Source organism: Schistocerca gregaria, chromosome 8 (genome assembly GCF_023897955.1).
Source record: "Schistocerca gregaria isolate iqSchGreg1 chromosome 8, iqSchGreg1.2, whole genome shotgun sequence".
Classification (NCBI taxonomy): Eukaryota; Metazoa; Arthropoda; class Insecta; order Orthoptera; family Acrididae; genus Schistocerca; species Schistocerca gregaria.
In genome coordinates, this window is record NC_064927.1 from 199,102,979 (window position 1) to 200,136,178 (window position 1,033,200).

Sequence of the window (1,033,200 nt, forward strand, 5' to 3'; positions counted from 1 at the left end):
ATGATCATGAAACGAGTCAATACATGAAATTATAACACAATAGTAGAAACAGATAAAATGAAATATAAGAAACATATTCAGGCGACAATTCGTAAGTTTAAATAAAGAAAATCAACAATTTGACACTGGAATTTGGTTAATTTTTCAGCTCTTCCAGGAGCTGCTCGACAGAACAGAAGGAGTGAGCCAGAGGAAACTCTTCAGTTTAGACTTAAAAGTGTTACTGCTACTGCTAAGATTTTTGAGTTCTTGTGGTAGCTTATTTAAAATGGATGCAGCAGAATAGTGCACTCCTTTCTGCACAAGAGTCAAGGAAGTGCATTCCACATGCAGATTTGATTTCTGCCTAGTATTAACTGAGTGAAAGCTGCTAACTCTTGGGAATTAGCTAATATTGCTAACAACAAACGACATTAAAGAAAATATATACTGTGAAGGCAATGCCAGAATTCCCAGATATAGGTCGACAAGAGGTTCTCGAACTTACACCACATATAGCTTGAACAGTCCGTTTTTGAGCCAAAAATACCCTTTTTGAATCAGAAGAATTACCCCCAAAAAATAATACCATACGACATAAGCATATGAAAATATGCAAAGTAGACTACTTTTAGTGTTGAACTGTCACTTATTTCAGTTACTGTTCTAATGGTAAATAAAGCAACATTTAGTTTCTGAACAAGATCCTGAACATGGGCTTTCTACAACAGCTTACTATCTATCCGAACGCCTAGGAACTTGAACTGTTCCGTCTCGCTTATAATATGCCCATTCTGTCTGATCAAAATATCGGCTCTTGTTGAAATATGAGTCAGAAACTGTAAAAACTGAGTATTACTGTGATTTGGCATCAAATTCTTTTCCACAAGCCACGAACTTATTTTATGAATCACATTATTTGATACTGTTTCAATATTACACACAAGATCCTTCACTACCAAGCTGGTGTCATCAGCAAACAGAAATATTTTTGTATCACCTGTAATAGTAGAAGGCATATCATTTATATAAATAAGAAACAGCAGTGGCCCCAGCACCGACCCTTGGGGAACGCCCCACTTAACAGTGCCCCATTGGGACTGAACTTCACTGCCACTCTCAATATTGCGGAGAATTACCTTGTGCTTTCTGTTCTTAAAGTAAGAGGCGAACCAATTGAAAGCGTGTGTGATGTCCTTAGGTTAGTTAGGTTTAATTACTTCTAAGTTCTAGGCGACTGATGACCTCAGAAGTTAAGTCGCATAGTGCTCAGAGCCATTTGAACCAATATTTTGTGGTCAACACAGTCAAAAGCCTTCGTTAAATCAAAGAAAACACCTAGCTTTCGCAACCTTTTATTTAATCCTTCCAAAACCTCACAGAGAAAAGAGAATATAGCACTTTCAGTTGTTAAACCATTTCTAAAACTAAACTTTACATTTGACAGCAAATTATGTGAATTTAAATGCTCCAGTAACCTTGTATATACAACCCTTTCGATAACTTTAGCAAACACCTATGGCATAGAAATAGGTCTATGATTGTCAACATTATACCTGTCTCCCTTTTTATAAAGTGGCTTCAATACCGAGTACTTTAATCGGTCAGGAAAACGGACAACTCCTAAAGGAAAAGTTACAGATATGGCTAAGTACTGGGCTAACATACATACAATTCTATTTAATATAGTTTATTTAGATTCTTAGGGGTTTGAATATACAGTTGCTCGAAGTGACACGGATACTACTTCTCACGGCTAGCATAGCGACAGGTGCGAATGACTCATTGCTAAGACACAACTGGCTGTCTCCTTCACAGCCAACGTCTCCAAAGCTACGGGCTGTTCTGCAAAGTAGCTTACTGCAATAAAGTTATCTCGTATTGACTCGCGACATCACACGCTTAGTGAGAATGTGGACAAAAGTGCTTGTTGAGTCATCGTGACAGGATCTTTGAAGATTGTGACGAAAAATAACTGAAGAAGACAATGCAGAAATGAATGTCGCACTTATGAGTCCTGTCGGCACCAAAAGAACACGAAAAGAGCTCAGTGAGCATAGAATTTCAGTGCGAGCTGGGATTCCGAAGCTCTCCATCAATAACGAAAATACCCGTAACTGGAGAACGTGGTGCCGAAGTCGTAAAACCTGGACTGTGGAGCAATGGAGGAAAGTGATTTGCTTGTGTGAGTCTTGTTTCACGCTGTTCCAACTTCTTGCCAAGTTTACGTCACAAGAGTGAAACACGGCAGGGATTCAGTGATGTTCGGGCAGCAATATCGTGGTATTCCATATGCCCCATGGCGTCCGCCCCGATAGCTGAGTGGTCAGCGTGACGGATTGCCTTCCTACGGGCCAGGGTTCAATTCCCGGCTGGGTCGGGGATTTTCTCCGCTCAGGGACTGGGTTTCGTGCTGTCTTCATCAGCATTTCATCCCCATTCGACGCACAGGTCGCCCAGTGTGGCGTCGAATGTAGTAAGACCTGCACCAAGGCGGCCGGATCTGCCCCGCAAGGGGTCTCCCGGCCAATGACGCCGAGCTCTCATTTCCATTTCCATAGGCCCCATGGTTACTGTGCGTGGTTGTATTACTGCCAAGGACTGTGTGACTATTTTGGCTGATAAGGGCCACTCCTGGTACATTGTTTGTTCCTCAGTGGTGATACTGTGTTCCAAGAAATAGAGCCCCCGTTCGTACAGCTTGCATCGTCCAGGATCGGTTTCTTGACCACGAGAGTGAACTGTCGTATCTCCCGTGAACACTACAGTCACCATCAGATCTCACTGTTATTGAACCTTTGGCGTCTACCTCGGGGAGAAGGGTGAGTGGTCAATATGCGCCTCCACCATCGTTACCTGAACTCGTCACTATTTTGCAGGAGGAATAGTATGAGCTTACTCTGAAAACCATGAAGTACCTGTCTTTGCCCATTCCGAAACGACTGGAAGTTGTTTTGAATGCCAGTGGGTTCTCTACACTGCATTACGTGTAGTAATGTGTCGTGTTTTTGGTGTTTCTATATCTACGGCCAACCACTGTTTCAGCGTACTGTCATTCTTCCTGTATGGAGGACGACAAAATATCAGTTTTCTTTTTTTAATTCTTCCTTTCTTATTGTATTAATACAATTTTTTGTCATCATCATCGTCCTCATTCCATGTACTAGGCAGCACAGCCTGTTCTGGAAATCCTGTGCTCGGACGTCCGACACTTACGTGTTAGCTGTCCAGAGGGTTTGTAGTTCATGGCGACTCTAGACCGATGATCTTGTTGCAATCTTTCTAAATGTTTGCACATGATGACTTCTTTTAAAAATTTTGGTTTCCAAATCGAAAATCTGAAGCTCTTGTCTTATTTGTGCGTTTCGTATTTTGTCCATTAGTATGCAGCCTTTCTCTGCCTTGAGAATTATCATCTCAGTTGTAATTTTCCTGCATGCCTTTCTTCGAGAGTCCGTACGTATCACTTCCCTATAATACTACCGGAACCGTCATTATTTTACAAAGGCTCAGTTTAGTTTCATTTTAGATTGTGTATTTGAGACTTCTACGAATTGTTCAATTAGTATGTCTGAATTTGGAAACTTGAGTTTGTATGTTGTGAACTATTTTTGGGAATATTTCGCATCCAACATAATTAAGGGTGGATACCTGCTCCAATATTTTGTTATTTATCTCAGTATTGGACCTTACCGTGTTTTTGTGCTAAAACACCACTATTTGTGATTCATGTTGAGACATCACATCATACCGTCCTGCTATATTTTTTAAGAGCTATAGTCCACTTGTATGGAAGTGAAACATGGACGATAAATGGTTTAGACAAAAAGAGAATTGAAGCTTTCGAAATGTGGTGCTACAGAAGAATGCTGAAGATTGGATGGGTAGATCACATAACTAATGAGGAGATATTGAATAGAATTGGGGAGAAGAGGAGTTTGTGGCACGACTAGAAGAAGGGATCGGTTGGTAGGACATGTTCTGAGGCATCAGGGTATCACCAATTTAGTACTGGAGGGCAGCGTGGAGGGTAAAAATCGTAGAAGAAGACCAAGAGATGAATACACTAAGCAGATTCAGAAGGATGTAGGCTGCAGCAGGTACTGGGAGATGAAGAAGCTTGCACAGGATAGAGTAGCATCGAGAGCTGCATTAAACCAGTCTCAGGACTGAAGACCACAACAACAACAACAGTCCACTTTCCAAATTACCTTGTCTGTTGGACAATAACATAATCTGCGTATAAAATAGTACTTAATGTATACTGCGGTGAGAAAAATTGTTCTCATCTTACTATGACCTCGTCCACATAAAAATAAAAAATAAAAATTTCTTCTTCTTCTCTTTATGTCTTAGGCAAATTACCTGTTACGGTTCTCCATATCTTGTATGGTGTTTCTACATTTCTTCTTCCAGTCCTTTTGTAATTGAGAACCTTTACTACGAGTCTTACTCCACTCTTACAGTCTACTTGTTTCTTCCATTTTCTCCTACTTTCCTTTATTTTTTTCATTTAGGTTATGTATTCCTTAATCTTTCCTTGTATCGTTATTTCTTTTACAATCTTTCCTTGTACATCCATCCACTATTATTAAAAATGCTGCTTAACGTATATTGCAGTGAGAAAATTATAGACTCGAGAAAAATTATTCTCATCCACATAAATATCAAAAAGTTTTTCTTCTTCTTCTCTTCATGTCTTAGACGAATTACCTGTTACGGTTCTCCGTCTCTTGTATGATGTTGGTAGATTTCTTCTTCCATTGTCTTTGTAATTGAGTGCCTTTACCAGCAGTCTTATGTCATTCATACGGTCTATTTATTTCTTCCACTTTGTCCAATTTTCCTCTATTTTTTCATCTAGGTTATACATTCCTAAATCTTTTCTTGTATCCTCATTTCTTTTACAATCTTTCCTTGTAAATCCTTCTTCACTTATTAGAAACCTCGTTTCCTGAGTTTATATTCTCTCTTCTTGATATCTTTTTTGTTGCCCATGTTTCGTTTTCTTTATGGACGAAGTTCGGTTGCGGTCTGATGCTATCTACTGCATGTTATGGACCCTCCTCTGAATGGCCGAGAGGTTCTAGGCGCTTCAGTTGGGAACCGCGCGACCGCTACGGTTGCAGGTTCGATTCCTGCCTCGGGCATGGATGTGTGTGATATTCTTAGGTTACTTAGGTTTAATTAGTTCTAAGTTCAAGGGGACTGATGACCTCAGATGTTGAGTCCCATAGTGCTCAGAGCCATTTTTGAACCTCCTCTGAATGTCATCTTCATTCTCTGCAATTACACTACTAGACATTAAAATTGCTACACCACGAAGATAACGTGCTACAGACACGAAATTTAACCGAGAGGAAAAAGATGCTGTGATGTGCAAATGATTAGCTTTTCAGAGTATTCACACAAGGTTGGCGTCGGTGGCGACACCTACAACGTGCTGACATGAGGAAAGTTTCCAACCGATTTCCCATATACAAACAGCAGTTGACCGGCGTTGCCTGGTGAAACGTTGTTGTGATGCCTTGTGTAAGGAGGAGAAATGCGTACCATCAAGTTTCCGGCTTCGGTCGAGATCCAATGCCTGTTAGCAGAATATGGAATCGGTGGGTTCAGGAGGGTAATACGGAACGCCGTGCTGGATCCCAAAGGCCTCGTATCACCAGCAGTCGAGATGACAGGCATCTTATCCGCATGGCTGTAACGGATCGTGCAGCCACGTCTCGATCCCTGAGTCAACAGATGGGGAGCACGAACAGTTAGACGACGTTTCAGCAGCATGGACTATCAGCTCGGAGACCGTGGCTGCGGTTACCCTTGACGCTGCATCACAGACAGGAGCGCCTGTGATGGTTCACTCAACGACGAACCTGGGTGCACGAATGGCAGAACGTCATTTTTTTCAGATGAGTCCAGGTTCTGTTTACTGCACATGATGGTCGAATCCGTGTTTGACGACATCGCTGTGAACGCACATTGGAAGCGTGTATTCGTCATCGCCATACTGGCGTATCACCCGGCGTGATGGTGTGGGGTGCCATTGGTTACACGCCTCGGTCACCTCTTGTTCGCATTGACGGCACTTTGAACAGCGGACGTTACATTTCAGATGTGTTACGACCTGTGGCTCTAGCCTTCATTCGATCCCACGAAACCATATATTTCAGCAGTATAATGCACGACCGCATGTTGCAGGTCTGTAGGGGCCTTTCTGGGTACAGAAAATATTCGACTGGTGCCCTGGCCAGCACATTCTCACCAATTGGCCGAGCAACTGGCTCGTCTCAATACGCCAGTCAATACTCTTGATGAACTGTGGTATCGTGTCGTAGCTACATGGGCAGCTGTACCTCTACACGCCAAGCAAGCTCTGTTTGACTGAATGTCCAGGCGTATCAAGGCCGTTGTTACGGCTAGATGCGGTTGTTCTGGATATTGATTTCTCAGGATCTATGCACCCAAATTGCGTGTAAATGTAATCTCATGTCAGTTCCAGTATAATATATTTGTCCAATGAATATCCGTTTATCATCTGCATTTCTTCTTGGTGTAGCAATTTTAATGGCCAGTAGTGTACTTAAGCTTTTATGGTGTTTAGACGTCTTTATAGAGCAAAATTATTTAATACATCTTCTTCCAGAACTTATCAATCAATACTCGTAATCTGGAGGAAGAGTATGGGATAGCACGAGCAGAACAACTGAAGCTGTATCGAGCCCATACACGACCCATGCGGGACGTGTGAGTAGTTACAGCGTAGCGTCGCAGTTATACTGGGTTGGTCCCACGGCGGGCCGCTCAGCTTCGGCATTGTGCTGGCAGGCCGTATTTTACGGAGACGGCAGACGGCGGCCTCTCGCGGCCGTAACGAGGTGGCCGGCGCTTGTGACGCAGATATCAGCGCCGCGGCGCACAAATCACACGGGGGCACCAGCGCGACCGCCTTGCGATTTACGGCGAGGCGGTGGCTGGGCTCGTGACGGATCGCTTTTAATAAGCGCCTCTTCTCCACTCGGCGCTTCTCCTCTCTCCTGTACCCCCGTGGGGCGCGGTGCAGCCGTCTGGGCTAGGGAGCCGCGACGGGGCAAACGGCGTGACCCACATAGCAGCTGCCGGCCGGCGTGTCACGCCGGAGCACTTCGCACCCGTCCACGCCAGTAGCCCACTGGACACTACCGCTTGCGTGTGGCACGAAAAATCAGGCCGTCGCTAGGGTGTCATTATAAAACGAGTTACTCGACCTATTAACCCTTTCGTTGCTACAGACGATAACTTTGCATTCCGTGCTGAGTCTGCTTTTGTTATGTTTGTCAAATGCTGCTGGCCGTGTTGTGAGATGGCATTCCGTCCCATAAGAAATACACTGAAGCACGAGTTTCCTGTATGGCTACCAGGTCAATGTCGTTATCGTGTAAAATTCTCTGCAAGACTTGAAATTTTGGTCTGCTTATGCCCTCAATGTTGAAATGGCAGATTCGGATGCATGGTCCGAGATCCTTTGTCAGTCGGACCCTAAAATGACCATTGTATGTATCTTGTATAGCGCTGTGTCTGTCGTTGTGTTTCACTGTGATGTGGGGCAGGAATTCTTCGTTCGGTCTGCCGCCAGTTCTGTTAGTTCATTTAGCGCTACCCAGGGTGCACCACGTGGAGGCGAACTAACTTTACACCCCTGGACGTTTGCTTGTGAATGCTTTTCTGCCATTGTAAATTTACAATGGTGGTGTCCTCATATACAAACTTTTATTTATTGTTCTGATTATACATATGTGATTTTTTTTTTAAATCGTGTCGTTTCTATAATTTTTACTGTGATGTAATCAGCCATACGCTAAATAAATAAAATAAATACACTGAAGCGCCAAAGAAACTGGTATAGGTACGCGCATTCAAATAGAGATATGTCGCATTCAAATAGAGATATGTAAACAGGTAGAATACCACGCTGCGGTCGCCAAAGCCTGTATAAGACAAAAAGTGTCTGGCGCTGTTGTTAGATCGGTTATTGCTGTTACAATAGCACGTTACCAAGGTTTAAGTGAATTTGAACGTGGTGTTATAGTCGGTGCACGAGGGATGGTACACAGCATCTCCGAGATAGCGATAAAGTGAGGATTTTCCCGTACGGCCATTTCACGAGTGTGCCGTGAATATTAGGAATCCGGTAAAACTCAAATCTCCGACGTCGCTGCGGCCGGAAGAAGATTCTGTAAGAACACCGGCATCTATGTGATTACTCTACTATTACTATTACTATTACTCTACTATTCACAATAAAGTGCCTGGCAGAGGGTTCAATGAACCACCTTCAAGCAGTCTCTCTACCGTTCCACTCTCAACGCCGCGCGGGAAAACGAGCCCTTAATTTTTTCTCTGCGATCCCTGATTTCTCTGCTCGTGATGATCATTTCTCCCTATGTAGGTCGGTTCCAACAGAATGTTTTCGCAATTGGAGGAGAAAACTGGTGATTGAAATTTCATGACAAGATCTCGTCGCACCGAAAAACGCCTTTGTTTTAATGACTGCCACTCCAGTTCAGGTATCATGTCTGTGACACTATCTCCCCTATTTCGCGATAATACAAAACGAGGTGCCCTTCTTTGTACTTTTTCGATGTCATCCGTAGTCACACCTGATGCGGATCCCACACAGCACAGCTGTATTTCAGAATAGGGCGGACACGCGTGGTATAAGCAGGCTCTTTAGCAGACTTGTTGCATCTTCTAAGTGTTCTGCCAATGAAGTCTTTCGTTTGCTCTACCCACAAGAACATCCATGTGATCGTTCCAATTTAGGTTATTTGTAATTGTAATCCCTAAGTATTTAGCTGTATTTACACCCTTAAGATTTGTATTGACTTATCGCGTAATCGAAATTTAGCTGATTTCTTTTAGTATTCATGGGAATAACTTCACAGTTTTCGTTACTCAGGATCAATTGCCAACTTTTGGCACCATACACATATCTTACCTGAATCATTTTGCAAGTCGGTTTGATCATCTGATGACTTTACAAGACGGTAATTGACATCATCATCTGCAAACAATCTAAGACGGCTACTCAGATTGTCTCCTATATCGTTAATATGGATCAGGAACAATAGAGGGCCTATAACACTCCCTTGGGGAACGCCGGATATTACTTCTGACCAACGACAACTGAAGAGAATCGTTCAGCGTGACAGAAGTACAGCCCTTCTGCAGATTGCTGCAGATTTCAATGCTGAGCCATCAAGTGTCAGCATGCGAACCATTCAACGAAACATCATCGACATGGGCTTTCGGAGCCGAAGGCCCACTCGAGTACCCTTGATGACTGCACGAGACAAAGCTTTACGGCTCACCTGGCCCGTCAACACCGACATGGGACTGTTGATGACTGGAAACGTGTTGTCTGGTCGGACGAGCCTCGTTTCAAACTGTATCGAGCAGATGGACGTGCGCTGGTATGGAGACAACCACACGAATCCATGGACTGTTCAGATTGGTGGAGGCTCTGTAATGGTGTGGGGCGCGTGCAGTTGGAGTGATATGTGACCCCTGATACGTGTAGTTATGACTCTAACAGCTGATACGTACGTAAGTATCCTGTCTGATTAGCTGCATCCATTCATGTTCATTGTGCATTCCGACGGACTTGGGCAATTCCAGCAGGACAGTTCGACAGCACAGACGTGCTGAAACACTACACAGTGGCTACAAGAAAACTCTTCTGAGTTTAAACACTAACGCTGGCCGCCATACTCCCCAGACATGAACATTATTGAGCTCTACCATCTGGTGAGCAAGATGTATGAGACAGGCGAAATACCCTCAGACTTCAAGAAGAATATAATAATTCCAATCCCAAAGAAAGCAGGTGTTGACAGATGTGAAAATTACCGAACTATCACTTTAATAAGTCACAGCTGCAAAATACTAACGCGAATTCTTTACAGACAAATGGAAAAACTAGTAGAATCCGACCTCGCGGAAGATCAGTTTGGATTCCGTAGAAATGTTGGAACACGTGAGGCAATACTGATCCTACGACTTATCTTAGAAGCTAGATTAAGGAAGGGCAAACCTACGTTTCTGGCATTTGTAGACTAAGAGAAAGCTTTTGACAATGTTGACTGGGATACTCTCTTTCAAATTCTGAAGGTGGCAGGAGTAAAATACAGGGAGCGAAAGGCTATTTATAATTTGTACAGAAAGCAGATGGCACTTATAAGAGTCGAGGGAAATGAAACGGAAGCAGTGGTTGGGAAGGGAGTGAGACAGGGTTGTAGCCTCTCCCCGATGTTGTTCAATCTGTATATTGAGCAAGCAGTGAAGGAAAAAAAGAAAAATTCGGAGTAGGTATTAAAATCCATGGAGAAGAAATAAAAACGTTGAGGTTCGCCGATGACATTGTAATTCTGTCAGAGACAGCAAAGGACTTGGAAGAGCAGTTGAATGGAATGGATAGTGTCTTGAAAGGAGAATATAAGATGAACATCAACAAAAGCAAAACGAGAATAATGGAATGTAGTCGAATTAAGTCGGGTGATGTTGAGGGTATTAGATTAGGAAATGAGACACTTAAAGTAGTAAAGGAGTTTTGCTATTTGGGGAGCAAAATGACTGATTCTGGTCGAAGTAGAGAGGATATAAAATGTAGACTGGTAATGGCAAGGAAAGCGTTTCTGAAGAAGAGAAATTTGTTAACATCGAGTATAGATTTAAGTGTGAAGAAGACATTTCTGAAAGTATTTGTATGGAGTGTAGCCATGTATGGAAGTGAAACATGGACGATAAATAGTTTGCACAAGAAGAGAATAGAAGCTTTCGAAATGTGGTGCTACAGAAGAATGCTGAAGATTAGATGGGTAGATCACATAAGTAGTGAGGAAGTACTGAATAGGATTGGGGAGAAGAGAAGTTTGTGGCACAACTTGACCAGAAGAAGGGATCGGTTGGTAGGACATGTTCTGAGGCATCAACGGATCACCAATTTAGTATTGGAGGGCAGCGTGGAGGATAAAAATCGTAGAAGGAGACCAAGAGACGACTACACTACGCAGATTCAGAACGATGTAGGTTGCAGTGGGTACTGGGAGATGAAGAGGCTTGCACAGGATAGAGTAGCATGGAGAGCTGCATCAAACCAGTTTCAGGACTGAAGACCACAACAACAAAATCTGGGATGCCTTGCAACGTTCTGTTCACAAGAGATCTCCATCACCTGGTGCTCTACGGATTTATGGACAGCCCTGCAGGATTCGTGGTGCCACTTCTCACCAGTACTACTTCAGATATTTGTCGAGTCCATACCAAGTCGTGTTGCGGCACTTCTGCATGCTTGCATGGACCCTATGCGATATGAGGCACGTGTATCAGTTTCTTTGGCTCTTCAGTGTACTTATCATCCGAATTCTCGAAACTATTACAGTCTAATATGTTCACTCGATAAATAACTGAATTTCCATTCGTTATCCGCATTACGTACTGCCCTCCATCAAACTAAGTAAAATATTTCACCAAATTTTAATGAGTTCGGAAAGGTAAAAACGTATTGCGTAAACTTTGCGTGTCGTTGATTTTTGCTCATACATTGCAGGGAATGAAACGTAGATAAGATATCGAAATGTTATTTAAAGTTGAGAGCAGAGTGATATGTCATTTCGTTGTCGAGCTGTTGGGTTTTATATCCGAAGGATGCGCCTATTCATGTCTTTTCGCATTGTGAGTTGTGTCGTCCTAACAATCGTTACAGTTCATGAACGGTTCAAGGTATCGAAATGAGGTTTGCTGCAAATGATAGCGCGTAATGAGGCACATATTTTGTATGATAAATACTCCAAACTTCTTTATTTACGAAGATTTCGAAGTAAGTCGTCCGTAGCAGTGAGAGGACGTCGGCTCAGGACGCATTCAGACGTCCCTAGCAGTGTAGGAGAATCCAGGCGGTGCGAGTATACACGTCCAGAACACCTGGAGAACAGAGTAGCAGGACCTGTATACAAGCCCACAGCAGCGAAAGGGTTAACGTAAAAACGTATACTTGCTTGTCGGTCTAATTTTCTTCTGTGACAAAATACCGCCCGATTTGGATCGCTCTAATAACAACGAAACTAATCATGCGTAAATAATGGTTGAGCCCGGAATGGATACATCGTAATTCCTGTACGTGTTCTTCCTGTAAACTCAACATACTAGTATAAGCGCAAGCACACGAGTGTTGCGAATTAGCGTTCTATCCATACATATTACAACACTGTATGTTTGTATGTTCTACATCTCCTCCGGAACCACTGGACCGATCTCAACCAAACTTCATACACGTATCACTTATTGTTCAGAGAGAAACGCTTTGGGAGTAAGAACATCCTGCATATCAAACGGGCAGGGGTGAAAAAGGAATGTTATTTATTTATTTACACGTCAAGTGCCGTAGGACCAAATCGAGGAGCGAATCTCCACGGTTATGGAACGTGTCAGTATATGAAATTACAACATGAAAGTAATAACAGGCAATAAATGTTCATGAATCTGAAAAAAAGTCAGTCCATAAGTTTAAGTAAACGCTACCAGCAATGCAATAAGAATCAGCGTAATTTTTCAAGGAATTCGTTGACAGAATAGGAGGGGTGACCCATGAGGAAACTCTTCAGTTTCGATTTGAAAGCGCGTGGATTACTGCTAAGATTTTTGAATTCGAGTGGCGGCTTATTGAAAATGGATGCAGCAGTGTACTGCACACGGTTTTGCACAAGAGTTAAGGAAGTCCGATCCAAATGCGGGTTTGATTTCTGTAAAGTATTAATCGAGTGAAAGCAGCTTATTCTTGGAAATAATCTAATATTGTTAACAAGAAACAACAATAATGAATATACATATTGAGAGGCCATTATCAAAATACCCAGACTCGTGATCAGATGTCGACAAGAGGTTCGTGAACTCACACCACTTACTGCCCGAACCGCCCTTTTCTGAGCCAAAAATATCGTTGTAGAATGGGAAGAATTACCCCAAACTATAATACCATACGACATAAGCGAATGAAAATAAGCAAAGTAGACTAATTTTCATGTCGAACGATTACTCACTTCTGATACCGTTCGAATAGTAAAAATGGCAGTATTAAGTCTTTGATTAAGATCCTGAACGTGGGCTTTCCACGACAGCTTACTATCTATCTGAACACCTAGAAATTTGAACTGTTCAGTTTCATTAATCATATGCCCGTTCTGTGAAATTAAAACGTCAGGTTTTGTTGAATTGTGTGTTAGAAACTGTAAAAACTGAGTCTAACTGTGATTTAACGTTAGTTTATTTTCTACAAGCCATGAACTGAGGTCACGTATTGCCCTATTTGATACAGAGCCAATGCTGCACACAGCATCCTTTACTACCAAACTAGTGTCATCAGCAAACAGAAATAATCCATTACACGCGAATAAACAGATGTTATTCAACCAGTATTTTAGAATGAGAGCATTTAGTGACTTGCGAAAAATTTAGACATAATTTCAAACCATTACGAAACTTTTTCTCCACCACAAAATGATGGCAGGAAAAAAGTGTATCGCTAGCTACACATTCGCTGTTCATACAGTAAAACTGCCGCATCGGACGTGACGTTTTACTTTATTACTTCTTTACTACTCACTGCGTTCGTGACACGTTTTGCAGACAATATTCGCACATATCGCTGAATGTACCTACTAAGTTATACCACTGTGCGACAGGTAGTTCAGGACATATGACGTCATAAACACTGAGATTCGAGAAAAACTGCCGCATCATGCATGTAGTTTTAATTTATTACTTCTTACTGCTAACTATATTCGCAGCACACTTTGCAAACAGTATTTAGATATACCACTGAATGTAGCTATAAAATTATGTCATTGTACGACACATGGTTCAGAGATATGGCGCCATAAACATTCAGATTTGAAAGCGAAACTGCAGGGCGAAATTCTCAAGACATACAGGTGAAATATGTGTACGCATATATGTGAAATACGTTAAATATCGTGACATGGGCGTATGTAGGCAAAGCCACCGGTAAAAAGCTCCTCCTAAACGCCTGGATCGATTTCAACCAAACTTGGTGCACATACTGCAGGACCATCTGGAAAGAAGTAGTAAGATGGTAAGAATCAGTAGTCTCATTCTAGGGTAGCGGTGATAACGTGATCAGGAGGGCGACAGGAGGAGACGGAAAGACAGAGAGGGCAAAGGGGGTGACGGAAAGAAAGAGAGGGCAAAGGGGGAGATTGACACTGATAGGAGGGTAGATGATCTGAGATGGAGGAAGGAGGAATTGGACCGAAAAAGGAATGAGGTGGAGGGGGCTGGGAGGGGGACGGGAGGGGAGAGAGAGATGGACAGAGAGAGGGAGGAGTTGAACTTGGAGAGAGTGCAAAAGAGGGTGAGAAAGAGTTGGACGGAGAGAATAGGAACAGACACACAGATATGGGAGGAGCACATGGGCACAGAGAGGAAAGAGGAGGGGATGGATAGAGAGAGTGGGCAAAGGGGGAGATTGACACTGATAGGAGGGTAGATGCACTGAGATGGAGGAGAGGAGGAGGTGGACCGAAAAAGGAATGAGGTGGAGGGGGCTGGGAGGGGGAGGGGAGGGGAGAGAGATGGGCAGAGAGAGGGAGGAGTTGAACTTGGAGAGAGTGCGAAAGAGGGTGAGAAAGAGTTGGACGGAGAGCAAAGGAACAGTCACACAGATATGGGAGGAGCACATGGGCAGAGAGAGGGAAGAGGAGGGGATGGACAGAGAGTGTGGGCAGGGGGCGATTGATTGATATAAGATTGGAATACATGCATACCATAGCAACGACAGGTTCTCAGCTCGTAAAGTTACAAAGGGTGTCTCAAAACGTACGCCGCATTTGAAGCTGCAATAAATCGAATTTATTTATTTGAAAGAAGCAATCTAAGGACACATTTCATTTCTGGAGACTGTTTAAATGTGAAAAACAAAATCGGGCGTATATCCCCCCGTACTAGCCCTACACGCGATCGCTCTGTTGGAATGAACCATGACTCGCTCAACACATTTTCCCATCAACAAACTTCTTGTTCAAGTTCCAGCAGATGATGAGGTTTGTTCTGGTAAACTAATACCAAACCCCCATAGGAAAAAGTCACAAGGTGTCAGGTCACAAGAACGAGGTGGGTTGGTATGGTCTTCTCGTAACGAGATTACTCTGTCCGGGAATTTTTCACTCAACAGAGCGATTATATCCCTTGAAATGTGGCGAGTCTTGCTAGAAGCATAAATTCTCGATTTTCACTTGATCCAACCGAGGCTATAGGAAAGCGGTGAACATTACAGGAAACGAACTCCGTTCACCGTGAGAGCCCTTCCCTATTCATCTTAATGCAAATCCACAGCAAACCGTAACTCGCTGAGGATGCATATCTTTTTCGTGAATTACTCTTGGGTTCTCTTATCCCCATTTTGGGAAATAATGCGCGTTCACAAAGCCAGAGAATCATGTGCTTTGTGAAACCATGCCTCTCTCGTTTCTTTTCCGTGATCCACGCACAAATTGCCATCGTTTTCCATGATCCACTGGTTTCAATTCCTATGTTAAATGATCTCTGTACGGGTATAAGCGCAAATCTTTTATAAATATCCTGTGTGTTGTTATTGGACACATGCGCATTTCTTTATCACGACGGCGAAATGATGTTCCCGGATCCACAGTAACAGAATCACGCACAGCAACATCATTTGCCTCACTCCGGCCAGGGCTTTGCATGGTTACTATTGAACTAGCTTTTTTTTTTCCTTTCAAATTCCTTGATCGACCTACGAACGATGGATTTATTTGGTGCAATGTTGTGTCCAAGTATAATACCGCGTTCCCGGACAGTTTCCGCGGATGTTTCACTACTCTTGTGTCCGTCCCGATAGCCGATGGATAGCCTGCACGGTAGCTCAGCGTGTTCGGTCAGAGAGTTAGCAACCCTCTGCAATAAAAAAACTGAGTTAATCCATCAACAACGAACTTAAAACGGATGTCTTACGACGTCCGCCCCGAGCAGATACAACAAACGAAAGCGAACAAAATGAGATTTAAAAAAAATAAAATAAAAAAATGGTCAGCGACACGGACTGCCGTCCTAATGGGCCCGGGTTCGATTCCTGGCTGGGTCGTGGATTTTCTCCGCTGAGGGATTGGGTATTGTGTTGTCGTCATCATCATTTCATTCCCATCCGGCGTGCAGGTCGCCCAATGTGGCGTCGAATGTAATAAGACCTGCACCAAGGCGGCCGGACCTGCCCCGTAAAGGACCTCCCGGTCAATGACGCCGAACACTCATCTTCATTTTACCATTCTTGTAGCGAATTTTCGCAATTAACACTCTCTGTTCCATACTCTATCTTTCCATGTCGGTACTCCTCAAACACCGACCTGGAAGTCAAAAGCACAGTTTCAAAACGTAGACTCAAAGATAACTAATAACTAAACATGCAAAAACAACGTTGCCGCCAATAATAAATAAAAATAACTGATTTTTCAGATCTGGTGTTCATTTTGAGACACTTTTAAACCGGTGTAGCGTGGAAACGTGTTTAGCAACGACAGAGATGCGCAGACCGCAGCCGACGGGGAGCATGCTATCCGCCATCGATCTGACGGTCCGCCCCTCACCGTTACGCTCTTGTAATTTTTTTATGTTATTTTCTTACTCTTCTTTCATTCCCTCCCGAAAACGAGAGGGTGGACTTTGTAGAACTTAGTTCTTTTGAGCCATCCAGTCTAGCTGGCATTGAGGCCAAGCCATAACTTGTCTCACGGGATGTGTTTTTGAAGTTGTGCACTTGCGCAACAAAGTATTCGCGGCACAAGAGCTGCACGTGGGTCTGCAGGGAACGACACTGCTTAGTCATAGTGGTTCGGGTAATCCACAGTACCTATGGACCTTGCGTCAGTGAGTTTCATCAGCCTACTCATTAATGCGTTGAACATTTTTCAATGAAGGTAAGTAACAATTTTATGTATATCTGTGAACCTGTCAGGGATGGCCCTGAGAAGTGCCTTTTATTTTAATTTTGTGGTGGAAGGTTTGTTGGATGCTCTTATGGACATCGTTTCCAGGAAGCGCCAGCATTTTCTAGTCACGCGGTGGCTTCTAGTGAAAATGCACATTGGGAGGTTTCTTTTGTGCTCCCTTTTGCGCCTTCCACAGAAAGCTGCACATTAACTGGAATGAATCAACCTCAGCACGTAGACCAGCTGACATACCTCACAGTGATACTTGACTGGTCCCTTAGATAGAAACGGCGCTACGAAACGCCCCAAAATAAGGCAGCTGAAAGGAAAAATATCGTTAGAAAGCTAACTGCCAGTAAGTGGGCGTCAAACCTATTTTGCTTAAAACCAGCGCTTTAGCACTTTGCTTTTCCTCATCTGAGTACACGTATCCTAACTGGTGTAGATTGGCGCATGCAAAAAAGATTGATGAAAGCCTTAAAGAAACTTGTAGGCTAGTCACAGAATGTGTGAAGCCCACTCCACTGGAAAAGCTCTCCCAAGCCCCCCCCCCCCCCAAAAAAAAACCGGCTCTGAGCACTATGGGACTTAACATCTATGGTCAGCAGTCTCCTTGAACTTAGAACTACTTAAACCTAACTAACCTAAGGACATCACACAACACCCAGTCATCACAAGGCAGAGAAAATCCCTGACGCCGCAGGGAATCGAACCCGGGCGCGGGAAGCGAGAACGCTACCGCTTTTTTTTTTTAATCTCATTATCTCATTTTGTTCGTTTTCGTTCGTTGTATCTGCTCTAGGCGGACGTCGAAAGAAAGCCGTTTCAGTTCGTTGTTGATCCATTAACTCAGTTTTTTTTTTTTTTTTTTTTTTTTTTTTTTTTTTATTACAGAGGGCAGCTGGCTCTCTGACCGAACACGCTGAGCTACAGTGCCGGCAGCTTGACCATCCAAGCCTCATGTTTCAACACTTCCATGTTCTAATGAACATAAACAGCAGTTTAAAAAGACATTTGACGAGCACCATCCACTGTGTGGTAGCATTTAGGAATTAAAAAGACTTAAATCAACGTATCAGTACCTCAATTATACTGTGGATGAACCCTGTGTCGGCTACCCTATTTTAGAACATCCATCAAGTGGTGTTGAATTAAACTACAAGTGATGGAAAACGATAAACTGTATTGGAATTGATGTAACCACTGTCAAAACGAGTCTGATAAAATGGAGCCTATTAGAACCTGATGCCAATATGTGTGACTGTGACTGTGGAGGAATACGAAACATGGACAATCTAACATGCCGAAATTGTCCTCTACGTTGCTCCCTAGACGATCTCTGGATAAGAAAGCACGAAGCTTTTGACTTAGTCCAGTATTGGCCAAAAAAAATGACATCTCCGGACACGAAAAACTGGAGTAAAGAAAGTCCTTTCATTTATGATTATTTAAGTTACAGAGACAAACCACAGGCAGATTGACTGTGTGGTGTTCAGAGAAATGTCTTAACTCCTACATGACCTTTCTCGGTTTTCGAGTTTTTGCAGTAGGCGGAATTCCCTCGGAGACACATTGTGAACATGATAATGCCGCGCGATCTGTCCCCGGACTGAGTTAAAAACTTCGCCTCGCGGGCCGACTTTATCGTAACCTCATTACACCTGCCGCCGGAGTTACCGAAAGTTGACGAGCGTCTGACGCGCCGAGTTTCCAGTGTAAATATTTACGCTCTCTTCTCCGCGGAGGTGAATAAAAAAAAGTCGGAAACAAAAGCTCGCCTCGCGCTAACTTTGGCCGGGCCTTCGCCGCCGGTTGATAATCGCTAGCGCTGCACAATGGGTAGCGGCGGCGGTCGCTCGCACTTCATGGGCCGGGCGGTCGCTGATAACACGGCCCTAGCTCGCCATTCAGACGCCTCCTCCTCCTGCGTGCACAAACAACTGCACGCAGGCACGGTGAGCGCATCGCCGACACTCTTTTTTTATCACGTGGCCAGTAGAGCAGCCTCGTGGTGGCACTTTGGCTTCCGGTAGCTGAGGAGCACAAGCAACTTAACATCTGCTGACAAGAATAATACTTTCTTTGTTAGAAAAGTTCGAGGAGAGGTTGTTTTTTTTAAATTACCAAGTAATGATCCCAGCTCCTATCGGAATAGTCTCCTTGGCTAATACACAGCTGCCAATGTTTCTCGGAGTCTTGGAAGCAAGTAGGGAAATTTTCCACTGCGATGCTTGTAAGCCCATTCGTCACAACCAGATGGAGTTTGCGATATTTTGACGAAGCTTTCCATAGCTAGGCGAGAGGTCCGGCGAATATGGCGGATGTCGGGTGGCAATAACAATGCCTAGCCAGATGCTCGGTAACAGATAAAACAGTATGGGGTTTTGCACTGTCATACAGTAGGACCCAGTCGTGACAATGGCAGAAATCAGGGCGGCGACGTTGTTTGCCTATCGCAAACGTTTGAAGCCTTGTACAGAATTTTGTTCACTGCTTGACATGGAGCAGCATATTCATCATGAACTAATCCTCTGCTAAAAAAGAATGCGACCAACATTGTCTTTGTTATTGAAGATTGTTGTTTGCCTCTTTTCGAGTCGGGTGATCCAGGACACCTTCAGTCCCGGATAAAAACACAACGCTTGGAAGCCTGCCGCGACTTGTTCTAAATGCAAAACATGGACAATTCTTTTTTTGGAAACATATCATCAAGGGTGATGAAACTCGGTGTCATCGACGCAAATATACCATAAAACGACAAGGTGCAGATATTTGTATGAAGGGTCAACACTTTGACGAAGTAATCGACATTCAAGCCATTGTAACAGGCGAGTTGAACAACGACCCAGAGAAGGAATTTTCGGATAGTTTCACGTGGTTGTATGATAAACGTTTTGTGCGTTGTAGTCAAGCGTCTGACGGGGTTGGCGGGAAGGAAAATTGTACAATGTGTCCCAGGAGGAGTGGTCAATATTCGTGGCAGGAACGATCATTCGAAGCAAAAAAAGTCTAGTAAACATGTGCTCTAAAATCCATACTTTAATAACTATGAGCGCTTCTTCATCTTCTGTACTGCGAAAGGAATCTCTTCTACTGCAAGCTCTTTGCTTTCCGTATTTTGAGAGGTGATAGTATAGACCACTTAGGACGTGATTCTACAGAAGAATGTTAAAAATTTGGTGGATTGATAACGTAAGGAATGAGGAGGTTCTCGGCAAGGAATGGGATATATGGGAAACACTGACAAGAAGAAGGTACAGGATGAGAAGACATGTTACCATAATTTTCATGGTGCAGGTGTAGAGGGTAAAAATTTTATAGAATGGCACAGATTGAAATACACCCAACAAGTAACTTGTGACGTAGGTTGCAAGTGCTGCTCTGAGATAAAAAGAGCAATGGAGGAGAGAAGTTCGTGGCGTTCCGCATCTAACGAGTCAGAAGAATGAAAAACTCTTCTACTGAAGGCTTGTGTGTAATGCACACTAACGAAGAGAAGGCAGAAATCTTTTAGTGAATGGTACACTGTGATAGGTTTCGGAACAGGTATTGAGGAAAGGAAATGGTGAGAATATTCTGGTGACATATGGCGGTGAGCGGTGTGAAATGAAAAATTAATCAAGACCCTAAGCTGTGGACAGGCGTTGATATACACCAACGGCGACAGTTGCAAATGTGTGCCCCGACCGGGACTCGAACTCAGGATCTTTTGCGTACATGGCAGATGCTCTAACCATGTTTCTTTCTTTTTTTCAGTCTTTTGGAGAAAAAAAAAATCCTCAAAGCCAAAATCAAATTTCTTTTTTCTTTAAGAACAAATTATGAGGAATAAATAAGGAAAAGTTTTTTTTTATTATTTATTTAAAGTCGTCGTGCGACTGCTAGTTAAAGACCAGTCCTTACAGGAGCTCCTGGAGTGTCTCCGCCTACAGCGTGCCAGATCGTCCAAACGTGTCTTCTCATGGCGTAGGCGTGGGTTCTGGGTAGCAGATCTATGCAGTTCGGTTCGGTTTATACAGTTTTCAGCTTCTCAGGGCTTGGACGTTCCAGCTACTAGGTGGGTCATCGAAAGTGCTCCGTAAGAAATTGGAAAAATATTGTTTATAGCGTGGGTTGCGTATCAGGACGAAGTGTAGTTCGTTGAGATAAGTCCAATATCCTAGCGTAGACTTGTCGTCAGAAGTAAAAAGGTAGCGGATCGTGTGGCCACAGATCCAATTCGCAGAGTGAGTTTTGGCGGAGGTGTAGAAAGTCTTATCGGGGTACAAAAGCATGTGGACGTCGATCTGAGTCGGTGTCTGGCGAGTAAGAAACGCCAAAATTCGCCGCGCAAGTGTCCAGACGTCGAACGCTGTGCCACAGTGGAACCGGTGGACATCCGTGTCATCCACTCCACAGTGGGTGCAGAGGGATGAATCGGCGAGATGGCTGCGGTGCAGACGATCTCGGTTAACTTGTTTGCCATTCACAGTGATGTACCACGCTGATTGAACGTCTAATTCCAGAAAACGCACATGAATGGCCTTCCATATGTGTCGCCACACGTACTGTGGACACTTACGTTCGATGTGGTTGCACGGGCGGCACTGTTGTAACAATTCTGAGACTGTTTTCGTGAGGTACAAACGTTGAAGTGGTAAGGACCGGTAGATATAACTGAACTCCAGGAAAAATCTTTGGATGTAATAAAAGGGGGGTTGGAATGGTCGATACCAGTACTGGGGCGAACAAGGAGGCCGGTGCAAAGTTGTGAAGCAGGAGGCTAGTGAGGCTCTGCGGGCAACGGTGCCAAAGTTTTAGTTGGGAGCTGACGTATAGTGCCCTGACACGAGTCGGCACGTGGATGAGTCCCACCCCGCCACGACCTCGTGGCAGTCCAAGAGATTCATACTGCACCTTGAATAACATCCCCGAGCTGGCGAAGGAGCCGAAAGCCATCACCAGTCGTCGCGCCAGGAGATTTGGCACTGGTAGTACTTGAGCCACGTGTGGTATACGGGAAGCATGATACATGTTCACGTACTGCGCGCGTTGGATAACGTCGAGAGCTCGTAGCCGGTATCTGCGAGGTTTGCTCTGATTGTCTGTAGCAAGCGTCTACCATTGATAGTCGCTGAGCGGCGCAGGTCTGCTGTGAAATCAAGTCCAAGACACCGTATGGTGGCGACGACACTTAAGGGGGGCAGCGCATCTCTCCGGCAAGCCCTCACCAATGAGCAGGACCTTGGATTTTGACACGTTGAGGCAGCTCCCCGACACTTCGCCGTAAGTCGCCACCCATGTCAGTGTTGCTCGTACTTCATCTTCACTGCGCAGATATAGTACTATGTCGTCTGCGTAGGCTGTACAACAAAAACGGTGGCCGTGCACAGCCATACCTTCCAAACGTTGGCGCATACCCTGGAGCAGGGGTTCCAAGGCGAAAGCATACAAAATCGTGGAAAGAGGGCAGCCTTGCCGCACAGATCGTGCGATGACCAGGGGCGGTGTTAGGCGACCATTGTACATGATTTTAGAGGTTGCACTACTCAACAGGCGCATAACCACTGTGACAATACCGCCAGGAAAACACATATGCTGAAGAACTGTCCGTAAATAAAAGTGGTCAGCACGGTCGAAAGCCTGGCTAAGGCCCAGTGATGCCAAGGCGCCAGGGAGACGCTGATAATGCGCTAATGCTATCATGTCTCTGTAATGGCAAAGGGCCGTACGGATGTTGTTGTCGCCTCCTAGGGAAGTCTGGTCGCAGGATGTGACGTAACGTGCGACCTTCTTGAGTCGCGATGCGAGTAGCCGTGTGAATATTTTCATGTCGCTGGTGAGCAAAGTAATTGGTCGATAGTCCTGGACCCTCGATAACCCGCGTGGTTTATGTACGGGGATAATAATGCCTTCTAGAAAGGCGCTCGGGACCACTGTCATCGGTGACGTCAGCTCTTGTGCGATTGCCGTCCACGTGGAAGCCAACAAATAGTGAAAACTTTTATAAAATTCTATGGGTATACCGTCAGGTCCAGGAGATCTGTTATCGGAACCCGCCTTGATAGCATCTACCACTTCATCTGTGGTTACGTCGTCTTGGAGGTCATGCACAGCATCCTCTGGAAGAATGTTCGTAGTAAGCTGAGCGACTTCTGTGATCAGTGCTGCAGAATGCGGTACGGCTGCGTATTGCCCGGCAAAGTGAGCATGGAGAGTACGAGCGATGCTTTGTTGGGTGTCGTGCCGGCGCCCTTCCACATCAGTGAGGACGGATCAGAGCTCGTCGTCGTCGTTGTCTTTCCTGAAGGAGGTGGTACATCGACGGACGTTCTTGAGGGATTCGATTAGAAGCTCGAGAACGGACTACTGTGCCTTCCAAGTGGCGCAGCATGATCAAGGAGATCTGCGCCTTCGTGCGATGGACCATCGACTGGCGAGAAAGGCATCGTCGTACAGCCACGTAGTATGGCGTAGTAGAAGTGCATGGTATTAGTTTGCCACGCCTTTAATTCGTTCCCATAACTCATCAGAGTCTTCCTGAGGGTCGGCTTTGCACAGGAGAGCCACCATGATAAGGTGGAGTCATAGGCTTCTCGACGATGGTGGCAGCGTGCCCACGCTTCTTCGACCATACGGCGACAGTCTGAGGAGGTCAGGTGAGCGACATTGAGTTTCCACAGACCACGACTATGCCACACTTGCTGTTCGGGCGAGAGTGACGTCACAGAGGTACGCATCGTGGTCTGAAAAGGCCAAGGGCCAGACTTCCGCATGACGTGTGCCATCAGCAAGGGAGCGGGTAGCGTAGATGCGATCTATGCGGCTTGACGAGTGAGAGGTGTAGAATGTATAGCCCGGTTGAATTCCGTGCAGCTTCTTCCATGTGTCAACAAGTCGTAGACGGTCGATGACCACTGAGAGGGATGCACAAGAGGAATGTCGCGGGAGTTGGTCCGCGGGCTCTTGTGTCGAGTTAAAATCCCCACCGAGTACCAAATCGTCCTGCGGACCGGTGAAGAGGGGTGTGCCGCTTTCGGCAAAAAAAGTTTGTCGGTCATGACGGCGGCCAGTGCCGGACGGAGCGTAGATATTAATAATACGCACGCCGAACAGTGTGAGGGCCATACCTCGCGCAGTGGGAAGGTAGATGACGTCCTCTGCAGGGAGTCCGTCGCGTAGCAGGATGGCGACGCCGCTGCCGGTGTCGGATGCGGGGGAAATATGGGCGTTGTATCCGGTGGAAATAGGAAGTCAGCCACAAACACCTCTTGTAAGAGTCCTATATCCACATCCGCAGAGTAAATAGTGTCTCTGAACATGGCCAGTTTATGGGGGGGCACGAATGGTGGCAAGATTCATCGTGGCGATACGATATTGCTGTGTACGGCCATCCTCAGTATTTGCAGAACGTGCGGTAGAAGTAGCCGGCAGGTGGAGACCCACCGGTGGTCCCGCAGTGGTGATACTTACTGGCGGGGCGCCAGCCCCAGTGTTGCCGGGGTGGATTCCTGTGCAGACACGCTGGCAGTCTGTTCCACTTCTCCTTCGACGTCATCGGCCCAGGAAGCTGACGACGTGGACATGTGACGGTCACGTACTTCCGGAACGGTTGTTATGCATTCCGAAACATGAGTGGCAGGGGGACCGTTGACAACGGCGAGGACACGTCATGGCTGGGAGAGGAGGCGTCACAGGAGGGGAGCCTGTTGCTGTTGCATCGCGTGACTGGACGCAATGTGAGAGATCACCGCCTGACAACAGGTCGACATCTCGCGGGGCCGTCTGAGAAAGGGCGTCATCGGAAGGCGTTCGTCGTCGTTTCCTGTGTTTGCGAGGCGACCGCTGTTTTCTGACGTGGCCTTCTGAATCAGAATGTGGTCGCCCGTCGTCTGACGCCAAACCCGTCTGGACAAAGGCAGACGTCGGCACGACACCGAGGTCGACGTCCACGGTTCCAACAGGAACATCGGTTTCGGTCTGCAACCGGGGCGGTCCTGAAGCGAGCACTGTAGGCGACGCCGTGCTTGTGTCGTCGGCTCGCTGTGCTGCGGCGGGTGGCGTTGGCGATGCTGCTGGCGCAATCGAGATTGGTACGACGGGGTCCTGTACAACCTCGGCGTAGGTGATGGGTAAGGACGCGACCGTCGAAGCCTGGGCCTCTTCACGTAACGGCGTCTGTATTAAACGGCGCTGTAAGCATTCGGGACGTACATGTCCCTCCTGGCCACATCCTGCGCACGTTCGTGGCTGTCCATCGTACACGACGATGACCCTCACACCACCAGTCAGCAGGTACGATGGGACATGTTTCGTCAGCTCAGTTTTTATTTGCCGGACGCCATTTAATACGGGGTAGGTGGTAAATGTTTGCCACTTCTCCGCGACGTGACCCAAGACGGTGCCACATGGTTGGAAAGCCGCAATGACCACATCCTGAGGCACCTCGAACGGGAGCTCAATCACCTGCAATGTCCGGAGATCTAATCCAGCACGGGCGACTGTCACAGCACCAATATGTCCATCAGAGTGTTTAAATTTCAGTCCGGTGGCATGACGGTGAATTACGTCATTGCAAATTTCTTCCGTCGTCATCTTGATGGAGACAACACTTCCAATGATGAAGAAATGAATGCCGATTACGTCCTTGGGGCTCAAACGTAGATTCTCACGTATGAACTGTTCGACTTCGAAAGCTCTGGGTCGTGGATGTTCGGCCCCAAACGTTACTTTGATCGTTGCACGGCGGTACGAGTGCGCCATGGTATACGTTAGTACTGGACTCGATTGACACAAACACCGCGTCGCGGAAGTAAACACCGCCGAGAGCGGAGCGTCGGACGGCGCGCGGAGCAGCTCCGCACGCTAGCACGTCTGCGAGCCCTTCCATCTGAGCGACCGAGGGCACAGAGGATAATGCGACTGCAGGGATTTATCCCCTGCAAGCTCCCTGTGAGACCCACATGTCCACACACTACATCCGTAGTGCCCCTGCCCATTACACTCATTACTCGTGGCAGACAATCTTACCGAGTTCTGTAAGAGTCGGGGCAATGCGTGTGCATCCAGCACAGAAGAAGGAGGTCAGTGGCCGGTTAGCCTTAACTGCACTACTAGTCATTAAAATTACTACCGAGAAGAAATGCAAACGATGAACGGGCATTCATTGGACAAATATATTATACTAGAACTGACGTGATTACATTTACACACAATTTGGGTGCATAGATCCTTAGAAATCAGTACCCAGAACAACTACCTCTGGCCGTAATAAAAGCCTTGATACGCCTGGGCATTGAGTCAAACAAAGCTTGGATGGAGTGTACAGGTACAGCTGCCCATGCAGCTTCAGCACGATACCAGAGTTCATCAAGAGTAGTGACAGGCGTATTGTGACGAGCAAGTGGCTCCGCCACCATTGACCAGTCAAACAGAGCTTGGATGGAGTGTACAGGTACAGCTGCCCATGCAGCTTCAGCACGATACCAGAGTTCATCAAGAGTAGTGACAGGCGTATTGTGACGAGCAAGTTGATCCGCCACCATTGACCAGACGTTTTCAGTTGGTGAGAGATCTGGAGAATTTGCTGGCCAGGGCACCAGTCGAATATTTTCTGTATCCAGAGAGGCACGTTCAGGACCTGCGTATGCGGTCGTGCATTATCCTGCTGAAATATATGGTTTCGCAGGGATCGAATGAAGGGTAGAGCCACGGGCTGCAACACATCTGAAATGTAACGTCCACTGTTCAGAGTACCGTCAATGCGAACAAGATACGTGTAACCAGTGGCACGCCATACCATCACGCCGGATGATACGCCAGTATGGCCATGACGAATACACGCTTCCAATGTGCGTGCACCGCGACGTCGCCAACCACGGATGCGACCATCATGATGCTGTAAACAGAACCTGGATTCATCCGACAAAATGATGTCTTGTTATTTGTGCACCCAGGTTCATCGTCGAGTACACCATCGCAGACTCTCCTGTCTGTGACGCAGCGTCAAGCATAACCGCAGCCATGGTCTCCGAACTGATAGTCCATGCTGCTGCAAACGTTGTCCTACTGTTCGTGCAGATGATTGTTGTCTTGCAAACGTCCCCATCTGTTGACTCAGGGATCGAGACGTGGCTGCACGATCCGTTACGGACATGCGGATAAGACGCCTGTCATCTCGACTGCTAGTGATACGAGGCCGTTGGGATCCAGCACGGCGTTCCGTATTACCCTCCTAAACTCACCAATTCCATATTGTGCTAACAGTCATTGATTGGCTCTCGACCAACGCGATCAGTAATGTCGCGATACGATAAACCACAATCGCGATAGGCTACAGTCCGACGTTTATCAAAGTCGGAAACGTGATGGTATGCATTTCTCCTCCTTACACGAGGCATCACAACAACGTTTCACCAGACAACGCCGGTCAACTGCTGTTTGTATATGAGAAATCGGTTGGAAACTTTTCTCATGTCAGCACGTTGTAGGTGTCGCCACCGGCGCCAACCTTGTGTGAATGCTCTGAAAAGCTAATCATTTGCATAGCACAGCATCTTCTTCCTGTCTTTCAAATTTCGCGTCTGTAGCACGTCGTGGTGTAGCAATTTCAATGGCCAGTACTGTATGTGAAGATGGTATCTGCTCTTGCGGACATCTCCGAAAGAAGAGACACCATCTTCATAATGAGTGGTGTGGGTTCAGGGTCGTCCGCCGGTGTGGCGCCGACGACGTTCTGCGCTAGAGTTGCAGGCCATAAGCAAGCGGCCAGCGACAAAATGTCTCGCAGTTGACAAGGGACGACAGCGGAGGTATCCGGGCAGTGGGGCTATGACGACACAACAGGCGGCAGCGGCTGCGGCGTGTCGGAGTCTGCCAACCGCGAGGAATGAGGTGGCGGCTGCCAGCTTAGCACTAGGGCAAGGCTGGTCTCGTGACAGGTTGCGGGTGTGTGGGATTCCAGTCCACTGGTGTGCCTGTAATGCAGAGACTTTTCAGAGGCCTACAGTGCACCTGGCGAAGCCATGACTGCTGCCATGTCCATTTCCGGTCACGCTGATTGCTGAATTTCGAGTTAATTGATAATAATCGTGGAACTGACTGCTAGTTGATTAAAAAGTCGGCAGGTAAGAACTTAAATATTTTCAAAATTTCGCGGCCCTGTCAACAACTGTATGAATATTAATTTCAATTTTACAAACGACAGTCTCAGTTGCAGTACAGCACTCGTGGCTACCGAATCGCGGTCGCGAAGTGGGGACGAGGCAGTTTCATATACGTTTTTACATTCTGACGATAATTGATGGATTTGTAGTTTTAGCTTGGCGTTGTCCACTATGGACAAACGGTAGCTATTTTTATTCTGAAGAAGGTTGGGTTATCCCGACTGAAACCTAGTTAAATCTAATCTGTGCAACTGAGGCTGTTGATTTTAAAATTAAAATTGATTAAAAAGTCAGTCACAGTGGTGGCACGTGGAGTATTTTACCATATCCTGCAATGTGGTGGCCTATTGGCTTTTGCCTTTGAAAGGTACTAATAGTAACTGAATTGAATATGTTAATTTTACATACACAAACTGAACTCTTTAAATATATTTATACTTTATAAATAATTATTCAAAATTGTGAGGAATGAAATAAAACGGAAAAAATATTGGTAACAGAGAGAATCGAACTGGTGTCGACAAACTGCTGGTCAGTGTTCTGAGCCACGGTGGCGTTACAACAACGGCTCCTCAAAAATCCCCCGTACTCTACGTTTACACGGTATGCTCCACGTAATTTCAAAGAAAAATACTGAGTTGGTGCTGTGAGCAACATAGCACCCACAGTGCTGGAAAAGATGACATCACATCATAACATCCACAGACGACAACAGACCGCTGCATCCCTTCTCTGAGTTGATCAGAGTGCGGTTGACCATCACCCAGCATTCGACACTGGTTTCTAGTTGCTGCGAAGAGAGCGCTTCACAAGTTTTCCTCCATTTTATTTGCATACTAGCATACATTTGAAGAGAAATGGTTTAATTTTAGTGCAGTTTCCAGGTCATATTTCAAAAGAAATGGTGTAATTTTAGTGCAATTTCTGACTTGTATTCGGAGAGAAATTTTATAGTTTCAGTGTGGTATTTACAGTGTTGTGTAGCACATCAGCACACGATAACCAGCTGCCGCTGGTTATTAAACTAAATCAGTCATTTTACGTAAGAAGATTAATTTTCTCTGGCCAATGGACATTACCAAATGGGAAGGCTGTTGACTGACGGTGGCGCAGTAGTATTCACGTCCACTATTTAATTAATTTAGAAAGTACACAAGATGGCGAAAATCCATAATGCTTGTGGCCGATACTTTTGAATTTTATGTTGGAGCCATAGCGAAATGGAGGGACACTAATTCCTCTCTTGTTCGGAGATTTGGCACCAAGAAAGGTCTCCCAACTTCTGCACCAAGAGGCTGTGCTGCGCCAACAGTGAGGCAGCACCACCAGTGACGTAGCGAACATATCGCTGGCCGGGGTACGACACTTCGGTGCCCTCCCCACCAATGGCGTCCACGGTACGACACTACACTTTATTGGCGTCCCCTCCCCCACCAGGAACACATACAGTAATGTAATATATAAAATTTACTGTAATAATGAGAATATATTTTCCGGAAAATCTTGTGTGTCTTGCACGCCATTTTGCGTCCCTCTGCAAGTGGCATCCCGAGGTTGACAGACACTTTTGTGCCCCCCACCGCCCCCATCCCCTCGCTACGCCGCCACTGATCTCCATCCCGTATCATGTTGCTGTCCATGCATCAGCACGGCTTTAGAAAGCATCGCTCCTGCGAAACGCAACTCGCCCTTTTTTCACATAATATCTTACGAACCATGGATGAAGGGTATCAGATGGATACCATATTCCTTGCCTTCCGGAAAGCGTTTGACTCGGTTCCCGACTGCAGACTCCTTACTAAGGTAAGAGCATATGGGATTGGTTCCCAAATATGTGAGTGGCTCGAAGACTTCTTAAGTAATACAACCCAGTACGTTGTCCTCGCTGGTGAGTGTTCATCGGAGGTGAGCGTATGATCTGGAGTGCCCCAGGGAAGTGTGGTAGGTCCGCTGTTGTTTTCTATCTACATAAATGATCTTTTGGATAGGGTGCGTAGCAATGTGCGGCTGTTTTCTGATGATACTGTGGTGCACGGGAACGTGTCGTCGTTGATTGACTGTAGGAGGATACAAGATGACTTGGATAGGATTTTGGTTGGTGTAAAGAATGGCAGCTGACTCTAAATATAGATAAATGTAAATTAATGCAGATGAATAGGAAAAAGAAACCCTTAATGCTTGAATACTCCATTAGTAGTGTAGCGCTTGAGACAGTCACGTCATTAAATATTTGGGCGTAACATTGCAGAGCGATATGAAGTGGGACAAGCATGTAATGGCAGTTGTGGGGAAGGCGGATAGTCGTCTTCGGTTCATTTTGGGAAGATGTGGTTCATCTGTAAAGGAGACCGCTTATAAAACACTAATACGACCTATTCTTGAGTACTGTTCGAGCATTTGGGATCCTTATCAGGTCGGATTGAGGGAGGACATAGAAGCACTTCAGAGGCGGGCTGCTAGATATGTTACTGGTAGATTTGATCATCACGCGAGTGTTACGGAAATCCTTCAGGAACTCGGGTGGGAGACTGGAGGAAAGGAGGCGTTCTTTTCGTGAATCGCTACTGAGGAAATTTAGAGAACCAGCATTTGAGGCTGACTGCAGTACAATTTTACTGCCGCCAACTTACATTTCGCGGAAAGACCACAAAGATAAGAGAGATTAGGGCTCGTACAGAGGCAGATAGGCAGTCATTTTCCCCTCGTTCTGTTTGGCAGTGGAACAAGGAGAGAAGACGCTAGTTGTGGTACGAGGTATCCTCTGCCACTCACCGTATGGTGGATTGCAGAGTACGTATGTAGATGTAGATGTAGACCTTTTTATATCGGTGTACGCACACGGTGGCGTGGTGTCCAAGTTCACAAAAGTATGACAGCGTGGAGACATTGCTCACTGGGCCCATTTGGTTGCAGATCCTGAACATCTTTACGGTAACCCTACAATTAAATTTTCGTGACTACCGCTGCTAGCAGGGTGTTCACGATGGTCTGCACACCCCTGCAGCACACAGAGGCTCGCCACTGTAGTGGGAGAGAGGGAGGCAGGTGTTTGGCGCGACTGTACCTCGGCGTACACGGGCCGCTGTCCGTCGCAGCTGACAGCCGCTTTGTCGCAGCCGCCGCAGGCCGGAATATAAACACGCGAGAGCCCGCAGCCCGCACCACACGCCGGGCGACAGCTGCGGCCTGTTGTGTGTCCAGCTCGTTACCACAGCTGGCTCTTAATCTCCGAGCCAGTACCGAAGAAAACTACCTGCGATAGACGTTACGTTTCGTACTTCACAGAGATCGCGACATTGTGGCGTTGCTGGCCACACCGGACATTTGTTTGTGTTACTACTGCTGGCCTTTAAAACAACACCAGTAAAGATAGAAAATAACGGAATTTTAGTTTCTGCAGTCAGAGCGTATACAGCGTAGTCGGAAGAATACCTGATTGAATTTGTGGGTTCTTCATTTCATTTAGCGGATAGCAATCCAAACTGAGGTGCATAAATAGGACCTGTGAGCTGTATACATAAAGCCGGCCGGTGTGACAGAGCGGTTCTAGGCGCTACAGTCTGGAACCGCGCGCCCGCTACGGTCGCAGGTTCGAATCCTGCTTCGAGCACGGATGTGTGTGATGTCCTTACGTAAGTTAGGTTTAAGTAGTTCTAAGTTCTAGGTGACTGATGACCTCAGAAGTTAAGCCCCATAGTGCTCAGAAACATTTGAACCATTTTTTTGTATGTATAGGACTAAAATAATAAATCTACAGCCGACACCTGTGGCCGAGCGGTTTTAGGCGCTTCAGTGCGGAACCGCGCTGCTGCTACGGTCGCGGGTTCGAATCCTGCCTCGGGCATGGATGTGTGAGATGTCCTTAGGTAAGTTAGATTTAAGTAGTTCTAAGTCTAGGGGACTGATGACCTCAGATGTTTAGTCCCATAGTGCTCAGAGCCATTTGAACCATCTAAATTTTCAGTCCTCTAAATGGCTGTCCCTTTCAATTCAAAGAAATCATCTAGATTTCTAGGCTAATCACGGCTGCTTGAAACATCCTTAGACATTCCTCCTACGAATCTGTACATGCACTCACATTTCACTTGAGATAAGGTCTGGAACATCAGAAATTCTTGATCAGAGGATTCAAAATAAATCTTCACATATTTCGCGTCTTGTTGATCTTTTGCAAAGTGAAATTGTGCTGTGAGTTTTCCTAGGGTCATCTGTTTTGCTGTGTAGAAAATTTTTAATATTCTCTGCCGATTTTTATATTAAAAATTTACCGTAAATATTGTTGCGAATATTCATTTATTCACTGGTAAGTTAACTTCTACACAGTGAGATGATACACTGCGCATTCTGTTAAGAGTACTTCGATATACAGAGCACGCCTGTTCATTAACTCATCCTGACAGTAAGTGACTGTGTCAAAGCGTTGGAGTCGTAGCAGTATTGTTAGTGTCAACTTATCTATTACAATACGACCTTCTTACGCAGGTGATTAACAGAAAACAGCATTCGTTAAAAATGATTCAGATCTTACCGATTTTCTCGAAGGAACTACAATTGTTGTAATCACGATTACGTGTTGTTGTTGTTGTTGTTGTTGTTGTTGTGGTCTTCAGTCCTGAGACTGGTTTGATGCAGTTCTCCATGCTACTCTATCCTGTGCAAGCTTCTTCATCTCCCAGTACCTACTGCAGCGTACATCCTTCTGAATCTGCTTAGTGCATTCATCTCTTGCTCTCCCTCTACGATTTTTACCCTCCACTCTGCCCTCCAGTACCAAATTGGTGATCCCTCGATGCCTCAGAACATGTCCTACCAACCGATCCCTTCTTCTAGTCAAGTTGTGCCACAAGCTCCTCTTCTCCCAATTCTATACAATACCTTCTCATTAGTTATGTGATCTACCCATCTAATCTTCAGCATTCTTCTGTAGCACCACATTTCGAAAGCTTCTATTCTCTTCTTGTCTAAACTATTTATCGTCCACGTTTCACTTCCATACATGACTACATTCCATTCAAATACTTTCAGAAACGACTTCCTGACACTTAAATCTATACTCGATGTTAACAAATTTTTCTTCTTAAGAAACACTTTTCTTGGCACTGCCAGTCTACATTTTATATCCTCTCTACTTCGACCATCATCAATTATTTTGCTCCCCAAATAGCAAAACTCCTTTACTATTTTAAGTGTCTCATTTCCTAATCTAATTCCCTCAGCATCACCAGACTTAATTTGACTACATTCCATTATCCTCGTTTTGCTTTTGTTGATGTTCATCTTATACCCTCCTTTCAAGTTACTGTCCATTCCGTTCAACTGCTCTTTCAAGTCCTTTGCTGTCTCTGACAGAATTACAATGTCATCGGCGAACCTCAAAGTTTTTATTTCTTTTCAAGGGATTTTAATACATGAATATGTAATTTCTCAATTCTTGTTGTCAATAGTACAAGTTTGATCAAAAAGTTGTTTTGAAAACATGTTCGACAGATACATCCGTCCGATTTAAAGTCAGTTTCTTCAGAGTGTTAGTTCATTATCACATTATCGTTGCTGTTCATTAATTTAACGGTGTAAAAATCTAAAAGGAGTTTTGCTGTTAACAAGACTACAAATCAGTTGAGTTTTGAATTACGACGCGATCTGAGTGTTATATATCACAACAAAACCTCAGTCCGTCTAGTTTCAGAAAATATGACATGCATCGCGGATTCTGGGTCACCTAGGCTTACCGATGAAATATGAATTCTTAAAAAGATAATTACTTTTGTAACAAGTGTCTTCGCAAATTATGTAACGTCAGTTTCAGTTCTGCTTCTATTATATTGTAACTGAGTTGGTCATTTACAAGTTGGGGTCAATATCACACTAGGTTGAATCAGTTTTAGATTATTGCATACTTTCGGACATGGCAGTAAATATGGCCCGCCATGTTTCATTGTTAATTGGGATTAATACAAGTTATCTACTATGACATTAAGTAAATATAATTATAAATGGTTCAAATGGCTCTGAGCACTATGGGACTCAACTGCTGTGGTCATCAGTCCCCTAGAACTTAGAACTACTTAAACCGAACTAACCTAAGGACATCACACACATCCATGCCCGAGGCAGGATTCGAACCTGCGACCGTAGCAGTCGCACGGTTCCGGACTGCGCGCCTAGAACCGCGAGACCACCGCGGCCGGCAATATAATTATAGCAGATAGCATATAGCATATAGAAGGTTGTCATTTCAGTTTTAAGTATTATTCGCCAATCTAGAGTGTAAAAGGTCTACTGAATAGGTCGGTATCACACAACTTGTTACTCGGTGCTCGACAACAACGCGGCTACTTAGTTTACTGACAGATGACCGGCTTAAAGTGTTAGATGCTCAATGTTTACGAAATCAAATCACCTGAAGTATGTGTCGTACAATGATGTAATTTTGCAGATTCATCCACTGGTGCATGTGGATACTGTCTGCAAAATATGTTGCCAGTACAGTCAGTAGTAAGTTAAAACGTCATACCTGATGTGCCAGTTTTATTGCATGAACAACGAAAATGTATTAAGCGATAAACTTTTTTCCTTTCACCGTTTTGTGTGGGTTGTCAGCGATAAAAGTTTCATAAAGGTTTGAAATTATGTGTAAAGTTTGTTGCAAGTTACTAAGTGCTGTCATTCTCAGATATTGGATGCGTTTGCTACACTTCTTTTTCAGCCTGCCCTTTTGATAAGAAGGTGGTTCTTACCCCGCAATGATTCTTTCCAGGCAGTACGTGATATGTGTGCCAGGTTTGGTCGAAATCGGTCGAGTGGTTTAGCATGAGATGTGGAACATACATACATAATTTTTATGTGTGTGCATATGCTGTTGCGCTGACGCCCTATGATCTTCATATGGAACCACGTAGCGCGGTTTGTGACGGTCTGGCGTCTTTTGCATGCCTTCTTCACGACGTTGTAACTGTAATTGCCAGTATAGGTAGTAGCTTAATTGTGCAAGCTGAAAGAGTAAGTGAGGTTGTGGCATCATGACTTTCAAAAAAGGATTTTATGTGTCATTACTCACGCATTATTACGGCTACATTTTCAGGATGGTTCGCTTCTTGTGACATGACTTGCCGATAGGAGACGGTACTGGTACGGCGACATGTAGTTGAAACACAAGTTGCATACAGTCAACATGGGTCTAGATAAGAAATGGCTCTAAGCACTATGGAACTTAACATCTGAGGTCATCAGTCCCCTAGACTTAGAACTGCTTAAACCTAACTAACCTAAGGGCATCACACATATCCATGCCCCAGGCAGGATTCGAACCTGCGACCGTAGCAGCAGCGCCGTTCCAGACTGAAGCGCCTAGAACCGCTCGGGCAGAATGGCCGGCGTCTAGATAAGACGAGCACGGTTTTACTCGTAAAACTGTTTTATGAAAACGACAGTTACAGAGCTGGTGGTTGCTGTTCCCGAGTGTCGACGCATTAAAGGGATGCGGAGAGGTCGAAGAACATGAATGGGGGGTTCGAATTAACTGGCGATTTAGGAATTGCTTCTGGGAGTGGCTGACGTGCAAATTGCGCCACAAATTGTTGAAGTTTCTGTTGCCGTGGCTGAGAATGCTGGAATGCAGTGTGGGGCCTTCAAGAAGTGAACGAGCTGTGTCACGACAACTGAACGTTCTATAGTTCACTGTTGTCTCTACAACAGTAGAGTAATCTCTTGTGCGGTTCCAGGCCGTCGTGGATGCAGATTTTCGTCTCACTGAGGAACGTTTTTTACATATAACCGAAACATGGCACAAAGTTAACAAATGTTACCCTCTCACGCGGAAATTAAAATGTGTTTCTGTCAGTGGTTTATTCTATATTTCGCTTCTGCGCGTCCTTACAAATGTTTCCAGAAAGTTGCTTTGTCCTACGATCACACGTTATTCGTGGGGGCTTCTCAAATAGCGATAGTTTAATTATAACCACCCCATGCACCACAAAACCCCGCCCGTCAGAGGAAATATGTAATAGAGGGACTGTTAAGCCAGTAAAGTGATGAATGCCAGGAATTTATACGGCAAGTGCACTTCCGCAGCGCGGATTGCCTTCTAAAGATGGGTAATAACAAATTACCGAGGTATCTAGTAATCAGTTGCTGAATGCGTGCAGCAACCCTGGTTTATTACCAGCCAGTTGTCAGATGCGACAGCCAAGGAGATCGGCATGATTCATGTGGTATCAGTGTGTGCTGTGCCCTACACGCAGCGACATAGCTATGAAGTGGCGTGGTCATGATTGTGTCATCGCGCGGAACACTGTCTGGGAGTAAGAGATAGTGTGTTGCACTGGCTGAAGGCTACTATCTCGCCGAAGCGTTTTCCTCCCAGTCACTATGTGTGAAACGAATTGCTCTCAGTTATTCCCCGAGATTCGGCGCTCCCCTCTGACGGACATTCACTGAGGTGACAAAAGTCATGGAACAGCAATATGCACATAGAGTGATGTGGTAATATCCCGTACACTAGGTATAAAAGGGCAGTGCATTGGCGGAGCTCTCATTTGCACTTAGGTGATTCATATGAAAAGGTTTCTGACGTGATTACGGCCGCACAACGGAAATTAACAGACTTCAAGTGCAGAATGTTGGTTGGAGCTAGGCGCATGGGACATTCCATTTCGGAAATCGTTAGCAAATTCAATATTCCTAGGTCCACTATGTCAAGAGTGTGCCGAGCTTACCAAATTTCAGGCATTACCTCCCACCACGGACAACGCAGTGAACGACCGCCTTCACTTAACGACCGAGAGCAGCGTCGTTTGCGTAGAGTCTGGTGCCAGACATCAACATTGCGTTAAATAACCGCAGAAATCAATGTGGCGCGTTCGGTGAACGTATCCGTTAAGCGAAAGAAGTGAAATTTGTCGTTATGGGCTATGGCAGCTGACAATTGACACCAGTGCGTTTGCTAATTGCACCACATCGCCTGCAACGCCTATGCTGGGCACATAACCACACAAGGTGTCCCTAGACCATTGAAAAACCGTATCCTGGTAAGATGAGTCCCAGTTTCAGTTGGTAAGAGCTGGTAGTAGGGTTCGGGTGAGGCGCAGACCCCACGAAGCCATGGATCCAAGTTGTCAACAATGCACTGTGCAAGCTGATGCTGGCTCCATAATGGTGTGGGCTGTGTTTACATGTAATGGACTGTGTCCTCTGGTCCAGCTGAACCTATCGTTGATTGGGAATGGTTGTGTTTGCTTACTTGGAGACCATTTGCAGCCATTGGTGGACTTCATGTTCCCAAATAATGATGCGCCATGTCATGGATCATACTTGAAATTTCTCGCTGAGATACGTGACGAAACAGTTTCAGAATTATACTTCATTTTATTAGTTCATTGAGTCCCGACAATATGAAAAAATATTGTAATTTTAATTTTTTTACAAAATTAACACTTATTAGCATTGTAAACAACGAATACAAGAAGTAACTGGCAAATTGTAGACAATAAATTGTTTTAAGGGAGTGGTTTCAGTTTGGAATCACCGAGGCATAAGTTTTCGACCATCTATCATTTCACGTTTGCCGGCCGCTGTGGCCGAGCGGTTCTAGGCCCTTCATGCCAGAACCACGCTGCTGCTACAGTCGGAGGTTCGAATCCTGAATTGGGAATGGGTGTGTGTGATGTCCTTAGGTTAGTTACGTTTAAGTAATTCTAGGTCTAGGGGACTGATGACCTCACATGTTAAGTCCCATAGTGCTTAGAGCCATTTGAATCATTTCATGTGCGATTAATTCGAAAGAAAATTCGCATTTTTGCTAGACAAAATTATTCCTAGACAAAATCCCACATCTCGAAACTTCTGTGAATTAATAATGCCTAAAACAGATTATATTTTATGAAAATTATTATGTTTAAAAACTAAATACAACTCAGATGTGTCATTTCGAAATCACTCCGAAAAATAGTAGTAGAAAGTCAAAAACTCTTGTTAAGAACCCAGACATAGTGTCCATATATAAGAACTGGCTGAATGAGTCTTTTCTGTGACACTTATTTTGGGGATGAGGTGTTTTTCCAATTAATGTCAACCTGGCATCTACTTTTCCTACCTTTTCTATATGGTCATTCCATCTTAGATCCCTCCAATTAGATACTTCCACATACTTAATTTTTATCTGTTTCCAGCTATACATCTGTTGTAACCATAAAGTGGAGTGTATGTGAGTATATGAATATGGCTGGATCGATTTCAACCAAATAGTTTTTCCATCCCCTGGCATGCAGACTGTACTGCACAATACGCATGTTTTTAGGTAACAGTCTAGACCTGCCAAAGCAACTTTGCAGGGCAGCCTACATGTCAGATGCAAGAAACAGTTTCCCAGGCTCCGACATGCAGACTGTTCTGCATGACAGGCAAGTTCCGTTGGTGTATTGTTAGCAAACTTCTCATGGCAGCCTTTATGTCAGGAGAAGATAAATTATTTTAAAGCCCGTGCATGAATCACATGTTGCGGGAGTAGCATCAGTATGTTCTATTGAACTTTATTGTAGGGCCTACATGTGCCGATGAGCATGGTGGTGATGGGTTGAGATAGATTGAGGAGGGGATGGACAGAGTGACAAGGTGGAGGAAATAGACAGAGGTAAGAGAGGAGGGGGAGATGCAAGTAGCAGGTGGAAGATGTAGAGGAGTAGTTGACAGGCTGAAAAGGAAGATGGGGAGATGGACATGGAGATGGGCAGAGTGAGTGAGAAGGAGAAACAGAGAGATAAAGTTGGATGGCTAAATAGTTCAAATGGCTCTGAGCACTATGGGGCTTAACATCTATGGTCATCAGTCCCCTAGAACTTAGAACTACTTAAACCTAACTAACCTAAGGACATCACACAACACCCAGCCATCATGAGGCAGAGAAAATCCCTGACCCCGCCGGGAATCAAACCCGGGCGTGGGAAGCGAGAACGCTACCGCACGACCACGAGATGCGGGCAAAAGTTGGAAGGGTGAGATGGACAGACATATGGAGGAAGATCTGGATGCGAAGATGGGAAGGGGGACGTGCATTACAGATGTGTGTTGAATGCATACTCGGGCTAAATTGCAGGGAAAAGGCTAGTAGTCAACAAAAGTAATTGATTTTTCCTTCTCCATCTTCTCCTCCTCCTCTTCCTCCCTCCTTCTACTTCTTCTTCTTCTACTTCTTTAACTTGATGCTAATACTGTTTAGTAAGGGGTCCACTGTGCTCAAGATCCGGCAAATTTATTTGATTTGACTTTGCCCTTCCCGTCGTCACAGTCGTCAGTTACCTAAGGGAGAATAGTAGGGAAGTACTGTGTGCAATCTGTCTCTGAACTATGTAACCATTATTCTGATCATGATCATACTTTAAGTGTTCGTGTATCTTACTTTCTGAGATGGATACTGGGGACCAGTGCAGCATTTGCTTAAAATAGCGTGTTAAATCGCCTAAAAGCCACACTCAGATTGGCCAGTGCACCGGCCATGGTCATTAACGCCGGTCTGGTTCATACTGCGGTGCGCGCTACGCTACACGGGCGGCTGTTAAGTGTTGCAGAATGATAATTGGCATTTCCAACCATTAATTCACAATACACTGAATCTGTTTATGTCGCTCGCCCACCAGTCTTGGCACGAAGCGTCGACATTCTACAGACATTCCAGACATTCGCTACAGTTATTGGTGTTGTATGTTTCCTATTGATATAGAGGGTTCCTCATTTATTTTACCACACCCATTAACTATTTGGACAGAAGCAAACTAAAAAAATGTACCAAAGAAATGTTGTTTAGTTACAAGGGGGACATTACCCAGTATGACGGCCTTTCTTCCAACTTTGTTGCGAAGACACGGTCAGCGTCTTTTTTATACAGCATAGTATATTTCTTATTCGGTAATACAATTCTCCTTCAAGATTTGATCATAAACGTTATCACCGTATACCATAGATAAGATGTTATTAAAACCTTAACAGAAAACTGACTGTAACTCTCCTGTAACAGCACTTAATCTGGGGTAAGTTAACTCGTCCACTAGCTGGAGTTGACACTAAACAAATGTAAACGTAAGGAAAATGCATACCGGTCACTGACCTTGAGATTCGATGACACTGACTGCAGAAATGTGTCGCTTATGAGGAGCTTCCCAACAATTGTACTCCACTCCTTCTAAGTCCCAATGCACAGTCAGTGCGTTAGTTGAACTACTGGTAGTAATTTGGAATTCACAAGTGATTGCTTCTGCTGATTTCATGCGTATTTTTGCAAATACCCTCCGTAATGCTCGACGGTCCAAGCCCGTCAGTACGTGAGGTCTGCCTGGTCTTGTTTCAGCTGTGGTTGTTCCTTCGCGTTCCCACTTCCCGGTCACACCACCAGCTGTTGACTCGGCGGCTTTAGAAATATTGAAACGCCTCTGATGGATTTCTTATGCACGTGACATCCAGTGACTAGTCCACATTTGAGGCCACTCAGCTCACTTGACCGGCACATTCTGCTGTTACTGATTCTTTACAGTCATCGCAATACTCACCGCCTCCTTTTATACAGGAGGGTCCGCGTCTCCTGACATTTTCTGGCCAGTTTCGGGTTACGTAGGGGTATCCGGGTACTTGTGATCACACAGTGAATTTATTATTTATCTTTGTTCAAAAATGCTCAAATGTGTGAATTCCTAAGGGACAAAACTGCTGAAGTCATTGGTATGTAGACTTATACACTACTTAAACTACCTCAAACTGAGTTACACTAAGAACAACAGACACACCCATGCCCTGCGTGAAGGAGCCGCGCAATGCATGGCATGGCGCCTCAAACCGCGAGGACACTCCTCGCGTCTATGTATCTTTGTTTTCCGAAATATTCTACATACTGTAGATGTATGGAACGAAAAGTTTATCTACACTACCGGCCTTTAAAATTGCTACACCACGAAGATGACGTGCTACAGACGCGAAATTTAACCGACAGGAAGAAGATGCTGTAATATGAAAATGATTAAGTTTTCAGTTCATTCACACGAGGTTGGCACCGGTGGAGACATCTACAACGTGCTGACATGACGGAAGTTTCCAACCGGTTTCTCACACACAAACAGCAGTTGACCGGCGTTGCCTGGTGAAACGTTGTTGTGATGCCTCGTGTAAGGAGGACAGATGCACACCATCACGTTTCCGACTTTGATAAAGGTCGGATTGTAGCATATCGCGAATGCGGTTTATCGTATCCCGACATTGCTGCTCGCGTTGGTCGAGATCCAATGACTGTTAGCAGAATATGGAATCGGTGGGTTCAGGAGGGTAATATGGAACGCCGTGCTGGATCCCAACGGCCTCGTATCACCAGCAGTCGAGATGACAGGCATCTTATCCGCATGGCTGTAACGGATCGTGCAGCCACGTCTCGATCACTGAGTCAACAGATGGGGACGTTTGCAAGACAACAACCATCTGCACGAACAGCTCGACGACGTTTGCAGCAGCATGGGCTATCAGCTCGGAGACCGTGGCTGCGGTCACCCTTGACGCTGCATCACAGACAGGAACGCCTGCGATGGTGTACTCAACGACGAACCTGGGTGCACGAATGGCAAAACGTCATTTTTTCGGATGAATCCATGTTCTGTTTACTGCACATGATGGTCGTATCCGTGTTTGGCGACATCCCGGTGAAAGCACATTCGAAGCGTGTATTTATCATCGCCATACTGGCGTATCACCCGACGTGATGGTATGGGGTGCCATTGGTTACACGTCTCGGTCACCTGTTGTTCGTATTGACGGCACTTTGAACAGTGGACGTTACATTTCAGATGTGTTACGACCTGTGGCTCTACCCTTCATTCGATCCCTGCGAAACCCTACATTTCAGCAGGATAATGCACGACCGCATGTTGCAGGTCCTGCACGGGCCTTTCTGGATAGAGAATAATGTTCGTCTGCTGCCCTGGCCAGCACATTCTCCAGATCTCTCACCAATTGAAAACGTCTGGTCAATGGTGGTCGAGCGACTGGCTCGTCACAATACCCCAGTCACTACTGTGGTATCGTGTTGAAGCTGCATGGGCACCTGTACCTGTACTCGCCATCCAAGCTCTCTTTGACTCGATGCCCAGGCGTATCATGGCCGTTATTACGGCCACAGGTGGTTGTTCTGAGTAATGATTTCTCAGGGTCTATCCACCCAAATTGCGTGAAAATGTAATAATATCTAAGTTCTAGTATAATATGTTTGTCCAATGAATACCCACTTATCCCCAGCATTTCTTCATGGTTTAGCAATTTTCATGGCCAGTAGTGTAATATAATAATATAATGATAGTTCGGCTAGAGTCAAATAAATGGTTCAAATGGCTCTGAGCACTATGGGACTTAACATTGGAGGTCATGAGTCCCGTACAACTTAGAACTACTTAAACCTAACTAAGCTTAGGACATCACACACATCCATGCCCGAGGCAGTATTCGAACCTGCGACCGTAGCGGTCGCGCGGTTCCAGACTGAAGCGCTCGGCTATAGCGCCGGCGGGCTAGAATCGGGACAGTGTTGCTACTGCTGGGGAGCTTGGTCACCTGGGACGGATCCGGTAGCTCATTTGGGCTGATGCGGTGTGCGACAGCGGAGGCCTCGAAGCGTGCAAGCAGCGCCGATCGTTAGCTGACCAGAGAAGAGCAGCGCGGGGACTCGGGGGACGGCGTCCGTTTCCACAAAGCCCGCAATTACGGCCGGCCGCAACGACCAATCAGGGAGCCGGCCGGCGGACTGCCGTCGCCTCGTCGCCATTCATCACTCACCTGCAGCCGACCAGCTGCCGGCGCGCGCGGCCTGTCGCTGCGAACCCCGCCTGCCCTCGCCACCTGTTCATAATTTTAATCTGTTTATTTTTTCGCTCTGCCAAATGTACTGTCACAACAAACGAGGGGGGAAGAGGGGAAGAGACGATAAATCAGTTCGTATTGATTAGCAGATAGAAAAGTAGACGCCCACTGCAGTTTGCATTATCACGTACAGCAAAGTGGACGCTTGGAATGTAAATTCGCATGAAGGATCGAGTTTCGCACGATAGACTTTGCAAAATCGTCAGGTCGAATAGCAACTTCATGAATACCGTCAAACAAGTCGAAAATGGCGGATTTGGATATCAAACTCAAAAATTTTTTTAACCAACAAAAATTAATGTATTGATTTTTCTTTCAGAGCTAGGACCGCAGTAATAAAATATATATTCTGTGTAAGCTGACCTATGGGTGAAATGGTCCTATTATCTTTTATGTGCTAATTGTAGTTGGAAATTAGGAGACGTGGTACTGGCGGAAGTAAAGCTGTGAGGACGGGGCGTGACTCGTGCTTGGGTATCTAGATGGTAGAGGACTTGCCCGCGAAAGGCAAAGGTCCCGAGTTCGAGTCTCGGTCCCGCACACAGTTTTAATCTGCCAGGAAGTTTCAATTGTGGACTATTTATCACTCCAGGGAGAGTTTATTCTGAAATTTTACCAATAATTGGTAAATAAATTGACAAAAATAATTACATTTTTAATACGAATTTCATAGTAACGTACAAAGATAGTCTAAATCCAAAAAAAGTGTGATCACAGGTTTTATTTCCGAAAAAACGCAGTCTCATCTTCTTTGGCACTAAAAGCTGGCGGACCATCTTGTGTTTTACCATGACGGCGATGAATTCTGTATATCAGGGTTGCTTTGGGAATTTTATACCCCCGGATAGTCTTGTTAATGCTAATTTTTCTATTTAAAATTTCTAATGTTCCAAAACCATCGATTCTGTATCTCTTCAATTCACATGGATTACACTTGCTCACACGCAGCATTTTCACTCTAACAACTCTTACCCTCTTAACTATATGCTGCAACAAATTGAACTGTGACGTACATGACAAATTCGTAAGTTAAAATGCAGACACTTGCAACAGTGTCTTCCTCACTCCACCACTAGACTGTTATAGACTTCTGTCGCTGCCTTCGCTGTGTCACATTGTTGCTGCGTTCATTAGCTCACTTTCTTTCCGCGTTCAAGACTGTTTATTCATACAAGAACCCCTCGAGCAAAGACGGCCCCGATTTCACCAAGGGTTATTTATGTGTATATAACCAGGAAAGTATAATACTAGAGGCGTTCAAGAAGAAACCAGCTGGAGACATAATTACAGAAACCAGTATGTTAGAAGTATTGACCCTGGCTGTTGTTTATGGAGACAAAGACGCCGTTATCAACACCTCACTGAGTTTGAACGAGGTCGAGTAATACGGCTACGAGACATTGAATGTTTCTTCTGCGATGCTGTTGAAAGACCTGGCAGAAATGTCTCCACTGTATATGATTGCTGGCAGCGGTAGTCAAGGGACTGTACGATCGCAAGAATACCGGGCAGCAGATAGCCACGTGACACTTTTGAGAGGGAAGACCATCGTGTCTGGCGTATGGTTCTGGCTTATCACACTGCATCTGCAGCAGCAATTTAAGCACCACAACAAACTTTTTTCTACGTCTACATCTACATTTATACTCCGCAAGCCACCCAACAGTGTGTGGCGGAGGGCACTTTACGTGCCTCTGTCACTACCTCCCTTTCCTGTTCCACTCGCGTGTGGTTCCAGGGAAGAACGACCGCCGGAAAGCCTCCGTGCGCGCTCAAATTCGTGATCTCCTCGGGAGGTATAAGTAGGGGGAAGCAATATATTCGATACCTCATCCAGAAACGCACCCTCTCGAAACCTGGACAGCAAGCTACACCGCGATGCAGAGCGCCTCTCTTGCAGAGTCTGCCACTTGAGTTTGCTAAACATCTCCGTCACGCTATCACGCTTACCAAATAACCCTGTGACGAAACGCGCCTCTCTTCTTTGGATCTTCTCTATCTCCTCTGTCAACCCGACCTGGTACGGATCGCACAATGATGAGCAATACTCAAGTACAGGCCGATCGAGTGTTTCTAGTTACTTCAAGGACAGCTTCGAGTCAGAAGTCCTGTAGCATGCATTCCATTAACTCCAAACCACCGCCGTTTGTGACTTTAGTGATGTTAAGCGAGAGCCCATTGGAGGGCAATATGGAGGTCTGTTGTGTTTTCTGAAGAAAGCTGGTTTTTCCTTGGTGCCAGTAATGGCGATGTGTTGGTTAGAAGGAGACCAGTTGAGATCCTGCAATCAACCTGTCTACGTGCTGCACACACTGGACCTATACATGAGCCGCGTGGAGTAGCCGTGCAGTCTGGGGCGTCTTGTCACGGTTCGCGTGGCTCCCCCAGTCGGAGGTTCGAGTCTTCCCTCGGGCATGAGTGTGTGTGTGTTGTCCTTTGCCTATGTCAACTAGGGTGAGATTAAGTAGTGTGTACGCTGAGGGACGGATGGCCTCAGCAGTTTGGTCCCACAAGACTTTACCACAAATGTCCAAATGTTCTCCTACACTTGAAGTTCTATCCTGAGTGTGATTTCGCAAGACAGCGGAGTACTCTCGTGGTTATCCCACGCACCCTGTTTGCAATTTGTATGCCAGTGTGGTGATCCGAGCTGTTCTGCTGCCATTCGTGAAGAGCACTCCAGGGTTTGTTTTGCAACAGGATAACGCTCGCCCGCGTACCGCTGTTGTGGCTCAGCATGTTCTGTAGTCCAGCATCCGCTTTGGCCTGCTAGATCACCAGATCGGGAACATATGGTACATCTTCGGACGACAACTACAGCGTCATCCATAAACAGTATTAACCATGTCTGTTATAGACCGACCAAGTGCAACAGGTATCTCGCTTCCCACGCCCGGGTTCCCGGGTCCGATTCCTGGCGGGGTCAGGGATTTTCTCTGCCTCGTGATGACTGGGTGTTGTGTGATGTCCTTAGGTTAGTTAGGTTTGAGTAGTTCTAAGTTCTAGGGGACTGATGACCATAGATGTTAAGTCCCATGGTGCTCAGAGCCCTTTGAACCATTTGCAACAGGCATGGAACTCCATCCCAAAAATAGACATCCGGCACATGTACAACACAATGCATGCACGTGTGCACGGTTGTATTGAACATTCTGGCGGATACACCGGTTATTAATGTACCAGCATTTCACATTTGCAATGGCTTATCTCGAGTCTGCATTAACAAGTGATCTTTCAATTTTAATCAGTTAGATATGTTGCCCAGACTCATGTAGTCGCCGAAATTTCATTACTGTACATCAATTTTTTTTGGTGTCGCGGTTTTTTTCTCAGTCTACTCCACCGATAGCTACGCCTTATGCTCACGTAGAGGCAATAAGTGAACGTCTGAGCACGTGACTCAATCGTTGCGCCAAGTAGGCGTGCGCCCTTGGGAGAATATTTTTTGTTAGGTGAGCTTACTTCTACTACTAATGCTACTAGTGCTGCTGCTTTTCCAGGAGCCTGGTCGTGTCTAGACTAGAGCTGTTTATAAAATATCTGTATTTGTTCCAGTAAACATCAGTTGAACTGGACGACATTTAATCCACGATATATCGACACTGAAACGATAATAATGAACTTCACATTTTTATTTTATATTATTTTCACGGTTTTCGGTGAATATTTGAAACTGTTCTTTTGAAACTGCAGTTCAGTATAATTTTACTTTCACTGTGTGAAGGGGTCTAACTAGGGGTCTAAAATATCGATATTTCTTCCAGTAAACATCAGGTTAAATGGACGACATTTTGTCCACGATATATCGACACTGAAACCGTAATATCTAACGCTCACATTTTAATTTTATATTATTTTCGCGGTTTTCGGTAAATATTTGAAACTGTTCTTTTGAAACTGTAGTTGAATATAATTTTACTTGCATTGTGTGAAGGAGTCTAACTAGTTTTCAAGTTTGGGTCCTCTGATGATTAGATTAGATTAGATTAATACTTGTTCCATAGATCATGAATACGACACTTCGTAATGATGTGGAACGTGTCAGGTTAATAAAAGATGTCTGTACAAGAAATTACATTACACAAAATATTGCATGACACTAATGATTAAGGTTTTTTTTTTTTTTTACTTACTTTATATCTAAAAATTCAGCCAATGAGTAGAAGGAGTTGTCATCTAGAAATTCTTTTAATTTATTTTTAAATGTTAGTTGGCTATCTGTCAGGCTTTTGATGCTGTTTGGTAGGTGCCCAAAGACTTTTGTGGCAGCATAATTTACCCCTTTCTGTGCCAAAGTCAGATTTAACCCTGTTCCTTACTCTTGTGAATGACCTCTCACTTAATGTTCAGCAAGCAGAACTAATACTTTTTGCAGATGACACCAGTGTTATAATCAATCCTATTCGAGAAAAATCAGCTGAAGATATTGATAAGGATGTCTTTCAAAGAATTATTAAGTGGTTCTCATAAAATGTACTCTCCCTTAATTTTGAAAAAAACACACTATACCCAGTTCTGTACACCGAATAGAGTCAAAACGACAATTAATGTAGCATATGAACAGGGCTCAATTAACAGGGTAGATTTCTCCAAATTTTTGGGTGTCCATATTGATGACAACTGGAAGAAGCATATTACCTAGCTTCTCAAATAATTAAGTTCAGCTTCTTTCGCTCTTCGTATAATCGCTAATCTTGGTGATAAACAGATCAGCCCCCTAACGTACTCTGCATATTTCGACTCAATAATGTCTTATGGAATAGTTTTCTGAGGTAACTCACCACTTAGAATAAAGTATTGAGTGTACAAAAGAGAGTAGTTAGAATAATTAGTGGTGTTCACCCAAGAACGTCATGTAGGCACCTATTCAAGGAGTTAGGTATTTTAACTGCATTCGCTAATGAAATTCGTTATAAATAACCCATCTCAATTCGCGAAGAACAGTGATGTTCATACGTACAACACTAGAGGGAAAAATGACATTTCCTATCCGTTTTGAAGCTGTCAGTTGCTTAAAAGGGATTACATTATTCAGCAACAAAAATCTTTGATCATTTGCCCAACAACATAAAGTGCCTGGCAGGTAATAGATCAAGTTTAAAATCTAGCTTAAAATCATTTCTTTTGTACACCTCCTTCTGTTCCATAGACGATTTTCTGTTTCAGAGCTAGTAAAAAAAATAATATAAAAAACCCAAACATAATTTGTACCTCTAAATGTAGTTGCATGTGTAGAACTAAAAGTTCTGTAATATTAATATTAGCACTATATATTGTACTCTTACTTGTTCCACATCATATCGATAAAATAATCGTAAAAATGATCTACGGGACATGACATAACTAAACTAACTAAACTTTCATCACGTCCAATCTTTGCCTTTGACTGTGTGAAGCAAGTACGGTGGCACAAAGACCTCCGACTGCACTGGGAGAATGGGAGTATGGAATTTAAAATAATTTTTAACGCAAGTAGTGTGCTATTTCTTCTCATCGGACTCTTCAAAAACAGTTGCTAAAAATGATGAACGAAAATCCAAATGACAAGACTGGTCGTTGCGGTGGGTGGAGACGTCTGGGGGGAAATGCTGACGTAAGTGGCGCTCGGCGGTACCAACAGAAACTGCAATGTTTTACTTCAAGACGCAGCTTTGACACTACAACTGCTAGGTCGCTGGCGTTAACAGAAATGACCAACAGGGAAATCGACTTGAAGTGTTCCGGACAAATCCGATATGTGACGAACCGGACCGATGGAGCCATCAGACACCTTTTATTGTGCCTCTTGCGAGAAGTTACCATTGTTAGCAAAGTGGTTATTGCCAAGTGTGAATGTGTATCGTTTTCGTTCCAATTGTTACTTTAAGGGGGATAAACAGTCTGCTAGCTTGTTGATGTAAGGAATGTCTAATAATATATCAATAGTTAAATATACAGGTCTAAAACCGGCAGTATATTTACAATGTTCAGACGATATTTTTATACAGGGTGGTCCACTGATCGTGACCGGGCCAAATACCTCAAGAAATAAGCGTCAAACGGAAACACTACAAAGAACGAATCTTCTCCAGCATGAAGGGGGAAACCAGATGGATCTATGGTTGGCCCGCTAGTGGGCGCTGCAATAGGTCAAACTAATAACAACAGCGTTTTTTTTTTAAATAGGAACCCCCATTTTTTATTACATATTCATGTAGTACGTAAAGAAATATGAATGTTATAGTTGGACCACTTTTTTCTCTTTGTGATAGATGGCGCTGTAAGAGTCACAAACAAATGGCTCACAATTTTAGACGAACAGTTGGTAACAGGTACGTTTTTTAAAAATTAAAAAACACAACGTAGGTATGTCTCCACATTTTATTTCGGTTGTTGCAACGTGATAAATGTACCATTGTGAACTTATCATTTCTGAGAATGCATTCTATTACAGCATTAATGCAATAAATGCTCAAAGTGATGTCCGTCAACCTCAATGCATTTGGCAATATTTGTAACGACATTCCTCTCAACAGCGAGTTCAAAATGGTTCAGATGGCTCTGAGCACTATGGGACTTAACATCTGTGGTCATCAGTCCCCTAGAACTTAGAACTACTTAAACCTAACTAACCTAAGGACATCACACACATCCATGCCCGAGGCAGGATTCGAACCTGCGACCGTAGCAGTCGCGCGGTTCCGGACTGAGCGCCTGAACCGCCAGACCACCGCGGCCGGCTCAACAGGGAGTAGTTTGCCTTCTGTAATGTTCGCACATGCATTGACAATGCGCTGGCGCATGCTGTCAGACGTTGTCGATGGATCGTGATAGCGAAAATCCTTCAACTTTCCCCACAGAAAGAAATCCGGGGACGTCAGATCCGGTGAACGTGCGGGCCACGGTACGGTGGATCGACGACCAATCCACCTGTCATGAAATACGCTATTCAATACCGCTTCAACCGCACGCGAGCTATGTGTCGGACATCCATCATGTTGGAAGTACATCGCTTTCTGTCATGCAATGAAACATCTTGTAGTAACATCGGTAGAACATTACGTAGGAAATCACCATACATTGCACCATTTAGATTGCCATCGGTATAATGGTGGCCAATTATCCTTCCTCCCATAATGCCGCACCATACATTAACCCGACAAGGTCGCTGATGGTGCACTTGTCTCAGCCATCGTGGATTTTTCGTTGCCCAGTAGTGCATATTATGCCAGTTTAAGTTACCGCTGTTGGTGAATGATGCTTTGTCGCTAAATAGAACGCGTGCAAAAAATCTGTCATCGTCCCGTAATTTCTCTTGTGCCCAGTGACAGAACTGTTCACGACGTCTAAAGTCGTCGCCATGCAAATCTGGTGCATAGAAACATGGTACAGGTGCAATCGATGTTGATGTAGCATTCTCAACACCGGCGTTTTTGAGATTCCCGATTCTCGTGCAATTTGTCTGCTACTGATATGCGGATTAGCCGCGACAGCAGCTAAAACATCTACTAGGGTATCATCATTTTTTGCAGGTCGTGGTTGACGTTTCACATATGGCTGAACGCTTCCTGTTTCCTTAAATAACGTAACTATTCAGCGAACGGCCCGGACACTTGGATGATGTCGTCCAGGATACCGAGCAGCATACATAGCACGCGCCCGTTGGGCATTTTGATCACAATAACCATACATCAACACGATATCGACCTCTTCCGCAATTGGTAAACCATCCATTTTAACACGGGTAATGTATCACGAAGCAAATACCGTTCGCAATGGAACATGATACCACGTACTTATACGTTTGTGACTATTACAGCACCATCTATCACAAAGCGAAAATGTGGTCCAACTAAAACATTCATATTTATTTACGTACTACTCGAATATGTAATTAAAAATGGGGGTTTCTATTTAAAAAAAAAACGTTGTTGATATCCGTTTGACCTATGGCAGCGCTATCTAGCGGCCAACCATAGCGCCATCTGGTTTCCCCCTTCAAGCTAGACGAGTTTCGTTCTTTGTAGTTTTTTCATTTGATGCATATTTCGTGAAATATTTGGCCCGCTCACTATCTATGGACCACCCCGTATACTGATGCGTCGAAAGTTCTTCCTTCGATATATCAATATTGTTTCGATGTGTTGGTCTCCAATAACGATATTTTTAAATATCGGTATATAGGGTTGCTGATATTTTCAACAGTCGTAGTCAGAGTCACGCACTCCAGGGCGCGCAGCATTCAACTGTTGCCCTCGAGCAGACTGGCAGTGGCTGCAGCACCTCCAGAGCCGCGGACTTGCCGGCTCGCCGTGCCGTACATCATCGGCGGCGCGTGACGCTCTGGAGACGAGTCGCCCGGTGTTTTTGGCCCCTCCCATAAATCTCTGCACTCACGTCCACGGCGTCGGCCGCGCAGAGGAGCGGCCGTCATAAGCTCCCCTCGTCTTTTCTTTTCTCTTCTTCGCTTCGGCCGCGGCAGTCACACACGCGCCGCAGTCAGGATTTACGATGTTCCATTTTACGCGCTGCTCGTCACCCGAGCACGTGACGGCGTGCGAGGCACAGTTTTGCGACTCTTACTGCTGCGTGACCAAGAGGTCGGGGAGGTGGAGGGGGGGGGGGGACTGTTACGATGAGTTGCACTGTTTTCAAAGGCCTCGAGGGTGTAATTCGTTGCATAAACGAGCTAGTATATGCACAACATAGGATATACAATCAGTAAGAACTCAGCGGTCATTTTCAGCACTTTTAACACACGAAGTTTTGTTTTCATGACACTTATTTATTTTGCAGTCTCCTTTTGAGGTGTTTCGCTGTCATCGGCCAGCAGCCACGAAAATCCTACGTTTCCTGATTGAAACAGAATTTTATAACTAACTTAAGTGTTCTGGGTGGTTTTAATTAAAGTGTCTCTACTTACGGAGACCCAGTGCTGGCTTGAATTATCGCATGGCAGCGAAACTGGGTACATATACAAATGCGTTAATGCAGAAACGATTTACGCTGGAAAAAATTAGTTCAAATTATGGTCACCAGGTGCAAATCAGGCGCTGTATGCTGCTTGTACATTACTGGCCATTAGAATTGCTACACCAAGAAGAAATGCAGATGATAAACGGGTATTCATTGGACAAATATATAATACTAGAACTGACATGTGATTACATTTTCACGCAATTTGGGTGCATAGATCCTCAGAAATCAGTACCTAGAGCGACCGCCTCTGGCCCTAATAACGGCCTGTATACGCCTGGGCATTGAGTCAAACAGAGCTTGGATGGCGTGTACACGTACAGCTGCCTATGCAGCTTCAACACCATACCACAGTTCATCAAGAGGAGTGACTGGTGTATTGAGACGAGTCAGTTGCTCGGCCACCATTGAGCAGACGTTTTCAGTTGGTGAGAGATATGGAGAATATGCTGGCCAGGGCAGCAGTCGAACATTTTCTATATCCAGGAAGGCCAGTACAAGACCTGCAACATGCGGTCGTCCATTATGCTGCTGAAATGTTTCGCAGACATCGAGTGAAGGGTAGAGCTACGGGTCGTAACACATCTGAAATGGAACGTCCACTGTTCAAAGTACCGTGAATGCGAACAATAGGTGACCGAGACTTGTAACCAATGGCACCCCATACCAATGACGCCCGATGATACGCCAGTATGGCGATGACGAATACACGCTTCCAATGTGCGCTCACCGCGATGCCGGCAAACACGGATGCTACCATCATGATGCTGTAAACAGAACCTGGATTCATCTGAACAAATGACATTTTGCCATTCGTGCACCCAGGTTCGTCGTTGAGTACACCATCGCAGGCGCTCCTGTCTGTGATGCAACGTCAAGGGTAACCGCAGCCATGGTCTCCGAGTTGATAATCCATGCTGCTGCAAACGTCGTTGAACTGTTCGTGCAGATGGTTGTTGTCTTGCAAACGTCCCCATCTGTTGACTCAGGGATCGAGACGTGGCTGCACGATCCGTTACAGGTATTCGGATAAGGTGCCTGTCATATCGACCGCTAGTGATACGAGGCCGTTGGGATCCAGCACGGCGTTTCGTATTACCTCCCTGAACCAACCGATTCCATATTCTGCTAACAGTCATTGGAACTCGACCAAAGCGAGTAGCAATGTCGCGATACGATAAACCGCATTCGCGATAGGCTACAATCCGACCTTTATCAAAGTCGGAAACGTGATGGTACGCATTTGTCCTCCTTACGCGAGGCATCCCAACAACGTTTCACCACGCCGGTCAACTCCTGTTTGTGTATGAGAAATCGTTTGGAAACTTTCCTCATGTCAGCACGTTGTAGGTGTCGCCACCGGCGCCAACCTTGTGTGAATGCTCTGAAAAGCTAATCATTTGCATATCACAGCATCCTGTTCCTGTCGGTTAAATTTCGCGTCTGTAGCAATTTTAATGGCCAGTAATGTATTTCGTTACGGTATCCATGCTGTCATTTGACAAGACATAACGTAAGTGAGTAGCACGTCTTTCGAAAGAGTTAGCGAAACTGTTTTATGTGAATAGCAGCAATTACAGTGCTGCACTGAGAGAGTTGCGCCGCCTGAAAGATCTGAGGGGAGGCCTGGTGTCATTAAATAGTTTAAGGAGGTTGATAATGAAATTCGATAAGACGGGTGGGCTTGGTGAGGCACGTGGAAGAGGAAGGCGACCTACCACCGGAAGAAGTTAAATGGTTCAAATGGCTCTGAGCACTATGCGACTTAACTTCTGAGGTCATCAGTCGCCTAGAACTTGGAACTAATTAAAGCTAACTAACCGAAGGACATCACACACATCCATGCCCGAAGCAGGATTCGAACGTGCGACCGTAGCGGTCGCCCGTTTCCAAACTGTAGCGCCTAGAACTGCACGGCCACTCCGGCCGGCTGCAGGCGATTTCATGCTTTTAACAAAGGCATTGCGTTGGTCGTCTAACGCCAGATCTCTCCGCAGTGTCCTAATGGATACATCCGTCATACGTCCCACGTTGATTTTTGACGTTATGTCACGCAGTGTTGCTTCTCTGTTGGCGCTGAAAACTCAACGCAAACGCCGGTGCTCTCGGTCGGTAAGTGAAGGCTGTCGTCCACTGCGTTGTCCCGTGTGAGAATGTCTGAAATTTGGTATTCTCGGAACAGAATTGACACTGTGGATCTCGGAATACTCAGTTCCCTGACAATTTCCGAAATTGAGTGTCCGATGCATCTAGCTCCAACTATCATTCCGCATGAAAAGTCTGTTAATTCCCGTCGTGTGGCCGCAATCACGTGGGAAACCTTTTCACATGAACTACCGGAGTACAAATGACAGCTCCACCAATGCACTCCGCTTTTTACCTTGTGTACGCGACATGACCGGCGTCTGTGTACGTGCATATCACTACATCACTTTATCTCTATATTAGTTCAAAAATGGTTCAAATGGCTCTGAGCACTATGGGACTTAACTTCTGAGGTCATCAGTCGCCTAGAACTTAGAACTACTTAAACCTAACTAACCTAAGGACATCACACACATCCATGCCCGAGGCAGGATTCGAACCTGCGACCGTTGCGGTCGCTCGTTTCCAGACTGTAGCGCCTAGAACCGCACGGCCACTCCGGTCGGCTGGAAGAAGCTATTGACGACGTGGCTGTTGCTTTAACCGACCATGCAACACGTGGCCCGGGTAATGCTAGTGCCCGTGCAGTGACACGAGAACACTCAATCCCATGGTCAAAGGTGCGGACAGGTTAGCAGTCTCTTTTACACTGGTACTCGTAGAAGAACCAGATGGTGCGGTAACTGAAACTGCATGATCCGCAGCAAATTTCAGAATATGCTCTTTGCTTTCTGGCACGAATCGAAGTTGGTGACATGTGGCCGGGCAATATTCTATGAAGTGAAGAGGCGTATTTTACTTTACAGGTTGCAGTGAATACAGAGAATTCCCGAATTTGGGGTACTGCTAAACGGCGTGTTGTCTACGAAGAGCCATTGGACCCGCCATATGTGTAACTGCGTGGTGCGGTACAGAAGCACATTTATTTCTGGTCCGTTCTTATTTGTCAAGAATACACCCAGAGGGCGTGTCAGGTGTACCGTAACATCTCCACGTTATCGAGACCTCTGTGTACAGGATATGATTCCTACTTTGGGAGAGCGCACTTCGTGAAAACCACTGTTTTCAGCCGGCCGAAGTGGCCGTGCGGTTCTAGGCGCTACAGTCTGGAGTCGAGCGACCGCTACGGTCGCAGGTTCGAATCCTGTCTCGGGCATGGATGTGTGTGATGTCCTTCAGTTAGTTAGGTTTAATTAGTTCTAAGTTCTAGGCGACTGATGACCTCAGAAGGTAAGTCGCATAGTGCTCAGAGCCATTTGCACCACTGTTTTCATGCTAGATAGAGCTACATCTCAGGTCGCTCGTCCAGTGAAAGATCTGCTTAATGCAACCTTCCACGAACGTGTTATCTACAGAGATTTTCCAGATGCATGGCCTGCAAGATAACCTGATCTGAATCCATGTGACTTTTAGCTCTGGTGGTATCTAAAACAACGTATTTACCAGGGACACATTCTGTCTCTATCTCATCTGAAGGCCATATAGAAGAATAAGTTGTTGAGATTGCAATGGAACTGGTGCGAGCAGCTGTTGATCACGTCGTTTAACGTATGCAGCATCTTGTCGAAGTCTCGGGTGCTCATACTGAACAAATTGTGCAAGCGGCAGTTAATAAAAAAAATCAATATCTTTCCTTTTTCATTTGTTTGATCCTTTCTGCCTACGTCCCGTTACTAATTCATTACATTAACTAATGAGGAGGTATTGAATAGAATTGGGGAGGAGTTTGTGGAACAACTTGACCAGAAGAAGATATCGGTTGGTAGGACATGTTCTGAGGCATCAAGGGATCACCAATTTAGTACTGGAGGCCAGCGTGCGGGGTAGAAATCGTAGAGGGAGACCAAGAGATGAGGACACTAAGCAGATTCAGAAGGATGTAGGCTGCTGTAGGTACTGGGAGGTGAACAAGCTTGCACAGGATAGAGTAGCATGGAGAGCTGAATCAAACCAGTCTCAGGACTGAAGACCACAACAACAACGACATGGAACAGTTCTATACGTCTTGCATCTACAGCACCAAATTTGGATCTGGCGGCCAAAATTGGAACTAATTTTGTTTCCAGCGTAAATTGATTCCGCGTTAACGCATTATAATATGTACCTAGATCCGCTGCCATATGACAGTTTCACCCATACTGGACCTCTGTGAATAGCTGCACTTTAATTATAACCACCCGGTACCTCCACGTTCGGTGTCAGGAGTTGTGGTAGGCGGGGAGGAGGGGATTGGGAGTAACTCTCGCTGCGATGTGTATACGGAGTGGCCTCAACCAATTTTCCCCCTCCGTACTGTCGTGAATTTTGAAATTTTTGTGTATGTCTTTTATATTTATCTTACGATTTACTTAACAGCTCTCTAGTGGTCCCCATTTTAGTATTTCGACCCACTTTAGTTGTACGGACTGTGATCACTCTTCCTGGTGTATCCTTGAGTGACCAGGTTCAGTTTTAGAATCCTGGGTTTGATCTCAATTTTGACTATCTGGCTAAAGTTACTGTCGCGTACATTTTCAACCACGATGACATGGCCCCAGACCCTGGAGGCAACAATTCTCCTTTTCTCGTTCCATGGCTTTTTACTTTATTTTCCTGGGAGTCGAGGAGCTGGTAATTAATTAGCTCCTTTAAACCAATAAGCATCACCATCATCAGTAACAAGTGATCGATAAAGTTGAGACATAAAAATCTGGACACAGTGTGTCTTGTCAAAGTGCGCCACGTAGTACAGACGAATGATTTGCAAAATGATTTAGACAAGATATCTGCATCGTGGGAAAGGTGGAAATTGACCGAAAACAATTAAACGGAGAGGTTCTCCGTATTGATACTAGAAAATTTTCGTTAAAATTCTGTTACACGATAACTGCAGAAGAGAGATCTTCTTACGGAATTTCAATCACCGAATTCCTCCCCCGAATCAAAAAATAGACTCAAAGAGAAGAAAAAAGCGACACTCCACGAAGGAGTTACGTAAATTTTTCACAATTTGATATACATGCAGGTATCAACAGAAAATGCAAAATTGTAAACTTTGGTGGCCGATGGATGAATGTGTGACGCTGTAGCCCAATTTCAACGCGCAGCTGACAAGTATGTTAAACACAGGATACATTGTGTGATTAAAAGTATCCGGACACCTGGCTGAAAATGACTTATAATTTCGTGGCGCCTTCCATCTGTAATGCTGGAATTGAGTATGGTGTTGGCCCACGCTTAGCTTCGATGACAGCTTCCACTCTCGCAGTCATACGTTCAGTCAGGTGCTGGAAGGTTCCTTGTGGAATGGCAATCCATTCTTCACAGAGTGCTGCCCTGAAGAGAGGTATCGATGTCGATCGGTGAGGCCTGGTACGAAGGCGCCGATTCCAAAACATCCCAAAGGTGTTATGCAGGATTCAGGTCAGAACTCTCTGCAGGCCAGTCCATTACAGGGATGATTGTCCTGTAACCACTCCGCCATAGGCCGTACATTATGAATAGGTACTCGATCGCGTGAAAGATGCAATCGCCAGCCCCGAATTGCTCTTCAATAGTGTGAAGCAAGAAGGCGCTTAAAACACCAATGTAGGCCTGTGCTGTGATAGTGCCACGCAAAATAACAAGTGGTGCAAGCCCCCTCCATGAAAAACACGACCACACCGTGACACCACCGCCTCCGAATTTTACTGTTGGGACTGCACACGCTGGGAGATGACGTTCAGCGGGCATTCGCCATCGGATCGCCGCATTGTGTAGCGTGATTCGTCACTGCACACAACGTTTTTCCACTGTTCAATCGTCCGAGGTTTACGCTCCTTACACCAAGCTAGGCATCGTTTGGCACTTACCGGCGTGATGTGTGGCTCACGAGCAGCCGCTCGCCCTTGAAATCCAAGTTTTCTCACCTGCTGCCTAACTGTAATAGTATTTGTAGTGGATCATGATGCAGTTTGGAATTCCTGTGTGATGGTCTGGATAGATGTCTGCCTATTACACATTACGACCCTCTTCAACTGTGGCGGTCTTTGTCTGTCAACGGACGAGGTCGGCCTGTACGCTTTTGTGCTGTACGTGTCCCAACACGTTTCCGCTCCACTATCACATCGTAAACTATGGACCTATGGATGTTTAGGAGTGTGGAAGTCTTGCTAAAGACGTATGACACATGTGGCACTCAATCACCTGACCACGTTCGAAGTCCGTGAGTTCCACGGAGCGCCCCATTCTGCTCTTCACGATGTCTAATGACTACTGAAGTCGCTAATACGGAGTACCTGACAGTAGGTGGCAGCACAATACACCTAATATGAAAAACGTATGTATTTGGGGGTGTACGGATACTTTTGATCACACAGTGTATGTCGATACCATGGCGTAAAGTCTTTTCGAAATTCATTCCGTGTACTCAGTTGGACTTGGCAGACAGACTCATGTGCAATATACGAAGATGTCAGCATTTCAGATAGGACATTTAGTTTGGTTCAAACAATCCAGTTGGTATAATCGGCGAATCACACGATACTTGAATAGTAGCGATGCCATTATTCGTAGGAATAGATGAACTCTGGCCGAACACAGCGTCAGGAAGGAAGCGGTCGATCTACAGAGGCGACAGAGTAAGACAAAGGATTGGTCAGAGGCCATCAGAGCGCCGGAGTAGTCATCAGTAAGTGCAACTGATGCTTCAGTGACCACAAGGACCATTAATGGACGGCTCACAAAAGGGGCCGAGCTCACGGCGCCCCTTGTGCCGACTAAGGTTGACGTCTATACATAAATAAGCCCGACTGGGGGAGCCGCGAGACACGAGGCAAGGTGGCCTGAACCGCTCGGCTACGCCGCGCGGTTATTGCAGATTAGTCGTGTAGATGTAGGAGTAGATACAGGCGATATCTGTGCGTATACTGCCAAGGATTTCCTTATAAATACAACATGCAGTCATTCGAAACATAAAGGCGTTGTAACACGTGTTCTTTCAGCCGTTGAAAAAAATTCCAAGTACAGTGGATCTTGCAACAGACGCGTCAGGCACTAAAAAAATAGAGAGAGTTTACAAAGGTTAATAACAATACATTTCTAAGCAAGTTACCAGCTCAAGAAATTTAAACTAAGAAACTGAAAAACACACATTTATATAAATAGTATATTTACTCCTTTACCCTAACTCTGTTTTTTTCTGTTGTTCCAGGTGGGGTCGCGCGCCAGTAGCATGAAAAGTAAGTAAAATTTTATGTACGGTGTAGGTAAATTAATTGCAGAGTGAAACTTTATCTTAAAAATACAGAAATTCGATATAGTTAACAATTTAATCAGAATATGAGGACTGTAAGTATATTGTTTCAGTTAAAGGGTTATTCTGTTTAATTCTGCCACGGACTGAGCTGCCATCATCATTTGCCGTTACACAGTATTCGTGAACTAAAGCTTAGCCAACAGGGATGTCTTGTATAGCATTGTATTGATTCCGAAAGGTGTGATATAGGAATTTGACTTTTTGTCATGTTAGTATGAGTTCTTCTGTACGCTGATATTCGTGTCAACACGAGTGGTTTTTAATCTGCAGTTTGGACTGTTTTAAAACTACACTGTCGGATAAAAATGCAGAACCTTTCATAATTGTGCTCTGTGGCGCCAGGGTGGACAGGGTGGTCCATTGATCGTGACCGGGCCAAATAGCTCACAAAATAAGCGTCGAACGAAAAAACTGCAAAGAACGAAACTTGTCTATCATGAAGGGGGAAACCCAATGGCGCAATGGTTGGCCCGCTAGTTGGCGCTGTCATAGGTCAAACGGATATCAACTATATTTTTTAAGCATGAACCCTCATATTTCATTACATATTCATGTAGTATGTAAATAAATATGAATGTTTTAGTTGGACCACTTTTTTCGCTTCGTGATAGATGGCTCTGTAAAAGTCACAAACATATGGCTCACAATTTTAGACGAACAGATGGTAACTGGTAGGTTTTTTAAATTAAAATTCAGAACGTAGGTACGTTTGAACATTTTATTTCGGTTGTTCCAATGTGATAGATCTACATTCGTGAACTTATCATTTCTGAGAACGCATGCTGTTACAGCGTGATTACCTGTAAATACCACATTAATGCAATAAATGTTCAAAATGATGTCCATCAACCTCAATGCTTTTGGCAATACGTGTAACGACATTCCTCTCAACAGCGAGTAGTTCGCCTTCCGTAATGTTCGCAAATGCATTGACAATGCGCTGACGCATGTTGTCAGGCGTTGTCGGTGGACCATGATAGCAAATATCCCACAGAAGGAAATCCGGGGACATCAGATCCGGTGAACGTGCGGTCCATGGTATGGTGCTTCTTCGACCAATCCACCTTTCATGAAATATGCTATTCAATGCCGCTTCAACCACACGCAAGTTATGTGCTGGACATCCATCACGTTGGAAGTACATCACCATTCTGTCATGCAGTGAAACATCTTCTAGTAACGTCGGTAGAACATTACGTAGGAAATAAGCATAAATTGCATAATTTAGACTGCCATCGAAAAAATGGGGGCCAGTTATCCTTCCTCCCATAATGCCGCACCATACATTAACTCGCCAAGGTGGCTGATGTTCCACTTGTCGCAGCCATCGTGGATTTTCCGTTGTCCAATAGTGCATATTATGCCGGTTTACGTTACCACTGTTGGTGAATGACGCTTAGTCGCTAAATAGAATGCGTGCACAAAATTTGTCATCGACACATAATGTCTCTTGTGCCCAGTGGTAGAACTGTACACGACGTCCAAATTCGTCGCCATGAAATTCCTGGTGCATAGAAATATGGCACGGGTGCAATCGATGTTGATGTAGCTTTCTGAACACCGACGTTTTTGAGATTCCCGATTCTCGCACAGTTTGTCTGCTACTGATGTGCGGATTAGCCGCGACAGCAGCTAAAACATCTACTAGGGCATCATCATTTGTTGCAGGTCGTTGTTGACGTTTCACATCTGGCTGAACACTTCCGGTTTCCTTAAATAAGGTAGCTAGCCGACGAACGGTCCGGACACTTGGATGATGTTATCCAGGATACCGAGCAGCAACGTAGCACGCGCCCGTGAAGCATTTTGATCACAATAGCCATACATCAACATATCGACCTTTTCCGCAACTGGTATACGGTCCATTTTAACACGGGTAATGTATCACGAAGCAAATACCGTCCGCACTGGTGGAATGTTACGTGATACCAGGTACTTATACGTTTGTGACTATTACAGCGCCATCTATCACAAAGCGAAAAAAAGTAGTCCAACTAAAACATTCATATTTCTTTACGTACTACACGAATATTTAATAAAAAATGGAGGTTCCTATTTTAAAAATCGCAGTTAATATCCGTTTGACCTATGGCAGCGCTATCTAGAGAGCCAACCATAGCGCCATCTGGTTTCCCCCTTCAAGCTAGACGAGTCACGGTCAGTGGACCACCCTGTATACACTAACTAATGATCCCTCGCAGTTGGCTAAGGTGCGAGGCGACGACTAGCACTGTGGAGAGCACAGTGCGACGTACTGAGGTGCAGTGTGAACTGAGTCCCGATGCGACGTACTGACGTACTGATTGGGCTAGCTCGGTCGACGGCGGCGGCCTATATGCACGCTGCCACTTAAGCGTTATCGGCGCGTAGCCTGGGGGCGTGTCTTGGTTTTCTCTAGTGATAGGCGCACTTAGTTCAACGCCTGCTATACAGTGTTTCCTAGTGCCGGGCGGTGTGCTGGCGAAGGCATACGCCAGCACAACTACTGTTATGAATGCGAAAGTAACTTTGTCTGTTAGGTTTTCGCGACTAACCTTCCGAAACAATTTCGTTGAAAATTGCCAACGATATGGGTTGAACCTTCAGGAAAAACACAGGCTGCTTTTGGAAGTGTTAGTACAAGATACTTACTGATATGAATAATATTCCGCGAAGCAGGGAAAAAATTTACTCTCTGAAGAAGCTTTTTAATCTTTGCCTTTTGATCTTTATCACATTTGTGAAAATGCTTTTATTGGTTGACATGTGCCATATGATATACCTCAAAGAACTGAATAGAATGCTTATACAGTCTTCAGTGTGTTTAATCCATACTTCCATTCCATTAGTTATATAATGTACACATTGAATAAGGCGTAGCTACTTCAATAGCACAATGCATAGATGCACACTCCAGTACATTCCCCTCTGTACGCACTGTTCAGCAGCAACACTGCGCATGCTGACGTATCGTGGGTTGGGATAGCTCGGGGGAAAACTCTACTTACCCGAACAAGCAGACATGCGAAGACAGCTGACGTTATTAGGAGTAGTAGCTGACTTACCCACCTCTGCTCATCATAACAAAACTACTGGGTTAAAAGGTAGCCAGGAATAAACCACACGCTTCCTCTTATTTACGTGGGCACACGGTGTAGCTAGTTCTGTCAGGGATTGGAACACTTGCGTGCAGACGCGGATCTTCGAAGCCAACGAACGTGAAAGCAAGAAACCTGTTAGTGGTGACAGACTGATCTGTAGCTTAAACCGAGTTCTAGGCTTGGTTAGAAGTAGACAGTTTGGTTGTGAGTTGCTGAAGCCAAAGAATATGAAAGCCGAAAACCACCTGAATATCAATACACTCCACCTGTGCATAGGCGCCATTCTTTGAACTGTGTTAAACTACTTGCAAGTTGTACTGAGTGGGCATAAGGACCTGGCAGCCACATACAATTCCAGTCCACAAATTGTTCCTAAAGAATAGTTGTATGGGATGAATAGCAGGGAGATGTTGAAGGGCAGGTTCAGACTCCTAATTGGAAAGGATTTCCCTACCATTTGCGCCTGCACCTTAGTTTGCAAACAACGAGGCGTGTTTTTTTTTTAAGTAAGTACCGTTTTGAAATTTAAAAAAGACGTCCTAAGATATTTCAATAATTTTATGTTTACATGAAAGCCTGTACCTTAATCTACTTTTGACATAATTTCCGTCAATATTGAGGCACTTGTCATAACGTTGTACCGGTTCTTGAATGCCCTCCTCATAGAAGTCTGCTTCCTGACTTTTCAACCACTGCATTACCACTGTTTTCACTTCGTCGTCGTCTTGGAGACACTGACCGCCCAGGCGTTTCTTCAAGTGCAGGAACAGAAGGCAGTCACTGGGCGCAAGATCGGGGCTGTACAGAGGATGATCTAGAGTTTCCCATCGAAAAGATGTGATGAGATCTTTGATCTGATTTGCCACATACGGACGGGCATTGTCTTGCAGCAAAACGATGCTCCTGCTCGACTTCCATGGACTGTTCCTTTGATTCTGGTGTGACGTAGGCCACCCATGTTTCATCGCCCGTAGCGAATTGGCTTAAAATATCATCACTGTCATTGTGGTACCGCTCAAGGAAAGTCAATGCGCTGTCTAAGCGTTTGGTTTTGTGCACATCCGTCAACATTCTCTGTACCCAACGTGCGCGCAATTTTCGGCAATTCAAGTGCTCGGTCACAATCCTATACAAAACACTACGAGAAACATTAGGAACGTCATCCCGCAAGGAGGAAATCGTGAAGCGTCTGTTGTCCCCCACCTTATTGTGCACTTCCTGCACCAAACTTTCATTAACGACCGAAGGACGACCACTCCGTTGTTCATCATGCACAGTTGTGCGGCCATCTTTAAATGCTCCCACCCACTTTCTTACCATCCCATCACCCGTAATGTCTTCTCCGTAAACTGCACAGGTCTCACGATGAATATCGATCGCTTTTAGGCCTTTGGCACTAAAAAAATCTTATAACATCTTGTACTTCACAGTCGGCGGGGCTCACGATTAACGGAGGCCTCTTAAACACTCAGTAGACAACGTAAACGAGGAAGAATCAGACTTTAATGGCGTCAATGCGTAGATTAAGGTACACGCTTGCATGTAAAAATAAAATTATTGAGATATCTTAGCACGTCTTTTTTTAATTTCAAAACGGCACTTACTTAAAAAACACGCCTCGTATGAGAGGTGTGTGCTGAAGTGTCACTGTTAAGTGCAGGTCACCGTAGTGGGTGATTCTGTAGTGCAGTGTCGTTTTCCTCGCTGGGGACGATGAGAGAAGGGAGAGAATGAAATCTGGCGCTGGCATGTAGCCTACTCCTGTTGAAGAGCACGAAGAGGACTGCCAAGCTTAATGTCCCCATCCGACAGACAGATCAATAACAGTGTCCCATGCCGTCCGCAGAAGTTTGTAATGTAATGCAGGACATTGGTTCACAGACTGGTGATCAGGAACTTCATGCAAACTTACTGCGTCTTGTCGAGGTACTCCAATAGCCAGCAAGATACCGGGGTATGTCCCTGATAGAACATGTGTGGGACATACAAAATTCTTGAAAAAGTGATGTATTGTATAGTAGCTTCACACCTTTGTAAAAATAAAGTTTTAACAAAATGTCAGTCTGGTTTCCAGAAAGGTTTTTCAACAGAAAATGCGGTATATACTTTCAATGCTGAAATAATAAATGCTCTGAGTAACCGGAAGTCACCCGTTGGGATTTTTTGTGATCTCTCAAAGGCTTTTGATTGTGTAAATCGTGGAGTTCTTCTAGATAAACTTAAGTACTGTGCTATGAATGGGACAGCGCTCAAATGGTTTAAATCATACCGAACTGGAAGAGTGCAGAAAGATGAAATAAGCAGTTCGTATAATATGAAAAAAAACTGGTGATTTCTTACACTGGGGAATATCCAGAATGGGGTGCCACAAGGTTCGGTCTTGAGTCCTCTACTGTTCTTAATACACTCCTGGAAATTGAAATACGAACACCGTGAATTCATTGTCCCAGGAAGGGGAAACTTTATTGACACATTCCTGGGGTCAGATACATCACATGATCACACTGACAGAACCACAGGCACATAGCCACAGGCAACAGAGCATGCACAATGTCGGCACTAGTACAGTGTATATCCACCTTTCGCAGCAATGCAGGCTGCTATTCTCCCATGGAGACGATCGTAGAGATTCTGGATGTAGTCCTGTGGAACGGCTTGCCATGCCATTCCCACGTGCCGCCTCAGTTGGACCAGCGTTCGTGCTGGACGTGCAGACCGCGTGAGACGACGCTTCATCCAGTCCCAAACATGCTCAATGGGGGACAGATCCGGAGATCTTGCAGGCCAGGGTAGTTGACTCACACCTTGGGGTGGCACGGGATACATGCGGACGTGCATTGTCCTGTTGGAACAGCAAGTTCCCTTGCCGGTCTAGGAATGGTAGAACGATGGGTTCGATGACGGTTTGGATGTACCGTGCACTATTCAGTGTCCCCTCGACGATCACCAGAGGTGTACGGCCAGTGTAGGAGATCGCTCCCCACACCGTGATGCCGGGTGTTGGCCCTGTGTGCCTCGGTCGTATGCAGTCCTGATTGTGGCGCTCACCTGCACGGCGCCAAACACGCATACTACCATCATTGGCACCAAGGCAGAAGCGACTCTCATCGCTGAAGACGACACGTCTCCATTCGTCCCTCCATTCACGCCTGTCGCGACACCACTGGAGGCGGGCTGCACGATGTTGGGGCGTGAGCGGAAGACGGCCTAACGGTGTGCGGGACCGTAGCCCAGCTTCATGGAGACGGTTGCGAATGGTCCTCGCCGATACCCCAGGAGCAACAGTGTCCCTAATTTGCTGGGAAGTGGCGGTGCGGTCCCCTACGGCACTGCGTAGGATCCTACGGTCTTGGCGTGCATCCGTGTGTCGCTGCGGTCCGGTCCCAGGTCGACGGGCACGTGCACCTTCCGCCGACCACTGGCGACAACATCGATGTACTGTGGAGACCTCACGCCCCACGTGTTGAGCAATTCGGCGGTACGTCCACCCGGCCTCCCGCATGCCCACTATACGCCCTCGCTCAAAGTCCGTCAACTGCACATACGGTTCACGTACACGCTGTCGCGGCATGCTACCAGTGTTAAAGACTGCGATGGAGCTCCGTATGCCACGGCAAACTGTCTGACACTGAAGGCGGCGGTGCACAAATGGTGCGCAGCTAGCGCCATTCGACGGCCAACACCGCGGTTCCTGGTGTGTCCGCTGTGCCGTGCGTGTGATCATTTCTTGTACAGCCCTCTCGCAGTGTCCGGAGCAAGTATGGTGGGTCTGACACACCGGTGTCAATGTGTTCTTTTTTCCATTTCCAGGAGTGTATATATTAATGACTTGCCATTCTATATTCACGAAGATGCAAAGCTGGTACCTTTTGCCGATGAAGCAAGTATAGCTATCACACCCAACAGACGAGAACTAACTTATGAAATTGTAAACTTTTTTTTCAGAAAATCATTAAGTGGTTCTCTGAAAATGGGCTCTCATTAAACGTTCACAAAACACAGTATATACAGTTCCACACAGTAAATGGAATGACACCATTAATAAATATAGACTTCGATCAGAAATCGGTAGCTAAGGTACAATATTCAAAATTTCTAGGTGTCTTCATTGATGAGTGGTTGAACTGGAAAAAACACACTGAAGATCTGCTGAAACGTTTGAGTTCAGCTACTTATAGTATTAGGGTCATTACTAATTTTGCGATTTGCATCTGAGTAAATTAGCTTACCACGCCTATTTTCATTATCTGCTTTCGTATGGCATCATATTCTGGGGTAACTAATCATTGAGTAAAAGAGTGTTCATTGCACAAAAGCGTGTAATTAGAATAATTGCTGGAGCTCATCCAAGATCATCCTTATTTAAACAGCTAGGGATCTTCACTGTAGCCTTATGAAAATTATTATACACAGTCTGAACGAATTCAAAAGTAATAGCAGTGCACATGGCTACAACACTAGGCGAAAGGATGATTTCACTAGTTGTTGATGTTGTGGTCTTCAGTCCTGAGACTGGTTTAATGCAGCTCTCCATGCTACTCTATCCTGTGCAAGCTTCTTCATCTCCCACTACCTACTGCGCCCTACATCCTTCTGAATCTTTTTAGTGTATTCATCTCTTGATCTCCTTCTACGATTTTTACCCTCCACGCTGCCCTCCAGTACTAAATTGGTGATCCCTTGAAGCCTCAGAACATGTCCTACCAACCGATCCCTTCTTCTAGTCAAGCTGTGCAACAAACTCCTCTTCTCCCCAATTCTATTCAATACCTCCTCATTAGTTATGTGATCTACTCTAACAAGCTTCTCTTCTTAAGAAACGCTTTTCTTGGCACTGCCACTCTACATTTTATATCCTCTCTACTTCGACCATCATCAGTTATTTTGCTCCCCAGATAACAAAAATCCTTCACTACTTTAAGTGTTTCATTTCCTAATCTAAATCCCTCAGCATCACCCGACTAAATTCGACTACGTTCCATTATCCTCGTTTTGCTTTTGTTGGTGTTCATCTTATACCCTCCTTTCAAGACACTGTCCATTCCGTTCAACTGCTCTTCCAAGTCCTTTGCTGTCTCTGACAGAATGACAATGTCATCGGCGTACCTCAAAGTTTTTATTCCTTCTCCATGGATTTTAATATCTACTCCGAACTTTTATTTTGTTTCCTTTAATGCTTGCTCAATATACAGATTGAAGAGCATCTGGGACAGGCTACAACCCTCTCTCACTCCCTTCGCAACCACTGCTTCCCTTTCATGTCCCTCGACTCTTATAACTGCCATCTGCTTTCTGTACAAATTGTACATAGCCTTTCGGTCCCTGTATTTTACCCCTGCCACCTTCAGAATTTCAAAGTGAATATTCCAGCCAACATTGTCAAAAGCTTTCTCTAAGTCTACAAACGTTATGATGGTAAATGGGTTTATAATGCCAAATTCTTTTTAATTTATTCTGTACTCAGTGAAATAACATCAGATACTCTCTCAACATGTAAAGTTTCATTCGTTTCCTTCCCCATTTCTGGGTTCCTCAGTTTCTTGGTCAGGTAGTACAAGTTGAGGACAAGGTGGGTAAGTGATTGTTCAACTGTTTTATGTGTTTGACGGTGGTACACGGTTGTCGCCTCTTGAGGTTAAGTTCTGCCCGTCCCCTCTGTCTGCTTACAATTTTACAATTGTGAATAAAACGTGACAGCTCATTCTGTTGGAACAGAAAGGCGTAAGTACTGTAAAATCGACTGTCGCGACGCGCCAGAGAACTCGTTTTTTGGAAGGCTGGCCGCTGGAGAGCCCTCGCAGCTCCTCGACGCACTGTTTCCTTCGGCGCGTCTTCATCATTCAGCGCCCTCTTGCGGGGAGGGGGGTCTGCACACTCCATCATCCACAAAAGGTGGGGAGCGACGTTCCTTTTTCGCCCCCTCGCTTTATTCAAGCCCAGAAGTGAATTATCGCCGTAGGCCCCGCCCTCGGAATTTATGTTTCCCTGCACAGCCTGAGCGCACTCTGTTCGTCGATTGCGGTCTCGTTATATGCGAAGTATTTACTGGACAGAGGGGCGGGCACAAATCGTTCGCGAGTGGTTCCCTGGCGTTCCATCAGTTTTACGACACGAGGCGGTGCTGGAGTGCGCCGTCACTGAGTGTGGTTAAGGCTCTCTGCGTTCAGACGGTTAGTGTAAGTTTTTTTATTAGAATCAGAGTAGCGTCAACCTGCACTAGCAAACAAATATTAGAGTAGTGCAGAGCCATATCACATCTGGACAGTACCGAAACTCACCTTTGAAATTGAAATAAATTTGTGGTAAATTCAGTCAGTTCCAAAAGAAAGCGTACGCCGTCATCTGTATGAAATGAAAGATACTATTATAAATACACTACTGGCCATTAAAATTGCTACACCACGAAGATGATTTGCTACAGACACGAAATTTAACCGACAGGAAGAAGATGCTGTGATAAGCAAATGATTAGCTGTGATTCTTGAGTTTCTCCCGGCGTATTTGATAATCAAAATATCCACGGGTGTACTGCCGGTCTATAGTGTCCAACGGGCACAATATTTCGGCGATCAAACATGTCGCCATCATCAGGTGAACTGACGGACTGAGCTCCTGTGAACGTGCCGCTACGACTGAACCCCGTTCCCCCTGAGCAGCCATAGCGTACGGATCTCCGTGCCGGCACGTTCACAGGAGCTCAGTCCGTCAGTTCACCTGATGATGGCGACATGTTTGATCGCCGAAATATTGTGCCCGTTGGACACTATAGACCGGCAGTACACCCGTGGATATTTTGATTAAATGATTAGCTTCTCAGAGCATTCACACAAGGTTGGCGCCGGTGGCGACACCTACAACGTGCTGACACGAGGAAAGTTTCCAACCGATTTCTCTTGCGGTTTATCGTATCGCGACATTGCTGCTCGCGTTGGTCGAGATCCAACGACTGTTAGCAAAATATGGAATCGGTGGGTTCAGGAGTGTAATACGGAACGCTGTGTTGGATCCCAACGGCCTCGTATCACTAGCAGTCGAGATGCTGTACTCAACGACGAACCTGGGTGCACGAATGGCAAAATGTCATTGTTTCCGGATGAATCCAGGTCCTGTTTACAGCATCATGATGGTCTCATCCGCGCTTGGCGACTTCACGGTGAACGCACATTGGAAGCGTGTATTCGTCATCGCCATACTGGCGTATCACCCGGCGTGATGGTATGGGGTGCCATTGGTTACACGTCTCGGTCACCTCTTGTTCGCATTGACGGCACTTTGAACAGTGGACTTTACATTTCAGATGTGTTTCGACCCTTGGCACTGCCCTTCATTCGATCCCAGCGAAACCCTACATTTCAGCAGCATAACGCACGACCGCATGTTGCAGGTCCCTTACGGGCCAATCTGGTTATAGAAAATGTTCGACTGCTTCCCTTGCCAGCAAATTCTCCAGATCTCTGAACAATAGAAAAAGTCTGGTCAATGGTGGCCGAGCAACTAGTTCGTCACAATACCTGTCACTACTCTTGATGAACTGTGGTATCGTGTTAAAGCTGCATGGGCAGCTGTACCTGTATCCGCCATCCCAGCTCTGTTTGACTCAATGTCCAGGCGTTATCAAGGCCGTTGTTACAGCCAGAGGTGTTTGTTCTGGGTACTGATTTCTCAGGATCTATGCCTCCAAATTGCGTGACAATGTCATCACATGTCAGTTCTAGTATAATATATTTGTCCAATGAATGCCCGTTTATCATCAGCATTTCTTCTTTGTTTAGCAATTTTAATGGCCAGTAGTGTATATGTTTACATGAAAATACATGTTATTTGTAATTGCACATTTACCTAATAGTTAATCCAATTATCGGTTATAGACTGGTACCTTAGCTGTCTCTCCGGTAAAGCATCCACGTTTCCAACCTCTCTATATCGTTTGACCCGCTTCGCAACTGCCCGCATCTCGTGGTCGTGTGGTAGCGTTCTCCCTTCCCACGCCCGGGTTCCCGGGTATGATTCCCGGCGGGGTCAGGGATTTTCTCTGTCTCGTGATGGCTTGGTGTTGGGTGATGTCCTTAGGTTAGTTAGGTTTAAGTAGTTCTAAGTGCTAGGGGACTGATGACCATAGATGTTATGTCCCATAGTGCTCAGAGCCATTTGAGCTTCGCAACTAATGTCTTTGACTTCCTTAGAATTTTAGCAGCTGGTCCATATGAAAGCTTTGGTCCCTTTGGTTGATTTACAAGGAACACTGTCTCGTGACGCTTCCGGATATTTTGCACTCATTTTAAACTGCAACCGACAAAACAAAACATTCAACTCCCACACTGTTTACCTATACACTGTGCAAAATCGCACTGTTTACAGGTTCGAGACCACTACCAGAGATGTCGTTGCGGATGTTACATTTAAAACTATGGCGTGTGGAACTGAATGTACATTCTGTTTAGTTTCCTTTATTTACGTTTTTATAGGTTTCTACAAATTTTGTCTTATTAGATTTTATTTTACTTTATTTCATTTTATCTTAATTATTACCTTGAATCAAACTTTTTCTGGCGAAGTTGGATTAGAGTTTGAAAACAATATCATTTTTACGTTTCCGAAGAGAGCAAAAAGTATAGGAGTGAACATTACCACACTATCAGTTGTAACCTCCCAACAAAATACTATTCCGTAACCTTGCAATAATAACGTGACTAACCTCGCAATAAAAAAAATGTAACTCGTATATAACCTTTCAATAATTGACTGACTGTGAGTCTAACCTGGTAAATTTGGACGTCAGCGGTGCTGCGTCATGGCCTTGAAAGATCATTCTGAATAAATTGAAAATTCTTACCTCAATGAAGTAGCCGGATAACGCGTATATATCTGCTCCTATAAGAATTTTTTCTGGCGCAGCCCAGTGAAGTGCTGGCCGCTAGATTTCTTATGTATAAAGAGAAACAACTGATTTGTCCTTACCATAATCGAGATGACCATGGATTGCAGAAATTAGTAAATTCTTTAAATTCAGATGAATGATTGTCAGAAGTTAATTTTATAAGAAATATTATTATTAAAAGTTTTTTAAAAACATTTACATGGGACTTGATATAACAATAGTACAAATTTAGTTGTAACAAGTTAGATATGCGCGCGGTTGTTTTACCTTATACTCCTACTGCTGCCACCACTGTTCTCTGGTCTGCGATTCTATTGTAGCTTACATATCGCAGGCAGCGAGTGAGCAATCCATCGAAATTACATCTGCTCGAGTGCGCTACCAATAAATTCCTTAGTCCGGACTTCTTACACAGTAGTCTGCCACCTGCCCCGAAAATAGTGACGAGAGTACGTTATCGAAGGATGGGAGGGAAACCTCAAGTACAAGAGGAACAGCAGAGAAACAGTTTCACTCGTATCATTGCGGCTTATAATAGAGAGCAGATGTGGGGAAAAAAAGAAAATATTCATAGCAGTTGTAGATATTGAGAACGCTTTTGCTAATTACAGTGTTAGGGCAGTCGCAAATAGCATGTACTTCACGTCCTGCAATCATATAGTCGACATTTAGCTGTAAGTGGTTTTGAATGATTTTAATGATCATTTACAAATACGACTTATGTTAATTTAAAAGGTATTTTTAAACCAGTTATCAGTTTTAGAAATTTGTTTATGCCCGTAAAAACGGCGACTCTTTATCATCTTATTGCAATATCTTGTCCACTCGTCTAATATAGTGTGCCTAAGGAGCTGTATCTCGGATCGCTAGACAAAAATTCAAGCAGTTTATTACAGTAAGTTATGTTGAGAATACTTAACTTTTCGCATTCACAAAGATGTGTCGCAAGCAAATGGCGACATGCAAATAATCAGTGTCCTCGGTACATACAATTTCAATGCAAGCAAAACAATTCAGTTCATAAGTCACGGCTAGTCTTCTAATCCGGACGCTTATATTCTCTTCGTGTAGATATCGCTCCTCTCTTGGTGTCGCCCTTGTAGCCTACTATTGGCTGACGTCGTCTTACAGCCTTCTCTGGTCTTCCGTTCTTCATCGTCGTGTCGCCGCTTCTCGTTACGCCGGGACACTTATGACGTCAGCAGAGCCAACATGGTCGGTCGCTCTAATTGCGGTGGTCTCGCGGTTCTAGGCGCGCAGTCCGGAACGGTGTGACTGCTACGGTCGCAGGTTCGAATCCTGCCTCGGGCATGGATGTGTGTGATGTCCTTAGGTTAGTTAGGTTTAAGTAGTTCTAAGTTCTAGGGGACTAATGACCACAGCATTTGAGTACCATAGTGCTCAGAGCCATTTGAACTATTTTTCTAATTGCAATCTGGCTGAAATACCATAGTTCCATACAGTTTGAAAATTGTTACAGTTTTTAGTATACAGAAATACCTATGCGTACCAGATCTGTATAGCCGGCCGGTGTGGCCGTGCGGTTCTAGGCGCTTCAGTCTGGAACCGCGTGACCGCTACGGTCGCAGGTTCGAATCCTGCCTCGGGCATGGATATGTGTGATGTCCTTAGGTTAGTTAGGTTTAAGTAGTTCTAAGTTCTAAGGGACTGATGTTAAGTCCCATAGTGCTCAGAGCCATTTGAACCAGATCTGTATATTGGAAACAAATATGTATATTGCAAATACCTTCCTCTCCATACGTCGCACTCTTAATAGTTGCAGACGTAAGAGGAAACATCCCACCCTGTCTGAATGGAATGCTTAATCTACGTTAATATAGGTCAGTCTTAATGGCATTAATAACCTGTTACGTAGATGACACGCGTGTGTTAATACCTGTAAAATAAGCAGTTATAATTTTAGTCTGTAATTTTACTAAGTCTTACTAAAATTTACGAGTGTTGGAACTTAAATAGTGGCAACTATTTATTCACAACCGATACAAGAGATTTGCAAGTTTGTGTCTGTTACTGTCCTACAGAGTAGTCACCAGCGTTGTGTAGAACCCGTCGCCAGTGATGTGGAAGGCGTAGTACACCGTTAGTGGAGCCTGTTCTATTGATGGTGCGTATGGAGCGGTCTCAAGCTACAGTGATTCTCGTGTATGACTGTGATGGTGTTATCCTAATGCATTACGTTCCTCCACGGCAGACAGAAAGTGTTACTGTTCGTTTTTTGGAGCATCATCTGCGACCAGCTTTGCGAAAGAAGCGGCGACACTTTCTGCGCAACCCGTCCATCATTTTGCATGACAATGCGCGGACGCATGCAGCGCAAGCTATGGCTGCTCTGTTCGGTCGATGGGACTGGGAAGTTCTGTGCCATCCACCATACTCCCCGGACTGAACTCCTTGTAACTTTGATTTGATTCCGAAGATGAAGGAACCACTTTGTGGCATTCGCTTCAGAACTGTTCCAGAGATTCGACAGGCAGTAGACAGCTCCATTCGCACCATCAAGAGAACAGGCTCTGCTAACGGTATACTACGCCTTTCACATCGCAGGCAACGGGTTCTACACAACGCTGGTGACTACTTTGAAGGATAGTAACAGGTGCAAACATGTAACTCTTTTGTATCGGTTGCGAATAAATAGTTGCCACTATTTAAGTTCCAACCCTCATATTTAATAACCAGGTATTTTTTTAGACCTGTATGTGTGAACGCCCGATAAAGCGGCGGACATTTGCGGTAGTCTACTGTTGTTTGTGCATTCTTTTAAATTGGCCTTCGTGATATAGTTTCAAATGGTTCAGATGGCTCTGAGCATTATGGAACTTAACAAATGAGGACATCAGTCCCCTAGAACTTAGAACTAATTAAACCTAACTAACCTAAGGACATCACACACATCCATGCCCGAGACAGGATTCGAACCTGCGACCGTATCAGTCGCTCGGTTCCGGACTGAAGCTCCTAGAACCGCTCGGCCACCGCGGCCGGCTGACACAGTTTCAACCAAAGCGCTTATCGATAGGGCTTTGACTTGCTCAACAAGAAATGATACACCATATTGTTTAATCTTACAATATGTATGGCCAGAGAGATTACATTAAATCTACACAACCATACATTTTATGTATGACGGCGGCACTATACATAGCCCGTTTACCGAGCGAGGTGGCGCAGTGGTTAGCACACTGGACTCGCATTCGGGAGGACGACGGTTCAATCCCGTCTCCGGCCATCCTGATTTAGGTTTTCCGTGATTTCCCTAAATCGTTTCAGGCAAATGCCGGGTTGGTTCCCTTGAAAGGGCACGGCCGATTTCCTTCCCAATCCTTCCCTACCCCGAGCTTGCGCTCCGTCTCTAATGACCTCGTTGTCGACGGGACGTTAAACACTAAACACCACCACCACCATAGCCCGTTATTTGTAGCGTGGGCTACGTAATGTAAGTTATCTCGTTGTAAGAATTTATTTCACTGCATGATGGTGTAACACATTGTACTTCCACAATTCCGAAGATGCTGGCTTTGGTTGAGTGAAACGTGTAAAAATAAAGAAAAGGTTACATGCGACTTGCGGATACCCGACAGTTTTAATTTCTAATTGCCGCTGGTCCGTTACAGGCAAATTCCTGCGCTGGGTTTTGCTAAATTCGAATGGAATAAAATGTTTGTATTCATAGGTAGTGTGGTATAAATCGCAGGACAAAAAGAGAATCCTCACTCTCTGTGTGTTAGTGTGGAAAAATCTGCTCTGATGTAATGGTACAAGGGGCAAGAATCAGTACAGCTATGAGGCCGGGTTGTTCATTGTCACCACTGCTGTTTATTTTATACATAGTAGAGGCAATGAAGAAGTGAAAACCTGTCATGATTTGGGACGTTTTTGTCACGGAAAGAACGTCATGTACGATGAAATGACCGTGTTGCATTATTTGCCAGGAGACCCCTTCAGGGGTAGTTCGACAGTCTACACGGCCCAGTCACGTTAATCTGACCGGTTGTCAAAAGCCGGAATAACCACTTTTTACAGTGGAACGTGCAAGAAGAGAGTCAATGAGGTTCTCGAATATACCGACGGGACGTGGAGCCAAACCGACTGCAGTGCCGCTGCAGTCTGTTCCAGTTTTCTCGGCTGAGGATCCATGGTGCGAACAGCACGATCGAGGGGGTCCTACAGTTTCTCGATGATGTTGAAATGCGAAGAATCTGGTGGGTAGAGGAGTACTGTAAACTCATCCTGGTGCTGTTCGAACCATTCACATAAACTGCGAACTGTGTAACACATTGCAATGTCCTACCGGTGGACGCCATCGTGTCGAGAAAAAACCGACTGCATGGAAGGATGGACATGGTCCCCAATGATAGACAGATACTTGTCTTGGTCCATTGTGCCTTCCACAATGAAAGATCGCCCAGGGAATGCCACGAACGAATTCCCCTGATCATAACGCCCCCTCCATTGTTACAGGATGCTAGAGCTTCCAGATCTTACTCATCGTAAGCGCCAACGGCCATCTATCCGATGGAGCTGAAACGGGATTCTTCGGAAAACGCCATGTGTCACCAGTGGAAGTCCAGTTGCGCCGTTGACGTGCGATTTCCAGCTTTCGTCGATGACGAAGAGCTGCCAGCGTAACCGCATAAACCAGACCAGACGCCTGTTAGGCCCATACGCAGCAACGTTCACTGAACGCTCGTTGAGCAGACGTTTCTGGTAGCCCCTTGTTTCAGCTGGGTAGTCAGCTGCTCGACAGTGGCACGTTAATTCACTCGTACAAATCTCTGCAGCCGTCGTTCACCCCCGTCATCTACGGCCGTGGTGCTCCACGGTTGTCTCGGCTCCATTTTGTCATGCATCGTGTGCTTTAACCACGGCGACACTCGAACAGCTTACAACTTAGCCGTAATTTTTCCTCTCTTGTCCCGAAAGCCAGTGATCATGCCCTTTCGCACGTCAGATAAATCGCTCCGTTTCCGTCTTACAACGACTGCATTGTATTCCGCTTGCCCCTGATACGCATTATATAACCTGCGCTGCTGATACTGTCACCTGCAGTCTGTGAGTGGTTATTACACGTTGATGTCGAACGTAGGCAGTGGTGACATAGATGTGAGTGGAACGTGCATGTTACGCCGCCATGGTGACCTGCGCGTTGGTGATGATGATATGAAATATGAGGACTACACCAACACCCAGTCACCGAACAGAGAAAATTCGACCCGGCCAGGAATCGAACTTGTCACCTAGACAAGGGTCTAGGGGCTGCAGCGCCCGCCACTATACCACGAGGTGAATACCGGTTAGCCTCAAATTAACAAGGTATGTAGTCAGTTGTTTAACGGAATGGAATGTGTGCTAGCTGGTCGCTATAATGTGCACAAAAACGAAAAAACACAGGCAATGGTGTGCGCAACAGGTGGATACCCTGGATGGTTAAATTTTAGATTTGGACAAAAGGGTCTTGAAGAACTGTTTGCTGTTTCGCAGCTGAAGGATGAACAAAATGCAACTGACCCAGGAATTATTTCATGCAGCTTAAACTATCAAACCTAATATACTTAATTCGTTCCCAGACCATATGAAATAAGTTAGATTGCCTGCGTGAGATATTTTCTGGACCAATTTTATTTCCTCCACACTGTAGAATAAATAATGAAGGAAGATGCGAGATAGACCTAGTAGTGACTATCGCATAATGCTAAAGATCTGTCTGTGTAAAGAAACAGTTGCTAGTGCATTTGTATCACAGTCAATGATTTCTTTGCTCACTACACGGTTGGAATACGGCAAGTGGTCGCTGATGTTGGTAAGAGGTACCCTCTGCCGTGAAGCGCAAATTGAGCTGACTCTGCAACACAAGGCAGTTGAAGAGATGGGAAAAGAGAATGTATTTCAGTCAGCGAGAGTTAAGATGTAGTGTGTAGGTGTTTTTGATTACAAAATGGCCCTGACACAACAGCTGGAAACACGAAGAAGAACGAAGTGCGACGAGTAATGCAATGATCTCCTTGATGGTCGACCGTGGTCATCCACAGCAGCAGATGACTGCTAAACTGTGCAACGTTAAGAAGCGATCCAGCTCAAACAGCGGAGGCATGCAATCTCTCTCTTCATAGAGGGATGGCGATTGCATGGGGTTGGTTTATTTGCCCGACGACCAGTTCGTTGTGTCCCGTTGATATCCACACAAAGCCGACACCATTTGCGATGGGACCAAGAGCGTAGGGACTGGACCAACGAGGAGTGTGGTCGTGTGCTCTTCTCGGATGAGCGTTGATTCGGTCTGAGTGACGATCCTCGGGTGGGAACACTAAATGCACAGAGGCGCATTGTCGAACGTGATCGTTCTGATGGATACGCGTGTTGTGGCATGGGCAGGCATAATGTTGCCTGAGTGTACCGACATCAAAATCTTAGTGCACTCACGGTCAACGTTATTGTATCTCTGTATGTACCCCTTCTCCATGTGCGACTTTTCAGTGATACATTAGGACCTGACTTCATTTTTATGGATGACTGCGCGACCGCATCGAACAGTACAGGCAGAGGAGCTCTTGGTACGAGAGGATATTGGACGAATGGACTGGCCTGCCGTCCCCCCGACTTAAACCCCATTGAGCTGTGTCGAATACTTTGAGACATGCTCCAGCACTAACGACCAGGCCGCGGTTGTTAACCGTGATGGTGGAGGAATGGAGCGCCCTACCACAAGAAGACCTTACCAGTCTTGCGACCAGTAGGGAGCACGTTGCGGAATATGCGTTTCCGTCCGTGCTAATCACACATCACATTAAGAACCTAAAAACCACTTCCAGCATTTTATATTTCATACACTGAAGAGCCAATGAAATTGGTACACCTGACTAATATCGTGTAGCGGTTCGCCTGATTAACTTGGTGGTAACGTGCTCTCCTCCTATGCAAGCGGGCCCGTGTTCGATTCCCGGCCGGGTTGGAGATTTCCTCCGCTCGGGGACTCGGTGTTGTGTACTCCCCATTATCATTTCATTGTCATCGCCGACGCACAAGTCGCCCAGTGTGGCGTCGACTGAAACAAGACTTGCATTTGGCGGCCGAACCTCCCGGATGCGGCCTCCGGGCCAACAGTGCCATACGCCCATTTCATTTTGTGTCGTGTAGGGCCACCGCGAGCACGCAGAAGTGCCACAACACGACGTGGCTTGGACTCGACTAAGGTCTGAAGTAGTGCTGGAGAGAACCTGTCCATGAATCCGTAAGACTACAAGGGGATGGAGATCTCTTCCTGAACGGCACGTTGCAAGGCATCCCAGATACGCTCAATAATGTTTACGTCTGGGGCGTTTGGTGGCCAGAGGAAGTGTTTAAACTTAGAAGTATGTTCCTGGAGCTACTCTGTAGCAATCCTGGACGTGTGGGGTGTCGCATTGTCCTGCTGGAATTGCCTAAGTGCGTCGGAAAGCATATTGGGCATGAATGGATGCAGGTCATCAAAAAGGATGCTTACGTACGTTTCACCTGTAGGAGTCGTATCTAGACGTATCAGGGGTCCCATATCACTCCAACTGCACGCGCCACACAGCATTACAGAGCCCCCACCAGTTAGAATAGTCCCCTGCTGACATACATAGTCCGTGGATTCATGAGGTTCTCTCCACACCCCACGACAGCTACGGTCCTGCCTCGGGCCTGGATGTGTGTGATGTCCTTAGTTAGGTTTAAGTAGTTCTAGGGGACTGATGACCTCGGAAGTTAAGACCCATAGTACTCAGAGCCATTTGAACCACTTTTTTCTCCATACCCGTGCATGTCCATCTGCTCGATACTGTTTGAAATGAGACTCGTCCCACTAGACAGCATGCTTCCAGTCATCAACAGTCCAATGTCGGTGTTGTCGAGGTGAGGCTAAAGCTTTGTGTCGTGCAGTCATCAAGGATACACGAGTGGGCCTTCGGCTCCGAAAGCCCATATCGATGATGTTTCGTTGAATGGTTCGCACACTCACAGTTGTTCATGGCCCAGAATTGAAATCTGCAGCAATTTGCCAAAGGGGTTCACTTTTGTCACGTTGAACGATTCTCTTCAGTCGTCGTTGGTCCCGTTCTTACAGAATTTTTTACCGCCCGCTGCGATGTCGGAAATTTGATGTTTTACCGGATTCGTGATATACCCGGTACTCTTATGGAATGGCCGTACGGGTAAATCCCCACTTCATCTCTACCTCGGAGAGACTGTGTCCCATCGCTCGTGCTCCGACTAAGACATCACGTTCAAACTCACTTAAATCTTGATAACCTGGCATTGTAGCAGCAGTAACCCATCTAACAACTGTGCCAGATGCTTGTTGTGTTGTATAGGCGTTGCCGACAGCATCGCCGTATTCTGCCCTTTTACATATGTGTGTATTTGAATACGCATGTCTATACCAGTTTCTTTGGCGCTTGAGTGTAAATCATTATAATTATTGTCTTCGAACAAAAGTGTCATTTCTGTTGCTCTAATAGCGTATTTATTTGAGTTTTCTGAACTGGAGATAGCAGTTCGACCTACGTATGCTTCACGTTTCATCGAGCTATGTTACTTGGTAATACACTCCTGGAAATTGAAATAAGAACACTGTGAATTCATTGTCCCAGTAAGGGGAAACTTTATTGACACATTCCTGGGGTCAGATACATCACATGATCACACTAACAGAACCACAGGCACATAGACACAGGCAACAGAGAATGCACAATGTCGGCACTAGTACAGTACCTTTCGCAGCAATGCAGGCTGCTATTCTCCCATGGAGACGATCGTAGAGATGCTGGATGTAGTCCTGTGGGACGGCTTGCCATGCCATTTCCACCTGGCGCCTCAGTTGGACCAGCGTTCGTGCTGGACGTGCAGACCGCGTGAGACGACGCTTCATCCAGTCCCAAACATGCTCAAATGGGGGACAGATCCGGAGATCTTGCTGGCCAGGGTAGTTGACTTACACCTTCTAGAGCACGTTGGGTGGCACGGGATACATGCGGACGTGCATTGTCCTGTTGGAACAGCAAGTTCCCTTGCCGGTCTAGGAATGGTAGGACGATGGGTTCGATGACGGTTTGGATGTACCGTGCACTATTCAGTGTCCCCTCGAGGATCACCAGAGGTGTACGGCCAGTGTAGGAGATCGCTCCCCACACCATGATGCCGGGTGTTGGCCCTGTGTGCCTCGGTCGTATGCAGTCCTGATTGTGGCGCTCACCTGCACGGCGCCAAACACGCATACGACCATCATTGGCACCAAGGCAGAAGCGACTCTCATCGCTGAAGACGACACGTTTCCATTAGTCCCTCCATTCACGCCTGTCGCGACACCACTGGAGGCGGGCTGCACGATGTTGGGGCGTGAGCGGAAGACGGCCTAACGGTGTGCGGGACCGTAGCCCAGCTTCATGGAGACGGTTGCGAATGGTCCTCGCCGATACCCCAGGAGCAACAGTGTCCCTAATTTACTGGGAAGTGGTGGTGCGGTCCCCTACGGCACTGCGTAGGATCCTACGGTCTTGGCGTGCATCCGTGCGTCGCTGCGGTCCGGTCCCAGGTCGACCGGCACGTGCACCTTCCGCCGACCACTGACGACAACATCGATGTACTGTGGAGACCTCACGCCCCACGTGTTGAGCAATTCGGCAGTACGTCCACCCGGCCTCCCGCATGCTCACTATACGCCCTCGCTCAAGTCCGTCAACTACACATACGGTTCACGTCCACGCTGTCGCGGCATGCTACCAGGGTTAAAGACTGCCATGGAGCTCCGTATGCCACGGCAAACTGGCTGACACTGACGGCGGCGGTGCACAAATGCTGCGCAGCTAGCGCCATTCGACGGCCAACACCGCGGTTCCTGGTGTGTCCGCTGTGCCGTCCGTGTGATCATTGCTTGTACAACCCTCTCGCAGTGTCCGGAGCAAGTATGGTGGGTCTGACACACCGGTGTCAATGTGTTCTTTTTTCTATTTCCAGGAGTGTAGCTCATCATGTGGAAGTTAATTTTGTCCTTAAGTTTTACACACCAGTGTACATCCTCTACACACTGGTTGCTAAACAACGCATTGGGCTACCGGTCGTCTTGACACTTTGAATCATTTGAAAAAGAGACAACCCTGGGATTTATTGGACCACACTACACATCTCCTGTCACCTGTTGTCTAGCTTCTGGGCTACTGATGAGGCGTAGTTTAGTGTGCAGCTCTGAGCAATGTCCTGTTGAGAAGTGCTCGACTCCAAACTTCCATTGCATGCTGTTGCCTTCGGCAACTTTTGCTGGGAAACTGAGTGAAGTGGATATGCTTTCACTGGCGGCAGTAGTTACTGTCGGGTTCGAAAAGTATTGAAATTGATAAGTTGACGATCTTACCTGCAGCACCTGTCGGTTAAGATCTTTTCCCGACCTTTTTTTCTCACGCTGTTTCGCGCTTCAGCGGTGGTACACCATTCCTTGTGGACACACTGGAGAGTCCTCGTTCATACAGCAACATATCTGGTAGCTTCAGTCACGGAGTGATCACGGTCGAGTCCAAATACAGTAGCATCTTTCCGCTATTCTGTTCGTCCTCACATCTTACTGCGCTGATTTTACACGGTTGTCAGGAACAGTGTGAAAAGCTTCAAAGGGTGTTGCACTTCAGGCTGCTCTGACAAATAACTGTTTGGAAAAAAAATCGATACTTGCGCCGTTCTCGACTTAATTAGCATTGAAGTTAGCCAAACAGATCGTTACGTGCATAAATCCAAGCTGCCTGCCAGAGGCGGTGTTGCCAAAAGTGTTTTTCGTTTGATTAGCTCTCCAAGGAGCCAGGCATTTTAACTGCGCTGTCACAATACATATACTTGCTAATGAATTTCGTCATAATAATGCATCACAATTGGAGAAGAACAGTGATGTCCATACTTACAGCATTATCCACGGCTGAAGCTTCTAGTGGCTCAGAAAGGAGTTCAGTGTGCGGGAACAAAAGAATTTGATCTTTTGCTCAAGAACATAAAATGTCTGATAGGCAGCGAATCAAGTTTTAAACCTACTTTACAACATTTCTCGCGAACAAGGCTTTCTATTTCATTGAGGAATTTTTGCTTAAAAGCTGATACCCAATAAAAAAATTAGTAATAAGCGTAATTGCAATAGTTGGACTAAAAATAATAATGCGTTCATTAATGTTAACACTAATCATGTGTACGTATCTTGTTAACTGACTCGTTTCACACCATTTCCACAATGTATCGTTTAAATGATCTATGGAACATGAAACTAACGAGTAACTAACTAACTAACTAACTACGAAAAAAATATGAGAAACGGGTGGACGGTAGCGAATTCGATGTTTGCTACCGTCGAATGTCCAAATTCTGTATCGCTCACTTGTCCTGTTTGAGGAAACGCTGTCTCTGGCAGGTTGCTTGAATTTGCACTCGCGCGACATGATTGGCTAAAGTCCATGCAAATTTAATGGGAAACGCCTCAACGTATCAAATTTTTTTCTATACAATTGTATGTCAGCATAATCTACCCTGCAACACCCTTACAAGCTTTTCAGACTGTTAGTGACCATCTTGCTATTCTCCCGGTTGGCACATACAAACATGTTCACTGCCACGACTTACTTGAGCGGTGGAGCGACTCATGACCGGCTGGTATCAATCTGCCCTTTTGCACCATCTAAAGCACTTGACAGCAACATGTGTTTTCTTTTAGGCAGGTGACTAACTTTTGTTTGGTGAGTTTATTTTGTGGAACGTGCACAGTGGGTCACATCCCTGTGATTTATTGTGTGTGGTTTTCCTGAAAATATTGGACGCGCCCGTACCTACATACAGTACTGGTGGTGACAGCTAGATTTTCAAGAAGTTCAGCAACGGAATTGTCAAGATTTTCTCATGCATTAACCATCGTTCTTTTGATTGATATTCCTCCGGGCATCTCTATTTCCAGGCGACAGCCTTCGACTGGACAATGAGACAAACTGCATCACACTGTAACGTTATACCGCGAACGGCTGGCGTCCTATGCTTCTCGCGTATCGGTTGTGACGTAGGCCAGAGCGTGCCGCGCTTGCGTAAACAGCACTCATTGTTATTTCCGGTGTTGCGCGTTTGCTGAACGCTGCATCGCGGGGGAGGAAATGCTTTACAGCTCATATGTTTGACATTCCTTCTGCTGGCGTGAATAAGTCGCCATAGTTCGTGTGAAAGTTACACGCTGAGCTGGCTGACACGAATTCGTGGAAAGCCTCCAGTGTTTGAGGGGCAACCGTCTATTTTTGACCTGTAACGCCGAGTGCATACACTTTTTATTGTTCCGTCGACTGCATTGCTGAATCGAAATCGATAAGCTTCGCGCTTTCCGCTAGACCGAACTGATTAGTTGGAAAGGTGTGCACACAAATAAATGGTTCAAATGACTCTGAGCCCTACGGGACTTAACATGTGAGGTCATCAATCCCCTAGAACTTAGAACTACTTAAACCTAACTAACCTAAGGACATGACACACATCCATGCCCGAGGCAGGATTCTTACATGCGACCGTAGCGTTCGCGCGCTTCCAGACTGAAGCGCCTAGAACCACTCGGCCACATCGGCCGGCTGGTGTGCATACAATACGAGAGGTCCTGTCATCTTGTAAAAATAAACTACGCTGTTATTTTTCTGCCGACGGCCTTGCCGCAGTGATAACACGAGTTACCGAAGTCGGGCTCGGCTAGCACCTGAAAGGCGATCATCAGGGTCTGCTGACCGCTTTTGGCAAACGGGGTGCATTCAGCTCTTGTGAAGCGAACTGAGGAGCGACTTAATTCAGAAATGTCGGCTCTGGTCCCGAAAGCGGACAACGGTCAGGAGAACTGTGTGCTGACCGTATGCCCCTCCATATCCGCATCCAGTGAGGATTGAGACGCCCTGCTAAACTCACAGGACAGGACTGGTAGTTTAAAATGTGGAAAGGAGCCAGAATAAGCGGCTGTCAGTTACACTCGAACATACAACTTTGTTTGACCAAACATTACAAGAGCCAAGAAAATTAAAAAGAAAACAAACACAGCATTAATTTTCGGAACTTCATAACCGGCTGAATACGCCATACAGTCTCATGCCTTAAGGGTAAGACCACTTTAATTTAAAATCGGCTGAAAGCCAGTAACTTTAAACTCAAACCAAAATCAGAAATTTAAAAGGCAGAAGGCCTTATCTTAAATCAGTTTTTTAACTTAGCCTGAAGGCCCAAACGATATCACACCTCAGGAGCAAAACAACTTTTTTTTTTTAATCGGCTTAAGACTCAAACCCAAATTAAATTTTTAAAAGGCAAAAGCCCTTATCTTAAAACAGTTCTTTAATTACGCTGAAGGCCCAAACAATCTGATACCTTAAGAGCAAAACAATTTTAATCAAAATTGGCTGAAGGTCCATCACTTAAGACTCAACAATATTAAACTTTTATGAAGGCAAAAGACCTTACTTAAAAAAAGTTGTTTAAACTAGTCTGAAGGCCCAAGCAATCTTACCCCTTAAGGACAAAACAACCTTAATTTAAAAATCGGCTAGAAGCCATGCAAATATAAACAAAAAGAACAAATAAGAAAGGCAGTTCACCCAACGGCGCTCAGAAGTTTCCGAGCGTCGGCCTGGAATTCAAACACTACCGCTCGCTTAGATGAGACAGGCAGTCGGCCCATCCATTCTTGATCCGAAGAGAACGCAACCGACAGACAATCAACGGACCCGCCAACAAGATAACTTCCGCTCCACCCGACCAGCACACAACAGGGACTTCAATGGAACATCGTAGAAGGTATTGGCGCCCACAACCAATGATACATTGAGCTGTTAAACTGGACACCGTGCTCGACAGCGACAACACGATGAGGAAAATACACTGCCTGAATTTACGTCAACGGCCAGGGCATGTAACCGGAACGTTAACGGCCACAAGGCAAAAGATTCCCCTGGTGCACTTCAGTTCAAAATAGCCAAGTACAGTTAAACTCCACCAGAGGATGGCTAAAATTTGCCAACTTGAAAACACACGTTGTTGCTCGCAGGAATGTCCCAACAGCCAACAACGAAATCCAAACGACACAATGTGAACAGTCGTGAATTGGTGGTAGATTAAGTCAAAAATCAACTTTCGTGTCCAGGATCGGTGAGCCACGGACCTTGTAGCAATGGGAACAGCTCCACACACTCCGACCGCGCCTAGACGCCGCCACCGGCCCCGGCCAAACTATGCGCCGCAGAGATTTCCTCGCTGCTCCACGCCAACCGACCAACAGCCCAGGCCAGGAAACGGTGAAAGGACCAACTATACGTCGGCCGATGAGACGACCAACCGAACAACCAACCAACGGTCGTCCCGCTCCAGTCTCACCTCCGTCGGACAGTTCTTGTGTGTCGCCAGCGGTCGGCGAGCACTGGCTGTCGGCGCCTCACCGGCGCTCCATCCTCCGACTTCACTGCTGCTGCGTCCCGACTGCACTGCTGGTCCGTCCCGAACTGACCAGACACACGACGACCAGGAAATACTATCGGCCGCTCCAGAGATGGTACGACAGTACACTTATCGATACGCCCTGCTGCTGCCGCTCACGGGCAAGTAAGGCAGGAAGTTAGTGACGCCAGTAAATGGAATAAGAAAACGAGGCGGCAGTACCGTAATAGAAGATGACAAATAATAAATGGGATAAACGCGAGCCGTAAACGGCTCAAGGATGACACGCCGGTCGATCAGTACTGTTGGGACTTCTGAGGCCTGTTTGAACGGCGTTTGGTTTAATCAATTATCTGTTTGTTTGAAGGTACCTGTCTTCAGCCTAGGAAAGTATCCGTGCGCTGAAGAGGTGAGACGATTTAACTCAGTGCCTGACGGGAAAAGTTAAGCACCCAGAAGGAGAGGGGACAACGCAAATTAACTTCGTGGATTGACAGGATGTATCATGCTGTTTCAATGATAACGAAATCGAGCCAGATTTACGAAGAACCTGGCAGCTGGAAAACAATTATCACCGTGACATTACACATTCACTGATTCGGTCGCGATGTATGCACTGATTCGGTTCGCAAGGGTGTCATAATGCCGCTGTATCCTGTCCTGAGGCAAGATGGCTCACAGTTGTTATACCCGAGACTTGATACCCTGCTTACTGATACTACAATGAAGCTGACGCCTTAGCTGATACCACGTATGTTCTGTGGGGGACAGAACTGGTGTTTGTGGACAGTAGCATTCCTGAAATGGGCTGGCCTGGCCAGAAATCCGACCTAATGGGACATCTTCAAGATCTTGCTATAGACCGCTGTTTCGGTTCTTGAGGAAGAATGGGGTGTCATTCCTCCATAGACGTTCAGACACCTCATGGAATGCGTTCCCAGCACAAATCAAGTCTGCATAGACGTGAAACGTGGACACACTCCATGTTAATGTGTAGGTACCGTCGGCAACTGGTATCTCTAATTTTACATCCTTGGTCTCTGCGCATCATACACGACAGTGGCCGTAGATTTATTGTGTTGTCTAACTCGAGTACTTCTTTAAACAACGCATTTTTCTAATAACCTTGCAACTAACTTTTCGGAAGATATCTACTACACTGAAGCGACAAAGAAACTGGTAAAGACTTGCGTATGCAAATACATAGATGCGCAAACAGGCAGAAGACGGCGCTGCGGTCGGCAACGCATATATAAGACAACAAGTGGTTGGGGCAGTTGATAGGTTGGTTACTGCTTACTGCCGCTACAATGACACATTATCAAGATTTAAGTGAGTTTGAACGTGGTGTTACAGACGGCGCACGAGCGATGGGACACAGCATCTCCGAGGTAACGAAGAAGTTAGCGAGTGTACCGTGAATATCAGGAATCCGATACTACAAATATCAAATCTCCGACATGGCTCCGGCCAGCAAAATATCCGACTGTAAAAACGGGACCAACGACGACTAAAGAGAATCGTTCAACATGAAAGAAGTGCAAGCCTTCCCCAAATGGCTGCAGTTTCAATGCTGGGCCACCAACAAGTGTGAGGGTGCGAATCATTCAACTAAACATCATAGATAAGGGCTTTCTGAGCCGAATACCCACTATTGTACCCTAGATGACTGTACTACACAAAGCTTTACGCCTCTACTGTTGCCTGTTCGGACGAGTCTCATTTCGAATTGTATCGAGCGGGTGGACGTGTACGGTATCGAGTCAACCTCATGAATCCATGGACCCTGCATGTCTGCAAGGGACTATTAAAGCTGGTGGAGGCTCTGTAATGGTGCGGGGCGGTGCAGTTGTAGTGATAAGGGACCCCTGATACGTCTAATTGCGACTCTGACAGGTGACACGTACTTAAGCATCCTCTCGGATTACCTTTATCCACTCATGTCCACTGTGCATTTCGACGGACTTGGACAGTTCCAGCAGGACAATGCGACACCCCACACGCCCAGAATTCCTACAGAGTGGCTCCAGCAACATTCTTCTGAGTTTAACACTTCCGTTGGCCACCAAACTCCCTAGACATGAACATTACTGAGCATATCTGGGATGCCTTGCAACGTGCTATTAAGAAGAGATCTCCACCCCCTTGTACTGTTACGGATTTATGGACAGCCGTGCAGGATTCGTGGTGTCAGTTCTCTCTAGCAGACATAATCGAGTCCACACCACATCGTGTTGCGGCACTTCTGCGTGGTCGCTGGGGCCTCCACGATATGAGACAGGTGTACCAGTTTCTTCGGCTCTTCACTATATAATCATTAGGCATTTTCTCCGTGTTCACATGTTTGCGAAAGGAACGATTAATTAGTGTTTGACACAGAATATCGAATTGTTATGTTGTTGACAGAGGATTTTTGAATTCTTTGGAAGCTACAGCAAACGCTTAAAAGGAAGGTTCTTAGGTGTCTATGATATAAAATGGTAAAGATGTTTTACGTTCACAAATTTTTTACTTCGGGGACGAACCCTCGTTGTAAGCGTTTGATGTAACGCATCTTCCACAGTCTTTCTTATACCGAGAACTTATAGTGGTTGGCGATAATTAAGCGCAACTACTCACGGATGTCTAGTGTGGGCTGTAATTATCGTACGGCAGTGAAACCTGGTAAATGCGCTAAAGCGGGGCCGATTTAGGCCTACGCTCGAAAAAAATTAGTTCTAAATTTGGCCGCCATGTGCAAAATGACGCAGTAGAGCATCTGGTCGACGTCTCCGGTGCTCATGTTGAACAAACTGTGCAATCAGCGGTTAGTAATAAAATCAACGCTGCACCTTTCTCGCTTGTTTGTTCTTTTCTGCCCACATCCCGTTTCTAATCCATTACGTATGAAAATATTTATATACATCTTTCTTGCATTAACATTTCCATATCTGTACCTGGTGGAAAAAAATAGGAACTAACTTTTTCCAGTGTATCCGGTTCCGCATTAAGACATTAGCATATTTACCAAGTTTCGCTGCCATATGGTAATTACAGCCCACACTGGACCTCTGTGAGTGCTGAACTTTAGTTATAATCACTCCCACAGATGTGTTAACTTAGAGTAAGATTTTATTTAGTTGTCATCTGACGTTTTGTCTCCAAACTTGTGACGTGTTCGCGATCAGTAGTGTCTACAGGCAGCTATCCGAGCGCACTGCTCTCTGTGACCATGGAAGATCACTTTGAAGTCTCTATCTGGTTCGGAAAACGGCATTTCTTGTCAATGTGATACGAAAAAGTATGGAGTTTGATGACCCTTCATTCGTACAAAACACAGGCAAAATTTCTGAAAGTCACATGCACTGCTTGACAATAAAAGTGAAGCATCCAGAAGACATGCTCGAATGTAAGAGTTAACTTCGCACAGTAGCATTGTTCGTGATTAGTGCTGTAGGGTACATAAGGGCATGAAAAGCGTCAGTGGTCGAATGGTGTGCCGCGTATTGGTGTGAGACAGCATTATCAGCACCTGGTAGAATTTGAAACGTGCCTCACTTCGATCTACTTTCGGCCGTCTGGTCGAATAGTGCAGTATCTAGATTTACGGAGCAGTCGGATGTGGCAGTTGCCCGATGTTGCAGTGCATCGGAAAGCGAGGAAAGCCATACTCGTCGTGAATGTTCGGGTCGACCACGTTTGGCCACCACAAGGGAGGTTCACTGTATTGAATACTCAACACACACTAACTCCTTCATACATGCATAAGCCATCTGTGCATAAATAATGGACTCCCTGAAACATTCTGTGCGTCCTCGCACCATTGGGCGGTTATTAGCAGCAGCCGGACTAGAGAATTACCGTCCCATGCGTAGACTGTCGTGGACACCACAGTGTAAAGAGTGGCGCTTGGACATACGGTGAGCGGAAAGCGTGGGCTGCAGGTGAATGGCTTCTATTCTTTTTCAGCGATGAATCGCGGTTCTGCACTACTGCGGATGAGCATCGTCAGCAAGCATGGCAGCGACCTGTGCAGAGGAATCATTCTTCCAAAGTTTTGATGAGGCACAGCCATCTTACACCTGACCTCATGGTGTGGCGATCCATTGTGTATGACGTCATGTTACAGCTGGTAATGATCTAGGGAACTCTAACGGCACAACATGCATACATCCAGCGTCCTCATGTGTTTTCTCTCATGAGACAGTACTGGAGTACCACTTTTCAACAGGACAATGCTCGTCCACATATGGTACGTGTCTTTATTCACCGTCTATGTGATGTTGAGGTATTCGTACAACATGTGCGGGGCCAGCTCTGGTGTCAAGTCTGTACCATCGACAGTATTCAGACTATCAAGGACCAGTTACAAAGTTTATGGGCCAAAGTGCTTCAGGAAAGGGTGAAACGGCTTGATTACATCCATCCGAATCAGAGCATGCGTACAGGGCGGAGGGGGTGCAACGAATTACTGATAAGCCGGCTCAAACTGCCCAGTTCTTTGTAAATTTGACTCGATTTTGTAATCACTACAATAACTTCACACACCCTCTCATCCCGTGAAGTTTTATTCTGTTTGCAGTGGTGTCGGGCACATTCGGCCTGGAATCTCATTGACTGGAGTAGAACTGTTTTATGTGATAAGTCCCGCTTCGAATCGCCGGCCGAAGTGGCCGAGCGGTTCTAGGCGCTACAGTCTAGAGCCGCGAGACCGCTACGGTCCCAGGTTCGAATCCTGCCTCGGGCATGGATGTGTGTGATGTCCTTAGGTTAGTTAGGTTCAAGTAGATCTAAGTTCTAGGGGACTGATGACCTCAGCAGTTAAGCCCAAAATTGTACTCAGAGCCATTTGAACCATTTGATTCGCTTCGAATCGAGGCCCGGATGATCCGCGAAGGCGTGTCTGTAGATGCCCTGGGCAGCAGTGGGCCATCAACCAGACTGTCGACCGCCATATGACTTGATAACCAGGACGGATGGTCTGGGATGTCACTTGTGTCCATTGCCCTTTGATTCTCATCCTCGGCGACGATATTAAACGCCCCGATTTGTTGCCCTTCGTAGCAAGCTATCCTAGGGTCACATTTCAGCAAGATAATGCCCGCCCCCACACAGCGAGAGATTCTACTGCTTGCCTTCGTGCTTGCGGAACTCTGCCTTGGCCAGCAAGGTCTCCGGATCTCTCTCCAGTTGAGAACAATTGGAATATTATGGGCAGGGCCCTGCAACCAGCTCGAGATTTTGACGATCTAATGCGCCAATTGGACAGAATTCCACACGACGTTCCTCAGGAGTACAACTAACAACTCTATCAATCAGTGCCAAGTCGAACAACTGCTTGCATAAGGACCACAGACGGCCAACGAATTATTGACTTGCTCAATTTGTGAAGCGCTTTCTCTTCGATAAATGATCAGTTTTTCTGAAATTGTAATAATCTCTTTATATATACAAGTACGTCACATCTACCGATTTCCGTCCCATTTGAATAATTCCTTCATGGTGCATCTTTTTTGTCTTAGAGCGTGAACTCGTATTATATATATTAAAAATATAAATCTTATTTCAAAATGTTTGTTGGTATATCGTGAAAAATGTGAAGTAAATTGATGAAGAACTTTTCGGAGTTTTGCTAACAGTTCTGCGTATTGAAATCCGAACGTTTGTTGCAGTATACTGTAGAAAAATTAAATAAATCGATCAAGCATTTCTCGAGCTTTTGACCTTGAATGTAAACAAATGTAACGTATTGCATGCCTGGAAGCGAAATTATCAACTACTGTGCGATTAGACACTTGACTGGCATCAGTAACTACAGAAAGAGGGCTAGGAGTCGATTACAAAATACTTGCTACACAGCTCGTGTTTTTTTTATCTGTCTGAGACACTTACAAGTAGGATTAATAGAAGAAATAAGGAAGATCGCACGAAGAGTCACGCGTTTTGTCACGGGGTGGTTTAGTCGGTGCGAGAATTTTAAAATGGCTCAAATGGCTCTAAGCACTATGGGACTTAACATCTGAGGTCATCAGTCCCCTAGACTTAGAATTACTTAAACCTAACTAACCTAAGGACATCACACACATCCATGCCCGAGGCAGGATTCGAATCTGCGACCGTAGCAACAGCGCGGTTCAAGACTTAGCGCCTAGAACCGCTCGGCCACAGCAGCCGGCGAGAATTTTACGGAAACTCCAACGGCAGCTGCTACAACAAAGGCGTTGTCCATCACTCGCTGAGTGAGAAGAAAGCTATTTCGGCGAACGCACCTGATGACGCGTTGACAAACCCGCCGCAGTAAGCGCTTCTGCCGAAGCTGCTTTGCAATCATGCGTAATTCATGAGCGTGGGTAGCTGTATTTCGCCAGCGTTTGTTCCAAGAAGAGTCGGACAACAATTTATATGGTTCAAATGGCTCTAAGCACTATGGGAATTAACATCTGAGGTCATCAGTCCGCTAGACTTAGAATTACTTAAACCTAACTAACCTAAGGACATCACACACACCCATGACCGAGGCAAATTATGACGGCGACTAAATCAACGAAATTACCGCCCATACGGAGGATTATTGGCGATAATTTCTTCCTAAAGTAACACACACCGTAAGGTACTCGGCTGCGCTTAGATGTTGGTACAGTTTCCGGGAATGTGCGCTGTACTCGACGGAATGTTATATAGCGATTAACGTGTCACCAAACGAGAAACGGCTGCTGCTGTTCGTATGTTCAGAAGCTACGTAACACGAGTAAAAATGGAACCTTTATCATGCAGTTCCACCCACACTTGACGCGTCGACGTGACTCGCTGAGTGAGAAGAAAGCTATTTCGGCGAACGCACCTGATGACGAGTTGACAAACCCGCCTCAGTAAGCGCTTCTGCCGAAGCTGCTTTGCAATCTCGCGTAATTCATGAGCGTGGGTAGCTGCTCCACATTTCCCTTCTCTCTGGCTGTTCTTCGCTCTGATTTGGAGTGTATCATTTGTTCCATGCTGGTCTGTGGTCCTTTGTCACACGGAAGAAATCTTTCAAGTATATAGTCGGTAAGTGTTGCAGAAGAGTTGAAGAAGGGCGATTTCAAAGAATATCAGTGACGAGGAAAACAAGGCACAATTTTAGAATGAGGAATTTATTTGTCGGGAATTAGTTTTAGGTCCGGGCCCACCATCAGATGGCAATAGGATTTCTCGTGCAAATTTATGTAATTTTGTCCTATAATATAAAAAGTGCAATAGAGTTCGTCGGTTACAAAAGCTTTTATACTATATGCAAATTCTGTACATTTTATTTATGCGATGTATTTGTTTTTTGTGTGCCGTATGTATGCTAGTTTCATCCATGTTTTGCAACTATGAATGTGACTCTATCCAGTACACAAGAAGTATAACAATAACGCCCTCGGTCACAATTTTTTTCTTGTTTCATCGAATCAAACTATGAGGGTACAGAAATTTCGGAGTTTTAATTTAGGAAGATTCTCATGAATGTCTTGTACTCTCGACATTAAACATGAATGAGTTCTCTTTTGTAACTTTGGAGTAATACGAATAACCATTAAATAAGATATTTTGATAACCAGTCATGTGTTTATGTAATATGAACTAGATTACGTTTCTGCTTGTGTTTCGTTATTTCTCCTTGAGGTATTCGTTTTGTTCCGTGCGGAGTAGTGCACGCAGCGACAGATGCTCTGACGTCCGCAGATGTGTAGCAGAGAGACCCCAGTGCCTTGCGTCGTTCCACTGAATATTTAATGCACAGGTCTGATGGAAATATTTTAGATCTTGTTGTTACAGACAGGCCATACTTAATTGACATTGTCTGTAAAGATAGGGAATTAGCGATCACGATGACATGATTACTACACTTAATAAATCCATCAACAAAGCTAGGAGAGTTTATTCGCCGGAAAGCGCAGAAAAGCGGTTGTTAACACCCTATTTAGACAACAAACGGGCGTTATTTAGTTCCAATACGATGGACATAAAGAAATTATGGGAGAAGTTTAGTAAATCGCGCTCTGGAGAAGTATGTGCCGAGTGAGGGGATGAAGGACAGAAAATATCCACCACGGTGTGATAAGACAGCTCAGAGAATGCTGAAAAAGATAGTTTATTTTTATTTCAAAAAAGAACGCCAAAATGTCGACGAGTGAAAGTTAGTAGAAATTTATACATTTATAAAAATATCGATTCGCAAAGCATACTACTTTCACACTGATACGTTAGCGAAAGGACTTGCCGAGAATACTAGAACATTCTCATCCTATGTAGAATTACTACGCGAATGAATAGCTTCTGTCCAATAACTCGTCGACCAGTCTAGTGTGACATCGTTTGACCGTCACACAAACGCCTGTGTGGAGAACATAGAAATAGTCACCCCTCTCGTTGAAAAGCAGCTGAAAGAATTGAAAAAAGAAATAATAATAAGTCCCCAGAACCAGATGGGATCCGAATTCGGTGTAACGGAGTGTTCTTCTCAGCACTGAACCCACACTTAGCTGACGTTTCTCGTACATCTCTCGCCCAACAGAAAAGTCTAAAACAAACGGAAAAAAGTGCAGGTGACTCCCGTACATTGGAAGGATAGAAAACGAGCCCGCAAAATTGCAGACCAATACCTTTAACGTTGGCTTGATGCATAATTCTTGAGGACATACTAAGCTCGAAGAAAATAAATTTTCTTGGGGCAGAAAAGCTTTAGTCTACAAATCAGCACGGATTTAGAAAGCATCCATCATGCGAAACTCAGCGTGGCCTTTTCTAGCATGGTATCGTGCGAACTATGAGTAAATGGCAACAGGCAGATTAATTATTCTTACATTTCTGGAAAATGTTTCTCACAATGCCACACTGCAGACTGTTAGCGAAGGTCCTTGCACACGAAATAGCTTCTCATATGCAAGAGTATCCCGAGAACTTCTTAAATAATATTATATAACCCATAATGTGGACGGCGAGTGTTCGTCGGAGACAATGGTACTGTCAGGAGTGCCTTAGTGAAGTGTAATGAGGTTGCTCTTGTTCTCTATAAACTCAAATGATCTGATGGGTAGGGGGTAGCAGCAGTCAGTGTCAAATGCCGATTTTCCAAATTTTCTCAGTAGTGTTCTTCGAAAAGAGTATCACCTTCCTTCCACGGGTTCCCGTTTGAATTTCCGAAGCATTTCCGTAACACTCACATATGATTCGTACCTACCAGTGACAAATCTACCAGCCCTCCTCTGAGCTGCTTCGGTGTGTCCCTGTTACCGATCCCAAACACTCGAGCAGTACACAAGAATAGGTCACACTAGCGTTCTATAGGCAGTCTCCTTTACAGATGGACCACATTTCCCTATAATTCTCCCAATAAACAGAAGTCGACCATTCACCATTTCTACCACACTCCTCACGTGCCCGTTCCATTTTATATCGCTTTTCAACATTACGTGCAGATCTTTAAATGACCTGACTGTGTCAAGCAGAATACTAATGATGCTGTGTCTAAACATTATTTTTTTTCCTACTCATCAACGTTAACTTAGGTTTTTCTACATTTAGTGGTAGCTACCATTCGTCACTCCTGTGGTATCGATAGCTACGATGCCACGGCGTAGGTGCAAGTTCGTAGGTTGGCACTACGACACCGACACCGACGACAGCGCCCTCTAGCAGGCGCTGTTCAGGTCTACGAGCTCCACTCCAGATTCAGTCAATTTTCATCAAGAGCAGACGGCCTGGATTCATCGCTTCAAGCTCACAGTCATAATCAGTAGGTAGCTGTCATCCACTGCAGTATTAGCCCTTGGGTGGCCTGAGCGAAGCATGTCATCGACAGTTGCTGTCTCTCGTTAATCTCCTCCATGTCCGAACAACATCGCTTTGGTTCACTCAGAGACGCCTGGATGCTTCCCTTGTTGAGAGCACCTCCTGGCACAAAGTACCAGTGCGCACTCGATCGATCCGCAGTATTGACCGTCTAGGCATGATTGAACTACAGATAACACTAGCCGTGTACCTCCTTCCTGGCGGAACGAATGGAACTGTTCGGCTGTCGGACGCTCTCCGTCTTATAGGCGCTCCTCGTGCGTGGTTGTTTGCATCATTGGACGGGTTTAGTGACATCTCTGAACAGTCGAAGGGACTGTGTCTGTGATACAATATCCACAGTTAACGTCTATCTTCAGTAATTCTGGGAACCGGGGTGATGCAAAACTCCTTTTGATGTGTGTATTCATGGCGCTTGCAACAGATTGCAGAACGAACCTACTGCCACCAGTCTACAAGGTAAGAGAAATCAGGACTATTATAGAAGTATAAAGATAGTCGTTTTTCCCTTCCTCAATTTGCGAATGTAACAGTGGTACACGATACTCTCCGCCATGCTCTGGATGAGGCTTGCGGAATATGTCTGTAGACGAAGATTTATCGTACTGTATTCGTTTTTCGCTCGCTCCATTTGTGAATGGAACAGTGGTACAAGATACTCTCCGCCATGCTCCGGATGGGGCTTGCGGAATATGTCTGTAGATGAAGATTTATAGTACTGTGTCTTGTTTAACGAAGTTTTCGGTATCGAAACTAAAAGTGCAATGTAAATTCTGAACATCTACGTTAGACATGTCTCCGACGAGTTTTGTGTTGCACATATAGTGTGTTAGGGGTTTTAGTAAAGATATCTTGACAACTGGTATGTCAATATGTAACCACTTCAGTGTGTAAGTTGTTTTTTCGCTGCATCTAACATAATTTACTACACGACCTTTTCTGCGTGGTTACAACTGCTCCACGAATTGGACTACGCTTGTCGCTATAGACTATTTTGCGCCCACACACATTTCAACAGCTGACTTGATGCCCAGGGAAAATAATCATTAATGGATTGCTTGTGCCGCTCATAGTTGGTCAGTAATAAACAGCCTGCAAACAACTACTCGTAATAGCTATAATTATTACAGTGCAAAGAAGTAAATACTGATGTAACGTTTTTCAGTATGCTTCTTCAGTCATCCACAGAAATATCTTGACTTACATTCCTAACGCCCTGTGTAATACACTAGCAAACCTAACAATGCTTCGAAACTGCTATGTCTGTATAGGAACTGAATATCTGATTTGAACTCCTGTTCACCCTTTGCCTGTTCACCTCCTCCTCCCCTTTGTCTGTTCGTTAGTTTATTAGAGTAACGTGTAAAAATTTGAAGTTAATCGGTCAAGAACTTTCCGAGATGTTTGATGGAAACGTTTCCACTGTATATATTACATATATATTTGTGTATCACATATCCATCTGAATGATCATTACAATAACATGTAAAACTTGAAGTAAATCGGTCAGGAAGTTTTCGAACTTTTGGTAACGTCCGTCCGAATGTTGAATACAGTATCGCGCAAAAAATTGAAGTAAATTGGTCTCATTTCACGAACTCTGGTAAGACTTTAAACAACGACTTGTCTTTACACTCTCATTAGTAATATAGGTAAACTTCCCAACAAGCAGTTTATCGTGGTTATTGGATATAAGATCCGCCTGTTACGCAAAAGACTGTTTTTCCATATAGATCCAAACTCATTTCAGTACCTTTGTCAATGGGTTTTCCTTACTGAAGTATGTGATATTATAAAATATTTTAAGTGATAACCGTTCTACGAAAATTATGCCTAAAATAGTTTTTGTTAGGTGCTGTCATTACCTTAATTTTATATTATAGGGCTATGCAGGTTTCTTTGTACTTTAACACGTTCTGGTAACTTGTCATCTGCAATTAAATGAAACTAACGTGAATTTCGTTGATAAGTTAACTCACTCTTTATATCGAAACGTAATTTAATTTTGTTGTGTGAATATATTTCGCCCCTGTATTTGCGATTACTTACTTAGAACTTTGGCCAAAACTTTTTCGTACCTGTTCACTTGACTTGCTGAGATCCATACTCGGACGAAAAAGGTTTTTGCTAAATATCAATGTGAGTAATCGAAAATATAGCCGCGAAATAACTTCACAAAACAAAATTATGTTTAGTTGCAAACGGCAAGATACCAGTTAATGATGGTGTGCAGGAGGTTCTATAAATGGTTCAAATGGCTCTGAGCACTATGGGACTTAACATCTTAGGTCATCAGTTCCCTAGAACTTAAAACTACTTAAACCTAACTAACCTAAGGACATCACAAACATCCATGCCCGAGGCAGGATTCGAACCTGGGACCGTAGCAGTCCCGCGGTTCCAGACTGCAGCGCCTCGAACCGCACGGCCACCACGGCCGGCTTGCAGGAGGTTCTGCATAAGACTATAATGTAAAATTAAGATAATGACAGCAACAAACAAAAACGGTTTTTAGGCCTAATTTTCGTAAATTAGTTATTCTTAAAACATTTTCACGCTTCACGGATTTGAATAAAGAAAACCCACTGACGATTGCATAAAAGTGTAGAAGCATGTCTGGATCTACTTGAAGAAACAGTGTTATGCGTAATAGGCGAAACTTTTATCCAGTAATTTTGTCTGGAACCACGGCCAATGTAAGAGCAGCAGATTCAAGTGATAAATACGAGGTTATTAAAATATGACTGAAGTAGTAGTATTACTCGTATTTGACACTTTGTCACAAGGCTTTGCACAGAGACAGGAAAAGTCAAAAAGTTTTTTGACGTATTACAATTGCCCCATATGTGTCCCGTACTGATTCTGCAGATATCAAGTAGATAAACAAGTTCTTTCCACATTCGATGCAGCATATGCCTACCTGTCGATGCTCGCACTTCTGGCACGTTTGTTGATAGAGGAAGTGTAAACAATTAAATCTTTCACATAACCACCCACAAAAAAATCGCATGGGTATTGGTCAGGAGAACGTGGTGGCCGTGACATGAATTGCTGATCATCAACCTCACAATGACCGATCCACCGGTTTCTCCATTTCCTGTATGAAAAGTCACGATCATCATGTTGGAAGTGTAGCACCATCTCATTGGTGGATGCAGTCCACACTATCGGTCTCCAATTATGGAATGTTCCAATTTTCCAGCACGTCCAAACACGTATTCTGCAGTGGTCTTTTGTCAGAATAAAAAGGGACTTTAAACTGTGAGAGAGCATAGAACACATTAACTTTTGGCGAATTGCAAATGGGCTGCACGGTATTATGGGGATTCTCTGTCCCCCAGAGTCGCCACATTGGGCCTGTATTTTATGCCATTCGCAAAAAAAAAATGGTTCATTGAGTTTGACGAGCTATTGCAAGTGTGCCGAGAATTCAAAGCGTCTGACGTCGTCGCAGAGTCAGGGCTTGTAGGAATTGCTAGGGTAAGTCTTCAGCTTCAGTTGTCTCCTTACGATTTTCCAAACGGTTGTTTGTGGTGTGTTCAGCTTTCTGCTTGCTCTGTATGTAGACTTTCGGGCTACGTACGAAACTAGCAAGCAGTGAACCGTTTCCTCACTCACTGCAGGCCGACCCATTGATTTCCTCTTGCATAGGCATCCTGAAGCTCCATAACGTCACCGAATGGAGTTGTCAGTTACTGGATCTTCGTTGAACTTTTTTCTGAAGTTTCGTTGCACTGTAACGAGGAACTAATGTGAATGCAGTTCAAGCTCAACGTACACTTCCTCGGTGCCTGTCGCCATCTTGCCTTAACAGCTCACTGCTGCGCTCTGGCGGCACAAATCTGAAGTGCGGCTGCAACAATAAAAAAAACTTTTTGAGTTGTGTATAAGTGTTCAACTGTGTGAGAATGTATCAGTTAACGTAGCTACAGGCAATTTACGAAATCTCTACAGTTATATGTAATACGAGTAATTTCTGAGGGTTTTTGTTCTTTCATTGCAACTACGTGAAAATACGTTTTATTCTCAGTAGACGCGTTTCGCTTTATTGAAGCAAAGCATCATCTTTGATTTGTAATTAAAGGTATTTACAATTCATTTGTTTTCTAGATCGAAAAACAGTTCGTTAGCAAATTGTTAGTTTTTACTCACGGTAATATCTGCTTGGTTTTTCGCTTTCATCAGGAAATGACGTCTGCTAGCACGGTTTTGGTTCTTTTCTCCGTTAGGCAATGATAATTATGGTTTAATTTAACGCTGCTTTGCAAAACTATGCTTTCTTGACATTTAATACAGGGCAATTTCGTTGTTCACTGTTTATTTACATACTTTTATGTGTATATCCTGTTTTGTAGTCTTGTCCACATTGCCACTAGTTTACCTTGATCAATATATGTTCTCGCTCTATAATTAGTTATATGTATGTTACTCCAGTTAATTATGTTACTGTTTATTCATATACTGTGTGAGAGAAATGGAGGATTAATGATGAAGTTTAAAATTGGTGTGATGGTGAGGTTGGGTGGGGGTGGTTGGGGGAGGGGCGGGGCGAGCTAAAGAAGGGGAAGAGAATCAAAGATGAGTGGATAGTAAGTGTGATGGAGAGTGAGTTGGAGGAAAAAAGTGAGGGACAACAAGTGAAATGAAATGGGGTTGAGAGACAGACGGTGAAGGATGGAAAAAGGCCCTTCTTTTTATGCGTTTTCTTCAATTACGTTATATAGTGTTTGCATTTCACTCTTCCGCAGGAGCTATTGAAATCAATTATTATTGACTTCTCCGTGTATAGTTCTCTTAGAAACGGAGGAGACGCCAGGTTTTGCAGATTATCATTTTCATATCTTTGTCTGTGGGATTCCTACTTAAGATGTCCTCCAAGTGTTTAACCTTGTATAATCTTGATTATTAGTATGATGCACGTGTGTGACGAGCATTATTACGAATAAAAATTTTCGCAGTCGGTAGGACTCGAACCTACGCTCCCAGAGGGAATCTGATTTCTAGTCAGACGCCTTAACCACTCGGCCACGACTGCTTGATGAAACGTGTGTGCTGAAACCAGTTATCAGCTGTCTACACAATGTATGCTCTCACTACAGGGAAGGAACGAGGAGGCCCTGTACAACGAGAAGGCTTTGGCGTTTTGTCTGCGTTGGTGGGGTGGTGTCTGGTGGGGGGAATGTCGGAGGGGGGAGGGAGAGAAGTGAGCGGCTCAGCTGAGTGGGGACCGTTGTGTGCTGTGGAGGGGAGCGAGGCCGCCGCGTTGCCTGCCGCTGGCTAGTGCCTGCGTGCAGTTGGCAAGCGTGCGCCCCACGCCGGTGTTAAATATTTTGACCGCTGCGGTGTCTGCGGCGGCGGCTGCACGCCGGCAGTCCGCCTTTGACGCTGAGCAGGCGAGGAGCCCGAGGCAACGTCACGTGGCGCGCACGTGCCTGCCGTCGCTCGCTTCCACTGCAGCCACCCGCGCCGGCCGCCAAGAAAAAAGCTAGTGGAGGAAGTACTCACTTCCGGCGGGGCCGGGAGCATCGCCGCTCTGCCTGCCTTCCCGACTCGCTCGCTTTCGCCAGTGCACTGTGAGCCTCCTGCTGTGCGCCAGGGGCGCCAACTCTGCCGCGACAGCGCTCGCTGTTCTCGCAAACCGTCGAAGCCGACGCTGTGGGAGGTGGAACATTCAAGTGTTCCAGGTACCTGTTGTGCGTCCTTCGTGCTTTCCGTTAAGGCTGTGTTCTCTGTGCTAGTGCTCCGCCGACAAAGACAAGTGCCCCGCGTCTTGGGTGCCGTCATCGTGTTACGCACGTGTGTGTGTCGCAGAATTTTGTGTCGTTCCACAATTTGGAGGCCATTAATATCATTAGTGCGGGAGACGACAAAGATTTTCAGCGTTGAACTACAGCGGATAGTTTTGTGCATCACTTCAGCATCATCATCAGTACGCAGTTAAAACAGTGAGTAAAGCATCGTTTTATTTTCTGTTAGTGAGTAAAGCAATTAATACTCGAAGTACAACTTGTCTCGTGATTTTCGAATTGTTTTAAGCAAGCACAGAGACTCTGAAGTGTTACAGTCAACATTAGTGTTTTAGCAGTTCTGCAGTTTCATCTTCAGGGTCAGTTGCTCGTTGTATTGAAACTACGACCACACGCATTACTGAATTAAACGTTTTCGGTGCACTTGTCGCATTAAAGTTCCATACATTGTTTTATGTAGAATTGTCACAGCAAGGACATCGGGAACACTTTACAGTGCAGCAACATCTTCGTTGTTCTACAGTACCGTTATGATTTTTTAGACTATTTTTCCACTAGCCAACTTTCGAGACACTGCAGGCTAACATCACATAAGTGCTATTTAAATGCACTTAATGTATTGTAACAAGTGCAGCTAGAGCAGTGCAGTGAAAATAATGAGATTTATATTGATCCTGGCGAGTTACGCATATAATTAGGAGACGGGGAACATATTTCGTTACTTACACCTCATGGAATCCGGAAGTCTTCAGTAGCCTATGGTATTTAAAGAGGATCCATTGTATATGAATGTGGAATATAGTTCTCTATCTTCCATGCTGGTATGTTCTCAAAACACACACACACACACAAGTAAAGATAAAAAATATTCAATTCACGCGCTACGTTAGGAGATGACAGTTCACCGCATCACGATCTTTGACACGTTCGCTTCAACTGTGAAAAAAATACACCAGTATGTGGCCTCTTTGTTTGCAGTTTGAATACGAGCCATTCACCATGTAAACCATACAGTCGGAATATGTAAGGAGTAACGATTCAGATGCACAAACAGAATGTTTGTCGGCAATGTATACTCCCATCAAAGTCACGTGACTTATTTGCCCCTTTCTCTCTCTCTCTCTCTCTCTCTCTCTCTCTTTTTTTTAAAGCTTTTCCTTTTTTGACGAACATAGATCTGATTTCGTAATACTAGCAGTTATTCACCATTCCTCCACTAACAAATGAATGTGTTAAAACTGAAACAATACTTTTGCTATAAAAGTTCCGACCTTAGCACAAAATGTGAGGAAAAGCGTTATACGTTAAGTCTAATGACATGCGCAGTATTCAATCCTGCTCTTAAAATTTAACCACAGTCGCAGGCTCAACGTTGACAGTGGATAAAATAAAAATCTGTCGTTCTCTGCTTCGTACGTGTGCAGCGCGATAGGCTTAAATGTTGTTAGATTGCTGCATCTGTCTGGAGAAACGTAATAATTTTGAATGTTCCTGTTAACATCTTCAGGCTCACATTTCTACCATATACTCAAGTGATCCTCGTGGATTCAGTGCTGTGAATTCCCCACAGTATATGCTTACAGAAATTTTAGTGTGCTCCAGGAATGCCGTATTTCAATGGTAACGTGCGATGTATACAGTGTGAACACAGGTGGCGCATGCGGCTTGGATAGTGACGTCACCGGTCATAACCGTAAATGTGCCAAGTATCACTCGCTTCCTTGATTTGGTGATGCTAACGGTAGACGTAATCGTTATCTATGTGATGCGAATATCCATTATACCTGTAGCTGCTAAGTACGAGGATCCAGGTATCTTTTTCTTAAATTGCGCGTGCAGCTGCTTGTAATGAAGTTGTGTTACATTATGACGCTGAAAGGTTACCATATCTTACATTTATTTTTCGTTACTTTTGCCACGATCAATTCTCAGTTTTATTGACTTTTATTTTAAGAAGTCTTCGAGCCCCCATGCGACCTGACCGCTACTGAATCTCGAGCCTCATAACACTGATGAGCCAAAACATTATAATCATCTGCTTAATAGCTTGTTTGTCCGTCTTTGGAACTAAATACATCACTGATTCAGCATATCAGTGATCCGACAGTTTGTTGGTAGGTTTGTAGAGGAATGTAGCGCTTGAAGTCCAAGTACAGATCATGTAATTCGCGCAAATAACAGGCCGCTGATTTGCGTACGTGGTGATGGCACCCGATAGCGACCCAGATGGGTTCCGTAGGATTTAGGTAAAACGAATTTAGTCGCCGTGACATCAACGTTAGTTCATTATAATTCTCTTCAGACCACTGTAGCACGGTTCTGACTCAGAGACACAGACGATGACAATGCCGAAAGATGACATCGCCGTCGGGCAAGACGTCAAGCATGAAGGGATACAGGTGGTTCGCAGCTGTCAGTGTGTCTTCGGTTATTACCGCAGGTCCGATGCAAGCACAGGAGGATGTATCCCATAGCACAATACAGCTCCTACTGGCCAACTCCCGTGGCACGTTGCACGTTTCGAGTCGCTGTTCGCTCCCATGACGGCGTTCGTGGAGACGACCATTCACCTACTGTAGCAAAAAATGTGAGCCGACGCGTATGCATTGATCGACTGTCGAATCCCGATGATCCTGCGCCCACTGCAATCGTAATTGACGATGTCATTGGGTAAACATGTGAACACGTGGGGGTGGTAGATTGCGGAGCTCCTTGTTCAACAATGTACGATGAACGGTGTGCTCGTAAACACTTGTGCGTGCACCAACATTGTGCTCTTTCGGCAGAAATGCCACAGATAATCATCTAGCCTACTTCACAGTGCAGACAAGCCTCCGAACCCTACGTTCTGTGTAGTGGACGTTCACCATTTAGCGCAGAAGGCTGCCCAAATCATAACCGAAATTACTGCTTATTCTTACCTGCTGCTCTGCTCTCAGATCTCGCCAATAATACTGAAATCCAGCCGGCTCATCTGAACTAAATTTCTTCTCATCACTGAAGATCACTTTATACTATTCTAAAGTCCATGACATATGTTCTTCAGCGAACTCCTAATCAGCTTTTTTAAGTTTCGGTGTTAGAACAGATTTCTGCAGTCGTTTCTCGAAAGCAAAATTTTTGTCAGTTGCTGGCAATTGTAAACGAGCAAGAAGCTGAGAATAATTACGGTTTGTAGTTCTTGATTTGCGGAAAAGAACCTCTTTGACGCCTCAGATAATTTTATACTTTGCCCATCTTTTCCGTTCTGTCCATTTCATACCCCCAATCTAACGAAATTATCAATCACTGGTACATGAAAGATTCAACTTCTTGGCGATTTGCCGATTAGTATCATATTTCCTTGTACGGACTGATTTTTGCTTTTTCATCATACGATAGCTGTTCTCCCTGTGGCATCGTCACAGTCGTGGTTAATCTACACTACGTAGACTGTCACTAATGGTGTCTGTTTCCTATTTGCCGTAAAGGCACATACGCAGACACTAACATCGCCCAGAGCCGACTGTCTTTATGCCAAAGACTGCGTTTTAATATGAAATAGGAAACGTGTTACCCTTCTTTGAACAGCCCGCATCTCGTGGTCGTGCGGTAGCGTTCTCGCTTCCCACGCCCGGGTTCGATTCCCGGCGGGGTCAGGGATTTTCTCTGCCTCGTGATGGCTGGGTGTTGTGTGATGTCCTTAGGTTCGTTAGGTTTAAGTAGTTCTAAGTACTAGGGGACTGATGACCATAGATGTTAAGTCCCATAGTGCTCAGAGCCATTTGAACCTTCTTTGAACTTCGTCGGTACTCTCCGTTAATCCTATCTGGTAAGCACCCTACAACATGGAGCAGTACTCCAAAATAGGATGGACAAGTGTTGTATAGGCGGTCTTTTTAGTAGATCTGTTGAATCTTCAAAGTGCTCTGCGAATAAAGCTGCCTCAGGTTCATTCTCACCACAATATTTTGTGGGTTTTTCCAGTTTGTTGTTCGTAATTGCGTTTCTTAGGCACTTCCTTGCTTTTACTTTTGCTTGATTTATCGTGTAACCAATGTTTAACTGATTCCTTTTGACACTCATGGAGATAACCTCACACTTTCGTTATTTAGGGTCAATTGCCAGTTTTTGTACCCTGTAGATATCTTATCTAAATCATTTTGCGATTCATTTTGATCTTCCTTAGACTTTACTAGTCATCTGCAAACAACATAAGACGGTTGCTCAGATTGTCTCCTAAATAGTTGATATAGATAACATGAACCATGAACCATGGACCTTGCTGTTGGTGGGGAGACTTGTGTGCCTCAGCGATACAGATGGCCGTACCGTAGGTGCAACCACAACGGAGGGGTATCTGTTGAGAGGCCAGACAAACGTGTGGTTCCTGAAGAAGGGCAGCAGCCTTTTCAGTAGTTACAGGGGGCAACAGTCTGGATGATTGACTGATCTGGCCTTGTAACACTAACCAAAACGGCCTTGCTGTGCTGGTACTGCGAACGGCTGAAAGCAAGGGGAAACTACGGCCATAATCTTTCCCGAGGGCATGCAGCTTTACTGTATGATTAAATGATGATGGCGTCCTCTTGGGTAAAATATTCCGGAGGTAAAATAGTCCCCCATTCGGATTTCCGTGCGGGGACTACTCAAGAGGACGTCGTTATCAGGAGAAAGAAAACTGGCGTTCTACGGATCGGAGCGTGGAATGTCAGATCCCTTAATCGGCCAGGTAGGTTAGAAAATTTAAAAAGGGAAATGGATAGGTTAAAGTTAGATATAATGGGAATTAGTGAAGTTCGGTGGCAGGAGGAACAAGACTCAAATAGGGTAATGCAGGAGTAGGTTTAATAATGAATAAAAAAATAGGAGTGCGCGTAAGCTACTACCAACAGCATAGTGCTGGTACTGCGAACGGCTGAAAGCAAGGGGAAACTACGGCCATAATCTTTCCCGAGGGCATGCAGCTTTACTGTATGATTAAATGATGATGGCGTCCTCTTGGGTAAAATATTCCGGAGGTAAAATAGTCCCCCATTCGGATTTCCGTGCGGGGACTACTCAAGAGGACGTCGTTATCAGGAGAAAGAAAACTGGCGTTCTACGGATCGGAGCGTGGAATGTCAGATCCCTTAATCGGCCAGGTAGGTTAGAAAATTTAAAAAGGGAAATGGATAGGTTAAAGTTAGATATAATGGGAATTAGTGAAGTTCGGTGGCAGGAGGAACAAGACTCAAATAGGGTAATGCAGGAGTAGGTTTAATAATGAATAAAAAAATAGGAGTGCGCGTAAGCTACTACCAACAGCATAGTGAACGCATTATTGTGGCCAAGATAGACACAAAGCCCACGCCTACTGCAGTAGTACAAGTTTATATGCCAACTAGCTGTGCAGATGATGAAGAAATTGAGGAAATGTAGGGTGAGATAAAAGAAATTATTCAGGTAGTGAAGGGAGACGAAAATTTAATAGTCATGGGTGACTGGAATTCGTCAGCAGGAAAAGGGAGAGAAGGAAACATAGGTGAATATGGATTGGGGGGAAGAAATGAAAGAGGAAGCCGTCTGGTAGAATTTTGCACAGAGCATAACTTAATCATAGCTAATACTTGGCTCAAGAATCATAAAAGAAGGTTGTATACATGGAAGAATCCCGGAGATACTAAAACGTATCAGATAGATTATATAATGGTAAGACAGAGATGTATTAATCAGGTTTTAAATTTAAGACATTTCCAGGGGCAAATGTGGACTCTGACCACAATCTATTGGTTATGAACTATAGATTAAAACTGAAGAAACTACAAAAAGGTGCTAATTTAAGAAGATGGGACCTGGATAAACTGAAAGAACCAAAGGTTGTAGAGAGTTTCAGGGAGAGCATAAGGGAACAATTGACAGGAATGGAGGAAAGAAATACAGTAGACGAAGAATGGGTAGCTCTGAGGGATGAAGTATTGAAGCAGCAGAAGATCAAGTAGGTAAAAAGACGAGGGCTAATAGAAATCCTTGGGTAACAGAAGAGATATTGAATTTAATTGATGAAAGGAGAAAATATAAAAATGCAGTAAATGAAGCAGGCAAAAAGGAATACGAACTTCTCAAAAATGAGATCGACAGGAAGTGCAAAATGGCTAAGCAGGGATAAGTAGAGGACAAATGTAAGGATGTAGAGGCTTATCTCACTAGGGGTAAGATAGATACTGCCTACAGGAAAATTAAAGAGACCTTTGGAGAGAAGAGAACCACGTGTATGAATATCAAGAGCTCAGATGGCAACCCAGTTCTAAGCAAAGAAGGGAAGGCAGAAAGGTGGAAGGAGTATATAGAATGTTTATACAAGGGCGATGTACTTGAGGACAATATTATGGAAATAGAAGAGGATGTAGATGAAGACGAAATGGGAGATACGATACTGCGTGAAGAGTTTGACAGAGCACTGAAAGACCTGAGTCGAAACAAGGCCCCAGGAGTGGACAACATTCCTTTAGAACTACTGACGGCATTGGGACAACCAGTCCTGACAAACTCTACCACCTGGTGAGCAAGATGTATGAGACAGGCGAAATACCCTCAGACTTCAGGAAGAACATAATAATTCCAGTCCCAAAGAAAACAGGTGTTGACAGCTGTGAAAATGGCCGAACTATCAGTTCAATAAGTCACAGCTGCAAAATACTAAGGCGAATTATTTACAGACGAATGGAAAAACTGGTAGAAGCGGACCTTGGGGAAGATCGGTTTGGATTCCGCAGAAATTTTGGAACACGTGAGGCAATACTAACTTTACGACTTATCTTACAAGAGAGATTAAGAAAAGGCAAACCTACGTTTCTAGCATTTGTAGACTTAGAGAAAGCTTTTGACAATGTTAATTGGAATACTCTTTTTCAAATTCTGAAGGTGGCAGAAGTGAAATACAGGGAGCGAAAGGCTATTTACAATTTGTACAGAAACCAGATGGCAGTCATAAGAGTCGAGGGGCATGAAAGGGAAGCAGTGGTTGGGAAGGGAGTGAGACAGGGTTGTAGCCTCTCCCCGATGTTATTCAATCTGTATATTGAGCAAACAGTAAAGGAAACAAAAGAAAAATTCGGGGTAGGTATTAAAATCCATGGAGAAGAAATAAAAACTTTGAGGTTCGCCGATGACATTGTAATTTTGTCAGAGACAGCAAAGGACTTGGAAGAGCAGTTGAACGGAATTGACAGTGTATTGAAAGGAGGATATAAGATGAACATCGACAAAAGCAAAACGAGGATAATGGAATGTAGTCGAATTAATTCGCGTCATGCTGAGGGAATTAAATTAGGAACTGTGACACTTAAAGTAGTAAAGGAGTTTTGCTATTTGGTTGGGGAGCAAAATAACTGATGATGGTCAAAGTAGAGAGGATATAAAATGTAGACTGGCAATGGCAAGGAAAGCGTTTCTGAAGAAGAGAAATTTGTTAACATCGAGTATAGATTTAAGTGTCAGGAAGTCGTTTCTGAAAGTATTTGTATGGAGTGTAGCGATGTATGGAAGTGAAACATGGATGATAAATAGTTTGACAAGAAGAGAATAAAAGCTTTCGAAATGTGGTGCTACAGAAGGATGCTGAAGATTATATGGGTAGATCACATAAATAATGAGGAGGTATTGAATAGAATTGGGGAGAAGAGGAGTTTGTGGCACAACTTGACAAAAAGAAGGGACCGGTTGGTAGGACATGTTTTGAGGGATCAAGGGATCACAAATGTAGCATTGGAGGGCAGCGTGGAGGGTAAAAATTGTAGAGGGAGACCAAGAGATGAATACACTAAGCAGAAGGATGTAGGTTGCAGTGTTGGGAGATGAAGAAGCTTGCACAGGATAGATTAGCATGAAGAGCTGCATCAAACCATTCTCAGGACTGAAGACCACAACAACAACAACAACAACAGATAAGGGACAGCAGAGGGCCTATAACACCACCTTGGGGAAAACCGAAAATCACTTCTGCGTTAATCGAAAACTTCCCTTCAGTTACTACGAACTGTAACCCCTCTAACAGGAAATCATGAATCCAGTCGCACAACTGAGATGATATTGCATAACCATGCAATTTGATTAGTAGTTGCTTGTGAGGTACGGTGTCAAAGGCCTTCTGTAAGTCCAGAAATAGGGAATCAGTTTGAAATCATTTGTCGATAGCACTCGACACTTGGTGTTAGTAATGAGCTATTTGTGTTTCACAAGAACGATGTTTTCTATATTCGTGTTGATTATTTGTCAGTAGACTGTTCAAACACAATATATGCTCGAAAATATCGACGATAATGATGTGGGCCTATAATTTTAGTTGATTACTCCTATTGCATTTCTTGAATATCGGTGTAACTTGTGCAACTTTCCAGTCGTTGGGTACGGATCTATCTCAAGCGAGCGGTTGTATATGATTAAGTACGGAGCTATTGCATCAGCATTCTCAGAATGGAATGTATTTGGTATACAACCTGGACCTGAAGACTGGCTTTTATTACATGATTCAAGCTACTTCACTACTGCGAGGACATTTACTTCTAAGTTACTATTGTTGGCAGCTGTTCTTGTCTCGAATTCTGGAATGTTTGATTAATCTTCTTTGGTGAAGGATTATCGGAAGGCTGGGTTTAGTAACTGTGCTTCAGCAGCACTGTTATCTATAGTATTTGCATTGGTATTACGCAGAGAAGGCATTTATTGTCTTGCCGCTAGCGTACTTTACATACGACCATAGTCTCTTTGGATTTTTTGCCTAAATCACTTACGGCGAATGCCAGTGCATGGTTATTTGGCAAGGGAATTGCCGAATCCAGTTCCATTTTTATTTGCGTCTCTGTGTCGCCTGTAATTGTGTCTCTAGAGAGAGGGCGTGAAACAATTTTTCCTCCATTCCTTACAAAAAATTCTTGGTTCTACACAACTAAATAGTAAAATAAAATGTTATGTGATAATGTATGCTTCAAGGATTCCAGATACGTTTCGAGCAACGTTGGGCTCTAAGTGAAAGCAAGGCCAGCGTTTTCTCACAAGCAGCTATTTGACAAGCACGTTTTATAAAGGAGTGATCACTCGCTGTTGATAGGAAGTGTTTTATTTTCTTGTACATATGTGTCTGTTCCCAGCAAACCACTGTGAAATACATTGTAGAGGGTGCTAAACACTGTATTTGTTATTAGGGCTCCTTCCTGTTCGATTCGCGTTATGAATTGCGATGAGAATGTGTGCTTAAAGACTCCTGTTTGCGTTGTAAATAGCCGTTCCGAATTGTAGGGAAGCGATGCTTTAAGTGACTGAAGTGTAGTGTGCGATCAAAAAGTTTCCATCTGAGAGCGTTGCTGCAGCGTATATGCAACGTAGCGCGACTACGGTACGGGTATATATACTGAAGAGCCAAAGAAACTGGTACACCTGCCTCATATCGCAGAGGCCCTCCGCGAGCTTGCAGAAGGATCGCAACACGACGTGGCATGCACTCCACTAGTGTCTGAAGTAGTGCTGGAGGGAATTTACACCATTAATCTTGCAGGGCTGTCCATAAATCCGTAAGAGAACGAGGGTGTGGAGATCTCTCTTGAACAGCATGTTGCAAGGCATCCTAGATATGCTCAATAATGTTCATGTCTGGGGAGGTTGGTGCCCAACGGAAGTGTTTCAACTCAGAAGAGTGTTCCTGGAGCCACTCTGTAGTAATTCTGTACGCTTGGGGCGTCGCATTGTCCTGCTGGAATTGCCCAAGTCCGTCCGAATGCATAGTGAACATGAGTGTATGCAGGTGATCAGACAGGATGCTTACGTACCTGTCACCTATCAGAGTCGCATCTAGACGTATCAGGGGTCTCATACCACTCCAACTGCACATGCCCCACACCGTTACACAGCCTCCACTAGCTTGAACAGTCCCCTGTAGAAATGCGGGGTCCGTACAAGTCCATTAGTTCTATACAGTTTAAAACGACGCTGGTCCGACCAGGCAGCATGTTTCCAGTCACCAACAGCCCAATGTCGCCGTTGGGCCCAAGCGAGACATAAAGCTGTGTGTCATGCAGTCATCAAGGGTACACGAGTGAGCCTTATGCTGCGAAAGCACATGTCGAAGATGTTTCGTTGAATCATTTGAACGCTGACACCTTTTGATGGCCCAGCATTGAAATCAGCAGCAAAATTGCGGAATGGTTGCACTTCTGTCACGTTGAAAGATTCTCTTCAGTCATCGTCGGTCCCGTTCTTGCATGATGTTTTTCCAGCCTCAGTGATGTCGGAGATTTGTCATTTTATCGGATTTCTGATATTAACGGTACACTCGTGAAATGGTCGTACCGGAAAATTCTCACTTCATCACGACCTGGGAAAATCTGTGTCCCATCGCTCGTGCGCCGACTATAACATCACGTTCAAGCCGCGTATAGTGGCCGAGCGGTTTGAGGCGCCCTGAACGGATTGCGCAGCCCCTCCCGCCGGAGGTTCGAGTCCTCCCTCAGGCATGGGTATGTGTGTTGTTCGTAGCTAAGTTAAATTAAAAAGTATTGTAAGTCTAGGGATCGATGACCTCAGCAGTTTGGTCCATTAGGAAATCGCGAGCGCGCGTGCGCGCGAGCACACACACACACACACACACACACACACACACACACACACACACACATTCAAACTCAATTAAACCTGCCATTGTAATAGGGGTAACCGATCTAACAACTGCGCCAGTCACTAGTTGAGTTACATAGGCATTGCCGACCACAGCACCGTATTCTACTTGTTTACATATCTCAGCATTTGAATGTGCATACCTACACCAGTTGCTTTGGCGCTTCGGTGTGTAAGCACTGACAGGTAGGCAAGTGATTAGTGCCTGCCTGTGCCAGCGGTAAATGCAGAAACATGAACTATAGCGACGTTATTGCCAAATGCATCCAAACAGGACCATCGTGCTGTTACGCATTTATTAATTGGAGACATAAAGTCTGTAAATGAGTCCGCAATGACTTTTGGCAGTTTATTTTCACAAGTCCATCTTGATCACACATATTTCTTACACTTTATTACCGGTTTCGGCATACTGCCATCCTCAGAACGGTTACAAAGATAAGTACTGTGTAAGCGAGAGGTTCAATAAGTTAACGCTAAATCTAACAAGTCTTGGTGATAAATGAAATATAAAATCATAAAATGTTTATAATCACGTACAGCAGCCCTACAGAAGATTCAAATATTCTGTAGCAAATCACTGTCAAGTTAAACATGTAAGTACGTGGTACGTGCTGGTAATACTCAGACTGCGTCAGGTATTTATACAAGAGAGTAATGCCAACAGGGGGCACTTTAGCTAGAGCGCATATTAAACCAGTGTCGCCAGTGTGATGATTAAATTGCAGCATGCACAGTCATTAGTTAAAAATATCTTAAAATTACTTACCATAGCACATCTTGGTTATCGAAGGACAACACCGGTAGACACTGTGGTTTATACCCCGTAAAAAGGTCGGAATAAAAATGGAATGCCAGATCTAAAAAACTGGCTCTGAGCACTATCGGACTTAACATCTATGGTCATCAGTCCCCTAGAACTTAGAACTACTTAAACCTAACTAACCTAAGGACATCACACAACACCCAGCCATCACGAGGCAGAGAAAATCCCTGACCCCGCCGGGAATCGAACCCGGGAACCCGGGCGTGGGAAGCGAGAACGCTACCGCACGACCAGGAGATGCGGGCGGAATGCCAGATCTCATTTTATTTCAGTGTGCTATTTGTTCGGTGGTGGGATAGATCGCAAAGGGTACAGAGAGAGTAAAAATGATATTTAATTTGCTGTTGAGACAGGATTCAAGCAAAACTCCACAATGAACCTGAATCTGCGCTTTGTTACCTGTTAATGTTCCTGTTATGATGAAACCACTCGCAGGGATCGCTGTGAGAGAGCGATAAGTTGGGCGATCGAGAACCGTGTTAAAATGCAGCGTACAAGAACAATAATCGGACTTCGTATATAAAATAACGTAGACTGCTGGTTCTGATAGAAAGGATGCAAATATGCGTGTTATAGCACCTGATGACGCATAATTGACGCGTCACAAAACTTTCGTTTCCGTGTGGAATTAAACTGCTGAGGCATAAAATAAATCTGTAGAGATAATTAGTGATGGTTAAGACACAATTCACAATTACCTTACTGGTATAAAAAACGGCGAACTTACGTTTAGAGAGACAGAACAAGTAGTGAGTAGCAAGAAGCACTCCAAGACAGCCTCCTTTGTTTTATACAACAGAACAACGTAGTCATTCCATCTATCCTTGCGCACTGAGTCCAACGATACACATATTTCTCAGCAAGCTACTTAATTCCACGACAAAATTTGTTATAACGTCCATCGGAGAATGAAGAATGTGTATGGCGCAGTACGTGTGTCGCAAACCACCGTTGTTGATCTACGGGGGATGCTGCTGCTGCATGATAACGCACGTCCCAATATCGCAAATATCATAAGGCAGAAGTTATGCCAACTCAAGTGGGCGACATTCTAAGACCTGCCATATAGTTCTGACTCTCCCCATGCAATTATCACGCCTTCGTACCCTTAAAAAAAAAAAGACATTGAAGGATCGACGTTTCTAGTCGGACGAGAATGAGCAGCAGGCAGTTACAGGCTTATGCAGCTGGACACGGTGTCATACTATGCAGGTATCTCCTTCTTGGTACGTAGGTGGGATGACTGCCTCGGTGCTTACGGTGCTTTTTCCTGGCTGGCCCATTATATATAAACAGACCCCTCGCTGCTTTTTGGAACTTTCTAAGTACGCTTAGCGTAGAATTGTTTGGCGTTCATCTCCAGGCATCGGCAAGTTCAGTTTCTTCAGCGTCTCCATGACGCTCTCGCACAGGTAAAACAAACCTGTGACCATTTGTGCAGCTCTTCTTTGTATACCTTCAATATCAAGCATGCATTTTTGCACAAAGTACTTGATCATGCACAGTTGTCTAGCATTTAGTTACGTATGTGACCATCTTTAGTCTTCACTGTGTTCGAAGTATCTTCAATATTGTGGACTGCCTTAGAGTTTAAATGTCGCTCTCCACCTCGCCACAATTCAGTTACGTAATGTTCTGAGAGACGTGACCTGAAAGTCAAATAGACCGTGGTTTGCTGCGTATTCAGCCGAAATAATTACACTTCTAGCTGCCGCAGTTCATAAAAACGACGGCGTAAATTTAACGCCCGTTTGGTCCGAGGAGAGCAAGGCACATTCGAGCTATTGATTTTTGCCCCTCCTACTTAGCTTTCTGTGACTCCGGGCTGAATATATATATATATATATATATATATATATATATATATATATATATATATATATATATATATATGATGAGGCCAATTTCTGTTGCCTATAGCATAGTGGCTGTATTTAGACCGCGACTGTTCGTTGAAATTTCTATATCTTTAATTCTAAAGACATCGTATGGCGGAGGGACTTGAGGTAGCAGAATCTCACTCCCCCCCTTCCCCATTTTTCTATTCTGTTCGCGGTTGGTGCACGCAGGGAAGACTGTCAGAACATTGCTATATACCCCCGATTTACTTCTGATTTTAATTATGTTGCTCTTGCATCTTCAGCCATTGCGAATTCTCTACGTAACATAGCAGCTCCACAACTGACTCAAACTTCAACCTTTATTTCTGTTGCCACTGTACCATACACTAATGTGACAAAAGTCACGTGACAGCGATATGCACATATGCAAATGCCGAACGTGGAATGATGCTTGGAGCTAGACACACTGGTCAGTCCATTTCCGAAATTGTTTGGGAATTCGATATCCCGAGATTCACAATGTCAAGAATCTGCCGAGAATACAAAATTTCAAGCAGTATGTCTCACCACATACAACGCAATGGCCGACAGCCTTCGCGTAACGCCTAAGAGCAGCGGCGTTGTCAGTGCTAACAGACAAGCAACAGTGTGTGAAATTTCCGCAGAAGTGAGACGTACGACGAACGTATCCGTTAGGACAGTGCGATGAAATATGGCGTTAATGAGCTGTGGCAGCAGACGACCGACCCGAGGGCCTTTGCTAACGACATCGCCTGCAGCACCTCTCCTAGGCTCGTGACCATGCAGTTTGGTTCCTAGACGACTGAAAACCCGTGACGTGTTCAGATGAGTCCCGATTTCAGTTGCTAAGAGCTGATGCTAGAGTTAGAGTGTGGCACAGACACCACGAAGCCATAGACTCAAGTTGTCAACAAGGCGCTCCGCCATTTGGTGGTGGCTCCATAATGGTGTGGGCTGTGTTTACGTGGGTGGTGGCTCCATAATGGTGTGGGCTGTGTTTACGTGGACTGGTCTGGGTGCAGTGGTCCATCTGAACCGATAATGGACTGGACATGTTTCTGTGTAGCTAATCCGAGACCATTTGTAGCCAGTCGTGGATTTCATGTTCCCAAACATGTCTCCGGGCCACAGTTCTTCGTGATTGGTTTGAAGAATGTTGTCGATATTTCGAACGAATAATTCGGTCACCCAGATCGCTCGACATGAACCCCATCGAACATTTATGGGCCATAATCGAGAGGGCAGCTTATGTAAAAAAAATCTTGGACCGGCAACAATTTCGCATTTATGGACGGCTATAAAGGCAGTATGGTTCAGTGTTCCTGCAGGGGACTTCCAACGACTTGTTCAGTCTATGCCACGTCCAGTTAAAAAAGGAGGTCCGACACATTAGTACGAGGTATCTCATGACTTTCTTCATCTCAGTGTATAGCGCATACATAAGAAAAGAAATCCACTACTGCACATCTACACTGTTGATGGTAAATGTTGGAAACAGTGTCTACCGTAAAATATGTAGGGGTAACTATCCAGAACGACCCTAAATGGAATGACTACATAAAGCAGATAGTAAGAAAAGGTTATACCAGACTCAGATTCATAGGAAAAATCTTAAGGAAATACGACTCATCCACTAAGGCAATGGCTTACAAGGCACTTGTTCGCCTGTATTGTTCATCAATGTGGGATCCATGTCACGTAAGACGGATAGGAGAGATACAGAAGAACCAACGAAAACCGGCGCGTTTCGTCATTGGATCGTTTAACTCGGCACGAGAGCGTTACGAAGATGCTCAGCAAACTCTATTGACAGACGTTTCAAGAGTGGCGTTGCGCATGACGGAGAGATTTGCTATTGAAATTTTTATTGAGAACTTTCCGGAGAGAGCCGGACAGTGTAGTACTTTCTCCCACATACATATTTCGAAATGATAACGACAAGAATATTAGAGAAGTTAGAGGTAATGCAAAGACTCACCGACAGTCATTCTTCCCACGTGTCAGTTAGCGTACCAGAAGTACCCTCCGTACATATCGTTAAGCGGCTTCGGAGAAATATTTGGATATAGAGAACTCGACTAAAAAAAGGTATCGGCTCATAGGACAGATCTTGAGCCATCAGTGGATCGTCAATTTGGTAATGGAATGTGGGGGTTAAAATTGTGGAGAGAGGCGAAGATTCGAATACAGTAAATCGGTAGAAATGTGTGTAGGTTGGAGCGGTTATGCGGAGAAGAAAAAGCCTTCGCAAGATAAAAGGCGTGTGAGAACAGTAACGAGACAGACAACACTGCGACTGATCTCGCAATGCTGTGTTGTTCTGCTTGTGTGGTCCGGTGTGTTCATCCCTTCCAGATGATCAGAGTTTCAAGTCCGTACAGCCATCACGTGATTTTTGACAGCACTATCAGTGAAGTTTTGTTTTTGTTGTGTGTTACGAAAATGGAGGAGCGAAATTTAGAGCAATGTTATATCATCAAGTTTTGTGTTAAATTTGGGGAATCCGCGAATATGACCCTTGAAAAGTTGAAACAGGACTATGGGGGACAATCCTTACGAAGAGAACAAGTTTTCCTCCGGCACAAGTCAATTCTGGAAGGCTAAGAACACGATGGAGATGAACCTCTCTCAGGGAGACCAACTTCAAACACCGACGAGAGCGTCAAACGTGTGCGTGCTCTTTTGAGATTGTTCCTGCAGGATAAACTGTCAACCAAGTGTTTCACAAATATGGCCTTGAAAGGAACCGAGTGAGATGGGACATTCCAGGCAAATGGATGCTGCCTCATGACAACGCTTCATATCACAGGGGCACTCCATTACGGAATGTGTGACCTAAAAAGGCATTACTGTTTTTCCTGTCTCCCTGTTTACCTGAGCTGAGTCCTTTTGACTTTTTTCTTTTCCCAAAATTGAAAAATGTCTTAAAAGGACGTCATTTTGGGACTCTGGAGAACATTCAAAAGAATGTGACCGACATGTTTAAGGCCCACCAATTGAAGCCTTTCAGCGCTGCTACCAAGACTGGCAACAACGGCTCCGTCGATGTATAGCTGCCGAAGGGAACAATACTATTGTTAGAAAAAAAAAATCTTTGGTAGATGAAAAGTCATTCTCATTGCGTTCCTCACACATCTCATACACAACTTTCGACAGCTGCATCAAACCAATCTTCGAATTGAAGACCACAACAGCAATAACAACAACAACAAAATCAAGATCATCTGTTCTCCTTCCCCTCACATTAATCCATCTTGATAACCGACCTATACCGACGATTGTCGCTCCAGAAGTGGCAGAGCGAGTGTTTCCTGAGCGCCCCCTTTGTGGGCGAACCACATTTCTTTAGCAATCCTGCGATAAATCTCAGCACAGCTTCACCCACCCCCACGTCTAGATTTATCTGGCCGTTCCACCCTAAATCGCTCCAGACAGATATTGCGAGCTCTTTGATGAGTGTGTCTCATTATATTACATTTATTTATGTGGAAGATCAGCTGGCAATCATGCGAGTAGCCATAGACAGTTAGAAACGTTAGTTAGTTTATTAGTTAATTTCATGTTCCATTGTTCACATGCACGGTAAACGTTATGACGTGGGACGTGTGAAACGAAACGTTGTGTAGTCAGTTGTTCACAGCTTAACTGATCGTGACCGGTAATGCTTCTATCGCGCGTTCTTAAGTCACAATGAACATTGCTTTCACTTCTAACGATTTCTGTCCGAAGTGTGAACAATCAATTTAGGCAAATCTGGACAGTAGAGTTGATCTATCGATGCCTTCTTCTGACCTGTGATCTGATTTGCACTAACATTTTAATTTGGATTCCTAATCGCTGTGCATATTCGTACCTTTCACTTGTCAGATCATTACCAGAAGCGAAAGACATTGAAAGTGATAAAAAAAAAAATCCTCCTCCCGACTGAGGATTCAACCCGGAATCTTTTGGTTTCTACGACAAAGGGTCAGGAAAATAGTTCATTAGAAGATCGAACGTTTTCGTTTTATTCGTCTAGTAAAAGGTAGAACAGGAAAATAGTTCATTAGAAGATCGAACGTCTTCGTTTTATTCGTCTAGTAAAAGGTAGAACAAAAGAAAATGTGATTAAAACTCTTCATTAGTATAGTAAATTGTTATTGTTGCGAACGCTGGGCTTCCGTCGATTCTATTTTGTTGCACGGATGGCGTGAAAAGTACGCATGGCAGTCATCGACAGTTACTTTCAGACCATTTGGCCACCAGAAAGTTCAGTGTTAGTGCGTCAGTGACGGAAACATCTGCTGTAAGTTTCTACTGCTATTGATCCACTACCCCGGAGTTCTTTCCTGTCTGTGATGACGTGGCCTCCTCATTCCTATCAACTGCGTCCTACCTGAACTACAGGTACGTGTAGTTGGTACTTTCGGTAGAACGCGGAACTTTGTGGAGCTCGTGTCTTCGACAAGTGAACCAAGGAAAGAAGAGTATCGCAGACAGATGTATTCAAATGTTCAGTCGGAATGGTATTACGTGTATTTATTCATTACACATGGTGTCTCAAAAGGTGCGCTACAGCTTCACTGTCACATGACTCGTCTGTGAAGTTTGACAGATGCACGAACTCATATTTTAATACTGGGTCTTTCATCAAGTTCTACATGCGCTCGCCTTGTGGCATGTACGGTATGTAGTCGACAAAGACGCTTTCCCAGTACTCAGTGAACTGTCGTACGAGCAGTTCTTTTGATGCCTTCCGGACAGACTTCGGAGGTGAACTATGGAAAAACTTGTCGAATTCTCTACCTGTCTTCGTCGCCTCTCCTTGCCCTGCTTTCATCATGTTTCAAATCCACACTCCCTGTTTCCGTGAAAGTACCGTTCAATTTTCTTGTGCATGGCCGAGATGGTGGTTATTTCCCATATCGCATTCTGAAATTTATCTGAACTCTCCCTCTGACTTAGTTTCAATATACAAAGCAACACACTATTCTTAAACTCATCTATGGTGCTCCTAGTCCCCTGCAACAACAAAGAAAGACTTTTTCAGCCGTGTCGCTCTTCTCAGTTGGAGAGCCAAAACATTTATTCATTGCCTTCCATAAAATAACATTTTGAAGTGGTGCATCAAACGTCACGTTTTTTTTCTGCAAGTTAATTAAAAGTCGAGTTGCGTGGCCCTGAAGTGGTAGTGAACATTTTGAGACACCCTGCTTATTCCGTTGCATTTCTAAAGTAAGTTCTTTAGGGCACAGTGGTAATAGGCTCGTTTCTTAGAGCTGAAAGAAAAAGATACATTTGCTTCATTAAACTATAGTATGCGGAAGAACTTGTCCCTCTTCTGACAGCGATGTATCGAAGGCCACTGAAGGAGCGAAGTGTTCGTAATGATTGGTAAAAATCTCAGGTCACTTAAGTTTTCAAGAACGATCGTTGAACCACGCGCATAGAGCAATAGGTCCATCTCCCTGGCGGCTGTCAGTCGTAGATATTGGAACGTGTTTAATGCTCGCGTATTACATTTCTAGAGCCAGAAAATCTTCTCTATAGGAACCAACATGGGTTCCAAAAACAACGACTCAGTGAAACCCATATCGCTCTGTTGTAGTGGCGGCTGCTGCAAAATTTTACTAGAATCCTACAATGCAATGGCCTATAGCTTTTGGACTTAAAAGGTAGTAATCTTAACTAAGTTGTATTAATTTTACATATATAAATTGAACTGTTTAAATATATTTAAATTTCATAATTAATTGTTTAATATTGCAAAGAATGAAATAAACTGTAAAAATGAAATTATGTCAGCATTGGGAGTCGAACCCGCGTCGGCAGATGCCAGTCCATGTGCTTAACTAGTAGACTACAAAGCTGATATGTGAACTACTGCTCGAAAACCCCTCTACGCTTAGACAACTTATGCACTATAAGCTTCTTTAGACGTCCTGTTCTGCCAACGCTCTCACTTCTGCGGACGAGAACTTCCACATCTTGGTGAATAAAAAATGTTGAGTATTTATCATAAATATACGTGCCTCATTGCCTGTTATCATTTGCAAAAATCTCGTTTCGATATCTTGAACAGTTCAAAAAATATGGCTATTGATATGACGATATGATTCCCGATGCGCAGGGACAGAAATGGGCGCATTGCGTGCGATCGTCCGACAGATAGAAAAACCAATATCTCAAGAACAAAATGTGATATCGTTCTACTCTAAGCTTAAAATTAATTTCGATATCTTTTCTACATTCCATACCAGGAATGTATAGACTATAACTAACCATCCGCAAAATTCATGCAATGCATTTTTTGCATCTGTAAATTCTTTAAATTTTCGTGCTATGGTTTACTTGATGCTGTACAGTAACTACACTGAAGAGCCAAAGAAACTAGTACATCTGCCTAATATCGTGTAGAGACCCGCAAGCGCGCAGAAGTGCCGCAACACGATGCGGCATGGACTCGACTAATGTCTGAGGTAGTGCTGGCGGGACTTGACACCATGAATCCTGCAGGGCTGTCCATAAATCCATAAGAGTACGAGGTGGTGGATATCTCTTCTGAACAGCGCGCTGCAAGGCACTCCAGATATCATGTCTGAGGAGTTTGGTGGACAGCGGAAGTGTTTAAACTCAGAAGAGTGTTACTGGAGCCAATCTGTAGCAATTCTGGACGTGTGAGATGTTGCACTGAGCTGCTGGAATTTTCCAAGTGCAGTGGACATGAATGGCTGCAGGTGATCAGACAGAATGCTTACGTTCATGTCACCTGTCAGTCGTATCTAGACGTATCAGGGATCCGACATCACTCCAACTGCACACGCCCCACACCATTACAGAGCCTCCACCAGCTTGAACAGTCCCCTGCTGACATGCAGGGTCCATGGATTCATGAGATTCTCTCCATAACCGTACACGTCCATCCGCCCGATACAATTTGAAAGAAGGCTCGTCTGACCAGGCAACATGTTTCCAGTCGTCAACAGTTCAATGTCGGTGTTGACGGGCCCAGGCGAGGCGTAAACCTTTGTCATGCAATCATCAAGGTTACGCGAGTGGGTCTTCGGCTCTGAAAGTTCATATCGATGGTGGTTGGTTGAATGGTTCGCACACTGGTATTTGTTGACGGCTCAGCATTGAAATCCACATCAATTTGCGAAGCGGTGCATTTCTGTCACGTTGAACGATTCTATTTCGTTGTCGTTGGTCTTTTTCCGACCGCAGCGATGTCGGAGATTTGGTTTCACCGGTTTCCTGGTTTTCACGGAACACTCGTGGAATGGTCGTACGGGAAAATCCCCACTTCATCACTACCTGGGAGGTGCTGTGTCCTCTCTCATGCGCCAACTATAACACCCCGTTCAAACTCACTTAAATCTTGATAACCTGCCGTTGTAGTAGCTTTAACAGATCTAACAGCTGCGCTAGACATTTGTTGTCTGAAGTAGGCGTTACCGACCGCAGCGCTGTATTCTGCCTGTTTACATATCGCTGTATTTGAATACGCATGCCTATACCAGTTTGGCGCTTCAGTGTATATAGCTTCACATTGCGGCCTATTAAAAAAAAAAAAAAAAAAAAAAAAAAAAAAAAAAAAAAAAAAAAAACACGAGTTAATTGAATATCAGAAAACTGTGATTGGATTGCAGAATTTCTAACAAACCGAAGCCATGTTTTCGCTGCATGACTGACATACTGACATTCTCGTCACCTTCAAAGTGTGCCCTCCATACAGAATCTTTAAGTAGCTCAAAGAGATGGAAGTCCGAAGATGCAGGGTCTGGACTATAAGGTGGATGAGGCAGTGATGTGCAACCCAATTTGGCGATGTTTTCCCAAGTGCTCAGACTTGTGTGTGGGCGTACATTGTCGTGCTGGAGCAAGATTTATGCTGTATTCTTGTCCGATAGAACACGGAGTCTTCACGTGTGCCGCTGTATTGATGGCTGACCCTCTTGGCATCACACCTACGAGAATGACACCATCACAATCCCAGGAGACTGTCACCACGACTTTTCCGGCAGAGGGGTTGCCTTGAATGTCTTCTTTTGTGGTGAAGGAGGATGATGCCACTCCGTTGATTGCCTTTGTTTCCGGCGCAAAGTGGTGCACCTAGCTTTCCTTCTCCGTAACGATCCGTCGGTCTGAAAACGCTCGAACAATTCAGATGAAATTGCCTTTCTTTGAATCTTGTGGTCCGCTGTGAGGATTTGTGGAACCGATCGTGACACCTCTTTGAATACCCGAGAGTCTGGATCATTGCAGACGCACTGCCAATGCTGACCGACAACTGTAGAGCTAATTGTCTAGTTGTGATGCGCCGGTCGGCACCAATAATGGCATTCGCACGATGCAGCATGTCTGGAGCAGTGGCTGTGACAGGACGTCCTGAGCATGGTGCTCTTTTTTTGCATTTCCTGAGGCTGTAACTTTCTTTACCCATCGCCCAACTGTACTATCAACTGCTGCGTCGCCACACACTGCACACAAATGTTTATGGACGTTCACCACGGTTCCTTTTTGTGCACACAGGAGTTCAATAAGAGCACGCTGCTTGTAACGTGAGTCGTATTCAGACGCCATTTGACGCTATACTACGGCTGTGCCATCTGCCAGAACGGTTCGAAACTTGACCGGCTCACGGAACAAACATCAGATGTGAAATACCAACAAGGACGTTTGTCAATGTATATTAATGGCTTTTTAAAAAATGTGGGGCATTACTTATTGGACGACCCTCGTAGTTACGTGCTAATCCTGATGATAGATGAGGGTTACTAGCTAATATCTGATTGCACTCGGGGTAATACCGATGATGGTGGCGTGAGGGAGGTGGGGTGGGTGGAGAGAGGGGGTACTAGTTAATATCTGATTGCACTCAGGGTTAATGATCTTAGGAATGTTGGCTACCATTGGTATATAGGGAGCCTACAAACACAAACAGGTGTTTAGACGCCACTTTACACCACCACCCAGTCGAGAATCAAGCAGTGCCCAACACTGTTTTCTCACGTGCCTTCCGTGTCCGTGACAATAACGGTTTGGCATCGGTGCTGAATGTCTTAAAGGAGACACTGAAGGCCAGTTTGCTCATGGATGGAGCCTTCAAAAGAAGTAGAATTAATTATGGGAATATGGAGGACTAGGAACCGCCCACTCACTCCGTACGTCTACCTTGCATTTCTAAAGCTACTGATCGTGCAAGAAAAATTTTTCGGAGAGTTAGCATAAAGACCACATTTTTCAGTCAAAACACAATAAAGCTTGTTACGATGCAAAGCGGGCGCACCTAGTTAATTCTACACTGCGAGAGCGTATGAAGTGACTCTTGGCTGTGGCAAAGAGAACATAGGCGAAACTGGAAGGGCAGTGAAAGAAAGAGCAGGAACGCCAAACGAGCTTAAAACAATGTGTATAACTTGCACCAACAGAACACCAGGAGAACTGTGACAAGGATATGGATTTCTACAACTGACGGGTACTAGCCAAAGCATGTAACCTCTTCAAAAGGAAAGTCGGACAAGCGATTGAGATTTCTGAGGACGAAAGCAGTTTCAGTATTTTCTGCAACTGAATTACCCAGATATTATCCATAACCCGCTCTTCCAACTCCAGTCTTGCGAGAAGCTCTTCCCCTAGCTCCCAATCTTCGCAGAGCTCTCCTGCACACATTACAGGACTAGCACTCGCCGAAGAAAGGCGAGATTTCTTGTTACAATCCTGGTCAGGTTCACAATTTGTCTGTCAGAAAGTTCCAGAACAGCGTGCCAGAAAGAAGATAATCTTATCGCAGTTGATGCTCCTATTCAAACCACTGATATAATCGAAGTACCCTCCGACATGTTGTGGGACAGCGATACGCGCATATACAGATGGTGGTAGTATCGCATATACAAGGTATAAAAGGACAGTGCATTGGCGGAGCTGTCATTTATACTCAGGCGACTCGTGTAATAAGGTCTTCGACGTGACCATACGCTCACGACGAGAATTAACAGACTTTGAACGAGGAATTGTGGTTGGAGCTAGATGCATCAGACATTAAATTTCGGAAATCATTAGGGGACTCATCTTTCGAAATTCGAGAATACCAAATGGCAGGTATTACCTCTCACTACGGACGATGCACTGGCCGACGGCCTTCACTTAACGACAGAGAGCAGCGGCGTTCGCGTATAGTTCTCAATGCTAATACACGAGCGACGCTGCGTAAAGTAACTGCAAACATCAATGTGGGACGTACGATGAATGTATCCGTTAGGAAAGTGCGGTGAACTTGGGCGTTAATGAGCACCGACGCGAGTGCCTTTGCTAACAGTACGACATCGACTGCAAACTCTCCTTGGCTCGTGACCATATCGGTTGTACCCTAGACGACTGGAAAATCGTGGGTGGTGAGATGAATCCCGATGTCAGTCGGTAAGAGCTGATGGTAGGGTTCGAGTGGGTATCAGACCTCCGAAGTCATGGACCCAAGTTGTCAATAAGGCACTGTGCAACGTGGTGGTGAGTCCATAATGGTGTGGACTATGTTTACTTGGAATGGACTGGGTCCTCTGGTCCAGCTGAACCTGTCATTGACTGGAAATGGTTATCTTCGGGTTCTTGGAGCCAATTTGTTCCCAAACAACGATGGAATTTTGATACACTACTGGCCATTAAAATTACTACACCACGAAGACGACGTGCTACAGACGCGAAATTTAAGACTGGAAGAAGATGCTGTGATATGCAAATGATTAGCTTTTCAGAGCATTCACATAAGATTGGCGATGGAGGCGACATCTACAACGTGATGACATGAGGAAAGTTTCCAACCGATTTCTCATTCACAAACAGCAGTTGACCGGCGTTACCTGGTGAAACATTGTTGTGATGCCTCGAGTAAGGAGGAGAAATGCGTACCATCACGTTTCCGACTTTGATAAAGGACGGATTGTAGCCTATCGCGGTTGCGGTTTGCCGTATCGCGACATTGCTGCTCGTGTTGGTAGAGATCCAATGACTGTTACAGAATATGGAATCGATCGGTTCAGGAGGGTAATACAGAACGCCGTGCTGGATCCCAACGGCCTCGTATCACTAGCAGTCGAGATGACAGGCATCTTATGCGCATGGCTGTAACGGATCGTGCAGGCACGTCTCGATCCCTGAGTTAACAGATGGGGACGTTTGCAAGACAACAACCATCTTCACCAACAGTTTGACGACGTTTGCAGCAGCATGTACTATCAGCTCGGAGACCATGTCTGCGGTTACCCTTAACGCTGCATCACAGACAGGAGCGCCTGCGACGGTGTACTCAACGACGAACCTGGGGGCACTAACTGCAAAACGTTGTTTTTTCGGATGAATCCAGGTTCTGTTTGCCTGCCGGAGTGGCCGTGCGGTTCTAGGCGCTACAGTCTGGAGCCGGGCGACCGCTACGGTCGCAGTTTCGAATCCTGCTTCGGGCATGGATGTGTGTGATATCCTTATTTTAGTTGAGTTTAATTAGTTCTAAGTTCTAGGCGACTGATGATCTCAGAAGTGAAGGCGCGTAGTGCTCAGAGCCATTTGAACCAGGTTCTGTTTACAACATCATGATGGTCGCATCCGTGTTTGGCGACATCGCGGTGAACGGACATTGGAAGCGCGTATTCGTCATCGCCATACTGGCGTATCACCCGGCGTGATGGTATGGGTTGCCATTGGATACACGTCACGGTCTCCTCTTGTTCGCATTGATGGCAATTTGAACAGTGGACGTTACATTTCAGATGTGTTACGACCCGTGGCTCTACCCTTCATTCTATCCCTGCGAAAGCCTGCATTTGAGCAGGATAATGCACGACCGCATGTTGCAGGTCCTGTACGGGCCTTTCTGGATACAGAAATTGTTCTACTGTTGCCAGGCCAGCACATTCTCCAGATGTCTTAGCAATTGAAAATGTCTGGTCAACGGTGGCCGAGCATCTGGCTCGTCACAATACGCCAGTCACTACTGGTTATCAAATGTGGTATCGTGTTGAAGCTGCATGGGCAGGTGTACCTGTACATACCATTCAAGCTCTGCTTGACTCAATGCCCAGGCGTATCAAGGCCGTTATTACGGCCAGAGGTAGTTGTTCTGGGTACTAATTTCTCAGGAGCTATGCACCCAAATCGCGTGAAAATGTAACCACATGTCAGTTCTAGTATAATATATTTGCCCAATGAATACCCGTTTATCATCTGCATTTCCTCTTGGTGTAGCAACATAATGGCCAGTAGTGTAGATGACGATGGCACCTGGCCACAATTGCTAGCGATTGGTTTGAAGAACGTTGTGAACAATTCGAGCGAACGAGATGGCCACACAGATCGCCTGACATAAATCCCATCGAACATTTATGGGACGTAATCGAGAGGTCAGTTCGTGCACAAAATCCTGCACTGGCAACCGTTCCGCAATTAGGACGACTGTAGGGGCAGCATGGCACAGTATTTGTGGAAGGGACTTCCAGCGATTTGCTGAGTCCATGCCACGTTGAATTGCTGCACTACGCCGAACAGGAAGACGTCCAGCACGATGTTAGGAGGTATCCCATGACTTTTGTTCTTGGTACTCATCTCTCGACATTTCCCGCGACGAAGTGCTGTAAGAAACGTAGGATGAAGAAACGAGAGATAGATGAGCAGGAGGATGCGTCGGGGAGGCAGGAAACGAATTTGCAACTCTCGCGATTTCCACAGGGCGGCGGACAATGGGTGTGGAAAGCTGTGTACCTGTTTCCGCTGTCATAACCCGGCCCGCAGTGCAGCACGAGCAGTCGGCCGCTATCTCGCACGTATCTGTGTCGCCGCCGTAACGAGGAGAGCAGAACAAAAAGTTTGCGGGCTCCCGAAGCAGCCGGCGGATCCTCATTCGCACGTGCTCCGGGAAGCAGAACAGAAATTGGGGGTAATGACCTCGCCACTGCGCTGGCTCGGCGCATCACTGCCCCTTTCTTCCACCGCCGCCTGCAGTTGCGCCGCTGTATAGGCGCCGGCACGGCTGCCGCCCCAACTTTCTCCCCCGTTCCCAGCTACGCGCGGGAAATTCACGCCACTGCTGCGCTGCGCAACTGAGAGGACTTGCGTTTCTCTGACTCGAGACTGCACTCTCGCAACTGTGATGCAGTACGGAACTGGATTACACCACGTCGCGAGATACGATAGACAAGGTGCTCTGACTGACGATAATTTCAGCAGGCTATACATAAGCTCTTTCTTCTGTGGGTCTACAGTTCAGTGTGAACCCTGCTTTCAACAGTTCTCCGCCATTTATAACGATCCAACTCTCGCGCTTTCTGTTCCCCACGGTTTCCTTTCTGCAGGTCCTCCACGACTCCATACAGCTAGCTATTTTGGTTCTCGTTCGAGCCCGTCCTCTTAGATCTGATATACTTTTAACTACTTGTATATCACCTATCCGTGCTACGTGCCCCACCCATTTCAGTCTGCCTGAGTTCCATATTCTAACATCTCTAAGTAGGGTGTTTCCGTAAGAGAGTGCAAAAATTTGACATAGAGGATGGTCCACTGAACAATTTGAGGTAGAGAACCTGCGGTCGGAGAAGCCAACTTAAGGAACAAAATCACATTACTGAGTACTCTTTTTATTTACATTAGTTTATTGCAAATATCATCATCGATACGAGGGTCACTCCAAAAGAAATGCGCACTATTTTTGTAAAAATACAGTTTTCATTCTTCGTGTGTGAAAGTTTTACTGTGTGTAGATACATCCTTCCCGCTTGTTTTCAAACTTAGTTCAACCTGTTCCCGTGAGTGGCGCCGTCACAGCATGTCTTCAAGATTGCTGCTAACTTCACGTTCGTCAGAAGCAACGTGCTGTCATAGAATTCATGTGCTGTAAAAACGAGACAGTGGGAAACATGCTGCTGTCGATCGCAGTACAGTTAGTCGTTGGGCAATCAGGTTACGTGATGAAAGCGGGCACGGCAATATTGAGGATTGTCCTCGCAGCGGCAGGCCTCGTACTGCATACACTCCAGACAATGTGCAGAGAGATAACGAATTGCTGACTGCTGACAGATGCATTACAGTGAACGAATTGTCACGCTACGTTGGGATAGGGGAAGGAAGTGTTTGCAGAATACTGAAAGCGTTGGCGTTAAAAAAGGTTTGTGCCAGGTGGGTTCCCAGGATGTTGATAGCGGCTCACAAACGAAAAAAAAAACGGTATGCAGCGAACTTTTGGAACAGTACGAGACTGGTGGAGATGAATTTGTTGGAAGAATTGTGCCAGGTGATGAAACATGGCTCCATCGTTTTTCGCCAGAGACGAAGAGGCAATTAATGGAGTGGTATCATGCAAATTCACTCCAAGGAAAAAAAAATCAAAACCACACCTTCTGCTGGAAAAGTTATGGCTACGATGCTTTCGATTCCGAAGGACTCTTCCTTGTGGACATCGTGCCAAGTGGAACCACCATAAATTCTGATGCATACGTGACGACACAGAAGAAACTTCAAGCTCTACTGAGTCTTGTTCGACTACATCGGCAAAAGCAGAGTGTTTTGCTGCTGCACGTCAATGCACGGCAACATGTCAGTCAAAAAACCATGGAAACGATCACATAACTCGGATGGACAACACTGAAACACCCACCTTACAGTCCTGACCTGGCTCCATGTGACTATCATCTCTCTGGGAAACTGAAAGACTCTCTTCGTGGAACAAGGTTTGAAAATGATGACTCCCTTGTGCACCCTGTCAAACAGTGGCTCCAACAGGTTAGTCAAGAATTTTACCGTGCGGGTATACAGGCTGTGGTTCCAAGATGGCGTTAGGCAGTTGAGAGGGATGGAAATTATGTGGATAAATGAAAATATTGTTCCTAAAGGATGTACCTATACACTGTAAAACTTTCAAACATGTAGAATAAAAGATTGATTTTTAAAAATAGTGTGCATTTCTTTTGGAGTGACCCTCGTACAATAAACGTACTGTATCTTAGAAAATGTGCTGGAACCGATGCCCATCTACCTCAATGCAAGCATGACATCGGTGAACAAGCTTCTGACGCACCCTGACAAATACCCCTGGTGTGTTTCGAATCACGTCACAGGTAGCTACAATTCTTGTAACTAATTTCGTCTCCATATCCATTGGTGTCTCACAATCAAGGCACTTTAGATATCCCCATAGGAAATAATCAAGGGGATTCAGGTCAGGTGACCTCGCAGGTCATGGAATAGGACCTCCCCTTCCAATCCAGCGACCCGGAAGTACTGCAACGGTACTGTTCCATCGTATTGTACTGTACGTCTCTGAATAGCACTGAGTAGTGACCGGGTCCGTCTTTGATCCATAGCACGTCCTTTCATGCGACGATGTAAATATGACACAACAGAGCCACATTATGAACAAGTAAACAAAACCTGTATCACGACTTCATGATAAGCAGGCTTGTCCTCCATGTCTCCTTGCAGGAAATAATGAATGTACGTGTAAATAAACAGCACAGTACGTGTAAGCTTGTACGCATGTTGTAAATTTGTTGTAAAACAGTAATGCTAGACAAAGTGGTAGACAAGTTTACTTCCATATCTCCTTAAGCTGGCTTATTCGATCCCAGGCTATCTCAAATTGTTCAGTGGAACATTCTCCATGTCCTGTTACATTTTTGCACGCTCTTACGGAAACACACTGTATACAGTGTCTGCTCTTGTAAGGGTTGTATAAATTATGTATACATGCACACTGAAGCGACTAATGAAAATTTGTACCAATTCTAAATACCAAATAGGCTGCGGCGTGGGTGGGTATTTGGATTGAAGAAGGCAGCGTGCTAGAATAGTCCGTGCAGCTGTGCAAAAGATACTGTGCCAGGGTTGCTTAGTGGTTAGAGCATATGGCTAGTGAGCAGGAGACATAGGTTCGAATCCCGGCCTTAGTACAAATTTTCAATCAGAGCTGCAGTCTGCATATGTACATCATGTATGTATGCGACATGTTAAAGTCTCTACCGAGCGAGGTGGCGCAGTGGTTAGCACACTGGACTCGCATTCGGGAGGACGACGGTTCAATCCCCTCTCCAGCCATCCTGATTTAGGTTTTCCGTGATTTCCCTAAATCGTTTCAGGCAAATGCCGGGATGGTTCCTTTGAAAGAGCACGGCCGATTTCCTTCCCCATCCTTCCCTAAACAGAGCTTGTGCTCCGTCTCTAATGACCTCGTTGTCGACGGGACGTTAAACAACACTAACCTAACCTGTTAAAGTCTCTAGAATCAAATAGTTTAATTTTTGCTATAAACGTTTAATATGGTGATACGAATTAATAGTGTTGAAGAGAATAGTTGTCTGAAGGCAAAATCGACCCTTTTCAGTGCTATTAAAGTCCGTTTACTTCTTAAAAACATGTGTCATTTGAGTAGGTGGCTGTCGATATCAAATATTTAAACTGCACAGATCTCTCAAAATAGGCACATCAAAAAAAGTTTTGCATTAGCCCCGTTCCCAGGACTCCTGCAGACAGACGTTGACTGTGGATACTGTATCACAGACACAGTCCCTTTGACTGTTCAGAGATGTCACTAAAACCGCGCAAAGATCTAAACTACCATGAATGAGCAACGCATAAATAGACGGCGGGGGTCTGACAGCTGATCAGTTCCAGTCATTCCACCAGGAAGGAGGTACACGGGTCGTCTTACCTGTAGTTCAACCATGCCTAGACGGCCAATACCGCGGTTCCATCGCATCCGCATAGTTACTTTGTGCCAGGAAGGGCTCTCAACAAGCCTCGAAGTGAACCAAAGCGATGTTGTTCGGACATGGAGGAGATACAGAGAGACAGGAACTGTCGATGACATGCCTTACTCAGGCCGCCCAAGGGCTACTACTGCAGTGGATGACCGCTACCAACGGATTGTGACTCGGTGCAACCCTGACATCAAAGCCACCATGTTGAATAATGCTTTTCGTGCAGCCACAGGACGTCGTGTTACGACTCAAACTGTGCGCAATAGGCTGCAAGATGCGCAACTTCACTGCCGACGTCCATGGCGAGGTCCATCTTCGCAACCACGACACTGTTCAGCGTCGTTCAGATGGGTCCAGAAACATGCGGAATGGACCGTTAAGGATTAACATCACGTTCTCTTCACCGATGCGTGTCGCATATGCCTTCAACCAGACAGTCGTTGGCGACGTGTTTGGAGGCAACCCGGTCAGGCTGAACGCCTGTCCAGGGGTGCAGCAAAGTGTAGTTTCCCTGATGTTTTGGGGTGGCATAATGTGGGGCCGACGTACGCCGCTGGTGGTTATGGAAGGCGCCGTAGCCGCTGTACGATACATGAATGCCATCCTCCGACCAATAGTGCAATTATATCGGTAGCATATTGGCGTGGCATTCGTCTTCATGGACTAAAATTCGCGCCCCCATCGTGCACATCGTGTGAATGATTTCCTTCACGATAACGACATCGCTCGACTAGAGTGGCGAGCATGTTCTCCAGTTATGAACCCTATGGAACATGCCTGAGATAATTGAAAAGGGCTGTTTATAGACGACCTGACCCACCAACCACTCTGAGGGATCTACGCCGAATTGTCGTTAAGGTGTGGCACAATCTGGACCAACAGTACCGTTATGAACTTGTGGATAGTATGCCACGATGAATACAGGCATGCATTAAAGCAAGAAGACGTGCTACAGGGTATTAAAGGTACCTGTGTGTACAGCAATCTGGACCACTACCTCTGAAGGTCTCGCTGTATGGTGGTACAACATGCAATGTGTGGTTTTCATGAGCAATAAAAAGGGCGGAAATGATGTTTATGTTGATCTCTGTTCCAATTTTCTGTACAGGTTCCGGAGCTCTCGGAACCGAGGCGATGCAAATCTTTTTTGATGTGTGTATGAACTGCCCAAAGTTATTGGGAGTGACTTCCCCGGCAGCCATATACAGGGTGTCCTAGGGGGGATGGTCAGTTGCGAATGGTTTCCGAAATAGAAGACACCTAATCCACATTGTACTCTCTTTTCTGTATCAATCAATACACAGTCATTTTTACACATTTATATACGTACAACAGTAAACAGTCAAACATGTTTTTTACAAAGTAGCAACTGAAAAATAGGTCTTTTTAACACATTCGCTCGCATGTGTTACACTAAACGTCTCATTATTGTTAGTGTACAGTTTACAATGAATGTTGGAATATCCCACCGCCAACTTCATTGCATTTGGGCACTCTTGGGCAACATATCTGTTGCTTGTCTGAGTGCCTCTGTATATTGCCTCATGAGGACGGCGTCGTCCATGATGCGACCGAGCAGTTCATCATGTGCATTCAGTTTTCGTACACCTCAGGCTTCATTCAGCCCCACAAACAGAAATCTAATGGCATAATGTCTGGTGGCCAGTTAATTACACTACCACGGCCAAACCAGCGATTAGGATAAGCGCGGTTGGAAATGTTCCCTCACACGTCAGGTAAATGTGGAGGGGCTCCGGCTTTCTGGAAGTCATTGCAGTCCTCAAGGCCAAAAGAGTGAATCTTCTCCAAATTGCAAGTAATTCTTTCTCGTCAATCGCTGTTCTAAAATGCCTGGACCTAATAACAACTTATTACCGATTGTGCCGCACCAGACACTGATCGAAAAACGAACTTGTAAATTTGTTTCCAGCGTTGGGTGTGGATTTTTTTGTGACCGTCGATAATCATTACATGTGCTGTTGATTCCATTCCGTATAACATGGCTTCATCATTGAATATTATTAATGAGAGCAAATGGCGATTGTCATTTATCCAGTGACGAAATTCTAGTCGTGTGGCATTGCCGCCAATGTGAAGATAGCGAGTATGCTGTATGTGAAGTGCGTACAAGTTTTCCAACTGTAATGTTCACCACACATGTGTTCGTCAGATATAGATACATGCAGAATGTCGCCCTGTGTTGATTGTAGGACTACGGTGTACCGTTTCAACAGTACGTTGCTGTTCCTGAACAAGTGGTATAACTACATGTTCAGAAGGAAAAGAGGAACTTGGAAGAATGCCTCTTTGCGCAGTGTGATGAAAAGGCTGGTAAACACTCTACGGTCAGGAATCCACCGTGTCGTAAGTCACCCACGGTATTCTTAGACGGTACCAGGGGCACTACTGCCGCGGAAGTCGTAAACATGCATTATATCTGCATATTCTTCACTAGAGGAAATGTGTGGCGTTTTTGCCATCACAGGTACAAACACATTTAACCGATGCTTCTCTTTGATACACTTTGATCTCTTGCACTACTTCACTAGCAACACACCGGGGGCTAGTTTAATGGCAGAAAGACGGTACGATGAATAAAGCTTCTTTCACGTTGTGGTGATGGGTAACACGTCCAAACAACATAGCTTCTTTTTTATATTCTGTCACGTCCCCAAATCGACCAGTCCTACTGTGGTAATGTCATACAACGGACTGGAATGTAACACACTGTTTCACTGCTGTGGGCCATGTCAGCGGAAAGAGGTCACGTTACCACCTGTTTCTGCATCATCTGCAGGACTCCGAAATGACAAATGTGCTCTAAACGAAGTAACGAACATTTCGCCCGGTGAGCTTTGTCTTGCGGCAAACCTCTACGTGCGATCCTTTCGTACAAACTACTCTTGCTAAAATATGCACATTCTCTCTCTCTCTCTCTCTCTCTCTCTCTCTCTCTCTCTCTCTCTCTCTTTCCTCCTCCCTCCTCCTCCGTTGTATTGTTGTTGAGAGAGATCACTAGATCGCGTGTTTATTGCGTTACATGTATTTTTAGATACTAATATTTTCACAAAACATGGCTAGATGCCACCTCTCTACGTGCCTCACAGCTCTCCCTTAACCCCCCCGCCCCCCCCTTCCTGCGAACTTTCATCTTGATCCACTACCTGTTAGGCACCTGAAACACACTATTAATCCTCTCTAAAGCTTTATCCCTTTCGTTGGTGTCGCAGCGACTGTACACAAACGAAAGGGATAATGCTTTAGAGAGGATTAATAGTGTGTTTCACAGGTGCCTAACAGGTAGTGGATAAAGATGAAAGTTGCAGGGGGGGGGGGGGGGGGGGGTTAAGGAGAGTGTGTGGCACGTAGAGAGGTGGCATCTAGCATGTTTTGTGAAAATATTAGTATTAAAATACATGTAACGCAATACTCCCTTAACTTACATACAGTGATTACCTGCTTTTCGTCAGCAGTCCTTTGCACATCGTAACATCCAGGCGCCCGGTAGGTTGACTTGAACGTCGGTGCTTTACTGGGAGTAGCCCTGTTTGAGATGGAATGAATCACTCAACAGTTATAGAGAATTTATAATTTAAAATGTTTTATCTGTACAAAGTATTAGGAAACATAAGTTAGGTCACGTTACGTTGGAGAAAAAAATAAATAAAAAACGTGATAGGGGCAGGCAAAATGTCGACATTCTTCACAATTATCATATGTGTCACAAGGAACAGAAAACTGACTCTTGTTGCATGATATCAGACTGGCCGTCTGTATTTCATCTGAACGAGCTTAGGCAAGTTGCGATGTATCTGGGTATGTGATCGCGCCTGCCTTCTGAGTAATGCGCACTGGATTTGCATTCCGGAGAAAGTGTCCAAATGCCTATTTCACCAGTCAGGTTTAGGTTCTCTCTGTTTGCTATATGTGGATTCAGGCAAAAACCGCGATTGCTCCGTTGAAAGAAATACGTCTGATTTCATTCCGTATGCTTATCCTGTTCATGTTTGTAGTCATCATCATCATCATCATTTAAGACTGATTATGCCTTTCAGCGTTCAGTCTGGAGCATAGCCCCCTTATAAAATTCCTCCACGATCCCCTATTCAGTGCTAACATTGGTGCCTCTTCTGATGTTAAACCTATTACTTCAAAATCATTCTTAACCGAATCCAGGTACCTTCTCCTTGGTCTGCCCCGACTCCTCATACCTTCTACTGCTGAACCCATGAGTCTCTTGGGTAACCTTGCTTCTCCCATGCGTGTAACATGACCCCACCATATAAGCCTGTTTATCCTGACTGCTACATCTATAGAGTTCATTCCCAGTTTTTCTTTGATTTCCTCATTGTGGACACCCTCCTGCCATTGTTCCCATCTACTAGTACCTGCAAGCATCCTAGCTACTTTCATATCCGTAACCTCAACCTTATTGGTAAGGTAACCTGAATCCACCCAGCTTTCGCTCCCATACAACAAAGTTGGTCGAAAGATTGAACGGTGCACAGATAACAGTCTTGGTACTGATTCCTTCTTGCAGAAGCTAGTAGATCGTAGCTGAGCGCTCATTGCATTAGCTTTGCTACACCTCGCTTCCAGTTCTTTCACTTTTGTAGTGTTTATATAATATCTTCGTCGTTGCCGAGACGTTAAACTGAAATCGTGCGAGGTCGAGGAAGCATTGGGTATATCAAGTGCTACTTGTCAAAGATATCGTGAGCTTTCCATTTCATGGAAGACTGCTGCCATACGTGTTAACTACACTGTGCAAAATCCAATTGAAAGGTTGAAGACACCAACTGGTGAGCAGCCATATCTTTCACGGCGACCTGCTCGTTATGTAGTACACAAGTCACATCCCCCTCATGTCTACGTCCGATCATCATTAGTGCAGCAGCTGCGCTGCTGAATGCCCGGAGTACGGGAAACCTCGCCTGAACTGATGGGTCACGATGCACGATGCTGCACGCCGATGGAGGTTATGGTTATGTCGATAGCCACGTGGGGCGATACATCCCGACACCCTCTAAGACACCATTTAGGCAGGCGATGTAGCTGTTCTCGTATGGGTGACGTTCACATTGAATGAAATGGGATCCCTTGTACAATCATCCTTCACGGGCGATCTATACAGAAACCTACTGCTCTATCTGTTGAATCTAGTTCAGTAGAAAGAGTTTAGGTAATCATAGGTAAGCTATTTTTTGAACGGGTTTCTTAGAGGCTGTGGCGCAAGATTTGGATCGAAGTTGTGCATGCGTGAACTTACAATGAATCTGTAATTTATTATTTAATAAATTACAACAGTAGAGCATATGCGAATACCGAAGTCTTTGCCCTCAACAACTACGAATAAACAATCCAGTAATCTGATGAAACAAGAACTGAAAACAATATTTCGCCTCATCAGTATCTCAAAAATTGTCAACTAGAGTACACTTTAATAGCAAAAAACGACACATCCCGAAGGAAATGTCCGAGTGAGACGGAAATCGACAATACATGTACAGACAAGCAAATGATTACCAATTTGACAGATAATTGAACGATTTACTAAACAGAAGAAGCTTCACAAGTTGAGCAAGTCAATAACGTGTTGATCCACCTATGGCGCTTATGCAAGCACCTGCTCGGCTTGCCATTGGTTGATGGAATTGTTGGATGTCCTCCTAAGGAATGTCGTGCCAAATTATGTCCGACTGGCGCATTAGATCGTGCAGATCCCGAGTTGGTTGGAGGGTCCTGCCAATAATGCTCCAAACGGTCTCAACTGGGGGAGAGCCGGGAACCCTACTGACCAAGGCTGAATTTAGCCAGCGCAAAGACAAGAATAGAAACTCTCGCCATGTGCGGGCGGGCACTATCTTGCTCAAATGTAAGCCCAGAATAGCTTTCCATGAAGGGCTACAAAACTGAGGGTAGAATATCGTCGACGACAAACCAAAAGGGTCCTGTATGAAAAGAAATGGCATCCGAGGCCATCACTCATGATAGGCTGTATGTCAGGGGAAAGTCAGGCTGGTATGCGGCCTGTGGCTTCTCCAGACACGTCTTCGCTTGTCGTTGGGGCTCACTTCGAAATGGCGCTCAATCACGGAAGAAAGTTCTACTCTGTTCAATCAGATTACAGGCCGTATGGCCAAACATCACTGCGATTTGGTGTACAGAGGTCAAAGACAGTTTGCACAACGGGCGCCGCAACCACACCCTCTTTCTGCGAGCCGCTATTAATGGTTCCTCTGGTCACTGACGCACCAGTTGCACGTAGGATCGATGATAATGCTGAATCCGGACTGTGACTGCCTCTCTGATGATTACTCGGCCCTTCCCTCTAGGTCGACCGCTTCCTTCTTGGTGCTGTGTTCGGCCATTGTTTACCCATTCCTGCCAGTATCGTCGAATAATGGCATCGCTCGTATTCAAATATCGAGTGACTCGCCGATTACTCCAACCGAATTATCTGAGACCAACTCCACATCCTCTCTCAAATTCTGACATCTACGTATATCGTTCACGCCCCTGTCTATGAGGCGTAGTTGTTGTCCAACTGAGCACTGGCATGATATTCGCAAAGATTTTGTCCCGTTATCGGCATGTCCCCTGCGTACTATACTTGCCAGCTGCGCTGTGAAATGACGCTGTAGCATGATACAGTCATCTATCGGCCGTCAAATTTTACAGTTTAGTCTTTCCTGTCAATAACTGTAGGAATACCTATTTGTTACCACTTTACATATCCGGAATGGATAAATACACGTCCTGTATGCTTTTCAAGAGAATTCTGTACCATTATTCATGCAAAATAATTGCAGGTTTAGGTAACGAAGCGAAGTGGGTAGCAATCACGTACTCTTCTCTCCAAAGTAGACCATAAAATCTCAATACTGTTTATATCTGGTGACTGTGGTGGTCGAGGTAGATTCGACAGTTCATCCTTGTGCTCAAAAAACCCGTCCTGGACGATGTGGCTTTGTGGACAGGGACGCTGTCGTGTTGGGACACAGCGCCGCCATTGGGAAACAATCATTGTACAATGGTTGGACCTGATCGGGCAAAATAGTCACATAATCCTTGGTTGTAATGCGACGTTGAAGAGTAGTCATTGGGCCCATGGAATATCACAATACGGCTGCCCAAATCATCGCCGAAGCCCCGCCATGTTTCACTCTTGGCACCACCAAGTCTCCATCGTAGGTTTTGAGACGGAATTCGCGAGACATAATCTCGGCCAGTAGTTGGAAACAGTGTGAAATAAGACTCATCCGACCAAATGACTTCTTCCACTGCTCCAATATCCAGGCTGTACGCACTGGACACCACGCTTTCGTGGTGGTTTTGTAATACCAGCTTGCCCTGCTATCCTGCTTATGGTTCTCTCTTCGGGTTGTTTTGCTGCTGACAGCGTTCGCTAGTGCGACATTCGTTCATCCACTGACTCTCGCAGCCGTCGTCCTCTTATTCGTCGCCACAATCCTCTTCAGTGACCGTCCGTCAATGTCACTCAGCACTCAGTTTCGTCTGCTTTGTGGCCTAGCGGATCATAATCATGCGCTTCTGCTGTATGCAGTGCAAATTTTCGGCACGGTACCTCTTGAAAGATCAACCAGTTCGGCTGCTTTGATCACCGAACCACCCTCCCTAAAAGCGCCAAGAATTTTCCCACTTTCGAATTCACTTAGTTCCCACATAAAGCACTAACAATTACACAGAACGCTGTTCTGACCACAATTGACGTTTGCAGCGTATAGAAGACATTCCAAACGTTTCGTTCGTGGTCAAATACAGCATCGCAACCTGCAAGATTGGTTAGCATCTGTTCAATCATGCGGTTTTTTTTTTCCTCTCCAGCGCGACGAGGATTTTGTGTCAAAATCGGAGAGAAATTACGCAAGGAAGTATGTGAGTCCATTTCAGTGGGTTGAAAAGAATGTGGAGTGGCCAAATATCTTTTGTTGCAGGTAAAGATGTTGCTGTTGTAGTGGTCTTCAGTCCTGAGACTGGTTTGATGCAGCTCTCCATGCCACTCTATCCTGTGTAAGCTTCTTCATCTCCCAGTACCTACTGCAACCTACATCCTTCTGAATCTGCATAGTGTATTCATCTCTTGGTCTCCCTCTACGACTTTTATCCTCCACGCTGCCCTTCAATACTAAATTGGTGATCCATTGATGCCTCAGAACATCTCCTACCAACCGATCCCTTCTTCTAGTCAAGTTGTTCCACAAACTCCTCGTCTCCCCAATTCTGTTCAATACTTCCTCATCAGTTACGTGATCCATCCACCTTATCTTCAGCATTCTTCTGTAGCACTACATTTCGAAAGCTTATATTCTCTTCTTGTCTGAACTATTTATGGTTCATGTTTCACTGCCATACATGGCTACACTCCATGCAAATACTTTCAGAAACGACTTCCTGACACTTAAATTTATATTCGATGTTAACAAATTTGTCTTCTTGAGAAACGCTTTCCTTGACATTGTTAGTCTACATTTTATATTCTCTCTACGTCGACAATCATCAGTTATTTTGCTCCCCAAATAGCAAAACTCATTTACTACTTTAAGTGTCTCATTTCCTAATCTAATTCCCTCAGCATCACCCGACTTAATTCGACTACATTCCATTATCCTCGTTTTGCTTTTGTTGATGTTCATCTTATATCCTCCTTTCAAGACACTATCCATTCCGTTGAACTCCTCTTCCAGGTCCTTTGCTGTCTCTGACAGAATTACAATGTCATCGGCGAACTTCAAAGTTTTAATTTCTTCTCCATGGATTTTCATTCCTACTCCGACTTTTTCTTTTGTTCCCTTCACTGCTTTCTCAATATACAGATTGAATAACATCGGGGAGAGGCTACAACCCTGTCTCACTCCCTTCACAGACACTGCTTCCGTTTCATGTCCCTCGACTCTTATAACTGCCAGCTGCTTTCTGTACAAATTGTAAATAGCCTTTCGCTCCCTGTATTTTACCCCTGCCACCTTCAGAATTTGAAAGAGAGTATTCTAGTCAACATTGTCAAAAGCTTCTTAGACCGGACAAAGATCCTTCACTTTCATCCTAAGCTGATGTCACAAATTTTTGACTAATAAAAAGCACACTAGCCTCACATTGGCTGTTTCCAGACTCGTAGTTTGCTATGCGCAAGGAAAAAAAAAAACGCTCAAGAACTGACGCACAACACACCACAAAAAGATACTTGCTAATAACACACTTTAACGCGCAGACGGCGTCTCCGAGCGTGGAAATTCGTAGCAACTAATGTTAATAGGACAAGTCTCGTGCGTTTATTTCCTCACATCGTTCGTGAAAGGATCCGTATGTAATGGCACTTGGGTTCCGTACTTTTGTGCATCACCCGATTTAATTCGACTAAATTCCATTATCCTCGTTTTGCTTTTTTATGTTCATCTTAATTGATGAAAGGAGAAAATATAAAAATGCAGTAAATGATGCAGGCAAAAAGGAATACAGACGTCTCAAAAATGAGATCGATAGGAAGTACAAAATGGCTAAGCAGGGATGGCTAGAGGACAAATGTAAGGATGTAGAGGCTTATAGGGGTAAGATAGATACTGCCTACAGGAAAATTAAAGAGACCTTTGGAGAAAAGAGAATTACTTGTATGAATATCAAGAGCTCAGATGGAAACCAGGTAAAGATAAGTTATTTAAAGAAAGCTAAGCCGTTAAATTGTTGTGTTTCGATGGGCTGAAGAGGTTTTGGAGCGGGGCAATATTTTGGACATGTGTAACAGGTTTCAAAGGATTGTTTAAAGATATGTAACCTCTTATGCAGACGTTTCTTTGATCTGAAGAGGATGTGGAACGTAGAAAGTGTGCATCGGTGGTGGTGGTGGCAGGGAGGGAAACGGGCCGTGATATAAGGAGACAAGGAGAGATACCTACAGAAATCCTATTAATGTTTTTACACTCGTGTTTCTCCAGTGTATATCGCACGATGTACACCACGAATGAGATACTGTAAACGTAGTGTCTAGAAGTTCGCCCTGCTAAACTGACTGCGGCAGTGCAGTTTCTTTATAAGGCCATGTAATTTGAAGAAATTTATTTCGTGTCCGTTTAGATAACACACATTCTCAAGCTCATAAGCCTCGCAGCGGACTTTTAGGTGAGATCTGAGCCGAATAACGGCCCGGGAAGTTGAGGAGTCGGCGCACGTAGGCGCGGACTCTGAGAGAGGCGGTGTGGTTGGTCTGTGTGGCGCCCTCGTGCCGGCCGAGAAGTTAGAGTTGCATGCGGCCAACCGCGCCGCGGAGAATTCAGCAGTAGCAGATAGCGCCGGCGATAAGTCGCTCCACTGATTTACGGGGCTGTAAAAATCGCCCCGGCTAAATATGATAATTTGGCCTGTGAATGTGTAGCGCCGGCATGAATATTTCATAAGTGAATATTGGAAAAAATATTTTGTCGGACTTTTTTCTCCTGAGCTATCCTTTTTTTTTTTGAAAAAAGAAAAAAAAATCAGCGCGTTCGAATATACCCGTCCCTTTCCCGCTTATGTCAGTAGAATCTAAACACTTGCAGTTGTTCTTTTCAATATTTTGTTATCCTTACATGCCCAGCGAAAAGCTTCTCACGCCTTCATTACAAACAGTTTCTCGCATGTGAATGCTACAAGAAATTTTCGGTGTCACACATACACTGAAGCTCCAAAGAAACTGGTTTATGCATGTGTGTTTAAATATAGAGATGAGTATACAGGCAGAATACGGCGCAGCGGTCGGCTACACCTACATAAGACAACAAGTGTGTGGCGCAGTTGTTAGATCGGTTAGTGCTGCTACAATGGCAGGGTTATCAAGCTGTAAGTTAATTTGAGTGTGGTGTTATAGTCAATTCACGTTCGATGGGACACAGTATCTCCGAGGTAGCGATGAAGTGGGGATTTTCCGCTGCGACCATTTCACGAGTGTACCGCGAATATCGGGAATACGGTAAAACGTCGAATTTCCGACATCGCTGCGGCTGGAAAAAGATCGTGAAACAACAGGACCGACGACGAGTAAAGAGAATCTTTCAGGGTGACAGAAGTGCAACCCTTTCGTAAATTACTGCAGATTTCAGTTCTGGGCCATCAAAAAGTATTCAATGAAACATCATCGATATAACCTTTCGGGGCCGAAGGCCCACACGTGTGCCCTTGACGACTGCCTGGGCCCGCCAACACTGACATTGGACTGTCCATGACTGGAAACATGTTGCCTGGTCGGACGAGTACCTTTCCAAATTGTATCAAGCGGAGCGACGTTTACGGGTATGGAGACAACCTCATGAATGCATGGACCCTGCATGTCAACAGGGGACTGTTCAAGCTCGTGGAGGCTTACTAATGATGTGTGCCGTGTGCATTTGGAGTGATATGGGCCCCTGATACGACTCTTGACAGGTGACACGTACGTAAGCATCGTGTCTGATCACCTTCGTCCATTAATGTCTATTGTGCATTCCGACGCACCTGGGGAATTCCAGCAGGACAATGCGACGTCCAACATGTCGAGAATTTCAACAGAGTGACTCCAGTAACACTCTTTTGAGTTTAAACACTTCCACTGGCTACTAAACTCCCCAGGCATGGACATTAGTGAGCATATCTGCGATGCCTTGCAACGTGCTGTTCAGAAGAGATCTCCACCGCTTTGTACTCTTAGTGATTTGTGGACAGCCCCGTAGGAATCATGATGTCAGTTCCTTCCAGCGCTACTTCAGACATTAGTCGAGTCCCTGCCACGTCGTGTTGCGGCACTTCTGCGTGCGCCCGGGGACCTCTTATATTGCTGGCAGATGATTCTGTCATTTGGTTCAAATGGTTCAGATGGCTCTGAGCACTATGGGACTTAACATCTTAGGTCATCAGTCCCCTAGAACTTAGAACTACTTATACCTAACTAACCTAAGGACATCACACACATCCATGCCCGAAGCAGGATTCGAACCTGCGACCGTAGCGTCCCGCGGTTCCGGACTGCAGCGCCTAGAACCGCACGGCCACCGCTGCCGGCTGATTCTGTCATATACCGTATTGTAAAGTCATCAGATGAACAAAACTAATTGCAAAGTGGTTTATAGAAGATACCTGTACGAAGAGAAACGTGGCAGTTGACTGTAAATAATGAAAAGTGTGAAGTCGTCCACATGACTACTAAAAGAAATCTACTAAATTTCGGTTATACGATAAAGCACACAAATCTAAAGGCTGTAAATTCAAGGAAATGTTTTGGGATTACAATTAAGAATAACTTAAAATGGAAAAATCACATACATAATGTTGAGTGGAAAGCAAACCCAAACTGCCATTTATTTGCAGAACACTTACAAAGTGCAACTTGTCTACTAAAGATTGTTTACACCACCGTTGTCCACCCTCATACGGTATATTGCTGTACGCTGTGGGATGCACATCACATAGAGCTGACAGAAGACACGGAAGAAGTTTAGAAGAGCAGCTAGTACAGATTATCGCGAAATAAGGGAGGCAGAAGCCACGGACATGATACGTGAATTCGGGTGGCAGTTATTAAAGCAAGTCCTTTTTCGTTGCGGCATGATCTTCTCGTGAAATTTCAGTCACCAAATTTGTCCTCAGATTGCGAAAAAATGTAAGGAGAAATAATCATCATAATAAAGTAAGATAAGTCAGCACAGAATGTTCGTTTTTCCAGCACCCCAATGGAGAGTAGGGCGACAGAGCAATAGCTTGAAGGTGGCTCGATGAACCCTCTGCGAGGCACTTAACTTCCAGTTGCAGAGTAATCATGTAGATGAAGGTACGTGTACGGGCTGGTTTGCCAACGGGCTTGCCGCAGTGGTAACACCGGTTCCCGTCATATCACCGAAGTTAAGCGCTGTCGGACTGGGCTAGCTCTTGGATGGGTGACCATCCGGTCTGCCGACCGCTGTTGGCAAGCGAGATGCAGCCAGCCTTTGTGTGGAGGAGCTACTTGATTGAGACGTAGCGGCTCCGGTCTCAGAAACTTACAATACTGGACATTAAAATTGATACAAGAAGAAATGCAGATGATAAACGGGTATTCATTGGACAAATATATTATAATAGAACTGACATGTGATCGCATTTTCACGCAATTTGGGTGCATATATCCTGACAAATCAGTTCCCAGAACAACCACCTCTGGCCGTAATAACGGCCTTGAAACGCCTGGGCATTGAGTCAAACAGAGCTTAGATGGTACACCTGCCAATGCAGCTTCAACACGATACCACAGTTCATCACGAGTAGTGACTGGCGTATTGTGAGGAGCCAGTTGCTCGGCCACCATTGACCAGACGTTTTAAATTGGTGAGAGATCTGGAGACTGTGCTGGCCAGGGCAGCATTTTCTGTATCCAGAAAGGCCCGTACAGGACATGCAACATGCAGTCGTGCATTATCCTGCTGAAATATAGTGTTTCGCAGGGATCCAATGAAAGGTAGAGCCACGGGTCGTAAGACATCTGAAAAGTAACGTCCACTGTTCACAGTGCCGTCAATGCGAACAAGAGGTGACTGAGAAGTGTAACCAGTGGCACCCCATACCATCACGCCGGGTGATACGCCAATATGGCGAGGACGAATACACGCTCCAATGTGCGTTCACCGTGATGTCGCCAAACACGGATGCGACCATTATGATGCTGTAAACAGAACCTGGAGTCATCCGAAAAAATGACGTTTTGCCATTTGTGCACCCAGGTTCGTCGTTGAGTACACCATCGCAGGCGCTCCTGTCTGTGATGCAGCGTGGTCTCAGAGCTGATAGTCCATGCTGCTGAAACGTCGTCGAACTGTTCGTGCAGATGGTTGTTGTCATGCAAACATCCCAATCTTTTGACTCAGGGATCGAGACGTGCTGCGTTACAGCCATGCGGATAAGTTGCCTGTCATCTCGACTGTTAGTGATACGAGGGCGTTTGGATGCAGCACGGCGTTCCGTATTACCCTCCTGAACCCACCGATTCCATATTCTGCTAACAGTCATTGGATCTCGACCAACGCGAGCAGCAATGTCGCGATACGATAAACCGCAATCGCGATAGGCTACAATCCGGCCTTTATCAAAGTCGCAAACGTGATGGTATGCATTTCTCCTGCTTACACGAGACATCATAACAACGTTTCACCAGGCAACGCTGGTCAACTCCTGTTTGTGTATGAGACATCGTTTGGAAACTTTCCTCATATCAGCACGTTGTAGGTCTCGGCACCGGCGCCAACCTTGTGTGAATGCTCTGAAAAGCTAATCATTTGCGTATCACAACATCTTCTTCCTGTCGGTTAAATTTCGCGTCTACCACATTCGTCGTGTAGCAATTTTAATGGCCAGTGGTGTAGGTATGGCCGGGAGAGCGGTGTGCTGACCACATGCCCCTCCATATCCGCATCCGGTGACGCCTCTTGCTGAGGATGACACGGCGGCCGGTCGGTACCTCTGGGTCCTCCTGGGCCTGTGGACGGAGTTTACGTTTTACGGGTTTGTTTGACAAAACCGTGGCTAGCTAAGACCGTATTTGACAAACAAGTTTGATTATTTACTAGGGCCTTAAAGGTTACTCTATTTTCCTCCGCCACCTGCATGACAGCACATCTTGGCTGCACTAGACTTTCACTTGCCTGCTCGCAGATGCCTCCTGACATTCGTTGTCTCTGCTCGGTGCCATCTCCGGCGGTCGTGGTGGTGCGGGGCAGGCTGCGCTGGTCGTGTCGATACTAACGACCAGACGAGGCCGTGAACCACCGGAAAGCAGGCCACGGAAAGCCCCGGGGCGCTGCTTTCCTACAACCGCTGAGCTGCAGTGTGCCGCGCAGCCAGCCAGCCAGCCAGCCAGCCAGCCAGCCAGTCAGGGTCACGCCTAATTGCCCGGCCCGAGCTGTTCCCCTCAATCTCCTGCCGCACACCACAGACTTCCGAGCTGCCAATGGTCTCGCAGGGAACGCTCTTCCTCCAGTCGCCCTCCTTTCTTTGCTACGCTCTTGTTGTTTCGCCCGTCAACCTTGAAGTCCGTTTCACATGGAGCAGACTCTGTATGCGTTTACTAGCAGGCTTGCGCGACGTTTCCCGAATGTCATCAGCGCTGACCAGTCGGGAGCCCTGTTTGTCATATGACGTCATGGCCTTACAGACCGTGGCCTACGATTAATACAGGCTTGAGCGCACGGCTGTGTGACGTCAACAGTGTAGTGTTTGTCGCCAACGATATATACTTTCCGAAACCCACAGACATTTTTATGTCTGTGTCAAAGCCCTTTCATCATATCATATCATTGACAGTGTGGTGGGGAAGCTTCGAGCAACGATCTTTGACAAAATTTAGAGTGAGGCCATCGTTTACACGTCACTTAGCTTTTCTTTAGTGCATTTAAGCTATAAAATGACGATGAATTTTTGTCGCGTGGCTATCACCACAGTGGTGGTTGTAAAGTATGAGAATTGCTAGATTTTTCATACTACAAAGCACGCTGAGTACAAAAACCTAAACAAGCGGTTGCAGTGTTACAAAGAAATAGTTGCAGCAATCAGCTGCATTCGCAGTTGCTCCATTGTAAATGATGTTAAGCTTACATGTAAGAAGAAAGGATGCAGAAGGAGACGGAGGTGTGAAAAGTCTAGTGTGTTCAAAGTGTACATAAGTGAAATATGTTTCTTTGTACTCCAAATAACCTAACCTAACACAACCTTCATAGATGCCTCGTTGCGTGATTTACATATTTGTTACCATATTTCTGGAATAAGAGTCGAGTAATATATTGAAAGCTGGAATAGCTTTCGCCTGTAGCTAAAAATCTTAAATTAGTCATGAGGCTATCATTAACAGAGACAGCATTCATGATTTAAATAATGAAACACTACACTGTTAACGTATTTTTTGACGACGTGCACAATGTTTAATGAGAATTTATTCTCAGGATCAAGTAGAAATACTTACATAGGTATTTTATGTAACGTTTGGTAAAATCACCCAAAAGAAATGTGTCCGACTGCAGTTAACCATAATAACATAACTGCAAGGCAAGATAGGCAGAACAACACACTTGCAGCCGCGTTTTCTAGGGCGCCTTGCCACGGTTCGCGCTGCTCCCCCCGTCGGAGGTTCGAGTCCTCCCTCGGACAATTGTGGTATTATTCTTACCTTAAGTTTTTCTTGATGTAATAATTTACCAACAGCCGTATGTATTGTTGAAATTTATTTTATAAACTTCTTATGTGCTACCAGTTTCGGCATTGCATTGATGTCATCTTCAGGTCCCACACTTCATAGTCGTCAAATTGCTATACACGGAAGGAGCCATATAACTGGATCCGTGAATCAAATTGTTATGCAACAGCTCTTGGTGGCCAGGCCACACAGATTGAGGCTGTTTGCAAACTGGTAGCACGTAAGAAGTTTGTAAAATAAATTTCTACAATACATACTGCTGTTGGTAAATTATTGCATCAAGAAATGCATGCCAGCCGTTGTCCCACAGTCCATAATGGACCAACGAAGATTAGCGTAAGTTAAATTGTGTGTAAGTCCAGGGACCGACGACATCAGCAGTTTGGTCACATACGATCTTAACACAAATTTCCAATTTTACACACACACACACACACACACACACACACACACACAAACGTTATAAAATAGCTATGTGAATATTTCTTTCTGTAATGAGGATAAATTCTCGAAAAACGTCACATTAAGCATGAAATAATATGTAACAAGTGCAGTGTTTCATTATTTAAATTGTGAATAAAATGGTTACATCTTTTCAAAAACATCGATTATAATGAATGAAATCAAGAAATAGCATTTCTTAAATGAGTATCTTGTATGCAAGTATGACGGACCAGTTTCACGACTGCAGAATGAAGTGTTTGTTTGCCTATTCTCAAATAACTTTCGTTATCCTTTATGTCCTCACATTGTAGCTCACGCAGCTAATTCTGGTGAACACTTCAAGCTACTCCTCTCCGCTTTTGTTCCCATTTCTCTTTCTTTTCAAGCAGTGCACTTGCCACCAACAGAAACAGAACTGTTCGGCACCCATTCCCAAACAACTACGACGATAAATTTTACGGCAGTGTAATAGATTCCGTGAAGTAGCTTGGTCAGAAAGTTTGACGAAATCTTTGACAAAGCAAGAGTTTCTGTCGGCCAAGAAGGTTAAAAGAAGGGCAGCTAGCGTTACCTATGTTGAGTACAAGGGAGATTCTAATTTCCTTGGTGTCATCCTCCGCCTGTGGCGTCACTGGATGCTGTATGGGCATTCGTGGCGTCAGTACACTGCCTTCCCGGCCGTTGTCAGTTTTCGCAACGTGGAACAGCTGCTAGTCGGTCACGTAGCTCAGCTGGCGCCACGGGGCTGAGTGCACCTCGCTCCAGTCGTCTCACTCAGGGAAAGTCCCCGGCACTAGCGGGTAACGAACCCGGATCCCTCACATGGCAGTCAGCTGCGCTGGTCACTTAGTTACTGTGAAAGGCGGCCTTACAATGATACAGTACGTTGTTACGGTGTCAGTTACTGTTACGCAGAAAAAGTCTTCTACATTGAAGTGCATACTTGTACATGACCGAGCGAGGTGGCGCAGTGGTTAGCACACTGGACTCGCATTCGGGAGGACGACGGTTCAAACCTGATCAGGCTTTCCGTGATGTCCCTAAATAGCTTCAGGCAAATGCCGGGATGGTTCCTTTGAAAGGGCACGGCCGACTTCTTTCCCTATCCTTCCCTATTCCGATGGAACGGATGACCTACCTGTTTGGTCCCTTCCCCCAAATCAACCAACCAGCCAACCAGTACATAGTATTATATATAGCATAGCATGACTGTACGACGAGATGATGAAAGTCATGCGATAGCGATATGCAGATGGCCGTAGTATCGCGTACACTAAGTACGGCAATGTATTGGCAGAGCTGTGATTTGTACTCAGGCGATTCATGTGAAAAGGTTTCCCAAGTGGTTGTTGGGGTACTACGGGAATTAACGAACCTTGAACGCGGAGTGGTGGTTGCAGCTAGACACGTGGTACATTCCATTTCGGAAATCGTTAGCGTGTGCCGAAAATACCAAATTTCAGGCTTTACCTCTCACCATGGACAACGCAGTGCCCGATGACCTTTACTTAACAACCGATAGCAGCAGCGTTTGTGTAGAAAGGCCAGTGCTAAGCGACCAGAAACGGTGCGCAAAATAACCGCAGAAATCAGTGTGGGACGTACGAGGAATGTACGTGTTATGACAGTGCGGCGACATTTATCGTTAATAAGCTATGGCAGCAGACGACTGATGCGAGAGACTTTGCTAACGGTACGACATTGCCTGCAGCACCACCCTTGGGCTCCTAATCATACTGGTTGACCTTACACTTGAAAACCATGGCCTTATGATATGAAACTCCGATATCAGATGGTAAGAACTGATGGTAGAGTTCGAGTGTGACGCAACCCCACGAAGCCATGGACCCAAGTTGTCAACAAGGCACTGTGCAAGCTGGTGCTGGCTCCATGATGGTACGTAGAATGGACTGGGTCCTCTGACCAAACTGAACGATTACTTATAACATTTTGCAACCATTTATGAAATTCACGTTCGCAAACACTTCATCAAACACAGTTGTTCGCGATTGGTTTGAAAAACATTCTGGACATTTCGAGCGAATAATTTGGTCACGGAGATCGTCCGACATAAATCTCATCGAACAATTCTAGGACAATCGAGAGGTCAGTTCATGCAAAAAATCCTGCACCGGTAACACTTTCGTAATTATGGACGACTATAGAGGCAACATGGATCAGTATGTGTGCAGGGAACTTATCAAAGACTTGATGAGTTCATGCCACGCAGAGTTGCTGCACTGTGACGGGCATAGAAGGTCCGACACAAATTTAGGGGGTGTTCCATGACATTTACCATGTCATCGTAGTTCCACTGTTCTACTGCATTTTTAGGATTTTCAAGGATGAGTGCTCTGGTCATTTTGACTACAAAGCAAACTCATTCCCAAGAAGCAACACCATTCAAACCAGAATTACATACCGTGCTCAGTCCGTGACAAGTTGTAATAAAGTTGAATTCTAATTCTTTTAAACGCTGCTAACATGGAGCTCTCCAATAAATACGAGAAAGTACAGATGCGAAGAAAACTGAAGTAGAATACCATCAAAATAATTACAAAGAACTTAAGTCGAGCACTTAATGAGAAAATGAGAAATGTGTGTGAAATCTTATGGGACTTAACTGCTAAGGTCATCAATCCCTAAGCTTACACACTACTTAACCCAAATTATCCTAAGGACACACACACACACACACACACACACACACACACACACACACACACACACACGCCCATGTCCGAGGGAGGACTCGAACCTCCGCCGGGACCAGCCGCACAGTCTATGTATGACTGCAGCGCCTAAGACCGCTCGCCAGAGCACTTAATTCGCTGATAAATATAACAGGAACAATTGTTTACACTACGCATCGTTACGGATGCGAGCAAAAATCAAACGAATACTAAGAACATACATATTTGCAGTGCAATTTAAACAGTGCAGTACACATAAGTACTCGGGAATACAATGCAATGAACCAGTCTACTGTGCACTACGGAACGAAACCAAATGTGGAAGATATGATGCACTGATAAACTTGCAGCGCTCCAAGTGATCTGGCAGCGAACCAAGGTCGTGCTACCGGAATATGAGTTTCACCTCCCTGGTATGTGAGCTAACAGTCCTGCATCCCTCCTAGTCTACTGTTAACGTCTCAAGCGCATGAAGTAGCAAACTTCTACCAGTCTCACTCGCAAGATGACCACGTCACCGATTTCATCCAAACTCACGGGATATGAAGGAAGCTGGAGTGAAAGCTACAGATGGCCAATCCATCAGAAAAAAAATTTGCAGTTTTGGCGCTGGTCGGATAAGGCATGTGCAGTTTGTGATAGTGTTATTGTTATTTATAAGCAGCGGTTGGGACAGCGAAAAGAGGTCAGAACTGTAATCAGAGAATCGTGAGTTCAAGTCCTTCCGCTGAAACTTTTCTTACTTATTTTCCGTTTTTACATTACTTAATGTGCAAATAAACTGAAATAATGCTAACTACATTGCATTTATTAATACTTTCATAAAAGGGATGAAAAGGAAAGGCAAAGGAAAATTCAGTATTGGAAATAAATTTCCAGGAAGTGATTGCGAGAACATCGCATCTAAAATTAAATACATTTATTATTTTACAGTTGATGATTTCCCCGTTCTGGAGTGATATTCACCATAGAAACTGAGGAAGTTGTAATTTTCTCGGCGTCTTGCACACGCTATAAACGTCGCATTTTTACAATTAACTTCTGTGGGAAACGGACTTTGGGTACATTCATAAAAGGTTTTCCGTCATCGCACAGTTTGACAACAAAGCACGAAAAAAGCATGATTTCGCCAAATATTGGCGAAGGCAGCTGGTGATGTACAGCGGAATGTCTTTTCATGTAGTCTTTGGGATGTGTTATCAATTTTATTTCCAATGAAATCAAAGCAGTTTTGAAGTTTCATCAAATTCTTTACCTGACGATAAAAATAGACGCCACATGGTTGTACAGCAGAGTACATTTGGGAGAGGTTGGGGGGGGGGGGGGGGGGGAGAAATAACTTTAATGCTGCACGATGGCAGTGCTTCTTGACCTTGAAAAATCTCGTCGTGTAATTGTGGATTTGTTTGCTATCCCCTTTTGTGAAAATATTGTTGTTTTTGTCCTGAGACTGGTTTGATGCAGCTCTCCATGCTACTCTATCCTGTGCAAGCTTCTTCATCTCCCAGTACCTACTGCAACCTACATCCTTCTGAATCTGCTTACTGTATTCATCTCTTGGTCTCTCTCTACGATTTTTACCCTCCACTCTGTCCTCGAATACTAAATTGGTGATCATTTGATGCCCCAGAACATGTCCTACCAACCGATCCCTTCTTCTAGCCAGGTTGTGCCACAAACTTCTCCTCAATCCTATTCAATACCTCCTCATTAGTTATATGATCTATCCATCTAATCTTGAGCATTCTTCTGTAGCACCACATTAATAAGTACGATATACTGAACATAATTTTGCTTTATTTGCCGTATAAGTAACGTAGAAATTGGAAAGGAAAAGAAAACTCGCATAGGACATGACCCCAGGACCCTCGGATTACCGTTCTGTGCTTCTTCCTTTGCTCCAACTGCTATCTCGCATGTATCCTAACATAAATGGCTCAAGCCTCACCCCACCCGCGCGAAAAATGAAACTTCATTCCAAATACTTGGCAATTGGAGCTCCCTCTTCTATCACTTTCGGTGGGCAAGCCGCGCCATATAGCGCAAAGTCGGATGAAATCGTTGATGACAAATAGGTGCAGCCCCTTGTCCGTGGGAAACTTATCGTTAGTTTGATGCGGATCTCCCTTTCCTGCCGTATGCTTAATTGTTGTTCTTCATTTTTGCATAACTGTTGCTTCCCGCATTATGTACGATCGCTTTAAGCCCGGCTCATTCGGAGTGATGATTCGGCAGTTTACTGTTAAAATAGTGACATCCGAAGTATCTCTATTTTGTACGCCATCTGATGTCGCCCTCCGCGCATCGACTGATGCCACAGTCGGTTCCCCAGTTAGCGTATCTGGTGATCGCACATCCGCCGGAAATCCGCGCATTGTTCGCTTATTTTGCCCTGGCGCCCTACCTGTTATTGCCCTGAGAGCATTTGCACCTTGGTCTCCACCGCGGCGCCTTACCGGACATCAAGCGGGATGGGCAATGGATTAACATTCGGGAGGATCGGCGTGGTAGTTTTCCGTGGTTATCCTAAATAAACTGAGCCGACTACCACCATGGGTACAGACAGAGTCATGCGAAATACTGTTGAACATGTCTTCTGAAACTGTCTTGAGCAGCTAGTTCGTCAGCTCATAAGCAATGGAAATATCTTAGACCTTGTAGCTACAAATAGGCCCGATCTTACCGACATTGTCAGTATAGAAACGGGGCTTAACGATCATGATGTCATTATAGCAACTACGATTACAAAAGTTAATAAATCAGTCAAGAAGGGTAGGAGAGTGTTTCTGCTGGATCGACTAGACATGCAGTTATTAACATCTTACTTAAATCGTGAATTGGCATCTCTTATCACGAGTAAGATGGATGTAGAGGAATTATGGGCAAAGTTGAAGCAGATTGTAGACCGTGGTCTGAAGAGTTAGGTGCCTAGATAGAGGATGGAACAGCCCCACCACAGTTTAATAACGAAATTCGTAAGATGCTGAGAAAGCAGAGGCTGTTGCACTCTAGGTACAAAAGGGGACGCGCAAACGACGAAAAGCGAGGGTTAGTAGAGATTCGTGCGTCTGTGAAAATATCTGTGCACGAAGCATACAATTACCACCGTTACGCCTTAGAAAAAGATCTGGCAGAAAACCGGAGGAAATTCTGGTCGTATGTAACATCGGCAAGCGCTTCTAAGGCTTCCATTCAGTCCTTTGTTGACCAGTTGGTATGGCAGTTGAAACTAGCGAAACTAAAGCCGAAGTATTAAATGTCACGTTCAGCAAATCGTTCACACAGGAGAACCGTGCAAACATATCGTCATTTGGCTATCGGACAAAGTCTCATATGGACGACATAGAAATAAGCATACCTGGCGTAGAGAAGCAACTTAAAGATTTGAAAACAAATAGATCACCAGGTACGGATGTAATCCCAGTTCGGTTTCACAGAGAGTAAACCGCGGCATTGGCCTCTTACCTAGCTGGCATTTATCGTGAATCTCTCACCCAGCACAAAGTCCCCAGCGACTGGGAAAAAGCGCAGGTGACTCCAATATATACGAAAGGTAAAAGAACGGACCAGCAAAATTACAACCAATATCCCTAACTTATGTTCGCTGCAGAATCCTTGAAAACATTCTCAGTTCGAATATAATAAACTTTCTTGAAACTAAGCAGCTTGTCCGCGAATCAGCATGGTTTTTAGAAAGCTTGCCCTTTTCTCGCATGATATACTGAGAACCATGGATGAAGTGCAACAGGCAGATTCCATATTTCTACACTCCTGGAAATGGAAAAAAGAACACATTGACACCGGTGTGTCAGACCCACCATACTTGCTCCGGACACTGCGAGAGGGCTGTACAAGCAATGATCACACGCACGGCACAGCGGACACACCAGGAACCGCGGTGTTGACCGTCGAATGGCGCTAGCTGCGCAGCATTTGTGCACCGCCGCCCTCAGTGTCAGCCAGTTTGCCGTGGCATACGGAGCTCCATCGCAGTCTTTAACACTGGTAGCATGCCGCGACAGCGTGGATGTGAACCGTATGTGCAGTTGACGGACTTTGAGCGAGGGCGTATAGTGGGCATGCGGGAGGCCGGGTGGACGTACCGCCGAATTGCTCAACACGTGGGGCGTGAGGTCTCCACAGTACATCGATGTTGTCGCCAGTGGTCGGCGGAAGGTGCACGTGCCCGTCGACCTGGGACCGGACCGCAGCGACGAACGGATGCATGCCAAGACGGTAGGATCCTACGCAGTGCCGTAGGGGACCGCACCGCCACTTCCCAGCAAATTAGGGACACTGTTGCTCCTGGGGTATCGGCGAGGACCATTCGAAACCGTCTCCACGAAGCTGGGCTACGGTCCCGCACACCGTTAGGCCGTCTTCCGCTCACGCCCCAACATCGTGCAGCCCGCCTCCAGTGGTGTCGCACAGGCGTGAATGGAGGGACGATTGGAGACGTGTCGTCTTCAGCGATGAGAGTCGCTTCTGCCTTGGTGCCAATGATGGTCGTATGCGTGTTTGGCGCCGTGCAGGTGAGCGCCACAATCAGGACTGCATACGACCGAGGCACACAGGGCCAACACCCGGCATCATGGTGTGGGGAGCGATCTCCTACACTGGCCGTACACCTGTGGTGATCGTCGAGGGGACACTGAATAGTGCACGGTACATCCAAACCGTCATCGAACCCATCGTTCTACCATTCCTAGACCGGCAAGGGAACTTGCTGTTCCAACAGGACAATGCACGTCCGCCTGTATCCCGTGCCATCCAACGTGCTCTAGAAGGTGTAAGTCAACTACCGTGGCCAGCAAGATCTCCGGATCTGTCCCCCATTGAGCATGTTTGGGACTGGATGAAGCGTCGTCTCACGCGGTCTGCACGTCCAGCACGAACGCTGGTCCAACTGAGGCGCCAGGTGGAAATGGCATGGCAAGCCGTTCCACAGGACTACATCCAGAATCTCTACGATCGTCTCCATGGGAGAATAGCAGCCTGCATTGCTGCGAAATGTACTGTACTAGTGCCGACATTGTGCATGCTCTGTTGCCTGTGTCTATGTGCCTGTGGTTCTGTCAGTGTGATCATGTGACGTATCTGACCCCAGGAATGTGTCAATAAAGTTTCCCCTTCCTGGGACAATGAATTCACGGTGTTCTTATTTAAATTTCCAGGAGTGTAGATTTGCGGAAAGCATTTGACACTGTGCGCCATTGCAGGCTGTTAACGAAGGTACGAGCATATGGAAGTAGTTCACAGATATTGAAGTGGCTCGAAGATTTCCTACATAATAGAACCCAGCATGGTGTCCTCGATGGCGAGTGTTCTTAAGAGACAAGGGTATCGTCAGGAGTGCCACAGGGAAGTGTGATAGGATCACTGTTGTGCTCCATGTACATAAATGATTTGACGGACAGGTTGTTAGCTTAAGGTTGTTCTTAATCTTCACTTCAGTTGTGTGAACCAGTTCATCAGTAACCAAAGACGGGCATCCACTTTCTTCATTGTGCACTTGATCACGTCCTTCATTGAACAGTATGACCGATCTTCTAACCATTGAATCAACCATAGCATTTTGTCCGTTCTTTGCATTTAGAAAACGAATCACAGATCTGAATTCACACTCGGCGGCATTTTCAATTACGTCCGACATTATAAAGAAGCACTACAAAAACACACGTCGGCAGTAGCGATCTGAAAATGGCGTACATCTCTTCTCCTTCAGAGTAACTGCCGCGCATACTCGGAACTACGATCGTAGCGCTGCCGCGGATAGAAATAGAAACGGAATTTACTTTATGGACAACCCTCGTATTAATGGCCAAAACGTTCCCATATTTTGAGTTTTATGACTCGAGTGAAGACCATAAAAAGTCGAAAAGTCTGAGTAACAGTACACGTATCGAGAATGCACGTGTGTTAGTTGTCACGAGAATGAATATCGTTGTAATGCGTTGGATGCTACAGTTAGTATACACGAAAGGGACACGAAGAGAAAGTGACATTCAAGAACATTCTGCCATCGCTAATTTGAGGACAATTAATGTGAATTCCTTGATATTTATTACATGCGAGTAATAACGAAGCAGTAGTCGCAGTTGTAATGTTTACCGCGCACGGACAATCAGGTCACTGTGTTACGTGAGACGGCCCAGCCACAATTGCGCGTGTTCACTTAGAACAATTAGCGACATTCTTCCACGGTCAATTATGAAGCGAGTGGTAAAACGGAAGCCCTTCGCGTCGGCGCTGTCTTATCATACGTTGCCGTCAAGAAAGCTGCTAATCGATATGTTGTCACCAAGTGTCGGCATCCTGCTGATATGCTACTGTCTTATGCTGTGGAAATTAAATATTTATTCGTAGTAGAGGCACACTCAGTATGTCTGATGTGCATAGTGAGCATGCACATCAGGTTGAAAAGTAAATAAATATAAATGAACGGCCTGGTGTAATAAAGGTACATAATAGCCACAGAATTATATGCTTGTGACAATCCGAAGTATTTACTACAGGTTGCCTGCGACGAATTATTCAGTAGATAAAGACTTTTATTTCTCGTGTAGCCGTTGTTGAGACACTTTCGTCCCGACACTGATGCGAATCGTTATCTGAACAGGAAGTAGACGAATCCGCATCAGTCTTCATCCAATTAAAATCTTCTTCTATTAAATAATATTCTTCAACAGCAGATTCTTTTCGCTGATCAGAAGGAGACCCAGGGATAGTTTTGGACGTACAATGTTTAATTCCTTTCTTGGGAAAAAGTTTGCAACTTTTGTGCAGCAATCGACGTTCACAAACTTCGTTAATCTTTGATGGTATTGTCTTCTTTCATTTACATTTAGAATGAAAGTTTCTTCCGATAAGCCCTTTCAGCACCCATAAGCTAGACTAAATAACTGCCTACAATTTCATATTACCATACGAACTCGTTAATATGAGTTAAATATCTATCTTCACTTCAGATATGAATCTAGGTCAGAGATAATATTCTAATTAAAAGTAGGAATATGCGTGCTAAACTATCACCTCGGCATTTGTTACAGTAGGCTTGAAAGTTACAGTAGGCCTCAACAGTTCCTCAAACTTCTTTTAAAGTTCAGTATGTGGCTGCATACTCTTGTGCTAAATAATTAATAGTTTTTTGACTAATAACCGTCAGAGATATTATTTTCACTACACAAAATGCGATAACATTTATTGTCATAAAACTTCCATTTAGCTTCATTCAGACTTCATACAACCTATGAGAATTTCCATAAAAAGTTACTTAGCTAATTTTCATGGAATTTTAAAGCCTCAACATTAAATATTCTCGTGTTTTGTTTCTCTCCTGCTGAGGAATTCTTACGTGTTCCAGTGCTGTTGTGACGAGAGAGACTTAATTGCATTATTAAAATGCCTCGCTAAAAAAATCACCAACAGATGCTTATCTGGCAGAACATAACATTTTAATTTTGCACCATTAGACTTAATTGTCATACACAACGCTGCAGTTTATCATACTTATCAGTGTTTATGATGCCATATGTCCTGAATCATGTGTCATACAATGATATACCTTTCAGATGCATTCCGTAGTATACGTGAATACTATGTACGAAATGCGTTGCTAGTTAAATTAGTAGTAAAGAAGTAATAAATTAAAACGTCACTCCTGACGCGGCAGTTCTCCTGCCTGAATTGCGGAAACGTAGTAAACTGTTTTCCTTCCATCATTTTGTGAGTGCTGTAAGCGAGAAACAGTTTCGTAAGGGTTTGAAATTATATATTGAGTGTGAAGTTTGTTGCAAATCATAAAGTGCCCTCGCTCCCAAAATCTGTGTGTTCGCGCGTCGTGGCGTACACGTCCTTCAACCACACCTCTTTGACAGGTAGATAGTTCTTGCCCCCACAGCGTTGGGGGCAAGTAGAAAGTAAGTGACGTGTGTAGTAAATTTGCTTGAAATCGGCCCAGTCGTTTCGGAGGAAATGTGGATGTACATACATTTTTACACACTCAAGTGAAGAAACTCATGGGATAGCTATAAGCGCCGGTCGCTGTGGCCGAGCGGTTCTAGGCGCTTCAGTTCGGAACCGCGCTGCTGCTACGCTCGCAGGTTCGAATCCTGCCTCGGGCATGGATGTGTGTGATGTCCTTAGGTTAGTTAGGTTTAAGTAGTTCTAAGTGCTAGGGGACTGGTGACCTCAGATGTTAAGTCCCATAGTGCTTAGAGCCATTTGAACCATAGCTGTATGTACGTATATAGATGGCTGTAGTATCGCCTACACAATGTACAAAAAGGCAGTTAATTGGCGGAACTGTAATTTGAACGTACGTAGTTTACGTGAAAAGGTTTCTAAATTGATTATGACAGAACGACGGGAATTAACAGACTTTGAACAGGGAGTGGAAGATGGAGCGAGACACATGGGACATCCCATTTTGGAAATTGGTAGGGAATTCAACATCCCGAGATCCACAGTGTTGTTCAGTGATTAACTCTCACCAAGGACAATGCAATGGCCGCCGGCTTTCACTTAACAGCGAGAGCAACAGTGTTTGCGCAGAGTTGTCACTGCTAGGAAACTAGCAGCACTCCTTGAAATAGCCGCAGACATTAACGTAGGAGGTACGACGATTGTGTCCGTTAGGGCAGTGTGGCGAAATTTTGTGTTAATAGGTTATGGCAGCGGTCGAGCGACGCGAATGCCACAGCACGACATCGTCCACGGTACCTCTCCTGGGCTCGAGACCATATCGGTTGGACTCCAGACGGCTGGAGAACTGTGGACTGGAGAGACGAGTCCTGATGTCATTTGGTAAGCGCTGACGGTAGGGGTCGAGTGTGGCGCAGACGTTTCAAAGCCATGGACCCTAGTTGTGAACAAGGGACTGTGCAAACTGTTGTGGGCTTTGTTTATAAAAGTCCGCAACTCGTGGTCGTGCGGTAGCGTTCTCGCTTCCCGCGCCAGGGTTCCCGGGTTCGATTCCCGGCGGGGTCAGGTATTTTCTCTGCCTCGTAATGACTGGGTGTTGTGTGAGGTCCTTAGGTTAGTTAGGTTTAAGTAGTTCAAAGTTCTAGGGGACTGATGGCCATAGATGTTAAGTCCCATAGCGCTCAGAGCCTTTTTTTTATTTTTTATAAGGAATGGACTTGGTCCTCTCGTCCAACTGAACCGATCATTGACTGTAAGTGGTTATGTTCCGAGTACTTCGAGAACATTTTCAGTCCTTCTAGGACTTCTTGAGCACGAACAACCATGGATTTTTTTGTGGACGACACTGCGTCATGTCAGCGGGCAACAACGGTTCGCGTTTGGTTTGAAGAAGATTCTGGACAATTCGAGCGAATGATTTGGCCACCCGTCGAACAGTTATTGGACAGAACCCTTCACCGACAACACTTTTGAAATTCTGGAAGGCTATAGACGCATAATGGCTCAATAATTCTGCAGGGGGCTTCGAACACTTGTTGAGTCCAACCACGTCGAATTCCTACACTACGCCGAGCAAAAGAAAGTCCGTAAGGATATTAGGACGTAGCTCATGATTTTGTCACCTCTCCGTAATATGTATGGATACCTGTTTGTCCCGTGATCTGCTTTTGGTGAAATGAAGAATATTCGGTGTCCCAAATAATGCTCAAGTTATCTGTGAAAACCCCATGAAACTTCATCTAGTAGTGTTGGAGAAGTGCGTTTAGACACACGAGAGTTATACAGATTTGTTATTAGTGTAGGTGACATTGTTTTAAATATTGCTGGTTTACCTGTTTTACCCTGTGGCACCATGTTATGTACGAAGTCTGGTGCCGGGCCGGGCACAGCAGTATAGTGCCGTTCATTGCCGGAGACTCGCAACGGCTAATCGAAGGCGAGTGTGAGCAGGCGACGCGATGACACACGCTGCTGGCGTAAGCGACGCGGAGAAAGATGACGGGGCGGCCGAGAAATGAAGCGCTGGCTGCATAGCGCGCATTCCGCGGGCGGCGACGTGCGCGCGTCGCAAGTGCCTGACGAGCCGAGGCGGCCGTTCTTGGGTGGGCTGCCTGCTGCTGCTGCTGCTGCTAGCTGGTCCAGCTTCGGCTTGCGCTGGGAAAGCGACTGAATGAGTGGCGCTGTCTCTGGAACGTGTCGTTCAGAATGCAGTCTGGCCGGTGGCGTGCCAGTAGCGTTCTTATGCGGCTCTGCAGCGCCAGAGGGAGACACTGGATACTGCTCCTCTCACTGCTGTCAACAGCACTCCCACGCCAGGCGGCTAACATGAAGCCCCATTTTACAAACGTGGTAAAGATGTACAGGTCGTCGGGATTCATATGATTCCCTCTGCAGTGTCCGACCGTTTAAGGTGTCGGAACGTTACTACTTGCAGTGCGTCGTTGAGGCATTGAGAACTATAAAGGCTCAAAGCACAGACACAAAGTTCTGATAAAAATAAACCATCGTGAAAATAAAATTTATAGACAAACCACCAGTCTCATTGCTCTGAATTGCTCTTAACAAAGGCCAAACACGGCGCTTGAGCGATGGGACACAGCATCTGCGAGGTAGAGATGAAATGGGGATTTTCCGCTGCGACCATTTCACGAATGTACCGTGAATACCAGGAATCCGGTAAAACATCAAATCTTCGACATCTCTGCGGCCGCGACAAAGATCCTGCAAGAACGGAACCAACAGCGACTGAAGAAAATTGTTCAACGTGACAGAAGTGCAACCCTGCAGATTTCAGTGCTGGGCCATCAACAAGTGTCAGCGTGCGAACTATGCAATGGAACATCATCGAGGTGGGCTTTCGGACCCGAAGGCCCAACTGTGTACCCTTAACGGACTGCTCCACACAAACCCTTACGCCTCTATTCTTCCTGTCAACACCGGCATTGGGCTGTTGATGACTGGAAACATGTTGCCTGGTTGGACGAGTCTCATTTCCAATTGCATTGAGATCATGGACGTGTACGGACATGGAGACAACCTCATGAATCCATGCACCGTGCATCTCGGCACGGGACTGTTCAAAAATGGTTCAAATGGCTCTGAGCACTATGGGCCTTAACTGCTGTGGTCATCAGTCCCCTAGAACTTAGAACTACGTAAACCTAACTAACCTAAGGACATCACACACATCCATGCCCGAGGCAGGATTCGAACCTACGACCGTAGCGGTCGCGCGGTTCCTGACTGTAGCGCCTAGAACCGCTCGGCCACTCAGGCCGGCCAGGGGACTGTTGAAACTGGTGGATGCTCTGTAATGGTGTGGGGCGTGTGCAGTTGGAGTAATATGGGACCACCCTCCGACATGTGACACCTACTAAGAATTCATAACCTGCATCCATTCATGTCCACTGTGCATTCCGACGGACTTGGGCAGAACAGTGCGACTCCCCACATGCGCAGAATTGCTACAGAGTGTCTCCGGGAACACTCTTCTGATCTTATACACTTCCTTTGGGCACCAAACAGACATTAACATTACTGAGTTCTCGGGGATGACTTGCAGTGTGAATAGATCTCCACGCTCTTGTACTCATAATGATTTATGGATAGCAGTGCAAGTGTCATGGTGTCGGATCCCTCCAAAACTACTTCAGACATGAGTTGAGTCCGTGCCACGTCGTGCTGCGTCACCTCTGCGTGCTCACGGGAGCTCTACACGATATTAGGCAGTACCATAATACCTTCATCATCGTCTTCACGTATCGAGCGCTCATACTTATTATGAACGCTAGGTAGAGAATCTGTCACCCGTAACTTTCGAAATATAAACTTACCACCACATTTGCCACAAATAAACACCATATCGGCTTATTGATCTGTCGTAAATTTGAACGACATCCCAACGATATCGGCTTATTCCTCGGTCGTAAATTTGAACGACATCGCTATTTCATAAATAATCTACGAACTACAACAGGTACTATACAGTTTCTCTTAATTACCCTGTTCTTATTATGGTATTTCACTGAGCTGTAAAGAAAACTTACTCGTTTCAAGGTCAGGAAACGAACGAAACACCTCACTAACGGTTGCCAACAATGACGTACACGTTTCTACACTGTTAATGGAAAGTAAACAAATTTACTTGTATAATCTTTGCTTCTCCGGATGTTCTGGAAAACAACTGGAGATACACGTCTGGGACATGGAAACCGTGCTTTAGTTTAACCACGTACAGCTTTGCGATGGCTTCATATTAGCGAAGTTGCTAAATTTCAGGCAAAATCTTTTATTAGCCGTAGCTCTGTAACTAAACATTTGCAGACCTATGTTTATATGAACTTTTTTCTTTACTTTTACTTTTAGAATAACGTATTTAGATATTTGCATATCTTCTTGAATCACCCCGTATAGGCGAGAGACAGTAGCGCCTTACAACTGTTGTAAGGTTTGTAATTAATGTGAAAGTGGAATCAGAGCATAAAGAACAAATACGAAATGCACCATACATATAATTATGACCTATTCCAACACTTCATGGTCCTGGTTATCATCATTCCTATAAAGCACATACTGTTTCTTGAGTTTCAGATAAAACTGTAGATACACATCCGATTATGAAGTATTACCACTACGTAGACGATGTAGACAGTAAATTATGTTGCCTACCCTAGATAACAAATCAGCAGCGCAGAGTAACAAGATTGTGCGTTGTGTTTTAGGCCCATATGGAAGTGAATACTCGAGAGAACGGCAAGGCATCTATTCCTGAAAGTTCACACAGGGTGTTTCAAAAATGACCGGTATACTTGAAACGGCAATAAAAACTAAACGAGCAGCGATAGAAATACACCGTTTGTTGCAATATGCTTGGGACAACAGTACATTTTCAGGCGGACAAACTTTAGAAATTACAGTAGTTACAATTTTCAACAAAAGATGGCGCTGCAAGTGATGTGAAAGATATAGAAGACAACGCAGTCTGTGGGTGCGCCATTCTGTACGTCGTCTTTCTGCTGTAAGCGTGTGCTGTTCACAACGTGCAAGTGTGCTGTGGACAACATGGTTTATTCCTTAGAACAGAGGATTTTTCTGGTGTTGGAATTCCACCGCCTAGAACACAGTGTTGTTGCAACAAGACGAAGTTTTCAACGGAGGTTTAATGTAACCAAAGGACCGAAAAGCGATACAATAAAGGATCTGTTTGAAAAATTTCAACGGACTGGGAACGTGACGGATGAACGTGCTGGAAAGGTAGGGCGACCGTGTACGGCAACAATAGAGGGCAACGCGCAGCTAGTGCAGCAGGTGATCCAACAGCGGCCTCGGGTTTCCGTTCGCCGTGTTGCAGCTGCGGTCCAAATGACGCCAACGTCCACGTATCGTCTCATGCGCCAGAATTTACATCTCTATCCATACAAAATTGAAACGCGGCAACCCCTCAGCGCCGCTACCATTGCTGCGCGAGAGACATTCGCTAACGATATAGTGCACAGGATTGATGACGGCGATATGCATGTGGGCAGCATTTGGTTTACTGACGAAGCTTATTTTTTCCCGGGCGGCTTCGTCAATAAACAGAACTGGCGCATATGGGGAACCGAAAAGCCCCATGTTGCAGTCCCATCGTCCCTGCATCCTCAAAAAGTACTGGTCTGGCCGCCATTTCTTCCAAAGGAATCATTGGCCCATTTTTCAGATCCGAAACGATTACTGTATCACGCTATCTGGACATTCTTCGTGAATTTGTGGCGGTACAAACTGCCTTAGACGACACTGCGAACACCTCGTGGTTTATGCAAGATGGTGCCCGGCCACATCGCACGGCCGACGTCTTTAATTTCCTGAATGAATATTTCGATGATCGTGTGATTGCTTTGGGCTATCCGAAACATACAGGAGGCGGCGTGGATTGGCCTCCCTATTCGCCAGACATGAACCCCTGTGACTTCTTTCTGTGGGGACACTTGAAAGACCAGGTGTACCGCCAGAATCCAGAAACAATTGAACAGCTGAAGCAGTACATCTCATCTGCATGTGAAGCCATTCCGCCAGACACGTTGTCAAAGGTTTCGGGTAATTTCATTCAGAGACTACGCCATATTATTGCTACGCATGGTGGATATGTGGAAAATATCGTACTATAGAGTTTCCCAGACCGCAGCGCCATCTGTTGTTGACAATTGTAACTACTGTAATTTCGAAAGTTTGTCTGCCTGAAAATGTACTGTTGTCCCAAGCATATTGCAACAAACGGTGTATTTCTATCGCTGCTCGTTTAGTTTGTATTGCCGTTTCAAGTATACCGGTCATTTTTGAAACACCCTGTATATACAGTGAGGGCCTACAGATAAAGATAAATCTGGGTCAGAAAAAGATCAACAGATTTCAGGAGCATGCATACTTGCTACAGTCTCAAAGTCGATGATGGTATAGTTCAGGCCATAGTGGTTCTCAGAGCCTCAGTTAGTAATAGGGGTGAGGGGGTGAAGAGATCAGAACTGAAAAAGTCCAATAGTTCGTTTATAAGAAAAAAAAATTGTGTGCTCTGAGATTGTAGGGTCACAGTATTCAGCCAGCTGAGGGCACCATTCAGTAACATTAAGCAGTGCTAAACAAGAGTACATCTACAGCTACATGGCTGCTCTGTGGTTCACATTTAACTGCTTGGCCGAGGGCCATCGGACCACTTTCAGACTGTTTCTCGGAAAGCACGTGTGAAAAATAAACATCTAACTCTTTGCTTTCTACCTCTCATTTCTCTTATTTTCTTACGATGGTAACTTCTCCCTATGCAGGTGGAAGTTGATAAAATATTTTTGCATGCGGACTAGAAAATTGGTTATTGAATTTTCGGGCTTGGTCTCGCCTTAACGAGAAACACTTTTGTATTAACGATTGTCATCCCAACTTCCGTATCACCCCCCTGACATTCTCTATCCTATTCCGCGGTATAACACGAAACGAAGTGTCCTCCTTTGAACTTTTTTGATGCTTTCCATCAATCCTATCTGGTAAGGATATCATACCGCGCAGAATTACCCCAGAAGAGAACTGTCAAGCGAGATATGGGCAGAGACCTTAGCAGATCTGTTGCATCCTCTTAAGTGTTTTGCCAATAAAACGCAGTCTTAGGCTCGCCTTCTACACAATATTTTGTATGTGATGGATCCAGTTTAAGTTCTTCCTAGTTGTTTTTCCTATGTATTTAGTTGAACTGACAGCCGTAAAATTTATCTGATTTATCGTTTAGCCGAAATTTAACGTATTCCTTTAAGTACTCGCGTGGATGACCTCACACTTTTTATCCTTTAGAGTTATTGCCACTTTTTGCTCCACACAAACATCCTGTCGAAATCATTTTGCAGTCGGATTTGATCTTCTGACAACTGTAAGAGAGGTGTTTGAAAAGTCCGTGGGAAAATAAAAACTACTTACATGTTTGGGGGAAACTTTTTTTATTTTTCAACGTAATCTCCTTCTCTTCCCCCCATGAACCATGGACCTTGCCGTTGGTGGGGAGGCTTGCGTGCCTCAGCGATACAGATGGCCGTACCGTAGGTGCAACCACAACGGAGGGGTATCTGTTGAGAGGCCAGACAAACGTGTGGTTCCTGAAGAGGGGCAGCAGCCTTTTCAGTAGTTGCAGGGGCAACAGTCTGGATGATTGACTGAGCTGGCCTTGCAACGTTAACCAAAACGGCCTTGCTGTGCTGGTACTGCGAACGGCTGAAAGCAAGGGGAAACTACAGCCGTAATGTTTCCCGAGGACATGCAGCTTTACTGTATGATTAAATGATGATGGCATCCTCTTGGGTAAAATATTCCGGAGGTAAAATAGTCCCCCATTCGGATCTCCGGGCGGGGACTACTCAGGAGGATGTCGTTATCAGGAGAAAGAAAACTGGCGTTCTACGGATCGGAGCGTGGAATGTCAGATCCCTTAATCGGGCAGGTAGGTTAGAAAATTTAAAAAGGGAAATGGATAGGTTAAAGTTAGATATAGTGGGAATTAGTGAAGTTCGGTGGCAGGAGGAACAAGACTTCTGGTCAGGTGACTACAGGGTTATAAACACAAAATCAAATAGGGGTAATGCAGGAGTAGGTTTAATAATGAATAGGAAAATAGGAATGCGGGTAAGCTACTACAAACAGCATAGTGAACGCATTATTGTGGCCAAGATAGATACGAAGCCCACACCTACTACAGTAGTACAAGTTTATATGCCAACTAGCTCTGCAGATGATGAAGAAATTGAAGAAATGTACGATGAAATAAAAGAAATTATTCAGATAGTGAAGGGAGACGAAAATTTAATAGTAATGGGTGACTGGAATTCGAGTGTAGGAAAAGGGAGAGAAGGAAACATAGTAGGTGAATATGGATTGGGGCTAAGAAATGAAAGAGGAAGCCGCCTAGTAGAATTTTGCACAGAGCACAACTTAATCATAGCTAACACTTGGTTTAAGAATCATGAAAGAAGGTTGTATACGTGGAAGAACCCTGGAGATACTAAAAGGTATCAGATAGATTATATAATGGTAAGACAGAGATTTAGGAACCAGGTTTTAAGTTGTAAGACATTTCCAGGGGCAGATGTGGACTCTGACCACAATCTATTGGTTACGACCTGTAGATTAAAACTGAAGAAACTGCAAAAATGTGGTAAATTAAGGAGATGGGACCTGGATAAACTGAAAGAACCAGAGGCTGTACAGAGTTTCAGAGAGAGCATAAGGGAACAATTGACAGGAATAGGGGAAAGAAATACAGTAGAAGAAGAATGGGTAGCTCTGAGGGATGTAGTAGTGAAGGCAGCAGAGGATAAAGTAGGTACAAAGACGAGGGCTGCTAGAAATCCTTGGGTAACAGAAGAAATATTGAAATTAATTGATGAAAGGAGAAAATATAAAAATGCAGTAAATGAAGCAGGCAAAAAGGAATACAAACGTCTCAAAAATGAGATCGACAGGAAGTGCAAAATGGCTAAACAGGGATGGCTAGAGGACAAATGTAAGGATGTAGAAGCTTATCTCACTAGGGGTAAGATAGATAAAGCCTACAGGAAAATTAAAGAGACCTTTGGAGAGAAGAGAACCACGTGTATGAATATCAAGAGCTCAGATGGCAGCCCAGTTCTAAGCAAAGAAGGGAAGGCAGAAAGGTGGAAGGAGTATATAGAAGGTTTATACAAGGGCGATGTACTTGAGGACAATATTATGGAAATAGAAGAGGATGTAGATGAAGACGAAATGGGAGATACGATACTGCGTGAAGAGTTTGACAGAGCACTGAAAGACCTGAGTCGAAACAAGGCCCCCGGAGTAGACAACATTCCATTAGAACTACTGACGGCCTTGGGAGAGCCAGTCATGACAAAACTCTACCAGCTGGTGAGCAAGATGTATGAGACAGGCAAAATACCCTCAGACTTCAAGAAGAATATAATAATTCCAATCCCAAAGAAAGCAGGTGCTGACAGATGTGAAAATTACCGAACTATCAGTTTAATAAGCCACGGCTGCAAAATACTAACGCGAATTCTTTACAGACGAATGGAAAAACTGGTAGATGCTGACCTCGGGGAGGATCAGTTTGGATTCCGTCGAAATGTTGGAACACGTGAGGCAATACTGACCTTACGACTTATCTTAGAAGAAAGATTAAGAAAAGGCAAACCTACGTTTCTAGCATTTGTAGACTTAGAGAAAGCTTTTGACAATGTTGACTGGAATAGTCTTTTTCAAATTCTAAAGGTGGCAGGGGTAAAATACAGGGAGCGAAAGACTATTTATAATTTGTACAGAAACCAGATGGCAGTAATAAGAGTCGAGGGGCATGAAAGGGAAGCAGTGGTTGGGAAAGGAGTGAGACAGGGTTGTAGCCTCTCCCCGATGTTATTCAATCTGTATATTGAGCAAGCAGTAAAGGAAACAAAAGAAAAATTTGGAGTAGGTATTAAAATTCATGGAGACGAAGTAAAAACTTTGAGGTTCGCCGATGACATTGTAATTCTGTCAGAGACGGCAAAGGACTTGGAAGAGCAGTTGAACGGAATGGACTGTGTCTTGAAAGGAGGATATAAGATGAACATTAACAAAAGCAAAACGAGGATAATGGAATGTAGTCAAATTAAATCGGGTGATGCTGAGGGAATTAGATTAGGAAATCAGACACTTAAAGTAGTAAAGGAGTTTTGCTATTTAGGAAGTAAAATAACTGATGATGGTCGAAGTAGAGAGGATATAAAATGTAGACTGGCAATGGCAAGGAAAGCGTTTCTGAAGAAGAGAAATTTGTTAACATCGAATATAGATTTATGTATTAGGAAGTCGTTTCTGAAAGTATTTGTTTGGAGTGTAGCCATGTATGGAAGTGAAACATGGACGATAACTAGTCTGGACAAGAAGAGAATAGAAGCTTTCGAAATGTGGTGCTACAGAAGAATACTGAAGATAAGGTGGATAGATCACGTAACTAATGAGGAGGTATTGAATAGGATTGGGGAGAAGAGAAGTTTGTGGCACAACTTGACAAGAAGAAGGGATCGGTTGGTAGGACATGTTTTGAGGCATCAAGGGATCACAAATTTAGCATTGGAGGGCAGCGTGGAGGGTAAAAATCGTAGAGGGAGACCGAGAGATGAGTACACTAAACAGATTCAGAAGGATGTAGGTTGCAGTAGGTACTGGGAGATGAAGCAGCTTGCACAGGATAGAGTAGCATGGAGAGCTGCATCAAACCAGTCTCAGGACTGAAGACAACAACAACAACAATCTCCTTCTAGACTTATGCACTTCGTTTAATGCTGTTCTAATTTTTGAACCCTTCCGAATAATAGGAATTGTCTGCAATCACCACCTCGTTTGAATAAAATCCTTGTCCCGCCAGCTATTTCTTCAAGTTGAGGAACAAATAGTAGTCCAAGAGAGCCAAGTCTGGAGAATAGGAGGGATGTGAAACGAGTTAGAATCTTACTTCCAATAATTTTGCGACCACAACTGCTGAGGTGTGTGCTGGTGCACTGTCTTGTTGGAAAAGGACTTTTTTGCGGTCCAATCGCCGGCGTTTTTCTTGCAGCTCGGTTTTGAAACGGTCCAATAACGATGAATAATATGCACCTGTAATAGTTTTACCCTTTTCCAGATAGTCGATGAGAGTTATCCCTTGCGAATCCCAAAAGACAGAGGTTGTACCCATTCCGGCCGAAGGAATGGTCTTCGCCTTTTTTGGTGCAGATTCTTCCTTGGTAACACATTGTTTAGATTGTCGTTTGGTCTCAGGAGTATAGTAATGTATCCATGTTTCATCCACAGCGACGAAACGACGCTTAAAGTCCTGCAAACCATCCTTGCAACATTTCACACGGTTCCTTTTTTGGTCAAGCGTGAACAATCGCGGAACTCATCTTGAGGATAGCTTTCTCATATCCAAATGTTTATGCAAAATATTATGTATCCGTTCATTCAAGATGCCCACAGCACTAGCAATCTCACGCACCTTAACTCTTCTGTTGTCCATCACCATATCATGGATTTTATCAATGATTTCTGGAGTCGTAACCTCCACAGGGCCACTCCGAAAATTTTGAAACCATTTATAAACTGTTCTAATCGAAGGTGCAGAGTCACCGTAATGTTTATCAAGCTTCTCTTTAGTCTCCTGAGGCGTTTTGCCTTTCATAAAGTAATGTTTAATCACCACATGAAATTCTTTTTTGTCCATTTTTTGACGGTCACTCGACTTCCTTGTTTCACACGAATGCCAAACACCAAGAAATAGACGAATATGGCTGAAACTTGGTGTGCGTTCTTTCCAAAGATGCTACTAACTAAACATTACCTCGATACGGGCCGGCGATGCCATCTCTCGGACTTTGCTCGGACTTTTCAAACGCTCCTCGTAGTAGACAGAAAATGACAGCACCATCTGCAAACAATCTATGAGGGCTGTGAGATTGTTCATATCGATTAACATACATTGGGAACATTAGGGGGCCTTTAACGCTTCTTTGGTGAACTCCAGATATCGTTTCTGTTTTAGTGCATCACTTTGATTCACTACGACCTTACTGACAGGGAACCACGAATCCAGTCGCACAGCTGAGACGGTACTCCGTGCACTCGCAGTCTGATTAAAAGCCGCTTGTGAGAAACGGAAATCCAGGAGTATGCAAGAAGTTTCAGGTGCCCTATGGTTAGCACTCATTACTTTTTGTCTCACAAGAACGATATTTTCAGAACACGTGCTACGTGGCAATAGATCGTTTCCTTCGGCGTGATTATATTATATTATATTTGAACACAGTATACGTCCCGAAATCCTACTACAAATAGACGTCAGTGAAGCGCATCTGTAATTCTGCGGATTACTTCTATTTCCTTTCTTCTGAACACGAATAGGAAACGCAGCTGAAGTACATAGGAACTACAGGACTCGATGCAGATTTACAGGGTGTTTCAAAAATGACCGGTATATTTGAAACGGCAATACAAACTAAATGAGCAGCGATAGAAATACACCGTTTGTTGCAATATGCTTGGGACAACAGTACATTTTCAGGCAGACAAACTTTCGAAATTACAGTAGTTACAATTGTCAACAACAGATGGCGCTGCGGTCTGGGAAACTCTATAGTACGATATTTTCCACATATCCACCATGCGTAGCAATAATATGGCGTAGTCTTTGAATGAAATTACCCGAAACCTTTGACAACGTGTCTGGCGGAATGACTTCACATGCAGATGACATGTACTGCTTCAGCTGTTCAATTGTTTCTGGATTCTGGCGGTACACCTGGTCTTTCAAGTGTCCCCACAGAAAGAAGTCACAGGGGTTCATGTCTGGCGAATAGGGAGGCCAATCCACGCCGCCTCCTGTATGTTTTGGATAGCCCAAAGCATTCACACGATCATCGAAAAATTCATTCAGGAAATTAAAGACGTCGGCCGTGCGATGTGGCCGGGCACCATCTTGCATAAACCACGAGGTGTTCGCAGTGTCGTCTAAGGCAGTTTGTACCGCCACAAATTCACGAAGAATGTCCAGGTAGCGTGATACAGTAATCGTTTCGGATCTGAAAAATGGGCCAATGATTCCTTTGGAAGAAATGGCGGCCAGACCAGTACTTTTTGAGGATGCAGGGACGATGGGACTGCAACATGGGGCTTTTCGGTTCCCCATATGCGCCAGTTCTGTTTATTGACGAAGCCGTCCAGGTAAAAATAAGCTTCGTCAGTAAACCAAATGCTGCCCACATGCATATCGCCGACATCAATCCTGTGCACTATATCGTTAGCGAATGTCTCTCGCGCAGCAATGGTAGCGGCGCTGAGGGGTTGCCGCGTTTCAATTTTATATGGATAGAGGTGTAAACTCAGGCGCATGAGACGATACGTGGACGTTGGCGTCATTTGGACCGCGGCTGCAACACGGCGAACGGAAACCCGAGGCCGCTGTCGGATCACCTGCTGCACTAGCTGCGCGTTGCCCACTGTGGTTGCCATACGCGGTCGCCCTACCTTTCCAGCATGTTCATCCGTCACGTTCCCAGTCCGTTGAAATTTTTCAAACAGATCCTTTATTGTATCGCTTTTCGGTCCTTTGGTTACATTAAACCTCCGTTGAAAACTTCGTCTTGTTGCAACAACACTGTGTTCTAGGCGGTGGAATTCCAACACCAGAAAAATCCTCTGTTCTAAGGAATATACCATGTTGTCCACAGCACACTTGCACGTTGTGAACAGCACACGCTTACAGCAGAAAGACGACGTACAGAATGGCGCACCCACAGACTGCGTTGTCTTCTATATCTTTCACATCACTTACAGCGCCATCTGTTGTTGAAAATTGTAACTACTGTAATTTCGAAAGTTTGTCCGCCTGAAAATGTACTGTTGTCCCAAGCATATTGCAACAAACGGTGTATTTCTATCGCTGCTCGTTTAGTTTTTATTGCCGTTTCAAATATACCGGTCATTTTTGAAACACCCTGTACTTTAACTGTTTAAAAGGCGGTGCTGTGCTAGATGATGAATGTTAGGGGCAATTCGTTTACACCAGAGTGAGTGTGTGCTGAAGTATAAGACAGGACGACAAAAGGGGGACGTCGTGGTGGAATCTCACCGCGTGCCACGAGATGATCGTGCTCGACGCGCGAGGTACGTTCGTAATATGCAGCAATGTAGAAAGCAGAAAAATACGAAGGAGCAACAGCAGTGGCGCCGGGACCGATGGTCTAGCACTTTCGTATTAATAGTGTGTTTTATATTATATTTCTGCCATAAGTGATTTTTTTTATACATTGTCTTTGTCAGCTGCATCGTATGTTGTATTCCTCTGCGAGTAATTCGTTGGGCAGGCCATCGACGAGTCCGCAATCTTCTTCGCAATCTTCTCCACTCTCCTCCGACGATCGCTAACAGAGTTAACACAGGTGTTTTATGAACGTCCAGTTTCGTTAACAAACTTTGTGATTTGAATCCAGCTGCGGCTGACAGTTACTGCTTTGGGAGCGGAGCGGTTGCAAATCACGAAGAGGAACACGTTCTGTGAGATGTTGCAGATAGTTCAGCGCGTACTTCCCGATGAGAAACACACTCCGTGTGAGGACGGCTGATGGGCTTGCTACCAACATCCAGATAATTTTCTCGTTCCGCTGCTTGCAACGAGGAGGTGATAGAGTGGCTGAACCTTCACCACAGAATCCCTCTCTCTGTATATTTCTGTTACGCGTTGATGCGTCATTAATCGACGGAAATATTGTTTTGATAATGTTGAAGATGGAATTGGCAATATAAAAAAATAAAAATAAATAAAAACCGTCTGCTGTAGTAGAAGTATGCTAAGTTTGTATGTTCTGCGAGAGTGCACAAAAGTACGGAACCCAAGTGCCATTAGTTACCGATCCTTTCACGAACGATGTGAGGAAATAAACGCGCGAGACTTGTCCTGTTAACATTAGTTGCTACGAATTTCCATGCTCGGAGACGGCGTCTGCGCGTTAAAGTGTGTTATTAGCAAGTTTCTTTTTGTGGTGTGTTGTGCGTCAGTTCTTGAGCGTTTTATTTTCTTGCACAAAGCACACTACGAGTCTGGAAACAGCCAATGTGAGGCTAGTGTGCTGTTTATTAGTCAAAAATTTGTAACATCAGGTTAGGATGCAAGTGAAGGAATTTTGTGCGCCCATATCCGATCTAAGAAGCTTTTGACAATGTTGACTGGAATACTCTCTTTCAATTTCTGAAGGTTGTAGCGGTAAAATACAGGGAGCAAAAGGCTATTTACAATTTGTACAGAAACCAGATGGCAGTTATAGGAGTCGAAGGGCATGAAAGGGAAGCAGTGGTTGGGAAGGGAGTGAGACAGGGTTGTAGCCTATCCCCGATTTTATTCAATCTCTATATTGAGCAAGCAGTGAAAGAAACAAAAGAAAAATTCGAAGTAGGAATGAAAATCCATGGAGAAGAAATTAAAACTTTGAGGTTCGCCGATGACATTGTAATTCTGTCAGAGACAGCAAAGGACCTGGAAGAGCAGTTGAACGGAATGGACAGTGTCTTGAAAGGAGGATATAAGATGAATATCAATAAAAGCAAAACGAGTTTAATGTAATGTAGTCGAATTAAGTTGTGTGATGCTGAGGGAATTAGATTAGGAAATGATACACTCAAAATGCACTTAAAATAGTAAAGATGTTTTGCTATTTGGGGAGCAAAGTAACTGATGATGGTCGAAGTAGAGAGGATATAAAATGTAGGATGGCAATGGCAGGGAAAGCGTTTCTGAAGAAGAGAACTTTAACATCGAGCATAGATTTAAGTGTCGGGAAGCCGTTTCTGAAACTATTTGTATGGATTATAGCCATGTATGGAAATGAAACGTGGACGATAAATAGTTTAGACAAAAAGAGAATAGAAGCTTTCGAACTGTGGTGCTACAGAAAAATGCTGAAGATTAGATGGGTAGATCACATAACTAATGAGGAGGTATTGAATAGGATTGGGGAGAAAAGAAATTTGTGGCATAACTTGACTAGAAGAAGTGATCGGTTGGTAGGACATATTCTGAGGCATCAAGGGATCACCAATTTAGCATTGGAGGGCAGCGCGGAGGGTAAAAATCGTAGAGGCAGACCAAGAGATGAATACACTAAGCAGATTTAGAAGGATGTTGGTTGCAGTAGGTACTGGGAGATGAAGCAGCTTGCACAGGATAGAGTAGCATGGAGAGCCGCATCAAACCAGTCTCTAGACTGAAGACAACAACAACAACAACAACATCCGATCTAAGAACCAATCATGAAGAAAAACACCGCAAATCTAGGTAAAGATATTCACATAAGCGGAGAAATGTGCGCCAACATGTTTAGCCGTCAATGTGACATTTCCTGGAACTTTATCAGAATAAATTGTGTTAAAAAATCACGAGTTTTGGAGAGATATTCAATGTTGTGTATCACTTAAACTACGTATTTTCGTAATACTCAAGAATTTGTAAGAAAGCCAACAAATACGGCAGGTTAATTTCGCAAATACTTAAATCAGTATGGAGTCTGCTCGATTTGCCGCTGTCTGGCTATCACAGCACAAGACGAGGCCCACGAGAAAGGCAAGCAGTGCCGCGTAAGTCACAGCACGTGACATTGCAGATCTTAAGAGTGCCAGCAACAATCACCATCGAGGAGCGATTAACTGTTTCAGAAGAGTTTCGTAATTCTTAACAGCGCTTTTACATGCATTCAAATTCTCGATAGCACAGGACAAAATTAAGATCTTCACTTGGTACCTTTTCAATGAAATATTAATTTCCTGTGGGGCCTGAACGGAGTCCAGCGTTCCCTCAGTGCGGCGGACAAGCCTACTAGTGTGACGTCACAAGTTCGTTACAGGACTCTTATACCTCGTTGGCCCCGGCACAGGACTCGTGACATCACGCAAACTCGTAACCGTCGCGGACTGAACACACACGAAAAACATTAACCGCGTCAAGCTCTGAAGTGAAAACACTAAAAACATTAAGCATGCAGCGCATTAAAGATCTATCCAAAACCTGTCATTCTTAATATGATTTATTGTGATAAAGTGTCTGGAAATGTGACGTCGACAGCTGAATACGCTACCTATAGATCTTATCTTGGAGTTGGCTTTTGGTAGTACTTAGTAGCTGATTGTCAAAAGGAGATGAGATACGGTCTTGTGAAACTTGAATTTATCCATGTTGTATGGAATGTTCTGCGGGCTGCGACTGTATTGTAAATTTAAGAAATAATTTCTACTTTTTCAGTCCTTTTTTACAAATATTTAATTAGCACGAGACGTTTCGGCAGCATGCTACATCAACAGATGCATTCCAGTTACATGTACATTAATTTAGTCTGAAGTGTAATTAGGTTCCTTTACTCCGTGTGCCAGTGAGGTTATATTCAGATACAATCACGATAGCAAGTTACACATGTCCTCTCGTGTATGCGTTAAGCGATATGCGTTTTGGGATCATTTCATTAGCGCATTTCCTTCCATCTGTTTAAGAGATTTAGTTGACTGGAGCACACACACCACACTGACAAGCACATAACAGTTTAACATTGCTACATACAGTTGTTTGCATTATTCCAGACAGTCTTAACTGCAAAGATAAATTAATTTAAATTGCTAAGATAATAACGGTTCGTCTTTCTGTGTATTACTATCTTAGCAGTTACACTAGTTTAGCTTTGTAGTTAAGATACTCTGGAATGATGTAAACAGCTGTATATGAAAGTGCTGAACTGTGATGTGTTTGTCACTATGCTCTTCCAGAAAACTAAATGTCCAACAAAAATGTAAGTAAACGCGCCGACTAAATGATGTAATCATACAAATATCGTGCGTGTGTCTTTCTATACATGATTGTATTTCGATACATAACCTCACTGACAAACATAGCAAATGAAACTATTCATGCTTCAGATTAGTGTGATGTACATGTAACTGGATTGTATCTGACAATGGCAGCCTGACGCCAAAACGCGTCATGGAAGTTAAATATTAGTGAAAAGTTAATGAAACAATAGAAAAATGTCAGATAGTGGGTCCTGGCGCCGGTAACGCACGTTACACGAGATCTGAACAGAGAAGGAAATACGAAAAATCTTTCAGAGTAAATTATATTCAAATTTGTACTGATTCATTAGAGAACCGTGGTTTCACATAACATGAAGCGTACGTCACATCGGTGAGAGAGAAAACTATATCAAATTTTTTCATAACAAATGTTTTACGGTAAAATGTCTTTCTCTCTCGCTGTAACCAAAGTAGTGATATTTGTATATTTTTGTTAATAACTATGTTAAAATTCTGTGACAGCGAAATTTCGTATTACAAGTTCGCCAATTTCGGTTCGCCCTGGCATATCGGGACTTCGTCAAGGTAAAAGAAGCAGCTTCTATGTACTAAATATAAATAGTAATTATCTTAATGAGATGGCCACAATGGCGGCTGACTTGATGGGGACCAAGCCGGCTAATTCTGATCACGAAAACGCACCTCTCGATTCAAGAGGTTAGCTCTTAGACGTAATGTTGACATTAAAACCAAATCAATGTCGTGTGGCATCACTGCCTGGTGTAAGTCTTTCAGTTGAGCGCCACCCAGGCGACTTAAGAGTCGTTGAAGACAAACGGCACCCGGTTTTCCCGGATGGTCACCGATCGAAGTAATAGCCAGGCGCAAGGTTGCTTAACTTCTGTGACCGGGCGGGAACCGTTGTTACTAACGTGGCGAGACCGTTGGCGACGTTAAAATGAAGCAACACAGTACAATGAATTTAATTTATCGCTACTTCTTATCTAAGAAGACTTATATGGACAATATGTCCGTACACAGCTCGTGGTCTCGCGGTAGCGTTCTCGCTTCCCGAGCACGGGGTCCCGGGTTCGATTCCCGGCGGGGTCAGGGATTTTTCACCTGCCTCGTGATGACTGGGTGTTTGTGTCGTCTTCATCATCATCATCAATCATCCCCATTACGGTCGGAGGAAGGCAATGGCAAACCACCCCCACTAGGACCTTGCCTAGTATGGCGGCGCGGGTCTCCCGCTTCGCTCCCCTACGCTCGGTAAACGGAGTATGGGACTCATCATCATCATCATGTCCGTACAGATGCAAGCAAGAAGTGGATCATAAGAACAGCTGAGAAGAGAAAACTGGAAGGAGTGAAAAAAAGAGTTTCTCCTTTTTATTCAGAGAGATAATAATTAAATCAGTGTTATTACAATTAAAGTCGAGACACTTCGCGAGTTCTTTTCTCGTCATAGAAGTATTGTTTTCTGTTGAATAAAACATCTCTCAATACAGGCGAAGAAGGAAAAAAAATTGTGACGTTTCGCACCGTTGTTCCGATCGTTAAATATCACAGCCTGAACGGTATGAAAGACTGCAATTATTTTCTACACGCGTGAAGATGCTTACTTGGGATGGATTTTAACTTAGGTGTCGGTACTGAAAGTTTATTACAAGACGTTTGCTTTCACGTCCAGTGTGAGGACTGGAAAGTAGTACAGGTCACATCAGTATTCAAGAAGGGAAATATGAGTAACCCATTGAATTACAGACTCCTATCACCGACCGCAATTTGCAGCAGGATTTTGGAGCATATACTGTACTCGAACATCATGAATCACCTTGAAGAAAATGACTTGTTGATACATAACCAACGCGGATGCAGAAAATATCGTTCTTGTGCAACACGTCTTTATGAAGTAATGAGTGCTGTCCACAAGGGATCTCAGATCGATTCCATATTCCTAGATTTCCAGAAGTCTTTTGATACCGTTCCTCACAAGCGACTATTAATCAAATTAAGTGCATATGGAGTATCGTCTCAGTTGTGTGACTGGATTCGTGATTTCCTCTGAAAGGTCACATTTCGTAACGATAGACGGTAAATCAACGAGCAGAACAGATGTGATATCTGGCGTTCCGCAAGGTAGTGTCGTAGGCCCTCTGCTGTTCCTGATTTACATAAATGATCTAGGTGATAATCTGAGCAGCCCCCTTAGATTGTTTGCAGATGAAGCTGTAATTTACCGTCTAGTAAAATCATCAGACGATCACTGATGTAGAGAGAATTTCTGTATGGTGCGAAAAGTGGCAATTGGCACTAAACAAAGAAAAGTGCAAGGCCATCCACATGGTTACTAAAAGAAATCCGTTAAATTTTGGGTGTACGATATCTCGGACAAATCTAAGGGCTGCCAGTTCGACTAAATACCTAGGAATTACAGTTACGAGCAACTTAAATTGGAAAGGCCCCATAGATAATATTGTGGGGAAGGCGAAACAAAGACTGCGCTTTGTTGGCAGAACACTTAGAAGATGCGACAAACCCACTAAAATGACGGCCTACAGTACACTTGTCCGTCCTCTGCTGGAATACTGCTGCTAGGTGTGGGATCCTTACCAGGTAGGATTGACGGAGGACATCGAAAAAGAGCAAAGAAGCGCAGCTCGTTTCGTGTTATCGCGCAGTAGGGGTGGGAGTGTCACTGATGGAGGATGCTAAGTTCACCGGACTTGGATACGATGTGACGTCATTACGACGTGTACACGCTACATCGAAAACGATAGAAACCGTATATTGAGTATTCGACTTTTGTGAACTTTTGAGAGGTTGACAGGGTAGCGCTGTGCTCTGCGCCATTCGTTTAAATGTGTTTTGCGTTCCTTGCGTTTAAATCGTGCATTGTACTGTGTTTGTGTCCTGTGTGTTGTTTTTCGTTTGCTCGTCTCTAATTATTGTGGCTATCCGCTCATGTTGTGATGCAATTCGTATTTTGCATAACCTTATCTTAGCAAATTATACTGCTGACATAAACCACATTGACATGGCCAGGTACATGCTAAAACTATTGTGGTTGTATACATGACATAATATACAGTATGTCTGGTTTATCATACCATCATGGAATGCTTTGACACTGCATTCAATCATTTCATACGTCAATCAGTACTAGAGACAAACCCCGGTTAAGATTAATTTGAGAAATCCACTTCCCCTCGTATTTCATCTCCGGTCGACGATTTTTCTTCAACAATGCCTCATATTTTTCTTTTTAAGTTCGAAATTCAATCATTCTACACACCAGTTATTACCGACACTAAGGTACCTGTCTCTGCGGTCCGAGTGTAAAATTACTTTGAATTATGTTTGATAAAATACTATCTTGGGATGGACATGTAAATTACTTAGCTAACCAACTTCCACGAGTTCTCTTTCAGCTATATAAATTAAGAAACAAAAGTCAGCAAGAGTATGCTGCTACAATCTAGTATGTACTGACAAGACCAATTGTATGAAACCATACTAAAATGTTGATAATAAATAAATATTATTTTCGGCGTAAGCATTCAATACAACAATCACACAATCTAATCTGGTCGTGGCATAAGAAGACTCCACTTTTTTACGAAACGTGTTGTCCGTGGTGTTTTCAAGGCCACGGTGAGGAATATTTCTATTGATATCCAGCTCTTTTACTTTTATTTTGGCGAAATACATACACGCTGCCACACTGAGCTGTTTTCAGAATCTCATGTGTCAAAACAAACCACTGGCTGGCGACAGTTTAGAATCTCGAACGTTCGTAAAAGTCGATACGTGTGTTAATCGACTAAAGCGTATATACGTCATAATGACGTCACATCATATCCAGGTTGGGTGAACTTAGCATCCTCCGTCACTGATACGATTCGCGAGTTGGGATGGCAGTCACTGAAACAAAGGCGGCGGTCTTTGCGATGAGATCTATTTACGAAATTTCAATGACCAACTTTCTCTTCCGAATGCGAGAATATTTTGTAGGCACTCACCTTCGTAGAGAGAAATGATGATAATAATAAAATGAGAGAAATCAGAGGTCGAACGTAGAGATTTAGGTGTTCCTTTTTCCCCACGCGCCGTTGGAGAGTGGAATGGTAGAGAAGTAGTTTGAAAACGGTTCGATGAACGCTCTGTCAGGCACTTAAGTGTGAATTGCAGAGTAACCATGTAGATGTGGATGTAGAGGGCGCCTGTCAGTAATTTTGAACACACTACGGGACGGGCGAGCTGCGTGCGCACTGCAGAGCCCCACACCCCCTGGTTCACGGACTGGGGATCAGGAGGTGACAGCAGAAAGCAAGCCAGGAGCCGGTCAGGTCGTCCCTTGGCTTGCCCTTCTGCCCGGTGGGAGCTTTGCTGGCTGCCCTGTTCGGCTCTGAGCTGCGCTTCTCCCCAGAGAGCCGCCTCTGCCAGAACACCAACTCTGCCGGCAGGCCTGCTGACGTCGCTAGGGGGCGGAACGAGGGGAGGGGGGCGGGGGAGGGTTGGAAACAGGGGTTGTGATGGGAGGGGGGGTCTGCCACAGCAGTGTACACAGAGTCACACTCCAACACATACTGCAGCCACTAGCCAGACTTCTGCTGCGCCCTGTCTACTGGCGCCAAGCGCACAGTCTGCTGTTCTGTAGAATAAGGTACTCGACGGATGCGGATAACATTGTTTGTATTGATAAATAACATGGTTTGCACAAAATGGACAACAGTAACAAAGAGAATACATCAAATTTGTAATTCCTTAGGTTTCCCAGCCCGCATCTCGTGGTCGTGCGGTAGCGTTCTCGCTTCCCACGCCCGGGTTCGATTCCCGGCGGGGTCAGGGATTTTCTCTGCCTCGTGATGGCCGGGTGTTGTGTGATGCCCTTAGGTTAATTAGGTTTAAGTAGTTCTAAGTACTAGGGGACTGATGACCATAGATGTTAAGTTCCATAGTGCTCAGAGCCATTTGAACCTTTAGGTTTCCCAAGGCCAAAAGAGGTATATAACAGTACTTACGAGGGTTGGAACTTTAATAGTGGTAACTATTTATTTACAGCTCGTACAAAATAGATACATGTTTCAAAGTTTTACTGACCTACATAGTAGCCTCCAGCATTGTGTATAACCCGTTTCCAGCGTTGTGGAAGTCGTAGGATACTCTTAGCAGTGCCAGTTGTGTTGACAGTTCCAGTGGTGCCGTCTATTGCGCGACGAATTTGTAGCAATTCTTAAGCGAATGCCGTGAAGTGTTTCCTTCAGTTTAGAAACAGAGTTGAACTCACTGCCAGGGGAGTGCAGTAGGTGGTATAGCACTTAGCAGCCCCGTCAGTCAAACAAATCAGTAACAACTTGCACTGTACGTGCTTGAGCATTGTCCTACAAAATGATGGTCAAGTCCTGCAGAAAGTGTCATCACTTCTGTTTCTATGCTGTTCAGTTTTGAAACACAACCTACGACCAGCTTAGAGAGTGAAGCTATGACACCTTCTGCAGGACCTGACCATCATTATGCAGAACAATGCTCAAGCTTGTACAGTGCAAGCTGTTACTGATTTGTTTGACTGATGGGGCTGCTAAGTGCCTTACCACCTACTGCACTCCCCTGACTTAATTCGTCGTGAATTCGACTTTATTTCTAAACTGAAGGGAATAGTCCACGGCATTCGCTTCAGAACTGATAGAAATTGGCCGGGCAATAGACTGCGTCGCTCGAACTGTCAACACAACTGGCACTGCTAAGAGTATCCTACGACTTTCGCATCGCTGGGAACGGGTTATACACAATGTTGGTGACTACTCTGAAGGTCAGTAAAACTTGGAAACACTGATCTATTTTGTACAAGCTGTAAATAAATAGTTGCTACTATTAAAGTTCCAACCCTCGTATAAGAGTGTTTGGTTACGATTTCCTCGTAACCTACAGGCATTTATTGAGGAATAATGATTATTTTCAGGAACATGAAATATTAGGTCTAGTCGCTTCATTTTGACCACCGCCTATGTTGGGCGTCAATGTGCAAAAACCAATCACAGACAGCAGGTGACACCACTAGCAGTGGAGCGTATATAAAGAGTGTCGCGGGATGCAGAAAATTGTGCAGTAGTTGTCGTAGTGTGGAAACGGGGTAATTTATCGGTCGTCTAAAGGGCATCATCATTGGCTTTCGGGCCAAGGGTTGAAGCGCTTCCGAAACGGCTAAGTTTGTACACTGTTCGCGTACCCCCCCCCCCCCCCCCCCCTCGAAAAAAAAAGAAATTCAAATGGCTCTGAACACTGTAGGACTTAACATCAGAGGCCATCAGTCCGCTAGAGCTTAGAACTACTTAAACCTAACTAACCCAATGACATCACACACATACATGCCCGAGGCACGATTCGTACCTGCGACCACAGCGGTCGCGCGTTTCCAGAGTGAAGCGCCTAGAACCGCTCGGCCACACTGGCCGGCCAGTAATTATATTCAACAAATACTCGTGAATTGGAAAGTCGGGCGAATTGCAATAATGACGAAATAGTTGGACTTGATTTGGTGCAAGATTGTTATGTGCCAAACAAAGTGTCAGTGATAAGAAGCATTATCAATAATATATGCACGTAGTGTGGATGAAATAATGTGTTTGTACCTTCATGCTGACAATGGAATAAATTTCAGTTTATACAGTTTGATGAGTATCTCGTTGTAATGGTGTTATAGCCTTTGTAGTTCTATTCATCAGTTTTGGCTCTATTTACATTTATTTTACCATACTTCAGGTCTCTTCATATTTGCTGACGCGTGGAAAATAAAGGTATAGAACTGTTTCGTAAATTACATAGAAAAAGAAAAACGAACATTTAACTCCTGGCGTATATAAGGCTTTCTTGCCGCTAAGAACGCTATTGTGTCTTCAGCTATCAGACACTAACAACTTTCGCGGTAGTGTGTGTCGACTATGCGAGTTGGGCAACAGAGAACAGATCATCTCGGCAATGCGAAAAGTATGTCTGTCACGGTCCGGGACCCCGAGGCGACAGACTCTCTGAAAAATGTGGCCACACGGCCAGTATGTACCGCCTGAAGTACTGAACCGGTTACGTTCTCACATGTGTACCACATTACGCGTTTACATGAGTTACATGTACTGTATTTTTGAGTGCCATGGGAGCTTGCTGCATCATTGACTCTCTCTCTCTCTCTCTCTCTCTCTCTCTCTCTCTCTCTCTCTCTCTCTCTCTCTCTCTCTCTCTCTCGTTTGTGTGTGTGTGTGTGTGTGTGTGTGTGTGTGTGTGTGTGTGTGTGTGTGTGTGTGTCTTCCACTACTATTTCGGTTTTCAGTGTGAAAGACAATATCTGGTTTAATTTTACTTAATGCCGTAGCCAGAAGTAACAATACGAAAAAAATATAGTATCTCCGCATTTCGGAAGATAACTGTGCAAGTACTGGAAACAACCGAGACATGCAGAAGGAGAGTCATTGAGCTTCTGGAAGGTACCAAGAAGGACGTGGAACCATGATAGGTCAACTGTGCTAGGTTTCTCGGTTGGCGCGGATACACTGATAGAGTGGTACCACAAATTCTCGACTGGGTTTAAATCCTGGGAGTGTGGTGGGCAGGGTAGGACGGCAAACTCAGCCTGGTTCTCTTCGAACCACGCACTGAACCCTGGGAGCTGTGTGACGCGTTGCATTATCCTGCTGGTAGGTGCCATCGTGCCGAGGAAAAACAAACTGCGTGTAGTGGTGGACATGGCCCTCAAGAATAGGTGCAGTCCTGTTTTGATCAATTGTGCCTACCAGAATGAGTAGACCACTCAGGGAATGCCGGTGAGAACATTCCTCAAACCATAACGCTCACTCCTGATTGCAGGATGTTTGCCTTCAGACGTTTCACTTCATATGCGCCAACGGCCATGTGCCATCTGAGGTCACCTGTCAGCACTCATCGGACGTCCAGTTGCGGAACTGCCCTGCAAATTCTACCCTTCGTCGCCGAAAAAGAGCACTCAGCGAGGGTGAAAAACGAGGCGCCCGCTGAGCGGTCGTTGAGGAAACGCCTTGGTTCATTTGGGCGGTCAGTGCTCAACAGCTTCAAGTCTATTCACCCGTAAGCTTCTCCGCAACCGTCACTGGACTCTGTATCTATGGCCCGCTGTCCACACCCGTTGCCTCAGAGCCGGTTTTGGATAGCACCGGTTTGGTAACCACGGCGGCACGCGAACAGTTTAAAGACTTAACCGTCTTGGAAATGCTTCAATTCTTGACCCGGAAACAAATGATCATGCCCGTATGGATGTCAGATAAATCGCTCCGTTTCCGCATTATGACAACGACTGCCTGTTTCCCGTACTCGGTTTATACACCGTCCACTGCTAGTTGTGCCACCTGGCGTCTCAAAAATGGTTCAAATGGCTCTGAGCACTATGGGACTTAACAACTGAGGTCATCAGTCCCTGAGAACTTAGAACTACTTAAACCTAACTAACCTAAGGACATCACACACATCCATGGTCGAGGTAGGATTCGAACCTGCGACCGTAGCAGCAACGCGGTTCCGGACTGAACTGTATGAAAACCGCTCGGCCACAGCGGTCGGCCCACCTACCGTCAATGAGTGGTTATAGCACACTGGCGTCGAACATACCCGGTGGTCACCATGTAATTGAATGATCATCGTGAATTTTCATTTATGATTTATATTTTCATACTTGAATCGTATTTATTACAAATATTTTTGATTTCCAGAATGATATTTACCCTGCAACGGAGTGTGCGCTGATATGAAACTACCTGGCAGATTAAAGCTGTGTGCCGGACCGAGATTCGAACTCGAGACCTTTGCCTTTCGCGGGCAAGTGCTCTGCCATCTGAGCTACCCAAGCACGACTCACGCCCCGTCCTCACAGCTTTAGTTCTGCCAGTACCTCGTCTCCTACCTTCCAAACTTTACAGAAGCTCTCCTGCGGACCTTGCAGAATTAGCACCAGCACTTGCCCTCGAAGGGCAAAGGTCCCGAGTTAGAGTCTCGGTCCGGCACACAGTTTTAATCTGCCAGGTTGTTTCATTTTTCATTTCGTTTGACTAATCCAAATGACAAGCTCTTAATTATTACGTGTACATTAATGTGTCTCGTGTGACAGTCACATGAACCCTTCTCTTTGGGATACAGTGTGAAACAGTTTTTGGATAAAGCAATTTGACAGTTGGTTCATAACATGTTTTTTCTAGTTTCCTTCTTCCTCATAGCACGTTCTGCTTTGGACACATACGTTCCAGTGGTAGAGAAAGGGTTAAAGTTGCCATGTAGTGTTAATAATGGCGTAGATCAAGCCAATAATGGACACCAGTCTACCAGTCTACCGTAACATCAAAAAGAACGAAACACTTAGGTCCATTCATACAGGTATTGCAACTTGCAATACCTGTCCACACATAGAGAGATATATACATAGAGAGATAGAGAGATACTTAGAGAGAAGGATAAATAGAGAGAAGGATAAATAGAGAGAAGGATAAATAGAGAGAAGGATAAATAGAGAGAAGGATAAATAGAGAGAAGGATAAATAGAGAGAAGGATAAATAGAGAGAAGGATAAATAGAGAGAAGGATAAATAGAGAGAAGGATACAGGGATACGTGAGAGAAAGATACAGAGATACGAAGAGAGATACATAGAAAGATACATAAAGAGATAGATAGAGAGATAGATAGATATATAGATAGATATATAGATAGATATATAGATAGAGAGAACACCGCAGCACTGGAACTGTAATGTCCGAGAAGAAAGGTGTCTGATTTTATGTAGTGAGCAAGCGGAAAACGAAGCAAGAATATAACTTAACAGAGCGAGGACGAATGGAAACAGGTGGGGAACCTAGTACAAAGGACTCTTTAAGTAATAACAAAACTTGAAAGATGGCCTCCCGCAACGTGAGATATCTGCGAGGCAATGGCTGCCGACGTTTCCAGGAGGGAGACTGGTTTAACTGCAGGCGGAGGACATGAAACGAGTAGTTGGCAACAACTGTAATCAACAGCCACGGTACGGTTACAGCTGTTGGCTTGCCACCTTGTTCAGAGAGGTATAGTTCCGCAAATAACAAAACGAACAGTGAATTGCTGACGCTATGATGTGAAGTACAAAGGAATTAAACACACAACACTCACCACATCAGCTGTAGCAAAACCATGAATAACCATCAGTATTAGTGGAGCACAAAACGTTGAATGAAGAATTTTAATTTAAGAGTCCCGTTAAAAAACGCTCTGTTCTCACCTTTAAAGATTTAATTTGTCCATGGAGGTAAGTTCAGTCTGCCTCTGGATGGCAGTTTGTTTTTGCCGTATGCGTTTCGCTTCTTTTACAATGAATCTTCTTCAGTGGCTTGTAATACATGTTTCTTTCTATACGTATAGTAAATGTACTATATAGTACTTACGATAATTTAACAACACGAAATTTGTTCTACAAAAGTTGTTTCTAATCTAAAATTCAAAAGAAAAACAAGACACTTAGCAGCTCAGATCCTGGTTTGTGGGTGTCGTTATTTAACCATTCGTGGATGGTTTTGCACTGACCTATTGACGAACAGAAATTTGTACTCTACACGAAAATACACACTGCGGTGACAAAAGTCAAGCGATAGCGATAAGCACATTTACAGGTGGGGGCAGTACTACGTACGACAAGTTAAAAAAGAACAGTTAATTGGTGGAAGTGTCATTTGTACTCAGGTAATTCATGTGAGAAGATTTCTGTCGTGATAGTAGCCACGCGATGGGAATAAACACACTTCGAACGTGGAATTGTAGCTAGAGCTAGATGCATGGGTCATTCTATTACGAAAGTTGTTAGGAAGCGTAATATTCCGAGATACTCATTATCAAGAGTTTGCAGAGAACAACAAATTTCGGCATAACATCTCACCACGGACACCGCTGTGGCCGACGGCCTTCACCAAGCGACCGAGAGAGGAGGCGTTTGCTTGTAGTTGTCAGTGCTAACAGACAAGCATCACTGCGTGAAGTAACCACAGAAATCTATGGGGAACGTACGACGAACCTATCCGTTAGGGCAGTGCGGCAAAATGTGGCATTACATCTACATCTATACTCTGCAAACCACTGTTAGGTGCATAGCAGAGGGTACATCCCATTGTACTAGTTATTAGGATTTCTTCCTGTTCCATTCACATATGGAGCACATGAAGAATGATTGATTGAATGCATCTGTGTGTGCAGTACTTATTCAAATCTTATCTTCACGATTCCTATGTGAGCAATATGTAGGGAGTTGAAGTATATCCGAAGAGCAATAATTTAAAGCCAGTTCTTGAAACTTTGTTAATAGACTTTTTTGGGACAGTTCACGTCCTTATTATCTCCGTAACACTCCTCCAGATTAAACAAACCTGTGATCATTTGTGCTGTCACGCGCTGTGTATGTTCAGTAACCCCTGTTAGCCCTTTCTGGTATAGATACCTCACACCTGAGCAATATTCTAGAACCAGTCGCACGAGTGTTGCAAACAATCTCTTCTGCAGTCTCATTTGTACACCGACTGCACTTCCCAGTATTCTATCAATATCGTAATTACTGGGCTATGATAACAGACGAACGACTCGAGTGCCTTTGCTAACAGAATGACATCGCCTGCAGCGCCTCTGACCATGACCGTTGGACCCTACACGAATGGAAAACAGTAGCGTGGTCAGACGAGTCCCCGTTACAATTGGTAGGAGCTGATGGTAGGGTTCGAGCGTGGGGCCAAGTTGTCAACAAGGCTCTGTGCAAGCTGATGGTGGCTCCGTTATGGTGTGGACTGCGGTGACATGGAATGGACTGGGTCCTCTGCTCCAATTTAACCAACCAATGACTGAAAATGATTGTGTCTGACTACTTGGAGACCATTTTTAGCCGTTCGTGGACGTCATGTTCCCATAGAATGATGGAATTTTACGGATGACACTGCGCCATGTCGCCGAGTCACAATTGTTCGCGGCTGGTTTGAAGAACATTCTGGACAGTTTGACCGAATGATGCGACCACCCATCGAACACTTACGGGACTTAATCGAGATGTCAGTTCGTCCACAAAATCCTGCATTGGTAACGCTTTCGCAGTTACGAACGACTTGTTGACTCCATGCCACGTCGAATTGCTGTTGTACGCCTGGCAGGAGGTGATCTGACATATAACACCTATGTACGTACGATGTGATAAGTATGACGTTAACGTACAATAAGTGTTGCCCTCTGGGAGGAATTTTGAAGTTTGACCGTGAGTTAACCTAATGGATGGAGGGTATCGAACATGAATTCCGCTACTATTTCTACAATTAGTAGAAGACTGTATAAGACTTTAATTTTGTAAGTAATGAAAGTAGTAAAATTCACGTAAATCGGTCGCCAGCCTGATTAGGTGTCATAATTTGAAACATTAAGCTCAAACAATTTAAATACAATTTAGCAAAAGGGGGTTTCATTCTTTCTCTCTTGGTAAAGTGCAATGAACACACACAAATACCAGACGAACTGACTCGTGATAAACAGTAGTTATTTCCATAAATTGGCAATCACAGAAAAATAATTAGCACTTTACTGCTATTGATAATAACACCACCTCAACCATTAACCAACTCAGCACCGAAAGGTTATCAAAGACCTCACGAGACTAAATGAAGTATGACAAGAGCCCTAGTTAACATACACACCACAAATGCAGATAAATAACACTGTACAAACACTTTTTCACCCTCTCTCATTTATGGAAATACTTCAGATTTCTTTACCAAAACAATCTTTAGTTTTACTTTCTCATAATAGAAAAGAATATAGTGGGGACCCATAAACAGTCATTCCTTTATAAGCAAACTATGCACACATTTCATAAACAATATACACCACACTAATACTGATTTCCAACCCCACTTGAAATTATTGAAATTATTTATGTTTCAATGCTTTATAGCAATTTACACTAACATTATTATTAATTAACTTCAGAAATAAGTTCAAGGTAAAGTTAAGTTTCAAGTAGATTCAAAATTGTGTGTCTCTTTCTTGTGAAACAAGTGATTTTAACGAACAACATTTATGCCCTTTAGCAATAAAACTTTGGCACATTCAAAATAGAAACAATTCGAAGCCAAATAATGTTTTTTATAATTTCCAAATTCTGTGCCTCTCTCTTTATATGTGAAAGAAGTAATTTAACTAGCAGCATTTATACGCTTTGACATTGAAACTTAGGCACATTCAAATAGAAACAAATTAGTGGTTCTTCATAACCAGAATACTCGGTCTTTAGCACGTTTAAGATAGGACCCTGCTTGGTTTCATGAACAGGACAGTTTCCAAGTTCAAACACGAATTTTTTTAATCATTGAAATTATTATTGAAAAAACATCAATTTACTGGCACATACTGTGATACATATCTGAACTCCTGCAGTTCAGCACCAAACATCATACATATCTGTCACCAAAGTTTTCAACCACTAGCTAATAAGCTAGTACACACACACACACACACACACACACAAATACACTCATGAACTGACACTCTCTCTCTCTCTCTCTCTCTCTCGCTCTCTCTCTCTCTCTCTCTCTCTCTCTCTCTCTCTCTCTCTCTCTCTCTCTCTCTCTCTCTCTTACACACACGAACACGGTATAAACAGCACAAATAGAAGGTAGTTTCAAACACATACTTTGATAGGTTGGCAACAAATACGTGAACATGCCAAAGAGGGGGAAACGCGAAATGGAGTCGCAATATTTACGTTTGTGAAAGGCAGTGTCACACGAAATAGTTGTGTCGAGTGTCAAAACCACAAGATTTCACCACGAAAAGTGTGAGAAACATGGGAAACAGTGTAAGGAAGGCCAGAACTCGAAGTTATGAGTATGTGGCAGTGAAAAAAGTGGTAGTGCGACCTCTACACCAGATGTGAGAAAACGCAGATCAGCAAATTGTAAGTAACTACTTTTTACAAAAATCGCGACGTGAACTGTTTAATAATCTAAAACTAAACAAAAATGTATCTTTGTAGATCCCACTGATGATGCCTTAAAACAAGAAAAGGCGAAACGCGTATGAGAGAAATAAACTAAATAGCAGCAGCAAAAGGCAGTTTAATTTACAAAACAAGTATTTATATGCTTGCTGCGGAAGATGGCCACGCAAACAAACTTGATAGAATTACACAGTATAAACTACTTACAGTCGATAATGGTGTCACAGTACCCATGACTTCTGTCACCCCTTTTACTTTCGTAAATCGACGTACTGTGCAAATAGTCTACACTTGTTTTGTTTTTAAAATTGTGTGTGTGTGTGTGTGTGTGTGTGTGTGTGTGGAACAGTATAACGCCTTGCTCTTGGGTGGGTGACTTTACAGCGAAATGACGGATGAGGATGTATTGGCACGGCAGGCGGTGCGGCGTGTTCGTCAGCAGAGAGCCCGTAGCCTACAGATTCGTGCTCCTCACTCAGACTTCGCGCCGCTATACCTGTGCACCGCTGCCAGATCTCCAAGCGCTCGCAGCCCGCAGGCGTGTGCACTTGTTAAATGGCGGTTTTAATTACCTCCCACTGTACAGCCGCGCCTCTACATCGATCGCGGTGCTCGCATTTATTATCGCTTTGTCCCTCACTGCGTGCCGAGCGCCCTATACGGTCGTCACAACTGACAAGGAAACTGGTGAACTCTACACCGCACCCAGTGAAGTTTTAGCCCACGAAAGGTCGAGGAGAGGCCCACACTAATCCCCCGGTCCGAACTCCGGCCGGAAATTAGAAGAGTTGAGGGCTCCTACGTGGAGTCCCGAGGATTTGGGCTGGAGAACTGTAATGAGAAAATTTTTACGATCACAAGTTACCGTAATTTATTTCCTTTCGAACGCAAATACACAACTTTGTTATAACTGGATCTTTGGAAATTACAAGGAACAACATAAAAACGAAATTACCCACACGGAATTTGACAATCGTGTCTCATGTACAAGACAGAGCATACTTTAAAAATAAACATAAAAGAAAACATGGTCCGTATCCCGGGATGAGCAATTGTTTTATTATTTTTTTAAATTATGTTTTATGAGTCATCTATCTTGTGACTGGTTTTATTGGGCCCGCTACAAATTCCTCTCCTCTGCCAACATCTTCATGTCAAAGCAGCACTTAAATCCTACGTGCATTCGGGAGGACGACGGTTCAATCCCGCGTCAGGCCATCCTGATTTAAGTTTTCCGTGATTTCCCTAAATCACTTCAGGCAAATGCGGGGATGGTTCCTTTGAAAGGGCAAGGCCGACTTCCTTCCCCGTCCTTTGCTAATCCGATGAGACCGATGACCTCGCTGTCTGATCTCCTTCCCCAAAACAATCCAATACCATCCAAATCCTAAGACCCCACTTATTTTTTTGGATGTACTCCAATCTCTGGCTTTCTCAACAGTTTGTACCCTCTACAGCTTCCTCTAGTAGTATGCAATTTATTCCCTGAAGTCTTATCACATCTCCTATCGTCCTATCCCTTCTTTTCGTCAGTGTTTTCGATACATTCCTTTCTTCGCTGATTCCTAATCATTGCACCTCATTTTCAACATTTTTTTGCAAACATGCATCGAAAATGCTTCGATTCTCTTCTTTTACGTTTTCCCGCAGTCCATGATACCTTACCAAACAATTCTGCTGTCCAAATAACTATTCGCAAAAACGTCTTCCTCAAGTTAAAGCCTGTCTTAGGTACTAATAGACTTCCTTCTGACAGCAATGCCCTCTTCTTCGCCTTTGCTAGTTCGCTTTGTATGTCCTTTCGTTCGTTCAATGCTTATTTTGCTGCCTGCGTAGCAGAATTAGTGAACTTAGTCCGTTCCGTGATCATCAGTTTTCATGGTAAGCTTCTCACTATTCTCATTTCTGCTACTTCTCATTACTTTGGTCTTTCTTCTGTTTACTCTAAATCCATATTCTGTACTCACTAGTCTGTTCTTTCCATTCAAGATATCCTGTAATCCTTTAGTACCACTGAGCGTAGCAATGTCACCAGCGAATCATATCATTAGTACCCTTCCACTCTGAATTTTTATCTCACTTTTGAACCTTTCTTATATTTACGCCAATGGTCTTTCGGCGTACAGATTGAACAGTTGAGGCGAAAGCCTACTTCCCTCTCGTACACCCTTTTTAATCAGTGTGCTTCGTTCTCGGTCTTCCATTCTTACTATCATCACTTGTTTCTTGTACATGATATTACCCGTCTTTCCCCTGTAGCTTACTCCTATTTTTCTGAGAATTTGGAATATCTTGCATTATTTTACGTTGTCGAACTATTTTTTTTCGAGGTTTGTAAATCCTGTGTCTTGATTTTTAAGTGTTGCTTCCTCTATCGTGAGCGACATCAGGACTTCCTCTCTGGTGTCTTTACCTTTCATATATCCAAACCGATCGCCATCGAACAGATCCTCACTTTTCTTTTCCATTCTTATCTGTATCCCACAAAACCAACAATTTGTATGCATCAGCTGTTAAGCTGATTGTGCGATAGTTCTCGCACTTATCTGCCCGTGACTTACTGAGCAGGTACTTTCCAGAAATACTGCATACAAATTTCATATATTCTTGTAAGGACGCAAATTTCACGGGGAACAGCTTTCTATATTCACACTGGTTGTTACTTTCGCTTCCAATTAGAAAAAAAATACTTGGTACTGTTTGCTACCGATCGAGGTGGCGCAGTGGTCAGCACACTGGACTCGTATTCGGGAGGACGATGGTTCAATCCCGCGTCCAGTCATCCTGACTTAGGTTTTCCGTGATTTTCCTAGAATCGCTCCAGGCAAATGCCACGATGATTCCTTTCTAAGGGTACGGCCGACTTTCTTTCCCGTCCTTCCCTACTCCGATGACCTCGCTGTTTGGTCTCTTCCTCCAAAACAAGCCAACCCAACTGTTTGCTAGATAGTCTACAATGCAATCACTTACTTACACGAAAATTGACAATTGACAATTGACCTTAAATAATGAATAGTGTGATGTCATCCACATAAGTGGTAAAAGGAATCCGTTAAACTTCGGTTACATGATATAAATCAGTCTAGTCTAAAGGCCGTAAACTCCACTAAAAGCCGGCCGATGTGGCCTAGCGGTTCTAAGTGCTTCAGTCTGGAACTGCGCGACTGCTACGGTCGCAGGTTCGAATCCTGCCTCGGGCATGGATTGGTGTGATGTCCTTAGGTTAGTTAGGTTTAAGCAGTTCTAAGTTCTAGGGGGACTGATGACCTCAGATGTTAAGTCCCATAGTGATCAGAGCCATTTGAACCTCCACTAAATATCTAGGAGTTACAATTACAAGCAATTTAAATTGGAAAGAACACACAGAAAATGTTGTGGGGAAGACAAACCAAACACTGCGTTTTATAGGCAGAAACACTTGGAAAATGTAACATTTACTGCTTACAGTACGCTTGTCCGTCTTCTCTTGGAGTACTACTGCGCGGTCTGGTATCCTTGCCAGATAGGATTAACGGAGTACATCGGGAAAGTTCAAAGAAGGAAAGCACGTTTTGTGTTACCGCGAAGTAGGGAACGGTGTGTCACAGACATGATACAGGCTTTCGGATGGATACCAATGAAACAAAGGTGCTTTTCGTTGCGGAAATCTTCTCATGAAATTTCAATCGCCAACTTTCTCCTCCGAATGCGAAAATATTTGGTTGACGCCGACCCACATAGGGAGAAAGTATCATCATAATAAAATAAGTATGATTTGCAGAGTATCCATGTAGATGTACTGTATTGTATGGAACTGGGGACCTAGAAACGACGGAGAGGCTTCGTTCCCGCCGTAGCCCACAGTCAGTGGTTCACAACCCCATAACAGGCTACAGCAGTCCATCACACCACCGCTGCCCCACACAGAATCCAGGGTTACTGTGCGGTTCGGCCCCCAGTGGCACCACCCCCCCCCCCCCCCCCGACGCCCCCCGAAATATCTCACATCAGACGATTGTAACTCCAACGTCCGCGTGGTAGAGTAATTATGGTGTACGCGCACGCGGAGAAAGTGTTTGCACAGAAATCGCCGACATTGTGAAACAGGCGGAATAAGGGGAACCAGCCCGCATTCGCCGATGGAAAATCGCCTTAAAAACCATCCACAGACTTGCCGGCACACCGGACCTCGACACTAATCAACACCGACTCAGAGGAAGGCCTCGACGCTTGTTAGTGAGGTCACATCAGCTAGACACGGCGAACGCCAAGTCTGTTGCAGGCATACTCATAGTGGTGGTGTCTCCCTCTCTGACATAGGAAAATGTGAAACTATTAGCGGTAGTTGACCGACACACATTGTTCTGAGAGATTTCTGCAACCAATTAATTGTGCAACTCATTACACTGCTTAACAAATAGTGTACTCCTGAACTTAAATTTCCACCTGTTTTAAGGATTGACATATAAAAACAACTTCATGGTCCAGCAGCAACAGAATGCGTGCTTCTTTACCTTATTTGTAAATCTGAGGAAGTTACGTTTGTACTGGGTTGCTTTTACAAGAAACTGTGAACATATTGGTGCTCTTCTTTAGGTATCTTGGTTGGCTGTGGGGTGAGGAGCACTGATTGTTAATGATTGCGATTGTACAGGTTGGAGGAGGGGGTGGGGGACAGAAGAAGAGGCAAAAGAGAGACACTTGTTTTATCAATTAATTTTTTTTGTCTTATAAAGTTTCTCCTTTCAGTTGCAAGAGGGGAATATGTATCTTTTCTAATACGCATGTTTAAAAAAGTTTAAGCTCAGCAGTATTTTCGATGTATGAAGCTATTTTGTTTCCTGTTTCGAATTCCTTTCGTTGAAAACGACTGTAATCTAATGACTGGAAACAGTTGGACATTTACACCTGTAAATTAGTTCACATTTCTAGTGACGATGTCAAACGAAAATAAATAAATAAAAGAAACGAGTGCATTGTAAGGGGGTTAGGGTAAGTTTCGATAACAAAATGGATCAAGTAAATATAGACACTTGAATGTAAAATTTCCGAAGCTTGCAATGGGGCAAAGCATCTTCTCATATTGATCTACGCTTGTTTCCACAGTATTCAGTAATACCGACCTTTGATCTTCATTTTCAGCTTCACAATAGTAAGAAAATCTTTCATCTAAATAAAACTGCAGAATCCAAAACAATACCAAACATTTTGTCCAAAAATAAGAGGTTAATAATGATAGAAACGCGCAGGGGTTTCTGCCTGCGACAGACCTGGACGTTCGCCGTGCCTAGCTGACGTGACGTCACCAACAAGCGCCCAGGCCTTCCTTTGAGTCGGTGTTGCACTAACCCGCCGGGCTGATTCGTGCCGGGGACCGGCACGCCTTCCCGCAGTGCGTTAGACCGCACGGCTAACCGAGCGGGCAGATGTACACGTAGAGCTGTCGCATTAAGAGCTGCCACGTATTTTGTTTACTGAGCTAACTGTGGAAGTGTAATGATGCCGAACGCATTGCGGACATTAAATAAAATTAATTTAATGTGTGAATATAGACTTTCCCAGTGTATACTACTGATGAAAACCTATCGGGTTTCTAGCCATAAGGCAATGTTAAGATACTGCTACTTTATGAAGACTGGCGTACTCTTCATCTTCTTCGCCAAAAAAATGGTTGAACAGAAATTTTTCGGAACCTGCTAAAGCAATACGAGGCAGTAGTTGACAATTTTCGCATCAGCATCACCATCATCCACGGACATGAGACATGGTGTCACCACTACAAGTCGGAATCCAGAAGACAGTCCATTCACTGACAACTTGCGAGTTATCCAACAAATGAGAAGATCAACACATGGCCAACTGCAAAGTGATCGCACAATCTTATCGTGTAGCAGGGCTTGATTTTTGTGAACATCTTGAGCCCAAGGCACTACAAGACGAAACTGACGGGGACGAGATCCCGAATTTAAAGTCAGGTCACAAAATAAGACAAGTTTCTGTTTGCAGCGCAATAACACTAGGCCCAGCAACAGTTTTACGACGATGGAACTCATTTCCAAATTTGGCTTAACTGTCCTGCCGCTCCAGCCGGAAACTCCTCATGTTGTACCGCTTTGATCTCAAGAAATATGGACTACGTGCTCAACATTTTTAGACTAAGATGTTATCGCCAAAGCTGTGAAGCCGTCCTCTCATGGGACGTAAAAAGGCAGGTGGACGAGGACTTGGTGACGTCACAGCGTGGAATTCCACCCACCACTACACTCTGGAGCGTGAAACAAAGAATATGGCATGTTAGATTTTTGCCCCTTGGGGATGAACGCGGCCAATGAGGTGCGACAGTGTTTTACGTTACCGGCAGAACATAACAGCTGCCATATTGTATGGTATTAAATGTCATATTTAGTGATATGAATATAATCTGTTTCAGAGCATCAGCAAATTGAGGATCTCTCAAAAACGCGTCGTTTTACGTGCGATTTGTTAAAATAAAATGACAGTAAACTGCATGTCGGCAGGTAAACGCATCCTGTCGTTGATGTTTTTAGTATTATAACTTGTTTGTTTACAGCTTCAGTGCTACTACACAATGACGATCTATCAAAATCAAGTCTCTTTTGTACAGTCTGCATATTGAATACCAAATAATGACATTGTAGATATAGTCTTTAAACATAATATGGCGAATATGGAGAACCGGTTTCAATTTTGAAGTTTAGCGCATGAAACTTTCTCGTATTTATATCTTGCCGGTAAAAATCTTTTTTTAATAATATTAAGCAGCTTCGAAAAAACTCCCCTTCCATTCGAATGAAATTACGAATCAAACCTTGATCTTGAAATCTTTGTGTTGGAGTATGTTATTTCAGAGTGTTCAGTCAATTGCAACATCGACAACATGGACATTTTGCTCGCGCAAACTGTCAGTAGACACTATATTTTAATTATATTCAGATTAATTTGGATTGCGTAGAAATGTTGGAACATGTGAGGCAATACTGACCCTACGACTCATCTTAGAAGATAGATTAAGGAAGGGCAAACCTACGTTTCTAGCATTTGTAGACTTAGAGAAAGCTTTTGACAATGTTGACCAGAATACTCTGTTTCAAATTCTGAAGGTGGCAGGGGTAAAATACAGGGAGCGAAAGGCTATTTACAATTTGTACAGAAACCAGATGGCAGTTATAAGAGTCCAGGGGCATGAAAAAAACAGTGATTGGGAAGGGAGTGAGACAGGGTTGTAGCCTATCCCTGATGTTATTCAATCCGTATATTGAGCAAGCAGCAAAGGAAAAAAAGAAAAATTTGCGGTAGATATTAAAATCCACGAAGAAGAAATAAAAACTTTGAGGTTTGCCGATGACATCGTAATTCTGTCAGAGACAGCAAAGGACTTCGAAGAGCAGTTGAACGGAATGGATAGTGTCTTGAAAGGAGGATATAAGATGAAAATCAACAAAAGCAAAACGAGGATAATGGAATGTAGTCGAATTAAACCGGGTGATGCTGAGGGAATTAGATTAGGAAATGAGACACTTAAAGCAGTAAATGAGTTTTGCTGTTTGGGGAGCAAAATAACTGATGATGGTCGGAGGATATAAAATGTAGACTAGCAATGGCAAGGAAAGCGTTTCTGAAGAAGAGAAATTTGTTAACATCTAGTATAGATTTAAGTGTCAGGAAGTCATTTCTGAAAGTATTTGTATGGAGTGTAGCCATGTATGGAAGTGAATCATGGACGGTAAATAGTTTAGAGAAGAAGAGAATAGAAGCTTTCGAAATGTGGTGCTACAGAAGAATGCTGAATATTAGATGGGTAGATCACATAACTAATGAGAAGGTATTGAATAGAATTGGGGAGAAGAGGAGTTTGTGGCACAATTTGACCAGAAGAAGGGATCGGTTGGTAGGACATGTTCTGAGGCATCAAGGGATCACCAATTTAGTATTGGAGCGTAGCATGGAGGGTAAAAATCGTAGAGGGAGACCAAGAGATGAATACACTAAGCAGATTCAGAAGGATGTAGGTTGCGGTAGGTACTGGGTGATGAAGAAGCTTGCACAGGATAGAGTGGCATGAAGAGCTGCATCAAACCAGTCTCAGGACTGAAGACGACAACAACAACAACAACAACAACAACAACAACAATATTCAGATTAAAACCGGAAATTCAGTTGAGTTTACCGATAATGCCGACTAGTGCGCATCTAAGATTTTTGTACAGCATTCTGTGCCAACAATTCGCTGTTTAAGTCATTAACGAATCCAGAATCTTCTTAGCGATTTTATCCGCTCTTTTTCGGCAATCGCTAACAGAGCTCAACGCGGCTACTTTACGCACCTGCATTTTCGTAAATAAACCGTGTGGTTCGAGAGTCAAAAAAGTCGTTAACGGCCGCTAGAGAGTGCAAGTCATGTTACCCCGCTCTTCCCTGTTGCCAACGGCTGTCTTTAGGTCGAATGTTCAAAATGGTTCAAATGGCTCTGAGCACTATGCGACTTAACTTCTCAGGTCATCAGTCGCCTAGAACTTAGAACTAATTAAACGTAACTAACCTAAGGACATCACACACATCCATGCCCGTGGCAGGATTCGAACCTGCGACCGTAGCAGTCACGCGGTTCCGGAATGCGCGCCTAGAACCGCTAGACCACCGCGGCCGGCAGGTCGAATGTTCCATCCGCGCCCACGTCAACTGACGGTCCCATGTGAGGACGGTTTTAGAGGGTGGCTAGCCTCAGCTGCTTCAGTTTTTAAGTGCTCTCTGCGTGGGTCAGGAGAAGGTGATGTGACAGATGGAAGAGTCTTAGTATTTCAACAGTGCCACCGAATTGGAAACCTAAGAGCTTTTCATCAAACTAAAGTTAGTTACAATACTGAGACATTTCTCGCCAGAATGCCCAGATGGGGATGTTTTAAACACGCAAATGATCATGACCGGGTGATTACAAGGTAGAGTGTATTGGCCAATCGGAAGAGGAAATGCAAATAGATGTTTTCAGCACTCAGTACTTCTCGCGTCCGTCGGCCGTCGTAATTTAATATATTACTATTATTTTGATTTCGCCGAATTACGTGATGGGCCTTAATCAAAATATTTCATTCAGTCTTTATTTACAATTAAATGCTTTCGTGAAGTTCTCCTTCTTAACAATATTAATCTTAAATTATTTGTTACGTTAATGAATGTTAGACTCGCTGAATCTTAAAAGATGATCATATAAGTTGAACAGTGGAATAAACTTTTCATATTAATTTCCTCGGTTAGTCAGTTCACTTTAAAGCAAAAATTCTTTAGTTATTAATTACAATTACGACCCACACACACGCGAGAGTATCTCTTCTTACCTCCGTTAACCATTGCTTTGTAGTCGGAGTCCTAGCTCTGGCTCTCGGCTGTGGTACTGAAAACAAGAACCTTAAAGCTGCGTATTTTCTGCAGCGTCGGGCGGCTGTGGAGAAAAATGTATATTATGTTAATAGCGGGCAAGTTTTTCGCTTCCGCTAATTTTTTATAAGTTAATGTCGCCACGTAATGGCGTCGTTGGCTGCATCGGCCGCTGCGATTGTTGCACTGTAAATGACTCGAATGCAGGTTAATTCAACGAAGGCGGACATGAAATCGGGATCACCTCTTACAAATTAAAAGTGCACAATAATATTAAATCAATATATTATCTGCTTAATTAGTACAAATATGCTTACATTTGCAGTCTACACGCAACCAATACAAGAGAAGAAGTGAAGACGACTAAAATATTAACAAAAGAGCGTATCTTGTCTCTTTAGATCATTTTGTTATATTTCTTTGCACTCGAAACTTACACAGGGAAATTATTATTTTACGGGTACATGATAAAAATATATAACATCCAATTTTTAAATGTTTCTTCTTTATGAATACTGTTTTTTAAGTCTTTTCGTATTACTTCACTGGGGACGCTGTATACTCCAGCTGCATCCGCTCCCGAGCAAAGAAAGATGTTCAGAGCTAGAGAGGCGTAGTGGGAGGATTCTCTCGAGCCCGTTCACAACTAGGCTGCTGCCGCGGACCAGACGTGTCTGCGCTGATCTGGACGTGAGGAACAGCGGCTCGGTTGTTTTGGCCGCTGGCGCCGCAGTGAGCCCGGCTTCTCTCTGTGCTATTCTGAGCCGCATTAAGTACGTGCTAACGGCCCACCTCCGCTGTTGACTGTGGGGCCAGACCGTGATCTGCTCTGCTACACACACAAATCGTGCCCTGCTGCCACTGAACTTGAACTTTATTTATAGATCTTGGAAAGACAGCTCGCGAGTCTCCGAATAGGAATAAATAAATCAGTAAATAAATAAAATTATACAAGAGGCTGTCCGCAAGTGCACGAGAGTATCGCAGTATCTGTCTTGGTTGAAAAAATTAAAATCATTTTACAATAAATTGTTTATGTTTGTTGCTAGCTGATTATTTCCCATTCTTAGGGCAGTTAGGAAATGAGTGAGCTCTATCCACAATGTAAAGATATACGCAATTGACTTGCGTATTTTAAAAGTATAAGGCCGTTCATCTCTACATACCATGCAAAAGCGTAGAGCCAAAGAAATTAGTACACCTGCCTAATAGCCGGTCGGGGTGGCCGAGCGGTTTTAGGCGCTACACTCTGGAACCGCGCGACCGCTACAGTCGCAGGCTCGAATCCTGCCTCGGGCATGGATGTGTCTGATGCCCTTAGGTTAGTTTGGCTTGAGTAGTTCTAAGTGCTAGGGGACTGATGACCTCAGAAGTTAAGTCCCATAGTGCTCAGAGCCATTTTTGAACTTACCTAATATTGTGTAGGGCCCCCGCGAGCACTCAGAAGTGCCGCAAAACGACGTGGCATGGACTCGACTAATGTCTGAAGTAGTGCTGGAGTGAACTGACATCATGAATCCTGTAGTGCTGTCCATAAACCCGTAAGAGCACAAGTGGGTGAAGGTATCTTCTGAACAGCACGTTGCAGGGCATCCCGGGTATCCTCAATAACGTTCATGTCTGTGGAGTTTTGTGGCGAGCGGAAATGTTGTTGCTGGAGCTTCTGTGTACCAATTCTGGACGTGTGGGGTATCGAATTGTGCTGCTGGAATTGCTCAAGCCCGCCGGACTGCACAATGAACATCAGGGGGGAAGGTTATCGGACAGGATGCTTACGTACGTTTCACCTGTCACAGTCATATCTCGACGTATCAGAGGCCCCATATCACTCCAACTGAGCACGCCCCACACCATTACAGAGCCTGCACCAGCCTGAACAGTCCCCTGCTGACATGCAGGGTCAGTGGATTCATGCGGTTGTCTCCATATTTCCATCCGCTCGGTACAATTTGAACGGAGACTCGTCCGACCAGGCGACATGCTTCCAATTATCAACAGTCGAATGTCGGTATTGACGTGCACAGTCGAGGCCTAAGACTTTGTGTCGTGCATTTATCAAGGGTACCTGAGTGGGCTTTCGGCTCCAATGCTCATATCGTTGAATATGTTTCGTTGAATGGTTCGCACGCTGGCACTTGTTGGTGGCCCAGCATTGAAATCTGCAGCAGTTTACGGAAGGGTTGCACTTCTGTCACATTGAACGATTTTCTTCTGTCGTCGTTGGTCGCGTTCTTGCAGGATCTTTTCCCGGCCGCAGCGATGTCGGAGATTTCATGTTTTACTGGATTCCGGATATTGACAGTAGAATCGTAAAATGGTCGTGCGGGAAAATCCCCTTCTACGTCGCTACATCGGAGATGCTGTGTCCCATCGCACTTGCACCGACTATAGCAGCACGTTGAAACTCATCTAAATCTTGATAACCTGCTTTTGTAGCAGCAGTAACCGATATAACAACGTCCGCGGGGTCTAGGGCGCCTTGTCACGGTTCGCGCGGCTTCCCCCGTTCGAGGTTCGAGTCCTACCTCGGTTATGGCCGTGTGTGTTGTCCATAGTGTAAGTTAAAGTTAGATTAAGTAGTGTTTAAGCCTAGGGACCGATTACCTCAGCAGTCTGGTCTCATAGGAACCTGCCACTAAAATTTAACAACTGCGCTAGACACTTGTCACCGACCGCAGCGCCCTATTCTACCTGTCTACATATATTTGTATTTAAATACACATGTCTATACGAGTTTCTTTGGCGCTTCAATGTGTGTGTGTGTGTGTGTGTGTGTGTGTGTGTGTGTGTGTGTGTGTTTTTTTTTTTTTTTTTTTTTTTTTTGTTTCAAATCTCCTAAACCGTTTGATTGACTGCAACCAAACTTGGTACACATATCAGTGTTGGGAAAGAACCGCTTTGGGGATAAAGACTATCTACTTCTCATAGAGGTGGGGTTGGAAGAGAAAGCATAGCCCACGACGTGTAAATAGTGTGTCTGAGAATAGGAGCTCTTGGTGACTTACAACAAACTTTACATAGAATTTCAGACCCTTACGAGGCTCACTCTCGCTAACTTCCCCCACAAAAAGATGAAAGAAAAAATTTTATCGCTTACTACGTTCTTGCTGTTCATCCAGTAAAACTGCGGCAGTCAGCCATGACTTTTCAATTTATTACTTTAGCACTAACGCTACTCGCAAAACTTACCCCAGACGGCACCCCCTTAGACCAGTTTGTGTATTTGCAAAATTACATATATCATTGTACGACACACAGTTCAGGATGTATGCTGTCATAAACATTGAGCTGCGTGAAAATGAAAGTGGAGGGTGAAACTTGATTGAGATACAGGTGAAATATGTGACCAGATGTGTGTGGAATGTGCAATTATTTGTGAAGCATTTGTGATTTGTGCGTACAAGGGCAAAGCCACGGGTAAAAAGCTCCTCGTAAAACCCTGATTCGATTTCAAGCGAGCTTGGTATGTATATTAATTACTATCTGCTAAGAAATACTACGGGGGTAAGAAGCAGCAACCTCCTGTTGGGGCGGGAGTGATAAGGTGGAGGGAGATGGGGGAAGGAGGAAATGAACGGAGGTTGAAGGACTTTGTCAGAGGGAAGGGGACAGAAGAGGCGGACAAAGAAAGGGGAGAGGAGGGGATGGGCAGAGATGGGGAAGGACAAACAGAAAAACTTAACGTTGCTTGGAAACTACGAGGAAGTGTAGTAAGATCAGTGCATAAAGAAAAAAGATAAAAGTTGTTCCTGGTTAGTCACTTTCAACTCCTAGTGTTTCAGCAGCAGTTGAGGATGCAGTAGAACAAAAGACACGTTAATGTTCTGCTATGTCAACTGCATATTTTATAGACACAATCTTCCGATCGTTTCAGTTAACGACCTGGAAGAAAAGGAAAACTGCAGTGTGTAAAGCTGTTGAAGATACACTCGATAATACTCTGCAGTTGCCCACGAGTATTATTATGCTGTCTGAAAATTTTAAAACTTAGAACCTGGGCAACAGAGGTAGTTCCGGAGACAACCTCAGCAACTAACGATCAGAATTATCTTGTGAATGAAAATGTTTCCAATCTGTTTTATTGTGCAGGCTTCCGTAAGTTGTCCCGGAAACATCGTCAATATGGTCCGAGCAAATAACCCACTTCCGGATTTCCTCAGTTTTAAAAAATTCCGCGATTTATTGCTGTGTAACAATTCTTCCGTCTCAGTCGCCTTGCAAAGCAGTTTGCACGTTACATATTTCCGGAACGTAAAAATTAGGGTTGTTTTTGGAAAACGAAGAGACCATTAACGCGTGGACTTGCGGAAGGTTTCCACTGTCAGCCTTCACAAAATTCCTTAAAAGCTTGTCGCGTCGCTGTGGGAAAGGCTAGATAGGACTAAATGACTTACCTCTGTTATTCTGCGAGTGGCTTCAGAATTTTCTTGGCAGAGATAGGCTCGTCCGGCTGTCAGCTAAAGAAGCTATAATGTTTTGAGCTGAACTGGAACTCGGTCGGGATACGAGAAGATTGGAAGGGTAGAACCTAGGTCATAAATCGAGTTTTATGTTATAGTTCAATACAACATCTGAGAAAAGGTTTCACTGAAGTCCGTACTGTCCTTAAGTTAACCAAGAGTAGAAGTTCTACCTGATACCGTGAATTAGGACAGAAATCTGTCAGTCGTTCTAGGACCATAAACCAGTTCAGAACTAAAATCTAACTTCTCAGTGTTAACAAAGAGATCACAAAGTCTCAGCACATAATTGTTTTACCAAATCTAACAAAGACCACCAAATCTCCATGTATAACTGTGTTACGAACTCTTTTTAGAGACCAACAAGCTCCGTACACAAATATGTTACTAGTGTCACTATATACAAAATGCTACAAGTCTTACATATTAGGCTTTAATAAGAGAGGTGCATCATCTTACCAGAGGCTGCAGGCGACGACTCCGCTGTACGACGAAGTGAATTCGGATGCTGGACGTCAACTGCTCTGGGTGCTACTTGGGATCCCTTTTATACCGGGTTACCGGGAAGAGAGTTTTAGGGTACTTTTCCACACATCACTAAACGTCCGATAGCAACCGTGTGTTCTGTATCGGCATGGAATTGTTACTCCACCTCTTGAAAGACTTCTTGTGGGAATTAAGATATTTACCTGCTGACGCTTGGCCATGTGATATGTGCGACGAACTGGCGTCTCATGTCCGTCTGCCGAGTGTGTAAACCTAGCTTTCTGCTGTTGCCTCAACAAAAGTCGTGGGATAGCGATATTCACATACAGAGATGGCGGTAGTATCGCGTACACAAGCTATAAAAGGGCAGTGCATTGGCGGAGTTATGATTTGTACCCAGGTGATTCATGTGAGAAGGTACCCGACGGGAATTAACAGACTTTGCACACGGGATGGTAGCTGGAGCTCGGCGTATGGGACATTCCATACCGGAAATCGTTAGGAATTCAATATTCCTAGATCCACAGTGTCAAGAGTGTGCCAACAGCACCAAATTTCAGGCATTGCCTCTCACCACGGACAACACAGTGACCGATGCCTTTACTTAACGACCGAGAGCAGTGGCGTTTGCATAGAATTGTCAGTGCTAACAGACAAGCAACACTGCTTGATCTTCGCTGTTTCTTCTATCAATACTACTTGGTAAAGATCGTATAGCGATAAGCAATATTCGATAATTGCCAGCTGCGACATAGTCACGAATATGAACAGTGACCCCAATACTGTCAAATGTTTATTATTCCAGTCTTTGATCACAGTATCAATTCCTTTGACGTTGACCGGTCCTTAGGACATGGTGTAGAACAGATCTGAAGATGGTCAGTATTGACTGAAACCGGTCATCGTCAAAGGAACTGATATTGTGTTCAAAGACTGGAATAAAAAACATTGAATAATCGGTCGAAGAAGCGTCTTACAAGCCATTTCTTTCGTGGATGAGTTACATTTCCTTGAGATTCTTCATATGAATCTGTCTGGCATCTGCTTTCTATACTATGTTTTTATTTATCATTCCACGTAAGGTTGCTCTGAATAGTTATTTCTAGTAGCAGTTCAGTAATGGATTACCTTTCCTCTGCATGCTAAATATGTTACATTTATTTACTTTCAGGGTCGAATGCCAGAGCCTGCATCATTCATTAATCGTATATAGGTCATGCTGCAAATGGTTAATGTCTTATAGTGTCCCCACTTTCCTACAGACAACCGCATCATCTGCGAACAGTCTTAAAATCATCCGTTGCTTTCTACTAGATCGGTTATATTCATTGTAAACAGTAACGGTCCTCTCACACTTACTTGTGGTACTCTGGAAATTACCTTTATATCTGTAGATTTTGCTCAGTGCACAGGGGATGTGTTTAGTTATATCTGCAAGAAAGTCTTGAATCCTCTCGCAAATCTGGTCCGATACAAGGAAAGCAAACAACAGTCTGGGACCTTGTCAGATGCCTTTCGGAAGTGAAGGTACACGACATCAATCAGACCGCCATTTTTACAGCGCTATGGTTCTCGTTGAGGGACCTGACTTCCGCAACGTCTTTGTTTGCGAAAGAGGAGATTTTCGTTCTCCAAAAATGGCATAGTTCTTAAAAATATAATACAATCCATAAATCTATAACTGATTGACGTTAACGATATGCGTCTGTCGGCCGTTGTGGCCGAGCGATTCTAGGCGCTTCAGTCTGGCACCGCGCGACCGCTACGGTCGCAGGTTCGAATCCTGCCTCGGGCATGGATGTGTGTGATGTCCTTAGGTTAGTTAGGTTTAAGTAGATCTAAGTTCTAGGGGACTGATGATCTCAGAAGTTAAGTCCCATAGTGCTCAGAGCCATTTGAACCATTTGATAGGTCTACAATTAATACCGGTCGCGTGGTTCCTGACTGAAGCGGCTAGAACCGCTCGGCCACTGAAGCTGATGGTCTACAATTATGTGAAGCTGTCCTACGACCCGTCTTGAAAACAGGAATGATCTGCGCTTTTTTCTGTTCGCTATATGTCCTTCATTGCTCCATTGACCTTCTATGTTTTACCTTGATGTTGTTGGTTACTACAGTCTTCGACATTAAAGACGGAAAGTAAATCAAAGTACCACAAATAAGGTTTGTAAGTTTCAGCTTAAAAAAATTCATGAGGCCCGTGTCGTAAGTCTGCCATTTTATTTCATCACTGCATGCACTAAAACTGCAGTCGGAACCTCTAGCGACACCTACAGTAGATTAGCAGCGAAGCTGAGTTTGAGCGGTTAAGACTGGCGTTTATCTACATGTACATACTTGTCGGCAGTGGTGTGTGTACACAAAGCTCCAGTCCATCAGTTTTATTCGACTTTGTCCAACGTGAATCAGTTCATGCAAGATTGTCAAACTCCTGTCCACACATAACGTTTTATTTGACAAATGTGTCACGATCATGCAAGAGTGAAGGCAAAACATTGCGCGCAGATCAGGCTTAAGGCTGTCGGCCCGTTTCGACTCGTGCGATGTGAGATGACAGCCGAGATACCTGCCGTGGCGCGGCGCCGCAAAGTGCGTCTTGCGAGTGTGGGGAAAGGCCAGGTGGAGGCGGAACAGGCTCTTACTTTGCGGGGGCGGCAGACGCAGCGGCGGCGTAGCTTGTTAAGGCCGGTCACGCGCGCGAGCGCCGCGTGTATTTTGTGTAGTGGCACTCCTGCGCGCCGCGCCGGTAATTACTGCTGCGGGCGGCGGGCGGCTGCCCCCCCCCCCCCCTCCCCTACCCTCAAGTCTTCCCCTCTGCCTCACTCCCCCCTCCCCCGCCCCACTCTCCTACCTTCCCGCCGCCGCCTTTCTTTTTCGCTGTGCCAACGCACGCCGCGTGTGTGTGCGCCTGGGCCAGCACGGGGTCTCGACACGCCTGCGTTTTAATTCTCGCGTCAGCGCCTCCCGCCAGCAGATCTGATTCGCGCCGCCGTTACGTCAGCGAGGCGTCGCGTCACCGCCACAACCAGAAGCGGGCCACTCCACCGAGCCCCACTCTCAATATGCCAACTTTTCCCCCTAGTTGTGCCTTTGCTTTTATTCTGCGGCGTTGGCGCTGTACCTGGTACGCGGAGAGTTTTCTTAAGCCGTCGGCACAGGGACCGTGCTGTCGAACGTTAACGTTCAACGTGCTGCTTAACGCTCAGGAACGATGGACTTGTGCATACGGTACGTAGGCCCCCAACATGGTATACGCGATCGCAACGCACTCGAGAGGCAGTTGAGGGAAGTTTCTAGTTCGTAAATCACACTGTTTATTCAACGGGGCGCGCACATTTCCTCCGTCGTCCACGAAAAGGAAAATACCATGTCCAATCAATAAGGACAAAGCTTTAATAAACTTCCGTTAAAAACATTGCGGTACAAATTTGGAATACTTCTCCGCATAAGATAAACATTATTTCACCATTCCCACATTTTAGTAAAACCCCAAGGTCAATCTTACTTGATCACTGTTCCTACCCAGTAGCAGAATCTTTGCAACATGTGAGTCACGAAGCGTAAAAGAAAAAGGAGTAAAATAATTTTATACAAGTAGCTGTCCTGTAGATGAAGCCAATCGAACAAAGTCACCCCTCAAAAAAGAGTGAACTTATTTTTACATAACATCAAATATGATAGTACATACATATATTAAACTAATAATAAAGGACCAGAACCTAATAAAAACGCTAATGTTAGGGGAAAAAAATTGGAAGTGGCAATCCGCGAACCAGTACCCGGACAAACAACTAACTTTTTCTTTTTATATATATCTCATTTTGTTCTATATTTTTCGTTGAATTTGTTCGTGGCGGACGTACGATGACACTCGTTCAGGTTGTTCGTTGATCCGTTCACTCAGTTTTTTATTAGAGGGTTGCTAAACGTTAACTAGTGGACAGTGATACTAGTCACTACGCTACACCGACAACCTTAATCGTAGATACGCTACTAATTGAAATTTAATTATAACAAATTGAACCAAGAACAACGCGTTTTTGGGTGGATCTTCAGTATGTCGCTGCCTTCAAATAGGCTACCCTCAAAATAAACAAGTTAAAATAAACTGTTTTGTCAGGAATATGATGTTTCTCATTATACAGGGTGATTCAAAAAGAATACCATAACTTTAAAATGTGTATTTAATGAAAGAAACATAATATAACCTTCTGTTATACATCATTACAAAGAGTATTTAAAAAGGTATTTTTTTCACTCAAAAACAAGTTCAGAGATGTTCAATATGGCCCCCTCCAGACACTCCAGCAAATCAACCCGGTACTCCAACTCGTTCCACACTCTCTGTAGCATATCAGGCGTAACAGTTTGGATAGCTGCTGTTATTTCTCGTTTCAAATCATCAATGGTGGCTGGGAGAGGTGGCCGAAACACCATATTCTTAACATACCCCCATAAGAAAAAATCGCAGGGGGTAAGATCAGGGTTTCTTGGAGGCCAGTGATGAAGTGCTCTGTCACGGGCTGCCTGGCGACCGATCCATCGCGTCGGGTAGTTGACGTTCAGGTAGTTACGGACAGATAAGTGCCAACCACCTATAAGGAGGTTTAACACCATACTTCGTTCGAAATGCACGCTGAACAACTGTCGTCGATTCACTTCTGCCGTACTCAATAACACAAAAAGCTTTGTTGAGCGGTCGCCATCTTAGTATCAGCTGACGCTGACGCCTAGTCAACAGCGCCTCAAGCGAACAAATGTACAACTAAATGAAACTTTATAGCTCCCTTAATTCGCCGACAGATAGTGCTTAGCTCTGCCTTTTAAATTCCTAAAGTTGTGGTATTATTTTTGAATCACCCTGTATTATTGGAACGTATCACACAGTTAACTACGGGTTTTCCAGTGATTCTCAATTTGCTGGTGCTCAGAAACGGCATATAGGCTTGAAATGAATGCCAATATGGCGCCTCACAACTCTGTACTGAAGGGAGAGGGCGTCCGTGTGACGTAGGTGGCGTTGTGCCATCTCATTGGTCAACGTTCAGATGCACGCTCACAATATCTGACATGCCAGATATTGCTCTACACGTTCGGAGAGACTCCCGAACGTGCTATTCTACGCTATGACGACAGAAACTCGCCACGCTCAACGCTCAGATGCACGGTCTGTGTGCGGACGTCTTTACGCGCCGTTCGTCCGGAGTGTTCGACAGGAAACCGAGACGAAAAATAATCCACAAGCGATAAAGAGGGTTAACATTAACAGTAAAGTAACAGTTAATACTGCCTCTCTCTCTCTCTCTCTCTCTCTCTCTCTCTCTCTCTCTCTCTCCAGGTTGGAATCCGTAACTTTTGTGATGCCATTGTTCATCTATCTCATTCTTTGCCGCCCTCTTCTCCTTCGATGTTCCACAGCATCAGGGTAGGGATGGGAAAAACGGACACTGAGATAGAAGCTTTAAACAACCGATATTTCACGATCTGTGTATGATCTCGGTTATAACACTTATTTTCTATTTTTTACTAATAACCTGGTAAAAAGCCGTTTCGTCAGCTTACCGCAGCAATGGTGTTAACATTTTTGGACTGTAAATAAAAATTGTTTCAAAAACGAGTTATGTTTATTTGTAAAATTTCCATTGCTTTGAAATATTGTGTAATTATAGGCAATGGAAAACCTATAAGTGGAGTTTTAGCAACAAACCTGACAGAAATGGTTGAGAGAGACACACGAGAATCGATACAGTATTGTTGAGACAACAATGTCCCTGGCCTATTAGACGATGTTCGTAACCCTTCACATGAAAAACAGAGATCTCTAATCCCAGTTTTCAACCTTTAGCACTGGTGGCTACTCGCAATGATTAAGTAGTGGTGCGATCATCGAATACAACGTGAATTTTGAACAGAGGTTCAAAAAATGGGATAGTGACGACTTTTTTGTAGTATTCAATCCCTCATTGCTTTTCGAGAAATGCAGCTAACGGTGGGCGGAATAAATTTTCTTTCATTTACCTTTTTTATTTTATATGTAGTTTGATTCTACGTATCTTGAAATGTATAATGTAAAAGTGTGAGGGAAAGTCAATTTTTTTATCTTTATTTGGTATCTACGTTTATTTCCTAAACTAATAGCAATTAAAAACCGAAAGTAGATTATTTCAGAAACCGGTTTTTGTTCGTTTTTAACAGTCGGTTAAACAGGAGATGTATGAAACAGGAATAACCGAAAACCGTTTGTTTCAGTAATAACCGCTATCTGTACATCAGGGGACTTTTAAGTGCATTATGTGCTCGTGTATCAGGGATGGAAAAAACTAGCCCATTAAAACCGATACCGGTATTTTAGTTATGAACAACCAGTACTGTTCGGTATTTTTTGGTCTCGGGTATAACAGGTATTTTTTACTGATAACCGAGTATAAAACTGATACATCAATTTAGCGTAACAGTCGTCAGAAATTTTTGGTTTTTAAGTAAAATATTTTTAAAAACGAGTTTAGTAATAAGTTCTGTGGCTTCTGAAAGATTGGCATCGTCTTGCAATAATGTTGTTTCTGATGGAAGGAATCAACTTACAGTATTTGTGAACAGATGGGACAGTGAACATTGAACAATGGATAAATTAATTCATTACTGAAATTTCAACTATTGTCATGTAACTGCTTTTGGTAAATATTATATTTTGTATGCTATCTAACAAGTTCCTTTGAATTTTTTGGAAGAGCGCTTTCGGTTTCGTCAGTAAAAAAATCAAATTCTTATTAAAAATAAAGATGTATGTTTCGCTAAAAGGCGATTTTTCGTTTGAAATAGTTAAAGGAAAAGAGCGGCGCAAATTTTATACAAAAGTTTAGTATTTGTTTGTCATTTCTATGAAATTACAAAGGAGAAAGAAGGAAATGGCGTCAGCAAAAAATTATATAGTTTGACATAAAAATAAACAGCAGCCGATCTGCTGTCTGCGTCTACATAATATGGTTCTGTCTGCTTCTATCCCATGGAAATGGGCAACTTAATACGAAAAAAAGTGTTTTCCAACCTAAGTTTTCACTTTCTACCACTGTCTATTAGGAATGCCCAAATAGTGATATGATCCTCAATTGCAACGACATTTTTGAGCAGAGATTTAGAAAAGTAGATCGGTAGCAGAATACTGGCGAGTTTTTTGTAGTATTCAGCCTTTCATTCCCTTCCGAAAAAAGTGGCGAACATGTCATTTGATATTTCGATTCTGTTTACCTTAAAACATGTAATGCAAAAGGCTGAAGCCGTCTTAGAATTCTTCTATATTAGTCCGATGTCTACGTTTATTGTTAGAAATAACAGCAATAAAAAAAAACGAGAATTGATTATCTCACAATTCAGTTACTATGTGCGGTTTAAGACTCAGGTTAAACTGGAGATGGAAAACCCTTTATAACCGAACACCGGTTGTCTCTGCGATAACCGCCATATCTATCTCACGGTGTTCCCAAAGTACGCCAGTTTTTGTTTCTGTATCAGACGTTCCAAGGAGTAATTTATTTGCCCTAATTCTGACCCATTCGTTCTCTTTGCAGTCGATGGATCTCGTAAAAGGTTTCCTCCAACACCCCGATCAAAAGAATCTATTCCACGGCGTTCAGCCTTCCTTATGATCCAGGCCTCACATACGTACATCACAATTGGGAAAAGCACACCTCTTATTGTACGAATCATTGTCATTAAAGTTATGTCTCGACTTCTTAAAACATTGTCAAGGTTGGACATTGCTTTTCTCTTAGATTTCCTAGCTGCAGTCACCACTCCCGTAGTTCATTGTGGTCGATAGAGTCAAAGGCACTTGCTGATCAATGAAGTAGAGATGCAGATCATCGTGGAACTATCTTGCCTTCTGCATAATCCATCGTATGTTGGGAATCTGACTTTTGGTCCCTCTTCCTTTACGAAATCCAGCTTGTTGTTCATGTCGCTATCGGACTATGGGGTTCGGTTGTTTTGGGAAGAGACCAAACTGCGAGGTCATCGGTCTCATCGGACTAGGGAAGGACGTCGGCCGTGCACTTCATAGGAACGGCCCGGCATTTGCCTTGAGCGATTTAAGGTAATCACAGGAAACCTAAATCAGAATGGCCGGACACGGGATTGGACCGTCGTCCTCCCGAATGCGAGTCCAGTGTGCTGACCACTGCGATACCCCACTCGGTATCGGTCTATACATTGGCAAAGTGTAGTTTGCAAGATTTGAAGCATGAGCATGCTCTCATGTGACTACTGCGTAATAGGTTAAAACAAATTGTAGGGCTACGGGTAGAGAGATGCCGAATGAAACGCGTTTGGCTGTCAAGAGGGCAATATGTGAAACCTTCAGTGAGTACCGTAGCAGAGACCTACAGAAAGATCTGTCACGAAACCCAAAGAAATTCTGGCCGTTTGACAAGGTTTCAGTGGCACCAAAGGCAATCACCAGATTGATAAGGGAACCGACACTGGCTGCAGTAAAGCAAAAGTAGTAGTACTGAATTTCGTTTTCAAACGTACCTTCACCAAGGGAGATACAGAAATACTGCTCCATTTACTTCTAGCTGGACTGCAAAGGTAAGCTACGTACTCACGTTCAGAAAAAAAAAAAAACCAGAACACCTCGAACGACTAGAGACAGGGCGTTTATATTCAAATGGCTCTGAGCACTACGGGACTTAACTGCTGAGGTCATCAGTCCCCTAGAACTTGGAACTACTTAAACCTAACTAACCTAAGGACATCACACACATCCATGCCCGAGGCAGGATTCGAACCTGCGACCGTAGCGGTCGCGCGGTTCCAGACTGTAGCGCCTAGAACCGCTCGGCCACCCCGGCCATACTCACAGGATACATACATTAGTATGTTCTGCAAAAATGATTAACATTCCAGTCACCTCGGTTCAGCATGTGACCTGTTACCTAGCAGGTACAGGATCCGCCATGGGCCCCTATACGAGGATAATCCTAAAAATAAGGTCTCCTTTTTTTAAAAAAGTACATAGATCTGTTTATGTCTCTAATGGTATACATCAGATTACAGCTTGAAGATTTAGCTATTTTTCGACATAATCACCATTTCTGTCGATACATTTTTGTAGACGCTGTGGCAGTTTTCGTATGCCCATGTCATACCAGCTCGCCGCCATGCTGTTCAGAAACTCATGAACCTGTCCTAGAAGGAAATACAAAGTTAGTGGCTTCTGGTGTTGGTCATCAATTCCTCTTCGTTGAGGCACGCTGGAAAGGGCGCGGTGATGGACCTGTGTGGTCGCAGAGCTATCAATATTGGAAGGCTCTGTTCTCCCTCTGGCTGGGTTGTGGCCACAGGCTGATCGGTTTTCGAAGTCCGCTTCTGTCTTGCAATAGCATCGACGTTTCATGCAAGAAGCACAGGCACTTTATATAAATAAACTAGCCATGCCCGGCGAACTTCGTTCTGCCTCTGGTTATCTTTATATGTTATAACTGGCTCAGCAAACGTTGTTTTGCCATATAAATTATCTCTAGACTATAAGAATAATGTATACGTGTAACACAACAGCCGTTGTTGGCGGGAGCTCGTGACACAAACAATAATAATGGCCGAAAACTGTGTAGGGAGTGAGGAAAGGCTTAGGGGGAAGTCCGGCAGCATTAGTTCTAGCGTTTCTACGGTAGATCATGCAGATTTAACAATTGCAGCCGATACACGGCTCGTCCATGAGCATACAAACATAGCGGCAATTTCGTGTCGAAACGTGTTCGCCAAGCGCACACGCATAGGTTTATATCGTACGTAAAAATATTGTACGATTAAATTCTTTTAGAAGAACAAAGGAGAGCATAGTAACTTCTTTGTTCCACTAAAAAAATTTGATCTTAAGATACATTTCCGTACGACAAAAATCGATGCGTGTGCGCTAGGCCTAAATTACGGTTTGGCGAATGACGCGTGCTACCTAGTTAAACTTCTCGGTCTAGTTACGTCGATTCAAAGAGAAATATTGGAGCCGTTGCTTTTGGTACGTTTTCTTCAATTACCTATCTATCGTATAGTGAAAGACTATCACCAGTAGACACCTGGTGGGGATAACTGATCAAGTAATAATTGATCAGTTATCGACTGGGGTTGAAAATTATTAAATTACTAAAATCGCTATTAAAAATGGGGGCTGGTGGTAGAAGGGTGAAAATTTAGAGTTGTGTGTATTTTTTAATGACTCAGCATAAAAAAATAAAAATAAAAACAAAAAGGTCTGTTCACAAATAAGAAATAATTTTTGGTTTGGGCCACCCTTATCACTTAGGGGTATGAAAAATAGATTACGACCGATTGTCAGACCTACCGAATATACAGGGTGTTACAAAAAGGTACGGCCAAACTTTCAGGAAACATTCCTCACACACAAATAAAGAAAAGATGTTATGTGTACATGTGTCCGGAAACACTTAATTTCCATGTTACAGCTCATTTTAATTTCGTCAGTATGTACTGTACTTCCTCGATTCAACGCCAGTTGGACCAATTGAAGGAAGGTAATATTGACTTCGGTGCTTCTGTTGACTATCAGCAGCTGATTGGCCTCCACGGGTACACTTCTGCGAATGGTTCATCCAACAATGTGTCAATCCTCATTTCAGTGTAAATGTTCTCTTTACGGATGAGGCTTCATTCCAACGTGATCAAATTGTAAATTTTCACAATCGACATGTGTGGGCTGACGAGAATCCGCACGCAATTGTGCAATCACGTCATCAACACAGATTTTCTGTGAACGTTTGGGCAGGCATTGTTGGTGATGTCTTGATTGGGCTCCATGTTCTTCCACCTCCGCTCAATGGAGCACGTTATCATGATTTCATACGGTATACTCCACCTGTGCTGCTAGAACATGTGCCTTTACAATTACGACACAACATGTGGTTCATGCACGATGGAGCTCCTGCACATTTCAGTCGAAGTGTTCGTATGCTTCTCAACAACAGATTCGGTGACCGATGGATTGTTAGAGGCGGACCAATTCCATGGCCTCCACGCTCTCCTGACCTCGGCCCTCTTGACTTTCATTTATGCGGGCATTTGAAAGCTCTTGTCTACGCAACCCCGGTACCAAATGTAGAGACTCTTCGTGCTCGTATTGTGGACGGCTGTGATACAATACGCCATTCTCCAGGGCTGCATCAGGGATTACATGCGACGGAGGTTGGATGCATGTATCCTCGCTAACGGAGGACATTTTGAACATTTCCTGTAACAAAGTGTTTGAAGTCACGCTGGCACGTTCTGTTGCTGTGTGTTTCCATTCCACGATTAATGTGATTTTAAGAGAAGTATTGGAATGAGCTCTAACATAGAAAGTAAGCGTTTCCAGACACATGTCCACAAAACATATTTTCTTTATTTGTGTGTGAGGAATGTTTCCTGAAAGTTTGGCCGTACCTTTTTGTAACACCCTGTACATGTAAAATTTCATCAGAATCGGTCGAGCCGTTTCGGAGGAGTATGGCAACTAAAACTGTGACACGAGAATTTTATATATAAGGGTAAGTAAAAATAAGTAAGTAATGGTTTCAGACAGCCACCACTGGTACTCAAAGGTTTAAATACTTTTACGTTCAGGTCATGACGTACAGCAAGTTGTCTTAACAAATACTTAGAAGCTGTGTAGCAACAAGTATACAAGACATTCGTTGTTTATTATATTAAAAGATCTTGTTATTATCATGGTAGGCACTTGCATTCCATAAAAAAAATTGCGGGATGGGGGAGGGTTGCGGGATGGGGGAGGGAGCGATAGGGAGAGGGAGAGGGAGGGAGAGAGAGAGAGAGAGAGAGAGAGAGAGAGAGAGAGAGAGGGACTGACTGTAACGAACTAAAACACCTCGGAAAATCGAATTCTGGATCCACCACTGTCCGCCAAGGTATAAGCGAATTATTTTCATATACACCCCAAATTTAATATCATTTTACATCTCGCATCACTCAAGGGGTTATTACCCCCAGATTGGAAACCACCGAGTTACTTCATAACTAAAAATAAAGAAAAGGCTTTTCCATGTGTTGTAGAAGTGTGCAGAAGGTGCAGAGACAAGGAGAAGGCGTTTCACACAGCGTGTCCTTGAACCTGCCGTTGGCTACGAGGTGATCGCGGCGTTCCAGGTGACTGCGGCGGGTGGAGCTGGAAGGCTGGCACGAGGATAACAAGGGTGCCGAATTAGCAGCGGCTAATCGCTCCTCCGGATAGCCCGCTGGCTGCTGTCCGGCCGATAATTTGGTGATAGCGACCGAGGGGGGGGGGGGGGGGGGGGGGAGGGGGGAGGAAGAACCCAGGGGAGCCGGTAATTGCTTTGCTCACCAGCCGTCTAGAAGGGTGTGGGAAGCAGAGGGGTGGTGGGGGAGAGAGACCACGTTAACGGATCGCGTTGGCTTCGGCGAGACCACTTTCTTCCTGCGGCTTGGGAAGGAAGTTTTGTCATAGTACGCGCCGTCGCAAAAGACATTCACAATTGTGTTACTGAAATGTAATATTGCCATTTGTTTAAAATTAGAGAGAGCAGTAATAATAAAAATAATAATAATAATAGAGACAAGAATTCAGTGTCACAATAGTTATAAATCCCGGAAGGTTTACCAGAAGAAAATAGTTATAAAGCCAAAATGCAATCTTGAAAAATTCAAAAAAGAAGAGAGAAAGATCATTAGAAAAATTGTTGCAACAAGATGTACTCTTGACAGTTATAGGCTGCAATCAATCAAAACAACAGAGAAGTTTCCGGCCACAGTGGCCGAGCGGTTCTAGGCGCTTCAGTCTGGAACCGCGCTGTTGCTATGGTCGCAGGTTCGAACCCTACCTCGGGCATGGATGTGTATGCTGTTCTTACGTTAGTTAGGTTTAAGTAGTTCTAAGTCTAGGGGACTGATGACCTCAGACGTTACGTCCCACAGTGCTTAGAGCCATTTGAACCATTTTGAACAGAGAAGTTATCGAACATCGAAACTGACATTAAGATAAGCCAAATATAATTCTTTGGTCATCTCAACAGAGAACCAGGAAAACGACAGACAAAAGAATAACACACAGTGTAACATCACTTAAAAATTGAACACCTTGGCTGAACGAAATTCGAAATAATCTCAAAAACGCAAACACAAGAGCAGCCGACATTTTTGGAAGAGATACTTTCAGAACAAAGTAGACAAATCGGAAGTTACACCTGAGCAGCCAAAACAAAAACAGTACAGACCTTAGGGATCAAAAGAACTTCCTCGGAAAGAATGAAAGCCTACTGGAATAACAAGCGGAACCTAAAGAAAAGTTATTTGCGTAACGTTTTCCATTTATTGGAAGAATTCGCCAATAATAATAATGATGATGATAAAAACAATAATCCAGATTAGCAAATTTCCAAATATAATTCGTGAAACACCTCTTAACGCAGTATCTAAAGTGAAACTTAGGGGAGAAAGATCTCAGCACTTCCAAATAAACACAGGAGTGTAGCAAGGAGGCCTATCACCAGTTCGTTTTAACTGCGTTCTAAGACAAAACCGCGAGAATCTGGAATGAAAAACTGAAGATTTCACCAATAAGACCGAGAAGAGGAACCAAAGTAGTGGAATAAACTGACTAGCATTTGCAGATGACTATTTCTGATGTTCGACCTTTTATGGTCTCTATTGATTGTGCTATTACGCCACCGGCATATTCAGTTGTCTCGTTAACGTTATTAATTTAAACGTGCCCCTGAGGGTAACTGAAGAAAAACGGCTTTCGTAAACGTTACGCCAAAACTAGTTACGTCCACAGTTCGATCCAAACTTATCCCATACAAGCACACTATTTCGTAGTCAGAAGGCCTGACGAATATAACGATGTCGTTGTTCCCTTTATACTGTTAAAATTCATACAATTATTAAGTAAAATATACACACAAATCTATATTTTACAATTTGCAAGTGCTCGAAGAAGTCGTGGCTTAATAAGGCCAGTCACTGATGACCAACAGTTCGTGCAGCCACAGATTTTTGTACAGTGGTAGGAAAGAGTGCCACGAACAACGTACTAGAAATTCTGACCAGAAGGTGCTTAGCCTGGGAATGGGGGTGTGTTTGAATGTCACTTTCGTTTTTCTTTAGTAACTCTGAAACTAAGACCTCTAGCGAAAACGTATCCCAGTACAAAATGTAGCTAGATTAAATTTCAAACAAAGTGGTCCTTTTCATGTTTTCTGTGGGACTGATAGTTGGCGTATAGGGAGCGAGAGAATAAAAAAATCTCGTGCGTTGTTGTTGAAAGCCAGATATAGCTCTGGGGGTTGCATAAAATAATATTTTGAAGAATCAGCGTCACTTGCGCAAATTTTCTGGTCTTTACCAGGTTTCGGCTAAATTAATCTAGCCTTCTTCAGAAGCATAAAATTACTATAAAATGCCAGAGTAAGGCACAGTCAACATTAAAACATGTACTGTGGTAGCATGTCGAATTAAAACTACTTAGCTCCGGCATCTCTTCACCACGCGGTCGGTTGGCAGCGACAACTACCTTAGCACTGACCGTTGCACGCGGAATTGCACTGAGCACATACGGAGATTCAAGGATGTATATCATTGGCTGTCTGTATATCACGTGTTGGGAGCTGATAACCGTAATTTTAAGCAAACTAAGCATTATGTAGGTGAAGTCCCTATGTGTATTAACTGTACGAAAATTGTACTAAATGTCAGGAAATTTACTTGGTTGGGTATATAAAGTTTAAGGATAACCTTTACGACTTTAAGCACATACGGTCATCGTGTACAGTATCTCCACCGAACATGCCTAATAGCGAGCACCTTACTTGTGTCACTTATCTAAAACCTTAATCATTATCTGTAATTTAATTAGGATCTAACTTTCATCACACTGAACTAGTTTTGACCGACATAGGTCAAGCTTATTAATTGAAGTGTGCCGGAGACTACAACGTCTCAGTCATCACGCTTACGTGCTATTGACCGACATATGACAAGTATACTGTTGTTGTGGCCTTCAGTCCTGAGACTGGTTTAATGCAGCTCTCGATGCTACTCTATCCTGTGGAGGCTTCTTCATCTCCCAGTACCTACCGCAACCTACATCCTTCTGAATCTGCTTAGTGTATTCATCTCTTGGTCTCCCTCTACGATTTTTACCCTCCACGCCGCCCTCCAATGCTAAATTTGTGATCCCCTGATGCCTCAGAACATGTCCTACCAACCGATCCCTTCCTCTAGTCAAGTTGTGCCACAAACTTCTCTTCTCCCCAATCCTATTCAATACTTCTTCATTGGTTATGTGATCTACCCATCCAATCTTCAGCGTTCTTCTGTAGCACCACATTTCGAAAGCTTCTATTCTCTTCTTGTCCAAACTATTTATCGTCCATGATTCACTTCCATGCATGGCTACACTCCATATAAATACTTTCAGAAACGACTTCCTGACACTTAAATCTATACTCGATGTTAACAAATTTCTCTTCTTCAGAAACGCTTTCCATGATCCTCGTTTTGCTTTTGTTAATGTTCATCTTATATCCTCCTTTCAACACACTGTCCATTCCGTTCAACTGCTCTTCCAAGTCCTTTGCTGTCTCTGACAGAATTACAATGTCATCGGCGAACCTCAAAGTTTTTATTTCTTCTCCATGGATTTTATACCTACTCCGAATTTTTCTTTTGTTTCCTTTACTGCTTACTCAATATACAGATTGAATAACATCGGGGAGAGGCTACAACCATGTCTCACTCCCTTCCCAACCACTGCTTCCCTTTCATGCAACTCGACTCTTATAACTGCCACCTGGTTTCTTTACAAATTGTAAATAGCCTTTCGCTCCCTGTATTTTACCCCTGCCACCTTTAGAATTTGAAAGAGAGTATTCCAGTCAACATTGTCAAAAGCTTTCTGTAAGACTACATATGCTAGAAACGTAGGTTTGCCTTTCCTTAATCTTTCTTCTAAGGTAAGTCTTAAGGTCAGTATTGCCTCATGTGTTCCAATATTTCTACGGATTCCAAATATAGTTTAAGATGTACGTGAGACGGGAAATATTTTCTATAGATAACATTGTGAGTAACTCGATACATGTGTAACGTTATTTTATCATTGCAAGGGCAATCATTTAGAGCAGCTAAGTTCTGCTTTACTTTGCTGTATAATTGTTAAATTCATATATGCTAATGACCGCCATATGTCACGCGTATTAGAGTATGGCGGAGGGTACAACATCTCCGTCATCACCCTTATGTGCTATTGACCGACAGAGGTCAAGTGTATTAACCTACAATCTACAATGCTAAGTTCACCTATGATGTTGACCGACATAGGTCACGCATATTAATAAAAGTAAGGGGAAGTATTTAAAACAGTTGAAAGGGAAGCAGTGGTTGGGAAGGGATTAAGACAGGGTTGTAGCCTCTCCCCGATGTTATTCAATCTGTATGTTGAGCAAGCAGTAAAGAAAACAAAAGAAAAATTCGGAGTAGGAATTAAAATCCATGGAGAAGAAATAAAAACTTTGAGGTTCGCCGATGACATTGTAATTCTGTCAGAGACAGCAAAGGACTTGGAAGAGCAGCTGAACGAAATGAAATAGAAGCTTTTGAAATGAGGTGCTACAGAAGAATGCTAAAGATTAGATGGGTAGATCACATAAGTAATGGGGAGGTATTGAATAGAAATGGATAGGAGAGAAATTTGTGGCACAACGTGACTAGAAGAAGGGATCGGTTGGTAGGGCATATTCTGAGGCATCAAGGGATCACTAATTTAGTATTGGGGGGCAGCGTGGAGGGTAAAAATCGTAGAGGGATACCAAGAGATGAATACACTAAACAGATTCAGAAGGATGTAGGTTCCATTAGGTACTGGGAGATGAAGAAATTTGCACAGGATAGAGTAGCATGGAGACCTGCATCAAACCAGTCTCTGGACTGAAGACAACAACAACAAGTTTTACTTACTGTTCTGCATAATTGTTAAATTCAACTATAATGGCGTCCAAACTCTCGTGAAAGAGTAGTGGGCCAAACTTAAATTTCAAGGGATATTAGTCGCAGTTGCTGACGGGGGTGCAATATGCTAAAAATTCTTATGTTACATAAAACACCATCGGTAGGGGCAGCTGAATCGCACTGTATGAGCATTCCTGGCCTGTCGACATCGTATTGAAGTTTGCACAGCAACTGAAAAAATACAACACCAAAATGGACTTTGGCACAGTCAGAATGCTAAAGAAAAAGACAATAAACGGATTTTGTTGATAAGTTTTCGATCAGTTCGGATCGTATTAATGTTATATGGAATACTGACAAGATGAAAGGACTATAATGAAGAGTGACTTGTATAGTAGCTGAAAAAACTAGTGTTTTACATTCGCTTACGATATGAAAAGGTCACTCAGCAAATAGTCGCCGATTCACATCGCAGGTGTATCTATAAAGCGTGACCCACGCCTCTCGGGGCATCACAGTTTCTCAGAGTGTGAAGCCCAGCACGTAGCCTCTTACGGAGCACTCCGCCACCCGCACTAGCCTCACCTCCATAAATTCCTTTATTGAGCGCCCGGCTTCCACCTGCGAGAGCTTTCTCCCGCAAGGTCTTGTGGAGAGAGGACCTTCGGGCAAACAGCGGGGCCTCTGCTTCCCTTATCACCTCGCCGCACACACGTCGCGATGTTAGTAGCCACCACACACACACACACACACACACACACACACACACACACCGGAAGCGCATTGGAAGCCAAGAAAAATCAACTTGTCTCTTCTCAGGCGACTCGGCCCTCGTGGCTGTAATACACAGACTGTTTGCGGTTCCTGATAGTCGTTCATTTTTTTCGCTACAGTCGTGTACACTATCTTATGCCCGCCGGGTTAGCCGTGCGGTCTAATGCACCGGAAGGCTTGCCGGTCCCCGGCGCGAATCCGCCCGTCGAATTAGTGGCGAGGTGCGGTGTGCCGACCAGTCTGTGAATGGTTTTGAAGGCGGATTTCCATCTGCCTCGGCAAATATGGGCTGGTTCCCCTTATTCCGCCTCAGTTACACTATAACGGTAATTACTGCGCGAACCCTTTCTGCACGTACGTGTACACCATAATTACTCTACCAAGCAGTCATTGGGGTTACACCCGTCTGGTGTGAGACGTTCCCGCGGGTCCACTGGGTGCCGAACCGCACCGTAACCGTGGGTTCGGCATGGGCCGGCGGTCGAGTTAGTGGACTGATGTAGCCTGTTGTGGGGTTCTGAACCACTGAGAGCTACGGCGGGGACGAAGCCTCTCCGTCGTTTCCAGGTCCCCAGTTCCATACAGTACAGTACAATACAATACAATACACTATAATATCTTATGGTAAGTATCGGGAGACCGGTTTGGAATGGGAAATCGACCAATGCATGTCATGAGTCTGACCCGTCAGTATAAAAGGAGGCTGGCCGTATTGTGGTCTCTGTAGAGACCGAATAACAACAGAATGGGTCGATCTGGGGAGCTGATTGACTTGGACCGTGAACTGGCCGCTGCATGTCACCTGAGTAACAAATCAATCAGGGAAATTTCAGTCCTTCTAAAGCGTCCCAAGTCGTGGTGTGATTGTGAACTGGGAACACGAAGGAACAACCACGACGAAGACCAGGTACACCTCATTTACTGATGCACAGAGGCGGTCGAGCATTGCCTGGAGTATATGTGAAGATCGAAGTTGAAACGTCCCCTTAGAAAAATTATACAAGACTGTGCTTAAACGGACACACAATATCTTTAGCGCAACGCAATCTGACTTCCAAAAATCCCTACGAAAGAATGGCCTTGACTAGCATTAACCTATACGTTTCACAAATCACTTACCTCACAAAAATCTTCGTTACTCAAGCTACTGCAATACAGCGAGCGCCACTACTGCCAGCTAAATAAAAGATTCAAACTACTGAAGGCACTAACTACTGATAGGCATAGTTAGCAAATGAAAGATTTTAATAGAGAACAAACAATGTATTTACCTCACTAGTCATAATATATATAGCAGTTCATGACACCAATTCTTACAAATTTCAAAACTCCGCCATCTCTCTCCCCACGTCCACCACTGCTGGCGGCTCACCTCCAACTGCGCAACGCTACGCGCTGTTAGCATCCAGCTGCCGCTGCCCAACACTACAATGGCGAGTACTACAACAATGCCAACCAGCCACAGACTGCACACGGCACAGCCAGTGATTTTCATACAGAGCGCTACGTGGCGGCTGAGGCGTTACCAATTTAAAAAAACCTAAACATCCTACTTACAAAGTGACAAATGAAAGTTTGTACAAAGGTTCGAACCCATGCCTCCTGCTTACTACCCCACCCTGTCACGGTGGCTTTGCACAATTGCACGGACTACCCTAGCACGCCCCCCTCCTCAATCCAAATTCCCATTTACGCCCCAGCCCACTTGATGTAATCCCCAAAACTCAAACATCATTACAGAGGCTGTCCAAATGTATTGGAACATCACCTCAACATCGAATGAAATGGGGGATCCTGCCTGGAACGCAGGCATAGGTGCTTTAATCAAACGAAACTGTATGGTCCCAGAGACCTGATCGAGTCTCAGACATCTATGATGTACGTGTGCTAACTGACGCGGCGAATCAAAACGAGGGTTGCGCTCTCGCGCAGGTTTGCGGAGCCACTAGGCCGAGGTAGCACAGTGATTAACGTATCTACTTAACGAGCAGGTCCTGATGCATGACTTGCCTCCTTAGTGCCTAGCCTGCCGCAACCGAAGTTCAGATACAAAGCAGCGACTGGTTTTATAACAGTACATTGTTTATCACAGTTATTTTCATAGAACAGCTAAGTGTGGAAGTTGCCTGAACGTATCCGTAGTTCGGTCTTCGTTATTTCTCACTCCGCATCAATTTCCTGCTACTCAGTCGCCCAGTACGCAATATTGAATGTCGGCTCAGATGTTCTGTACCAGTCAGTAATACGAAACATATTGTTTGATTACATTAATAAAAGGAATTCCTCCACTTTTTCTCCTTTTTCTGTATAGTATGAAACAGCACTGAGGATAGCTGGCCGCGGTGGCCGAGCGGTTCTAGGCACTTCAGTCCGGAACCGCGGGACCGCTACGGTCGCATGTTCGAATGCTGCCTCGGGCATGGATGTGTGTGATGTCCTCAGGTTGGTTAGGTTTAAGTAGTTCTAAGTTCTAGGGGACCGGTGACCACAGATGTTGAGTCCCATAGTGCTCAAAGCCACTTGAGCACTGAGGATATAATTGAACTCTTTATTCAAAATCACCGGAGGCCTGACCACAAATATCCCACTGTTTCACGAGCCGAAGGATTCCCTGTTCCCAGAAGGCATGTGGCTGTGACAGGAACCAGTCTCCCTAATGTGTCCTTCAGATCGTCGTTCGAGTTGAAGCGCTTCCCGTTGAGTTGTGTTTTTTCTAGCTGACCAAACACGTCAAAGCCGCAGGCCAGCCTGTAGGGCGGGTGCTCAAGCTGCTGCCACTTGAACTTTGGCTTGCCACTGTGTGTGACCTTGGAGACGTGTGGAGGAGGAGAATTACTCTGCCCGTGAGCAGCCTAGGCTGTTTGCTCTTCATAGACATGAGCAGGCTACGGAGTGTCTCACAGATCACGTCAGGGTTAATCGTTTATCCGTGGTCGAGGAATTCCGTGAGTATCAGACCCCAGACACTGAAAAAGACTGTGAGCATCACCTTGCCTGATGAGCGCACTGCTTTGAGTGTTTCAGGGGGAGGTGGCGGCGCATGCTGCCATTGCATGCGTGTCTCACTATATCAAGGCGGCATATTCAGATTTCAACCGGTTTTGTCGTTACGACGCTTCGTACCGTTTCATTTGAACACCCCTTGTACCACCAACAATAAATACTTGATGTAACCTTTTTTTATTTGCCTCATAATGTCATAGATTTCCCACACCACAACCCATGTACACAGGATAAACTGAAATGAGATAGTTGCTGTTGAGCATTGATGCTCACTAGTTGTCGGTGGATAAAAAAAAATTGTAGTAATGAGTTTGGCTATGGATCTAGAGGACTCTGGTTTGATCCTCAGTCAGCCCTAGGACTTTTATCTCTCACATTGAACTTGTATTACATCTTGGTAACGTTTGTTAACGTGAAAAATGCTGCGCTATACCATTGTTCAAAATCGATATTAAATTGCAGGTCCTGTCTATAACTGCGTGGTTAATTCAGTTCAGAGGCCGGTAGAGGGCAACGCCATACCATTTCCAACATGACAGAGCCTATTAAGGCATAATTGAAATCAAACTTCGGCTTGGTGACAGCTTTGCAGCTTTTGCCTTAAGTTTTCATTTTCTGTTTCTGTTTCTTTAATGTCATTTACATGTTTACTCACTGTGCGGCTGGTCCCGTCGGAGGTTCGAGTCCTCCCTCGGGCATGGGTGTGTGTGTGTGTGTGTGTGTGTGTGTGTGTGTGTGTGTGTGTGTGTGTGTGTGTGTTTGTCCTTAGGATAATTTAGGATAAGTAGTGTGTAAGCTTAGGGACTGATGACCTTAGCAGTTACGTCCCATAAGATTTCACACACACACATGTTTACTCACCATATTTTATAAGCGTTGAATAATAAGACAGTGGCGTTTGCTATTTTGTGCTACCTATGTAAGGCATTTCATTGTGTGAATTACAGTATTCTTTTATATAAAATGATGTAGGCAACCAATGCATAATGCCTTATCTAACTAAAATAATGCAGTAAGTTGTGCTTAATTATTTAACCAAAGCAGACTGGAGACTTTATTGTGACTTAGGACATATCACGTTTCGGGTCTTATTCCACTATTGTTCCTCATAGGACACACACCAAAAAAGTTTTGCATCTCCTTGGTTCCCAGAACTCCTGAAAATTGACTTGCACTTTGGATATTGTATCGGAAACACAGTCCCTTTGACTGTTCACAGGTGTCACTAAATCCACCCAAAGATGTAAACAACCATGCATGAGCAGCGCCTATTAGACGGAGGGGGTCCGACAGCCGATCAGTCCCAGTCATTCCACCAGGAAGGAGGTACACGGCTAGTATTGTCTGTAGTTCAGCCATGCCTAAACGGTCAATACCACGGTCCGATAGCGTCCGAATTGTTGCTTTGTGCCAGGAAGAGCTCTCAACAAGGGAAGTGTCCAGGCGTCTCGGAGTGAAAGCGATGTTGTTCGGACATGGCGGAGATACAGAGAGACAGGAACTGTCGATGACATGCCTCGTTCAGGCCGCCCAAGGGCTACTACTACAATGGATGACTGCTACCTACGGAGGTTCGGAGGAACCTTGACTGCGACGCCACTATGTTGAATAATGTTTTTCGTGCAGCCACAGGACTCCGTGTTACGACTCAAACTGCGCACAGTAGGCTGCATGATGCGCAACTTCACTCCCGACGTCCATGGCATGGCGAGGTCCATCTTTGGAACCACGATAGCATGCAGCGCGGTACAGACGAGCCCAACAACATGCCGAATGGACCGCTCAGGATTGGCATCACGTTCTCTTCACCGACGAGTGTCGCATATGCCTTCAACCATGCAATCGTCGGACACGTGTTTGGAGGCAGGTTGTCAGGCTGAACGCCTTAGACACTGTCCAGGAAGTGCAGCAAGGTGGAGGTTCCCTGCCCTGCTGCTTTGGGTTGGCATTATGTGGGGTCGACGTACGCCGTTGGTGGTCATAGAAGGCGAAGTAACGGCTGTACGATACATGAATGCCATCCTCCACCAATAGTGCAATCATATCGGCAGCATATTGGCGAGGCATTCGTCTTCATGGACTAAAATTCGCGCCCCCATCGTGCACACCGTGTGAATGATTTCCTTCTGGATAACGACATCGCTCGAGTAGAGTGGCCAGCATGTTATCCAGATCTGAGCCCTATCGAACATGCTTGGGATGGATTGAAAATGGCTGTTTATGGACGAAGTGACCCACCAACCACTCTGAGGGGTCTACGCCGATTCACCGTTGAGGAGTGGGACAATTTGGACCAACAGTGCGTTGATTAACTTGTGTGCAGTATGCCACGAAGAATCAGGCATGCATCAATGCAAGAGGACATGCTACTGGGTATTAGAGGTACCGGTGTGTACAGTAATGTGGACCACCACCTCTGAAGGTCTCGATGTATGGTGGTACAACATTCAATGCGTGGTGTTCATGAACAATGAAAAGGGCGGAAGCGATGTTTATGTTTATTTATTTCTATTCTAATTTTCTGTACAGGTTCCGGAATACTAGGATCGAGATGATGTAAAAGTTCTTTTGATGTTTGTATATGTAAACGATCTTTCTTGTAATATAGGATAAATTGATATATTTTGCATATTTTCGTTTAATAATGTCCTATCGAATAACGTTGTGGGGTAACTCAGCTTTAAGAAAGAAACTCTTCATTGCTCAAAAATGTGCTGTAAGAATAATATGTGGTGCTAACCCAAGTTCATCTTCTTGATATCGATTTAAGGACTTGGCCATTCTGAGTACTGCTTTACGGTATATTTGTTCCTTCATGAAATTTGTTTTACATAATCCAATGCAGTTCAAAGGGAATAATGATGTACATACGGATAATACGAGATGGAGAAAAAGACATCTGTGGCTTCCATATTAAGGATGCCTTTAGCACAAAAAGGGGGTGCACATTGTTGCAAGAAAAATTTTTGATAGCTGACCCAGTGATACAAAATGTCTGACAGAAAGCAAAAAAAAAAAAAAAAATTGAAAACCGATTGAAAAAGTTTCGCCTGGGCAACTCATTCTGTTGCACAGAAGAATTTCTATTATTGATGTGTGTAGAAACTTAAATGCCGAACATATAACCAAAATTACAAATTAATTTTCGATGAGAGTGTATAATGACCCGTTCCACATTATTGCGATTTGACGTGAAAATGATTCGTAGAACATGAAACAAACTGACTGTTTTACTTACTAACTATTATACCGTAGTTGCTAACTGCCGTCCTTTCAGTGAATATCATTTATGTTTCTAGAATGAGATTTTCATCTGCGGCGGAGTGTGCGCTGATATGAAACTTCCTGGCAGATTAAAACTGTGTGCCGGACCGACACTCGAACTCGGGACCTTTGCCTTTCGCGGGCAAGTACTCTACCAATTTAGCTACACAAGCACGACTCACGCCCCGTCCTCGCAGCCTTACTTCTGCCAGTACCTCGTGTCCTACCTTCCAAAGCCCTCCTGCTAACCTTGTAGAACTAGCACTCCAAAAAGAAAGGATATAGCGGAGACATGTCTTAGCCACATCCTGGGGGATGTTTCCAGAATGAGATTTTCACTCTGCAGCGGAGTGTGCGCTGATATAAAACTTCCTGGCAGGTTAAAACTGTGTGCCTGACCGACACTCGAAATAGGGAACTTCGCCTTTCGCGGGCAAGTGCTCTACCAGCTTTCTACCGAAAGCTTAAATTAAGGAAGAGACCATTTGCAGAAAACCAATTAATAATCCTTTTGAACACGTTCTTCACAATTTTTCTTCGTTACTGCGTCTATAGAATGTGATTAAATACGCGTTTCATTTTCTTATTGTTCGTTACACTGAAAGTAATTACGCATATACCTAACAAAAAGAGAACTGTTTACTAAACAGTATTGGACCCAAAATTGACCCTTGTGGAACTCCATTAATTTCTTCGCATTGAGAACTACAGTCAAATTAACACAGAGACGATGAGTCACCGGTTGGTGGTATTTGAATTCTATAACGAAATATGAATTTCCAGCACCCACACGCTGTGAAAGCCGATTAAGCTGAACGAAGCTACTCACGTCAGCCCGGGCCGGCTGCGGCGGCAGCGGCTAGCGTGGCGTAGCGGTTCTCTCGTGTCATTACGCGGGCCAGGTGACATCATTGCTGAGTCAGCCGCCGTGGATTTCTCCAGCACCTGCATGCAGCGCGCGCCGCCCCCGCTCAAACTGCATGCAGCCGCAGCCGTAGGTGCTGCGTGGCGTGTCAGAACACAGTGTCCAAGTTACACGTTGCGTTTGTTGTACACGTGTGAAGCCGTAGGTGCCGCGTGGCGTGTCAGAACACAGTGTCCAAGTTACACGTTGCGTTTGTTGTACACGTGTGAAGCCAGTGGCGAGAAGCAGCTACACGCCGTCTCGACGAAACGAGCCGTGGTGTGACAAGGTCTGAATTGTTTCTTCTGTAACAGTTTTGAATATTCTATCACAGTACCGGTGATTGCAAAGGAATAAAAGAAATTTAAAAAAAAGACCACATGTGAGTAGTAGTCGCCCATTAAGGATTCCGTACAAACTCAATTATGTATGCAGACAGTTGATCCATTCTGAGATTCGAGAATCTCGACAATTTTTGCCTGTTATCGACTTTGAAAGTGGTAACATATCGGTCTCAGGGATTCCAAGATTTACGAAAATGTTTTAATTTCAAAGTTCGACGTGTGATAGCAAATGCCAATACATATTTTTCTCAGCGAGATATAAAAGCGTCCGCAGCTCGTGGTCGTGCCGTAGCGTTCTCACTTCCCGCGCCCGGGTTCCCGGGTTCGATACCAAGCGGGGTCAGGGATTTTCTTTGCCTCGTGATTACTGGGTGTTGTGTGATGTTCTTAGGTTAGTTAGGTTTAAGTAGTTCTAAGTTCTAGGGGACTGATTACCATAGATGTTAAGTCCCATAGTGCTCAGAGCCATTTGAACCTTTTTGATATAACGGCCAATTAACAATTTTATGATTCTTTCCTTTACTTGTAGTGTGAAACCATGTTTCTTGCCAAATTTTACGATTATATGTCAACGGAAAGTACCCTATAGCCTTTGATGTTTCAGTTTGCGAGTATCGAAATGTGCGACATGAATGACCATATCTTTTGACTGCATTAACTTAGAAGCTTCAATTTTTACACCGCCAAGGGACTATAGGTATTATCATGTGACATAAAATTCAGCGTGATACTACTCCTTTCTGAAGAAAAGTGTTGTTAACAGTCTTACAGAGAGATAGACGGTCAACAAAGTTATCTTATAAGGGTTCCGTTTTTACCGATTGAGGTGTTGATGGGTTATCATGCTAAAAGGGCTAAGAAATAAAATGTGCCGACCGGTGTGGCCGTGCGGTTGTAGGCGCTTCAGTCGGGAACGGCGTGACCGCTACGGTCGCAGGTTCGAATCCTGCCTCGGGCATGGATGTGTGTGATGTCCTTAAGTTAGTTAGGTTTAAGTAGTTCTAAGTTCTAGGGGACTGCCGACATGAGATGTTAAGTCCCATAGTGCTGAGAGCCATTTTTGAGCAATTGAGACGGACCACGTAAAATTATCCAATCACCTCAGAAATGTATTTCTACCTCTAGTGAACATTTTAGCGTACAGTCTTGGCACAGTTAAGTTTAAAACTGTTTTTGCACGTCAGTTAGGTATTCAATCATACTTTTACTGTCTCATTTTTTCTCAGAAGACAATATTTTTGCTCCAGCGACCTCACTGAATGTGATCGTTTTGAAATCTTCACTTTGCCACCCTTTTTTCAACACTTATCATTTACCGTTCCTCTGTTTCACCAGATGCCAAACCTGAATTACCCCAGGTGTAGTGATTTTAATCCAGGTGGCAAAACTTTTAATAATCTTCAACCGCTGCTTAAAGTCCACAAAATAAATGCCTTTCGTCTGAACAACATCAAACGGTTGCTTATTGCGAGCTCTAACTATGGTGCTCATAGCTAAATCAAAAGAAAATGCTTCTTCGCTTTTTCAGAACTGACCTCTTTTAGAGATACCATTGTTTTCTGTTTTTTCGCTTTCATGAATTATTCATATTGGTTTCACTATCCATTCTGCTGCCAGTGAAGACACAAAAGAGACAGACTACAAAACGACCAGCGCAGGCAGATGTTCATAAACTCTATGTCTAGTATAGCTAACTCGTGTAACACATTCTTCACGTACACAATTAGTATAAACATGTCGTACGAGTTACCCCCATGCCATGTATTGGCCGTCGTAGTAAATGCGTCATTCACAACTGGAAATAGCTCTTTTAGTATGTAAATGTCCTGTGCACATACCACCTTACCAAGTTTTTTTTCTATTTGTCTTTCGGGACGTGACCATACAGCCATTTCAATAGTGGAATGTCAGTTGCGAACATACAAACGTACGGACAACACGACACCCCGTCCACGAGCGGAGGAAAATCTCCTATCCGAGCTGGTCTCGAACCCCGGTCCCTTAGGTTAGCAGTCCCCCGCGCTGACCACGCAACTACCGAGGCGGAAACCTGCGGAAGTCGAAAACGCAGTGTGCAAAACTGGCGCTTAACTCCCTTAGCATCATAACCCCGCAATTGTGGTTTACCTGCTGGATTCTTGCTCCGTGTATAGAGCAAACGTTGGAAGTGCGTGATCGTGTCAAGGTGGAATCAACTAATGGAAAGACGGTACGTCGCAGTAAATAGTACGCTCTTGACCAGTTGATGGGTCTACCGAGAAATGCGAACTTCTCGCGCTGCGCGGACGGCCATACTTTGACTTATATTGACGTTTTTGTTATTGCCACATTTACATCTACACACATACTCCACAAGCCACTGAATAGGGTTTGTCGGAGGATACCCTATACCATAACTAGTCATTTGCCTTCCTGTTTCACTTGCAAACAGAGCGAGGAAAAAAACTACTGTCTATAAGCCTCCGTATGAGGGCTAACTTCTCTAACCTCATTTTCATGGTCCTTACGCGAAATGTACGTTGGCTGCGGTAGAATCGTTCTGCAGTCACCCTCAAATGCCAGTTTTCTTAATTTTCTCAATAGCGTTCATCAAAAAGAATGTAGACTTCCCTCTAGTGATTACCATGTGAGTTGCCGAAGGATCTCTGTAATATTTGCCTGTTGATCAAACCCACCCGTAACAAATCCAGCAGCACGCCTCTGAAGTGCTTCGATATTTTCGTTTAATCCGATCTGGTGCGGATCCCAAACAGCCGAACAGTCTCAAGAATAGATCGCTCTAGCGTCCTTTATGCGGTCTCCTTTACAGATGAAGCATACCTTACCAAAATAAACTGCAGTTGACCATTCTCCTTTCCTACCACAGTTCTCACAAGCTCGTTCCACTTCATATAGCCTTGCAACGTTACGCCCAGATATGTAAATGACTTGACTGTGTCAAGCAGGACATTACTAGTGCTGGTCTCGAACATTATGGATTTGTTTTTCCTACTCATCTGCAGTAACTTACACTTTTCTACATTAAGAACTAGGTGCCAGTGATCACAACTACTACAAATTTTGTCTGTCATCTTGTAACCTCTGACAGTCGCTCAAGACAACAGCTTCCCATACACCACAGCACTATCAGCACACAGTCGCGGACTTCTGCTTATCCTATTGGCCAGATTCTACCACACTTCGCTGGGGCACTCCTGACGATATTTTTGCCCGTGATGAATACTCGCTGTCGAGGACAACGTGCTGGGTGTTTTTACTTAAGAAGTCTTCAAGCGACACACGAACCTGGAAAGCTATTACGTATGCTTGTAGCTTCGTTAACGGTCGCCAGTGTGGCACCGTGTCAAATGCTTCACGGCAATCTAGAAATATAGAATTCACATGTTGCTTTTCATCCATGGTTCGCATGAGTGATGCTGTCTAAAACCGTGCTGATTTCTCAACAGAAGCTTCCCCCCGCCCCTGAACGAAATGTATTATATTTGAACTGAGATATTTTGAATAATTGCACTGCAAACCGATCTTAATGATACTGGTCTGTAATTTTGCGGGTCCGTTCTTTTACTTTTCGTTGGCCGAGAGATTCGCTACAAATGCAAGCTACAAGCTAAGTAAGGAGCCAGTGTCGTAGAGACCTCTTTGTAAAACCGAACTGGGATTCCTTCAGGACCTGGCGATACGTCTACGTCTTCGCACACAGACGGCAAACCTCCATCAGCTGCGGGGGTAGAGTTTCTTAACACGGTAGCACACGTTAGGGCTGCTTCTCGTTCCAGTCGCGTATGGAACGCGGGAAGGATAACTGCTCAACTGTCTCTCTGCATGCTGAAATTATTCTAATCTTGGGTTCAAGGTCCCTACGGGAAATTGCGGAGGCTAAAAAATATCTCTAGATTCTTCACTTAATACCGGTACCCGAAGCTTTGTGAGTTCGTTTTGCGTGATAATTAGCGTCGATCTTCAGACGTCTACTACTTCAGGGCTTTCAGTTTACCTCCGACATTTCCGTGACGCACTTCGATGGGTGAAATACAGCTTTCACCACATTTTTCATACTCTTTGAGTACATTCAGTATCCCCTGTTCGTCTTCTGACGCACGCTTGAGCAGTGTTGTTAGATGGGACGCAGAAGTGATTAGTAAGCAGCCTCTTTGTGGCCTGGCCGCATTTCCCCACCATCCAGCCAATGAAACGAAACCTGTCAGCTTCCTCAGCTACGGTTGGGGCTGTTTGGGGAAGGCAGACAGCGAGGTCATCGGTCTCATCGGATTAGGGAAGGAAAGGGAAGGAGGTCGGCCGTGCCCTTTCAAAGGAACCATGCCGGCATTTGCCTGGAGCGATTTTGGGAAATCACGGAAAACCTAAATCAGGACGTCCGGACGCGCGATTGAACCGTCGTCGCCCCCCCCCCCCACCCCCCACCCCTCCGAATGCGACTCCAGTGTCTAACCACTGCGCCACCTCGTTCGGTCCTCAGCTACGAGTGAGCCTCTATGGTCGTTCCATTTCACGTCCACACTGATTGATACCTACAATTTTTTTATAGGAGTTGACTGATTATAACTGTTTTGAAAATGATACCGCCTCAGCTGTATAATCACGGGCGGTTTCGCAACATTTTAGCTGTATCATCAGGTGCAATAAAATCAAGTCATGTTCTGATCAGAAAAGAGGCTGCAATTTTTCCCTAAACAGCGAACGTCAGATATAAAATAGCATAAAACAACGTAGAACGCGAACGTGGTATGCTCTCTTGAGACGAGGAGTGCCATTATTTGGCGAGCTAACGTGTCACCATACACTGGAAAAGTGGTCAAAAATTGGCTGTGTATGATCATCTGTGGGATATGTAAAATGAACAGATTCTAATCCAGTTCTGGTGCCTGATTCAGTGGATTGCTGAGAATCGCGTCCGTGCCGTCCTAGCGGGGCGGGTAGTGGTATGTTTGCGAGAAATGTTTGGCCCCTAGAGCACTGAAAAGGGAAGATGAAACCCAGTGCGGTGTACGTACGATAGGCCACAGTCCAGAAACAAAGGAGTACGCGCTACGGCGTGGGAATGGCGCCTGGCGGACCTCGGCTGCAGCCGAGCAACGGCCGTGGAGCAGTGGTGGTGGGTGGGTAGATGAGCAGGGGGGACGGGGGAGGCACAGAGAGAGAGAGAGAGAGAGAGAGAGAGAGAGAGAGAGAGAGAGAGAGAGACTGCAGCGGAGCAGATAAGCCGGCCGGAGGCTGCGGCGGACGTTATCTGGACGTGCAACCCGCTCCAGACTGCCCGAGCGCGCTGGCCGCCTCCTGAGGGGGGAGGGGGGGGGGGGGTGGGGGCACGTGACGTGCCGTGCCGGCAACCACTTGGTTTCCACAGCAACCGGAGTCACACTGGACGAGTGTGTCTGCCGTATTCGTAGATGTAGGAAAGGATTACACATTGCAGCTTGGACTACACTGTAGAAGTTTTCCTCTGGTGGAAGACTTTGAGAATCCTGGTTCTTTGATAGAAAACTTTGTTTTTTTGAAGCTCCATAAATGTTTTTTTAAAAAATGATAAGAATTTGTTGTATTCGGTGATTACTTCAATTTTAAATCGTAACTAGTAATAAAATTTAAAAAATAATTAGTATTGTCAAAATGTAGAGAAAAAACAGCATGTTATTTTTCGCGGATCACTTATTTACTACCGGCCGTTGTGGCCGAGCGGTTCTAGGCGGATCAGTCCGGAACCGCGCATCTGCTATGGTCGCGGGTTCGAATCCTGCCCCGGGCATGGATTTGTGTGATGTCAAATGGTTCAAATGGCTCCGAGCACTATGGGACTTAACTTCTTAGGTCATCAGTCCCCTAGAACTTAGAACTGCATAAATCTAACTAACCTAAGGACATCACACACATCCACGCCCGAGGCAGGATTCGAACCTGCGACCGTAGCGGTCTCGCGGTTCCAGACTGCAGCGCCTAGAACCGCTCGACCACTCCGGCCAGCTGTGTGATGTCCTTAGGTATGGCAATAAACAAACTACATTCAATCAGCTGCATAGACGGAATATACCTCCACGAATTTTGAAGCGACTAAGGAACGACAGAAAACAGAAAAACAGACCAATCAAGAATGTTTGAAACCACCTCGATCGGGCTGTTAGCGCCATGGATCCTCAACCGAGGAACGTAGCGCAGCTGTTCACAATGGAGACGGCACGGCTCCACATTTCTGCGGATGCCTCCTAGAACTTTATAGACTCTCTTCTTGCACGTCTCGCTGCGGTCCGCGTTGCAAAACACGGTTATTTCGGCTTTTGACAGGTGGTCACATTGACGTGACTGGCCCGCAAGCACAGCGAGTGTCAGCTGGACCTGACTCTCGAACATGTAGAGGCGCGCCTGTGCTGTTGTAACTGTGCGTCTGTAAAGGCCGCGGTTGTGGGACCTTCCCAGCAGCGGCCGTCGGGCTGTGGGCGAAATTCATGAGGCACGCGTCGCGGGAGGCGGCTTACATTCAGCCTGTCGGTGTAGCCGGCCATCTTCGTCTGCGGATCGGGCTGTCGCTCCTTGGCAACGTCTCGGATTACATTAGGAGGCGCGGCTCACTAGGAGAGGAGGGTATTCGCATGCTAATACCGACGCACGTCAGGCCAACTCCATAGGTGGTCCGAGTTAAAATCTCGTCCCATCCGTCAGCTCTGCCTTTCCTTGTTCGGAAGAGGATGCCCTGTACTTGTTCTCGATCTCACAATCTGTCACGCGCCATTCATTTAGCGCGTGGGAGCAGATGTTCCTAACGCCAGTAATCAAATGCGAGGTTGGTTGAAGATTTGTATCAAAACATTCAGGTGTGCGCCGGAGGACGACGAGAAATAGCGCATCTTCTCGTATTTCGCTGTAAGACTAAGACGCCATCATTAGGATCACTTTCTTGATTTGATCCAAAAATACACTGATCAGAAAAAAAACGTTATGACCATTTACATCTGCACGACCATTCTACAATTCACTCCCCGTCAGAGTGTTCATCGAATCAACTTCCGGCTTATTCTCTACCGTTCCACTCACCAACAGCACACGGTCGAAACGAACACAGATCTCTCCGCCTGAACCCTAATTTCGCTAATTACCAAGTTAATTTCCTCCTTTGCAAGTGGACGTCGTTAAAACTTTTCGCGTTCGGAGGAGATATTTGGTGATTCAAATTTCTTGAAATTATCGCGTCGCAACAAACAACTTCTTTGTTTTAATCATTCAAATGGTTCAAATGGCTCTGAGCACTATGGGACTTAACATCTGAGGCCATCAGTTCCCTAGAACCTAGGACTACTTAAACATAGCTAACCTAAGGACATCACACACATCCATGCCCGAGGCAGGATTCGAACCTGCGACCGTAGCAGTCGCGCGGTTCCGGACTGAAGCGCCTAGAACCTCTCGGGCACCGCGGCCGGCTTTCAATGATTACCATTCCAAACTGGGTATCACATGTCACTCTCTCTCTCTCTTATTTCGCGATTATACCAAACTAGCTGTCCTTTTTTTGAATTTTTTCGATGACCTCTGTTAATCTTATCTGTTACGCCTCCCATACCCCACAGCAATATTCCAGAAGTGGGCGGACAAGCGTTATGTAGGCACTCCTCTGTTTAGTAGGCCTGTGCCATCAACTGAGTGTTCTGCCAATAAAACGCAGTATTTCGTTCGCCTTCCCATACAGCATTGTCAACGTGATTGTTCCAGTTTAACTCATTATGGTAATCCCTAGGTACGAAGTTGAATTGACAGCCTTTAAACGTGAAAAACTAGTTTTTTTCTTAAAACGGAGGAGATTTAAGCATGGGAATTTGTTTCTTAGAGAATCGGGAGTAGGAACGATTACCTATAATAATTAAATCCTCGACTATATCTCTAACGTCTCGAGAGCTTTGTGCGAAATGTATTTTATGAAACACTTATACACATTCCATCGAGTTGAAATCTGAGCCCACAAATCTCAGCGATATTCTGTTCATTGACGGTGCCACATGTATATGCAAACGTTATTATTTCACTATTATCTAAAAATATTGTGACTTGTACAGTGAATAATCTTTATGTACGAGGTGCGATCAAAAAGTAAAGGGCAATTTTTTAATTTTTCGAACTTCATACATCCGATTAAAAAAAAATCTTGTTGGTACAGGTCTTCCTGATGTATATTTGCATTTTCAGCAGTTTTGAATGTTTAGTGCATTGTTGACAGTGATTTCGAGTGCTCGGGGCCTCTTGCTTTCTAAAAAACGAAGCAAAGAATTTGCATTGTTTTCCTTTATAAAAATACAGCAGAGCACGTCCCAGTGGAAACTGCATGAAGAGCCAATAATGTAAAGAATTCGACAAGATCGATGACGTGTGAGTTATTCTCACTGCTTTCTTCGATTATAATGCACCCTGAGTTCCTGCCTTATGGTCGTACGGTCAGTAATGAATACTTCCCGTAACCTATGCTCGCTGTACATGGATCCCGAGGCTGGCGATAACGATGAAAGGACGTCGTGACGCCACTATTGATGACATAAAAACATAATCGCTGAAGGAGCTGCACATCAAAATGAAAAGTGAGTTCTAGAAGTGCTTCCAAGATTGGAAAAAAGCGGTAACACAAGTGTGTTACATCTTATGAGGATTACTTTGAAAGAGACAAAGTTGATGTTGATGAATAAATAAAAATTCTTTAAGAAAACAAAAATTCCTGTTACTTTTCTGGTAACACCACGTATGTTCGGCAAAGATCGTACGGTAGTTTACTCGTAATACTATAAAGCTAGTCACTAAGTCGCCATAGAAGCAGCGTCAACAAATTCAAATTGACATGTCAAATGATTAGCATTTCAGCACGACCACAACAAACGGTAGGAGTAACACCATCTTCACAATATGTATTTCTCATTCAGAAATTGCATTCCAGTATTAGCTGCTTGAGTTAATCGTCTACCAACACATATTCGGACACTTCGTAACTTATCGAGACTGGTTTACCGTTATACGGTATTGTTGGTCGGGATGCCACGACTGTCAGGAAAGTATGGAATCAATTGGTTTGTTATTAAGTTAGTAACGTGTTCCACATATCATCTGAACAATTCTTTTATCGAAATGCTGTTGAACTAGTCATTTTAGAGGGTATATGGACGTGATTTGCGTTAACATTCCTGATCACGTTATTGTTTTTAGTCCTACTGAACTTAATTTTTTTTATTAGCTACCAGTTTTTAAGTCGACATTCGTCAGTGGCATGTAGGAGTTCCCAGAAGAAATAATTTTAAATTAGATTTAAAACTTACTTGCTACCTATCAGACATTATGTGTCGTTGGGAAAATGATCAAAAATTTTTGTTTCTGCATATTGAGCTCCTTTGTGAGCTACTGCCAGCTTAACCACAAGTAATAAAGATCATTTTCCCGCTATTGTTATTGCTATGTACTTCACTGTTGGATTCATTGTGATGGGTTATTTATGACGTCTTTCATTAGCGACTTCATGTTCTGTGACAGCGCAGTTAAAATTCGTAGCTTTTTGAAGAGGTACGCACATGCCGTCCTGGGGTGAATCTTCATATTATTCTTACTGCCCGGTTTTGTGCAGTCGTTACTTTCTTGGTGACGAGTTAACCCAGAAAATGATTACGTACGGCTTTACTGAGTGGTAATATGTAAAATATGCCAGTTATTGTACATAAGTGATTGCAGTGTGTTTTTTTTTCGTAATTTTGGAACAGTTAGTTTTCAGAAAACCACTTAATAATTCTTTGGAAAATATCATGTATCAACTCCTCTGTTCTTTTCTCCATAATGGAATTTATTATAACTTTAGTATCGTCTGTAGAATATATCAGTTTTGCTCGTTGCATGTTATGTGGAAGGTCATTCACGTATAAAAGTGGACCCAATGGGACTCCATATGTGGTTTCTACCTAGTCACTAAAATTGTCTACTCTTCCCACACTGCTTGAGTTGTTCAACACAAATATTGCGGAATAGGAACGACTCCACGCGAATCGCACCCGAGAAGACAGAAGTACTGCTCGCTCGGCCGTCATGCATCTTGAGGCGGAAAGTAGGCTCGATTGCAGCAAAACAGGTGCCCACGCGGAAAGCACCACGGCGTCTGAAGCATCGCGGACTGTCAACACAATGACCATTGTTGCGACTTCGTTTGTCGGGGCGTATCTCAAACACTGGACAAATAAGTGGCAGGTGGGCGTCTCTGGATACAGCATTACGGTAAACGCACTCCTGTGTGGAGGTTTCGAGGAGACAGAACGTAAGCGGATTGCGCACCTACTCGTCATACGGGAGCAGCCTTCTGGGTAATCATGAGGAAAACAACTATATCACTTCTGGTTTGCATAGCCGCTAATTTCCGCAACAGGCATTACATTTCTAACGTGTTCAGGCCGGTGGTTGTACCCTGTCTTCGAGATCCTCGTGACCTTGTCTTTTACCAAGATATCGCCGGTGCTGTGATGACCTACCTCAGTATAGAGGGTGTTTGTTTGTTGCGTTGGCCAACACGCTCGTCAGCTGTCTCAACAAGTGAAAACATCTGGTCATCGGGTTGCTGAGGGATTGGCAAGCTGACAGTCATCTGCTCCTGCGATTTACATAGAGTTGAAGCAGTATGAAATGATCTTCAAACAAAACAGAAAAAAACCGGCAGCAATGATTGAACAAGTTTATTTATCAAAAATTAATAACACCCACCCATACTCTGATGTGGATTGAAACGAAACATAAAATGAGTCACGTCTTGAAAGAGAAAAATAATACTTCTGGCAATATAGGACGGTTAATTGTCACAGAGTCTTAAGTTCATTAAACAAACATTCTACAGAAGTCAAAACTCCATAGGACGCTTAGTGTTAAAGTACAAACTGAGTGAACGGAGCTGAAGTCCCGTAGGAAGCAAAACTCTGTAAGTCCGGCTTGTAGCCGTTTGAAAGTTAAGCCGGTGCAAATATACAAGGCACGTGTCTGCCACGTCGACAAAGTCCCCGTCTTCTTTGGCGGGTAGGTCAAGACACTCATAAGTCCACTGCTGTGTCCTCCCAGATTCGCGAAGTCAGACGTGAACGGCAGCGACGTTGCGGAGACTGGTCCCGAGTGAGAATCCTGATTGATGGAATCCTTGCAGAATCGGCGATTGGCTCTGGAAACTCACTCGGGATGAACTCGCCTGGCCTGGCCCAAGCGCTGCCCTAATATTCCACTCGGCGCTGGGATGAAGCGTGTCTTGCGGAAGAGAATAGGTCTATGCGGCTTTGGCCTCCAGCGGTCTATGCGTCAGGCGATTCGAGCACGGCCGTCTGCCTTCCGGAAAATAGTCCCCTGTGTATTAGGCATCTTCAAAGCACTAATGTGATGTTAGTTGCGCAGACTACAGGTGTTTAGCGTTGCTACAGCAGAACTATCCGTATGTGTCACCGAAACACAGTTTGACTCGATGCCCAGCTAGAGTCTGTCATTTCCGCTGCCAGACGTGCAAGTCCATGTACTAAATTTCCCATCCTGAACCACCAAACAACCAACGAATTTAATAATTCATTGCGATAGGGTCTGCAGCTGTGTTGAATTTTTTGAATGATTTCATGATGCTTCAGCTGTCATTCTCTTTATTTCATGTGTGATTGTACCGAGTGATCAAAAAGTCAGTATAAATTTTAAAACTTAATAAACCACGGAGTAATGTAGACAGAGAGGTAAAAATTGAAACACATGCTTGGAATGACATGGGGTTTTATTAGAACCAAAAAAGAAAACAAAGTTCACAAAATGTCCGACAGATCTCCTGCGCGCGTCGTTTGGTGACGATCGTGTGTTCAGCCGCCACTTTAGTCATGCTTGGCCTCCCATGTCCCCAGACCTCAGTCGTGCGATTATTGGTTACCTGAAGTCACCATAACTCCGGACATGCTTTACAGTGCTGTTCACAACATTATTCCTCGACTACAGCTGTTGTTGAGCAATGTTGGTGGACATATTGAGCATTTCCTGTAAAGAACATCATCTTCGCTTTGTCTTACTTTGTTATGCTAATTATTGCTACTCTGATCAGATGAAGCGCCATCTGTCAGACATTTTTTGAACTTTTGTATTTTTTTGGTTCTAATAAAGCCCCATGTGTGCCAATTTGTACCTCTCTATCTACATTATTCCGTGATTTATTCAGTTTTCAAATTTATACTGACTTTTTGATCACCCAGTACAATTTCAGCCTTAGGACATTTTCAAGTATGTTGTGGACGACTATTTAGAGGTATATTAGGGTCTGGTGTGCGTACTGTAAGACCTTCGGTACACACACCATCAGATTATTCGACTTGTCGCTCTAACGAAGTAGGAGAGTGTCAGCAATATGTCTCGTGGTCTTAATCGTGGCGTGTTTATCTTCTGCCGTTAGCTCAGACGGTAGAAATGCCACTTGCGCGCTTAGAGTAGCAGATTGGCGGTGACCAACTTTAAACAGAACTTGATTAATTTTCATACACATTTATTTAAAATAATAACAAGCATAAAATAACTTGGTTCTGGATGCTATTTACAATTGACAATCTGGAGTTCCTTTGGTCTTGGTACGTTAATCTTATTCTCACATATCTCTGATACTTGGCGAAGTGTCTATACATTTCTCTTCATGGCTATGTACAGGAATATGATGATCTTATTGGGCGCAGACTGAAACTTGACTGCAGACTGACTAATCGGAGGTCTGTACACTCGTTATAATACCTCGCGCGTTCAGGTATCACTGCGCGAGTGTGATGCGCGAGGGTAAAAGGTTCTACGTTAGCAGCAATCTCATTGGCTGCGCTACATATTAATACGCGGATCGGCGGAAGCAGAATTTGGTCCGTCTGTAAGTCAGCGCCATCTCGCAGTGCGGAGACGGACGAGCGCCGCGCCTGCGCTGTTGTGCTTAGCGGGGCGCGCTCTAGTGGGAAAGTTGTGTACGCACTGACTACGCAGAACTATGTACACAACATAGGGCATGTACATAATTGCTCCTAGGGCTGCATGTAATAGTCATAAAATAAATGAGAAAAGGTTTATGTACAAGAGCTTTGCAGCAGTTGCTCGGAAGTGATGTACTCCTAAAATTGGGAAAAATCTTTTCTAATTTATTTTATGACCATCACATTTAGTAATGGGAGCAAAGACATACATGGGAAAGTACCACTAGAGAACCGTCCACAAAGTACTTGAAAATGGCCTATGGCCGAAACTGTAGAATTGTATATGAAGTAAGGAGAATGGCAGCTGAAGACCTCACAAAAACATTTAAAAAATTTAATGGTGTATTATTCCTGCTACGCGGTACATGCGCTCAAAAAGTAAAGTTTCGTTATTTGCCATCTATCCCGATGGTGTAGTTTTAAATCATGAGGTAGTAAAAGTCACCGATTTTTTTTTAAGTGCGCAATATCAGGATTTGGAAAAAAAAAAGTAGCGGACGCCGACCAGTAAGTGACTATCAATCATTCTAAGCGGCATGTCCCCCCTGTGCCTTCAGTCGACTCAAGCTGGTTGTTAAGACATGTTTAATTTATAAGAGCGGTGCACATGGCAATCTCGGCTGCTTTGTGGCAACCGTTTTCTCGAACCGCATTTTACGGTAACGGCAGACTACTCGGGGTGGTGCAGACGTGACGTGACGTGCCGTGCGGCCGTGCCGTGGAGCCAGCCGGCGCTGCTCCAGGATCTGGGGGCGGAGAGAGCCGTCAGCGCGTGGCCTGACAGACGCTGCCAATAACCGTCGGCGGCCTGCCAATACTACACGCGGCCGCTGCGCAAAAAATACGCACGCCAAGGCTGGCGACGCGGGCAGCCTCTTCCCTGCTCCTTCTCACAGGGCACGCACTGCCTCGCTGATACTTATCGTGAACCTTAAATCAGAGTCGGATTCTGATGAGGAAATACGCACACGGTACTGCACCACAATGTTATACAGAACTGACCACTAGATGTCACGAGAGACCGACCTGTTGAGTATAAACGAACACGAGGAGTATCGTGTTCTCACTAGAGGTTCAGCAACTGCAGAATGGGTCGGTCAGGAGAGTTTCGTGACTTCGAAATTGAACTAGCTACCGAATGCCGCCAGAGTAATAAATCCGTCAGGGACATTTCGCGCCTTGTAAGCTACCCAAATTGACTGTTAGTGATGTGATCGTGAAGTGGAAACGCGGAGGAATAACCACAGTGAAATGCCTGGGCTAACAGGACAGAGCGGATTAGGTTGTGGAAAGGAGCCAAAATGAGTTCCTGTCAGTCGCACTCAACATAAAACTTTATTTATCAACACACAATATTACAACAAGGATGCAAAACACTCAGAAATGTAATCGACCTCCTCTGATTAGATCGCCTGAAGGTCACATTCAAAATCCAAGACACCAGGCTTGAACAAAATTGAAATATAAGGTTTTTCTGGAGGTTTCACCCAAGAATATTTTAGAAATCTTCAATCTAATCGGCTGAAGGCCTTAGCAGTTTAGCCCGCATCTCGTGGTCGTGCAGTAGCGTTCCCGCTTCCCGCGCCCGGGTTCCCGGGTTCGATTCCTGGCAGGGTCAGGGATTTTCTCTGCCTCGTGATGGCTGGGTGTTGTGTGTTGTCCTTAGGTTAGTTAGGTTTAAGTAGTTCTAAGTTCTAGGGGACTGATGACCATAGATGTTAAGTCCCATAGTGCTGAGAGCCATTTGAACCATTTTTGAACCTTAGCAATTTAATATTATTCGAACTAGGCTGGAGTCGCATATTAAGCAATAAGAGGAGTTTCAATCAGAAGACAGACGGCCTTATCTTAAAACATTTCATGCAAATTGGGCTGAAGGCCCCATTCAAAAGCATAACAATCTTATGCCTTAAGCGCAAGAGAAGAAGATTGATTTAAGAGATGTAAAAACTCGGCTGAAGGCCGCTCACCAACAAATAATTTAACGGCTTAAACCGTAGAAGAAGAGTTTCAAACTTAAAGGGCAGAAGGCTTATCTTAAAATATTTCGTGTAAGATAAAGAACAACAATCTCATACCCTAAGAGCAAGACACGGACATTAATTTAAGAGATATTAATACTCGACTGGAGGCCACATATCAACAAAACGTGTTTAACGGCTGAAGGCCTAGAAAGAGTCTCAATCTTAAAGGCAGAAGGCCTTATCTTCTCTCCAGTAAAATTCGGCTGAAGGCCCCATGTGAAAATATAACAATCTTGTGCCTTAAGGGCAAGAGAAGAACATTAATTTATTAGATATTGATACTCGGCTTAAAGCCACACATCAACGAAATAACAAAAATCTTAACAGGGAACTTACTACATAACACAAAAGGAATGGCGTTCAAAAATTTCCAAGGGTTGGCCTAGGATTGTAACACTAATGCCCGTTTAGGTGAGACAGGCCGCCTGCCCAACAACTTCTCAATCTGGAGGCAACCAAACCGACAGACAGCCGACCGATCAATCAACCAAATCAGTTCCGCTCCACGCAACCAGCAAAATGACCACAGTACACGACACACAGAATATTGGCGCCCACAACGACCAACAACACCACCTCAGCTGTCGAACTACACGCTGCACTGGACAGTATTAACGCGACGAGGAAAATACACTGCCTAAAATTTCATCAACAACCAGGGCAGGTTACTTCCATAACAGGGAATAAATTAAGTTAAATTTCACAGGAAGACGGCTGTAATCTTGGCCGACTTAAATACACACACGTTGTTGCTTGCGGGAATGTCCCAAAAGCGACAACCAGGATCAAACGAAGAAACGTAAACAGTTGGGGCTCATAAGTAGTTAAGTGAGGAGTCAACTTTCATGTTCAAGATAGGTGGGAGTCGAACTTCGTAGCACTCGCAAGCAGTACCTCACACTCCAACCGCGCCTGCACGCCGCCAGCGGTTCCAGCCCGACTCCGCGAGACGGGGCTTGCTTGGTGCTCCACGTCAACCGACCAACTGGACTGCTAGTCTGTCCGCGACTGCACTGTTGGTGCGTCTCCCACTCACTGACTGCCCGGCACACGACGACCCGGAAATACTATCGGTCGCTCCAGAGATGGTACGAGAATGTACTTATCGATACGCGCTGCTGCTGCTACTCACGGGCAAGTAAGGCAGGAAGTTAGTGACGCCAGTAAATGGAATAAGAAAACGAGGCAGCACTACCGTAATAGATGACAAACAATTAATGGGATGAACACGAGCCGTGCACGACTCACACAGCTAAACAAAGACCATGCATACCTCATGAGCTCACAGACAGGGACCGTCGAACACTGTGGAGGGTGGTTATAAAAAAATGCAGGAAAAAAGTGTAAGGAATTCTCGTGAGTGCAAAAGCGCTAGCTGTAGTCCAGCTTTCACAGTGGAAGTATGTAAGGAGATAAAAAGAATGGGGTACAGTGGTAGAGCAACTTCTCATATTCCACACTTTACTGTAGTCATGAAGTACAAAGAGACATCACTGTACAGTGGCTGATTTGGAGTGATGAATCACACTACACACTGCGGCAGTCCGATGGATAGGTTTGGGTTTGGTGAATGCCTGGAGAACGTTACCTGCCATCCTGTGCAGTGCCAACAGGAAACTATGGGGGTGGTGGTGTTAGGTATGAGGGTCTTTTTCTTGGTCACAGTATAGTCCCCACATTGCACTTAAGAAAACGCTAAATGCCAAAGGACATAGGCATATTTTACAGCACTATGCAACACGTACAGTAGAGGAACAGTTTGGAGATATTCAAGTATTTGAGAGGAATAATCATTCGAAACAAAAAAGTCAAGGAAACATGGGGTCTAAAACGCATACCTTAAGAGCTATGAATAATTCTTGATCTTCTATACTGTGAAACAGATCTCTTCCACTGCAAGCTCTTTGCTTTCCATATTTTGGGAAGTGGTAGTATGGACTAAAACAAGGGAAAATTGCCCAGTAAACATATGTCCGAAAGCGCATAACTTAAGAGCTATGAGCACTTGTTCATCTTCGCTATTTTGAAATACAACTCTTCTAATGAACAAGTGCTCATAACTTGATCCAATTTTTGTATTATATACATAATAGACAAAAATGTTACACACCGTTATTGTTTATATATACCAGTAGGTATGCCATGTTCCTTCGGACATACCGTGTATCGTTATCGTATTATTTCTTTGTTTTAAGGACCTTACCGTGGATTTATACATATTTAAAATAAATCCCACTCCGCTAAATTGATATACTGTCCACGATAATGATAAACGGTATGTCCGAAGGAACATGGCATCGTCTTCTTAACAACACCCGGCACTACAATATCTAATTTATCTTCGATATCAGGCAGTGACATTTCAGTCAAAATGTCTTCCTCCGTACGGGATTTACATAATATGCGTAAGAGTACAGGTTGTGAAAGAGAAGCGACAACATATGGAAGTCTGGGGTAGGTCGTGGACAGTGCATGGATAGCCAATTCTAAGGAGACCGCTAGCGTAAAGCGGAAAACCCCGGGTTCGAGGCCCCGTCCGCCAAAAATGTTCATTGCCTTCATTCTAGTACACACATCATGGTTGTCTGTATTCGCAACTGCGAATAAATACCATTTGTTTTTATATACTCACTGGTGAAAATTTTTATTTATCATGTATGTAGTACAAAGATTTATATGCCTTATGGCGCTCCAGTTGTTATATAAAATCACGCGCGCATCCGAATGCAATGTTCTGTCAAATTATAACGGAATCGCGCGGATAACATACGGAGATTTCAGATTTTGAACATTTACATTTTTATTTAAGCAGAAGCCTTGTCTGCTTCTTCCATTTGTTGTAAAAGTGACGCCCAAGTATTTAAATGTACAGGCGTTTCTGAGTTTGCATACATCCAAGTCTTCTCGTTTATCTTCACCCACTACTGGGTCTTTTTTGTTTTGTTTATTGTCAAACGCCATTTTGAGCATTCTTTGTGGCTTTTCCTCTTCCAGTTTTTCAGAATTTCATCTAATTACATTTTCAGTAAAGTCGCTGCTATTGAGTACCCTTGTGTTCGGCCCTTATTTACACAGAATTATTGGCTCCGTACGCATATTGATTAGGACTGAGAAGTACTTTCCTCCATGCACTGTGCAGTGGCTTGCGCGGTTTCTCTGTAGATGTACATTGATGTCTCCTCCTCCTCTAAACATTTCCACCGGTAAAATAGATGGCAGATTTTGTTTTTAGAGTTTTCACTACGTAAATTTATTCTACGCGCCACTCCTTTAAATTTCATTTCAGTGGTGGGATTAACGTACTATAGCTGTAAAGGCAACGGCTACAAAAAGGGAGAAACAAGACGGTGAACGGAATTTCCTGGTACGGAGCAAGTTAATCCGCCGCAAGAGCACTTCGCAGGCAGACCCAAGTTCTGGCGGCCCTTTAAACATGACGGTTATTGGCAGCAGCCGACATTCTGACAGCCATCGCGTGAAAGTGAAACTTGGCAGCGGGTTAATTCTCGGCAGCGAAATGGCGCGATGTAGGGCGTCGTAAAAATGCTCGAAAGGTACAGCGGGCTGCAGAACTTATTCGCAAAGTTCTCGTGCTTGCTGGAGGACACCATCAAGAGACAATGGCGAGGCCAAATTATAAGTCCTACTTCCAGGAAGCTGAAATAACTGAAGAAACAGATCAGTGCAGAAATCATCTATCGAATGCTATAGCTTTTGTATAATGCTGAGTTTCTGTTTAACATATCAGTAGAAGTTCTTTGTGGCCACATTTTATTCAGTGACGACGTCATAAATAACTGTAAGCAGTAAATATACTAGCAACCCCAAATGTTATGACCACTGCGTGAGATTCAGTGGCACCTGGTGGCACTGTGGGAAAATGTCGCAGTGAGGAAAGTATGTAAGCGGAGCACGACGAATCCGGAGTCATTCTAACGACAGCACGGGCCCCAAAAGGAGAAACCCACTCGCCTAAAAGGGTTGCGCAAAAATATGGAAATACCACAAACACAACGTATTACTCCGCCCAATAAGGTGTAGCAAACCCGTTTACATTAGAGCTCGGAATGGATAAATACAGAACCTGTATCGTTATCGAGGGAATAAAATACAATTGTTCCTGCAAAATAGTTGCAAGACCAGTAACCAAACCATGATGAAGGTGAACAGCGATCATGCAGCCTTCTCCCCAAAGCAGACCACAAAGGCTGAATAGTATTGGAATCTGGTGGCCGTGGTGGCCATAGACCTGACAGTTCATCCTCGTCCTCACAAAACCAGTCCTGTGTGAACAGAGGTTTTGTCGTCTTGGGACATCACGACTGTGAAACGAACATTGTACTATGGGATAGGCCGGATCAAGCCAGAATGGTCACATAATCCAAGGCAGCTATGCGATGCCCCAGAGAAACCATTGTGCCCTCGGAATCCATCATTTGGCCGTCCAAATCATCGCCGAACTCCCGCCATGTTTCACTCTGGGGATGTGAATTCAACCAGAAGATGGAAGCGGTTTCAAACGAGGCTCTCCAGGCAAAGAGACTTCCTTCCATTGGTCCGTAGTCCAGGTTTTGTAGCTGCAGGACCAGGTTTCCTGTTACGAATGTTTGCAAAACATATATGTAGTTTTGGAATTCGTGCTCGCCCTGACAGAGTTCGCCGTAAGCACTCATTTACGAGCACCAGCAGTTTGCCCACTTTAGAGTTCGCTTAGGTCCTCCCTAAAGCACTCCAAACTACACAGAGCACTGTTTTGTCCAGGACGGATACTTTTAGTATATTGAGGGCATTGCAGCAGTGCCGTCCATGGTCAAATACAGCAGTGCAACGTGCGGCCTTGGCTAGCATCTGTAGTTACGTTGAAGCGTTTACTTCTTGTGGCGTTTGCATATTTTTGTCCAACCCTTGTAAGCTGCTTCGACAAAGCCGCGGTTGTTGCGGCCCGACAAAGCGGAAATTGTTGCGGCTCGCTGCCTTCGACCAAGCATTGCGGAAACGACGAAGCTGTTGGTCGTTCGCGGGATATCGTAGTGAGCCGCTATGGGAAGCTGTTAAAGACGATTAAACCGCGAGTACGCGACGAGATTATGGACGACCACGCCTCGTCCCAGAAAGTGGAGATCGGAGGTTTTCTCTCTCAGAAAATCAGGATAGGCGGCGATCTGTGTCGTAAAGCTGGTACAGGCAGAAGTGTTTCGAAGCCCAGAGGTCATCTTGGTGCCCTGCTGCAGACGATCCCTACGTGTTCCCCGTTGACCCAACGTCAGTCGTCAGTTACGATGGCAGTGCGCACGTAGTCATCGAGACTGAGCCGCCGCTCAATGGAAACGTGCCGGCCGATCGAATTAGTCACTTTTCGTGTTACGCCAGATCGACGGCCGTGTCCAGATATGCTATCATCCAGGCTGACAGGGTCGGAAACATGTGCCACGCCACGAAGGGGTCAGTACTGTGCCGTGGCTGTCATTAACCTGTGCTTCCTTGGGGCCTGGGGCTATGGACTACCACAACATTGTTGCAGGCACCTGCATCACCTCATGCTAGATGCAGTCCCCATTAGCTGTGGCGAAAATATTTTGTTGAGCCCAACCTACATAGGTAGGAATGATCATCAAAATAAAATAAGAGAAATCAGAGCTCGAACAGAAAGGTTTAGGTGTTCGTTTTTCCCGCTCGCTGTTCGGGAGTGGAATAGTAGAGAGATAGTATGATTGTGGTTCGATGAACCCTATGCCAAGCACTTAAATGTGAATTGCAGAGTAGTCATGTAGATGTAGATGCATGTAGATGCATCTTCCAGGTGGATGACTGTCCTCGTCTCACAAAGCTAGAATATTGCTATATGATAGCGAATTTCTTTACCCCAAAATTTGCCTCATCTGAACCCGATGGACCACATTTTGGACGCTATTGAGCGCCAGCTCCGAGTCCACAAACTAGCGCCCCCTAATTTACCAGACTAGCCTGACATGTGCGTTGACATCTGGTGGCGGCTATCTCTGGAAACCTAGCAGTGACATGTGGAGCGTATGTCACGCAAATGAAATGAAATGATCGTACGCCATTTATTGGCCGGGATATCCCCTTCGGGGACGCCACTTCGGCGACTTGCGTGTCTATGATGGACACACAACACACAGTCATCTGCCGGGAATCGAACCAGGGGCCCCCTTGCGTGGTAGGTGGTAACGCTAACGGTGCGCTACAGAAAAAAAAAATCACTGCAATGTTGCATTCCAAATGTTTTACCCAGGAAGGTATGGAATGCAGGAAGTCATGCAGAGGATCGACACTATATGTAGTGCACTCTCAATGTTACTAGATGTAAAATAATGCACATAAATATGCAGAAAGACCCATTTTTGTAGTGCTGCAGTCACATCCATAAAACATCTGTGAGAATATGGATGATGATGATGATGATGTCGATGATGTCTCATACTCCTTGACAAAGTGTAGGGGACGATGCGGGAGACTCGCACCGCCGGACCGATTTAAAATGGGGCGGCCATATAAAACTAATCGCGAGAAAGGCAGATACGATACTGACACTCAGTGGAAAATAAGTGGGCAGTTTTGTCCGCCCACTAGGGAGCTGACTTAGAAGAACAACAGGAAGTTTCGTCACATGTTCGTCTAGTAAGCGGGGAAGAGTCAGAGAGGTACTCATCCAGCTTGTTTGAAGTTGACCAATTATTTCCTCCTACGTATATCTCACGAAAAAAACATGACCGTAAAATTAGAGCCAGCTGTTCTTCCCGCTCGCCATACCTGACTGGGATAGGAAAGAGGGGAAGCAACAGTAGTGTCGAAGGGGCCCTGGGCCGTACACCATAAGGTGGCTTGCGGTTTGTAGACTTAGATGAAGAGAGAAGTGTGCGGCTGACAGAGCGGCCCACTGCGTCCAGTTGTACAACCTCCCGTGTGAAAGGGGCCGTAGTTGAAGCCATCGCCGTGCAGAGTGTTTCGAAAAAGATGCCGTCTGTGTCCGTACGAAACACAGCACACCTTGCGAACGGTCGTAATTTTAAATGCTATAGACTGTCTAATCATAAAAATCTAGACAGCTGCTATCGGACGTTAACATGGGGCGTGTCAATTGTTCACCGGAATTCTGCTGGGAACGCTTTCAGTGAGGTGTCAGAATGCTTGAGGACGAATTGTAGCCCATTCTCCCTTCAAGAGCCGAAACCTGAGAAGGTAATGATGTTGGACGCCGGTATCTCCATGACAGCAGGCATAATCACGCTGATACAACCAGTCATCTCCGACCCGTTCGTTCACTGTACGCAGTACACAATGCTGAAAATGTGTTCATATCCTCCTACATTTGGCCCTGTGTTAACCTCAATAAGAGGACCACACTCTAATCGCTAAAAACACCCCCATATCGCAGCAGCACCACCTCCGTTCTTCACCGATGGCACAGCATGTGATGACAGGTAACGTTCTCCAGAGTTCTGCCAAACTCAAACGCTTCTACCTGATTGCTACAGACTATAATTGATTCATCACTCCAAACCACTTGTTTCCAGTCGCCCAATGTCAGGTGGTGTCGCTCTTTACAGCAACCCAAGTATCGCATAGCATTCACTTCAGAAATGTGTGGATGATAAGGAGCTGCTCGAGCATTACACCCCCTTTGTTTTAGCTCCCTATGAACATTCATTGTGCTAGCTGGAGGACTGGTATCACTTCGGAACTTACGTGTGATTCCTTCCCGTCTCTGTTCATCCACAAGTACGTGATATCTGCTTAGTCTTGGTTTAGCTATGGTTGTTCCTTCGCTTTTTCACTTCACAATCACATCATCAACAAACAGTCGGCTTGGGCAACTTCATAAGGGTTGAAATGTCTTTATGGATTTGTAAATCAGGTGATATCCAATGGCTACTCACCGTTCGAAGTCACTGAGCCGTCTTGAGAGACCCACTCTGCTATTACTGCACTGTTACTGGCAACACAATACCCCGCGCCTCATGCTGTCGAGATCGCCTCTTGTGACCTTACTGGCCCAATTCTGCACTCCATCGGGATGTGCGTGTAGTTTTGACAAGGTAATGTATCATATGTGGCGGAAATAATAAACCGTCCTGTCGCAGGATCATCCGCAACTGAGCATTATACGAGGGTCACTACAAAAGAAATGCACACTATTTTTGTAAAATTACAGTTTTCATTCTGCGTGTGTGAAAGTTTTACAGTGTGTAGATACATCCTTCCCGATTGTTTTCAAACTTAGTTCAACCTGTTCCCTCTAGTGGCGCCGTCACAGCATGTCTTCGAGATGGCTGCTACACTTGACGATCGTCAGAAGCAACGTGCTGTCATAGAATTCCTGTGCTGTGAAAACGAGACAGTGGGAAACATCCATAAGAGGTTGAAAAAGGTATATGGAGAAGCTGCTGTCGATCGCAGTACAGTTAGTCGGTGGGCAAGCAGGTTCTGTGATGAAAGAGGGCACGGCAATATTGAGGATTGTCCTCGCAGCGACAGAGCTCGTAATGCACACACTCCAGACTGTGCAGAGAGTTAACGAATTGACTGCTGACAGACGCATCACAGTGAACGAATTGTCACGCAACGTTTGGATAGGGGAAGAAAGTGTTCGAAGAATACTGAAAGTGTTGGTGTTAAAAAAGGTTTGTGCCAGGTGGGTTCCAGGGATGTTGACAGTGGCTCACAAAGAAACAAGAAAAACGGTATGCAGCGAACTTTTGGAACAGTAACAGAATATATAATAATGTCGTGTGACGAGGGCCTCCCGTCGGCTAGACTGCTCGCCTGGTGTAAGTCTTTCGATTTGACGCCATTTCGGCGACTTGTGCGTCGATGAGGATGAAATAATGATGATTAGGACAACACAACACCCAGTCCCTGAGCGAAGAAAATCTCCGACCCAACTGGGAATCGAACCCAGGCCCTTAGGATTGATAGTCTGTCCCGTTGACCACTCAGCTACCGGAGGCTGACAGTAAGGGATGGTGGACATGAATTTCTTGGAAGAATTGTGAGAGCTGATGAAACATGGCTCCATCATTTTTCACCAGAGACGAAGAGGCAATCAATGGAGTGGCATCATGCAAATTCACAAAAAAAAAAAAAATTCGAAACCACACCTTCTGCTGGAAAAGTTATGGCTACGGTGTTTTTCGATTCCGAAGGACTCTTGCTTGTGGACATCAAGCCAAGTCAAACGACCATAAATTATGATGCATATATGACGACACTGAAGTAACTTCAAGCTCAACTGAGTCGTGTTCGACCACATCGGCAAAAGCAGGATGTTTTGCACGGCCACATGTCAGCAAAATACCATGGAAGCGATCACAAAACTCTGATGGACAACACTGAAATACCCACTTTACAGTCCTGACCCGGCTCCATGTGACTATCCTCTCTTTTGGAAACTGAAAGAGTCTCTTCGTGGAACAAGGTTTGAAGAGGATGACTCCCTTGTGCACGCTGCCAAACAGTGGCTCCAACAGGTTGGTCCAGAATTTTTCCGTGCGGGTATACAGGCGCTGGTTCCAAGATAGCGTAAGGCAGTTGAGAGGGATGGAAATTATGTGGAGAAATGAAAATATTGTTCCTAAAGGATGTATCTACACACTGTAAAACTTTCAAACGTGTAGAATAAAAGATGGATTAAAAAAATAGTGTGCACTTCTCTTGGGGTGACCCTCGTACCAGAGGTTGAAAATACCGCTGCAGTTCTGAGGTTCTTTTATTTAGGGCAAGACCGGTTTCGGACTCTTATACGCCTATCTTCAGGTGTCGTAACTTGGCGCTGTGACTGCGAGCGTCGCCGTGGACGAGTACAAGACACGATGTGCTACCGGCGAGCGCAGAGCATGGAGTCCACCGCATCTTGTACTCGTCCACGTCGGCGCCCGGAATCACCGCACAAAGTTACGACATCTGAAGATAGGCGTATAAGAACCCAAAACTGGTCGTGTCCTAAATAAAAGAACTTTAGAACTGCAGGGGGAAAATACAGGGTGCAAAAGGCTATTTACAATTTGTACAGAAACCAGACGGCAGTCATAAGAGTCGAGGGACACGAAAGGGAAGCAGTGGTTGGGAAGGGAGGAGACAGGGTTGTAGCCTCTCCCCGATGTTATTCAATCTGTATATTGAGCAAGCAGTAAAGGAAACAAAAGAAAAATTCGGAGTAGGTATTAAAATCCATGGAGAAGAAATAAAAACTTTGAGGTTCGCCGATGACATTGTAATTCTGTCAGAGACAGTTAAGGGCCTGAAGAGCAGTTGAACGGAATGGAGAGTGTCTTGAAAGAAGGGTATAAAATGAAAATCAACAAAAGCAAAATTAGGATAATGGAAGGTAGTCGAGTTAACTCGGGTGATGCTCGGGGAGTTATATCCGGAAATGAGACACTTAAAGTAATATAGTTTTGCTATTTGGGAAGCAAAATAACTGATGATGGCCGAAGTAGAGAGGAATGGCAATGGCAAGGAATGCGTTTCTGAAGAAGAGAAATTTGTTAACATCAAGTATAGATTAAAGTGTCAGATAGTCGTTTCTGAAAGTATTTGTATGGAGTGTAGCTATGTATGGAAGTGAAACATGGACGATAAATAGTTTGGACAAGAAGAGAATAGAAGCTTTTGAAATTTGGTGCTACAGGAGAATGTTGAAGATTAGATGGGTAGCTCACATAACTAATGAGGAGGTATTGAATAGAACTGGGGAGAAGAGGAGTTTGTGGCACAACTTGGCTAGAAGAAGGGACCGGTTGGTAGGACATGTTCTGAGGCATCAGGGTATCACAAATTTAGCATTGGAGGGCGGCGGGGAGGGTAAATATCGTAGAGGGAGACCAATAGATGAGTACACCAAGCAGATTCAAAAGGATGTAGGTTGCAGTAGGTACTGGGAGATGAGGCAGCTTGCACAGGATAGAGTAGCAGGGAGAGCTGCATCAAACCAGTCTCTGGACTGAAGACCACAACAACAACAACATACAACTGCAGCGTTGTTTTCTACCTCTGACATATACAGTAATTGGAGGCTCGACCTGGAACAGCGTATTTGCTTCCTTTTACCGAAACCCGATAACATTGCAGTGGCAATAGAGAAATCTGCCGGAGCTGCTATTGCCCATGCGGATCTCGGAGTGCGGTGCGAGTGCGAGACGTGGCGCCGCATTAATGGCTGGGCCGCCTTGCGGGGCAGCGTCCGGACGCCAGATGGGACCGCGGGCGCCGTAATTGGCGGAGCGGCGGGCACCGGAAGGCGCGCCGGAAGTCGCCGTTGCCGGCGGCGGCGTCTCCAGGGGCTCTGCTGGCCGATCGATGGCGTTCATTATGAGCGGCGAGCGCCCGACAAGTGCGGTGCGGGATCGGTCGCGGGGAACCAATTACAGGCTCCGATGAGTTAACTCGGCCAGGCGGCGAGTCGGGCTGCGCCACGCCGCCGCTGCACGCGTCGACCTACTCCCCTTGATGAGGGGATCGAAACGTTCGCGGTTCGTTATTATGCGACCTCGCGCACTGCCTCGCGTCAGCCTCGAAATCCTTGCCATAGAAAAAAATTTACGGAGCATGGAAATTGGCGGGATGGAGGGGCAAGTATGGAATGCAACATATCCACTTTTCTTGAACGCTATTGCCACTCGTGCTCTCGCCATAGATCTCAGTCGTCAGTGGGATTAGCCGAGCGGTCTAAGGCGCTGTAGTCTTGTACTGTCCCGGCGGAGGTTCGAGTCCTCCCTCGGGCGTGGGTGTGTGGGTTTGTCCGTAGGATAATTTAGGTTAAGTAGTGTGTACGCTTAGGGACTGATGACCTTAGCAGTTAAGTCCCATGAGATTTCACACACATGTGAACATTTTTTTCAGTCGTCAGTAATCAGGAGCCTTAGGGCGTAAAGCTCTGTGCAGGAAAAGTATGGCCGTCCTTTTTTCCTTCGCTTGTCGGCGTCTGCAGTTCGTGATTGGCTGAAATGATCACGTGAGACTTCCGGTCGCATTGGACCCTCCTGTTACGTAGCATAGACCCATAGGCGTCCGCAGAGGTGTGGGGGTTGGGGATGTCGGAGGGGCAGATGGAAATTGTTCCTCCTGGAATCTCTGGTAGGTTACTTCCTCGCATATTAATGGCTCTGAGCACTATGGGACTTAACGTCTAAGGTCATCAGTCCCCCAGAACTTAGAACTACTTAAACCTAACTACCCTAAGGACAGCCGGCCGCGGTGGTCTCGCGGTTAATGCGCTCAGTCCGGAACCGCGCGACTGCTACGGTCGCAGGTTCGAATCCTGCCTCGGGCATGGATGTGTGTGATGTCATTAGGTTAGTTAGGTTTAAGTAGTTCTAAGTTCTAGGGGACTGATGACCACAGATGTTAAGTCCCATAGTGCTCAGAGCCATTTGAACCAACCCTAAGGACATCACACACATCCTTGCCCGAGGCAGGATTCGAACCTGCGACCTTAGCGGTTGCGTGGTTCCGGACTGAAGCGCCTAGAACCGCTCGGCCCTCGAGTATTAAAACTGGGTGTCAGACCGGATCTCGAACTTCTGACGTCGGTGGCATATGTTACGTCATATACAAAAGAAATTACATATATATTTTATATATTTTTATTTTTAATTTATCAGCATGCTTCTTACTCTCAGGGATATTGTCTTTTCTTATCACTTTTACTTACGTGCGTAAGTAAATATGAAACGGGTTCTTGAAGGGCCTCAGTTATTCATGTATCAACTTTAGATTTTGAACGTGATGACTAAAGTATAGTTGCCGTTAACTGAATTGAATGTAATTTTGTTAATTTCTATTTATTGATTGCAAAGCAAGGCTCGAGAGCATTTCGATTTTTGCCGTGGAGCGGCCAAGATAAAACTTAATGAACTCATGGAATCTGAATAGTTTAAAAACATGAACTTTAACGGAAATTAATTATCTGTTGCAGTTTAAAAAGGTTCTTATAACGAAATCTCTCGCATTTACAGTTACTGTTAACACTCCGAAAAATAAATTAATACTTCAGCTCGTAATGGCCGACTACAGGCTGCATCGGAAGATGAGCTTCTCGCGGCGCAAATTACTGAAAAAATGCTTATTAAAAATAGTTAGCCACTGCGAGCATTTGAGGTGACAACTATTACAAATAAATTCATTTTGTCATAATAATAACAATTTGATTTTAGCAATAAATACGAATAACTTACATAAAATATATGTAGCCGCTCAATCGTTGCCTTCCGTGCGACGAAACAAAACAGTGTAGGTACCATAAAATACGTCCTTCCTCCTCGGCCGTACAATCGCGTCTCATTCAGTCCTTTTTTATTTTCATAGACATTAAATAAAACAACCGATAAAAATGTTAATATTTATGTGACGTACCGTCACAAACTCCAGAGCTTTGCATTTCGCGGAGAAATCCTTAACGACTTAGCATAACTCACGGCCCGTCCTCGTGAAGGTTCACTTCCGGTAATATCTCACCTCGTACCTTGCAAATTTCGCAGTTCTCCAGTATAACTGAGGGACTACACAGTCGAGTCACACGTGACGCGCTCCAGTCTGGAACCGTGCGACCGCTACGGTCGCAGGTTCAAATCCTGCCTCGGGCATGGGTATGTGTGATGTTCTTAGGTTGGTTAGGTTTAAATAGTTCTAAGTTCTAGAGGACTGATGTCCTCAGGTGTTAAGTCCCATAGTACTCAGAGCCATTTGAACCAGTTTTGAACAAAATGATGCTATCCAACACCGGTCCCGAGGCAACTGTGGTGCACCGTGGTTAATAGTAACAGTGGTGAACGGCTATTTCGGAGATGTGTACGGGCGAATAGAACTACTGAACAATTAACTTTGCCATATAAGCGAAGGGGCTACCAACAATATGTAGATAGTGAGCCCAAATTCAGAAGGAACACAAATTTCCGCCTTGAAAGAGAGGAAAAAATAGTGAAGTATCAATGTTTAAAATATGTTTCGACCTTTTTAAACTACCTATATATTTCTTACACTACATGGGTGTGGCATCTGGCAGTAGGGATATCAGTTGTCTATCCCAGTTGTCATGGCAACACCATAACATGCCAAACCAGGGAGTCGAGGACCATTTTGGTTCGGTTCTAGGCTGTTCAGAGTTGGTTCTACCAATCAGTTTGGTGGTTATTTTGAAGGTTTCCTACTTCCATGTTCTAATTAATTATATAAAAGATGTAGTTCGAACGTATTAATGAAATATATTTAAGGCATAACAGTTATCTGCGTTAAAAAATAATGACTGTGTAACTATCAAAAGCTTGTGTACTTCCTGTACAGTTTATTACTTCTGACACAAGTAATAACTCAACTAGTCGGTTAGGCCAAAACGGCACTTTTCGAGTCATGATCCTCTCTTTGATAAATTTCTGTCGACATCCATACGTAGGACATGTTCTGTTTCCATTCGAATAATACCACAGTGCTGTGCTTCCGGCAGAACTTTTACAAGCCGCAAGAGATGGAATGCTTTCTGTTGTAGGGAGAAATGGAACAAGAACAATTTGTGGATCATTGTAAACCATCTTAAGAGTTCAGATTCACCAATGAATATATCATGTAGCGAAGAGCTATATGTTTTAGTTTCAAAGCCGGCCGCTGTGACCGAACGGTTCTACGCGCTTCAGTCCGGAACGGCGCGACTGCTACGGTCGCAGGTTCGAATCCTGCCTCGGACATTGATGTGGGTGATGTCCTCAGCTTAGTTAGGTTTAAGTAGTTCTAAGTCTAGGGGACTGATGACCTCGGAAGTTAAGTCCCATAGTGCTCAGAGGCATTTGAACCTTTTTTTTTTAAAACCGTACATGACTTCCGTACCAGTTACATTGGGTACAGAGCTTTCCTTAGGATGGCGCTCGCGTATGACGAGCAACAACCGGCATCCAACAGTATCGTTAACAAGTTGTGTGACGTATGTATGAGACGGCCGTGCACAGCGCTTTGCAAGGAGCTCGCTTGGAAACAGTATGTTTACCGGAACTGACAAATAGCACATTGAATTAAAGATTTTAAAGCCAGAAGCGGTTAGTGACAATTTTTAGACAACTATATGAGAAGAAAATGTTTGAAAATGCTGTGGAGAAATAGCAGCCATAGCTCTCATCCTGAACTCCTACATTTTTATTTATATTGGTGTGGTTCTTATTCTTTGAGTGTCCACACGTATGCTGCACATTGTACGGAGTGAAACATAACACGCCTTTGCTATTTTACTCTCTTCTAAAATTGTCTTCAAAGCGAAGTGAATTCGTAAGCCTTGTATATGACTCCCGTATCTTGATGCTGCGTGTCTTTTAACCGAATCATTTTAACTCGCAACCAGGAGCTGCAATAGTATGCGATGAAAATCAGAGCTCTGCCGGCAGCCGAACACTTCCAAACCGTGAACACCAAGTTTCCTCTGTTGTCGCCTTGTTTAACATTGCAGCGGATTGCAGGGACCTCGTGGTATCGCGGTGAAATAAAATAAAAACATTAGTATGAAAGTGTAATTGTTACAGAAGCGCTAGTGCATAAAAAAGTTCTTTAACACATCTAGCACAATAACAAATAAGACGACGGAACCAGAAACTATGACAAACTCTGTTAAGTACGCTTCATGTGACACCTCATGTACAAAATAACTACTAGCTGTTTCTGAGGCAGAATGATGGCAGTGTAAAAATACTGACGTTAAGACATAAAATTCTGCAGCGTTTATGGGTATAGAAAAAATAAATAATTGATGCCCAAAATTTCTTCAGCTCTTGCTGCAGCTACAATTTTTTTAATTTACTCTATATGACTAGACAAGCTGCCAGAACTGTTACACCCTACCCGTAAAGAAGCATAATGTCACTTTGGATAGTAAAATTGTTCTAGATAACTTTATAGTACGTTGTTACTGATATATTTTCCTCTTCTGTTCCAGATTGTGTGCGTGGGTGATAGGCTGCGATGAAAGCTGATTTAGTTGGTGAGTCTCGACGTCCATACTTAAGTAGAGTGAAATATGGTGTATTGTATTGTATTGTATTATAGTGTATTGTATTGTAGCCAGAGCTAGTCGGAGTTTGTGCTGGCAGCTACGGGCGTACGTTGCTCTCAGAACAAATGGCTCTGAGCACTATAGGACTTAACATCTGTGGTCATCAGTCCCCTAGAACTTAGAACTACTTCAACCTAACTAACCTACGGACATCACACACATCCATGCCCGAGGCAGGATTCGAACCTGCGACCGTAGCAGTCCCGGACTGAGCGCCTGAACCGCTAGACCACCGCGGCCGGCGCCATTTGAACTGACTGGGATGTTGAGCTATATGGATTTGTAATACTGCAGCCACCAACACTTTCCTTAAATGACCGGCTGATTTATTCGTAACAAATCGTGGCTCGGTACATTTAATCATTAATAAGTTTGTTCAAGTGGACAACGCATTACTGAAGAAGCTTGATTCCATATTCAACGATAGCTGGTGACTAGTTTGTTGGTCACCTTTCTTTTACTCCAGATAACGATGCACTTAAAATGAAGTCCGTCATCTTACTGTTATTATCCTTGAGCTGTAACTACATTGACGGAAACACCAAGGAGCTGAGCGACATAAACGAAAGTTGGTAGGCGTGTCTTAACACCTGAAAGCTGGTGTCTCTTCAAATTTTGCACCAGTCGCCTAAGAGTGGTGCTGGTAGTGCCAGTATGAGAATGCAAATCAGGTTTGCTTTAACTACACGCTGTAACGATCACGAGTGTTAGTTCCTTCCGGACTGGACGTGGTGAGTTGATCGTATTCAGGACTGCCTTTAAGGCGACAAAGACGCCATTATCACCACCTCACTGAGTTTGAATGGGGTCGTGTAATCGGGTTACGAGGAACTGGATGTTCTTTCTGCCATATTGCGTAAACACTCGGCAGAAATGTAGCCACTGCACATGATCATTAGCAGCGGTGGTGACGAGAATGTACGATCGCAAGAAGACGGAGCTCCGAACTGGCACGTGGCACTACCGAGAGGGAAGACCATCCTGTTCGACGTGTGGGTCTGGCGCATAGTAGTGGAATCTGCAGCAGCACTTTGACCATCAGTTGGCACTACAGTGACACAACTAACTATTACAAATGGGTTACTTCAAGGACAGCTCCAACCCAGACCCCCTTCAGCGCGCGTTAGAGTGAGCGCAAGGAACCGCCGTTTGCGGCTTCAGTGGTGCCAAGCGGGAGCCCCGGAGCTCATTGGAGGGTGCAGTGGAGATCTGTTGCTTTTTCTGATGAAAGCTGGTTCTGCCTCGGTGTCAATGATGGCCGTCTGTTGGTTATAAGCGCCTGCAACCAAACCAGATTTCCGTACTGGGCACACTGGCTCTACATCTGGAGCTATGGTCTGGGATGTGATTTCATATGACGGCAGGAGCACTCTCGTGGTTATCCCACACATCCTGACCGTATGTTTGTACTTCCACGTGGTGGTACGACCTGTTGTGCTCCCCTTCTTCATGAACAGCATTCCAGGGGGTGTTTTCCAACAGGATAACGCTCGTCCACACCCAATATTCTCTGCGAAGTGTCGACATGTTCCCTTGCCCTGATCATGCATGATCTGCCTCCACTAGAGCACGAACGGGTCTATCATCGGACGACAATTCCAGCGTCAACCACAACTACACTACTGGCCATTAAAACTGCTACACTAAGAAGAAATGAAGATGATAAACGGGTATTCATTGGACAAATATATTATACTAGAACTGACATGTGCTTACATTTTCTCGTAGTTTGGGTGCACAGATCCTGAGAAATCAGTACCCAGAACAAACACCTCTGGCCATAATGACGGCCTTGATACGCCTGGGCATTGAGTCAAACAGAGCTTGGATGGCGTCCGATGCAGCTTCAACACGATTGCACAGATCATAAAGAGTAGTATTGTGACGAGCCAGTTGCTCGGCCACGATTGACCAGACGTTTTCAATTGGTGAGATATCTGGAGAATGTGCTGGCCAAGGCAGCAGTAGAACATTTCCTGTATCCAGAAAGGCCCGTACAGGAGGTGCAACATGCGTCGTGCATTATCCTGCTGAAATGTAGGATTTCACAGTGATCGAATGAAGGGTAGAGCCATGGGTCGTAACACATTTGAAATGTAACGTCCACTGTTCAAAGTGCCGTCAATGCGAGCAAGAGGTGACCGAGACCCCATACCATCACGCCGGGTGATACGCCAGTATGGCGATGACGAATACACGCTTCCAATGTGCGTTCACCGCGATGTCGCCAAACACGGACGCGACCATCATGATGCTGTAAACAGAACCTGGATTCATCCGAAAAAATGTCGTTTTGCCATTCGTGCACCCAGGTTCGTCGTTGAGTACACCATCGCAGGCGCTCCTATCTGTGATGCAGCGTCAAGGATAACCGCAGCCATGGTCTCCGAGCTGATAGTCCATGCTGCTGCAAACGTCGTCGAACTGTCCGTGCAGATGGTTGTTGTCTTGCAAACGTCCCCATCTGTTGACTCAGGGATCGAGACGTGGCTGCACGATCCGTTACAGCCATGCGAATAAGAAGCCTGTCATCTCGACTGCTAGTGATACGAGGCCGTTGGGATCCAGCACGGCGTTCCGTATTACCCTCCTGATCCCACCGATTCCATATTCTGCTAACAGTCATTGGATCTCGACCAACGCGACCAGCAATGTCGCGATACGATAAACCGCAATCGCCATAGGCTACAATCCAACCTTTGTCAAAGTCGGAAACGTGATGGTACGTATTTCTCCTACTTACATGAGGCATCACAAGGACGTTTCACCAGGCATCGCCGGTCAACTACTGTTTGTGTATGAGAAATCGGTTGGAAGCTTTCCTCATGTCAGCACGTTGTAGTTGCCGCCACTGGCGCCAACCTTGTGTGAATGCTCTGAAAAGCTAATCATTTGCATATCACAGCATCTTCTTCCTGTCGGTTAAATTTCGCGTCTGTAGCACGTTATCTTCGTGGTGTAGTAATTTTAATGGTCAGTAGTGTAGCATTAACCATCCCTATAATGCATGACCAAGTGGGAAAGGCACGAAACTCCACCTCTACAAACTGACATCCGGCACCTATAAAACATTATGCTTGCATTCAACATTCTGGCGGTTGCACCGGTTATTAATGTACAAGCAAGCAACATTATCAGTGGCTTATCTCCTGCTTACGTGTACCTCTGATCTTGGAATGTTAACCACATAAATATGTCACGTTGTAAAATTTCTTCCGGTAATTTTATTACACTACATTTATAATTTTTGATTCTGAGATTTTTTCCTTCAGTGTAGTTATGCTTCTGTCGTGAGTTGCTAAGGAGAAGACGCGCCCCTGGAATCGAGGACCGGGTTGCGCCTTACCTCCCGTTTCCGGACGCGAATTAACCGTGAATTTTTATCCGCGGCTCCGCCCGCTTATTCCTCGTCCCCGTCTCCCCGCCCCCTTCCGCCAGCGCAGTTGCCATCTGCGGAAGAATGCCGCCGGAAATGAGGTATTTCTGCGCGGCTGCTCCGCCAGATATCCAATTCTCCACCCCTCCGGCCGCGACCGATATCTGCCGCCAGCCCCGCTCCTTAATTATGGCACCGGCTCTGCTTGCCGTCTTCCTCCAGCTCCCCTCTCCCCGCGGTCCGGTAATTGGTCTCAATCGGCTGGAAAAACAGTCGCCGCGCGGAACCGTCTGTCCGTCCTTTCGTGCCTGTCTGTCTCTCCGTGGCCGAGAGGGAAGCGACGGCCGCATTTTCCCAGCGGGCGTCTCCTCCACTCTCTCCAAGACGCGCCGTCACCCTTGTTACGCTCGTTTCGTACTGTTTGACGGCTCACTATTATCATCATCCATTAGCAAATTGTTGTGCCTACACAAATCAGTCTATCGACACTACCAGAGACAAAGGGTATCGTCAGAAGTGCCGCAGAGAATTGTGGTAGTACCACTCTTGTTCTCTACACGATCTAACGGATAAGATGAGCAACATTTTGCGGCTGTTTGCTGATGACGCTGTAATTAACGAGAAACTGTCCATGATGAGTGACTATAGGAATACAGAAGATGACTTTGATGGAATATCCAGTTGGTATGATGAGTGACAGCTTGCTCTGAGTGTGGGAAAATACAGGGTGGTCTATTGATCGTCACCGGTTCAAATATCTCACGAAATAAGCATCAAACGAAAAAAACTAGAAAGAACGAAACTTTTCTAGCTTGAAGGGGGAAACCAGATGGCGCTGTGGTTGGCCCGCTAGATGGTGCTGCCATATGTCAAACGGATATCAACTGCGTTTTTTTAAAAATAGGAACCCCCACTTTTTATTACATATTCGTGTAGTACGTAAAGAAATATGAATGTTATAGATGGACCACTTTTTTCGCTTTGTGATAGATGGCGCTGTAATAGTCACAAACATATGGCTCACAATTTTAGACGAACAGTTGGTAAGAGGTAGGCTTTTTAAATTAAAATACAGAACGCAGGTACGTTTCAACATTTTATTTCAGTTGTTCCAATGTGATAATGTACCTTTGTGAACTTACTATTTCTGAGAACGCATGCTGTTACAGCGTGATTACCTGTAAATACCACGTTAATGCAATAAATGCTCAAAATGATGCCCGTCAATCTCATTACATTTGGTAATACGTGTAACGACATTTCTCTCAACAGCGAGTGGTTCGTCTTCCGTAATGTTCGCACATGCATTGACAATGCGCTGACGCATGTTGTCAGGCATTGTCGGTGGATCACGATAGCAAATATCCTTCAACTTTCCCCACAGAAAGAAATCCGGGGACGTCAGATCCGGTGAACGTGTGGGCCGTGGTATGGTGCTTCGACGACCAATCCACCTGTCATGAAATACGCTATTCAATACCGCTTCAACTGCACGCGAGCTATGTGCCGGACATCCGTCATGTTGGAAGTATATCACCATTCTGTCCTGCAGTGAAACATCTTGTACTAACATCGGTAGAACGTTACGTAGGAAATTAGCATACATTGCACCATTTAGACTGCCATCGATAAAATGGGGGTCTATTATCCTTCCTGCCATAATGCCGCACCATACATTAACCCACCAAGGCCGCTGATGTTCCACTTGTCGCAGCCATCGCGGATTTTCCGTTGCCGAATAGTGCATATTATGCCTGTTACCGCTGTTGGTGAATGGCGCTTCGTCGCTAAATAGAACGCGTGCAAAAAATCTGTCATCGTTCCGTAGTTTCTCTTGTGCCCAGTGGCAGAACTGTACACGACGTTCAAAGCTGTCGCCGGTAATTTCCGGTGCATAGAAATATGGTATGGGTGCAATCGATGTTGATGTAGCATTCTCAAAACTGACGTTTTTGAGATTCCCGATTCTGCTACTGATGTGTGGATCAGCTGCGACAGCAGCTAAAACATCTACTTGGGCATGATTTTTTGTTGCAGGTCGTGGTTGACGTTTCACATGTGGCTGAACAATTTCTGTTTTCTCAAAATAACGTAACTATCCGGCGAACGGTCCGGACACTTGGTTGATGTCGTCCAGGATACCGAGCAGCATACATAGCACACGCTCGTTGGGCATTTTGATCGCAATAGCCATACATTAACACGATATCGACCTTTTCCGCAATTGGTAAACGGTCCAATTTAACACGGGTAATGTATCACGAAGCAAATACCGTCCGCACTGGTGGAATGTTACGTGATACCACGTACTTATACGTTTGTGACTATTACAGCGCCATCTGTCACAAAGCGAAAAAAGTGGTCCAACTAAAACATTCATATTTCTTTACGTACTACACGAATATGTAATAAAAAGTTGGGGTTCCTATTAAAAAAAACGCAGTTGATATCCGTTTGACCTATGGCAGCGCCATCTAGCGGGCCAACCATAGAGCGGCATCTGGTTTCCCCCTTGAAACTAGAGAAGTTTCGTTCTTCGTAGTTTTTTCGTTTGATGCTTATTTCGTGAGATATTCGGCCCGGTCACGATCAGTGGACCACCCTGTATAAGCTAACACTGATGAGTAGGAAAAACAATGTTGTAGTGTTGGAATATAGCATTAGTAGTGTGCTGCTTAAGGCAGTCACGTCTTTTAAATTCGTTTCAAAGCGATATGAAATAGAACGAGTTCGTATGGACAGTAGTAGGGATGGCGAATGGTCGACCAGAGAGAGAATAGGAACCCGTGTTCGGAAACGTCATCGAACTACGCTGCAGAGCCTCGAAGTTACAGGTGCTAGCGCCTGCCACTACGCCAACACTTCGGCAGCAAACATGTCTGTGTAGCTGACGAACTGTAGAGGCCAAACGTCTAGCAATGTTGTTTGTAATTCAGTGATCGCAATTGATTGCCACGATCGCCAGTGGAGAAGATGGAGTCATTTGTTGCGTAGACAGGCCTTGTCTCCTATGAGTGTGATGCTCTGTTGCCTTGTTCGATGGCGCTTTCTGACATGGGTTACCATAGCTGTATTCCATATATCTCCTACATACCCAGAAACATTGGAGATTTTAGATGGTCTGGACACAGGTTCCTGTCGTGGATTTATTCCTCAAGATACCCTCTATAACCCCCTTGAAGTCTGTTGCAACATCGGACATCCTACGTAAAGGAGACTACATATAGATCATTAGTGCGACTCATCTTAAGTACTGGCCGAGTGCTTGGGATCCCCACCAGGTCGCATTCAAGTAAACAATCGAAACAATTTAGAGGCGTGCTGCTGTAGGTTTGATCATCACATGACTCCCTGTATTACGGCAACGCTCTGTGAACTCCTAATGGAAATCCCTGGAGGTAAGACGACAGTCTTTTCGCGGAACACCGTTAAAAATTTAGAGGACCAATATTTTCCGCTGACTGCAGGATAATTCTATTGCTGTCAGCGAAAATTTCGCGTAAGGAATATGAAGACAAGATAAAAGAAATTAGGGCTTGTACGGAGGCGTATACATAGTCGTTCTCCCCTCACTCTATTTACGAGAAGAAAAGCGAACGATTAATGTACCCTACAAATGGTTCAAATGGCTCTGAGCACTATGGAACTTAACTTCTGAGGTCATCAGTCCCCTAGAACTTAGAACTACTTAAACCTCACTAACCTAAGGACATCACACAAGTCCATGCCCGAGGCAGGATTCGAACCTGCGATATGCGATAGAGCGGTCGCGCGGTTCCAGACTGCAGCGCCTAGAACCGCTCGGCCACCCCCGCCGGCCCGCGGTGGTTAACAACCCCACGACGACTACCGCAGTCCACTTCAACCCTCCGCTGCTCCCCCCCCCCCCCCCCCCCCCCCCTCCCGGTAACGTCTCACACCAGACGAGTGTAGCCCCTTTGTTTGCGTGCTAGAGTAATGGTGGTGTGTGCTTACGTGCAGAACTTGTTTGCGCAGCAATCGGCGACATAGTGTACTGAGGCGGAATAAGGGGAACCAGCCCGCATTCGCCGAGACAGATTGAAAACCGCCTAAAAATCATCCACCGACTGGGCGACTCACCGGACCTCGGCACGAGTCCGCCGGGCGGATTCGTGTCGGCGACCAGGCGCTCCTTCCCAATCCGGAAAGCCGTGCATTAGACCGCACGGCCAACCGGGCGGGCCCATACATGTATTAGTTAATGAAAACCTAGAATAATTCTAACATCTCCCATTGAGTGCGTTTGTAAAAAAGCTCGTTGTGAATGAGTGTACTTTTATCAAAGAAGAAGTTGCACTAAAGCACTGTAATAAGGACAGTTTACTTCATGACTTGTAATTTGTCTGCGGTTGGAATACTTATCTTTTAAAGCTTATGTCGATAATTGATTTGACACTCAAATTTTTTCATAAAACCATAGCGTAATTTTCATAATTCGCGTTGCATTCTAAAGAAGGCCTTTTATAGCCAAGAAATTCTGTAAAACGCGTAATAAATCGATATTTTGAGGTGCTTCTGTTTCGATGTTGTACAACATATAGTTTAATGTACCAAATATCGTATCCAATGTGGTACGGGAACCGACCTAGAATTGAACTGGACATCTTTGGAATTTTAGTGTGGCATCTATGCACAGAGATACAGAACAACTTGATGAGAGTGGCCTTTTGATCTGCTGTAACCGGGCAGGGGTACGCGAATGGCCGGAACATCTTGAATGTTTCCTCCGCTCTTGGATTGCCAAGGAAGACAGCGCGTTCTGAAAGTTGGCAATTTTCCGCGCATCCCATGAGCCCTCGTCGGGCGTCTGGCGCTTCCCGTCTTCCTGTCCTCATTAATTCTTTAATTCTCTCGGGTCTGCTGGGAGCGCCGAGAAAAGAGCGTTAAAATAATTTACTGTCCCGCTACATTCGCCAGCTCTGTTTCAATGTGCCGCTTATTTTCAAAGGCGTGTTTATAGCCTGAAATGAAGGCAGTTGTTGACGGAGAGATCCAGCGCCGGCGAATGCTTCTGACGTCCCTCCGGGGAGAAGTTCATGCCTTATTTATTTGGACCCTGTAAGAAAATTCTCATTTCTTTGCTCTATCTTCTAGAAGCCTTGCTGGTTCCTTCTTCCAATGTGGAACTAGAAAACTGCTACAGTTTTTGTATTCATTTCGGTAACGTGAAGTAAGAGGACAAACGATATGGTTGCATTATCTACAAACACTATTATTATTATTGTTACTATTATTATGATGTTTGTTTCTCACATCTGAGTTTACATTGTTGAATACGGTCAAGTTGGAACATTCGCTAATCTCTCTCATGTTTGGAGTTAACTAGATATTAGCATTTTTGGTGGTAATGGAAACAAAATACGTTTATGTCAAAACAAAATAACTGGCCAAATCGTAATCAGCATTGCACTATGAAACAAACTGTCTGTAGCAGTAAGTAGAAATAAATATACTCGGAATAGTGAAGCAATTTAAATCAATTAATAAAAGCATGTCTTCTGTTCCAGACTGTATACCAATTAGGTTCCTTTCAGAGTATGCTGATGCAATAGCTCCATACTTAAAATCATATACAACCGCTCGCTCTGCGAAAGTTGCGTACCCAAAGACTGGAAAGTTGCACAGGTCACACCAATATTCAAGAAAGGTAGTAGGTGTTAATCCACTAAATTACAAGCCCATATCATTAACGTCGATATGCTGCAGGATTTAGAACATCTATTGTGTTCGAACATTGTGAATTACCTGTAAGAAAACTGTCTATTGACACATGGTCAACATGGATTTGGAAAACATCGTTCTTGTATAACACATCTAGCTCTTTACTCGCATGAACTGTTGAGTGCTGGTGACAAGGGATTTCAGATTGATTCCGAATTACTGAATACTCGTAAGGCTTTTGACACTGCACCACACAAGCGACTTGTAGTGAAATTGCGTGCTCATGGAATATCGTCTCAGTTATATGACTGGATTCGTGATTTCCTGTCAGGGAGGTCACAGTTCGTAGCAACTGACGGACAGTCATCGAGTAAAACAGAAGTGATTTCTGGCGTTCCCCAAGGTAGTGTTACACGCTCTTTGCTGTTCCTTATCTATATAAACGATTTGGAAGACAATCAGAGCAGCCGTCTTAGGTTGTTTGCAGATGACACTGTCTTTTATCGACTAATAAAGTCATCAGAACATGAAAAGAAATTACAGAGTGATTTAGAAAAGATTTCTGTATGGTGCGAAAATTGGCAGTCACCCTAAATAACGAAAAGTGTGAGGTCATTCACATGATTGCTAAAAGGAATCCGTTAAACTTCGGTTACACGATAAATGTCAAATCTGAAGGCCGTAAATTCAACTAAATATCTAGTAATTGCAATTACGAACAACTTAAATTGGAAGGAACATATAGAAAATGTTGTGGGGAAGGCTAACGAAAGACTGAGTTTAACTGGCAGGACATTTAGAAAATATAACAGATCTACTAAGGAGGCTGCCTACACTACGCTTGTCCGTCCTCTTTTAGAATACTGCTGCGCGGTGTGGGATCCTTACCAGATAGGACTGACGGAGTACACCGAGAAAGTTCAAAGAAGGGCAGCACGTTTTGTATTATCGCGAAATATGGGAGAGAGTGTCACTGTCGTGATACAGAATTTGGGCTGTAAATCATTAAAATAAAGTCATTTTTCGTTGCGACGGAATCTTCTCACGAAGTTCCAGTCACAAACTTTCTCCTCCGAAGGCGAAAATATTTAGTTGACACCGACCTACCTAGCAAGAAACGATCACCGTGATAAAATAAGGGAAATCACAGCTCGAATGGAAAGATACAGGCGTTCGTTCTTTCCGCGCGCTATTCGGGATTGGAATAATAGAGAACTGCGAAGGTGGTTCGATGAACCCTCTGCCAAGCACTTAAATGTGGTTTGCAGAGTTTCCATGTACATGTAGAAGAGGTAGCCTAACAGGAGTGCGTGAGTCAGTTGGCACTGCGCTTTCAAAGTCCATCCGCCCATCCTTATTCTGTTCGGCTTACCTGCCTCACCTGTAGTGTTGCTAGTGCGTTGTGCTCCAACATATGGGCTCTGACGATAAAGGCGATAAAGGCGATAACACTCTCGGAGACGTTTGTATACCCATAAATGAAAAGAAGAAGAATTTGGTAAATGTTAGTGTACTGTTAACGCTCAGTATTCTGCAGTTTGGTAATTGTACATTCATTACACAGATTCCGCGAAATTCAAAGTACTTTTACGAGATTTCATGATCCTCACGCGACCTTATTTATTGTACTTCCGATCAACACGGGACTACTGCCACGAACGAAACAGTTATCCGCATACGAATTACAATTATAAGCTACCACACCATAGCTACACTGTGCAGCCTCCAACAGAGGCTAGGTGGAACAGCTTGTTTTAAATGGCTACGGTCTGTAGTTAGACAGTACGATATAATCATGAAATGCTTGCGTAGAAACTGTCTCTGAAAAATGTATTAGTAATGATAAGAACACTCTAAAAGAACTTGTGAAGTATTCAGACACATTCAAAGATGCAACGGAAGTGCCTGACAGCTAGAAAAATCCTGAAGTGCAGTTTATTTTGTTAAAAGTCATACCAACGCAGTGACTTAAGGTACAGAGGCACGTACAAATTACTGTTGACCCAGTTCCTTGTCTAATATACTCTGCGTGTCCAGCAAATGAAAACTGTAGTTAATTCCTAAACGCCAGCTTCAGTGTCATGGATATTTTGAGAGTACAGTGAAACTGTCGTATTATCGTCTATTAACTGCGCCAGTTACGAGCGCCGAAAGTGTGCTCTGTCCTTTGGCTTCCGCGAACATAAACACTGTCGCTACAGCTGTTCTGAGACGTCTTAGTTTTGCATGTCTTGCCGTTGTTATACCACGGAACTCTGGTGGGGTTTCAGTTTAAAATGTTGAAGAAGCATTTCGTCTGTTCGGAACCAGTCATTCTTCTTAACCGAAATCTGCGTTTGTGATTGTGTCCGTAATTTTTATATATTTCAGAAACCTTCCTTGTTCAGATTTTCCTTTCTAGAAACAGCTGGAGTGCGAAGTGGCAAGTTCAATTTTTAGTAAGGCTTATTTGAAAGTGTTAGCAGTTGCGACAGGAAAAATATTAGCTGCTAACCACTCGCCATGTACTTCAGGAGGGCGACAGAAAATAGTGTCCGGGAGGTGCAGAGATCACCCTTCTATGGAAGTATGTATTTCACTGCACAAAATGCTCATCGTCGACATTCAAGATATGTTCAAAAACAAACCATTAAGTTGCACCATGAACACCGAATTAAAAATGGCGCGCCACAGTTGTTACAAAGGTTGTCACCAAGATCGAAGGCGAACTCCTTTGGAGTTACAAACCGTGCAGGAAATGGAAAGTCGTGGAGTTTACTGTGAAATTACCAGTCCTCTGAGGCGTACCTGTAGATAGTACGATAATATACTTTAGATTCACGGAAAAAACAAGCATCCAGGCGCTGAATTCGTCCAGTTGGTAATAGCTGCAATGTCACGCACAGTTTCCAGGAGGGATAGTTTTCTCCAAAGGAATACGACTTTTATACGCCGACCAGGAATCAAGGAAAACAAAATTATATTGAGCGGCTATTGGCCAAAAGCAGTGCTAAAGCCGTAGTTGCGGTTCTCTTTGAACCCATTTTCCCACTCTTGCTTGCTGTGATGTAAATATCCCCTGTTGCCCTTAGACAATCACGCCCACTAGGAAAGAGCTGCAGGGGTCAGAGCACTTCCAACTTCTCGCACCACAATACATAACTTTTTTCCAGCCAGTGTACCTCCCAGATTCACAGTCGGAATAATTGTGCGAATGCATTGAGCCATTGACGTTAGTTGATCTTGACCCGACTCTCTTTGTACCTCTAATTCCCAGTGTTCCCTTCATATGGGTATCCCCCTCAAATCCCAACTGATTGGAGTTGAAAGCAAGTTCCTGACTGAACGATGGGAGAATTTTGTTTATCCCATCTATAAATTTTCTGGTCGATTCCCCAGTTCAGTGTGCTTCGTCAAGACAATGCTTTGTTTGAAATTTCGTTATTCACGCCTACCAATTCTGTAGCACGTTTTGGAACTATCTAGCCATCCACTGGTTCCCTTGAAGTCATTGTAATCTATGTTGCGTGCAGTTTGATGTATACAACGTAGTAGGTCACTAACATCCAAATCCTGTTACCGGCCGTTGTGGCCGAGCGGTTCTAGGCGCTTCAGTTCGGTACCGCGCTGCTGCTACGGTCGCGGGTTCGAATCGTGCCTCGGGCATGGATGTGTGTGATGTCCTTAGGTTAGTTAGGTTTAAGTGTTTCTAAGCCTAAGGGACTGATGACATCAGATGTTAAGTCCCATAGTGCTTAGAGCCATTAAAAACATCCTGTTAATTGCATCGAGCACCCTCGAAAGGCGCAAAAACGCTCCTTGTCCTCCCTTGAATATACATAGTCTTCCTTATGCACTACACGGTCATTTTGCTGCACCCTTCTTCGAAATCTTCTTGCATATTTTAATAATCGTTTCAGCTGAATTTTGGTCCTTTATTACTGTACCACTACCAGTTTCCTGGCGTTAAAGCCGCATCTTCAGGTGTCGTATGATTAAATCATTAGAGCGGAAAAGCTCGGAATTTTTTTTCCCAACATTCATTGTCTGTCATATACAAAACACCGCTAAAAGACGATATGCCACGGATTAAAAACTGCCTAATTCCAATATAGTGGGTGGGCGAAAAAAAAATAACGTCTGCGGACGTGTCTCCTGAACGTGGCTCCATATAGATTGGAGAAGCGATCACTTTGATACGATTTGTTTTGGACCCATCCACTGTATTGGAATTTGGCAGTTTTTAATCTATGACATACCGTCTTTTAGCGGTGTGATAGACAATGAATGTCGGGGAAAGAAGATTCCGAACTTTCCCGCTCTAATGTTTTAATCATTGCCGGCCGGAGTGGGCGTGCGGTTCTAGGCGCTACAGTCTGGAGACGAGCGCCCTCTACGGTCGCAGGTTCGAAAACTGCCTCGGGCAAGGATGTGTGTGATGTCCTTAGGTTAGTTAGGTTTAATTAGTTCTAAGTTCTAGGCGACTGATGACCTCAGAAGTTAAGTCGCATAGTGCTCAGAGCCATTTTTTGTTTTAATCATGTCACCTGAAGATGCGGCTTTAACGCCACGAAAGTGGTAGTGGTTCAGTGGTAAAGGACCAAAATACAGCTGAAGCTATTATTAATACCCAAGAAGAATACTCGCGGCTGTGGTGCACCATCCACAACGTTGTCTTCGAAATCTGTTCGTAAATACTTTCCGCAGGTGATCTTCCATGTACGTAATTGTGTTTAATACCCGCTCCTTGGACAACAATTGTCTCTTACTACATTTCACTGGAGACGGAAGTCGTGGCTCCCTGTCCGGCAAGGATGATGAACTGCGTGGCTCGACACCTGTTTCAGTATCACTTTCACTTGTTAAGCACGTATCGTTGTCACTGAACTCCTCATCTACAGTGTCCTCACAGTCGAGCGTTTACGACACCACACATTCCACAGACTCATCATGCAGAAACGCTAATACAGGGTGTTACAAAAAGGTACGGCCAAACTTTCAGGAAACATTCCTCACACACAAAGAAAGAAAACATGTGATGTGGACATGTGTCGGGAAACGCTTACTTTCCATGTTAGAGCTCATTTTATGACTTCTCTTCAAATCACATTAATCGTGGAATGGAAACACACAGCAACAGAACGTACCAGCGTGACTTCAAACACTTTGTTACAGGAAATGTTCAAAATGTCCTCCGTTAGCGAGGATACATGCATCCGCCCTTCGTCGCATGGAATCCCTGATGCGCTGATGCAGCCCTGGAGAATGACATATTGTATCACATCCGTCCACAATTCGAGCACGAAGAGTCTCTACGTTTGGTACCGGGTTGCGTAGACAAGAGCTTTCAAATGCCCTCATAAATGAAGAGTCAAGAGGGTAGAGGTCAGGAGAGCGTGGAGGCTATGGAATTGGTCCGCCTCTACCAATCCATCGGTCACCGAATCTGTTGTTGAGAAGCGTACGAACACTTCGACTGATATGTGCAGGAGCTCCATCGCGCATGAACCACATGTTGTGTCGTACTTGTAAATGCACGTGTTATAGCAGCACAGGTAGAGTATCCCGTATGCAATCATGATAACGCGCTCCATTGAGCGTAGGTGGAAGAACATGGGGCCCAATCAAGACATCACCAACAATGCCTGCCCAAACGTTCAAAGAAAATCTGTGTTGATGATGTGATTGCACAATTGCGTGCGAATTCTCGTCAGCCCACACATGTTGATTGTGAAAATTTACAATTTCATCACATTGAAATGAAGCCTCATCCGTAAAGAGAACATTTGCACTGAAATGAGGATTGACACATTGTTGGATGAACCATTCGCAGAAGTGTACCCGTGGAGGCCAATCAGTTGCTGATAGTGCCTGCACGCGCTGTACATGGTACGGAAACAACTAGTTCTCCCGTAGCACTCTCCATACAGTGACGTGGTCAACGTTACCTTGTACAGCAGCAACTTCTCTGACGCTGACATTAGGGTTATCGTCAACTGCACAAAGAATTGCGTCGTCCATTGCAGGTGCCCTCGTCGTTCTAGGTCTTCCTCAGTCGCAAGTCATAGGCTGGAATGTTCCGTGCTCCCTAAGACACCGATCAATTGCTTCGAACGTCTTCCTGTGGGGACACCTTCGTTCTGGAAATCTCGATACAAACGTACTACGCCACGGCTATTGCCCCGTGGTAATCCATACATCAAATGGGCATCTGCCAACTCCGCATTTGTAAACATTGCACTGACTGCAAAACCACGTTCGTGATGAACACTAACCTGTTGATGCTACGTACTGATGTGCTTGATGCTAGTACTGTAGAGCAATGAGTCGTATGTCAACACAAGCACCGAAGTCAAAATTACATTCCTGCAATTGGGCCAACTGGCGGTGAATCGAGGAAGTACAGCACATACTGACGAAACTAAAATGAGCTCTAACATGGAAATTAAGCGTTTCCAGACACATGACCACATAACATCTTTTCTTTATTTGTGTGTGAGGAATGTTTCCTGAAAATTTGGCCGTACCTTTTTGTAACACCCTGTATATCATGTGCCACTTCTTTCTTACTCTGCGAAACTCCTTGGGTTTCTTTCTGGCAAAATGTCAGCTTCGGCATCTGTTCTTGTAGATGCAATGCAATGTTTTCTTTGTTTACTGTTGCCACTGCTCTGCTTTGTATTACAACCACTAGCGCTGTTGCATTGTTGTGAGCTACTCGTGGACCAAGCAGTTGAACTACGCTCCGTAGCCCCGTGCTGTGCCCACCATTCGATACCTCCAGTACCACCCGCTGTCGCCGTCAGCAGTCAATATCGTGACTGCACGGTGGACAACACGTGGAGTGTCGAATGCCATAAACATCATTAGCCTTTTGCAACCTCGCACTAGAGGGGTCCCTTGTTAGAACCAGTCTTCATAATTTGTGTCCAGTGTACTGCGTAAGATTTTTCGCTCTCTTCTTCTTTTTCTTCTTCCTTAATTCTTCTTCTGTATATCACCACTCTTTCGACGAATTTGATTGCTGTTCTCGATCGTTATTTCTAAGTTTTTTTTATTTATTTTTATTAATGCATGCCTACTAGAAAATCAATTTAGGTTTCTGAGAAAAGTAGGAACACGCGAGGTAGTACCGACACTACTGCTATCTTAGAAGATATAGGTTTAAGAAAGGGAAACCTACATTTATAGTATTTCTATATTTAGAGGTAACATTTCGGAGTATTGACTGGAATACACTCTGAAATTCCGAAGGCAGCAGGGATAAAATACAGGGAGCTAACGTTGACATTCAGTGTGTACAGTGAGCAAGAAACAAAGAAAATGAAGAACAAGTCGGAAATGGAAGTTAAAGTTCAGGGAACATAAGTCAGAACTTTAACGTTTACTAATTACATTGTTACTGTTTCAGAGACACCAACGAAGTTGACAGATCAGTTGATTGGTATGTAGAGTGTTGAAAAGAGGTTACAAGATGAACATCAACAATAGAGGACTGAAATGTAGAATAAAATCTGGCGATGCTGAGAGGATTAGATTAATAAATGAGACACAAAAAGTAGTAGAGTAGATTTTCTGTTTGGGAAGGAAAGTAACAAACGACGGGCGAAGTAAAGAGGATACAAAATGCAGACTGGCAGTATCATGGAAAGTGTTCCTGTGAATGAAGAATATGCCAGGGGACTTCAAAACATAAGTTATACAGTATTAATGCATACCTACTGAAAGATCAGTTTGGGTTTCGAAGAAATGTAGGAACACGCTAGTGCTATCTTAGAAGACAGGTTAAAAAAAGGCAAACCAACGTTTATAATATATCTAGATTTCGAAATAACGTTTCGCACCAACCAAGTAATACCTTTTATTGAATGCTGCACTAGACTTAAAAGTCCCACAGATACACTATCTTACAACATAGCCACGAAGTATTCGTAAACAACTGCCTGGACTTTCAACCAGTCTGTCAATTCTTCGACGAAAGAAATCCAGTCCTTGATCTCGGAGCTATTTGAGAACTTCTGTGTGGACGTCTTCATTTTCAGAGAATCTGTGACTGCTGTGAATCAGTTCCTCGTTGCCTGGGCACTTATCATCTATGTTCGATGTCATTGGCCGTCGTTCCCGATCAGCAACAGCCACATCTGTGTGGCCATAGCCAAATTGTTGGCACCATATCTCTATTGCCAGACACGATGAAACAATTGGTCCATATACCGTCAGAATTGCAGGGTTAATTTATGTGCAATTTAGATGTTTTGCCCAAAAGAATTGTATTGTCCAGTTTACTTCAACTACGAAGTACGTTCTATTTGCTGTGTCATTTTCCTCGCAAGTTGTGATGTAGCTGTTACCTGTACATCAGCGAAACTGTGTCCTCAGGAGACCTGAAACTTTCATCTGACAGTGCGCTGCCTTTATTGAGCAGTGGTGTCGGTCTAGGACAACATGTCTAAATTACTTTCTGAAGTACCTATGTGCTAACATTTAATGCTAGCCTTTCCCCTGCAGCCTTTGCCCACATATGCTTTTGACACATGTATTGAATACACCTTCCTTCTCATCCCCGTCTCTGTGTCCACCTCTTCCTCTCTCTCTCTGCGCACCTCATCCTCCCTCCTCTATCTTTCTACATCATACTCCCCATTCTCTGTGTGTCTTCAACTCCTCCATCCCTATCTCTTTGTTTGTTTCCTCAATCCCTCTCTCTGAACATACCCCCCTTCCCCTCTCTCTTTCTAATTCCACCTCTCCCTTTTCCTTTTCCACCTGCCCACTACTCGTCTACACTGTCCACTTACCTCATGCATCTCGCCCCCCCCCCCCTCCCCCAACCTCTCTCTCTGTCCATTCCTCCTCGCCATCATTCTCTCCATTCTCTCTTCTATTCAACTCAACCTATCCCCAGCCATGCTCATCGGCATGTGTAGCCCCACAACATGCCTGTTATGCAGGGCATATTACACATCTGGGGCTTTATCCCTGATGTACAGGCCATCTTTTAAAGCAGTTCGATACTACTCCAACACAACATACCTCATATGCAAGACAGCCTACATGTCAGGGCCTGGAAAACTCTTTCCCTTCACATCAGGCTGCCCTGCAAATTAAGTTCATGTGACTGATACTGTTCCCACACAACATTCATGTCACACATGGCAGCCTATACACCATGGGATGAGAAAGACACATTTTTGCCGATATCTCCACTCCTGTTGAAGTTAAGAGGCTATAAAACCTACAGTATTAGTACTCATGAGATGTGCTGTTTTTGTGCTAAATTTGGTAGAAATCGATCCAGTGGTTTGGGAAGACATCACAGGCATACTCACATACAAACATGCTGCTTTTATGTATGTCAAACCCAGCAGGGCCCAAGTATTCATTCTGCGAATTTCATATTAGAAATGAAAACAAAATATGAACTGTGTTCATAGTGTAATATCGGAAAACTTCATTTCCATCTATTTGTGAAAACACCTTAGAAATTATGAATTAATTGCACAAAGAAATATGCATAATGTACACATGTAGTATGTACAGTATCTTGAACAGTTTCTGCGTGTTGGGGACAGCTGCTTCATGTGTGTACAATGCAGTTTTGTGAATGTCTCTACGACAATGCCTTTTCATAGTTGTACAGACAGCTTTCGCTTTCACATGTAGCTGTTTGTGCTTTGCAGCTGAAAGCTGTCAAAAGCCCTGCGATACGTGAGGGATTCGTTAAGTTAACTCGACGCAGGAATGCTTTAGTAGTAAAGAATAAATGTATTAAAACTTCACGTGTGGTATAGCATTTATTGACGCATCTCAGTGTTTATGACGTCATCTTATCCCAGCAGCGATTGTTACCTGATAGTAAGAGATATATGTACCAAGTATGGTTGAAATCGGTCAAGTGGTTTAAAAAGAGATGTGGAACATATGAGTTGCGACAATAAAGTAATGAGACTGATGTGAAAAAGAAAATAAAAATGTTGCTTACCGTTTTAGTCAAGTTTAATGTTGTCCCCTTCAAAGCAGTTCCCTTCTGATTGCGCATACTTTTTCCAGCGCTTCTGCCATTGATGGTAACATTTCTGGCACTCATCTTCTGTAACATCCTCCAAGACCCTCATCACAGCTTTTTGGACATCTTGTGTTGTTTGAAAACGGTGTCCCTTGACCGCCGTTTTGACTCTTCGATATAGAAAGAAGTCGCACGGAGCGATATCTAGTGAAAAGGTGGCTGTGGTAGTACTGAAATTTGTTTTTAGGTTACAAATTGCTGCACTGACAGAGCAGTATGGGATGGCGCATTAGCGTGATGCAGAATCCAATTATCAGCAATGTTGGCACAGACAGAGAGAACTCTTTTACGAAGCAAAATTTCTTTGTAGTAATATTGGTTAACTGTTTGTCCAGGAGCATTCACTGTTTGTGAACAATTCCCTTGGAATCAAAGAAGCGCACAAGCATAAATTTCACTTTTGACTTTGACATGCGAGCTTTTTTTGGTCTGGATGATCGCTTTGAGCACCATTGCGTACTTTGGCGTTTCGTCTCTGGATCATAGTGGAAAATAAACAACTTTCATCACCAGTGATAACACGACTCAAGAATTCTGGATTAATTTCCGTTTTCCCTAACAGATCGGCTGTCACGTTTTTCCGTGTTTCTCGCTGTTGTGGTGTGATATTTTTGGGGACCATTTTTGCACAAATTCTTCAGTTATTATTAGACGAACCGTTTCTCGACAGATGTTTAGTTCTTCTGCAATCATTTTCATGGATAATCTTCGGTCAGATCGTAAGTGTTCACGAACCCTGGCCAAGTTGACACCCGTCCGTTGGTTTGATGGTCGTCCACTGAATTTTTCATCTTCAACATTCGTTGTGCCTTCACTAAACATTTTATGGCATCGAAAACTTGATCTCTTGACATAATCTCCTCTCCAAAACCCTTCTGAAGCTTACCGTAAGTTTTCGTCGCCTTTTCACCCAGTTTAACGCGAAAATAAATGGAATATCGTTGCGCAATATTATGCTGTTCCATTTCCGTGACCAGAGACACAAACACGTAGCACAACTCACGGCTGAGCAGTTGCATCGATGTGCCGCTTGGACTAGACGCAGCTTATAGACCAAGGTCAAAGATATTGTGCCTACGCAAGCCTGCAGGGTTGCCACATCTTGCAGTGAAAAGTCTCATTACTTTGTCGCACCTCGTACATACATGTATGCATCCATTTTTATAATATGCTTAGATAACAGATAAGTATGCGAAGACAAGGCCATCGAATAACTGTTGTGGAAATCCTGAATGGAATTGGGGTAACAAGGAATTTATGTCTTTGTCTGACTAAAAGAAGGAATCGATTGATAAGGTACATCCCGAGATATCAGGGAGTCGTTTTGGTAATGCAGCCAAGTGGGAAGGGGTGGTGGCGGGGGAAATGGTAAAACTTGTTGAAGGAGACCAAAGCATAACTACGGTTCCATTGCTTGTAGGCTGCAGGAGTTATGCAGAAAAGAAGTTTGCACACAGTAGACTAGCAAGGAGAGGTTCGTCTTCGGACTAAAGATAACAACAACAATAACAAGAACAACAGTACTGCTAGAAGTGTTATTTCTTTTACGTCGCGATAGTGCTACAATGAAGTAAGGTAAACGTGGTGAATCTCAGCAGGGCGTGTTGTAGTTTGGGAGGCCAGACGGAGGGGGCGAGGCAGTCTTCTCCAAACAAGCGGCACGTGCTGCGGTCGGTAATGGACGTGAGCGAGCTACCGGAATAGACTCGTCCCACGGCACAGCACAGGCGAGGCCTCATCACGCTACCTCCTGTAAACAGCGCGCTGTTAGCGAGGCTGCTCGTCCTCCAGAGTCAGCCGAAATCTCTACTCTGTCTGGTGCACGTTGCAATAGCGCGACTCGTTTGTCCACACTTCACCACGGGCCCAGTAAGGGCGGGCGCCTGAGCTGCTGTTCAGCAGAAGCTGGCGCGAGACCAGCAGTCAGTTGACAGGACACGAGCACTCGTCATGCAGAAATCGCTAAGCTTGGTGACTGTGTGCGGGAAGCAGGAAGCACCCTGCGACTCCGAAGGCCGAGGCAGATTCTGTGGCGGTTCCCAAAGTCTGCCTCAGTGGTATAGGTATAGTCTTTTCCCTGGTGTATTCACCAAATACACTTGATGTTAGACATACAGATGATGATGATGATGCTGACGATGATGATGATGCTGACGATGATGATTGGATTGATAACCACCCTCAACTGCGCGGTTATCAGCGCCCGTACAAATTCCAACCTTAGCTCAACCCAATCTCGCCATGAATGATGAGGACAACATACACACACCCAGTCATCTCGAGGCAGGAGAAAATCCCTGACTCCGCCGGGAATCGAACCCGGGACCCCGTACTCGGGAAGCGAGAACGCGACCGCAAGATCACGAGCTGCGGACCAGACCTACAGAGTGTCCCAGGAAAAATTGTCAATTAATTTTAGCCATGCTGGGAACTGTGACGGTATTAAATAATTGTTTGTTTCCATTTTCTGGTACCAGTCACTCTTATTTGTTTTGTGTTTAAGATACTGCAACGCATTTCGAGCACTTGCTCCCCATCTTCAGGCATTGATGTATATAGTGGTTGGCCTCATATTGATGCCCAGTGATTTCTTCCGCTAGTGTGGAGCTGATCTCGTTGTTTGTTATGACTGACTTCAGAGCCTGTGTGAGATGCAGGCAGTTTTGCATCAGTTATTATATTGCGAAAATAGTGTGATACACATTCATATATGACTGCTTTTCGCGTACGATTTTGACGTCCCAAAGCTTCGCTATTTATCGTCGGAACACAGGAAGAGCTGTATTAAAAATGGTTCAAATGGCTCTGAGCACTATGGGCTTAACATCTGAAGTCATCAGTCCCCTAAAACTTAGAATTGCTTAAACCTAACTAACCTAAGGACATCATACACATCCATGCCCTAGACAGGATTCGAACCTGCGACCTTATCGGTCGCGCGGCTCCAGACTGAAGCGCCTAGAACCTCTCGGCACTGCAGCCGGCGGCTGTATTAAGTATGCGGTGTTTACATGTATGTAGGAAGATCGGTACAGTGAGTTACGTTCAAGAAACAGAGACAAAATAAATAGTACAATAATATAATGTTTTACAACAGCTCTACCTATGTACCAAGGATAAAAAAACGAATGTTTGAGACGCCACAATCGTGAGTGAGCAACTTTCATATAAAAGAGTTAATTACATGATTTTCGCACCATAATTACTAATGCACAACAGTGTGGTGTCAATCATAACAACCTATGAGACACAGCTGCACACCAGCTGAAGACGTCACTGGATATAGACTGCTGGCCAACTATTAACCCCCTCCCTCCAAATACCCCAACAGCCACACCAGCAGCGAACAGTACTACAAAAGTTCTGTCAGTTTAGTTCAAAATAATTTCATTTTAAGTAACAATTTTCTGGATGCATAAACCCCTGAAGATCGGCAGAACATGCACGAAACACGTTGCAATATGTTAAATCAAACTTAAAAAGCAAGTGCCTGTTAGCAGAGAATACAGATAAATAAAGGAATGGTCAGTATCAGCAAATGACAGGAACGATCATTTAAAGCCAAAAACTTCATATGCACATATGCTCTATTGTAAACAGTTTCCGCGAGAGAACACATGTAATTTAGGTTGTTATTTGTTTTCTGTATTATTCAATACATTGCCAGATTTACACATGAACAACCGTCAGCATAATCGCACACATCACGCCGTGTGCTGATGGTAGGACTACGCTGCCCCATTTCAACAATGCTTTGCTGTTCCTGCACAGGTTGTTGAACTACTTCTTCTGAGGAAAAATTGGAACTTGGAGAATATTAGTTTCACGCATTTTACTGAAAACTCCGGTAAAGGCTCTACGGTCACGAATTCGAGGTGTCGAAAAGCGCGGATGGTATTCTTAGACAGCGGCATGAGGACTAACATCGCAGAAGCTGTAAATGTTTAGTCAGTGGTTAAAAGCAGCTAGATTGGTTTGGCTAGAAGAGGTTGGGTGGGTAAAACACATACGTGCGTGCCACTAGCCCAAAAACAAATGGACGTTGAAAGTATTCTATCCCAGGAACCCTTCGGAATAGTGCATATGTACATACGAAGATTTTTTTGCTTCGAATGAGCGTTCCTGCCCCATCTCTGAAAGCGGACCATTCCTCCTGAAAAAGCCTGTATAAGTATGATAGGAAGAGAACCCACTGTCACTGAAAGTTAAGAAGTGACTTGCTTGCATGCGACAAATCGGCATGGGAAACGAAAGTGATAAGATCGGTTTAATTAGCGCAAGAGTAGTTGCACGGTGTAGTGGATTAGCTTCCTGCGCTCAAAATTATAACAACTTCCCTCTGACCGATCGCAGAGAACTTTTTTTATCCGAAGTAACTTGAGCTTACTGGTTCTTTATAATTAATAATCCGACAGAATGTCTGCACAAATGGACCTATGGGAACGTGGTGTAAAGTAATACCTCCGAAGTGCTCTACCAACTGAGCTACCCAAGCACGACTCACGCTCCGCCCTCACAGCTTTAATTCCGCCAGTACATCATCTCCTACCTTCCAAACTTTACAGAAGCCCTCCTGCTAACCCTGCAGAACTAGCACTCCTGAAAGAAAGGATATTGCGGAGACAAATGTGGTTTTGGTGGGTATAATGATTTGTAGAATGCGAAATAAAATGGCCAGACCCAGGATTCGGGACCCAACACATCAAGAAAGGAAGCAAGACAGGAAACTGGAAATGAAGTGACCATTTGTTGTTGCAGTTTGGCAACGATGAACTGTTCGGACGTGACGTTGAGTCGTCTGATTGGAGCAAGACACTAATTTAAATCAGACTGCAGTTTCTCCCACGTCCCACTAGTGACTTCCACAGCTCCCGCAAGGCGTTTCTCAAGTTTAAAGATTTTAAAAATCTATTTGGTTGTGCGACTGAATGGTGTGGAACACTTCGGACGATTCCTCTATGCGACAACAGCACCGCACGACGACGGCAGCAGCACACACAGGCGGGTGGGGCAGTTTGGTGCACAAATGACACGAGCCGCCTCCAGGGTCCTCTCGCCATCCATTTCATTAGCAGCGCCAGCGCCATCGCCGTCGCCGCGGCGGCTAACGCAATTACGCGCTGCGGGGAACCCCGTTAGCGGCCATCAGCCAGGACCGTAGCGGACCACTCCCTGTAGCGGCACCCCGCCGGTTGCCGTCTACCACTTTCTGCCCGGAATTCACTTTGCTGCCACGTGGCGCCCAGGGTAGCCTCGAATCAAAAGCACTCGTGTCTTGTAATGCCACACTGGCCGTTTGGGGGCAGTACTTCATGATTCCTTGAGATAGGTAGCCGTTGTGCGGACTCCAGTTAGAGCCAGCACACTGTTACGTTCAACGTAAGTATGTAATACACCGACACTTGTACAATACCTGTGGTAGCACAATCTAAAGAACAACACGTGTATGTCGATTCTGACAAGTAACGAGACCACTGGCCATCACAGGTTGTGTTCTAAATGACCACTGGCAGCAGCAGTACATGTTTCTCGTCTGGTATGCAACGACTGCTGCACACGTGTTAGCGTTTCAGTTCAAATGACTCTGAGCACTATGAGACTTAACATCTGACGTCATCAGTCCCCTAGAACTTAGAACTACTTAAACCTAACTAACCTAAGGACATCACACACATCCACACTGAAGCGCCTAGAACCGCTCCGCCACAGCTGCCGGCTAGCGTTTCAGTGGAGATGTCCGAGCAGGCTACAGTAATAAATCGTTGCATGTCATCGGATGTAGCTGGTATGTTCTTGTGGACAGCGTCTTTCCGCTTTCCCCACGGGAAAAAAATCTACAGGCCTGAAATCCGTGGAACAGGCCAGCTGAGGCAGAGGTCCTCTGCGTCCACTCCAAAGATTTGGAAGCAATTGGCGAAGACATGCTGTACTACTTGGTTCACTATTGGCTGGACAGCTATCAGGTTACACCATAGGTTCCTCTTAGTGTGCAAAGGAACGTCGTCTAGTATGTGTGGAAGATGGTCTGTTAGGAGGTTGCGATGCTCATGTGCGTTGAGCGTTGCGTCTATGAAAAACGGTCCTATGAGATAATGGTTCACTATCCCATACCATACGTTTATACTCCATGAACGTTGATGTTCCATCTGACGAAGCCAGTGAGGATCCCAGTAATGTATGCTCCGGCGGGCCATGATTGGTAAATGCGGCTTTATCACTAAACACGATTCATGGAAAATGGAAATGAGCGTGTGGCGTCATTGGCCGGGAGGCCCCTGACGAGGCAGGTCCGGACCCGTTGGTTCAGGTCTTATTACATTCAACATCCTGCGCGCCGGATGGGGATGAAATGATGATGAAGACAACACACAGTCCCAGCTACCGTGACGGCTACCTTATCAAATGCAAATGAGCGTATGGCATCGTTGGCCGGGAGGCCCCATCTGGGGGAGCTCGGATGCCAAAATGCAAGTCTTATTTCTTTCGGTGCCACGTTGGGCGACTTGCGCGCCGATGATGAGGATGAAATGATGAGGACAACACAACACCCAGTCCACGAGCGGGGAAAATATCCAACCCGGGCGGGAATCGAACCCGGTCCCGCTGACATGGGAGGCAAGAACTGTGCAATTCAGCTAAACAGGCGGACGACCATTCAGCTAGCGGGGCGGACAACACGGTACATGATATATCTGGACTGTCCTGTCTTAATGCCCATGTACAGAAGATAATACGATTCTCATAACAGTTTCCATGCAGATCTTGACGGAGAGGGATGTGATAGAGATGGAGCCGATGTCGATGGAGAAAGCGTAGGTCACTTGCCTCACTCATGACGCTTCCCCACGGGAGCTAACGTGCCGATCGACTGCAACAGCAGCAAGAACACTAATCCCCCCCCCCCCTCTTCTGTTATACTATCACCTTGACGTAAATGGTTGAAAAGGATGACAAATAATATCCGAGGTGGTTGACGTGTATTGGGATATCTTGCCGCATACACCTAACAAGAACGAACTGCTTACTTCCTGCACACTCCATACACGATGAGCCTGTTGGCTTTTACTGCATTGATAAAAACTGCTCACGACCTACTGCGTGGACTGACATACACTGATTACCAAGTCGGAATTCACTCAAGGAACACACATGCACACTGTAAGCAAACATAACAATATCGTACCTAGCAACTACGTGGGCTGAATGGCACAAACAAGCGTCATTGTGGAAACTTTTCAAAATACGATACGGTTCGTACTAGGATCCTGCAACAGACACCACTGACATTCTAATTTACCCTGCTTTTAGTGTGTTAATGTCAATAGGCTATTTTGTACAAAAGATACATTTTCTCTGTATTATCACAATATGTTTACTGGCTAACAAAAAATTGCTCTAAGCACTATGGGACTTGACATCTCAGGTCATCAGTCCCCTAACTAACCTAAGGACATCACACACTTCAATGCCCGAGGCAGGATTCGAACCTGCGACCGTAGCAGCACCGCGGTTCCGGACTGAAGCGCCTAAAACTGCTCGCCCACAGCGGCCGGCTCCTGGCTAGCAATACGAGCCCCTGACTACCAGTCCATCCTGTGAAAACTGCGCACCAATATCACTTTCCATTCCCGCAACACTTGCGGTGCAAGTTTCATTTGATTCACCCTTCATATGCGTGGTTTCTATTCTGTCGGAAATATTCGACAGGACAGACACCCCTACGTGAAACAGCGGCTGTTACTTATATGAGATCAGTCACATTCGGGCTTTGAACTACATCCAAAGATGACAGGTGAAAATTTGTATCGGGACTCAAACCTGGATTTAACGCGAGCGGTCGCCTTGAACGCCGCGGCAATCCTGCACGCTTCCCATCTGACCCAAATTCAATTAAAGAGCACGACGGCTCTTAATTTCAATGCGAATGTGTCTGTCCATCTCCTCCTCCTCGTCGCTTTGTCCATCTCTCCCTTCACATCCTTTTGCCCCCCCCCCCTCCCTACCCCTTTTTCTGTCCATCTCATCTCCCCCCCCTCCCCTTTTCTGACCTTGAGCCTTATTTATTATTATTGCCAATGAAACCTTGATTGGGAACTGAAGTCGCTGAAAGTAAAAGCGTAAACCGATTGGGATCATAGGTATGCAGGGTATGAGGACCTCTCTGCTGCTGGACCTGCAAGGATAGAGCTTCAGTGACAGTATTTCGCTTAATCTGCAAACGGGTAAGATTACAAAGTTTCGTACGATTCAGATTCCGCAGTAGTTTTCTAATCATAAATCAAATGAGCTGCAAATACAAGTTTTCTGTTTTCTGTTAACTCACTGCGAGGAAGAAAACAAAAGCCGGCCAGAGTGGCCGAGCGGTTGTAAGCGCTATAGTCTGGAACCACGCGACCGCTACGGTCGCACGTTCGAATCCTGCCTCGGGCTTGGATGTATGTGGTGTCCTTAGCTTAGTTAGGTTTAAGTAGTTCTAAGTTGTAGGGGACTGATGGCCACAGCAGTTGTCCCATAGTGCTCAGAGCCATTTGAACCATTTGAAACCAAAACAGTACGCAGTTGTGTATACAATTTCCGTTTAAAATTATATGTAAGGAGAAAGAGTATATATGAGAGAGAAAATCTGTCAATTGTTATAATTTCCCTGACATCGTATAAGAGGGCGATAAAAAGTTTCCGTTTAAGGGCGTTGCTGCAGCATATATGCAACCTAGCGCGACTTCGATGCACGACACGTAGGCAAAGGATTAGTGTTTAGTTCGAACGCTAACTTTCTGATCGCTCCTTATAGTTAAAACTAACTGTGAGAAAGAAAACTAAACCGCACATTTTCACAACACAGCCCTTTCTTTCTCGCTATAGGTTTTAACAGAAAACCTGTACACTAATGTTTCAAAAAATTTATAGCTGAAGTCAGTCTGAATATTTATTAGAGTATCATGCAAAAATTTGAAGTAAACCGGTCAAGAACTTTTCGAGATATTTGGTAACAACCTTATAGCAACGAATAACGTGTTGCAGCCGGGATTCACAGTCATAAAGGTGTTTTTTAAAGGACATCAATCTTCACGCCAGTGACAATTATAAGTTTTTATCACACTATTGCAATTTCGGCCTTAGGCCATTATCAAGTGCTGCTGAAAAATACAGAATTGTTTAAAAAAATATTTTACAGATTCATTATGTATCTCAACGTTGTGCCGATTATACAAGACATTTTCACTATGTAGCCATGTTACTTCCATATTATGGCTTTAAGCCATGTCAACGTAATGTAAGCTGACACATTTGTATGTCGTTGTCAATACTGTTAAACACATTCGTGACGTTGTTACACAGTGGGTGGACATGACATCTCAATGTATCTGTCAATTTGATTACATAATCTTAATACAATAAACCTACGACGTAATAATATACATCTTGTACTAATTTAACAGTAAGAGTGGGCAAGAAAGAATACCTACAGTTATGTATAACGATGTTTAACCCTTATGTGTGTAATTCGACTATAATCCTCTCGTTTATTCATGATTTTTTGAAAATAAGTCACGTAAGATTTTATGTAAAACCATGTATAACCCGTGGCTATTTAATTCGATGTGTAATCCTCACGTTTATCTATGATGGTTGAAGAATAAGTCACGTAAGATTTTATAGCAGACTTCATAACTGTGAAACGAGGGCATACTCTTTGCTTCCTAGTACAGTCGTTGGACTGCAGGGGCGCTCCACACATGACTAAACAATATCTATGATCCGTTTACGCGCCAAAACGGTTATTAGTAGCCTGCAAACAGCAGTCTGCAGCTGTGGTCTAATGCATTTGTGACTAGTGATGGGTTAACTAAGATGTGCATATTATGTTTTGCGATGTTTGAAAACGTGTGATCGTAGTGTGTAACAACGTCACGAATGTATTTTAATAGTACTGACAAGGACATACATATGTGCCAGGTTACATTACGTTGACAAGGCTTAAAGCCACAATATGAAAGTAACATGGCTACATAGTGAAAATGTCTTGTATAATCGGCACAACGTCGAGATACACAATGAAGCTGTAAAATAATTTTTTAAACATTCTGTATTTTCCAGGAGCACTTGATAATGGCCGGAGGTCGAAATTGCAATAATGTCATAAAAACTTATAACAGTCACTGGCGTGAAGATGATGCCCTTGAAGGAAAAAAAAACGTCTTTATGCAGTGACATGGAGTATGCAATTCCTTGTGACTTAGTGTGCAGAGATAGAACAAATACTCGGTTCTGAGATTATTTTTCAATATTTTTCTTGGAATGTAGGTTTGTTAGTGGACTGACGCGTAGCGTAACAGGATGTTAGGTTAGGATGGGACGTGTGAGTTTGGTTGTGCGTTTGCACAGCCATATGGGTCGAAGCTATCTGCTGGTATCTGCGAATTCCGTATTTTCGATTGTTGATGTTTTGTCTATCTTTTATTGCTAGTACTGTCTTGAAACTCGATTGCATTTCCCATTTCCCCATCAGAAACTGTAATTACATCCACGGCGTGACTGCCGGTAGTTCTCCAGACCGCTTCGTTATTCTGTGATATCTCGCGTTCGCCGCGGTTTTTTTGCTACAAATAATGCTGGGAATGAAAGTGGGAGAAGCAGTTGGCGGTATTTCGAGGGTTACAAATGCGATCAGGCGCGCACAAGGCGGGCAGATATGCGGGCTGCCGGGAGGGGGCGAAAACGAAGTTGGTCGCCATGGCAACGCAAGCGCTCCGCCCGGGAAGTAGAGGAAGCGCTGCCTTGCTGTGTATTGCCAATCCCGCGCCTTCCACCATCTTAGCTCCGCTCGCACAATTTCCCTCGAGTGCGCACCTTATGGATCGCATCTTTACCTTTAGCGAGATTTTGCCGTACGGATGGTGCAACAGTAAAAGTCTAAAAAACATGCTCTTCTGAATACGACGGTTAGTCATAAAGTTGTAACTACCACACAGGCAAAGTAAAGTTACGTAATTACACTACTGGCCATTAAAATTGCTACACCAAGAAGAAATGCAGATGATGACCTGGTATTCATTGGACAAATATACTAGAACTGGCAAGTGATAACATTTTCACGCAATTCGGGTGCATAGATCCTGAGAAAACAGTACCTAGAACAACCACCTTGATACGCCTGGGCATTGAGTCAAACAGAGCTTGGATGGCGTGTACAGGTATAGCTGCCCATGCAGTTTCAACACGATACCACAGTTCATCAAGAGTAGTGACGGACGTATTGTGACGAGCCAGTTCCTCAACCACCATCGACCAAACGTTTTCAATCGGTGAGAGATCTGGAGAATGTGCTGACCAGGGCAGCAGTCGAACATTTTGTCAATCCAGAAAGGTCCGTACAGGACCTGCAACAGGCTGTCGTGCATTATCCTCCTGAAATGTAGGGTTTCGAAGGGATCGAATGAAGGGTAGAGCCACGGGTCGTAACACATCTGAAATGTTATGTCCACTGTTCAAAGTGCCGTCAATGCGAACAAGAGGTGACAGAGACGTGTAACCAGTGGCACCCCATACCATCACGCCGGGTGATACGCCGGTATGGCGATGACGAATACACGCTTCCAATGTGCGTTCACCGCGATGTCTCCAAACATTGATCCGACCATCATAATGCTGTACATAGAACCTGGATTCATCCGAAAAAATGGCGTTTTGCCATTTGTGCACCCAGGTTCGTCGTTGAGTACACCATCGCAGGCGCTCCTGTCTGCGATGCAGCGTCAAGGGTAACCGCAGCCATGGTCTCCGAGCTGATAGTCCATGCAAACGTTGTCGAACTATTCGTGCAGATGGTTGTTGTCTTGCAAACGTCCCATCTGTTGACTCGGGGATCGAGACGTGGCTGCACGATCCTTACATTTCAGCGGGTAAGATGCCTATCATCTCGACTGCTAGTGTACGAGGCCGTCGGGATCCAGCACGGCATTCCGTATTACCCTCCTGAACCCACCGATTCCATATTCTGCTAACAGTCATTGGATCTCGACCAATGCGAGCAGCTATGTCGCGATACGATAAACCGCAATCGCGATAGGCTACAATCCGACCTTTATCAAAGTCGGAAACGTGATGGTACGCATTTCTCCTCCTTACACGAGGCATCACAACAACGTTTCACCAGGCAACGCCGGTCAACTGCTGTTTGTGTATGAGAAATCGGTTGGAAACTTTCCTCATGTCAGCACTTATAGGTGTCACCACCGGCGCCAACCTTGTGTGAATGCTCTGAAAAGCTAATCATTTGAATATCACAGCATCTTCTTCCTGTCGGTTAAATTTCGCGCCTGTAGCACGTCATCTTCGTTGTGTAGCAATTTTAATGGCCAGTACTGTATTATACCAGAGGTTGAAAATACCGCTGCAATTGTAAGGTTGTTTTATTTAGGGCACAACCAGTTTTCGGGCTCTTATATCTACAGATGTAGTTAACTTGGTGGTGTGACTCCGAGCGCCGCCGTGGACGAGTACAAGAAGCGGTGTGCTACCAGCGGGACAGTGGCGGGGGTAAATGTTCACGACGATCCGTAATGTGGTCCGGGGAATGGAAATGTAGCTTACCACCAGGCGCCACTTTGAGACCGAACAATAGTTTGAAATGGGAAAACCCCTCCAACCATTTACCATCCGGCCTGGGTGCGCCCGGATCGCGTGCCCTGCAGTACGGGGGGACGTGGGTGCGTGCCTGTCTACGCGTGTCGACGTGTGTGTCCCGGTTATCGGCGGGGGCGGACGCGCTTTGGACGGCCGCGGTCCCCGCTGCCGAGCTGAGCCGATAGCGCGAGATTGATGAGTCCGGGCTGTGTCTGCCCTGTCAGTCACGCCGGGCTGCCGCCCCCGTCTTATCAAAGCCCGCCGCCGCCGCCGCCGCCGCCGCCGCCGCCGCCGGAATTACTTTTTATGGCGGACCACCGGCCGTCGCCTGTCGCTCTCCTCGATACGGTCGCCTGAGACACACACACGCGGCTCTCGCTGATAGCCCGATACCCGCCTCACGGAAGCACTGCTGTGGGACCGTGAACAAAGCGTTCTTCTCCCGCTACTGTCCCATGCTGAAGGCTTCCTCTCGCTTGCGACGCTATGCATTGGTTTTCTACTGAGTACATGCACTCTAAACGGCACTCCACATGAGCAGACGAGCCGCGACATTAGATGATGTTACTTGTACCTTAGGTAATTGCGCTGCGCACGGCACTGTTTTAAAAAGAATTGCTCAAAGTAATCATACAATGATGCGCCAAAAACATTGGTATAGGAATGCGTGTTCAAATAGAGATATTTAAGAAGACAGAATACGGCGCTGCGGTCGGCCAGGTCTGTATAATTGTAAAATGTAAACTTTCACGGCCGGAACTGTCATGATTAATAAAATTCTTTTCCGGGCTATTATGCCGTGGTCTGATGGATTTCGCATTGTAATCCGACGTTTCGTCCCCATCTGCGGAGGACATCTTCAAGGGGGTTCGTGGCTTCCGTTAACTTCCGAAACACACACTGTCTCACTACTGACTGCAGCAAATTTTTGTTTTCGCGTGCTCCCGCGCATAGGTGTGACGTCACATGTTTTCGTGCCTTTTATTAAGGACGTCACTGACCGCATAGGGGAAATATTGAAAAAACGGAATATCGCGGTGATTTACAAACCTACCCGGAAGATACAAGAACACCTGAGATTGGCTAAGGATGCTCGTAAACCGCTGGAAAAAAAGCAGGAATGTACAGGATCCCGTGTAGTTGTGGGGAGGTATATGTGGGTACCACAAAAAGAACGGTCAAAAAACGACTAGAAGAGCACAAGGGCAATTGCAGAAGGGGAGAGATTGATAGATCAGCTGTTGCGGAACACGCTTTGCAGTCAGGAGACCACCACATTTATTTTGATAGAACTCAAGTACTGGCAGCCACAAGCGGATATCATGAAAGGATTTACAGAGAGGCTATAGAGATTATGAAACACCCCAGGAATTTTAATAGGAAGGAGGAGGGCGTGAAATTGAATGACATCTGGATGCCGGTGCTGAAGAAGATGTGTACCAGTCTTCCGCCATGGGATGATAGCAACGGCGGACGGCGGCAACCGACAACGGCCAATTGCGCTCGCGTATTCAAAACATGTGACGTCACGCCTATGCGCGGGAGCACGCGAAAACAAAAATTTGCTGCAGTCAGTAGTGAGACAGTGTGTGCTTCGGAAGTTAACAGAAGCCACGAACCCCCTTGAAGATATCCTCCGCATATGGGGACGAAACGTCGGATTACAATGCGAAATCCATCAGACCACGGCATAATAGCCCGGAAAAGAATTTTATTAATCAAGGTCTGTATAAGCCAATAAGTGTGTGGCGCAGTTGTTATATCGGTTACTGCTGCTATAATGGCACGTTATCAAGATTTAAGGCAGTTTGGAGTTACAATCGGTGCACGAACGACCGCAGACAGCATCTATGAGATGAAGTGGGGATTTTCCCGTGCGACCATTTCACGAGTGTACTGTGAATATCAGGAATCCGATAAAACGTCAAATCTCCAACATGGCTGCGGCTGGAAAAAGATCTTGCAAGAGCGGGACCAACGACGACTTAAGAGAATCGTTCAGCGTGACAGAAGTGCAACCTTTCCACGAACTGCTGTAGATTTCAATGCTGGACCATCAAATGTCAGCTTGCGAACCATTCAACGAAACATCATCGACTTGGGCTTTCGGAGCTGAAGGCCCACTCGTGTACCTTTGATGACTGCACGACACAAAGCTTTACGCCTTGCCTGGCCTCCTCAACACCAACATTGGACTGTTGATGAGTAGAAACATATTCCCTAGTCGGACGAGTCTCGTTTCAAATTGTATCGAGCGGATGGACGTGTACGGCTATGAAGACAACTACATGAATCCATGGACCGTGCATGTCAGCAGGGGACTGTTCAAGCTTGTGAAGGCTCTGTAATAGAGTGGGGCGTGTGCAGTTGGAGTGATATGCGACTCCTGAAACGTCTAGATACGACTCTGACAGGTGACACGTACGTAAGCATCCTGTCTGATCGCCTGCATTCGTTCATGTCCATTGTGCATTCCGACGAACTTGAGCAACTCCAGCAAGACAATGCGACGCCCCACACGTCTAGAATTGCTGCAGAGTGGCCCCGGGAAGACGCTTCTGAGTTTCAACATTTCCGCTGGCAACCAAACTCCCCAGACATGAACATTATTGTGAGCGTATCTGGGATGCCATGCAACGTGCTGTTCAGTGGAACTCTCCAGCCCCTCTTACTCTTACTGGCTTATGGAAAGCACTGCAGGATTCATGGTGTCAGTTCCCTCCATCACTACTCCAGACATTAGTTGAGTCCATGCCACGTCGTATTACGGCACTTGTGCGTGCTCGTGGGGACTCATATTAGGCAGGTGTACCAGGTTCCTTGGCTCTTCAGTGAATGATCGAGCCACACACGTCTGCTTTCACGCCAAGCAGCTAACTCGCTGCAAATAAGTCTGTATGTGTAAGCCTGCAGTCAATCTGATAGTCTACGCGTTGGCTAGAATTGCAAATATCTATGTATGAAAGGCAATGTCCTGACTGATTGACTTCAGTCATCGCCCAGCGCTAACCGCTAGGGATTTGAAATTTGGAAAAGGCGTAGATCTTACACTGTAGTCGTCGATTAAGAAGGTAGTTTTCGAAATTCTAACGCTAAGGTTGTGGAATAAGGGATGAAGTGTTTTTTTTCTTTTTAATGTCGCTATTAACGCAATTTTGAACGTAGACCTAAGAAAATTGGTATGTGGTTTCTCGGTCAGAATGAAGAAATACGTGTTTCAGCATTTTTGGAAACTTTACCCTATAGGCGTGAAATAATAGGTGAAAGCTTAGGAAAAGAATGTATCATTATTAAGGGACTACTAAAGTATTTTTAAAGCTACATTTATGAAAATTGGTATTTAACTACTCGGTTAGAAATAAAAAAAAGATGTGTTTCTGTGTTTCCGGAAATTCAGTCGCTAATGGAGTGCAGTATGGTATGAAAATTGTTAAGAAAGTATTAAGTTACGCAAAATTTATGAAAATTGGTATTTTGATTCTCGATTAGACATGAAGAAATATTTGTTGGGGGATGAAAGAGGCTCTGGAAATATCGCCACAAGAACGCAAAAGGTATGGTTAGCAAAACTTTGGACTCCCGCGACCAGAATCGCTTGTTGGTCAGATGTACATTCCGAAAAAACCATGGGTATATAGGATTAAGTAGCGTGAAAAACATAGAATTTGTTGCAATTTGTGAACGATATAAAAATGCGATTAAATGAAAACAAAAATATCTCTGCAGGTATATTCTACGCGAGCGAAGCAGCGGATGCTAAGCCAGCTAAGAAATAAATAGACATATAAAGTAAAATAAAATATAAATGGATAATTAAGTAAAACAGCTCTATTCTAACGTCTGTAATTGATGTAGCCGACAGAGAATTATGTTGAATGATGTTTATTCGTGACAGTATTTCTCAACCAAACGGAAGGTGATGTTACGATACCCAGTTAAAATGCAAACCGAAAATAACCTTACCACATGCAGAAAAGTTGCGCGAATGGTAGCAGAATCCCCAAGCTAGATACTAATCATAGACACGCGGTAGCTAAGTCCCTTTTGTGATCACAATTTATGCAATATTTAGCCGGCCGAAGTGGCCGTGCGGTTCTAGGCGCTACAGTCTGGAGCAGAGCGACCGCTACGGTCGCAGGTTCGAATCCTGCGTCGGGCATGGATGTGTGTGATGCCCTTAGGTTAATTAGGTTTAATTAGTTCTAAGTTCTAGGCGACTGATGATCTCAGAAGTTAAGTCGCATAGTGCTCAGAGCCATTTAAACCATTTTTATGCAATATTTACCAGCTCAAAATAGTTCAGGGTTCAACATGATGGTTTACAAATTAACACACGTAAGATAAAGAAACTCATACTCTATTCTCAATTCTGTAATTTAATCGGAAAAAGTTCAGAGTTCACTGCCCAGAATCAATCTCCAACCCCACCGAATAACTAACGTCACCACAGGCAGGTCTGCTTTATTCTAGAACTCGACATAAAGTGTCTTCAGGATCTAAACGAAAAGTGCCCCTCTCCACTTCACTCCGTCAGCAGTTCGTGGTCTCGCGGTCGCGTTCTCACTTCCCAGCAGGGGGTCCCGGGTTCGATTCTCGGCGGGATTAGGGATTTTCCCCTGCCTCGAGATGACTGGGTGTTTGTGTTGTCCTGATCATTTCATCATCATTCATGAATGTGGCGAGTTTGGACTGAGCAAACGTTGGGAATTTGTACGGGCGCTGATAACCGCGCAGTTGAACGCCCCAAAACCCAAACATCATCAACATCGTCATCCACTTCACTTCAGTGGTGTCCGGCCACTGTCTACCTCTCATTGACTGAGGGCTATACCCACTAAAGACACAACGCTCTTACGTTCTTCATACGTTATTGGACTCAACGTGACCACTTCCTTCACTAAACCAACATATTACAGCAATAATTAGACAGATAAATGTTATTAACGTTCGGTCACATTCAGACCATGCAGCACCCACACCGCTGTGAGGCGGCTCTACTTACCAGTATTTTTTGAAGCAGTCGCTTTGTCAGAAAACCTGAAAATTGGAATTAAAAATATATAGCCTTAGTCAGGATGAATTTCTATTGGGGCATGACGTAAAAATCTGAATTAAATCTGTAAATAATTTTCGAGACTTTTGGTAACAATGTTACACAACGTCTTATCTTTATATAGCAGCACAGCTTATCCGTATTTATAATTTATATATATTTAAAAATATATAATCTATGCCTTCCCAAGTGTTCCTTGGCGGGTAAAAGTTTGAAGTAAATTGATCACGAACTTTTCGAGATTTTTTTGTAACAATGTTAAACGAAGACTTGTCTTTACCATAGTAGTATGAAGTATAGATAACATCGAGTATTGCAGATCATATTTCTTTTAAATTAATGAGAAAATCCCAGAGTCTTCTAGGAAACAAACTGAAAAAATAAATTTGGTGATAGCCATACACGGATCTGCCACCTTTCCGTTCACAGTTTACGATGCTAACGATTACGCTACCATATGTTTTTACAAACGTCTAAAGACTGTAACCAAAGATGTCACTATCAGAGATTTAGCGATGACAAATTACACCAAAATGACACACTCTTAATATAAAGTTATTGTGCTGTACCATTGAAATGGTAAACTTTCAGAGAATAGACCACAAGTTAAAACATGGATAGCTTCAAATACGAGAAGCCCTTCACTGCAGCTGAGCAGTTTTCTTTCGTACCAAAACAACGCGTTCCCCAGAGATTCTCAATGTGTTGGTGCTTCGAAACAGCTTAAATTCGTATCACATACGCTGTGACATAAAAATCGCAAAATATGAAGTTCCACTTTATCTGGCTTGTTACAATATGGCGTCTCCTAAGTTCTGCTGGTGACGTAAAACCTATGCTGCATCTCATTGGTCACGTCCCACTTCACTTCACGAGGTAGAAACCTGACACGGCAGATCCTCCCTTTCACTTTCGCAATGTAGTGAAACATTGAATTCCACGCTCTGACCTCACCGGTGCCTCGTTTTCTTACGCGACTTATTCGGCTGCCTTACGGATCCAATGCCCACCAAGTATTTTCAACACTACAGAAGTTAATATTTAACACAGATTAAACGTTTTCACAATGAATCTATGAATTAGCAAGTTTTAAACGCTTCATGCGATTTCAACAAGTAAACAAGTCATATCTCAGATGATAGCACTGCACTATAGCTACCATCATTGACAGCTACATATCTGTATCCATTTTATTTCCTGATTTCATATGTTTTTACATCTTGCCATTATGGAAATATTTGTAAGAACATCGTATTGTCCACAATAACACAGCAAATAAATGCTGCATGGATACCTCATATGCTGTTATACTCGTGTAGTCAATGTTACTATCTTTGCCGTGTAACTATATAACTACCGATTGTAGCTGCTAATGCAAAAGTACGGTAATTTGAGATGTGGTTAACCGCCGATGCCACTATTATAATAAAGTATCAAAAGACGCTTATGTCTAGTGGGCATACATAATTGCTTAAACAATATTTAAAGATAATTTGTCAGCACATTTGCGCAACAATACTGGCTCATTTATTTGTGAACAAACCTTCGTTTATATTTATTCTGCATGGTCTGATGGCTTAAGGTGAGGGGCTCTCAACATCATGGTTATCAGGCCCTGACGAAAAATCACCATGCCAATATCATGGGCGGGGACGAAGGCATGTGAAGCAATTTCTCCCTTCCCTATCAAGTTCGGCGGCGTGACAGTTCACAAAATTTCACCACTCTTGTAACACTGGAATCAGTATCGGGGAGGATGGTGGACAGATCTCCACCGAGACTGAGGGCTGCCCTAAGAACACATATTTTCGAAGTATGCTGAAATGAAAGTGTCACATCACAAACCCCACAGAATGGTGGATCCTCCCGCTGGAGGAAGAACCCATGTCTTAAAGGGATAGCACAGGAAAGGAATCGTGGCGGGCCGCATCAAACCAGTCAGTAGACTGATGACTAAAAAAAAAATGATACCGACAATTTTCCCAGTCATTTTAAGGGACTTCAACTCCCAATCAAGGTTTTGTTTGAAGTAACAATAAACAAGGCCCAAATTCAGAGAGAGGGTGGAAGAGGACGTGGACAGAGGGTGGGGGGGGGGGGGCGGGGGGGGGGGGGGAGAGGGGGGGGGGAGAGGAAATGGATAGAAAAAGGGCACAGCAGGAGATTAGAATATATACTCAACTGACACACACATTTAGCAACTGCGAAGCATTGCCGGGTTCAAAGTGGCTCTGAACACTATGGGGCTTAACTTCTGAGGTTATCAGTCCCCTAGAACTTAGAATTACTTAAATCAACTAACCTAAGGACATAACACGCATCCATGCCCGAGGCAGGATTCGAACCTGCGACCGTAGCGGCCGCGCAGTTCCAGACTGTAGCACCTAGAACCGCTCGGCCACTCCAGCCGGAATTGCCGGGTTCGCTAGTTTATCATAAATAATGTATCTGCTGCAGTTCTTATTGCATAAATCAACGACTGGAAAGTTTCCTTAGTGGCCAGATATCTTAATGCGACTGCCGGTATATATTAGAAAGTAAATATAAGTTACACACTGCAAATTTTAGCTATTATGAATCTTCCGGTAATATATATAAGTGTGTGTGTCTTCGTTTAACGGACTGCCTCATCTTTTTGTCATGTTGGTAAACATCTTTTCGGATTATGGTGAGACTCTTCGAAAAATTCCACTCTTAAATGAAACAGTGAAACGGATCTCCACGTTGAAACCTATGTGGAAATACATTCCTTCAGAGTAATTGTAGACAGTTTACTGTGCATCCACGAACCCAGATCAAGCATTGCACTTTAATTGTACTCAATTTAAAAAGAAAATGTGATGCAGATTCACCTTAGTATCTAATATGTATCTCAGATCGTTGTGCAGCATATGCAGTGTTACTCTACCAGATATCACTGTTCAACCCATCGATGGGACCAAAATATTCTTCGCCATTTTCTCCGCTTTTCTTCGACAATCGCTAACAGAGCCGACGCAGCTATTTTACGCAAGTCCAATTTTGTAAAAAAAAAAAAAAAAAAAAAAAAAAAAAAAAAAAAAAAAAAAAAAAACCGGTGTGGTTTGCAAGCTAAATGAAGCCGACAAAGGCCACTGGAGAGCGCTGCGATCGCAAATAACGCTGAGAAGCACGTTCCGTGAGATGTAGCAGGTCGTTTTAGAGCCAGCAGCAACTGCGAAGGATACTGTCTGGCGCGCTACTCGATGAGAAACGCTTTTCGTGGGAGGTATAAATAGATGATGATGATGATGATGATAATCAGGTATTTCCTCTCATTTTTGCGAGTCGATAGCTAATTGCTTAGTGACATTATTCTTCCAAAAAGACCATTATAGTAGTTGCCGTCAGAATAGGTATCTGAAGGTCGTTTTCAGGCGCGAAGGGCTGTGATTTTTCCGCTTCACAGCTTTTTTGCCACACACACACACACACACACACACACACACACACACACACACACACACACACACATTCTGTAGCAGTGTAGCTTTTCGGTGTGTGTCGTGTGTTCACATGTGGTCTCAATCTTTTGTCGAAAGATGCACTGACTTTTTTTCTGCAGTGAGCAAAATGCAGGAGCCTGGTCCTGTGTGTAGCGCACTCCGGTCGGTGTGCGTAACGGACGACAAGACATTCGAAAACAAACTAAAGTTGTCATGTTGAATGTACTGGAGTTTTTGTTTTTACTTATTTGGCCAATGGTGAAGAAGTCAGGAATAATATACGAGGGTAATCCCGAAAGTAAGGTCTCCTATTTTTTTATAGGTACAGAACTCTGTTTGTGTGGCAGTTGGTCGCACTGTTATGAAGAGTGCTCCAAGCGCTATGTGTAAACATGCGCACGCCGCGCTGAGGCGCTCAGTCTTGGCTTGGCAGCCGTTGAGAATGGATGTCCCACTGGATGTTACCGCCAAGTGCGATTGCTCGCAGTTATTCCGTTTTTTAATGCAATGGGTACTGCGCCAATTGAAATCCATCGCCAATTGACGGAAGTGTACGGCGAGTCGTGCATGGATGTCAAAAGCGTTCGTAAGTGGTGTAGAGAGTCTGCAGCTGGTTGGATCGAAATTCACGACGAGCAAAGGAACAGGAGACCGTCAATTTCTGAGGAGACAGTGTTGGAAGTTCAGCAAAGCATGCGTGAAGATCGGTGCATCACCCTGGATGATCTCTGCACGTTAGTCCCTGACGGACAATTCAGAACCGGAGAAGAGGAATGTTGAGCAAGGGCGTACGCATTCTCCATGACAACGCTCGCCCACACATCACTCGCCAAACCGTTGCTCTCCTGCAACAGTTTCAGTGGAATACAATCACCCACCCATCTTATAGTCGTGACTTGGCGTCCAGTACTATGACCTGTCCCCTAGGATAAAAGAACATTTGGTCGAAAAGCGATTCAGCTCTGACGACGAGGTGAAAGAAGAGGTTCATAACTTTCTGAATAGTATGGCGCCGAGCTGGCATGACATGGAGATACAAAAACTGCCATAGCGTCTACAAAAATGCATAGACAGAAAGGATAATTATGTCGAAAAATAGCTAAATGTTCAAGCTGTAAACTGATGTAAACCATTGTAGAAATAAACAGATGTATTTATAAAAAAATAGGAGACCTTACTTTTGGGATTATCCTTGTAAATTTTTCGCAAATTCATAAACTGACAGCAAAAGCATGTGGATTTCCGAATCATCTGTTTCCCGTATTAACAGTGCACAGAAACATCGACATAATCTCCATGAGGTGTGTTTGACATTGTACCCAATGGTAAGGAGTGATGGGATACAGAGTGGTATGGCAACTGTCGTCGTAGGAAAGCTGGAAAGGAGCAGAAACGATAAGTGAACAGATTAATATGAGAAACAGAAGATTTACTTAACTTGTGTTTCTCCAAGCATTCGAAGACTCATTATAAATAATGCAGCAAGAAACAGAGTCCAGCTATCACTGTGTCACCAAGGATGAGTCTCGCTGAACAAAACTCAAACGACGGTGTCATAGAGAAGAGGCTTACATTGCACATGGGTTCAGCGGCTGGTGCCGGCCGTCCTACACCGCGACGGCAGAGAGCGCTCGTGGTATGGAGCTGATGGAAGAGTGGCTCAGCGGGTGGGCTCCATTGGTTTCTCCAGTTCCTGCACGGCCACGTTGGACGGAAACTTGCCATTCCGTTACCAACTTCGCGACGTGATACCACACCAAGAAAGGGATATAAATGGGAACGGAAATCTACGGAATTTGAAAATGTGTGTGAAATCTCAGTCCTTAAGCTTACACACTACTTAACCTAAATTATCCTAAGGACAAACACACGCGCACCCATGCACGAGGGAGGACTCGAACCTCCGCCGGGACCAGCCACACAGTCCATGACTGCAGCGCCCTAGACCGCTCGGCTAATCCCGCGCGGCTCTACGGAATTTGACGATTATTATATATGCGTAGAACTTTATTTGGTTACTGCGACAGAGGACCGTATCCCATGGCTAGAAAAACAGACACCGATCTCCGAGAAAAAATTAAGTACTGTAGATCAGAGACCTCCGTTCTTCGGCTTCTCTGCTCATTTGGTTTCCGATTCAGAAGGTGTGATGACTGAAGCAAGTTTTTTATAGCAGCAGGGCGAAATTTTTGTGCACAATACACTTACTGCGCGCTGAGGACAATGGCCTTTTAGTATAATTCCATAAGAATTGACTTTCATAAAATGGTGTGTGTGGGTTAGGGGTGCTCAACAACGAAGTTATCAGCGCTTCACAAAACCATATGAACAAATATTTTGCTCGTCGTGAACGGAAATAGCCTGAAAGTACGAGGGGCGTTTGAAAAGTCCGTACAAAGTCCGAGAGACGGGACCACCGGCGCGTGTCGTGGTAATGTTTAGTTAGTAGCATCTTTGGAAAGGACGCACACCAAGTTTCAGCCATATTGGTCTATTCCTTTGTGTTTGGCATTCATGTGAATCAAGGAAGTCGAGTGATTGTCAAAAAATGGATGAAAAAGAATTTAGTGTGGTGATTAAAAATTGCTTTATGAAACACAAAACGCCTCAGGAAACTAATGAGGAGCTTGATAAACATTACGGTGACTCTGCATCTTCGATTAGAACAGTTTATAAATGGTTTCAAAATTTTCGGAGTAGCCGTAAGGGGACAAGTGATGCTGAAGATTCTGGACGCCCTGTGGAGATTACGACTCCAGAAATCATTGATAAAATCCATAATGTGGTGATGGATGCATACGAGTTAAGGTGCGTGAGATTTCTAGTGCTGTGGGTATCTCGAATGAATGGGTACATAATATATCGCATAAACATTTGGACATGAGAAAGCTATCTGCAAGATGGGTTCCACGATTGCTCACGCTTGACCGAAACGGAATCGTGTGAAGTTTTGCAGGGATGGTTTGCAGCTGTTCAGGAAGAATCGGCAGGATTTTAAGTGTCGTTTCGTCACTGTGGATGAAACATGGATACATTACTATACTCCTGAGACCAAAGAACAATCTAAACAGTGGGTTACCAAGGGAGAATCTGCACCAAAAAAGGCGAAGACCATTCCTCCGGCCGGAAAGGTTATGGCGACTGTCTTTTGGGATCCGCAAGGGATAATCCTCATCGACTATCTGGAAAATGGTAAAACTATTACAGGTGCATATTGTTCATCGTTATTGGACCGTTTGAAAACCGAGCTGCAAGAAAAGCGCCGGCGATTGGACCACACACCTCAGCAGATATAGTTCAGCAGCAGACACCTCAGCAGTTGTGGTTGCAAAATTAATGGAAATAGGATTCCAACTCGTTTCACATACCTCCCTATTCTCCAGACTTGGCTCCCTCGAACTACTATTTGTTCCACAGTTTGAAGAAAAGGCTCGCGGACCAAAAATTTGATTCAAACGAGGAGGTGATTGCAGCTATTTTGCAGACTTGGACAATTCTTGTTATTCGGAAGCGATCAACAAACTAGGACAGCGTTGGACTAAGTGTATAGGTCTAAAAGGAGACTATGTCGAAAAATAAAGGAAGTTTACCCCAAACACAGAAGTAGTTTTTTATTTTTGGACGGACTTTTCAAACGCCCCTCGTACCTACAGCTACTTTTGTATTGTGTATATCAGCGTTTTGGCTGATGAATACAGTGGTGAATGGTCTGTAATAACAGAAAATAGAAAGAAATCTGGAGGTAGGAAATATTCTGGGCCCTAATGAGGCAACTCGTCAAAACAAAAATCCATGCGGCTTCCTACAAGTACTCGCGTGCTGCCACACACGGTGTGCCTCGTAAATAAATTGCGTTCATAGGTGACACGGTACAATAATAGTGTCTCAGATGATACCAAAATTAATTTTGTGTTTTCTGTTTGCCTCTCCATAATCTATTTTCTAAGATAAGTCGCAGGGTCATTATTGCCTCACGTGTGCCAACATTTCTACGGAATCCAAACTGATCTTTCCCGAGCTCGGCTTCTACCAGTTTTTCCATTTGTCTGTAAAGAATTCGCGTTAGTATTTTGCAGCCGTGACTTATTAAACTGACAGTTCGGTAATTTTCACATCTGTCAACACCTGCTTCCTTTGGGATTGGTGGTATTATATTCTTCTTGAAGTCTGAGGGTATTTCGCTTGTCTCATACGTCTTGCTCACCAGACGGTAGAGTTTTGTCAGGACTGGCTCTCCCAAGGCCGTCAGTAGTTCTAATGGAATGTTGTCGACTCCCGGAGCCTTGTTTCGACTTAGATCTTTCAGTGCTCTGTCAAACTCTTCACGCAGTATCATATCTCCCATTTCATCTTCGTCTACATTCTCTTCCATTTCTATAATATTGTCCTCAAAAACATCGCCCTTGTATAGACCCTCTATATACTCCTTCAGCCTTTCTGCTTTTCCTTCTTTGCTTAGAAATGGGTTTCCATCTGAGCTCTTGATATTCATGCAAGTGGTTCTCTTTTCTCCAAAGGTCTCTTTAATTTTCCTGTAGGCAGTATCTATCTCACCCCTAGTAATATACGCCTCTACATCCTTACATTTGTTCTCTAGCCATCCCTGTTTAGCCATTTTGCACTTCCTATCAAACTCATTTTTGAGACGTTTGTATTCCTTCTTGCCCCCTTAATTTAGTGCATTTTTATATTTCCTTCTTTCATCAATTAAATTCAACATTTCTTCTGTTACCCAAGGGTTTCTACTAGCTCTCGTCTTTTTACCTACATGAGCATTTGCTGCCTTTACAACTTCATTTTTCAAAGCTACCCATTCTTCTTCTACTGTATTGTTCCCTAACACACTCTCTCAAACTCTCTACAACCTCTGGTTCTGTCAATTTATCCAGGTACCATCTCCTTAAATTCGCAACTTTTTGCAGTTTTTTCAGTTTTAATAGACAGTTCATAACTAACAGGTTTACATAGGTAAAAAAAATATTTTTCTAGAAACGTTAGCTTTTTTTATTTTTTCTGACCGGTAAGAATTTTCTTTTGGGAAGTCCCGCAGGTATTCCAGACTACAAAAACAGATGTCTAATATTTTTTCGGAATTTTACTAACATTTGAAATTATCACTAACTGGCAATGCTTTAAGAAGGTTAGGTGGCTCTGACCACAGTTTCGTGACGGCAACTGTAGTAACCTCCGTTGTTTTCAAACCAAACTTTGGATTGAGGTTTGTTGTTGCTACTCTATCCTGTGCAAGCCTCTTCATCTCCCAGTACCTACTGCAGCCTACATCCTTCTGAATCTGCTTAGTGTAATCATCGCTTGGTCTCCCTCTACGTTTTTTTACCCTCCACCCTGCCCTCCAATACTAAATTGGTGATCCCTTGATGCCTGAAAACATGTCCTACCAACCGATCCCTTCTTCTAGTCAAGTTGTTCCACAAACTCCTCTTCTCCCCAATTCTGTTCGATACCTCCTCATTAGTTATGTGATCTACCTATCTAATATTCAGCATTCTTCTGCAGCACCACATTCCGAAAGCTTCTATTCTCTTCTTGTCCAAACTATTTATTGTCCATGTTTCACTTCCATACATGGCTACACTCCATACAAATACTTTCAGAAACGACTTGCTGACACTTAAATCTAAACTCGATGTTAACAAATTTCTCTTCTTCAGAAACGCTTTCCTTGCCATTGCCAGTCTACGTTTTATATCCTCTCTACTTCGACAATCATCAGTTATTTTGCTCTGCAAATAGGAAAACTCATTTATTACTTTAAGCCTCTCATTTCCTAATCTAATACCCGCAACACCACCCGATTTAAGTCGACTACATTCCATTATCCTTTTTTTGCTTTTGTTGATGTTCATCTTATATCCCCCTTTCAAGACACTGTCCATTCCGTTCAACTGCTCATCCATGTCCCTTGCTGTCTCTGTCAGAATTACAATGTCATCGGTGAATCTCAATGTTTTTATTTCTTCTCCATAGATTTAAATTCCAGCTCCAAATTTTTGTTTTATTTCCTCTACTGCTTGCTGAATATACAGATTGAATAACATCGGGGACAGGCTACAACCCTGTCTCACTCCTTTCCCAACCACTGCTTCCCTTTCATGCCCCTCGACTCTTATAACTGCCATCTGGTTTCTGTACAAATTGTAAATAGCCTTTCGCTCCCTGTATTTTACCCCTGCTACCTTCAGAATTTGAAAGAGAGTATTCCAGTCAACATTGTCAAAAGCTTTCTCTAAGTCTACAATTGCTAGAAACGTAGGTTTGCCCTTCCTTAATCTAGCTTCTAAGATAAGTCGTAGGGTCAGTATTGCCTCACGTGTTCCAACATTTCTGCGGAATCCAAACTGATCTTCGCCGAGGTCGGCTTCTACCCGTTTTTCCATTCGCCTGTAAAGAATTCGCGTTAGTATTTTGCAGCTGTGACTTATTAAACTGATAGTCTGGTAATTTTCACATCTGTCAACACCTGCTTTCTTTGGGATTGGAATTATTATATGCTTCTAGAAGTCCGAGGGTAGTTTTTTCAAAAAGACTTTGGCAAAATGTACTGAACTAATTGTCACCTGCTTATTGAAAAATAAGAAGAGAAACGAGACATGAAGGAAACAGGATGAGAGAGGTGTGCCTGGAGATAAACTTGTTTGCTGTGACCTTCCTCCCTTCTCGGTGCTCTTTCTGAACCCAATCAACTTCTTTCCTGAAGAACGTAAACAGGAGGTGTAAACAAGGGGACACGGCGCAGTAGCGAAGAGAGCAGAGGGCCCACTGCGCGTGGTGGCTGGAGGTTAGTGGGACGTGACGCGGGCGGCACGAGGAGAGCGCGGGCGGCGTTTGTGTGGCAGTAAAGCGCGCCACGCCGACGGAACAGACCGGCGGGGCACGGAACACAGGGCTCGTCAAAGCGCCGCCGATACGGGCCGCTAGCGTTTGAAGCGAGAGCAAATCTTGTTACCAGCGTAGCGCTCGCCAGGCCTCGACTGGTCGAAGGGCTGAAAGTGGCGTGGGATGGTGTGAGGCGGCGGGAGCTGGTTGGTAGATACCAGGCCGAGCCGCATTTTGGGCGCCGTCGGCTTCATTGTCTCGTCCAGTCGACTTCGTAATTCCTTTCTGCTGTGCAATTTTGTCTTAGTTTAAAACCGAAGAAACTGCAAAAAACGGTAGGAATTTAAGGAGATGGGCCCTGGATAAACTGAAAGAACCAGAAGTTGTAGAGTTTGAGAGAGAGCATTAGGGAACGATTGACAAGAAAAGGAAAAAGAAATACAGTAGAAGAAGAATGGGTAGCTTTGAGCGATGAAATAGTGAAGGCAGCAGAGGAACAAGATCTGCAACTTTTCTTCGTAACCAAGGACTTGACGAAAATTTCTTCACTCAAGTAATGTAGCTGATTTTACAGTATCACCCCGGTCTTCAGGTACAAAAGCTTTAGAAAGCCTCTTCCTTTCCCGGCCTGAGTGGTCGAGCGCTTCTAGGCGCTTCAGTCTGGAAGCGCGCGACCGCTACGGTATGCCTCTGGCATGGATGTGTGTGTCGTCCTTAGGTTAGTTAGGTTTAAGTAGTTCTAAGTTATAGGGGACTGATGACCTCAGATGTTAACTCCCATAGTACTCAGGGCCATTTGCACCATTTTTGCCTCTTCCTTTTCTCAAAGTCCCTATCGCCTGGCAAGTAGCTATGACGTAATACTAAGAACTTTAGTTCACTGAAGTCAGAGACTCCAAGTATCACAAGATAAACGAAGAGAAGGATCATGGTGTTGTCTTATTCAAATCAGCTTTTGGTACTTACGAGATTTCTGGGTAAACAGGTCAGCAAGGTAACAGAGCTTCCGTCTTGTGATGAATGTATAAACTAAACTAATCGTTGTGGCAGATAGTTACCCGTGGGGTGCATTGGCAATGTTGCATAGATGAGTTGATATGCAAAAACGAATTCATTTAAAAAATGTCATTTAGCATTTTTCTGAATTACATTCTCCAGTAGACTTCGGAGGAGTAAAGATAGTCTTTGGTTAACAGAAGAGATACTGAATTTATTTTGTGAAAGGAGGAAACATAAAAATGCAGTAAATGAAACAGGCGAAAGAAGTAGAAACGTCTCAAAAATGAAATCGACAGGAAGTGCAAAATGGCTAAGTAGGAACGACTAGAGGACAGATTTAAGGATGTAGAGGCATATATTACTAGGGGTGAGATAGATGCTGCCTACAGGAAAATTTTAGACACTTTTGCAGAAAAGAGAATCATCAATTTGAATATCAAGAGCTCAGATGGAAAACCAGTCCTGAGAAAGGAAGGGAAGGCAGAAAGGTGGAAGGAGTATACAAAGGGCTTATGCAAGGGCGATGTACTTGAGGACAATATTATGGAAATGGAAGAGAACGTAGATGAAGATGGAAATTGGAGATATGATACAACGTGAAGAATTTGACCGAGCACTGAAAGACCCAATTCGAAACAAGGCCCCGGGAGTAGACAACATTCCATTAGAACTACTGATAGCCTTGGGAGAGCCAGCCGTGACAGAACTCTACCATCTAGAGAGCAAGTTGTATGATGCAGGCGAAATACCCTCAGACTTGAAGAAGAATATAATAATTCCAATCCCAAAGAACGCAGGTGTTGACGTGTGCGAAAATTACGAGCTATTAGTTTAATAAATAACGGCTGCAAAATACTAACACGAACTCTTTACAGATGAATGGACAAACTGGTAGAAGCCGACCTCGGGGAAGATCAGCTTGGATTTGTTACTTAGAGACTTGTAGACTTGATATGCCTAGGAGCTGCATCCTCCAGGTCTCACAGGCATGATCCACGACCGACCGTACCCTCATCTGGTAGATGTAGATATAACAATTTACGAACAATGAGGACTTTGCATTCAGAATATGGTAGAGCGCGCCAAGCCTCTGGGTCGTTTGTTTGTGCAGGTAAAGGATATGCTCCTTCCATGTAAACTTCTAGTCCAAGTGGACACTCAGATATTTCGACGTTCCGGTCCATTTCATTGGATCTCTGAAGAGTTCCAGGTTGCCCGCCTTGTCAGAATCACGGCGTAGATGTGGGCTGCTTAAAAGAGACCCCCTTCTATTTGCAGACCATTTTTCAAGTAGTTGACAAGTTTCTTGGATCGACTGCCACATACACACCACTTCTCGGTCGTGGCTTACGTCATCGATGTATGATCACCTACCCATTCGCTACCAGTTGACGACAAGCTTGAGCGCTCCAGAGCGGACAGTGCGCTCTTTTAAGGTGAGTGACTCACGTTCCTTTCGCCGACCTTCTGATGTGTAGCGTGCAGTCCCGGCCACAGGGCACCTTTCGGCGTACGCTACCTGTGCTCCCCGTGGCGAGGCGCCAGAAATACGCCGAGCGCCTCGCGCTTCCGGTGTTTGTTTACAGACCGAGCGGCGGCGTCTGAATTATTGTGGAACCTGGAGGCGGGCGGGTCGCTCCTGCTCGCTCCCGGTTGGGGAGTAATTCTGGCGCGCCGCGTTTACAAATAATCGCAGCGCCCCCTCGTCGCTCCACCGTGCCCTCGCCCCTCACGCAGGTGCGGACGCTATGCGCCGTGGCGTACATCGTTTGATAGTGGCAGATATGGCAGTATTACACTGAAGCGCCAGTGAAACAGTTACGGGAATGCGTATTCAAATACAGAGATATGTAAACAGGCAGAATACGACGCCGCGGTCGGCAACGCCTATACAGGGTGTTACAAAAAGGTACGGCCAAACTTTCAGGAAACCTTCCTCACACACAAATAAAAAAAGATGTTTTGTGGACATGTGTCCGGAAACGCTTAATTTCCATGTTAGAGCTCATTTTAGTTTCGTCAGTATGTTCTTCCATCTACGCTCAATGGAGCACGTTATCATGACTTCATTCGGAATGCTCTACCTGTGCTGCTAGAACATGTGCCTGTACAAGTACGACACAACATGTGGTTCATGCACGATGGAGCTTCTGCACATTTCAGTCGAAGTTTTCATATGCTTCTCAACAACAGATTCGGTGACCGATGGATTGGTAGAGGCGGACCAATTCAATGGCCTCCACGCTTTCCTGACCTCAACCCTCTTGACTTTCATTTATGGGGGCATTTGAAAGCTCTAATCTGCTCAACCTCGGTACCAAATGTAGAGACTCTTCGTGCTCGTATTGTGATACAATACGCCATTTTCCAGGGCTGCATCAGCGCATCAGGGATTCCATGCGACGGAGGGTGGATGCATGTATCCCCCCGACATTCCCGTAACAAAATGTTTGAAGTCACGCTGGTTACGTTCTGTTGCTGTGTGTTTCCATTCCATGATTAATGTGCTTTGAAGAGAAGTAATAAAATGAGGTCTAACGTGGAAAGTAAGCGTTTCCGGACGCATGTCCACATAACATATTTTCTTTCTTTGTGTGTGAGGAATGTTTCCTGAAAGTTTGGCCGTACCTTTCTGTAACACCCTGTATAAGACAACTAGTATCTGGCGCAGTTGTTAGATCGGTTACTGCTGCTACAATGACAGATTATCAAGATTTAAGTGACTTTGAACATGGTGTTATAGCCGGCGCACGACCATTTCACAACTGTACCGTCAATATCAGGAACCAGGCAAAACATCAGATCTCCTACATCCCTGCCACCAGAAAAAGATGCTGCAAGAACGGGATCAACGACAACTGAAGAGAACGTTCAACGTGATAGAAGTACAACCCTTCTGCAAATTACAGCAGATTTGAGTGCTGGGCCATCAACTAGTGTCAACGTGCGAACTACTCAACGAAATATCGTCGATATGGGCTTTCGCAGCCGAAGGCCCACTCGTGTACCCTTGATGACTGCAGCCGGCCGGAGTGGCCGGGCAGGTTCTAGACGCTTCAGTCTGGAACCGACTGACCGCTACGGTCGCAGGTTCGGATCCTGCCTCGGGCACGCATGTGTGTGATGTCCTTAGGTTAGTTAGGTTTAATTAGTTCTAGGCGACTGATGACCTCAGAAGTTAAGTCGCATAGTGCTCAGAGCCATTTGATGACTGCACGACACAAAGCTTTACGCCTCACCTGGGCCCGTCAACACCGACATTGGACTGTTGACGACTGGAACCATGTTGTCTAGTCGGACGAGACTTGTTTCAAATTGTCTCTGGTGGATGGACAGAAACGGGTATGGAGACAACCTCATGAAACCATGGACCCTGCATGTTAGCAGGGGCTGATCAAGCTGGTGGAGACACAGCTGGACACAGTGGCAGCCTAAATTATATACAAATAAGAACGTAAATATATAAACATTTTTTAGAAAATAGTTTCAACGGAGAAATAGAACTATTTAACGAAAGAAATGATTTTCGGTGAAATTTGGCATTTACAGGAGTACAAAAAGTGTGACAGGCTAAAATAAAAAACCGTTGTAAATATTGTTTGACATGATTATAAATATAAAGGGAGTAATGAATATAAGTGGAGACATTTTTACATGTGGTGTCTTAATTAGTACACGTATCAGTGTGTTGGCTGTTTCCTCTCTGCACCGAACAGTATTCCCACAAACACATTACAACGTTAATGACCTGACGTTTTCTGCACGATCGTAACAGCATCACTAAGTGGACTACGCCTGGCGGTACCATCTTAACAGTTTTGCCTCCACGCACCCGCACTTCAGTATATGACCTGCTGCTCACCAGAAATGAGCATTAATGGAGTCCTCTTGCCTCTTTGCTCTTCGAGTCACTAATCAACCTAAAAATGTTCTACTTGTAATAGCTATAATTATTAGTCTACAGATAATGTAAATACTGACATAATGTTCTTTAGTACACAGTCCTCAGTCACCGACAGAAGTATGTGCAGTTACACTCGTTGCAACCTGAATATATTCTTAAGCAGATAAATGTAGTATATTAAAAAAACTAGAAACCCGCCTCGATTGCGAAAAAAGCACCTAGTTTTAACGTAGGTTTCGGCATAGATAACTACACCTTCTTCAGAACAATAAAACCCACAAGTGCCTAAGAAGACCTTTGTCAATGATTAAAAGATCATCATATCTATACATTTATTAACGAAGAAAAGGAAAACACAAACAGTACATCTGTACAAAAGTCTAAACCGTTACTTAACTTAATGGTGTAACCTCCACCTCACACCGGCCTATGTTCGATGGGCCATGACCCGCCATATGGGGTAGCCATTCATATCCACATTGTCACTATTCCGATGCCAAATTCCAAGGAAAACACCTCACACAAGATACACAGTTTCGGCGCCGACGTCTAAACAAATACGTTCACTCGTGAGGGATATTATTTAGTACGGGGAAAATCGCCAGGGGCACTTTAGCACACTCACGTATCTCGAGTTAGTCGGTTGACTGTAATTTCTGTTAGCACTGAAGGTGTGTGATCATGCAAGGAACAGCTTTTGCACGAATTTTCTTGCAAGAAGCAGTGTGATGTTTTGTGTATCCAACTTACGTCACAGTCAGTCATCGGCTTCTTTTAACAGAGGTTTATAAGATCACCAAAGACTTCATCCTCGTGTGCAATATCACAAAACCTCATCCAAAACCCGAGATCTCCTATGGAAATTCAAGAAGTGTGCTCGCACTATCGTTCCTCAACATGTACACTAACGATCAGCTATAACACTAAGGAATCCGTAGTTTTGTTTATGCTGCTTACTGTGCAATAACTGGTGAAACTGACTGTTTTGAAAAGGTGTAACAGACCTTGTCTAAAGCCCTGCAAGAATTTACCATCACCTGAAGCTGAATCCTGATCTGCGGGGTCCACCTCAGGAACAAACAAGCAGCTAAAACCCTTCACATCATCTGGGAAGGACTCAGAAATATCTGGTAGCCACAGTCGACTGTACACTTACGTAAAGAAAGGAAACACTGCCAAAACATGAAGCAGAAAGCTCATCCGTGCATCATGAGAACTGGCTGCGCTAGCGCTGTGTTACTCCAGTGTTTAATATGCATGTTCGGCGTGGTTCTGTGCAGTATCATGAATGGCCGTACCGCAGCGCACAGCTTTTCGCGGCCAGGTGTCAGATGACGTTCAGCTCACGGCCGATAGGAGGCAGCACCACCGCCACTAAACTGCTCAAGTCCTATCAGACCTAAGCCGCTGGCGCTGTAACCCCACCGGCGTACATACGGTAAACAGCAACCTACCGACTACGGGCCAATCACGGCATGCACGCCATCGCAGGTTCACCGCCGGTCTGTTTACTCCTGCACGCCCGGAGTAGTTACCGCACACCCCGCCACGACTGTCAGTGCGAAGTTAGGCAGCAGTCTCGCGAAGTGTTTGTATTCACCGTTTTTTTTTCCACTCTCGCCTCCAGTATTTGTTGTTCCGCGCTGTCCGGATATAACAACACGTGCAGCAATACCAGAAAAAATAGATGTAGCGCTTAATGAGATCTGTCGCATTATCACGGGTTGTTAAAAACCTACATGTGCAGGTAAACTCCACTGTCTCGCTGGGCTAGCCTCTCCTGAATTGACGCGAGATAGCTGTTAGATGCGAGAAAAGCAAGACTATGTCCACGGCGCCCTCCCTTTACATGGCAGTCAGCCAACAAATCCTCGGCTGAAATCAGGAAAGAAATTCCTGGTAACCAGTGAAGCTCTTACAGGAGCACCGCAGCGAGGAGGGCAAAACTGTCAACATTTTGGGAAAAAAATGGTTCAAATGGCTCTGATCATTATGGGACTTAATAGCTGTGGTCATCAGTCCCCTAGAACTTAGAACTACTTAAACCTAACTACCCCAAGGACATCACACACATCCTTGCCCGAGGCAGGATTCGAACCTGTGACCGTAGCCGTCGCGCGGTACCGGACTGGAACGCCTGCAACCGCTTGGCCACAACGGCCGACCCAGCAGTTTGAGAAATGGATGGTTCCGAAATAAGAGTTCCTTCTGGTGATTCAGAGAAGAGGACAACACGGTTCTCCAAAGGCTATGCTCCAATATCACGAGATGCAAGACAGCGTAATTATAATAATGATGCTACATCTTTATGTACGTACAGAAATATTTTCGGCAAATGCTGCCTTGCCACCTACAATTGTTCCATTTTTTTTCTATTTATACAGTGATCTCCAGCAATACAAACATGTACATGAATGTATAAACACCTGAGGATGTGCACAAGCCCGAAACCGGTCGTGTGACGAATAAATAATCTATTATTGTGACTGGTAGCGGAAATTTTTCTACACTCTTTAAAGGAACAGTCACGGAGTTCAGCAGCATCCACTATTGATAAAATTCACTTAACCTGAAGAAGTTGCACCTTGCTGTAGAGTCATTTTTCTGCAAGACTGGTACCGTACAGACCAACAACCATCTATTACAGTGATCTATATTTACGCCCGCATGCGCCATGAGAGATCCGACGAGGACGTCGCTGAATGCATTTGACGTGGCAAATTTCTGCTCAGCCAATGTATAAACTGATTTCAGCGATCGATTTCTTTTTGTTGATTATATACTTTGTATTTCTGACACGATAATAAATTGAGACAAGAAAACTGCATGTACTTTTAATTCGAAAACTGGTCTAAAATGGCAGCATCGCGACTAAGTTAATAGAAAATTTCCAGTGGTTCGATACTCACCACAGGTTGAGCCTAGAGGTGTACAGTTTTCAAATTCGTACAGCCCCGATTGGCAGGCATAGTGTGGCTGGAGTCTGTGGTGTTAGCAGAGTTGATTGGTCCACTGGTGGTGCAGCTGACCACTTGTGGGAGGCGGCTGGCATTTCCGCTACGTGGAGATTGTGGGTTTGCGGTTAGGGCCAGAGCTGCTCGTAGGCCAGCGCCTACAGCCTGTGAGTCTTTCATTGTCCTCGCAACCAAAGTACCGAGTGACCTAACTGTAGCTGAATGCTTGCATTGACGTCCCTTAGTAAAGTACTCTCTACCAGGGGATATCTGTGCCCTAACCCGGGATTACCCTCTCAAAGAAAGAAATTTGATAAAGTATTCATCGTATTTCTTTGACAGAGCACTTCGACGTGGCGCTAAAAGGGGCATACACGGTCATCAAATATTTCGTCATAGCACCTTCGGAATGGCTGGCACGTAGGGTTGGCTGTCATTACTGAAACAACCGTTTTTCGGTTATATCGTGATTCTTTTTTACGCCACTTTGACCTGTTGTTTAAAATGCCTCAAAGTAACCTGTTTTTGATATAGCCGTTTTTTGAGCTTTTATTCCTCCGTTTCAAGATATATAGATTCAAAATATTACATAAGCAAATAAAAGAAAACTCCGTCCGTCGCTCGCTACTTTTCTCGAAAAGTGATACATGGTTGAATGGTTAAAAAAAAAAATAATAATAATAAAATTAATCCGCCAGTGTGTTCGTACTGATTCAAATTTCTGAAACTCATCTCAAAAAATTATGTTCCAATCGCGGGTCATTCCATTATTTGGGTATTACGAATAGTCAGTGCTAAAGGGTGAAAACTGAGATTGAAGAACTCTCTTTTTTTCTTGTTAATTTGTCCGTTTTCAAGGATTGCAAGCAAATAAACAGGTATTAAGTAGACAAAAGCAATAGATCAGCTAGTTTCTATTTTTATCGTAAACTGTTAAGTTCTCATAAGATGTCCCAAGTTTTTTGTGGCTCCCGCCCCCCCCTTAAAATTTTTTAAAGCAAATGAAGCATTCATCGATACAGCTCTTCGTAAAATATTTCCAGATTGCTCTGAGAGATTAAATAAATAATTTTGAAATAAGAATTTAATACATTCTTCATGACTGAAAGAACAGAAAACGAGATAACGGAATGGAAGAACCATATTGAAAGCATGGTGACAGGAAGAATAGTGTGTGGACCTGTAAGGAAGAGAGATATAGAGAGACCAAGGAAAAGGTGGCTTTGTGAAGACGAAATAGGGTGTAAGCATGCTCCTTGAAGTGAAGAAGAAGAAGAAGAAGAAATCTATTAGCCCAGGCCCCTTGGGAGGGTTATGACGTTTATCCGTTCCCTGCAGATTTCACACCTCCAGATATACTAGCCTATTGCAGCCATTATTCATTTTTGTAGCTATATTTTCTACCACAGGGGTTAGACGTCCAACGTACCACATTTTGATGGTATTTGGGATTTACGCAGAATGTGCTCAGTATTAACCTCTCTACTCGGTCTTTGTTGTATTGTTCACGGATTGAAACTCAACGAGAAAGAACTGCAATATGAAGATTCGCTGATGACATTGCTATCGTTAATGAACGTGAAGAAGAATTACAGGCTCTGTTGAAGGGGGAGTAGAGAGTATGGACTGGGAGTAAATTGAAGAAAGTTGAAAGTAATGAGAGCAACAAGAAACTTAACATAGAATTGGTTATCACGAAGTAGATGAAATGAAGGAAATTTGCTACCTAGGCAGCAAGATAACCTATGAAAGATAGAGCAAGGATGACTTAAAAAGCAGACTAGCATTGGTAAAAAGGGCATTCCTGGCCAACAGAAGTCTACTGACATCAAACGTAGGTCTTAATGTGAGGAAGAAATTTCTGAAAATGTACGTTCGAAGTACAGAATTGTAGGGCGGTGAGACATGGAACAGAATCGCAGGAGTGAGATGTGGTGATACAGAAAAATGTTGAAAATTAAGTGGACTGACAAAGTAAGGAATGGGGAGTCTCTCGGCAGAATAGGCGAGGGGAGGAATATATGGGAAACACTGACAAGAAGAAGGGACAGGATGGTAGGAAATGTGTTAAAACATCAAGGAATAACGTCCATGGTACTAGAGGGAGGTGCAGAGTATAAGAACCGTAGAGGAAGGTAGGCAGTGGAATACATCCAGCAGATAATTGACGACGTAGCCTTCAAGTGCTCTTGTAAGATGAAAGGACTGGCACAGGAGAGGAGTTCGTGGTGGGTCGCATCAAACCAGTCACAGGACTGACTACAAAAAGAAAACAAAAAAAGAGACAGCTTCTCGTCGCGACCAAACGTTATTCCTAGCACTCTGATGGAATTGAATATGCTGTTCATCGTGCCACCGCCATCTTCCGCAGCGCTTACAATCAACCCACGACACAGTGAACCCACGAAGTAAACTCTGCGACAGCCGGAAGAAGGAACTAGTCCACTGGCAGTTGGTAACCCTGTCACGCAGTCACCCTGCGGTGTCCTCTGCTGGTTGCTGCGGCAGAGGCGCCGCGCCCTAATTGCGGTAGCTGGATGGGGTCGCAGGGCGTGGTTACGACCAGTCCGTCTGCGTGACAGGTTGCAACTATGTGCAGCGCCGAGGGCAACCTAAGCCCGGCCTCACACCCGTGCTCTACGTAGGGCTGGGCGAGGTCTTCTCGTCCACATCTACACTACTGGCCATTAAAACTGCTACACCAAGAAGAAATGCAGATGACAAACGGGTATTCATTAGACGAATATGTTATACTAGAACTGACATGTGATTAAATTTTCATTCGATTTGGGTGCATAGATCTTGAGAAATCTGTACCCAGAACAACCACCTCTGGCCGTAGTAACGGCCTTGATACGCTTGGGCATTGAGTCAAACAGAGCTTGGATGGCGTGTACAGATACAGCTGGCCATGCAGCTTCAACACGATACCACAGTTCATCGAGAGTAGTGACTGGCGTATTGTGACGAGCCAGTCGCTCGACCACCATTGACCAGAGGTTTTCAATTGATTAGAGATCTGGAGAATGTGCTGGCCAGGGCAGCAGTCGAATATTTTCTGTATCCAGAAAGGCCCGTAGAGGACCTGCAACATGCGGCCGTGCATTATCTTGCTGAAATGTAGGGTTTCGCAGGGATCGAATGAAGGGTAGAGGTGCGGGTCGTAACACATCTGAAATGGAACGTCCACTGTTCAAAGTGCCGTCAGTGTGAACAAGAGGTGACCGAGACGTGTAACCAATGGCACCCCATACCATCACGCCGGGTGATACGCCAGTATGGCGATGACGAATACGCGCTTCCAATGTGCGTTCACCGCGGTGTCTCCTAACACGGATGCGACAATCAGGATGCTGTAAACAGAACCTGGATTCATCCGAAAAAATATTTTGCCATTCGTACACCCAGGTTCGTCGTTGAGTAGACCATCCCAGGCGCTCCTGTCTGTGGTGCAGCGTCAAGGATAACCGCAGCTATGGTCTCCGTGCTGATAGTCCATGCTACTGCAAACGTCGTCGAACTGTTCTTGCAGATGGTTGTTGTCTTGCAAACGTCCCCACCTGTTGACTGAGGGATCGAGAAGTGGCTGCACGATCCCTTACAGCCATGCAGATAATATGCCTGTCATCTCGACTGCTGGTAATACGAGGCCATTGGGAGTTCCGTATTACCCTCCTGCACCAACCGATTCCATATTCTGCTAACAGTCATTGAATCTCTACCAACACGAGCAGCAATGTCGCGATACCATAAACCGTAATCGCGATAGGCTACAATCCCACCTTTATCAAAGTCGGAGAAGTGATGGTACGCATTTCTCCTCCTTACACGAGGCATCACAACAACGTTTCACCAGGCAGCGCCGGTCAACTGCTGTTTGTGTATGAGAAATCGATTGAAAACGTTCCTCATGTGAGTACGTTGTAGGTGTTGCCACCGGCGCCAGCCTTGTGTGAATGCTCTGAAAAGCTAATCATTTGCATACACAGCATCTTCTTCCTGTCGGTTAAATTTCCCGTCTGTAGCACGTCGTCTTCGTGGTGTAGCAATTTTAATGGCAATTAGTGTAGATCCACGTCTATACTCCGCAAGCCTCGTCACAGCGTGTAGCAGGCAGACGGCGTGCTGTCACTCATACAAGGGCAGGCGCAGATGCAGGGTTCGGATCTTGTGGAAGGCGGGTGAGGAAATCATAGTTGTTACCGTGTCTCCCGCTCTCTCCCCCCAGTAATCTTTAACGGCCGATATGCCTAATATTTTAATGATAATAACAATAAAATATCTATAATGTTTCAATGATAATAGTAACAGATCTGAAAACATTTGCAATGATAAAACAGACACTGACAGACACCAAGATTAAATTTACCATGGAAATCTCGGCTCATTTCGAAATCAAAGCGGGAGCAAGACAGGGAAACAGGCTGTTTCCATTGCTTTTCAACTCTGTCCTTGACCAAGTGACACAAGAATGACACAAACGGATATGAATCCTCAAAATTTACCAACCAATGACTTGAGGCAGAAGTTGGTTATCTATAGATTGTCTAGAATTTGCAGGTGATTAGGAAATCTTAACTAGCTTCGTTTCATCAGCCCACAATTAGATTGGACTCGGGAACTGCAGAAAAAGTCGATTTCCAGACAGCTTCTGAAAGGACGGGACACGAAATTAAGCGCTAAAATATGTACTACAAGAAATCTCTCTCCAAGGATACAATACTAAGAGAGAAGGCCTCAGACAAGGCCAACCGATTCTGCTCATGGTTGGAAGGTCGCTTGTGCACAATCAAAAGAAGAAAAACTCTAAGATACACTCCTGGAAATGGAAAAAAGAACACATTGACACCGGTGTGTCAGACCCACCATACTTGCTCCGGACACTGCGAGAGGGCTGTACAAGCAATGATCACACGCACGGAACAACGGACACACCAGGAACTGCGGTGTTGGCCGTCGAATGGCGCTAGCTGCGCAGCATTTGTGCACCGCCGCCGTCAGTGTCAGCCAGTTTGCCGTGGCATACGGAGCTCCATCGCAGTCTTTAACACTGGTAGCATGCCGCGACAGCGTGGACGTGAACCGTATGTGCAGTTGACGGACTTTGAGCGAGGGCGTATAGTGGGCATGCGGGAGGCCGGGTGGACGTACCGCCGAATTGCTTAACACGTTGGGCGTGAGGTCTCCACAGTACATCGATGTTGTCGCCAGTGGTCGGCGGAAGGTGCACGTGCCCGTCGACCTGAGACCGGACCGCAGCGACGCACGGATGCACGCCAAGACCGTAGGATCCTACGCAGTGCCGTATGGAACCGCACCGCCACTTCCCAGCTAATTAGGGACACTGTTGCTCCTGGGGTATCGGCGAGGACCATTCGCAACCGTCTCCATGAAGCTGGGCTACGGTCCCGCACACCGTTAGGCCGTCTTCCGCTCACGCCCCAACATCGTGCAGTCCGCCTCCAGTGGTGTCGCGACAGGCGTGAATGGAGGGACGAATGGAGACGTGTCGTCTTCAGTGATGAGAGTCGCTTCTGTCTTGGTGACAATGATGGTCGTATGCGTGTTTGGCGCCGTGCAGGTGAGCGCCACAATGAGGACTGCATACGACCGAGGTACACAGGGCCAACACCCGGCATCATGGTGTGGGGAGCGATCTCCTACACTGGCCGTACACCTCTGGTGATCGTCGAGGGGACACTGACTAGTGCACGGTACAACCAAACCGTCGTCGAACCCATCGTTCTACCATTCCTAGACCGGCAAGGAACTTGCTGTTCCAACAGGACAATGCACGTCCGCAATCATCCCGTGCCACCCAACGTGCTCTAGAAGGTGTAAGTCAACTACCCTGGCCAGCAAGATCTCCGGATCTGTCCCCCATTGAGCATGTTTGGGACTGGATGAAGCGTTGTCTCACGCGGTCTGCACGTCCAGCACGAACGCTGGTCCAACTGAGGCGCCAGGTGGAAATGGCATGGCAAGCCGTTCCACAGGACGACATCCAGCGTCTCTACGATCGTCTCCATGGGAGAATAGCAGCCTGCATTGCTGCGAAAGGTGGATATACACTGTACTAGTGCCGACATTGAGCATGCTCTGTTGCCTGTGTCTATGTGGCTGTGGTTCTGTCAGTGTGATCATGTGATGTATCTGACCCCAGGAATGTGTCAATAAAGTTTCCCCTTCCTGGGACAATGAATTCACGGTGTTCTTATTTCAATTTCCAGGAGTGTATTTTGGCTCAACAGGGCATTCCTGCTGTAGTTGACCGTGGTGGACCACTTCCTCTCGTTCGAGCAATAGTCTCTATGGTTCGGATCGCTCCGCATGTGCATCAAAGGATGCTGTGAGCGATACCAAACTCCTGGACTACACTCATCACACTTTGTACCTCTTCCTGTTTCCCGGCGAGTCTTCCCCTTGTGAAGCCATCCAGATGTTTTGTCCCGACAATGTTCTAATGCACCATATCTGCTGACTGATTGATACACACTGTCTTTTTCAGTTCCTCTATCTGTTCTGTGTTGTAGGGCCACCCTATATGGCCGTATAGTCTCGTTGACCTCACTCCGCGTGACGTTCACCTTTCTGCGCTCAGCTGAGAGACCTCTGGCAACATTCTCCCACATTTTCATTCATTTCCACAGAATTGCTAATGTGTTTCGTTACTTTATCTGCAGAGCAGTGTAACCAACTCTCGCAGTTTCAATGTGTTGTAATTTACAGAATATAAAATCGAAACGTGCAATTATCCTTGACAGCATTTCACTTAACACTACGGCTGTGAAAACAGGTCTGAAGACTATGGCTGTATGAACGTATAAATGAAGGGAATGCTGTTTGTCTCCATTAATTTTTTCTCTTAGATAGGGATCTTTCCCTTTCTCTCTCTCCCCAGTTTGGTGTGGTTTGTTGATTAGCCCTCTGGCCTAAAGAACTGCGTCTGATGTCCCGCTTGTAACGTGTATTGTTAGCGTGGGAATGTGCGGTTTTGCGTGGCTGGAATCTTGGCGGTCTTATCGGCAGGCAGCCTGTTTTAAATATAGCTTGCAGTTTTTTGAAAACTTCACATTACTTTACTTCACGTGTGGCCTTACCGACAGTACACTTTCTCTGTCAGCCCCTTCCATTTCTTCCTGTCGAGTGCACTGTTCGTCCATTTGTAGTACAAGTAGTTGCTGTTGTTCATTCATGCTGTGTCATCTCTGCACCTAATTCTCGGTGTTCCTCTTTCTATCATTCCATGTATTGTCCCGCAGAATGCTATTCTATGTAATCTATTTTCTGTCGTACTTGCTATGCTACCATCCTAGCTCAGCGCTCTAACACATCGAGGATGTAACAGTGCTCGTACGGCTCCCGTAGTTCTTTATTTTTCTTATCCTACATTCCGGACTATTTTCATCGATTACAGGTCCTAAAATCCTTTCTTTCTAAATTCTAATGTTTCACGTCCGTGTAATGTTACCGTTGCCGGTACTAATTGATTAATACAAGCGAGTTTTGAAATCATTGCTAAGGGATCTTTTCCTTAAGATACTGATACACCTAAGAAGTGTTTTGCTAGCTGCTACTAAACGGGCGTCTATTTCTAGGTCCGTTCTGTCGTTTTCACTAAGTGCTTGAAGCTGTCAACAGTCTTGAGAGTCATAGGTGCATCACTTCGGATTTTATTGCTTATGACGAAATACTCTGTCTTCTCTTCGTTCACCTGTAATGCTGTTGCATGTCACATACTAAGGTTTGTGGCAGCTTCGCAGCATATAACACTTAAGCTTCTAACTCAATGCAATCAAAAGACACAGCCATTTGTGACACATATTTTGGAATTCGCAAACCCACTCATTTAAACCTATAGGGTACTGTACTTCCCATTGACCTGGAATCATGAAATTTGGAAGAAGCGGGGTTCCACACTATAACGAAAGGAGAAAAACCGAAAATCTTTAATTTATAACTATATCACACATAAAAATTGTTTTACCATTTGTTATCAGAATTCAGACTTAAAATAAAACCCTTCTCGAAAGTCTTGGAATTTGCAGGAATGGTGTCTTTCTAGTATCAAAGTCGATAACAGGCGATGGATGAAGTGTGTGTATACTCATTACGTTTGTACGGAACACGCAAAGCGCGAGAGCTACTCGCACCTGGTCATTTTTTTAAATACCCCCCCCCCCCTTTCCCCCCACCCCAAATGTCAGGCAGCACATAAATTGATACGCCCACATATTCCTGAGAAAAAGTGGTGTTGAGGGACGGACAAACAGATGGACGGAAAACGAAGTGTTCTTCTAAGCGTTCCCTCTTTACCGACTGACGCGCAGAATCCTAATGAAGACATACGTAAGAGTATGAATCTGGTTGCCACTGTAATGGTTATAATCGAAGTAAAACGATTGAGATGGTACGGCATGTATGCCGTATGACACAACAAAATGATTGAAAGGATTCCAAGTAACAGAAGAAGGAGGGCACACTTGAAAGCAGCGTGGGAAAGGGCAGTGGGAAGAGCTATGTCAGGGGGGAATTTGCGGGAATGAAAAGACAGACTTTGCAAACTAGAATGTGAGAAACGTCTCTCCTGTCGTACTCCATTTTCTTTTCGAGACTCTTGACTGTTCTTCCCCCGCCCCCCGTAAGGTAGGAGATATTTTACTGCAAGCGTTGATAATACGTTTTCCTTAATTCCATCTCCATACGTTGCTATACTCATTACATTTGCTTCATTATTCATTTCGGAACATAAGCGAAAAGATTGACAGAATAACCCAACTGTAACACTGTTGTGTGTTACATACTGTATTATTATTATTATTATTATTATTATTGTTCTTAGTGGCAGTAGTCAGACAAAGTTTTGGTAGTCTGAAGCCCTCAAATTTCTTCCAGTTCAGAAGGACTCCAGCAGTCAAGACATTTACAAACAGTAGGCCTAAGCATAGTGCACATGCCGGCCGCTGTGGCCGAGCGGTTCTGGGCGCTGCAGTCTGGAACCGCTCGACCGCTACGGTCGCAGGTTCGAATCCTGCCTCGGGCATGGATGTATATGATGTCCTTAGGTTAGTTAGGTTTAAGTAGTTCTAAGTCGAGGGGACTGATGACATCAGATGGTAAGTCCCATAGTGCTCAGAGGCATGTATAGTGCACATATTTTAAATTAGCTGGTTAATTTTAAATTGGGCACTATGTGTGAAAGAAGAAAATTGGCACTAGGGTCAAGAGTGGCGCAGAAAAACCTTTTTCTTCCTAAGAAACGTCTACTCTGTGTTGTTTGTTAGCATTCTTTTCAGGGGAGGAGTTGCAGGAAGCATTTGTGATGCCCTGACAATTGCTTCATCATTCTGTAAAAACAGGTTGTTAGAAATACGCAGTACCGGTTCTCTCACTGATTGCTCAGTTCGATGTTTAACAAGACGCCGACAGAAACTAAGTTCATTTATCTTTCGTCATTCTAAACTTTAACTAGCCACTAATACTCATGACGGCGGGGGAGGAGGAGGCTGTGTGTGGTACTGTCTAATATCTTGTTGCTCTCGGAAGTAATTGTCTCAAAAAGGTTTCGAATCATTGGCCTAAAAGAATTATCTGTTTCCTGCTGATGGTGTCTAAATTTCTCGTCATACTCATTCTTGGCATAAACTCTAACACTTTTTGAAACAGTGCAAACGATGGCTGCCCCTCTGTTAGTCTGTGGAGTGTAGCGTGCATGTGTGTGTCTGACGGGGATAAACTGCCGACGAGTTCAGTGTCGGCGCCGCCGGACAGAGCGTTTGGTTTCCGGTGCCGCCAGCGACGCCACGGTCCCCGATGCGTGGGTGTCTCGCAGGACACAACCCACTCACCACCCCTCCTCCCCCCCTCACACACACACACACACACACACACACACACACACACACACACACACACACCACGCGCTTACGCCGACGTCACTTCCTGGCGTTCTGCATCTGCCTGCTCTGGGATTAATCCCTCCCTCCCCCTACCACTCCACACTTCACTAGCCAACTAATCCACGCTTCCTATGGAGGCGTTCCTCTGTCTAGAGGCGCAGCTGTGTAACGATGGTGGAGCTCTGTCCACAGAGAACGTTCCGTCTGACCTTGCTCATGGAACTTTCCTACGAGGTCTTTCTGACGTCGCACTGGACGCAGACAGTAATTACTGACATCGATCGTAACGGATTTTTTTTAAAGATATACGTGAAGCCTACTCCTTCCCTTCACTCGCGTAGGACGTTGCGGTTTGACTTTATACACGACCGTGTTATTTGTTTCGTCGTTTCATCTTCTTTACCTCATTGCTTTTACTTCTTCACCCCATTGCATTTGCTTCTCATATTTCTTGCATCTCTTCGTACGTCTTCCGAGGTTTCTCTTCCAACGTGGTTTAACAAACTGAATCTAATTTTGGAATTGTTTTACTGTCCTTCCTTCGTATGTGTTCATGCCAGTTGTTGTGGAACTTCTCTGTTTCCTCCTGGACTGCTTCCACCTCAAGATCTTGCCACATCGTTTAGTTCTTTATATGATTTATACTATCGTGACCACATGCTGCTCATAAAAATATCACTCAGGTGCTCTTTTCTGTACTTTTTCCTTTCTTTTCTTTGGCATCCAGCTTTCGCTGGCGTATAAGAAACGAAGTGGCGCAGTGATCAATACACTGGAGGGGTATTCTGGAGGACGATGGTTCAAATCCTCGTCCGGCCATGCAGATTTAGGTTTTCCGTAATTTCCCTAAATCCCTTCAGGTAAATGCAGGGATTGTTCCTCTGAAAAGGGCACGGCCGATTTCTTTCCCCATCCTTCACTGATCTATGCTTGTACACTGTCTCTAATGACCTACCTGTCTACTGAACGTTAAACCCTAATGTTCCTGTCGTCCTTTTCAATGGGCCATAGTTTCACAGAACTTTACTGTCGTATCTTGCCGGGCTTTGTTCCTGGACGTGTTATGTCTATACGTTCCGAACTGGTCATCTTTCTTTCAAGATCTTTATTTGTATTAAATTACAATGAAATGAACACCCTTAGCTGCTTACAGGCGTTGACATACGTCAACGGGTGAAAATGTGTGCCCCGACCGGGACTCGAACCCGGGATCTCCTGCTTACATGGCAGACGCTCTACCCATCTGAGCCACCGAGGACACAGAGGATAGCGCGACTGCAGGGATTTATCTCTGTCACGCCTCCCGCGAAACCCACATTCTCAACGTATTGTCCCGCACTACATTCGTAGTGCCCCCGCCCATTATACTCATTACTCACGGCTTTACTGCCGATTCTCGTAAGCGTTCGGGCACTGTTTGTGCATTCGCACAGAAGAAGAAGATGGTCAAGTGGCCGGTAAGCCTTAACTATATATATTTACTAAGGCGGTATCTGTTCTTTCGGACATGTCCGAAAGAACAGGTACCATCTTAGTAAATATACTTTATTTGTATCTCATCCAATTTGACACTTTTAATTGCTGAAGAATGATGCTTTCTCTAATCGTCACGTGGTACAACTTTACTTTGGACTCTACGTTTGTCGCAGAACGGCATTGCCCTTCATTTTGCTTTAGAAAATTCTATATGCACATTGTATACAGGGTTATTACAAATGATTGAAGCGATTTCACAGCTCTACAATAACTTTATTATTTGAGATATTTTCACAATGCTTTGCACACACATACAAAAACTCAAAAAGTTTCTTTAGGCATTCACAAATGTTCGATATGTGCCCCTTTAGTGATTCGGCAGACATCAAGCCGATAATCAAGTTCCTCCCACACTCGGCGCAGCATGTCCCCATCAATGAGTTCGAAAGAATAGTTGATAAGAGCTCACAGTTCTGGCACGTTTCTTGGTAGATGAGGTTTAAACACTGAATCTTTCACATAACCCCACAGAAGGAAATTGCATGGGGTTAAGTCGGGAGAGCGTGGAGGCCATGACATGAATTGCTGAGCATGATCTCCACCACGACCTATCCATCGGTTTTCCAGTCTCCTGTTTAAGAAATGCCGAACATCATGATGGAAGTGCGGTGGAGCACCATCCTGTTGAAAGATGAAGTCGGCGCTGTCGGTCTCCAGTTGTGGCCTGAGCCAATTTTCCAGCATGTCCAGACACACGTGAAAAAGGGGCCGTAAACTTTAAACCGCCGAGATTCGCACATTGTGTCTGTTCACTTCACCATTAAGAAAAAAAAAGTTGCTTCATCACTGAAAACAAGTTTCGCACTGAACGCATCCTCTTCTATGAGCTGTGCAACCGCGCCGAAGATTCAAAGCGTTTGACTTTGTCATCGGGTGTCAGGGCTTGTAGCAATTGTAAACGGTAAGGCTTCTGCTTTAGCCTTTTCCGTAAGATTTTCCAAACCGTCGGCTGTGGTACGTTTAGCTCCCTGCTTGCGTTATTCGTCGACTTCCGCGGGCTACGCGTGACACTTGCCTGCACGCGTTCAACCGTTTCTTCGCTCACTGCAGGCCGACCCGTTGATTTCCCCTTACAGAGGCATCCAGAAGCTTTAAACTGCGCATAACATCGCCGAATGGAGTTAGCAGTTGGTGGATCTTTGTTGAACTTCGTCCTGAAGTGTCGTTGCACTGTTATGACTAACTGATGTGAGTGCATTTCAAGCACGACATACGCTTTCTCGGCTCCTGTCGCCATTTTGTCTCACTGCTCTCTCGAGCGCTCCTGGCGGCAGAAACCTGAAGTGCGGCTTCAGCCGAACAAAACTTTATGGGTTTTTCTACGTATCTGTAGTGTGTCGTGACCATATGTCAATGAATGGAGCTGCAGTGAATTTATGAAATCGCTTCAATCATTTGTAATAGCCCTGTAACTTATTGGATTGATAAGACTGCTCGCCGTAAACCTTCTTAGGGTTTTTAATGTGTTAATGCTTCGTCTATACATAGTGAAATACTTAAAACACTCTTTTGTGATATTTCAATAACTGCATGACGACAATGCATCCAGATATGGATGATGTCATTTATATAAATGTTAAAAAGTTTACGTGGTACGCGGCCTCCTTATTCTTCCATGTTTCTAACCATCTTTGAGTCTCCGGACTATCTATTCATGGCTCTTACTAATTTGTCAATCTATCATTTCCACTAACGATTGTATGTGTCTCCTGTTAAGAATTTAGAATAAATGACGAAGTCGCTAAATGCCCTGTGTATTCCTAAGTAAATCCACTTATTTCTGTAATATCTGCTGTAAAATAAATATATTGTCTGAAGCTCTCCTTCCTTTTCTCAACCCATGTTCTTTTCAATAAGATGTTTCAAAATCAGTTTAAACCTCGTTTATTAAGAGCTGTTCTGATTAAAATAATGGATTTTCCGGTATCTCGCCGTACGAGGTCTGATAGAAAAAAATCATTACTCTGCTATTCAAGGTTAAGTGTTTGGTAGAGGGTGTATAGAACCGCTTTCAAACTATTTCTCTTGCGGTCCACTCTCGAATAGCACCTGGGGAAAATGAATCCCTAAATCTTTCCATGCGAGCTATGATTTTCTTACTGTATTCTTATGGTCATTTCTACATTTGTAGATAGGCGTCAACAAAATATTTGGACAGTTGGAGAAAATTGGTGATTGTAGTTCCGCGGGAACATCTCTTCACAAATAAAAACGCCTTTGATTTAATGATTGCCATCCCAGTTCGCTTATGCTACCCGTGACACTCTTCCCCATATATCGCGATAATACAGAAGGAGCTGCCTTGCTTCGGACTTTTTCGATGCGCTGCGGTCTGCTAGAAAATGTGCTTTGTTACATTCTCTGTAATTTAATCGTATATTGCCATACATTACATACTTCCAAAGATTTGTAGTCTCTATATTCGTTTTTAATTGCCCATTGCTTTGCAAATGGCTGTATCGTTGTGAAGTCAGTAGACTTCAAAAAATTAAATTATTGTTGTTTCATCAAGCACTCGACTTTAAGCGTGCTCGATTGCCGTAATAACTCACGGTAGCGCTGTATATGCAGAAGGCTGGGATCCAGATTCTCCGCCCGCATCTCGTGGTCGTGCGGTAGCGTTCTCGCTTCCCGCGCCCGGGTTCCCGGTTTCGATTCCCGCCGGGGTCAGGGATTTTCTCTGACTCGTGATGGCTGGGTGTTGTGTGATATCCTTAGGTTATTTAGGTTTAAGTAGTTCTAAGTTCTAGGGGACTGATGGCCATAGATGTTAAGTCCCGTAGTGCTCGGAGCCATTTTTTTTAACCAGATTCTCCTATCTCGGAAGCGGCTATGCGTATTGAGGGGAATGAGAGTCGGCAGGGGAGCGTGCGGAGGTAGTCCACGCATTTGCTAAAAACCCTGTGTGCGGGTGGCGTAGTGTTTAACGCAACTGTCTAGAAAGCACGAGATACCGCGTTCGAGTACCGGTACGGCACACATTTAAAAAAAAATGGTTCAAATGGCTCTAAGCACTATGGGACTTAACATCTATGGTCATCAGTCCCCTAGAACTTAAAACTACTTAAACCTAACTAACCTAAGGACAACACACAACACCCAGCCATCACGAGGCAGAGAAAATCCCTGACCCCGCCGGGAACCGAACCCGGGCACGGGAAGCGAGAACGCTACCGCACGACCACGAGATGCGGGCACATCTGAGGTCATGAGGTCATCAGTCCCCTAGACTTAGGACTACTTAAACCTAACTAACAGCACATATATCCATTCCCGAGGCAGGATTCCAACCTGAGACCATAGCAACAGCGCGGTTTCGGACTGAAGCGTCTAGAACCGCTCGGCCACAGCGGCCGGCACACATTTCGACTCGTCGCCGCTGATTCCGCATTAGCTCTCGATGTAGCTGATATCGTTAGCTCCTTTCTTCCCTTCCCATTCTCCCCTCTCCACTTTCAGTTTACATAATAATGCCCAGTTCGCCAAACAGACGTGAACGATCGCGTCGACTTAACACCACGCGTAGCAGTGATGCCTCGCCTTCAGCGATAACCCTATTTATAAAATTCGTCAGTCTGTATGACTGGACAGGGGCAGTAAACGACGTCTGAAATCCAGGGCCAGGGAAGAAATTAATGCTTCCGATGATTTCGCAGTAACGGGTGCGCTCGGGGAATTTCGGAATAGCGCAAGTATGAAAGGAGGCGGGGAGTATTATGTTGCCAGAAAAGAATCAGTAACAGCAGGATGGGTCGCGTTCAGAAGAGGTCAGTGTCTTCCAACGTGAACTACACACCGGATGCCACTTGAGTAACAAATACATCAGGAACACTTCAACCATTTTAAAGCTGCCCAAGTCGACTGTTGCTAATGTGATTGCGAAGTGGAAACGCTAAGGTATAATCACATCCAAACCAAGATCAGACATGTACTAATTGACATGACCATTCATCTTTGCGGAGGGTGGCTGGAAGAAAAGTCGCGTGAAATGTTCCGAAGGCGTTATTCTTGAGTTCTAGAGTATAGTATCCTGCCTTCTCGTCTTGTAGAACTCGTTTCTAGGAATCTGTTTTTTCGGATCGCTAAACAACAGTTCAAACACATCATGTTAACGGAGTTTATTACAACAAGTTAAATTGACAATACTTAACTCTGCGTATTGTGAAAGGTGTGTCGCAAGCAAATGGCGACATGCAAATAATCAACGTCCTTTGGTATACACAATTTCAATACAAGCAAAACAATTTAGCGTGTAGAAAAATTTCCGTTACCAGTCACAATAAAAGGTTATTTATTTGCCACACGACTGGTTTCGGGCTTGCGCCCATCCTCACGTGTTTATACATTCATGTACATGTTTATATTGCTGGAGATCACTGTATAAATACAAACAAATTATTTGCTGGTGACTAAGTAGATACAAGTGGGACAATTGTAAGTGGCGAGGCAGCATTTGTCGGAAATGTATCTGTAGTTAATAAAGACGAGAAATCATTATTATAGTTACGCTGTGGTGACAGTTGTTCCAGTTATCTACACACTTATCATTTTCACGTCCATGTTTCAGTTTTATAGAGTTTAGCTGCATATTTAACTATTACGATGTACGCTCGTGAAATACAGTGTGTTTACATACAAACATGTAGGTTATGGTCAAAGAACTTATCCACAGAAAGTGCAAGGGTGTTGCACATATAGAAACTTTAAAAGCTATTATAGACTGCGTACACATTATGAAATGTTTTGATAAAATAGGTGACAAATGGAGATTTGGGCCGCTCCTGAATGCGTGCTCGGCTAGCGGAAGTGGTTAAGACGAACGCTCGCGACAAGCGGGAAATCCAGGTTGGGGACCCGGTTCGGCACAAGTTATATTTGTTCTGAAATATTTTACAGCTGATGCGGAGCCGTAATCGCAGTTTGCGACTCAGTGTCCTTCCTCTTTTGTCTTCTTTTACGGTGTGGGCTATCGTCTCTGCCAGAATCACTGGCCAGCTGCTTTCCGCGCCTTTCCCCTCCAGACATTCGCCCTCGCCGGCAAGGCGGCCCGTTGACAAGTCGTACGGGCGGCGCGCCTGTCACCATTTAGAGAGCACTTCTCCGCGCGGCAATCGAAGCGTCTGCAGCCGGTCGTCGTGTTCTGCGTGGGAGCGAGGTCGAACGTGCCCCATCAGCCAGCGCGTGCGGCCGTCACTGGAAGCCGTAATGGCCGCTAGGGAGGAGGCGCGGCCCCGTAACAGGCCAGGCAAAGGCACAAAGGCAGCCGGAGGCTTGTTAGCGAAAGTAGCGCCTTGTTACCGGCTGGCGGGCAGGCGCCGCGGCCCACAAAGGCACCGTCTGGCCATCATTGTTCCGCGCGGGCTCGCGACGATGAAAGCGGCGTCGCGATGTTTCGGCGATCGCGTTATGCCGACTGCGCAAACTCCGTCCTGTTCTGCCATTTCTCACACTAGAGGCGTCTTCAGGTACGTACCTCTGGCGCTGCGTAATTTAACTCCGTACCAGAGACGGATCTTGGTGGCGGCGTTGTATGACGTCTATTAAGAGGTAAAATCTATTTCGATGATGAGCGTCTAACTAAATCCAAGTACGGTTCGACCGACACCAATACATTCACTGCGCAATGTCACAGCCTGTCGGTATTTTAAAGATCCTGTTGGAGGCTCGTTTAATGTACAACCTTTGTAGGCTACTAACGGTCAGTACCTAACCTTAAACATTACATTAATTTGCAGAACATGGACGATGGGTCCAATATCTTTAGTCTGTTGACTCTCAGAAGAGCCTTTTTCGATGATAGCATTCTTATTTTATTTTGTCGCTGTGTGTGGCCGTGAGATCGATGATCTAGTTCGGCCGCCATTTGTGTGGACTTTCTGCCGTCCTGCATCGCAGTCCGTTGCCTGGGGTGCACCATCTTGGAGGTTGTCTACACGTCGCACCCCAGTTGAACGAGTGTACGAGGATAATAACGGGTACTATTAAACCCACCCCAGCCCCTTGGCTGGATACTGTAAGCAATATCCCACCTCCACAATTGAGAAGGCAAGAAGCAGGAGCAAGAGAGTGGTCAAAAATTCATGACTCAGATTACCCACAGAATCTACCAATCCATGACGTTTTGAACGAAATACCATCGACCCGCTTGAAGTCACGGAAGCCTATACGGGTTAAAACACAAAAACATCAACCTGACATCAAGGAGCAAGGGCGGCACTTTGGGAATGATTCTGGAATTAATAAACAAGGTAGCCAAGATCATACTCTGGAATTACCGGACTTTGACCTGAAGAGATGTACCTGGACTAAATTAAACCGTATCAGAATGGGCGATGCAAGATGTAGTGCATACAAGTACAAGTGGGGCCTATGCGACTCACCAGCCTGTGACTGTGGAGGACCAGAACAGAACGTCCGCCATATTATTGAGGAATGCCCCTTAAGAAGATATGCCGGACCAGTCTCTGAGGTTATACATGTCAAACCCTCTGCTTTGGATTGGCTGTGCAATCTAGACATTGAGCTTTAAATATATGAATGAGTTTCTAGTCAGGCTTGCCGAGCTTTTAACGTGTCCTTATTTTGTATTGAGTGTTTGTACCTTATCCTTTTGTGCTATTGCTTTTTTTTTTTACACATGTACTATTTACACTTTGTTGTGTTTTCTACATTTCGTTTACATATTGTTGTACTTATATAAAATATTGTCGCTAACGCCACTCAACACGAAAAGAACAAGATGAGGACTTGACAGAGCAGCTTCGTCGTTGGACAGCGTGACTACTAGAAAAATGAACCAAATATACAAACAACTACGACTCCTTGCTGAACAAGGAGCTTAGCTTAGTCGTCAATCTACTATGTGCTTCGTCAGAAAATCTCATTAGTCACGCTGCCGCCAGATACTCGCCAAGCCGTAAGAAAAAGGAAAGCAGCAACACTTTACCTCTGATCGCTGAGCAGAATGAATAGAGGAGAGCAATACGTGCTTTCCAAAATCGGTTCAAAAAACATAGCGTGCTCTCTGAAAACCAATGCTGCAGCCAGTCTCAATACCAACACTAACATCATGCACGCATTATTTTCGACTGAGTGGCAACAGGATTCTCAGACCCCCAACTCGTCTGGTACAAACAATTTCCAACCGGCCTCTTCTGGCTTAACACAGGCTGCTCGCGCAAAGTCAAAATAACACGCAGATCACGCGCAAAACTTCTCAGCATCGGCTAACGCAACAACATGCTCTGCACTAAGTGGCACATCTGAGTGCAACAGGCTGACTGCCTCGGTACAGCCGCTTCCACGCAACTGAACCTTTACAACTGCTAAAATACAACTTCGTCGCTTCCCTCTACAAATGTTACGCGCTACCTTGGCACCACCACGCCCTAGGCATTCATTGGCTGAGATATTCACTCCAAGGATCGACCAGCTAGCGGTCAGAAAATATTAGAAAGAGCTCTCGGGAAATCTATATGCAAAAATACATAATCGGAATGGATGGTTCTCAATCAACAGACACCTTTCAACACGTCTGTCAAACATGAAAACTCGAAAATTATCTGGGAAATTATATTTACTGGAAAAGTCAGGGAAATCTCGAGCATAACTAAAAAATGTAAATGTCATGTGACTAGGTCCTCCCGACGGGTAGACCGTTCGCCGGGTGCACGTCCTTCGATTTGACGCCACTTCGGGGACCTGTGCGTCGATGGGGATGAAACAATGATGATTAGGACAACACAACACCCAGCCCCTGTGCGGAGAAAATCTCCTACCCAGCCGGGAATCGAACCCGGACCCACAGGACTGACATTGTCGCGCTGACCACTCAGCTGCCGGGGGAGGACTCAAGCATAACTGAAAGACTGCAGAATTCTTAGAGGCACTACAGTAATGGTTCCCAGCATGAAAACAATTACCCTCAGTAGGGTAACGTGTAATTAAAAAAATGGTTATAATGGCTCTGAGCACTATGGGACTTAACATCTGAGGCCATCACTCCCCTAGAACCTAGAACAACTTAAACCTAACTAACCTAAGGACATCACACACATCCATGCCCGAGGCATGATTCGAACCTGCGACCGTAGCGATCGCGCGGTTCCAGACTGAAGCGTCTAGCACCGCTCTAACGTGAAATTATCTGAAGGATAAAATTAAGAGTTCAATTGTGTTTCGGTCATAAAACTAAATTATTTTAAAAGACCATTACTATTATCATTAATTCGTAAGGCTGTAATACAGATTACATAAAAAGCCAATTATCACATTTTTTGGAATACTAGTGTTAAACGAGTGACACAATGTGATTGTGACACAATGTGGTGGATATTACAGCTTGTAAAACGAACGTGTGAACATCATCGTCTTCACATAGTCCACCCACTACATACATAATTTTCTTATACAAGGGCATGCTGAAAAGTAGTACCACCGAATTTTTTATTTGAAAACTCAAAAAAACTTTTCAAATAAAACATACGTTACTGACATTTTGCATCTGCATTCTCGATGTATACACATTTATTTCTCAACATAGTCACCCTGGCATCGCACACGTTTCTTGTAACCACAGACCGGTTAGCGGGCCGGAGTAGCCGAGCGGTTCTAGGCGCTTCATCTGGAACCGCGCGACCGCTACGGTCGCAGGTTCGAATCCTGCCTCGGGCATGGATGTGTGTGATGTCCTTAGGTTAGTTAGGTTTCAGTAGTCCTAAGTTCTAGGGGACTGATGACCTCAGATGTTAAGTCCCATAGTGATCAGAGCCATTTGAACTTTTATTTTTTCTCTTACACTTACTCTCCTGGAAGATTTGGTGTATTTCCTTGGATAATGCCTATCGTAGAACCATTCGGAACATAGAAATTCCGAACACCATGAGCGTCGCGCGAAGCCCTATTTCCTATAGTGACATTTCTTCGTATGAACCTCATTTGGGAAAGCAACATCGTTAACGATGCTGTAAATTTCACACGTTGGCCATAATTTCGCTGCAAACCACTTATATCGGATTATTTTTCCGAAAACTAGCACTTTCAGGTGATTATGAATCAAGATATACTACAGTAATTCCACCGAAAAAATATAAAATAATTTTTCCACTCATTTATTGTTTATTTATTTATTCATTTATTTTAAATTCCTTCACCACACCTACAGTTAGTAGACGAATAAGTACAATGTTATTTCAGAATACATTAGAAAAAATTCATGTATTTATCTCCTAAGGGCATGGATGGATAAACGCAAAAAAAAAAAAAGTTTTCGAACAGGAGGTGCAAACGTTTGAACCCGCGACGCCAACCACTTTTGAGGACTTTTACGCGGTAAAAGGCACAAAAAATACATCGAAAAGTTTGATCGTCGTTTTCTTGGAAACTATCGATAAGGCGAGACACGTTTTCGTTTATTTTGACGCCTCTTTCTTTGAGCGAAGTTACTTTAAATTGGGTTCTGACGCTCGCTTCGTTTTCTTTGTCTGACGCGCCGCTTCTACATATGTCTTTTTAGATGGCGCTAACGTGGCATACACACGTCCCAGTGGTAATGAAAACGTTACAAAAGCTGGATGTGTGCTCTACGCGAAGGTTGCCTTCCACACAACGGTTCTTTACTAGGCATGAACCTACTTGGTGTGGTATGTCGTTGCCTTCCTACAACCTTTGAACTGGCTTGCCAAACAGTTATGAGGGCGTACCATTTAACGCGGACCCAGAACCACAATGCTACTCGGAATTTTTTATATGTTTGTGTGATCGGTAGATATGAAAGAAGCCATCAGTGACAGGAAGAGTCCCACACTTTCTGAATTTGTAGCCAGGCACTTAGCATCACAATAACCAAGCAACAAACACAGCTATCACGTGTAACGTTACTTTTTTTTTGGTCATCAGTCTACTGACTGGTTTGGTGCGGCCCGCCATGAATTCCTTTCCTGTGCCAACCTCTTCATCTCAGAGTAGCACTTGCAACCTACGTCCTCAATTATTTGCGTAACGTATTCCAATCTCTGTCTTCCTCTGCAGCTTTTGCCCTCTACAGCTCCCTCTAGTACCATGGAAGTCATTCCCTCATGTCTTAGCAGATGTCCTATCATCCTGTCCCTTCTCCTTATCAGTGTTTTCCACATATTCCTTTCCTCTCCGATTCTGCGAAGAACCTCCTCATTCCTTACCTTATCAGTCCACCTAATTTTCAACATTCGTCTATAGCACCACATCTCAAATGCTTCGATTCTCTTCTGTTCCGGTTTTCCCACAGTCCATGTTTCACTGCCATACTATGCTGTACTCCAGACGTACATCCTCAGAAATTTCTTCCTCAAATTAAGGCCGGCATTTGATATTAGTAGACTTCTCTTGGCCAGAAATGCCTTTTTTGCCATGGCGAGTCTGCTTTTGATGTCTTCCTTGCTCCGTCCGTCATTGGTTATTTTACTGCCTAGGTAGCAGAATTCCTTAACTTCATTGACTTCGTGACCATCAATGCTGAAGCTGTTCTCATTTCTTCTACTTCTCATTACCTTCGTCTTTCTCCGATTTACTCTCAAACCATACTGTGCACTCATTAGACAGTTCATTCCGTTCAGCAGATCATTTAATACTTCTTCACTTTCACTCAGGATAGCAATGTCACCAGCGAATCGTATCATTGATATCCTTTCACCTTGTATTTTAATTCCACTCCTGAACCTTTCTTTTATTTCCATCATTGCTTCCTCAATGTACAGATTGAAGAGTAGGGGCGAAAGGCTACAGCCTTGTCTTACACACTTCTTAATACGAGCACTTCGTTCTTGATCGTCCACTCTTATTATTCCCTCTTGGTTGTTGTACATATTGTATATGATCCGTCTCTCCCTATAGCTTACCCCTACTTTTTTCAGTATCTCAAACAGCTTGCACCATTTTATATTGTTGAACGCTTTTTCCAGATCGACAAATCCTATGAACGTGTCTTGATTTTTCTTTAGCCTTGCTTCCATTATTAGCCGTAACGTCAGAATTGCCTCTTTCGTGCCTTTACTTTTCCTAAAGCCAAACTGATCGTCACCTAGCGCATTCTCAATTTTCTTTTACATTCTTCTGTATATTATTCTTGTAAGCAGCTTCGATGCATGAGATGTTAAGCTGATTGTGCGATAATTCTTGCACTTGTCAGCTCTTGCCGTCTTCGGAATTGTGTGGATGATGCTTTTCCGAAAGTCAGATGGTATGTTGCCAGACTCATATATTCTACACACCAACGTGAATAGTCGTTTTGTTGCCAGCCACTTCCTCTAATGATTTTAGAAATTCTGATGGAATGTTATCTATCCCTTCTGCCTTATTTGACCGTAAGTCCTCCAAAGCTCTTTTAAATTCCGATTCTAATGCTGGATCCCCTATCTCTTCTAAATCGACTCCTGTTTCTTCTTCTATCACATCAGAGAAATCTTCACCCTCATAGAGGCTTTCAATGTACTCTTTCCACCTATCTGCTCTCTCCTCTGCATTTAACAGTGGAATTCCCGTTGCACTCTTAATGTTACCACCGTTGCTTTTAATGTCACCAAAGGTTGTTTTGACTTTCCTGTATGCTGAGTCTGTCCTTCCGACAATCATATCTTTTTCGATATCGTCACATTTTTGCTGCAGCCATTTCGTCTTAGCTTCCCTGCGCTTCCTATTTATTCCATTCCTCAGCGACTTGTATTTCTGTATTCCTGATTTTCCCGGAATATGTTTGTACTTCCTCCTTTCATCAATCAACTGAAGTATTTCTTGTGTTACCCATGGTTTCTTCGCAGCTACCTTCTTTGTACCTATGTTTCCCTACTTCAAACGTATCTCGTCATTCCTTAGAACTTCCGTATCCCACTTCTTTGCGTATTGATTCTTCCTGACTAATGTCTTGAACTTCAGCCTACTCTTCATCACTACTATATTATGATCTGAGTCTATATCTGCTCCTGGGTACGCCTTACAATCCAGTATCTAATTTCGGAATCTCTGTCTGACCATGATGTAATCTAATTGAAATCTTCCCGTATCTCCCGGCCTTTTCCAAGTACACCTCCTCCTCTTGTGTTCTTGAACAGAGTATTCGCTATTACTAGTTGAAACTTGTTACAGAAATCAATTAGTCTTTCTCCTCTTTCATCCCTTGTCCCAAGCCCATATTCTCCTGTAACCTTTTCTTCTACTCCTTCCCCTACAACTGCATTCCAGTCGCCCATGACTATTAGATTTTCGTCCCCCTTTACATACTGCATTACCCTTTCAATATCCTCATACACTTTCTCTGTCTGTTCATCTTCAGCTTGCGACGTCTGCATGTATACCTGAACCATCGTTGTCGGTGTTGGTCTGCTGTCGATTCTGATTAGAACAACCCGGTCACTGAACTGTTCACAGTAACACACCCTCTGCCCTACCTTCCTATTCATAACGAATCCTACACCTGTTATACCATTTTCTGCTGCTGTTGATATTACCCGATACTCATCTGACCAGAAATCCTTATCTTCCTTCCACTTCACTTCACTAACCCCTATCATATCTAGATTGAGCCTTTGCATTTCCCTTTTCAGATTTTCTAGTTTCCCTACCACGTTCAAGCTTCTGACATACCGCGCCCCGACTCGTAGAACGTTATCCTTTCGTTGATTATTCAGTCTTTTTCTCATGGTTACCTCCCCCTTGGCAGCCCCCTCCCGGAGATCCGAATGGGGGACTATTCCGGAATCTTTTGCCAATGGAGAGATCATCATGACACTTCTTCAATTACAGGCCACATGTCCTGTGGATACACGTTACGTGTCTTTAATGCAGTGGTTTCCATTGCCTTCTGCATCCTCATGTCGTTGATCATTGCAGATTCTTCCGCCTTTAGAGGCAATTTCCCACCCCTAGGACAAGAGAGTGCCCTGAACTTCTATCCGCTCCTCCGCCCTCTTTGACAAGGCCGTTGGCAGAATGCGGCTAACTTCTTATGCCGGAAGTCTTCGGCCGCCAATGCTGATTATTTATCAAAATTTAGGCAGTGGCGGGGATCGAACCCGGGACCGAAGACGTTTTTGATTCAAAGACGCTACCCCTAGACCAGGCTTACGCAGCCCAAATCATTATAATTCTTTCATTTTTAGACAAAGCATAACTCGTACGTGATAATGCACATAGGGTTCTGCATAACAATATAATGTAAAATGAAGTTAATGATAACAAACAGAAACTGTTCAACAATGGTTCAAATGGCTCTGAGCACTATGGGACTTAACATCTGAGGTCATCAGTCCCTTAGAACTTAGAAACTACTTAAACCTAACTAACCTAAGGACATCACACACATCCATGCCCGAGGCAGGTTTCTAACCTGCGACCGTAGCGGTCTCGCGGTTCGGGACTGAAGCGCCTAGAACCGCTCGGCCACAGCGGCCGGCAACAGACACTGTCTGTAGGCCTAATTTTTGTAGATTAGTTATCACTTGAAGTGCGTTCACATTTTTGTAAACTAAAGAAAATCACCTAACGATGGCACACAGGTGCTGAAACTTGTTTGGATCATATGAAAAAACGGTGTTCTGGATAACAGGCGAACCTTACATCCAGTAACTTTCGTCTGCAAACACGGTGAAGGCAAGAGCAGCAAATCCAAGTGACTAAGTGTACCTCGTTTTGAAATGTGCGCTGTGCAGGCTCTAATTGGCATCGCAGAACCGAATCGAATTTCAGTGGCTGCTTCAAGCTAGCCATAAGAGAATGTAATGCTTCATAAATACCAGAGTAGAGCAAAGAGTTTTCGTGACTGTGTGCGTAACTGCAACATTGTGGTGCGGAGAAGGACTTGCTTTGCTGTTACCGTCAGATCTATCCCATGTTTTGTGCGACAGGCGTGGTTGGTGTAAAGTGCTCCTAATCTTGAGTTGTTAAGCCATCCAGCCAGTGGACGTTCAAAGCGGAGGAAAGGATATGAGCGCACGCAGTTGGCAGCTATGACCTGTGATGCTGTTGTGTGTGCTGTGGGCCGGTGGCGGGAGTGGGGGGGGGGGGGGGGGGGGGGGTAGCGACCTCGCAGGACCGGCGGGAGGTCGCAGCTAGCTGCTAATAGAAACAGACGCCTCGCGCTGAGCTCCAAGGCGCAAGGTTGCGAGACAACCGGTCTGTAGTGTGTAGTAATCCTGCGAAACGAATTTGCGTCGAAGGCTTCAGAATGAGAGCGGCTAACGAGCGGAGAAATATGCCATCGATGGGATGCGTACTTACGACGTCTAACGCAAACCCCGCCCTCCATTCACTGAGGCTTAAGGCCGTGTTTCACAATACTTACCATTCTATTTTCTTCTCCGTCGCCTCAGCCGAAGTTGTGCGTAGGCTCGATAATCCGGTTGTGTTAGTCCAAAGTAGCCGTTGGGACCTTCGCTATGGAAGCAAGTTAGATCAGCAGATGTGGTATGGTAGGAGATGTTGAGGAGCGGTGAGATGCCGGGCTAACATTAATTCAGACATGCTTTAAAACAACAAACAATTCTTACTCAACAATTATTAAAAATTCAGAAGGGTCCAAAAAATGTATCCACTGTTTAAAAGTCCATAACTTGCAAACTAATTGACGGGGTTGTCTCATTTTTGTGAAATTGTAGCTTAAAGTCTAACTTAAAGATATCACTGTAGGTGTTCAAAATGGCCACCATTAACATCCACACACAAACGATGCCGCCGAACTGCAGCACGAACTACTGACTGCAACGTGTTCAGTTGGATATTTGCACACGAATGTACAATGGAGTCTCGAAGTTCATCCAATGTGCGTGGCTTTTTTCGATAAACGACCTTTAGTGTTCCCCACATGTAAAAGTCCAGAGGGGTTAGGTCTGGGGAACGTGGTGGATACTCCACACCACCTCTACGGCCTATCCATCTTCCTGGTGGATTTTCGTCGAGATACGCTCTAACACGATTATGGTAGTGGGCTGGGGCACCATCTTGTTGAAAGTAAACTCTTCCGTTTTCATACATGTCTCGGATGGCAGGTAAAATGGATGTCTGAAGCTTCTGAAGGTACACCTCACCGGTAAATGTGCCGGGCCAAAGAAGAATGGTGTGGGTTGCCTTACCGGGGCTTGATTGGGCCACATATTTACTCCTGGCAAATTCAAGGCTTTGTCTACATGGACGTTCGGATTTTCGGCGTCCTGGTAGATGCAACTGTGGCGATGTAGTGCACCATTGAGGTTGAACTGAGCCTCAGCAGACCACGCAATCATTTCTGCAAACTCTTCGTCGTTGCGCGCCATGGTAGTAAAGCACACGAAGTACTCCATTCTACGATATGGGTCGTCCTCGTTCATTGCGTGTAGCAATCGTGGGATGTTGCACTTCCACTTTGCTGTCTTCAAAACACTAAAGGACGTCGTTTATCGACAAAAGCCACGCACGTTGGATGAACTTAGAGAATCCATTGTACATTCATGTGCAAATATCCAACTGAACACGTTACAGTCAGTAGATCGTGCTACAGTTCGGCGGCATCGTTCGTGTGTGGATGTCAATGGTGACCATTTCGAACGCCTACAGTGATATCTTTAAGCTGGACTTTAAGCTACACTTTCACCAAAAATGAGACAATTCCGTCAATTAGTTTACCATTTATGAACTATTAGACAGTGAAAACATTTTTTGGATACCTCTGTATATTGTCCTATCCCCTTTTATTGTTTTCTTCTTTTAAAGGGTAGCCATCTCAAGGCTTACTCTTAACTGATATTATATACACTGGTCCTGTATCAAGGGTAAAATATCGGTAATACAGTAGTGTCAAATTTGAGCCCAAATCAATTATAACATCAATTGAAAAATTTAGCTCTGCCTCGATAACTACTTGTGATAAAAAATTAAATTCTGCAATACTAGCTTCACAATGCATGTAGTAACCCTTAAACAAAATTTATAACAACAAACTGAGAGCAATTTAAACCTAAAAACAGTGTTCAGATAAATGCAATTTAGCAAAAGTGCTCTGAATCCACAACAGCAAATTACAGTGTATCACAAGGGTTTTGTACACACCAGTTTGTCTCTTGCCACAGTTTACGATTTGTTCATCTACTGTAGAGGAGTACCGAACAATCTCAAAACAAGTCTAGGTGCAAACCACCTCCAGATGATCACCAAATTCACAGGTGTGAACTGTACAGTTACAGAAGTTAATTACTTAACTCAAGAACACATCTGAAGCATTAGCATTCATCCGCTGCTACCTCAGTGAGTTTACAGAGCCGTAATCTTGCAATCTTATTTTATTTCACACGCCAGCCTTGCGCACACTTTCTGGCAATATATTACATACATAATTAATATGGCATGATAAGACTTGAAACATAAATCAGTTACCACTGGTCCCACACATGTATACAAATATTAGCCCTCAACAGGGAAAACTCAGTGACAACCTTGTAACATAAACAGTTAAAAGAAACAAATCACCAGTCACCAAACGGTGGAACTAATGACACCCCACAAGGGCAGACTCAATTAGAACTTTTCAAGACGAATAATAAAACACACAGATGGGAAAGTACTCGGTAATCAAGTTACTCAGCGTCACATGGAGTTATGCAGTGCTCGTGAGTAAATGCAACCAGGACACGGCGACAATACAGTGACGGCTGTACAGACCTCCAACCATTGGTTTAACCGTCGATCTCCTTCGCGCAACATCAAAATCGTTCAAATGGCTCTGAGCACTATGGATCTCAACGTCTGAGGTCATCAGTCCCCTAGAACTTATAGCTACTTAAACCTAACTAACCTAAGGACATCACACAGATCCATGCCAGAGGCAGGATACGAACCTGCGACCGTTGCGGTCGCGCGGTTCCACAATGAAGCGCCTAGAACCGCTCGGGCACACCGGCCGGCTCGCACAACATCAGTATTAGGCAACCGAAGCGCTCTTGCATGCAAAAGATGCTCTCCTTTCGGAATTACAACTTCTCAAACAATGGCTCTCAACTGCATGGATTGCTCCCAGCACAGGGACCGGCTCACCGCTGCTAACGCAAGACTCCCGTCGATGACTGTCACACGCCATCTCGCGGACTACAATCTTCTCTGGCAAAGAGATTCTACACAACCAGAAATTCCACCAGAGATGCACAAAGCTGAAAGAAACCAAAAGCTTGTGGAAGGTTTCGAGCGCACGGCACAAGATGTTTGGCCAGCAAGGGGCAGATACGCGGTGGCGAACAGTTCACGGTCTCGAGCTGTCGCACTCAGCTGGAGACTGTCCAGCGTATATCTGAACCCTACACTCAAATGGCAGCTGTACCGTGTGGCTGGAACCTCTGCACCGACGAGTCGACGGGAGGCAGCAGCTCACAAACGAAGTATGAAGCCCTCCACCTCCGAACAATGTCCACTACACGGCGTTCTCCCCTCTACCCAAAAGCTGAAACCAAGAAAGATCGTCCTCCAATTAACCGAGGGCTACGACCACCAAAGTCGACATTCAGTCGAGATAAGGTGAACTGCAAAAGACCACCAGTGGACGGAGGCATCAGAAGCCCTTGTCGTCATGTAATCTGGGAAGTAAAGAAAAGATTTACGTCCATAGGCCGAATGTACCTGTTTTATTTACTATCTATTATTATTTATTTGCTACCATTTACAAATGACCTGGCACCTTGTTACTAAGACAGGTTTTACTTTCACAATACGAAATTGTACGTGTTCAGAATGTGAAACTTATTTGTTGTTTCTTATTTTTAGTAATTATTAATAATATTGCAACTTTAAATAATTATAGGCTTAAAAATAATTTAGAAACGAAAAACTCAACTCCTACTGAGGGTTTCTGGTGGCGGTGTATCTGAAATGTTTTTCTCGGCTGCGCAAAAAAAGTACGTGATATAAATGCTTGGCGTCGCAGTTCGCACTTCCACGGCAGAGGCGTCGAAACAAGGGATTAAATGTTTAATTGCTTCATAATATTTCGACGAGACAGCTGCTCGTCATCTTCAGGTGCTTACTGACGTGTTGCTGTTTTTTTTTTTTCTCTTGATTGAATTTCGATATCCCCCCCCCCCCCCCCACACACACACACTCTCAGAAGGGGGCGAGCTGGCAGCAGCGTAATATGCCGCTCTGCAGCCTACAGAAAAGTTACGAACATAATGAGTAGATAACAACAATAAAAACAGGCGATAAAACAATGATTGTTTAAAACTGTGAAATGGCGAAAAGTTGCGGAAGAAAGAGAGAGAGAAAAAAACAGTGTCGGTGATGCTGATTAAAACATATAGTAATTAGACAGGCAGAATTTAAGAAAACATGGCGCCAGTATGGTTTCTGTTCGCAACACTTAAAAAAGGGGGACGCACAACCCTTAAACACTCACTGAAACACTGCACTAAAGAGTATACACAATAAGGCATTGGGGGGGGGGGGGGAGGGAGGGGCGAAGACCCGACAGATGAGGGGGGGGGGGAGGGAAGAGAGGAAAAGTGAAAGGGGGGGGGGGGGGTCCACGTGTAGCTGCAATGGCTCGCCAATATATATGTTGACTCGACAGAAAAGCGCAGGCGCCCAGGGTTGAGGCTATAACGTCATCGTAGACGAATCGCATGCACGGCGTGCCCAATTCTTGGTGTTTGCGCTTTTCCTCCGAGTCAGCGTGCATATATTTGCGAGCCATTGCAGCCCCACGTCAGTAAGCATCTGAAGACAACGAGCAGCTGTCTCGTCTAAAAATTGCGCAGCTTCCACAACATGATCCGGCGCAGCGCCCGTAAACCGATGAAGCAGTTACTACGGCGGGAAAGTCTTAAACAGCACAAGGGGTGAAATGTTGGTAAGAGTGGCTGTGACGACCTTCCCATCGTGTAACACGCTCAAGGTGGCTTTGGCATACGTGTGATGAACTGTGGTGCGGATGTGACATCATTAACCCACCTTACAGCTTACATGAACTTCTGAGCTGTGGCTTTGTTTCTAAATGTTTCGATAGCTTGTTGTTTGAAGCGTCGCAGAGTCCGAGGGTGACGACGCAGGGCGTAAGGTTTTTGCACCAATATACATGAAGGTTGTAGGCATCTTTGAGACAAATTTCAAAATTACGCGTCGAAATGGGAGACACTTAGCTGGTATCGAGGAAATGCCTCTTCAGTTGTGTTGCGCAATATATATATATACGATGGATGTCAATTAAGTAAGTTTCTCTCTCGCTTAGGCTCAGTCTACATATAGTAGGGGTCAGTGAAGTGAAGTGGAAGGAAGACAAGGATTTCTGGTCAGATGAGTATCAGGTAATATCAACAGCAGCAGAAAATGGTATAACAGGTGTAGGATTCGTTATGAATAGGAAAGTAGGGCAGAGGGTGTGTTACTGTGAACAGTTCAGTGACCGGGTTGTTCTAATGACAATCGACAGCAGACCAACACCGACAACGATGGTTCAGGTATACATGCCGACGTCGCAAGCTGAACATGAACAGATAGAGAAAGTGTAAGACGATATTGAAAGGGTAATGCAGTATGTAAAGGTGGATGAAAATCTAATAGTCATGGGCGACTGGAATGCAGTTGTAGGGGAAGGAGTAGAAGAAAAGGTTACAGGAGAATATGGGCTTGGGACAAGGAATGAAAGAGGAGAAAGACTAATTGAGTTCTGTAACAAGTTTCAGCTAGTAATAGCGAATTCCCTGTTCAAGAATCACAAGAGGAGGAGGAATACTTGGAAAAGGCCGGGAGATACGGTAAGATTTCAGTTAGATTACATGATAATCAGACAGAGATTCCGAAATCAGATTGGATTGTAAGGCGTACCCAGGAGCAGATATAGACTCTGATCACAATCTGGTAGTGATGAAGAGTAGGCTGAAGTTCAAGACATTAGTCAGGAAGAATCAATACGCAAAGAAGTGGGATACGGAAGTTCTAAGGAATGACGAGATACGTTTGAAGTTCTCTAACCCTATAGATACAGCAATAAGGAATAGCGCAGTAGGAAACACAGATGAAGAGGAATGGACGTCTCTAAAAAGGGCCATAACAGATGTTGGGAAGGAAAACATAGGTACAAAGAAGGTAGCTGCGAAGAAACCATGGGTAACAGAAGAAATGCTTCAGTTGATTGATGAAAGGAGGAAGTACAAACATGTTCCGGGAAAATCAGGAATACAGAAATACAAGTCGCTGAGGAATGGAATAAATAGGAAGTGCAGGGAAGCCAAGACGAAATGGCTGCAGCAAAAATGTGAAGACATCGAAAAAGATATGGATGTCGGAAGGACAGACTCAGCATACAGGAAAGTCAAAACAACCTTTGGTGACATTAAAAGCAACGGTGGTAACATTAAGAGTGCAACGGGAATTCCACTGTTAAATGCAGAGGAGAGAGCAGATAAGGTGGAAAGAATACATTGAAAGCCTCTATGAGGGTGAAGATTTGTCTGATGTGATAGAAGAAGAAACAGGAGTCGATTTAGAAGAGATAGGGGATCCAGCATTAGAATCGGAATTTAAAAGAGCTTTGGAGGACTTACGGTCAAATAAGGCAGAAGGGAGAGATAACATTCCATCAGAATTCCTAAAATCATTAGGGGGAGTGGCAACAAAACGGCTATTCACGTTGGTGTGTAGAATATATGAGTCTGGCGACATACCATCTTACTTTCGGAAAAGCATCATCCACCTGCAAGATGACCTTTGAGTTGCGAACATATAAAAATCACTTGGAGGCAAGATCCGGTGAATATGGAGGGTGTGGGAACACTTTCCAGTTGAAACTTCTGAGACAATAACGAAATATTTGAATGATCATTTAACCTTCCCCATGGACAAACTCTCGATGGATATCGATGGTGGATGTTTTGCTGCGAAGAAACGAATGGCCGGGTGCAGCTTTCGAGAGGCTACAGTTTGTAGTGGTTACTTCAGGGTAACTGGCATTGTACGGGGAATATGTTGCAGTATGCACCGTAAGCCGATGTGAGCGTTGTCTACACAGCCCAGTTGAACTCACCAACCCTTACTAGTCACGGGCGTAGTTAAGTTTGCAGAGAAATAAAATAGGGAAACTTACTTATTGGATAATCTCATATATATTCCATCCCACATCGCTTCAGATATTCAAGATGTTTATGATTCACTGTCTGCAGCCTATTTTCTCTAAATATACAAAATAGCAGAATTGCACCGGTCGATCAGAGCAGTTTTAGCCATATAACAGCTTTCTCCTTGAACATCGAATCACTACTGCGCTGCTGCTGCTGCGTTTCGCCGTATCTCAGGTCGTTCTGCCGCCTTGTTTTATGTCACTGCCGTAAAGAGACGCCAAACGGCGCTCTATTAACCACGCGACGCCGGCTCGTCATCGTTTATTTTCCGAGTCTTCCCGGAACTACAATTTTCCATTACTGACTAGGTATGACGCAGCAGCACACGCGCTGAAAAAAAAAACCCTCATCGCCATTATTGTTACTGTCTAAAGTCCACAGAATGGCGTTTTTTTCATGGAACTACAGGTGCAAAGTAGGTATTTGCATAACTAACGTGATATTACAGTATGTAGAACTGAGTTTATCCTGCTTTCGGAAAATACTTTTTTAAAATTTCATTGCTTAAATATTTTCTATCATTGTTGGGTTCCTACTGTTAGTATTCTTATTTGCTACTTAGTTTGGTTTTCAGACCACTCATCTGTTTGTTTGAGCAGTCTGTTTATTATTTCTATGCTGCAATTCTCATGCACATTATCTTCATTTGCCGGCCGGGGTGGCCGAGCGGTTCTAGGCGCTTCATTCTGGAACCGCGCGACCGCTACGGTCGCAGGTTCGAATCCTGCCTCGGGCATGGATGTGTGTGATGTCTTTACGTTAGTTAGGTTTACGAAGTTCTGAGTCTAGGGGACTGATGTTAAGTCCCATAGTGGTTAGAGCCATATGAATTTGAAAGCTGAAGCAGATATTTTAGAAAGTGCGTTAAAGCGCTCCGTCTTCAGGTCACGAGTGGCCTACCGGGACCATACGACCGCCGTGTCATCCGCAGTGGAGGATGCGGATAGGATGGGCGTGGGGTCAGCACACCGCTCTCCTGGTCGGTATAATGGTATTCTTGACCGAAGCCGCTCCTCAATTGGCATCACGAGGCTGAGTGCACCCAGAAAAATAGCAACAGCGCATGGCGGCCTGGATGGTCACCCATTCAAGTGCCGACCACGCCCGACAGCGCTTAACTTCGGTGATCTCACGGGAACCGGCGTGTCCACTGCGGCAAGGCCGTTGCCAAAACAGATACCATCGGTGACCATGCAGCTCGTTGGAAAGAAATCACAATGAAATGAATACCGTTAGCTGCATACGAGAGTTGATATAAGTCAGCGGGGACAGTTGAAAATGAGAGTTCCGGCCGGGGCTCGAAGCCGGGCTCTCCGGCTTACATGGCAGACGCTGTATCCATCTGAGCCATCGAGGACACACGTTAAAGAGTACTTCTTAAATAATAAATACTGTCATGCCAAAAATTATTTACAGAACACCGAGTAGGGTTTGGTAGAAATTTAGATAAGTGTATAACGAACACCTCTGTTATTCTAATGCACACAATCAAAAGATAACGCACCTTACTGTACATCTTATACTCAAATTCTGTGATGTTCAGTGTACGATTGTGTTTGCCAGAGCTCAGCGTAGAGCAAAACTGACCCCGGGTTTCAGACGTGTGGGTGGGAAATCACGAATATAATGCAGACAGAGGTTTTTAGATTGTTCGTTAATTTATTTACGTACACGTACATTTAAAAAATTCGTTGAACACAACATACAACTCTTTTGTCAGCTAAACCGATCTGTTATAATACGGCTGTATGTATGATTTAGTTACTTTCTAACTAATTATATTTTTGTATTAAAATAAAATGTCAAGTAATGTATAAACTACTTACTGACGAAAAAACTAATATGAAACCCGGCGACTCGTTTATTAGTGTCGCTCAATTATGGTGGGCTGTAGCGCAATTATTTATTGAAGAAACGGACGGGGACCGCTTCTATACGTCGGCACACTCGAACAAAGTACATGACCATCCCTCGATACCAAAAAACGAGCAATGAAGATGTGCAATATTATTGAATACCTACTGACGATGCCACAGATGTGCTTTAGCCACGAAATTAAGAAAATATTCTTTGTTTTAGAAGGCAATTCTAATCTCAGTCATTCCGAAAGTACTTCTGTCTAAGAGCATTACAAACCAACGAATGATTGTGATCTATCCGTGTAACCCAATACGAGAGTGCTGAAAAAGTTCAGAGAAGGGCAGCTCATTTTGTAGTATTGCAAAATAGAAGCGTCACTCGAGTTGACGTGGCAGTGATTAGGACAAGGGCGGTTTTCGTTGAAAGTGAGATATTTTCGCGACGTCCTCTTCACAATCCAAACATATTTTGTTGACTCTGACCTACTTAGGGAGAAATGACCATCGTAGTAAAATAAACCGGAGTTCGCGCGAAAAAATAAGTGTTCTTTTCCTCGCGCGCTCTTTGACAGTGGAATGATCGAAAAACATTCTGAAAGTCTCGGCCAAACTCATAAGAGTGAATTGCAGAGTAGTCATGTGTTTGTAGATACCAGAGGTAGTAGCCACGTTTCTTGGTTCAAATGGCTCTGAGCACCATGGGACTTAACATCTGTGGTCATCAGTCCCCTAGAACTTAGAACTACTTAAACCTAACTAACCTAAGGACATGACACACAACCATGCCAGAGGCTGGATTCGAACCTGCGACCGTAGCGGTCACGCAGTTCCAGACTGAGGCGCCTAGACCCGCACGGCCACTCCGGCCGGCTGCCACGTTTCTCTACCGCCGCCCAACCACTCTTTTCACTAACGACTGAGTAGGCACAGGAGCCCTCAACCCAGTCCGCGGTCATCGACTAAGACGACAGCGTTGCCTCCAGCTGTGTGATGCATATATTAATCACAACGCTACGTGAAACTTACTGTTAACTGTACTGTGTATGAGATACTTCTATTTTGACTGTATCAAGTGTTACGTTTATGTTCTAAGGCAGTTGTTAACACTCGCGGCGTAGTTGTGGAAATGGATTGCACGAAATTAAGTAATTGTTCTTATCTGTGATGTAATATAATGCACTAATACACTGAACTGGTATAGGCATGCGTATTCAAATACAGAGATATGTCAGAATAACGCGCTGCGGTCGGCAACGCCTATACAAGACAAGTGGCTGGCGCAGTTGTTAGGTCGGTTAGTGCTGCTACAATGGCAGGTTATTAAGATTTAAGTGAGTTTCAACGTGGTGTTATAGTGGCACACGAGCGATGGGACACAGCATCTCCGAGGTAACTATAAAGTAGAGATTTCCCTATAGGACCATTTCACGAGTGTACCGTGAATATTTGGAATAGGGTAAAACATCAGATATCCGACGTCGTTGCGGCCTCAAGAAGATCCTACAAGAACGGGACGAGCGACGACTGAAGAGAATCATTCAGCGTGACAGAAGCGCAGCCCTCCCGCAAACTGCTGCGGATTTCAATGCTGGCCAACCAACAAGTGTCAGCGTGAGAACCATTCAACGAAACGTCATGCACACTTGATGGCTGCACGACACAAAGCTTCACACCTCGCCTGGGCCCGTCACCGCCGACACTGGACTGTTGACGACTGGAAATATGTTGCCTGGTCGGGCGAGTCTCGTTTCAAATGGTATCGAACGCATGGACATGTAGTGGTATGGAGTCAAAGTCACGAATCCGTGGACGCTGAATGTCAGCAGGAAACTGTTCAAGTTGGTTGAGTTCTGTAATGGTGTGGAGCTTGTGCTGTTGCAGTGATATGGGACCCCTGATACGTCTAGATACGACTGTGACAGCGACACGTACGTAAAAATCCTGTGTGATTACCTGCATCCATTCATGTCGATTGTGCATTCCGACAGACTTGGACAATTCCACTAGGACAACGCGGCACCTCCCACGTCCAGAATTGCTACCGAGTGGCTCAAGGGGCTCTCTTCTGAGTTTAAACACTTCCGCTGGCCACCAAACCTCCCAGAAATGAACATTATAGAGCATATCTGGGATGTCTTGCAACGTGCTGTTCAGAAGAGATCTCCACCTCATCGTACTCTACGGATTTATGGACAGCCCTACAGGATTTACGGTGCAGTTCGCTCTAGCACTACTTCAGACATTATTCGAGTCCACGCCACGTCTTGTTACGGCACTTTTACGTGCTCGCGGGATCCATACATATATTAGGCAGTTTTGCCCGTTTATTTGGCCCTTCAATGTATTTTGTGTGTTGTATCCAATCGTTCTCCTCCCGGAGCATCGTAAAGAAGCCACCTTTGTACAGACGAGTGTATTTTCGTCCGGTACAACAGTGAGTGACATGGAGCTGCGAGGGCGAACGAGAAGAACGCTCGCAAGCTTGATCGGAGTGGATTTTTTATGATTATTTGCTTTATACACGACTGGCCATTAAAATTGCTACAACACGAAGACGTCGTTCTACAGACGCGAAATTTAACCGACAGGAAGAAGAGTCTGTGATATGCAAATGATTAGCTTTTCAGAGCATTCACACAAGGTTGGCGCCGGTGCCGAGACCTACAACGTGCTCACATGAGGAAAGTTTCCAACCGATTTCTCATACAGAAACAGCAGTTGACCGGCGTTGCCTGGTGAAACGTTGTTTGGATGCCTCGTGTAAGGAGGAGAAATGCATACCATCACGTTTCCGACTTTGATAAAGATCGGATTGTAGCCTATCGCGATTGCGGTTTATCGTATTGCGACATTGCTGCTCGCGTTGGTCGAGATCCAATGACTGTTAGCAGAATATGGAATCGGTGGGTTCAGGAGGGTAATACGGAACGCTGTACTGGATTCCAAAGGCCTCTATCACTAGCAATCGAGATGACAGGCATCTTATCCTCATGGCTGTAACGGATCTCGCGGTTCTAGGCGCGCAGTCCGGAACCGTGCGACTGCTACGGTCGCAGGTTCGAATCCTGCCTTGGTCATGGATGTGTGTGATGTCCTTAGGTTAGTTAGGTTTAAGTAGTTCTAAGTTCTAGGGGACTGATGACCACAGCAGTTGAGTCCCATAGTGCTCAGAGCCATTTGACCTTTTTTTTTTTTTTTTTTTTTTTTTAACGGATCGTGTAGCCACGTCTCGATCCCTGAGTCAACAGATCGGGACGTTTGCAAGACAACAACCATCTTCACCAACAGTTCGACGACGTTTGCAGCAGCATGGACTATCAGCTCGGAGACCATGGCTGCGGTTACCCTTGACGCTGCACCACAGACAGGAGCGCCTGCGATGGTGTACTCAAAGACGAACATGGGTGCACGAATGGCAAAACGTCATTTTTTCGGATCAATCCAGGTTCTGTTTACAGCATCATGATGGTCGCATCCGTGTTTGGCGACATCGTGATGAACGCACACTGGAAGCGTGTATTCGTTATCGCCATACTGGCGTATCACCCGGCGTGATGGTAGGAGGTGCCATTTGTTAAACGTCTCGGTCACCTCTTGTTCACATTGACGGCACTTCGAACAGTGGACGTTACATTTCACGTGTGTTACGACTCGTGGCTCTTCCCTTCATTCAATCCCTGCGAAACCCTACTTTTCAGCAACATAATGCACGACCGCATGTTGCAGGTCCTGTACGGCCTTTCTGCATACAGAAAGTGTTCGACTGCTGCCCTGGCCACCAATTGAAAACGTGTGGTCAATGGTGGCCGAGCAACTGGCTCGACGCAATACGCGTCACTACTCTTGATGAACTGTGGTATGGTGTTGAAGCTGCATGGGCAGCTAGCTGTACCTGTACACGCCATCCACGCTCTGTTTGACTCAATGCCCAGGCGTATCAAGGCCGTTATTACGGCCAGAGGTGGTTGTTCTGGGTACTGATTTCTCAGGATCTATGCTCCTAAATTTTGTGAAAATGTAATGACATGTCAGTTCTAGTATAATATATTTGTCCAATGAATATCCGTTTATCATCTGCATTTATTCTTGATGTAACAATTGTAATGGCCAGTAGCGTACAATTGGCCGTACTCCCGAGTGTAAAACATGCTGGCAGTAGATATCCACTCAACTAAACCGAACTGAGATGGCCATTGCTGCAGCGTCAGATAAGGCTCCAGAAGGAGGAAGCGGCGTCGCCAGAGGAAGCAGAGAGAGTCTGGCGTCTGGCATGGAGGACGGCCGGCGCCGGAGGGACGCGACGCGCCCATAAAGTGGCGTCCGCCGCCTCACCCCCAACCACGCCCCCTCTACCCCCTCAGCCCACACTCACACACGAAGAGAGAGAGAGAGAGAGAGAGAGAGAGGAGAGAGAGAGAGAGAGAGAGAGAGAGCACGATCCGCACGCTAGCTGGCCGCCTCTCCCCCTTATCTGCATCACACTGCCGTTCTCCGGTCGCTATCCCCCACACAACGCGGACGTAATTTAAGGAGCCGAAATACGCCGGCGGCGACTGCGTAAGCACAAGTTTTAAATGGCATCCCCCCGAGTTGTTTTCCATTTTGCTCATGCCAGCTCCCTACTCTCCGTGATCCCACACACATATAAAGCGCAACATGCACATTCACTGCCAGCTTCTTTTTGTCATTTCCAGCGCCGACGAGCGAATAGACTCATATCTTCCTCCTCCAGGCGTGGCGGTCTCGTATGATGCTCTGCTTGGAAACACGCCAAATTTATCACGCGCAAATTGCTCGCAAAACAAATTCCGTGAGTACATCTCAAATTCATTTCGCGTATAAAGTGCACTGCACCCAAGTCGTCGCCGTCCCCCCCCCCCCCCCCTTCTCCCCCACCCCCACATCTGTGCACTGAGCGATTCACTTTTGTCTCCCTGAAGCAAGTTCACAGTAGAAGTAAATACCCAGGCTTCCCCGACCTATGTCACTCATTACAATTCCTGTGTTTGTAATGCCGTGGAATTTTATAAAATACAAGGTTCATTTCAAAATTTCTGCACACTGTAAGACAGAATTGAAGAAAATAATTTATTTTACAAAGAACTTTTGCAGACTTTCAATATAAGACAGCTTCCCAACGTTTTCGCAACTTCTGTATTCCAGACAGCTCACTTGCATTGCTGATCTGTCTGACTAGTCGGGACACTTCGGTGGAAGTTTTGTATATTGTATCAAAACTTTTCCTCAGAGTTATTGACTTCCATTTGCGTAACAAATCAAAGTCTGGCGGCCTCAATCAGAATTGTGTGATGGGGGAGGAAGTATTTCCCATCCATATTTGTCGAGAGATTGTGTTACTGGTAGGGCAGTATGCGGTCTTGCATTACAATGCAAAATGAGGACACCAGTTGCAAGTATGCCAGGGTCTTCTTTGGCGAATTTCCGGGCACAAAACATTTTACAGAAGCAGCTAGTTACAGAGACACTATATTTGTAGCTCTGATTCGATTCATGTCATACGCAAAGATCATCATAAGTTTCATCTTTGACTGTCGGTGACGGAATTTTGTCGGGAATGGAGAGTCTAAACTTTCTCTATGTGACGCCTAAGACTCCCGTTCTGTCTCAAAATCTCGTATCCAGTACTTATCAAGTGAAGCAGTTTATTGCAGAAACTCTTCTACTTCTGTTCTGTAACGTTGAACCAATTATTCTGCGATTCTTTTGCTTTCTCCTCTTCATTCAGATCATGCTGAACCCATTTGGCTGCATTTGCAAAGTACATTCAGAACGATCTTAATGAAAGCCTACTAGCAAACCTTTATGTGTTGCCGCAAACTATACTGACAAGCTGGGACGGTATGTTCGGCCAAATATAATACACGGTGTTTCAAAATTAATGTACGGAATATATTACATTCACCTTACACTTATAAATGATACACCAAATGAAAGAGAAACACAAACAGTTTTTCTTACAATTATTCAGTGTGAACACTGATCACACATCGAGTGGATAGGCGAGTTACTCCGAAACCTTGATCAATGTGTCAGGAGTAACTGTTGCAGTAACACTATTTCTAAAGTAGGATAGATCAGCTGGTATCGGAGGCACATGCACATGATTGCGTCAGATCGTGTGTGAACGTGGAGATCATGCAAAAAATGCCGTGTCAACCGGCCCCTTGCGCCCAAGCACCGGTCGGATACAACGCCGTTTAACCAGTCGCGTACTGATTTATGCTAGTGAGGCGTCGCACCGTCTTGCTCCCAAATAAGGATGTGTTGTTCAGCTTCTTCCCATTGAGGCATGGGCCATAGTTGTAACACATCAAGATAAGAAACACGAGTTACAATTGATTCACTGAAAAAGAATGGCCCATAAACTTTCCGTGGGGATATTTCTTGGGGCGAAGCGTGAAAGTCTCGCACACGTTCAACACGTTTTTCAGTTACTCTTTGTCATTCCACATTCTTCCCATTGCGCACAGGTATAGAAGCAGAACAGATTGAGTTGCTCTTTCATGTGGTGTATTATTTACAATTGTATGTTGAATGTAATAAATATTACAACGCCTTAAAACCGGTATGTTCATTTTGAAACACCCTCTATTCTGAACAGTCGTTGTTCTTTATGACCTAGTTATTATTTAATGCGACACCTAAATTGTGACCTATGACGGTTATGTGTAAGTTGAAATGCCCCATATTGGGCTTGGTATGGAAGATTTTACTCGCTGGAAGATCAACAATATATTAATACATATTATAAAAATGTACCATGTATGTATGCATGCGTGTATCTTCCTCATCTCCCCATAAACCATTGGACCGATTTCAACTAAACTTGGTACACTGATCACCTACTGTCTGGAAAGAATAGCTGTGGGGCTACGAACCACCTACCTATCAACGGGAAGGAGCTGGGGCTGAAAAACAAGCGTAGCTCAAGAAGTCCAAATACCCAGACGTTACTCATCCAGTTTTCGAGGATGAGAGCACTTAGTGACTTCCAACAAACTTTGCACGTAACTTCAAACCTTTGCGACGCTACTTGTCGCTGACAACCCCCACAAAATGATGAAATGAAAAATGTTCACCACTTTCTACATTTCTGCTGTAAATGTAATAATCTGCAGCATCAGATATGACCTTAAGTTTAACACTTCTTTACTACCAACATAATTTACGACAGATTTCGCAGATAGTATCCATATATGCTGCTGGATATTCCTACAAAATTGTCAGTGGACGACACACAATTCAGGAGATAAGAGGTCGTTAATATTGAGCTGCGTGGCAACGAAACTGCGATACGAAATTCGCTAGAAATTCAGGTGAACTAAGTGAATGAATATGAGTGAAATACACCGCTGGAAAGAAATTCGTCGCTTGCAAAGATGACGTCGATTTTGATCTGATAACGGCGTATGCCACCTGGGGTAGTAGGTGTACTGGTAATGGAGGAGGAGAAGGGCAGACACATAGAAGATAGGAATAAATACATACCCGCGCAATGTTGGGTACTCGGCTAGTTTTTGAAACACAATTATCACTTAGGAAACACTTGAATCAGCTACCAGAGTGCCAACCGTGTGTACCCTTTAAAAGGGAATGCTCACAGCCAGAAGGCTCCGAGTGGTGCAAAAGTGTGAAGCAAGCAGGCAACCATGCTACAGACACACACTCGTGCTTCCTACAGTCAAATGAGCGAGTTTGAAAGGGGTCAAATTGTGGCCTCCCTAGTGGCGGAATGGTACTTTTGTGTATTGGTACACAAGCTGGATGTGATGCGTCGGCTGTGCAACGATCAGTGGTCACGTGAACATTCCTACACCCGTAGACGGTTCTGGACGTCGACACAGCACAGACACTCGCCAGGATCGTAATACTGCAAGAGCTGCAGTGGCAGATCGTACAGCTACCACAGCGCACATAAGAGGGCTTGTGAGCCCAGACTTATCAACACTAACAGTTGCGAACCGGCTATTAGCTGTGGAGCTATGGGTATGCACGTCTCTGGCCGCCTTCCACTCACGCCATGGCAACGACCTGCACGGCTAGACTGATGCCATCAGAGGATCACTTGGAACAGAGAATGGCGCACCGTGGTCTTCAGCAATGAAAGCACATTATGCGTGCACGAAAGTGATGGTCGTTTGCACATACGACGTAGACCTGGTTAGGGCTTTCTCATAGTGCATTCGTGCAACCTTCACTGGCCCCACACTAGGCCTTGTGGTTTGGGGTGCGACAAGCTACAACTATCGTTCACTTTTGGTGTTTGTGGAGAGGACGCTGACCAGCGCTCGACACGTGTTGCATGTTAGATCGTTCTTTTGCCGTTCTTGCAACAGAAAGGTGATGTGTTGTTCCAACAGCACAATGATCGCCCACACCATGCCCATGAAACTCAACGTGCTCTGCGAGACGTGCAGCAGCTCCGTGGCCAGCACGATCTCTGGACTTATCTCCACTCCAGAATGTGGGAGATGTGCGGGACGAGACTCATCAACCAACGACTCTTACGGAACTACATGAACGTGTTGAGCAGACGTGGCATTTCGTATCCCAGGAAAATATTCGCCATCTATACCTTAGACTGGATGCCACAGTGAAAACCTGCATTGCCGCCTGTGGAGGTACACCACGTAATAATATGGGTGTGACAGCATGGGTCGATGGCTGGTACCTCAGAAGAGCTTGTGCTATTGATCTGTAAATGTAATAATTTCATGTTCTCCGTATGCACTGTTGCAACCATAAATATTGAGTGAATTGGAAGCGCTAAAGGGATGAACTAATCTTTTTTCGCAAGTGTATCTTATATATGTTCGAAGTCACGGGCAAAAACGACGTCCTAAACCCCTGTATTGGATTCAGCCAAACTGGGTACACATAATGCTTAACGTCTGGAGAGATATTCTGTGGGGGTAAGAACCAGCAGCCTACTACTGGGGTAGGTATGATAGTGTGGAGGGAGGAGGGTCTAGGTGGAGACAGAGAGAGAGAGAGAGAGAGAGAGAGATAGGGGGAGGGGGAATCGAGAGAAAGGTAAGAGGAGAGGGAGAGGGAGTCAGAAGATAGGAATAAATACATACCCGCACAATGCCGGGTACTCAGCTAGTTTATTAATAAACACACTTATCAGTTCGGAAGCACTTGAATTATGTGCAAGAAAAACAGTCACCCTCAGTTCGACTATTTCAAATATTGGTCTCAGTCCAATCAGTTTTAAGTAGTGCAATGCACACTGCAAAGACACACATCATGGCATAGCGATAAGCACATATCCAGATGGCGGTAGTGTCGTGTACACAAGGTATAAAACGGTAGTCCATTGGTGAAGCTGTCTTTTGTACTCAGGTGTTTCACGTGAAAGGGTTTCCGAAGTGATCATGGCCATACGATGGGAATTACAATGTTAGTTGGAATCAGACGCACAGGACATTCCATTTCGAAAATCGTTAGGGAATTCAATATTCGGAGATCCACAGCGTCAGGTGTGTGCCGAAAATACCAAATGTCAGACATTACTTCTCACCACGGACAACGCAGTGGCCGACGTCCTTCATTTGAAGTCCAACAGCAGCGCCGTTTGCTTAGAGTTGTTAGTGCTACCATTGCTAACACACGACATCGTCTGTAGTGCCTCTCTCGGGCTCGGGACAATATAGATTGGACATTAGACGACTGGAAAACCGTGTCCTGGACGGATGTGTCCCGATTTCAGTTGATAAGAGCTGATGATGGTAGGTTCGAGTGTGGGGCAGACTCTACGAAGATGTGGACCCGGGTTGTGAACATGGTACTGTGAGAAGTTGTTGGTGGATCCGTAATGGTATTGGCTGTGTTTACATGGAGTGGATTGGGTCCTTCGGTCCAATGAACCGATAAATGACTGGACTTCAAGCCATTCATGGACTTCAAGCCATTCATGGACTTCAAGCCATGCATGGACTTCAAGCCATGCATGGACTTCAAGCCATGCATGGACTTCAAGCCATGCATGGACTTCAAGCCATGCATGGACTTCAAGCCATGCATGGACTTCAAGCCATGCATGGACTTCAAGCCATGCATGGACTTCAAGCCATGCATGGACTTCAAGCCATGCATGGACTTCAAGCCATGCATGGACTTCAAGCCATGCATGGACTTCAAGCCATGCATGGACTTCAAGCCATGCATGGACTTCAAGCCATGCATGGACTTCAAGCCATGCATGGACTTCAAGCCATGCATGGACTTCAAGCCATGCATGGACTTCAAGCCATGCATGGACTTCAAGCCATGCATGGACTTCAAGCCATTCATGTTATCAAACAACGATGGAATATTTGTGGATGACAGTGCGCCATGGCATCTGGCCGCAATTGTAAGCGACTGATTTGAAGAACATTCTGCACAATTCGAGTGAATCATTTGGCCACCCAAATCATCCGACATGAATCCCATCGAGCATTTATGAGACATAATCGAGATATCAGCTCATACACAAATCCGGAATTGGCAACATTTTCGCAATTATGGATGGCTATGTGGCAGTATTACTCAAAGTTTCTGTGGAGGAGCTCCAGCGACTTGTTAAGTCCCTGCCACATCGAGTTACTGCACTATACTGGGCAAAATGAAGCCAGACACGGTATTAGCAGATATTCCATGATTTGTCACCACTATGTAGTTTAATACTGTTTGTCGAGACAGGCAGGCTTGCTGATTTTAAGTGCCAAAGTTCTATGTCTGGAAGCACGACAGTTTATAGCGGTTGTTCGAGCACACAACACAGTAGTAAGCCGTGATATACCACAGCGGGGGGCGGGGGGGGGGGGGGATGATGGATGTGGATGGATGGTTGGTTGGTTGGATGATTGATTGATTGATTGATTTTTGGAGGGGACCAAACAGCGATGTCATCGGTCCCATCGGTTTAGGGAAGAATGGGGCAGGAAGACGGCCATCCCCTTTCAAAGTAACCATTCCGGATTTACCGGAATCGGTTCAGGGGAATCACGGAAAAACTAAATCAGGATTGGCGGACGCAGATTTGAACCATATTGTGGGGGGGGGGGGGGGTAGGTGGTGGTGGTGGTGGGAGGGGGGGGGGGCAGAACCTTGTGAGATAAGTCTCAATGTGTCGGAGGCGTTGACGGCTAGCAGTTCGTGGTTTACTCCGCTGGCGGCGTTACCAGGCTAGCGGTAGGCTTCGAACTGTCGGACATTGGTCGTGCAACGCTTCAAGTACTGTACTGAAGAAAGGATTTGGCGTGGGCTGTTTGCGATCACGCGACAGTGCGGAGAAATTAGGCCGGCGTTTGCTGCGCGTTCTATGGGCGTTGCGGCAGTCACCTGCGTCGGCGAGGCGAATGCTCGTGGTAGCAGCATAATGCCGCGAAAAGTCAAGCTCTGCTACTGACTAAGAGGCGTCCGCCAAACATCCCTCACATTATGGTCTTCGACTTGCCAGTTCATGGACACCAGTTGTGAAGTACTTCAGTGTGGCTTTGGACCACCAGCCCCCACTGGAAGCACCACGCCGATGAAGTCCAGAGGAAGACGACCAACACCCTGGACGTTCTTCACCAAGTGATCAATGGGCGTTCAGCTCTGTGCACTACATGTGGCCTTCAGATTTATAGGTTTTACATCCGGCTACTAATGGACTACGGCTGCACCGTCTTGGCAGCAACTGCGAAGACTCATCCCATCTCACCCCAACGCCTCCATAGCGAACCTGTACTTGACACATTTAAAGAGCAAGCGACGAAGTCTTGTGACAAGACGAGACCTTTTCAAAACCTTTTGATCCGTCGCCTCGGATGCCACAACGCCTTTTCCGACGGCCACAAGCGGCCCTTGGCCCTGTTTCGCAGCAGGATCGACCTAACTTACCTTGACAACAAGCTGTGGTTGTTATTGTGATGGCGAAATCGTGTTGTTTTTGCTGTCTTTGCCTTGGCCCCTACGAGTTACTGCTTCAGCTACCCACGCCACTATTCTGCTATGCTGGTGGGCTACATGCTCAAACACGTTTCTTTAACATCCAATGAAAGTAACTGACTAACTCGGCATTTCCCGGGTATTAATTTTTACACTTCTCTGTTAGCAACGAAAAGTAAACGAACTGTATTTTTAGTGAATATCCAAAAATTTTATTTTCATGTGTCTATGAAAACACCCTTAAAATTATGAAACAGTCGTACAAAGAAAAGTGCGCAATGTCCAAATGTGTAAGTAGAATATCCTCACTAAGGGACATAATCCTGGGCAATTTCCATAGGCTGGGCGCAGCTTCTGCGCGTGTGTACAACACGATTTTGTAAACTCTATATGGCGACGCCTCTTCATAGCTCAATAAACGGCTACGGTTTTCGCCTATAGCCGTTTGCGCTTCCCAGTTGAAAGCTGTCAAAAGCGTTGCCAGGTATCAAGGATTTGACTTGCCTGTACGAGTGTCTTAGTAGTAAAGAATACATGTATTAAAACTTCATGCACGTTGCGGCAATTTTTCTTGGATCTCAGTGTTTATGACGTATTATCTCCTGATCTATGTGTCATACAGTGATATAATTTTGTTGGTACATCCGGCGGCGTATGTGGATACTGTCTGGAAAACATGTTGCAAATAGAGTTACTAACAAAGAACTAATAAAGTTAAACGTCTTGCACAATGTCAGAGTTTTCCACGCATCTCAGTGTTTATGACTTCATATCTCCTTAAGTATATGTGGTACCACGGTATACTTTTGTAAGTGTACTTAGCGGCATAGATGGGCACACACTGCGAAATTTATTGCGAATCCAGTTAGTTGCACAGACTAAAACATTTAAAAGCTATGCACAGTGCGGCAGTTTCTCACGTATCTCATTGTTTATGATGTCATATTTCCTGAAATATGTTAGGTAGGTGGTTCTTATCCCCACACAGATTGTTGCCTGGCAGTAACGGATATTTGTACCAAGTTTGGTTGTAATAGCTTGCCGCGCGGGATTAACCAAGCGGTGTAAGGCGCTGCAGTCATGGACTGTGTGGCTGGTCCCGGCGGAGGTTCGAGTCCTCCCTCAGGCATGGGTGTGTGTGTTTGTCCTTAGGATAATTTAGGTTAAGTAGTGTGTAAGCTTAGGGACTAATGACCTTAGCATTAATTGCTAAGGTCCCATAAGATTTCACACATATCTGAACATTTTTTTTTAATCGCTTGTGTGGTTTAGGAAAACATACGCCCCCCCCCCCCCCCACACACACACAAATGTAATTTTATAACATGTTTGGATTAGTTGGTGCTTCACCTTATCTTTAAATGTCACTGAAATGATAAATGATTCAAGGACTGATTTTGATAATGGATACATTTCATAGCTATAAACGCGTCTGTGCTGTGTGTAGCTTACTTTGCAATGGTCTTCACCACTGTTTATACTGCTTGACGTCTATGGCGTTTTACAATAAATCAATGCATGCAATAATTATTTTATGTAGAAAAGAAATCTAAAGGAAACTGAAATATATATTCAACTCTCTAATCAGAAGCGTAGTGGGAATCACCATATATTGTGAGATAAAGTACCCTGCCGAATTTTTCTGTCCATGTATGGAGGCTAATCTCAGAAACAGCTATAGGGATTTTGACTCACTTTCGCTAATACAAATAGTGGTTCACGAGGTAGGTTTCTGAATGTTGTTTATAAATATTTCTTGCAAATTGGCTGAACTATGATGGCGTTTGTTGACGAAATCGTGCCCTCTGATAGCTTTCCTGACGCGCCCTGCTGAAAATGACTGGAATTTGAAGTTAATATTCAGTTAGATAACACTGTTCTCTTAATTTTCATGACAACTCTACGCCAGCCGTGGCTAACCAGTTCTCCGTGAGCGCGAATACTACTGCTAGCGCTCCTAGCTGAGGTGAGGTGTGATGCTGAGGTGTGAGGAGGGAAAGGAACAGGAAGGCTACAGCCGGATCCTGTTAGAGCTAGACAGTCGTCTTGTAACACACCATGCAATTTGCTAGCAATACTCTTTGTTTCACTATAGATTTAAGGTCCCCATCGTGTAATTCATAACAATGTGACTGTTAAATTTACCTGTGCAATGACGATGTCATGTTTCTGTTTCAGGTAAGTTCGCAGAGCCCTCTTCCGTTACGATGCGGTCAGTAAGTACTCCAAATATTTTTATTTGCAGTTTCGCTGGAAGTGTGGGTACCATTTTGTTACTCATTCAGTGCCATTCTTTTTACCATTTTACTCCATTTCGTACTACTCTGTGTATGTTGTAACTGAAGTTGAAAAGATTAAGTTTTTATTTGTTGAAATGTGGAAATGCGAGGAAAAGTAATAACTTGCGTGGCTGTTCTATGAACGTAATGGTCTCGGAGTTTTAAATGTTAGCAACCTGGAGTGAAGATTGGTATGTAATATCCCGTCGACGATGAGGTCATTACAGACGCTGCACAACCTCAGATTGAGGAAGGATAAATCGCCAGTAACCTTCACATAGGAATCATCCTGGTATTTATATGTATGATGATGGTATCTGTTCTTTCGGACATGTCCGAAAGAACAGATACCATCTTCATATATATAGTTAAGGTTCGCCGGCCATTTGACCATCTTCTATGCGGAGGCACAGACAGTGTCCGAACTCTTATGGGAATCAGCGAGTAATGAGTATAATGGGCAGTGGAACGTGGGTCTCACGGGAGGCGTGCCAGAGATAAGTTCCTGCAGTCGCATTGTCCTCTGTGTCCTTGGTGGCTCAGATGGATAGAGCGTCTGCCATGTAAGTAGGAGATCCCAGGTTCGAATCCCGGTCGTAGCACACATTTTCAGCTGTCCCCGTTGCCTTATATCAACGCCTGTATGGAGCTAGGAGTATTCATTTCATTTTAATTTCATCCTGGTATTTGCCCATATCGCCTTAGGGAATGCACAGAAAATTATTATTATTATTATTATATTTTTTTTTTTTTTTTTTTTTTTTTTTTGATTTGAGGTCCGCCAGTTATGCAAAACACCGTTTTTCTTTAACACCCAAACATGTTTCGGCACCACTGTGCCATCATCAGTGGGTTTCCTTTTTATTTTGCACTGTAATATGAACATTTATGTTAGAAGTTTGTAAGGTTATGTTAATATTTAGTAGAAACAATCGATCGCTTTTTTGTATATACCTTTACATTTGATGAATGACGATCGATTGTTTCTACTAAATATTAACATAACCTTACAAACTTCTAACATAAATGTTCATATTACAGTGCAAAATAAAAAGGAAACCCACTGATGATGGCACAGTGGTGCCGAAACATGTTTGGGTGTTAAAGAAAAACGGTGTTTTGCGTAACTGGCGGACCTCAAATCCAAAATATTTTTAACTGCAAACACGGCCAATACAAGGAGCTGCACATCAAAATGATGAAAATTAAAATCAGTATGGCCTTAGGCGGATTTGAACTCCGCTCCTTCCGTTTGTGAATCTAATGCCTTGAGCTGCCCTCACACGGGGACGTGAAAGCGAACGTGGTCTAGTTTTTTGAGGTCACAACGTGGAATTTCAAGTTGCTGCGCATGTCCAAGCATGAACGACTGAATCTGGCGCGTCAGAATTTGCTTCGAGGAGAGAGACGTTGCCAGTGAGATTAATGTGCTCACCGCCTATGTTGGACGTCAAAAAATGGTTCAAGTGGCCGTGAGCACTAAGGGACTTAATATCTGAGGTCATCAGTCCCCTAGACTTAGAACTACTTAAACCTAACCAACCTAAGGACATCACACACATCCATGCTCGAGGCAGGATTCTGAACTGCGACCGTAGCAGCAGCGGGGTACCGCGCTGAAGCACCTATAACCGTTCGGCCACGTTCGACGCCAATACGCAGTAACCACCCACAGGCGGTAGATGGCAGCACTAGCACTAGAGGAGATACAAAGCGTGTCGGAGGGTGGGTGGGGGGACAGTGCATTTTCTGTCGTAATTTGGGAACGAAGCAAGTGCAAAAGGACATAATGGTTGGCTTTCTGCCAAAGCTGAAAGTCTTCCTGAAACGGCAAAGTTTCTAAACTGTTCGCATGCCGCCGTGGTTAAAATACACAGTGTGTGGTAAAATGGCGCTATCCAAAATCGGTCCGAGGCAACTGTGGTGCACTACAGACCACAGGGCTGAACAACGGCTGCGAAGATGTGTGGAACTGTTGAACAATGGACCGCCCAGATGAACCAGGGGGCTGCCAACAGTGTCTTCTCAACAACCGTTCAGTGACCATTGTTGCGTATGGGGCTCCGCAGCAGGCGCCCGGCTTACGCCTAAGTTTGGTTTGTATGCTGTGCAAAATTCATCGAAGAATCTGTCTTACTTATGAAGAAAAGTGTACCTACATCAACAAACGCAGCGAATAGTAAGTGAAAAAATGATGAAATTTCACACGTAAAAAAATTATTTTGTTATGAACTTCCACTTCTATGAGTGTGAATCCTGAATCCTTCCTGGTCATGCTGACAAAGTTTTATGAATTTATTTCTAAAAGTATACACAGTGGAAATTAAAATGTCCTATGGTGACCTCCTCCTCCAAGTCGGCGCGTTTGACGTTCTACCGCCCTTATTAGACACGCTGAAAGATGAACAGTTAAAAGTGACAATTACCACAATAAACGTTGCCGAGCTGAGGCGCTCTCCCGCGTATTTTGAAAAGTAAAATACCTAAGGTTGGAGTTAATGACTCCAAAGGCATGTCAAGCAAAATGTTAAATATGAGTGACAATTCGTTGTTCAGTCCATCGGCTGCTTCGCAATATCCTCCGCAGATATTCGCCGACCGCAAACACAGCTAACGTACCTACTTTACGCGCGTGCTCTTCCGTAAACAAATAGTGTGGCTTGCCCTCAGATGTAACTACAACTGCCGCTGGATAGCGCCGCAGATCACGTTGAGATGCGCGCTCTGTATGACGTTACCAGCTCCGTTTCTGAGCGTACACCAGTCACGCTGGAAATCATGTTTGGCGTGCTTCACGTTAAAAGTATCCGTGTGAGGAAGACACTAGCGTGGACAAGCTAACACCACCAACCATTACCACCGGACTCCCAGAATGAACTATGGTACGAGTGCAGTGGATGCGCCAGTGGTAAGTTCTAGGGCAGGCGATTGAGTAGACGGTAGGCAGTAGGGCCGCCTGTGTCGGCTCGGAGCTCCTCCTCCCCCCCCCCCCTTTCCGCCCTTTAAGGGTGGAGTTACGGCCGCCAGGCACGCACCAGGCACCAGCCAGACGGCCCATCGGCCAAATTGCTCCATCACGCGCCGCTGTTTAGGTAGCTTTTGTCCTTAAATTAGCTGGCAACTCTTCCCGCAATTTGATGGCCGTTCTACGCGCCGCTACTGTCTCGCCTTTCGCGCCCTGTTAGTCAATCACGCGGCGGCATTATTTCCAACAAGGAGAAAAAAACTGCTACACGCATCTAGCTAGGGTTCTTAATTGGGCAACGAAGAAGAACGGGAGAAAAAAAAAACTCACGCTGACAAAGTAATCACAGAATTATAGGAAGAAATAAAGAAATATGACGTTGTGTGTTCTGGAACAGATGTCCTAACTTTTGTCGAAGATGGAGTAAGGCATCGGTCGTCTTCTACGCGTTGGAAACTGGGTTGCTCAATATTTTAATTTTTTATTTCATGAAATATAAAGTTCATGTGAGTAATTTATACAGGGTGAACCTGAAAATCATCGGTAAAATTTCAGAAATAGCGACGTTATCATACCCTATTGTTCAATAGCTGACCTGGGCATACATACTCTTCAAATGTTTCTAAAGTTTGAGACTTACGTATATCATGCAATTGATTGAAGAAGTACTGGGTGATCAAAAAGTCAGCATAAATTTGAAAACTCTATAAACCACTGAATAATGTAGATAGAGAGGTAAAAATTGATACGCATGCTTGGAACGACATGCGGTTTTATTAGAACCGAAAAATAAAAATAAAGTTCACAAAATGTCCGACAGATGGCAACTGGACAGCAAAACGTCAGTGATTGCGCATGACAATCGCGTATAAAAGGAGCTGTAATGAGAGAGAGAATCAGATACCAGTATCAGGCGCTGTTGGAAGAGTGTCTCCGTGACACACCTAACGCAGACGATGTTGGGGTTGATGGCTGTGCCCGATTCCTCCACGACGGTACTCTACAAGCGGTACTCTGAGCCACGCCGCGGCCGCGATCTGGCCCACCTGACCGATCCCGGCAACTACCACCGCATCTCATGGATGTGATAACTGCCAAAAACCGCCTCTTTCGTGAATGGCAGCTGACGCGCAACGCAGCGACGAAGAGGGCTCTCAACAGGATGAGGAGGGACATAAAAGTTGCCGTTGCGAACCACCGCCATCAGGAATGGTCCAACCGCCTGACCACTCTTCGGGTTGACGATGGTACCGCCTGGAAAGCCACACAGCTCTACCTCCGCCGGTCAGCAAATTCCGCCGTTAAAGTTGGTCGACACATCGTCAGCAGCCCCGTGGACAAAGCCAACGCCATTGCTGACGTTTTCGAACAAAATTTCCAGCCCGTCATGGACCCCATGGATCCGGATCACGTCCGCCTGGTTGCTCAACGTCTCCCGGTGTTCCTCGCTGCCACTACGGGTGACGAACGTATCGACGAGGTGGATACTGATGAAGTCTCAACTTCGGCGGCTCAGCAAACTCAAGGCAGGAGGCCCTGACCAGCTTACGGATGAAATGCTGCGACGAATGCCACCGACAGCCGCGGAACACCAGGCTCGCCTTTTCAATAGCATCCTCCGCACTGGCTGCTATCCTCAGGAGTGGAAACACGCTGAGGTCGTCCCCATCCGAAAGCCTGGGAAGAACCCTCGTCTCCCGAGCAGCTACAGGCGCATCAGTTTGCTGCCAGCTGTCAGCAAAGTCTTTGAAAGGCTGTATCTCTGCCGCCTCCTGCATCACATCAGGGAAGAACGTCTCCTACCGGACGAACAATGTGGTTTTCGCCCTGGACACGCAACGACGCACCAACTGCTTCGCCTCGTTGAAGAGGCCCTTGATGCCATCGAACGGCGGGAATATTTCGGAGCCATCTTCCTGGATGTTTCACGGGCGTTCGATTCTGTATGGCATGAGGGGCTTCTCTTCAAGCTCCTGTACCTCGGTGTGCCCCTGCCGCATGTCCGTTTCTTAAAATCTTACCTCGCAGACAGAAGCTTTCATGTACGCACAGAGGGTCAGGGCTGGAGTTCCCCAAGGCTCCGTCCTCGGCCCCATACTGTACATCCTGTATACCGCAGACATGCCGCGAATGGACAGGGTCCACCTCGCCCTCTACGCGGATGATACGGCGATGTACGCGCGCAGCAGCATGAATGCAGCTCTGCTCCAACGACGCATGCAGGCAGCGGCTGACACACTTAGTCAGTGGGCCAGGAGGTGGCGCCTCAGCTTCAATGGGGCTAAGACGCAAGCCCTCCTCATCACCAAGAAGCATATCCCAGCCGACCTACCGCAGATCAGCGTCAGGGGAGCCGCCGTACCTTGGGGCACTACCGCTAAGTACCTGGGTGTGACGCTGGATAGAGGCCTCACATGGAGACACCATATCGACGACATCGTCAAAAAGGTCAGGGGTAGACTGACTTAACTCTACCCCTTTCTCTATACAACACCTGCGCTCCCGCCAGAACTGGGTGTTGCGCTCTATCTTACGCTTATACGCCCGCTTATCGACTACGCCGCTGTGGTTTGGGGCATTGCTTCAGCGACCTACGTCGACCGCCTGCAACGCCTTCAGAACCGGATTCTGTGTCTGGCATTGCACCTCCCTCGGGACTTCCCGTCGGACGACCTCAACCGTATCTCCAACATAGCTACTGTTCGAGACAGGTTTCGACAGACTGCACTGTCCTTTTACGAGAAGACCGCGCAGTCTGAAAATCGCTCCTTCGAGCCCTGGGCCACCGGGTACAGCATCTTAACGCAACCAGATGGCCCCACCTGCTTCTCGACCACTGAGTTGCCAGCACGTCCAGAACACCGTCCCAGCAGACTGACACGGCATCAAACATGAAGTCAGGCCACATTGCACGCTCCGTCAGTTTGGAGGAATGGCCTTCCGGCTTAGACTCGACCGACCCACAGGGACTCATCTGTCCCTGTCAGCCAGCAGCAGCAGAGAATCAGATGCGCCAGCAGTCGCAGCATGTTGACGTTACCTAAAAAAGGCGCTTTTAGTGAAGCTGTATTATGAGAATGGGTAATGTGCTAGTTCAGCGTTACGATCCTATCGCCATAGGAAGGGGATTCGAACGGGTAAAGGTCCGTTGACAAATGCCTCTGTGGCGAGAATGATTTCGAAGCCACGGGTTGTTTAGACGATAGACCCCGTAGTGGCCGACCGATCACAAGGCGCGATGCTGCTGAGACAGTTCAGGAAGAAATGGAGACTGAATGCACGGGGAAGTCAGCGCTCGTGCAGTCGCACGTCGCACCGGCATTCCATACACTACTGTTTGGTTGACACTTAGGCGTACCCTCCGATGCTATCCGTACAAAATCCATCGGCATCATGAACTGTTACCTGGCGATTTAGTGAAGCGGAGGACATTTGCGGTGTGGGCTTTTCAAAAGATGGCGGAAGATGACGTTTGGTTGAGTAACGTGTTGTGGACCGACGAAGCCCATATCACGCTCCGAGGGTCTGTCAACGCCCGCAACTGAGGAATTTAGGCTACCGAAAATCCTAGAACTGTCGTGGAAACTCCATTGCACGACGAGAAAGTCACGGTATGGTTTGGATTTACTATATCTACCGTTATCGGGCCTTTTTTCTTCGAGGAAATCCGTGATTCTGGTTTTTTAATTACTACAGTGACGGGTGAGAGGTACGCCGATATGTTACAGAATCGCCAGCCGTTGTGGCCGTGCGGTTCTAGGCGCTTGAGTCTGGAACCGCGTGACCGCTACGGTCGAAGGTTCGAATCCTGCCTCGGGCATGGATGTGTGTGATGTCATTAGGTTAGTTAGGTTTAAGTAGTTCTTAGTCCTAGGGGACTGATGACCACAGATATTAAGTCCCATAGTGGTCAGAGCCATTTGTACAATTTTTTTCATCGCCAGCCTGGCTGATAAACAGCTGCTGGAACGAACGATGTTTATGCAGCATGCCGCTCCACCTCATATTGCTAGATGCGTGAAAGATCTCTTGCGCGCGTCGTTTGGTGATGATCGTGTGCTCAGCCGCCACTTTCGTCATGCTCATTCGTCATGCTCATTCCATGCAATTATTGGTTTTGGGGGTTACCTGAAGTCGCAAGTGTATCGTGATCGACCGAAATGTCTAGGGATGCTGAGAGACAACATCCGTCGCCAATGCCTCACCCTAACTCCCGACATGCTTTACAGTGCTGTTCACAACATTATTCCTCGACTACAGCTATTGTTGAGGACTGATGGTGGACATATTGAGCATTTCCTGCAAAGGTCATCATCTTTGCTTTATCTTACTCTGCTATGCTAATTATTGCTATTCTGATCAGATGAAGCGCCATCTGTCGCACATTTTTTGAACTTTTGTATTTTTTGTTCTAATGAAACCCCATGTCATTTCAAGCATGTATGTCAATTTGTACCTCTCTATCTACATTCTTCCGTGATTTATTCAGTTTTCAAATTTATACTGACTTTTGATCACCCGGTATAATAGCGCCGTTGCTGCACTCGTTTCTTTTTTTTTCTGGTGGTCGGGTAAGCTACTGACATGTATCCTGTGGTAAACGTAACTCCCAATTTCCTAGAATTTGCTGCCATGTACGAGAAACTCCGTTTTCACGCTGTTTTATCATTCGGAACTTAGCTGAGTGATGTCGAATCTGATACATGAAAAAAGACTTAGAACTTGTAGTAAAATGTTCTTTCATATATCCCATAGCCCCTCCCCTTCGAATTCGTTCCTGACGCCCATCAGTTGAGGTCTCCAGAATGAGGTACTGGCGGAAGACAATCTGTGAGGGCGAGTCCGTCCTCCTTGGATACCTCAGTCAGTGGAGTACGTGCCCGCGGAAGGCAAAGCTCCCAGATTCGAGTAGTGGCCCACACACAGTTTTAAATGCTAGGATGTTTCAGTTTAGATCTCGTCTGTAGCACTAGCCACCTACTAGCACAGATAATCAGAGAGACTGTATCTGCGAGAGGCGTGTTATAAGTAAAGTAATAATTTCTGTTGAGAAAATGCGGAAATTTTGTGGGCCATCGTGAAATATTCACGCTTCAGCCCCATTAGCTTTTTTTATGAAGTTCCTGAAGGTGGCGGAGCTCCATTTGGCCTTTAAACTGGAGAAAAACAGAGCATCGCAGATATTCATAAGTGCTTGCATAGCCTTCGGAGACCTGGCAGTGAACAAAAGCACGATGAGTCGTTGGCCGAGGCGTCTGTCATCATAGCAACTGCGTCGATCAGACGTGTCCGATATCCCGTGAGCTGACCGCCCGCATAGTGCTGTGACTCTTGCAATTTTGGAACGTGCGGACACAATCATTCGAGGTGACTGACAGATCACAAACTAATAAAGGACAATCGGAAACCGGAAATAAAACAACAATCGGAAGCCGGAAATAAAACTGCAATCCATGTAATGGTGCCACACCATCTCTCCTCCGAAGAAAAAGTGCAAAACCGTACCGTCAGCCTGTGAAGTCATGCCGATGGCGTTCTGGGACTCTGAAGCGGTTTTTCTGTTTGATCGCTTCCCTCATGGTGCAACGGTAAACTCTGAAGTTTATTGTGCGCCACTCAGGAAACTGAAGAACAGACTTGACCCACATAAATGCAAACGAACTTCTCCATGACAAAGCATGGCCCAACATAAGATTTTGCACCCGATAAAACTTAAGAAAACTGCAATGGATTGTTCTTGCTCATCTCTTCTGCAGCGTGTATCTTGCACTTTCAGACTTCCATCTGTTTGCCCAATGAAGGATGCTTTCCGCAGAAAGCAGTACTTGGACGATTTGGAGGTTATGTGAATACAGTAAGAAGTTGGTTCCGACGTCGACCAGTGGAGTGGTAGCATGCGAGATGGTGTAATGCCTTCGCATTGAAAGGAGTTTATGTTGAAAAACACGGTTTTGTAGAAAAAAGTGGGTAACAATACCGTGTACTGGACTCCCGAATAAAAAACCTACTTTCAGAAAAAATGTTGCATTATTTGTTGAATGCTCCACTTAATAACTTTCTGAGTCCACGACATACGCTAGCGTTAAAACGGCGTGCCCCCGGGTAACATTCTTTCCGCGAGTACGTGTTTGGTACGTTGGCCAGCGCCCAAGAGGAGAGAATACGAACAGGAGCGCGTGTGAAACGCAAGTCCCCCTTATGACTCTAAACGATTTGTTAGCATTTTGCGGTCGGGCTGCTTTATGCCCACTTGGCAGCCATCCAAGGCTGTAAACAAGCTGCATTGTGCGTCACGCGACAACGTGCCTGCCTTCGTTTCCGTTCCACTTTGAGCCATCAGCTAAACAGATATGCGTACTTGAGGCTGGTGGCCGTCTGGCTGAACAAGTGTTTGCTGTTCTGCTGAACAGTTCAAGGTCAGGTTCGCGAAAGGGGCGAGTGATTCTTCTTTCATGGCAGAGAAGTGTCACAAGACGGGAGAAGACAGTACAGGGTGCCCCAAAAGTAACATCTTTGCATGAAAGTAATGTTTAACAGTAAAGCTATATTTCTATATTAAACACCCGCCAGGGTAGCTGAGAGCGCTAATGCGCTGCTTCCTGGACTCGGGTAAACTTGTGATTTCTTGAAATGATAGCAAGCCTTTATAAGGTCTCCTTGCTTCAACTGCTAGGATAACACACACACTAAGAATACAGTCATGTACGAGCATGCTTACATCATGGCTGATGTTACACGGTGTGATTATTCAGTATTCTATTGCTTATTCAGTGTTGTTCAGTTTTTGTTGTTGTTGGAAAACCAGTACTTAATTACGTTTAGTGTTATTGGATAAATATTCCCGAAGGCTCTTCGCTATAATTGGAATAAACCTTGAGCACTGGAAATTTTTTTTAAAATAAATTTGCATTGTAACATTGTAATCTGTTATTGAGCGACATTGTTCCAATGTATTGTGGCTTCGATGAAGAGCTCAAGTTCTTCGTGTAAGTCCATTTGGAATCATTTGTCCATCTTACGTAGTATATAACGGAGGTTTTTTCAAAAAAACACGGAATGGGTGCCCAGTATTCTTAACATAGATGGCTATTGCTAACTGAGAAGACCTTGAAGGTAACATTAAGCTGAGTTCAGGCGTTCTTGCATACCACTCGCGGTTGGAACAGGAAAGGAAGGAAGATTGGGTTTAACTTCCCGTCGACATCGAGGTCATTAGAGACGGAGCACAAGCTCGGATTGTGTCAAAGATGGGGAAGAAAATCGGTCGTGTTCTTTCAAAGCAACCATCGCGGCATTTACCTGGAGTGATTTAGGGAAATCACGGAAAACCTAAACCCGGACGGGTGGACGCGGGTTTGAACCGCCGTCCTCCCGACTGCGCATCCAATGTGCTAACCACTGCGCCACCCCACTCGAAGAACAGGACAGTGGTACACACAGTGTCCTCAGCCACACGCTGTGGCGGCTACCTTTCATAAAATGAGGTTTGAATTTCATTAAATGTCATTCACTCTCGAGCGCAAAGTTTAGTAGTAATTTAGTCCTTACAGCTTGCCTCGAGTGAACCATCATAATAAGCGGTCTTGCAGAATCAGAATAAGTCCCCTGGAAAATTTCAGTTACCAGCATAAATAACGTTATTGAGTCCCTAAATTTAGCGTCTGAGTTCATTTAAGTAATGTCCCGCTGCTACGGGCGCCCCTAACGAAACGGCTGAATACAAAATGTACAGGGCGTCCATTATTGAACTACACGAAGAAAAAACGTAAATTAGTTACAAAGTACGGCTTGCACACACATTATTAAACATGTAAACGTCACTACAGGTACCCTGATTTGGGTTATGACATGTTCGCTATGCCTCTCATCATTGGCGATGATATGGCGCAGATGAATAGCGAAATTCTGCTTGAGCCACCGAAGTATCGGAACATCGAACCTGTCAATACCTCCTGAAAGGCTGTTTTTAGCAAGGGTTTTGGGGTTATCGCTGTACACCTTGTCTTTAATATAGCCTCAAGAAAAGGAGCCACATCCTTCCTGTCATGCTGAAATAATAGAAAAGATACAGTCAAAAGAAACACTTCGGTACGTTCAGCAATTGTGGTGGTATGTGCACATACCGAAAGTAAAGGTATATGCTCCTTCACGTAAAACATGTAAGCTCAGAATTGTACACGTAGTTATTATAGTACAGCGTATCTAGAGGATCATATATGTACCTTTCCTTCCTATAAGCCTCAATAAGGACGCTTATAAGTTTTTTGCTCCATTTCATTTATAGGATAAGAAAATACCATTAGGTATAGAGCTCTTTTCAATGGTTATATAAAAAACAGAATTCACTTTTGTTTAATTTATGCATTTCTAAAAAAAAATAACTGAAAAATGTGGAAATATCTCGCGCAATAGCCAACAAGAGTTCTCAAGAGGTCACGTGTATTTCGTCTGCTGATTGCAGGTCAAAAACATTAAAATGCAGAACGCCTACTCGAAATGCTGCGTTCTGAGCATTCGTGTATACATCGGCTCTGTTGTGCATACGCGAATCAACTGCAGAGCAGAACAACTCCTATTACTTGCCGACGGATAAACCGTCTGCCAAAATCGTAGCTTCATCCGTTCTGCCGCTAGTTTGCAGGCCGTCAGCACCTGACTTGCACGCGTTATGTATGACTTAAGTGTACGGGACCCTTACCAAATGGGGCTAACGGCGAAGTTGAACCTATACAAAGAACGTCATCGCCGTGGTCACAGTCTTGTTTGATTCATCGGAGAAGATCGCGGAAATGAGAAACTTGAACTGGCTGACTCTTCAAGACAGACGCAGAGCCCAATTACAGAGTCTCAAAAACCAGTATTATGTGACAAATACAGAGTTATAATACAGGCCATACGCGTCGCTTCCTTAGAGATGCAGACATGATTTAGACTAATTACGGCGCGCACAGAGGCATTTAAGAATTCTTCCCCTCCCTCCGTACGCAATTTGAACTGGAAGAAATCCTGATTGCAGGGTGAAAAGTACTTAAACCAAGAAGCTCTGGGAGGTTGTAGGGGACATCAAAACTAATATTTTTCCCTAATGTCATGAGGAGTATTTAAACCGATGGAGCAAGATTTCTCTGGCGGCACCCGGGTTCGATTCCCGGCGGGGTCAGGGATTTTCTCTACCTCGTGATGGCTGGGTGTTGTGTGATGTCCTTAGGGTAGTTAGGTTTAAGTAGTTCTAAGTTCTAGGGGACTGCTGACCATATATGTTAAGTCCCATAGTGCTCAGAGCCACTCTGGCGGCAAAGTAAAAAACCAACAAACACTTTTCCATTTGTTTTATGACCAAGAGACACCACACTAACACAACCCCGTTTTAATTACAGTAGATTTAAAAAAATGCCTCCATTGACTTATAAACAAAGGTTACACCTTCGGATCATGTTCTGTCTGACACGGGCAAAAACCTCAGGAGTATTCTGAATTGTTCCTGCTGCTGCTACTATCCGTGCAACCAGATCGTCTTCTGGTGTAACAGGAGTTGCGTAAACAAGGTTGCGTATCTAACCACAGACAAAAAAGTCCAGGAGGACGTATCTGGGGATCGAGCAAGCCACGGTACAGGACCACCTCTGCCAATCCACGTTTCTGGGAACCGTCGGTCCAGGAATGACTGAAATGTACTGGCGCCCCGTCATGTTGGAATCACATGTGTCTTCCAGCACTTCTGGCAATGCTCTGGCGAGAATTTTTGTAATAGTGCCTGCCATTTAATGGCCTAGGTAGCAGACACGGCCCAATTAAACAGTCCCCAACAACATCGACCCACACATTAACGAAGAACCGCACTTGATGAGCGCTAGTACCTGTGGCATGTGGTTTATCCTCACTCCAAACATGTGAATTGTGCATGTTGAAGACTGCATCACACCCGAAAGTTGCTTCATCGGAAAACAACACAGAGGATGGAAATGTAGCATGCATTTCACACTGTTCCAGGTACCACTGCGAAAATTGTGCTCTGGGTGGATGATCAACTAATTCCAGGTTGTGGGCATGCTGTAAGTGAAGTGGACGTAACAATTGCTCTCGAAGGACTATTCTTACATTCGTCTGATTCATCCCAATGTTATGTGCAATTACACGAGTGCTGACTGAAGAATCCCGCCCCACATGCTGCAAGACCGCTTCCTCCAATTGCAACGTTCTTACCGTGCGACGGCGTGCCTGCCCAGGTAATCTGCTAAATGACCTGCTCTCACGCAGACATTGGTACACAGCAGCAAATGTCGTATGATGCGGGGTACGGAGATTAGGATAGTGTTGTTGATAAACTCGCTGTGCAGCTCGTCCGTTGTGGTGCGCTACGTAGTACACACCAAGCATATCGGTGTACTCTCTCCATGTGTATCGCTCCATTAGTAAAAAGAGACAAAGCACTACTACACTGGTGGACAGCAGTTGCCTACAACTGAAGAGCGTAATACGCCCTCTAACAACTGAAGAGCGTAATACGGTCTCCACCGGTTTAAATAATCGTCCTAGGATAAAATGACACTGGGGAAAAATATTTGTTTTGATGTCCCCTACAACCTCCCAGAGTTTGTCGGTTTAAATACTTTTCACCCATGCTAAGTACCCTCTGTCATGCACTTCAGTGTTTTCCGGAGAATGTATGGAGACGGTGATGTAGGCGGACGCGAGGAAGCGGCCACAGCACGGAGGCCACAAGGAGCGCCTGAGGTCGGAGAGGCAGCACTTGTCGGTGACGTCACTGGAAGCGGGTCTAGTTAATGCGTCGCAACAGCAGGAAGCGACCGCATACTTAGCTTTTTGTTCCCGCCGTGCACGCGAGCCTGCGTGGGAACGCTGGTCATACCCGCACATCCACACAGGCCTTAACGGAACATTGTTCTTATGGATCCTTGGTAATCTGTACCACCTCGGCCGTGTGAATTACCAAAGATCCAGAAGAATAATGTTGCATTAAGACCTACATCTACACCCACATCCGTACTCCGCAAGCCACCTGGCGGTGTGTGGCGCAGGGTACCCTGAGTACCTCTATCGGTTCTCCCTTCTGTTGCAGTCTCGTATTGTTCGTGGAAAGAAGGATTGTCGGTATGTCTCTGTGTGGGCTCTAATCTCTCTGATTTTATCTTCATGGTCTCTCTCCGAGATATACGTAGGAGGGAGCAATATACTGCTTGACTCTTCGGTGAAGGTATGTTCTCGAAACTTTAACAAAAGCCCGTACCGAGCTACTGAGCTTCTCTCCTGCAGAGTCTTCCACTGGAGTTTATCTATCATCTCTGTAACGCTTTCGCGATTACTAAATGATCCTGTAACGAAGCGCGCTGCTCTCCGTTGGATCTTCTCTATCTCTTCTATCAACCCTATCTGGTACGGATCCCACACTAGTGAGCAGTATTCAAGTAGTGGGCGATCAAGCGTACTGTAACCTACTTCCTTTGTTTTCGGATTGCATTTCCTTAGGATTCTTCCAGTGAATCGCAGTCTGGCATCTACTTTACCGGCGATCAACTTTATATGATCATTCCATTTTAAATCTCTCCTAATGTGTACTCCCAGATAATTTATGGAATTAACTGCTTCCAGTTGCTGACCTGCTACATTGTAGCTAAATGATAAGGGATCTTTCTTTCTAGGTATTCGCAGCACATTACACTTGTCTACATTCAGATTCAATTGCCATTCCCTGCACCATGCGACAATTCGCTGCAGATCCTCCTACATTTCAGTACAATTTTCCATTGTTACAACCTCTCGATACACCACAGCATCATCCGCAAAAAGCCTGAGTGAACTTCTGATGTCATTCACAAGGTCATTTATGTATATTGTGAATAGCAACGGTCCTACGACACTCCCCTGCGGCACACCTGAAATCACTCCTACTTCGGAAGACTTCTCTCCATTGAGAATGACATGCTGCGCTTTGATATCTAGGAACTCTTCAATCCAATCACACAATTGGTATGATAGTCCATATGCTCTTACTTTGTCCATTAAACGACTGTGGGGAACTATCGAACGCCTTGCATAAGTCAAGAAACACGGCATCTACCTGGGAACTCTATGGCTCTCTGAGTCTCGTGGACGAATAGCGCGAGCTGGGTTTCACACGATCGTCTTTTTCGAAACCCATGCTGATTCCTACAGAGTCTCCAGAAAAGTCATTATACCCGAACATAATACGTGTTCCAAAATTCTACAACCGAGCGACGTGTGTTTTTGCTTTTAGGAAGCTTTAATTGTCGAGTGCTAGTAATAGTGTTCCATAGATTTCGTGTCTGTTTTGAATACAGTCAGAGAGAGTCTCTTTAGTCAGCCATAGTGCCAGTGGTGCTAGTGTTTGTTTTGAATACAGTCCAGAGACAGGTAGTGCTATTTTCATTGTTTTCTACAAGAAGTGTCTAGTAACCACAGACCGATTTTAACACTCCTAGCTGACTGAATTATAAACTGGTGGAACACCTGGTTTCTCTGCTCCAGCCGCACGTGGTGAAGACTGACACACTCGTAAAGGACTCACGACATTTCATTGAGAAGCTGAAGAAACTAAAACTTGTATCAAACGGCATCCTGGTAAGCGTTGATGTTCTTTCTTTGTTTACTAAAGTGTCACTCAGTGACTCTCTGGAGCGCATCGGCTCTATTTTCCCTCAAAACATCAACAAGCTCTTTCATCCATGTCTCAGCGCGAACTATTTTACGCGGGTCCGCCCCCGTAAGCTGAGTGGTCAGCCCGACAGTATGTCAATCCTAAGGGCCCGGGTTCGATTCCCGGTCGGAGATCTCCCCTCAGGGACTGGGTGTTGTGTTGTCCTAATCATCATAATTTCATCTCCATCGACGCACAAGTCGCCGAAGTGGCGTTAAATCGAAAGAGTTGCACCCGGCGAACGGTCTACCCGACGGAGACCCTAGTCACACGACATTCATTCATTTCACGCGGAATGGCAACTTCTACGAATAGCTGGAAGGCGTCACCATGGGTAGTCCTCTTAGTCCATTGTTGGCCAGCTTCTTCATGGAACACTTCGAAGCACAGTCACTGCACTTGGCTACTTGTAAACCTAAGCTGTTGTACAGATACACTGATGATACATTCGCTATGTGGAGCCATGGCGAGAAGCAATTCGGTTACTCCCTAAGACTCTTGAGCGGCCTACATTCCGACATAAATTTACCATAGAGTTAGAAAAGTAGAAGCAGCTACCATTTCTAGATGCTCTGATTACAAGGGATGGTGAATACATGGGACACCGTGTGTCGAAAACCGACACATACGGATCAATACTTACACAAACTGTCAAATCGCCACCCGAGCTAGAAAAGGCATGATTAATACACTATTAACCCAAGCAAGACGGATATGTGAGCCGCAGCACCCCAATCACGAGATGCAACACATGGAAAGCGTTCTGGGGAGCAATAGGTACTCCACCAGTTACATAAGAGGTGTCAAAGAGTCAAACACTCGGCAAAGTGACACATTGGAAAAAGAAATTGCGGGTGCGGCCTTTCAGCCATGCATTCCCAGAATAACGGTCATAACCCGCCGTATAGTTCTCAAGCATTGCGTAAGACTATTTATAAACTGACAAATAAGATCAAAGAGAGTCCGTGATCGGCAAAGGAAAAAAGAGGCCAACCTGCAATTTCGGGAATATACTGCACACCATGTACATGCGGAAAAATTTATGTTGGAATGACTGGACGATCAATCAGCACCAGGATAACTGAACATAAGCGGCATTGCAGGTTGAGGCCGGTGGAGAAATCGGTCTTGGCGGAACAAGCGCTGTGTGATACCGACCAGTTAGTAAAATTAGCCGACACGGAAGTTGTGGCTCTAAAGAAGAGCTATCTAACCCGCCTGCTCAGCTTCAATAAGAAAGAAGAAAGTTTCAAGGTGAAGGGATCCTGGATTCCCGGTGCTGCAGCGAATGACGGTTGCAGGTAGCAAGGGGAAAACCAACCGGAAATGACCACGTAAAAGCCCTTGGACATTGGCGTACCAGGCACACTTGACAAAAAAAAGGGGGGGGGAGCTGAATGCAGCCAACATGACATAGCTGTGTCGCAGGTCCTCTAAACGCTGAAAAAGTGTGGTACAGTCGTTTGACTATGCACAACGGTTACCACGAGAGAACACTGCTCATTATGGCAGTCAGTCCAGATGTGAATTAATATCGCAATACAACAAATATTAGAAAACACGTTATAAGAGATGAGACAGTCCCTAACGCTTGTAAATTAAACTTCATTATAATAAGTACACTTCAGAAATCCTTTCATACCCATTAAATGACATGACTAGTTTTTGTTCGTGATCTGAATTTGAAACTAGCATGTTGATAGAGACGCGACTAGGCATAAAGAGACGTAAAATATCAAAGTTTTCACCAGTATCAGTTTACAAGGCCGAATGTCCGAACCTGTAAATAAATGACGATACATTTACCACTGTGACGGGAGTCCCTGAAACTTTCATTGCTCCTGAGAAACAACCACGAAAGGTATTTAATAAAGTGCAGTACACAAGTGTGAAACACCATGAAGTAAAGCTGTGGTGATAGACGGGGAGTAGAACCCAGTACCTATATGAATTGTTAGCTAAACACAATCAGATGTCAGATATTAAATTAGTTCATCAATGGCGTCATATTGGAATCAGAAACGACGATACCAATGAGTTTTGCCTGGCAGGGATTCGAACCCGGCACCTTTCGCTATTGTCTTATAGCTACCAATAGACATAAATTATTCATTGTTTCTTCAGCAATAGCGAGATGAGCTCATATTCGGCTAGAAGCAACGCAACGAATAGTTCTGTGCTGCCTGGGACTGCAACCCCGCGCATATAATCATTGTTCACCCCACATGTAGAGTTATCAGCTATCGAATTCCCTGTCACTAGTAGTTAGGATCGTGCTCTTCGTAGAGACCTGGAGGAGTTTGGCGTCGTGGGGAAACAACGGAATGATGGGATAGTATCTCGAAGGGTACCAAATCCAAAGAAATATTGGAATCGGAACTCGAGTTCCAGTCCAGTGCCAGTATTTTCAAACTCTCAAGGTCACTTAAACTGAGAAATTAAGGTCCTACGACCTTCAATGAGGATTGGTTCATGAACTAAAATAACATCACTACTGTAAGAAAGCTTACCAGAGACAGCATGCAGCGACTTCTGCTTCTGTCAGCGAAAACTAATCCAACTCTGTTTCAGTCAGTTGAGAATTGACATGTTTAATGTTGAGTTTGAACCACGGCACAGTCCCGCGTTTTTTATTTGGCGTTATTGGATATAGAGTGTGTATTTTTGTGGCTGTTAAAAACTGATACCCCTCCAGCGAGAATCAAACCTACACCTTAGCCATTTCAAGCTAACCTCAGTTTTTTATGTTTGAGCAACAGTTATACTATAACTTGTAAATGAACAAACCGCAATTTGACCTTGTTATTTTTATTTAATTACGGGCTAAGTTTCAGCTTAATGCAGTATATGTTAATGACAAACATCACTTGCAAATGGCATAAAAGGCCGAAACCTATGTCGCATTTAAATAAACAACAGTCGAGTCAAATTGCTGATACAATGAAGATTCAGATTGTGATTTCGATTGAAATATTTCATTTGATGCAATTCGTGTGATATACATAAATAGAACTAATATACCAAGGTGTGTTCATTTAAAAAGCTAGCCTCAGTCCAACCAACCACGGAATTTCACATGTGTTACCATCACGTTCTTGTCATAATGGGGTACGCAGCACACGGCACGTGAGTTATTGACTTCCACTTGAGCTGCTGTTGTGAAATGTTGCTTATGATATAATACCATGTTTCAGCATACTCCGAAAGATTTTGTGTGGCCTGTTGCTGTAAGCGTATTTATCTATGGTCTTATTTTGTTCAAGTTTGTTCTATAGCTCGTGCTATGACAACTTTAATATCTCTAATTTTAGACATAAGGAACGTCGTTTATGCATTACACAACAGTCTAAAACACAGTAAATTCTAACATTTGTGACATTTTGTTCTGTTTTTAGTAAAAGGGTGAAAGCAGTTGAACCATTTCGATACACCTGTGCCCTGTATGGAGTGAACGCTATGGAAAAAATCAAGTTGTATCGTTTCAAGTACGACAGTTTTGAGATAAATTAATTGTCACATCCAAAAAGACAAACAGGCGTTGATGAAAGACGTTTCTGCAGTTTACTACAATGGCCAGTGACAGTGTATCCGATAATTGTGCAAGTGTGACGAGCAATTAACTTTCGTGCGACAATTGCCTTCAGTAGTTATATTAAGGTTAAAAGAAAGGGTGGAGAATTAAAATGAGATTAGACGCGAAGCAGAATCTCGAAATGGGAAGGATGGGGAAGGAAGTAGTCTGTGCGCTTTCAAACGGACTGATCCAGGCATTTGCAGTTATAGATTTAAGGAGGTCACGATAACCCTACGTCAGTGCGGACTGATGACGATTTGAATTATCAGATGGTAACGTCATAAGGCAGAAATAGTGGGTAAGCCATAACAAAAATGGTTCAAATGGCTCTAAGCACTATGGCACTTAAAATCTTAGGTCATCAGGCCTCTAGACTTAGTACTACATAAACCTAGTTAACCTAAGGAGAGCACACACATCCATGCCCGAGTCAGGATTAGAAACTGCGACCATAGCAGCAGCGCCGTTCCGGACTGAAGCGTCTAGAACCTCTCTGCCACAACGGCCGGCTAAACCACAACAAACATTATCTCAAATTTGTTTTACTTTCTCGAAAGCTTGACGAAACCTTCTTAGTAATCATGTGGAGAACATCACACATTTTCTTGTTTAGGATCTATTGCTACGTTTTTCACCGTGAAAATATATTTTCAACATCATTTTGCAATTATCTTTGCTCTTCTGAGGAGTTCATTACACGGCAGCATTACCTGCCACAAACCTAAGAGAAATGTTCTTAGTCTGCTAAATAGTTAGAAATAGCAGAAGGTGTACATAAATTTAATTGCGGGATAAAACTTATCACTTCTATTTCACTAGGTGACGTCCCGTCGGTTACTGCGAACTGTGTCCTTTCAGGCAGTCAATCACGAATCACGTGCGCAACTGAGAAGATATGGAAAGCAGTGTCGTTGGAAGCCGCTTATGACGGATGATATCAAAAGCCTTTTCAGAACTCTATAAATACGGAATAGATATTAGATCCCTCTATACGCAGTACAGGTGGTCTTGCGGTAGCGTTCTCGCTTCCCGCACACGGGGTCCCGGGTTCGATTCCAGCCAGGGTCAGGGATTTTTCCTGCCTCGAGATGACTGGGTGTTGTTGTGTTGTTTTCATCATCATCATTCATCGCCATTACGGTGGGAGGAAGGCAATGGCAAACTACCTCCACTAGGACCTTGTCTAGTACAGCGGTGCGGGTCTCCCGCATCGTCCACTACGCTTCTTGCAGTATGGGACATCATCATCATACGCAGTACGTCGTGCAAATAAAGTGCCAGCCGTGTCTCACAAGATTGATACTTTCCAAATCCGTACTGGTTTCATGTCAATATGTAATATCGTTCGGGGTATTTCATGACGTTGGAATGAAGTATTTTTTCATCCGTCGTGCTACATGTCGATGTCAATGAAATGGATCTCTAACTCAGCGGATTACGTTTATTTTCTTTGGTATGTAGTGCAGTAGTCTGTGCAACTTTCAATTCATATCATAAATACTAGAACACGACGTCATCGGAAAAGTAATTAAGCTGCTGCATTGTTTATGCGCAAGGTGCAGTCCTAAATTGTTAGCCCACTCAACAAAGACATTACCTGTAGAAACATAAGCTTCCTGCCACGACTATGAAAGTAGAATATGTCTGCAGACGCTGTTCAAAAATGGTTCAAATGGCTTTGAGCACTATGGGACTTAATTTCTGAGGTCATCGGTCCCCTAAAACTTCGAACTACTTAAACCTAACTAACCTAAGGACATCACATACATCCATGCCCGAGGCAGGATTCGAACCTGCGACCGTAGCGGTCGCGCGGTTCCAGACTGTAGCGCTTAGAACCGCTCGGCCACTCTGGCCGGCCTTGGGTGACTTGCTCCATGAAAATATCGACGCACTGTAAAGAGTAAGGGGATGTCCCATCCTATTGAAACACATTTCGGGACGATTTTCCACTGCAGGACGTAAAAAATTATCAATAATGTCCCGATATCTCTCATTAATAATTGTCAATTTGTCACCGTTATCAGCTTCAAAGAAGTAAGGCACGATAACTTCCTGCGAGGTCACCCCACACCAAACCGTATGCTTGATAAGGTGCAGTTGGCGCTGATGGATTATCCTCTAATTTGCCGTACACCAGAACCAACAGTCCTGTTTATTGACGAAGCCGTTCAGATGGAAATGAGCTTCCTCTGACATGATAAGTTTGATCAAAAATTCATTGTTTTCTTTGGCTAATTCTTGGATGCCAATCGCAATATTTCGGCGAAGTTCGTGGTCCACGGGTATCAGTTGCTGCACTAACTTTATTTTGTATACAGTCCTCGGTTAATCGTGTTTTAAAGACCACCTTAAGGATGTTCAGGACCTCTCAAATTCCCTCGAACGTCTTCTCTTTGGTGTTTCTTGTTCTTGTTCGACACTGGACCTAACTCGTTCAACGTTCTCTTCGTTGCGAGCCGAACGTGGTCTGCCAGTAGGCGGAAAGTTCATCACAGAACCCTTTTCCTCTGAGCGTGCCATTAGTTGATGAATCATCGTCGCTGACGGTCCGTGTCTGACTTGGAAATGGTTGCGATAAGCTCTTTGAGTCAGAAATAGAGCTGCTCTTTTTTTAATTAAAATTGTGCTATATTTAGTCGTTCTTTCTTGGCGTAATCTCCAAAGCACCATTCATAATACGCACTTGTAACGACAGAAACAGTGCCGTCAACAAACAAGATATATACAAGTTAAATCATACGCTGCCTTGTGGCTGAAACCGATCGACAGTCGCACGTCGTGGGACAACCCTGGCAATCTCGGCGGGCTGCAAAGGAAAGAAGGGAATTACGCCGGAGTGGTGGTCTTCTACGCGAGCACCTGCAGTGGCGCCGGAGGACGAGTCGTGGGCGCGGCTAATTACGCCGCCTCCGAAGTAATGAAGCGGCCAGCCCGGGGGCAGGCGGTCACAGCGCGTCTGCCGCCATTACTCAAGCCAGGTGCCGCCCTCGCCCCGCTCACCGCCCACGCTCTGCCGTAATTAAGTCTCCGCTAATCAGCGCCATCCGGCATCTCCCCGGATCTCGGCGAAACAGCCCCCAGAAGAACACGGCACCTGCTGCAGCGCTCGGCGGCTAAGGAGGAGTGGTGGTCCCTCCAAAAAGGCCCCAAGCCCTCGTCTGAGGTGGCGCGCCACTTTTCTACGCTACTGGGTATTAAACGTGCAGCAGCATGAAGGTGGCGTCACACTGCCTTGAAGTGTACTATATGCTCGGACAAGCATATTACACAGACGGAAAAAATAGTGACACAAATCATAATTAATGCAGAGTAATGAAATTTCGGAAATATACCCACATCAAATAAAGTTTTGCGTCACCCCAGTTCACAGAACTTCTGAAGATAGACGTTGACTGTGGATTGTGTATCACAGACACAGTCCCTTTGACTGTTCAGAGATGTCACTAAATCCGCCCAAAGATGTAAACAACCACGCATGAGCAGCGCCTATTAGACGAAGGGGTACCGACAGCCGATCAGTTCCAGTCATTCCACCAGGAAGGTGTTGTCTGTAGTGAACCATGTCTGGACGGGCAATACCGCTGTTCGATCGCGTCCGCATTGTTACTTTGTGCCAGGAACGGCTCTCAACAAGGGAAGTGTCCAGGCGTCCCGGAGTGAACCAAAGGGATGTTGTTCTCACATGGAGGAGATACAGAGAGACAGGCACTGTCGATGACATGCCTCGCTCAGGCCGCCCAACTGCTGCAGTGGTTGACCGCTACCTACGGATTATAAATCGGAGGAGCCCTGCCAGCAACGTCACCATGTTGAATAATGGTTTTCGTGCAGCCACAGTACGTCGTGTTAAGACTCAAACTGTGCGCAATACGGTGCATGATGAACAACGAATCGTCCGCTGTGGCCGAGCGGCTCTAGGCGGTACAGTCCGCAATCATGCTGCTGCTACGGTCGCAAGTTCGAATCCTGCCTCGAGCATGGATGTGTGTGATGTCCTTAGGTTACTTAGGTTTAAGTAGTTCTAAATCTACGAGTGTGATGACCTCAGATGTTAAGTCCCATAGTGCTCAGAGCCATTTGAACCATTCTTAGCTCTCGGTAGTGCCACGTCCGGAGCTCGATCTTCTTACGACCGTACTTTTTCGTGACTCCTGCTGCCAGGTATGATATACAGAGGTTACATTCCTGTGAAGTCTTTCTGCAATATCGCAGAAGGAACATCCAGCTGTTCGTAGCCCTATTACACGACCTCTTTCAAATTCGGCGAGGTCCTAATGATGGCGTATTTGTCGCTTTAAAGGCATTCTAGATTAACTTCAAGTCACCATTCCGAGCTCAGAGGCAACTAACTTTCACGACCGTTAGAGCGTGTTTTTAAAGCAAACCTGATGGGCATCCTCATAGCGGTGCTACCAGCGCCAATCTTATGCAGGTGTCGGTTTGAGTATACATCATCTTTCCAACGTAGAAACGCGTGAACCAACTTTCGTTTATGTCGCACAACTCCTTCGTGGTGTTGCGATTTTTTTTCGCCAGTGTATTAGCATTTCAGTCCAACTGCTGGACTACGTAGGAGTAACGCCATTTGCATTCCGTATACAGGGTGAGTCACCTAACGTTACCGCTGGATATATTTCGTAAACCACATCAAATACTGACGAACCTTTTCCACAGACCGAACGTGAAGAGAGGGGCTAGTGTAATTGTTTAATACAAACCATACAAAAATGCACGGAAGTATGTTTTTTAACACAAACCTACGTTTTTTAAAATGGAGCCATGTTAGTTTTGTTAGCACATCTGACCATATAAACAAATACGTAATCAGTGCCGTTTGTTGCATTGTAAAATGTTAATTACATCCGGAGATATTGTAACCTAAAGTTGACGCTTGAAACCTCCGACGTTCAGTTGCGTGTTGTAACAAACACGGGCCACGGTCGGCGAGCAGCATCTGCAGGGACATGTTTACGATGACGACCGTGTTTACGAGTGTGGCTGTAGTGCACTGTTGTGGTCTAGCTGTCGCAGTGTCCGCATGTAGCGCTTGCTGCTATTATTCTGCATTCGTCTCCGCACGCAGACCAACTGTAGAACACCGTGTTACCAGACGTCTGTGATAGTGTGGTGTTGTAGGAACTGTGACCATGATGTATTGGAACTCTGAAAAGGCGGAGATGATACTCATCTATGGCGAGTGTCGACGAAATGCAGCTGAAGCCTGCAGGGTGTATGCAGAACGGTACCCAGACAGAGAGCATCCAACGTGCCGCACATTGCAAAACATCTACCGCCAACTGTATGCAACAGGTATGGTCGTAGCACGCAAATGGGTCCGTAACAGCCCCGTCACAGGAGAAGCGGGTGCAGTTGGTGTGTTAGCTGCTGTTGCCATGAACCCACACATGACTACAAGGGACATTGCGAGAGCCGGTGGACTGAGTCAAAGTAGTGTCATGCTCATATTGCATCGTCACAGCTTTCAATCGTTTCATGTGTCACTACATTAGCAACTAGATGGTGATGACTTTAATCATCGAGTGCAATTCTGTCAATGGGCATTAACAGAGAATGCGTTGCAGTTCTACCTGTTTACCGATGAAGTGGGTTTCACAAACCACGGGGCAGTGAGTCTACGGAACATGCATTACTAGTCCGTGGACAATCCTCGCTGGCTCAGACAGGCAGAGCGACAGCGACCGTGGACTGTAAATGTATGGTGCGGGATTATTGGCGACCACCTCATTGGTCCTCACTTCATTGCAGGAGCCCAAACAGCTGCAACATAATTCGCGTTGCTACAGAATGATCCGACAACGTTGCTCGAAAATGTCCCACTGGAAACGCGTCGACGTATGTGGTATCAGCATGATGGAGCACCGGCACATTCCGCAATTAACACTAGGCTGACCCTTGACAGGATGTTCGACGGGCGTTTCATAGGACGTGGAGGACGCATAAATTGGGCAGCCCGTTCTCCAGCTCTTACACCTCTGGACTTTTTTCTGTGGGATACGTTAAAGGAGAATGTGTACCGTGATGTGCCTACAATCCCAGAGGATATGAAACAACGTATTGTGGCAGCCTGCGACGACATTACACCATATGTACTGCTGCGTGTACGACATTCATTACGCCAGGGATTGCAATTGTGTGCAGCAAATGATAGCCACAACATTGAACATCTATTGGCCTGACACTCTATTCCACTCTGTAATTGAAAGCGGAAACCACGTGTGTACGTGTACCTCACCCTTCATGGTAATGTACATGTGCGTCAGTGAAAAAAACCAATAAAAAGGTGTTAGCATGTGGACGTAATGTGCTGTTCCAGTCTCTTCTGTACTTAAGGTCCATCACCGTTCCCTTTGGATCCCTACGTAATTCGGTGCTCTCCGATACACACGATCGAACAGCGGAGCAGTGGTACTCAAGCGTCAACTTTAGGTTACAATATCTCCGGATGTAATCAACATTTTACAATGCAACAAACGGCACTGATTACGTATTTGTTTATACGTTCAGATGTGATAACAAAACAAACGGGGTTCCATTTTAAAAAAACGTAGGTTTGTGTTAAAAAAGATGCTTCCGTGCATTTTTTTAATGGTTTGTTTTAACCAATTACACTAGCCCCTCTCCTCACATTCGGTCTGTGGAATCGATTCGTCAATGTTTGATGTGGTTTACGAAATATATGCAGCGGTAATGTTAAGTGACTCACCCTGTATAAAGACAGATTGCACAGTGTGTTTCTGATTCTGATACCGAATTTTAATGTTGTTTGTTTGCGGGAATATCGTGTTATGACCAGCAGCGGCCGGCTATCATGTGCTAATGTGCTATAGCACAATGTAGATATTGTACTAAAACTACGCTGTTTCCCTTCGAATACGTGCCGGAAATGGCACTGAAATTACACCATTACTCTTCAAATGCGTGCTGGTATGCAAATAAAGCGGACGAAAAGCTATTTTTGTCTGTGCGATAACTAGAAACCAGTGTTGAGTGCTGATATCGTGGACAGCCGCCCAATGATCAACTCGGTGAAGGGACGCAGCTGTTTGTTTTTCACTGCGCAAGTTCGGACGTGACATCATCGCTTGTGCCATTATGAGTAGTATGTTGTTCACAGCACTAGAGCATTGTTTTTCTTTGAAAGTGCGTGTAACCTACTGTGGAAGCATAGAGTGTGAAAGGTTCTTGAAGTAGAGTTTATGTGATGGCACTGTGGGGGAGTGATTATGCGCACTTACTGGCAATTCATTAGCTCGGGTTCGATTCCCACTACTATCATAATCTCTTGTTTCATTTTACTTTATTCTTCGAATTGTTATACTATCAGTTATAAAATTTAAATATATTTGAACGGTTCAATTATATACATAAAATTAATACATTCAGTTTATTTTCAATTACCACCGTTTCAAGTCAGAAGATTATTGATGGTAAACAAAGCACTTACCTGGTTCAAATGGCTCTGAGCACTGTGGGACTTAACATCAGTCCGCTAGAACTTAGAACTACTTAAAGCTACCTAACCTAAGGACATCATACACATCCATGCCCGAGGCAGGATTCGAACCTGCGACAGTAGCGGTCGCGCGGTTCCAGACTGTAGTGCCTAGAACAGCTCGGGCACAGCGGCCGGCACGCACTTACATGAGGAAATATATTGTGAAAGTATTTTGTGCAAATGATCTATGAAAAGGCTGTTTTACAGTACTTCTCTGAAGGGGAAAGTGCAGTTTTGAGTTAAGAAGATTTAGTCAAAGTGAAAATTCAATAACACAAGGGTGTGAACTATGTGAATAGAAGCGGGTACACGCCCTTTTTAAGTTTCCAGTATATTTCTCCTGAGTGGGATGTAGGAAAAGGTAAACCGCTCTTTTAAGATTTACGGGCAGAGTACAAGAGGTATTTGAGCAGCAGTTTATGCATTGGCTCTGTAACACAGTGGTCAAGCACACTGACTGGCAATTCGTCAGCTTGGTTTCGATTCAGTTTCTATTATTCCTTGCAATGTTAAACGATTATTTATAAAATTTAAATACTTTTACACAGATCGTTTAGTTACGATTACTAGCCTTATAAGTCAAAAGGCCACCATACTGTAGCACACTGGTGAAATTTTGCACAAGTGGTCACGACTTGTGACTCATGAAACAAGGAGAAGCATCTGGCAATAACTAACAGAATTCTACAGAGGCAGCATCATGACCTATCGAGACTGCAATTCATTATTCTGCAATACTGCGTCTCGCACCAGTCGGAATCCCACGACTGTCTTTTGTGAATGGTGCAGTACTGGGGCGGATGGAGGGCGGATTCGGAAAGGCGAGGCTCAACGCCATGCAGGATCTCAATAGCCGCACGCGACTAGCGCCCGAGAAGAGTGACGTATTGTTCGCCTGAGCGTGCAAGGATCGTACAGCTATAACACATACAATGACGCACGAGGTTGGCTTATATTCAGCAAGTCCTGTATGTACACTGACAGTGCAAAAACGCTTTTTGAGACACTTCTGTTTCTACTATCGCCGTTGGACGCAACACAGTCGTGGAATATAAAAAGTTCGCCGTTATGTAGCTATGCGACAGCAAAGTTAACATAATACATGGTGAAACGACGACCTTTTTATGTTTTACGTCTAACTCTAATTTTATTACCCATGGTGCAGAATCAAAAAATGGTTCAAATGGCTCTGAGCACTATGAGACTTAACTGCTGTGGTCATCAGTCCCCTAGAACTTAGAACTACTTAAACCTAACTAACCTAAGGACATCACACACATCCATGCCCGAAGCAGGACTCGAACCAGCGACCGTACCGGTCGCGCGGGTCCAGACTGTAGCGCCTACAACCGCTCGGCCACTCTGGCCGGCGCGTAGAATCAGTCCTATTTTTGTTGTGCTGTCACAACCAAAAAACTGTTCATTGAACTTGCCTCTTACCCAAGTGCAAGGTACTGTATGGTACATCCAGTGTTTGTTCAGATTACGTTTCGTACAAGCATGATCGGAGAATGGTTGCATTCACAGTTGAAACAAGTCTACTCATCGCATTATCTATGAACGCTGTCGAGGCAGTTCAAAGATTTTTGAAAAAAAGGTTTTCGAGAAAAAGATTTTTGAAAGAAAAAGATTTTCGAAAAAAGATTTTCGAAAAAAGATTTTTGACAAAAAGATTTTTGACAAAAAGATTTTCGAAAAAAGATTTTCGACAAAAAGATTTTTTAATTTTTAAGCTTTTTTGAATATATCATAAATGGAGCCCGTCCGATAATTCACGAGACTAATATCAACTATGTACCGATTTTCAACCGGATTTGTGATCACACTTCCGTTTTTGCCTGCGGTTAGTTCACGCAGAAATCTGATGTGCATCTTCAAAGTGCGACGATATTCCTCTTGGAACGAGACGTTTGCAACGGTTTGCTGAAAGGATTCTAGAAAATCATCAAGTTTGAATTATGTTCAATAATTAATTGTGCAGCTCAATGGGAGAAATATGAACATAACTAAGATACATCTACTAACAGAACGGAGCACCCATGATCAGTACTTTGCGTCTTGCAAATAAATGTATACAAAGACAGTAATTAAAAAAAAAAATTGACAAGTTTCTGCCCTTGAAAATGGAAACACAGGTGCTGAAGCTTGAGAAAGGTTTAGAGTTCATAACCTACGCTGATCAACCAGGACATTATGACCACCGACCTACTGACGATATAAAACCGTCCAGGCGATAGCAGCGTCACCTGGCGGTGCAAGGTGCGTGTAGCATCAGTGAGCCTGCTGTCCGTATGTAGAATGGGAAAGGCGCGCTATCTATCTGAGTTAGACCGAGGGCAAATTGTGATGACCTGGAGGCTCGGCACGGAAACTGCACGACTTGTCGTGTGTTCGAGGAGTGCGTGGTGAGTGTCTTCAACATGTGGTGTAACCACGTCCAGACATCGTGGGATTTGGCGGTCTCGTAGCTGGGCAGACAGGTAAAAGAGAACAGGCGGGGAACTGTGACTGAACTAACATCTGACTTTAATAATGGCAGAGTACAAGTGTGTCTGATCACACAGTATACCGGACATTCCAGCCGGTGGGTCTGTCCAGCCAACGACAAATGCATGTACCAATGTTGACATCATGACACTGGCAACTACGGCGGAAATGGATACATGGCCATCGGCACTGGATGCTGGTGCAGTGGCAGAGCTTTGTATGGTCTTATAACTCTTGATAGCTTCATCATGCCGATGGGAAGGCGCAGATCCATCGTCTTCCAGAGGAACAGCTCCTTGACATCTGTACTGAAGGATGGATTAAAGTTGACGGTGGCTGCATTTGCTCTGAGGAACGTCTAAGTAGGCATCTGTGGGTCCAGCGCTGCTTCTGAAAGACACCACGACGGCCAAGGTGTATCGTGCACTGGTTACATACTACGTACACCTCTTCATAAAGACCATGTTTCCCCGATGGTAGTGGCATTTTTCAGCATGATAATTCGCCACGTCACAAGGCCAGGAGAGTGATGGAGTGGTTAGAGGAACACACTGGCGAGTTCCAATTGATGTGCTGGCCCCTTAACTCACCCAATCGGCCGGCCGGAGTGGCCGAGAGGTTCTAGGAGCTACAGTCCGGAACCGCGCGACCGATACGGTCGCAGGTTCGAATCCTGCCTCGGGTATGGATGTGATGTCCTTAGGTTAGTTAGGTTCAAACAGTTCTAAGTTCTAGGGGACTGATGACCACAGCAGTTAAGTCCCATAGTGCTCAGAGCCATTTGAACCATTTTTTTCACCCAATCGAACAAATCTGGGATGTGACGGAATGTAGCGTTAGAGCTCATCTCCCCTTCCCCTCTCTCTCTCTCTCTCTCTCTCTCTCTCTCTCTCTCTCTCCCTCCCCCTCTCCCCCTCTCCCCCTCTCCCCCTCTCCCCCTCTCCCCCTCTCCCCCTCTCTCCCTCTCCCCCTCTCTCCCTCTCTCCCTCTCTCCCTCTCTCCCTCTCTCCCTCTCTCCCTCTCTCCCTCTCTCCCTCTCTCCCTCTCTCCCTCTCTCCCTCTCTCCCTCTCTCCCTCTCTCCCTCTCTCCCTCTCTCCCTCTCTCCCTCTCTCCCTCTCTCCCTCTCTCCCTCTCTCCCTCTCTCCCTCTCTCCCTCTACCTCTACCTCCTCCCTCTACCTCTCCCTCCTCCCTCTCTCTGGAATTTACAAGAATTTGTTGCCTTTTGTGTACATATGTGCTACCAACTCCCTACAGCGACCTACCAAAGCTTCGTTGTTTCCATACCACGACGTGTGCCGCTGTTATCTGTGCTAAAGTTTGAATACCGGATGTTAGGTAGGTTGTCATAATGTTCTTGCTGATCAGTGTATGTAGAATACGTACGTCTTGTACCACAACGATGGCAGTGAGAACGTCAATTTTCAGTGTGTATATTAATTTGGATGTTCATACCTGTGGCCGTAGATGCACGTATCACATCTATGAAACACATGGTTCTCTCGTTTGCCCACGTCTACATTCTCGAAGACAGCAACCAAATCGGATGCCTCTATGTTTGTGCCAACTTTCTAATATTCTTTCACCGCTCACGTTACACGACTTGGCACTGCATTGCTGTTGGTGTGAAAAAGAGGAAACAAACTTATAGCGAGATGGAAGCATTTTCCAGATAAGGACAGATTAGAGATCTCCACCCCAAGTGGACAACGTCGACCACATTTTGGCCATACCTCAACTGCTACCTGCAATAGCCTGCTCTGTCAGAAATATCACCGGGTTATACTAAAGTATTGGTGTGTACTGCATTCACATTGCAGAAATGTTAAAGTTCTCTCTCTCTCTCTCTCTCTCTCTCTCTCTCTCTCTCACACACACACACACACACACACACACACACACACTTACTTTCACTTTTTCTCGAGATTTGGGGGAGGGAGAGTTCCCTTCTGAATCCGTCCTTGGCGCTGTGTAAATACGGTACTTATGCAGATGCAGGCCAAAATGAGAGATTAGGCACGACTCTCTGTCGATCACATTTAGCCCCCTGAAAAGAGGCAACTATCGATACTGAGGCGAGCAGTGAACCCACAGCACGCTTACTTCTGGCATTCAGATAGATAGCGAAACGTTATCTTTCCATCGAGTCTGGACGCACACACACACAGGATATAATTTGGGGTAAACGGTCTTTATGATAGAGCGATAGCCGAAGACAGTACATTAAACTCTCACTTTTGAGCTGATTTTTATTTATTATTATTATTATCAGCGTCATTGTCATGGTTCAAATGGTTCAAATGGCTCTGAGCACTATGCGACTTAACATCTGTGGTCATCAGTCCCCTAGAACTTAGAACTAATTAAACCTAATCAACCGAAGGACATCACACACGTCCATGCCCGAGGCAGGATTCGAACCTGCGACCGTAGCAGTCGCGCGGTTCTGGACTTGAGCGCCTAGAACCGCGAGACCACCGCGGCCGGCCATTGTCATGGTAATTTGAATCGAAACCAGCTGAGTGTGTGCGTATTTATCACGGCATAGATTTACTGGAGATAACATTGTGGACGGAAGATCGGTATGTAATGATTGGGAAGTTGCAAGAGTCACACCAACACACAAGAAAGGAAACAAGAGCAATCTGCTCAGTTTAGATCCATATGACTGATAAGTGTTTGTTGTAGGATTTTATAACTTATACTGTCTTCCAAAATTATGAAATACTACGAAGAAAACGGATTCAAACAATATCCTTTTAGTAACACACAGCTGGCCCTCTTATTCACTCGAAGTATTGTGTGCTATCAACATGCGGTCTCAAAAAGATTTCATATTCCTGTATCTGCGGATGGCTTTTTACACCGTTCCTCACAAGTGGCTTATATGGAGTATCGTCTCAGCTGTGCGACTGCATTCGTGATTTCTTGTGAGAAAGGTTTGTAGTAGTACATTCCTGGAAACTGAAATAAGAACACCGTGAATTCATTGTCCCAGGAAGGGGAAACTTTATTGACACATTCCTGGGGTCAGATACATCACATGATCACACTGACAGAACCACAGGCACATAGACACAGGCAACAGAGCAGGCACAATGTCGGCACTAGTACAGTGTATATCCACCTTTCGCAGCAATGCAGGCTGCTATTCTCCCATGGAGACGATCGTAGAGATGCTGAATGTAGTCCTGTGGAACGGCTTGCCATGCCATTTCCACCTGGCGCCTCAGTTGGACCAGCGTTCGTGCTGGACGTGCAGACCGCGTGAGACGACGCTTCATCCAGTCCCAAACATGCTCAATGGGGGACAGATCCGGAGATCTTGCTGGCCAGGGTAGTTGACTTACACCTTCTAGAGCACGTTGGGTGGCACGGGATACATCACGGACGTGCATTGTCCTGTTGGAACAGCAAGTTCCCTTGCCGGTCTAGGAATGGTAGAACGATGGGTTCGATGCCGGTTTGGATGTACCGTGCACTATTCAGTGTCCCCTCGACGATCACCAGAGGTGTACGGCCAGTGTAGGAGATCGCTCCCCACACCATGATGCCGGGTGTTGGCCCTGTGTGCCTCGGTCGTATGCAGTCCTGATTGTGGCGCTCACCTGCACGGCGCCAAACACGCATACGACCATCGTTGGCACCAAGGCAGAAGCGACTCTCATCGCTGAAGACGACACATCTCCATTCGTCCCTCCATTCACGCCTGTCGCGACACCACTGGAGGCGGGCTGCACGATGTTGGGGCGTGAGCGGAAGACGGCCTAACGGTGTGCGGGACCGTAGCCCAGCTTCATGGAGACGGTTGCGAATGGTCCTCGCCGATACCCCAGGAGTAACAGTGTCCCTAATTTGCTGGGAAGTGGCGGTGCGGTCCCCTACGGCACTGCGGTGGATCCTACGGTCTTGGCGTGCATCCGTGCGTCGCTGCGGTCCGGTCCCAGGTCGACGGGCACGTGCACCTTCCGCCGACCACTGGCGACAACATCGATGTACTGTGGAGACCTCACGCCCCACGTGTTGAGCAATTCGGCGGTACGTCCACCCGGCCTCCCGCATGCCCACTATACGCCCTCGCTCAAAGTCCGTCAACTGCACATACGGTTCACATCCACGCTGTCGCGGCATGCTACCAGTGTTAAAGACTGCGATGGAGCTCCGTATACCACGGCAAACTGGCTGACACTGACGGCGGCGGTGCACAAATGCTGCGCAGCTAGCGCCATTCGACGGCCAACACCGCGGTTCCTGGTGTGTCCGCTGTGCCGTGCGTGTGATCATTGCTTGTACAGCCCTCTCGCAGTGTCCGGAGCAAGTATGGTGGGTCTGACACACCGGTGTCAATGTGTTCTTTTTTCCATTTCCAGGAGTGTAGATGGAAGCCATTTAGAGAAGGGGTTCCACAGTTTAGTTGTTACAGGCCCCTCTGATGTTCATAATATATATACGCGATTTATAGTAGTCTGAGGACCCATCTTAGATTGTTCGCAAATGACACTGGCGGCTACCAAGCCAGTCATGTGAGCACAATATCAAAACAATTTACATGATCATTTAGACAAGATGTATGCATTGTATAAAAATGGCATTTGACTCTGAACAATGTAAAGCGTGAGGTCTTCCAAATGAGAAGAATCTTCCACTGTAGTTCGGTTACACGATAAATTACACAAATCTAAAGATTGTTAATCCAAATAAATACTTAAGCACAACAATTACGAATAACGTAAGTTGCAGTGATCACACAGAAAAGGTTGGGTGGGGGGGGGGGGGGGGTTGGGAGGCGAATCAAAGCCTGCGTTTTTCTGATAGAACACGTAGAACATGCAACAAGTCTACTAGATACTGCACACACCATCCTTCTCTGTCATCTTCTGGAGTACTGCTGCGCTGTACGGGGTCTTTAGAAGATAGTATTGATGGAGGGCATCGAGAACGTTAAAAAAAGAGGGGGGGGGGGCAGCTCGTTGAATAAAAATGTTCAAATGTGTGTGAAATCTTATGGGACTTAACTGCTAAGGTCATCAGTCCCTAAGCTTACAAACTTCTTAACCTAAATGATCCTAAGGACAAACACGCACACCCATGCCCGAGGGAGGACTCGAACCTCCGCCGGGACCAGCCGCACAGTCCATGACTGCAGCGCCATAGACCGCTCGGCTAATCTCGCGCGGCAGCTCGTTGTATACTATTGCGAAAGAGGGGAGAGAGTGTCACGATATGATAAGGGAGTTGAGGTGCCGATCATTAAAACAGTAATTTTTCGTTGTGGAAACATCTTTTCACGGAACTTCAATCACCACCAACTGTACCCTAATGCCTAAACATTTTGTTTACTCCTACCGAGAAATTACCACCGCGCTAAAAGACAAGTCAGAGGTCGCATGGAAAGATTTAAATGTTAATTAATCGAATCCATTCGAGAGTCAGACGGCAGAGAAATAATCTTAAAGTGGTTCAGGCACTTAAGTGTGACACTGTTTTGCAATCTGTGTCTTATGGTGTACTATGAAATTGTTGTTGATAATTCTTCCGGGTTATATGGCCATGATCCATGAAATTCTTCTATTCCTAACGTTTCTTCCAATACTATGTTGGACATCCTCAGAGGTATGGCTGGTCCTGCTGAGTCCTGTCGACTTCATTGTACTATGAAATTCCCTTCAGACTTGCAAGCATTGTATATCATAAAACACAGGCTCTGCAAAATGGTATTACATGCTTAGACAGTCCGTACAATGATAATAAAGTATTCCGTGTGCGGGAACGCCTACAAACAGCAGGACGTGGACGCAGTGGCATATGTGGGCCTGATCGGTCCGAGAGGCGTGTCAGATACTCGAAGAGTTTTAGACGACTACTCGAGTAAAGCGGGAAGGAAATCCGGCTTCGAGCCCAGATACGGCACAAATTTTCATGTAACTAATAAATTGTGCAGCTGAAGTCTAATTGTATTCGCAACTGCGATTATGTTTCTTGTACTGCTGATGTATGAATTACAAAGTAATCATATACTTGTGGGGGTAAGTACTATGTAACATTAATGTATGAACTATGTAACATTAATTCAGAATGGTTGTAGCTGTTAGAAAAACGTTATCTGTAAGCTGGAGGACATAGCAAAAATACTACAGGCTGCTTTGAAGAAAGGCTGAGGCGTTTTACAGTGACCGCTGTTGGCTGCGAAATTGCAGTGTGTCGCACATTCACAGAGCCGCGATGTGCGTGGATATTGCGCACAACACAAACTGCCCTTCGTAATTGCGTACGCCGTTTTCATGGAAACGGGTGTTGCTGCGCGGAAACTGCTTTAAATTTTTCCCTGATGGGTCAGAAAAAAAGAAAATGTTGCCAACTGCGTAACATGGTCCCAACTGCTGTTCCGCTAATAGTATATCCCGCTGTTTGTGTGTCGTTGGCGTTACTTCGGTAGTGTGAGTGAAACTGGCGTTGGTATTAGGGCTCGGTTTTTCACGTCCCAACACGACGCTCACAGTCCGCGTTAAGAGCAGGTGACCTTTAAAAGAAAAACTTCTCTCACGATATGTAGATATCCACAGTATTTTCTAGAACGATGAAAATTTCACTAGACGGGAGCTTTGATGTTATGGTGTGTGTTTAATGCTGTTTATATGTGCGAAATACTGTGCAGTATAGCCTAACCGAGATAATTTTAGTCCCATATTTACATCCACGTGCTTCGATGGGTCAAAAAATTATGAACACTATCCACAGTGCTACGAATGCCGCATTGTGGTGTTGCCGGAATGTTACACGATAGGGAAAGTATATCATTATCTGAGCGGAGACGATTGGGGAATTATTCCACCGGCGATACGGACCGAAAACGAGGAAATCCACATGATGATGATGATGATGATGATGATGATGATGATTGGTTTGTGGGGTGTTCAACTGCGTGGTTACCAGTGCCCGTACAAGTCCCAAACTTTTCTCAGTCCAATCTCGCTGTACGTACTGGGAATGGACAAAAGCATGGAAACAACAAAAACACAACACAACACACTGCCGAGCCTAATACGGTGTAGGAAACTCGTTGACGATCAAAACAGCTCTCGGTCGTCTCGGATTAGATAACTGAAGGTCCTGTATAGTTTTTAAGAGAATATTATACTACTCTACCTGAAAAATCGAGGCGAGTTCAGGTAACGACGATGGAAGTGGGTAGCGATCAAATACGAGGTGCGACAATAAATTTGCTGATGTGAAAAAATGTTGCTTACCGTTTTAGTCAAGTTTAGTGTTGTCTACTTCAAAGTAGTTCCCTTCTGATTGCACACACTTTTTCCAGCGCTTCTGCCATTGATGGTTACATTTATAGAACTCATGTTCTGTAATATCCTCCAAGACCCTCGTCACAGCTTTTTGGACATCTTGTGGTGTTTGAAAATGGTGTCCCTTGACTGCCGTTTTGACTCTTCGAAATAGAAAAAAGTGACACGGGGTGATATCTGGTGAATAAGGTGGCTGTGGTAGTACTGAAATTTGTTTTGCGGTTAAAAATCGCTATACTGACAGAGCGGTATGGGATGGCGCATTATCATAATGCAAAATCCAATTATCAGCAATGTAGGCACGGATACGAAGAATTCTGTTACGAAGTCCTAAAATTTCTTTGTAGTAATATTGGTTAACTGTTTGTCCAGGAAGCACCCACTCTTTATGAACAATTCCCTAGGAATCAAAGAAGCACACAAGTAAGCATTTCACTTTGACATGCGAGTTTTTTTTAGTCTGGGTGATCCCTTTGAGCGCCATTGCTAACATTGTCCCTGGATCGTACTGAAAAAACCAACTTTCATCACCAGTTTTAACACGACTGAACAATTCTGGATTGATTTCAGTTTGCTGTAACAGAACGGCTGCCACATTTTTTCGTGTTTCTCGCTGTTGTGGTGTGAGATTTTTGGGGACCATTTTTACACAAATCGTTCTCATACTTAGACCTTCAGTTTTTGTTAGACTAACCGTTTCTCGATTGATGTTCAGTGTTCTGCAATCATTTTCACGGATAATCTTCGATCAGATCGTACGAGTTGACGCACCCTGGCCAAGTTGACACCCGTCCGTGAGGTTGATGGTCGTCCACGGCGGTCTTCATCTTCAACATTCGTTTTGACTTCACTAAACATTTTATGCCAACGAAAAACTTGAGCTCTTGACATAAACTACACCCCAAAAGCCTTCTGAATCTGACCGTAAGTTGTGGTCGCGTTTTCACCCAATGTAACGCAAAAAGAAATGGCATACCGTTCCGCAATATTATGCAGTTCCATTTTAGTGACGAGAGACACAAACACGGAGACACTTGCAATGATTGAACAAGTTCAAATGTTCAAATGTGTGTGAAATCTTATGGGACAACTGTTAAGGTCATCAGTCCCTAAGCTTACACACTACTTAACCTAAATTATCCTAGGGACAAATGGTTCAAATGGCTCTCAGCACTATGGGACTTAACTTCTAAGGTCATCAGTCCCCTAGAACTTAGAACTAATTAAACCTAACTAACCCCATGACATCACACACATCCATGCCCGAGGCAGGATTCGAACCTACGACCGTAGCGGTCGCGCGGTTCCAAACTGTAGCGCCTAGAACCGCTCGGCCACCCCGGCCGGCCTCCTAAGGACAAACACACACACCCGTGCCCGAGGGAGGACTCGAACCTCCGCCGGGACCAGCCGCACTGTCCATGACTGCAGCGCCCGAGACTGGTCGGCTAATCCCGCGCGGCGATTGAACAAGTGTTTGGGGCACAGAGCATGAGCCGTACGCGTGTGTTTGAATGGAAGAGCCCGGGCTCTCCAAGACCCAAAAAAAGCGAGACAAGTGAAGAGCATTATCACCGTTTACTTTGATACCAAGGGAATTGTGCACAAAGAAATCGTCCCACCCAACGAAACAGTGAATTCCGCGTACTGCTGTGACGTTTCGCGACGGCTCCGTGAAAACGTGCGATGACGACGGCCCGAACTTTGACGTCAAGGGAACTGGATGCTGCATTACGACAATGCACCCTGTCACATGTCCTTGCTCACCAGGACCTTTCTCGCAAAAAACAACATGCCGATTGCACCCCACCCATCGTACTCGCCAGATTTGGGACCTTGCGACTTCGCGCTATTATCAAAACTCCAACTCAGGTTTAAAGGCCATCGGTTCGACATTCTAGAGGGGATTCAAGAAGCATCATTGGCGGTGATAAACACTCTCAAAGAACAGGGCTTCCAAAAACATTTGACCAGTTTGATAATTTTTTAAATTTATTTTTTGTGGGATCTGAATTTTAAAAACATCTCTCACACCGGCCTGATTTAGCTTCACTGATGGTAAAAAACATGAGTATATTAAGGGAATTTTCATTCTTAAAGCAGGCTTATCACATTCACACAGTTCAATACTGTTCTATCCTGATTAAATTGAGCTTAACTTAAATTCCATAAGGCAGTGAAGCAATTTCGAAGTCTCGGTGCGACGAAAATTGTCAGTCGATCTTCTGAAAACATTTGTGATAATTATTAACTTTCGGTGATAACATGGAGAAGACCGGAGATCTGCTGGTAAGACCGTGTTAGCCTATTTATTGGAAGTAATAAACTGGATATCTTGAGCATACAAAACGGCAGGTTCGTCCAGTGTAAATCAGACGTTCCTCACTGACCCCGTGCAACACAGAGTAGTAAGCAGACACTGTCAATAATAATCAGTTAAATAATACGCGAACACACTTAATTTAGTTTAGTTCATGTATTAAATTCCTTCTCATACAGAATCTATTGACACGTAATCAGCATGGCTTCAGAAAACATCGCTCTTGTGCAACGCAGTTAGCTCTTTATTCGCACGAAGTAATGGCCGCTATCGACAGGGGATCTCAAGTTGATTCCGTATTTCTAGATTTCCGGAAAGCTTTTGACACCGTTCCTCACAAGCGACTTCTAATCAAGCTGCGGAGCTATGGGGTATCGTCTCAGTTGTGCGACTGGATTCGTGATTTCCTGTCAGGAAGGTCGCAGTTCGTAGTAATAGACGGCAAATCATCGAGTAAAACTGAAGTGACATCAGGTGTTCCCCAGGGAAGCGTCCTGGGACCTCCACTGTTCCTGATCTATATAAATGACCTGGGTGACAATCTGAGCAGTTCTCTTAGACTGTTCGCAGATGATGCTGTAATTTACCGTCTAGTAAGGTCATCCGAAGACCAGTATCAGCTGCAAAGCGATTTAGAAAAGATTGCTGTATGGTGTGTCAGGTGGCAGTTGACGCTAAATAACGAAAAGTGTGAGATGATCCACATGAGTTCCAAAAGAAATCCGTTGGAATTCGATTACTCGATAAATAGTACAATTCTCAAGGCTGTCAATTCAACTAAGTACCTGGGTGTTAAAATTACGAACAACTTCAGTTGGAAGGACCACATAGATAATATTGTCGGGAAGGCGAGCCAAAGGTTGCGTTTCATTGGCAGGACACTTAGAAGATGCAACAAGTCCACTAAAGAGACAGCTTACACTACACTCGTTCGTCCTCTGTTAGAATATTGCTGCGCGGTGTGGGATCCTTACCAGGTGGGATTGACGGAGGACATCGAAAGGGTGCAAAAAAGGGCAGCTCGTTGTGTATTATCGCGTTATAGGGGAGAGAGTGTGGCAGATATGATACACGAGTTGGGATGGAAGTCATTACAGCATAGACGTTTTTCGTCGCGGCGAGACCTTTTTACGAAATTTCAGTCACCAACTTTCTCTTCCGAATGCGAAAATATTTTGTTGAGCCCAACCTACATAGGTAGGAATGATCATCAAAATAAAATAAGAGAAACCAGAGCTCGAACAGAAAGGTTTAGGTGTTCGTTTTTCCCGCTCGCTGTTCGGGAGTGGAATAGTAGAGAGATAGTATGATTGTGGTTCGATGAACCCTCTGCCAAGCACTTAAATGTGAATTGCAGAGTAGTCATGTAGATGTAGATGAAGATGGCGACTAGCTCAACAATACATACATGTACATCCTCGTTCTTTCATAAGAGAAAACATAGATAGCAGAGAAGCTATTCCATGGAGTAAATGGACGCTCCAAGGAATAATAGGGCTTGAAACTACTTTGCATTGATAGTCATCGTATGTTAAAGTTTAGGAATCGGTAAGATAAGAAAAGATATTTCGAGATATGTACTGAGTTATATAATTTATAAAATTTCTGAAAATCTCGCGGAGAGACCGCTGGAACAGACATTACACAGTGACAGAGCCGCTGGGACCGGTGTGTATGCGCGGATGGGAACTGCTTCGAGGGTGATGGTGACCATTAGCCCAAACGTAAGGTTGTCAACAGATGGCAGCACCAGTCCCGAAAAGTTTGGATAGCATCTCGTGCAATCATGTCCAGCCATAATCCTCTCTCGCGGGCCACTGGTATTCGCTCCACCCTGTATATTGGCAGCTGATTGCCGATTGGTTGGCAGCGCAGTTCTGCACACGGCGAAAACTCTGAGGTGAGCAACTGCATCGCCGCGTGCGGGCGAGGAAGAGGGCGAGTATTCTTCTTAGCATCGACATCTTCTGGTTATACTCGGCATGTCGAACACAGAGGAAGATGTATTTCTCTGTTGTTGCTACATACGAGTGAGAAACCGAAGAAAATAAAGGATTCATCCGTGGAAGAAACGTAAACTGAAGACTATATGTAGCGTCCAAGGTGCTGTAACGGATAGAGTCGAAAGTCATAGATTTTCATAGAACGTCTGAACAGTGCTACAATGATTTGCTCCGTTGATCTCTTCCGCCTTAACACATCGTTATTTTTATTTTAAAAAATCTTGAGATTTATAAATATGGTACATCTACATTTATACTCCACAAACCACCCAACGGCGTGTGGCGGAGGGCACTTTACGTGCCACTGTCATTACCTCCCTTTTCTGTTCCACTCGCGTATGATTGGCGGGAAGAACGACTGTCTGAAAGCCTCCGTGCGCGCTCGAATCTCTCTAATTTTACATTCGTGATCTCCTCGGGAGGTATAAGTGGGGGGAAGCAATATATTCGATACCTCATCCAGAAACGCACCTTCTAGAAACCTGGACAGCAAACTACACCGCGATGCAGAGCGCCTCTCTTGCAGAGTCTGCCACTTGAGTTTGCTAAACATCTCCGTAACGCTATCACGCTTACCAAATAACCCTGTGACGAAACGCGCCTATCTTCTTTGGATCTTCTCTATCTCCTCCGTCAACCCGACCTGGTACGGAACCCACACTGATGAGAAATACTCAAGTATAGGTCGAACAAGTGTTTTGTAAGCCACCTCATTTGTTGATGGACTACATTTTTTAAGGACTCTCGCAAAGAATCTCAGCCTGGCACTCGCCTTACCAACAATTAAATTATGATGATTCCACTTCAGATCCTTCCGTACATATACTTCAGATATTTTACAGAACTAACTGCTACCATTGTTTGTTCCGCTATCATATAATCATACAATTAAAGATCCTTCTTTCCATGTATTCGCAATACATTACATTTGTCTGTGTTAAGAGTCAGTTGCCACTCCCTGCACCAAGTGCCTATCCGCTGCAGATCTTTCTGCATTTCCCTGCAATTTTCTAATGCATATCGCATTAAGTATGCAAAACAAAACAATATGAGTCGATATTGCGCATTGTTGATTTTAAATAAGATTTGAAAGGACGTAAAACGGACAACTTGGTTTATTAGAAAGGATAATATATGAATTGTAATAAGTAAGCGAGCAAAGCCCACAAGCTGAAGTATTTGTCCTCTTGACCATTCATATGTTTTTAAGAACTCCACAACTTTCCTCAAGTTCTTTTCCTGCTCGTTTTGTCTCTTCACGAGACGCAAAAACATGTCTTTATAACTTATCAGTCTCTCCGTGTCTAAATCATTTTTGTAAAACTTTAGAATTTTATCATTGCCTGTAAGATGTGCGAGAATAAATTTTTCACACGATTTAAAATATGTTACAGAGTCGTTGTCGAATCTATTCTGAGTGACTAACTGAAAGGTTCAAAAAATGATTTTATGAAAAAATTCTTCTAGTGTTTTGAATGTGATGTATTATTTATTTCCTTGGTCGAGACGTTTTGGAGTTTTGAGCTAACGCAGAAATTTAGGTTAGTCAAGATCAAGATCAGCAACAGCTTGGTCATTTTTATGCAAAATTTCCGAAAATTTAAAATCACGTGAAGTGCTTAAAAATCAGTAACTGATTTTGTTTGTTTCTTAGATTCGATGGCACATGTATTAGACTCCAGTAATTCCGCGTGATCCGATGAAAAGCTTAAGTAGGCATTGTTAAATTAAAATATCACTCAAACCTTTGAAGTAATGACAGAAGCTTGATGTTATGGCCGATGCCATTCTATCAGCTCACTTTAAAACCCCGCTCACAATTCAATAAAAATTTTAAGTGTAATATACACCTTGCCGGAAAGCAGGTAAATGTTTTCAATTTCTTTCTCAATTTCAATTTGATGTTTTTTGGATTGAGCACAGTACTTCAATGTGTTCCATACAAAGTTTATTAAATTTTTCATTATTTCAATAAATTTCCTTTCTGGTAAAAGGTTTTCAAACCTATCCTGCACGATCAGATTAAGATTGCGAATATTGCAGTGCATGAACTGTGCTCGATAACCGTCTCTGTGTATTCGTGGCTGCACACCTGAGATTTTGCCAGAAACATTTGCGCCCCATCGTATCATTGGCTTCTGAGATTCGAGATTGGTAACTTGTATAGGGTTAAAACGTCTTTAACGAGATCAAACTACATTCCTGCCGAAGTATTATCCATAGAACAAAATCTAGTAACGCATTTATTCGCTGTCAGATCCTCAGAAACGACGTCGCTTTGAAACAGATATCAAGTTTTATCCTATAAAATAGAAAAATATTCTGCAGTTTTTATATCGTCCATAATTGCAGACAAGGTTGTAATGGCCATCAGCTCGCAAACTTCATTTTGATTATAGTTGGGAAGTCATTTCTAACTATCTCCTTGTAAGCAACACTTTAATTCTCCCACATCTGCTCGAGTCTTTAAGAACGTGATTGTGGTTTGTGCACATTGTCATTTATATGTGGACACCATTGCTTTTACGCGTATCGGAGATTTGTAGTCGTTTCCCGCTGTTTCCACTGTTCGTTTGCACTTTACAATGTGATTTTATACGACACAGACTGCTAGTGACAGAAAAGACTACTCCGGGCATGATTTCCAATATTTGTACATGTATTCCCGTTGACGGACCAGGAACTTTATTGTGAACAATAAACATGCAGTACACGACATACAGTCCACATGAAATTCTTTCCATGCTTCAGATCGCGCTTTCTCTGGCAAATCCTTCCTGGGAGCTTGTAGTTGTATAAAATGGGATGTCTTTCCGCTTCCCGTTGAAAGCCAGTCGTCACAGTTTTCTTATTTTTCTTTGAATTAAACACACACAGAGCTTTGTTCGAGGTGACGATCCAACTCACTTCGCTTGCCAACGGGGGCGCCGAGTAGCTGGCAACTCACAGCAAGCGATTTACTGGAGAACCACTTTTGCAGTCACGCAGTGTCGGACCCCTGTTTATCGGCACGGGAAGAGGTACGCATTCGACGGATTACCAACTCGAGCCGGCAACGGGCTTCATTTATGCCGCTTCGTGTGCTGGTTGTCTAACAGCGCAACACACTGCCTTGTGATCCTGCTGCAGTAACTTTTACACCTTACCATTTCAAATGTTCAAATATGTGTGTAATCTTATGGGACTTAACTGCTAAGGTCATCAGTCCCTAAGCATCCACACCACTTAACCTAAATTATCCTAAGGATAAAAACACACACCCATGCCCGAGGGAGGACTCGAACCTCCGCCAGGACCAGCCGCACAGTCCATGACTGCAACGCCTTAGACCGCTCGGCTAATCCCGCTCGGCTAATCCCGCTCGGCTCTTACCATTTCGTCCAGTTACGAGCGTAATCATAAGCTTTTAATCATTACCTGCAAAAAATGTAAAGTAATTAATTTTTATTGGTTCTAGGTACATGTTTGCGGTCCCGATAAGCAAAGAAGTCCCAGCAGGAGAGTACCGTAGCACGCCGTTACAGGACCCTAAATAAGATGGCGCAGCTCGACTCCGTTTTATTAGTGGGCAGCGCCATTTCTTTGGTTCCTCTAGCGTCGTGCTGCTGTGCTGTGGCGTTGGGATTTCTTTGTGTAACTGCACTGCACTGCCTTCAACAGGAATGTTGCTATACCTAGTCACTTGCGCAAGTCAGTTCCCACAACAGCTATATCTACAGATTGCTTTGCCGAGCAATAGAGTTACGTTACCGTATGTGCGTAAAAATCCTGTGTGGGCCGAAGCAAGGAAATGAGAGGAGAGAAAAAGAAAGAAAGAAAAAAAAAGTCGTGTGCACGGTCTGCCGCTCGCAGGTGTTAAACCACATTTCGTAACCAATGTTACATAAAATGCATGAAGTACTGGTTGTGTCATAAGCAGATGGCTGTGTATATGCTTCACTGTGCATTACGTAAGAGACAGTTGAGCTCAGGTGCAGTTGATGTGAGACTTCTAAAAGACCGCTCGACTGCTGCAACAGTATACTGTTCGCTACGCAAATGAAAAATAAAATGTCTAAAGATAAATTTAGATATTCGTCTTCATTCTCACATCAAGGGACTGAAATATCAGCATTTTCCTATAGATTGGCCTCAAGGTTGCGTGCAGTATTAGACAGTTGGAAACGAATTACAAAATACTGTGTATGTATGTTCATCTTGGGTTAGAAATTTTCTTCTGTCGTTATCTAGGCAATTATTGCTTACTTGTAAATATTGTCAGGGTTCTTCAGTGTATAACATTTGTTCATCTATAAATACAACTTACTGTTGCACATAATTTATTTTTCGTTATGTATGTAGAATATGACGACATTGGCAAGATCACAGTCAACTACAGTACACTTGTAATCTACAAATCCTAGTGGCCCTGTTTCCAAAAACACCAACTCATTCCAAAGAATTACACATGGCGCGAGCTTTCTAGACAGCACTCGCTAATAATTTGATGCTGTAAATATTGTTACGATTTCATGCCAAGCCTGCGTGCCTGGAACCGGTCTTGGTCGGACTACGCGAACTGAAAACAGGAGAAGTTGCAAACTTCGGTTGGCCCCGTCGGTTGCTGTATATCTTAGTTTGTTACACAAGGAAGCACTATGCTACACGCAGTTGACACGCGTTGGTGCGGGTATCCACTGAACTTCTCAACCTCAATACGTGTCAGGAATGAATATCTTCCACCTTTCAGCGGAATTTTCCGTGTTTTCAGATTTCTTGGCTACTTGAACCGTGTACCCTATCGAGACTGTAACCTAAATACCACCTTTTCGCGGACGGTGCTGTTGTAAAACAAATTGGGATCTTTTTTTGTCGCGTTTGATTGATAGGGTGCTTTCGTGTGTTCAGCCTAGTTATAGATTCCATTTCCTTTACGATATTTCGAAGACTGGCCCCAGGCATCTACTCAGGTGCTTTGAGCTGTAGATGGTACTCGCGGCCTAGATATCCGAAAACCTAATGGACAGTAGCGGAGTTTTCAATTTAAACAATACTTGGGGACCAGCACTCAATTTATTAAGATATCGCAGGCCATTTCATTTACTAGAACCGGGAAACGGTAAGAGCGTGGGTGCGTCACGAAATAACAGTGCAAGTTGTGAAAAACAAATAAGAATCAAAGAGCGTAGCTGGCACTGGGAGTCGAACTCGCCTATAAACAGCGGCTCACCAGCCACAAGACTTCGCCGTCTGGTTGGAGTACACATAACACAGACCGCACGACCTGAAGAATGCGGCGATGTCGGCATTCGAAACTTTGGTCATAAAAATGGATTCAGCAACTCAGTTGAACACGATTCATCAACCTAGCTATCCGGGCACAATTAATGATGTAGCTTCACAGCTTCAATGCCTACTTTCTGAACTTCACAGAATTTCAGCAGAATTTGAGGGAGGGCTTTAGTACAAATTTTTGACAGCCTATATGATGCTTGCACGTGGTTCTCTAACAAACCATGTAAGAGGTGTTAACAAGATGATTTCTGTAAGGTCGAATAACAAATATGCTGAATCACAGATGAAAGGAACAGGACAAGGGGAATGGAAATTATACTACAATACAAGTGATGAAAAATTGGCTGTAGCAGCGATTTACTATGGCATGAAATGTAACTAATTTATGAAATACAATAAAGAATCACTTCAAAAAGGCTTCAAAATGGAAATTCTAGAAGTATATCTAGAAGGAAATTAATAATGAATCAAATGGCGAAAGATCATTCAGGCAAGTCTGTGGAGGGATCGGTGACAAGTCAATGGAATTGGTCATAATCCAGAAATGCCTAGGAGTATCTGTCAGGTGAAACAGCCACGTTAATCTAGCCATGAGGAGGACATGTGGCAAACTGACTTTTAGGAAATATTTTATCTTTACTTTGTAATTTTATTTCACCAAACATTGTTTTATGACTGACTGTCTGTTTTAGAATGTTTACTTCTATGCTTGTAGACTGCATATTGCTAATTCACATCCTTCTATTTTTGACACTACGACTCATAGTATTATAATTTTAAATTCCTTCCATTTTCATTATTTTTATTTATTTATAAGACTGGCATGCAACTTAACTAATAGCAATGCCTTTTTAAAAATCGTCACATGTAATTTTAAAAAATTGCAATCTACGTACGAACTTCAAAGACAATATTTCATACATATGTACAAGTACTTCGTATCGTATCTGTGCAGCATGTAATACCCATGTCAGCTAAAGATTATTCTACTCATTGAAAATCGTTTCAATAAAGACATGTTTCTGCCCAATAGTCTTTGCCATTCCACTTTCACAACAACTTCGTTAGAAAGAATCCTGCTGCCACATCTTTGCGCTAGCTTTTATCCTCACCATGGCAACCACTAGTTTGCCTATCGACTTCACAGCAACTTCAGTGGAAAGAAGCCTGCTTCCTCATCTTTGGAACGGCGTCCAACTTCATCACGACATCCAGTGGTACCAAATGGTTCAATAACAGGCCTTGAGAGGCCAACCCATGTACTGTCAAAACGAAGTTCATTTATTCTACATGTTTAAATATTTTTAACGCTTCTTAGTTGACAATAGCTTCTAAATAAGCTAAGTTTAGCGTGTGTTTATTTTTATTTCTTGACAATGTTCTTTTAACTAAGAAATTTTACACTGTTATTCGACTTCTAACTCATTGGTTATTACTGACTTCATACCGTCAGAAGTGGGCGGAGCCTCCATTATATATAGTAAGAAGTGCACTGGTTTCTCCAGTAGCGATTCTCCAGCAGAAGGAGGTTCTTACTCATTGGTAATTCGTCGTTTTATAGCTTTATAACTTTATATGTTTTCTTTAATTTATGTATCCCTCTAATTAAAGCTTTGTATAAGACTTGTATGTTTGAAGATGGCCACAATAGTATTCGAAACCGATCACCGTAATAAATAAATTGTGATCAAGACTGCTTTTAATAGCAAAAAAAAAAAAAGTTGTAATGATCTTTTGCTCACTTCGCTCCACAAATTGCAAACGAAATCGTGGATGACGTGTGGTGACGGAATGGTACCTCCTGGTCTGTTTATTAGGGCGTTATGACAGAGTGTCGGGTAAGTCCTTTAGTAATGTATTCCGTCCCGACCGGTGGCTGCTGCGCAGACACACACGTGTGCGGTCTGTGATGCGAGACGCTACCGTGTACGGGGCAGCTGTATCGAGCCAGACAATGTCGCGTGGGGTTGACGCCTGGCGCTGCATCGAGCGGCAACCCGCACAGCGGCAGTGTCACGCGGCGTATATAACCAGCCAGGCGCGCAGCTGTCCGTAACAATACTACTCTTTCATCACCCGTCCAACAATGTTTCATCGCGTTCTGTTGTTTAAGCCTGATGTCATTTCATTCATTTGCTAGCTACATGTGTTGTTGTTGTTGTCTTCAGTCCTGAGACTGGTTTGATGCAGCTCTCCATGCTACTCTATCCTGTGCAAGCTGCTTCATCTCCCAGTACCTACTGCAACCTACATCCTTCTGAATCTGCTTAGTGTACTCATCTCTCGGTCTCCCTCTACGATTTTTACCCTCCACGCTGCCCTCCAATGCTAAATTTGTGATCCCTTGATGCCTCAAAACATGTCCTACCAACCGATCCCTTCTTCTAGTCAAGTTGTGCCACAAACTTCTCTTCTCCCCAATCCTATTCAATACCTCCTCATTAGTTACGTGATCTATCCACCTTATCTTCCGTATTCTTCTGTAGCACCACATTTCGAAAGCTTCTATTCTCTTCCTGTCCAAACTAGTTATCGTCCATGTTTCACTTCCATACATGGCTACACTCCAAACAAATACTTTCAGAAACGACTTCCTGATACATAAATCTATATTCGATGTTAACAAATTTCTCTTCTTCAGAAACGCTTTCCTTGCCATTGCCAGTCTACATTTTATATCCTCTCTACTTCGACCATCATCAGTTATTTTACTTCCTAAATAGCAAAACTCCTTTACTACTTTAAGTGTCTCATTTCCTAATCTAATTCCCTCAGCATCACCCGATTTAATTTGACTACATTCCATTATCCTCGTTTTGCTTTTGTTAATGTTCATCTTATATCCTCCTTCCAAGACACTGTCCATTCCGTTCAACTGCTCTTCCAAGTCCTTTGCCGTCTCTGACAGAATTACAATGTCATCGGCGAACCTCAAAGTTTTTACTTCGTCTCCATGAATTTTAATACCTACTCCAAATTTTTCTTTTGTTTCCTTTACTGCTTGCTCAATATACAGATTGAATAACATCGGGGAGAGGCTACAACCCTGTCTCACTCCTTTCCCAACCACTGCTTCCCTTTCATGCCCCTCGACTCTTATTACTGCCATCTGGTTTCTGTACAAATTATAAATAGCCTTTCGCTCCCTGTATTTTACCCCTGCCACCTTTAGAATTTGAAAAAGAGTATTCCAGTCAACATTGTCAAAAGCTTTCTCTAAGTCTACAAATGCTAGAAACGTAGGTTTGCCTTTTCTTAATCTTTCTTCTAAGATAAGTCGTAAGGTCAGTATTGCCTCACGTGTTCCAACATTTCGACGGAATCCAAACTGATCCTCCCCGAGGTCTGCATCTACCAGTTTTTCCATTCGTCTGTAAAGAATTCGCGTTAGTATTTTGCAGCCGTGGCTTATTAAACTGATAGTTCGGTAATTTTCACATCTGTCAGCACCTGCTTTCTTTGGGATTGGAATTATTATATTCTTCTTGAAGTCTGAAGGTATTTCGCCTGTCTCATACATCTTGCTCACCAGGTGGTAGAGTTTTGTCATGACTGGCTCTCCCAAGGCCGTCAGTAGTTCTAATGGAATGTTGTCTACTCCGGGGGCCTTGTTTCGACTCAGGTCTTTCAGTGCTCTGTCAGACTCTTCACGCAGTATCGTATCTCCCATTTCGTCTTCATCTACATCCTCTTCTATTTCCATAATATTGTCCTCAAGTACATCGCCCTTGTATAAGCCTTCTATATACTCCTTCCACCTTTCTGCCTTCCCTTCTTTGCTTAGAACTGGGCTGCCATCTGAGCTCTTGATATTCATACACGTGGCTCTCTTACCTCCAAAGGTCTCTTTAATTTTCCTGTAGGCAGTATCTATCTTACCCCTAGTGAGATAAGCCTGTACATCCTTACATTTGTCCTCTAGCCATCCCTGCTTAGCCATTTTGCACTTCCTGTCGATCTCATTTTTGAGACGTTTGTATTCCTTTTTGCCTGCTTCATTTACTGCATTTTTATATTTTCTCCTTTCATCAATTAAATTCAATATTTCTTCTGTTACCCAAGGATTTCTAGCAGCCCTCGTCTTTGTACCTACTTTATCCTCTGCTGCCTTCACTACTACATCCCTCAGAGCTACCCATTATTCTTCTACTGTATTTCTTTCCCCTATTCCTGTCAATTGTTCCCTTATGCTCTCTCTGAAACTCTGTACAACCTCTGGTTCTTTCAGTTTCTCCAGGTCCCATCTCCTTAATTTCTCACATTTTTGCAGTTTCTTCAGTTTTAATCTACCGGTCATAACCAATAGATTGTGGTCAGAGTCCACATCTGCCCCTGGAAATGTCTTACAACTTAAAACCTGGTTCCTTAATCTCTGTCTTACCATTATATAATCTATCTGATACCTTTTAGTATCTCCAGGGTTCTTCCACGTATACAACCTTCTTTCATGATTCTTAAACCAAGTGTTAGCTATGATTAAGTTGTGCTCTGTGCAAAATTCTAATAGGCGGCTTCGTCTTTCATTTCTTAGCCCCAATCCATATTCACCTACTATGTTTCCTTCTCTCCCTTTTCCTACACTCGAATTCCAGTCACCCATTACTATTAAATTTTCGTCTCCCTTCACTATCTGAATAATTTCTTTTATTTCATCGTACATAGCTACATAGCAGCAGCAATTATCACATCACCTGTACAAGAAAGGAAAAAAAATTTGAAGTCGCATATTCTGGCGATGGCAGATACGTTGGTGTGTTGCGCTTTTTGGAGCAGTTTAGTTCCACCGAGTACTATTTTGTATAAATTAAGATTTACATAAATGAGTAAAGAGCGTCAGTGAAATGGGAAGTTAATGTGTAATCAGCAATTTCTTCTGGATTTGACAAAAATAGTGAACACCCATATTACCCACTCCCTATCTCTCTCCCTTTCCTGACAAACCACTTATTCCAAAACACTCAGCTTTCTCTCACGCCTTCTCCTCGTCAGCTTCCATTGTCGTATCTCTCTATCTCTTACTTATTTCCGTTACTCACATCCTTCCACCTATTACTAGCCCTCATGTGTCCATTATCCCCATCTTTCGCTTGCTCCCTGTCTCTTTTTATCCAGTACTCGCCTCCCACCACCTACGGAGCGGAGACGTTTCCATTAATCCATCGTCCAATTTGGGCGATCACGTTCCCAGTGCAATCGTAAATGACTACGTCGTTGGCTCAACATAGGTCACCTGTTACAGAGTCCCATATTCGACTGTGGTGTTCTGAACCCCGAGCTCCAACATAGTTGTTTCTGCACCAGCAATGTAGCCTCTTATCAGATCTCCCACAGAACGCCTCCTGTCCTCGTTTTCAGAGCGAGAATCCCTCCTATCACCGTGTTTGTTGATTCGTGGATGTCCAACACCTTATCTCTCGTTTGTGGTTTCACCATTCTCCAACCACCTTCCTCAGACACTCGCGAAAAGTAGAACAGCCGACCAGCTCCGCCGTTTATGAGATTCTCGTACCAGGAACAATCTGATCTTTGTCAGAGTCGCTAATATCAGCCGATTTCCCCGTTTTGTGTAACTTATCATTGCTGGAATGGTTCCCTATACGTCTGTACTCCGTTTATACACTTTCCTTACTGCGTCACGTCCACGCTACTCCACCAGGCGGCATTAGTCTGGCGGTGGGCAATCGTCATGACGTTGGGGTCGGGTTTATTAGGGGGGAGGTGACCAAACTGCGAGGTCATCGGTCTCATCGGATAGGGAAGGATGGGGAAGGAAGTCGGCCGTGCCCTTTCAAAGGAACCATCCCGGCCTTTGCCTGAGGCGATTTAGGGAAAACCAAATCAGGATGGGCGGACGCGAGATTGAACCGTCGTCCTCCCGAATGCGAGTCCAGTGTGCTAACCACTGCGCCACCTCGCTTGGTCATCATGATGTCTTTACTCACGTGTGTACATGTCAGTTGGAATGTTGTGCCTGTAGAACAACCTGTCAAGAAAGAAATTTCCGATTTTTGCTGCATTGAAAATTTGTACCGGACTGCGACTGGAATCAAGATTTCCTGCTTCACGCGATCGGTCGTCTGCCACCCGACACAAATCTCCATATGCCGCACTCTTACAGAGCAGTGCCCCGTATTCATTATTCCTCTTCGCTCGCAGCACTACTGTATTCCCGCGAGACGTGGGACATTATTTTGCATTTTGCACCGAAAGATCGGTATGCCGTCAGACTTACGTATTACATACCATGACTGGAAGAGCAGATACCATACATATCTAATGTAGAGGAAAGGATATCTTACGGTGATGTTGTGCCTCTTCAGTGCTGTATACTCAGTCACTTGTCTTCAAAGCAAGAAAGAAAGACACCATAGCTATACAACGTAAAGGAGAGTGTATCTACTGGTTGCAATATCCTTCTTCAACGTTGTATATTCAATTACTTACATTCAAACCACGCGTTAAACATTATTTTTGAAAGAACTGCATCGAAGGACAGATCCACAAATGAAAAGATGAAATTGTACTTAGCTGATTATATTGAAGATGGCTTCGTTGTCTTCCGTAGAGGCAGAATACCGTCCGAAGGCCCTCTTCAGAAACGGAAAGAAGTTGTCACTATACTGAATGTAGAGTGTTTGAACTTTTAAGCTTCTGTATTCTGCAACATTTCACATATTATGACGGCACAATATGAACGAACGCAGCGTGCATTACATTTGCTTTATGTAGCATCAGAAACTACTCGACTTCCATTTACAACCACTTTCCAAGAAGTCCATACACAACGAAGAACAGAGATACTGTAAAAAGCAGAGAGTTAAGGGGGGTAGGACGCCAAACGGTCCGTCGTGGAGCAGGAGAGACACATTTTAATTCCCACTGTCTATACTTTTACGAATAAATTCATAAAACTTTGTCAGCATAACCAGGAAGGATTCAGAAATCACACTCATAGCAGTGGAAGTTCAAAAACATTACAAAATAATTACTTTTTGCCCGTGAACTTACATAATTTATTTCACTTACTATTGGCTGCGTTTGTTGCTACAGGTACACGTTTCTTCACGACTAAGAGAGATTCTTCGATGAATTTTGCACAGCATACAAACCATACTTACAGCTGTATGAAACTCTAGAAATTATTTAATTTATGAAAAAATGAGTGTGCTGTCATATTTTAAACTTCGTGTTTAGAAAAAACTCAAATTTTATAGTTAATTATCTCCATTATTGCCACTGTTTTCAATAGATTTGGAAAATTCTAGAGTTTCATACACCTGTAAGCATGGTTTGTATGCAGTGTAAAATTCATCGAAGAATCTCCCTTACGTATGAAGAAAAGTGTACCTATAGCAACAAATGCAGCCAATGGTAAGTGAAAAAATGTCAACTTTTAAATGTAAAAAAATTATTTTCTTATATTTTTGAACTTCCACTATTATGAGTGTAAATCCTGAATCCTTTCTGGCCATTTTGACAAAGTTTTATGAAGTTATTCGTAAAAGTATAGACAGTGGAAATTAAAATGTCCTCTCGTACCTCTCCTGCTCCAAGTCGCCAATTCGTCCCGTTTGACGTCCTACCCCCCCTTAATATGTTCGACGGAGAGAATCACTGCTACACGTTTAGCAAAATTAATAGAAATGAAAGATTATGTAAAAGAATTCAACATTGTTTTAAATACGTGCAATATGGATTTATTTATTGTAAATGAAGATACCGATCTCCCCTGGTGTCGCAGAATTTCTAAGGTAGCATTTGCTTGAGTACATTACAGGTTACAGCTCAGAGTTTATTTTTATTGTGAAAGGAAATGTTGGAGTAGAGAACCTTGATGTCAGTGCGTGTTTTTAGTGGAATCTTCCTTCTTTCCAGACTGGGCGTGATGACGTCGGGCCACTGAAGACGACTGCGCCGAAGATGCAGGCCGACCTGATGCGTGCCGCGACCCGCCACGCCTGTGCCCTGACAACACGTCGCTGCAGCGGCGGCAGTTCGCCCGCCGCCCGATGCTGCCGCGTCCCCAGATAGGGGCATGCCGTCTCCCCTGCCGTGTCTCTGCTCCACGGACCCGGCGCTGGGTCCAGCCGGGCTCTTCTGCGGGACGTAGCCTCAGAGGCGGCCAACTGGTCGACACCTGTCCGGAACCTCACCGAGCGGCGAGGTGTCTGGCCGAGCCTAGTGAGCGTGCACTCTCGCGTCTTTCGTCACAACACGATTCTAGGCGCAGTGCTTCGCGAGTTACCCACAATACCAAAGCGTTTACCTATTTAGGGAAGTGTCAAGGCTGATCGAGAGAGAGAGAAACACTTGTTTTGACGCTCCCGGAGTTACCTGTTTATAGCCAAAGCAGTAGTCGAGATAAGTTCCCAAGTGTCAGGCAGTATTACCGAATGGCCTACCATTCACTTCAGGTGCTGTGAGTCTTAGAGTAATTAGTGGCCTTAGTGTGGACAGGATCCTCAAGTAACTGGACGTGAGAGGAGCGTTTCCTCAGTTCTCAGTCACGGTTATTTGCAGACTGTCGTGATCAGTGGGAAAGACACAGCAAGAAAAGTTCCTCGTTTGTATCTAAGTGATAGTAATTAGTGTCGTGAAGACTACCATAGGGAATATACCTGTTCACCGCAAATTGTCGTCCTCAGTATATTTATACTTCGATCCGTCTCAAGAGCTGTGTAGAGTAACTCAAGCGCCAGTTAATAACACACCACTTTTTTTTGCTACCGAGAGAGGCGTGTTTTTGTGTTATTCTTTTAAGGTGTTTACGAAGAGGGGGAGAATCTAGAAACCTTCCAGTTGAGGATCAGTGTTGACACGAGAGGTTTGCCATGGCGCCAGCTACCGACCAGTGAGATGTCGTCGCCCGAGGGCAACACGGCTGCTGCGGTGGCGGCTGCGGCTGCAGGGACGGCGCCTGGGGGCGGCGTGGGCGACGCGCCGCCCGCCGGCGGCAGCAAGCGCTTCTTCTGCAGGGAGTGGGCGTTCGCCAAGCTGGCGCACTCGCTGGAGCAGCACCAGAGGGCCTCCGCAGGCGGCAAGGGCGCGGGCTCTGGAGGCACCGTCATCGTGGGTGGTGAGTACGGCCAGCCGTCTTTCTCTCTCTCTCTCCACCTCAAACACTGCCTGATCTGAAGTATCCGGACACCCCTTTGTGTTAAGGAAGGAGTCGAGGACTGTCGGGTTGTCAACAGAGATGGAGCAACAACAGAATGGATTAGTTAACAAAGCTCAGAGACTTCGAACGTGGACTGTTGAACAATTCATCAGGGACATTTCAATCCTCCTAAAGGTGATAATTAATTGAAACCCTCACCTGCCGGCAGGTGTTGTTGACATCCCTCGAGTGGGACAGCTGAAAATGCGTGCCCCGACCGGGACTTGAACCTGGGATCTCCTGCTTACATGGCAGACGCGCTATCCAACTGAGCCACCGAGGACGTAGATGAGTAGCGTATTGCAGGAATTTAACCCTTGCACGCTTCCCGTGAGACCCACATTCCCAACTGTCCACAATCTACATACGTAATGTTCCTAATAAGTATTTGCCCATCCACTCATTAATCGCGCACACTGAGGTGACTATTCCCGAAAGAGTTCGGGCAACTTGTGCGCATTCGCACAGACGAATGTCAATGGCTGGGTAGCCTTTAACAATATATGTGAAGATAGTAACTCTTTTCGAAAGAACAGACACCATTGATGACCGTGTAGCTTCTCTAGAATAAATGATAATTAATTGAAACACTCGGATGCCGATAGGTGTTGTTGATATACCTCGGTGGGGACAGCGGAAAATGTGTGCTGCGATCGGGACTCGAACCCGGGACCTCCTGCTTACATGGTAGACACTCTATCCATCTGAGCCACCAAGGACATACATGAATAGCGCGACTGCAGGGAGTTATCCCTTACACGCTTTCTAAATGTGTCCAGGTCGACTGTTGGTGATGAGATTGTGAAGCAGAAACGCGAAGGAACAACCACAGCTAAACCAAGCCAGGCAGACCTCACTTACGGTATGTGTGTGTGTGTGTGGGGAGGGGGGGGGGGGGGTTCGATGAGTAACGCAAAACTTTTTTCAGAAAGCTGGTTGGTTTTATTCAGGATTCCAATGGTTCATATTATGATCCAATCTTTAGACTAGGAAACCTTATTTTTGAACGTAATTTGCGTTGAACGTCATCGCCTTATACCACCTGACTGGATGGCCTGCATGCCAGCATTGTCCGATACACAAACCAGGGAAAGATGCTCTATTCCCGCAGCTCTATAGGCCGATTAGCCTCTTGTCAGCTCTCAGCAAGATCTATGAGCGCCTCCTGTTAATACCCATACAGGAACATATTACCAGAGAGCAGCTTCTGCCGTATTTCCGACTCCGGAAGAACTACTCTGCCCCACAACAGATCAAGAGAGTGGTTGAAGCAGCCACAGAGGGCTTCAACCACAGAGGCTACTGCGCTCTAGTGCTACTAGACGTAGCGAAAGCCTTTGACTCAGTATGGCATAGAGGGATACTCTACTAGTTATACACACAAGGGTTCCCCGGGAGCATAGTTAACCAGATCAATAGCTATCTTACGGACAGAACGTTCTCTGGCAAAGCAGAAACTGCCACCTCCACCAAAAAGACTTAGTCATGCTGGGGTACGACAGGGATCGGTCCTGGGGCCCGTTTTGTATAGTCCATACACTGCGGACACACCAGCGGCCCCCCTGGCGCACACCGCACAGTACGCAGACGACACAGCCTTCTACATACGAAATGTGGCCCGGACCTGGTCATCCGTAAGCGACATAGGGTTTTAGATGACACAGAAACTTGGCCCCGTCGCTGGCGCATCACCATCAAGACGCAGGCTATGCTGATTACCCGGAGGCTCGGAAGGCGCGAACCTCCTCAACGCAACCTCCCCCCGCCCCCCAAATCCCCCCACCTTCACCTAAACGGAACCCAACTCCCCTGGCGCAGAACCGCCAAGTACCTTGGCGTAACCTTGAACTCTCGTCTTACCTGGAAACCCCACAGGAAAGTCTGCACCAGAATGTCCATCCTGTACCCAATCCTCAACCAGCACCGTACCCCACTCTGTAGGAGTGAATGTATGTCTGGCCCTGATCTGGCCAGTAATGGAATATGCATGCCCTTTCTGGGGATTCGCGGCAAAGAACCACCTCGACAAATACCAGAGGCTGCAGAACCGCGCCCTCAGGAGAGCACTGCATCTACTCCCCGGATTCCCTACCGATGGTCTTCACGCCGCAGCTGAAATCCCACTGTTGAGAGAGCGTTTCCAAGATCTGGCAAGGGCCTTCTATGAGGGCTCTTCCAGATCAGGAAACTCCCTCATCCACTCCCTAGGACGGTATGACCTGTCCCGTGATAAGCACAAACGCCAAGTGACGATCTTCGAAGACTAAGTCGAAGAGAACATCCCAATATCCAGTCCCTAATCCTGCTCCCTCCCACATACTACCAAACACCACGCCAACCTCAGGCAAGTACCAGATATACAGAACATTTATCACATTTCACCGACACCAAAAATTCACAGATAAAATCACACACACAAGTACACAGAGGAGTAAAAGCCGAAAGGCTACGAACTCCCCCACACACTTCCCCAAAGAGGGGAAAGTATAAGATGTGAGTGAGTGAGTCCGCATTGTACCACTCAACTGGTCGACGTCGGAGCCTACATCGTCCTGCAACAATAAAATAAAGTCCCCATCATCTACAGTTTACCGCGGAGTGCATGTCTCTTTGGGCCAAACAGACGAAATACGGATCGCGCGAGACCCCGACTGTAGGGTGGATGAGGAAGAACAGTCCAGTTAAGTTTTGTGAGCTCCTCTCGGATGCGCAGACTTGAATGACGGCTTGCTTTGTAACGGAGAAGGAGAAGTTCGTTTGCATTTTCGCGATGAACACGCTGAAGTCGCTTCCTCAGGATAGCACTCCAAGAGTCACAGCTGTCTACTACCAGCCAGTACGCGAGAGATTGTACAGTTTTGCGTGAACTTTTTTGATGATGATAGCCGCCTCGCCAAGCGACTCACCGTGCTTTTGTTCACTGCCAGGTCTTCATCGACATTCCGCAAGCAACTATGAACATCTTTCGGTCCTCAGGCTTTCCTCCAAAAGAAACTGAGTGACAGCTCTCTCAGTTACAGACGTACAGCGCTGAGACCTGTCGGAACTTCATGAAAGTGAAAGTGTAGGGGCTGAAGTGGGAATATTCCATCATGTGCCATAACAAATTCCGCACTCTGTCAACCGAAACTGGCCGAGAAAAAATGAGTTGCGTTACTTTTTGAACGCCCTTCGGTACTGACAGACAGGGGACCGTCGAGTGTTGCGGAGAGTGGCTGAAAAAAATGCATGAAATCAGCGTAAGGAATCACAGATGAGTTAAAAAGTGACATCGACAGTCCAGCTGCAATGATTATACGTATTAAGTTAAAAAGAATGGGGTACGATGGTCGAGTATCTCCCAGTAAGCCACAAATTTCTGTAGTGATTGATAAACTACGCTTAAGTCCGACGCCAATAAACTGAGGATGACTGGAAACGAGGGATTTTTATTGATGAATCACACTGTACCCTATGCAGATCCGCTGGTAGGGTTTGGATTCGGTTAATGGCTGCAAGCCGTTATTTGGCGTCATTTGAAGTATGGGGGCGATGGTTTTGTGGTGTGGGGTGTTTCTCGTGGCTACGGCGTAGTTCTCTTTTTGCGATCAAGAAATTGTTAAATGCCGAAGGATATGAACACGTTTAAGAGCACTGTGTTCTGCGTACAATCGAGTAACAAAATTACAGTTAAATCAATACAATTGAATGAATACCCTTAGCTGCATACAGGCGTTGATATACGTCAATGGGAACAGTTCAAAATGTGTGCCCCGACCGGGACTCGAACCCAGGATCTCCTTCTTACATTCCACAAAAACAATACAAAAATGGCTAGCTTACAATGAAATGACATAAATAAGGTGACAGATAATTGCAGTCATAAATTACAGCGTTGAGAGAATGAGGAATCATATTCAGTCTTTAGCAGTAGCACACATTTAGCACCTTCACTGTCATCTTCATCTGGTGGCAGTCCAGCAGCACATTTTCTTCTGCAGCCTGAGGTTCCTCATCATCATTTCCCAGACCCAAATTAATCATCCAGTAAGTGCTTGATGTGTGTTCCTTCCAGGGTAAGTTACGTGGACAGAAGAGCAGTCCCGAACAGCGACATCGCAAAATCCTTCACTGTCTTGTTATTTTTGTTAGTTTCAGCCCCCTAAACGCATCCATAGGAAGCTCAAGATCTTCCTTTATAACAGACACCAGATGTTTGCCGTCATATTCTTGTATCTCCATCTGAGCCACCAAGGTCACAGGGGATAGTGCGACTGCAGGGACTTCTCTGGCACGCCTTCCGTGTTATCCACATTCCCAACTTACTGTCCCACACTATATTCGTAGTGTCCCTGCCCGTTACACTGCCGAGCGGTTCTAGGAGCTATAGTCTGGAACCGCGCGACCGCTGCGGTCGCAGGTTCGAATCCTGTCTCGGGCATGGATGTGTTGATGTCCTTAGGTTAGTTAGGTTTTAGTAGTTCTAAGTTCTAGGGGACTGATGACCTCAGAAGTTAAGTCACATGTGCTCAGAGCCATTTTTGAACCCATTACACTCATTACTCGCGGCTTTGCCGATTTCGGTAAGAGTTCGGGCAGTGTTTGTGCACCGGCACAAAGATGGTCAGATGGCCAGTGAACCTTAATTATATATATATTATGAAGATGGTATCTGTATATCGACGCCTATATGCAGCTAAGGGTGTTCATTTCATTGTATTGGTATAATTGTAATTTCATTCTAACGAGCTGCACGGTCACCGATGGTATCTGTTCTTTTTAAATCTTCGAAAGAACAGATGCTATCTTCATATAAATAGAGGAACAGTTCGGAGACGGTGACTAATTGCATCAGGATGACAATGCACCCTGTCATAAAGCAGCATCCGTGAGGCAATGGTTTGTAGACAACCACATTCTTGAAATGGACTCTTCTGTCCCGAGTCCCGATATGAGCCCAATGGAACACTTTTCACTTGAGTTAGAACATCGACTTCGCTCGAGACCACAGCGTCCCAAGTCACCATTTTTTTCTAGTTTCTACTCCTGAGGAAGAATGGGCTGCCATCCCTCCACAGACATTGAGACACCGCACTAAAAGTGTCCCCAGCAGAGCTGAAGCTATTATGTAGGCGAAGGGTGCACACACCGCATGTTAATGTCCACTAAAAGTTGTCCGCATACTTTTGATCTGATGTTGTATACAGGAACTGTCCTTGATTGGCGACTCCATAGAGTGCTGTATGCACAACGACAATATGATAAGCAAAATGAGAGGGGAAGGTCAGCGTTGGCTGTAATTTTGATGATTTATTAACAGTAAAATCGATCTACGATCAATAATGATCATCTTCAGTACTTTAGCGTACAAATTAAAGTTCGTAAGTACTGGTGTCTAGTTATTAGCAGTAACAGAAGCTATGAGACGATCACAATAAATCGATTTTGCTGTTAATATTGCATCAAAATTACGGCCAACGCTGACCTTCGTTCTAATTTTAGTAACTGTCCTGTTAGAATTACATGGGATCCCTGAAATTACCTTTCCTGCTGAATCGCCCCGTAGTCCATTTCGCAATACGCAAACTGAGACGCGCATAGCGTGTGAGCCGCGGCACAGAGCAGCGCGCATTTTTGTTACTTAACTGTTTCACGTGGGACCGCTCAGATTGGTGACGCGACTCTCGCGCGTGCCAGATCGCGTGGCGTTGTGGTTGTGGCACAGTTTGTAGCGCCGCGCGACGCCGTGGGAGAGGTGAGGCAGGGAGCTGCAAAGCTGTACCGCCGCCCACCTCCCCCCTCCCCCCATCACTCCGTTCAGCACAGCGCATATGAGCAACGGCAGTATTGGCCGCCCGAAAAATGCTGCACTATTTCTGATTTTCATTCTCACTGAGTAGCGTATCGTTTTCGCCATTGTAGCTGTCGGTCTTTTTTCATTAGTACATTATACTTTTCAGTATTATATATATATATATAGTTAGTGAGACCTGGTACCGAGGAAGGCAGGATTGGGTTGCGATTGTGCACGGGGCCGTAATCAATTACTGTTCGTTAGTTTATTTTACAATCACAATCACATACACTTTATTTGGAAACAACAACAAATAAAAGGTAACAATAAAATAATGTGTTCCACGGCTGAAGGCCTTAATGGCAACAAATTCAACTATTTCTCGGCTGAAGGCCCCAATAGTAATAATTTAAAACTGTTTCACAGCTGAAGGCCTGACTAGCAATCCTCTTAAGAACCAGTTAAACATCTTCAAACTTCAAATTACAGTCTTTAATCTATATATATATATATATATATATATATATATATATATATATATATATATATATTAAACAATCATCAAATCTAACCAAGCCAAGGTGGAAAGTGGGAGGGGGAGGAGGGTCCGCAGACGTTGCACCAAGGATCGACCTGGGAAAGTCCCTCAAAACTTCACAAGCGATGAGACAGGCAGCCAAGAGCTGCATTCACTTCACGAGATGGTAACTAAGACTAGTGGCAGTTTAAATGCATGACCAATAATGAAAACTGTGTGCCGCGCCGAGACTCAAACTCAGGACCTTTTGCCTTTCACGGGCAAGTGCTCTACCATCTTCACAGAAGCTCTTCTCTTCGCAGAAGAGCTTCTGTAAAGTCTGGAAGGTAGGAGACGAGGTACTGGCAGAATTGAAGCTGTGAGGACGGGTCGTCAGTCGTGCTTGGGTTGCTCAGATTGTAGCGCACTTGCCCATGAAAGGCGAAGGTCCCGAGTTTGAGTCTCGGTCCGGCACACAGTTTTTATCTGGCAAGAAGTTTCATATCAGCGCACACTCCGCTGCAGAGCGAAACTCTCATTCTGGATGACCAATAATCGTTTGCCGAACATACCTAACGTGCGATGAAATAACACACCCAAGCCGGAACCGGCGGTCAGCACTACGTCTTAAGACTCCAGTGTTTACAGCATCCAGAAGCAGAAAGGAACCACTACTACCAGAGTAGGGGAAAAAAAGCACCTCCCCCCTCCCGGCCCGCAAATCAAGGAAGCTGCCGAACTACAGAATGCAACAATTCATATTAATAAGTGGAGGAAGGCTAATTAGGTCCGCCTTCCCCAAACGCTCCACTCGCTGTTCTTCGCCTCGGCGATATTGCGAGCAGCAACACGAAAGAAAATGACAAGATCTCAAAATGGTGGGGGATTGACTACTTGAGTTAAGGCCCACTCATCTTAAACTTCCTGGGTCCGGGTGACGACGAGGTTGTACCCCTCGCGACTACAGCCCTTCCATCCGGCAGTGCATGCATGCCGCGAGTGGCCCCGGCATGTTCGCGCGCTGCGCGGACCTGGCTGCTCGTCCGTCATCAACGGAACTGCCGACTCCCACGACACGGAAACACCACAGCGTCGCCCCCAAGATAGTACCACCGTTACTAGATATCGATAACCGCCGCTGCTGCCACTAGAGGACAGACAACGCTTGCAAACGGAGTGACGCCAATGAACACAAGAAGAAGACGACAACCGTAACTATACCAACTAAACAGTGCCAACCAACGCGATCCGCAGTACGGTTCATATAGTTTTGAGTTTTGTTTTTCTTTTGTCAAGAACAGTACACAGTCCAATTACTAGTGAGCCATTATCCACTGGAATTGTATCTGCTGCCTTACAATGTCTTCAGATCCCAAGAAAAGAATAAATGACAGTGTCCATCACCTGTCTCAAAAATACCTCAGTTTTTGTTCAGTAGCAATCGGTTCCTGTGCGCTTCATTCATTTGAGGCAATGGCGTGCTGTGTGATGCCACGTAATTTGGAGAAGTGCTTTCTAGTCATTTTGAAGTAATTTCTAAAGTCTGCATTGCTCATTTTCGACGTAGTTTGAAATCGCCCACGCCTTTTCCTTTCAAACAAAATACAGGGTGTTTCAAATGCAGTGCGTATTTCGAACGCATATAGTTATTAAACTATAAGACGTACAACAATGAAACTTGGGACACGTATTTATGAATCTCTCAAGTTTAGATTACAGATCTCCAAAATGTCCTCCACCGGCGACACGAACAATATCGCTTCGATACTCGAATTCCTCCTATACTCGGGTAAGCGTGTCCATAATCACTAACATTACGGTAGTACGGACCCGGTTCTTGAACTGCTGTAGATTCTGTGGTAGTTTTGGTGCGTAAACTTTGTCCTTAATGGAACCCGCAGGAAGAAGCTACAGATTCTCAAATCAGATGACCATGGAGGCCAAATGTAGCGTGCTAAGTCGCCGACGTTTTGACGACCAACCGAAGGGCTCGGTAGGGCTTCATTCAGATATTCAAGGACTTGAGGACTCTAGTCAGGGGTACCTGTCTTGTTGAAAAATGTTGTCCTCGGTCAGCCTCGGAAGCAACCAGTTTTGTAACATATCAACAGAGATCTGATCGTTAACGGTATTCCCGTCAAGAGAGAATGGGCCGTAAACAGATCAGTGAGATATCGCATAAAACGCATTGGCTTTGGATGAATCTCATTCATGTTCATTGTGTGCATGTGGGTACTGTACACGCCAAATTCGAACGTTGTGTTTACTTTCCCTCTAAGATGGAAGGTCGCATGAAATGAAATGTTGTGTGGCTAGGTCCTCCCTTGGGTAGACCAGTAACCTGGTGCAAGTCTTTTCAGGTGACCCCACTTCGGCGACTTGCGTGTCAATGGGAATGAGATGATGATGAAGGCAACACAGCACCCAGTCCCTGAGCGGAGAAAATCTCCGACCCAGCCGGGAATCGAGCCCGGGCCCCCTTTGCATGGCATTCCGTCACACTGACCACTTAGCTATCGAGTTGGACAGAAAGGCGCATCATCTGTGAGCGCTATGAATTGCACAAAAGTGTTGCCATTGTCAGTAGCATGAAGCTTGTCAGAAAATGCCATACGTTTGCATTTGTCGTCATGGCGGAAAGCCTGCGGCATCTGTAACTTGTACAGCTTCAAAACCTACCGACTTCTCAGAACATGCCAAATTGTTGTTGCTGACGGTTGTAACTCCCGACTGGCACGAAGAGTAGGTTTTATAGGAATACGTTGGAAAGCGGTCTGCAATAGTGCCCCATTTCAGTCAGAAACAAAAGGGCGTCGAGAACTCTTTCCTTTACATACAGATCCTGTCTACAAACTGTCGATAACATCTGCGAATGTTCCATCCATTTGAAGGATCAGTTTGCTACTTGAACTCGAAACGTGTTTGCTCTGTAATCACGCAATTACACTACGCAAACTCGAGAATACAACATGATTACCTGCTATGGAGTAGTCATTTTGCCACATGTAACGGTAATCAAGCAAACAGAAGACAACTGACATCTAGCGAGAATGAATATAAACTTGAGAATGTATTTGTTGCTCCAATAACCAAGTTGAGGCGCAGCTATCCATAGTTTTGATCACATACTACTTTGTAACGCGTATATTCTTTTTGAAACGATCTGTATATTTACAATGAAGCGCCAAAGAAACTGGTAGAGGCTTGCGTATTCAAATACAGAGAATATGAGCAGCCAGAATACGGCGCTACGGTCGGCCTATATAAGACAAAGTGTCTGGCGCTGTTGTAAGATCGGTTACTGCTGTTACAATGGCATGTTATCAAGATTTAAGTGAGTTTGAACTTCTTGTTACAGTCGGAACACGAGCGATAGGACATAGCATTTCCGAGGTAGCGATGAAGTGGGGATTTTTTTCGTACGGCCATTTCGCAAGTGTACCGTGAATATCAGGAATCCGGTAAAACATCAAATCTCCGAAAAAGATCCTGCAAGAACGGGACCAACGACGACTGAACAGAGTCGTTCACCGGAACAGAAGTACAACCCTTCCGCAATTGAGTGCTAGGCCATCAACTAGTGTCAACGTGCGAACCACTCAACGAAACATCGTCGCTATGGGTTTTTGAAGCGAAGGCCCAATCGTGTAGCCTTGATGACTGCACAACGCAAAGCTTTACATCTCGCCTCGGCCCGTCAACACCGACATTGGACTGTTGATGATTGGAAGCATGTTGGCTGGTCGGACGAGTCTCGTTTCAAATTCTATCGAGGGGATGGACGTGTATGTCTATGGAGACAACCTCGTGAATCAATGGACGCTGCATGTGAGCACGCAACTGTCCAAGTTGGTGGAGGATGTGTAAATGTGCGGAGCGTGTGGAGTTGGAGTGATAGGGGACCCTAATATGTCTAGATACGACTCTGACAGGTAAATGGAAATGAGCGTTTGGCGTCATTGGCCGGGGGGCCCCTTACGGGGCAGGTCTGGCCGCCTTGGTGCAGGTCTTATTACATTCGACGCCACATTGGGCGGCCTGCGCGCCGGATGGGGATGAAATGATGATGAAGACAACACTCAGTCCCTGAGCGGAGAAAATCCCCGACCCAGTCGGGAATTGAATCCGGACCCCTGAGGACGGCAGTCCGTCACACTGAACATTAAGCTATTGGGGCGGACGCTCAGACAGGTGACACGTATGTAAGCATTCTCTGCATCCATTCATGTCCATTGTGCATTCCGATGGGAAATTCCAGCAGGAAAAATGCGATACCCGACACATCCAGATTTGCTGCAGGAATACTATTCTTAGTTTAAACACTTCACCTGGCCAGACAACTCCCCAGAGATGGACATTATTGAGCATATCTGGAATGTCTTGGAGCGGGCTATTCAGAATAGATCTCCACCTACTCGTACTCTTACGGACCTACGAATAGCCGTGCAGGATTCGTGGTGTCCATTCCCTGCAGCACTACTTCAGACATTAGCCGGGTCCATGCCAAATCGTGTTACGGCACGTCTGTGTGCTCGCGGGGTCCTACACGATATTAGGCAGGTGTACCAGTTTCTTTGGCGCTTCAGTGTATTAAGTGATACTAATTCACTACTGGACGCTGTAGTGTGATAAATGTGTAATGTACTGAATCGACTGTGAGAAAGCTAAGTGGCAAAGACGTTATCTTAGAGACTCTATGATAATTATATCGTTGACTCGGAATATTACTCTCTCTGTGGTTTACTCGTAACTAAGGGTAACTAGAGCTTTCTGTTCGCTTCTTTTGATGTTGTGTAGCGAATTGTACAAGAGACACAATAAACTGTTATTATTTCATGAGAACAAAGGTGAGCGTCACGACCTTTATTAGTATTTTTGGATGTATTGAAATAGCAGAATTGTCTCAGATTGAATACGACGTGTACTGGAAGAGACGTGCACAACAGCACTCGATCCTGCAATCTCATTATGAATAGTTACTAAAAATATCCAGCCATCTCTCCCAAGACTAATCATACGCGCAACAAACAGTAATTCTTTTAACAGCACTATCAGAGACAATTTTATCACGTTGTTACGACCTTTTACTGCGAACATAATACATCGACACTTTTTTTTCGCTAGCTGCTTATTTTTTATGACCCACCGTCTAATTTCTTATGGTGGGTCGTATGTTGCCACTTAGTCACTGTGACTGGGTCCGGGGTCCGGTGTGACTGAAAGTAACACCACACCGGCTCCCGTTGCCACTCACGCCGTTGCCCGTGTCCCGGCACGTGGAGGCGGCCTCTATTTGTTTACATCCATTTGATATCTTTTTTGTGCAGCATTAGAAAAACTTATAACTAATACAAAATCAAGTGAGGTGTAAACAAAACGAAATTAAATATTTTGAATTTCGACAACAGACAAACAAAAAATAGACAAACACTTAAAAGAATCTACCACAACTTCCATTCGGGAGGGCGACGGTTCAATCCCGTCTCCTGCCACCCTGATTAAGGTTCTCCGTGACTTGCCTAAATCTTTCGCCATCCTTCCCTCGCCCAAGCTTGTTCTCCGTCTCTAATAACCTCGTTGTCGACGGGACGTTAAACACTAATCTCCTCCTCCTAGGAACCCAACTGTAACGAGCGCAATTTATTCGGGTACCACACGTTGTTGGTTTGGCAAGCCGTAAGCGAGCAACGAGCTTCCGGCATATGCCCGGGTCTCCACCTGAAGGGCACACTCGTCGGACGTGTCTCAATATGTGCAGGAGCGCACGGCACGTGTTGAACGCGCGCGTCAATATCGCGTCACTTCACACGTGCTATGCGCGTCTCAATTTGCGTTTAGCCTTAGTGCAGCGGGCCTCGCGCCTTGAAGCGGCAGCGTTCGTGCGCGGTGAAGCAGCGGCGTGTGTGCTGGGTGCGCAGGTCCGGGCACGGGCAAGACGGCGCTGTGCCGGGAGCTGGTGTGGCCGCGCGCGGGCCCCTCGGGCCGGCAGCAGCGCGCGCTGCGGCGCCGGCTGCTGGCCTTCCACTTCTGCCAGGCGGCCGACGAGGCGACGCTGGCGCCCGCCAACTTCGTGCGCGCGCTCGTCGCGCAGCTGCTGGCGCGCTCGCAGCCGCCGCCGCCCGCGCCCGCCGACGCCGCCACCTCGCCCTCGTCGCCGCACCTGCCCAAGGCGTTCGGCGCCACCGCCGACGGCTACGCAGAGAAGGTGAGTCCGGCGCCGACGGCTGCCGTCTGTCTGTCTGTCTCTCTCGTTGCTCACTGTTGTGGTCGTCAGTCCGAAGACTGGTTTCGTGCACCTCCGCACGCAACTCTATCCCTATCTTCATCTCCGAACTAAGGAAAGAGAAAAGTAGTTTGATTTTATGGCCATAATCTGCGTTATTTTCTGCCAAATAAGTGTTATCTTTTACCAAAATTGATTTTGTTGTTGTTGAAGAATTCGATGTCATTTTTGGCACTTTCAGTTATCCTTTTTGCAATATTCATTGATGATTTTTTGGACAAACTCATTGTTACCTTTTAGCCACTTCCTTAGATTTCTTGACTGTTTCTGTGATATATTTTTGCATTATTCCGTAATTTTTTTGCCAATGAAAGTAATTTTTTCCGAATTTGGTGCTTTTTCCAAATTCATTGTTATTGTTTTTTCCAAATTCAGTGATTTTTTGTCATATTCGGGGCTATTTTGTGCCAAATTCAGTGCTACTTTTTGCAAAACTGATTCCTATTTTTTCAAAAGTTATTTCTTCCAAATTGGCGGTAACTTTTCGCCAAATTCATTGTTTTTCCAAATTCGATATTTTTGACATATTCGTTCTTGTTTTTTTCTTGCAATATTCGGTGTTTTTACCATATTTTGTTAGTTTACTATGTGCTGCTATCTTTGCCAAATTCTGCATCATTTTTGCCGAATTCCGGGTTGTTTTTCCTGAATTCGGTGCAGTTTTTGCCAAATTCAGTGTTTTTCCCAGTCTAGTGTTATTTTTGGCCAAATTATATATTTTTTTCTAAATTTAATGCTTTTTCCAAATTCGATATTATTTTTGGTCAAATTCGCTGTTATTTTTGCAAAATTTTGTGTCTTTCCAGATTTCATATAGAGGATGTTTAAAAGTCTTTGCATCACATTTACGGGTGATAGTTAACATCATGAGGTACGATTTTTGCTAGCAAAAAAAACTTTAGTGACTCTCCGCGGCGATGCCAGTCGTCATTTCGTATTGGATATGCCCCTGAGAGATGGCAGTGTGTGCATATGTATGCAGTATGTGTTTACTACTAGCTAGTCCTCTGCTCCGTGTGAAAGGGGCTGGGCTGATCAAAATTAGCTTCTAAAATATCTTTCTCCGCTTGCAGACACTCATCATTATGGTTTCTTTACATAATATTCTATCAGCTTAACTGAGTTGGAATCCACTGGGTGGCTGTGTCCACGGAGAATGTTGAGTATTAAAGTGAAAAAATGAACAACAGTCAGTCGCAAAATATTGCAGATCTAGATTTTCCCTCTAACGTGGTCACCATCGGTGCTAAAATACAAAAACACGTAGAAGCATAACATATACCAAAATGTACACTCCTGGAAATTGAAATAAGAACACCGTGAATTCATTGTCCCAGGAAGGGAAAACTTTATTGACACATTCTTGGGGTCAGATAAATCACATGATCACACTGACAGAACCACAGGCACATAGACACAGGCAACAGAGCATGCACAATGTCGGCACTAGTACAGTGTATATCCACCTTTCGCAGCAATGCAGGCTGCTATTCTCCCATGGAGACGATCGTAGAGATGCTGGATGTAGTCCTGTGGAACGGCTTGCCATGCCATTTCCACCTGGCGCCTCAGTTGGACCAGCGTTCGTGCTGGACGTCCAGACCGCGTGAGACGACGCTTCATCCAGTCCCAAACATGCTCAATGGGGGACAGATCCGGAGATCTTGCTGGCCAGGGTAGTTGACTTACACCTTCTAGAGCACGTTGGGTGGCACGGGATACATGCGGACGTGCATTGTCCTGTTGGAACAGCAAGTTCCCTTGCCGGTCTAGGAATGGTAGAACGATGGGTTCGATGACGGTTTGGATGTACCGTGCACTATTCAGTGTCCCCTCGACGATCACCAGAGGTGTACGGCCAGTGTAGTAGATCGCTCCCCACACCATGGTGCCGGGTGTTGGCCCTGTGTGCCTCGGTCGTATGCAGTCCTGATTGTGGCGCTCACCTGCACGGCGCCAAACACGCATACGACCATCATTGGCACCAAGGCAGAAGCGACTCTCATCGCTGAAGACGACACGTCTCCATTCGTCCCTCCATTCACGCCTGTCGCGACACCACTGGAGGCGGGCTGCACGATGTTGGGGCGTGAGCGGAAGACGGCCTAACGGTGTGCGGGACCATAGCCCAGCTTCCTGGAGACGGTTGCGAATGGTCCTCGCAGGAGCAACAGTGTCCCTAATTTGCTGGGAAGTGGCGGTGCGGTCCCCTACGGCACCGCGTAGGATCCTACGGTCTTTGCGTGCATCCGTGCGTCGCTGCGGTCCGGTCCCAGGTCGACGGGCACGTGCACCTTCCGCCGACCACTGGCGACAACATCGATGTACTGTGGAGACCTCACGCCCCACGTGTTGAGCAATTCGGCGGTACGTCCACCCGGCCTCCCGCATGCCCACTATACGCCCTCGCTCAAAGTCCGTCCACTGCACATACGGTTCACGTCCACGCTGTCGCGGCATGCTACCAGTGTTAAAGACTGCGATGGAGCTCCGTATGCCACGGCAAACTGGCTGACACTGACAGCGGCGGTGCACAAATGCTGCGCAGCTAGCGCCAATCGACGGCCAACACCGCAGTTCCTGGTGTGTCCGCTGTGCCGTGCGTGTGATCATTGCTTGTACAGCCCTCTCGCAGTGTCCGGAGCAAGTATGGTGGGTCTGACACACCGGTGTCAATGTGTTCTTTTTTCCATTTCCAGGAGTGTATATCACGAAGTCATGGGATAGCGATATGCACATATACAGATAGGTGCAGTATCGCGTACAGAAGATATAAAAGCGCAGCGCATTAGCGGAGCTGTCATTTGTACTCAGTCCATTAATGTGAAAATGTTTCTGGCGTGATTATGACCGCACGACAGGAATTAACTGCGTTATGGTACTGGGAACTAGACGCATGGTCTATTCCATTTCGGAAATCGTTAGGGAGTTACATATTCGGAGATCCACAATGTCAGGAGTGTGCCGGTAATACTAAATTTCAGGGATTACCTGTCGCCACGGAGAACGCAGAGACCGACAGCCTTCACTTAACGACCGAGAACAGTGGCGTTTGCGTGGAGTTGTCAGTACTAATAGACAAGCAACACTGCGTGAAACGACAGCAAAAATCAATGTGGGACGTATGACGAATGTTTCCGTTAGGATAGTGCGGCGGAATTTGGCATTAATGGGCCATGGCACCAGACGACCCACGGGAGTGGCTTTGCTAATAGCACGACAGCGCCTCTTCTGGGCTCGTGACCATATCGGTTGGGCATCAGACGAATGGTAAATCATGAGCTGGTAAGAGCTGATGGAAGGGTTAAAGTGTGGCGCAAACCCCACGAAGCCATGGACCAAAGTTGTCCACAAGTCACTGTGCGAGCTGTTGGTGCCTCCATAACGCTGTGGGTTATGTTTACAAGGAATGGCCTGGCGCTTCAATCCAGAACCACGCGGCTGCTGCGGTCGCAGGTTCGAATCCTGCCTCGGGCACGGATGTGTGTGATGTCCTTAGTTAAGTAGTTCTAAGTCTAGGGGAATGACGACCTCAGATGTTAAGTCCCACAGTGCTTAGAACCATTTGAACCATTTTTGAATGGCCTGGCTCCTTTGGTCCAATTGAGCCCTAATACTGACTGGAGTTGCGGTCGACTGCTTGGAGACCATTTGCAGGCCACTTATGGACTACATGTTTCTGCGCGATGATGCGCCATGTCACCAGAATAAAATAGTTTGAAGACTATTTTGAACAATTCGAACGAATGATTTGGCTACCCACATAGCTTTCAAAAACTCGTTTACGATAGAGGGCTGCAGCACCATTCCCCCTTTCAATTATCGAACAAACGAAAGGATGGCTAACATTGTGTTTAGTGTATCTGGGGTCGTAAGACAGTTAAGATCCGTAGACGCCAGAAAGGCATCTGGCCCAGACGGTATCCCCGTAAGATTTTATGTTGACTATGCTACAAATATAGCGCCATTCTTATCCGTGATCTATCAAATATCATTGGAAAGGCGGAAAAATTCCACGGGACTGGAAGAAGGCCCAGGTCACAGCAATCCATAAAAAGGGTAGTAAATCGGATGCACATAATTACCGGCCAATTTCACTGACATCGATTTGTTGCAGAATCATGGAACATATTTTGTGTGCAGACATAATGACCTTTCTAGACTCAGAGAATTTCATCTGCAGAAGCCAGCACGGTTTTAGGGAACAGCGGTCATGCGAGTCACATCTGGCCCTCTTTGTGCGTGATATACAACAGCCTCTAGATACCAGCTCCCAGGTTGTCATATTTCTCGACTTTCGAAAGGCGTTCGACTCAGTTCCGCACTATCGCTTGCTATAAAAAGCGCGCGCTTACGGTCTATCCAATGACATATGCGATTGGAAAAAAAGTTTTCTAACAGACAGGGAGCAGTATGTCGTCCTGAACGGGGTAACTTCAACAGAAACAAGAGTAACTTCAGGTGTGCCCCAGGGCAGCGTAATAGGTCCTCTTCTTTTTACGATTTACATAAACGATCTGGTTGATGGTATTGACAGCGGCCTTAGACTGTTTGCTGATGATGCTGTAGTCTACAGGAAAGTAGTATCACACGAAAGTTGTGAACAAATCAATGAGGATTTGCAGAAAATAAATGCGTGGTGTAATGACTGGCAGTTATCTCCCAATATTAGTAAGTGTAACCTACTGCGTATAACAAGGCGAAAATCCCCACTAATGTATGAGTACAAAATAAATGATCAATCTTTGGAAGCGGTAACATCCGTCAAGTTTCTGGCTGTGACTATTGGAAATTATCTCAAATGGAATGGTTAGATTACACAAGTAACGAGTAAGGTGAACTCCAGAATGCTGTTTATTGGTAGAATCCTGAAGCGATGCAGTCCTACAACAAACGAAACAGGTTACAATACGTTAGTTCGTCTGTATGGCACCCTTACCAGTTGGGGCTGATTCGGGGCATTGAGAGGGTCCAAAGAAGAGCGGCAAGATTCGTGACTGGTACATTTAGCCATCGCGAGAGCGTTACAAATCTCATAGAAAATTTGAAGTGGGACACACTTGCAGATGGACGACGCGCTAAACAGAAGGGGCTGCTCACTAAATTCCGAAACCCAATCTTCACCGAGGATGTAGAGCATATTTTATTACCATCAACTTTCAAATCGCCTAGTGTCCACGATTCAAAGATAAGGGAAATAAGAGCTCGGACTGAAGCGTTCAGACAATCGTTTTTCCCTCACGCGATCCGCGAGTGGAACAGAGGGGTACGGGGTGGAGAAGGGGGGGGGGGGGGATGTGACTTTGGCGTGAATTGTGACCTCCGCCACACACCCCTTGGTGGCTAGCGGAGTATATATGAGGTGTATAAAAGAACAGTGAATTGGCGGAGCTTTCGTCTGTACTCACGTCATTCGTGTGAAAAGCTGCCCGACGAGATCATGGCCAGTTGACGGGAACTGACAATCAACGCTGAATGGTAGTTGTAGCTAGAGGCATGGGACTTTCTCTTTAGGAAATCATCAGGAAATTCAATATTTTGACATCTACAGTGCCAGGATTGTGCCGAGAATGCCAAATTTGAGGCATTACCTCCCACAATGGACAACGCAGAGGCCGGCGACCTTCACTTAAAGATCGAGAGCTTGCCACGGGCAACACAGCACAATTTGGGCAGAGTTGTCAGTGCTAACAGACAGGCAACACTGCGAGAAATAACCACAGAAATTATCGTGGGACGTACGACGAACACATGCGTTAGGATGGCGAAATTTGGCGTTGATGGTGTTTGGCAGCAGACGGCCTTTTCTAATAACACAATATCACCTGCAGCGCCTCTCCTAGACACGTGGCCATATCGGTTGAACCCTAGGCGATTGGAAAACCGTGACATGAGTCTCGATTTCGGTTGGTAAGAGCTGATGGTAGAGTTAGTCTGGAGCAGGCTTTACACAGCCATGGACCCAAGATGTCAACAAAGCACTGTTCAAGCTGCTGGCGACTCAGTATGATGTGCTCTGTGTTTACATGGAATGTACCCGGTCCTATTGCTCCATCTGCAGCCACTCATGGACAGCATGTTCCCACACAACGATGGAACGTCTATGGATGACAATGCGCCATGTCGCCGGGCCACAATTGTTCGCGACTGGTTGAAGAACGTTCTGGACGGTTCGGGCGAATGATTCGGTCACCCAGATCATCTCACATGGATCCCACTGAACATTTATGGGACATAATCGAGAGCTCTGTTCATGCACAAAATCCTGCACCGGCATGACTTTCGCAATTATGGGCACCTGTAGAGGCAACGTGGTTCAAGGTTTCTGCATGTCGAGTTGCTACAATACGTCCGACGATAGCGTGTCGTCACATTAGGAGGTGTCCCACGACTTGCGTCACCTCAGTGTGTACAGTTTTTCGACATAGCTTGTTCCCTTCTCGAGCTTCTTCAGACTGCTGCTTCCTTAGAAAGGTGTTGTGATGGACGGATGTGCGCGGCGTGCCCGCAGGTGCGCACGGATCCCGAGATCGTGGCGGCGCTGCGGCCGGAGAGCGTGGAGCGCGACCCGGACGAGGCGCTGAAGCGCGCCGTGCTGTTCCCGCTGCTGGAGCTGGAGCCGCCGCGGCACGCGCTCTTCCTGCTCGTCGACTCCATCGACGAGGCGCAGACCTCCTCCGCCGGCGGCTCCTCGCTGGCCTCCGGCGGCGGGGGCGGCAGCAACAGCAGCAGCGCGCGCCGCGGAAGCGCGGGTGGGGGGCCGTCCCGCACCGTGGCAGAACTGCTCGCCGCCACGCACCACCTCTTCCCGCACTGGCTCGCCCTCGTCTGCACCGCTCGCAGGTCAGTCCGACGCTGCTTTCATATTAAGGCTGCAAGCTGTAGGCCCGCCCGGTTGGCCGCGCGGTCCAACGCACGGCTTTCTGGGCGGGAAGGAGCGCTTAGTCCCCCGGCACGAATCCGCCCGCCGGATTTGAGTCGAGGTCCGGTGAACCGGCCAGTCTGTGGATGGTTTTTAGGCGGTTTTCCATCTGCCTCGGCGAATGCGGACTGGTTCCCCTTATTCCGCCTCAGTTACACTATGTCGGCAATTGCTGCGCAATCTAGTTCTCCAGTACGCGTACACCACCATTACTCTACCATGCGAACATAGGGGTTACACTCGTCTGGTGTGAAACGTTCCCTGGGGCGTCCACTGTGGGCCGAACCGCACAATAACCCTGGGTTCGGTGTGGGGCGGCGGATGGGTGAAGTGGACTGTGGTAGTCGTCTTGGGGTTGTGGACCACTGCGGCTGCGGCGGGGACGGAGCCTCTCCGTCGTTCGTTTCTAGGTGCCCGGTTCACATACAATACAATACAATACAAGGCTGCAAGCTTTCTGTTGAGTTTTGAGAAACATATCTCTCTTCTTCTCTATGTACATAAATCCAAATCACATTTCACGTACATCTGTACCGACCGCGCACTTTTACTTGACCTAAGATGGGTGAAAGTCGGCTGACTTCGTGCCGCTCCAGAATGTTTACGCTGCCGACATTAGGTACGTAACAGCATTCTGCACCGTGACTATAAGTAACCATTGTGGATATAGTGTTGATCCGTGTGCGGCGTTGTGCGTAGTGACTCGTACAGTAGAGTCTCGATTATCCGACCTAAACCGGCCGCGGCAACTTCGGATTAGCGGGAAGGACGGATAACATGGAAAATAATACAAAAAATACTAAAATTAAACTAAAGTAGGCCAAATGAGTTAAACATTTAATACAATACAAATCATATTAGACTAAATAGATATTTACTGTGTGAAGAAGTTAGTAATTGTCTTTTGTATGCCTGCTGTTTGCCGTTTTTCTGCCGCTAAATAACGTAGTCTCTTGTCCGCGACTCGTGGTCTCGCGGCAGCGTTCTCGCTTCCCGCGCACGGGGTCCCGGGTTCGATTCCCGGCGGGGTCAGGGATTACCTCTGCCTCGAGTTGACTGGGTGTTGTGTGTCTTTCATCATCATCCACTCACAAGTCGCCGTAGTGGCGTTAAAGAACTTGTGGAGCTGCGGCCGAACGGCCCCACGATGTTTCTCCCGGCCACCAATGCCATACGCTCATTATTATTATCACGTAGTCTCTTAAGAAGTAAAACCTCGGTAGACGATGTTTCCTCCAGTTGCTCTACATATTTTAAAGCAGTTTCTAAGGCCTTGTGTCATTCGTTGTGAGAAATCTTGGCCGCACTTTCCTCCACTACATCCGCTTCTTCGTCGTTTCGTTTCGTTTACCATGTTGATTATTTTTTCATCTGTCACTTCAAATTCTTCATCTTGGACAATCCTTTCATTTGTCATCTTCTGTGGCGTCAGGACATCCCGGAACTTTTCGTAACAATGAAAGCAGGGTAGTATTTTCTGGTTCGGTCTGCTGCCGTAGATTTTCATCATCTGGAGAATTTTCTTGATTTTCCTGTAGGAAAATTTTCCAGGATTTTGCAACTGTATTTGCTGCAACACTCTCCCAAAATTGGGTCACGTCATAAGCTACGTCATTCAAATTAATACGGCGCAATTGGTCTAGCATGTCTTCTTCCTTGTCCATAGCATTAATTAAAGAGGAAAACAGGTTTCTGCGGTAGTTTCTCTTCAGTTTCTCTGTCCCCTTGGTCCATAGTCTGACATAAGGATGCGACATTTGGAGGCAAAAACATGGCCTTTATATCTTGATCTTGAAGTTCATCTTCATTAGGATGACAAGTGGCATTGTCTAGAAGCAACAGTGCTTTGCGGGGCAAGTTGTTGGCTTCCAAAAACTTTTCAGTTTGTGGCACGAACTCATTACAAAACCATTCTTTAAAAATGTCTGAGCTCATCCAAGCATTTTTTTTTGGTTGTAATATTTCACTGGTAAAGCATTTTTAGATATATTTTTAAATGCTCTTTTTTTTGGCTTACCCATCATAGACAGTTTCATTTTCAAATTTGCTGTGGCGTTACTGCATGCAAGAATTGTTACTCTTTCTTTGCTACGTTTGCAGCCTTTTCGGCCTTTCACGCTAATGTTTTTTTCCGGTAACATTTTGTAATTAAGGCCAGTCTCGTCGCAGTTAAAAATTTGATCACCTGTTAAGTTTTCCTTGTCCAGTACCTTGTGAAGTTTATTCCTAAACAATTGAACAGCTTCAAAATTTTCTGAAAGCTTTTCACCATAGACATTAAGTTGCCGAATTCCGTATCTTTTCTTCCACCTATCGAGCCAGCCTACACTAGCTGTGAAATCAGGTTCACCTTCGTTTAGTTCGTTACGAAACTTTAATGCTTTTTCCTGCAAAATAGGTTCCGACATGGGTACACCTTTATCTCTATGTTGAGTAAACCATAGGAACAAACACTGGACTCGTATTCGAGAGGACGACGGTTCAATCCTGCGTCCGGCCATCCTGATTTAGGTTTCCCGTGATTTCCCTAAATCGCTCCAGGCAAATGCCGGGATGGTTCCTTTGAAAGGGCACGGCCGACTTCCTTCCCCATCCTTCCCTAATCCGATGAGACCGATGACCTCGCTGTCTGGTCTCCTTCCCCAAACAACCCAGCCCCATAGGAACAAAGCTCCACTTACATTTCCATAATCAAATTTTTCATGGCTTTCCGATCTTTCAAAACAGCCGAGGTTGCTCGCTGAGAACACCACTTCTCGTTCCTTTCCCAAGTTCCGACTGCTGTTTTCCCGACGTTATAATCTTGCGCCACTTTTAATAAAGTTTCACCATTGTTTATTCTTTTTAAAGCTTTAAGTTTTTCTTCCATTGAAACTACCACCTTTTTCCATTTTGAAGCCATCACCACAAATTTCTACAATAAACAAAGTGCAACCCGTCCACTCCACTCCACTACAGATCTAAGCTAGCACTGTGGAGTGAGGAGTGGCAGAAAGGGACAATGAACTGAGTATCAACAAACAACACGTTAGTCACTGACCTGTCGTCGGCTGGGGCACGGCCGGCGCGGTGAAAGGGTCGGATAACACAGAAGCTGGGATAACCGAAGATCGGATAATCGAGACTCTACTGTAATGGTTTTTACAAAAGTGAACTGAGAGGCTGTAGCTGGTCCAGGTAGTGACTCGCCATCAACTTTCGTGACACTTCTGCCACACATTGACGTATTACACTTAATTCCTTTTGTATGCTGTAACCTGACCGTTCTGAAAGAGGCGGGGCTTGTCTCAGCAGCCAATGTGCTACGAGCCAATCGCAAGCTTGCAAGCCCAGCGTAAAAGTGTGCTGTCAATATGTGCGAGTTAATCTCAAAAACTGCTGTAGGGATTTTGATCCGGTTTTCACTAATCCGTACATTGATTCACAAGGAAGGTTACTTCGTGCAGATTTTCTGAATTACGATCAATTAAATTTGTGTCAGCGATACGACTGCCACTTAGGGACCAGCCGGCGTACCCGAGGCAGCAGCAGTACGTTGCGACAGCACAAAGCGTGACCAAATTCTCATCTAGTGCAACAATGTTCGGCTAGAAACTGAACGTTTTTAGGACCGAATCCCAGCTGCGTCAGTTTTCACTATGTTTTTAATCTAGCATGCCCTCTCTCAATAACGTGGAGATTCGCCGTTAAGAAAACGTGGCTCATTACGATGTTACACTGTAGCGCCACTTTGCGTGACGGGATAACTGGTTAGGGACATGCAGGTCGCTTAGGTGACATCCAGTTGATTGCATCGTTTCAGAACAACTGCATAACGAAAAAAGCATAAGAGTTCAGAACCTGCTGTTTGCAGTTTTTTATGCATAGAGTAAAACGCAGCGTAGGTTGTTTGTGTAAAGTAAGTTTTACAGCACCGCAGCAGATGACTAAACTAAAGATTAAAAAAAAAAAGAACAAAAAAACAAAAAAAAAACACTGACGAGATCTTCTTGAATGGGATTCACAAAAAATTTTGCGAATGAATACACAAGATTTCGAAGTACTTCTACATATGAAATATGAAACTTCGTGGCGGATTAAAACTGTGTGCCGGACCGACACTCGAACTCGGGACCTTTGCCTTTCGCGGGCAAGTACTCTACCACTTGCCCGCGAAAAGCAAAGGTCCCGAGTTCAAGTGTCGGTCGGGCACACAGTTTTAATCTATCAGGAAGTTTCATATCAGCGCACACTCCGCTGCAGAGTGAAAATCTCATTTTGGATACTTCTACATATGCTTCATGAATTTCGAAATATGGAGACAATTTCAGACGGTGAATTTCTACTTCCCTCAGATTACCATTCGCAGTTCGCACCCGTAATTCAGTCTAAATTCTTCGTACAAAGGGCAGTTTGATACGAAACTTCGAAGTACAGTAATAAATGTGACCAGTAACGAAAGGTAACCAGCTCATCATCGGGCTGTGATGTGAGACTTTGAAATAATCAAATATTTTTAACCAGTAGTTTCCCTGCAATTGTTTGAAAACAACTGCGTAGTAAAAAAAAATGCGGATCCGAAATACGTGATGTTTTTTATTTTCAAGTAAAACGTTTTCCGAAAAACTTCAGCAACTTTATTTCGTTAAATTCAGTATGTTTTTTCAGACAACTCAACTCTCAATTTTCAGCTTTCTGCAAATCAAACCTAGATGTGGATACGATTCTTTGCGTGTCACTGCGAATAAGTCTGCCATAAAGAGCCCACGCCAAATAATGCTGCGACAATGAGTCTTAGCAATGCATGTAACAGCGGACTAACCCTCATAAGAGGTGTGTTGTAACGCGAACTAAACATGTAGATCATGAGTGTTTTTTCTTTTATTTTTGTGCCACTGCAGACAGCCTCCGATGCATACTGAATCAATAACACGTACACTCATGCTTCGCATACAGTATTTACATCGGTTGTAGACATAGTCTACTGTTGGCATCATTGCCATGCGGTGTCACTCCAAACGCCAATTCAACACGAAATATACAACAGTCATGCCTTCCAACAACTTTTCTGGCGTGTGCTTCTGACATCTCGTTAGTTAGATGAAAGTGACGACATTCACCTAATTCACTTTATTCTTTGAATTTTATTCACTAGCACCAAAAAAAATACGCTACGTCAGTCAAGGCATTTGGCCATACATATTTAATGCTACCCGTGCGAAGCTGGGCCAGTCGCTAATTACATATACACTACTGGCCATTAAAGTTGCTACACCAAGAAGAAATACAGATGATAAACGGGTATTCATTGGACAAATATACTACAACTGACATGTGATTACATTTTCACGCATTTTGGGTGCATAGATCCTGAGAAATCAGTACCCAGAACAACCACCTCTGGCCGTAATAACGGCCTTGATACGCCTGGGCATTGAGTCAGACAGAGCTTGGACGGCGTGTACAGGTACAGCTGCCCATGCAGATACAACACGATACCACAGTTCTTCAAGAGTAGTGACTGGCGTTTTGTGACGAGCCAGTCGCTCGGCCACCATTGACCAGACGTTTTCAATTGGTGAGATATCTGGAGAATGTGCTGACCAGAGCAGCAGTCTAACATTTTCTGTATCCAGAAAGGCCCGTACAGGACCTGCAACATGCGGTCGTGCATTATGCTGCTGAAATGTAGGGTTTCGCAGGGATCGAATGAAGGGTACAGCCACGGGTCGTAACACATCTGAAATGTAACGTCCACTGTTCAAAGTGCCGTCAATGTGAACAAGAGGTGACCGAGACGTGTAACCAATGGCACCCCAAACCATAATGCCGGGTGATACGCCAGTATGGCGATTACGAATACACGCTTACAATGTGCGTTCACCGCGATGTCGCCAAACACGGACGCGACTATCACGAAGCTGTAAACAGAACATGGATTCATCCGAAAAAATGACGTTTTGCCATTCATGCACCCAGGTTCGTCGTTGAGTACACCATAGCGGGCGCTCCTGTCTGTGGTAACCGCAGCCATGGTCTCCGAGCTGATAGTCCATGCTGCTGCAAACGTCGTCGAACTTTTCATGCAGATAGTTGTTGTCTTGCAAGAGTCCCCATCTGTTGACTCAGGAATCGAGACGTGGCTGCACGATCCGTTACAGCCATGCGGATAAGATGCCTGTCATATCGACTACTAGTGATACGAGGCCGTTGGGATCCAGAACGGTGTTCAGTATTACCCTCCTGAGCCCATCGATTCCATATTCTGCTAACAGTCATTGGATCTCGACCAACGCGAGCAGCAATGTCGCGATACGATAAACCGCAATCGCGATAGGCCACAATCCGACCTTTATCAAAGTCGGAAATGTTATGGTACGCATTCCTCCTCCTTACACGATGCATCACAACAACGTTTCACCAGGCAACGCCGGTCAACTGCTGTTTGCGTATGAGAAATCGGTTGAAAACGTTCCTCATGACAGCACGTTGTAGGTGTCGGCACCGGCGCCAACCTTGTGTGAATGCTCTCAGAAGCTAATCATTTGCATACACAGCATCTTCTTCTTGTCGGTTAAATTTCGCGTCTGTAGCACGTCACCTTCGTGGTGTAGCAATTTTAATGCCCAATAGTGTATATAGTAAACAGCATTTTCCGATAAAAACTTGTATTTTTGGACTATCCATGTTCTTTGGTTATTCACGAAGTCTCAGTTACACATTAACCTTATTATCTAGATATAACAGCACAACATACACAACCCTTATCTGTACAGAAAATAAAACTGAACGTACAGAAACAAAGAAATGACCGATTCCGAGTGCGACAGAAAATGAAGAGACTGATACCCAGCGAAACTGTAACATGTATCCTTAAAAACAGTTTAGACTCATCTCGCTTGAGGAATGCGAGGCTGTCGGGAGAGTGGCAGATTAAAGGAGGGCTTGTGGTGGCGCAGGCACAGCCGCGCGGTGGCGCGCCTGTTCGCGGGCTTCCGGCGCATCGCGCTGGACGACCTGCGCAAGTCGCAGGTGGTGCGCGACGTCCAGCAGTACATCCTGGCGCGGCTCGACCAGGAGGACGCGCTGCGGCAGCACATCAGCCGCGACACCGCCGAGATGCTCAACCAGCTGCACATCAAGAGCAACGGCTGCTTCCTCTACCTCGAGAAGGTGCTCGACGGCGTCGCCGAGAACTTCATCGTGCTCAGGGAGGTGAGTCTCTGGCTGCGCTGCTCTACGCTACTCCACTCTGCTCTGGCCTACTTGTCTTGGCCTCCTGCCGCCGCTGTCAAGATGTCTCGGCACGAGGCTAGCTCATAGCAAGGACGGCTCATAGTACAAAGCTCGAAGGCGGAGCCGCCCTAAAAGATACAGGGTGTCCCAAAAGCAGAGAATTTGTTTCGTTACGGCTGAAATGTTCATAGCTGTTTACACCCTATAGTCTGGAATTCATTTGACCCGCCAGGGTAGCCGAGAGCACTAACGCACTGCTTCCTGGACTCGGGTAGGCGCCCGGCGGATTACCGACGATGTGGATGTGGTTTTTAGGCGGTTTTCCACATCCTACTAGGTGAATACCGGGCTGATCCCCACGTCCCTCCTCAGTTACACGACTCGCAGACATCCCGGGGGGGGGGGGGGGATGGGGTGGCGGCAGGAAGGGCATCCGGCCACCCCTTACAATTAACCATGCCAATTCCGTACTTAACCCAGCCGACCCTGCGCACAATGCGGGATACAGGCGGTAGCAAACGAAAGTCTGGTATTTATTTGTGAATGACCAGGGTCAGATATGTCCACTTTTCACGTTTTGCCAGAAAGGTATCTGTAGCACAGCGGGTCGCAAGTGGTGGCCACGACCCAGATCCTGCCAGCCATTGGTTTCAAACCGGCCCGCAGAGGAAACTGGTGAAAGAGAGAGTAAAGTTATGTAGCACTTCGCCTGACATACATTTTCGGAAATTTCCGCCAACATCGGCTCACTACATGAGTAATTCTTTCTTATTGGCCGTACAGCCTGTAAATGTTTCAATGAGTTCTGCTGTAATTGGTTTGGGCAATTCCGACCATTACGTATGGTGCTAACAACATATAATTCGTGCCTGTCGCCTGTAATGGAACAGTTAGGGATGGAACTTGTAATGATGACTAACGATATTCGCTAGAATCGGATATCGCAGTCCAAAAAACCGACAACAGTGATTAATCGAGCAATAAAAATCGATATTTCGATGCATGTGTATTACAATTAAGATTGTAACTTAATAATGTCACGTGTTATTTAAAAGTGTGAGGAGTCGGTTTTCTGGATTGATAAAAAAATTAAGGAAGACCATAATTTAATAATACATTATTTTACATATAATCAAGAAAGTCTTAGGAAAAAAAAGTTATACTACAGCATATGAAATAATAGACACAAAAAGACTCAAAATATGGATAATATTAATATGAATGAAATTTACTGTCTAAGAAATTTAAAAAAGTAATTTGTTGCCTTGTTCTGCTTTTTATCTACTTCTCTGACCAGAAATTTCTTCACCAGCCATTCAAAACAGTCTTCCTGCTGGAACTGAAGTTCCCTCGACTGATTATTTCGTAGCTATCAGATGCAGACTGGAACTCGGCTGAAATATTTCCCTCCAGATTGTGAAAGGATTATTGATTCTATAAATATACTATTAATCCTGGAGAAATGTCTTCAATGCCTACAGTTACTCTCTTTTTACCTTCCACGATTCGAAAATTACATTTCAAACTTTTCTACCACAATCACTCTCAAATGAGAGAAGGTTACCAAACTACACAATTGACAAGTCAAAATTTTTCTAAGACCTTTAAAGCAAACACTACAGGCACCGTTCATGTGTTGTAATTATTGCAGTATTAAAAAGGAAGTAAAAGTTAAATTTTCTCTGTTACGAGTTAGATGACCGAAGTATTAATTTCCTAATTTTATCGCCACAAAATATTAATGTTAACGATATAATGACGGGATTAATATCGATTAAAAATATCGCGTAACTGATTCAGATATATTGATGTATTGTTGCCAGTTATCCCAAGCATACAACACATGTCACAGGGAAGGAAAGACCGAGCGAGATGGAGCGATGGTTAGCACACTGAACTCGCATTCTTGTGCACGACGGTTCAAACTCGCATTCGGACATTCTGATTTAGGTTTTCCGTGATTTTTCTTAATCGTTTCAGGTAAATGACAGGATGGTTCCTTTAAAAGGGCATGGCCAGCTTCGTTCCCCATCCTTCCCTAATTCGATGTGACCGTGACCTCGTTGTTTGGTCCACAACCAACCAACGGAAAGAAGGGAGGCCGCACACGTTGAATGTTATTATCAGTACGTCAATATAATAACATTCTGACGGCCAGTTTCGTCGTACTCTCAGTACGAGAAATATTGATGGTCAAGGGCCAGCTGCAGTGATAACATCGGTTCCTGTCAGATCACTGAAATTAAAGTCAGTATACTTAACTGTTAGGATAGTTAGTGGGTCATTTGGAAGTCCTTGAAGAGACTACGGACCGAGATAGCAAGATCGAGGGGCAATCTCCTTAAATGGAACTTCAAACAGCCAACACAACCCTGTGCGAATGCGGTGAATTACAGATAACCCGGCACCTCTTCAAATGTAACTCATGCCCTACCGGCTGTAGCATGAAGGACTTAACGTCTGCAGCACCCAATGCTATCAAAGTTGCCCAATTCTGGGTGAATACTGTATAGTTTTCTTTGTATGTATTGTATAAGTGTTCATTTTAGTGTAGCTCTGACACGAATAAAGAAAGACTGAAATTAAGCACTGTTGGGCTTGGCTAGCACTTGGATGGGTGAGCGTCCAACTCTGCCGAACGCTGTTTGCAGTACGGCTGCAGTCAGTCCTCGTCAGCCCAATTGATTGAGAAGCAGCGGCTCTGGTCACGAAAACTGACAACGGCCGAAAAAGTGGAATGCTGACGACATGCCCCTCCATATCTGCTCCCCGTGACGCCTATCGGCTGAGGATGACACGGCGGTCCGTCGGTCGGTGCCGTTGGACCATTCAAGGCCTGTTCAGACGAAGTTTAGCTAGAAATATTGATGAACAGTATTGATTCCGACGAAAATATTCTCCAGGAAACATTTCTCGAGGAAGTACTGTGGTCTGTCATGCCATATGGCAGGTTGCACGGTCTTTCTGAAAACACAATTAATATTTTTTTCACAGCCATTAATGCCGTTGGAAAAGTGTTTAACGTGTCAAGGTAATGTCCAACATTCACATTAATAATAATTTTTTCTTCATTTTCGAAAAAGAAGAATGCACGGAACGTAAAATGAAACACGGTCTCTCACAACAACGTAACACGTTAGTTGTGGAGAGATCTTTTGCGCATAAGTTAGGGTTGTTCTGTGCCCCAAATGCGACACAGTTCTATTGACAAGACTGCTGAAGTGGCAATGAGCTTAATCACTTATAATAATGTTTCAAGTGTTCTTCTGCCAGTAAGAGAAATTCTTTTGCAAATTTCAGTCTTCTTGCAGGCAATATCCTTTTGGAAATTGAAATTTTGTAGGGAAATGTGTATCAGTAAGCTGTTAAAATTCTGCATAATGAGGATTTTGGCATTCCAATTTCTACGGTGAACTGACTTTTGGAGACTGCGGGCGTTCTCAATATTTCCTTGCATTACGCGAGGATTTTGGACGGCCACCACTGACTCAGTCTGCAACGTTGCCAGTTTCACTAGACTGACAGACACCTCTTCTTGATGGCATGTTTTATGCTCCAGTACGGAGTTTTCTGTTGTATGTCCGCAGGACTCGTTCGTTGTCTATGCGTGAAGTACAGTTCAATGATAGAAAAATGTTCTTTATTACTCCACTTATTCCTGATTAATCTCCAAAGTCACAGCAACAATCTGCAACGAACAAACGAAAAGTTTATAGTTAATATATGAAATGTTTTATTTTCATTTCAAATAGATGCACTACTTTTACGCGGCATCCTGTATATTGCGAAGGACTTTCCATGTTGAATTATTTACACGTGCAAACACAGTTGACACTCGGCGCGGTGGCTGATGAGAGCAACGGCACATGGGAAATGCCTTTACGGTCGCTCCCATCAGCCACGGTGCGAAGTGTCAAGTTTGTTTGCGCGTGTACATTTTCCCGTCATTCATGCGGTTGACTGCTCATTACAGTTGCAAGTGTGTAGTACTTTTGTCTAAATGCAGGTGGCAGCACAATCGTGAAACTGTTATCCATCCACAGTATACCCCGATTTCCCAACTCCTGTCATTACATCATAGGACGACATGAAGTGTGATAATCAAGGACAACGCTGGACGACGTGTTTTCTGTGGAAGGAACGCATAAGCACTGTGTGTGTACACAGACCAGTGGTTAGGGTGTGTGGAGAGAATGCAGCGCCACGAAATATGCTCTTGCAACACAACGCCCATCCCCATATGAGTCGAGAAAACACAACAACCATCGCACAAAAGGGGTTCCAAATGTTGCCACACCCACTGTGTCGTCCTGACTTGCCCCCTTATGATTACCACCCACTTGGGGCTATAAAGAAACCTCTGAGCAGACGTCTTTTGGCAGAATTCGGGATCTGCGAGCAGCTGTCCTGCAATGGGTGCGAAATTCACATACTGCTACCAATCGCCGTTAAACATCCGCAGTGTTTACATCTGCTCCCACAGAAAACAAGTTGCCCAGTGCTGTGCTTGATGATCACACTTTGTTGTCTGCTCTTGTGATGACTGCAGTTACAAAATTGAGCTGTACTATGCAGGCATTACACTTCTTGAGATTGTGCTGCCATCTACAGGTAGAATTTAGTACATTACTTGCAACTCCAGTGATAAACCGAACGGCGCGACTTGAAGTATGGAATGCCGGTAGTAAAACATATTTTTAAGTGACATATTACAGCATTTGAATTATCAGAAAGCAATTGTGCGTTTTCTAAGTGGTTTTAACCAACTATAGTCAACTTTTTGAAACTGTTGATGCTGATTGTTGTCTTTCAAACGACTAATAGCTAGCTGAAATGCCGGTTAGCTCCATGTGGTAGAGGTTGGGCCGTGGCTGTAGCAGAACGATCAACGAGTTGTTTTCTACACGATTTACAGGTTCCGTTGCTTACAGGTAATCAACAGTGGCTAAACCTTCACTATCGAATCCTTCACTGTGTGTGTGTGTGTGTGTGTGTGTGTGTGTGTTAACACGCCATTAATCGACGTTTAATATGAATTTTGTGATACGGTTCAAGGTGCCCGTTTTTTTAAACCATCGAAAATTTTATCCACTGTCCCAAAGGCACGCTACTTGCACTACAGAACAGCAATGTAAATTTCACCACCTAGCGCGAGTTTCACGAACGATTAGATGAAATGAAGATGCAAAATGTATTATTACTTTAAGTTGCTATCAAGTCCGTTGCTTTTTAATGGCGGTTGCTTTTTCACTTTTGTTATTTGAAAGTTTCTTTTTGTTTCTTAAGGTGCGTTTTTACGGTTTTCGTAGTGTATTCCTTTAATGTATGTGTCTTAAGAACATATTTCTAGAAATTTATTGAAGGAAATAGAGAAAAATCTGTAGGCCTCACTTACGCTCAAGAATTTGACCACACTGATACCACATTCGTAGCCTTCCCCAGTACGACGAAACCACAAGCTGCGACTGCCTCATAGCCGTCGTGTTGCATCGAATTTTGGAAAGTTTCATTACGTTCTTTCATGAAATCCTTGGTGACTACAAGATATTTGCAAACTGTTGACTACTTTGGCTTATTATTTCACTGTCTATAGAGGTGACATTGGTTTCACTGTATTAGAACCCCATCCTCCACCCATATGCCATCTGTTGTACTTCAGATTTACTTCCAATGGCTCAATTAAGTTTTCACTAACACAACCCCTCCTAGAAAGGAGTTACTTGAGAAGCACCTTAAGGCAGCATTTAGGACCACTAGCCTTTCTCACATATATGTGAGTGATTTCAATATGATACTGCCAAAATTGTATTATATGCAGATGACACAAGTCTAATAGCGAGCAACTTTAAAAACTCTTGACATTCCATCACTGATAACATGCTAATAAGTATGGAGAGTTGGTTCTGTGCAAATAAGCTTAGACCTACACTGCATGCAAAGAAAACAAATTATATACAGTTTGGTAAAATGAGTCACGACGAAGATGTTAACCTAGAACTGGATTACACACTAAGTTTCCTTACACACAGACTTAAATCAGCTTGCTTTGCACTGAGAGTTACTGAAAATGTTTGCACTTTAAAAGGCATAGGTATTTTCATTCTGTTGCCTCACGTGGAACAGCATTCTGGATCAGTTCAAAATCTAATTTCAAATAAATTTTTATTTTGCAAAAGTGGACTGTTCAATTAATTACCCACAGTCGCACAGGAGCTCACTGCAGACCTCCTTTCAGGAAACTGGGAATACTTACCCTGCCATCACTTTATACTAGGTGTATCAAAAAGAATCACCCAATTTAGCACGTCTGTATTTCTGAAACTAATAAACATATAAAATGATTTTTTATACATTTTCATAGGTGTTCAATGTGCCTTGAGATGCATGGCATACGTCAATGTGGTATCCAAATTGTTCCCACACTGCAGCAAACATGTCTTTAGTTATAGCTTTCATAGCTGTTGTTATGCGATGTCTCAGTTCATTCATTGTTGTTGGTAGTGGTGACATATAAACAGAGTCTTTTATAAACCCCCACAAGAAAAAAATCACATACAGCAAGGTCTGGTGACCTTGGAGGCCAGTAACGTAAGGCTGAATCATTTGATACAGTGTGACCGATCCATCATTTAGTAATCCTTTGATTTAAAAATTCCCTAAATTCCAGATGCCAGTGTGGCTACCTGGTGGGAACCATGTAGAGCTCAAGAGTTTGCTCGCTCCAACAGCACTTTGTTCATGCGCGTATCTCACATAACAAAATTGTTACGTTTTTTTAAATTGGGTGATTAATTTTAATATCCCCTGTATATTTAAATGTGAACTCTTAAGCAAAGCAAAGAAAATCTAAGCAGTCTCCACACAAATGCTGACTGTCAAGGGGAATCGTATCCACATAGAAGAAATCAAAAGATTGCGAACTCAGAAACATTTAAGATATATGGATATTAAACTCTATAATGCATTGGCGCAGTTCATTAAAGACTTAGAGGATAAGATAAATTTTAAATTAATACTTAGAAAATTTTTAATTAATAAATGTTGCTCTTTAGTAAATCAACATTTTTAAGGGCAAGAAGCTTATTTTAATAGTTTATCTCACAATAAAAAAACACACAAACACACACACAAAATTTCGAGCTTTCGCAACCGGCGGTTGCTTCGTCAGGAAAGAGGGAAGGAGAAGGAAAGATGAAAGGATGTGGGTTTTAAGGGAGAGGGTAAGGAGTCATTCCAATCCCGGGAGCGGAAAGACTTCCCTTAGGGGGAAAAAAGGACAGGTGTACGCTCGCGCGCGCGCACACACGCACACACACACGCACACACACACACACACACACACACACACACACACACACACACACACACACACACACACACACATCCATCCGCACATGCACAGACACAAGCAGACATATTTAAAGGCCTCACAATGAACAAAACACACACACACACACACACACACACACACACACACACACACACACACACACACACACAGAATTACTAGCTTTCGCAACCGATGGTTGCTTCTTCAGGAAAGAGGGAAGAAGCAACCATCGGTTGCGAAAGCTAGTAATTCTGTGTGTGTGTTTTGTTCATTGTGCCTGTCTGCCGGCGCTTTCCCGCTTGGTAAGTCTTGGAATCATTGTTTTTAATATATTTTTCCCATGTGGAAGTTTCTTTCTATTTTATATATATATATATATATATACAGGCACAAGCATTATTAGTGGTTGCATGTTGGTTTGACATGGTGCTAAAAAAGCTGAACTGATTACAAGTTAATAGAGACACCAGCAGTGTTATGAAAGCCTGCTTCTATACGTTCATGAATCACTAGTAAGTTAGCAATCTAGGAATGTACTAAAATCGCGATTGCTATTGCTCCCATAGGCAAGGTTTTATTTTGGCTGAAACAAGTCAGTACCAGAGATTTAAAATAGCACGTGTGTTAATTTGCAATGTAACTGTAATCTTCCACTGCGCTTGCACCAGTGAACAATCAGCACACAAATGGCACACTGAAGTAATGTTTGTGAAGACATATTATAGCGATGTTCATATTCAGTTGTATTACTTATGGTAGTGTGGTGTCAGTATCATCATCATCTTGAAACAAAGTGTTGACATGTTTCGTATTTTTAATCTTCTTGTGAACTTTACTAGAAGATGATGATGATGAGTAGGAAACTTTTTGAGATACTATAACTCAACTGATAATTCAGGATTCCATCAGTGGAATTAACTGAGAAAGTGTGTTGTTTAAAATAGGTCCTCAGTCATATAGCACATGTATATCTGACTTCTTTCCACAATTTGGATACCCCTCTAAATAGTCATACAGAATATGTAATGTAATTTTAGATAAATGTGAGTTAAAAGTCAGTGCCTTTTTGAAATGTGTTTGTTTATGACGTCCTCAGGTTCGTGAAATACCGGGAACTCTGAATGGCCTGTACCTGTGGCTGTGCCAGCGGCTGTTCAGCAGGAAACAGTTTGCCAAGGTGCAGCCACTGCTCAACGCAATGCTAGCTGCAAGGCGGCCTCTGTCCCACGACGCGCTCTTCCGGTGTGTGAGGGTGCACAACTGCCAGATCACAAGGGAAGACTTTGCCAGAAGACTGCACCTCTTGAGGAGAGTACTCGCACAGGTATATTTTAATGTGTATAGAGCTTCAGATACTATAAGAGTGTGTAATTCTTGCCTTATATGTGCCAGACAACCTGCAGTTGTAGCTTACTATACATTCTTTTTTTTCTCTCTCGTTTAATGGAGGGTTCTGAGCTGTTATTGCCTTCTGGAAGAGACAGCTTTCCACTTGAAATTTGTGTTACTGAACATTTTAGAAGGTAAAACAACAATTAACCACAATTTGAAGGTAAATACACTCCTGGAAAAGGAAAAAAGAACACATTGATACCGGTGTGTCAGACCCACCATACTTGCTCCGGACACTGCGAGAGGGCTGTAAAAGCAATGATCACACGCACGGCACAGCGAACACACCAGGAGCCGCGGTGTTGGCCGTCGAATGGCGCTAGCTGCGCAGCATTTGTGCACCGCCGCCGTCAGTGTCAGCTAGTTTGCCGTGGCATACAGAGCTCCATCGCAGTCTTTAACACTGGTAGCATGCTGCGACAACGTGGACGTGAACCGTATGTGCAGTTGATGGACTTTGAGCGAGGGCGTATAGTGGGCATGCGGGAGGCCGGTTGGACGTACCGCCAAATTGCTCAACACGTGGGGCGTGAGGTCTCCACAGTACATCGATGTTGTCGCCAGTGGTCGGCGGAAGGTGCACGTGCCCGTCGACCAGGGACCGGACCGCAGCGACGCACGGATGCACGCCAAGACCGTAGGATCCTACGCAGTGCCGTAGGGGACCGCACCGCCACTTCCCAGCAAATTAGGGACTCTCCATGAAGCTGGGCTACGGTCCCGCACACCGTTAGGCTGTCTTCCGCTCACACCCCAACATCGTGCAGCCCGCCACCAGTGGTGTCGCGACAGGCGTGAATGGAGGGACGAATGGAGACGTGTCGTCTTCAGCGATGAGAGTCGCTTCTGCCTTGGTGCCAATGATGGTCGTATGCATGTTTGGCGCCGTGCAAGTGAGTGCCACAATCAGGACTGCATACGACCGAGGCACACAGGGCCAACACCCGGCATCATGGTGTGGGGAGCGATCTCCTACACTGGCCGTACACCTCTGGTGATCGTTGAGGGGACACTGAATAGTGCACGGTACATTCAAACCGTCATCAAACCCATCGTTCTACCATTCCTAGACCGACAAGGGAACTTGCTGTTCCAACAGGACAATGCACGTCCGCATGTATCCCGTGCCACCCAATGTGCTCTAGAAGGTGTAAGTCAACTACCCTGGCCAGCAAGATCTCCGGATCTGTCCCCTATTGAGCATGTTTTGGACTGGATGAAGCGTCGTCTCACGCGGTGTACACGTCCAGCACGAACGCTGGTCCAACTGAGGCGCCAGGTGGAAATGGCATGGCAAGCCGTTCCACAGGACTACATCCAGCATCTCTATGATCGTCTCCATGGGAGAATAGCAGCCTGCATTGCTGCGAAAGGTGGATATACACTGTACTAGTGCCGACATTGTGCATGCTCTGTTGCCTGTGTCTATGTGCCTGTGGTTCTGTCAGTGTGATCATGTGATGTATCTGACCCCAGGAATGTGTCAATAAAGTTTCCCCTTCCTGGGACAATGAATTCACGGTGTTCTTATTTCAATTTCCAGGAGTGTATTTTTATTTAGAAGCCACTATTACTGTTCCCGCATTTTATCAAAATTAAATCTTTGTAGTCCGACTTAGCACACCTTAAATAAAGAAGCTTGGTAGATGTCTGATAGAAAGTTGTTGAGGTGTGCCTGGATAACAGAGGCTTTCAATTGCAATTACTTAAAACTAAATCTGTGATGGGCTGAGATTAAGGGTATTTAATTTCAGTGAATAATAATTTGATGAATTAGTCACAGGTGTGAAATGCAAATAATGGGAGCAACCACTATTTGGTTAAGTGAGCGGCATAGTTCTAAACAAAACTAGTAATGTTTTCAAGGTTATGGGCAAAAGAGGTAACTAAAACTCTCTCTCTCTCTCTCTCTCTCTCTCTCTCTCTCTCTCTCTCTCTCTCTTTCTCTCTCTGCTGGGTGCTGATGAGTCCTCTCCATTTGGCTTAGTCCTCCCACCACTTTTATTCATCCAGTTGTTGCCAGGTCACACGTCTCCTTTCGACAGATATTCTCACTCCCATTTTTCACCGTGTTCTTGGGCACCCTCTAGGTCTTTTTCCATCCATCTTTAGTTCTTCCATAATTTTGGCGAGTCTCTGCCCACACATCCAGGCTTAATCTCTTTTTTTTTTTTCAAGTACTTCTCTCATACTTTCTCGTTTAAGGCCCTTTCTAATATCTACATTCCTTACTATGTCCATTTTTGTTTTTCCCTTAACTGCTCAGAGAACTTTCATTTCCCCTGCTTGTAGTCCCTTTTTGCCATTGTCCATGTTTCTCCTCCACAGGTGACAATAGGGAAGTAATAACTCTTATATATAGGGAGTTTTGCTTTTTCTGAAACTTCCTTATTTCAAATCAGGTGTTTTATTGTTTGGTAGAAGTTGCCTCCATTCTGTAACCTTCTATTAATTTTGTTGGTTATTCTCCCATCACTAGATACTTCACCCCCTAAATAAGTGAAACTGTGTACCACTTTTAGGGGTTCTCCATTCAAAGTAATATTTCTGTTGATCCCTTTGTCTCTTTCAAATACCATTACTTCACTCTTATCTTTATTTATTTTTAATCCATTCCTTTTCATTATTTCCTTCCACGCATCAAGTTGTAACTGTACATCTACCTCTTTATCACCCCATATTACCATATCATCTGCAAAAATCATCTTTTTGTCCTTTTCTTTTACTATATCTTTAACTGTCCTATTCATTCCCTCCAGCACAACATTGACAAGTGCAGGGGATAGAATACTTCCTTGTTTAAGTTCTTGTCTTATTTTGAAGTATTCAGAGTTCCCCAATGGTGTTCTAATTCTGCAATTATGTCCTATGAACATTAATGTATCCATCTTATATATCTGTCTTCTCCATTTCTTCCCTGAGTCTTTCCCTGTTAACTGAGTCATATGCCTTTTCTAGTCTATAAAAACCCTTTTGTTATGCTCCCAACTTTTTTCCATCAGTTGACAGATAGAAAATATCAGGCCAATCATGCTTCTTCCTCTCCTAAACCCATGCTGTTCTTCACTCGGCTCTTTCTCTATTTTTACACTTATTCGATTTAGTAAATTAAAAAAAAAATCTTGGCTGTATGACTCAAGTAGTTTTTACAAAGTCTTTTATTGCCTTTTTTGAAGAAGGGAACAATGTCTCCTCTTCTCCAATCATCAGGTATTGTACTGGAATGAAATTTTCACTCTACAGCAAAGTGTGGGCTGATATGAAACTTCCTAGCAGATTAAAACTGTGTGCCGGATGGAGACTTGAACTCGGGACCTTTGCCTTTCGCGGGCAAGTGCTCTACCGACTGAGCTACCCAAGCACGACTCATGCCCCGTCCTCACAGCTTTAATTCCGCCAGTACCTCGTCTCCTACCTTCCAAACTTTACAGAAGCTCTTCTGCGAACCTTGCAGAACTAGCACTCCTGAAAGAAAGGATATTGCGGAGACAGGGCTTAGCCACAGCCTGGGGGATGTTTCTAGAATGAAAGGTTCGCAGAAGAGCTTTGTAAAGTTTGGAAGGTAGGAGACGAGGTATCGGCAGAATTAAAGCTGTGATGACGGGGCAGGAGTCGTGGTTGGGTAGCTCAGTCGGTAGAGCACTTGCCCGCGAAAGGCAAAGGTCCCGAGTTTGAGTCTCCGTCCGGCACACAGTTTTAATCTGCCAGAAAGTTTCAGGTATTGTACTATTTTTGCACACGCTTGATAGTACTCTATACAGCCACTGCATTCCGACTGGACCTGTTGCTCTTTCATGTCCACTGATACTTCATCAGGTCCTGCCCCCCCCCCCCCCCCAATTCATCTTCTTCACACCTATTTTCATCTCTTCCTGTGTAATTTGTCCCAATTCTGCCTCCCATCTTCTCTCAATTTCTGCATTATTTGTTTTTTTCCTTGTGTACATGCTCCTCACCATTTAACAGTTTCTTAAAATGTTCTTTCCAAAGATGTTTTATATTCCCTGGATCTTCAATCACAGTACCAACCTCTTTTTCCATCTTCAGTAGCCTTCCTTTTATTTTTCATCATTTTATAGAACATTTTCTTATTGCTCTGCATATCTTCTTCAAGTTTTTTTTGTAAACTCTTCCCATGCTCTTTTCTTTGCTGTTTCCACTATTTCTTTGCATGTCTTCTTTTCCTCTATATATATTTTATGGTCCTCATCATTTTTAGTTTTCCACCACTTTCTCCATGCTCCATTTTTTCTTCTAACTACTTGGATTGTGGTATCATCCCCCCAACGTGTCTGTCTTACTTCCCTTTCCAGATGTTCTAACACATACTTTTTGTGCTGCTTTGACTAAAGTGTCAGTGAATAAACTCCATTCTTTTTCTACTTCGCAGAAAACTTCATTTGGAAATTTTTGTGTGATTAATTCTCTATACTTCTCAGCACTTTCACTCTCCTTCAGTTCCCAATCCTGTATCCTCATCACTTCCTTGTGTTTTCTATTTGTCACACACTGATACATTTTTCATTGTCCCAACAGTAGTATATGACCTCCATCTGCACTCATACTTGGAATTACCTCCACGTTTGTTACTTTCTCTCCCCTTTCCCTATCTACTAGAATATAATAAATTACACTCTTTATTCTTCCATCCCAGCTGTATCCGGGAATAACATGGCTTTCTCTCTTCATAAACCAGCAGTTTGCTATTTTCATTCCATTCCTATGGCACAAAGCCAGGAGTCCTTCCCTTTCTTCATTTCTGCCTTCATATCCAAAATATCCCAATACATGCTCAAATCTCTTTCTGTCTTTGTCTACCATCACTATATTAGCACTCTCTATATGGTTGTCTAACTCATTTTCAAAGTCCATCTTCTCTTCTTCGCTACATCCTGCATGAGGTGCATAAACTGGATAACTTTTAGTTTTTTTTTTTTTTTTTTTTTAAATCTCAGGTTTAAGATTATGATCCTGTCTGATATACATCTCACACTTTCAATACAGCTTTGTACATTCTTATTCACCATCACTGCCGCACCATTTCTTCCAAACCTGTTATTCCCACTCCAGTACAGTTTTCCTCCTCCTCTCAAATTCTTCTCAGCTTTTCCCTTCCACTTCGTTTCACTTAGTTCCAAAATATCTAACTTTCTTTCTGTTAGTACATCTGTCATTTCTTCCATTTTTCCATTAAAGCACTCTGTCTTCAGGCTGCAAGCGGCCCATTGGGACCATCCAACTGCAGTATCATCCTCAGGTGAGGATGCGGATAGGAGGGGCGTGTGGTCAGCACACCGCACTCCTGGTCGTTATGACATTTTTCCATTGAGGGTTAATATATTAAGGGTGCCAATATGTAGGTTATTTTTTAGTCCATTTGGTTTCCTTTTCTTGTACTGATGAATATCTTCAGGTCTCCCATCATTCACACCAGTACTTAAAAGAAGAAACAGTGGGGTCAAATCCTGAGTGGTTCAAATTTGAGGATTGTCTGTGTTTTGAAAGCAATATATGAAGACTTTCCTATAGGCTTCCTAGGCCTAACGCAAGAAAGAATTTTCTGTTGGAGTTGTCTCCCTTAGCCTGTGTAGTTTCTCCTCCACCAGCCTACTGAGGTGTAGGATGTCCACCCCTTCAATCTGTGGATGCACCATACAGGAATTTCCCCAGTAGAGGAATAAGGAAAGGGACCCTACCTCCCTGGAGCTGGTTTAATGATTGGGTATGGAGCCACAATCAAAGGCTCAAAAAGAATACCACAACTTTGAAAATCAAGAACTCTGCAAAGAAGGGGAAAAAGCTACACTTTTTCTGTTGCTGATTGAAGGGATCTCTGAAGTTTCATTTGGTCACTAGGAGTGCTGTTGAACATGTAACCTTCATTTCCATTTTCAGTACAATGATGGGGATGACTCATCAAAAAGCTTTTTGTGCTATTGAGTACAGCAGAAGTGTATCAGTGACAGTTATTCAGCATGGATTTTGAACCAATTGTAGTGTTCAACATCATGGTAGGTAGTGTATCGTACTTTGATATAAACAATTCACAAAGAAAGGGTGAATGAGTGAGGTGGTGCAGTGGTTAGCACAATCTGATGGAACCAATGACCTCACTGTTTGGTTCCTCCTCCAAATCAACTAACCAATCAACCAAAGAAAGTTATGAACGGCCATGCATGAGTGAAGTAAATGTTGGCTGCATTCAAGAGGCATTGGCTTGCAGTCCAAGAATATCTACCGACCAAGCTATCATAGAGCTGCAAATTCCGCATCTGTCCATTTGCCGAGTTCTATGGAAAAGGTTAGTAATGAAACCTTATCTTCTGCAATTGGTTCAAGTACTTTACAAAAGTGACAAGATGAAAAGAATAGAGTTCTGCAAGTCTGTCTTTGAGTAATGGGAACAGATGACTGGTTTATTTGAAAGCTAGTTTTAGTGCTGAAGCGACATTTCACATAACATGGAAAGTGAATCTGCACAGTGTCCATATATAGGGCACTGAGAATCTTTTGGAAAAATTCAACATGTATGTGATTCGCCTCAAGTGAATGTTTTCTGTGCCATTTCAGCCAGTAAAAGCTTTTGTTCCTTTTTCTTCAAAGGTGCCACAGTAATCGAGCAAACCTATCTGGTTATGTTGCAGTATTGGCTGTCCCCTCAACTTGAAGAAGTGGTATGTCAATTCATATTCCAGCAGGATGGAGTACCACTCCATTGGCACTTATCTGACTGTGCCTGTTTGAATGAAAGATATACACAGCAATGGATTGGCCGTCAGGCAGCTCATGACAGAGCCCTTCGTCACTGGCCTCCAACAAGACATGACCTCAACCTCTGTAATTTTTTCTATGAGGGTATGTTAAAGATATGGTGTTTTGACTACATCTACCAGCTAACACTGAGAAACTAAAAGAAGGAATAACTGCAGCTATCCAAATTGGTATGCCGGAGATTCTACAGAGTGTGGAATGAGTTCGAGAATCAGGGGGATGTCACTCGAGTGGCTGAAGGCAGTCATATTGAACATTTATGAACTTGTTTTTTACAGAAACAAAAATTAAAATACTTTTCACATTGATAAATTACCCAAGGTCTCATTATGTTCATGTGATTAAATACATATTTTCAAAGTTTCGGTATTCTTCTTGAATTACCCTGTAGAATGCGGAGAAGTTTTGAGCAAAAGGGCAATTTGCTCATTATAAAAAGGACTAATAATTTCTGTAGCTGCTGTGAAAAATAGAAAGTTCAACAAACCAGGTCCTGTTCCTAAAGTGCACTATGAGTCACATTAATTATGCCATGGGAGAGAGTCTGTGTCCATAAATATATGAGGTGTGTTCAAAAGGTAAAAGTCATTCTATCATAATAAAAATAAAAAAAATACAAGGTGAACATTAATAAAACCGACAAACTGCAGGAACAGATTTATAACTGAAAATGGAGGAAAAACATATGCCATTGTTAGCACGGTAGGTGGTGCTGACAAATGAAAGGGACTCTCACCATGTGCTGTGTGCTCCTTGTGTGTTGCAGGTTTTATGATTGACACGGCATACTCTAAGCAGCAGGATGGTCTGGTACTCATGTTGGGAACAAGTTGATATGCTGTTTGTGTACCACCAAGCTGGTGGAGAGACAGCATGGCTATAACAAAACAAATACTCCCACAGACACCAAACACATCAAAAAAGATTTGAAATATTGTGTGAACATCTGTGTGATCAGGGGTCCTTTCAGACAGATGAATGTGGAGGGAGGTGGCAGACTGTGCATACGTCAGATTGAAAGACCATGTTGTACGGGATATTGAGGAGAGCGCTAGTACAAGCTGGCCTGCCAGCATGGTGTAAGCCAAAGTATGATTGTGTATCGTGCATGACAACTGAAAGCATTGCATCTGATTGAGGCCACTTTGAACATCTGTTGTGACATGAATGCAGTGCAGTTTTGTTATGTCTTCCAGAACAATTTGTTGTTGTTCCACACACACCATCTGTTTCCAGAAACATTTTCATAGGACCTTTTTCCTTCATTTCCAGTTGGAAACCTATCCTTGCAGGTTATCAGTTTTATTGATGTTCACCCTGTATTCATCAGAAAAGGTTTTATTGGCAGTTTTCTCCCTACAAATGTAATCCCCTTTTCCACGTAGTTGCCATCCACTTCCAAGCACTTTTTATGTCACACTAACATCTTCAGATCATCTGCTTGGAAGAACTTCGTGCTCGCATTAAACCAACTATGAGTCTTGTGTTCTTTGAACAACCTGTTGTTACAAATGCAAAATGACATAGTAGTGAAGCTTCCTGCCAGATCAAAACTGTGTACCAGACAGGGACTAAAGTCTTGAACCTTCGTCTTTTGTGGACGAAAATGCTCAGCTGATGGATATATCCAGACGTTGTTCTGGGTTCAAGTTCTGGGTAGGCTCACAGTTTTCCCCTGCCAGGAAGTTTCAGGTCAGTGCACACTAGTCCATAGAGTGAAAATTCATTTGAGAGGCATGAGGCACTTGGTGTGTGGTTGGAACTGTAGAGTGAATGATTGAAAAGCTCTCAGCAGAAATACTGAATGTTTCTGTTTTGAATGGTACATCTTAGTTTGGTGAGTGTTTCACAGTACACATCAGTTGTAATAGTTGACCCAAATTTTTATCCTAGGAAATGGTAGCAAACATTTTACAACTCAATAATGAGATTGCCTGAATTCTTCAAGTGATGTTCAGGCATCTGATCAAAGTATAAACAGGTATTTAGTCTGGTCAACATATGAGTAAACTGGACCATCAGTTAGTGTGTTCTATGGGTTTATCTACAATGATGTCTTAGAAAAGATGAGGAAGTGGATGAGGTGCTCATTTGATGAAAGATTGTGGATATAAATTGACACAGTGTATTCAAATATGATTTGTGTCATACAGAGAAGCAGATCTGTTGTAGTTTATGTAGATTCAAAGGTTCTTCTTGCAAATGTGCTTGTGTGGACAGTCCAGTGCCACAGTTGGAGCAGCATCTAATCTCCATATTAACTTAAAATTGTGCCACAAGTGACACTTGCATATAGCTTTCGGTTACAGCCTTTGTCAGTAAACACACACACACACACACACACACACACACACACACACACACACACACACACACACACACACACACACACACACACACACAAGTATACCTCATGCACAAATGACCGTCAACTCTAGTATCTGATAGAGAATGCAATGTCATGCGGGATGCAAGAAGCAATCTGGAGGAGGTGGGGAAGGGATGAAGTATACGAATGGGGAGAGAGATGAACGCTGTCTGGTGGTGTGTGTAGAGAATAGACCGTCGACATGCACAGTGGTAGGAGTTTGTGGGGCTGGGGAACAAAAGAGGAGAGGAGTGGGAAAAGATGGGCTGATGCATTGGCAGAGGGCTGCAAATAAACAGGGTGGAAGATGAAAACAGGGAGGAGATGAGAGGGCAGGAGGGGGGGGGGGGGGGCAACAACTGTTGGGTGAAGGCTGTGGGGACAGGGGGACAGTATGTTATGTAGGTTAAGGCTGGGATAATTACAGGAGTGGAGAATGTGTTGTAGGTAAAACTCCCATCGGCACAGTTTATAAAAGCTGGTGGTGGGGGGAAGGATCCAGATGGCTTGGTTAGTGAAGCAGCCATTGAAATCAAGCTTGTTGTGTTCCGCTGCATGCTGTGTGACATGGGGTGTACTTTGCTCTTGGCCACAGATTGGCGGTGGCCGTTTATCTTGGTGGACAGCTGGTTGGTAGTTACACCAATATAAAAAGCTGTGCAATGATTGCAGCAGAGTTGGTAAATGACATGGCAGCTTTCACAGGTGGCCCAGCACTTGATGGCGTTGGATAAATCTTTGATGGGCTGGAATAGGAAGTGCTGGGTGAGTGGGTTGGGCAGGTTTTGCATCTGGATTTTCCACGTGTATGAGATCCTTGTGGCAGGGGGTTGGGATTGGGAGTGGCATGTGGATGGACTAGGATGTTGTGGAGGTTGGTTGGTGTGGGAAGCATCTTGTGTAGGATGCCCTCATTTCAGGGCACAATGATAGGTAATCAAAGGCCAGGCAAAGGATGTGGCTCTGTTGTTCTAGTCTGGGGCGATACTGGATGATGAAGGGGAGACCCATTTGTGGCTTGTTTTTGGCCAGGTAGCCAGCTTATATGGGAGGGATTTTTGGAGTGAGAGGGATGAAAGCTATGAAAATACAGGTGCTGCTGGTGGTTGGTATGTTTAATGTGGACAGGTGCGGATGGAGCCATCAGAGAGGAGGAAGTAAACATCTAGGAAGGTGACACACTGGGATGAGGAGGACTGCATGAAGCAGGTGAGAGAGAAGGTATTGAGGTTGTGAAGGAATGAAGATCGGGTGTCCCCTTCCCCACCCCTTCCAGATCGCTGCTTGAGCTTGCACTTGCGCTCGTGTGTGTGTGTGTGTGTGTGTGTGTGTGTGTGTGTGTGTGTGTGTGTGTGTCTAGTGACGAAGGCTGTGGGCGAAAACTATATGTGAGTATCTTTTAATTATGCCTGTCTGCAACTTGACATGTCTTTTTTAGAGTAAGCAGCAATCTATCTTTTCCTACATTGTTGGCTGCCAAGCATTGTTGGCTGTCAAGAGAGTAATGTGTGATGCCTTCAATGACTGCCATAGCAAAATATTGACAAGTGACCTTTTACAGAACCCAGAGAAATTCTGGTCATACGTAAAGGTTGTTATTGGCACCAAAGTTTATGTTCAGTCCATAGCGAATGACATAGGAACTGAAACTGAGAGTAGGAAAGCAAAAGCTGAAAGGCTTAACTCCATTTTCAAAAGCTCCTTTACAAAGGAAAACCCAGGAGAATTGCCCCAATTTAATCCCCATACCTCTGAAAAGATGAATGAAATAAGTATTAGTGTTAGTAGTGTTGAGAAACAGCTGAAATCATTAAAACTGAACAAAGCTACAGGCACCAATGGAACCCCTGTCAGATTCTATAAGGAATTTTTGGCTGAGTAAGCCCCTCTTTAACTATAATCCCTTGAGCAAGAAACTGTGCCCTAGTCTTGGAAAAAGACACTGCTCACATCTCTCTACGAGAAGGGAAGTAGAAGTTAGCCACAAAACTACTGTTCAATATTCTCGACATTGATTTGCTGTAGGCTCTTGGAACATATTCTGACTGCAAACACAAAGAGGTCTCTTGAACAGAGTGGCCTCCTCAATACCAACCAGCATGGATTTCGTAAACATCGATCACATGAAACCTAACTTTCAGTTTCCTCATACAACGTACTGAAAACTTTCGATCACGGCAACCAGGTAGTTGCAGTATTTCTCGATTTCTGGAAAGCAATTTGACTCCGTGTTACACCTGCATTTATTGTCAAAAGTACAATATATGGGGATATCAAGTGAAATTTGTGACTGGGTTGAGGACTTTTTGTTAGGGAGGACACATCATGTTACCTTGGATGGAGAGTCATCATCAGATGTAGAAGTAACTTGGGGTGTGTCCCAGGGAAGTCTGTTGGAATCCTTGCTGTTATGTTGTGTATTAATGGTTTTGCAGACAGTATTAACAGTAAAACCAGTTTATTTTTTGCAGATGATGCAGTTATCTATAATGAATTCTATCTGAAACAAACAGCATAAGTATTCAGTCAGATTTTAATAAGATTTCAGTCTGGTGCAGAGATTGGCAACTTGCTCTAAATGTTCAGAAATGTAAAATCGTGCACTTCACACAACAACACCAAAAAAAAGTACTACCCTATAACTATAATATGAGTGAGTCACTCTAGAACTCATACAAAATATCTGTGTATAAAAATTCGTAGGGATATGGAATGGAATAGTCAGCCAAGTTTCAGTCATGGGTACAGCACGCGGTAGACTTCAGTTTATTGATAGAATACTGGGTAAGTGTAATCAGCCTACAAAGGAGAATGCTTACAGATTGCCTGGTTCTAGAATATTTCTCAAGTGTGTGGGATCTGGACCCGATAGGACTAACAGGGAATACTGAACATAAGCAGAAAAGGTCAGCATGAATGGCCACAGGGTTGTTTTATCTGTGTGAAAGTGTCACAGAGATACTGAAGGTACTGAACTGGAAGACTCTTGGCAATAGATGTAAACTATCCTGAGAAAATATATTAGCAAATTTTCAAGAACCAGCCTTAAATTATTACTGTAGGAATGTACTACAATCCCTTATGTATTACTCATATAAGGATCAAGAGGATAAGATTAGAATAATTACTGAATGGACAGAGGCATTCAAACAATCATTCTTCCAGCACTTCTTACATGAATGGAACAGGGAGAAACCCTGGTACAATGGGATGTACTCTCCGCCATGCACATCACAGTGGTTTGCAGAGTGTAGATGTAGATGTAGATAAATATGATGAAGGGTCAAAAAAATGATGTCTTGAAGTACATACTAGATTTATCTGATATTTGTTTTACTGAATATAATCAGAATTTTGTGCTTCTCTTAATAATAAAATACCTCAACAGGCTAGGAGATAGTTGATTAATTGTGAATGATGTACAGTGGAATTGAAAGTGTGCATAGATCAGGTGTAGTGGAAAAAATGCTGAAGCTCATTTAATTTGTGCCTCTCATAAAATATTTAGCAGTGTAGATTTATTAATTTGTATATGTGTTTTAGATCGGCACTGATTTTCCATAATGAAGAATTAGCTGAGGGTATATGTACTTAAGGAGAATAGATAACAAGCAGCAGAACTCAACTGTAATTACTGTTATGGTATCATAAAGCCGCATAATTTCATCTGGAAAAAAAAAAAAAAAAGAATTTGATGCCTACATGTTGGTGGTTAATCAGATTACAGTAACATCCTGTTGCCTATGTTATGCTGCTGTAGTGACTATTCGTCAAACTGAGAATAGATTAAGAACATATTTAGTGTGTTAAAAAATTTCGGAACTGAAGTGGGTTACTCATCTTGCATGTGGGATTTGAGGAAGTGGCACTACCCCGAGTCCATAGAGGTCATCTGTTGGAAATTTACTTGGACCCTATTGAGTCACAGCATCTAGGAAGCTTAGACTGTAATGGCACAAATGATTTACTTCCAGGAGAACTGTTCCTTGACAAACTTAGTACCAACAATTAAATATGAGCAAATGACCTGTATTTTTTGAATACGAGAAATGCAGTGATTTATTATAACACATGTTGATTAATTGTGTTGTTCAGTATGAGTGAGTCCATGCTGTCATTAACAGTACACTTCTCTTTGACCACAGGGTGGCAGCAGTGGGAACCCGCCGCAGCTCTTCCACCACAGTTTCGCCGAGTGGCTGCTCGACGTGAAGCACTGCACACAGAAGTACCTGTGCTCTGCTGCGGCGGGTCACGGCATGCTGGCTGTGTCGCTCTCCCAGTTCGGTCGGCAGCTCCCCGTGGAGGAAGTCCCGTCATTGGCCATGCACATGGTCCGGTCGCAGTGGCCTCCACCGCAGCCACAGCCGGCACAGGGGCAGGCCCTGCCTGCTGGCCTTGACCCGCACACTGTGCTCGTGCTGTGGCTCATCGACAGTGGAGCACCTGTTGAAGACTGTTTGTTAGAGGTATGTCATTTTTGGCACACTCAAAAAGTATGGTTGCAGGATTTGTATTTGTTATTTAGAATTAGTTGCAAACAAGCAACACGCCAATTAGTTATTTGTCACATGTTGTCTAAGCTTTTACAATTTCCAAGCTGTCAATTTAATAAGTCATGGTTGCAGCATATAAACACAAGTTATCTACAGGAACATGAAAAAACTGGTAGAAGCTGATCTCGTGTAGAGTTCAGGAGAAAAATAGAAACTTATGACTCAGTACTGATGTTTAATTTGGAATATAAGTTTAAGAAAGGCAAATGACTATTTATGTCTTTATAGATTTAGAGAAAACTTTTGACATTGCTGACTGGAATACATTCTTTGACATTCTGAAGACAGAAGTGTTAAAATACAACGAGCAAAAGATTATCTACAACTTGCAGAGAGAGCCCAAACTACAGCCATAAGACTTGAAGAATGTGAAAGGGAGCAGTAGTTGAGGAGGAGTGAGACAAGGATGTAGCTTATTACCATTATTATTCAGTGTGTACATTGAACAAGCTGTAAAGGAAATGGAGAGATTAGGAAAGGAAATTAAATTTCAGGGAGACAAAATGAAATCTTGGTGATTTGCCGGGTAAACTGTAATTCTGTCAGAACTTGGAAGATCAGTTCAGGGGAATGGATAATGTCTAGAAAGAGGTTGTAAGATGAACATCGAACAAAAGAGAAACAAAGAAATGAAGAGTAGCCATGAATTAAATCAAGTGTTGCTGTGAGAGTTAGATTAGGAAATGATAGGCTAAAAGTAATAGATGAACTTTGCTGTTTGCACAGAAAAACAACTGATGGTTGCCAAAGTAGAGGGGATGTAAAATATAGAATGACAATATCAAGAAAACTTTTCTGAAAAAGAGAAAGTTGCTATCATCAAATTTCTGTGTTAGGAAGTATTTCCAAAAAAATTTTATCTACATTGTAGCCATACATGGAAGTGAAACATGGATAAGGCACAAGGAGAATAGATGCTTTCAAAAAGTGGCACATAATAAAGGGACACTAAGGCTTGCAGTTGTAAACACACTCAAGTGGAGGTAGAGTGCAGCAGTTATGAAGAGACGTGTGCAGTTAGACTAGCATGGTGAGCTTCATCAACCCAGTCCTCAAACTGAAAACCACAATGATACTCCACTATTGAAATAAGTGGGAAACACACAGCATAGGTATGTATACACAACATGGTATATGGGCCAGAAAGAACATTAAGATTGAAAGACCAGGAGAGAGGTGCTTGAATTAAAAAGGGCATAATGTAGGATTGGCAGACTTTCTCCTTTGCTGTACAATCTGTGTGTCAAAGCAGTGAAGGAAATAAAATAATGGTTTAGAAGTGGGATTAAAATTCAGGGTGAAAGGATATCGATGTTGAAATTCACTGGTGAAATTACTTCCCACAGTGAAAGGGGGGAAGAATTACATGACCTGTTCAAAGGAATAAAAAGTGTATTGAATTCAAAATATGCATTGAGGATAAAACAAAGATGAAAATGAAGAGCAGTAGTAATGAAATAAGTGTCAAAATTGGCATCCAAATTGGTGACCAATTAATAGAATAATTGAAAGGAAAATAGTCCCTGACACACAGTGCAAGGAAGACATAAGAAGCAGAATATCAGAGACAGAGAGTGATTTCTTTACCAAAAGAAGTAAACTAGTATCAAACAAGTCTTAATTTGGGAACAAAGTCTGCGAGGATGTAACTTAGGAACTCAATATAGTATGGAAATGAATCAACGATTGTGGGAGTACAGGAAAGAACAGAGTTGGTGTTGCAGAAGAATGTTGAAAATTAAGTGGCTTGATATGATAAGAAATCGGCAGGATCTCCACTGAATTGCAAGGGAAGGAATATGTGAATAATACAGGCTAGAAGAAGGGACAGCCTGACAGGAGATGTATTAAGATGTCAGAGAACGATTTCCATGGTTCCAGAGTGAAGCTTTAGAGGGAAAGCAAGACAGGGGAGTAAATCTTACAAACAATGGAGAATGTTGCGTGTGAATGGTACTTTGAGATGAAGAAATTGATGCAGGACAGGAAATTGTGGTGAGCTGCATCCAACCAGTCGAAAGATGTACTATTGCTGACAAGGTAACTGAGATTGAGCACAAGCATGAGGGAGAAAATTGGCGTGTTTTTATCTTGGGAAAGTCTCATAGGAAAACCCCAGTCATCGTGGAGCAAAGAAATGCAAGGGGAAGTGACATTTTGGCATGAAGGAAGGAGAGGGGATTCAGCATAATGCAATGGGAACATAAGTTATAGTCAGGTAGAGGGTGGGGGACTGGTGAAGATCAAAACCATTGGGTTTTTGAGAATGAGGGATACATTATGTGCAGAAGGAGTTCATATCTGTACAGTTAAGAAAAACTAATTATTGTTTTCTCTTTTTCTTCAGAGGAGAAAGAGAGGGGAAAGGGCAAGCTGCAGAGTGCAGATTGTGTAGGATGTGAGGAAGCCACGAAAGTCAACCACTTCATGCTGAACATCATGACCAACTCGGTGGTGCTGTTGGTCCTAGTAGCATGGAAGGTAGTGGGCAGAACAGAACATTTGCTACACTGGTTAGTGTGCTTAGATCAGCAAAAATGCCAAATGGAGGTCCATCCATTTTCAGTGGCAAAAATTCAGAATTGTTGACGTACATTGTGAAATTTGTACTGTATACAAACTAGAATTTGTACTGTATACAGCCCAAAAGTGGTGGATGAAATGTTGAGCGGCAGTGATGATGTTTGTTTGAGAGTGAAATAACAAAAGTTCATAATGATGATTACCCACCTTCTGCCTAATAAACACAATAATTGTTCTAACACTTCAGATGGGGGGAGAAGGGGTGGGGCAGTGGAACATGCACCCTGATTTCCTTTACATTCCTCATAGCCATTCAATCATCTCGTAGACCGCTGTAAATAAAAAGATACTGATCTATTGATTTCAGTTTATCTCGAAGCGCCAATGATTCAGTGAAGGCCCAAGTTATACTCTGAAAATATTTAAATAAATTATTGCCAGTTATTGTTTTTAGTTTATTACTGTCAGCATATTTTATGTCCCATTCCTCTCATAACCAAATTCTCTGCATATCTTAAAGAGTATTTTCATCATTTTCTAATCTTTTTAGTCTTGGTTAATAGCAAAACGAAATGAGTAGGGGGAGCTTTGTGTAGGCTGTTTGACAGTTGTGTTACTTACCTTTTTATTGTGTGATTGCTGTGTGATTACCAGTTTCAGTAAGCAGTTACCATAAGCAGGCAACTGTTAATGTATGGTAAGAGAAAAGTGAGTGCCAATAGATTTGTCGTATTGCTTCTGAATTAAATAGTCATAATGTTCTTTTACTTAGTCCTTTTATGAGATGTGTTGTTACTTTGGTCTTCATTGTAAATATTCATTTGATATAGCTCTTGACACTAATCTATCCTGTACAGGCATCTTATCACTGCGTAGCTATTGTAACCTATGTTTATTTAAACTTCTTTGTTGTATTCAAGCCTTGGTCTCCCTCTAAAATATTTACCACTTCATACACACACACACACACACACACACACACACACACACACACACACACACACACACACACACACACACACACCTCCACTACTGTCCACTACCAGATTGGCAATTCCTATCACCTGATCCCTTCTTTTAGTCAACTTGTACCATAAATTTAATTTTCCCCACTACAGTTAGTACTGCCTCATTCATTTAATCTACCAAGCTGTTTCTTTTTGTCTGAACTACTTATTGTCCATGTTTCACATCTATACACTGTTACTCACCATGCTTCAGAAAAGACTTCCTAACACTTAAATTTATATTTTGTGTCAAAAAAATTCTATGTTTCAGAAACACTTTTCTGCTGCAACCAGCCTGTATTTTACGTTCCGTCTACTGTGACCATGATTAGTTATTTCACTGTCGATTTAGCGAAACTCATAGACTAAAACACACACCAGTAAAAATCTGATGCAGAGATCTCACTTTTGATTCCTGGTGACCACTTCCCTCTTTCCTGTTGTGTGTAAGGGGTTCTACTCCAGGGATACCAAGAAGTTGCCTGATTAATAAATACTGAGTCACAAATCACCAAGTTGCATCAAATCAAATGGAATGTTCTTGGTTGAGAATACCACAAAGTATTTATTTACTATTAAAAATCATTTCTGCAGCTTCTTGCATTGGATGAGTCACTTATTGTCTACTCCTTGCACATTCAGGTTGACGATGGAGACTACACAACAGCAAATGCATGGAGGACGCTGCCACTGCCGAAGGACAACAGGGTGCTGAGGCTTCTGGCAGATGCAGGGGCCAGGGTGCCCACAGAGGAGCAAGTCCATAGCGATGCGGCCTTATCAACAGCCTTAGACATTAGTACCTTAGCTATCATAGATAGCACAGAAGACGTAGCACTTTCTAGTCAGGTCAGCAACAGTGGAGATATCAGTTGCATACATCCAGTAGTCTACATTTTATAGCTCAAAATTTTTTTCATTTATCTTAAAATAAAAATTGTTGTACACAAGGTAGGAGTGAATATTTTTCTAGTTTGTACATGACATCCTTGAAGAATGATTGTGGAAACTCTACCAGGTAGTCATCTGCTGCTGCAACAGTGTGTTCTTTGGACTCAAAACCTTTTTTCAGCCACAATTCTCTTCAGATATAGGACAAGTGGAAGTTGGAGCATACCAGAGGTATTGTGATAATGGAGAATATTTCAGAAATTTGTAGTTGCTAAACTTTCTGATATCTCATTTCCAACACATTATTATGGATATGTATACATCTATGTCTGCATCTACATGACTACTCTGCAGTTCACACTCAAGTTCCTGGCAGACACTTCATTGAACCATTTTCACATGCTTTCTGTACTATTCCCCTTTCAAAAAGTGTGCTGGAAAAACACGCACTTATATATCTCTGTGCAAGCTCTGATTTCTCTTATTTTGACAATAATTTCTCCTTGTGGCTACTCCTTCCCTCACCTCCGCCTGTAGCAGCAGACAGTGGGTTGTGCAGACTGAAAACCAGCAGTCATCCCATCATGCTCGCCGGTCACTTCTGCTGGAGGTGGAGCTTAGATGGCCATGCTTTCAAGATGCAACGGCCATCTAACCATCACTTAGGCAATCTCTTTTTCCCCTTAAATGAGAATCGTCTCCCGGGAGTCCTCTCAGAAGCTCGCTCATGCAAAGCAACATGGCTCGCGTCATCGTGTTCCATTCTTTGCCATGGTACACACAAACAGCAGAAGTCTTACTCCGCGTCCAGTGCCTGTGTTCACTTAACAATAGGAATGTTACCACATTTTCTGCACCACCTCCCTGAACTGTTTTCCCCTGAGGTGCTTCCTTTGATTGCGGATGTACAAAGCCTGATGCTGGATGCCTGATTTGTCCCCCTGGATCAACACCTTTAATACTGCGTGCAGTGAAATAGTGAACTGAAGTGCAGTGTGCACCAAGAGGATTAGGTGGGTTTAATTACTATTCCGTTCATCACCATTTTGGCACCCCTTTGCTGCCAAGCCCGCCACTGAAGTGGATTTTCCCATGCTGCCAGATGATACTGAACAAAGGCTGTAAACCGTTAATGGTCCTCCCTATCCAAAGACTCCACTACAAACAAGTGCCCTCCTAGATTAAGAGGCAGTAACTCATTAAATTCTGCTGTAGTTGTTAGCTTTTAGGAATATCATCTTTGAATCGGTTCGTGCACTTCTTCCAGCATGCCCAATTATTTATTGTTACCTTCCTTAGTGGTGCCCTTTAGGAACATAGAAAGGAACCTAAATCGTTCCTTCACTGATGGACCCCTCTGAACCAATGTGCAGAGTCTCATTACCTAAACATGCTGGTTTTTCTTTTTTATTATTGTTCCAATTAACACACTCCGCATGCTCACAAAATCTGTCCACTTTGGGTCAGCCGAACGCATCCTGCTCGCCCCTCCAGCCATGCCTTGCACATATGACCGTGAGCTGCTAATAGTTCACGAAGCCATCTGCTATTTCTGATCATCAGTTAAGATAAGCATCTTTATAATTTTCACACACTACTGCACCCTCTCCCCTTGTTTTTGCAAAAAATACATAGACCAGATCTCACAGTGACAGCTTATGCTACAGTAGTAGATGGCACAAGTCACTACTGATGTCCGGCATGTTGCTGGCCTTAACAACCTTATGGCAGGTTGCCTTAGCTGTTCATGTGCCATCACGCAAGCCGTAGATGACAGTGTCCTAGCCGCTGCTCAAGAGGGGGATGTGGATCTAGCCCATGCCCCTCAGAATGCTAACTCTGGCCTCAACTTCCAGCTAAGATCCACAGCTGACTCTGATCATAAGATCTGATGTGATGTCCTTGTGGACCCTTCATAACCTGATGGTCCCAACGATCGCCCCTGCCATTACTACTCTCCCCCCCCCCCCCCCCTCCCACACACACACCTGAAAACTCATACTTCTGCCATCCTCGTGAAACAGTACTTCATCTGGCTGGGCATTCAGTGTGACTGCAGCAACTGGGCCCCATCCTGTGTTCCATGCCAACATACCAAGGTCGGGTAGCATGTTCACTCCCCTGTGGCCACCTTCCCCCACACAACACTGGTTCACACACATTTACCTCAACATTGTTGGCCCACTACTAGATAACTAGATACCAGGAACAGGCTCCCAATAAGACTATACCAGCTGTACATGAATGTTTATTAGTGATAAACTATCATAGGAAAACAAAAAGGCATAGTAATCAGGTTTGTCCATGTCAGTGAATTGTGCAACATGGCTGCTCTAAAAATATATAATACACTTGTTTACGGTCACAGGTTCGAATCCTGCCTCAGGCATGGATGTGTGTGATGTCCTTAGGTTAGTTAGGTTTAAGTAGTTCTAATTTCTAGGGGACTGATGACCTCAGATGTTAAGTCCCATAGTGCTTAGAGCCATTTGAACCAATTCACTTGTTCTGTAGGTCAGCTTGATATTTGAATGTATTATGACAAACATTTTAACTAAAACAGAATTTACTTGATATCAATATCACTCCTGCATTAAGTTGAGAAATTTTCACCTTGTTCTAATATGCAGACTTGATTTCATGCTTTTTGTTAGTTGTAAATTGAGAAAACAAAATTTATGACTATAAGGCTGTAACACAGATAAGTATTAATTGGTGTCTTCATGTGCTTGTGTGAAGAGCACGAGAACCTGGCTATGGATGTCTCGGGTTCAATCCCGAGTTGGGAAAGGGAGGGGAGATTTTCCTTGTTCCTATCCTTCCAGGGTGGCACCAGCTCCATTAAGCCTGCTGTCAGATGAATGCCACGGATCATTCCCAAGGGTAAAAGGGAACTGGGGTGATGTGCTTGCTGCTCTACACCTCCTAGTGCTTAAGTGAAGGAGGCCTGTACTCCTTCTGCGGCCAGTGCAATAGCCCAGTCACGGGCGTATGCCACAGAATTTACCTTTGCCCTTGCCTTTACCTTTAGCTGGTATCTTCATGGTTTTGTTGTGTACATTTTGTGTATTTCCTTGGTTTACTGTCAATCCTTGCTCTGTGTTCAGTAGACTTGATTCACTGCAACAGGTATTGTATTCTTCTATAATTCACTGAGGAGAGGAATGTTATCAGTAAATCATTGACAGGCCTTTCACCCTGAACTTTAATCCCAGTTTGGAACCTTTCTTTTAATTCCACCATTGCTTCTTCAATGTACAGTTCGAACAGTAAATGAGAAAGACTGTATCCCCCTCTTACACTCTTTCTTTTAATCTGAGCAATTTTTCATTGTTCTTCCATTCTTATTGCTCCTCCTTGATTCTTGTACATATTTTGTGTGTCCAGTTCATAGATCCTATGCATTAACCTAAATAATAATTTCGTTGGCAGTTGACTCAACAAATGTAGGAATTCCAAAGGAGAGTCCTCTCTCTGTTCTGCATTGTGTGATTGCAAGCCTTCCAAAGTTCTGTCAGGGCTGCGACTTTAGTACTGGGTACTCTGTCTCACTGTCATCCTGATTTATTTCAACAGACATTTCCTCTTCTTCGTACAGTCCACAGTGTACTCTATCCACCTATTTCCTCTCTCCTCTATGTTTAACATTGGAATTCCTTATGCACTCTTAATGTCGATAACTTTGATTTTAATTTCACCAGAAGTTATTTTGACTTTTCTGCATACTGAATCTGTTCTACCAACAACAGTTTCCATTTTGCTTACTTTCTATATCTACAATAACCATTTTATTTGAGATACCATGCATTTACTGTGACTTTAATTCCTAAGTGACTGGCACTGCTGTATACCTTCCTTTTCTTGACATTTTTGTATCTCTTCCTTTCATGGACCAGTTGAATTATTTCTTCTCTTACTCGAGGTTTCTTTGCAGTTAGTTTCCTTGTGCCCATATTCATCTGCCCACCTCCTGTGACTGACCTTTTTAGGAAGACAGTTTCCCTTCAACTGAACTGCCAATAAGGATTCATAAGTATTCATTATTGTAATATTTACAGCCTCAGAGAATTTGAAACACACCTCACCTTCCTCAGTACTTCATTATCCCACCTCCTGGCACAGTTATTCTTCCTGACGACATTCTTAAATTTTAGCCATCTCCCCACAATTTTTAACTTGTGAGCAGAGATTATATCTGTTTACAGATATACTGTACAATCGAACATCTGATTTTGGATTTTGTGTCTCACTGTGATATAATACATCTGGTATCTTTCTGTGTGTATAGGACTTTTCCAAGTACACCTCCTCCTCTTGTGATTGTTGAATAATGTGTTTATCATTAATAGTTAAACTTAATTGCAGAACTTAGAGAGTTCCTTCTCTGTCATTCTTAACACTGAGCCCATATTTTTCTATAACTCTCTTTGCTATTCCTTCTCTTACCGCAACATTCCAGGCCACTATGATTATTATATTTTTGGTCTTCCATTACATACTTACTTACACACCCAGTCCACACATATACCCCCTTTATCTTCTTCTTGTGGTGTCGGTGTGTGTACCTGAACTACTGTTATTAATTTTGGTATGCTGTCAGTCCTGATGATTTGTCCCTGGAGTCATTCATGGTTTCATATCTGAATAAAACTTCCCAGTCTTCAAGCCATGTAATTTTGAATAAAGTACTTCAGTTTCCAACAGCTCTCTCTGCCATCGTCAGCACAAGTAAAAAGCTGATGATTTTCACAGGTAGGAGCCGGATTCCATCATCCTGACGACAACATATTTCGGCGGACCATCTGGCTGCCATCTCCAGGTGAGGTTGAGTGCACAATCACGCCGGAACTGAAGAGACCTCAGATTCGGCGGCTCCTTTATACTGCGGGTACTGGCCGTTGCGTGTGCACGAGCAACGGAAGAGCTGCCCTCTGTGAGGCAAACTGTCGAAAGCAAGGAATCGCAAAATTAAAATGCAGCCGGTCAGAAACCAGACCGTTGTTGTTCTACCTGTGATAAAATAGGATTCCATGTCTCACTTAAAGGAAAACCTTTATCTCTATTAATAATATCATCAGACAGACGCATTTCAATTGATTCTTTCAATATGCAATCCCAGTAACGGGAAGCTGAGGCAATAATTTGCATCTCATTATAAGACATATTGTGCCCTTCATTAAGACAGTGTTCAGCAACGGCTGATTTCTCTGGCTGGAGCAGACGTGTATGCCGTTGATGTTCCACACATCGATCTTGAACTGTACGAACAGTCTTTCCAATGTAGACCTCTCCGCAGTGACAGGGAATCTTGTATGCTCCAGGCTTCCTTAGTCCGAAATCATCTTTAACCGATCCAAGAAGGTCTCTTCAGTTCCGGCATGATTGTGCCCTCAACCTCACCTGAAGATGATTGCCAGATGGTCCACCAAAATATCGTGTTGTCGTCAGGACGATGGAACCCGGCTGCAAACCCGTGAAAATGATCAGTATTTGATACGCCGGGAAAATCTACGTTATCACAAGTAAAAAGCTACTGACTGCCAAGGCTGTTATACCTATACAAGAATAGGTAGCGATATTTTTCACATAGGAGAATTTGATAGGTCAGCTGAAGTGATTCTTTTGTTTCACAATGCAGATATCCGTAGATGGCAATGCCAGCCCTCTACGCCCTATCTCCCCCGTAGATCCATTGCTGGAACTACTAGGGGCAGACGGAGATGTGAACCGAGCGGACTCTGGTGGAAGGACGCTGCTGCACGCCCTTGCTGCCGAGGGAGATGCAGCTCTACTGGCGCTGGCAGCCGCCAGGCCTGGTGCCTGTCTGGAGGCGACTGACAGGTACTGTCTGTGATGGATTCAACAGTCCACAAATATTTATTGAAGCCACTGTGTTGCCACTGAGGAAAATTGCTTTGTTTTCAATGAGTACTTTTGATTTTTGTAACATCTAATAAATTAATGCTGAAAATCCTTCACTAATTTCATCTCTATGTTTGTGTTATCAATGACCTGCTCCTATAGCATAATAAGCAGAATGCTAGCTTGTGAGGCAGGAAGGTATGCGAGGCCCAGATTGTAGCCATTTGGTGGATTAATGCCTGTGGGCTGTTACACAAGTCAGGCTTTGTGTGGTTTTACACATTATCCTACACTCATTTAGGCTATGCAAATTCTGACTTGGAGAATATTATATACAAACAGCTGAAATATGATAACTTACAGAACAAAGTTTACGCAGTAAACACACAGATGCCACCCACAACCTCCCTGAAGGGCATGTGGCAACAGAACTAAATAACAAAATAAAATTTGCCATATTCTGAAGGAGGGGGTCCCATACTAAATGACTTAAATTGCTAGTGAAAAGAAGAAGATCAGCCTTGGAACGTCAGAGTTAAAATTTAACTGGATAGGTCAGAAAATTGAGTCATTGCAAGCTTAAACAGAAAGGAAACTGGAGGACAGTCCAATCTTTCACAGTAATTAGACTAAGTCCATACTCACAAAGGGTTGCTTTATCCGCACAGCAAGGAAGTTCAATAGAATGCTGCAATGCAATGTGGGTAGTATATGTGATAGATATTATTATATGGGAATGTCTGTGGCAGTGGGCAGAAAATGGAGATCTGCCTCGCATAATCAATATTGTTGAGCTTTCAATTGAGGAATTCTTACATTTGTTGTCAACTAATTTTGTAATCATATCAATAGATTCCTTTTATTAAAGGTCTTAATTCATTGTTTTTTGTAACTGAATGTCATGATATATCGTGTCACTTGGTATGCCTCAACATTTTATGACAAAATTGTATGGTTTCCTTTGAATGTTTGCTCTCTGTTTTGCAAGTATCTGTTTCATCTGTTTGTACTGCAATCTCCTTTGTGTTCAGGAAACCACTGTTGTAGATGTTCATCTCGTGGAATGAAAACCACTTACAGCTGTGTGTAAGGTCCTTTATTTGTAAACACAATTGGTTTCATAGCTTAGAACCACATCTTCAGGCGGGTGTATAAATTACATCACATGAGACCCAAAAGTGGGGTTGTATAGAAGGCCCAACATCTGCTTCCCCAATAATAGTAATCAGTCAAGTGAGCGTACATAGTGTACTTGCCATTTGCTCCTCCAGGCTCAGGGCTAACGTGTTGTCGCTTGGAGCTCATATAGTGCAAGGAGATCTTGCTATTGAATTTTGTCTAGTTATTATGTGACAATATGTTCACATGGCAGATTACTATTATTTGGACAGTGAATGTTGAGTGTTATATACATCCCTACTTTTGGATGTCTTATGAAATTTCTCACACCTGAAGATGAGGCTTTAAGCTATGAATCCAGTTGTGGTTTCAAGTAAAGGATCTTAATCTGCAGCTGTTTTTGGTTTCCATTTCACATGAATTTGTTTATACGTTTTCCCAAATAGCATCGTGAAATGTACTCTTAATTATATTTTCTTGTTTTAATGTCTAGTTTTAAAATTTTTAGGACTTCCTCAGAGTCTTAGCAGTTGTTTACATTCCAGCATGCCATCCCTACAAAATTTATGAAGAAAGTGTGCATCACACAATCATTACATGAAATGAAATGGCAGATGCTGGTGTGAAAACATGGATTGTAATGTTAGCAGATTCTATGACATAAAACTAGTGTGTTGTACTGCATATTATATGCACTGTAGATTTCTCTGCCATGTTAAGCTTTTATTACATGATAGCGATTTGAAAAAGAAAATTATATGTTTAGTGCCATCTGCTAACCTTTACATTTGAAAATGTATTTTCTGCAGTGTGAAATTAGCAGACTAAGTTTGCCTTTAAACAACAGTGTTAATGAAGAGTAAGAAATCTGAAAATTAATGTAAAATGTTTCTTCTCCCCTTCCTTTCTCATGCTCATCTTATACAAGAAAACAATGAGAATCATGACTCATCAGCGGAAAAATTACCGTATTTATTTTTAGTGGAGACCATAATTCTGAAATCAGTATCATCCATTCATTGGGTTGATTGCCTTTGAATTGTCCCAGAAATTCTCTATATGTGTGCCAGTAAGGTCAGTGATTGTATAGTCTCTTCTGAAGGGCTTAAGTAAAAAATCCCCAATAACAGTGTTCTAAAATTATTAATATGTGTATGTGGCAAGCAGTCGTAGAAAAGAAAAATTCTATCCAGGCTCTAATGGACAAACTTGATGCTCATACTTGAAAAACATGAAAAGTTTTGATGACTTCTTCTTTAAAAGTGAGCAAAATAATGCTTAGCTTTTTGACATACAGGACTTACGTTTAGGAGATATAATTTTCAATCCTCTATCTGCTGACACAGATTTAGGTTTGCCCCATTTTCTTTTTGCATCTACGTGGATGCTCTGCATATCATATTTAAGCACCTGATAGAGGGTTCATCGAACCACCTTCATAATAATTCTCTGCTATTCCAATCTCAAACAGCGCACAGAAAAAACCAACACCTATATCTTTCTGTGTGAGTTCCAATTTCCCTTATTTTATTATGAGGATCAATTTCATTTGCTTGGCATCAACAAAATATTTTCGCATTCAGAGGAGAAAGTTGGTGATTAAAATTTCATAAGAGTCTGCCACAATGGAAAACATCTTTGTTTTTTCTTTAAACTTTCTCAGTGCGCTCTGTTATTACTATCTGGTAAGAATCCCAGACCTCACGGCAGTACTCCAAGAGAGGACGATAAATGGCAGCATCATCTATGAACAACCTAAGGTAGCTGTTCAGATTGTCTCCTAAATTGTTTGCATGAATAAGGAACAGCAGAGAGTCTATAACATTATCTTGGGGAATGCTAGAAATCGCTTAAGTGATGCCAAGCCAACATTGGGATGATTGCTTCAAGAAAACCATTGCAGTTTCCTCTCATATCCAATTAACTGATGTAGTTCTAATGTGTAATTACCTGCACAGCAGTGAGACATTGAACTCTACCTTTCTCCCTTCTACTCCTGTCACACATAAAGAGGACAGTAGATATACCACTTTATATATAGCCACAAGATTCTGTGTTTTTGGTATCTCACCTCAGCTGTATAGATTCTGTTTACTTTCTGTTTCTTCTATTCCACAGGCATGGGCAGACACCTCTGAATCTGGCTGCGAGGCATGGGCACGCTGCAGTTGTGGCAGCCCTGTTGGCGGCAGGGGCACGCGCAGACCATGCGGACTGCGATGGCTGGACTGCGCTCAGGGCTGCAGCCTGGGGTGGTCACACTCAGGTAATTACTGACTTGTCAGATTCTCAGTGGTTAGTTTTTATTCTTATTATTGCATGTTATCCTGATGATTGCATGTTGAAGGGAAGTATGAATTATTTGTTGTACTTTACTGTGGCAGAGATGAATTATCTCATAAACAGATGTTGACGTGAATCAAAATAAGATTTTGAACTGCTGATATTTGCAGTAAAGAAATATTTAAGGTAATCTTGTTGCTTCCATAACACTTGATAATGGGGACTTCAGCTATAAATTATTTTGTTTTCAAGTGCACATGTTATATGCTGTGGTAATTTCCCACACAGCTTTGCTTGTTGCTTGTTTTATTTGCAATTGATTTCAAATTATTCTATTACTTCATCTTCAGGTGCTTAGGCACAACTGAAATACACCCACAGGTAAACCTTGTTAAACAGCTGTGCCTGAAGTTGAAGCCATAAAGGCTTTGAAATCAATAGCAAATAAAGAAAACAACAAACACAACTGAATGGAAATTAGTATGAAAATGGTGTATATGCTCCAAAACAATATATTTGAGACATATATGCATCCTTAATGACGTAGTATTATAAAACAATGGAAGCTCCAGGTTGGAATATCAAAAATGCAAGGAAAAGATAGATTGCTACCTACCACAAAGATGATGTGTTAAGTTGCAGACAGGTACAGTTTACAAACACTTCACGCTAGCTTTCAGCCACAGCCTTCACCAGAAAAAGAAAAAGAAACAGAAACATACACACATCCATTCACACAAGCAACCACACCTCATGCAGACATGGTCACCGTCTCTGGCAGCTCTGACCAGAATGCCTTGCCTGAGGTATCGGTCATGTGCGCATGAGGTGCACTTGTGTGAATGAATGTGTGTGTGTGTTTTCTGATGAAGGCTGTGGCTGAAAGTTAGTTTGTAAGTGTCTTTTAATTGTGTAGGAAAGATAGACTGCTACTTACCATAAATAAGTCATGTTAAGTTGCAGACAGGCACAGTTAAAAGGCACTTACATAAAGATTTTGGCCACAGCCTTTGTCAGCAAGGGAGAAACACACACCATTCTTACACACAAGCAAGCATACCTCAGGCACACGTGACCACTAACTCCAGTATCTTGGGCTGGAATGCAGCTATCATATGGATACAAGCAGAAGTTTGTAGGGATCCCCCTCCAGGTTCCTGTGTGCATCCCACATGACAGTTGTATTCTGACGTGAGATGTTGAGGTTGGCAGTCATGTGTGCATGAGGTGTGCTTGCTTGTGTGTAGGAATGGTGTGTGTTTTTCTTTTGCTGATGAAAGCTGTTGCCAAAAGTGTTGTAAATCTCTTAATGCTGCCTGTCTGCAGCCTTACATGTCATCTCTACAGTAAGTAGCAATCTGCCTTTTCCTTGCATTGTTGACATAGTGTTATAGTTTATTTGGAAATGTTCACCTATTGCTTTGGCATGAGGAACACACACTCCACAGTTCATTGTTATTGAGCAATTTGGGACTGACATAAGAGATTGATAATCATCTAGGATCATGTTCAGTTTTTGAAATAGTAAATCTACATCTATATCTGCATGGATACTCTGCAAACCACATTTAAGTGCGTGGCAGAGGGTGCATCGAACCACCTTAACAATTCTCTATTATTCCAATCTCATATAGCGAACAGAAAGAACGAACACCTATATCTTTCCATACGAGCTCTGATTTCTCTTATTTCATTGTGGTTATCATTTCTCCCTATGGAGGTGAGTGTCAACAAAATATTTTCACATTTGGAGGAGAAAGTTGGTGATTGCAATTTCATGAGAAGATTCTGTTACAACAAAAAAATGCCCCCCCCCCCCCTTTTCTTAAATGAAGTCCAGCCTGAATCCTGTGTCATTTTTGTGACACTCTCTCCCATATTTCACGATAATACAAAATGTGCTGCACTTCTTTGAACTTTTTCAATGTACAACCGTCAGTCCTATCTGTAAGGATCGCACACTGTGCAGCAGTATTCTAAAAGACCACAGACAAGCATAGTGTAGGCAATCTCCTTAGTGTCCTGCCAATAAAACACAGTCTTTGGTTAGCCTTACCCACATCATTTTCTGCATGTTCCTTCCAATTTGAGCTGTTCGTGATTGTAATACCTAAGTATTTAGTATACTGAGTATACTGATTTATCTTGTAACCGAAGTTTAACAGATTCCTTTTAGCGCTCATGTGAATGACCTCACACTTTCCGTTATTTAGGGTCAACTGCCAATTTTTGCAGTATTATTTACTCACATTGCCAATTCAAACACTTTAATATTCCAGAATGAAATTTTCACTCTGCAGTGGAGTGTGCGCTGGTATGAAACTTCATGGCAGATTAAAACTGTATGTTAGACCAAAACTCCAACTCGGGACCGTTGCCTTTTGCGGGCAAGTGCTCGGCCTTTCACACAGTTTTAATCTGCCAGGCAGTTTCATATCAATGCCTACTCTGCTGCAGAGTGAAAATTTCATTATGGAAAAATCCCTAAGGCTGTGGCTAAGCTATTCTCCACAATATCTTTTCTCCCAGGGGTGATAGTTTTGAAAGTTCTGCAAGGTATGCAGGAGAGCTTCTGTGAAGTTTGGAAGGTAGGAGATGAGGCACTAGTGGAATTAAATCTGTGAGAATGGTTCATGAGTCATGCTTGGGTTGCTCAGATAGTAGAGCACTTGCCTGCGAAAGGCAACAGTTCAGATTTTGAGTCTTGGTTATGCACACAGTTTTGATTTGCCAGGAAATTTCATTTTAATGTTACTTGTCATATTAAAACTGTTATTTCTTAGGTACTTATGATGTAAAAAATGTGTGTGTATATCCTGGCCTGCTGTAAGAAATGGTCTTGATGGTCCTAATAAGATTGGATTGAATAAATAAATTTCACTGTCTCTTTGCTGTAAAATGCACGCAGGAACAAATAACCAAAATTATATGAGTAAGCCTACAGTCTTTAAGTAAAACATGTACACTAATTACAGTGCTCTTTACTACATGTCCTTTTACAGTACATAACATTTTCATTAACTACTTAAAATGTTGACTGCTATTAGTGCAACACAGTTTACATGCTCTAGTATCCCAGGAAATTGGTACAAAACATCAGTGGCTACTACAAACCTCACAGTCATACCACAAACTATATGGTTCACAAGACTGTGTGACCAATAAATCATTATCCAAACTAGACAATAAGTTGGCCACGAATGTTGCGCACAAGATGTGTTGTTTTACTGTCATGTTGAAACTGGCTGTTAATTACTATGGGATGTTTTGCAAGAGATGCTTGGTGTTTCAGATTTTTCTATACAGCCAATCAATAGTTCTTTTACAATATCAGCCCAAAAATTCAAAGCAAATGCCCGCTGATTAGCTTAATTCTGGATGTTGAAGCAGATGATGTCATCTTTTGTAAACATTGCACATCTTAGTGCAGTACGAAAAACAGAATGTTTCTGTAAGAGTTAATTTGCAAAAAATATATGTAAAAGTTCTACTGACAGCAGTGTCTGAACCTGCTGTGAATTGTTAGAATAGTGTTGCTGTTCATGTTAAATGTTCGTGGCAAATCCATCCTTTGTATTCTGAGTTTTGCATTGTGTTGACTGCTGTAACTAAGATGGTTGTTGAAGGCAGCTACGTCCCCAAATGTAACCCACTGATTCTTTGAGATTTAACCAAAATGACAAAAGAGTTCCAGTATTCAATTTATCCATTGTGGGTGAAAATGATGTCACATTTGTTAGTGTGTGCTGTTGCTGTGTAGTATGTTGTGAAGACGAAGAACTGTTTCCCAGGTTGTGGAAGCACTTCTGGCGCACGGTGCAGCTGTTGACTGTGCAGACTCAGACCAGAGGACAGCACTGCGAGCTGCCGCATGGGGAGGACACGAGGACATTGTCCTGGCCCTGCTTCGACACGGTGCTGACGTAAATCGAACAGATGATGAGGGGCGAACGGCGTTGATTGCTGCAGCGTATATGGGTCATTCTGAGATAGTTGAGCATTTGCTCGACTTTGGAGCAGAGATCAACCACGAAGATGCTGATGGTCGAACAGCACTGTCTGTAGCAGCTCTCTGTGTGCCTGCAAATGAAGGATATGTGAAGGTAACTAAACATAAGCATAACCTTTATTCATGCAACTTTTCTGCATAGTACTTGAAAGGAGCATAAAAGTAGTTACATATTTGTATACATCTACATGACCAACATGCAGTTCACTCTTAAGTGTTTGACACTGTGATTGATAGAACCACTATCAGACTATTACTCAACTGTTTCTCTCTCAGATAGTCACATACTGAGCACTTAAATCTTTCCATGTGTGCATTGATTTCTTTTACTTTATCATCATGGTCTTTCTTCCAAACAAAATATTTTCACATTTGGAGGAGAAAGTTGGTTATTAAAATTTCATGAAAAGATCTGACCACAATGAAGAAAAGCCTTTGTTTTAAGTTTTGCCTCTCTAACTTGCAAATCATTTTCTAAGCACTCTTCCCCCATATTTTGCAGTAGTACAAAACAACATGTCCTTTGAACTTTTTTGGTGTCCTATGTCTACCTGTTTGATAAAGATTCCATAATGCACAACAGTATTCCAGAAGATTATAGACCATTGTATTGTAGGCAATCTCTTTAATAGATATGTTGTGTCTTCTAAGTATACTGGCAATAAAATGTAGTATTCAGTAGTTGGTTGGTTGTTGGTGTTTTGGAGAGGGACCAAACAGAGGAGTCATCGATCCTATCAGATTAGGGAAGGAGGTCAGCCAAGCCCTTTCAAAGCAACATCCTGCCATTTGCTTGAAGCAATTTAGGGAAATCACGAGAAACTCAAATCAGGATGGCCGGGCACGGGTTGAACTGTTGTCCTCCCAAATGCGAGTCTAGTGTACTAACCACTGCACCACCTTGCTCAGTATAGTCTTCAGTATGTCTTTCCCACAACATTTTCTGTCTGATGGTTTACATTTAAGTTGTTTGTAATCATAATCCCCAGGTACTTGTCTAAACTGACAACTTTAAATTTGTATGATTTATTGTTTAACCAAAGTTTAATGAAATTTTTTTAATATTCATGTGGAGGGCCTACCACTTTTTATCATTCAGGGTCAGTTGCCAGTTTTCACACCATGCAGTGGAGAATTGTACCACAAATAGATTTGTTCCATTGGCAGGATGTATTTTTATATTTTTCTTAGTAAAACCTGTTTCCATCCAAAAAATAAATGTGTTACTATACACTGATGATTGTTGAGAAATGAAAAGCTAATTTTTTTGTTGTTGCTTATTTTAGGACAACTTAATGAAGAAATATTGAAATACTATCAGTCAAATATTTTACAATAACTAGAGTACAGGCTATTGATGATCTTTAATTGTTGTAGTTGTGGTCTTCAGTCCTGAGACTGGTTTGATGCAGCTCTCCATGCTACTCTATCTTGTGCAAGCCTCTTCATCTCCCAGTACCTACTGCAACCTACATACTTTTGAATCTGCTTAGTGTATTCATCTCATGGTCTCCCTCTGTGATGTTTACCCTCCATGCTGTGCCCCAGTACTAAATTGGCGATCCCTTGATGCCTCAGAACATGTCCTACCAACCGATCCCTTCTTCATGATCTTTAGTATAAATTATAAAGTGGCTGGTACTTACACAAATAGTTGAGATTTCTTAAGCACACAAGTTTGAAATGTAAGACACTTTTTCAGTCAGAATAACACTTCATACCTGATACACAAATATCTTTGATACATGGTAATATTCCATTGTTTGTGCAGCTATGGAATAAAAATTGGAACTTTTCAAACTACTGATTTGAAAAGAAAACATGATGGTTTTGTACCCTACGTTGGAACTCATTGGTGTTATTGTTTGGACAGAAAATAATTACTTACCAAAATTGTGTAACTTCTTAAGATAAAAGTCCCTAGTTATGGTCCTCTCCAAGGTAGTGACTCAGTCACAACCATGTCTGCATCTACATCTACACTGTACAAACGACCGTGAAGTGCGTGACATAGAGGATGTCCCATTGTACCAGCTATTAGGGTTTCTTCCCATGCCATTCATGTATGGAGTGTGGAAAAATGATTTTTAATGCCTCTGTGCATGCCTTAATTAATCCAATCTTATTCTCAGGATCCCTATGTGAGCGGCACATAGAGGGTTGTAGTATATTCATTTAAAGCTGGTTCTTGAAACTTTAGTAATAGACTTTCTCAGGATAGCTTATGCCTATCTTCAAGAGTCTGCCAGTTCAGTTCATTCAGTATCTCTCTGACACTCTTCCAAGGCTCAAACAAACCTGTGTCTATTCGTGGTGCCCTTCTCTGTGTATGTTCAATATTCCCTGTTAGTCCTGTTTGGTATGGGTCCCACACAACTAGGCACTATAACACCAAATGTTCTCCATTTCAGAGTATCTTTCACTAAGAAATGAAATCAAGTCATTGCCCTGTGTGTTGTAGTTTGTAGTTATGCAAATATTTATTGTTAAGTGAATATTTGTTTACATTTTAAAATACTTCAAAAATATGCTATGTATTTTTTTCAAAATTGCTGTTGCAATGAAATCAAGTCATTGCACTGTGTGTTGTAGTTTGTAGTTATGCAAATATTTATTGTTAAGTGAATATTTGTTTACATTTTAAAATACTTCAAAAATATGCTATGTATTTTTTTTCAAAATTGCTGTTGCAATGCTCTGAATGGAAGAGGAGTGCAATTCTGGCTGGGGTAATGTTTATAACTGTGTAAAGATGTTTTTGCGAGGAGCTAAACAGTGACAAGGTTATTGTTAAAATTTAAAAGATGTGTCAGAAGAAATTTAATTTGAAAACTTAACGGAGTGTGTGGAAAGTGCTGAGATGCTGATACTTATGTTAGAGTGATGTATATTATTTTTGATGTGGTTTCTGTAGTTCAGTGTTCTACTGATTAGATGGAGCTTGATTTATATTTTTAATCTTCTTATTGTTATTGGGTAACCAGTGCCTCATGAATAGTTGCACAGCAATTGTCACACCACAATTAAGTTTCAGTGCTTGTGGTCAAACTACAAAAATTGAATTGCATCACTTTGGTAATGATGTATTCACAGCACTCATCCATTCTCAGTGTTATAATATTATCAACTGTTGCTCCACCACAGGCTTTGTAATTTCTTTGTAACCACAATATGTCACATAGTGGCTTTAAAAAAAATGACGACGTTGAATAAGCTTGAATGTTGTGACACTGACATAAGCAGAGTATTGTAATACAGCGTTTATAATCATCACCTTCTTCTTCTTCTTCTTCTTTTCTGCAAAGTTTACCTGTCTGGAGTGGGGTCCATTTCGTAAGGATTTGACAAATTTAATTTCATTAAATTTTGTGGCCAGATGCTTTTCCTGAAATCACAGTCGTCATGGTAATCTGAGGGAAGAAATTCATGTGCAGCATGTGCCTGCGAATGATGTAAACATTGTTCTGTGTGTTATCATGTTTTAACTGGTTGTGTATCATATTCTCTGAGGCAGAATTTGGAGAGCAGCTCAGCATTTGCCTAAACATGGATGGGAAACCATCTAGAAACCACACTCAGACTGAGTGGAGTACCAGCCCACAGTTATTGATCCACCGTGTGAATTTAATCATGGTTTGGATGACCACCGTGACTTGCATGCTAGGACACTGTGTGTTTGCTGTACAAGCAGGTGCAGCACAGTGTTTATTATGACACCACAAAACTGAAAATTTAATTAATGTGGAACTTTTTCTGTACCAATTCAGATTATTCGTGACATACAAGGGTTGTTCTGAAAGTAATGCCTCCTATTTTGATTAATGGAAACTACAGGAGATACATAAATCACAACAGCACAGCTAAATAGAGCAATATTTCAGCTACAGATTTGTCATCTTTCCACATAGTCACCACCATTCATTATCCACTTTTGCCATTGATGAACCAGAGCTTGCATGCCATGCTTGTAAAAATCAGAACCAGCTGAGGCTAACCACTTCCTTACAGCTTTGACAACAGCATCTGAGTCTTTAAAATGTTTGCCATGTAGTCCATCTTTCAGAGACCCAAAGAGATAGAAGACTGAAAATCATGACTGCATGGCAGATGTGGTGAAACAGCCCAGCTGAATTTTGCAATGAGTTTTGTGGTCACAGAACTGGTGTAGGGCCTGGCATTATCATGTTGCAGGTGAAAGATGGCCTCCTCCTCTGGCCTTACCCTGGAAATTCAAGCTTTCAGCTTAGTCAGTGTTATCTCATAGCTTGCGGAATTGACAGTTTCTCCAGGCTCCAGGACATCCAAAAGAACCATACCCTGGCTATCCCAGAAGACTGAACACACCACTTGACTCTTGAATTTCTTCTTTGATGGAGAATTCACACTCTGTTATTCCATGGACTGTCTTTTGGATTCCGGCTCATAGTGGTGACACCATGTCTCATCTCTGGTGACGGTGCTATCCAGAAAATTGTCACCTTCAGCTTCATTTTGGTCCAGCAGATCTCAACAAATTCCATTTGATGAGAAACTTTAAATCAATAAGTGGAATCCATATCAGCGTCATTCATGCACCTGTAGAATTCTCATGTCTCAAGTTTTGATGCTGAAGCTGAGAGCTTCTGTTCTTTCTTTAGTGCTGCTTCATCTTTTTTGTTGGTAAACTGATTTCCATGAAACCTCTATTTCCTAAACATAGTTTTTCTACCACCCATTATGCATAAATCTTGACTTCCATGTAAAGGTTTCTGAATCCAACCTTCCACCTACTAATATGTGTTACTATTGTCAAAATGTAAATAAACCACATGCAAGAAAGTTTACAGGCAAAGCTATAGAAGTCAGCCAGAGATATAGATGTCAGCCAAAGATATTGAAAAAAATAGCTTTCACACTAACAAAAATTCTGAGGAAGCAAGCAGTTTCCCAAATGTCGGAAAAGGTGGGAGTGGCTGCCAGTGCAGAGTTCATCAGTTTAACAATTTAAAGGCATGTCTAAAGCTGCTGTTATGACAAAATGCACACACAACATGGATTAAACTGTGTAGATCAAGAAAATAATATTTTTGAAAACTCGATTTTTTGGACAAAAATCTGTTACCATTGCAATACCAGTTTTTATGGAGCAGGGGGTGTACTTTGTGCTCACCTTTTGAAAATACTGTAATCTAGTCAGGTGCTGTATATTAAAATTTGAAAAAAAAAAAAAAAAAAATTCTTCCTTTTAATGAAATCTTATACCAGAATCCCTAAATGTTTTAAATTTTTTATTTAAACTTAACCCATAATTTCACGTTGAATGTCATATTCAAAATTTTCATGTTCAGGATGCTCATTGACATGCATATGTCTTAAAAAAGTATGTTCTGAGTAAAAGTCAACAATACTTAACAAAATTAATATTTAAAGAAATTTTTTTCTGGTGGTCATGAAGTACTGCCACCCCCTCCCCCTCCAATGCCCCAACACCACATGCTCTTGGTAGTACACATTACTGAAAATGCACTGGTATTACTAAGTGTGTGCTAAAGATGTTATCAAGTTCTGGACACTACTGTCATTGATACCTCTTTAAAAAAGTATATTGTTAATATAAGTCAACTACAATTAACAAATTGTGCTTTCTTAATTATTTTTTTTAGAGTGGGAGTGAAGTACTCTCACCCCCATCCAATAATACATATTATTAAAAATATGTTATAACAGTTGGATTATAATTGTAATATTCTTCATTTGTATCCACCTATCTGCCTCCCAAATGGTGTGGCTTCTCAAATTATTAACAGTCACATAAACTGCAGCAGTTTAACTATATCCAGATATTTACAGAATTTCTGAGCTGTGTTCATATTATCCTGATATTCGTTGTTATTATACTTGCCAGTTTATGATTACACAATATGGTGAATCTCCAATGATTGTATTTGCACTCCAGGTAGTAAATATCCTCCTTGAACGTGGAGCTGCTGTGGACCACCAGGACAAAGATGGAATGACCCCACTGCTGGTTGCTGCCTTTGAAGGTCACAGGTATGTAATGCATTATTTGTCATAGAATTCGTTTGCTTTGTATACACAAAATAATAAAAACTTAAGGAACAGTACTAATTACTCATATAATAAAATCAGTTGAATCAGCTTTCTTTTTATTTGGCATAACTTTTGGTCAAATGTTTCAGCAGAGTGAAAACAAAGACTCCCTGTAAACTGTACAATGGATTTTTATCCAGATTTTCATAGCCAGATAAATAGTTGGAAGCAGACATATGTGGTATCAAAAGGACCAGTGTGAGGTCTAGCAATGGTTCTTTGTTTATGATTTTAAATATTTAAATAATACGTGCATCCATTTGCACTTGATTATTGTATTGAAGCTTTGTTTGCCCTGTCAGTTCTTACCCTCCACACTTCTGTCCATTACCAAACTGATGATTATTGATGTATTTTGGATATATCCTATGAACAGACCTTCTTTTAATTGTTTAATTGTGCTATAAATTTCTTTTCCCTCTGGTTCAATTCAGCATCCCATAATTAGCCATTCAATGCACCGATCAACCGTGTGTTACTCTCTTCTCCACTAATCTTCACATTCATGTGCTTAAGAGTCTTATAATTGCAGGCTGGTTTCTGTAAAAGTTGTAGATACTCTTTTGCTTAATTTACAATTGTTATATTTTTGTGCTCGATTGAAAATTTGTATTAATGACTCAAATATTGTGCTTCTCAAGGAACAGTATTTCTTTTGATGCTCCAGTTGCAGTGGATGTCAGTGTTGTAATTGTGTAATGCATCTCTGAATAACTGAGACAACTGAACCATTCTAAAAATGTCTTCATGTTGCCAGGGATGTTTGTGAATTACTTCTGGAGTACGAGGCTGATGTTGACCATGCAGATCGAGCAGGTCGCACTCCACTGTGGGCTGCGTCATCGATGGGGCATTCATCGGTAGTGGAGCTGCTTCTGTTCTGGGGCTGTTATGTTGATAGCATTGACCCTGAAGGGCGTACTGTGCTGAGTGTTGCTGCTGCACAAGGTGGCACCGATGTTGTCCGGCAGCTGCTCGACAGGGGTTTGTAATCCAAGTTTCAGTTGTAGTTTATTATTTATTTAACCTGGCAAGACTAGGTCTACCTCCTCATGCATTTAACCAGGTGTTCTATATAAATATTACATTACAAGTGTGTTATGAGTTACATTTACTATGACATAGAGGGGTGTGTGTGTGTGTGTGTGTGTGTGTGTGTGTGTGAGAGAGAGAGAGAGAGAGAGAGAGAGAGAGAGAGAGAGAGAGAATGAAGTGGTATTACTGAAGACTGGGAGAAGATGGAAGCATTTGCTTTACTGTGAGGCAGGCCATTTACATTGATTTTTGGAGAAACATTACAAGATTGGCAGAAGCAAGTGCTTCGGCTTCTTAAAAGCCAAATGGCATTGAATTGTGCACATTGTGCAGGCTTGCTTGTTCTGGAGGCTGACAACAGCAACAGAGAAGCTGTTTGTAAATGTTTTTGTTTTATAGATGGGCACATGTAGGATACTAGGTAAGGGAGACCTGGTATTTCATGTATTATGGAGAGGACAAGTATGTGATCTCTGATGTGAGGTGCTAGAATGCATGTGTACTGAAGAGCTGATGGAGTAGACATAGTGTATAGTGGTCATATAATTTGTCTGGTCGCAAATATTGTAGCTGAGCATATGAAGCAAAGAGATGGCTGCTGCAGATGTAACATACACAACAATTCACATTTAGTCCTAGAGTTTTCACTAATCATATGATGTGTTGAATTACATCACAATAGTGGTTGTTTCATAGTGTGTGTCATAAAACAAGTTTATGTTTGAAATCCAGTGGAAATATGTTCTGAATCTTCTGGAGGGCATAGAGGATAGCAGAAGTCTTCTAGCATGTGACATCAGTATTTTAGTTTTTGTATATCTATCTGTATTTGGCAACTGGAAAGATGTGAGCATTGATGATACCACCTTCAGCTGGTGCTTTAAAATTTCTTCATTCAGTGTGACTCGTTTTGGCACTACACTGGACCATCGTCACGACCTCAGTTGGCGATGATTGGATTAAAACCAACTATCCATCCTACCATTACGAGGGATAAAATTAAATCAGTGTCTGCAGTTCAGTTCATGTTTGAAGGGCTCACTACACATGTCAAATAAATAATCTAACTTTTTTATGTGCATAGAAAGCCCTTTATATGTGTAGATGCAGAGGCAATTATTGCCATCTGAAGGGCCTGATGATAGTCAGTGTAGCACCAAAGCCTCATACAGTGAATAAAGGAATTTTGAAAACATGACTGAATTTGGCACCATCAATTCTCACACAGTATTTTATGTCCATTTGAGGGCAAGTACTGCATTATTTTTTGAAACAGTATTGGGAAACTGTTGAGAAGAATAAGAGGCAATTGTTCACAGACTTCATGAATTAATTAATTTCTGAGCGGATACTGAAACTACTTGGGAAATTTTTACACATACTTTAAGTCCTAGGTGTTGTGCACATCTGAACACTGAAGAATATCATCATTCATCTGGATGATGGCAGTACTGATATTGTCAGTTGCAGATTTCAAACCAATGTTAGGATTGAGAACAGCTTTATGTTGCAAATTTCTTCTTTTAAAAGTAAAATCTCAATTTGTAGTGCTTGATGAATTATTTCCAGATTTTTCTGTAGCAAATTGAATTTTTCAACATTACAGGGTTAGATGAACAGCATCGAGATAATTCTGGATGGACTCCATTGCATTATGCAGCATTTGAAGGTCATAAGGATGTGTGTGAAGCTCTCCTGGAGGCAGGAGCGAGGGTGGATGAAGCGGACAATGATGGGAAAGGCCCGCTGCTGCTGGCCGCCCAGGAAGGGCACTCGCTGCTAGTGGAGATGCTGCTCTCAGAGCATGCTGCCCCTCCTGACCAGCGTGCACACGATGGGAAAACTGCCCTCAGGTACTGCTCATGTACACTTTGAACTAACGGTCATACTGTGTTGCAGAGTCTCCTTGTCCTAGTTCAACATACAACTAAAAAAAGAGGCACAAATCGGTAAAGCACCTGTTTTGCATGATACTGAAATAAATTGAATTCTTACATGAGAGCTTTCTTCCTTTATCTCTCTCTGCAGTTGAAGTAGCCTCTCATGGTGAAATGTTGATATTCATCTTCCTTTTTGGTGTGAATCATACAGTAGCTGGCAAGTGAAACTTTTGTATAGATTTAATGAGTTTGTAGTCCCCTGACTACTCTTCCTTGAATCAATAAATAAAGAATTATTAATGCAGAACAACAAATCCCTCACAGAAGACTTTGTGTTTATAATAAACAAAACAGATATTGTAAGAGTAATTTAAAACACCATGTGTCTAAAACTAATCATTCAGCATAGCTTTCAGCATTTTGTGCTTTCATCTTCACCAAGAAAAGAAAGTAGAACATTGTTTCATGTGAGAGATACGTCACACTTAAAAGTAAGAATTCTTTATTTCCCAACTATTTGTAATATGAAGAGGATAGAACACTACTCACCACATAGAAGTGGTGCTGAGTTGCTGACAAGCACATTGAAAAAGAATACAAGATATATTCAGCTTTTGGACTAAGTCTCTCATTGGACATGGAAAACTCACGCTTATTCACACAAGCACAACTTGCATACACATGGCCACTGTTGTCTACGGGTGCTAAGACCCGATCACAGTACAGTTTACTTACTTTCAGTATTTTCTTTTGTTGGACTTGTTTCTATATACAGAATAGCCATGATTTCTCTACTGTCTAGTTTACATGATCCTTTTTCCACACTTTCCTCCCCATAATGTTTTCATGTAATTTACAAATTTCTCATGAACTGATCTTATTGTAGTGCATTTTAGTGACACCTCTATTGCCTTAACTCATGGTATATGAACATCTAAAATGGGTATGATGACATACAATTTACTATTCAAAGAATTAGAGCAGACAGATGTTCATTTGACAGACGAAACTATTGTGTGGTTAGTGAACAAGATACTGAAGAATGCTCATGAGGACAAATAGTTTCAATGTATCATTCATCTGTGTACTACTGTCATGCTGCTTATGTTCTGTTTCAGAAAGAGAGAGTGAATAGTTGGGTTGAACTGATTTTACACATAAATGTCCCTTTTGTATGTGCTTTGCCATGGGTATTCCTTGATTTCCAACAAGCATTTGACTTAGTACCACCTCAGCCTTTATAATCAAAAGTATGACCATATGGTATATCAAGCAAAATTTTTAACTGCACCCAGGATTTTTGGTAGAGAGGGCACTGTAAACTATCTTGGATAGAGAGTCATTGACAGATGTAGAAGTAACTTTGGGTATACCCCAAGGAAGAATGTCAGGATCCTTGCTCTTCATGTTGTGTATTAATGATCTTGTAGACAACATTAATAGTAATCTCAGACTTTTCGCACACCATGCAGTCCTCTAATGAAGTAATGTCTGAAAGAAGCTGTGCAAACATACAGTGAGATCTTGATAATATTGAAAAATAGTGCAAAGATTGGCAGCTTGCTGTAAATGTTCATGAATGTGTAACTGTGCAACTATCCTATGACTATAATAAAACCATTGAGTTACTGTAGGAATCGGTCAATTCATACAAATGCATTGATGTAACAAGTTGTAGGAATATGAAGTGGAATGATTGCATAGTCTTAACCATAGCTGTGATTCATAGGTGGAATACTAGAGAAATGCTATCAGTCTACAACGGAGACTTCAAATAAGACTCGTGTAGCCCATCCTAGATTATTGTTAAAGTGTGTGGGACCCATACGAAGTAGGACTAGTAAGGATTTTCAATGGACACAGCACAAGTAGTCACATGTTTGTTTGATCCATGGTAGAGTGTCACAGAGATGCTGAAAAAACTGAGCTGACAGACAATTGAAGATAAACACAGGCTATGTAATGAGAACCTGCTTAGAAAGTTTCTAGAACTGACTTTAAATGATTGATCTACACATTACTTCAATAGGGATCACAAAGTCAAGATTAGACTAATTGCAGGATGGAGAGAGGGGATGTCAACCTCGTCCCGTCTGTCCCCAGATCGGTCTGCCGCTGTGGTTGCCCCAGTTGCTGCCCGCAGTGGGGCTGAGCCCTCGCCTGTGGTTGATTGGGAGGTCGTTCCAAGGCGTGGCAGGCAGCGAAAGGCGTCCCCGGAGGCTGATCAGAAAGCCTCCCCGGCGCATCTGACAAACAGGTTTCAGGCACTGTCTCTGGCTGAGCCAGATGCAGCTGCCTGCCCTGTTTCAGAGGATCATTCTCAGCCTTCAAGGTCCAGGCAATCGCAGAGGGTGGGATTACTGGTAGTTGGGAGCTCCAATGTTAGGCGCGTAATGGGGCCCCTTAGGGATACGGCGGCTAAGGAGGGGAAGAAATCCAGTGTGCACTCCGTGTGCATTCCGGGAGGAGTCATTCCTGATGTGGAAAGGGTCCTTCCGGATGCCATGAAGAGCACAGGGTGCAGCCAGCTGCAGGTGGTGGCACATGTCGGCACTAATGACGTGTGTCGCTTTGGATCTGAGGAAATTCTCTCTGGATTCCAGCGGCTATCTGATTTGGTGAAGGCTGCCGGTCTTGCTTACGAGATGAAGACAGAGCTCACCATCTGCAGCATCGTTGACAGAACCGACTGCGGACCTTTGGTGCAGAGCCGGGTGGAGGGTCTGAATCAGAGGCTCAGACGGTTTTGCGACCGTATTGGCTGCAGATTCCTTGACTTGCGCCATAGGGTGGTGGGGTTTCGGGTTCCGCTGAATAGGTCAGGAGTTCATTACACTCAGCTGGCGGCTACACGGGTAGCGGAGGCTGTGTGGCGTGGACTGGGCGGTTTTTGTAGGTTAGAAGGCCTCGGGAAAGTGCGGGATGGGCTGCAATGTCAAAGGGTGCTTGGCAATTACAGGACGTGCTTGGATCAAGGAACAGTCGGAATTATAGTTGTAAATTGTTGTAGTTGCGCTGGAAAAGTCCCTGAGCTTCAAGCGCTAATAGAAAGCATAGAAGCTGATATCGTTATAGGTACAGAAAGCTGGCTAAAGCCTGAAATAAGTTCTGCAGAAATTTTTACGAACTCTCAGACGGTGTTCAGGAAAGATAGATTAGACAGAATTGGTGGTGGAGTGTTTGTGTCTGTCAGTAGTGGTTTATCTTGTAGTGAAGTCGAAGTAGATACTCCGTGCGAATTGGTGTGGGTGGAGGTTATACTTAACAGCCGAATTAAGTTAATAATTGGCTCCTTCTACCGACCCCCAGACTCCGATGATACAGTTGCGGAACAGTTCAGAGAAAGTTTGAGTCTCGTAACAAATAAATACCCCACTCATACGGTTATAGTTGGTGGGGACTTCAACCTACCCTCGGTATGTTGGCAAAAATACTTGTTCAAAACCGGTGGTAGGCAGAAAACGTCGTCCGAGATTGTCCTAAATGCATTCTCCAAAAATTATTTCGAGCAGTTAGTCCACGAACCCACGCGAATTGTAAATGGTTGCGAAAACACACTTGACCTCTTGGCCACAAACAATCCAGAGCTGATAGAGAGCATCATGACTGATACAGGGATTAGTGATCACAAGGTCATTGTAGCTAGGCTCAATACCATTTCTTCCAAACCCATCAGAAACAAACGCAAAATAATTTTATTTAAAAAAGCGGATAAAGTGCCACTAGAAGCCTTCCTAAAAGACAATTTCCATTCCTTCCGAACTGACTATGCGAATGTAGACGAGATGTGGCTCAAATTCAAAGATATAGTAGCAGCAGCAATTGAGAGATTCATACCTCATAAATTGGTAAGAGATGGAACGGATCCCCCGTGGTACACAAAAAAGGTCCGAACGCTGTTGCAGAAGCAACGGAAAAAGCATGTGAAGTTCAGAAGAACGCGACATCCCGAAGATGGGCTAAAATTTACAGACGCGCGAAATTTGGCACGTACTTCGATGCGAGATGCCTTTAATAGGTTCCACAACGAAACATTGTCTCGAAATTTGGTAGAAAATCCGAAGAAATTCTGGTCGTATGTAAAATACACAAGCGGCAAGACGCAGTCAATACCTTCGCTGCGCAGTGCCGATGGTACTGTTATCGACGACTGTGCCGCTAAAGCGGAGTTATTGAACGCAGTTTTCCGAAATTCCTTCACCAAGGAAGACGAATGGAATATTCCAGAATTTGAAACACGAACATCTGCTAGCATGAGTTTCTTAGAAGTAGATACCTTAGGGGTTGCGAAGCAACTCAAATCGCTTAATACGGGCAAGTCTTCAGGTCCAGATTGTATACCGATTAGGTTCCTTTCAGATTACGCTGATACTATAGCTCCCTACTTAGCACTCATATACAACCGCTCGCTCACCGATAGATCTGTACCTACAGATTGGAAAATTGCGCAGGTCGCACCAGTGTTCAAGAAGGGTAGTAGGAGTAATCCATTTAACTACAGACCTATATCATTGACGTTGGTTTGCAGTAGGGTCTTGGAGCATATACTGTATTCAAACATTATGAACCACCTCGAAGGGAACGATCTATTGACACGTAATCAGCATGGCTTCAGAAAACATCGCTCTTGTGCAACGCAGCTAGCTCTTTATTCGCACGAAGTAATGGCCGCTATAGACAGGGGATCTCAAGTTGATTCCGTATTTCTAGATTTCCGGAAAGCTTTTGACACCGTTCCTCACAAGCGACTTCTAATCAAGCTGCGGAGCTATGGGGTATCGCCTCAGTTGTGCGACTGGATTCGTGATTTCCTGTCAGGAAGGTCGCAGTTCGTAGTAATAGACGGCAAATCATCGAGTAAAACTGAAGTGACATCAGGTGTTCCCCAGGGAAGCGTCCTGGGACCTCTACTGTTCCTGATCTATATAAATGACCTGGGTGACAATCTGAGCAGTTCTCTTAGACTGTTCGCAGATGATGCTGTAATTTACCGTCTAGTAAGGTCATCCGAAGACCAGTATCAGCTGCAAAGCGATTTAGAAAAGATTGCTGTATGGTGTGTCAGGTGGCAGTTGACGCTAAATAACGAAAAGTGTGAGATGATCCACATGAGTTCCAAAAGAAATCCGTTGGAATTCGATTACTCGATAAATAGTACAATTCTCAAGGCTGTCAATTCAACTAAGTACCTGGGTGTTAAAATTACGAACAACTTCAGTTGGAAGGACCACATAGATAATATTGTCGGGAAGGCGAGCCAAAGGTTGCGTTTCATTGGCAGGACACTTAGCAGATGCAACAAGTCCACTAAAGAGACAGCTTACACTACACTCGTTCGTCCTCTGTTAGAATATTGCTGCGCGGTGTGGGATCCTTACCAGGTGGGATTGACGGAGGACATCGAAAGGGTGCAAAAAGGGCAGCTCGTTTTGTATTATCGCGTTATAGGGGAGAGAGTGTGGCAGATATGGTAAGCGAGTTGGGATGGAAGTCATTACAGCATAGACGTTTTTCGTCGCGGCGAGACCTTTTTACGAAATTTCAGTCACCAACTTTCTCTTCCGAATGCGAAAATATTTTGTTGAGCCCAACCTACATAGGTAGGAATGATCATCAAAATAAAATAAGAGAAATCAGAGCTCGAACAGAAAGGTTTAGGTGTTCGTTTTTCCCGCTCGCTGTTCGGGAGTGGAATAGTAGAGAGATGGTATGATTGTGGTTCGATGAACCCTCTGCCAAGCACTTAAATGTGAATTGCAGAGTAGTCGTGTAGATGTAGATGTAAGCAATCATTCCTTGTGCGATCCGTATATGAAGGGAATGGGAGAAAACCCTAATAATTGGCAGAGTGGGACATGTCCTGTGCCATGCTCTGTGCAGTGTTTTGCAGAGAGTAGGTATAGTTGTAGAGTCTATAACAAGGTTTAAATTGACCTGCGTATTCAACGGAAGCTGTATGTGATAGGTCCTATTGAACAGAAAATGTGATGATACAAAATATTTTTCATCATTTGTTTTAACACAAAAAATTCTTGAAATGCAGTGTGATGACTGACACACTTCATTAAACACTGGCATTGTGGATGATGCTGTGCTATCCTGTTGTCCGAGCACAAAGACTGTCAGATAAACTATTTCTTTTATGACTTATTATTCGTGCCAGAGACAAATAAAATGCCTGCAGATAGTATAGTTACACCATATACACTGTAACATTACAATTTTCTCCTAGGTTAGCAGCAGTGGAAGGTCACAGTGATGTTGTGATCAGCCTTCTAGCCCACGGTGCTGATGTTAACGTATTAGATGCAGATGGGCGAAGTACTCTCTATGTTCTTGCTCTTGAGAACAGATTGGCCATGGCAAGGCTGTTATTAGAGGAGGGGAATGCAGATGTTGAAACAAGAGATTCTGAGGTAAATGCATATTTTAAACGAACATTATTTCATGAGTTTTTGTAAGTAAACAATTATTGATGGTTGGCTTTCCATTTCAAACAGGGTCGTACTCCGTTGCACGTAAGTGCATGGCAGGGACATGCAGAAATGGTGGCACTCCTGCTGACTGTTGGAGGTGCTGACGTTGATGCCACAGACAATGAGAACCGTACAGCACTGCACTCGGCTTCATGGCAGGGACATGCGGCCATTGTGCAGCTGCTTCTGGAACATGGGGCAAGACCTGACCACACGTGTAATCAAGGGGCCACTGCACTAGGTAAGCTGATGTAATTATGATTAAGCACTCTTCTGTAAGCAATGGAATAAACTAGTCATATTTATAAACTTTGGTGTTAAACATTTCCCACTCCATGGGAAGTATACTTCCCAATGGCATAATGATTTTTCTGTGTTCTTGGTAAACATTACCATTTCTGATCTCATCTGATATCCAGCATAAGGTTTCAGAACTTGCAGAAAATGTATTCATTGATACTAAATATGCAATATATCTTTAAAAGAAAAAAAAACTGTCTTCACTCTTATCCAAAGGGTTATCAGTTTCAGTACAGAGATGGGATTGTTGTCATGTAGTGAAAGGATGAAAAACCTGTGGCCATAGTCACAACATAGGACAGTCCCAAAGACACTTCAACAGTATTTAGGAAAATGAACACAAACTAAAAGGATACTTAGCTTTCCACCTATTGTCACATACAGTGAGATCATGATAGCTGCTGATAACTTTGATCACCTATGAGAATGCTGTGTGCAGTCAGCCAGCATACTCCCATATGCTGGGATTATTTCCTAATTGACATGACAATTACTGATGCCTCAGTGTTTTAATAAGAGAACATTAAGGCAACCATCGACTGAGCTTTCTGCTGGGACTTGGGGGGCAGTTGATTAGTGGCTTCTTATCTCGGAAATGGAATGGGAGACCACCAGGCTTTCTTAATAAAAAGAAATCACTACCAGAGGATGTATGACTTGTCAAAGTATGGGCTCAGATGCCTATTTTGGGACAGCTGTGCAGGCTCATAGGTGATGTCATTTTTCAGTGAAAGTTAGAAAAATGAAGAACAAGAAATATTGGGATTTTCATTGAACAATATTTCTGTAAATTTCAGGGAATACAATTTTTTATCTTAAATTTGATTTGCAAAAAAAGTGGAAACAAACATTCCTAAAATCAGTGAATTTCATATGTATGAAGATACCAATCCTTAGTGTGATTAGAAAAAATTTACCCTGAAACAAATTAAATTATTTGTAAACAGATCACTTTAATTTTCTGTGCAATTATATTTTCTGTATTATCAAAGGTGTTTTATCTGTTTATCAACTAATTTCATTGCCTTCCTATATTTTTAAACTAAACCTGTATCATACCTATCCACAAAATTCCAGGTATAGCTGCTCAGGAGGGACATGAAGGATGTGTCCGTGCACTCCTAGAGCATGGTGCAGATCCTAATCACTCTGATCGCTGTGGCCGCAACGCTCTACGCGTCGCTGCCAAGAGCGGTCATGAGGGTGTCGTGAGACTCCTTGAGGAGTTTTCTCTTTCGCACAGGACATCACAAGCCAGAAGTACTAGTGGAGGTAAAAGGCCTTTTTGGAAAAAAATGTGTGATCTCCCCAGTGCCTCTACTCCTCTTCCTCCTTTCTGTCTATTCACTCCTGTGTTCATCTCCCTTACTCTCTGTTTGTAGTTCCACAATCTCATAACATTATCAGAAAAAGCATCAAGGTTAACTATGTGCAAAAAATGTGTGTATTCAACAATAATATTTAGTTTTGCTAGTGAATATAACTGCGTAACATTTGATGCTAGCTTGCTAGTCTTAGGACACTGATCTGAAGTGCCTATCCAGAAATTACCATTTTATGCACTTTAAGAAGGCCGTGATAAAATGCATAAACACCACATACAGTATCCCATTTGTATTCCAGCCATGAAATGAATAGATACCTTACTGTAATTTCGTATTATTATTCTTGTATCTTCTTCATACATTGTCATATTGAATCTCACATCTCTCTGCTTACTCAATATTTGATTTCATTTACTGTTGTTATCACATTCTGGAATATTTAAACAGTAAAAAATTGAATGAAAAATTAAATAATTACTCTGTGATTGATTGCACTTCTTTTCCAAATTTGTATACAAATAGATTACATAGTTTTCCTCAGTCAAGTAAGAGTTATTTTGTTCATTATTTTAATCTTTTGTCTCTCATGGACAGTTTCCTTACATGCCAAAGAATTATGAGAAATTTTATTATTATGTTGGTCTAGAATAATCATCTTTTAACAGTAGCTAAGTGAAATGGAAAAATAATCATATTAGCTGAGGAGAGTAAGCATTGAGAACATAATATTCTGATTCAAATTATTTGTTATTAGACCCTTCACTCATTGTAACTGTTTTCCTCTCATTAGAACTCACAGGTTCACATGCCAATAAATGTTCGTTTACTTGTACAGGCAGGTAATGTGGTGTACAAAATACACACGTTCTACACCAGTGTTGTACCCTGAGGTGACAGAAGTCATGGGATAGCAATATGCACATATACAGATGGCAGTAGTATCACATACACACGGTTTAAGAGGGCAGTGCATTGGCAGAACTGTCATTTGTACTCAGGTGATTCATGTGAAAAGGTTTTGGATATGATTATGGCTGCACAATGGAAATTAACAAACTTTGAATGTGGAATGTTAGTTGGAGCTAGATGCATAGGATATTCCAGTTTGGATATTGGTAGGGAATTAAATATTCTGAGATCCAGTGTCAAGAATGTGTTGGGAATACCACATTTCGTGCATTACCTCTAATCATGGACAATGCAGTGGCTGCCAACCTGCACTTAATGACCGAGAGCTGTGACATTTGTGTGGAGTTATTGATGCTAACAGACAAGCAACACTGTGTGATGTAATAGCAAAAATCAATGTGGGATGTAAGACGAATGTGTCTGTTAAGCTAGTGCAGCAAAATTTGGTGTTAACAGGTTATGGCAGCAGACAACCAATGCGAGTGCCTTTGCTAGCAACACATCATCATCTGCAGCACCTCTCCTATGTTCATGACTACATCAGTTGGACCTGAGAGGGCTGTAAAACCATGATCTGGTCACACAAGTCACAATTTCAGATGGTAAGAGCTGATGACAGGGTTATAGTGTGGCGTAGACCTCACGAAGCCATCGACCCAAGTTGTCAGGAAGGCACAGTGCAAACTGGTGGTGGCTCCATAATGGTGTGCTGTGTTTACGTGAATTGGACTAGGTCATCTGGTCCAACTTAACAGATCATTATATTAGCAAACTGGTTATATTCAGCTACTTGGAGACAATTTGCAGCCGTTTAATGATGGACTTTTTATGGCCACAAGTCTTCGCAGTTGGTTTGGATAACATCTACATCTACATGACTACTCTGCAATTCACATTTAAGTGCTTGGCAGAGGGTTCATCGAACCACAATCATACTATCTACTATTCCACTCCCGAACAGCGAGCGGGAAAAACGAACACCTAAACCTTTCTGTTCGAGCTCTGATTTCTCTTATTTTATTTTGATGATCATTCCTACCTATGTAGGTTGGGCTCAACAAAATATTTTCGCATTCGAAAGAGAAAGTTGGTGACTGAAATTTCGTAAAAAGGTCTCGCCGCGACGAAAAACGTCTATGCTGTAATGACTTCCATCCCAACTCGTGTATCATATCTGCCACACTCTCTCCCCTATAACGCGATAATACAAAACGAGCTGCCCTTCTTTGCACCCTCTCGATGTCCTCCGTCAATCCCACCTGGTAAGGATCCCACACCGCGCAGCAATATTCTAACAGAGGACAAACGAGTGTAGTGTAAGCTGTCTCTTTAGTGGACTTGTTGCATCTTCTAAGTGTCCTGCCAATGAAACGCAACCTTTGGCTCGCCTTCCCGACAGTATTATCTATGTGGTCCTTCCAACTGAAGTTGTTCGTAATTTTAACACCCAGGTACTTAGTTGAATTGACAGCCTTGAGAATTGTACTATTTATCGAGTAATCGAATTCCAACGGATTTCTTTTGGAACTCATGTGGATCATCTCACACTTTTCGTTATTTAGCGTCAACTGCCACCTGACACACCATACAGCAATCTCTTTTAAATCGCTTTGCAGCTGATACTGGTCTTCGGATGACCTTACTAGACGGTAAATTACAGCATCATCTGCGAACAGTCTAAGAGAACTGCTCAGATTGTCACCCAGGTCATGTATACAGATCAGGAACAGTAGAGGTCCCAGGATGCTTCCCTGGGGAACACCTGATATCACTTCAGTTTTACTCTATGATTTGCCGTCTATTACTACGAACTGCGACCTTCCTGACAGGAAATCACGAATCCAGTCGCACAACTGAGACGATACCCCATAGCTCCGCAGCTTGATTAGAAGTCGCTTGTGAGGAACGGTGTCAAAAGCTTTCCGGAAATCTAGAAATACGGAATCAACTTGAGATCCCCTGTCGATAGCGGCCATTACTTCGTGCGAATAAAGAGCTATCTGCGTTGCACAAGAGCGATGTTTTCTGAAGCCATGCTGATTACGTGTCAATAGATCGTTCCCTTCGAGGTGATTCATAATGTTTGAATACAGTATATGCTCCAAAACCCTACTGCAAACCGACGTCAATGATATAGGTCTGTAGTTAAATGGATTACTCCTACTACCCTTCTTGAACACTGGTGCGACCTGTGCAATTTTCCAGTCTGTAGGTACAGATCTATCGGTGAGCGAGCGGTTGTATATGAGTGCTAAGTAGGGAGCTATAGTATCAGCGTAATCTGAAAGGAACCTAATCGGTATACAATCTGGACCTGAAGACTTGCCCGTATCAAGCGATTTGAGTTGCTTCGCAACCCCTAAGGTATCTACTTCTAAGAAACTCATGCTAGCAGATGTTCGTGTTTCAAATTTTGGAATATTCCATTCGTCTTCCCATTGTGGGCAATTTGTGCAAGTGACTTGGCCAACCAGATTGCCCAACATGAATCCAAACAAACATTTATGGGACATAATCAAGAGGTCAGTTCTTGAACAAAGTCCTGCACCAACACTACTTTCACAATCATGGGCAGCTGTGGAGGCAGCATTGCTTGATATTTCCGCAGGAGATTTCCAGTTGAGTCCATGCCACGTCGAGCTGCTGCAGTATGCTGTGCAGGTGGTGGTTTGACATGACGTCAGGAGTTATCCCATGACTTTTGTTATCTTTAGTGGAGTAAATACGAAATAAAAGGCATAGTCCCTGGGTTCAGGAATGAAACACAACAGCAAAGGAGGCTGAACAAGGAATTTCACTTAAACGAAGATTGTGTCAATTTGTATTCAATGTGTGATAATAGTTTGAGAGGTAAATGGAAAATGGAAGACCTCTCATATCAGTTTGCAAAGTGTTTGTACAAATGGTCACCTTGACATGTGAAAGTAGAATAGTTGTGTCATTACTATCAAGGAAAAATAAGAGAAAAATGTCTATGAAACAGGCCTTTCATATCTTGATACATGAGATAAGAGGAAGAATGTTCAGAAATACATAACAAATGTCATTCCACATCATTAAAACAATTATTATCATAATTGTAGAAAACATCCATTTTATGTAAGTTTTTACCATATTGCATGAGTCTTAATCATTTGGAAATGGTGAACTGTCATTAGGTCTTGATTTTACACACAAAATGAATTCAGACCACAAAATGTTTATGGAACAAGTAAACACAGCTGCATGGTGATACATATTTTTATGAGAAATAAAATATACTAATTTTGAGTATATGATTTGGATTTTATGTAATACACAACACATTGTGAGACTGTTGTCAAGATGGGGAAGAAAGGGGATGACTTAAGTTTGTGACTCAGATAGTGACCATGATGAACAGTTTAGCAGTCACTGCCACTGACCTTCATTTTCTTAAATAATTGCACATTCCAAAGTTATGGGTGGGTTGGTACATGAGATTCATCAGTCTCCTGTTGTCATGTTGACCCTTACGAACAGTGTCAACAACGGAAGTATGTTCCTCTCACACCTTACCTCTGGTGATGCCAACATAGATCCGGGAGACACACAGCTTTACATAACAGCACGCATATCACCCACAGCCATGCAGCACAGTAGTGGCATGTGGCAAATGTGAATTAACAAGTAGTTTCTATCAGAGTATGATGATTTTTCAGTGTAGGTTCCATCTTCAAGAAACTACTTAAGTAGACAATGAGGTTACTATTTTTGTTAATGTGGCAGGTGGCAGCAGCAGTGCAACCTCGCTGACTTCAGGTTCAACAGCAGAGACGAAACCTTCCTCCGCGGTGCTGTGCCCTCCAGGGCCAGGGCCTTGCCGAAGTTGCTCACCTGTCGAGTCTCCAGACTCTGGAAAGCGGCGCTCCTTTGTGTCACTTGGTAACAACTCCAGCAACAGCAAGTCCAGCAGCAACTTCACTGGCTCCACAAAGAGCTCGCAGAGATCCCAGGAGCCCGGCACTGCTGGTGGTACGAGCACTGCTAGTACAGCTCTAGGAGCCCCGTCTACACCAATGCAGCATCCTCAACATCAGGTAATTGTATAGCCACTAGTACAGTGAACTAGTTTCCTGGATAATAAGCCATTACAATTTAAATTATATTATTGTGCCAGCAATATGTGCAGGATAGTTCTAATCTCAGTACAGATCAAAAGCTTGTATTTCCCTTCTGCACCCTTTAGATTATAGCACTGTCTTTGAATACATTTTGTTTTGGATGGCGGATTACAACCACGAACTGTGATGAACCACTGTACCTCCAGTTGATTTTAATGCAGTGTGGGGAAGTACTGGGTAGAATACAAATAGTGTAAGGGTAAATATAACCCTCATGTAGATGAAGTGTTAAACACTCAACAGGCACAAGTATGAAAAAAAAAGTGTGGCTCCAATACCCAAGCTAACAACATTATTTGGGTACTGCAGCCTAACTTGTGTGAATGGTTCTAAGGTGGAGTGGGACCTTAGGGTTAAGGACATGGGGAGGAGGTGGAAGGGGTGGCGAGAAGAGTGGCTAATGGCTGGGAGCGAGAGGCAGCAAGGGAATGTTTTAGGAATGTGGCAGTGGTGAGCTGAGTCTGGTGCACGCACAAGGAGTTGTGTGTGGCACACAGTGATATGTAGGATTGGAGTGGAAGAGTTGTGGGGATGGTGATGCCTAGAGCACAGGAAAAGAGAGAGAGGGGTAAGTATAAGTGTAGATTAATGATGTGATGTGACAGGAATAGAAATGGAAGTGGGACAAGCATTAGCAGAATTCACACGAGGAGGATTGAGTAACCAAAAGATATATCGTAAAGAAAATGCCCTTTTACACACATGGAATGGAGAAAAATATTGAAGCACCAAAGATGCACAAAACATGACCATGCTTAATAGAATGTAGGGAATGTTTTGGCATTTAATACGGTGTTCAGTCATCTCAAAATGGATAAATTCATGTGCTGTATGGTTTTTAAAGGAATCTTATACCCTTCTTCCTGCAAGACAGTGGCTGGTTCACTTAAGGACGATGGAGGTGGATGGCAGTCGTGCACCTTTCTCTCCGAAGTATAAACCACAAAGGCTGAATAACATTGAGATCTGGTGAGTCTGGTTGCCAGGGGAGGTGCAACAATTCCTCCTCATTCACACAAGAAAACAATGTGAGCTGTCTGAAATGGGGCCCTACTGTCTTGGAATACAGCATCAGTGTTTCAGAATGAACATTGTACCATAGGATGGACTTGATCAACCAAAATGGTTGCATAATCCAGTAATGTATTTTGCATAGTATCAATGGGATCATAGAATACTATGATACTGCTACCCATATCTTCACCAAGCCCCTTCCATGTTTCGCTCTTGGGATGCAAACTCAGTCAGAAGCTGGAAACAGTGTGAAACAAGAATAGTCCGACCAAATGACATTCTTCCATTGCTCTATACCCCAGTTTTTATGGCTTTGGTTGCACATTTTCCTTTTACAGGCATTTGTGTCTCACATGAGTTATTTTGGAGTTTCAGCTCATCCTGCAGTTCCCTGTTTATGAAACTTCCTCCATGTTGTTTTAGTGCTGACAGGCTTCATGAATGTGACATTTAATTATGCAATGCCTTTTCAAGCTCTTGTTCTCTTATTTTTTGTCACAATCCTCTCCAGTGACTATCTGTAACGATCACCCAATGCACACTTTTGTCCACGTTGTGACTTCCCAGATGATGTTTTTCTGCTTTTCCTCTATGTAGTACAGCTAACACCCTTGCTACAGTGGTAACATCAGTCCATGCCAGATCACCAAAGTTAAGTGCTGTTGGGCTTGGCTAGCACTTGAATGGGTGACAGTCTGGTCTGCCGAGCACTGTTGGCAAGCGGAGTGCACTCAGCCCTTGTGAGACAAATTGAGGAGCTGCTTGATTGAGAAGTAGTGACTCTGCTCATGAAAACTGACAACGGCTGGGAGAGCGGTGTGATAACCACATGCCCCTCCTCATCCGCATCCAGTGGTCAATAGGCTGAGGATAACATGTCAGTTGGTCAGTACCACAGAGCTGTCCATGGCTTCTTTGGACAGAGTTTAGTTTTAGTTCGGTATGTGGTATAAATTTTCAATGTGATGCCTGTTGAAACACCAAACACTTCAACTACCATTGTTATAGAAGCAGCCACTGTACAAGCACCAACAACTTGCTCACATTTGAAATCACTTAACTCCAGCATAATGCACTAACAACTACACATAACATTCTTCTGACCATAACTGACAGTTGTAACATATTGAGGACACTGAACAGGTGCCGTTTGTGGTCAAATACAACTGCACAACCAGCAGGCTTGGTTAGCATCTGCATTCATGTTGAAACATGCATTTTCCACTGTGTTTACACATTTTTGTCCAACAACCATATTTCAGAGATACTGGTATTGGATATGGAGGATCCAGATGGTCTAGTTGGTGGTGTAACCAATGAATTCATTCTTGTTGTGCTTGTCTGTGTTTTATCCCACAGTTTGGTATTGGACATTCATTTGAGGGACAGCTGGTTGGTGGTCATGCCTGTGTAAAAAGCTGTGTAAAAGTTTCAGCACAATTGGTGTATAACATGCTTTCACAGACAGTCATTCCTCTGATAGTTTAGGTCGTGCCTGAGTTGCGACTGGAAGAGGATTTCCTGGTGGGCAGGGGGAAGGGTTGAACAAGACAGGTGTAAAAACTAGGTCTTCCACAGGAAAAGGGTTTTGGATGGCTCCACAGGCATTAAGGATGGACCAGGCTATTCCATAGCTTTGGTGGACAGCAGAATACAACTTTGGGAGAGATGTGAAGTGTTATGGGAAGGACGTTCCTCATTTCTAGTAAAGTCCTTGTGAAGGATGTGGTTAAGTTGCTCCAGTCGAGGGAAGTGTTGGGTAATGATGTGTACTTCTTTGCAACTGATTCATTAGGGCAGATGGTGGATTGGGCCAAAGTGTGGACATGGCATGGAAGGTCTGCTTGCATACTAGTTTGGAGGGCTGATTTTCTTAGAAAGAGAAAATGAAAAAGATATAATAGTTACAAGCAAATGAGGCATGCTTTCCTAATATGTGTACATATTTTTTACAGTACATAATACTTCAGTGCTAGGTCAATAGTCACAGATCATTGTTGCCATTGTGATTCAGTTTAGTGTATGATTATGTCATCAAGTCTACTTCTGTGGCAGTTGTGAGAGCAGGGTGGCCAACTGCCACATGAGAGGCACAGGTTCAGTTCTTGGTAAGGTGCAGAAATTTACCTTGGTGAGAATGATTGAGGAAATATACTTTGGATTGTCTACATCAGCAATCATGAGAGTAGTCTTGTGAACACCTGTCTTCCCAGTATTGCTGTTCATAGACACACTAGGCAGAATGTGACTTGGTTTTGGGTGGTTGACAGCCTATTATATTCCGAGATATTAGGACATGAAATTTTAATTTTTATCTGTGGGGCTTTGACAACTATTCTGATACACCTTCTCCCGTTGTTATATTTGGGGCCTTCTTTGTTCAATGGTTATTTAATTCTTTTGTTGGCATTCCACCTACAAGAAATGGAAGAGCTAGTGACTTGTGCCAGCAAAGTAAGACTAGCAATTACACAAGTCAGCCAAAGATCCTGAGACAAGTGCAGGGAGGCAGCACACAGATTCAATTTAAATTTTAGATACTTCTCACATCATTGCACCACCAAAAGTTTGGCATGAGTCTTATAGCTGTGAAGAGTGTGTACGTAGGTGAATTTGGAGATGCTCTCATGATTGTTGCTTGCCCCCCTTTGTGTCCTGTGTGTTATCTTGCAAACAGTGGGATAGGTACCTATAGCTCTGGTATGAAAACAAAGCGAGAGAAGCAAATTGATAGTCTAATGTAAAGTACTGGAACTTAGAAATATGAAGAAAAAATTTCAAAATTTATAAGAGTATAGAGAGGATATCAAGGAGCAGTCTCTTATGCATCCAATTAGCAATGATTTCATCATTCATTGGCTTAGCCACTGTATAACAACTGTCACCTCTACAAAGTACTGCAAACTTTTTTTCTTAAGATTGGTTCACTGCTGTTCTCCACACTAATCTATCCTGTGCAACTACTGTAGATAGTTACTGCAGCCTCTATCCATATGAACCTACTTACTTTATTCAAGCCTAGGTTTCCCTCTGTGATTTCCACCCTCTCATTTCTCTCCATTACCACATGAACTATTCCTTGATGCTCTATCATGTGTCCTTTCAGCACTACCCTTCTTCTGAATCAATTTGCAATATAGTACTTATAAAAAACAATCCAGTGTTCTGACCTTACCTTGTTCCTCATACACACCATATGTTGTTAACATTAATAGAATTCTGTGCTGGTGTATAACAGAACGTGAAAATAGTTACAGGGAAGCACACAAAGAAATAAAAATTCCACAAATAAAGTCATTTGTGTAACATTAATAACAACATGAATGGCAACAATGTAGATAAAATATTAGTTATCCGTTAATCTAGCCATTCATGGGAGTCTAAAATCAGCTGTCAGCTCTGTGTAAAATTATATGTATGAGAGCTGATCAACAAAGACTGAGACTGATTTTTTTCAAAGATGTTTATTACTCCTATACAAAGTTTACATGATATTTTTCAAAGTACTCACCTCCTACTTGAATGCACTTTTTGTAGCAGCTCTGCCAGTCCTCAGACACATTGTGCAGCCCATTTTTTGTCTGGTACGTGAAAATCTTCTCACTTTTCTTGATCATGTCAGGAATTCTCAAATCAAATGGCCTGAAGCTTTGTCTTTAGCAATGAGAATAAAAAGAAATCACAGGCTGCAAGATCAGGGCCATGAGGTGTATGCAGACTCACTTAATGTTGAATTGAGCCAGAAACTGCATGATTTGATTTGTGGTGTGAGACTATGCATTGCTGTGATGAGTCACCACCCCATCTGAGAAAGATCTGATAATTTCCTTGGAATGTGCTTACATAATTATGAGAGTACTGATCAACAACTTCTATTTTAGCTACTATATTTGTTTGTGTGCTGCATAATTTATACATGGTGTTTTTTTTCATTGTGTACAAACTCTAGGGACTGATAGATGAAAGGATATGGAATAAAAAAGGTTCAATGATCTTATGTTCGGAAGTGCATGGTTTCCATGCTAGAGACCATTTATTCAATAATACAGTATTTCAGAGACTGCAGTCTAATACGCAATACAGTATTTCAGAGACTGCAGTCTAATACGCACTGTACCATGCAGCTGCAGCCACAGTTACAGTAGGAGCTGCCAATGGTTTCCATGTGCCTCAGTGCATCTGTAGTAACACGGTTCACATTTTATGTCACACTTCAGAGTAGACCGGGAACTGTCTCATAGGCATGCCGTATGTGAACTGACTGGGCACGGCCCGTGCTGCCTGAGTTTTTGTTGTTGTTGTTATTCCGCTGGCAGAGGTCGCGGCCAAATTTTCGCGTGCCCTCTGGTGGACGGGACTCTATTTGCGGCAACTTCCGTCCGTGATGCGCCGTGCCGATGTGTGCCTCCCGCGATCTTTCTGGTGGCTACTGCACTCCTGCTCCTTCGGGGGGTGAAGCCACTGTGATCCGCTGCATCGGAAGGTGGAGCGTCTTGCAGGAGTGATGACCTCCACGTCCATCGGAAGGCTGGAGTCGAGGGGATCTGCCAACCCTCGAGCCGGAACCTTCGAATACAGCTGGAAGTGACTCACACGTCGACGCCCCCGTCGTCCCACTACCGGAACTCGGGACAGAATGGGAGACAGGCCGTCGAACTCTGGATCCTGGTCCACCCCGGGAGGGGCAAGACCCAGAGGCGGGGACGATAGGGAAGGGACAACCACAGGTGAACCAGCCTGCTGAGAAACTGGGCCTGCAAGGGGGGCCGGATCTCGCTGGGGCATCGCTAACAATGGCGATGCCAGTGTTGGAGCTACTGGAGGCTGCCAAGGCTGAGAGCCATCGCAGTGCGGCCGAATCACAGGGGGGAGGGGTGGTAGCATCCCCTGAGAAACCACCACTGGTGTCGGCAATGGGGAAGCCAGTGCTCGAGGGGTCGGAGGGTGGGCGCCCAAACGTGGACGTAGCTGATTTTGGTGACGACGTACCTTCGGTCCCCCATCTGCAAGGTATAGAGCCGGCGGCCATGTTGGCGCAGGACCACCGCCGGTATTCAACGTGGATTGCAACCAAACCCACGTGCCCAGACCGACATAACTGGTGGAAAGCCGGGTACTCTGTTTTGCGAAGACTGACGAGGACCGGGCCGAAAGAGGTGCAGCAGAGTCCGAGGTTGGCGCCCGTGAAGGAGCTCTGCGGGGCTGCGTTCTCCCATTGGTGTGGTCCGGTATGCCATCAGGAAAAATCTCAACGCCTCCTCCACACATACTGCTCCTTCATGCACATACTTTTTCATCTGTGTCTTAAATGTGCGCACCATGCGCTCAGCTTCCCCATTCGATTGTGGATGAAAGGGGGGAGAGAGCAAGCGTGCTGAATACCGAAGCGCCCACAAAAATCCTGGAAGGTCTGTGACCCAAACTGAGGTCTATTGTCCGAGACCAGGGTGACTGGCAGACCTTCCACAGAAAAGATTTTTGCTAGTGCCTGGATTACAACCTCTGAAGTGGTTGAGCAGAAGCGAACCACATATGGAAATCGGGAATAAGCATCCATGACAATGGGCCAAAAGCCATTGAGAAATGGGCCCGCAAAATTTATGTGAACATGTTCCCATGCCTGGGTTGCAGGCGGCCATGAAGAGAACGCTGACCTTGGAGATGCCTGTTGGCTCGCACACTGGGAACAGGCGGCCACCAAGTGCTCAATTCCTCTGTCAATACCGAGCCAGTACACATGTCTGCGAGCGAAGGTTTTAGTACGGGAAACACCCCAGTGCCCCTCATGTAATAACGTGAGGACTTCCCTTCACAAACTTGCAGGAACAACCACACGAGGAATTGTATCATCAGTAGCCAGAAGGAGAACTCCTTCCAAGATGGAGAGGCAGTCTCGTAGAACAAAATAATTACGAAGAGGGTCCGAGGCCCGGCCTGGAGGTCACGATGACCACCCCTGCTGAATGAGGTGAGCTACTTGCCGGAGAACGGGGTCAGCTGCCGTTTCCCTGGCGACTCTAGAACTAGTGATCGGGAAGCCATCAACTGCTTGGCAGGACGCCACATCCAAATGAAAACACATAATCTCCGCTCGATCGAACTTAGGATCCGGGCCCACCGGAAGACGGGAAAGAGCGTCGGCGTTGGCATGCTGTCCGGTAGGGCAAAAATGAATGTCATGATGGTACTTAGAGAGGAACCAGGCCCAGCGCTGTAGTCCGTGGGCTGCCCTATTCGGAATCTGAGAGGCGGGGCCAAATAACGATATTAACGGCTTATGGTCAGTGATTAACTGAAACTTTGTGCCATACAAAAAAGGGTGAAACCTGGTAACAGCGTAAACAATGGCCAAAGCCTCTTTTTCCACCTGGAAGCAATGAGCCTGTGCAGGACTAAGAGATTTAGACGCAAACGCCAGTGGCTGCTCGGAATCATCTGCATTGCGATGGGCCAGAAGTGCCCCCAACACATACTGCGAAGCATCTGTGGCCAGGACCAATGGCTTATGGGGGTCAAAAGTAGCCAAACACAGCGCTGACCTGAGGAGGCCTTTCAAAAGGAACACCCTTGATCAGAAGGCAGTACAGGGGGCGGGCAATGGTGGAAGCCCTGGGAATGAACCAGTGGTAATAGGCAATCTTGCCTAAAAAAGCTTGTAACTCCTTCAGAGAAGCGGGCCGCAGAAGGTCGACGATACCTTGGACCAAACTTCCTAGGGGCTGGACACCGTGCCGAGAGATTGTGTAGCCCACATACTCAATGGACGGTTGGAAGAAGTTTGACTTACGCAGGTTGCAACGCAAGCCCACGGACCTGAATTTGAGAAAGAGGGTGCGAAGGTTGTGCAAGTGTTCCTTCGTGCTGCGGCCCATGAAAATTATGTTGTCCAGGTAATTCATACAATGACGGATTGTTGATGTGACATGCTCAAGATAACGCTGGAATATCGCCGGGGCACTGGATATTCCGAAGGCTAACCGCTGGTATTGGTAAAGGCCAAATGGGGTGTTGACAACCGCCAGCCGTTTGGAGTCCTCAAGAGGCATCTGATGATAAGCCTCCGAAAGATCAATTTTCGAAAAATATTGGCCTCCCGCTACGGCGGAGAACAATTCATCAGCCCGAGGCTGGTGGATAGGTGTCCACCACCAATTGGGAATTAATGGTGGCCTTGAAATCACCACAAAGACGTAATTTTCCCGAGGGTTTCCTGACAATAACGAGGGGTGAAGCCCACTCACTAGAAGAAATGGAAAGAACAGCCCCTAGGGCTGTCAGCCGGTCTAGCTCTTCTTTTACCTGAGGGCGGAGAGCCAAGGGGATATGCCTCGCGCGTAGAAAACGCGGGCGAGCCGACACCTTCAACGTTAAGTGATCTTCAAAGTCTGAAACATGCCCCAGGCCCTCCTCAAAGATATCCGAAAAGTCAGAGATCAAAGATTCTAATGATTGATAGGGAACGTCTTCGGAGACCAACTGTATGGTGTCAGTGATAGAAAACCCGAAAGCTTGAAAGGCATCCAAGCCAAAAAGGTTAGCAGAGCTCGCATCACTGACAACAATAGAAGTAATAGGCCGAGTGACTGATTTGTAAGTCACGTCGGTAGTGAATTGACCCAGTAGGGGAAGAACTGTTTACCATAACCGTGGAGACGCCGGTAAACTGACGCCAACGGGGGCGACCCAAGGTTGGAATAAGTTTGTGTATTCAACAAAGAAACTGCCGTGCCCGTATCGACTTGCAGTTGTAATCAGCGCAATCGAACCGATACCCCAATAAAGAGTTTGTGGGCCGATGCGTCGAGAGCCTGGCGTGATGAAACTTCCTGAATGTCAACGTTCGTGTCCTCTGTAACTGATTCTTTCAAGGCTGAGTGGCAAACTTTAGCAATGTGTCCTTTTTTATTACATTTGCGACAAATGGCCCAACGCTGGGGGCACTCCGACCGATCGTGATGTTACATAATGTTATTCGCTGATCCTCACAGACAGTCACAGCAACTGTGTTGATAAGGACTTCAGTCAAAGCAAAAGCCAAAGCACCAGGCCCACATTAATTAACACAGACAACTCAGCCTTCTTTGAAGTCCTTGAACCACTTGAACAATGTTGCACAACATAGTGCATCTCCACAGATGCTTGCTGCAGCTTTCTGTAAGTATCAGTGGCTGCAAAGTTTAAATGAACACACAATTTCACTGCACCATACTGTTCATCTTGTGTCACCTCCATTGTTTGGTATGTGAAGTGCAAAATGTGTCTACAAATTAGCACTTTACTACCAATGTACTGATAAGAGTGCTGCAGCACCTATGGACATTTATGCATAAAAATCATCTCTTTTGAAATGTTCACAGTACTGACAGGAAACTATCATGGAGGCAACAGGAAAATATTAGTCTCAGTCTTTGTTGATTGGCGCCCATAGGTTGTCAACTAGCGGCAGCTGGCTTTCCTAAATGAGTGAGAACCTATAGTTTACAAAAAACTAATTTAACATTTATTGATGATGATCTTATGGAAAGCCACACTAATGATAAAAAATTAGATGTTCTAGGATCTTAACTTAATTGTTGGAAAAGGCAGATTGCTACTGAACCAAATTACAGACAGGCACTATTAAGGCACTTGACGCATCTTCTTTGCAGGAAGTAGCAATCTGTCATTTCCTACATGTTGATATTTCTACACGGAGTCTCCATTGTTTAATATACGCATGCATTTATGTAAATTACATAATTATGACAGTGCTGACCAACAACTTCTATTTTATCTACTATGCTTCTTTGTGTGTTGCATAATTTATATACAATTATTTTAGTTTCCACCCAAGGATTGCCTCAAAAACTTTAAAGCCCATCTCAAAATAAATATTGTTACCATATGTGACAGAAAGATTTAGCCTTCATATTAAATGCTGTTGTTATTATCAACTGTCTTAATATATTTTAAAGAGCAACATAGTGCGAACATGAATGTAATCACTTACAATGGTGCATGGTCATCCTTGCAGGCTGTACTGTCATTCACGCAACAACTACAACAGTGTTCGAGGGGTACGAGAACCCGCCCACTGAGCCGGCTGCTGTCACCACTGCAGTCGGAGCCCCAGAGCCCAATCTATGCTTCACCGCCCCATTCGCCTCTGAGTGACGTGGCAGTGCCTAGCTCTCCCCTTGCCCTGAACCCTGCAGCTCTCGCGCCACAGCACCAGCAGTTGCCGCTTCAGCAGCAGCAGACAGGGCTGCACAAGGGAGGCCTGCTCACGACGTAAGTACTGTGCATTTTTAAATATATACTGTTATGTTGTCTTTGCTGATTCTCAAACTTCAATTTAATTTGTAGGATATGTATCTGCAATAATAGAAGCACAAGAGCAGGCAAATAGCTCACTCTTTCAGCTTCAATGTAACATTTTTTGTAAGCACAGCATGTCTGGGAGTGAAATGATAAACAAAAGAGACATGGTTTTCTGAATTCATTCTCTGTGTTGCATTGTGAAGTATCTGTATGATTGAGTTGTGAAAGTGCACACAGATATAATGGCAGCCCAGTAGATTGGAAATAACAACTCATTCGTTCTTGATGCAATTACAAGAAGAAATAATACTACAGGTAATGGTACAGCTCTGATGTGATTTACAGGATGAGCTAATCCTATCAAGTCACTGTGTGGAAGGTGCAAGGTAAAACTGTAGTACATTGAGACATAGAATGAAGCTTAGGTCTGCGAGTCAGGATCCATCGAGAGATGACTTCTCAGGTTGGTGGAGGTGTACCCTGATCAGGAGCGTCCACTGACTGAGGGTCCATGGAGCAGTCAGCGTAATGATGAGTGGCATATCAGAGGCTGTGCACTGGCCAAAGTACTGCCATGGCAGAGGTGTACAGTGTGATGAGGGATAGTCCCACACTGGCTGGGAATGTTGACAGATAGTGAGAGCAGTGGCTGCACTGTTGGCGTCCCAAGTTCCTGTTGATGTATTGTATTCGTTGTTGCTTCCTTGCTGCTCTGGACTGTTGAGGTTATAGCTTACCTGTTGAGGTTGTAGATTGCCTGTAGATGCCTGAGCAGAAAGTGGACAATGTCTGACGCTAGACCACCCACCGTTCATGGGTGGGTTGCAGTAAGTCTTATTGGAGTAGAGATGCAGACACCACATCCTTTCTTCCCTGTGGAGAAGATAGTGAAGCCATCTAGCTTGTAGCCAAAAATCCTGCACATTGGTGTTTACCTCCATCTACATCAATATTCTGCAAGCCACCGAATGGTGTGTGACAGGGTATTTCTGGTACCACTAACTGATCTCTCCCCCCCCCCCCCCCCTTTCCCTGTTCCATTTGTTAACATTGCATGGGAAGAATGATGATTGGTAGGCCTCTGCAGTAGTTCTATTTCTTGAATTTTTTTATTGTCATCATCTTACGAGATGTATGTGGGAGGAAGTAATAGGTTGTCCAAATCTTCTCAGAAAGTATTCTCTTAAAATTTCAATAGCAAACCTCTCCATGGAGCCCAGCGCCTCTCTTGGTAGTGTCACAACTGGAGTTTGTTGAGTATCTCCATAGTTCTCTCTCATGGACTACACCAGAGGCATTCAACTCATGACCTGTGGGCAATATGCAGCCCAGAGCAAGTTTCAGTGTGCCCCAAGAAGTGAGCATTCACACGAATGGTAAAAAAAAATCCATAAAATTCTATTTATATAAAGTTACAACAGATTGAATATTTTCAATTTGAAACTCTCACCACATGATTCTCTCTCTCTCTCTCTCTCTCTCTCTCTCTCTCTCTCTCTCTCTCTCTCTCTCTCTCTCTCAGCAGTGGTTATCATTAGTGTTAAGTTCACTATGTGCAGCCCAAAAATACTAGTCTTCTTGCAGTGTGCCCCAGGTAAGATAAAAGGTTCGACACCCCAGGACTAAACAATCCACTGGTGAAACTTTTGTCTCTTTCTTGGATATTATCTCTCTCTCTTCCTACAGTTCTACCTAGTAAGGATCTCAGACTGATGAACAGTACTCAAGAAGTGGATGAACAAGCACCTCGTAAGCCACTTCTTTAGGTGTTGCATTGAATTCCCTTAAGATTCTTCCTATGAATCTTTCTGGGACCTGCTTTTCTTGCTATTAGTTTTGTAGGGTCTTTGCAGTTTTAAGTCACTTTGGATAAATACTCCTAAATATTTTGTGACTGTTCCTGTTTCCAGCACGTTGTCATCAATAAAGTAGTTATATAGTAGTGTATTTCTTTTCCTGTGAATGCACAACATTTTATATTTATTTAGCATCAACTGTCAGTCCATGGACTGTTCATCAATCCTGTGTAGGTCCTTCTGCAAATCATTACTGCCTTCTGGCATTGGTACCTTCTTATAAACAACAGTATCATCTGCAAACAGTCTAAAAGAGCTTATGACCCATTCTACTAGATCATTTACATATGTTGTAAACAGTAATGATCCCATCACACATCCTTGGGGAATTCCGGTAATTGCTTTTAGATCTGTCGATTTTTTCCGTTAAGAGTGACATGTTAAATTCTCTCTAAAAGGAAGTCTGGAAGCCAGTCACAAATATAGTGCTGCAGCAGAGTGTGCGTTGATAAGAACCTTCCTGGCAGAGTAAAACTGTGTGCCGGACCAAGACTCGAACTCCGGACATTTGCCTTTTGCGGGCAAGTGCTCTACCATCTGAGCTACCCAAGCAGGACTCATGCCCCGTCATCACAGCTTTACTTCCGCCAGTACCATGTCTCCTACTTTCCAAATTTCACAGAAGCTCTCCTGCGAACCTTGCAGGAGTGCTAGTTCTGCAAGGTTAGCAGGAGAGCTTCTGTGAAGTTTGGAAAGTAGGAGACAAGGTACTGGCAGAAGTAAAGATGTGATGACGGGGCATGAATCGTGCTTGGGTAGCTCAGATGGTAGAGCACTTGCCCGCAAAAGGCAAATGTCCCGAGTTCGAGTCTTGGTCCGGCAGAAAGTTTTAATTTTCCAGGTAGTTTCACAAATTTGGTGCAATATTCGGTAAGCTTTTATTTTTTCACTTAAATGCCAGTGCAAGACAGTGCCCAGTACATTCCTGAAGTCCAGGAAAATGACATGAACTTGGTTTACCCTTTTATAAGGTGTATTAAATGATACTTTTGAATTTTTTGTATTTGTGCTGCACTTCCTTATCCTCAGCACTGAATATTTGACACTGTGTACTCAGACACCCTGCAGTTTGTATCCTGTCACTCTTGTTAAAGAAAATTATTGTTCTCAATCGAAAATCCAGGAAGGAATGTAACAATAATGGTTAAAATCATTGTTCTATCTTTCTTAACATTGCTTGTAACAGCTGTAGTCATAGATGATATCAGAGCCTTATGGACACTGACACTCTCCTATGCATTAACTGATTTGAGGACATTCAGACCTGCTTGTTGCTAGGGGACGTAAGGCATTACCTTCAAAAATTGATTCTCTAACTACCTGCTTGAAGTAATTTTTGGACAAGGCATTAAGAATCATGCATGTCTCTGGCACCAGCTTTGATAGCATGACTGTCCCAATCTATACCTAACAGGTTGACGTTACCTCTATATCAATAGCACAATCAGGAAACTTATCTTCAAAAATCTGCAAGTTCTCTCTGAAGCACTCTGCCACTACAGTGCCAGACACAGGAGGTCTGGAAAAGCATCTGAGTATCAATTTTAACCCGCCTTTGATGCTTAACTTCACCCAGATTAAATGATAGGTGGGATCCGTGATCACATCAATAAAAATTGTAAAATTCTTTACAGCAATAAGTATGCCACACTCACTGGTGACTAACCTATTCTTATGACAAATATTCCAATCTGAATTTATCTAGATAGAATTTTAGTAGATCTCTACGTAGGCACCATATGTTAGAGGGACTATGTCTTAATTCTTCAACAAAGAGTCATAGAGAAAAATGTATAATTGTGGTCAAGACTCAATAAAATGATTTCTGTAAGTATTATGGCTATCAGGAAATGTCTCCTCAATAAATGGACTTGTATTGATAGAATGGGAATGTACACAGTTATGCTAATAATTTGTTCTTGTTTATAGCTGTGAAATGGCTTAATTCCCTAAGGTTCTAGGCATCTGATGTGATGTGGATCAATTTCCTATGAAATAATAGGCCATTGATACTATAAAACTATTTTTTTTCCTTTTCAGTCATCTTGCATAGATTCTGATTGTATGCTCTTCTAAACTGGAATTTGCACATCACTAAATTTAATACATATGAAATGGTAATATTGTAAGCTGTAGTGAGCTCCGATCCCTCCACAAGTTAAAACATTTCCCTTCTGCTTTGTGAAAAATAAGATAGTAAAGATTCTCCTTCCTATGTGAGAAATGATGCATACAATATCCATCCAGTAAAGTTAGGACATGCCTGTCATGCATGACAACAACTTCAACATTATCATTGAAAATTTGGTATGGTGTATTAAGAAATAAGTAAGATCTTGTGGCTAGTAGCTTCTTTAAAAATTGGTGTGCATCCATATGAATTGGCCACTGTTTATTCTATGGCTGTTGATTGGCCATACAGAGACTAACGTGTACCTGTCATTTTATAACTAAGGAATTCTGCCCAACCATCCAGGTTTAGGTTTTCCCACATTATTTGTAGGCAGATGTCAGGATTCTCCTTTCAAAAGTCTGGTAGAAATTCCTTCCCCATCCTTATGCAATCCTAAGTTGGATTTCGTTTCTAATGCGTGAATCACTGACTGCCATTAAAATTTGATATAAGTAATTTCTTTTCCTTCCAATATTGCTGAGATGCTGAGTCTCAGAGAGGCACAATAAAACGACTGTCACAGTTAAAGCTTTCGGCCATTGGCCTTCGTCAACAATAGACACACAAACATGCGTGTGCACCCCTCCCACCTCCCAACACACACACACACACACACACACACACACACACAAAAGAAATTCTCACACACGACTGCAGTCTCTGGCAACTGAAACCACACTGCCATTCTTACATTCCATCCGGGATTTTCCACTGTTTGATCTTTTCCTATATATGTATTTTCCTATATACAGGGTGAAGTGAAATTCACGCACTCGGGCTTCACAGCACAACAACTCACTTGCCAGTGATAATCAAAGGTCTCTAACAAAATTTCTGCTAGCGAATACCTCCAGCAGAAAAAGGACATTAAAGAGTGGCAATCTGGCAACACTGTAATTACTTACATGGTAACTACCTTTGTCAGCACATATTCATTGTACTGTACAGTTGGTGCAATGGATAGAGTTTTGGTTTAGCATGCAGCAGTTTGATGGTTCGATTCTGGGTTGAGGCCTATGTTTTTTATTTGGTAAATGTAGTGTAGGTGGTTCGGTATCTGGCATCTTAATCGTCAACAGCGATTGCAGCAGGTGCTCTAGAAAACACTTCCACTTACATACTACAATTGTAGAAATGTAAGATTGGTCAGCTTTGAAAGAAGCGCTTTTCATGTCATGGATTTTCACAATTACCTCATCCACTAGATGTGAAACCTGTTTTCTTTGTATCCTCCTCCAATGGTCCCAGAGATTAGTAGCAACTAATATTCCATACATTTGGTTAGGGCCTTAATGTTACCAATAGGACTACCAATGTGCTTTGTGAATAATGTCCAAACTTGGTTACTATTTGTATGTGATACCACCATGGTCCCATGCCTTTAAACATGAGCCTGGTAACTGCATGCTGTTTAGTACATATTTCAATGCATTGTTGTTATTATTATTATATCGATGGGATTGTGGAAACATCATGTCTATTACCATTAGGGGGACAGTGTAATTCAAAACAGAACATTTCACAATTAGCGATGTCCGTATGAATCATGCAGAACAATGTCTGTGAGAGAGGTAGTGGAACAGGTGCATCTTTAGCATCTCGAAATTGATATTGGTTTTGTAGTTATTCTGTTCTAAGACAGGTCATTTGCTTCAGCTGTATTTCTTATTTGTCTAACCACATACTTTTTATGTTCAGAGTTACAAAATGTTGTAAATTTAGGATACATGTGACATAAGAAATGGTGTATATTACAGTATGAAATGTCAGAATGAAATTAGAAAATAAAAAAATTGTGCCCTAATCCAGGATCAAACCTTCGACCTCTTGCATGCTGAGCCAAAACTCTATCCTCTGCACCAACTGTGCAGCACAACTATGATGTGCTGACAAAGCTAGTTACCATACATGTGATTACAGTGTTGCCAGATTGCCACTCTGTAACGCCTTTTTTCTGCCAGATGCACTCGCTTGCTGAAATTTTGTGAGAGACTTTTTTTATCACTGGCATGTGAGGAGACACACTGCGAAGCCCGAATGCATGAATTTCGCTTCACCCTGTATATACTCTTTTTGTTTACATTATAAAAAAATCTTTTCTTTTGTACCTTTATGATATCAACCTCCCCCAACATCACCATACATTTATGATTCAGCTATTACATTCATTGTGAATAATGATGTAGCCCCATCTTGGAACTGTGTATATTCACTTCACCACAACCATGATGCGTAGGCTCCTGTAAGTAGGTAAATCAGTCTCAGATCCATGCAGTGCAAGCATAGGAACCTGTAGTCAGTGTTGGTGATTTGTGGAATATTGTGTTGACTTTGAAGTTTGTCTTCCCTAAGCAGGACTTGTTTTTTCAAATTTCTTACAAAACAAGCCTAATTTCATAGGAACTTCAGTTATTATGCTGGTATTTCGACAGATACATCTGTCATTTTCAGATTGAGCTGACTGACTTCACTGCGTGCACGTGCGCGCTCGCATGTGTGTGTGTGTGTGTGTGTGTGTGTGTGTGTGTGTGTGTGTGTGTGTGTGTGTGTGTAAAATCAACCTGAAGACTATATTTGATAAAACATCAGACATATGTTTAAAAATATGTTTTTAGTTATTTTCAGCTACATCGCCCTCCTTACAGCACAACAGTTTCACAGATAACACTGTGTGTTATGATGACAGATACTTAGCAGTGTAGTTTGATCAGCATTGGTTTCATATGTACTCTTGATTGTATCTAGAATTCAGTGTGTGCTGTACGCTCATATCCTACACAGCAACACAACTTTGCTTTACAGGACTGCATCCCTAATGGCAGATTCGCACTTTGCACGTGACACGCACATGAGGATAATTCTTGGTAACAGCTCAAGCACTGAGGGACGAGGACCTCCAGGTCTTCTGTCACCTCAGGTTGCATCTGAATGCACAAATTCCAAGTTTGGTGGTGGGTAAGTTGCATGTAATGATGGAGCTACTACTCAGGACTGTTGTGGTCGTAGCTGGCCTGTAGATGCCTGAGTAGGAAGTGTACAATGCTTGAGCCTGGGCCACCTACACCACGTGGGTGTGCTGCAGTTGCTGTCATATTGGAGTGGAGGTTTGGACACTGCATCTCTTCTTCCTTGTGGAGAAGATGGCACAGCCATGTTGCTAGTAGCCATAAATTCTGCACATTTGTGTTTATCTACATCTCCACTCTGCACGCCACCTGACAGTATTTGACAGAGGATACTTCTGGAATCACTGACAGACTGACTAATTTCCACCCCCTCCCCTCCCCTCCCCTCCCCTCCCCTCCCCTCCCCTCCCTTCCAAACCCATTTTATTTTCCACTAGTGAATGGCTTGTGGTAAAAATGACTGTTGGGAAGCCTCGAAATGGCAGATACTGAGATAGCAGATCATGGAATGAATAAACAACTACAGCTGCTTTGCAGTGGAAAGGTGTCAGGACCAGACAACATACCTGTAAGATTTTATAGAGATCATGAGAAAGAACATGCTCCTCTTCTAGCAGCAATTTATCATTGGCCACTGGAGCAACAAAGGGTACATAGTGACAGGGAGGAGGAGGAAAAAAAAAAAAAAAAAAAAAAAAGAGAGAGAGAGAATTCATTCCCTTTTTTGTCTAAGGGTCGTAGGAGATGCATATAATTGTACGCCACTATCATTGATTTCAATCTGTTATAGAAATACGGAACTCATTCCAAGCTCATGTATTATGACGATCTTTAAGAACAACAATTCTCTTTATAAGATTCAACATGGATTCACTCTGTTCTTCCATCAGATCCCCAGCACAGAAGCTGTATGTGGGAGTAAGTAATGTGTTCAAAGCTTTCTGAAGAGTATTCTGTCGAAATTTAAGTAGTAAACCTCTCCACAATGAACAGTTGCTCTCTTTTAGCATCTACCCTTGGAGTTCTTTGAGCATCTCAGTAATGCTCTTGTGCTGGTTAAATGACTATGATGAAACTCTCCTCTCTTTCTTGGATTTATCTCTCTCTTCAGGCAGTGTTACTCGGTAAGTGTCGCTGACGGTCTAACAGTACTCAAGAAGTGGTCGAACAAGCACCTTGTAAGACACTCTTTAGTGGTGGAATTAAATTCCCTTAAGATTCTTCCTGTGAATCTGTCTGGGACATGCTTTTCTTACAATTAGATTTATGTAGCCATTGCACTTAAAGTCGCTCTTAATAAATGCTCCTTGATTTTTGTGATGGTTACTATTTTCAGCAATTTGTCATCAATAGAGTAGTTATACATTAGTGGACTTATTTTCTTATGAATGCACAATGTGTTACATTTATTTACATTCAGGGTCAACTGCCAGTCGATTGACTGTTCATCAATCCTCTGTAGCTCCTTCTGCAAGTCATTACTGTCTTCTGGCATTGGTAACTTTCTATAGATAACTGTGTCATCTGCGAACAGTCCAAAAGAGCTTCTAATGCCCTCTATTAGATCATTTGTATACAATGTAAACAGTAATGGTACTGTCACATATCCTTCAGGATTCTAGAAATTGTCTTTACATCTGTTGATTTTTTTCCATTAAGACATGTTGAGTTCTATCTGCAAGGAAGTGTTGCAGCGAATTACTAATCTGGTCTGATATTCAGTCAGATTTAATTTTTTCAATAAATGACGGTGCTGGACCCTGTCAGCTGTCTGCTTGAAGTTGAGGATATGTCATCAACTTGACGGCCGGCATCTGCTGTGTTGTGGATCTTGTGGAGGAACAGCATGAGCTGATGTCTGTCAGCAGAATATGTGTTGAATTTTATAGAGGAAATTGTTGTTCTTAAGGATCATCATAAGACATGTGCATGTGTGCACGAAACAAGTTCCATAATTATAAAACAGATTTTTTTTTCAGTCACTAAGTACCCTTTGTTGCTCAAGTGACCCGTGGTAAACTGCTGCTAGAACAGGTCCAGTCCTGATGTCTTTGATGTATTTCCACTCGCCAGCAACTGCAGATGTTTTTTCTATTCCAGGATCTGCTATCTCAATATCTGCCATTTTGAAGTTCGTATGATAGTTGAAAGGTGGGTCTGTATCACGATCTCCTCCAGTGAAATAATTTTGGAAAACCAAATTCAGTAGTTCAGCCTTATGGCTGTCATTTTCTCTTTCAGTTCTATTATGTTCACTGAGTGGCTGGTCAGATGATTTCAAATTGCTTACTTATTTTACATACGACAAATATTTCTCAAGGTTTTGGGACTGATCGGTTGTCAATATTTTGCTCTCAAAGTTGTTAAATGCATCTTTCATTGCTCTCCTTATGATTATTTTCGCTTTACTGTGCTTTTGTTTGGCAGCTAAGTTTTGATTTCTCTTGAATCTGTGATGAATCTCTCTTTTGTTTACAAAGCTGTTTCGTAACATGGCTCATGAACCATGGTGGGTCTTCCCATCCCTTAACACATTGCTTGCAACACATTTGTCTAAGGTGTTTTGAATGAAGCTTTTGTATTTTTTCCATTTGTCCTCCACAGTTTCATCCCTGGTACTGAAGTATTTGATTTTGCCAACTCAGATACCCTGCAATTTGTATCCTGTCATTGTTGCTAAGCAAAAAATTTCCCTTCCTTTGTTAACATTCCTTGTAACACCGGTAGTCATAGATACTGTATGAACACTAATACCCTACTCAACATTAACTGATTTGAGAATTTTCCACATCTGTTTGTTACTATGGGATTACTATGGACCAATTGGTTCTCTAACTACCTCCTTGTAGTAATTTTCAGACAAGACATTAGAATCATGTTACATGAATCCCTGTCTCTGGCACCAGCTTTGATAGCTTGACTCTCCAAACCAATACCTGGCAGGTAGAAGTCACCCCTATGATCAGGAAACTTATTGATTAAATTCTGCAAGTTCGCTCTGAAGTACTCTATCACTACAGAGCCAGACACAGGCGGTCTGTAAAAGCATGTGATTACCATCTTGACTCACATTTTATGTTTAATTTCAACAAGATTAAATGACATTCGAGATCCATGATAACTTCACTACATATTAGTGAATTCCTTAAATCAGTAAATATGCTTGGTGATTGGTAACTAACCTATTCTTATGATAAATATTCCAATCTGAATGTATCTAGATGAGGAAAGATTAGTTTTAGTACATCTCTACATGAACATCACATGTAGTAGGGACTATGTTTTCATTCTTTAACAAACAATCAAAGGGAAAAATATATAATTGTTGTCAAGCCTCAACAAAATGACTCCTCTAAATATTACAGCAATCAGAAAATGTCTCCTCAATAAGGGAACTTGTGTTGATATAATGAGATGGGAGACAGTTACATTAATAGTTGGTTCCTGATGATAACTGTAAAATGGCTTAATTCCTTGCGATTCTAGGCATCGGATGTGATGTCAGTCAATTCTCTGTGAAATAATAGGCCATTGATACTCTGAACCCCATTTTTTCCTTTTTCAGTCATCCTATACAGGGTGGTCCATTGATCGTGACTGGGCAAAATATCTCACGTAATGTCAAACGAAAAAACTTAAAAGAACGAAACTTTTTTTAGATAGGAACCCCCATTTTTGTTACATATTCGTGTAGTAGATAAATAAAGATTAATGTTTTAGTTGGACCACTTTTTTCTCTTTGTGGTGGATGGTGCTGTAATAGTCAGAAAAATATGGCTCACAAGTTTAGACGAACAATTGGTAACAGGTAGGTTTTTTAAATTAAAATACAGAACGTAGGTATGTTTGAACATTTTAATTCGGTTGTTCCAGTGTGATACGTGTACCTTTGTTAACTTATTATTTCTGAGAACACATGCTGTTACAGCATGACTACCTGTAAATACCACATTAATGCAATAAATGCTCAAAATGATGTCCCTTAACCTCAATGCATTTGGCAATATGTGTAACGACATTCCTTTAAACAGCAAGTAGTTCACCTCCCATAATATTCGCACATGCATTGACAGTGCGCTGACACATGTTGTCAGGCATTGCTGTTGAATCACGATAGAAAATATCCTTCAATTTTCCCCACAGAAAAAAATCCGTGGACGTCAGATCCAGTGAATGTGCAGGCCAGGTATGGTGCTTTGACGACCAATCCACCTGTCATGAAATATGCTATTCAATATCACTTCAACCACATGCGAGCTATGTGCCGGACACCCATCATGTTGGAAGTACATCACCATTCTGTCATGCAGTGAACATCTTGTAATAACATCGGTAGAACATTATGTAGGAAATGAGCATAAATTGCACCATTTAGATTGCTATTCACAAAATGGGGGCCAATTATCCTCCCTCCCATAATGTCGCACCATACATTAATCCGCCAAGGTCGCTGATGTTCCACGTGTCGCAGCCATCGTGGATTTTCCGTTGCCCAATAGTGCATATTATGCCGTTTTACATTACCACTGTTGGTGAATGATGCTTCGTTGCTAAATAGAACACGTACAAAAAATCTGTCATTGTCCCATAATTTCTCTTGTTCCCAGTGGTAGAACTGTACACGATGTTCAAAGTCGTCGTCATGCAATTCCTGGTGCATTGAAATATGGTACGAGTGCAGTCGATGTTGATGTAGCATTCTTAACACCAATGTTTTTCAGATTCGCGATTCTCGCGCTATTTTGTTTGCTACTGATGGGCAGATACCTACTTAGGCATCATCATTTGTTGCAGGCCGTGGTTGATGTTTCACATGAGGCTGAACACTTCCTGTTTCCTTAAATAACATAACTATCCAGTGAACGGTCCAGACACTTGGATGATGTCATCCAGAATACCAAGCAGCATACATAATATTCTTGAACGGAGTTGTTGTGTATGATAGGCAAGTCCTAACTTTACACCCATTGGGCGTTTTGATCACAAAAGCCATACATCAACGAGATATCGACCTTTTCCGTAATTGGTAAACGGTCCATTTTAACACGGGTAATGTATCACGAAGCAAATATCGTCTGCACTGGCAGAATGTTACGTGATACCACGTTTGTGACTATTACAGTGCCATCTATCACAAAGCAAAAAAAGTGGTCCAACTAAAACATTCATATTTCTTTACGTACTACACGAATATGTAATAAAAGATGGGGGTTCCTATTTTAAAAAACACAGTTGATATCCGTTTGACCTATGGCAGCACCATCTAGCGGGCCAACCATACCGCCATCTGGTTTCCCCCTTCAAGCTAGACGGGTTTCGTTCTTTGTAGTTTTTTCATTTGATGCTTATTTCGTGAGGTGGACCACCCTGTAATGTATTTGATTGTGGGATCATGCGGAATTGTAGTTTACACATCACTAAATTTAATGCATATGAAATGGTGATATTGTAAGCTGCAGTGAGCTCCGATCCCTCTATAAGTTAAATAATTTCTTTACTGCTTTGTTAAAATTCAGATAATAAAGATTCTCCTTTCCACATGAGAAATGATGTGTACGATGTACATCCAGTAAAGTTAGGACTTGCCTATCATACACGACAACTACTCCGTTCAAGAATATTATCATTGAAAATTTGGCACAATGTACTAAAAAATAAGTTAGGTCTTGTGGCTAGCTGTAGCTTCTTTGGTATATGATTGTTGTGGTTCCATGTGAAGTGGTTACTGTTCATTGTATGGCTGTTGATTTCCTATACCAAATCTAACATGTATCTCCCATTTTATAACTAAGGACCTCTGCGCAAACATCCAGATTTAGTTTTGCGTGCATTATTGGTAGGCAGATGTCAGGATTTTCCTTTCAAAAGTCTAGTTGTAATTTGTGCCCCATCCTTATTCAGTCCTAACTTGGATCTCATTTTTGACGAGTGAGCCACTGAAACAACATCAGAATTGGATCTGTAGACATTTACTTTCCATCCAATAATTTCTGTGCACTCTTTTTCTTCACACTATCTCAAAAATATGCCCTTTTGTACCTTTACAGTATTAGCCTTCCCCAACATCACCTCACATTCATGTTTCGGCCATTGCATTTGTAGTGAATAATGATGCAGCATCGATCTTGAAGCTGTTTATATTCACTTTACCATAACCATGTAGTGTAGCCTTCTCTAAGGAAGTTAGTCAGTATCAGAACCATGCAGTATAGCTGTGACATGTGGTGAATAATGTGTCATGGTTGAAGTTTAACAATAGAAATGCAAGTTCTTGTGTTCATAATAATGAATTGGGGATTTTGTTGTATTAATCTGTCTTCCCACTGCATGACTTAATTTTTTTGGATTTCTTAAAAAAGGCTAATGATCATAAGTAAGCTGATATTTCAGCAGATATCTCTGTCATTTTCACACATCTGTGTGTGTGTGTGTGTGTGTGTGTGTGTGTGTGTGTGTGTATGTGTTTTTGATAAAGCATACAGACATATGTTTAAAAATATGTTATATGTTGTAGATTTTCAGCTATGTAAACCTCCTTACTGCACAATGGTTTCAAAGATTACACTGCATCTTACAATGACAGATACTACTAGTTAACAAATTTAAACTTTTTTTTCTGCATCTGGTTTGCAAATGGGTGGATTTACGTAATTTTGGGGTGCTGAATACAGTGGTAAAATCAGGTTTTCTATATGATGTCACATTTCATAGATACACAGCAGAATAAAAAATGGTAATAGTGAAAATTGACACAATTAAGACAAACAAAAATACACTTTCAGAACTTTTGAAATCAATACTATTTTGTTTGTATATATTGGCATGATGCCAATAAAAGGTCCAAATTAGTTCAGAAGATATTTGCACCTTTAATCGACGACTGAGCTCTTCTTTTGTTTGCCGTTTCATTGCTCTCCCAAACAAATTTTCTGGGAAGGAATCAAGGTGAGGATGTAAGAAGTGAATTTTAAGCGACATTCTACACCCCATGTTCTTATAGTTGTCCAACAGATCATAATGATAACATAGTTTTTGTCTTTTCTGTTACCCAAAAAGCCCTTCACAATTGCTTTAAAAGAAGACCATGCAGCTAATTGGATATCTGTGAGTTTGGTATCAAAGGTTGGATCTTTCAGCAATTTTCTTATTTGTGGTCCAACAAATACATCCTCTTTCAGCTTTGCCTCACTGAATTTGGGAAACTTTTCCTTTAAGTGAATGAAAGCCTCACCTTCTTTATCCAGAGCTTTTACGAAGTCTTTGATAAGGCCCAATTTGGTATGAAGGGGAGGAAAAATTATTTTATCGGGCTCAGCAAATGGGGCATTGTTCACATTTACATTTCCAGGATTAGGTGACTTCCTTATTGGCCATTCCTTGACTGTATAGTGGTTCTTGGTGCCACAGCTGCCCCAAAGGCATAAAAAGCAGCAGTATTTTGTGTATCCAGCCTGTAAACCTGTAAGGAGCGCAACTTTTAAATCACAGCAAAGCTGCCATTCATGATCCTTATATTTGATTGCCTCTAGCAGCAAAGCCATGGTTTCATAAGTTTCTTCCATGTCTACTGTGTAAGCCGAAGGTACCGATGGAAATGCATTGTCATTATGCAGTAGTACTGTTTTCAAGTTGGTTTTACTGAAGTCAGTAAATAGTCACCACTCCTGTGGATTATGTTGTACACCTAGCTGCATCATCAGACCATTGACATCTCTACGTACACACATCGAATTTTGCATATAAAAATACTGAGCATAGGAAGCACCCCTTGAGGAAATTTTTGTCCCTGGAGCTAGAAGGTTCTGTTGTTGCAGTCTCAACACCAAGAGTTCAGCTTGCTGTTTCGAAAGTTTTAGATCATGAACGAAATTGTTCAATTCCTCTTGATTAAAGAGCTGAGGTGAAGTGTCATGATATTGAAGGCAGTACTCTTCTGTATGTTCAATACTTTCTGATTCACTTGACATGGTGCCTGGTTCGGCGGCTTTCAAGTTACAGACAGGAACAGGCAACCCTTCATCATGGGGCACAGACAAATGCACTGAAGATACATTTGGATACTTCATTTTTAGTTTTGCGTGAATGTCCCAAAATATTTGTAAGACAGAAGTAACAGTCTGAATAATGGTCTATAGGCTCACACTACACGATCAGAACAGTGAATGGCATGGCTCGGAGTTTTCCTTTCAACCACTTGGTTAAGGTTGTAGTACAATTTATGCAGGCAGTATGAGGTGCAAAATTTTTATCTTGATCAACAGCACAATCAAAATGCAATTTATATGCCTTCTTACCCAAATCAGTGAATGGTTTTCTTTGGGCTTTTGGAGTGAATTTCTCACATACATACAAAAGTTGTCGGGGTGGTTTAGGCAGCAATGAGACTTACTAGTTGCCATTTTTCTTAGTGTAAGTTTTAAACACAAAAAGTTTACTCTATCTTTCTCAGGAAATGCTCACTGAGGATCTCTTTCACACCACGAGATTACCGCTCCAACCATTTACTGACGATTTGTAGATCTCCTAGCTCCCCTCTGCAAATCAAAAACAAACAATTAAACATCAAAACAGATGAACAGCAAAAAGCGAAATACTGAATACAAAAACTAAAAAACCTTTAAAAACTCAAAAATGGTATGTTCTAGAACATTTTGAAAGGTATATTCGGATTCTACACACCAAAATACATATTAAAAAATATATCATATCCCAGATGCAAAATGGCTGTTGACTAGTGTACTTAGCAGTGTAATGTTTGATCAGCACTGGTTTCGCATGTACTCTTGATTCTATCTGCAGTTAACTGTGTGCTGTACACTCATATCCTATACAGCAGCACAACTTTGCGTTGCAGGACTGCATCCCCAATGGCAGACTCACAAAGTGACACGCATATGAGGATAATTCTTGGTAAAAGCTCAAGCACTGAGGGACGAGGACCTCCAGGTCTTCTGTCACCTCAGGTTGCATCTGAATGCACAAATTCCAAGTTTGGTGGCGGGTAAGTTGCATGTAATGATGAAGATACAACTCAGGACTGTTGTGGTCGTAGCTGGCCTGTAGATGCCTGAGTAGGAAGTATACAATGCTTGAGGCCAGGCCACCCACCCCACATGGGTGTGCTGCAGTTGCAGTCATATTGGAGTGGAGATGTGGACACTGCATCTCTTCTTCCTTGTGGAGAAGATGGCACAGCCATGTTGCTAGTAGCCATAAATTCTGCACATTTGTGTTTATCTACATCTCCACTCTGCTTGCCACCTGACAGTATGTGACAGAGGGTACTTTTGGTATCACTGACCGATCCCCTTCTTTCCTTTTTCACTTGCGAATGGCTCGTGGGAAGAATGATTGTTGGTAAGCCTCTGCACCGGTTCCATTTTTTGAATTTTCTTATTATGGTCATCTCATGAAATATATGTAGGAGAAAGTAATTTGTTGTCCGAAGCTTCTCGGAGAGTACTCACTCCATCACCCGACCCCCCTTGCTCCCCTCCCCACCCCATATAATCTGCCTCTTCCATCAGTTTTACCTAGTAAGGGTCTCAGACCGATGAACACAACTCAAAAAGCAGTCAAACAAGCACCTTGTAAGCCACTTCTTTAGTGGTTGAATTAAATTTCCTTAAGAATCTGTCTGGTACGTGATTTTCCTACTGTTAGTTTTATGCAGCCATTGCACTTAAGGTCGCTCTATACAAATGCTCATAGATATTTTGTGATGGTTATTATTTCCAGCAATTTGTCATCAATAGAGTAGTTATATATTAGTGGACTTATTTTCCTGGGGACCGATGTCAATGGCAGTCTGGTCCCTTTGACCCCCAAAAACCAACCAACCTTATTTTCCTGTGAATGTACAATGTGTTATATTTCTTTAAATGCAGTGTCAACTGTTAGTCTGTGGACTGTTCATCAAACCTCTGTAGGTCCTTATGCAAATCATTGCTGTCTTCTGCCATTGGTACCTTCTTATAGACAACTGTATCATCTGCAAACAGTTCAAAAGAGCTTCTAATGCGTTCTATTAGATCAGTTTCAGCTCTCTGAGACTGCAGATGTGTGTGTAAGTTGCGCTTGTGTGTGTGTGTGTGTGTGTGTGTGTGTGTGTGTGTGTGTGTGTGTGTGTCTACTGCTGACAAACGCCTTAATGGCCGAAAGCTATGATTGTGTGAATCTTTTTATTGTGCCTATCGTGGCTTAGCATTCCTGCTATATGGTGAGTAGCAACTTTCCTTCTCTCATGTTGTTACATTTCATCCTGGATTTTCCATTGTTTGATTCTACTAGATCATTTAAATACATTGTAAACAGTAATGGTCCACATTATTTGCAAGGAAGTATAGAATCCAATTACAAATCTGGTCCGATACTCAGTAAGCTTTTATTTTTTCATTAACTGGCAGGCAGGACGCTGTCATATGTTTTATTGAAGTTGAAGAACATGGCATTAACTTGAGTGCTGATGTCTGCTGTGTTGTGATCTCGTGGACGACCAGCATGAGCTGAGTTTTGCATGATGTCTTTCTGTGTAATCCGTGTTGAATTTTTCAGAGAAATTGTTGTTCTTAAAGTTTGTCATAACACATTTGCATGGAACAAGTTCTATTATTCTATAACAGATTGACATCAATGATAGAAGCCTACAATTACATGCATCTCCTACAACTCTTTTTGAAAACAGAACTGAGGTGCTTTCTTCTTTTCCTGTCACTATGTACCCCTTGTTGCTCCAGTGACCAATGATAAACTGCAGATAGAAGGGGGAGCATTTTCTTTCTCTTGATCTCTGTAGAATCTTACAGGTATGTTATCTGGTCCTGACACCATTCCACTGCAAAGCAACTGTAGAAGGGTGTAAAAAAAATCCCTTCACCATGGGCGGAACTTGTGTAGTATGCATTTCTGCCGCTAGATGTGTATAGTGCAACTCATTGCCAATTGTGGTTGTTTTTGCAAGCACTGTTTTGTTCTTGTTTTGTTTTTTATGATGGTGAGTTTAAGTTTTAATGTTGTAAACAGCTTTCCATGATAACACTATGGGAAAAACTTGAGTGTAAGAGAGTGATTTGCTCAATTTAAAAATGGTGACATGTTGATCGATGACAAACTTGTTCTAGACTTCCATAAACTGCCTGAATTGATGGAAATATTGAAAAAAATCCAGGGCCTGTGTTCACAGACCGTCGACTGACAACTGATCAACTGTCAGAGATTGCACGACAGTGCTCATTTAAGAAGGCCCAATTTGTGGCACTCGGGAGACTGGTTCTTCCACCATGACTACACATGTACACAGACAGCCATATCTGTTATCCAGTTTTTGGCTAAATATGACATGGTTTTTGTTGCCCCATGCACCTTATTTGCTTGACCTGGCTCTGTGTGGATTTTTCTATTTGAATGCATGAAAGTGGGCATGAAAGGACACCAATTTGACAACATTTAAGAAGTCAAGAAAAAAACAATGGAGGAGCTGTCACCCATTTCTAAAGATGACTACCAAAATGTTTGAAGCAGTGGAAGCACCGGTGGGGCAAATGTATTAGTTGTAATGGAGAGTATTTTGTATGGGATAAGATTGTTACCATCTAATAGTTGTTTTTTGTTTTGTTTTGATGTCCAATTTCAAAATCGCCATATCAAAATTTGTATGATAGATGGATGGTGGGTCCGTATAACAATCTACTCCAGTGAAATAATTTTGGAAGATCAAATTCAGTATTTCATCCTTGTAGCTGTCATTTTCTCTTTCAACAATATTTTACTCTCTAAGTCATTAAATGCTTCTTTCATTGCTTTCATTAGGATCATTTTTGCTTTGTTGGGCTTTTGTTTGGCAGCTAGGATTTGATTTCTCTTGAATATGTGACAAATCTCTCTCTGTTTACATATCAGTTTTGTAACATGGCTCATAAACCATGGTGGATCTTTCCCATCCCTTAACATACTGCTCGCAACACATTTGTCTAAGGTGTATTGAATGATGCTTTTGTATTTTTTCTATTTGTGCTCCACACTGTCATCCTTGGTACTGAAATGTTTGATTTTGCCTATTCAGAAACCTTGCAATTTGTATCCTGTCACTCGTGCTAAGCAAAAATATTTTCTTATCTTTGTTAACATTCCTTGCAGCACCAGTAGTCATAGATACCTCCTCTACGTTAACTGATTCAAGAATTTTCCAGATCTGTTTGTTACTGTGGGATCTAAGATGTTATTTTCACCAGTTGGTTCTCTAACTACCTGCTTGTGTCAACTTTCAGACAAGACATTAAAAAATCATGTTGCGTGAATCCCTGCCTCTGGCTCTGGTACCAGCTTTGACTCTCCCAGTCAATACCTGGTAGGTTGAAGTCACCCCTATTACAAAAGCATGATCAGGAAACTTATTTACCAAATTCTGCAAGTACTCTATGAAGCACTCTACCACTACAGAGCCAGACACATGTGATTACCATTCTGACCCACCTTTGATGCTTAACTTCACCCAGATTAAATGACATTCAGGATCCGTAATAACCTCACTAGATATTACTGAATACTTCAGAGCAGTAAATACGCTGCTGCCAGAGCAGTAAATATGCTGCCGGCATTGGTAACTAACCTATTCTATGATAAATATTCGAATCTGAATGTATTTAGATGAGAAAAGATTAGTTTTAGTTCATCTCTACATGACCACCACATGTAGTAGGGACTATGTCTTCATTCTTTAACAGACAGTCTCAGGAGAAAATATATAATTGTGGTCAAGCCTCAACAAAATGACTCCTGTAAGTATTACAGCTATCAGAAAATGTCTCCTGAATAGAAGGACTTGTGTTGATATAATGGGAAGGGAGACAGTTACGTTAATAGTTGGTTCCTGGTGATAACTGTAAAATGGCTTAATTCCTTGCATATCTAGGCGTGTGATGTGATGTCAACCAATTCTCTATAAAAAAAGTAGTTGGCAATTGATACTCCGAAACCCGTTTTTTCCTTTTCAGTCATCTTATATAGATATGTGATTGTGTGATCTTTCAGAATTGTCATTTACACATCACTAAATTTAATGAATATGAAATGGTGGTATTGTAAGCTGTAGTGAGCTCTGACCCCTCCATAAGTTAAAAAGTTTCTTTGCTGCTTTGTGAGAACTCTGATAATAAAGATTCTCCTTTCTGCAAGGGAAATGATGTGTAGAATATCCATCCAGTAAAGTTAGGATATATCGGTCATACATGTCAACAACTCCATTCAAGAACATATCACTGAAACTTCAGCACAGTGTGTTACAAAATAAGTAAGATCTTGTTACTAGCTGTAGCTTCTTTGGTACGTAATTGTTGTGCTTCCATGAGAGTTGGCTACTGTTGATGGGCTGTAGCAGGACTAACATCTGCCTCTTGTTTTCTAACTAAGGATAGCTGTCCACCATTCAGATTTAGGTTTTCCTGCATTATTTGTAGGCAAATGTCAGGATTTTTCTTCCTAAAGCCTAGTTGATACTTTACAGTATCAACCTACCATAATGTCAACGTCCATCTGTTTTTCAGCTACTGAGTTCATAGTGAATAATGATGCAGCCTCAATTTTGGATCCATGTGTGTTCACTTTATCAAAACATGATATTTAGCCCTGTCTAAGTAGGTAAGTCAATCTGACAACCTGCAGCATAAGCATAGGAACAAGTTGTCATTGGTTGTGATTTGTGGAATAATGTGAAGTCATTGAAGTTTAACATTAGAAATGCAGCTTTTTGGGTACATCATAATGAATTGTGGCATTTGTTGTATTTGGCCGTCTTAGCTCTACGTGATGGATTTCTCAGATTTCTTGCAAAACATGTCTGGCGATAATGGGATCTTCAGTTATTATGTGATATTTTGGCAGAGACACTGTCAGATTCAGATTGAGCTCACTGATTCGGTGTGTGTGTGTGTGTGTGTGTGTGTGTGTGTGTGTGTGTGTGTGTGTGTGTGTGTGTGTGTGTGTGTGCGCGCGCAGAGAGACACAGACAAACAGACAGACAGAGAGAGAGAGAGAGAGAGAGAGAGAGAGAGAGAGAGAGAGAGAGAAATCAACCTGAAGAAGTTATTTGATAACACACACATAGACATGCATTTAAAAACTTTTTTTAAATTGTATTCAGCTATGTAAACATCATTACAGCACAGTTGTTTCAAAGATAATGCTGTGTTTTGTAATTACAGATACTTATCAGTGTAGTGTTTTATCAGCATTGCAGAAAATTTTGTACTGTGGGTGTCCACCTCTGTAGAATTGAACCATGATGAGTAAGACTGCTTCAGCTTTATGAAACTAGTTGTAACAGAAATAAAGATTTATCATATATCTGAAGTGGCCTTATTCATCACGATCATTGGTTTCACATGTATTCTTGATTGTATATACAGTTCAGACTCTGCCGCACACTACACACTGACACCACTTTCTTTTATAGGAATGCATCCCTAATGGCAGACCCGCACTTTGCACGTGACACACACATGAGGATAATTCTCGGTAATAGTGCGAGTGCTGTGGGTCGAGGGCCTCCAGGTCTTCTGTCATCTCAGGGTGCATCTGAATACACAAATGCCAACTCTGGTGGCGGGTAAGTTGCATGTAATGGTGGAGCAAGTAGTCATATTTGCTTTGGTTGTCAAATTTTCAGTTTGTAAAGTCAAATAGTGAGCAAAATTTGAGGACTTAAGGACGATTCATTTTACAGTACAAATCTGTATAGCTAGTTTTTTGAATGTAATTAGTTCTGTAGTGTATATGGCTAAAGGACTTTCTTCCTTGCAGCTATTTGACTTTATCAAGGTACTTAGAGTTTGTGAATGTCATTATTATTAAAGAGTGTTTAATTCAATGTTTTAAAAGATTTTTGGTCATGTCTAACTATGGGTTACTGATTCCACATATGCTGATTTTTATTAACTTAATTATAGTAACTGAATCGTGCCCAGACTGTAGTACTAAAATATATTTTTTAATGACATGTTAGAGTTCAAATCATTTGTACTCTACTCAGAACCTTGATTTAGAAAAACAACTGAATGTCAGTCATCAAGCCTCATCTAAAAATGTTAATTTCAGTTAAGGAGTTATATGTAGTAAATGATTATACTTAGTATTTTTATATCATGAAGATCAGAGGACACACTGTGTGTGATTTGTCTTAATCTTTAGTACACAAAGGATTTACACTCAGATACGTTGGAAAGTAAGAGTTTAATTATTGTGATGTGAATAGATGAATTTACTGACACTAACTAAAAGAGAATGAAATACTTGTAATTTACAGTTGTTTGAGGGTCATGGTGTGTGGAAATGTCAGATAACCACATTTGAATTTTTTTCTTTCTTTCCGTGTAGTCAGAAACAATCTGAAAAGATTGTTTGGGTGTTCCAGGATAGGTTGTGGTGAGAAATAATTTTTAAGAAAAAGATTTGAGAACCGTTATTGAGTTAATTGCCAGGCCACTTGAATTTTCACACACAACAGCCTTAATAGTGGTGCTAATTAACTCGGAAGTGACAGAACGTATTGAATTTTTTTTCTTAAAAATTATTTCTCGGCACAGCCTGCCGTCCAATATTCTTACAGGCTTTTCAGACTTTCTGACAGCCCTATATAATATTTTTTGTAAAGAAGCCTACACAAAACTTTTCCATGCATTAGAATCTTCAGCTACGTGCAACTGTGCATGTTTTTTTAATGTCATCTATCCATCTTTAATCTGGGCACCTCTCTTGCTTTATTTAGCATCCGTTCATCTGGTTACATGTTTCATCCATCTCCATTATAATCATAATTGTCTTCCACTCCAGCCTATTTCCTGATCAGAGTGATTGTTTTACTGTCTTTCTTCATTCCATTGCTCTTTGAGCAATGCTTTTTTAAAATATCTTTTGCTTTGAAAGTCTGTTCCACTATCATAAGCCAAAACTGGGTAATTGATTTTTATTATAAACTCTCCAGTTCAGACACTACTTAATTCAAAAACCCTGCTCATTTTTCCAAATTCTTTCCATGCATTGTTCACTCTTTTATTTATCTGCCAGTTTTTGTCTTTGACTTCTGATATGCTAGTTTCAAAACTTAATATTCATATTATTTTCCTTTTCATTAAGTTCATTCTACTTTAAGTGTCATTATAATTCATGTTCAGTCAGACTTTCCAATACGCTCTATGAAGTTGTTGGAAGAATAAAGAGAATCACCTGCCATAAAGTTGATGCTTAAAGCAGTAACCAGGCACATAATGTAGATTAAGCTAAGAGCTAAGCTTTTGGGCAGTGCCCTTTTTCAGAGCTAATAAACAAACAGTGGCATTTTTCCAGTGGTGCATGTTCTGTTTGCTTGTTAGGTCTTCGTCTACATCTACGTCTGCACCTGTACCATTTACATCTGCACCTGTACCATCTACATCTGCACCTGTACTCTGAACCATTGTGTAGTGCATGGCAGAGTGTACACCATTGTACTTCATAGCAAGGTTTCTTCTAGTTGCATTTGTGTATGGAGTGTGGGAAAAACGATTGCTGAAGTGCCTCTATGTATGATTCCTAAGGGACTGATATTCCTCAGAAAGCTTGGCCACAAGCTCAACCATGTCTGTGTGCATCTACTACTCAGCATCTTAACTATTTGTTGATTGATCATATTTATTCTTTCTATTCCATCCAGAACTTTCCAGTATCATGTTAAGGCTGCAGCTTTATTTTTCTCGCTGTAGTATTGGGGAATAGTAATTACTTTATTTCGTAGCTATTAAACTCAAGACAAATATTCAACTGAATATTTGATATTCAGTACATTAACTGAAATACATGTGTAGTATGAAGATAATTTTAATACACAGCTACTCTCTGTGGAAGTCCTCTTGGACTTTGCTGATAAATAAGCAGTGAAGGTAAATGTGTTAAGAATTGCAGATGTAGTTTTTGAGAGGTTTCAGTTTCAGGAGTCTAGATATTTGAGGAAAACAATTTTAAGTATAAATTTGCTTGTATTTTGTTTATAAATACTTTGAGTCATTTTACATCCTTGAAGAGTCCCCTTCCTAATGGGTTGTATGGAGCATGATGAATAAATGAAAAATATTGTTAGGTAATAACTGGCTACTGACAGTGCAACTTACACAATCTGTTGTAGATCTGAAATCAAGAGGAATATTCGTCATTAATAATACTCCAGTTAGGTAGGCATTTCTGTTAAGAAAAATGTTCTGCTCCACACTATAGTCACCCTAAATAAGAAACATGATGATGCTATCACTCTGGATGAAAAGTGTCAAAATTTAACCATTGCTCAGGGAGTGAAGCAGAGAAAGATACATTGGCCTTCACATCATGCATGCGCTTTTATTTCATTAATAATAACTTAAATTTCTTTTACTGGATTGTCTTCACAAGGAGTTTACAACATGTAGATTATGCATTTTGGCGAAAAGGCTACAATCTGGCTCGGTCGTCTGATTAGGAGGAGAGGATGACAGAATGAAATATGAAGTCTCAAGATCTGGTGTTATCAAACAGCTGTTTGGATGAGATTTGTCATTTTTTAAGGTAGAGGATTTTTTTAATGAACGGAAAGAAATAAAACATAAAAAGGAAATATTCTGTATAAAAATTCAAAATGTTCCAGTCATACATATGTCTCAAAGGCAGTAAAATGCTGTCTGTTGGTTCCATTCTTGCACCAGTCTAAAAGTCATTTCTACTAATTGTAAATATAAATAATCCATCATTAAAACTTACAAATATATTCAGCCAATGAGTATTTAGGTAAAGAGAAGATTGTTCCCTCTTATTTCTGTGCTACTTTTCCTAGGTTTTATTTTATTAATTTTTTTTTTGTACTAGTTCTGAGTAGAAAAGTTACATAACTAAGGAAATGTTATGATCGTACTTATATTGGGAACAATTTTACTTTTACCTATACAAAGTGCTGAAGCACTAATTCAGTTTTCATACATGAATTTACCACACTAATGCTTTTATAAGCAGTCAAAATTCCTATACAATATCGGTTGGTGGAAGTTTAATTTGAGGTACATTTTCAATATTGCCAGGTACAAAATATGGAATGCTGGGATGCTTCAAAAACATGTCAAGATAGGCACAAGATCATCACTTATGAAGGCAACAGCAAAAGTCTGGCTGAAACACAGAAAAAGGTAAAATACCTATCGAAACACATTTTCGTCTCCCCCATTTGATACAGATAGTTCCTACCAATTCAGTCCTGAGGTTTGTCATTTTCAAATGGAAGTGTTTGTTTTATAACAAAAGGTGGAAATCTGTTAATGAAAAATTTAATCTCCCAGATATATAAAAAATATATTAAATGTGTCATCACAGTAAATAGCTTTTACTGTTTCAATAAGAGTTATGTCTTGAGCAATGATGTGGGTATGATAACCACAACCAATAAATTTGTGAGATATACAGTGATTGCAGCATAATATGAGTATCAGAATATCAAATGCATATTACTCCTTTAAACATGAAACAACAAACATTGAAAGGAAACACTAGTTTTTATTATGTGCTTAGTTACTGATTCGCAATTTCTGCTGAAAATGAGATGAAATAAAAAAATAAATATTTATCAGGACGTGTTCATCAGTGGAGATGGTGTTATACTGCACAGTGTTACATAGTGGTCATAAGTGATTTGGCAAGCATGGGATGTAATGACAGGATAAACGAGTGATGGGTAAGAAAAATAAGAATTTACATGATGCAAATAAAGGTACGGAATGCCGATATCTACATTTATCAAGAAATTAATAAAAAAAATTATTAACATAAATGTGCCAATTGCAGTAAGGTCCAGAAATGTATGAGGATGTTGAGGACCAAGTGGACTTTGTTACAGATTTGGTTGAGGTATAAGCGTTTTAGGATGAAAAAAATATGTGACAACTAAATTAACAAAGAAAGAGCAAAATGAATGAAGATAGTATTCATAAATTGAAGTTTCCCGTTCACTTCTGTTTGTGTGTATGGGCTAATCTCAGGAATTACTGTACTGATTTTGACTAATATATTGTTTGATTGGTGAGGAAGGTTAATGTATATAATTTATAAACGTTTCATGGAAATTGGCTGAACTGTAATTAAATAAAATCCACTGTCGCTGCAAAAAATGGATGTATTACCATCTAGTGGTACAGCCAGTGGTACAGACACCAGGAAAATTTGAGTCAGGCCTGGTGGTCTAGAGTCTGTCTGAAAACTCAGTCTTTGAACATAGCATTCACCTGTCAATGATGTAGACATTGCCAGATGTGAAATGTGGTTTGGCCTCCATGTTAAACTGTAGGTCACCTTTCCCAGTTAAATAATTGACTAGGGAGACAAAAATCAGCGAAGTGATGTCCAGTTAGAAAGATTTGCGTCGGGACATTGAGGGAAATGAAATTATTATTATTGTTATTATTATTATTCTTACACCTCTGTGAAGCTGCTGTAGGGGTTTGATACTTGTGGCAGACAGGTATGATTATCTCACCAACATACGAGTGACCACAGAGACACAGTTTACACAGTTAGTGGGTTGCAGTCCATTAAAGCCTTTATGTGCTGCAGTATGCCACCAAGTAGTGTGTGCTGCATTAATTTTTAAATTTATATGAAAGTGATGATTTTCAGTACCTAACATTATTACCCAATACCTCTATGCAGTGCCCCATAAACGAAATTACTGCTACATCAGTCAGATTATCTTGCCTTAGATATTTAGTACCACCTGTGTGAAGCCAGACTGGGTTGCTAGTAATCTGTAATAAATATTATTCACACACAAAACTGAAATTAATAGCTGAGATACTTTCCATCACTCTTTTCCATATGAGAACATTGATTCTTTCTTTTGCAGAGCTAGCAAATGTGAAATAAAGCATGTGGATATTGATTAGCGGACTTATCTGTGGGTACCCCATGAAGAAAATTTAATAAAACATACATGAAATGGTGAAAAATTGAAATCATACAAAAAGATCAAAACTGTAGATTTATTCATCTGCAGCAAATTAAGTCGCTTGATGAAGATTCAGTTGAAGATTGCATAAGTTTAGTTCATCCAAGTGAATTGCTTACAAAATTTCTTATCTGACTAATCTTAGGATTTCTTCACCAGTCTGGGAATCCTACAGAGTTGGATTAAAGGAAACACTAGAAAAGATTTAAATAAGAGCTTTGCGATTTGCCACAAGCTTGTCAGGTCAACATTAGTCACGGAAACTCTCACAAACTCCAGTTAAATGTTGTGCAAGACAGGTAAGGTAAAAATCTTGTTATTTCTTCATATGTGAACCTTTCATTGTGACCATTGGTTAAATCACCTACAGTTGTTTTTCCCACACACTACGTGTTTTTGAAACTGGAATGGTGATGCAATTAATGTCTTCTGGCATTTGCCATATTATGCTTTATAGTATGCAAATGTAAATGTAGATGTGGTGTGCACAAGAACACTGTATCCACAACTTAACAATAGATGGTATATACTTGTTCCGGTGCAGAATTTCTTTCCATGAAATATTGTGTTGAAAACAGGTGGTCATAAGAGAACGAGAGGGTGGTATGTGCACTTTCATTCTCCTACTCAACAGTTTTTATTTGTCAGTGACATGCTTTAAGTAAGTAATGTTAGGGCTTATGAAGGAGTTATAATTTATATCTGACTGTTAGCAAGAACAAAAACTGGAGGGGGGAGGCAGGGGGAGGTAAGAATTATCCCAGAGGAATGTGGGATTTGATGTTGAAATACTGTACATCCAAATAAGAGTGTTGTCATTAAAAAAATTTTTTTAGTCGTGGCACTAATCAAGAACAATGTAATGTGATGCAGAGTGTGCTTCAATGTTTGTTCACTTCCTCCTCACATGTGTTATTCCATTGTATGACATTACAGAGAATATATTTCTATAAATTCATTCTTATGTTTTAGCATTTACAGTGTACAAAGGTTTTAGTGGAGTATAGGATGGCAGATATTGAGTTTTACTGTTAGTGCTGTGCCTACTGAGTCCAAAAATGAGGAAGAACAAATTCACAGTTTGATGACTTTATGGCTGTAAGACATGAGTTTTTGCTGACATTCTGATTTACGGTGTCATAAGAAAGAAGATACAAAGTTAACTCTTGCAAGACAAACAAAAATGATGAAATTTTTTTCTAAAATGTAAGTAATTTTATAGTGTTGTTGGTCCAGTCTCTAAATTGCTAAAAGAATGATAAAGATTTTCCACTTCAGGATCTGATCCTCCAAACCTGGAAGTGGTAATTGATGAAGAAATAATAGTTAGTAAAACTGTTGAGGGAGAAGAGGTTATAAGCGAAGATTCTGAAAGCTTACAATGAGAAATGGGTGATGTAAGTTATTTATCTAGGAAATGGAGATTTAAAATTGCTATCAGGGAATATGAAAAGGAAAAGCAGAATGGGCGCCCTTGTCCGGGAGGTATGAAATCATACGTTACAGGACAGTTTACTAATGATTATAATCTACAGATGTCTACTGAAGAATGTCATTTTCTTTTAAGAAAAAAAATGGATGGTAAACTGCAGAAGACCTGAACTTTTGCAGAAAGATGTATATCTGCTCAACAACGTGAAATGTTGTTCACTTGGTTTCCAGTCAAATCAGTGAATGTGGAATGTAGGAATCTTGACTGGAATCCAATATCTATATTATTGAACATACCAAATAAGTCAACATGACTGTAACTCAAGAGAAAACTCCACAGATGTGGTAATAGAATGTCAAAAGCAATAAAACTGTGTCGAACTACTGAAGAAACCAGTTCCACATTGTTGCTACAACAGAGCCACAAATGGCAAGAATCTTACACACATGCACATTTGAAGCAAAAGTAACAAAATTTACAGACATATTAAGATGTTAGAAAGTCAGGTGAAGTGTATGTCTGTATGAATTATTAGACTACATTCAAAATTGTTACATATCATGGAAAATACCTATTGTAATAACAGACAAAAACAGAAATATATGCTTCTCATGCCTGAAATGTGTGTTTGCATCCTCTTGCTTTCAGTGTAGCAAGCTGCAGTTATACACGTATTCGAGAGTATTTCTTCATCAGTAACTTCTAGCTTACGTAACTGAATCAATGAGAGTTGCTTTTACAATTATTTCATTATTTTTCATGTCTCTTGAAAATTTGCTAATGCATGGAATGAAAAAATACAACCATTTTGTTGATTTGGTAGAAATATAATTAAAAGGGATTAATCTTATGGCTAGCTTACTTGCTGCTAGGGTAGCTAGTTTTGCTGCAGCTGTCAAATGATAACAACTTCCACAGCAGTGTCTTTACTACATATGTTAGACTGGTTTTAGAAGCTGGACACTTAATGATGATTTGGTGGTACTTGTCAGTAACGATCAAGAATCTTTTAGCGACTATTCACTAATGATAGTGTGTGCAAAGTGTAAGAGATTTAGGCAGTGCTGGTTTAGAAGTGAAATATAGTCCTCGTATCAAAACAAATCTGATGGTAAACAACCTCTATATTATGATTTATAGGAAAAATAGGGTTGGGAGGGGGGAGGCTAGATAATTGGTAGAACTGTTCTACCAGGCTTTATTTCTTAGTTCATAATCTCGTAATTTATAACCTCTGGAACAGGTCAGTGCTTAGAATAACTATGCTTTTAGTTCATATCCATACCCCCACATACGCTTCCATATGCGAATGATAGTGAACACACTCTTTGTTAAAGTGATCAGTTGGAGTAGTGTACAAGAACAAATATCTGCTTAACAGGTTTGAGTTAGATAATCTAAGATTTCATTACATTTTGCAGTGTACCTACAATTAATATATGTTGGTCTTTTTTTTTTTTTAGCTTTCATCACTCTCTTTATTTCTATTATTTTGATGTCTTCTGGATCTTGTCCTTTACATATTGGTCATCATACTTCATGTATCATGAATTTTTAACTTCTCACTTACTAATTTCCATATTGTCTACTTCATTACTTTCACAATTATGCTGTTTTCTCTGTGTATCTACATTATTTTACTTTCCTCCATTGTCTCTCACCTCTTATCATTTTTATATCTACATACCACATTGTCTGTTTTTAGATTTTGCTGGTTCGTTCCACAATACCTGTTACAGGGCTTCAAGAGGATCCACCCCTGGTCATCATATTATTTTTGCTTTACTCTTGCATCCATATTCTTCTCTCAATTTCACCAATCCACATACAGTCACACATATTCAGACACTCTTTGGGGTTCTGTACCTATTTCTGTTAAATCTAAACCGTTATATGATTGCTTTGTTGTCTGTCAGTCTGTCCGTCCATCCAACTGTTAAACTTTTATCTCAGGAATGGATAGAGGTATCAAGCTGAAATTTATGCCACATGCTAAGGTTTTTTCAGGGGCACAATAAATGTAAGCTTCTAAGCCAATGCAATCAAAAGATATGGCCATTTATATTATAAATAATTAAATTTGCACAGAACCCTCAGTATGTGAGTCTTGCTCACAACTGGCTACTTGTCTCTCTCTCTCTCTCTCTCTCTCTCTCTCTCTCTCTCTCTCTCTCTCTCTCTCTCTCTTAAAAATTGAGAAAATGTAATTGGCCAAGTCCAGTGCTGAAGAATCTAATTATCATATAGTGTTTATTGTCCATTGCTCACTATTTCATCCTTCAGTTGATAGTATTCACTCAAATTCTGCATCCACAATATCGGTTGCATATACAGTAATACGTCTGATATCACAGAGTAAAAAGTAAACATGATGGTAGATATATCAGATTATTATTTATGATACTTAAAAGACCACTGCCGTGAAAGTATCTGCTGGGCTTAATACACACTTACAGAGCTCAAGAGTTAACAAGAGTCTTTCAACAGGAATGATAAACTAAACATTTGAGGTGTGGCTGCTATTGGCAGACACCTTGCAAACACATTACACAGACTGCCTTCAACTGTGATAGAAGTGGAGTTTTTATGAAGATTTTGACAACCAAATAATGCTTGTCTGTATGTTGTAAGGTTTAAAAAAACCATTGTATATGATCATGTGCAATGATCCAAGCCCTGTTTCTAGCATGGAATGCCTATTCTTAGACGATAAAGTTGCCAGTGGTATAACTTCAAATTCACTAAGTACATTCGACAAATACGAGAATTGAATAAAACATCTCCTTTGCTGTCCACAATCTGTTTATCATTAAGCCATTGTTGTTGCATTTATAAAGGCACTGTTGCCATCTAATGAGACCTCTCATTGAACTGGGACAGCTTTTTTGGTTATAAAATTCCATTGAGCACCATTCAGGATTTAAATATGCTTCAGAGATTGTTTTGGATGCTTCAGTAGGCATTCATATAATTTTGTCTAACCTCTGTGTTCATGAATATAAATTATTTACTGCCATTTGCATTAAAGTATGTGTTGTAAAACTAAATTTTATTCTTGTTATTGCATAAGAAAACAAAGCAACTCCATTTTATTAGCAGTCGAAGTTACACTACTGTATTTTTTGGTTATGATAGATGGGGTTAAAATCTTGATCAGATCATAGTGATTTTGGTTTATTTAAGCTGCGTAATGGTTCCTTGTACAAGCCATTGGCACTTCATTCATTCATTCATTCATTCATTCATTCATTCTTGTTTCCTTAAATTCCCTCATTGCATGTTTTACTTAAATAATAAAAACATGTACAGGCAACAAAATAAGAGAAAAACAATAAAGAAAGGCAGTTGTAAGTGAGATAAGTTTCTTTCTTTTCTTTGAAGTTGGTTTTTTTCTGTAGTGATGTAAGTGCCTTCAGCTACTTTCCTTTCAGGAAGGAAGGAGAAAATCCAGGTAGGTAAACATTTTCTTGTATTGAGCAAAAAAGAAGAGTCACTCATGAGAACTTAAGAAAACAGGGAAGAATGGAAAGAAATGACTACAATGAAGTTAAACCACAGACAAACAAAACTTTGAACAGTATTTATCTACTTCGAAGAATAGTTTTGTAGCAGTAGAATGTACCATTTTTATTTACGTATAGATAAAACAAAGTGAAGGTCACTTTTCTCCACATCATACGTTCTTTTTTTTCCCATAGGAATCATCTTGTTCAAAATCAGATTATACAGCAAAGTTCCTTTGCACTTAAAGTTAGACTGACAACTTTATGACATTATGATAGTGAAATTGATAGTATTAAATAATGTTATCACTTGGAATAAATTTTGATATTTGATATGCTCCACCTTGTATGTCTGCGACACATGAGGTGTGTTTAATAGGCATTGCACTCCATTCGTGATTGTCCAGTATTGTATTGTTGTTTTATTATGCAGTTTTCAAATGTAAAATTTTAAAAGGTGGTGGTATACATTTGTTGCAGAGGGCTACTGAAGCCACGGCGAAATGGCATTGTGACAAATCCTGCCCTACGAATTGTGGCAGGTGTGAAGAACGGACTGGATGCTGCAGCAGGGCGGAAACATACCACAGCAGCAAGCCGTTTGCAACAACCGAAGAACAATGGCTTTCAGTGGCGTAAGGAAACTCCCCTCTGAGGTGCGATACAGTAGAAATTTCATACATTTTTCAGTCTGCATCAAACAAGATATGAATTTACTTGAAACAGTACATGACATTACAGTGACATACGTTAAAGCATCCTATTACTGAGCAACTATCCCAGAATGCAATACCAGTTACAGGTTGCTGATCTAATGGTTTCCAAGGGCAACAGAAACTGATTTTCGATATTTAGCATTTTTGTTGACCTAATTTAAAAATTTAAAATGGCCTCATAATCTACTCATTAAGAGTTATCATCTTATCTTAATAGTTTAACACAATAAGACAAGTGTTACAGTTAGAAATTGCTTGTTTGTATCGAGGCACCATAACTGATAGCGCACAAATACCCAGACTTTATTTATCCAGTATTTGAGAATGGGAGTATTTAGCAACTTCCAGTAAACTCTACATGTAATTTCAAATCTTTTGTAACTTTTTCTCATTTACATGCTTTATGTCAAATATTTAACATGTTAACTCATTTGCAAAATGATCACATGTTTCAATCTGTTTTATATGCTCGAGTTTGATTCTTTAAGTATATGGTTTACTGGTAATTAGTCTAGCTGATCATTAGGGTTCAGATTAATATGTAACTACATATTTTCATTTTAATGCAAATGTTTGGATAAAAAAATTACTCACCAAGCAGTGGCAGTAGAAAACACACACATTTTTTTTTTACAAGCTTTTGGAGCCAGTGGCTCCTTCTTCTCACAGAAGAGTTAAAGTGGAAGGAAGAGGGGTGAAAGAAAAGGAATGCAGAGGTTTAGGGAAAGGGGTACAGTGAACCATGGGTCAGACGAGACTTGCTGGTTGGGATGAGGAGGAGTCTTTCCTTCTCATCCCAGACCCAGGGTTCTGATTGACTTCTCTGCACTGTAGCTAAACCTTTCCATCCTTTTCCGTTCATCTCTCCTCTGTCCCCTTGAACTCTTCTACCAGAAGGCGGAGACATTTGCTTCAAAAGCTTGTGAAAGATAAACCTTTTGTGTGTGTGTTCTCCTGCCACCGCTTGATGAGTAGAATTTGTATCTATCGGTTTAAATTATTGTGCAAATAACTAATTTTTTTTGTTTTGATAATTTTCACTCTCTTAGTAGTTTTCTACATAAATCATGACATTTGAAGTCTGAAAATGTAACTTTCATTTTCCATATTTCAAAGTTTAGTCCATATTTTTGTATCAGAATTGCATAAGTCCATATTTTCAACACAACATTATATTAAACTGATCTTTTTTTTAAAAAAAGTGTAATAGCATTAAAAAATACATTAAATGACACTTCAAAGTGAGATTCTTGGTCTTGGAATGGACGAGCCGAAAGCACAAATTGCACCATCTGAAGCAGCCTAGTCTTTCAGATAGCCTGCAACCCTTGTTAATGTTGTGGGAAGAGGGAAATAAGCAAAATCTCTTCAGGGTAGCAAAGCACTGAAATCATGTTTTTGGCTCTTTTTGACATGGTTTTCCACTGCTGTGAGCATACCCTTCCCTACCAGTCCTCTCCTTTAGTGAAACTGTCTCGCCATAGTTATAAGATTTCATGAAAGCATATTTATAAACACACTGTTATAAAATGTGACACTTGTTTGTAGTAATGAACGTGATATTAAATTAAGGCAGCTAAAAAGCAATTTCTTTCGCCGACTAAGGTTGTCGGTACACTTGACATCTGTGAAACCTGTCACTAGAAACTAGAGTACAAGGGCTTACTAAGAAGTTTAGAGACAGTGCCTCATATGCTGTTTTCATTATAGATATGTTACATCATTTCTGTTTCTCCATATTTTCTGTTTTGTCATTCAATTATCTTTCATGTGGAACTCAAAACAGTTAGACCTTAGAATCAGATTGGATAGTTCATGCCACCAATGTGCATAATAAGGCTTCAGCATTAAATGTTTCCTCACTGTCATACTCGAGTGTTTCAGTCAATGCGCAACATCTGATGCACATCTCCACAACTATTTTGCTAGACTTAAGTATAACTTGACATCCATGTCATTTGCTGTTGATAACTATGATTTTTGCTGCTGTGAATCATTGTGTTTTTTACACATCTGTGTTCTTTCAAGTACAAGCAACTGTTGTGTTTGAAATTGCAAAAATAGATTGAAGATTTCCAAAGCAGTGTTTGAGTACAGTCAGCAAAGTACTGTTTTGTAATACCTGTGAAAAGCTGTGTCAACTGAGCAACTGTTTTAATATCACAGCGCCTATCTACCTTAAAACACAGGTAGAAATTAAAAAGAGAATCAATTCAAAGAACAGTTTTTTGATGATGCAACAGCCAGTGGGTCCCAGAGTTCTACCTTCTCGAAAGATATGTGTTAAGCCATTATATGTGCAGATATACCTGTATGGAAATTGAACAACCCATTTTTCTATAAAGCTTCCTAGAGAGATATCCAGGCAAACATATTCCTGATGAATCTGCATTAAAAAAAACTATGTTGGCAGCATTGTATGGTGTCGATTCGAGATGTAATTCAGGATGGTCCTGTATGGGTCACAATCGATGAGACTATGGCCACCCAAGGCACTGCATTGGCATTGTAGTAATTGGATTACTATCTGGAGATAAATTGAGCAAATCCTTTCTGTTGGCATTTGAAGAATTTCCTAAATGTAACCAACAAACATTGGCAAAGCTCTTTAATGATGCTATGGATGTTTTATGGCTTAATGACATACACCACGAATAAGTTTCCTTGTTAGTTACCAATGCTGCTCCTTATATGGTTAAAGCTGCAGCATTCCTGAATGTTTTATACATTAAAATGCTCTATGTAGTGTGTTTGGCATACAGAAGAAATAGATTAGCTGAAAGCATACGGATAAATTGCCAAAAAAACGTTGATAGTTTAATATCAGATATGAAGAAAATATTTTTGAAAGCTATCAGTAGGCTCTTGATACTTAAAGAGGTGTATCTCAATATTATTTTGCCACCAGAACCAATACTGACAAGTTGAACACTATGTTGAGGATTTCTGTGACGTTAAAACAATTATTTTTCAGTTTGAGGATGAGTCTGCTTGTATTTTGAATACAAAAGAACTTTCTGAAAATGATACTCTACAGAGTGATTAATGCACATCAAAAACAATTATTGTTTTTTGTTGCATCGGATTAAGAGACTGGAAAACCCTTGAACATAATGGAAAGACAATGTAAAGACTATCAAAGGCATAAGAATGAAAATTAGCAAAGCAGAAGGATCCATTGCTGAGTTGGTAAAGGAAAAATTGAACTAGGCACTTGAGAAAAATAAAGGACTTAATCTGCTGACAAAATTAACAGTATGCTGTATGGAAGAATAGATGATAAAGTTTATGTCCCATACTCAGTTCCAGAATTGTCCAAATTTAAGTTTGCTCCAGTCACATCCTGCAGTTTCAAAGATCTTTTTCAATACAATTCTTCTGTTCAAACAGAAATAGTTTTAATTTTGAAATTAAAAAAATGCATGAAACTGGAGAAGCATAAAATTGTTTGTTTTTGGTGTGATAAAGTGTGGTTTATTTGAAAATTGTAGTTTTTTGTCTCCATATTTTTTCCATATTTTATATTTTTAAGCCCATATTATAAGTACATATTTTGTCATTTTTACTACATGTTTAGCTGAACCCTACTGATGATATAACTAAGCAAAGGAAAATCTGGGATGGAGTAATGACAGTATTACGAAAAGGATAGACTGATACTCGCCACATAGTAAAGATGCCGAGTCGCAGACAGGCACAACACACAGACTGCTAAACTAGTAAGGTTTTGGCCAAAAGACCTTCTTCTGAATTAGGCTACACACACACACACACACACACACACACACACACACACACACACACACACACACGTGTGTGACCAGTGCCTGTGGCTGCTGAGGCCAGACTACGAGCAACAACGCATGATGGGAGTAAGCAAGAGGCTAGGGTTTGTGGTGGGGGAGGGGGGAGGATAGCAGGGTAGGGATGGGGGAGGGTGTAATGCTGCTTGTGGGAGTGGCCAGTGACGTGATTGGGTTGCTAGGTGCAGTCGGGAGGTTAGACAGGGGCAGGAGCAGAAAAGGAGAGACGTAAAAAGACTGTGGGTGTGTTGGTGGAATAGAAGGCTGTGCAGTGCTGGAGTGGGAACAAGGAAGGGGATAGCTGGGTGAAGTACAGTGACTGACAAAGATTGAGGCAAGGAGGGTTACAGGAATGTAGCCTATATTGCAGGGATAGTTCCCACCTGGGCAGTTTGGTGGTGAGAAGACTCCAGATGGTACAGGTTGTGAAGCAGTCTTTGAAATGAAGAACATTGTGCCGGGCAGTGTGCTCAACAACTGGATGGTCCAGCTGTTTCTTGGCCACAGTTTGTCAGTGTCCATTCATGCAGACAGGCAGCTTGTTTGATGTAATGCCCATTTAGAATGCAGAATAATAGTTGTAGCATAGCTTGTAGATTGCAGGACTGGTTTCGCAGGTAGACTTGCCGTTGATGTGATAGGTGATAGTTGTGACTGGACTGGATGGTGTTGGGGAGGGTGTATGGAAGAGGTCTTACATCGAGGTCTATTACAGGGATCTGAGCTATGAGGCAAGGGGTTGGGAGCAGTGGTTGAAGAGGGATGGACAAGGATATTGTCTAGGTCTCGTGGGTGCTGGAATATCACTGTGAGAGGTGTGGGAAGGATAAGGTGGCTTGTTGCTTGTTGGGTTGAGGAGGACCAGGTTAAGCAAGTGGGGGAGAAGGTGTTGAGGTTCTGGAGGAAAGTGGATAAGCTGTCCGTCCTCACCCTCACCCTTGCCCCAGACCACAAAGATGTCGTCAGTGAATCTGAACCAGGTGAGGAGTTTGGAATTCTGAGTGAATGGGAAGGATTCCTCTAGATGACCTGCAGAGAGACTGGCATAGGACGGTGCCATGCGGGCGACCGATGCCACACTACAGATTTATGTGTAGGTGATACCTTCATTTGTCGTTGAGGATATACACTCCTGGAAATTGAAATAAGAACACTGTAAATTCATTGTCCCAGGAAGGGGAAACTTTATTGACACATTCCTGGGGTCAGATACATCACATGATCACACTGACAGAACCACAGGCACATAGACACAGGCAACAGAGAATGCACAATGTCGGCACTAGTACAGTGTATATCCACCTTTCGTAGCAATGCAGGCTGCTATTCTCCCATGGAGACGATAGTAGAGATGCTGGATGTAGTCCTGTGGAACGGCTTGCCATGCCATTTCCACCTGGCGCCTCAGTTGGACCAGTGTTCGTGCTGGACGTGCAGACCGCGTGAGACGACGCTTCATCCAGTCCCAAACATGCTCAATGGGGGACAGATCCGGAGATCTTGCTGGGGGTAGTTGACTTACACCTTCTAGAGCACGTTGGGTGGCACGCAATACATGCGGACGTGCATTGTCCTGTTGGAACAGCAAGTTCCCTTGCCGGTCTAGGAATGGTAGAACGGTGGGTTCGATGACGGTTTGGATGTACCGTGCACTATTCAGTGTCCCCTCGACGATCACCAGAGGTGTACGGCCAGTGTGGCAGATCGCTCCCCACTCCATGATGCCGGATGTTGGCCCTGTGTGCCTCGGTCGTATGCAGTCCTGATTGTGGCGCTCACCTGCACGGTGCCAAACACGTATACGACCATCATTGGCACCAAGGTAGAAGCGACTCTCATCGCTGAAGACGACACGTTTCCATTCGTCCCTCCATTCACGCCTGTCGCGACACCACTGGAGGTGGGCTGCACCATGTTGGGGCGTGAGCGGAAGTCGGCCTAACGGTGTGGGGGACCGTAGCCCAGCTTCATGGAGACAGTTGCGAATGGTCCTCGCCGATACCCCAGGAGCAACAGTGTCCCTAATTTGCTGGGAAGTGGCGGTGCGGTCCCCTACGGCACTGCGTAGGATCCTACGGTGTTGGCGTGAATCCGTGTGTCGCTGCGGTCCGGTCCCAGGTCGACGGGCACGTGCACCTTCCACCGACCACTGGCGACAACATAGATGTACTGTGGAGACCTCACACCCCACGTGTTGAGCAACTCGGCGGTACGTCCACCCGGCCTCCCCCATGCCCACTATACGCCCTCGCTCAAAGTCCGTCAAGTGCACATACGGTTCACGTCCACGCTGTCGCGGCATGCTACCATTGTTAAAGAGTGCGATGGAGCTCCGTATGCCACGGCAAACTGGCTGACACTGACGGCGGCGGTGCACAAATGCTGCGCAGCTAGCGCCATTCGACGGCCAACACCGCGGTTCCTGGTGCGTCCGCTGTGCCGTGCGTGTGATCATTGCTTGTACAGCCCTCTCGCTGTGTCCGGAGCAAGTATGGTGGGTCTGACACACCGGTGTCAATGTGTTCTTTTTTCCATTTCCAGGAGTGTAGTTGGCCATGGTGACCAGGAAGCAGGTTGCGCATTGGTTGTCCACACAGAGTGTAATTTTCCTGTTTTTGTTGAACAGTTGTTCCATGAAACACTTCAGAACTTTCATCTCTTGACATTTGTGCTGCAGATACATATTCTGCTTCAGTAGTAGATAGTGCAACAACACACTGTTTCTTGGAGCACGAAGTGATTGGAACATTATTGTTCAGAAATGTGTAACTTGTAGTGTCTTTTCTATCTTCCCTGTCAGCTGAGAAATGTGCACCACAGTAAGGCAATATTTCTTGTACTTGTTTTTCTGACAAGTTGAATATTTCAACCCCTGTCGCTGAATGTAGGTACCTTGAAGTTCTCATCTGATTTTGGATATCTGAATGATTTGGATTACTCATTGATCTGCTTTCATAGTTCATTAAAAACAAAGATTCCAAGACTTACCAAGCGGGAAAGCGCCGGCAGACAGGCACATGAACAAAACACACAAACACACACACAGAATTACGAGCTTTTGCAACTGGCAGTTGCTTCGTCAGGAAAGAGGGAAGGAGAGGGAAAAATGAAAGGATGTGGGTTTTAAGGGAGAGGGTAAGGAGTCATTTCAATCCCGGGAGCGGAAAGACTTCCCTTAGGGGAAAAAAGGACAGGTGTACACTCGCGCGCGCACACACACACACACACACACACACACACACACACACACACACACACATATCCAGGCCTTTAAATATGTCTGCTTGTGTCTGTGTATGTGCGGATGGATATGTATGTGTGTGTGTGTGTGTGTGTGTGTGTGTGTGTGTGTGTGTGTGTGTGTGTGCGCGAGTGTACACCTGTCCTTTTTTTCCCCTAAGGGAAGTCTTTCCGCTCCCGGGATTGGAATGACTCCTTACCCTCTCCCTTAAAACCCACATCCTTTCATTTTTCCCTCTCCTTCCCTCTTTCCTGATGAAGCAACTGCCAGTTGTGAAAGCTCGTAATTCTGTGTGTGTGTTTGTGTGTTTTGTTCATGTGCCTGTCTGCCTGCGCTTTCCCGCTTGGTAAGTCTTGGAATCTTTGTTTTTAATATATTTTTCCCATGTGGAAGTTTCTTTCTATTTTATTTGCTTTCATAGTTTGCTATATATGCCAAGTCTAATCTGGTTTTACATGCTAAATACAAAAAACTGCTTATCACTTCACAATATGGAACATTTGACTTTGCTGCTCTGATTTCTTCAGTTTCTCCTTGCCACGAAATCGGAGTTGTCATAGTTTTTGAATTTTTATTATATACATTTTCATCACTTCTTCAGCATATTTTTCTTGGTGAATATAAGTACTTTCTTTCGTTCTTTTTATCTCAAGTCCAAGATAAATTTTCGGTTCTTCATCTGCTCTAATGTCAAAAATTTTCTCCACTTATTGCAAGACTTTTGCATTTGACAGATGTCTTCTCCATATAGAATCCCATTGTCAATGTGTAATTTCTTCTTAGTATCTGATTTGTAAGCACATTAGTTGGATTTCAGTTGGATGAGTTTTTCGTTCTTAAGAAACTAATTCAGTTTCGTATTCAGAGAAACTTAATTCAAACCATAAAGTGCCTTCTTGAGCAGGCTAATTTTCTCAGGTGACATCAGGAGCAGCCAGGATTTCAGCTCATGGGCAGTACCTGATAAAGGTGCCATAGTACTCAGCTTTAGTCCACATCCATCCCATCGACATGACACAGTGTCTGATCTTGAGGAGGGGGAAGATGAGGAAACTGTGAATGTGATGCTTTTAAATGGCAGGGGAATCACACTGCATACCACTTGGTTTTATATTCCACATTTCTCAACAACATAGATCACATACAAAATAAATTTTCAGTATTGTTTAATTATTTTTGGTGGATTGAAGACATGATTTTTATATGGTACAAACTGTTGACATGTGAACAGTTTCACAGGTTTTCACACTCAAGTTGCCATGTAATCACGACTCACTTATGAGGGCAAATCAGAAAGTCTTTGCCCCTATTCTTTATTTTTTTATGAGCCAAAGTAAGGCACATGCAGGTAATGGCAAATACACATCCTATTCCATGTACGTTTCATTATTTTTTCATGTAGTCCGCGCATTAGTTTACATATTTGTTCCATCATAGCACTAAATTTGAGGTGCCCCTGTGGTAGAATTCATCCAGTTGACTATGAAACCACTGTTGGACTTATGTCTTGGGTTCATCACTACTTGTGGATCACTGTCCAGCCAGGAACTTCTCAAAAGTATGATAATCACTAGTGGTGAGGTCTGGGCTGTGTGGTGGGTGGTCCAGAATCTCCCAGTGAAATGCTCAGAGATTTTCAGCATTTCTGATTGCCACATGTTGTCTCGCATTCTCATGGAGCAGAATCACATTGTCCACATCGAGAATCCATCAGTGCCTTCGTCCGATTGCAGCTCTCAGACATGACAGTGCGGAACGATAACTGTCAACATTGATTGTTGGATTTTGTGGCATGAAATCCAGCTGGAGTGGCCCACAATTACCCCAGGAGGCTATTAACATCACTTTCCCAAAAGATGGCACTGTATAGAAATTTTTTTTGTCACAGATGAATCCAGATGTTTACACACTGTGCTCTGCTACTTGGATTCTGGTATGTAGTGCAGTATCCATGTTTCATCACCAGTAACAGTGCAGTCCAGGAAATCTTCACCTTCCTTGGAATACCGTTCCAGATGATTTAGTAAAGACATTATTCACTTGCCTTTCATCATGTCATCCAACTGCTGAGGCACCCACCAAGATGAAACTTTCTGCTACCCTAAGGGCCACGAACGATGTAGTAAGCACTCCCATATTATATGCTGAACTCCCAGGAAATGTCCGTGATGTGCACATGCTGATCTTCTGTCACCATTGCATTTACAAGGGAAGTGTTGTCATCAGTCAGCGACAAACACGAGCTCGTGGACCACTCATTGTCATTGAAGACTTTATGGACTGTGTCGAACTTACAACACCATGATCTCACAGTTCTCAAAGTGAGACAGTTTTCCCCGCATGTGGGCAGAATTTCCCTTAGATCTTGAAGTGAGATCATCCCTTGCTTCATAGAAAATGAATCAAACTTCGTTGCTCTAATGCTGTGGATACGTGAAGCACAACCATCATCTTTAACAACTGACAGCAGTTCCATGCAGTGGAGTTATCAGCTGATAAGGCTTGCACAAACCAATAAGGATCCAAAACTGGGAATGAATATGTTGACTTTACATATACAGCCATAATTTGGCTAAAAAGGAGGGGCAAAGATTTTCTGATTTGCCCTCGTAGTTTCATAATTGAAATAAAGTCTTTCGCAGAAATTTGTTGATCAAAATATTGTAGCACGTTTGCAACCTCATTAAGGAGACTTTGGAAAAACTACCTGAGAAAAGCAGTGGAGATGTCATGAACACTTTTTACGTAAAAGAACTTGCCATTAAAATGGGAATTCCCTTGCAGGTCAGTCAGTTACATCTGCATATGCTCAGAGGCACTTTCAACTGGATGTTTTTTTTAAACGCAGCATGAGCTTGTGAAACTGAACTGTGCTTGTCAAAATATCTGAGGTCTGTAATCCATTCTGGATATTCTGATTTTCATTCCTGCTCTTCTTTTTCCATCATAAACTCAACAGTAGTGAGTTCAAATATCAAAACACTGTCCATGGTTGCAGTTTGACTTACCAGCAATATTATGAAAAAGAAGGGGCAGAAAGGATAGCTGATACTCACCTTATAGTGGAGATGCTGAGTCACCGATAGGTACAACAAAAAGACTGTCAGAAAATGAGTTTTTGGATCTAGAACATGCACACACATTCATGCAAACACAACTCAGACTCACATGCCCGCAGTCTTTGGCTGCTGAGGCCACATGGCCTCTTCTTTCTCCTGGTTTTTCTCTTTGTTCTTCTGGTTCTTTTCTTCTTTCATATGGTTCTTCAAAAATTTGGATTTCTACAGCTACATTTGTTCCTTCTTATTTTGTTTCCTCATTTTTGTCTTTATATTGGTGAATAAACTCAGCATTCCTTACTTCAGAAAATTTTCCAATCTTAGGATGCCATATGATGTACCCATCCTACAAGAACACCTCATTCACCCCCTACACTCAGTTCTTTTAAATACCCAAGTTATGTTGTGAACACCACAGATCGAAAAATATCCAGTCTTTACAAATTTGATCTTCTATTCTACCACATGTGAGCTGGAGTCACATCAACAGCTGTAGTAGGACTTCTGTTCCTGAGATGAGCTGCAATCAAAACAGCAAAACCCCACATTTTGTTTCCGATTTTTGAATCAAACAATATGGTCCGTACTTTATTCATGATATTAAGGTTTATTCTTTCTTCCTTACCATACGGTTGAGGAAATTATTTAATAATGTAGTCAATCATTATACCTTTCTTTTTACACCTTTCTTTGAAGTCAGTACTTCTGCACTCTCCTCCTCAGTCGTTTATTTTTTATGTCTTCAGATTTAAATGAGCTTAACTCTCATTTACACCTTTCCTGATGTGGTCTCCCATTTCATCTTTTGTGTGCAGAAGATAAACTTTTTAGAAATGTGTATAATTAGCAAGACACGTTAAAAAATATCCTTCATTGAGATATGCTGTTGGGTTTACCTTATGATATACATAAGTGTGAATAATCTCTAGAGATCTTACTCGTTTCTCTGCAATGCACAGTGTTGAATTATTTTCTTACTTGCTTTGCCATTACACACATTTACAAGGCATGTCCTCTTCCCACACAATTTTGTCTACACCTTTTACACAGTTCTGATATTTTCTTCTCTTGTATCATTGGTGGTTATTTTTATGGTCACTTCTTATGTCAGTATGTGCAGTCCATTTTATGATTTGTTGCCCTCCAGAATAGCCTCTCCATCTTTCGCGATCTTCATCTTTTTCTTGTCAAATATTGCCACTCCCCCTTTTTCAGAAATGGCATTTACTGGCAGTAAAATTTTTGATAATTCAGGGAGATGGGACACATTTTGCAACAACAGCTGTCGTGATGCAAACTCACCAGCAAGATTAAAACACATAAACTTTCTGTTTGTAATCTTAATTTTAGTATCTGTGCAGCTCTTGATATTTGATATAATTTTCCTTTTCTGTGATGTGCTCATAACTTCCACTGTCAACAACAAACTTTGTATCTATTTTATGAGCCTAACTCTCGCCTTTTACTGTCACAAATACTTCTAAAAGAAAAAAATATCTTAGATGATTTCTTCATCTTCTCATATTCCCCTTTTAGCAACATTTTTCAGTTGAATGATTTCTTCTTCTTCTTCTTCTTCTTCTTCTTCTTTTTTTGCGTAGAGGTAGTTTGTTGCCCAACACTCTCCCAGATGATAGTTTCCACATGTAGAACTCTGTATTTTGTTCATGTCACCACAATGCTTGTTTTTACAGTTGCTTACATGGTGACCTGAACTTCCACATCCAAAGCACTTCACTGATTTATCATTTTTCTTATTTTGATCTTTCTTCTTGTAATCTGTGGCTTTGAATGGAAGACATATTTCTTCTTTATTTTTATTCATTTTATCTTTTTCTTCTTGAAGTTTTTATTTCAGGTTTCCCAATGCTTACTCCTCCTTACTAATGAGTCCCAAGTACTTCCAAAAGTTTTTATTTGTCAGGCAGTTTTGAGATCAGTGCTATTTCGTCAATATTCTGTGCCAGGCAGTACGACATGACTGCTATGGTTTGCACTTTATCAATGTTGGACATTGTATCAAGAGTTCTGTTGTATTCAGAGTTGTAGAACTCTCCATGTACAGTATTGAGTCTTCTGTTGGTCTGTAGTCCTCTGATATATTTGTAACATTTCCTTAGACATTTCACAGATTAGAACATGGGATTTAACATTGATATGTATGGTTCTCAAAATGTAATAATTTGCAAGTGTGCCTTTTTTTTTTTTTTTTTTTTCGTGTTTCTTTATATTATTTGTAACATATCCACCAAGGCCTTTTGCCATGAACATAACAATTATTTCCAGGTCCCATAATGGAAAACTTGCAGCGTCTTGTAATTTTCATATATAAGACCTTTGTACCAACTATTCAAAAATGAAAATTACATGCTACCACAAATAAAAATATTTACAAATTATTTTAAAGGAATTGCTTACAGACATATTTACACCAATGATGAACGATAGTTAACTATATTTGACAACAAAAGCATATGCAGGTTAATTAACAAATTTCCATAAAATAATTATAATCTTCCTTATATTTAAGACCTTTGAAACAACTGCTCGAAAGTAACGTGCTTCTAAAATAGCATAAAACAGCTCGGGTTTATTTTATGAGCATAACATGGAATCATAGGAGCAACGACATGATGACATAATTTACTACTAAAAACTCATCCATAAAGTAAATTATAATGTGCCTAGTATATCTACAGATATGACTTGTTCCTACATCAAAATCACAAGTGTAACTAATGTCTCTGATGTATAAAGCTTTGGTTTTAGATACTTGGAAATGGCCTAAGGCCAAAATTGTACAATCATACATGAAATAAAGAGAATGGCAGCTGAAGGCATCATGAAATCTTTCAAAAAATTATCATTTAATGTTGCTGAAAATGCATTCTCCTTCATAATTGACCTGTAAAGTGTTCTGTAATGTCCTATCCTTTTCACAATGATTTAGCTGATATAAAAGAGCCTTTTTGTATGGCACAGCTGTGTTATTATCTCTGCACTGAGTAATATTACTTTAATTTTCCTGAATTTCATCAGTTGCTTGTTTCTTTGATTTAAGGATAGTATTCCCCACAGATGTCCATAGAGTATCAGGCAGTGAAGAATTCAATGTTTGCATTTTTGAGATAGATTCTATGATGGATTTCATAGCAAATCAACTTGGCTTTTCCATGGATTGGGAGAATATTATATATTGATACTCAGGTGTAAAATAATATTTCAAGATACAAAATTAATTAAACATTGGTATACACTGAGAACTCTGAACAAGTGTTAGTAGTTTCCTATCTACTTAAATTTTACTTTAATAATGATGCAGTGATGTCTTATGTAGTATGCAATTACTAATGACTTTTTCAATCTTTTGCAGATGATTGGTGATCCCAGCTTTCTGTGAAAGAAGAGGATGTATAAGATACATAATATGTGACCTCTTGTCAATACAACTGCCATATTCTTTGTAGACAGGGAAGTGTTTATCTAGAGTGTGGATGTAAATAACAGCAAACCTTTGTTTTGTATTTTTATCAAGAGTAATTTAAACTGGTCTATGTTTAAGTAAAATCAAATCTCTTGTGAGCTCTCTTGAAGAGTATTTCTTATTTGTACAGCACAATAGTCATTATTTTGTAGATGTTGTTTTGCAAGTGTAGTTTTTAATCTGTGTTTAGAAGACTTAAAACTGGGTTTAGTGTGAAATAAGCTTTGCCACATGAACTTCAGTATGTAAGGGGTAATCTGAGAGTAAGAAACTTGCAGATCTTGGTGTTGACTGGGCATTTTTTTTTAGAAGTAAATGGGTATGAATACTCATTGGTCTAATATATAACACAGTCTAATAGGTTCCTAAGTGTCTGAGCTGATGGTCAGTTAATATTTACCCCACTCTTCATTTTTCATCGGACCACTGACATCAGTTGAATATGTATATAATCTCAGTGATCCAAGTGCAGTTTCATAATTGAAATCAGGAGAATGATTTCCTAAATTAGCTTGTAGTTTGCCACTGTAAATAGACATCTAATAGTGACAGTAATTTTGTGTTTCATGTTATTTATTGTACAAATAATGTTTTAAATGCCTTTTATGTCTGTGTATTTGATGTCGGTCCTTCTTTGCTAATTTTCATTTTCCTGGAATTGTGATAAATGTTTTCAGCTCTTATTTGGTGTTAGTAGATGTTACACCTAATCCAGATACCATGTGATAAAGTTTAGTATACATGTATAGAATTTAAAAGACAAATATCTGTTAAGAATTAGAACTGTTATTTACTTTAAATTTTCAGAGACGATTAAAGGAGTTGTGTAAAAAAACTATATATAGAATATTGTTAGCACAGTGTATAATTGATAGTGTTGCATATATTTGAGAAAGCCAAATGTAATTGAAAAACATAAATGTTAAGCACATCTTATTTATTTGTGGTTGAATATACAATTGATCTCATTCTTTTATAGAAATACATGTTCTTTATATCAAGGAACACTGCTGACATTGTGATTAAAAAGTGCTGAAGTGCCATTTAAGAAGCTATAAAATACATGTATTCTTCTCAAGCATTACTAGAATCTGAGGAACCGTCTAAAGCTCCAGTAATTAATGTCAAATGAAAGTCAGTAAAAGACATTTTGTATAAAGAGATGACTCACTGTGGAGAAAACATTCAGAAAAATTGGTAGCTTCTTGCACAATTTTCGCAGCTTGAGATGCTGTTGGAAGCTAGAGCCCAACTAAGCTTTGTAAGTATAAAGTTATATTTCACTGAATTATATGTAGGCTTAAAGGAACATCTACTTTTGGGCAGACTGTTATTTTTTTTTCCATTTCCTGTTTAATACATTAGAAATTTATCTTTCATTGATATCAGTGTTGATTACAGTTCATGGTAATAATACTAGAACACACATGTGCACAGTGGTCAGTTAGTAAGCAAAGTTCCACATTGTTAGTCATATCTAGAAAGGGATATCTAAATATTAGGTTCTTTGCAGTTTTGTGAAATCATTTCATGTGAGTGCCAGTGTGATGCTTTCAAGACCATTGGGAATTCATTGTCTTGTCATTGCTTAGTTAAGTTACCAGTGACACATGCGCAGTACCCTCATTATTTTGGTAAACTCAAATTTATGTGATATACCGTTGTTTATACTTTAGGAGAGGAGGAGAATACTCACTGAAAAGCAAAAGCATTGAGTCGTGGACAGGCTCACACAATAAAGAAAGGAAACTTGTTAGCTTTGGGAATAATCCTTTCTTGAGCTAGAGTACAAACACACACAGAAAACACATGTGAATGTACCCTCATCCACACATGTCTGTGCATCTACATGGCACCATGCTGGACAAACAATGTCAGCATTCATTATATTTTTTTCATAGCTAGTAGATGCATTCTCAGTGCTGTAGCAGTTAAAGAGTATGCATCTGTTAATCTGTGACAGCCATGTGAAAGTGTTTTGGAGTGCTATCTAGATGCCTTTTTGCAGTGTGTCTCATTCACATACTCTGTTAAGTAATGAGTCCTTATTGGACTGATAAAATAAATGGTGGGCTTAATATACAAGATCAGTAATCATCAAGTGAGAGTTCTGCATCACTCTTATAATGACAATCTTTAACATTTTTATGTCAATTAAAAAGTCATGAAATTGGTAAAAAAGCTTCCTCCTCTTCTTCATCCACACACTCTAGGCAGCTGGTCAAAACACTTGGGGAACTGTTTATCAAAAATGTCTTCAGTTTCTTCATTCACGGTGTATATGCCCCAGGACATCAGGGAAAAATGCAGGAACTTTTTCATCCAGGAGAAAACCTGGATTATTATTATTATTATTATTATTATTATTATTATTATTATTAGGATTCCAGAAATTTTGCATTGTTTATTTTCTGTTAAATTTTTGTAATTTTGACTGGTAAGAACTGATACTCTAATAAAGAATTTTACTGTATCTCACTAGTACATAATAATACTGCAGCAATATAACATAAACAAGAGGAAAAACCAAAATAAAACTTAAGTTGCAAAAGGAAATGTGCCATTTACAACAACAAAACACAGTGAACACACAAGTGTCTACTAACAGCAAACTATGTCAAAGGCTTCAGGATGAAGACTACGTAACATAACAGCAAACAGCTTTCTGTGAGTGTGAAGTCACAACTGTTTACAGTAGATTCATTTGAGCAGTTTCCAGGGCTCATATGTGTATTCAGTTGAGTTGCATATGAGCAGTAGCTTTTTCTGCTTCTGGTTACTTCAAAAAATTTTGTGGCGCACCAAAGCTGCCAGATTCACACATGTGCAGAGCAGTGTGAGTTGGAGTAGGGATGGGGTGTAGTTTCCTTGTTACCTGTGTCTGTGTAGTGATTTTGTTGTTTCTTCTTCATTTAAAGCTCTCACATCAAATGAAAAGAAAATGAACTGTGGCCAGGAGCTATGAAGTGAATCAAAATACATTCACATAATTACGGAAAGCTAAAATGTGTATTGGTTTTGGTTTTTCGATTTTATTTTACTTCCACATTTTCAGCAATCAAACGTTAATCGCCCTGCAGAACATTGAAGTTATTTTTGTCAGTTTGATAAAGAAATTTGGCTTTCATTAATCTTTTCACTGAGGCAGTCAATTTATTTGAAACAAAGCCACACTATTGGCTACTTTCAGCTGTTCACGTAATTTCAAGTGCACATTTTAATCTTCTGCTCATATGGCAGTATGCCATAATAAAGAACCTAATATGAGATAATATAGTATTGGTGCACCAAGAAAATTTGCATGCCGAAAAGCTTAATATCAGGTTGGGGCCTACTCCAGCTTGAATTTGAACATACAAATGTGCACTTTAATCTGAATTATGCATTTTATTGTGATTTATGAAATTCTAATGCTCTTGCAGTGTCCTCTGATGTTGTTAAGTGTTTCTCTGTGGCGTAATGAGAGACCTCTTAATGCTATATATGTATAACATATGAGCTTCCTGCCTCATCGTAAATGCGCATGTGTGATAACACCTGTTTTCTGGTGCTCTCTGGCAACTGCTGAATGAACTTATTTCTAACAGGTCATGAGAAAATATTGTGAAGGGTGGTTTGGAAAGCCTTACTTTCAAAGTAAATTTTCTTTTATGCAAGATGAATTATGTTACATGTGAGATAGGCAATTAATTTCTTAAATCACAGAGCATTTGACTCTCATTTAAAACTTGACACTTTGAGGACCAACCACTTAGAAGAATTTGTGCCCAGAAGACTGGACATTTATGACATTATTTATAATTTTTCTGGAACATTGGTGTGATGTATCTTAACGTGTAACACATGCAAAGAAATACCAATAGTATATGTGAATGCTTGTCTCTTCTTATAGCTACTCTGTGTATATTAATTTAAACCTTAATGTTTCCTATTTGTGTGCTTGTGCTACTTAACGGTTGACTACATCACATCCTATGCTCTGAATATCTGCTGTCATCTGGTGGTGAGATCACGTGACATGAACTATGATTGGCTCACAAAAGCATATCACAATATCGATTTCAATGCTTCAGAAACTAACGTGCTGTGTTTGGTGGAATTCAAATTTATACTTTCATAATACGAAAATATGCAGTGTACATGTTGCTGCACATCAAAGATCCTTCCAAAAATGTGTTGTTCTTTTTTCTCTCTTAAGTTTCCTTTTCTAAAGTGTCAGGAAGAAGTTATACACCAATGAACTAAACCTTAACCATTCAAAGGATTTGTATGCCTCACAGTTCTGAGGGAAAGCATCCTCTCACTCAACACAGAAAAAGTGCATTTTTAACTGGGAATCCAAGAAAAATCCAAGCATTTTTTTCCTTGTCAGTGTATACACATTGTTCAATGTGTTTACTTTCTCTTCCTCAGAGTTCATGAAGCAGTCTTTCTTCAGTGTAGAACAATAATGGAAATTCCAGAGTGTAACAATACATAAAATAAGGGTAAGGCAACCACTCACCTATAATGGACTGATAATTGGAGCCTAGAAACATGTAACAGAAAATTCATACCAGGTTTTAAGCTCTTACTCCATTTTCTAGCAAAAGTACACACATTGACATGCACAACCACCCAGACACACACTCCCACAGCCGTGATGAGAAGTGTACTTCCCAGCCATGTGAACAAGTAGAATTCAGAAGTGGAAGTCTACTTGGAGAGGATATTTCCAGTAATTTAACAAAAAGAGTGAAAATAGGATTGGGGTTTAATGTTGTGTCAATGGGTAGACATTAAAGATACAGCACAAGCAGGGGATGGACAAGGCATAGGGAGAAAAATTGATCATGGCCTTTACAGAGGGATCAGTGCAGTATTCTGCTTAGGGGAACCTAAATCTCATTAACTGGACAGGAATTCTGATTCCCATTCTCTCAAATGTGAATTCAAAGCATTGACCATTGTGTCAATGTCCACTGGAGACACCTTGTACAATCTTATGGACATTCACATGTGTTGAGATGCAATGTCTGTCATTTGTCATCTGCTATGCTCCAATGATTTGTGAAAAACACATACTGTTCTTGTAGCCAGGCAGCCAAAGTGCAGGGTTAACTTAAATGAGACACATACTCTTGTAATTTCTTTTTCCATATCCTCTTTTATGTAAGTTTCTGTCAACAACAACATACATTATTAAATGTTTCCATGTTGTTTAGTATGTGACTTTTTAAAATCCAAAACACATGTGTTACCTCAGCTGCATGCAAAATGTAAATAAAATAATCTACTCTTGAAGTGGCAGCAGGAAAACGCACATATAAAGCTATTGAAATCTGCTAGCCTTCAGAGCCAGTGGCTCCTCCTTGTGGCAGAAGTGTTGAAGTGGAAGGAAGAATGATGAAGGGGAAGGGTTGGTTAGGTGTAGGAAATAGGGAGCATTCAGAAAAGTCACCCTGAACCTCGGGTCAGAGGAGACTTACTAGATGGGATGAGAAGGAAAGCTGTATACACTACTCTCCACCATCTGAATACCTTCTCTGTTTTGGGTGACAAATAGAGAACCTTAGAATTTTCATCAAATTTTGTGTTGAACTGACTAAATCTAATATAGAGACCTTGGATATCATCTACGAGATGTGCTATAATTCAGATGATTTGAGGGCAGTTTAAGCAGTCCAAGTAACTCCAGAATGCAGCCTGAAGTTCCTTGTGGCTGCCCACTTCCAGAGGACGTACAAAAGATGGAAAACATGCTTGCATGATATACTGCTGCAGGAAGCTTTGTATTGTGAAGAATATTAATTCACAATACTTGCACTACAATAAAATGACTTCAGTCTTAAGACTTTTTGGAAAAGACCTTTGCTCGGGTGTGTGAACTAATTTCATGTTCGGAGGGGTAGAAAGCCCTAGTAACTAATATTGTTCAGTTGTTTCAATTGTATGTAGAACTGTGTAATGAAGTGGGCACAATTTTCTGGCTTCTCATTGGGTATGTGAGCCATTTGATGATGAGGCAGAGGATATTTGCTTCTGGAGGATGTAGTGTTCATCTGTGAATGGGACTACAGATGAGGCTTCAGGGGATGGTCATCTTTCATCTGATTTTAGCGTCCTTACTGATGTCACGTTGTAATTTTTTATTCATTTTTATTTATTTGTTTTTTTGTATACTTTGCTTCCCTCCGTATTGCAGCTATAATTTTGGTTACTATTATCTTTCTGTATGATTGCATAATACTATATTTTGTGTGTCCTTTCCTAATTCTCACCAATATGTCTCTCTTCACATTCTCAACTTTTGAAAAATATGTGAAACTCGGAAAACTTAAACAGTTATCTACTTTCACCAGAGCACTCATTTCATTGTTTGGAGGATTGTGATATGAAGACCAATTCTTTCTCATGATTTTAATTTGCTGATTAAAACTGGCAATCACAATATTTTTACTTTTACTGTCACTGGTGGCCAAATTTATTAACTCAAAACAACTTTGTTTGTTTTAGAACCTGTGGATCTAAATTGCTTGGGCTGCGAAAATGGTGATAGAAACCTTACTTTGCTGGAAGAATGCATGGACTATTAGATCCATTGATTTATTGATGGAAGTACGCTCTTGTACTGTTGGAGACTGATGTATTTTGACACTGAAATTGTCCAGTATCATTGAATTTTCATTTGCCAAATACTTTCACTATGAAGAGATGTAAATAGCCATAATATAAAGTATATTCCACATCGGTGATTTTTTTATAAGAATTAAACCTTATACCTGATTACATTATGTTACACCTACAGTTGAATGTGTATGAAATAATTGTACATTATTTATTGTAATTTTCTCTTGCCAAAATTTGATATTCCTTAAGCCCTTTTCCATAAGGCATTAAAAGAAAGGAGCTTCAAACCGATGTAAAACTAACCTGGTTATTTCAGAAAAAAAACATTTGTATTTTCATGCATAAAATAACAACATAAATACAAGACTATCAAAATAGAAGGCAATAATAATTTTTTGTAATGTTTTGAAGTTTAACATTGGTATGACAGTAAATAATGAAGATTAACAAAAATTACATTCCTGGAACATCGGTCTAAGAATGTATCAAGAATTGACTATTACATGTAGAAAAGAAAATTACTTTTAAAATATGAATGTATTTTCAATGAAGGTTGAATGTTTTGAGAGATGCTTAGGGGCCTACATACATAATTACTGTATTCTTGTCATTAATATGAGCTGCCAAGCAAATGTATTACTACTACTATTATTATTACTGATATTAGTTGGAAATTTTTTTTCCTGAAGTTGTTTATTTTTGTTACTGAATTTTGATCTGTTTCTTTTGAATTTCTGCTAATTTAAGTCATGAGGAAATATAACAATTTTGTAATTTATGTACTTTATGTACTTTGTGGAACAATGCTTTGAGAAGATAAGAAAGAAACTACCTTGTGTTGTAAAAGTCATGGCTGAAACATAAAAACTTCATACAGAGATTGGTATTTATTACTTTCTTTACTATTATCAAAATTGTGACTTTTCCTGCTTTCCCGACAGTCCTGTTGCAAGTATGCTTCTCAGGTTTGTGTTACTCGAACAATATTTCATCGATGCAACTGCTCGACATCATCAGGTGGTGGTAGCTGCTGCTGTCACTGCTTCAGGGCATGACTGATGATAATCGTGTGGTGGCATCAGAATGTATCATACTGGGAGCAGGCAATAGGCATGTGTGGGAATACCCTTGTAGTCGGAGGAAAGCGGCGCTCTTGGTGCCCCCCTGCTCGGAGCTGCAGAAAGGCAGTCTGCGCGTGTGCTATGGGCAATGACTGTGCTGGCAGACGCTCATGCGGTAAAAGTCTGAACTGAATCTCAATTGCGCATTGCATCACTTGATGAATTGGAAGTTCTTGTTTTCCCTGTTGTATTTAATGGCAGCCAGTACTGGATTCCAGGTGTGCACTCTGCATCCCTGTAGATAAGATTGGCCGCTTTACGGATATGTATGGCCTCCATAACAACACAGTCCTGGAAAGATGACACTAGGATTAAAATTTCCATCTGTTCGTAAAGTATGCGATGTCCCATGTCCAGGCAATGCTCCGCTACTGCTGATTTATCAGGTTGCGCCGGGCACGTATGATGATGATGATGATGATGATGATGATGATGATAATGATGTTTGACACTATGTTCTTACACGGTTCAGCATGTTTGTCCAATATAAGATTTTCCACATTGGCATGGGATTGTATACACGCCACATTTCCTAAGGCCAAGGTCATCTTTGACTGACCACAAGAAATTCCTCAGATTTGCTGTTGGCTGAAAAACACACTTGATAACGTGCTTTTTGAGGATTCTTTCTATTTTTGAAGAAATTCCACCAAAATAGGGCAAGAGCGCAGTTGCAGTGGGTGCCCCTGCATCTTCATTTACATCCCTGCTTCAAGTCTGCTCAGAACAGAATGCATGGTGTATCTGTCTATCGGAATAACCATTCTGTTGGAATACCATTCTCAGGTGTTGTAGCTCACCAGGTAGACTGTCGGCATCTGAGACTATATGTGCTCTATGCACCAAACAGTGTAGAACACTACCACATTGCACAGGATGATGGCAACTCGTGGCCTGCAAATGTAGCTCCGTATGAGTTGATTTATTGTAGACGCTGTGTCCCAGTGTACCTTCAGCTTTTCTTCTGACTAAGACATTCAGGAATGGTAAGATGCCATCCTTCTCCACTAAGATTTTGAACTGTGTATTGGGATGGACTGAGTTCAGATGCTGGAGAAAAACAGGTAATGTCTCTATTCCGTGGAGCCACACCACAAATGTATCGTTTACATATCGCCAGAAACAAGAAGGTTTGAGACTTGCCGACTACAGCTTTTTTTCCTCAAAGTCTTCCATAAAATAGTTGACCACCATGAAAGGCAGAGAACTTCCCATGGTGACACTGTCCACTTTTTCAAAATAGTGGTCACTGAATAAGAAATATGTCGAGGTAAGCACATGTTTAAATAATGCCACAATGTCTCTCTGAAACTTGCTGCTGATAAGCAGAGGACTCATAGAACATCTGAAGACATTTAAGCAAACAAGTGTTGGATATTTTGGTTAGCTTTGACGTTACATCTTCGTTTACAAAAGTACCTCTGTAGGAATCATTAGAGCTTATCAAGAGACAGTTTGAGAGAGACATTGTGGCATTATTTGAACATGTGCTTACCTCAATTTATTTCGTATTAAATGACCAGTATTTTGACAAGTAGACGGTATCGCCATGGGAAGTCCTCTGTCTCTCATGGTGGCCAACTGTTTTATGGAAGATTTTGAGGTCGGCAAGTCTCAAACCTTATTGTGTCAGGCAGTGTGTAGACGATACATTTGTGGTTTGGCCCCACAGAATAGAGGCATTATCTGTGTTTCTCCGGCATCAGAACTCACTCCATCCCAATATACAGTTCAAAATCTTAGTGGAAAAGGATGGCATCTTACCATTCCTTGACATCTTAGAAGAAAAACTGATGGTATACTAGGACAAAGGGTCCATCGCAAATCAACTCATACAGAGCTATATTTGCAAGCCACAAATTGTCATCATCCTGTGCAATGTGGTAGTGTCCTACGCTGTTTGGTGCATAGAGCACATATAGTGTCAGATGCCGACAGTCTACCTGGTGAGCTACAACACCTGAGAATGGTTTTACAACAGAATGGCTATTCCCATAGGCAGTTACATCATGCATTCTGTTCTAAGCAACCTCGAAGCAAGGATGTAAATGAAGATGCGGAGGCACTTGCTGCAACTGCATTCTTGCCCCATTTTGATGGCATGTCTTCGAGAATAGATAGAATCCTCAAAAAGCACATCATCAACTGTGTTTTTCAGCCACCAGCAGAACTGAGGAATTTCTTCTGCTCAGTCAAAGACAACCTTGGCCTCAGAAAATGTGGCAAGTAAAACATTCCATGCCAATGCAGAAAATCTTATATTGGACAGACATGCCAAACTGTGCAAGAATGTTGCGTCGAACATGATCATCATACACACCTGGGGCAACCTGATAAATCAGCGGTAGTGGAGTATTGCCTGGACACGGGGCATTGCATGCTTTATGAACAGAAAAAAATTTTATCCCCAGTGTCATCTATCTGGGACTGTGTTGTTAAGGAGGCCATACATATTCGTTTGGCGGACAATCATATAAACAGGGATGCAGGTTTTCAACTAAGCACTGCCTGTAGTCTGGTACTGGCTGCCATTAAATCACAACAGGGAAAACAAAAACTTCCAATTCATCAAGTGACGCAATGCACAACTGAGATTTAGTTCAGACTTTAAGCACAGGAGCGTCCAGCAGCACAGTCATTGCCCATAGTGCACGCATGGATGGCCTTTCTCTGGTTCCGAGCAGGGAGCACCAGGAGCGACGCTTTCCTCCAACTAAGAGTGTCTTCCTGTACCCATGTATTGCCTGCTCCCAGCATGATAAATTCTGAGGCCGCTGTATGATTATCGTCAGTCATACCCTGCAGCAGCCGCTACCACCACCTGATGGTGTCGAGCAGTTACATTGATGAAATACTGTGTGAGTTACACAATACAATCCAGTGGCAAACCCAAGAAGTGTATTTGTATTATCAAAATTGTAATAATAATTATTAGTGTTACTATAAAAACATCCAATGGTGAATGCTATACATAAAGTAGGCATATTCAGGATTTTGTCATGGAACATTTGGTTTTAAATTGGTAATTTCGTCAGCACTAACACGAAGTTACATTCTACAGTACAGTCTCTGGTATTATGCTACTCATTGACAGTCAGATGAGGCACAGAAGAACATCAGTTTACCAACAGTTGTAACCAGAACAGATGTGGAGCCAGATCAGATGACACAGCGTTTTGTTTAAAGCAGTGACCATGCTTTTTGCAGGAATAACCATTTCTGGGTTCTGGAAACATATTTTAAAGTGACTGCTAAGTTGACTGCTTTAAAAACATCAATGTTGATTTCCTTCCACATACTTCTTCAGGGCATTATTACATCCTGTCTGTAATGGTCACATCATAAATGGTGTGTTAAAGTCTTAATCTTTTGATCTGTTCTTTGTTGGAAGAAAAAAATGTACAGATGTACGAAAAAATGAAATGTTGTTCTGAACTCTGATACACAAGCAAGTGTGTGTGTGTGTGTGTGTGTGTGTGTGTGTGTGTGTGTGTGTGAGGGGGGGGAGGTAGTTGGATGGAACAGTGGGTTGTTGGAAACAGAATAATAAGTAGAAGATGAAGACCATAATGTTGAAGAAATTATAGGAAAAATTAGCTGTAACACATTACTAATCTTCCTAATTCATTTGACAGCCTGGAAATACTGAGATCATTTTGTGTGGAAACAAATGTTTCAGAATGCATTAGCTTTTCAGAAGTTAACAGGAACCTGCATAAAACATTACAGGTGCATGCTTTCTGTCATACGACGACTATTACTTCCTATGGCGTATAGTTATTAGGTTTCTCGAGTGGCATAAACATAGATCCTTACTCCATGCGAAGAGCTCGTACCTGTATGAGCTAACATTTCCCTATTCCCATTTGTGTCGCAGTATCTGTAAATTTGTGTTTAGTTGCTGTCTTGTTGTTTTGAAAATTTCAGTCACGGAGACTAAACTTATTTCTTTCTTATTTTATCAATAACAGCTCAGTTTGAATCAGGATAGAGTTGGGATTTAGACCTGAACTTTTCATGTGAAAAACCAGTAGAAACTAAGGAAGTGCAGCTGATCCTCAGTTATAATTAAAAATGATGTTTTACTGCAGCACTTGACATTTACTACATACGAGGCCTGTTTTTTTTTTCTTTTTTTTTTTCAACCTCCGATTGGCTGCAAATAAAAGAAAAATGTACAGAAAATAATAATTTTATTACCAAAAGTACAGTAAAATCTTAACTTATTTTTCTACATAATCGCCAAAACGATTGAGACACTTGTCATGCTGTGACACAAGCTTTTCAATGCCTTCCTTAAAGGATATTGCCGCCAGTGAGGACAGGTAAGTCTTGATGGCGTCCTGAAGTTCTTCGTTAGTAGCGAAGTGCTGCCCACCTAACCATGACGTCAGTTCTCGGAACAGGTGATAATCACTTGGTGCTAGGTCCGGGCTGTACGGTGGAGGTTCAAAAACTTCCCATTTCAACTTTTTGAGGAGGTCTTTTGTCATGTTGGCACTGTGTGGTTGGGTGTTGTCACAGATCAAAACAATGCCAGATGAAAGCATTCCTCTGCGTTTGTTTTGAGTGGCTCTGCAGAGACGACACAAAGTTTCACAATAAACTTCCTTGGTTATCATCGTAGCTTGCTCCATAAAGTCCACCAGCAGCACTCCTTTATGGTCCCAAAACACAGTGGCCATTGTTTTTCTTTTCGTCAGTGAATGTTTAAACTTTTTTGGCTTGCTTGGGGAAGCTGTGTGCATCCACTGCATTGATTGTTCTTTTGTTTCAGGATTTTCATTGAGGACCCACTACTCATCGCCAGTAACAATCGACTTAAAAAAAAACATTTCCCTCATTGGCATAAAATGTGAGAAACGATAATGCTGATGCCATCCTTTGTGTTTTGTGGTCGCTACTCAGCATTTTTGGGATCCAACATGCACACAATTTTTGATAGCCTAGGTCTTCAGCCACAATTGTGTACAAAGCAGACCTTGAAATGTCTGGAAATTAATCTGACAGTTCATTCATTGTAAACCTTCGTTTGCATCTCACCGCCTGATCAACACGCTCTTTGAAGCCTACAGTGGCAACAGACTTGCGACCTTATCCACCTTCATCATGGACATCTGTTCATTCTTCTTTAAATTTTCGACACCATTCCCGAACACTACCATCACTCATAACGTTGTTACCATACATGTTGCTCATTCTGCGATGGATTTCCGCAGCACTACGTACTTCTGCTTGCAGAAAACGGATTACACTTCGTAACTCACATTTGGTGGAAGCATCGTGCTTAGTGGCCTTGTTTACACGAACGTAGCTCGGCTACGACTGACACACGGCAGCTGAAAAAGGTAGAGGTTGTGATGGGGGAGCTGTGCAATTGCATGACATGCAGGTCCGGCTCCTCCTTACCTCTTACTTGCTTAGATGGACGATCTGAGGTTGGCTCTTTTGGCTTTTTTTTTTTTTTTTTTTTTTTTTTTTTTTTTTTTTTTTTTTTTTTTTCCCAACCTCCGATTGGCTGTAGCAAAGAAATATAAAGGCACCAAACTTGCAGCTTGGGTTACACAGGACCTGAAATTGAGGGTAGCAAAGTAGAAACAGAAATGCTAAAATGTACATAAGATATTACTTTCCAAAGAATCCAGGAGTACTGCCCCAGTTTAATTCTCATATCACTGTAAAGATGAATGCTATAGATATTAGCATCAGTAGTGTTCAGAAGCAGCTAAAATCAGTAAACTTGAACAAGCCCTGCGGACATGATGTAACCAGCCGGCAGTGAATGGTCCAAGTGTAAGAAGTGCAGTATCAAACAAAGATTGTCGTGGTTAAGTGATCATGGTATTGGATTGTGAAGCAGACAAGCTGTGTTCAAAACTCCCTCCTGCCATTTGTTTGTTTCACAACATTATGAACTGTCCATCCTCTCATTGAAATGTTTGCTCTCTTTCTGTTGTCTTGGCAGCTATCATACTATGGATTTGCCATAGAATTATGAGTCATGTGGTAAGAATATGTTACTGTCGCAAGTAAACATCATGAATAATGAGAGCAGGCACTATACCACACAGACATCTCACAGAAATGAAACCAACAAATAAATGGGTATGAACTACGTTACAACAAAAGAATTCAAGAGTCAAAACTTCCAAAATGGAACGCAACTTAAGCAACATTAAAAATTTATGTTTTGACAGGGCACGGAGAAACTGTGTGATTGCAGAACAGTTGCATTCATTTGTTGCAGCTTTTGTGATAAAACTATTGTGTTGTCATTGTTTTCTTGGGAGTGATCACATTCTCATTCATAGGAAAATCCTAAATCAGGCAAGGAGGCACTTCTGACTCACTTACCATGCGTACAAATTAGGCGTGTCGGTAAGATATTCCTATCATATGACAAACATACTGTCACTAATGCCATGTATGACACATCAGACATGGTTTTTGATGGAGGATTCAGTTGTTTGTTATTAAACACTTGTGGTTCCCATTCGAAAGCCACTTCCGTTTGGCTGCTAACAGACTAGTTGTGCAGAATCAACTGTCATAATAGGTCCCTATATTACACCTTGCTGTTGCAAACAGACATTACACCATGATTCAGACACAAATTAGAGATTAGCAGACAGCGAAATAATAATAATAATAATAATAATAATAATAATAATAATACACACAAGCAATTAATTCTACTCACAATTGGAAAGCCCCTGGAAAAGATAAAATAGCAAATTTCTGGCTAAAGAAGTTCACCTCAACACATTCACATCTAACTAAATTATTTAACAATGATGTAAATAAAATAGAAAGAAACTTCCACATGGGAAAAATATATTAAAAACAAAGATTCCAAGACTTACCAAGCGGGAAAGCGCCGGCAGACAGGCACATGAACAAAACACACACACAGAATTACGAGCTTTCGCAACTGGCAGTTGCTTCGTCAGGAAAGAGGGAAGGAGAGGGAAAAATGAAAGGATGTGGGTTTTAAGGGAGAGGGTAAGGAGTCATTCCAATCCCGGGAGCGGAAAGACTTCCCTTAGGGGAAAAAAAGGACAGGTGTACACTCGCACACATACACACACACATATCCATCCGCACATACACAGACACAAGCAGACGTCGATGTCTGCTTGTGTCTGTGTATGTGCGGATGGATATGTGTGTGTGTGTGCGAGTGTACACCTGTCCTTTTTTTCCTCTAAGGGAAGTCTTTCCGCTCCCGGGATTGGAATGACTCCTTACCCTCTCCCTTAAAACCCACATCCTTTCATTTTTCCCTCTCCTTCCCTCTTTCCTGACGAAGCAACTGCCAGTTGCGAAAGCTCGTAATTCTGTGTGTGTGTTTGTGTGTTTTGTTCATGTGCCTGTCTGCCGGCGCTTTCCCGCTTGGTAAGTCTTGGAATCTTTGTTTTTAATATAAATTATTTAACAGTTACATTGCAGACCCATACACATTTCCTCATACACTTACACATGGAATAACTTACCTGATACCTAAAGATCAAGCAGACACAGCAAACTCAGCTAAATATCGCCCCATAACATGCCTACCAACAATATACAAAATATTAACTCCAGAAATATTAACTCCAGTCATGACACAGAAATTAATGACACATACAACACAGAACAAAATTATAAATGAAGAACAGAAAGGCTGTTGCAAAGGAGCACGAGGATGTAAAGAGCAACTGATAATAGATGCAGAGGTGACATATCAAGCTAAAACTAAACAAAGATTGCTACGCTATGCATACATTGATTACCAAAAAGCGTTTGATAGTGTATCCCACTCGTGGTTAATACAAATATTGGAAATATACAAAGTAGGTCCTAAATTGATACAGTTCCTAAACATAGTAATGAAAAATTGGAAAACCACACTTAATATCCAAACAAATTCAAATAATATCACATCACAGCCAATACAGATTAAGCGTGGAATATACCAAGGAGACTCATTAAGTCCTTTCTGGTTCTGCCGTGCTCTGAACCCACTATCCAACATGCTATATAATACAAATTATGAATACAATATTTCTGGAACATACCAACACAAAATCACACATTTGCTATACATGGATGATCTAAAACTACTGGCAGCAGCAAATCAACAACTCAACCAATTACTAAAGATGAAAGAAGTATTCAGAAAAGATATAAATATGGCTTTTGGAACAGACAAATGTAAGAAAAATAGCATTTGGTAGCTACCAAAGCACCGAAGCTCAGAAGGTAGAGCACTTGCCCGCGAAAGGCAAAGGTCCCGAGTTCGGGTCTCGGTCGGGCACACAGTTTTAATCCGCCAAGAAGTTTCTTATCAGCACACACTCCACTGCAGAGTGAATATCTCATTCTGGAAACATCCCCCAGGCTGGGGCTAAGCCATATATCCGCAATATCCTTTCTTTCAGGAGTGCTAGTTCTGCAAGGTTTGCAGGAGAGCTTCTGTAAAGTTTGGAAGGTAGGAGACGAGATGCTGGCAGAAGTGAAGCTGTGAGGACCGGGCGTGAGTCATGCTTCGGTAGCTCAGATGGTAGAGCACATGCCCGCGAAAGGCAAAGGTCCCGAGTTCAAGTCTTGGAGGGGCACACAGTTTTAATCAGCCAGGGAGTTTCATATCAGTGCACACTCTGCTGCAGAGTGAATATCTCATTCTGCACTATATTTTACTTCTTGTCCTTGGACCATTCACAGTTTCTATTTTGCTTTTTTTTTTTTTTCATAGTTCAGTAAAACTTCTTCCCGTCTCCATGCTTGATTTGTATTCAGTTGTTGACAGGCTGTTCACTTGGCCCTCTTACCACTAAATCCGAGGGGGGAGCAATGGAGAGTTTCCCTTGTTATAATATATTCTGAGCTCAAACATAGTAAAACAGAATGATGTCCTTCGTGCCAACCAGCTTTATCCAAAAATATCAGTAATGCAAAACACAACTATAGCTTTTCTCACAAGGTATCCTGAAAGCTACGAATCAAGGCAATCTGGTGCATAGAGTATTTTTTGTTTCGAAAAGCATTTGGCACAATAGTATTCAAACTCTTATTAATGAAAGGTCTATTATATGAGATATCCAATGACATTTGTGATGTGTGTTATGTTGGATGCTGAGTGATTGACTGGTGTAGAAATAACTTCAGTCATGCCTCAGGGAAGCATAGCAGGTCCTCTGTTGTTAATTTGTGTTTTAATGACCATACAGCCTCTTTTAAGATGGTGCAGTTATCTAGAATGATGATATACCTGAAAAAAGCTGCTCACTTATTTAGTCAGTACCCAACAAGATTTCTAAATGGTGTAAGGATTGACAACCACTGTGGCTTTAATTCTTCATTAATATAAAAAGTGTGCATTTCACAAAATGCAAAAGTGAAGTGTCCTGTGGTTACAGTATCATGAGCTACAAATAAGATCAATCAGATGTACAAATACCTGGTTGTCACAATTTATAGGGATATGAATTAGAATAATCACATCAGTAAAAAAGGTGGCAGACTTCAGTTCATTGGTAGGGTACTCCAGAAAATGCAGTCTGTCTACAAAGAAGATTGCTTCCAAAACTCTCATTTTGTCCTTCCTAGAATATTGCTAAAGTATGTAGGACCCACACTAAATAGGAATAATTGGTGATAGTGTATGTATGCAATGAATGGCAGTACAGATGACGACATGTTTGCTTGACTTACAGGAGTGTGCGACTGAAATGGTAATAAACTTGAACTGACAGAAACCTAAATACAGACTATCCCAGGAAAGCAAACATGGACATTTCCAAGAACAACAGTTAAGCGACATATCAAAGCATACACTACACCTCTCTACATACCATTCCCTATGGGACCATGAGGACAAGATTATACTAATTACAGCACACACAAGCATTTAAGGAGTCATTCTTGCTACCATCCACATGAAAATGGAATGGAAAGAAACATTACATGTCCTACAGTAAGAAGTATATGTTGCAGTGCACTTCACAGTGGTTTGCAGATTATAGATTATGGATGCAGATTGAGATTTAGATGTGAAAACAGAAATATAAAACAAAAATGGCATATTTTATGTTTTTCATTTTTGACCATTTTTAGGTGTATTTTTCTGAGATAATATACAAACAGTGATATAGTATTTGTTCAAAAAAAATTCTGAGATAATATACAAACAGTGATATAGTATTTGTTCAAAAAAAAAAAAAAAAAAAAAAAAAAGGGAGAGAGAGAGAGAGAGAGAGAGAACATAGTAATTGTGCAAAAGACTTTTTAAAAAATCATTATCTTCATATCTCACACCACTGTATTTTTATGGCATTTGCTATTAATTAGGCTAGTTACCAGTCAGTGTCCTTCACAGGTTTTTGTAATATGGTAACATATTCTTTTACAGATGTATGTGTATGCTAACTAACACACTTCATCAACGTAGTACATCAGGTGTGTACATACATGTATGATTCTGTGACTAGAGCTGTTGCAGTGTAGTATTATGTATTGTGAATGTTCATGTTCTTATGGAGGCTGTGGAAATGAATAGAAGTGAAAGGGGTAATCCCAGTGACTAAAACACAGTTGCATTGGTAAAGACTGGGAATGTTGGGTAATTACATCTACAGTATTCTTTGTACCATGTAAGGTAGCTAGGAGACTGTACTTGGATTTAGGAGGAACAGATTTGAAATCCCTATCCAGAATGTCATATTTAGATTTTCTAGGTTTAACTTAAATTACATCTCATGAATGCCAGAATTGTTCTTTCAAAAAGTCAATTATCAGAAACCTACCCAATCTTTGTTCAATATGAACCTATTGTTCATCTATTTTGAGCTTGTTGTTAAAGTGGCATTAAGCCCAAACATTTTATTTTTTGTTAATTGTCATTCTACCCAACATGTTGTCACTAATGAAAATTTGTACCAGACTGCTTTTAACAAGCAGAACTGAATTAAAATCAATGAAATGAAAGCATTGATGGAAGAAGAAATAAGTGAATATGCAATGACATGAAATTATATTAACAAAAATCATGAAGAAATGGCCGAACTTCCTGCAGTGTACCGAATTTATTGTAACTGATGAAGATACAGAAATTAATGTAACCCAGTGAGTGCGACAAGCAGAAAATCTGGGTTTGAATCACAGTGTGGTACAAATTTTCAATTGTCATGGCATTCACAGAAAGCTCCTTGTCACTTCCAATGTCAGACATCCTTCATCTGATCTAACACTACTAAGAATATCCTTGTCTGAGTAAAATAATGTAAGGTGACAATAATTATTCCTGTGATAAGTGATGGTGGTGGTGGTTAGTGTTTAACGTCCCGTCGACAACGATGTCATTAGAGACGGAGCAGAAGCTCGGGTTAGGGAAGGAAATCAGCCGTGCCCTTTCAAAGGAACCATCCCGGCATTTGCCTGAAACGATTTAGGGAAATCACGGAAAACCTAAATCAGGATGGCCGGAGACGGGATTGAACCGTCGTCCTCCCGAATGCGAGTCCAGTGTGCTAACCACTGCGCCACCTCGCTCGGTGTGATAAGTGACATGTTAACTGAACAGTATTTTACTTTGATGGCCAAACTTCTAGTGAAATCAGAATTATGGCCATCTGAATGAGAATAGGTCCCTCCTTAGACTAACTGAATTGATGTGTTCATTATTAAGCAAGGTGATAATTAGTGGAAGGGGCAGAAATAATAATGTGGAGAGGAGACAGTGAGTGTAGATTGGATGAAGTGCGGGACATAGAGCTGGGGATGGAGGTGGGGATGGGACATGGGACAGCACAGATTGAAGCCAGAAGCATTGTGGGATTGAAGGATGTGTTTAATAACAATTTCCAATTCACATTTATATGATTGAGAGAAGGCATGGGTGAGGGAAAACAGCCACTGAAATCAAGCATGTTGTGTTCAACAATGTGTGTGGCCACTAAGTGGTCAACTCTGCCTTGAATAGAGTTTGATGGCAAGCGTTCATTCAGGTGGACTGTTAGTTAGTGGTAATTTAATAACAGTCCAGCTAGCTTCCACTACTAAGCATCTTCACCTCTGTGTGTTGGACGTTGTCCACCATTGTCTTTGGTCATTTACACATTCACATTCTGTGCATTATGAAGGTCTCCTTGTATATCACAAAATGCAACCATGATTTCATCAAAACACTTTCTTTGTCTCCTAAAGTGATGCTTGGGCAATTAGTTTGTCTTTGGCTATACTGTATGTTCTACATCTCATATTTTGTAGGATTACAATTAGATTTTGGTGTTATTTAGTAATTTATTATGGAAAAACATTTACTAAACGTGTTAGAGAGCCTTGTCACCATATTTCTGATTGGTATATGTCACAGCATTCCATGAAATTAGGTTTTTGTGCATAGGCATAAAATCAATGATTAGCTATCTACTTAGCATGATATTTTAGCAGAGTTCATGTTTTTGTAGTGATTTAGACATGAAAATAGCATGGGGGCATTTTCATTTGTGACTCCACAGTCATATTTTAGGCATCAGTTTTGATAGGTGTGTGTGTGTGTGTGTGTGTGTGTGTGTGTGTGTGTGTGTGTGTGTGTGCGTGTGTGTGTGTAATTTTTGTCTTGCTGATGTATTTTTGCAGACATTTTAGGCAATCAATTAACACTGCAATAGTTGCCAAGCATAATTTGCTTTGTAGAACAACATAGATGAAATATTCGAGTGCCCATTGTGGCTTCCACCAAGCACAGGGTTAAAGGTGGAATGGTGGAATGTCAACTTAGTTGCAACAACTTAGCCATGGAAATAACAAACAGAGTTAATTTGAGAATACACAGTCATGTTTTCGGCGTACATTTTGACAGACATTTTTGTGTGTGTTTGAGAGAGAGAGAGAGAGAGAGAGAGAGAGAGAGAGAGATTCATTTCGACACTGTGACAGTTGACATAAACATTGCATTTTTGCATTTCTTACATATTTTTGTAAACATAGATGTTGAATTAACATTGAGACACTTGCCTAGCACAATTATGTGTTTTGTAGAACAGTTTGGATGTGAGAATATTTAATTTGAGGATCCGTTGTACCTTACACCAACAATGGTTCAGAGATCATACTACAGACATTCACAATGGCTACCATGTGTTGACGATAATAAGGAACACGCACATGAAGCATCAGTTGATTTATTGCACATTTTGAAATCTTGTGATGTATGTATTTTTAATTCGTTGATTAAATTGCAAAAGTGAATTTTGTCTTATGCCTGTTTATGTTTTCTACTTGTTCCCATATTCCATAATGAATGCTACATAGTTTCCAGTAAAATTTGAAGATCATAGAGGGAATTTACTGATGAGATAAGACACCATTTGAAATAAACATTTTTAGTGAAATTTGTGTGTGTGTTTGCTCATTTTTGTCATGAAAATACTGTAAATTAAACAAGTTTTGTCAATATCTTTGCATTTTTGAATATGATGCAAAAAATTCTTATTATTTTGGATGTTTTTAACATGACCCCAATTTACGCAACTTAGCTAAAACTTACCGATTTTCATAAGTAATGCAAGTGGTTTGAACACTTTTGAATATGGCTGAGATAGCGATAGTGGAGCTATTCTGTGTGTGACTGAAGAAATTTTTGAGAATATGAATTTTTTTGCAGAATCATGTACTGGAGAAACTGGAAGAGAAGAGAATTGAATCATTTTAGGTGTGGTGCTACAGAAGGATGTTGAAGGTTAGATTTACTAATGAAATAGGAATGTTCCCTGCACAATTGGCAAAGAAATTAACATGTGGGAACACTGACGATAAGAAACACCAGAATGATAGGACATTCATCAAGACATCAGGGAATAGCTTCCATTGTAGTAAAGAGAGCTGCAGAGGGAATGGATATAGGAGAAGAAAGGGCACTGGAATACATCCAGAAAACAACTAAAAACACAGAGCGAAAGTCCTACCGTAAATGGGATAAAGTGGATCACCTGGGGTAAAGTGGATCAAAGACACATTACTGTTCTAAATCACTGGCATCTAGGTGACAGGAGAGAGCAACACTAACTCTGAGACATACATAGAAGGCTGTGCCTGTATGTTTGCTACCTGTGTCATAAGCAAGGTGAGAAACGAAGACTGTGACAACCATCAGCAATTATTATCTTAGTGTACGAAAACAAACTGTTGCAGTGCGCACAGGTTAGTAGCTATGTCTGTTTTTCATCTGAATTCTATCAGAGTAATATTACATCTACAATGTACGTCAAACTCACTTTCTTAGCATAGGTTATCTTTTAGTTATTGGGCCAAACATTACTTTCTTGTAATTCCAAGGGTAAAGTGGATCATGCCCTGAAAATACATAAAGCAGCTTGGTGCAAAAGGAAAAAGGAATTATAATGAAGCTTATTTGTGTGAAGCAGTAAAAAAGGAAAGAACAATGAAATGACTTCGCAAAATGCTTCTGAAATGTATGCTGTGTCTTACTCTACACTTCAAAGATGGATGAAAGAAGGTGATAAATTAATGAAATATGAAAGGCCGACTGTGTTAAGTGAGAACAAGGAGAAATGTCTTGTGGAATGTCTTCTATGGGTACTTTGGGGGTTTCCAGATGGAAGTACAGACATGAGAATTGTAGTACAGTGGTATCTAAACTGGAAGGGAGTAACAGAGTCACGATTTACAGACAATATGCCAGGTGTGGACTGGGTTCAGTCATTTATGTCATGGATCTGTGAACTGACTGTGAAATGTTCAAAGAATATAAAGAGAGCAAGATCTGGGATATCGTAGGAAGTTATTGTATCTTATTTTAGAAACCTAGAGAACTCTTTGCGGGAATCTCATGTCTCACATTATAAATTATGATGAGACAAATTTTACAGATGACCCAGGAGCAGTCAAAGTAGTTGTGAAGAAGGGTGTAAAACATCCTGAGAGAATTGTAGACTGGAGCAAAAGTAACCCCAGCGGCGTGGTTGCTGCAGCAGCAGATGGACATGTTCTTCCCCCTTATGTGGTATATAAGGCAAAATACATTTACTCTGGATGAAATGAAGGTGGAATTAGTGGTGCTGCATACAACCGAAACTCCAGTGGACCGTTTGATGCAGACATTTTCTGTGAGTCGTTCTCCACAATAATTCTACCATATTGCAAGAGGCTTGGTGGTCCAAAAGTGCTTATTGGTGACAATCTCTCAAGTCATTTAACATTACAAGTTATCCAAGATTGTGAAGCAAACAACATTCGTTTTGTCTTACTTCCACCTAACTCAACTCACATATGCCACCTTCTGGGTGTGGAATATTTTTGTTCTTTGAAGAGAGAATGGTGAAAAGTCCTTGGTATGTGGAAGATGAAAAACAGAGGACCACTTCCTAAAACAGAATTTCCTAGCGTGCTGAAACCCTCATTTGAAGCCATAAATTCTACTTCAGCAGAGAACGTGAAATTGGGTTTTAAAGCTTGTGGCATAGACCCTCTAGATCCACAAAAAGTTCTGAGCAAACTGCCTCAAACATGTAGAACATCCATTGCAGATGTGGAAAAGTCTTGGACAGACTCACTTATTCAGCACTTGAAGAAAACTTGTGAAAGTCAAATAGCAGCAAGCTCCTATAAAGTTGGGAAACGACTCAACATTATGCCAGGAAAAAGTGTCCAATGCAAAGATTTGATTGTTACAGATGAGGCAGAGAGAGCAGTTAATGATGCTGATATGGCGGATGTCATGGAAGCCAAAGGGAGCGGATTTTCTGAAATTCATTATGACACAGGTGATTATGTCCTTGTTCTCTTCAATACTGAAAAAAAGAGATAGACATTATGTAGAAAAATATGGAAGCAGATAAATACACTGCTATGGTCAGTTTTTTTAAGGAACAAAGGTGGCAAGAAAGAGACACATTTTGTGTATCCTTATGTTGCTGACATTCAAACAGTTTCCTTATCAAACATTATTTGTAAGAGGTGAGAGATCTAAAGAGGGCTTGGTATGCAATCTCAGACATTAGTGTGAACAGTGTGGAGTAGATAGAACTGCCATATGTAACATGATGTAACATGATGATGGTTTTGTGTTCTTAAAAGCAGTACTCATTTAACTGTATTTTCAACCATAATTATGACATTAAATGACTTTTTTTAAAAACAAATACCACCACACACCATTATTTCATCTAAAAAGACATACAGTGGTCCACTTTCCACCTTGAATAGGGAAAAGTGGTTTAACTATGAAAATATATAGGCGATTCACTTTACTCCAAGTAGCGGGGTAAAGCAGATCAGATTTTCATAATTTTTCTCTTGGTAACCATGTTCTGTAAAAATATGTTAGTGGAATTTGAAAGATGATAAATGTAAAATACCTGCCAATTTTTATCAGATTCTCATTAACCCTTTAAGTCCTCTTTTCTTAAAAAAAAAAGATAAATTTTTGATCCGCTTTACCCCATTTTACAGTACTCTAAGTTGAAGAGAATGCTACAAGAGAGGAATTCTTTGTGGGCCACATTGAACCTTTCAGAAGGCTGATAAGCTGGAAAAAAATGTACTCCTATTAAGTCCCCATAGTATTTTTGCATTATGTTATCATATAAGATGCATGCAAACAGTCCAGTGCCCATCACAATTAAAATTTGTAGCCCAGTGTGTAAATACAACATGCTTCTTTGGACAGGAGAACAACAACATTCACAAGCTTAATTACCATCGGCCTACTCATGTCTGTCTTAGTAAGTTCACTTTGGTGTCAAACAAAACATCAGTCTCATCTGTACCGTGGTAAGAAAGTAAGGATGAGATGTAATGCCAGTATCAAGGTTATTAGAGATGGAGAGCAGCCTCTGTGCGTAGAGCCAATGCATAGCGAGGCTAGTACACTGATATTAAGAAGACGCTAGTGGCGGGAGACGTAGTTTTATACTAGTAGCTATTTAGAAAGGTAAAAAAACGTTACACACTGAATGAAATGGAAAGTATTATACTATGAATCCTATATCCAATATTTCCATCCCTGTGAAATATGTTTAGCAAAATTTCATTCTTATGAGTGCTTAATTTTAGTACAGAAAAAAGGCATTCGTACAGATGAAGAGTGGTGTGACTATTTAGTGGTATCTGCGTCGAACATCACTACAACTTTTCAAGGGGAGATTGCTACGCAGAAAGCCTGGATATGATGCACATTCAATTTGTCACACCATTGTTGTGTCAGACATGTGAGCACCATACCGTCAGATTGCACAGATAATTGGCCGTAGCGCAGTGACTGCAGACCAAGATATAATGAGATGGACTCACGACAACACCGTGACATGAAGAGTGGACTTGGGTCTTTCTGGAAGGATTTCATCACGAGAAGATCATAGGATTGTTTGGCTCTGGTGAATACTCGGTGTCCCAGTTCCGTTAGGAATGTGGCTATGAAAAATAAAAGTCATGGATTATGTTCACAAAATCTGCATCTACATACATACTCCGCAAGCCACCTGATGGTGTGTGGTGGAGGGTACTCTGAGTACCTCTATCGGTTCAATGTACTTATTCAAAATAGTCTTCCCCTAAACCGACACACAGCTGAAATCGTTTTAATAGGGTTTATAAACAGTCACTGTAGTCCTTTTTTGGAATTGCATTTGGTACTGCAGCATAGTTTTGTTGGATGTCCGTAACTGCGTCGTAATTGTGTACTTTCAGTGGTGTCACCGCCAGACACCACACTTGCTAGGTGCTAGCCTTTAAATCGGCCGCGGTCCGGTAGTATACGTCGGACCCGCGTGTCGCCACTATCAGTGATTGCAGACAGAGCGCCGCCACACGGCAGGTTTAGAGAGACTTCCTAGCACTCGCCCCAGTTGTACAATCGACTTTGCTAGCGATGGTTCACTGACAAAATACGCTCTCATTTGCCGAGATGATAGTTTAGCATAGCCTTCAGCCATGTCATTTGCTAAGACCTAGCAAGGTGCCATCATCAGTTACTATTGATATTGTGAATCATGTACCGTCAAGACCGACGTCCATCATTAATGGATTTAAGTCAAGTATTCCACCAGCTAAGTCCGTTTTTCTAAATTCTAATTTCCTTGGTTTGTTCCAGACCTCACGCCAGCCTGCGTGAGCTAAAACGCGTGCATTTCGGCCTCCTCTAGTAACACGGTGTTGGCTCTCCTGCCAACCAAAACATTGGCAATGAGGCAAAACCGCGCGTTCTTCTCTAAACTGCCCCTGAATTACTTGTGTAATGGCTTCGCCACAATCTCCAGATGTACTGTCCAAATTTTATCACTTACAGAATCAGCAGACGCAGGCATTACTGGATGCCCTTGGACAGCTCGTCCAGGTTCAACGTGCAATGCAAAACGATGCGGCAGCCGCCGCTCCACCACTAACGCAGCCACAACACGCTGTTGCACCAACTTTTCGACCTTTTGATGCTGCACTGGAAAGCTGGACGGAGTGGTCACGCCAATTTGGATTCCATCTCGCCGCCTACAGAATTCAAGGTAACGAGCGGCAGCCTTTTTTGTTGTCCTCAGTAGGGGTGAACACATACCGTGTGATAGTCAAATTATTTCCCCGACGTGACGTAGCAACTCTGTCCTACGAAGAAATTTTGTCTGCATTAGATGCATATTTCAAAGAATCAGTTAATGTAGTTGCGAAACAATATACCTTCTTTCGTACAAAACGTATGGCAGGTCAGACTAATCGGGAGTGGGTTGCAATCTTGCAAGGCCTTACTAGGGATTGTGCTTTTGAGTGTCAATGTGGACTCCCTTATTCATATACTATGATACGTGATGCAATTGCACAGAATGTTTCTGATGTTCGTATAAGGGAACAGATTTTGAAACTAGTCAATCCCTCCCTTCAACAAGTGATGGACGTATTGGATGGCAGGACACTGCTCAGGAATCATTTGAAACTTCGCCAGCAGTGTGTCAGGTTAACCGGCCCGCCGGGCGAGCTGCATGGAACAGTAAACAGCCCTCGCGCCCGGCCGCGCCGCTGCCGCCAGGCTCTCAGCCACGTGTGCCGCGCCGGCAGGCAAATGCAGTGCTAAAATCATGCCCGCGGTGCGCTACTAGACCCATGGAAATTCATGTAGTTTATTCCACTCCGCTCTGTGTCACTCTCTCTAACAATGATTGTGTTCATCCCACAAATAGTGTGTCGACATCGCCTGAACTCCCGTCAAGTCGCAAGTGATTTTGTACCAGAGTCAGTTCACGTTGCACGAGACAGTCGCTCTTGTCGTCAGCAGGACAATAAACTTTTTGTAGACTTGGACATTAACGGCAAAGTGATACCATTCCAGCTCGATACCGGAGCTGCAGTTTCACTGATCAATCAGGACACGTACAAACAGCTGGACACACCTCCGTTGCGTGCCGCAAATGTTAACTAGTTATTCAGGTCAAGATATCCCTGTGTTAGGACAGTGCAGCCTCATTGCAACATACAAAGGACAAACAAAACTTGTCATTTTACTTCCTTCGTTCTTCTTCTGCAGTGAACTTGTTTGGTTTCGATTTATTTCAGTTGTTTAACTTGTCTATAGTAAATCAGGTCCTATCGGTGAACCAAACTGTGCCTTCCGACAGTGTTTCTCGTCTATGTGAAGAATTTGCAGATCTTTTTGCACCGGGCCTTGGTTGCGCTAAGAACTATAAAGCACATTTGGAACTGAAAGTAAAAGCGCAACCGAAATTTTTCAGAGCGCGCAATGTTCGCGACGCATTGCGTGATGAGGTCGCAAAAACATTACACGATTTGGAACCACAAGGTGTAATTGAACGTGTGCAGGCTTCTCTCTGGGCATCAGCCTTAGTAATTTTGCCCAAACCTTTGGGAAAATTGAGACTTTGTGTGGACTTCAAGGCAACAGTGAATCCACAACTAGTGATTGCAACTTTTCTTTTACCCCGCCCGGAAGATCTTTTTGACAAACTGTGCCCGGGTAAATATTTTTCCAAGTTGGACCTCGCAGATGCGTACTTGCAAATACTGGTGGACGAAGAATCCCAGCGCGTTTTGGTGGTTAACACGTATCTTTGGTTGTATCAATTCAAACGACTGCCATTCGGGTGTGCATCCGCCCCTGCATTGTTTCAGGAATATCTACAAACTGTTTGTGCGTCAGTCCCTACTGCAGCAAATTATCTGGACGATATTGTGATCTCCGGAAAGATGGAAGAACAACATTTGGCCAATCTCAGAACATTATTTCAGGTCTTGCGACAAAATAGTCTTCGCTTGTGGAAGGACAAATGTGTGTTTTTTGCTCGTGATTTGCCATACCTGGGACATGTACTCAATGCCCAAGGCATACACCCCAGTCCCACGCACCTTCGTGCCATACAAGACTTGCCTTCGCCGCAGAATATGAAGCAGCTACAGAGTGTGCTGGAAAAATCTAATATTATCACCGATATGTTCCACACGCCTATTCAGTTTCAGCTCCGCTTCATCGCTTACGCCGTAAAGGTGTTCCGTTCGTCTGGACGACGGAATGCGAACGCGCCTTTCGCCAGTTGAAATCGGTGTTGCTTTCCAATACTTGCCTTACGCCATTCGATCCCCAGAAGCCCCTTTTGTTGATGGTGGATGCATCGGATTTCGGGATCGGTGCTCTGCTTGCGCACAAAGATGGATCACACGATCGCCCTATTGCCTTTGCGTCCAAATTGCTCCCGTCTGCGCAAAGAAATTATTCACAGATCGAGAAAGAAGCATTGGCTCTCGTATTTGGTGTTACAAAGTTTCATGGTTTCTTGTATGGTCATCACTTTACCATCATCACAGACCACAAACCTTTGACATCGCTTTTTCATCCGAACATGACATCGCTTTTTCATCCGAACATGCCTGTACCTCCAAGTACAGCGCAGAAGTTCATTCGCTGGTCTATTTTCCTCTCGCACTACCGCTACGATATCTTGTATCGGTCCACTGCTAAGCACAGAAACGCCGATGCGTTGTCCCGTTTGCCTGTTGCTGAGGATAGAGCATTCGATTCCTCCGAACTTGCTTGCATGTTCATTGATTCGGAAACCGATGACATGGTCGAATCGTTTCAGATTGATTTTCGTCGTGTAGCTACATCCACAGCTGCCGACTCTGTCCTTGTTACCGTTCTCCGTTTTGTTGCTACGCAGTGGCCCTTGTCAAAGTCACGGATCGGGGACCCGTTGGTTCGCCAATTTTTTGCTCACCAGGAGAGACTTTTTGTACGACGTGGTGTTTTGCTGTTGCGTTCTGATAATGACCAGTCCAGGGTCGTGGGACCACGTTCGTTACAGTCCTCTGTCTTACAGCTTCTCCACCAAGGACATTGGGGTATAGTGAGAACGATACAACTTGCTCTTCAGCACTGTACTCGGTTCGGAATCGATGCCACGATTACGAATATGTGTTCCTCTTGCATGGTGTGTGCCGAACAACAATCAGCGCCACCGCGACTTCCACGGCGTCATCTGCCACCATCCAAGCGTTATCTGCTATCTTTTGCATTGAAGGTCTTCCACAGGCAAGTTTCCGAAAATGGCCCACAATTCATGTCCGCAGAATTTCAGTCATTCTGCAAGGCCAATGGTATTCAACATCTGACGTCCGCGCCGTTTTCGCCACAGTCAAACGGTGCCGCTGAACAGGGAGCGAAAGGCTATTTACAATTTGTACAGAAACCAGATGGCAGTTATAAGAATCGTGTGACATGAAAGGGAAGCAGTGGTTGGGAAGGGAGTGAGTCAGGGTTGTAGCCTCTCCCCGATGTTATTCAATCCGTATATTGAGCAAGCAGTAAAGGAAACAAAAGAAAAATTCGGAGTAGGTATTAAAATGCATGGAGAAGAAATAAAAACTTTGAGGTTCGCCGATGACATTGTAATTCTGTCAGAGACAGCAGACGACTTGGAAGACCAGTTGAACGGAATGGATAGTGTCTTGAAAGGAGGATATAAGATGAACATCAACAAAAGCAAAACGAGGATAATGGAATGTAGTCAAATTAAGTCGGGTGATGCTGAGGGGATTAGATTAGGAAATGAGACACTTAAACTAGTAAAGGAGTTTTGCTATTTGGGGAGTAAAATAACTGATGATGGTCGATGTAGAGAGGATATAAAATATAGACTGGCAATGGCAAGGAAAGCGTTTCTAAAGAAGAGAAATTTGTTAACATCGAGTTTAGATTTAAGTGTCAGGAAGTCATTTCAGAAAGTATTTGTTTGGAGTGTAGCCATGTATGGAAGTGAAACATGGACAATAAACAGTTTGGACAAGAAGAGAATAGAAGCTTTCGAAATGTGCTGCCATAAAAGAATGTTGAAGATTAGGTGGGTAGACCACGTAACTAATGAGGTATTGAATAGGATTGGGGGGAAGAGAAGTTTGTGGCATAACTTGACTAGAAGAAGGGATCGGCTGGTAGGACATGTCCTGAAGCATTAAGGGATCAAAAATTTAGCATTGGAGGGCAGAGTGGAGGGTAAAAATCGTAGAGGGAGACCAAGATATGAATACACTAAACAGATTCAGAGGGATGTAGGTTGCAGTAGGTATTGGGAGATGGAGCTTGCACAGGATAGATTAGCATGGAGAGCTGCATCAAACCAGTCTCAGGACTGAAGACAACAACAACAACACTAGAGGGCATATTATTTCAATAAATAAGGAACGGGAGTGGCCCCAACACTGATCCCTGGTGCAGACTCCCCCCCCCCCCCCCTGTGCCCCACTTAACTGTAACCCACTCAGACCCCACATCCCAGCCATTCTCAACACTGAATAATGACCTTTTGATATCTGAAGAGGTGAACTAATTGTGAGCTACTCTCCATATTCCATAATGGTCCAACTTCAACTTTTGGAGCAATATTTGTGAGCAACACAATCAAATTCCTCAGTTAAGGAAAAAATATGCCTACCGTTCGAAACCTAGTGTTTAATCCATCCAGTACCTCACAGAGAAAAGAGAAAATAAAATTTTAAGTTGTTAAATCACTTCTAAAAACGAACTGTAATTTTGATACCATAATATGTGAAATTAAATGATCAATTATCCTTTCATATACAGCCTTTTCAATAACTTTAGCAAACCCTGAAGGCACAGAAATAGGTTTAAAATTGTCTGCATTAGCCCTTTCTCGCTCTTGTTACTAAGTGGCATTACTACTGAGTAATCGGTTAGGAAACTGGCCATTCTTAAAGGAAAAATTACGAATGTGGCAAAGTACAGAACTAATGTGTGCAGCACAGTAATTTAATATTCTACTAGACATTCCATGAAATTCATAGAGCCCTTAGTCTTCAGTGGTTTGATTATTGACTCAATCTCCACCTTATCAGTATCACACAGGAGTATTTCAGACATAAATCTCGGAAAGGCATTTTACGAGAGTGTTATATGAGACCCTGTAGAAACTAAGTTTTTATTTAATTCGCCAGCAATGCTCAGAAAATGATTTAGCTGACTTATCAGCAACAGAAACATTTTTACTACGATCTAGTTTTACAAGGTCGAACTGCTGACCACACTTCCTTCGCAACTTACCATATGGTTTTAATTTTCACCTGTGAATTGTTGTTGTTGTTGCGGTCTCTCCATGCTACTCTATCCTGTGCAAACTTCATCTCCCAGTATCTACTGCAACCTACATCCTTCTGAAAATGCTGGGTGTATTCATCTCTTGGTCTCCCTCTACGATTTTTACCCTCCACGCTGCCCTCCAATGCTAAATTGGTGATCCCTCGATGCCTCAGAACATGTCCTACCAACCGATCCCTTCTTCTAGTCAAGTTGTGCCACAAACGTCTCTTCTCCCCAATCCTATTCAATACCTCCTCATTAGTTATGTGATCTACCCATCTAATCTTAAGCATTCTTCTATAGCACCACAATTCGAAAGCTTCTATTCTCTTCTTGTCCAAACTATTTATCGTCCATGTTTCACTCCCATACATGGCTACACTCCATACAAATACTTTCAGAAATGACTTCCTGACACAAATCTATACTCGATGTACCTGCGAATGAGCTATTCTATTTGCAAACCACATACTCTTTGCCTTCCTAATAACATTTTTAAGGATCTTACAAAACTGTTTGTAATGGGCTACTGTAACTTGATTGGAACTGCTTCTAACATTTTTATATAAGTCCCACTTTTTTCTACATGAAATCCTTATCCCTCTAGTCAGCCACCCAGGCTGCCTTTTAATCCTAGTATCCTGTTTAGAACGTTCTGATGGGAAGCAATTTTTAAAGAACATGAGAAATCTGTTAAGGAAAGCATTATACTCATCATCCTGCCACTCATGTTTCTTAACGAGGTTTAAAAAATACTCTATTGCCGTTGGATCACTTACTGTTATTAGTGGAGGAGACTTTCAGCTACACCTGCATGGATACCATCTGTGCAGTTCACACTAAACTGAAGAGGCTCATAGAGCTACCTTGAACCCATTTCTCTAATGTTCCATTCTCTAAAGCGTGTGGGAAAAGTGAAAAGTTAAGTAATTCGTACGAGCACTGATTTTTCTTACTATATTACAATGTTCATTTCTCCCTGCATAGGTCTGCGACAGTAAAACATTGTTGCACTCGGAGGACAAAATTGCTGATTGAAATTTCGTGAAAAGATCTCGCCGTAACAGCACAGGAACACTCTTAGCAGAGAGTGGTGAGGTGTGCCGTCTCGACAGATAAAGTTCTGCAATGGATAATTCCCCAGCTAAACGACATTAAGAAATGGGCATTGTTACCCACCACTATTAAATCTCCTCCTTTGACGCCGCTACTGACATCTACAAGCCAGTTCTCATCGTTTTACGTTCCAGTCCATAGGAATCTCAGATATTTTGGAAACAGTGCAGTTATCTATAACAAATACCCGCAAAGAAGGTATACCACTCGCAGACGTAAGAATAGTAGTGGTAAAAGAATTTTCAAACTGACATGGACTGGAGACGAGTGTCATATCTCGTCTGTCACAATTTCCTTGAAATCCAACAGCAGCTGCTGCTGTCAGCGAAAGCAGGCCCATCTCAACCAGTTTCCAGGACAACATTGCGAAATGAACCGCAAGCAATGGGTATTTGGAGTCAAGTAGTTCGCAAGACCTTCGTTCACAATGGCGCATAAATCTGCATGTCTTCAATGGGCCAAACAACACGGAAATTAGACAGTAATTGAATAGGGACATGTAATGTTACCCTGTGAGTCGGAATTTCACGTCTTATCAGATGACGCTAAAAGTAGAGTGCACTGACAGTACCAAAGAGGTGTTTAAGCCCGTGCTGCATGGGAAGAACCTTTTTGGGTCAAAATGTAATTCTACAATGTTTTAGGGGTCTTTTCGTACTACAACTCAGTCCCCCTGATGTTACCATGAACATTAACCATTATGTTTATTTCAGTATTCTAGGTGATCAAGAGCTGCATTTTCTTCTCATGAATATGTTGTGGGTACTTGCACCTTCCTAGATAGAAACAGTTTTTACATGGCTGCATGCATTCATTCCATGCTTTGACACTGAGGCATCCTATCGCACCTCTGCTGGCCATTTAAATCACTCGATCTTAATCCCGCTGAAAACTCTGGGACATTCTGGAACAGCACATGAAACATAGCAATTAACGTCATCTCAGTTTGGTAGCTGTGTATGATCTAATAATCAATGAGTGTTTATAGTGTGCCAACACATATCTGAAGAGACTTGTGGACTCTTTTTCCTCACCAAACTAAGCCCATTACAAAGACTAGAGATGATGTGACAGATAATATGGCCACCAGAGTGGATTAGTGTTTCTCATGTTTAGTCTGATAGCGTATATAAGAGGAGTGAACAGCGTCAGGTGTCGAGTGATCACTGTGAAAGACACGGAGATGCCACATACCTGTGTGAGTCAGCATTATCAGAAACAGACGAAGTTTGAGGGAGCTCACGGTGGATCTCCATTTGGCTTGCTGGGTCGAATCGTGCAACACCCAGAATTGTATGGTTTTCGGATGTGACAGTGCCCTGATGTTGGACTGCGTGGGAGCAAAAGGGCAGGCATGCCCGTCGTCAAGTTTCCGGTCAAACACACCACTAGAAGCAAGGATCCGCGTATTGTATACCAAGCACATCACATCAGATCTGTGCTCTCATACGAGTCCCACACCACTGACCACAAACTAATAACATCTGGATTAGGAAATTACCGTTCAATGCCTAGGATGCTGTTAACAACACAAGCGGCTGCGTTTTCAGTGGTGGCATGACCGGGAAGCATGGCTCGCTGATGAGTGTGCAGCTGTGAATGGCAGTTCTGCGCTGATACAGATGACCACTGCCGGCGAGTAACGCGTCGACCTGGGGAAAGGTCCCATTCTTTCAATGTGATGGAGTGGCACAGCGGTGTTACTTATGATGTCTTGTGTGGAGTCCTTAGGTCACGGCTGGTAGTGACTGAGGGAACTCGACGGAACATCAAGGGCATGCTGCCTCCTCATGCGTCACGTCCGCATGACAGTATCGTGGTGCCATTTTACAGCAGGACAGTCCGCATCCAGACACGGTACATACCTATCAACTGCTTGCATGGTGCTGAGATAATCCTGTGGCCAGATCCCCTGAACTGTCCCAGCTACAAAAATGGTTCAGATGGTTCTGAGCACTATGGAACTTAACTTCTGTGGTCATCAGTCCCCTAGAACTTAGAACTACTTAAACCTAATTAACGGACATCACACACATCCATGCCCGAGGCAGGATTGGAACTTGCGACCGTAGCGGTCGCGCGGTTCCAGACTGTAGCGCCTAGAACCGCTCAGCCACTCCGGCCGGCTGTCCCAGCTACTATATGTAAGGGACCTGTAACTCCCTCTCGCGTGAAAGGTAAATTGTTATAAGTTGACTGAGATGTAATGGTTCATGAGAGGAGTCATTGTTTCACCATGAAGCCAGTTTTTGTATGGAGACCTGTGTTGAAAATTTTCTTTCAGGGACACAAAGTAACTTCGAAGAACTGCTTTTGTTATTATTATTATTATTAATCATTTAATTACTGCTGATTTTATTATTATTGCTGATTCAAGGAATTAATTCTCTAGTATTCACTCTAAGAAAACGGTTTAGATCTTTGGAATAAATAAATAACCAAAATGATCTCACTACACGACGTTTATGTTGAGTGCATTGTGCATGACACACTAGAGATCTGCTGCTGCACGCTGACTGTAAGCCGTACCCGATGTCTCTGCCCATAGTCGAGCTGCGTGCTGAATCTGTAGGAATCTTACATTAACTACGGTGCAATTCTCCTTTCTATGGAAGTCTGTCCGTCGAAGTGGATTTGTTTAAAAGTCTTTAAATTAATGAACGTATGAGTTTGCAGGTTCCAGCTTCCACAGTGTAAAGAAATGTCTCGTAGTCTTAGGCATGTACTAATATTTGAAAACGTGAAACCATAAGATGGAGAATAATTTACGCAATGCGCAACTTGTTTGTGCTGCCAAGAAATTAGTGTATTGGTTGTCTATTCTCGCACAAAATCAGAAATGATTTTTAACTAAAGATGGTGGTTTCGCAACAATGCCTTCTCTCTTCAGCCGTAATACACGCATCATACTCATTAAGATCAGAAGCTAGACTATATCTTTTCACAGCAGTTAACATCGAACCAAAGCTCTCTTAGTTCAACGACTAGAGAGAGCGTCAGCCATACTGTTGCTTTCTAGCAGCCAATTGCGCGCGAGTTCGCTCCAAATAGGCGCGCGAGTTCGCTCCAAATAGGCGCGCGAGTTCGCTCCAAATAGGCGCGCGAGTTCGCTCCAAATAGGCGCGCGAGTTCGCTCCAAATAGGCGCGCGAGTTCGCTCCAAATAGGCGCGCGAGTTCGCTCCAAATAGGCGCGCGAGTTCGCTCCAAATAAGATTTTGTACTACCACGTATGTTATTATCGCATAACACAAACTGCTTCTGATCAGTTTGGAAGTCAATCAAGGATCATTACGACAGTTGTGGACGAGCTTGTCTTAGGATAAGTTACAACGTCCTCAAGACATGTTTATCAACTGAAACAGTGCATGTATCCCAGGCGGAGGGGGTGCCACGTCATACTGACAATTAGCTCATACTGCGAAGTTCTTTCTAAGTTGACATAACCTGTCAACTCGTCAAGTTTCATTTCATCTCCTCCTCTGTGTCCTTCGCAGTTTTTGTCAAGCAAGGTACATGTCATGAAAGTACAATGACGGGAAAGAAGAGAGAGAAGGTTCCACACAGGCCCTGACTGTCGATTTTGCCAAACACCATTCGTGCAGGCCGGCCTGGGTGGCCGAGCGGTTCTAGGAGCTACAGTCTGGAACCGCGTGACTGCTATGGTCGCAGGTTCGAATCCTGCCTCGGGCATGAATGTGTGCGATGTCCTTAGGTTAGCTATGTTTAAGTAGTTGTAAGTTCTAGGGGACTGATAACCTGAGATGTTAAGTCCCATAGTGCTCAGTCATTTGGATCATTTTTTGAACTGCTTACACTACGTTTGTCTTTCTTCTTCAGGAGTATTACTGTGTGGCGTGGGATCTGTATCAGACAGGGTTGACGGAGGACGTCGAAAAATTTCAAAGAAGGGCATCTCGTTTTGTGTTATCGCGAAATGAGGGAGAGGGTGTCACTTATACGCTATTTGGTGCGGCAATCGTTAAAACAAACACGTTTTTCGTTGTGGCGGTATCTTCTCATGAAATTTCAATTACCGACTTTCGTTGGCGGCCAATATATAGGGACAAATGCTCATCAAAATATAATAACACAAATCACAGCTCGCACGGGAAGATGTGAGAGTTCGCTTTTCCCGTGCGTCGTTCGAGATTGGTACAGTTGAGGAATAGCATGAAGGTCGGTCGATGAACTGTGAACGGCAGAGTAATCATGTAGATGTAGCTATGCATGACAGTTTGCGAGGGAAATTGCGCCACAACTGAAAACGTGCTTCAATCGAACATTGATTCAACGTGAAATTCTGGTGGCATACGGACAAAATGCAGTGTCGCGTTCAGCCTCGGTGAAATGGTGCCGGCAGTTTGGCAAAGGTCGCACTAACGTGGGTGCATGCTGATGGGGGAGGAAGGCCATCAACATTGACCTCGGACGTCAATGTCTTGGCAGTCTTTTCGGCAAGCTGAAGGAACACCTGAGGGGGGGGGGGGGGGTTGCAAAGAAATTTCTCAACGATGACTTTTACACTGCGATTCTTGACAGGCTTCCTAAGCAAGAAACGGATTTCTATCGTCGAAGGAGAATTGAACATTTGGTAGAACGTAACGGCCGGTTCTCTCTCGCTCTCTCTCGCTCTCTCTCGCTCTCTCTCGCTCTTTTGTTTCAGTGATTTGGTGATGCTTGTGTCTAAAATAGTGTCTTGTATCTGTCACTCCTTGAAGTGCATTGCAGCGTTAAATGAAAGTTACTTGGTTTGACATGGTAATGTGTAACTTACTTTTTAAATTCTCTCGTCGCCGTATCCGTGTATTATGGATGACAGTGATGAGTACCTGTGTATTGTTATACTGTGTTTTTATTTACACTCTGCTCAGTCGTATTAATGTGGACACCTGTCAAAAGGCTGAATATGATCCCCCAGGGTAGATCATACGTGTGTTCACCCATTGTGCCTTCCAGAATGACGAGATCACACACGGAATGCCACGCAAACATTCCATAGACCATAACGCACGCTGCACCAGACTGGTCCCTTCCGACTGTTGTTACAGGGTGTTTGCTTTCAGACGTTTCACGCCGACAATCATCTGTCCGATAAAATATGAAACGTTTATTCATTGAAAAGGCCACCTTCATCCCCGACAAGCTTTATATGCCCTCCACTGCTAATGTTGATGCCTGCCGTCTGGTTATTGCACGTAGGTGGTGGTCACATTAACGTGACTAGATCGAGTGTGTTACGATTAATATCAACAGACCGGTACACAGAGCGTAGTTTAAACTGTGAGTAAGGTTGTTAAAACAAAGTCTGATCATGACGAAATTTACCACATCATCTCAGTTCCCAGCCAAATACCAGATCCTGTTGCGGATCTAGTTTTTGTTTATCGCCGGCCGCTGTGGCCGAGCGGTTCTAGGTGCTTCAGTCCAGAACCGCGTTGCTGCTACAGTCGCAGGTTCGAATCCTGCCTAGGGCATGGATGTGTGTGATGTCCTTAGGTTAGTTAGGTTTAAATAGTTCCAAGTTCTAGGGAACTGATGACCTCAGATGTTGAATCCCATAGTTCTTAGAGCCATTTGTACCATTTTTTTTATTTATCTTAAAACTTGCTAAGAGAGACAGCTGGAATGAAAATTGCGGAAAATATACAATATTTGAAAATACCACTTTAATGTCGTTTGTTTTCGCTACCTTAAATGTAGACCGCAGCTACACCCGAGTGCATAAGCGACCTCGGTTACGGACGTATGTTGTTATAACTGAAGTATAAAGTAAATAACATTTTCGATACCTTGACCCTCAACTGGAGAATAGTGAGGTACGTTCAAGATCAAGTGAGCCGTGGCACAGGTACTATCGATTACTGTTTCTGTGGAGTTATGGTCTTTAACAAGCTATATCGGTTGTTTGTCGCGTCGGCGTCTCGCCGGAGGGCCGCGACATTCGAGTCGGTCGTGTGACGGCGTGAGCATGCGTTCTCTAGAACGCACTCGCGTACCACCAACCCCAACGACCTTGCACTATGTAGATTGGAACAGGAATTGATTTGGAAGTCTGGGGTCCCATAGAACCGACCAATATTTCGCACTCCAGTCGCTAACTCCTGTATGATATTCTCATCACCTACAGGCGTGGGGTTCGAGACGGTCAGCGAATTATCATCGGATTATAGCCCTGTCCTGGCAATGCTATCACGAAAGAGATGTCAGATGTCAGTCTCGCTAAGCCTACCTGGAAACTAACAGGACCCAATTCCAGCATTAGTTGAACCGCAATGTTGTTCCTGCTTCGGAGGGGAAGACACCGCCCCAAATAGATTACGCTGGGGATTACCCCACACGCAAAATTCGGAAACGCTACCTACTTTGTTTGAAGAACTTGGTCATGCACACTGTGGCAATGGACGAGAAACTCGGCTTACCTCTGACTGTGGAAAGGCAGGCGTATGGTTCTGGAACAGAGTATGGAGTCGTGGGAGGGCATGATGTCTTCCTTCTACAGACGAGGGAAGAAGAATGGAAGTTGGTCAAAGGGGGGGGGGGGGGGGTAAGAACTAGCTACCTCCCAATTCTTGTACAGAATCATCACGGTGGACGACCATCTGCAAGCACGTTTAACGACGCCCAACGAAGTAATGGCCGTCACGAGAAAACGGGAATAAGGTGCCTGATGTGAACAAGATTGCCAAACTACATCTGAAGCATTGCCTTTTAACTCTTTGTTGTGGTTGGCAGGAGAGCCAACCAGTGTTAGTAAAGGAGGCCGTTATGCACGCGTTTTAGCCCAAGCAGGCTGGCGTGAGGTCTGGAACATGACAAGGGCATTAGAAGTGAGAAAAACGGACGTAGCTGATGGAATACTTAACTTAAATCCATTAATGATGAACGTCGGTCTTGACGGTAAATGATTCACAATATCAATAGTAACTGATAATGGCGCCTTGCTAGGTCGTAGCAAATGCCGTAGCTGAAGGCTAAACTATCGTCTCGGCAAATAAGAGCGTATTTTTTCAGTGAACCATCGCTAGCAGAGTCGGTTGTACAACTGGGGCGAGTGCTAGGAAGTCTCTCTAAACCTGCCGTGTGGCGGCGCTCGGTCTGCAATCACTGATAGTGGCGACACGCGGGTCCGACGTATACGAACGGACCGCGGCCGATTTAAAGGCTACCACCTAGCAAATGTGGTGTCTGGCGGTGACACCACACTCTTGGTGCTATTCATGAGGATTTATAATGGCTGTCTTCTCACAGTGTTTTCTGTCCCCTTGGAAGATTGCTAAAGGTGGCCGCCATCCCCATGCCGTGGAAGTATTGACGCTTGCTACCAACTATCGACCTGTCATTTCTCTTAGCAGATTGGGCAGAGCGTTTGAGAAGGTCGTATTTACCCGCCATTTCAAGCCCCTTATCGCAGAAGCAAGGTTCGAGTGGAGCAGTATGGTTTCTGTGCTTGGGGGGAAACTGAAACACGGAACTTGAATGTGACCAAAGCAGTCTTTTTTAGATATCGCTCGAGCCGTGTTGACTCGTTCTGTGTTTTTACATCTTAACCTAACTGGCGCTCAGTCTCTGTCTAGTCACCGGGTAGCGCTCCGGTCGCCTGTTAGTTGAGTCTTTGGTTGTAGGTGCTTGGCTGACATCGGAGTCAATGGATCGCAGTCAGGGCGCCGTACGGCGGACTGTTGACGGAGCTTACGAGTGCACGATTGTCTGAGGTCGGTTGTCGCTAGAGTTGTGTTGGTCGGCAATACTTGGGCCTAATGTCGACTCAGTCGGTTTACCCGACATTAAGGAGGCATAGTTGCTGTTGCGGGTGTTGGAGGGCTGTGCGTTTGCTGATGCTGTCTGTTCTGCCCTTGTGGGACGCTACGTCTGATAGTGACCACGGAGATCGAAATTGAGTCTGATTGCGTTGGAAGTTGTTGCTTCTCTGACTGGTGTAGCGACTATAAAATTTCCTAAGGCTGTAGCCTTAGGAGCTGTTCGTAGCGTTTGGAGGCGCTGGTCCGGGGTATTTTTTGTTATCCGCCGGTTCACCGGGCGCAACCTGTCCGCGTCGCTTCCCGTTTCACCGTAGCCTCTGAGACGTTACGGCCTCCCAGTTCAGTACGGCATTCCTCATGTTTTCTATCTTGTAGCAATCGTGCGTAATTTACCCAGTACTGCCCATTATTGTAAACCATGATATTCATACCTGGCCTCCCCTACCTGCCGCTGCCATGGTTTCCCTGTATGAAGTTTGGTTCTTAACGTAATAGTTTTAATACTGATGCAATGCTCAGTTGTTAAAAGGTCTTTTATTATTTTTCCACGTCCGTATCTTTAATACGCCCAAGAGCCTTCCCTGACTGAGCTAATATGTTTTCGGAATTGTGGTTCACTTGAGCCAGTGTTACATTTTTTCTATTTATATATATTGAACCTATCTGTGTCTTGTTTACCTGTAAATCTGAATTGAGGACTTTCCAATTTAATGCATGTTCAAAAAATGCTCTATATTTATGGTGGTAAGATAGAATAGGGGAATTCAGAAGAAATGTGTTGTTGGCAGGCAGCTGAATTATGAGTTATCTGTGCATTAAAGTACTGTTGAATTCTTGTGATTTTTTTTCTCTGAGAGGTCACAGTTCGTAGTGATAGATGGTAAATCATCGAGTAGAACAGAAGTGATATCTGGCGTTCCGCAAAGTAGTGTCATAGGTCCTCTGCTGTTCCTGATTTACATAAATGACCTAAGTAATAATCTGAGCAGCCCCCTTAGATTGTTTGCAGATGGCGCTGTAATTTACAGTCTAGTAAAATCATCAGACGATCAATTCCAATTACAGAATGATCTAGAGAGAATTTCTGTATCGTGCGAAAAGTGGCAATTGGCACTAAACTAAGAAAAGTGCGAAGTCATCTACATTGGTAATAAAAGAAATCCGATAATTTTTGGCTATACGATAAATCGCACAAATCTAAGGGCTGTCAATTCGACTAAATACCCAGGAATTACAATTACGAGCAACTTAATTTGGAAAGACCACATAGATAGTACTGTGGGGATGGCGAAACAAAGACTGCGCTTCGTTGGCAGAACACTTAGAAGATGCGACAAACTCACTAAAAAGCCTACATTGCACTTGTCCATCTTCTGCTGGAATATTGCTGAGCGGTGTGGGATCATTACCAGGTAGGATTGACGGAGGACATCGAAAAAGTGCAAAGAAGGGCGGCTCGTTTCGTGTTATCACGCAGTAGGGGTGAGAGTGTCACTGATATGATACGCGAGTTGGGATGGCAGTCACTGAAACAAAGGCGGTTATCTTTGCGGCGAAATCTATTTACGAAATTTCAATCACCAACTTTCTCTTCCGAATACGTATTTTGTTGACAACCACCTACGTAGGGAGAAATGATGATCATAATAAAACAAGAGAAATCAGAGCTCGAACGGAAAGGTTTTGGTGTTCCTTTTTCCCACGCGCCATTCGAGAATAGTGGAGAAGTAGTATGAAAATGGTTCGATGAACCTTCTGCCAGGCACTTAAGTGTAACAAGAGAAAACAAACTCATTTTAAAAGCAATTATATAGCCTACATTGAAGAGCCAAAGCTGCCACAACACGACGTGGCATGGACTCACGTAGTGTCTGAAGGAGGGAACTGACACCATGAATCCTGCATAAATCTGTAAGAGTACGGGGGGATGGAGATCTCTTAACAGCAAGGTGCAAGGCGTCCCAGATATGCTCGATAATGTTTGTGTCTGGGGAGTTTGGTTGCCGGCGGAAGTGTCCAAACTCAGAAGCGTGTTCCAGGAGCCACTCTATAGCAATTCTGGACGTGTGGGGCGTAGAATTGTCCTGCTGGAATTGTCCAAGATCGTTGGAATGCACACTGGACATCAATGGATGCAGATGATCAGACAAAATCCTTACTTACGGGTCACATGTTAGTCGTACCTAGACGTATCAGTGGTCCCATATCACACCAACTGCACGCGTCCCACACCATCACAGAGGCTCCACCATCTTAAACAGTGCCCTGCTGACAATTGTATCCTCTCGATACAATTTGAAACGAGACTTATCCAGCCAGGCAACATGTTTGCAGTCATCAACGGTCCAATACCGGTGTTGACGGGCCCAGGCCAAGTGTAAAGCTTTGTGTAGTGCAGTCATCAAGGGAACACGAGTGGGCCTTCGGCTCCGAAAGCCCATATCGGTGATGTATCGTTGAATGGTTCGCACGCTGACATTTGTTGATTTCCAGAATTGAAATCTGCAGCAATTTGCGGAAGTGTTGCACTTCTGTCACGTTGAACGATTCTCTTCAATCGTCGATATCCCTGATCTTGCAGGAATTTCTTCCGGCCTCAACGATGTCGGAGATTTTTTGTTTTACCGGATTCCTCCTATTGACGGTACACTCGTGGAATGGTGGTACTGGAAAATCCCCACTTCATCGCTACCTCGGAGATGCTGTGTTCCATCACTCGTGCGCCGACTATAATACCACGTTTAAACTCAATTAAATCTTGAGAACCTTTCATTGTAGCAGTAGTAACCGATCTAACAACTGCTCCATGCGCTAGTTGTCTTATATAGGTGTTGCCGATCGCAGCGCAGTGTTCTGTCTGCTCTTACATCTCTGTATTTGAATACTGATGCCTTCACCAGTTTCTTTGGCGCTTCAGTGTGCATTATAACACATTCACATTTGTCTGTTGCACGGAAATCTTCAAGAAATTGTCCATTGAGTTATTTTTTAGATGACACGTTTGTAGAATTCACATCATTTTTTTTGTGTGTGTGTGTGTGTGTGTGTGTGTGTGTGTGAGATTGCATCTCAAAACATTATGGTAAGCTTTATACACTGGAATCTTGAGAAAATTCGCGTACGTAAGTCTGTATTTAGGATGATCAGTTACTTTCTCGTATTCATTCCCGAAGTATGCCAGGTACTGTAAGTTGTCCGTTAATTTAAATCTAAGAATGAGATGAATTGTATGTACTATGATCTATGGCTCTGATTTTGGAAATGATTTCCATTTGGGTATCATGGCATGAAAAAGCAATATATTGCGTATGTCCATTCTAATAATCAGTCGAATCATGCCCCTTGCTGTGTGCAATATCGCGACAAATTTCTGACACTCAGAACGGTGTTGGATCGTGTCCTCCGGATTGCAATTTCCACGTGCGGATAACGGTTTTAAATGAATGGAGTAAAGCTTGCAGTTGGTCGCTAATGTCCGGTTTATCATTTTGTATCAAGTCGATCTGCCGCATTTGGTATTATTTTCATAAATTTTCCCCACACGATTTGCCAGTTGTGCTGTGGTAGTCGCAGCTCCCATTTATTAGGAATTGGTATTCCTTTGACAGCAATGGCCATGTAACGAACTTTCTCTTGTTTTAAGAGATCTGTTGGTCGTAGGTTTCATTGAGTTAATAATTTCGGTCAAAGTTCAATGAGTGTGGGATTCTGACAATATTAACTGGCGCTAGCTCTGATGTCGGGCGATATTTGTGAAACATTACAACAGTTGTCGAGTGTGGTCACTTTTCTCTTAAACACTTAGTTCTGTTGACGAATACTGCCGTTTACTCCCAGTTCATCCTTATTTAAGCTGAGGGTGGAGGTGTGAAGAGGAACCTAAATGATTTCATCCCTCCATATGAACCGGTATATCGCTTGTTCTATAGACTACTTTTTTTCTTTCTTTCCGACTGGATGATATGAGCACAGTATCACACTTTTGTGAGTATTCGTGTGTTGCACAGCTTGACTTCTTTTTGTCATAGCATAGCTTAAGACGTTGAGACCGCTAGGTAATTATCTTGGCAGCCATCATTTTGCGGCTACATCCAATATTGGCCGAATCAAATGCAGTTTTCGAAGCTTTTAATGAGAAAATTAGATCTCGTAGTGGTGTCAGGTTTAGTTCTATTTAAAGATTTTGATGCGTCTTTAAAGATTTTGATGTGTTTCTAAGGGATCCGTGAACCCACGAATATAGATATCAGTATCCGACACCCAGGTCAATAGCAGACAGGAGTCGATTGCCGAGCGCTGCAGGAGGCAGTGACAAGAGTGTTGAGTGAGAAGTGGAGCTGGAGAGACGGGCAAGAATGGTGGTAGAGTGAGTAGTAAACGGTAAATTCACCGGAGTATGACAAATGAGCGCGTCTCCCTGATCGTTGTGGGGTGGACCCTCATCGATACCGATTCGAGTCATATGAAACCAAAAGTGACAAGTGCCGAATTACGTGTTTCGCGTCAACCGCGTCGGCCAGCAAAAACCATGGATTGCAGTGAGGATTGTTGTGGATGTTGACCATCATCATTGAGTGTGACGAAGTACTTAAAATAAGCAACCAATAAAAAGATATAACCATAATTAAACGTGTAAGGCAAAGGTAGCAACTGCCTCAGAATTTGTGTGTTATTATAGAAAATACATATCAGTTTGTACATCGCAATCTTTGTAGTCTTTAATAAGAGACAAACTTTCAGTCATTAACAATTCCGTCTCAGAACAGCCGCACTCGATTGAAATACCCCCGAAACCACAGCAGGAAAACCGGTAGCCATTTATCCATTAAGCACACGGTCATATAATCATAATAATTAACTGTTTGGCGGCTTCGGTAAATCAGGCGCAAAATCTAATACAGGAATTTAAATGGGGGTGTTTGATGTTGCGGACAGGTTTTCTGTATTGAGCATTAGAATAGTTGAAACTGTAGTGGGTTATGAGAAGGGCGTTGCTTTTCAGTTGCTGCCTGTAACTGTTGTAATTTATTTTGCCGTTTAAGGAGGTTATTATTCTATATGTTCTGCTAAATCAATTATATTCATTTTATATGTTTTAAAAGTTGGGTAATTCTGAACTTGAACTTTAAGGCAATTTTAACAGATTTTGTTTTTAAATTGAACATTCAAATTTTATTCCTCTGTAACTAAAACTTTAGGCGTTCTTAATTGCTCTTTGTGGAGGTTCTGTCAAAAGGTAATAGTTATTATTTATTTATGGTATATAAATTGAGCCGGCCAGTCTGGCGGAGCGGTTCTAGGCGCTTCAGTCTGAAACCGCGCGGCCGCTACGGTCGCAGGTTCGAATCCTACCTCGGGCATGGATGTGTGTGATGTCCTTAGGTTAGTTAGTTTTAAATGGTTCTAAGTTCTAGGGGACTGATGGCCTCAGATATTAAGTCCCATTAGTGCTCATAGGCATTTTCTAAATAAATTGACGTTGACAATATATTCGTGTTTAAATTGTGTTAAGAACCTTGCCACTCCTCATCTAACTTCTCACCACCATCATCAAAGCTCTGTTTATAAACTAGTTGATAAGCTGACGTTAAAGAGGAGAATTTGCGGGGAGTGGAAGATGAGTTTAAAGTCTTCATTAAGTTCAACAATGGCTCTGAGCATTATGGGACTTAACATCCGAGGTCATCAGTACCCTAAGAACTACTTAAACCTGATTAACCTAAGGACATCACACACATCCATGCCCGAGGCAGGATTCGAACCTGCGACCGTAGCAGCAGCACGGTTCCGGACTGAAGCGCCTAGAACCGCTCGGCCACAGCGGCCGTCCTTCATTGATTTATTTACTAAATAAATGAAGTCCTTAATACCTCGACATTAAAGAGGAGAGTTGCAGTACATAAAATATCAGCTACCTTCATGACATTTTGATTTATCTTATCGTAGTGTTACGTACATCTTGATATTAGAAGGTTCAGTGACTAGTAGATAAGAGTGAACACTTCATTGTGTTTTCAACCACCTACTTTAAGGTTTGGTCGGTTTTTTGGAGATACGATCTTGTGATCTGTGCGTATGAGTGCAGTCGTTATCACCTCTGATAACTCCTCGCGGCCATTGTTCGATCTCGATTGACAGATTCCTGCGCAGAAAACAAGGTTGAAGGCAAGGCTCCATTTTGTGCATTTCGGCTCTATAAGAGTTCGCGCCGACAGGAGCGTGCTGGATTCACCGGTCGTCGCCATGCTGCGCGGTGTGGTTGCCTTCCTCTGCCTGCAGGCGTGCGCGCTCGCGGCGCCCACAGGCGCGGCGCCGTGGTCCGCCAGCGGCGGCGGGCGCATCATCAACGGCAGCGACGCCAGCATCGCCGACTTCCCGTGGATGGTGTCGCTCCAGCTGGCGGGCAACCACTGGTGCGGCGCCTCCGTCATCGGCGACAGCTGGGCGCTCACGGCCGCGCACTGCGTCTTCCGCTACGAGGTGGCCGACATGAGCGTGAGGGCGGGCACGTCGACTCGGGGCATCGGCGGGGTCGTCCTCGACGTCTCGCAGGCCATCATCCACGACGAGTTCAGCATCATTTCTGCCGAGTACGACATCGCTGTTGTACAGGTGGGCCGCTACACCTGCTGCTTCACAATACACTACTGGCCATTAAAATTGCTACACCAAGAAGAAATGCAAATGATAAACGGGTATTCATGGGACAAATATATTATACTAGAACTGACATGTGATTACATTTTCATGCAGTTTCGGTGCATAGATCCTGAGAAATCAGTACCCAGAACATTCACCTCTGGCCGTAATAACGGCCTTAATAACGCCTGGGCATTGAGTCAAACAGAGCTTAGATGGCGTGTACAGGTACAGCTCCCCATGCAGCTTTAACACGATACCACAGTTCACGAGTAATAACTGGCGTATTGTGACGAGCCAGTTGCTAGGCCACCATTGACCAGACGTTTTCAGTTGGTGAGAGATCTGGAGAATGTGCTAGCCAGGGCAGCAGTCGAACATTTTCTGTATCCAGGACTTCCAACACGCGGTCGTGCACTATGCTGCTGAAGTTTGGGATTACTCAGGGATCGAATGAAGGGTAGAGCCACGGGTCGTAACACATCTGAAATGTAACGTCCACTGTTCAAAGTGGCGTCAATGCGAACAAGACGTGACCGAGACACTAACATATGGCACCCAATACCATGACGCCGGGTGATACGCCAGTATGGCGATGACGAATACACGCTTCCAATGTGCGTTTACCGCGAGGTCACCAAACACGGATGCGATCATGATGATGCTGTAAACAGAACCTGGATTCATCCAAAAAAATGAAGTTTTGCCATTCGTGCACCGAGGTTCGTCGTTGAGTACACCATCGCAGGCGCTCCTGTCTGTGATGCAGCGTCAAGGGTAACCGCAGCCGTGGTCTCCGAGCTGACACTCCATGCTGCTGCAAGCGTCGTCGAGCTGTTCTTGCAGATGGTTGTTGTCTTGCAAAAGTCCCCATCTGCTGACTCAGGGATCGAGACGTGGCTGCACGATCCGTTACAGCCACGCGGATAAGATGCCTGTCATCTCGACTTCTAGTGATACGAGGCCGTTGAGATCCAGCGCGGCGTTCCGTTTTACCCTGTTCCATATTCTGCTAACAGTCATTGGATCTCGACCAACGCGAGCAGCAGTCTCGCGATACGATAAACCGCAATCGCGATGGTCTACCATCCGACCTTTATCAAAGTCGGAAACGTCATGGTATGCATGTCTCCTCCTTACACGAGGCATCACAACAACGTTTCACCAGGCAACGCCGGTCAACTGCTGTTTGTGTATGAGAAATCGGTTGGAAACTTTCCTCATGTCAGCACGTTGTAGGTGTTGCCACCGGCGCCAACGTTGTGTGAATGTTCTGAAAAGCTAATCATTTGCATATCACAGCATCCCCTTCGTTTCTGTTAAATTTCGCGTCTGTAGCACGTCATCTTCGTGGTGTAGCAATATTAATGGCCGGTAGTGTACACTCTTTAAATAACGCTGTTCGTTACGCTGATGTCCGCAGCTCTTCGTTTAGGGGCTAGCATTGATGCCTCAGGATCACGGGCTCCTAGGTTCGATTCCCGGCTGGGTTGGGGATTTTCTCTGCCCGGGCACTGTGTGTTTGTGTTGTCCTCATCATTTCATGAACATCATCATTTGTGAGAGTAACTAGATTGGAATGTGAAAAGAAAATGGACTGTGTAAAAATTGGGACTGTGTACGCGCGCTGATGACCGCGCAGTTGAGCGCAAGATAAACCAAACGTCATCATATCATCATCATCATCAAGCTGAGGTGACAAGTCATGGGATAGCAATATACACATATGCAAATGGCTGTAGCATCGCATATATACCGAGCGAGGTGCCGCTGTGGTTAGCACACTGGACTCGTATTCGGGAGGACGACGGTTCAATTCTACGTCCGGCCATCCTGATTAAGGTTTTCTGTGATTTCCCTAAATCGCTCAAGGCAAATGCCAGGATGGTTCCTTTGAAAGGGCACGGCCGAATTCCTTCTCTAATCTTCTCTAATACGACGAGACCGATAACCTCGCTGTTTGGTCTCCCTCCCCCCCTCAAACAACCCAACCCCATCGCATATACACTGTATAAAAGGACAGTGCAGTCTATATCTACATCTACATTTATACTCCGCAAGCCACCCAACGGTGTGTGGTGGATGGCACTTTACGTGCTACTGCTATTACCTCCGTTTTCTGTTCCAGTCGCGTACCGTTCGCGGGAAGAACGACTGCCGGAAAGCCTCCGCGCGCGCTCGCATCTCTCTAATTTTACATTCGTGATCTCCTAGGGAGTTATAAGTAGGGGAAGCAATATATTCGATACCTCATCCAGAAACGCACCCTCTCGAAACCTGGACAGCAAGCTACACCGCGATGCACAGCGCCTCTCTTGCAGAGTCTGCCACTTGAGGTTGCTAAACATCTCCGTAACGCTATCACGGTTACCAAATAATCCTGTGACGAAACGCGCCGCTCTTCTCTGGATCTTCTCTATCTCCTCCGTCAACCCGATCTGGCACGGATCCCACACTGGTGAGCAATACTCAAGTATAGGTCGAACGAGCGTTTTGTAAGCCACCTCCTTTGTTGATGGACTACATTTTCTAAGGACTCTCCCAATGAATCCCAACCTGGTACCCGCCTTACCAACAATTAATTTTATATGATCATTCCACTTCAAATCGTTCCGCACGCATACTCCCAGATATTTTACAGAAGTAACTGCATTGGCGAAGCTGTCGTTTGTACTCAGATGATTCGTGCGAGAAGGTTCCCGACGGGATTATGACCGTACAACGGGTACTAACAGACTTTGAAAGCACAATGGTAGTTGAAGCTAGACTGCATGGTATATTCCACTTTTAAAATCGCCAAGGTATCCAATATTCCGAGATCCACAGTGGCAAGAGTGTGACGAGAATACAATATTTCACGCATTGCCTTCCACGGCGAACAACTAAATGGCCGTTAGCCTTCATTTAAGGACCGAGAGCAGCGGCGTTTGCGTCTAGTTGTCAGTCCTACCTGACAAGCAACGCCGCGTCGAGTAACCGCAGAAATCAATTGGGACATGCGACGAACGTATCCGTTAGGGCGGTATGCTGGAATCTGGTGTTAATGGCTGCAGCAGCAGACCACTGATGCTAGTGCCTTTGCTTGCAACGCCTCTTCTGGGCTCGTGACCGTATTGGTTGGACTCTAGACGACGGGAAAATTGTGGCCTGGAGATAGGAGTCCCGATTTCAATTGATGGTAGGCTCTCTTATCTTTGTGGTCTTTCCGCGAAATGTAACTTGGCGGCAGTAAAATTGTACTGCAGTCAGCCTCATATGCTGGTTCTCTAAATTTCCTCAGTAGTGATTCACGAAAAGAACGCCTCATTTCCTCTAGATACTCCCACCCGAATTCCTGAAGCATTTCCGTAACACTCGCGTGATGATCGAACCTACCATAACAAATCTAGCAGCCCACCTCTGAATTACTTATGTCCTCCCTCAATCCGACATGATAGGGATCCCAAACGCTTGAGCAGTACTCAAGAATAGGTCGTATTAGTGTTTTATAAGCGGTCTCCTTTACAGATGAACTACATCTTCCCAAAATTCTACCAATGAACCGAAGACGACTATCCGCTTTCCCCACAACCGCCATTACATGATTGTCCCTCTTCATATCGCTCTGCAATGTTACGCCCAAATATTTACTCGACTTGACTGTGTCAAGTGCTACACTACTAATGGAGTATTCAAACATTACGGGATTCTTTTTCCTATTCATCTGCATTAATTTACATTTATCTATATTTACAGTTAGCTGCCATTCTTTCCTTTTGCATGATAACGTAAGGTCTTACACAAGTGTGCGCACCGGAGATGAACTTACAAAACTTCATTGGACTGTTCTTCCTGATCAGTACTACAGCCCGCATCTCGCACCTTTCGACTTCCATCTGTTTGGCCCAATGAAGGATGCACTTTGCGGCGAACAGTATGTAGGTGAAGGGGAGGTTATTGATGCAGCAAGACGTTGCTTACACGTCGATCAGTGGAATGGCGTACCACGTGCGCCTACAGGTCCTCCCAGTAATGTGACCTAAGACCGTCGCATAGAACGGAGATTATGCCACCCCTTTGTAGCCAAAAGAGCGAGAAATAATATGGAGTATTCGAATACTGAATAGAACTAACCAGTTCTCATAAAAAAAGTGTGGTATTGTTTATTGAAAGCCCCTTGTAAATATCTCACTCATTCACGCAATGATGACTGGTTTTAAGGCTGCTGTGCAAGTTTCAGAATTCACTGGACTCCTGGATGTTAAACAGGGAAAATAATTCTCCGTGAAACGTGTAGATAACACGAGTTTCTGCTCTTTTCCATGACAACTCTTTCGCTCTTTTTCTTTGCTCTTTAGCCTAACCTCGAAAATCAACTAATAACGTTAATATCTTCTGAAAGTCGACTCGTGAAACACAGTTTTGCCACCAAACAACTTGCAGCAGTCCTTACACTGTCGGGCAGGTGAGGCTTCCAGCCCCGGTGGCTGTTAACAAGAAAACTTTGGCGAAACTTGATACATATGATACGGACTTCAGGTGAAGCCTCCCCCCCCCCCCCCCCGAAAACTGAGTTAAACGTCCGCAACCGCACTATCGACACATAATTCCCCCTATGAGTCACACCAACTACCGATGACATAACCATCATTATACTAAACATCCACCTCCTTCTGCATCCCCATGTGCTTCAAAAAACTACACTAGCTGCCCCTAAATGCTACCTCTACATATTCCCAATACCACTTCCACTGCCCCTTCTACCATAAAAACAACGATCTTTTATCTTACTATCAACTTGTCTTGAACGGCATCTCGAACCCGTACATCAAGTACATATTTTGTGTAGCCCAATCGCCGAGCGAAGTCGCTACACCGTGGGGGATTAGCCGAGCGGTCTATAGCGCTGCACTCATGGACTGTGCGGCTGGTCCCGGCGGAGGTTTGAGTCCTCCCTCAGGCATGGATGTGTGTGTTTGTTCTTGGGATAATTTAGGTTAAGTAGTGTGTAAGCTTAGGGACTGATGACCTTAGCAGTTAAGTTCCATAAGATTTGACACACATTTGAACATTTTTGAAGTCGCTAGGCGAGACCAAGAGATGAATACACTAAGCAGATTCAGAAGGATGTAGGCTGCAGTCGGTACTGGGATATGAAGAAGCTTGCTCAGGATAGAGTAGCATGGAGAGCTGCATGAAACCAGTCTCAGGACTGAAGACCACAACATCAACAGGCGATAATACACTGAACTAGTATTTGGAAGGATGGCATTTCAAATCTTCATATCCGGCCATCCAAATATAGATTTCTTGTGGTTCCCTGAACTATTTTAGGCGAATGCTGTGATCTTTCCTTTGAAAAATATACGGACGATTTCTTGCTGTATAGTTCCTCTATCCGAAGTTTGTGTTCCATCTCCAATGAACTCATTGCCGACGGGGCATTAAATCACATTCTCTCTTCCTCTCTTCCACCTCAACCTTCGTAATGACACATGACAAATTCTGTCTCCAACCCACAAGCCGCCACCAACTCTCTACCTACATCCCATCTTGACTTTCGTTCTCACAATCACATTCCATTTCCACATTTTTTCAAGAGCTGACCATCTCAAGCTTGTTGAATACCACCAGTATAATCAAAGTGCAACATTAATGGCTAATTGACCCTTGCAGAAGTTTTACATCTATACTTTGGGGACCATGTGAAGTGCATGGCAGAGGGTACGTTCCACTATGCCAGTTATTAGGCATTCACATTATGAGAGTGTGTGGTTTTTATTCTGTCAAGTTGCACAATGGATTGATCCAACAAGTACCCTTTGGATCCTGCAAGAAACAATTTCCACCTCACACTACTACAGAAGTCAGACAGACGCTCCTAATGCACCAACAAGAACTGCTTGAAAAACATTCAGCAACAAATATCTTCTGGAGTCGTCCACTGTAAGGAAAAAAGACACCAAAATATTCTATATTCTTACATAACTAGAGGGATACTTGGGTACAGGAGTATTGGTAGTTAGTAAAAGAAAAACATTAAACGAACTAAAAATATTATTTATTGGAAAAAGTTTTGAGAAATCAAATGAAACTTTTTCTTATATAAAAAAATAAAATTTCCGGGCTGTTTTCGGAACAGTAGATTGACTCTTATGGATAGGAATGCTATTATTTTACAAAGTATGCAAAGGTTCTTTTCTCCCTTTTCTTTAAGAATGTTATTTACTCAGCAGAATGGCTGAGAGCCCCTCCTACACAACTTGAATAACTTTTCTAGGTACGGTCAAGGCTGTTGTGTGAGAAATGTAATGGAGTGTACTATTATAGACAGATGGGGCTCGCATACGCTGTAGCGCAAAATACTGTGAGCTGCAACGACTGCCGCACAATAAGTGTGGTGGCCAGCACAGTGAACAACGCTTAATCGAGAGCGACTCAATATAGAGTGTCACTCCGATTCGCTAACGACAGAGGTGCTCTGCCAGTGAAGTACTGAGGAGAGACTTTGTTCCTCGCTCTTTGCGTACATGTACGAGCGCACTCGCTCTCGTTACGTGTTCCCATTCCAAGAGCGACAACGGAACGGCCCCTTTTTGTGGAAAAGATGCAAGGGTACATCATTCGCTTCCTTCCCTCACTCATCTGACTCTTTGCGTCAGAAATATTCCGCCAATCAGCGTTGCTCTTTCAAACATGAGAATGATGTTTCATTTAAGTCGTCCAGTGCGGAAATCTGTAGCATCTCCGTTAGGTGTATACTGTCCTCCTGTGAGAACTCCATTACTATGCAGTCGGGTCCACGAAAGAATGCCTCTTCTGGGCACTCCCACATAATGTATCGGAATTCGCTTTTAAGTCGAACAAGGGGGTCGTTATCCCTTCGCTCCAGCAAAAGCAGTCTTGTCTTTGGGTGGTCGCTTCGGCCGAAGTAGGTATGTTGTTGACCGAGCCATCTGGAGGGATGGTCATCCCAGTGGGCTGGATTCCTCTTTAGAACGAAAATTCCTGTGGCTGTCATGTTGTGTACGCCAGCCTCGAGTTTCTCAACCTCGGTGTGCACTTGCGATTTACTTATTAGATTTGCATATTGCTTACATGAATTCATACAGAATTGACCCTACCTTATCGAGTTTGGGTTCAAATGAAGCGTCTTGATGTGCATAATATGATTGTGAGGATGGAATATGTAAGAAATGAAGGTCAGGAGACCACGCCACATTACAACATGATGTCCTCCTTGCTCTGTCTGGCGACAGCGACTCAGTCAGTCATTTAATCCGTGTTGTGGTGAGCTCGAATGTGGCTTGCAAAACCGAGCTTTGCTTTGAAGATCCGGTCGCACGAAGTGCAATACAGTTGCCCAGTTGAGTTATACGTATAGATGTAATTAGGCTTGGGCTTAGATATGCGGAGCTTTCGTTTATCGTCCAGGTTCTTTAGGCAGATACGCTCGAATTGTTCCACACTCTTGTGTATAGTTGACCGCCACTCTGATCGGTGGAATGCAAGCTCTTCCCAACGTTTGCTCGGAATGCCAAAGGCTGTGAGGTGGCGTTAGATGGTGTCTTTATATCGCAGGTGTTGGCCACCTTGCCGCCGCTTTCCACAAGAGTGCTGAGAGTATAACACCGTTTTGGGAAGTCTACTGTCGTCCATGCGTATGATATGGCCGCTGTATCTCAATTGCGGTTTCTTTAACAGAGCTTCAAAGCCAGGCAGTTTCACACGGCACAAAATCTTCGTGTTTGGAACGCGGTCTTCTCATTTCATGCGGAGAATTAATCTCAGACAGAGAAGATGAAAGGTGTCTAGCCTACTAATGTCAGCTTTATAACAGCACCAGGTTTCAGAGGCGTAGAGTAAAGTTGGTAATATATTGCTTTGTAGACCGCAGTTTTAGTTTGTAGTCTGAGATCATGTGGTTTCCATGCTCGGTCATTCAGTTCGCCGAAAGCTGAGGCTGCATTGGCAATACGATCTGCAGTTTCTGTTTTTAGACTGTTGTCGGTTCTAATTTGGCTACCTAGATATTTAAAGTGTGATACGTTTTCCAAATGTTTGTTGTCCATCTTAATACTGCAATCGTCTGTATTCGAACCCTTAAGTAAGTTCTTGAAGGACTTGCGTCTTGGTAATGCTTATGAATAAAAAAAATCTTCAGCAGGAGTCATTTAGCGGGTTCATGTATGTTTGGAGAGATTCAGGGCATTAGCCATCATACATACGTCATCTGCGTAAAGAATTTATAAGATAGATATTTTATTTACGCGTCTTTTTGTTCTGAGGCGAGGGATGTTGAAGACACTTTTGTCTGTTCTCGAGTCAAGACCCATTTGACCACTGCAGGCTTTGGTCGCATCTCTCATACCAGCTGTGAAATAAAGTGAGAAGAGTGTGGGAGCCAGTACACAGCCTTGCCTTACACCGTATGTCACGGTGTTGTATATTCCTAAAATGCACGGGGTTGTATATTCCTAAAATCATCATTGAAAATCGGTTCTTGAAATTTTGTTAGTATTGTTTGTCGGGTTAGTTTCCTTCTATCTATATCGGTTAAACGCGACTGAACAACGCATATTGCCTTGTGATACGGCGTAATCACACGCTCAGTACGTGGCTGACCCGTGAAACTACAGAGAAAATGCGAAGGTGACACGTGAAAGAACAGAGAGATAAGTTTTCTCGTCTCTCATAGGCTTTCCTGGCCTCTAATTGGCTGAAAGGAGAACACCTGGACATCAGCTTTCTGGTGTCACTTCAGCTCAATGGATGTGACATGAACATAGTGTGACAAAGCGTTTTTAATTCATGTGTAGTCATTGCTCTGCGATAATGACGAAGTGTGATGGCTCACATTGCACCACGGCAGCAAACTACTCCGGCATCGCTAAAAATTACGAACTCATTCAGCAGATTTAGAGAATTTTCGGTTGTCGGTACAGTCACAACGGGTGTAATCAGCGGACCTACGGCTGTGCGAGATCTTCTGCGAGAGAGACACAGCTATTACACGACGCTAGGTGAACAGACAGAACTTTTGCGACGTGTACCGGAAGTGAACACGTCCAACAGCCGATCCTTCGTGAAATGTTAGGCTGTAACAACAAGCCCAAATTGGCACCCTTCGAAAATAATTTCGAGTGATACTGGAACAGTATCCCTAACAGCAACATATCAAAATGTCCAGCTTTATTTGTGGAATTTCATTGTGTATACAACAGCTGCAGTTGTTCTTGTTAATTATTCAGCAACTGATTTCGGTCTATACTGGACCATCGTCAGCCTACATAAAACATGATCAGCTGAGCATCACCCAAAAGCCATATTTACAATGCGACCATGGCATATGACACTAACAAAAATGAAAACTATGAAAATGAAATTATAGCATGGCATTATTGGCTAGGAGATCCCATATGGGGTTTTATGCTGTTTGCGCAAATGCAAATGGATGTGAATTCCTAATGGACCAAACTGCTGAGGTCATGGACCCATAGACTTACGCACTACTTAAACTAATTGATGCTAAGTACAACATACACACACTCAAGGACTCGAACCGTCGGCAGGAGGGGCAGCGCAATCCGTGACATGGCGCCTCACACCGCGCGTCCCCAACCCGCGCGGCTGCTGTTTGTGGATGACGCTGGAGTTGTCCTTTGACGATTTCCCATATATGCTCGACTGAAGACAGATCTGTTGATCGAGTGAATTGAGGCAATGTGTCGAAACTCTGTAGTGCATACTGTATTACAACAGCGGTATGTGGACGAACATTATCCTGTTGGAAAACACCCCCTTGGAATGATGTTCATGAATGGCAACACAACAGGTGGAATCACCTGACTGACTTCAGGTTTGCAGTCAGAATGAGTGGAATAACCACGAGAGTGTTACTGCAGTATTACGAAATTGCATCCCAGACCATAATTCTATATGTAGGTCAGGTGTGTCTACCACACAGGCAGGTTGGTTGCACGCCCTCTACTGGCCGACTTCTAACCAACACACGGCCATCTCTGGCACCGAGGAAAACCAGTTTTCATCAGAAAACACAACAGACCTCCATCCTGCCCTCCAATGAGCTCTCGCTTGACACCACTGAAGTCACCAATGGCGGTGGGTTGTAGTCAGTGGAATGCTCGTTGCAGGGCGTCTGGCTCGGAGCCATTCTTGAAGTAACCAATTTGTAACAGTGCGTTGTGCCACTATGATACCAACTGCTGTTCATATTGCTGCTGCAGATGCAGTACGACGCGGTAGAGCCACAGGCCGAACACGATGGTCTTCCCTCTCGGTATGTTAACCGGGGGCCTAGAAACGACGGAGAGGCTCCGTCCCCGCCGCAGCCGCAGTGGTCTACAACCCCACGACGACTACCGCAGTCCCCTTCACCCCTCCGCCTGATAGAGTAATGGTAATGTACGCGTACGTGGATAACTCGTTTGCGCAGCAATCGCCGACATAGTGTAGCTGAGGCGAAATAAGGGAAACCAGCCCGCATTCGCCGAGGCAGATGGAAAACCGCCTAAAAACCATCCACAGATAAGCTGGCTGACCGGACCTCGGCCCAAGTCCGCCGGGCGGTTTCGTGTCGGCGACCAGGCGCTCCTTTCCAATCCCGAAAGCCGTACATTAGACCGCGCGGCTAACCGGGCGGGCTTCCCTCTCGGTAGTGCCACGACGTCGTTCGGAGCTCGGTGTTCTTGTGACCATGCATTCTCGGGACTAACACTGCCAGCAATGATGCACATTTACTACATTCCTTTCACGTTTTTCTGAAATATCGCAGGCGGAACATCCAGCTTCTTGTAGCCCTATTACACGACCCCTTTGAGGCTCAGTGAGGTGTTGATAATGTTATCTTTGTCTCGTTAAAGGCATTCTTGACTAACATCGGCTCACCACATCCATTATCAAAGGGAAGCATTACAGCGTTTATTTAAAGCAAACCTGCGTCCTCATATCTACATCTACATAGATACTCTGCAAATGCCTGCAAGTACCTGGCAGAGGGTTTATCGAACCACCTTCACAATTCTCTATTATTCCAATCTCGTATAGCGTGAGAAAAGAATGAACACCTATATCTTTCCGTACGAGTTTTGATTTCCCTTATTTTATCGTGGTGATCGTTCCTCCCTATGTAGGTCGGTGTCAACAAAATATTTTCACATAGGGAGGAGAAAGTTGGTGTTTGGAATTTCGTGAGAAGATTCCGTCGCAACGTAAAACACCTTTCTCTTGATGATTTCCAGCCCAAATCCTGTATCATTTCTGTGACACTCTCTCCCATATTTGAACTTTTTCGATGTACTCCGTCAGTCTTATCTGGTAAGGATCCCACACCGCGGAGCAGATTCTAAAAGAGGACGGACAAGCGTAGTGTAGGCAGTCTCCTTAGTAGGTTTGTCCTGCTAATAAAACGCAGTCTTTCGTTAGCCTTCCCCACAGCATTTTCTGTGTGTTCCTTCCAATTTAAGTTATTCGTAATTGTAATACCTATGTATTTAGTTGAATTTACGGCTTTTGGATTAGACTGATTTATCGTGTAACCGAAGTTTATAGAGTTCCTTTTAGCACTCATGTGGATACCCTCACACTTTTCGTTATTTAGGGCGCTATTAACGCACTATTATGCGATTGGCACCAAATTTTAGTAGACATCAGGTGTAGAAATACGTCTACCAACTTTTATTTATGTCGCACAATTCCTTCTCGGTGTTGAGATTCTTTCCCGTTACCATCAATGAACATAGTCTCTCGTGACGTTGACTGAGAAATAACTCCAACTTAACAATCGCAAAGTTGTCTAGAATAATTAATCATAAAGCTCTTTAAAGCTCAGTTTAATCATGGCTTTTCCACTACCAGTGAGATGCCGCTCACCTACGTGGTAGGCTGCTTGGGAAACGCTATAAGCTTACCAACTCCGTGACTGGGGGCTCGCAGATTCAAAGTTAACGAATCCAAGACCCACTAAGTAATACAATGATTCGGGTAAGTTAAGCTGCGTAGCAAGTCCTGCAAACTATGAGCTACCCAAAAAGTGGATAACGCTGATGCAAAACGCAGCAATTACTCAAAAATCAACAAATGTGCACCAGAAGGCGCCAGTCAGCACCGGATAGTCGGCTGAGTGGCGACAGAGAAAGACTGCTCCTGCTGTTCCCTGGACCACAAGTACCCCAAACGGCTTCTGCGTGACAAGTGGCCAAAATTCTTCTCCTCTAACTCTAACTGCCGACTTTTTAAAAAACTGTAGATGGAGGGGACGACACCCAGTGACAGCAAGAATTTCACTTTATTTACGTGAATGCAGTTGAGCCATGCAGAAATTTCCTATTCTCGTCTTACTGAATGCGTCCCGAGCCTCCAGCCGCGGGCGACGCGGACATGCGCGTTCACTTCTTTTCAGAGCCAGCGACAAACGCGTCGGATGTAACTTCAGTTCCGTTTTGCAAGCCGGAAGTTGCGGTCTTTCAAAATAACTACGCATCCTCCGACTTAGAGTTGAAATATTAAAAGTTTTGGCTGGTTTTGTTGTCTAGGTGCTGGGATACGTAGTTGCCGCATTACAGGCCAAATACTGCTGAGTCTACAGTGTACGATAAGAATACACACATGAATCGAATGGCCGAAGGTTTCTATCACTCGGCAGTTGCGAATTATGAAAGCAACATATAAATTTATAAATGAAAGAGTGCAATTAAATAAAAGCTTCAGGTACTATCTTAACGACTTCAAATAGTGAGTACGATAGTAGAAGTACTATTGAGAATGCGGCATATTTCTGCAAAACCCTAATTGGTAGCGATGGTCCAGCAATTAAATAAAGTATAAGTTCAATAACAGGGAAGCAACAGATTCCTACTTCACGTAATTAGTTATGAACAACAACATGTCTCTCGAGATATTCACTTTTGAACGCATTCACTGCAGAAGCCACGGAAATGACACGAGCACAGGTCGGCACTCCGAAATATTTCTATCTTCCGCGACCACGCGCAAACTACTCCACTGTCCAAGTCTTTCCGCTGACCGTGCGTCCCTCGCACCGTCGTGTCAGTCATTTCCCCTGTCCTGTCCTGTACTCGCCAGAACTCCCTTCCACTCACTTCGGTAGTAGCCTCCCTTAGTAACGAGGGCTGTATTGGCTAGAGCACTCCCTCCACGTCTCCAAGCTAACGTACACTCACAATCATAAAACACTTTCGAAATACTGGATTTACATTTAAATAACTTGAAATTAAATAAACAATTCTACCACTGGACCATAAACACGCTCTAACACACATTATTAAATACATAAAAAATTAAATAAACATATATCAAAAGAAAAGAAGCAAAAGGCAGGCCGGGGGCCTATTGTCTCTGTGATTTCTGAAACACAGTAAATAACTGACCAGTTTCTTGATGAATAGCATATAACGGATATTAACATAGACATAGATGGATCAAACTATTTATAAGCATGCTCCTACCGTTTTATCGTGTAACTGTGGACTACTTATGGCTTGACGCGATCGATAGTAATCGGCCACTTTGATCTCCAATAATTCATGTACTATTCAAGTTACATGCCTGTAATTCATACCAATTTAGATTTACTAATAGCTTTCTAAAGACATGGCGATCGACAAAATCGCGTGATTTTGTAAATTCGTTCCTGGGTGTTACTCGTGTAATTTACCGTCTGATACTAAACTTTAAACTAATAAAGGTATTGGAAATCTGATTACACCATCAGAACTGTCGTGCAAATAATCGTAATGTACATGTTTCTTTTTGAGGTATAATGATTCATCTGGCTCCTATTAATTTGTATAGGAACTGCGGAATGTCTGCCATCAAGGTTTCACAAAGTCCGCCATCTTTGGCACTCCCGGCATAGACGTCTCGTTAATCCACACAAAGCACCGTCCTCGTCACAGCGGAATTCCCAGGCACGCGGCCAACGTTCGCCACCCCGTGTTTGCTGCCGGGCCCCGGCTTTGACGAGCGTCCATTGTGGCCACGCCAACTTAGAACATTTTCAGGGCGCCACAATTCGTCCGTTGCCTCACAAAGTCGCGATTTTCCCGTCGAATACTTTTCTGTAGCTCCGCAACATCGTAGGCTGCTATTTTCCTGTCAATTTATTTCGTGTTGCTCTGGATCATCGAAGTCTGCTCTTTTCGTCGCTGGAACATCGGAAATAGCGTTTTTTGCGTCTTCCAATATGACTCACATTCTTACACAAGCACCTGCCTGCGGCAGCAGGTTTTTATCTCTATTTCTGAGATTGCGTATGGAGCACTACTTCACGATAAACAACCCTCAGAAAATTTATCGATAAGTTTATTCTGCTTTTATAACGCTGAAGCAGTTTTCACATTTCCTGCGGTATTTACGTTAAATATCAATTGAAATTCAACTGTAAAGTAAATTTTTTGTTTTTCTTGTTACATTTCCATAATTCTGTCATTTCAACTATTCTGATTATCGAATAGAAATGTCCCACAGTTTTGGATGCAAAAATCGGAAAATCACCTGCGGTTACAGGATTAACATGTAGGAATTAGAATTATATTAATATCTTCAGCTGACAACGGGCCTTGATATATATCAACGGGGACAGATGAAAATGTGTGCCCCGACCGGGACTCGAACCCGGGATCTCCTGCTTATATGGCAACGCTCTATCCATCTTTTTTTTTTTATCGCTGTGTTTGCTCGTTGAGGATGTCACAGGACATCCCTTTAAGTTCATTTGTTGATCCTTCTACTCATTTTTTTTTATTACAGAGGCCAACCAGCTCTGAGCCACCGGGGGCACAGAGGATAGCGCGACTGAAGGGACTATCTCTTGCACGCCTCCCGCGAGTCCCACATTCTCACCTTGTATGCCCACACACTACATTCGTAGTGTCTCACCCCAAACACACTCATTACTCGTAGAAGACATTCTTACCAAATCCCGTAAGAGTTCGGGGAATATGTGTGCATCCGCACAGAAGGACGTCATGGCCGGTGTTGCCAGAACTCTATACTTGTATGGATATGCTCCGAAAGAAGAGACTCAATATCCATACAAGTATAACATGTAGGAGGTTGGTACTGGCTGCTAGGTGCTAGCCATGTGTGACTCACTGGTCGAGTGCTTCACGCCTACAGACGGTGGCGGGCCAAACAATGAACATTCTCACGGTAGCCCAGTGCAGCCGTGTCGACCCGGACCCGGACCTGGACCTGGACCTGGACCTGCGTGCAGGGAGGCGAATTCGGCACGCACAGTCACTGTATTCCAGGCACTTGCAGTGGTCTAGCGGCAGCTGCCTTTAAAGGAGGAAACCGCATTCGCCTCCAAAACATATGGCAGGATCCGCTTCCGCGAACAGCTGTGCCCTTCTTCGGAGCCTCCTTGGCGACGTCCTGTGGTCAAGGCAGACTTTATTCAGTCAAGCAAAGTAGGCAACCCTGAAACCGTTATCACTAGTTTCATCCTGCAGAATTTCATTACCACACATACTTTTGAAGGTCTCTTCCATGGACAGTGTAACAATTAAGTCACGAGAGGCTATTTTGGTGTCTAGGTATTATATCACAAGGCTCCTGCGGTTGATCATAAAAATAATACCTAAGTTAATAAAATATATGAACGAGATGCTTTGTATTTTTAAAATCATGTTCAGTTATAAAATGTGTAGTGCTAACAGACGCCACTGGCTAGTATACGCAGTTACCACCATGTACAACTGCAAAACATTATTCACTGATTTTAGTTGAAACCACTTTCTTTGTTTTATATATACTGTATAAGTTTTAAAAAAAGGATAAAATAACAAATAAAATGATATAACGTACGAATTGTGAAGGACAAATAAAGTTAATACATGTTGTCAATGAATCATACGTGTAAGGAGATCGCTGTAGATTGGTGTACTTAACCACCGGCGCGTATCGAGGTCATGTTTAGTTAGTAGCACCTTTGGAAAGAACGCACACCAAGTTTGAGCCATATTGGTCTATTTCTTTGTATTTGGAATTCTTGTGAATCGAGGAAGTCGAGTGAATGTCAAAAAATGGACGAAAAAGAATTTCGTGTGGTGATTAAACATTACTTTATGAAAGGCAAAACGCCTCAGGCGACTAAAAAGCGTGATAAGCATTCCGGTGACTCTGCACCTTCAGTTAAGAGTTCATAAATGGTTTAAAAACTTTCGAAGTGTGCAATATGGGCACAAGTGATGCTAAACGTTCTGGACGCCCTGTGGAGGTTAACACTCCAGAAATCATTAATAAAATCCATGATATGGTGACGGATGACAGAAGGGTTAAGGTGCGTGAGATTGCTAGTGCTGTGGGCACCTAGAATAAACGGGTATATAATATTTTGCATAAACATTTGGACATGAGAAAGATATCCGCAAGATGGGTTCCGCGATTGCTCATTCTTGACAAAAAACGGAACCGTGTTAAGTGTTGCAAGGATGGTTTGCAGCTGTTCAGGAAGAATCTGCAGGACTTTAAGCGTCGTTTCGTCACTGTGGATGAAACATGGCTACATAACTATACTACTGAGAAGAAACAACAAACTAAACAATGTGTTACCAAGGGAGAATCAGCACCAAAAACGTCGGAGACAATTCCTTCGGCCGGAAAGGTTATGGCGACTTTTTTTTTGGTTCAAAATGGTTCAAATGGCTCTGAGCACTATGCGACTTAACTTCTGACGTCACCAGTCGCCTAGAACTTAGAACTAATTAAACCTAACTAACCTAAGGACATCACACACATTCATGCACGAGACAGGATTCGAACCTGCGACCGTAGCGGTAGTTCGGCTCCAGACTGTAGCGCCTAGAACCGCACGGACACTCCGGCCGGCGACTGTCTTTTGGGATTGGCAAGAGATAATCCTCATCGACTATCTGGGAAAGGATAAAACTATTACAGGTGCATATTATTCCTCGTTATTGGACCGTTTGAAAACCGAGATGCAAGATAACGCCGGCGATTGGACCGCAAAAAAGTCCTTTTCCATCACGACAATGCACCAGCACACACCTCAGCAGTTGTGGTCGCAAAATAGGATTCCAACTAATAGCTATTTTGCAGACTTCGACAATTCCTATTATTCGGAAGGGATCAACAAATTAGAGCAGCGTTGGACTAAGTGTATAAGTCTAAAAGGAGACTATGTCGAAAAATAAAAATGGTTTACCCCGAACACGTAAGTAGTTTTTATTTCTGCGAGGACTTTTCAAACTCCCCTTGTAATCCGTCGTCCATTATTATTGTTCCCTCTTGGCTTTTGTACATATTGTATATTACCTGTCTCTCCCTATAGCTTACCTCTTTTTCTCTGAGTTTCGATCATCTTGCAACATTTTGCATTTTCGAAACCTTTTTCCGGGTCGACAAATCCAACGAGAGTGTCTTCATTTTTCGTTAGTCTTGCTTCCATTACGAACCCCAAATACAGAATTGCCTTTCGGGTATCTTTACCTTTTCTAAAGCCAAACTGATCGTCATCTAGCACATCCTCAATTTTATTTTCCATTATTCTGTATATCAACCTTTTTAGCAACTTGGATGTATGAGGCCTTCAATTTACCCTTTCAATCTATCGCATCTCTACTCTGAATTCAACAGTGGGATTCCCATTGCATTTTTTTCTGCTGACACTCTTGCTTTTAATATCACCGAAGGTTGTTTTGGCTTTCCTATATGCTTTGACTTTCCTATTGTCCTTCCGACACTCTTGTCTTTTTCGATTTCTTGACATTTTTCAAGCTGCTATTTCGTCTTAGCTTCCCTGCACTTCTTATTTATTTCATTCCTCAGTATTTCTGTATTCTTGAATTTCCTTGAACATTTTTGTATTTCGTTCATTCATTGATCAACTAAAGTATTTCTTCTGTTACCCTTGGTTTCTTTGCAGTGACGTTCTCTCTACCTATGTTTTTCGTTCCAGCCTCTGTGATTGCCCTTGTTAGAGATGTTCATTCCTCTTCAACTCTACTGCCAACTAAGCTATTCCTATTTGCCGTATCTATAGCTTTGGAGAACTTGAAGAACGCCTCGTCATTCCTTAGTACTTCCGTATCTTACTTCTTTGCATCCTCGTCATCACTACTATATTGTGATCTGAGTCTATATCTGCTCCTGGGTACGCCTTGCAATCCAATATATGATTTTTATCACCTGGTCTTGTCCAAGTATACCACCTCCTCTAGAGATTCTTGAATAAAGTATTCGCTGTTACCAGCTGAAATTTATTACAGAACTCAACCAGTCTTTTTCCTCTCATTCCTTGTCCCAAGGCCATATTTTCCTGTACCCTTTTCTTCTCTTTCCCCTACAACTGCATTCCAGTCCCCCGAAACTATTAGATTTTCATTTCCCTTTACGTATCCTTTCAATATCCTCATACACTTTCTCTATATCTTTATCTTCAGTTTACGATGTCGGCACGTATACCTGAACTATCATTGTCGGTGTTCGTTTGCTATCGATTCTGATAAGAACAACCATATCACTGAACTGTTCACTGTAACACACTCTTTTATCTACCTTCCTACTCACATAAATCCTACTCCCGTTATGCCATATTCTCTGATATAACTCTACACTCATCTGACCAGAAATTCTTGTCTTCTTTCCATTTCACTTCACTGACTCCTGCTATATCTAGATTGAGCTTTTGCATTTCCCTTTTTAGATTTTCTAGCTTCCCTACCATATTCAAACTTCTGACTCCCACGTCCCGACTCGTAGAACGCTATCTTTCTTTGATTATTCTGTCTTTTTTTCATGGTCACATCCTTCTTGGTAGTGCCCCCCCCCCCTCCCCCGGGAGATCCGAATGGGGGCTATTCCAGAATCTTTTGCCAATGGAGAGATCATCCTGACATTTTTTCATTTACAGGCCACATGTCCTGTGGATACATGTTATATATCTTTAATGCAGTGGTTTCCATTGTCTTCTGCATCCTCATGCCGTTGATCATTGCTGAATTTTCCGCATTTAGGGGCAGTATCCCATCCCAAGGACAAGAGTGTCCTTAACCTCTGTCCGCTCCTCCTCCCTCCTCCGCCGTTGGCAGAATGAGACTGACTAGTACACATTATCCAGCATTTTTTTTTTCACGCAGGATGCTCAGTGACGTGTTTTAACCATAATATGTCTTTATTTTACCTGTGTTATAACGTCTGTAAATAGCTGCGGATGTCTGTCAAATAGTGGTAGGATTGTTTTTATTCTCACCCACTTTCTTACCATTCTATCAATCATAATGTTTTCTCCGTAAACGGCACAGATCTCACGATGAATATCGATCGGTTTTATAGGCCTTTACTAAGAAATCTTATAACAGCCCGTACTTCACAGTCGGATAGCGCGGGATTAGCCGAGCGGTCTGAGGCGCATCGCAGTCATGGACTGTGCGGCTGGCCCTGGCGGAGGTTCGAGTACTCCCTCGGGCATGGGTGTGTGTGTGTTCGTCCTCAGGATACTTTAGGTTAAGTAGTGTGTAAGCTTAGGGACTGATGAGCTTAGCAGTTAAGTCCCATAAGATTTCACATACATTTGAACATTTTTCACAGTCGGCGGAACTCACGATTATAGGAGGCATCTTAAACACCCAGTCCCTGAGTGGAGAAAATCTCCGACCCAGCCCGGAAACGAACCCGGGCCCTTTGGATTGACAGTCTGTCGCGCTGACCACTCAGCTACCGGGGCGGACCACACAGCGGTGGGGGGCTTGCGGAGTATAAACGTAGATGTACATTGTCCACTTCGGCCAGTGTGGCCGAGCGGTTCTAGGCGCTTCAGTCTGGATCCGCTCGTCCGCACCGGTCACAGGTTCGAATCCTGCCTCGGGCATGGATGTGTGGATGTCCCTAGGTTAGTTACGTTTAAGTAGTTCTAAGTTCTAGGGGACCGATGACCTCAGATGTTAAGTCTCATAGTGCTCAGAGCCATTTGAACCATTTGAGCCATTGTCCACTTACTGCACTAAACTTTCATTATCTACTGAAGGACGCCCACTCCGTTGTTCATCGTGCACATTTAAATGCTCTCACCCACTTTCGTACCATTCCATCACTCATAATGTTTTCCCCGTAAACAGCACAGATCTCACGATGAATATCGATCGCTTTTATAGGCCGTTAGCAGAAAGAAATCTTATAACAGCCCGTACTTCACAGTCGGCGGGACCTAATGATTATCGGAGGCATCTTAAACGCTGAGTACAAAACGTAAACAAGGAAGAATCAGACTGTAATGGCATCAGTTGGGGGTGGATTCAAGGGACCAGACTGCGACGGTCATCGGTCCAATGGCATCAGTGCGTAGATTAAGTTACAGGCTTTCATGTAAAAATTATTGAGATATTTTAGAAGGTCTTTTTTAAATTTCAAACGGCACTTACTTAAAAAACAGGCCTCGTACCTTGTCCTTCATACAGCATATGAGCACTTACTGTTTTTTTTTGTCATTATCAGACTTGATTCAAATGTTTTTTTATATCGGTCTTTGATCAAAATATGAGTTCTTTTGACGATGACCGGTTTCAGTACGTAATGACCATCCTCAGATCTTTTTTACACCTAAAGTGATTAGGCCATAATGGCATCTCAAAACATATAAATATTGCCATTATGGCCTAATCACTTTAGGACATGGTGTATAAAAGATCTGAGGATGGTCTTTACGGACTGAAACCGGTCATCGTCTAAAGAATTCATATTGTGATCAAAGACTGAAATAAAAAACATTTGACAGTATTGGATCACCGTTTGTATACGCGACCATGTCGCAGTTGGTGAGACTTGATTCAGTCGGGGAACAGCTGTGCCCAGCTATTGTATTCACTTCAAATAGTAAACGGTACATCAATCCGTCACAATGGTGTATACTGCATACCTAGATTTTGATCACTGTGTACATTAGGCTGGGAGAGTTACGGTAACTGAGTTGGTGGGTTAAACACAAAAGTGAATGCAAATCTCACCCTCATTTTCAGCAACCAGATTACCCGCAAACTGAGACGCGTATAGCACGTGTGACGTGACGCGACACTACAGCGCGACACGCACGTGCCGCACGGATCGCGCGGGTGCAGCGCATATTGCGGCGGGTACACCATACTTCTCACGCGCCGACTGGCGACGCTCTGTGCTGACAGAAACGAAGCGCGCGCAACCTGTTATCTTTCTCAAACGATTTTACAGAAACTATTCACTGTAAATATATAATTTTTGCCTTACTTCTAGCGTTATATGTCAGCTTCGTGCCGAAGTGCCCATCGCCTCGCTAATGACCATTCTTATTGTGATATACCGGGTGATCAAAAAGTCAGTATAAATTTGAAAACTGAATAAATCACGGAATAATGTACACAGAGAGGTAAAAGTTAACACACATGCTTGGAATGACATGAGGTTTTAGTAGAACCCAAAAAATGCAAACGTTCAAAAAATGTCCGATAGATGGCGCTTTATCTGATCGGAATAGCAATAATTAGCATAACAAAGCAAGACAAAGCAAAGATTATGTTCTTTACAGGAAATCCTTAATATGCCCACCATCATTCCTCAACAGCTGTAAAGGATGTCCGGAGTTATGGTGAGGCATTGGCGTCGGATGTTGTCATTCAGCATCCCTAGAGACGTCGGTCGATCACGACACACTTGCGACTTCAGGTAACCCCAAACCCAATAATCTCACGGACTGAGGTCTGGGGGCCTGGGAGGCCAAGCATGACGAAAGTGGCGGCTGAGCACACGATCATCACCAAACGACGCGCGCAAGAGATCTTTGACGCGTCTAGCAATATGGCGTGTTTTTTTTTGTTCTAGTAAGACTCCATGTCATTCCAAGCATGTGTGTCAATTTTTACCTCTCTATCTACATTATTCCGTTGTTTATTAAGTTTTCAAATTTATGCTGACTTTTTGATCACCCGGTACACATTTTAGTAAGACACTATGCAAAACTCAAAGTTTGCAACCAAAATTAGGGGTCGCTATGATTTTGCGTTTCGTGCGTATTACACCATATGTTGGTGCGTATGAAATTTAGCTAACATGCTGAATTTTTCTTTAGACTTGGGAGGAGGTCTCTATCTGCCTCCGATCTCGAGATAATAGATTCCATGTAGCGTGCTCACTTCCGATCTCACGCCCTCGAGAATGAAATACTCGCAACATTTCTCATATCTCCTAAACCACTCGAGACATCGAAACGTAAGTTTGGCGAATGATAGCACTCAAGGAGGAGAGTGTTTTGCCAATTGTTAAATTTTTGTAACAGGTCGTACAGATAGGCCAGCATACTAGGCAGCGAGAAGATAACCCTGTTTTACTTTCCTGCCTTGATTCTTAATCGTATGATTTTATAATATCGCTTGCTTCCTTATTCACTACCCTCTGTCCCTTCTTGCGATCTGAAAACATCGCGGAGGCGTGTGGTACAATTTCAGCGGCCATGGCTAAATTTTATTGCCTTTGGGTAGTGTTTAGTTTTTCGCCATTTAAACGCTCCAGCTTTCTTCGTTAGCACGTTATACTTTTCTGTTATTTATAGCTGCATAGTTTTGTTTTGTTTTTCTTCTGTCAAGAAAAATGTATACTTCAGTAACTGATGAGCCGTTGGCCGCTTGAATTGTACCACATGCCTCCGCTATGTCTTCAGATCTCAAGAAGGGGCAGAGGGTAGTGAATAAGGAAGCAAGGAATATTATAAAATTATGTGATTAAGAATCAAGGCAGGAAAGTAAGGCAAGGTTATATTCTCGCTGCGTAGTAAGCTAGCGTATCTGTACGATCTGTTACAAAAATTTACAAAGGGATAATCTCCACAGGTGTGATCCCTTTGTTCTTGTGGTAAAAAGCGTCCAAGATCTGAAGTATAGAAGTTTCACTGTGCTTACTCTGATATGGATGTAATAATGTAATAAGACACACTGTACTACATGCATGTGAACATCATATTTCCACTGCAAGCTAGAAACAGTCGAAAAGCAGTCACAAATAACAATGTTTTAATTGGTTCACCGTGATGAGAAAAAGCATTTCAATTGTTGCATGAACATTATCAGCATTAATAAACTAATTATACAACAACAGGCTACACAAATGAAGAAAATGGTCGGTATTATTACGAAAGTAGGAATATCCTAAAAGAGTGTTATGATTAGATACATTTAATTTGTTGAAATGTGCTGCTGACAAAGGCAGATCTACTTTCATGACAATGTTTTTCGAACTCCATCTCACAAGGCACACATGGCTAGCTTGTGCATTCCTGTCGCGCGCATTATCCTTCGCTGCTGAGAATACACTGACCATTGTGTTGTGCGACAGATCAATTGTTTATTTTCTCAATAACAACTATTGTATTCACAATTACGCATTGTGAGTTTGGCAAGCCGTAGGTGAGTAACCAGTATCTGGCATGCGCGTATCATTCCGCCTGAAGGAACGCTCGTCAGTATTTTAATACTGCTCAGATCAAGAGAAGGAACAAAATCCTTTGGTAAGTTTCCATTCCCGTCGCTCAGTGTTAAAAATACGATGGGTTACGGGGATCTGTTTTTGTGTGAGTTGTTAACCTTTTCTCATTCGAAGAAGCATCACCATTTATGAGTAAAGGCCAGATTTCTCTTGGTCACTTGTTTAATTGTACTTCCTTTGTCACAATGTAATTTGCCAAACGCAGCTATTGAGACAGAATTCCAAAACGGAGGGCCTCATTAAACAAGTAATTGGCGATCACAGAGCTCAATAGCTTACGAAAAACCTCATAGTATCGGTTTGCAGAGACATAAAAGAAGAAATTTCATGTTTATTTTCATACTAGGAAGTTCTTGTTACGCTAGCTGTCGAAAACTCTTAAAAAATTAGTCACTGGAGTGAAATAAATAAAAGAGGTAAAATAGTGATATATGGCCATAGATAAGAAAGTTCCGTGTGTTTAATAATTGGCACAACACGCTCCTCCTCGTGTGCTATCATTCGCCAAACTTTCGCTTCGATGTCTCGAGCGGTTTAGAAGATACGAGAGATGTTGCGAGTATTTCATTCTCGCGGGCGTGAGATCGGAAGTGAGCACGCTACATGGGATCCATTTTCTCGAGATCGGAGGCAGGTAGAGGTCTCCTCCCAAGTCTAAACAAAAGTTCAGCATGTTAGCTACATTTCATACGAAGCAACATATGGTGTAATACGCACCAAACGCAAAATCAAAGCGACCCTAATTTTGGTTGCAAACTTTTTGAGTTTTGCGTAGTGTCTTACTAAAATGTGTACATCACAATGAGAATGGTCATTAGCGAGGTGATGGGCACTTCGCCACGAAGCTGACATATAACGCTAGAAGTAAGGCAAAAATCATATATTTCCAGAGAATAGTTTCTGTAAAATCGTTTGAGAAAGATAAGAGGTTGCGCGGGCATCGGTTCTGTCAGCGCAGAGCGTCGCCAGTCGGCGCGTGAGAAGTATGGTGTACGCGCCGCAATATGCGCTGCACCCGCGCGATCCGTGCGGCACGTGCGTGTCGCGCTGTAATGTCGTGTCACGTCACACGTGCTATACGCTTCTCAATTGCGCCTAGCCTCACGCGTCTCCATTCGCGCCTAGCCTAATGTGTGCGACGCTTACGTTGTGCAGGTTTCCGAGCCCTTCCCGCTGGGCCCCACCGTGCAGCCCGTGGACCTGCCCGCGGACGGCTACGATCCTCCGGCTGGGCTGGCCGTCACCGCCACCGGCTGGGGCGCCACCCTGGACGGCGGGGCGGCGCTGAAGCTGCAGAGCGCCGACCTCGAGGTGCTGGACCGGTCCGAGTGCGAGGCGCGCCTGGGCGAAGTCCACGAGGTGACGGAGAGCATGCTGTGCGCCGGACACCCCAGCCGCGGCGTGTGCTACGGCGACTCGGGGAGCGCGCTGGTGCACGCCGGCGCGCAGCTGGGCGTCGTCTCCTGGGGGAACTCCAGCTGCCTCGGACCCGTCGCCGTCTACGGCAACGTGGCCAGCGCCAGGGCCTGGATCAGGGGCACCACTGGAGTCTAGCGTGCCGCTCCCGCTCTCCAGCCTTTCGTGGCATGTTCCTGAGTCCAAACTGAAGTCCAGCTGTGTTGAGTGCCTTTCTTTGTGTTTCTCTACATAAATAATTATTTTGCATATTGGACTATGTAAATGAAGGATATGAATATGTTAATAAAGGTAACTTTATTTTGTAAAGGCAATTCATGTAACTAAATGTCTAAAATCACTACGCCCCAGTTACAGGTCCGCCTCCGCAGCGTAGCGGTACCATTACCGCCTACCAAAAAAATGGTTCAAATGGCTTTGAGCATCTACATCTACATCTACATCCATACTCCGCAAGCCACGTGACGGTGTGTGGCGGAGGGTACCCTGAGTACCTCTATCGGTTCTCCCTTCTATTCCAGTCTCGTATTGTACGTGGAAAGAAGGATTGTCGGTATGCTTCTGTGTGGGCTCTAATCTCTCTGATTTTATCCTCATGGTCTCTTCGCGAGATATACGTAGGAGGGAGCAATATACTGCTTGACTCTTCGGTGAAGGTATGTTCTCGAAACTTTAACAAAAGCCCGTACCGAGCTACTGAGCGTCTCTCCTGCAGAGTCTTCCACTGGAGTTTATCTATCATCTCCGTAACGCTTTCGCAATTACTAAATGATCCTGTAACGAAGCGCGCTGCTCTCCGTTGGATCTTCTCTATCTCTTCTATCAACCCTACCTGGTGCGGATCCCACACTGCTGAGCAGTATTCAAGCATTGGGCGAACAAGCGTACTGTAACCTACTTCCTTTGTTGTCGGATTGCATTTCCTTAAGATTCTTCCAATGAATCTGTCTGGCATCTGCTTTACCGACGATCAACTTTATATGATCATTCCATTTTAAATCACTCCTAATGCGTACTCCCAGATAATTTATGGAATTAACTACTTCCAGTTGCTGACCTGCTATTTTGAAGCTAAATGATAAGGGACCTATCTTTCTATGTATTCGCATCACATTACACTACATTGAGATTCAATTGCCATTCCGTGCACCATGCGTCAATTCGCTGCAGATCCTCCTGCATTTCAGTACAATTTTCCATTGTTGCAACCTCTCGATACACCACAGCATCATCTGCAAAAAGCCTCAGTGAACTTCCGATGTCATCCACCAGGTCATTTATGTATATTGTGAATAGCAACGGTCCTATGACACTCCCCTGCGGCACACCTGAAATCACTCTTACTTCTGAAGACTTCTCTCCATTGAGAATGACATGCTGCGTTCTGTTAGCTAGGAACTCCTCAATCCAATCACACAATTGATCTGATAGTCCATATGCTCTTACTTTGTTCATTAAACGACTGTGGGGAACTGTGTCAAACGCCTTGCGGAAGTCAAGAAACACGGCATCTACCTGTGAACCCGTGTCTAAGGCTCTCCGAGTCTCGTGGACGAATAGCGAGAGCTGGGTTTCACACGACCGTCTTTTTCGAAACCCATGCTGATTCCTACAGAGTAGATTTCTAGTCTCCAGAAAAGACATTATACTCGAACATAATACGTGTTCCAAAATTCTACAACTGATCGACGTTAGAGATATAGGTCTATAGTTCTGCACATCTGTTCGACGTCCCTTCTTGAAAACGGGGATGACCTGTGCCCTTTTCCAATCCTTTGGAACGCTTCGCTCTTCTAGAGACCTACGGTACACTGCTGCAAGAAGGGGGGCAAGTTCCTTCGCGTACTCTGTGTAAAATGGGACTTAATGAGGTCATCAGTCCCCTAGAACTTAGAACTACTTAAACCTAACTAACCTAAGGACATCACACACATCCATTCCCGTGGCAGGATTCGAACCTGCGACCGTAGCGGTCGCGCGGTTCCAGACTGCTGGCCGGAGTGGCCGAGCGGTTCTAGGCGCTTCAGTCTGGAACCGCGCCACCTCTACGGTCGCAGGTTCGAATCCTGCCTCGGGCATGGATGTGTGTGATGTCCTCAAGTTAGTTAGGTTTAAATAGTTCTAAGTTCTAGGGGACTGATGACCTGAGATGTTAAGTCCTATAGTACTCAGAGCCATTTAGTTCCAGACTGGAGCGTCTACAACCGCTCGGCCACTCTAGCCGGCTTACCACCAACCACGCAGGGATCCCAGGTTCGGCTCCCGGCAGGTGACTGGATGCTGTGTGTCCTTCTCTCTCTGTATGTCAATAATGTCATCGGTTCTGACCCATTGCAAATATCATACGTCTGCTGATGACCTCCAGTTGTATCTAAGTGCGAAACCAAGCAATCTTAAGAAAGCTATTGAAAATTTCAATACTGACCTCGATGCACTATCAAAATGGGCACAGGACTTAGGACTAAAACTAAACCCATCTAAAACCCAACCGGTACTTGTTGGTCACTCTAAGCTCATTATCCCAATTCATCGGGAATCCGTACCATTTCTTATCCTAAATGGAACAAATATTTTCTCTCCCTCAGCAAAGAGTTTGGGAGTAATAATAGATGAAAATCTAAATTGGACAGAGCACGTAACTGCAGTGTGCAAAAAAGCATCAGCATCCCTTCATGTCCTACAAAAATATAAAACACTCATCCATTTCGATCTGAAAAAGAAATTAGTACAAACGCTTATACTCATAATCATTGACTACAGCGATTTCATCCTACAAGGCCTCTCCCAGGAAAATTCGCGACGTCTGGAACTTGTTATGAATGCCTACGTCCGATATATCTGTGACGTTCGACTTTTTGATCACATTTCACCAACATATGCAAAATTGTCCTGGCTGCGTGGAGACAAACGTAGAGATTTCCATACACTCTGTCTCATCTACTGCCTTATAAATGTACACTGTCTCTCATATCTCTCCTCGTCCTTAACGCTTATGTCGGAACAACATGACAGAAACACACGTTCCCATCACAATAAAATCCCCTCTGTTCAAGTGCATCGCTCAGTCGCCTTCTCCAAGTCATTTACAGTAGCGGGAACCCGACTCTTGAATAACCTCCCTCGTTATGTTAGAGAACTTAAAATCATGTCCGGCTTCAAAAAACAGTTAATGATATATCTACTTAAGCAACAGTAATGTCTTCCTTTGTACATGAATGCCCTTCATCTCATTACTTCCCTCTTGCCCCCTCCTTAAATCTCCCTTCCCCAAAACTCGCTATACTATTAAACATCTGCTTTACACACCAAGATATTAATGTACATCTGCACAAATCTTCATTACTATTGCCAATTTTTCTCATGTTTATCATTATTATTTGATTTTTTTACTGTTATTATTATTGCTTTCATCATAATTTGTATGTATAGCACCTGTTGTAAACATACAGCCAGCATTTACTTTATTAGGTCTTAGTCATTACTCTTTATTCATATTGTAACAAGAGTAATCTAATTTTCTTATTTAAACTATTGTCATGGCGTAACTCTGACGTGTGGAATGCTACATGTGTGGAACACTGGTCCGATGTAAGAGAGGGAATGATGGCCCTAAACTGATCAGGTTAAATAAATGAATCATTGACTCGCAAGTCGCCGATGTGGCCTCACCTAAAAAGACTTGCAGTACGGCGGCAGAACTCCCCCAAATGGGGGTTGGCTTAGACAGCCCCCAAAAATTTGATTTACGGTATTGAACTATTGACTGAATTTAAAAATTTCAAATGCTGTCGTAATCTACTCAAAAAGTAAATCTCCCGATCCCTTAAAGAATTGAATTCTCATGTATAAAGTAGCTCCATACTTCTAATTATTTTACAAATGAGTTAATGTGTTAATTGGACGTTACGCATTTGCATGCCTGCGGTATCAGCGGTACTAAAGCACATGACGACGTTTCCTGCAGGGAGATGTTGCGTGCATTTAAATGCACGGATGGCGTAGGAATACGAGGGGCGTTTGAAAAGTCCGTGCAAAAATAAAAACTACTTATGTGGTTGGGGTAAACCTTTTTTTATTTTTCGACATAGTCTCCTTTTAGACTTATGCACTTGGTCTCACGCTGTTCTAATTTGTTGATCCCTTCCAAATAATAGGCATTGAAGTTAAAATCTTCTGGGTTATTAGCCCGCGTCACGTTTTTTCTAAAATGTTAGACGTTTCGACCCGTCTGCTGGGATCTTCCTCAGGATCTTAGTGTCGACTACTGTTAGAACACTGTCAGAGACGAGTGTCACGTCCACTTATAAAGCGGGAGTTTTCTGGCGTTCGTGCTGGAAAAGTGATGCTATTGGTTAAAATTCATATGGATGCCGTTGCTGGGCCATAGTCATACTCTAATACTCCCGCTCTGACGCAGAAGGGGCGTTGGCAGCTCATCTCCTGTGGATGCCATTGGCGGTCTATCGTCATTGGATAGGAAGGGCTATTCCTCACCTATGCTGGAGAAGGGTTATTGGCTGAACTGCCTGCTACCGCAATTGGTTAGTCGTCATCAGTGGCTAGATTCAAAGCGGACAAAGCAAGAGAGGGGGAATGTTTGCCCAAAATATTATTGCCCGCCGAGATGACTAGCAGCGCGTTGTTTAGGCCGCTCACACACCGCGGCATTGTTCAAGTCTGCAAAATAGCTGTTATTTGCTGCATCACCTCCTCGTTTGAATAAATTCTTTGTCCTGCGAGCCATTTCTTCAAATTGAGGAACAAATACACTCCTGGAAATGGAAAAAAGAACACATTGACACCGGTGTGTCAGACCCACCATACTTGCTCCGGACACTGCGAGAGGGCTGTACAAGCAATGATCACACGCACGGCACAGCGGACACACCAGGAACCGCGGTGTTGGCCGTCGAATGGCGCTAGCTGCGCAGCATTTGTGCACCGCCGCCGTCAGTGTCAGCCAGTTTGCCGTGGCATACGGAGCTCCATCGCAGACTTTAATACTGGTAGCATGCCGCGACAGCGTGGACGTGAACCGTATGTGCAGTTGATGGACTTTGATCGAGGGCGTATAGTGGGCATGCGGGAGGCCGGGTGGACGTACCGCCGAATTGCTCAACACGTGGGGCGTGAGGTCTCCACAGTACATCGATGTTGTTGCCAGTAGTCGGCGGAAGGTGCACGTGCCCGTCGACCTGGGACCGGACCACAGCGACGCACGGATGCACGCAAAGACCGTAGGATCCTACGCGGTGCCGTAGGGGACCGCACCGCCACTTCCCAGCAAATTAGGGACACTGTTGCTCCTGGGGTATCGGCGAGGACCATTCGCAACCGTCTCCATGAAGCTGGGCTACGGTCCCGCACACCGTTAGGCCGTCTTCCGCTCACGCCCCAACATCGTGCAGCCCGCCTCCAGTGGTGTCGTGACAGGCGTGAATGGAGGGACGAATGGAGACGTGTCGTCTTCAGCGATGAGAGTCGCTTCTGCCTTGGTGCCAATCATGGTCGTATGCGTGTTTGGTGCCGTGCAGGTGAGCGCCACAATCAGGACTGCATACGACCGAGACACACAGGGCCAACACCCGGCATCATGGTGTGGGGAGCGATTTCCTACACTGGCCGTACACCTCTGGTGATCGTCGAGGGGACACTGAATAGTGCAAGGTACATCCAAACCGTCATCGAACGCATCGTTGTACCATTCCTAGACCGGCAAGGGAACTTGCGGTTCCAACAGGACAATGCACGTCCGCATGTATCCCGTGCCACCCAACGTGCTCTAGAAGGTGTAAGTCAACTACCCTGGCCAGCAAGATCTCCGGATCTGTCCCCCATTGAGCATGTTTGGGACTAGATGAAGCGTCGTCTCACGCGGTCTGCACGTCCAGCACGAAGGCTGGTCCAACTGAGGCGCCAGGTGGAAATGGCATGGCAAGCCGTTCCATAGGACTACATCCAGCATCTCTACGATCGTCTCCATGGGAGAATAGCAGCCTGCAATGCTGCGAAAGGTGGATATACACTGTACTAGTGCTGACATTGTGCATGCTCTGTTGCCTGTGTCTATGTGCCTGTGGTTCTGTCAGTGTGATCATGTGATGTATCTGACCCCAGGAATGTGCCAATAAAGTTTCCCCTTCCTGGGACAATGAATTCACGGTGTTCTTATTTCAATTTCCAGGAGTGTAGTAGTCAGAGGGAGCAAAGTCTGGAGAATGTGAAACGAGGTGGAATCCAATTTCCATTAATTTTGCGACCACAACTGCTGAGCTGTGTGCTGGTGCATTGTCGTGATAGTAAATAACTTTTTTGCGGACCAATCGCCGGCGTTATTCTTGCACCTCGGTTTTTAAACGGTCCAATAACTATGAATAATATGCACCTGTAACAGTTTTACCCTTTTCCAGATAGTCGATGAGGATTATCCCTTACGAATCCCAAAAGACACTCGCCTTAACCTTTCCGGCCGAAGAATTGGTCTTCGCCTTTTTTGGTGCAGATTATCCCTTGGTAACACATTGTTTAGATTGTTGTTTGGTCTCAGGAGTATAGTAATGTATCCATGTTTCACCCACAGTGACAAAACGACGCTTAAAGTTCTGCGGGTTCTTCTTGAACAGCTGCAAATCATCCTTTCAACACTTCATACGATTCCGTTTTTGGTCAAGCGTGAGCAACCGTGGAACCCATCTTGCGGATAGCTTTCTCATGTCCAAATGTTCATGCAAAATATTATGTATCCGTTCAGACGAGATGCCCACAGCACTAGCAATCTCAAGCACCTTAACTATTCTGTCGTCCATCACCATATCATGGGGTTTATCAATGATTTATGGAGTCGTAACCTCCACAGGGAGTTCAGAACGTGTGCCCATATTGCACACTTCAAAAATTTTGAAACCACTTATAAACTCTTTTAATTGAAGGTGCAGAGTCACCGGAATATTTATCACGCTTCTCTTCAGTCGCCTGAAGCGTTTTGTCTTTCACACAGTAATGTTTAATCATCACGCGAAATTCTTCTTCTTCCATTTTTTGACAATCACTCGACTTCCTTGATTCACGCGAATGCCAAACGCGGAGAAATAGACCAATATGGCTGAAATTTTGTGTGCGTTCTTTCCAAAGATGCTACTAACGAAACATGATCTCGATACGCGCCGGTGGTGCCACCTCTCGGACTCTGCACGGACTATTCAAACGCCTCTCGTATGCCCTCCGCACAGCATGATTCGCGCGGTGTCGTTGCACGGATATTTGATGTGGGCACTCTAGTCGGACATTGCTATGTTACGCGGAGGCAGCTGCGTGCATGCGACAGGTCCGTGTTGTCCAGCAAGCTAGCGATGCTCATATGCAGCTGGTCGGCGGCTCTGTGAGGCGGTAGGCACTGTGGTGTGGACATGGAGGATACTACAGGTGTTTTGAAACTCTGCAACGCAACTAGTTAGCCATTCAGGTACTCTTAGATAAACTAAACTCCTCTCACCATTCGCTCTGCGAATATGATTTAGTCTCTTTATGTTGCTGCAAAACCAGTAAACCGTTGTCGCTTGAACAATCGTAACTTCCAAGAGCCATTTAGATACGTTGTAAGTGTGGCTGCTTCTATGTTGGCAGCGCTGTGTAGCGCTTTGCATTGGATCTCTGACTGCGCTTTCCTTGTAGGAGGCTCTGTGGCTAGTTGGTCTCGTTATTGGAAGTTTATCGCCAGTAGTGTTGGGCAGTTAGAAGTTAGTCGCCAGCAGTGATGGAAGTACTGTTGGGCAGTTGGATGTGAACAGCCAGCAGTCATGAATGTTTGATGTGAGAGGTTAGCATTGATGGAGGGTAGAGGTCTGAAGTGTTGGCGAAGGCTAACGGTCTGGAAGTATCCGACGTGGAGATTGAAAATTATTCATGATTATATATCTTTGTACTAGATGTCAATGACGATTTATAGCCGTGTTTGAATTGGATGTCACATTATTAAGGTAAAAAAAAATACGTTATTTGGTTTGCAACGGAATCTCTCGTTTGCTAACCACATGCCTATTAGTAGTTAGTGGCTTTAGTAGTTAGAATCTTTTATTTAGCTGGCAGTATTGACGCTCGCTGTATTGCAATAGTTCGCATAATGAAGATTTTTGTGACGTAAGTGCTTAATGAAATGTATAGGTTATTCTTAAGATTTGTTTTTAGACAGGGCCATTCTTTAGGATTAATTACTTGAAGCCAGGTTGTAATTTTTTTGAGTAGTCATATTGCGTTGCGCTAGTATATAGTGGGTCAGTGTTGATAAGAAAAAGTGAAGAGAAGGTAGGCTTAGTACGTTCAATTTTACTCAGCTGTTTCAGAATCAAGTAACGTAGAAGTTTTATCTTCTCAGTCATTATGCAATTTAAGTACAGAGACATTGAAATGAAGAAGTTTCAGCATCCTATGTCTTTGTTCGTTCTAGGCATCCTAATAATGCTGTCTTTTCCGTTCCACGATCCTCACCACAGTATGAACACTCCCTGCTATTATTATCTTGTATCACGCTTAACGCATTAGTTTTCAGACGCTTACCCTTTTCATTTCTCTATTTCCCTATGTTCTTCTACACGATTCTACATATCTCCGCTTGGACACAGTACATGTCCAGCCGCTTCGGTAGAAGTGTCTTTAATACATTCTGATAGTTCATTATGTACGTGGTCATTTTGACCCACGATCTATTCGTGGATAACAATGATATTTTTATCAGTTTCCTTCTGAACGACGTGTTTCACACTCCCGATCAGCTCATTGAAATTAAGATATCCCCTTTAATCTTAGACTTTTTTCCCCGAGTTTCGCGAATGTGATCGTTTATCCTGTAATGTGTATTCTTAATATGAGTGCTAAAGGTAGTTAACTCAGAACTTGCCTTTCAAATCAGGTTTTGTATTTTACGATTCGTTTCATCATTTCAGGTCTCTAAATCTGTTATCTCTGTTTTAGTACTATCTAACTTCCGATTTATTTCTTAATTTGAGGTCTTTAAACTGATTAACTGTTTATTAGTACTGTCTAATCTCTACGATATTGCACTGCCTGTATTATTCCAACTTCTGTTGAACATGCATGAGTGTCCGAACGAGCAGGCACTGTGGCATCTACAGCCGTCGTGAAATACATGAAATGTGTTCGCAGTTGCGAATATGGACTACCATCAGATGTGTAATGGAATGTAGGCACGTGGTTGACGGAATATGGACTTTTGGGTCTGCCCATGAGTCTCTCTCGGATAGTCAAAAGTCTACGATGCCGACTTGCCCAGTACTAGGAACCCTATGACACGTGGTATTTATCGTCTTATCGAGAGAAATTTTGCTCTAAATTTTGAGTAAAGTCGATATCCTATTATCGCTTGACGTTCTGTGCACCATGTCCTCCTCGACACCTCCTCGTGCGACCTGGTATCGCGTTGTTAATGCCCAGATTCTTAGCTGGGTGGTGCTGTGCTTGCCTCCCATACAAGCGGGCCCGGTTTCGATTCCCGGTCGGGTTGGAGATTTTCGCCGCTCGTGGAGTGGATGTTGTTACCCTCATCACCATTACATCTTCATTACCGGCGCGCAAGTCGTCCAATGTGGCGTCCAATGGAATAAGACTTGCACTTGGCGGCTGAACATCCTCGAATGGAGCCTCCCGGCTAACGATGCCATACGCTTATTTCCATTTTTGGTTCTTAATGGGAAATACAGGACACAATTTCGTCTACACGCCATTAACATGGCAGATTCGCCACTTTGCCCTCGTTGTCACACGCTTGGTACGGACGAACATCGACTGATGTGTGGATCTTCTGCAGAGGTGTGGCAGCTGGTTCAGAAAATGCTTGTCCTCCTCCTACGAATGGTTCCCCATGCCATTACATCCAAGACACTTATGTTCCCAGATGAGACTTACGTGCCAACTTTTTGGGTAGAGCCTTCTTCGACTCCCCACTGCAGTTCGGGCGCCCCGGCTATAAGAAGATGATTTCAGTGTGAGTGTGTAATAGCAGGACTCGGTCAAGTGTACCGGCAAAGTTGAATATTCTTCGCGAAGACGCGCCCGCAACTTGCCTGGCTGCCTTGAGATTCGGAGTGCGTCTACCCACAAGTTGGCTGGGCGCCGATGCCATTCTGTTTGTTTTGCCAGGAGGGTTCAAAAATGGTTCAAATGTCTCTGAGCACTATGGGACTCAACTGCTGTGGTCATTAGTCCCCTAGAACTTAGAACTACTTAAACCTAACTAACCTAAGGACATCACACACATCCATGCCCGAGGCAGGATTCGAACCTGCGACCGTAGCAGTCGCACGGTTCCGGACTGCGTGCCTAGAACCGAGCGACCACCGCGGCCGGCGCCAGGAGGGTGTTTTTAATTCCATTTTCGTTTTGTTTGTTATTGATGCTAATTGCACGTCATTATTTTTCGCATGGAGGGCATCCTATGTGATCTAAATAAATAAAAAAAGGATATGATATTCTGCTTTGGAAAAAAAGTGAAGAAATATTAATGTTTTGAAGATATATTTTTAAAAATAAGGCGACCGCTCGCGATAAGCTGGAAATCCGTATTCAGCTCTCGGATAGGCACAAATTTTTACTGTCGTCATTCCATTATACAGCTGATGGTCGTCCATATTTGCAACTGCGAATACATTTCATGTGCCTAATTTCTGTTTATCACTCTTTTATACAAAGGTCATCGTTTCATATCCATAACACTGTCTTCTGATATGACTGCTATTAATTTAAAACTTGGATCTTTGTACCATTATCATATACGATTATAGTAACCCATGAGCCTCACTGGCAAAGTTATGTCTGTTTCTCCGACATATCACGGTACACATGTATTGTCTGTCATTGTGAATTGCACTCACCGAGTAAGTTTACACTGATGGAGAGCTGCCTAGTGGTGCAGGCTGCAACCCGGCAGCAGCTGTAGTGTCTTCGTCTGTACTACCTGGTTAGGACGCGCAGAACTTTTGCCAGAGAAGTCAGGTCGATGAAGGCGCCCAGAGGACGTGTTACTCCTCGATGCCGCTGTTGCCTGGGCGCGAAGAGTCGGCGGCGGTCCTTCCAGGCTGCTGCTACCCAGAATGCCAAATTTCTCTATCAACAGCGCTCCTCGCCACGTCGGTCGCCCTGCTGGTAGCACCAGGACACACTGCGCATTGTGGCCGTTGTTCGTTGGCCAGACGACGAAAGCGTGATCCCTCACTGGACTCACTCACTCTCCTCTCAAACTGTGCATCAGTCGACGTCTGTTCTTGCGTTTCGTGGTCACGGCCGCCACGAGCAGCTCCACGTGACCCTCTTTCTATTTTTTTTTTTTTACCATACAACACCGGTAATCAGTTAGGCATGGTAATCCAGCCTAACCGTATTAGACTTTCTTCGTTGAGAGGTACACGACAACGAATCTGAATTACGTAAGTGAATTAATCAGATTAACTTTCTACAGGTTCAATGTAGATAGAGACAAAATTTCAATAATTTGTACATCATCTGTTCCAAAAACTTCCGTACCTTGTATATGATCTTGATCTTCACGATATCGATTGCTGCCTCACTCCAAACCCAGTCCAAATACACACAGTCACGCGTCAGAGAGTGTCGCGTAAGTTTTTACCGTTTGACAGCTGTTGCGACACTAACGCTCCAAGCGGTGGGAAAGCAAAGAGTCATATGTGTCGGGAGTATGTGTGCTCTTAATTATTTTCTATTTAATTAACGACATTGTTATATTTGTGCGTTCCGTGCGTTAGTAAATTACCAAGAGACAGGATTTCCTTGAAATAAATATAAAGACAACCAATTCACAGTGATTCAATGACATAAGTGACAACTTATTCACGCAGAAATACTTTCGAATACTTAGCTTACTCCACTGAAAGCAAGAGAATATAAACACGTATTCCATGCATGAGAAGAATATATTTCTGTTGTTGTTTGCTGTTTTTATCATAGATACTTTTCTTATTACCTAAACATTTTTCGGGAGTCTAACACACGTATATTTTTGTAAGTGTAATTACTTTTGCTTCAAATGGGAATGTGCTGAAGATTCTTACCGTTTGTGGCTCAGTTTTAGCAACAAGTGTGTAGTTGTGTTGGGAAACAGTTTTATTACTTATGATGTATTATTATCACACCTGTGTGGTTTTCCCTTAAGATACTGGTGTGGTGGCTTATTTGGTACGTTAAATAATGTAGGTATTATATTCCATATAAGTTTCCTATGTTCCACATTCACTGATATGGCTAAAAGTGTAGCGAACAAAACTCTGTTTTCTGCAAAAAGACAGGCCTTTAGGTGTTAAATAGAAATTTTTTCTTATTAAAGGAAAGCATTATTCAGTAAGTAGGCCTACCTCAGTGTTAGAAGAGAACAGCAAATAAACTGTCCTGTAATGTACTATTGCGTACCTCCCAGAATTCTTAGGAAATAAAAGAATAACAAATTTAGTATTCCACAAGATTTCGGGATTGCAGCCGGATCTCGTCGACTTCTTTCCACGATATTTCCCGATGTTGTTCAGTTCGAACATTCAGCAAGCAATAAAGGAAACCAAGGAGAAATGTGCAAAGAGAAAACTAATAACAAGTTTAAAGTTTGCTGATGACAATGTAATCCTTTCAGGGATGACAACGGATTCGAACGAACAGTTCAAGAACATAGACACTGCCATGGAAAGAGGTTAGAAGATGAACATTAAGAAAATTTAAACAGCAATGAAAAGTAGTCGAATACTTACGGAATTTCCTTAGGAAATGAGACACTGGAAGTAGATGAGTTTTGCTGTTAGGGCATTAGAATAACTAATCATGGTCAAACTGAAGAGGATATAGAATGCAGACTAACAAGAATTTTTGAAAATGAGAAAGTTTGTTAACATAGGATATAAATTTGAATGTTATGTAGTCTTCTATGAAGGTGCTACAATTAGTCTCTACAACGCATCCTATGCGAGATCGATGGGATTTAAGTCGGGGGATCGGCAGACCCGTCCATTTGACGAGTATCCTCTCCTTCCAAGAGCACCGCCACGAGCACAAGTTGATGAAGTCGCGCATTGTCATCCATAAAAATGAATTCAGGGCCGGTGAAGCACTGAAAAGACGCACGAATGCTCTGGGTACATTACGTGTTACCATCTCCTAACATATGAGGGTACATAACGCAGTGACGAATGTTATCGAATGTGATCGTTTTGATGGCCCAGGTGGTACGGTGTGGGGAGGCAGTGTTGCGTTGGGGTACTGACCTCCACATCTTTGAACACGGTATACCCACCTATGAACGTTATTACAACACTATACTCCTTCGCCATGTATGTCTTGTCTGGGTTGCATTCGGACCTGACCCCTTTTTTATGAATGGCACTTCTACAACGTATAATTCATCAGGAGTGAAACATTCCAGAGTGATGACAACTTAATGAAATAATAAGAAGTAACTGCAACATCACAGAAGCCTTGAGCACTAGGTATGAGCACGTAGCTAACCAAAATCGTCTTCAACCATAGATCATCTTTAAAGCGATACAGTGACTTAAGCACCTGAGAATGTAGCACAACGAGAAATGATTTGGAAAAATATTCGTTTAAGTTGGTCGATAAAGCAGTCTTTGCCGTGGCATATGAAGATCATCGTAAACGTCGAGATATTACATTGATTTACGACCGCGACGGACGCAATGGGGCGCGAAAACTCATTTTCTAGAAGTCAGAAATGTTCATGGTGACTGGTTGCTGTGGATGTGATGATAGTTCGAACACCTTACGTGAAACCGTGTACACAAGTTTGCTCCGAACTCTGTAGGTGCCATTTCCATAAGGAGTTTGTTCAAAGGCCCTTCAACGAGCCGCAATGATTTTCCTTGAATGTAAATACTTTTCATATTTCACACATCCTACCGTCACTGTAAAGCGACGTGGTACCATATTCGCAATCAAGAAATCGTTTAACATTTATCAAACAAGAAGCAGGCAAGAGACTGGCCAACGGCAGATTTTGTAGGATCACGCGGCGAAACGTACATGTACTGGCTGAACACAGCTACTGGCAAGATAAATGTTAAAATTACTATGAGAAATACAGAAAGCGAGGAATTTTTATATAAGTTTATTTATGCCAAAGAGACCACTCGAGTTTTCATCCATATTCAGCTGGAGTAGTACAGCTGTATCGTCGAAGGGAACTTATTATTCCTAGAAGTAACTTTCTCATTCCTAAAAGTCCACGTAAAAACTCCGATCGCAACGTTGTTCTGAGGGAATTTAACATCTTGCCGGTCATGACGAGTCACTTTGTGTGCCTGTGTGGTTTCTCATTTAGTCGATATCTCACTCTGAATTAGCTGCAGATAACTATCTGAGCTTCTTTAAGCTTAGTTTTATCACACTGGCTCAGTGGCTACGAAATCATCAGATTAGCAACGGTAACGGCTTTTATCAAAGTCCTTGATATCATTAGTAACGAGAACCTTGCTCTTTGTACTCTACAGGCCGCGCGGCCCCTCCTGCCGGCGGTTCGAGTCCTCCCTCGGGCATGGGTGTGTGTGTGTGTGTTCTTATTTGAATAAGTTAGTTTAAGTTACTTTAATTATTGTATAACTCTAGGGACCGATGAACTCAGCAGTTTGGTTCCTTAGACGTTCACACACATATGAACATTTGTACTCTAACATTGTGTTTTTCTCACTTGAAAAATGGTTCAAATAGCTCTGAGCACTATGGGACTTAACTGCTGAGGTCATCAGTCCCCTAGAACTTAGAACTACTTAAACCTAGGTAACCTAAGGACAACACACACATCAATGCCCGAGGCAGGATTCGAACCTGCGACCGTAGCGGTCGCGCGGTTCCAGACTGTAGCGCCTAGAACCGCTCGGCCACCCGGCCGGCTTTTCTCACTTGTTTGACCTTTTCTGCCTACGTCCCATTCCTGATCTATTACATATGCAAACATTTAAATAGTCTTTTTTGTATTCACAGCACTAGATTTGCACCTGGTGGCCAAGTTTGCAACTAACTTTTCTCCACTATAAATCGATTTCGCATTAACGCATTAGAATGTTTACCAAGTTTCACTATCATACTGTAATTACAGCCCCGATTGGACCTCTCTGGAGGCGCAAAATAATCTAGTAATTTGAGAAATTCGCTTTTCACTCAATAATAACAATAAATAAAAACGTACCTGGTCTAAAATTGTTTTGTTCGCACACTTGCGGTATGAAATACATTGCTGCAGACTGCCGACCAAATCTTAAATCTAATTGCCTGTCAGCAGCACATGTCAATAAAAGTTGGGGCATTTGTTTGGGCTTACGTAGCGATGTAGTCATCAAACATTCAGCCATTCAGGGCCCTCAGTTTTGTTTGACAGTCGTTTGCTCAAGTTCACCAAACTGTGCTAGATGACTGTCGAATTTAGACAAGGGAGATAGCAGAGGTTATGAGCATAACTGAGGAATGTATTTGTCACATACTGATTGTAAATTTAGGAATGAGAAAACTGATCGCGCGCTGGGTGCCACAATTGCTCATTCTGTGACGCCTCACACCTGAGCGGGTGCCGTGACGAGAATCCACGAACTGCGGTTTCAGCTGGGCGACCATCCACCTTACTGACCTGATGGAGCTCCAAGCGACTTTTATTTGTTCCCTCTGGTAAAAGTTTAACCCCGAGAACAGAAATTATCGTCGAATGAAGAGAGCATCACCTTCGCCTTAGGACGAATTAAAGCGAGGGCATCATCTCTGAGAGAAGTGTATAGACTTACACGGAGATTATGCTGAAAAATAAATATAAATTTGACGAAAAAATGTTACTTTTTTGTTAGTTGGGAAACTTTCCAGATTACGCTCGTACATGGATCAGCGATTTCTAATGCTGCTACAGCACAGAGTGTGATTCGACTGATAATAAAGTAATCATAGCAGTAAAAGCAAAAATTGCTACACTGACGGACTGACGGACTGACGGACTGATGGAAAATTCGGAAAACTTTTAAATTACGATGCAGGTAGTTCTGCCCGATAAACTTGTTAGTAATGTAACTGAAAAAACTGAAAAATTTAACTTCATATAGATGCTGTTGCAGCTGCAACACGAATTGTTTAAATAGTCTTGCTTGCAACATACTGCTAAAATACTCAGGCGTTAGGATTTGCTGCTAACATGCATCTTTGTTAGACGTATGTTTTGGAGCATCCTGCGAGCTATCTAGGTCTGAAGGCTCATGTAATTTTATGTGGTAGTTAGTGAAACTGAGAACTTACCTCGTATGTTTACATTCAAATGTGAACGTCAGCATAGGCGACCACCTCCTTTGGGTAATAAACTTCTCGTTGGTATCCACAATGTCTTGAGATACAGGATGTTTAAATGGTTTCACACTCTGAGGAACCGATACTGTTTCTATTTAAGGCTAGAGTCAATTCAATGGCGGTTTACCCATAAAATACAGAACCTGCTGCATATGCTACGGGCGGCGTGCATTCAGGGAACCCTCACCTGTTTCTTTCTTTCGGTCAAAAATTTACCATTAGCACTTATTTGTCGATAATATAACACTATTTAGGCTTATTTGCTCATCACTGCGCAGTTTTTCAAACACTAGAAGTAAGTATCATTTACATAAGACGTCATATTTTCTAATATTTCAAGAACACACTCGACGCCATGCTATGTCATTAACCCATCTTTTAAGTATCGCAAACATTTTTCCAAATGGAGTTATTTACAGTTCTCTTCCACTATTCTGTACTGTGCACTTTTTTTTACCATTCTCTACGGCACATTTTGACGACAGTGATGGTTTGTTCACCTGAAAGTAATTTGTTGGCGTAACCTTCCACCAAATGGCGTAGACCGACACAATTGAACAGACAGAGTACTGTCAAACCCTGGCATCTATTCGTTAGACGTAAGGTTAGTGCTAATCTATCTCACAATTAGTGCTGGTTTTGGGAACCTATTTTATTTCCCTATCACTAATTTTCATCTTCCAGCACATTGTGTGTATACAGTCTGTATGTTTATCCTCCAGGTTTCATATTCCATCCATTAAAATATGCCTGTGTTCTCATTGTGTTGCACTGAATGTTTGCAGTGTAAGGTGTCCAGCTTCCTCCACTAACGATTACACATATCAGGCTTTCACAGTTAAAATGTCACGACGTTTTACTGCGTGACGCTGAATTATGGCGTGTGATACGAAAATTTTTCTGTCCAGAGGTCTACAGTTTAGTCTAAAATGTGACGCATTGACAAAAACTGTTACAACTTATAATCAACTGGTTTTTTACTGATGGCTTCACATGTGTATGCATATGTCACATGTATTGCAGACAGCTCCTCCTGTCCCTTCTTTCTGTTCATCTCCTCACCCTTTCTCTGTCGCTCTCCTCCTTACCCCTCTCCTCCCAGGTCTGTCAAACTTCTCCTGTCCCTCTATCTGTCCTTCTCCTCCTACCCATTCATCCCCACTTTCCTCGTCTATCTGTCCACCTCCTTTATCCCCATTCTGTCCATCTCCTCCTTACCCATATCTCTGTTCATCTCCTACACCTCTCTCTCTCTCTCTCGTTCTGTCCGTCTGTTCCTCCCCTGTCTGTCCATCTCCTCCTCCACCTACATCTCTTTATCTCCTCCTTCCTCGTCTATTTGTCCATCTTCTTTATCCCCATTCTATCCACCTCCTCGTCACCCATCTCTCTGTCCATCTCCACACACCTCTCCCTCTGTCCATCTGCTCCTCTCTTCCCCAGCCATCTGCTCCTCCACTTTCTGTCTTCATCTCTTCCTTTCTCCTCTATCTATCCATCTCCTTTCCCCCATTTAGCCTATCCATCTCCTCCTACTGCTCCTCCTCCCTCTGTCTGTCCATCTCGTCGTCCTCGCACTCACTCTCCACCTCTTCTTCCTTCTACTCACTCGTGCCAGTCCAAACATATGCTGCTTGGAACACATTCCAGTACTTTCAACATGACAGACTGCTCCGGCAGTGCAGCCAAGACGTCAGTTATTAACAACACTTTTTACCCTCATTCTCAACTCACCTCCAAGAAATCGCAGTCAGATTAAAACTAATTCAATGAGTTTGGTAAATTCAGGGAGAAGAATTAGCTTTGAATCTTTTAAACGGTTTGAAAGACTCACGTTACCGGAAATAATTAAGAGTTAGTATGAGTGATCTCTGACTAGGAAAGTATAACATCACCGAGTTATTGCTACTCTAAAAAACAAAAGAAATATATTTATTATATGAAGAGCTATTTCACATAATACTTATTTATTAGTAGTGCAAAAAAGGCTTTGATTGCTCTTGAACATATGTACAGTAAGTCAAATAAATCGTTTCATTTACAAGCTACAGCTTCTTATATATATATATATAGCAAACCCGAAAAGAGATTATCATAACATATTCATAATTACAACACTTCGGAGGCATACAGTGTATAGTACATAACTTTTGAGGATGTAAGAATACGTTTTTGTTAAATACTTCTTTGGTACTCAATAGTATAAAAGCGACATTAGAGTGAATAACAAGAAAAAGTAATTTTTTCCAGCGTGGGTGTATAATTCATGTACCAAGACAGTAGTAAACGCTTAGGCCTAAATCTGATTATTTTGCTGAAACAAACGTATGTGTAAGCAATCTTAAGAATAAGAAATGGATTGGTTGTATATTCGTGTATAAGTATTAGCTCCGATGGACTGACAGCTTATGCAGACCCAAAATTGGAAGTATTGTTCCTGACGGTATATATACATACAGGGTAGGCAGAAAATGTCTGAAACGTTTGTCGTGATGTTGTAGGGCAGAAATGTTAAGAAAACAATGCGATACGTTGCGCGTTTTTACAAGATATTCAGCATTGAAGTTAGCCAATAAGGTCGTCGCGCGCGCGAATTCAAGTTTCTGCTAACCAATCAAAGCGCTCGTTAGGTAACACAGCCCCTGGGAGGCCGCTTGAATGTGAGCGTGCGACGCCCCGATTGGCTACATTCAGGGCTTAATAACTCGGAAACGGTGCAACGTATCGCATTTTTTCTTAACTTTTATGTCACGGTGCAACCTGCCCTGCAACACCCCTACTAGCGTTTCAGACATTTTCCGACCACGTATACTTTAAAGCAATACTGTGTCTTTGTAACGAAGAAAGCTACAAGAAAGGCGATCACGCTGCTTAATATTCCCCTAGTATTTAAATGACATTTACTTGATGTATTTTTTATTTTACTTCTGGAGAATAAGTCATTTGTGAAGGATTGTTTTAGTAATGTAGCAGTCTGAGAAGTGTTGACTTGTTACCGAGATGATGATTCAAAAATCAAGGTACATGACGCTAGTTACTTTTGAAATAAATGAAATAACTCTTTATTCAAGGTTTCTTTCAACTGTTTTACTGATGTAAAATAATACAGTTAAAAATGTGAGTACATTTCGCTGAATAGGGACCCATGCGATTTTAAGCTATCCGTCTCTAGATTTATTAAATGTAGAGAAAATACGATTTCATGTGAAGTATTTGAACAGACTTTATTTGTATCGCTGTGCACAAGGTGTTGGGCTCGGGTAAGGAATATGCGTATGGTTAGGCTGTTAGTGGATTACTGTTTCGGGCAGACAGAGAGGAGGGCAAAGGAAAGGAAGGCGTACAGGGGAAGGCGGTCTGTACACGACTGTGAGAGATTAAAAAACATGAGAGCTGCCTACCACACTGGGCGGCAGAAAACCTGGCCGCGACCCAGGCGGTGCGGATTTCTGCACCTGCCACGGCCCATATCCAGCACTTCCGGAATCGTCTTCATGCCCGGCACGGAGAAGACGCCGCGCCGGATCCGGAAGAGATTTCCATCACTTGTCGAGTCCCCGTCTTGGTTTGGAGGTTGGTGATCGACGTCGCCCTTGTCATCTTTGTGCATGGGGTCAGCTTCTTCCCTCTGTGGTTCGTGCTCTCCAGGTGTTCCTCCGATGTTACTTCCTGAGGGTCTCTCGTCGGCTGTCTTCTCAGCGTCACCTTCCAAGTGACGCGTGGCGAAGGAGAAGATAGCCCTCCCAATCGGTGCTGAAAATGGCTTACGTTCGGCTTCTTTGTATTCTTCTTGAAACTCCTCGTCGCTGCTAATAGACTCATCGGAAGATGAAACCGGTCTGCGGAAGTCCTTGCCATCATTGTAGACTGACTCTGTTTTCGCCAGAAGCTGTTCTTGCCCTCCATTTGTTGCGGAAATTCTACGAGGCGTTTTCTCCAGACCACCTGTCGCGTCAAACCCGTAATCTTTCAGTCGTCCACTCTCCACACCAAGCTCGCTTCCTCTATTTTCCAAATCATTGTAGTCGGTGCTCTTCTGGCGTTGGAGCCCGATATGAGAGATCTGTCTGCTCGCAGCAAGAGTGGCCAGGGCCAGTACACACAGCACGAACCGTGCAACTTGCATCTCGGACGTTAAACGGCAACTGAATTAGCTGAAGTCCGGTGCAGAATCTGGTACCTCATCTCATTGGAGATGGGATGCTGTTTATCAGACCTCATCCCGGAAAATGTCGGCTTCCTGTTTATGCTCGTCACACAACCGCAACCAGTTGTGAATCTTACGTCAGGCGTCTGAATAAGCTTTATTTGTGTAAGCTTTATTTCTGCCTCTCAGAAGAAACTCCATTCTACCCTAGCCAGTAGAACTTATCACATCGCTCTTAACACAGACGAAATCGAGAGACGCGTAAGTGATTTAGAAATTACATCACGGAGTGCTACATCGGCGTTACAGTTTACACACGTATAAACGACTTCGTGTGAAGATGGTATCTGTTCTTTTCGGACATGTCCGAAAGAACAGATACCATCTTCATATAGTTAAAGCTAACCGGACATTGACCTTTTTCTTCTGTGCGGATGCACACGTATGGCTCGAACTCTTACGGGACTCGGTAAGATTGTCTGCAGCGTGTAATGAGTGCAATGGGCAGGTGCACTACGAATGTAGTGTGTGGACATTAATTTGGGAATACGGGTCTCACGGGGAGCGTGCAAGGGATAAATCGTTGTAGTCGCGCTATCCTCTCTGCTCTCGGTGGCTCAGATGGATAGAACGTCTGCCATGTAAGCCGGTCGGAGTGGCCGAGCGGTTCTAGGCAATTTAAATTGTTTTAATTCTGTCGAAGTCACTCTTAGAAGTGTTTAAACCTGGTCAATAAGACTAAAAGTAGTGACCGAAGGCTAATTTGTTTCAGTATTAATTTAGAAACGCTCACTGAACCAAGGAGCCATGTTTCAACTGACCATGTCCGATCTCTTAGTTAACTAACACTCACGACCGTTTCAGCGTGTATTTAAAGCAAACCTGATTTGCATCCTCGTAGTGCCACAACTACGTCACTCTTATGCCACTGGTATGATATTTGAATAGACATCATCTTTCAGCTGTAACAACATGCCTATTCCGTTTATGCCGCACAACACCTTCTTGGTGTTGTGATTTTTTTCCACCAGTGTAAAGAAAATATGGGGTGATTTTAGGTTTCATACTGCATGATCTTTCCATCCTATCAAACTTCCTCACCTTCCACTGACCAGCAAATTAAGTGCTGGAAAGACGAAGAAGCTACTAGCCATCGTCGATTTTCTTTATTTGAAATACAGGGAATTTTGATTCTAGTTGTGAGAGTGATGTCATACCGTATTCTTTGTTACTGTTCAGAAAATAACGAGGTAATGCTGTGCACATTCAGTGATTCGTTGGACGTGAAGCATTTGTAGTTACATCTTTACCTAAACTTGCATTTCTCTCTTCCCCCCCCCCCCCCCCCCCCCCCTTCTCTCAACTGTTCAACCCTGAAGTTGGTTTGCAGCAGTATGCCATTTCTTCTGTCTGCCTTCCTCTCCATTTCTGCATACATACTACATACCTTACAATTCATAATCTGCTACATGTATGACATCCTTGGTTCCAACCGGCGGTCCGTTCCCTCAACAATAGCTCATTCTGCTATTGTTCGAATGACGTTATTGTGTCTTAAAAGGTGTCCTACCAGTTTGTCTCTTATTGCATGGATGTACCTCCACACAGATCTGGCTTCCGGTCCTCTCCTCAGAACTTCTTCATTGATAGCTGTCTCTCCAGCTAATCTTCATCATCCTCCTGTGACACCAAATCTCCACCAGATCCAGTCGTTTTCTCTGTTCACTTTTCCCACTGTCCAAGTTTCGTATCCGTATATGTTTACAATCTAAACAAATGCTTTCATGATACGTTTCCTTATTTCCAGATTGATGCTCTTGCTGGTAGTAAGTTATTTCTCAAATTAAATGAAATTTCGCCCACTGTATTATTATCACAATTTATTTTCGGGTTTTGTCATTCCTCGTGATTCTGATTCCCACATAGGTAAATTCCTCTATTACTTCTTGCACCTCTATTCCTGTTCTCATTCTTAAAGGTTCATACAGTGAGGTGGCAAAAGTCTTGAGAAACCTCCAATTGCAAAAGTGTTGCTGATGCAAGATTTTCTGCTCGAGCTGATTATAAATGTTCGATGGTTGCCCAAATCATTCGCTCGAATTGCCCATGAAGTTCTTCAAACCCATCGCAAAAAAATTGTGACTCAGTTACATTGCGCATTGTCATCCATAAAAATTCCATCCTTGCTTGGGAACATGAAGCCCATGAATGGCTACAAATGGTCTCCAAGTAGACGAACATGACGATTTCCGGTCAATTATCGGTTTAGTTGGACCAGAGGACTCAGTGCATTGCATGTAAACGCAGCCACACCATTATGGACAGTGCCTTGTTGACTACCTCGGCCCATGACTTGTTGAGGTCTGCAGCACACTGTAACCCTACCATCAATTCTTACCAGCTCTACTCTGGACTCAACTGACCAGGCCACAGTTTTCCATTTCCAACCGGTATGGTCACGAGCCCAGGAGAGGCGCTGCGGGCGATGTCGTCTTGTTTCATTGGTACTCGCGTCGTTCTTCTGCTGCCATAACCCACTGACGCTAAATTTTACCGCACTGTCATAACAGATACGCTCGTCGTATGTCCCACGTTGATTCCTGCGGTTCTTTCACACACTGTTGCTTGTTTGTCATCAGTGGCAACGCCGACGCTCTCGGTCGTTAAGTAAAGGCCGTTGGCTATTGCGTTGTCTGTGGTGGGAGATAATGCCTGAAATCTGGTATTCTCGGTACAGTCTTGGACCGTGCAATATTGAATTCCGTAACGATTTCCGAAATGGAATGTCACATGCGTCTAGCTCAAACTACAATTCCGCGTTCAAACTCTGTTAATTCACCTCGTGCGGCCATAATCACTTCGGAAGCCTTTTGACACGAATCACCTAACAGCAAATGACAGCTCTACCAATGCAGTGCCCTTTTGTACGTTGTGTTCGCGATACTACCGCCATCTGTATACGACATGCATAGCGCTATTCCATGACTTTTGTCACAGGATATTCTCCTTCGGTGTCACATAGCACAATTTTAGTGTTTCGGTTGTTTGTTCTCATACTATACTTACTACAGAAAATCCTTTCCATTTTGCTCAGGACCTTCCCCATATTTCCTTTCGTCTCAATCACCACAGCAATACCATCTCCGTAATGCAGCCTATCTAAGATCTCCATAGTAAATTTGATGAAAACCCTAGTAGCTTCGCTAGCTTAGTCTTTGGCTTTCAGCAGGTAACCATTGATTATATTTTGCAAAAACAGACATAATGTCTTATGGGACAACAGCAATCAGTGAAATTATACTGTTACTTAAAAACCGTCTTGATTGCAAATATTTTTAGTCATACGACCGGTTTCGGTTCATTCAGAACCATCTTCAGATCTGATATTTCAGTTACAGGAGTAACCCGTCAAAATCCAGCAGTTTTCACATGCTACGTCACATAAAACTTTTATGTGTTCTTTCTTCCGTACTCTGAACATCTCTTGCTAGACAGCATATCAAATGCCTTTTTTATTTTGGTCGAAAATGCCAGTATACCTTGGTTCACTTTTCTCTGTTTGCTTTTCTATAAGGAGCGTTAATGTCAGAATCGCCTCTTTTGTTACTGATCCGCTTCTGAATCCAGTCTGATAGTCGCTCAGCGTGTCATCCATCTTCCGTTCAGTCTCTTCAGAATTATCGTTATGACAATCTCTGTTGCATGTGATATTAGATTTAAGGTTCGACACTGTTTATATTTTGTAGTTTGCCGTTTTCTTCGAAATAGGAACCATGAGGTATTTATGGAAGTCTATTGGTATATCTCCTAGTTTATAGATGGGCCTCGTCCGTTTCAGAAGTGTTATTTTCATTTTCATATTTTTTAAATAGCTAAACTTACTACAGTTTTGCAACGTTTTTTCTGTCAGACGTTACAAATGTGAAACTATTGTAATTTGTATATGTTTGAAAAGAGTGGTTTGTAAAGCGAACCTGCCATGGATTGTTCCTGCTTTCTCACAGCTCACCGTTTGCCGTTCCCAGTCAACAGTTCGTGAAGGGTCTGGTAGCTTACGTTGAACGAAAATAAGCGCATGTGCCGTAAATAGTTCCATTATTGTTATATTGCGATAAATCACTGCGATCAGTAACAGCAGCGGGACATATGGGAATAACCATCTGGAGCTAACGAACAAGAAATAACCGCGTTGAGTAGTTGTAGGAAAAGCATATAACAAGGGAAACGTCAGAAGAATGCTAAGGAAATGTACTTCAGCTATTAAAAAGCGTCTTACAGAATGCTCTCACGAAACATGCTTGGACATTAATGTCAGCCTGGGATCGCTACAATGTTGAATTAACAGGAGAGATAAAGACAAGAAGATGGTGTTTTTCATCAAGGATTCTTTTAGTATCAGCAAACTCCGGGGCCAGGTGTTAAAAGGAGACGCTGTGCATCACAGAGAGGTTTACTCTTGAACTGACACACAGTATGCTCCAAGAAGAGTGGCGCAAAGTATTACTTCCTTCCACATACCTCTTGTGAAATAGCCACGACGAGAAAAACCAATGAAATTTGTGCTTGGAACAGAGACAGGGGCAAATGACGCAGTGGTGGCACCCATCGCTGTTTCCGAAACATAGCTTGCGGTTTTTAATGTAGATGTGGATATAGATATAGATCGCGCGTTGTATTTGCTAATCCTTCAAAGTTATGCCTAGGATATCTCGCAGGATCTTTTAAAAAGAAACTTTGATGTAGCTGCCTTTGTATTTTTATTATGAGTGTCGTAAGCCATATTTAATATCACAGTCTTAGTTAGTTACATGTTCCATAGAACATCTGAACAATTCTTTCATTGAAACGATGTGGAACGAGTCTATTTGCAGGACATGTACACATGATCAGTATTAACATTAATTAACACACAACTTTGTAATCAAAATGTGTGTGAATTCCTAAGGGGCCAAACTGCTGAGGTCATCTGTCCCTAGACTTACACACTACTTAAACTAACTTATGCTAAGAACAACACATATCCATGCCCGAGGGAGGACTCGAACCTCCGGCGGGAGGGGCCGCGCAGTCCGTGACATGGCGCCTCAAACCACGCGGCCACTCAGCGCGACTAAACTTTGTAGTCCTGTTCATGAAACTCCACTTCAAACGTACGATTTTTTTTCAGGCTACCAGTTTGAAATAAAAAATTCGTCCATGTAATAGTGAGAGTTGTCCAGGAGAGGCGACTTTAGATTAAATTTAAAAATTGTTTTTCTACCTGTCAAACGCTTTATGCTATTGGATAAATGATGAAAATGTTTGGTGCTCGATATTGAATTCTTTCCTAAGCCACTGATACTTTTAATAACGGGTAATTTGAAAGGAATTTCACAATTGTAAACTGGAAAGATCGGATTGAAACTACAGACATAAGAAGTGGCAGTGATGAAGGACTCATAGTTCAGTCCAAAACAGGAGGTAGCAATGAAAATTTGTGCATCACTATAGAATTTGGGTCTCCTACCTAAGACAGAAAGTTCACATCCTGCCTTGTGGTACAAGTTTAAATGTCTAATGGCTCTGCAGATGAAGATATTGACAGAATACATAATGAAATAATAGGAATCAGCTTAACTGTGTTGAGTGATTGGAATTCGGTAATAGGAAAATGAAGAGAAGGAAAAACAGCAGAAGAAGGAGGAAAGGAAGAAAAAGGGAACCGTGTGTTAGAATTTTGCATAGAGCACGATTCAATCATTGCTAAACTTCGTTGAAGAAACATGGAAGAATGTTGCATACATGGAAGTGACCTGAAGATCCGAACGTTTAAGATTGATTATTTAACGGTAAGACAGAGATTTTTAAAATCATATTTTAAACTGTAAAGTATTTTCAGGGACAGACGTAGCCTCTGACCATAAGTTATTGGCTACGAACTGCAGGTTAAAACTGTAGAAACTGGAGAGTGATAAGAAATTATGAGACACAGATGGTTTGAAGGAATTGCACCTTGTTAAGAGTTTCTAAGGAAGCTTTATGCAAATATTGAGCGAAGCAGAAGAAAAGAAGTCAATAAAGAATACTGGGTAGCTTTGAAAGCTAGTATAATGAAGGCAGGTGAGGAACAACTCAGCAAAGAAATGACACTTAATAGGAACCCTACGATAACACACGAGTTATTGAATGTAATTGATGAAAGGAGTTAATATAAACGTACAGAAAGGGAAGTGGGAAAAATAGGAATCAGATGAATAAAAGTTGAAGAAGCATGCATGTTTTTCAGAAAGATACATTCCACCAAAAGAAGAACTGAAAGGGGCTTTGGGGAGAAGAGAAGCACTTTTACACATATTAAGAGTTCAGATGGCAAACCACTTCGAAGAAAAGAAGGAAAGTCTCAAAGGTGAAAAGAATATATAGAAAGGGTATACAAAGGAAACGAACGGGAAGTCAAGAGAAAGTAGGCGAAGATGATACGGGAGATACAGGACCGTGAGAAGATCTCATAAGGACCTAATATGAACAAAACAATTGGAGCACATTACTCTAGTCCATCAGAATTATAATATCTGTGGGAGAACAAACCAGGACGAAACCTTTTGTTTCTGTTGGGATTCACAGCCTCTAAATACACACATCAAAAAACGTTTTGCATCGCCCCGGTTCCCAGAACTCCTGAAGATAGACGTTGACTGTGGATATCATATCACAGTAATATTACAAATACGTCGCATGTAGTATCGAAACTTTTTTGATGTGGTATCAATCCTAATGTAATTATGGATTATGACGTCTGGTTTTGTGCCTGTAAAGTAAAGTAATTCGATAATTTCAATATTTAAGTAGGATTTTTGGACTGTAGTGTGATATATTAATGTGAGTTATCTAATGTATTATTTATACATGACGAGGTATGCAGATAATGCAGTGCTCTTCCATGTTAGTTTTTGCAGGTGCTGGTAAATGACTTATGGTAGAAATTAGTTAACCGCTATATTTCAATAAACAATGTTCACGTTATACCTTTACCGGAACATGTTTTCTTTTGTAAAGGACACCCATCAAAAAAAGTTTAGCATCACCTCAGTTCCGAGAGTTTCGGAATCTGAACAGAAAATTGGAGATCAACATAAACATCATTTCCGCCCTTTTTATTGCTCATGAAAACCGCACATTGCGTGTTGTACCACCATACAGCGAGACCTTCAGAGGTGGTGGTCCATATTTTGTACACACCGGTACCACAGCTTGACAACTAACAGCACCTGTTACGATGTTGTCAGAGATACACATGCATCCAAATATTGCAGAACTGTCGGCAGCAAATATAAAAGTCGCAATAAATACGCACTCCATTTCACATTCTATGCTTAATAATCGAGATCGACGCAAAAGAAAAAAAATAATTAAAAAAAATAGCAGAGCATGGTTTCGATCCACGGACCTCTGGGTTATGGGCCCAGCACGCTTCCACTACGCCACTCTGCTGCCTGCAGCGCCATGGGCTTGTCATGAACTGACGTCAGACGCTCCATTAGTTGTGTTCGCATCCGTTTCGCACGTCTAAATCGAGTATATTGCTGCCGTGCTAGACTTAGTTGTGTGTGGTATATATCGGAAAAAAAAAAAAAAATATTAGCAGAGCGTGGTTTCGATCCACGGACCTCTGGGTTATGGGCCCAGCACGCTTCCACTGCGCCACTCTGCTACATGCAGCGCTATTGGCTTGTCATGATCTGACGTCAGGCACTGCGTTAGTTGTGTACGCGTCCGTTACGCACGCCTAAATCGAGTATATTGCTGCCGTGCCAGACTTAGTTGTGTGTGGTACATATCGTAATCAGTTAAGGGCATACAAGCAAACGTAATAAAATATTTTATACAGTGTTGTTGTTGTCTTCAGTCCTGAGACTGGTTTGATGCAGCTCTCCATGCTACTCTATCCTGTGCAAGCTGCTTCATCTCCCAGTACCTACTGCAACCTACATCCTTCTGAATCTGCTTAGTGTACTCATCTCTCGGTCTCCCTCTACGATTTTTACCCTCCACGCTGCCCTCCAATGCTAAATTTGTGATCCCTTGATGCCTCAAAACATGTCCTACCAACCGATCCCTTCTTCTAGTCAAGTTGTGCCACAAACTTCTCTTCTCCCCAATCCTATTCAATACCTCCTCATTAGTTACGTGATCTATCCACCTTATCTTCAGTATTCTTCTGTAGCACCACATTTCAAAAGCTTCTATTCTCTTCTTGTCCAAACTAGTTATCGTCCATGTTTCACTTCCATACATGGCTACACTCCAAACAAATACTTTCAGAAACGACTTCCTGCGAATGCCTTATATCGTAGGTCATCAGCACCTGAATGATACGTGTAGAGGCACGGAGACCAACCTTTGACATTTTTTACAGGAGAATAATCCATAAAAGTACAAATTCCATAAATATTTTGAAATTATAATGTCAATGTCGGGAAAGCATAATTCCATTACGGAGGACAATTTATAAATACTGACATTTGTCTTTATCTCCGCCGTATATTTCGCCAAAATAGATAAGTAGTGAAACTAAGTATCAAAGAGAGAAATTCTGCAAATATTATCAACTTTCATTTTGCGGCACACCTTATTGGACAAATAAGAATACCAACACATTCCTCATGTGTATGCATCTTAGATTAAGTAAATAAATAGTAACACATCACATTATTTTAAAGACTGTATGGAACCAAGGAGCAAAGATTGGAAACCTCACGTGGATTTTGTTTCTTGTCATACACCAAGTGAAAAATAAACTGATACAGATCGCTCAATAAAGGAAACAGAGCGCCAATTTCAGTAGCATTCAATACTACATATAAAAAATACATAGAAAGTACTAAATCTTTTTTAAATCTATCAAGCGATGTAAAATACAAGGTGGAGCATAAACAAACGGTGCTTGCGATAAGAAATGTAGGAACTAATACAGGGAACATCATGTACTTCATGACAAAGTATATTATGTTCATCATAAAATAAAATGAACTAAACACCTGAGGGGCCAAAAGATCGAAAATGAATATTTATGAATCAGAAGGATCGGAACAAAGAGTATGAGGCAACATAAAAGTCAGGATAACATCTAAATATAAAGTACGCAAAAATTAACATCATACTTTTTAAAGAGAAAGTCTGCGAAAATAGGAATCAACGTTCATTGCAACATGCATTATTGAACACATGGAGATGTTAAACATTCTACTCAGAATCATGACTATCAGAAATTATTTCACCTGGCATGTAAGATCTATGATACAGGCAAATCCCGTCTGAATTCAACGCGTATGTAGCAATTACAATTCAAATAAGGCAGGTGTTTGCAGTTATGAATAAACCACAACCATCCATTTAATGAGTCATGGTCGCAAATACTGACACGAATTATTAAGGGAAGAATTAAAAGACTCTTGGAAACCAAGTTTGGGTTCCGGAGAATTGTAGGAATACACCAGCGAATAGTAATCCTACGACTTATCTTAAAAGATAGAGACTACTGAAAGGCAAGCACACGCCTGTAGCGCTTGTAGACTTATATAAAGTTTTTGACAATTCTGACAGGAACAGATATTACGAAATAACGAGTGTACCCAGGATCAAATAAAGAACGTTATCTATTATCTAAAACTTGTGTAGAAAGCCGTATGCGATGAAGTGCCGAAGGTTACGAAAGGGAGAAGTGTTTCAGAAGAATACGGAGCGAGCTGTAGCGTACCGTCAATGTTATTCATTCTATACTTGGAGTAAAGAAAAACCAAGGTGAGATTTGGACATGAAATTAAAGTTCAGGAAGAAGAAGTAAAATCTTTGAGGTTTCCCAGTGAAGCTGTAATCTGTTACAGATAGCTAAGAAGTTCGTAGTTTAGTTGAACGAAGTGGATAGTGTGTTCAAAAGAAGTTATAAGTTGAACATCGACAAAAGTAAAACGGGGGTAATGGAATGCCGAGGAATTAAATTAGGCAATGGGATAAGGAAGTAGAAGAATTTTGCTATTTGGGTAGCAACTAAACTGCTGCGGCCAGAGTAGGGAGATTGGGAATCACAGAAAAAGCATTTCTGAAAAAGTGAAATTTGCCAGCGTCGATTGTGCATATCAGTGACAGGAAGTTTTTTTTCTGCAGGTACGTGTCTGGAGCGTAGCCTAGATGTTAATGTGATAGTGTAAGATACATGACCGATAAATAGCTGTTGAAGTGTGGTGCTGTAGAATAGTATAGAAAATTAGTTGGGTAGAATACTTTGACACAATCTGACTAAAATACTTAATCAATTGATATGACAAATCACGGGCCATCAAGGAATCCTGAATTTTGTTGTAGAGGGATGTGTGGGAGGAGAGCTGGCAGGGAGGGGGAACGGAGGGGGGGAAGGGGGCGGAGCAGTAAAAATTATAGAGGAAGAGCAAGGCATGACTGAGGTAAACATGTCCCAATAGGTGTTGTAGGCTGTAGCAGTTATGAAGGCTAACCGGAGACCTGCATCAAACCAGTCATCAGACTAAAGAGAGCAACAAGTTGGACCATTTCTCCTACTACTACAACGCACACTCTGCAACACAATTAAATCGTCACTTTTTAGAAACCCCGTAATTGTCTCTCATCACGACTCAGAAGTTCGAATTTGGTTCAAAGATGCCTTCAACTTTCATCTGTAATGGATCGCCCTTATGCTTCTGTGGCGCTTCAAACAGCAAGGTATCGGCCCATGCGAAAAAGACCACATCTCAGAAGTTCATGTGACGTATAGTCCACCCCAATAGTTGAGTGGTTAGCGTGACGGATTATCGTCCTGCGGGCCCGGGTTCGATTCCCGGCTTGGTCGGGGATTTTCTCCGCTTAGGGACTGGGTGTTGTGCTGTCTTCACCATCATATCATACCCACCCGGCGCGGGTCGCCCAATGTGGCGTCGAATGTAATTAGACTTTCACCAATGCGGCCGGACCTGCCCCGCAAGGGGCTCCCGGCCAATAACGCCAAACGCTCATTTCCATTTCCATGTGACGTATAAGGTGGGTTAATTTCACCATAAATCTACCCAACGCCGCTGTGGACGTTGTAAGTGTTCTGCCAATGAAGCGCATTCTTTGGTTTTCTCTACCCACAACATTATCTATATGATCGTTTCAATATAGGTTATTTGTATTTGTAATTCCTAAGTGTTTAATTGAATTTACAACCCTCAGATTTGTGTGACTTATCGCGTAATCGAAATTTAGTGGATTTCTGTTAGTACTCATGTGAATAACTTCACACTTTTCTTTATTCAATTGTCACTTTTCGCACCATACAAATATCTTATTTAAATCATTTTGCAACTCGTTTTGGTCATCTGACGACTTTACAAGGCGGTAAATAACAGTATCATCTGTAAACAATCTAAGACGGCTACTAATATTGTCTCCTATGTCGTTAATATAGATCACGAACAATAGAAGGCCTATTACACTTCCTTGGGGTACGCCGGATATTACTTCTGTTTCATCGATGAATTTCCATCTGTTACTACGAACTGTGACCTTTCTGACAGGAAATCACGAATCCAGTCGCACAACTGGGCACGCAGTTTGGTTACAAGACGTTTGTGTGGAACGGTGTCGAAAGCCTTCTGGAAATCTAAAAATATGGAATCAATTTGACATCCCCTGTCGATAGCACTCATTACTTCATGGGTATAAAGAGCTAATTGTGTTTCCTAAGAACGATATTTTCTGAATCCTTCCTATGTATATAAAAAAAGTCGTTTTCTTCGAGGTACTTCATAATGCTCGAATACAGTATATGTTCCAAAACCCTTCTACAAATCGACGTTAGTAATATGGGCCTGTAATTCAACGGATTACTTCTACTTCCCTTTTTGGGAATTGGTGACCGCTACAGTGGTAGGTTCGAATCCTGTCTCGGGCATGGATGTGTGTGATGTTCTTAGGTTAGTTTGGTTTAATTAGTTCTAAGTTCTAAGCGACTGATGACCTCAGAAGTTAAGTCACATAGTGCTCAGAGTCATTTTTGACACTGAGGATATCTACTTCGATGTTTCTCATCTTGGCAGTTATTCTTGTTTGGAATTCAGAAATATTTATCTCGTTTTCTTTGGCGAAGGAGTTTCGGAAAACCGTGTTTAATAACTGCTTTAGTAGCACTGTCATCAGTGACTTCACCGTTGTTATCACGCAGTGAAGGTATTGATTGCTTCTTGCCACTGGCGTGCTTTATGTATGACCAGAATCTCTTTCGGTTTTCTGACAGACTTCGAAACAGAGTTTCGTTGTGGAAATTATTAAAAGAATCCGCATTGAAGTACGCGCTGTATTTCTCACTTCTGTAAAACTTCGCCAGTCTTGGGGATTTTGCGTTCTTTTATATGTGGCATGCCATTTTCGCTGCTTCTGCAACAGCGAACTGACCCGTTTTGTGTAGCATGAGGGATCAGTACCATCACTTATTAATTTATGTGGTATATATCTCTCAATTGTTGTCAATACTATCTCTATGAAATGATTTCGCAACTTTTCTAAGCTTACATGACCAAATCGGAAGGAGTGAAGACTGGCTCTTAAAACGACGTTAAGAGCATTTTTATGAGCTTTTTTTATATATACTTCTCGTTTCTTGTTTATGGTTGTAGGTGTTACGGCATTCAGCCTAGAAGCAACTGCCTTGTGGTCGCTAAACCGTGTATTCGTCACGATACTCACTATTTGCCCAGGATTATTTGTTGCTAAGAGGTCAAGTATGCTTTCTCAACCATTTACGCTTCGAGTGGGCTCGTGAACTAATTGTCCAAAATAATTTTCTGAGAAAGCCTTCAGTACAATTTCGGATGACGTTTTATGCTTGCGGCCGGCTTTAAACGTATAATTTTTCCAGCTTATCGAGGGCAGATTGAAGCCACCACCGACCATAACTGTATAAGTGGGGTACCTATTTGAAATGAGACTCAAGTTTTCTTTGAACTGTTCAGCAGCTGTATCTTCTGAGTTGTGGGGTCGCAAAAACGACCCGATTAATAGTTTAGTTCGATTGTCAAGTATAACCTCTACCCATACTATTTCGCAGGATCTATCTACTTCAATTTCACTACAAGGCAAACTACTTCTGACAGCTATAAATACGCCACCACCAACTGTATTTAATCTACCCTTTCTGAACACTGTTAGATTGTGAATCTCCAGGTTTTGGCGGCGCAAAGACTGTTCCATTAAGTTTCGGGTGTGCAGCCGCAAGCAATCTCCTTCTTCTTCTAATATTTCAGCTGTATACTGTCCAGCCATCTTCAGAGTGAGTCGCAAGACTGCTGCTCCAGTGCTCGCTTCGTCTCTTTATACTCGTGTACCGCGCGACTGCGCATACGGCCACAGATGCAAATGCGCCAGAGACGTTGGTCGGCGGCAGAGACGTGCATAATGCGCGAGTTGTATCTATGATTCAGCAGTCGATCTGTGTTGGCATATCGATATATCATTGTGAGCTGCACTGTGACGACGTCTTTGTGAGTTTATTACAGCAAGTGCCGGATTCCATGATTTATCAAGAGTGAAACCGCTACCTCTGTTAATTAAATTCGTCAAGCGAATTTCAATTGCCTCCTTCACTATCGAGTCCCGAAAGGATGATGTAGTTGCCAAAATTTCGATGTTCTCATACAACATACTGTGACCATTATCAATACAGTGCTCTGCCACTGCCGACTTGTTAGGTTGTAAAAGTCTTGTATACCTGTACATCTTTCTTGGACAGTACGAGTTGTTTGTCCGATATAAGAAAAGGCTACATTTACATGGAATTTTGTAAACTCCAGATTTTCGGAGCAGCAAATCATCTTTGATGGAGCCCACGAGTGCAGTTGTCTTGGGTGGAGGACGAATAATCACTTTTACTTTGTGTCTGCCTAGAATCCATCATATTTTTGATGAGAGGCTACCCACATGTGGCAGGAAGGCCATCGATTTAAAGGTTTCTTCATCTTCTTCTGCTTTCTTTGTGGCATCTTTCGGTTACATTTTCAGTGCCCTCTGTATTTGTTATGGAGAGTACCCATTGTCTTCAAACACTCTTTGTAAGTGGGAAAGTTCATCTTGCAGACTGCTTTCGTCAGAAATAATATGCGCTCTGTGGGTCAAAGTTCGAAGAACACTCATTGTCTGGGCAGGATGGTGGCAGCTATTTGCACGCAAATACAGATCGGTGTGCGTCGGCTTCCTATACACTTCATGTCCCAAAGTGCCATCCTCTCTGCGCCGAACCAAAACATCCAAGTGGGTCCCCTTTTAGACAGACGCTCTTTCTGTGGTTCCCTGTGACACTATAATCGCCCAGTCACTTCCACACATCATCCGCTACCCGTGTAACCGCTTCCTGTGAGTAGTGGACCCCTGACCTATTAAGTGGAATCCCCGATGGCGCAACTCAAGGAATCTGCAGCCTACACGGTCACAGAATCGCCTGAGCCTCTGATTCAGACCCTCCACTCGGCTCTGCACCAAAGGACCACAGTATGTTCTGTCGACGTTGCTTTAGATGGTGAGCTCCGCCTTCATCTCGCAAACAAGCCTGGCAGTCTTTACCATTTCCGCTAGCCTCCCGAAACCAGAGAGAATCTCCTCCGATCAAAAGCCACACACGTCATTGGTACCGACATGGGCCACCACCTGCAGTTGGCTGCACCGTGTACTATTCATGGCATCCGGAAGCACCCTTTCCACAAACGGAATGACTCCCCCCAGAATGAAAACGGAGTGCACACTGGCTTCCTTCCCCTCCTTGGCAACCATGTTCGTAAGGAGCCCCATTACGAGCCTAAGATTGGAGCTCCCAACTACCAGCATACCTACCCTCTATAAATGCCCAGAACTTGCGGGCCGAGAAGCCTCATCTGGAAAAGTGTGGACGACTGCATCCGGCTCAGAAACATCGTCAGCCACATATAACGCTCGAAATCTGTTCTTCAAACGAATCGGGGAGGCCCGACGATCGGCCCCTCGGAAAGTTTTTCACTGCTTGCCAGACTTTCGAATGATCTTCCACTCGACCACTGGTGTTTTGTTTTCTCGTCATCATTTGGCTTTTTGAAAATTCTAATGCCAAATTTCCGCTGATGACTGTTGTGATGTCTTTGTATTAACTTCTTAAGATATTTACTCGAGCAAAGGTCATTGTAAATAGATTATTTTAGCTCTAGTGCTGAAAAAGAATGTTGTGTATTAAGAATACGTCCCAAGGTGAGAGAATACTTCAGGTGGAACTTTTTGCCAACAACTTAGGGATGTATTGGTCTTAGTGGAAGAAAAATGCCATTCAAAACTTCAAATGAGATGTTGATGCAACACGCATTCTGCCGATTTCACTAAAAAAATTATTGAGGAACTTGAAAAGTATTGCCTTACGTGCTTATTTTTCTGATATTATGGTCTCAAATGTTTATCTCTGAAGCTCCTCACCGAAAATCAATCAGCAAATTCCTCTTTGGAATCTGATGACATCTTTAACTCAGATCCAATAGGTTTCTAAAGGCTTGGAATAATTTGGAAATATGGTGTTTCATAAATATAGTTTCCTTATTGATTACCTGAGCATCGTCAGACTACTTTAGATAATATGCTGTTGATGATTAATTTCTCTCTGATATTTACTATTTTATTCAATTAAATAATGCGCAACGCTGTTAAAATATGCTTTGAACTAATTCAAATGAAACTGAGATTAACACGTCATCTTTATGACTGAAGTCTATTGTAATGAAACATGAAGTATCTGTAACAGGAGTGTGTCAATATCAGCACGAATTAATACGATTTTATTCGGCCTGGACTTCGAAACGGTTTGTGTTTATGTGTTGGTTCAAATGGCTCTTAGCACTATGGGACTTAACATCTGAGGTCATTAGTCCCCCTACAACTTTTTTTTTTTTTTGGTCATCAGTCTACTGACTGGTTTGATGCGGCCCGCCAAGAATTCCTTTCCTGTGCTCACCTATTCATCTCAGAGTAGCACTTGCAACCTACGTCCTCAATTATCTCTGGTAATACCCGCATGTATGCATCCACTGAGAGAGCGTGGGAGTTAGGCTGTCCACGCCTTCGACTGACTTGAAAGCATGCTTTTTTCCGCTTCGTCGAGGCGAGGAGTTGCAACAGTTTTGAGGTGCCTGCTGCTGTTTAGGAATTTGGTGAGATCTTTTAAGTTATTTGCAGTGAAAATCTCTGTCTTCCTCTACAGTTTTTGCCCTCTACAGCTCCCTCTAGTACCATGGAAGTCATTCCCTCATGTCTTAGCAGATATCCTATCATCCTGTCCCTTCTCCTTATCAGTGTTTTCCACATATTCCTTTCCTCTCCGATTCTGCGTAGAACCTCCTCATTCCTTACCTTATCAGTCCACCTAATTTTCAACATTCGTCTATAGCACCACATCTCAAATGCTTCTATTCTCTTCTGTTCCGGTATTCCCACAGTCCATGTTTCACTACCATACAATGCTGTACTCCAGACGTACATCTTCAGAAATTTCTTCCTCAAATTAAGGCCGGTATTTGATATTAGTAGACTTCTCTTGGCTAGAAAAGCCTTTTTTGCCATAGCGAGTCTGCTTTTGATGTCCTCCTTGCTCCGTCCATCGTTGGTTATTTTACTGCCTAGGTAGCAGAATTCCTTAACTTCATTGACTTCGTGACCATCAATCCGGATGTTAAGTTTCTCGCTGTTCTCATTTCTACTACTTCTCATTACCTTCGTCTTTCTCCGATTTACTCTCAAACCATACTGTGTGCTCATTAGACCGTTCATTCCGTTCAGCAGATCATTTAATTCTTTTTCACTTTCACTCAGGATAGCAATGCCATCAGCGAATCGTATCATTGATATCCTTTCACCTTGTATTTTAATTCCACTCCTGAACCTTTCTTTTATTTCCATCATTGCTTCCTCGATGTTCAGATTGAAGAGTAGGGGCGAAAGGCTACAGCCTTGTCTTACTCCCTTCTTAATACGAGCACTTCGTTCTTGATCGTCCACTCTTATTATTCCCTCTTGGTTGTTGTACATATTGTATATGACCCGTCTCTCTCTATAGCTTACCCCTACTTTTTTCAGACTCTTGAACAGCTTGCACCATTTTATATCGTCGAACGCTTTTTCCAGGTCGACTAATCCTATGAACGTGTCTTGATTTTTCTTTAGCCTTGCTTCCATTATTAGCCGTAACGTCAGAATTGCCTCTCTCGTGCCTTTACTTTTCCTAAAGCCAAACTGATCGTCACCTAGCGCATTCTCAATTTTCTTTTCCATTCTTCTGTATATTATTCTTGTAAGCAGCTTCGATGCATGAGCTGTTAAGCTGATTGTGCGATAATTCTCGCACTTGTCAGCTCTTGCCGTCTTCGGAATTGGGTGGATGATGCTTTTCCGAAAATCAGATGGTATGTCGCCAGACTCATATATTCTACACACCAACGTGAATAGTCGTTTTGTTGCCACTTCCCCCAATGATTTTAGAAATTCTGATGGAATGTTATCTATCCATTTTGCCTTATTTGACCGTAAGTCCTTCAAAGGTCTTTTAAATTCCGATTCTAATGCTGGATCCCCTATCTCTTCTAAATCGACTCCTGTTTCTTCTTCTATCACATCAGACAAATCTTCACCCTCATAGAGGCTTTCAATGTATTCTTTCCACCTATCTGCTCTCTCCTGTGCATTTAACAGTGCAATTTCCGTTGCACTCTTAATGTTACCACCGTTGCTTTTAATGTCACCAAAGGTTGTTTTGACTTTCCTGTATGCTGAGTCTGTCCTTCCAACAATCATATATTTTTCGATGTCTTCACATTTTTCCTGCAGCCATTTCGTCTTAGCTTCCCTGAACTTCCTATTTATTTCATTCCGCAGCGACTTGTATTTCTGTATTCCTGATTTTCCCGGAACATGTTTGTACTTCCTCCTTTCATCAATCAACTGAAGTATTTCTTCTGTTACCCATGGTTTCTTCGTAGCTACCTTCTTTGTACCTATGTTTTCCTTCCCAACTTCTGTGATGGCCCTTTTTAGAGACGTTCATTCCTCTTCAACTGTGTTGCCTACTGCGTTATTCTTTATTGCTGTATCTATAGCGTTAGAAAACTTCAAACGTATCTCGTCATTCCTTAGAACTTCCGTATCCCACTTCTTTGCGTATTCATTCTTCCTGACTAATGTCTTGAACTTCAGCCTACTCTTCATCATACTATATTGTGATCTGAGTCTATATCTACTCCTGGGTACGCCTTACAATCCAGTATCTGATTTCGGAATTTCTGTCTGACCATGATGAAATCTAATTGAAATCTTCCCGTATCTCCCGGCCTTTTCCAAGTATACCTCCTCCTCTTGTGATTCTTGAACAGGGTATTCGCTATTACTAGCCGAAACGTGTTACGGAACTCAATTAGTCTTTCTCCTCTTTCATTGCTTGTCCCAAGACCATATTCTCCTGTAACCTTTTCTTCTACTCCTTCCCCTACAACTGCATTCCAGTCGCCTATGACTATTAGATTTTCGTCCCCCTTTACATACTGCATTACCCTTTCAATATCCTCATACACTTTCGCTATCTGTTCATCTTCAGCTTGCGACGTCGGCATGTATACCTGAACTATCGTTGTCGGTGTTGGTCTGCTGTCGATTCTGATTAGAACAACCCGGTCACTGAACTGTTCACAGTACGTAGAACTACTTAAACCTTACAGACCTAACGACATCACACACATCCATACCCGAGGCACGATTCGAACCTGCGATCGTAGCAGTCGCACGGTTCCGGACTGAAGCGCCTAGAAGCGCTCGGCCATGTGTTTACGTACTGTCCTGTGTCATGATGAAGCAGTGTGGAAATATGACATTTCGTAAATAAAGTTTTCTTATTAATCCTGGATCTGACTGCAATTAACTGTGTCACGAAACGGCTAAAAAAGTATGATTTAGTGAGACAGGAACTGGGAAACAGAGCAGGCAAACATGTTACCTCACAGCTAGCAGAATACTGCAGCACTGTCCTCTTCCTTATTGCTCCGGTACTGGCTAGGACATATAAGGTCGCGACGTAAAAGGGCAGATTAACTGCAGTTTCCAGGTCGAATGATATATACTGGACTCAAAAACACAAAAATGATAACTTCTTTTGATACCTTATGTGAAAAACACTCAGATTATTTAATGGATGTGACGTGAGTGTATCAAATGAATTTTTTATCTTATGCTAATTCTGTCATGCAGGAAGTAACTCGTCTGTCACAGGGTTGGCAAACATATCCTGCATTGCTGCCAAGATTTGGTTACACTTTTAGCAGGAAGAATATCAGCCTTGAGCGGTCTAGGAAGTGAGCATTGTTCGTGCCTCAAAGACGTGGCGGCTGAGCACTGAAATACAATATTATACGTCAATGAGTGTCATTTGCCTTTCTGTAACTGGGTTTAAGGATTATTGCGTCGTCACTAATAATACTCAGATGCGCCGACTGCAAACTAAACAACACAAATCATTAATTGTAACATGTCAAATGGCTAAGTGGACCTAATGCTTTTATCCAGTCACTTCTTAGCCAGTCCGCAGTGGCGGCTGAAGATAGCAAAACAAAAGCCAAAGTTTCAAATTTCACCTTCAACAAATTTTTCACGCAGCAGAATCGTACAAGCATACCGTCATTTGACCACTGGATAGACTTTCGTATGAACGCCATAGTATTAAGCATCACTGGCTTAGGGAAACAAACGAAGGAGTTGAAAACGAGTAGGTCACCAGGTACAGACGGAATCCCAGTTCGGTTTTTCAAACAGTACTCTGCGGAATGAGATTTTCACTCTGTAGCGGAGTGTGGGCTGATTCGAAACTTCGGGGCAGATTAAAACTGTGTGCCGGACCGAGACACTAACTCGGTACCTTTGCCTTTCGCGGGCTAGTGCTGTACCATCTGAGCTACCCAAGCACGACTCACGCCCTCTCCTCACAGCTTTACTTCTACCAGTACCTCGTCTCCTACCTTCCAAACTTTACAGAAGCTCACCTGCGAACCTTGCAGAACTAGCACTCCCGAAAGAAAGGATATTGCGGAGACATGGCTTAGCTAGCCTGGGAGATCTTTCCAGTATGAGATTTTCACTCTGCAGCGGAGTGTGCGCTGATATGAAACTTCCTGGCAGATTAAAACTGTGTGCCGGACCGAGGCAAATGTCCCGAGTTCGGGTCTCGGTCCGGCACACAGTTTTAATCTGCCAGGAAGTTTCAGTACTCTGCGACATTGGCGCCTTACCTAGCTTGAATTTCTCGCCCTGCCCACACGACTGGAAAAAAAGCGAAACTTATTCCTGTGTATGAGGACAAAAGAGCGGACCCACAAAACTACTTTCCAGTATCCCGAACATCGGTTTGCTACAGAATCTTTGAACGTATTCTCAGTTCGACTATAATAAATTTTCTTGAGACCGAGAAGCTGATGTTCACGAATCAGAGTGGTTTTAGAAAGCATCGCTCAAGGGATATACTGCGAACTGTGGATGTAGGATGATACGTAGATTCCATATTTCTACATTTACCGAAAGTGTTTTGTGCGGTGCTCCATTGCAAGCTGTTAACGGAGGTACTAAGTAATGGAATAAGTTCACAGATATGAGAGTTGCTCGAAGGCTTTTTAAATAATAGAATCCCGTACGTTGTGAGAGACAAGGGTATCATCAGGAGTGCCCCAGGGAAGTGTAATAGTATCGATGATGTTCCCTATCTATATAAATGATTTGGCGGACAGGGTGGGCAGCAATCTGCAGTTGTTTGCTGATGATGTCGTGGAGTACGGTAGGGTGTTGCAGTTGAGTGACTGCAGGAAGATACAAGATTTATTGTTGGTGTGATGAATGGCAACTAGGTCTAATTGTAGAAAATTGTAAGTTAATTCATAGGAAAAACAATCCCGTAATGTTCGGATACAACATTGGTAGCGTCCTGCTGGACACAGTTGGGTCGTATAAGTATCTGGGCGTACGCTGAAAATCAATATGAAATGGAAAGATCATGTGAGGATTGAGATAGGAAAGGCGAATGGTCGACTTCGGTTTATTGGCAGAATTCTAAGAATTTATTTGTTAAGGAGACCGGTTATAAGACGGTGGTGCGATCTGCTCTTGCGTACCGCTCGAGTGTTTGGGATCCGTACCAGTTAGGAGTAAAGGAAGACATCGAAGCAGTTCACAGGCATGCTGCTGTATTTGTTACCGGAAACTTCGAACAACTCGCAAGTATTAGGGACATGCTTTGGATACCCAGATGGGAATCCCTAAGGTGAAGCCGGCATTCTTTTCGAGAAACACTATTGAGAAAATTTAGAGAACCGGCATTTGAAGCGAACTTCAGAACAATTCTGCTGCATCCCACATACAACGTGCATAATGACCACGAAGATAAGATACCACAAACTAGACCTCCTTCGCAGGGATATAGACAATCGTTTTACCTATTTGCAATTGGGACAGGAAAGGAAACGAGTAGTGATGGTATGTGGTACCCTCCACCGCGCGCCATACGGTGGATTGCGGAGTGTCGATGTAGATGCAGGTTATTTGTGTTTCCGAAACTAAGAAACTCATTGCCAGACATGTTTCACACTTTTATAACATCTCCAGTTGCTATACTGTAAACATTATGAGTAGGCAACACATATTTTTTATGATAACAGACTTGGAAAATATTTTTCTTTAAATCGATGTAAGTGGCACTATACATGAAAGAACTGCGATACTTAACATCCACAGAGAGACTTCGTAAGCAATGATGACATGAAGTTCCAAATCAAGAAAGGCTACTATCCAGGAAACCGTAAGAAACGATAGAAAAAGTGGGCTCAAAATTCCTTTGAAAATTAAACCAGCGATTGCATGCTGCCCGTACTTCGATTCTAGGTCCTGCTATGGCAAATGGAGAAACAGTTGTTATGAGAAAGTGGAATAACGAACACAGAACGCTTGAGTAAAAATGCCATTCAGTTCATAAATACTGAAAGAAAGATAAGTGTCATCTATTTGCTGTGACCAAAATGTAACAGCTGTTAATGATTTGTCAGTAACAACAAAAACTTATGTTGAATAGCTCGTCAACCTGTAGGGTGATATGGGCCTATTGGCTATACAATATTAGTAGCAAACAGCACTGTGGAATCAGGGATGCGAACACTCTGTCATTGGTGTAGCACTAACTAAGGCAGAGAGATATAGTTTAATTGTTGATTTTATGTTTAGTGTAACATACTGCAACTTACTTCAAGCAAAAAAATGGTTCAAATGGCTCTGAGCACTACGGGACTTAACAGCTGTGGTCATCAGCCCTCTAGAACTTAGAACTACTTAAACCTAAATAGCCTAAGGATATCACACACATCATGCCCGTGGCAGGATTCGAACCTGCGACCATAGCAGACCCGTGGTTCCGGACTGAGCGCCTAGAACCGCTCGGCCACCACGGCCGGAATTTTCAAGCATGGTTTGCTTATCATCAAGCGCTTATGCATGCAGAAAACTGTTGCATGAAGATAAATTATTTAAATCTAACTTAACATAGAACATTTTTGTTCAGTGGTCGCTGCTGGAGTGCCTACTGGAGATTTTTTTTTTTTTTTTTTGGGGGGGGGGGGGGGTGTCAATGGGTGGCCAGAAATCAACGTGCAGTGGTGCCCTCTGCTGGTGTCGAGCTGTATCTCTTTGTGGCTGACACCATAGCCTGTGTGGGAAATAAGACAGTTCTACAGCAGTTATTGTGGTGCAGTATCGTGTGGTAGACTTTTTATCTTTCAGTTGTTCACTTATGATTTAGGCTTCTCAAAGTTTATTTGATTTATTGGTACTCTGGAGTAACTGTGCTCTAACGTTAATCTTCTCCAATGCTTAGTCTGACACCGATTTGGACGGTATTATTCTACAGAATCCTGGTTGCTAAACTTAGCGAGCATAACAACGATTAATGAAGACAGAAGCAGCTTTCGGCCAAAGTAATTAGTAAGAGGCATTGTAATTTATAAATGTATAATCATATAGCGCTGCAATCTGTTGCCATTTTTTTGTAGGTCTAATATGGCAAATCCAGATTTCGGCTAGTGCGTAGCCATTATCAATGCACTATTATCTAGTCTCGATACATGTGTCAGTTCTCTGCTCTTCGGGCGTCAGTCACAGTTCTTTGAATACTACTCAAGTATTCAAAGATTAGTTTTCAAAGAACTGTGACTGACTCCCGAACAACAGGGAACTGACTTGTATCGAGACTAGATAATAGCGCATTGATAGTGGCTAGGCACTAGCCGAAATCTGGATTTGCCAAATAAATCCTACAAAAAAGGACGACTGATCGCTGTGCTCTATAATTTATAAATAATAGCACAGTCGCTGAGTGCACCAACTTTCCTAATGGAAGGTAACCTGATGAAGCATTGTAATTTTCCTGTAAATAACCATCTTGCAGTCCAAAACTTAAAGTTTCCAATCTTGGTACGTATTGCACGAAGGATTCAGGAAATTTCATCAAAATCACAAGTAAATTTGTAGTGAACTAAGTAGACTCATTTAACTTCAGTGCTGAAAGTCCGTCGACTGTCACTGAGCGGCCTAGCGTTCTTCAGATGGCGTTTTATATGTCAGTGTTTTCTGAGGAAATATGCGAACATATTTATTTTACTATCTGTGTAATGTGGATTTAACGGCACCCTTTCGTTAGTCACTGTTTTGTGATGGCGCTAAAACATGTCAAATACACGTGACCCAGAGTGTAGTGTCTTTTTATTCAAATAACTAAGGATTAGTATATTTCAGAACAGTAGATACGATATTACGGCAAGCTGATTACTTAACTAACTGCAACATATAAGAGCTCTGTAATGACTTTAGTTACAGTTATATAGCAGACAGTTATTTGTTGAGCAGTTATCTGCAGAATTTAAGTAATATTTACAACAAGAATAAATAGCTGTTACATGTAGATTGACAGGTGTTTCTCTTGCAAGTTGAAGATATTTTGGTTCTATTAATTGCTTGTTCTTGAGGGTAACATGAGACGGCATATGAGGGGGAGATTTTCATAATACGTGCATAGTGTATGCTAGCTTGAGGAGCAAGATGATGTAGGTAGAGCTTAATCACTGTTGTTTTTCATAAGAAGCGACAGCGCCAACACGCCGTCTTTACTGAGGTGGCAATCATTAACGTCGTTCAGAACAGGTAAATCGCGTATCACCATCACATTCTCCGAGCGCCCATACCGTAATGATCATAGGCTTATTACTATTATTACTATCGTCTACTCGTGATGATTACAGTATAATGATGCTTTGTCAAGAAAAGCGAAAAGCGCCTGTGAATGTGAATTTCCATTTGCAGTAGGCCTCGAGTTGTAGCACTTTGATCTTAATTAATGCCTGCTAGTTTCACACATTAACCGGTTCTTTCGGCCATCAGAATTCGCGTACGGGAATTGTCAAAGTGTAATTGCTGGAACATGAGACTACTTTAACTAACACTCCATTATGGGTTGAATAGGACTGGGAAAGCGGCTTAATTTGACTTTCGGTCCATCTCCTGACGGCTTACTGAAAGATATTTGAAATACTCTGATGATGATGCTCCCTGCCACATCAATTCTGTAAAAGGTTGTAGCAGATGTCAGTGCTGAATGCAGACATACACAAAGATATACTATCTTACTATCAAGTGCAGGAGAGCTCCTTGGTTCTTTTTGTGTGTTGAATAAATTTTACGTCCCCTTCCTTTGTGAGAAGATTGTCTTTTTCTTCGAGTCAAATGATAGTGGATACTATCACTGGTTAATTTTTTCATAACTAGTATAATGATACTGGTTCCACTTCCTCCGTCTTATACGAGAACAGAGTTTGACTTTGACTACTGGAAGAACGTACATATAGTGATTTTGGCACACTACATTCAGAGCCACGATGGTGTCTTCCTGTTCATGTCTTAGCTTCTACCGCAGTATGTCGGTCGGCCAACGCAAACATTTGGGCAGTGTTTACCACTGCACTTTTCACGAGTCACGCCCTCAAGAGAACACTGTTTATGCCAAGCATATTAAAGACGAAATACATCCTCCAAGAATTTGGCTAACGCGATATACAGGAAACAGACTGAGTATTTTAAAACTTGATGTTGCATTAAACTAATACACACTGATACATAATGCAATTTTGTTTCTTCTCTTTTGTACACAGAACAAACGCAAACACGAAAACATACACATACACACAGCCATTATGTCGGTTTGCAGTAGGGTTTTGGAGCATATACTGTATTCAAACATTATGAATCACCTCGAAGGGAACGATCTATTGACACGTAATCAGCATGGCTTCAGAAAACATCGCTCTTGTGCAACGCAGCTAGCTCTTTATTCGCACGAAGTAATGGCCGCTATCGACAGGGGATCTCAAGTTGATTCCTTATTTCTAGATTTCCGGAAAGCTTTTGACACCGTTCCTCACAAGCGACTTCTAATCAAGCTGTGGAGCTATGGGGTATCGTCTCAGTTGTGCGACTGGATTCGTGATTTCCCGTCAGGAAGGTCGCAGTTCGTAGTAATAGACGGCAAATCATCGAGTAAAACTGAAGTGATATCAGGTGTTCCCCAGGGAAGCGTCCTGGGACCTCTACTGTTCCTGATCTATGTAAATGACCTGGGTGACAATCTGAGCAGTTCTCTTAGACTGTTCGCAGATGATGCTGTAATTTACCGTCTAGTAAGGTCATCCGAAGACCAGTATCAGCTGCAAAGCGATTTAGAAAAGATTGCTGTATGGTGTGTCAGGTGGCAGTTGACGCTAAATAACGAAAAGTGTGAGACGATCCACATGAGTTCCAAAAGAAATCCGTTGGAATTCGAATACTCGATAAATAGTACAATTCTCAAGGCTGTCAATTCAACTAAGTACCTGGGTGTTAAAATTACGAACAACTTCAGTTGGAAGGACCACATAGATAATATTGTCTGGAAGGCGAGCCAAAGGTTACGTTTCATTGGCAGGACACTTAGAAGATGCAACAAGTCCACTAAAGAGACAGCTTACACTACACTCGGTTCGTCCTCTGTTAGAATATTTCTGCGCGGTGTGGGATCCTTACCAGGTGGGATTGACGGAGGACATCGAAAGGGTACAAAAAAGGGCAGCTCGTTTTGTATTATCGCCTTATAGGGGAGAGAGTGTGGCAGATATGATACACGAGTTGGGATGGAAGTCATTACAGCATAGACGTTTTTCGTCGCGGCGAGACCTTTTTACGAAATTTCAGTCACCAACTTTCTCTTCCGAATGCGAAAATATTTTGTTGAGCCCAACCTACATAGGTAGGAATGATCATCAAAATAAAATAAGAGAAATCACAGCTCGAACAGAAAGGTTTAGGTGTTCGTTTTTCCCGCTCGCTGTTCGGGAGTGGAATAGTAGAGAGATAGTATGATTGTGGTTCTATGAGCCCTCGGCCAAGCACTTAAATGTGAATTGCAGAGTAGTCATGTAGATGACAGAGACGACTAATGTCTGTTCGACAGCATATGAAGAAACACATTCTTCTGTTTCCCTCATCTGGGAGAGAATTCTCAGTTCCTTAGCAATACATGAACTGTGAGAAAGTGACTGGAAGTTAATGGACTTTTATGTCGAAGAAAAGCTATAAAGCAACGCTTGACAGTTTATCATATAAAAAGTGCATCACACAATACTGCACCACAATAACAGCAGTAAAACTATGGGTTTCCCACACAGTCTATGGCGTCAATTAGAACGAAACTCAACTCCACGCCAGCAGAAGACACCACTGGACGTTGATCTCTGGCCACCCACTGACACACTTTCCGCCACTGAGTTTAGTATTTCATAGCTGCTATTTATAATCGCCATACGGAATATTCGTGTATTTCTCTTCAGAGCAACGGTAGAATACCCAGTCAGAAAAGCTAATAAGAAGCTGTTTGGTTTAGGTAAAAACCTGCGTTCGGTGTCGTAACTTATGAAACATCCAGAGTGGGTGTGGTGGGTGGGGAGAGTGGCAGTGTGCATGAACGGTGGTGTGGTAGACCATAACACTCATTTATCGACCCGATTACGGGGTGACAGTCCTATGATAAAGTCGTTGGCAGAAAGATGTAAGCACCAGCGATAAACTGTCATATACTGAGACAGTGTTGTGCATAGAGTGGGGGAGAGTGCTGTTGACGCTATTCATCCCTTGTTGAGTAATTCTGTCACAGGCAGAAATTAAGTATGGTGTACAATCTGATGTAGTGGTAGTTGGGCGTTATTATTCAGCAGCATATGGATAGTCTCTGCAAATTCTAGAGCTGTCTACCCATCTGTGCCGCCACAATACAACTCGATAGTTCTCATATTGCTATTGTGGTAGCCTTTTTTTTCGGTCATCAGTCTACTGACTGGTTTGATGCGGCCTGCCACGAATTCCTCCCCTGTGCTAACCTCTTCATCTCAGAGTAGCACTTGCAACCTACCTCCTCAATTATTTGCTTGACGTATTCCAATCTCTGTCTTCCTCTACAGTTTTTGCCGTCTACAGCTCCCTCTAGTACCATGGAAGTCATTCCCTCATGTCTTAGCAGATGTCCTATCATCCTGTCCTCCTTATCAGTGTTTACCAAATATTCCTTTCCTCTCCGATTCTGCGTAGAACCTTCTCATTCCTTACCTTATCAGTCCACCTAATTTTCAACATTCGTCTACAGCACCACATCTCAAATGCTTCGATTCTCTTCTGTTTCGGTTTTCCCACAGTCCATGTTTCACTACCATACAATGCTGTACTCCAGACGTACATGCTCAGAAATTTCTTCCTCAAATTAAGGCCGGTATTTGATATTAGTAGACTTCTCTTGGCTAGAAATGCCTTTTTTGCCATAGCGAGTCTGCTTTTGATGTCCTCCTTGCTCCGTCCGTCATTGGTTATTTTACTGCCTAGGTAGCAGAATTCCTTAACTTCATTGACTTCGTGACCATCAATCCTGATGTTAAGTTTCTCGCTGTTCTCATTTCTACTACTTCTCATTACCTTCGTCTTTCTCCGATTTACTCTCAAACCATACTGTGTACTCATTAGACTGTTCATTCCGTTCAGCAGATCATTTAATTCTTCTTCACTTTCACTCAAGATAGCAATGTCATCAGCGAATCGTATCATTGATATCCTTTCACCTTGTATTTTAATTCCACTCCTGAATCTTTCTTTTATTTCCATCATTGCTTCCTCGATGTACAGATTGAAGAGTAGGGGCGAAAGGCTACAGCCTTGTCTTACACCCTTCTTAATACGAGCACTTCGTTTTTGATCGTCCACTCTTATTATTACCTCTTAGTTGTTGTACATATTGTATATGACCCGTTTCTCCCTATAGCTTACCCCGACTTTTTTCAGAATCTCGAACAGCTTGCACCATTTTATACTGTCGAACGCTTTTTCCAGGTCTGCAACATAAGAGCTTCTGCTTTTATTGACAAAGCATCAGCAGCTGTTACATTTTAATAATCGTAATTAGATTGCACCTATCTTTCTTTCAGTATTTATGAACTGAATGGCATTTTTACTCAAGGGGTTTGTGTTCCTTGTTCCACTTTCTGATAACAACTGCTTCTCCTTTCGTGTTAGTAGAAGCTGAAATCGAAGTTGCGCAGCATGCAATAGCTAGTTCAATATTCAACAGAATTTTGAGCCGAAATTTTCTGTCATTTCTCTGGATTCCCTGCATAGTAGCCTTTCTTGATTTGAAACTTCATGTTATCTTAGCTTACGAAATCTCCCTCTGGATGTCACGTATTGCAATCGATGCGCGTCTTTCATGGATAACGCCACTGACATCGATTTACAGAAAAATATTTTCCAAGTCTGTTACCATAAAAATATGTTTTGACTACTCATAATGTTTACAGTATATCTACTGGAGATGTTCTAAATAGGTGAAATGTATCTAGCGATGAGTTTTTGAATTTCAGTGCCTTTAAGACAGAAAAAACACAATTAATTATGGAAGTTAATTATCTGTGTTGTTTAGTTTATATTCGGGGTTCTAGTCCCTAGACTGAGTTACAGAAAGGCAAATAAGACTCATTGACATATAATTTGTTATTTCAGCGTTCAGCTGCCACAACTTTGAGACACGAAATGTAGTCACTTCTTAGACCGCTCGACGCTGATATTCTTTCTGCTAGAAGTGTAGCAGAATCTTGGCGACAATGCAGGATATGTTTGGAAACCTTGTGACCGACTAGTTACTTCCTGGATGACATTAGCTTACAATACTCATTTGAAACATCGTATCATTTGCACCAAATAGTCTGAGTGATTGTCACATAAGTCTTGAAATAAAGTTATCAATTTGTATTTTTGAGTCCAAGAAAGTCATTAGACGTGGAAATTTCAGTTAACGTCCCCTTTTGCGTGGCGGCGTATATGTCCTAGCCAACACACTATTGCAATGTTCTAATAAATATCATGTAATGTGTGATGTGGGACTGTTTGGTCTAGTCTCGCTAAAGCATATATTTTTAGTCGCTTCATGGAGACAGATCTAAAATCAATAAGGAAACTTTATTAATGAAACGCCACATTTCCATAACACTTCATCGTGACACAGGACAACAAGTAAACACAGACTGTTACAACATCAAGAATGCGAAGTACGATATTAACTCGTGCGGATACAGGCCGCTACTGTTACAGACGCTTCATGTTTCATTAAAATGGACATTCATAAGGATAACACGTTACTTTGAATTTCATTTGAATAAGTAAATTGCATAATTTAATAGCACTGTCTATTGAGAGAGGACAAGTTACTCTCTCACCTAGTTTCGTATACGGAAAATTATTAATGATTTTGTTACAACCTGACACACCTTAGCGAGACTCTAAAAAGTTAACAGCATGTGCAGACTTGATGGAGCCTGGTAGAGCGCTAAAGGCATGAGGTGTTTGTATGGTTCTTTGTTCATATAAACAGCATGTTTGGAGTTGAAAGCAGTTGGTGGGGAGCCCATCCCTCAGTAAATCTTGCTGGACAGGTCCACAGCCATATAGGGCAGGCAGGGCAGACCCTCTTAAGGACAGGTCTCCAGCAGAACAATGGCGAGCTACCTGCAGCAGTGCCAGTGGAAGGGTGGGCTGGGGGTTACAGACTGAAGGAACGCATCTACACACTGGAGTTGTAAACTGGGCATTGTGTGCAGAGCCATGCATAATAAAAATTTGCGAGTTTTTGTGCTTTCCAATACTGCAAATAGGCCTGTGAACCACTTCCATCGGCCACCTCAGTTGTGTAAGAAACTCTGGTGTATGAGAAACGTTTAGAGATAGTCTTTATTACACCTCATAGCTAGGACTAACGGGCTCCGAGGCACAGGCGATTTAGATAAATATCTTAGAGATTGTATCGGTTCACTTCATGGTGTGGGCAGCAACATGACTTCAGATAAAAACTTCTTTCCCCTCCACGAAAACTTAAAAAAGCCAGTAATTGCCAGTTTCTTTTTTTTTCAGAGGTGCAAGTTTCTTAACTGTTGCCCTGGTTCGACATGTGTTTGTGCTGTCGTGTGGAAGGGGAGGTTTGGCACCAATAGAACCCTGTGATCGGCTCAAGATGGCGTGAAAGCGGTGTCGTTTGTGCACTTTGTTGGAAAACATTTTTTATTTTTTTTATTTTTTGGGCGGGGGGGGGGGGGGGGGGGGTGCGAATCACTTGGGTGCTGGACTTTAGTCTCGAAGCAACTTCTGGTCGAAGCTCTGGCATGTCTGGTTGGTTCTTGGGACGTGTCCTAAGATTGACTTCACTTGCAAACTTGCAAGTAATTTAGACTGGGATACCTGTGGTGAAGTTCTTACAGTACTGACAATGTGACTTCAAATGTCTCAGACTACTCGTTTGCTGAGGGGCAGACTTATTCGTTTTTGGTTTACCAGTCTTGACGTTTGGTATCGTTGTGTGCTCTGTCGTATAAGTGAACCAAATTGGTCCTTAGTACGACCAGCAAACGGGTGTGTCACACACTGAAATCTACTGTGATTTCAGGTCTCTGGTAGAGAGTAAATAGCGATCCGTCTGCCTGGTCGCTTGTCCAAGGTATGTGCATTTCTTTCGTGGCCGCGAACGATACACAGGTGCCGCCTTACATCTCACCTCTACCACACACATCTCGCCAGCTGCAAGTTACATCGCTGCACAAAGCAAACAGGGTAACACACTGCCGCTCCGGCATTGCCAGGGCGTACATCTCAATCGCCACTTGCTCTCAGCTGCACCTATGTAGTGAGATGACAGTAGATTTGACCAATCAAAGTCTGCTCAGGGTCAGATCAATTCAAATTGCGTTATCCACATTTTTAGGGCCAGAGTACTTGGCTAACTTCTGGCACCCAGGATCCTTGTCGATTGTGGTATTAAACCGCCTGTTAGTTATTTACGGTATTCAATCAAAACTTGTTTAGCATAATTTATGGCCGGTTTTTTGCTTTTGAAAAAAAATGTTGCTAGAACTCTAAAAAATTTTGCTTCATTCTCAATCATTTATTAATCCGCACTGGGTTGTTTCACCATTTTATTGAACAAAACAGTACACATGAGAGAGAAATGGATCATCAGCTGTGTATTATGTTACATTATCTAAAACAGTCTGACAACGCTCAGGTAGGTTACGATCCTATGCCTGCAGAAACCTACTGGGTCTGAGTTAAAGAATTTCTCAGACGAGGTTTGAAGTAACATTTCATCGAGGGAGGAATTTTCTTGACAGGTTTTCGATAAGGAGCTTGCAAGATAAACATATGAGACCATAATATCAGAAAAATAAGCGCGCAAGGGACGACTTTTCAAGTTCTTCGACAGTTTTGTTAGAGAAATCGGTACAGTGCGTTACCGTATTGTATCAAAACAGGATGAAATTTTGTACTTAGTATTTCTTACACAACGACCAACACGTGCCTAAATTGTTGGCCAAAAATTCCAATTGCCGTATTTTCCTCCTTGGGGAGGTTTCGTGATGCACGATACCCTAATTTAGCCACTCCAAGCAAAATATTATATTCACACTGCCTTTTACTCGCTGTCTTTCGCCAGCGGTCAGCCATTAATTTTTCTCAAGAAGTTAATGAAGAGATATCATATGTAGTCACCAGTAGGAATATTGCATTAGAATTCTCAATAAACCAACAGATAACAATAAAAAAAATGCATTGAGGGTCTGCTCTTTGAGATTTTTATTTTAAATTAGAGCGCGTAGTACTGCTGCTCCCGATTTCTGAAGGTTACCTATGAATGCAAAGGTCGCACGACGCTTCAGCCAATATGTCTGTTATCGGGGACTCCTGATATCAAACAGCGTACGTTTCTCTACAGAATGAAAATTGCATTCTGGAAACATTCCCGAGGCTTTGCCTACGTCATGTCTGCGAAATATCGTTTCTTCCAGGAATACTAATTCTGCATCTTTAGTGGGAGAGCTTCTGTGAAGTTTGGAAATTAGTGGAAGAGATACTGTCAGAATTAAAGCTTTAGGACGGGTTGTGAGTTGTGCTTGGTTAACTCAGTAGGTACAGCACTTGTCCGCGACAGGCAAAGCCCACGAGTTCCACTATCGGTCCGGCACACATTTGTAATCAGCCAGGAAGTTTCATATCAGACCACACTGTGCTGCAAAGTCTATATTTAATTCTGGAGCTATATAGTTACTTGTTAAGGTCCAGTTGACACCGAACGCCGCAACCATTTGCTGCGAACTTCAACTGAAGAGCCCAAGAAACTGGTACTCCTGCCTAATACCGTGCAGCGCCCCCGCGAGCACGCAGAAGTGCCGCAACATGACGTGGGACTCGAATAATGTCTGCAGTAGTGCTGGAGGGAATTGACACCATTAACCAATCAGGGCTAACCCGCAAGAATACGAGGGCGTGGAGATCTCTTCTAAACAGCGCGTTGCAAGGCATCCCAGATACGTTCAATAATCTTCATGTCTGGAGAGGTTGGTGGCCAGTGGAAGTGTTTAATCTCAGAAGTGGGCTCCTGGAGCCACTCTGTTGCAATTCTGGAAGTGTGCGATGTCGCATTCTTCTGCTGGAATTGCCCGTCGCACAATGGATATGCAGGTGATCAGACAGGATGCTTACGTACGTGTCATCTGTCAGAGTCATGTCTAGACGTATCAGTGTTTCCATATCACTCCAGTTGCCTACGTCCCACGCCATTACAGAGCCTTCACTAGCTTGAACAGTCCCTTGCTGACATGAAGGACCATGTATTCATGAGGTTGTCTCCATACCTGTACACGTCCATCCATAGATACAGTTTGAACCGAGACTCGTCCGACCAGGCAACATGTTTCCTGTCAATGTCAGGCGACGAGTAAAGCTTTGTGTCGTGCAGTCATCGAGGATACACGAGTGGGCATTCGGCACCGAAAGCCCATATCGATGGTGTTTCGTTTAATGGTTCTCACGCTTACACTTATTGAGGGCCCAGCAGAGAAATCTGCAGTAATTTGCGGAAAGGTTGCACTTCTGTCAGGCTGAAAGATTCTCTTCAGTTGTCATTGGTCCTGTTCTTGCAGTATCTTTTTCGGCCGCAGCGATGTCGGAGATTTGATGTTTTACCGAATTCCTGATATTCACTGTATACTGGTGAAATGGTCGTACCAGATATTTCCCACTTCATCGTTACCTCGGAGATGCTGCGTCCCATAGCACGTGCGCCGACTACAAAAACCACGTTCGAACTCAGTTAAATCTTGATAGCCTTCGATTGTAGCAGAAGTAACAGATCTAAGAACTGCGCCAGACACCTGTCTTATATTGGCATTACCGACCGCTGCGCCGTATTCTGTCTGTTTACATATCTCTGTATTTGAATAACCGTGCCTATTCCAGTTCCTTTGGCGTTAGCGTGTAAATATTTACCTGTTTGTGGGCAACTGCTGACCTAGAAGCATTAAATGATTCCTATAAGCACGCGTGGAGGAGCAGCAGATTGAAGAAGTTAATAGCGATAATAACATTAATGATCGAAATATTTGGTAACTTCGCACTCTACAATGGTATTTCTCGGTCTAAGAAATTTCTTGAAATGCTGAAAATTTCGAAATAGCTTCGAATTGAGGCTATGATGCCAAAAGCCTCTTCACAGCCCTCTGACAAGAGACTAGAATATTTTCCGTGTTGATAATTCACCAGTTAATGGAGAACTTAGTTTTTTCACCTTGTCTAATTTGTAAGCTAAGCGCACCTTAACTTACGACACAATGCTGATGATAGCATGTGGAGAATAATGTGGTCTGGTGGATTGGTCTTAAACTCTAAGAGTTGTCTGAGTACGATTTCCACTTCGGATCTGTATTTTAAACCCACACGAGCAGACCTTTCTCACCACTTGTAACGCTAACTGAAGAACATCAGGTTGCACGGCAGTTCTGAAATCGCATTACAAACATCGTTTCTTTTCACTAGCAACTGGGGCAAAGCTGGTTTAGTTTGGGCCATACTAGAGGCGAGAGGTGCTGCGAACAGATTGTTGCCAGTGAGCTTTCATACACTAGAAATTTTATTTTATTTAATGAATCAATGATTGTTTAAGGTCGAAGAGCTTTTATTTCATTTGAAGTTGAGGCGTTGAAAATTTTGGTGCTGGATGGGTTTCGAATTCGGATCTCCTCCTTCTTGGTATCTGACCCACACAGTGCGATACAGTTCGATCATTTCGTTGTTTTCCCCAAGACTCAAACTAATCTAGGTCTCCAAGAAAGGCATGTATGTTGGTTAGAATCCTGGTCCTGTCCCAAAATACTCCTGGTTTCATTTCAAACCCTAGCATATGCACCCAGACGGACTACTAGTGATAAATAATTTTCATTTTTAATGTGTCTTCATGAGTTGTCAACAATAACAACTGGAAATATTTGATTAGGACTATGGGACCAAACTGCTGTGGTCATCGGTCCCTAGACTTACCCATTACTTAATCTAACTTAAACTAACTTACAGTAAGGACAACACACACACCCATTACCGAGGGAGGACTCGAACCTCCGACGCGGGTAGCCGCGCGATCCGTGACAAGGCGCCTGAGACTGCACGGCTACCAGGCGCTGCCAACAATAACAATAGGTGCAGTAATTTCTAGTCAAACAGTCACACATCTCACTACTGGCGGGCAAGCAAATAATGGATAGAAACCAACGGTGGTAAGTCCGGACTCGATTCTCGGTCAGGTAAAATAATTGTATCCTCACATTTCAAATTCAGACATCTCGCAGCTGGCGAAAAAATTCGTTATCCAACATCTGATTTTACTTAGTGAATAATCTGATTACGTCCTAGGCTCGTCACAAAATTTTACATCATATCACTTCGTTTTAAACAATTGCAAACTTTGTTACTTGAAATTGTTTAGCAGCTAGTTAACAAGGAAATAAGGATCTTATCAGGATTCCAGGCAGAGCGCATATATTTTCAAGTTCAGATTTGAAAACTGATGCTGATGAAAATTTAGATATTCGATTGCTCTTTATGCCTGGTCACCAATGACGAATGTTGCTGTTATCGAATTTTTGGTCAGACAAGAAAACATTTTCTGGTTACAATGGCTGTAGGTGCTCTGTTTCCATCTACATCCAGAACAAATAAGTTCATCATGTCGTTAAAATTAAAAAACAAATGTGCACGAATAATTTCTCGGTCATGAGCACGGAGGTGTTACTAGTGATTACGATGTTAACTTGAAGTTTCCTTACAGCGTTTGCCGTTGTTAATCACGTTGCTTTTAACTGATTAGTTCAACATCCAGTTTATGACCAACCACTTGTATGGGGAACGACGTTTCACATGTGTAGGAAAATCTTTTGAAGAGGAAAAATAGTTCCAATTGTCGTAGAACGTTAGGAGTCCATATATTATCTCAAAACGTCTTGTTCATAAAAATATTTAATTTTGCCTAAAGATTGCTGGAATCACTTACGTGACAGAGTTAGTTAATTCAAATTCTAATGAATGTGGTAGTGATTATGAAATGTTTCTTACTGTAGTGACATTGAGTTTACAAGCGTTAAGGAGTATCTTACCTCTAGTGACGCATTTCCTAGGATTTGCAACCTGGACTGATTACCTAAAAAGGACAGTATTCTCTAGTGTGCTCATGTGGTACCCATTTTGTATAGTCAAACGACTATACTAGAAAGAAATTAGAGGACTTGTAAGACAGCTTTTGGGTATGGCAGTACATGGCACAAGCACTAAATGTTAATTACTGAATTTACTGCGTTACAGAGGAACATTCCTATATTTCTCTTTTGATAGTCTTGCTGCTGTGTTCTCATGACTCTTGTTCCTTGATGTTGATGCTGGTTGACACTTCAGTGGATGGAAGAGAGAAAAACTAGAATACCTAGTTTAGGCCCTCACTGGCGGAAATACCTTACGAAATAGGGCATCTATATTAAAAGTGAGAGAAGCTCATAGCATATCTTCTAAAACTTTCGAATATATCTTGAATATATGGAAAGTCGTTGAACGCAGTTTATCCTGGTTTCTTCTGCCTTCGGTAACACCATACGTTTACTGACCCGTCTTTGTGGCTGAAAACTTTAATCAACATATTCTCTGTTCCATATTACTCGATAAAACTAGAATTTTGTATGCATTTTAGTAACTGATGACAGTTCCATCAATATGAAACTAATTTCTGATAGCATTTTGTGTGTTGTAGAAGTGACGGGCAACTCCTGCAAGCTAGACTTCCCTCAAACTACGCAATCTTTGCTGGTTGGCTACTTCGGAAGGCGAAGGGGCCCTTCAGCAAGTTATAGTGACCTGCAGTCGGAATTATACTTATCTGACAAAAGTCATGGGATACATTCAAATATTGTGTAGAAACTGCTTTTGAACGGCATTTCTACATTTACAAATACATGGATACTCGAAAAATCGCACTTATGTGCCTGGCAGAAGGTTTATCGAACCATCTTCACAATAATTCTGTATTATTCCACCCTCGAACAGTGCGCAGAAGAAATCTATATCTTTGTGAGCTCTGATTCCACTTATTTTATTATGAGGGTCGCTTCTTCCTATGTAGGTTGGCGACAGCAAAATATTTTCGAATTCCTAGCAGACAGTTGGTGATCGAAACTTCGTGGGAAGATTCCGCTGCAATGAAAAACCCCTTTGTCTTAATGGTGTCCACTCCAAATATCATGTATCGTGTCCGTGATACTTTCTCCCCTATTCCGCGATAATACAAAACGTGCTGCTCTTCTTTGAACTTCCTGTCTGGCAGGGATCCCACACCGCGCAGCAGTTCTACTAGAGGACGGACAGGCGTAGTGTAGGGAGTCTCTTTAGTAGTTCTGTTACTTTTCTAAGTGTTCTGCGAATAAAATGCAGTCTTTGGTTTACCTTCACCACAACATTTTCTTTGTGTTCTTTAGAATTTAAATTGTTCGTAACTGAAATTTTGGACATGGCTGCCAAAGAAGAGAAGAAAGCCAATGTACATTCCGTGTGCATAGCGGGTGGAGTCATTCAATACGTGGAAAGGATCCTTCCGAATGACATGAAGAGCACAGGGTGCAGTTAACTGCAGGTGGTGGCTCCAGTGATGCGTGTCGCTTTGGATCGGAAGAGATTCTCTCTGGTTTCAAGGAGCTTGAAGAAGCGATAAAGGCTGCTAGTCTTGCTTGCGAGATGAAAGCATTTGCAGCACAGTTCACAGGGTCGATTGCGGACCTTTGCTACAGAGACGAGTGGAGGATCTGAATCAAAAGCTCTGACTGTTCTGTGACCGTGTAGACTGCAGATTCCTCGAGTTGCACGATAGGGTGGCGGGGCTTTGGGTTCCGCTGAGTAGGTCAGGAGTCCACTACACGTATGAAGCGGCTGCACGGGTAGCACGGACATTGTGGAATGGACTGGGCGATTTTTTAAGTTACAGGATCTCGGGGAAATATGAAAAGGGCTTCAGTTTCAAAGGATGCAGTTCGAACATATAAAGAACGTAATACAATGATCTTCGGTATATCAGCTGTGAACTGTCGAAGCTGTGTCGGGAAAGTACCAGAACTCCAAGCAATAATAGAAAGCACTGATGCTCAAATCGTTATAGGCACTGCGAGCTGACTGAATCCGTAGAAAAGTTCATTTTTGCGAAGAAGCTAAAAGTGTTTCGAAAGGATAGGCTAAACACATTTGGCGGTGACACGTTTGTTGCTGTTGAAGTAGTTTATCTTGTAGTGAAAGTGAAGCAGATAGTTCCTGTGGGTTAGTATGGGCAGAGGTCATTTTTGGCATCGGAATAAAATGATAATTGGTTCCTTTTACCGACCTCCCAACTCAGATGATACAATTGCTGAAAGATTCAGAGAAAACTTGTCTTTAATTTCAATCACGTACCCGACTCACACAATTATAGTTGATGGTGACTTTACTTTACCCTCTATATGTCGGCGAAAATAGATGTTTAAGTCCGGAGGTGCGCATAAAAATCATCCGAAATTATGCTAAACGCATTCTATGAGTTATTTCGAACAATTAGTTCATGAGCCCACACCAATAGTAAACAGTTGCGAAAACACACTTGACCACTTAGCACCAAATAATCCTGAGCTAATAACGAGCATCAAAACGGCTACAGGCATTGTCACAGGGTTGTCGTAGTGAGATTTAATATTGTAACCTTCAAATCCTCCAAAAATAAACAAAAAAATACACCTATTCAAAAAAGCAGATAAAAATTCACTTGATACCTTCCTGAGAGACAATCTCCACTCCTTCCAAATTAGTAATGTAGGTGTTGATCAGATATGGCTTGAATTCAGAGAAATAGTATCGACTGAAATTGAAAGATTGATACCAAATAAATTAATAAACGACAGAGCTGAGCCCCCTTGGCATACAAAATGGATCATAGCACTGTTGCAGAGCACGCCAAATTAAAACGAACGTAAAATCCCCAAGATTGGCGATCTTTTACAGAAACTCGAAATTTACCGCCGACATCAATGCGAGATGTTTATAACAGTCATACCACGAAACTTTATCTCGAAACTTGGCAGAAAATCCAAAGAGATTTTGGTCGTAGGTAAAGTACGCTGGCGTCAAGACACAGTCAACGCCTTCTCTGCGCGAGAGTAATGGAAATACTATCGACGAAGGCAGAGTTACTAAGAACAGCCTTTCGAAATTCCTTTATCAAAAGGAGAAGAAGTAAATATTCCAGAATTCGAATCAAGGACATCTGCCAACATGAGTAGCTTGGAAGTAGATATCCTCTAAGTAGTAAAGAAACTCAAGTCAGTTAATACAAGCGAGTCTTTTGGTCCAGATTGTATACCAATTAGACTCCATTCAGAGTATACTGACGCAATAGCTCCAAACTTTACAACCAGATACAACTGCTCCCTCCATCAAAGATCGGCACCCAAAATCTAGAAAGTTCGACCAGTCACACATAGCTGTAATCCACTAAATTGCGGGCTTATATCATTAACGTCAATAAGCAGCAGGATTTTGAAACATATATTGCGTTCTAACATTATGAATCACGTCGAAGCGAATGGCCTATTGACACACAGTCAACACAACTATCTCTTTACGAAGACGAAGTGTTGAGTGTTATTGGCAAGGAATTTCAAATTTATTCCGTATTTTTAGATTTCCAAAATACTGTTGACACTGAACCACACAAGCGGCTTATAGTGAAATTGCGTTCTTGTGGAATATCGTCTCAATTATGTGACTGGATTCGTGATTTACTGTCAGAGGGGTCACAATCCGTAGCAACTGTCAGAAAGCCATCGAGTAAAGCAGAAGTGGTTTCTGACGTTCCCCAAGGTAGTGTTATAGGCCCTCTGCTGTTCCTTATATTTATAAACTATTTAAGGGAGTCAGAACAGCCTAACGTTGGATCTCCTACCAATAATCCCGCTCTCTGTGACTGCCCGGATCTTGCCGGCTGAGAGGTTCCCTCTGAAACAGAACAAGCGATTGCATTTGGCTGAGGGGCAGTGTCAGTCACTGACAGCATATGGAACCTGGGAAGTCTTTCACCGCCTCCCACGCCCTGAGGCGACTTCCCACTTGAGCACGGGTGTCAATCTCAGTGCGTGCAAGGACTGGACTGGCCACCGGTGCGGACCGTTCGGCCGGTTCGGACGTGCTGGACGTACGTTAGATCCGTACGGCCTGCCCTCAACAGTGATGGCCATCCACTGCAGCTTCAAGCTGTGTAACTGAACCCTGGAGCTGAGAGTGAAGTGTCACCAATTCGGCTCGCATCCGCATACAATTATCACAGTCCCTATCCATATTAAAGACCGTGAACACTACGCAACACAGGTAAACAACGACAATCGACACGCGCTACGGAAATGTACTGTGGACATGGAGGAAAGCGTAAGAACAGTGTCCAATAAATTAGATTAACACACAGAGATTCAAAAAGTGAACTACCAAACCCTCAGATGAGACTAATTCACTTCCGATTAGGAACTAGTAATAGGTCGCAGAATTGGTTGACATTCCGGCGCAAATGGGAACGTGAGAACTGTCTATTAATTATTAAAGTAACACCCTGAAACTCAAGAAATTAAACTACCAAAGCACAAAGGTGAAACTATACAATTCGTTCCTGGTTAGGAACTAATAAAATGTCACAAAATCGTAGTGTAGCAACTCGACGTCGCATGGACCTAACAAATCGCTGGAAGTCTCCTGCGGAAATGTTGAGCCGTGCTGCCTCCATAGCCGTCCATAATTGCGGTGCAGGATTTTGTGCACGAACAGCCTCTCGATTATGTTTCATAAATGTCCGATATTGACATCCATAAAAGTTGCATCGTTTTTTGGAACACGAAGTCAATGAATGCCTGTACATGGTTGAAACCTGGATGGTAGGTACTCAGAGAGCGCACAGGATAAGGCTACGATTGCGCATGGGGCCATAAACAGTTACTGTGAGTCGCACAGTCAAACATACAACTGTCTTTCTCTAAGAACCACTTATTTACACATTGCTTAAAATGGTCACAACAAGACAATACAGCTGAAGGTCTAGTTAAAGAAAACTTGAGATGCTTTCTGGGCTGAAGGCCCAAAACCATACCAAAACCAAGAACACCTGAAGGCTTGGCTTAGAAATCAAAAGCAATTAAAACAGAAGGTAAAACTTTTTTAACAAGACATGAAATTGAAAACAAATAGTGGCTGAAGGCCTGCACAACATGTATGGAGGACAACTATAATTAAAAAACATTAATAAACAATTTTTCTAACCAAGAAATTTCTTATTAAACTTACAACAGAACGAAAGCCTAATTAAAGAAATATTAACTTACTGCACGGCTGAAGGCCTCAAAAAAATTTGAAACAATGGCTGAAGGCTTGAACAGCAAGTCAGACAAACAATTTAAAATAAATCCCTTCCTTCTTAAAAGTTTTTTTCCTCTAAAAAATACACACAGCTGAAGGCCGTATTAAAAGGGGTTCACGAAAATCCTCGGCTGAAGGTCACCCATAGGGCATCGAGCAACTAACGGTTTAGGGCCTGAATTACAACAATTTCAGATAGAACAAATTTAAACAAAAAATAAAAAAAAATAAAATCAATCTTCAAAATTTTAATTGAACACCGCTGAAGGCCTTTATGTAAAATTAAAAAAAAATCTAGATTAATACACGGCTGAAGGCATCGCACAATACTTGAAACGAAACTGAAAATCACAATCTAAGACAAACAGAACAAGTGTTGAGAAGTGTTCCAAGGGTTGGCCTGAGAAGGTAGCTCAAACGTAAGGTGAGGTGAGACAGGCAGTCAAGAGTTGAAGTTAAATAACCGGATAGGAACCCAAACTAGCGATGGCCCAAGAACCAACCAGAAATTTAACCGATTCCGTTCTGTCCGACCAACTGCACAACGATGAAAAATATCGGCCGAGGACGAGGATATGCACAGCACTACGTCTTCAGAAATTGGTGTCTAAAAACAGCCAAGGGAACAATAACCACTCGAAGCAAAATATGAACCAAACTAGTTAAAAGGCTGTCGAACTACACACTGTGCCAGTCAGCATCAACACGACGAGGAAAGGCACACTGCCGGAAAGCTACACTAACGACCAGGCAGGTAACTGGGGCGTTAACGGCCACAGGGTAGGAAATACCACCGGTGCACTTCACTGGCAAGTAACAGTCAATGTAATAATTAACCACAATATAGGAACGCGGCTGCAATATTTCGCTGACTCCAACACATCATACGTTGCTGCTAGCCCGAACGGCCCAGAGAGCAACAGTCTGCAAATGAACAAAGAGATGTCATAATAATTGAGGTTTCATAACAAGGTAACTGATCACTCAACTTCAGCGTCTAGGTTCGGTGGGTAAGGAACTTTGTCTCTCTCACCGCTAGCGCGTCACGATGCGAAAGAGAGTGCACACCGCCAGTGGTCCCGGCCTGCCCGCGTGCCATGTAGACTTCCTCGCTGCTCCGTCCCAACCGACTGACCACCACACACACCACCACCACCCGGAAATACTAGCGGTCACACCTAAGATAGTACCACAGCACTAGTATCGATAAGCGCTGCTGCTGCCACTCAAGGAGGCAAACCAGCAACTTTGTTACGCCAGTAACTGAGGAAGAAACAAGGCACCACTCGATGTGACAAAATGCCAAAGAACAAACGGCATGAACGCGAGCCGCACACGGCTCAATGGTCTAGAAACTGCCTAACATAAGAGATTCAAGTCAATGATCGGTTCAGTTGGTCAAAGGACCGAGTCCATTCCACGTAGACATAACCCTCATCGTTACTGAAGCACAAAAAGGATGCACAGTGCCTTCTTGAAAATCTGGGTCCATGGCATCGTGGGGTCGTGACACTGAAACCCTACCGTCAACTGATATCGGGAGTCATATAACCAGGCCACCGTTTTCCAGTCGTCTAGGGTCCAACCAATATGGCCACGAGCCCAGGAGAGGCGCTGCAGGCGATGTGTCGTTAGCATAGGCACTCGCGCCGGTGGTCTGCTGCCATGGCCAAATTTCGCTGCACTGCTCTAAAGGATACGTTTGTCGTACGTCCCGTATTGATTTCTGAGCTTTCAAGCAGTGTTTCTTGATTGTCAGCAATGGCAACTCGACACAAACGCCGCTGCTCTCAGTCGTTAAGTGAAGCTCGTCGGCCACTGCGTGGTGAGATGTAATGCCTGAAATTTGGTATTCTCGGTACACTCTTAGTACTGGGGATCTTGGAAAATAGAATTCCCCAACGATTTCCGAAATGAAATGTCCCACACGTCTAGCTCTAACCAGCATTCTGCGTTGGAAGACTGTTAATTCGCGTCGTGCGGCCATAATCACTTCGGAAACCTTTCCCCGTGAATACAAACGATGGCTGCACCAGTGCACGGCTCTGCTATACCTTGTGTACGCCATACTTAAAGCCATCTGTAAGTATTCGTATCGCTGTCCCGTATCATGCACCATAGTCCGGAGCTCAGTGCCATTGCTGATCAGGCTGTAAGCCGGGCTGCGTGGCTTGACCAGCAGAGGGTGTTCGGGAGTGTTTTCCTGCGGGGATTCCAGCGAGAAAGCGTCGAAATTCCAGTTACAGTAGCTGTCGTCAGTAGCGCTCCAGTTCATCACTGCTCATCTGTCTGAAGAAAGTTCCACCGCTTTTTGACAGCACTCGACACCTCCACGACAGTACCTACGCCGGACAGGAGACTATTATGCGCTAATACTATACAAAAGTCACAGGCGATCTCTTGAAGTTGAGTATGTGTGTGTCATTGAATAAATGTGTGTGTTTATAACAGAATTGTAGTCATTTTAGTAGTTGTTCTTATAGATATGAGTACCTGAAGTTAGCTGTGGGTATCGCACTTGCTTACACTGGTATCAGCGACATCACGGTGTTTGTGTCAATAAAGACGTTCCCGATGAGCTGTTGCTACCAGTTTATGACACATAAAAAAATGCTGTGTGATGTTGGATTGTGTTAACACCATCACTCTCCTATCACGTTGTCCAGTAATCACTCTTCGAATACGTCTATTCTGCAGAATGATGATGCGAATTGCACATGTGAACTGAAGGAGGAGAAAGATAAAGAAACACAGTGCGCGCGCGCGCGCGAGAGAGAGAGATTTAAATGACAAGTCGGATACAGAATGAAAACAAATAGCATCGGTAGCATCATCAGGCATAGTGCGAATATAACACTAGGATCTGATACTGATTAAATGAAATGTACAGTGTTTTTGGTGCCGTATTCGTATGAATAGTATGTCAGTGGAAAAATAGCAGCAAAAAGAAAAAAACAAACAAACAAAGCAACGAAAAATCTTGAACATTTCGTGCCAGGCCTCACTGACTGACATCGATACCTCTCCTCAGTGTAGCACTCCGTGAAGAATTCCCCAAGAAACCTTCCAGCAGTTGACTGAACGTGTGCCTGCGAGAGTGGAAGCCGTAATCAAGGCTAATGGGGGGCCAACACCATAGTGAATTCCAGCATTACCTACGGAGGTCGCCTCGAACCTGTAAGTCATTTTCAGCCAGGTGTCCTGTACTTTTGATCACATAGTGTATGTTCCGAGCGAGGCTTTAAGGAATGGGAAAGATCCATCATGGTTTAATAGCCATTTAGAAAAGTGCTACGTAAACAAAGAGCACTTCATATCAGATTCAAGATAAGTAAAAATCTCACTGACAAACAAAAGTTGAACGAAGCGAAAATGAGTGTAACCAGAGCAATGAGAGAATCGCTCAATGATTTTGAAAGTAAGACGTTGTCAGCTGACCTGAGTAAGAGATTTTGGTCGTATGTAAAATCAGTAAGTGGGCCAAATTCATCTATTCATTCTCTCAGCGACCACACCGGCACCGAAATGGCAGATAACAGAGAGAAAGCCGAAATACTGAATTCGGTCTTCCGAAGTTGTTTCACCGCGGTAGATCGGAACATTGTCCCTCCTTTCGATCCTCGTACGAACGTCGAATTGGCAGATAACCGATCGCGGAATTGAAAAGCTGCTACCTTCGCTTAGTAGTGGAAAGGTGTCAGAACCAGATGAGATACCTATAAGATTATATAAAGATTATGCGAAAGAACTTGCTCTGCTTCTAGCAGGAATTTATTGTAGATCGCTCGAGCAATTAAAGTTACCTAACGACTGAAAAAAAAACGCAGATCAATCCCGTTTTTCAAAAAATGCCGTAAGACAGATCCACACAATTACAGACTCATATCGTTGACGTCAGTCTGTTGTAGAATTATAGAACATATTTTTGCTCAAGAATATGACGTTTTTGTAAAATGAACAACTCCTATATAAAAATCAACATGGATTCCGCAAACAGATATCCTGCGAAACTCAGCTCGCTCTGTTCCTCCATGAGATCCACAGCGCAGTGAACAGCGGCGCTTAGGTTGATGCCGTGTTCCTTGATTTCAGTAAGGCATTTGACAACGTCCCTCATTGCCGGTTAATGAAAAAAATACCAGCTTACAGAGTATCGGGTCAGACCTGCGATTGGATTCAAGACTTTATTGCAGATAGAACTCAACACGTCGCTCTTAACGGAACAAAATCGACAGATGTAAATGTAATATCCGGAGTACCACAGGAAAGTGTGGTAGGACCGTTGCTGTTTATAATACGTATAAATGATCTAGAGAAACCGTCGGACGCTCTTCAAGACTATTCGCAGATGATGCAGTTGTCTATACCAAAGTAGCAACGCCAGAAGATAGTAAGAATCTGCAGAACGACCTGCAAAGAACTGATGAATGGTGCAGGCTCTGCAAGTTGACTCAGAACGTAAATAAATGTACATGTTAAGAATACATAGGAAAAGATACCCACTACTGTACAGCTACACTGTTGATGACAAACAGCTGGAGACAGCGTTTGCCGTAAAATATCTAGGCGTAACTATCCAGAGCAATCTTAAGTGGAGTGACCACATAAAACAGATAGTGGAAGAAGCAGATACCATACTCAGATTCATCAGAAGAATCATAAGGTAATGTAATTCATCCACGAAAGAAGCGGCTTATAAGGCGCTTGTTCTCCCATTCTTGAGTATTGCTCATCTATCTGGGAACCCTGTCAGGTAGGACTGACAGAAGAGATAGAGGTTCCAACGAAGAGCGGCGCGTTTCGTCACGGGGTCGTTTAGCTGGCGAGAGGGAGTTGCGGGGATGCTAAATAAACTCCACTGGCAGACATGAGAGGCATTGTGCATCACGAAGAAATTTACTATCGAAATTTCGGGACATCATATTACTTCCCCCCCCCCCCTTTCCCCCACTTACATCACGCGTATTGACCACGAGAAGAAAATTCTAGAAATTAAAGCCAATACAGAGGATTACCAACAATCTTTCCTCCCGCGAACTATTTGCGAGCTGAACAGGGTTGGAGGGAAGAGATAGTGGTACCGATAGTACTCTCCGCCACGCACCTATAGGTGGCTTGCGGAGTATGATGTAGATGAAGCAAACAATGGCAGTAGCTCATCACATATACAGACAGAATTAGCATAGCACAGCGTGCAGGAATGGCAGACAAACAAATCACAACATAATTATTACATAAGTGACTAATCTGTCAAACAAGTAGTAACATGAGGGAGCTGATACCATGACTCGTGCAGGCTGTCCGTAAACCCGAAGAGTACGCGGCGGTGCAGATCTTTTTTGAACAGCACGTTGCAAGGCATCCCAGATATGCTCAATAATGTTAATTTCAGGGAAGTTCGGTGGCTAGCGGAAGTGTTTAAACTCAGAAGAGCCACTCTGTAGCAATTCTGGACGTGTGGCGTGTCGCAGTGTCCTGCTGGAATTGCCCAAGTCCGTCTGAATTCACAATGGACATGAATGTATGCAGGTGATCAGACAGGATGCTTACGTACGTGTCACCTGTCAAAGTCGTATCTAGACATATCAGGTATCCCGTACCACTCCAACTGTACACGCCGCACACCATTACAGAGCCTCCCTCCACTAGCTTGAACGGTCCGCTGCCGAAATGCAGAGTCCATGGATTAATGAAGTTGTCTCCATACCTGTACATGTCCATCCGCTCAATAAAATTTGAAACGTGACTCGTCCGACCAGGCCACATATTTCCAGTCATCAACTGCCCGACGTCGGTGTTGACGGCCAAGCTGAGACGTAAGGCTTTGTATCGTGCAGTCATCAGGAGTACTCCAGTGGGCCTTCGGCTTCTAAAGCCCATATGGATGATGTTTCGCTGCGATAGTGAGACGCAAAACAAGAAGGGATGCAAACTCCCTCCATGAAAAACATGACTACGCCATTATAACACCGCCTCCGAATATTACTGTTGGAACTACACGCGCTGCTATATGACGTTCACCGGGCATTCGCCATACCGACACCCTCCCATCGGATCGCCACGTTGTGTACCTCATTCGTCACTCCACACAACGTTTTTTCACTGTTCAATCGTCCGGTGTTTACGCTCCATACACCATGCGAGGTGTCGTTTGGCATTTACCGTCGCAATGTGTGGCTTATGAGCAGCCGCTCGACCATGAAATCCAAGTTTTCTCACCTCCCGCCTAACTGTCATAGCACTTGCAGTGGATGCTGATGCAGTTTTTAATTCCTGTGTGATGGTCTGGACAGATGTCTGCCTATTACACATTACGAGCCTCTTCAACTATCGGCGGTCTCTGACAGTCAACAGACGAGGTCGGCCTGTACGCTTTTGTGCTGAACGTGTCCCTTCACGTTTCCACTTCACTATCACATCGGAAACAGTGGACCTAGAGATGTTTAGGAGTGTGGAAATCTCGCGTACAGACGTATGAAACAAGTGACACCCAACCACCTGACAACATTACAAGTCCGTGATTTCCGCTGAGCGCCCCATTCTACTCTCTCACGATGTCTAATGACTACTAAGGTCGCTCATATGTACCTGGCAGTAGGTGGCAGTAGAATGCACCCAATATGAAAAACGTATGTTTTTGAGGATGTTCGGATACTTTTGATCACATAGTGTACTTGTCTAGGGTATGTTGAATGGGCCTTTGAATTGTATATTCTGAGATTTGTATCCTGCCACCCTTGCTGAGCCAATATATCTTTCTACGGTTCTTTCCTTTGTAGGACCCGCCATCATAGATGCTGTCACAGCCTTCTTATCACTGATTCCTTCCTCTATGTCAACTGATTCAGTAAGTTCAGGTCTGTTCGTTGCCAGGAAGTCTAAGACGTTACCCTCACGAGTTGGTCCTCCAACTATTTGCTCAAGGTAATTTTCGGACAAGACATCCAGAAAAATATATCCTTGTCTCTGGATCTTGCTTGCATGTAACTCCATGAAATTAAGTTTTTGCCTTGGTTTGGTGTTCTATTTCAGTTGTATATGATACCAGCCAGAGGACTTTTACATATAATTGTAATTAATTTAACATACAATTTACTACAGGTGAATGCTTCTAAATTCCGGTTACATAACTATTGTTATGAGCCTGATAGTCTGCCTGCCCATGGAAGCATGTTTGGTGATTAGCTTAAGGTCCTTTATAGTAATTATTCATTACCAAAATTCGTGTAAATCCTAAAGCACCGTCGCCCATTGTAAAACTTGTATGCATGACTGCCGGCAGTTGATTCTGTTGTCTTGCATCTGTCTTAAATGCTTTTAAAGTTTTTTGAGTTGTGAAATTTTGCTCACTTAAGATTAGTCTGTGCTGCGTAAGGTGGTCTTTAGGTGCGGGCCATAGTGTTCCTTAAGAAAAATTGTATGTGCTATTTAATTAGTTGGAAGAGCTTCACAGTGGTATGCATTCATCATTGGACCTTAAGCCGTTTGTACAGTTGCTAAGTGTAATTATCTGCTTGATCAGCTGAGGTTCTTGACCTGTAGTAGTGTGTTAACGAGCAAGGCCATGTGGAAATTAATAATTCTTGCTGCATCTGCTTAGTATTTTAAATTATTTGGAAGGAAAAGAAAAGGGGTTTTGTTTTGTGCTTGCAAAAGTATAGCGTTCTTTCTCTTTTTTTAAATTGGCATCTTGCATCAACGCATTTTAAAAATTGTGTGTATTGATGTGGCGAGCCTCTGTGTTTAACAGTCTTATTTACTAATCATGAGTGCTCCCACTGTTAAATTGCGCGTTTTACTAATTGAAAAGTGTTCAGTCGCTAACTGATAAAAAGCTACTGTTTAAGAATGATACATACAATTTTGTAAACCCAGCAGCTTACCACTCCCCAACCAGCTGCACACCGGCTTAACGTTATTGTTATAAACTATTTTCAAAACCATTACCGTCGGTATCGATGCACTTTTTTGCTCGACCGATCGTATTGAGAGTCGTCTGACGCAAAACGTTATTGCCAGTTGCGGGATTTCTCGTAGAATATCCACCTTCACTTCATCAATATCACGAGGATTAGATGCATAAACTCTCTCACTTAAGTAACCCCAAGCGACAAAATCGCAATCTTTGGGGAAAAGTTCATTTCTGAAAGTGAAACGTTTCATCTGTGGCACTTTGCACCGTCTTGTTGGAAGAAGCTTTATTCTTTTTAATTGTCAGTTGGTGGACACGAAAGGAGCCTCCCAACAGGGTGTGAATATATCTGATCTAGAGCACATCCGGACATCCCCTGGTAATGGTGTAACAGCCGGCTAATCCTTCCACTCCGAAGGCATCAGCCACTGAAATGGCAACCCAGCATCTTTCAAAATTGCCCATATCAGGGTCAGCATTGACTATAGTCTCTGTCAATATAGAGGGCTTAAGCAAGCAGAAGGAGGAACTCCTTAGGGAGCTGTGCCAGCGCAGTAGTTATATTCTGCATCCAGGAGACACATCGGGGCTTTCAAGACAGGCGGTTCAGTGTACTTGGCATCAGACTTATCGCAGAACGACCTCACGGTCAGTATGGCAGCGCCATTGTTGCAAAATCCAACTTAAATATTAACTCTGCTGAAATTAGTGCAAAGAACAATATTGAAATCGTAACAGTTGAGCTGCGTGATGTCACGGTAACATCAGTTTATAAACCTCCCACAGAAGACTTCATTTTTCAAGAAACACCTAATTTACATAGCCAGCCAGCTAAGTGTGTAGTAGATGACTTTAACAGCCATAGTACCAGTTGGGGTTATAGTAAAGATGACGACAATGGAGATGCAGTACTAAACTGTGCCGATTCTGGGTCTATGAGATACACGATAGTAAGCTGCCACCATCTTTTACCTGAGCGCGATGGAAGCGTGGATACGATCCTGACCTCATTTTTGCCAGCGACACCATCACACAGCTGTGTGCTCGCCGATCCCTAAATCTCAACATAGACCAATCATGTGTCAGTTCTTGCCTGCAATACGTCTGCAGTCTGCTCCATTTCGCCGCCGGTATAACTTTATAATAGCAAACTGGAAGAAGTTTACGACTCTTCATGATCAAGAGGTAACATCTATCAGCCCATACGCTGAGCAATACGATCGTTTCGTAAGAGCTGTGGGCATCCCTCGTACATGTCGAACTAAATACGTGCAAGGACAGAGATAGCATCAGATCTTGATCACTACTACATAGCATTTGAGCAAGACCCTTTAGGCGAAGAAACAATATCTCGTGGATTGCAATTACTTGAATCAAAATCAACCGCGAAGTTGGATAAGTGGATCGAGCTTATGGAGCAAACTGACTTCAGCAAGAACAGCCAGAAAGCCCGGAAACTTCTCAGACGCCTTAATAATGACCCTGCTAGATCGACCCTCCATGAAAAAATAACAGCCAACGATATTGCCAATCAACTATGGGAAATCGGATAACCGAAACATCAAGCCAGTCTAGTAACATGTGTACTTCTGTTACCGACCTGTGTAGACCTTCCTGCTCGGAAGAGCTGCAGAGGGCGATTAGTAAGTGTAAAGGCTGCTGGGCTAGATGATGTTAGGAATGGACAAGAACTACCGCCCCATATCTCGTCTTTGGCATTTGTATAAAATCTTGGAGAGAATGATTCTGTACCACTTGACAGAAGCAGCTGGCTTTAGACCGGGTACAAACCCCACATTACAGATCTTCAGTCTCACCAAGTACATCGAAGACGGTTTTGAATCACGTATGGTAGCCGGTGTGGCCTTTGTTGACCACTCTGCTGCATACGACACTGTGACCCATAAACTACTCCTCAAAAATTTGTATGACATCACTAATGACTTTAACCACCTTAGTAGCCAACTTCCTTAGCAACAGGGGAGTTATTGTGGGATTTTTAAGGACGGCGAAGTAGATGGAGACCACAGAGGAATGGGCTACCCCAGGGTAGTGTTCTGGCCCCTATACTCTTTAATATATATACGAATGACCAACCACTCCCACTGTACACCAGGAGTTTCCTGTATGCGCACAATCTTGCATTGACCACCCAGCGAATAGATTTCCATATCGTCGAAAATAATCTGTCTGAAGCACTGGAAAAACTAGGACCGTTCTACAAAAATAATAGCTTAAGGCATAGTATCTTGGGGTGACCTTAGATCGGACCCTAACGTTCAAAACGCATTGTCAGAACACCAATATGAAAGTTTCCGCAAGGAATAATACCATACGAAAACTAAAGGGGTCTAACTGGAGTGCACAGCCAGTCACTATGCGGACTTCGGCTTTGGCGTTGTTCTACTCTGCGGGCGAATATGCAGCGCCTGTCTGGCATAACGCCTACCATGCGAGTCACGTGGACACCGCTCTGAATGAGACGTGCCGCATAATCACTGGGTGCCTGAGAGCCACTAAAGTGGAGCAGCTGTATCATCTAGCAGGTATAGCTCCGCCCGACATCAGGCGTGAAACAGCTGCTCAAGCAAGGACGTAAGCCTTGACATCTGACACTCACCCATTATTTGGCCATTCGCCATCACCGTCTCGCTTGAAGTCTAGAAAAAGTTTTGTAAGGGTCTATGCTAACACAACAACACAAATCAAAGGCTAGGGATGTGGAGAAAAAGAGTAAAGAGCTCCTGGTGTACCTGGAAGTCCTTCAACAGATTACGAACTGGTGTTGGGCGGTGTAAAGAAACTCTTGAAAAAATGGGGACACGCTAGAAGACGCTCAACTTATGAGCGTGGAGAGCAGACGATGTCTCACCTGCGCAACTGCCGTCTGTGCTTGTCATCATGCACCGAAGAAGTGTTCAAATCAAATGGCTCTGGGCACTGTGGAACTTAACATCTGATGTCATCAGTCCTGCCGGTCCTTGTGGCCGAACGGTTCTAGGCGCTTCAATCTGGTACCGCGCTGCTGCTGCGGTCGATGGTTGGAATCCTGCCATGGGCATGGATGTGTGTGCTGTCCTTAGATTAGTTACGTTTAAGTAGTTCTAAGTCTAGATGACTGATGATGGTTTAAATGGCTCTGAGCACTATGCGATTCTGAGGTCATCAGTCGCCTAGAACTTAGAACTAATTAAACCTAACTAACCTAAGGACAGCACACACATCCATGCCCATGGCAGGATTCGAACCTTCGACCGCAGCAGCAGCGCGGTACCAGATTGAAGCGCCTAGAACCGCTCGGCCACAAAGGCCGGTGAAGAAGAGTTGATGCTGGCCAGTTCTAAAGTCTTGCACGTTGCCCGTTTCTGGACGAAGACAATTTACGAGTAATTCAATGACTGTTAGTCTATATTTAAGTGTATTTATGAATGTTAATTTATGTACAATTACTTCTGTTTGATTACTGTAATGCTTCGAACGAAGCTCACTTTTCGGCAAAATAAAGTTAATTATACATCTCTTAGTCCTTTTTCATGTTTAAATGTTAATGTTCATTGTGCCAGACCGCGGTGGTTCTAGGCGCTTCAGTCAGGAACCGCGCGACTGCTACGGTCGCAGGGTAGAGTCCTGCCTCGGGCGTGGATGTGTGCGTTGTCCTTAGGTTATTTAGGTTTAAGTAGTTCTAAGTCTATAGGACTGATGACATCAGATGTTAAGTCCCACAGTGCTCAGAGCCATTTGATTTGAACACTTCTGCGGTGCATGATGACAAGTACAGACGGCAGTTGCGCAGGTGAGACATAGTCTGCTCCTCTCTACTCTCATGAGCGTGTCCCCATTTTTTCAAGAGTTTCTTTACACCACCCAACACCAGTTCGTAATCTGTTGAGGGACTTCTAGGTACACCAGGAGCTCTTTACTCTTTTTCTCCACATGCCTAGCATTTGATTTGTGTTGTTGTTGTTAACATAGACCCTTACGAAACTTTTTCTAGACTTCAAGCGAGACGGTGATGGCGAGTGGCCAAATAATGGGTGAGTGTCAGATGTCAAGTCTCTAAGTCCTTGCTTGAGCAGCTGTTTGCCGCCTGATGTTCTAGGGGACTGATGACAGAGCCATTTGGATCAATGTTCACTGTCTATTTGCATGTTTTATAACTGTTAATTTATGTTAATTCCCGTGCAATTGATGCCTTTGACACGAATAAAAAAATTGTCAGTTGATAGCGCATACAGGTCTTCGAAGATTGTGAAGTATGTTCGGGTGCTGATAATCCGATCAAAAAATATTATTCTCACTATACAGTTACAGGAAACTGCACATCAAACAAGTGGACTTCCGAATATCTCTTGAGGATTCCTCAGCATCCTGTACCTTGTATTCCCCGATTGACCATAGCAGGATAATTGAAATCATGCCTCATCTGGCGTCAAATACATTAGATTTACCTGTCTACCAACAGTGTTCTCGAGAAGCCAGTTGCAATAACCAGTTCTTTTCGGTTGGTCTGTCTGCTACAGCTGTTGCACAGTTGTAACACGGTATGGTTTCACTTCTAATTCACAAAGAATATTAGGCAAGGTATGTACAGAGGAGTCGAGAGAAATGTAGATACTTTTTAAAAGTCCATATTAAATGACATATCGTTACAATTCTTGCATTGGGGGAAGGTTATTTTATGTGTTCAAAGTAACCCCCATTGGCAGCCAAACAACGCCGATACCACTGACCTGTTGACTGATCAACGGCTGTCGGTGTTGCCTCACGGGACGCCTCGATGGTTTCTCGTAGCTCGTTCATTGCCGGTGGCTTCTGTTGTTAAACTACATTTTTCAAGGTCCCGAGAGGTAGAAGTCAAGAGGTGTAGTTCTGGAGGCCGTGGTGGATTTTCGACAGTTCCTCTTCGATCTGTCCATCGTCCAGGTTCATTTTCATCCAAGTAAGCTTTGACATCTCTGTGATAGTGATGGGGAGTGCTGTGTTCTTGTAGATAAAATCTTGCATTTCCAAACGCCTCCCGAATGGCAGGTAAATTGTTGTTTGCAGCACCTTAACTGTCACGGTACCTTGAAAGAAGAATGGGGCAATCAAACTGCGCGATGGCATGACCACACCACACATTAACATCCGGTAGATTACCATAGTTATCAACGTCAACTTGAGGATTTTCAGGAGCCCAGTGCATGCAGTTGTGGCGGTTTATAGTAAGATTCAGATTGGAATTCGCCTTGTCAGACCAGATAACCAACTCTGCAAATCGTTCATCCTTTCGAAGCATGCCTTCAGACCACCCACAGTACTCCAACCTTTGATCCGGGTCGTCCTCGTTCATATCGTGCACTGATCTTGGAATGTACACTTTCAACTTTGCAGCGTGCAGAATTTGTTGTACAGTTCATCGGCCGACCCGGCTTTCACGTGCACCCTGCTTCATAGATTTTTGAGACGACCGAGTAAAATGTCACAACTCAACGGCGCTCGATGCTAGACTTGTTGATGTCTTTGGTCGGCCAGACCTTTCCTCATGCACATCCTGAACAGTGCCGTCGGCTTCAGATTCATCCCTAATCCCATAAACTGTTATACGTGTTCTTTGCTGAGTTCGTACGCATTACGCCATTGAAGTTGTACATTTATCATGTTTTCGTACTTCCAGTACCACTTTTGCGTCGCTCTAATGAAAATCATACATGATTCATTGATGCACTGTCATCTGCTGCAAAACGCGCGACGAGACCTGTTGAGAAAACAGTGGACTGCGCTAATGCGAAAAATTGCAATGATATGTGGCTTTGTTCCAAAGATATTTACTATCAAAGAGTTAAGTTTTCTGGCCCCGCTGTGTTTAACACCTGGTTGATGGGATAACTTGGATCTGATGTTTCCGGACTGGTCTTAAGTCTCTTTCATTACTGGCAGTGGTCTGTGGATCTGTAAAGGCAGATTGGCTATTTAGTTTTGTATCTGAAACCTAAACTGTTGTACACAGTTTTTAGGGTAAAGTCTACGGTCCCTTGGCGGTGTTACACATTTTTCCTTCTAAATAAATACATTCAAAAGATACTATGATTTATACCACAAATTTTGATACTCTCAAACACATTCATCAAAACCTATATGGTACTAAACGTTGACCTAGATTAATGAAATTTGGCGACAAGCAAGGTTCCACAGTACAAGTAAAGGAAAAAAAATTGTAATTATATAAAATATCATTTTATCATCAGAACTTACAGCTCATTTATCCTCCATGAAAAGAATAACAGTAAAATATTACTGCATGTTAAAATGAAAAGTGTTATCATGTTTTAGTAAGTAAATAAAAGGTTGTATTAAATGTTTTGTATATTATATGTAAACTGAATTCCTGTGCTGGCTTTTATCTGTATCTTCGGGATAGTCTGATGAACTAGTGCAGAGATTTTGATACGGTCTTGGAATTCCCGGGGATGATATTTTGCCACTATCGATCAAAGAGAAAAATCTTTCAGATCTATATACATACACTCCTGGAAATTGAAATAAGAACACCGTGAATTCATTGTCCCAGGAAGGGGAAACTTTATTGACACATTCCTGGGGTCAGATACATCACATGATCACACTGACAGAACCACAGGCACATAGACACAGGCAACAGAGCATGCACAATGTCGGCACTAGTACAGTGTATATCCACCTTTCGCAGCAATTCAGGCTGCTATTCTCCCATGGAGACGATCGTAGAGATGCTGGATGTAGTCCTGTGGAACGGCTTGCCATGCCATTTCCACCTGGCGTCTCAATTGGACCAGCCTTCGTGATGGACGTGCAGACCGCGTGAGACGACGCTTCATCCAGTCCCAAACATGCTCAATGGGGGACAGATCCGGAGATCTTGCTGGTCAGGGTAGTTGACTTACACCTTCTAGAGCACGTTGGGTGGCACGGAATACATGCGGACGTGCATGGTCCTGTTGGAACAGCAAGTTCCCTTGCCGGTCTACGAATGGTAGAACGATGGGTTCGATGACGGTTTGGATGTACCTTGCACTATTCAGTGTCCCCTCGACCATCACCAGAGGTGTACGGCCAGTGTAGGAGATCGCTCCCCACACCATGATGCCGGGTGTTGGCCCTGTGTGCCTCGGTCGTATGCAGTCCTGATTGTGGCACTCACCTGCACGGCGCCAAACACGCATACGACCATCATTGGCACCAAGGCAGAAGCGACTCTCATCGCTGAAGACGACACGTCTCCATTCGTCCCTCCATTCACGCCTGTCGCGACACCACTGGAGGCGGGCTGCACGATGTTGGGGCGTGAACGGAAGACGGCCTAACAGTGTGCGGGACCGTAGCCCAGCTTCATGGAGACGGTTGCGAATGGTCCTCGCCGATACCCCAGGAGCAACAGTGTCCCTAATTTGCTGGGAAGTGGCGGTGCGGTCCCCTACGGCACTGCGTAGGATCCTACGGTCTTGGCGTGCATCCGTGCGTCGCTGCGGTCCGGTCCCAGGTCGACGGGCACGTGCACCTTCCGCCGACCACTGGCGACAACATCGATGTACTGTGGAGACCTCACGCCCCAAGTGTTGAGCAATTCGGCGGTACGTCCACCTGGCCTGCCGCATGCCCACTATACGCCATCGCTCAAAGTCCGTCAACTGCACATACGGTTCACGTCCACGCTGTCGCGGCATGCTACCAGTGTTAAAGACTGCGATGGAGCTCCGTATGCCACGGCAAACTGGCTGACACTGACGGCGGCGGTGCACAAATGCTGCGCAGCTAGCGCCATTCGACGGCCAACACCGCGGTTCCTGGTGTGTCCGCTGTGCCGTGCGTGTGATCATTGCTTGTACAGCCCTCTCGCAGTGTCCGGAGCAAGTATGGTGGGTCTGACACACCGGTGTCAATGTGTTCTTTTTTCCATTTCCAGGAGTGTAATTAAGTTTGTACCGAACACACAGTGCGGGAACCCTACTCGCACTTGGCCGATTTTTTCAGTAAATCGTGTATGCTACCCTTCGCTGGTAGCTAGCATTCTGACATTCCGAGTTTTTCCTACGATGATCACTTGACGTGTTAACTCAAACGTCTGTGGACGAATATGGGCCTCAACTATAGACATTCTCTTCGGGATTGAACATGGCATATTACACGACCACAGCTACACTCTTAATACCATACTCACTCGTGGCCATCTGATGAACGGCAGCAATAATCAGTGCTAATGTATATCGGCAAGTCGCACTAGTTGTCTTAGACTCTTTCATACGCAATGTCAGATAGCGGTTTCATTATGGATTCGCTTTTATGTTTTTCACTCTGTACTATGTTCTTGAATCTTCACTTTTCTCCAGTGAGGGCGACTTAGTCTCTTACCAGGCTAACCATATAATGTTCTGGACTATTAGCAATTATTTCTTCCACTTCGCTCACAAATGTTCTATATAATTTTACGTCACAATTAGTCATGTGGAAGGTAACAGTCATACACAGTTCATAGAAGGTCTGGAAGGTTATATAGGATTCTCATTCATTTGAGAATGGGATGGCAATATGGAGTAGCTACTTTGATGTTGGCTTTGAAGCCTGTACATTGGTACGGCATATCACTCTCACGATGCTCTGTACTTGTTGAAGTCCTGCAGATCATGTGTTTCCGTCGTTGACGGCTGCAAGCTAGCTAATGGATTTGTTCTGCATACATTAAGATGGATAATTCTGACTGTTGAAAACCTGTTACTTATCTATGACGGCATATTTTTCAGTTAGTCTTAAGTTACTGGACAATGTGTTTACTGCATTTACTTGTACGAATTGCTTTCTCGAGGACGCCATCGTAAACTGATAGCCGTCATGGTCTAGTAGGTACACTACTGGCCATTAAAATTGCTACACCAAGAAGAAATGCAGATGATGAACGGGTATTCATTGGACAAATATATTATACTAGAACTGACATGTGATTACATTTTCACTCAATTTTGGTGCGTAGATCCTGAGAAATCAGTACCCAGAACAACCACTTCTGGCCGTAAGAACGGCCTTAATACCCCTGGGCATTGAGTGAAACAGAGCTTGGATGGCGTGTACAGGTACAGCTGCCCATGCAGCTTCAACACTATACCACACTTCATCAAGAGTAGTTACTGGCGTATTGGACGAGCCAGTTGCTCGGCCACCATTGACCAGACGTTTTCAGTTGGTGAGAGATCTGGAGCATGTGCTGGCCAGGGCAGCAGCCGAACATTTTCTTTATCCAGAAAGGCCCGTAGAGTACATGCAACATGTGGTCGTGCATTATCTTGCTGAAATGTAAGGTTTCGCAGGGATCGAAATATAACGTCCACTGTTCAAAGCGCCATCAATGCAAACAAGAGGTGGCCGAGACGTGTAACCAATGGCACCCCATTCCATCACGCCGGGTGATACGCCAGTATGGCGATAACGAATACACGCTACTAATGTGTGTTCACCGCGATGTCGCCAAACGCGGATGCGACTATCATGATGCTCTAAACAGAACCTGGATTCATCCGAAAATATTACATTTTGCCATTCGTGCACCCAGCTTCGTCGTTGAGTACACCATCGCAGGCGCTCCTGTCTGTGATGCAGCGTCAAGGGTAACCGTAGCCATAGTCTCCGAGCTGAGAGTCCATGCTGCTGCAAACGTCGTCGAATTGTTCGTGCAGATTGTTTGTGTCTTGCAAACGGCCCCATCTGTTGACTCAGGGATCGAGACGTAGCTGCACGATCCGTTACAGCCATGCGGATAAGATGCCCGTCAGCTCGACTGCTAGTGATACGAGGCCGTTGGGATCTAGCAGGGCGTTCCACATTATCCTTCTAAACCCACTGATTCCATATTCTACTAACAGTCATTGGACCTCGACCAACGCGAGCAGCAATGTCGCGATACGATAAGCTGCATTCGCGATAGGCTACAATGCGACCTTTATCAAAGTCGGAAACGTGATGGTACGCATTTCTGCTCGATTCACGAGGCATCACAACAACGTTTCACCAGGCAACGCCGGTCAAGTGCTGTTTGTGTATGAAAAATCGGTTGGAAACATTCCTCATGTTAGCACGTTGTGTGAATGCTCTGAAAAGCTAATCATTTGCATATCACAGCATCTTCTTCCTGTCGGTTAAATTTCACGTCTGTAGCACGTCATCTTCGTGGTGTAGGAATTTTAATGGCCAGTAGTGTATATTATTAGGCTCCAGCCCAGGAGATACCAGGTTGAGGATTTATGCCGTTCCATTCCCTCTAGGACGGCTCCAGGACCATTCAGCCTGCTGTTAAGATGACTGTTGGGGTTGTCTCCTTGGGGTAAAAGGAGGCTGGGGTGAGTAGCCCATCATCCTTAGTCCTCCTAGTGCCACGGTGAATAGAGAAATTCCCATCTAGTGAAGTGAGGATGATAGTCAGGTAACCGGCTTGAGCCACAGATTTGACCTTTTGCCACCATAAATAGGGTTTTTGAGCTGGCTTCCCTCTACCGAAGATTCGTCTATATTGTTCTATTTAATTCAGGCAACTTTAGTTGGTTTTCCACTGGAACTGATATTGAGAGTAAATCATGAAGTACGATATGTGACACACTTTTATTGGTATTTCAACTAGGTACATCAAAGCACTGGTACAAAATAGAGAGAGAAGGATCTACGTGATGACGTTGCACATGGGGTCCGTCTCGTCTTGGAGGCAGTCGACCCAGGGCACCCAGGTGTTGTTCCAGCGCTTGGGGTCGGCCTCTGCGGTCTGCGTGACGTTGGACCCCGGCTGCGGCATCAGAGGCTGCGACAGCGTCTCCAGCCGTTCCAGCAGAGTGTCCACCAGGCCCTCCGGCATGTCGGCGGGCGAGCCGTCGCCCGCCTCGCACGGGTCCTGCCTGATGTTGAAGACGCACCAGCCGCTGCTGCTCGTGATGTTGCACAGCCCGTGCGCGGGCCGCTCCGGGCAGGAGACGGTCGCCTCCTCACGCAGCCGCAGGACGTCCTCCGCCGCCGGGGACGCCCCGACCACGCTGGAGATCGCCTGCCCCACTGGACTGGCCAGCACCTCCTCTACGTCGTAGGCCGGCGTGAACAGCGGGTCCTCAGCGCCGCTCGCCCCGGCGTAGTAGTCGTTGTTCTGCACACCTGGCGCACCACCACAGCTGTTACTGCTGTTGTCCAAACACAATATTATGTGCATTATCTGATTAAAAGTATCCTGCCACATATTACTGGACATTAGTATGGGGCGTGTCCACCTCTACGCTTATGGTGGCTTGAACTCTTCTGGCAACATCTTCAACGAGGTGTCTGAATGTCTTTACAGGAATGGCAGCCCATTCTTCCTCCCGAGCGGAAACCAGAGAAGGTAATGATGCTGGATTCTAGAGTTTGGAGCGTAGTAGGTGATCTAAATCAGTCTGAAGGTTTTCCAATGGGTTCAGGCTGGTATTCTGGGTAAGCAAATGGATTGCAAGAATGTTATTGTTCACCAGCCATCGCCTCACAGATACTCCTTTACCGCATTGTGCAGTGTCGTGCTGATACAGTCAATTATCATCTCTGTCCCTTACTGTACATAATACACAATGCTGGAAAATATGTTCACATCCTTCTGCATTTAGCGTTTTCTTAAGTGCGATAATGGAGCCACACCCTAGCCACGAAAGACAGCTACATCTACATCTAAATTTATACTCCGCAAGCCACCCAACGGTGTGTGGCGGAGGGCACTTAATGTTCCACTGTCATTACCTACATCGGCCGGCCGGAGTGGCCGTGCGGTTCTAGGAGCTACAGTTTGGAATCGCGTGACCGTACAGTCGCAGGTTCGAATCCTGCCTCGGGCATGGATGTGTGTGCTGTCCATAGGTTAGTTAGGTTTAAGTAGTTCTACGTTCTAGGGGATGGTGACCTCAGAAGTTAAGTCCCATAGTGCTCAGAGCCATTTGAACCATTTTTTGAACACTCCTATATCATACCATCACCTTCTCTGTGTTTCACTGTTGGCGCTAGAGGTAATGGTACGAAACGTAATCCAGGCATTCGCCAAATCCGTCTTTCCATTGGATTCATACAGGGTCTAACATGATCCATCTCTATGAATAACTCGTCATGCAATATTCAGCGGTGTCGTTCCTTGCACAATCTCAAACTTTTTTTAGCACTTACTACGGAAATGAGTTGCCCTCACAAAATCCCCTTTCCATCAGTACATGAGGTTTACCTGTTCTTAGTTCAGCTGTGGTTGTTCCTTGACGTTTCCATGTCGTGATCACATTGCCAAGAGTCAACTTGGCCAGCTTTGGAAGGTTTGAAATGTCCGCAGTGGATTTGTGATTTGTTTCTGAGGTGATGTGCATTAAGACTAGTCCACGTTCATAGTCTGAGCCCTCTTGACTAACCCATCGATACCACAACATTGCCCATCTCTTTTTATACTGGAGGATCCGCCTGCCCTGGAATCTAGTGGTCAATTTCTCATTAAGTAACTGCTAAAGAAAGTCATAGATGTTTCTCTGTCCTCTTCCAATCGTTTTTCTGACATTAATTCGAATTCATGATTGACTTTCCTAGAGCTAAATCATAGTTGGGTTGGGTTGATTTGGGGAGAAGAAACCAAACAGCGAGGTCATCGGTCTCATAGGATTAGGGAAGGACAGGGAAGGAAGTCGGCCGTGCCCTGTCAAAGGAACCATCCCGACATTTGCCTGAAGCGGTTTAGGGAAATCACGGAAAACCTAAATCAGGATGGCCGGACGCGGGATTGAACAGTCGTCTTCCTGAATGCGAGTCCAGACTGCTAACCACTGCGCCACACCTTTAGCTGTACGAGGTTTCTTATCTTTCATGACAGAACTCTGGCAGCAAAATATCAGTAACATATAAATACCTGAAGAACTACTTGCATCTAGAAACCTCTTGTTCCTGCCGATGTACCGCTGGATTCTATCCTGGAGACAATTCGTTATAAACTATTCTTCGATCTACGAAACAAAATGTCACTAGCTCTTAACACATAGTAGTTATATCTCTAATGGACACATCACAGTTATCTATTCTGGTCTCTAGGTCATTGGAACCACAGATTGTGCAGCATATCTACTTGTATACTTACTGTGCCTTTGCAGCGTTAGTGCTATTGTTACATGTGGAGTGGTATTCCAGACAACGCCAGCCCGGATGTGGCTGCTACTCACCTCTGACCAGCTTCCAGTCGCCGACGCGGACGGCGCCGGTCTCAGCCACCTCGTCGTAGTTGAGGAGTATCTCCGTGCGCTGGCTGGGCTCTCCAGAGACCAGCCGCGGCCACATGTTCACCCCGTCCAGGTCGTCCGGCAGGTCGGACGCATTACCTCCTGCAAAAGGCAGCCCCGTAAGCGGCAGAAATATGGGCCTGCTTTTATGTTTCATATGTGTGCATACATACATTAATCCTTGTTCCATAGATCACGAATACGACATTTCGTAATGATGTGGAACGTGTCACTTTAACATAAGTTCTCTTTGCACAAAATAATTAATTTTCTTTTTTTCCAGTTACTACTTCATATCTCCATCTATTGAGTAGAAGGAGTTGTCATTTACAAATTCTTTTAATTTGCTTTTAAATGTTGGTCTGTCAGACTTTTAATACTATTTGGCAAATGGTCAAAGATTTTTTGGCAGCATAATTCAAGCCTTTCTGTGCTAAAGTGAGATTTAATAGAGAATAGTGGATTTCATCCTTCCTCTAGTGTTGTAGCTATGCACTTCACTGTTATTTTTGAACTGGGATAGGTTATTAATGACAAATTTCATAAGTGAATATATGTATTGCGAAGGTATTGTGAATATCCCGAGTTCCTTAAATAAATGTCTGCAAGGTGATTTTGAGTGGGCTGCAGCTATTATTCTGATTACACGCTTTTATGCAATGAATTCTTTCTCATTTAATGACGAATTTTCCCAAAATATGATGCCATATGAAAGCAGTAAATGAAAATAGTCATAGTAGGATAATTTACTGATACGTGTATCACCAAAACTTGCAATAACCCAAATAACATAAGTAGCTCAACCTAACAGTTTCAGCAGATCATCTATGTGTTTCTTCCAATTCAATTTCTCATCAATGCACACACCCAGAAATTTTGAGTATTCTACCTTAGCAACAGACTTCCGTTCATAATCTATATTTATCATTGGTGTTATGACATTTACTGTACAGAATTGTATAAACTGTGTTTTCTCAAAATTTAGTCAGAGTCCATTTGCAGAGAACCACTTAATAATTTTCTGAAAGACATTATTTACAATTTTCTCAGCTGGTTCTTGCTTCTTGGGTGTGATTAATATACTTGCATCACCAGAAAAAGAAGTAACTTTGCATTTTCATGAATATAGAGTGGTAAGTCTTTAATATATATTAAGAACAATAAGGCACCCTAGACTGAACCCTGTGGGACCCCATTCTTGATACCTCCCCAGTTAGAGGACTCTGCTGGTTTTTGTAGACTATCTGTACTGTTAATTTCAACCTTCTGCATTCTTCCAGTTAAGTATGAATTAAACCATTTGTGCGCTGTCCCACTCATACCACAATACTTAAGCTTATCTAGAAGAATTTGTATATGTCCAGAATAGCTGCACTGGATGTAGCTACAATGAAAATGACAATAAAATTTACAGATCTTTCAATATTAATGCAGAATAAACAGTTTGCTACGATACGTTCATACCTTGACTCAAGGGACTTTTTGTTTTTGGTTACAGAAGTTGTTCTTTTAAGAGGCTGCTCTAAGACTGGTCTTATGTAGCTCTCCACCCTGTGCAAGCCTGTATATCTGTACATGACTGCTACATTCAACATCCATTTGCGTCTGCTTACTGTTTTCAAGCCCTGGTCTCTCTCTCTCCGCTTTTAATCCTTCACCCCCCCTCCCCCTCTTTCGTTGCACTAGAAAATCGACAATTTCTTGACGCCTCAGAACGTGTAATATAAAGTGACTCCTCTTCTAAATCAAATTGTGCCACAACTCAACTTCTCCACTGATTTAGTAGGTATTTATTAGCAATTATTCTGAAGCACCACATTTCAAAAAGAATCTGTACTAAGTTAAAAGAACGTAAAAAAAAGTGAATCGAGGGTAACTGAGTGAGGCTGAATTGAATCATACGATACTTAGGGGATTAGGCTGGGAAATGGGAGACTGACAGCAGCAGATTAATCTTGGTAATTGGAAAGCAACTGATTCTGGCCTTAACTAGAGAGGTATTTGTCTGTCAAGTGTAGCATTGTACGAAGTGAAACATGGATGATACACAGTTCAGACAAGAAGAGAATAGGAGGTTTCCAAATGGGGAGATACAGAAGAATCCTCGAAATTAGATTCGAAGATGGAACAGCTAATGAGCTGTGCTGAAACAAACTGTGAATAAAAGATATAAATGGCACAGTTTCTCTAAAAGAAGGGATCGGTTGACAGGTTAAAATCTGACAAGGAATGCCTTGAGTGTAGTATCGCAAAAGGTCAAACATGTTTATGCCGTTTTTCACTGCACATATTGTCTACCGTGAAACCGCAATAAATTGCCAATGGTAGCAGGGGGCGGAACTGCTGGTATCCAACCGTGAGCACGGTATGAGACTACGGGAGCGTAGTTGAACTGCTTAAACGACGAGTAACTAGCAGCAGTGCTACATTGCTACTGGAGTTGATACAAAGCAGAGCAATGGCAATGATAAACAAAGCAGACATTGCATTATATCTTTAAAAGCAACTGTAGTAGTTGACATTTCCTCAGAAACGAACCCAAGAAATTTCGCTGGGTGAGAAAGAAGTGGCAGATGAAGTATTGGCGTTTATGCAAGGTGAGGCATTGCAATGTGTATGGCGTCCTATACCCTCGACTGTTCGGACAATACACATGAGGAGTACAATGACGACGATACGTGATTAATAAGTGAAAGTGATGTAGAAAAAGATGTAGACCATGAAGTTTATAACCCTTGTCGGACAGGAAGTCACAAATCCCGTCTCCAGTAAAGGAGCAGGTACTATAAAAAATACGTACATACAAGGTCATTCTTTGAATAGTAAAAAAAAAAATTATGAGTAGATTTTGAATACGTTCGCAGCAATGCGACATTGTAGTGCGCAAGGAAAACTACGGATGTTCAATAGAGGACAAGGCGCACTTGTTACAAAACCTGGTGTATGCGAGTTTCAAGGACGCTCGACACAATGTACAGGACGTGTATGATAGTGACCTGCTACGTTATGCTCATCACGTGGCTCGCGACATAGATTAAAGTGATTTCAAGGAAACTAGTGGGTCGACTAGTGGCTAGTGTTGCTACTTGTGGATCACGTGGTCGGGAGTTCGATTCCCGGCTGGGTTGGGCGTTTTCTCTGCCCGGGGACGGGGCGTTTGTGTGTCCTCATCATTCCATCACCATTCATGAATGTAGCTGGATTGGACTGTGTACAGATTGGGTATGAGTACGGGCGCTAATGACCACGCAGTTGAGCGCCGCACAAGCCATCATCATCATAAAGGGAACCAGTGGATAGTTACATAACAGTGCTAAGATAGTGACATTTCAAATCAACGTGAACTTAGCGATGCATAGCAAACTGCGGAATCGGCCCGAAGATAATATAAACGAACTTATCGTTCAGTAAGGAATTTGCTTTCAGTTCTGACCAATCGGTATTTGAAGAGGAAATACTTATGAAAGGAATCATGGAAATCAGAGGTACCAAGAGAGTTCTATCGAGATCAACTAGCGTGTCGTATCATTTATGCCGGCTGTTAATCTGGATGGTAAATTGACTGGAAAGTTACTTATTGTGCTGCGAGAAGTTGTAGGTGCTCCGGCCCCTACGATTCTTTCTCGTATGCGTGATCTGGCAATGGCAGAGAGGATTATTTATATTACAGCAAGAAGGAATGGGCAAATGGTTGTAAGAGAACTGCAACTATAGTATGAGCACTGCTTCTCACCAATAGCTAGTCATAAAACTTGCTTTTCTTTGAGTCCTGGTCTGCATATAAAAATCACGCTCCAGAGAGCAAACTATCCCTCTCGAACAGTGTGTGACGTAGCTGTTCATGCCACCTGGAACCACTGGACAAGTTCAGCCGCTGGGTGTTTGTTTTTTCCATAGTACCACACTGTAGCTACACTTTAAGGATAGCCAGCTTCCCAATAAGCTCCTCGACAGACAGTTTCGCAATCGGTTGCATGCCATCCATTCCACCAGTTCTCAGTTACCAAAATTTGTCTGTGTAAGCATTCTTTAACTGCAGATGCCAAGCTGGACATCCTGCGGGGTTTGTAACTGCCAAGGAGTTCGTCTTCGTTCTTGGTGGTGCGAACATTTATGATTGCTGTGGTGCTCCATTTTTCATTCAGTGTTCAAGGTGCAAGTTAACGGTTTGTTTCGAACATTCCTTAAATGTCGACAATGTCCATTTTGTGGAATGTAGCACATTCATACCGTAGAAGGTTGATCTCTGCCACTTGCGGACTCTCTCATTTTCTGTCGCTCCATTAATGCACATGGAGACTCATCAACAGCCAATATTTTTCCTGTAATAATTGTTAACGCAACACTTTCAAACGAACCTCACTGAAGATTGAAATTTCGACCTGGCATTAAAGGGAGTTCTTGTGAGACGTTAATGAATTGTCAGTTTGGTATCGACGGGAGTGTGGGGTAAAAATTATAGGTCGAGACCATGATTCGAATGCAACAAGCATGTTCAAGTGGATGTAGGTTTTAGTAGTAGAGCTCAAGGGGCTAGCACAGAACTAAACAGCATAGGGAGCTGTATCAAACCAGACTTCGAAGTGAAGACAACAACAACAACAACAACAAGGGTGGGACTCCACAGGATGGCCAACGTTTGTCCTGACCTCTCTGGTGGCCAGCTCTCCCAACAACTGGGCTCCGCCCCTCCCCCCATACGAGGTGCATTCAAGTTCTAAGGCCTCCGGACTGGAAAGAGATGGAAACATGCGCATTGTTTTAAAATGAGGCCGCGTTCATTGTCAATACATCCCAGAGATGGCAGCACCGTACGGCAGATGGAATTTTACCGCCAGCGGCGAGAATGAGAACTGTTTTAAATACTGAAAATGGCGACGTTTTCCTTACTTGAACAGCGTGCAATCATTGGTTTTCTGAATTTGCGTGGTGTGAAACCAATTGAAATTCATCAACAGTTGAAGGAGACATGTGGTGTTGGAGTTATGGATGTGTCGAAAGTGCGTTCGTGGGTGCGACAGTTTAATGAAGGCAGAACATCGTGTGACAACAAACCGAAACAACCTCGGGCTCGCACAAGCCGGTCTGACAACATTATCGAGAAAGTGGAGAGAATTGTTTTGGGGCATCACCGAATGACTGTTGAACAGATCGCCTCCAGAGTTGGCATTTCTGTGGGTTCTGTGCACACAATCCTGCATGACGATCTGAAAATGCGAAAAGTGTCATCCAGGTGGGTGCCACGAATGCTGACGGACGACCACATGGCTGCCCGTGTGGCATGTTGTCAAGCAATGTTGATGCGCAACGACAGCATGAATGGGACTTTCTTTTCGTCGGTTGTGACAATGGATGAGACGTGGATGCTATTATTCAATCCTGAAACAAAGCGCCAGTCAGCTCAATGGAAGCACACCGATTCACCGCCACCAAAAAAATTTCGGGTAACCGCCAGTGCTGAAAAAATGGTGGTGTCCATGTTCTGGGACAGCGAGGGCGTAATCCTTACCCATTGCGTTCCAAAGGGCACTACGGTAACAGGTGCATCCTACGAAAATGTTCTGAAGAAAAAATCCCTTCCTGCACTGCAACAAAAACGTCCGGGAAGGGCTGCGCGTGTGCTGTTTCACCAAGACAACGCACCCGCACATCGAGCTAACGTTACGCAACAGTTTCTTCGTGATAACAACTTTGAAGTGATTCCTCATGCTCCCTACTCACCTGACCTGGCTCCTAGTGACTTTTGGCTTTTTCCAACAATGAAAGACACTCTCCGTGGCCGCACATTCACCAGCCGTGCTGCTATTGCCTCAGCGATTTTCCAGTGGTCAAAACAGACTCCTAAAGAAGCCTTCGCCGCTGCCATGGAATCATGGCGTCAGCGTTGTGAAAAATGTGTACGTCGAGTAGTAACGCCAGTTTCATCGATTTCGGGTGAGTAGTTAATTAGAAAAAAAATCGGAGGCCTTAGAACTTGAATGCACCTCGTACTGCTCTGGACTTTCCTGTATGGAAATACTGGCATTACATGCGAGTGGTATTGACAATGACATCAGATGCGATCGTTTCCGTGGGTGCCCTCCCAAATAAGCACCCTGCCCCGTCTTCCCACCACCTCCCTCCCCTGGACGTACCTGCTGCGGCGTACAGCGTGGGCAGCCAGTCCGATATGTGCATCAGCTCGTGGTCCACCCTGGACTTGTTCTGCAGCAGTGGACTCCATACAGCAGCCACGCCGTGCACTGCACCCTCCCACAGGCTGTTCTTTATCTGCAAGCAAAACAGCACGACACGTCACAGCATGATACATACCGTATTATAATTGCGTATAATGCTCTATAGGTAAGAAATTAAATGCAGCGTTTCGGGACACAGCACATAGGGAAAACAATTGGTTCACTCAAATACGGCAAATGTACAGCTCTTTAAGCAGAAACAGATAGAATGTGTACTGCACATACTGCAGCTACATTACTGTTCCGCAAACCGTCGCAAAGTATACAGAGGAAGCTATGAATTACGTACATGTGTATTATGGATCCCCTTCCCCATTACGCTCTCGAGTGTTGTGTGAAAGAATGTTTTATATACTTGCAAGTATGGGATTCCCTCCAGTCTCTCTATGATGAACACTACACGGTTACTATATCGTTGAAAGTAATAAATTGTGCCTCTCAGACGGAGTCTTCTGGTATTTCGAAACTTGTTCTGTACTTGATGACCATCTTAGTTTCAGCTCATGGCGTTGTAGGCTTCTGCGCGTATTTCTGACACTCTTGTATTGCATATAATGGGTGTTTCAGAGTCATTTAGACAGATATTTAGGGCTGATAGATCGCGCCATGGGGAGAAATATTTGTTAGAGAGGAAAAATTCGCTCGCGCTTCCCGGCTACGCTAGCTGTCGTAAAGACTAGCTAAGCACGTGATAGGCAGCAGAACACAGGCATTTTGCGGCGCTCGTATGCAATGTGTGTTGCCTATCAACCAGACCGGCTCCGCGTGAAAGGCGTAGAACGAGCATAATTTAAATTCCTGATTCGCTTCTAAAATATCTTTCCCCGCTTGGAGACACTCATATATTTTCTTGTTGAAAATCTATTAGGTTACTGGGGTAGATAATACGCTCCATACATGGTTACTAGACTCTGCTAGTTTGGTGAAACTTTGTCTTCACAGGAGCAGTGAATGCTAACGGACACCTGGCGTCGCTGGGATGTGTCAGTGAACATTTTGTATCTAACGAAAGTTGATCCGCATGTCGCGATCGGTCACCCCTAGATGTTTGCCGCAAAGACTTTGAAACACCCTGTGACGAAGTATAACATGTACTCTGAACCCGCTGAATCTTTTTTCTACATAACCTCTGAAAGAAATTTAGGTAGAAGAACAATATCTCAGAAATACACCGCTAAACAATTTAGAAAAACTCTTACTTAAAAAACTGAGTATGCTTCGAATGAATACATAACCTGGAAAGAGGCTTCATCAATCTTTGGAAATCGCCGAATCAGGGATTTCCTGACCAGACACAATTTGGCCAGCAAATTTGACACCATACCCTTGAAGCAGTTCTCTGTGATCAACTGATGTTTGAAACATGACATTTTGCAAGGGGCAGGTGAGGCAATACGAAAGCGATGAATCTGGAAATTTCAATTCGAGCCACTAGTAGGTTGCAGAAGAAGAAGATCCAACGAGAATGTCTTGGGCCTCCTGGAGAAGCCGGCGGCGGGAACGGTACAGAAGTACCAACTGAGACGCGATCGGTACGGGCCGTCCAAGGTGGATTTCCAGGCTGTTTTGACAAGCGAGGCCGTTGGGCCATATGGAGGACGCTGATGGACTTACGTTGGCTCAGGCAAATAGGTTCGTTCCACCTGTGGAGAGTTGTCCCTGAGAGTTGGACAGGTCGGCAACCAGCCGGCTCGCGTGCCTACTTCAGCTTTCATTTCGTTGGTCCGAGGGACACTGAATGATTTGGTCCCGAAGATTTCCACGTGTTGGCGATTCAGTGATAGAACATCTTATCGTATTCCTCTCATGGGAGTTACTTGCTCTTAGGGTCATTTGGTGTTTAGAGTAATATCAATGAATAAGTAATTTCCGTAGTCACCACAGTCAGCAGTTACAATGGAGGGTAGCGTTTCATTCTGTTGAATGAATCTTGTTCGTGTCTTTGCCGATAATTTTTCGTAATATCTCTAATCCAACGTCTGCTAAAGCTGGCCTTTTATATAAGGTTATATTGTGATCATTGAACATTATTGACAGAGTCACTAATTAGTGAGGCAAGTCTTCAATTTCAAGACAGTGAACTAAGCCACTATTTTCAACAACATAAGAATTTTTTGAATGATTGCTTGAAGCATTCTGTTGCCAATTTCCTTATTTTTTGTACGACTGTACGATTTCGGCCTTAGGTCATTTTCAAGTATTTTATGGATGATTTTTTGGTAAACTTTGTAGCAAATGTTCGGAAGTAACGTGCCCCTAAAATAGCGTGAACATCTCCAACTAATTTATGAGCATAACATGATATGATAGGGGCAACGACGTATATGACATAACCTGTTACCAAAAAGATCAGCAGTAAAATGCTTGAAAATTGCCTAAGGCCGAAATTGTACAATCGTACTGGAAATAAAGAAAAAAGGGAGCTGAAGGCTTCAAGAAATAATTCAAAAAATTCATCGCAGTTGAGGACCCTATCACAATGAAAATTATAAAAGAATAGATAAGACTACTTTATGATGTTCGCATAGTTACAGTGTCACAGTTCATCATTTTGAATGAAACTGTAAATTCTCTGAGCCTCATATAATGATTTGTTTCCAAAATGGTTCAAGTGGCTCTGAGCTCTATGGGACTTAACATCTGAGGTCATCAGTCCGCTAGAACTTAGAACTACTTAAACCTAACTAACCTAAGGACATGACAACATCCGTGCCGGAGAGAGGATTCGAACCTGCGACCGTAGAGGTCGCGCGGTTGGAGGCTGAACCACCGAGAACCGCTCGGCCACTCCGACCGGCCGATTTGTTTAGAGGCTGAACTCCTACGTTCGACCAATATGGCTATTTGATATGAATATTGTAATTACCTTTCGTTAATTTTGCTATTTAATAAATCATTTGTGAAACATTGTGCGATATATTTCCCTCTGGGAGAGGTTATCCCATTCCTCTTTGCTCTGTACCACCAACATAGACAGGGTTGCATGTTTCCAGAGGAACCACGAAGAGGAAGAAGAGAGCAATGAAATCTTTCTATACCCACTGTAAGAATTTTGTGGTCTTTGCACAACCAAGAGTGCAATCACTACGTAGCAATTAGAACACTTGACGCTATAGAGTAAATGCATGGTATCGCTATCTTTGAAATCCCACTGGTTCGGCTGAGCGTCCTGTATAAAACGGTGTTCTTCCTCCACACTCATTGGCCCCTTTCCTTAAGGATATGCGAGAGGGGTTTCACACTTGTCTATATAGAGATGAACCTAAGAAACTACTTATGAACAGGCCATGGAGGCCCAACGGCACCGACCGGCCGCCGTTTCATCCTCAAGTACAGGCGTCACTGGATGCAGATATGGAGGGGCATGTGGTCAGCACACCGCTCTCCCGGCCGTTTTGTCAATTTACGAGACCGGAGCCGCTACTTCTCAATCAAGTAGCTCCTCAGTTTGCCTCACAAAGGCTGAGTGCACCCCGTTTGCCAAGAGCGCTCGGAAGGCCGGATGGTCACCCATATAAGCCCTATAGCGCTTAACTTCGGCGACCTGACGGGAACCGGTGTCAACACTGCGGCAAGACCGTAGGCTGTATATAAAGCTTGGCTTGTGTAGCTAGTGGTGGGTTTATGTTGTACTATGATGAAAAGAGGAGGCAGAGGGTGAAACCTGGTGCCGGAAAATAGCCTTTTTCTCTCGAATAGCACCAAATAGATCAGTGAAAATGTTGTCCACCGCCGGGATTCGAACCAGCCTGCCTCAGAGTCAGCTCCAGGACAGAGGGGTGTGTTGGTGATCTCGGCTACGGAGGTTGGCTATGAAAGACATTAAGGAAATGTGTCGAAAATAACGCAACACGTTATTGAGTCCTGACTGTACGATAGTGTAGGAGAACTAGACTCACGCCTCTGAACGGGAAGTTGGAGCCCCAGTTGACGTCGCTGCCCGCCCCGTTGTCGGCGACGAACACAATGATGGAGTTGTTGAGCATGTCGCGCTCGTGCAGGGCTGTCACCACACGCCCCACCGACTCGTCCATCTTCGCCATCACCGCTGTCGACACAATAACACTCCCATTTATTATACCGTAGTCCACAGTCCGTGGTACACAAGTATTACAGATAACATTTCATTTACATTAGTTCCGCCAGCTGTTAAAACAAGTCTGAAGCGCCACTTCGCACACTTATCGTTCCATCCGAGCATCACCTCACCGGTGGTGAAGGTGTTGACAGGAGGACGGAAAGCAGTAAGAGAGTGCGGCCCGGCTCACCTGCGAGTATGCGGCGGTCGGGGTGCGAGATGTAGGAGAAGCTGTTGATGAGGTCCTGCGGGGCGTTGATGAGCTGCGAGTGGTCCCCGGGGTGGCAGGCGAGGTGCGCGAAGTAGAGGAACAGCGGGCGCTCCGCGTCGTGCTCCCGGATCAGCCGCTCCGCCTCCTCGGTGAACACGTCCGTCGCGTACTTGCCGTTGTACTGCCACGCCGTCGTCAGGTTCTCGCGCAGGTCGTACCCGTGGGCACCCTGCCGGGGAAAACGCAACACTCAACTACCAATCGGAGAGGAGGTCGTGTTGTTCTCCAAGTCTTATACACTGTCTGCCAAGGACAGTTGGTAATCAAGAAACCATCTGCTGAAAGGATATCACTCAGCCACAAGTGCGATGTGGTTTTACTTAGAGAAGCTCATGTTACTCTTCACAATAACAAAAAATTGTTATAATTCTTGTAACAATCCTATCAAAAAATGAATTAATTACCGAGAAAAAAGATCACCTCTGGTCAAGAAGCCATTAGCGAAGGATAATCGCCTGTGTCCTCGTAATATGACACACGTCAGTCTAATGCTTTACAATGTAAAGAAGCGCATGAAATTACGAGTTCAGAAACTAAAATCATCAAATTCATTACACACCTGGCTGATGTACTAAAAATACGCAAAACATTTGTAAGTAGGCTGTTTAGGTTTTCTTATTGGTAACGCCACATAGCTCTCTGTGCTGTGCGCAGTCTGTGTTTAGTTTGCATTGTTGTCTGCCATTGTAGTGTTGAGCTGCGGCAGCTGGATGCTAACAGCGCGTAGCGTTGCGCAGTTGGAGGTGAGCCGCCAGCAGTGGTGGACGTGGGGAGAGAGATGGCGGAGTTTTGAAATTTGTAAGAATTGGTGTCATGAACTGCTATATATAGTATGACTAGTGAGGTAAATACATTGTTTGTTCTCTATTAAAATCTTTCATTTGCTAACTATGCCTATCAGTAGTTAGTGCCTTCAGTAGTTTGAATCTTTTATTTAGCTGGCAGTAGTGGCGCTCGCTGTATTGCAGTAGCTTGAGTAACGAAGATTTTTGTGAGGTAAGTGATTTGTGAAACGTATAGGTTATTGTTAGTCAGGGCCATTCTTTCGTAGGAATTTTTGAAAGTCAGATTGCGTTGCGCTAAAAATATTGTGTGTCAGTTTAAGCACAGTCGTGTATAAATTGTTCTAAGGGGACGTTTCATACATTTTGCATCTTACGGATGGGCAATAACATCACAGGTGTTTGTCCATTCAGGATATCTAAGAGGGGCCATTTCGAGAAAATGACTGGAACGTGGAACTTTTTGTCTGCCCCATGTGGAGACCAACGTGGCACGTATGTACTTGACATTTGTCAGATGCACTCTTCAGTGCGGAGAACAGACTGACATCAAGAAGTATCTCGTTATCGCAACAGGAGAAACGTTTGAGCCTGAAACTTCCTGGAAGATTAAAACTGTGTGCCGGACCGAGACTCGAACTCGGGACCTTTGTCTTTCGCGGCCAAGTGAGGTACCCAAGCACGAATGACGCCCCGTCCTCACAGCTTTAATTCCGCCAGTACCTCGTCTCCTACCTTCCAAACTTCACGGAAGCTCTACTGCGAAGCTTGCAGAACTAGCACTCCTGGAAGAAACTATTGTGGAGACATGGCTTAGCCACAGTCTAGAGAATTTTTCTAGAATGACATGTTCACTCTACAGCGGAGAGTGCGCTGATATGAAACTTCGTGGCAGATTGAAACTGTGTGACGGCGGACCGACACACAGTTTTAATCTGCCAGGAAGTTTCATATCAGCGCACACTCCGTTGCAGAGTGAAAATTTAATTCTAGAAACGTCTGAACCTGTAGTGAAGCTGTGGTAGTTAATACATCGTCTCTACAGAAAGCTCAGAGACTGATTTTATTCCTGGAGTATACACCACTTCAGCTCAATAACTACGGCGGTAGCTTTTGAACCTAACACTGTAAACAACAGACGTGTATTCGGCAAGTCTGTTGTGAGCCGACAGAGTGAAGCCGTGGACGTGCTGCTGTAGTGCGCAACGTTGTTGTGTCTCAAATCACAACACCTCTAAGTCCACCGTTCAATACCTTCTGTAGAATACTTTTAAGATCAGGAAAGTGTGTGCAGAGATTGTCCAGCATACCTTCACTTACAAACAAAAACAACTACGCATGGATGCCCGCCACAACTTGACTGAAATGCAAAACAAGAAATTTTCTTTTATGAAAAAAAAGAAATTATCACGAATAAGGATTATCAATACTAACCTATCACAAAACAACAAAGTGTCCAAATTCGCATGAAGGGACAACGATTTGACGGCATAAACAACACTCAGACCAATGTGACGCGTGAGTTGAACAACATCTCAAAGAAGGGCTTTTGTATTTCACATGATTCTATGAAGGCTCTGTGCGTTGCACTCAAGTGGTGGAAGGCTATGTAAAACACCATCAGCTTAACGTTTCTCTTTTTTTTTTTTTATAATTCAATGTCGAAACTTTTTCGATTACGGGATGTGGGCGCTTGGGTCCCTGACGGAGTAGTATAAGAGACTTAAGACTTAGTGAGGTGACTTGTAGTGCAGAAAATAAGCGCGATGGTTACCCTGTCTGCAAATATGTAGTCGTAGTAGCCGACGCCGGCGTTCCAGTAGCCGAGGTGGGAGTCGAACCCGCGGTATGTGGGCGTGTAGACCTTGGAGTAGTGGCCCAGGTGCCACTTGCCGATGGCCCTGGTGACGTAGCCCAGGTCCTTGAGGTACTGCGGCAGGATCTTGCCCTCGGGCAGCGCGTGCACCTCGTCTCCCAGGATCACGTGGCCCTGCATGCCTGCAACAACACGAGGTATCTAATGTCACAGGCCACACACGCAGATGGAAAACCTGTGGTGCAATCTATCTGCTGGTAAAGCAACAGCATTTGCTCTCTGCAGTGAGCTGAGGAAACAAAAGGGGCTCAACACACAAACACCAAGTTCGTAGCAAGGAAGTAGGTTACAATTCTGCTTCCCATTGAAGTAGAGGTATGAGAAATCGAGAACGAGATCGAAAACTCACACAGAGGTAACGTCAAAGGGACTATGCACAAAGCAAGTTTGAGAGACACTACAGGAGTTTGCTGTGTATAATCTCCTCACAGGGCAGCATAACGAGAAAGTGCTGTTGCAGTGCTAAGCACGGACCGCCGCTGACGCCAGACTCACCCAGCCGGACGGGGTACTTCCCGGTCATGATGGCCGACCGGGACGGCGTGCAGACCGGCTGCACGTAGTGGCCGTTGAGGATGACCCCGTGGTACGCCAGGGCGTCGATGTTGGGCGTGGGCACCTGGTCCGAGCCGTGGAAGCTCACGTCGTTCCAGCCCTGCAACGGGTTTTCTTGTTACGTCACACGCATTCTTCAGCTCATGAGCACAGGTCTCTAACGAGACTATCGTATTTTCTTATTAATCATTTGGGCCTATTTTACACACGTATTACGATGGATTAATGGAACAGAGATACAGCGCTGCTGAGGGAAGCGCCATGAAATATAAAGACAAATTGTCATTGATTATATCTGTTTACCACTGTTCGGAGTGACGTGTTTGAATAAGCTAAAAAGACGTCTGTTTCCTTCTTGTTTGGCTATTACATCGCGTATTCAACAAAGCTAGTCTTCAGTTTCATAAGACGTTTCAAACATTTCGTATTTCATAGTTCCTGTACCGAAAATCCAGACACTCTGATAAATGAAATTTTTAATGCCTTACGTCGTACCACCCTTCAAATGGGATCACCTTTTTCTTTTCCCCTTCCTTTTACTGTTCACTCTTAATTTATAACATAATTTTCTCCAAACATTTAGCCTTAATCGTTGTTTTAAAATCTGATCCAGTGTACCAGGGTTGGAACTTTAATAGTAGCAAATATTTATTTACAGCTCGTCCAAAACAGATACGTGTTTCAAAGCTTTACTGACTTTCAAAGTAGTCGCTAGCGTTTTATATAAGCCGTTGCCAGTGATGTGGAAGTCGTAGGATACTCTTAGCAGTGCCAGATGTGTTGACAGTTCGAGCGACACGGTCTATTGCCCGACAAATTTGTAGCAGTTCTGAAGCGAATGCTGTGAAGTGTTTCCTTCATTTTAGAAATCGAGTTGAACTCACGAGAGCTTAAGTCAGGGGAGTGCAGTAGGTGGTGTAGCACTTAGCAGACCCATCAGTCAAACAAATCAGTAACACCATTGTCCTGCACAATGATGGCCAGGTCCTGCAGAAAGTGTCATCACTGTTTCTCTATGCTGTTCACGTTTGTAACAAAACCTACGATCAGCTTACAGACGGACGTGATGACATTTTCTGAAGGACATGACCATCAATTTGCAGGACAATGCTCACGCATGTACAGTGCAAGCTGTTACTGATTTATTTGACTGATGGGGCTGATAAGTGCTATACCACCTATTGCACTTTCCTGACTTAAGCCCTTGTGAGTTCAACTTGATTTCTAAACTGAAGGAAACACTTCATGGCATTCGCTTCATAACTGCTACAAATTCGTCGGGCAATAGACCGCGCCGCTTGACCTGTCAATACAACTGGCGTTACTAAGAGTATCCTACGACTTCCACATCGCTGGCAACGCGCGTGACTGCTTTGAAGGTCAGTAAAACTTTGAAACACGTATCTATTTTGTATGAGCTGTAAATAAATAGTTGCCACTATTAAAGTTCCTACCCTCGTATTTAGGTGGTGGGTACATTCTCATGAAAGATTACCTTCCTACTCTTTTTCCTTTGAAGAATCCACTTTTTCCCAATAATCTTCAAAAAGAACAATATTATTTTCCGATCTTAAGAGCGTAACGGTCCCAGTCCTGTTTTTACGGCTGTTCCAATGCTGTCCTCCGAAGCGCTGGGTTTGTTCTGTGCTCAAACCACAGAGTAGAGTGCTATTTTTTCTATCTTCTTCACAATATTTCTTTTCCTCATTTTCTTTGTTCATTACTAAAGACCTTTTCACTTCCGTCCCGAAATTTATTCTTCTCGTTCCTAGTAGGACATGGAGTAGTCTTGTGGGGTCAGACATGAGACCGTGCCTAGCACTTAGACTAATATCTGCAACCATATAGAACTTAATTTAGAAAAGCCACTTACTTCAAAATTTTACAGTTAGAGATGTTGTGCTTGTTGGTAGTTTAACCACAACTTCTCTTTATTATTCAATCGATTTATCACGGTTGCCAGTAATACGCCTCAAACCTAGAGACGAGCCGAATAATTTGTGGGATTGAAACTAAGCGAAATCTTTCACTTTCTCTTCCATTGCCAGTACAACCTTTCGATCTGTGCTTAGCATTAAGTGAGATCGTAAACGTTACAACTCAGAGCGCTTGCAGTTAAAAGGTTACCAGATTGGCAGGAAGTAAAATGAACTATTAACTTTGAAGACCATAGTCATGGCATTGTCATTCTGATGAGTCTAGTTCATTGTACTACATGTCACACAATATAGAGTTGTCTTACATGTGGTAAACTTGCACCATCTAATACAGCCACTAGCAACTGCGATTGAGATTTTCAGTATGTAAAGAGGTCATAAAATGCTACCACAAAACGTGTCCCATAATTCTAACAACTGATGTCAGTGATATACTCCTACAGCTATAGATGAGCGAATCTGTCCCTCTTGAAAACTAACAAACAAGGATTTCAGTGCATGGCGACTCACCATGTCGTCTGCGACGATGAAGACGATGTTGGGCGGCTTGGCCCCTGCCTGCCCCACGGCGGCCACCAGCCACACACTCGCCACCACCAACAGCAGCCGCATCCTCCCCAGATGTCTCTGCCAACAGTCAGACACAGAGCAGGTGTCAGTACAATGCTTTGTTCTGCTGGAAATGTACACATGGCTGTCACAGCAATGACACTCATGTATAAGTCTCTCAGGGCCCCATTCTGTTACACCACCTTACAACATCCAGCGAGTAAGGTAATTGGATACATGTTTCTTTCTAACTCCAGAGTACATAGTTGTTACGGTTAGCTCTGAATCACACATTCACTGATCTTCATATTACATAATTACACTCACGATGACCTCTCCATTCGTAAACATCGCACATTAGTCTCCCATTTGGATCACTTGGAGGGTATTGCCAAATTTGAGGTGGGCATGAGAAAAAGATGGAATAACCAGCAAAGGAGTAACATTCTACATGACACAGCGCTGGATGTTAGAAGGTTAAACGTAATAGGAAAAGGGAAATGTAAAGGCTCACTCTAGATATAGTGGGGGTTAGTAAAGGGAAATAGAAAAAAGGCAAGGATTTCTGGTCAGACGAATATAGGGTAATATCAACAGCAGCAAAGAGTAACAGCAAAGAGTAATGAATAGGAAATAGGGGCGGAGAGTAAGCTACTGTGAACAGTGATAGTGTTATTCTCATCATGTTAGACAGCAAACCAATGCCAACTACAATAATTGAGGTATATACGTCGAAGTCGATAGAGATTTTATATGAAGATATTGATCTGGTAATTCAGTATGTAAACGGAGATGAATATCTAATAATCATCGAGGATTGGAGGGTGGTTGTAGGGAAAGAACAGAAGAAAGGTTTATGGAAGAATATGAGTTGACCACAGGAATGACAGTGGCGAAGACTAATTTCAGGTGGTAATAGCGACTACTCTGTTCAGGAATCACAAGAGGAGGATTTATACTAGGAGAAGACTCGGAAACACGGGAAGGTTCCAGCTAGATTACGTCATGGCCATACAAAGATTCTAGAAATCCGATATTGAATTGTAAGGCGTTTTCAGGGACAGATATAGATTCAGATCACAGTTTAGTAATGATGAAGAGCAGATTGAAGTTGAAGAGGATCGTCCGGAAGAATCAGTGTGGGAGGAGTGACGTTTATGTCTGAGGAACAATGTGACGCGTTCGTTCACTAATGATGTGGACACTGCGGTAAGGAATGCCAGAGCAGGCCGTTCCGTAAAGAAGAGTGGACATCACTAAAAAGGGCTAGAACAGACAAACATGGGTAGAAGGATGGTAACTGCGAGGAAGCCTTTGATAACGGAAGAAATAATTCAATTGCCAGACAGAAGAAGGACGTATAAAAATGTCCAGAAAAAAAACAGGAATACAGCAATATAAATCAATTAAGAAAGATATAAATAGGGCAACCAATGAGAAATGGCTACAGGAAAAATGTGAAGAAAACGGAAAAGAAAGATCGTTGCGAGGACTGACTCAGGATATAGAAAAGTCTAAACAACCTACGGTGAAATTAAAAGAAATGGTGGTAATATTAAGAGTGTATTGGGGATTCTATTGCTAAAAGCAGAGAGAGCGATTAGGTGAAAGGAGTACACTGAAGGCTTCTATGAGAGGGAGGTGGTGTCTGAAGAAGATACAGAAGAAATTGGAGTCGATCTGGAAGAGATAGTGGATCCAGTATTAGAACTGAAAACGGCTGTGGAAAATTTCAGATCATATCGGAATTCCTATTCATTTTTACGAAAAGTAGGCCCCTTACTTAGTTTTCATTTATCGCGAATCTCTCGGCCATCGCAAAGTAACAAGCGACTGGAAAAACGCGCAGGTCACTCCTGTATATTACAGGGTAAGAGAACGGACCCGCAAAATTAGGGACTGGTAATCGTAACATCGGTCTGCTGCAGAGTTCTAGAGCATATTCTAATGCAACAAATGACCTTGAGATCAAAAAGCTCATGTCCACGAAACAGCGCGAATGGAGAAAGCATCGCTCGTGCGAAACCCAGCTTGCTCTTTCCTCACATAATAAACTGAGAACTATGGATGAAGGGGAACATGCTTACTTCATATTTCTAGATTTCCGAAAAACATTCGACACGGCACCTCACTGCAGACTGTTAACGAAGGTACATGCATTCGGAATAGGCTCCCAGATATGTGAATGGTTCGAAGACTTCTGAAGTAATATGACCCAGTACGTTGTCCTCGAGAGCGAATGTTCATCGGAGACAGGGGTAACGTCAGGGGTGCCCCAGGAGAGTGTGATAGGACCGTTGTTATTTCCTATATACATAAATGATGTGGCAGACAGAGGTTCAGCAATTTGCGGTTGTTTGCTGATGATGCTGTGGTGTATAGGAAGGTGTTGAAGATAAGTGACAGTAAGTTAACCTAGACAAAATGTCTTGTTGGTGTGATGAATGGCAGGTGGCTCTTAATGTAGGAAAATGTAAATTAATGTGGATGAGTGGAAAAAACAAACGCGTAATGTACGGATACAGCATTAGTTGTGACCTGCTTGACACAGTAACGTTGTTTAAGTTCAAATGGCTCTAAGCACTATGGGACCTAACATCTGAGGTCATCAGTTCCCTAGAACTTAGAACTACTTAAACCTAACTAACCTAAGGACATCACACATATCCATTCGCGAGGCAGGATTCGAACCTGCGACCGTAGCAGTAGCGCGGTTCCGGACTGAAGAGCCTAGAACTGCTCGTAACAGCGGCCGGCGTCTTTTAAGTATATGGGCGTAACACTGCGAAGCGATATGAAATGGAACGGGAATGTGAAAATTGTGGTAAAGAAGGCGTATGGTCGACTTCGGCTTATTGGGAGGATTTTAGGAAAGTGTTGTTGATCTGTAAAGGAGACCGCATACAGAATGCTAGTGCGACCTGTTCTTGAGTACTTCTCCAGTGTTTGGGATCCGTACTAGGTCGGATTGAAACAATACGTTGAATCAGTTCAGAGGCGAGATGTTAGATTTGTTGGTGGTACTTTCGATCAGCGTGCAAGTGTTACGGATGAGCTTTGGGAGCTCAATTGGGTGTCCCTGGACGGAAGAAGATATTCATTTCGGAGAACGCTACTGGGAAAGTTTAGAGAACAGGCATTTGAAGCTGACTGCAGAATTATCCTACTGCCGCCAACAAACATCTCGCATTGAGACAAGTAAGAAAAGATACGAGAAATTAGGGGTCATACTAAGGCGTATAGATGGTCGTTTTTCGCTCGCTCCGCCTGCAAGTGGAAAAAGAAAGTGGAACAAGGTACCTTCCGCCACGCACCGTACGGTGGCTTGCAGAGTATGTAGATGTAGCTATAAGGCAGGAGGGATAGAATATATCTCATAGAAATTTCGAAAATCTCTGCGGAAGTGGTAACCAAACAATTACTCAGTTTGGGTGTAGAATTCGTGTGACTGGAGACATACCGTCAGACTATCGGAAAAATATCGGTCACTCGATTCGGAAGATAGTAAGGGCAAATAAACGCCGCGAGAACTACAGGGTGTCCAGAAAAGGACTCCATGATTTCAAAATTAAATACCTCGAAAACAAAGATTGATAGAGGAATCCAGTAAACGGTATGCTTATTGTGAAAGCTGTAAGAAGTTTATACAGCAGTTTGAAATAATAGTTACAAAAGGTGCTAACATATGGCGCTGTAATCGCTATACGTAATGTCTAGTATAAATAGTGATCCGAAGCCCAGAGCGATCAGTTCCACTATTTAAACGTGAAAGGAGGTTAGCGTACCGAAGGAAGAGATTAAAACCATGTACTCCATTGAACAATGCGTTTCTCTGGTGCTAGAGAACCACAGGTTAGAAGACAGTCCTACGGCAACAAGGCGAAGTTTTCAAGCACGATTTAATGTTCCACAAGGACCCGATGCGAAAACCATTCGTATGCTCTTCGCAAAATTTCAACGAACAGGCAGCGTAACTGATGATCTAGTGTGGCATGTTGGCCTCAAGCAAACGGCAGTTACGCCTGAAAATATCGCCACAGTTTCTGGAATTATTCAGTGATATCCAATACATCTGAGACTGGTTTGAAGTGTTCCAGCACGCAGAAAATACTGAGAAAGAGCCTACACATGTTTCCATTCAAAATTCAAACGCACCAGGCCATACCCGTACGAGCTGTGCAACAAAGGGTTGCCTTTGCTAATCAGATGCTCACAATGATTGATAGTGAAGGATTTGATATTGGCTGCATCTGGTTTACAGATGAAGCACACTTCCACCTGAATGGATACGTGAATAAGCAGAACTGGCGATTTTGGGGTTCCGAAAAGCCATATTGGTGTGAAGCGAAACCCCTGTATTCTCCTATAGTGTGGGCTGCAGTATGCAGCAGAGGCATTATTGGCCCTTTTTTCATTCGATAAACGGTCACTGGTGCACGTTACGTTGCAATTTTGGAACGATTTGTCGCCACACAGCAAGCGTTAGAGGATCGACCAGGTACTGAATGGTTTATGCGAGATGGAGCCCGACCACATCGGACGGAGCAAGTGTTTCGCTTTCTTGAGGAATACTTCGGGAATCGAGTCATTGCTTTGGAATATCCCAAATTTAGTGGTGCAGGCATGGATTGGCCTCCATATTCACCGGATTTGACTCCCTGTGCCTTTTTTTGTGGGGCACAGTGAAAGACATGATCTACCCGAAGCATCCCGCCACGCTGGACGAGCTTGAATCGGCGATCTCTGTGGCATGTGAATCCATTTCGGTTGAGACACTACGAAATGTGATGGCGAATTTCATTCTTCGTTTGCGCAACCTCTGTAGTGCCAATGCTGAACATTTTCAAAACATTGTGATGTGATTGTTTGCAAGATATACAGCGTACAGCGCCATCTGTTATCAGCTTTTGTAACTATTATTTCAAACTGCTGTATAAATTTCTTACAGCTTTCACAATAAACATACGGTTTACTGCATTCCTGTATCGATCTTTGTTTTCGAGATATTTAATTTTCAAATCAGGGAGCCCTTTTCTGGACACCCTGTATCATTATGTTGCTTGTAAACCTGTCTTCAACATTGACAACGCTGCGTAAAAGCATTATGACTCATGTGACCGAAACATATATTTGATAAATCCAAGAGGTTTAATAACTCGTAGGTACTATCCCGAAGCAGACGCAAATAACGATTATGGTTTACTTTTGTAATTGGTGTTCTTTAAAAAAATGGCTCTGAGCACTATGGGACTTAACATTTGTGGTCATCAGTCCCTTAGAACTTAGAACTACCTAAACCTAACTAACCTAAGTACATCACACACATCCCTGCCCGAGGCAGGATTCGAACCTGCGACCGTAGCGGTCACGCGGTTCCAGACTTAAGCGCCTAGAACCGCACGGCCACACCGACCGGCTGCTGTTCTTTACGTATCCATATATACAAAGAATATCTCACTTACTAGAATGTGAGACACTCTACTAGTCTTTTAGAAATTGTGAGAGATAGAAACGCACCAACCATTGACATAAAAAAAAAACAGTCATAATGAACTAAAGTTTTGCAAAGTAGTGGAACACTTACAGTTTACGACGTCAACTTTAAGATGTTTGCAGGCTACTGCAAGCCCATAGTGTTCTCTCTGTTTTGTGACGAGACTTATATACGTCTTGTTTTTGTAATTATCTTGAACGAAGGATGCAGTGTCATTACATTAATTTGGTGTTATTTCAGATACGAGATTCTTAACAAGTGGAGTAGAAGCCATTCTCACGGGCCCCGTGACAAATCAAAATATCGTCACTGTGCGGTAACGAGGTGTTGCCAGGATGACGTGCTGCGTAATCTGGGGAAAGCTTTCCCAGGGATCGGAGTGACTTGCGATAACCAACGCTCACCCGAACTGTGAGTCAGCAGCTGAGAGAGCAATAAATGTAGAGTGGACACTAAAGGACTGCGAAGACATGTTCTCAAAATGACTTTTGAAGAGACTAATACCAAACTAGAACAACTGGTAAGAAATGCTAGAGCGACTAAAAGCAGTACAATATTCGCTCTGGCACTACACTCCTTAAAATAGCGGCGTAAAATGTTTGGTTGGTAGATGTTTCCATTATTATTGGAGAGTACGTTGCAAGCCGTGTACGGTTCTTGTATTGGGAACAAAACCAGCTGCGCATAGGCTAGGAGATCCCCAGACTTGCCAGTTGTTGCGATATTAACGTACTCGAAGCTCATAAGCAAGAAATCAAGACAGTACACTCGCTGTGATGTGCCAAAATCACCAAAAGTGAACAAGAATTCGTTAATGAAGTATAGCATATGCCTAAAGATGAGCACAGTATGGATAAGAGAAAGAAAAACAAGTACGGTAATGGTGTAGGCAGCAGGAGGACACGTTGTATAGCTAAATATTAAACTTTTTCACGTGGCTCTTCAAGACGGTGACACATTTTGCTAGCTCGTAAGTAGACTATATAAATGAAAAAGTCGCAAGAAAGGCGTAGGAGAGAGGAATGCGCAAAGCCAAAGGGTTTTCCTATAAAAAGAAATTTCTACTAATTGAATTTTGAGATCAGAAAAAGATTTATAAAAAGCTGTCATTACAAAATGCCTACGAAATCTGATCAGTGAGAAAGAGAGAAATCAAATCACTGGAAGACTTTGAAACTGTACTTGGCAGGAGATTGCTGAAGAAGAAATGAAATTGTCGGGTAAGGAATGTGAAATTTTCCTGTACTGTTGGCACTTTCGTTTCTTCCCAGTATACTGTACTTTTACTGGATCACTATTTTACGCGGGTCTGCCCTAACCAGTTTTGATTAATCGATATAAGTTCTGCAGTAATCTCTTTGCGTGGTCACTGAAGCACTTTCACATCTTTGGGGAGTCACTTTGTTTTCGACTAACACATGAGACCATTTGAAAGAGTATTCGCCAGTCTAGTTTATTTTCTGTTCCCGATTCTGATGGAGTGCTATTTGGTGGAGTCATGGTCGGAAAGAACTCTACATTTGTCTGGTGGAGGTTCGTGCTGTTGTTGAGAGTCTATAATACATAAAGAGTTGGGTGAAACTATTTCAATTTACACTCCGTGGTGAAGCTCAGTGAAAGTGGTGAGTTATTCTGGCAGTTCTTGATTACGATTACTCCACGATAAGGAGTGGGGCCGTTTAAAACGGAAGCTAATAGGCTGCTCATACTTAGTTGAATCAATGCCCTTTGTAACCCCGTACATTACTTTTTAAATTCGCCATAATGTAAATTCAAATTTTTTACCGTCTCCGGAAGCACGAAATTGTTTTTTGCATTGTTTAAAACCTTGAATTGTGTACGTGATGTTCCAGTTTTTTGATGTGAGTCTGCAACTTGACGTTTTAGATTTGAGTACCCATGCGATCTTGTAAAATAATTTGCCTTCAGTGACAAGATAACTGTTTATCAATTCACTTCTTTCGGATTTATTTCGTGTTCTTCATTATCTTTGTAATATTGTTGAATATTGTCTCCGGGCTTCGTGGTCCACAAATGTTCAGATCGTATCACAAATGAAATATTGAATTCAAATCTCACAAGAAATTAGTACGAGGAAGTGCTAAAAAGTAATGCCTCCGTTTTCTTCTGTGAAAACTGTTGTAAATAGAGCAAGCGTTATCAATATTCTACATAAATATGGAATTGTGGGTCTGCCTTCATTCAAAACACTTTTATTTTATTTTCGAAACTAGTTTCAGCAACAATATCGCCATCGTCAATGGGTTTTACTCTATTCTAAAACACGCCAATATAAACTTTATAAAAAGTAATGACTTGTGTGCTGTTTTCCTGAAAATATTGTTTCGTGTGAATAGCTTTAAATACCTTATTTACTTTAAGTCACAGCATGGTTTTTACTTCTGTTTCAGTAATTTACGTCATATTTTCTGTGGTTTACGTTTTTGCCGTTTCTTCGGAAAATTGCATGTCATCTATAACTGTATCAGCGGCTGAAATTAACAAATATGAAATTGTGAACTTCGGTACATCACTGTTACAAAAAAATGGTTCAAATGGCTCTGAGCACTATGGGACTTAACATCTGAGGTCATTAGTCCCCTACAACTTAGAACTACTTAAACTTAACTAACCTAAGGACATCACACACATCCATGCCCGAGGCAGGATTCGAACCTGCGACCGTAGCAGTCTCGCGGTTCCGGACTGAGCGCCTAGAACCGCTAGACCACCGCGGCCGGCATCACTGTTACACAATTGGGAACTGCGATGGTATTGTGGATATAATTTTGATGTGCGCTATGCTGTTATGTGATCTATTATGTACTCACGTTCATTGGTTTCTAAGGCAACGAGCGTAGAAACCATGCTTTGTTAAAGTAAATAAGATTTTATAAATGTGTTCACACAATCTAATGTCTTGACCATACAATTCACATGTAATAACGTTTTATAATGTTTATAACGACTCTAATTTTGCATGTTCTAGAATAAAGAAAAACCACTGATGATAGCGATATTTTCGCTGAAACTAGTTCGGGAAAGAAAATTAAACAAAAGTGTTTTGCATCAAGGAAGTACCACAATCCCATATTGTTGTTTTTATGCAAACATGGAGTAACGGAAGAGTTACAAAATACATGTATAAATTATCTTTACAACTTCAAACTTTCAACAGTGCTCATTGTCTAACATGAGAGGCGACGGCTATATCCCTACAAGGTGCAGATGCTTCAGGCATTAAAGCCTACGGACAAAAGCGCGAACAGTTCGCAGAGGATATGCTAGGCAAGACTGTCTAAAACAATGACTTTTTGGAAAAGATTTATTTCGCAGATGAGGTAAGGTTTTATCTATCTGGCAAACTGAAGTGTCATAACGTTCATATATGGGGTTCATAGCATCCTTGGGTTACACGTGAAATGGAAAAAGGCAGTCTCAAGGTCAATGTTTGTTGGAGACTGAAGCACGATTGCATGATTGCATGACTGGTCCATTATTTTTAATCACCTAGACATGTTACAGGAGTTTGCTGTGCCAAATTGGAACACAAACAACCTGATGTCATATTCCAGCAGGATGGGGTACCACACCACTGGTACTTAAAAGTCCACCAGTGTCTAGAAAAAGGTTTCTGGATAGGTGGACTGGACGAGATGGTACAACTCAGCGGCTTCCACAGTTTCGTTACCTCACACCACTAGACTTTTGTGAGGGATCTGTTTTGTGGGTTAAAGACCTAGATGTCTCTAGCCTTCCCTCGATACACCAGATACTTGAACGTACGGATTCGCAATGCATTTTTAACATGTCACCGTATAAATCTTTAATCGTACGAGGCGAGAAATAAGATTCCGACCAGACATTATCCGTGCGATTATAGGTGCGCACACTGATGTGTGTGAATGGGGAACAAAACTTTGTGAGTTATCTTATCACACGTTGAAAACCATTTCTTAATGTCTAGTATAGTTTCAAAGGCATTGAAGTTTTAAGTTGTAAAGGTAATATATGGACGCTCTGTACATCTTTGATTTTATTTCTACTTATTTGCAGCCAGGTGAAACTAGAGGGTTCAGAATTGTAGTGTGTAACATGGCTGTTTGTAACGTAACTACGTTGGTGTGTGGGGAATAGCGTGCTTTAGTCAGTTTCGGTGCAAAGAGTTCGTTCACTTGTGTAGCATTTCCCCCTTCAGCATAATAATGTCAGACCACAAACGACGCTGCGCCATCTGCAGAGGTGAGGTTGTGGTTTCGTCAAGAAACTCATACGTTCTAGAATAACGGTATCATCAAAGTGGTCTCTCATTGGGAGAAATATGTTCATCACCAGGGTGACTGTGTCGAGAAATACAGGGTGTTTCAAAAATGACCGGTATATTTGAAACGGCAATACAAACTAAACGAGCAGCGATAGAAATACACCGTTTGTTGCAATATGCTTGGGACAACAGTACATTTTCAGGCAGACAAACTTTCGAAATTACAGTAGTTACAATTGTCAACAACAGATGGCGCTGCGGTCTGGCAAACTCTATAGTACGATATTTTCCACATATCCACCATGCGTAGCAATAATATGGCGTAGTCTCTGAATGAAATTACCCGAAACCTTTGACAACGTGTCTGGCGGAATGGCTTCACATGCAGATGAGATGTACTGCTTCACCTGTTCAATTGTTTCTGGATTCTGGCGTTACACCTGGTCTTTCAAGTGTCCCCACAGAAAGAAGTCACAGGGGTTTATGTCTGGCGAATGGGGAGGCCAATCCACGCCGCCTCCTGTCTGTTTCGGATAGCCCAAAGCAATCACACGATCATCGAAATATTCATTCAGGAAATTAAAGACGTCGGCCGTGCGATGTGGCCGGGCACCATCTTGCATAAACCACGAGGTGTTCGCAGTGTCGTCTAAGGCAGTTTGTACCGCCACAAATTCACGAAGAATGTCCAGATAGCGTGATGCAGTAATCGTTTCGGATCTGAAAAATGGGCCAATGATTTCTTTGGAAGAAATGGCGGCCCAGACCAGTACTTTCTGAGGATGCAAGAACTATGGGACTGCAACATGGGGCTTTTCGGTTCCCCATATGCGCCAGTTCTGTTTATTGACGAAGCCGTCCAGGTAAAAATAAGCTTCGTCAGTAAACCAAATGCTGCCCACATGCATATCGCCGTCATCATTCCTGTGCACTATATCGTTAGCGAATGTCTCTCGTGCAGCAATGGTAGCGGCGCTGACGGGTTGCCGCGTTTGAATTTTGTATGGATAGAGGTGGAAACTCTGGCGCATGAGACGATACGTGGACGTTGGCGTCATTTGGACCGCAGCTGCAACACGGCGAACGGAAACCCGAGGCCGCTGTTGGATCACCTGCTGCACTAGCTGCGCGTTGCCCTCTGTGGTTGCCGTACACGGTCGCCCTACCTTTCCAGCACGTTCATCCGTCACGTTCCCAGGGATGTATCGCTTTTCGGTCCTTTGGTTACATTAAACCTCCGTTGAAAACTTCGTCTTGTTGCAAACAACACTGTGTTCTAGGCGGTGGAATTCCAACACCAGAAAAATCCTCTGTTCTAAGGAATAAACCATGTTGTCCACAGCACACTTGCACGTTGTGAACAGCACACGCTTACAGCAGAAAGACGACGTACAGAATGGCGCACTCACAGACTGCGTTGTCTTCTGTATCTTTCACATTACTTGCAGCGCCATCTGTTGTTGAAAATTGTAACTACTGTAATTTCTAAAGTTTGTCCGCCTGAAAATGTACTGTTGTCCCAAGCATATTGCAACAAACGGTGTATTTCTATCGCTGCTCGTTTAGTTTTTATTGCCGTTTCAAATATACCGGTCATTTTTGAAACACCCTGTAAATATGTAGACATAAAGAATAAATATGTGAAATTTTAATAACGTTTGTTTTATTTAAAAAGTATTAAGGGTTTTCACATACAAATTTCGGAGGCATTACGATTTAGCACGCCCTTGTAATAAGCAACTTTTCTCTGTATGCTGTTACGTTCCAAGTTAAGCCAAGCTAGTCGATGGGTGTAATTGGCCGACTGCTGTTTCGTGCATATCGCGGAAGGATTTCGCAGATTACTATGATGTTAAATAAATACAATATTTAGAAATTATATATTCTTTCAGATGATATGCAGATCTTTTCTATTCAACGTCAAGGGTCCTGAAACTGAGGAACCGTCATCGTCGCATAGCTGGATGCTACAAGCAGGAAGCTAAGTGTTGGTCAATTTGGTTCACTGCTAGAGTGTCAGACACCGTCGGTTTGGCTCCTAGCGAGCTGGTTCTGGAAGACTCCAGGTCGTCACATCAGTTTGCCTCCAAATGAGTTGGTAGTAGAAGACTTCAAGGCTTCACATCAGAAGAGGTCAGGAGCTCACACGACTGAGTCCACGATATTTGAGTATAGGATCTCCTGCCAGTTTGGCATTCTGGTTGTGAAACTGCACTTCAGCCTGTCTTGGTTTGGCTTGGCCTGAATGGGGAGAATTTTTAAAAAAAAATTTCATTTTCCTGATACATCTTTCTGCAGTGCAACAAGGTATTTACAACAGAGTCTAGACGTAGTTCTACAATTATCAATGTGAGTAGAGTAGCACTAATCATTATTTACTGTTGGATACTTTACTGAAGTTTTGATCAGATTAAGACATTAGGCACTGTGAGACATCAATGCAGAACTGTGTCAATTGAAACTGATGATAGATGGTTGAAACAACACTTAGCGACTCACAAAATGATGTATCCTCCTTGTTTCTGTACTTTACAACACTGGAATTATCGCTACCTGCCAGAGAGGTTATTGTGACCTCGAGCACGCCAAACAGGCCCGAATTCGCCTGATCTGTGTTAAACAGAGCGTCTGATCGGCCGGCTTGCCCTGTACTGAAAGCGAAGGCTGCTCGAATATTGCCAAGTAAGTCGTGTAGTGCCGTTCAGTGTTAAGAAGTCGTAGTGGGGAGCAGCGAATAGGGACGGTGGCCTATAGGTCTGCTTACGCTTTGGGTGACAGATCCACTGTCCTGAACAGAATACTACTATGTATTCTTATCAATAGTAGAGGACACCTATGGTAAAATTTCTACGACGTATGAAGAAGAATGGCAAGTGGTAGGTACTCTTGTAACTGTTATTAATCACTGCAAAGACGATCTCTGGGCAAATAAATAAAAATGACTGGAATGGTTTTTCATCTCTTTGCCGTGGAACTAAGGAACAATATATGCAATGATAAAACATATATATGCTGGAATCAACATGGTGTTGCGTTGATGACAGCTTCCACTCTCACAGGCATACGTTCAGTGAGATGCTGGAAGGTTTCTTGGGGAATGGCAGCCCATTCTTCGCAGAGTGCTGCACTGAGGAGAGGTATTGATGTCGGTCGGTGAGGCCTGTTGCCAAGTCGGCGTTCCAAAACATCCCAAAGGTGTTCTGTAGGATTCAGATCAGGACTTTGTGCACGCCAAATCCACGTTTTCTCACCTCCCACCTAACTGTCATAGTACTTGTAGTGGATCGTGATGCAGTTTGGAATTCCTGTGTGATAGTCTGGATAGATGTCTGCCTATTACACATTACGATCCTCTTCAACTGTCGGCAGTCTCTGTCAGTCAACAGACGAGGTCAGGCTGTACGCTTTTGTGCTGTACGTGTTCCCTCACGTTTCCACTTCACTATCACATCGGAAATAGTGGACCTTGGGATATTTAGGAAAGTGGAAATATCGCGTATAGACGTATGACACAAGTGACACCTAATCGCCTGACCACGTTCGAAATCCATAAGCTACGCGGAGGGTCCCATTCTGCTCTCTGACGACATCTAATGACTACTGATACCGCTGATATGGATTATCTGTCAGTAAATGGCAGCACAATGCACCTAATATGAAAAACGTATTTCTTGGTGGTGTCCGGATACTTTTGATCAAGGCGAGACAGCCAACGATCCCTTCAGTACAGACGCACACCACATCGGGCTCAAACTCTTATGGGAATCAGTGAAATGCAGCATTAATAACTATAACGAACAAGTGTAACTACATTAATAGTGTGTGGACAAGTTGATAATTTAGATCTGATAGGAGGCGTGCTAATGTAGACTACTGAGTTGAACAGTGTTTGAACAGTTAGGGAAGAATCACGTTTCACATGTTTTGATTTGTGAAGATGGTTCTTCGTGCTGTCAAAAGAAATGTTGTTCCAGCGAACGACTTTCTGATGACGTCCTTTCTTCACAGGTATTGCCAACTTTTATTAGCTATTACGAAATCGTCTATCCATGCCCTCGACGAATAACTGGAAGGATGTATGAGCGCAGCAGCATCCGCCCTACCCTACTGCACCATGTAAGTACTCCACATGCTGACTTCTAAGGAAACACTACATGCCAAGCTGCTGACAACCAACCAGGAACTCAGTAGGGACAACTAACCAGAATGCCAAGCGAAAATGAGCCCACATACAACACCAAATGATAGCGCCCAGTCTCAATTGGTTCGAAAGAAGTGTAGGTTGCTCATGCACCTTTTAGAAATCAGGTCACCAGATACAAAGCTATAAATTCGGTTTTTCCAATCTGTTTCCTTTGTAGATATGTGTAGAGAATTTCGCCCTGATAAATCACTTGATACGGCTTGCAGATCTTTGAAGTTAGATTCTCTCCTAAATTATCCTAGTGCACATCTTCTCTATACGTTGTTTTCAATGATCATAAGGTGATTTATTTCGATAATGGCTACTTGGATTAAGGGCTCCATAACCACACTTCTTTCGATGTCGACTTATCATGTGGAGAAAAAGAGAGACGCTTTGAACTACCATTCGGTCGAAGAGCAACGCGTGAGTATCGTCTGATATGTCCAAGAACTTTTACTTTAACGACAACAGGAAAAGCAGTTGATGGAATATCGGCAATCTTTGGAAAACATCTGAATACTAAAAAAACTCGAAACGAGGAATATATTGTAATCGACAACCAAGGTAATAACTGAGATCCAGTGAAGACTTCGAAATTGCCTAACTATCTTCACCCGTAGCAGAGAACTGAATCGATCTTCTTCTTAGGAGAAAACCTAGTGTCAGTGAGAAAACAAGACACATTTCTTCTTACTCGGTAAGATGGTGAAACATCTTTCCTCAAATGTCACTAGCTGTGAGTGTGATGAGCCGTCCATAGCAACTAGAAGGTCAGTTTGAAGTGTCTTCTTGTGCTGAAGTGGCCTCGCTAATGCTGATGTAGACTTACACGCGTTTCCAGATATAACTTTCGTTTGTCACTTACATTATAATCGGAAGATTCGCAGATGAGCCACTTATAATAATCATTAATCAGCACACAGTACTCTAGGAGGTTATCTAATCATAACATACATCTGGAGCGAAAAAGACAGTTCTTGTATCTCGTTATAAGAATAATTTATTTCAGTTAGGCAACTGGCATTTATGAACTCATCTGCCATAATTCGTTAACTTTGCGTGTTTGATATGGTTCTCTTATATTTATAAGATGTGTGATTATTCAGTCTTTACTGTTTGAGTTGGAAATAATCTTGTCAATAAATTTAATAACATTGAAATTATTTATTTTGAAACATGACATCTTCCTTGCACTGGAAATATATTTTGTGTGCTCCAATGTGGACTAAAACTTATGATAATATTTGTTTAGTGTTGCTACTGTTAAGCCGATCCTACGAGTTACACAGTTTTTTACCGTGACTCAAAAATGGTTCAAATGGCTCTGAGCACTATGGTACTCAACTTCTGAGGTCATTAGTCCCTTAGAACTTAGAACTAGCTAAACCTAACCAACCTAAGGACATGACACACATCCATGCCCGAGGAAGGATTCGAACATGCGACCTTAGTGGTCTCGCGGTTGCAGACTGCAGCGTCTAGAACCACACGGCCACTTCGGCCTACCGCAGCTCAATATGCTCTCAACATTCAGATATATTCACATAACTGGAAGACACGAAGTGACCTGTATTGCGTGCCATTTTTAACTTAACACGATTACTTATACTCGAAGTCTGCCATCTTGTATTTCCGCTGAATCCAATATATAGCTGAATTTTCTCTACAGACAGTTCAGACAGTCGCCTAGGGACATCAAGGCATGTCTCAATGAGGCATAACAGTGAGATTAATGAATCCATGCTGTTGTATTCGAGGCGAATATTGTCACGTAATTTTCTACTTCTCATAGATCAGGGCAAACTGATTAGAGCAGTGAAGCGGTGCTCGTCACTCATATACTAAAAAGAACGGTATTTCAGTGGCTAAAGACGAATGATGGAACGAAACAAATTAGTGATATAAAACTGTTTAATGATAAATCCGCTGGTACGTTTCCACTTGTTAAAGACTTTCAATAAATGTACTATCAATCAGCTACGCTGACGTGCGCTAAGTAGCCCTTGCAGATGCTGTGGGGCATCTTCAGGAAGAAACTTTTCTCCAATACGACCCAGGTAAAAAACAAGATAATGCGCAGTAACAACATGCATTTAGGACATCAACACTAGAACAATATGCAGACATTGTGAGTAGTCGAAAGACCAGCAAATCAGTTGAATGGTTGCTTCGATGGGGTGAGTGAAGAAACCATTCAGAGTTTTAAAACACTAGGTATACTAATTTTGTCATCAGCAAAGTGTGCCTTCCCAGTGAAGCAGCAAGGCATGTGTCTGATGTGTGCGCCCCTAGATTGATTCAGGGTTGGAACAAAACGTTGCAACTGAAAGGATATCTCCACGCTGGAGAGGAGTATATCCTATTGCTGTTGGCTCGCTTATGTCGTACCACTGATATACGAGAGATATCCTCAGCTTCTGGATGGTGGTGTAAGAGCTGAAGGTAAACTGCACCTCACCACGACAATTCAATAAAATTCAGCTGTCACTTGATGTAAAGCTGTTTCTCATATCTGACATACCCCACATTCAAGCAATGAAACATCTCCTCTTGCTGCTCTAAACAGAGAAAACTTTCAGTACACTTTCTGCGCTACGTAAACACAAAACAGGTTACTAGTCGTTCAGATTCAGAATCCCAGGATTTATTTGGGGAGACATTCTTTTTTGTTTACGTGGATGTAGACCTCCGAGCATATACCAGTGATGGAAACTCTGTTTTCCGATCGGATAAACAGAAAATGATGAATATGACCCTGGTAGAAGCGTCCCTGTGTTTAGACAGTGCTACCTAGATGGAAACCAGAACTATGCCTGTAGTTGTTTCGTTGTACTCAGACTGCATGAAACTAGCGAAGGTGAAACGTTGTTTTTTTATGGGAGGGGTAGGGGTGGGGGTGGGAGTGGGGGTGGGGGGTGGGGTGGAAGGGCGTGTCGTGCTACAGTTTGTAAGGTAGGAGAAGGGGTACTGGCGAAAGTAAAGCTGTGCGGACGGGGCGTGAGTCGTGCTTGGGTAGCTCAGATGGTACAGCACATGCCCGCGAAAGGCAAAGGTCCCGAGTTCGAGTCTCGGCCCGGCACACAGTTTTAATCTGTCAAGAAGTTTCACAGAACACAATTGAAGAAGCGCATTTTTGGGCACTTCCAGCATGTGGTCTAGTCTGTTTCGCTCTGTGTACTGTGGAATATTTGCTTCCATACCTTTGCTGATTTCATTAAACACATTATTTTGGGTTTAGAGACAAATTTTTTCTGGCTCTTTTCATTGTTGAGTTTCACTTAATATCTTCAGAGATGAATAGTGTTCTGTTATTAAAGGGTGATCTCCGTTTCCCTACACAGGTCTTTATTTAGTTGTTGCGACTGTACCTTCTGCTTAAAGACCGGGGATAAATAAATGTGCGTGATGACATTTGACAGTCGATACGTTTGTCTAAAGCCTAGGATAGGCCATCAGACATAACCCCATGAAAGATATACTGATAAGCTACTTCTGAAAAACACTATGCAATTGCTGCCGTGGTAAGAACGGCACAAAAATACTGTTTCATACACTGCGCCGTTTAAATTACAAAACAATTTTTTTTATTTTACAATGTGTGGTTGGTAGCGCTCAAGTGCTCTAATGTTGTAAAATTAGCAAACGTGTGATCACTCGTGGTGAGCACTGAGGTAACTATATGTCTGACGCAGCACTCAGTAGTCCAAATTCAAAGTCGTCTAAACCCACCCGAATAATAAAAATCGAATGAGTGAAGGTACAAAGAAGAGAGTACTAATGACAGAGAAGACAAATGATAGTGAGTAAACACGTATAAAGAGAGGCTAAGCCTGTACGGGCAGTACTCAGTTTATATGCAGCACTTAAATGTGTTGAGTTAGTTTGATGTTTATGCAACTAACACGAAGTGTATGATCAGCGCCATCAAATGACCAGACCAGATTTGTTGTAAAATTAATGCAATACAAATAAATACAAATAAATTGTAGACGACTAAGTGAGGGAACTTGCACCTTTTCTAGAAGCAGTTTATGGTAGATAGCAGGATCAACTGAATGTAGCAAGTGACTATACAGAGAACAGGCCATTTTCAAGGTGTAATAGAAATGGAACACTAAAGGCGTATTGTTATAGTATTTATTATTCAGACCTTTACTTTCAACGCCACGTTTACTTTCAACGCCACATTTGCGTCATCTTTAGTTTCTACGATTAACCAAATAAGTACTTCATCATTGGCTCATATATGTTACGACCCATACAGTAACCATGTGCCTAGGACCGCTATTCATCAGGTGTGCATATTCCGAACACATAGTCACTGCTCATTCCCCCGCTCGGAATATACACTCCTGATGAATATCGGTCCACGGCACATAGTTATTGTACAGGTCCTAACATACATGAGCCAATGATGAAATACTTATTTGGTTAATAGTAGGACCTAAAGATGACGCAAATGTTGCGTTGAAAGTAAGCGTTTGAACAATAAATACTTCGAAAATACGGCTGCGACGTTCCATTTCCATTACTTAGTCATTGTCCCAGGTTTATAAGAAGGAATAACTTTCCCAAATTTTGAAGAACATTCACCTGACAGGTGGACGTAATTGTATACCTGCATAGATGAGGTCCAGCTGAGGTCGCTCTGTTCCTCCATGAAATCCAGAGTACCATTGACATCTGTGTGTAGATTGATGCACCATCAATATTCCATTGACTTTTAGAAATCATTCGATATGGAACTTCTCTTTCGTTTACTGAACGTCCGCAGCTCGTGGTTTCGCGGTCGCGTTCTCCCTTCCCGAGCACGGAGTCCCGGAATCAATTCCCGGTTGGGTCAGGGATTTTCACCTGCCTCGAAATGTCTGGGTGTTTGTGTTGCCCTCATCATTTCATCTTCATTCATGAAAGTGGCGAGATTGGACTGAGCAAAGCGTGGGCATTTGTACGGCCGCTAAAAACCGCGCATCTGAGCACCCCACAAGCCAAAGATCATCATTTACTGAACCAAATACTAACTTAAAGAGTATCAGATCAAATGTGGGGCTAGATTCAGAACTTCCTAGCAGAAAATCTAGAGATAATGGTGCTACGAGGATAGCGCAGGAAAGTGTTATGGGGCCGTTACTGTTTACAAAATATATTACTGATTTAGTGGACAAAGTCCGAAACTTTGTGAGGCTGCTTGCAGATGATGCTGTTTCTGTATATAGAAGAAAGTTTAAACGCCTGATGAGACTAGCGAAATGTAGGATGACCTGCGAAGGGTGGATGATTGGTGCGGGGTCTGTCAGCTGACGGGAAACGTCAATAACATCACTGGTGGGTAAAATGCAGGGTGACTCTTATTGAGCTTTATGAAATAAAATCGTAGTAACTTCTGAACGGTTTGCGTTAGGATGGTCAAACTGCATTGTTGGCATGATGGAAATTAGTATGCGCATGTACACGCAAAACCCATTTTCATTTGGATGGATTCGTAAATAATCAAATCTGGCGCATCGGCGTTTCGCGATCGAGAAATCTCTACACTCTCAACGAGTGACTGTGCAGTGTGCAATGTTCAGCAACACAATAATTGGTGCGATATTCCTTGATGACACGATGACTACCGAACGGTACCTGAAAGTTTTGGAAGATGATATCATCCCTGTTATCCAAAGTGATCCGGATTTCTACAAGATGTGGTTCATGGAAGCCGGAGCTCTACCCCATCGACGCAGGAGAGTGATACCCTGGAGGAACTGGGGACTGCATTCTGGCTGCGAGGTAAACAGAGGCCACGGACACGGGCCTGGATTGGTCGCCGTACTCATTACACATGAGACTCATTTTTGTGAGGCTATGTTAAAGACAAGGTGTACAGCAATAACCCCAAAATCATTTCTGAGCAAAAACCAGCCATTCAGGAGTCATCGACAGCGTCGACGTTCCGACACTTCAGCGGATCGTTCAGAATTTTGCTATTCGTCTGCGCCACATCATCGCCAATGATGGCAGTCGTATCGAACATGTCGTAACCGAAATCCGAACATATGTAGTGACGGTCACACGTTGAATAAAGTGTGTGCACACCGTAGTTTGTAAATGATTTACGTTTTCTTTTCATGTAGTTGAATAATTGTCATCCTGTGTCTAGTAGTGACCTGTGAACTGGGATGGCCACATAAAACTAGTTATAGGGAAAGCAAGCGCCGGACTGAGATTTATCGAAAGCACTTAAGGAAATTTAATTCATCCACAGGTTGAGTGACTCAGGAATTAGTTCGATGGGTGGTTGACTATTGTTCTTCAGTGTGGAGCTCTTGGATTAGTAAGCAGCAGAGCGTTAGGGAGTTGCTCTACCATCTCGTGCGACACACGCTCTTCCCGTGTAGCCCTCACTAGTTCAACGAGGATGGAAGAGACGTGCTAGCGATGTCACAAGTACCGTCCAACACGCACCTTTAGGTGGTTTGTGCAGCCTAGATGTACATGAAAAATAAGACCCATATTGTGGCTATACGTAAAGGTATCAACATCAATTTCTGTTGATGAATATTAATTGCTTCTCTCCCCAAGGCAAAATAATTAATTTTTGAATTAAAATTTTCCAGTCTCGAAAGCAATGCCAGTTAGCGCTGTATGATTAGATACTAGTAACGTTATCTAATCAGAATGATATTGCTTTTGGGTAGTCACCGAAGAACACTACCGTATCATCACAGGTCTTGCGTAGTCCAGTATCTAGGCTTCTAATCGTTCTGCGAGACGCGAATAATGGAGTAGAAGACAGTTTATTCTTTCTGACGAAATTGTGTTGTTGGGGAAGAGAGGGGTATCAAACTGTCTTGCACTAAAGTCCGTCGGAAACATTTGTGACAAGACAGGCGACTAAATCGTGTTAGGTGATTTCTCGAATTTTGAAAGTACTCGAAACGTGAGCAGACGAAAGCTTTTTGTAGCTATGGAATTTACAGTGACAGTAATTACTCCATAATGTTCTTAGTGGCCAATGACAGCACGGCAAAAGTTGAGGAGTCTCTAAAGCCGCCGGAAACCTGTCCACTGCGTTACGAAACCGCAAGAGAAACTCCTCTCTCTGCATCATTTGTTTCTCTGTGATAGTGATGATTTGATTGACGCAAACTTGTCAGATAGAACTTCCTGACTAATTGACGTGCGATGTATCTCTACGATAAAGAGTACATCAGTTCAAATCGGTGGATCATAGCTCTAGTTGTTGGAGAAAGAGCAATATATTAAGTATAGAGAATGACTTACCTTTGGCGTAACGTGCAAGAGATACTGTGAAGACCGTCTTGCTGCTGTTATTGAATCAACTCATTTGTCACAGCTTATCATGTAGGATTGTGTTCTAGGCTGCCACCATGTCCCACCGCAAGATACTAGCAGCAGGGGGGTTAATACGATGGGACTGGCTGCAAATGGTCATTGCTTTCGATAATTTGTTAGACATGGTCACTATTTAGAGGAATCTTTTTCTGAGCCTCTCTTGAAATATCTATTTGTGGTCTATTCTTGCCACACATCGTTACATTTACATCTCATTCTCTCGTTAAAATTTGTCTTTTTCTCATATTGAGTTTTCTGTAGCTATGAAAACTTACAGTGTGTGTCGGACTTTGTTGTCCCGAAGGTAATCCATAGTTCATACGAAGGCTATTCGGAATGTAAGGAACGATAGATCGCGAAGTGGAAACCGCAGTGAAAATCAAAACTGTTTTATTTGCAACAGTTAGCTAAAACTTCCAACTACTTATCTCCATAGCCGCCGATCCGACTTATACGTTTCTCGTAGCTTTGTACCAACTTTCCAATAGCCTCATTATATAAGGCAACCGCCAGTGCTTTCAGCCAATTCTCTACGCTGGCCTATATTGTGGGTAATCAAACATTTCCAATTGAAAACGATGCAGTAGCATCTTCATTGCCCCTGCAGAATGCGGCTGAAAATTGTCTTGAAGAAGAAAACGCTTGACATTTATGTAATGGTGGCTACATGGCTTCAGGAGAAATTTCACACCAGGCCCTCGTACTTGGCGGGAGACGCTATTGTTCTAGGTGTCTTTATGTGTTCCCTGTGTGCTCAGAACTAAAAAGAACTACCTAACGCGAACGACGACCCTACTAGAGACACTGCCCAACACACCTGTGCAAAACTTCATCGGACTTTTACTGTGGTTTCTATTTCGTGACCGATCGTTCCTTACTTGCCGAACAACCTTCGTATACTCCAAGGGCCGTGTTGTTACTGAATTTTGACACATGAATTATATTACTGGCTATAGACTTTACTTGTGGCTTCTTATAATTAAATAGGTAAGAATAGCTTCACTTCATTTCTTTTCTTTGGCTAAAACGGCTTTAATCGCTGCAAAATGAGAGATGTTCATTAATAGTCTCCTAATTTTTTTTCTAATGCATTTTTAAGTTTTCCAACAACTTCTTCCTCGTCCCATACAATAAAAAGCTTTTGAACCAACTTTATTATATTCTTCAGAAACCATAAACCAACTTTATTATATTCTTCAGAAACCATAAAATGCAATATGTAAGAAAACATGTTATCATAAACAGATATAATACCTTCAGTACTGTTAACAATTTGGCAGATAGAACAGAGTTTGGCAGATGACCGTAGACTAACCTATTTACGATGTCACAGCGTATCAGCTTTTATAATAACACATTTCAAAAAATGGCTCTAAGCACTATGGGACTTAACATCTATGGTCATCAGTCCCCTATAACTTAGAACTAGTTAAACCTAACTAACCTAAGGACAACACACAACACCCAGCCATCACGAGGCAGAGAAAATCCCTGACCCTGCCTTGAATCGAACCCGGGAACCCGGGCGCGGGAAGCGAGAACGCTACCGCACGACCACGAGATGCGGGCAATGACTCGTTTATTTTTCCTTAACACTATAGAATAATTAAATATAACTTATACAGATGGGTCCAGTGGCGTTTTCTCTTGTCGGATGGCCATTGGCTGGTTGGTTTTCCGCCACCGTTACTGACCAGACGCTGGTCCTCCCTCCTCTCATCTCGGTAAGCTGCAGGCAAAATAAACAAAGTTACGTACGTTAACACTATTTACAATAAAGATAACATTTAAAAAAATATAAACTAACTCAGCTCTCTAGGAACGTTGTTCATCAAAAAGTCTAGCACGCTACAGCACTTACACTGATCATCCAGAACGTTATAGCCACTGACCCACTATGGATACAAATTGGTCCAAACGATAGCAGCGTCACCTGGAGAAGAATGACTGTTAGCAGTCACATGCACGTTGCATGTTGAATGAGTGAGCGTGCGGTCCGTGTGGAGGATGGGAAAGGTGTGCGACCTATTCTGGTTTGACTGAGGGCTGATTTTGATGGCCTGGAGGCTCGGCACCAGCATTTCGGAAACTGCACGACTTGTCGGGTGTTCGAGGAGTGCTGTCATGGACTCGTGCCGAAACCAAGGTGAAACCACAACACCGACAACTATGAATGAAATGGCCACATGACCATCAGCACTTGACATTGGCTTAGTGGCAGAGCACTGCATGGTCTAATTAATTCTGATTAATTGTTAATCAGCCCATTAGGAGGGCGCGAACCTGTCTTCCAGGGGAACAACTCCCTGACACCTGTACTGTGGGACGAAAACAAGCTGGCAGTAGCTCCATTATGTACTGAGGAACATTCAGGTGGCTATCCATGGGTCCAGTGCTGCTTTTGCAAGACACCATGACTACCAAGGCGTATCGCACCCAGGTTGCAGGCCACGTGCAGCCTTCATGACGACCACATTTCTTTGAACAAAGATAATGCACCATACAAAATTGTTAAGGCTTTCGTGGCCACTTGTTGACAAACTGCCTATTGGCTTCTGTCTCGGGCTCTTCGGCCGACGTTCATCTAATGATTTTTCTGACGTTTCGCCAGCACGAGTGGCTGGCATTGTCAAAGCTTCACCCTCCATTGCCGGTGGTGAAGTGGAGTCGAGCTCGCGGCCGCAGACTATATGTACCTGGCGCGCCACCGTCCGAGGGCTTCTCCGCGGTCATTTCCGGTGCGGTTCTCCTCTTGCTACCTGCGACGGTCGTCCGCTGTAGTACGGGCAGCCAGGATCCGTTTACCTTAAGGCTTTCCTCTTTCTTGTTCAAACTGTTCGCGTGTTTTTGTATTTCTGCAGCTTCTGTGAACAAGCGCGTGTGATAGTGCTTCTCTACAGCCAGAACTTCCGTGTCGGCGAATTTTATTACGTGGTCGGTCTCATTCAGTGCGTGCTCTGCCACGGCCGATTTCTCCACCTGCCTCAACCTGCAATGTCGCTTATGCTCTTTGATCCTGGTGTTAATGGATCGTCCAGTCATTCCGACATAAACTTTTCCGCATGTGCATGGTATACGGTATATTCCCGACATTGCAAGCGGGTCCCTTTTCTCCTTCGCCGATCTAAGACACTCTTTGATCTTCTTTGTCGGTTTGAAAATCGTCTTTACCCCATGTTCGCGCAATATACGGCCGATTCTGTCTGTCGCTCTGGGAATGTATGGCAGCAAGGCCGTACCCGACATTTCTTTTTCTGGTTCCTTACTTCGCCGAGTGTTTGCCTCTGCTACACTTCTAATATAATTTGAGGAGTACCCATTACTCCTCAGGACAGTTTCCAGGTGTTGCATTTCTCGTTACTTCAAACCAATTTACCTGCAAAATTTAAAATCTCATGTCGTGGATATGATTTCACATTTTCTTTTATAATAAAACACTTCCGCTCTGAACAAAAAGTAATAATCTTGATCAGAATGAATTTTATTAAAAATAACTCCAACCAAAAAGAATTATTAAATTAAATCAATACTGAAAACTTTAAGTTGTTTTAGTTACATTCTGCAGCAAATGATAAGCGCGAACTTTAAAAAGAATAAACCTACAATACTTAAATAAATGCTCTTGGAAAAAACACAGATTATGATGGTAATTTACAGAACCCGCTGTGATGTTAGCTTCCATGTACAATGTTGAAACCCAGTGGCAGTGTTGTCACAACAAACCACCTGTATTTACCATAGCGTATGCCACGGCCTCCACGTTAACGCTTATATTTACAAGGCTTTTGCAATACAGTAAATAGTTAGCTGTAACACAAAAAATATATATAACCGAGGATGAATCGCTTATTTGTCAAAGGACATAAGTCAATTTTTGAAGAAAATGAGTTATTGGTGGAAACCATTTCTTTGATTGTAGACATTATTTGGTAATGAAAGAAAGTAAGTCTGATAACAAACAAGCCTGGTCTTTTTTTCGTTTATTTGTGTAACGTATTAAGTGACCCGACTTATCTCCATAAATGAGAAAAACAGTTCATCTTTCATGTGCCATGTAATGAACGGAGACCACATGCTGGAAGGGCCCAAAAATGGGTTTCTTCAGTTGTATACTGTGACTGAAAAGAGGGTGGGGAGACTACAGACTTTGTCATTAGTGAGACAGTCACCAACGGTCAGACGGGGTCAACAAGAAAACAGGAGCATAATCCAAACATAAGTTGTGGAACAAATTAAAGAGCACATACATTCATTTCTTGCAAGCACCAGTCATTATGCTTTATGGAAAATTAAATAACTTCATTCAGCTCTAGATATTACAAAGATATATCGGCTTTCCAAGGAAAATTTTCAGGATTCACAGGTAAAGTATTCATTACATTTGAAGATGTTCAAAGATTGCTCCAATTTGTGTCTTAGTGAACCACAAGATCATATTTAGATGTTTCTGATGTAATATTTCTGGCTTATTCAGCCATCATATTAGGCCCCAGGGAGCTATTCCCAGGGTAGTGGAGATGCAAGAAGCATAGAGACGACGCAATGTGGGATGAGGTACCGATGACAGATGTTAGATTCGGTACCATTCCCGTGAGAGAGACTTCCTGCTCTGTGATTGGCTGCCGTGTTCGGCGGTAGGGCGCCAAAACGTTAAACTTTACTTGCTATTATTAATTAAACCTGTCATCCAAATTACTTCATTTTTATATAAGCATCTCTCAACAGCCAGCTATCAATCAGTCATTATAAATTATTAAAATCAAAGTATTACTAAAACAAAAGACTGACGATATTACTGCCGATACGCTTCGGTGGCGTTCGGGTCACGCCTTGCTCACTTGGCGCGCGAAGTGTCTCGGGCAGTCCGGCTCTCCAGTTCTGACCGTTCCAGTAGGCAGACATGTTGTCTGTTATAGAAGTATTTGTTTCATGCAATTTTATTTACTACAGTTCCGACCGTCGCTAGGTTCAGACATGTTGTCTGTAATAGCAGTATTTGATACATGTAATTTTATTCTCCACTTCTTACGGTTCCAGTAGACAGACATGTTGTCTGTGGCAGGATGTATTTCATGTTATTTTAGCCAGATATAATGACTGTGGAAAGATATGTTCAATACGTAGCGACCAAGAATAGTTTCTCGTGTCTATATCAATAAAAAAGCGTGTGGCATCGCAAATGAGTTACAGTTTATTCGTAGCAGCAGTTCCTTGCGAAGTTAATTTCAGCTTCATGAAAAAGAATCCACGACCTGCGTGCTGTTTTCTGCGCTGAGGACATCATCATCATAAAGACAGCAGGTTAGTGAAGTGTACAAGAACACAGGGCAGTGGAAACAACTAGGCACCTCACGTGTATTGCATGCACAGTACAAATGTGCTCAATGACACGTCATCTGCAGTAATGCAGAGGAGGTAAAGAAGGATGAAAGTATTAACACTGTCTCACTTTTATTCCTTTTTCTTGCCGTACTGAACAGCTCAAAGTTAAATTACAGAGACCTACGTTAACAGACATAGCGAAACATATGGCAGCTGCTGGATTAGAAGCACGTGAAAGTAAAACTAAAATGTTTTACAGTAGTGTGTGAGAGATTGAACAGCTATCTAAAAACAGTGACAGCATTGTGTGTCTCGTCACAAGATATCCTTGCCATACATTCCTATTCAAGAGATGTATTATTAAGGGCAGATATCTTTTTCCCATTTAGATTACCATGAAGGCCAAGGGAAGTAAGGAACAAATGAAAAATGTCCATTCCTTTTCAGATATTTGAATGAGAATGCTTCCCCAAAGATTAGAAAATTTTATGTTTTTAGTGGACCCTGTGGTGGGAAAAACGAGAACCGCTGCATGAAATGATTCTTACTAGACCACGTAATCAGTGGGGAACGTGACAAAATTATTTATCACTTTCTAATCCCCGGTCACTCATTCTTACCGTGTGACTGTGATTTTGGTCTTGTAAAGCAAATACCCACGAAAACAGGAAGATATTATCTACTGTTAGAATATTGTGAAATCATCTGTTCAGCTGCAATTACTGGTAAATTTAATGTACACGTGGTTACGTCGGAGGCTATACGAACTTTAAAAACATTGCGGCCGAAATTGTACAACCGATCGTCCTTATCACACGAATCTAAATAGAGTGCCGTCCCACGACACGCCCCCCCCCCCCCCTAAAAAAACAAACAATGTCTGACCATCGCTTGTTTCATGCAGTACGAGTACAGCGAACCCACTAAAGGCATAGTTACTGCTTCACAACCAATAGCTGTTTAACAAAGCACACTTTTGTGGTAAGGCACAAGTTTCATATGAATTTCTCATGTGTAATTCCAACTGTAGGAGCGTATTATGACGAAGAACTGCCTATCAATCATGATAAAATTATAGACTTACCTAAAACCATGAAAAACATACAAGATGAGAGTAAAGACTTTCATAGACCTCTCCTCCAGTGGCCCATAAGCAGTTCTTCTCGGTACTTCGAAAATGTACAGCATTATTCAGGTACGAAACCTTACCTTTAAACCAGCCTACATATATGGAAAAGTCTAGATGACTTTACATTCTTTAGATAAGTGTGGCTCCCTAAGAACGGATAAGATTTACTAAGTTTTTTCTCATTACCCGAAACATTACTTTTATACCTTATGTCCTTTTACAAATAAGTGATTCAAAAAACAGTTAACGCACACATATGATAAAGGAAACCTTCCAAATTTCAACAGCCAAAAGTACTTAAAATTTGAAATTAATTTTTAAATTACCACACAACGGTGACAGCTGAATGAGCTGCTAACTTTAATCCTAGAACATTAAAGGAGGCTACTGTTATAATCTTACTAAACCATCATAAATTTTGCTGCACATATTTTATTCAAAGGATGTCATAATTTGCAGTTTATGCATTAGTTAATTACAATCATAAGCTCTTCACTTGTATATCACACAAAAATAAGTATGGAATATACTGTTTTACACACTATACTGACATAACAGATTGGCAGGAACTGAGAATCGGTACCAACTATAAATGTTACGAGGGTTTAGTGATCTAGTGTTAAAGCACTTTGCTTGAAAGAATTTTCTAATGGCTCAGGAAATTTGCAGGCTAGAATCAAGAGATATTACTTAGCCATTACTATAACTGAACAGAAACAACAGTTGCCCATCACTCGGGTCAGAATTACACAGAAACTCTTCGTAAATGACCAAGATTTTTTAGTGTAAATTCAGGGAATACATACTGATATTACATTTTATTCTAAATATGGCTTATATGTCCTGCACTCTCACCAAGCTCGTAGTAAACCAGAATACAACACACTGGAAACCAGGATGATATGGCTTGGTAGACTGCCTGGAGCAAGCCGGGTAACTTCTTAAAACAACATAATGAGGCATTGACTATGTCAATGTATATATAAAAAAGGAACGTATTCTCATCTCACATAGACACGAGAAAAAGATAAACGCTCTAATTTTAAAGAATGCAGTTAAGTCCCCCGGTATCTCTTCCCAAATAGAACGTAAGTTGTTTTGATAAAGTGATAAATACTACAGAAATATGCTTCAGTAGTAATGAATTAAAGCTGTTAAACAAAGGCCTTAAGCACAACATTACCCCCTCACTAAATAAAAGCAACATTAAAGACCTAAAAAAAGCACAAAAATTGCATGCACAGCAGCTAAACTAAAAGACAATGAACAAAATGCTATAGCTCATAAGGCAAACAACATCATTATGAGAAGCATTCACCAGAAAAAAATGTACAATAAGATGAATACTGAACATAGGACATTATGTGACATAAACAAGAAACTTTCAACTGAGAATGCTCTCTTTGTCAGAGCAGACAAAGGCAACACAGCTGTTGTCATATATGAATCAGACTATATAAGCAGAGCGTGTGAATTCTTCAAAAACAATAACATAAAGGAAATAGAATATGACCCTACTACCAAAATCCATAATAAAATTAAAAAGTTGCTTAAAAATTTCAACTTCTTGTTAACACCATTAGGAGCAAAGCACTGTATAGTAATGAACCCATCAGCACCAAAACTGAGATCACAGCTTAAGATCCACAAACCAGAATGTCCGATACATTCCATTGTGAACTCTATCAATAGTCTAAGCTATAAAAGCACCAAGAAACTTAGTGATATTATCCGCAAGGCATATGTATTTGAAAATAACTTGTCCACAAAGAACAATTATGAGCTCATCAATAGTATAAAAGATATCCCCATCCAGAGCCACAGCTAAATTTGCATCTCTTGACATAGTGAACCTATATACAAACATACCTGTCAAGGAAACAGCTTAATAAGAAATAACTTACTCAAACATGGCACAATATGTAGAGCTGAAATTTATGAACTCATGGATATCCTGGATCTTATATTATCACACAACTACTTCCTGTTGAACAACACGTTTTACATTCAGGAAGATGGACTGGCAATGGGTAGTAGTCTTGCAGGCTTGTTAGCAGACATATATATCAATAACCTTGAAAACAACTTTTTATATCCCAAACCCAACTAAACGATAAGCTGCTTTATTACAAACACTATGTTGATGACACTCTCATTCTGTTCAATGAAACAACAGAAGAAATAGATAATCTAGCCAGAGAACTTAATAAAATACACAATAAAATTTAATTAACCCAACACAGCAAAATTAAATCAACCAACTGCTGAACAACCACCCACAAACAAGAAGACCAAATTTAGAAGCCTGCCTTTCCTAGGGAAGATCTCTCACCAAATTGCCAACCTCTTCAAGACACACAACATAAAAATAAGTTTCTTCACCAACAACAAAATACAAAATAAAATCATACACAGCACCAAAGCCACTATACAACAGTATCAAAAGTCAGGTGTGTTCAACCTCATTTGCAACTCATGTCGAAGCTTCTACACTGGACAAACTGGTAGAAGCTTCACAACAAGATTTAAAGGACACATAGATGCACTCCATCTTAACAACCTGAATAAGTCCAGCTTGCCTCACATCTTGCCCAACACAATCATTCTGCAAACAGCATAGAACAGAATCTGCGAATACTCCACTTTGCCAACAAAGTTACAATACTTGACCTTCTTGAAGCAATTGAAATATTTTATCTACACAATTACAGCACCTGACTAGCTACTCAATGATGAAATTGAGCTGGGAAACAAATTTTTCCTTCAGAACTTTGTAGATCTACTAGTTCAAAACAAGTAACCACTCAGTGAACCCTACACTGCGCCTCCTCCCCCCCCCCCCCCTCAACAACCTCCCCACCCCCTCCTTACTCCCTAACTACAGTGGTGTCACCACAGAATAAAACCTCTACTATATTTCTAAATGTTAAAGCTCTCTACTGTTAACATAAATCAGTACTTTTATACATATTACTTCCAGCTGGAACAAACAGAAGCTGCCTGTACCAATATTCCAGATCACTTTAATGTAAGAATAAAAATAAATGAGCAGTTAAAGAACTATTGTTCATGGTTTTTTAGATATAAAACGTACAGCCATGCAAACGGATTTTGTCCATTGCAATCACTATAACATTTATGCATATACCTTTAGCTAAAATAAACAGAATCTACTCTCGCTAATACCCTACATCATGTTAACATAACATCAGAAATAAGACGACAGTTCATATGAAGGTTTGTTATTAATTTAAATTTAAATATAAAGGTCCTAGTCATACGTAAAGCTGCATCTCACTGCAGATACAGTGTATCATTGACTCTGGGGTATTCATGTTAATGCTAATCATGATCAAAAAATTAAAAAAATGGTATAAAATTGCTATAAACTTTCTGTATTATACGTAATATACAAAAGGAAATAAGATATCAGTTCACCTGAAGTTTGTTCTTGTACTAATTTATTTATTAATTTTATTTTGTGCTCTCATGTCATCGCCAGTCTGATTAAAATATTTGCCCTTATATCGACTTTAATACATGTAAAGAAGAACAAATTACATTTCTGTGCAAAGTAGTCCTATGCCATATCTTTCTATAAAGATCTTTGTTACAAGCAACAGTTGTAAAGCGCATGCTGGGTGCTGGAAAAGTCTCGCTGTCGGAGTGTAAATTAATAGTTTGTGTGGGAGTGTGTATAGTGATATAACAACTGGACATCAAAATGGAGCCAGACAGATGGAAACTAACCGAAAAAAGCCGCCTATACTGTCGCAGTAAGTAAAAAACGAGATTTACATCCAGATGGACAGATAAGCTATAGTCATGGCGATACATTAAAGTGTATTCCATCTTTTTGTCATAGAGCCAGCACCCAGCATTATGCTAGCAATAGTGATGTAACTTCCTGAAACCATCTGAAGATGAACCTGAAAAGGTTCGAAAACCGGTTCATGGCTGATTATTCTTTCCGAGAACTCGGCGCTCAACCTGCTTGCCGACCAGAGCACTGCTCTGTGAACACTGTCACCAGACAGCACTATCCGTGCATGCGCGACTCTGTGTCCCCCATGTTCCGCCTGCCACATAGTCACAACCACCGAAGATATATCTGTCGATCAGAAGCATATGAGTAAGGGTACTCATCACAAGGTTAATAAAAAAAAGCTAACACCACGGCTAAGTTCGTTTGATGTGCTGTAGATGTAGATCTTGCACAAAGTGGTCAAGTGACTCTCCACTGTTGATGTAACTAATGGCAGTGATGTGGTGTGTACACACCTGTCAGTTGTATCAACAGAGCAAAGAGGCTGACGTAGAGAAATGTCAGTGGCAGAAAGAAGCTATAGTGTTCTTTGACGTGACCATGGCCATACCGTGAATGCAGTTGCTCTGTTTATTGATGTACCGGGCGAACTGTACTGTGCGAGGTGTCTACAAGGATAGGTCTACCATTCACATCCGTGTGACGGGGCATAGTAACAGTGGTCATAACAATAAAAGACAGCGAGCCGAGGCGAGTACCACTTCTCGTCAATCAAATCAGGCAAGAATTTCTGTTGTCACTGATTGCAGCTCCATTTCAGACCAGTTCACAGGTGAGCATTGCGAAAAGACTGCATGACACGGAGTTTAGAGTCAGGCCATCTGTCACACCGATACACGACACCACACTTTTGGAATGAGCCAAACAACACAGAAACTGAACACTAGGTGACTGGACCCTTGCAGTGCGACTTGACGTGACACGATTCTTTTCAAAAGGTGCAAGCTACTGAGTGCACAGAAGGCCATGTGAAGCTTTCAACCTGCAGTGTGTGGACGGTGTAGCTCGGGCTGGAAGAGATTCTGTGGCGCTTCGGAAGTGGCTTACATACTATTATTTCGTTCAGGCAATCATTGACAACTTTAATCGTATTTGTACTGTCGTTTCTACCTAGAGATTCACTTAGAAGGTCTGGACTAGTTACTTTATTGGAATTTAATTGCCGTACATTGCAACTTTGTCAGAAACGATCGCATAACAAATGTAGCACCACACAGATATATGACACTATTTTTCAACACAGTCATCTACGAGAAAGAGTCAAAGCGTTCTACCAATCGCTCAATTCCTTGACGAGAGAAACCCGATAATTTGCCACGGATGCATTCGCGTACCACTGTATGAACGCCTTTGTCATTACAACATCTACTTCCCCAAATATTCTTTTATCCTGCTTAAAAGTTGGTCATCGCATGGTCCAACATCTGGACTTATTTCTGTGCGGCTGGCCGTTGTGGCCGAGCGGCTCTAGGCGCTTCAGTCCGGAGCCGCGCTGCTGCTACGGTCACAGGTTTGAATCCTGCCTCGGGCATGGCTGTGTGTGATGTCTTTAGGTTAGTTAGGTTTAAGCAGTTCTAAGTCTAGGGGACTGATGACCTCAGATATTAAGTCCCATAGTGCTTAGAGCCATTTGAACTATTTTTCTGTCCGACCTTGGTCAAATTGTTGCCACCATTTCACGACGCTGGATGCGGCATTGCATTTGGTCCACATTCTGTCATCATTTCACGGTGAATATATATACAATTCAGACGTGTTGCCAACAACAATCGCACTGCCCGACTTCTTCAACTATGGAATAGGGGAGAATGTTGTACTTAGAGGATAGAACACCTAGGAAAACATATCTTTTCTTCGTCCGTACTTCAGTCCAGTGAGTAATTTTAGAATCACTTGAAGGAATGGGCCACAAGCAGTTCTCGCGTTTTTATAAAGTTATTATTGTTGTTAGACGTGAGACTGTGTTTTGTGCAGCATTTGCAAACATTTCGAGTTATGAACATTTAAGCCCTATGTTAGTTTCCAATAGCTTCAGTTTCACAATATAATTAAATTGTAACTGGTTTCTGATAATACTTCCGCTTAATTTCATTTCACTTACCGATTTTTGGTGTTTAGTAGTGAAATAACGTAATTGATATGTGACTAAATACATTATTGACCAAATTTTTTTCGATTGCAACGCTTTTTAATTTCAATGGAATATTTGTTCCTAGGTACATGACCATGTTGTACCTCGGATTATGTTTTTATGCTTGGAAAAACCTTTATTATCCGGAACGGTTTTTGTAATTTCAGAAAAAGGATGCAGTACATAAAGAATGACTTCCGTCATTTAAAAATGGAATGAAAAAATATACTAAACATCTACTGCAGGGCTCGCTAGAGGTGGAAATCTGAAAAGTGTTCTAAGGTACAAGACTCCTCCTACGTTTCCACTTGCGCGTCATTTCAACTCCACGTTGTGATGCACTGTTATTCGTTCTGCAGCAGAACTGTGTTTTCAGGACACAAACGACATTCACTCTCATCTGACAATGCGCCATTTTTGTTGCGCAAAGGTCATAGCGTAAGACGACAAGAGCAACTTCCCTTTTTAAAGACTTCTCGTACTACTTCTGTTCTGAAATGTATAACAGCAAGTCATTCTCATAAAAACATTCATTTAGTCTAGATTGAATGTACCAACACATTAAATCAGCTCTGTAACAAAGACGAACACAGTGAGTTGACATCTTCTATTCTAGATTCCAATTTTTACTCTGTCAACAATGTACTGCGCAGATCGTGATAAACAAAAGACACAGCCTATAACCCTGACAACAGAAGTTATTTCAGAGCACCAGCACTTTGGTTTGTCACTCAAACTGCGATAAAAGATTATCTTCCACTCGTGAAAACTTCCGTAGGCTACGAAAAACGAATTTCGTATGATGCAATTACAGCCTCCGTTGTAGATAACCAAGTAAACAAAACGTGTACTGATTAGTTCTCATCTCAAAACAGATATAGCACTGCAGCCTACCGACATCTCGTAAGATGCAAATGATTGACCTCTTGTATCAGACTGATGCCATCGATGTCGGAAATCGACTGCGGTGTGGCAGTGATATTCATTATGAAAAACAGAAACATTTCATCACTACGAACGGCTGAGTCGCTACTGGAAATAAGAAATAATGTTAAATTGCAAAGCCATAATATTATACGAAGATCTGTATAAGAGAAACGTATATAGTATTGCAGGAGTCTGTCCTATTACTACACTGACCAACAGAATTAAAGGATCGCTTTTTCGAAACTCCGTACTTGTTTCGCGCTCCAATGCATAAACCTCAAATTTGGCTCAAAGCCTAAAACTTTCCTCAATAACGGTACAAAAGTAGGGGCCCTGCGACATCACCCACGGTCTGGACGACGCTACAAAAGCAGGATGTCAATATATACACTCCTGGAAATTGAAATAAGAACACCGTGAATTCATTGTCCCAGGAAGGGGAAACTTTATTGACACATTCCTGGGGTCAGATACATCACATGATCACACTGACAGAACCACAGGCACATAGACACAGGCAACAGAGCATGCACAATGTCGGCACTAGTACAGTGTATATCCACCTTTCGCAGCAATGCAGGCTGCTATTCTCCCATGGAGACGATCGTAGAGATGCTGGATGTAGTCCTGTGGAACGGCTTGCCATGCCATTTCCACCTGGCGCCTCAGTTGGACCAGCGTTCGTGCTGGACGTGCAGACCGCGTGAGACGACGCTTCATCCAGTCCCAAACATGCTCAATGGGGAACAGATCCGGAGATCTTGCTGGCCAGGGTAGTTGACTTACACCTTCTAGAGCACGTTGGGTGGCACGGGATACATGCGGACGTGCATTGTCCTGTTGGAACAGCAAGTTCCCTTGCCGGTCTAGGAATGGTAGAACGATGGGTTCGATGACGGTTTGGATGTACCGTGCACTATTCAGTGTCCCCTCGACGATCACCAGAGGTGTACGGCCAGTGTAGGAGATCGCTCCCCACACCATGATGCCGGGTGTTGGCCCTGTGTGCCTCGGTCGTATGCAGTCCTGATTGTGGCGATCACCTGCACGGCGACAAACACGCATACGATCATCATTGGCACCAAGGCAGAAGCGACTCTCATCGCTGAAGACGACACGTCGCCATTCGTCCCTCCATTCACGCCTGTCGCGACACCACTGGAGGCGGTCTGCACGATGTTGGGGCGTGAGCGGAAGACGGCCTAACGGTGTGCGGGACCGTAGCCCAGCTTCATGGAGACGGTTGCGAATGGTCCTCGCCGATACCCCAGGAGCAACAGTGTCCCTAATTTGCTGGGAAGTGGCGGTGCGGTCCCCTACGGCACTGCGTAGGATCCTACGGTCTTGGCATGTTTCCGAGCGTCGCTGCGGTCCGGTCCCAGGTCGACGGGCACGTGCACCTTCCGCCGACCACTGGCGACAACATCGATGTACTGTGGAGACCTCACGCCCCACGTGTTGAGCAATTCGGCGGTACGTCCACCCGGCCTCCCGCATGCCCACTATACGCCCTCGCTCAAAGTCCGTCAACTGCACATACGGTTCACGTCCACGCTGTCGCGGCATGCTACCAGTGTTAAAGACTGCGATGGAGCTCCGTATGCGATGGCAAACTGGCTGACACTGACGGCGGCGTTGCACAAATGCTGCGCAGCTAGCGCCATTCGACGGCCAACACCGCGGTTCCTGGTGTGTCCGCTGTGCCGTGCGTGTGATCATTGCTTGTACAGCCCTCTCGCAGTGTCCGGAGCAAGTATGGTGGGTCTGACACACCGGTGTCAATGTGTTCTTTTTTCCATTTCCAGAAGTATATGAGAAATATGTCAGAGCTCAAAAGTTCATGCTACGTGTAAAGTGGGTTAATTCTAGTGAAGTCACATTGCCATCAAATTTTACCACATTTCTACCCATGCCACCGCTCACAATCGTCGCGAAATGGACTCAGGGTGTGGCATAAAGGGCACCAATATAGCCACCGCTTTCTTTGGAACGCTGATTCCCACGCATTTCTCCGTCGAAGATGACAATTTTCAGTACGATGTGCAATAGGAGGATGTTTTTGGCAATCTCTGCCCTCCACGACACTTCAGCCCTTCTCTAAACACATCGTGGGCTAGCAGTCGCATTGAATGTGATCGCACAGCTTGGAGTGCAGAGCGATTGCAATGTTTGCTCTGGTCTACAGGGTGGAACCGCTGGGAACCGTTCGAAACCAATAAATGTGGGCGGGTGTGACCGAAGTTATTGCCGAACTGCAAGGGCTTTAGGAGGATCCTTTGCCGCTTTATTCACACATGTGTCGATGTCACACCCCTCCGTCACCGCGCCACAAGAGGGCTTGAAACAGGAGCAATGAAAAAGCATAGGAATCCTTTGCTGTTTCGAATCTCTTTCAAGTTTCGTAGAATGGTTTTGAACGCTCTCTAATTCCAACCTGTCAACGAGAGCAGCGATTGTGGTCGCACTGCATTCCAAAGGGTTGAGATCACATTCAACGAGATTGCTAGCCCACGATGTCCTTAGAGTAGGGTTGAACCGTCAGGGAGATGTCAGTAGCAGCACTGTGAAGATTCCCGTTGCACGTCGTATTGTAAACTATCGTTTCCGAGACGCGAAATGTGTGGGGATCAACGTCTCAAGGAGACCAGACAGCGAGGTCATCGGTCTCATCGAATTAGGGAAGGACGGGGAAGGAAGTCGGCCGTGCCCTTTGAAAGGAACCATCCCGGCATTTGCCTGGAGCGATTTAGGGAACTCACGGAAAACCTAAATCAGGATGGCCGGACGAGTCCTGAGGACTTTTCGTGTCCATTGTGAACGGAGGTATGTCTGAAATGTTTCTCTCGGCTACCAATAAGAAACCTGCGTGATTACAACGATGGACACCGCAGAGCTGTCAAAACGATGGGACTGTGATGACCTTTGCATCGTGTGACACGACCACGGCACCGTTGGGGAGGATTTTGGAAAAGTCGGGTACCAATGTGATATCGTTAACCTACTTTACACGTTACATTAACCCTGTCTTATTTTCGTGTGATACGTTTTTCACTGTTTCAAGCGTCGTCGGGTCAGAGGGTGCTTTGATACGAGTTTCAAAATTATGTGTGGCAATGGAAGGCAGTTAAGAGGATCGAAAAAGTGATCCTTTAATTCTGTTGCGCAGTGCAGAACACGTATCTCTCGTCGGTAGGGTATTTCGTGCACATCTATTGACCTCTGTTTACCTGCTGCACCCTATGTCCACTTGGATCTGCTTACTTGGTCTCTCCCTAAAACTTTTACGCGGCACGCTTCTCTCCATTACCAGATTAACTATTCGTTGATGTCTCGCGATGGGTGCTATCAACCTGTCCTTCTTTTGGTCTAGTTGTAAGATATCAGTTCTTGGCAGTGCCCTTTCTGTGGCTACTGTCTTTGCCAGTGGGCGGGCGAGGGGATCATCTGACTAGCTTCATGCGGCCGCTACTACGACTTCCTCTCCTGTCTACACCCAACGTGTTTAGTTGCCTGTTTTAACCCTCTGTAGCTCCCTTTAGTACCCTAAAAGTAATTCCCTGACCTCTTCACACACGTCGTATCATATTGTCGCTCCTTCTTGTCAGAGTATTCCACACGTTCCTTGTTTCGTCGATTCTGCGGAGAACCTCCTCATTCCTCATCTTGCCCTCGCTCGAGAAGTAACTCTTACTGCCAGGTACAGCTTGTACAGAGAAGAATACTCAGATGCTGTAACACTGGAATATTACAAGAAGAAATTCTTGTTAAAGTTTAATTTACGCAGAAAGAAGGTTAAGAAAGACACATGTTATATTTGTTCCACATTTGAGGCTCTGATAAAAAAAATTGTGACGATTTATAGGTAGATAAGATCAACAAAAACACTCATTGTAATATAACGGAGGCTGATCAGGATCCGAAATCTCCGCATATTTTAAGAGAAAAGATGAGAATGTAGAAGTTCTTTCTTTTGAGCTTGAAGAAACATGGCCTCTTCCAAGAATTCCTAAGAACATTCTGTTCTACAAGCTCTATTTCTGGCTATATAACTTAGGTATTCATAATACTCTGGTTAGAAGGTAAGGCGAAATGTGGAGCACAGGAAGTAGTATCCTGTTTATTAAAACTTTTAATGGAGCAGGTATCGACAGCCAAACAAGTAATTTTGTAGTCTGATTCATGTGCTGACACAATAGAAACATAGACACAATAGAAAATACTAAAATCAGTGTTAGATCAGCATCCTGCATTGCAGAAAATAAGGCAGAGGTTTTTTATACCTGTATATAGTTCCCTTGATTTTGATTTCGGAGACTTAGAACGCGCTGTCAAACTGCAGGAGAGACTTTACACGCCAGACGATTACATGAATGTCATGTAAATGTGTCTTCTTATAGTTCATAGAATGAAAGCTGTAGATTTCAAGAGTTCGTCAAATATAGAAAATAAGAGAGTAAATTGCAAAACTTCAACAACTTCAACAACAAGAAAATTCACTGGTAGAAGGTGAGAGAAATATAACTATTTAAAGAGAAACCCTTTCAGTACATTGTTAAAAACTAAATTAAAGGTGAACCGTCCGCAGATGACATTAGGAAGAAATCAGCTGGTCGACCCCTTCAAACGTGGAACAAAATTAATTTTCATACCCTTTTAACACCTCTGTGTACAACTGGAAGCGAATTTCCGAAGCTAAGCTTAAAGACATTCCATCCCTATTGGACCTCATTCCAAATCATGCACAAGATTTTTACTGCAAACTCTTTAGCCATCCTGATGCCTTTGACTGCCCGGAACTTGATTTTTATCGTTGATAATGTAATATCAGAATAACAACTTCTTCATTTACACAAGTCTAAAGTTTCAATGTCTAGAGACTTTTTAAGATGTAAGAGGTTTTATTATAATTTTATTTTTGAACTATTTATAACATCTTAAGAAGTAGCTCAATTTTGTGTAAATTAATTGTCTGCTATAATTTCGTAATGGTATAAAGTATTGATGAATTAAAATAAGGTGTTTAAATGTTTAGAATCAATCTTGGTACCTGTGTTCATATGTCAGTAAAACACAATTACATCTACAAACTCATTAAAATATGTTAGTTATTGCCATAACTTTTTATTTCTAGAAATTCTTTTTAATTGCATTACAAAGAGTATATTATTTTCTGAATATATAAGGAGCATATTTCTTAAAGTTATGAAGTTATTACATTAATAATTAGACAAACACAATGAATGGAAATGCTATTTTCCACATGTATCAGACAAATATAATTAAATACAGCCTGAACTAGTACAATTAGTCATATTTTTTGAAATAAATGACGGTACATTCTTCTCGAATTCTTGCATTACTTGACATGTTTTCGCTTGGAGTCAGATAATGCAAAATACAGAAATGAAAATCGTACATAAAAGCATCATATGACCAAGCTACATTTCTATATAAACTCAGAGTTTGAGAGCGGAGACGGAAGATGAATCAGCACAGCATATATCCATTTTCTTCGGAGCGACTATTACTGAATTACTGAAACTTCCTGCGAACTTACTGAGAAGTATCATCTACCGCTTCGCTTCCAAAATGAAAAAAAATATAGCAGGCAAATTTTCTTATTACGCCTTTTTGACAGATCTTCCCACTCCGAGATTGAGAGTGCCCGAAGAAATGTCGATGGCATGAAGAAAATGGCTTAATAAAGGGCGTGTTAATGAGTTTGTTGATAAATATGAGGAAATACTAGATGAACATAAGCTGACTGCTGACAACGGCATGGAGCAGTGAGGTATGCTTCGACATCTCTCCCCCGACCATTGACGTGGTAGGCGAATTCCTACCTCCGATGTTAATATATAAGAGCAGCAGAATGAGTGGTGTGTTACAAACGGAAGCTCCACCATATACAGCATTTGGATGCTCGGCAAATGGATGGATAACATCAAAACTGTTTGTTTGGTGACTATAACATTTTATACAAAATGTACAAAAGTCGAAAAAAAGGACCAGAAACAAAGAGATTTTACCAGATGGACACATCACACATATTAAAAAATTTAAGGCAGCTCTACTCAAAGTCTACAGCGATTGGGAAGATCGTTCTTTAAAACACTGCAAAACAGCTACAGTGGAGTGACATCTTTGTGACTACCTTCACATCTTGCCAGTGTCATGAAACAAGCTCACATTCCAGAACTCTGGGGTAATGCATATACGAGATCAAGTTGTGTAAACATAGCACTTAACGCTTTTAAAGGAAAGAGCTTGTGCCCAGACGAAGGAAATGACAAGGAAAAGGACTTTGTAGCTACTACTGTACACATTGTTGATCACCAGAGCAAGAATCGGCTGATGGAACGGAAGCAATAACACGAAAACCTGGATGGCCGCCAATGTTGCAAAACCACTGTGATTAGTCTGGATCTTCTACAATTTCTCAAGAATATGAACCAGAAAAAATAGTGCTACAGTTACCGAAATCAACAGTCAACAAATAAAATCTTGCTTTAACACTTTACCTCCCATCCTGTGGATAACAACAGTTATAAAAAAATACGAAACGATCTAAACCAACAGTGGAATTAACATCAAGTTCTTACAGAAAAGAAATAGAAGCCAAGGAAAGGTAAGTAAAATGAAAAAAAAACTGTGAAAAAATCTAAAAAAGAGACAGATAAATGAAAACTTGAACAAGAATAAAAAAGGAATAAAAAAAAGGACATAATGAATTGGTCGCGTCAACTGTGTAAGGAACATCCAGAAGAAAACATGATTCAGCACATTAAATGTTAAAGTTGGGTTCATGACTTATGCGCTGGCGGGGAAAGTAAAATTGAGGAATATTTTTGTGGTACCTGTGTTCAAACCAACAAGTCTTCGATACGGCAATTTAAGCAATTCAATTAATTAAGAATTTATATTTTCTTTCCTATGTGTAATTCCATTACGTGTAAGTGAAGCTTCTTACATTATGCTATGGATTTATTATGTCGTCGCTAACTTCTTATCCTTAGTGCGATTTAGGCTGCAGCGGGTAAGGATTGGGACACAAGGCGCCTTAATAGTACGGAACGTGTAGATTTGAAAAAGGTTGAAATCTCATTTTGATTGTATTTGTGTAGAGGCTGATTGATAATTTAAAAAAAGGGGAGAAAAGCTTGAAAACCGTCTTGCGCCCTTTTCAATCCGAGCACTTAGTGCTTTTTCTTCTGTTCTTATTGTTCCTTGGTGATTCTTATGCATATTGCATATTAACTATCTTTTCCTACATGTTGTTGTTGTTGTTGTCTTCAGTCCTGAGACTGGTTTGATGCAGCTCTCCATGCTACTCTATCCTGTGCAAGCTTCTTCATCTCCCAGTAACTACTGCAACCTACATCCTTCTGAATCTGCTTAGTGTATTCATCTCTCGGTCTCCCTCTACGATTTTTACCCACCACGCTGCCCTCTAACGTTAAATTTGTGATCCCTTGATGCCTCAAAACATGTCCTACCAACCGATCCCTTCTTCTAGACAAGTTGTGCCACAAACTTCTCTTCTCCCCAATCCTATTCAATACCTCCTCATTAGTTACGTGATCTATCCACCTTATCTTCAGTATTCTTCTGTAGCACCACATTTCGAAAGCTTTTATTCTCTTCTTGTCCAAACTAGTTATTGTCCATGTTTCACTTCCATACATGGCTACACTCCAAACAAATACTTTCAGAAACGACTTCCTGATACATAAATCTATATTCGATGTTAACAAATTTCTCTTCTTCAGAAACGCTTTCCTTGCCATTGCCAGTCTACATTTTATATCCTCTCTACTTCGACCATCATCAGTTATTTTACTTCCTAAATAGCAAAACTCCTTTACTACTTCAAGTGTCTCATTTTCTAATCAAATTCCCTCAGCATCACCCGATTTAATTTGACTACATTCCATTATCCTCGATTTGCTTTTGTTGATGTTCATCTTATATCCTCCTTTCAAGACACTGTCCATTCCGTTCAACTGCTCTTCCAAGTCCTTTGCTGTCTCTGACAGAATTACAATGTCATCGGCGAACCTCAAAGTTTTTACTTCGTCTCCATGAATTTTAATACCTACTCCAAATTTTTGTTTTGTTTCCTTTACTGCTTGCTCAATATACAGATTGAATAACATCGGGGAGAGGCTACAACCCTGTCTCACTCCTTTCCCAACCACTGCTTCCCTTTCATGCCCCTCGACTTTTATGACTACCATCTGGTTTCTGTACAAATTGTAAATAGCCTTTCGCTCCCTGTATTTTACCCCTGCCACCTTTAGAATTTGAAAAAGTGTATTCCAGTCAACATTGTCAAAAGCTTTCTCTAAGTCTACAAATGCTAGAAACGTAGGTTTGCCTTTTCTTAATCTTTCTTCTAAGATAAGTCGTAAGGTCAGTATTGCCTCACGTGTTCCAACATTTCGACGGAATCCAAACTGATCCTCCCCGAGGTCCGCATCTACCAGTTTTTCCATTCGTCTGTAAAGAATTCGCGTTAGTATTTTGCAGCTGTGACTTATTAAACTGATAGTTCGGTAATTTTCACATCTGTCAACACCTGCTTTCTTTGGGAGTGGAATTATTATATTCTTCTTCAAGTCTGAGGGTATTTCGCCTGTCTCGTACATCTTGCTCACCAGCTGGTAGAGTTTTGTCATGACTGGCTCTCCCAAGGCCGTCAGTAGTTCTAATGGAATGTTGTCTACTCCGGGGGCCTTGTTTCGACTCAGGTCTTTCAGTGCTCTGTCAAACTCTTCACGCAGTATCGTATCTCCCATTTCGTCTTCATCTACATCCTCTTCCATTTCCATAATATTGTCCTCAAGTACATCACCCTTGTATAAACCTTCTATATACTCCTTCCACATTTCTGCCTTCCCTTCTTTGCTTAGAACTGGGTTGCCATCTGAGCTCTTGATATTCATACACGTGGTTCTCTTCTCTCCAAAGGTCTCTTTAATTTTCCTGTAGGCAGTATCTATCTTACCCCTAGTGAGATAAGCTTCTACATCCTTACATTTGTCCTCTAGCCATCTCTGTTTAGCCATTTTGCACTTCCTGTCGATCTCATTTTTGAGACGTTTGTATTCCTTTTTGCCTGCTTCATTTACTGCATTTTTATATTTTCTCCTTTCATCAATTAAATTCAATATTTCTTCTGTTACCCAAGGATTTCTAGCAGCCCTCGTCTTTTTACCTACTTTATCCTCTGCTGCCTTCACTACTTCATCCCTCAGAGCTACCCATTCTTCTTCTACGGTATTTCTTTCCCCTATTCCCGTCAATTGTCCCCTTATGCTCTCCCTGAAACTCTGTACAACCTCTGGTTCTTTCAGTTTATCCAGGTCCCATCTCCTTAATTTCCCACATTTTTGCAGTTTCTTCAGTTTTAATCTACAGGTCATAACCAATAGATTGTGGTCCGAGTCCACATCTGCCCCTAGAAATGTCTTACAACTTAAAACCTGGTTCCTAAATCTCTGTTTTACCATTATATAATCTATTTGATACCTTTTAGTATCTCCAGGGTTTTTCCACGTATACAACCTTCTTTCATGATTCTTAAACCAAGTGTTAGCTATAATTAAGTTGTGCTCTGTGCAAAATTCTACCAGACGGCTTCCTCTTTCATTTCTTAGCCCCAATCCATATTCACCTACTATGTTTCCTTCTCTCCCTTTTCCTACTGCCGAATTCCAGTCACCCATGACTATTAAATTTTCATCTCCCTTCACTATCTGAATAATTTCTTTTATTTGATTGTACATTTCTTCAATTTCTTCGTGATCTGCGGAGCTAGTTGGCATATAAACTTGTACTACTGTAGTAGGTGTGGGCTTCGTATCTATCTTGGCCACAATAATGCGTTCACTGTTCTGTTTGTAGTAGCTTACCCGCATTCCTATTTTCCTATTCATTATTAAACCTACTCCTGCATTACCCCTATTTGATTTTGTGTTTATAACCCTGTAGTCACCTGACCAGAAGTCTTGTTCCTCCTGCCACCGAACTTCACTAATTCCCACTATATCTAACTTTAACCTATCCATTTCCCTTTTTAAATTTTCTAACCTACCTGCCCGATTAAGGGATCTGACATTCCACGCTCCGATCCGTAGAACGCCAGTTTTCTTTCTCCTGATAACGACATCCTCCTGAGTAGTCCCCGCCCGGAGATCCGAATGGGGGACTATTTTACCTCCGGAATATTTTACCCAAGAGGATGCCATCATCATTTAATCATACAGTAAAGCTGCATGTCCTCGGGAAAAATTACGGCTGTAGTTTCCCCTTGCTTTCAGCCGTTCGCAGTACCAGCACAGCAAGGCCGTTTTGGTTAATGTTGCAAGGCCAGATCAGTCAATCATCTTATAACTATTTTTCTGAAAACTTAGAGCATCTTCGAAAATTTTACTTTCCCGAATGCATTTTTGTTCCGACAAATCGTATGAAGATGTCTTGATTTTTCTTAAGTGTTCCTCCCTTTATCAAGCGCAACCTCAGAACTGCCACTCTGATGCTCTGTCTTTCTAAAGGCAAACCGACATTATGCTGTATATTATTCTTATCACCAACTTTATGAGCTGTTAAGCTGCTTGTACAGTATATTTTTCCAGTCCTCCGAAATGGTTTGTGGAGTTAACCTAGAAGACTGAATAAAGGAAATTTAGTTTTCCAGGATGTCAGGTATTTCGTAGCACATGATTCAATAAATGTTTGAAACAGTTGCGTGGAACAGTTGCATGCATTACTCTACGTGGCAACACTTTCTAAGGATAGACAACGTGTAAAGTTATTACACGTTGTCCGTATTTCTGTGCAGTTCGCATCTCATTTGCAGCCACTCAACAGTCACACTGCATGACAAAAAGATTGAAGCATCCAGAAGGTACATGTCAATGTAACTTCGTACAGGTGCACCACCGGTAGAAATGTAAATAGTTAACAATTGATCAATATGTATGGGAACTGTATATACGTCCTAATGTAATCCATCCCCTCTCTCTGTGTCCGTTTCCTCTTTCACAACCGTCTGTCCATGCCCTCTTATACACTCACTCTGTCGCTGAGCCTTGTTTATTGAAACCTTGACTGGGTGTTGACATAACTTAAAATGAGTGGGAAAATCGTTGGTATCATTAGTATACGGGATACGTGAGATACCCCTCCAGTTGCTGTGTCTATGAGGATAGTGGTCTCAGTGACAATATTTTGCACAGTTTTAATTTACGAACGTGTAGAATTACATCGTTTCGGATAATTCAGATGCCGTAGTAGTATTTTAGTCATACGCCAATAAGCCAAAAAAAACGAATTTCCTATTTTCTGATGCAACCATTGCGATGAAAGAAACACAGCAGCTTATTGTTGTGTATACAATTATTATTTGAAATGTATAAAGAAGAAGAAAATGCTTGAGAGAAACGTTAACGGTTTAAATGCACAGCTGTCATAGTTAAAACTGACCGTATAAAAATTGCGAAACCACACATTTTCACAAATCTGCATTTTGTTTCTCGCAGTCGACATTAACAGAAAACCTAAAAACTTTTGTTTGAAAAAAATACATAGCATATGTCGGTATGATTTTTGTAGGAGAATGGTGTAAAAATCTGAAGTAAATTTGTCAAGCACTTTTCAAGATTATTGCTTGTTCATCCAAATGTTTATTAGAGTATCGTGTAAAAGTATGAAGTAAATCGATCAAAAACTTAACAAGCTCTGTGCTACGTTTACACTTCCCATGTTGCATACAGTATACCATGTGGTTGCAATTAAATTTCCGTATTTAACACGTAATAACACGGAAACTACACCGAAGAGCCAAAGAAACTGGTACACCTGTCTAAGATCGTCCCCGCGAGCAAAAAGGAATTCTGCAACACAACGTGACATAGACTAGACTAATGTCTAAAGTAGTGTCCATAAATCCATATGAGAACGAGGCGGTGAAGATCTCTTCGAACAGCACGTTGCAAAGCATCCCAGATGTGCGCAGTAATGTTCTTGTGAGGGGAGTTTGGTGGCCAGCGAGAGTGTCTAAACTCAGGAGCGCGTTCGAGGAGCCACTCTGCAGCAATTCTAGATGTGTGGGGTGTCGCATTGTCCTGCTGGAGTTGTCCAAGACCGTCGGAATGAGCAGTGGACATGAATGGATGCAGATGATCAGTCAGGGTGCTTACATACCTGTCAGAGTTGTATCTAGACGTAACACTCCAACTGCACGCATCCCACACCATTACAGAGCCTCGATCAGCTTGAACAGTCCCCTGCTAACATGCAGGTTCCATGGATTGATGAGGTTGTCTTCATACCCGTACACGTTCACCCGTTCGATACAATTTGAACCGAGACTCGCCCGACTAGGCAACATGTTTTATGTCATCAACAGTCGGTGTTGACAGGCACATCAAGGGTACACGAGTGGGCCTTCGCCTCTGAAAGCCGATATCGATGACGTTACGATGAATAGTTCGTACGCTGACACTTGTTGATGGCCCAGCGTTGAAATCTGCAGCAGTTTTCAGAAGGATTACACTTCTGTCACGTTGAACGATTCTCTTCAGGCGTCTTTTGTTCCGTTCTTGCAGTATCTTTTTCCGACCGCAGCGATGTCGGAGATTTGATGCTTTACAGGATTCCTGATATTGACGGTACACTCATGAAATTGTTGTCCCTGAAAATCCCCACTTCATCACTACCTGTTAGATACTATGTCCCATCGCTCGTCCGCTGACAATAACACCACGTTCAAACCACTTAAATCTTGATAACCTGCTATTGTACCAGCAGTAACCGATCTATCAACTGCATCAGAAACTTGTTGTCTTACATAGGAGTTGCCGAGCATTTCATACTGTTGAAATTCACAAAATTGTGAAGTAAAATGTACACAAACATCAGTTTTAGGTCGTTTTCGTAGTCCAATTTCAGGCTGTTTTATGGTTTGATTGTTCACAAATGTCTGACATTAACTTTTCGTATCGACTTCTCATAAACCACTGATATACGTTGTACGCCATGTATGTTGTAAACAGTACCGACCCTATCACACTCGAAATTAATTTTACGTTTGTGGATTTCGTGTTATTAAGAACAACGCCTTGTGTACTGTGTCAGGAAGTCGTGGATCAAGTTCTAGACATGGACTAACACTCGATAAGCTCTTACTGTGTACATTGAACGACACAGAAATTTATCGAATGCTGTCCGGAAGACAGGGAACGTGGCGTCAATCTGGATGAGATTTTCTGTGGTGCTCTACATCTCATAGAGAAATGGAACAGGCTGAATGAGATTTCCTATCTCTGTTTCCGAAATTAATTCTGATTTCCGTAAAGAATATTTGTTTTCTTCAATGTATTCCGCATATTACTAAATGGCTAACTCGGTACGTGGTACTCAGGCTAGTTGCCTATCTAACGGCTCACAAGGAGAAGGAAAGTTATTTCATATATTACTACCCTATCTTAAAATTGCAAAATCTTTTATAATCTATCGATTAAGATGTATAATTCTTTGCTAATTGTTTAATACAGCAAGACACGTATTACGGCTACACACTGTGTATACCTCTGAGGTAGATACCCAGACTAAACTCATTCCTTATTTCAGAATGAAACTACTTATTAACTTGCAAGAAACTTCATACATAGTTTCAAACTTTTACGAAACTTTTTCTGGCTGACATACTTAAAAAATTATGAAAGGAATTTTTTTAGCGATTACAACTTTTTCGCAGTTCTTGCAGTACAGCTCCAACGTCAGGCATGGCGTTTTAATTCATCACTTTTGCATTGCTAACATTATTCGCAACATATTTAGCGAACAGGATCCACATATACCAGTAATGCACCAGAGAACAGCACCATTGCAAGACATACACAGTGTCGGAAAGATTAGTGCAGCCTTTTAGAGATTTCTAATTCACTCAAGATTTATTGCTGCAACAGTGCATTTGGAGTATATCAAAGGATTACATTCACAGATCACTAGAACAAACGGTTTTGAGGTACCAGGTATCGACCCATGCAGAAACACAGAGATAAGCATGTGGTGGAGCCTCCACAGGCGGCAGTGGAGGTTTAGACTCTGGAATACAGTCGATACTGTCCTGGGATACGTTATGTCACAACTGCTCGACATGTTCACCTAGTTCTATAACAGTTGTTCGCTGCCGAGTAGCAAAGGTATCACATACCATATGTGTTCGATGGAGACAAGTCTGGACATTGTGTAAGACAGGGAAGTTGCTGCATCTCTTTCAGAGTACGTTGAGTTTCATGGGGTGTGTGGGCGAGCGTATTCTGTTGGAACAACACATCACCCTCCTGTTACAAGAAAGGCAAAAGAACAGGACCAAGACAGTTTTGCAAGTACCGAGCGCTGGTTGGCTTCCCATCCAGAAACATCAAAGGTGAATGAGATTTGTAGTTTATTGAACCCACACCATGCGGCCTGCGATGAGGACAATGGGTCTTGGACAAATACACTGTACATGACAGCACTCGCCGGATCAACATCGTTTGGGCAAGCGACCATCACCTGCATTCAGGCAGAATCTGCTTTTATCGTTGAAGACAACGGAGCGCCATTCCACCTTCCAAGTGATTCTTTGGCAATGCTAAACGAGCTGTGCACGTCAATGAGGGCGTGGGTGAAAGACGCGTCAGAAGTGAGGGTGCCAGTAGTCCTGTTGCTAATAACCTGTTCGCGACAGTTTAGGACTTAACATCTGAGGTCATCAGTCCCCTAGAACTTAGAAGTACTTAAACCTAACTAACATCACACACATCCATGCCCAAGGCAGGATTCGAACCTGTGACTGAGTCTGGGCTCACAACTTGTGGTAGCCATATAATCTGCTGTAGTACGACGATCCTGGCGGGCGTCTCTGCTGCGTTGCCATTGATCTATGGATGTGAGAATATACACGTGACCACTGATACCAACATTGCTGCACAGCTGACGCAGCACGTCCTACTTGTGTGACTGTTCTCCGAAAGGACCATCCTGCCACTCGAAAGACCACAATTTGACCTCTTTCAGACTCTCTCAGTCGTCTGTAGGAAGCACTAGTGCTTCTCCGTGGCATGGTTCCCTGCTTGCTTCACACATCTGCACCAGCTGAGCCTTCTGGTTTTTTCTTTGTTGCATTTCGATCCCCTACTCCCTCCACGAGAGTTGAAAAACATAATGACAATAAAAACAAACACAAAAACAGGTGATAAAACGGTGACATCGTCAAAACTGTAAAATGGCGGAAAGTTGTGAATTTTAAAATATAAAAACACGGCTTTGACAATGTGAATGAAGACACACAGTAAGTAGATAGGCACAATTAGAAGAACACGGCGACAGTCTGGTTTCTGTTCGCACAAGATAAAAAACACAAATAGCGACAGTATGGAAGCTGTTCTCAACACTGACAGGGGACGCACAACACTTAACATTCATTTTAAACAGCAGTATAGAGCCGACACGGCGGCAAATGGAGGAGGAAGAAAGGGTGGAAGGCGAGGAAAAGGGGCGGAGCCGATGGAGAGGACACAGAAAAAAGGGGGGCAAGGAAGACGCAGAAGTATTCAGGAAGGCAGTGGAGGGGAAAGAAAAAGGGGGTAGAAAGGAGTCAGAGTGTGGGTAGCTGGGGAAAAAAACAGGATGGGAGGGGGGGGGGGGGAGAGCGAGCCTAGGAAAAGGACAGAGGGAAGGAGGGCGAGGTGAGGATCAGAGTTGAGGGGGAGGATAAATGGTGGGGCATCATCCGGGAGGGGGAGGTGATGGAAACCACCTTGGGAAAGGAGATGAACAGTGTAGAGGTGGAGGGTTGGGGAGACACAACAGTGAAGGCGCGGCAGAGGCCGGGGGTTGGAGAGGAGAGGAGCAACCAGGGGATGAGGGGGATTAACTTGGCGGGAGGTGTAGAGGACGACAGCCTTCTGGCTGTGATCATTTATTAAAGGATAGACACAGATGGCCCTCTGGTAGCTATCCCTCTGCACTATCTATTGGCAGATGACTGAAACCATTATCTGTACATCTTCTAACCTCGGATCGAAAGAGGCATCATCTCTCCATGTGTAGATTTCTTTTTATTCTGGAAGTGTAGTTTGAGAGATATAACGTCATAAACATTGACATGTATGAAAAAATTAACAAACTATCCAGACTACACTTAGTGTTTCATAGTGAAGGCATTTAGCTACTTCCGACAAACTTTACACATAATTTCAGACCTTCTCTAAACTTTTTGTCAGTGGCTTGTTTAACCTCAAATATTTAATGCATTAACTCATTTGTAAAGTAATCAGAAGTTTGATGCTATTTTTTACGTGAGATTCCGATTCTTGAAAGAATCAGTAGTTAACAGGTAACGTTATAATGCGTGATCATAAAACATGTTCAGTAATTCTAAAACAGACTGACGTCAGTGATACAGGTCTATTATTTAGAGAAATGAAATTATCGTGTGACATTATTGACCAATAGCCATGTTTTGAGTAGTTCCGTCGTCTGTTTCTAGTCTTTCCATTTGATGCCATTTCGGCGACTGCGCATCGATGCAGATGAGAGGAAACGATTATGACACCACAGGCGCCGAGCGCCCGAGCGAATGAAGTTGAACCCCGGACCCCGCATTTGCCTGAAGAGCCTGCTTGATAATGGGAATGACCTGCGCTTGTTGCAATCGCTAGGTGTTTTTTGTTATAGCAGCGATCTAAGGAAAACTAATGCAAGGAAGGGGAGCAGGTTTTTTCACATAATCAGTGTAGAATATCACCTATTTCTCATCTGGTCCGATTTCCTTTCTGCAGTTCATCAACTTTAGTTGATTTTCTGTTGCATGATCCCAATATTTACATTTCGAATTATGTGGGATGTTTCAAAGGAGGCAATGTATTACACAGTGAATTTTGGAAGATTGAGTTCAGTATGTCGGCCCCCTCTCTGTCATCTTACGTTTGGATGTCAGCATGATTGCTGAGCAGTTGTTTCGATCTGCTTGGTATCTTTGCATAAGATCGAAACTTCTTCCAATCTCTAGACAGATCAGAAGGTAAAATTTTTCTTTCGAATTCATTGAAAGCTTCTTGCATTGCTCTCATTGCACTAACCTTGATTTCGTTCAGCTATTTTTTGTCAACAGGGGCTTCGACTTGCTTCTGATTTCTGATGAAGCGTTCTTACCTTCGTAGAAAATGTATAATACTGCTATTGAACCACTCCTCACAACTTTTCTCGGTCTAAGGAGTATTGTACAATGCCTTTTTACTTCATCCACGTCTTCGTTGCCGGAGCCGACAATTTCATAGTGACTCTTCAGATAAATAGTTGTTTCCAGAGAATTGTCGGAATGAGGACGTAATACGCTGTTATTGGTGAGATGTTTCCTTTTGGGAAAGTTATCAAAACCATCATTTTCACAGCATGTCAAGCAGAGTAAATGTTGACTACAGAGGTTGGTTGATTCTGGGGGAGAGGACCAAAGAGCAAGGTCACCGTCCCATCGCATTAGGAAAGGATGGGGAAGGAATTCGGCCGTGCCCGTTCAAAGGAACCACCCAGGCATTTATCAGAAGTGATTTAAGGAATTCACGGAAAATTTAAATCAGGATGGTCGGACGCGGGTTTGAACCGTCTCCATACCGAATGCGAGTCCAGTGGGCTAACAACTGTTGCCATCTTGCTCGGTGTTGACTATAATTTGCGTTGTCATCTCCAATGATCATCTGTAGAATAATAGCACTATAACTTAAACATATTCAGCACACTAATATACTCCTACCAGATGAACCACAAGACATAGCGACAGGAAAAAATATCGCTACAGGAACCTCATTTTTTTCAGAACTACAAAAACTGTAGCGTCCATACCAAAACAATATATTTATTTTCTGAATTCAGTTATGCTGGACGAGTCCTCACCAATAAACTGATGGATCCATATCGGTCTGAATTACATGCAAAAATGTCTTACGCACCATACGACATGTTGTAGTTAGCAGGTAGTCACATTTGCTGGCGCCCTGCGCCACTCAAATATTTACTTTGAATTGCAGGTTGTTGGGTTACAAGAACTCTACGAGTACAACGAAAGTTTATTTTCTGCAGTTTTAGTAGCACAGCTTCCACCGGGACTGATTCTCCAGATTTATATGTACCTCCGCAATCACTTTCGTACCAGTATTCTTAATAGAGGCAACACTTCTCTCCGGACGTTGAGTTTCCTTTCCACTATTGTCTTCAGCTGACAAACTCTGTATGCAGAATGCTATAGTATCACTAGGGCTGCAGAAATCAATGGAAGCTTTGCGTCTTGTCACGATCGAACCGACAAACAGGTACATACACTTTGTCCTATTTGGAAGATTCTGTTTTTCAACAATAGGATAATAAATGTAACGTCAGAATGATCATAGGCGTTCATGCAGCTCTGAGCACTTCTGAAAATTTTATACTGTAAGAATAAAAATGCTACAGATAAGGTCGAACATGAAGTGCTTATACGTGAGAGTTTATCTTGTTTTGTTCAGTCGCAGCATTTTACTGATTAAATGATGACTAACTGAAACCCTCAGCTGCCGACAGGTGTTGTTGATGTACCTCGATGTGGATGGCTGAAAATGTATGAACCGACCGGGACTCGAACCCAGGATCTCCTGCTTACATGGCAGACGCTCTATCCATCTGAGCCACAGATGAATAGCGCGAGTGCAGGGACTTATCCCATGCACGCCTCCCGTGAGACTCACATTCCCAACTGTCCACAATTCTATATATGTATTGTACCTTGTGCATAACAGTCCCACCACAAGGACTGGCTACACGTGCTGGTGATCTAGCATGGTCGAAGGGGGCTACAGCAAGGAAAGGAGAGGAGAAGGAAAGGGGCAGAGGAACCCACACTGTAGATGCTAGAGTGGGAATTCTTCTCCAAATGGCTCACACTCAAAACAGGGAATTTTGAAGTGCAAATCAAAAATCAAGTGGTGACGCAAACGCCAAAAAGGATAGAAGAACAGGCAAAAGAAAACAAAATTGCAACCAATACAGGAAACTAGGTGGATAACCAGGTCGACATAAATCAGAAAACTGAGGGTGGAAGGAGCGGGCAAAAGGGATGGGGCGAGGATAGGGAGGGAGGGCATCCAGGGGTGGAAGAATTGGCTGCAGTAGCTTGGGGCCTCATGTATGCCATGCACAGACTCACAAAAGAACCGTGAGCCCTGTGGGGGGCTTAGTTAGGCATGAAGCCCATTTATACTACTCTGTAATATCTTGCATGCAATACGATGGGATGAGTGGTAAGAGTGTAAGTATGTATTTTGTACCTTTGTTATTGTATTCTTCTATTATAAATTGTAATTGACACCAGTTCATCAAATTAAGTAACTTGTAAGTTACATTTCACTGCACACGTTTCTGTTGGTCATAGTATATGGACAATATGTGAGAAGTAGGGACGTGTGTTAATAAGTCAGTAAGGGACTGGATAATAGCATTGCTGGTTCTAAGGACAATTAAAAAAAAATTTTTTTGTGAGTGCACAAGTGGTGGTTATGGACTTGCTATATTATCCTCAAGACTCTTCAATGGTGATAGTCAAACAGATGGCTGCTGGCCATCTCTACAAGGACTGAAGTGGGTCTGCACCTTCGATGGCCCACCAATACCATTATTTCTACAAGGGATGCAGTGGGTCTGCATCTCTGGTGGCCCACCAATACCATAATCTCTACCAGGATTACAGTGGGTCTGCTCTGTGATGACCTACTTACCAATATTCTTCAACTTCGACTGACTCTGCTGTGGGTTTGCTCTGTTGTGGCCCATTACCTTTCTGCATGTCAAGCGTCAGCACTGTCTTTCCGTTGGAAGGACAAAACTACTTCTTCAAGACTGCTTAGAAATCCACTACTTCCGAGTGCATTTTCTTTTATTGCTCAGTCTTTGAGAAAAACACTGCAATTTTACTGTGATGGATGATCAGGGCTGTCTTTATGGACTGTGAGAATATTTTAGCCTTTGACCAACATTGTATCAATAAGTGTGTGCATTTTATTTCTTTGTTATTGTAATCATAATTATGAAATTTTTTTTCAAATCTGTATTGGCCAGTGCACAAAACAATTTTTAAAATTTTTTGTAGGGAGCATGGGGGCTATGTAAGTAGGCTGTTTAGGTTTTTTATATTGGTAACGCCACGTAGCGCTCTGTATGAAAATCACTGGCTGTGCTGTGTGCAGTCTGTGGCTGGTTGGCATTGTTGTAATGCTCGCCATTGTAGTGTTGGGCAGTTGGCTGTTAACAGCGCGTAGCGTTGCGCAGTTGGAGGTGAGCCGCCAGCAGTGGTGGATGTGGGGAGAGAAATGGTGGAGTTTTGAAATTTGTAAGACTGGATGTCATGAACTGCTATATATATTATGACTTTTGATGATATTAAGGTAAATACATTGTTTGTTCTCTATTAAAATCTTTCACTTGCTAACTATGCCTATCAGTAGTTAGTGCCTTCCGTAGTTTGTATCTTTTATTTAGCTGGCAGTAGTGGCGCTCGCTGTATTGCAGTAGTTCGAGTAACCAAGATTTTTGTGAGGTAAGTGATTTGTGAAACGTATAGGTTAATGTTAGTCAGGGCCAATCTTTGTAGCGATTACTGAAAGTCAGACTGCGTTGCGCTAAAAATATTGTGCGTCAGTTTAAGCACAGTCTTGCACAATTTTTCAAAGGGGACGTTTCAAGAGAATTGGGAAAATGTGTTATATATATTGACATCGACTTCCCAATGCTTGGGATTCCAGATGTGTTTCTCCAGGAAGTGTTTAAGTAACATACTACTTGCATCAGCAGAATTAAGTTCTCTTTAATATGGAGCCTAGTGACATTATCAGCGATACAGTGAGATTTCCCTATTCACAACCGTTAAGGTATCGTAATATGGGGGATATCAGTCGAAATGCACAGAAAGCAGGAGATTTCAAAAACATAGGAGAAAATTTGAATACAAGGCTCTAGACATACTTTATGGGATAAAAGGTTTTAGTGAGGACTCATTATCTTTCTGGGAAACAGAGAAATAAATATAAGAACGTCTTGAGTGTATTTAGAGGCCTTTTACAACTAGGAGGTATTCTGTATTCATGTGTTGTGAAATTGGAAACACTACATAGCAGGGAGAGCTAGCGAAAATACCACATTTCTGATGTCATTACATTTGCGAATAATTTAAAATGGTTCCTTTTATTAAAGAAGACTATGACCATGGTTTATAGACACAGTTATCCCAGAATAGAGAGCTGTGATCACAATATGTATGAACATTACATATGGGTTTTGGTACTGTGGTGGGAATTTTATTGTACTGGTCATAATTCTAGGATATACTGATATTTTGTGGGACTTATTTTCATGAAGAATATCTATTTTGTGTATTGTATAGGTGTATGTCTATTTTGAATTTTTATAATCATTGTGAGTTGTACATAACCAACTTTGTAAACTTAGGTTTTTACTAATTCCATTTCTTTTGTTTCTTGCTTTACATGTAATGGTTACATGAGCATATCCCATGATCACGCAAGTAAATAATGAGAAGTGAGCAAAGTACATCCTGGCAACAACAAAATTAGCACTGGGGTGGATAATTCAAAAGAGACCAACACTTCATCAGTCAACAGCATTTTCATGAAGCTTCTCTAAATGTTAGTATTTTTGATTAAATTTTGATATTATTTCTATTGATCTTTAATTTAGTCAATTTTAGATACAGAATTTTTGTGTTTTACAGTTTTAAAGACATTATTTCTAAGGACAACCAAGTGTTTAGTTAGGGCAGTTGGGTTCCCTAGAATCTTTCTTGGTTAGAATGAGTTAGGGAAGTCTGTAGTATTTATCGCACATTTTTCAACTTTAATTTGATTCAGTCTCCATGTTCTTTTATCATGTTACGTGAAGTTCAGAGCATAGGATTTCCTTTGCTCTAAAAGCTGAATTACTACAACTACTGATAAAGAATTTTAAGGAAAATTTGCTATTGTTTTATTGGGAAGGTATGTAAGGGGGTCATACACTTGGCGACTTCAGATGTCCCATCCCATTGTCATTAATGTACAAATAATTAAAATTCTTTATAAATAAATTAAAAATTAAATTCGCTATTGGACTCAGTGCCCTCTTCTTTTCAGGTGTGATTATAAAAGTAGCATAAAGGGAAGAAACTATTCGCTTCTGTCATGGGCATGTCTATGGAGCTTGTTTCATTGCTTTTTTGGTGTCAAATTCTGTAGGCGTTCATGTGACTACAGCATAAAACACAGTTGGACGCAACTGGCTTGAGGTATGCCTCAGCAGTGACAGTGTGTGGGTTAAAAGACAGCTGTCAAGGGATCGATGACATACGATGTGAGACTGTGCACAAAAATATTGATAAAAGTGACACTTGCGTTGCAATGCTGAGAGCGCAAGAATGACGCTCGTATTGCAAATAAAAAAGTGGAAAATGTTTTGTTTGACAGAATGTCAAGCATATTTAATTGGTATTGTGCAGTTGGTACTAGTTTCTTATACAATTGTTGGTTCCAACATAGAAAGCGAAATCAGTTATTTATAACTCAGAGTGAATGATTCTGAGCCTTCTTTCTTTTAAGCACTTTCCATAAATAACCAACAAGAATGAGCTTATAACCATATTGGAAGTAAAGCAGAGCACGTTATTCTGATGTTCTGGAAGACACTTTTTCAAATGTAAAGACATTATGACACTGGCTGAATATAGAACCTATAGAATTCAGAGCTCAAGAAGAAATATTGGCTGCTGCATACTGCTTCAAAAATATTTTTTCTTAAGTTCAGATTAAATGGTATAAAAATGGTATTGTTGTTCACATAAACAGTATAATTTCGATTAACACACTTACACACATTAATAGTGCAGTTGTATTATAGTTTGCCTGGTAATGAGGTCAACACTGGAGTGTTGATTTAGAGATAGCGATGGACACATTTGCATACTCACAGCACATGAAAGAAGGTACTGATATGCAGTACTTCACAGCCCACACCATTCATATGCACTCGTGAAATATGAAAAAATGAGAAACTGTTGCGCTCTGGATGTAGGCTACAGTGTTGTGCCTTGATGACAGTTACCTGGAAGGTGTTTCAATTAAGTGACTACTTTCAGAATTACTTGAAGCCATAAACAGTCTCCAGCATTTCATACTTCGTTTGTTGTTGTGAGACATAAAGTGCTTTGTGCTGAATTTGTAAAGATTTTTATTTCTACACATTTAAGATATGTGTAATGTATTAAAGCTACTTGAAAAACATTGTTAATTCTACAGTAACAAAATTTAGTGGTGAATGAAATTCTGTGTATTTTAAAATCTAGTTACATAACATTTGGACACTTAGGCCATACTTCATCAGTCATGCAGCATTTTGTACCTTCAAGTGGAAGAAAGTCTTTTACCTTGGAATATTTGTTATTTGCAAGTGATCTGAGCTTCTCTGATGTCTTAATATTTTATGTTTCTTCAAAATGGAAATCTATATTACTTTACACTAGTTTCTACGTCAAAATGCAATCAACTTGTAACTGGCTTTTTAAATAATAAATACATCAAAAAAAGTTTTGCATCACCCCAGTTTCCAGAACTCCTAAACATAATCGGTGACTGTGAATATTCGGTCATAGACACAGTCCCTTTGACTGTTCACAGATGCCACTAAACCCGCCCAAAGGTGTAAACAACCATGCATGAGCAGCACCTATTAGACGGAGAGAGTCCGCCAGCCGATCAGTTCCAGTCATTCCACCAGGAAGGGGGTACATGGCTGGTGTTGTCTGTAGTTCGACCATGCCTAGAGGGTCAGTACCGCGGTTCGATCGCGTCCGCATTGTTACTTTGTGCCAGGAAGGGCTCTCAACAAGCGAAGTGCCAAGACGTCTCGGAGTGACCCAAAGGGATGTTGTTCGGACATCGAGGGGATACAAAGAGACAGGAACAGTCGATGACATGCCTCACTCAGGCCGCCCAAGGGCTACTACTACTGCAGTGGATGATCACTACCAACGGATTATGGCTAGGAGGAACCCTGACAGCAACGCCACCATGTTGAATAATGCTTTTCGTGCAACCACAGGACGTCTTGTTACGACAGACAGTGCGCAATAGGCTGCATGGGGCACAACTTCTCTCCCGCGTCCATGGCGAAGCCCATCTTTGCGACCACGACACCATGAAGCGTGCTACAGATGGCCCCAACAACATGCCGAATGGCCCGCCCTGGATTGGCATTACGTTCTCTTCACCAGTAAGTGTAGCATATGCCTTGAACCAGACAATCATCGGAGACGTGTTTCTAGGCAACCTGGTCGGTCTGAACGCCTTATGCGCACTGTTCAGAGAGTGGAGCATGGTGGAGATTTCCTGCTGTTTTGGGGTGGCATTATGTGGGCCTGACGCACGGCGCCCGTTGACATGGAAGGCGCCTTAACGGCTGTACGATATGTGAATACCATCCTCCGACCGATAGTGTAAACATATCGGCAGCATACTGGCGAAACATTCGTCTTCGTGGACGACAATTCGCTCTACATCGTGCACATCTCGTGAATGACTTCCTTAAGGATGACGACATTGCTTAACTAGAGTGGCCAGACATGAACCCTATCGAACATGCCTGGGATAGATTGAAAAGGGATGCTTATGGGCGACGTGACCCACCAACCACTCTGACGGATGCTGCCGAATCGCCGTTGAGGAGTGGGACAGTCTGGACCAAAGTGCCTTGATGAACATGTGGATAGTATGCCACGACGAAAAGACGCATGCTTAAATGCAAGAGGACGTGCTACCGGGTATTAGAGGTAGCGGTGTATACAGCAATCTGAACCAGCGCGTCTGAAGGTCTCGCTGTATGGTGGTACAGCATGAAATGTGTGGTTTTCATGAGCAATAACAATGGCGGAAATGATTTTTATGTTGACCTCTATTCCAATTTTCTGTACAGGTTCCGGAACTCTCTGAACCTTTTTTCATGTGCGTACTGCTGCTTAATTTTGTTTAACTCACTGGTAGTTGGCATGTAATAGAAAAGGTAACGGATAGATTATTAAATGCAGGTTTGACAAGATTTTCTCGATTGCAACTCTTTTTAATTTACGCACAATATTTATTCCTTGGTCCGTGACGATGTCGGATAAACTCAAAAAATGCTTTTCATTTAAAATTGGAATAAGAAAATACACTAAACTTCCGCTATATTAGATTAGCTCCAGTTTTTGCTCCATTGGCCGGAAACTGAGATGATTCTCGTTGATATGGAACTTGTCAGAAAGTATAACATAAAAAACGTGAGAGATTGTTAAGACATGTCAATAAATTACAGTAAACTGGAACTGCTAATAGTTACAAAAAATTAATCACTTTTAATAAATTTACGGCATACAAAACACCTAATCTTAGCTGTTGCGACCAAGTGTTGTCGAAATCGAACAGTTATTTTACAGAAAAACTTTCAAACACTAAACTGTGCTACATCTGAAACCAAGGTTTTAATGAGTGCTGTTAATTTATTGGAAATGTCTGTTCCTGAATATTGGGCCCCGTTTTGGACCAAGTTGAGTCCTATGTCTGACATCATTCGCATGACAAATACAGACTTCCTTACGCTCTTCCGTAATTCTGTGGCATGACGTTTCCAACTGAATTTATTCTCGTGTTTATTCATGTGTTATACACCAAGTGGAAGGAAATCTCTGACAGGTTCTGAACTACATTGGTGGGACTTTTCATAGTTACAGGGATGGCTAGAGGCAAAAATGAAAGTGTTCCCATATAGAACACTTCATCACATACGTCTGCACCTTTCACAAAGTGCAAGGAGTTGTTGACAAACAATTGAAGTGCTTACCAGCGGAAAGATTAGATAACACTGTAACACTTACCTGCCACATTTTTGAAACTTCTTGTTATCACCATGACCTTGCGTTGCTTCCAGGGAAAGGCCAGATTGTGGCTAAGAACGCTGGACTTACAGTCGAAGCGCTCCATCTCGAAAGGCTAAAACCGAACAGAGATAATTTTAAAATACGCAGATTTGTGTATTTCATCATTCATGAAGGGGATTTACCTGTAAAACTCTGCGTTTGTACACAATTAACATATTGAGGTTAACGTATCTGTAGACTACAGAACTACAGGTAATATTTGTCTAAAACACATACATTTGATTGAAACAATATATGTTAACACATGCATCCCCTATAGAGTCAGCTTTACAAAGTATGCATAGCTTTGTGTCATGCGGTATTCTCTTATTTGCTACCGAAGTGCAAACTTGGATTTTTTAAAGTAGTTGAATCGCAGCGGAATCGAAGAGTTTGTGGCAAAGATCAAGATACTATGGTCACTGTGGCTTTTTAAACGTGACTACTGCAGTGTTGGGAAACCAGAATGATGTAGCGAGGCCACATTTACCATTGTCAAACATTCACACCTTTCCATCCGGCTGCGTTTTTCTTTATTGAACCTAAATCTGGTATATTCGGAAGCAAGGAAAATTTTTAATGAGAAAATTCTGCATTACCTTGTTGCAATCAGTTATAAAAGACAAAATCAAATCATCCTCATGTGTTTTCATTTTTATCCAGGACAAAGAACCAAAAAGAAGTAAAGATTATTTGCTTAACGAGATCAAGAATGATTTACTTATTTAAAAAATATGCTACATACTTCATTAGCTCCTTTCTTTGTTCCATTTCATGATAAAAAATAGCTAAGACTATTTTGGTCCTTAAGATGTTGATACAGAATCGCTTGTTGCATAGTTGACGTAAGTAGATATAATGCACAGGAAATTTCGTTAGTGGAAGATGTTGCATGAAGTCAAACGTGAGACAGTGTTATTACATTCTAAGTACAATTCAGTTATATCCTACATTTTTTCACATATCTTGTTTGCTATGCTTATGTCAACTTGCCACTTCTATCGCAGACAATGACAATGAAATGTTTCTGCAGCCTGCGCTGCAGGCATCATATTGGGTTCTACCAAACCACATAATGTAGCAATCAACCCAAATAAAGGCAAAACTCATGTTTCACTTGTATGTCCAGAGCGATGGAGCACTGATGGCATTTTCTTAACGTCTGGTTCAAATGGTTCAAATGGCTCTGAGTACTATGGGACTTAACATCTGAGGTCATCAGTCCCCTAGAACTTAGAACTGCTTAAACCTAACTAGCATAAGGACATCACACACATCCGTGCCCGAGGCAGGATTCGAACCTGCGACCGTAGCGGTCGCGCGGTTCCAGACTGAAGCGCCTAGAACCGCTCGGCTACATGGGCCGGCTCTGAACGTCTGGCTAACCATCTGATGCCATGGACATGGTAATGTGGTGCACGAGTCTTTCTATCATTTTCGTTTTACTTTTGGAGAAAAATCTCATCCTCTTTTCTGGTAAGCCAAGAAATTTTATGCTGTAGTCACATAATTTCAGTATTAAGGCTAATTTTGCACAATACTGACGCAGTTTTATAACTACCAGCTTGAGAAAGATGTAGGCCGCCGAGTTCTCTACCTGAGGGTCCAAGGCGAGGTGGTCTATCTCTCCCAGACAATCGGGAGAGATGCACCGGTGTTGTTTGGGGGAGATGGACCACTCGTTTTACTGTGGGACCCAGGGAGCAGTATTAAAATTTGCTTCAAGGCACGTGGAATAATACCACTGAAGATGGGCGTAGTCCCAGACTGGGCTTATTTGCACAGATAGGACAGTGCCAACAAACGGTAGAATCTGACACAAACGCCAACTAACGGCTTCAGAGCTAGTACCAGAAATAGTATGAAAAGAGTAGAATTATCTGCTTAAGTCAAATTCCTTCATGGACAGAACTTCGGACACCTCTCCCACAAAACTTAAAACTTCCAAGATTATCACCTCAAAACTGACTACTCCTAAGCCAAAAAATACAAAACTTACGAAAGAAATAGCACCCAGTTCTTCTATTTATAAAACCATGAATTTGAGGAGGAAAGTAGCAGCTGTATCCAAAGGACTAAACTCTGCTAAAAATATTGAAACTGTAAAGAAAAAGGGGGATAAGAACAGAAAGGAAACAAAAAAAAGCCACAAAAAGATTACTAGAGGGACAAAAAGGCTGTAGAATAAAAAAAATGTACTGCAAATCTTCAGATGCAGACATAATAGAAGATTACGAAAATAACTCTGCTGAACTGGATGAAGATAATTGCGTAGGATGTGGTGAAATCGATTAAGAAACTAATAAAAACCACAATGTGGCTTTGAGTGTGTTTCCTGTTCACGATGGTAACATGATCGTCATTCAACATTTGGTAACAAGTGTAATTGCTATGGTGAGAGAAAGACAGGCAAGTGGCTGAACAAAACGAAGGATTCATTACAAAAACGAATGCTCAGTCAAGGTTTATAACAAACTGACGATATATTTAATAACATAGTTCTGCATTCATTGCAAACATATTCCAAGTAAAATATGTAATTTTAGTTGACTCTTTTCTTCAAATACAGTTATTTTTATACGGACCATGTCTCCCAATAGAGTGGTCCACCTGACCCATACTCATCTATGGGTGAGATGAACTCATATTTATATTTTCATTTTATCACATCTCTTGTATTTTAAAAGTGTAAGTATCTCAATAATGCGTTACACGTAAAGTCATATGACGCTCTATACAAATATGCTGCCAGAAAAAAACAGAAAAAGTGATTAACCTCTCCCGGACTTACTCCGATTAAAAATTTTCCTGAAGTATCTACGTGTTGTCACATCACGTATAAGTTTTGCACGACAATTACTTGTCTCTGTAAGTTTATGAGATCGTTCTGCTGGTCAATGTGTGACATTGCTCTGTCGGTAGGCTGAAGTTAAAGTAACGAGGAAGGCCGATCAGCTACGTATGTGGCACAGTGGAGCCAAGCGAATATTTGTTGTTTTAAGGAATGATTGTAAAATGAATAGTTACATTCTTTAATGAGCGTATTTGTATATTCCGATGACTTAAGAAAACGTCGAGCAAATACCTGGTGAACCTGGACACTGGAGATGTATAGTGTTACACTTCAGAACTTTTCCGCTGACGGAGAAGCTGGGAAACGTCAGTAGAGGGATAACGAATGTGGCAAAATATGCACTTATTGGGATGGAGTACAGCTGAGTGTAGAAAAATATTGACGTGGTGGACCGGGAAGGTCCACTGCTGTTGGTGATTAGAGGCAGATGCAAGCAATGTTAAAAGAACAGCTGGTGACTAATCGGTAAAGGTATCGGAGGTAACTATGTTACTGGTAGTCGTACAATTCCCAAACGTCATATAAGTACTTGGGACTGAGAATGGTGGAGAATGAATGGAATGATGATCAGCAATATTGAGCCATGGGTAAAGCAAATGCCTGACTTCATTTCTTTTATCTACCTAAGAAGCTACATACAAAACGTAAGATTTTTTTCCGGCCAATATCAGAATACTGCTGACGCGATTTGGACGCACGTCACATATGACAACCACATGACGCTGAATTTAAACAAAAGGGCTGCAGATACTATAGCAATACGTAAGTTATCATCAATATATATGTATGCAACCTCTCAAGATGTTGTATGAAAGTATAAATCATACAGTAATTCTACATCGATAATGATGTGTTGATTCGGGGATAAATGTGACTTTTCGTTTCATTCAGTGTGTGGAATACTTTGTCTTTAATACTAATGGATGTATTTTTGGTTACAGACTTAACAAGCGAGGAAATATTGCTGAAACGACAAAAATCTAGGTAAACGTTTGTAAAAACAGCCGAAAAAGCTCGCTTAAATTACTCTCGCCCTGTCTATCGTCTGGCAGTTGTAACGTAAGCATCGATGTTTGTGTGTACCGTAATTTTGACTTAAACAGAAGGCCCTATTGTAATTGTAAATGTGGAATTCATCCAAAATATTAGACTTGATTGTATCTCACGGTAATAACCATAACTTGGTACGAATTTCTGAATTTTTTCAGGCATCGTAAAGAGAAGATTTGTGACGTATTGTTCTAGGGTATAACGTCAGAATACATTACGTTTCTTCGTTATTTATACTGTATCACTAAGCAGAACCTCCCCGAAATAAATTTGATGAGCACTTCTTTTAGTTTTTTGCGTATGGTTGTTACGTAAGAAACTTATTAGTTGATCGGTCAATTGCATTCGAACAATGACGAAGGCAAACGCTCCATTAGCTTGACGTATTATGCCACAACAAATCAATAGGCTGTAACCTGAAATATTACGTGAATGCGTCTTTGAGCAGAAATCATGCACCCCATTTATCTACAATTTTGGATCACGTTTTGCCATCTTTGTACGTTTCTCTCGTTCGTCACGGTGTTGCATTGTAATCAACGCTTTAATAATCAAATTTCGTTCTTGCATTGACTTACTAGTTAAATTTTCATTAAAAATATCTCAGTGTTTTTCTTGTAGTAAATTCAAAAGAAAACGCTTCAGTAGTCATATGTTTATAGAATTCCAGATATAGTGAGATGATCGTATAAATATTGGAAGTTCTAAAATCGTTGGCGGTTTCCGAATAGAATCTATCATATAGGGAAAACATCTCGAAATAATATTATAATGCCTTAGCTTCGCAGAGGTGTCTAGAAACATCACACGTCACCTCATGGCAATCGAGAAAATTAGGATTAGAGTATGACTCACACAAATGTGAGAGAATCATCCCTTATTTTTGTGTTTCCTACTTTATTGGAGCAGGACCTCTAATGTGTGGCTTAATAAAGAGTACCTTATGACGCGAACTTTACCGTTATTTTGTTAGGATATTGATATAGATGCTATAGTACGAATTGGACCTCTACAGCAGTGTTTTTCAGACTATCCAAGTAAAAATATTCTGGCCACCCCCAGAACCATAATAGAAATATGTCAGCGATTCCAAAGGCAACGTATTTAATTTTCTTTCCGTTGATACTAAACTGATCGAGAAATCAAGATCTCTTCCCACTTCTGCGGAATGGAACTAAGGCGATGAGAGTCACTAAGTCTTGTACAGATAGTACTTAATTCTGAGAGGTTCGCAGGGAGAGGGAAAGGACCACATCAACTTCTGGGCTGGAACGGCGGTGCAGTGGCAGCGTCTTGTGTATTATTGACATCTTAGTTTACTCTCCAGTCATCTACTGCGATAAAAATATCACACGGAACGACAATAATTTATGAAAGCACATTAAAAGACGCTCACGTTCAAATGTGATACAAAATGGCCGCAACGACACGCACACAGCTTACGTACAAGATTTGGCACCACGGTTACTAGAATGCATTTCAGTAACAAGCCTCGAACCAAACAACAGAAGTGGGAAGAGATCGATAGACACCGTGTTGCTTCTGACTGTTGCATGCGTTCGCGTATTTGAACTCTTCAACATGTTTAAATTATATTCGTATTCATTATTATAAATAAGTTCCATATCTGAACGTGAGCGAATTTGTAAGGTGCTTTCACAAAACCTAGTCACTCTCGTGTGGCATTCATACCACAGAAGATGATCATGAAACGTACGTCACTAGCATTGCTGCAAGTGCTTTCTCCTGCGACCGCGGACCCCTCAGAAATACTTTGCGACCTCCCCCCCTCCCCCTCCCCCCCTAGCGGGTAGCGACCCACAGATTCAAAAAGACTGCTCTACACAAAATTGTGGGCTCCCATACGCCCGGATTTTTCCGTATGTGTCCCCTTTTTGGCACTTTGAAGTTTGCATTCGGAAAGAATTGTAAAGTTTACTAAAATTTCCGTACTTTTGATTCGTCTTAGTTCAAAGCTAAATTACACTCCAAATTTTCGGCGGAGCGTCCGGGGCGATAAAACTGAGTTATGTAATTAGCTATTGTTAAAACTTGCACGCATTGTTATGATCGTTAAGTGTTGGCAAACATCGTTCTCTAGTCGATTGGGCATGAATTCCTTTTTGTCTTTTGGACGAGGCAGTACGTCATGGTCTGCTGTTGTTCCTATTGTTTTGATGCATGTATTGGTATGGCGCCCTGAGTCGCTCCTTTAGGGTTGAAGGAATCCAAAATGTTTGCAGTTATCATGAAATACACTACTGGCCATTAAAATTGCTACACCACGAAGATGACGTGCTACAGACTCGAAATTTAGCCAATAGGAAGAAGATACTGTGATATGCAAATGATTAGTTCTTCAGAGCATTCACACAAGGTTGGCGCCGGTGGCGACACCTACAACGTGCTCACATGAGGAAAGTTTCCAACCGATTTCCCATACACAAACAGCAGCTGACCGGCGTTGCCTGGTGAAACGTTGTTGTGATGTCTCGTCTAAGGACGATAAATGTGTGCCTTCGCGTTTCACACTTTGATGAAGGTTGGATTGTAGCTAGGCGATTGCGGTTTATCGTATCGCGACACTGCTGCTCGCGTTGGTCGAGATCCAATGACTGCTAGCAAAATATGGAATCGGTGGGTTCAGGAGGGTAATACGGAACGCCGTACTGGATCCCAACGGTATCGTATCACTACACCTACATCTACATGACTACTCTGCAATTCACATTTAAGTGCTTGGCAGAGGGTTCATCGAACCACAATCATACTATCTCTCTACTATTCCACTCCCGAACAGCGAGCGGGAAAAACGAACACCTAAACCTTTCTGTTCGAGCTCTGATTTCTCTTATTTTATTTTGATGATCATTCCTACCTATGTAGGTTAGGCTCAACAAAATATTTTCGCATTCGGAAGAGAAAGTTGGTGACTGAAATTTCGTAAAAAGGTCTCGCCGTGACGAAAAACGTCTATGCTGTAATGACTTCCATCCCAACTCGTGTATCATATCTGCCACACTCTCTCCCCTATAACGCGAATATACAAAACGAGCTGCCCTTTTTTGCACCCTTTCGATGTCCTCCGTCAATCCCACCTGGTAAGGATCCCACACCGCGCAGCAATATTCTAACAGAGGACGAACGAGTGTAGTGTAAGCTGTCTCTTTAGTGGACTTGTTGCATCTTCTAAGTGTCCTGCCAATGAAACGCAACCTTTGGCTCGCCTTCCCGACAGTATTATCTATGTGGTCCTTCCAACTGAAGTTGTTCGTAATTTTAACACCCAGGTACTTAGTTGAATTGACAGCCTTGAGAATTGTACTATTTATCGAGTAATCGAATTCCAACGGATTTCTTTTGGAACTCATGTGGATCATCTCACACTTTTCGTTATTTAGCGTCAACTGCCACCTGACACACCATACAGCAATCTTTTCTAAATCGCTTTGCAGCTGATACTGGTCTTCGGATGACCTTACTAGACGGTAAATTACAGCATCATCTGCGAACAGTCTAAGAGAACTGCTCAGATTGTCACCCAGGTCATTTATATAGATCAGGAACAGTAGAGGTCCCAGGACGCTTCCCTGGGGAACACCTGATATCACTTCAGTTTTACTCGATGATTTGCCGTCTATTACTACGAACTGCGACCTTCCTGACACGAAATCACGAATCCAGTCGCACAACTGAGACGATACCCCATAGCTCCGCAGCTTGATTAGAAGTCGCTTGTGAAGAACGGTGTCAAAAGCTTTCCGGAAATCTAGAAATACGGAATCAACTTGAGATCCCCTGTCGATAGCGGCCATTACTTCGTGCGAATAAAGAGCTAGCTGCGTTGCACAAGAGCGATGTTTTCTGAAGCCATGCTGATTACGTGTCAATAGATCGTTCCCTTCGAGGTGATTCATAATGTTTGAATACAGTATATGCTCCAAAACCCTACTGCAAACCGACGTCAATGATATAGGTCTGTAGTTAAATGGATTACTCCTACTACCCTTCTTGAACACTGGTGCGACCTGCGCAATTTTCCAATCTGTAAGTACAGATCTATCGGTGAGCGAGCGGTTGTATATGAGTGCTAAGTAGGGAGCTATAGTATCAGCGTAATCTGAAAGGAACCTAATTGGTATACAATCTGTACCTGAAGACTTACCCGTATCAAGCGATTTGAGTTGCTTCGCAACCCCTAAGGTATCTACTTCTAAGAAACTCATGCTAGCAGATGTTCGTGTTTCAAATTCTGGAATATTCCATTCGTCTTCCCTGGTGAAGGAATTTCGGAAAACTGCGTTCAATAACTCCGCTTTATCCGCATGGCTGTAACGGACTGTGCAGTCATGTTGTAATATATATATATATATATATATATATATATATATATATATATATATATATATATATATATATATATATATATATACCTGGAAATTGAAATAAGAACACAGTGAATTCATTGTCCCAGGAAGGGGAAACTTTATTGACACATTCCTGGGGTCAGATACATCACATGATCACACTGACAGAACCACAGGCACATAGACACAGGCAACAGAGCATGCACAATGTCGGCACTAGTACAGTGTATATCCATCTTTCGCAGCAATGCAGGCTGCTGTTCCCCCATGGAGACGATCGTAGAGATGCTGGATGGAGTCCTGTGGAATGGCTTGCCATGCCATTTCCACCTGGCGCCTCAGTTGGACCAGCGTTCGTGCTGGACGTGCAGACCGCGTGAGACGACGCTTCATCCAGTCCCAAACATGCTCAATGGGGGACAGATCCGGAGATCTTGCTGGCCAGGGTAGTTGACTTACACCTTCTAGAGCACGGTGGGTGGCATACGATACATGCGGACGTGCATTGTCCTGTTGGAACAGCAAGTTCTCTTGCCGGTCTAGGAATGGTAGAACGATGGGTTCGATGACGGTTTGGATGTACCGTGCACTATTCAGTGTCCCCTCGACGATCACCAGAGGTGTACGGCCAGTGTAGGAGATCGTTCCCCACACCATGATGCCGGGTGTTGGCCCTGTGTGCCTCGGTCGTATGCAGTCCTGATTGTGGCGCTCAACTGCACGGCGCCAAACACGCATACGACCATCATTGGCACCAAGGCAGAAGCGACTCTCATCGCTGAAGACGACACGTCTCCATTCGTCCCTCCATTCACGCCTGTCGCGACACCACTGGAGGCGGACTGCACGATGTTGGGGCGTGAGCGGAAGACGGCCTAACGGTGTGCGGGACCGTAGCCCAGCTTCATGGAGACGGTTGCGAATGGTCCTCGCCGATACCCCAGGAGCAACAGTGTCCCTAATTTGCTGGGAAGTGGCGGTGCGGTCCCCTACGGCACTGCGTAGGATCCTACGGTCTTGGCGTGCATCCGTGCGTCGCTGCGGTCCGGTCCCAGGTCGACCGGCACGTGCACCTTCCGCCGACCACTGGCGACAACATCGATGTACTGTGGAGACCTCACGCCCCACGTGTTGAGCAATTTGGCGGTACGTCCACCCGGCCTCCCGCATGCCCACTATACGCCCTCGCTCAAAGTCCGTCAACTGCACATACGGTTCACGTCCACGCTGTCGCGGCATGCTACCAGTGTTAAAGACTGCGATGGAGCTCCGTATGCCACGGCAAACTGGCTGACACTGACGGCGGCGGTGCACAAATGCTGCGCAGCTAGCGCCATTCGACGGCCAACACCGCGGTTCCTGGTGTGTCCGCTGTGCCGTGCGTGTGATCATTGCTTGTAGAGCCCTCTCGCAGTGTCCGGAGCAAGTATGGTGGGTCTGACACACCGGTGTCAATGTGTTCTTTTTTCCATTTCCAGGAGTATATATATATATATATATATATATATATATATATATATATATATATATATATATATATATACGACTATTAAGGTAAATACATTGTTTGTTCTCTATTAAAATCTTTCATTTGCTAACTATGCCTGTCAGTAGTTAGTGCCTTCAGTAGTTTGAATCTTTTATTTAACTGGCAGTAGTGGCACTCGCTGTATTGCAGTAGTTCGAGTAAGGAAGATTTTTGGAGGTACGTGATTTGTGAAAGGTATAGGTTAATGGTAGTCAGGGCTATTCTTTTGTAGCGATTATTGAAAGTCAGATAGCGTTGCGCAAAAAAAAAAAAAAATATTGTGTTTCAGTTTAAGCATAGTCATGTATAATTTTTCAGAGGGGACGTTTCAATGTCTCGCTCCTTGAGTCAACAGATGGGGACATTTGCAAGACAACAACAATCTGCACGAACAGTTCGATGACGTTTGCAGCAGCGTAGACTATCAGCTCGGAGACCATGGCTGCGGTTACTCTTGACGCTGTATCAGACAGGAGCGCCTGCGTTGGTGTACTCAACGACGAACCTGGAGGCTCGAATGGCAAAACGTCATTTTCTCGGATGAGTCTAGGTTCTGTTTACAGCATCATGATGGTCGCATCCGCGTTTGGCGACATCGTGGTGAACGCACATTGGAAGCGTGTATTCGTCATCGCCATACTGGCGTATCACCCGGCGAGATGGTATAGGGTGCCACTGGTTACACGTCTCTGTCACCTCTTGTTCGCATTGACGGCACCTTGAACAGTAGATGTTACATTTCAGATGTGTTACGACCCATGGCTATATCCTTCATTCGATCCCTGCTAAACCCTACGTTTCAGCAGGATAATGCACAACCGCATCTTGCAAGTCCTGTGCGGGGCTTTCTGGATACAGAAAGTATTCGGCTACTGTCCTGGCCAGCACATTCTCCAGATCTCTCATCAACTGGCTCGTCACAAAACTCCAGGCACTACTCTTGATGAACTGTGGTATCGTGTTGAAGCTGCATGGGCGCCATCCAAGCTCTGTTTGACTCAATGCCCTGGCGTATCAAGGCCGTTATTACTGCCATAGGTGGTTGTTCTAGGTACTGATTTCTCAGGATCTATGCACCCAAATTGCGTGAAAATGTAATCACATGTCAGTTCTAGTGTAATATATTTGTCCAATGAATACCCGTTTATCATCTGCATTTCTTCTTGGTGCAGCAATTTTAATGGCCAGTAGTGTATAACAGATTCAACAATAAATGGACATGACTGAAGATATTAATCAAGTACTCATTATTATTAAAATGAATGACATATTATACGACACACCATGCATAGTTTTAGATCGAAAAGGACCCATGCAATGGAGCTCAGAACTGGAACTTAGAAGCGAGTGGTAATATGTCCTCGAGATAACAACATGACTTGTACTGTGCAAGAATTAAAGTCTCATTGGTTTTCAATGGGATCTACGAGCTGGATATTGATGCTTGCAGTTGCTCTTGTAATTACGACGTTTTCGATGTTGTGCCAAATAGTCTGACATTGTTGTTGTTCTTGTTGCCTTCAGTCCTGAGACTGAGTTGATGCAGCTCTCCCTTCTTCTAGTCAAGTTGTACCACAAACTTCTCCCCAATCCTATTCAATACCTCCTCATTACTTATATGATCCACCCATCCAATCTTCAGCATTCTTCTGTTGCACCACATTTCGAAAGCTTCTATTCTCTTCTTGTCCATAGTCTGAGATATGAAAGTAGATAGGTGACGACCATCTTATTAGAATGAATGGTGTCTGTTCTTTCGGACAGACACCACACCTTCATATAAATGATGCGCCTCGATGGGCAATGAATCCATCACCTTCAGTCTGGAATACACAATTCGTTCGGCCTCCTGCGGAAAGCTCAAAAGTAGCAAGCGTGAAGGACTGAATAGAGCTGCGGATAGGTGACGCTAGGTGGAAATGGGTGACGGCCGAGGACCAGGAGGCGTGGCGAGATAGTCCGCTGAGTTGCAATAAACACTGTCCAGATGGCGCTGTGGATAACTAAACTGCCTAGTACGCAGGAGATCCTGGGTCGGAATCCTGGTCCGGCACTCATTTTCGCTCGTCGTCCATGATTCCGCACAGCGCTCAGACACAGCTGACAATAGCTCCTTCCATTTCTTTTCCATCCTTCCCCTCCACCTTCAGTCTACATAAGATCGTCTTATTACAGATAGCAAAACCCATGGTCCGCTATTCCAAGAATGAACGTACAATGGAGAAAGATCTAAGGTTAGTTTCTTTCTAGTAAAAACTAACCATACTGAAATGCCACTCGATGTAAGAGCTGATGTCTTTTTGATAGTTGCAAACAAAATTATACTTCTGAACATTATAAAAAGAAGCCCTGGGTTGGCATAATGTAATTATTTGAATAAGTTGTGACGAGTATTGAGCCTACCAGATATGATACTAATCATTACCAGTTCTACAAAATCGTGAGAAAACGTGTCAATGATGTCTCTATCAAGATGTTCACCGTTAAATGTATGATTATTTTTAATAGCGGTTGTGGATGCGTCAGTGTACTGCAACATGAGACTGTGAAATCTAATTGTAGGTAAACAGTGAAATGTAATTCGTAGTAGACAATAGGACATGGTGGTTGATGTGTTATTGTTAATTGACAATATAATTTCCCTAATATCCATTAACAACTGCAAATTAGCCGAAATGCATTAAGAAGGTGATTTGTCTAATAGTGTGTGTTAAGTTGAACTGAGTAGTGTATATCCTAGAAGGAACTACGACCCTTGCACCGGTGTAACGTATCGGAATTGATTTATTTTGTGTTCCTACGTACTGCAGCAAATACACCAAGCATCAGAAAAACTGGTGTAGGCATGTGTATTGAAATTCAGAGTTATGAAAACAGGCAGAAAGCCGCGCTGCTGTCAGCAACGTCTATATAAGACAAGTGTCTGGTCCAGTTGTTAGGTCGATTACTGCTGCTACAATGGCAGGTTATCAAGATGTAAGTGAGTTTGAAGGTGGTCTTATGATCGGCACACAAGCGATGCGACACAGCATCTCCGAGGTCTCGATGAAGTTGGGATTTGTCCGTACGACCAATTCATGAACATCAGGAATCTGCTAAAGTATCAAATCTCCGACATTGTTGTCGCCGGGAAAAGATCCTGCAAGAAGGGGACAAACGACGATTGAAGAGAATCGTTGAATGTGACAGAAGTGGAAGTCTTCTGCAAATTGCTGCAGGTTTCAGTGCTGGACCATCTACAAGTGTGAGCATGCGAACCATTCAACGAAACATCATCGATATGGGCTTTCCGAACCCGAGGCCCACTCGTGTACCCTTGACTGCACGACACAAAGCTTTACGCCTCGCCTGGGCCCGACATTGGAATGTTGACGACTGGAAACATGTTGCCCGGTGGAACGAGTCTCGTTTCAAATTGTATCTAGCGGATGGACGTGTAAGGGTATGGAGACATCCTCATGAATCCATGGACCCTGCATCTCAGCAGGGGACTATTGAAGCTGGTCGAGGCTCTGTAATGATATAGGGTATGTGCAGTTGGAGTGATAGGAAACCCTTTATACGACCAGATACGACTGACAGGTGACACGTACGTAAGAATCGTGTCTGACCACCTGCATCTATTCATGTCCATTGTGCATTCCGACGGACTGCGGCAATTCCAGCAGGACAATGCGTAATAAGCTTTATGTGACCGGAAAGTCTGCCAACCGGATCATGATGCGACGTACGCGATGTAGTGGCAACCTCCAAGTTTCGCTAAGAAGCAGGTACATGCTCTTTTATGCACGAATCACACGCTTTCAATAAAAAATCGTGAAATCGGAGACTCTTGTGTTCTGTATTGTAATATTGACATGTACGGATTGCATTAAATAATGCGCAATTAAATAGGTACAAGCAAACATTTTTTGACAATTTTATAGTTTTTATGTGTATACGGTGATATAATAACTCAAATATTTGTTTGCCCGATCCACCGATTTCATGTGTTTGTTGTAGTCTAATACAATTTCAGGTTCTTTTTATTGTGTAATTGGCTTTTCTACATTTTCTTTGGGTGTCAGTCAAAGTGGCATTACGTATTGTAGAGATCATTCGTATCATTTTACTTTCCGAAGCTCTCCATACCTGTGCGAGAACTTAACCTTTCCGCTGACGACAAGCTTCAAACAAAGCTCTTTAATGTTTCCAGAAATCCTCTATTTCACCGTATCGTCCCACAAACTCAAATTTTATTTTCAAGTAACTACTCTGCAAGTTATACACTGTTATAGTAATTATCCATGTAGACGTGATGCCACTTTCCATAAGAAGGTGTCAATATATGCATCACTGTTGCTGTCCAGTGCCATGAAAACGAATGCCTCGCCAATATGCTGCCGATATGGTTGCACTATCGGTCGGAGAATGGCATTCATGTATCGTCAAGCCATTACATAGAGATTGAACAATAGGTGCGAAAGACTACATCCATGTCGTACACCCTTTTGAATTCGAGGGTTTCGTTCTTAGTTGTCCACCCTTATTATTCCCTCTTGGCTCTTGTACATATTGTATATTATCTGTCTCTCCCTATAGCTTACCCCAGTTTTCCTCATTTTGAACATCTTGCACCATTTTACATTATCGAAAGCTTTCCAGCGACTAGTGTAAACACGGTTTAATATCTTCCGTGCTTCAATTGCATAATGCGCTGGGCAAGCGTCATGTTGAAAACACATATGTTGTCGAACGTCCAGGGCAACACCCTGAAGTATTACCGGTAATTCCTGTTCCAAAAACGTTCGATATTTACGTCCATTCAACGTGCCGTCCATAAATTTCGGGTAATGAGTTTGTTTTACATGGCCCCTTATCACACGTTAACGGACCAAGGACGTTGATGGTCAACTTGCCGTAACCAGTGGAGATTGTCTACACTCAGGTAGTGCCTGTTAATTCTACCATGGTTTGTGAACGTAGACTCATCGGAAAATAGTACCTCGGTAAAGTAGGGTCGTTTGCATTTGTCTACATGCTCATTCACAAAACATTACTCGGTTATGGAAATCGGCGCCATGAAGTTCTTAATACAGTCACACGTGGTATGGATGATAATTATGACGATGCGATATTGTGATAATTCTACCTGTGGACACAACCGAAATCACGGTGTAACTGCCGGTTGCTTATCCGTGGGTTGTGGTGCACTGCCGCTAGTACACCTGTTACATTACTTTCTTCTGTAATACGTTTGCATCGTTTCCCTTTCCCGGTGTGCACGCTGCTATCAGACATGAAGGCGTTCACAACCTAGTAAAAGAACAAACGAGGGCTAGTCTTCCCAGGAAAACGCTTGGCATACAAGACAACAGCAGCCTCTACATTACTCCTACATTCTCCGTGAATAAGGTTCATTTAAATTTTTTCTTCTGTGGTTGCAACATTCATCGTTCAATTGCACGTTTGTTCGCTAAGTGACAGGTAGTTGTGTAGGCAATACACTGCGCAAGTATTGTAATATTTAGAGTCGCTATCTGTTCTACATCTGCAGGATGCGTGTGCTCCGGTTGCAGTGTACTGCTTGTTATACAATGTGTTGTACTTCACTACACAGCCACACATCGAGTAGCCCCTGTTCGATATGTCGGAGGAGTACGTTGCGAATGGGATTTTAAATTAAGAGTTCTGATATACTGGCCAGTCTTACCCTCGCAGCATAGCTATTCAAGGGCAATTGGTTAGCAAGTCGTAAATTCCCATTGTGTACCCATTTCTATTCTACAGATTACAGTGCTATCTGTGGCGGAACAAAGAAAATACCTCCATTTTCCCGTAGAATCGTAATCTGCAATAAAAAACATGGCTCCCATTGAATGAGATATACCCTGTGAGCCGAGCGAGACAAACATATTGGTATTATACCTTCTTTCGATCCGTTGTCTAGTTTTCGAGATATTTCAATGTCCTCAGTTAAAATGAGCATCCAGTATACATTCATTTACAGGTGCCGGCGCCTGTAACGTTGACGCTGTGAAGCGTCGTTGGATGATGTTTCCGGACATGGGTTCCCATTCAAAATATTATGTATTCACTCCCCTCCACAACTCCTAGAAATCTGTCCTGAGAATTTCAGAACACCCTGTATAGTATCAACATGTATTATTTCCTTGAATTTGAGTATGATTCTCAGTCAGAATCCGATGAAAGCTATACCTTGCTTCCATGTCTCACACTTGACTCCGAATGATCGAGCTGTGGTGTGCCTGGGTCACCACTTCATGAACCAGCCTCTTCTCTTGTGATTACTAAAGACATTTGCCTTAATAAAGGGAGTGCTAATATTCTTAAGAGTATAGGGAGAACTCTTCGGTTTCAGTGGTATCAATATTTTGATTTGTCTAACTTACTGTCACACTATTTGCTAAAAATTTATTCTGGTTCAAAAAAAGTGACATTTTCAGCTCTCAATTCTGTAAATACGCGTTTGTGTGTTTTCTCTGTACAATTATGTACACTACATACATAAACATGTTTTAGATGGATAAGTGGAGTTTAAACTGGAAGTCAAATGAAAAGAAAAGGTAGAGCAGGGTATTTGTTCAGAGCACTATTTATCAGAAGCACCACTTCGTCATATAAGAAACGAGCTCACGAATATTTCCTACCGCAGCATGAATGAGGCCCCGGCTACTGGGCAGTGGAAAACCTGGGTAACCACCATAGTGTCCTTCAGTGACTTTCGAGCAGATACTTTTTCGCGCTTTGTTTGACACAGCAGTATAAAAATCGCTCGACAGGGTAGTCCAGTTAGAAGTAACCCGCCTCCCTTTTGAGTACGAATGCAATATTTTGACTTCTGAAAGAGTGTAAACAGCTGCAACAATGGACATTTTATGCAATAATCGATTGTTAGTGCTTCTACCAGCATTTCAGTTTATTTCATAGATGAAGTTAGACGTTTGTCTTTGCAGACTGCAAAATCAGTTTCCCGATACAAGAAAGAATTAAAATTGTGAAAGCATTTGTGAAAACAGGTTGGATAAGGGAAATTCGCGAAATTTTCGATACCAAGTATTCGAATGGAGGGCTACCAGTAAAGAGAGTAATACATAGTCTGTATAAAAACTGACGCATCGACGGATCTATGCAAAACGTAAAACGACAAATAATTCCTTCAGTTCGCACACCAGAAGTTATTGCATTCATTCGCCGAAGAAATATTCAGAGCTCAAAGAAGTCTACACGTAAACTGGGCCAACAGGAGCGTGTAAGTACGTGGAGTTGCCAGTGGATATTGAAAAGCCTTAATCTGAGACCATATCGCGTGGCGGTTGTGCAACAAATACGAGAGTATGATAGTCAGAAATGTTCAAATAACGGCTCATAACTTTTGAAAGACATCAAAGATGGTTTGTGACCCTTTTCATTACATCATGAGTGGATGAGTGGTGAAGCACGGTTTCATCTTCCCGGTCACGTGAATTCAGAGAAGTCACTGGGTAGCGGAGGACCCTAACATCACTTCATGATGGAAAAAATCGTCGTTTGATAGTGCGTAACAGGAACGCGCATCGCTGGAATGATATTTTTTTGACACTTTCCTCGAAACTTTCATATACAAGATGTCGGGCAGTATGCCACATGTCTAAGGTACACTGGAATTGGTCCATGATATTTTCACTAAGGAACGGATCGTCGGCAAACACTTACGGCCACCACGTTCGCCGGATCTAACAGCATGTGATTTTTTTTTCCTGGGGGGACACTTGATGAAGGTCTATGAAATAAATCCACCCACACTACAGGAACTGAAAGACAACGTCAGCCGTGAAGCTGCCGCCATCGTTATCTGAATTTCACGCCGAGTTTGAAAAGGCTAAGACGTGCACAGCCGTGTACTGATGTTACAGGGCGTCACGTTCAACATCTTCTATAAGTGTATTGTTCATTGTAAATAAATGGTAAGTCCCTATCCGCTCTTCGTATCTGTAATTTCGCTGCATTTCCTTTATACTTGAAAGGACTACTTTTATCTGCGCTTCCCTCTATTTGACAGCTGTGAACGACTTTATTTTTGATATAGAAATTGTTTCACTCAAAATGAATTATTCAGTTGACAAAAGAGGAAAACTGAATATTCTTTTGGATGAACGGTTACTAGATTCAAAATAGTCGACTTGCTTTTTGTGCTATGTGGTGACAGGTAGCAATTCACAAACAAGAAGGAAATACCGCTTTTTAGAGGAAGTTGTTTTCGGAACAAAGTTCGTCTGTTACGTTACGATAGTAGCGCAAGTATTAGCACAACGTGGAACTGAAAACATGGTTATTATTATTTACATATTTATTAGTTGCCCTAATGGCGTTGCAATAGACGCGAATCGTTATCTTAGAACAAAACATTCTCGTACCGGTTCACAGTTGTGTGTCTGAACAATTGTATTTCGGTATGTTGCACAATGACATTATCTTTAACGCTGAAATACTCAGAAACAGGAAGTCTAAAGAGCGTGAGAGCGATATTAACAACACAGTTTCTTAGCAGATGATTCATGAGTAATGAGGACAACACACAAACAATGGAATCGCACTAAAAATATAACCTCTCTACATAGAATTAAGAAATAATGATGAGATTCGGTGGATTCGTACTTTCCCAATAGGACGATGAGACTAGTAACTTATTTTCCAATGTCACTGCACATGCGCTTCATGAGAAACCCGGTCACTGCTTTTAAGTTGACGCTTGTAGCTCAGAGGCTTCGATAACGCTGATGCAGGATTACGTGCGTTGCCCCACATAATTTGTCGATTGTCATCTACTGCCGTATCAGGTGAAATTCACTGACACCAATTACAAAGATATCATGTAACCTGAAATTAATTTCTTTTGAAACTCCATTGTTTCACTATTATACAATACACGCTCACTTTTAACAGTTTCCGCTGTTATTTGTCGTCCTCAGTAAGGATTTCTTCTAGCGTTAACATCTTGTGTCGTATCAGACAAAATTAATGCAGAATTGCACTACCACAATCATTAATTAATCCACTAATTAATAATACTGCAATTTACCTTCTCTCTTGTACGGGAAACGTGATTTATATTCACTGCAGTTTGTCTTCTTTCTTGTACAGGAGATGTGATTCATATTTCTTTCCTGTAACTAAACCTAGAAATTTATTCAGTTCATGCATTTTACGTTGCATCTTTGTCGAGGGCTGAGTAATTTTTTTTGCAGTGCACAACTGTTTATAAACGTTTCCATTTCCTCGAAAACTGGAAAGTCCGTATCATTTATTCTACAGGAACTTACATTTACTGAATGTTGCTCTCAGCTCAATCCGGTCATCAACTGTACTTACAATGTAGTTGCGTCTACTTTTCTCGCCTCTTCTCTGTCCAGCTTAATCACTTTTCTGTAGTGTTAAAAGAAGGGCTTACCAAGAAAGAGTATGCGCGGAGTTCCTTAATCATGGCGTAAAGCAACATCACCTCATACCTTGCTCTTACAGCTATATCTATACCCTGCAAGCCACTTTACAGCGTATGGCGGGGAGTACCACTACATTTTCCACCCTTCACGAATGGTGCGTGGGAAGAAAGAATGGCGGTGGCTCTCCATATCAGATTTAGCTTCTCTGTATTTATAGTTGTCCATTTCGGTAAAATAGCGTTACGGCTAAACAAACCCATGACGGAATGCATCGCTCTCCTCTGGATCTTCCATATCAGTTCTGTTAATGCATTCTGGCAAGGGCCCATAGTGATACGAACTACTCAAAAATAGGGCGAACAAGCGCCTTGTAAACCCCTTCTTTCGCGGATGAATAACATTTTCTTAAGACTGTTCCAGTGGGATTCAGTCCGACACTTGTCTTTCCTGCAGTTTGTTTTATGTGTTGATCTCACTTTAGGTCTCTCCAGTCATTCCAATATTTCCATTCATTTTTCGCCAGTAATCTAACCAATTAATAGCAAATATCTTCGTTTATTTCTGCGCATATGTGTGTACGTTCAGGATCAACTGCCAGTCCGTACACCAGTCATCAATCCTTCTCAAGCTTTTCAACATTTCTCTACAGTCTCCTCGTGTTGCTATCATCCTGAAGTCAACTGTATGATCTACTAACCCACCATATCGTCCACATATATTGTAAACAATAATGCCCCTATCACCATTCCTTGAGGTATTTGTCCAATTTATTTATTTTTTATTTACTCGTCAAGTTCCATAGGATCAAATTGAGGAGCAAATCTCCAAGGTCATGGAACGTGCCAACATTAAAGTAATAACAGATAAAAATAAATGTTTATGAACCCGAAAAAGTCAGTCCATAAATTTAAGTAAATACAATCAACAATACAATAAGAATAAGCTTAATTTTTCAAGGATCTCCTCGACAGAATAGAAGGAGTGACCCATGAGGAAACTCTTCAATTTCGATTTGAAAGCGCGTGGATTACTGCTAAGATTTTTGTATTCCAGTGGGAGCTTATTGAAAATGTTTGCAGCAGTATACTGCACACGTTTCTGCACAAGAGTTAAGGAAGTCCGATCCAAACGCAAGTTTGATTTATGCCGTGTATTAACCGAGTGAAAGCTGCTTATTCTTGGTAATAGCTAATATTGTTAACAAGAAATGACAATAAGGAATATATATATATATATATGTATTGAGAGGCCAATGTCAAAATACCGAGACTCGTGAACAGGAGTCGACGAGACTTAAGTGAGCTTATACCACTTATTGCCCGAACTGCCCGTTTCTGAGCCAAAAATATCATTTTACAATGGGAAGAGTTACCCCAAAATATAATACCTTACGACCTAGTAGATAGTGACGGAAGTTGACCTGGTAGATAGTGTCGGAAGTTCCATGCGGCTTTTCGCGGATGATGCTGTAGTATACACAGAAGTTGCAGCTTTAGAAAATTGCAGCCAAATGCAGGAAGATCTTCAGCGGATAGGCACTTGGTGCAGGAGTGGCAACTGACTCTTAACATAGAGAAATGTAATGTATTGCGAATACATAGAAAGAAGGATCCTTCATTTTATGATTATATGACAGCGGAACAAACACTGGTAGCAGTTACTTCTGTAAAATATATTGGAGTATGAGTACGGATCGATTTGAAGTGGAATGATCATATAAAATTAATTGTTGGTAAGGCGGGTGCTAGGTTTAGGTTGATTGGGAGAGTCCTTGGAAAATGTAGTCCATCAACAAAGTAGGTGGCTTACAAAACTCTCGTTCGGCCTATACTTGAGTATTGCTCATCAGTGTGGGATCTGTAGCAGGTAGGGTTGACAGAGGAGATAGACAAGATCCAAAGAAGAGCCGCGCGTTTCGTCACAGGGTTATTTGGTAAGCGTGATAGCGTTACGGAGACGTTTAGCAAACTCAAGTGGCAGACTCTGCAATAGAGGCGCTCTGCATTGCGGTGTTGCTTGCTGTCCAGGTTTCGAGAGGGTGCGTTTCTGGATGAGGTATCGAATATATTGCTTCCCCCTACTTATACCTCCCGAGGAGATCACGAATATAAAATTAGAGAGATTGTAGCGCGCACAGAGGCTTTCCGGAAGTCGTTCTTCCCGCGAACCATACTGCGAATGGAACAGGAAAGGGAGGTAAGACAGTGGTACGTAAAGTGCCCTCTGCCACATACCGTTGGGTGGCTTGCGGAGTATAAATGTAGATGTATATGTAGATGAATGCAAAAATTTTATAGTTCTCATTAAATATAACAGATTCAGCAGTTGTCCTATGATGAAATGGACATGACTGAAGATTTTAATCAAGTACTAATTGTTATTGAAAAGAATAACCCATTACGCAGCACACCATGCATAGCTTTAAATCGAATTTGACCTATTATATGGAGCTCAAAGACCAGAGGGTTGGTGATAGCGGTCTTGATAGCTTCAAAAGCCTCTTGTTGGCCCTCACTTCAGACAAATTTCTCCTTCTTCCTACATAGTTTATTCAGGGGAGTGGCCATCTGGGCAAAATCAGGGACGAAAGGGCGGAAATAATGCGACAGCCCAATAAATCTGGCTGTTTCCTTTCTATTTCGAGGCTGAGGAAATTTCTTCATCACCTTAATTCTTTCCTGGTCAATCCTAATGCGGTCCCCGGAAATTAAATGGCCCAGAAAGGACAGTTGTTTCCTAGTAAGTGTAAGCTTGCTCTGCTTAACAGTCAACCCCACATCCCGGAACTTGGAGGGGACCTACTGAAGATGGGAAATGTGATCCTCAAACAACTGACTATAAATGACATCAAGATAATTAAAGACACAAGAACACAAGAAAACTTCAAATTGCCCAGGATATGATCTAACAACCGAGACAAAACCGCCGCTCCAGTGGAAAAACCGAACGGTATCTAGTTGAACTCAAAGGTTCCAATCAGTGCAGAAGGCGGTGACATGTTTAGGGTCCTAGGTAATAGGAATCTGATAATAAGATTGGTTGAGATGGAACACGGTGAACCACTTAGGCCCCGAAACCCAGGTAAAGCAGATGTGAAGATCCGGCAAAAGGACAGATTCTAAGAACCTTTTTATTAAGGAATCTATAATGAACCACCAGCCTGTAGCTCTGTCACTGAGCCTTAGTAACGAGAAAAATCAGTGATGCGTAAGAGATAAAGACGACTTAATGACCCCTTACCAATTTCTGTCTCAAGATTCTCATTTTGGGTATCGAGAGGCGATAAGGAGAATATCGTACCGGTATATCGTCAGCCAAGCGTATGTTTCACTATGGCATCAGTGACCCCGACTTAGAGAAAACCTACGGAAACTCCCCTAATAAATTCAGTTACCACCCTGACTGACCCTGCTGGAGACGGGCTACATCAAATTCACCGGAGTTACGATTTACTGTATCCCCCCACACTTGCGCAATGGCAAGAGCAAGTGGCAAATTTGTCACTAGGCAAAAGCCTAAAAGAAGGCGCGGCTCGCAAAGTCGAGAACTAATCCAATTTTCTGAATAAGATCTAACTCAAGCTCTAGGTCTTTAACAAGTAAGAGTGTAACGGGCGATGAAAATTACAAACTGCCGCGCACCTCGCCGCCGCAACTCTTGCCCATTGGCAGCACGACATCTCTGAGGACAGGGGCGCAGGGAAGATAATTTACACAAATGCGCAAACTCCAAATACCAATTATATTTGAAAAAGAACACGGAGGTACAGAATCCAACAGTGTTCGCAAGGGCTCTTGTCCTAGACGGGCACAGATAAAAGGTCGGGCAGATCCGGAGGGAAGTTGAATATGCGGGCGAACAGTCTCCCCTCCTCCTTCTTCACATTTGCTGGTCTAGGAGCTCATGTTTTGGGAGACCTGCTCACCGAGTGATCGCGGGCACCGCACTTAAAACAACGTTTCGTAGAAAATGTGTTGTACGCTTGACGAGCCTGTTAAATCGAGGTGCGTGGAGGAGTTTTCTCGTCGGCAAATGACAAGGATTCAATGGAACCAACCAATGTTTGCAGTTCCCGGAAGCTAGAGGGGCGGGAAGGAGTGGCCAAGCGCGGCCTTTCCTTGGGGGGGGGGGAGGGGGGGGCATGCCCTACAAAATGATTGGGACAGTACTGAGTTCCGAAACAGACATACCAAGGTGACTAGGCGCACTTCCTCGACGTGCTGGCTCAGCAGTTCACACCGCCAGTAACGTTTGAGTTCAAGCTCGTTTCGCATCCGCGACGAGAGCTTCCTATTGGTAGCCATTCCTCTATGTAGTCATATTGGAACCTCCCGCTTGAGGAGTTTAGATATAAAATTACTCATAGCACCCTTCTTCAAGGAGTAAAGTAATGCTAAAATAAAGTGGTGAGGCGTCCCCAAGGCATCCGCATCAAATTCAAATCGCACCGACAGCCTCAAAAACTGCTGGACACGGCCCAAGGTATGGGGTGAAACCTCTGAAATTCCGTTGAGTAGGCACATAATTGGGTAGAGTAGGCTAGCGAAATGATTAGTCGGAGGGCTAACTAAGCCTTGGCCCCCTGGCCGCCTGATAAGGAACTGATTCGTCTGGGTAGCTGCTGAACTTACTCCCGCTTTCTGACTTTCCAAGCTTAAGGATGCTGCTTGGTCCTGCAAATCCGTCCCTCGATCAATCAACTGCTCCACCCCAGTAAGTCCAGGCTGTCCAATTTGTAAGGAGGTAATGCGCTTCACATGATTTCCCAAATGTGCTAGGTGGGCCTGAATTCTACCAATTTTCCTAACAGTAGGTTGACTGTCGTACAGAAAAGACAGGTTCCTCTGCACCTTATCCAACGCTGCGGAAATATGATCGAGAGAAACACCTACCACCCCACATAACTGGGTAGGGTAGTCTAGTGAAATGATTAGTCGGAGGGCTACGTGGCCGCAAAAAAGCAAAGCGGGGTGCCCAACGCCACGCGCTACCTGGCCGCCAGCTCTGGAATACTACCCTCGGCGCTAAGCTCCCGAATTCTAATGGTATACAGCAAGTGTTCCTTCTTGAGATGACCGAGTCCGGTGCAGCCCCCTTGATTCATAACAAGCTAGCTCCCTGTGAACAACAGAGGAAATACAATGCAGGGCAGACAGTAAGAGGTCCTTACACTCTAAGGAAATGATCACAGGAAATGACAAATGACCAGAGAGAGGGCAGGCAATTCTAACCCTCTCCTTCCCATGCCAACAGAACCCAATCACCCTCTGAACACCAGTTGAACCCTGAAATAACGGATAAACGAATGTCAGGCGAAAGGCTAGGGCCCATGTGTCTTTTCCTGTTACTATCTTATTGCCATAAATACCTCTGAAAGAATCCTTTGGCAAGCTCAGTTTCAGATAATTACATCACATATCGAGTAAAATATCAATCTCAATGATAGGGCAATAAAACATGTATGCAGTGATTAATAAGAGTGTCAGTTAAGCCAAATTATGAAATATCTATTAATTATAAAGGAAACAGGCAGGCTTTCAATAATAACAGCTTCAGATAAGTAAAAGAAAGAGGAAGAAATCATGTAGGCCTTCAGTAAAAACAGGTTCAGTGAAGTAAAACTACCAAATACCAGCAGGCAGACCTTTAATAACAGATTCAGTTAAATTAGACTACCAAACAGAAAACAGGTAAGCCTTCATGAGTAGCTGCTTCAGTTACATAACCAAGAGTTTGATTGTACTCATCAGAAGGGGTATATCAGAATTCTTAGAAACAAGGAGAACAAGACTACACCAAACAGTAAGTCCAAAAAGGGTTACAACGAGATGACCGCCCTTACAAGTTCCTTTTAGTGAGGTACAGACCGGCATAATAAATATTAACACAGCAAAGTTGATTACGTGAAAGCTACAATACCTAGCCAAACGACACATCAGCGTCACTGCAAGATACCGCCTCTAAGACGGCGAAACACCCGAAAGAAAACTAGGCTGCCACATCCAATTGCATAGCCTAAGAAATTGCAGATTTCGTGACGCAGTCACCTCTTAAGACAATAGAATTAACAGAGCGATGACTTCTGCAGTGATCAAAGGTACGCATTTCGAAATCGGCACCCGACCGTATTAAAAGAGGAAAGTACTTCTCTGATCTTGGGGATTGGCATGGAGATCGGCTAAAACCCAACCATCTAGATACTGTGTGACGACAGGAGAGGGAAGGCGGGTCTGGTCCGGACACGGGACAGAAGAAACACGTTATCGCTGCGGCTCAGTAAACACCATCGACTCACACATTTTAAGGTATCCTGATAAACAACCAAGACCAGTATCGATTCAGGAAAAGCGTAAACAGACACAATTCAAGGAACCAACTGGTGGTGAAATACACTCCTGGAAATGGAAAAAAGAACACATTGACACCGGTGTGTCAGACCCACCATACTTGCTCCGGACACTGCGAGAGGGCTGTACAAGCAATGATCACACGCACGGCACAGCGGACACACCAGGAACCGCGGTGTTACCCATCGAATGGCGCTAGCTTCGCAGCATTTGTGCACCGCCGCCGTCAGTGTCAGCCAGTTTGCCGTGGCATACGGAGCTCCATCGCAGTCTTTAACACTGGTAGCATGCCGCGACAGCGTGGACGTGAACCGTATGTGCAGTTGACGGACTTTGAGCGAGGGCGTATAGTGGGCATGCGGGAGGCCGGGTGGACGTACCGCCGAATTGCTCAACACGTGGGGCGTGAGGTCTCCACAGTACATCGATGTTGTCGCCAGTGGTCGGCGGAAGGTGCACATACCCATCGACCTGGGACCGGACCGCAGCGACGCACGGATGCACGCCAAGACCGTAGGATCCTACGCAGTGCCGTAGGGGACCGCACCGCCACTTCCCAGCAAATTAGGGACACTGTTGCTCCTGGGGTATCGGCGAGGACCATTCACAACCGTCTCCATGAAGCTGGGCTACGGTCCCGCACACCGTTAGGCCGTCTTCCGCTCACGCCCCAACATCGTGCAGCCCGCCTCCAGTGGTGTCGCGACAGGCGTGAATGGAGGGACGAATGGAGACGTGTCGTCTTCAGCGATGAGAGTCGCTTCTGCCTTGGTGCCAATGATGGTCGTATGCATGTTTGGCGCCGTGCAGGTGAGCGCCACAATCAGGACTGCATACGACCGAGGCACACAGGGCCAACACCCGGCATCATGGTGTGGGGAGCGATCTCCTACACTGGCCGTACACCTCTGGTGATGGTCGAGGGGCACTGAATAGTGCACGGTACATCCAAACCGTCATCGAACCCATCGTTCTACCATTCCTAGACCGGCAAGGGAACTTGCTGTTCCAACAGGACCATGCACGTCCGCATGTATCCCGTGCCACCCAACGTGCTCCAGAAGGTGTAAGTCAACTACCCTGGCCAGCAAGATCTCCGGATCTGTCCCCCATTGAGCATGTTTGGGACTGGATGAAGCGTCGTCTCACGCGGTCTGCACGTCCAGCACGAACGCTGGTCCAACTGAGGCGCCAGTTGGAAATGGCATGGCAAGCCGTTCCACAGGACTACATCCAGCATCTCTACGATCGTCTCCACGGGAGAATAGCAGCCTGCATTGCTGCGAAAGATGGATATACACTGTACTAGTGCCGACATTGTGCATGCTCTGTTGCCTGTGTCTATGTGCCTGTGGTTCTGTCAATGTGATCATGTGATGTATCTGACCCCAGGAATGTGTCAATAAAGTTTCCCCTTCCTGGGACAATGAATTCACGGTGTTCTTATTTCAATTTCCAGGAGTGTAGATCAGCTAAGAAATCGCAATGATAGCAACAGACCTATAGGTATCAATAACAAAATAACAGTTAAGACCTCAACATCGAAAACTTAACGGAAGTTCACGAATCGAAACTGAAGCTTGCCATTTCTAAAGGGAAGCCAGAATCCTGGACAGAGAAACTGGCTTCCACTCTCTCATTGGTGTGCCACGTCCCAGATATGGCAGGCCAGGCTACGCACGAAGACGGCACTCTAAATCAGTCACGGATTCAAATCGGCCCACAAATATGCCCTTCAGCCACCCGCCTGACTCCATGCCCGAGACGCTTGCGCAAGTGCTCGCCTTAGTCGTCGGGCGGACACCGTCCTTTGCGCTCCGTTACCACTCTCCAACTCGCCACGCCACAACACCCTCCGTCCCCTGTCACCAACCCCGAGCAAAGATCTTAGTGATCTCAGAACGGAAAGAAACCACTCGGCAGATCGAGTTAGTGGCGCCAGAAACACTGCCAAGGCTCAAATATATATGCAGAAATTTACGCTCTTCGTTGGGTGGTCGATTTCATCTCTGTTAGTGCTCATCTGAGTGGCACAGAAAGAAATCATCTGGAAGCAGGTGTTGTACCCTTTCATATTTCGAAGAAATGATTCTGGAGTTCTTCCAGTCATGTAATATAGAAATTCCTGCGGAAGTGCTTGTTAGTGGTAGTAATCGAATTTTTCTATTCATGCCACAGAACCCTGATGTTTATATACTGATTTTTTTCGCGTTGCTAAATTGGTGGATGTTGTCGAATATTTAGATTTCGACTTGTTTGTATTTATTATATGCTTTCGTCGGGTCGCTGTGGAATGTTTCATTTATGAATTTGTACTGTTTACTTGTCCTCGTCCCTGGTTCTCGTAGGATGATACTTTCATGGTTTGCTTGAGTTCGCAGTTTTGCCTTATATGATTATGTGGCAATTCTTGATTATTCAATTCTTTTATTTCTTTGTTTTTCGTTTTCTCTCGTTCTCACGATTGTTATTGTCGTGCGTTGGGAACATAATCGTGCTTTGCGCTCTTCTTCTGTTTCACTTTTTCGCTGTTCTTTTTGTTGTCACCGTTTGCTTCACAACTATCTAAATATAAATCAAATCAACTTTTTACTAACAAACACGCTAAGTACACATTGAACACTTTCACGTTTTTTTCCAATTTATTGACTTCTCACACTTCACTGTTTTGTTTTATTCACTTACTGCACTGCTTTTTCGGTTTCTCCCTTCGTCACTAATAAGAAACTGAGGTTCGAACCCACGACGGGTCTTGCTTCATATACCCCTACCAACGGGTAGCTTCACCAGTGGCGAATTACAGATCATACCAACAAGTCTTCGAATGGTCCACATGTTCCAGAATATTCCACAATGATCTGGGATGTTACGGGATGTTCCCGAATATCCTGGATTCTTCCCTGAATATTCCACACTATCCCGAACATTTCAGAACATGCCGAATCATTATGAAATATTCCGGAACATTCTGGAATGTTGTGGAATGCTCTCGAATACTCTAAAATGTGTGGAACGTTCTGGAATACTCTCGAATGTCTGGAACGTTCTCGAATACTCTCAAATGTCCAGGAATGTTCTAGAAATTTCTAGTGCTCAACTTCCCAGCCCATTTATTTTCAAAACTACGCACTTCAGGTGAGAACGGGAACCTTCTTCATGGATGGGGGATAGAGGGGTACCACACCGTATAACTCCCTTGATCGCACCGGGACTCGTTTCTGAGTTTTAGCGTCACACACATTGTACACTTAATTTTATAATATATATTGATGATGATCATTTCTTGCTGTGTAGGTGTCTGTCAAAAAATATTTTCACATTCTGTGGATAAAGTTGGTGACTGATACTTCGTTAAGAGATCTCGCCTTATTTTAATGATTACCATCCCAACTGGCTTATATCCGTGACACTCTCTCCTCTACTTCCAGATAATGCAATGAGAAGTGCCCTTCTTCGAACTTTCTCGATGTCCTCGTCAGTCCTAGATGGTAAGGAGCCGATAGCGCACAGCAATACTCTGACAGAGATCGGACAAACACAGTGTAAGCAATCTCTTTAGTGTATTTTTTGCATCTTCTAAGTGTTCAGCCAGTAAAACACAGTCTTTTTGGTTCGCCTTCCCCACGACATTGTCCATACGATTCCTCAAATTTACGTTGTTTGTAACTGTAATTCCTAGGCATTTAGTTGAAATGACTGTGTTTAGATTTACGTAATTTATCGTGTAACCGAAATTTAACGAATTGTTTTTAGTTCTCATGTAGATGACTTCACATTTTCATTATTTGGAATCATTTGCTAGTTTTCGTACAACAATGTCATCTTGTCTAACCTTTTGCAATTGTGATGTATCTGACCCCAGAAATGTGTCAATAAAGTTTCCCCTTCCTGAGACAATAAATTCACGGTGTTCTTATTTCAATTTCCTGGAGTGTACATCACATGATCACACTGACAGAACCACAGGCACATAGACACAGGCAACAGAGCATGCACAATGTCGGCACTAGTACAGTGTATATCCACCTTTCGCAGCAATGCAGGCTGCTATTCTCCGATGGAGACGATCGTAGAGATGCTGGATGTAGTCCTGTAGAACGGCTTGCCATGCCATTTCCACCTGGCGCCTCAGTTGGACCAGCGTTCGTGCTGGACGTGCAGACCGCGTGAGACGACGCTTCATCCAGTCCCAAACATGCTCAATGGGGGACAGATCCGGAGATCTTGCTGGCCAGGGTAGTTGACTTACACCTTCTAGAGCACGTTGGGTGGCACGGGATACATGCGGACGTGCATGGTCCTGTTGGAACAGCAAGTTCTCTTGCCGGTCTAGGAATGGTAGAACGATGGGTTCGATGACGGTTTGGATGTACCGTGCACTATTCAGTGTCCCCTCGACCATCACCAGAGGTGTACGGCCAGTGTAGGAGATCGCTCCCCACACCATGATGCCGGGTGTTGGCCCTGTGTGCCTCGGTCGTACGCAGTCCTGATTGTGGCGCTCACCTGCACGGCGCCAAACACGCATACGACCATCACTGACACCAAGGCAGAAGCGACTCCCATCGCTGAAGACGACACGTCTCCAATCGTCCCTCCATTCACACCTGTCGCGACACCACTGGAGGCGGGCTGCACGATGTTGGGGCGTGAGCGGAAGACGGCCTAACGGTGTGCGAGACCGTAGCTCAGCTTCATGGAGACGGTTGTGAATGGTCCTCGCCGATACCCCAGGAGCAACAGTGTCCCTAATTTGCTGGGAAGTGGCGATGCGGTCCCCTACGGCACTGCGTAGGATCCTACGGTCTTGGCGTGCATCCGTGCGTCGCTGCGGTCCGGTCCCAGGTCGATGGGTATGTGCACCTTCCGCCGACCACTGGCGACAACATCGATGTACTGTGGAGACCTCACGCCCCACGTGTTGAGCAATTCGGCGGTACGTCCACCCGGCCTCCCGCATGCCCACTATACGCCCTCGCTCAAAGTCCGTCAACTGCACATACGGTTCACGTCCACGCTGTCGCGGCATGCTACCAGTGTTAAAGACTGCGATGGAGCTCCGTATGCCACGGCAAACTGGCTGACACTGACGGCGGCGGTGCACAAATGCTGCGAAGCTAGCGCCATTCGACGGCCAACACCGCGGTTCCTGGTGTGTCCGCTGTGCCGTGCGTGTGATCATAGCTTGTACAGCCCTCTCGCAGTGTCTGGAGCAAGTATGGTGGGTCTGACACACCGGTGTCAATGTGTTCTTTTTTCCATTTCCAGGAGTGTGTCAGGCGCAGTTATTAGATTTTCTGCTGCTGCTAATATAGAAGGTTATCAAGATTAAGTGAATTTGAACGTGGTGTTATAGTCGGCATGCGAGCGATGAGCTAGGCATTTTCCCGTACGAGCATTTCACGACTGTACCGTGAATATCAGGAATCCGGTAAAACATCAAATCTCCGACATGGCTGCGGCCGGAAGAAGATCCTGCGAGAACGGGACCGACGACGACTGAAGAGGATCTTTCAACGTGACAGAAGTGCAACCCTTCCGCAAATTGTTGCAGATACCAGTGTTGCGTCATCAACAAGTGTCAGTGTACCAATCAACGAAACGTCATCGATATGGGCTTTCGGAGCCCAAGGCCCATTCGTGTACTCTTGATGACTGCACCACAAAAAGCTTTAGGCTTTGCCTGGGCCCGTCAACACCGACATTCGACTGTTGATGACTGGAAGTATGTTGCCTGATCGGGCGAGTCCCGTTTCAGATTGTATCGAGTGGATGTACGTGTACGGGTATGGAGACAACCGCATGAATTCATAGACCCTGCATGTCAGCAGGGAACTGTTCAAGCTGGTGGAGGCTATGTAATGGTAGGGGGCGTGTGCAATTGGAGTGATGTGAGACCCCTGGTACGTCTAGATACGACACTGACGGGGGACACGTAAGTAAGCATACTTTCTTATCACCTGCATCCATTCATAGCCATTGCGCATTCCGAAGGACTCGAGCTATTCCAGCAGGACAGTGCGATACCCCACACGTCCAGAATTACTACTGATTGCCTCCAGGAGTACTATTCTGAGTTTAAACACTTCCGCTGGTCAGCAAAATCCTCAGAAATGAACGTTATTAAGCATATCTGGGATGTCTCGCAACGTGCTGTTCAGAAGAGATCTCCACCCTCTCGAACTCTCTCGGAATTATGGACAGCCCTGCAATATTCATGGTGTCAGTTCCCTTCAGCACTGATTCTGACATTAGTCGAGTCCACAACACAACACCCAGTCCCTGAGCGGAGAAAATCTCCGACCCAGCCGGGTATCGAATCTTGGCCCGCTGACATGACAGACCGCCGCGCTAACCACTTTGCTATCGGTGCGGACGCACGATACTGACATGGTATAAAAATCACTGACTTCGGGCGTATATGTACAACTTACACATATTACATATTACACATATTACATTCGCATTCAAAGGGGAGGCGGGTTACTTCTAACTGGACCACCCTGTATATTTGTAAACCTGTCGAGCGATTTTTATACTGCTGTGTCAAATAAAGCGCGAAAAAGTATCTGCTCGAAAGTCACTGAAGGACACTATGGTGGTTACCCAGGTTTTCCACTGCCCAGTAGCCCGGGTGTCCTTCATGCTGCGGTAGGAAATATTGGTGAGCTCGTTTCTTATATGACGAAGTGGTGCTTCTGATAAATAGTGCTCTGAACAAATACCCTGCTCTACCTTTTCTTTTCATTTGACTTCCAGAGTTTAAACTCCACTTATTCATCTAAAACATGTTTATTACCGTTTGTTACCAACTTTTTGATTAAAAAATGACGCTTTGGCCCAAAAGGGGTATTGCTTCTGCAGTTCTTTTCTTTTTTTTTTTTTTCATCAGTCCTCTGAATGGTTTGTTGCGGCCCGACACGTGTTTCTCTCCTGTGCCACCCTCCTCATCTCAGAGTAGCACTTGCAATCTACGTTTTTTGCTGGTTGTATTAAAATCTCTGTATTCCTCTACAGTTTTTGATGTTCTCTTTGCGCCGTTCGTCATTGGTATTTTTGCTGCCAAGGTAGTAGAATTACTTAACTTCATTTACTTCGAGACCATCAATTCTGACGTTAAGTTTCTCGTTGTTCTCAATTCTGCTACTTCTCATTACTTCCGCTTTTTTTATTTCACTCCATATTCCGTACTAATTAGACTGTTCATCCCATTCAGCAGATCCCTTAATTCTTCTTCACTTTCACTCAGAATAGCAATGTCATCAGCAAATCATTTCATTGACATCTTTTCACCTTGAATTTTAATCCCATTCTTGAACCTTTCTTTTATTTCCATCGTTGTTTCTTCGATGTAAAGATTGAACAGTACGTGCGAAACACTGCATCCCTTTCTTACACCCTTTTTAATCCGAGCACTTCCGTCTTGGTCGTCCACCCTTATTATTACCTCTTGGCTCTTGTACATATTGTATATTATTACAGCTTACCCCTATTTTTCTATGCATTTCGACCATTTTACACTTTCGAACGCTTTTCCCAGGTCGACAAATTTTATGAATGTGTATTGACTTTTCTTTAGTCTTGCTTCCATCATCATCCACGAAGTCAGAATTGCTTCCCTGGTGTCTTTAATTTCCCGGGCCAATTAATAGGACCATCTCTGCCGATCCAATGACCAGTGTAAACACGGTTTAATATCTCCCGTACTTCAATTGCGTTACGCGCTGAGCGACCGTCAGGTTGAAAACATAACACCTGCAGTATTACCGGTAGCTCCTGTTCACAAAACGTTCGATATTTGCGTCTGTTCAACGTCCCGTCCATAAAGTGCGGATAATCAGTTTGTTTTCCATGGCGCCACACCACACGTTATCTGACCAAGGACGTTGATGGTCAACTTGCAGTAACCAGTGGGGATTGTCTACACTCCAGTAGTGCATGTTATGCCTGTTAATGCTACCATGGTTTGTGAACATAGACTCATCGGAAAATAGTACCTCGGCAAAGAACGTAGGGTCGTTTGCATTTGGTGGCGTGGTCATTCACAATACATTACTCGGTTATGGAAATTGGCGCAATGAAGTTCTCAATGCAGTCACACCTGGTATGGATGATAACTATGACGATGCGATATTGTGATAATTCTACCTTTGGACACAGCCGAAATCACGGTGTAACTGCCGGTTGCTTATCCGTGGGTTGTGGTGCACTGCCGCTAGTACACCTATTTCATTAGGTTCTTCTGTAATACGTTTGTTTCATTTACTTATGCTGGTTTGCACGCTGCCATCAGACAAGGAAGGCATTCACAACCGTGTAAAAGAACGAACGAGAGTTAGTCTTCCCAGGAAAACGCTCGGAGTACAAGGCAACAGCAGCCTCAACGTTTCTCCTACATTCTCCGTAAATAAGGTTCATTTAATTTTTTTCTTCTGTGGTTGCAACATTCATCGTCCAGTTGCACGTTTGTTCACCAAGCGACAGGTAGTTGTGTCGGCAATAAACACTACACAAGTATCGTAATATTTAGAGTCGCTATCTGTTCTACATCTGCACGATACATGTGCTTCGGTTGCAGCGAACTGCTTGTTATGATATGTCGTATTTCAGTACACGACCACAGTGGCGCGTCGAGTAGGCCCTGTTCGATAAGTCGGAGCAGAACAACTTTGCGAATGCGATTTTCAACTAAGATTTCTGGCCAGTCCTACCCTACAAGGGCAATTGCCGGCCGCGGTGGTCTCGCGGTTCTAGGCGCGCAGTCCGGAACCGTGCGACTGCTACGGTCGCAGGTTCGAATCCTGCCTCGGGCATGGATGTGTGTGGTGTCCTTAGGTTAGTTAGGTTTAAGTAGTTCTAAGTTCTAGGGGACTGATGACCACAGCAGTTGAGTCCCATAGTGCTCAGAGCCATTTGAACCATTTGAACCAAGGACAATTGAGTAGCAAGTCGTAAATTTCCATTGTGTACCCATTTCTGTTCCACACATTACAGCACCACCTGCGGCGGGACAAAGAAAAAACCTCGATTATAGAATCGTAATGTGCAATAAGAAACGGGGCTCCCATTGAAGCAGTTACCCTTCGTCACCCACGCATGGGATAGGGTGGCGGGTAGAATGTGGTATCGCCTGTGGACCGAGCGAGATAAACAAAATGGAATTTAAACTTTTTTCGATCCGTTGTCTAGTTTTCGAGATATTTCAATGTCTTCAGTTAAAATGAGCATCCAGTATACATTCATTTACAGGTGCCGGCGCCTGTAACGTTGACGCTGTGAAGCGTCGTTGGATGACGTTTCCGGACATGGGTTCCCATTCAAAGTATTATGTATCACTCCCCTCCACAACTCCTAGAAGTCTGTACTGCGAATTTCAGAACGTCCTTTATTGTATCAACATGTATTATTTCCTTGAATTTGAGTATGATTCTCAGTCAGAATCTGATGAAAGCTATACCTTGCTTCCATGTCTCACACTTGACTCGGAACGATCGAGCTGTGGTGTGCATGGGTCACCCCTTCATGAACCAGCTTCTTCTCTTGTGATTACTAAAGACAATTGCCTTAACAAAGGGAGTGCTAATTTTCTTAAGAGTATAGGGAAAACTCTTAGGTTTCAGTGGTATCAATATTTTGATTTGTCTAACTTGCTGTCACACTATTTGCTAAAAATTTATTCTGTTAAAAAAAGTGACATTTTCAGCTCTCAATTCTGTAAATACGCGTTTGTGTTTTCTCTGTACAATTATGTTCACTACATACATAAACATACATAAACATGTTGTAGATGAATAAGTGGAGTTTAAACTCTGGAAGTCAAATGAAAAGAAAAGGGAGAGCAGGGTATTTGTTCAGAGCGCTATTTATCGGAAACACCACTTCGTCATATAAGAAACGAGCTCACGAATATTTCCTACCGCAGCATGAATGAGGGCCCGGCTACAGGGCAGTGGAAAACCTAGGTAACTACCATAGTGTCCTTCAGTGACTTTCGAGCAGATATTTTTTCGCGCTTTATTTGACACAGCAGTATAAAAATCACTCGATAGGTTTACAAATATACAGGGTGGTCCAGTTAGAAGTAACCCGCCTCCCCTTTGAATGCGAATGCAATATTTCGACATCTGAAAGAAGGTAAACAGCTGCAACAATGGACATTTTTATGCAATAATCGATTGTTAGTGCTTCTGCCAGCATTTCAGTTTATTTCATAGATGAAGTTAAAACTGTGAAAGCATTTGTGAAAAAAGGTTGGATAAAGGAAATTGGCAAAGTTTTCGCTGCCAAGTATCCGAATGGAGGGCTACCAGCAAAGAGAGTAATACACAGTCTCTGTAATAACTGACGCATCGACGGATCTGTGCAAAACGTAAAACGACAAATAATTCCTTCAGTTCGCACACCAGAAGTTATTGCAGACGTTCGCCGAAGAAATATCCAGGGCCCAAACAAGTCTACACGTAAACTGGGCCAACAGGGGCTTGTAAGTACGTGGAGTTGCCAGTGGATATTGAAAAGCCTTAATCTGAAACCATATCGCGTGGCGGTTGTGCAACAAATACGAGAGTATGATAGTCAGAAATGTTCAGATAACGGCTCATAACTTTTGAAAGACATCAAGGATGGTTGTTAGACCCTTTCCATTATATCATGAGTGGTGAAGCATGGTTTCATCTTCCCGGTTGTGTGAATTCAGAGAAGACAAGTTACTAGGTAGCGGAGGACCCTTACATCACTTCATGATGAAAAAAAATCGGCGTTTGATATTGCGTAACGGGAATTCGCATAGCTGGTTCTATTTTTAACCTTCCCTCGACACTGTTTCATATACTGAAATTTTTGATAGATTTTGTGCTCAACTCACTGAATATTGAAAGACAATGCTGCCCATTCCAGCAAGATGTCGGGCAATATTGCCTTACGTCTAAAGTACCCTGGAATTTGTCCATGATGTCTTCACTGAGGAACGAATCGTCGGGAAACACTTACGGCCACCATGTTCGCCGGATCTAACAGCATGTGATTTTTTTCCTGTGGGGACACTTGATGAGGAGCAAGGTCTATGAAACCAATCCACCCACAATACAGGAACTGAAAGACAACGTCAGCCGTGAAGCTGCTGCCATCGTTATCTGAATTTCATACCGAGTTTGAAAAGGCTAAGACGTGCACAGCCGTGTACTGATGTTACAGGGCGTCACGTTCAACATCTTCTATAAGTGTATTGTTCATTGTAAATAAATGGTAAGTCCCTATCCGCTCTTCGTATCTGTAATTTGGCTGCATTTCCTTTATACTTAAAAGGACTACTTTTATCTGCGCTTCCCTCTATTTGACAGCTGTGAACGACTTTATTTTTGATATAGAAATTGTTTCATTGAAAATGAATTATTCAGTTGACAAAAGAGGAAAACTGAATATTCTTTTGGATGAACGGATCAAATGCTGTTACTAGATTCAAAATAGTCGACTTGCTTTTTGTGCTATGTGGTGAAAGGTACAATTTACAAACAAGAGGCAAATACCGCTTTTTAGAAGAAACTGATTTCGGAACAGAGTTCGTCTGTTACGTTGAGATAGTAGCGCAAGTATTAGTGCAACGTGGAACTGAAAATATCGTTACTATTATATACATGGTTATTCATTACCCTAAAGGCGTTGCAATGACGTGAATTATTATGTTAGAACATAACGTTCTCGTCCTTGTAGACAGTTGTGTGTCTGAACAATTGGATTTCGGTATGTTGCACAATGACATTATCTTTAACGTTGAAATACTCAGAAGCCGGAAGTCTAAAGAGCGTGAGAGCGATATTAACAACAGTTTCTTAGTAGATGATTCATGAGTAATGAGGAAAACGCACTAACAACGGAAAGGCATTAAAAATATATCCTCTCTGCATAGAATTAAAAAATAATGATGCGATTCGGTGGATTCGAACTTTCCCAGTAGGACGATGAAAGAAGTAACTTATATTCCACTGTCGCTGAACATACGCGTTATGAGATACTCGGACCCTGCTTTTAAATGGGCGCGTGTAGTGAAGAGACCTCGATAACGCTGATGTAGGATTACGTGCGTTTTCCGACATAATTTGTCGATTGTCACCTGCTGCCGTAGCAGGTGAATTTCAGTGACACCAATTATAATGATATCATGTAACCTGAAATTAATTTCTTTTGTATCACTATGATACAATACACGCTCACTTTCAAGAGTGTCTACTATTAGTTGTCCTCAGTACTTAGTAAGGATTTCCTCTAGCGTTAACATCTTGTGTCGTATCAGGCAGAATTAATTCAGAATTGCACAGTCACAATCATTAATAAATCCACTAATTAACAATACCGCAATTTACCTTCTTTCTTGTACGGGAAACGTGGTTTATATTCGCTGCAATTTGTCTTTTTTCTTGTACAGGAGATGTGATTCATATTTCTTTCCTGTAACTAAACCTACAAATTTATTCAGTTCATGCATTTTGCGTTGCATCTTAGTCGAGGGCTGAGTGATTTTTTTTGCAGTGCACAACTGTTTATAAACGTTTCCATTTCCTCAAAAACTGGATGGATAGTCCGTATCACGTATTCTACAGGAACTTACATTTACTGAATGTTGCTCTCAGCTAAGTCCGGTCATCAACTGTATTTACAATGTAGTTGCGTCTACTTTTCTCGCCTCTTCTCTGTCCAGCTTAATCACTTTTATGTTTTGCTAAAAGAAGGGCTTACCAAGAAAGAGTATGCGCAGAGTTCCTTAATCATGGCGTAAAGCAACATCACCTCATACCTTGCTGTTACAGCTATATCTATACCCTGCAAGCCACTTTACAGCGTATGGCGGGGAGTACCACTACATTTTGCACCCTTCACGAATGGTGCTTGGGAAGAAAGACTGGCGGTGGCTCTCCATATCAGATTTAGCTTCTCTGTATTTATAGTTGTCCATTTCGCTATAATAGCGTTACGGCTAAACAATCCCATGGCGGAGTACATGGCTCTCCTCTGGATCTTGCATATCAGTTCTGTTAATGCATTCTGGCAAGGACCCATAGTGATACGAACTACTCAAAAATAGGGCGAACAAGCGCAGAGTAAGCCCCTTCTTTCGTGGATGTATAACATTTTCTTAAGACTGTTCCAGTGGTTTCAGTCCGACACTTGTCTTTCCTGCAGTTTGTTTTATGTGGTGATCTCACTTTAGGTCTCTCCAGTGATTCCAATATTTCCAGTCATTTTTCGCCAGTAATCTAACCAATTAAAAGCAAATATCTTCGTTTATTTTTGCGCATATGTGTGTACGTTCAGGATCAACTGCCAGTCCGTGCAACCATCATCGATCCTTCTCACACTATTCTGCATTTCTCTACAGTCCCTTCGCGTTGCTATCTTCCTGAAGTCAACTGTATCGTCTACGAACCCACTAGATCGTCCACATATATTGAAAACAGTATTGCCCCTGTCACGTTTCCTTGGGGTATTCGTCAAATTACCTTACATATCACAATTGTTTTCCCTTTAATAAGAGTGCGTTATGTCTGCTAGAAAGCCCAGAATGCAATTAAACCTCCGGTCCTATAGTTCTGTAAGCACAAATTTTGCTTACTGTACAACAAAGTAACGAATGACTTCCGGAAAACATAGCATCAGTCTGCGTGCCATCTATGACGCTGCTGACCTCACACACTCCGTCCGCGACATCGTTGTAAATTGCGCTGCCATGAATTATTTCGTAAATCAGAGAGTATAATCAATTTTAAGCGTATCTTGTTATAAATATGTGTTTTTACATCACTGAACGTTTAATGAAGTGTTAAGTAAGGTAAAATGCTGTCAAAAGTATGTGTTTTCTAGAGCCAAAGTCGTAATTTTAGGTCTAATTTTACGAACGAAATTTTTACGAAAAGAGTAACATAAATTTCTATTGCGTCGTCTGGAGAGGTGGTCCCAAGTTGATACCTCACGTCGGAACCACAAGCTGAAACTTTACTCCCAGACGCAATCATGAATGAGAGACGTCAACTAAGACACGACCTCAAGAGATTCAAACGCCGTCGCCACTCCAGGAGTACTTACGTTAAGGTGCAGTGCTCCAGTCAGAACTGTGTACCAAAGTTTATAGTTAAACAAGTCTTTTCCCTATGGCTGGCTTTGTCCGTGTATGTGTTCAACGCATTTATTGAACACATCTCCCCCTTCCACTCTCTGTCCACCTCTCCCTCCAACATTCTGCCCAGCTCGTCCTTCTATCTGCCTAGGCCTATCTCATCCTCGCCATTCTCTCTGGCTCGTCATCTCCTCCTCCCTATCTCTTTGTCCGTTTCCCCATGCTCTGTCTCTGGCCATATCTTCCTTCCCCCTACCTCTGAGAATATTCTGCTCCCCATCTGTTTTTGCCGTCTTTGCCTCTTTGCCTTCATTTTCCACCTGCCCTCTATCCCTCTGTGCACCTTCCACCTGGCTCATGCATCTCCCCCTCCTTCCCTTCCACTGTCCATGTCCTCTCCCTTGCTGTATCCATACCCCTTCTCTTTCCATCTCAACCTGCCCCCAGCCACACTCATTGGCATACATAGCCCTTCAGTCCAATAAAGCATCACATACGACACGCGCAATACACCTGTCACGCAGCACTGGCTACAAATCAGGGCTTCAAAATCACCCAGTTACCCCTGATGTACAGGCCACAATGCAAATTAAGTTGATAAAGCAGGCCGATATTATTCTAACACAACATGCCTTTTATGTAGGCCAGCCAACATGTCGAGGCCCTTAAATGTAGGCTGTTCTGTAAGGCTGGTTGCTTTGGCAGACTAATACTGTTCCCACAAAACATGCCTGTAGTGCAAGGAAACCTATACGCCAGGGGCTGAAAAAACATGTTTTTGGCTGAATCTCCACTGCTATTTGAACTAGGAGATTATACACAACAGTGTTGTTAATCGTGAAGTGTGTCAGGTGTACATTGATGTGTAACTGTCGTTCAGTACTGTTAAAGTTATCCTTGAGCTCTGTGTCAGTAATAAATATATATTGTAATTCAAGTGGACATGAACTGCATAGAAGTTAAATAATAGCTATTAAAGTGTTTCACTGAAACTAACTGATATTTTGTGTGTGTTGCAGTATCGACTTGGCCTCCTCTTGAAGTAACTCTAGGCTTGCTGTGATGCACAACTATTACAACTACTGTTTTCCTTTCATTATATCTAAGGTTAAAGCTTTATAAAATTGATTAGCCATGTGTGATAATTATGGACGCTGCTACAGATTAGTTAAATGGGAAAGTTTTGCAAACGTTGTACGTTATGGTTTGATTGGTAGGATTGGAGTGGCAAGGAGTACTCAGTGAGGTTCTTCTGTGGAATTGTAGATCATACCAGATAGAATGGGAAATAAAGCAATAAGAGGCTCTCCAAGCATAGTTATAAAGTGCGAATTATGAAGTGACACTTCAAGTGGAAAAACGGTAAGGGGTACTAGCAAAAAGTGGTATGCAAAGGGCAGACAGTGCAAAACATTGTTAGTAAGTTCAAAGAAGCAATAGATTTCGGTTGCTACCAGATTTAGAGAAGTGGGCGCCCCATACGGATGTAATGGAATGACTGGTGCAGTCTAACATTGTTAGGATACGCACAGGTAATTCTGAGAACAGGAAAAGAAGAGTTCTCATACTAGGTATTAGCCACTGGACATATGTAGGCCAGCAGCTTCACGAAAAAATAGATGCAGAATACAAGGTCATAAGATTCACAAAACCAAGTACTTGTCGTAGCCAAGTAACAGAAAACGTAGGACAGAAGTGTAAGAATTTCACCAAGGAAGATCGTGTAGTAGTAAGTGAAGGAGCTGCAAGTACCCTGCCTAGAGATGAAAAATACGGTTTTGAGGGGAAACTATGGACAGACAAAAGAGGTCTTTGTGGAAGTTCTGTGGCGTCATGGCCATTCCTTGGTTAATTCTTCTCTAAAGCAAATAAGCATAGAGCGTCTGTAGTGGCCTGAGCTGAGACCTCTTGTGGTGTGTGGTGGAGCAGAATAGTAGATGTGTAGACTAATGATACATCATTAGGAGAACAAGAATTTATTCATTAACTTTTACAACAATACATTCTCTTCTGTGTCGGTGTACAGACTGGCAGCAGTGCTGCATCAGAGCCTTGAACTTGCTGATGCTGTCTTAGCGAACTCTGGCGGAAGTCGCCGTCAGAGCGTAGCTCACGTTATCACGGTGCTGTGCAAGTAGCAGGCCCCAGGGGCAAACGGCCTAGTTCATCCGACAGGCGAAACTGACCAGCATGAAAACTGCGAATTGGCAGAGCATTCTCGGTTAACGTCAATGGGATTGTGCTTGGGTAACCTCTCATCAGCTCTGCATGTTCTGGAGATGGTCCACAGCATAGCTCTTCCACCAAAGGAAGCTGGGGATATCGATGGCTGCGTTCATGCTGCAATTGGGGGCTGCAGCAGTCACCATGTGTCCTAAGTATTGCAGCAGGTGTACATTCTGTCAAGCACCCTCATTTCACCTCAGCGAGACATAGGTAGATGTCTTCAACTCTTCTCATCAGTGGTCGAGAGGTCAGCAGCACTTAGTATAAGAATATGGTGAATCAGAGGGGTAGTAGTCTTAGTGGTGATGTCATCTTGGCAAACGGTAGCAGCACATCACAAGCTTGGCCTCGTATCTGACGTACGGTAACATAAAAATTGTACACAAAGCCTTGCAACACTCAGTATTTGTTACTACTGGTTTGAGACAGTGACAATATGTCGGCCAAGGGATGCACAAATGTGAGTAGAAATCAAAATGGGTTACAGTCTAAGTTTGCAGTAATCGATATTTTTGTTTCTAAAAACTTATACAAACAGAAACTCTAGACTTTTAAACAAAAAAAAAACTAAGCCATCTCGGTGGATGGATTTTACTCCATTCGGTATTTTTGCATTCAGCTTACCCAAATTTTAGATATTTTAAACAAAGAAAAACAAGCACTATGGTGCACCCAATAAGAAAATGAGGTAAATGGTGGTAGTCAGTTAAATAAAAAATTCGGTATTGTGAAATTCATTATCAATATTTTTAGGCTTCTTCTGTCAACAATTACCAGTCTGAGGCTTGATGCCTGAAAAATAATAAGATTCTTTTAATCTGCATAAATGTGAGTAATACATGGAACAAATTAAAATTTGACATTTTTATTGAGAGAAATGACAAACCAAGAGAGAAGCAAATTGAATGCATTATTTGTAGAGAATATTTTAAACCATTTTTAATTACACATAATTTGGAAAGAAATGAACACACTCAGAGTATTCATCTATTAAAAAGAGTTTATGGAGAGGAAGAATACAAAGGGAGATTTAATAGTTATTGGGAAAGTGACATAGAAATATGGGAAGAAATGGAAAACTCAGATTCCCTTCTTTTTTGACTGTAAAGGAATAGTGCATTATAATTTACCAATAAATAATTTACAGAAAATATTAAAAGTTATGTTAAAGCTTATAGATCATTTTCAAAAGTTTTTCATTCAATAATGCAACAACATAAATTAGAAAACACATATAACCTAACATATTTATTTCACTGGAGTAAACTATTTAGTAATGATTTTATGTTTACATTAAAAGAAATAGAAAACTATTCAGACCACATGAGATAGTGTCCATATAGAGATGTATATATCTTTCATCATGAGGACTCTCAGCTGTGTAGATTTTATGTTTCTCACTTCATATTAAATTCATAGTCCTGTACTGTTCTCTATTGTTAAACAAACGATCTATATAATCTTCTAGGTTTATTATATTTTTAACAACACAATTTTAACTCCTTTAGATCTTTTATCTTCCTGGTCACTAAATTTATAACCATACATTTATGCTCTTTGACCACATCTATTCCATTATTTTTCCATTTCATTTTTTCTTAATCTTCCTTGCTTGCTTGTGGAATATTGAAAATATTGTATGTTGGGTAGTCACTCATATCAAAATAATAAATTTCATGTCTCCATAGAAATCTTCAGTTTTTATATTGTATATATGACTGTCCATATCTCGGTAACACAACTCATTATTTTCTCCATAGTTCAGTTTGATTATTCTATAGTGGGAATCGTACATAACGTCTTTTGATAAATCAGGTATACTCAAACCAATGTGGATAGGTGTATTAAATGTGAATTTTGTCTTATTCATATGGCTGGCAACTAGATTTTCATTAAATACAGTTCCCCTTTTAATGTTTGGTTTTACTACTAGTTCATCACACCTTATTCCACTGACACAAATTTTATATGCAACCTGTTTCTTATATTCTCCATTCTCTTGGAAAACACAGAATTAGTCATTAAGTTGCACAAATCTTTTTCAAAATCATTCTTCAACTTCCTCATTTCTGCATAAGTCAGTATACTTTTTCAATGAGACTGCTTAAATTGTAAAACTATATATTGTTTAGTTAGCTTTATTGCAAGAGATTAATACTTTTTCAGATTTGTATAGTGAACTGTATAATTACATTTGTGATTCAAAGTGCCCATTAACTTAATTTATTTAGTTCCAGGTCCAATTCTATTTTTGGTCACAAGAGGTAAATCTTTATGTAAATCATGAAGTTCTTTTTGGTACCCTAAATTAACTTAAAAAATGTAATCAACTTTGGAAGTGTCAGAATTTTTCTTTTTATCATCAAAATCTTCCATATATTTATTATTTGCTTTGACATGGCCTTTACAACACTGTGATATTCCTCCTCTTATACCATTTTCATCTAAAAAAATCATATTGTCATCACATAATAATTCTAGTACTTGTTTTATCATTTGCATTGCATTCCAAGATAATCCTGGTGCAGTGAAATACGTAGATGGGTCTAAACCATACCTTTCTATACAAGTTTTTCTAAAATTTTCAAAGACATCAGCCAATTATGACACACCAATTTTAAGATACAGATCATGATATTCACCAAGATTTTATTCTTAAATTTTTCCCAAACAATGTTTGCATGTTTATGATCTTCAACTCTTATTTTACAATACTCAGTTTAATGATAAGTTCTTCTTTTGTGGGTAACTGTGACTCTTCAAATTTCTTCCAAGAATCTATGTGGTGATATGGATTACCACATTTTCTGATCACTGAATTGAATAAATCTCCTGGGAAAAGTTTTCTAATGTTTTTAATTTGATCTTTCTTCAAATTTGATAAAAGTTTGTCAAGTGAAGAAGTCATAAACCTAAATGTCAATAAATCTCATCCTAAAATTTTCTTTTTTCTTACCAAAACTGATATATTTTTCTTCAGTATTTGCTATTAAATCTATTTCTTCTTTATCATAACCAAGTTCTTTCACAAATAAATGAGAATGTATCTGATAAATTATGTAAATAAATAGGTACAGAACTGGGACACTGTAGTTGTAAATTACAATTATTGCGTAGCAGATTGATAAAATTTTTTATTGTTTCTTGTTAATAACATATACACTGTGTGCAAACTTTTGATCTTGCATGCCTTGATTCTTCTTTGGGTATTAATGGCTGAATTTCAATTTTTTTCAACGTCTTTCTTTATACATTCAGTGAAGTTCTTATGGCAGTTTGGTCCATGATAAACAACTGGATGTCCATTAATGTACTTAATATAATAAAAGAAATCACTTGCTTCATTTTTTTGATATTTCTACACATTCATGTCTTCTCGATCTGGTTGACAATTATCCATCTTCAGTAATAAATTCTCCAAATCGATGAAAATAACATTTGGAATTTTTTTGTAAATCACTAATTTTGAGAATTTTTAAGTCATGTGATTCTTTTTTGGTAATCCTACTTTTAATGGATTGTTAAATAAACAATTTTATGTGTGGTTATCTAACTTTTCCTTGCTACTGAAGTGTAGTAGCCACATCTTACAAAAAATTTTGATTCTATATCTGTTGTAAGGAATGATAATGATACAATATTTAGGAGTGAACAAATATGTTGGTTACCATGTTTCTGATTTTATAAAGGGCCTTGATATTTATCTATTAGAAACTTGTATTTCTTGCTTTGCTAAAGAACATGGTGTTACCATACTGGAAGCTGAACCATAACTTGAGTTGTATGGTGTGTTTTACCCTGTGGAAAATTGTTTAAGTGTGTGAAATTCCAACAAAGGGTATTTACAATGTGCTCTTTTATTCTCTATGCCAATTGCATCTGTGTGATGCAAAGTAGTGAAAAACTTGCAGAACAGTGGTTTAACAGTGTTCAGCAGTTTATCTACTTGGGGATGAAGAATCCATAAAAGTTGAATGGCCTATGATTAGACCTTCCAAACAATCAGAATGAGAAAGTAACGTAAAGTTCGTTCTACCTGCCTATAGTTTTAATTAATTACCTGTAAATTATGTCAAAACTGACAGACTTCAATAAAAGCTACATAAGTGTCATACAGAAGTTCTAACATTCATGGTGGTGTCTGTTTGTTCTACATCGTGTCTCCCTACCACGCTTGCGCAACGATGCTCTGAGCATGTTTCTAAGGGAATTGACTAGTTAGAACCTGGAACCTGTTACTGGTAAGGAGACGCCAGACCACACATGACATGTAGAATTCAGAATTCAGAATTCAGAATTCAGAAATGCTTAATGATTTCAGCGTTAGCTCCACTGCACTCCCTGTAAAAGAATCTTAATACTAACTAAATTTAGTGGAAGGGGTTCAAGGCTTTCCTATTTTTAGTTAGCTGGTAAAATAATGTCGAAAAAGCAATTAAGTTTACCATTGGAAATTTTATTCTACTCACAAAACATTCTTTATAAATTGCTCTATTGATAAAAGGAAGTGTTATAATACAGGATGGTAAAAACCAACTGTGTTCAACAAAAATGTGAACGAATATTCCCTGAATGGGTTTCCAAGCTCTACAATGGATCGAAGGATGACCTATGCCATATCACATCCATAATCTAGGTTTAAATTAAGTTTCACAAAAGAGAAATTTATCAAAATGGTCTACAGTGACCCTCAGTTATCTTTAATTACTTATGTAACGTCGTAAATTACAGTGGCTGATGTGGCTTCTCAATAACTATATAACAGAAAAATCATCGCGTTTCAGATTTTTAATTCAAGTGGCAAATGTGAACACCATGAGCTTTAATTGACGATCGACACCAGTATTACGCAAAAAGGGGGTGTAACAGTTCTGAGTGAAGCCTTATGCGCTCAAAAATGCTGCAGCGCGTGCGTTGATTACCTTGTCGGTGTTTAGGCAGCGTCAGGGTGGCGGCTGCCAGCACAGCTCCGCTCACATCGCCATCTCGGAACTAACTCACCTATCCTTTCTTCTTACTACAATTTGCCGAAGTTGTTTAAAAAGAACTATCTGGCTGTGTTTTCATCTGACCAATCAGGGTCTCAATGTTAACCTTAAGCTCCACCTACAAAAATTCTGTCTATCCAATGAGAAACGCTATACTTTTCGTGGTGGGGCAATGTTTTTAATGTTTGCAACGTAACAGAGACGCGAAAAAGTCTCACGCTAAAACTTGCGTGTGGTGTGGCTGTTTTTGTGTTATTGTAAAATCTATACTGTTTTTCTGGAGGGCTCTAGCTTTTAACATGGGCTGGGGGTGGTCCTTGTCGTAAGAAAGACGCGAAAAAGTCTCACGGTAAAACTTGTAGCTGGCATTGTCCTAGTGGTTAACTGGCGACATGGGTGTCCAGTCCGTCCCTTATCGTAGGGCCTTCTAGTTTAACACGGTTCTGCTCTCGGCTTTTGTTCTCGTTTCTCCCCTCGGAACTGCGTCTGTCTCACGGTGGGAAGGTATGACATGCATTTAGGCATTCTTGTGTTAGTCTGTGGTATTCCATTTGCTCACTCGTTACTCGTATTACTTTGGTTAATTTAATGTCACGATTTATTCGGAGCTATGTGACATACTACTGGATTTGCTTATCATGTCAGGGTTTTCATGGAAGGCGTTGGATTTGCTTGACACCTTACAAAGTGTAAGGAAACATGTTTGCTCAGTCCAGGACACTGTTCTCCACAGTTTCACCAAATACAGACATAGCAAAATTAAAACCAGTTCCTACAAATAATTTTAGTCCATGAATCTTACAATAAATAATAAATGTGTTACAAAGACTCATTTCCTATTAAAGGCCTTTAAGTGCAATTAATGTGTTATTCATGTGCAAAAGAAACCAGGAACTACGAAAACTATTGCGATAGTGGAAGAATGTAAACTACAACTGCAAAATGAAGAAGCCATTGCAGAGATACAAGCAAGTCCAACATATTACTTTAACCATTGCATTTGCAAAAATCTGGAGACTATTGGGAATACAAAATATCAGCATTCACTGCAAATGCCAACAGGAAGTGGCCATACATTGCAGGATTCTTAGAAATTAATAGATCGAAAGACATTTACTACATTAGAGGACATACAAAAATTCGGTATATAAACTTCCATTCTCTTTTTAATCTGCTAAAAAAGGATGTTTACATTACATGTAAGTGTGGAGGACTGGACATTGTGCATGTAGCAACAGAAAAGCCATTTGCAGAGTTTAAAAGCAATACAATAACTATTTTTAATGAACATTCATTTGCTAATTATTATTAAGTTAAAGTTATATGCAGAAATGTGCACAAGAATGTCGAGGAGATGAATCTGAAACATACACCCAAGATGATGTGGAATGTTTTAACAGAAATGTAATGCCAGGAATAAAACGCAAACTTAGAATCCGTGAATCACTTTGGGTAGAAGCATTGCAAGAAGCAATGGAATTAATTGTTAAATTCATCAAAGAAATAGTTTATATGAAAGAAATTAGATATGTATTGGAAATCAGAACACACCTTCTACGGTTTTGTTGAATTATTGGCTGGGAAAAGATTTAGATATTCTGATGTACATTCAAATTATAAGTTAAAAATAAAGCTGGGAGTTATTAAAACTACAGCAAACAAAAATGACGAAATAATTGTTCTCTGTATGTAAATGTATATGCAAATTTTAGTAAAGATTTTTACAATATTTGCTTCCGTTTTTGCTAAGCTGCCAAAATTCCTATATGAACTCCATTTTTATGTAGTATGTATTGAATATTGATATTGCAAGGTACTGTAAGTGGGTAGTTGGATGACCTTTAAATGTAGTTGAAACTAGGTACTCAAAAGCACAATATGCCCCATTTCATATGTACATGAAGTAATCTATACCTTTGCTCTCTCTCTCTCCGTGTGTGTGTGTTTTGTACGAATATTTATGCTTTTTCTGAATGTGGTGCAAACATTTAAGCATACAGTGCGTGTGTGTCAGTTACTGTGACCGATCTCACTTGCTCAGGATGTTAGCTACTGCAGGTGACAATGGCTGGAGGTGTCAGATACAGGGGGATAATTTTTTGATACTAAGTTAAACATTGCAGTATAACTGTGTACTTTTGAACATGACATAAAATTTTGAAAAAGTGTGTGTGCGTGGATGAGTAGCAACTATCCAACTATCTTTACCATTTTACATGAATTTGTGTTTTTATGCACATTTTATTACTGTGTTGTGACTGGCTGGAGGGGGGGGGGGACGTTAGGGGAGAATGGGGCATATCTTCCTTCTTTAATTTTCAAGTGGACTAGTGCCACCATCTTATATTTTGATTGGTTGTACCATTTTTATATTATGCTATGATTGGCTGGGTGGGGGTGGGGACAGAATGGGAAAGGGAGGGAAGGGGGAAACGAGATGGGGATTGATGACCTCACAGCTGAGGTGGCGTGTCCCGTGATGTCATCATTAAGTGGTCAACGACCTGAGTCACACGATGGAAACAAAGTTGCTCAGAATCTAGGTCAACGTGATTGCTGTAGTTCACAAAGGTAAACAAAGCGATCTAAATAGTTGGTAGCCACAAGACCACCGTTGCAGATTACAGCTCATTCAATTGCTATGGCAAAAGTATGGTGCAGGTCTTCTGTTTACATTCAACACAGTCCTCAAAAGAGGTGTTGTTGTGGATTTCAGTAATCGGTGTGTGTGGACTGAAAAATATCTTCACCTTGAGAAAGAGAGCATCAGCACTGTTTTCAATTAATGTATCAGCATGCTTTCTTTTTAAAGAAACGTAAACATCTAGCATTGTTGCTGTTATGTCTTAACTGCCTGCATATACGTTGGACCCATACCTTAAGGATATGTGAGAATTGTGTAGTATCTGTATTTGTAAAGTGTAGGTTTAAACAGTGCCGAGTCCTGGTTTTAATATCAACAATATTAAGAAAAGTATAGAGTGCTACTCAACGTAAAAGTGACGTATTGAGTTGCAGTCATGTACAAGGAAACCACTGTTATTCACTGAGCCTTTGGCCAAATACTTCGTCAGAATGGAAACACACACATTCACACAAGCAAAGCACCTAACACACACACGACTGATCGCCACTCAAGCCGGGACTATGCTCTCTTGCTAGCTTGTGTGAATGATTGTATTTATCCGCTCAGAAGGTTTTGGCCGAAAGCTCATGTCCAGCAAGCTTTTCGTTGTACCTATAGCCTTATGTTTGTATTGGATGATGATGATGATGATGATGATGATGTTGGTGGTGGTGACGATAACGCTGATGAAGATGAGAGAATGGAGTGGACAAAATCTAGTGCCAGTAGATACTGTATTCTCGTGATCGTCACCAACGGCCCAACCAATCTTCACGTTCCCATCCAATGGACAGATAACCGATGTGTTACATGCCCTCACTTTATGACACACTTTGGATAGGTAACAATAACATTATACAGTGTTTGTGAATTCTTTCGTGAATGCAGATTTTATTTAAAAATTTCTGTAGTAGCCTCCGTATTCACGTAAAAATGGTTTTATAAATGCTCATCTCATCTTACGTATATATTGTATGTATCTTGCAACATGACGTGCCCTCACAATAAGACTTTCAAATACAAAAAACTAAAAATCTAACGGTGCACAACTAAATAAAACAAATGAATACCACACGAGCAATGAAATGTAAACAGTCGTAGCTACAAATGTTTCCATCCGTATTCCCTGCGAAATATTTCCTCATGGACATTGCTTCGCAAGAACAAACCGTAACCCTACAACGTTGTGGTGCTTCCTTTGCCTCTCCCTTTCAGAAGAGCTCTGGTAGAACCGTTATTCATATTTGTCAGTAACAGCGCCAGGTTTGACAAGATGGAACTCCAAACCATCATTTTAGAACTTTAGTTTTAATGACATGTTACACCCCATAAGGTGATATGATCATAGCAGTTCTTGTAGAATATCGTGGTAGTTCTGTGCACCATGTTTTAACTAAAGATTTCTTACAGACACTTTTATGGCGGTCGTACAAATATTCCTGCATCTATTTTTGCTTCATTGATCCTTGTAAATTTTTATTTCAAATATATGAATCCAGGTAAAGTTTTGTTTATTGCTTTCCCTAAATTCTTGACGAAACCCAGTGTAATGTGCAGCGATGGAAAGATAAGCATTTGATATCAAATTTTCTGGAATTTATGAGCGAGCGCCACTCCTTTACATTGAAATTGGGGGCAAAAGTCATCACGGAGAATTCGATACCATTACAAAAGTCGTGTTTCCTTCGTTGCAGAAATATTCAGAAGGACACGGTGCGTCACTCACAATAAACAATCACGCCCGTATTGAGAAAAATAACCATCCTTTTAGTAAGAAAATAAAAGGCTCCATCAGTCGGTTCGACAAATTTAAATCGCACTGGCCTCGAAACGTAGGGTTGACATGCACATCCCGTTTGTTTTGTTCTGCGTTTTCTTTGATGTATTTGACCTTACTCATTTTCACGTTCCCAGGAGGAACGGCCGACCTGAGTGGTCGTGCGGTCTTAGGCGCTTCAGTCTGGAACCGCGAGACCGCTACGGTCGCAGATTCGAATCCTGCCTCGGACATGGATGTATGTGATGTCCTTAGGTTAGTTAGGTTTACGTAGTTCTAAGTTCTAGGGGACTGACGACCGCAGAAGTTGAGTCCAATAGTGCTCAGAGCCATTTGAACCATTTGAACCAGGAGGAACGGGTATTGGATATTCATCACTCACCAAAACAAGGGGCATCAACGGGCATGTGATTCTTTTAACCAGCCTGTCAGCAGTGTAGTACATGACGACGAATATAATGATGGTAGCCCAATTATCGTCCTGAACGCTACGCTTCTACTCGAAATGAAGTTCGTAGCACTTATTTTCAAGAAGATTAAGTTTCAGATTGTCTGTTTCAGATTTAACTCTCTATAGATACAAAAAAATGCTTGTTCTACTTAGAAAGCATTTGTTCTTCAGAGAAAACGTAAAACACAAAGCACAAACCCTTAGGAACTTAGAACAAAAGACAATCACTTTCAACAACTGTCCGAACTGTCAATACTGAGATACAAGAGGCAACAAACAAAATATGCAGTTGTGTGTTCAAGCACGACTCATGGACCATACTACCATACAGCCTTCATTTCCTGTAGATAAATTTCCGAACTGGAGGTCATGTGTGATAAGTCCTTGTACCTACTTCGATTATTTATTAACAATTAAATCTGCAAAATATTTAAGTTACGGCACAAAAGAATATGTAGTATTTCCACTGATTTCGAAATATAGAGGGTGGTATGTCATTAGAAATACTTAGCCCGGTAGCTAAAAGAAGTATTTCATTTTCAAACTCAGCAGCCGTCAAAGAACACCGCTCATATTCTTTGTAACGAAAATGTTGTAAGTCGGTAGCTATAGCCAGCAACGTATTGCATGGTTGCTGGAGGATTTACCATGTCAGCGAAGACAACAGATATGGTTCTAGCATGATTCTGCACCAGCACGTTTTCACGGCGATGTGCGTGAACAATAACTGCAGACGTTTCAGGTCCATGGGAATGATCGTAAACGTCTCATATCTTCATGCCTGCTCAACTACGATGTGAATGTCCTATACTTTGGTTAAGCGGACACTCGTAGGAATTGTTGCACGTCATTCTTTTCAGCGACGCGCAGACATTACAGATGAACACACATTTGTGACCTACCTCATTGAAACTTGGCTGATCACCGATGCCAAAGTGTAGGTGACACCTGCTCGGAAACTTTCGTAATTGACTCTTGATCGTGGCGTCTTACCCTCTTTATTCGGACTCCGGACTGCAGTATTAAGCAGTGCGTGAGACCCACTGCCTGTGAAAGGTACTGTATGCTAACTACAGCTAGACTTTTGTCATTTGAATTTAAAGACGTAATTTTTGCTACACACATGAAGTTCTTACTTACGTGGTTTGCTATCATTTTTCCTCTACTGTCTTTGTATTCATTGTGTGCTGGAATCCAACGATCGCAGTGATTCTAATTTAAATTGCAGTTTCTGGTCAAACTGGCGGTTTTCTTGTTTCTGCTAAACTCAATACGGACAATTTATTTCAGTTGCGAAACCCCGCCTGAGTTGACTGTTGTCGCGATCTATTTCCTAAATTTCTGGAACTTCAGAGATTTCTTCTCACGGTTAACTGCTCAATTAAACGTTACGCAACGGAATTAATTTAAAGTTATGCAACTGACTGATTAACGCTATAAATGAATTTTGGCCCTGAGCGCTGTTTCCTGAGTGGGGGTATTCACGTATTTTGATTCTAAGCCACTGATTGAGATAGGATTTACAGTCTATGAAATCAAAAACGTGACTTACGTAAATATAAAATTAATTATAAAGTTCCACGTGCAAAGGTAAAAGAAAAAAAAATCCCACGAAAATATCTGGTACCTGATAGAGGACGTTAATTACAATGAAATTTAGTTGTCCGCAGCTCGTGGTCGTGCGGTATCGTTCTCGTTTCTCATGCACGGGTTCCCGGATTCGATTCCGGCGTGGTCAGGGATTTTCCCTGCCTCGTGATGACTGGGTGTTGTGTGATGTCCTTAGGTTAGTTAGGTTTAAGTAGTTCTAAGTTCTAGGGGACTGATGCCCACTGATGTTGTCCCATAGTGCTCAGAGCCATTTGAACCAATTTTTTTTTTCAATTTTAGCAGACAACGGTCGGCAAAGTCAGCAGACAGCGAAATCGAATTTTGGTAGCATCAGCTCGCAAGCATAATCGTTTCAATTAAATATAACTCATCAGTAGTGACTGTACGTCTTTCAGTGAGAATAATGAAGTTACATGTGCCATTATACTTGTCCTCCCCATCCTGAAAAGCAAAGTTGGAAACTAAAAATGAATTTATAATACCAATTATCATTAAAACGCTGATGCTGCAAGAGATTTTCACTGTACTCGTTGATAATGTGAGAGATAACTATTGATGGCGCAGTTCGTGTAGCAATTATTGGGGTCGTAGGAGAAGAAAGGACAGAAACGAGGCATTGAATCACAGTTGCATTAACACATCGCACATTTATTAATATTATCACAACTTTAACAAATTTATTACTTTTGCCTTATACAACAAATTCGAATAAATTTACACACAGTTCAAACAATTAACAGATTAATAAAGAATTATTCAATGTAGGAAGACCGAAGTAAACAAACTTTCAAAATTGCTCAAATAACTAAACCTGCAGTACTTACATCAACCTTCGAGTCCCTTTATATGGAAGATAGAATAAAATATCCATAGCGCACGTGAAACAAGCTAGTGTTAGAAACAAGCACTACAAAGTTTCACTGACACACGCCCCCTGCAAAATCTTGTTATGAACTAGGAAATAAGCAAGCATACACTGTAAACATCTTAATGAAATATCTATAAATGCCAGGAAAGTACATCTGTCATAAAGAGTGCACACGAAAACGTTGAATCTCGACAGCTCACTTAGCACATGATACGGACGCACATCAAAAAAAGTTTTCCATAACCTCGGTTCCGAGAGTTCCGGAACCTGTACTGAAAATTTAAATAGAGATCAACATAAACACCATTTCTGCCCTTTTCATTGGTCATGGAAACCACACTATGCACGTTGTAAAACCGTACAGCGAGACCTTCAGAAGTGGTAGTCTAGATTGCTGTACATTCGTCGTGGCATAGTATCCACAAGTTCATCAAGGCACTGTTGGTCCAGATAGTCCCACACCTCCACGGCGATTCGGCGTAGATCCCTCAGAGTGGTTGGTGGGTCATGTCGTCCATAAACAGTCCTTTTCAATGTATCCCAGGCATGTTCTATAGCTTTCATGTCTGGACAACATGCTGGCCACTCTAGTCGAGCGATGTCGTTATCCTGAAGGAAGTCAGACATGCTGCCGATATGGTTGCACTCGGTCGGAGGATGGCATTCACGTATCGTTCAGTCATTACGACGCCTTTCATTACCAGCAGCGGTGTGCGTTGGCCCTACATAATGCCACCCCAAAACATCAGGGAATCTCCATCTTGCTGCACTGGCTGGACAGTGTGCCTAAGGCGTTCAGCCTGACATGGTTGCCTCCAAACACGTCTCCGACAATGATCTGGTTGAAAGCATATGCAAGAGAACGTGCTGCCAATCCTGAGCGGTCCATTCAGCATGTTGTTGGGCCCATCTGCACCGCGCTGCGTGGTGTCGTCTTTGCAAAGGTGGACCCACCATGGACGTCGGGAGTGAAGTTGTGCATCAAGGGCACAATTTGTGTCGTAACACGACGTCCCGTGGCTGCATGAAATGGATTATTCAACATGGTAGCGTTGCTGGCAGGGTTCCTCCTAGCCTTAATCCGTAGGTAGCGGTCATCCACTGCAGTAGTAGTGTCTCTGCACCTCCTCTATGTCCGAACAACATCGATTTGGTTCACTCTGAGACGCTTGGACACTTCCCTTGTTTAGAGCCATTCCTGAAAAAAAAAAGCTTGAAATGGCTCTGAGCATTATGGGACATAACAGGTGAGGCCATCAGTCCCCTAGAACAACCAAAGCTAACTAACCTAAGGACATCACACAAATCCATGCCCGAGGCAGGATTCGAACCTTCGACCGTAGAGGTCGCGCGCTTCCTGGCACAAAGTAACAAGGCGGACGCGATCAAACCCGCCTATTGACTGTCTAGGCATGGTTGAAGTACAGACAACACGAGCCGTGTACCTCCTTCCTGGTGGAATGACTGGAACTGATCAGCTGTCAGACCCCTCCGTCTAACAGGCGCTGCTTATCCATGGTTGTTTTCATCTTTGGGCGGGTTTAGTGACATCTCTGAACAGTCAAAGGGACTGTGTCTGTGATAAAATAACCACAGTCAACGTCTATCTTCAGATGATGCAAAACGTTTTTTGATGTGTGTATTATACAGTCTTGGTACATCGGATCATAATGACCCAATGGACAAAATTCTAGGAGGATGCGTTAAGGAAATATTATCACATGAAATTTAATATTATTTAATTCTTGTTTGACCCAAGTAAAGCATTATTATGTAATGTAATATTGGTACTAATTATAATTCAAGCAAAGAAATGTAGATAATTCTCTGTTAAACTTCGTAAAAATATAAGTAAATATCATTGTATTTTTTCTTTATTGCGTGGTTCAAAATATAACAAAAATATTGGATAAATTTATTTTCAACAAAGAATATCAAAAAATAAATAAATCACAACATATCCTGGTTGTAAATTATTGATCAAAATGCAAAAATTTAACAATGCACAAGCCTCTTTTCAGCACAAAACATTGAACAAAATACAAGGAAGTGATAACGAATAGCTTAGTTTTGACCACCGAACACTAATCCGAATGGCCGCAGCTCGTGGTCGTGCGGTAGCGTTTTCGCTTCCCGCGCTCACATTCCCGGGTTCGATTCCCGGCGGGGTCAGGGATTTTCTCTGCCTCGTGATGCCTGGGTGTTGTGTGATGTCCTTAGGCTAGTTTGGTTTAAGTAGTTCTAAGTTCTAGGGGACTAATGTCCATAGCTGTTAAGTCCCATAGTGCTCAGAGCCATTTGAACCACTATTCCGAATACAAACTGTGCGTGTGTGTGTGTGTGTGTGTGTGTGTGTGTGTGTGTGTGTGTGTGTGTGTGTGAGAGAGAGAGAGAGAGAGAGAGAGAGAGAGAGAGAGAGAGAGGTGTGCGTGTATTTATGTGTGTGCGTCCATGTGTGCGTTTGTGAATGGAAGTTTCTTTATAAGTCTAGCGCATAACGTGTTTGTCCAGTGCAAATTATTCATGGAAATACAGGTAAATAATAGTGGACATGGTAGGTTTGGACACAGAACACTACACTGATAACACATTACTTTTTACGTCTTGTGCAGTTAAGATGCAACATGACTTTTACAAATATATTTCCCAGAATGTGAACACACAATAGCAATGTCGTTATCACAACTAGAAGGACAAAATTTACATCTGGCGCAGTTGTAAGTTTGCTTGGAGCTGTTACAGCTTGGTGTAGATCCTGATATAGGCAGATCCAGTATTTATGTCTTTCTCGCATTTGCAATGGATATTAAATTTCGTGGGAACCGTTTCCTGCTGGCTTCAATGTACTAAGTAATAAGAAGACTTCCTAATATGTCGAAGATATTGTTCATTTGTGAAGAAAATTCCTTTTTCACTCTGGATTGATTTCTTTTTACGGTACAAAAGCATTGTAGGCAACAGTGTCAAGCATGTTGTAAAGTACAATTACAGGCCAATGACTGGTTTTCCTCTTGCACTTGTATGTGGCAATAAGTTGTTCGAGACTAGTATTGTAGCCTAATGTCATTTTTGGCTTGTTATTTTCTTTGTTATTTCATTATTAATTCGCATTGTGATCGTCAGCACGACGTTCTTATTTTTGTTTGCATTGTAGGTATCCACCATAGTATCTCCTGAGTAATAGGATTCTGAACTGTGGCCGTCTTCGCATGATAACTTAGGCGTCATTCTTTCATCTTAGCTCATATGTCAGGTCCATTACAACAAGCAAACTATCGTTTTTCTCACGTGCTGCGGCAGGTGGTTTTGTTACATAGTTTATGTTTTCAGAGCATACGAATTAGCATTGTTGCACAGTGTCCGCACCTTTATTCCATACATGGCGGGTTTTCTTGGAATACATCGTTTGAATGGAGAGTGACCTCTCATTAACGATAACATTTGCTCCAGCATTCTATAATTTTACAAGTACTTTCACGCGCTGTTCGCATAAGTCCTTATAGGTGTCATTCGCTCTTAGCGATCGGACCTATTATCAAAACACAACACTCGAGAGCTGCGAAAGAATATCTTCAGTGATCCTGTGGCACGAAAAATTGCTCTGGCAGATTTGGTATCCCATAAGCTGTTTGTTGATTCGCCATACAATTTATAAACACCAGCAAGCAATAATATACCAGTATATGCTAATAATCTAATTTCATCTAAATGTTCCTATTTGTAACCATACACTCTTTGGCCTACAACGCTAATCATTTGTAACACAATGTTGTAGACAGCTCTGTTAATAATTACTTCATCTACATCTACATGGATACTCTGCAAATCACCCTTCCTGGCAGAGGATTCATCATACCACCTTCACAATAATTCTCTGTTATTCCACTCTCGAACAGCGCACGGAAAAAAAACACTTATAACTTTCCGTGCGAGTTCTGATTTCCATATGTATGTAGGCGTCAACAAAATATTTTCGCATTCGGAGGAGAAAGTTGGTTATCGAAATCTCGTGAAAACATTCTACCACAACAAAACACGCCTTTGGTTTAATGATGTCCATTCCAAATCCTGTGTCGTATCCGTGACACTCTCTCCCTATTGCGCGATAATACAAAACGTGTTGCCCTTCTTTGAACTTTCTTGATGTACTCCGTTAGTCCTGCCCAGTAAACTCCTAGGTATTTAGTTGAATTTACAGTCTTTATTTTTGACTGATTTATAGTGTAACCGAAGCTTAACGGATTCCTTTTAGCACTCATATGAATGAGTTCACACTTTTCATTATTTAGGATCAGTTCTCAAGTTTCGCACCATTCAGGTATCTCTTCTAGTTCGTTTTGTGGTAGTGATAAGTTCCTATGGGACACCAAACTGCTGAGGTCATCGGTCCCTAGACTTACACTACTTAATCTAACTTAAGCTAACTTACGCTAAGGACAACAAACACATCCATGCCCATGCCCGTGGGAGGACTCGAATGTCCGAAGGGGGTAGCAGCGCGAACCGAGGCAAGGCGCCTAAGACCGCTCGGTTTTCTAGCGCGGCAAATCGTTTTGCAATTTGTTTCTATCTTCTGATGAGTTTACTAGACGGTAAACGATAGTGTCATCTACAAACATCCCAAGATGGGTGCTCAAATTGACTCCTAAGCAGAATTGATATCATTTACATTGCAAGTAGCATATCTGGTTGGACCACATGTTCGTTTCATTTTGTTTCCACTGGATGCCCAATCATAGTGTTTTTGTCTTCCGACTGAACTATTTCTACAGTTTGCAGATTTTCACTACTAATCTCATTGTCTGAAGCACAGTTTTCTGCTTCTAATGTATGATGAATCCTTTCTTCACTAGTATGGTTTTCTTCTTGAATAATGATCCGTTTATCAAATGCATTGTCTATTGCTTCTATCAGTTAGGAGATATTTTCCCATGATAACAATACATCACTGTTTACTGGAAGAGCTGGAAGTATAACCTCTTCCTTCAACAGTCAGTTGGACCTAATTAGCTTCTTATTTTCCAACGTTTTCATATTCAACAAAATAGTGTCAATTGTTGCAAAAGCAAGTAGTGACCTCCATTGTTGTGTGATCTGGTGTGCACATGGATCTGGATATAGTGGAAGATGAAACTCCATGAAAGAAGTATACAAATAAATACTGAAAGCAATTGGGTCATTATGATTCAATGTAACAGTTTCAACTGTAAAAAACACAAATAACGTCTTTTCAGCAATCCAAGGTTTTACTGTAATTAGTTATGAATAGAATAAAATATATAAATTTACAAGCACCAGACAGTACGTTTAATTTAGTAATGAAAACATAAAATTATTGCCAGGTCATATGACCGAAGGATAACAGCAGGTTTACCTCCTAAATGACAAAACCTGGTCTACAGCAAGTTAATACGCCGTCGCCTTGCGCTGCACCCTAACTAATTCAATGTGCAAAGGGACTTTGTTCCTCTCTTTTGTTCGATAATCGCGGAAGGAAGTGAACACGTCGTTCAAGGCTTGTCATCTGTTTGAAGACAGCTGCATACGTTAAGTTCAAGTGTGGTGACCACAGACACTCGGAACGCATTAACGCTGGGACTCACACATTGTTCTCGTACTGCCGCATTCCGAGGTCTGCGCAAGACTTATTGCCTTGGCCTTCTCACGGTTTCTTTCGAACAGGTGATGTGGAAGTCAGATTAGTTCCTTACAACAAAATCACTGCCAATTTCTTTTACCATATTTGTCAAAGATATGACATGGTGAATTATTTACACTACGAATTTCGCAGCATCTTGGCTCTACATCAGTATTCCATAGTCTTCCTGACAGTGCTACCACTGAAAATGAGGGGGAGAGAGGGGGGGTATACCGGCCCCAGATCGGATCCATCCAGACAGTTAAGGACTAGGTGTGCAGGCCAGCCTGGATGCGCATTTTATGCGGTTTCCCACGTTCCACTAGGTGAATACCGGTCTTCTTCCCACGTTCCGCCTTAGATACAAGATCTGCAAACATTTCGAACACTTTCTCACACATGCACACAGAATTTATTCTATACACAGGCGGACTGGATACTCTGTTTCTGTTCTGGGAGGTGAATAGGAGGCTGATTACTTTAGCTGTTTGTTCTCCTTCAACACTTACTCAGCATCATCCTCGAAAAGCGCGCGATTAAAGCAAACACTTAAATAGGAGATGCAGTCATCTCCGCCCCCTACTGATCTTATTGTGATCCATTCCTCGCCCTTCGTTCCGTTAGCTTTTTACTTATCTTTCGTTCCTTCCCGAAAATGAGGTTCCTTGTAGAAATATGTTCTCTTGAGAACACATTGTGGAGTGTGCGAGAATTATCGCGCACACTCCACGATGTGTTCTCAAGAGAATTATCGCGAAGTCACCTTAAAGATGCTGACAAGAATAATATACAAAAGAATGGCGAACAGAACAGGGTGGATCAATTAAGCTGTAGTAAAGGTAAAACCTCAAGAGAGGCATTTCTGATATTACTGTTGATAACGGAAACAATACTGAAGAAATGGAAGCAAGACTAGTGAAAAATCAAGACACCTTCACAGGATTTGTCGACCTGGAAAAAGCGTTGGACAATGTAAAACGGTGCAAAATGTGCAAGAGTGATTAATAAGAGTGGGAGACGAAGAGCGAGGTTTTCGAATTTAAAGTGAAAGACAAGGATGCTTTCACCCCTACTGTTCATTTTATACATCGATGGAGCAATAACGGAAATAAAATAAGGGTTCAAGACTGGAATTAAAATTGAAGGTAAAAGGGTACCAATGATACTATTCGATGATGACATTGCTATCTTGAGTGAAAGTGAAGAAGTATTACGGGCTCTGGTGAAGGGAATGAACAGTCTAATGAGTAAAAAATATAGACTGAGAGTAAATTGAAGAAAGACGAAAGTAATGAAAAGTCGCAAAAGTGAGAACAGTGTGAAACTAAACATCGGGACTGGTGATCACGGAGTAGATGAAGTTAAGGAATTCTGCTACCTAGGCAGCAAAATAACCCATGACAGATGAAACAAGTAGGACATCACAGCAGAATAGCACTGCCAACAGGGCATACCTAGCCAAGAGAAGTCAACTAATTTCAAACATAGGCCGTCAGTCTCAGGAAGAAATTTCTGAGAATGAACATTTGGAGCACAACGTTGCATGGTAGTGAAACAGTGACTGTGGGAAATCGGAAAAGAAGAGACTCGAAGCATTGGAGATGAGGTGCTACAGAAGAATATTGGAAATTAGGTGGACTGATAAGGAAAGGAATGAGGTGGTCCACCGGAGAATTGGTGAAGAAAGAAATGTGTGGAAAACGCTGACATGAAGAAGGGACAAGATGGTTAGACATAAGTTAAGACATAAGGGAATAACTTACATGGTATTAGAAGGAGCTGTAGAGCGTAAAAATTGTATAGAGATAGGAATATCTCCGACAAATAATGAAGCACGTAGGTTGCAAGCCTTACTCTAAAATGAAGAGGTTGACGTAGAAGTGGAATTCGTGGTGAGGCGCACCAAACCAGTCAGAAGAAAAATATACTTGTCAAAAAATTGAATCTTTGTGACACAAATGATAAGAAATATTTATGTAATTCTTTTTTTACCCTCATTGCTAGCCTTACGTAATTAAGTTGATGGGTTTGCGACCCACAGTAGTAACAATACATTCGTGACTTAAATCTTTCGTGCGAGCTCTGATGAAGGATGGTGGATATCAGTGGAAGAACTGGTTTTCTGGTAAATCGGTATTTCTTGTCTTCTTTAACTCGAGGGTTAACAACGCTCAAAATAACCGTTTTTTTATATTGCTATTATTTCCAACTTCGAATGAGGTTTGAAAAATTCTGATGAACTTGAAGGAGTAGGGAGATCTCGATCGATAGTGCGTTGACGCTGTGGCAGAAACTGGTCTCACTGTCTCTAGCAAAGATGGCGCACTTGAAGGAAACAGGTGTGGTGAGAGGCTGAAGGAAAAGTCACATGTTGATGACTTCCCATCACTTCCAGATGGTGTCCATTTTTCACCCTGAAGTAACCACAAAATTAAAATGTCGATTATTTTCTCACGTTTATAGCATGTCAGTAGAATTATAGGTGTAGAAATCAAATTGACATTCTCTTCCAAGGAACACTGTCGATCAAAATTTTTGGTAACATTCTCCGTGAACAGCAATCTTGTAAGCTATTATCAGTGGAAAACAGTTTGGATGGCAATGGTTATTTTATTTAAAATAACCGGTTTCGGCCTAGTCTGAGGCCATCTTCAGACATGAACCATCAGCTGAAGTTGACCATGCCTAGAACAGTCAGTAGACCTCGGACGCAGAAAATTCTGATGTCTACTTACTGTTCTGTACTCTACTGTATTCCTTTCCCCTGTTCTTGTCAATCGTTCCCTAATGCTTCCTCTGAAACTCTCTACAGTCTCTTGTTCTTTCAGTTTATATATATATATCCCATCTCCATAAATTCATACCTTTTTGTAATTTCTTCAGTCCTAATCTACAATTCATAACCAATAAACTGTGGTCAGAGTCCTTATCTGCCCGTGGAAATGTCTTACAGTTTAAAACCTGGTTCCTAAATCTCTGTCTTACCATTATATAATTTATTTGAAATCTTCTCATGTCTCCAGGCCTCTTCCACGTATACAATGTTCTTTCATGATTCTTAAGCCAAGTGTTAACTGTGATTAAGTTATGCTCTGTGCAAAATTCTACCAGGTGGATTCCTTTTTTATTCTTTATCCCCAGCCCTTATTCACCTACTACTTTTCCTACTCTTCCGTTCCTATTACAGAAATCCAGTCCCCCACGACTATTAAATTTTCGTCTCCCTTAACTATCTGAGCAATTTCTTCTATCGCATTATCGCATTATACATTTCTTCAATCTCTTCACCATCTGCGGCGCTAGCTGGCACATAAACCTGTACTACTGTGGTAGCAGTGGGCTTCATGTCTATCTTGGCTACAATAATGTGCTCTCTATGCTGTTCATAGTAGCTTACCCGCTCTCCTATTTTTTATTATTATTAAACCTACTCCTGCATTACCACTATTTGATTTTGTATTTATAACCCTGTATTCACCTGACCAGAAGTGTTGTTCCTCCTGCCACCGAACTTCACCAATTCCGACTATATCTAACGTTTACTTATCCGCTGGACTTTAAAAATTTTCTAACTTACCTGTCCGATTAAGCGATATGACATTCAGCTCTCCGATCCATAGAAGGCGTTTTCTTTCTCTTGTTAACGACGTCCTTCAGAGTAGTCCCCGCCCAGAGATCCGAATTGGGACAATTTTACCTACGGAATATTTTGCTCAAGAGGACACCATCATCATTTAATCGTACATCAAAGCCGTATGCTCTCGGAAAAAATTAAGGCTGCAGTTTCCCCTTGCTTTCAGCCGTTCGCAGTACCAGCACAGCAATGCTGCTTTGGTTGATGGCCAGATCAGTCAAACATCCAGACAGTTGCCCCTGTAACTACTGAAAAGGCTGCTGTCCCTCTTCAGGAACCACACGTTGTTTGGCCTCTAAACAGTTACCTCTACATTGGGGTTGCAGCTATGGTACGGCTATCTGTATCGCTGAGGCACACAAACCTCACCACCAACGGCAAGTTCCATGATTTATCATTTCAATTTTTAAATTAGTATATTCCTTTCACGTACTTAAGATTCAGTCAAAAACTCTCACGTTCATTGCAGACACTTAAAAGTCTGAGGGTTCGACTTATTTATACTAATACCATTCTCTTTATACTTAGTCGGTGTTGGCCATTGCACATTGTAGATCAAGCGTTAAATTCATTGGTTTCGCGGCATTCGTTATCATCGTTGCCACACTCTAGAGTCTACTTCAGACTCATAAGTTCTGACGAGTAGAATAGGTATCTACAAAAGCTATATTCCCGAAACTTCCAGTGTGTGAAAATGGAAGTTTACAATATGTTTATTAGCAGTCATGACTTGTGAGTATGAGACATACATTTTACCGCAAAAACCATCCAAGAATAGAGGGTGGCTAAGCGGTATATGAAGAGATGTATTGGGGGAATTACTACGAGAAAACGAAAACATTCCACGAGGCAACATGCCAGACGGAATTCGTAATTACGACTGTAATGAAAACCAAATGAAGGACAGCGTGATGTTTCGCCAGAAGGATTATCATCGACGATAAAATAAGTTGTCTACTAGATTTCAAGGAAAAGGAAAAGACGGAGTCGGTGCTGTAATCGAAAGTTGGCAGAACTAAATGTTCAAATGTGTGTGAATTCCTAAGGGACCTAACTGCTCAGGTCATCGGTCCCTAGACTTACGCACTACTTAAACTACACTATTGGCCATTAAAATTGCTACACCAAGAAGAAATGCAGATGATAAACGGGTATTCATTTGACAAATATATTATACTAGAACTGACATGTGATTACATTTTCACGCAATTTGGGTACAAAGATCCTGAGAAATCTGTACCCAGAACAACCACCTCTGGCCGTAATAACGGCCTTGATACGCCTGCGCATTGAGTCAAACAGAGCTTGAATGGCGTGTACAGGCACAGCTGCCCATGCAACTTCAACACGATACCATAATTCATCAAGAGTAGTGACTGGCGTACTGTGACGAGCTAGTTGCTCGGCCACCATTGACCAGGCGTTTTCAATTGGTGAGAGATCTGGATAATGTGCTGGCTAGGGCAACAATCGAACATTTTCTGTATCCAGAAAGGCCCGTAAACGACCTGCAACATGCGGTCTTGCATTATCCTGCTGAAATGTAGGGTGTCACAGGGATCGAATGAAGGGTAGAGCCACGGGTCGTAACACATCTGAAATGTAACGTCTACTGTTCAAAGTGCCGTCAATGTGAACAAAAGGGGACCGCGACGTGTAAGCAATAGCACCCCATACCATCACGCCAGGTGATACGCCAGTATGGCGATGACGAATACACGCTTCCAATGTGCGTACACCACGATGTCACCAAACACGGATGCGACCATCATGATGCTGTAAACAGAACCTGGATTCATCGGAAAAAATGACGTTTCGCCATTCGTGCACCTATGTTCGTCGTTGAGTACACAATCGCAGGCGCTCCTGTCTGTGATGCAGCGTCAAGGGTAACCGCAGCCATGGTCTCCGAGCTGATAGTCCATGCTGCTGCAAACGTCGTCGAACTGTTCGTGCAGATGGTTGCTGTATTGCAAACGTTCCCATCTGTTGACTCAGGGATCGAGACGTGGCTGCACGATCCGTCACAGCCATGTGGATAAGATGCCTGTCATCTCGCGTGCTAGTGATACGAGGCCGTTGGGAGCCAGCACGGCGTTCCGTATTACCCTCCTGAACCCACCGATTCCATATTCTGCTAACAGTCATTGGATGCTGGCCAATGCGAGCAGCAATGTCGCGGTACGATAAACCGCAATCGCCATAGGCTACAATCCGACCTTTATCGAAGTCAGAAACATGATGGTACCCATTTCTCCTTCTTACACGAGGCATCACAACAACGTTTCACCAGGCAACGCCCGTCAACTGCTGTTTGTGTATGAGAAATCGGTTGGAAACTTTCCTCATGTCAGCACGTTGTAGGTGTCACCACCGGCGCCAACCTTGTGTGAATGCTCTGAAAAGCGGATCATTTGCATTTCACAGCATCTTCTTCTTTTCGGTTATATTTTTCATCTGTAGCACATCATCTTCGTGGTGTAGCAATTTTAATGGCCAGTAGAGTAAATGTGAATAGTTTTCTGCATAGTGAACTTGGGGCTCACATTGTTGAAGGCCACATAACGATTCAGACAGGAAACAAGCTCGTCAGAGTCGTAGGTTCTCTGCTGTCCACCAAAATTATTGATTGATTGATAATATAAATTTCCATTCTCGGATAGCTGGGACTTTGTACAGTAAGGGAAGGAAAAGATAATGTGATACGTTGAATACTGATGACGCTTGTGAATAAATCAAATTTGTGTTCTTTTTCAAGTTGTCTTCAAATATATAATCAATCCAGTAACCTTTAGCCGAACGACCCATGGAACACCTCTTCCGAAGATATTAATTTCCATCTCCTCCACAAAATACCGCAAATGCCAATGTAGAGCAACTATTTATGACATAGTGTTCAATAAACATTTATTGATGTTATAGGCTATGTGTATTAAAATGAACGAGCTTCTTTGACAAATTTAGACTCCATGCCAATACTAATTACGACAAAAGTCTTGTGGCGACGTAAATAGTTGACAAGTAGACTAAATGAAAATGTGTAATAACTTCGGTAACTCCGTGACGGACTACTTAACATCTTCGGTTGACTGTTCTAATTTTTGTAAGCTCCCTCTGTTCCCGCACGAGAGCATTTTGTCCCTTGTTTTTCGCTGTTCATTAAAGTAATAAAGTTATAACATTTACGACGTCGGTATTCAATTGAGGATTATAGTTTTCAGGGGCCGTATGTGGTCGCTATTCTGAATGAGGATGGCCTTGGACGCGTTGCAGATTGTGACCAGATATTCGACAGCACAACCCGACCTCAAAGATGTCACGCATTCTTCCCATAATAGACAGTTATGTAAAAAGAGAACAATACAACTTCAGTAGTCACGTAAGTAACGAATATTTTAACATAACATAAATTGGTAATGCGGCTTATACATGCATTGTGTCGGAATATGTCGGAAATTACACACGTAGCGAATACCATCGGCAGTTTCCATGACACTGCAGGAGGAAAACGACAAACAATTGAAAGGAGAAGCCACACCGGCGGCTGTCGGGTTCTGTGTTACGCTGAACTACCGTGGCTTTCACAGTCGCAGGGCAGTTATAGCTAGCCAGGTAAGTGTTATCACAGAAGACTACTTGCATGTGGCAGGTGATTGTAATTAAAGTGCAGCTATGGCGGTTAAACTTGGAAGATATTCTAATGTGCCATTGCGGAACCTATTTACGCTGAAAAAAAAGTCAGTCTCAATTTCGGCAACCAGGTGCAAATCTGGCGCTGTCTATGCAAGGAAGACGTATAGAAATGTGGTGTATCTAAAGGATTAAGAACGGGACGTGGACAGAAAAGCCGGCCGGAGTGGCCCAGCGGTTCTAGGCGCTTCAGTCTGGAACCGCGCGACCGCTACGGTCGGAGGTTCGAATCCTGCCTCGGGCATGGATGGGTGTGATGTACTTAGGTTAGTTAGGTTTAAGTAGTCTAAGTTCTACGGGACTGATGACCTCAGATGTTAGGTCCCATAGTGCTCAGAGCCATTTGAACCATTGGACAGAAAGCGTCAAACAAGTTAAAGGCGTAATTTTGATATTATTAACCGTCGCTTACACCTGGTGACCAAAATTGGACTAATTTTTTATCCGGAATAAATCGGTTCAGTGTTAACGCAGTTGAATATCTACCAAGTTTCACACTGGAACTCTGTGAGTAGCTGCACTTTAATTATAACCACTTGGTATATACTGGGGAACTGTGTTCTGTCAGACAGGTTTAATCTGGCAGGGAGTTCAAAACACCGCACTTTCCGCTGCTGAGGGAAAGATTATTCTTACAAAAATACGTAGTGGTTTTCATCATTACTTTCTTGACTCTTCAACAAAGCTTTATTGTTAATTAATCAGCGATGTGATTGTAACATCACAGTTTAGCGTGAATTGAAATGTGTAGAGTTTTAATTGTTTTATACACAGTGAGACTGGAGCTCACGTTGGGGGACTGTTTAGCTCACAGCCAGTCAAACGGAAAAGAATGGTAGTTAGAGCACAATATTACTTCCGTATCAAGAACGTCGGACAGAGCAGCAGTCCTGTTTGTATTTATTAGGACAAAGAAATTGGTCGTTGCCTCTTGAAGGTATCTTTCGAGCTTTGATTTGGACAAATTTACGGGAAGTGTGACGATCCAAGAGTCAGGATATTTATAACGCCGCATATGTTTTTCTCTCAGCTCTCTTGTTCATTGCAATGACGTAATTAAGGGCACCATGTAATCGGAAAACATTCATATTGTGAAAGTCAACCATTTTATTTCTCAAATGACATTCTTAGACCCATTGATTAAGTCAATCATGAAGATGCAATATCTCTTGACTTCCGAAAGGCATTTGGCTCTTTACCATGTTAAAGGAAGTGGTTGCACGTTAGTGCCCGTCGAGGAACTTGCTGAGCGTTGTCTGTGGTCAGTGCCACAGCCCATAGGAGGGTGGTGCGCCTCGACTTGTTGGAGCCCTAGTGCTCTCGATGGGTCAAGCTGGACAGGCTCGTTCCCAGAGTACTGCATACGCCTGCAATCTGTTGTCGAGATGGTGTGAAGGCCGAAGTCGACAGTAACACAAAGGACAGCCCGAAAAGCCCTCCAATGGCAGACTTGCATTCACTACAATGGACTCCAAATTGGCGGCAGTTTGTAGACACCTGTTAAAGTCACCATAGCATCCCGCAACCTAATAGAACTGGTGTTCCATCGGTATCCTTGATGCAGATGGAATAGCCTCACTCTGAGAATGAGCTTGTGGAGGGTGGAGATTTTATAGCAGACATTGGTGACCGAATGTGCTCTCGTTTTTTGAGCCAGTCTTCGCTCTTGGCTTCTCTAGTGTTTAACTTCAGGGTTTCAGAACGTTCCTTCATGCGAAGTTTGCATCCTGAAAGGCGTTTTTGTGACATCTCTAGGTAATATTACTACATTTATGCTCATTACAGTAGAGTGTTTTGTCTGCTCCCGCATAGTCTGATGAAATGAGCTCCCGGATTGTATAGTCGGAAAACGGGCCCCACTCAACGACATCTCATTCGGTTTCTAACACAATTTTATTTCTGTACTTACTTGCTATTCCACTGTGCTCAAATGGCTCTGAGCACTATGGAACTTAACATCAGTCCCCTAGAACTTAGAACTACTTAAACCTAACTAACCTAAGGACATCACACGCATCCATGGCCGAGGCAGGATTCGAACCTGCGACCGTATCGGTTGCGCGTTTCCAGACTGAAGCGCCTATAACCGCTCGGCCACAGCGGCCGACTACCCACTGTGCAAAGTGTAGTCGAAGTATCTAGACTCAGTATTAAACAAGCAATTAGGGTAAGTACTTCAGCACCTCTTCAGACAGCAAGTTGTGTTGTAGAGTAGTCACAGTCCGCACCGAGGCATTTAGCACCTATTCGTCATAGACTCCACACACGAAAGGAACAGAAAGAATCTGCAGTGTCTAGTATAACTGGGTATGGGTACAAAAGCAGATGCAGATTGCCTCTTTACGTTTAATCTGAGGATACATTTGTATTACTGGGCACCTACGTATCTGAAATCGGTTGAGTCCATTACGTACCTGCCACTGTGAAATTCTTACCCACAACTTTCAGTTTACAACAGTGGCATCTAGTTTCCTATAGCAAAATATTCCGTAATAAAGGACAAGATAATGGGTGAGAGTAAATGAAGTTAATGGACAGCTTCATGTCTGGTTACATTCTTCTTTAATCTTTATAAGCTGAGGTAAATTAGATGAAAAAGTGACGGTTACTGATGCTGTGTCCAAAAGCTCAGCCTCTGTCAACCAGTTACCACTGACAGGTACGTCAGACAAATTTGGGATATAAGTAATATAAATAGTGAGTCTGCGATTTAATCAAATTTTCTCGTTCCACGGTGAAAGCCATGGTCTATGATTATAACTCATGAACGTTCTACGTTTGTCACAGCAGTGGACATAGCAGTGCCTAGGCACATTCATTTTACTCTCTTTTGTAGTATAATATTTAAGACATGACAGTGTATTAACTGTGCATAACGTAAACGTGTTATCGCATGCGAGGAAAGCTGACCTTTTAATTGTGTATTAACCACTTGACAGGGCGTGTGTGTTCCATTATAACGGTACTCTTCTCTCTTCTCAAAAGTCATGGTTTGTCAAAACTTTTAGAGAGCCTGCTTACACTACGCCGCCCCCAACCGAACCCAGGGTTATTGTGCGGTTGGGCCCCAGTGGACATCCCCCCCCCTCCCCAGCCACCCTCCCAGGAACGTCTCATACCAGACGTGTATAACCCCAAACATTTGAGTGGTAGGGCAATTATGGTGTACACGTAAATGGAGACAGTGTTTGCGCAACAATCGCCGATATACTGTAAATGAAGCGGAATAAGGGGAATCAGACGGCATTCGCCGAGGGAGATAAAAAAACCGCCTTAAAAACCTTCCACAGACTGGCCGGCACCCCGGACCTCGACACTAATCCCTTGGGAGGATTCGTGCCGGGGACCGGCACGCCTTTCCGCCCGGAAAGCATTGCTTTAGATCGCACGGCTAACTTTTTTTTTTTTTTTCGAGACTCAAACCCAGGACCTTTGCCTTTCGCGGGCAAATGCTCTGCCAACTTTTTTATTTTTTTTATTTTTTTGTTTTTTTTTACTTTTTTAACATTAGTTAACCCTTTTATAAAAGGGAACTAAAAAAAAGAACCAAGTGCCACCGCCACTTTTCATCCTAAAAAAAGAAAAAAAAACATCTGTTCCTCTTCAGGCGTTGGCTCCTGACTAAACCTACCCCAGAGAGCTGCCTATCTACCAGGGTAAATATAGGAAATCAAGGTTAGGGCTATCCTTACAAACAAAACAAAATCTTCTTTTTTCTGAATTTTATTTTTATTTTTGTTGTTGTTATGTTATTATTTTTTTGTTTTTGTTTAGTTTTGTTGTGTCATTGATCAGAGGCCTTCTGCGCCCCGCTGGTAATATGTTGAGTCACGTCTTCTCGAAATTGATGCGTTCTGTTCAATTGTTCAGAAATGTTCATTGGTTCAAACAGGAAACGTTCTTCTCTCTTGGCTTAACACATTCCAGCTGCGAGGCGGGTCGTGGAAAGCACTCCCAAGGAAGTTCGAGAAAAATTGTCTGTATTTTGGGTGACGGACAACGATATAATGACGGTCATTGAGGTATGTCCAAAAATCGAGTACAGAGTCTACAGTTTGTCCAAATAGGTAGTGAATGGCATGTCCGCGAATCCAATTCACAGCATTGGTCTTTGTCCGAGGAAAATATTCACGATCCGGAAATAATAATGAAAGGGGAGTAATCCGATCCGGAATGTCCCGCGTTAGAAAAGCGACAATAAGACGAATCAAGTGCCAAACCTCCTCCGCCGGTCCGCAAACAAACCGATGTTCATCATTGTCTGGGACTCCACACGTGGAACAGAGAGGTGATTGGGCGAGGTGGATACGATGAAGGCGAGATTGGTTGATTTGCTTACCATTGACAGTTAGGTACCAGACAGATTGAACATTCGTGTCAAGGTAACGGGCGAAAACCGCGCGGCATACATGACGCCAGTCTACCTGGGGGAACTTTTGTTCAATCGGGTTAGGTGGACGACCTAATTGGAGGACATTGTATACTGCCTTTGTCTTGAGTAAAAGCTGTCTTGGTAAGGTGAGGCGTAGATAACTGAGTTCAAGAAAGAAGTATCGTATATAATGTAACTGGACCGGAACGTCCGAGATCATCACTGGGGCTGACAGTGAGACCGGCGTATATGCCATCAGGAGGAGACCAGTGAGGCTCGTTGGGCATCGTGTCCATACCATCATCTGGGAGCTGACAAATAGGGCGCGAGCTCTATCCGGCACGTGAAACAGACCTATCCCACCTCGTTCACGGGGAAGAGTAAGGGTTGCATAGTTAACTTTGAATAACAGCCCAGAGCTGACGAAAGATGCCATCGCTGCCAACATGCGACGTGCCACAGTAAGCGGGAAAGGTAGAACTTGTGCTACATGGGGAACTCGGGATGCGATATATATATTGACATATCGAGCTCGTTGGAGAATATCTAGGGATCGAAGGCGATGGTTCATAAGACCTGCTCTGATCATTAAAAGGAGGCGTCTGCAGTTGATGGCGGCTGAACGCCGGAGATCAGATGAAAAGTCTATTCCTAAACAGCGAGTGGTATCAACGGTGGTGAGAGGTGTAATACACTCCACAGGGATTCCCGTGCCAATGAACATAACTTGTGACTTACGTACGTTTAAAGAGCTACCCGACGCCTCACCATAAGTCGCTACCCACGTCAAAACAGCTCGAACCTCGTCGGCATTACGTAAACAGATGACTACATCGTCAGCATAGGCCGTGCAACAGAATCGGTATCGATCTATGGACAACCCTACCAAACGTTGTCTGAGCCCACATAGCAAGGATTCCAAGGAAAAGGCGAACAAAATCGCTGATAGAGGGCAACCTTGACGTACGGATCTACCTATTTTTATCGGAGGAGTGAGTCTGCCATTGTACATAATCCTGGAAGAGGCACCCCGCAGAAGGCGCATCACTACCATGATAACGGCGACTGGAAAACCCATATGGTGGAGAACGGCCGTAAGGAACGAATGGTCAACCCTATCAAAAGCTTGACTAAAGTCCAAAGACGCAAGTGACCCAGAGAGGCGTTGTGCCTGGGTAACGGCGATCATATCCCTGTAGCGGCATAAAGCGGTGCGGATATTATTATCCCCTCCCAAAGATGCTTGGTCTGGCGACACAACATATCGGGCAACGGTTTTAAGTCGTGCCGCCAAAAGGCGAGTGAAGATTTTCATATCACTGTTAAGGAGGGTGAGGGGCCGATAATCACTGATATTGTTGCCACCATGCGGTTTATGTACAGGAATAATAATTCCTTCCATGAAAGAGTCCGGCACAGGTACTTCCGGAGACATCAGTTCCCGACATATGGAGGTGAAGGTGGACTCTAACAAATCACGGAAGGTGCGATAAAATTCGAGGGGAAGACCGTCGGGTCCTGGGGAGCGATTGATGGTTCCTGCTCGGATCGCATCGCGGACTTCATCATCAGTCACCTCTGACACCAAGTCAATCGCCGCATCTCCTGAGAGACCACCGAAGTTGAGCTGTGAGACTTCCTCGATCAACTCTGGGGAATGTGGAATTGCGGCGTAGAGCTGCTGGTAGTGGGCGTGAAGCACATTCCCTATTGCAGATTGGGTTACGTAGCGACGCCCATCTTGGTCTGTTAGGATGGGAATAAATTTTCGGCGACGATTTTGGCGTTCTTGGATTATATGGTACATAGATGGATGTTCATGAGGCATGCGATCAGCAGTACGAGATCGTACTATCGCTCCTTCCAAATGCCTTCGCATGAGATTGGAGATTTGGGCCTTAGCATGGTTTATCCTTGTATGGCGCTCAGGGGAGGCTGGCATCGTGGAGCATTCTCGTAGGATCCTGTAGTAAAAGTCCATAGTGCTCTTCCTCCAGGCGACAACATCTTTTCCATATCGGATCAAAGTTTTTCGAAGAGCAGGTTTTGCACACTGGATCCACCAGGATATGGTAGACGGATTCGTGAGACGGCGTCTATTACATGTGATCCAAGTGTCTTCTATTAGAAGTCGACAGTCAGGTGAATTAAGAAGTGCCGTGTTCAGTTTCCATAAACCACGTCCGTGCCATACTGCCTGTCTTGCGAGAACAACGTCACAGAAGTAAGCCTCATGATCTGAGAAAGCAACAGGCCAGATTTCAGCCTGTCTTGTGTGTTGAATTAGGGATCGCGAGATGTAGATGCGATCCAGTCGGCTAGAGGAGTGCGCAGTGTAGTACGTAAAGCCCAAACGATCACCGTGAACATGTCTTCACGTGTCGACAAATTGTAGCCGCGTCACGACTGTTTCCAGAGCTGCGCATGGTGAGTGACGCGGCAATTGATCCTGAGGTCGCTGGGTGCAGTTGAAGTCTCCACCCATGACCCAGTCATCGTGTGGTCCCATAAAAAGGGGTGTAACTTCATCTGCGAAGAAGGCATTGCGTTCACGACGGTGGCTGGAGCCCGACGGCGCATAAATGTTGACGATGCGTACACCAAAGAGAGTAAGGGCCATACCTCTGCCGTTGGGGAGGTATAGGATATCTTCGGCAGGAAGACCTTCTCGTAAGATGATGGCAACACCACTACCGGTGTCCGAAGCGGGAGAAAGATGCGCCGTGAAGCCATGTGGTGGTGAAAAATCGGCGACATGCACTTCCTGAAAAAGCGCAATATCAATGTCCGCATCATAAATTATATCGCGGAGCAGCGCTAGTTTGTGGGGCGCACGAATGGTCGCGAGGTTAATCGTTGCGACACGATCATGCTGGTGTTGGAGTCCCACAGGCACAGGTGGGGCTGCTTCTTCAGGAGCGAGAGGTCGTCGATCTTGCCGGTCCGCTGAAGAGGTTGCTATTGTGGAGAGTTTGCGGGCGCGGGCGCAACCGATGGGGGCGCCCCATCATCAGCACCGTCCACCCCAGTCCCTTCGATCTCCACGTCGTCTGCCCAGGAGACTGATACTGCGGTAGGGTACCGACTGTGTACATCATCCATGTGGAGAGGAGACGTATTTTTCGGCTCAGCATATAGACTTTCTTCAACGTCGACTTGTGGGGGCGACGGCGCCAGTAAGGAGGGGTGGTCGTTGCCAGTGGTCGCCTGTGGCGGGTCGTTCGCATCAGACGTTTGGACATCATAGAGCGGTTTATCATCCATCTTCGGTTCTGCATCTCTGGCATCCATCCGGAGAATGGATTCATCAGGGGGTGTACGGCTACGTTTCTTTCTCTTTCGTGTCGACCCTTGTTTTCGAAAAGGTCGTTCCGAGTCTGATTGCGGGTGGCCCTCGTCTGACTCCGGACCAGTCTGAAGGAAAGCAGAAGTAGGTACCACTCCCGGATCAACGTCCATCTCAGCAGCATTTTCAGTCACAGTGCTGCGATGATGTGGAAGGTCAGGATCTGGCGTCTGTGGCACCTCAGAAGGAATCTCAGTAGCGGTTGCATCTGCCTGATCAGACGACGTCAACAGAGCAGGAAGACCCTGTGTAGAGGTGCTACCTTCCTGGGCAGCCTTCGCATATGTGACCGGGATCTGAGTGATCACCGCTGGGGACGCTTCCTCGCCGACCGGCGTTTGGATCAGGCGGCGTCGCATGCAGGCGGATCTGACGTGGCCTTCTTGTCCACAACCCGCACATGTTCGGGGTTGGCCGTCGTACATGACAATGGCTCGCACACCGCCAATTGTCAGGTATGATGGTATATGTTTTTTCAGTTCAATTTTTACCTGACGCACACCATTAAGGACATGGTAGGTCGTGAAGGTTTGCCATTTTTCCTCTACGTAACCGATGACGTTACCGTATGGTTGTAACGCAGAGACAATTACGTCCTTCGGCACTTCAAATGGTAGTTCAAACACCCTAATCGTGCGTTGACCGTACTCTGCGAGTTCAAGTGTTACTGCTCCGACGTGACCATCAGAGTATTTGAACTTAAGTCCATTGGTATGGCGGCGAATAACATCTTCACACACCTCGGTGTTTGTCATTTTAATATGAACGACACTACTCGTGATCGAAAAATGGATTCCGATAACGTGGTTAGGATCTAAACGAACTTCTTCACGTAGGACGAGGTCGCGCATGTTCAGCTGGGAAGGAAACTTTAAGGGTCGCACGGCGGTAAGCGCTCGACATGTTGCTCGCGGTGGACGGACACAAGCCTTAAAGCTACGACGCGGAAGTAAACAAACCTGCAGCGGGGCCGGCGCGCGGGGCCGTCCGCACGCTGCCACGGCTGAGAGCCGACTGATCGGAAAGCAGTGCTTTAGATCGCACGGCTAACGGGGCCGGCGATTTAAAGGATGGCAATTGGTGTAATAACTTGCAAGAGAGCCGAGCTTTGTGACACATCCATAACTCGCTATGTGAAGAGTAATAAAGCAGTCTCGGCGGGTATGTGGAGACTCGTAATTGACAGAAATGTGCGAGGCATGGTATATGAATGGTAAATGAGGAAATGAAGTTGCTATTGTTTTTGCTGTGAAATACGGAATGGGAAGGGGACAACGAAGTGCGTTTACGCGTGCATTGTCTTACGCAAAGACTGGTTTGATGCATCTCTCCATGCTACTCTATCCTGTGCAAGCCTCTTTACGTCCGAATACCTACTGCAACTTATATCCTTTTGAATCTGCTTAGTGTATACATCTCTTCGTCTCCACCATTTTTACCCTCCACACCTCCATCCAACATTAAATTGATGATTCCTTCATGCCTAGAACGTGTACTACCAACCGATTCCTTCTTCTAGTCAAGTTGTGCCACAAATTCCTCTCCTCTGTAAACCAGTACCTCCTCACTAGCTACATGATCTATCCATCTAATCATCAGCATTCTTCTGTAGCACCACATTGCAAATCTTCTATTATCTTCTTGTCTAAACTCGTTATCGTTCCTGTTTCTCTGCCACACATTGCTTCACTCAATTCAAATACTATCGTAAAAGACTACCTGACGCTTAAGTCTATACTCGATGTTAACAAATTTCGCTTCTTCAGAAACGCTTTCCCACTTCGACGGTCATCAGTTATTTTGCGTCCCAAATAGCAAAACTCATTTACTAATTTAAGAGTCTCATTTTCTAATCTAATTCCTCAGCTTCACCTGATTTAATTCGACTACTTTCCATTATCCGTGTTTTTCTTTTGTTGATGTTCATCTCAAGACACTGTGCATTAGCTTCAGCTGCTCTTCCAGGTCCTTTGCTGTCACTGACAGAATTACAATGTCGTTGGCAAACGTCAAAGTTTTTATTTATCTCCACGGATTTTAATTCCTACTTCACACTATCTCACTCCCTTCTCAACCACTGCTTTCCTTTCGTTCCCCTCGTCTCTTACAACCGACATCTGGTTTCTGTACAAATTGTAAACAGCCTTTCGCTCCCTATATTTTATCACTGCTACCTTCAGAGTTTGAAAGAGGGTATTCCAGCCAACATTGTCATAATCTTTCTCCAAGTCTACAAATGCTACAAACGTAGGTTTGCCTTTCCTTAATCTGTCTTTTAAGAGAAGACCTAGGGTCAGTATTGCCTCGAGTGTTCCAACATTTGTACGGAATCCAAAGTGAACTTCCCCGAGGTTGCCTTCTACCAGTTTTTCCGTTCGTCTGTAAAGAATTCTTGTTAATATTTTGTAGCCGTGACAAATTAACCTACACTAATTTAACCGACAGGAAGAAGGTGCTGTGATTTGCAGATTAGCTTTTCAGAGCATTCTCCCAAGTTTGGCGCCGGTGGTGACACCTACAACGTGCTGACATGAGGAAAGTTTCCAACCGATTTCTCATACACAAACAGCAGTTGACGGGGGTTGCCTGGTGAAACGTTGTTGTGATGCCTCGTCTAAGGAGGAGAAAGGAGAAATGCGTACCATCACGTTTCCGACTTTGATAAAGGTCGGATTGTAGCCTATGGCGATTGCGGTTTATCGTATCGCGACATTTCTGCTCGTGTTGGTCCACATCCAATGACTGTTAGGAAAATATGGAATCAGTGGGTTCAGGAGGGTAATACGGACCGCCGTGCTGGCTCACAACGGCCTCGTATCACTAGCAGTCGAGATGACAGGCATCTTATCCGCATGGCAATAACGGATTGTGCAGCCACGTCTCGATCCCTGAGTCAGCAGTTGGTGACGTTTGCAAGACAACCATCTGCACGAACAGTTCGACGGCGTTTGCAGCAGCATGGCCTATCAGCTCGGAGACCACGGCTGCGGTTACCCTTGGCGCTGCATCACAGACAAGAGTGCCTGCGATGGTGTACTCAACGACGAACCCGGGGGCACGAATGCAAGACGTCATTTTTTCGGATGAATCCAGGTTCTGTTTACAGCAGCATGATGGTCGTATCCGTGTTTGGTGACATCGCGGTGAACGTACATTGGAAGCGTGTGTTCGTCATCGCTGCCATATCACCCGGCGTGATGGTATGGGGTGCCATTGGTTACACGTCTCGGTCACCTCTTGTTCCCATTGACGGCACTTTGAACAGTGGACGTTACATTTCAGATGTGTTACGACCCGTGGCTCTACCCTTCATTCGATCCCTGCGAAACCTTACATTTCAGCAGGATGATGCACGACCGCATGTCGCAGGTCCTGTACAGGCCTTTATGAATACAGAAAATGTTCGATTGTTGCACTGGGCAGCACATTCTCCAGATCTCTCACCAATTGAAAACGACTGGTCAACGGTGGCCGAGTAACTGGCTCATCACAATACGGCAGTCACTACTCTTGATGAGCTGTGGTATCGTGATGAAGCTGGATGGGTGCCATCCAAGTTCTGTTTGACTCAATGCCCTGGCGTATCAAGGTCGTTATTACGGCCAGAGGTGGTTGTTCTGGGTACTGATTTCTCAGCATCTATGCACCCAAATTGCGTGAAAATGTAATCACATGTCAGTTCTAGTATATTATATTTGTCCAATGAATGCCCGTTTATGATCTGCATTTCTTCTAGGTGTAGCAATTGTAATGGCAAGTAGTGGTTTTGCCAGGTACAGGGCAGTGCAGAGCCAGAATGCCTTGCTGTGAAATCCACCCCCGCGTAATGAAGCCAGAAGAGGAGGCGAGGGAGCTGGAGGAGTTCCCTGTGGACTGGCTGCCGCCAGGGGAACTGCAGCGGTGGAGTCAGGTGGCTGACTTCTACGACGGCGCCTCCATCCTCCTCACAGGCGCCACAGGATTCATTGGCACCCTCATAATCGAGAAGCTGCTGCGCTCCTGCCCCGGCGTCTCCACGGTCTACGTGCTCGTCAGGGACAAGAAGGGCGTGCCGCTGCGGGAGCGGCTGCGCTCTCATCTGGAGAAACTGGTAAACCTACTAGAGATACTGGACCAGAAACTGCTCGTATCAACACTCACAATAACAGAATAATTTGGCACTCGACAGTATCCAAATACAACGCAACTCGTGCACGTGTCTACAATCACTAATGATGTACATAAGTTGTCAAAACTAAGCCTTGAAACTGGATACATTTGTAACCACACAGTGATGGGACAGTAGGTCCGGTGACGTTATTGAGACTTCAAGAGGCAGGACTGACACCCTGACGCATGGGTGGTTTGGTGGGAGATGGCCTGCTCTGTGGCCAAAGACTCTAATTTGTATCATTAACAATGAAGCTTTTGTTGTTCCACATTACACTGTGTCTTAATTCACGGCAGTGAGCAGTGGCAACGGCCATTAAGGCCAATGACTGTGCACACAACGCCATCTCGGACATTGCAGCAGTACAGACAGCAGACAGGTACTCAATACCCAGATACGGCATGACACATTGTCTGCAGATCAGCACTGTCTGTCCTGCCTCTGGTGTTAGTAGCGCAGGGCAGTGGATTACTTAATTCCTCTTCTCGACATCATAGTCTGCACCCTGGTAAGCACCAACTGGCCCTGTACACAATGTGCGACATGTGACTGAGTCATACTGTGGACCATGACAGTTGTAAGCCACGCAGTATTATAGTAAATCTACTGGGAAAGAAGTCGACTGGTTGCTGTGGTACACCCCTACACAGTGTCAATCATTGACTGGCCCCCAGTTACGCGTCCAGAAGGCCTGATGATGAATGTAGCCCACAGCGTCCACCACTCTTGACTCGAACAGCAGCACTGCGGATTGCAGTGTCAAAATCCTCCCAGCAGGACTCGCTGTTCCATCAGAATTCAGAGACACTCTCCATGAACAGAGGATAGACTGACACGGGTCATACCCCAGATTGATTGCAAACTGAGGTAAAGTAGACCAACCCACTGGATACATATACAGGCCCTCTCTCACGTGCATTGCTATCGCAAACGTGACGTTGACTTCACTTGGTCTGGTTTTCTTGACTGGAAGGTTTTCTGGCCACTTCACCTGTGTCTGGTAGATGTCTGAACATTGCCTTTCAGCAGCTGGGGTGAATGTGTTCTGGAGTGTCAATACTCTGAATAATCGTTGTTATGTCTGATGTGTTTTGGATACCCTGCTTTTACGGCGTGTAGCACTTACCATCGCGTCGTAACCACATTACCTTATAAAAGCAGTAGTGCTTGCCCATTGGCATACCATCTGACAGTTGCGTATACTCATCTCTTAGTTAGCAAGGGAAGACTTCTTAAATCCTACTCCATTCCCAAGATTATCATTTTGTGACTCATCATTTCACCTTTCTTTAACAAATCTGTCTTGGATCGGGCTCAATGTTTTGCTAGAACAGTCTTAACAAATATTAAAAGCAAAGTTTACTTTGTTCAATTCAGTTATCTTTCTTTGCTCCAGCTCAATTCGTGCCCAAAGTTTCCCTCATACTCTGTACCTGGTAACCTCACTTCTCAGAGTTTAACTTACTTAACATCTTATCTTAGTATTATTTTCTAAGTCATTACTTATACACTAGTGTAAGCTTTTCCCATAATATAGCCAACACATGCTCAAGTTTACTGTCTCCTCCTCACATAATTAGTAACATATTACTCTCAAGCTCCCATAATTATTCCTTATTCATTATTGGTAGTCCAGCCGACAGGTATCAGCTGATATGATGAACCTCTGTGACACACAGATTTTCCTCCAATGAAGATGGAGATTACACAAATCACCATTAGACCCACTATAGTTCTGGAAATTGTGACACTTATAGTCACGACGTCATGACACTGTCTATTATGATATTGTAGTACACCCGGGAGCCTCTGCTCTGTTGACATTTGACCGTTATGTGATGTTATTATTTCCTCTAATGAACGTAGGAAATCTGAGTTCAAGGTATCATTTAGGAAAGTTAAATTCTGAGCTGACAATACATGTAGGGGCTTCTCCAGCAAATACAAAATTGGCTGTGTCAAATTAATAATAAGCCAGTCGTTGTGGCCGAGCGGTTCTAGGCGCTTCAGTCCGGAACCACACAGCTGCTACGGTCGCTGGTTCGAATCCTGCCTCGTATATGGTAGTGTGTGATGCCATTAGCTTACTTAGGTTTAATTAGTCCTAAGTTTAGGGGACTGATGACCTCAGATGTTAAGTCCCATGGTGCTTAGAGCCATTTGAACCATTTGAAATTAATAATAGTGACTGTAGTCAGGAGACAATATTTCAAGGCCACTATGTCGCAGGTCGCATCACTATTTTAGTATCCTGCTGTCCAGCAGTTCCATACTAGACATGCCCTTCGGATTTCCCTGTTCATGGCAGTTTGTGACTTCTGGGGAAACTGAATAGGTATAACACATGGCCACTCTCAGGAAATAAGGTTGTGGCGACAGTACTTCATTTTTACACTCAGCTGTTTCCGTTTTTCACAAAAACAGTTCTACCTCGCTTGCCTTTTCTCCAGTCTGAACAATTCTAGTTGCACAGATCGTAACACTTTCTGACACTCCCACAGTTGTCAGTGCATACGGTACTAATGCCCTCAAGAGGTGTATGGCAACAACTGAACACTACTTGTGATATATCACCTGGAAGAAAGGTATTTGTGTCCTCTCCCTTTTTTAAAAAAGTGCAATAACACAGTTCATCATGCACTGAAAACAACTAACTTTACTCCGATCTATTGTCTATTGTTAATGTGGGACGAATAAAGCTATTTGAATGAGCAGCAGATACTTCGCCACAATTTCCTATATCGTCATCGGTCCAGGATACTAAATTGGAAAAGCAAAAAAAAGAAAAAGAGGTCACACAACCTACTTTACGCACTTAGACAAAACGATCAAGGAGCATGCTAATCTGTTTTATGGTGTTAGTTAGGGTGTTATTTCTTACAACAGCTACAGAGCCCAAGAAACGTCTGAAGTTGTTTTGTCGTCTGTGGTGGCACACTATCGTGGGTTGCATAGCTTGAATGTGGATCAGTTTTGACACCCTCCTGCTGACCTAAGCAGTCCACTTGTGTTGCTGCAAAGTCACATTTATCGATACTCAGAATTAATCATACAATACATAATCTCTTGAAAAGTTCCTGCAGTTTCTGCACATGCTCTCTCTCATTCTTCGAAAGCATAATGATATCACTGAGATGTTCTGGTTTTAGTCCTCTGAGCTCTCCATCTAGTAGCCTCTGTAAGTTAGCCATCGCTTTCTTAAGACCAAATGGCATTCGAAAGTACACTCCTGGAAATTGAAATAAGAACACCGTGAATTCATTGTCCCAGGAAGGGGAAACTTTATTGACACATTCCTGGGGTCAGATACATCACATGATCACACTGACAGAACCACAGGCACATAGACACAGGCAACACAGCATGCACAATGTCGGCAATAGTACAGTGTATATCCACCTTTCGCAGCAATGCAGGCTACTATTCTCCCATGGAGATGATCGTAGAGATGCTGGATGTAGTCCTGTGGAAAGGCTTGCCATGCCATTTCCACCTGGCGCTCAGTTGGACCAGCGTTCGTGCTGGACGTGCAGACCGCGTGAGACGACGCTTCATCCAGTCCCAAACATGCTCAATGGGGGACAGATCCGGAGATCTTGCTGGCCAGGGTAGTTGACTTACACCTTCTAGAGCACGGTGGGTGGCACGGGAAACATGCGGACGTGCGTTGTCCTGTTGGAACAGCAAGTTCCCTTGCCGGTCTAAGAATGGTAAAACGATGGGTTCGATGACGGTTTGGATGTACCGTGCACTATTCAGTGTCCCCTCGACGATCACCAGAGGTGTACGGCCAGTGTAGGAGATCGCTCCCCTCACCATGATGCCGGGTGTTGGCCCTGTGTGCCTCGGTCGTATGCAGTCCTGATTGTGGCGCTCACCTGCACGGCGCCAAACACGCATACGACCATCATTGGCACCAAGGCAGAAGCGACTCTTATCGCTGAAGACGACACGTCTCCATTCGTCCCTCCATTCACGCCTGTCGCGACACCACTGGAGGCGGGCTGCACGATGTTGGGGCGTGAGCGGAAGACGGCCTAACGGTGTGCGGGACCGTAGCCCAGCTTCATGGAGACGGTTGCGAATGGTCCTCGCCGATACCCCAGGAGCAACGGTGTCCCTAATTTGCTGGGAAGTGGCGGTGTGGTCCCCTACGGCACTGCGTAGGATCCTACGGTCTTGGCGTGCATCCGTGCGTCGCTGCGGTCCGGTCCCAGGTCGACGGGCACGTGCACCTTCCGCCGACCACTGGCGGCAACATCGATGCACTGCGGAGACCTCACGCCACACGTGTTGAGCAATTCGGCGGTACGTCCACCCGGCCTCCCGCATGCCCACTATACGCCCTCGCTCAAAGTCCGTCAACTGCACATACGGTTCACGTCCACGCTGTCGCGGCATGCTACCAGTGTTAAAGACTGCGATGGAGCTCCGTATGCCACGGCAAACTGGCTGATACTGACGGCGGCGGTGCACAAATGCTGCGCAGCTAGCGCCATTCGACGGCCAACACCGCGGTTCCTGGTGTGTCCGCTGTGCCGTGCGTGTTATCATTGCTTGTACAGCCCTCTCGCAGTGTCCGGAGCAAGTATGGTGGGTCTGAAACACCGGTGTCAATGTGTTCTTTTTTCCATTTCCAGGAGTGTATTAATAATGGCCCTAGGGTACTGTGAAAGAGATCTTTGGATGGTCCTTCTGAACCACTCCCAGCTGATGATAGCCACTTCTTAGATCCATCATCGAGAAATAGTTACACTAACCCAAATTACCTAGAGTCTCCGTTATATTTGGTACTGTATGTGCTTCTGTAACAGTCATTGTATTCAGGTAGTGGTAACGACAACAAAACCCATATTTTCTCGTGCCATCTGATGACTTTTTGCGACGGTATCACGCTTACACCCTATGGCATGGACCGTCACAAGGATACTATCAGCCAACTGCTGGTCAATAAACTTTTAGATTAATGGTTGCAAATGCCCAGGAGTTCTGTATGGTTTTCTGTACACTGGGGCATTACCATCTTTTGGTATTTCTTCCTTACTAAAGATAACTGCAAATGTTAACAACAATGCTCCCATAGCAGGCGTCTTTTCTCACTAAATTCTTGTACAGTGCAGATCGGCTGGTGACTTGATCATATATGGGTCATCTTCCGACCTTTTGAGATCATCCTCACCCATGACATCCAAATTGGCGATTACTAACCCCTTTGGCGGGCTCTCCTCATCCATTTATATATTATCTATACTCCTGGGCACAATGTTAGCCTTATCTGCTTAATTCATGCATACTACATTCCTATGTGCACAGTAATGTGATGTATCCCATTCATCATTGCAGTCTAAGGGCTCCACAATATGCAACATTTCACGCAGTTGAACAGGTATTTAGTTTATGTATATGAAGTTTATCCGGTATCACCTTCATCACTGGTTAACCCTGTAGCAATGTGACACTAGCTGTGCTCATTCATAGCTAAAACAAGGTTTCTATGAGTTCGATAGTCTACTGAAAATGGTCAATTTTTGCATGATCTTTATTTATAAATTCAAGTCCCAGGATCACACAGTATCTGTCACTGACAAGTGGCAACTTCTCCACAGACCTGAAAATTCTTCGCTCCAGTACTGAAACTGAGCGCTGTCGATTCCTTATGACGGCACATTATTCTGACCCACTTCATCATGTGGTCCCCAGCCTCCTCCTAGCTACCGATGCATGAGCCACCGTATCTACAAAAAAACTATGGTTCATTCCATTAAATACGCTGACCAGGCTACAGCCCGTCACTGCAATGGCCTTTGCAGTATTCTGTTTTACTGCGAACGTCATCCAGCGGTTGAAGAATTCCCGTTGGCATCTAACGGACGGTTGATCTGGCACACTCAAGCGCCTAGTGTCCAGCTACTGCACATTAGCAACACTGGACTCGCTGTCACAGCTTATTCATGTGAACTTCAATACTTTCAGTATTTCGCGGCCCTGTCAGCAACTGTATAAATATTAAATTCAAAATTAACAGCCTCCGTTGCGGAGTTACCTAGATTTACCTAGGTTTCAATTGGGATAACCCAACCTTCCTCAGAATTACATTTATTAATGTCTTTTAGTTTGACAATGTCCATTATGGACAAACATTAGTAAGTGTAATTCTGAAGAAGGTTGGGTTATCCCAATTGAAACCTAGGTAAATCTAGGTAACTCCGCAACTGAGGCTGTTAATTTTGAATTTATTATTCATGTGACATGAGTGTCCAGATTTTCAACTAGGACAAAAGAGATATCCCACCTATCCCGTCCCCCGTGTCACAGTATCTATTTCCTCAAGTAGTGTAACTACCTTAATAACAAAATGTTGGTACTCGACATCCCGACTAGCAATTTTATTCCAGACACATGTAACGCCCTGTTTTCAGCTGCTTGCAAAAAGGTTTTACTCACCTCCACATTCTGCATTAAGTCATAGGTATGAGCGTTGACTACGGATTTTATCCTAAAATGCCTCCATTGATTCGTTACGTTTCTGTGACAATTTGTTAAACTGGTCCCTGAAATACCTTTCTCTTTTTTTTCGATACTGTAAATTCCCTTCTCAAACTGTTAAAACGTCTCTGTTTTACTGAGTCCTTCATGACACAAGGCGCATGAGTTGGCTTCGCCAACTAAACATAGCCTGCCCATGACTAAACAAGTTTTATCCAACCAATTCCCTTCTTGTGCGGCAGCCTTTAAATCACTAACGGAATCAACGGAAGCATTGGGTACAGGTAATAGAGCTTTAGACTCTACTGGCTCAACTTACCTATGCAAATTGCGGTTGAATGTTCGCTCACTTGCTGTCCAGTGCGTCGTTACATTTCTGCAGCTCAGTCAATTGCTTCCGCAGTGCTTTCAGTCGCTTCCTGTGCAGTCGCTACTCTTGTTTCTGGTATTTGTGTAGCCTCCAACCAACTACACAACACCAAAATTACACGACAACACACACAAAAATGATGATGCAAAATACGTTAGTCCTTGCTCCAGATCGCAGCTCAACGAGATTTGGAACACTGATGGGCCTCATGGCCACACATATAGCTGACACTGCACGTAAACATAGCAACTCTTGTCCAATGCAATTATATAGGCAACACATATAGCTGACACTGAACGTATACATGGCAAATCTTGTCCAATGCAATTATATAGGCGACACGTATAGCCGACACTGCACGTAAACATGGCAACTCTTGTCCAATCCAATTACAATACAGGTAGCCTACTGGACACAATTAAACCTCTCTATAATTACCATGAAACCGAGAGAATCTATGAGCTCCCGCGGCTTAATAAATGAAACTTTGAAGTTCATGTGACAGTCACAACGCCTTCACCATGGCCACAAACAAACGAATAACAGGTCACAATAAAAATGTAAGAGACACTCACCACATCGTAGTGTAGACGTGCAGCTATTACTGGAGCCATAGATTGTTGGACCACTGCTGATATCAGATTTAATTATCCCAGACAGCAGCATGTCTGACGCCAGATGCAGTCACTGCTGACGCCAGATATAGTCAGCTGGTGACTGAATGGTACGACAGGTTAGCAGGTTAGCAGAATCGGACTTGACCATCACCCATTTGCCATAAAAGAGCCGTGGTTTGGCGTGAGATGGCTTGCTCTGCATCAAAATGCGTTAATAAAACTACATTACCAGATAAGCATTTATTGTTCCAAAATACACTGTCTTCACTCACAGCGGTCAGAAATGGTGCGGGCAACAGATGATGACTGTTGACCTCTCCCTTGCCCACTATTAAGCACCCAGAGGGCCTGGTGGTGAATGGCATCCACAGCATCCCATCGGCCACGACTGCATCACTGTGAATTTCCATGTGACAGAACTCGCTGTTCCATTCACGCACAGAGAGATCATAATTCCAGATTGGTCGGCTATGAACTGAATACAAGTAGATCGGGACAATGGACAAGTGTAATATTTGTACAGCTACTGTCTCACATGCATTGCTATTGTCAGACGACTATGATCTCACTTGGTCTGCGTTTCTTGGCTGGTAAGCTTTCTGGTCACTCCAGTTTGTATTGATAGTTGCGATTAATAGAGCATATAGGTCTGAAGAATGGTACAATTCTTGCCACAGCACGTAATGTATTTTCTCCTGTCTTTCCATGAACAACTTAGTCGGCCGCGGTGGTCTCTCGGTTCTAGGCGCGCAGTCCGGAACCGTGCGACTGCTACGGTCGCAGGTTCGAATCCTGCCTCGGGCATGGATGTGTGTGATGTCCTTAGGTCAGTTAGGTTTAAGTAGTTCTAAGTTCTAGGCGACTAATGACCACAACAGTTGAGTCCCATAGTGCTCAGAGCCATTTGAACCACAACTTAGATGCTTGTATTGGGCCCCTGTTATCAAAGCACCATGTGAGTTATAAATACAATATAAACTCCTACTAGTCGTTTGGCACTGTTGCAGAGCAGAATAGTAAATAACAGCAGGAATAAAATTTTGTTGGAACTATATGGGTTGATGCCAAGCGGAGCACATCCAATGAGTACCCAACGATGGTGTAACCAACGTGAACACTCAGAAGAACTGAAGTACAAATAAGTCGTGAGGTCATTGCATCAGAGTGTGCAACAGAGACCGTCATGAACACCTGAGACAGCAGATAGAGGACAGTGCGTGACGGACACAGTGCTATAATGAGGCTATGTGTAATAGCTTCACTTATGAATAACACAAGAACGCTTTTTGGACTGCAAATTTTGTATAAAGGAACGCTCTGAAGCCGTGAAGCTAAAAATGAAGTCGGTCAAGAGCGTTGCAGGATCAGAAAATGGGAGCACATTCCGTCGCCAGTTGCTGGCTCCTATAAAACACTCTCGCTCTTTCCACTCACTCTGGTCACTTCATCTGATTCAATGATACCGATGGAAGAACTGTTCTACCATTTCGAGGATGATGAGTACAAAGAAGTGACACCAAATGCCTCCAGCTTGCAATTAACTGCTACAAGTCCGCAGCTGTCGAGATGTGGAGGGAAATTCAACTCTGCGAGCTCCATTCCCGCCAGTCACACCTACGACTACCCAAAGATGAGGACCAGGCTGGTCTTCCATGAATGAAGAACCGATCTGCCCATCTGTGAATTGTTCAACCTTGGAGCAGAGTGTGTGTGCCGCCGCTCCTGGGCAGTACACGTACTGCCTTACCAGCTACATACTGAGACCGCCTCTTGAGCTGCTCTTTGTGTCACTGTTGGACACAGCAATAGGGGCACGCATATATCTGGGGCCGAGCCAGAGCACAGCATCACTCAGTGAGAACACTGTGACTGCGACAGACGTCTACAGCCGTGCTGGGCTGCAGCGACAAGCCAACCACACTATCCTCCTACGATAGGGTTGTAGCGCTAACCTAAGGAAACGCCAGAATCCTGCACCAGCACATTCCTCGCCAGGCGCTGACGTGCATCTCTATGTCTCTGTGCAGTGCAGGCTCGGCGAGGCCACTACCAGTCAGCACTTAGGCAGAGTGATTGTAAGACTCTCGGAAGTAAATGAATGTAAACTGAATGGCATTAGCTCCCAGCGCTCCACAGGACTCCACCACCACATCTCTTCTCAAGTTTCCTGCACTCATGTAGCAGGCGGCATCTGACTATAAGCTGTGATTTCTGATGTTCCACGAACTGGGCGCTAGGAGTGCTGACGGCTGACGCTATCAAGGAGCCAGACCAGCACGTCAACAGCCATCAACATGTGTCATTATGCAGCACGATGACTAACCAATCTTTGTTCTTCTTTCGAATAACCCATTTGGATTTTACGATGAATCAACTTTGGCTACTTTTCATTGTATTACATTTCCCTAGTTCCCAAATTTCCTTCATCCTTTTAGAGTGTTTTTCTCTTTCTTCTTGAGTCCATTTTCGTCTAGTTGTCTTCTTTCTCTCCTAAAATTCTGCCTTTTGAACTGCCTTTCTGAAATGTGTTCTGTTTTCTGTTGTAATTCCAGCGTTTTCCATGTCTTTTTCAGTCTCTGTGAGCCGTGCGGGTTTGGATTTGTAGCTCTTGAGTAATGTGAATATCCACTTGGTTAGTCTGTTGTTATCCATTCTGAATATATGTCCAAAAACTGTAGTCTTCTCTTCTTCATTACACAAGTTAGTTTTTCAGTTTTCAAATATAGCTCTCTGTTTGGTCTTAACCTGTATTCAGCATTAACGTTTCTTATAGCTCCCAGTATATTCCTTAAAATTTTTCTGTCGATCTTCTCTGGTTTCTCAAGATCTTCATACAATGTTAGTTTAAGTGGATCTGTCGCATACAGAGCTTCAGGTCAGACCACTGTTTGGTAGTGTCTTAATTTCGTGTTCCAGGACAAGGATTTTTTGTTATAAACGCTTTTGGTCATATGAAACGCTCTTTCCATTTTGTGCACTTTAGTTTCTATAGCTATCTTTTCTTTTGCATTGTATGTAATCCACTCTCCTAGCTATTTAATGGAGTCTGTTTTATGTATTGTATTGTTGTCAACTTCAATATTTTGAAGAGCATCACCAATGTTTGTCATGGACTTTGTTTTTTCAAAGGTTATTTGTAGTCCTACTTTGGCTGCTTGTGTTTGCAGTTCCCTTATTTGTTCTTGGGCATTATCTAGTGAATCTGTAATCAATGCCACGTCATCTGCGAAGGCTAAACAGTCGACAGTGATTTTGTTTGGACTTCTTCCTAGTTGAATCCCTTTAGTATTGATCGCCTTCCTCCATTCTCGAACTACCTTCTCTAACACACAATTGAAAAGCAGAGGTGACAAACCATCTCCCTGTCCAACATCTGACTTTATGTCAAACTATTTTGAGAGCTCTCCCCTAAATTTTACTTTAGATTTTGTATTTGTCAAAGTTGCTTTAATTATTTTAGTTGTTTTAGTATCGAGTCCAAATTATTTTAAGATACCAAGCAGTGTATTTCTGTCAATTGAATCATAGGCTTCTTTAAAATCCACGAAAGTAATAACATATTTTAAGTTCCTGATTTTCCTCATTTATATTATGTTCTTTAAGTTTAATATTTGTTCTGCACATGACCTTCCTTTCCTAAATTCAGCCTGATACTCTCCTAGCTGTTTGTCAAGTATTTCTTCTGCTCTTTTTAAAAGCGCCTTAGACAACTAGTAACTGGTAAGAGGGAGATTCCACAAAATTTCTAGGGTCTATTTCCTTAACTTTTTGATGTAGCGGATGTATTAGTGCAGATGTCCATTCTGGTGGTAAGCTGTGTATTGTCCAGATTTCTTTGAGTATATCTGACGGACATTGTGTCATATTGTCACAAAAGTACTTCCACAGATCAGCATCTATATTATGCTCTCCAGGTGGTTTATTATATTTAGGGTATTTTATGATTCCTTTTGTTTCTTCTGTTGTTGGCGGCTTTGAGTCCGGTGGTGTTCGGTATACAATATCGAAATTATATTTTTCTTTCTGTGGATCACAGTTATGTAGTTCTTCGAAGCATTCAGGAAGCATTCGGCAGTTCTCTAGGCTATTGTATGCAGTTTTCTGCGTTTTTGGGTCCGTAAACGATAGGCTACTTGGAGTGTATTTCTTTAAGTTAATTTTGAAAGTTCTGTAAAAGTCCCTAGCATTGTTCTGTTTGAAGTTGGAGTCTATTGATGTATTGTACTTTGATCTTTTTAAGGCATTTTGATGCTTGCTTTCATGCTTTTTAAGGAAGTTTCTATTTTTATCATTTCTATTTCCATTCCGTATGTTCCAAGCTCGTAGTCTTGTTAGATTTGGTTCGTCACACTCATCATTCCACCAGGTATGTTTCAATTTTTTTGGCAAGGAGAATGGTTTCTTCTACTGTCTGTACTATGTGTTTTTGAATTTGTTCCCAATTTTTAGGTGTTCTCTTGTCCAAAAGTATTCTGAAATTATTTTCCTAAGTTAAGTTTCATACTCTTTTAGATTGATACTGCCTCTTTCTTTTATATTTTGGCCATAATTTTGAATTTAGATTCTTTATTGCTTGTTTTCTTTCTTCTTTTATTTTGGAGCCATGTTGAGTCAGAAGGACCTGCATAGTAATTTGAAGGTGACATTTTTGAGACCACAAGAACCTGTAGACATATTGAACTTATGGGGTAACTGCAGAGAAGAGTACTTACAGATGGCTAGGTGCCAATATTATAGTTTATCAGGGCCGAATTACCGTCTACTAAACAGTGCCAGTAAGGTGCAAAATTTGTAGAAGATTTGGCCACGAACCATGGCAGTGTAGTGAGTCCCACTGGTCCATGTTACGTAGAAAAGATTAGTATAGTTTTACTTTCTTATTGATATTATGGAAATATTATGTGTCACAACTGGGAACTGCCAAGAGCATAGTAATTGTACCTGTCCCATCCACTGATCTGATGGCAGATAGTTTCATTATGCCTTTTTCTGAGAAAGCATCCGAGGATGTATCAGCCTCTCTAGATAATGTAAGGAAAGCAGCTCGCTTGGGGATTTTGTTCGATGCTAAGTTACGGGTATCAGGTTACGCTAAAACGTTTGTGACTTAGAAAAACACACACATGTGATCAACGGGCCGAAGGGCTTACCCAACCCTGTCGTAACCAAGCAGTGCCACATTTTTCAGGTAAAAGCTCTTGAGATTAACATAAAAGGACAAAGAGTAGAGCTATTCTCTGACAGAAATCGTTAGGGGAACTCGCAGACTTACGAACTGACGCACAGTGCACAGGCGGATATAATTCTCTTGCATGAAGAAGAGAGAGGGGCCTTAGGCGTATTTTTGACGGGTATTTAAGCACGTATGTCACAAGAGGTGAGGAAGGAAAATCGTAGTAATCCGTCCTAAGCTATTAGAATTGCTACACAGCTGGAGGAGAGAGATAGTGCGACTCCGAAACGGAATAATCGTGGTGTCTTCTCCTTTGATGTCAAATGCTACCTATGTGGACGAGATGGTCACGCGAACAAGCAATGTCGTCAGCCACAGTGTTTTGAATGTTGTGAGTTTGGACATTAGGCGCATGACTGCAAAATTACAAAGTAGGAGAAGCGTTTTTTAGACAGACAAACGTTTAAGGTAGTTACTGATTGTGCTTCCTTTGGCACTGAAAGATCCTTGCAGTAGAATAACATGGTGCGTGATGAAGCTAAGCGAGTTTAATTATGAAGTGAAGCACAAAACACGGAAGACAAACACTGACATTGGTGCACTAAGCAGGAGATTTTGGAGTTCTGCAGGCATTAGGCAAAACGCACAGCAGCTGGCGTAGACTGCCAGAGTTTTAGGTTGCAACCCCAGTTCATGACGCAAAATGGCTTGCTGTGCATAAGTACAAAGTGTGTGGTGTGCACGTGCTTATTCCTGTATTTTTCAGTTATGAAATACTGCAACAAACATTTGGTCACCTGTTACGGGTCATGTGGGACATAAAACGACAGACAGGTATGTAGCCGAAATATTTTTGTGAAGGACGAGAAAGGAAGATGTTGAAATGTGAGTTGCGCTTTTTGTCACTGGTGTATGCAGATACAAAGATTGCCAGAAGTGACAAAATCCTTTGACATTCTTAGTTTGGTTATTCTTGTACCATTCAATAGAATAGAAGCTGAATAAAGTAGGGGTAAGCTATAGGGAGAGACGGGTCATATACAATATGTACAACAACCAAGAGGGAATAATAAGAGTGGACGATCAAGACCGAAGTGCTCGTATTAAGAAAGGCTGTAGCCCCTACTCTTCAATCTGTACATCAAGGAAGCAACGATGGAAATAAAAGAAAGGTTCAGGAGTGGAATTAAAATACAAGGTGAAAGGATGTCAATGATACGATTCGCTGATGACATTGCTATCCTGAGTGAAAGTGAAGAAGAATTAAATCATCTGCTGAACGGAATGAAGAGTCTAATGAGTACACAGTATGGTTTGAGAGTAAATCGGAGAAAGACGAAGGTAATGAGAAGTAGTAGAAATGAGAACAGCGAGAAACTTAACATCAGGATTGATGGTAATGAAGTCAATGAAGTTAAGGAATTCTGCTACCTAGGCAGTAAAATAACCAACGACGGACGGAGCAAGGAGGACATCAAAAGCAGACTCGCTATGGCATAAAAGGCATTTCTGGCCAAGAGAAGTCTACTAATATCAAATACCCGCCTTAATTTGAGGAAGAAATTTCTGAGGATGTACGTCTTGAGTACAGCATTGTATGGTAGTGAAACATGGACTGTGGGAAAACCGAAACAGAAGAGAATCGAAGCATTTGAGATGTGGTGCTATAGACGAATGTTGAAAATTAGGTGGACTGATAAGGTAAGGAATGAGGAGGTTCTACGCAGAATCGGAGAGGAAAGGAATATGTGGAAAACACTGATAAAGAGAAGGGACAGGGTGATAGGACATCTGCTAAGACATGAGGGAATGACTTCCATGGTACTAGAGGGAGCTGTAGAGGGCAAAAACTGTAGAGGAAGACAGAGATTGGAATACGTCAAGCAAATAATTGAGGACAAAGGTTGCAAGTGCTTCTCTGAGATGAAGGGGTTAGCACAGGAAAGGAATTCGTGGCGGGCCGCATCAAATCAGTCAGTAGACTGATGACAAAAAAAGTATATTCGGACAATAATAGATCACTTTTCCCGGTCTGTAGCAATGATAGCGATTCCAGACCAGCACGTAAGCACACTCACAAACGAGATTGTTAATAACTGGATGCCAACATTTGGCGTTTCCTATGCTAGAAATAGTTTCAGGTACAAATTTTATGTCAGACTTATTGAATTAGTTTTGCCGCGTGATTCATACCTGAAAACTTCGCACAAGTCTTCCCCATTCATGTACTGAAAGGGTTCACTGCTCAATTTCGAAAATTTTAAGTCATTATATGATCAGTCAGTATGATAACAGGAATATGTAACTTCATTAAGTCGTCTCAGTATATAATTATAAAGTAGGCAGAAGTACAGGTCTTTTAACATACAAGGTGGTATAAGGTAGAAAGATACCATGTCCTTTCCACGTTCTGGAAACCAAATTAGGTTCTAATGAATCAGTGGAACAGTTCAAGAACCGGTTAAGAGAAGTTTGGTTGAAGGTCAAGCAAGCGAATACAAAGTCACTCGAACATCAGGAGAAGTTTGGCAGTGTGTGGGGAAATTAGTTGCTACATTGTGTGGGTCACTGGGCTTTTGCAGGAAACTTGCATACATTAAACGGAAGAACAAGGAAGTTTGTAACTAATTCTCAGGGTCCATAGCATATGGCAGAGATGACTTCATCGATAAAAGTGAAGGTTCAGCTTCCAATGAAGACATCGATTTCCATAATTAGAAGCCAAACCAAACCCTTACCGAGAGAGGTGGCGCAGTGGTTAGCACACTGGACGGTTCAATCCCGTCTCCGGCCATCCTGATTTAGGTTTTCCGTGATTTCCCTAAATCGTTTCAGGCAAATGCGGAGATGGTTCCTTTGAAAGGGCACGGCCTATTTCCTTCCCAATCCTTTCCTAATACGAGCTTGCGCTCCGTCTCTAATGACCTCGTTGTCGACGGGACGTTAAACACTAACCACCACCACCACCACCACCACCACCACCACCAAACCCTTCAGTTGAGCGGCAGACGCTTTGCCACGAATTCCTACAGTTCTTTTACTTCTGTGGGTTCAAAATTTAAGGACTCAGTCAATCCTTCATTGAATTACTAACTCTTCTGTTTCACACAACGCTCTCGCTTGTGTGTCCAGCATTTTTGAAGCGTGTATACCTTTTGTAATTCTAGAGAAATGTATTGGTGGCAATCACTTCAGATCGCTCAATTACAGAGTCCCTTTTCCTGTATCGGTGTGTTTCCCTAGCCTATGATCTTGACTAACCTAGTTTTCTTTCCTCTTGAGGATAACCGAAAGCGTTGACACATCACTTCCAGGTCTTGGTGAGGCGAGTCTGAACTGGTCCGATAAACGACTGGTATTGGTGAGCTGGCCAGCGTGGTGAGGCTTTTAGATGTCCTCCCAACCCCACTAGGTAAAGACTGGGCTGGCATCCAAATCCCCCAACAGGTGCAAACCACTGAACGTTATCAAACTTGCACATAGGTTTAACTCTAGACACAGAAAGAAGAGTTATAGAGATTCTGTCCTTTGGGGGAATGGTAACCTTAGATATTTAGTCGTTTCAAATCCTTGATCAGCAGCGGCAGCAGGCTTTGTCCTCTAGTAACGAAGTTAGTGTCACAACATACTACAAATTTGTTTTCGTTCTTAGGATATTTGGTCAGTTTCCTTTATTAATACTGTCTGACAAAACTGTTAAGCACCCAGTAGACATGGTCAGATGGGACTGTGAATTTTACATGTACGCAATTTTGACACATATGGAAATGATTAATTTGCACTTTGACAAATAGAATGGCCACCAGAGTATTTTTGCTTTGGTCATCTTTAGTGTTGTTACGAGTACTGGTTGAGGTTATAATGGGTGCAAACAGTGTCAGGTGTTAGGTGACCACTGTGAAGGATGCGGAGATGCTTATTATAAGTTTCCATTTGGCCAGGCGGTTGGATTGTGCAGTATCCAGATTTATGGGCATTCAGATGTGACAGTGGTCCACTGTTGAGTGCATGCGTACAGAAGACCACAAATTCTCATCATTGAGGTTATGGTCAACCATGTTGACCACAAAAGGAAGGAATCATAACCCTACTATATATAACTGCAACCATTTTCCTCAATTGCTAACTTCAATTATGTTTCACGATAAAGAGAAGTTTGCAACTGAAGTTTATCCTTGTGTACCATATATGTTTCATCTATTCATGTTAGGAATCTTCAGTAGTCTACAATACATACAAAATTTTTTAATATACATATTTTGATACGAGATATGTTGTGATTCTTTGGGAGCTTATTTGGATCTTACTGTTTCTATTTATAGTTATATGGTTGTATTTTATCTTTACATTCATTTCTGTTCTGCTCATGTAACCATTTGTTGTTTTATATGTGCACATAGTACAGGTTTATTTCAGTATATATATATATATATATATATATATATATATATTCCTGGAAATGGAAAAAAGAATACATTGACATCGGTGTGTCAGACCCACCATACTTGCTCCGGACACTGCGAGAGGGCTGTACAAGCAATGATCACACGCACGGCACAGCGGACACACCAGGAACCGCGGTGTTGGCCGTCGAATGGCGCTAGCTGCGCAGCATTTGTGCACCGCCGCCGTCAGTGTCAGCCAGTTTGCCGTGGCATACGGAGCTCCATCGCAGTCTTTAACACTGGTAGCATGCCGCGACAGCGTGGACGTGAACCGTATGTGCAGTTGACGGACTTTGAGCGAGGGCGTATAGTGGGCATGCGGGAGGCCGGGTGGACGTACCGCCGAATTGCTCAACACGTGGGGCGTGAGGTCTCCACAGTACATCGATGTTGTCGCCAGTGGTCGGCGGAAGGTGCACGTGCCCGTCGACCTGGGACCGGACCGCAGCGACGCACGGATGCACGCCAAGACCGTAGGATCCTACGCAGTGCCGTAGGGGACCGCACCGCCACTTCCCAGCAAATTAGGGACACTGTTGCTCCTGGGGTATCGGCGAGGACCATTCGCAACCGTCTCCATGAAGCTGGGCAACGGTCCCGCACACCGTTATGCCGTCTTCCGCTCACGCCCCAACATCGTGCAGCCCGCCTCCAGTGGTGTCGCGACAGGCGTGAATGGAGGGACGAATGGAGACGTGTCGTCTTCAGCGATGAGAGTCGCTTCTGCCTTGGTGCCAATGATGGTAGTATGCGTGTTTGGCGCCGTGCAGGTGAGCGCCACAATCAGGACTGCATACGACCGAGGCACACAGGGCCAACACCCGGCATCATGGTGTTTGGAGCGATCTCCTACACTGGCCGTACACCTCTGGTGATCGTCGAGGGGACACTGAATAGTGCACGGTACATCCAAACCGTCATCGAACCCATCGTTCTACCATTCCTAGACCGGCAAGGGAACTTGCAGTTCCAACAGGACAATGCACGTCCGCATGTATCCCGAGCCACCCAACGTGCTCTAGAAGGTGTAAGTCAACTACCCTGGCCAGCAAGATCTCCGGATCTGTCCCCCATTGAGCATGTTTGGGACTGGATGAAGCGTCGTCTCACGCGGTCTGCACGTCCAGCACGAACGCTGGTCCAACTGAGGCGCCAGGTGGAAATGGCATGGCAAGCCGTTCCACAGGACTACATCCAGCATCTCTACAATCGTCTCCATGGGAGTATAGCAGCCTGCATTGCTGCGAAAGGTAGATATACACTGTACTAGCGCCGACATTGTGCACGCTCTGTTGCCTGTGTCTATGTGCCTGTGGTTCTGTCAGTGTGATCATGTGATGTATCTGACCCCAGGAATGTGTGAATAAAGTTTCCCCTTCCTGGGACAATGAATTCACGGTCTTCTTATTTCAATTTCCAGGAATATATATATATATATATATATATATATATATATATATATATATATATATATATATATGTGTGTGTGTGTGTGTGTGTGTGTAATTGTCTTTATTTTTTATATGCATGGCATACTGTTAATTAGTTTGAATATTGATATCTGCTGTTGCTCTTTTTGACATTGAGAATATTTTCATTTTTATTTACGGCCTTTTGTATGAAATATTCTTCCTGTAGAGAGGAGCAATCCCTTCTTTGGTTATTATGTCATAAGATTGCAAATGTATTTTTTTAACCAGTGTGATATTTATTTTCTGTTGTTAAACGTTCTGCATATATGCAATGATTACATTCACTCTTCAGTGCCCTTACATGTTCTCTGGGCCTGTCATTAAAACGTATTTAGAGCTCCAGATATTACATGTTAGTTCATATATTCCTGAACTGTTATATGTATCTTTCTCATCTGTCGCAGTTTTAAGCTTCTTTTGTATTGTGGCGTTTGTCTGTTGAAGATGGTACTAATCTTGGGTGTCAGTCGGCTGTGCTGCCATTTATTTTACGTAGAATTATAATTATGTCATTTTCTGGTGCCAGTGTACATTCTTTGTTGTTATTTGTTGGTTTATTTGGATTGTTTTTAATGTTGCTCTCTTGTGTCTCTACTTTCTTTCTCTTCAATCGAGCAATTTGTGTGTTATGTTGCTGCCTTATTCACTGTTTTGTGCTTCCTTAATTATCATGTTTCATTCTCCTTGATAGTTTTGTTACTTAGAGGTATTTTGCACAGACTGTATTCCATATGCCTCATGGCTGCCATTTTTTTTTGAGAATGTGGGTTGTTAGATTCCTGGTTAATTATCATTCTTATAGGTGCATACTTTCTGAGCATGTCTACTAGATCATTTGTTAAATTTTAAGATTTTTAGGTTGAGGCAGTGTATAGCCTCTTGTGTTTCTGTTCCCATGGCGAACTGAGTGCTGGGGTGTATGTTATTTATCTGTCTGTGTAAACTGTTTATCTGTTCTTGTGGTTCATCTATGAGGTGTACAATATCTACATATCTATGCTCATATATTATATGTAAATATATTTGAGTCTACTATTTCTGTAAAAATTCATTTGGATATTTGCTTGTATGTATGAGACTGAGATTTCCATTGGCCGGCCTTCCTTATTTAAACTGCATGAGTTGTTAAACCATTCAAAGGTCATTATTGAAACTAAGCAAATAAAGTAAATAAAACAATTTAAAAAAATACACACACAGTGCCCCACCATCACAGACCCACAATTAATCTCTATCATGATACCTGACTCAGTCATGTGACTATGCAGTGCAAGCATGTGCAGTGTGCTACAGTGTAGGGTATGCGGAAAGAAATATTTACCAGAAGAAACCTGTAATGTGTGCATTTCACACAAACAGGACAACAAATGAATATGACAGCAAATGAACGAAAACAACAAAACACAACCATAAAATTATAAATAGAAATAACTAGACTCAAACAATCTGCCAAAGAATATCTGCAAATCCCATATCAGTATATATATATATAATTTTATATGTATTATAGACCCCTGAAGACGCAAAATATGAATCAGTAAAATATGTGTGGTGTACAAGAAAAAATTTCAGTTGCACAAGATGTAAGTTATCTTTTATTAATTATAAAACACAATTTCATAATCCCTTTCATATCTATGCTGTCTAAAGAGCAGGTAATGAAGTACCTGCAACACTCTTTATCATTCTGCTTCATTCGTTGAGTCTGATAGCAAGTGGAATAGAGAACTTCTGACCGCCCACAACATTACTGTACTTGGAGTCACTTAGCATTCACAGAAAACACGTAGTGGCCTTACAGTACACAAGTACAGTTGCGAAAAGGAATATTACTTTGGATGATTTCAAGAAAATTGTGTGTGTATTATCAAGTTTTTCAGCGTGCTATTGAGAAATCTAGTAATTAAAATTCTCAGTAAGGTCACTGAAGCGCCCTCACTCGCAGGTGCAGTAATAACGTGGTCGCCTAACACTGTCATAAGCGTCTGCTGCCGTAAACACCACAACGTAAACGACTGCATATTGAATTCTGCATTTTGATCAGCGACATCGCACTTAATTCGGTGATGAATCGAGGTTCCTCACTGCTTTGGATGATCATTGTCGGCGTGAATGGCGACGACCTGGGGAGAAGTCCCTTTCTTTCAAAAGCCACTGTGTGTGTATAAATCAAATTTTACTTCAGATCTCCCACAACTGAGCAAACTCTGATTGCACAACTCTATGTCACAGACATCTTTCTTCTCTTCTGTTACCTCTCATGCGACAGTATCGTAGTGTCATTTTTCAATAGAACAATACTCTTCCACACATTGTACGTGCCTCTATGAACAGTCTGAGTGGTTTCGAGGTACTCCTATGGCTAGCACGATCCACAGATTTGTTCCCAGCACAACAAGTGCGAGACCAGTTCAGATCTCAGCTCTGTACCTGTGTCAGTAATCAGGATACCAGGAACAAGTTCCAATAGTTATGGGCCAGCTTGCCTCAGGAGAGGATACGACTTTATTATACCTTTCCCAACCAAATCAGTACATGCATCCAGGACAGAGGGTGTACGACGTCACACTCTTAACCGGTAGTATTTCATTTCGTTTCCTCTTTCATTTCTGGATGCTTAACTTTTTTGTCAGTCAGTGCATATTCGGTATTTCCTCCTCCTAAGGTTGTCATCTGAGCGTGTACACCAGGCTATTGCCGTTCATCCATAGCAGTTATCAGAATTATAATTAAATTACTCTGTTTTAATAGTAACCCACACAAATCATCAAATTCCTATTCGTTACAAACTCAACATTTGTTACACCATTCACTGAGACTAATGTTACTACAATATTAAAAATTTGAACAGTTTCGTTGAAGAAAATGGTATACAGTTCCACAGAATATAGTTCCACAATACGATATCTAAAAAAATGATTTTGGATGGAACGTTGGTCTGTACTGCAAAAAAAATATGTGCCTGACTTATTTATCGATCACCTGCAAAAAATTCGAGAAACGGCACTGTTACACTACCCAGTAGTAAATATGCTCAAACAAAGATTTAGAGACCCGCTAATAATTCTTTTGCCATACGCACTACACAGTGAATACTAAAGCTCCAACGTAAGGTGTTTTCCTTGCACTGTTCTTAGATCTTCAGCAATGCTCGCCAGGCGTGCCCTGACTACCTTCGTAAGGTGATACCCATAGCAGGAGACTGCACTCAGCCAGGACTGGGGATCAGCCCCGCAGACGCTACTACGCTCACCAGCAAGGTGTCTGTCGTGTTCCACGTGGCTGCCACTGTGCGGTTCGATGCGGACCTCCGGACCGCCACCCTCACTAACGTGGCCTCCACCTGCGAGGTCGTCGCACTTGTCAAGCGCATGACCAACCTCAAGGTGAATGGTGGCTCAGATTAATCACGTAAATGGTGTCCTAGAAGCAGTTAGCTTATTCCTAATTTGTAGTATTCAAAACCTTCTTCTGGGTAAAGGATATTTAGCCTGCTGCTGAGGAGGAGTCGAATGGTGAACATTATAACTATTAAGCTTTCTTTAGAACAGTAGATAACTTGGTAGATTTTAGAATTGATAGTTACACTGTACAGGTGTGTCTCTCTATTTTGGCTCTGACACACGTTACTCGTAGGCTAAATTGCGAAAAGAGTTCTGGTTGATGAACAGCAATGGAGGCACCAGACTTAATTACATTAATTAGCAGTGTGGAATGGTATAGCAAAGTCAAAATAACTATGGTCTCCTGAAATAAAAAAATAAATTGGTAAACAGATTTCCAAAGTTAAGCTAGTTGTGGTCAAAGGTGAACAAATTCAGGATACGGGTCTAGGTAAAAAGCCAATAGGAGTATTGTATGGCAGCAGACTAAAATATCTGAGATACATTCTTTTGGAATAAGGTATCGTCAAGTTAACATGGGCAACGGTTGTAGTTGGCCAGATACACAGCTCATTTGCAGCTGGAGACCACCGTGACATTCCATCAGCAGCACGGTTTGGAGGGGCCATATGCTACTGGTTAACTGCCGCCAACACTTGCAACTGTTGACAAACAGGAAGCAAATCATTCATATTGGTATTACAACGGTGACAATCACTGGTCATATCAACATTAGACTCTAGCTTTTCCAAAGAAAACTGACAAGTGCAGGCCAAGACTAGTCAGTGTTTGCACAAAAACCAAATCAGGATCGATGCACAAACTTTCAGCTATGGATGCCACAATTGTCACTCTTCTTAGGGTTGAAATCATCTCCTATAATGATGATGTAGATGTGATAGCAGTTGTAACTACTTCTTAGTATAAACATTTCCAAGAACTTCTCCTATAACATCGCACGGGATATTTACCATAATTTCTTGGTTGCAGGCTTTTGTCTACATGTCAACGGCATATTCGAATGCCCCAAGAGATGAAATTGAGGAGGAGTTCTACCCCCCAGCACTGAATGCTGAAGAGCTACTGAAACTGCTCAACATCATGGGCGACGAGCAATTAGCGCAGTTACTACCTCTGTGAGTGATTAACTTCCGAAAATTTCTGCTCTAGTGAGGGTTGACAGAAGTGTTTAATAGCTCATAGTCAGTCTTAACTACACGTGTGCTCATAGAGAAGAGCCTTTAAGGAACTCTTTCTTTTACATTTTCTGTACGCACCAGGCTGCCAGTTTTTATTACAGCGGTAGCGAAAATGATAATATTCCTTCACATGGGAAGGTAGCACTGCGTGATCCTCAATTTCGTGTTAAATTTACCTTTGGTCTAATTTCTGTTACATATCATTATTTTTGTCTGTCTTCATTTTACTCTAAGTCTATATTTTGTACTCATCAGACTGCTCAACAAGTCCTGTAAATCTTCCGCTGTGAAACAGCAGTTAATGTTTCTGAATATGCAATGTAGCAACCTACATTCTGGCACAGTTTCTTCTCCTAGATGCATGTAAATGGAGCAATGGTCACTGGAGTACATATCATCGAGCACTTGCCCGCTAAGCAGTATCAGCGAGGACATGAGAGCATTTCGTGGGATCTACGGCAGAGAATGCTCATGAAATGAGATTCTCAACAATTCCATAGCGCATTAAGCGTATTGAAGTCTCCACAAAAGATGAATGGATGGGAAAACTGCACAAGAAGATCATCGAAAGCTAAGGTATTGTGGTGGTGGTGGTTAGTGTTTAACGTCCCGTCGACAACGAGGTCATTAGAGACGGAGCACAAGCTGGGTTAGGGAAGGATTGGGAAGGAAATCGGCCGTGCCCTTCACAAAGGAACCATCCCGGCATTTGCCTGAAACGATTTAGGGAAATCACGGAAAACCTAAATCAGGATGGCCGGAGACGGGATTGAACCGTCGTCCTCCCGAATGCGAGTCCAGTGTGCTAACCACTGCGCCACATCGCTCGGTAAAGGTACTGTGTAGTCATTTGGGGGTAATATAATGAGCCTATTGTCGTCCTATAAGACACAGGGACTATTGCATCCACTGCTTGCAATTTAGTGTTGAGGAAGAGCAGCAAGAGTTGGATTCGTCGTTGACAACTAGGTTCTTTCACCTTTTGCCCGCTCCTGACTGACGTCGTCATTCATTGGCAACTGAAATCCCTTTACACAGGAGTATAAGTCTGCTTGAAATAGGTCTCTTGAAGACAAAGGCACAGATTTCTGATTTGTGTAAGGACTCTTACTTCGTCCACATGAACTCATCAGACATTCAGATTTCCACTGCAGTATGGGACCCATTTTGTCGATGAGGTTTTCCTTGCTGCCAAGATTGCAGACGTTGAGCTGTTGAGAGCAGGCAGCAGGGACTCTTCTGTTCACATGGACACACTTCATTACTCTACCTTCTTCTCATGGATGGGTCCTCTGAGTACTCATCAATCGACATGATCGTTGCATGGTTTAATCGCTTTCTACATGGCCTATTTTAGTGCATGTACCATTTCTGTTTCGTGGCGATGATAGCGAAGATAAGTATTCTGGAATGCTGTTGGCTATAACTTTTTGCACTCTTGATTGAAACATAGCTGTCTTTTTGGTGCCCTCCATACTTTTCAATATTGTTTTTCTTGTTACTGCTATGGAAACAGTGGTTGCTTTGCAACTATTCTTGCATAAGGATGTATTTGTGCAAACGCCTCCGGTCTGAGTTTGCGTGAACATTTCGACCTCGGCGATTGGTTTCTTAACCACTGAGGCAACTGTTGTCATCAGTCTGGCTTGTTGCATCAACATGTGCAACGTTTTACCTCAGCATAGGATAAGCACTTTCTTATTTTAATCTCTTGTTTCTACTTTTTCTTCTGGAACATTTTGCAATTTCGATTCCATGCTGTGTGGTTCCAGCTGAACTGATACAGAACTCAGGAAGGCAGCAAGTGGCTTTTGTTTCATGGGCTCCTTTGCCACATGTGTGGCATCTTGTCTGCTCACTGCTCGGAAGAGTTGTAGGGCCACATCATTGACACTTAAAACAACACTGTGGGTTAGGACATACAAGCATGGTTTCAATCAGAAGGAGTATCCTTAATATGCTCCAGCTGCTTCAGAGAATCAAAAGGCATAATGAACAAATCTTTTGAAACTGACCATTCATGCAGTTCATCATGTTATACATATAAGTTACTCTGTCATCAGACCATTCTATGAGTAACTCATGAGTATCTTTCATCATAACATTATGGCATGAGACAACACGTGTGAGTTAAGGCACAGGTGGCTACTGGTAGTCCATGGGCTAAAGTCCAGGACATGAAAAAGTATAGAAATTGCCAAAAGAAAAAATTATGGGGCAGTTGGAAACTTTCATCTCCTACTGCCAAAACATTTTGGTTCAAGAAAGGGGGCCATTTAACTTAATTTTAACCAAACATGATAATTATTCAAAATTTTAAAATCTCACTGTCAAAAAATTAAAAACTTTATTTGTAATTTTTTTAAATCTAATAAAATGTTTTATTTCCATTTTTTAAAATTTAATAATTTTTTATTTTTGATTTTTTAAAATTTCAGAGTTTTTTTTTGTTTTTTTTTTAAATCATTATTTTCATTTTTCATTTCTAAAAACCTAATATTTTTAATTTTTCTTCTTTTAGAAATTTAACAAATTTTGAAATTTCATTTTCAAAATCAAATAAATTTTTTACTGTATAAATTATAAGAAATAGTCGTATAAATTAGCTCTCCCAAATCAAGAATTCAATTCGCTTTCCCATTTTTAAAAATCCTAATGAAAACAAATGTGTGGTTTCTGAAGAGGGGCAGCATCCTTTTCAGTAGTCGCAGGGGCAACAGTCTGGATAATTGACTGATCTGGCCTTGAAACACTAACCAAAAAGGCCCTGATGAAAGCAAGGGGAAACTCTCCCGAGGGCATGCAGCTTTACTGTATGATTAAATGATGATGACATCCTCTTGGGTAAAAAAAACCGGAGATAAAATAATCCCCTATTCTGATCTCCGGGAGGGGACTACTCAAGAGGATGTCGTTATCAGTAGAAAGAAAACTGGCGTTCCACGGATCGGAGCTTGGAATGTCAGATCCCTTAATCGGGCAAGTAGGTTGGAAAATATAAAAAGGGAAATGGATAGGTTAAAATTAGATATAGTGGGAATTAGTGAACTTCTTTGGCAGGGGGAACAAGACTTTTGGTCAGGCGAATACTGAATCAAATAGGGGTAATGCAAGAGTAGGTTTAACAATGAATAAAAAAATAGGAGTGCTGGTAAGCTACTACAAACAACATAGTGAACGCATTAATGTGGCCAAGATAGACACGAAGCGCACGACTACTACAGTAGTACAAGATTATATGCACACTAGCTCTGCAGATGATGTAGAAATTGACGAAATGTATGATGAAATAAAAGAAATTATTCAGGTAGTGAAGGGAGACGAAAATTTAATAGTCATGGATGACTGGAACTCAACAGTAGGAAAAGGAAGAGAAGGAAACGTAGTAGGTAAATATGGATTGGGGCGAAGAAATGAAAGAGGAAGCCGCCTGCTAGAATTTTGCACAGAGCGTAACTTAATCACAGTTAACACTTGATTCAAGGATCATGAATGAAGGCTGTATACGTGGAAGAACCCTGGAGATACTAGAAGGTATCAGATAGACTATATAATGGTAAGACAGAGATTTAGGAAACAGATTTTAAATTGTAAAACATTTCCAGGGGCAGATGTGGGCTCTGACCACAATCAGTTGGTTATGAACTGTAGATTAAAACTATAGAAACTGCAAAAAGGTGGGAATTTAAGGAGATGAGACCTGTATAAACAGAAAGAACCAGAGATTGTACAGAGTTTCAGGGAGAGCATAAGGGAATAATTGACAGGAAGGTGGAAAGATATACAGTAAAAGAAGAATGGGAAGCTCTGAGGGATGAAATAGTGAAGGCAGCAGAGGATCAAGTACGTAAAAAGACGAGGGCTTGTAGTAATCCTTGGGTAACAGAAGAGATACTGAATTTAATTGATGAAAGGAGAAAATATAAAAATGCAGTAAATGAAGCAGTCAAAAAGGAATGCAAACATCTCAAAAATGAGATCGACAGGAAGTGCAAAATGGCTAAGCAGGGATGGCTAAAGTACAAATGTAAGGATGTAGAGGCGTATCTCACGATAAGATAGATACTGCTTACAGGAAAATTAAAGAGACCTTTGGAGAAAAGAGAACCACTTGCATGAATATCAAGAGCTCAGATGGAAACGCAGTTCTAAGCAAAGAAGGGAAAGCAGAAAGGTGGAAGGAGTATACAGAGGGTCTATACAAGGGCGATGTTCTTGAGGACAATATTATGGAAATGGAAGAGGATGTAGATGAAGATGAAATGGGAGATACGATACTACGTGAAGAGTTTGACAGAGCACTGAAAGACCTGAGTCGAAACAGGGCACCCAGAAGTAGACAACATTCCATTGGAACTACTGACGGCCTTGGGAGGGCCAGTCCTGACAAAACTCTACCATCTGGTGAGCAAGATGTATGAAACAGGCGAAATACCCTCAGACTTGAAGAAGAATATAATAATTCCAATCCCAAAGTAAGCAGGTGTTGACAAATGTGAAAATTACAGAACAATCAGTCTAATAAGCCACAGCTGCAAAATACTAACACGAATTCTTTACAGATGAATGTAAAAACTAATAGAAGCCGACCTCAGGGAAGATCAGTTTGGATTCCGTAGAAATACTGGAAAACGTGAGGCAATACTGACCTTACGACTTATCTTAGAAGAAAGATTAAGGAAAGGCAAATCTACGTTTCTAGCATTTGTAGACTTAGAGAAAGCTTTTGACAATGTTGACTGGAATAGTCTCTTTCAAATTCTGAAAGTGGTAGGGGTAAAATACAGGGAGCGAAAGGCTATTTACAATTTGTACAGAAAGCAGATGGCAGTTATAAGAGTCGAGGGACATGAAAGGGAAGCAGTGGTTGGAAAGGGAGTGAGACAGGGTTGTAGACTCTCCACAATGCTATTCAATCTGTATGTTGAACAAGCAGTAAAGGAAACAAAATAAAAGTTCGGAGTAGGTATTAAAATCCATGGTGAAATAAAAACTTTGATGTTCGCCGATGACATTGTGATTCTGTCAGAGACAGCAAAGGACTTGGAAGAGCAGTTGAACGGAATGGACAGTGTCTTGAAAGGAGGATATAAGATGACAATCAACAAAAGCTAAACGAGGATAATGGAATATAGTCGAATTAAGTCGCGTGATTCTGAGGGAATTAGATTAGGAAATGAGACACTTAAAGTAGTAGAGGAGTTTTGCTATTTGGGGAGCAAAATAACTGATGATGGTCGAAGAAGAGAGGATATAAAATGTAGACTGGCGATGGCAAGGGAAGCGTTTCTGAAGAAGAGAGTTTTGTTAACATCTAGTATTGATTTAATTGTCAGGAAGTCGTTTCTGAAAGTACTTGTATGGAGTGTGGCCATGTATGGAAGTGAAACATGGACGATAAATAGTTTGGACAAGAAGAGAATAGACGCTTTCGAAATGTGGTGCTACAGAAGAATGCTGAAGATTAGATGGGTAGATAACATAACCAATGAGAAGGTATTGAATAGAATTGGGGAGAAGATGAGTCTCTGGCACAGCTTGACTAGATGAAGGGATCGGTTGGTAGGGCATATTCTGAGGCGTCCAGGGATCAGCAATTTAGTAGCGGAGGACAGCGTGGAGGGTAAAAATCGTAGAGGGAGACCAAGAGATGAATACACTAAGCAGATTCAGAAGGATGTTGCGGCAGTAGGTACTGGGAGATGAAGAAGCTTGTATAGGGTAGAGCAGTATGAAGAGCTGCATCAAACCAATCTCAGGATTGAAAACCACAACAACAGCAACAATAAATACTAACAAATAAAAATATGGCTAATGTACAGGGCGAATTTAAATTTACCAAAAATTCATTTGTTGAAAGAAATAATAAACCAAGAGAGAAAAAAACGTTCAGTGTCACAGCTGCAAATATTATTTTAAATCATCCTTAGTTGTAGAACATTTGAAAAATATAGAACGTAATGATGCTATTGAACGAATTAAAGACTTTTATGATGAACATTCGTATGAGTGAATGAATGGATATAGTCTGTGTTGTCCCATTGAGGGCAAAGGCTCCCCTACAAGTAGGGGTAGCTGCTTTTAAAGACTCATGCAGTGAGCTAGTCCGCGTAGATCTACATCGACATCTACATTTATACTCAGCAAGCCACCCAACGGTTGGGGCGGAGGGCCCCCTACGTGCCACTGTCATTACCTCCCTTTCCTGTTTTTGTCGCGTATGGTTTGCGGGAAGAACGACTGCCGGAAAGCCTCCGTGCGCGCTCGAATCTCTCTAATTTTACATTCGTGATATCCTCGGGAGGTGTAAGTAAGAGGGAAGCAATATATTCCATACCTCATCCAGAAACGAACCCTCAATAAACCTGGACAGCAAGCTACACCGCGATTTAGAGAGACTCTCTAGCAGAGTCTGCCACTTGAGTTTGCTGAACATCTCCGTAAAGCTATCACGCTTACCAAATAACCTTGTGCCGAAACGCGCCGCCCTTTTTTGGATCTTCTCCATCACCTCTGTCAACCCGACCTGGTACGGATCCCACACTGCCGAGCAATACTCAAGTATAGGTCGAACGAGTGTTTTGCAAGCCACCTCCTTTGTTGATGGACTACATTTTCTAAGGACTCTCCCAATGAATCTCAACCTGGTACCCGCCTTACCAACAATTAATTTTATATGATCTTTCCACTTCAAATCGTTCCGCACGCATACTCCCAGATATTTTACAGAAGTAACTGCTACCAGTGTTTCTTCCGCTATCATATAACATTTGTCTATGTTAAAGGTCAGTTGCCACGCCCTGCACCAAGTGCTTATCCGCTGTAAGGGCGTAACGCACTTAATGCACACTACACGTTGAACTACACTTGATCACTTTCTTATAGTTCTAGTTCTCTCCACTGCTTTCTGTTTCTGGCTATGCTGGTCCACTGTCTTCCTGTTTGTTTTCTGAATAAGTCTGACCATTTGCGTCTTGGTCTTCCTGGGTGTGTGTTGCAGTGGAGGTGTCCCATCTAGTAGCCTGTGCCGTCCATCTGTCGTGTTGTAGCCTCGCCACGTGGCTGCCCCGTTTCCATTTGGTCTTTGTAGCTTGTTGCGTTATTTCTATTGGTTCTGACATCTTGTATATCAAGGGGTTCGTTATTCTGCCTTTCAGAGAGACGCCAAACATCTTTTCCCTAAGCATAACTGTAGAGTGTTTCTCTCGTTGGCTTTGAGATCCCGTGTCTGACGTCCATATAATAACATTGGAAAAACTCAGCTTTCGAGTGCCTCCATTTTGAGCCTCCTACTCGGGGTTGTTTCTAGCAATATGAACTTTAAGGCACAGGAAGCCTTCCAACCTAAGAAAACTCCTCATTTTATTTCTTTTTCCATTTTGTTGTTAAAGGAAATTATTTGATATACACTCCTGGAAATTGAAATAAGAACACCGTGAATTCATTGTCCCAGGAAAGGGAAACTTTATTGACACATTCCTGGGGTCAGATACATCACATGATCACACTCACAGAACCACAGGCACATAGACACAGGCAACAGAGCATGCACAATGTCGGCACTAGTACAGTGTACATCCACCTTTCGCAGCAATGCAGGCTGCTATTCTCCCATGGAGACGATCGTAGAGATACTGCATGTAGTCCTGTGGCTTGCCATGCCATTTCCACCTGGCGCCTCAGTTGGACCAGCGTTCGTGCTGGACGTGCAGACCGCGTGAGACGACGCTTCATCCAGTCCCAAACATGCTTAAAGGGGGACAGATCCGGAGATCTTGTTGGCCAGGGTAGTTCACTTACACCTTCTAGAGCACGTTGGGTGGCACGGGATATATGCGGACGAGCATTGTCCTCTTGGAACAGCAAGTTCCCTTGCCGGTCTAGGAATGGTAGAACGATAGGTTCGATGACGGTTTGGATGTACCGTGCACTATTCAGTGTCCCCTCGACGATCACCAGAGGTGTACGGCCAGTGTAGGAGATCGCTCCCCACACCATGATGCCGGGTGTTGGCCCTGTGTGCCTCGGTCGTATGCAGTCCTGATTGTGGCGCTCACCTGCACGGCGCCAAACATGCATACGACCATCATTGGCACCAAGGCAGAAGCGACTCTCATCGCTGAAGACGACACGTCTCCATTCGTCCCTCCATTCACGCCTGTCGCGACACCACTGGAGGCGGGCTGCACGATGTTGCGGCGTGAGCGGAAGACGGCCTAACGGTGTGCGGGAGCGTAGCCCAGCTTCATGGAGACGGTTGCGAATGGTCCTCGCCGATGCCCCAGGAGCAACAGTGTCCCTAATTTGCTGGGAAGTGGCGGTGCGGTCCCCTACGGCACTGCGTAGGATCCTACGGTCTTGGCGTGCATCCGTGTGTCGCTGCGGTCCGGTCCCAGGTCGACGGGCACGTGCACCTTCCGCCGACCACTGGCGACAAGATCGGTGTACTGTGGAGACCTCACGCCCCACGTGTTGAGCAATTCGGCGGTACGTCCACCCGGCCTCCCGCATGCCCACTATACGCCCTCGCTCAAAGTCCGTCAGCTGCACATACGGTTCACGTCCACGCTGTCGCGGCATGCTACCAGTGTTAAAGACTGCGATGGAGCTCCGTATTCCACGGCAAACTGGCTGACACTGACGGCGGCGGTGCACAAATGCTGCGCAGCTAGCGCCATTCGACGGCCAACACCGCGGTTCCTGGTGTGTCCGCTGTGCCGTGCGTGTGATCATTGCTTGTACAGCCCTCTCGCAGTGTCCGGAGCAAGTATGGTGGGTCTGACACACCGGTGTCAATGTGTTCTTTTTTCCATTTCCAGGAGTGTAGATATATGTATTGTAATACATACACTAGTTCCATTCCTTCTAGATATGTTGGGGTTCCTAATCCATTTGTCATTATCTGCGTTGTAGATTTGTTCATTGTGAGACCTGCCATCTTGCTTTGTGCGTTAAGCTCCTGGAGCATCGATTATAGTTCCCTTATAGCTTTGGCGAAGAGGACTTTGTGGTCAGCAAAGCCTCTGATTTATTAGTCTCTTGCCTTTGAGGCATATTCTGTCTTCCTCATTCCATTTTAGTTTCCTGAATATGCCCTCCAGTATGCAGGTAAATAGTTTTGGGGACATGGGATCTCCTTGTCTAACTCATCTTGCCACTTGGAAAGGTCTGGCTGTCTTTCCGGTTTCAATTTTAGCGAAGTTGTGGTTTTGAATGTTTCTTAATAATTGGATGTATTTTGCTTCTGCTCCTTGATTTCTTAGTGCTTGGAGTATGTTTGGGTGTACGATAACTTCGAATAGTTTTCTGTAATCAACAAAGGCAAGGTATATTTTGAGGTGGCGATCTTTCGATTTTTCTGATATCTGATTAATGGTTTGAATATGATCCATTGCTCTAAATCATTTGCGGATTTCTGCTTCTTCTGAGTGTTGGCTGTCGTCTAGTGATTTTGTTAATTGCCTTGTTAGTATTTTCGTGAACAATTCATATAAGTTAGACATCAGGCTTATGGATCTATAATCGTTCCTGTCATGTTTCGTACTTTTTGTTGTGCAAAAGTACAATCGTACTTGTTTTCCACTGATCGGGAATGCCTGCGGTTTGTATGATTTTTTTGAACACATCTGTGATGATTGGTGTTGGGAGATCTTGGGCTTTTTTTAAAAGATCATTGTATATGTTGTCTTCTCCAGGTGACTTTCCATTTATCAGTTGAGTGATAGTTGGCCTAACCTCGCTGTGTATTATAGAGGGAATGGTTTCAGTGGTGTTTCGGTCTGGATCGACATGGATGAGGTCTGTGGTTTTGTTTGGTAGAGATCTCGTGTATATTGCTTTGTAGAATTCCGTTGCTGATTTGATTATATCATCTCTTCTGTTTAGATGTCCTCCCACCTGATTCTTCGTTCCTAGTATCCATTGTTTCCCGCCCTGGGCGCTTATCCTCGCTTTCATAATTGATTTGTTTGTTTGTAGTATTTGTCCCATTTGTTGCTGATCGGTGCTCGTTGGTATCTCTCCGTACTTCCCTTTTCGTTACTTTGTCTAGTTTTGCGTATTCTTCTTTATTCCTGTCTGAAAAGTTACTAGTTTTTAACATTATCGATCTGTGTATAGTACTCTGACGCAATTTGCTTTGACTTTTTTCATTTGCTCGTCTTTGCTTGTGTCCTAGTGAGCTTTGTATACGCATATTTCTAGTGCGCTATAAATTTCTTGAGTCCTTTGTTTTGTATTGATATTTGCTTGCTGTAGTTGCTTCTGTAGTTCTTGTTTAAATTTGTCTCTGTTCAGTTTTTCTATTTGCCTGCTTTTCCTACGATTCTTCGTTTCTTTGGAATTTTTATTTTTGCCCTCCCCATTCTATGGTCGGCAGTAAATTTTAATTGTAAGGTTTACCATTTTAGGTATTTTACTATTTTAGGTATATCACCTTCCATATAAATTTTATCAGAATGAGACAAAGTCACACTTAATAAAACTGATGATGAAATAAAAGGATGTTTTATTCTTGATAAAACATTACTTCCTTGATATTTTAATTTTTTTTTCTTGTAACTTTGTTCTATTGTTTGTCTCTTCATTTCAATTATTCAATACATCCTGTATTTTGGATTCACCTAAAGTATAATCTCTATTCTAGTGCATAGTTTGTTAATATATATTTCTTAATATTCTATGTTTAATGTTTATCTTAACAGTTCAATCACCATTTATAAAGTTTAATGTTTATGTTTAACATTTAAATTTTATGGTTATTGTTTAATCTTACATTTTTTAAAATCTTTCATTTTATTCCTATATTTTCCCCCATCAATTTTTCTTCTCATGTCTTTTGTAACAAATCAAAAATTGGCAATACTCCAATATTTCTTACACATTTTTAAAGTCATCAATTATTGATCTGCCACCAACAAATTATTGGTATATGTGATCTGAATTAGTATCATTTTGTCTAAAAATATTTTAAAAAATTAACTTCTTACAAACTGTTTTGGTAATTTTGAATATGTGTAGGATAAATAAAAACACTTTAATCCTTTATTTCATCATCTAGCAAAACATTCTTTAAACATACCTTGATTTTCAGGAGTAAAATCATCAAATAAAACAACTGAATTATATTCATATTCATCTTCTAATATAATTTCTTTATTATTTTTCCAGAAAAGGAGCAATTTCTCATTATTGTTATTTTCTATTTTTTGGATAACTTCATAAATTACAAGTTTTTATATTGATCTACTGTTTTAGAATAAATATATGAATGATTTATTTTATCCCAATTTAACCATCCTGGAGCTAAAATATAATTTCCATACTTACTAATCATTAATGTGTTTTTTCCACATCCATTCAATCCAATTATCACACTTCAAATAGGATTTGGTAAAAGTTGGCCATGTTTATTATTAATTTTTGTTATTATTTTTTGGCCCCTAACTGCTTTTTGACTCATTTATTCTAATACTAATGTATTAATAAAAACGATTAGCATAATTAAAGAATAATTAATCAATTCTCAAAAAAGAATTAAAGTGTACCTACAGAAGATACTTATAGAAATGTTCCTCTAATCGGTTTTAATGCAACTTTTTTAACTCCAAATGTAACATCAATAGTAATAAATTCTATTGTGATCGAGAAAGAGTAAAAATTCCTGTTGATCTGTATAACTGAAAAATATTGAGTAACATATATTGATATAAATAAAATTAATATACATATTAAAATTAAATATTAAGTAAAGTTATTATTGAAAGTGATCTTAAATTATAGAGGATGGAGAAATATTGTGTCACGAAATTTTAACCATGGATAGTTGATGCCAGCAGGCACCAAAACTAGAATTGTTATATAGGTCGACAATTCATCGTTTTTAAGCTACAGAAACATGGCGCCATGCACTCTAATTCTCCATGGGACTGCCCTGTTGCCGTTTGTCAGATGATGGGCAGTTCACACAAACAAACGTCTCTCACACCGTGATTCTCCCACAATGATATGCACAGGTGTCGAATAGTTATATAAATCATTTCGAAAATAAAATTTTTGTTAAATGTAAATGATTTTTTATCTAGATAATGAACAATTTTTCATTTGATTATACTTTGTTGCCAAAAGGAAAGAAACAAAGCTTAAAGGAATTAAAATTTAATCTAATAATGAACAATTAAATAATTAAATAGTATCGATAATTTTTTTCCAAATTTTTTTCTTATTCATGGTATATTATTTTCATTTCCAAAGATGTCCATTAATTAAACTTGAAATATCCTGAAATTAATAATTATCTGATAATAATATTTACATGATAAACTTAAATGACCACAAACAAATTCATCAGTTTTTTAATTTTTGTCATTCCTTCTCTTTTGAACATTAATTAAACTATTTTATTTTAAAACGCATAAAATGATCTTATTTAAACTCATAAAAATTTTACTGATTTCGAAAATTTGTTATTTCATTTCTAAACTAGCTGTTGCAGTAGTAGAATCAAACATATTATTATTTTGATCAGTTGCATTTATTTCTAAATTTTGAAATTTTTTATGAATGAGAAAAAATGCAGGAAAATACCATCACTACCTCATTGTGATATGCACAGATGTCGAATAGGTTTGTCTCCACCTCACATCAGTTGCATTCACAAGTAAGCTTCACTTCAGAGCACATACATGTCACCTGCGATTTGTTCATACAGTAAGCATGGAGGCACTATACTCGTTTGAAGAAAAATGACATATGATTTTTGTTTATGGACTACCTCACAGTAATGCAAATGAAGCTCAATGGCTATATGAGAAATGGTACTCAGCAAGACTCCACCCACACCTGCAAATATTAACAGCAATTCACCAGCAATTTGGTGGAACAGGCTCATTAACGGAATATCATGGTAAAGATGGAAGACCTCAAACACGAGGGGATGCTACATTTGAAGAGACTGTTCTCGAATGCTTCGAGGAAGCACCTATGACAAGTACTCAGGCAGTTGGAAATGATATGGAGGTCACTCATCAGTTAGCCTGGGAGGTCTTGAGGGATGATGGGTTAGCATCCATTTAGTTTCCACCATGTCCCAGACCTAAATCCTGTGGTGGACTATAAACACAGGCTAAGGTTTTGCCAGTGGTTTCTGTGATGTGTTGCAGGAGATCCCGACTTCCCCACCATTGTGTTGTATATGCGAGTGTGCACCTGCCATTGGGATGGCATTTCAGCACTCGAAACGTTCATTCCTGGGGAAGGGGAAATCCTTACAATACATGTTTTCGTCCTTAAGTTTTGCACACCAGTCTAGCACAGTGACAAGTCAGTCCACATGTGTACAGGACTAATTCCATGCTCTAAAGAAATTCTGGTCGTATGTAAAGTACACAAACGGCAAGACGCAGTCAATACCTTCGCTGCGCAGTGCCGATGGTACTGTTATCGACGACTGTGCCGCTAAAGCGGAGTTATTGAACGCAGTTTTCCGAAATTCCTTCACCAGGGAAGACGAATGGAATATTCCAGAATTTGAAACACGAACATCTGCTAGCATGAGTCTCTTAGAAGTAGATACCTTAGGGGTTGCGGAGCAACTCAAATCGCTTGATACGGGCAAGTCTTCAGGTCCAGATTGTATACCGATTAGGTTCCTTTCAGATTACGCTGATACTATAGCTCCCTACTTAGCACTCATATACAACCGCTCGCTCACCGATAGATCTGTACCTACAGATTGGAAAATTGCGCAGGTCGCACCAGTGTTCAAGAAGGGTAGTAGGAGTAATGCATTTAACTACAGACCTATATCATTGACGTCGGTTTGCAGTAGGGTTTTGGAGCAAATACTGTATTCAAACATTATGAATCACCTCGAAGGGAACGATCTATTGACACGTAATCAGCATGGCTTCAGAAAACATCGCTCTTGTGCAACGCAGCTAGCTCTTTATTCGCACGAAGTAATGGCCGCTATCGACAGGGGATCTCAAGTTGATTCCGTATTTCTAGATTTCCGGAAAGCTTTTGACACCTTTCCTCACAAGCGACTTCTAATCAAGCTGCAGAGCTATGGGGTATCATCTCAGTTGTGCGACTGGATTCGTGATTTCCTGTCAGGAAGGTCGCAGTTCGTAGTAATAGACGGCAAATCATCGAATAAAACTGCAGTGATATCAGGTGTTCCCCAGGGAAGCGTCCTGGGACCTCTACTGTTCCTGATCTATATAAATGACCTGGGTGACAATCTGAGCAGTTCTCTTAGACTGTTCGCAGATGATGCTGTAATTTACCGTCTAGTAAGGTCATCCGAAGACCAGTATCAGCTGCAAAGCGATTTAGAAAAGATTGCTTTATGGTGTGTCAGGTGGCAGCTGACGCTAAATAACGAAAAGTGTGAGATGATCCACATGAGTTCCAAAAGAAATCCGTTGGAATTCGATTACTCGATAAATAGTACAATTCTCAAGGCTGTCAATTCAACTTAGTACCTGGGTGTTAAAATTACGAACAACTTCAGTTGGAAGGACCACATAGATAATATTGTCGGGAAGGCGAGCCAAAGGTTGCGTTTCATTGGCAGGACACTTAGAAGATGCAACAAGTCCACTAAAGAGACAGCTTACACTACACTCGTTCGTCCTCTGTTAGAATATTGCTGCGCAGTGTGGGATCCTTACCAGGTGGGATTGACGGAGGACATCGAAAGGGTGCAAAAAAGGGCAGCTCGTTTTGTATTATCGCGTTATAGGGGAGAGAGTGTGGCAGATATGATACACGAGTTGGGATGGAAGTCATTACAGCATAGACGTTTTTCGTCGCGGCGAGACCTTTTTACGAAATTTCAGTCACCAACTTTCTCTTCCGAATGCGAAAATATTTTGTTGAGCCCAACCTACATAGGTAGGAATGATCATCAAAATAAAATAAGAGAAGTCAGAGCTCGAACAGAAACGTTTAGGTGTTCGTTTTTCCCGCTCGCTGTTCGGGAGTGGAATTGTAGAGAGATAGTATGATTGTGGTTTGATGAATCCTCTGCCAAGCACTTAAATGTGAATTTCAGAGTAGTCATGTAGATGTAGATGTAGATGTAGATGTAAATACTGTCTGTTCGGATTTATTCCAGGACTAAGGGATATCGCTAATTACACACATAAAAAAAATTGCATCACCTCGATTCCAAGAGATTCGGAACCTGTGCAGAAAATTTGAATACAGATCAACATAAACATCATTTCCCCCCTTTTATTGCATATGAAAACCACACATTGCATGTTGTACCACTGCACAGCGAAACCTTCACAGGTGGTTGTCCAGATTGCTGTGAACGCCAGTACTTCTAATACCCAGTGATATGTCCTCTTGCATTGATGCATGCCCGTATTCGTCGTGTCATACTATCCACAAGTTCATCAAGGCATTGTTGTCCAGAATGTCCCACTCCTCTACGGCGATTTGGCGTAGTTCCCTCAGAGTGGTTGGTGGGTCGCGACGTCGATAACCAGCCCTTTTGAATCTGTCCCAGGCATGTTCGATAGGGTTCATGTCTGGAGAACATGCTGGCCACTCTAGTCGAGCGATGTCGTTATCCTGAAGGAAGTCATTCACAAGATGTGCACGATGGGGACGCGAATTGTCGTCCATGGAGACGAGTGCCTCGCCAATATGCTACCGATATGGGCGCACTATCGGTCGGAGCATGGCATTCATATATAGTACATCCGTTATGGCGTCTTCCATAACCACCAACAGCATATGTCGGCCCCATATAATGCCACCCCAAAACGACAGGGAACCTCCACCTTTCTGCACTCCCTGGACAGTGTGTCTAAGGCGTTCAGCCTGACCGGGTTACCTACAAATGCGTCTGGTTGAAGGCATATACGACACTTACCTGTGAAGAGAACGTGATGCCAAAATCCTGAGCGGTAAATTTTGGCATGTTGTTGGGCGCATCTGTACCGTGATGCATAGTGTCGTGGTTGCGAAGATATACCTCGCCATGAACGTTTGGAGGTCAGTTGCGCATCATGCAGCCTATTGCGCACAGTTTGAGTCGTAACACGACGTCCTGTGGTTCAACATGCTGGCGTTGCTGTCAGGGTTCCTTCTAGGTAGTGGTCATCCACTGCAGTATTAGTCCTTGGGCGGCCTGAGCAAGGCATGTCGTCGACAGTTCCTGTCTTTGTGTGTCTCCTCCATGTCCGAACCACATGCTTTGGATCATTCCGAGACACTTCCCTTGTTGAGAGCCCTTTCTGGCACAAAACAACAATGCTGACGCGATCGAACGCGGTATTGACCGTGTAGGAATGGTTGAACTACAGAAAGCACGAGCTATGTTCTTCCTTCCTGGTGAAATGGTTGGAACTGATCGGCTGTCGGATCCCTCGGTGTAATAGCCGCTGCCTATGCATGGTTATTTACATCTTTGGGCGGGTTTAGTGACATCTCTGAACAGTCAAACGGACTGTGCCTCTGATACAATATCCACAGTCAATGTCTATCTTCAGCAGTTCAGGGAACTGGGGTGATGCAAAACTTTTTTTGATATGTGTATTTAGTATGCAATACTTATCCACCGTCATTACTTTTGATCAAATTCTGCTAAAATATCTAATTCAGGAGATTTGACTTAATCCAGGGGCAGAGTCAGCAGCATATTTCTGAATGCATCTATGTTTCAGGATATTGGGTGATTGGCCCAACACCTATACCTTCACAAAAGCAGTCGCCGAGGATGTAATATGCACTCACCTTGCTGGACTACCCGCCTCAGTTATCAGGCCTTCCATTGGTAAGTTTACTATTTTTATAAACATTTTGTTCTCGAAACGTGAGATTACCTCAATCGCTAAGCAAAGAAATTACGTAGCTATAGGCACAGTTCAACAGTATCCATCAGCATAAGTGCACGGCAATCAAATTCCTTCTAAGGCATGTACTGGTAATGAAATATCTGCAAAGAGTTCATTACCGTTTGGGATGGCTTTTTGGTGCCTTGTGTACAATTTCTAAATTATTTCATGTTTAACGGTGTTGAGATGACTACCGAGGGAACTGTTGTTCTGATCACGTAGGTGCTCTCTACATCCAACCACAAGGTTCCTGCCCATTTGACCAACACAAAATCTGTTAGTCTTGGCATAATAAGCACTCGAATTAGAAGAAAAAAAAGATCTTTATTCACTGCGAAAGGAAACCACAGCCTCTTCTTAATGAACAACATTATTTCAGACATATTTAGTTACTTTGATATTGTCCAAGAGTCGTAGTGGGACGGGCTGACCCCAGGATGTCGCTCGCCTGCAGCCACCGAGTGTGCGCTATCCGCTGGCAGTCGCAAGCGTGGCCACATCTGCAGCCCCAGCTCCACAACTAACCACGACAGCCCAGAGACGGCGACGAGACCGAAGCCGACAGCTCTTTCTATGTTAACGAGTTAATACCCTTGTAAAGTACCGCGTGATCAAAAAGTCAGTATAAATTTGAAAACTGAGTAAATCACGGAATAATCTAGATAGAGAGGTACAAATTGACACACATTCTTGGAATGACATGGGGTTTTATTAGAAGAAGGAAAAAAAAGTTCACAAATTGTCCGACAGATGGTGCTGGACAGCAAAACGTCAGTGACTGCGCATACTAATCGTGTATAAAAGGAGCTGTAATGAAAGAATCAGATGCGCCAGCAATCGCAGCATGTTGACGATACCTGAAAAGGCGCTTTTAGTGAAGCTGTAATATCACAATGGGGAATGTGCTAGTTCAGCGTTACGAACGGGTACAGGTCCGTCGACAAATGCAGCTGTGGCGAGAATGATTTCGAAGTTCGAAGCCACGGGTTGTTTAGACGATAGACCCCGTAGTGGCCGACCGAGCACAAGGCGTAATGCTGCTGAGACAGTTCGGGAAGAAATGGAGACTGTAGCGGGTTCGTCTATGCACGGGGAAGTCAGCGCTCGTGCAGTCGCACGTTGCACCGGCATTCCATACACTACTGTTTGGTTGGCACTGAGTCGTACCCTCCGATGCTATCCGTACAAAATCCATCGGCATCATGAACTGTTACCTGGTGATTTAGTGAAGCGGAGGGCATTTGCGGTATGGGCGTTTCAAAAGATGGTTGAAGATGACGATTGGTTGAGTAACGTGTTGTGGACCAACGAAGCTCATTTCACCCTCCGAGGGTCTGTCAACGCCCACAACTGCAAAATCCGGGCTACCGAAAATCCTAGAACTGTCGTGGAAACTCCATTACAGGACGAAAAAGTCAACGTATGGGTTGGATTTACCACATCTACCGTTATCGGGCCTTTTTTCTTCGTGGAAATGCCTGATTCTGGTTTTGTAACTGCTACCGTGACGGGTGAGAGGTACGCCGATATGTTACAGAATTGCATCATCCCCACCCTGGCTCTTGTCGTTCGATCACGATACACCTGCTCGACCGTACGATGTTTATGCAGGATGGCGCTCCACCCCATAATGCTAGACGCATGAAAGATCTCTTGCGCGTGCGTTTGATGATGATCGTGTGCTCAGCCGCCACTTTCGTCATACTTGGTCTCCAGGGTCCCCAAACCTCAATCAGTGTAATTATTGGCTTTGGGGTTACCTGAAGTCGCAAGTGTATCGTGATCGACCGACATCTTTAGGGACGATGAAAGACAACATCCGACGCCAATGCCTCACTATAACTCCGGACATGTTTTACAGTGCTGTTCACAACATTATTCCTCGACTACAACTATTGTTGAGGAATGATGGTGGACATATTGAGCATTTCCTGTAAAGAACATCATCTTTGCTCTGTCTTACTTTGTTATGCTAATTATTGCTGTTCTGATCAGGTGAAGCGCCATCTGTCGGACATTTTTTGAACTTTTGTATTTTTTTTTTTTTTGGTTCTAATAAAACCCCATGTCATTCCAAGCATGTGTGTCAATTTCTACCTCTCTATCTACATTATTCAGTGATTTATTCAGTTTTCAAATTTATACTGACTTTTTGATCACCCAGTATTTTATTGACAATGTCGTTATTTCCGTAATCAACTCACGAAAACAAAAATAAGTTGCAATATAGCAATTTTAACCCCTAGAATATTAAAGTGGTGAGGTGAAAAAAGTCACGGCATACCTCCTAATATCGTGTCGAACCTCCTTTTGCCCGCGAATTGCAGCACATCGACTTTCATGGACCCAACAAGCCGCTGGAAGTTCCCTGTAGAAATATTGAGCTAAGCTGCTTTTATAGCTAAGGTGCTGCCGGTGCAGGATTTTGTGTACGAACTGACCTCTGGCCTATGTCCCATAACACTGAGATGCGATTCACATCGGGCGACTTGAGTGGCCAAATAATTCGCTCGAATTGTCCAGGATGTTCTTCAGACCAGTTGCAAATTATTGTGGCCTGGTGATATGGAGCATCATTGTTTGGGAACATGAAGTCCATGAATGGCGCAAATGGGCTCCAGGTAGCCACATATAGCTATTTTCAATCTCTGACCGGTTCAGTTGGATCAAAGGACCCAGCTCATTGCGTGTAAACGCAGCCCGCATCATCACGAAGCGACGAACAGCGTGCACAGTGCGTTATTGACAAACTGGGTACATGGCTTAATGGAGTGCGCGCCACATTCGAATCCTCCCATCAGCCCTTTACAGCTCAAATCAGGACTCATTTCAGCACGTCGCGGTTTTCCAGTTGTCTGGAGTGGAACCGATATGCTCACGAGCCCAGGAGAGGAGTCGCAGGTGATACCGTTCTGTTAGAAAAGGCACTCGCATAGGTCGTGTGCTGCCACAGACCATTAACGTCAAATTGCGCAACACTGTTCAAAATAAGTTCGTCGCACATCTCACATTGATATCCGCTGTTATTTCACACAGTATTCCTTGCCCGTTAGCACTAACAACTCTAGACCGCCCTCGGTCGAAAGTGAAGGCTGTTGGCTACTGGGTTTTCCGTGGTGAGAGGTAACGCCTGAAATGTGATATTTTCGGCACACTCTTGACACTGTGGTTCTCGGAATACTGAGTTCCCTAATTATTTCCGTAACAGAATGTCCCATAGCTCCAAGGGGAAGAGAAAGAAGTACAGTAGATCTCTCTAATTTTACATTCGTGATCTCAACGGGGGGTATAAGTAGAGGGAAGCAATATATTCGATACCTCATCCAGAAACGCACTCTCTCGAAACCCCCAGCAAGCTACACCGCGATGCAGGTCGCCTCTCTTGCAGAGTCTGCCACTTGAGTTTGCTAAATATCTCCGTAACACTATCACGCTTACCAAATAACCCTGTGACGAAACGCGCCGCTCTTCTTTGGATCCTCTCTATCTCGTCTGTCAACCCGACCTGGTACGGATCCCACACTGATGAGCAATACTCAAGTATAGATCGAACGAATGTTTTGTAAGCCACCTTCTTTGTTGATGGACTACATTTTCTAAGGACTCTCCCACTGCATCTCAAACTGGCACCCGCCTTACCAACAATTAATTTTATATGGCCATTCCACTTCAAATCGTTCCGTACGCATACTCCCAGATATTTTACAGAAGTAACTGCTACCAGCGTTTGTTCAACTATCATATAATCACACAATAAAGGATCCTTATTTCTATGTGTTCACAATACATTACATTTGTCTATGTTAAGGGTCAGTTGCCGCTTCGTGCACCAAGTGCCTATCGGCTGCAGACCTTCCTGCATTTCGCTGCAATTTTCTAATGTTCCAACTTCTCCGTATAATACAGTATTATCCGCGAAAAGCTGCCTGGAACTTCCGACACTATCTACTAGGTCATTTATATATATTGTGAAAAGCAATGGTCCCATAACACTCCCCTGTGGCACGCCAGAGGTTAATTTAACGTCTGTAGACGTCTCTCCATTGAGAACAACAAGCTGTGTTCTGTTTCCTAAAAACTCTTCAATCTAGCCACACAGCTGGTCTGATATTCCGTAGGCACTTTATTTATCAGGCGACATTGCGGAACTGTATCGAACGCCTGCTGGAAGTCAAGGAAAATAGCATCTACGTGGGAGCCTGTATCAAATATTTTCTGTGTCTCATGAACAAATAAAGCGAGTTGGGTCTCACACGATCGCTGTTTCCGGAATCCATGTTGATTCCTACAGAGTAGATTCTGGGTTTCCAGAAATGAGACGATACACGAGCAAAAAACATGTTCTAAAATTCTACAACAGATCGATGTCAGAGATAAAGGCCTATAATTTTGCGCATCTGCTGGACGACCCTTCTGGAAAACTGGAACTACCTGTGTTCTTTTCCAATCATTTGGAACCTTCCGTTCCTCTAGAGACTTGAGGTACACGGCTGTTAGAAGGGGGGCAAGATCTTTCGCGTACTCTGTGTAGAATCGAATTGGTCTCCCGTCTATTTCTTGGACACTTATTTCGATGTCAGCAATTTTTTCGTTCATGCGAGGATTTAGAGAAGGAACTGTAGTGTGGTTTTCCTCTGTGAAACAGCTCTGGAAAAAGGTGTTTAGTATTTCAACTTAACGCGTGTCCTACTCACTTTCAATGCCATTATCATCGCAGAGTGTCTGGATATGCTGCTTCAATCCACTTACTGATTAAACATAAGACCAGAACTTCCTAGGAATTTCTGTCAAGTCGGTACAAAGAATTTTACTTTCGAATTCACTGAACGCTTCACGCATAGCCCTGGGTAGGTACTGAGTAGAATTGGCGAGAGGAAAAATTTGTGGCACAACCTGGCTAGAAGAAGGGATCGGTTGTTAGAACATGTTCTGAGGCATCAAGGGATCACCAGTTTAGTATTGGAGGGAAGCTTGGAGGGTAAAAATCGTAGAGGGAGACCAAGAGATGAATACACTAAGCAGATTCAGAAGGATGTAGGTTGCAGTAGGTACTGGGAGATAAAGAAGCTTGAACAGGATAGAGTAGCATGGAGAGCTACATCAAACCAGTCTCTGGACTGAAGACCACAACAACAACAACAACACCTTGAATTGTGTTTCACAATTATCCATTTGTTTTGTACAGAATACTTTTAACGAAATAACAGTTCGCTATTTTTTGTGAGATGACTGTAAGTTCAATCTGTAGACGGTACTTTCAAATTCAGCGTGACAGCTCCAGTACATTACGTTTATGCATAACTTTTTGAAATGACTGTATGCTTTATTTGTAGACGTCAATTTGATTTTGAGTTGACAAGTCCGATTGTATTTAACGCCATCTAACGACCACAGATTGTTATTTCTGATAGGCTGCCACGCTATACAGCAATAGTCGATGGTATAAGCATATGTATAAATTGACGAGATACTATGTTTTGAGATTTTAAATGTCGTATGTCTACATTTCGTTTCATGCAATGTGTTGTTGTGTTTCTCTTAAAAATGTTACTTCTCATTTGTTCTGTTTATCTGACAAATTCTGGTAATGGCTGTACCCGAAGCGCCTTAAGGCGCATATTTGGAAAAAGCAATGAAGTATTAATAGCGATTAAGAAATGAATTATTAATAGCGATTTTTCGTCACATCCCGCGTCAATGACTGTCCGTTACGATCACTTAACACACATTTTCGTCCCAGTAGTGGCTTTTCGAATGATATTTTTCCGCATTCCCTGTATACGGTTTAAATCCTCGACACGGCTCTTCTTCAAACACCAGACACTTCTGCTATCTTGGTTACGGAAACAAAGACAATAGGAGCACCAACAATTTGCCCAGTTTCGAATTGACTTACCTCTGACAAAATCCGGGTTGGGGATTTTCTCTGCCCGGGGACTGGGTATTTGTGTTGTCTACATCTACATGGATACTCTGCAAATCACATTTAAGTGTCTGGCAGAGGGTTCATCGAACCACTTTCACAATTCTCTATTATTCCAATCTTGTACAGCGCGCGGAAAGAACGAACAGCTGTATCTTTCCGTACGAGCTCTGATTTCCCTTATTTTATCGTGGTGATCGTTTCACCCTGTGTAGGTCGGTGTCAACAAAATATTTTCGCATTCGGAGGAGAAGGTTGGTGATTGGAATTTCGTGAGAAGTTTCCGTTGCAACGAAAAACGCCTTTCCTTTAATGTTTTCCAGCCCAAATTCTGTATCATTTCTTTGACACTCTCTCCCATATTTCGCGATAATACAAAACGCGCTGCCCTTCTTTGAACTTTTTCGATGTACTCCGTCAGTCCTACCTGGTAAGGATCCCACACCGCGCAGCAGTATTCTAAAAGAGGACGGATAAGTGTAGTGTAGGCAGTCTCCTTAGTAGATCTATTACATTTTCTAAATGTCCTGCCAATAAAACGCAGTCTTTGGTTAGTCTTCCCCACCACATTTTCTATGTGTTCCTTGCAATTTAAGTTGTTCGTAATTGTTATACCTAGGTATTTAGTTGAACGTACGGCTTTTAGATTAGACTGATTTATCGTGTAACAGAAGTTTGAGTTCCTTTTAGCACTCATGTGGATGACCTCACACTTGTCGTTATTTAGGGTCGACTGCCTCTTTTCGCACCATTCAGATATCTTTTCTAAATCGTTTTGCAATTTGTTTTGATCTACGGATGACTTTACTAGTCGAGAAACGTCAGCGTCATCTGCAAACAACCTAAGACGGCTGCTCAGACTGTCTCCAAAATCGTTTATATAGATAAGGAACAGCAAAGGGCCTATAACACTACCTTGGGGAACGCTTGAAATCACTTCTGTTTTACTCGATGACTTTCCGTCAATTACCACGAACTACGACCTCTCTGACAGGAAGTCACAAACCTAGTCACATAACTGAGACGATATTCCATAAGCACGCAATTTCACTGCAAGCCGCTTGTGTGGTACAGTGTCAAAAGCCTTCCGGAAATCCAGAAATACGGAATCGATCTGAAATCTCTTTTCAATAGCACTTTCCGTCATCGTGACAGTGGTTAGATTGAGTTGTGTAAAAATATTGGACTGTGTAAAAACTGGGACTTTGTACGGGCGCTGATGACCGCGCAGTTGAGCGCTCCACACACCAAGCATCATCGATATAACGTACTCACAACTACGCGAACCACTCTTGTGACCACGACTGACACTTGTCTGGTACTACAGTATGTTCAAGCGTCTGTTCCTAGCATGGTTTCCACATTTTAGTCCAGCCCATCTACACGTGGGGACCAAACTTTCGTGGTGACGTCCGCAGAACAAATATAAAAACCATGGGATAGCGATACGCGCTTATACAAACGGCAGTCCACAAGGTATTAAAGGGCAGCCCATTGGCGGAGCTGTCATTTGCACTCAAGGTTTCCGACATGATTGTGGCATCACGACAGGAGTTAACATACTTAGAACGTGGAATGAGGTACGCATGGAACATTCCATTTCGATAATCATTACGTCATTACGGAGCCCAATATCCTGTGATCCATAGCGCCAAGAGTGTGCAGAGAATTCCGCATTCCAGTTATTACCTCTCACAACGGACAACGCAGTGGCCGACGGCCTTCAGTTAACGACCGACAGCGGTGGTGTTTGCGTTGAGTTGTCAGTGCTGACAGACAAGCAACATTGCTCGAAATGGTTGCGGAAATCAATGTGGTATGTACGACGAACATACCCGATAAGACAGTGCGGCCAAATTTGGCGTTAATAGACTATGCCAACACACGACTGACGCGAGTGCTTTTGCTAACGACATGACACAGCCTGCAGCGCCTCTCCTGGGCTCGTGACGAACTCGGTTGGACCGTAGACGACTGGTAAACTGTGGTCTTGTCAGAAGAGTTCCGATTTCGGTTGACAAGAGCTGACGGTAAGGTTCGAGTGTGGCGCTGACCCGGCGAAGCCATGGACCCAAGTTGTTAACAAGGTAGTATGCAACCTAGTGGTAGCTCCATAATGATGTGGGCTGTGTCAACATGGAATGGATTGAGTCCCGTGGTACAATTGAATTGATCATTGACTGGAAATGGTTGTGTTCGGCTACTTGGACACCATTTTCAACCAAACAACGATGAAATTTTTATGGATGTCTGTGGGGCATGTCCCCAGGCCGCAACTGGTCGCGACTGGTTTGAAGAAAGTTTTGTACAGTTCGAGTGAATGATCTGGCCACGCAGATCGCCCGACATGAATCCCATTGAACATTTACGGGACATAATTGAAAGATGAGTACGTGTACAAAATGTGTGCACTGGCAATATTTTTGCAACTATGGACGGCTACAGAGGTAGGAGACTTCCAACGCTCAGTCCACAGCTCGTAATTGCCGAGATCCAAAATGAGATTTTCACTCTGCAGCGGAGTGTGCGCTGATATGAAACTTCCTGGCAGATTAAAACTGTGTGCCGGACCGAGACCCGAACTCGCAACCTTTGCCTTTCGCGGGCAAGTGCTCTACCAACTGAACTACCCAAGCACGACTGACGCCACGTCCTCACAGCTTTACTTCTGCCACTATTGCCGAGATGGTTGACGTAAATTGTGATATCTGGTCGCATGCACCGTACAAGAATCAACTACATTCTTCCTGCATTCTCCATACGTCATGAACACACCGACTTTTTCTGCGTTGTAAGACTGTACAACTTGTACAGAAACCAGACGGCAGTTATAAGAGTCTAAGGACATGAAAGGGAAGCAGTGGTTGGGAAGGGAGTGAGAAAGGGTTGTAACCTCTCCCCGATGTTATTCAATCTGTATATTGAGCAAGCAGTAAAGGAAACAAAAGAAAAATTTGGAGTAGGTATTAAAATCCATGGAGAAGAAATAAAAACTTCGAGGTTCGCCGATGACATTGTAATTCTGTCAGAGACAGCAAAGGACCTGGAAAAGCTGAACGGAATGGACAGTGCCTTGAAAGGAAGATATAAGATGAACATCAACAAAAGCAAAACGAGGATAATGGAATGTAGTCGAATTAAGTCGGATGATGCTGAGGGAATTAGATTAGGAAATGAGACACTTAAAGTAGTAAAGGAGTTTTGGTATTTGGGGAGCAAAATAACTGATGATGGTAGAATTTTTTCGTTATGGAGGAATCTTCTCTCGAAGTTCCGACCACCAACTTTCTCCTCCAAATGCGAAAATATTTTGTTGACGCCGAGCAACATAGGGAGAAACGATCACCATGATAAAATAAGGAAAAATCAGAGACCGCAGTGAAAGATATAGATGTTCTTTCTTACGAGATTGGAAAAACAGAATTGTGCAAGTGGTTCAATGAACTCTCTGCCAGGCACTTAAATGTGATTAGCAGAGTATCCATGTAGAGGTAGATGTAGACCGCGTACAGAGTAAAGGCACTTTGTCAAAATTTTATCAATAACTGTCGAAATTTTCGTAGTAAAGTACCGAATTTACTGCCCTCCGGAAAGTTCTCGCTCTCAGATTATTCTTGGGACCGTGCTGAAACACAAAATAGAAAGCTCTGAGATATTTATCGAGCCGAGGAACGTATGTGACAAAAATATTGTCTCCACTGAGGTCGAAGTCCAGTGTGACAGTGAAGTTATCTGGTCTCGTATAACTGGTGTAGGGGAAACCAAGTTAATTGATGTACGTTTGTATCGGTTACCCAACTCTTCTGTGACAATTCTAGAGTCATTCAAAGAAAGTCTGCAGTCAGTATCGCTGAAATACACAGATCATGTAATTCTACACTCCTGGAAATGGAAAAAAGAACACATTGACACCGGCGTGTCAGACCCACCATACTTGCTCCGGACACTGCGAGATGGCTGTACAAGCAATGATCACACGCACGGCACAGCGGACACACCAGGAACCGCGGTGTTGGCCGTCGAATGGCGCTAGCTGCACAGCATTTGTGCACCGCCGCCGTCAGTGTCAGCCAGTTTGCCGTGGAATACGGAGCTCCATCGCAGTCTTTAACACTGGTAGCATGCCGCGACAGCGTGGACGTGAACCGTATGTGCAGTTGACGGACTTTGAGCGAGGGCATATAGTGGGCATGCGGGAGGCCGGGTGGACGTACCGCCGAATTGCTCAACACGTGGGGCGTGAGGTCTCCACAGTACATCGATGTTGTCGCCAGTGGTCGGCGGAAGGTGCACGTGCCCGTCGACCTGGGACCGGACCGCAGCAACGCACGGATGCACGCCAAGACTGTAGGATCCTACGCAGTGCCGTAGGGGACCGCACCGCCACTTCCCAGCAAATTAGGGACACTGTTGCTCCTGGGGTATCGGCGAGGACAATTCGCAACCGTCTCCATGAAGCTGGGCTACGGTCCCGCACACCGTTAGGCCGTCTTCCGCTCACGCCCCAACATCGTGCAGCCCGCCTCCAGTGGTGTCACGACAGGCGTGAATGGAGGGACGAATGGAGACGTGTCGTCTTCAGCGATGAGAGTCGCTTCTGCCTTGGTGCCAATGATGGTCGTATGCGTGTTTGGCGCCGTGCAGGTGAGCGCCACAATCAGGACTGCATACAACCGAGGCACACAGGGCCAACACCCGGCATCATGGTGTGGGGAGCGATCTCCTACACTGGCCGTACACCTCTGGTGATTGTCGAGGGGACACTGAATAGTGCACAGTACATCCAAACCGTCATCGAACCCATCGTTCTACCATTCCTAGGTCGGCAAGGGAACTTGCTGTTCCAACAGGACAATGCACATCCACATGTATCCCGTGCCACCCAACGTGCTCTAGAAGGTGTAAGTGAACTACCCTGGCCAGCAAGATCTTCGGATCTGTCCCCCATTGAGCATGTTTGGGAATGGATGAAGCGTCGTCTCACGCGGTCTGCACGTCCAGCATGAACGCTGGTCCAACTGAGGCGCCAGGTGGAAATGGCATGGCAAGCCGTTCCACAGGAGTACATCCAGGATCTCTACGATCGTCTCCATGGGAGAATAGCAGCCTGCATTTCTGCGAAAGGTGGATATACACTGTACTAGTGCCGACATTGTACATGCTCTGTTGCCTGTGTCTATGTGCCTGTGGTTCTGTCAGTGTGATCATGTGATGTATCTGACCCCAAGAATGTGTCAATAAAGTTTCCCCTTCCTGGGACAATGAATTCACGGTGTTCTTATTTCAATTTCCAGGAGTGTAGTTGGAGGCGATTTTAACCTACCGAGTAGAGACTGGTATTTCTATGGATTCATTTCGAAACACTTTTGAACACGTTTTCTGAAAACTTTCTTGAGTAGCTAGCTCGGCAGCCAGCAGTGTCGGTACACGAACGGGTCTTAGCGATCATCATGTCACTATAGCAATTATGGTAACTTAAGTTAATAAATCAATCAAGAAAGCTACGAGAGTGTTTCTGCTAGATAGAGCAGATAAGGAGTTGTTAGCATCTCACTTAGGCAGTGAATTTACATCACTTAATTTCACTAATATGGACGCAGAGGAATTATGGGAAAAGTTTAAGCAGATTTTAAATCAGGGTCCAGAGAGTTATATACCTAGTAAGTGGATAAAAGATGGAAAAGATCGTCTATGGTTTCATAACAAATCTGGAAGATGCTGAGGAAGCAGAGGCTGTTGCACTCTCGGTTCAAAAGAGAACGCACAAATGACGACATGTGAAGGTTAGTAGTTATTCATGCGTCTGTGAAAAGATCTATGAGTGAAGCATACACAACTGTCACGTCACATCTTGGCAAAATATCTGCCAGAGAACGCGACAAAATTCAGTTCCTATGTAAAGTCTCTAAGAGGGTCTAATGGACTCATATTCGGGAGGACGACGGCTCAAACCCACGTCCGGCCATCCTGGTTTGAGTTTCCTGGGATTTCCCTAAATCGCTTCAGGCAAATGCCGGAATGGTTCCTTTCAAATGGCCGAATTCCTTCCCCATCCTTTCCTAATCCGATGGGACCGATGACCTCGCTGTTTAGTTCCCACCCCTGAATCAACGAACCAACCTAAAACTCTCTACGTCTTCCATTCAGTCCCTTGTTGACCAGTCTACTGTAGCAGTTGAAGACAGCGAAACGAGAGCTGAAGTTTTAAATTTCACATTCAAGAAATCGTTCACATAGGAGATTCGTACAGGCAGACTGTCATTTGACCATCGGACAGGCTCCCGTATGAAAGACATTGTAATAAGCATCCATAGCATAGAGAAACAACTGGAAGATTACCAAGTCCGGAGAACCCCAGTTCTGTTATACTAAGAATGCCCTACATCACTGGTCCCTTTCCGAGCTTGCATTTATCTTGAATCTCTTGCCCAGCATAAAGTCCCAAGACACCGGAAAAAGGCGCAGGTGACTCCAATATATAACAAAAGAGAATGGACCAGCAAAATTACAGATCAACATAACTAAGTTTTGTTTGTTCCAGAATCCTTGAACATATTCTCAGTTAGAATATGATAGATTTTTGTCAGATTGAGAAGCTTGTGTTCACGAATTAGCATTGTTTTAGAAAGCATCGCTCTTGCGAAACTCAGCTTACCCGTTTTTCGCATGATATGCTGCGAACTATAGATGAAGTACAACAGAAAGTTTTCATATTTCAATATTCCCGGAAAACATTTGACACGTGTCCCGTTCATAAGAGGCACGGATATCGTCAGGAGGGCCCAGGGAAGTGTGATAGGCCCGCTGTTGTTTTCTATATGTACGAGGGCTATCCACAAAGTAGGTAACGTTTTGGAATTAAAAATAAATAAAGTATTGGAATTTTTTAAAATTATATACAGATAAAAGCCACACTTAAATACTACTGTCTTACATAGTTGCCATTTAAATTAAGGCACTTACCGTAGCGATGGACGAGCTTGGAAATTCCTTCGTCGTAAAATTCGACCGCCTGCTCCTTCAACCACGTGGTTGCCTCTTCTTGAAGCTGTGCGCCGTCATCAAAACGCTGCATAGCCAACCACTTCTTCATTGCTGAGAATAAGTGGAAGTCGCTCGTTGCCAGGTCGGGACTGTACGGCGGATGAGGTAACAACTCCCATTTAAAAGATTCGAGAACTTCACGAGTGGCAATCGCCGTGTGAGCCTGGGCGTTGTCGTGAATCAGCAAGATCTTTGAACCCTACTTTTCCCTGCGCTTGTTTTGTATTGCTCTTCTGAGGTTGTGCAGAGTTTGGCAATACCTTTGAGAGTTTATTGTAGTGCCTCTTTCCAGGAAATCCACAAAAATCACACCTTTTCTGTCCCAATAGACAGTCGCGATCACCTTCCTTGCCGACATTGTCTGCATGCATTTCTTGGGTTTTTGGGGGGAATTTGTGTGCCCCTACTGCATTGACTGCAATTTTGTCTCGCAGTTCACATGCTTAACCCATGTTTCGTCACCAGTAACGATGCGATCGGGTAATGAGTCGCCATCTTATTCGTAAGCGTCGAAAAACGTTAACGCTGCAGCCATTCGCTGATTTTTGTGAATCTTTGTCAAGATTTTTGGTATCCATCTTGCACAAAACTTGTGGTAACCAAGCTTTTCGGTAATTATTTCGTGCAACAAACTTCGTGAAATTTGTGAAAAACTCATAGAGCGTTCCGTTATTGTGAAATTACGGTTTTCACGGACCGCGGCATCGACGTTTTCGACAAGTTCGGCAGTCACTAGGCTGGGTCTTCCACTTCGCTCTTCGCCGTGAACGTTAGTTCGGCCATTTTTAAATTTTATGACCCATTGACGCACTCCACTTTCAGTGATTATGTTGTCCCCATACACTTCACAAAGCTACCGATAGATTGCTATCGGTGTACAGGTTTTTGCAGTGAGAAACCTTATTACAGCACACACTTCACACTTCGCGGCATTTTCAATTAACGCTGACATTTCAAACTGCCACAGTAACTCAGCGGAGAGCAGCACGAACGTCTCACTAGCACAGCAGGATGCCGACTGAGCGGCGAATGCCATGACACCAAGATGGCCGCTCTAGCCCCGCCCCTAACGGACACAAACGAAAACGTAATGTACTTTGTGGATAGCCCTCGTATTCATGATTTGGCGGCCAGTGTGGGCAGGTATCTGCGGTTATTTGCTCATGATTCTGTGGTGTACCGTATGGTGTCGAAGTAGAGTCACTGTAGGAAGATGCTAGACAAAAATTTTAGTTGGTGTGATGAATGGCATCTAGCTCTTAACTGTGGAAAAATGGAAATTAGTGCAGATGAGCTGGAATAACAAATCTGTAATGTTCGCTTACAGTATTACTAGCGTCCTCTTGTCACAGTCAAGTCAATTAAACATCTGGGGGTAACGCTGCAGAGCGATATGAAGTGGAGCGAGCATGAGTTGATATCAGGCAGTAGCCGTTCATCTTGAAGGCCAAGTACATGTACAACCGAAAGCAAAAGAGACAGCGAAGAGCATAGAAAGAGAAAAAGACAGTTCAGCATCTTATGCTCTACGTGTTATTAGCGACAACTGATAATAGCGATGCGGTTAAGGCTGCTTATTTTGGCTATTTACATTCATTGTTATCCTATGGCTTAATATTCTGACGTAATCAACCAATGGCAAATAAAGTATTTTTAACTCAGGAAAGAGCAGTTCGAATTATAAGTGGGGCTAACAGTAATCATTCATGCAGAAATCTTTTTAAAACACACAAAATATTTACAATGACCTTACAATATATCTTATCCCTAATGTGCTTTTTAGCTAAGAACCTACACATGCAAAAAACCAATACTTCTTATCATGACTATGACACAAGGACAAAACATGACTTTCAGGTTGACAGAAAAAACCGATACAAAAGGGAGTATACTACTCAAGCATAAAGGTGTTTAATGCATTCCCGTCTGACATAAAAAATCTTACCAGTGAAATGCCAAAATGTAAAGGTAAATTGAAGGAATATCTTCTGGAAAAAGCGTTTTACTCTCTTAATCAATTCTTTAATGTTACATTGTAACTTAGATGTAATAATTTACTTGTAATATTTGCTATTGTAACTTTGTAACTTAATACATCGCACACCAGTATGGGAATTCGTGTTCAGGCAATTGACACTATCAAATTGCTTCTAATGTATAGTTTGTAATATGGAAAATTGTAAATTATTATTTTATCGTTTTATACTTCTGTTTTACCACAGAAAATGCTCAATCCTGTAACTATTAATATACTTTGTTTCTTATACACCAATTGCAATTTACATTTGTTAGCATATTCAAGTTGGCTACTGAGTTAATTTGTATAGTGACTCTTTCCATATCCATGCAATTCTTTTGTATAGCGGATCTGCAGAACACGAATAAATAAAAATAAAGAAAATAGTGGAGTAGACGCTGAAGGCAAATGACTGATGGATATGTCCTGCAAATGACGCTTTTAAATTATTATACAATACAATCCTACAGAATTTAAAGAAGTGAATAATAGAGTTGAATTAGAAATATTATAGGCAGGCAGTACATTTGTGCTCCTAGAAAAAGAATCCTGGAAAGCTGAAAATCAGTGTGAGTAACGAATCCGAGTTACATTCCATCCCCCCCTCATTCAACTCAACTCGTCATTCGGCGACCACACGATCGAGCTCTCCCCACTTAGTGGTTCACATTTGTGAGGCAGGCTGAGACTGGTGTGTCCCTACAGTGATGTCTACGAACAAGGAGCCAGTGGCATTCTGGGTGGGGAACATGCATGGACCCAGCGCGATGGTGGCCGGGGGTGCACTGGGAATTCTGCACACCACGCAGTCGGACGAAGACGCAATGGCGGATGGTGTGCCCGCTGATATGGTCGCCAATGCAACCATCGTCTGCGCCTGGGACACCTGGTGAGTTCTTCAGATGTTGAAGCCGTAATCGCCATGAATTGCTGAAGAGAATCGATTGCTTTAAATTGCGTTGCCACTGTTACTGACTTGAGTGCAAGGTTGCAAGTTCAGTTCATAGTAAGGCTCATTTCAAAGTGCTATTTTAAAAATTACGACAGGAAAAATGTTAACTGCTAATGACTCATCGTGTACATCAGGAGGAAGACAGAAAATTAGTGACCGGGAGGTGCAGGTATCAACCTTCTGTGGGAGGTATGTATTACACTTCTCAGAATGGGCATCGTCGATAGTCAAGAAATGTTCAAAACAAACGATTAACTTGCACTATGAAAGCATAATGAAAAAGGGCGCAATAAGGTGATCCATCACCATCACGATCTCCTTTGGGGTTAGAAACCATGCAGGACGTTCAGCTAGGTATTCCCTCTTAAAGAATGCATATAGAATCGTATTGGTGTAGCAGGGTGATGAGAACTGATGGAATGCGATGACACGCAACTGAATGTGAGACAATCTGTCGTGGCGCTTATCCTAAAATTGGCTATCCTTTAATGCCTAACTGCAGACAGTGCGATAATATGTTTTACAGGCAGGGAAAAAGCAAACATGCAAAGGCTGAATTTGATCAGTAGTTCCAGGTGGTATGAACTGCAATATCGCGCACTGTTCAGGAGGGATAAATTGCTGTATAGGTGTATAACTTTTACACACAGACAAGAAATCAGCGAAAGCATGTTATTTTGACCAGTTATTGACCAAAAGCAGTGCTCATACCATAGTTGTAGTTCTCTTACTCCTATCTTCCCACTCCTGCTTGCTGTGACTTAAATATTCACTTCTGCCCTTGCAAGATCACGCACACGACGAGCAATCGTAGGGGGCAGAGCACCTCCAACATCTCGCAGCACAATAAAGAGCCTTCCAGCCAGTTTGCATCCGGATTAACAGTCGTCATTATTGTATACGGATGCGTTAAACATTGATGTTAGTTGATACAACTCTCTTGGTACCTCTGATTTACAGAGTACCTCTCATATGCATTTCCTCTTCAAATCCCGATTGATCGGATTTGAAAACAAATTCCTTACTGGATGATGGGATGAATTTTTAGGCCGATTCCGCAGTATTGTGTGCATCGTCAAATAGACGCCATATTTGAAATTTCACCATGTTACGTCTCCCAATTCCACAGCAGTGTTTGAAGTTGGCAACCACCTACTGCTTCCCTATAAATCACTGTGATCTAAGTCGCACGCAGTTTGATGAGCATAACATAGTAGTCACTATTATGAACATCACTAAATAGTATCGAGCATTCTTGAAACGTGCAAACACATTTTTTTGTAACAAGTGATTCTAGTCCTTTCCTTGTATATCAGTTATTTTTCTTATGCAATGCAGAGTCATATTGCTTCACACTTACTCATAATTGTTTTCTTTTTACTACGCTCCTAGTGATCTTCCATGTACATTATTATTTTTAGTATCCGTTCCTTGGACAATGATTGTCATTTACTCCATTTCTCTGGATTTGCGGCTCCCTGTCCGACAACGATGATGAACTACATGGTTCGACACCTGTTTCAGTACCTCTTTCACTTGTTAAGCACATATCGTCATCATTGTGCTCATGTGCATTGTCCACCCAGTCGAGAGTATACATCACACATTCCTCTTGCAGAAACGCCAATATCTCGTCTGCTACTGCTCTCTCTCTCTCCCTCTCTCTACGATATTCCTGGGTTCTTTTCTGGCGAAATATCAACTTCGGCGACTGTTGCTGTCGATGTATTCGGTTTGTGCTTTGTTTATGGCTGCCATTCCTCTGCTCTGTATAACAACCGCTAGCCCTGTAGCACTGCTGTAGTTACTCGTCGACTAAGCAGCTCAACTACGCTCGGTGACCTGATGCTGTGCTCACCCGCTCCCCTGTTGCCATCAGCAGTTAATATGTGGTTGAATGGTAGGCAATGTTTGGGGTGTCGGATGCCGTACACACCATTCGCCTTTTGTGACCTAACACTCAAGGTGTTGCTTGTAAGACAAGTTTCCGTGATATGAAGAGGTTATTGTATTATGTAATTTACATGGAAATACGACCACAATAGATAAATTCATGTATACATCTTTAACATAGGGCAGAACAAGCCAGTAACCACATGTTAGTTCAACCGCAATAGGTAATAAATGTGCGCATCCGTCTAAAATAGTGTCCAATATCCTTTGGTGTATAAAAATCCTTTAAAGTAACTTTTTCTGGTGGACATTGGCAAAAAAACCTGGATTTGTGTTACCTACATGTTTTTCATTCATTACTATTGTTAGAATGTTGATTTTCATTCAGTAGATATGCCAAAAATTAAAAACTTGTCCTAATTATTTCTTTCTTGCTGGTGCGGAATCGACACTGAAGATGGAGTAAAATGACAAACACGGGTAGTTCACCAAACGCAGTAATAGTACAAAGGATATATTTTGGCTATTTTTGTCCTTCCTGTTTTCTGTTTTACAATCTGATGGACGAGTAACCCTAACTCGATAAAATCTACAAGTAAGTCAATACTAACGCATCAGGTAGGTATAAAAAATTTAATGAGATAAAGATAAATATGTAGATAGTAAAAGCGATATGGAGATGAGGATGAAGATGAATATAAAGATGAAGTTTGTTTCTTGCAACTTCACTGAGTGAGGTGAAAGGCAACTATAAATTTGCACAGTACATGCAAAGTGTGACACAAAATAGTGAAACTGTCATGTCTGAAGTTCGAAATGTTGGTTAAAATATAAAATAAAATAATGACCTACTGATCATGTCACATATGCCCTGAAACGTGGTACGCAAGAATTGAATATGCATTTTTTTATAAATAGGTTGAATTCGCTCTTACTATGTTACTATTTCAGCTCGCTGTCGTTGTCTTCAAGGGGTCCCTTACCCTCACCAGAGCTGCAATCCTGGAGAGGAATTATAATAGCCACAGGCTATTTCTAGCAGCTCTCTTGAACTTTACAGGCTGTACAGTTGCCTGACGTCATTCTGCGTTGCAACTGCAGAGGTACATGATTAAACCACCACTTAGATGTGATGATTAGGTAGTATAGTTCTTGATGTCAGTCACATGTTGTGTACATTTCATATAAATGTAGAAGAGGAGCCAGCACTCACTTTCTGTCACGTGCATAAGAAGAAATTTGTAGCACTAGCCTCTCCCTACTGGAGAAAATACTTTCACGCTGCAAAGAAGTGAATTTGTACGCTGTCTAATCAAGGGTATCTGGATACACCTATGTAACGTGGAACTGCCAAAGATATGTCGCCGGCCGGGGTGGCCGAGCGGTCCTAGGCGCTTCAGTCTGGAACCGCGCGACCGCTACTGTCGCAGGTTCGAATCCTGCCTCGAGCATGGTTGTGTGTGATGTCCTTAGGTTAGTTAGGTTTAAAGTTCTAAGGGACTGATGACCTCAGAAGTTAAGTCCCTTAGTGCTCAGAGCCATCTTTTTTAATATGCGTCACGGGAGACAGAACCACAAGTATAAGAGGAGGCTGACAGTCTTGTGATGTCAATGCTGAAGCAGTAACATCAGAACGGGTCACTCAGAAGAGCTAAGTAACTTAGAATGTCGACTTCACATTGGATATGCAAATACTTCACGAACCCATCTAAAGCTACCCATGTCGACTGTTGCTGGTGTGACTGCAAACTGAAAAGATGATGGAACAACCGCAGATAAAGCAAGATGAGGTAGATCTCTTGTAGAGACGGGGTGGACTGTCGAGCAGTGTGGATGGAGGATGTAAAAAAGTCGTATGAAATGAGAATGAGTTCCAAAGTGCTGCCAGCAGTCCAGCTAAATCAATGCCTGTGTGTAGATAGTTAAAAACAATAGGATACAATGGCATAAGCCACAAAGTTTTATGAAATACTGGGAATCAGTATAATGGCATGGATATTTCTAGGAAAATTAACATTGTCAGTGTGAATAATAGTGCACAGTTTATATACAACAGTATGAGATACAGTAGACGGACATATGCAGTGAAACGGTATCGCATTTGATGTCAGTAGTCCAGCAAATAACAAGACATCAACGATACACGTGGTAGAGGGTGTTACTCAGTGTAAGTATATTCAAATCTATACGGTGTTAGTGTGTACGTGACACCACCAGAGACAGAACGTGTTGTGGAACTATTGACAGAACTACGTGTAAAACTGTTATTATATGACGAAAAAGCAAAAATGGTTGCGTGCAAAGAAATGGGACTCTCTAATCATCAAATCGCAAAGAAGCTGAAATTTGCAAGTACTGATAATTTCATTAGACTGGTCGCACTATATGGACAGAACGGAAAATATCGGCAAAGTAGAAGATTATCTGAGGCATCGACGTGTTACATTTGTTAGAGGAAGATTCACATTAAATTATTCTACTCAAGTTGTTGCTGATTTACACTTGCCAGTAACGGCCACTCTGTATGACAAATTTTGCCACATGAAAAACACATCGCATTCAAGAGAGACAGCAGAAACCTGCTCTAACACCCAAACAGAAACAGGATAGATAGCAGTTTGCTCAGAATCGTATGTCGTGGACTTAAGAATGTTGTAAAGTGATTTTCAGTCATGAGAATAAGTTTAATGTAGGTGGGTAGGATGTTGTTGTTGTTGTGGTCTTCAGTCCTGAGACTGGTTTGATGCAGCTCTCCAAGCTACTCTATCCTGTGCAAGCTTCTTCACCTCCCAGTACCTACCGCAGCCTACATCCTTCCGAAACTGCTTAGTGTATTCATCTCCCTCTACGATTTTTACCCTCCATGTTGCCCTCCGATACTAAATTTGTGATCCCTCGATGCCTCAGACCATGTCCTACAAACGGATCCCTTCTTCTAGTCAAGTATTTCTTTTCCTTTTCCTTATTGTGATTTCATTCGCCTGCCCCATATGGGCAGGGGCGGCTGTCAGCAACACAATCTGCCGCTCTTCAGCAGAGTGACACGACAACTAAAACAAGAATAAAATGATACATACATAAGGCGATACAAAAGGGGAGCATAAAACAGAGTAAGGGGAGAAAATGGAGGTAAAAATACACGAACATGGAGACGTTCATGGGGGAAAGTTAAAAAAGTCACCAGAGAATTAAAAAAAAAACACAGTTGGCGATTCTTAAAACACAGAGAAGACACTGAATGCACATGCACAGCTTAAAGGTCGGCCACAGTATTAAAAAGACTTCGGAACAACGCACTTAAAACCCACTTGGAGCACACACGAGGAAGAATAAAACTGCCAGGTGGCACCTGCCGAAGGAAAGGTCAGAGAGGATGGAAAAGGAAGAGAGAGTATGGGGCAGCTGCGGAAGCGGCGGGATGAAGAGAGGAGTGGCATCAGTGGATTCATGAAGAGGCAGGTGTCACGTGGGGCGGGCTAGTCAAGTAGGATGTATTTCAATATTATTTTTTGTATCCCGCCTGTGAGGTGGCGCGGGGGTAATAGGAGCAGGAAAATTACGTCAGTGTTGCAGTGAGTAAAGGTGGTTTACTGGTCTAAGAAATAATACGTAAGTTTGTACTGATGCGAAGTCTTAGAGCAAGCAAAGCTGAAGCGAAAATTCCTCGCTGGCTGCACCTGATGTAATGGGCTGAAGCAATCGATGAGCTTGCAAACCTCGATAGTACCGGCTGGAGGGCGCTGTCGTCTGTGTCTCGTAGTGCCAGATCGAGAAACTATTCCGTGGCATCGTTGCTATCGATACCACACCCCTCCTCCCTGAAACGACGCGCCGTCGTTGAGTATCGTTTTTGGCGGCGGGTGGAAGGACCCAGCGGCGGGGCAGCTGAGGGAATGGACAGCTGCCGGGGCGTGCTGTCCACCGCGACCCCGAACTGCTCGCGAGGGGGTGAGAAAAACGCCCCGTGGAAAACATGCGCAGGCCGCGCACCGCTACTGGGTGTGCTCAGATGAGGGGGCGGAGCAACGACCTCCATGGGCGACGGCGGCGGCGGCGGCGGCTTGACGGCAGCCTCAGCGTCCATCGGTTCTGGCACCGCGGAGGAACGCGGCGGCGGCGGCGGCGGCGACGTCGCGCCCGCTGTGAGGCGCCGTCGGTGGCGTCGTGGGCCATGGCAGAGGAAGCCGCGAAGCCTCCAATTCTGACGGAAACAAACCAGCGGCAGAAAACCGAGGGCGGCACCAACGAATCTCGTTCCAGTGTCGCTTGACAGTGCCGGAGGGACCAGAAATGACAAATGAGGCGCGGCCAAGCTGGCGAAGAATTCAGTAGTTGGCTACTGTTGTCAACAATGTTGCTGTTTTGAATGGATTATCAGTACTGTACTGCATGCAGGGCTATCCCTGCACACTTCGACCACCACACTTCCGTCTATGTTAAAGGGCCAGGTACGGCCCCTGCCTCATCTACGAAGTTGTTACTAAATAGACTAGGCGACGCACTGTATGCAACCGAGCCACCAGTAGCTGTCACAGCTTCTGGAGGCGACAGATTCGGCACTATATCGCGCGCGATTTGCAACGTGCAGTGCTGCGATCAGTGGGCACCATTTTACGTTGGTGCTGTCACTTGTTCAAATGGTACTGTTGTGTTGGCAGAAGAGCCAACACCGTGTCACTAGTGGGGGCCGAAATGCACGCGTTTTAGCTCACGCAGGCTGGCGTGAGGAGGGAAGGACTCTACTGACGTGAGGTCTGGCACATGACAAAGAATTAGAATTCAGAAAGCGGATGTAATTAGTTTGATACTTAACTTTAATCCGTTAATGATGAACGTCGCTCTTCACAGTACATGATTCACAATATTAACTGTTCAGAATACATTCTTGATGATACTATCATTATTAACTGAATATGGCGCCTTGCTAGGTCGTAGCAAATGAGGTAGCTGAAGGCTATGCTAAACTGTCGTCTCTGCAAATGAGAGCGTATGTAGACAGTGAACCATCACTAGCAAAGTCGGCTGCACAACTGGGGCGAGTTCTAGGGAGTCTCTCTAGACTAGACCTGCCGTGTGGCGGCGCTCGGTCTGCAATCACTGATAGTGGCGACACGCAGGTCCGACGTATACTAACGGGCCGCGGCCGATTTAAAGGCTACCACCTAGCAAGGGTGGTGTCTGGCGGTGACAACACAGGTGACGTATCCTTCTGCAGGCAGCTACATAGGTCCACGCTCCATCCATAGAAGGGATGTAGCCTTATCCTTTATCATTCGGTCGCTCTGTCATCGCTTCGATACGTGAGCACACCGAGCAGTAGAGTTACTGCAACTGAGCCACTGTGCAATTTCGTAAGAAGTTCGGTAGCGAGTCGGTATGCTACCCGAGGAACTGAGGACGGACCGTGCCCTGTTGCCGTCTTTCCCTGCACCAGCGAATCAAAGACAAGTGACCACTGCCGCTGGCATGCTCTCCTGACGACTGCGCATCTGGCACTGCACAGCGCAGTGTCCACAGTGTATAGCGTGCAACACCAAGCGCGGCCAACTGACACAACTACCAGATATGCTAATCCCATTGTTGTTTTCGGAAAGTATGTTTACAGTGAGTAGTGTTGGTCGTTTAAGGTACCAGTGGAAACGAGAAGGTTAGTACGTTTACATCCTAGTGATAGTGAAATGGCTCTGTGGCATTGCCATTGTGTGTCTGTTGGTTATGTGTGGTATATGTGAAATAAAATCTGCAACCAGGATGCTGTAAGGCTTTATTATTGACTGGTTTCGAGCAGTATGTCTACCCTTCCTCGGAATAACTATCTGTGTTAAACATTTGATGACTGATAAGACTTTTTCCAACGGATTTATTCATTTCAGGAGTTGCTAAACAAAGATACCTTCACATACAAAACTATGGCTGTACATCTTTGATGGGCTCCCATGTAAGGCCGCAGTTCCTAAACCAAATTATGGGCTACCTGCATGCTCAATCAGTATCTTGCCACAATGTTGCTCTCAGGCTTCTCAAAAGGGTCAATCTCGCCCCGCAGATTATGTTGCCAGAGTGCACAGTGCCTCACTAATCTTCGTTGCTCTTGCCTTCTCCTTAACAGCGCCAGTTGCACCATGTCCACCTCCATGATTCTTGGTTGAAATGCATGATTAATAACATTTGTGAACTCAATTTAAAGTTACATGCATCCTGGTGATTCTTCAATGAAACAGTCACCACATCCAAAACTGAAAATCACACAATATTTCTAAAATAACAAACTGTCTGCATAATCAAACTGCACCGGACCGAGCTAACGGCCTTACCAACACCTCACCACCTCTCGGCATAGTAGACGAAAAATCAGCAAGTAGACCGATCGTTAACAGTCCTTCGTAGTGTACGGAATAGCAATCTTGGCTGACGGATGGAAAATGATGTCACTACCGAGGCTAACACACGGAACCAAACGCTATGGTTTACACAGAATAGGGCTACAGCTGAGGCCACTCGACGGAATATCAACTTTTGTGCCTGGCTGAATAGGCCTTCGATGCAGTAGCACACTGTGATTAAGTCAGTGCAGTCTTCCTGGGTGTCTCACGAGCATTTGACAACGTTTGTCACACTGGCCTCATGTTCAAAATACTGGAACAGGGTGTGTTGGCATCCCACGTTCGTCTCATACACTCACACCTAGACGACAGGACCTTCCATGTGAAGCCAGAGTCTGGGGTGTCTACAGTTCATCGCGTCCGAGCACTGCGCCACAGGGCTCAGTTTTAGGACCACCCCTGTACACGCTTTATAAGCCCATGTTAGTCCGCGTCCAGGCAGCTCACTACGCTAACGATACGGTGCTGTACAGCAGAAGCACGAACACCGACACGCTCCGCCGCCGACTGCAGCTCGCCAGTGCCACACTCACCGTGTGGAATTTGTCTTTTTTTTGGCATGTTGTGTCCAAAGAGTGATCGCCTTTGGTGATTTTTTCTTCTGTAGTGGCAAGGTGTGGGAAATGGTTTCACTTTATTTTGTATTCGCTTGAAAGAGTCTTGGGCTCTCTGTGGGTCCTTGAGTCCTTTAAGGGTGTTGGTTATGTAGTCGTACGTGTGATGGATAGTAATTACACCGAGTAACTCAACATTTCATCATCTTTGATGGTCCTGTGGGGTGCAATAATGGCTCGAGGCACCTAGTATTTGTGCCAGTGTTGTGGTAGGGCCTAGCCTACATTCTTAAGTTGGCGGACATGTCCCCGATACTCGTCTAATTTGTGAAAAATACGACTTGCCTGGTTTTTTTTATCTTCTCAGCGACGTATTTTTCTCGTCAGCTCGTCTATTTCTCTCGTTCGCCGAGTAGGCTCTCAAGTGCCGCGTTACGTTCAACTGCGCGATGACGCAATTCCTGGTGGTCACGTGTCGTGCCATTCCAGACGATGTGACGCCTGACGTCGGCAGCAGCCCTGTCCCCTGGCGGCCGACGGCGCGCTGTCTCGGCGTGACTCTGGATCGTCGACTTACCAGGTGTCACCACATCTACATGATTACTCTGCAGTCCACAATAAAGTACCTGATAGAGGGTTCGTCGAACCGCCTTCAAGATATTTCTCCACCCTTCTCAAACAGAGGGCGAAAAAACGAAAAAAATTTCTGTACGAGCTCTACCTTCTCTTGTTTTATTATGATGATCATTCCTCCCTATGTAGGTGGGAGCCCCCAAAATCTTTTCCGTCTGTGAGAAAAAATTAATGATTGATATTTCAAGGCAATATCCTGCCGTAACGGAAAAAGCCTTTATTTTAATGACTGCTGCCCCAATTCAGGTACCATACCCCTATTTCGCGGTAGTACAAAACGAGCTGCCATTCTTTGAACTTCTTCGACGTCCACCGTCGATCCCACTCAATGCGAATTCCATAGCGCACAGCAGTACTCTAGAAGAGGACCTGCAAGCATAGTGTACGCCGTCTCCTTTGTAGGCCTGTTACATTTTCTAAGTGTGCTGCCAATAAATTTCAGTCTTTGGTTTGCTTTAACCACAACATTATCTATGTGATCATTGCCACTTAAGCTATTAGTTGAATTTGCAGCCTTTAGATTTGGGTGATTTATCGTGTAACTGAAATTTAGCAGATTACTTTTGTACTTGTGTGGGTGACTTCACACTTTTCATTATTTAGAGTCCATTGCCATTTTCGCATCACACAGATATTTTGTCTGATTCGTCTTGCAATTTGTTTTGATTATCTGATGAATTTGTAATACGGTAAATGACAGCTTCGTCGGTAAACAATCGAAGAGTGCTACTCATATTGTCTCTTAAATTGTTTATGTAGATGAGGAACAACTGAGGGCCTATAACACGTCCTTTACTCGATGACTTTCTGTCTGTTATTACAAACTGTGACCATTATGGCAGAAAATCACGTATCCAGTAGCAAAAATGAGGCGATATTCAATACACATTCAATTTGATTGGGAGTCTCTTGTCAATTACAGTGTCGAAAGCTTTATCCTCAGCTGAATCCGACTCCCACACTTCTTCCACGTCTCAATGTCATGAGACGCTGCTCCGCCCTGTGGATGAGTACACTGCAGTCGTCTGGAGAGAGGGCAGCCGAAGAACACATGAAGAAGCTCCAATGCCTGCAAAATTGCGCTCTCCACCTGGCTACGCACCTATCAAGAGACTTTCCATCTGGGTCGCCCACGACATCGCAGAAGTCCCACACCTGCAAGGCAGTTTCCGATCATCTACCCGTACCTTTTATTCTAAGACACGACAGTCAAGGAACATGAAGATAAGGACACTGGACCGAAAGATCCATCGCAGCGTCACAACAAGATGGCCTCATCTCCTCATTGCGTAAGCAGCCTCTATAGACAAAACCAAAGAGATCGAAAAACCAGAAGACAATCGATATCAGTGAACCATATTATCGGTTGCGTGGGAGGCGAAACACTTCGTCTTGCGAACTCCGCCACCTTCAGAGGACCAAGACAGCCCTTGAAGTTCCAGCAGCAGCTGTAGAGAAGGCCAGACACGTCCCGGACTCCGACGGTCTAGAACCGCGGACCACGCCTGAAGAGACCGCTGCCGTTCCTGCTGACCGCCGAGTGCTACCGTTTTCACCGTGAGCCACATCAGCCGCTGCGCTGCCAACAGCGGCTCACGTGGCACAACTTCGCTGTGGCTACTGTTGGCTGCATACGAGCTCCTCGCCAAACTCTCCTCCCTGCCCCTCGAGATATTGTTCAGGATAGACGGTTATCAGTTACCAAGGGATGGAGATACTTACTAGGATCCCCTTGAGTACGAGGTCGCAAACGGCCAATGATGTTTATGGTATTCGACGCCCCGACCACGCAAACACAATATTGGCTGCTAATGTCAACAAGGGGCGTGACTGGAGGTATCCAACGGTGAGCATAACATGAGGCTACCGAGCGTAGTTGAATAGCAATAAAGTAAACACTGCACTATATGTACAACGACGATTCATGAAGTTGACATTTTGTTAGAAAGGAAACCAATAAATCTCGCAGAGTGAGTAAAAGTGACAGATTAAATGTTAGCTTTTCTGGAAGATGAGTCAGGGAATGTGCGGTGTCGACCGTACGGACAATGGACATGAGAAGTGCAATGACAAGAGGTGCTTAACAAGTGAAATAGGTGTAATAAAGGGCAATCGTTGTTCAGGGAGGGGATACTAAACATAATTACATACATAGAGCATCCTCCGCAGCGCCAAACACACAAATAAAATAAAATAAAGTCATGATCAGATTCCGAATAAGTCCGCAGAAATATGAACGTGCACAGCGTAAAAAAATTATAGATACATAGATATTCAAGGGAGGAGGACAAGCTCCACGTGTTAGAAAAACTGTGTTGACGCGTTCCAAGGACTTTAGATACAATTAACAGGACAGGCATGATAGTGAGCCCATACGCTACGCACATCACACATTAAAGTGACTTCCAGGGGAGCAGTGGATGATTACGTAACTTCAAAGAGTGCTACGGAACTGGAAGAATTAAGATAACGGAATTTCAAACAAAGTGTCAACTTGGCGATGCACTGAAAACTGCAGAATCGGACCGAAAATTTGTAAATGAGATAAACAAACTTATCCCATCGTTCAGTAAGGAATTGGTTTTGACCTCCGAAGAGCCGGGATCTGAAGAGGAAATGCACATGAAAGGAACCCTGGAAGTCAGATGTACCAAGAGTGCTGTATTAACACCAATGCCTTAATACATTCGTATACAATAATGCCGACTGTTAATCTGGATAGTAAACTGGCTATAAAATTATTTATTGTGCCGCAAGAAGCTGGAGATGGTCTCTCCCTACGAACGTCTCTCGTGTGCGTGATCTTTCAACGGCGGTGAGGAATATTTAAATCACAGTGAGAAAGAGTGGGGAAATGGGCGTAAGAGTACTACAACAATGGTATGAGTACTACTTTTGGCCAATAGCTGGTCATAATAAATTGCTTTTGCTTGATTCCTGGTCTGTGTATAAAAATCATACTTCCTCAGAGCAAATTATCCCACCTGGGTAATGTATGACATTGCAGTTCATACCACCTGGAATCACTGAACAAATACAGTCTTTGGATTTTTGTTTTTCCCGTGTTATAAAACATATTATCGCACTATCTGCAGCTACCCTTAAAGAATAGCCACTTTCACGATAAGCTCATGTTTTGCATTCGGTTGCATTCGATCACATTCCATCAGTTCTCATCACCCCGTTACACCAATATAATTCTATATGCATTCTTTAAGAGCGAATACCCAGCTGAACGTCCTGTACGGCTTGTAGCTCTCTTCGATCATAATGGTGCGAACCTTTGTGATAACCGTAGCGCCATTTGTCATTAGGTGTTCATGGTTCTAGTTAATGACATGTTTTGAACATTTCTTGAAAATGGATTATGTCGATTTTGTGAAACGTAATACATATATCGCATTGAAGGTTGATGTCTGTACTTGAGCTAACTGCAGACTGAACTTGCTACCTTTCACCCAAGGGATTCCTTGTTAGAAGTGTACTTTGTTTTGTTACTGTAATAGTTATGTTGTAAAAGTGTGTTTTATCATGCCTTAACAGAGGCTAGAACAAATACCTCTGCCATTCCAAGTTATCAGGACCCACTGCATACAGCTTACATAATTAAGAAATAGACATGGTTGCTATTCCACGGTGCTTAATTTTATATCTCATGGATCTTTGTTACACGTGTTGAGTCTGTGCCTTACTGCCTATGGTACGATGACCTTTGAGCCCCCAACCAGGCACGTGACATTTCTGTCTTGGTGGGGTTGTAGCATCTTTGTAATTCCCTCAGCCGCATGGTTCCTCCAAAATAAGCGGCGTCGCGCTACCTAAGACACTCGTTACGAGATTTGTGGTGAAGTAGTTCGCAGGGTTTGGTGAGAATTCTCCACGATAGTATCCTATCAATGCGTTCTGAACTGCGATAGTACCGTTCTTAAATAGCCCTTTCCAAATAGATGTGAAGCAATAAGAATCTTAGTAAGCTACATTTTTCAGGACGCTCATAAATTAAGGATAATTGCAGAATGTGATGCTACAGAAAGTGGCACTACACAAAACTGGTGCTAATGGCATAGGCACATAGGGAACACACACGACACAGATCTGTAAGTCCACGGTACTGGTGATAAGTTGAGAAAAGCGTCCCAAAACACATGTGCTACAAAACGCCACTGTTTCCTACGCATGTACCCCGACAACAATATGGGATATGATCACCATGCACACGTACACAGGACACACAACATGTCGGCATACTCTGAATCAGGTGGTCGAGCAGCTGCTGGGGTATAGGCTCCCATTCTTCCACCAGTGCATGTCGGAGCACCTGAAGTGTCCTAGGGGTTTGAAGACGTGCAGCGATACGTCAACCGAGAGCATCCCAGACGTGCCCGAAATGGTTTAGGTCTGGAGAACATGCAGGGCACACCATTCGCCTGATATCTTCTGTTTCAAGGTACTCCTCCACGATGGCAGCTTGGTGGGGCCGTGCAGTATCATCCATAAGGAGGAAGTTGGGACCCACAGCACCCCTGAAAAGGCGACATACTGGTGCAAAATGACGTCCCGATACACCTCACCTGTTACAGTTCCTCTGTCAAAGACATGCAGGGGTGTACGTGCACCAATCATAATCCCACCCCACACCATCACGACCTCCACACAGGTCCCTTTCCAGGACATTAAGGGGCTGGTATCTGGTTCCTGGTTCACGCCAGATGAAAAATCGGCGAGACTCACTGTTCAAACTATACCTGGACTCGTCGATAAACATAACCTGGGACCACTGTTCTAATGATCATGTACTGTGTTCTTAACACCAGCCTTTACGGGCTCTCCTGTGACCAGGGGTCTGTGGAATGCACCTTGCAGGTCTCCGGGCGAATAAACCATGTCTGTTCAGTTATCTGTAGACTGTGTGCCTGGAGACAACTATTCCAGTGGCTGCGGTAAGGTCCCGAGCTAGGCTACCTGCAGTACTCCAGGGCCGTCTGCGGGCACTGATGGTGAGATATCGGTCTTCTTGTGGTGTTGCACTCTGTGGACGTCCCGTTCTGTAGCGCCTGGACACGTTTCCTGTGTGCTGGAATTGTTACCATAATCTTGAGATCATACTCTGTGGCACACGGAGGGCCCGTGCTACGACCTGCTGTGTAACCAGCCTCCGGTCGCCCTAGCGTTCTACCCCTCACAACACCATCAAAATGTGTTCTTTGAGCCATTTTCAACACACAGTCACCATTAGCACGTCTGGAAACGTCTGCACACTTCCTCGCTGCACCGTACTCTGACGTGTACCAACACACCTCTGCGTATGTGGACTGCGGCCAGCGCCACCATGCCACGACCGCAGGTCAAATTTACCGCATGGTCATACCCCGAGGTGATTTAAATCATTAAACCTCCCACCAGTGCGTTATTTCACCATGTATCAGCATTATTCTTAATTTATGAGCATGAGTGTATATTCTCATCCGATCATGTTTGCCGATTTTCAATTCCATTATTTATCCGCTCAATAATTTCATCGTTTTTCACGATAGTGATTTGGTTCCTGAATATTACAAATTGTTTTGTATAATTCTTCTAATAGTGAAATTTTATTGTAATTTTCCTTTAGTATACCCACTTGCTTAGGTTCATATAGTGATTGAGTTCATAATCGTGTGCATCACTAATGCCACATCCGTTACAAGACGAAGAGAAGAAATGTGGCAAATCTATGTTAAATTGTACCCATACATTACTAGTAATCACATATAACGAACGACCCAGTTACTCCTTTTGTATGTGTTGTGTTATCTGTTGCAGGTACAGACACAGCAGGCGAAACCTGACACAACTGCCAGCTCCTCGGCCGCTCGTCTACAACTGTGTATCGACCGCTCGCCACCCAAAGTCCTGGGGTACCATATTAAAAGATGGAAGTTATGCCTCAAATTTTCCCAGCATCAGAAATATCTGTCCGTCCTACGGCTTTATGTTCAAACAGAAGTCGGCATATGTCATCGCAGCCGTCGTCTTGCATCTAATTCCAGCCATGATTGTGGATACTTTTCTGTGTCTCAAGGGGAGGGAACCAATGTAAGTACCCCAGTCCTTTATGTACTGACTCTCTCAATCCCGCGTTCTCGAAGTCTACAGTGCTAAATTTAAATAGCTGAGAGCGAATATGTCTAATAAAGGTACTCAGTCAATACGAGAAACAATCCTTAGAAAACAGTAATGTAAATGACTCGTCTTAGAACGTGGTAGATTATCTAATCTTAATTATGTGTACTGACGGCCTTGGAACAACCAGTCCTGACAAAACTCTACCAGCTGGTGAGCAAGATGTATGAGACAGGCGAAATACCCTCAGACTTCAAGAAGAATATAATAATTCCAATCCCAAAGAAAGCAGGTGCTGACAGATGTGAAAATTACCGAACTATCAGTTTAATAAGCCACGGCTGCAAAATACTAACGCGAATTCTTTACAGACGAATGGAAAAACTGGTAGATGCAGACCTCGGGGAGGATCAGTTTGGATTCCGTCGAAATGTTGGAACACGTGAGGCAATACTGACCTTACGACTTATCTTAGAAGAAAGATTAAGAAAAGGCAAACCTACGTTTCTAGCATTTGTAGACTTAGAGAAAGCTTTTGACAATGTTGACTGGAATACACTCTTTCAAATTCCAAAGGTGGCAGGGGTAAAATACAGGGAGCGAAAGTCTATTTATAATTTGTACAGAAACCAGATGGCAGTCATAAGAGTCGAGGGGCATGAAAGGGAAGCAGTGGTTGGGAAAGGAGTGAGACAGGGTTGTAGCCTCTCCCCGATGTTATTCAATCTGTATATTGAGCAAGCAGTAAAGGAAACAAAAGAAAAATTTGGAGTAGGTATTAAAATTCATGGAGACGAAGTAAAAACTTTGAGGTTCGCCGATGACATTGTAATTCTGTCAGAGACGGCAAAGGACTTGGAAGAGCAGTTGAACGGAATGGACAGTGTCTTGAAAGGAGGATATAAGATGAACATTAACAAAAGCAAAACGAGGATAATGGAATGTAGTCAAATTAAATCGGGTGATGCTGAGGGAATTAGATTAGGAAATGAGACACTTAAAGTAGTAAAGGAGTTTTGCTATTTAGGAAGTAAAATAACTGGTGATGGTCGAAGTAGAGAGGATATAAAATGTAGACTGGCAATGGCAAGGAAAGCGTTTCTGAAGAAGAGAAATTTGTTAACATCGAATATAGATTTATGTATCAGGAAGTCGTTTCTGAAAGTATTTGTTTGGAGTGTAGCCATGGATGGAAGTGAAACATGGACGATAACTAGTTCGGACAAGAAGAGAATAGAAGCTTTCGAAATGTGGTGCTACAGAAGAATACTGAAGATAAGGTGGATAGATCACGTAACTAATGAGGAGGTATTGAATAGGATTGGGGAGAAGAGAAGTTTGTGGCGCAACTTGACTAGAAGAAGGGATCGGTTGGTAGGACATGTTTTGAGGCATCAAGGGATCACAAATTTAGCATTGGAGGGCAGCGTGGAGGGTAAAAATCGTAGAGGGAGACCGAGAGATGAGTACACTAAGCAGATTCAGAAGGATGTAGGTTGCAGTAGGTACTGGGAGATGAAGCAGCTTGCACAGGATAGAGTAGCATGGAGAGCTGCATCAAACCAGTCTCAGGACTGAAGACAACAACAACAACAACAATTATGTGTGCTTAACAACAATGATGCAGCAAAAGTATTGAGAACACTGTTGATAATTTTACGGTACATGGACTTTCAAAGACTAGCATGCTTTCACAGAAATGTAATTTATTTTGCTTCGATTTTAGTTTGAATTCGCTGCGTACTTTGAAAAAATCGTTATTAGCCCAGCAGTCGCACGATAAATGTTAAATATCATGCTTCTCCTACACTGCAGAAGACTTCAGAACAAATAAAATGTACTCGGCACATGCTGTACAATTCAAAACGAAGGATTTAAACAAAACTATAAAACTGTGTATCGTTAAACATTATTTGCAGAATTTACCATGGATTGGTGCAATGAAAACTTTCGACCGATTAATAATAAATTTCGTTTCAGATATACTTCATCATTATTCGTATTCCAGCTTGCAAGATCTCGCACGTTATTAAATCTCCTGAGGTGTCTCAGTCTTGCTATCGAGCCTTTTTGCCGTGACCATCTCGTGATTCTTGTCTCTCGCAAAAGCTGCAGCACCACCATCGATTTCTCTGGAAAGGGCAGTTATACACCCTTTAGTTCTAAGTGACGATGTTGGTAGCTATATTACTTGAAATACACCATTTGCGAAAACACCGTAAAGTGATGATAATGAAACCATATATCACGTAATAACTCAAAATCCGCACTTTTAGGAACATGATTTTATACGACAGAACTCTGTCAGAAGGCATCGTATTGGCGACTGATGAGTGTGGCGCGCAGTCGACATCTTCTATTTACAATTCGTACAACTCAGTTTTATTAATTTTTTAAGAGAAACGTGGTAATATTGGTGTAAGAAACTTCTTATGACCGGTGGGCTTCTCCTGATACCTGTAGAGAAATATTAGTAAATATTTATTAAACAAAATCACTTGTTTAGTGCCATAATGACTGTCGTTTCGCTACACAAAGTGTACTGACGTAGCTGACTACTTACGTCTAGCCACCGCGCCTCACCCCACTGCATACTGGGCAGCGTCAGACGGTCCAGGGTTCACTCCAGCTAGCGTGAGATCTGAATTCTTACGTCCTGCTAATGGGTTCTGCAGTACTGCTTGAGCTCACTGAATGCAGCTGATATCTGCAGACACGACATAAAACGTAAATTTCGAAAATAAGTGAAATACAGTGTGGTTCGAAAATAAGGGGTACCTTACACAAACCCCTCGGCAACTTCTTCTCAAAACTGGGAATTTTTGCTAACAAAATCCCAGTTTTGAAAACACTAGGATTGCCGTCTTATATTTCTTAGGAGCAGGCTGGACAATTTAGGTCATTTTATTTTATTATTTTTTTTTACGCAGTTATTTTACATGTTTCTTTTTCCCATCAAATTACTTACAGCATTTCGTTATGAGAAGTTTAAATATGAAACCTAATTACTCCAGAGACATAATTAATTATACAGTTAACAAATAGACTTCCTTCGGTTTCTAATTAACTGTATTAAATAGAACCTTTGAGTTTATCTCCCACGCTCTCGTAAAATTAAGGGGCATTGTTGCTTCAACTTAAGAACCGCTGAGCACAAATAACAGAGAGACATAACACCTCAAATGCAATACCCGAGATAATAAATATGTTTTTGAATATCAATTATGTATGTAAAATTCGCTAAGATCATCAGCAAAATATTGATTTTACACAATTTTATGAAAACAGTACAAACATTTCGATCACATTTTCCAGAGGCTCTCAAAGAAATCCATCGCAATATTTTCCGCAATTTACACTATAGAAACACAAAATAGACAAATAGGTCCCATTTCGGCCCAATACGCAGACACATTATATGCAATAAACACGAGAGATCTACTTCTCTTTGCCCTAGTATGATGCATTGCCGCCTACCATAATAGTTTTTACGAGCACGCACGGGTCGATGTCGTTCTTTGAGAGCCTATGGCATTGGCAGATTAATTTCCTTTTACCGGCGAATTTGGTGGTCCTAAGCGATGACAGCCGTCATTTGTGGCTACACCAACTGTTTTCCTCGTTCTATACTGTTCGTATAGTTATATGTGCTCCGCATTTTCCCATGTTTCCTCCGATCATTAGCTTTACTACAAGTATATTCAATAAAAACACGTATTTTATAAACAAGAAAATATAACTGCTTATAGTCACCATGTGATGAATATTTTAATAATTATTTTTCTTATTCTGTGCAAGTAGCAAATCGAAATAAATTGCTAATTTTATTAACTAATCCATTCTTTGTCTTTAAATATTCCTCCTTAATTCTTCCATAATAAATACAAAATCACTATATGAGATACTAATATTTTCACTATCTTTCTGAAATGTTTTTTAAGTTCTAAGTCCATTAACTAATGGTTGCATGGAATACTGTTTTTTAACTGATCATTCGCCATTAAATAATAATCCCCTACGTGGCAACGATTAGCTGCACGAAGTTCGTTTAGTCACATTTCTTGAGGTCAGTACCATACACCTGCTTTGCTTACCAACAGACACGTCGAGACACATCATTGATTACGTCACGCCGGCGTTCATTGGTTCTCACATTCTGGCCGCGCCCCTCAGAGGCCCTTAACGTCGCAGAAGCTGTCCGAATTCTTTAATCTCCTCTCTCACGCGACAGCGCGCTTCACACTTGGCTCTGGCGGAATTCATTCAACTCCTGCTGCTTACTGTATACAAACAAGTAACTAAAGACACGTTATTTAAAAATTCGTAAAACTGTTATCTCTCTTAATGGTCTTACATTCATTCTGTGCTACTACGAACGGTGAATTATGCGTCTTATCTGTGTCTTTTAAGTACACTTCATATGTTTGCGTACTAAAGACATATTCCCGTCGGTAGCTCTTGTTCACATCTGTCAGAGTCAGCGAGCTTTCTCTCAACTACCACGGTGTTCCATTTTCCCACAGCCTCCCTTATTGCTAATGGTATTACATGTGGTCTTGATTTAAATGGTTGATGTGGCTTGACTTTAAACTATTAAAGCTCTCCGTCCATTAATCTTGGTTTATTAGACAACACTCGTTTACATTTTAACAGTAACGTTTCCAGCTTTCACTTTCCGTCTAAATCCGTGGCATCATTATCTTTTTACGTAATCTCTCATATCATTTCTGTTCCAACCTTATTTTGGTTTTGATTCCTCCTGCTTCGTAAAATACTTTCATCAGACTCCCACTGAAAGCACTTGTGCATTTTTTCCCTTTATTGTTATTTCAATACACAAAAGGTGAGCCGGCAGCGGCAATATTAGGCCGCTCTTCAGCCATAGATAGAACAAGTAGACACAAGGAAGAGACATAAAAACAAAACATAATGGTAGGAAAAAATAGTAGACACTTGAGTAAGAAACATGGTGGCATTCACAGGCGGAGCATAATTAAAAAGAACGTTCAGCACTTGTACACGGACACTGATGACTGAAACGACACACATGAACGATGGAGCGTGGGTGGTGAAAACACTAAACCACTAACACGACGGCACACACACAGAACCGATGGCGATGATCTCTGGCGCGCGAATGTTGACGTGAGGTGTGCGAGTCTGTGAACCTGCCAAAAGGGGAAGAGGTTGGGGAGAAGGGAGAGGGGAGTGTGTAGATGACAGTGGCAGTGGAGATGGAAGGGGGAGGAAAGAAGGTACGGGGGTAGGGGAAGCCCGGGAGGAGGAGGGTGGTAGGAAGGGAGGAGGGAGAGAAGGGGGAGAGGATGCCGGGGGATAGGGAGGATCAAAGTTGATAGGAGGGGTAGATGGAGGGGATGAGGGCATCATCAGGGAGGGGAAGTTGGTGGAAGCCACCTTGGGAGAGGGTATGGAGAGTGGAGAGATGGAGAGCAGGTGGGAGGCACACCGGCGGAGGGGTAGAAGGTGTAGCAATCCTTGTTATGGTTGGTGACGTAGGAAGGACGTTAGGAAAGAAAGGACCCTATCAGACGAACTTAGTTGATAGGAAGGGCTGAGGTTTGGAGCTTGAAGAGGACACTTGTGCAATATTTTAAAAATTTTTATTCTATGCCATCTTTTTAGAACTAACTTTATAACCAAATTTATTATGGCTTTGAGTACTATTTACCATCAGGGTCACGCTACCATCCATGACAGCCACTTGGTCCATCAATAAATCAGCCTCTGTTATCTGTCAAATAGGGTGAGGAAATTTTATTTCCAGCCAGAGTGGCCGTGCGATTCTAGGCGCTAAAGTCTGGAGCCGAGCGGCCGGTACGGTCGCAGGTTCGAATCCTGCCTCGGTCATGGATGTGTGTGATGTCCTTAGGTTAGTTACATTTAGTTAGTTCTAAGTTCTAGGTGACTGATGACCTCAGAAGTTAAGTCGCATAGTGCTCAGAGTCAAACTTTATTTGGTGATACACTTAAGTTGGCCATATATTTCATTTCGCTCTCGTGAACTTATGAGAGACTTAAATAATTCGAGACACAGTATGTCTTCTTCGTGCTGCTCACGCAGAACAAACGTTTTATCATAGTTAATGTATTGTAGCAGATATGAAAGGACAGCGTGTTGTATTGCAGCAATAATTTTACCTTGTTTGTGAGTGAATTTATGCTTTATTGTTTCTAGTATACATGGAAGGAAAGAGAATCGGACAAATGTATTCCACTCTAAAAACCTTACAGAAACTTGCTTACTTTGTACTTACCCTTTCTATTGGCTTAGCATTTTCGTGAATCAATTAAGTGTCTCAAGCATGTTTATGAAGTGAGCACACAGGCACAAATTCAAAGAATCATAATTCATGTTTAAATTGCTATCTGTAGTTTTCAATGCTTTGATATGTTAATACATGCATAGAACTAAGGTTTATTATGCCAAAAATAATTTCATACAGCCTGTCACCAAATTAGGTGGTATCACCAACTTAGATATAACTGATTTATTTTATCTTTTACTGTAAAGTGGAAATCTATCGTGACTACGGTGCTACTGCAATGCTAGGAGAGATAAGGAAAGTTCAGCAAAGCAGGAGGTTGCAAAAGAAAATACGATGCCTTGGAGCTATTTGAAAAGGTTCCTGACAGAAAATCAAGATGCTGATGGGGCTGTCAGTTTGAAGAAAATAGGTCATCCAGTGACTTCAGTGTCATAATTAGAACCTAGATTATTGAAGTGCTCAATTACAATGCAAGAGACGGAATTTGGACTCACTGTCAAAAAAGTGAGGGTGTTTGAGTATGAACTGGCAGTTGCAGATTATCGTGAGAAATTTTTTAATATTCAAAAGGAAGTAACGGTGGTTCGGTTATAAACGTCGATATGAGATGACTTTGAAAATTTATCTGCACACCAGTAATCCCCAACTAATCCCATTATGATTGACGATTACTTTGGCAAAGTTTCGGATGCCATACAGAAACTGGGCTTGTCTCCACTAAGCAAGTTGGAAAATAAGTCGTGGGATGTCGACGAAATCGGCTTGATGTTTGTGATCAAGACCAAGAAAGTTGTAATTGAAATTAGAAAGAAGTTCGTATACAGAGGTACCTTATTAGAAAGGGAAGAAATTGTGACTTTGGTACGCTGTGTTTGTGCTAATAGCAGCTGCATAATGCATTTATTACTTTCTCGATGGAAAGGAGATCACAAGAGAGAGTGTGTACCTGACACTCATGTTTATATGTCTGAAAAGAGGTGGATTACTAAAGAACTGTTTTCAGAATGGTGTCAATTTTGATTGAATCTAACAGGTCAGGACCTGTGCAGTTGCTGATGGATTGGCGTGGAACACACATTTCTCCACAACTACTCGAGCATGCTAGTGAAAATATTATCTGTTTACTTAAATTCCCTTCTCACACCACGCATGTGCTCCAGCCTCTGGACTTTGGCATTTACAAGGCAATCGAGAGTGCTTGAAGAGATGAACTTCGCGATTAGATGGCAAAAAACCCAATAGAGAAAACAAATAAAAGAAACTTCTTTACCATGTTCAATATGCCTTTGGTAAAATCTTTCTCCGAGAAAAACATAAAAAACGCCTTATACTCTTGTGGACTAATTCCCCGAGGAAAGATGGCTCCATCCGAGCTCACTGAGTGCCCTGGTCCTCAGGTGGGTCAAGCAGTTCCTCATGCCAACAGACCATAAAATGGGAGTTCAATGGCAGATGCTATTGAAATACCAAAGACTCCAACAACCTCATTATATCCAGTCAATAGTATCCTATGAACATCAGCAGGAAATGTACGAAGGAAGATCACAACAGTAAGTACTCTTGACCCAAAGGCTAGGCTCATTTCTGGATATGAACCAAGAGCTCTGGCATTAAGTAGTCCACGAACTAGTAAAGGAAAAGGAAGCACTGTCTTGGATTCACCTTCTGGAACGAGGAAAATAAAAGGCAGAAATGTTAAAAAAATACCATTTCCAGTGATTACTACTGGACTTGTGGCAATATTCAAAGGACGAAAGAAAAAAAAATGAAAGAAATGGGCCCAACGCTCACTCTGCCTCACTCCCTACCATGAACTCTGCCAAAGCGAATTTACAGTGGAACCTAATTTACATGTATGATCTCTGCAGTTTAAGCAATGTGTACGGTTATACAGTTTGGGTAGGAATAAGTAATCTCTTAATATGAGCTGGTCAGTTAACGTTATTCAGTCCCTTTTCTTTAATTAATGTTAAATTCGAATCTGAAAAATTTACTTGGTATTTTAGCTTAAGTCATCTTTGTAAATGTTATTTTTGTTATAAATATGTAATTTTTGCTAACCATCTTGCTTCACTATGCTCCTTTTCATTGTGTAGAAAAAAGTTCAGAGATGTATAAATAAGTTCATCGTATTTAAAACTTATGTTAATGAATCACCAAATTTAGAATCCAAATCACAAAATTATTTATCTTTATCACCTAGTTAGTTACCATTGTGGCATTTTAATTTAAGTATCTTCATCTCCATTAAAATGAACCCTAATACTGATATTAAGATAGCACACACATATAAGGTAAGTCTCATAAGCGTTTTCTACCCGTAATGTATGACTAACCAGCTAATTATTTATAGAATTACTGACTTTTTCACAAGATTAGGTACCTTTGTCCTACAAAGGTCTGGAACTACGAGACTAATCTCCAGCACTACTCCTTGTACTCTTACTGCCAATAATAGGTAATTGATTGCGTGTCATTTTACTCTTGCCAACTACTGCATTGGCAACTTTAACTCTTTGCAGCGGTGGTATTGGTACCTCTTTTTTATTTACTATTTGATCATAAAGTCGCTCTGCTACGGAACACAATTGACTGTCTGTATCAGTAACCACAACTGTCCTAATCCCATTAGTTCCCACATGTATTGGTATTCTTCGTCTTCCTCAAGAAGAACTTCCTTAATAACGCCAGAATCTCATTTTATCAGCCACGTCATTGTCACTGGTCCGTCCGTCACTTGAGTTCGTATTCAGACTCCATACAAACCCGTTTCTAATCTTCCCTTCCCTTGACATCCCTTTCGTGACGTCTCTCTAACCTGTCATCACTGTTCCTCTCATTAGGTTCTGTACATCGTTTGTTACTCCACTCGTTCGTATCTTATCGGTTCCACCCTCCTCTTCCATGCCTATAAAAACCATTATTGTGCCTCGCTGTCTCTCTTGTCTCACTACTCCACTGTGAGCCTACCAGTATCCACTTTCTCTTGACCGCCAGCTCATACCTCCCAACCTTATTGGATGTCTCTTCTGCTGATGAAGCATCTAAATAGACTAACGCTTGTAAAATATCTTCACTCTTCTTTTCATAAATTTCTCTTAATTTTTCCTGTGCGCTCACTGGCAGAATGACGAATTCTAACGTAATGCGGTATTCTTCACTAAGTGTGTCACCTAGACATAAATTCTTTTCACAGAAACTTCAGAAGTAATTTTTATAACTGTCATACTCGCTGCACAGAAATTTTTCCCATCAAAAATACTATTTCTTACATTTATTATGTACTGTTAGACCAGTATTTGCTGAGAACTTCTCACTAAGCCCTTCGTATGACTGACATGATTCCCCTTATCTCGCTCCCCATGACAAAGCATGCACTTCCAGTCTACTGGTCACCATCCAATCTTCCTCCCGTCATCCCATTTCTCTGGTAACACACTCAGAAACTCTTTTACAAATGTCTTGGGATGTAATCTTCCTTTTGCCCAAAATTATGGAATGTACAAACCTTTAACTATTGTTTCCCACTTTTAATTTTTCCACTATTATTATTACCAGCAAAAAGTTTTCTTAATTTTGAAGGTAACTGTTCCTCTACCCTATTAGCGAAGACATCAGTGCCTCTCTCACTATAATCACTTACGTCGTGCTGAATACCAGCAACACTACCAAATATCTCTTTAGTGTTCGATTTTACAAAATTCTAAACTGAATCTATTCTATTTGATAGTGTTGATGCACTTCCATCGATATTGTTGTTTAAACTGGACACTGGTACGTCACGTTCCTCAGTCTTATTCCTGAAATTTTCATCTGAAGTTTTAATATTCTGCTGCAATTCGTTAATACATGTACTACGATTTACTACCGTGTTTTTCCCAGAAGTTATTCCCTATGACAAATGCTTATCAACTGTCCTCTTTTCCAGTATTAAATTTCCTAGTGTCTCATCTACTTCTTAAAATCTTTTGTCAGACGCCTAATATATTCCTCTAATTTATCAGTGTTTTCTTTTTTCCTTTTTTTTAGTTTTCTGAATGACTTTTATTAGCTGTTAGTTAGAAGTCCTATCAGTTTCTTCTATTATTGTTAGTCACATTTAGTTTATTCATCAGGGCTGGAAACATTTTCTGCATAAATTCTGTGTTTTTCTTCTTGATAGTTTCATCTCCTGTGATCATACGCTCACTAACAGCTGCATGAGTGTTTGAGTCACGCATGTTTACTGTGGGTCTAAAGCCGCTACGTCACTATCCTAGCCTTGTTTGATGTCGCTATCTTCAAGTCAGCAAGTCAGACCGCGGTCTGATATTTCGACTGTCAAAATTTTATCACCAAATGGTTGAAGCATTCGTAATAAAGTTCCCGAATTTGCTGCCCTGCAGAAAAGTTATCGCACTCAAATTACTCTCGAGACAGAGAGCTGGTTGAAGCCCGAAGTGGAAAGCACGGAATATTTAGCGAGTCGTGGAACGTATACGGGAAATACATATTAGAGGCCATAAGATGGGGAGTGGTCATAGCAGGTGGCGAAAATATTATCTCTATTGAGGTCGAGTTTGGGTCTGACAGTGATGTTACCTGGTCGCGTAAAGCAAGTCTAGAAGAAGAATTTTTAGTATGTTGCAGTCCTGTCAGTAACTGTGATAAATTAATACGTGAAGGATCCGCCTCAGTTGCGAAAAGTTACTGGTCTTAGCCCAGGTTTGAGCTAGAATAATCTAGCCATCTTCAGAAGTATAAAATGAACTAATACGTGCCAGAATAAGGCACGGTGAAACATAAAAAGCTAAAGTACCGTGGTACCATGTCAAGCTATGTTATTTAGCTGAGGAACAGCTCTGGCCTCACTTCATGGAAAGCGGTCGGTTAGCCGCGGCACCTGGGTCAAGACCAGTAACTTTTCGAAACTGAGGCGGATTTTTGCTGTATTAAGTCTAGATGAAACCTAGATAGTTGTTGGATGTTTTTACCGTCTACCTGTTTCTGCTGTGATAGATCTAGAATCATTCAAAGAATATCTATGGCCAGTAGCGCGTGTATATCCAGATCATGCATTACTAGTTGGAGGTACTTTAACCTACCGAATATAGACTGAGATGTCTATGGATTCATTGCAGGGGTATACACAGAAAGTCATGCAAAGTACTTTTGAACACGTTTTCTGAAAACTGTCTTGAGCAGCTTGTTCGGCAGCCCATCCGCAATAGAAATATCTTAGACCTTATAGCTACAAATAGGCCGGACAATATTGGACAATGGCAGTATAGAAACGGAGATTAACAGTCATGCCGTCATTGTAGCAACTGTGGTGAGCATGTAAGGAGTTGTTAGCATCTCACTTACTCACTGAACTGACATTACTTAGATCCAGAAACATAGAAGGAGAGGAATTATGGGTAAATATTAAACAGATTTTAGATAGTGGTCAGACATATTTTGTGCCTGCTAAGTGGATTAAGTACGGAAAAGACCCACAATGGTTCAATAACGAGACTCAGAAAATGCTGAGAAATCAGAGGCTGTTACACTCTCAGTTCAAAAGAGAAAGCGCGAATGACAACAGACGAAGATAAGTAGAGATTCGTGCGTATGTGAAAAGACCTACGTGCAAAGGATACATGTGTGTGAGAGTGCGAATTTCTAAGGGATCAAAGTGCTAAGGTTATCGGTCCCTAGACTTACACACTACTTAAAATAACTTACGCTGAAGAGAGCACACACACCCATGCGTGAGGGAGGACTCGAACCTCCGGCGGAAAGGGCCGCCCAATTAGTGACATGGCGCCTCTAACCGCGCGGCCATTCCGCGCGGCGCGATGCATACAACTATACCACCATTATCATACCTTACCAGACGATCTGGCAGAGGAACTGACAAAATTCTGGTCCTATATAAAATCGTTAAGGGGGCTAAGACTTCCACTTATTGACCGGTTTGGCATGGCAGTTGAAGATAGCAAACGGAAGTAGAAAGTTTAAATCCCACGTTCAAGAAATCGTTCACCGAGGAGAATCGTACAAACATACCATCGAACAGACACCCGTATGGACAACATGGAAATGGAAATGAGCGTTTGGCGTCATTGGCAGAGAGGCCCCTTACGGGGCAGGTCCGGCCGCCTTGGTGCAGGTCTTATTAACATTCGACGCAACATTGGGCGACCTGCGTGCCGGATGGGGATGAAACGATGATAACACAAAACCCTGTCCATGAGAGGAGAAAATAACCAACCCAGCCGGGAATCGAACCTGGGCCACTTACGACTGCAGTCCGTCACCCTGATCATTCAGCTATGACAGGTGAAAAAGTTGAAAGCAAAGGAATAAGTTACCACGTGTTGATAGAATTCCAGTGCGGTTTTTCAATCAGTACGGTATCGCAAATCTCTCGCTCAGCCCAAAGCCCCAAGTGACTGGAGAAAAGTACAGATGACTGCTGTGTATAAGAAGGGGAAAACAACGGACCAGCAAAAATACAGACCAATATCCCTAACATCGGTCTGCTGCAGAATCATCATCATCATCATCATCATCATTTAAGACTTTCAGCGTTCAGTCTGGAGCATAGCCCCCTTATCAAATTCCTCCATGACCCCAGTGCTAACATTGGTGCCTCTTCTGATGTTAAACCTATTACTACAAAATCATTCTTAACGGAATCCAGGTACCTTCTCCTTCGTCTGCCCCGACTCCTCCTACTCTCTACTGCTGAACCCATGAGTCTCTCGGGTAACCTTGCTTCTCCCGTGCGTGTAACATGACCCCACCATCTAAGCCTGTTCATCCTGACTACTACATCTATAGAGTTCATTCCCAGTTGTTCTTTGATTTCCTCATTGTGGACACCCTCCTGCCATTGTTCCCATCTGCTAGTACCTGCAATCATCCTAGCTACTTTCATATCCGTAACCTCAACCTTGTTGATAAGGTAACCTGAATCCACCCAGCTTTCGCTGCAGAATCCCTGAACATGTTCTCAGCACGAGTACAATAAATGTTCTTGAGAACGAGGAATTATGTCCACAAATCAGCATGGTTTTAGAAAGGTCACTCTTGTGAAACTCAGCTTGCTCTTTTCTCATTTAATATTCTTCGAACTATGGATGAAGGGTAACAGCGAGATTCCATATTTCTATATATCCGGAAAGCGTTAGTCACGGTGCCCCATTGTAGGGTGTTAAATAAGGTACGAGCATATGGAATAGATTCACAGATACGTGAGTGGCTCGAAGACTTCTTAACTTATAGAACCCAACATGTGGTCCTCGACGACAAGTCTTCATCACACGCAAGGGTATCGTCAGGAACGCCCCAGGGAAATGTGATAGGACCGCTATTATTCCCTACATGTAAATGATATGAGAAAAGGCTGGGCAGTAATCTGCAGCAGTTTGCTGGCAATGCTGTGATGTACACTGAGATGCCGACGTTGAGTCATCCTAGTAGGATACAAGATGACTAAAAATTTGTAGTTGGTGTGATGAAAGACAGATAGCTCTAAATGTTGAAATATGTAAGTTAATGCGGATGAGTAGCAAAAACAAACCCGTAATTTTCGGATACAGCATTTGTAATGTGGTGCTTGAGACAGTAAAGTCATTTAAATATCTGGACGTTACGTTTCAAAGCGATAAGAAATGGAACGAGCACGTGGGCACTGTCGTAGGAAAGGCGGTCACTTCGGTTTACTGGAAGACGCCAAGGGCAGTATAGTTCATGTGTAAGGGAGACGGCATATAGGACGATAGTGCAACCTTTTCTTGAGACTGTTCAGATTGGATTGAAGGAACAGTGAAGCAATTCAGAGCCGGGCAGCTAGATTTATTGCTAGTGGTTTCAAACAAAGCGCAAGGGTTATCGACATACTTCGGGACCTCAAATGGGAATCCCTGCACGGAAGGCGGCGTTCTTTTCGAGGAACGCTGTTAAGAAAATTTAGATAACCGGCATTTGAAATAGACAGCAGAACGACTATATTGCCTCCAAAAAACTTTGCATGTAGGAACCACGAAGGTAACACATGAGAAATAGGGGCTCATACGGAGCGTACAGAGAGTCGTTTCTCCCTAGCTCTTTCTTCGAGTGGAATAGGAAAGCAAATGACTAATAGTGCTATGGGGTACTCTCCGCCACTCCAGTGGCTTGCGGAGTATCTATGTATACGTAGATGCAGACTATAAGTAAACATAATAACATCGTACCTAGCAACTACGCAGGCACAAACAAGTGTCTGTGTGGATACTTTCAAAAACACAATACCTCGTAAACAACTCGCACTAGAATCATGGAACAAACACAACTGACCTTCTAATTTACCCTATTTTTAGTTTTTTAAAGCCAACAGCCATTGTCCCACTTAAAAAGTTCCGTGACGGGCACAGATTTCATGTTTGCTACCTGTAAATCACAAATTTCAGACACTTTCTAAATTTATTGGTCGCTTCCTGCTTCCAATTCCATCCCACTTTCTGTCGAACTGCATTTCGTATTTTTAGCACAGATGTGCAACAAATAACTCCTTCTGCCGGAAGTTACCAAATGGAATCGGATTTTCCCTCGCAAGAGATGCCAAATGCAAGCTTCCACTACTTTACTAAATCTCCTGAAGCGTCTCATTCTAGTTTCCAAGCCTGTAAACGTTGGTATAAGAGGTGTACAGTACGACTGGCCCACTTTTACATCCGACATTTGCTGGTATTAAGAAAATCCCTCCCTGAATTACGAGAGCTATCTAGAAAGTAAGTTCCGACTGATCGCTAAATGGAAGCCACAGTGAAAATCAGAAATGTTTTATTTGTAACAGTTACATACACCTTCAAGCTACTTCTCTACGTAGTTGCCGTTCTGAGTTAGACATCTGTCTTAGCATTGTACCAGCTTTAGAATACCCTCATCGTAGAAGGCAGCCGCTAGTGCTTTCCGCCAATTCTCTACGCTGGCCAAAATGTTGTCTTCATAGCCAGCGGTTCATGTGAGCAGAGATGAAACTCAGAGGGAGACAATTACGGTCTGTATTGTGGGTAATCAAACATTTCCAGTTGAAAACGATGTAGGAGCATCTTCACTGCCCTTGCAGAATGCAGCTGAGAATTGTCTTGAAGAAGAAACCGCACGACAGTTATGTAATGCTGGCTGCGTAGCTTCAGGCGAAATTTCTCACCAGGTACTTTTACTTGCCGGGAGACACTATTTTCTAGACATCTTTACACTCTCACTGTGAGCTCATAAATGATAAGAGCGACGTGATGCTATCAAAGGTCATACTAGAGACACTGCCCAACATATTTGTGCAAAGCTTTGTCAGATTTTCATACTCGTTTCCATTTTGCGACTGATCGGAACTTACTTTCTGGACAGGTTCATGTGGTTCAAATGGCTCTGAGCACTATGGGACTTAACATCTGTGGTCATCAGTCCCCTAGAACTTACAACTACTTAAATCTAACTAACCTAAGGACATCACACTCATCCATGCCCGAGGCAGGATTCGAACCTGCAACCGTAGCAGTCACGCGGTTCCGGACTGAGCGCCTTAACCGCGAGACCACCGCGGCCGGCTCTGGACAGGTCTCATAGGATTTCCTCCTACCTGTTTCGCATGATGATCTCATTGTTGATGTCGCTTGCGGAAGCCGTAGCAGCACCATCGAATTCTCTGGAAAGTGTAGTGCTACACCTTGTATCAAAGTGAAGATGTGCGTGGTTACATTACTTGAAATAAGCCTGTGGATGCAACTGTGATGTGTTTATTGGCGAAAACACCGTAAAGTGATGATAATGAAACAAAACGTCACTTATTATCTCAAAACTACTAGCACTTGTCTGAAGCAAGGTCTTACATATACATCTACATGTCTGTTCTGCAGATCACACTTAAGTGTTCGGCAAAGGGTTCGTCGAACCACCTTCACAACAATTCTCAATTATTCCGCTCTCTCAAAGCGTGAGGAGAAAAAGAACACCTATATCTATTAGTACGACCTCTGATTTCTCTAATTTTATTGTGATGATCGTTTCTCCCTATGCAGGTCGTCGTCAACAAAATATTTTCGCATTCGGCGGAGAATTTTCGTGATTGAAATTTCATGAGAAGATCCCGCCGCAACGAATAACGCTTTTTTTAAATTATTTCACCCAAATCGTGTGGCATGTTCGTGACATTTTATCCTCTATTGCTTCTGTTCTTTGATTTTTTTCGATGTACTCCATTAACTCTAGCCGGTAACGATACTACACCGCATAGCAGTACTCAAAAAGAGGATGGACAGGCGTAGTGTAGGTAGTCTCCTTAGTAGATCTGTTACACTTTCAAAGTGTTCTGCTAATAAAACTCAGTCTTTGGTTCGTCTTCCCCACAATATTTTTTAAGTGCTCTTTCCAATTTAAGTTGTTCGTAATTGTAATTCGTTAAGTATTTAGTTGAAATTATGGGCTTTAGATCTGAATGATTTATCGTGTAACCGATCTTTAACGGATTTCTTTCAGCACTCTCGTTGAGGGTCAACTGCCAATTTTCGCACAACATCTATATCTTATATAAATCGTTTTTCAATTGCTTTTGATCTCTTGATGACAGCATCATCAACAAGCAACCTAAGACGGCTGCTCAGATGTCTCCTGAATCGTTTATAAAGATAGGGAACAGCAGAGGGCCTGTAACACTACCTTGGGGAACGCCAGATAACCTCTGTTTTACTCGACAGCTTTCCGTCAGTTATTATCAATTATGACTTCCTTGACAAAAAATTACAAATCCAGCCGCATAACTGTGACAAAACTCGCTCGGGAGGCACTCTATCGGCGACTAGCGAGTATGAGTATGGCAAGCAATCGAGATTTCGTATTTACAATCGCGAAACATCCTAGCTGTTCGTTTAGCTTAAACATTATGCATTTCTTTAATGAAACGACTAATGTCTTGTATGGTAATGTTGGTATAAGTGATTACTTATGAGTGGTAGGATTCTCCTAATACCTGTAGTGGAAAAACTGGCTTTTATTAGTAAATATTTACAAAACAAAATCACTTGTTTAGCGCCGTAATGACTGTGGTTTCACTACACGGAGGGTGCTGATGTACCTGACTGTCTTACGGCTAGCCACTGCGTCTTCCCCAGCTGCATACTGACAGCGCCAAATGGCCTAAGGGTTACTCAAGCTAGCGTGAAAACTGAATTCTTATGTCCTGGAAATGCGTTATGCTGTACTGCGTGAGCTCACTGCATACTACTGATATCGTGATGAAAATTGAAAATAAACATCAAGATTTCTGTACACGCAACAATGGCTGAAAAGTTGGTCTTTTGAAAAACTTGAACAGACTCGATAAATTTTTATTATTTCAAAGATTGTAATCTGCTGTGTGATTTGCAGAATTTGGATACTTCATCTGCAAGTGATACTTAGGGTAAAAGCAGTACATAGCATTTAATTAAGAGAACTTGTATGTTACTCTCACAGTGAAAGATCATCAAAACAAGAGGGATAACGTTTCGGCTTTTTCCATTTGCTTGTCGTGGCTGTCGCCAGTGACATTAAAAGAAATTCGAAACTACTGATAAATTGTATGATGCCTATACATACGGCACGTAAACACATTTGGTCCTTTGGCACCATGCATAAAGAACTCTTGAAGTTGTTTATAACTGGCTTATCTCCTCGCATTGAGTCAGTCGTAAATGTAGTCGGATTTGAAGTGAAACTCATCTCTCTCTCTATCTTTCTCTCTCTTTCTCGCACAGACAAACACATACACATACACAGACCACAGGATAAGCATTAGATGCTGAAAAGTCTTCTGCTGAACAACTTGATGTGTGTCATATTTTCCTGCATTGTCGCTTGTACAACAGCAAAAATGAAACGAAATGATCGTATGGCATTGTTGGTCGCGAGGCTCCATTCGGGGAGTTGGGCCGCTGTATTGAAAGTTCTTTTTAGTAGACTCCACTTAGGCGACTTGCTAGTCAATGATGATGGACACATAACACCCTGCCAGGAATGGAAACCCTTGCAGGGCAGGCGGTAAAGACACCGATACGCTACGGAACCGGAGTGTTCACATCAAGAAATAAATGTGTCTGTCTTAGATGAAGTTGTACCATTTACAGTTTCAAAAACTACAGTCGAATTTATTATAAGTTATCTTAACAGCAGTACGGATTCTCTTCCATATCTTCCTCACTAACTATTCTAGTCTTCTCCAGAACTTCTCTTTGTCAAGCCCAATGAAATTGAGTTATTGAGTTTCATTATACACACAGGATACTTGTATAAGGAAGTTTCATATATTTTGCTCATTAACTAATTTGCATGAAAAGATTAAAAAGTTTTAATGCTTATAAAAGGTATGTTATTAGAATTGGAAATACCACACTACTCATGGCACCAAAATTACAACTGTAGCTACAATTTGTACGATGAACGAAGCACCCGTAGGGGTTTTAAATGACGTACGGAATCCGCAGCTGGTGGTCTCGTGGTAGCGTTCGCTTCCCATGCACGAGGTCCCGGCTTCCATTCCTGGCAGGGTCGTCTTTATCATCATCATTCATCCCCATTACGGTAATCACCGTAATTCTGGTGTAAGTAACTGCTTATGACTGGTAGGATTTTCCTAATACCTGTAGTGGAAAAAGTGACTTTTATTAGTAAATATTTATAAAACAATATCACCTGTTCAGCGCCGTAATGACTGTTGTTTCACTACACGAAGGGTGCTGATGTACCTGACTGTCGTGCGGCTAGCCACTGCGACTAGCCCAGCTGCATACTGACAACGCCAAATGGCCTAAGGGTTACTCCAGCTAGTGTGAGAACTGAATTCTTATGTTCTGGTAATGCCTTCTGCCATATTGCACGAGCTGACTGCATACTTCTGATATCCGCAGACGTGACGTAAAATGAAAATTAAAAATAACATAAAAGTTTCTGCACACGCAACAATGGCTGAAAAGTTGGTCTACTGAAAAACATGATCAGACTAGATAAATTTTTATTAATGCAGAGATTGCAATCTGCTGTGCGATTTGTAGAATTTGGGTATTTCATCTGTAAGTGATACTTAGAGTAAAAGCAGTACATAGCATTTAATTAAGAGAACTTGTATGTTACTCCCACAGATCGCCATCAAAGGTAGATTATCATAAAAATACGATATCTATGTGTGCTTGTTGTAGGATTGTCAGACATTACTGTCACTCATGAAATTTTAACTGTATGCACCACTTATTCGTCAATGAATTGCATCCATCGGCATGACGAAAACGAAAGACAGCATGCACTTCGCATCTGGCAATAAACTCTTTTGTTGTAGACATGTTTACGTTCGGAACTCACAAGTGCGACATGACGCTATTCACAGACATATTAGAGACACTGCACAATACATCTGTACAGAGCTTCATCCGATTTTCACTATCGTTTTAGACCCACAACTGATCGGACCTTGAAAAATAGACCTACAAGTTTAAGTTGTGTACCTGGATATTTGAAACGGCGTGCCTCGTTTTTTACCGATATCTGAAAGACAGCTGGCTCTTTATGTCCTATATCTTCGAAGGTAGCAGATGCTGGCGACAAGTTGGCATGTTAGCTGATGATAATTCTGTCAAAGAACACACAGAAACCCCAAACCATAACCGTAAGTGATCTTCATAAACATTTCACGTTATACACTGCGAGAAACCTAAATGGGGTTTTGCCACACATAACTGATGTTGTATAGGGTGGAACAGAGGGGGGAAATATGACTTTGGCGAGAATTGTGCACACAGCTTGGTGGCTAGCGGAGTATATATGTTGATGTAGATATGTAGATGTAGAACACTAGTACTGTCATATGTCAGGAAGTATGTGATTATTGCACCCCTAAGTACTTACTGTACAGGAGTTTCTTCATCTTACAGTTTGTGACCATGGCATGTGAAGCTCTATACAAGAGAACCTTGCTAGGTGAATCTGTGTCAGGCCAAGTAAATAGATTTCCTGTATTCACGTGTTAACAGAGTTACATTTCACATGCCTTAGAGGCTAGAAACCGTCCAGTTACAAAATTAGAACATGTTTAAGTGCAAAATCATGTGGCCTTAAGAATGAATTTTAAAATTGGGTTGCCTTATAGGGCATGCCAGTTGCGGGGGTCACCCAGCCCACATCAGACAAAAACCGAAGGGCATCTTCTGCATTCAAACTACATGACATGGGACAAGCTGTTCCAGACACTCCTCATACAGAAAAAAGCGTCTGCCAGCTGCCAGAGATGGGAGCACACTTTGTGCGAGGAGACTGGAAGGCAGTTTACCACCAGTTGGCATCGGGAGTCATCTCATTATTAACCCAACACGACACAGTGCAACACAAGGACGTCTTTTGGATATCTTCTTCTTTTATCTTAAAACTTTGGTTTTTACAAGAATGTACATGTGATTCTGAATGGCGATCTTGAAAAGCAGTAGAAATCGGATAGTTGGATTAGTCTAGTCCCAGTTTTGGCACTGAGGAAATTTCTAAAATTTGATTGTATTCGCTGACGACATTTGAGTGTATCCCAGGCACGAATCCGTAGGAAGGAGAGCGATATGAGTGATGGGATTCAAGGACGAGAATGCAGCTTATAGTGGGAGTGGGGCGATGAGGATATATAGCTTTTGTATGGATCTGGACAGAGGCAGCATCTGACAAGATCTGCTGCACGAAGGCTGCAGCATAAGGGATATAATTGGGTTGCCACCTCAGTGGCTTCCTATCCTGGTATCTGTGGCCTCCTGGTAGGCATTCCAGTTGGCACAAGAATAGCTGTGGACAATTTTTGCACTGAGATTGGGATGGGTTGCATGGGGACAGGGTAGTGTGTGAGATATGGGGAGGAGAACAGATAGGTGATAACTTCTAGCTCGATCGAGGACATCTGCAGTGAGGCATCCAAGGAGGTTGGGAGTTGCTAGGAGGACATCTGGGGTGTTGCTGCTTTCAGGATTGGTGTGCTGCCGGATTGGGACAATGTCGTCTTGGAGGGTTTCAGCGAACTGACAGCACAGCTAGATTTCTGCAGGGATCTACTATGGATGTTGTGGCCAGCAGCAGTAATATAGGTGGGTAAGGTGTGGTCAGTATGGATGAGAAAATCAGAGGGAATGGGGTTATTAGATCAGATGTAGACAGTAGCACAGGTAACAGTAAATATTTTGAAGAAGAGGCTAATAATAAGATGTTTGGTGGGATTATTGAATAAATGTTGTGGCCGAATAAGAATGTTTCTGTGATGGTCAACAGCTACTCAACCACTGGCCAGGGGCAGGACGTCACCAGCGTGGAGGAAAATGAAGGGACAAGTACAGATGGTTTTGTGTTGTTCAAAGAACATTTGATTGAGGATGAAGATATCAGTGTTGTGTTGGGACAGGGTATGCATAAAAAGGGCCTTGTTGGTGAGTAGGGATAGGACGTTCCTATATAGTATGCTGTAGTGCTGTCACGCCATGATGGAAAGGTAGGTAGTAGGTTGTGAGGGTTATGGGTGAAGAGGTGTATACAAGGATGGCAAGACAGGTAAAGACGAAGTAGGTTGGTCGGTAGGATAGACAGACACAGTTAATACAGGTTTAACAGTTGGGGGCTTGGCCTTGCACTTGGCAGAGTGGGGGGGGGGGGGGGTGACTGAGTATCATTGCAGGTGTTACAGGTGAGGCGTGGGGAGGTGGCTAGTTTGGGAAGTGGGAATACTTACAGTGTGGGCAGGTGGGAAGATTCTTACAATCAGGAGGGAGGTTGTTATTATACAGGAGGCCTTTCTGGTATCTGTATGTGTGCGATAGGAACTTGGAGGGTCCGACTTTGTGATGGTGGTTGTAGATGTGACCTCCCTCTGTGGGCCAACTGCCAGGTCTCCATTCTCTCTGGACCTAAGCCACTGAACTTCTGTTTGCGGGGGCATTTGAAATCAGTTGTGAATTGAGCCCCAGGACAAGATGTTCAGCGTCTCCATGCCCATAATCATTCAGGACTGTAAAATCATATGCAATACTCCATGGGTACATCAGTGCATACAAGATTCACTATGATGTTGGGTTGATACATGTATTAGTGCTCACAAAGGGCATGTTGAACATCTGTTGTGAGAAAGAATTGCGTGTGGCTTGCTGGCGCGTTCTCTTCTTGTCTGTTTCCCATTATTAGTGAGTTGGAGAAAATGAGTTGTAACATGGAAACAAAGTATTTACAGACCCATTTCCATATAACACAATTTCTTCATCTACATCTGAGGAATGTGAGATGTGTCACATTTTGTACCCACAAATTAATACTGACACACCTTAATTTTCTGTTTAACTCATTAAAATAGATTTTCACTGTAATATAAGCTAAACTAATACGAAAATTCGATTTTGTGTGTCTTGCAGGCATAAACAGCAATCGTAATACACTTAACGCCTAATGCGAGACATAGGATGACCACCCTCCATTGCAACAAGTGCTAAAAAGTTCCACAACACGTATTAAAGTGATGTTATTGTCTCTAACGTTCATCCATGTAGAACTATCATCATTGCAGTGTGACAGCGCGACAGTGTCGGTTTGCAGAGATGTGGACATCAACATCTAAACAAGTGGAAAACAAAGATGAAATAATGTGATTATGGTGACAATAGTGGTGAGGTGTTATCAATAATTGACGACGTGATATAACAACAGAGAAGTTGAAAAGAAACAAACAAGTCATCAAGTACATGCCTGAACAGTCTTGTACAGGGAACAAACACGCGATCCATTCTCTAGTGGTTTCTAGCCATGTAGTATCACGTTCTTTAGCAAAGTAAGACGATGTGTATGGTTACTTTATAAAATCTATAAGGTGGTTACCAATGATATTGCCCGCTCCTGGGCTTGTGATTTGACGTACGTCTTACTCTACAATTGAAGGTTACCCACTATATAAGGCCAATTCTAACTGTTTTATCGTATAGCCGCTGCGATGTCGCTGCATATGCGACAGCCAAACATTATGCTCCACCTAGGAAAAACTTCACAGAACTGCTGGCGCAGGATAGTTCCGAATATAGATTTATAGAGTAGTTTGGGGAGGTAGAATAGAATGTGAATATCGCATACACTGTGTATAACTCAATGATGTCACCCCACAGTCTACAAAAAATGGCGATGAATAATTATGTAATGGGGCACATTAATGGTAAATTCCGCGACTTATGTGACATAGTACCAAATCATAAAGGACTGTCTATATCACTAACAGTATTGTGGGGAACAAAGCTTCTCCTATTTTAATATAGCATTAACGTCGGAATCAGAGTAGCTTACTATAACTGTTTAAGGTTCTACCTGTACACCAGTACACCATCAGAGGGGATTCCTACCCAATGCTAGCAGAACTGATCGAAATAAGGTGTCTCATAGATTGCACGTTTCTTTTTATGATTCACTCACTAATATCTCTTTTTAATAGACATTTGTATAAGACATCATAAAGTTCATGCGTAGGTTTAGGAACTGCAGCTAGCTACAGCACCTAGCTTAAACAAGAAAGACATTTATTGTGCTTTGCAATAGATACACATTAATCTGTGAACTGTGGAGTTTAACATGTTGCAAAGGCAAAAAATACGCTATTTCCTGACACTCTCTTAATTGTGTTGAGTTAACACTGTACATACTATAGGCTCCCAACAGACAACACATGAGGAAATGGAGAGTAGTAATGTGTCCACATGGAGAGAACACCCACCTCGTCCTGGAAGCAGAATTTACACGGACGAATACCCTCAACCACGCACTGTTCTGATGACATTGATTTTCACTTAACATCTGCCTACAGTTTAATATTTAATATGCCGTTTGCTGTAGTTAGAACATTTTTCGTTCGCCATATATTATCCGTAAAGTCACTGCCCTTTACTCGAATCAGAAACATACATTAGGGGAACTACAGAGCGTGTGCTGTCCATGTATCATCTCTTTCATGTGAATGCTTTGAACCACTTCTGCCACAATGAAAATACACTGTTTCATCACCATTGCTATTGTGAAAGCACCCTACTTCACTTAGCTCATCCGGTCACTGCTTACAGCGGAAACTCCTCATCGCACCGCCCTCAGATTTAGTGGTAAGATGGCCCAGTGGATAGCCCATGAAAAACTGAACATATACCAAGCATGAAAGCAGAAAGTAGTTGTACTGAACTGTGAGAAAAGAAGCAAAATCGAAACAGTGAATAGTACAAGTTCAAAATGAGCAACATCGAGCGAAACTCAATGGCTACGGTGTAGTGGGTATGTGGTCACTGTGTTGGATTGCGAAAGGGGAGATTCAGATTCAAATCCTTCTCACGACCCTTTTTTCATAATATTGTAAATTTCCGTTTAGTAATATATTCTTACCAGATGACTCATATTCTATAACCAGTGCATATTCTGTTGCCAAGACTACAGAAGAACAGACACGTCAACGACAGGACGGAAACTTCATAATTTTGTGAAAAGAATGGGGTATGAGGAAGATTTGAACACAGGTCTCCCGCTTTGCAATCCAACAATATGACCTCACAAGCACGACGCAGCAATTCGTGCGTTTCGCTCGATGCTGCAAATCTTGAGCTTGGACCATTCACTTTCTACCTTGCTTTTTTCTTCACAGTTTGGTACATCTTCTTCCTGTTTTCATGCTTGATCCATGTTCAGGTTTTCACAGGCTATCCACTGACAGTGAGCCCTTTACCATTAAATCTGAGATGGGTGCGATGGGGTGTTCCCTTGTTAGTAGCAAGAGGCCATTCATCAAACGATGCTAATCCAGCCTCCTATGTGCTATATTTAGGTCACTCTGGTCCTGAAATTGTGGAGGCATTGGTTGTAGACGCTGTGTGCATGTCAATCTGTGTGTTGGATGACTAGGATTTTACCATATACAGAGCACCAAGCAGACGCTTGTTGGCACTTTGATCATTATATTGATGAAGTCTCTAAAATTATTTCTCCTATTCTTGAAAATGAGCACGGATGATGTATGTTAAATACTTACCTGAAGCCTGTAAATACGGTGGTGGAAAACAGGAAGTGAATAAGTAATTACAAAGTTATATATATATATATATATATATATATATATATATATATTGGTGGACTATATGAAGGTACTGTTGCGAAAGCAAACAGTCTACATATACACTCACACCACAGATTGCCATATGTATTTTCACCCGATAGCTGCTCCAGAAGACCCTCAGTGCTCACACGAAGCTCATTACACAGTATGAATAATGCCCAATACCTGACGCCCGATGCTTGATGCCTGATGCCTGATGCCTGATGCCTGACACCTGACGCCTGCTGCCTAATGCAATATTTGAACATTAAAACCATAAGAGCTTGCCAGCCTCTAGATAATATATGTGACATGACACTTTTGTAAAATGCATAACTCATCTAAGGCATCTACACAAAACTACTATAATAGTTAGATTCTTCTTGGAAAAGTATTAAGTTGACATTAGCGAAGATCACCATGCAGTGGTCGGTGCACACTGCGGATTATTCCAAACCTAGTGGCTTGAAAGTGGAGCAGAGACGTTCTGTTGAGGCAATGCCTGATCCTGGTGTGCAGGCACGATATTGTAACCAGTGTTGCAGCAACACTGGTGTAAAATAGGCAGAGAAGCAAGGCAACAAATGCCACACCAGGGTGGCAGAACAACCTAGGGAATTTCAAGTTAACGATTACGTGACTTACGGTTTGTAAGGCTTGCGATATATACGCAGGCATCTATCTCTAACATTTTATACCAACATACCCGTGCTGTCTGTGGTTTTCCTGACATGTGTGCAGATGGAGCTGGTTTAGATAACAATGTATTTTCGTAATATTTACCTGTTTGTTCGATATTCTACATGTAAACTGAAAAGGATAAATGAGCTCTCATTGCTTATGTAACCAGGTGTGATTTACTATTCTTTTTTATATCATCCTACTTTCATACAGAGTTTCAACAAAGCCATGGATCTATTTTTGATGTAAATGCCAACAATAAGTGCCAAAACCAACGCTAAAACACACACACACATGCACACACACACACACACACACACACACACACACACACACACACACACACACACACACACACAGAGACCAGTTGTGGAGACAGCGGTGGTGGTGATAGCAGCAACGTCCTGGGACCGCTTCGGTGGTGTATCTGAAGGTGGGTCCGGCTGAGTTAGGTACTGGATATTGCTAATGATGGACCCAGCATGTGGTACATCAGGGAATATTGTTCAGGCTGGCTCTAGCATTTGGTACATCTGGGGATACTGTTCGGGATCAGTGCACCTCTGCACAGTCTGATGAGTGCTTGGAGTTGATCTATATGTGCAATAATTCCTGAATATGGATCCAACCACATATGACCCAGGTGAATCTTCATATGTAAAGCTCAGTGCTGCTGCCACCATTCTGATGTTAGTGAAGGAAAGGAATGGGGGCCCCTGCTGGAAGCCAACATGTGAAATAATGTGTTATATGTGTTTTTACAGAAAAATAACATCAACACACTGTCTCCAACACCAATCCATATATATATATATATATATATATATATATATATATATATATATATGCGCCATATGGGGAGGCCATTTTGAATTATGATACCATAGAGACTATCCTAGCATGTCCAGGTCACTACAGTGGATTACCATCTTGACTATCCTGTCATCTTACACTCAGCAAAACTGCCCAGCTTTCTCAGTGACATTGTATGCATGGGGGAAACAGCTTCTTGTTTTGAACATCTTGTCAATTTGTCAATTTCCCGCCATTTTACACACACAGCAATTGAGCTATGTCATACGAGCATTTGGAATACGGCATCAGTGCATGAAATCATGGATGATGTAGTAAGGGGAGGAATTTGGCAACAATAAACACCAGAACCCCTATAGCTACACTATTGTTCGAATTTCCTGCCACGTTGTACTTAGGAGAATTGGTCAAGGCCTGCTGTGATGTCCGAGGGTGCGGGTAGTGTTTGTGATTAATATTGCAGCACTTTGAATGCGTGCTTCTAAAAGAGATACACTTATTGAGGAGAGATAAAGATCTCATTTCGTTTTTTGAGCAACTTACCAACGATAAATATGTCAGTACTGTCCGCCCTGGTAGCTGAGTGGTCAGCGTGATAGACTGTCAATCCAAAGGGCCGTATTCTGTTGCCGTAATCATCATCATTTCATCCCCATCGACGAGCAGGTCGCCGAAGTGGCGTCAACTCGAAAGACCTGCACCAGGCGAACGGTCTATCCCACGGGAGGCCCCAGCCACACGACAGTTCATTTTTTCATTTTCAGTACTAATGGTATAGTTTTAATGTCCGTAGTTATTGAAGTTGATTATAGATTGTTTTTTTTGCATGTGTAATGCAAGAGACTGAGCTAGTTGTTACATCGAATATATTTTCGGCAGGTATATTAATAAAATCATAATCTGGGCATCTTCATTGAGAGTTTCCACAGTTTCTCTATATTTGTTGAGGTGAATGCGACCAATATATCTACACTGTCACACTATAAGCGACATTAAAACTGTAAATTTCTGTCTTTTAGTGACAGAGACGGCGATTTTCCTAGCGTTTCCAAGTGGTTCATCTTCATGGTAGTATTTACTCAACCTATAGTTCTCTTAAAATCTAACACAATAATCATTTCTGTAACCTCACTTCTGTAATGGTATAAGAAAGCGCAAGGATGAGATTGAGAAAAGTATCTCAGAAGTCAAATGTTGCAGGAAATTAAAACAACCGTGTGGCAAGCTGCCATTTTCCCTTCCAGTTACAGAAGAAATTGTATTTAATTTAGGTCTGATGACTCCCCAGCCCAGCAATACTTTATGTAACCCTGATCATTGCCTCTTCGATTACTTTATGAGTGTCTTGTTCGATTCCAGCAAAGGCATGTGTGGAAGAAATACAGAAGAAATATAATCGCAAAAATACACTCCTGGAAATGGAAAAAAGAACACATTGACACCGGTGTGTCAGATCCACCATACTTGCTCCAGACACTGCGAGAGGGCTGTACAAGCAATGATCACACGCACGGCACAGCGGACACACCAGGAACCGCGGTGTTGGCCGTCGAATGGCGCTAGCTGCGCAGCATTTGTGCACCGCCGCCGTTAGTGTCAGCCAGTTTACCGTGGCATACGGAGCTCCATCGCAGTCTTTAACACTGGTAGCATGCCGCGACAGCGTGGACGTGAACCGTATGTGCAGTTGACGGACTTTGAGCGAGGGCGTATAGTGGGCATGCGGGAGGCCGGGTGGACGTACCGCCGAATTGCTCAACACGTGGGGCGTGAGGTCTCCACAGTACATCGATGTTGTCGCCAGTGGTCGGCGGAAGGTGCAGGTGCCCGTCGATCTGGGACCGGACCGCAGCGACGCACGGATGCACGCCAAGACCGTAGGATCCTATGCAGTGCTGTAGGGGACCGCACAGCCACTTCCCAGCAAATTAGGGACACTGTTGCTCCTGGGGTATCGGCGAGGACCATTCGCAACCGTCTCCATGAAGATGGGCTACGGTCCCGCACACCGTTAGGCCGTCTTCCGCTCACGCCCCAACATCGTGCAGCCCGCCTCCAGTGGTGTCGCGACAGGCGTGAATGGAGGGACGAATGGAGACGTGTCGTCTTCAGCGATGAGAGTCGCTTCTGCCTTGGTGCCAAAAGCGTGTTTGGCGCCGTGCAGGTGAGCGCCACAATCAGGACTGCATACGACCGAGGCACACAGGGCCAACACCCGCCATCATGGTGTGGGGAGCGATCTCCTACACTGGCCGTACACCTCTGGTGATCGTCGAGGGGACACTGAATAGTGCACGGTACATCTAAACCGTCATCGAACCCATCGTTCTACCATTCCTAGACCGGCAAGGGAACTTGCTGTTCCAACAGGACAATGCACGTTCGCATGTATCCCATGCCACTCAACGTGCTCTAGAAGGTGTAAGTCAACTACCCTGGCCAGCAAGATCTCCGGATCTGTCCCCCATTGAGCATGTTTGGGACTGGACGAAGCGTCGTCTCACGCGGTCTGCACGTCCAGCACGAACGCTGGTCCAACTGAGGCGCCAGGTGGAAATGGCATGGCAAGCCGTTTCACAGGACTACATCCAGCATCTCTACGATCGTCTCCATGGGAGAATAGCAGCCTGCATTGCTGCGAAAGGTGGATATACACTGTACTAGCGCCGACATTGTGCATGCTCTGTTGCCTGTGTCTATGTGTCCTGTGGTTCTGTCAGTGTGATCATGTGATGTATCTGACCCCAGGAATGTGTCAATAAAGTTTCCCCTTCCTGGGACAATGGATTCACGGTGTTCTCATTTCAATTTCCAGGAGTGTAATTACTCACTTTAATGGATTACAGTCTTTTGTAACTCAGAGTTAGTTTTACAATTGTCTCAAAATAATGAGAAGCACAAGCACCACTTGGAGTAGAAATTGCATTCAGAGAAATTGCTCAGTGAGACAAAGAGCACTGCAGTGGCCATCTCTCTAGCGACCAGTTTAATTCTCACAGTAGACAGTATGTAGCAGGACTTAACAGTGCTTTCCTGTCACAGTAACACTAGTGTTTCTTTCATGAAGAAGTTGAAATAGGTCACTAGAAGTAGTCGCCATGGCAAGGTGAGCGGAACAGCCCAGCGTAGCCAACTGACAATTCCAAAAAGTTATAGTGGAGAACAAATTTACAAAGGTAATTCAGATATGCAGCGCATTGGACATATGGTACTACTGATAAGGAAACTGAACTGATTTGCCTATGTTTTTCTAATGGCACCTGATGGAGCCCTCAGTAACAGATACTCATATCTGCAGGAATACAGTGCTATAGCCCAGTGGTAGTATAGTAGGGTTATGTGTGCAGTTTTGATATCAAATTGATATGCAAATTAATTAAAGTGATCAATTAATCATAAACTGCCCGCCAGCTGTCCCTGCCCATGATCGTGCCCACCCCCACCCCCAGATGATATCAGGAATTTTTCTCAGCCCTCACGTGTGCTCCAGCCCCAAGCCCCCTCTTCACCCTCCCCCTCCCCCAACCTACCCTATTGGTAGAAATTTCGAATTTTTGCTGTACATATCAACTGTCAATTCAGACAACATAATATTATCGGAAATTGTTGCTGCAAATTGTTTATGAAACTGGAATAGGCTGTAGAAAGCTGAGAGAAAAAAATCAGAGGACGGGAAATCAGAGAAATATGCTCTGAGAAGGACATAATTTGCATATCATAGGACAGGGATACTTCCGATCACTTCATCGATTCGTATAATGCTATCGCAAAGTCACTAAGGCGTGAAGCGTTGCTCTGCAGGGCTTGAGTGTAATACTGACCTGGCTGGCTCCATGTGGCCACCTAACCCCTGCATCAGGTAACAGTTCTTTGCCAGCCCGGCTAAATTTACGATGACTGCCTTGCAACTTGTGGGACACTGTAGGCCATGTCTACCCTGCCCCTGGCCAGCTGTGGGCCTTTTGACATGAAAGGTACCGTGCCACGCAAACTCTTAACTCTCAGTGGCCTAATAACGCAACTGCGACACTTGCGCCACTTGGACATGTGTCCAGCGGTCTACTGATAACCACATGTGTACCTCCATCAGGGGGCAGCACCTAGCATCTGGAAATCGGTGTACAATGCTGCTCTCAAGACGCACTTTATTTGTCATTACCACTGATAATAGACATATTTCGATGGTTAGTGTCTTCTCCCACAGTTCTGTCCTAAGAAAAACAGCAACATTTATTTCAAGGGATGCACCTGGCATTGGGTGTGGCAGACTAGCCATCTGTCTCAGACTGAACAAAGAGTGCTTTTAAGAGCCTAGCAGCTGCATCCAATTTTCCGTCCACTTGCCGGCAAAGGATGTTTTCGGAAATGGATCTCTACTTGTTTTCCAAGAGGAAAAAGCGCAAAGTTAGTGTCCACACACCACAGCTATACCCTGACTTACAACAACATATCTTTCGAAGGGTGCAGCTGACATCAACAACATCAAGCTATCTGTTTCCTTCAGAATGAACAAAGATTGTTTTTCTTAAGCTAGCAGCTACATCCAATATTCTAGCCATCTGCCAGCAAACAAAGGATGTTTGTCTCAGATCTTTCTTTCCTTCGCCAACAGATATGATATCTTCCTCAAACAGCTACACCAAGCCTGCTTGAAGAAAAAAGAAGGCAGGTTATAACTTGCTGGTATGGCACTCTGACTTCCTATTGGTCCTCTACAAAATAGAGGGCGGAGTCTGAAGCTATATAAAGCCCAACCCCCACCACAATCATCATCGGTCTTTGACAGTGCATAGTTGTTGCAGGGTGATTCCTGCAACATGAAACGCTTAGCCACCAGTGATGCAAGTGACAGTGGTGGTGGGAAACGGCCAAACTTGGGTCGAAAGACATGTAAATGTTTATAAAAAAAAAAGAGTTAAAATTGCGTCGGTTATAAAATTTCGTAGCAAAGGATTCAAAATTTTTCGAGATTGTGATAAATTTTCGTAACAAGTGGCTATAAAAGTTCTTTTTATTACAGCATTAATGCCTGAAATGTTGATGGAACTAGAACTCCAGCTGGAGGCGGAAAGCCACCTTCAAGTGGAAGAGCTTGTGCTACCATCATGTAAGTACATCTCCAAATGTTGTGTGGTAGTTAACATGTTCAGAAAACAGCTGTTGTATTCAGATCATAACAAGTATTTATAAAACTTTTGCTCTCGCTGTTGCAGCATTATAGCAGCGGCTGATGCACATTGAGCTGGTGCTATTGGAATCTGAAATGGAACAAGAAAGTAAGTACAGTTGTAATATATTGCCATCTGACTTTTTTACATCATATACAATTGTGTGAGGTGTATTTTATACATTGTTGTAGATGTTGCTACTGCTCAAGAGGAAAATGAGATTCTGGTAGGGGTATGAGTCGAGAATGATGACCAGGAGTAATCACTTCTATCTGGTATGACCCCTTTACTTATTTATTTAAATTTTTCGTAGTTATGTATAATCAATATCTCACTCTAGTCAAATTCGGCACAGATTTTTTGTTCTTTCTAATAATCAATATCTTGTTGTAGGAGACTTCCATGAGATGGATCGATGGCTCCACAACAGCAACACTAATTCCGGCGAGGCTGAGATGTTTCAGTGGGAACATGAGATGCTGGCTGCTGAAAGGCGGTGCAATCTCTCCCTTCTGAAGCAGGAGATGGAGATATTTGGGTAGAAGAACTACCAAATGGTTCAAATGGCTCTGAGCGCTACGTGACTTAACTTCTGAGGTCATCAGTCACCTAGAACTTACAACTAATTAAACCTAACTAACCTAAGGACATCACACACATCCATGCCCGAGGCAGGATTCGAACCTGCAACCGTAGCGGTCGCTCGGTTCCAGACTGTAGCGCCCAGAACCGCACGGCAACTCCAGTCGGCTTGAAGAACTACCAGAAGGATCGACTGAACAGCTCAGTCCTGGAACCCAGAATGTAAAAGGTGATTATAATGTGACTCTCATCATTATAGCATATACACTCCTGGAAATGGAAAAAAGAACACATTGACACCGGTGTGTCAGACCCACCATACTTGCTCCGGACACTGCGAGAGGGCTGTACAAGCAATGATCACACGCACGGCACAGCGGACACACCAGGAATCGCGGTGTAGGTCGTCGAATGGCGCTAGCTGCGCAGCATTTGTGCACCGCCGCCGTCAGTGTCAGCCAGTTTGCCGTGGCATACGGAGCTTCATCGCAGTCTTTAACATTGGTTCATGCCGCGACAGCGTGGACGTGAACCATATGTGCAGTTGACGGACTTTGAGCGAGGGCGTATAGTGGGCATGCGGGAGGCCGGGTGGACGTACCGCCGAATTGCTCAACACGTGGGGCGTGAGGTCTCCACAGTACATCGATGTTGTCGCCAGTGGTCGGCGGAAGGTCGACGTGCCCTTCGACCTGGGACCGGACCGCAGCGACGCACGGATGCACGCCAAGACCATAGGATCCTACGCAGTGCCGTAGGGGACCGCACCGCCACTTCCCAGCAAATTAGGGACACTGTTGCTCCTGGGGTATCGGCGAGGACCATTCGCAACCGTGTCCATGAAGCTGGGCTACGGTCCCGCACACCGTTAGGCCGTCTTCCGCTCACGCCCCAACATCGTGCAGCCCGCCTCCAGTGGTGTCGCGACAGGCGTGAATGGAGGGACGAATGGAGACGTGTCGTCTTCAGCGATGAGAGTCGCTTCTGCCTTGGTGCCAATGATGGTCGTATGCGTGTTTGGCGCCGTGCAGGTGAGCGCCACAATCAGGACTGCATACGACCGAGGCACACAGGGCCGACACCCGGCATCATGGTGTGGGGAGCGATCTTCTATACTGGCCGTACACCTCTGGTGATCGTCGAGTGGACACTGAATAGTGCACGGTACATCCAAACCGTCATCGAACCCATCGTTCTACCATTCCTAGACCGACAAGGGAACTTGCTGTTCCAACAGGACAATGCACGTCCGCATGTATCCCGTGCCACCCAACGTGCTCTAGAAGGTGTAAGTCAACTACCCTGGCCAGCAAGATCTCCGGATCTGTCCCCTATTGAGCATGTTTGGGACTGGACGAAGCGTCGCCTCACGCGGTCTGCACGTCCAGCACGAACGCTGGTCCAACTGAGGCGCCAGGTGGAAATGGCATGGCAAGCCGTTCCACAGGACTACATCCAGCATCTCTACGATCGTCTCCATGGGAGAATAGCAGCCTGCATTGCTGCGAAAGGTGGATATACACTGTACTAGTGCCGACATTGTGCATGCTCTGTTGCCTGTGTCTATATTTTTAGAAAATCTTGAGCAATGTGATTAATTTTTTTCCCATTATTCGTCCATTACAGAGGTGACACTCACATCACTATGATAAGAGCTTGCTATGGCACGTGCGTCTAGAGTGGTGGTGAGGACACGTGTCAAACACACACCCGAGCAGTGTGCACTGCCGTTCAAAGCGCCGCTTGTTGCCGCGCAAGACGTGGCCGCGGCTGCTGCAGATCCTGTCCCGAACCAACGCATACCATCTGGCGTCCATAGGTGGTTTAGTCAGAGCAACGATCTCCCACCCTCAAGACTGGCGATGGTGAAGGCTCAAAGATGCAGAAGCTTCATGGAGCGCCCTCGACACAGCCTGAGTGCTCCCACAGGAGGCCACCGCGACCGCTTCCTACTACTCACGGTCAATTAAGAGTCAGCTAAAGCACTCAGCCAAACACCACACGTCGACATCCATATTCACGTCTATGATCCGTTAAATGGGAGATCCAGTTATATCAAACTCCCTGGGGATGTTAAGAAGAAGCAGGCTTGCATTACTGTTCAAAATTAAAAAGATAACACTTGTTTTGCTTGCTCAACCCTGGCTTGTGAAAGAAAAATTAAACAAAATCTAAAGAGCACATCTCGATACGGTATAGGTCTTAACACTCGTGGATGATATAACTTTGAAGATATCGAGTTATCCGTAAAGATTCGGGATATAACAAAATCTGAGGCAGAAAAATCCCAGAATATCAGTTCACGTTTATGGCCTGAAGAAGAAAAAGCAGAAAAGCAAGCCAGATGAGCAGGACAAGCATGCTATATTTGGACCACTCCATTGTTAAAAATATGCAGGTGAGCAGTTGAACAGAGAACCGACTCGTGGCGATAACATATTAGACCTTCTGGTGACAAACAGCCCGAACTATTTGTATCAGCTAATGCAGAACAGGGAATCAGCGATCATAAAGCGGTTACTGCATCGATGATTTCAACCGTAAATAGAAATATTAAGAAAGGTAGGAAGATTTTTCTGTTTAGCAAAAGTGACAAAAAGCAGATTTCAGAGTACCTGACGGCTCAACACAAAAGTTTTGTGCCAAGTACAGATAGTGTTGAGGATCAGTGGACAAAGTTCAAAACCATCGTACAATATGCATTAGATAAGTATGTGCCAAGCAAGATCGTAAGAGATGGAAAAGAGCCACCGTGGTACAACAACCGAGTAAGAAACTGCTGCGGAAGCAAAGGGAACTTCACAGCAAACATAAACATAGCCAAAGCCTTGCAGACAAACAAAAATTACGCGAAGCGAAGTGTAGTGTAAGGAGGGCCATGCGAGAGGCGTTCAATGAATTCGAAAGTAAAGTTCTATGTACTGACTAGGCAGAAAATCCTAAGAAATTTTGGTCTCATGTCAAAGCGGTAGGTGAATCAAAACAAAATGTCCAGACACTCTGTGACCAAAATGGTACTGAAAAAGAGGATGACAGACTACAGGCCGAAATACTAAATGTATTTTTCCAAAGCTGTTTCACAAAGGAAGACTGCACTGTAGTTCCTTCTCTAGATTGTCGCACAGATGACAAAATGGTAGATATCGAAATAGATGACAGAGGGATAGAGATAGAATTAAAATCGCTCAAAAGAGGAAAGGCCGCTGGATCTGATGGGATACCAGTTCGATTTTACACAGAGTACGCGAAGGAACTTGCCCCCCTTCTTGCAGCGGTGTACCGTAGGTCTCTAGAAGAGGGTAGTGTTCCAAAGGATTGGAAAAGAGCACAGGTCATCCCCGTTTTCAAGAAGGGACGTCGAATAGATGTGGCAGAACTATAGACCTATATCTCTTGTAGAATTTTGGAACACATATTATGTTCGAGTATAATGACTTTTCTGAAGACTAGAAATCTAATCTGTAGGAATCAGCACGGGTTTCGAAAAAGACGGTCGTGTGCAATCCAGCTCGCGCTATTCGTCCACGAGACTCAGAGGGCCATAGACACGGGTTCACTGTTAGATGCCGTGTTTCTTGACTTTCGCAAGGCGTTCGATACAGTTCCCCACAGTCGTTTGTTGAACAAAGTAAGAGCATATGGACTATCAGACCAATTGTGTGGTTGGATTGAACAGTTCCTAGATAACAGAACGCAGCAAGTCATTCTCAATTGAGAGAAGTCTTCCGAAGTAAGAGTGATTTCAGGTGTGCCGCAGGGGAGTGTCATAGGACCATTGCTATTCACAATATACATAAATGACCTTGTGGATGACATCGGAAGTTCACTAAGACTTTTTGCAGATGATGCTGTGGTGTATCGAGAGGTTGTAACAATGGAAAATTGTACTGAAATGCAGAAGGATCTGCAGCGAATTGACGCATGGTGCAGGGAATGGCAATTGAATCTCAATGTAGAAAAGTGCAATGTGCTGCGAATACATAGAAAGATAGATCCTTTATCATTTAGCTACAAAATAGCAGGTCAGCAACTGGAAGCAGTTAATTTCATAAATTATCTGGGAGTACGCATTAGGAGTGATATAAATGGAATGATCATATAAAGTTGATCGTCGGTAAGGCAGATGCCAGACTGAGATTCATTGGAAGAATCCTAAGGAAATGCAATGCGAAAACAAAGGCAGTAGGTTACAGTACGCTTGTTCGCCCACTGCTTGAATACTGCTCACCAGTGTGGGATCCGTACCAGATAGGGTTGATAGAAGAGATAGAGAGGATCCAACGGAGGGCAGCGCGCTTTGTTACAGGATCATTTAGTAATCGCGAAAGCGTTACGGAGATGATAGATAAACTCCAGTGGAAGACTCTGCAGGAGAGACGCTCAGTAGCTCTGTACGGGCTTTTGTTAAAGTTTCGAGAAGATACCTTCACCGAAGAGTCAAGCAGTATATTGCTCCCTCCTACGTATATCTCGCGAAGAGACCATGAGGATAAAATCAGAGAGATTAGAGCCCACACAGAAGCATACCGACAATCCTTCTTTCCACGAACAATACGAGACTGGAATAGAAGGGAGAACCGATAGAGGTACTCAGGGTACCCTCCGCCACACACCGTCAGGTGACTTGGCGCAGTGTGGATGTAGATGTAGATGTAGATGATCTTCATATAAATATGCTACTCTTCTCTGAAAGTGACAGTCAGCATTACATATGGATCAAATATATGTTCCGCCTCCTTTGTAGCCAATTGCCGAAACATAAAGATAAGAAACACATTTCCTTCAAGTGTCTACATAACCTTTCGTAAGAAAATAATTTAAAAAGACATCTGACGGACTTCAAATCCAAGGAACCAGTACGTGTTGTTATGCCTATAGAAGCAAACAACTTCATTAAATTCAAGAATTCTCACCACCAGGAATGATGTCAATTTGTTGCATATGGAATGCATATGGAAACTTCGAACGTCTCCTTGATCCTGTCACCGACTGTGAAGGGAACCCCTTAGCCTCACATACCATCTTCACGCAAAAACACGTACCACATGTGGTGACGTACCAAACTGCCTGTTTAATATGATTCAAGTCTTAACTGCTATGAATTTTATGCTGCGGATAATCCTGCTGTTTTGTTGCTCTCTGGGCTTGAAAAACTATCATGGGATGTTGATAGGCTCTACAGCACCAACATCCGCATGACCGAATCGGAGGAGGATAACATTATACAATGTTGCGGTTAACTGTCATATTTGTGGGCTGCTGTTAGATAGAAAAGGTGAAACTCCGTGAGGAGATCATCGTCATATTACGGGGAAGTTCCGCGGTGCAGCTCACTTGCAATATCTGTTACCCCGACACATACCCGTTTTCACCATAATTTAAGTGGATATGACACTCACTTTGTAGTTGAGCAATTGGTTAGTAATTGTTAGGAGAAAAATCAGGTCAATATCCTGCCTGAGAGTGTTGAGAAGCATATTTCATTCTCCAAACGAATGACGCCAAAAATTACGCTCCGCTACCTAGGCACCCTACGTTTACTGTAGGCGCCACTCCAGAATAACTAGGGAGGATATGCATATCACCCGTTCTCCTTACCCCGACGAGGAGAAGTTTCAGCTTGTATCCTCACGGTCGAAGACTACTTGCAGAGCCTGTATGATGACATCTGCAGTGCCCCTCCGCAACCTACACATCTGATACAGCAAAGTAGTATTCGACGTGAGGTCACAACGTGTACACTGTGCTGCAATCTAAAGTCGGATTGTCACCTCATGACGATAGAAGATCCATTTGTGAAGATGGGATCAAAACCATCCCGTACTCACACTAATCACTTCAAGCTCGAGAGAGGGTGGGAGACTCGGACGGTGTGAATGAGAGGGAGGATGAGTGGCTGAGTGAGAGAGAGCTTGTGCTGAATAGTAAGGCTTTTTTATCATAGTTTAAATATTGTATGTGTGATGTATGGCGTGCCTGCATGTGTGAGTGCTTGTGTGTGTCTGTGTGTATGCTTGTGAGTGGGTTTGAGTGAGGATATCTGTGTAAATATTTATGCCTATATATAAATATATTCTGCTTTTTTTCTAAATAGTCTAGGCACGACTATATAAGCAGTATGTGCTGGGAAAAATTATAAAATTATTAAAAAATTAAAAATATGCAATGTATTTATGAAAAAGGTTTAAAAAATTAAACCAAAATCATCAAAATAGTTTAAAAATTGTAAATGAAGAAAAAACTAGTTTACTGTATTTATCGTTTTTGCACTTCATATGCATGTGCATCTGTATGAGTGCATATGTAAATAGAAGTTTCACCTACCACCAGCTATCCAACTCATTCTAGTTTGAAGTGTGAGTTCCACTCATTTCATTTTAGTGCTGCTGTTTGGAATGAACATTTTAGGGCTATCCGCTTCATTATATTATTAAGTTATTTCCACTGTTTGAGGTGGAAAATGTTTAGAGTCATCCAGATCAAAGTATAAATTAAGTCTTCCATTTCGGTGGAATTTCTCTAGTAATACTTACAGTATTAAAGTAAGAGAAACTATGCCTCTGCAGTCTAAAGCACAAAAAAATTTTTCAGTCAGTACTATTATCTGTAAAACTATTAACTGTAAACAACAAAATTTCAAACAGTAACAAGAACTGTGCATTTGAAAGCAGTATTACTTCGTGTATTGTAGAAACGTGTTTTGTGGATGTAAGGCAGTATTTCTGATGTGAGTATTTATGTCAGAATAAACAATTGTTATTAGTTACCATACGTTTTTGTTATTTCCCAAACCCCTACTCTTATAAATGTATGTAAAGGCTGTGCAAGATGCACAAGATATTAGTTTAAAACGTGAGGTAAGTGACGTTTAAGATGAAAGAAAACAAAATATATGTAATGATTGCATCGGATTTCGCCTGTCGTGTTGCACATATACGTTTTTGGGAATAGGTGGCTCGTGATAGTGTCCTCTTCCAAATACATATAGCAAACATGGCTGAAACTATATCTCCTGTGTTCGAACAAAGCCACAGACAAAGGATCTGGACAAGGCTACATACTACCTAAGCAGGAGCTATTTTCACACATCTTCTTTTTGAGCTTATGGATTGCAGGGCACATGTAGAATTCCAGATCTTGAATAGGTGCAAACTTGAAGATTCGCTGCACCCATGTGATCTTCTCCTCGCCTTTGACCTAAAAGATGGTCTCAGGATGATCGTATGTTCGAAGTGACGTCATCATTTCTTTATAAGGTATACCAGGATCGTCCCAGTGAAGTCCACGAAAGAAACGTGTTAGCCACTTTGCACTCCTCCGCGATTTAGCACAGTTGTCATCCTTGAAAGGTCTCTGTGATGCAATTCTTGCTGAAAATGTGTCTATTATACCAGCATCTTCCGTGTATGCAACATCTTTAAATGTGAATTGTCTACACTCATCATCCTAGAAATCTTAAATGTCGGCAACGATGTTCACACAACAAGCTATCATTGTGAAATGCTCTGGGCATGCCACAGCACGCTGCACAACACCAGTAAGTAAGCATGTAGAACTAGAGCATACGCTGCAGTGTGTTCTGGAAAATTTTATGAAGATTCAAATTCGATTCGTACATCTGCTGGTTCTGATTTAATTATCTCATTCTGCTTAGAACAGTCTATTACGATGACTGGTGCCAGCTCCTTGAATTTCCGTGGACTGAGTAGGCATCCTTCCTCATCAACACGTTCACAGTAAGAAGTATGGAACCTTTCAAACATGCCAAATGCTAGACTGTACGCATTCTGATCCCACTGTACCAGTAAATTACCAAACGGATAGAATTCGGAATTCAAGTAGACTCTGGCATTAGTTTAATTACAGTTGTCAAATACGGTGGAATCATTTACTAAATTCCCCCTCCTAATAGTCTGGAATACAAGTGTGATGAATCTTGGTAGCTGCACTGAGGTTTAAATAGCCCATGTTTGCCTGCTCGCTGTCGGTAGCAGCGGGTACCCAAAAACCTCCCACGAGCGGAACGTTAATGGCAGATATGTACCGGTATTCAGAACTTTTAAAGGCTTTAAACGCTCCTCGCCTGCCACAGTGATGTGCGACATTTTCCATATATTTTTACTGATGATGATCTGATTCTCCTTTTGATCTGCTTGAATGTATGAGCTGCTTTCCATTGCGCTCTGTACCAGAATAAGCTTCTGTTTAGCATCCATAAGCATTTTCAGAGGTACGCATGTAGTAAATCGGCGGTACTCTTCTACTGTTATGCCCACAGTCTCGTCTATGAACCATTTGCATTTTCTAAGCCATTCAAATCCGAGAGTGATGATGAGAGATAAGTGTTAAGGTGTGATGCTATGCCAGCGTTAAGTGTACGATCAACCTCTATCCCATTAAGTTCATAACGTATTTCCTGGAACAGGTATGCCAAAACATTACGTGTAAGCTTGGATCCCGCTGTATGACTACCATCCTTTTTCTTAAAGGATCCATCGAAATATATGAAACTCTTGCATGGAAGAGTTAAAACGTCTTGGAGGTCTATGACAATCCTAATTTCATTGTTCTTGTTAAATGTCGTTGAAGGGTAAGACTTATACGAGAAGTATTCTTGGCTTATGATTCGCTCATCATATTCCCCTGGGTGAGATAAACTGAGCCACGACGTCATTTCGAGGTTTCAAGCCTACTGATTTAAGATACTCATTGTTCGACAGTGTTATCACTTAATGGTTATGCTGCGATGTGCTATGCTGTGGGCTGTGTGCCCTAGTTTTATACCTTACGCACATCTTGTCGCAGATGTCGTCGTACAATGATTTCCTCACCACGAAAGTCAACAAGTTGGTTATTCTGATCCACAATACGCAGGTCCAGATAATCCAATGTCTGAACTGTCACCGGAAGGTATATAGCGGTGGTAGAAGTCTCAACGATCTTATACCTTCTTCCAATTGATGGAAAGAATCCATAAATTGAATGAACCAATCTATCGTTGAGATACGAGTTCGTTGCAATGTTACGCTCAACACGGATTGTACTAATAGGAAGAATATCCGCTGTCTGATCAGATTTGTAAAATTTATTGGGATCCGTCTTCAAAACCTGTCCGTCTGTGAAACCCAGTAGTGGGCCTATTGAACTTTTCTGCTTAAAGTCAATCGATGAATTCACCGTCTTTATTTCAGATTTAAGTGTACTGATACTTGCACGGAGCTCAATCCCTTTTCCAGTCTGTTTTAGAACTTCGTTTAAATCGTCAATATCGTATGCACCAGGTTCAATTTCTCCAATTTCTAGCATTAATTTCTAGATGCAGTTTATTGTTAGCCTCTGTGATATTTCGGACTGTGTTGTATGTCTCCTGTCAGGTTTGAGGCCGTCTTCTCTCTCGCATTGCGTCAACAGCATTGACACCACACTACATAGCACATCTACTCATAACAGTTACTTACATGTAGCAGATATACACAACTCTCACATCTCATGGAAGAAAGATTCATTTATAAGCAAACCGAGTAGATTATAGCGCAGTGGTTAGCATACTCGACTCGCATTCGGGAGGGCGATAGTTCAAACCTGTGTTTGGCCATCCTGATTTAGGTTTCCCGTTCTCCTAAGTTCTTTAAAACACCTTCCGGTATGGTTCCTTCGAAAGGGCACGGCCACTTTCCTTCTCCATCCTTCCCTAATCCGACCTTGTGCTCCGTCTCTATTGACCTTGCTGTCGACGGGACGTTAAATCGCCTTATCCTCCTCCACTATAACCAAAGGAAGAAAACAATCCCGCTCATGGAATTGAAACTAACATTAGAGAACCTCAACACTGCCATTCTTCAGTATCACCAGCAATAATGTGCTTTCAGAAATCATCATCAGAACTTTCATAAAGTCGTTAACAGTTCCACTGACACTTCACGCAATTGTAAATTAGGAAACTGAACTGCTAGCTGGCACATTTCAGTTTTGCTGCACGTCTTAAGCAATATGATGCTAACTTTCAAGGACCTACAGCGGCTCGTTGTGATATTTGTAAGTCAGTTACGGTGTCTTGAATGCTCTAAATCTAACAACAGAAGTTCTTTATTCAGAGCATATGCCTCAATGAGAACTACAGTAAAAGTGACACCAGTCTCACAGACCAGCACTACGATAAAAGTACACTGAGCCATCCTGTCTCCAGGTAGACGCGCATTCTGGAGAACGGCGATCCAAACCCGCGTCCGGCCACCTGATTTAGATTTTCTCTCATTTCCCTAAATCGCTTCAGAAAAATGCAGGGATGATTTCTTTGAAAGGGCACGGCCTAGTTCCTTCTTCATTCACCGCTAACCCGATGGAACTGATTACCTCGTTGTTTGGTCTCCTTCCCCCAAATCAACGAACTTTTTCCAATGACGTCATTTAGATGCAGTACGAGTTCAGCAGCCTGCTCTTCCATCCGTTGTTGGCTCACCAAACCCAGCAACTCGCTCGTCTCACAAGCCGTAGTGACCCTATTAAACTCGTCTCGCCGAGGGTAAATGTCTTGTAGCAACGAGAACTAAACCCAGATCCTCCAGTGTGGCGTCAGACGCGATGACTACTCAGTGTCGCACGTGGACGTTAGTTATATCAAAGCTAATACAAATATACGGAAATTAATATACAAAGGAATGTTAATAAAACTGACAAACTGCAGGAACAAGTTTCTGATTGGAAATGGAGAATATAAGGCCCTGTGAAGATGTGTTTGAAAATGGGCAGCAAATGTGCAACGACAAGAAATCGTCCCAGAACACAGTAGAGAGGTGCATCGCATCCACTTCACAACTGACGTTCAAAGTGGCCCCCTTGGGATGGAATGCACTCTTTCACAGGTCGCATCACGGACTGCCGCACTCTTTCGCCCGTTCCGGCTTCTCTCTAAATAGCCTCACAGGTGTCATGAACACGTTGTTAATGGCTCTGCACATCACGAAATGGTGCTGCATACACCACGCTTTTCAGGTGCCTCCAGAGGTAAAAATTCAGGGGGTTTAAGCCCGGCGATCAAGCAACACCCATCCAACGTATCGGGAAGATGTTGTTGAGGTGTCAGTGAAGTGTTATGTGGAAGTGGTGTAGTGCTCCGTTATGCAGAAACCTTGTAACTTGTATTACCGATGGCACATATTGCAGCAGCCCAGGCTGTAAGTCGAGGTACATTCCTCCATGGAGGCATTGCGGAATGATAATCGATCCTAGTATGTGGACGCCCAGAATCCCTACCCACACGCTGATGTTGAACTTATGCTGTTGAGACCGCTCAACCATTCCCCGAGGATTTTCTGTAGCCCACAGACGACAATAATGCAGACTGGATGCCAGTTCTAGTAAAGGTTGCTTCATCCGTAAAGAGGACTGATGACAGAAATCCCATAATTGTGATGATCTGGTCCAAAAACAATCGACAAAATCCTTCCTGTAGAGGGGAATCCACTGCTGATGTTCCTTGTGCTCGCTGAAGGTGAGAGGGATAGTAGCGGTTGTCATGCAGGATACACATAACGGTAAATGGCTTACACCATGTTGCATCGACCTTGTACTAGAGTTCGTCTCAATGTCCTGTAGAACCTGATACTCCAAATCTGGTGTAAGCACAGCCCTTCCTGCACGGTCGTCAATCTGAAAGGACCATTGATCACACAAACGGCCAAGAAAGGCATGAAATGTTGTGTGATGTGGTTGGTGCCAGTGAGGGTACTTGTTTTGATATAGCTGTGCGTCTGTGTTGTGTATAAAACTGGGGACCCAGAAACGACGGAGAGGCTTCGTCCCGCCGTAGACCAGTGGTTCACAACTCCACAACAGGCCACAGCAGTCCACCCACCTCATCGCCGCCACACACCGAACCCACGGTCATTGTGCGGTTCACACCCCAGTGGACTCCGGCCTTCCCCCGCCCCGGAGAACGTCTCAGTTATTATGGTGTGCGAGTACGTGGAGACAGTGTTTGCACAGCAATCGCCGACATAGTGTAACTGAGGCGGAATAAGGGGAACCAGCCCGCATTCGCCGAGGTAGAGGGAAAACCGCCCTTAAAAACCATCCATAGGCTGGCTGCCACACAGGTCCTCCACACTAATCCTCTGGGTGGATTCGTGCCAGGGACCGGCACGCCTTCCCACTCGGGAAGCAGCGTGTTAGATGGCGCGGCTAGCCAGCTGTCCCGTCTCTCGACTTTTTCCATCTGCTTGACCGTACACAGATACTATCTCAGCTTGTTCCCGATATGAATAGTGGCCATTCTGATGCTTCCAGTATGCTGTGTAAATCGCACTGCCTCCAACACACAAAGAAAGCTGGTGGTCAGAGGAACTTTCGTTCATCAGTGCCATCTACTGTGGCAACGATGCATATTGGACACATGTTCATATGACATTTTTTCCTCCATTTATAGTCAGGAATCCGTCCCCCCAGTTTGTCGGTTTTATTAATGTTCGCCCTGTATTTATGGAGTACAAGAGCCATTGCCATATTTAGGATTTATGAAAAAAGTTATAATGTGAGCCGTTTTTATTTATAACTATAAGCTTCACTGTTAAAGTTAATCGTGCAAAAGAGGTTTTGTTTCAACATTGACACCGCGTTTGTGTTGCAGACTGTGGAATGTGTACTCGCGTGTTCATGGAGTCATACAAGCTCTGGAGAAATTCACCACTAGAGACTGGACTTTCAAAGACGACAACATGGTGGCCATGCTGGGCCGCCTGGGAGATGTCGACCGCAAGCTGTTTCCCTGTGACATAGTAGACGTTGACTTAGAGTGGCATCATAAAAACTGTGTGCGTGGATTGCGCCTTTACATCTTGAATGAGAGCTTCGACAACTTGGAAGCAGCCAAGAAGAAATATTTTTGGTACGTGTACTTCTTTTATCATGATATTCAGTACAACTACTACAGTCCACTCACAAATATCATTGTGTTACCCAACAAATCTCTACCCTATTATACTTGCTTTATTTTTGTATATTACGTTTATACAGTAATACGGCTCTCTCTTCGAATAAATATTCATTAAAATTCTAAAGAAAGGGACGTTACCTACGGTATTTACTTGACCTGCTCCATCTACACATCTACATTGTACACACAATTACGTTTTTAAAATATTTATATGTGCACTTCATTCACATACAAAAAGTTCAGTAACAGTGATTGCGAACGCAAACTGAAATAACATCTACATATAAATAAATATTAAAATTTCTGATAACTGATACCAACAGATGAAAGTAAAACTAGATACTGAAAGATCTCATTGAAATAAATGATTTTTGCGACTGAACACCTAGTTGGCACACACCATTAGTATTTTGGTTGCGATGCAGCAGAAACACATGTGTGGATGTTGTCTGTTGGAGAGGAACATCGGTGTTCTAAAAATGCTAATTACATGGACTCTGTAACTATTCGTGTTTGCAGATGACTCAGAGGGGATGCCAGTTTTTTCGCTATAAAGCTGAAATTACGGGACTTCATCTCGAAATGAAAAGTAACCAAGTTACTGCGTTAACGAAAGAGACGATTTTGATGCAGGCTCTGGTCTGAGTGGATGATGATGGTGTTTCATTTCTCGAGCACTCAACTGCGCGGTTTTCAGCGCCAGTACGAATTCCCAACTTTTGCTTAGTCCCATCTCGTCACTTTCATGAATGATGATGAAATGATGAGGTCAACACAAACACCCAGTCATCTAGAGGCAGGTGAAAACCTCTGACGCCGCTGGAAGGCGAACCCGGGACCCCGGACTCGGGAAGCGACAACGCGACCGCGAGCACGATCTACAGACTGGACTGAGGTGACATATACATGTTGTTCCAGCACTGAGGAGAGAAGTGTAACTGTTTCTAGAGAGAGAGAGACTCGGACAGTATAGTGTGAAAAGTGGGAAAAACTTGAGCGCAATTGGATTAAAACTCGCGTAATATGCCACGAGTGTCGACGTTGAGAAAACAAGTCGACGCCCCAGAAGTGCCGTGCCTAGGTTCAGCCGGTGCTGTGGATGATGATCGTATGAACAAATGACAGTGAATTGAAAGCAGAGTCTCTTCAGCAGCAACTGTGTATCCATTCACGTGGCACATCGGGAACTCCTTAATTGTTCACGAATATTTGCAAGTATAGGAAATGTCACGCAAGCACGCACGACGCACACGCACACACACACACACACACACACACACACACACACACACAGATGCTACGCGTATGACTCGTTAGTGGTCTGAGGTCCCCATAGAACAATATATCCGCTAGGCCGATCCGAGCGATCTTCACTCGTCTGTGGTTTGCGAAAGAGGGAGCGAATGAAGTTTGAATAGCCTGGCGAAGTTTCCAAGCGATACTGTCTCGCATTATGACACAGCCATCTGAGCGTCTGGATCTCACTGGCTTGCGCAGAGACCACGAAGGTGTTGTGTGAGCCGGCTCGGTGTTCCCCCACTACGCTCCGAGCAGCGTTTTGACGTAGCTAACTGCCATGTATCTTTATCCACGTGGAAGGGGCTGACAATCGGTGACAATCGGTGAGAGTTCTCAGAGCCAGGGCAGCTAGACCATTTTGGTTGATACTACACGACCATGTCAGTCATACTGTTGCCTGTCAATCAGGCTGCTGCCGCTGCATCTCGTGATAAGACTGTTGCCCCTCACGAGGAACCCCACGTCTGTATGGCCTTTCAACACATATCCCTCCATTTTGGTTGTACATACAGTATGCCTATCTGTACCGCTGAGGCACGCAGGCCAACTCACCACCGATTGGGTCCATGGTTTGCATTAGTCCTTATCGTCACCAGTAACGCAATAAATCACCTACATTACTTCCAAAGCGCGTTAAATGGAATTTCAAATAACAAGAGATTATTTTTAAAATGCATTATAAAATCTCAAAACTTCAGTTGTATGACCTTAAAAGGATACTAGATATTCACTACGAGAATTATACCTAAAATACGTGAGGATGTGGTAACTGAGTAATGAAATGAATTCTGTAGGCTTCCAAACATAAGTTACACCTTTTGGAACTTCAGTCTACAGATAAATCCTTACTGTTTTTATTAATAAATAAACTAACCAAACTTATAACCATGTGAATAAGTAATGAATGAAATGCTGCTAAAAACTTACATTTTAAGAAGCATAGAAATCGTACTAGTCATTCGGTGGCCATCTTTTAAAACACCTGTCAGTAAACACTTACCTTAAATAAGATGGAGGTTAACGGAGTGAAATACGCCATCACGACAATCGACAAGGATTTAAACGAATAGGTCGTAAATCGGTAAATATGATATGCATGTGCACGCAAAACAAATAATTAGAATTTCAGAAAAACTGGATGATTTATTCAGGAGAAAGAGCTTCGCACACCCAGCAAATTAATAACGCATTGGCTGGCCGCTGTGGCCGAGTGGTTCTAGGAGCTTCAGTCCTGAACCGTGCTGCTGCTACGGCTGCAGGTTCGAATCCTGCGTCGGGCATGGATTTCTGTGATGTCCTTAGTTTAGTTAGGTTTAAGTAGTTCTAATTCTAGGGGACTGATGACCTCAGATGTTAAGTCCCATAATCCTTAGAGCCATTTGAACCATAATAACGCATTGGTCCATCTGTACCCCTTACACAAGCAATGACGATGATTGGCAATGAATGATAGAGTTGTTGGATGTTCTCCAGAGGGCTATCGTGCCAAATTCCTTCCAGTTGGCACGTTAGATAGCCAAACTCCAGTACTGGTTGAAGGGCCCTATCCCTAACGCCCCAAACTTTCCCAACTAGGGATATATATGGCTACCTTACTGGCCAACGTACCGTTTAGCAAGTAGTAAGATTATCTTGCTGAAATTTAAGCCCAGGACGTCTTTCATTAAAAATTTATAAAGTGGTGCGTAGAATATTGTTGACACACCGTTGTACTGTGAGGGTGCTCCAGATGACAACCGAAGGGATATTGATATGAATGTCTTCCCAGACCATTGTTATCGGGGCGTAAGACGGGCGATAGTCTGGTTGGTATCCCATTGCTGCCCAGAGCCTTCGTCTTCCCTCAGTCAGAGGTGGAACTCATTACTTGAAACAACTCTACTCGAGCCAATGAAATTCCAAGCAGAAGATGTATCTGGACACGCCCCAGACAGCAGTGGAATATCGATCTAGTTGATGGCAGCATACAGTCGAAATGCGTCGTGCCAGTAAATATTGTAAAACAAACGCAACTCAAACTGGGAAAGCGTTATTTTACAGATACGATCTGTGTTTCGAAACAAATTTGTTCTCTTTCATGTCTTGACTGTTGTACTCCATCAGTTAATCGCACGTTGGAAGGCAACACCGGCCTTGTAGGCTGTATTGTATGGTTCTATTACATCTAACAACATGTGATTACATTTAACTGTTTCAGGTTGACAGTTCTGCACCACACAGTAGTTACCATAATGAGTTCGCTGCTGCTACTGATGCTGTGGCGGATTCTCGGTGCTCAGATAGGACAGTGACACCCACACTGGTGTACGACTGCACAAACAAACCCTTGAGTTCGTTTAAGTAAGCCATTTCGCCAGCCCATCAATAATCAAGCACAAAATGTTATTCAGGTCCACAGTCTAAATAACTTTAGATGTCAGTTCACATCTGTACTGATCTATTATAGGGTTATTCCTTTATTTATAATATTTACATAGTCTAAATGTAAATCACCACAACTCTGCTCGTTCTACTATTAACTATGTTGTTTTAATTGTTCTTATCGTTTATTACTTTTTGTCTGCGTAGAGTATATTGAGTTTTAGTTTTTTGTATCATCCACTAGATTGCCTCTAATAATACCTGTCTTGGTATAACATACGTCTTCCTGACTCCTTTATTCTGACATGTAATAACAGAATAAATAAAAACATTTATATAACTCCTTACACAATTGATTTTTCATTAGAACTTCATTTCCCATTTTTGTTACAGTCTTTTTTGAAGCATACTACCTTCCGGTCCAGAGGTAGTGTATCGAATAAGACAACAGTTTCCTAATTCGGAAACAGATATTTGTTGTAACATGTAGCTATGTACACATACACATGCTGTAACAAGTAGGAAACAACTAACAACGCAGCTCTCAAGTCACCCAAATAACTCAACCGTAGCCTTCTGATGTCGGTTGTAATACACTTTTCAAAACTCCACAGTTCTCAGATCAGGGATACAATACAGGGAACGAAAGATTTTATAAATACTGGACTATAATTATAACAGTAGAAGGACATAGAATGACAAAAGCAGTGCAGAAGCAAGTGAAAGCGGTTTGCAGGTTCTCTCCTTTCTGTTCTGTTTGTATGTAGGCTACGCAGTAAAGAGAACCAAGGAACAATTTGGGAATTGAATCCAAATTCAGAGAGAAGAAATAGAAATTCAATACTTGCTTGCGACATTATTATTGTGCTGTAGGCCACATAGGACTTGGAAGGTTACTTGGTCGGAATGAACGTTATCTTGAAATGAGCTTTAATATGAGAGTCAGCAAAAGTAAAATAAAGGCAATGGCTGTAGGTGAACTGAATCACTTTTTATTGTGTTGTGTCCACACTATGTACACAAATATTCATCACGAAATATAAGTGTAGGATGCCATTAAGCACAGTAAAGGTGTAATTAAACGATTTATCTTCTTTGGAAAGGAGATATTTTTTAATACAGAATGTCAATTTATGTATTAGGAAGCAGTTTCTGAAAACATTTGTTTGGTTCTGCAGAATTATATAGAAATGAAACAAACACTGGATAACAGAAGCCTTCTAAATATGGTGTTCTGGGAAGATACAGAAAATTAGACAAGTAGGTAGGGAACGTAATTAGGAGTAACTTCTGCAGTGTAGAAGCATCCAAAATACACAAATAAATAATATGTTGCTATCGGTGGAAGTAGTCAACACATTAAGTGTTGTTTTTTTCAATTTCCTGTATAAATTGGGCGTACCTGTCGAGTCTAGAATTATCATGGGCTTCATCAACAGTTAGGGTAGTGACGCAGCATAATTCGCTACAGCAATGTTCCTTGACTCTTGTCATGATACAGTAGTGTGCCAGATGGTTCACGGGATTTTTAGTATCTCTTGATCTTCCACAGATAAAATATCGAGAACATAAAAATTTATCATCAAGTGTGGGCGTGCAGAGGCCCCGCTTAATATGTAAAAGAAATTTAAATGTAGGCTCCAGCTTAGAACAGCACTTTCCCTCCTGCTCTTGGCATTTCCCTTAAAACGTCTAGCAGCGAACTCCACCACTACCACTCTCCTCATGCGTGCCCTGACGTCTGCACGTCTACTAAGTATGGTAATTTGCAGAGACTGTAATTGGGTAGCCCAATTTACATGGCATTGCTCATCATTGTAAAACTCCAAAACAAAAAAATGTAAATATGTTCGTTATGTATTTACTTTTTTTCATCAACTGTAGGAAAAAATCACATGTAGGGCGGGGGGGGGGGGGGGGTTCCCAAAAATTAGAAATGTACTTTTGTGTGCGACAAAGGGAAAAAAAGCGGACAGGTAGTGAAACGGAAATTTTGCGGGTTTTGGAACAGCGTAAGTGAAGATATTACACGTTTATTTTGTACTGAGGATGTGTTTTTTCATAAGATATTGACCTTACTTTTGCACAGTTCCTCACTTAATGAACTTAACAATCTACTGATTCAGAATTCTCTCGCACTTGCGTCTGTAAATATTAATGAGATGAGACTGTGTAAATTCCGCTGTGTTTTGGCAAAATAAGCAGATGTTAACATGGGAACAAGAGAAATGTGTAGATTTTACTCAAAATTCGTCACTCATGATACTTCTCTGAAAATTACTCATTCCTTTACAATTGGTTAGAGTAAGTGTCCGCGTGCATTGGTGAAAATGGTTATTTCCTTAACATGAAACATAACAGAAAATACTTTACAATGTAACACTGAATAAGCCCAACAAGGCAGAAGAAAATGAGTGAAACATGAAAAGTAGCATGCATGATTACATATGTATCTAAGCAGGCATAACTAATTTTGTCATAAAAACAAATACAAAAGTTGAAACCAGAAATCATCCATAAAGTACTAATGCAGAGCTGCACATGCATGTAGCGTAATTATGACAGTAGAAATGTGTGAACGTGGTATTTCTATCACCTGTAGAGGTACAATGTTTCAAATGTTACAAAACAAGTAACACAGAAAATATACATATCATTGTCAACATATTACATGGTAATAATTAGTGGTAAAAAGAGTTGAAAGGAAATATTACTGTGTATGCATTTAAGATACTTCTTACTATTTTACTCAGTTGTACACAGAACACAAACCATTACTAACTTACTACACACACACACATAAAGAACGGAATAATTATCCAAGACATATCAGGACAGGAACAACCATGTGTGGATTAAGGAAAGGGTTATTCAATGCATTAAAAGAACTAGCTGCATGAAACACCCTGTCAGAAAGTCATTAGTGACCAGAAACTCACAAGAAGAAATCTGGAAATATTGTCCTATAATAACAAAGAAAATATAAGACAAATAATGTTGGTACTCCAAAGTGAACATAATTTATTAAATAATGTTATAAATGATCTTTCTTTCTTGTTTCCTTACTTTCAGCTTTTTGTCTGGATGGAATCAGAATAAATAATTGAAATATAACTTAGCTGAAACTATTAGTAAGAAACAGACGCAAGTAAAATAACCAGCATTTCTTTTTTGTGCACTGAATTTATAAAATTCTTTCTTACATTTTTTATACATTTTATCACTTATCTCTTCATTGCTCTTATTAGCGTAGCTTCATATGCCTTCGGCTTTATCGGCGTTTGACCACTATCAGACAATAACTTTATTTTTCTTCAGATAATATCTTTACTTCGTAGCATATGTCCTCTCTCAATATCTGACAATACCACATTATTCAGTTACCTCTGTTCCATTCACTCTTGCTTTTTCAAAATGACCAAATTCACAAACAGCTATAAAACCGAAGTATATACCATATACCTCTACATATTTCCTCTTATCACTTCATAACCATTAACATCACAATACAGGAAGAGACCAAAATACACACCAACTATGAAATATTAGACTTCTCCGAAACATTCAGCAAAATTAAAGTTTTTGCTCCCATCTGATTTTTCTCCAGATTTAGAACTTCATGTTGCCACATACTACTGCTTACCTAAATCCATTATATTCCTAAATTTTATTTTCATTAATATTATCGTTTCTAAAGGGCTGAAAAGAAGGGCTGAGAAGAAGCAAATATCTCTACATAAGGTCATTCTACAACTGTATAAGTGAAACTGTGCAATGGCAAAAAAGTTAAATTTTAAAGGTAAAATTATAATGTATTGCACACATTGCAAGAAGAAAGGTAAATGACACATATACCTTCTTTCTTATTCTTCCCTGATGCACGTCTCACATCTGTTTCATTACTTACTTCTATCATGTAAGTGCAATTCCTGCATAGCACTCTTTAAAAAACATGTTTTACTTTAACTTTCTTTGGAGTTGTAAATTCCTTAAATATACAAAAGACATTTTAGTATATAGCAAAGTGCTATCAACGAAATACCATATTTCTACAGTGCAAGACAATTCATGTGGTTAAAAATACAAGACTAAAAATGATAGCAATGCCTATTACATAACTAAAAAGAAAAAAAAGAAAGTAGACAGTTGGATGCAAGCATGTAGCTATGTACACATATACAAAAATCAAAGATGTTAAAATTTATATTGCTGTGTATCTTTCCTGTGGTTCATTTTGACAATGTGTCTTCAATTTTTTATAATGCATGCCATTACAGTAATTATAACTTTCCACATTGTTTGCTGATTTCCTGAAACGTAATGACACTTTACTTCCACATTTTACTTTGCTTAATTCCACCCATTTCTCTTGATTACATAATGACATGGTCACTAAAAACTTTTATGTGCCATATTCTCTAGTTTCCCCGTCTTATCTTCCTTTTCTCTCTTCCTGTTTTTATCTCACAAATCTTTCATCAACTTTTTTTCACCTTACCTTATGTATTTCATTGTTAACTATTATTCTCACCTATTCCTCCTTTATTTCACTAATTACCTAATACTTTTTCTTAGCATTGCTCATAAAAAATCATGACTTTATCCAGTAATCAGTTCTCACTCTTAAACACACACATCTGCAAATTCTTTCCTTGCTTTAACCATTATTTTTACACAGCATGAAAATTCTGTTCCAATTGTACAACCCTTAACTAATTCAATTAATACATTGCCACACTACCATACCAACCTTGGTAAGTCACACATTTCCACAAATAATCATCTAATTCTTGGTGATTTCCAAACTAACTTATTTTGTCACCATAAGGCAGCAGGCCTATGCCACTTTTTTGTAATATAGTCAGACAGGGTTATAAGTAGTCCAATTTTTTCTCTGGTTAGTTCAATAATTGAAGAGCTATCTTTGACAGATACAGAGGATAGTAAAACAGTAGGAAGCAGTCCAGAAAACTAAAGATAGGAACAGTACTGAAACAGCTTAGGACTCTGGGTACACCACTGCACATGTTCACTAAAGAGTAGTGACCCTATTGGGGAAAATATTTTTTGCTTTTTGTCTAGCTTTCATAACATTTTATACTTTCAAACTGCCAGGGAACGCTTGCAACTGGAATTCTCATTCTTTGGTGTACTTTAAGGCTCTTCATTGTATCGTCTCAACCATACATTAATTTGCTTGTGAGATAAATTTTGTTTCTAAGAATGTCAGCCTACATGCCATAACTTTCCGTATTCATTTGCATTTATCAGCTTTTGAGGACCATGTTCATACACAGTTAACCTTCTGTGATCCAACTGAGGCCTTTGATTGTGTCTGCCACCATGTTTTGCCTTACAAAGTAGAATTCGATAAAATTTTTGGCAAAAGTCTAAAATTAATGAAATCATATCTGAGTAAAAGGAAGCAGGTGGTGAATTCAGGAGGTCTGTTATCAAACACACTTCAAGCTCAACATGGAGTGCCACAGGAATCAAAATTAGGACCTGTTCTGTTCCTGGCACTATTAAACGACTTACAGGAAAATTCAAATGTATAGGCATATATATATATGTGGTGATACTATTTTTTTGTCTGTAAACTATATCTTTGAAGACCTTCTCAAAAAATGAATTTGGTGAAAGAAAGTCTATCATCCTGGTTCAGTGTAAATGGTTTAGTATAACATATAAATAAGAGTTAGAATATGTGGCTCAGTTTATCAAAGACTGCAAAAATAGAAAAACCAAAATGTAAAAAAAATCGGTCTTTCACTTGAAAACAAACTAACATGGAGCACCCAGGTAGAACAAGTAACAGCTAGGTTATGAGGAGTAATATGCTTGCTGATGACAGTGATGTGATGCATCACCTTTGAATAAGTAAAGAAAGCAGTCTGTTTTAAAATATGAATTAATACTCTGGCTATACAGCAAAAATCTTAACGAAATTCTTGTAATTCAGAAGGAATCAATTAGAGTAATGGCAGGAGCACATAGCAGAACTCATTGCAAGACCTTTGTTCACTATGTATAAGATTTTACCTGTAATTAACTTATGTTCTAGGAAGTGTTAATTATGTTCTCACTGAAGTACAAAATTTAAGTGTAAGTGTGCTCTTCTCTTACCACAAAACATTATAGCAAAGAAAACCAATAGTCATATTTACATGGCAGTCCAAATATATAACAAATTATATAAACATGTTACTCAGACACCAAGCAAATCAGTTCACATAAAACTGCACAGTGTCTTGCTAGTCATCATATTTTGCCCTTTAGAAGAATTTTTAGAAATGGTAATTACAACAATGTAAATAATATCAATATGTATTTTGTCATATTAATAAATAAATGTTCTGACAAAGTCTATTGGATGTACAAATGTTTAATGACTAATAAAAAATCTGAATCTACATCTGCATGAAAATAACCAAAATCATTATTAGCAGTACCTCTGTTACTCTTTCTTTCTATATCTGTGAACTGATCAAGTATTCTATTTACCTCCCGTTCCTACTGTTAGTCAGCTTGCTTCCTACCACCTACAAAGTCTTTTAAACTTTTTTTTCATTTTCCTGGAAAATGAACTGGTAAAGTGTCGTCTAAATTCCTGTCTATGCTAGTTGATAAATTTGTCATTTGCTGTGATTTGGTCAGCTTTGTCGGAAATGATATCCAAATTACCCTTTTTCTATTTAGAATTGCAATTTCAGTGCTTCCACATGTTCACCTGTTTCGCAAATAATAACTTAACATTGTGCTGCACATTATTTTCATTTACTTGACTTAAAACATCCCTTGACACTTTGCTTTGTTTTCTTTACAAATTTTTCTTTGTTCTGACATTGATTTGTTTCAACATTCGAAATGCTCTCATCTACCTTTTTATCTGTTTCTAAACATGTTTGGTTCTGTTGATGTGGTTCTCTTTCATTATTGTAGGGTATGGGCTCGGCACGATTCCTAGTAAGCTTAAAATCGTCATGAACCCCTTTTCTAATTTTAGCTGGCACATCCTGTAATTGGTAATCATTTCTCCCTGCGACTGTATCATCCCAGCCATATAGTGTTCCTGTGACCTGCTATACTCAACTAGTTCCATTTCGAGTGTTTTCTTTTACTTTCCTTCCATACCTTTAGCAACAGTACTATGATAATGGTGTAATCAGATTAAACAGACGTGCAGACAGAAGACAACAAAGTTACTGTTTTGGTAGTCATAATGCTGATCATAACAAGAATGAAATACAACCAAAGGATTTTCCGTCACGAACTGTTCACAACAGAAACTGTCCCAAGAAATGAGTAACTAATGAAAATCCTATATATGTGAAACATACATTTTTCACTACAATCATCTCAGACTGCACAGTTGCTTTTCACCGAACGAAAACGTCATGAAAATAGCCAAAAAATTCTCCAAACTAACAAAAATCATCAGAATACAATTAAGAATACACTAAGAAAAATATAAATAGCCAGCAAAGCAGCACATATGCAATTTTTGCACAAAGTGCTTCTTACAGCTGCACTATTAGACACAATCTTCATCTGACTACGACATCACCAAAAGTTCTTAAGATCCCGCATCCTAAACAAAGGATTCGCAAAGCATATATTTTATGAATAAAAATGTGTATTTGTTTGCGATCTAAATATAAACAGGACTTGTTTCCTTCCTTTTAAATTCGAGTGTCTGTGTTGTAAAGCTGAACAACGTAAGTAGTTTAACTACAGAAAAGCTATCTGATTAAATGAGTCGCCAAAACTAAATGAAATTGTATAACTGTGTCACTATGTTGCAACTAGCTTCCGTTAAATTAATTAGGAACTGAAAACCGTTTCACTAAATTTATTAGGAAACCGAAAACGTAACCTAAAGAAACTGTCCTGTGAAATTCTATATTGTGCAGCGGATAGTGCTACAACGCATGCAGTTCCAACACATAAAACTAACAGAATAAAAATGCTACATAAAATTGCAAAACGAATTTTAAACGAATAAATAACCACAATGCATCTATGAAAGTGCCCTGTAAATTCACGTATTCAAAAGTATGATCATACATACACACTTGTAACACTGAACTATGAGAATAATTGTACATAAGAAATGTAATCTGATCTTCACCTGCACTGAACTTTATAATGATTTTGAAACATGATGTTGAACTATGGATGATCTTACTGTCTTGGCTGTGATTTAACTGTCCCTAACAAACATTCATGGCTTACATGTGGCAGCAAAAACTCGAAGTGATAAAAAAAATTGCATCGCAACAGCAAACAAGCTAAAGGAGAAAAGGCCTTGCGTAGGGCAACGCAAGGACGTGCAACACTTCTAAGCAGATCATGCTTTAGTTTTAGTCACTGTGTTGCGCTTAGTGCAATGCAGTGGACACATAAACAGAAAATAAACTTTCTTGGGAAGGCGGTGGTACAATTTAAACTTGTTAAATGTATGAAAAGAAACTAATTTTTGAAAACAATATGGTGAATACTGAAACTCGTTATTTGACATTAAAAATGATATTTGCAAAAGTTACTATCTATAACAAGCGTGAATCCACTTGACGGAATTTCACTATCAGGTCCGTCACGTTTATGACAAATGCTACACTTCCATGAGATTAATTATTGAAATGGTTAAGGGTTGGTAGATTTATATACTTTGTTGCTCAAATAGTTTGATATTGTTAATGTGAATGTGTACACTTTATTTTTATAGATGACAATGTCCGACAGCGTCGAACTGCACAGATAGACGAACTCTTGGAACGAAGCGATATCCCGCGAATCGAGAGACCTGCGCGTTTCCTCGGCTTAAATCTCATCGAGCACGTATAGGATGTGTGGGGGAGAACTGTCGGTGGACATCTATATGCAAAAAGGACTATTCATCAGTTGTCAACCGCACTGGTGGATGAATGGATCGCCCAGCTGCAAGAATTCGTTACCAACGTTGTGGCCAGTAAGGGAGCACGTCATAATGATTGTCCACCCTATTGAGGACCATGTCCCACCTTTTCTGATGTCCAGGGGACCGTCATAAATCACAGTGACTTCAGTATAATTATTGTCTTTGAAAAAAAGCTTCATTTTTGTTCGTCAGTTACTTTTAGTTACTTTCTGTACTATGCTGTGGCAGTTCCTTTCATTTATGTCTACCTCTCATCATGTTATGTCAGTTGGAAGTGACACACAGTGGGAAAGATACTTTCCTCCTTAAGTTTTGTATTCCAGTGTATTGTGATTTAAGCATATGAGCTCATGGATACCTATAATGTATACATTACGAGGAATACTATTATGTTTTACGTTCATTGTGTATGTAATTGTTTAAGAAAAAAGTATTGCTATGTGCGCAGATACGTCTGAATATTGATGTCATGGCTCTCCCTCTATTGGTTATCACTAGAGTTGACATACTGTTTTTTCAGGGGTGCAGGTGCACAGAGGGTGCACTATTGGTGCACAGTGTTCTGTGGACATACTCAATTATTGGCTAATAGACAAATCCCATCGGAACAAGCAGTGCAGTGTTCACACATACGAGTTACATGACTATAGCAAACAAGCATCTGAATCATATTAGTTTGCATGCTATTGCTTTTGTCTTTGTATATTGCCATGTGGCTGTCCACTTGTGGGGCGGCGAGTAAGTTACTTCACTGGTTTTAAAGTTTTGAAGCCACCTTTAACCACCTGAGCCTGGCAACTACACTCCTGGAAATTGAAATAAGAACACCGTGAATTCATTGTCCCAGGAAGGGGAAACTTTATTGACACATTCCTGGGGTCGGATACATCACATGATCACACTGACAGAACCACAGGCACATAGACACAGGCAACAGAGCATGCACAACGTCGGCACTAGTACAGTGTATATCCACCTTTCGCAGCAATGCAGGCTGCTATTCTCCCATGGAGACGATCGTAGAGATGCTGGATGTAATCCTGTGGAACGGCTGGCCTGCCATTTCCACCTGGCGCCTCAGTTGGACCAGCTTTCGTGCTGGACGTGCAGACCGCGTGAGACGACGCTTCATCCAGTCCCAAACATGCTCAATGGGGGACAGATCCGGAGATCTTGCTGGCCATGGTAGTTGACTTACACCTTCTAGAGCACGTTGGGTGGCACGGGATACATGCGGACGTGCATTGTCCTGTTGGAACAGCAAGTTCTCTTGCCGGTCTAGGAATGGTAGAACGATGGGTTCGATGACGGTTTGGATGTACCGTGCACTATTCAGTGTCCCCTCGACGATCACCAGAGGTGTACGGCCAGTGTAGGAGATCGCTCCCCACACCATGATGCCGGGTGTTGGCCCTGTGTGCCTCGGTCGTATGCAGTCCTGATTGTGGCGCTCACCTGCACGGCGCCAAACACGCATACGACCATCATTGGCACCAAGGCAGAAGCGACTCTCATCGCTGAAGACGTCACGTCTCTATTCGTCCCTCCGATCACGCCTGTCGCGACACCACTGGAGGCGGGCTGCACGATGTTGGGGCGTGAGCGGAAGACGGCCTAACGGTGTGCGGGACCGTAGCCCAGCTTCATGGAGACGGTTGCGAATGGTCCTCGCCGATACCCCAGGAGCAACAGTGTCCCTAATTTGCTGGAAAGTGGCGGTGCAGTCCCCTACGGCACTGCGTAGGATCCTACGGTCTTGGCGTGCATCCGTGCGTCGCTGCGGTCCGGTCCCTGGTCGACGGGCACGTGCACCTTCCGCCGACCACTGGCGACAACATCGATATACTGTGGATACCTCACGCCCCACGTGTTGAGCAGTTCGGCGGTACGTCCATCCGGCCTCCCGCATGCCCACTATACGCCCTCGCTCAAAGTCCGTCAACTGCACATACGGTTCACGTCCACGCTGTCGCGGCATGCTACCAGTGTTAAAGACTGCGATGGAGCTCCGTATGCCACGGCAAACTGGCTGACACTGACGGCGGCGGTGCACAAATGCTGCGCAGCTAGCGCCATTCGACGGCCAACACCGCGGTTCCTGGTGTGTCCGCTGTGCTGTGCGTGTGATCATTGCTTGTACAGCCCTCTCGCAGTGTCCGGAGCAAGTATGGTGGGTCTGACACACCGGTGTCAATGTGTTCTTTTTTCCATTTCCAGTAGTGTAATTTGGTGGTCAGCCAGAAAGCGAAGGGAAACATACTGGCCTTAGTTTCCAGTCTGCACGGCCACATTCCGGTCCAGCCCACTGAAAGAAAAGCGTCTGTTTCCCATTTCTTTGCGGGATCACAACTATGACTTCAGTAAAAGTTCCAATCAAGATTTAATTTAATTAAAGTTTCTCACAAACAACACTTAAGATTGGAAAATTTCAATTGAAAACAAGTCTCTAATTTAACAGCACCTTTAGCAGTTCAGAGGTGACCTCTACGGTAACTTTCTACCAGATTGTTTTTCGCCCTGACTTACATCACTCAATTGAATGTTCGCCATAAATGTTGAAAAATTAATGCTCGCCATAAAAGTGGAAATAAATTCACAACCTGCCACGTTCAAAAATGGCTCTGAGCATTGTGGGACTTAACTTCTGAGGTCATCAGTCCCCTAGACTTAGAGCTACTTAAACCTAACTAACCTAAGGACATCACACACATCCATGCCCCAGGCAGGATTCGAACCTGCGACCGTAACGGTCTCGCGGTTCCAAACTGCAGGGCCTAGAACCACTTGGCCACAGCAGCCGACCCTGCCACGTCATCCGAGGCAGAGCGCGACCAGAACTGGCGTGGGCCTCAGTCTCTAAGAGCGAAGTGAACCTTCCTACTGCTTCAGAGGCTGTATTTATAAGGTGCCGGTGCGGACTGTCCAGAAAACATCTGTTGTATCTGTCTATCTTTATATGGCGGCAGTCTACAAACGACCACTATCTCGGGCACATAATCTTTAATAATATAGTTACCAATTGCTTCAGAAACTTCTTAATTTTTGCTGGTATGCACATTAGCAGTTTGAAAGCACGTAGAAAGTTTCAGCTCATTAGAATGAAAACCTTGCTTAATAGAATTTATTTAGTGGAACCAACGGTAGATTGTTACCTCTTTGCTAAGACTTATATCAGTTGCTATTTATGTTACAAGTCTTAAACTTGGTGTAGCTCAATTATTTGATATATTTGATCATCTGGTTTAACCAAAATCCTCTATCATTAAAATTTCAAGTACTTAATCTACAACACTTAGGTATATTTTAGTTACAAAATTAATTTTTATTTAATTACTCAAAAACTATAAGAGGTAGATTACCGTGGACTCTGTTATTATTTTTGGGGTGTAGTGAAGCATAAAACAAATTTTCAAGTTTTTAAGTCCATTGTTTAGCGCCTCTGATTTTTCCGAAAAACTTGGATTCTGGTGTTAATTTTTGTTTAATGGTTTTGGAAACCAGCATCACTTATTTATAACTTCTAACTGCACCTTCTGACCAAATTCTGGCTTCCTAGAGTCATTATTTAGCGCCTCTGATTTTTCCAAAAAACCTGGATTCTGGCGATAATTTTTGTTTAATGTTTTTGGAATCCAGCATCACTTATTTATAACTTCTAACTGCACTTTCTGACCAAATTCTGGCTTCCTAGCGTCATTATATAGCGCTTCTGATTTTTCTCTTAAAACGGCACTTTCTCATAAACTATTAAGTTTAGAACATAAAGACTTGGTATTTGGAACATTATTACACTAAACAATAATTTAACAAAGTTTTAAAGATAAATTTTGATTTTTAATTTCATACTAAATTGTGGTGCAATACTCTTGCGCTACATGCAGACGCGTGAAGGTGACGTGGCGCTACTAGCAGTGAACCCGGCGCACTTGCTCGCCTCTGTATCTCACACATGATGCAGCGTTTGGTTTGATTCACACAGTAGATTATTCCTTTTTTAGATAACACTACTGCTCCTGTACATATGCTGTTTTCAGACGATGCATGGTTCTCAGGACTATAATTTCACATACTGGCAAATGAGCAAGTACATATATAATTTTTCATCCCTCCCCTTCTTCGCTATTACCAGCATCGCACGGTTTAGTAGATCAAAACATAGGTGTGGTAGATCTACGTACAATGCTATGGATATCTGCAGTCATTGGGTTCCAAATTTCTGTCGTTCCACTTTGACATAAAAGCACGCTACCTATCACTACTCCTACTACTCCTGGCTCTGCAGCCCTTGAAGGACCTTGGCCTGCGTCACAACATCCTGCCATTCTATCCGGTCCGTGGCTTTCCGTCTCCATCCTCTGACAGCCAGTTTTTTAATGTCTTCTTCATTTTCGTCCATCCATCTCTTTCTGGGACGTCCCTTTCGTCGTTTGCCCAAGCCTTGCATCAAAAATCTTCTTACATGTTCTGTCTTCCTCCATTCTGACCGTGTATCCTACCCATCGCAGTCTTCTTATTTTAATAGTAGTGACAATGTCAGGTTCTTCAAAAAGTTGTTATAATTCTGCATTCGTACGGATGCGCCAACCGTCTTGGCTGTATATTTTACCAGAACCTTTCTCTCCCAAATGCTAAGGATCTTCTCATTTGCAATCACCATACATAACAAATGGTCTTAACAATTGTTTTGTAAATGAGGATTTTAGATTTCCGTGATAGAGGTGAGTTCCTAAGCATAGGTAGTGTGTCAAAGTAGCATCCGTTGCGTGCTGCTATTCTAGCTTTCACCTTGCTGCTGATGTCGTTTGTCTCTGTGATAGTCGATCCGAGGTACCTGAAATCTCTCACCCTTTCAAACCCCTTGCCGGCTATCCTAATATTTGGTAGATTTCACTGGTCTGTCATTGCCATATATTTGGTGTTTTCGACATTGACTACCAGGCCAAGTTCTCTTGCACCTCTCTCCAGTTGTTGGTAGGTATCAGCCAGCACAACATTGTTTCGTGCGAGTAATGCCATATCATCTGCGAGCCTAGGTACTGCAGTGAACGATTAAAAATGGTTCCACCTCTGTTTATCTCTATGTGACTTACGCCTTTTTCTAGGCAGCGGTTGAATAACAATGAGGAGATATTGTCTCCTTTTGTCAGTCTCTTCTTCACTTCGACTTCTCTGGAGATTTCGCTCAGTATTTTTACTTTTTAGTTGGTTTCACTGAGGGTCATCATAGTAAGTTTAAGGAGCGTCTTAGATATTCCTGTCTTTTGCATCACATTCCGCATTCTCACTCTTGAGATGCTTTCATAGGCTTGTTTAAAAGCGATGTAAACCTGATGGACGTTTATTTGATGTTCATAACATTTTTCAAGTACACTCATGCTCACAAATTAAGGATAATGCTGATACATGGTGAAACAACGCTGTGGTGGGTGGTTTGCAGGTTAGATCATCTTGGGGTGTGACCATGCGGTCCATTTGAGCTGCGGTCGTCGCACGGTGGCGCTGGCAGCAGTCCAGATACGATGAGGTGTGTTGGTGCATGTCAGAGTACGATGCAGCGACCAAGTGTGCAGATGTTTTCAGACTTGCCACTGGTGACTGTGTGTTGAAAATGGCTCAAAGAACACATATTGATAATGTTGTGAGGGGTAGAACACTAGGGCGACTGGAGGCAGGTCGTAGCACGAGTCGTCCGTGTGCCACAAAGTATGATCTCAAGATTATGGCAACGATTCCAGCAGACAGGAAACGTATCTAGGAGATACAGTACGGGACGACATCCAAAGTGTACAACACCATATGAAGACCGATAACTCACCATCAGTGCTCGAAGACGGCCACGGAGTACTGCAGGTAGCCTTGCTCGGAACCATACCGCAGCCACTGGAACAGTTGTCTACAGACACGCAGTCTACAGACGACTGAACAAACATGGTTTTCTCGCCCGGTGACCTGCAAGGTGCATTCCACTGACCCCTGGTCACAGGAGAGCTCGTAAAATCTGGTGTCAAGTACATGGTCATTGGAACAATGGTCCCAGGTTATGTTCACGGAAGAGTCCAGGTATAGTTTGAACATTGATTCTCGCCGGATCTTCATCTGGCGTGAACCAGGAACCAGATACCAACCCCTTAATGCCCTTGAAAGGGACCTGTATGGAGGTCGTGGTTTTATGGTGTGGGGTGGGATTATGATTAGTGCACGTACACTCGTGCATGTCTTTAACACAGGATCTGTAACCGGTCAGACCTTAAGAACGGCAGAGTGTGCTCCTGTCGAAATATCGGCGGTAGTCGACGACGTCACCCGGTAGCAAACCCGTAAGCTGTTTGAACATTCAATTCGCCGGGAAAAGTTAAGGTCTCTCATTGTTTACCTCTACGGGGAGGAAATGTATCGTTGCTTGCGAAGGCTGGATAAACTTGGCAGCAGTAGAGTAAGGTTGGAATGTGCATTATCGTTTTTATTGAAGTGTCGAAATCATAGTGTCGTTCCAACGTTTGGTAAGGTTGTGCATCATTTTAATTCTCCTGTCGCCAATCGCATCAAGCAACGTGCTGGTTTTGCTCTTGTTCGTGAAAGGATCCACTATACTTGCCGTCAATTAGATTTTGTTTTTAAGGAATTATTTCAGCTTCAGGGCGTCTAATGTTTCTGAATTTTCTTGACGTTGGATGGGCGATGCCTCTTGGTCGCAGTATGACTGGGAATTTCATATGTAACTGCTCGTCATTCGGCGAAGTTTGAACGTTTGCTTGGCTCAGTGTCTAATTCTAATTTTAATTCTCGACGTTCTGTGATCAATCTCACGCAGAAAATGTTTAACGACGCAGCTTTGTCTGTGCTGGGGAAAGGTTTGAATATCACACCGACGCCTAAGAGTTCGCCAGTCGTTTATTTTATTAGTCCTATTGAACTTGCTGTTTATTAACTATCTTCCGAGGTTGAGGAAGATGTTAGGAGGGAAGCTTGCATATGTTGACTGGGGCCCGTCCACCCAAGTGTAACATTGCAACAGCTGAGGCGGCTGCTTTACGTTCACTTAGAATGGATCCTGATATTGTTATTTTACCTGCGGGCAAGGGAAATGCCACGGGTTTGTTGAACAAGCACGTTTACATTCAAAAGATGCTTCTTTCTGATTCAACGTATCTCAAAATCGGTGCTGACCCTACTAAGAGTGTTGAGAGAAAGATTAATAACCTCCTGAAAGAAACTTCTTTGTCACAGGAGACTATCAAGTGTCTTAATTCTTACTGTGCTGTACCACCTAGATTATGTGGCCTCCCTGAGGTCCATAAAGAGGCTGTCCCGTTGAGGCCTATTATTTCTAATATTGGTGCTCCGGCATATCGTGTAGCTAAACATCTTTCTAGTTTGTAGTGCCCACTAGTAGGTAGGTGTGATCACCACATTAAGAACACTGCAAATTTCTTACGTCGATTGCAGTAATTGCGTTTGAATGACTCTGATATTTTAGTCAGTTTTGATGTGGTTTCTCTTTTCACTCGCCTTCCTCCCTCTGATTCGTTGCAGCTAATTGAGGTTAAGTTTGGTGTCGACATGTGCTGACATCCACTTACTTTTTATTCAATGGTCAGTACTACGAACAGACTGATGGAGTTGCAATGGGAAGCCCGTTGTCACCTATTGTGGGCAATTTGTTTATGGAGGACTTTGAGGAATGTGCATTGGAGTCATCGCCCTTGAAACCTACTTGTTTTTTCAGATATGTAGACGATACTTTTGTTGTTTGGCTTCATGGTAGTGAGAATTTTAACCGGGTTTTGGAACACCTGAATTCAATCCACCCGAATATTCAGTTCACTATGGAGGTGGAAAAGAAAGGATGCCTTCCCTTCCTTGATGTGTTCGTCAGAAGGAAGATTGATGGTACGTTGGGACATTCTGTTTATAGGAAGCCTACTCACACTGACTTGTATCTGAGAGCTGATAGTTGTCACCATCCAGCTCAGCGTGATGGAGTACTTCGTAACTTGGTTCACAGGGCCTACGTTATCTCAGACCCTGAGAATTTGGCAGCTAAGCTATCACATCTCGAAGTCACCTTTCGACGAATGGCTATCGTGAGAGGCAGATCAAACGTTCGTTGCGCTATCAGGCTTCTGTGCAACGAGTGAGTGACGATAGCAACGAAGTGGCACCTAGGTCTACGAACTTATTGCCTTACTCAGGAAGCATTTCCAACAGGATTGGCTGTATTTTGCGGAAACATTATGTGAAATGTGTTTTTCGACAGCTGTATAAAATTAAGGCCCTGTTAGCGTCCGTAAAAGATGATCTTGGTTTGCGTAAGGCTGGTGTCTATCGTATTCCTTGCAGTTACTTGTTCTGTGTGTGGTATCTCACCCGTTTCCCCTCTGTGAACCGAGGTATTAAATTCCCTTGTATATTGCTTCCTCTTTGCAGTTGTGCCTTGAGAGTGGCAGGATGTGCTCCTGTCGAAATAACGGCGGTGGTCTACAACGTCATCTGGCAGCAAATCCGTAAGCTATTTGCACATGTAACAGGTCAGTTGTATCGGAATGTCATTTTCCACCGGTACTTCCGCCTTTTCAGGGGTGCACTGGGTCCCACCTTCCTCCTGATGGATGATAACGCACGGCCCCACCGAGCTGTCATCGTGGAGTACCTTGAAATAGAAGATATCAGGCGAATCGAGTGACCTGTCTGTTCTCCAGACCTAAACCCCATCGAGCACGTATGGGATGCACTTGGTAGACATATCGCTACACGTCTTCAAACCTCCAGGACAATTCCGTAGCTCCGAGATGCACTGGTGCAAGAATGGGAGGCTATACCCCAGCAGCTGCTCGACCACCTGATCCAGAATATGTCAACCCATTGTGCGGCCTGGGTACGTGTGCATGGTGATCATATACCATATTGATGTAGGTGTACATGCGCAGGAAACAGTGGCGTTTTGTAGCACATGTGTTTCGGGACGGTTTTCCCTACTTATCACCTATACCGTTGACTTAAGATCTGTGTTGTGTGTGTTCCCTATTTGCCCGTGCTATAAGTACCAGTTTTGTGTAGTGGCACTTTATGTGGCACCACATTCTGCAATTATCCTTGATGTATGAGGATGAGTGTAGTATGCGTAATGTGAATATTTGGTCAGTCGTTGACCTATTTTTCTAAAGACACTCTGACAGTATCCAATTCTTTCTTCACACAGGGAGTAAGCCTCCTAGTTAGGATCTTGGAGAACATTTTATATGTAGTATTTAGCAGGGTATTCCTCAGTAATTCTGGCAGTTTTATTTATCTCCTTTTTTATGTAAGGGGCACATAATAGCCGTTTTCCGCTCCATTGGCATGCTCTCCTCCTGCTAGATGTTCAGTATTAGTTCATGTATTGCGTTCTACAATGCTTCCCCACCATATTTGAGAAGTTCTGTCATGGATCTGATTTTCCTCAGGTGCCGTGTTATTTTTTTAAGGGCTTAATGGCTTATATCAATTCCTCCAGTGTGGGTTCTGATGTTAAGACTTCTGGCCCATAATAACTTATTTCCATCAGTTCTCCTTGTTTTAATTCTTCTACTTCTGGGTTCAGTGAGTCTTGGAAGAATTCTGCCGACCTGTCGAGTATTTTATTACTCTCCATTATCATATTCCCTTGTTTATTTCTACATATGTTTGTTCTGGCTTGAAACACAGCCTTTCCTTCTTTAATCTTTTGGTACATTTCACGTACCTACTTCTCTTCTCCTAGCTGTTCAATTTCTTCCAGTTTTCTCTTTTCTAGTGCTCTTTTCTTGTTTCTGCAAACTTTCTTAGCTACACGGATCTTCTCATCATATTCATTCATATTTGCTCTAGTTCTTCTCTGAAATAATTACATTCATGGTATGTTGCACTCTTCAGTTCCTCTCATACATTCTTCATCAAACCAATCTGCCTTCCTTCGAGTTCCTTTGAGTCCCAGAACCTCCCCAGCTTCCTCGAGGATTGCAGCCTTACATTGTTTCAAAAGGCTCTGAGCACTATAGGACTTAACATCTATGGCTATCAGTCCCCTAGAACTTAGAACTACTTAAACCTAACTAACCTAAGGACAGCACACAACACCCAGCCACCACGAGGCAGAGAAAATCCCTGACCCCACCGGGAATCGAAACCGGGAACCCGGGCGTGGGAAGCGAGAACGCTACCGCACGACCACGAGATGCTGGCTACATTGTTTCCACATTATTTCTATATGTTCATTTGATTTGTCTGTACCGTTCTTCCCCTCTTCTATTTTCGTCTGATATGCTCTCTGTATGTCTTCTTAGTTCCTCAATGTCAAAACTCTTCTGTTTGTGGCCTTTTTGTTTACTCAATAGTGAAATCCTTTGCCTGTACTTAATTCTCACTAGATGATGGTCTGAAACGCAGTCAGCTTCACGTTGGCTCCTAACTATCTGATTTCTAGTTTGTCCATCTGGTGACATCCATGCTTCTTTGTGAATATTTCTGTTTGGAAAACGTGGTACCTATATATTCCGAAAAGCACCAGGATGACATGTCACTAGCGTAACGTAATGGCACCTTTCTGACTCTTCTAAGTGCACATCCACTTGTGACAGAATGGAATGAATAAATGGCATGGAATAGCTATACTGTGTGGTATTAATGGTTCTTTGAAATTCGAGTAACTATCAGTCTATGGTTGGCAATCTCACATTAATATGCCTAGGTAATATGAAGTGAAGTCCCCGAAGGTGTTCTCTAAATTTTGGAAAGAAGTGAAGATCAGATGGGGCCAAGTTGAGACTGCATGGAAGATGATCAATGGCAGTGAAACCAAGGCATTGGATTCTGAGTGGTCTGGCATTGTTATACTGAAGGAGAGAGTGTTCCATGTGTGGACGAACACTTTCAGTTCGTGCTTTCAGTTTTCTGAGCTGTTTGTCATGCACTGACACAGTTAGGCTACACACCACCATGTTATACGACACAATTCAGTGGAGGGGATTGTAAGTTGTGTGAGTGAAATGGGAAAGTCGACCGAGTAATAATCAAGACATGTAATACCTTAACGAATATTGACAACAGAATGAAAAATTCAGAAACATCACTTTTCAGCAGACCTTGATACATACATTTATTTTGCATTCATCAGTGTACCCATTTTTTCATTATTATACAAATCTCATCAAATGGTCGTATTTGGATTCCAGGCCTAACATTTGACTAAAGAACAATTACTACACTTTCTGCTCAACTTCTTTACCCAACTCGAATTCCTTGGCCTCTACTCAGTGAAGTTCACATGAAAACCTCAATCCCTATAAAAACCATCCAAGAAGCAACAATACCTCAATTTCAACAGCTGTGATTCTTTCCACAAGAATGTTCATTTTCTTTCATCCTAGGCATTTGTGGTAAACGTAACTGTTCCAACACTGAATCCTTAAGCATCTAATTCAACAACCATCTCCCACACTTTCCTGTCCCACAGATCTTACCCACAGCATACAAATCTCTCGGTCAGTCTCCTCCTCCCATCCACTGACAAATACGGCTCCCACTCATAAGAAATTCAGAAGCACTGCTCTCACCCTGTACTACCCAGGCCTCAAATACCTCAATACTTTACTACAGCTTGCCGGGGTGGCCGAGTGGTTCTAGGCGCTACAGTCTGGAACCGCGCGACCGCTACGGTCGCAGGTTCGAAACCTTCCTCGGGCATGGATGTGTGTGATGTCCTTAGGTTAGTTAGGTTTAAGTAGTTCTAAGTTCTAGGGGACTGATGACCTCAGAAGTCATGTCCCATAGTGCTCAGAGCCATTTTGAACTTAAGTACAGTAAGGCTAGGACTTTCTCAGCATAAGCCTTGATAGCCTTCCCACACCACCCACCATTGCTTCTATCATTTTCCTAACCTCAATAACAACCTCGTGTCTCCCAGACCACTATCCCTTCTCCTGCAACTTTCCCTGCTGTAAAATTTACCTCATGCACCCACTATCCTCCACTTACTCGAGCCATACCACAAGTACAGCTTACAACATCAAAACCAGAGCAACACGTGAAAACTCACATACCATTTACCAACAAAAATGTTCACTGCACAACTTTTTAGAAAATAATGACCACCACTAAACTAACTGAGTGCATGAACACACATAGAAAAACTCTTGCCATGGGGACATCCAATATATCAGGTGCTAAACATTAGGACCTACTCCAAGAGAGGTGAGTGCTTTCCACACCACATTGCTCCATGACGTGGGTACTTTGAATCCTCCTGCACAAACTAGGTTTCTCTGAATTTTGCAGATAATAACTGCTCTCCAGCATACTCTCACCCTTCCCCCCCCCCCCCCCAACCCTTCATGATTTGGCTCGCTCTGATCACTATGGGACTTAACGTCTGAGGTCATCAGTCCACTAGAACTTAGAACTACTTAAACCTAACTAACCTAAGGTCATCACACACACAGTTCCAGACTGTAGCGCCTAGAACCGCTCGCCCACCCTGGCTGGAGTTTGAGATTTAACTGCGGTTTTTGTTCATTACTGCTCCAGTTCATGTTATTTCTTTTCTTACTTTTTATCTTATTTCTTCCTTCTTTTTGGTTTCTTTTCCAACACCTTTTCAATTTCTATATACATAAAACTTTTCGCTTTCCTTCCTCTTAATCCATCTGTGACTCTCTCACTACTATCTGGCACATCACTAATGTTACATCTTTGCCCACTTTCGCTGATGCCTGCACTTCATCATTGCCTACTCAGGTCTACTGAAACTACTAATATCAGATGTCGGCTTCGTTCCATAACGTAATGATAATGTGTCATGTCATGTAATGTAGGTGCAAACAGAAAGTGAACAAAATATTGACAATATACACTTTGTGTCTCTATTAGTTTTTGGAATGTAGGATGTGGTGACAGAATGATCGGTAGAGTAGCCCAAGGTCTAGGTGAGTGTGATATCTTAGCAGTGCTAACGTACTGGTCTGCAGTGTAGCCTGATTTCTACATTATGTTAAGAGAGGAGTCGTTGTGAGATGGTGAAGCAGCATTGAACTTTTAAGATCATCTGTACTAATGATGAGTTCCTCTCAGTTCTGGAGACTGAGTAACCTGCTACTCCTCCACAATATTCCATATGTACCAACCCTCTATCTTCCCTAAGGAAGGAGTTAACATTTCCGAAAGCTAGGAACAGCTATCCACATGTTAAATGTGTATTTTGAGTACTGGAATTTTGCCTGTTGAAGCTGTGTAATGACCAACCTATTAACACATGGTAATGACTTGTCATTGTTCATTGTTCAACGCCTGGAACAGTTACTTGTGCACACTGGTTTTTCTTCTATCTGTTTCAATCCTTACAATCAATACGCTAGTTCCAGAAGTATGGACACTCTATACACAAATCAAATGTTTTCAGATTTCCGGTCTAGTTGAAGATTTCATTTTGGTACATAACAGATGTGCCCTAACAATGATATGTGAGGTGATTCCTGCTCATTGCTTGGACTGAGAGGCATTACCGTAGTTATGCCTCTGTTTATAACCAGTTTTAATTTCCAGAACCTGCTGTGCCCCTTGAGATCCATTTGTTTTTCTGTGTCCATATTGTTAATCATGCTTTGAGAGCTTGTAATCAATTGACAAACATCATACTAGTCAGTTCATCTTTCACGGCCTGAAAAGAATGAGATGCACATCCCACTAAATAATATCAGCTGCAGAAAAAGACGAGCACATCTTAGAACACATTGTGAACTAGGAGCAAAACTCAACTGTTACTGGGCTATGTCGCTGATGACACTTCAAAGTGTGGTTGAGGTCCAAGAAGTGAGCAAACACAATGAGATTTGTAATTGAATAGGTCAGTCACTAAAATACTACCTATAAACCATCATCAATTTTCCAAGAAAGCCTTAGAAAACTGCATAGTCAGCAATGCTGAGAAACTGAAATATACCACAGAGCAAACATAGCCCTTTAGTGGAGTACGCATTATATTTGCTGAATTATATTGTCGTGTCAGTGCAAGAGTTCCATTTTCAGCTACGAGCAGTCCTTCCTGAGTTGAGAATGCACCCATGTCAATGTTCCCAGAACAAATGAACATGCACCAATGGGTCTCAAATAATTGAAGAAATTAATATATCTAGTACAGACGTGTTTTGAGGAAAGTTATTGCAGAGTAGTAATCAGTTCAGGAATGTCAGGAAATTTGAAAGTCAGAAATGGTTGTAGACAAGAAATATTATCCTATTGCTTTTTAATTAATTTAATTTTTGGAAAGGTAGGCAGAACAGCAAAAAGTAAACCCAGCTGAAAAAGAACTGACAATATAATAATAAATGACCTTGTGTATGCGGACAATTTTAAACAAGTGGCAGCAAAGAGCATTTGCAGTCACGACAAATTCTTACAGAAATATTACAAGGAAAAAAGATTTTCAAATTAATGAGGATAAAACTGAGTACATGAACATGAGCAAGGCACCCAGTGATATTGCCCTTTTGACAGTTGGTCAAGTAGCTTTTAAAAGAATAGACATATACATATTTGCAAAACATTTTTAGCAAGCAGAACAGAATGGAAATGATGTTAAGGTAAGGATTGCAGAAGCAAATAGAAAATGAAACTTTTGTTTACAGGATGTGCTGTGCAGTAAGGCAGTTTTGACAGCTTTTAAAATCAGACTAGGCTATCCCGATAGCGCAATACAGCACTGAAACACTCGCATTCAGGAAAACAAATGAACAAAACTTGTTAGTTTTTGAGAGAAAAATATTACAGAAAATACTTGGCTCAAAGAGGGCCCCAGTCGTATGAATGGGAGATACTAAAAAACCAGGAATTGGCGGATCTATACTCACAAAGCTGAATTTGACAGAAAGATTACTGATGTGGGCACATTACCTGATTAGGACGGAAGATGAAAGGCTACCCACCGTAGCATTCTCGGAATCTGTACAGGGGAGAAGAGGGCAAGGAAGGCCACAGACAAGATGGAAGGATGATTTCAACAGGGATACGGAGGTAGTGGGTGTGAGAAAAGGAGAATGAACAATGAAAACCGAGAACAAAAATAACTGGTGGAGGAATGTAGAGAATGCATATGGCCTCACAGACCAAAGTGACAATTATTAAAGTAAAGTAAGTGAAAGACTTTATCTGCTGGTCAGGGTTTCCTATTTACCATTTGTCAGCTTCATTCCATGAGTCAACTGGACCAACTGTTATCTCTTGGATGGTCATGCATGCGGTTGTTTCGCTTGCGGTCGTCCATGATACATGGCCTACACCACTTCTGCACTGTCTGTGTTGAAATATTACAAACGATGTTATATCAGACGCTGAATTTAGTTTGTAGTGATATACTGATCAGTATTTTAGCCTGAAGTCAAGGTTACGTATTAAGGCGACAGTTTAGTTGAGAAATGGGGAAGCCAACAAATGTGAATACTAAATCTAAGTTGTGGTGATTATTTATCTGTAGCATAATCAGAGGTTCATGTTATCTTTAAAGCTGATAATTTAATTTGAACCCTGGTTATTATTAATTACGTGCCTATTTGCCCTTGGAACTGAAATGTTTTTTCTCTCCGAATATTCAGTTTCATCTCACTTTAGCAAAAAGTACAATTGTCTTCCGAAACCCAGATATACTTTAGAATAACACTCTATTTAGAGAATTGATTTGAACAGTTAACAGGAAAGTGATAGTTGTAGTTTTCCATCGACCTGGTACACATCTGATTTCACAGCCTTCCAATGAGTGAAAACTGTTAGTGGTAAATTAGTTGGTGCAGGGATGACAACAGTCGCAAATCCACAAGATTATTTATAGATGCTGACTCTACATATGGCAGCATGCAGAGTTCTGTGGGGAACTTGGTCTTTTAGTTATCATTGGAATTAAACGAGAACTCATGCAGAGAGAATGAGGATCAAGTCCATTTTACACAAGCGACTTTCTGGTCAAAATCGATTACTCGAAGAGCATGCGCTCTTTGTGCCTGAAGTATAAATTAGAAACCAACCACGATGCGAGTGTGTGTATGACGTCAGTCATCTATAAATTGTACAGAGTGTAGGGTTCTAAATTTCCGATGATGCGGGACACTGTGTGTGCGCTCCGGCACTCCAGTCGCGAACGATAGAGCAGAGAGAGGTGTGGTAGGACGTCAGCCATTTGTATTCTGACCGACCCCTCTCTAGGACGACAACGCAAATGCAGAGGCTTCTATGAGAAGAGGAAATAACGCCACGGTGGACTGGTTGCAGCCCAGTCGAACAGCAGCCTCAAGGCTAGCGACTAGCATAGAAGCATCAAAGCCCGTTATTTCGTTTGAACCCTCTATGTATCAGACTGGAATTGTTATACCCAGGAAACTTGATTAATTCGTATGTCGCCCTCTGCTCGCGACACGTCGGTTTAACACAAGGTTAAGTATTGTAATAGCTCATTTTGTAATAAAACTCATTAATAAGATTTGTTTGAATGTTGTATAGTGATCCCACAAAGCAGGTTTCCTAGACACCCCATATTGACGAGCAGGCAGGATTTAACATTAGCGGCGTCTGCTAACATAGGAATTTATACTCTGTTCTGGTCGATCTCATTCCTATTACACAAAATGATTTTGTACTTTTGTGTCTTCTTAATCTTTATTATGTTGTTAGCTTTATTTTCGTGGCACATTGAAAAGTAACACAAGTTCCCAACATTTTTCCTCACTCGTGTTCTGATACAGAAGACAGGAAATATCTGAAAGCAAAATTACTTACGTTTTACAGAGAAAAAAGCCTAGAATATGCACAAATCAGAAGGTAAATAGATAATTGTGTTTTAATGAAAATTAGTTCAACAGTGAAAAACTCAGAATTATTAGACATGAAAAATAGTTTTCGTTCCTATGTCTACATCTACATCTACATAGATACTCTTGAGATCACATTCAAGTGCCTGGCAGAGGGTTCTTCGAACCGCCTTCACAGTTCTCTGTTATTCCAATCTCGTATAGCGCGCAGAGAGAATGAACACCTATATCTTTCCGAACGAGCTCTGAGTTACCTTATTTTATCATGGTAATCGTTCCTCCCTATGTAGGTCGGTGTCAAAAAAAGAATTTCGCATTCGGAGGAGAAGGTTGGTGATTGGAATTTCGTGAGAAGTTTCTGCTGCAACGAAAAACACCCAAATTCTGTATCATTTCTGTGACACTCTCTCCCGTATTTCACGATAATACGAAATGTGCTGCCTTTCTTTGAACTTTTTCGATGTACTCCGTCAGTCCTACCTGGTAAGGACCCCACACCGCTCAGCAGTATTCTAAAAAAGGACGGACAAGAGTAGTGTAGGCAGTCTCCTTAGTAGGTCTGTTACATTTTCGAAGTGTCCTGCCAATAAAACGCAGTCTTCAGTTAGCCTTCCCCACAACATTTTCTATGTGTACCTTCCAATTTAAGTTGTTCGTAGTTGTAATACCTAGGTATTTAGTTGAATTTACGGCTTTTAGATTAGACTGATTCATCTGTAACCGAAGTTCAACGAATTCCTTTTAGCACTCATGTGGATGACCTCACACTTTTCGTTATTTCGGATCAATTGCCACTATTCGCACCATTCAGATATCTTTTCTAAATCGTTTTGCAGTTTTTTGATCTTCTGTTGATTTTATTAGTCGATAGACGTAATCTGCAAACAACCAAAGAAGGCTGCTCAGAGTGCCTCCAAACTCGTTTATATAGATAAGGAACAGCAAAATGCCTATAACACTCCCTTGAGGAAAGCCAGAAATCACTTCTGTATTACTCGATGACTTTCCGTCAATTAATACGAACTGTGACCTCTCTGACAGGAAATTTGGCACTTAGCAAGAAAATAATGGATATAGCAGAAAGAGGCGCTATTTATTGCATTCTGCAAATTGCCTGACGTGTTTGCAAGTACATATTTTCTCGAGCAGGTAAATGTATATGTTCTGAAATGTTTGGATGATACTGTTCCTATTCTTACATTTCTCAGGAGTGTGAATAATTTTCCCCATTGTTGTTTGTTGTTGTGGTGTTCAGTCCCGACACTGGTTTGATGCTGCTCTCCATGCTACCCTATCCTGTGCAAGCTTCTTCATCTCCCAGTACTTTCTGCATCCTACATCCTTCTGAATCTGCTTAGTGTATTCATCTCTTGGTCTCCCTCTACGATTTTTACCCTCCACGCTGCACTCCAATGCTAAATTTGTGATCCCTTGATGCCTCAGAACATGTCCTACCAACCCGTCCCTTCTTCTTGTCAAGTTGTGCCACAAACTCCTCTTCTCCCCAGTTATATCCAGTACCTCCTCAGTAGTTATGTGATCTACCCATTTGATCTTCAGCATTCTTTTGTAGCACCACATTTCGAAAGCTTCTATTCTCTTCTTGTCCAAACTATTTGTTGTCCATGTTTCACTTCCATACATGGCTACACTCCATACAAATACTTTCAGAAATGACTTTCTGACACTTAAATCTATACTCGATGTTAACAAATGTCTCTTCTTCAGAAGCGCTTTCCTTGCCATTGACAGTCTACATTTTATATCCTCTCTACTTCGACCATCATCAGTTATTTTGCTCCCCAAATACCAAAACTCCTTTGCTACTTTAAGTGTATCATTTCCTAATCTAATTCCCTCAGCATCACCTGACTCAATTAGACTACATTCCATTATCCTCCTTTTGCTTTTGTTGATGTTCATCTTATATCCTCCTTTCAAGACACTGTCCATTCTGTTCAACTGCTCTTCCAATTCCTTTGCTGTCCCTGACAGGATTACAGTGTCATTGGTGAACCTCAAAGTTTTTATTTCATCTGCATGGATTTTAATACCTACTCCAAATTTTCCTTTTGTTCCCTTTACTGCTTGCTCATTTTACAGATTGAATAACATCGGGGAGAGGCTACAACCCTGTCTCACTCCCTTACCAACCACTGCTTCCCTTTCATGCCGCTCGACTCTTATAACTGCCATCTGCTTTCTCCACAAATTGTAAATGGCCTTTCCCTCCCTGTATTTTACCCCAGCCACGTTTAGAATTTGAAATAGAGTATTCCAGAAAAAACATTGCCAAAAGCCTTCTCTAAGTCTACAAATGCTAGAAACGTAGGTTTGCCTTTCCTTAATCTTTCTTCTAAGATAAGTCGTAGGGTCAGTACTGCTTCACGTGTTCCAATATTTCTACGGAATCCAAACTGATCTTCCCCGAGGTCGGCTTCTACCAGTTTTTCCATTCGTCTGTAAAGGTTTCGCGTTAGTATTTTGCAGCTTTGACTTTTTCACATCTGTCAACACATGCTTTCTTTGGGATTGGAATTATTATATTCATCTTGAAGTCTGAGGGTATTTCACCTGTCTCATACATCTTGCTGACCAGATGGTAGAGTTTTGTCATGACTGGCTCTCCCAAGGCCGTCAGTAGTTCCAATGCAATGTTGTCTATTCCTGGGGCCTTGTTTCGACTCAGGTCTTTCAGTGCTCTGTCAAACTCTTCATGCAGTATCGTATCTCCCATTTCATATTCATCTACATCCTCCTCCATTTCCATAATATTGTCCTCAAGTACATCGCCCTTGTATAGACCCTCTATAGACTCCTTCCACCTTTCTGCTTTCCCTTCTTTGCTTAGAACTGGGTTTCCATCTGAGTTCTTGATATTCATACAAGTGGTTGTCTTCTCTCCAGAGGTCTCTTTAATTTTCCTGTAGGCAGTATCTATCTTACCCCTAGTGATATATGTCTCTACATCCTTACATTTGTCTTCTAGCCATTCCTGCTTAGCCATTTTGCACTTCCTGTCGATCTCATTTTTGAGACGTTTGTATTCCTTTTTGCCTGCTTCATTTACTGCATTTTTATATTTTCTCCTTTCATCAATTAAATTCGATATCTCTTCTGTAGCCCTCGTCTTTTTACCTACTTGCTCCCCTGCTGCCTTCACTGCTTCATCCCTCAGAGCTACGCATTCTTCTTCTACTGCACCTCTTTCCCGCATTCCTGTCAATTGTTCCCTTATGCTCTCCCTGAAACTCTGTACATATTCTGGTTTAGTCTGTTTATCCAGGTCCCATCTCCTTAAATTCCCACCTTTTTGCTGTTTCTTTAGTTTTACTCTACAGTTTATAACCAATAGATTGTGCTCAGAGTCCACATCTGCCTCTGGAAATGTCTTACAATTTAAAACCTGGTTCCTGATTCTCTGTCTTACCATTATATAATATGATACCTTCTAATATCTCTAGGATTCTTCTATGTATACAGCCTTCTTTTATGACTCTTGAACCAAGTATTAGCTATGATTAAGTTATGCTCTGTGTAAAATTTTACCAGGCAGCTTCCTCTTTCATTTATTACCCCCAGTCCATATTCACCTACTATGTTTCCTTCTCTCCCTTTTCCTATTCTGGAATTCCAGTCATCCATGACTATTAAATTTTCGTCTCCCTTCACTACCTTAGTAATTTCTTTTATCTCATCATACATTTCATCAATTTCTTCATCATCTGCAGAGCTAGTTGTCATATAAACTTGTACAACTGTAGTAGGCGTGGGCTTCGTGTCTATCTTGGCCACTATAATACTGTCACTATGCTGTTTGTAGTAGCTTACCCACACTCCTGTATTTCTATTCATTATTAAACCTACTCCTGCATTACCCCTATTTGATTTTGTATTTATAACCCTCTATTCACCGGACTTGAAGTCTTGTTCCTCCTGCCACCGAACTTCACTAATTCCCACTATATCTAACTTTAACCTATCCATTTCCCTTTTTAAATTTTCTAACCTACCCGCCCGATTAAGGGATCTGAAATTCCACGCTCCTATCCGTAGAACGCCAGTTTTCTTTCTCGTGATAACGACATCCTCTTGAGTAGACCCCGCCCGGAGATCCGAATGGGGGACTATTTTACCTCCGGAATATTTTACCCAAGAGGACGCCATCATCATTTAACCTTACAGTAAAGCTGTATGCCCTCGGGAAAAATTACGGCTGTAGTTTCCCCTTGCTTTCAGCCGTTTGCAGTACCAGCACAGCAAGGTCGTTTTGGTTAGTGTTACAAGGCAAGATCAGTCAATCATCCAGTCTGTTGCCCCTGCAACTACTGAAAAGGCTGCTGCCCCTCTTCAGGAACCACACCTTTGTCTGGCCTCTTAACAGATCCCCCTCCGTTGTGGTTGCACGTACGGTACGGCCATCTGTATCGCTGAGGCACCCAAGCCTCCCCACCAACGGCAAGGTGCATGGTTCATTGGGGGAGGCATTTTCCCCATTACCGTTGACAAAATTTCTACTTTGAATTCTGCTCTTATCATTAAATAACAGTATTGTCATTGTAGGTTCCTAAATTTTATTACTATATTTCGATTTTTCTGTAAAAACGATAATCCATAATAAAGTCATTTTCACCATCTAGATGCCAAACAGCACTGCAGTCAGCTCTCACAACACCGGAAGCTTTGGCTCTGACGTGTCAACAAAAATGACCAGTCAATGCAGACATGACTAAGGGCGCTGCAGTAGACATACTTGTCTCGAGTGGTCAGTTGAGACAAGAACGTCGATCATGTAAAAGGGGTTTAATAGGTCGAAGGAGTGAGATCTTTAACAAATGGTTTAGTGCCGCAGAAGATAATATAATAATTATGTGTACTATATCCTGCAGTAGAAAGGGTAATATAAATTATTATACTAGTGAATCGATGAAGTGAAATACGAAAGTAATACCTGGCTTAATTAATTACTCTGATAAGTTAATGACAGTATTCTGTTGACTGGACAATGAACTATAACATTTGAAAACTAAGAAAAATGGTACGCTAAAGTAGTTTCTTGCACAACAACAACCATACACGTGCAATATCCAAGAAATGTATCACGACATACTGGTAAGTACAGTAAACAGTAAATGTTGAGGAGCCTCTTACGTTCTCATCCTGAACGACAGTCTCATTTACTACTGAAGTTCAAAATTCAAAAAAAAAAATGGCTCTGAGCACTATAGGACTTAACTTCTGAGGTCATCAATCCCCTAGAACTTAGAACTACTTAAACCTAACTAACCTAAGTACATCACACACATCCATGCCCGAGGCAGGATTCGAACCTGCGACCGTAGGTTCCGGACTGAAGCGCCTAGAACCGCTCGTCCCCCGCGACCGCTACCACTGAAGCATGACGTAAGTTTTCCAAACAGCAGCGATTTTCAGCAGGTGATGAAAAGTTGACTACAAACTGTTCCTAAATCATTATTTGCATTGATACCTTCTTATGTCGATCCGTGAAAAGACATCATTCTACCTAAGCAACACACGAAGGACTTGCAAGTGACCCGTTTACGTGCAGGTATTTAATCTGTGGGCGTTATAAAACTAAATGTCACAGCTTCTCGCACTATAGCAAAGTCTTTCTATGATAATTGTTTTCGCTGTCTGCAGCGGGAGATGAACTCAAGGTGATCATGGGTTTATCCCATAAGCAGTATTCGTCAGTGAGGTTTCTGATAGGGAACTTTGTCAGGATTGACTAAGGTGAGAGCTGACAAGCTGAATCAGACCCAACACAAAGACTGTGCAGTGACGGCTGTCGAAGCAGCCGAGTCATCATTGAGCAATCAGGAGTTACTTGCTATCACAATGAGTGATAAACAGCTCTTTTCAACTTCTGGTTTAATGGACTTGATAGTGACAGTACATTACATGTAACTGTCTGTGTCACAATTTCGATGAACGAATTATCAGCCAAACACCTCTTTTGCTAGATCTTTATCTACACCTCTTAAAAATGTACGCAAACATGCAGTCTAATGGGTCGTCTCTTCAGACATTAGATTACCGCGGAACGCCATCTAAAGTGACTCTTAAACTGCGTAACTATCACCTTAGCTTTACCAAGATACTTCGTAATTACTTAATCGTGGCTAAAGGTTGAAGAGATCCTCATAAGCAAATCACTTGAAGTCACTTCATACAAAGCATTTTTGCGCAGACTATATGTCCGAAAGAACAGATACCATCGGTGACAATGTAGCTCCTTAGAATGAAATTACACTGAAATGAACACCCTTAGCTGCTTACAGGCGTCGACATACGTCAACGGGGACAGATAAAAATATGTGCCCCGACCGGGACTCGAACCCGGGATCTTCCGCTTACATGGCAGACGCTCTATCCATTTTATTATTGTTATTTTTTAAATTACAGAGAGCACGCAGCCCTCTGACCGAACACACTGAGCTACCGTACCGGCTTCCATCTGAGCCACCGAGGACACAGAGGACATGTGCGAAAGAACAGATACCATATTAGTATACATATAGTTAAGGTCACCGGGCACTTGACCATCTTCTTCTTCTAAGCGAATGCACAAACAGTGCCCGAACTCATGCGGAAATCGGCAACGCCCCGCGAGTAATGGGTATAATGGGCAGAGGCACTACGAATGTAGTGCAGGACAATACGTTGAGAATATTGGTTTCGCGGGAGGCGTGCAAGAGATAAATCCCTGCAGTCCCACTATCCTCTGTGTCCTCGGTGGCTCAGCTGGATAGAGCGTCCGCCATGTAAGCAGGAGATCCCGCGTTCGAGTCTCGGTCGGCGCACACATTTTCATCCGTCCCCGTTGATATACGAGGGTTGTTTTTTAAGTAAGGGCCGTTCGCGCGTATAGTCCCGTAGTTCGCGCGGACGCCGCAACAAGCCACCGCGCCACTTGCCGGCATCCTTCCCGTCCACACTGATGCAAGTTGCAGCTCTGTAGCTGACGTGTACACATCGCTGTGCTACTTTATAATGTTTACGATTATTGAATCGCCCGCCGCGTGTGAGATACGGTCAGTGATACGTTTTTTGGCCGCTAGAAGCCTATCAGCTGCAGAAATTCATCGTCAGTTAACAGAAGTTTATGACTTGAATGCAATGAGTGAAGGTAAAGTGCGTCAATGGGTTAGAGAGTTTAAAAATGGCCGTCAAAACGTCCATGACGAAGAACGCTCAGGCCGGCGCTCTGTGATCACTGATGATTTGGTGGCCGCAGTCGAAACAGAGATTCGTGAGGACAGAGGATTCACAACTTCCACTCTTTCTTTGGAATTTCCACAAGTTTCAAGATCGGTTTTGTACAAAATTGTGTCTGAAAACCTAAACTTCAAAGAAACTATGTTCTCGGTGGGTACCCAGACTCCTCACAGAGCACCACAAAGGGAAGAGATTTACCACTTCATTGGACTTTTTGATTCGTTACGAGGAGGAAGGGGATGACATGTTGAGTCAAATTGTCACTGGAGATGAGACATGGGTATCCCATTTCACTCCCGTAAGCAAGCGACAATCGATGGAATGGCGACACACCTCACCCGTCAAGGTCAAAGCCAAACAGACGCTGTCAAAGCGCAAGATTACGGCAACTGTGTTCTGGGACCGGCGCGGTGTTTTGCTAGTGGACTTTATGCCACGAGGAACGACAATCAACTCAGATGCCTACTCTGCAACTCTAAAGAAGCTCCGCAGAGCAATTCAAAAGAAAAGGCGCGGCATGCTGACAATAGGAGTTTTGCTCCTGCACGATAACACTAGGCCTCACACCTCTGAAAAGACTCGGGATTTGATTGATTCTTTTGGCTGGGAAGTTTTGGACCATGCACCATACAGCCTCGACCTTGCTTCTAGCGATTTTCACCTATTCCGGTACCAGAAACACCATCAATGACGACGATGAAGTGAAAGCGGCCGTGACTTTTGGCTGTCAGAGCAGGTGGCCGAATTCTGTGAAGAGGGAATTAAAAACCTAGTTGTACGGTATGACAAGTGCTTAAATAAACAAGGCAACTATGTAGAATCAGAAAATAAAAGTTTTTTTACAAAAGTATTTGGATCTTTTTTTAAAAAATAAAAACGGTCCTTACTTAAAAAACGACCCTCGTATATATATATATATATATATATATATATATATATATATATATATATATATATATATAGAGAGAGAGAGAGAGAGAGAGAGAGAGAGAGAAAGAGAGAGAGGGGGGGGGGGGGCTAACGGAACTCATATCGGCCTGCGTCCTGCGTATTCAAATACACACTGTAGAGCCAATGAAACTGGTACACCTGCTTAATATCATGTAGGGCCCCCACAAGCACGCAGAAATGCAGCAAGACGACGTGGCATGCACTCGACTAATGTCTGAAGTAGTGCTGTAGGGAACTGACATCGTGAATCCTGTATGGCTGTCCATAAATCCGTAAGAGGACGAGGCGGTGGAGATATCTTCTGAACAGCACGTTGCAAGGCATCCAAGATATGCTAAATAATCTTCATGTCTGGGGAGGTTTGTGGCCAAGGGAAGTGTTCAAACTTAGAAGAGGTTCCTGGGGCCACTCTGTAGCAATTTGGGATGTGTGGGGTGTCGCATTGTCCAGCTGGAATTGCCCAAGTCCGTCGGAATGCATAATAGACATGAATGGATGCAGGTGATCACACATGATGCTTACGTACTTATCATCTGTCAATGTCGTATCTAAAACTATGAGGGGTCCCATATCATCCCAACTTCACATGTCCCACACCATTACAGAGCCTCCGCCGACTTCAACAGTCCCCTGCTGACCTGCAGCGTCGATGGATCCAAGCGGTTGCCTCCGTAACTGTACACGCCCATCCGCTCGATACAATTTGAACTGAGACTCGTCCGACCAGGCAACGTGTTTCCAGTCATCAACAATCCACTGTCGTTGTTGACGACCCAGGTGAGGCGTAAAGGTTTGTGTTGTGCAGTCATCAGGGGTACGCGAGTGCACCTTCGGCTCCAAAAGCCCAGATCGATGATGTTTCATTGAATCATTCGCATCGTGATATTTTTTGATGGCCCATAATTGCAATCTCCAGCAATTTGCGGAAGGTTTGCTCTTTTGTCACGTTGAACTATTCTCTCCAGTCGTTGTTGGACCTATCTTGCAGGATCTTTTCTTGGCCGCAGTGATGTCGGTGATTTGATGTTACACCATATTCCTGATATTCACGGAACACACATGAAATTGTCTTAAGGTCAAATCCCCACTTCATCGCTACGTCGGTTGTACTACACTCCTGGAAATTGAAATAAGAACACCGTGAATTCATTGTCCCAGGAAGGGGAAACTTTATTGACACATTCCTGGGGTCAGATACATCACATGATCACACTGACAGAACCACAGGCACATAGGCACAGGCAACAGAGCATGCACAATGTCGGCACTAGTACAGTGTATATCCACCTTTCGGAGCAATGCAGGCTGCTATTCTCCCATGGAGACGATCGTAGAGATGCTGGATGTAGTCCTGTGGAACGGCTTGCCATGCCATTTCCACCTGGCGCCTCAGTTGGACCAGCGTTCGTGCTGGACGTGCAGACCGCGTGAGACGACGCTTCATCCAGTCCCAAACATGCTCAATGGGGGACAGATCCGGAGATCTGGCCAAGGTAGTTGACTTACACCTTCTAGAGCACGTTGGGTGGCACGGGAAACATGCGGACGTGCGTTGTCCTGTTGGAACAGCAAGTTCCCTTGCCGATCTAGGAATGGTAAAACGATGGGTTCGATGACGGTTTGGATGTACCGTGCACTATTCAGTGTCCACTCGACGATCACCAGAGGTGTACGGCCAGTGTAGGAGATCGCTCCCCACGCTATGATGCCGGGTGTTGGCACTGTGTGCCTCGGTCGTATGCAGTCCTGATTGTGGCGCTCACCTGCACGGCGCCAAACACGCATACGACCATCATTGGCACCAAGGCAGAAGCGACTCTCATCGCTGAAGACGACACGTCTCCATTCGTCCCTCCATTCACGCCTGTCGCCACACCACTGGAGGCGTGCTGCACGATGTTGGGGCGTGAACGGAAGACGGCCTAACGGTGTGCGGGACCGTAGCCCAGCTTCATGGAGACGGTTGCGAATGGTCCTCGCCGATACCCCAGGAGCAACAGTGTCCCTAATTTGCTGGGAAGTGGCGGTGCGGTCCCCTACGGCACTGCGTAGGATCCTACGGTCTTGTCATGCATCCGTGCGTCGCTGCGGTCCGGTCCCAGGTCGACGGGCACGTGCACCTTCCGCCGACCACTGGCGACAACATCGATGTACTGTGGAGACCTCACGCCCCACGTGTTGAGCAATTCGGCGGTACGTCCACCCGGCCTCCCGCATGCCCACTATACGCCCTCGCTCAAAGTCCGTCAACTGCACATACGGTTCACGTCCACACTGTCGCGGCATGCTACCAGTGTTAAAGACTGCGATGGAGCTCCGTATGCCACGGCAAACTGGCTGACACTGACGGCGGCGGTGCACAAATGCTGCGCAGCTAGCGCGATTCGACGGCCAACACCGTGGTTCCTGGTGTGTCCTCTGTGCCGTGCGTGTGATCATTGCTTGTACAGCCCTCTCGCAGTGTCCGGAGCAAGTATGGT

The 1,033,200-nt window shown here is 43.2% G+C and overlaps 4 protein-coding genes, 4 non-coding genes and 1 pseudogene across 16 annotated transcripts; 3 read left to right on the forward strand and 6 right to left on the reverse strand.

Moving 5' to 3' along the window:
* Positions 1–100,523: 100,523 nt before the first annotated feature.
* Positions 100,524–100,605, reverse strand: Trnas-aga (transfer RNA serine (anticodon AGA)). The gene has a single exon. It is a non-coding gene; the product is annotated as a tRNA-Ser (tRNA).
* A 292-nt stretch (positions 100,606–100,897) lies between these two features.
* LOC126283943 (ankyrin repeat domain-containing protein 50-like) lies at positions 100,898–572,789 on the forward strand. Of its 8 annotated transcripts, XM_049982337.1 has the most exons (27): positions 100,898–101,515; positions 260,912–260,956; positions 418,572–419,772; positions 432,062–432,348; positions 438,938–439,269; positions 446,287–446,542; positions 454,990–455,217; positions 468,570–468,893; positions 473,153–473,359; positions 479,040–479,242; positions 482,501–482,648; positions 486,457–486,768; positions 492,610–492,704; positions 493,522–493,748; positions 495,406–495,652; positions 501,912–502,095; positions 502,180–502,396; positions 503,533–503,727; positions 508,437–508,747; positions 518,859–519,115; positions 525,977–526,129; positions 534,935–535,081; positions 540,530–540,682; positions 544,152–544,256; positions 551,480–551,655; positions 565,192–566,563; positions 571,798–572,789. In XM_049982337.1, exons 3-25 carry the CDS (start codon positions 419,553–419,555, stop codon positions 551,652–551,654), a joined length of 4,983 nt encoding a protein of 1,660 aa, XP_049838294.1. In that variant the 5' UTR covers positions 100,898–101,515; positions 260,912–260,956; positions 418,572–419,552; the 3' UTR covers position 551,655; positions 565,192–566,563; positions 571,798–572,789. The 8 variants fall into 8 exon arrangements, with proteins under 8 accessions (XP_049838294.1, XP_049838295.1, XP_049838297.1 ...); XM_049982338.1 differs by lacking the exon at positions 544,152–544,256; XM_049982340.1 differs by lacking the exon at positions 534,935–535,081.
* Positions 327,053–327,126, reverse strand: Trnat-ugu (transfer RNA threonine (anticodon UGU)). Its single transcript has one exon. It is a non-coding gene; the product is annotated as a tRNA-Thr (tRNA).
* LOC126285561 (5S ribosomal RNA) lies at positions 349,554–349,671 on the reverse strand (annotated as a pseudogene).
* An 18,049-nt stretch (positions 572,790–590,838) lies between the features above and the next one.
* LOC126284339 (trypsin delta-like) lies at positions 590,839–637,325 on the forward strand. The gene is made up of 3 exons (XM_049983191.1): positions 590,839–591,529; positions 611,773–612,105; positions 636,775–637,325. The coding sequence occupies exons 1-3, from the start codon at positions 591,458–591,460 to the stop codon at positions 637,171–637,173; spliced, it is 804 nt and encodes a 267-aa protein (XP_049839148.1). The 5' UTR covers positions 590,839–591,457; the 3' UTR covers positions 637,174–637,325.
* A 27,596-nt stretch (positions 637,326–664,921) lies between these two features.
* Positions 664,922–664,993, reverse strand: Trnam-cau (transfer RNA methionine (anticodon CAU)). Its single transcript has one exon. It is a non-coding gene; the product is annotated as a tRNA-Met (tRNA).
* Positions 664,994–665,141: 148 nt separating this feature from the next.
* Positions 665,142–665,213, reverse strand: Trnam-cau (transfer RNA methionine (anticodon CAU)). Its single transcript has one exon. It is a non-coding gene; the product is annotated as a tRNA-Met (tRNA).
* Positions 665,214–717,451: 52,238 nt separating this feature from the next.
* On the reverse strand, positions 717,452–742,055 carry LOC126284813 (arylsulfatase B-like). Its single transcript, XM_049984010.1, has 9 exons — positions 741,987–742,055; positions 736,364–736,480; positions 733,857–734,016; positions 733,260–733,483; positions 730,623–730,872; positions 730,254–730,402; positions 726,253–726,388; positions 720,062–720,220; positions 717,452–718,007 (listed from the first exon to the last, which is right to left on the reverse strand). The coding sequence occupies exons 2-9, from the start codon at positions 736,463–736,465 to the stop codon at positions 717,529–717,531; spliced, it is 1,659 nt and encodes a 552-aa protein (XP_049839967.1). The 5' UTR covers positions 736,466–736,480; positions 741,987–742,055; the 3' UTR covers positions 717,452–717,528.
* A 121,979-nt stretch (positions 742,056–864,034) lies between these two features.
* On the forward strand, positions 864,035–997,140 carry LOC126284541 (putative fatty acyl-CoA reductase CG5065). Of its 2 annotated transcripts, none has more exons than XM_049983543.1 (9): positions 864,035–864,139; positions 875,697–876,025; positions 897,786–898,034; positions 899,022–899,167; positions 915,913–916,022; positions 931,773–931,956; positions 947,285–947,557; positions 992,840–993,097; positions 996,642–997,140. In XM_049983543.1, exons 2-9 carry the CDS (start codon positions 875,732–875,734, stop codon positions 996,733–996,735), a joined length of 1,608 nt encoding a protein of 535 aa, XP_049839500.1. In that variant the 5' UTR covers positions 864,035–864,139; positions 875,697–875,731; the 3' UTR covers positions 996,736–997,140. The 2 variants fall into 2 exon arrangements, with proteins under 2 accessions (XP_049839500.1, XP_049839499.1); XM_049983542.1 differs by having other exon boundaries at positions 875,709–876,025.
* Positions 997,141–1,033,200: the final 36,060 nt, after the last annotated feature.

Coding starts and splice junctions, on each gene's coding strand:
- LOC126283943 (XM_049982337.1), top strand. CDS start 419,553: ATGTCGTCGCCCGAGGGCAACACGGCTGCTGCGGTGGCGGCTGCGGCT. Junction 419,773..432,061: donor AGGCACCGTCATCGTGGGTG/GTGAGTACGGCC, acceptor CTGGGTGCGCAG/GTCCGGGCACGGGCAAGACG. Junction 503,728..508,436: donor AGCCAGAAGTACTAGTGGAG/GTAAAAGGCCTT, acceptor TTAATGTGGCAG/GTGGCAGCAGCAGTGCAACC.
- LOC126284339 (XM_049983191.1), top strand. CDS start 591,458: ATGCTGCACTGGAAAGCTGGACGGAGTGGTCACGCCAATTTGGATTCC. Junction 591,530..611,772: donor CGCCGCCTACAGAATTCAAG/GTAACGAGCGGC, acceptor CTCTGCCTGCAG/GCGTGCGCGCTCGCGGCGCC. Junction 612,106..636,774: donor ACGACATCGCTGTTGTACAG/GTGGGCCGCTAC, acceptor TACGTTGTGCAG/GTTTCCGAGCCCTTCCCGCT.
- LOC126284813 (XM_049984010.1), bottom strand. CDS start 736,465: ATGCGGCTGCTGTTGGTGGTGGCGAGTGTGTGGCTGGTGGCCGCCGTG. Junction 733,484..733,856: donor GAAGTACCCCGTCCGGCTGG/GTGAGTCTGGCG, acceptor GTGTTGTTGCAG/GCATGCAGGGCCACGTGATC. Junction 730,403..730,622: donor CGACCGCCGCATACTCGCAG/GTGAGCCGGGCC, acceptor TTGTGTCGACAG/CGGTGATGGCGAAGATGGAC.
- LOC126284541 (XM_049983543.1), top strand. CDS start 875,732: ATGCCTTGCTGTGAAATCCACCCCCGCGTAATGAAGCCAGAAGAGGAG. Junction 876,026..897,785: donor GCTCTCATCTGGAGAAACTG/GTAAACCTACTA, acceptor CACTGTTCTTAG/ATCTTCAGCAATGCTCGCCA. Junction 947,558..992,839: donor CTCAAGGGGAGGGAACCAAT/GTAAGTACCCCA, acceptor TTTGTGTTGCAG/ACTGTGGAATGTGTACTCGC.